At 46.8% G+C, this 1,153,433-nt stretch overlaps 15 protein-coding genes, 1 long non-coding RNA gene and 1 pseudogene across 29 annotated transcripts; 8 read left to right on the top strand and 9 right to left on the bottom strand.

The window, feature by feature from the left end:
• Positions 1-20,386: 20,386 nt before the first annotated feature.
• Positions 20,387-21,514, top strand: FOXE1 (forkhead box E1). The gene has a single exon (XM_045562495.1). The coding sequence runs from the start codon at positions 20,387-20,389 to the stop codon at positions 21,512-21,514; it is 1,128 nt and encodes a 375-aa protein (XP_045418451.1).
• A 37,230-nt stretch (positions 21,515-58,744) lies between these two features.
• Positions 58,745-72,202, bottom strand: TRMO (tRNA methyltransferase O). Of its 2 annotated transcripts, none has more exons than XM_045562493.1 (5): positions 72,055-72,202; positions 69,879-70,053; positions 66,276-66,433; positions 62,787-63,449; positions 58,745-59,232 (listed from the first exon to the last, which is right to left on the bottom strand). In XM_045562493.1, the coding sequence occupies exons 1-5, from the start codon at positions 72,128-72,130 to the stop codon at positions 58,970-58,972; spliced, it is 1,335 nt and encodes a 444-aa protein (XP_045418449.1). In that variant the 5' UTR covers positions 72,131-72,202; the 3' UTR covers positions 58,745-58,969. The 2 variants fall into 2 exon arrangements, with proteins under 2 accessions (XP_045418449.1, XP_045418450.1); XM_045562494.1 differs by having other exon boundaries at positions 71,834-72,147.
• A 4,460-nt stretch (positions 72,203-76,662) lies between these two features.
• Positions 76,663-115,126, bottom strand: HEMGN (hemogen). Of its 2 annotated transcripts, none has more exons than XM_045562490.1 (5): positions 114,958-115,126; positions 85,873-86,005; positions 84,042-84,135; positions 79,029-80,167; positions 76,663-76,809 (listed from the first exon to the last, which is right to left on the bottom strand). In XM_045562490.1, exons 2-5 carry the CDS (start codon positions 85,949-85,951, stop codon positions 76,703-76,705), a joined length of 1,419 nt encoding a protein of 472 aa, XP_045418446.1. In that variant the 5' UTR covers positions 85,952-86,005; positions 114,958-115,126; the 3' UTR covers positions 76,663-76,702. The 2 variants fall into 2 exon arrangements, with proteins under 2 accessions (XP_045418446.1, XP_045418447.1); XM_045562491.1 differs by lacking the exon at positions 114,958-115,126 and having other exon boundaries at positions 79,029-79,647; positions 79,690-80,167; positions 85,873-86,435.
• Positions 112,892-139,850, top strand: ANP32B (acidic nuclear phosphoprotein 32 family member B). The gene is made up of 7 exons (XM_045562492.1): positions 112,892-113,299; positions 125,719-125,868; positions 129,086-129,208; positions 134,414-134,603; positions 137,075-137,199; positions 138,042-138,111; positions 139,390-139,850. The coding sequence occupies exons 1-7, from the start codon at positions 113,246-113,248 to the stop codon at positions 139,455-139,457; spliced, it is 780 nt and encodes a 259-aa protein (XP_045418448.1). The 5' UTR covers positions 112,892-113,245; the 3' UTR covers positions 139,458-139,850.
• Positions 139,851-150,736: 10,886 nt separating this feature from the next.
• On the top strand, positions 150,737-169,587 carry NANS (N-acetylneuraminate synthase). Its single transcript, XM_045562488.1, has 6 exons — positions 150,737-150,981; positions 154,507-154,722; positions 163,569-163,668; positions 164,527-164,681; positions 167,355-167,621; positions 169,358-169,587. The coding sequence occupies exons 1-6, from the start codon at positions 150,850-150,852 to the stop codon at positions 169,565-169,567; spliced, it is 1,080 nt and encodes a 359-aa protein (XP_045418444.1). The 5' UTR covers positions 150,737-150,849; the 3' UTR covers positions 169,568-169,587.
• A 2,860-nt stretch (positions 169,588-172,447) lies between these two features.
• On the bottom strand, positions 172,448-198,783 carry TRIM14 (tripartite motif containing 14). Of its 3 annotated transcripts, none has more exons than XM_045562485.1 (6): positions 198,546-198,783; positions 192,515-192,610; positions 186,404-186,637; positions 182,313-182,475; positions 181,085-181,177; positions 172,448-175,958 (listed from the first exon to the last, which is right to left on the bottom strand). In XM_045562485.1, the coding sequence occupies exons 1-6, from the start codon at positions 198,759-198,761 to the stop codon at positions 175,423-175,425; spliced, it is 1,338 nt and encodes a 445-aa protein (XP_045418441.1). In that variant the 5' UTR covers positions 198,762-198,783; the 3' UTR covers positions 172,448-175,422. The 3 variants fall into 3 exon arrangements, with proteins under 3 accessions (XP_045418441.1, XP_045418442.1, XP_045418443.1); XM_045562486.1 differs by lacking the exon at positions 198,546-198,783 and adding an exon at positions 198,323-198,515 and having other exon boundaries at positions 192,511-192,610; XM_045562487.1 differs by lacking the exon at positions 198,546-198,783 and adding an exon at positions 198,323-198,386.
• A 1,962-nt stretch (positions 198,784-200,745) lies between these two features.
• Positions 200,746-257,875, bottom strand: CORO2A (coronin 2A). 2 transcript variants are annotated; one of them, XM_045562658.1, is made up of 12 exons: positions 257,776-257,875; positions 227,758-227,958; positions 213,098-213,214; positions 210,269-210,418; positions 208,905-209,084; positions 208,073-208,189; positions 207,172-207,276; positions 206,341-206,437; positions 205,497-205,609; positions 205,108-205,198; positions 203,891-204,165; positions 200,746-203,491 (listed from the first exon to the last, which is right to left on the bottom strand). In XM_045562658.1, exons 2-12 carry the CDS (start codon positions 227,956-227,958, stop codon positions 203,360-203,362), a joined length of 1,578 nt encoding a protein of 525 aa, XP_045418614.1. In that variant the 5' UTR covers positions 257,776-257,875; the 3' UTR covers positions 200,746-203,359. The 2 variants fall into 2 exon arrangements, with proteins under 2 accessions (XP_045418614.1, XP_045418613.1); XM_045562657.1 differs by lacking the exon at positions 257,776-257,875 and adding an exon at positions 237,204-237,267.
• Positions 257,876-262,861: 4,986 nt separating this feature from the next.
• Positions 262,862-309,967, bottom strand: TBC1D2 (TBC1 domain family member 2). 6 transcript variants are annotated; one of them, XM_045562622.1, is made up of 14 exons: positions 309,601-309,671; positions 309,389-309,502; positions 306,019-306,148; positions 299,644-299,791; positions 291,858-291,991; positions 288,208-288,404; positions 280,655-281,050; positions 275,020-275,130; positions 273,304-273,488; positions 271,826-272,302; positions 267,444-267,564; positions 264,865-265,050; positions 264,047-264,168; positions 262,862-263,407 (listed from the first exon to the last, which is right to left on the bottom strand). In XM_045562622.1, the coding sequence occupies exons 2-14, from the start codon at positions 309,398-309,400 to the stop codon at positions 263,200-263,202; spliced, it is 2,427 nt and encodes an 808-aa protein (XP_045418578.1). In that variant the 5' UTR covers positions 309,401-309,502; positions 309,601-309,671; the 3' UTR covers positions 262,862-263,199. The 6 variants fall into 6 exon arrangements, with proteins under 6 accessions (XP_045418578.1, XP_045418577.1, XP_045418575.1 ...); XM_045562621.1 differs by having other exon boundaries at positions 262,862-263,403; positions 309,389-309,967; XM_045562619.1 differs by having other exon boundaries at positions 309,389-309,966.
• Positions 309,968-319,323: 9,356 nt separating this feature from the next.
• GABBR2 (gamma-aminobutyric acid type B receptor subunit 2) lies at positions 319,324-685,132 on the bottom strand. The gene is made up of 19 exons (XM_045563833.1): positions 684,355-685,132; positions 563,593-563,730; positions 530,589-530,759; positions 498,205-498,306; positions 482,020-482,085; positions 476,884-477,084; positions 462,426-462,662; positions 423,342-423,402; positions 410,433-410,513; positions 407,223-407,373; positions 404,370-404,502; positions 392,146-392,253; positions 383,403-383,525; positions 338,788-338,898; positions 334,347-334,571; positions 331,692-331,874; positions 328,995-329,124; positions 325,003-325,120; positions 319,324-321,978 (listed from the first exon to the last, which is right to left on the bottom strand). The coding sequence occupies exons 1-19, from the start codon at positions 684,673-684,675 to the stop codon at positions 321,813-321,815; spliced, it is 2,826 nt and encodes a 941-aa protein (XP_045419789.1). The 5' UTR covers positions 684,676-685,132; the 3' UTR covers positions 319,324-321,812.
• A 19,708-nt stretch (positions 685,133-704,840) lies between these two features.
• Positions 704,841-761,625, bottom strand: ANKS6 (ankyrin repeat and sterile alpha motif domain containing 6). 2 transcript variants are annotated; one of them, XM_045563006.1, is made up of 16 exons: positions 761,276-761,625; positions 754,998-755,500; positions 749,359-749,403; positions 748,517-748,721; positions 747,400-747,506; positions 746,646-746,794; positions 745,164-745,362; positions 744,329-744,378; positions 741,475-741,681; positions 738,795-738,948; positions 736,543-736,712; positions 725,676-725,859; positions 721,233-721,300; positions 715,853-715,969; positions 709,265-709,361; positions 704,841-705,377 (listed from the first exon to the last, which is right to left on the bottom strand). In XM_045563006.1, the coding sequence occupies exons 1-16, from the start codon at positions 761,623-761,625 to the stop codon at positions 705,328-705,330; spliced, it is 2,655 nt and encodes an 884-aa protein (XP_045418962.1). In that variant the 3' UTR covers positions 704,841-705,327. The 2 variants fall into 2 exon arrangements, with proteins under 2 accessions (XP_045418962.1, XP_045418961.1); XM_045563005.1 differs by lacking the exon at positions 761,276-761,625 and having other exon boundaries at positions 725,676-725,862; positions 754,998-755,494.
• Positions 761,626-761,771: 146 nt separating this feature from the next.
• Positions 761,772-806,785, top strand: GALNT12 (polypeptide N-acetylgalactosaminyltransferase 12). 2 transcript variants are annotated; one of them, XM_045562566.1, is made up of 10 exons: positions 761,772-762,530; positions 784,128-784,297; positions 787,593-787,782; positions 791,391-791,576; positions 794,553-794,670; positions 796,030-796,206; positions 799,038-799,169; positions 801,306-801,419; positions 803,215-803,361; positions 805,706-806,785. In XM_045562566.1, the coding sequence occupies exons 1-10, from the start codon at positions 762,487-762,489 to the stop codon at positions 805,841-805,843; spliced, it is 1,416 nt and encodes a 471-aa protein (XP_045418522.1). In that variant the 5' UTR covers positions 761,772-762,486; the 3' UTR covers positions 805,844-806,785. The 2 variants fall into 2 exon arrangements, with proteins under 2 accessions (XP_045418522.1, XP_045418521.1); XM_045562565.1 differs by lacking the exon at positions 761,772-762,530 and adding an exon at positions 772,149-772,513.
• A 107,263-nt stretch (positions 806,786-914,048) lies between these two features.
• COL15A1 (collagen type XV alpha 1 chain) lies at positions 914,049-989,779 on the top strand. Its single transcript, XM_045562115.1, has 44 exons — positions 914,049-914,235; positions 914,588-914,639; positions 915,294-915,372; positions 916,761-916,815; positions 920,769-921,316; positions 922,500-922,574; positions 923,976-924,056; positions 929,790-929,937; positions 933,149-933,267; positions 935,661-935,795; positions 936,962-937,114; positions 939,020-939,169; positions 939,538-939,681; positions 943,175-943,228; positions 944,784-944,843; positions 946,040-946,132; positions 947,249-947,374; positions 948,545-948,607; positions 955,807-955,842; positions 956,257-956,397; positions 956,592-956,660; positions 957,193-957,228; positions 957,338-957,421; positions 958,285-958,350; positions 960,111-960,146; positions 962,078-962,140; positions 964,585-964,653; positions 964,761-964,796; positions 967,418-967,471; positions 967,569-967,628; positions 969,050-969,118; positions 969,227-969,268; positions 971,725-971,770; positions 973,945-974,025; positions 974,457-974,506; positions 974,619-974,720; positions 975,547-975,691; positions 979,495-979,559; positions 980,898-981,026; positions 981,171-981,230; positions 981,989-982,048; positions 986,101-986,286; positions 987,560-987,675; positions 988,672-989,779. The coding sequence occupies exons 1-44, from the start codon at positions 914,049-914,051 to the stop codon at positions 988,883-988,885; spliced, it is 4,437 nt and encodes a 1,478-aa protein (XP_045418071.1). The 3' UTR covers positions 988,886-989,779.
• Positions 989,780-1,018,827: 29,048 nt separating this feature from the next.
• Positions 1,018,828-1,064,800, top strand: TGFBR1 (transforming growth factor beta receptor 1). 2 transcript variants are annotated; one of them, XM_045562182.1, is made up of 9 exons: positions 1,018,828-1,019,023; positions 1,041,773-1,042,018; positions 1,044,806-1,045,036; positions 1,050,376-1,050,606; positions 1,053,870-1,054,037; positions 1,055,671-1,055,827; positions 1,057,538-1,057,662; positions 1,058,703-1,058,833; positions 1,060,276-1,064,800. In XM_045562182.1, exons 1-9 carry the CDS (start codon positions 1,018,939-1,018,941, stop codon positions 1,060,399-1,060,401), a joined length of 1,500 nt encoding a protein of 499 aa, XP_045418138.1. In that variant the 5' UTR covers positions 1,018,828-1,018,938; the 3' UTR covers positions 1,060,402-1,064,800. The 2 variants fall into 2 exon arrangements, with proteins under 2 accessions (XP_045418138.1, XP_045418137.1); XM_045562181.1 differs by having other exon boundaries at positions 1,044,794-1,045,036.
• On the bottom strand, positions 1,046,895-1,047,497 carry LOC123645746 (annotated as a pseudogene).
• A 39,840-nt stretch (positions 1,064,801-1,104,640) lies between the features above and the next one.
• ALG2 (ALG2 alpha-1,3/1,6-mannosyltransferase) lies at positions 1,104,641-1,108,557 on the bottom strand. Its single transcript, XM_045563973.1, has 2 exons — positions 1,108,150-1,108,557; positions 1,104,641-1,106,148 (listed from the first exon to the last, which is right to left on the bottom strand). Exons 1-2 carry the CDS (start codon positions 1,108,513-1,108,515, stop codon positions 1,105,246-1,105,248), a joined length of 1,269 nt encoding a protein of 422 aa, XP_045419929.1. The 5' UTR covers positions 1,108,516-1,108,557; the 3' UTR covers positions 1,104,641-1,105,245.
• A 332-nt stretch (positions 1,108,558-1,108,889) lies between these two features.
• SEC61B (SEC61 translocon subunit beta) lies at positions 1,108,890-1,115,814 on the top strand. The gene is made up of 4 exons (XM_045563974.1): positions 1,108,890-1,109,002; positions 1,109,168-1,109,265; positions 1,113,746-1,113,847; positions 1,115,537-1,115,814. The coding sequence occupies exons 1-4, from the start codon at positions 1,109,000-1,109,002 to the stop codon at positions 1,115,622-1,115,624; spliced, it is 291 nt and encodes a 96-aa protein (XP_045419930.1). The 5' UTR covers positions 1,108,890-1,108,999; the 3' UTR covers positions 1,115,625-1,115,814.
• Positions 1,115,815-1,142,196: 26,382 nt separating this feature from the next.
• On the top strand, positions 1,142,197-1,153,252 carry LOC123646256. Its single transcript, XR_006737841.1, has 3 exons — positions 1,142,197-1,142,324; positions 1,151,719-1,151,817; positions 1,153,231-1,153,252. It is a non-coding gene; the product is annotated as an uncharacterized LOC123646256 (long non-coding RNA).
• The last annotated feature ends 181 nt before the right edge of the window (positions 1,153,253-1,153,433 follow it).

The following is a 1,153,433-nucleotide window of genomic DNA, read 5'->3' as shown; positions in this document are numbered from 1 at the left end:
TTGAGAAAGTCCAATTTATCTATTTTTGTTGTCAAAAAATGTTCTTAAGAAACTATTACCAAATCCGAGGTCATGACGATTTGCCCCTTTGTTTTCTTCTAAGATTTTTATAGTTTTAACTCTTACATTTAGGTCTTTGATCAATTTTGAGTTAATTTTTGCATATAATTAAGGTAAGGTAAGGGTTCAACTTCATTCTTTCATATGTGGATTTCCAGTTTTTCCAGCACTATTTATTGAAGAACTGTTCTTTCCCCATTGAATGGCTGTGGGACTGTTGTTAAAATTGAATTGACCATAGATGTGAGGGTTTATTTCTGGGTTCTTAATTCTATTCCATTGGTCTATTCCACTGGTCTGCAGGCCAGTACCACACTGTTTTGATTACTGTAGCTTTGTAGTAAGTTTTGCAGTTAAGAAGAGTGAATACTCCAACTTTGTTCTTTTTCAAGATTGTCTTAGCTATTCTGGATCCTTTGAAATTCCATACAAATTTTAGGTTGAGTTTTTCCATTTCTGCAAAAGAAACTATTGGAATTTTAATGGGGATTACATTGAATCTGCAGGTCACTTTGTGTAGTCTTGTCATTTTATCAATATTAAGTCTTCCAACCCATAAACACAAGATGTTTTTTATTTAGGTTGTCTTTAACTTCTTACAGCAATGTTTTGTAGCTTTCAGTGTGTGTCTTGAACCTCCTTGGTTAAATTTATTCCTGAATATTTTACTCTTTTTGATGCTATTGTAAATTGAATCATTTTCTTAATTTCCTTTTTGAATTATTCATTACTAGTGTACAGAAATACAACTGAATTTTGTGGGTTGATCTTGTATCCTACTATTTTGCCAAATTCATTTATTAGATCTAACAGTTTTTGTGTGTGTGTGTAGATTGTTTAGGATTTTCTACATATACAATCATGTCATCCACAAATAGCGATAGTTTTACTTTTTCCTTTCCAATCTGGATGCATTCTATTTTCTTTTCTTGCCTACTCCCCCTGGCTAGAACATCCAGTACCTTATTGAACCGAAGTGGTGAAAGCACTAAAGCCATCTGGTCCTGGGTTTTTCTTTGTTGAGAGGTTTTTGCTTACTGATTCAATCTTGTACTTGTTGAGGCTTCTTTCTACACAAGACTGTGTGCAACCTGAAGGAAGGGACCAGGTCTGAATCATTTTATACCCCGAGTATTTACTACAAGATTTTACGCAGGTTTGAGACAAAAATATGTGGGACTAAATTTGTTTCACTATTTTAAAAAATACTTTATGTTCCAAAATATTAATCACAGCATTATTTATACTAGAGAAAAACTGGAAATAGCCAAAATATTTAACAATAAGGAAATTACTAAGTTGATTATCATGAAGCTTGATGAAACATTCTATGGCCATTCAAAATAATGAACATGAGCAATGAGTAACAAAATTAAAAATTTTTATGAAATGAAGTTAAGCAGAGCAATGGGGTCACAGAAATGTGTATATTATCTAACTACAGCTATAATTATCAACATATATTGAATGCTAAGCACTTTATAAACAAGATCCCATCTTATTTTTATACCTCTTTGAGTTAAGTATTATTATTTCACTTTTACAGATTAAAAAATGGAGATTTGTAGACGTTAAGTAACATGGTCAAGGTGTCACCTTGGTAAGATATACAGGCATGATTCAAACCCAGGTGGTCCATGCTGACCCCAAAGCCCAAGATCTTAAACATTTTGTCATACTTCCTTCCAACTAAAGCAACTCTATAAGCATAGTAGTATTCATGCAGAAATGAAAGCTGAAAGTTCAGGTAGTAGGGTAATGGGTACAATATTAACAATATTATTCAACATTATTTAAATAGTAATCTTTGAGTATTTTTAAGGATAAGAAACAGGATGCCAATGATGGGATTTCTTAAGGGCAGCGGTGTGGGAGACTATCTGGAGATGGGGTATGCAGCTGAAACAGCATCACTAAGACCTTGCTGAATTGCTGGGAAAACTCCTTTACCAGGCAGGGGAGTATGACTTTTTCAGATCAGTGAGTCGAAGGCAAGCAACAGCTTGGGACATACTTGGTGAATGAATGAATGAATGGGTGAGTGACGTGGAGAGCTACATGGGAAGCTACTGATGCTAACTATTGGGAGAAGTGATGGGCTGGCTCTTGGGACAAAGTGTCTCAGTCCCAGGAGTGTGTATGTGTGTGTATGTGCATATGTAGGTGGGCCGTGGAAGGCAGGAAGAGGAGACAGGAGCCTTCGAGAGGTTGATGAGGAAAAGGTGAGGGGGAAGGCATGGAGAAAGGGGAGGTCAGAGAAGAAGGGGCTGACTGAGGACTTCAGCCCTCACTGGCATCATCCGGGCAGCTTGGACTTGGCTGTTCTCTCAGCTCTGACCCCTCTCAGATAACACCGTGTGGGTCTCTGCTGTAGATCACCAGAAGGCCTGCAGCGTTCAGCCATCTATCCTGGCTGCTCCTGGGGCTGCAGCTCATCCTCGCCACGCTAGCTTCGGGGCTGTCTTCCCTCCCTTTGCCTGAAAGGTTCCGGGCTTCCCACAGACCACTCAAGTCTTGCTAGCTGCTTTACCCATGCTATCTTATGTCATTTCATGCCCCCAGCAACCCTGCAGGAGGGTTCTGCAGTGATACCCATTTTGCAAATGAGGACCCTGAGACTTGGAGAGGGAAAGTAAATTGTCCATAGTCACATTCCTAGCAAGGGACAAGCGAAGGGTCTGCTGGACTGGGTTCGAGTTCTAAGTTCACTATTAACTCCCTCCCCTTCCACATACATAAGGTGGGATTAGGGTCCCTGCTCTCCTCCCTTGAAGAGTGGCTTCAGGGAGACATTGAAATGACAGAAGTGGAACCACTTTGTAAACTGGGGAAGACAAGAACTGAAGTGTTAAAAGATCCAACCTTGTTCAAATCCCAGCTTCATTGCTCATTTCCTGAGTGACTACCAGTAAGTTAACCTCTATGAACTTGTTTCTTCCCCTACAGGATGGGGGTAATAGCACTGACCAGTGAGGATTTAATTAGATCAGATATTGGGCTCTTGGCACACTCCCTGACAGAGGACGCTCCACTAAACAGAAGCTTTTAACAACAGCAGGATGTTAAATCTAGGATCCAGGAGCTTACTAATCACAGTCATTTTTTTTAACCAAAGGACAAGAAGACATAGAGTCACTGCCAGATTGATATCAGGGAATGTGATTTACATGGAAATAAGAAGATTCTGAATAAACAAAACTGGCCAAGCCAGGTGTGAAGAGTGAGATCCTGAGGCACTGGTATTTTTAGCAGCCATTTTGCCTGTCATTCTTGTTTCATTTCCCTAACTCTCTGTGGGGATGGGATTTTAAATAATTTGACTGCTCATCATCAAGCAAAATCTCATTCAAGGATATCAACAAATGCCCTCCATTCATTTTTCTTTCATTCAATTATTTGTCCATTTTGCAGATGTTTACTCTGCACCTGCCTTGGGCCAAGCACTGTGGTAAGTGCTGGGGACACAGTTGCCACCCAGACCCATTCCTGGCATCAGCAGCCTCTAGACTAGTCCAGAAAGCAGACAAACCCATCTCCGGTTACAGCTTCCCTGCAGAGGTGGCACCTGAGGAATCACCCGGGGAAGGTGGAGGGGGTGGGCAGGGCAGGACCAGACAAGAGTGAAGCAAGAGAGATGTTTTGGGGATGCACAGGCAAGGAGGCGGGGAGATGGTGGAGGGTCCCGGAGAGAGGGGAAGAGCCCTGATCATGAAGGGAGGCCCTGGAGCTGTGTAGCAGTTGGAACATCTGCTTGGGCTAGAAAAATTGGGCAAAGACCGGGAGGGGGGAACCCAGAAGGGTTTTGTGTGCTTGTTTGTTTAGCTTTGTGTTTAGTCCTAGGGTCTCGAAGCAGCTGGATTCTGAACTCAGCTCCGTATTTAACCTGTTATTTGATCTTGGCAAGTCACTGCCTCTCTCTAAGCCCCATTTTTATCAACTCTAACTGAGGCTCAGAGAGGAAAGGGGATGAATCTGCAATTATAAACCTTGAGTCCAGGGTCCTGGCTCAACACCCTTTCAATACATCAAATGGATCTGTTCATCTCTGATGCCAGGGGGCACAGTGCTTATCAAATTGAGGATCTTTCAAAGGACTTTGGATAAATCGAGTACTTAAAATAAACAGTGTGAACATGAGTAAGGCTGTGGCTAAGGTTAGTGTCTGTGGCAGGAAGTCATAGAGTCTACAAGTTAATAAATTCAAAATAAGGATAGATGCATTTGAATAAGATTGGTATGTGAGGATAACCTTAACAAAATCACACACAGCCAGCATTTGCCATCCCCCTACACACACACACACACACACACACACACACACACACACACACACACACACTCCAGAAAAATGCTGCCTTGTCCATATCCTTTAAGATTATAAGGATATGGCTGTCTTAGTCCAGAGCCCTCATGAATGGGATTAGTGCCTTTATAAAAAAGGTCCGAGGGAGTTTGTTTGTCCCTCTCACCATGTGACGACACAGGTGGAAGGTGCCATCTTTGAAGCAGAGTGCAGGTCCTCACCAGACACTGAATCCACTGGTGACTTGATCTTGGGCTTCCCAGCCTCCAGAACTGTGAGCGACAAATTTATGTTGCTTATAAACTACCCAGTCTGAGATATTTTGATATCGCAGCCTAAATAGACGACAGGACTATTCCCCAATTATTTTATGATGATACCATAAACTTGATATGAAAACTTGAAAATAACATTAAAAGAAAGGATAATGACAGACCAATCTTATTCATGAGCTAGATGTACAACTTCCAAACAAAATACTAGCAAGTCAAATCCAGCAATAAGTAAAAGCGATAATACATCTTGTTCTAGATAAGATTTATCCCCAAAATGCAAAGTTGTTTAACTTTTTGAAAAATCAGATTAACATTAACAGATTTAAAAATATGATTATCTCAGGTGAGGGAGGTGGTGCATACCTATAGTCCCAGCTACTTGGGATGCTAGGTGGGAGGATTGCTTGAGGTCAGGGGTTCGAGACCTGCCTGAGCTAGAGTGAGACCCCGTCTCTACAAAAAATGGAAAAATTAGCCAAGTGTGGTTGGTGAGCACCTGTAGTCTCAGCTACTCAGATGGCTGAGGCAGGAGGATGGCTTGAGCCTAGGAGTTTGAGGTTACAGTGAGCTATGGTGACAACTTGCACTCTAGGTCCTGGCAACAGAATGAGACCCTGTCTCAAAAAAAAAAAATGATTATCCCAACAGATGTAGAAAAAGCATTTGAAAAATCAACATCCAATCTATGACAAATTTGCTAAAATCTAGGTATAGAGGGGAACTTCTTAATAAGTATACCCCTAAAAGTCTATAATAAAATATTATATTTATTTATGAACATTAAAACATTCTTTTAAGATAGAGATTAAAACAAAGATGCCCACTATCATCACTTTAATTCATCATTGTATTGGAAGCAATAAGGCGAGGGAAAAAAAGTTACATATATATTTGAAAGGAAGAAACAAAAGTGTCATTAATCACAGATTATATAATTATCTACATTGAAAACCCAAAGAAAGTTGGGATAAATTATTCGATTTTTAAAAGAGTTTAATTAGTTGCTGAATACAAAATTAATGTAAAAAAGCTATATTTATATTCATTAATAAACATAAAATTCAATTTCAGAAGAGCTATTATGTTCACTTTTACCAAAAAAAGACAAAGTATTAGGAATAATTTTAATAATATGTATAAGACCTTTACAGAGAAAACAGACAACTTCATTGATAGACATTAAAGAAAACCTAGACGAAGTAATGAATAAAGCATGTTCATGAATTGGAAAGCTCAGTATCATACAAACTATCAGCCCCAGCTAACAATTTATGGGAAATACAGAAGATAGAGAAACATGTTAAACTACACCATAAAAATACAATCCAGCATATGGGAAACTCTGCAAAACCAATAGTTCAGTTTCTTCAACAAATAAGTTCCAAGGAGAAACTAAAAGATGGAGCAGGAATTTATGTATTAAATGAGGCATAAAACCAACCCCAAACAAAATGTAAGAATAAAAACAAATACACTTATGAAACAATTGGAAATTGAAAACTTGTCTTTTAATAAGTCATCAAGTTGCCTTTGATGGTATTAAGAAATTATTGTTTTGGGTACAACAATGGTATTGGGGTTTTGTTATCTTTTAGAAATTATACTGAAATATTTACAGATGAATTTACATAATGGCTGAGATTTGTTTCAAAGTCATATGAAAGCAGGGGGACATCAGGGTCCGGATGGGACAGAACGGACGGACTGATGGCTGTTGGGGCTGGGTAACGGGTACCCGCGGCTACACCATACTGTTTGTTTTGTATATGTTTGAAATTCCAAAATTTTAAATTAAAATAAATATATATCTAATATACATAAGCTTTCCCTAATTCATTTATGAATTCAATACAATCCTAATCAAAATCCCAATAGGAGACTAAATAAATGTGACATATATAAATAGAATACTAGGCAACATTTAAAATGATTGTTCATAAAACATATTTAAGTAGATCCTCTATAAATATTGCTAAAGGCAGATTATAAAACATTATGTGTAGAAAACACCCATTAATGTAAAAAAAAAAAAAAGACTGAGGATTAGAACTGGGATAAGAAGTTTTTGCAGAAGGTTAAGTATCAGAGAGGTTAATCTGAGTGATTCTTTATTATTATTATTATTATTATTGAAGGGTTAGTTAATTGATTTTATTCAAAAACCAAAGAGGAATGAGGACTTGGCTGCCTAACTTCTCAGTCCCGTGTTTCGGTACTGAACTGCCTCACACAATATCTTCTCTTTCCCTCCTCGTACTGAACTCACTTCTCCACTCCCACCAAGGCCCTATATCATTTACTTTAAAAGGAAGAAGTGCAGGCTTAGTAGAACTCCCATGTGGAAAGAAAGAAGCCTTAATTTCAGGCTAATTTATGTTCTTGACCTGGATCTAAGTGAGCGAGTGGTTCTTAACCTTCACTATGTATTGGAATCACCTGGGAGAACTAAAGATCTGCAGGTGCCCAGGCCCCCCCACCAAACGACTCCATCTCATTTGGCCTGAGATAGGGCTCAGGCATCTGCAGATTTTAAAACCTTCCCAAGTGATTCTCATGTACAGGTCTGAGAACCAGTGATCTAGGTTTAAAGAGGCAAGGCTAGATGGCTGGAGAGTAGGAAGATGATAGATAGATAGATAGATGGTAAGTAGATACATAACAGATAGAAGACTGATGGACAGATGATAGCTTTTTGATTGACAGATCACAGATAGATGATAGATTTTTGATAGATGACAGATGAGATGGATAAATGGATAGACAGGTAGATAGATAGTAGGTAGGTAGGTAGATAGTAGATGTGAAGGTCTAAAGGAAGGGAAGAGGGAGGAAGAAGGGAAGGAGAAGAAAGGAGGGAATTTGAAATGACACAGGCAGATCACGAATGAGCCATAGCTCAGTCCCTAAATGAATGAAAGAGCAGGAAACAAAACTGAATGTGGAAAAATAAAATAAAAGGTGAATATATCCAGCTAATACAATGAAATTTATGAGTCATCTATTCTTTTATTTATTATTTTTATTTAGAATTCATACCCCCTACTCATTTCACAAAGATATCTGTGGTTTCTTAAAAGCTAAAGAATCGGGAGTGACCGCTTAGTGGGTAAGGGGTTTCCTTTCGGGGTGATGAAAATATTCTGGAACTAGATAGTGGTGATGGTTGTACAGCACTGTGGATATACTTGATGTCGCTAATGGCAAATTTTATATGTTTTTTACTATAATAAAAATACATTAAAGAAAAATGGATTTAAAACTAAGAGAATCAATTAAAAGGATCAAAGGATGTTGCCAGACAATTGGGATTAGTTGATTATCACCACCAACGCTAAATTTGTTCTAAGTCTCCTGGTAGTTAAAGCAAAAGAAGGAATCAGGCAGGTTATGGGATGTCCATGTGTATTCGTGGGCTTTTTGTGTAGCAAGGTCTCTGTCTCCTTTCATTTTGCCAGCTTCCTGCGCCACATTGTGTCACTTGCCGGGTGAGGGCAGGAGTGAAAGTGGGAGTCCTTTGGAAGGTTGAACACAGCCCAGAGAGGAGGATCTGCGCTGGCTGGGAGAGGCAAGTCTGAGCCGGCCCCTTCCCCGGTGGAGTGGCGGCATCTGCTCACAGCCTGTCATCAGAGCGCTCCTGAAGAATAGCAGCTCCTGCCGCTGCATGGCCTTGGCCTCGCTTCTGGGGCTGAATGGCTGTTTGTTCAGCCTGAGCCCGGCAGAGTCAGCCCTGACAGTGATGGCCAGGTCGGTATTATGTAAGGGGACCTGGCTTACCTGCCCGTAGACAGACAAAGCGGATGATTTGACAGGCAAAACAGAGCCAGCCTTCTCGCTCCCAGGCAGCCACAGGGCTATTCAAAGCCAGGACCTGGAAGCTTTTCACAGGTGCTGACATACAAGCCGGAATGCAGCAGGGACATGGCAGCACTGACACCTGTGCAGTCAGGCATGGGGGGCCACTCTGGTGTCCAAACGGGGCCTTCAGGAGCTTTGAGTAGCTCCACCCTACTCAAAGAGCTGAGAGAGAAACAGACAGGGAGACAGGAGAGAGAATTGGGGGAGAGGGCCCCAGTTTTCAGGCCCGAACCTTCAGCGAAGTTCACCTTTGCCACTGCCCTTGTGGTTCAGCAGAGGAAAGCCTCCCCGCCTCTCTCCTGAAAGCACAGGACTCTGCTCCAGAGCAGGAGTACTTGGCCCTCAGTTGCTGACTGGGCCGCCCACATCAGGGGCTGGTAGGGTAGGGCAGAGGAGCATCTATGGAGTGCCCACTGCATGCCAGGCACTAACCAGGGGCTCTACCTCAGTCACTGATTTCACCTGCACAGCAGCCTGTAAGGCAAGTACCCTGCTGTCTCTATGTTGCACATGAGAAAACGGGGTCTCTACAAGAGTAACTTGCCCAAGTCACACAGCTGGGACTTGCACCCAGGTCTCCCAAGCACCTGAGCCCATGCTCTTTCTTCCTGAATTGAGCCAGTTCACAAGACCTACAGGGTCCTAGAACCATATTCCATTTTCCACCAGAGTGACCCTGGCCATATTCCTGCTCCTCTCTGAGCCTCAGCTTCCCCACTGGCAATATGGCAGGAGACAGTTGCAAAACTTAAGTGGGACAGAGAGGTGAGGACACGTGGTGGCTCACTGGTGGCAGGTCAGCAACTCCAGCTGAGCTTCATCACCATACTTTTTGACTGTTCTCAAAAACTGCCTCCACCCCGAAAGGAGGCTGCCACATCTATGCAGATAGAATTTTATCTGCTCCCCTCTCAGGACTCTGAAAGAGCATTCTCTTCCCCGAGTCATGAGCAACCTGAGAGCAGAATTGCACCTGACTTGTCTACCCCGAAATGGTCAGCACAGGTGCCAGCACTTAGTAGGGACTCGACAAGTGCTGTTGACTGAATGAAAGCATACATTTGAACGAATGGGTTGCCACAAGACACATCACATGCTGTGATGAGAAGACCTGCCAATCAGAAGACCTGGTTGTGGCTCCACCACCCACTCACGACATGGCCTTGGACCACTTGTGGGCCCTCTCTGGACCTCAGCGATCCCATTTATAAACCAAGGGAGGTGGATTAGGTACTTTCTAGCAGCCCATTTCAGCTCTGATTTTGTGTGATTCTGTAGGGTTAAGGGGAAAGGAAGATCACATGTTCCGCAGCCCACACTCCCCCTACCCACAAAAAGCTGAAGCTATATTTTGGTCATATTTCAGGATAGTCAGGAAACATTCTAAATAAATGGCAGATACATCATCCCTGATTTAATCAGAAACAGACAAGCAACATTCTGAGCAGCCAGATCCTTCAGTCTATGAAACAGAGACCCACTCATGGGTGGACAGCACTTTACAGTTTGCAAAGCACTTCCCCTATTTTCTCTTATTTAAGCCTCAGCATGGCCCTGTGAGGGCAGAAGTCACCGTCCCATTTTACTGTCCAGAAAACTGAGGTCACAGGGGTGAAGCGACTTGCCCAGGACCATACAGGAAAAGAGCAGAAGGGCTAAGACTGAACCCAGACCCAGGTTCCTGATCCCAAATTTGGCCTTCTTTCCCTATGCAGCTGACCTGTACACAGCCTGTGAGGAGGAGATGAACTCGTTCGACCAAAACGTGATCTGGAGGCTCACAAGTTTACCACCTGGATGGAAAACTGCCCAGCACAATGGAGCATTTTAAAGTCAAATTTGGGGCAGAAGGGTGCGTGCACAGACGCCAGGTGGGCTCGTGGCCACGCAGAGTCAGCTGTATGGAGGCAAGAGGCCAAGCCTGTGCCACAGGCATTGTATGCCATCTCAGTGCAATAGCTGGAAGGATGGCCAACATGCAGCCTGAACACGGAGATGCTGCCATGCCCACAGATACATGGCCACTGCCCAAGCTCCTTACCCTACTTCTACCCTGTTCCCTCCTCAACATCCAATCTATGACAAAATTTTCTAAAATCTAGGTATAGAGGGGAACTTCTTAATAAGTATACCCCTAAAAGTCTACAATAAAATATTATATTTATTTATGACACATTAAAACATTCTTTTAAGATAGAGATTAAAACAAGGATGCCCACTATCATCACTTTAATTCATCATTGTATTGGAAGCAATAAGGCGAGGGAAAAAAAGTTACGTATATATTTGAAAGGAAGAAACAAAAGTGCCATTAATCACAGATTACATAATTATCTATATTGAAAACCCAAAGAAAGTTAGGATAAATTATTCGATTTTTAAAAGAGTTTAATTAGTTGCTGAATACAAAATTAGTGTAAAAAAGCTACATTTGTATTCATCAATAAACACAAAATTAAATTTCAGAAGAGTGATCATGTTTAATTTTATCAAAATAGTTAAGCTGAATGAAAAAAAGTCAGACAAAAAAGATCACACTATATTATTTAATTTATATAAAAGTCTATAAAATGAGAACTAGTTTATAGCAACATAAAGTAGATCAGTGATTGCTTATGGATAGTAGGGGGGTGTAATTTGGTCACAGAAAAGCATGAGGAAACTTTTAGGAGTGATATATTAATTTTGGTGAGTTACAAGACACCCTTGGAGACAATGCGGTAACCCTATATTAAGAACCATAAAAATGTCTGTGGCCCCATAAATCTTGCTCTTAAAAATTTGTCTTACAGAGATTTCAAAAGAAATAACAAGTTCTTTATACAAACGCATTCATAGCAACTTTACCTATATCAAAGATACTGGAAATTACCTAATTGCCCAGCTACTGTGAATTGGTTAAGTCAACAACTAGACTATTTGATTCACAATTACAGATGAAAAACAAGTAGGGAGCAACATTTATCTATGTTTACAAAATAATGCAAATGCACTGTGCACAAAGACTACAGAATTGTACATACACTATGGTTATACCTATGTACACATACACATATATGCATAAGAACACAAAGGAGAAAAAAACAGAACAGAAAAACCTACTGGATGAATGATAGGTAATTGGCATGTGGGTGACTTTTTTCTTCCTGGTTTGTCTCCTGTAATGTTACAATGTTTTCATAACAGTTTTTAAATGTCTTCTTGTTGGTTTTGGCTCAGTCTCCCAACCCAGGGATTTTTTTCCAAGCCTTACATCTGTCAGCTCCCAGCACCAGCACCTCCTCGTGGTCAGCCCCAAGCCCAATCAGCTTGCCTTCTGTGTCTTCTTCTAAATCATTGATAAATGCTGAACAGGCCTAGGGTGTGGTGTGAACACTCCCTTTTCTTCTCTTGCTGGAAATCGTCCGTCATTGCTCATCTGTTCAGGTTATTTCAATACCATAAATGACAAATTCTGGAAACCCAGTTCCTAAGGGAGGGGGGTACTAGAAGGCGGGTCAGCAAAGTGAACCTGGGGGAAGAGGTGGTGCTGCTTACCTGAGCTTGGACGGTCTTGCTCATTCACTGGGTAAAGCCGATGTCAATCATCTCTGGCCAGCAAATGCCCCAACCCTCAGAGGTAGGTCAACAAACCAGGGATGGGAATATAGTAGCAAATCAATGAGAGGGTTAGAACTTTGAAATCAGGAGGGACAGAAACCTGCAAAGGTTTTCAGAAGGCACTAATATGATTCCTTCAATAACTAATTACTGGGCCCCTGCTTTGTGTAAGACAGGCTTGTAGGGGAGAGTCTGAGTGCTCAAAGAGCTTGGGGCTATTGGAACACTGACCCCACTTGGCAGCTGACCGATGGCCTTTCCCAAGCCTTGTCAACTCCACCGCGTGGCCATTTCCAAAGATATCCGTCCTTTTACTTCTCTCTATCCCCACGACCCTTGCACACACCCAAGGCTTCACTACTGTGTTATTCCACTGACCCGGAGCCAAGTTCCAGCAGTCCTCTGGTCCCCCCACCTGAGGACAGTTTAGCCTGGCTGGAGCTCAGGGAAGTCAGGGAGCCACACACACTACCTATCCAGGGTGAGGCCCCCTAGAAGGAACCCAGCAGCAATCTCTCACTTTTCCCACTCCTGGATTATGTTCAAACCCACACCAGGAGGGCAAGCCCAGTTCCCCTAGCCAGCCCTGGGGCCCCCTGGAATCCTACCCTACTGGCTGGCGAGCATGGTGAGCATGTGGATGGCTTCAGGAGTGAAGAAAATGCCTCCGAACCCACAGAAGCGGGGCTCTAGCCCAGTGTTGAAGCTTCCCCAAACCCTCCTGCCAAAAGGTTGCATGAGATCTGCCCAGGTAGAGGTGAGGGCACCATGCAGATCCAAGGTCCTAAGTTTCTAGGACACCAGGGAGAGAGGCTGCCCTTGTGAGACCCTCAGACCCCAGCCCAGTAGGGCCAATTTAGCCAAACTGCCCCTCTAAGACAGCTTCTTATATCTAGGCCCAAGGATCATTCCAGGGTCCCCTGTTCCTGAACCTAGAGTAAGATGTTCTGAATCTGAATCTCCCCTCATGCCCACTTATTACCTGTGAGACTCCTGCTTCTGGGCTCCTTTGCCTACCTGCCTAGATAATACATCTTTCCAGATCCCACGCCCCGCCAGTTCTCCTAGATATACCCTCAAGGCCTAATTGGTGACAGGCCTGAGATTTGCTCCCAGGTCTCCTGATACATTAGTGAATTTAATGTACATAAAGTGATTAAAACAGTGTCTGCACATAGAAGAGCTATGTATGTGTAAGTCAGTATCAGTAACCTTCACAACTCTCTTATGACAGCACTATCCTTTTATAGATTGAAAAGTTGAGGCTCAGAGTGGATAAGTGACGGGCCCAAGGTTGCATAGTTAGGAAGACATGGAGATAGGAACTGACCCAAGACTCTGAGTAACAGGTTCTCACAGGAAGGCCACACTGTGCCCTGTGCTGGTGACTTGGGTGCCCAGTGTCATAAAGCTTCATTTGCCACCCTCTGAGAAGCTCCCAGAGAAGTGAAGAAACAGTCACGTAACCAAATAATTACACCATAAAATGTCTGACAAAGGCTAAAATCCAAACAAGCTGGGGCAGGCCCAAAGAGAGAATGTTTGACATACTCCAGGTAGTTCAGGGAAGACTTCCTGCAGGAGGAGCCCTTTGAGCTGAGGAAGAAAGGGGCTGGCTTTTCTATGCTTGCCTATGAGCATATGCACAGGAACCAAAGAATGGGGGGTGAGGGGAAGGTGTCCTCAGTGCTGGAGAAAGGAAAGGGCAAAGGAGAGAGGAGGGGTGGAAAGGGGGCTCCGTGTGTAGGGAGGGCCCTGAATGCCAGGCCCAGGAGAGTGCACTGACCTTGAAGGCCAGGATGGGGAGCATTGGGGTCCTGTGAGCAGCCAAGCGATTCAGGTTTGTGTGGAGACAGGCAGTGGGAGCACCTGCTGGGGCGGACTGTTGGGAGCCTTGACCTGTAGAGAGAGCTGGTGCCTGCAACACGGTGTCCTTCCCTCCAGGCCAGGCTATGCAGAGCAGAAGGAGCCTAGGGCACTTGGGCAGAAAGACAGAGGATCACTACGCCCAGCAGCGCTGCAGGGTCCTCCTGGGTGGATGTCCTTGTCCTGCCTTGCCACTTTCTGCACCATCCTCCAGAAGGGAAGAGGTTGGTATGGGTAACGGGGACCTGGCTGGAATGCATGACTGGCCCCTCACATCCCACCTGCAGGCTCAGGTGGGGAGTGACTCAGAAGACGCCCCAGAAAGGCAAGACACATGCACGCATATTTGTAATAGAAGCAAAAAGACTGATGGTGAAACCGAGAAAGACAAGAACTCCCAGAGAAAGAGACAAAACAACAACAACAACAACAAAAACACCCCGGGGGGGAAAAAAAGAGGCCAGAGGACAGCTGAGCTGGGCTGCCCAGCGTGCACGTGAGGCATAGTGTCTTCCAGCTCCCCGCGCCACCTCCTCACTGTGCCACCTCCTCACTGTGCCACCGCAGGCGCTGAGCAGCCAACCAACCAGGTCGGGGTCATCTGGAGACCTAACCAGCCCGGTGGCCCCTTCTGGGCGCCCCGAAGAGGAGGCGTCAAGGATCCAATCAGACGCTGACCTGAGGAAAGGGGACAAGTCACTGCCTCTTCCTGTGCCTCTGATGGCTAAACTAGAATCTATTCTGGTGCATCTCCCTTTTGAGAGGCGAATGAGAGGAAGATCATCAGCCCTTTCGAGACTGTCTTGCAAACCACGGACTCTCCCCGCCTCCCCCGAAATGAACACCCACAATCACCCATGCGAAGTGCGGGCTTCCCAAGAGTTTCAAAGCCGCGCCCAGAGCTCGGACCCAGCCCAAGAAACCCGGACATTCCCTGCGGGCTGACCCTGTGCCCAGGGTCCCAGAATCTGACACACGCCTGCCAGCCGCACGGAAAACACACAGGGGTTCCACTCTCCCTGCCACCTCCGCCCCCGGCCACGGCTTTCCCAAGAGCGTCCACCGCCACATCCGCACTCCCTCCCGCCTGCTGGCCCGCCTAGGTCAGCGCAGACACCGGCGGTGCTCGGGCTGGAAACCAAGCTGAGCGCAGGGGAAGGCTGGGGAGCTAACCTGGGGTAGAGCGAGGCGGAGGCCCCGGCTCCCGCTCGACTCCCTCCGCCTCATCGTGCGCGGTGGGACAGGTCCAAGCCCCCTGGAGCGGGTTTCCCTGCCTGCCTCCGCCGAGCAGGGATCCTGGATGTCCAAGCCCGCTCCCGAGCTCCCCGCTCCGGGGACTGGGGGTACCTCGGGCCACACAGGCAGGGCTGGGAGAGGGCTTTAGGGCAGGGGTTGAGAGGGGGGAAGAAACGGGAGGTGCTTCCTCCGGATAACCCGGAGGCTGGCGGTGCGGTGTCCAAGCAAACCCAGAGGAAGGAAGCAGGGGTTCTCCTTTCCAGGCCCCAGTTCCTTCCATCCAGTCCGGGATGACAGTAATTCTCTGTTCACAATGTTTAAGCGAACCAGCGGTGACAAAGCGCTGGAAGGTGGCTTCCTGACTGAGCTCCAGGAGTCCTGCGCTAGGAGCCAAAACCTCCAAGACTTGAAATCTCCCGGTAGACCACAGAAAATGTTTTACTTTAATCAACCACTGCTGCTTCAAGAGGGGCATGGCATCTCAGACCATGAATGGAACAGGCTGGAATCTCCCCCCGAGGTTTGTCTTTTTTCCACATCCATGCTTTGCCCTGAAACAATTTAAAAGACAACACAACCGGTCGGTGATATGCCCCACTCCATCCTCTTGACTATGTTGAAGAGAGGGGACAGATACAGGATCCTCCACTTCACAGATGGGGACTGAGGTTGGGAATGTCCCAAAGCTGCTGGGTGGGTTTCGAGCGATCTGGAGTGGGAGCCCTCACAATGCCCGATGGTCCTGGAAAAAACGTCTGCGGTAGTGGGCAGAGCTGAGTGAGAGGGGGCGGGGGACGCCTTTGTGGCTGTGTCTTGCTCTGATGCTCTCTGGGGTCAGACAGCCCACTGGCCCAGACAGATTTTACCAGAGTAATCCAAACAGAGGTCACTATAATGCCGCTGTAACCAGAGTCTCCCATCAGATTTGCAAGTGTTGGCACCTGGAGTTTCCATTGTTGCTGGGTAAGGAGAGAGTCCCAGGCCATGGAATTAAGTACAGGCAGGCTCTAAGAACTCAGGGGAGGACGGGAGGTGGGGTGGGCAAGGAGTAAGAGCCAGAAGACCTGAGTTCCCCTCTCAGCCCAGTGCTTTCCTCTCTGCAAGACTTTAAGCAAGTTCCTTCCACAATCTGGGCCCATCTCCTTCCAGCTCTAATTTCCAAGGTTTCCTTAAGTAGAAGAGCTGGTTACTTCTACACCTGCATGGAGGGAAGTCTGGATCAAGGAATGTGGAGGAATTTTCCTTGAGTCCTTAGGATCGCCCCCCCCCCCATTTTTATTTGCAAACTCTCATAGGGCACTTCAAAACCCTGGAAAGCAGTTGTTGCAAATGAGCAACAACCTCCTACTACAGATCCCCAGTCCCCCACCTGCCTTGCACATAAAATGGCCTGCCATGGAGCAGGTTTGTCCAAGGTGTGCTGAGGATACCTGCATTGCTGAAGACCAGCCGGGAGTAGACTGCAGTCACCTGGCCTGCCCACCAACACCAACCACCCCTACTGGATTGGGAGAATGATTTCCAAGAGGCTGGAACCCACCCCCTCTCTAGCTCTGAAATGATTCTCAGTGAATTCTGTCACCCCACAAATATTAAAAGAGGACTGTGCCAGAGATGAGGATTTGCCCTTGACCACCTCACCCCTCGTCAAGAAACTGAGAAAGCAGCAAAGGGAAAATAGAGGAAATGCTCTGGCACTGAAGGGATTTTTACGTATGGTTTTTGATCCAAACGGGTAAACTGGTGACCTGTGTACTCCTCAAATCATTTAATCTAAATTTAACACCATGGATTCATAAAATCTTCAAAATATAGAATTTTGAAATGCATTACTTGAATAAAACATGAAATAGAATTTTAGGGGCTCTTTGTTCATGAAAATCTTAGAATCATGATCTTGGAAATTCTAACCTAATCTCATGATCTTGGTCTGAGGCACAGGTGTAGCTCTGGTAGTAACAGTTTGAGAAAGAAGAATCAGAATTCTAAAAGATTGAGGTCACAGACAGGAGATACTGAGGATCAGACAATCCTGAGACATGGAGGCTTTTAGCCATAGCTGGAAATTAAAAATAGAGAATCATAAAGTCATGGGACTGAATGAATAGCCATGAATATTAGAAGAATTATTAGAATCAGAGTCTTCAAGCTACAGAATAGTGGACCCAGCACTAACATTTTGGAATTAAGTAAGAGAGCTGTAGATTTATAGGATGCAAATCTTCCGATCAGACATTTCTAGACAGGAATTCAAATTAAATAATACATACATACCTTACAGTTTAAAAAAATCTAAAACTACAGAAGTGGCAGCTCCCAGGAGTGGCATCATATTTTTCAGCACAAAATCTTAGTGTACCAGTATGCCAGTTTTGTTTGTTTGTAGAGATGGAGTCTCATTATCTTGCCTGCCCACCAGGGAGTGCAGCGGCTAGTCACAGGCAGGACCGTAGCACACGCTGCGGGCGTCCTCGAACTCCTGAGCTCAAGCATCCTCCCTGCCTCAGCCTCCCAAGTAGCTGGGACCACAGGTGCGCGCCACGGAACCGGCTTTGGCCCAGTATTTTACTATAATTAATACGTTTTTAGACTGACCAGAAGCTTTAAGTCACAGGCTTATAGTCAACGAACTTAGCCTCTGGGTTATGAAATCTTAGAATTACATTCTCAGATTTATGGAACCACATTAGGATAATGATCCAGAATTTAAAATCCGGAAATCTGGATCACAGAATCTTGAAAATACAGAGAACCAAAAAACCCCGTATATCAAAAGGTCTCCATGATATAGTCGAGTTAAATTTTTAAAGTTTTAAGCCTTTTTTCCCCCTTTGGAAAAACGAAAACAGGAAGAAACCTATATTTTCGCTTCATTACTTTGGAAGAGGGAAACCGGGAGTTTTTGTTTAACAAGTGTAAAACCCCCCTCTGCATCCCTTCCAGCACCCCTCTGCTGGGGAAGGTCGTCAAGCACACGGTATGAATGTTTCCACACACCCGGGTGGATGGAGCGGGGATCTGGGCTCTGCCTCGTTCTTCCGAAGGCAGCTGCCCAACGCCCAACGGTCAAGCCTGCACTCAGCTCACCGCCAAGAAGAACGCAACCCCCGAAGGAATGCCACTCGCTTATGGCCAGAACTCTCTGCTTGTGTGCCACCCTCCGCCCAGCCCTGCACCTATATCCCGCTCCCCAAAGCTAAGTCCTGGAGCCCGCGCCAAGGCCGGGAATCCTAAGGGTAGAAGGGGCCTCACAAATCAGCACATGCCCTCCGGCCCCCAATTCTCAGAGTAGAAAACTGAGGCCCCGGGAGGGGGAACACAGGCTCAAGGTCTCTGAGTGAATGGCCAGGGGGCTGCGCGGCAAGGAGTTATAGGCGCTGTGCCTGGAGGAGGGCTTAGACGGAGTCCTGCCTCTGGGACAGCAGGAAATACTCGGAAACCAGACACGAAGCAAACGGGTCCCACTTGCCCACCCCTTTCCCAGGAGACGCGCCACCTGGGGCAGCTCCCTTCTGCCCCCCCATCTCCTTCCCACATCTCCCGCCCCCACATCCTCCCAATCCTCACACCCCGCTGCGGAAAGGGGCTGCCTGGCTGCCCTTGGGGGTCTTGAGAGCTACCCAGAGCCCTCAGCAAGAGGTAGGAGCCTAGCCTGCATCGTCTTTAATCTAAGCGCACTCCCCATCATATACAGAGCAGGCCCAGCCACTCAAAGACAGATGATTGGGAGTGAGGGGACGCCCTTTCCCTAAATATTGGCAACAGGACTCCTGAGATCCAAACCCTCGGTACAGTCGAGGAACCTAGGACCCAAAAAGGGGGAAAAGTGGCTAACTCTGGCACACGGGCGGGTGGGGAGCGCAGTCCTAAAAGAGACGCAGGTTTAAAGGCTCCGCTAAGCCAAGAAGTCGAGGTGGGGCCATGCCAAGTCACCTTCCCTTTCGGCCCTAGGAAACCTGGTCCGAAAGATAGGGGTACTGGAGAGGAGTGTGGGCAGGGTAGCTGACTGGGGTTTGGAAATCATACTGAAAGCTCTTGGGAACCAGTCACTCAGATATTCTCTCTTCCCGTCCTCCTCCACCCCACGATGACCAAGAGCCCCCTCCGCCAATTCTCACCCTCTCAGGACAGAAAAGTGAGGCGAGCCCTTCCTTTCACCTGCGAGTTCCAACCCTCAGCAGAGGCCAGAAAAGTCCGGAAGCGCAGAGTTTGGGCGTTGAGGTCTCCCTAGCGAGCAGATCCCTGGACTCTCTGAGCCTCAGTCTCCCCGTCGGCACGCAGAGGGGTCTGGCCCCCAGAGGATCTCCAAGCGCCCGCCCCGCTCTGACGTTGTGGGGCTCCTGCCGCACCGCCACAGTTGCTCCTACCTGGGGAGGTGCGCCCGGACTCTGGGGGCGGGCAGTAGGGGGGCCGGGCAGGGAACCGGCGCCGCCCTACGCTTCCTGGAGTCTTTAAGGAGGAGAAGCCCACGGAGGGAGGAGCCGGTCCGGGTGTGTGCAGGGGAGCGCCTCGCCACCGGTCCCCGAGGCTGGAATCCAACGCAGCGGAGAGGAGCAGTTTCCCACCGCCCTGCTTGGGCCCGCGTCCCGACCTCGCAGCCCGCGCCTCGCCTCCCTGACCTTAGCGCGGCCCGCCGCTTGGCCGCAGGGGCGCGGCATGGGCGGCCCCCACCTGATCGCCCCGCGCCTGCACTAACTGCCCTCGCTCAGGCCTTCGGGCCAGCAGCCTGTTCTGCGCACACGACCTCGGAGGTTATCCTCAAACCAGCGCAGATCCCAGACCTGCTGCAGCCGCCCCAACCCCGGGACCACTTCCGGACCCCTTGACTGCCTGGCACCGCCACGTACTGGACCATTCAGCTGGTGACAGGAGCCTAGTCCTCCGGGGCCGCTGCCGCTGCCTGGCCTCGAGCTACACGACACTAGCGGAGCCGTCGGTGGGCGGGACACTCCTGCGCCTCTGTCCGCACCGCGCTAGCCCGGGACCGTGGGCGCCGAGCCTCCAGCGCGCCCCAGCCTGGGAAGCTGTGCTTTCCGTGCCAGCCCGCGAGGACCCCTGAGCTCTCCGCGGAGGAGGCTAGAGTCCGACTCGGCACCCCACGTCCGGGCCTGCAGCTCCCAGACCCGCCCCCCACCCGACCCTCGACAACGGCGGGTAGCGCAGGCGCCGGGGGGATCGGGACGGCTGGGCCATGACTGCGGAGAGCGGGCCGCCGCCGCCCCCGCCGCAGCCCGAGATGCTGGCGGCCGTGAAGGAGGAAAGCGGCGAGGCCGCGGCGACCGGCACCGGGGTCCCGGCGGAGAGCGCGGGCCGCGGCTCGGGCGGGCGGCGCCGCAAGCGCCCCCTGCAGCGCGGGAAGCCGCCCTACAGCTACATCGCGCTCATCGCCATGGCCATCGCGCACGCGCCCGAGCGCCGCCTCACGTTGGGCGGCATCTACAAGTTCATCACCGAGCGCTTCCCCTTCTACCGCGACAACCCCAAAAAGTGGCAGAACAGCATCCGCCACAACCTCACGCTCAACGACTGCTTCCTCAAGATCCCGCGCGAGGCCGGCCGCCCGGGCAAGGGCAACTACTGGGCGCTCGACCCCAACGCTGAGGACATGTTCGAGAGCGGCAGCTTTCTGCGCCGCCGCAAGCGCTTCAAGCGATCGGACCTCTCCACGTACCCGGCCTACATGCACGACGCGGCCGCCGCCGCAGCCGCAGCCGCCGCCGCCGCCGCTGCCGCCATCTTCCCGGGCGCCGTCTCCGCTGCGCGCCCGCCCTACCCGAGCGCCGTCTACGCGGGCTACGCGCCGCCGTCGCTCGCCGCGCCGCCGCCGGTCTACTACCCTGCCGCGTCGCCGGGCCCTTGCCGCGTCTTCGGCCTGGTTCCTGAGCGGCCGCTCAGCCCAGAGCTGGGCCCCGCGCCGTCGGGGCCAGGCGGCTCCTGCGCCTTTGCCTCGGTCGGCGCCCCCGCCACTACCACCGGCTACCAGCCCACCGGCTGTACAGGGGCCCGGCCAGCCAATCCCTCGGCCTATGCGGCCGCCTACACGGGCACCGACGGCGCGTACCCTCAGGGGGCCGGCGGCGCGCTCTTTGCAGCTGCTGGCCGCCTGACCGGACCCGCTTCGCCCTCCACGGGCGGTGGCAGTGGCGGCGTTGACAGCGCTGTAGATTTCTACGGGCGCACATCGCCCGGCCAGTTCGGAGCGCTGGGGCCCTGCTACAATCCTGGCGGGCAGCTAGGAGGGGGCAGTGGAGGCACCTACCATGCTCGCCATGCCGCCGCCTATCCTGGCGGGATGGATCGGTTCGTGTCCGCCATGTGAGCCCAGCGCAGGGACAAAAACTCATAGATACCTCGGCTGTCCGTGGGAACTAAGTTTTCCTGCGACCTGAGAACAGGACTGGAGAGAGGACCTAATTGGGACCCAGGTGGAAGGGACCACCGCACACACACCCGTTTACTTTGTAAATGGGAGGACGTGGGGTGAGGCAGCCAGTGTCCTTGGATGGCACTAGGAACCCTCGATGGGGCGAAGCCCCAAAGGACATGCCTTTCTGGCGTTCCACCAGGAGAGTCCTTGGCGATAAAGGGAGGGCAACGTAGTGTCTACCCCAGAGTCCTGGACCCGAATTGTGGAGAATCACAAAACTTCAATGTTCCATGTGCTGCCGAAAACTCGGGCCTTTTTACAGGGTTAGGCTTCTTGTGCCTTTGACTGCGTTACTACAATAAAAGGCTCTGACAGCGCCTTTCTTCTTAAAGTTAGGAGGCCAAGTTTGCAAAAGAAGTCTTTAAAAAAAAATGGGAGGAATTCCTCTGCTCTGGGCTGGTTTTCCCTGCCTCTGAAAACCGCAGACCTAGCTCTGAGTCTGAGCTGTGCCTCAGCTCCCCAGTGTGACCCAGTCCCTTCAGCCGAACCTACAGTCTGCCCATCGGTTACAAAAGAGGGCTGCACGATTCTACAGCACCACCACCCCCATTGTCTTTAAGGGCCCCATCATCTTGGAAGCTGCCCTGCATATTTGGCAGCATTGATGGGCCACCAAGGGCCTCTGAGTAGCCATCCAAAACCTAACTGCTGTCCTCGGGAATGGGAACAGGGCTCAGGCCAAGCATCTAACCTAAAGTCCCGGATTAGTTCCAGGCAGCAATTATAATTTATTGAACTTTTGAGCAGGATGTGCTGGTCATTCCATAGCTATTACCGCCCAGTCATAAATCTGATTTTCTGATTAGGCAAACGGAAATACATTGGTCTATTGTCCACTGTTTCTTTTCATCAAGCAGCCCTGGACCCAATGGGTGAACTAAGTTCAGGGAGATGTGAGGACTCAGGGGAGATGAGCCCATACCTGAGTTTCCAGTAGCCAGGGTTGGCTCTTCTGTCCCTGGCACACGTTGGTACACCTCAGCAGCCTGTCCATGCAGAAATGAAAGAGAAAAATTAAATTGGGGTGATCGATGAAGTAAGCTTTAGAAATTGGATTTTTTAACTTCGTTTTGTGTCTTGTTTTAAGCAGCCTCACAAAAATCTGAAAATCCAACAACTCTACCACTTTTCTCTTGAGAAATCTTGTAAATTTCGATTCTGGGGCAAACATTTCCAGTGTTAAATATTTCAAAGGCTCCTTTCACAGCTCTTAGATAAACCTGAGTGGTCAGATGAAAATCTTTAAAAAAAATCTTTGAGCAAGTGAGCTCTGGCAAGAGAAACTCAGCCTCTTTCGGCATAGTTAACTTGATAGGGAAAGGTGATGTGAAAAAGAAGGTTGTATGAAAACCATTGGTAATTTTTATTTTTTGTTTTGGGGACGGCACTATCCTTCCTGTTCACAAAGACATGTGAACTTGTTTCAGTTCAGACAGGAATTTGTCTAAATCAATGCTCTCCAATAGAAATGTAATTCGAGCAAGCCACATGTGTAATTTTAAAATTTTCTAGTAGCCACATTAATAAAATAAAAAAACAGGTGAGATTAATTTTAATATATTTATCGTAATATATCCAAAATATTATCATTGCAACATATAATCAAGGTAAAATTTGTTGAGATGTTTTACTTTTTTCATACAAAGCCTTCAAAATTTGGAGTGTATTTTCCACTTAAAGCTTATCTACATTTGGACTAGCTACATGGCAAGTGCTCAATAGCAACGCTATTATTAGTGCAGATCTAGTCTCTGGTCCTTCTTGGCTTTGAGAGTACTAATGACCACCTGGAGGTGAGAGGCGGCTGGAACAGCAACTCTCCCACTGGTGGGTCCACATTCCAGACCAGCCCTGTGACCTTGGAAAAGCGAGCTGTTTGGGCCTCCTTCCTCTCCCTATGAACCTTTGCAGTTATGGAATTCAAGGGTCCCCATGTGCAGCTAGACAAGCTGGCTGCCCCAGGCGAAGAGGTCAGGATGCCTTGCCTCCTTGGCAGGAGCAGGAAATTGAGGGTCCTCCACCCGGGAATTTTGTCCTGGCTGGGGAGAGCTCCACCACCAGATTGGAGCTGGAGAAATGTGGTCTTTGCACCTAGTTAGTGCCGGAGTGGAGCCTTTCTCTGTTTCCTAATTACCAAATCGAGTGCTTTGACAGCGTCATTAACCTTAAGCCAGTCCCTTCCACTCTAGTGTTCTCATTTGTGAAAGGGACATTTGTGACTGCTACCTCAGAGGGTCCACCTAAAGTTAAACGAGACAAAAGAGGTGGAAAGACACGCTGTAAACTGTAAAGCGCTGGGCATGGGAGGGCGGAAAGGCTTCAAAATAAATACGCGCGGAATTGTCACGAAGCCTCCCGGAGCGTCGCATTAAAGCTCCCGGAATAAGAAAGATAGGATGGGAAAGAGCGGGTGTCTCTGTCCCCCACCCTCCTTGTCAGCTTGGGCGACAGGTAAGATTATGCCAAAGCCGAGGGTCAGCGCCGGGAAAAAGAGGACGCTGGGGCGTGGAGGGGGGACAGGATGTGTACTGCCGAAGCCCAGAGGAACCGGGAGACTGGCGAGGGTTGGGATCAAAGCGGTGAAGACAGCGACAGCGGTTCCCCGCCTCTCGCCGCCGGCGACACCCGGAGCTCGCGCGCTGCCAGGCCAGCCGGAATGGGCGCAGGGAGCGACTGCCTTCCAGACAGTGCGCGGTGCCGCCGCTTCACCCACCGCGGGGACTCGGGCGACCCTCCAGCACGCATGACTCTAGGACCTTGAGAACATTCCACTGCCGGGTCTTGGAGTGCCAGTTCTAGGAATTTCCAAGCCATGGGGACGAGACGGGACCTCCCAGTCGCTCACTTGTGGGGCTCAAAGACTGAAAATGCCCTTTTTATTTTATTTTTCTTCTTCCTATTATGAACAGAGAAAAATCGTTTGGCGCTCTCGGCGCCCTGCACACCCAGCGCCGTGTGCAGGCGCCCCCGGCAGGGGGTAATTAGATGCGTTCTTCCCTAATTGCCCAAGGCTCGTTAGAATTCGCCCCAGAGCTGTAACATTTATTTTCTTTCAAATTAACTTAGCTTGCAATTAAGCTTAGGAAACCAGCAACAAAAGCAGACTTGGCCCGAGGTCGTTTACTACGAAAATGGATTAAGGAACCTTCTTCCCCGATTTGAGGGGAAGGATTCCTGCGGCCAGCGATGTGGGAGAAGTGTCTGGACGGCGGAGGCAAAGTGGGAGCGGGAAGCTGCCCACCGGGGTAGGGGGCGCTGGCAGCAGCGGCGGCCTTCCTCATCTGGGTGAGTCGCGTGACCAAGAGTAAGGATAACGTCGCTGAAGCGACTTCTGGACGGTTTGGGCTGAACTCCACCCGGAGGAATGGAGCGCTGTACGTAGTTACAGTTTACCGAGCATATTCGTCGACATGATCTCATTTACTAAGAACTTTGTGAGAATTTTCTTTTACTAAAATTATTTTCTTATTACAAAATCAGTGTGTGTTCATTGTTTAAAAAAAAAACAGGTAAGAAAGAAAGAGGGAAAGAGTGAGGAAAATAGCAAAAGAAAGAGGAAAAGAATCAAAGGAACCCATAATTCGCCCAGAGAAAGCACTGTTACCACTTCAGTGCATATCTTTTCTGGATTTTGTTTTTACTTTTTCCCCTATACAGGAGGCCTGAGTCTTTGTCACTGAATTGCTATGAGATCTTGAACAAGTTCCTTCCAGCCCTGGGTAGGCCTCAGTTTCCCCACCTGTAAAACCGGGTGCAGGTCCCTGTGACCCTCACATTCTCTAACTCCTCTGGCTTTGGTCATTTGAATCCAGGATGCGCTTCTGCAAGGGCCAGGAGGGAGGCTTACAGGGGAAGGCAGGCCCTCCCTGCTGTTTTACACTGAGGTCTGGTTGCATGGGCTTCACCTGGGAACTTGCTAGAAATGCAGACTCTCAGGCCACACTCCAGACCTACCAGACCAGCACCTGCCTTTCAGCAGGACTCCCAGGTGACCATAGGCCCTGGGCAAAGAGGCAGAACTTCAAAAAAAAAAATGTTTTATGTTGTTACGATCAGAGATGCCAGAGTAACTTCCAGAAGTCTCTTGTTTCTGACCAAGAACCCCAACCAGTGCTCCAAAGCTACCCTGTAACTCTGGCTTCAGAAAGAAGAGAGGGCTGACAACACCTCATGTTTCCAGCTGTATGGATGACCATGACAAAGACATTCAACGCGTGTGTCTGAAGGCATCTTGAAAGCTGGAGTAACAGAGCCAGAGCAGGAAACCAGCTCTTAACTCCCACCTGAGGCATTTTGAGGACCTTGGGTTCCATCTCTGTACCCTCTCTAAGCAGCAGTCATTTGCCCAAGTATGGAATAAAGTTGGCATCTGAGCCCTCAGCTCCAGCCTCAAGTTTGGGGTAGTTGGGGGTTTAGGATAAAAATAAAGCTTTCTGCTCAGGATACAATGGCCAGCAGGAAGGGGCCCTTGTCTCTGAGTTAGTCTGGGCTGAGGGCCCCTCTGGTAAATAGCCTAAGGTCCTGGGTGCCCTAAGGAGCCCTCCCCTGCTCCAAACACACATGCCTTTCTGGAGAACTTGGGTTTCTGTGCTCCCCCCATTCCTGAGAAGTGCTGACTCCTTGGTAGGGGTTGACATGACAAGAGAGCTGACAAAGTATGTCCCTGATGAAAAGCAATTCAGACAGGGGCATGTACCATGAAGGGTGGGGCAGGGGCCCAGACTGGGGAATCACGTTCCCAGAATTACATAGCAACACGCTGGGAGAACCAGGACTCTCATCTCAGTGCTCAAATGAGTTTTCAGTAGGAATACGTAGGAATACCGTGAGTGTGTGTAGAGTTTCTATAGAGCCACAGAAGGGGCATGTGACTTGCCCGAATCTCAGAGTTGTAAGTGTCCAAGCCAGATGAGAACTTATGTGCACCACTACGCACCCACCCTCCCAGAGACAACATTCGATTACCATCTTAATGTGGAAGTAGAAGTAACCAGGTGGGGGTGGGGGTGAATGTGGTAGTAAGAGGTTGGAGTGCAGCTTGGGGGATGGGCTTCCCCGTTAGAGACTGCATCATATGGATGGGCAAACTGAGCCCATGGCCAGTTAAATAAATGGCTTAGAACTACCATAAAGTGGCGTGACTAGTGCTTCTCAGGCCAAACTGAGTGGTGAATAAAATTTAAAATGCAATGGATAAGCAGAGCCGGGGAAAGGTATGAGGCCCTTGATGAGTTCGGTGCCTGGTTTCTCTGTCCCTGCCCTCTCTCCAGCACCTCCTCTCCCTGGCCGAGGCCAAAGCCAGCCTTTACAGAGGCCTTGGAGTGGTCCTCACTGCTTGGCCTCAGGAGAGGAATACTCTCTGCTCCCTGTGGAGTTCCCTGTGCCCCTCTGCCAGCCCCACACCCCCTCTTCTGTGAGTGAAGGATCGGATTTCCAGCTCAGCCCAGAAGGGTTAACTGGGCTCAGAAGCACATAGCCAGGGAGGCCGGGGATCAGCTGTCAGCCCCTCCCAGGATGAGGAAGGGATTGGGAAGCCGGAATCAGGGTGGATCTCAGGCCTACCATAGAGCACCAGCTTATTTCACTACCTGAGAAGCTGGAGAAGTGAAAACATGCTTTTCTCCTGGGCGTGGGCAGAGCAGGGCCCCAGCTATGGATTTTCAGGCATGGTGGCTTCAGCAACCAAGCAATAAATTGAGAGCCACAGCCACTGCCCTCAGCCCCTGCAGCCAGCCAGGGCCTCCCATAGGTGCTCCTGCCTCCATTCTGCCCCTACCGCCAGCCTCATCTTTCCGAAGCTGAGCTCCAGGCCTGTGGAGCAGGGCCCCTGCTGTCTGTAGCAGAAAGCCTCACCTCCTCTCCTGCACTCAGGACCCTCTGTGACCCTTATGCCAACCCTTTTGCAGCCTCATCTCCCATAGCTGCCCTTCCCACACCCTTAGGCTGCAGCCAACAGGCCACTTGTTGTCGCCCAGACACCCCCATGTGTTCCTGTAGCCACGAATTTGCTCTGACCATTCCCTTTCCAGGAACCACCTAACCCTGTGCTATGCCTCCATGGCCACCGGCCCATAGGAGCCCCTCATCTCTCCCTAATCACAGCACCAGCCCCCCAACCCAGCCCCCTAACCTGGCTCCCTGCTGCCTCCCTCGCATCCCACCCGGGGCAGTTTCCCCCGCTAGCAGCTCACACACCAGCCAGACTTTGTCTCTCTCAGGAAGCCTAAGACATCAGGACCAAGGGGAATGATTAGGAACATGGCATTTCCTTGAGCAGTCCTATGAAGGGTTTGTCACCTTCCAATATGAGAAAATTATATTTAATATGAGTGTTTTCAAAATTTTTGCCTCCCACATAACACTTTCTTTTACCCCAAATTTTCATCAAAACCTCATATTCAACCGAGGTTGAGGTGGGGTCTGCCATCATTTTCCCTGCACAAGCTCCCATAAAGAAAGAACAGTGTCCTGTCCTGGGGATTGTGCACAGGGCATTTGATGGTAGAGCAGGGGGCGACCAGATGGACCATGTTGAGGACACTGTGCAGAATGAAACAAGGTACCATGTTTCTGGCATATTCAAGAAGGCATGCTAGACCCTGCCAGTTGTCTACCCAGCCATCTGCTCCCCTTCTTCTTTGCTCACAAGACCCTGATTTTGTTCAGGTTTCAGTTGGTCATGTGTTTTAGGGGAAGTCTTACCCCTCAGGGGTCAATCTTGACTCGCCTAAGGTAAACATGGTGGTGATTCCATCACCCTTGCCAGTGATCCATTTGCAAACAGGCATGGGATACTTTGCAACCCAACAAGATGTCCGGGAAAATCTGCTGGGGACTTCTGGGAAACATGTATTTGTTCTTAAAAAGAGATAAGGAAAGAGAAACAGCCCCTTTCCACCTGGATGTTGTTTGCATGTGACAGCCTGGGGGAGGGCAGCCTGAGAGAACACACCACCCCCCTGAGGAGCAGAGCAGAAAGGCAGGAAGGGCCTGAGGCATCATGACATCACTGAGTGCTGAGGAACTAACCCTGCACCCATTACCCATCCCTGGAGGCTCCTGCTGTCAGGGATAACACATGTCCTCCAAGCTGAAGACTCTTCTCCTTGGGTTTCTGCAGCCAAAGGTATCCTAACTGATACAGGTGACCTTGAGTCTTGGTTTATTTGCTTTGAGACTTCTCTTGTCATTCCTATAAATAAATGTGCAGCTAACAGGTTCTCTAGTCCCACCCCTTGCATTATAGAAGGAGAAACCAGGGAAGGTACTTTGCCGTGGTTACCGAGCAAGTTAACATCATAGACCCTAAGCCAGGGCCCTTTCCCAGCTTTATGTGGCTTAGCAGGAGCACGGCTGACATAATAATCCCGACATCATCCAAGAACCACTATGTCTGGGGTATACCAAGTGCTTTCACATGTAGTATCTCTTTGGATCCTCACAGCTGCCCTGGGAAGCAGCAGGTTTCAACTGCATTCTTTTCAGGTGAGGAAACTGAGATTCAAGAAGAGGATGACAAGCTCAAGGTCATGTGACCTTTGCATGGGAGGGACTGACCCTCAACCCAGGTATAAGTCTTCAGCAAAATGAATCAGAAGTCTGGGGACTTCTCCCCCCAGGATGTGGGAATCAGGAGACCTGCATGGTCGTGTTGATGGGAGCTCAGGAGTCCTCCCTCTGGGCGTATGAGCAGGGTGGGTGCTCCACACACCCTGGACTTATCTCCATAGGGTGTGTGAGGCTTAAAGATAATGTCTGTAAGTGTGTAGATCTGGTTGCTTCAGATCCTACAAAGTAGGATGGTTAGTGCCAAAGCTGAAAGGGACTGGCTTTTGCTAAGAAACAAGCCCTATCATCGTGGGACATTGCCTCCTGTCACCCCACCCAGAACCCTCCCAGCTTCAGCCAGCATGGGTCCCATCAAGGCGAAAGCTGCAGGAGCAGGCCCGTAGTTTACAGAACACCTGGGAGAGGCTGTGGGTAGCTGGGTAATTTCCAAATTAATTGTAGGAGAAACCTAACAAAACAATCTGCAGGCTAAGCATCCGGGGAGCTCGACCGTGAGACTGACAGCCTGGAATCCAGCAAGTACAATGCCTCAGACCACAGACAAGAGGGCCCTTCCTCCCTGGGGGAGGAGGGCTGACTTCCTTCCAACAGGGGCCCGTCAGGGCCTGCAGCTGGGCCCAGGGGAGAGCAAAACCCCAGAACCGAAACAGCCTTTCCACCCAAATCCCAAACGACGATGAACATAAACAGATTTCCTGAAACACTACCGCAAGGTTAGCTAGCCCGGCGAATTGTCCTGGAGGACAACTTGTTTCTCAGTAAGAGGATTTCAAGCCTCGTTTTGAAGATTTTTTTTCCAGAATTCATCCTCAGGAAACCCCTGCAGACTACCCACAGGTGTGAAATGAACCTGAAGCCTCTGCTATATTATTAGTGACAGTCGAATCTTACCTTTGTTGGGTACTTTGTAGCTTTCCAAGAGGCTGCCTGCCTTCATGAGAAAAGCACTGGTTCAAGTCCCACCTCTGATGCCTGAGCAAGTCGCAGTCCCCACAAACGCCCCTAGAAACTAGTGACTATGAACTAGGAAAGAGCAGGAGCAAGAGTTTGAAGCCAGACAGTCTGGCTCCAGAGTGTCTCAGTAGTAACACTTTGCATGCCTGGGGCTCCCTGGTTCTCGAAGAGGCAGTAGGCTAAAAGTCGAAAGACCCCTGTGCAGCCACTGTCTTTGTGTGTGACCTTGGGTGAATCCCTTACCTTCAGTATTATCTCTACAATGGGTAGATGTGTGTGGCTGGGGGCAATCAGATGGCCTCCAATGTCCCTTAGCATATACGTTTAGTGAGTCTGAGTCTCCCTTCCATGAACATAAGCATGAGGATGCAATGGCATAGTGGATGTGAGTGTTTTCATAAGTTGCAGTGTGATAGTTTACTATTTTCTAAACCCTTCCATGCAAGTTATTATCTCATGAAATCATCACAGAAACCCCAAAGTGAGTGAGATGGGAGAAGTTTTACGACACTCATTTTTATAGCACGGAGAGCTGAAGCCCAGAGAGGAGTCATCCAGCAAGGGGGGTGGAGCCCACCTGCCCCCCCACTCTCACTGTCACACTGTATGAATTTTTGCAAGTGAATGAACACCGATAGTATATTCATGAGTGCCCCCACTGCGCCTGGCATCGCGCCTTGCCTACGGTGGGTGCCCACAGCACTGCAGACCTAGGAAAGTAGTTTGGTGGCAAGAAGCATAAGAGACAGCTCTCATCTTGTTTACTCAGCCTGAGTCTAGGGGGGCTTAGGTCTGAACCCACCAGATATGGGCCCGATCTTATAGACTGCTCAGCCCCAGGGTACCCAGGGATAACCCCAAGCCCTTGCCCCTCTATTCACCACCTGCTGGGTTCACCTTCCAGATGGAGCACTGATGGTTGCCCCTGACCTGCCCTGGGGCCTGGGGCCTCATATCCTGTGTGTCCTTCCCTACCTCTTCCATATGGTCACACAACATGGCGGGTAGCTTTTGACATGGCCTCCCAGTGATCCCTGCCTCCTGGCAGTCACACCCACGAAATCCCCACCCCTCAAGTGTGGATTGGACCTAGTGAAAAGGGACAGGATGTCCCTGCTGTGATTAGGTTACAAAGACCATGACTTCCATCTTGTTAACACTCTCTCTTGCTTACTCTAATGAAGAAAGCCACCATGTTGTAAGGTGCTGTGTGAGAGGCTCTCATGGTGAGGAACCATGGGACTGATGAGGAACTGAGGCGTAGTCCAACAGCCTGCCTTCCAGTGCCTGTGCAAGACAGCTGGGACGCGGATCCTTCCCAGGCGCATCCCGAGATGATGACTATAGGATTCTGAGAGACCCAGAAACCAAGGGCCTGGCCAAGTTGTGCCACAGAAGCTGTGAGACAATAAATGTTGTTTTAAGCCACTACGTTTTGGGATAATTTGTTATGCAGCAGTAGATAACTGGTACACAGGGGGTGCCCTCACCTTACACCAGTCTCTGGTGAGGCTTCCCCAGCACGTGCACACACATGCACATGCACACGGATGGCCTCTTCCCCCTGCGTGGAAGACTGGAGTCCTGCTAGCTCAGCAGAGAAATGTTGAACCCTGAAACCTGGGAATCCCCCTAGTCTTATGTACTTGTAACAGGAGGAGCAAAGAGATTGAGGAGCCCTCCCAAGATGACAGAGGGAGGGAGGATCAGGGAAGCTGACCCCCAACGAGCCTGGGCATAGTCTTAGGACCCCTGATTACCCAGCCATGGGACACTGAGTACGTTGCTACTTCTGTGGAGAGGAGCCAAGTTTCACAATACCCAAATCCACCTTGTAGCCTTTTAAAAAATGACTACGTGCAGTGTCAACAAAAGCAGATTCAACCCACTTTCTTTTGGCCTTCAAGTCTGACATCAAGATTAGCATGAACTGCTCCCAAAAGGAAGTGAGTAACATGCATTACAACCTTAAGCGAGAGGCTTACCTTTGGAGACCTCAGCCAACCCCCATCTGGGCTGAGGCTTTCTCAGAATTACACTCACGACTTCTGCTCCAGTTTGTGTGTGGGCACTGTTAAGAGAGAGGCAGTGTTTCCTAACATTCCGTTCTTCTGCATATTCAGAACAAATGCTACAAAGAGAATCTCGAAACTACCTGGTCCCATAGCAACATCTTTCTGACTACACCATAGGAACATTAGGAGGGATCGGCCATGTTTTTAAGTAGGGCTGTGAGTTCAGAAAACAAACAGCACATGGGCCAGCTGGGATGGGTAACAGCATGTGTGGAGAAGGCTCAGCCAATGCTAAGCTCCCTATGAGTCAGGGGTGTCATGAGGCCGCCATAATAATAAACTTTATCTGAGGCAGCATTAATAGAAGTAGAGTGCCCAAAGTAAGGAGGTGCTGGTCCTGCCTGACTTCGCCCCATTCAGAGTGTCTGCATTGCCCCTGAGTGTCACACTTTTTGGTGGACATTGATTAACTGGAATACATCATGAGAAGACAAGCAGCACGGGGCAGGGGCTGCAGCCTGTGTCCCCGGAGGAGCACTTGGATGAATTAGGCTTGTGTGGCCTGACAAAAGCCAGACAGGGGCATACCCCCTTCTTCAAGTTCCCAAGGAATTTCCAGGGTAGGGAAGGCGAGAGAGGGAGCACAGATAGGATCAATGCTACATAGCATCAGATTCCGGCTAATAAAAGGAAGAAGTTTCAAATAGTTGGAGGCAGCCAAGAGTGAAGCTGGCTGCCTAGGGCAGTAGTGGGCTCTTCATTCTGGAGTGGTGTCCAGACAGAGTTGAGAAGGGAGTCAGTGGGGATGTTGTAAGGGAATCCACTCCCCAGGTGAGGGTTGGGCCCAGATGACTTTTGAAGACGAAGACCCTTCCAGCCCTGAGTCTCTGGGATATCAGGTGCCCACTGATGACTCATCCACATACACATTTCACATCCATCCTCTAAGAGGCATCCAAGTGGCGTCTCAGGGAGGACAAGGTAGAGCAGCCCTTCCCACAGCACTACCAACCAGGGTTCTTTGGTTGCAAGCAACCAAATACGACTTCAAGTAATCAAGCAATAACAGGAATGTATTGGGAGGCGTGGGATAGTTCATAGAACTGAAGGGAGAGCAGAGGAATTAGGTCTTGAAAAGGACAGAATTCAGGACAGTAGCTAAGTCCCAGGCTCCAGGAGCTACTGGATGGGCTATTCTGAATGCCACTGTCAGAGTGAATCAGGTGGCCAGTCACTGAGCCAATGAGCTCACAATTCAGCTTCCAAGGACACTGTCTGACTGATCTTGCCAGTATCACATACCCATCCTTGGGCAATAGCCCAACAGGGCTGTTTTACAGACTTTGTGAGGTACAGAAGACAAGAAATAATCATCTAGGGTCTGTTCAAGGTAGAGAATGTACAAAGAGACTATACAAAATTTGGGATTCCCAAAGGTATACATACTCAGAGGAGGGGAGAATGAAAACAAATCCATTTTATTTTGGTCCCATATATCCCAGACTTGGAGCTGAAGAAGCTGGGAACCCAAAAACACACAGGCCAAAAGGCCACCAAAAGCCTGCTCTCCTAAACCAAATAAGCAGGAAAGGGGCAGCCTAGCAAGACAGAAAAAATTTTAGACAATAATTTTCTACTCCAGCAAAACATACCAGAAAAACTCTGACCTCACCCACACCCACACCAATAAAGGCCAAGTGAGGAGCCCAGACCCAACTACGTGCTGCTGTGACAGGCTGAATGATGGTCCCTGAAGATAACCAGGTCTTAATCTATGGAACCTGTGAATGTTACCTTATGGCAAAAGGGATTTGCAGATGTGGGTGCGGTGGCTCACTCCTATAATCTCAGCAGTCTGGGAGGCTGAGGCGGGAGGATGACTTGAGCTCAGATGTTTGAGATGAGCCTGAGGAAAAGCAAGACCTCATCTCCACTAAAAATAGAAAAATTAGCCAGGAGTTGTGGCACGCGCCTGTAGTCCCAACTACTCAGGATGCTGAGGCAAGAGGATTGCTTGAGTCCAGGAGTTTGAGCTATGATGATGCCACTGCACTCCAGCCTGGGCAACACAGTAAGACCTTGTCTCAAAAAAAAAAAAAGAGGGAGGGGATTTGCAGATGTGATTAAGAATGTTGAGATGGAAAGGTTATCCTAGATTATTTGGGTAGCCCTAATGTAATCACAAATGTCCTTATAAGAGGGAAGCAGAGAGAGATTTGATGCAAAATAAATAAATAAATAAATGAGAGATATGATGATGGAAACAACAGATCAGAGTGATGTGGCCATAAGCAAAGGAAGCTGGCAGCCTCTAGAAGTTGGAAAACACAAGGAACAGATTCTCCCCTGGAGCTCCCAGAAGGAACAAGCCTTGATTTTTAGCCCAGGGAAACTGATTTTGTACTTCTTTTTTTATTTTTAATTTTTTCCCCAAACTTAACTTCACAGCATGATTTTGTACTTCTAACCTCCAGGACCGTAGGAAGTAAAAACCATAGGAGAATAAATATGTGTTGTTTCAAGCCACCAAGTTTATGGTAATTTGGTTCAGAAGCTATAGGAAACTAATATAGCTGTCTACAAGAAACTTCAAATGTAGGCAAGTTAAAAGTAAAAGGATCAAAAATAAACACCATACAAACATTAATCAAAATAAAACAGGAAGGTTATATTAATATCAGATAAATTGGACTTCAGAGCAAGGAAAATTACTAGGAATAGAGGGGGACATTACATAATGATAAAATGGTAAACTCATCAAGAACACATAGCAATCCTAAATATGTATGCACCAAAAAACAGAAAGCTACAAAATATGTGAAGCAAAAATTGAAAGAATTGAAAGAAGGGACAATTTCACAATTATTAATATAATTGGAGACTTCAACACTAATCTCTCAACAATTGATAGACCCACTAGTTAGAAAATCAGCAAGGATATGGAAGAACTTGACAATATCAACAACAGGATCCAGTCAACACGTCTAGAACACTCCACCCAACAGCCGCATACACATGCTTTTCAAATTCCTGTGGAATATCACCAGAATAGACCATATCTTGGGACTTAAAAAAAACCTCGACACATTTAAGAGAATTGAAATCCTTCAGAGTGAGTTCTCCGAAGTTCTCAGAAGTTCTCTGAGAAAGATAACAGGAAAATATCCAAACACTACACCACACACTTCCTAATAATTCATAGGTCAAAGAGAAAGTCTCAGGGAAATTAGAAAGGAAAAAGCATGAAAGTGAATGAAAATTAAAACACAATATATCAAAATTTATGGGACACAACTACATCAGTGTTGACAGGGAAATTTCTAGCACTAAAGGCATACATTAGAAAAGAGTGAAAAAATCTCAGAGCAATAACCTAAGCTTCCATCTTGCCTTGGTCCATTTTGTGCTGCTACAACAGAATACCTGAGACTGGGTAATTTATAATGATAAGAAATTTATTGGCTTACAGTTCTAGAGGCTGAGAAGTCTAAGACCAAGGGGTTAGCAGCAGTTAGGGTATTCTTGCTGTGCCATCCCATGGTGGAAGGGCAAAGAGAGGGCCAGAGAGAGCAAGAAGGGGCTGAACTCATCCTTTTATAAGGAACCCATTCTGAGATAATTAATCCATTCATAAGGTCAATGTCCCCATGTCTCAAACACTCTCCATTAGGCCCCATCTCCCAACACCGCTGCATTAGGGATCAAGTTTTCAACACATGAACTTTGTGGGACCCATTCAATCTATAGCATTCCTCAAACAAGAAAAAAATAGAGAAAATCAAGGAAAGAAATAGTTGGTTTTTTGAAAAGATGAATAAATTGACAAACCTTTAGCAAAACTGCCCAAGGGAAAAAGAGAGAAGGCACAGACTACCAATATCAGGAATGAAATAGAAAATATCACTACAGACCCTGCATATAACAAAAGGATAATAAGGAATTCTACAAACAATTCAAAACACAAATTTGACAACTTACATAAAATTGATCAACTCCTCAGAAAACACAAACAACCATAGCTCACTCAATATGAAGTAGATTATATGAATGGCCTTAAAACTATGAAGGAAATTGAATTTTTAACTTAAAAAAAAAAAACAAAAAAGATATTTCCAGGCCCACATGGTTTCACTGGAGAATTCTACCAAATTTTTAAAGAATTAACACCAATTACACAATCTCTTCCAAAAAATAAAAGAGAGGCTGGGTGCAGTGGCTCGCGCCTGTAATCCTAGCCCTCTGGGAGGCCGAGGTGGGTGGATCGCTCGAGGTCAAGAGTTCGAGACCAGCCTGAGCAAGAGCGAGACCCGGTCTCTACTAAAAATAGAAACAAATTATCTGGCCAACTAAAATATATATAGAAAAAATTAGCCGGGCATGGTGGCGCATGTCTGTAGTCCCAGCTACTCGGGAGGCTGAGGCAGGAGGATCGTTTAAGCCCAGGAGTTTGAGGTTGCTGTGAGCTAGGCTGACGCCACGGCACTCACTCTAGCCAGGGCAACAAGGTGACACTCTGTCTCAAAAAAAATAAAAAATAAAAAAAATAAAATAAAAGAGAAAGGAATATGTTCCATTTCATTTTATGAAGTATTATCGTGATAGCAAAACCATTTTATGAAGTATTATCCTGATAGCAAAACCAGGTAAAGTTAGTACAAAAAGTAAAACTATAGACCAGAATTCCTCATAAATATGGATGGGAAAGCCTTTAAAAAAATGTTAACAAAGAGAATTCAGCAATATATGAAAATAATTATACACCAGGACCAATCAGAGTTCATTTCAGGAATGTAAGACTGGCTCAGTATTCAAAAATTAATGTAATCCATTATATTAACAGGCTAAAGAAGAAAAATCACATGATTATATCAGTCAAAGCAGAAAAAGCATCTTACAAAATTAACATCCATTCATTACAAAAACCCTCAGAAGACTAGGAACAAAGAGGAACTTCCTTCACTTGATAAAGACTATCTATCAAAAACCTACAGCTAATGTTATACTTAATGATGAAAGTCTAAATGTTTTCCCCTAAGATCAACATCAAGGCAAGGATGTTCACTCTCATCACTCTTATTCAATATAGTTCTGGACAATTAGCCAGTGCAAAAAGGCAACAAAAGGAAATGAGTCATATATATAGGAAAGAAAGAAAGGAATATGCTCCTGTTTGCAGATTACATGATTATCTACATAGAAAATTCCAAGACTCTACCAAAAAAAAAAAAACTCCTAAGAACTAATAAGTGAGTCCATCAAGGTCATAGAATACAAAATAAACATTGTTGATACAGACAAGATAATCATAAAATTTATTTAAAGGCTAGAATGTAACTAGAATGGTTAAAGCAATTTTGAAACAAGAATAAAAATGAATCACTTACTCAATTTCCAGACTTGTTTTATAGCTACAATAACCAAGACTGTGTGGTATTGGACAAAAATATGGATCACTGAAACAGACTAGAGAACCCCAAAATTGACCCACAAAAAATACTCAACTGATTTTTTAAAAAGATGCCACATCATTTCAATAGAGGAAAGAGTATTTTCAGCAAATGGTGCTGAACAATTGGACATCCACAAGCAAACCCCCCCACCCTGCAAAACCAATAAACAAAAACCCTTGACCTAAGTCCCACACTTTTTACAAAAATTAACATAAAGTGGATAATGGATTTAAACATAAAATGTAAGACTATAAAACTGTTAGAAAAAAACGTGGGAGAAAATCTTTGGAATATAGGGGTAGGCAAAGAGTTCTTAAAATTAACACCAAAAGCACAATCCATAAAAGGGAAAATTACTAAATACGACTCCATGAAATTTAAAAAATTTGTTTGTGAAAGATCATATTAAGAGAAAGAAAAGACAAGCTGCAGAATGAGAGAAAATATTTGCAAACCACGTATTTGACAAAAGATTCACATCCAGAATACATAGACAATAAGAAAATGAACAATCCAAGTAGAAAATGGACAAAAACCATGAAGAGATTTTTCACCAAAGAGGTTACACAGATGGCAAGTAAGCACATGAAAAGATGTTCAACATCATTAGCCATTAGGGAAATGCAAATTAAAACCACAATGAGAGATCACCACACACCTATCACAACGACTAAAGTAAAAAATAGTGACACCACCAAATGCTGGCAGGGAGTCAGAGAAACTGGATCACTCCTACATTGCTGGTGGGAATGTAAAATGGTACAGCCACTCTGGCAAACAGATTGGCCAGCTTCTTAAAAAGCTAAACACACAACAACCATACTATTCATGAATTGCACAGCTGGGCATTTATCCCAGAGAAATGAAGACTCATGTTCACAGTAAAACCTGTAAATGAATGTTTATGGCAACTTTACCCATACAGTAATAGCAAAAAAAGAAAAGCAAAAAAAGCCAGATGTTCTTCAATGGGTGAATGGTAAAACTGTGGTACATCCATACCATGGAATACTACTGGGCAATAAAAGGAATGAATTATTGATATACACAACAATTATCTATAATCTCCAGAGAATTATGCTAAACAAAAAAAGCTAGTTCCCCTAGGTGACATGCTGTATGATTCCATTTATATAACACTCATGAAATGAAAAGCTTGCAGAAATGGGGAAAAACTTAGTGATTGGAGAGGGTTAAGGAAGGGGTGCAGGTGGAAAGGAAGTGGGTGTGGATATGGAAGCACAATATGAGGTATCCTTGTGGCAGTTGAAATGTTCTGATCTTGACTATATAAATGTCACTGTCTTGGCTGTGATATCGTACTGTTGTTTTATAAGATGTTACCACTGGGGAGAACTGGGTAAAGGACACACAGAATCTCTCTATGTTATTTGTTACAAGTGCGTGTGAATCTTGAAAGTAAATGTTGAGCATAAAAAAGAAAGTCGCTGATGAATACATGCCTTAAGATTCCACTCATTAAAAGTGCCACATGGAAGGAACTCAACGACATCTTTCTTGTTTAGGGATTCATCCCTCTAGGAGTAATATTAGGAATATTTGCTGTCTAGTTCAGCACAAGCACCAACCAATCCGAGTAGATGCCCCACCAATCGGAACAGACACTGGCTGTATGTCAGTCCTCCATATACCATCACGGCATAACTATAAAGAAATACGTAGGAATGATTACACAAAATTCTGGTTGGTTGTTATCTCAGGCAAGGAGGAATGAGGAAGCAATAGGGAAGACGAGCCCAAAGGGGTCTATGGTGATGTTCTGGTCACTAAAGCAGAGTGGTGAGTTTAAGATTGCTCAGATGATGATGACGATGATAGTGGTGGTGGCAGTGATGGTGATGTATGTTGTATTTATTCCCTCTTTTACAATGTTGATAGATCTCAACAAAAACTTTTTTTTTTAGGAATACTGGACATCTTACTAACTGAAGATCGTAGAGTTTGACCTCAGTACCTATGGTAACCGGGTCTCAAACCTAGCCGCCTGACTCCTAATCCAGTGCTCTTTCCCCTCCACTTGATTCCATGCCAGAGCATCCTCTTGAGCATGGATGTGTTGTCAAATGTTACAGGTGAGAGTTGTTGACTCTCCTGGATTACCAGGGTACAAAACTTCAGGGTTACCATGTACACACTGTGTAAGTGGCACTTCCTCTGAAGGCGATGGGGTGGGGAACCTGCAGCCTTCTAATTTCAAGATTGTTCTTTTTCAAGCACCAAAGAAGCAAGAAAGCTTCATCTTTCTCTGCTGCACCCTTTTTAATAAACGGATTTGTTCTGTAAAATTTGGATTCAGTCAAAAAGCTACACTTAAGGACCTAGAAGGCCACATGTGGCTTTAAGGCCGTGGGTCCCCCACCCCAAGATGGGTACATAATAGCTGTATATCTTTATAGGGTACATGTGATGCTCTGATACAGGCATACAATGCAACTTAATCAAATCAGGGTAACTGGGATATCCATCACCTTAGGCATTTATCGTTTCTTTGTGTTAGGGACATTCCAACTCTTTTAGTTATTTTAAAGTATACCATAACTTATTGTCGACTAGAATCACTTTGTTGTGCTATCCAAAATTGTTCATTCTAACTAACTATGTTTTTACACCCAGTAACCATCCCCGCTCTATCTGCCTCCCTCCTTACTACCCTTCCCATCCTCCGGTAACCATCATTCTACTCTGTCTCCATGAGATCAATTATTTTTAATATTTAGCTCCTACATGAGTGAGGACATGAGAGATTTGTCTTTCTGTGCTTGCCTTATTTCAATGAACTTAATGTTCTCCAGTTCCATCCATGTTGTTGCAAATGGCAGGATTTCATTCTTTTTTGTGACTATATGATATTCCATTGTGTATATGTACCACAATTTTTTTATACATTCATCTGTTGATGGACACTTAGGTTGATTCCAAATATTGGCTATTGTGAATAGTGCTGCAATAAATGTGGGAGTGCAGATATCTTTTTGATATACTGATTTCCCCTCATTTGGGTATATACCCACCAGTGGGATTGCTGGGTCATATGGTAGTTCTATTTTTAGTTTTTTTGTCTCCATATTGTTCTTCATAGTTGTTGCACTAATTTACATTCCCACCAACAGTGTACAAGGGTTCCCCTTTCTCCACATCCTTGCCAGCTCATGTCTCAGGTGACTGCTTTCACCCCCAGAATGTCCCCTCCAGAGCACCCTACCATCTAGGCCAGCTAAACCACCCAAACCATTTCAATGACAGCGAATGACACACCTCCAATGGTAAAGAAGGGGCAGATGAGGCAAACCCTGCCTACAGTGGGTTCTCAGTTTGGCATGCCACCCCAGCCCTCCCACCCTTTGTCATTAGACAAATGGTGAAACCAAGACAGCAGGAAGGACCTACTCAGGATTACCCAGCAAGTCGGGAGCAGTCTAGGACTCTGGCTCCCTGCACAAAGCTGGCAGCAATGGGACCCGTCCGCCCACCTTTCGTGGAAGCAGCCCAGGGAATTAGTCCTGATGCTGACGCCTGGCGCTGGAGTTCCTGACACCTCTTCTTGGATCTAGGCCCTTTCAAAAGGAGCATTTCAAACAGGAGCCATCAACACTTACAGAGGGTGCGTCTTAATCCACAGAGGATCATTAGCTTCACCCAAGTGATGGGCCGTCCATCAGCACCTCCCGTTCTTCTACCAATTATCTATCTGCTAATTATCTGGGATTAAGAATTGACACAGAGCAACATGGTTATTAACCACATATTTGCACAGCTTATTCATGTTAGTGGGGCTGCTCCGTCTCACTAAGTCCAATTGGACACGCCCACAATGCTGCACAACACATTTACACTTACCTGGCTGTCAGCAGCCAATAAAGGACTGCAGGATGTGTTTACTTCCACAGGGATGTGGCCCTTGGCAAAAGCTCGTTTGCAGGCCAGCTGGGTGTCTTGGCTTTCTGGCGGTATAGACGATGGCTTAACCCAGAACACACATTCAATCATTTGTCAAACATTTGGTAGTCCAAGCTCTAAACCAGGCACAGCAATGGCCCCAGGAGGTTCTACAAAGATGAATGGGACACCGTTCCTACCACCTTGGAGGCTTACTTCCAGTCAAGGGAAAGTAGGCAAGCAGAGAGAGCTCAGAGACATGAGAGAAGGACAAGTGGTATACCATAGGAATGCGACACAGGGAGAGATTGGGGTAGTCTAAGAAATCAGGAGAGGCCTCCCAGGGAGGTGGTATCTCCAAACAGCCAGACGGAGAGAAATTCCAGGCTGAAAGGACAACACAGAGACGTGTAAGGAGAAAGGGAAGTGGCCTGGTGGAAGGCACATGTGCCCCAGGCAGAAAGGGGTGGCCTGGTAGGCTGCCACACCAGGGAGAGCTCTGAGTGTTCTGCTAGGGTCTGGAACTTTCTCCTCTGAGTATGAGGAACTATGGGAGAGATCTTGTTTTGGTGTGTATGTGTGGGTAGATGTGTTTTAGTAAACTTTTCATTGAAATATACATACAGAAAAGTGTAAAATTCTTCAGAAACTGATGACACCTATGTAAATAGCAGCCAGATTTTTTAAATTTTTTTTAAATTTTTTTTTAAATACTAAACCCCCAGTGACCAACTTTGGCCCACCTTTCAGGAACCACCTACACACAAGAGAAATGACTATCCTGACTAATACAATAAATTAGTTTTCTCTAATTTCTTCTTGTGTGGCTTCTTTCATTCAACATATGTTTGCAAGATTCACCTATGTTGCTATATGTAAATGTCATTTGGCCTTTCTCATCGCCATATAATACTAATATCTCATTGTATGGATGCACGACGATTGTTGACGAGCATTATGTAGTTTCTAGTTTGGGGCTGGAATCCTTCCTGTACACGGCTTTTGGTGCTCATATGGGATATATCTGTTGGATACACAGCTAGGAGTGGATTCGCTGGGTAATGGAGTATGCATGTGTCTACTTGAGTAGATACTACTAATTTCCCAAAGTTGTTTTACTCACTTACACACCCACCAGCAGTGTACAGGCATTCCAGTTGCTCTACCTTTATCAACACTTGGTATTGTCAGTCTTTTTTTGTGTTTTGTGCTTGTTTGTTTGGAGGGGAATGACCACCTGGGTTGAAGTACGCCCCCTCTAGCAGCAGTGTGGAGTGTGGTGGTTAGGAAAGAGGGAAGCTAGGGCAGAGGGACCAGTCACCAGGCCAGGCTCAGAAGCTCAAGAGATGGGTAATGAACCCATGGTAATAGAGCTGCAATGAAAAAGAGGTGCCATAGGGGTAGAGAAGTGGACTGAAGAGGGAGATGGAGGAAGGTTTCTGTATGGGGTGGCTGGCTGGGTAAGGGATGTCAGATTTGAAGGCGGGAGAGAACATCTCAGTTTGGAACACATGGTGTTTGAAACGTAGGAGAACAAGATGAAGATGTCCACCAAACTGTTGGCTCTATGGTCTGTTCCTGAGGGATGAAGTCAAGGCTAAAGATGCAGAGTTAGGAGTTATCACATAGGTGGAGGCTGAAGCCAGGGGTGCGGTTGAGATTTCCCAGGGGGTTGTGTGGAATGAAAGAGAGAAGGGGTGAAGACCAGACGCCTGCCTTTAGGGGATGAGCGGAGGAAGAGGAACGAGAGACAACATCGCTTCCCTCTGAAATGCTGGCAGGGGCTGTGAAGCGTGAGTCAGGCCCTTCCAGCCCCAGCAGCAGCTGCAACAGCCTAGGGTCCATCTCACCAGCCACAGTTTTCTCCTGAATGAACTTGCATCACTAACCTCAGAAGCTGCGTTGCGAAATTCGCATCAGATTGCATACCTCTGGTGGCGTCCTAGGGACAATGGGCACCAAAGACTCATAGCACCTTGGGGTTGGAGTCCTCCTCCCCACCTCCACAGCATCCCCGCCAATTAGTTATCTGGCACCCCAGGCAGGGGACGCATAACTTCCCACGGCAGGCCATGCCATCACTGGAAAACCTTTTCTTACAAATGCAATCTCACGATGTTGGAAGTCAAAGAAAAAGGTAAAACTATACCCCAATAGTAATGACCCTGGATAGAATAAAATGCCAGGACTCTGAATTCTGGAAAGTCTATTTCTATTAATGCACCCACCAGTGTCTTCTTGTTGGGGTTGGGGTCATGCATTTTGCTCCCCACAGGAAGCTGCAGTGATTTCATTACCCTTTGCACACGGGATGGGAATGTGCTCATCCGCTGCAGGCATTCCTCTGGCTTCATCAAGCAGCAAGTACAAGGGCCCTGGAATCTGGCCAGTCTCTCAGGACTGAAGCATTGCATGCTGCAGCACAGACCCACCAGGCTGGACACGTGGGAAGAATGAGGAGCTGTTAGATGAGAGTGAACCCACTGCAAGCAGAGTGGGCATAATGCCATTCTGTTCAACATCTTCTGCCAGCACGCAGCCCTGTGCGGGTCTCTGCAGAAGAGGGAAGACAGATCTGATTAAGAAACGGCTCCCACTTTGGGGGAGATTGACGGAAGAGAGGCATGCAAGAGGAAAATATGGCTGAAACTTTATTTATTTATTTTTTTGCTTTCTTTTTTTTTTTCTTGTACAATATTTACCTTGTACAGATAAGATGCTTTATTTTTATAAATTTATTTATCAGGATTTTTTGGCAAGGTAATATTTATAAATAGTTTTAAAAACAAAATAGTATTAAAAGGCTTCTTTTAACAAAAGCCAGTGGTCCCCTGGCCTAGCTTGCTCTACCTTCCTCTCTTGTTCTCTGGAGATAGCAACTTCCAACTCCTTAGGCGACCTTTTCTGTTGGTTACCTCCACTGTCCTAAATCATATGCTATGTCAGAGACTAACAACAGCCCTCCACCGTCCACACTGTCTTGTTCCGAGGTGTACAACTAGACCTCATTCCCCAGCTCCTGCCCCTGTCCCCCTGCCCCCACCAGCCCCTCCATCCCTGGAGTGGGATGCAGGCATGTGCCTGACCCCTAGCCAAAGAAATGCGAGCAGAAGTACTATGCCACTCCTAAGCCTGGCCCAGAAAACCACCATGTGCTCCTCTATGATCTTTCTCTTTCTGGCTGCCTGGAATGGAAATCAACTATGATCACATCATAGGTTTGCACTCAAGCCTGAATGACAGAATGAGACCCTATCTCTCTAAAGAAAAAAAAAAAGAAGAAGGGGAGAAAGGACAGTACAAAGGTTACAGCAGTCTCTATCATAATTGCAGTTTTAATTTTTTAATTTTAGAAGGTACGTTTTGAGTTCCTATAGGAGAAGACAAGGATTTGCTTCTGTACCCCACCTTTTCCAGTTCACCACCACCACAGTCCACAAAATAGTTATACCACAATTCACAGTTATTCAGTGTTTACTATATTATGGTGCATAAAACTTGTTTTCTGATAAACCAAGTGGAAAATATGTGTAAGTTCCCTTTCTTGCATAATTTTCATTTTTCTTCATTTCTTTCAACATTTAATTTTTATCAGAATAATGCAACCGCATTGTTTTAAAAGTCAATTATGAATAATCAAAAAGTGAAATTAAGGAAACAATATCATTTAGAGTTTCATCAAAAAGAATAAAATATTTAGGAATAAATTTAACCAAAGAAATGCAAGACTTGTACACTAAAACCTACAAAATATTGTTGAAAGAAATCAAGAAGACCTAAATAGATGGAAAGACAACCCATGTTCATAGGTTAAAAGACTTGATATTGTTTGGATGGCAATAATACCCAAATTGATCTACAGATACAACACAAACCCTATCAAATTTTTAACTGCCATTTTTACAGAAATGGAAAATTCAATCATTAAATTCTTATGCAATTTCAATAGCTAAAAGAATCTTGAGAAAGAAGATTTTTTTCTTAATTTCTTTCAACAATATTTTGTAGATTTTAGTGTACAAGTCTTGCATTTCTTTGGTTAAATTTATTCCTAAGTATTTTATTGTTTTTGATGCAATTGTAAATGAAATTTTTTCTTAATTTTATTTTTTAATTAGTCATAATTGACTAGAGAACCCACATGTCCAAATTTCAAAACCTACTACAAAGCTACAGTAATGAAAACAGTGTAGTACTGGCATAAGGATAGACATATATAGATCAATGGAATGTAATTAAGAGTTCAAGGGAAAAATATCTCTATAGTCATTGATTTTCAACAATTGTGCCTTCAATGGGAAAAGAATTACTTTTTCAACAAATAGTGCTTAGACAACTGAGTATCCATTGACAAAAGAATGAATTTAGATCCCTACCTCACACCATATATTAAAATTAACTCAAAATGGAATAAAGACCTAAATGTAAGAGCTACTCCTATAAAACTTATAGAAGAAAACATAAATGTACATCTTTGTGATGTTGGATTAGTCACTAGTTTCTTAGATATAACACCAAAAGCACAGTGACAAAAGAAAAAATAAATAAATTGGACTTTATCAAAACTAAAAGTTTGTGTGTCAAAGGACTCTATCAAGAAAGTAAAAAGACAACCCATAGAATGGGAGAAAATATGTGCAAATCAATTATCAGTTAAAATTCTAGTATCCAAAAAATATATATTTTTACAACTCTCACAACTCAATAAAAATGCAACCCAATTAAAAATGAGTAAAGGACTTGAATAGATATTTCTCCAAAGAAGATATACAAATGGCTAATAAGCAAATGAAAAGATGCTCAACCTCATTAGTCTTTAGGGAAATGCAAGTAAAAACCATAATGAGAATTTGGAACCCTTGTGCATTTCTGGTTGTAATGTAAAATGGTACAGCCACTGTGGAAAACAGTTTGTCAATTCCCCAGAAAGTTAAACATAAAATTAGCAGGTGAGCCAGAAATTCTATTCCTAGGTATACACCCAAGACAAATGAAAGCATATGTTCATACAAAAACTTGTACATGAATGTTCACAGCAACATTAATCATAATAGCCAAAAAGCAGAAACAACCCAAATGTCCATCAATTGATGAATATTCAGCCACAAAAAGGAAAGAAGAACTGATACACACTACAACATGGAAGACCCTTGAAGACACTATGCTAAGTGAAAGAAGTGAGACCCATAATGCCACATATTGTATAATTTCATTAATATGAAATAGCCAAAATAGGTAAATGCACAGAGACAGAAAGATGGGTGATTATTCAGGGGTCAGAGGAGGGTGAAATGAGTGACTGATGATGGGAACAGGATTTCCTTATGGGGTGATGAAAATGTTCTGGAATTAGACAATGGTGATGGTTGTACGACTCTGTAATTACACTAAAAACCACTGAAATATACACTTTTAAATGGTGAATTTTATGGTATGTGAATTACATATCAACTTTTAAAAGTCAGCTAGTGCAATAAATCTTTTAACAAAAAACAGCAGTCTCTTGTCCCCCACCTTCTTCTCCCATAAGTCTCCTTCCGAGAGGCTATCACTTCAACCCCTTTTAGCTATTTCTTGTATTGTTAACCTTCATATTTTTAAGCAAATGCTTTCTTTAACATTTCTTGATTGACTGGTTTAGACATTGTATACTGACCCCTTAATCTGGACAATGAGAACTTGGCTTTCACTGCTACCCCCACCCTCTTATTAATAACAGAGCTATATCATAATTTGGGGTTAAATCTCTGTTCAGTGTCCGCACTAATATGACTACATAACACTTTTCTTAAATGCCTGGTAATCTTTGGCTTTCTGGTTATATTTAGAAATAAGGTTTCAAATGGGAGGCTGTCTGTGTGTGGGGCATTTCACTGCAGAGTGAGGTGAATTTTGTGGGGAGACTCTCACTTGTTAGTTTCTGGAGTTCATCATACTAGAACCCTTCACTCCTCCTCGAGCTGGATTCTGCAATCCCCTGCCGGGAGTTATGTGTCTAGCTGATGTCATTCCTGGCACAAGAGGTAGCAACAGTGGTTGCTGGAGTGGGAGCCTTGAGAGGGGAGTTCTATTGCTCTGTGAGTGGACTTCTAGTTCATTCCTGCATTTCACCCCACTCTGCTGTGCTCGGATCCCTGAGCTCAAAAGCTCTTGAGTTCTATCTCTTCAGACAGGGATAGAAGAAATTCAGAGAAGGAAAGTAATTTAATGTGAGTGGGAATGACCCAGACTTCTAACCAATCCCCCAGTTTTTAGCTGCATGACTGATCATCACTTTCTTCTTTAATTTGGTGTGTCCCAGGCCTGAGTATTCTGGGATTTGTGGGGTGCACTGGCTAACCTCTGCTAGCCCCCTCTGCAGACACTGAGCTTGGTAACATTCAGAGCTCTGCTAAGGCAGTTACTTCTCCTCTAGCTCATTCCCACTTTCCAAAAGCTTGTTAGCATCTTGTATCATACTCTCTGCCCTTCTAATCATCATTGGGGATCTTCCTTCTTTCCTTCCTTCCTTCCTTCCTTCCTTCCTTCCTTCCTTCCTTCCTTCCTTCCTTCTGTCCTTCCTTCCTTCCTTTCTTTCCTTTTACTTTTAGTGGAAAGTCGGGAGGGAGAGGAGAGAAACAAGTGTGTTTGATCTATCATGTTTAACTAGAATTTCAAACACTGCAGAGAAACACAAAGTTGCACAAGAGAGGAGGGAATGCTCTCCTTGTCACAATGGTGAACTCTATTTACACAGTCCTCTGGGAACAGTTTTATATTATTCCTTGGTGAACTTGCTATCTGGTCTCTAATACCTGCCTCTATGGCTGTCTGCTCTCTAGGACCTTGAGTGTCTATGAGAAGAACACTGAAGGAAGAGGACAAGGAAAGATCCAGCACGTCCTTCCTCCAGCTAGGCCTGGAGGTTGAGGAGCTCAGAAGGTCTCTTCAGATGGCATCCTTTGGCTAACCTTTGCCTTGGGTTACCATTTTAAAACCTTATAAGGACTTCTTTCTCAATCTTATCTTTGTGTCCTTGGGGACTAGTTGGTTTCCTTTTGTCTATCTAGAACCATTGGTCTTCCCAACTCCTAGTCAGTGACAGTTGACCAGGGCACAAGTTCCAGGACACAAATTTGCATAAGCACCATCCTTAGGGACCATTGGCATTTTCATGGGGTCTTCTTAATCAAAACTGTACCTCCTCCAGGACAAACACCTGCTTCTTGTGCAGCTTCTCACTGAAACGTTAGTTTGTACATATCTCTTTCTTACGGGCACAATTTGCAGCTCTAACCAGGGAAAATTTGCAATTGCAACAGACACTTAGGGGAACTTTTTTCTCTTCCTTTTTTTTTTTTTTTTCCCTTAGACACCGGGTCCCACTGCGTTGCCCAGGCTGATGTGCAGTGGCTATCCACAGGCATGCTCATAGCACACCGCAGCCTTGAACTCCTGCACTCAAGCGATCCTCCCACCCCAGGCGCCAGAGTAGCTGGGACCACAGGTGCACACCACTGTTGGAGAACTTTTGTTATGAACAAGATTGTTCATTTGAGAGGTAGACTAGAAGAAAAAGAAACCTTTGTTTACTTATTTAAAAGATCATTTTGTTTAACGTAGGAAGTACCTTTCTCCTTTTTATACTCCAGGGATTAATCAGTGTTAGCTTTTTAGTTGCAGTGCTTGATGATATTTCAAGGACTTGAGTGTTGTCTAAACCAGGTGCAATCCTCTCATGTGTGTATGTCAAATGGGTTTTCTTACAGCTATGCTTTCTTCCCTCTTCTTGAAAATGGAATATAATTAGCCTTTACTGTGATCATTTTTTTGTCTAATAGTCTGAAGCTGGCTCCCTCTCCCCTTTTTTCCCCCTGTCCCACTTTCTTTGGTTTTCCCTTTCTTATGGCATTTTAAAGTTTAATTGGGTTGGGTGTGGTGGCACATGCCTACAGTCCCAGCTACTTGTGAGGCTGAGGCAGGAGGATTGCTTGAGCCCAGGAGTCCAGGTTACAGTTAAAAGATGAAAATTGTACACCTGTATAGAGCACTTACCATGAACGGAACCTGCAGGACTGGAAGTTGCTCTGGGTGAGTCAGTGAGTGGTAAGTGAATGTGAAGGCCTAGGACGTTACTGTACACTACTGTAGCCTTTATAGACATTGTACAATTAGGCTACACTACATTTATTTAAAAAATCTTTTCCTTTCTTCAATAATAAATTAACTTTACCTTACCTTACCTTACCACCTCCACATCTTGTCCCACTGGAAGGTCTTCAGGGGCAGTAACACACATGGAGCTGTCATCTTCTATGATAACAATGCCTCCTTCTGGAATGACCTCCCTGAAGGAACTGCCCCAGACTGTTTTATAGTTAACTTTTTTTTTATAAGTAGAAAGAGTACCCTCTAAAATAATGATAAAAATTATAGTATAGTAAGCACATAAACCTGTCACATAGTCATTTATTATCAAGTATTATGTACTGTATGTAATTGTCTATGCTATACATTTATACTATTGGCGGCACGGTAGGTTTGTTTACACCAGCATCACCACAAACAAGTGAGTAATACATTTCGCTATGATGTTACAAAACCTAGACGTCACTAGGCAATGGGAATTTTTCAGCTCCATTATAATTTTATGGGACCACCATCATCGTATATGCAGTCCATCGTTGACTGCAACGTCATTATACGGCGCATAACTGTACTTTGGTTAAAGATGATAATTACTATAAATGGTTGACTATTCTAAGGAAAGTAATTATAGATAAATACAAACACGCATGCAATAAAATGGATGCGACTGTTTATTTTAAAAGCTATTTCAGCTTATTCAGCTAGTAAACTTAACATAATATGTATCTTGTTTCATTTAATATACTGATACCTTAATTCAATTTTAAAGACACAATTATAGACATAATTAGCTTTGTTTGGATCTTTGAAAAAAAATTTTTAAATAAAGCTAAAGACATAAACTTTAGATTTATTCATCATTTGTATATTTATATAACAGCATATTTTAGATACATACATATAAAGGATATTAATGAATTCTTTATTATACATCAGTATGTAATTTTTATGTGAAATTACTAAAATATGTCATGCCCATATTAGTAAATGTTCTTTCTTTGTTACCAAAATATTCTTTTAACTCCTGGTGCTTTTTAACATACTTAGTTCAGTTGCTAATAATCATTGTTCCTTATTGTTCTGTTGTTACAATGTTTCCTGCCTTGTCTTTAGATACTTATGACTTGTATAGGCATGCCTTATTTTATTGCACTTCGATTTACTGTGTTTTGCAGATATTGCGTTTTTTACAAATTGAAGGTTTGCAGCAATCCTGCATGGAGCAAGTCTATCAGCCATTTTTCCAATAGCATGTGTTCTCTCCATGTCTGTGTTAGCATTTTTTAGCAATAAAGTATTTCTTAATTAAGGTATACATAATATATTTTTATACTTAATACTATTATTGCACACTTAATGGACTATATTATAGTATAAACATAACATTTATATATATACTGGGACACCTAAAAATTTGTGTGATTCTATTTATTGCAATATTTGCTTTATTCCAGTGGTCTGGAATCAAACCCACAATATCTCCAAGGTATGCCTGTATCTTGTCTCCTTTAACAATCTTTTCTTGGTTTTGCTCTTCCCAAATTTGGGTCCCAAATTCAAAATAATAAAATTAAGATGTTTTTATATCGGAACAATATTTGGGTTTTCTATGGTAGCCACTAGGTCACACAAAGATTTGTTCCTCTACCACCTATAAAAGGAAGGACAAAAGAAACAATTAGATTTGCCTAGAATATTCCAAATTTATTCATAACTGTTATGAGAGTGCTTTCGTATATCAAACAGTATAAAATAACAAATCTAGAAGATAATTTATCTTCCTAGACACATAAGTAAAATATTTTAATTTAAATATTTTAAAATAATCATGTAGTTTTCATGTTAAATTTTTTTTGTTGTTCCGTTTTGTTTTGTTTTTAGATATAGGGTCTTGCTCTGTCACCAGGCTGGAGTGCAGTGGTGCAATACATAGCTCACTGTAGCCTTAACTCATGGGCTTAAGCCATCCTCTCGCCTCAGTCTCCCCAGTAGCTAGGACTACAGGTGCATGTTACTGCACCTGGCTAATTTTTTCACTTTTTTGTAGAGACGGGTCTCACTATATTGCCCAGGGTGGTCTGGTCTTGAACTCCTGGCCTCAAGCAATCCTCCCACCACAGCCTCCCAAAGTGCTGGGATTACACATATGAGCTGCTGTGCCCCACCTCAAGTTCAATATTTATGTTTAAATATGAAGACAGGTACAATAGCCATCTACAAAAAGATTTTATTTGTCCAGGAGTCTAAAGTCACAAATCTTTTTTCTTTTCTGTTCATGAAAAGTCTGCACAAGCACTTGGGATACTGATTCCATTACATGGGAATCATCAAGGGACTATTGCTTAGTTCCGTCCTTCATTAGGTTCCGTAGCCCAGGCTTAGCTACCTTGTCTGAGAGCTGTAGGAGCAATTGCAAAACAGGTGAAAACTTCAGTTGATTTAACTCTGGGGTCTCCACTAAATTTAATGATCCTTCATGCTGTGCAGACTCTTCCACTGACAGCACTTGGCACTTTCCAGCCAGTCGTCTACCTCCTATTGCTGCCCCCTCACATGCCGCTGTCCTGCTGTAGCATTCTCAACCTGGCTCACTCCTTCCCTCACGGGAAGAAGCAGCAGCCAGGGGCTGCTTACCTGCCTTAGGGGACTATCTATACCCTGCAGTGACCTCTAGAGACTCCCCTAGATATCTTTAATTTAATTGTATTTGTTGATGATACTTCAAAATTGTCAGGCAGGCTATGCCACCACAGACTTGAACTTGCCCTTGAAATATAACCTTCCCATAGAAATTAAATCAGCTCAGATGGCTAAATGAATTGTCTACATTCAGACTTGTTAGCCAACAGAAAATAAAAGAACAAATATTTAATCAGTCATAGGTATAATTTTGGGTTAATCCAAGACATTAAAATACTTTGGAAACAAAAAGAGTTTCTGATCTTTACAGGAAACCTTATAAAATAGATGGCAAGTTAAAGAACTTTAAGATGTTTTGCTATTACCTAAGAAGATAACTATAATAAAAGTGGAGTCTAGCAAAAATGCTCATGAAATGACCCATGATAGTGGAGATAAATTGGCAATGACATTGAGCCAACACCGGGGAGTGGGGTAGTTTTAAGGGTATTTCTGATGATGCCTGACCCACCTGCCAGTGACACAGTCCTGGCAGCACTGAAGAGGTAGAACCTGGGCAGGAATAAAAGCCTTAAAGTCCCTTTAACACTTCCAAACCTTGATGGCAACAAGACCAATTTCCTCTAGGACTCATAAGTTGTCTCATTCTGAATTAATAACAGCCCTATGCATTTGGAAATTGCAACACTTTCAAAGGCTGTGGAATTGGTGGGTCTCAAGCTGTGATCTCAAGGAGCAAAGGACCCAGTTAGTATCTAGGTTCTGGGTGGCAGAAATAGGAGATAGCCTAAGGGATGTATCTGACATGGTGAAGAGACGGAGTTGGAGAATAGGAAGCCCCAGAGCAGAGGGGACAGGTTCAGATGAGGCAGGAGGATCTCCTAGATGAAATGGGGAGGGAAGGCTATGAGTTCGCCTTGCACTCTTTTTCCCCCTCCTCGTCCCACCCTAGAGAAACTGAGGACCAGCCCCAGCAAAGATTCTTTTTTTTTTTTCTTGTTCCTCTCTCCACTTTTCTAAACCAGTTATGTTAGTCCAGAGACAACTGAGATTGGAACTCTCAGGAAAGAAGAGAACATCGCGTTTGTGGAGAGGGAGGGGAAAGAGTCTAGACTAAGATTTCTGTCTACTCTCACAGGCCAAAGGTCCCAATCGTGGGACTGATGGAGGGGCTGGGGACTGGATTATTAAGAGAGTTCAGGATAACTGAAGGGGAGCAGAGTCCATGCCCTGTTCATTTGTCCCCTCCATTTGCGTGTGTTCCCCAAGCCTCTCCTGTATGTTGGGGCCGATCTAAATAGCGATGCTGAGCCTCTGAGAGCCCCACGCGGTCCTGGTGGAGCCAGACACTGTCTTCCAGAGCAATCCCTGCCTGGGATGTGCCCTCTCAGCAGAGGGCTGCTCACTGGAGAAAATCAGTGGAGAATCCCACACAGAAAACCCTTGTTTGATGGTTTCAAAAGAAGAAAATAGAAGAACTTTTTTACCCACTTTACAAATGAATAAAAGGGAAGTAACATAGAGCTCCATTAATTCAATGGGGAACAAACAACTCTCCATGAACAATGATCTGCCTAGAGCGGAGAGAGGGTTAGATCTCAGCCCTCCTTCCCTTCTTGTCTTCCAACTTCAGTGCAGAGGGAGGAGGAGCAAACAGGGAATATTTGCAGGGAAGTGTCTTAGTCATTTGGGCTGCTATAACAGAATACTGTAGACTGGGTGGCTTATAAACAGCAGAGATTTATTTCTCACACTTCTGAAGGGTGGGAAGGCCAAGATCAAGGCACTAGCAGATTCAGTTTCTGGTGAGGCCCCCATGTCCTCATATGGTAGAAGGGGCAAAGGAGCTCTCAGGGGTCTCTTTTACAAGGGCACTAATGCCATTCCTGAGCACTCCACCTTCATGAACTACTCTCCTCCCCACTTCCTAATACCATCACATTAGGGATTAGGATTTCAACATATGAATTTCGGGGGGACATAAACATTAAGTCTATTCAGTAAGGTTCTGCTTATTCAGCCCAGAACTCTCAAGGGTTAACCTTAATCTCTTCTCTCCATGAAGGCCTAAACATTCACTTGGAGGAGAAGTTGGGCAGATGTCTCAGGGCAGAGCTCTGTAGGTGTGCTTGGTTCATAACTTGTTGCCAACCATATATCGCCCCCTCCTGGGAAGTCCTGTAGCCTCTCGGGAACTGGGAATTGGGCGCCCTGAATGAATCAGAACACTGCTTGAATACCTCTCGGAAGCTTTCCTTCCCGATCCAGGCACTACACAGGCACTAAAAGCCCGGATGGTGTGGTTTTGAGTGTGGCACAGGTAGAGCTTACCTCTCAAGATCTTTGAATCCATAAAACTTAAGGTGATAGAGGCCAAGTCATGGCCTTCCTCCGTCCACTTTTCTCTCTCAGCCACCCATGTTTCAGAGACGGCTAAGCTGAGGTTGCTTAGCTCCTTGAAAGAAGCCCTTGGGCAGGTCGCAGACAAGCTGCTCACAAAAAATTCAGTGCCCACTCTGGATAGTCCTTTCTGGGACCCCTCAGCTGTGAGCAAGGAAGTCCAGAGGGCTCTGAGTCCAGCGGGCTCACAGCAGGCTCTCAGTCCAAGGAGGAGAGCAGACAGACATTTTAGCTCCTCACGACATCATCATGGACAAATCGTATCAGAGTGGGGTTATATGGGGGACAAGAGAGGCAGTCCAGAATCACTACAAGTCAGACCAGGGCAGGATGTGCCCCAAGGGATGAGAGTGGAGTTGTGTCCCGACAGACTCCAGCTGTGGAGGAACAGTGCCCAGAGGCAGAGGACAGAGAAGAGAAGGCTGGAGGGCTCACAACAGAGGGGAGCATCTTCTGGGAGTCTCTACTTTAGGGAAAAGATGTTGGACATTTAGGGATTCCGTCAAGAGCCAAAGAGGCCAGGGAGATAGTGAAGTCCAAGGAGACTCCAGTTCCTAAACCACAGTTGTTAGATGTCCTGAAAGCCAGTAAGCTGGGAGATGTCCAGAAGCTAAATGGCTGTCTGAGTGATCAGGGGGCTCCAGGGACCAAGGAATGCTCCCTACCACCAAGGGCTGGTTGCCCAAGATCCAGGATGGCCAAGCCTTAAAGAGCAGCATGCTAACAGGTTAAGGCCCAAATTGGAGGTAAATCTGCAGAGCCAGCCTCATTTTCCCATTGAAGTGCCCTGAATCCGATAGCCTGGTCACGCAGCTACCACGTGGCAGGGCAGAAAACAGGGCTGTTCACATTTCCCACCCTGCTTCCCAGGGGGCTCCATGCAGATCTGGTGGGAATGGGCGTTTCTGCCCTTATTCCTCCCCACGTACCTCATTTAGTGGTTGGGGTTTCACGAACTTCACTCTGCTAATGTGTCCTGTGCTTTAGTATATGGAACCGCTGACCTTCCAATAAACCAGTGTGATTGGCTAAGCATCTGCATCTGTAGGGGAAGGCGGTAGAGCCAGGCTGAGAAGGGAGCAGACTCAGGCCAGGCTGGTAGGCTGAAATCCTAGATGCACAGCTGACGAGCTGTGTGAGCTTGAGCACGTTACTTAACCTCCGAGCAACGTACAAAAAGCACATAGCCCAATGCCAAAGACGTGATAAAAGCTCGGTAATTGATGCAGACTTTCTGTATTATTGAGTCCTCTTCTGCCTTCTTTGGGACTGTATCATAAAAAGAAAACTACCAATAAGAGGTTGAATCATGTCAACTTCATTTTCCACTCTCCAAGGAAAAAAGTCACAAACACATAAACAGGAGGAATGCCTTGTCCACCCATGCCCAGGGGTTTAGCTAATGAGTCTACCTGGTTATGCAGAACTCCACATGCTGGAATAATTGATCCCACCCCATAAGCCAAACTTATACTTAAGAAAAATTTAATAAATGCCACTCATCCTTCTAATCTCTTGCCAAACATCAGCATTTTCTTGTAGAAGTTATTGTTCTTCAAAGCTGGGGCAGGTGGACTAAAAGCCAAAATTACCCAAACAGCTTGAACTACTCAAGTTTTCCTCCAAACAAGTAGCGGAGGCTGGTGGGTAGGGATGGGGAATCTGCTATCAAGGGCTCCCCCTATAGGCACCAAAAAGCAAAGGCTAAAAATTAAAGTTGGTATCATTTACGCCTGGTAGCGAATTGTTTCCCTTCCTTCTTTTGGAAAAGTTTCTAAAACAGTCCTGAAACTGCAACTTTAATTGTGACGTAATCCCTTTTCCAAAAATTTGGCCAAAGAGTCTAACTATTTAAGGAACCAAGAATCAATCAACCTCTTCCTTTTGATGTACTCCCCCCACCTTACCAAGTAAAAAGGATCTCCCAAATGCGATCCTGATGCAGATGGAACACAAAACTACTCCCCAGCTGCAACACTATTTTTGATAGTCATAATTACAGCACTTTGGGGTTATTTTCTTACAGTTTATTTCCATCTCATTTTCAGGATTAGTGTGTATTTGCATGTATGTGTGTGTGCGTGTGTGCGTGTGTGTGTGTGTGTGTGTGTGTGTGTGTGTGTGTGTGTGTGAATATACACATAGCCACAGAGGTATACCAAGAGAACCTTGATTCAGGACTTAAAATCAATGACAATTTTTAAACTGCTTGATGGAAGGTTTGAGAGAACTTTTGATTTCTTTTGTTCTACAAATCAACTATATTTAATTCTCTGTGTTTGTGGAATGAGCTTAGATGGAAGAATGCAAACAGTAAAGGATGAGAATAAATTCTCTTAATAAAAAAAAGTTTCCAAGATGAAAAGGAACAGACAGCTTGTTTCAAATTTGTGCTTCAAACTATGTCTCTCAGAAAGATGGAGGTTCATGAACTACAGATACAAATTTCCTAACAGAGGACACTTGAAGTACACGTCCACAGAGACAAACACTCACATGGGGACCCAAGAAGGACTGGAGTGGGGAGAGCCTTGAGATCACATTATATGAGAAACAGCTGAAGAAATGGGGGGGTGCTCAGCCCAGAGAACACCAAGGGATGGGGTGGTCCGACAGGCTAACTTGGGAGGGTGGGCCGGCCTCATTCTGAGTGGCACCACTAGTGGGCAGGGTTATTGGAGAACAGAGTTGATCTCAATTACCGGAAGCACATTTTAATAATGAGCATTACCCATACAGAATGAGTTGCACAGCTCAGGGTAAAGACCTAATCTCTGAAGGTGTTTTGGCAGGGCCTGGACGCCAATCACTGGGAATATCGAGGAGATTCGTGAACTGGCAGAAAACCCAGCTGGATTATATTTAAGATCCTTTTTAGGTCTAAAATCCTGAGAATGTATAATAAAACCACAAACAACTTAATAGTCCTCTTGTTAGAGGCTGGTTTATCACCTCCCAGAGTCATTGTTGCATATTAAATACTGACATTTTGTGCTTCAAGCCCAGATTCAGCTTCAAAATAACTTTTAAGGGAAAAGAAATCGAAATCAAACTAAAGGGTAGACTGCACCAATGTCAACTTTCTACCTTTAACATTACACTACAGTTATGTAAGATGTAACCACTGGAAGAAGTTGGGTGAAAGGTACATTGGACCTCTGTACTATTTCAGCAACTTCCTATGAATTTATAATTCTTTTAAGATAAACAGCTCTAAAAAATAAAATTAAAGATGCTTCCCCAAAAGTTCTAAGTAATATCAAAGACAACTACAAACCAGTTTGGTTCAGCACAGTGTCACCAGCCACAAATGAGTCTGCACAAGTATCCACAGGCAGTGAGGCTCATTTCAACACCATGATCAATCAGCTATTAAGATTTACAGTTGTGATTAGGAAAGCCTGTCATGTTGACAGGTGCCGAATTTGGTTACAATGATCACAAACCCTCAGTTATCTGAGATCATGTCATTAAAATCACCTGTAGGTAATACATTCTTACAACTGTTTGTGTAGTATTACACAGGAACTGTGTGTACAGACTTAATTACTATATCAATCAAACTGTAATACAGTAATTTGCATATATCTTACTTCTTCCACTAACCATGACTTGCAACCAGAACTACATCTTGTTCTTCTCATTCTATCACCAAAACCTCCTAACCCATAGGAGGTTCTCAATAGTCACAGAGTAAATAAAATTTAAAAACCAGTAATCATTTTCTTTAATTTTGGGGGGTGATTTTCTTTTCTGATACAAAGATATCCAAAGAAATTTCAGAGTCTCTATTTTAGAATCAGATTAACTACATAATGTGTCACAAAGTCTCTGAAACACAGGGTTTAATCTCTAAAGATATCTATAACCACTTGTTTTTGATTTGTTAGTTTCCTAAGACATAGTAACTCAGTTTGATTTAGAATATAATAGAGAGGTCAGGCTTTTCCAGGCAGAAAACCAATGTGAATTGTTAAACAGATCCCTAAACTTGAAAGTCTCTGCTAGAATGATCTCTGCCTAATTTTATCAAGTGTGCCAAGAACAATCAACTTCTTTCAGAAATCAAAGACAGTATCATCTATGGATTCTTTAATATCAACAGGTCAAAAAGCACGCATCAATTTCTCTATATATTATATCTCTCAGTTAAGTTTATTAAAATACATGTTTTTCAAATAAATATTTTGAACAGCCCAAATCAATCAAAGCACTGAGATCACAAAGTATTGCTTATCTGCACATCATCAGCTTGTACAGAAAATCCAGAAGCCAACAAAGGTCAATGAGGCTGTCTAAAGACACGATGGAGGCTTCAAGGACTCCACAGGCTCAGTCATCTGAACAGGCTCAGAAGCCGGTTTGATCCTTAGAACCTCTGCAAAGCCATCACCAAACCAGCAAGTGACATGCGCTATGTCCACAGTAAAGTAGAAAAGGCGGTCCTGGCAGAGCTTCCGGCGGTACACAGACCGAGGATCGGCTGACAGCACAGCCTCTATGGCACGCTTTGCCTCCTCTGCTGACTGAAAATATTTAAACGGCGCCTGACCAACATCTGCAATGAGAAGAACGCAACTTAATGCAGGTTAAATTTCATTATAACAAACTTCAATATGGAATTTGGTTGGTTCCTTAAACATTACTTGAAATGAACAGGGTTTGGAAATCTATTTGGTCATTACAGAGAATGTCACCTTCAAAAGTTATTTATTGTCATTAGATTTAACTTGTGCACCCCCAAATTTTTATTTTACTGAACAAAAAAATCATGGTATTTTCCCTTAGTTTCCTAACTAGGTGAGGTAAGCTTTCATTTTCTGTTAACCAAAATGTTACTTTTCTATACTCGATGTAGACTTTAATTCCTTGTCTTTTTCTTCTCAGAACAGAGACAAGGAAATGCGTGACAGCCCCAGTATTCTCAGGAAGCCACAAGAAAGAGAACTGAACCCACACATACGGAGAATACTAACTATACAGGCAAGGGAGACTGCACCAGATGGCTGGTGTCACAGCATCACAGTTACAAGTAACACCACATCCCTAAGGAACGAGGACATGAAAGAGTCCCAGGACAACAGTGAAACAGAGACACTGAGAAAGTTCAACGTCATCAGTAGGGACCCAGCCACTCTGTTCCACCCAAGTGCATATTTCAGGTAAACAGACGCTTGCCCTGTCAAGTGGCAAAACTACTTATGTCTGTGTCCTTTCTAATGTATTTTAATTTTTAAAAATAATGTACAACAATTAAATTTTAAAAAGTAACTGTGATCTAGTTTTTAATAACTACAACATAATATATATCCAAATGAAGGCCAGCCCCTTCCAGGAAGGTATATGTTTTTAAAAAGTCATCCCTGCTCAAAATATCTCTGGAGTGAGTACATCTTTACCCTTCTTAAAGTGGATTAGATTTTTATAAAGAGCCAAAACTCACTCTGGGCTATATCCAACAAGTCAGTTGGTAAACATGGCCATGAAGTAAAACTTTTGGTCAGAAATAATTGATAGGGTGAGAAGATTCCTTTATTGCATGGCTCAGAGAAAAGACGGATTTTTCACAATCCTCAGTGACAGCGTTTCTGGTAGAGGCTCCAGGCACCTTGACTCCCTGCCTACTCTCATCCTCCTGGGCTTAGCTCAAACGCCATTTCCTCCAGGAAGCCTCCCCACATTCCCCACCCACACTCAAGTCAGAATTCTTCTCTCCCCGACTAGCCCATGGCACTCTGCTCAGGCCTCTGTTCCAGCACCAATTTCCTCCCGTTTCAACACCCTTCACCTCTTAGACTCAGAACTTCCCCAAGTGATTTCTCATTTCTGTACTGGCTCTGAATTCTGCCATTTGCTATCAATCAGTTCCTGTTTTATAGTTATATTGCATAATTTCTCCTTTTAACCATTTTCTAAAATCAGTAAGACATATTTGAAACACCACAGACACAATGCACTGTAGTTTAAAAACCAAAACTGTCCACAGTAGGTAGCATTCAACAGTAACCACAAGACAAGGGGTAAACACAAAGTATCTATTAGGCAGCACTGCTTTGTTCCACCACAAATCCTTTTGCACCTGACCTTCCTCCTCCCATTAATGGTATACAGTGATTACTGATCTCTATAAACAAAAAATTTTAAATAAAGAGATCAATTTTAAAATCAAAAGCTTTGTTTAAAAATAAAGCCGCGGGAAAGAACAAGCAGCACAAGCCTCGAATGACGGCACTGTTCACATCCATGGTGCTGTCACATGCAGAGGTGAAGGTCACCAAGGTTGGCATGTCGTGGCTGAAACCAGTGCTTGAGCCCTGGCAGGTGGCTGCCTCCATGCCAAAGAAGATGTGCCTTGGCCTTATTGCAAAAGGCAAGAGTGTGGGCTGGCTGTGGCCCTGACAGGAAGAAATGAGGAAATCTCCAGAGTAAACTGTGGCATTTGCCACCAGCCCCAACTTTTATATCTTTTCCCCATCAGGAGGACTTCCTTCAGGTTCCATTCTCAAAGCCAAACCCCCTCCTATCCTCTTCATTCTGTCCCTCCTTTTAAAGCAGGTGAAAATCTAATGTCTACAGTTGTTTAAACCTTTGTTTTCTGGATGTAGAATGAAAGGCGTCATTGTCTGAGTAAGTAATTCTAGCCTGCCTTTGCATGCCATTGAGGTGTGACATCCCATAAAATCATCCATAGCCCACTCCAGGCAGTGATCTGACTGCAATATCCCCAATATCTCTCTGGGGATATTGACATCAAATTCCTCTGCCTTCCACTGCTCCCAAGATCAAAACTCAAGTCCTTACAGTGGCCTATAAAACCCTGTGTGACTTTATCCCCTCCCTGTAGCCTCTTTGACCTCAGCTCCTTCCACTCTGCCCTTCCTCAGTCCGCTCTGGCCATGTGACCTCAAACATGCCATGCACTCTCTGCCTTGGGGCTGTGCAATGGCTGTCCCTCAGGCTGGCATGTCCTTTCCCTGGACACTTACTCCTTCACCTCTTTGGCCTTTGCTTGTATGTGTCTTCTCAGTGAGGCCTACTCTGGCCACCTATTTAAAAGTGTAATACCCCAACCCCTGCTCTATTCTCTTTCAAATTCTTCTATAACCCTTATCACTTTTTCTTAACACATGTTTTTATATGTTTAGTACAATTACTTGCTTACTTATTATGCTTTTAGTTTGTCTCTCTCCTCCCCATTAGAATGCAAGCTCCATGAGGGCAGGGATTGGTTTGATCTGTTTTGTTCACTGATGTATGTCAAGGGCCTAGACCAGTGTCTGGCACCCAGCAGCAGCTCAGTGAACAATTATAGAGTAAATGAATGAATCTCCCTCTTTATATGGCTATGTTGGCTCTTTACTGAGTTGTAACACAAAGAATAGCTTTTTACCCTTCGGAAACCTGACATCTCCTCAGTAACTGGCTACTTCTTACTGGCGTCACTATATCCACTTCTTAACAACTCCTCCCTTCATTCTAGATTCGATCCTATAGCTCAGATCTGCTATAGGCTGGGGAAACCAGATAGTGTTTGTTAAGAACCACGTGTTAAAGTAAACAGGCTGCCAGTAAGAGCCCTGTGGCCTCTCTTCTGCAGTCAAGTGCATGTCTCTAGTGCTGGGACTCTGTGGGGACAGTTCTGTGCTCAGAGGTTATTCCCCTCTTATTCTGAGCCCCTAGAGTGCCCTGTGCCAGAAACTGAGCTATTAGCTATGTGACTGTCAGAATAAAATGCAACACTGCTCTAGTCAGATAGTATAGCAGATGAGAAAACTTAATGTACGAAAGTATAGAACAAGCAAAATTTAGCTTCTGAATGAAGTCTGGAAACTCCAAGAACTATTTTAACAGGCAAACAAGGGGCTGTAAATCACGGGCTGCCCCACGAGGCAGCACCATTCTCTGCAAACGCTTTACTGAGCATCTGTAGCTGTCAAATCAAAGTTATCCTATGATGGTGATACCCAAATAGTAATCTATACTCCCATGTTTCTTAAAAACAGTCATACTGTCAAATACTCCCTATATCAATGACTGCCCTCAGAAATACCAAGCTTGGCTAAATCTCATTAAAAGTTCATCCCTCATTCAGAACTAAGAAACCAAAGGTACCTGTTTCACCTCCTGAACTGAGCTGCCCAAGGTCCATCTCAGCGTGAGGAGTAAACCGCACTTCTAATGTGGCCACAGGGGCCTTTCTCACCCAGGCAGGAACCACACTACGGGGGGCTCCGTCAGGTGTCCTGGCAGGACAGTGAGGCACGGGCTGGGTCCCTGCACTGCCTCCTTGGGGGACCGCTGCTCCTTCTACTCTCTGTAGCCTCTCATCGGTGCCTTCCTCTGAAGAGCTCTTCTCCAGGCAATTTGGGCTAGTCTGCTCTTCTGCCACACTTAGACTTTGATCACTTTTTGATTCCAAACCAAAATCCACGGCTACCTCCCTGTGCTTGGGCAAGGGCTGCTGGATTTTTGCTGTGTCGTTGTGTTTCATGTAGTTGTCTTGCGAAGTTCTGTCTTCAGGACATTTAGGTTTCTCCTTAGAGCTATGGTGGGGTTGTGGCTCCTTGAGTCCCGAGAGCTGTCGTTGATCACAACTATCAGTTTTGCCATTAGACCGGGACACAGTTTTTGGTTTATGTTGGTTATTCTGCAAATTAACATCCTCTAAAGGTTCCATCAAATTTTGTGGTGAGTCATAATCAGCTATGTAGGGCTTTATGTCTAGTACGGGTGTGCCATGTATCATGTCAATTCCAGAAAGGTATATAGCTCCACCTATGATGTGTAAAAAAAAGACCCTCTTAAAAATACGAACAATGAAGAATAGTGTAAATAACAGAATACAATTATAGCCAGAAATCCTCTCTCCAACACCATCTGTTTATGCCTCACTGAGCTTACAATTTTATCACACACACCTGGTACTGACATATGCTTTTCTTTCTACCTGGAAACCCACGCTCTTCTTTACCTGTCAAACTCCTACCTATTTGATCTTTGAGGCCCTCACAGAACACATCTTCTGTAAAGCCTTTTTGGTTCTTCCAGACATGAGCATTCTTTCCTACGGTCCCCACAGAGGAGCCTGTGCACATACCTTTGCTACAGCCCTTTCCCCATAGTCGGGCAGGAACCTGCTCGGAGCCCCTATCCCTAGACAGTGGGCAGGCCCCTTGAGCAGGGTGGGGCTGACTCATCTTTGCTTCACTGGTGCTTCTACCTCTGTTCCAGGCACATAATAATCCTCAGTCTCTCTCTGCGGGACCAATGAGGGCTTCCACTGTGGCAAACAGATTCTAAGGTGGCCCTCCAGACTCCCACCTCCTGGTGTTCATGCCCTTGTATAATCCCTCCTCTTGTGCATGCTTGCTTCTAACCAATAGATATAGCAAAAGAGGTGTGATATCCCTCCAGTGGTTGTTTCTATATGACTCCTGTTTGCTGGTGGACTCACTCAAGAGGCTCTCCTTGCAGGCTAGACGCAGTAAGCAGGCATGCAGGGAAAGCCCACAGGGCAAAAACTGCAAGCTGCCTTTAGGAGCTGAGGGCAGCCTCCAGCCAACAACCAGCAAGAAGCTGGGCCCTCAGTCCTACAGCAACATGGAAGTGAATTTGGCCAACAACCTTATTCGAGTTTGAAAGCAGATTCTTCCCTAGTCAAGCCTCCAGATAAGAACTCATCCCAGCTGCCAACTTAACTGCAGTCTGGTGAGACCCTAAGCAGAGGATCCAATGAGGCTGTGCCCATCCTCCTGACCCACAGAAACATAATAATGTTTGAAACACAATATAAGTGTGTGTTGTTTAAACTGATGAGTTTGTGGTAATTTGTTACATACCAATACAAAACTAATACATCCATCAAGACTCAAAACAATTAAGCAGCATATAAGTCACCATTACCAAATACTAAGGACAGGTCTCCTATTGTCCCACTTGGACAGCCGCTGTCCAGTTCCTGCTTCTGGTACAGTATCTACTAACCAGACCCTTGGGAAACTGGCCAAACAAGAACCAGAAAAACTGCATGTGGTCACATTTGATTCTGTCTCCATTTAAGAAACACATGCTTAACACAGGACGCTGATTTCTAAAACACACTTACTGTAAATGAGACTGGAACTTTGGAAAGATGATTCTAAACTTTATAAATGATTATGCCTCACAATGTCTGCAGGAGACAGGAAGACACTGAAGCATAGGTAAGAGTTATGGGCTTTAGAGTCAGACAACCACCTGGCTGTATGCTATTAGGAAATTTATCTAATATTAAAGAGCCTCAGTTTCCTCATCCATGAAAAGGGGACTGCCACCCTATCAAACCCAAGAGCCATCGTGCAATAATGTACACAAATACGCTTTGCTAACTGTAAAGCATTACACAAACACTAGTGGTTGTCATAAAGCTTATGTAGTAATATCTACAGTACCGTGTGGCTGTCTTTTGAACTTTTTGACTTGATCTCCCCGCCAAGAACATAAAGTTCTTTAGGACAGGGATTTTTATCTGATGTTTTACTACTATATCTCCAATGCCTAGAACAATGCCTGGCACACATGCAGTGCTAGAAAATATGTGTGGGTTGCGTGAATGATCAGAAAATGTTCTAGTACAGTTACTCAAGTTGATTAGCCATTAAAAACTGATAAAACTCAACGTGCATCAGCTATTGAGTTTTTCTGAAAAAACGACCTAAGGCCCTGTTGAGTATAATCCAACGGGGGGAGATCAAGTTCTGGGAACAAACAAGCAAAATAACTACTCTCAACTCTTTAGTGCCCAATGGCCTGAAAAGTACTCCTAGAGCTTTTATCTCATGAGATCTCAAAAAAATATCCTGTGGAATCACAGATTGGACAGGTCCTTCTTCTTGGTCTACTTTACAAACAGTAAGCCAAAGCCTGGAATGGCCTGTGACCCCCAGACTACCTGCCATTTCACCTTTTGCCTTTCAAACAAGTGTACTTATTGGGTCAGAGTGATTCAAGAATGGAATGCTTTCCAAAAATATCTAAGTAGGTTATAGACGAACACATAGTTAAAACTAATCTGGTATTCTATATAGATACTTCTACAATCTGACCAGTGTTCGATCCTGTAGTGTTATCCATCCCTGACTCCTGCCACAAAGCTGCTACACTGCAGCCACGATGTATGCCCATTTCCTCAAGCCTACAAGAAAGGAATGTTATACCACCACCCTATGTGCCTACCACATGTGCATGTACAACTAGATACTGTGTGTTAAATTTGAAAGTATCCAATTATTTTTAATCATTTTGTATTTATTGCATTCCAAGTCAGAGAAAATTTGGTTACTAATTTAGTGATTATGAAATCTATGAGTTATTTTAAAACAATAATAGGTTTTGATATATGCAATGATATAAACAAACTCTGAGAATCCTATGAGAACTTACTTCAAAGGGTTCTGAGTGCTAACTTTCTTTTAATTACTATGTTTTCTTCAATGTCTAGTGGTTCTCAGGAGTTAACACTATTGGTACCCATCTGAATAGCAGCCAGTGGTGAATGGTATGTTTATAAGATTTTTTTTAGGGTAATAAGAAAAAGGTAAAAGCAGAAATGAAATGGGTTACCTTCCACCTTTTCCAGCTTGGCCAGGGTCAGTCCTATTGCATTGGGACGATGAGGGCTCCTTGTAGAAAAAACTCCAGTCTTTGCACCATTCAGCCTAGGAGGTTGCACTTTTGCTTTACAACTCAAATGACCATTTTTGTGAAAAACAAACAAAATCCTATTGAAAACAAACAAAACCACTGAGTAAGAAAAGAGCAGAAGTTATTTTATCTAATGATTTGAGGGGGAAAAAATGTAATCTCCAAAAAAAAGTAACAGAAAGAATGCTTTTAAGGATTTTTTTGTTTGTTCATTTTTTAGAGACAAGGTCTTGCTCTGTCACCCAGGCTGGAGTGTAGTGGCATAATCACAGCTCACTGCAACTGAACTCCTGGGCTCAAGAGAGCCTCCCACCTCAGCCTCCCAAGTAGCTAGGACTACAGGCACAAGCCACTGTATCCGGCTAATTTTTTAATTTTTTTTAGAGATGGGGTCTCACTACATTGCCCAGGCTGGTCTCAAACTCCTGACCTCAAGCAATACTCCTGCCTCAGTCTCCCAAAGTGCTGGGATTACGGGTGTGAGTCACTATGGTTGACCTCTAATAGTATTAAACTGTAATTAGTTGGGAAGAAAATAACACCATTCCCCTTCTTTCAAGGAAGACAGTCTCATATTTACAACCTTTGCACCTAACACAATGACTGGCACACAGGAGAAACTTAATAGATGTTTGTCAAGTGCATGAATAAACAACATTTACAAAGTGTTTGCTGTTCACCGGCCTGTATGCCAGACACTTTTACACTCATTTCATGTAATCTTCTTAATAATCCTAAGAAGTATAATTTACTCCCCATTTTAGGGATGAAGAAATTGAAGCTCAGAAACATTAAACAATTTCAGCAGGCTTTCCTAAACAAGATACAAAAGCAAGAAGCCATGAAGAAAACAATGAACAGATTTGATATTTAATACTATAAAATGTCAGCCTAAGAGAAAATGTTTGCTACATATATTGACAATTGGTTAATATCTGGTATATAAACTGCCCCTACAAATCACTAAGTAAAGGACAACTCAATATAGAACACTAAGCGAAGAATATGAATAGGTGATTCACCAAAAAAATTACAAATAGCTAACTACCATATGAAAAGATGCAGTGCCTTGGTAATAATTAAGAAATTAAACTGAAAACATACTTTTTCTCCATCAGAGAAAAGTGTAAAAAATTGACACCATATCACGTTGGAGAGGGTATAGGAAAAAGATCATTTGCACACACAACTGAAGGATAAGTTGGCTAATTTTAGAGGGTCATTTGGCAATAGCACTCCAAAATTACAAATATGCATACCCTCTGGCCCAATGCATCCACTTCTGATATCCTATCCACAAAAATGTACAAGTGGCCAAGAATATGTGTCTGAGGGGGTTTGCTACAGTTTTATTGTAATAACAAAATAGCTCTTGATTTGTAATAAAAGCGTGTATGATACATCTATATTTTGTGATAATAGTTACTAAAGCAAAAAAGGTAAATCTACATGTACTATACTATCATGAAGCCTCTCCATGATATATACTATTAAGTGAAGAAAACATATTCTATTTTTTAAAACAAATGCTCACTCTGTATGTCTATATTTGTTTCTATGTGTATTAAAAAAAGGAAACATGAAAAAGTCTGGCAGGATCTACATCAAGCTATTAACAGTGAAAATCTCTGAAGAGTGTTGGGTGTGAGAGAAGATAAAACAGAAAGGGTAAGGAAAAATCTCTTTACAAACTTTTGAAATCTATTTTTTTAATTTATTCATTTTTAGGACACAATTAAAATTTGCTTTAAATATTTCTTTGGGGAAGGGGACACCACACGTCTACTCAATGAAGAGAAACATTTTTACAGTCCAGTGATCTTTTATTTTTTTTCACCTATTATGCTATGAATTCATAGGGACTAGGTTCCAGCAGCTCAGGCTGCTTTCCACTGGTTCTCACAAAGTGTGCTTCTCTGGGTGAAGCAGGCTGGCGCTTCAGCTGAACCCAGGTACCTTTCTCTTTGGCTTCCCTCTTTTCTGATCATTTTCCTTCACACGTTTCAGGAAGCTATCTCAGCTCTTAGAGTGCTTAATATGCTCAATACATACATAAATCCTCTTAGAAAGAATCGTGCCCTTATCTCGTTTGTTTACAACAATGCCTGGGTAACACTGTAGACTCTTCCAATTTTGCCATGGTAACAGTCGAGGGGCATGCCTTTTTGAACAGTACCCATTCTCTTGATGTCTACAATATCACCTTTCTTATAGATTCCCATGTATGTAGCCAAAGGAACAACTTCATGTTTTCTAAAAGGCCTAGAGAATATAGGTCAGTGCCTCTCCTCTTTCCCTTTGTGTTTGTCATTTTGGAAAATTACTGGAAGTTGGCAGTTTTGGCCAAAAGGCTGAATCTATTTCTAATATCAACAATGTTTTAACTTAAATAACTCAACCAAGATCATGCAAACAAGGTCAGAACACCTACGTTCTTTCTAATCTACCCATGTCCCCAAATTAACATGAAAAATAAACTATTTCAGAACAAACACTTAATTTTAGGTCTCCATCAGTAAAATTAGACCAATTCAGACTGCTGATGTTGGAGTGAGGAAGAATGAACAGAGACAGAATTCCAAATGACAGCAAGTAACAGCAGTATAACATGGGCCCTGATATAGGTAATACCTTATTTAAAGTATCCAGATTTCTAAGGTCTTTTGTCCTTTAGGAGGAGTTGACTTAATTCTACATAGGTCTTAGTTCTACAAACTTTTTCTGTAAAGGGTCAGACGGCAAATATTTTAGGATATGAAGGCCAACTAACCAGTCACTATTAGAACTATGCAACTCTGCCACTGTAGCACAAAAGCAGCCACAGGCAATATATAACAAATGGGCATGACTATGTTCCCATAAAATTAATTTACAAAAACAGGCAGTGGACCATATTTGATCAATGGGCTGTAGTTTATTGAGCCCTGGTCTATAGGACAGAATAATGACCCAGGGGCAGAATTAACAAAGTCTATAGGCCAGGCACAGTTGCTCACACCTGTAATCCTAGCACTCTGGAAAGTTGAAGCAAGAGGATCACTTGAGGTCAGGAGTTCGAGACCAGCCTGAGCAAGAGTGAGACCCCATCTCTACCAAGTATAAAAAAATTAGCTGAGTGTGGTGGTGCACACCTGTAGTCCCAGCTACTCGGGAGGCTGAGGCAGGAGGGTCACTTGAGTCTAGGAGTTTGTGGCTGCTGTGAGCTAGGCTGATGCCATGGCACTCTAGCCCAGCCAACAGAGCAAGATTTGTCTCAAAAAAGTCTATAGTTTCAGCTCAACAGAAGGCATCCTCACAAATAGAACCAACCACAAATGGAACATGCTCCCTCAGTGCATCCCAAGCTTCCCTGAGGATGTCTAAATGATGCAGGCAATCATGTGCCTGAATGCAATACATGAATTCTGTGCAACAGATGAGGGTGGTCTGGATGGCAGACTTTAAGGTTGTCTCCACCTGAAGTACGTTACTTAGGGGCAAGTTCTGGCCCAAACTATTACTTCTAACTATAAAACAACTTACCAAACATGCGAGAACTGTTCTAGGCCCATCAAGGAATGTTCAGGATTATTAAAGATACTTTTTCTAATCCTCAAACAAGCCCGGGAATGGCTACAAATGGATGGCTGCCGTGGAGTACCATTCTTGGCTGAGAAACAGGATTCCAAGTAGCCTATTGGCTCAGTTAAAAGATTCCCTACAGAAGAAAATTAGGTAAATCATTAGTCAGTAGGTCAAACCAAGTTATAAGAAAACATGTTTTCTCTAATGTACTGATTCCATGATTTTAAAATCTGCTAGGTGTTATACAACTATAAAAAAATGATCTTTTAGCCAGGCATGGTAGTGTGTGCCTGTAGTCCCACCTACTTAGGAGGATGGCTTCAGCTCAGGAATTCGCGGTTACAGTGGGCAACAGAGCAAAACCTTGTCTTTAAAAAACAAAACAAAAAAGATTTTTTATAGTATTCATGAATACATATAAATATTCCCATCATTACATGCACATAGTAACATCCCTTTAGATAGACCAGAATAGGGGTGGGGAACCTGCGGCCTTCAGTCATTAAGTACAGCCTTTTGACTGAATCCAAATTTTACAGAACACTTTTATTTTTATTACTACACTTTTGCTCATCTTTTATATTTTTATTTTATTTTTAAAGTGAATGTATTTAAAATACTAAAGAATAAAGTAAGTTTCAACAAAATAATCCTCCTAGATTGACCAGCACAATTAGAACACTACAAGACAAGATAACCAGCAAGGAGTGGTTTTTAAAAGCCCTTGTTCAAGCTTTTTTCTCATTTTAACAACATTACAACTGTATTATCTGTGTAATAAGTGAAAAACCAGTAAGTTATTAATGCAGACTTTTTTTGTATAAGGCTTATCTACAGGTCTTACTGTGAAAGAAAGTTCAGGTCTTTTTCATCTCTGCCTGGACTATTAAATTACCCTTGTTATACTTCCCCTCTCTAATGCAAGTCCCTCCCTCATCAAAACACAGTAGACCAAACCTCCTCACTCATAGAGTTTCTTGTATTAGGCCACTCTCTAACTTTAAACTGTTCATGTTCCCCACTGTTAACAGACTATTTCTTTGTCTGGCTCAGGGTTCTCCACAATCTGAATCCAATCAAAGATTCCCACCTTCCTGTTCCATCCAACACTTGAGACTTACAGATCACCAACCCCATGCTTTGTAGACCTCTGAACCCTGGCTTCTGCTCTTTCTGGCCTGTCAAAATATCAGACCTGTAAGCTGGCAGTGCACAACAAATTTTTTACATGAGCACAATCTTTGACCAGGTAACGGAACTTCTAGGAAATTTAACAAAATTCAACATTTAGAACAGTACACAGAGATTTCAGTTTCAAGAACTTTCATTTAAAACAATGAAAACTGGCAATAACCTAAATGCCCAACAATAGGGAGCTGTAAGTCTAAATAAATTAGAGCACATCTCTAAAACAAAATAGCATGCAACCTCTTAAAATTAAAATTAAACTGCCATGGAAAGATTTTCGTAAAATTTCAATTTAAAAAAAGTATAAAAAAATGGGGTTGCTTAGGACCTCATTTTCCTAGTGTGCATGAAATGAAACAAGTGTGGAAGGTAGACACCAAAATATTGACAGCGGTTTTCTCTGGGTGATGACAGGCTATTTGAATTTCCTCCATTTGCTTCTAGTAGTTTTAAAACTAATATATTCTGCTCTCTATAAAGAGGTGTAAGTGAATAAAAACAAACTCATGTCTATTCCAGACCCAGTTTAAAACTAATTCCTCCTCCAAACTTTCCTCCTTCTCCCTTTTCATTTCCTACAGCGCAGGATACATCTCTCTAGTGCCATTTACTAATTTTTAAACGGTATAACAATAGCCGTACACATCGCATCTCTATAGCTGGGAGAACCCCCTTCGCAGCACGTGGCTGTCCTAGCTACCGTGCCAAGACTAGGCAGACAGTACCTGCCAAGTACCAAGAACTGAGCATGGGAGGTGACGTCATCCCGCTCGCCTCACACGCATCACGTGCTCACCAGAGCACGTGACCCGTGCCTTCGCCGTAGGTAGGAAGATGACGCACGTCAGTTCAAAATATCGCATTTCACACCATTCTCGGCAATTAAGTCGGCTGCCTGGGCTTAGTTCTCTCCTGAGTGCGGCACCGCCAGTCTCTTAGAAGTTACCTGTCTCCAGAGCCGGCTTCACACAGCCGCACGGGGTCGCTATGGGCCGAGGCCCCGGCTCCTCCAAGCCGCGCATGGCTCCTGGTCGCTGAGGGAATCTACCCGATCCGTCAAGACTTCCGCTTCCGCTCTCTGTGCCTGGCGCCTGCGCAGTAGCCGCGCCAGCGGGGAACCGCAGGCGGCCCGGAGGTCGCAGGTCTGGTGTCGAACCGCTGTCTGGGCTCTGTTCGCGTCCGGGGTCCAGATGGTAGTTGTCTCGGGCTGAGCCCCAGCGGTGGCCCGCCCTCTCAGGGAAGGCTGCAGCTCCGAGTTCCCGCGCTTTCCGAGGGGCCATCTGTCAACGAATAATTACGCGCAAAGATGTCCCTCTCGAAACGTTAATAATAAGCAACATACATGTCTAACAAATGACCATAATTTTTTTTTTAAAAGGATGAGTATATGTAATTAACAAAGAGCGGAAGGAACTGACGTTAAGAAATGTTAAGAATTCTCCTTTGGCGGGACGCAGTGGCTCATGCCTGTAATCCTAGGCTTTGTGAGGATCGCTTGAGCCCAGGAGTTTGAGGTTGCAGTGAGCTATGATGATGCCACTGCACTCCAGCCCCGGCAAGTGAGCAAGACCCTGTCTCAAAAAAAAAAGAAAGACAGAAAGAAAGAAAAAGAAAAAATTCTTCTTGGGTGGTGAGAATGCAGAGGTGATTATACTCTGTATGCTGCGATTTCTCCATAATAACAATGTTTTGTTAGAAACTCCAAGTAAACCTTATTTCAAATATGATGGATGTTATAACGCAGGCCACACTGCGCTAGGCTTCAGTAAAGACTATTTCTTATGCTCAATACTGCACTGGCACTAAAATGAATGAAATTATGAGCGTCAATCTGCCACGTACGTTGAAGGGATTATTGTCGTTTATGGGCGGCTCTGAAAAGTTGAGGGCCAACAGGAATTATTTTCATCCCATGCAATGACCAGTTGTCCCTGCACTAATAACCTACCCTTTACCCACTTGTAATGACATCTCTCACCTATATCAGCTTTGTCTGTATACATAATTCCGTTTCTGCGCTTTTTATCCTGTTGGTTCAGAAAAAAATTTTATTACCTGCAATATAAAATATTAAAAGCATACAAGTCCACAGATTAAGAAACCTAACAACCATGAAAAGCTGTTTCTGTCATTTGTCATCGATTGCTAGCAGAAGATAACCAGCAGCAAGACCTAAAGGTTTAAAAAGATTGCGGTTTTAAAAAAATTAAAATTGATCAAATTCACATAGTGTCTTCTGGCACGTCTTTTCTACGTAACAATTTGGAAAAGTCTGCCATTATTCTGGTTTTAGGAGGAACGGTTATGACCCACTGGGAAACGAGTTTGAGAGCCATTGAACTATATATGTATATATATATATATGCACACATATGTATGTGTATATATATATATACAATATATGTATGTTGTAAAACTGGACCGAAATAATTGCACTTGCCACTAGATGGTGGTATTGCTGAAAGTGATAGTCTTGCTTTAATTTGGGGAAAGACTGGTGTTGAAAGAGATAGTTGCTGGCCTGGAGGGCTGATAGATGTTTGATAATCACACAAAAAATACATAATTACTGAGCGTGACAAGTACTGAAATGCAAAGATGACTTGAAGACACTAGTGAAGTATATTGCTAACTCTTTTAATGGTAAAATTTCTCTTTACTGAAAACTGGAACTGCAGCACTTTTATTATATTCTATGATTTCAAATTTTTGTCATCCTGTTTAGAGTTATATTATTATGCTGATTATAAACTAGAAATAAGTTGTACTGATTATTTCTAGTTTCTAGTACAACCACTGTACCTACTGTGAAAGGAGGGCGGCACAGAGTAGGGTTGGATGGATTCTTCCAAAACTAATTCTATGATCTCAAGGTTCAAAGCCAAGAAGAAAACTGGAAAAATTCTAGATGCACACTGGTGTTTCAACAAGAATGGTGAGACAGCAGAGGTTGCATGTGTATATAAGGAGTGGTGTAAGAGGGCAGGCAGAAGGGGTCCTAACAGGTAAAGCAGGACGTTTCTGCTTCCTCTAACTTACTGTATTCTTCTTTCCATCTACTTCTCTATCTCTTTCACCTTTGTGACCCTTTACATCTCTTAAGGTTCATCTTAATGCAACACTATTAGAACTTGAGACTTCAGTTTACTCTTTCTCTAATCTTGACCCACTCTGATAGGTGAAATTGAGATAGAAGCAACATTCTAAAGATGGAGCATCATAGTTACAGGCACTGAGGAAGTCAGGTGTGACCTTGGACGAGTACCCAGCCTCTGGTTATATCCTCATCTGTAAGTAAAATGGGAGTGATAATCACTGCCCAGCCTATTTCACAATTTTTTGTGGATTAGATAGTTCATGTGAAAGTATAAATACTGAATTGTATATAAATCCAGATGTAATATGTGGTTGTGCTTCCCTCAATATGTTACTTAAGTAATAAATATAACAAGGTATGAGTAATTGTACAATGAATATATCCTGAGGGGAGAAAATTTAATGTACCCCCAAAAGGGGGTAACAAATAGGAGGGAAACAGCATTGTAACTTCCCGCTATGCCACTGGTTCTCAACCGTAGCTGCACATTAGAATTTTCTAAAGAGCTTTTAAAATAAAAATACCCTAAACTCAATGGATTGTGTCCTGAAGCAGAAAAAGGACATTAGTGAAAAAAAATTAATGAATAATACCTGTAGTTTAGTTAAGGGATTTCTTAGTTTTGACAAATGGACCATGTTGACATTAATGTTAAGATGTTAGGCCAAGCAAGGTGGCTCGTGCCTGTAATTCTAGCAGTTTGGGAGGCCGAGGTAGGAGGATCGCTTTGAGCCCAGGAGTTTGAGGCTGCATTGAATTATGATGCCACTGCACTCTAGTCCAGGCAACAGAGGGAGACCCTGTCTCAAAAAAAAAAAAAGATATTAATGTTAAGATGTTAACATTAGGGTAAACTTGATGGAAGGCATCCAGGAACTTCTGTACTATTTATAACTTTTCTACAATCCCAAAAATATTTCTCCAAAAAATATTTAAAGCATAAAACAATTAATAAATATACCTATGCCTGGACGTTGCCCTAGAGAGGTGAATCAGAACCCCAGGAGGAAGAGTCTGGGCAAATGTATTTTTCAAATCTTCTCCAGTTAGTCTGATACACCATAAGGGTTGAGAGAACCACTGCTCTATACCATTAATGTTGGAGGGACTGGGATCTTGTCTTGCTTTTAATGCAGCCTAGTATCTAGCACAATGCCTATATGGAGAGCTTATGCAATTGTATCCTTGCTGAATGAACCTTTTAGTCCTCTGTAATAACAGAAAGAAAACTGAAAAGAAACAAAAAAATACTAGGGGAGATTTTCAGACATCTTCCCATCCAGAATAGTTCCTATTCCTTCCCTTGGTCTCTTTGTCATTTTCTGTTAATCTTGACCATTATTACCATATTTATCATATTCCTAAATACTAAAACTGCCACTCCATTGTTTAAAAATCTTACTTAGTTCCTATTACCTAACAAGTGATGTACTTGAAGTTAGGTATGCAGAATTCTCTACACTCTGTCTAATAATACAAGCTCTTCAGCATGCAAGCCTACTGTTCCATATGAACCCCACATTTACTACAGTTTGCATGCAGTTCTCTTGAACATATCTTGAACTCACCCTTCTCTGTGTCATACACGACATTGCTGCTATCTTCATCTACACAAATCGTCTCCGTCTTTCAAGGCTCCACCCATGTGTAATTTTTTCAGGTCACTCCAGCAAAAAGTGAGCGTTCTCTCTATTGTATCTACTATTCAAATAGCACGAGCATTTATAGTTTTCTTTTGCACTATTTGTTTTCTGTTTTATTCCCCGCTGAGACTAAATTAAACTCCTAGTGGGCAAGAACTATGTGTTAGATAGGTTGTCTAACCTTTGTAGTGTTTAACATGATGCTATCCACACAGTTAAGAGTGTAATAATGATTTAATGTACAGTTTGCACAAATACAATATTTAAAAAGTAAAAACAGATAAATCAAAATTCAAATACAAAAGTAAACTACATTTATTACTCCAAAATATCTTTAAGGAGTCCCAGAATAAGAATTGCTAAAATTAACTAAAAGAACCAACTAAAGTCTGAATAAAATGATGCTACTGTTACATGAATAATTGAATAACATTTACAAGAAAACTATATATGCCCCCAAATGTTAAGTGTTCAGGCTTACTCACTTACCTACCTATTCTTAAGAATTAACCAAATAAATGTTTGTTCTTAGGGGAGAAAAATCAATTATTTGGTCCTCCCCCTTGTTTGTCTCCTCTCTCCACTATTCTCCCCCCTACAAACACACACACACACACACACACACACACACACACACACATACACACACACACACACACAGAGGTAGGATATTGTTTATATGATAGGGCCTAAAAAATGTTAGTTCTCTTTTCAGATATCATCTATAAATGGAAGAAAAGACTAAGTTAAAATATTAATGAACACTGTAGAAATTTCTACAATATTTTGAGAAAAATCACACAAAATATTATGATGTATATTCCATTGGACTACAACTTTATGGTTGAGCAATGTTAAAACAAAACATAACTGTAGACATCATTTTCTGGAGAAATCTCTTGAGGACTGTTCAGAATTGCTGGTATTTCTGGTTCTTCTGCTTTGGGTTTTTCTTTCACTTCTGTAAAATCAAATAAAATACAAAAATAGGCTCAACAAGTGGTATTGGGAAAATTGACTACCCATCTGAAGAAAAAAACTCTTACCTCACACCATGCACAACAAATTTCAGATGGATTAAAGATTTAAATATTGAGATACCATAAAGTTATAGAAATAATAGTGTTTTTATAATCTTAGGATTCTAAGCAGGACACAGAGACCAGAAACCATAAAGGAAAAGATTGACAGGTATGAATACTTAAAAATTAAATCCTATATAGCAAAAACCACAAACAACTGGAAATAAACCACAAACAACTGGAAAGAATATTTATAACATATATGTAAATAAATGTTTAATAACTATTAAAGAGATTTTTTAATCAATCAAAAATAGCTATCACAAATTTAAAATAGGACGAGGATTCAAACAGGCAATTCTCCAAAAAAATTTCACATGCTTAATAATCAGGAAAAGATGCCCAGTAGTATTCATTCAAAAAGGGTAACTAAGACAAGTAGGTAGGTGTTTATTTTTTAACCTAGCAGATAGGCAAAGGTTTTTAAAATGTCATCATGTACAGTGCTGGCAAGGGTGTGGGGCTTGTCTTGGGTGTATTGCTGCATTTCTGGGGCTTGGTCTGACTAAATGTATCCAAACTTTAAATGGGGGTTTTGCTGGGCCTTTTGGCCCAGGAATTTGACTTTTATGGATCGATCCAAAGGAAATAATCAGGCAAATTTAAGCTTCCAGTGCCTAGTTTCCTTATATATAAAGTGGGGATATTATTTCTCCAGTAGGTTTTTTAACATTAAATAAAATAATTCACATGAAATATTTAATGCAGTGTCTGGCACATAGAAAAGTGACAAATAAACATTAGCTAAATAATTGTTACCCCCAATGATGTGCATTGAGCATTGTTGTAATAGTAAAACTTGACAATAACCTAAGTGTTCATTGTTATAGGGACTGGTTGAATAAATTATTGTACACACATATGGCACAATACTATACAGTTGTTACAAAAGATATAAGATGGATTATATATATATGTGGGGAAAAAGTTACATAATAGGATGTATAGCGTTATCGCATTTGTTAAAACAAAACAACATGAACATCGGGGATTAGAGATAGGAGATGGTATTATAGGGGATTTTTACTCTATATCCACTTATATATTGCTTTAATTTATTTTCATGAACATTTATTACTTTTATAATCAGCCAAATATAGATATTCCCATTTGTTTGGTAAGACAAAACCAAAAATAAAATGAGCATTAATTAATTTGCCCATATCTACCTTTCTGGGTTTAGAATGAAACTGTTAGGAATCCAGATACTGTGTTGCTTAGAGCTACTTCTCCAGCAGGGTACTTGGTCAGGGCAAGCAGCGCTTCATACATCTGCTTTATATGGTAATTCATTTCTTTGAAGTAGTTCCTCAAAATATGTATTACTTGGAAGCCAACCAACACCATGTTTTTGTTGCACTTAACTTTTAGGAGAAAAAGCAAAGAAACTACCAAAGGGATTTCTTTAGAAAACAGTTTCCTGGGGATAACTATGGTCTGATAGACTCGGCCCATTTCTTATACTGTCTGCAGTACCATACAAAGAACTGAAGTTCTCAGTTATGTTTCTGAGGTAAGTCAAATTAAAGAAAGGTCATCCACTCCTTTCAGACAGATATGAGAAGAAAAGGTTGCATTATTTTCAAAATGCTATGCTTAGCAAAAAGCTTTTTAGGAACAAATATGGAAACAGAAATGCTTTTGGTAAACCTGGTAAATCCTACAAGAATGAGTTCCCTAGTAAGAGGATAATATTTTACACCTTTGTGTCGCCATCAGTACCTTGTACTATGAATTTACTTGCCTTTAGTTTATCAGGAAAATTAAATTTCTAAGAAAAACTTCATTCATCAAGCCTTCTTGTTAATCTAGACTTATTTCCTTTAAATTATTTTGCACATAATTCATTTCACTGACTATAGCTTCTCAAAATGGATAGTGTGTCCAAGTACCTACTGTATATTCTTGTATTTTCAAATATTTTCTTAAATTCTTTGGAAATGTGCTGAGACAGATGTTGGCTGCATGAAAAGTATTTGTTACTTGAAACTAGCCAATGATATTCATAGTACTTGTTGAGATAACCTATGATTTTCAAACAAGGTTGTAAATCATGACTCTGAGATATACCTACCTTGATGCTATAATCAGTCCTTACCTTGAGGAAAAGTATAAACGTCCTTAGCATCTTTCTGGTGTACTTTATCCTGGCCTATGGGCCCACCTATTTCTTGGTATGGTTCTGGAAAGCATTCATTAGGCACACCCTTATTTTCATATATCTTAGTAGAGAGGTCTTCAGGCCCCAGTGTTTCTTGGTTAATTTCAGGTGAATATTCTTGGAGCCCAGGTGTTTCTTGGTATATTTTAGGTGAATCTTTTCCAGGTGCAGGTGTTTCTTGATATGTTTCAGGTGAATATTCTTCAGGCTGAGGTGTTTCTTGGATTGTTTTATGGGAGGGGGCTTTAGGCACAGTAATTTCTGTATATGTCTTATGAGAAGAGTGTTCAGATTCAACTGTTTCTGGGAACGTTTTTGTAGAAAGGTCTTTGGGCACAGCTATTTCTTGTGTTTTAGGAGAGAAGCCTTCATTCTCAGCTATTTCTTGATCTGATTCAGCACTGTATTGCTCCGGTTCATCTGGTTTTTGGTACGTGTCAAGAGTTGTAGGCACATGTGGTTTGGAATATGCTTCAGGAGAGCATCCCTGCAGGTCAACTATGTGATCAGAGGTTGTACAAGGAAGAGCTTTGGGTACAGCTGTTTCTTGGCACATTTTAGGAGCGAGGTCTTCAGGTTCAGCTGTATCCTGGCACATTTTGAGAGGACGGTCTTGAAGTACAGTTATTTCTTGACTCATTTTAGGAGCATGGCCTTCAGGTTCAGCTGTACCCTGGCACATTTTGAGAGGATGGTCTTCAAGTACAGCTATTTCTTGACACGTTTTAGGAGTGCAGTTTTCAGGTTCAGCTATTTGTTCACATGTTTCAGAAGAATGGTTTTGTACTACCACTTCTTGGTACTCAGAAGAATTTTCCTGATTTATAATGCTTTCTTGATGTATTCCAGAAAAATGTTCCTTGGGCACAACGTTTTGCGGGAAGGCTACCAAAGGAAGGGCTTCACTCACACTCCCAGGTAGCTCAGTTTCTTTCTCTGTAGGTGCCAGTGCTTGTTCCATAATTTCCTTTTCTGTTTGTGACTGAGGTTCCACCTTCATTTCTGTATTTTGTTTTCTCTTTCTGCCTCTTTGATTTCCTTTTCCTGTTCTCTGCCACTTGTGTTTTTTCTGTTCTCTGCTGAGGGATCAGAATTAGTGTCAGCAGTGGTGCTACAGAATTCATATAAATGCTTGTAATAACAGTCCCAGGTCCCCAACTGCCTTGTTGCACAACGCCCTTGAACAAGTCACTTAATCTTTCTGATCCTCAATCTCCTTGTTTGTAAAATGAAGGAGCAGTGCTAGATATTCTCAATTTTTAGGAGAGGGAATGTCTCCCCAGGATGTTTTGGCTTTGACAGTCTTCTTGGTGAAGGTAATGTGTGTGTATTTGATAGCATATACTTAAAGTTTGGTTATGGAAAATGAATATTTCCCATTATCAATTAATAGATTGGCATTCTTATTTATACACTAGTCTCTTTAAGTTTAGTCTGTGTGAGTTAGCCTCACTACCCTTAGGTAAACTGAACAGTTGCATTTCTAGATCTGCAATCCAGGCACAGCTCCTCATCTGTGCAGGCTGCAGGTGGATGATGTCTATGGCTTGCTTACCAAATACAGTGTCTTGTGTAAAGAATGCTAAGTTGCTACAGTACACATCAAATGAAGTATACCGTAAGCTGGGTCAAAATCTGCAAAAATATTTCTGGAGGTTAAGAAGCCTGGTGGAAAGGCATGAGTGGCCACGTTATACCTACTCGTCAGAAATAGATTAAAATGAAAGGATATGCATGGAAATTGCAGCCAATGACAAATTGTTAAGCCCTGCAAATATAACCAAATACAGATGGCTAATACAGATGGGCTGGAGGGGTGGAGGGAAGTACTATAAATAAGTATTTCATCATTTTTCTAAACCTACTGAAATTCTGTTTCATGCTACCCGTTCCACAGAGCCTTCTCTAACAGACCACAGGCCTGAAAAGCTCTCCCTGCTTAGCGCTCCGAGTGTCATGCAAAAGGTAAGGACACAGGCTGCCTCATACTGTAGTTATTTCTGAAGAACCATATTTCTTTTAGTAAACTAGACATTCTTTCAAGATAAAACCAGTGTTTTTCCTATCTTTATAGTGCTCATGGTTCCTTGCACATTTAAAAATGTATACCCCATTCTACTTTTGTGTGTGGTTGAAAATTTCCATAATAAAAAAGTTTTTAAAGATTACCTCATCAAACACAGTTTGAAGTCAATATCAAAAAGCTATATATGTCATAGGAAAGTCAAAAATGAATATTAAAAATCATATTTTAAAAAAGAGAATCTACAGATGATGGTTATGGCACCTCAGCATTGTTAACTGTTATTTCACATAACCAAGGACAAGATAAAGTTGTCAGATTAAAAAAAAAAGATGGTATATCTTAATTCTTTAGGAAATGATTATTTTTTCCTAGATATTAAATCTTAAATAATTTGTGATTTAGGTCTCTATATGAGGAGATATGAGTAATACAGTGGTTCATATCTTCCCTGGTAGTTTTTCAAAAGATAGAAAAATATCTATGTGGCCTGAACTTTAGTCTATACTCTATTATGATTGTGGGAAAGTCATTTAAACTCTCTGTACCTTGGTCTCCTTATTGGTAAAATGGGGTACATAATATCTGCCCAACTTCATGTGGTGGTTATAAGAATTACATATAATAACTTACATGAATGAATTATTCAAATACAAATTAGTACTCTAGTTATTAATATAGGAAACACGTATAGTGCTTCCTAAATGTCAGGCACTGTTGTAAGTAATTTATTTATTCTGTTATCTCATATAATCTTTACATAAACCTATGAGGTAGATACTCTTATCTCCATTTTGCAGATGACAAAACTGAGGCACAGAGAAGTTGAGTATCTTGCCCAAGGTCAATGCCTAGGAAGTAGGACAGACAGGCTTCCAATTTAGCCATTCTGGCTTTAGTAGCTAGGCTCATCACCATATATTCTGCTGCTTCTCTCTGAAACTACTAAAGTTTCACTATGTGCAGTATGTTTCAGTGAGAAAAGAGGACATGGCCCTCAGACATATAGAGCGGTGTCACCAGAGCAAGTCCAGCCGGCTGCCAAGAGGCTCACCAAGGTGTCAATTACTTCAGTGAATTCTCAGCCTTGTCTCCTTGCCCAGCAAGCTGGAAAGCCAATTCTGTCAGCACACTGAGACTAGCTCCATTTATCAGCTCCATTTATCAGCTCCTCAGCCAGGCTTAAAGAGACTGCTGTATAAACCTAAAGACCAGTTTTTAAATTAACAGTGAGAAATATAAGCCTCACAGTAGAGAACACCTGGGCTGGCAAATAAACGTACTCTTTCTGTAGGTAAGTACTTGGGAAGCCAAGTAATCATCAAAGGCTGCTTAGTGGGTATGGAATTCAGGGAACTAATTAGATAATCTTCAAGTCACCCACCACAGGACCCAAATACAGAAATTTCTGCTATAAAATGATATATATTCCTGAAAAAAAAACCTCACTTTCTGCAAAATCATGCATGAAATAGTAACAGTGGTTATGGACGGGGAGGGGAGGAGGGAGAATGGGCTTGGGACAAACAATTCAAAACCTATGCAACCTTTTAACACTAACAAAAACAATAATTGCTACCAGGGGAGACAACTTGGGTGGTACAGACAGGCAGCTTGCAGTGGCTAGAGGCTGCCTCAGAGGACAGTAAAAATGCAAAAAAGCAACAGTGTCACTGCAGGTTCTCAGATGAAACACTGAGACCTGAGCTCTGAGCCAGCAGGGCTGCCATGAAGTTGAGCACAGGAGGCAGTGCTGCCGCACACATGGTAGAGAGCCCTGCCAGGCTGGTGTCGTGCCTCTCTGGGGAGGGAACCCTGGATGCGGGCGGGAAAGGATCCTGCCTCTACAGCAGTCAAGCTGAGGCTTATTTCTTTATAGGTTTAAATTCTATTCCCACTATTCTGGCCTTTTTTTAACTAGGAAAAACACAACGCCAACATTATACCAACATCATTCTCCTATTTACCAATCATATGTGAGCTAATTGGTGTTCTAGAAACATCTGTTGTAGCAGAACAGACAGTACTCAGTCCATAGTGGGAGTTGGAGGACTGGGAAATGCCCTTTCTTAAGAAGAGTGCTTTGCGTAAAGATTTTGCCTGCCTCTCCCCAACCCTGTCCCAGAAGACATTGGACAATGTCCAAAGTCGTTTTGGTTGTCACAACTGGGGAAGGAGGTGCCATTGGCATCTAGAGGCCAGAAAATGCTACAAAGCAACAACAATGCACAGGACAGTCTCCCACAACAAAGAATTATCCTGCCAACAGTGGACTGAGAAACTTAGGCTTAGGTGGATGCTGCGCTTTTGACTCTTTGGGCTCCCTTTTCCAAACGAGCAAGTCCCCAACTGTCACAGTCATATTCTAGATGAATGTAATTTGATGCTGCCTAATGTATAATCATGTTCATACTCCCTCCGTGAGTTTACATACAGGTGACTTTGGAGATTTAGAAATTCCCAAACTCTGTCACTCATTTACAGACATTTTGGTTTACTTCATGGAGAGTTAATCACACCCATTCAGTAAGGATTTTACTAACAGGAAGCTCCAAGAACAATGTTGGAAGCTTTCTCAGTGATGTTTCCCACTCCCAACAACAAGATGCTTGTATGTTTATATTACCATAGTAGCTCAATGCCAGGCTTCTCTACAATACAATTCAGTTGCCCGCTGCTTTAATTAAAAGAGACCAGGGAGAAAATTCTGTTCCCACCACTTAATAATAGCTATGTGACTTTAGGCAACAGATTTAATCCATTGGAGATTTATTTTCCTTTTCTTTTGGTAGAATAAGGATAATGATGCCCAATTTACAGAATTACTGGAAAGATAAAATACAGTGTATAAAAGTGCACAACGCTACTTGACATGTAACATATGCTCAATAAATATTAGTCCCTTTTCCCTTGTGATGATACCATACCCAAAGAGCCATTGTGAAGTTTGATTTTCTTGTGATTCAGCTTTTCTTTTTCTGAGTTGTTCTCTGTTTCGCAAACTCCAACTTCCAATGACTTCTGTAGGATCAAAATGAAAGTTATTAGAGAAAGTGATGAACTATGCCATTTATCAGTAAAAGGATCCTACAGCCAAGTGGCAGAATCCCTGTGCTGGATTTTTCTCCCCACTTTTTGAGCACAAGGACTGTATCCCACTCATTCTTATAATCCTTGTATTTCTAGAGAAAGACTGGGAGCAGACATTCAGTAAGCATTTTTGAATGAGAAGGTCCATAGTATTTATTTGCACATAAGTGTGCTACCAACCTATTAATTCCTTTAAAATATTTTTTATATGTTGTACAGATAATGGAAAAAATCATCCATGTTCTATAATCTTTAACATGTTAACCTGTTTTCATTTTATTCCTCATTTCCATAGAATCCCTATATTACACAAAGTTGTAATATAAGGTACCACAATTTTATCTTTTTTTATCAGAACTATTTTCCATGAGATGGTTTTCATAATTATAATTTTAATGATGATATGATACTTAATCTAGTTGATGTATTCTCATTTATCCAGTAATTCCACCTGTCTTGAGCATTTAGGTTGTTGCCAGTTATTTTTTGCCATGTATATCAATTTATAATAAACATATGCATTGCATACAGCTTTTTTTTCTTTTGGATTTTTTTTTCCTTAGGATCGTATTTCTTTGTGTTCTTTGGAAAATTAAGGGTATTATCAAAAAAGGTTCTACTGCCATTCAAATTTGAGAAAAGTTAATGGGTCTTTGATGTAGAAGCTCTTAGATAGAGCCTGTGGCATGATGCAGATCTGCACTGGGACTTCCAAAAAACAGAGCATTCCTCCGTGGACCATTGTACCTTTTGTCCTTATGACACAGGTTCTTGATGGGGAAAAAAAATCATACCTTTATTTTTACCAATCTCTAATTAAAATTACCATTTCCTTCAATTATGAATGTAGGTATCAAACCACAGTAGTTTAAGCAGTGTGTGACTCTGTCACCCCAAAAAAATCACAGATTTTTTTCATCCATTACAGTCATTGCAGATACCTTAAAGTGTCATTTATCGGATATGATTTATTTGATTTGATTCAATGATGATTAGACCCACCACTGGGTCTTGTTATTTAACACATCTACAAATAAGCACATATATTACTATATCGCTATTTTTAAGGCTAATAATTACATCTGTTTACTTTGTAGTTCTATATATTTAATTTTATATATTTAAAATTCTTTATTCTAAGAAGGGGTTCATCAGAATGCCAATGAGACCCATGGATGAAAAAAGTCTTAAAACACTGTCTTAGTGTATGTCAAGGCCTAGGATTCTGCAAAATACTTTGAGACATGCTGCTTGAGCCAGATCTAAGGACTGAGATTAGTGAGTCAAAGAATAAGCAGTATTATAGTCCTTGTTACATATGGCCAGACCTTTTTCCAAAAGTTATACCAAATTTACACTACCATAGATATGTATGGGTATACTTGTTTTACCACAACCATCCAGTATTGGGTATTTTCATTATCTTTCATTTAAGTATATTTCTTATTAACAATTTATTTATTATTACCTTATGTTTCTCTGGCTTATTAGAATTTTAGCACTAAAAGGCACCTCAGGAAGTTATACAGCCCCAGTTTTTCCCAAACTATATGAATGTATGCAACTCTACATCTTTTTTTTTTTTAGCGAGATTCATAAAGAAGAGGGAAATAATCATAGCCTCAGCTCTTCCCAACAGCCACCACCTCTTAAGGTCTCTTTCATTACCTGGAGTATGGTTCTCTTCTTGATGAGGATCAGATGTCTGATGGTGCTTCAGATGAGATTTGTCCTTTCCTAAATCCATCTTGCTGCAATGCCTTCCTGCTATTTGCTCTGACTTCCACAAGCAGCCTAAATGCTTTTTTAAAACATCAAAAACAACTAACACTTAAAAAAAAAAAAAAAACCACACACACGTTTGCCTGTCACTTGACTTCCCGCCTAAAAGTTTTATCAGGTTGGACCACAACTGCAGGCTAATTCTATTTTCTTTATCACACTGCACAGGTGTGAGTAGGGGAAATGGCTGGTGCTAGCAACCTCTAGCGTAGGTTGCTATTTATACGGGGAGCCCCCTGGCCACAGCCTGGCAGGGCACAGCCTCCAGTTCAGCAGTCATCTGCGTCTATCTGCCAGGAAATATGTGGATCCAATGTTTCCTTTTTCAAATGGAGATGACCTAGTGTAGAAGGAACACTGTGTCTAGGCTCCAACCAGCTCAGTGGCCCAGGGCAAGTCACCTTCCTTTTCTGTGACTCTCTTTCCTCATTTGCAAAATGGGTAAATAATTCCTGTCTTGCCTACTTCATACAATTCTTGTGAAAGTGAAAATAATGGATGTGGAAATTAGGAAGTGTGCTATATATATGTGAAATTAATCTTACACTGTTTTCCTGTATGTGGTTTGTTTTTTTTTTTTCCTTAATCTGTTGCAAAATAATGTAAAGTCTTGCCGTTTATGCTGTTAGGTAACAGATATAAAAAACCAAATTAGAAATTCAAAGTAAATTTGTACCCTTTTTGCTCACCCAGTCATTCACAAGTGACAAGAGATACCTAGTGAAATCCATTGTTACTCATCCAGGGGAAGGTCAAAAGGCATTTCTTAATGAAAATATTATGTCCCAGAAATTAAGCTGAAATCAAAGGAACCATTCTCTCTCCAATCAGTCACCCCATTTGTGAAGGCAAGGAGGCACACAAGACCACGGTTCAGCTAAGGAAGAAACACTGAGCACCCCAGATACAGGCAGCCTGTCTGGGAGACAGGATTAACATATGCGTTCTCCAGTCAGATTGAACTGAAGAGCCTGGAGTGCAGTGTGGCCATTCCCTAATTTAGTGACCTTAGGCAAGTTAGATCTACCTGTCTATAACATGGGGACAATATTGGGATCTACTTCATAAGGCTACTGGGATGATTAAATCAGATAATCCATATAAGGCCTTTTAAATGTGCCTAGCATATTGAGCTTGCTTAATAAATGTGAGCTGCTTTTATTAATAATTAAAATGTAGTAACCAGATTTTTGATAAACCAAATCATAGTTTAAATGCACTAACTAAAGAAGGAAAATCTGAAGGGAATCCTTTATAAAGACTGGTATAACGTGAATAGGACCCCCTACTTCCATAGAGTCTTAAGGCGTTAGAACTGGAAGAGCCCGAACCATTAGTCCCTCCCCCTATTTTATATACTTATTGCCAGCAGCACCTTTTACAGATTATGAAATGGGTCATCATTTTTTATGCTTGATTTTGCCTTGGCATGAAAATGTATGTGTGGTGTGAATGTATGAGGGAAACAGTTTTCAAACACACTGAAAAGTACCGAGACCAATAAAACACCCCAGTACCTGCCACTAAAATTGAACTTCATTTTTAATTACTGGTTCTTAAAGCTTAGCTTTATCTTTCTCAGTTCCCCAGTCTTTCTCTTAAGTAAATCTCTATATCTAAAAATTCAGATAACCTCAGGGTTATCAAATAAATCCTGTATGGAATGGCAGGCATTCTTTATAGTTTAACTCTTGAACATTTTATATTTTCAGATATGGGGTTTAAAGAACTCAAATTAGGGTAACTTTAAAAATGATAAAATAATAATGTTTTATAATTTAAACTGGCATTTTAAATATTGATCCCTTTATTTGATATGTTTTGATTCTTACTAGTTAGGTCATTTCTTACATTATGATAGTTTAATAAAATAACCCTATAGAATGCTTCTGGGACACCTTCAGAGGATGCAGAGGTACTTCTTCAATAGAGTTATCCCTACTCAGAGCTTACAACATCAGTTCAACAATTCAGCAAATGTTACTGAGTGCACACTCTGTGCCACATAGAGCAAGGCTGTCAGGCTGTAGAGATGGACAGCGTAGTCCCTGAGGTCTGTGTACTGTAGGCTCACGAGGTGAGAGGATATATACCTTTATTGTAAGGAAATAATATTAGATTCTTTATATCCTGTGGCAACCTTCCAAAGCCTTTCCCCATGTTCTCTGTATCTAGAAGCAGAGTGTGAAGGGACTTTAAAAGGGCGGGACCTCAAGATAACAGTAAATTGAGGGTAACATTGGGTGGAGGGGGCCAGTGGAGACACTTTGGAGCAAACTAGATTGGAACTCAGGCAAGGTGTCTCTGGCGTGATAAACAGGCCAGAGCGGGAATTATAGACAGAAATAGCTATGCAGTAAGTTTACAGGCCATAGTTCATGGCTTTTCTCTGTAGAAAACTCTAGTTGCCAGAATGTGACACTTTAGGCATTAAGGCCAGTTATTTTTTAACCAATGCTGCCTTGTTCTAGAGTTATTTTCATATAGACACAAAACCTCCCTCTAGGCCACAAACTCTTAAAGGGCAGTTATGGCTCTTGATTCACCTTTCTGTTTCCATGGTATGATATACTGGGAGGCCTCGCCCGCGGGAGTCCCCATAATGGCCCTCACTCCCTGCATGCAGGGCCAGATGCGTGGCCATGCAGCCTGGGAAGGGACTTTATACACTCGGAGGGGTTGATGCTGCTGCGACTTAGTAATACCTTCATCTGTGCCAGAGTTCTGTCCGCTGTCATTCATTCTGTGCCCAGCCCTGTCCTATGTGCTAGATATGTAGTAGTTAAAAGCCAAAGTCCCTGCCTTTATGAAGCCTACATTTTAATGGGGAGATATAAACAATAAGCAATAAAATATCTAATGTGTCAGATGGTGATAACTGCTTTGGAGAAAACTAAGCCAGAAATAATAGGATGAGGAGTGAGGGTGAGATTGATGGTGGCTGCTGTTACAAATAGTGTGGTCAGGGAAGGCTTGACTGGTAGGGTGACAGGTGGGCAGAACCAAAGGAGGTGAGGGGCTAGATGTCCCATGCTGACACGTGGAGCATCATTCCAGCAGAGAGGCATCAGCAAATGGCCTGAGGAGGGGGTGTGGCAAGGAGGTGGGTTCAGAGAGGAAGCACATAGCCCCTTGCAGGATTTCTGCTCTGAGTGAGATGGATAGTCTTGGGATGGTTTGGGACAAAGGAGTGATGTAATCTGACTTATGTGTTTAAGGAGTTATTCTGAAGGCCAGGCGTGGTGGCTCACGCTTGTAATCCCAGAACTTTGGGAGGCGGAGGCCAGAGGATCGCTTGAGCCTAGGAGTTCGAGACCAGCCTGGGCAACATAGCGAGACCTTGTCTCTACAAAAAATACAAAAATTAGCTGGGCATGGTTGTGCATGCCTGTAGTCCCAGCTACTTGTGAGGCTGAGGCAGAAGGATCCCTTGAGCTCAGGAGTCGGAGGCTGCAGTGAGCTATGATGATGCCACTGCACTCTAGCACAGGCAACAGAACAAGACCCTGGCTCAAAAAAAAAAAAAAAAAAAAAAAAAGGAGTTATTCTGGCTACTATGTGGGGCAGGGAAGGAGAGAGGAGACGGAAGTGAGGAGAATAATCAGAAGGATATTGTAATGATCCAGGTGAGAAATGATCAAGGCTTGGATAATGGAGGTGGTGAAGTGGTGGTCAGATTCTGGATTAATTCATAAATTGTATGTGGGGTGCAAGATGAAGCAAAGATAAAGGTTTGGTATGAGCAATTGGACGTATGGAGTTGGCATTACTAGATGAGGAGGACCAGAAGGAGCAGGCTTGGCGGAGATGATCAGGGGTTTAGTTCTGGATGTGCTAGCAGACTAGGGAGAAAACAGCAAAGGAGCAGCCTGGGAGGCAGAGGAAAACCAGCCAAGTACAGTGTCCTGGAAGCCAGGAGGAAAAAATGTTTCAAGGAGGAGGGACTGATTGACTGTGTCAAATTTTGCTAAAGGCAAAGTAGGAAAAGGATTGAGAATTGTCCTAACAATTGATTTCCTAACAATTCAAATCAATTAATTATAGACCCTGGAGCCCAGAGCGGTTAAGTGATTTGGCCAAGGGAATACAGGTAAAATCAGATATATAATTTTCTGGGGCCCAGTAAAAAATGAAAAAATTATTAAGAATTGTTAAGGATTTCAGGACAGCTACAGTAGAAGATTAAACTCAGCACAGGGCCCTACTTTCACAAGTGCTTCACTGGATCCTTGCAGCGGACTTATGATGTAGCTATTATTATCCTCATTTTTCAGATCAAGCAACTAGTGCTCAGTGTATTCAGTCATAGAATTAAAGCCACAGAGCTAGACTGGTAGTTTAAGCCTGGAACCTGGGCCTTCAGCCTCCAAGACCCTCTTCCTACTACTACAACAAAGTAGGTATTAAGGGAGAGAGTGCTTTCCTGCCTCCTGGCCATCTGGAGCAGGCCTTGTCCATGCGTTTCAGAGGTCTGATTGAAGCGGGCAAACATAGGAGAGAAGGAAACTCACATTGCTGAGAACTTCTGTACTAGGGCCTTTTATGATGGGGGTGAAAAGGGAGCACAGGAAAGACACCTCAGGCTATGCCCCAAAGTGCCCCAAAGCTAGTGTCATTTTAGGCTATCTTGATAGAAGAATAGAGCCTCCCAAACCAGGGAAGTGAGAGTCCTGCTCCACTTTGGTTTGTCGTACCGCAGCAAGAACGTGCTGTGAAGACCACGTGAGTGGTATTTGAAACCATGTGCTGAAAAATCAAGGGGTATAGGGCTCTGCCATTTGCTGGCTGGATTATCTGGGGAAAATCACTTAATTCTTTCTGATCCTCAGTTTCTTCCCTTGTAAAATAGATAAAAGAAATACCTCACAGGAGTTCTGTGAGCATAAAAGAGATCGTGAGAGCTTTTTATAAATAAAAAACACCATGCAGATGTAAGTCCCATACACTTGGGCAGTATTCACAGTATTATCAGAGTTTTCTAATGATGCACCTGGACATTTTCCTAAAATACATTTTAGTGGAAAAGTCAAGGAAGGGAAGACATTGTACACTCATTTTTCTTAGCATTCCTTCCTTGCTGAACGACTTTTTCAAAGCTTTTGGATACTTTTCAAAGAATGGGTCACACTTTGTTTTCCTAAGTGAGCAAATAAAGTTTCTTGTTTCCCTCTCTCAGTCTGTTGATGCATGATAAATGAGTTCTGTCTGCTAAAACAGATGCTGCTGTACGCATACAGATAACATGTTCTATAACTTTAGGATGGCTGTAGCCTCACTTTCAATCTAGTTTGTTCTGAAGTCCCTCCTCTAGCCTCCCCCAACCAATTTTGCCTTCTCTTGAAACATAGATAAATAAGTATCTCTGCATAAACATTGGTGAGTGGTCATTTATCTGGGGAAGAACAATTCTGCTCCCAGCTTGCACCACCACGTATCTCTGTCCTTTCATTCCTGAACTTCTTGAACCAAAAATGTATTCTCAATACCTCCTTCCCCCCCACACACCGCTCCTTCCTTTGCATCTACAGTCCAGTTTTTTCTTTCACGTATTATTCTCTCAGAAGTCATCAATGGTTTCCAACAACCAAACCCAGTTCCCGTTTCAGTTCTTTCTTTGTGACCTCTCTGCAGTTCAGGATTCTCCCCAGACACTTCTATCCTCCTTGAAACTCCTGTTGCTCTTGGCTTCTGTGATGGTGTGTTCTTCCCTTTTCTCTCCCACCTCCTCATCCTTGTTCTCAGGCTTCTCTTTCCCTCTCCTAGATCTGAGAAATATTTTCCAAGAGTCCCTGATCCTTTTGACTTTATACTCTCACCCTAAGACAGTTGATCCGACTATATACTTTTAGCTACTACCTCTATGCAGATATCTTCTAAATAAATACATCCAAGTTCTAATATCACATTTTCATGTGTTTCTGGGTTATCATTCATTACCTGGATATCCCACTGCACCTCAAACTTAGCATAACTAAAAGCAAATTTATTTTCCCCTAAAATGAGGCTCCCCTATGCTTTATTTCTGTTAGGACAGTAGCACCATGCTCTTAGCCATGCAGTTCTAAACCTTCAGAATTATCTTTGACTCTGACTCTTCTCTTTGTCTCTCGCATCCAGCTGGGTGCAGCTCTGCCAGTTCATTCTTCCCAGTGTCCCACATGCTCATCCCATCCCCTCTGTTCCTTTTCCACACCCCCATCCCAGAGAGAGGTTCAGCTTCTCATTGGAAGCATTGGAAAAGCTTCCTAAGTGGCCAATCTGCTTCCATTACCCCTCAGCCTCCCCAGTCCATCCTGCACAAATGGCCAGAACATTCCCGTACAGCTGGCTCTGAACTAGTCACTACCCTGTTTAGGATCCTGTAAAGTCTCAGTATTATATGCAGAATAAAGACTAAATTTCACAGTCTGGCATTTAAGGCCAATTTCCCAATGTTCTCTCCCATTACTTTGCTGAAACTATCCAATGTGCCAATTAAATAGTGCCACGTGCCCTCTCTGTGTTACCTTGAATCTTTCTAACACCCACAGTACTTTTCTTCATAACATCTGGTTGTTCAGTGCTCTGTTCTGTGTTTGCTCATCCAGATATTGAGTGCCAGCATCACAAAGCCTTTGATGATGATGATGATGATGATGGCAATGTGATGAGATATTAACCACTCTGCCAACTCATAATGGGTAGCTGACACTTTACATGAATTATCTCATTTAATTTTTCTGATTAATATTATTCACACTTTACTGATAAGGAAACTATTGTTTAAAGAGGTTAGGTTATATCCCTAGGTCACATAAGCTCATAAGTGGCACAGTTAGGGCTTAAAACCAAGTCTATCTGACTCTAAAGTTCAAAGATTTAACCACTCTGTTCTACTGCCTTTTCCTACCTACATGTGCTATCTCCTTTCTGAGCTATAATCACACTTGATTTGAGCCTATTGTATAGTACATATCACATAATATTTTTATTTTATTGTTCATGTATACACATCTTTTCTATTGTATTTATTCAGCAAACATTTATGGGGAATTTATTTCTTGCCAAACCCTTTGCTAAGAATTGGAGACAGAGAAACCAAACGGGAGTCCTTTTCTTCAAGGAACTCACAGTCTAATTGAGGGTGAGAGACAACAATTAAATCTGCACGTAGAATATAATACAGTATAATTATTTTACCATGAATATTTCTTTTTTTTTTTTTTTTTTTTTTGAGACAGGGTCTCACTTTCTTGCCCGGGCTAGAGTGAGTGCCGTGGCATCAGCCTAGCTCACAGCAACCTCAGACTCCTGGGCTTAAGCGATCCTACTGCCTCAGCCTCCCGAGTAGCTGGGACTACAGGCATGAGCCACCATGCCCGGCTAATTTTTTTTTTTTGTATATATATTTTTAGTTGGCCAGATAATTTCTTTCTATTTTTAGTAGAGACGGGGTCTCACTCTTGCTCAGGCTGGTCTCGAACTCCTGACCTCGAGCGATCCACCCGCCTCGGCCTCCCAGAGCTAGGATTACAGGCGTGAGCCACCGCGCCCGGCCATTACCATGAATATTTCTAAATGTTCTGAGAGTAGAGATGGAATACTTAATGCTGCTACCATGGGATTGGACAGATGAAGATATTGCATTGTTCAACCTATGGCTATAATTGTCTTTATTCATAACTGCCTTGCAATGACCCTGGCATCAGTCAATAAGTAGAGTTGGGAAAATGAAGAAGTTCTATATGTATATAATAGCTTTACATACTTTTTTCACTTTATAATAATGTTTTTTCACTTTTACCTCGCAGAAATAATAATAATAATAATAATTATAGCCAATATTTATTAAGTACTTGCTTACCATATCCCAGGCACTGTTCTAAGCACTTTACGTACAATAACTCATTTAGTCTTTACAACATCCTTTAAGATAGTTATCATTGCTGTCTCTATTTTATAGAGGAAGCAACTGAAGCACAGGCATTGAATCTGTGCCCTAAGTCACACCCCTGGTAAGTAGCAAAGCTGGGTGGTTTGGATCTAGCGGCCACCTTCCTCTCCTATCACTCAATTCTACTTCTTTAGTATTTAATAAAATAAGGTAGCAATATATTTTCTTTTGTAATTCCTTCCCTCTCCTTTCTTCCCTTTCTCCCTTTCTTTCATGCCCTCCCTCATGCTGCAGTCATCAGTTGACTACCTACTCTGTGCCCAGAATTGTGCAGGGGATACAAAGGCAAATGAAGACATATGTAGAAAAGTACAGGAGCACAGAGGAGCGACATCTAAACAGGACAGAGGGATGCAGTCAAAGAAGCCTTCCTGAAAGAGATGTTCTTGAGCTTAGTTTTGAAGGGTGAATAGGAATTAACTACTAGGACACAGCAAGGCTCGGGGCAAAAACACAGGCTCTGGAGTCAGATCTAAGTTAATTCAAATCAAGTCCTACGTGACCTTGAGTAAGTTTCTTAATGTCGTCCAGCCTCAACTCTCTCATGCATACGATGGGCATTATAATACCTACCTTTTAAGACTGTTATGAGAATTGAGAATGATGACTTATGGAGAGCATCCATTACAGTGCCTGCCACAAAGCGGACCTTAATGCGCTGGCTGTTACCTGATTGCTCATAATCTCAATAGTTAAGAAGTAAACTAGAACCACCAAATGATAAAGCTAAGCAGGCATCAGAGTTATTTTATAAATAAGGAAATGGAGACCGAGAGAGAAGCAAGTGTCACGCAGGCTTGGTGGCAGTTGGAACTGGAATCCAGATTCTCTGGTAGTTCTGCTGTCTTCCCTTCCCCTGTCTGGCGTTCTGAACTCATTTGTCTGCAAGTCAGTCCACCTCATCTCCTGGGTTAATGAAGTAGTTCCTAAACTTTCCAATTGTTTACACTCCATCTTTGTGATTTTTGCCATGTTCTTGTATTAACATTGTTCTGTACTATAATTTACTTAATATTCGTCTTCAAATAAACTCACTTGTACTAAAGTAGTTAAAATGAAAAATTTATATCACCATTATAAATGGGAAACCAACAATATCACCTGTGAAATCACAGGTTTATGGTATAATAAGTTATATTTCTTATAAGACACATTAAAATAAATACTGTTTCATCTAAAATTATCTGCACTGCCCCAAATGGTATGCATACCACATCTTAGGAAATGCTGGTTTGTGTAATTCCTTTCCTTTCACAGAACTTCTAGATCATGTCCAAATCTATACTAAAACCAAACTGCCCTTTGCAGTGGCTAGTTTATATTCAGAAGGGACAGACCCTAAGACCCAGCTTACTCCCTGGCCGGTCACTGACCCACTGTTATTCATACCAGCTTCTCACCACAAGGTCTGTAGTTGAATGCTAGCCTCTCCTATTTTAGCTAACTTCTTCACCTCTTGGAGTTGTAGCTTTCCTGGCACAGAATAGTAATAGATGTAGCCCCATTTGTTTGGAAACTTCAACCCTGTTTCCAGTAGATTCTATCCCCTGACTTGGAGTTTAGAGTTTAGAGTCTAGATCAGTCCCTGCCCAAAAGGGACTGTTGCTGGCCAATTGCGGCCTTCCAAATGGTTCAGCTCCTGGTGTCTGCCAGAGGGCTTGGTACATGGTAAACGTTCAGCAAATAGTTGTTACCTCAATCAATTGCAGTGCAGGTGCCTCTGGCTAGAACTACTGCCACTCGATGGACATAAATGGCAATTGCACCGTTCTGACCTGTCAACTAGGTCATGAGCACTGGCTCCAGCGCTTCCCCTTGTAGGCAGCCTGCCTTGCTCCCTTCGCTCCCTGACACCATCTGTTCCCCCTCCCGCCAAGTCCTCCTCTGGGTGAGGTAGCTCTGGGGATGTTTGCATACCAAACGCTTAGCTAATTGATATTCTGTCACAATCTGCTCAACAAATGTTAGGCTTTTTTGTATTTTATTATTATTTAGTGACACTTCGGTTATATTTTTAGCCAGGTTGAGGAGGGAAAAGAAGGAGTTACTTTAGCAGGCAGGAAATGTATTGCCAGGTCTTTTCTTGCCTGGCATTCATTCTCCTAAGCATCTGGAAGTGTCTCTGATGGACAGAGTGCAGGATATGATCTGATCTGACGTTATCAGCATATATCCTGGGCAAATTCAGTGTGAGGATGAAGACCTCCTTTTTGTGCTTCTCTGTGTTCTATGTTGTCACCCTTTATGGATGGTACACTCATCTCATTCTAAAGCAGCCAGCCTTGCTCAGCCTTGGTGGACACCTGTGTGGGAGCCACAATAGCAAGGTCTGCTGCTCTGCTGGAAGTAGGGAAGGTGGCAGGCCTGGACCAGAACTTTGTAATGAGGGTCCCTCCGTCAGCAAGAAGCACATCTTATTCTTGTTTAAATGTCACAATGTTCTTGGTAATCAAGAGAGAAATTAAAACAAACCCAGACAGAATAGTCATCCTTAAAGGCTGCTAGCAACACCGAGAATTACACACAATTATTCTATCTGAAGGGCCTTGGAGTTCTTAATGAAAATGAAATCATTTTAATGATATCCTACTTTTTAACTTCTCAGGGAACACTAACTAATAGGAGCAATTATTGCCCCAGAAAGTGTGTGGTGCAGTGGACAGAGCCTGGTCTCTTGAATCAGGAGACAGTGGAGTATCTGTTTCCACCGAGCTGCTGCTGACTTCGATTTTCACCCAGTTCAGATGGATGCACAGTACTTTGTTCTCATGCAGGGAGGCTGAGGAGAATCCTGTTGGGCAGAACTTGTCCATCCAACCAAGGCAGACTGTGCTTTCTAAAAAATCATGCACCTACACTGACCCATCAAAAACTCCCTTCATATCCCACTACCAAATATGGCAATCAAATGGATTTACTCATCTCTCTGAGAAGAAAGGAATAGAGTGAACCTTCATGAATCTCCAGTCAGTATAATTCCCCTTTAATGGGAATTAAATTACAGTCTCAATAATGCCTGATGACAGTTCTGCTTTCTAGTCTTATACAGAAATTACTCCTCTAGCTTTAAATCCTCATTGTCTCTGATAGAGGAAATGAATGATTGGTCAAGTAACAGGATTGCCATGTTCTAGGGGATAGAAGGAGTAGAAAGAACAGATTGATGAGTAGATGATAGAATAAGTAAATAACAGGCTTGCGACTCTTTGGTAAGTCAGACAGGGATGCTGGGCTGGGCCGGAGAGCTATTTGTTTTGGAAATTACTTGAAAGCTGATCGTTTCTGGAGTTACATGAACCTGGGAAATAGTAAACACTAAATTTCACAGAATTTCATAGGTGGAAGAAATCTTTAATGTCATCTAGTCAAATTTCCCAAGAGATGCCTAAAAGACCTGTACAGACTCAATTTACTAGAAACTGTTTCTGATTTTAAGCACTTTATTAACAAGAAATCCCAGCAAAGATTTTAAAAATGACCCCCATATGTTACAGTTCCGATTGTTACTTCATGATGCTGGGAAAGTGACTTCGCTTTTATGGGCCTTTGCTTACAATGTGTGTGACCTTGGGCAAGTCACTTTACCTTTCTGGACATTAGTTTCCTTATCTAAAAACAACCCCGGCCCTGCCTTGGCTGCCTCTCAGGGTAGATAATGGGCTAAAGAAGATGCTATTAGTAGAAATGTCTTGCTAACCACTAAGGTATGGTGCACATTTTAAAATACTGTATACAATTGTTATTAGCTCTTGCATTCCACAGCCAGGGACATACCACTTGCTAGGTAAGAGTAGCAATGTTTCATCCTCTCCATTCTACCCAGAGTTTTCCCCCCCTTGCCCATAATTCTCCCCCATAGAGTTGGCCACAGATGGGTCCCTATAAGAGCATTCTTCAAGGGATCCTGTGTTTTTTCATGAAAAACAAGGAATGGGCTTGTGCAGCCACACTGTCTGCCAGGGTAACAGCCAGCAGACAGTGAGGCTTTCAATGGGAACAGCTGCAGGCCTCTCGCTTTTCCCCGCATCGTCAACCACCAGGCCACTTGTCCCCAGGCCTTTATCAGCGTGGGTGAACCCCACGGAGCACGGCAACAACGAGCCAGAGGATTCTCAGACTCTTCGTTCTAAGTCACAGTGGAACCTCATAATGGCACAGATTGTTGTTCATTCTACTGGGCATTTAGTAAGTGTTTATTATGAGTCAGGTCCTGTGCCAGCCACTGGGGATAAGAGATGAGTCAGATGTGCTGCCTGCCCTTGAGACCTCACAGTTTAGTGGGAGAAACAGACTCATGAGTGTCATACTCAGGATAGGATATGACCAAAGCCTGCAGTGTCTGGGCACAGCTGATGGATCACTTAAATCTGTCCGAGGGCTCAGGCTCAGGGGATGCTTCTCAAAAGAGATAAGGTCTAAACTGGATCTTAATAGGGGTGTAGAAATTCACCAGGCAATAAGGGGTGGGGGCACACTGCAAACAGAGGGAGCTGCAAGGACAAAGGCACAGAGATGTGAAAGGGCATCTTGTTCTGGGCACAGTAGTCATTGAGGCTGGAGTGTATGTTACACATCAGGAAGTGGAAAGACCTGAAACAGGACAGGTAGTGGGGTCCAAGGAGCCTGGCCTTTATGATGTCATGGAGACCACTGAAGAGTTTTAGGGAGGAGAATGTCATGGGCAGGTAAGGCTCTTACAGCACTTGGGTGGCAGTATGGGGGATGGGTGGGAACGGAGAGAGATGAGAAATGATCTGAGGGTATTGAAGGAAGGGACAGATCCTAGAAAGATGTAGAAGGTAGAATTGATAGATCTTATTAAAAATTCTAGGAGCTTCTGGGACAGGAAATTAAAATAGAAGGGAGGCAGACTGAAAATTTAGTGAGGGCCCACAGGTAAGATGACAAGATATCTTGCATCCAGCAAATCAGACCTTGACTTCACCTTCTTGACTGCCTGGCCAAGATGGTCTGTGTAATGTTTGTGGACGATAGGTCAAAACTAGTTGCTTTGTCAAGGAAGAAGCCCTCCCCAGGCAGAGGAAGGTTAAGGATTGACAAATAGCTGTGCCAGGATCTCCATATTGCGTCCTGTCTAGATCCATGCATTACCATAAGGACTGCATAACTCAGAATGCTCTGCTGCCTGCAGGATACAACTACACACCAAGCATAGGGACAGATTCCCGGAAGACTTGGTATTTGAGAGGGGTCTTGAAGGAAAGCAAAGGAAAAATAACTACCATAAAATGATATCCTACCTGGTTGGCCCTTTCCTAGAAGTATACCTGGAAGGCTCTAGAACAGCACTGTGCAACAGAACTTTCTGTAATGACAGAAATGGCCTTCTGTGTTGTCCAATTCAGTAGCCACCAGTCACATGTGGCTATTGAAGCACTTGAAATATGGCTAACATGACCGAGGGACTGAATGTTTTAAATTTTATTTTATGTTCCTTTAAAGGCAAATAGCCAAAGGTAGCGAGTGGCTGCCACGTTGGACAGTGCAGCTCGGAGTCCACTGAGCATGTCCAGACTCTGCTTCACAGGATCCTTCCCTGCTTTGCTCCCCTGGGGACCCTCGCCTGTCTCGTCTCACCTGGTGTAGTCCCTCCCGTCTGACATACAGATTGGCTACCTTCCAGCTTCCAATGGTGGCTCTGTTTCCCAGTCATCGATTTCTTCTCTGTCACCACAGCAGAGCCTGGTGACGGGGTGTGATGCAGCCTTGCTGCCTCCCCAGCCTGTGCTGGAGTGTGGGCCTAGACACAGCAGCTTCACAGAAGCCTCTCCTGCCGCTTCTGGCCCTCCACTAGGCCTTGGTCATTCCCTCCCTTCTTTTCCTGGCTACTTCAGCCAGCCAGTTAGTAATCTGGAATATTCTTTGATGTTTTCCCTCCCTGAGAACTTGAGTCAGAGGATGGAACAGTTGGGATGGAGATGTGTGTGATTTGGGGTGGGGTGTGTATGTGTGTAACTGGTTGCACAGATGCTTTGAGGTTTCTGGAAGTAGGTGAAGGGCTCCATCCTCTGGGGGCTTTTCTGTCAGGCATTTTTAACTCTGATTTGTATAAAAATAGCAATAATTGATAGATTGATTACATTTGTGGATGGAAAAGATGGCTTCAGGATCCAAGAAACAAAAAGTTTCTTGACAAGCCAAAGCACTGGGCCAGATTTTACTTGATTATATGTAATGATGACAAAGTTCCGATCCTGTATTTGGGTCTAAATGGCTAACTGCCTAGGTAGCAATATGTGATTGAGAACAGCGGTCCCCAACCTTTTTGGCACCAGGGACCAATTTCATGGAAGACAATTTTTCCACAGGCCAGGGGCATGGGGAGTGGAGTGTCATGGGTCAGGGGACAATGGTGCGGAGCTCAGGCAGTGATGCGTAGCCTGTTTCCTAACAGGCCACGGACCAGTACCGGGCCACGGCCTGGGGATTGAGGACCACAGATTTAGAAGACTTGGTGGCTTTAGCTGACTGTGAATTAGTGGTGGATAAAAAGAAAATTAAAATACTCTTGGAATGTGCCAATAGAATAGCATCCAACAAGAGAGTGATAGGCGTGCTCACTCCTCCACTGATTAGACTACACCTAGATCATTGTTACAGGTTCTGAGAGCCTCTCTTTAAAAAATAAAAAAAAAGGACTGACTAACTCAAACTGAGGGGATTGACCACAATGGAGAACGGACTGGTAACCTGCCATACAAGGACCTGGGACAAGTGAGCCTTAGAAGAGCAGACCATGGGGACAGAGTCATTGTCCTTAGTCTCTGGAGGGCAGTCACAGAGGGCTGCAGAGGGCAGGGCAAAAATAAATGAGTGAAAACTTGAGCACATTTCAACTCAGTACAAGGAAAATGTTTCCAGTTCTCAGAACTGTGATTTCTGGTTGTCTAAGCTGCCCAGGCAGAGTTTAGTGGAGACCCTGGAGGAACGATCTCAAACATGCCCCAAAGGCAGCCTGCTCCAACACTACCTGTCCCCACCGTGACGGATGGCTAACTCAGAGTGTGTAGGCCCTATACCGGCTGACCCCGTTTAGCTTACGGGTTCTATATTAAGTGTCAGACTCTTCTCCTTCTAGCTCAGCATTCTAATTAAATAACCTTGGCTCCTTGCATGTGGAAAACAGGTTTCAAGCACAGAACCCCTAGCACCAAGCAGAATGGCAACATAATTTTAGCTCCTGAGCAAAATGAGTCTCACAATAGCGTCAGTACAGTGTGCACATTAACATTTGAATATGCTGTATAATAAGCGTGTTAATTACTCTGAGAAGAATACTTGAAGAATAAAATAAGCTGTGATCATTAGAGGAGAAAGGGGTTAGCAATTTATGGCATGGGCTGCTGCTTGATATTCAAAAATACATGACAGCTCTCATCACAGGTAAAAAGAGAATTATTAGGATTATAAAAATGTAATGATAGTGGTAGGTAGTGATCAAAATTTTAAAGGAAATAAATTTGTGGTAGAGGTTTTTTTTTTTTAACATATTCAGATTTACTACTAATAAAAATGTGTCCCCCTTTGGTTGTTTGGTTCCTTTGGGTAGTTTGAAATGTGAACCCATTGCTGTAGGACTAACCTCAGCTTTGTAGAAATGGCTGGCAGAGTCTTCACCAGAGATGAGAGGCTGAGATGGAGAGGCCTCATGTTGGACACAGGGACTTGATAATCACCTTGTGCTGGAATAGAAGCTGTAATGGAGAGCTGGAACCACACCTCCTGGATGACGTAGACCAGCTGTTCTCAAAGTCTGATTTACATACCTCTCAGGGATCCTGATCCTCTTTCAGCAAAGCCATAAGGTCAAGATTATTTTCATAATAATATTAAGATGTTATTTCACTTTTTCACATTGTTGAATGACTATATATTATATAATTACATTTATATGAAATGTCCAGAATAGGTAAATCCCTAGAGAAGAAAAGCAGGCCAGGCCTGGTGACTCACACCTATAATCCCAGCACTTTGGGAGGCCCAGGCAGGAGGATTGCTTGAGGCCCGGAGTTCAAGGCTGCAGTGAGCTACGATAATACCACTGCACTCCAGCCTGGACTACAAAGTGAGAACCTGTCTCTAAGAAAAAATAATTCACATAAGAATTTTAAAGTACACAATTCAATGGCATTTAGTACATTCACAGTGTTGTACAAATGCCACTGCCACCTAGTTCCAGACCTAGTTCCAGAACATTTTCATCACTACAAAAGGAACTCTGTACCCTTTAGGCAGTCACTTCCCTCTGGTCTACCCCAGTACCCAGCAACTACTTATCTGCTTTTCTTGTTTTCTTTCTTTCTCTCTTTTTTTTTTTTTAGAGACAGTGGTGATGTGCCACCAAGCCCATTAATTTTTTAATTTTTATTATTTTTATTAATAGAAACAGGATCTCAATATGTTGCCCAGGCAGGGTGATCCTTCCATCTCAGCCTCCTGAGTAGCTAGGACTATAGGCATGTGCCACTATGCCTGGCTAATTTTTTTTATTTTTATTTCTTTGTAGTGATGGGGTCTTGCTATGTTGCCCAGATGTTATTTGAATTTTACCACACACACCAAAAGTAAAGTTTGTATATTGTAGCACATGGAAGATTCTTCCCATCTAGAATAGAAGCTTCTCGAGGGTCTTCTAACCCTAGAAGTTCTCTTTGTATATGTGTTGTTTGAAGTGAGCACATGAAGTTCTTCTCTTTGCAGGTTTCTCAATAGCCATAATTCTTAAAGTAATGAAATATTTTCCTTATTCCCCCGACATTCTAGGTCCTTTAAAACTTTGGACCCCAACCCTGGGGCCATGGCCTGGTATTGGTCCGTGGCCTGTTAGGAACCAGGCTGTGCATCACCGCCTGAGTTCCACACCCCCGCACCTCAGTCCATGGAAAAATTGTCTTCCATGAAACCAGTCCCTGGTGCCAAAAAGGCTGGGGACCCCTGCTTTAAAACACTTCTTTTGACTTTGCCTATGCTAGTTCCTCTACCTGAAATATCTTTTCTGTCAACCTGGAAAGCTACTACTTGTCCTTTGAAGCCCATCTAAAATGACACTCCCTCCATGAAATGTTCCTGGGCCACCACTCCCCAGACACCCCAGGAATTGGTCCCTTCTGCCTCTCTGGGTTTCTAGAGTACTTTGGTCCTATTCTTTCTTTATAATTCATTCCTGATATAAGAGCTTGTCACATTGTATCACAGTTAGAACACATCACTTTTTGTTAATGCCTGTCTCCCCTAAAGGCGACTCTTAAAAGCCAGAGTGTCTTCTTATTATCCCTGAAGCGCAGCATGCATGAGCACGTGTGCACACATGTACATACACGTGCACATGCACACACCTGCGCACGCCAAATAATGTGCTAATTTATAACTATATGTTAAATACTTTTTAGAGGCTTTAGAAATATTAACTCATTTAATCTTTATAAACTTATTTAATCCTTATAAACTTATATACATTTTACAGATGATTCAAATGAGCAAACAAAAACTTTCAGGTCAGGAAGAGATGTTAAAACAGCAAAACCATGTGATAGCATCTGGTATCAAACATGGCATGTGGTTGGTACTCAATAAATGCCTGTTTCTTCTGACAAAAGAAACATGGCTAATAATAAGTAAATGAAAGAGATTCATTTTTATGACTTGTCAACATTTAGGAAGATGTTTCCATATTTTTCAGACTTCATAGTGTGTTAGAGCTGGGAGGGACCTTGGGGTGTCCTGGTGCAAGACAGAGATATGGTGGGAGAGCTCTAGGGTAATCTCGTAGAAGTAACAGGGATCTGGAGCTTAAGGGGAGAGATTAGGAGGAGGAAAAGAAGCCAAGAGAGTGAAGGAGCTTAAGATTATTCAGCTAGCAGTTTGGAAACACCCTACCCAGAAGAAAGGCTGAGGAAGGCAGGGGAACTAGGAGATGGTGGAGTCACAGAGCAGTGCAGGGTGCCCAGAGCATGTACTCTCAATGCGGGAGACAGAGTTTCAAAGTCAAAGAGCACTTCAAGGCTTAACAACAAAAACCAGTTGTAGTCCTTTGTCCCAACCAACCCCCATTGAACTCTCCAGGGGCAACTACCAGCAACTTTTAGCTGTTACTTCTGATGTTTGCATCCATATTTATAAACACATGTTTCTATTGCTATTTCTTGATTTTTCCATTTTAGACATTATCTATTGACTTCCTACTATTAGACGTTTAGGATTTTGCTCTCTCCTACCACCCCTAAAAGCCAGGTGGGCACTGGTGAATTGGAAAGCAAGTGACCCATCTAAAAGGGAGGCAGCTACTACTCAGCAGGTTATTGCCAGGGAATGTAGCTCCACACTGGCAGATTGTGTCAGTCAAAATAGGTTCATTTGTAAGTAATAAACACAACAAAAAGACTGACCTAACAATAAAAGCTCACACTAAAAGTCTAGGGTAATTCAGGCTTCAGGGTTGGTTTGATTTAGCAGATCACCAATGTCATCAAAGCTGACTTTGACGTGAGATGGCCGCCAACAATTCCCAGAGCTACATAAGTCCTTGTCCATATCCAGAGAGATTAAAAAGTCACCTCTAGAAGCCTCTTTCTCAGGAGCCTGTAGCGAACATCTGTTAATGTAAATTGGGTAAGACCTACATGTAACATACTATAAGCCCTGCTCAGGTTGTTGTAGAAAGAACCTGGATGTCTGGTAAAAAAACAGGGGCTTCCTAGTAGCCCCCTGCTGTCTCACAACTTTTCACTAAACAGCATCTGAAGAAAGGGGAAAATTAAGACTCTCCAACACCGTAGAAAATCTGACAGAAATCTAATGCCAGAATCTTGGCAGCATCTCTGTTCTATTAAAGTGCATGTTGCAGCTGTATTAAGAAAAAGTGACCCAATTTAGAGCTCATCTCATACCCACCCTGATTTCATAAATGGACTGCCTAAGGGAGGAATGCCCTGGGACTCCCCTCCCATGTAAACTGTCCCCTGCTGCTGGGACATCAGCCCTCTGGGAACAGATCTCTGGGGCAGGCAGAACCCCTTTTCCCAGCATCTGCAACCATGGTCAGCACCCTCCTCTGCCAGCTTGCTTGCTTTTTTAACTTGAATTTCATTTGTTTCAGAGTAATACATGGGCAGAGTTTTAAATGTTAAACAGGACTACTCCAAAGTGTGTTATCAAAAATGGCAGTCCCCTGCCTCAGCCCTGCCCACCTCACTCATTCTCCAGAGACTGCTTTCAGTTCTTTCAGCGGATGCTTCTGGAGTTTGCCTCCTTTTATATGAACATTGTGACTATTACTCCTTTTTAAAACAAATTTCAATGTTAATATTAACCGTTGACTTCCTACTATGAAAAATAAGAATTTTGCTCTCTTCATCCTCACTCCCGCACATTTTTTACTTCCCCTTCCTTTCAGGATTGGTCATCCATGTTCATGTGGCTCTGTATCAAATATTTACAGGTGATTATAAGACCTACATGTAACATACTGTAATTATATTTCTTTCCTTGTACAACTTTTAATTTTTCCTGGGGTTAAGAACTACCTCTTTTTGTTTTTCATTTGCTTAATTTTCTGTGCCTAAAAGAGCTGTGCAGCAGCCCTGACTGTTATTCCCTGGCAGCCGTGGGAGTCCTCGGCCCTCGTTCTAGTCTGCACAGGATTGCCGCCGGGCCTACTGCACAGCTACCATTGTGGGAGTGTGTTCGCCAGCAGCTTCCTGAAAAAGAGGGCACAGAGGGTCGATATTCTGCGACCTTGAATGTATGAAAATATCTTCATTCTAGTCTCACTCTCAGTTTGGCTGTGTAAGTTCTAAGAGGAAGTAACTTTCTTCAGAATTTTGAAGATGTCAAATTGCTCCACCATCTTCTAGTTTCCAGTGTTGTATTTATTTATTATTATTATTTTTTTTTTGAGATAGAGTCTTGCTCTGTTGCCAGGGCTACAGTGCTGTGGCGTTAGCCTAGCTCACAGCAACCTCAAACTCCTGGGCTCAAGCGATCCTCCCGCCTTAGCCTCCCAAGTAGCTGGGACTACAAATGCTCACCACCACACCCGGCTAATTTTTTGTTTCTATTTTTAGTTGCCCAGCTAATTTTTTCTATTTTTTTAGTAGAGACAGGTTGCTCAGGCTGGTCTTGAACTCCTGAGCTCAAGCAATCCTCCCGCCTCAGCCTCCCAGAGTGCTAGTCTTATGTTGTATTGAGAAGGCTCATGCCATTTTGATTTCTGATCCTTTAATTATGATTTTTTTAGCCTCTTAGGACACTTTCAGGATCTTTAGTTTTCTATGATTTCATTGCGATAGTCTTGGTGGGCCATTTCAATCTGGAATCCCAAAGGCATTGTGTTGTATTATTGCTTGATAATTTCATTCTTTATGGCTATAGGGACTAAAAATACTGACATTTGAGGGTCCCTCAATGAAAATGCCATCTTGTTTCCTAATCACCCTAGGGCAATGGCCACTAGTCTTTAAGACCTACCAGTGGACACAGAGTTCCCACAGAAGCCCTTTTTAGTGCCTCTCTCGCAAATATGAATGGATATTCAAGGATGATCATATACTCAGGAAAGACTCTAAAATAAGAATCAGAACTCTGAGTTACCACAAGGAACTTGGAGAAAATGGAGAAAATTCAGAGATCAGAATAAAAATAAAACATGTACATATTAATGTACATTAATTAAATGTACATTAAATGTAATTAAACATGTACATATTAATATACATATTAAATATAAATCCATATGTAAATGTTTATTTTTATATATTTGTAGATACTTATGTTTATAATGATGATGTCACTGCACTCTAGCCCAAATATAAAGAAATATAAACATATTTATATTTATAGAGACATATATTTACGCAATAGTTCTTTATACATCTGAACACAAGTCCCTTATCAGATACATTATTTGCAAATATTTCCTCCCATCCCATGCATTGTCTTTTCATTTTCTTGATAGTCCTTTGAAACACCAAGTTTTTAATTTTCATAAATTCAATTTATCTGTTTTCCTTTTTTGTGCTTTTGGTGCCCTGTGGTCACTCCTGTGTTTTCTTCCGAGTCTTTAGTTTTAGCTCTTACATCTAGGTCTATGACCCATTTTGAGTTAATTTTTGTAAATGGTGTGAGTTAGAGGGTCCAATTTCATTCTTTGCATGCAGATAGCTAATTGTCCCACATACCATTTATTGAAGATTATTCTTTCCCTCATTGGATTGTCTTGACACCCTTGTTGAAAAGTAATTGATAAAGATTTTTCAAAGATAATATCTAGTTTAGGCAAGGGTAAGGGGAATTCCTGTATACTTCTAATGGCAGTATAAAAAGTAGTACAGCCTTTAGAGGGCAATTTGGCTATGCGTGTACAGGTTTGAAATGTGTATACTCTCTTCGGGAACTGTACTTCCAGGGATTTATTCCAAGGAGCTAATTATATACAAAGATGTTATGTCTAATGGTGAACAACTGGAAATAATCTAAATGTCTATTAGTGGAGACCAGGTGAGTAAATTATGCTCCATCCATATGATACAGCCTTTCAAAATGATGAAGTAAATCTATATTTATTGACTTCAAGCAATCACTGTGACCTATTCCTAGGTGAAAAATAAAAGCACACTACAAAGCAACATTTATAGTAAAATTCCATTTATAAAAATTATATAGTTTATATACACATTCATAGAGAGCTAGCTTGGAAAATATTCACAAAACTGGTAACAATGGTGCCTCTAGGTAATGAGATTTTGGCTGGCTTTTATTTTTTTCTTTATACTTTTTTGCATTGCATGAATTTGCTACATGAATATGTATTGTCTTTATACCCAGAAAAAGAAAAGATATTTTCATTTTGTAGAAGAATGTCCTCAAGGAGTATATATTGTAGGAGATTATTCAATTCAATGCCATGGAAATATGTCCATAATACACTGTTAATTGAAAACAGGTTACATTATCATCCCACTTTTGAAAATTAAAAAAAATGTAATATATACAGTATTTCCTAGGTATACTTTTTTTCACTTCTTACAATTTCTGAAATAAGAATATCTCTTATAATTGAATGATATATTTCATGTAGTGGGTGCCCTCTCCCTGCCTCCTGAAACGCTGTTATTAATGAGATGATGCTGCTAACTAGCCGAGACTCGAGAAAATGCCGTATGTGTGTGGAGAAAAGACTGGCTGGAGGAATAGACACCAAAACCTGAACAGTGTGCTTAGCCCTTTAAAAAAAGCCTTAGACAGAAATTTATTCTTTTTTTCTTTTTGTGTAAGTATAGTGTCCAAGTTTTCTATAGTACACACATAGATAAACATAAAAAGAAACTGGGAGCCTGGCTGCCCTGATTTTCAAGGAAAAATTAGAGTGTGAGGGTATTTCGGACTTTTGGCCTTTATCAAAATAAGGGACTCGCAAATTAGGGACCAGATAAGCCAGAGTTTAGAGTGAGGGACGACTGAACTGCTGCAGGCCACTGCACGGCCCCTGGCCAGGCAGGCGCAGGTAAAGTGAGCTGGAGAACAGATGGCAGGGTTCAGGCAGCAGGAGCTGGACACCTGGATCGGTCTTAGTACTGTGTGGACAGGGGAATCCCTGTGAAGTGTGAGAGGGTCCAGATGGTGGGGATGCTGGCTAATTATGAAGAAGGGCACTCAGATATTTTCCAGTTTAGCTCAGGGGCATGTTCCAAGTTCCGCAAGAGAAACCAAGGACTGTGTGAAACAGAAAACAAGTCTGACCATTGAAGAGTCAAAAACATATCGGTTTGGGGGTGATCCCTTCCCTCCTCAGTCAAAGAGTTGGGTAACTACAGAAAACAAAGGACAAGGAGCAGAGGTGGAGGACTGATGGCCACAGCAGAATGTTACTGGCTCTCAAGGAGGCCAGTGAGTTCTGGGACTCTGCTTAGGGAGGAACTCAGGCCTGCAGTGACTGTGGCTGGGGCGCAGAGGAGAGTGCCAGGCACTGCACCAGGTAGCAACTTCACCCACAAGATCATGTCTGATCCTCACAACACAATGGTCCTGAGATGAGCAGCCTGAGGCCCAGAGAGGTTATGTGGTTTGTGCTAAAGCATATAGCCAGTAAGTGATGGAATGGGATTCCCGTCTCAGTGGAGTCCTTCCCTAACAAGGGAAAACCACTGAACAAAGTTGTATTAGTACATACCTATCATACTAGGGTGGAAAAAGCAAGTTTCTAAAAAGAAAATCTTGAACATTAAAGAAAGATATGTATAGTATAGGAAAAAAAGCTGCAAGGATATACAACTTAATGGTGGGTATAGCTCGATGGTAGGAACTTAATTTTAAATTTTTTTATTTTCCCTGTATAAACACGTAAATCTTCTTAAAGCAGGATCAAAGTAATGAGAATTACAGTGAGCCTTTAATGACAGAGAACTCCAGCTTATTAGCTATGTGAGTTTTAGCAAACCCATTTGACTTTGCTGAGTCTGTTTCCTAAATACTAAAAAAGGTGGATTATAGTCCTGTGCCAGGAAGCTGTTGCCAGGATTAACTGAGAGGCAATGTACACAAAAGTCCGAAGCACAGTTCTTGGCATAAGGATGGTGCTTAATAAATATTAGCACTCTTGGTAGTCACAGCTCTTCCTTGTTGCCCCAGGAAGACCTAGCAACTACAGCTGGTTTCAGAGAGCAGAAAGGAACCTGGTTCCTTTGGCAGGGGACCCTTATTGGACCTGGAGCTGCCTGTACACCTGACACTTTCCCCTCCTCTGTTTTTACCATGTGGAGACTAATAGGATCTCATTTCTTAACCCATTTTCACCTATTTGCCTCTCCCTCTCAAGTTGTCTCAATAATCTCAGCTGCCTAGATGGTATTTTTTAGTACATGTGACATTGTTTTCAACATAATACATGTTTACAAAGCATCTACTATATTCTAAAGATGGCCCCAAGCTCCTTCTCTCCATTCATACCATCCAGAAATATTTGTTTGAGTTCACACACAGCCTAGTTGAGGAGTTAGATCCTTCAACAACTACCATTTGTTGTCGACTGCTATAACAGAGGTATATGCATCACACTGTGGAAACTGGGGGTGGGGGGTGGTTTGTTCTTACCAGTGTACACATATGTACAGAAGAAGATGGGAAGAATGAAGTATTTAGTATTTAAAGAGTAATGATTTCATCACCCTGTATTATGCATCAGTTTCATATACTGCCTTTACTAAAGACAAAATATACCCATTCTGTTATATTGGTTTCAAAGCCAGTTAAACCAATGCCTTAGTGGGGTTGTTTCCTCTCATCTTCAGACTTATGAAAGTCTATCCACAGCCACAAAGTTTGTGGAAGGCTTGGATCATCTGATGACTTGACAGATAATATACTGTTGCTGAGGCTTTGGGCTGGGGAGCAGGTCCAAGGAGTTACAAACTAGCTCAGAGTGTTCTCAGACATTTTCAAGCTTTTTGGAATACATACCTATTCTGATTAACAGGCAGTTTGAAGACTCAAAGGGGTGCCAAAACCTGGCATTATTTGATGTTTTTATTACTTGTTGGTCAAACCGTAACATAAATGAAAGTAAAAAGAAATTCACCCATAGTTCAGTCTCCCTAACTAAGCTATTTTTACTTTTCCTCATTCCCTTCTAGCTCTTGTTCAAATCCATAAATCCATGGACATCGTAATTGCAGATTAGATACAATTATATATTCTACATCTTTTTCACACACAGAATGATGTTAAGTAGAGCAATATTCAAAACCCGGGCCCTGTGACAACAGTCCCTTCAGGCCTATAGACTGACAGTCCCGTAGATGTTGGCAAGGCAATGAGACACACCCTGTTCTGCCTGTGTTATTTATGCCTCTGGCAGTGAAGCCCCTGACAAAGAAGCATGTCACTGGAACACATGCTCTTTGTTCACAGAGGTGCATGCCAGCACCGGCTGCGTAAGAAGGGACAGTGCCCCATCTGTAGTCTCTCCTTTGGCTCTTTTGCTTATTTGCTGCACATTGTAGCTATGTTTATTAATTACTTTGTAGCTTAATACTATAAAACACACATTCATCTGTGAGCTATGTACCATGGGGAAAGAGTCCTTCATACCCTCCAGTTGGCCATGATGAGAGGACAGGGTCTCAAGATTTGCCCTGGTTCTTTCTAAGAATCAACACCACCTCCCCCGTGAGCCACCAGGTAACCACTCTCTCTAGCACAGAGCTACACATTTAAGGTCCCTTCAGCATCTCCCCTTTTCCTACAAGATGACACCTGCATGTTGTTTGGTATTAAAAGCTGTCTGTAACTGTTCCCAACCTACTACTCCAAAGCAGTCCTTTCATGCTGTCTCCACTCCAGCCAGACTGGTGATGTAGCAGAAAAGATGACAGGCTTGGGAGTCAGACCTTTCTGGGTCTAAACTCTTGCTCCACCTCTTGCTGGCCCTGCAGTTTAAAGTTCTGAGTCAGTTCCTCATCTGTAAAAAAATTAAATTATCACCTACTTCACAGGGTTGTCTGAGGATTAAATGAGAAAGAATGTCAAGCCCCTAAAAGCAGATGCTCAATAACTGCTTATTAGTCCACAGAACCGATTTGGTATTTTGGTGTAAAAGCCTTCATTGCATAGCCCTGTGGTTCTCATAAACTTACAGCTACAGACCTCTTGTAACCTCCTGAAAACATCCTGCTCCATCTTCCCTTGTTCTAAAGATCTCTGCTAAGACTACAAAAGGGGTCAAAAAACTACATACGGGAAAGTTTTTGCCTTTTTCCATAATCCTTCTAAAACTTTCATCTTCAAATATTCATTATTTTAAAAACTTACATGATTGGTTTAAAACAAAGTTTAGGCTGCTTGCCACTGAATAAACTTAGGTAAAATGGGAAGGGGGGGACTTTCTTAACTTCCATGAAACCTTAGGTTACTGCATAGAATTTTAAGTTTTTCTCTAAAAAATTGTTCTCTCCCCCTCCCCCCCCCGTCCTGCTACGGAATAAAATTAATAGTTCTTAACTTTTGGTGCCTCTTGTTTATACTAGAAATAAGAGATCTGTTTTGACACATTATGCATTTACGTATTTTAAGCCGAGTATAACGTTAATTCCCGGTGGTGTGCCAAGCACTCTCACCCTAACCTGGTGCTCTAACCCCTGGGACCCTATGAGTCAGACCATTACAAAGGCTGCCTGCCAGGCTTCAGCAAACTTAGGCCATCAAGAATTTACACACCTCACAGGGGAGCCCTAAGGAATAAATGAGATAAAAGTCTGCAAAAAAGAGGCCCTATTAGCAATGCTAATTGTTTCCTCCGCTACCTCTTGGTAAAATGTTAGAAAACCGAGGGAGATTCTCCTGAACTGGGGGGGGGGGGGGGGGGGGGGAGATGCTCGGCTGCCCTGTGGCTTAGGCAAGCGGCCCAGGCTGCCCCGTCCCCGGCCAGCAGCCCGCCACAGCCCTCGAAAGCCGACTCCACCCGGTGCCACGCGGTACAACTCCCGCCGGCCGCGACTCCATCCCGACCCGGGTCCTCCGCAGCATTTCGGACACCACTCCGCAAGGAGACAGCGGGGTTCAGGCTGTTGGCCCCAGACTGTGTGGGAGGCAAAAGGCGAACCTCAAAGCCTTCTGTCCTGGGCTCTCTTGACTCGCGCCTCCGCAGGCGTCGGGCTGGCTCCGGCGAGCCTCCGCGGACGCACTTAGCTTCAGGGACCCCCGAAGCCGGACTGGACAGCTTCTCACCAGCCCGCCCCTGCAAACGTCCCCGCGCCGGCCGGAGACCTGTCTGCGGGCGCAGCAAGGTGGCGTCGCGGGTCTTAGCCCGGTGGAGGGCGCGGAAGCCCCCCGGAAGGTCTTACATCAGCCGCCCCACGTGCAGTCGGGGGGAGGAGGAAGTCGCTCCACTCCCCCGGGCTGCGCCTCTCCCCCAGCCTCCGCCCCTCCCGCCGTGCGTCTCTCCGCCCCGTCCTTGGTGCAGCTGGGCCGCCGAGCCGATCGGCGCCGCGCCTGGCCGAGTGGAGCCGAGCAGCCGCCGCGCCGCGTCGCCGGTTTAAGCGCAGTGCGGGGCCGCGGCCGGGGGCGGCGGTAGTGAGACCAGCGCTGCGCTCCAGCCCCCTTTTCCCTCCATGGTTTCTCTCCGCTCCCGTGAGTAACTTGGCTCCGGGGGCTCCGCTCGCCTGCCCGCACGCCGCACGCCGCCCAGGACCGCGCCGCCGGCCTCTGCCGCGAGCAGACCCCTTCCGACGGCCCTCGCTGCGCAGGCCGGGACGCCTCTCCCCCCTCCGCCCCCGCCGCGGAAAGTTAAGTTTGAAGAGGGGGGAAGAGGGGAACATGGACATGAAGAGGAGAATCCACCTGGAGCTGAGAAACCGGACCCCGGAAGCGGTAAGCAGAGCCCCCGTTGGATGCCCCCTTCCCGATGACTTGCATGTAATGGTGGCCACCTGCAGGGCCCGGGCCGCTGGTTCGCCGGCCCCGGCGCGGAGAAGGGCGCAGCTCGCGGGCTCGGACGGGGAAGGCGGGCGGGCGGGCGCGAAGGGGGGAGCGAGCGCGCGGGGATTAACTCTTTGCCGCCCGCGGAGCCCCGCGGCCGCCCAGGGAAGACAGCGGAGTGGCGGAAAGCAAACTTTGAGCTCCTCGCTCGCCGGGGTCTTTCCCCGGAGGGAGCGCGTGTGCGAGTGGCCGGCGGCGAGGGAGGGAGGCGGGGGTTGTATAACGCTGGGAGCCATATTTGCAGCCTCCCGGGATGCGCGACCGGGCGGAGGCTGGGCCTGCCGAGGAGCTGCGCGGCCAGCCCCGCCTGGGCCCGCCGCCGGCCAGGCCGGGCTCCGCGCGTCCCGGGCCGGCTGGGGAAGGGGCGCGGGCTTGGGGGGGGGGTCCCCTGGCCGGGTCTCGCGGTTGGCGCTGGCCCGGCCGAGGGCAGGGATCGTGGGGCGAGGAGGGGGCTTTTCCTTTGAAGGGGGCGAGAAGCCCCCTGGGGAGCCTGGGGGCCTGGGCGGGCGCGGCCTGGCGCGCGGAGCGGGGGAGGGGCGGGCCCAGTCGGCGGAGGTGGCGTAACCGCCGCCCCTCCCGAGGCCAAGTTTGAAAAAAGGACGCGGTTCCCGCCATTTTTCAAGCCTAAAAATAAAACTTTCTTCCCCATTTCCCTCGCTCCCCTTTCGCCCTCGGCCTCCGCGACTCCAGCCTCCCTGGGCCGGCCCCGGTCTACCCGAGCCAACCGTTGTGGCGGTGGCTTCACCCTCCCCTGGCGCCGCTGCTGCGGAGCCCGGGGGCCCGTGTCCCAGGAGGCTGGCCCCTCGGTGTGGGCGGGTGGCGGCTCCTCACGCCAGTCGGGGCGCGCCACAGGCCTGCACAGCGCCATGTTGGCGGGTGCCCGTCTCCCTCCGCTGGGTGAGTCGGCCCGGGGCTCTGCCGACCGGCCCTACCCGCCCGCCCGCCCTCGGCGCTGGCTGCCGGCCGCCCCTTCTCTGGCCGAGCCCTCGGTCTGCTTTCCCCCGCCCCGCCGGGGCTCGGCTCACACTGGCGGGAGCCGCGCGCGCTGCGGCCACCGCCGACTCATCCTCTTGCAGGCGCGCTGCCGCCCTCCCCCTTCTTAAAAGGGCAATGGCAGGCGGCCGCCTCCTACCCGGGCCAGGCGCGCGGGGGCTCGGCTGGCCTCGTCTCGGCACGCGGGGCCGTGAGGCCTCTGCCCCCGCACGTGCTCGAGCGCGGCCTGGTGCTGCCGGCCGCGCGCCATCCGGGCTGCGGGGCCCGAGGCTGGCAGTCGCGCGCCGCGGCTGTGTGCGCGTGGGGCGGGCCTGAAAGAATCGGCTCTTTCATCTCCCCTCGAGTTCGCGCGGCTTCCTAACACCGCAAGGCCCCCGCACCCGGAGGGGCCGCGCTGCTGCCGGACCTCCTCCGCGGTGAGTGGCTTTTTCCCGCCGAGGGCGGCCCGGGAGGGTCCCCCACCCCGCCCGGGTGTAGCGACAGGCCGAATTTCGCGCACTCAGGTGGCTGTGGTTAACAAGTTGCGAACTTGTGGGAATTAGATTATCAGGGTTTACCTGGCGTGCTCGGTTTTGTGACCTCTCTCCGTAGTCCTTGGGGTCACCAGCAGTGAGGAGTGGGCTGGACTCCACCGCACGGCAGCCATGTGTCCTGAAGGACCCAGGAGGGTGGACTACTCGTCCGTTTCCCGGGGTTTCTAGGCTGAGGCTCCACCAGCATGGTTCCTTCCGACCATCGGTCAGACATTTTGTGCCCGCCACGTGCGAGCGTGTTGAACGGCTAAACCTCTTCACCGTGTAAAACTTGAAGCGCTGTGTTTTCATCTTGAGGAGTTGATAGTTCCAGACTTTTCCATTACCTCGTAGTTGCAAATCAATAGAATATGGAGTGGCTAAATTGAGCCAAGTTTCTCGTGAGGAAAATACACACTTGGGTTTTCAAAATGCTTTGAAATCTAGAATTTGAGTTCTTTAGAATGTGCTCAAACTAAAGGTCTACTAAAATACTCTTTAACGGTAGTGTTGTGCACTCTGGAAAATAAAGCTGGCCTGCCATTGGCAGTATCTGGTGTTTTCATATGTGAAATAGTATGTTGCTTTAAAGATACATGCATGTGCGCAAGTGTTGACTTTTCAGTCAACTGAGACATTAACTCTCTTGCCAAAGACAGGCCAGAGCTGGGTGACTAATTCAAATTAAATTAAAGTCATTTTCTCAGTCATACTGTCCATATTTCAAATGCTCAAAAGTGGTAAGTGGCCAGTGGGTACTGTATTGGACCGCACTGGCCTACAGATCCACTGGTTTATTAAATAAATATTTGACTACTGAACAGTATGCCAGGGCCTGGGAAATCAGTGAACAAGACAGAGCAGAGCATCTCCTTCCCTCCTGAACCCTGAGAATCTGTTGAGATGGCACTGGTCAGGGGAGCCAGCCAAGATTGTGGGGATAGAAGGTTCCCTTAGGGACTCTAACAGGGGACTGAGACCAGGGGGAGTTAAGTGCTCCATTGGGAGAGTAAAGCTGTGACCTAAAACTGAAGGCTTTTCAAGAAAAAACACTGTAGATTATGAAGGAAATTTTTGTTTTGTTTTAGCTGTTTTTGTTTGTTTAGACACGTGTTGTCAGTATGTCACCCAGGTTGGAGTGCAGTGACTTTTCATAGACGACACCATCATAGTACTCTTCATAGGTGTGATCATAGGAGGCACTGTAGCCTCCTGAGTAGCTGGGACTATAGGCACACACCACCTCGCCCTCCTTGAAGGAAATTTTAAAAGCGGAGTTAAAAGGTGTTTTGCACAAAGTTATCATCCTTAAGGCAAATGAATAGTTCCAAGATGACACCTTTAAAAAAAAAAAATCAAACTAAGCTTGTCATATGGCATCTTATGTATGATGTGCTAGAGCATACTATACACACCACAGAAATTGGTGGTATTGTCAGCTGTTACACAGTAGGTTTGGCCTCTGGGAGCCTGCATTCCCCCGTTGAAGGTACTGTACTGTTACAGTATGGGCAACATGCCCTGAAATGTACCAGTGTATCCCATAGTTAACCTTAATGATTTTAAAGTCAAGATCTAAGACTGAGGAGAGTAAGTAGGAAATTAATTGTAAATATGTTCTTTTAAGACCAGATGGGCTTTTATTATGTATATGACTTTTGTTTTGTTTTTATTTTACTTGGAGATTTATAGAAGACCTTGGTAACACACATTTACCTTGTGTTCTTTGGCCAGAGTACATGAGTCCAAGATAATAGGTTCAGTTCACATTTTGATATATCTTTATTTGTTATAAACACAGGTATGCTCATTTCCCTAAAAGGTCGGGGAGGGCTTGTAAAGAAATACGTAATTTAGTTTTTTCCAAGTCCACAACAGCTCGTATTAGAGTGTGTTCGCATAATAGGAAAAAAATTAGCTAAGATGTCATTTTAAAATAATCTTCATAAGGAATGGTGGTTGCCATTTAAAAACATTTATAGGCAAGGATAGAAAATATTTTGTATTATTTCTAAGTATAGAAAATATATAAAATATTGTCAATTACTTCAACTGGGAATAAGTGGTACAGTGCTAGAACATATATACACCATAAAAAATGGAGGTATTGTCAGTAAGATGAGAAGACACTGCCGTGCAGTAGCGAGATATAAACCAAATTTAGTTGTAGTTTTAAATTGGAAAAGAAAACCTGTTTTTCCTTATGTGAAGTTCTCATCCTTCAATTACACTGAACATGCCGCTCTGTTGTGAGCACCTCATTAACCACGCGTCTGGGGACAGTTAGCCTTCATATTAACTCTTTGAGTTTTTCATTGAAAGTTAGAAAGCCAAGCAGTCCCTTCCTGTGGTTCACAGTCTGTGTCCCTGTGAAACAGTAGTATGCTATATATGCTGGATTGTGACATTTAGGAGTAGTCTTTCCTTAGTCCTGATTTACTGGGGGAAAAAATTAGATTTTCTTCAGCTTGCATCTTCAGTTTTTGATCACCCCCCACCCCCTTGGCCTCTGTTGTTACTGTGATGTAATTTTGAGCTCGATCTGATATACTAATTGGTTGCATAGCAACTAATTGGAGTTTTTTTCCTTGTATAAGTAATACATCTTGGTTGAAGAAAAATTACATAACAGATAAGCCAAAAAATAGTAGATATAGGCCAGGTGTGGTGGCTCACGCCTGTAATCCTAGCACTCTGGGAAGCCAAGTTGGGAGGATTCCTTGAGCTTGAGAGTTGGAGACCTTGTCTCAACTAACAATAGCTGGGTATGGTGGCCCAAGCCTGTAGTCCTAGCTACTTGGGAGGCTGAGGCAGGAGGATTGCTTGAGCCCAGCAGTTTGAGGTTGCAGTGAGCTATGGTGACGCCACTACACTCTGAGAGCCAGGGTGACAGAGGGAGACTCTTGTCTCAAAAAAAAAAAAAAAGTAGACAAGCAAAAAGAAAATAGAAATCATACATGCCTATCCTACCATCTAGACATTCTAATGTATAGTCGTCTACTAGAATGTTTAAATTTTTTTCCAAACTTGGATCATGCTAATAATGTGTATGCTGGTATGCTAGCTTGTTGGTTTTTGTTTGGTTTTGGGTTTTTGTTTGGTCTTTGGGTTTTTTTGAGATAGGATCTTGCTTTGGTCGCGTAGGCTGGAGTGCAGTGGCATGATCATAGCTCACTGCAGCCTCAAATTCCTGGGCTCAGGAGATGCTCCTGCCTCAGCCTCCCAAGTAGCTGGGACTATAGGTGCACACCACCACACCCTGCTAATTTTTTCTTTCTTTTTTTTTTTTTTTGAGACACAGTCTCACTCTGTTGCCCGGGCTAGAGTGAGTGCCGTGGCGTCAGCCTAGCTCACAGCAACCTCAAACTCCTGGGCTTCAGCCATCCTCCTGCCTCAGCCTCCCAAGTAGCTGGGACTACAGGCATGCACTACCATGCCTGGCTAATTTTTTCTATATATATTATTTTAGTTGTCCAGATAATTTTTTTCTATTTTTAGTAGAGACGGGGTCTCGCTCTTGCTCAGGCTGGTCTGGAACTCCTGACCTCGAGCCATCCACCCGCCTCGGCCTCCCAGAGTGCTAGGATTACAGGCGTGAGCCACCGCGCCCAGCCTTTTTTTTTTTTTTTTTTTAAATAGAGACAGTGTCCTGCTATGTTGCCCAGGCTTTTTTTTTTTTTTTAAACAATGTAGTAATTATCTGTCATAATTCTTTTTTATTTTACAGCCTTATTAATATCTACATAGATCATAATTTAACCATCTCCTCGGGTCATTTCCAGGGTTTTTTGCTGTTATAAGTAGTGCTGAAATGAACATCTTGTGTGAACTTTTTTCTGCAAATTGCTTTTCAGAATGGTTCTCTTCTTTACATACCTACCGGTAGGATATGGGTGTTTTTACTTCATGCCAAAGCTCTGCTGTATAAATATATTTGAGAACCACTAATATAAATTTGTGGAATTGTCATTTTGAAAACATTCTCTTAGAATAATAGTAGGGTAGAAGGCTTGAACATTGCTTGGATGAAAATTACAATTATGACACAAATTACTTTTGCTTTTTACATTTTTTAATTTTTACTTACTAAAAAATAAACATGTATTACTTATTTAATTAAGGGAACTGATAACTCAAAATGATCTTTAATTCCTCCATACCTTTTTTCCCCCTCTCTTATGGCAGAAAAAACTGTTATAATTGGAGGTCACCCAACCAGTTAGGTAAAACTGATCTTTTTGGAGTAGCTGGGGGAGTGACAAGTAAGCACTAGTTGGAGAGAATGAAAGGAGTGGGGAGGAACTGCTTCCATCTCCTGCAGCCCCTAGTTCCAATCCCCAGAGTTGTCCCCTTGACCTAGAAGTTTATGACTGATAACTTAAAGAAGTGCCTCATAGACATTTAGGAATTGGCCACTCAGAATTTGAAATGTGTTTTTTTTCATAGAAACAATGTTACTTTATAAATGGATGGTATGTCCTCATATTAGGTCTGAAAATCTATTTGGCCACAGTGTAGTTCAGATTTTTCAATGAAAAGGTAGTAGAAAACAGTACTATCTTTTTGATAACTGGACAAAACAAATACACAAGAGTTAAACAGGAAGTAGTATGGATTTTTCTTTTTAGTTTTTAAATGTTTACCTTAAAGTTGTATTTGAGAAAAGGCAATTTTAATTGGAGATTGAGGGATGAAGAAGAATGAGTATGGCCCAGAAAGTTGAACTGTCCATCTTCAAGCAGGCCAGCTAACTCTGTCTTGGACCAAATAGCTCCCTAAGATGTACGCATAAATGTACAAGTGCCTGCGTGACCTTTTCTTAGCAGCCATGGGAGGATTTGGGATATGATAAGAAACTAGGACCTTTTCTCCTTGGATTAGGACCTGGTTTATTCTGGATTTAGATTGGGAAATTTGAGATTATATTGTCCCAGCTGCACCCCTGTATCAACCACTGTCTTCCAAAGCTGTTATCACCCTTGCAAGGCATTCTGGATCCCTTTCATACCCAAGAAGGAATGGGGGAGAGAGGGGGCTTAGTTAATCTCTATAAGGACCTACTCAGAACCCCAGAGTTGATATAAAGATTATTTTAAACTGAAGATATTTGAGACTCAACTGATGCAAAAAGAAGCCTATTCTGGGAGCTTATCTGACAAAAGCGAACACTTCTGAGAAATGAGGGCTGACGTAAACTTTCTTATCTCTCATTTGTTCTCCTAAAAATCCCATTTGTCTTTCCTGAAGAAATCTATTCTTTCCAAAGGAGGATGCTCCTCCCTTTCCTTTCCTAAGTTAGGTATATAAGCCCTAAATTCTAACCATCCCTTTGAGTTACATCACTGAGCATGTATACATATGTGTATGTACATTAACGTGTAAATAAATTTTTTCTTCTATTAATCTCTTGTTTAATTTGCAGGCCCCCAGTTACTGAACCTAAGAGGGTAAGGAAAAGGTTTTCCTCCCCTATACCTCAAATGCTGCTTCTCTATTGCTAAAACAACATCTGAGAGCAGAATACCTTTTCACCAAGGTCCTGTTTAGAACTTTAAACAACCATTAAGGATAGTGATGAGGCCGGGCGTGATGGTTCACACCTGTAATCCTAGCACTCTGGGAAGCCAAGGCGGGAGGATCGTTTGAGCTCAGGAGTTCGAGACCAGCCTGAGCAAGAGCAAGACCCCCGTCTGTACTAAAAATAGAAAAAGAAATTAGCTGGACAACTAAAAATATATAGAAAAATTAGCTGGGCCTGGTGGCGCATGGCTCTAGTCCCAGCTACTCAGGATGCTGAGGCAGAAAGATTGCTGAGCCCAGGAGTTTGAGGTTGCTATGAGCTAGGCTGACGCCATGGCACTCTAGCCCGGGCAACAGAGTGAGACTCTGTCTCAAAAAAAACAAAAAAAAAAGATAGTGATGGGGCTTTCAGACCTGCTATCTTTGGACACAGCCCTAACCAGGTCCCTCTCATGGGTCTCTGCTTTATGCAGTGATTCCCTCTCTGCTCTGTGCTTATTCCCCAGTGGTTCATCTTCTCACTGTGCTTTTAGAGGTCTGTTACGGGGGTAACACATTTCTTTACATTCTCAGCCTTCCTGGAAAACTCCAGGGACATGCTTTTTCTGTACCTAGCCATACAGCCCTCTGCCCTACTTATCCCAGCATATTCTGTTGCCTCTTACTGGTGAAAAAAGTTAAAGATCTCAGGTGTGCATTCCCTGAACTTCTCACTCTCCCACTTACACAAATTTACCTATATCTATAACCATGCTACCCTTTTCTCTGCATAGGAAGAGCTATCCCACCTCTTAACAAGAGTATAATATCTCAGTTCTGATATGCATTTTTTGTTTTTTGAGACAAGGTCTCACTGTGTTGCCCAGGCTAGAGTGCACTGGCATCATCATATCTCACTGCAACCTCAAACTCCTGGGCTTCAAGCAAGCAATCCTCCTGCCTCAGCCTCCCAAGTAGCTGGGAGTACAGGCATGTGCTACCACACCTGGCTAATTTCCTTTGTTTTTTTGTAGAGATAGGATCTCGCTCTTGCTCAGGGTGGTCTTGCAATTATGACCTCAAGCAGTCCTCCTGCCTCAGCCTCCAAAAAGTGCTAGGATTACAGGTCTGAGCCACCAGCAGCCTTAGTATGCATTTTTACTACTTGTTAAATGATTTTTTTATGTTTATTCTTTCTATTTTTTATGCCTTGTCTGTCCTTTGTCAGTATTTCTTATGGGATGTTTATTTTTTCCTCACATAGAGTAAAAATAATAGAAGATATCCATTGTAAAGTAATTTATGATATATCCATACACTTTTTTTTTTTTTTTCTTCTTTAAGGGACAAGGTCTTGCTCTGCCCCCTCCATACTAGGGTGCATTGGCCTGATCATAGCTCACTGCAGCTTTGGGCTTGAGGGATCCTCCTCCCTCAGCTTCTCAAGTAGCCGAGACTACAGGCACACACTACCACACCCAGCCCATTTTTAAACTTTTTGTAGATGGAGTCTTACTATGTTGCCCAGGCTGGTCTTGAACTCTTGTTGTCAGACTATTCTGCTTGCACCTCCCTGTGGCCAGCTCCACTTTGATTTCTTTAGTTATTAAAAATATTAACAAAGTTATTTTAAAGTATTCTAAATGATACAGTTTATCTCACCTATATTTGATATATACAAAGACTAAAACATACACCAAAGTGTTATGCTTATTATCAGAAAGTTGGTCCTTTTTACATCCAAGTTTTCTTTGTGTTTCGTCATCTTCTTGCTCCCTCACAATCTTGACACAAACTCCCATGCAATATTACTGACAAACTATGACAATTTTCCTCATTCAACAGTTATGAAGGCTCTTATGCTGGGATATAGTGGTAACCAGAATAGACATGACCCCGTCATAATGAATCTAACAATCTAGCAGTGACTTTTTTTAAGGTTTATTTTTTAATAGATTAATAGTCACATTGTTGAAACTAAATAAATTTATATAGAAAGCCTTTCAGCCTCTCACTTTTCCCTCCCTGTAGACACTATTACTGAGAGATTTTATGTACGTAAAAGAAAGTGAATATGTGACACGTTACACTTTCTGTACATTTTTCATCCCGTAGTATATCCTGCAAATAAGTCCCTTATTAATGAGCATTTAAGTTGTTTTCTAGTTTTTCCATCCTTTTTTCAATAACTTCATAAGCCTCACTGTTTTAGCATATTTGGGCTGCTACAATAAAATAGAAGCTTTACATTCTATTGTTTTATAAACAGTAGAAATTTATTGCTCACAGTTCTGGAGGCTAAGAAGTTCAAAATCGAGGCACCAGCAGATTCAGTGTATGGGGAAGGCTTCTGCGGTGCTTCAAAGATGGCACCTTCTTGCTGTGTCCTCACATGGCAGAAGAGACAGGAGGGACTATGCTATTCTCTCCAACCTCTTTTATAGGGTCACTAATCCCATTCTTAATCACTTCCCAAAAGGCCCTACTTCTTAATACTATCACTTCAAGTATTTAGGTTTCAGCACATATTAACAAGTTGGTGGCATGGGGGCACCAGCATTCAAACCATAGCACTTACTTTATAAGCCTTTCTAGGCGTTTGAAACTAATGCTTTAGCTTTGGGTACCATTCCTGATTCCTATAAAGTCTCCTTTGCAGAGTTCTGTCCTCGGTCCTTTTCCTGGGAATTTCATGCGTCTCCTACTAGCTCTGCCCTAATGACTCCCAAATACAGAACTACAACCCAGACCTTCCCTGAATTCCAGACCCACATGTCCAGCTGCCTGTGGATATTTTTATCTGGATATCCCACAGGAATCTTAAACTTGGTATCCCTCTCCGTATTCATTACATTTCCCCTCAAAAAGCCATTCCTTTCTTATTTCCATCTAGGTAAACGGGTCACAGTTCTCTAAACCAAAACCTCAATTCCTGTCCATCATCTTCTATACCCAACACCTAAACCTGCCAGTTTCAACAACTTTAACACCTTGTACCTCCACTTTCCTCTTCTTGATTCCCATTTTGCTGTTTGGTTCTATAAACACATTCTAACCCACATATGAATGTTCTGTGATAGTTTTTGAAGACCCATTGCAATGGTTAAAGTGGAATTTTGCCAGTTGAGAGAAATGTCTTTTAAGAGATGATTTCACTCAGTGAGCTGGGATATAGTATGGCTCTCTAATTCTTCTTCGCTTAGCCTTAAAATGGCCTATTAGTGTCATTTTGTATAATGTTTTTGGAATCTCTGTTGGATGGAGTCATAGAAAATCTCACAAACCAAATGGGAATGTTTTCATTGTATTGCAGTATACTGTTTAGGTGGGTGGGTGATTGCAGTTGACCTTTTTTTTAATTTTAATGGTTAGTTGGTTTTATGTTTAGCTTTTTTAGACACAGAAGTGCTTGTAAAAAACTTAGTACAAGTGTGAATAAATTAATGGCAAATGTCTTTGGCGTTCCCACACTCCCTTTCCCCAGAGATTGCTTTCTGTCCATTTACAATGTCCCAAGCACTACTCTTTACAACAGCTTCATGACATATGTACCATTATCTCCACTTTACAGGAAACTGAGGCACAGAGAGTTTAAGTGACTTACCCAAGTTCACACAGGTTCTAAGTGGCAGAGTAGAGGCCAGGATTTGACTCCAGGCATCTGTCTGTATCCAGAGCCCAGCTTTTGTCACAGATGACCTCCTGACTTTTCAGATGTACTGATTCCTCATTGGAAGAGGGAACAGTGGCAGTGATATCTAGAGCAAAGTGGAGGGAAGGAAGGGAAGTTAAAGGATGCCTGCATGCATTTTGAAACCAAGGCTTCTGAAAAGGAAGGAGAGAGTAGGGATAAGTGGTAAGGCAGTTAACAGTGTTGTGGGTATGATGGACTCGGAATCTGTTTCCTTCTTTCTAAATAGGGGGAAGGAAGTGGTGGTACAGGGAATAAGTATGTACTTTGTAATTGACAGCAGTTACTAGAGTAGCATTACTGGATTTTGTATGGGAAGATGAAGACATTGTTGGCCGGGCACGGTGACTCATGCCTGTAATCCTAGCACTCTGGGAGGCCGAGGCGGGTGGATCGCTCGAGGTTAGGAGTTCGATACAAGCCTGAGCAAGAGCGAGACCCTGTCTCTACTAAAAAATAGAAATTATCTGGCCAACTAAAAATATATATAGAAAAAATTTGCCAGGCATGGTGGCGCATGCTTGTAGTCCCAGCTACTCGGGAGGCTGAGGCAGTAGGATCGCTGAAGCCCAGGAGTTTGAGGTTGCTGTGAGCTAGGCTGACGCCATGGCACTCACTCTAGCCCGGCAACAGAGTGAGACTCTGTCTCAAAAAAAAAAAAAAAAAAGATGAAGACGTTGTTAGTAGCTCCTGTTGTCTTTTCAAACCATCAACATCCTCCTTCCATATATATGCTTGATTAATGCTATTAAACATAGCAGATTCACTGCAAGAATGTCTTTGTAGGGAGCAGTTAAAAACTGTAATTTGCATCATTAAATAGATCAAAGTAGGTTAAAAAGTTGCAAGTTTCAGAGTGACCACAGAGCAAGAAAGGCAATAGGTATTACCATGGTAGAGCTGCACAGTAGACTGTTTATTACATAACCAGTATTCAGAATCATCGGATGTGATGCCCTTGCATAGATTTGAATTCTGAAAAAAAAAAAATGACCTAATTTAATGTCTCTAACAGTTTCTCCCTTAGAAAGATCTTTCTCACACATAACCCAGATTGATCTTTGTTTTGAATTAAGGACTCTTGCATCTTGATTGCCTCCCAGTGTCAAGATAATCTTGGTAAAGATTAATAAAAGCAGAGTTGCAGGATGTGTTAGTAGAAACCTCTGGCCAACTCTCTTAGTGATCTTAACAGGAAAAGTAAAGCTTTCCTCTTTACCTGTGGTCATCTCCTGGGCCTTAGGGTAGACTCAGCCTAAAGGGGTGTCTTCACTCTGCATTTGCATTTAGATAAAGCCACCGTTTGGGGAACAGACTTGGGCAAAGGAATAACAGGGATACACTTTGGCTTTCATCTTAAAAATTGCAGTTTCTGTTTCTGAAAAATAAAGAGTCTAAGCATTTACGTTGTGGTACAACATTCCGTCTTTGAACCTACTAGTATATTGCTACTAAAGGCTTAATCGTTTTTCATTTATAACTATGATCTAGGTCTAATGAAGATACTGCCCCTATATGTGGGTGTTTTTGCAGGATATTTATGGTAGAAGTTTTTGCATTGTTTTCAATATGCTTTTGAAAGCTTATCTTTTTTTTTTTTTTTTGGTCATCCACAGGTTCGAGAACTTGTCTTGGACAATTGCAAATCAAATGATGGAAAAATTGAGGGCTTAACAGCTGAATTTGTGAACTTAGAGTTCCTCAGTTTAATAAATGTAAGCTTGATTTCAGTTTCAAATCTCCCCAAGCTACCTAAATTGAAAAAGGTAAGTGCTTAACAGTAAAAGAGAACTATCCTGGGAAGGGAAAATGTATGATTTTACTTGTAAGGACATACTTAGTGTAGCAGAAAGCGCATGGCCTTTGGAACTGGGCAGATATGGGATTGAATTCCAGCTCTATCATTTCCTTGATGGGTGATCTTCTGCAGGTTACTGAATCTCTAAGGCCCAATTTCCTCACCTGTAAATTGGTGGTATCACTTGATCTTGCAGAATTGCTTTGGTGTTTGGAAATGATGCATGTTGGATGCCCAATAAATAGTAGTTATGAAGAATAATTATTATATTTTGTGAGTAATTTATTAATTGTTATAAATTTATTGTTGCAATGTTAACTAAGTTTTGTTAGTATGCTCTGGTTCAGGAACCACAGGTACCTCTCACCCTTCATGTTTTATGTCTGTTGATTAAGGGTGAGTTTAAGTAAAAACATTAAGATTTATAGTCTATGGTAATTCAAACCCATTATGTAATTCTAATGACTAGAAAGTTTAAAATATGTTGTGATTGACTAGAAGAATTCAATAAAACAAAGCTACTGTGTTTCCCTATCCTGGATGAGGGCCCATTGTTAGTGCCTTACTGTTCTAATTACAGCCAATTCTCTATCCCCCTCCAATTCTTCCCCCTCCCCCCAAAAGTACAGAATGCTAAAGAAAAATGCTTCCTCTTGTCCTTGCACATTTAACTGTCACAGAGCCCCAGAATGTCAGAGCTGGAAGAAACTTTGATCTTCTAGCTGAGCCCCTTGTTTATAGATACGTACAACAACAGACTCAGAAAGGTATAGTAATTTGCCTAAAACTGTCAGCAGAAGTGGTTAATGAGCCAAACTAGAGACCATATCTCCTAACTTTTTGCGTTGCATAGGAAAAGATGTGTGGTTATATAAGTCTTGCAGAATTCTCCACTGTTTTAGTATTCACTTTATTAGGAAACTTAAGGTGAACTTAAGTGAACTTTTTTCACACATAGAACAAAGGAACACATAGAAATTAATAATCAAATTTGGGCAAAGGGCAGGTAGGCTCTTCCTAGAGCTTGCGTGGATAACTGCATGAATTAAAAACTAGAAGTTTTTGTTGTGTGTGTTTTTATTTTTGTTTTCCCTTATTTGTCATGATTAGGTAATGAATGCTTAGGCAGTCCTCATGAGTTTCAGGTGATAATAGTGTTTCAGATGAGAAATTTCCCCCTTCTAAGTATCTATTTAGAGTTTCAGCTATAATCCTTTTATATTTGCATAGGTTATCAGTGACATTGGACGCTCTGATTGACCCAATTAAACACAAGATGGCTTTTTAACATTTATTTACATAAACTTGATGCTAGCAGATCCTTAGTGTATGTTTTGTGTTCTGTACTATCAGAAGTAGTCAGAAAGTCAGCCTATCAGTGACCATTTATGTGGGGATTTTATCAAATCTTTATGAGGTTTTTAAACATTAATCACAGCCCTTACAGGGCTAATGAGGGGGAATCATACTTAAAGGCAGATTGAATGTTCTCACAGCTGCTAAGGGCTTTATTTTTTTTCCTACCCCAGAGCACAGACTGTTATTAACAAGAAATAAGTACTAAAAAAATATATTTGATGTATGGATGTCATAAGTTTCCTAAATTTACACATTTATTTCATTTCAAAGTAAATATGCTACTAAATGCTTTGGTGGATTGCCTTATTATTCCTATTCCTTAAGATACTCATGTTGAAAAGATTTGACTATTACATGTATGTGATATTCTAACCACATGGTCTAAACAGATCAAGAAAAGTAGTTTATTTTTAATTGACTAAAATCACCAGTAAAGCTAACACTTGAATCTTTGATCATAGACTTGTATTTTTAAGTCTAGACCATGACTAGATATTTGACTGGACTATCCCATTGGAAGGAAAAAAATGTTTTGAAATATTGCATTTTCCTTTCCTGAAATACTTAACATCTAAGCAGCTGACTTGTTTTTTGAGCTCATTTTTTCAATGGATACTTAAATTTTTTAAAGTTCCTCTACTCTGAATCATGTAGTGTGTTTCATTGCATGCCAAAAGGCTTCATTATAGGACATGTTCGTGCTAGTCTAGGTATTAATATATGGCATTAATGGAGTGGGCATGGGTACTTAAGAAGCCAGCCTGCCTGGCTTCAAATCATAGGCCTACCACATTACCATCTTTGTAGTTCATTTTCCTCATCTGTAAATGGGGGTAGTAATCTACCTGCTCTGTAGGGTTGTTGTGAGATCAGATGAGTTAATGTATTTCTAGTGCCTTAAACAGTGCCTGGCACTTAAGAACTGTGTAAGGGTTAGTACACAGTTAGAACTGTGTACAGTTACTATTGTTGGCACTTTAAAATACAGAATTGGGATCAGCTGTGTGACCGAAGTTTTCTGATCTACAAAACGAAGAGCTTGAACTAGATGTTCTCCACAGTGCTTTCCAGGCTCCAACTCCTTGTCAAAGATTCTAACATTCCTTGGTGAGGGCTCACTCCATTATTGGCATACTACTTGCCTGTGCTACTTGAATTGCAACTAAGAAATTACAGTGGGATCTAATAAAGGCTGGTGCCAAGTTTATGCAAGTGACCTCTGGAGAGCTGCTTCATAAACCTGAGGCTGTTGCCCCATTCCCTTTCCTAAAGTCATGGGGCTTCTTTATGGGTACATTTCTGGGGTCTGTCCTGCTCCTGTGACCTTCAGAGCAGCATTCCCCAGTGTCTTCCAGGTGTAGCACCATACAGTGTGTTAGAACCACGTTAGTTTTCAAGTGGGCATTGCAAACTTTGCTTGGGACACAACATACGCTGCTCAAAAGCACAAACCATTTACCCTTTCTGGCAGGTATATAGAGTATTACCACTTCTCAAAGAATTCTAATTTGTTTTGACCTAGAAAATGTATTCACTGATGTTAGAGGCCATTTCTCGAGCTAACTGTTATTATCTGGTTAAGAAAACACAATATTTCTCAACCTCTCCTGTCACTTACCCTACACTGCCCCACCCCACATGTTGCTGGGATTCATAAACTACTTATTTGGATTTAATGAAACAAAATCAACATACATGCCCTAATAGAAATAGGGATCATTTGATATTGATAAGTATTAGAAAGCTGTATTTGCTATTCATAACACATTAATGATGTATATTTCTCTGTGTATTTGTGTGTTTGCTGTGTACATTTTCTCTTGCAGCTTGAGCTCAGTGACAATAGAATCTTTGGAGGTCTGGACATGTTAGCAGAAAAACTTCCCAATCTCACACATCTAAACTTGAGTGGAAATAAACTGAAAGATATCAGCACCTTGGAACCTTTAGTAAGTAATTTAGAATTTGGAAACTGGGATTTATTGGTCATTTTCATTTTCATGTTTCTTTATAGTGCGGGAAATTATTGGGAATAATGGATGGTTGAGAAAGTGATGGTTTTTTACTTTTAATAGGTGTCCCAATATTAAAGATCAAGGCCTCTCTAATTACGTGTATTCGTTTGGCTTTGCTCTCCCTGCCTGATATCGTGATGGCTTCCTTCAAAAGGAAATTCTTCAGAGTTTTTGCTTGGTCCTTTTTCAAAGTTCATATATTGACTATAGCCTCATACGTGTCCTTAAAATTTTTTCCCGAGATTGGCCAAGCCATTCTGTACTTTTATCCTTGAACAGAACAGGCTATTTGTATTGGGTGGCATATGTGACCTGTAGATGGAACAATGAAGGGCAGCTCCAATAAGTTTTAGGTCTTCTAATTCATGATCTTGTGCTTTAGCTTGATTACGGTTGCCTAAACTTTTGTATGGAAACCTCAAGATCCCTCCCAGTCTTACATATGGGGATATGTTATGGAAAGCTATGTTTAAGTGCCACTTGGGTTGTAGATTTGCTGTGTGACCTTGGGCAAATTGCTTCTTCTCTCTGGGCCTCAGTTTCCTCATTTATGAAGCAGGGAGGACAATAATCCCTGCCTTACTTACCTCCCTTAGGGGTTCTGAGAATAAAATAAGGTAATGTGCTTTGCTTTGTAAATTGGGAAGCTGTGCTAAGGGGGGTCCAGTTGGTGTGGAAGTTGTAGTGGTCAGAAAGAGCTTCCAAATGCAGGACTGGAGGTGGGAGTTAATGCAGGTTTTAGGGCAGCACCACAGGCTGTGCTGTTGTGAGGTGGTTATGCAACAGAGAGAAGCTGTCTTTCAGGATCCAGAAGAGCAGGCCCAGGAGGATAAAACATTCTTCTCTGTTGTTTCTATTTTGATGTCACAGTATGTTAAAATATGTGGATTTCACATAACTTGTATAGAATATTCTGTTGATATTTCAGGGGATGATTGAATTAAATTGTGGCTTCTTTTAATGAAGAGGATTTCCTGTCAGAATTAGAGAATCTTTTCCTTCTTGAACAAAAATTGAGATTCAACTCCAAGACAGATTTAATCGCCTTTTATTAAGTCTCTTTATTTTTACATTTTCATTAAGTGGACCATATTTAAAAGCTCTTATTTCTCATAAGTGTCGGGAGCTTCTTTCTCACATGCTTCATGAATTTTGCCCTTTTTTCCTGTTATAAATATGCCCAGTTATTCAGGCTCCCTAATTTTTACTAGTTCCTTTCTTTTCCTTGAACTAACTCCTATTTCCCATGTTCAAGCTTTTATTGAATTTTGCTGTATCCAAGGACATTAACATTTGCCCATTGTATCCTCATAATCCACAGAAGAGACTGTCCTCTTGTTAGAGAGGAGAAAGCTGAGGTTAGAGAGCTTCAGGTAAATGACAGAGTAGGGATTCAAGCCCAAGTCCACTGTTATTACCACTGCCCTTGGAACCTGTTCTTCTCTTTCTACCTGTAAATTTATTCCATACCCAAATTTCCCTAAGCTAGGAATTCCAACAGGAGCACTAAATTAAGTGCTGATGCCGTTTCAGTCACATGAGTCATTCTGAGCCTTCGTTTAGTGGTTAATGACAGACGTATCAATTCTGGGTCACTGTGAGCATGGGAACTCCCTCTCTTTTTTTTCCTTTTTTAAAATTTTTCTTTCATTTGTTTGTTCGTTTGTTTGTTTATATGTTTCTCCTGAGACAAGTTAACAAGGGAATTTTTATTTTTTTATTAAAAAACAGTACCAGGCAGTACCTTTTCATGCTAGATAACTGGCTGTTGCCCAATTCTTGGAGCAACCTGATTCCTCTTTGATTATCAGAAGCCTTTCTCTGTGTGCCAGAGGAACTTGATTCCTCTGGTGCACAGAGACGGAGCAGAAGCAAATACTGTGTGGGAGTGGTTTGCTTGAGTGTTCCTGATCTGGTCAGTAATGTGGGAGGGCCCCTTGGTGGCTGTGAAAGTCTCAGTCCCCCAGGACAGCGAAGGATGAGAAGTAGCCTTCATTTGCATTTACCATTTTGGGAGGATCTGCTATGTCCTTACACTGTACTGGATGCTTGACATGTATTATCTTACTAATACAAAATTATCTTATTAGTACACAAAGTGGATAAACATATCATGGCCCTTGCTTTACATTGAGGAAGCTAAGGCTTGGGTGAGGCTGAACCCCTTGTCCAGAGTCACACACTGTGTGGCAGAGCCACAGTGCTATACACCAGGACTATTTGGAAAAGCCTGGCTCTCACCAGTCTGCTCTACTTGCTGTTCAGATTCCTGGGGGTGCTATGTTGGTCTCCTGAAGTTCTAACTTGGAATAAAGTAAATCTGTAGGAGAAGGTGAAGGGGGGAAATGTTGGGTTCATTTTGACTTCTGAAAGTATTTTTCAGTGGGGAAAAACACCATCCTCATCTTCATTAACCCCATACATTTTAAAGTCTACTTTGAGCCCAGTTCTTAACAGTCAATGCAATGATTGTGAATGCCTCTGCTTGCTACAGGGATATTAATCGAGAGACAAAGAAGGCATCAATTCAAACTTCCTTGGACACCTTTTTTTAAGAGACCTGGGCCATCCAAACCATCCCCCAAAGCCCTTCTAAATTCTAAGAAGGCAAGCAAAATTATTGTTAATAAAATGTTTAATGTTTATTATGGCTAGTCTATTAGCTTACATCAAATTTCTGGTATGGTAGACTTGTAATTTTTTTTTAGCGATATTTACACATTACATTGGAATCCTGAATAATCTGTGTGTAGTATATTTTGTGCCTATTGAGCCTTTAAGCACAATTTTACTACTGTAAACAATTACAGAGAACTACAGTTATGTGGGATTTTTTGTTATTTACTTGCTTTCATTTCCTTTTCTAGCTACTCTTTGGCATATCCAAATTATTTGGTGATGGGTGCTTTATCAGGAAATAGCCAAAAATCCCACATAATCATACGATTTCAGAAATAGAGCCCTGGAGGCCTTGTATACTGGAATAATCAGTAAAACTTGAGCAAGGGCTTTGAGTATTGGAAAGCATTAGGTAACTATCAGAGGTTGTATGCATTTTTATGCACCCATTTCTAGGAGATAATTTTGAGGTATAAATGGTTCCTTTTAAGCGGAAAATTTCTAGACATAGCCTCTTTGGGAAAGGTGACTAAATCTACTTATGGTTGTATCTTAGCTAGTGTAGAGTCAGCCTTTGTGAAGAGAAAGCTAGTAGCTAGCTAGTTGTCTGGGGTGGCATTGCAGCACTTTTCTCCTCTTCGGCAAGAAGTCATACCTGGGCTTTGGAGGCCAGGCCTGCCCAGGAGGGAACCTAATCTGAAAGTTACACGATACAAAAGCAGTTCTCCTTGTGACCAGGAGGGCTGGAGATAGCTTTTAGGGAACTGACTTACATAATAAGCACATTTGATCCACAAACTCTTGGGGTTTGAGGGGTACAACATTTGTCTGTTCCTGTAACCCTGCTCTGTGTTCCCTGCCTGACTAAATGTTCTCAAGGGCTACTCAGTGAGAATAAAACAAATGTGGGAGCGTCTTCCTTGATTGGGAAAATGAAGTTTCTTTCTGTGCAGGGGTCACCAACCCTTTTCTCTAAGGGCTGGATAATAGACATACTAGGCTTTGTAGGCCATATAGTCTCTGTCACAACTACTCGACTTGGCCACTGTCGCACAAAAGGAGCCATACATGAACAAATGAGTGTGGCTGTGTTCCAGTAAAACTTACTTGACAAAAACAGGTGGACCAAAATTGGCCAGTGGACCACAGTTTGCCAGCCCCTGCTCTATAGCTCTAGGCAGATTTTCATATCATTTTGTATCTCCCCAGAATGACAAAGATACCTCAAGTCCTTATAACAAGGTTTTGTTTTGTCTGCATTTCTTCCCAGGTCCCTGTGAGTGTTGTGTTAGCTTTCCCAATAAAGCATCTTTTAAGCATCAACATTTATTTTTTAGAACTTACTTCATACAGAGAACCTCTTAATGTTTGGGGTATTTTAGTACTATTTCCTTAGAGAATACCAAGTTTTTGTCTTTATTCAGGTCCATTAAAAGTTACATTTATTGCCCTTATTCTAAAAGGCACCAGACTGTGTACTAGTATGTCATGTTTTATATTTGCCTTTTATAGGCTGCTCCTTTTTCCTACTAGGATCGGCTGTCACTTCCTGTTGCTGTCTCCTGGTTTGCGTGTAATAGTACCTCTGCCCTCTCGATCTCTTAACTTACCCGTAGTCAAAACTTAATAGTCCTGGGATTGAAACACTAGTACACTGTATATAATAACAAATGAAAATCTGAGTCAAATACGTGGGCATTTTCCTGTCCCCTTTAGTTACTCAGAAAACTTTTCTTGGGCCAAGTTTTTAGATCTTAACTATTTTAGAAAGATAAAACTGATGATTCCAAACAAATAAGGTAAAATTTCAAGGTATGGTAAAATCAAGAATTTTACATCATGAGAGTCTGGTAATGTGTCAGTCTTTTTCCCAAAAATTACAAAAGATGAAAATGTAACGTTTCTCTGTATTTCTGAAGTTCCAACTCTTGAGTCCCTCTCCCTTTTCCTCAGCCTGTATTGACTCCTGTCTTCCCTGAAAATAGCTACATTGCCACACTGAATATTATATTTCATCCTCTAGTGCTTTTCATGTCTGTGTTTCAAGTAGAATTGTAAGGGCCTTGAGATTGAGGACTTTGTTATAAACCTCTGAATTTTTTCCCTATACTACTACCCCAGAGCATTAAAGACAGCTTGATACCCATCAAGTTCTTATTGGCCATTTGATTACCCAAACATTAAAACTTATGTTTGAACCAAAATTGTTAAACTATTTGTCTCATACTATGAAAAGACCTAGTTTTAATAATAAAATTATTTCAAATATATGTTTCTTTAGACTACTAATGCTGCCTGAAAAAGACATAGTTCTCTGGGAAAACAGATGTAAGAAAGGGAGGGACTAGTTAAAGTTTAGTAACATCAGGGTTGCAAAGGACTTGATGTGTTTTGTTGTGGACAAGGCTGAGCGTAGCAGCTAATTGAATATAGAGCCTAGAATTTTACCTCTTCAGAAGATGAGTTTTGCTGCTTATGTTCCTTTGGTTTAGGAGTTGTGTTTTTGATCCTTTTCTTCAGAAAAAATTAGAATGTTTAAAAAGCCTGGACCTCTTTAACTGTGAGGTTACTAACCTGAATGACTACCGAGAGAGTGTCTTCAAGCTCCTGCCCCAGCTGACCTACCTGGATGGCTATGATCGAGAGGACCGGGAAGCCCCCGACTCAGATGCTGAGGTGGATGGTGTGGATGAAGAGGATGAGGATGAAGGTGAGTGGGCTCCACACCCACTGAACCTGGTTTCTGCCTTTACAAGTTTCTGATAAAAGCTACTGAATGTTCTTGTTATTGAGGAAAACAATTTATACATATGAATGTAGGCATCCCATTAAATTTGGAGCTAGGGCCTGTTTAATAAGTTTTTGGGACATTGACGCCTTAAAATTGTTCAGGATAAAAATGGTTAATGGATGGTGTGCTCTATCCCGTTGAAGTACTTAGAGGGTAGTGTACTCAAAGAAGCATGGTCTCATGTCTCCTGTATTTTTTTTTTTTTTCCTTGGTTACTGCCTATTTATCCTTACAAACTCAGCTTTGTCTGCACCTCCAGGAAGCATTTCCTGACATCCCCAAGCAAGGTTAGGGCCCTGCGCATGCTAGACTACCCCCTTGCTTCCTCCTTCAGGCTTGCTGCTTCATCGTCTCTTCTTGCTGTGCTACGATTATCTTCTTCAGGGAGAGAGTGTCTTTTACCTGTCTTTAATTCACAGGGCCTGGTACTTAGTAGGTACTTGGTACCTGTTTGTTATAGCCAAAGTATAAATAAAATAGCTTTCCTGCCATTAATATATGACTAGAGTTTAAGAAGGTAATGATTTTAAGGTACTATATTGTCAGATTTCATTTTTCATAAATAATGTTATAACATGGAATTAAAAATACTTTTTACTATTTTGGGCATTTGGTCAAGGTTTTTAATATATCCATTATCTTTAAGAATCTTTTTAAATATTTTCTACCCAGAATATCCCTCCTGATAAGCTCATGTTTTCCTTGCACTGACTCGTTTATTCTGAGTCACTCTTCTTAGGCTTCTCACCTCCAAGTGGCTTAGAGGAAGCAGCGTGATTAGTTTTCACATCAGTCAGCATGAAGACTATTTGGTCTCCTAGAATCCCTGATGCTGCTGGTTGCTGATGTTCATGGCATTCTGTTTGAAGCATTATTTTTTTTTCCTGTGAACTTGAGAAGAGATGAAGCATTATTTTAAACATTTCTTTTCTTTAAAAATTAATGCACAAGACAGAAATGTTCAAGGAAATGGAGGAGTAAAAAACATCAGGCACTTTGGGTATAATTATTAGCATAGTACTCTGTAACATTTGTACAGTTTTACAGCAGATTGAGACAGGCAAAAATTAATGGGTTATAAGGTGGTAAAATGGACAAAAGAATTGGAAGAACATCTTGCCTACTTTCAAATGTTTATGTTTCTCTCTCCCTTCTGCGGGTTTTCAGTTTTTCCTAAAAACCATTTGTGCTTGTTTAATTACGTTCACCTTAAATAAGTGGAGCAGCCATATGTGTGGGAGCTTATAAAGGAAATTTCTTAGAGAGTGGAGGATAGTTCCTGAGAGCAAAGATCGGTCAGGCAACAAATATTTCAGTGTTTCCTGTGTGCCAGGCACTGTGGAAAATAGTGTTGTTGGGTTTTTTTTGTTGTTGTTTTAAAAAAAAAACAAGCGAGGTACAGTGGCATGGGCCTGTTGTAGTCCTAGCTACTCCAGAGGCTGAGGTGGGAGGATCACTTGAGTCCTGGAGTTTAAGTCCAGCCTGGACAACATAGCAAGTCCCTGTCTCAAAAAAAAAAAAAAAAAAAAAAACCAACAAAACACAGACCTGGTTCCTGTCTTCTTAGAGCTTATTGTGTACTAAGAAGAGAATTTGGTTTTTAATCATTAATAATTACATGTGAGCAAAGCATGCTGTAATGGAGAAGCACCAGGTGCTAGAATGAGAGCCTGTCACCTGGGGTTAGGAGTTTTGCCATGCTGCCTGAGGAAGTGGTGTTGACTGACACTCCAAGGTGGAGTCAGAGTTGGCCAGGTGGCAGGAGAGAGCATAGTGAGCTGTAGGACCTGGGAGAAGGAAGGACTGCTGTTCTAGAGGTTGGCACAGACGGAGCTGCCTTTCAGCCTCCAGTGCCCCGAGTCACAGGGTTCTTAGGGGTGTCTGTCTGGTTCCTGATTTGAGTATCTGGCTCTGATGCTACTGTTACCCAAGAGAAGGCGTGTAATTTTTTTTTTTTTTTTAACTTTCTACTGTGGAAAATTTCAGACATCGACAAAGTTAGGTATAATAGTAAAATGAACTCCTGTGTTCTCATCACTCAGCTTCAGTAATTATTGGTCATAGCTGATCTTGTTTTATTCATGTACATCCCTACCCTCTTCCCCTACTCCATATTACTCTGAAGCAAATCCCAGTAGTTCTGTCATTGCATCATAAGAAAGATATTGTGTGTCTAGTCTGCTAGGACTCTGGCTTGATGGCACTCTCTTGGACAAAGGGGCTAGCTGCATCACTTGTTAGAAAGGTGACTGCAGTTCATGGTCGTCACCGATGTTGGTGCAGCCCAGTATTTGTCCTATGGGCCAGCCCACAGATCCCTGACACTTCAGCAGTGGTGCCCCATGGAACATCAGGGGTATTTAATGAATTCCTTTTTGGACTATCTTCAGAAGGAGAAGATGAGGAGGACGAAGAGGATGAGGATGGTGAAGACGAAGAGTTTGATGATGAAGAGGATGAAGATGAAGACGAAGACGTAGAAGGGGAAGAAGACGAAGATGAAGTCAGTGGAGAGGTCAGTGAAGCTCTTTTCTGCCTTGTTTCCTATTTGTAACTAAAACATAAGTGGATTTTAAAAAGAATACAAAGGGGGGGGTGCTTCTGAAGAAATTAGTATGCTTATGAATAGACTAAGAATGTGAGTCTAATTAATTTAGCTTTTCCCTGCCTTTTAATTACTACTAAGTGAAATGGTAAACTAGACACAGTGCCCAGCTCTGCAGGTAAGTTTTGGTCCTTTAACATTGGGAGGAAGGAATGAGTTGAGTATTCAGGGGGCTAAGAAATGTAAATGTTGAGAATTGATGGTATTTCTATCCTTTGTTATATATTTACCAAGTCAGAACTTTTTCTTGTATATTCAGTTTAATTCAGCAAATATATTCCTGCTGTGTTAAAGACTTTTAGGGGGTACAAAATTAAATGGGACTGTGGTCCTTCCCTGAAAGAACAAGTAGTCTCATTTATTGGACATCCAGTGATAGAATATCCCCAAGGAAATAAATGCTATAGGAGAACAAGAGAAAGTAGCGGCTTGACTTTGACCCTCAAGGGGGTTTGAAAAACCAGCAGAGAAAGTTAGTTGTCACCAAAGAGTATGTTCTTTTGTAGTATTAAATTAAGGCTAAGGGTTTAAATTTTGGTTTTGTTGGGGTTTTTGTTGTTGTTGTTTTTTAAGAAAAACTTAAGATTAACCTCACTAAGGAAAATCAGCAGGTCTCAGTATGTCAGGTAGATAAAAATAACATTACAGTTTCTCCTTAATGTATTGTTATGTTTGTTTGCACAGTGTATTTTTCTTTGTACTTCTCAATTTGGCAGAATTTATCTAATAATGTTATGTTTTCCATTCTTTAGGAAGAAGAATTTGGACATGATGGAGAAGTTGATGAAGATGAAGAAGATGAAGATGAGGATGAGGATGAAGGTGGGTGTATAACACCTGTACTTTGGTTGTCCTCAGTTACAAATTAGATGAAAATGTCCATTATTTAGAATTTGATACCACTGAGTGGAAGATAAAATGCCCCAGCCCTGGTGGTCTTTGCATGCATGCACTAATGCCATCCTGTCACTGCTTTTTTGTTGGTGCAGCCTCCCTGCTGCTACAGCAATTAACGCTTGTCTGATGGCAGGGGCCCTGTCAGTCTGTCTTCATTCTCCATGTTTTAAATATGTTTTTGGACCCCATTAATTGGTTTACTGCTACCCAGCGTGAGATTTCTGTGTTTGCCGTTCTTTCATTTAAAAAAGGCTTAATAATTGGATCATCATTTTTTAAGACATACAAGCACCTTTCCGGTTTTATGAGTGTTATTTCTTTCCCTATCACAACCAAGAGTAGTGAAATAGATGTTATTAAATAATTATTGAAAGTACAGGGTCTCAGGGTTGTTTTAGAACTCAGAGAACCAGTTTGTTTGCTGTGCTTTCCATTGGTTCATACTTAGCGTCCACTCCATGCCAGGCTCTAGACTAAATTTACAGTAGATATTAACACTGATTAAGACCTGGTCACTGCCTTCAAGGAGCTTTTTGGAGCATGATTTAACAGATTTAGTTAATTTCATTAAAATAACTGAATTTTTACTAGTTGGAAAAAAACAAGTATGTGTAGTATATACCTTGTGTCTCAAATATGTGCATGTTCAGAGAAATCCTGTTTTATTACTGTGTTAATTTGCTACAATTTGAGTCTTAGCCATGTTCCATACTAAGTGCTTTGGGTGTTACCTCATTTAATTCCTAGAGTAACTCTTTCAAGTTAGTACCATTGTCCCCATTTTACAAACCAGGAAGCAGGCTTAAAAGAGGTTAAGCTTGCCCAAGGTCACTTGTAAATAAGTATGGTTCAGAAATAGTCTGGCTAACTCCAGAGACTTTACTATGCATTTTAATACTTGGTAGATGTCTAATTGGTGGGGCCAACAAGCTTAAGAAAAATAAGAAATATTTGGAAGAAAACAACTTAAAAATGAGAAAACTGGGTTAACTTTGCTGTATGACTTGAGGGGCTGCTGTGCATTTTGCCCTTCTTGGTTCTGTGGTCACCGCTTGTATGTAATAACCTGCTAGTCTGATCAAGTTTACATCTTTTTTTAATTTGCCAACCATCAAAAAATTTGTTACTGTTGCCATTCTCATTAGCCTAAGCAAAATGCCTTTCCAGTTGTCTCAAAGTCAGTCTTTGTTATTGATTGTACAGAGGAGGAAGAAAGCGGGAAAGGTGAAAAGAGGAAGAGAGAAACAGATGATGAAGGAGAAGACGATTAAGAACCTAAATGACCTGCAGAATCCGAACTGTTCAGTATTGGTTGGACTGCTCGTGGATTTGGTAGCTGTTTTTTAAAAAAAAGAAAGAAAAAAAAAAGGTAGCTGTGATACAAACCCCAGGACACCCACTCACCCAAAGAGCCAAAGAATAGTTCCTGTGACATTCCGCCTTCCTCCATTTAGTCCCTCTTGGTAATCCACCACCAAGCTTAGGGACTTTACCCCAACAAAATTGTAAGCGTTGTTAGGTTTTTGTGTAAGACTCTTGCTGTAGCGTGGATAGCTGTGATTGGTGAGTCAGCCGTCTGTGGCTACCAGTTACACTGAGATTGTAACAGCATTTTTACTTTATGTACAACAAAAAAGCTTTGTAAATAAAATCTTAACATTTTGGGTCTGTTTTTTCATGCTTTTTTTTTTAAACATTAGGACATTTTATGTGACAACTGCCAAAAAAGTATTTTTAAGAATTTAAGTGAAATAAACACCTTACTCTTTGGTAAAGCCTAGTTGTATGCTTACATTTTTAAGTTAGACTCTAATTGTAAGCTCATGTTAAAACACTTTAAAGAACTTTCTTTGGCTTTGGATTTATATTAGTGGTTATTTAGGGGAATTGCACAAGTGTGTAAGATTTTTGACCATTTAAATCTATCCCTTGAGCCTAGGAGTTTGAGGTTGCAGTGAGCTATGATGGTAGTGATGCCGCTGCACTCTAGTCTGAACAGCAGAGCGAGACCCTGTCTGTAAGTAAATCTAATCCTCATTCTTGATGACAGGGAGTAAATGAGGTAGACTTTTAAAAACTAATGTTTGAAATTGAATGTTCTGGACCCCTGAAATCCAGTAAAATAACATTAGGTTCAAGCCATACATGAATTTAAGGGAAAGAGGATATTGTAAAGGAAAAGGCCTTCACCAGAGTCGGGGAGATCTGAATTCTAGTTCTAGCTCTGCCACTGATTTTCTTATGACCTTGTGTTGACCTCTGGGTCACCTCCCAGTCTGTAAAATTGAAGGGGTGTGACCAAACGGCTCCTGAAGTCTCTTGCAGCACTGATGTTCTGTGACCCTCTCTGACAGAAAGGTCTGAAGAAGAAACATGGGCTTTGTACCAAGGCTAAAACTTGCAGGGTTTGACTGATGAGTGAACAGAATGCGGTTTGTTATCAAGACAGGCGTGCTAAGGAAGAATGACATATGAAAAGCCTCACTGAGCGGTGGGCAGGCACTGCCTGAGATCAACTCAGCTTTTCCAGAAGATGGAAATTTTCTCTGTTCTTACAGATGGTAAAGGCATTTGGGAAAGGAAAAGAATATTCTGCAGTCTATATTCAATGATTCAACCATTTAATGAACATAGATATACGACTGCATTATCAATACAGTTTTTCTGTAGTGGGAGATTTGAGGATTGCGTTAGCAAACCTTAACTATACCTACTGGAAAGGTAACTAGAAAAAGTTACATAGTCTCAGTGGAGCCCTCTAATCCTGTACTTGAAAACCTAACTCTCCCATAGGGTTTAAGATAGAGTTTACATTTTGCAAAGGAAATTGAAGAAAATTGATTTCTGGTTTAATTGGTATTAGTTTATTTTCCCCAACCACAGGCCTTATCTGCCATTTGGCAAACCTTCAATATGTTGTAAAATGGTTTCTCTATAGCCTAGGCGTCCTTAAGGTTTTGCCTATGTTCTCAAATATCAAACATGGCAATTTTGAATGATTGTTTTTCCTGTTTTTACAAGTTTATAGAACTTTCCAGTATTTACCAAGCACCTAGGATATGCCAGACTCACTGGCTGGGCAAGAGGGAGGAGAATTAGGTTAGACATAAGCCAGCCCTCAGGCTCATAGTAAGTAGTAAGGAAGAAGAGACATCAACACACATGAATGATGTTACACTAGGACCTGGTGACAAAAGGTCCAGGTGTTAGTGTGGTGCAGAGGCTGGAGAGGTGGCACCCAGCTAGGAAGGTTGGGGAAGGTTCTTTCCTAGAAAGGAAAGTATTTGAGCTGCATGTGCAAGTATGAAAAGGGTTTAGAAATAGGAATGGAGAAAAGAGGGAGTATCATGGTAAGCAGAAGTCAGAGGTAGGAAGTTGCTGAGTACATTTAGATACAAACAGGCAGATTTGACTAGAGAATGAGAGAGTGGAGGAATGGGAGGTGTGACTGGGGAGGTAATTTGTTCCCTCCTAGAGGGCCTGGAAGGTCAAATCTTTTTTGTGCGTTTTCTTTGCATAAAATGGCTTGGCCTTTCACACGTGGCCAGTGAGGATGTTTAGAGAATTATCAAGCCCTAGGATTGATTTCATTTGTCATTTTTTTTTTTTCTTCTCTCTTAAAAGTAGGTTTACCAGAGCCTTTGACATGATCCTGCTCTCTGGGAGAGACTTGAGACTCAGCTGTCCTCTGCTAAAAAATGTTACAAAATTCTCAGAGAAGCAAGCTTTTTGGTCATGAGGTCACAGAGCAAGACTGTATTTTTGGAGTTGTCTCCATCTGAAAGAGAACTTCATTGAGAAGGTTTGCTTCTAGTTTTTATAGCAAATATTTGAGTTGTAAAATGTTCCACTAGGTGGCAGCTGTGCTGGGCTAGATGACCAGTCCTGACGAGCTTCTGCAAGGTCGGTGGAGGCATGTTCCACGTGCACACACCCATGTATACCTATGTGTGTGATATGTTGGCATGCCGTTTTATTTGAAGCTACAATTCTGTGCTTGAAAAGGTTGAAGCCATTGCTCATTGTAGAGATGGGGAAACTGAGGCACAACAGAGGGTCCAGAACTGGTCCAAGGTGTCCTGGTGAAATAGTGAAAGAATCTAGCCTAAAAACCTGTGGCCTTGTCTTCAACCTTGTGCTCTTAGCTTTATTCACTCCTGCTACAGGAATCCAGACCCTGAAGAGTGACTGATACTTGTTGATCTGGAAATGTACAGACCACCGTGTGTAGGATACTGGTATCCCACCCCTCCTGCTTCACTGCCACCAGGACTCCCAACTAGTTCCTGGCATTCCTATTTGGGCTCCACCACCCCACCACCAGAGAAAGGTGAGACAGGAGCACAAAGAGTCTCTTCCCTTAGGCCACGACCTTCCAGTTTTCTCCAACCCTGTCACATTGTGCTGACATCAGTTTTAATGAGGCTGATGATACCTCTGTGTTGACAGTTTGAAAAGGGTGTCATGTTACTAGCAGACTTAAACTTCAGCCAAACAGTTGCTCTGCAGGAAAACCACCAAGATTGCAGGGGGTGCGGAAGTTCTTCCCAAAGCCAATTAGGTCAGCTTGATAATCTCTGATCAAGTGGGTGTTTTATAACTCGGCCCAGGGGTGTTGGGGAGGGCATGTAGAGAAAAGAACACTGACCTTAGAGTTACTCTGTATCTGATTATGGGAACTTGACCCCCGCAGGAGAGGGTTGGAGTATGTGTGTTCCTGACAGCACTCCCCCTGCCCAGCCCTGGGGGAGGAGGAACAGAGGTGTGGTGAGGGAGGCTTCAAACCCCGAGATGTGTTCTAGCCCCAACCTGGCTGTGGGATGGTATTTGACCCCTATCACCCCCATCCGAGTCACGTCCCCTCTGTGAGCCTCCAGCTCCTCAACTGAAAATCTGAGGCCCAAGTTAAGTGAGGTTGCAAGTCGTTTCAGTTGTATGAATCTGAATATGGGACACTGAGCCTAACCAGCAACAAGGATGCTGGTAGTTAGTTACCCTGTTACTTACTCCAGAGGAGTGAGCATGGGTTTGGGCAGGTGGAAAATGTCAGAGCTGTGTTTAGACTGATGGAGTAGGAAGAGGCCAGTGGCGGGAGGCCAGATGAGGCACACCCCAGCACTGACCCCAGGTGAGTGGGGTGTCTTCCAGAAACTGACACAGGAGTTGGCAAGTTGGTCAGACTAGTCAGTCTTCTAGTAGAATTACAGACTCAAGTTAGCATGTGGGATATATATCTGCCACTAACTGGGGGCACCTCTACTTGGAGGAGGAGGGGAATAGATGGCCATTTATTGAGGAGGTTTCTCTTTTAGTCCTCAACTTACCTACAAAATAATAAACTGTAGTCCCCATCTTACAGCTGTGGAAACTGAGGGATTTAGAGGTAAAGTGCCTCATGGCCAGTAATGGCTGGCCAGGCCGGGATTCTAACCAGCTCTGCCTGAATCCAGAGCTGCTCATTGCTGTGTTCCTCCCTAGAGCCCTCTGGCTCCTGGCTCAGCTCTGATAAGAAAGTCTGTGAGCCTATTTCTCCCTCCTCAGCCTGGGATCAAAGTATACTAGCTAACAAGACGCTGTTGGTTCCATAGGTTCAGGATAGAGCAGAGCTAAAAGTTTTCAGCTGGAGCCATAAAACACTTAGGGATGCAGGCCAACGGTGAGCACTAGAATGCTGACAACCACTCTTAATGAGAATTTCACATTGTGGGAGGCAGCCCTGCCATGTGCCACCTTGGTGAACTTGCAGAAGACCCTTTGTTTGTTGGAACTCAGTTTTGCCCTTTGTAAATTGGTGAGCGTGACGGTGCTGAGGGCTGAAGCACCTTTCAAAGATTGAATCTTGATCCCATCCCATGTTTTCTTTTAAGGTTGGGGGGGCCCGCAAGATTCATAAATGAACTATGCACTTCTGCATGGGAATGACTGATGAACTCCCCCTCATTTACTCATCAAAAGTCCCTAAGTACCCGCTGAGTTCCAAACACTGGGTGGGATGTGGCAGGTCTGAGTTCTACACCAACCGTTTTCATCTTAATGTCAGGTTTTTTAAGTGGGATAGATTTCTGTGTCAGTCATCATAGTTTGCACTCACCTTGTGGCTGGACAAGAGTCAGGGCATGTTATCTTGGGATTCCTGGATGCCACAATTAGCAGTGGAAAGGAGTGATTTATAATCACTCAAAAAATGAAATATTTAGGTGGAAATCTAACAAAACATTTACAAGATTTAAAAATTTTTTTTCACATACAAGATTTATATGCTGAAAACTATAAAATGCTGATGAAGGAAATCAAAGATATCTAAATAAACTGAGAGATATACTGCATTTATGGGTTGGAATACAACATACTAAGATGTCAGTTCTTCCCCCATTTATACACTCGTTTAACATACTCCCTATCAAAATCCCAATAAAGTCTTTTGCTTGTAGACATAGACAAAATTATTCTAAAATTTATATGGAAAGGTAAAAGAACTAGAATAGCTAGAATAATTTCAGCTAATTTATTAAAATTTAGCTAACTTTGGAAGAATAAAATGAGAGGAATCAATTGACTCAACTTCAAAATTTATTATATAGTTACAGTAATCAAGACAGTGTGGTACTGGCCAAGGAATATAGATCAATGGAACAGAATGCAGAACCCAGAAATAGTTCCATACAAAAAGAGCCAACTGATTCTTGACAAAGGTGCAAACGCAATTCAATGGAGAAAAGACAGTCTTTCCAACAAATGGTACCAGAGCAAATGGTCATCTATACACCACAGACCAACCAAACAAAAACTCATAAAAAATTAACTTAAAATGGACCACAGGCTTAAATGTAAACTTTTAGAAAAAAGCATGAGATAAAACCTTTGGGATCAAGAACTAGGCAAAGAGCTTTTAAACTTAGCCCAAAAAGCATGACTCATAAAAGGAAACATTGATAAACTGGACTTCATCAAAATTAAAAGCTTTTGCTCTGCAAAATACCTTGTAAAGAAAATAAAAAATAGAAGCTCCAGCTATAGACTGGGAGAAAATATTTGCAAACCACATACCTGATGAAGGACTAGTATCTAGAAACATGAAGAACTTCCAAACTCAGCAGTAAAAAACCAAGGACAGAATTGGAAAATAGGTAAACGGCATAAAGAGATTTCACCGAAGAGAATGTACAGATGGCAGATAAACATGTAAGAGATGTTCAACGTTATTAACCATTTGGGAAATGCAAATTAAAACCACAATGAGATATCACTACACACCTGTTAGAAAGGGCAAAAGAAAAAACAGTGACAACACTAAATGTTCATGAGAATGCAGAGAAACTGGATTACTTAAACGTTGCTAGCGAGAATGTAAAATGGTACAGCCATTCTGGAAAACAGTTTGGCAGTTTCTTACAAAACTAAACACACCACTACCATATGACCCAGATATCATACTCCTGGCCATTATCTCAGAGAAATGAAAACTTAGGTTCACACAAAACACAAATGTCTATAGCAGCTGTATTCATAATAGCTCCAAACTGCAAACAACCCGGATGTCCTTGAACAGGTGACTAGTTAATAAACCAGTGTGCATCCATTCCATGGAATACTACTCAGCAATGAAAAGGAACACTACTGATACACGCAACAACCCTGATGGATCCCCAGAGAATTATGCTGAGCGAGAAAAGCCAGCCCCCAAAGGTTATGTAATGTATGGTTCCATTTACAAAACCTTGAAATGACATAAGTCTAGGAAGGGAAAACAGATTGGTGGTTGCCAAGGGTTAAGGAGGTGGTGGGGCTGGAGGGAAGTGGGTGTGTATAGACAAAATCAGCGATGGATCCTCATAATTTATTGGGATGTTATTGGGGTGATCAGAGAATCCAAGAGAGGGGGTCTGGAAAGAAATGGAAACCGAGCAGCTCTGGGCACCCCAGTGGGCAGAAGTGCATGGACCTGCCATTCCTGGTGACTACCAGGCTCTGGAGTCACCATCACCAGAGGGAATCTTCAGAGGAGAGAACCTGGTTGATGGCTTTGGAGGGCTATCCAAAGATCCCCATCCTTATTTTCTGTCTTTCTCATTTTAGACATCCTAGCAAGCGTGAAGTCGTTCTCATTGTGGTTTTGTTTCGCATTTCCTGATGGCTAATGACGTTGAGCATCTTTTCATGTGCTTATTGGCCTGAATGATATCTTTTAACACATGTCTGGATTGGGGTGGCAGCACCCCATGGCTGAGGCCATGCTGTTTTGGGTGTCCTGGTGTGCTGGGTTGTTTTCAGAGGTAGCCGTGAGTAAGCAGTCTGGTGACGAAGGTCTCCTGTCAGGATATAGATCTTGAAGTTCTATGAAGGGACGAGATTCCCAGGGACAGTGAGATGGGGGATCGACCCACTGTCCCCACTGGGGTGCGGGGAGGGCAGGACCAGCCTAACTAGGGACGAGGCCAGTGACAGGCATAAACTGTCAGGACGAGGTCTGAGGGTGGGAAGGTGCTGGCAGGTGGCAGGCAGTCAAAACAGGACAGGGAGTGGGAGCTCAGGAATGAGACCCCTCCGTAAAGGTTTGGGCAGGGCAAGAACCTGGGCCTGCAGGTCTGGGCCGAAAAGGGCCTCTCGTGCAATCCTCACTGCTGCCCTCTGGTGGTGGCTGTTCCCATCTCACAGAGGAGGAAGTTGAGAGGTTTCTCAGCATGAAAGGAAAGAGATGAGAGGTGAACCCAGACCTGAGTTATCCCAAACTCTGTACTTTTCTCAGGACACCATACTGTTTCAGTGTCCTGTGGGGGATCTAGAAAGGGAAGAGATTATTATTTGTAGGAATTTGGGGGGCGGGGTGGGTTTCAGCCTAAATGTTGATTGTTCAGAAAGATTCTTCCTGATTAACCATCTAAAGTAGGCACCCTGGGCCCAGTGCCATGGCTCATGCCTGTAATCTCAGCACTTTGGGAGGCCAAGGCAGGAGGATCACTTGAGGCCAGGATTTCAAGACCAGCCTGGGCAACATAGCAAGACCCCATCTCTACAAAAACATAGAAAAATTAGCCAGGCCTAGTGGCATGCACCTATAGTCCCAGCTACTCAGGAGGCTGAGGCAGGAGGATCCCTTGAGCCCAGGAGTTCAAGGTTACAGTGAGCTGTGATCGCACCACTGCATTCCAGCCTGGCCAACAGAGCAATACCCTGTCTCTAAAAAATAAATAAATAAGTAAATAAAGTAGGTCCCCTTACTAGTTCTCACACAGCACTCAATTTGTTTTCTTCATTGCCTTCATTATAATTCAGGATCATATATTTATCTGTGAATAAACTTTACTTTTATCATAAACTATAGTTTACAGGAAAAGGACGACAACTCTTTGTTCCGCACTCTATTGGCAGTGCCTGCTGAGGTCCCTGGCCCACAGCAGGCAGTCGAGAGTGACCCGGTGGATGTGTGAGTGAGGTGTGGCACAGGTCCAAACCCTCCGAGGGAGACAGTGTGAGTTGACTTTCACCTCCCACGCCCCCACACCAGGGTGTGATGGGGGCCTGTTCTCTCGGGACGGCATAAAAACGATGTTTACGTTACAGGGAGTGTTACAGGGAGGAGGACCAAGGCCCAGGAAGCAGGAAGGTGCGGGTGAGGGTGTGACCAGCGGGGCTGCCCGTAGATGGAAAACTTGAGACCCTGGGGAGAATCAGACTCTTTGGCCCCTTGATGTCAGGGCAGGTCCTTGGCAGCTGGGGTTGGGGAGCTCTGGTATCTCATACCTCACTTACTCCTCAGGGGAACTTGCCAGAAAGCTGACTTCAGTGACGACTCAAGGAATAGTCATGTGGTGCCAGAATGTGTCCTGAGGAAAACAGATGAAGTCAGTTATGCCTCAGTCGTTGCTGTCATCTTTTCTGCAAGTCCTCATTCAGAAAATATTTATTGGCACCTACTAGGTGTTAAGAAGTCCTGCGCTTGGTGCGGGGAACACAATAGGTAATGGTCCAAGCCCTGCTCTCAAGGAGCTCCCAACCCTGCAGGACACAGTGACAATCCAAGGCTCTAAGCAACATTGGGGAGGCCTGCTTGGCCTTGTTCAGCCTTGTATCGCTAGGCTTTGCCCTGGATTTAGTGCTGAGCAGGTTCCCAACCCAAAGGAGCTCACAGTCTAGAGGGAATGACAGACAAGAGAAGAGGCAGCTACCACAGAGGGTGAGAAGTGGGCGAAGAAGAGAGTCCTGTGAGAGCCTAGAGAAGGTTCAGAGAAGAGAATTCTAGGCCAAACGACCTGCAGAAGGTGGCCAGGCAAGGCTCAGTAAGGAGGGGGAGGAGTGGGAAGTGTACAGGCACAGGAAACAGCCTGTGCCAAGCCCTGGAGGTGACAGAACATGATCCTTTAGGGGGACTCAAAATAGTTCTGTGTAGCTAGAGCACAGAGTGGCAAAAAATTAGGCAGGAGTTCTAGGTTGGAGGAAGCTTCCTAGGAGCCAACTTCAAAAGGGGCTTAGCACAGTCGGGGTGGTCACTGGGGCCTCAGACCCAGAGGGTCTAATCTGGAAACTGGGCCCCCATCCTCAATCTCAACCCAATGAACCAGCACTCCGCGTACCGTAGTTCCTCCAAAACTAAGTTCTTCTTTGCCCTCTCCTGCCAGGAACAGGAAAGTGTCCCTCACTGAGTCTTGTCTTGTCTTGTCTTGTCTTTTTTTTTGAGACTAGGTTTTGCTATATTGCCCAGGCTGGCCTCAAACTCCTGGGCCCAAGCGATCCTCCTGTCTCAGCCTCCCAAGTAGCTGGGACTACAACACGCGTGCACCACCACACCCAGCTTTTAATTTGTTTTTAAAGACTTTCCCTCATGTTCTCGTTCATTTTGACAAATTGAACACTGACTCATTATTCAAGCAGAAAAAACACCAGAAAGCACTACAAACTAGCTTTAAACATAAGAACAAGAGTGGAATTGAAGTTGCATCCTTTCCTCCTTACTACTCTAACTTACTGAAAGTTTTTAGTCACGAATAATAACATTGGCCTAAATTGCTTTTGTGGGATGACTATTTTTAAGTGTGATTTCTTCTTTTTCCTCTTCAAATTCAATTTCCACTTATTCACAAATTATGCAAAACCACAATAGTTTTCTTTAGCTGAAAGTGACTGAGTTACTTTAGTGCTGGATTTCATCTTCTCTGTGATGGAGGGCTGCCACTCAGCTTCACCCGAGAATGTGAAAGTCTGTTTAAACTTGAGACACAAAGCACATGCCGTCTAGCTCAGCACACTCACGGGCTGTGCATGAATGAACCCCATTTCCCTCCCCCTCCTTCCTTTAATTGCTTCCTCTTGGTCTCCAAACATGCACTTTCTCAACTCTGGGCCCCCCTCCAGCCCAGGGTCCATTTTCCACCTGCTTTGACAACTAAGCTTTTCCAAGAAAAGACCTATTTTCATTCCTGTTTCGTCAACTCCCCTTTGCCACCAAATTTGCTGTCTCCAGTGGCCCTCTGATGCCCAAGTCCACTGTCTCTTCTTGTTCCTCATTCAGGATCCTGGACTGCTCCAGGCCTTTGACCCTGTGGGTCTCCCTTCCTGGGGACACACACTTGCTCTATGTTATTTGTTTCTGACTTCTTTTCTTGGTTCCTCCAGGGGCAGCTGCCCAAGGTTGGCTGGTCTGCGGCTCACCCTTCTGCATTCTCTCTCTTGGAGCAGTCTCGCCTGTCCTCAGGCTTTTCCTCACCTGGAGTGGCTCCCAGATCTCCCTGCCCAGCCAGACTTCTGAGCTTCAGAGCTGCCTCCCCGCCCCCCAGCCTCTTGGGCAGTGTCACCTGCACATTGATACCAACACGTCCAAAACCACCCTCTCACCTTCCATCCAAAGGTGCTTTCTTGGTATTGTTTTTACTTTGTTCATGGGTTCCGGTAAGCTGAGCTAGGAATCAGTCTGACTCTGTGTCTCAAGTTTGTCTGAAATCCAGCCCAGTGTATTTTAAGAGCCCTGGGCTGGGAGGCAGTCCAGGGTCCTGGTCGCAGCTTTGCTCTGGCCTTCCCGATGGCTTTGGACAAGTCAGTGGAACTTGAACTTGCTGCCTCTCATACAATAGAAACGGCTACTTATTGAAAATTACTACATGCCAAGTACAGTGATCAGAGGTTTCTCTATATCATCTCACAGTTCTATTTTATTTTCCTACTTCAGGGAAAAAGGAAAAGAATGCTCAGGAAGACTAAGTAACGTATCCATGATTAAGAGCTGGTTAGTAGCGCAGGCTGGACTCGAACCTGCTCTATGACTTTAACTGCAGAATCCTTTTCTCCATTACACGGAAGAGCGCGCTCTCCCCATGCCCTAGCAGCTGCACGTAGGCTCTCGAGGCCACCGCCAGCCTCTTTCAGGGAGCGCTCGCGCCCGGGCGCGCGCACGGACCCCGACACTGTCAGAGACCGCGTTGCCGGGCCCGGGGCCGCTCGCAGAGCGCAGGGAGGGGCCTGGCCTCCGCGCCCCGCCCCTCACGCGGGAGGCCCCGCCCTTCTCCCCGATTGGCTGCCGGGAGCAAGACGGGGCCCGGGGATTGGCTGCTCAACGGCCGCGAGCTGACGTGGCGGGCCGGCGTGTGGGCCCAGCGGGGCTGCCCGCAGGACCCGCTGAGGCGGCGGCCGGACCAAGGCGGGCAGTGAGGCACCGGACTGCGAGCTGCTGCGATGCCGCTGGAGCTGGAACTGTGTCCCGGGCGCTGGGTGGGCGGGCAGCACCCGTGCTTCATCATTGCCGAGATCGGCCAGAACCACCAGGGCGACCTGGACGTGGCCAAGCGCATGATCCTCACCGCCAAGGTGAGGGAGCTCGGGGAGAGAGGGGCGCCGGGTGGGGTGGGGCCTCGGGGAGCGCGGACCGCTCTCCCCGCCCTCTTGGGCCTCTGCGTCCGCCTGTCCCGCCGATCGCCAATTCCCTCTTCTAAACCTTTGGAATCGCCCGCCCGCTCGACTGCCTTCCTGACTTGTCTGCATTACAGCAGCTGCCTCCTAACTCGACCTCTTTCTCTTTCCTCCTGATGCCAGAATGATCTTTGTAAAATACAGACTTGATAAGATGGTAGCACCCCTGGCACCTTCAGTGGCTCCCTATTGCCCGCAAGTAGAGTCGAAACCTTTTAACATAGCCGTCAAGATCTTAATGACCTGGCCCCTTCCTGCCTGTCATATTTAATCTCTGACATCCTCCAGCAACATTGAATTATTTCTAGGAATTGCAGTTTCTGTAAGTTGCTGTGGTCTCTCTCACCTGCCATTCCCTGTGTGTGGAATATGCAGTCGTTAAAAGCCAAGGCTCTGAGTTCAAATCCTGACTCCATCACTTCCTAGCTGTGTGAACATGGGCCAGTTACTTACGCTCTGTGAACTTGTTTCCTTATTTGAAAACCTGGCTTGATAATAATAGTACTTACCTCCAAGTTGCTATGAAGATCAAATGAGATAACTCCAGTAAAGCTCTTAGCCCAGTACTTGGCACAGAGGATTCAATAAATGTCATCTATTAGTGATAAGATGTTTATGAATATCAATGCTCCTGAGCTGTCTTCAGCTCTACTTTTTGGATGCCTTCTCCAACCCCTTCTCACCAACCCTTCCCCATTTTATTATGATTTCTGTTTAAGCCCCTCTCTCTCTCTCTGCCCCTCTCTCTCTCTGTTAGACTTTGAGTCCCCCTTAAGGGAGGGACTGCCATGTTCTTCATTATGATCCCAGCCCCCAACATGAGGCCTGCGCTGGGATTCCTTGGTTTAGCGATATCGCACACCATCTTTCCTTTCCCTGTATCAGTTCACCTGATTTTGTATCATTTGTGATTAGGTTTTGTCTTACTCTTCTTTCAAGACTAACTGCTTTTATGGAAGCCTAACCACTGAATCATAAAAATATTTTTAAAAAGTAACAATTGCTAACATTTTTTGAGTGCTTAGTCTACCAGACACTGGGCTAAGTGCTTTAAATGCACCATCTCATTTAAGTCCTACGATAACCCAATGCTGTGATGCTGTAGATTTCCTTTTAGAGGCTAAGAGAAGATAAGTGACTTGCTCAAGAGCACATAGCTAGTAAATACAGTGATAGATATTTAAAGTCTTTGCTCCTAGCCACAGGGCTCCAGCCTTTGCACATTGTTTCCTAGGGGGAAATTCCTGCTCTTAATTTAGGGGAGCAGCCAGTTTTTCCAAGGTATGACTTCTTTGAATGATGTAAAAATTCCTAGAGATATGGAAGTTATGGATACAAAGTTATAGTTTTCTCTCTTACTTTCTATCTTTTAATTTTGGTGGATAGTTCTCCAGGGGGAGGAGAATGAAGAGGTTGAGGCCATATTAAAGTGGAAAGAGCCCTGGACTGGTGTCAGGATATCATTACTAGCTGAATGATCTTGGGCAGGTGACTTTTCCTCTCTAGGCCTCAGTTTTCCGTGCTTTACAATATGTGTGTGTGTTTGTTTTAAAATTTAAAGCAGTAGAATTTCTTGAAATCCTTATATTTTAGGATTTTTTAATTTTGTCTTGGCTGCCTTCTGTAGATGGAGTCCCATTTGCAAGTTTTGTTACCCAGAGTGTATTAGTACAAGCTGGCTTGCTCACACAACAAATCTGTTTGCAATATTAAAAGGAGAGTTTGTTACATTATTTTTATTAAATTATATAATTCCATACAAATGTAAACAGATTATGATAATTAGAGATTTACTAATTGGCTATACTTTTAACTTTCAAACATTGGAGAGAATGGAGTACCATCATGGTGTTCTACTGCTTGTTCTTACCATTAGAGAAGCAATAAAACTTTGAACAAAGAAACCATCGGCATGACAGTAAAACAGGGACAATGATTCCTGAACCTGGAGTCCCCTATAGCGTTATGCAGATGAAGAAATCACTCATTTTTTAGAAAGAAACAGAAAAGAAGAAGAACCTGTTCTCTTCTCATACAACTGCTGTTATATAGAATGTAGTGCAACTCTATCTGAGTTTTTGTCATTAGTGGTTTCTGCTATTTTACTTTTGTCATGTTCCTGTAAAGAGCAGGTTTGCCCAGATAGAGACAAACTTTTTAACTTCTTGAGGGTAAGTCTGCATCTTCACAGGGAGATGAGAAGCAAAGGGAGCCCGGAGCATCTCTGTGAAGGCCCCCTCAGTAGCTTGCTGGAGAGCTGGGGTAGCACAAGTCCCTGTTGCAGGCCAGGCCAGGACACGAATGAATAGTCTTGCGGGCTGTAGGAAAGGGACCTGGCTGGCTCTGCTGGAGACACTGTGTGACTTTGGTCAAGTCACTCTGGGCCTTGGGATCTTCATCTAGACAATGAGATCTCTGTTGCCCAAGGTCACTGTCAGTTCTAATGTTCTTTGAACTTCTCTCCAGCACCAAGTCCCAACAATGCCATCTCACGATATTTTCAGGAGTGGGAGTAGCATGCTTAGCAATGATGTTTCTGTTTCTGGACCCAAGAGGTTTTCAATAACATGAATACTTCTGTGTCTACAGAAATGGCAGTGAGATGAGACTTCAGAGGGTTTTACTTATTCTTTCTATTGAGTAGTTTTTAGAAACAATTCTGGGAGATTGGAGGCTGATGGGCAATAGAGTTATAGCTTTCACAGTCAGACTATCCAGTTTTTATATAATCACTTCTGCTCAGTGGGGATTACCTCGTCTGGGGCATTTCTCAGCTTTTTTTTTTTTTTTTGTTGTTGTTGTTCAAACAAACAGAACATGCAGAAAAGCGCCAGTGCAAAACAGCAAAAAGCAGAGTTGCTATTGTTGAAGTCAGAGAACGGGGCCCCTCCCTTCGTTTCACTGCCCCTGCAAGGGGCTCCTCAGAACAGTTTACAAGTCCTGGAGCTGGCCCAAATTGCTCTTTATATAGATGGAGAAAATGACTCCAGAGATGGGAGGTGACTTAGCTAAGAGTTAGGGTCAGAGTTAAGCCTGAATCTGACTTTCTTTAGTAAATTCTGGTCCAGTGCTCATTTTACTATCCTCTGCTGAGTTATATAACTTAAAATCTTCCTTAACTCTTTGATTCAGTATTTTTAATATTACAATATAAAACAAAGCAAAAAAGCCCTACATTTTTTTGTATTAATATTTTAAAAGGGAAAAATAGTGGGGAGATCTTCCATCCTCAAACAACCTTTTCTTCCTTCTGGACTTTCTTGCTTTTCCTGTTCCTCTCTTTAGGGGTCCTTAAGGTTCTGTTGGTCTAAAAACAATCTGTTGTATTTAGAGATAATGGTGTCATCGAGGTTACCCCAGCATTTCTGCTGTCTCTGAGAATGTGCGACAGATCACCGAAAGGCTTCCTGATGTGTGTTGCAGGAGTGTGGGGCTGATTGTGCCAAGTTCCAGAAGAGTGAGCTGGAATTCAAGTTCAATCGGAAAGCCTTGGAGAGACCATACACTTCGAAGCATTCCTGGGGGAAGACATACGGGGAGCACAAACGGCACCTGGAGTTCAGCCACGACCAGTACAGGGAGCTGCAGAGATATGCCGAGGAGGTTGGGATCTTCTTCACTGCCTCTGGCATGGACGAGGTGAGCCCTCTGCAGCTCTGTCATTTGTCACTCTAGCAGACCCAGGATACAGCAGGCAGGCAGCCTGGTGGCGTTCTGCTTAGAGGCAGCTCCACCTTGCTCACCTGCTCTGTGCCCAACTCTGTGGAAAGTCAGCAGGAGCCAAGGCCCGGTGAGAGTCTGGGGGAGGAAGACATAGCTTCAAAAACAAGCTGTCTCTGGGAGCAGAGGGCAGCCATGCTGGAACCCCAGTGTCCCTTAAAGCTTGTGGGGACACCCCAGCTGGGCCAGGTTTCTCCCAGTGGAAAATGGTCTGGATTAGGAGCCTACAAACCACAGTTCCAACAGGAATCTGCCCCTTGGTGACTATCCTTGACTGACTTGGGTGGGGCAATACTGGCACCGTCCTGGAGGGTGTGGCTTGCAGGATGGTCCTGGGTGGCTTTGGCTTGGCCATGTGGACATTCTAGCAGTGTCCAGCTGGAGACAGGTCTTAGGTCCCATCTGCTCTGTGACTGTCTCCTTAAGAGTCCTTCAGGTATTCTTTCTTTGCATGTAAAAAAATTTTTAGTTATAAAAATAACATTACAGAAAGTTTAGAAAACAGGAAAAAGGGAGAAAAACTGACCCATAATCCCTATATAGCAGCTCTTTTATGTATTTCCTCCTGAAGTCTTTTCATATGCACGTTTTATTGGCTGCCTGTACTGTTTGTGAACACTTAGTTCTGCACATGCTTGTTCCAGTTAACATCATACCATGAGCTTTCACCCTGTGCTTAAAGATTTCAATAGCAGTGTAATATAATATTTCTTCTGGAGCATGAGATATAATATACCTACCCATTCTTCTACTTTTGGACATGAAGATTACTTTCAGTTTTTTGTACTATTAATATATAGTGCCGAGATAAGTATCTTTTTTCTGTTTTGGGGTATTTCCTTAGGATATCTTCTTAGAAATAGATTATTAGATGAAACCTAAGAACATTTTTATGGCTCCTGACACAGTTTTTTTAAAAAAATCCATTCTGAGTGATTCACATATATTAGCTCCATATTTTTTTTTTAGAGGCAGGGTCTCACTATGTTGCCCAGGCTGGTCTTGGACTCCTGGCCTTGAATGATCCTCCCACCTTGGCCTCCCAAAAAAGTGCTGGGATCACAGGTGTGAGCCATGCACCTGGCTGTCTTGAAACACTTTTTCTTTTCTTTTGGTCAACCAGATTGTCTGAAGCATACCGCTGACACTGTGCTACCTTTCCAATTCCAAAATATATTTGTGAATTGAATCAAAATAAGTACACATGCAGCCAGGCCATTGGTGGTTTGAAAAAGGAGGCGGGGTGAGAACCTAGGCCTCTGGGAAACTTGGCAGTGTCAGGCTTCGGTTCTGTAGACCAAATTCATTCCTTAATTCACAGCATTCATAAGCATGCCATTCTTCAGTTCTAACTGTGCATTTAGCAATCATGATTCCCTGCTTTTGAATTATACATTATAGTTTGCAAAGCATCTTCACATGCAGTAATGTATTTTACCCCCACAGTGCCCCATTTTACAGATGAAGAAATGGAGACAGAGGGGGTGGCAAATTTGTTCAGTGTCACACAGTTAGGAAACAGGTCCTGGGGGCAGCGGTCTGATGCCTAGAGCAATGTGCTTTCCACAATCGGCAGCTGCTGCCTCCTGGCAGTCAGCCCAGGCTTCCAAGAGTATCAGACTCCCACAGTGAACGTCTGAGAGCTCTGCAGAGCCCCTGGGCTTTCCCCTGCTCTGCACCACCCTTGGTACTGGCTCAAGACTGATGTTGTCTGGACAGTCTCTGGGCCCAAGAGCTGCCTAGGAGGCAAGAGGAGAGATTTTTGTAAGCAAACCCTACCGAAGTGGTTACTTAGATAGATTGCTGATCTTCCATTAATTATTGCCCTGCAGGCTGAGGCAGGGACCTACCCTGCAACCAGTTCCAAATCTGAGAACTGGGTTTGCGTAAATTCAGTTTGAACTGGTGGCATAGCAGCCTCCATTTCAGAAAAGAATGAGTAAGTCATGTATGTATCTACAACAGAACCGAGCAGCTTCCAGGAAGACATTTCAGGGACGTTATTGTGTGAGCCCTTCTGGGTGTACTCGCAGCCTGGGAGGGATTCTGGGACTGTGTGGAGTGTCCCCTAAAGAAATAGGATTGTTTTTCATCAGACAAATCACAGAGTTTTGTTTCTGGTTAAATATTGTTCTTTCAAAGTGATGGTCACTTGGCGGACAGCAAGATGGAACTTGGGTTTTTTGGCCTAGGAGCCAAGCACCCTGGCTCTGAGCATTTTTCTGATCCCAGCTTAAAGAGTACTTCCTCAGGGAATTCTTCCCTGTGCCCTACTTGGTTTAGGTTCCCTCCCCATGTTTTCATGGTGCTCTTTACCTCTGTAATTACGTCTTAAATGTTCTTTTCCCTACCAGACTGTTAGGCCCACAAGTTCCCCATGCCTGGCACATAATAGGTACTTAGGAGATACTTGTTGAATGAATAAATGAATGAATGAGGCAAACATAAGGGAGGATCAGGGGCTTTTATCAGACTCTTAAAGGATCTGTAAGGCAAAAAAGGTTAAGGAGGAAAGAACATGGGCTTTGAAATCCAAAAGACTTGGGTATTGTTTATAGTTTTATCATAACCAGCTGAGTGATCAAGAACAAGGATCTTTGACATTTGAGTGTTTGTTATTACCAAGTTCTCGGCTAGGTATTTTAACTCTACCGCCTTATTTACTCTTCTTGATCCCTTGAGCTAGGACTGTTATTATCACCATTTTACAGATGAAGGAAACTGACATACAGGGTGTCCACAGCTGGTGATCAGCAGAGGCTCAATTCCAACCCAGGCGATCTGACTCCAGAGCCTGACCCCCTAACCACAGCGCTCACCATCGTGAGCCCAGGTCACTGTGAACCCTGTTTCCTCATAGGTAAAGGGTCAGGTGGTAGGTTAAAATACCTAGCACGGCGGGGTGCGGTGGCTCACGCCTATAATCCTAGCACTCTGGGAAGCCGAAGTGGGTGGATTACTCGAGGTCAGGAGTTCGAGACCAGACTGAGCAAGAGTGAGACCCCTGTCTCTACTAAAAATAGAAAGAAATTAGCTGGACAACTAAAAATATATAGAAAAAATTAGCCGGGCATGGTGGCGCATGCCTGTAGTCCCAGCTACTCGGGAGGCTGAGGCAGAAGGATCGCTTGAGCCCAGGAGTTTGAGGTTGCTGTGAGCTAGGCTGACGCCACAGCACTCACTCTAGCCTGGGCAACAAAGTGAGACTCTGTCTCAAAAAAAAAAAAAGAAAAATACCCAGCACGTAGGTTTGTCTTCTGCAATAGGTGAGATCATCTATGTAAAGTGCAGTGCTCAAGACAGGCCCACGTCTGTTGTGTTCACCACCATGAACCCGGGTCCTGGCATAGCATCATGCTTACGTAAATATCTTGATGAAAGGAGGGTCATATTCCAGATTTGACATGTGTTTTTGTTATATGCTTATTTCATGTACTCTTCCTTCAGAATGGTTTGGGATTGCTCTTTGGGAACTGCTGTAAAACTCAATCACTCAGGGACAGCCAAGTCCTTGTCCTTAGAGGGCAGGCTTAGGTTCAAGAAACAACTAATTGTTGTCATGCCAAATATGAATAGACTTAAAATTCCCGGGCAAAATTTATGTTGTGAACTGACTTAGTAACATGTAAGTAATGAGACAGATTTTGTGTTTTTGCAGGGCCTGTAAGTAGGCTCTGGAGAAAATTCCCAAAGAAGAGTACAAAAGTATTTTGGATCTCTAGTATTATCTTTGGAATAAGCATATGGCCTTTTCCAGAGTAATTTCTTTGAGAAGTACTTCCTTTGGAGGACTAATCCTAACCTGTTTGTTAAGAACCCCTGCTGAATGGTACATACCCTGGCTGTATGATATATACTTCTGCTACATGGTGTGTATAGATTTGTGTATATTTTTGGTAGTAAATGATAAAATAGACTGTATCTGCATAAATTTTATGCATTCTTGACACATCTAACTTTTTCTTAATTTTTTCAGTATTTCTAGGTTACCCAGTTCATCTGCAAGTTTTTTCAAATTGTCACAAATCTCCAGAAATTTTCCCAGCTGTACAGTGCACACTCCTGCTGTGTGGCCCATACCCTGGCTTTATGGCCTGGTGGCTGAGTGGACCCCGGGGTCAGATTTTGAGTTTGAGTATGCTCTTTCTGTCATTCCTGGTGTATCCATTTGGAGGTTATTTAACCTCACTGTGCCTCCGTTTCTTCAATTGTAAAGTGGGATTAGTAGCAGAACCCATCTGGTAGGGTCGTTGTGAGGATAAAGTGTGATCATTGATATAAAGCATAGCACGCAGTCGGCATTCATGGAAAGCAACCTGGGCTAAGGGCCGGGACATCCGTATTTGCCCTGACTCGGCCCTTAACTCTCAGTGCGACCCTGGTGAGGTGTACCAGAGGCAGGTGCTGGAGGGGAGGGAACTTTCCCTGGGCCTCCATTTCCTTTTCTGTGTGTGAACAAGCTGCTGTCCAAGGGCTCTCCCTGCTCTGACGTCCCAACTCAGTGTAGAAGCAGAGAAGATGTCACCAAGGTGACTTACACCTGGAATGAGGACTTTTTCTTCAGTCTGTTTCCAGCCCCTGAGGTTCTGGATCTGACAGTAGGAAAAACGTACCTCCTTGCGTCTGTGAGACTGCTGAGGAAAAGTCACTTCTTTAGGTCGTTCCCTTCCAGTAGCTTCGGTTGTGAAGCAGGAGCAGTTGGGAGATACAAAGGAGTCTGGGTGTTTGGTAGTGGGGGCTTCCTCTGCCTGTACCCCTTTTTGGTTTCTTTCCCCTCCAGTCCCCAGGACGCCCTCTCTGGTGTCTGGGACGCGTGCTCTGGAGCCATACTCTCTGAGCTCAGGTCCTGGTGCTGACATTTTCTGTGTGGCTTGGGCTCTTCAGGTAACCTCTTGTAGCCACAGTGGCCGCACCTGTAGAAACGGGATCGTAAAGAGGCCTTCCCTCAGGGCTACGGGGGAGGACCCAGTGAGATAAGCCCACTGGGTGCAAGCTCCGGCTTGATAGCTTTCTCCCACTCAGAACCCTTAGGAGTTTTTCTGCTTCAGCCTAATTGGGCTCAGAGGCTCCTCTGTCCTCGGAATGCCATTTGTTCCCAGCTGGTCCCCTGACTGACCTGGGGCACTGAGAGTGAGAGGAAAATGCATTCTTAAGAGCCTTTACCAGTGTTAATTTACCTTGCTGGCCAGGTCCCTGTTGCTGAACCAGCATTTCCTGTCCACCAGGCTGTCCTGTGTTTACCTAGCCAGTGGCTCCATCTTTACCCACCCTGACTTCCTTGTAGACAGGGGGCATTTATTGAGGGCTTGTTTTCTCCACTCTGTATGCTTTTCTAGGGCGTTCTCTGTGTCCCCAGGAAATGTTAAGGTGTGGCAGAATTTTATTAAGGCCAAGAAAACAATCCGGGAACCTGGTCAAAAGGTGCACTGAGGCTCTGTAACTCAAGTGAAACGAGCAAGGAGCGTCTTTAGTCTAATTGGAAAGTTGTACTGAGAAAGCAAATGAAAGCCAGGACTTTAGAGGTGGCCCCTGAGGGACGTGCTTCCCTCACATGCAGCGACCATCCCAGCAGAGCTGCCCTTCCCGCCAGCATCTACCTCTTCCTTTCCCCTGCCACCCACCAGCAGGGCTCCAGCCTCTGTCCAAGTCACCGTGTACCCCCGACAGCCACTGCACTGAGGGCAGGCCCAGTCTTCTTATGGCTCACGCTTCCCTCTCACCATCTCCTTGTCCTGGGAAGCTCTAGAACATTCCCAGTTCTCCCTAACTCATCACTATGGGCTTCTTTTTTTTTTTTTGAGACAGAGTCTTGCTCTGTTGCCCGGGCTAGAGTGAGTGCCGTGGCGTCAGCCTAGCTCACAGCAACCTCAGACTCCTGGGCTCAAGCGATCCTACTGCCTCAGCCTCCCGAGTAGCTGGGACTACAGGCATGCGCCACCATGCCCGGCTAATTTTTTCTATATATATTTTTAGCTGTCCATATAATTTCTTTCTATTTTTAGTAGAGACGGGGTCTCACTCTTGCTCAGGCTGGTCTCAAACTCCTGACCTCGAGCGATCCACCTGCCTCAGCCTCCCAGAGTGCTAGGATTACAGGCGTGAGCCACCACTCCCAGCCCACTATGGGCTTCTTTTTCCTTTCCTGCAGGATCTAAAAACTGAGGGGAGAGGAGGGGCCTTTAGAAAAATCCCAGCTCTGCTCCTCTCTTTCCTGTGACCCCTTACTTAGATCAGCAGTTTCCAAAGTTTCTACAGGACATAGTACGGAGAGGCAGTTCTGTGGGCACTCGTCCATCCTCATTAATTAATTGATTTGGAATCCAAAAAGTTCTGAGTCGAATAAGTTTGGGAATTCCCTGGGTTTAAAAACCAGACAAGTTCCCCCAAACGGGTCTGCGGTGGGGCCCTATTCTGGGCGTTGAACGCAGTAGGGTGCTGGAGGAGGGTCACAAGTGGCTGAGTTCCTTTCCAAAAAGCTTTGTGGCTTTGTGCTGTGGGGTGGGAGGGAGGGAGGGGTCCTGAGGCTGCTGGCCGCGTTGCACCCTACATGGAGAGGGGACCCGACAGCAGGGTGGGCAGGCTAGGGGGAAGCCAAAAGTCCACGGAAAGAAGAGGGCCCCCCAGGGCGCAGCGCTACCACCTGGGGCCGGAAGGCCAAGCAGAACCTTCCAGATTACTGAAGGGGGCGCCCTGCCCAGGGCGATGACTCCTCCAAGTGGCCACCAGGTGGCGCCTGCTCCCCAGGAGGACTGCGGAATGTGGCGCCCCTCCCTTCCCGCGGGCATCTGCCCGTTTATTCCTCGCTTGAAAATTATAGAAATCCATGCAGATTTTACTGCCTCTGTAAGTGAGCTTTTGCAGAGTGGTTTTTCCCCTGCATTTCACCCCTTCTTGTCCCTGCTCGCTCTGCGCTTCTCCTGAGTGGGCTCATCCAGGTGTTTATGCCCTGGAGGGCCCCACTCCGCAGTGGAACATCATGAAGGAGAACTTAGCATGGGGTTTCCCCCTTTAAACGGAAAACGCCCTTTTCATCTGCCAGATAGAGTGAGAAGGGTGGGAAAATAAGACTGTGTTCAATAAATCTATTACAAACAGACGTTTTTCAGTCCCATCTTAGGGCTGGTTAACAGTGTGAGACACGTAAACAGAAGGAAAGAGTGAGGTAGAAAAATTTGGAAGGGGAAAGAAAAGAGGGAAAATAAAGCAGAAGGAAAAGCCGCAAGAACAGCATGAAAGGGAGTTAGACACTCGCAGGTGAGCGGCACTCAGGCCACACGGCACCGTGTCTCCTGCACTGCGAGGGTTGCGCAGTGCCTTGAAGCTGCTCACTGGCCAGCTAACCTCTCCTTCCGGCTCTCCAGCAACTCCCACCCCAACGTTGGAGGATTTACAAGGGAGCAAAGTTAGGAGCAGTGTTTGGAGTAGCTCATCACCTGCTGGGAAGATGGACGGAGCTCAGGCTGCAGTGGGTGGATTTAAAGAGGCACCGTCAGAGTGACCTTCTCATATGTTCCTTACCACACTCTGCCCTCCGGATTTTCATGCCTGGTGGTCCAGCTCCTTGACACTCAGAGTATGATTCGTGGGCCAGCAGCAGCAGCACAATGGCATTAACAAGGGACTTAATAGACTTTTAGGCACCACTGTAGACCAACAAAATCAGAATTTGCATTATATTTTAGTAAGACTCCTGGGATATTTGTGTGCATGTGATCAAGTGTCAGAAGCACTGGCCTAGCTCATCAAGCCCTAACTTACCTCTCAATCGCAGGCAGCATTTTAGGATAGAACTAAGATATTTGGAACCATTCAGAGACATTGATTCTTCCTCCCTCTGAAGTCCAACTTCAATTTAAAAAAAAAAAAGGACTCAAGAAGGCTTTTGGAGGTGATGCATATGCTTATTACTTTGTGGTGATGGTAACATGAGTGTATACATATTCCAAACTCACCAAATTGTATATATATTATACAGTTTTTGGTATAGCAATCACACCTCAATAAAACAAAATGAGTAATAAAAAGTAGACTTTTGAGTTATTGTAATTTGACAGCAAACTGAGGTTTTACGCTTATAATTTGTGATCGACTGATTCCTTCAGCAAACGTTTGCTGATGTTTACCTATTTCCTGAGTCTTATTGATGAATCTCAGAGAAGGGTGTTGAAGAGCCCTAGATAGATAATGGCAAGTGGTGATGTTGCGTCCAAAAAAGTGGCCAAGGTTTGCTTTTCTGTGGGCTGCATGGTTTGAGGTCTGAAAGGTTTTGGGTTTATGGGCCCTGCCAGCTGTGGATCACTGTCAAGGCTGGGCCACAAACTGCTCCATTTTCCCCTTTGGCAAGGATTGAAATGACCTCTTTTGCAGCCTATTTGGCCCTGAGTAAAGGGGAAAGCCTTTGGGGGCTGTTCACTTTCTCATTGCCTGGTTTTCTGTGTCAGCATTAGGTCATGACCCTTTCATGTTTGTTCCCTGGGCCCAGGGCCCCTGGAGGAGGCAGGGTTTGGCCAGGGATATTCCTTTCCAGACTGTCATAGCCAGTGCAGACCGGCACTAAGTGTTTGTTGGACAAGTCGATGGGTGGATATGAATAAATGCTTCAATGAAATAACTGAGAACAAATCTTTGCCTGCTTTCAAGTTGTTGAGAGTCCTTCTCACTGAGTAAGAGGAGAGGGGTTTTCTATTTATATGTTAATCCTCCTCTGTTGTGAGGACAGTGTTTTTAAACAATAGTGAAAAGGAGCTCCTCTTTGATTTTTGTAGATGGCAGTTGAATTTCTGCACGAACTGAATGTTCCGTTTTTCAAAGTTGGATCTGGGGACACTAACAATTTTCCTTATCTGGAAAAGACTGCCAAAAAAGGTGAGTGTCTAATTTTTGTCATAAAATCTGAAGGAGTCCAAACTTTCATATTTTTACTCCCCTAGTGGTGGCCCACTTCAGGGTAGATCTCATGAAGACAAACTTTAGAAACCTCTTTTCAATCAGCATATACTTCCACTTTTTATGTGCTTACTTGAAAGGAAAGAAATTAAGTATATGACTGTTTTTACAATAAATTTTTAAAGAAAATTTCCTAATTAAATTTTTTTTATTTATAAGAAATTAAAGATATGACAGTATATATAAAACTTCTTAGAGGAAACTGATTTGAGAAATATTCTGTAGTTATAATATCTAAATATCTACATGGTACAGTTTATAAAGTGGTTTTACAACATGAGCGATCTCATTTGTTCCTCATGACAAGCTAGGACTGAAGTGGGTCATGATTATGGCGCTTTATACTTATTTCATAGAGGAGGTGCCCGAGACATGGAGAAGGCCAGTGCTCTGCCCAGCGCAGCTGGGAGTGGCAGCCCCAGGCCTCACAGACACTCACACTCTTGAATTGGGGGTCAGTGTATACCCTACTGTACTGCCATACTGTGCAACCTCTTAGTCAGAGGAGGTGCTCATTTTCCTTTTGGGAGTGTGAAATTCCTCTGCTCCTGAATTTAGTTCACTTTGCTCAAGAATAATGTTGGGGGACAGAGGGGAGTCTATATTTCCTGTGGTCAAGGGCAGGAACCCACCCAGCTCACCTCTGTTTCCCCACAGTGTTTTAAGTGTTATCTGTGGAGTTCAGTTGAATGATGGTACCAACAGCTGGGATGTGTTTGAGGGAGAGTCAGAACCTTACAGAGAAAGTGATGGTGGTGTTGGCGTTGGGTTGCCCAGGTCGCCCGATGGTGATCTCCAGCGGGATGCAGTCGATGGACACCATGAAGCAGGTCTATCAGATTGTGAAGGCACTCAACCCCAACTTCTGCTTCCTCCAGTGCACCAGCGCCTACCCGCTCCAGCCCGAGGACGTCAACCTGCGTGTCATCTCGGTGAGCAGGGGTGGGCGTTGCCTGATCAGGCCACAGCACAGTGGCTTCTCGTGGACCATTTATTGGGGGCAGATAGTCTTTTTTGGTAACCAAAATTCTGAGCAACCATGGCATACTTCGTAATTTGAACATCCTCTGACAGTCTTGCTGTCATAGAATCAAATTAGAACCAAGCAGTTGAAGGAGTGCATACATTTTAAAGAGGGTGACTATAAATGAAATTTTCTTAAAACCAATCTTAATTTCTGCCATTATAAAATTTAGAGTGGAGTCCTCATAATTGCCTTTGTACACATTTTCTTTACCAGTGTGTATTGCCCGTTAGAGGCCCCTGTTCTCTGAATTGCTGGCTCATTTCCTTCCTTAGTGTATTTTCTATTCTTTTAAATTGTGGCAAAATATACAAAGCCTAAAATTTACCATTTTAACCATTTTTAGATGTACAGTTCAGTGGCATTAAGCACATGCTCACTGCTGTGCTGCCATCACCACCGTCTACCTCCAGAGCTTTCTCTTCATCCCAGACTGAAACTCTGTACCCATGAAACACTAACTCCCCATTTCCTCCCTCCCCCCACCCCTGGTAACCACCATTCTACCTTCTGTGTCTATGAATTTGGCTCCAGGTACCTCAAATGAGTCGAATCACACAATATTTGTCCGTTTATGTTGGCCTTTTTTACTTAGTCCTCGAAGTTCATCCATGTGGTGGCATGTGTCAGAATTTCATTCCTTTTAAGGCTGAATAGTAGTCCATCTTTCACATATGCCACATTTTCTTTATCCATTCATCTGCTGACGGACATTGGGATGCCTCCACCTTTTGGTTAATGTGAATAATGCTGCAATGAACATTGGTGTACAGATATCTGTCTTTTTCCATATTCAGTTATAGGAGACCTTCTTGAAACTTCTGGCTTTTTCTGCTCTATTATTTGCTGGTTCTCTTATTTTCTAATTCTGAGCATCCCCAAGGCTCAAACTGGTTGCAATGACAGCCTTGAAGGAGCTCTCTCTCTCCTAAGATTTTGTCTACTCCATCACGTTACAGATGGTGAAGTCCAGTCCCAAGGGGCCCCACAGCAACTTGGTGCAAAGTGGGGATTAGAACCTGGGCCCCATCAGCCTAGTTTTTTGTCTTTTAATGTATCAGGCCATCTCTATCAGTTCCTCCTGGTAGCGCCTGAAATTTAATTTAATTAGAAAACAAATACATATGTAATTATCCATAAAAAACATTATAGTAACATTAATGGAATGCTAAATATATATATACACACATTTGTAATCCTGATATTGCAATTAACCAGTTTTCCTTTTATATTTTCCTCTCAGCATAATATCTGACATTTTGGTTTTTCCATGATAGTATAAGCTTTTTTACATGTTGCCACATAGCCTTTGTATTTAACTTAAGAAAAATTTTAACCTTTTTGAAAACAGACACTGCTGTCTTTTTACCTAAACTTTCTGTCCCTCCCAATCCTGATAGTTTTTTCTCCACTTCTAGCTCATCTCTAAATCATTTTATTTTATTTTTATTTGCTTATTTTTTCTGGAGATAGGGTCTCATTCTGTCACCCAGGCTGGAGTGCAGTGGTGTCATCATAGCCCACTGCAGACTTGAACTCCTGGCCTCAAGTCATCCTCCTGCCTAGGCCTTCCAGAGTGCTGGGATTACTGTGAGCCACCGTGCCAGGCCAAAATCATTTTAAAAACTTAAACATTTTTTTTCTTAACTCAGACAACTCTGAATATATATAATGTAGAAAATGAACATCTCCTGTAATTCCATCCCACCGAGATTACCATAATTAACAATTTAGTATATGTGGCTCCAGATATTTCTGTTTATTTTCTTTCTCAGTATATTGTAGACACCGTTTCTCTTCCATCCCCACCCGAGGTGCTGTCATGTCCTCCTCTCTTGATACCATAGCACACTGAGAGTTATTTTGGCAGCCCACCTGCTCTTGGGCCACCCACTGTGTTACAGCAGTTTGAATTCTCTGACCTGTCAACCTGCAGTCCGTCACACACCCTTAAGCCTGCTGTTCAAGGCCTTTGCCACTCCACTGTCCTAATCTTTTATCAAACCCTATCCAAGTCTTTCTCCTATACTTACGCTTTCTGGTCACCCTCACCAACAAGACTCACTCATCTTAGAATGTCTTTTGTTGCATTCAGTGGATTATAGATAACTGATTAATTAATTATTTAGCATCTCCACCAAAGGACTATTTTGAGAATGGGCTGTATATATTATTGATGGTATTTTTGCATATAGCACACTTGCTTTCAGCAGCTCAGGCTAATTAAATGTGACAGATGCTCTTTGAATGAGTTTAGGCATTTGGTTATAGTTCCATTGTTTTTCCTGGTGGTTTGTGCAGTGTGAAACATTCTTAAACTTCATTGTTAATGATAACAATAGCTATTGTTTTGGGAGCATTTACAACATGCTGAGTGCTTTGCATGCATTTATAGCAGCCCTGGACAGGTGCTTTTATAATCCCCAGGAAAGAGAGGCTGAGAGAACCTCAGCATCTTGCTCATGGTTGCACAGCCAGTGAGTGGCTAAACTGGGCTCCACTCAGATCTGCCTGACCCTGGAGAATAATATGCCTAAAGCACCACACTATTTAACCTTTTCTTCCTTTTTCTATTTTAAAGGAATATCAGAAGGTCTTTCCTGACATTCCTATCGGGTATTCTGGGCATGAAACAGGCATAGCAATATCTGTGGCTGCAGTGGCCCTGGGGGCCAAGGTGTTGGAACGTCACATAACTTTGGACAAGACCTGGAAGGGGAGTGACCACTCAGCCTCACTGGAGCCTGAAGAACTGGCTGAGCTGGTGCGGTCAGTGCGCCTCGTGGAGAGGGCCATGGGCTCCCCGACCAAGCAGCTGCTGCCCTGTGAGATGGCCTGCAATGAGAAGGTGGGTCCACCCGACTCCGCTCGGCTCCACTGCTGTGAGCGGGGACCAGGTGGGCGGATCTGAGAGGACAGTCAGTACCAGCTCTACCTGAGCCAGGCTGATGAGCTGCTAAAGGAGTGTTGGTCCAACTCCTCTGAATTTCTTCAGGCTCATGTTAGCAGCAGAACTGTTACTCGTAACAGCAGTATCTTGTACAGTAGTTACTCGTAGCAGTAGGAGAAATATGTTACATAAGGTGAACTTTAGTGGTTTTTCTGGGCACCTCCTAGGTTATGTTAGAGTCTTCCACTAGATCTCTGAAGCCTGTGGCCCCAGTGCTGCTAGACTTCAGGAGATGTAAAGGGGGTGAGCCCTGCGATAGGTCATGTCCAGGGTCCCTTGGAGTAGGTAAGCTCTGAAAAACCTGGGAAACATTTAGGCAAGGGGTTCTGCGAGGCATTGGGAACAGAACCTGTGGCATTCTCAAAGCAGGGGAGGCACTGAATAGATGGCAGTGAGTCGTCACGGGGGTTGGTGGGTGATGATGCAGATAAGTATTCCTTGTACAGCACCGACCTTCAGACAGAGGGATGAGGAGGCCAAGAAGCACTGCCTGGCACACTGACTATAAGGGCGTTTTGGAAGCCAAGGCCTGGACCTTCTTGCCCTCTGAGTCACAGAGCCAGGTGTCCTGGGGCTGTCAGGCGTGTAGACACACCTAATCTGCCCCAGGCTGTCCGGGTCAAGGCAAAGATCAAACACCAGGCATTCGTGGGGAATATCATCATCTTTTATTCTAGTAGGGCCTACCTGCCACCCCAAATTAAAGATGCATGTATACCAGGAGATCAAAATAATAGTAAAAAGAAATAAACTACTTTATAGAGGAAACGGGGAGAGAATTATACCAGAAACCAGAATGAGATTTACAGCAGTTGAGCACTTAATTTGGCTCCCTGAGCAAACAGTACACTATAAGGCAGGCATTTTATCCTGGCCCTGAATTCCACACAGAATTGATTCCTTGGGCTCTCGAGTGGAGGATGTGGAAGAATAAAATAGATAATTTGTTTGAAAGCATTTGTGGAGAAGACAGAAACACTGGTCGTGAGCGTCAGGCACCCTTCATTCCCCTCACCTGCCTGTCCTATCTGCCCTTCCTGGGGAGCCCTCTTTCCTGTCACACTCACAGTCTTTTTTACCAGATGGAGTGGTTTATGCCCCCCGAGAGCAGTAGAGTGGGAGTCAGGAATCTCATCCTCTAGGTTCTCATCCTGCCTGTTTGCAACTTTGGCCAAGTCAGCGCCTTCTGTGGGCCTCAGTTTCCCCATGTTTACAATGAGATATGGAGCTAGGTGGTGACAAAAGGAATCAGTTTCCATGTATGTTCCAGGTACATTGCATATTATCACTGATCCTTACAGTCATCTGGCAGATACAGGCACAGTTGTTTCCCATTTTACAGGGAAACTAAACACGGCTTATCCCCAGCTCACTGGGATTTGAACCTCCTTGTCTACATAGCCCAAGCCCTTTCCTTTGCTCTTTCTTCTAAATGCCCACCTCTGAGTCTCTGGATTCACCCCACACTGACCGAATCCCTGCTGTGTATGTGATATTGTTTTGGGTGGTGTTGGGGACAACAGAGTCCCTGCTCCCAAGGTACCTTGTGAAGACGGGTCAGGGACCTTGGGTGTAAAGGGATGTGCACTAGTTATTTCTCTGAAGCTGCCACTGAGTCTTAATTTTGTCCACAGCTGGGCAAGTCTGTGGTGGCCAAAGTGAAAATCCCGGAAGGCACCATTCTAACGCTGGACATGCTCACTGTGAAGGTGGGCGAGCCCAAAGGCTATCCTCCCGAAGACATCTTTAATCTCGTGGGCAAGAAGGTCCTGGTCACTGTTGAAGAAGATGACACCATCATGGAAGAATCGGTAGAAAATCATGGCAAAAAAATCAAGTCTTAAATAAAGTGCCATTCTCTGAATTCTCAGTTCCTTGCTGGTGCCATCGGGTGGGTGAGCTGGGGCAGGAGTGGTGGTCCCCAGAGACCTGGCGTTCATCCGCCACCACCAGCCCCTCCTTACACAGCAGATATTTCTGGGCCAGGCCCTGTGTCAAGCCCGTTGGAGAGATAAGAGGAGGAAATGAGGCAGTCTCTGCTTCAAGGCGGCTGGCACAGAAGGGGAGGTGGGCTCAAGAGCAAGTCCACATCCTCCAGTTGCTATGTGCCTGCACAGAGAGGCAAGAACCGGCTGCTCGGGTCCTCTCCTTTAAGCCTTCATTCTCATGCCCTGCGAAGCCAAGCAGATCTCACTTCCTTACACCCTGCCTTACTCCTCCAAAGCCCTTACCCCTTCCTGCCCTTGGGCTCTGTGTCCAGTTAGTATTGTATGGTGGTCACTCTGCACCGGAGAAGGGATTGGTCAAAGGATCTTGTAGGCAGAGAAATGCAGAAAGCACTCCTATCTCTGAGCAAAGAGAGGGAAATGGCACGTGTTCCTTCTTTCAACAAAGTTTGAAGGCCTACTATGTGCCTCAGTGCTTTAGGCACTGAGGATACGGCGGTGTCCCATCCCTTCCTCAGGGAATCTGCGTTCAGATGGGGGCAGATGCGCAGTAAACTGTAAGTACTGTGAGCAGTCACACGGTATGTTAGACGCCGATATGCGCAATAGGGAAAAACAGATCAGTGTAAAGGAGATGGGAGTGTGGGGCATGGAGCCTACAATTTGTAAATATGAAGGTAACGCTGAAATCAGCCCTTCTACAGCAACAAAATTTTATGTCACATAGTATAAAATTACAAATCCAGCTAACAAAAAAGATTATTTTACTTCCTTGAACAAAAAGCATGCACCTTTTATAGAGATTCAGTGTCATATTCCTCTTTGTCGTTTTGAACCAGTACTGAGATTAATAATTCTTTTCAAATGTATTTTCAAATTCTTAATCGTTCACATTTATTTTACCTTGTTTACTACATAACTATATAACTCCTCTTGTTTCAAAGTGTGTATTTGAGTCTCTTTTCAAATGCATATAATTTGACTTTTGAAGTTTCTTTGAGTATAGGGCCTCCCTCTCCTGTGGATCCCAAAACAATTTCTAGAATGGCATGTGTGTCTGGGTGGGTGGGTAGGTGGGAATCCTGTGTGTACTTGTGTAAAAGAGACACTGTAAAATTGATGCGCTAAGAACTGATGTATGACAGTATCAGTTTCTGGCTGGTGTTCACCCCCTTTCAATTTTCCTTGGAAGCAGATGTTGAGTAAATTGATTTCTGATTTCATGGCCTTTTTTTCTACAACACTAGAGAAAGTGACATTTAAGCAAATAACTGAGACGTCCTAACAAGAAGCGACAGAATATGGTAGTAGAGGGGTATGTTCCAGGACCTGGAAACAGGATATGGATCTGAAAGGGAGAGCAGGGCCTGGCTTGGGCTCTAGCCGAGAATGTGCAGGAGGTGGTTCCCAACAGGGAACCAGCGGGTCACCTCCAGGTCTGGGCAGACTGGAACACCAGAAGAGCCCAGGGTGCTCTTTAAACCCCGGCTAGATTTCCCCTGAGCGGAGGAATCGGTGAGGCTGAGAGCTGGAAGAGCCCCTGAGGTCACAGGACTGAACTCTGCCTTTTGAGTAGAGGCCTACGTGATGTGTCAGAGAGAACTCAGCAGGAGAGACATTGTCCAGAACAGCTTAGAGAAAATGACAGCATGTGTGATATGTGTGGGGAATTACGGGGTTGCCTGCAGCCACCTCATGCTGTGCCAGGTTGCCCACGGGGCTGAAGGGTTGATATCTGTGCACACGTCTAGCCCATTTGAGTTGGGAAGATCGGGTCTAAAAAACATCCCTGCCAGGTGGGAGGTGCAGTCTGGGCACACAGCGAGGCAGCAGGCGGTCCCTGTCTGGGAATTCAAGGCCTTTTGGGTGCAGGTGCCTCCACAGACATGCCTCCACCCCCATGTGGGTGAACAACTGAGATATTTACCAAGAGTCATAGGAGCCGAGACAGGAGTGGGGATGGTAGAGGGTGGGAGCATTGGCCAGGGAACACCACCTGGAACAGCTGGCACTTTAGTTCAACCTTGAAGGTTAGGAAGTGACTGAGGAATCGTGTGATTTGGCGGATGGGCTTTGGAAATGCTCAGAGTGCCTAAGGACTAGCAAGTGATGGGTTAGCAGGGAGTGGACACATGGGGAAGGAAGGAAGGGCTTAAAAGCCTGCTAGGTTGGACTTTGTTCTATGGGAAGTGGGGAGCCATGGAAGGTTTCTGAGCAGGACATGGTAGAATCAGACCTGGGCCCTTCATTCTCATGCTTACTCCCCGTTGTGTGCAGCTTGCCATTGTCAGCAAGCTGTCCCCTCATCATGTACTGACTCCTCCGCCCACCAGGCCCAGGCGGTGCAGGGCCACCTCTGTGTGCCCTCCGCTAGGCTGCACCTCCACTAGGCTGGCATCACGGTCTCCTGCTCCCTGACAAAGTGGAACTGCAGAAACAGAAGAGATCAGATAGAATAGGGAAGGGAAGGTCCCTGAAATCTTAGGAAGTGACTACAAATGGCTTCATTGTTGCTAAAGGATGATCACAAAGATGCCAAAAACTACATAATACTTCTTGGATAGGGATAGCTGGGAGTCAGGGTTTGTTTCCACATAAGCAAGAATTTAGTTACCTACAGAAGTAGTGAACTCCTCATCGCCAGAGACATCCGATCTAGGACCAGCTGACTAGCACTAGAAAGTTGTGGCAGGGATGGGTGACAGTGGGGGCCTGTCCAGGCCTGGGTGCTATGTACTCACTCGAAGCAAAATGAACTCCCAGTGAAGAAGAGCATGGTTAAAAGAGACAATATTCATGCTTTATTAAACCACATATTAGAAAATTGCTGTCATTTAAAAATATCTGGAAGCTATGTCATGTCAATAAAGAATTTTCATCTACAAATTAAAATCTGACAGAGAATAAGGTAAATTGACAGTACTCTATAGACACGGACCCCAAGGAAGCTTCATTCCTATGCTGAGAATATTCAGGGAGGCTCCTGCTACTGCCAGGTGGCAGCTGGGAGTATCAGTTGTCTCAGCACTCTGACAGTACAGTGGGAACGCCACCGGGGGTGCCAACAGGTCCTCGCACAACACTACACTACAGTTTTTAAGGCAATTTCATAACCTTTGGCCCATTTGAGCCTCACAGCACTGTTAGTTAGTGTCCTTACCCCCATTTTATATATGATACCGGCAAGTAAAAGTGACTAGCCTGAGGTCACACAATTGATTATGGACCGAGACTGCAGTTTTCTGGCTAGCACAGGCTTTGGCACAGAGCCAGTTTTCAGCTTGCATAGTCCAGTTCTGTTTCTGCTATGTGACTCCCCAAATCTCAAAACTAGTCCCCCTCTGGGTGTAAGGCCTCATCTCAGGTCCCAAGGAAGGTAATCCAAAGGTACAGTCAAGTTCCACAGAGTGACCAGGCAGAAGCAAAGCAGCTGAGGCCGTAACTCAACGAGAGGAGCCACAGTGAGCAGGTGCTGGCCAGAGACCAGCTGCATCCACTCTGAGTAGCAGGGCCCGACGCACATGAGCACAGACCTGGAGCTCACAGGCTGGGCCCAGACCCCAGCTCCACCACTAGCTGTGTGACCTGGGGCAAGTGACTCATTCTGGGTCTCCATTTTGCCCCGTGGAGACCTGGGATAACTTTCTACCCCCGAGGCATGACGTGAGGGTCAAGCGAGTTTAGCTGTAAAGCATGAGCACAGCGCGCTGCAAGACAGTGAGAACTGTCTTATTACTTGGGCCCTGCGGCTGTGGGTCTGGGAACAGGCCTTGGTCTCAGGGATGGACAGAGATGTGGGGTCAAGTGTACTAACTTCCCTCTGTCAGGAATGTCCTCTGCCCATCACAGTTCAGCTTTGGGCCATTTCTAAATTAATTAGAATTTTAATTAGGAGAACTAATTTCCCCTTTTCTCAGGATATCTGAAGCATAGTACTTAGACACCTACCCAGCTAGAGTTTTAAGTTATTTGGTTAGAAGTAAAGGTACTTTTGAGGTACCTTCTGCCTTGTATTCTTATATTACATTGGCCCATATGAAAGTACCATTTTTAAGGCAAAAACTATTGAAAATGGACAGTTTTATATGGTTCAAACTAATTAACGTACTGAAAGTCTGTTTAAACCGTGAGGGGGATTCAGCCTTGCGTTTTCCTCACCCTCCCACTGTCCTCCCACCAAGCACCTAAGAAAATGCTGTAACACAGTAAGACTTCAAAACTATCTAGGGAATTGACAAATCAGGATGGTGAACCTTCAGAACTAAGGCACAGGCCCTGGGAAGGGGGCCTACCTCTCCCTGCTAGAGGAGCTGCTGGTTCTCTGTTTCTGTCACTTCCTTGCAGAAAGCTGGGCTCTCTGGGTTTCCTTGGCAACATCTTGGTCTGAGGGATCTGAGGAGCATGGGGATGTCTGGCTGAGGCTGCCCAAACCCCACTTAACTCGTCTCCTTTTTGTCCCAAGACAGTGGGGAAAACTGCCAGTGGTTGCTTAGCAATAGTCCCTGCTGATTCCTTCCCAGCATCCCCTGAGAAATGAGTAAGTAAAATCTCCCAGCTTGAAAGCTGGGCCTGAAAACTGGGCCAGCAGACAGGTCAGACACTTGCCTGGGGGGGCTGGTGGGTGGGGGCACGGGTCTGGGCTGCAGGCCTGGCTCAGCCCTAAATCACCATGGGTAACTTAGTCTCCCCCGTTGTACAAGGAGGCCAGGCGGGGTGATCCGTGAGGCCCTCCCAGCTCAGCTGTTCTGTGATTCAGTGATGGGCACCTGCTGGTTATTAGTTCACTGCTTGGGAGGGAAGAGTGTAGGTGGGCATATCTGCCTTCCAAAAGCTTCCAATTTAGTTGGAGAGATAGGTCCCAGATTTCTAAGAAAGAGATTCTTGTGGCCTGAGGAAGACTAGGGCAGACCAGAAGGTTTTCGTCTACAAATGTGGGCCTGTGCGGCGTGGAGAGGACAGCAGCAAAGGCCACCATGCAGAGAGAGAACCATGTGACTCACACTTCTGATTGGAGGGTCTCTGAAGAGCAGCAAGAGCCAGATGAAGGTAAGTGGTCTCCGCCAGACTAGAAAAGCCTTGAATGCTAATGGAAAGAGCTTGTTTTTCGTTTTTCCATGTAGTCCTTGGGAGCCTCTTCAAAGTTCTAAGAGGTTAAGTGAGGTTTTAGACAGATCACTCTGGTTTTAGCACGGATGATGAGGATGGGAGACTGTTCAGGCCAGGGAGTGTTAAGAAGCTCTTGCAGCTGCTCTGGATTGAGGGGATGTGGACAAGCTGAAGAAGATGGAGAGGAGGCAGATCCAAGGGACCTTAAGGGATACAAGAGCAAGGCCGGGCGACTGTCATTCATTGACAGATATTTACTGTGTGCCTACTATGTGCCAGGGTTCACGTGCTGTAGGAGGGAGGAGGTCCTCAGGCTGAGCATAACGTATTCAGACAAGGTCAGGATGCTTAGGGCTCTCCTGTGGGTATGTCACTTTCAGGACCCTGGACTAAAAGTAGTGTAGTGTAAGTGGCAGTGGTGGTGTCTGTGTGTGGGGAGGTCTGATAAGAGACAGCAGCAGGCGTGTGTTTAGGACATGTTTGAAACTAGCCTGGGAGAGGGACCGGTCACGGCACTGAGCGTAATTTGTGGGGAAGGGCTGGGGCAGAGAGAGGGGCTTAGAAAGTAGGAAGCAGACCAGCCACTCTGCTCGAGGTGAGACCAGGTGAGACAGGATGGTCGGGGAAGGTCACTCCGGCCTTCGCCCCTAAGGCAGCCGAGGGATGCTGATGGCCCCTTCCCAGAGCCGCAGCGCCGGGTACAGCGGCTCCTGGAAGGTGGCACGGAAGGTGTGCAGGTGGCTCATGCCACCCGTCACATCGTAGAAAGCGAGGACGCCGGCCTCGTAGTCCAGGAAGATGCCGAGCCGGTCGGGGTCGTCGCGGGGGTGCAGGCGGCTGCGCTGGCCGTCGTGGAAGGCCCAGTACTCGAGGTCGTAGCGCTTGAGGCACCAGGACTGGCGGTTGCAGCCCAGGCGGGCGGCGGCCGAGGACCCGTGGCGCCGCAGGGAGGCGTAGGCCGCGCCCACCCACCAGCCGGCGCCCGCCTCCTGCACGTCCACCTCCCAGTAGTGGCGGCCGGCGGCGAAGCAGTCGCGGCCCAGCACCTGCCAGAGCGCGTCGAACTGCAGCGCGGGCGCCGGCCCCAGGCGGCCCAGCAGGCCGCAGCGCACAGTCAGGCGGTCGGCGGAGAGGCGCAGGCGCGCGTGCATCGTGTCCGGCTCCAGCGTGGGCGTGCGTGCGTCTGCAGGGGGCGGGGACACGGAGCCACGCCTGGTGGGCGGGGCAGGCTCTGCGCCCCGCCCCCGGGCGCCCACCCTCTTGCTCCCGGCCGTCGCACGCGCGCGGGGTACAAAACGGGAAGGCGCGGAGGCCGCCCAGGGAGGGTTTGGAGGCCACCCCAGCTTTTACCCCAATTGCCTCTGGGGAGGTGGCTAGGGGCTGGGGAAGGAGAGAAAATTCTACCGTGCACCCTTTATACCATTTGAATTTTGGACCACGGAATTGCCAATTTCTAAGAATTTAATGAAAAAGCAATCCTGTTACTAACACGGGTGTATGTCCTTCCAATTTTTTCCCCCCCGCTAACCTGCCGTTTTATAGTTTTGCTGCAGATTGGTATCATACTGTACATACTCTTAGATAATCTGCTTTTTAAAATTTGTTGATATGAACAATTTTGCCACATCAAATATTCTTTAACATGAGCATTTTAGTGATGATTCTCAGATTTTGATGTATGGACACATTTAATTTAATCCTCTATTGTTTTGAGTATTTAGGCTTCTTAAAAAAGCTTTTGGAAATACTAATAGGATTATATTTTTATGTATCTGATTACTTCTTTAGGGTATATTCCTAAAAGAGGAATTGCTGGGTCAGTGGGTATGATTGTTGTAAGGCCTGTGATAAATATTTCCAAATTGTCCTCCAGAAAGTTTGTAGTGATTTAATCTCATTAACATTTCTCTTTGCATTATATCATGTATGTAGACATGAAGTTTTTTTTTTTTTTAAGTCTGGAACATAGGGTTATATAGGACGTTCACCTTTAGTAGAAAATGCCAAACAGTTTTCCCGTCTGTTTACACTTTTAACAGCAATGTAAGAGAAATTCTTGTTATCCACATATTTGTCAACCTTGGCATGATCAGTTTTTGAAATTTTAGCCATTCTAGTGGGTGTGCAGTGCTGTCTGATGAGGTTTTAATTTTCAGTTTTCTGATGACTAATGTTGAACACCTTTTCATATATTTTTTTTTTTTTTTTGAGACAGAGTTTCACTCTGATACCTGGCTAGAGTGCAGTGGTGTCATCAGGGCCCACTGCAACCTCGAACTCCTGACCTCAAGCGATCCTCCTGCCTCAGCCAGCCCTTTTCATATCTTTATTGGTCATATAGATACCCTAATCTTTGTGAAGTACCTGTTCAAGTCTTTTGGTGATTTTTAAATATTAATTGTCTTTTGCTTACGGATTTGTAGAAACTCTACAAATTTAGGATGAGTGTTTTTTTGAGTATCTGTTTCTGAATGCAAATTATATTCTCCCACTCTGAGGCTTTTTATTTAAAGAGATGGGATCTCTATGTTGCCCAGCCTGGATTTGAACTTCTGGGCTCAAGCAATCTTCCCTGCCTCAGTTTCCTGAGTAGTTGGGACTACAGGTATGCACCACCACACCCAGCTCCTTTGAGTGATTTGATGAAGAGAAACTCTTAATTTTATTGAAGTCCAATTTATCAATTTTTATATGGTCAGTGTCTTTTGTGTCTCGTTTTTTTTGTTTGTTTGTTTTTGAGACAGAGTCTCACTCTGTTGCCTGGGCTAGGGTGCCATGGCGTCAGCCTAGCTCACAGCAACCTCAAACTCCTGGGCTCAAGCAATCCTCCTGCCTCAGCCTCCCAAGTAGCTGGGACTACAGGCATGTGCCACCATGCCCAGCTAATTTTTTCTATATATATTTTTAGCTGTCCATATAATTTCTTTCTATTTTCAGTAGAGACGGGGTCTTGCTCTTGCTCAGGCTGGTCTTGACCTCCTGAGCTCAAATAATCCACCCTCCTCAGCCTCCCAGAGTGCTAGGATTACAGGCATGAGCCACTGTGCCCCGGCTATGTCCCGTTTTTAAAATTTTTGCCTACCCCAAGATCATGAAGATTTCTCTTGCATTATTTTCTAAAAGCTCTGTTGTTTTCTCTTTCATATTAGAGCCTCTAATTCACTTGGAATTTATTTTTGTTACTGGTGTGAGACAGACATCAAGATTCATTTTCTTCCCATATGGATATCCAATTGACCAGTATCATTTATCAAAAACATTATCCTTTCCCCACTGTACTATTGTGTCATTCCTGTTAGAAATTAGGTGACTGTATGTGTAAATATGATTCTGAACTTTGTTTTGTTCTCTCTGAGACAGTCTTGGCTATTCTCCACCCTTTTATTTCTATAAACACTTTAAAATCTGCTTGCCACTTACAAAGAAAAAACTTCCTGAGATTTTGAATAGGATTACAATTGAATCTATAGATCAGTTGGGAAGAACTGATATTTTTACAATAGTGAGTGTGGTATGCAAAAGAATGACCCTCTAAAGTTGTCCACATCCTAATCCCTAGAACCTGTGAATGTTAGGTTACACAGCAAAAAGGAATTACGGTTGCTAATTAGCTGACTTTAAGAAAGGGAAATTAGTCTGGATTATCTAGGTGGCCCCAAAGTAATCACAAGAGCCCTTAAGAGTGGCAGGAGGCAGAAGAAGAGAGTTACACAGACATGTGACCATAGAAGAATGGGCCAGAGAGATGGACCATTGCTGGCTTTGAAGATGGAGGAAGGGGCCATGAGCCAAAGAATTCAGGCAGCCGATAGAAGCTGGAAAGGGCAAGGAAATGGACTCTCCTTTAGAGCCTCCCAAGAGACCTCATCCCAGTGAGATTCGTATTGGACTTTCATCCTACAGAACTGTAATCTAATAGATTTGTGTTTTAAGTCACCAAGTTTGTGGTACTTTGTTACAGCAGCTACAGGAAACATACAGTGAGTGTTTCAGTACAGGAACATGGTATATCCCTCCTTTTATTCAATCTGTTTTTACTGTCTCAGAGGAATGTTTTGGTGTTTTCTGTGAAGAGGTTTTACACATCATCTGTTAGATTTATTTATTTTTAAAATTTTACTTTCTAATTGTTTACTGCTAATATACAGAAATTTCGTTGATTTTTGTATACTGATATATCAAGCAGCTGTTCTAAATTCATTTAGCACTTCTAAATTACCTTTAGATTATTTGGGATTTCCATAATTCGTATCATCTAAGAATAATCTCTTTTTTCCGTCTTCAGTCCTTCTTGCCTTTCATTTTATTGCCTTGAGGTACTGTCTATGACATCTAGAACAACGTTGAATAGAAGTGGTTATCGTGGGCATCATTTTCTCCCACTCTGGGCAAATACCCAACAGAAATGCATGCATGTGTGTATCAAAAGACATGCACAAGCTGGGTACAGTGGTGCACGCCTGTAATTCCAGCTACTTGGGGGGCTGAGGTGGGAGGATCGCTTGAGTTCAACAGTTCAAGACCAGACTGGGCAACATAGCGAGACCACCATCTCAAAAAAAAAAAAAAAAAAAAGACATGCACAAGAATTTTATAGCAACATTATTCACAATGGGCAACACTGAAACAATCCAACTGTCCATCAGTAGTATGAATAAAGTGTGCTACACCCATACAGTAATGGAACACTACACAGCAGTGAAAATGAACAGACTACTGTTGCACATGATAATATGGGTAAATCTCATAAATATTATGTTGAATAAAAAAGTACAGTCTGAATGATCTAGTTATATATAAAGTTTAAAAACAGGCAAAAGTAACAGTGTTAGAAGTCAGGAGAGTAGATACCTTTGGAGATAGTAATAAGAAGGGACATGAGGAGGCTTCTGGGGAGTGCAAATTTCCATTTCTTCATCTGAAGGAAGTTACTGAATGTGTTTACTTTTACAGAATCAGTGAGATGCACACCTTTGATTTGTGTAAGTTTACTTTTAAGAATGCATGTCCAGTGTAAAAAGAAAATAAAATTTCAGAACCTTTCAAATTTATTATGCCAAGGGGAAAAGTTAAACCTTGGAAACTGAGTCACATAATATGGCTGTTTTTTCTTTTCTGGTGCATGATCATTGCTTCCTGACCTTTGTGTTGAGATGTTATACATTAACCAGACTCTCTAGTCTTCATGCAAACCTAGACCACTGTTACCTTGCTTAACATTACAATGTTAAGCAACCCCCTTAGTGTAATCAATACTAGCCAATCAAACCTTACATCTGTATGTTAGCCTTTATATGGAAAATGCTGTAATTCTGTTCAGCACCTCTGCTTTTTTTTTTTGCCTATAAAAATGAACTTCACTTTTCCCCACACTGGGATCCCTAATCACCATTCTTTGGTGTCCTTGTGTCCCCAGAGGGCTGCCCTCTACTTGGGATTGAATAAACTCTTTTAACTGGATCCTGAGCCTTTTGATCATTTTAGGTTGACACCCAGTAATTCCACTTTGAGAAATTACTCCTAAAAAATAATCTGAAAATGAGCTAAGGTGTATTCATTTGTTCATTAATTAATTCAACAAATGTGTACAAGAATGGATTTATATTATAGAAATGAAAATGTAAACCAGTCTAAACATCCAACATTATGAGATTGGTTAACTATGACACATCCATTCAATGTAATACCATGCAGCATTTAAAAATCATGATAATATTTATATTTACTGAATTGTTCAAGCTATATTGTTAAATGAAAAAAATTACAAAAGCAGCATCCCATTTTTTAAAAATCTGTCCATATACATGCTTTAAAATGTCTGAAAAGATATATACTAAAATATTAACAGCATTTATCTTTGGCAGAAGCAATTGTATATTCTATAATTTCTGATTTTCTACAAGAAGCATGCATTACCTGTACAATTTTTTGAGAGAACAAAGATGTTCATAATATATTAGTAAATGAAAACACAGATTACAATACAGTATGTATAGTATGATATGATGTTTGTAAAATAAAAAGATGTATTAAACACATCATTATATGTATATTAGATATGCCAAAGAAAAAGGACAAGTAATAATAATTATTCATGGGAGAGGGATTATGAGTAATTTTCTTTTTTCTTTTGTTTCCTAATTTTTCTACAATGAACACGTATTACTTTACATGTCTTTAAAACTAATAACAAAAGTTTTTTAAAAAATTGGGTTCCTTAATAAGAAAAAAGGGGGGCCTCCATTGCCATGACCGTCCTTGGCCCAGCATCCCACCCTCGCCACCCTCTCCCCACTCCCAAGGTCTTACATTTTAAGAAGAGCGATCGCTCAGGTGAGGGGCTGATTTTCAGCAGCGTTCCTGGCATGGTGCTGGAGGAGCCTGAGAGCTGGCAGTTCATGTCTGTAACGAATTGTGAGAAATGAGCGCCTAGTGCTCGTGCAAGCAGCACAAAGAAGACAGACTAAAAATACTGCAAAACTGGAGAGTCGCATAATCGCTCCCCAAGAATCACTTGCAAATTTAAGTAGGAAATGAAAATTCACAGCAACAGGCAAACTCCAGGACAAGTGAAGTCAGCTAGGGCAGCACTCAGGGGCGGGCCTTGCCCAAGACGGCGGGATTGGAGACCTGGGCGAGGAGCCTGGCAGTCTGGCTCCAGAGGCCGTGTATGTGACACGGTGCTCTCCTGCCCTTCAGACCCACAGAGAGAGCCTGCAGAGTGCTTCTGTCATGTCACCCTGCGTGTCCTCTGCTCAGAGGCCTTCCCCACTGCCCCGTATGAAATAGCTCCTCCTCGTCACTCTCCCGTCATCTGTCATCTGTCTTGCCCTGCTTTACTGTTCTTCATGGCAGTTCTCATCGCCTGACACGTTTGTGTGTTGTCTGTCTCCCCCACCCCAAAGACTGTGAGTACCACGAAGTAAAAGGAGCTTTGTTTTGTGCCCTGCTGTGCCTGGCACGTAGTAGAGGCTCAATGCATATTCTGAATGAATCATAACAGCAGAGATGAATGAATGAACGAAAAGGTATTTCTGAACACCTGCTTTGTGCCAGGCCCCGCAGGGACCTCGGAACCTCAGAGCTAGACCCAAAGTGGTTCCCGCCCTTCAGGCATTTGCGAGGGACATCTCATGAACACACCCAGGCAGGACACCACAGGCCTTGGGGGGAGGGCAGAGAGGAGATGGCCAGGAGAGGGAGTGAGCAGAGAAAGGCTTCCCAGCCAGAGGAGGAAGAGGAGGAGGAAGAGTTGGCCATTCCAGCTGGGAGCCCAGGGCAGGTGAGGTTCAGTGTGGCAGGATCCCGGGAGCAGTCCGAGGGGCAGAAGCAGGGCAGTGTGGCTGGAGACAGGCAGGACTCGGCCTCAGGAGGGGAAGGAGGTGAAGTCGTGAGGGTGGGCTGGGCACCAGGCCCGCCTGGCCCAGGGCCTCTGAGTGAGGGAGACGTGACTTAGAGTGACGGTTTTCACAGCTGTCTCAGGGCTAAAGGGTGCTAGGAGAGTTAAGGACACAAAGGTGGTCGAATGGCGACTTACTTTCCTTAATGCGAACGTCCATTGGCGTCTGTAACGTACTCTGCATGGCTTCCACGAGGCCCTTAAAGAAGCTCTTGACGGGCTCGAAGGAGACGGGCACGGGGTGGCACAGCTCCCCGAGGCACATCTGCCGCTGCATCTCCTGCTCGGTGGCCGTGTATGCCTGTGCGGGCACGCGGGGGTCAGGGCGGCTCGGGGAGCTGCCGGCTGTGTCCCAGCCCCCACTGCGCACCCAGGACAGACCCAGGCAGCACACCCAGGCCCCGCCCTGCCCTGGCACCTGCAGTCAGCCCAGGCTGGGCCCCTGGAGAGACCGTGCAGCAGGGCCGAGGTGGGAGACCTCGGAGGCTGGGTTTCAGTGCTGGCCCTGGGCATCCCCCCACCTCCTTCCATGTTCATGGGCCGCCCCCTGTGCCAGCTGTGAAGGGGCTGATGGGCTGACACAAGGGCCCTTCCCTGTGACAGGGGCCTGCCTCAGGGGCAAAAAGGGTGAGGGGCCAGTCTTCCTGGGCAAGGAGCCCCTGGGGCTTGTCCTAAGGAGGGAGCAGGAAGATGCATCCCAAGAGGGAAGCCTGGGGTGTGGCCACCACAGTGAGCGTGCATCCTGTTTTCTGCCTGGAAAGCACCTCTTAAATACCTTCCTGTGTTGTGCAGCTTTGCTAAGTACAAGCTAGAAAACTCACTCTCCCCACCCCTCTGCATCCCTGCTACAGGCATGTGACAAGACGCCCCCAACCCAAAGCCTGGATTTGGAAGTGAAGGTGAAGGCAGTGACAAGTGTATGGCTCCTGGGGACAGCAGTGGTGGAGGCTCTGGGTCAGGAGTGTGAGCTGTGAAGTCCTGCCCAGCAGGGGTGCAGTGGGGTCTACATGGCACAAACCCCTGCTGTGGCCTGGACTTCATTCCTATTGCCCAATCTTCCACCTGGACTCTCCAGGCCCCTGGAGAGCCTGCGAGCCACCTAGTCCTTTCATAAACGCCTTTCTTGCTGAAAACAGTTACTGTGCGTTCTCGTATTTGCACTTTCGGAAGGGTTGTCCTGGGCAAGGAGTTGGGAGGCAGCAGACTGCCCCAGTTGAGCAGGTCTTGGCTGGCAGCAGTGTTACCCCAGAAGGGATGGGCGGATGGGGGCCCTAGGAGGGAGAGAGGGTGGCCTGGCACCCGGGGCAGAGGCAGGCCCCACCTGGCAGGATGCTGTACCTTGGGAGGGGGCAGTGTGATGGCCGTCAAGCCCCATCCAGCCTAGAAGGCGGAGGGTCTAGAGTCCACCCTCATTTTTGTGGGAACCAGGGTTAAGGCCACATGCAGAGAGCTGGAGGTACGCTGGTCAGAGAGGCGCAGCACTATCAGGAAGTCAAGGGAGAGCAGGATGCAGCTCCAGGGAGGTAGGAGGGTGGCTCAGAGAACAAAGGGGTGGGGTAGGACTGGGGGCCATGAGAGGACAAATGCCACCACCTAGTAACCCCAAACTCCAGCAGCTAGCACAGGACCTGACACATAGTAGGTTCTCGATAAATATTCATGATGGAATAAATGAATGAATGCAACTGAGCACAGCTGCTTCTTGCCTTTGCAGGCTCAGGGAACAGCCACCCATCTCTCAAGCCAGAAACCGGGCATCATCTTGGTTTCTCCCTACTCGTTCCCCACTTCCACTCACCATTCCTGTCACATCTCTTGAACCTGCCTGTCTCTGCCTATCCTCACTGCCCCTGCCCTGGTCCAGGCCACCCTCATCTCTCTCCTGGATGTCGTGGCCTCCTCCCTTTCAGCCTCCAGTCCTGGCCTCCCCAGTCCATCCTCCATTCTGTCACCAAAGTGATCTTTCTAAAGCACTAACCTGGCCACATTAATGGTCTCTTTCTTTGGTTAAAAACATACCCCTGGCTCCTGTCTCTCTATAGGACAAAGTCTAAGCTCCATGGCCTGGCACATAAGGCGCTTCCTGAACTAACCCTGACTTCCCGATCCAGCTGCATCTGACTATCCCCCTCCCTTACACCCCACACCCCTACTCCTCCCCAAGCCAGGCTGTACCCCAGGTAGTTCTCAGCCTGCCAGACTCTCAGGTGGACATAGTTCCTTTCTGCCTGGGATGTCCTCTCTGCTTCGTCCCTCTGTATATACCCAGTGAGCACCCACTCATTTCCCAGTACCCAGCTCCATCATCACCTCTTCCTAGAAGTCCTCCCAGACTGTCCTCCCCCACACACAGAGAGTTAGCCATTTCTTGGACGTACTTTTACTAGCTTGCTTCAGCTATATTGTATATAACTGTCTGAGCCTGTCTCCCCACCCAACTATGAGCTCTTGATGTCCAGCAGGGGGCCTGGCTCAGTATGAACTGATGAATAGATGAATGAACAAATAGAAGAAAGGAATGATGAATGATTAAAATCAGTAGCTCTGGCACAAGAAAATTAAAAAAAGAAATGACAGAACCCTGAAAATGTGTTTTATGATGTGAGAATAGCATTCTTCTCCATGGAAGCATTCCTTTGTATTAGATATCCTTAAAAATTACCATCATTTAAAAAGAAACAAACAAATGTACTGCTTTGTGCATCTTGCCCTTTTTATTTATTTATTTATTTATTGAGACTGAGTCTCTCTCCGTTGCCTGGGCTAGAGTGCCATGGCATCAGCCTAGCTCACAGCAACCTCAAACTCCTGGGCTTAAGCGATCCTACTGCCTCAGCCTCCCGAGTAGCTGGGACTACAGGCATGTGCCACCATGCCCGGCTAATTTTTTATAAATATATATAGCTGTCCAAATCATTTCTTTCTATTTTTAGTAGAGACAAGGTCTCGCTCTTGCTTAGGCTGGTCTCGAATTCCTGACCTTGAGCGATCCTCCCACCTCAGCCTCCCAGAGTGCTAGGATTACAGGCATGAGCCACGGCGCCTGGCCTTGCCCTTCTTAAAGTACAACGTCCATTGTGCCTATAATTTGGCTGAAATAGCTGATAGTGAGACACAGGTTGAACTGACTGAGGACACAAGAAGGCACAAGAGTGGATATATCCACCAGGGAACTGGCTTGGCTGGTTTTGTACTGACTGATTCATTTGTCTGTGTTATTTTACAGCCAAAGCCCATGCTAATCTGGGGTTAGATTCAGTGCCACCTTTAGTTATATCCTTGTCCCACAGCCTTTAAAGTTACAAAGGTCATCTAATGCTGCAAGATTTTCTATACAGAGAGAATAATGAAACAAAGAGAAAACCAGACACAAAATATATGCCATGAAGTCTTAGCCTAGTTAGTTGAAACAGATTTGGATTTGAGATTCCCAGAAGCCAAGGCAAAGAAGGAAACTGGAAGAGTTATATTAGCGGAAAAGCAATCCTGGTGCACAGGTGAATGTACAGGGGTATTGACACCAGACAGGAGTTTCTCCCATGGTTCCCTGAAGACAGGAATATCATCCTCAACAACATGCTTTCATTAAATGCAGCAATGACCATGACAGGGGCTATTTCTTAGTCTCTTCTTCAACAAAGGCCAGTGGCCAAAGAGTGCCATCCTTCTCTCTCCCTTGGGCAAACTATGACTCAGCTTTTGGAATTTGCTCAGTAGCTAAAAGGACACATGCCTTATCAGGATGGGTGTCTCAATTTAAGACTATACAGGCAGAGGACCAGGCAATGTGCGTTGTGGGTTTATAGTCAGAGAGACCTGGCTTCGGACCCCAGCTCTGCCACCTACCAGCTATGTGAGCCTGGGTGAGTCACTTCACCCACCTGAGCTGCAATTTGTCATTCATAAAATGGGGTGAGGATAGCCACTTTGCAGAGTTCTAGTGAATATGAGAGCTAAGATAAGATACATAAAGTGCTCAGAACACAGAGGCCCCATGGCTGTTGATATTATTTCATTTGTGGCTGTTAATATTATTTAATTAGTCCAAGATGTATATTATCTGCCTAACAATGTATATTTTCTGGCCAGTTGTGTGGGGGTGAGAAAGTCTACATGGTGACAAGGCAATTCTCTGTATATTTGCTTAGTGTGTTCATACTGTGCTCAAAGCCACAATCACTAAGCGGAAATGGCAGGTGGCAGCTTGTAAGCAGAAACCCCAACATTACCTGCAGCCGCTGTACAGGACAGGGCTCCTGACTGATGCTCCAGACCCTATTGGAGAGATCATTTATGATGTCAATTTGCTCTCTGCAAGACTCAACTTGCTCCCTGTACATCTGGAGGACAAGCTGGGTGCTTTTATCAATGAATTTCTTGGCCAGCACTTCCTCTTCATCAAGTAGCAATCTGAGTTCAGAGAATTTCCCCGTCAGCCAGGTTTTACTTGACTCTGCATGAGCCTGGGGGGAAAAAAAAACCAAACAGTTGCAGATGATATGTTTGCCAACCAGGAAATCCAAAATAATCAACATGAGAAAAAAATTATAACCTTGAAAAAGCAAGTTCAGCAAGGTGGCCAATCAGATACAAGATCAACTTATGAAAACTCAAGCTTTCCTAAGTACCAGCCATCATCAGTTGAAAAATGCATGGAGAAACAGAAATCCTTTTTAAAATAGGAGGGAAAATAGCAAAATATCTGAAAATAAACCCAAGAAAACCATACCCCTGAATGGGAAGATTCATTGCTATAAAGATGCTATTTGTCTCTAAGTTACTCTATAAATTTGATGAAGTCAAAATCTTAACATGCAGATTAAAAATTATTAAATTATTATGGGGAAGAATAAGCACAAGAAAAGCCAAAATTGCTTTAAAATGATCAATAAAGGCCGGGTGCGGTGGCTCACGCCTGTAATCCTAGCCCTCTGGGAGGCCGAGGCTGGTGGATCGCTCAAGGTCAGGAGTTCGAGACTAGCCTGAGCGAGACCCCGTCTCTACTAAAAATAGAAACAAATTATCTGGACAACTAAAAATATATATAGAAAAAATTAGCCAGCCATGGTGGCGAATGCCTGTAGTCCCAACTACTCGGGAGGCTGAGGCAGGAGGATCACTGAAGCCGAGGAGTTTGAGGTTGCTGTGAGCTAGGCTGACGCCACGGCACTCACTCTAGCCCGGGCAACAAAGGGAGACTCTGTCTCAAAAAAACAAAACAAAAACAAACATATGAAGAGCCACTCAGCCTTCCCAGCAATCAAGGAAGTGAGCACTGTAATCAGAAAATAGTTTTTGACTATTAGATTGGAAGAATTTTTTCTTAAGAGACAGAGTCTCGCTCTGTTGCCCAGGTGATACCATGTTATCTTCTTAGTGAGACCGCATGTGGTTTGGCAGGAGATGGCAGATGAGTTTCCTAAATCTGTGTTTCCTATACAGTGCTCTAGGCAATGGATACGTTCTGAGGCTACCTCGTACCACAGGCTTCATGGATTAAATCGGCTTTGGGCTAGCCTGGGAATTAGTCCACATTTATAACATGGTTGCAATGGGTCAATGAGCCTAGACCCGAATCTATCTTATTGAATGACCAAATGAAGAAAAGAAAATGTATTCCAAACCCTTGATTTATGAACATGTTGGAGGCAACATAAGTAAATAAAGGACCTTTATAGAGAAACCAAGAGGGCAAATATCTCCTCCCAACCAAGCTATGCTCCAAGCAGTTTCTACAGGTACACTTTGTAAAGAATATACAAAGGAAGCTTAATGACACTACACCTTATTCTAACTCTCAGTGCAGGGATAACTATCTGAAAACAGCCACCAGAAAACTTGAGATGTAAGCAGATGAGGATGGTTATGCAACACGATGGGGGCAGGGAGAGAGAATGATGGTAATGAAACAAGGAAGTACGCCGTCTAGCTTGGGTGGCATTGGTTCAAAGTGAAACTGGATCCCAACTGAACCGAGCTGGGGTTTGGACCCAGCTGGGTGAGGGCCAGGTGGAGTCTAGCTGACGAAGGTCTAGGGAGAGGAAGAACTGACCAGCCATGAATCCGTGGCCAGTGCAGGCTGGGGGACTGGCACATGGGGTGCTGGCTGCTACGCAAATCCAGCTCTGGGTTCTGGGGTGAGGAGCTGAAGGGAAGGAGCTGTTTTGCTGAAAACTCAGTAAGACTTCGGACAACCCTGCTCTGCGCGCCTCTCAGGAGGCACCGCCAGGGAGGGGAGGCCTGCTCTCCAACCCTGCCCAGGACACTTTAGTATTGGAACCTCTCAGACTCTACGGTGGCAGCACCAGCAGGAGGAGGTGGGGTGTGGAGACCAGGGGCGTTATCAAGGTCAGCAGTGTGGCAAGGCTGGGTCCTCATCTTCCCATTCCCAGCCTGACAAACGCCAGCTCATGTCACCCATTGGTCCCCTGACCCATTCTGTGGCTCAGTCCCTACAGCTCTTGTGGGTCACAGGGAAAGGCACAGAGCCAGGAACTGAGGCTATTTATTCTCCCCCCCAGGGTTTCTGGGTCCCGTGCCAGTCTGAGTCTGTGACAGAGGTTCCTTTCCTGCCTGTCCCCAGCTCTGCTCTGTAGGGTAGAGGGGCTGAGCCCTGTAGGCTGCACTTCCAGGATCCTCCTTCAGGCTGGGTGCGTTCAATGGGAGGAAGAACTAAAGGGAGATCCGGAGGTGAGGCCAAGGGAGCAGCCAGGGCACCCCTCCCACCAGGGCACTGTCTCCATGAGCGGCTGCCCCCCTGAAGCCCCTCCACCCTCCAGCTTTCACAGAACAGGCCCACTCTGGTTTCAGCTTCTGCCTAGGTGGCCCTGGCCCCTGCGCCCAGGGGTGGAGGCAGCTTCCTGCAGGCGCTGACTGCCTCACCATCTTCTGGTTGGCTCTTCCGTGTTTGTGTCACCATTCCCTGCGTTAATCTCTTCTGTCCAAAACCATCAAAGTGGCTTCCATCTTCCTGGGTGGACTTGATGGATACCACTGTGACCCCAGGTCCTACCTTGCTATGTGACCAATGACAAATTATTTCAGTTCTGACAGCTTATACACATTCCAAATCCCTAACTATATCTGGATTCAATAGACAGTAACCAATCTTAAATATATCTATGTATCTATATGTATATACATACACACATTATTTTTTCATTTATAAAAGTATCAAGAGCTCATGGTAGAAAATTTGGAAGATTCGGAAAGAACATAGCCACTCTGCTATATTGTCATCTAATCCCAGTTTAAGTAAAAAGTTAGGGGAGCAGGCTGAGTGTTGAATTTTCCCTACACCTGGATGTACTACTGGCCCCCATCTTAGTCTGTTTTCTGTCACACATAACAGAATACCTGAAACTGGATAATTTATAATGAAAAGGAATTTGTTTCTTACAGTTATGGAGGCTGAGAAGTCTAAGGTTGAGAGGCTGCGTCTGGTGAGGGCCTTCTTACTGGTGGGGACTCTCTGCAGAGTCCTGAGGTGTCACAGGTCACCACACGGCAAGGGGCCGAGCACGCTAACTTATAAAGCCACAGTCCCATTCCTATGACAACCCATTAATCCATGAATAGATTAATCCATTCATGAGAGCAGAGCCCTCATGACCCAGTCACCGAGTAAGGGCTCCACCTCTCAACGCTGCCACACTGGGGATTAAGTTTCAACATGTGTTTTGGAGGGGACAAACATTCAGACCATAACACCCCTCGACCGTGCCACAGTGGGGGAAGCAACCAGCTTATTTAACAATGTTGTAAGAGAAAATCATTTAATGGGTGTTGGTTAGGGATTAATGACCAAGTCCTTCTTAATGGTTCTCTGGAAAGGAATGCTTGGTTAGGCCTGGTCATTGGCTTCTGAACAGCAGACTTTGGACCATGTATGAATTCTATTGATGTTAATTTGTTTACAAAGTTGTTTTATGGATTAGTTTTCAGGCAAATGGCCTTTCCCCAGTACTGCCTCTATGTAAGTCAGTACTGAGCAGAATGGTTGTCCCAGACCTTTCTACCACAAGCTATGCCTGTCCCAATTCAACAGAAGGCATTAGGATCCTTACACATGTTTGTGCCTATTGCAGATTCGTCACCTCCAGGACTGTGTTCCAAAGGAAATAAGTTACCAAAAATATTCACTGTACTGTCTGGAAATAATCTAAATGTTTGACATTAGGTAAATGATTAATAAATCATGATAGATCCATAAAATGGAATATACAGCCTCTAATACTGACATTAAAAAAGAACTTTTAATGATATAGGGAAGTGTTAGGATCTTAAACAAACAACAAAAACCCATATATAAAGTGACATACAGTTTTGGTCAATAAGGAAGAAGAAACTGACACAGAGAATCCCTCTTCATACACAGAGAAATGCTGATAAGTGAATTTAAAAATTATACGACCAAGCTCAAAATAAAATAAACAAGCAAACAAACAAAAAAGGGAAATTCTCAGGTGCCAAAACCAAAGAGGGAACTCAGTGTTAGTGGCCTGGGCAGGTGACCTCAGAAGGTCATGCATACTGTATGATTCCCTTTTTTTTTTTTTTTTTTTTGAGGCAGAGTCTCCCTTTGTTGCCCAGGCTAGAGTGAGTGCCGTGGCATCAGCCTAGCTCACAGCAACCTCAAATTCCCGGGCTCAAGCGATCCTCCTGCCTCAGCCTCCCGAGTAGCGGGGACTACAGGCATGCGCCACCATGCCCGGCTAATATTTTCTATATATATTTTTAGCTGTCCAGATAATTTCTTTCTATTTTTAGTAGAGATGGGGTCTCACTCTTGCTCAGGCTGGTCTTGAACTCCTGTCCTCGAGCGATCCTCCCGCCTCGGCCTCCCAGAGTGCTAGGATTACAGGTGTGAGCCACAGTGCCCGGCCATGATTCCATTTTTATGACATCTTCCAGTGCCATAATTACAGAGATAGATAACAAATTAATGATTGCCAGGCGTTAGGGACTGTTGGAGGAAAATGGTGGGGGTGATTATCAAGGTGTAGCAGGAGGTAGATCTTGGCAGTGATGGAATAGTCTGCATTTTGCTTGCAGTGGTGGTTCTTTGAATCTACACATGTGATAAGTTGATATAAAACTATATACACTGTCAATATTTTGGATGTTGTACTATAGTTATGTGAGATGTAACCCTTGGGGCAAACTAGGTGAAGGTATACAAAATTTCTCTGTACTATCTTTGCTACTGCCTGTAAATTCATAAAAAGGTAAAAAGTTGTGGGATGCGAGTGGGGGTCTCAAAAGAAAGAAAACCATTCCTTAGATTAAGGTGAAACCTGCCCCAGACCCTCCCTTAGCCCCTCCACACTCTCTTCTTCTGGGCCCCCTAACCATATCTGCTCAGAGATTTGCAGGCAGTGAACCTGGTCCTCAGGCTGAACAGCCCAAGCCCCTCCCCCATCCCTGCAAATGTTGCAGCTTTCACTTCCCAAATCCTCCGGAAAGGATTTATCTTCCTGAGCCCAGAGTGCTGCTCTTGAAGATAGGAGGGACACTATTAATAATCAAACTGGGGCCACAGTGTGAACCACAGATGTCCCCAGCATACTGGGGTGTGAAGACATCTGAGGGAGAATGGACATTGGGCAAGTGGGGGGCCAATTCTGTGGGCTGGCCTGGTCGCAGGAAGAGCTGGGTGCCAGCTGTTCCCACAGTCAGAGCCAGTCCTCCTCTCTGACTGTGGGACCCTGCCCCAGGCCTCACTGCAAGGAGGGAGCAGCTGAGGCTGGGAGGGGAAGGGACTGCTGAGTTCACACAAAAGGCCCCTAAAAATGCAACAACTTTGTCAAAGTCAAAATGGCTGCTCACAATATCATCAGCCTCAACTTTCCATTCAAAACTTCACACAGAATCTATTTAAATAAAAATCATTATGAAAGGAGTAACTTGAAGAAAGTGCGTATTTATGGAACATATTCATACTCTATTTAATTTCAACGTGGCAATGAAACTTAAAGAGGTATTTGCATATTCCTTAGGCTGTATTTTGCTTTGTTTAAGGCAATTTGCACTTGGAGAGACCCTCCAAGAGAATGGCAGCTGATGCAAAGGGACCAGAGATTTGCCACAAAGCAAAGGAAATCGGAGCCTCAAGGCCCCTCACTTGCAGGGCATGGTCTTGCACCTAATTTTGTCTGTAATTTTGTGTTCTTGCTCTCAAAAAGGGCCCCCTAAATTATAGAAGCCCCAACCTCCACCAAACCTGAGCTGTCCCTGTGAGGTTGGTTGTTAATTTTCCTTGGCTCCATATTGGGGGGACCCTGTGTCTCAGAGGAACCGTGGGCATCTCCATCAGAATAAGGAAGAAATGTCTTACTTGCCTTGAGCTTCTCTTCGGCATCTTCTATCTGTGTTATATTGCCAACTTCCTGCTGCTTCTTGGTTGCCAACTGCTTTAAACATTCTTGGGTGAGTTTCTGTACAGGAGGAAGTTAGGAAAAAAGTCATAATACTGTCACTTTTGAGATAACAGTCTCCCCAACAGGGGTCATTTCCTCTCACCCTTTATTCTTTTTCAGCTGAGGTATCTGAGACTGGGAAGGTGAGGGGACTTGCCCAAAGTCATGGGGTGAGCTAGGGGATGAGCTGGGACTAGGGTCCCTCTGCTCCTTAGAGGTCCACACCGGTATTCCGCGGATCTTGACGTGCTCCACACACATTTTTTTTGTAGGACAAGTCTAGCCACTCAAATAGGACCTGAAGGCAAGCAGCTTGGGGTGCAGGGAAGAACATCCACTTTTGAGTGACTATTAACTGAGCACCTATTACATGCTGGGTCCTGTTCTAGGAGCTGCCCTCATGAAATGTATATTCCAGGGAGTCTGTGGCCCTCTGGCCCTGGACTGGGTGAGAGGGCCATGGGGTTCATGCTCCCTGCTTCCTGCTCTCTCCTACCTTCCATATCTCTGCTGTTTGAAACTGTTGTTTTTCCAAAGGTGTGGTCTGCGTCCCCCTCCCCCACAGGTGTGACCTTATCTCCACCTTCACCTTTCTTACACCTGGCCTTACACTCAGCCACTGGGCCCTGCCCCGTTGACTGGGAGCTTCCTGAGGGCAGGCCTGCTCCATTCATAGCTCCCCACAGGGACGGTGGAGTGGGGGGCACCTGGGCGTGTTTGCTGAACTGAACAGAATTATCAGGGGCTGCTAGCTTCGAGCAGAGCCGGAAGCCCCCAGCAACCTGTTACGAGCACAAGCCCCAGAGTCAGGAGTCCTAGGTCTGAGTCCCAGCTTTGTCCTCCCACCTCTCTCAACCTCAGTTTCCTCCGCTGTAAACATGGGGATAATCCCACAGGGTGGCTGCAGGGCTAAATGAGAAGATGCACACAGAATGCCTGGTAGACAGTAAGTGCTCAATACATGTAGCTCTTATTGTGACTTTAACATCCCACAAGCATTTGCTACTGTGTGCACAGTTTTACTCTAGGCAAGGGGGCAGGGGTGGGTGGGGGATGGTCATAACCCAAGTATACGCCATGGCTTCAACTTCCAGGAGCACATCCGTGTGCTATTGTGATTTCCAAGCGTTCAAGTCCAGCTCCTGTACCCAACTCAAGGACTACCCCGACCTCCTGGTGCCTATGCCCTCCAGCCACAGATGCTTTTCCAGTCTTGGTACCTGGTGACGCCCTACTCATCTTTCAAAGCCAGTTCCAATGACACCTCCCCCAAGAAGTCTTCCTGGACTTCCTGTTCCCAGCTCTCACTGTCTTCTCTCTGGTTCCCACTGACCAATGCCTTGGACCCCTCAATTTTAGTACTTATCACACTGTGTTGTCACTGTGCTCTCCCTCCAACCAGCCAGGGAACTGCTCCAGGTCAGGGAAGGATTCAATCTATTCCTTGACTCATGGAATAAGGCATGTGCTTAAACAGATGTTTGGTGAATGAATGATGGATGGATGAAGGGTGAACAGCTAGGTAAGTAAGTAGGTGTGTGGATGCAAAAATGGGTATGCATAGTGTCAGCCTTAAATAACAAGATTCAGAAAATATGATTAAGTATAGAGTTTATTTGAGCCCACAGCTTGAGGATGGCTACCCAGGAGCACAGATTCAAGTTGCCCTGAATATACACTCCAATGAGCAGCAGTTACCAGTGGGTTTTTAAGGGAGAAAGAAGAGGCAGTAAATCCTTTTAAATGCTCAAACTGCCTGCTTTGGATCCTCTGAAGTATCTATAAAAAGCGTTCCACCCTGTGGTCTAGTGGCTAAGAGTCTGTGCTGCAGGTTTGATTCCTGGTCAGGGAATGAGACCTGTTTGTTTTAAAGTACTTGTCTGGGCCAGGCTTGGTGGCTCACACCTGTAGTCCTAGCATTTTGGAAGGCTGATGCAGAAGGATCACTTGAGGCCAAGAATTTAAGACCAGCCTGGGCAACAAAGCAAGACCCAGTCTCTACAAATAATAAGGAAAATTAGCCAGATGTGGTGGCACATGCCTGTAATCCCAACTACTTGGGATACTGAAATTCCCCAGGAGTTTGAGGCTGCAGTGAGCAATGATTGTGCCACTGCACTCCAACCTGGGCAACAGAATGAGATCCTGCCTCTTACAAAAAAAAAAAAAAAATTAAAAAAACTTACTTGTATGGCTCTTGGCTCTTGACCTTTTGGGGTACCCCTTTGTTACTGATCCTTTTCCTTCACATGGAGAACTTCTGATTTTTGGTCTTTTTTTTCTGTCTGTGGGTGTACGGGGCTTTTGAGCCTTATGCATAGATGCACAGCTGAGAAGCTGAGATCCTAGAAATTATGGCTGTGCAAAAATGTGGATGGTTCTCCATTTGCAGCTAGTGAGACTTTCTTCGAGCCATCTCTGGGATGGTTCTAGATCTTGGGAAGACAGCTTTGCACCTCTTTGGAGATGCCTAGTTCGCCCTTGGTTAAGTCATAACCTTGGTTTAAGGCTTCTTGGTATTGGTAAACCGCTTGAAAAGATAATTGGTTTAAAAGAAAAGAAAGCTGGATATGAAGTATTTACAAAAGATAGGCCCTCAGGTAATGTACGCTTGCTTCTTTTTCAGAGCTGTCCAGGCTGAGTTCAGGCATACAGAATGCTTTCTTTACCCTATTAATTAAAGGGCTTTACCCGGAAGTCAGTAATCTAATCCGGAAACAAGCCAAGTTGAAAAGACAACCTTGTCTGACTACACTTGTCTACAAAATATACCTTTCTGGCATTTAGCTGGCTATTTTGAAATTTACATCTATAATGAAATCTCTATTTGTAAGGGTGTCTAGCTCTGTGCACCTGGAGGAGGAGGAGGGCTGAGTTTATAAATGAACTTCTCCAGAATCTTTCGAAAATCTTTTTCAATAACTTGTTGTTGGCTGGGAGTGGTGGCTCACGCCTGTAATCCTAGCACTCTGGGAGGCCGAGGCGGGAGGATCGCTCGAGGTCAGGAGTTCCAGACCAGCCTGAGCAAGAGCAAGACCCCGTCTCTACTAAAAATAGAAAGAAATTAGCTGGACAACTAAAAATATATAGAAAAAATTAGCCGGGCATGGTGGCGCATGCCTGTAGTCCCAGCTACTCGGGAGGCTGAGGCAGAAGGATTGCTTAAGCCCAGGAGTTTGAGGTTGCTGTGAGCTAGGCTGATGTCACGGCACTCTAGCCTGGGCGACAGAGTGAGACTCTGTCTCAAAAAAAAAAAAAAAAGAAAAGAAAAGAAAAGGAGAAAAGCTTATATGGCCAATCACTATTCTTGTTGCACTTTATGCAAATAATAAGGCCAAGTATAATAATAAAACTTATTTTGCAAGTAAATTTGTCCTACTAAGATTTATCTTTGGTAGAAATGGGGAAGTGAAAAAAGAAAAATTATGTTTCAGAAGAAAATTATAGCACACCTCTTATCAGATTCCAGCTCTGACCATTGTTTTTGAGTTTTTATTATTTTCCTACAGTTTGGACTAAATACTGAATTATTTATTTAGCAGGCTAAATTATTTATTTAGGCTACAACAAGGAAAGTTGTAGAACAAGTTTTACAAGCCAGTTTCCTGGGTTTTAATTTTATGATGTTTTTAGTTGACTCTCCAATGAAATAGGTGTTGTTTTTTTTTTTTTGGTCTGGCGTACAAATTCTCTTTTTGATTATAATCCTTATGTGCATTATATTTCTATTATGTATCTCTCATTGTTTTACTTCTTCTGTAGAAACTAAACTCATGGCATTCCAAAGACCAAAGCTAAGTCAACAAGTGACAGCAGCTGTATAAATCAGTGATTTGACTGAGGTCTCTTTTTCCCCCCCACCCTGTGATGCCATTCCAATACAGCTTTTGGCACTCTTAAAATTCCTCACTGAGACATGTCCTCCGCCCAGGTGGAACAGGACTAGGTAGGAATGAGCTTTCCTAGTGACAGGACTAGGCTCTAGAACATAAAAGGAGCCCAAACCATGAGTTCATCCACAAGGCTTTTCTCAAAAGACCTTGATGAAAACAGGGGAAATGACAAAAGAAAAATAGCTCACAGCAGCATGAGCTATGTGAGGTATACAAACTTTATCAGGCCCAGAGAGACCTGGGTATGGAACTTCAGTCTTGCCCCCTTCCCAACAATCCCCCTCCACGCTCAGGTGTGGTGGGGGGCAATTGTTTAAAGGCATTTTGTTCCTGACTAGCTGCCTCACCCATTATCTTCCTGTTCCCAGAATTTGTGATACAAAGAGCAATGTATAGCCAACCAATAGCTTGTTATTTTAATGCAAATTATTGGTAAACAACTTAGGAACTGCCTCTTCTTTTTTCCTTAAAAACCCACTGGTTGGCCAGGTATGGTGGCTCACGCCTGTAATCCTAGCACTCTGGGAGGCCTAGGTGGGTGGATCATTGAGCTCAGGAGTTCCATACCAGCCTGAGCAAGAGCGAGACTTCATCTCTACTAAAAATAGAAAGAAATTAGCTGGACAACTAAAAATATGTAGAAAAAATTAGCCAGGTATGCTGGTGCATGCCCGTAGTCCCAGCTACTTGGGAGGCTGAGGCAGGAGGATTGCTTGAGCCCAGGAGTTTGAGGTTGCTGTGAGCTAGCCTGACGCCATGGCACTCTAGCCTGGGCAACAGAGTGAGACTCTGTCTCAAAAAAAAAAAAACCACCAATAAAATTAAAAAAAGTAAAAAAAAAAAACAAAAACCCACTGGTAACTGCTGTTAATCGGAGTGTATATTCAGGGAAACTTGAATCTATGCTTCTAGGTAGCCATTCTCAAGCTTTGATGCCAAAACCATGAGTTAATCATATATTCTGAATCTCGTTATTTAATGTTGACAATAGGTCAACAAAATGGACAACTGGGTGCCTGAGCTAGATCTCTGGGAAGTAGCCTAGGTAACTCTGAATAACAGTTTTTTGAGAAGCTATTATTATTATTATTACAGCCATTTTATACATAAACAAAGGAAGGCTATAGAGACAGGGGCAGGCCTTGAACCCAGGACTCAACCAAGCAGGCCCCCTCTGGGCCCATTTTCACCTTGGAGTTCCAAGGTTCTCACAATGTGGTGGTGATGTCATGTTGTGCAGGGGAAAAGGTCAGTACTCACAGATGGCTTCTTGGAGGTGGAAGTGGTAGAATCAACGAGAGTCAGAGACAGGAAGGCCTGCCTGGCCCAGCCTTCATGACAGAGCCACAGAACAAGCCAGCTACAGGGGTGGAACTGGAGCCCAGAGCCCCCTGCCACCATTAGGATTAAGCATGGGTGAGGGCCCCAAGGTGAGAATGGCCCTTTGGGGGGCAGTTCTATGGGAGGCCTGGGTTCAAGGCCTCCCCGGCCTCCAGAGCCTTCTAGTGATCTAGAAAATGGCTGTAATAATAGTAATAGTTGGCACAGGCTGTCCAGAGCAAGCATGGGAGTGTCTGTGTGGAGGGGGGGCAGAGAAGGAGGTAGAGGTGACAGTCACTCCTCAGTTCACAGCCCCTTTCTGTGAACCCCGGATTGAGTAAACCAGAGAGATGTGTGTGTGGCCGTTTTCTAACAGGAAGGGTTTTCACCTCTGCTAACTAGAAGGCAGATTTTCATCCAGCCCAAGGCCAGTGTGGTGGGCCCCCCATGGCGGACGAGGTCACTGACATCTGGGTACAAACAGCCTGGGCTCCCAAGTGCTCACTCCCAAACCCACCTCTTCTGAAGGTATCCTGATGGCCTTGGCTCGCCGCCTGTGCCCTTCCTGGGCCTCAGTCTCGCGCTCTGAACTATCAGTTGACACTTAAACGCGCTCTGGGGCAACCTCTGGTTTTCAGGTTCTCGAGGGCACTGCAGTGGGACGCCGGGCACGACCCCTCGTCGGCCGTTGCCCCTGGGCTCGCTCCCCCACACCCCGCCCGCATCCCCATCGTCCCCACCTGCACGTGCATAGCCTCCTCCAGCGCCAGGCCGACCGGGTGGCCGCGGTGCGCGCCCAGCACCGGGCAAAGCGCGCACACGCAGAGGCGGCAGCGGCGACAGAAGAGCTCGACCACTCGGTCGCGATGCTCCGGGCAGCGCCAGCCGCGCACCCCCTCGGGCTCGCCGGGGCCGGGCCCCCCGGGCCCCCAGCTCCGCTGCCCGGCGCCCGCCATGCATCCCCGCGGCCTCGGCCTCCGTGGGGCGGGGCTCGGCCGGAATCGAAACCTCGGCGTGGGCGGGGCGGCTCCCGGAGGGCCCCTGGCGGATGGATGGCCGGGTGGGGCCGCCGCCCGCCCGGGCTGGGGTCCGGCCTGGAGCCCTCCGGCCGGCGGGCTCGCTCCTGCCGGGCTGACTGGGAGAAGGTGGGCTTCCCGCTATGTGACGCCACTTCAGGAACACTCAGAAAACTGCAGCCTGTGCAGGGGACCCAGGTTGGCTATGGCCTTACCGGAGGGTGTGCATTAGTGGCACTTCTTGCTTTCCTTTGATCCTCTCTTGCCCTTTCCCCAGGAAAGGTAACCATTCCCACAGTTGGGTGTGTGGGCGCTGGGCACAGCGGCTCACGCCTGTAATTCCGTAATCCTGGCTCTTTGGGAGGCCGAGGCGGGAGGATCGCTTGAGCCCAGCCTGGGCAACAAGTGAGACCCCGTCTCTACAAAAAAAAATAAAAAAATTAGCTGGGCGTGGTGATGCGTGCCTGTAGTCCCAGCTACTCGGGAAGCTGAGGCAGGAGGATTGCTTGAGCCCAGGTGTTCAAGGCTGCAGTGACCTATGATCGTGCCACTGCATTCCAACCTGGATGACAGAGCAAGACCCTGTCTCACAAACAAAAGGCCTGTCAACCTAAAACAATAAGGGAGATTCTCAATTCTAGAGGGGCTAGGGGTTCTCACTGTTTTGCCCAGGCTGGTCCTGAACTTCTAGCCTCAAGGGATTCTCCTGCCTCAACCTGCCAAAGAGCTGGGATTACAGGTGAGCCACCACACTTGGCCAAAGCAGAGGGGTTTTTTTGTTTGTTTTGTTTTGTTTTGGGACCAGTTTGGGACTACCACGACCCACTAATTTTTCTATTTTTAGTAGAGATGGGATCTCTCTCTTGCTCAGGCTGGTCTCAAACTCCTGACCTCAAGCAATCCTCCCGCCTTGGCCTCCCAGAGTGCTTGGATTGCAGGTGTGAGCCACTGTGCCAGGCCTGTTTGTTTGAGACAGAGTCTCCCCCTGTTGCCCAGGCTAGAGTGCAGTGGCCTCATCATAGCTCACTGCCACCTCAAACTCCTGGGCTCAGGTCATCCTCTTGCCTCAGCCTCCTGAGTAGCTGGGACTACAGGCACACATCACCACACCCAGCTAGTTTTTCTATTTTTTGTAGAGACAGTCTTGCTCTTGCTCAAGCCGGTCTTGAACTGCTGGCCTCAAGCAATCCTCCTGATCCTCCCTTCTCAGCCTCCCAGAGTGCTAGGATTACAGGCATGAGCCACCAAACTGGGCCCAGAGCATAGGTTTTTAAAGGCAAAATGAGTTGTTTTAAAATGATAGTCTTTGGTTACAAGAGTAATAAGGCAGTTGCTAGGCAGATGTCCTCGCAGGGTGGCCTTTGTCCTGGTTGGGGTTTGGTGGAATCTCTTGCAGTAGTTCCTTTTAAAAGGGAAATCGTGGGTGACACCCCACCCCCAGCCTACCCTTTGTGGCCTCCTGGCTCCCTTTAGTTTGGTTTTGACATAAGTGACTCTACTTTGGTACTGACAACTTTCACATCTCCCACCCCAGACTCTAGTTGCCACCGGGCTAAAGTCTCAGCTCCCACTTATAATTAAGGCTTTTGGTCCTGGCCCTGTCTGTGCTTTACCTTTTGCTTGTTCCAGACTGGGGAAACATGCAGTTTAACCTGCTTGGAAAATTCTTCCACTCCTCAGATGTCTTTGCCCTTACTCCTACTTACACTTCGGGTTTCCACCTATCACCTCCTCCAGGAAGCCATCCCTGCTTCTCCTCCCAAAGCAGCCCATACTTCCCCTATCCTGGCCCCAAGCATGACTGAAAACTCTGCACAGGGTAAGGACTATGCCTTGTCCTACCTGTTTTCCAGCCTGGTATCTGGCCCACACAGTAGGTGCTTACTTGGTATTTGTGGAACAAATCAAGAAGAGGAAAGCTCCATGTAGTACAATGTCCAGCCAGATGTTTATTATTTTGTTCAATTCCTTCCATTGCATGATTCCACTGCTATTTATTTTTACTTTTCTTTATTTTTTTTAAAAAGCTATGAGGAATTTCAGAAACAACATTAAAATGATCATTCAAACTGTTTCAGGCACGGTTTCATATTAAAAGCATAGATTGATTTCTAACTTCCTGTTTCCCTCTATGATACAATCTCAAGTTTTGTTCCAGGAAGCACAATTATTGTAGAGCTAAGGTGGATAGCCGCCAGAGCTCATCTCCAAGTGCTGTCCTCATTCTCAGCAAGTTCCTGAGTCAACAGAAAGGGGGTTCCCAGGGTATGGAGTAAGGAGATGAGTGCATATCTGCTGATTAGTGGGCCCTGCAAACCGTGGGCAGGTCCACTTCATCAGCTCAAGAACATAAACAAAAAATGTAATTTTAAAAAAAGATGGCTTAAAAAAATATCTGATAAAAATTACCTCTCCCTCTCCCTTGCTGTGAAATAATTTAAATAATTTATTCTAGATGTAAAAATAAAAAAGAGAAAACAAGTTTGTTCAAAGACACCTCTGTCCTGTTTGTAAATGTGAGGTCTGGGTCCTTTTGGGGGCAGGAAGAGCCCGCAGAGGGATGGCGCCGTGCAGAGGCATGCCGGGAGACTCTCCATGCAACCCCACCTCCACCGCTTGGCAGCCGGTGACCTTGGACACCATGCTTCTGCACTTCTCTGAAGCTAGTCTTCCCTTCTGAACATGGGGATTAGAATACCTGCCTGACCTGGGTTACAGTAGCATGTGTCAGTGAGTGGAGGTGCGAGGGCTTTGTAAACTGTGAAGTGCTGGCCACAAATGAGGTGGGAGAGGTAACCCCATCCAGTGGAGCTCTGCTTCCCTGACAGTGCCTGGGATTTGGCCTTTTGCTCCAGAGCACACTAAGGCAAACTTGGCTGGAGTTTCAGACGGGAGTGAGTAAATGGCTGGGGGTCACAGAGAGCTTGGGGGAGGGCTTAGGACACTTTTGGATTTTTTAGGAGCTACCAGCCAGGACGTAAGACTCAGCTTCAGCTGGTCCAGCATGGGGCCCGGGCATCTGTATTTCTGAATGGCCCAAAGGGGATTCTACTATACAGCTTGGGTTGAAACCCACCAGGCTAAGTGGCCTCCTGCAGTCCCCATCTCAGCTCCAGAATCACCCCATGCAAGGGAGAAAACTTATCATCCGCCACTCCTCGGTAAGGAGGGACGAATGTCGCTTCTAATCATTCCCAGTCTCTTGTTGGGCTGTTGTATTGACTATTGAACTTTAGAGCAGGGCTCAGAATGCAGATTCATTAAGGAGGGATGAAGAAAAATTTTTGGACCAGAAGGGAACTTCAGGGCCACCTGGTCCTTCTTACCTAGTGTAGTCATCCCTCTCCAGAAGCCCTCCCAGGTAGGTAGCCACATGCTTTGCTGGCAGGCCTTCAGTGCTGGGGACTCCTACCTCCTGGGGGGCTCGTCTGCTAACCCAGGCTGAAATCTGCCTACGTAGTCCTGCAGGAGGCGGGCTGTGTACTTGAGGGCTTTGGTAGTGGCAGTCAGCAGTCACCGACACAGGTCCCACACAGCTCTGAAGTCTGCATGCCCATATAAGGGACAGCGGCTACCCACATCTGGCTGATTCTGGTTAGAGAGGATGCTCTTGACTTCCTGTCTTTGTTCTAGAATTTGGCTGAATCCCCAGGCGAGCTCTTTGCCAGTATCTGTGAGTTGCTGCAGCAAAACCAGTTTGTCACCCACCCCACAGGTAATTTTCCTCAGATCAAGGTCTCAGGTAAGCAGATCCTGTAGAGAGCAGCTTTTTTCAGGGTCCCCCTTGTTCACAGAGAGGAAAGGAATTGCAAGAGTGCCCCAAGCAAGGCGGGCACAGCAAGGCCAGACCAATGGATTCCTGCTCTGTGGGCTGAGAGCTGCAGCAGACCCAAACAGCAGACAGACAGACCCAGGAGACCAGGACCTCAGCCCAGCCTTGCCATGAAACAAATCTCACTTGCCTCTTTCTGGGACTCAGTTTCCCCACCTGTAAAATGAGGGAGTTGGTCCAGGTCACTGGTTTTCAAACTTCGAAACATTTTTTTAGTAGCAGAATTATGTAATATTCCACAGCAGCCCAACATATAAAATGGATAGAAGGGGATCTGTCTGGTTGGAACGGGGTTGGGGGTGGGGAGACACAGCCTTCCTGCTTAGTCTTCCCCCAAATCTATGGGCCACAGTTTGAAAATCACCGGCAGGTTGACCTCCTAGGTCCTTCCAGCTCTAACTGTCTACAGTGTTCTTCCCCTTGAGAAGTTGTAGCTCATCGTGGGCCCTGAACACAGAATTAAACAGAAGGCAAGTTATCATCTAAAAACAAAGTCAATTCAGAAACTGTTGTTGCAAGAAGGCAAATAGAAAAACGGCACCACGTCCCACTGGAATCTCTTTCAATGACTGAGAGTCTTGTTTTCTGGTAAAAAAAAAAAAAATGTAGAAATAGTGGTTGTTCTTGGGGGACTTGTGGTTTGGTTCTGGACCTCCCCACAGAGCCAAGTGGTGTCCCTGAGGGCGAGGAGGGCAGAGGTCTGGGCTCAGAACTGCTCAAAGCGCATCCTCAAGTTTTTGATCTCCAGTTCCATCTGTTTAGCCTGGACCTCTCTCTGGGTCACCAGCTCCCGCAACCTTCGGATCTCCTCCTGTTGCCGGTAGAACATCTGCAGCAGCTGGGAAAGCAGAGATCGGAGGGCAAGATCACTGGGGTGTCCTGGGACATGAAGGGGCAGGATCTCGCTCTGTCACCCGGGCTGGAGTGCAGTGGCATTATCATAGCTCACTGCAACCTTAAACTCCTAGTCTCAAGCGATCCTCCTGCCTCAGCCTCCCAAGTAGCTGGGAATACAGGTAGGAGCCACCATGCCCAGCTAATTTTTTTTTGTAGACATGGGGGTCTTGATATTGCCCAGGCTCTGTTTGTTGAATGAATGAACAAAGCCAGTTAAGCGATTAGGCCGGGGCCACATCTGGTTATTCCCACCCTCATTTGCTCCCTCCCTCCTTCTCAGCCCTGATCTACACCCCGCCCAGCTGTCCCCTGTGAAGGCCCACCCCACCTTCGTTCATACCTCATTCTCTGTCTTTGGTGGGGGGCATTCGAAAATGTCAAAGCCGTTTGTGAGCCAGGATTTCTTCTCCTCCAGCCTGCGTTCTGCTGCCCACCTTGGTGCCTTCTCCTCCAGCAGGGAGGGAGGCCTCCAGCCATCTTCTGCAGCCAGCTTTGCCGTCTGGCCCAAGGGCTGGGGCGAGGCTGGGGCCACAGAGTCAAAGATGGGTCTCTCTGGAGGCAGTGGCCGGGGGCTCAGCAGCTCAGAGCCGGGCCGAAGGGACACGAGGACTGGCCCTGGGAGGGAAGCAAAGAGCTGTGTGAGGACTGCGTACCCACGAACAGATGGGGATGGGGCGGCACCCGCGCAGGCAGGCATGCAGAGCTGCACAGAGAGCCATGCGGAGCCAAGTGGACACACACGTAGGTGTAGGAGAAACAGCCACATGCAGACAGGCACAAACCCATAGACTGGGGCACTCAAATACAAATACCCACGTGTGCAACCGTCTAGGTGGAGCTCAGTGTGTAGGAACAGCACGGCGCATGCACAGGAGCTGCCCACAAGCACTTCGGCTCGCACGTGAAGCCTTGTCCGTCCTTTGTAAGGACAGTCCCACCCACATTGCATTCTCCATCTACCGAGTTCATTAGTTCTCCCAGCACCCCGGGGAAGCAGGGAAGGCTGGCATTCTGGATGCCGATAAGGAAACTGAGGCCCATGGAGGCGTAGACCTATCTGGGACCTAACACTGGTCTTCTGCCCCCCAGGGAGAGGCTCTTCCGGGCCACCAAGGAGGCCCCTCAGCCACTGGGCTGGAGAGCAGAGGGAGCAGCTGGGGTGGGGGTGGAGCACACGTCACCCTTCTGCCGCTGGGCTGCCCTCTTGGGGCCTGAACCACTGGGGAGGGAGTTGCTGCCTAGGGGGCCTCTTGGGTTGGGGATGGGCAGGGGGAGTCTGGCCGGGACAGTCCAGGCGCCCTGCTCAGCCCCGCAGTGTAAAGACGTTTTCCGTGAGGCAAAGTCTGCTGAGTTGGAGGGAGTTTTCTGAGCCACTCAGGTCGAGCCCCCTGCATTCCTGGACCCGTATGTGACCACCCTCACCCCTGGGGACTGACTATCAAGGGGCCGGCCTCTGAGAATAAAAATACAAGCCAAACCCCTCTCAGCTACCTGGAGCCACTGAGCACCCCAGGTTCCTGCCACATTTGCCCGAGGCCCTTTCTCCCCCGTCCTCACCTCTGTTCATCCCATGGAGCCACTCCTGGGCCGTCAGGGAGGGCTGGGCCGCTGCGGTTGGCGGGTAGATGTCCTCTTGGTAGGATTCCGACTGCCGGAGAAGTCCAGAGGGGAGGGGGTGGTAGGGCAGGCTGCCCAGATGGGGAGGGCCCTTAGAGCCAAGGGTCTAGGCTCTCCCCACTCCCTGCTGAATTGGGGAAACCGAGGCCCAGAGAGCGAAGGGACTTGCCCAAGGTCACACAGCAGCTCAGGAGCAGAGGTGGGGCGAGACACAGGACTCCCGAAGCCCAGGAATATGGGCTCCAGGCTCCGGCACCCTGACACCCCTGTGTCTGTCTTCTCCAGGACAGGTTCCTGCCTCCCTCCCAGACGGCCCCTACCACCCTTACCCGCCGGGGCACGATCATGGATACGGGCTCGATGAGGCTTTTCGTTGTGATCAGCTTGTAGAAGCGGAAGATCTCGCAGGAGGACACGTCGAGGCCTCTCTTTGGCATCACACCTGCAGGCAGACAGCCAAGGAGGGCCAAGAGGTTCTGGCTAGGCTGGGGCCACAGGAGCCCGAGTGAGGGCCAAGGCCAGGCTGCACACCTGGCTGTGAGCAGAGACTGCCCCTCCCGCTGTCCTTCCCTCAACAGACAGATCATGAACAGCGACCTGCACTGGGCTGGGCCCCATGCTGGGGAAATGGAGTCGAAATAATTGGACTCTGTCTCCACCTTCGAGGGTTTAAATTATTTCAGTGGCCTTTTATAGGCAATTTGCTCTGCCCAATCTCCACCCCCACAGCCCCTGTGACCCGAATGCTCCTACTATAGCCGCGCCAACTCTCTTCTGAGTAGTTAGCAGGGCTTATCTTTCTCCAGCCCCTTATTTTTAATCTAGCTGTGTCTTTATGTTTAAAGTGGGTTTCCCAAAGATAACAGGTAGTTGAGTTTTTAATCCCCAAAAGGAGGTGGGATTGCTTCCTGTAGGTCAACCCCTTCTGCCTCCCTGCTATTGTAACCTTGACCTAGAGCACTTCCTCCTCTCCCCGTGCTATGCTCTGCTTACTCTTTCAGCTTCTCAAATGTCACCTCCTCTGGGAAGCCTTCCCTGACTTCCTCCTTTGTGTGGCTGCATTCCTCAGGTAGCCCCAAGTCAGAGTGCTGCCATCTCCCCTCCTGCTGACTCATCCCTGTCTCCCCAGCACTGAAGCCCTGACCCCACGTCACCTAGGTGTCCCTCACTCACCCATCCCCTTCTGTGGGTTATAGGAGCGGTACTCAGTCAGGTAGCTCAGGTAAGGCTTGTCGGCGCTCACCTCGTAGTAGCGGATGTTGCCATCTCCCTGAGGAGGAGGAGGGTGAGATTTGGAGATTCAGAGTGAGAGTGACCCGGAGGGCCCCACTGCCAGCTAGCAGAGCCTGGCTGCCACAGCGTGAACGGCCGGCAACCCCGTCTCACACAAGGAAACACCAGGGGACTTGGCAAGGCAGGAAACGGGGTCCTCATTTGGATGCTCAGTCCCCGCAACCATGACCCAAAGCCCACCCTCGTTCCTCCAAGGCAGAAGCTCTGGGAAGAGAGGCCCCAGGGCCGCTCCCATCAAGAGCTGCACACAAAGGTGAAAACTGGGGTGTCCTCGGAGTCCATCGAGCGGGTCGTACCCGTGGGGTACATTCCTGGTTGTCATAACGACTTGGGTGGAGCAGGGAGAGATGCTGTTCTGGCATCTGTGGGTGGGGCCCAGGGATGGCAAATATGGGACACACCTGTTCTGCCCCAAGTTCAACAAATACCCGCACTGAGAAACACTAGTGGTTCCTCCTCATCTGGACCCAGAGCTGGGGAGGGAGCTCCGGTGTCCGGCCAAAGCCCTGGCCCCACAAGCTCCTAGGGAGCCGGGAGGTGGGAGGGGGTGCTCTCCCACAGGGGAGGCGAGGCCGGTGACTTGCCTGTCTCTGCCCTGCCTCCCCACAGCCCCCGCCTGCCGTCTGGGCCACCAGCGGGGCTAGGCCAGGGATATTTCTGCCCCCTGTCTCTGGGGTCCTGGTGGCAACATCCCTGCTGTGCCGCGCTGACCTTGCCCACCACGTAGAGCATGTTGGTGTCCGCGTCATAGAAGGGAAACAGCACACCTGAGGAGCCGTCCAGGTCCTCCTCTGTGAGAGGCACAGAGAGGTCGCCCTGCAGGGAAAGGGGAGACCAGGAAGGCCTGGGGTCACTCCTGGGGTCCTCAGCGGTGCTCTCTGAGATGAGAACTCCTGCCTGGACGCTGGGGCACGTGTATGTGTGCGTGTGAAAGACAGAAAGTCTGACCTCGTCTAGACGTGTTGGGGGAAGACGTCCCTGGTTCTTGAGGTCCAATGTGTGGGCTACGCTCTGGTGGAGATGACATTTCAAAGGCACTAAAATGCCCCCCACCTATTTTGTTAGCTTTCTGCCCCTAATAATCACTTTTGACACACCTGATCTTACTCCACTCCTCCACCATCTGTTTTTCAAAATTAAATTTAATAGATGAAGAGGGAGACGGGGTGTGATTTGTCTGGTCTTTGAAACTTCTGCCAAGTGCTCCTTCAAAACAATACTGTGTGGCTGCTCCCCGCCCTCCGCTGCCCACAGCAAGCTCCTCCTACCCGAACCCGTTAGTATCTCATCCCCAGCCTCTGCTCCGCTGTCCCCTCCACCCAGAAGGCCATTTCCTTCTCCCTTCCTCTAGGCCTGGTCCCAGATTCAGCCCCCTCCCCTCCCCTAGCCCAAGGCCCCACCCGGGCCCTGACCCATCTCCCTTGCTGCATGGCAAGATGTGCAAGGTCTACGCTCGCCAGATGGGTGGCTGGCATCCCATCCCAGGGTCCCCAGCACCTGGCAAACTATGCTAAGCATGTGAGAAATGAACGGGTGGATGAATGAATGCATGTGTGAATGAATGAAGCCAGCTCTCAGCTGCAGGGTGGGGGTGGGTGCGAGTGAGACTCACCTGGTCCCACAGGGCTATCTGGCGGTTGTTCCAGCGGGATGTGCCTGTGGACAGCAGCTTCTTCAGGTTCCCCAGAAACAGCACCTTGTTGGCACGGTGCCCCTTGTAGCTGGCCTCCTGGAGGGACATGTGCAGCAGGTGTTGGAGAGACGGAACTCCCAGGTGGCAGCTGGGGTTTCTGGCCTCCCTGCCTTGCTCATGCTGCTGCCCCACCTGGAAGGCCTCCCCTTCTCACCCCAACTCTGCCTGCAGAACCCTTCCAGGGACATCACTTCCCAGAAGCCCTCCTGGGTCCCTCCCATCCACATGGAGTCTCTCCCCACCATTTTTGTTGACTTATTTTTCTGAGCAAGAACAGAAGTAAACCTCTTCCCTGCTCCATGCTCTTGCTGGAAGAACGTTGAGCACCCACCATAGGCAAGGCAAGAGGCTGGGCAAACATTGTCACCTGGGCTGCCTTAATCCTGTGCGAGGAGGGACTAATGGCCCATTGTTGCAGATGAGAAAACAGAGGTTCTGAGCAGAAAGTGCTTGCCTAAGGCTACACAGTGGACAAACGGTGGTCCCCTCAGTTCTCCTCAGCGACAGAGCTGAGGCACACTGACAGGTCCTAGCTCTCAATGTGGGTAAGTCACTTCATCTCTCTTTGGCCTCTGTTTTGTCATCTGAAAAATGGAGATGACACATCCTACCTCCCAGCAGCGCCACGAGGACAGGTGGGGATACTACCTGTGAGGGCCTGGCCCAGATGCTGACAGCGTGACTGTGCTGTTCTCAGAAGCCTCCCCAGCCCCACTGCCCCTTGCTCCACTGCCCCCAAGCCAGCGCTGACCTGGAGGACAGTCCCTGCTCGGGGGTCGAGAATCCGAATCTTGCGGTCTTTACAGGTGGTGGCCAGCAGGCTGCCGTTGGTGTTGAAGGACATGGAGAGAATCACATCTTGGTGACAGGTAATTGTCCTCACGGGGCTTACAATGACAGACTCCTTTGTGTCCAGGTTCCAGATCATCACCTGCATGGCAGGGAGCCAGCTCTCAGCACAGTGGCCACCCCCTGCTCCTGGTCCCCACAGTCACACACTGGCTGGGCCACCGTGAAACATGGCAGCCCCGGGACGGAAGCGCAGCTGGCAGCCTGGCCAAGAAGCCTCAGGTGGGAGGATGGATCTGCCAGCTGAAGCTGCACGTGGCAGGAGGGGCAAGCCCAGAGTCAGGATGTCCAGCAGGGAAAGGAAAACACCACCTGCCTTTAAACAACAAAACATCCATGTGGGGAGGACCCCAGGGAACCAGCTAATCCAGGGGGTTTCAAACAATTGTCAGCAGCAGTTTCCACTTCACACAGATAAACAGGACTGCCATGTTCAGCTGCACAGGCTGTGTACTGCACAGCTCCAGGGTAGTCCATTTCTAGAGCCTACAATGCCAATAGCACCCCCTGGAGTTAGGTATAGCACAACCGGCATAAACACATGCAGTGACACTGCAGAAACACTCTCCATAAACAGATAAAAAGCACTTCTAATCAGAAAGGGGAGGAAGGCCCTTTTATCCATCACAGATGGCCCTGAGGTGCCTCTGTAAACCCCTGTAGAATTAGCAGAAGCTGAAAAGCCATAGCTACGGTCCCACTAATCCTATTTGTGTACAGATTGGGAAATTGAGGCCCAGAGAAGACAAAGGATTGTCCCAGGTCAGAGACTGAGTCGGACTAGAATCTAGGCTCCTGTACCATGAGTCCCAATCCACAAGGCCCCACAGCCTGCCTGCTCTGTGGGCAGCTGAATAGTGTCCCCCCAAACTCACACCCCCCTGTGACCATATTTGGAAATAGGGTCTTTGCAGATGAAATTAATTAAAATGAGATCATCATGGACTGGGGTGAGCCGTATATCCAATGACAGGTGTCCTCGCTGGGAGGGGAGAGGACACACAGACACCCAGGGAGAAGGCCACATGAAGACAGCAGAGACTGGAGTGACACAGCTCTAAGCCAGGACGCCTGGAGCCACCGGGAGCTGGAAGAGGCATGGCAGGATTGTGCCCTAGAGCCTTTGGAGGGAGCTGGCCCTGCCAACACCTTGATTTTAGATTTCTGGCTTCCAGAACTGCAAGAGAATAAATTTCTGTCTTCTTAAGCTCCCCAGCCTGCAGCAATTTGTTAGGGCAGCCCCAGAAAGCAAACACGCGGACTCACCTTGTAGTCGTAGCCACAGCTGAAGAGGATGTTGGCGGCCGTGGGGTGCCACTCCACCAGGCCCACCCGGCGCGCGTGGCCCACCAGCTCCTTCCTACAGGCTGTGAGGTTCTTTGTCAGCAGTTGCTTGGGGATGCTCCAGATCTTAACCTGGCAGGGGACATGGCCCAGGGGACTGTTAGGCAGGGGCACCTTGGCACCTTCTCCACCCTAAGCCACAGATGGGACAGGGCCTTTGCCAGAGTCCTCCACCCTGAGCAGGGGCTGGCCCTGACCAGAGATGAGCCTAGGCCTTCCAATCTGCCCTTGGGGAATCTTTGCCATCCTGATAGCCTAAGGTGGTGGGCAGGTGGGTGGGCTGCAGGCCTGTCTTCCAGCCTAGGACATCGCCCACAGTAGGGTGGTCTACCCCTCCTTGTCCCAAAGGCCCAGCGTGGAGCCTCAAAGGCCAGGATGAAGGGTCTGTATTGCATCCTCAGGGCACTAGGGAGCAGCACCGTCTCTAGCAGGGCAGGGCAGGGCAGGGACAAGCCTCTTGCTTTGGAGGGGCACCCTAGATGGCCCGGAAGAGGAAAGATTAAAGTCCAGGAGGCCGGGCGGGATGGGGGCATAGTCCTGTTTTTCATGGTGGGGGCCTGAGAGGAAGGGCTGGGGCTTCCTTCCCAGGTAATTTGAGGATGGAAGGCGCTGCCACGGTAGAGAGTAAGCTCCCCGTCACGGAGGTATACAAATGGAGGTAAAGGATGATGCTACAGAGGGGGACAGAGCCCAGGATGGTGCTGACTTGATGTTCCTTATTGTCCTGCAGGGTTCTCTGGCTCCTACAGTGATCATATGTACTGTTTCTCCTAGAGGTATACAGGTTTTTCAGGTAGATGACTTTGCTTTCAATTCAGCAAATATTTACTTCCTGGTCTTCTTGGATTTAAAACCAGGAAACCAACCCCACAAGCATAGTGCCAGGCTCCAGATAGATTGGTGTGTGAGGGCTGTCACTGCACAGAACTGGGCCCCGGGCAGAGAACACGCTCCAGGCAGGTATGTGTGGGCGGTCAGGTACAGTCTCAACACAGAAAAGGAAAGACTGTCCATGCCCCAGGGCTAGAGGGTCAACCTGCCCTGCAGGTCCTGGGAGCAGGGAGGAAGGGCTGAGCACTTCACAGGAACGAATTTACTCCATGAATTTGTTTTGGGTGCGGCCAGCCGGCTGCAGGGAGAAAAGGCACTGCCACTCCCAGCAATCACAGCTATGTCCACTCCCCCTTGCCCTGCGGCATCTTTAATAAAGACCTTGAAGGGAGCTTTCAAAGCAGGCCTGAAAGGGCAGGTATTACAAAAGTGGGGACAGTGTCAGATATATAACATCCTGCCAAAGGCCCTACACTCACTGGGGACAGGGCCTGACGGCCCCTTTGGTGAAGTCCCCTCGGCAGACACTCTTTTATTTCCTCAGCATATGTAAACCGACACAAGTGCTCTTAGAATCCTCTGCTTTCCTTTCCTGATGAACTGGTCGGTTGATCCAACAGTGAGGGTTCTGCAATACATTCTATTTCCCTTTTTTTTTTTGAGACAGAGTGTCACTTTGTTGCCCTGGCTAGAATGAGTGCCGTGGTGTCAGCCTAGCTCACAGCAACCTCAAACTCCTGGGCTTAAGCAATCCTCCTGCCTCAGCCTCCCCAGTAGCTGGGACTACAGGCATGCGCCACCATGCCCGGCTAATTTTTTCTATATATATTTTAGTTGGCCAGATAATTTCTTTCTATTTTTAGTAGAGACGGGGTCTCACTCTTGCTCAGGCTGGTCTCGAACTCCTGACCTCGAGCGATCCACCCACCTCTGCCTCCCAGAGTGCTAGGATTACAGGCGTGAGCCACCGCGCCTGGCCTCTATTTCCCTTTTTTGCCTTGGCTGCAAGCAGCTCTGAGCTAAAGTAGGTGCTCAGCTGCTGCAACCCTCCACAGCTGACATTTCTAGTATTTCCTCATTTCTTCCATCTGTGGCTGCTGCTCTTTACGGAAGTGGCATAGCTCAGTGGAAAGAGAATGGGCTCTGGAATCAGACAGTCTGAAGCCAGGCTCTGCCTCCCCTAACTGTAACCTTGGGCAAATTGTTGCACCTCTCTGATCCTCAGCTTCTCTTGTGGGGTTGCTGGGAAAACTGAGTGAAATGATAAGTGTAATGACATTCGGGACACAGTGGGCTCACAAGAAATGGTAATTTTGACTTTTAATCATCTGTGTTTTTTGTTTTAAGCCATACCCAACATGTTTTAGAAGTTGGTACAAAATGAATTAACACTAAACATTGTGGGGACGGAGACTATGACCCTGTACAGGCCAGAAGCTCAAAAAATTTAGGGGGACTGAAGCTTTTGGGATGGTTCTCATGTCCTTGTTCATATATAGCTCTCACTTTCATTCTTTTAAAGCTCACTTCCTCACTATCTGTAAGATTAAGTAGAACGAAGTTTTCTGACCACAATAAAAATGCCCCTCATAGCATTTTATGGTTCCCCCAAAGGATGGGTTTTCCCACCGGAATGTGAATTTCACAGGCTCTTCATTAGACAGGTGGGAGCTATTATGCCCATTTTATGGATGGGGAAACTGAAGCCCACAGAGAGGAGAGGTGGTGCCCTAAGTCCCACAGTGCCCAGAACTAACTAATGTAACCTGCCTTCCTCAAGATAACTTAACGCCTCCCCACACCGTGACCTCCGCGATGAAAGAGTTGGGGCACCAGAGCTGGGGACAGGTACCCGTCCACCCTGCCCTGCTCCAGTCCCTCTGCTCAGGAAAGGGAAGCACCTCGTGGGCTGACACTCACCGTGGCATCTTCAGAACAGGAGGCGATCTCAAAATCATCAAAAGGGTTCCACTTGACATCTAAGACGTTCCCTCTGTGCCCGCAGACCTTTGGGTAGTGGGGGTCCAACTTTCCTGTCTGTAAAACAGTGCCCGGGAGGGTTGGGGAGAAGGCTAATTCGACTTTAGCATCTGGACACTCAGTCAGTAAGCAATCAGTGAGCAAACAGGAAAACGTGAGGAACAGAACTGGGCCTGAATCTAGGCCTTAACATTCATCCCCTGTGTGATCCTGGGGGAGGTACTTCACTTCTCTGAGCCCCAGGGTCCTCCTTGCTAAAGTGGAGGCAATCATAGGTATTTTATAGGTTGGTATGAGGATCACTGCGACTGACGTGTGGACAAGGTCAGGCACAGTGCCTCACACATGGTAGATGTTCAATAAAAGGGCATTTCCGGCCAGGCGTGGTGGCTCATGCCTGTAAACCTTTGAGACAGAGCAAGAAAAGCGAGGGCATTTCCCTTTATACACTGCTGGTGGGAGTGCAAAATGGCACAACTTCTTTAGAAAACAGTCTGGCAGTTTCTCAAAAGGTTAAACACAGAGTTACCATATGATCCAGTAATTCCACTCCTAGGTTTATCCCCAAGAAAAATGAAAACAGGCCGGGCGTGGTGGCTCACGTCTGTAATTCTGGCACTCTGGGAGGCTGAGGCAGGAGGATTGCTTGAGCCCAGGAGTTTGAGACCAGCCTGAGCAAGAGTGAGCCCCCATCTTGACAAAAAAAATTAGAAAAATTAGCCGGGCTCAGTGGTGCATGCCTGTAATCCCAGCTACTCAAGAGGCTGAGGCAGGAGGGTCACTTGAGCCCAGGCGTTTGAGGTTGCAGTGAGCTATGATGACACCACTGCATTCTAGCCTAGGTGACAGAGTGAGATCCTGTCTCAAAAAAAAAAAGAAAAGAAAAAGAAAAGAAAAAAAAATGAAAACATAGGTCTACAAAAAACTTATTCATCAATGTTTACAACAGCATTATTCATAAGGCCAAAAAGTGGAAACAACCCAAATGCCCATCAGGTGATAAATGGATATACAAAATGTAGTATATTCATACAATGGATTATCATTCAGCCAAAAAAAGGAATGAAGTACCAACACATGCTACAGCATGGATGAACCTCAAAAACATTATACTAAGTGAAAGAAGTCAGACACAAAAGGCCACATATTGTATGATTCCACATGAAGTACCAGATGTGGTTTCATTGCTTGAGCAAGTTAACACATGCCCTGGTACCAGTATGTAGAACCCTAACTGATGCATATGAAAAATCCAGGACAGGTAAATTCATGCAGACAGAAAGCAGATTAGGGATGCGTAGGGCTGAGAAGAGGGGTTGAGGGGGAGCGCCTGCTAATGGATGTGGGGTTTCTTTTTGGAGGGATAAAATTATTTTGAAATCAAGTAGGGGTGACAGTTGCACAACCCTGGGAATATACTAAGATCCGCTGAACTGTACACTTTAACATGGTGAATTTTACCATATGTGAATTACATCCCAATTAAAAATATAGGCAATTTCTCTCACTTTCCCCCCATCCTACTGAGAATCCTGTACAGGTGCTGGGAGGGGCATACAGGTCCTGCAGCCTGTGCCATGCAGCCCTGAAGCTATTTCTAACTCCACCGACAGACCTGGATTTCCAAGTTCAGTTACAGAAATTTGGACTGGCAGTGACCAACCTACTCATTTTGCACATCACACTGCACGGACCTGGCTGATCAGGGACCAGACCCCAGGCCCTCTGCCTGCCAATGCAGCGGTCACCTGCACCCATCATCTGGTTTGAGTTCTTGAGCCCACCCCACCAGAATGCTCCCCTGGCCGTTTCTTTTTTTTTTTTAATAAGTGAAGGAGACAGCTGAGAAGAAAACTGGCCAACATCCATCCATTCAGCAAATATTCACGAGGTCCCCAGGGAACAGCCACTGTCTGAGGGGCTGGATGCAAGGTGAACACACAGCACAGTCCTTGACTTCACAGAATCAATAGTCTCAGGATGTTTTACAAAGGAACTTTCAAGAACAAGGTAGACTCAGGGAACACCCAGCCTCCTCTCCTTCCCTCACCTCCCCGACTCTGCGAGGCCATTGCACTTTTATGTGACACCCCTGCAACCATGCCTAATCATAACTGAGTGAAGACACAGTGGTGGTCCCTGAGCTTGCTTAATACGGCTGCAAAGCAGGCAGCTGCCACGAGAATGGACGCAGGGCTTTCTGGTCACCTTTGGCAAACCGGGAAATGCAGACACCCTCAGCCCCTGGTTTCTGGGAGTTTATGCATGCATTTTAGCAGCTCTGCAAACAGGAGGGGGTCCTGGGCTCCCCTCTGGAAATAGTCTGCTCACTCCTGCTCTCTCCCCACAGGAAAAAGCTGTTAGACACATTAGACGCCTCACCCTGGACTGGGTCCCACACTGCAGGGGAGAATGCTATTAACGATGTTATTTAACAAATTTGAACAACAACGGTAGATTAAAGTATTGTTGCAATGTTAAACTTACTGAAGTTGATAACATACTGTGGTTACGTAAGAGAATATTCGTATTTTTAGGAAACATTGAAGTATTTAGGGATAATGGGCTAAGTTGTATGTAACTTACCCTCAAATGGTTCAGGAAAAATTATACACACACCTACACATTCAGAGAGAGAGAGAGAGAGAACAACAAAAAAGGAAAGAATGTGGACTTGCGTCATTTGTTAATGATATGAGAGGAGGTAGGTGACAGTTCCATGTCTTTCAAATGGTTGGTCTCCTCCACAGCTGAAAGAAATGGGGCCCTGGACAAGGAGAGGTGCATCTCCCTGCCCCCTGTCCCAGCAGGGCAGCGCCTGGAGCCAGGGCCTGGGAGGGAGGACACTGCACCTATGGACCATGGCTCTGGTCCCCATGGGCTCATTGCTCCAGCCACTGACCTTCCCTGGCCTCCAGGACGTTCTGTACACTCTTCTCACCATGAGCTTCTGAAACTTAAAATCTGAGCATGTTGTGCACCTGCTCAAATTTTGCAAGCCTCTTTTTCTTCATCTGTAAAATGTAAATCATCGTCTCTTCCTTGCAGGGCTGTTGTGAGGGCTAAATGAGATATTATGCATGAAGAGCCCAAGAGTGAGGTGCTACAGTAAGCGCTCAATAACCGTAGCTATTGTTATTATATGTGTACATATGGGGGTGTACACACACATGTATTTGTCTATCAAAACAGAAAAAACTGGAAGGAAATGCATCAAAATGTTAATTGTGGTTATGTTTAGGGGGTGGGATAAATGGGTGGTTTTTGTCGACTTCTTTGTCTTTTTTTTAGCTATGTAAATTTTGTGATTAAAAAAAGGCGTTTAGAAACAAAACCACAGATTTTCTCAAAAGAGGGATCCTTCCAGGATTAGATAAAAATTACTTATAAAACGGCAGAGCTTAAAAGCTCTGAGGCCAGGAGTGACAGCCGAGGTCTCCTAGCCTGTCCCGTGGCAGGCATCACTGATGGATCCCAGGCCTCTGGCCGCTCCAGTGTGACACCCTGGTGGTGACTTACTATGTGTGAGGGAGCGCCAGCCCTCTCTGTGAGTCAGTGTCCGGCCCCTTCCTGCACACAGCCTTTCCCTTCTCTGGGCTCATTCCTGGGTCAAAGGGCAAGAGACTGCCTTTATCTCTACCCTCCGGCGCAGGGCCATGCCCCAGTTCCTGTGGGTTTCTCTGGAGGAGCTGACTGCCAGGAGGCAGCCAGCCCAGGACTCACCTGCCCTGGGGAGCCACGGACTCAGGGAAGGTGCCTCGGGGCCAGCTCCCCTCTCGGCCCTGTCCAAGCAGAGCGGAGCTTCTCTTCCTTCTCAGTGGACAAGGGACAACTGCCCACCCACCCCCTGCCCCAGGCCGGCACACCGCTCTCATCTGCCAGGGTTCTGTGCTGAGGACCGCAGCATTAGCAGACAGCGGCCAGTCTGGTGGGCTATTAACTGAGCTGCTAAAAGCCTGTCAGGGACGTTTATCATCAAGAGACCCTTTCCACCTTTCTGCCCATTAGGCCTGCACTCAGCCAGGGCCAGGCCTCTGACTTACGGGGAATACAAGCTCTAAATCAGGGGACACACACCTGCTCCCCTCGCAGACTCCAGAGAACCCTGGCTTGGGCTGCTCAGCCTGGAGAGGCACAAATTCCAAGTCCCCATGGGGCTGCCTGGGGCAGATGGAGTAGATGGGACAGTAGGACCCTGAGGGCAGAGCCAGGCGGGTGGGGGCTGGGATGGGAGAGGCTGTGAGGCCCCTGTCACGACCCTCAGCACTCCAGCGCTGTTCCTACAACAGTCACAGTCACGGCCTCAGATGAGCCTCCCAGCAGCCCAGGGTGGAGGCTGGGAGGCAGGGGTGGCGGGACGGGCAGAGGTGGGTACACGGCGTGGAAGAGAAGCAGGCAGGCTGACTCTGGCTTCCAGGGGTGGAATCCCTGCCACACCCCTTACTGCTGTGCAGTCTCGGGCAAGTGACCTCAGTTCTCTGTGCCTCAGTTTCCTCATCTATGGAATGGCAACAGTAGCAGTACTCATTCACAGGGTGGGTGTGAAGATTAACCGAGGTAACACATGTAAAGCACTTAAGACAGTGCCTGGCACATGGCAAGAGCTCAGTAGATGAGCCAGTATAAGTGGATCACAGCTAATCACAATTACCCAGTGTTCACTGTCGGTCAGTATGTTCAGGGGCCAGGGGACACACTCAGTGGCAGGCCACACTGTTCTGCTGGGGCACTGCCATCGCTTCCTACAAAGCTGAGGGACAGCTGCTCCAGGGGTGCCCTCAGTGAGTAAACTGATGGCTTGATTGTATTCCAGCTGGTCAACTCCAGCAGCAAATCAGCCCCGTTCCCACATCTATAAGAAACGGGTTTTTAAATGTTTTTTCTTAGGAACCATAATTTAGGGAGTTTTATATGTCTCAGGCCGAGTCCTAGGTGCTTTGCTCATGTTATTTGATTTTCCTTCCAACCACCCTTAGGAAGTGGTAGGAGAATCCCCACCTACAAGTGCAGAGGCTGGGCATCAGAGGGGCTGCCAATCACGTACTAAGGATGACGGAGCCAGTCCATGGCAGCGCCAGGAGAACAGGGAATGTTTCCTCCCACGGCCTGCTCTGCCTCTTGCTGTTACCATCAGCATCACACAGGCCTTTCATCAAGGACCTACTATGTGCCAGATCGCACGTGGCATGCAGGTGGTGGCAGGGCCGGGGTACTCACGGTCTCTGCCCTACAAGAGCCACCTGCCTTGGTAGGAGGTAGGATGTAACGTACTCAGGGCTCAGAGAGAGGGGCACACAAAGGGCCTGGGGGATGAGTCAGAGAAGGCTTCCTGGAGGAGGAGGAGGCCTTTGAATCGGGCCTTAAATAGAGGGAGACTTTGACTAGGCCAGGTGGAGGGGAGGCATTTCTTATCAGAAAGGCGGGGCCACAGGTAGGTTTAAGTGGGGAGGAAGCTGAAGCAGCCAGTGGGGAAGGTGGGCTGGAGGACGGGAGGGGAGAGGAGGCAGGGCAAGAGGGGTGAGGCTGCGGGCATGGAGCCCACTCACCCTGCCCAGGGCTCAGGGCTGGACCCTACGGAGAGATGGGCAAATGGACAGATGAGCCATGTCCTAACTGCGGGGGGTGAGATATGGGAGCCAGAGGGCTGCCCAGAGGAGGCGGGGTGAGCAGAGGGAGAGATGAGCACAGTGCTCCTTGATCCTGGGAATGCACAGGCTTCCAAAATGCACAGCCCATTCCCATAAAGATTTAGGGCAGAGTGCCATTCATCACTCCTCCCTTTATGAGTACACAGATGGACACGTGGAGGGTTTACTATAGAATCCAACACCTACCGCTGAAAGTGGTGAATTACAGAGGTTACCTGGTAACAGCACTTGGTCACCTCTGGGGATGGGGAGCTCACTTCCTAACAAGGTGGTTTATTCTACTTTCAGGCCTTGTTAATTCTGATGAAATACTTCTTACTTCGAGCCCAGCGTGGCCTCCCTGTGGCCCCTCTCACTCCACTCGCTCCCTGCTTCTGGTCCCAGCTCTGTCCTTTGGGGACCCACAGACAGGGTCTCTCTCCCTCTTGCCTTTGTGATCCAGGGTGAGCTGGTTGGAGGGAGGCTGGAAGTGAGTTTCACAAGCTGGGCCTGCAGCCTTGGCCACCCAGGGCTGTGCTCAGGGAACAAAGGCAGCAGGGGGAGGTGGGGGAGGAAGCTGGACAGGGGCCCAGCTTGCAGCAGAGCCACCTGGGGGTGGGGCAGGGTGGGGAGAAGAGGGTGGACTTTGCAGTGAGGTGGGGAGGGCCCCTGGCCCCTGTGTCCTGGGTCAGCTCCTTGGATATTTGAAGGCAGAGGACCCATTCCTTTAGTGTGTTCTTTTTCAGGTTGAACGAACCCCTAGAATTGGAAGAGACTCCCAGAAAACCAGACTGGCCCACACCCTGCATTTCTAGAAGGGGAATTTGTGCGGAGGGAACAGGCATTGCTATGGAAGGCCCTAAGGTTCAAAACATGTCAGCTAGCCCGGCAATGGGGGCTTTGACGAGGAAGGTGGGACTTTATCTGCGGGCAGTGGGGAGTCCTGGGAGGTGTCTGAGCAGGGGAATGACATGGGCAGACACGGGCCTGAGAAGGGCCAGTCTGGCCTTTAGGAGCCCAGCAGTGAGGTGCCCCTTCACTTCCCCACGCACCCGGAGGCCGTGGTGCCCATTCAGCCCCTCAGGCCCACACCCCCTCTGGCCCAGTCCACTCCCAGCAAAGTTCCAGGGCCACCCCAGGGGCTCTGCCTGCCCTTGCCTTCACTCCTCCCCTCCCTCCCCACCTCACTGCAAAGTCCACCCTCTTCTCCCCCCCCCCCAGGTGGCTCTGCTGCAAGCTGGGCCCCTGTCCAGCTTCCTCCCCCACCTCCGCCTGCTGCCTTTGTTCCCTGAGCACAGCCCTGGGTGGCCAAGGCTGGGAAACTCACTTCCAGCCTCCCTCCAACCAGCTCACCCTGGGTCACAAAGGCAAGAGGGACGGCCCTGACTGTGGTGTCACTCCCTTTGGAACACCTGACACTCCTCCGCAGCCTGGCCCCTCTGAGACTAACTTCCTGGGCTCTGTGGGAAGGCCAGACATCGTCCTACCCCAATGCTGTTCATACACTTCATTAAGCAACTAGCGAGCTCATCCCTTCCTTCGTCCCCGCTCCTTCCCTGACACCTCTCTGTGCCTGGCAGCGTAATCCCCAGTAACCAACAAGAAGCCGATGCAAATCAGAGCCAAACCCCAGAGAGCAAGGCCCCAAGGCCACATCCGGGTCTGGGCTCCCATTCAGGTCCTCACCCTGCTGCTCCGGGTCCTTTGGGAAGTCAGCTCCCCGAGCCTCAGTAGCCTCGTCTGCACAGTGGGGCAATACTTCCTACAAAAGCGGCTGATGCTCCTGAGGCATCCGCACTTGATAAAGGGTGCCCCACAGGCCTCTCTGCACGGGCAAGCGCAATGCCAGCAGGTGTGTCCATTCCCCGCGCTCAGCCTCTCACACCTGTGGCGTAGTACAGGCTGTGGTTACTTAAGAAACATTTCAACCAAATGCAATATGTGGACCTTGAGTCAAACAAACCACACCCAGAGGCACGTACGAGGCAACCAGGAATTTTTAACATGAATTGGAAATCAGATGACACAAGGAGCTATTATTAATGTTTTGACTCTGACATTGTGGTTATGTCAGAAAAGGTCCCTGTTTTTTAGAATTGTACACTGAAGTGTGTGGGAGTAAAATGACAAAATGTCCAGAATTTGTTTTAAAATACTTTAGGGCAGGCCAGGTGTGGTAGCTCATGCCTGTAATCCCAGCACTTTGGGAGGCTGAGGTGGGAGGATTGCTTGAGCCCAGGAGTTGCAGACCAGCTGAGCAACATAATGAGGCCTCATCTCTACTAACAATTAAAAAATTAGCTGGGCATGGTGGCATGCACCTGCAGTCCCACCTACTCAGAAGGCTGAGGCCAGAAGATTGCTTGACCCCAGGAGTTCCAGAATGCGGTGAGCTATGATCAAGCCACTGAACTCTAGCCTGGGTAACAGGGTAAGACCCTGTCTCAAAAAAAAAAAAAAATACTTTAGGGACAAGAAGGGATGAATGAAGCAAGAGGGCAAATTCTTGATAATTATAGAATCTGAGTATAGAAGAGTTCACTACATTGTTTTCATCTACTTTTGTGTCTGAGATTTTTTTTCATAATTATAAAACTGAACCAGATTAGAGCCTTACTACTGAAAATGTAGTTTGCAAACCAGAAACTTCGATACCACCAGAAACTGGGAGTAGGGAAGTCACACTTAGCAAAATAAAAATGCAGGATGCCCAGTTAAATTCAAATTTCAGATGAACAACAAATAATTTTTTAGCATAAGTAGTTCCTATGCAATATTTTACTTACACTAAAAAATTATTCATAAAGAGAATTTGACAGTTTCTTATAAAACTAAACATGCAACCATCTCATGACCCAGCAATTGCACTCCTGGGCATTTATGCCAGAGAAATGAAGACTTATGTTCACCCAAAAACCTGTACACAAATGTTTAGAGCAGCTTTAATCCTAATAGCCCCAAACACAAAACAACCCAATGACTCTCAGAGGGTGAATGGTTACACAAACTGTGGTGCATCTACACGACGGAATACCGCTCTGCAGTGGAAAGGAACACACTATCGCTACACGCAACAACCCGGATGAATCTTCAGAGAATTATGTTGAATGAGAAAAGTCAAGCCCGAAAGGTTACGTACTGTACGATTCCATTTACACAACATTCCTAAAATGTCAAAAGTATAGAAACAGACAGGAGATTAGTGGTTGTTCGGTGTTAAGGAGGGAGTGGGGGTGGAGGGAAGTGACAGTATAGATGTCAATATCCTGGTTGTGATATATTGCACTATAGTCCTGTAAGCTGTCGCTGTCAGGGGAAACTGGGTAACGGGTAAATGGGTACACAGAATCTTGCTGTATTATTTCTGACAACTGTTTGTGAATCTACCATTATCTCAAACAGTTTAATTAAAAAGAAAAAAAAAGCAAACAAAGTATTTGTTGTTTATCTGAAATTCACATTTAACTGGGCATCCTGTATTTTATCTGACAGCTCTGGGAGCTTGTTGGAAATGCAGATTCTCTAGCCACACTTCAGACCTACTGAATCGGAATCTGCGTTGTAACACGGAAGTAACGTTACAGCGAGAGAAGCTCTGATTAGTGCCTCCCAGCTCCTGTTGTGCCTGGGTTCCTAGGAGTCTGTGATGGTAGCAATTAACATGTATTTTTGAGCTATTTATGGTATTACAAAAAGGATCAAACAGTGCAAGACTCCAGCGCCTTCCCACTGGACTCAGAACAGAGCCCAGACTCTTGCCTTGGCTTAGACCTTCACAGTCCGGATGAAGCTCCAGAGAATTATGTTGAGTGAGAAAAGTCAAGCCCAAAAGGTTACGTACTGTACGATTCCATTTATACAACATTCCTAAAATGGCAAAAGTATAGAAACAGACAGGAGACCTCTCCTACTCCTCAATCTGACCTTACCTCCCACCGCTCTTGCCCATGTGACCATGCACAAACATGCCCAAACCCTTCCTGCCTCGGGGCCTTTGCACTCACTGTTTGTGCTGCTGGAACACGCTCCCTGTAGAGTTTCAAGTGGCCTTCTGTTCAAAGGTCACCTCCCCAGAAAAGCCTTCCTAGATCAACCTGTCTAAACTAGGTCCCCTCTCCCCACCCAGGTCACACTCCATCACATCAAACCAATTTATTTTCTTTATATCAGTCATTAGTAGCTATTTATACTGCGTTCTTCATGTGAGTTAGAAACTGTGACAGCTCTGACCATTTAAGTAATAAATGTCAGAAAAACCAATTATTAATTGTTGAATTAATGAAGAATGCAGTTGGTTTGGTGGACAGAATCTCTTATAAACACCCAGAGCTTGGAAGAAACAAGTAGCCAAGCGAGCCATCTCTAGGGGTCCTTCCAGTTATTAATAATAATATAATAATTATAATATGAACTTCAAGTCTTTCTATAAATCCCATTTTGCACTTGTCCCTCTCTAGAATACAGTTCACACGTCTCATGCCAGCATTCAAGGCCCTTCTTACCTGGCCCCAGTACACCTCCCCAGGGCACTTCCCTCCTCTCCTTCACAGATTGTTGATTTGCTCTCTGCAGTGCTCTCTGAACGTTCCAGAACAGTGCCACCTCCATGCCTTTGCTTGGGCCATTCAATCCCTTTGCCATTACTACTGCCATTACTATTGCCATTGCTATTTATTTGGATGAACAGCCATTAGGTAATTTGCTGTCGATGAAAATTTATGAGCACCAATTATACATCCACAATGTAATATATGGGTAAACAAAGTACTGATTCTCTCTCCCCCCATTCCAAGTACATTAGGAGGTACTAGCAGAAGAACACAAATGACTCTAATTCAAAGTAGTCAGGATGTCATATCCTAAGGAAAAAAATATGTTGTGGAATATGTCCTAAGAAAGGAGAGTGCTTCTCAGGAGACTAGGGACCTGAGAATTTAAAAAACAGAGAATGCTGTGGAAATTTGGGGGAGGAAAAAAAGCGTCTATCTGTGTATATGGTACATATTTCTATTACTTAGGTCATCTTTAATATCAGTCTTTCAATAATGCTCTATAATTTTCTCCTTCTAAGTGTTGCTTCTTTATTTCTAGGTATCCAATCTGCTTTTATTCTTTACAAGTGTTTAATTGTATTTTCTAAATGTCTCTGGTATGTAAAATGCAATTCATTTTTGGATTCTGATTTTTGCATCTAGCTACCTTCCAAGCTCTTATTTTTCTAATAATTTGGCTACATGTTCTTTTGGGTTTCTATGTAGACAATCATATATGTAAATAATAGCAGTTTTATTTCTTCCTTTTCCATCCTAACCCCTTTAACTTATTTTTCTGGTCTTACTCTGCAGGCCATGGCCTTTCAATCTTATTCCTGATTTTAAAGGGATGCTTCCAATATTTCTCCTTTATGAATGCTGTTTGCACTATTTCACAAAGAGATCAAAGTTAATAGTCATGGGACAAACTGACACTGCATGTCCTATGATGTAATGACCTAAGAAGTATAGACTACCACTCATGTAATATTCTTGCCCAAAATACATAAATGAGTCTGATCATGAGGAAATAATTCAATAAATCCAAATTTAGAAATATTTTACAAAACAACTGGCTTTTACTCCTTAAAAATGTTAATAACTCAAAATAAAAAAGACTAACAGATATGACAACTAAATGCAATGTGCAGTACTGAAATGGATTCTAGATCAGAAAAAAAAAATTCCTAATATAAAGGACTTTATTGGGACAGTTAGCATAATTTGAATTTGGGTTGTACATTATAATTATCATGATATTAATGTTAAATTTCCAGAATGTGGTTATATAAGAGAATGTCCTTGCTCTTAGAAGATATAGACTGAAGCTCAGTATTCAGGGGTGAACGGTCATCTCTATAACTTCTCTCTGTTTCCAGACACATACACACAGATAAAATGCAAATCTGGCAAAATATTACTAACTCGTGAAGGATAATCAGGAGTTTATTCAACTATATTTGCAAATTTTGTAGGGTTGAAATTGTTTCAAAACAAAGTTTTAAAATGCTGTTTGCTGTAAATTTGTAAAGTTCCCTTCTATCTCTAGTTTGCTGAGATTTTTTCATGAATGGGTAGTGAGCTTTAGCAAATGCTCTTTCTGCATCTATGGACATGAACATGTGGTTCTTCTTCTTTCATTCATTTATATGATGATTTACCTTTATTAATTTACTAATATTCAACTGCCTTTAGTTCTTGGAATAAAGTCAAGTTGGTCAGAATGTATCTTTTCTTATTCACTATTAGACTCTCTTTGCTAGTAATTTGGCATTCATCTTCATGAGTGAGACTGTTCTATACTTTTTCTTTCTTATTCTGTCCTTGACTAGTTTTGGTATCGAGGTCGCACTGGTCTCACAGAACAAGGAAGGGAATAGTCTGTTTTTTCCTATTCTTGGAAGAGTCTGTAAAAGATTAGAAGCATCTGTTCCTTAAAAGTTTTGTAGGGCTCACCTGTTAAACCATCTAGGCCTGGAGTCTTTCTTATGTGTACGTATATGTAAAATGTAAGAAACATGAAATAAAGTGCAAAGTATGTAAATTATCAGCTTAATTCATTGTTGGAAAATAATTACCCATGATTGCTGCTCTACCATGCCAAGACACGAACCATTACCAGCACACGGGAGGTGCCGCATGAGATACTTTCTAACCATAACCCTTGCCCTCCCCCAGGGGTAACTATTATCCTGGGTTTCCTGGTAGTCTCTTTTTTGCCTTTCTTTAAAATTTTACTACTTAATTATGCAACCATTCAAGTAGAGTTTAATGTAGCCCGATTTTTATTTTAGGTAAAATGAATGATACAGTTTATAATTTCTTCAGCTTATTTCAGTCAACATTATCTTTATGATTCAACCATATTGTTGTGTGTATATACACTTTGTTTCTTTTCATGGTTGTATATATTCAATAGTATAAATATACCATAATTTATTTATGACACTCTTGGACATACGGGTTTTTCCAGTTTTGCAATAATATGAACAATGCTCCTATAAGTATTCTCATATTTCAGTGCACATAAGCACACATTTCTGCATGGCATATACCTAGGAGTGGAATTGCTGGGTCATAGGTATGTGTATTTTCCTCCTTTTTCCAAAACAGGTGTGTCAGTTTCCACTCTCGTTAGAAGGGTCTGATAGTTTACATGGCTCCAGATCCTTGACATCACTTACTATCTCATCAGACATTCCCATTTTTTGATAATCTCTTGTGCAGTGGTATTTCACTGGTTTACTAATGAGGTTGAGTACTTTTTCAAATGTTTATTAGCCATTTGGATTTTCTCCACTATGAAGAACCAGTTTAGTTTTTTGGATTTTTTGGTCCATTTTATACATTCAAGAAATGAATCTTTTGTCAAGTCTATTATATCCTTTCCCACTCTATAGCTTGCCCTTTCCTTCCACTATTTTCTTTAAGGAAATTTCTATTGCTCAATTTTTAACCTAGTTACACGACTATTCACGGTTTGTATTTCTACTTGAATCAGTATTGACAAGTTATATTTTTAAAGGAATTTCTCCATATTGTCAACATTTTCAAATTCATCAGCATACAATTGCTCATAATAGTGACTTACGAGATTTTAAAGCTCTGTGGCTATATTGTCTTTCTTGTTCTGATGTCATTTGTCCCTTCTCTCTTTTATTTTTGACCAGTCTCTCCAGGGCCTTATCTATCAGTCTTTTCTAAGACCAACTTTTGGCTTTTTTGATATTTTCTTTATATCCTCTTTCATTGATTTCTGCTTTTTATTATCTCCTTCCTCAAACTTTATTTGGATTTACTCTGTTCTTTTTGTAACTCCTTCGGTTAAATATTTAGCCACTAATTTTCAACCTTTCTTCTTTTCTAATATAAGCATAGTGCTGTATATTTCCCTTGAAGTACTACTTTCCCATAAATTTTGGATGTGTTTCATTATCATTTATTTTCAAGTATTAATGTTTTTAAATTTCTATTTTGATTTCATCTTTGGCTGATCGGTTATTTAGAAATATGTTCTAAAATTTCCAGATGGATGGGAATTTAACATTGTTTTTTTGTTATTAATTTCTAACTCAATTGCATTGTGATCAGAAAGCCTGATCTATGAGATTCTAATCTATATTTATGATTTTTAACTTCGAAAGTCCTTTGGGGGTCTAAGTCTGCTATCTGTTGTTTCAACTGACTCTTACTCATGGCGGTGTACACGCTTGGTGATCTTTGTGAATTCACACTTCCCTGACCCTAATCTGTGGGCATCCCGTCCACACTGTGCATGCTTTCCTCTGGAGAGGCTTCATACCTGCTTCTGCTGTGAACCAGGGGCACTGCCAACCCGGGGTCCACCCCTTCAGGTGTTCTGCCTTAAGGCAGAGATTCAGGGTTGATACCCTGAAAAGATCTGCTGTTAGGTTGATCTATATGAAACTGTCGCTTTTTGAAGGCCAAAAACCATACTGACAATTGTATATGGTCCAACCTATACTCTAATGTTTGCCCCAGGACAGTCCTGTTCTCCTGTTTGCTTACTGCTTACCTCTCCTGGCTAGTTTTGGCTCAATGTCCCCTTCCCTTTTTTTTTGGTGGGGGAGGTGGCTTTGGGAATTTCCCCAATTTCCTATGAGCCCAGCAAAGCATTAGAAATTATATTTGACTCAGGAGTGAATTAATTTGCAGAATTATTTTGCAGAGAGGAGTGGAGGTGCTAGGAGGAGCTAGGCCAACCTCTAGAGGCTAAACTCCTGGTTAGGTATATTTTTCCCAGGTAGGAAACCAAAGCGCAAAGAAGGAAAATGACTTACCCAAGGTCACACAGCTAGTAATCGGCAGGGCTGGACTTGATCACATAGGGCACTAGAAACTCAGGGTCTTTATATTTTCTGTCTGTCCTGTGCTGTCTCCAGAGAGCTGTTTGGGCCTGGGGGTGACCAGGTGTCCTTACCTGGTGCAGGGGGATGACGAGGAAGGCCCCCCCGCCAGCACACTCAGTCACGACTGCAATGAAGTGGGGGTTCACGGCACAGAAGTGATTGTCGTGAACGCTGCGGGTGATGGGCACCGAGTCGTAGCAGTTCTCCTTGCTGGCTGGTTTGCCAAAGACGTGGCGGAACTTGGAGCTCCGGTACTGGGGGTGCCATGACATCTGCGGGCAACAAGCAGGACACAAGGAGAGAGGCTCACTGCCCTGATCTTGAGACTCACGGAGATCCCACCTGAGAGCACAGAAGAAGGCTCAAGCAGGACAGCCATAGCTCCACGTGGGCGGTGGCGTGCAATGAAGGGCGACCGAGTGCACAGCTGTAATTGTGGTGATTTCTACAGACCCAGTGAGATCAGGTGGGGTGGCACGTAAATACCACTGACCTGTTTGCTGATGTTTTAAGGCTTTTCATCCCTTCGAGTGTGAACACAAAAAGGCAGAAAAACCAGAGAGAGAACTCAGCACATTCCCTACACCTCCACCGCCCCCCGACCCGAGCATCTCACCAGACAGCCCCACGGCACGGTTCCCTGAGCCCTACTAAGCGGGTAGCGGTGTGCTCTCTGGAGCCAGCCTGCCTGGGCCCTGCTGCCGGCATTGTCTCTTACCAGCTGGATAGCAAGTGACTGAAGCTCTAGAGTCTCAGTTTTCCTGACTGTAAAATGAGATCACAAAAGTATCTGTCTCACGGACTTGTCATGAGGCTTAAATTAGATGTATTTAGACTCCTGGGCACTCGGCAGATATTTGATGGACAGGTGCAATCACTGCCACTATCACTGTTATCATCCAGGCCCCTTGGGCTTCCTTTGCTGCTTGTCCAGCCTCCTGTTTGTTCACCCAATATTTACCGAGAGTCACTGTGTGTCTGGGCCCTGTGCCAGGCCCTGGGGAGCTGGGGAACTGTAAAGCCACGCCCAGCCCTTACAGGAGCAGAGAGTCCTGTGGGCAAGGCTACTGGGGGAGTCTGGGAGGGCTTCCAGGAGGAAATGACACTTAAGCTGTGACTTGAAGGATGAGCAGGAGTTGGCCATGGAGGCAGGACAAAGGAGGGCTGAAGGAAGGTGTCCCGGGCAGATGGAACAGTCTGAGCAAAGGCCCTGGGACAGAAGAGAACACAGATTGGGAGCCACGTGTGGTTTGGTAAGATTAGTAAGGAGATATTAAAAAGGAAAAAATATATATATAAATCACACACACACATACACACGTAAACTGGGTGACGTGAGTGAGGAGAATGCAAGCCAGAGGGGTGAGTGGGGCCAGATCATGAATGGCCTATGAGAAGGTCGAGGCCTCACTGGTGGCCAAACACATGGCAGCACAGGGCACACCTGGTTGTGTTCCTCACACCCCTGCTCCACCTCCCATCACCCTGTGATGCTCCCGGTCATTGCTGCCCTACAGGATCAAGGCCAGTCTTCAGTCTGGCATTCAAGGCCTCTGGCTGGGTCTTTCTCTGTATTCCAGGATCCATGTCTTCCTGCTCACCTACACGGTACCTTCCCGTCTCCCCTGTGCCTGCTCTTGCGTCTCCAGTCCTCTGGCTCTTCACCCTTGCCTTTCCAGCTGCTTGGCTTGCCCTTCCCATCCCCTTGCCTCCTGTTCCTGGTGCCACAAATCCAAATCCTCCCCTTCCCCAGCCCCCAAGCCACCTCCTCCAGAGAGTCCTCCTTGATACCCTGGTAGCAGAGATCTCACTCTCCTCCCTGCCCTCAGCCCCTGACGCTGGCTACCCTGATTTGGGGTCTGGCATCAGTTCTCATCTTCTCCACCAGCTAGCAGCTTCCTTGGAGAGGCCTGGGGCTCTGCTCTGGGAGGGCCCAGCACATGTCTGTCCACCAGGCCCCCAGAACTACCCATGGGAAGGCATGTTTGGCTGGGCCCCACACAGGTAAAGACAAAGAAGGTGCCTGCCCCACCTGGGCGGCTGGCCAGTGAGGCTCTTCTCTGTGCTCAGTTCCTGGGCACAAGATCGGGCTGTGTGATCGCAGGCAGGTCACATGATCAGGGGACTGACTCCTAAGCCAAGCCCTGTGCACATCACCAGGTAGTGCATCAGACTTGCAGGGGCACATTTATCCTGTGAAGCTCAGAAATTTCAACTCTCCTTTTGGGAGCTTTGCCCAAAATCCTGGCTCCGTTTGCCAGAGCTACAGGAAATAGCACAGAATGCAGGGATGGGCTGACTAATTAATGCCCATCTGATCCCACAAAAGATTTAAGATTTACAGAAATTGAGAGGACACAAGGTAGAAGGAAATAATGCAAAAGACATGGCTAAAGAAATAGGGACAGAGGAAAAATGCAGGTAAAAAGAGATCACCTGATCTGAGGTGGGGGTAGGGGGAGTTAGGCTACTGAGCGTGGGCTGCCAGGTCCTCCACACAGAGGAGGTGGACCTCAGATTGATTTCCAAGCTTCCTAGTGGCCAGTGCAACAAGGGAAATAGATCAGAAAGGGATTTAGTCAGTATTTGTAAGATAAAAGCCACCAGTTGTTAAGGAGCAGTACAGCTTTTCTCCATACTGGGTCCTGAGAGAAGTGGGTACTAGGGGTACTCTCGGAAAGGAGCAGCATGGACAATGACCTCCCTAGGGTCTTGGCAAGTAGGTGGCAGCTGCCTTAGGCCCACGATGGGGGTGGGAAAGTAGGGGGAAAGTCAGCAGGCTCCGCCCCAGCCCCCCCCCACCTCAACCTGAGCAGGTGAGGGGAGTGCACCTGTCTGAGACAGGTGGGGACGCTCGTCAGACACTCCATGGCTTCCCTCAGGCCCAACCCCCTTGCAGGTAGATGGCCATGGCATTAGTTCCAGCCAATGCACCGTGGGAGGAAGTGATGTGTGTCACTGCTAGGCTGAAGCATGTCAGGCCTGCCTGTGACCCTCCAGAACTCTCGTCCTTGGCCGAAAGGACGAGGAGGGCACACATTTCAGATGGTGCAGACAGTGGTCCCTGAGGGACTGTGTGGAGCAGAGCACCTCCCTCAGCTATCACACAGTGTGACAGAGGAGGGAACCGCTGAGATGTGGGGCTGTTTGTCACAGGGCACAGCCTACCCCTCCTGCCTAACACACTGCTCCAGGCAGGTCTGGCCCCTGCAGACGACAAGCTGTTGCCTGTGCTGGGTGTGGCCAGAGAGAGGGAGGCAGGACCCAGGTCCCCTCAGGAACTTGGACTCTGAGGGCAACTGGGAGCAGCCGAGGGGCCAAGCAGGGGAGTGAGAGGATCAGACACAACTTTCAGATGGATTCCTCCACCTGCTGAGCGGAGGAACGGTCACCTGGGCTGAAGGCAGGCAGCGACGTGGGCGGGAACGCCAGTGAAAGACCAAGGAGGTGGGATCAGCCAGGTGAGCAGCCCGAGTGCACGCGGTGGGCTGTGGGGCGCGGAAGTCAACATGACCTCACAGCATCCAGAGTCCCGGCCCCTCTGAGCCCTCCCAGCACTCTCCCTCCACAGCCCGTCTGTGCACCTGACACCTGAGAGCCAGCTCCCTGCCCAGGAGGAGTCTGGAGGCCATGAGAGGCCCAGCGACAACCCTCCTGGAGCGCACGGTCACCTCCACTGCAATAGGAACTCACGGTGTAGGAGTGCTCGCGGAGTGCCAGGCACCCTTCCTTCCAGTGCCCTCCATGTAGGAACACAGCAGGTGGGTGCCAGCTTGCTCCCCGCTGCAGATGCGGGGAGAAAGGGCAAGGAACTGGGTCCCACAGCTAGTAAACGGGAGGCCTAGGGCTCAGCCTCCAGCTGCGGGTTCCTAGAGATCCTTACCAGATGACAACAGCCATCACAGCCCCGGGTCTCACCTCAGCCCCTGCGGGAAGCATCATGGCTATTATCACCCCCACTTTACAGGGAAGGAAAATGAGCCCCAGGAAGCTAAGTGGACCCCTCTGGAAAGGGGGACCATGGATGAAGCCATTTGGCCTTGGAGCAGCGCAAACATCAATGCCTTCCGCCCCACCGCAGCCCTTATCTCCCCTGCCAACGTTCTTCCAGACCTGCTGCCAAGGGAGGAAAGTTACAGAAGTGGGGGATGGGCCGGCCGTCACTCCCTGTGGGCGCAGTATGGGAGTGTGCACAGATGCATGGGCGAAGCTCGTGTACGTGTGTTGGCCCGCGTGTGCACTGTGTGTGCACATCTGTGTGTGCGCACTGCGTCTTCAGGATATTTATGAGGGCCGTGTCCCCTTGTGGGTGTGCATGCATGTTTGGGTGTTACCTGATGCTGCGTGTACATATGCGCATGAGCGCATGTGTGTATTGGTGCATGCATGACTTTAATGACTCAGCAATTCAGAGAACAGGAGTTTCATTTTCCCTACAGGCAAGCACTTGTCTGCAGGTCCCTCACCCAGGGGCGGGGACAGAATGTCCCTGATCTGAGCCAGGTCTATCCCAGGCCACCAGTCCCATCCTGCCCCATCCCATCTGGCTGGGCCCACATGAAAGCCACAGCTGGCCTTCCCGGTGTGGCACTCTGGGCCAGCCTGCTGGGGCACAAAGCAGGGGTGGCATCGGTTCTGCTGCTGCGATCCCATGCATGCTTAGCGGGCCTGATGCCATGGGATTGGGCTCCCAGGACTGTGATTTCCCCACCCCCGAAAAGGATGAAGTCATCTCTGGGTTCAGCACCACGCTGAGTTTATTTCTTAATGCCTGACAGTGGCTCGCTGCCTTTGTGCCTTACAACTCTCCTGCGGGTAGGTGGGGATTACTGTCCTCATTTGATGATGGGAAAACTAAGGTGCAGGGGAAGCGACTTGACCAAAATCATATTATTAATAGTATGAGCAGTGCAGGTGGGAAGGAGAGGATGAGTCTTTTTTTTTTTTTCTGAGACAGAGTGTCACTCTGTTGCCTGGGCTAGAGTGAGTGCTGTGGCATCGGCCTAGCTCACAGCAACCTCAAACTCCTGGGCTCAAGCGATCCTACTGCCTCAGCCTCCCGGGTAGCTGGGACTACAGGCATGCGCCACCATGCCCGGCTAATTTTTTCTACATATATTTTCAGTTGTCCATATAATTTCTTTCTATTTTTAGTAGAGACGGGGATCTCTCTCTTGCTCAGGCTGGTCTCGAACTCCTGAGCTCAAATGATCCTCCCGCCTCGGCCTCCCAGAGTGCTAGGATTACAGGCGTGAGCCACCTCGCCCGGCCTAGAGGCTGAGTCTTGACCCAAAGACCACCCTCCCTGCTATGCCACATGCTCCTCTCTGATATACATGTGTGTTGGTGTTGTGTGTGTGTGTGTGTGTGTGTGTGTGTGTGTGTGTGTGAGAGAGAGAGAGAGAGAGAGAGAGAGAGAGAGAGAGAGACAGAGGCAGAGATTTTCCTGTCTACTCCCAAAGGTCCCTCTTCCTTGTCCAGCCCTAAAATCATTGCAGGACAAGGGTTAGCTGCGGGGTGACTGAAACTGAACCCAAATTGGGCATGATACAAAGCACCATATAGATTATTCATTAATTGCACTGTTCGTGGCCTCGGGGAAAGAGTGAAATTACCTGATTTGGTCTTTGAACTGGGGATGGGTGGGAATTTGGCACTGACAGCTACTGTTGTCCCTTTGGTTCCACATCTAATATTTGAAACTTTATTTTTTTCTCTCTTAAAATTTGACTTTGTGGGCACAATGAGCTGCCCCCCGTAAATGCCTGGTGAGAGGGTCTGAACCCCCAACTGTGTTACAGCCACAGCCAGTAGAGGGAGATTAGAAGGACTGCAAGTTATCCAGTCGGTTCAGAAGATGAAAAAAGATTACTGTTAGAGTAAAGAACACTGTATTTGAAGGTGATCTTCAACGACCAAGGATTAACAGGATACACACCTAATTACGGGCGTGTCCCACACCTTGACTGCAATCCTCAACCAACTATTACCCACCATGGAGTTTATTCTGATCCTGGCCTTGAACCTAAACTTGTGGGGAAAGCTCCTTTGTAATTCGTCCGGAATCTAGATGGGGCCTGTGACCCAGCTCGGTTGGGTGGGGTCGGTAGTATATCTGGCTCCGGGAGCCAAGGCCGCTGCAGGGGCAGGGCCGTCCTGTGCCAGCCCCGGCCTCTGCCTGCCCAGCAACTGCCCGCGGAGCGTCCTTCCTCAGCAGGCAGAAAGAGGAAACCACGGTGGTAGCCACTTCTCCTCAGTGAGGGTTTTATCCACAGCGAGACTCTGTTTCTCAGAGGCCAGGCCCTGGTTTAAACCACCACCTCTTGGCACAAGGTGTCTTTATTCTTACCTTCCATAGGCTGGCAACAGGGTCTGAAGCAGCACGGTGGGAGCCAGGGAGCTGGGACCCCAGGTCTCACCCCCACCCCCATGTTAGTTTTCTTCCCTCCTTCCAAGCAAGAAGAGGCCTTGCTGCTCTCCACAGAAGCAGGGTACCCAGCTGTCCTGCTTGGCCCAAGATTGCGGAGGGGCTCCAGGGATGCAGGACTCGCAGTGTTAAATAAGGGAAGTCCCAGGCAAACCAGGGACAAATTGGTGGTGGTCACTCCACCACCACCACCACCACTGAGGTCAAGGGGTCTGCATGTTACTGCTCTGTTGGAAGTCCCTAGTAGCCCTGACTTTGACAATTTGCCTGTAAAAGCGAAGGCTCTAGAACCAATTTCTTAAAGAGCCCAACATCCCAAACCAGAGAATAAAACAATTCAAAGCAGAAAACTCCAAGAAGGTTTGTAAAGAGTAGTGATTTCATTCAAGCTCCAATCTGCATCCAATATCGGCTTAGAGCTTATTCTGCATCCTACATCAGGAATAGGACTGGGTGAGGGGTTGTCTGAGCTGAATAATTCATCGCAGCTCTCCACGTGCCCCACTTCTCAGGGAAATGGCCCTGGGCAGGAAGAGATGAGATGGTCTGACCTTGAGGGACTGCTAAAGCACAGGGCAGTGGCTTGCAATTTTGCACATTAAACTCACTTACGTCAGATTATTGGGGGTAGGGCCCAGATAACAGCGCTGCTCAAGCCTGCCAGGTGATTCCAGTGCACATTGCGGGCAAGGACAACAGAAATGTATAATGGATGTGTTGCAGTGGTTCATCACTAGGGAACTTGTTAGAGTTGCAAATTCTCAGGCCTCACCCAGACCTACTGAATCGGACACTCTGGGGGTGGGGCTCAGCGCTCTGTGCTCTCACCAGCCCCACAGGCGACTGACGCACAGCCAAGTGTGAGACTCACTGGTGTAATGGAGGGGTCCGGTTGGCAACCCCTGAACCCACTGACCAATCTTAGCATCGCTAAATGGAGGACCACACACTATGCACTGCCGAATATGGAGCAATAGGAAGCACTAGTTATGAAGTGGCCTTGCCAAAAGGCTGACCCCAACATTGGCCAAGTCTTTGCATGTAACTATGCACACAGGGTATGGAGAAACACGTTCAACAACCACAGGGATGAATCAGTAACCTCCAGAACACAGGAAATTCAAAATGTCAAATTATCTGGTGTCTAAAAAAAATTTTTTTTTTTGAGACAGAGTTTCACTCTGTCACTCTGGGTAGAGTGCAGTGGCATCACTGTAGCTCACTGCAACCTCCAACTCCTGGGCTCAAGTGATCCTCCTGCCTCAGCCTCCCGAGTAGCTGGGACTACAGGTGGGCGCCGCCACCACGCCTGGCTAGTTTTTCTATTTTTAGTAGAGACGGAGTCTCGCTTTTGCTCAGGCTGGTCTCAAACTTCTGAGCTCAAGCAATCCTCCTGCCTTGGCCTCCCAGAGTGCTGGTATTACAGCAGTACCCAATGAACAGTGCAATTATAGAACAGGTCCATCACTGCAGAAAGTTCGGTTGGACAGCGCTGCTCTGTTATTTGATTTCCTATCTGTGTGACTTTGGGAAAGTTACTTAATGCATCTATCTCTTTACCGGTAAAATCAGGAATAATGACAAACCGTGGATAATAGCTAACACTTACCATTGCTTACTGTGTGTCAGGTTCCACGTACTAAGTCACCCTCACAGCAATCTCATAACTACTATTATCACCCTGTTTTTACAGATGAAGAAACAGGCACAGAGAGGTTATGTAACTTGCCTAAGACCACACAGCTAGATAGGGGCTGAGCCGGAATCTGAAGGCAAGCTGTCCAGTCCCAGGCCCCTACTCTCTCACAAGGCCACCCTGACAATTAAACAAGGTACTGCACACAGCACATGGAGTGATGCCTGGTGCGTACTTAGTGCTCAACACACATTTGCCAGTAAGACTGCTGTGGTCACATTGTTTACAGGACTCTAAGATGTGGTTTAGTACATGACAGGTAGGTGCTGAGGGCTCAACATCTCAGGGATGTGAGTAAAAATGCCAAACCAGAAAGTACAAAACAGCCCGCCAGGCGCTGAGTGGCTCTGTCTGTTCCAAGCCCTGAGTTCGAAGCCCTGGCAGTCACCACGTGGTCGGAGGAACAGACACACACGTGTGAAAAGCTAACTCACAATCCCTGCTGGTCCAGAAGAATCCCAAGACTGTGTATTTGTGCATGTCTCCGGGCCGGGTGCTCCAGGGGGGAGGCCAGCCGGCCCTGCCCTGCCCTGGTGCTGAGGGTCTGGGTGGGGTGGAGGGGCAGGGGCAGCCCCCTCAGCACAGCCCAGGAGGGAGGCAGGAGCGCAGCTGTCCAGGGACGCTCTGTGGGCTTCGAACCCTCAGCGAGGCAGAGGCAGCCTGCAGCCAGCAAATGAAAGCAGTGCTGTCCCCAGGCCTCCGCCTCCTACAAGTCTCCTGTCCTTCTGACCCAGGAGAGATGCCTCCCCACAGGAAATACAGATCTGAGTCAGACTCAAGCCAAGAAAAGGCCGCTTTCTTCCCGATGAGATTAGGCCTGAGGGAGGCCTCCTCCCACATCCGACCCTGCCCAGACCCAGGTCACTGGGCATCTCCTCTGATGCTCCGCTTCCTCCTGCCCTGCCCGCACAGCCCCTCCTGCTCGCTACCCTTCCCTCACTCCTGCCCCACCCCTGCCCAGGCCCAGGCAGCCTTCTCTCTTGGTGACCCACCCCCGGGCCTCCTATCCTGCCCCCAACCCGGACCCTGTCATTTCCCCTCACACCTGCCCTGGGTCCCCTCTCCTCTGGCTAAAGCCCTCTGCAGACTTGGGTTTTGAGGCTCCCACGGTCCCCCGACCCCCTGAGCCCCTTCTCTTCGTCTCTACAGACCTGCTGTCTGAGCCAGACTGGTCTGTCTGCTCCCCTCAAAGCATCATGTTCTCCCAGACACCCCATTTTGCTCATGCCCCATCCCTCTGCCTAGATCCAAGCCAGCCCAGAGAAGTCGTTGGCTGGCACTTGGACCTTCCCGGGCCAGCCTCCCCACTCCCCAGCTGACACTTGGGGCGGCAGCCCAGGGCAGGGAGAGAGGAGGCACCAGGTTCAAGTCCTGGACCCGTATTTGTCTCTCACCTTAGCATGTCCATCTGTAAGGCAGGATCCTGCTATCTTCCTCATAGGATCTAGACAAGGATCAAACGAGAATGTATGGAAAGGACCTTGCACGTGTCTGGCGTAGAGCAGAAGCGCAGTGGACAGCCGCTCCCTTCCCTTCCTCCTTCTTCCTCCTTCCTTCCTCCACCCACCCAGCCATAGACTGTCAATCCCAAATGGTCCTCCCCTGCTGCTCTGCCCCCCAACAGACCCGCGGGTACCCAATTCTGACACCAAGTTACGCCATGACCTTGGGCAAATCTCACCCCCTCTCTGGTTTTCTGTTTTTCCATCCATAAAATGGTAACGCCCTTGCCCTGCCCACGTGTTAGGATGATCTGCTGAGGGCTCTGGAGCTCGCGGGCGCCAGACACACACCGTGAGGGTGGCGGGGCCGTCCACCTGTCAGCTGCCCCAGTCCTCAGAAGGCTGGTCCCCTTCCTGCCTGGACCTTCCAGGGACACAGAACAGAGCTTCTTCCTGTTTATTCCCCCAAATCAAGTCCTGACTAAATCTCTGTGTAGGTTTATTGCCCCACAATCTCCTTATCTGGGAGTTTCAAGCGACAAGGTTTACTGGAGATTTTCCAAGTGGCCTCCAGGAGGCTGAAAATCTGGAGGCTCCACTTCCTGCTCCCTGTCCATTCCCTGGCAGAGCTTCCAGAGCCGTCTTTGAACAGAGAGGGACACTGAGGCCCAGAGAAGGAGAGTGCCTTGCGCAGGGGGTCCCACAGTGAGCCAAGGCAGGGTGAAGCCCTGCAACTCTGGTCCTGGGGTGGGCATCCATCCGCCCAGGGGGCTGCATTCTTTTTATCTTTTTTTTTTTTTTGAGATGGGATCTCGCTCTGTCACCCAGGCTAGAGTGCAGCGGTGCAATCATAGCTCACTGCGACCTCAAACTCCTGGGCTCCAGCGATCCTCCTATCTCGGCCTCCTGACTAGCTGGGACCATAAGCACACACCACCATGCCCAGCTAATTATTTTTAATGTTTTGTAGAGATGGGTCTTGATATATCACGCAGGCTGGTCTCAAACTCCTGGCCTCAAGCAATCCTCCCACCTTGGCCTCCCAAAATGCTGGGATTTTAGGTGTGAGCCACCGTGCTGGGCCAGAGGTCCTACATTCTATTATTAGCAGGTCCCTGGCAGAGACTCACAAATCAGCCCTCATCCCACCTGTTGCAGGGACCTGGGGCCCAGAGTCATTCAGCTGACATCAGCAATGCCCTCTCTGAGCCTGGTGCCATGCTGGGTGCTGTGCGGGAGAGGCAAGGACGACCCAGACAGGGTCAGTTGATAGGGAGGCCAACATGTAACCCGCAAGCTCAATTCAGGGTGAACGGGGCCCACCCAGAGCTGCAAGTTGTAGCAGAGAGACAGAAGTTGAGGGAGTCGAGAGGGCCCCCGGGAGGATGTGCTTAAAGGCTGAGCAGATAAGCCCAGCGTAGACTGCAGGGAAGGCACTGGCTGTGCGTGGTGCGCCACAATGGGTGGGGAAGCCGGGTCTGGGCAGGGGGCCAGGTGAGGGCGGGGAGTTGGCGCTTGAAACAGCGGGGCTGTGACCAGGTCAGAGCTGAAGCAGACGTAGCCCCTGCCATTGGGAAGTTAGGACGTTCAACTAGGAATGTACCAAGAGAGAGTACTGTCTTTCCTCAACTTTGGGCTGGTATCTAAGGAAGAAATAACAGGTGGGTTTCATTTCACACCCAGCTCCCATTGGCTGGGGGTGCTGCAGAGCACGGGAGGAGGATTCTGAGGCCTTCCTTGTTTGGACTCAGGGGGAAAAGTGTGACTGCCTGTGACAAGAGTCTCCCAATATGTCAGGGGGCTGCCTGCTCCGGTGGATGCTGGGCAGCCCAACACCCCACTTCCCAGCTCAGCCCACACACAGGAGGCTGATGGGAAATTCTTTCTGCTTCTCTCTCACCTGCTTATTAACCCAGAGACAAATGCCACTGTTCAACCTTAATCAATTCCCCAGGCGGGGCCAGCAACAGCTGGCAGGAGAGGATGGCGAGGCCACCTTCTCCCTGTTTCTAGCCTCCCTGGGCTCCACCCAAATCGTTTGTGCAGGCTGGGCCTGCAGCCAGGGAAGGCAGGAGGCCAGACTGATTCCCATTCTCAAATTTCAAGTGCCATCAGCCAGTGTTTATGAGGATGAAAAGAGTACAGGAAGGCTGTCAGCGCCCCGTGGGAAGAGGCACTTCTGCACCAAGGCTGGCTGCTAGGACAGGTGACAGCGCTGCATTTACATGTTTGCCTGATGCTCTAACCAGCCGGTCTGAGAGTGCATCAGAGTCACCTGGAGGGCAGAAAAAAAAAAAAACCCCACCAAAACAAACAAACAAACAAAAAAACCACCCCTAGATTGTTGGGCCCCACCCTGGAGCTTCTGATCCAGCAGGGCTGGGTGGGGCCTGAGAATCTGCATTTCTAACAAGTTCCCAGGTGACAGGGAAGCAGCTGGCCCAGGGGCCACTCTTTGAGAACGAGTGTCCTACAGCCTGGTTCTATGACTGACAATTATTTTTCAACTTATTCCTCACAGCCTCCTTGGGGTGGGGAGAATTATCCCTGTTTCACGGATGTGGCCAGGGGTGCTCAGTGCAGAGCGGCGGGGCCACTTTTCTGAAGTTGCACAACCAGTAAGCAGCAGGGACCTGCTGAACAAATGCTCCGTGAACATGCGACCACTCCCTAACCTGGGGGCCACGAGGGGCTGTGCTCCTTGGCTTTCCTTCTCTCAAATATTATTCTCAGTATAGAAACTGCGTGATCTGAGGCCAGCACTCGAGCTGAGTGTGTCTCAATCCTCCTCTTCCTCCTCATGATCCTCTGCAGCCGGAAAGAAACCCACTAGCTATTTCTTTGGTCCCAGGACAGCTCTGCCATGGCAACAGCAGTGGCCCCGTGCCGGTGGTCAAGATACGGGCTTCAGAATCGAGAGCCCCAGATACGAACCCAGACCCACTCACCTTCTCCTTTTAGCCCTTCCTGACCCTTGACTTCAAAGTTGGTCCCTGACGTGACTTCAGAGGCAGGGCCGGGGGCAGGCTGGCGTGCCCTGACGGCTTGCCCTTTCGCTCCTGGCTGCTCAGGGGCTTCTCTGCCAGGGCCTTCAGCAGAGGGGCCCTGCGGGGTGAGGAGGCCTTGCCACTTCCCGGGCGCCTGGAGGCTCCCAGGGCCCCGGCAGAGGGGTGCCTTTTCCCACCCACCGACTCCCCTCCTTCTGGTGAAGGAAGGGCCCCTCAAGGGCCCAGGGCGCTCCTAACCCGCGCTGACTCCTACTGGGCGTCAGCTGGGAGCCTTCCCCCACGGAGGGAGGACGCACAGATATTCCGAGGCCAGTGGCCAGGCTCTCGTCGGCTCTGCCCCCGCTCTCTGTGTGACGCTGTGCAAGTCATTGTCCCTCTCTAGGCCTGACTCCCTCCTAAGGCCATAGGGAGGCTCTGAGGGAGGGAGGGAGGGAGGCCCTGCAGTGGGGCCTGGTTTCCTTATTCCGATCACACTGAGAGGCAGCAGAGCCGTGGGCACTGAGACCAGGAGCCCGGCTGCGGGCTCAGACATCAGCCCCAGACATCAGCCCCACCACACGCTGGCCAGGAGGCTTTGGGCCGATTACTCAACCTCTCTGGGCCTCAGGTTTTCTCACCTGTAAAATGAGGATGATAACAGTACATAAGGTAATATCTGGGAAGCCCTTAGAAACTGCCTGGCACATGGTAAACTCAAGTATCTGTCAGATAACTAAATTCAGAAGAAGTAAATAATGGTAACCTTTACTGACTACTCACAGTGAACCAGGCACTGTCCTAACCTATTTACCTGCATGGATAGATTGAAACGGACATTTAGCAAAAATGAATATGGGCTTTGAACAGGCCTTACAGATTAAAGTAGAATACAAAATGCTATGTTCCTTTAGTTATCCTCAAAGCAGCAATACCTAAAGATCTAAACATTCAGGGGAGGAGGGGTTGCCTGTGCTGGGAGGCACCAAAACCCTCTGGATGAAAACAGACAAAGCCTTGTACCCCCCCCCCCCACCCCCGTGCTGATTTAGAATCTAAAGCTCTAATTCTTATCTAATCTAATTTTCAGCCAGACTCACTAACTCTTTCTCTCTCAAATGATCTCATTACGTCTAGGAGCAAGAAACAGATATACTACAGAATTCTGCCCTCCTTTCCACATCATTCCACCTGAATAGCTTGAGGGTTTCAGGAAACTTACCCCTTCTAGGGGGAGAAGAGCTCACCCACTGGACTTCCTTCTACGAAACAGAAATCTATGATTTTCCTCACTGTCCAGTCTCTGGCCCCACCAACCGTGTCTATAGCTTCTGCCCCATGACAGCCTTTCAGAAATCTGAGGCCCCTGAAGTAAGGCCCTGGGATGGCTCTGCTCCAGGTTGGGGAGTTTCTTGTGTGACTCAGTTTCCCATCTTCTCCCCATTTTGGTTGCCCATAAGGCTCCAAGCTGTCCCCATCTCCTACGCAATTTGGAGCCCAGACCATACTTGAACACTCCAGATGGGGGCTGAGGACCCCTCAGTAGGTCCCCAAAAGGACCCCAGACCTCACATCTCAGAATAGCAGCACTGGCCAGACCCTCAGAGATCATGGGGTGCAGAAGGGGAAACTGAGTCAGCACACCCGGAGCTCCCACACAGTGTGGAACCAGGGACAGGATCCAGGTCGCCAGCCTCCCAACCCAAAGGAGTCCTCTAAGACACAGAACAAAGTCTCCTTTCATCCTGTGCCTGGATACGGTACCAAATATTTTGTTCCTTATCTGTGCTGCTGTAAGTAACAGTGGAAACTCGTCTGTGGAAGGACAAATTCCAAAGCTGGCTGGAGAAGAAAGGCTTATAATTGTGAGGTCGGGGGCCATTCACCCTCTCGGGGCCCCCTTGGACTCAGACCTTTGAAAGGTGAGCTGTGTTTCTCCACAGAGTGGTTCAGGCTGGGAATGACGGGGCTCTGTGGGGGTCAAGAGAGAAGACAGAGCCCAGGTCTTTTCTGCTAGCAAGGCCGGCAGAGTACCAGCAGCCCCCAAGATGCGAGGGGTAAAGCAGAGCACATCGACTCAACACACACTTTCCAGGTCCCCAGCCAGAGAGAGCCCCCGTGCGGGCCTCTGTGGGCCTGGAGGTAGCCATGGGGTCTCTCCCTGGGAATGGGTAGAAACATGGAGAAATCATACCCCAAACTTGATCACAAACATGGTGGTGCGTTAGAAGTGGCAGCAACATGGGACAGACCAAGAGGTTACAGCAGTGAGCTCCAAACTTTTTTGATCATTTGCTCCTTCCAAAGGAAAAAAACAATGAGTTCCCCCGCCCCAATATTTTACATTATATACAAGTAACCATCATCAGAAGCCTCAAGACAAAACACGTACACAGGGTGAGATTAAGCGTTAACCAGGGTGACTGTAAATCTATATTTCAATAGTGTCCCCCAAATGAAAAAAAAAAGCCTTGGGCTGACGTCTCGTCAGACTTGATTAGCTTGTCATTGTTTTTGTCCCCTGTGGCTGATGAAGTGATCTTGCTGGAAACCCTACTGTTAACCCTCCCGTTTTCTTGTCCCCAGGTATAGCATCATTACGATCACTAACAACCCACAGTTCTTCTGTAGGAATCTTTTAAAATCACTTGTCCATTTTGTAAGGGGTAAAGTGGTAAATATAACCTGCAAATCCAATCTGGATTAATTAGTCTGGATTAACCTGAATTAACCAGCTCAATTAATCAGGACAATCCATCAAAAATAGACCAAAGAGTAAGGGAATCTTCATCACTCGTTTCTCAGAGAGCTTCCCCTTCTCTCTGGTCATTTCTGGACCACTTGGGACATGAGGCTGCCTGATACCCCAACGGGGAGGGTGTCAGTGTGTCTACACCTGGCAAATCTGAGTAAGGCTGAATTCTTTTCTTATTTGTTGAGATATTTTTTCCTGCAGCTCGATGAGCATCTTGCATAGCTCATTTTGGAGGCCACTGGGATAGAAGATGGGCAGATTCAGAGAGAACTATTAAGCTCAAGGATGGCAGAGATCACCTGCTCTACGCCTCACTTTGCAAATAAGAACCCAAAAAGGGTTGTGACTTTTCCAAGGTCACCTGGCTGGTCAGTGGCACATCCTGGAGAGAATGCAAATCTCTAGTTCCTGATGCTAAAACTACCACTTTTTTTTAGCATCAAGTGCAGATGCTAAAAGCCCTTACTAGTCCGTTTACTGGACTGTAGGCAGGTTCCAGTGCCTCTCACTCTGCTTCACTCTGAAGCCTCAGTTTCTTCATCTGTAAAATGGGACTAATCCAACTCAACTCTTGGGCTGCTGTTTGAGTGCTCACAAGGTCCTGCTGACATCTGTGGGCTGTAACCCTTCCTTACACTCTGGAAGGTCCTGCTAAGATGTGCGGTGCCCGCACAGCCCAAGGATTCTGCCTCTGCCTGCCAACTGCAGCAGTGGACCCCACAGGACTCAGAGCCCCTGCTGACCAGCATTGCATCAGCCTGGCTCTGGCGGTGGGCAGCTGCAGACGTGGGTCCTGAGCCTTACAAGCAATGGCCTGCAATCCTGCTCCTGTCCCTAAAGCCCCCCACCTGCCAGGTCCTCCCTGTCTCCTCCAGGCTGTCCTAGTCTCCCATCCCCACCACTCCTAAGCTGAAGCCCCACCTGGGCTATTGGTAAATGGCAGCATCCTCTATTCCAAAACCTTCAACAGCTTCTTGGTCATTTAAAGCCAAGATGTGGCCCAGGAGGATATAAAGAAGGGAGGCGGGGCGGGGGAGGGGAAAGGCAGGAGGGACGTGAGCAGTCGGCTGGGTGCAGACGATAAGGGGGTGCATTTTCTATAGAGAATTTAAACATGATAAAACTGACCAAAAGTCTGACTTTTTATTATCATGATGTGCCTGCAACTCTAAACAATGTCAGCAATAAAATACTCCTCCTTGCCAAGGCAGGCGGCTCCTACCTCCCAGCCTTTGGTGTCTGGCCAATACCTTAACCAGCGATCTCCAACCTTTTTGGCACCAGGGACCGGTTTCATGGAACACAATTTTTCCATGGAAGGGTGGGGTGGGAGCTCAGGCATGATGTGAGTGATGGGAAGTGGCTGTAAATACAGATTAAGCTTTGCTGGCTCCTCCTTCGCACTCCCGCTGGGCGGCCTGGTTCACAAGTTTCATGGAAGACAATTTTTCCACGGATGGGGTTGGCGGGGAGGAGGAGGCAGAGCTCAGGTGGCCATGCAGCCCAGTTCCTAACAGGCCATGGACCGGCACCGGTCTACGGCCGGGGGTTGGGGACCACAGCCTTATACCATTCCCCCTAGATTGAACCTATCCACTCCCCTCTAGCTGTGACTCCTTCCCAGGCCTCCTGGCCCCAGCCATAGAGTCAGTGGCACCATGTTTTCATCTCCAAAGGACGATTCAGGAAAGAAACTCGAAGCACAGAAAAACATACAAGGAGAGCCACTGTCCAGCTGTGTGTCCTCAGACAAGTCCTACAGTCTCTCCGAGCCTCAGTTTCTCCTTTGTAAAAGGACTGTCTCACTTCTAAATGTCCTCCTTTCCTTGACCTTGACCCTTCTCTTAGCCACACCATGAACTTTGTCATCATGTGAAAATGCTCCACCTGCTTCCAAAGTCACCAATTCAAGCACTCCCTGCTGACCACACTCTCCTCACCTCCACCTCCAGCCTCCTGTCACCTGTCAGGTGTGACCAGCCCTTTGCCAGCACCCCAGTGGATCAGTAAAACAGGTTCAGGGCCAAGGAGAGGGCCCTGGAACCCATGACCAGAGACCCCTCCCCCAGATGACACAATTCATTAAGCAATGCCCCAACTCCACGACCATGCCTGGCTTTCCTCTTCTGAAAGACCAGCTCCAGGGACGGTGTCTGGGTCATGTGATATCCACATGCGGTGGATGCCCGGTTCTTGTCCCCAGTAACACGGGACATCAGCTCACTCTTATCAGCACCCTAAAATCCTTCACCCCACTGACCTTTTCCCCCATCATCTGGCAAGCCCCAGCACTGGGTGAACCAGGATATCTGAGCACCCCTGGGGGGAAAAGGTGGACAAAACCCAGACCAGGCTAGGAGGCACCAACAGGGTGAAGGCTGTTCCATACTCTACGATTACTGTCCACCTCCCCTGTGGTCTGTGAGCCCACGAGGGCAGGGTCTGCTCTGTGCTGCCCAGCATCCCTAGCACTGAGGCCTGAGCTTCATCTGCAGAAAGTGATCAATACATAAACAAAGGTCCTAGTCAAAAAATGAGGTTGAAAAGTAACTTTTTGGGGAATGAATGAATGGGCCAGTCTGGGTGAGGCTCCAGGATTCTCTGTGTGGGCCGGATCTCTGCGGCCTTTTTCCAGGGTGAGCCACAGGCCAAGCTACCACTGATAATGGTTCTAACAAGGATGAGGCTAGTGACCCGGCCATGATAATGGTTCTAACAAGGATGAGGCTAGTGACCCGGCCATTGAGCTCTCTGCTCTCGAAGCTCCTTCCTGTTCATTATCTCCCCTGCCCTCCTCCATGCCTCTCCCGATACTCAGCGCGGGGCGTGTGATGACCAGGTCACCGAAGCATTTCTAAACTGGCACATCTTTCCTCTGCAGCGGGGACATTCTGTTCTTCCCAAGGGCCAGAACTCGGGAGCCTTTTCTTTGTGGGGTTGGATGAGGAAAAAGAGGTGGAACCTAAGTAGAGCGGGTTCAAATCTCAGCTTTACCTCTTGCTGGCTGTGTGACCTTGCAAATTTACTTAGCCTCTCTGGGTCCTTGTTTCCTTATCTGTAAAAAGAGGATAAGAGTATCTAGCTATGAGGTGGCTGTGAGAATTCGGTGAATGAAGGCGCATTAAAGGTCTATCTAATGTGGGGCCTGCCACATATCACATGATACCAAGACAGCTCTGAAACTGAGAAATCATACCCTGCATCTTCTCAGATCACAATGGAATAAAATTAATAATGAACTCTAACAGGAACTCTCATTCCTACTCAAAGTCATGGAAGCTAAACAACCTTCTCCTGAATAACAATTTTATAAAGGAAGAAATTAAGTCAGAAATCAAAACATTCTTTGAATTAAATGACAAAGGTGACACAACTTATCAAAATCTATGGGATGCAGCTAAAGCAGTCCTGAGAGGAAAATTCATTTCCATAAATGCCTATTTCAAAAAGACAGACAACTTACAAATAGACCACTTAATGAATAGACTCAAAGAGCTGGAGAAAGAAGAACAGACTGACCCCAAACCCAGCAGAAGGCGAGAAATTATTAAGATCAAATCAGAATTAAATGAAAAAGACAACAAAAATACTATAAGGGAAATTAATAAAACAAAAAGTTGGTTCTTTGAAAAGATAAATAAAATAGACACACCACTGGCTAGACTAACCAAGAGCAGAAAAGAAAAATCTTTAATAACTTCCATCAGGAACATGAAAGGAGAAATCACAACCGAAGCCACAGAGATACATGACATTATCTATGAATATTACAAAAATCTTTATGCACACAAATTGGAAAATGAGGAGGAAATGGACAAATTTTTAGAAACACACAGCCTTCCCAAGCTCAATCAGAAAGAAATAGAATTCCTGAATAGACCAATATCAAGAACTGAAATTGAAACAGCAATAAAAAACCTTCCCAAAAAGAAAAGCCCTGGTCCAGATGGGTTCACACCTGAATTTTACCATACATACAAAGATGAACTGGTGCCCATCCTACATAAACTATTCTTCAATATTGAGAAGGATGGAATTCTCCCCAACACATTCTACCAAGCCAATATAACATTGATACCAAAACCAGGAAAGGATGCAACAAAAAAAGAAAACTATAGACCAATTTCTCTCATGAACATAGATGCAAAAATTCTCAATAAAATCCTAGCAAATCGTATCCAAGTGCTTATTAAAAAAGTAATTCATCACGACCAAGTAGGCTTCATCCCAGAGATGCAGGGGTGGTTCAACATACGAAAATCTATAAATGTAATTAACCACGTAAATAGAAGCAAAAATAAAGACCATATGATCCTCTCAATAGATGCAGAAAAAGCATTTGACAAAATTCAACACCCTTTTATGATAAAAACACTTAACAACATAGGCATAAATGGGACCTACCTAAAAATAATACAAGCCATATATGACAAACCCACAGCCAACATCATACTGAATGGGGAAAAATTGAAAGCATTCCCACTCAGAACTGGAACCAGACAAGGCTGCCCACTGTCCCCATTACTTTTCAACATAGTATTGGAAGTCCTTGCGAGAGCTATCAGACAAGAGAGCAGAATCAAAGGTGTCCAAATAGGGACAGAAGAGATCAAACTCTCACTCTTCGCTGATGACATGATATTGTATCTGGAAAACCCCAAGGACTCAACCAAGAGACTCCTGGAATTAATTAACGAATTCAGTAATGTCTCAGGTTACAAAGTCAATACACACAAATCAGAGGCATTCATATATGCCAATACCATTCAATCGGAGAACCAAATTAAGGACTCAATACCTTTCAAAATAGCAACAAAGAAAATAAAATATCTAGGAATATATTTAACTAAAGAGGTAAAGGACCTCTATAAAGAGAACTATGAAACGCTAAGGAAGGAAATTGCAGAACACGTAAATAAGTGGAAATCCATACCATGCTCATGGATTGGAAGAATTAACATCGTTAAAATGTCTATACTACCCAAAGTAATCTATAGATTCAATGCAATTCCTATTAAATTACCAACATCATTTTTCACAGATTTAGAAAAAATAATTATTCACTTTGTATGGAATCAGAGAAGACCCCGTATAGCAAAAGCAATCTTAAGCAATAAAAACAAAATGGGAGGTATTGATTTGCCAAACTTCAAACTACTTTGCCAAACTTAAAACTGCTTGGTATTGGCACAAGGGCAGGGACACAGACCAGTGGAACAGAACAGAAAACCCAAATATAAAACCATCCTCATATAACCATCTAATCTTTGACAAAATAGACAAAAACATACTCTGGGGACAAGAGTCCCTATTCAATAAATGGTGCTGGGAAAACTGGGTAGCCACATGTAGAAGACTGAAACAGGACCCACAGATTTCACCTCTCACAAAAATCAAATCACGGTGGATAACAGATTTAAACCTTAAATGGGAAACGATTAGAATTCTAGAAGAAAATGTAGGAAAAACTCTTACAGACATTGGTTTAGGCAAAGAATTTATGAAGAAAACCCCTAAGGCAATCGCAGCAACAACAAAAATAAACGAATGGGACCTGATTAAATTAAAAAGCTTCTGCACAGCCAAAGAAACAGTCATGAAAATAAACAGACAGCCTACAGAATGGGAAAAAATTTTCACATACTACACATCAGATAAAAGACTGATAACAAGAATCTATTTAGAACTCAGGAAAATCAGCAAGAAAAAATCAAACAATCCTATCAAAAAATGGGCAAAGGACATGAATAGAAATTTTTCAAAAGAAGACATAAGAATGGCCAAAAAACGTATCAAAAAATGCTCAACATCCCTAATCATCAGGGAAATGCAAATCAAAACCACAATGAGATACCACTTAACTCCGGTGAGAATGGCCTTTATCAAAAAATCCCAAAACAACACATGTTGGTGTGGATGCGGAAAGACAGGAACACTCATACACTGCTGGTGGGAATGCAAACTAGTGCAACCCCTATGGAAAGCAATATGGAGATACCTTAAACAGATTCAAGTAGACCTACCATTTGATCCAGCAATCCCATTATTGGGCATATACCCAGAAGAACAAAAGTCATTCTTTAACAAAGACACCTGTACCCGAATGTTTATAGCAGCACAATTTACAATCGCAAGGATGTGGAAACAACCCAAGTGCCCATCGATCCACGAATGGATTAGTAAACTGTGGTATATGTATACCATGGAGTACTACTCAGCTATAAGAAATAACGATGATACGACATCTCTTTGGTTCTCCTGGAGAGAGCTGGAACCCATTATATTAAGTGAAGTATCCAAAGAATGGAAAACCAAGCATCACATGTACTCACCAGAAAACTGGTTTCCCTGATCATCACCTAAATGTACATCGGGGAAGGATACCAATTGGATATCAGACTGGGATGGGGGGCGGGGGGAGGGGATGGGTGTATGCCTACATGACGAGTGCGTTGCACACCCTCTGGGGAATGGTCATGCTTGAAGGTGCAGACCCGGGGAGGTGGGGGGGGGGGAGGGGATGGAGGTATGACTACATGATGAGTGCCAGGCACACTGTCTGGAGAATGAGAACGGACGCGCTTGGGACTCTGACTCGGGGGGATGGGCGGGACATGGACAATGTATATGACCTAAACTTATGTACCCCCATGATGAGCTGAAATTAAAAAAAAAAATAAAATAAAATTTAAAAAAAAAAAAAAAAGGTCTATCTAATGTGGGGCCTGCCATGTATCACATGATTCCAAGACACATTTTTTTACATTTTAACAGCTCTGAAACTGGGATGCAACTTAGAATAATAGTTAAACTGTCTGCTGCTTTTTCTTAATGGACTGCAAAATAATGGTAGATTTTACAATAGATGAAGCCCTGTCTTTAATGAAATATGACAATAGCTTAGTTTCTTTATTCCTTTGCAAAGAACTGGAAGGTCTGTGGGAACCCCGGGGACCAAAGACCAAGGAAGCACATCGCTGCAGGGCAGGAGGCTACTGAGGCTGGTCATTCACCCTGAATCTCTAAAACATCACGGAATCTGAAGGCTCAGGCCCTTCCCCAGCCTGGTGTCCTTTTGGGCTGTCTCAGCTGTCCCAGCCCTGCTCAGAGGTGGCCCAGACTCCCACAGCACCCTCACCTCTGCCTCTGGCCCTCTGGTCCTCCTGCTGCTGCAGGTCCCTGGCTCTGGGCAGTTTGGTCACAATGCTATTGGGCTCACAGCCACCTGCCCAGTCTTTGTCTAAGAAAAGAGTCCTGGGACCCGCCTCCAGAGACCTCCAGAGGCCTTTCCTCCAGCAAGACTCCATCGAGCCATCCCTGGACTCTGCTCCCAGCCATTCTGGAAGGCCAGAACTTGGGACGCCATCCAGGCCTCAACGAAGTCCTCGCCCCTCCGGGCTGGTGATGTCAGACTGGCCTGCTCATTATACTACGTACATTATCATCATAACATATATTACATGCAGCCAGCCTCCATCTCTGCAGGCTTTGCATCTGTGGATTCAACCAACCATGGATGGAAAATATTTGAAAAAATTAAAAAAAAAAAAACCACAAATGCAAAATAATACAAAATTTTTCAGTATTTTGAGTTGTTTTCAATAATACAAATTTTAAAAATATAGTATTACAATTATTTACATCACATTTATATTGTATTAGGTATTATAAATAATCTAGAGATGATTTAAGGTACACAGAAGGATGTGCGTAGGTTATATGAAATGCTGCACCATTTCATATCAAGGACTTGAGCATCTGTGGATTTTGGTATCCTTGGGGGTCGTAGAACCAATCCCCACCCCCCCAGATCCTGAGGAATGTCCGTACACTTAGTGACAACTTTATAGAAATAAATCATCTACCATATATAAATATTTCAAAATATAGAAAAAAGAAAAAACTTCGGTTGTAACCAGCGTGATGTCTGTCCACCTAAATATTTTATTATGTCTACATGTGTGTATGTAGACACTTTCTCACATTCAAACCCAAACAGGGTCATTCCACACATACTGCTCTTTCACTTGCTTCCCCCCCCACCCCCCTGCACATACCCCCAGGTCCTCTATCCCTTCACCTGGCAGGTCCCCACAGCCCTTCCGCCAGGTGCCTGGGGCTGGACTCCAGCACCCAGGCCTCTCTAGGTTTCCTCAGAGCAGGGCCGTGATCTGTGATTGGGCAATGGCTGCCTTCGGGCCCTCTCCAAGCAAGCCACACCCAGGCACAGAAATACTCTCGAGCTCTTAAATCAAGGGGTTTGAGGTTAATGGTGGCCTTCTGTCTCCGTCTGATCTGATTGCAGGCCTTTCAAAACCTACCGGAAGCTCTCCCAGCCCCACATGTTGGCTTGGTATTTCCCTAACCCCCAGGGGCTCCAGAAATCACAATAAACAACAAGGAACAGGTGCTCGGCATTTTATGGTTCATAAAGCGCTTCCATACCCTTTATCCAATTTCGAGTCCTACAGCAACCCTATAAATTAGGCAGAGCAGGTACTTATTATCTCCATTTTATAGATGAATAAACTGAGGCTGGCAGAGGTGGGGTGGTTTTCCCAATATCTGCCCTTGTTTTCCTCCCCTTCCTGGTGCAGCCGACTCCAAACCCCACAAACAACCCAGGTCAGGCATCATCTGCTCAACGACCTTCCCTGACCCCTCAGCCACCCCAGGCTGGGCTAGATGCCCCTCCTAGAGGGCCCCCAGCTCCTGGGTTCCCTACTCTAACTGCAGCTCCCCGAGCAGGCTGAGAGCCCTCCCAGGCTGTGATGCGTGTGGCTTGTCCACGTCCACACTCCCCCGAGCATAGGAAAACCTCAACAGATGGCTGCTGGGGTGAAGTTCTGTATAGTTAACAAGGCAGGAAATATTGTCTCTCTTTTACTGACAAGGACACTGAGGCATAAAGAAGGGACAGGACTTGCCTAAGGAGCATGTCAGCAGTGGGGTCAGGTCTCCTTCCTTACACGCTTGTGTTCTTTTGTTCCACTGTGTCCCTTGTTGTCTGCAATCTCCGACTCCAAACCACTGCCTGAGGTTCATTTCCATCTTCTCTTTTACTGGCCGGGCCCTACCTGGTCCAGCCAGGTGTGAAGGGAGGGTTGGCAGGAGGGGGCTTGGTCTATGGTGAGCTGGATCCCCCACCCCGGGCCAACACCCTGGGGCAGCCTTAGGAACAGCAATAGGAGTTGCCCATTTATTGAGCACTGCCATGGGCCACGCCCTGTACAAAACACTTGCCAGGCACTTCCCATTTCATCCTGTGGCTGGGGCCATTATGATGCCATTCTGCAGGTGGGGAGGAAGACCCTGGCCCAAGGCCACTCAGTGGCTGAGCTGGGGCTGAAAGCCAGGGCTGCATCCCTGGCAGCAGGCGGCCCCAGGAGCTTGCTGGCCCGAGAGCCAGAAATAAGTGCACAGTCAGAGTATAGGAGAAAACTCTCGGGGGCCCTGCAGCCTTGGCAAAGCCCCAAACTCTCTCTTCTCATCACCTGGCCACCTCCCACCCAGGGCCCAGGGAACACAGGCTTGCCCTGGTAGACCCCCACACTCCCTGTGGGCAGTGTCATGCCATTTGCCAGCGCCCTGCAAACTCCAGGCTCAAGGCCAGGCTGGGAGCAGCTGTCACATTAACCCTGTGCAAATTCTCAGCTCCCTAGTTCTTATTTGAACAAGAGCTCACATATCTGCTCCTGACTGGCTGGCAGAAGCTAGGCAAGGCCCCGCCTCTCACTGGGCCTCAATTTCCCTGTCTATGAAACGATGCCAGGAGTGGGGTGGCTGGGAGGAGGGGTTGGGGTTGGGATGGATGTCTTAATGGAACCCACCAACTCTGACATTCCAAGGTTTGCCTACAGGAGGCACAGAGTAGTGATTAAGAGCCCGGACACTGGGGTAGATGGCATGGGTTCAAATGTATGACCCTGGGCAACAGGCCCAACTTCTCTGAGCCCCAGTGTCCCATCTTTAAAATGGGGAGAATAATAGAAAAAAGACTGAAAGTAAATACATGAAAACATTTATGCTGATTATCTGGGAAGAGAAGACAAGATATGGGTAATTTACTTTCTATTTCCCTCTCTTTTTCTAAAATTCTCCATTATCGTCAATCACCAAGTATTTATAATACAAAATGTATTTTCTTTGTAAATTTCTTTGTATTTATTGCAATATAATTTATGTACAACATAATAATCTATTTAAAAATGGGAACAATAAAAGTAATAGTATCAAACCCACAAGTTGATATGTGGAGTGGGTTAATAGATATAAGATCTTAGTGCTTGGAGCAGCATACGAAGTACTAAGTAAGAGTTTGTCAAATAAATGAGCCCAGAGCCAGCCTGGCTTTCTCCTCCTGCTCGCCTGGCCTGGACCCCCCAGCTCTCGCCTGGCACCAGGTTCTCAGGTCCTCTGCCCCACGTTCACGGCCAGCTCCCAGCTCAGTACCTCTGGCCTGCACTATTTCCACAGTGAGCACCCCTGCCTTAGTCCATTCAGGCTGCTACATCAAAACACCATAAACTAGGTGGCTTACAAACAACAGAAATTTATTTCTCACAGTGCTGGAGAACGGGGAGTTGAAGATGAATACAACAGATTTAGTGTCTGGTGAGGGTCCACTTCCTGGTCCACGGCAGTGCCTTCTAGCTGCATCCTCACACGGTGGAAGAGGTGAGGATAGCTCTGGGGCCTCTTTTATAATGGCACTAATCCCATTATGAGGGCTCCGCCTTCCTGACCTAATCACCTTTCAAAGCCCCACCTCCTAACACCATCACCTGGGGAGTCAGGATTTCAACATATGAATTTGGGGGGATACAAACATTCAGATCATAGCAACCTCAGAGGAATCACACTAATACTCAGATCTGCCCATGCTCCTTCCCTGGCTCTCCACTGCCTTTGACGAGAAGCCCGAGCTTCTCCATGAGACACAGTTTCAACTAGTTACTTAACTTTTCTGTACCTTTGTTTTCTTAACTGAAACAGAGATAAAAACAGCAGCTCCCTCACAAACATGTAGCATTCCACGCTGTACACAGTGGGGTACACAATCTAGCCCAGCGCCTCTCCAACCTCCTCTCTGCCTCTTCTCCCTCCGTCACTCTGTTCCAGCCCACTCCTCTCTGGACATGCCAGGCACGGTCCTACTTAGGCTTTTTGCACTAGCTTTGTCCCTACATCTGGATGGATCTTCCCCCAGAAATCAGCACAGCTCATTCCCTCTCCTCCTTCAAGCCTTTGCCTAAAAGTCACCTTTTCAATGAACCCCCGAGACCACCCTAGTTAAAACTGCAACCCCTCTTCCCACCCCTTTTACACACCTCATGTTTTATTTGCTCCATGTCATTTATCGACATCTGTTTTACTGGCTGTTTATTGTCTGCCTTCTCCCCTATCTGACTGTAAGCTCTTTCAGGGCAGATCTTTCTGGTCTGTTTTGTTTACTATCAGCCCCCACTCCAAGGGGAGGCTCCCAGTCCCTCCTTGACTACTCCAAGCTTATAATCACACCTTCGTAGTCCCCACCGCACCCTGCCAATCTCTCAATTATAGTAAGGAGCACATTGCTCCTTAATTACCTGTGTATCTTTTTCCATTTAGATTGGACCAAATGAAATTGCCATTTTTTTAAGTCAAAAATAGATATTGGCTGTTCATATGGTTTAATCTAATATGTTTCCCACAGCAGCCTGCAGACCACCAGGAGGCACCTCATGGCCTGGTACACAGCAGGCACCCAATGTTTGCCCACAGAAGTGAAGTCACCTACTCCTGGCCCTTCAGATGGAGTGTGATTAGAAAGTACCTCCAATCTGTTCTGAAGGAGGCAAGCCACCAACTATAGACCTAAAATAATAGAGGATCCTGCAGAATTATTTTCTGGACCTTCTGAGATTTGACAGAGAAGATAAAAACACACCAAACCCTAAAACAATCCAGGTTCTGGCCATTTAAAAATAGCAAAAGTTTAAGGCTAAAACCTCTTGTCGGGGGGACTAGCTGCCTGCCTCTAAGGGGATTCATTTAATGATGGGCAGATTCCTTCCAATAAAAGGGTCTGTTACAGAGACTTGCTAAATCTAATATGTGGGCTGCAAGAGCTGAAACACATTTAGCAACACTGAGTCTACCCCCATTTCACAGATGGGGAAAGTGAGGTCCAGAGAGGGGAAGGGACTGACCCAATGTTGCACAGGGGGGACAGAAGAAGAGTTTGTCCTGGAATCTATGTCTGCTGACTTTAGCCTCATGGTCTTTCCTCTGGACTACACTGCTTCTAAGCTGACCAGACTCCGGTAATGTGAGGTTCAGTGTCACTATTTTTTAAGCTGCATTTTAAAAATAAAACATTTATTAGGCCTAAGATAAAACACTGAGAGCTTCTTCACTATAAGACAACTTCTTACTAATAACAGCGCTACATATGTGTCTCTCTATAGTTACTTCCTTAGGGTAAAGTCCCCGAAGTAGGCAGCCAGGGACAAAGGGCAGGTAGGATCATTTTCACAATAACAGGCTGCCAACCTGCAAATTTAAATGCCATGGGCAAATCCCTACAGCCTTGCCAGCACAGAGTTTTATCCTTTTATTTTTATTTTTGCTAATTTTATAGGAATAACTACAGACTGCTTTTTATTTATTATATGGTATGTGTTAAAAACAAAAACAAAAATAAACACTGCTCTGGTCTTAGAATCAGGATCCCTGGGCTCAGTTGCTGGTTTGCTGCCTGACCTTTGGCCAGTCATATCCCCTCTGGGGACAGGGGATGCCTATCTGTAAAATGAGGGGGTTGGATGCCATGACTTCTTAAGGCTCCATTTGGCTCATACATTCTGTAATACCATGAAGTATTTTAAAATTATTACCATTGGATGACTTTTTAATCATCTGTGACTTTATTACCATTGGATGACTTTTTAATCTGCCGTGCTCCTAAATCAGGCCAAAATGGCTTGAACTAGCCAAGCAGGAAAACGGGGCCCAGGTTATACATGTGTCAAGATGATAGGAGACTTAAGGTAGCACTTAAGTCTGTGCGTTGGAGCTGGGCTCATGGGACAGCACTACACTTACTCTGCTTTTACGAGGGGATAAAAGCAGCTGCAAGCTCTGTGCAGCTCCACCATGGCTAAAGGGCAAGGTCATAGGCACCCTACTTCAGCCCTAGAATCCCACTGACTTTCAGTCAAAGGCAGCTCATCCCCAGCATATGCTCATTCAGCCTCTGCTTGAATAACTATGATGACAGGGAGCTCACTACCTGCCCAGGAGCCCCTCCCTTCTTTTGGCTGTGAGAAAGCCCCTGGGTGAGGGGCAGGTCATGAGTGGGACAAGAGAGACCAGAAGCTCAGAACTGATTCCCAGAAACTGCTCCTTCAATCAAGGCAGGCGTTAGGGAAGTGGGGAAGAGAACCCATGGAACAGGATGGGCTTAGAAGGGGGTCCGGCCCCCCTTCTCACCCCAGACCTCCCAGAAGGTGGGCGAGAGGTGCAGGAAGCTCAGGAGACAGGTTCCAGGCCTGATGCACAGGTGGGCTCTGAACAAGCCCCAGGCTGAGGAGGCCCCGCAGCCTGCTCCAGGCAGATACCTCAGCTCCCTCTTCTTGGGGTTGCTCCCCTCAGCTCTGGCAGGAGAAACTCCTCTGCCTGGGGCTGTTCAGCCTGGAGGTGAGCAGATTTAAGGGACCTCATCACTGCCCCAGGGGTGGGGAGGAGGGGTCAGATGCTGTGTGAGTGCCCAGAGCAGGAGCAGCAGGAGGGGCAGTGACTAGGAAGCAGATTCCAGCTTGGTCTGCAGCTCGCGACATCCTCACCATAAGGAGTGTGCAACGGAGCAGTAAGACCTTCCAGAGGGGACCTAACAGAGGGCTGGGCCAGAGGCCACAGATCCGTTTTACCCAGAGAGCCTGGAACCACAGTCCCTCAGACACGTCTGCCCCGTGCCCCAAGCCCACTCAGACCCAGCCCTCTTGGCGCTGTTGTCCCTCTGAGGTCCAGGTGTGGCTGCGAGTCAGCCTTGTCACACGAAGCTGAGACACAGAGCTAGGCACCAGCAGCTGGCCGGGGCTGGGAAGGAGATGGGGCCGTCCTACACCATTCTCTAAATCCAGGTGTCTGCATGGGTCTTCCGGTCCAGGCAGGTGTGCGGCCGAGGGTCAAGCCAGGTCCAGCCGAGGGCTCCTCCAGCCCCAGGCGACCCCGGGGCCCGTCTGGCAGGCGGAATCTGATCGCCCCACCCACACGCCTAGGTCGCTGGGTAGGGACCTGGGGACCCCCGCCCCCAGCCGCTGTTTCCCGTACCGGGAAGCTAAGGCCGAGCAGGTTACCCAGCCAAGAGGGGGAGGGTCCCGACACGGGTCCCCTACGGCACCCGGGCCACAGGGGCCTGTCGGGACTGGCTGGCCGCGCCCAGGGTGAGCCGCCCTCACCCCGGGAAGGGGTGGGCGGTGCAGACAGCGCCTATCCCGGCCCGAGCCGTCGGGAGCGCGGACCTTGCGGCGGCCCCTCCCAACAATCCGGCGAAGAGTGGGCACCATTGCGCCCGCTACCCCGATGGGGAAACTGAGGCCTGGAGAGGAGCAGTGCTTCGTGCAAGGTCACGCGAAGGGGCTGGAAGCCAGGTCCCCGAGCCCCGCCGGGTCCCCCGCGGCGCGCGGAGCCCCGCATCCCTCCGTCTCCGGGAGCTGCAGCCCGGAGGCACAGCTCGCACGCCCGCCGGCGCCCCCATCGCGCAGACCGGGAAGGCACTGCCGGCCGCGCGGGGCCGCCCTACCTTGATGACGGCCACGCAGGTGGCGGCGGCCGCGGCGGCGGCGTCCGGCTCCGGCTCCACGCTCTTCGCCGCCCGCCGACTCCCGCGCCCAGCGCCGCCGCCTCCTCTCTCGGCGCAGCCAGGCGGGCGGGGCCGGAGGGCGGGGCCGGGGGCAGGACCAAGGCCCGCCCGCCGCCCTCCCGCGGGTCCTCGCCGGCCGCCGAAGTCCCCGCCCCGCCCCCGGCCGCGCTCTTGGCCCCCCGGGGCCGGCCTCGGGGCGCGCACACACGCTCGGATCAGGCGCGCACACGTCGCAGTGATTGGGGCGGGCTACCCGGCCACCAAGCGGAGGCTGGGGACGGTCAGAGTGCCGGGCTTCACGTCCCGCAGTTCCCTCGCTGCGTGGCGTGGGACAAGGGACTCGATCTCCCGGAGCCTCAGTTTCCCCCAAGGTAGAATGGGGACAGCAACTGTGTCTGCCTTAGGGGCTGTTTGAGCCCCGGGCGTGACGATCCCGGCCTGGCAAAGCGCGCGCAGAGGCGGCGCCGGGCAGCGCTCCTCACACCCGCGCTGCGGGAGCGGTTGCTGCGGCTGCCGGGTCCGCGGGGAGGGCAGGAGCGGGGAGGGCCGGGCCGCCTGGCGTCGGGGGGACGCCCTGCCTGCCCTCGGGAGCCGGGAGGGGCGCTGCTGCCCGGTCCCGCCGGCTCCGCCGCGCTGAGGACGCTAGGCAGTCGGAGACGGGGAGGCCCTGCCTTTCAACACCACCCGCTAACGCTGAGCCGGGCACTGTTTAAGCACCTTGTGTGCATTTCTTCACTTTACTGTCACGCGAGCTGTGAGGTTGATGCTACTTCTCACCTATTTTACACATAAGGAAGCTGAGGCCCGGAGAGGTTAAGTAGCTAGCTTAAGATCACACAGCTAGTAATGCAACCCCAGGCTGCAGGGCTCCCACCCCCAGCTCAGAGCCACTCCACCACGACACCTCTCCTGAGAAGAGCTCTTGGTTTTGTTCTGTGGTGTATCTCGAGGGCCTAGAACAGTACCTGGCACATAGCAGGCACTCAGTATACAGTTGTTGAGTGAATAGCAGAGCATACTATGTACTACTTTACATATATTATTTCATTTAATCCTATCAACCCTTTTATTTAGCCACTATTATTACCCCCATTTTGCAGATAAGAAAATTGAGGCTTAGGGTGGCTAAGTACATGGTGGCCTCTTGATTAACTCCTTTCACGGTTCACTGGGCCACTCCCATGTCCAGAGCAGGAGGGACTCTCTGCCTACCCCGTGCCCACCTTACAGCTCTGACCCAGACCTCTCGGAGCTGGACTGCTCAGTGGGCAGACTGAATGCGTGCCTCAGTGTCAGTACGGAAGAGCTGGTATCTGAAGTTCCAAAAGAGCATATGGACAAAATTAGGATGTTGTGAGAATTCCTTACACTCATGGTTCATTGCTGCTTTTACTTGAATTATACCTCGAGGGTGGGCACCACAACTTTTCCCAGGCTTAGGCATCTGAATGTCTTAACTCACTTAGGTGTTGGGCCAGTATCGCTAGTGCACCCCCCTAATGTCACTCGCTTGCACTCTCACACCTTGTAGCCTTTGCTCTTGGTCTGCTTGAAATTCTCTTCCTAGACCATCATCTCCCTGTCTAAACCCACTCATCCTTCCAGCCTTCCCAGATGCCCTGTGGATGTGCCCTCCCAGGCCTTTATCTGCATCTTCCCACCCTGTGCCAAGGTGGTTGGTGGCTGGGACTCTGGGGAACAGCTGGTTTGACAGGGACCTCTCTGGGGGCTGTGGGCATATGGACTGATAAGCCAGGGGGAGGCCTCTGAAATAGACACCGGCTGGTACCCTACCTGGGCTTGCTGTGTGTGTGAGTGTGAGTGCATGCCTCTGTGTGAGGGGGTCCTCCTGTCCTGCCCTTTCCCTCCCCCAAACCCTGGTCCACATGCGGAAGGCTGCACAGACCATCCCCCTGAACTGCACACCTGGGGAAACTGAGGCCACAGCAGGCACGACCTGCCCAGGCCCCTCTAGCTATTATAGAAAACCATACAGCAGGTCTGGCTCCAAAGTTGGGCCCATCTGCCTGCACCTTCTATGGACCTTAGTGCCAGCTGGGATGGGCCAGGAAACCTCCCGCTTCCTTCCTGGTGCATCAGCCTGGTCAGCTTTGTGTACTCTTCCATTGTGGGTAAACACCTGTGCGGGACCAGAACATGTATGTGGGGGGTGGGGCAAGAGCATCTATCTGCCCCACATGGAGCTTTCTGTACAACATGGCCTCGTGTCCCTGGGAGATGGAGCTGAGAAGGAATGAGAAGATGGCATCTGGTGGGTAGGGGTCTGTGTTTGGGGACAGTATCCTTGAACACGGGCAATCTGTGGAAGTGAGTATGCACCTCCCACTTCGGGGGTGTGTGTGAGTGTGGGGGGAGGCCGTCCAAAGTGTCCTCCAGGCCCCTCCTCCTTTGATCTAGCCCTTTATTCTTGGGGATGTCGCCCCAGGGAGGTTCCCTGGATAACTCCTTTTCCCTCCCCAGTGGAGTGGGGCCTGGACCCCAGCTTGCTGGGGGCCTAGGGTAGGGGGGGCAGATGCTTTGAGCACGAGTTCCCATCCCTGGGGTGGGAAGGTGGGGCTGAGAGGGATCGGATCCTCCAGGCGGGGGGCAGCAGCCCCTGGGGAAGGGGGCAACAGCTGTGGTGCAGGCCAGGAACCCGACACCAGGGGAGGGCCCCAAACGCCCTCCGGGAAGAGCAGGGGCGGGTGGGCAGGCCCTGAGAGCAGCAGCAGCAGGCTTGGACATCCTAGGGTGGGGCCCACCAGCCCCCGCTGTAGCCTCGCTGCCTGGTTCATCTCTGGAAGGGCCATCACTACAATCCCAGCTGGAGGCAGCAGTTAGGGAGCTCTTCCTCGCATTTCCCTTTGCCTGGAGCTAAACCCACGAGTGTAGCCCCGCAAGGCCACAGGCCATGACTGTCCTTTCCCTGGCTCCTTGGGGGAGGTGTTCCAGTTTCCAGAGGTGAAGGGAGAGGCCAGGAGGAGCTCTCCCGGGCTTTGCAGTCCGGGCCCCTAGGCTTAAGCGCGGCTCAACCGCCCAGTGGCTGTGTGACTTTGGGCAGGTTAGCTAATTCTCTGAGCCCTGTCTCCTTTGTAACCTGAGCTTGGCCTGGGTGAGGAGGGGATGCTGCACAGGCAAGTCTCACTCCCAGCGCCCCCTGCTGGGCTGGAGGAGGCAGTGAGTCCTCAGTGTCCCGTGGTCCCCAACCCTCCCAGTGTATCAGAGCACCGGGGCCCCACAACAGGCTCTGAGCGTGGGACCCCAGAGCTAACATTTTTAAAAAGCTACTAGGTGATTCTAAGGTGCAGCCAGGTAGGAGGCAGAGGTCACACAGTGCTGGGTCCCCAGGAGGGGAAGGATAGAGTGCAGGCACCCGGCTCTGAGCAGAGCCTCCCCCCTGCGTGGTGGGGGTGGGGGAGAGGGTGAGGGGGCGAAAGGAAGAAGAAAGAAGGGGGAGGGGGTGGGGAGGAGGAAAAGGGGGAAGCAGAGGGATGGAGGAGGGGAGGAGACGTAGGCTGAGGAGGAGGTGTCATTACCCAGTTGCCCCGTGCCCAATGCATGTTTCTCTTTTGCTTGTGGTCGTGTGTGCGGAAGAGAGAATATGAGTTCTCTCCCAGCTCTGGAGCTTGGGCCTTCTGTACAACTCAGTCCCCGCCCCCCGCGATGTTTCCTTCATAAGAAAGGCCGCTCCCAGTGCTCACGCCTATAATCCCAGCACTCTGGGAGGTCAAGTGGGTAGGAACTCCTTGAGACCAGCCTGGGCAACACAGTGAGGCTAAAACGATTAGCCGGGTGTGGTGGCGCGCACCTGCAGTCCCAGCTACTGGGGAGAGAGGCTGAGGTGGGGGGATCTCTTGAGCCCAGGTGTTTGGGGCTGCAGTGAGCTGCCATCATGCCACTGCACTCCAGCCTGGGTGACAGAGTGAGACCCTGTTTCTTAAAAAAAAATTTTTTTGGATGCAGCTTACTGTGCAACAGGCTCAGAACCAGCATTATCTCCTTCAACGCTCCTGAGAGCCCCATGAGGCTGGGCCCCTTGTCACCCCAATGACCAACCAACCTTATGGTTACAGCGTCCATCCTGTCCCGAGGTTGAGGAAAGGCACTCTGAAGACCCCCTCCCCAGGGCTGCGGCATAGTGGGGGACAGCTGGTTGCCTGGTGCACCCCAAATTCATAACCTGTGAGTGATATGAGGGGCTGGGGACCAGACAGGACTGCCAAAGGGCCTGTCCCTGGTCCTCAGTGATGGGCAAGTCTTCCTCCCCAGCGCTGGACAGAAGCCTCAGATCAGAGCTGGGGGGTTCAAAGGCAGCTTCACCTAATCCTGGGTGGTTTTCCAGAGAGGAGGTTTCCACATGAGAACCCCAAAGCTGTGCGAGCACAGTCACTCGTTTGGGTGAAAAATGAGTTGCCAAAATCACTGTGCAGCCTTGACCCCCTGCCTCAGTCTGCTGAGGAAGGACCTGGCAGAGCCTGACTCTGGGCCGGGGGCCGCAAAGCCCCGCGTTCCTGCCACGCTGAGTCTATGACGAGCCAGCCCAACTAGGGCCCCCACTTGCCACCGTCTCCCCACCCTCTCAACCACCCATTTTTCAGAGGAGAGGTGGGCAGTGGGGGGTCACAAGTGGGAGCCCTGACCCAGGCTCTCTGCCCAAGTCCACACCAAGTTCCTCATGGTGGTAGACAGGGGTTTTCCCTTGGAACCCCCCAAAATGGGCTGTGAGCAGAAAGGAGGGCATAGGTGCAAGGCTCCGGACACAGAGTACACGGAGGGGGGGCCTGGAATGCAGACCCGGTCAGCACTGCGGAGCAGCTGCTACCCAGAGAGACAGAAACCCTAAACACTCAGGGCCCCAGCTCCTCAGGGAACCAGGAAGAAAAGCCTGGCCCTGCAGACTCCCAGAGAAGCAGCAGCCTGAGCCATCCTGGGCTGGGAGGCCCCAGTGGTGGCGCACCCTGGCACCTTGGGCCCATCCAGGAAAAATTGGTAACTGAGAATCATTTAAATCCCAAAGCTTGTGAGCTATTTCCAACATTTACGTTGTTTATATTGATATAACCCAAAGGATGTCCAAGGTTACCCTACAAAGACAGCACTCTTCGTGCTTGTTTACAGGCTAAAGTGCTCTGTGTGGAGGCCAGGAAGGGCTGGCATCCCTGGTAAGTGCCCACAAAAGGCAACCCAGCCAATGGCTTCCCAGCAGACAATGTCCCAATGGGGAGCCTGAGGCCCAGAGAGAAGGGACTTGTCCAGGGTCACACGGAGATAGGGCTACCCAGGCTGGACCACTGGTCCATGCCTGACTTCCAGGGGCCTGCCAGCCAAGGGTAAGGAAGGCTCTGGGGAGGGCAGGTGGCCAAGTCAGGCCTCCCCGTCCCCCTCGTCCTCACTGGCGCAGCCCTCGGGCACTGCTCTGCCCCGGGACGCCCGCCTCTGCAAGTACTCGGCCTTGAGCCGCTCCAGCTCCCGCAGCTCAGACTCCAGCCGCTCCTGGTGGGCCGTCCGCAGCTGCTGCAGCTGTTTCATGGAAAAGGGGTTCATGTCATTGAAGGCGATGTTCATCAGCTTCCTGGGGAGAGGGCACAGATCAGTCCAGAGCACAGGGCCCACGGGACATCCCCCCATGTGGCTGAGCCCCTGGCCCCTGCCCTCAGGGAGGAAACAGTGAATAGGACGATGATGATTTCCACCTGGTGTGATCACGCTGAGGCAGGAGGAAGCTCAGGGTTACGGGAGCTAAGAAGGAGGGCACCTAACCGAGTAGGGAAAGGTTGGTCAGGGAAGGCTTCCTGAAGGAGGTGACATGTGAGCTGAGTTTTAAAGAGTGAATAAAAGTTGACCAGGCAAAGAAGATGATGGTGGTGAAGTGGCAAGAAGGCATTCTAAGTAGAAAAAACAACAAGCACAAAAGCCCACAGGTGGGGTTATTCTAGGAACTCAAATAATTCTGCCTTCCAGGATCACAGGCCATGAGTGTTCAGGGTAGGGGAAGGTGGGCAAGAAACAAAACTGCATGGAGGCTTCAAATGCCACGGGGAGGTGGCAGACGGCACTAAGACAGTAGGACTTCCCTAAAGATTTCTAGGCTGTAACGGGATGCTCAGAATCACTAATGAATCTCCACTGGGCAAACACCAGCCTCCCCTCTGCTGTGTGCTGGGGTGCGTGGGTGGCGGGAGTGCGGGAGGGGACAGGGGAGGGCTCTCACCGGCTGTTGCAAATGGTCTTGGTGAAGAGGCGCAGGTACTGGTAGATCTCCAGCCCGTCCTGCAGCCTCAGGATCTCCTCCTCGTTGTACTTGAAAATGGCCAAGGCATAGCGGAACACCACCTGGGGGGCAAAGTGGAGGCTCAGGTGGGGTGTGGGGGGCCAGGCAGGTAGTTCACAGAGGGAGGAAGGCCCACAGCGCCAGGCAGTGTGGGAGTCCCTGGACTGGCTGCAGAGGTGAGGCCTGGGAGCACAATGTGGGGGAGCACAGCTTGAAACGTGGGGATTTGCACTGAGTCCCAGCTCTAGCTGTCCTGTTGGACCTAATGGGGTTAATGCCATGTCTTTACAGGGGGCTCTGGCAGGGATCAAATCAAAGGACAAATAAGGTACTTTGTGAACTGTGAGGTGGAAACGGGTCGGGGGGGGGAACTGCCCAGGGCCTCCTGGCAAGGTCAGGGCAGGGCTGGGACCAGACCCAAGCTCCAGCCCCCAATCCAGGGCTTAGTCCAACCAGGAGGAAGAGAAGGAGGGGCTGAGGTGCCCAGGGGGCAACGATGGACTGGGGATGTGCCCCTGATCACGCTCACACCTCCTCTGCAGGGAAAGGCAATCCCACTTCAGGACACATCAGAGGCAGAACCACCGGTGCCTCTCACGCGTGCAAAGCACTTCACAGGTTACAAGGCCATGCTCTCAGGAGACCTCAGCAGCCCTGACAGGTGAGCACTGTCCTCCCGTTCTCCAGTGGCAGAATCAAGGCCCAGAGGGGTGCAGGGACTTGCTCAGGGCCCCCCTGCTAATGCCCTAACACCCTACCTTGGTCCCCTCATACAGGAAGGCATCCCAGACCCGGAAGAGGATGTCGCTGATGAGACTGTCTGCAAAGACCACGAGGAACCAGTTGAAGGTGATGAGGGAGAGGTCCACGTGGTGCTGCCCCAGGTGGGCCATCAACCTGGGCAGCTTCTCTGAGCAGAGGTCCTGGAGCACCCGCTGGTCCACCTGGAAGCCGGCGAGAGGGCCTGTCACCTGCAGCCTCCCTGCCCGCCCTTCCTACACAGTCAGTCCACACACAACCCCGGAGCCACTCTGAGCAGGGGCCCCAGTGCCTGGGGGAGCTGAGCCCAGCCTGGCTGGGAGGCAGGTGCACAGCACATCACCCTGCCGCTCCCGACACAGGCGAGAGCCGTCGGGGCCGCAGCACCAGGCTTTGCAGGAGGTTGGTGTGGGCTGGCGAGTTCTCAGCCCCCTTGCCCACCTGGACCTTGAGCCAAGCAGGTGCCTGGGGGCCGGGCTGATCCACGTGGCAGCTCAGAGAAACTGGCCTCATACACAAAGGCCCTGGGGAAACAGAGCCTTGTCCCTAAGCTGCACCAGCTGACAGCCACGGCCGCTTCTCTATACTCATTTCGGGCTGGCCACACAAGGCGCCGGGTGGATGTTTGGGGTGAAGTCCTGGGGCGGGTGTGTGCGGGGCATAATGTCCTGCCACTCTTGGCATCAAAGAATCTTCTCAAAGCAGGACACTGCTGGCGCTGGTTGCCAGTGACCTCTCCCTGTGGCCACTGTCACGCCTCCATCCTTGTTTCGCTGGACCCCGTTGATTACTCCCAGCACTGGCTTCTTCCCTGGCTCCAAGACATGGTTCTTCGGTGGTTCTCCTCCTACCTCTGGGATGACCCTGTTTTAGTTTCTTCTTGCTCTTCCTTCCTGGAACTGTGGTTGCTCAGCCCTGTCCCCCAACTTAAGTCCTCCTGCAGGCATTAGCATCGCCTGTGGCAAACACCCAGCAGCTCCCCTCCGTCCTTACCCAGAACCCCGCTCAGCTGTGGAGGCCAAGTGTGCAGCTCAAAACCTGCGGTGACTCACTGAGTCTAAGGTGCCAGCGAACCTACTGAAGGATTTATGAGCTGATACGATATCTGAAATTTACTTCCAGATAATCAAAGCAGGAGTGGGTGGGAGTATAGATGAAACAACACTGGCCTCCCTGTGTTGATAATTACTGAAACCAGGCGATGGACAGACACATGGAGGTTCATGATACTATTTTCTCAAATGTGGGATATTTTCCATAATAAAAAAATGAAAGAAAAAAACCCCAAACCCCACCACATTGCTTATACAACACACCTCAATCTCATAGGTGTTAGGATGTGAACATAAAACATGATATACTTCCCAGCCTGCCTTGCAACCAGGGCGGCCACGAGATACAGTTCTGGCCAGTCAGGTGTAAGTGAAATCACCGAGCGGGGGAGCTGGCTCCTGCTGTTCGCCCCTCTGCTTCTTCCAGCCCAGGCCACGGCCACAGTGCCAGAGGTGGTGCAGCCATTTTGTGACCACGAGGCAATGGGCATGACGATGACGGCCACATGCCAGGGATGGCAGTGCAGGGAGCTGGAAGGAGCCTGAGCCCCGATGGCACTGAGGAGTGGGTCCTGCCTTGTCTTTATCTGAGAAAAATAATCCCCTACTGAAGGCACTGTTAGCGTGGGCTCCCCTTCCGTGAGGCCAAAGGAATCCTTACCTGATTCCAACACCTCTCTGCTGGTGACTCCCAAGTCCTGATCACTCCCCTAGCTCCACACCCGAACATCCACTGTCCCCTGAGCTCCCCGCCCAGGTGGGCGTCCCAGACGGAGGAGGCGGTATTAGGAGAAAAGGATGGTGGGTAGATACCAGCTGATGGGTTTGGAGGTGGGGAGTGAGAAGGCCTCTCTGCAGAGCAGAAGGTGCTGATGCAGCAAGAACGCGGCAGGGGCGGCGGGAGAGGCTGGAGACTGGGGATGGGGGCACTGAAACGTTTGCACATTTACGGCTCTTCACAAGCCCATGGAGAAACTTCATTCCCATTCAAAAGCAGGCCGACTTGGGGTTCAGAGAGGCGATGTCATTGCCATGGCCACACAGCTGGTCAGTAAAGGGGTAGCGGGTGTGAACCCAGCTCTGCCTGGCTGCAGGGCCGGCCTGTGCCCAGAGGGCAGCCGAGGCGGTGGTATGATGGAGGCAGCCGCGCTTCTTAGTAGACAGCGATGCGCGCACGTAAGAGTCAGCGCCATCACCTCCCACCTTCCCAGCCCCATCGCCCACCTACCTGACCTCTGTCCTGAAATTCTTGACTGGTAAATAGCAAGGGACACTAGCTTTCCTTCTCCTCCCCTCCCCAGGAAACCCACTGTTTCTAATGGCATGATGTCACCGCTGGAATAGCAACGGTCTAGCCCAACAATTCTCAAAGCCACCAGCTCACCGGAACTTCCCAGGAGTCCCAGAGAGGGTTATCAGCCCACAGTACAGAGGAGAAGTGGAAGCCTGGAAGATTCCCTGGCTTGTAGGAACAACTCAGGGCACTGCCCTGCATGGCCGCCAAGTCCCCTCCCTATCCCGCTCACCTGGGACGCCATCAGTGTCTTGCTGTAGTAATCGGGGGGCATTATGGTCTCCACGATGGCCACCAGGCACCAGAAGGCGCTCTCCTCCTCGTCTAGGACCAGCAGAGCGATGGCCGCCAGCCTGGAGTGGGAGGGAAGGAGCCCTGGCGTGACCCACACAAGTCAGAGCCCTGCCGGGCAGCCCATGACGGAGGTGGCTCACTGGGTCCCAGGGGTAAGTCCTTCTACACAAGTACCATCCAACCCCTCTCCCCACTCCCTAGCCAGGCTGGTGGTCCCGGCACCTGGAGTGAGATGAACACTCTTTTGGGGAAGATGACCCTGGCAATTTCCAGATCAATGGGGACCATTTCAGAGCAGGGGCTCTGGAGTTAGCTCGCCTGGGTGTGAATCTTGGTCTTGCTGCTTCCTGGGTGACCTTGGGCAAGTTACTTAACCTCTCTGAGCCTTAGCCTCCTCATAATAATCACAGGACTGTTGTGAGGATAAATGGAGTTAATTTAGTGCCTAGCATATCGCCGGAAACATAGTGAGCTCTTATAAATGTTAGCTATCCTCACCTTAATAATCACAGGCTTTGAGACCCTGGCAAGCACACTAACCTCTCTGAGTCTGCAAAGTGAGACTAACAATATCTGCCCCCCGGCTGGGAGTGAGCAGACGGCCCTACAGTGCCTTGCTCACTGGCCTATACCAGGTGCTCAATGCACACAGTTCTTTTCCTCCTCTACGTCCTTGCCCCTCAAAGCTCTCATGAGGCTCTAGTGAGATCACAGGTGAGAGAAAGAACCCGCCAGGGCTGAGCAGGGAAGTCTTCCTGGGAGAAGTACTGTTTTCTCTCCTTCTCCCGTCTTCCCTGGCAGCTCTCAGCCACAGCCAATCCAGGAACACATTTCCCAAATGCTAAGTGAACACAGGGTCCCATATTCAAAGACAGGTGGGGGATGCTGCGCATTCCAGCCCCGGCTTAGAGGCTCACGACGTACACTAACCATGCTAGTAAAGCCTCTGAGAAACCCTGCAGTAACGAAGCCCTGTGTGACTGACTCCAACTAACCCGGGGTCGCCCGGCGGGCCGTGGAGGTCCTTTTGTACGCTGCACCCATGGAGGCCTGGTGGGTCCAGCACTCCCCAGAGCAGCCTCAGGGACACGTCGCTTTACAGCATCTGAAGCCTCAGACTCTCTGTGCACGTAAAGAGCATATTTCATTGTTCAGACATTTATGCTTCTCTGGGTTCTCACTAGATTGGATTCATGATCTCCACCCTTCTTCTGAGGTTCATGACTCCTTAGAAACAGGGTCAAATCTCAAAAGACAAGAAATCCCTTCTCTTTCTCTAGTAGATTGGGAAGGAATTTTTCCCCACTATGGCTCAAATATTTGTACAAACCTTCCTGAGTCTGAGCTGAGTGAGTGAAGAAAAGAATGGTCACAGAAATCTTTGGAAATAGGAGGCTCTGCCCTGTCAGAGCTGCAGGGAAGGGAACCTCCAGAGGTCACAGAGTTCAAGGATAGCAAATTTGAGGTATATCAGCCACCACTCTACTCTCTTTGTGCCCACAGCAGACATAACCAATTGATCATGGCAACATTCCCTTTGTCTATGCCCAGGGAAGACATAACTAATTGATCATGGCACTCTTTCCCCCTGGTCTGGAAGCAGCCTCAGAAACTCACTTAAGACAAGGCTCCAGGTAGCTGCCTCCTACTGGTCATTTCTGGGCCGGACAAATTCCTTATTGCACTGATGGGAAAACCAAGGCCCAGAAAGCAGAAGTGACTTGCTCAGGATCAAAGTCAGTTGGTGGCAGGGTGGAAACAGAACCCAGCACTCCCGAAGTCCAGCCTGGTGCTCTCCACCCTCCCCCACCCTGCTCCCCCTGAGCCTCAGGATGTCCTCAGGAGTTGGCTGCCAGCACTGGTTTGGACTTCTGCACACACTAGAAGGTCCATTATCCGAGGCTGGGTGCTGGGGCTTACTAACTGCCCAGGGCCACGGCAGGACTGCAGTAGGCCTGTATAGGAGGGAGTGTGTCAATGGGGACAAGAAAAAACTACTTTTAAAGCATTCCACTTATTTTCACAGGGAAATAGCTTTAAAATTTTTGCTGTAAATTAGCATTAGATCATCACTATGATAACTGTCACTGTCTAAACAGGCTGGATTTGTTGCCTTAGAAGCAGGGTCTGTCATCTTGAGACACCACACATGCAGTTCTAATGGCCACCACTAGATGGCAACTAAGACAAGTGCAGGGCCTGCAGGTTTGGGTTTCGGGCTTGCTATTACAATAACGTTCTATTTTAAGCAATCGCATATTTACATAAATACCAATTATCTGTGCTTGCATATCAAATTTAAGTAAAAATAGCATTCAGAGAAAGAGATTTAAAGAACACCCTCCGGGTATTTTCTGCCTCTCTTGGTCTCAGTTGTCCCTAGATCCCCTTCTGCGGCCTGTGTGCTACCTCTTTCCACACAGGGAGAAGTTTCTCTCCTTCCATGAGGCTATCGCAAGGCCCCTCCTGCTACAGGATGTTCCCCTACCCCTTCAGCACAGACTGAACTCCAGAGCAGGTCTCACAAAGGTTACATCTACACAGGAAAAAGGGTTTCTGGGAGGCCCTGGCACACCCTCTGCCACCGCTGCCATCTCAGTGAGCATGGGCTGCAGGAAGGACTGGGTTTGGGGACCAGAGTCCAGGCTTAGTAGCTGGCTCGGCCACCATGTGTGGTGAGGCACTGGGCATGTTCCTCAGCCTCTCGGGCCCTCTAGTCTCATGTGGACCATGGGGCCACCAATGCCCACCTCACAGGGCTTTCATGAGGATTAAATGGCATCAGGTATGCTAAGCACCTGGCATCCACGAGGCCCTCATCAAGCATTACTGCCCACCTGACCTTTGCATGAGATGTAAAAATTTTTATTCATACTAATCGCATCGCTTCCAGCTCCCTTACAGCTAGTCTTAAAGAGGCTTTGCAAATGTTGTCCCTTCTGGATTTTAACATGTTCAAACAGATAAGAAGTGCACAGGCTTTTGCTTGGCTGCTGAATGAATGAAATTTCTACAGATATTACCTGTAGCAGACATTTAGAGTGGCATGAAATCTGAACACAATTTCTAAGGAGGCTTAGACTGGGAGGCATTATGGTTGGAGTTTAACTCTTAAGTCCCAGTAATTGTATATATGCATGCTCAATTTCACCTAATTTTAGGCTGGAAAAAATATCTACCCTTGAGAACCATTCAAATTTGAGTGAGAACAATTTGGATGTTTACTCTGTGTTAAATAAATGTCACACACCACCTAGTCTGAAAAAAGAGCAGAATGGCTTATGTAAATTTTGCCTGAGTATATGTGTGTTTAAATTAAATTGAGTCAAAACTTGCTTTGGAAAATATTTGAAACGATGCAACCTCTACTGAGACACCTGGGGACATCCAGGACTGTCCCCTGCAGTTTTGGAGGGGGCAGCCCTATGAACCAGGTGACATCATCTCCTACCCACAATCCCTTCCTCCCTCCCCTGCTGAATGGACCAGAAATGGAAATTGTTCCAGGCTGGCCCATTCAGATTCCTTCTTTGGGAAATTCAGGACTGGGACACGAGGGTTGAGTACGTGAGGGATGGGGTGAGAAGATTCACTGAAAGGCCCAAGGTTCAGGGGCTGAGGCCTCCATTCCAGCAACCTTGATGGGCCCTAAACATCCCCAAAATGAGTGGGCAGAGGCTGGTTTGCTGAGAGAAGGAAGCAGGTGTGTAGCGTGAGGGAGAGGCCAGAGGCCACGTAGCCGCAGAGAGGGCTGCAGACAAGTGCCTTGGTGCTGTACGTCCTCAGGGGATGCCATCCCCAGGGACTAGGTATGAGGGCTGCCCCTGGGGCTGTGCTGTGCTGCGCCCCTGCTGAGAGGGCAGTTGCCTTCCTTCCAGTGACCAGCTGGTCCTCAGCTCTATTTTCTTTTCCTGGCTTCTGTGAGCTCCCTCTATAACATTTACAAATTCCCTTTTCCTTGGGCTCCTCTGAGGAGGGTTCATTTAAAGCAAATGATCTCAGCAAATGACCCCGACAGTAATGCAATATGTGAGCCAGGCCACACACTATATACTCCAGCAGACCATGCACGATGCTTTCTACGTGAGTCGCCCCTCCCTGAGCACAGATCAAAGGAGAGAGCACGGGACAGGGGGCCCTGAGCTCTGGCCTCTGGCCCATCTCTGTCTTGAACATGTCCTCTCACCTGCCCGTCCCCATTTGTCCAGTGGGGACCAAGCGTCCTGGGCTCACGTCTCAGGGATCCTGGGAGGCTCCAAAGAGACAGAGCAGTGCTCTGAAGGGTAAGGGCCGCGCCCTCACTCGGCGATAGCTGCTCACCTGTTCAGGCCCTGGCAGTAGCCGATGGTGGGGTTCTGCCAGGAGAAGGCCAGCAGCACCCGGCGGAGCTTGTCGGGGAAGCCGGAGGTGGGGCAGGTGAAGTGCTTGTTGTTGGGGAAGGTACGGTTCAGGTCCAGCTCGATCTGGCGGGCAGCAGGGTGCTTGCTGGCCTGGCTCCGGCTCAGCAGCTCCTGGTAGCAGCCGGGAGCGTGTAGGTGCTGGGTGCGGTGGTGGACCAGCCACCTCCAGACGCGTGGCCGGTGTTCGTGGGGCACTCCTGCCCGCAGCAGCTGCTTCAGCTCGGCCGAGGGCACGAGCTCAGCCAGGGCAGCCCAGCGTTCCCGCAGCGGCCGCTCCACGGCCTCGAGGGACAGCAGGTGGCGGGAGTGTACCTCCAGCGCCTGGATCTTAGCCAGCAGCTTCAGGTCTTCTACCTCGTAGTCGGGCACCCTCAGGAAGCCATACTCATCATACTCACTGCCAAAAAAAGCCCATGTTAGCAAAGCCTTGCAGAGCCCTGCCCCAGATAGGGGGCAGTGGGGCGGGGGCGGACCCTGGGCCAGGTTCGTGCCTGGCTTCATGGAAGGTTAGCCATGTGGCTCAGGACACGTGAGTTCAGTTCTATCAACCTCAGTTTGCTCATCTGTATAATGGGTGTAGGAACCCTGCTCTGCCTCATGAAGACCCAGTGAGATCCTCTGTTGTAAGCTGGTGGGGGCCTGGAAAGCACCTGGTACATAGTAAGTGCTTAGGAGGTATTCGCTCACTCATTCTGTGAAATATAAAGCACCCTCTTATTCCACACAGCCTTAGGCCCTGGGAGCCCCGCACTGTTAACACAGAACCCCACTTATCACAGCCACTAAGCCCAAGGATGGATGGGGAACAGACAGCACCAAAGACAAGCAGAGGTGGGACAGCTGGGGACCCATTCCAGATTGCCTTTCACTTATTCAACATTTATTCACCCCTACTATGTACCCCGCACGAGCTATCTCATCTAATCCCAGTGATCCTGCAAAGCAGGGCTCTTAGCCCACGTCTTATGGAGACTGAGTATGAGGCTCAGAAAGGTAAAGAGACTTGTCCAAGGTCACACGGCAAGAGAGCCAGGTCTGGCTTCAAAGCCCGGGCTCCTGCCACCACTGGGCCACCCAGCCTCCAGGGGCCTTCGAGCACAGCCACACGCATTTCCGTTATGTTTAACCACTGTGTCCACTGTGCTCAGCACGGGCTTGGCACAGAGGCGGCAGCCGGCTTGTCTCCCCTCCTCCCCTCTCTGACAAACACGTCTGTGGGGCACCTGGACGAGCAGAAAAAGCGGGGCCTGCAGGCAGCCCCACGTCTGCGCTGACGTGCTGGCTCTGAGCCTGCACTGCCTCGCTGCAGCCACACGCCCGTGATCTGGAGGTCACAGGCGGTAACGGCTGTGCGGTGCTCGCGCACGGTCACTAGGGACCGGCAGCCGCTGGGCTCACCTGATGGGGCTCATCTCCACGCCGTCAGAGGCCTCGCCGGCTTCCCACTGCAGCGCCTCCTGGGTGAGCTGCCTCAGCAGCTCCACGCACTCGCTGGCCTCGTCCCCCACGGCCTCCTGCAGCCTCCGCAGCCCCGCCAGGTACTTGCTCTCCACCTGGCAGTTCCTGGCTTGCAGGTAGGCGCACTGCAAGAGGGAGGGGCACGGCTGGTCAGGCCGCCTGGTTGGGCCTGGGCTGCCCCACAGCTTTAGGGCAGCACTGCCCTCATCTGCCCCGACACCTTTGCACCGGGAAGGGAGATGGGCCCTGAATCCAGCGGTTTCCAGCAAGGCAGGCAAGAGGGGACCAGGCCCAGGGCTGGAGCTGGTTCAGAAGAAAGAGGGGAAGGATGCACAGGGACAGTACAGGCTCTTGCATGGCCCACAGTACCATCCTGGTTCAGCCACGGCTAGCTGTGTGGCCTGTGGCAAAGTTACTTAACCTCTCTGTGCCTTAGTTCAGCCATCTGTAAAATGGGGCTAATAGAGAGTCTTGCCTCAGGATTCTGGCAAAGATCAGAAGAGCTGACATATAAAAGCTCTTCCCAGGGCAGCTGGCACAGAGCGAACTCTGTGGGTAGCATGACAGAGCACTTGCCCAGGGGACGGACACTGCCCTTTGCCCTCTGCTGCCACCGTGTGGGCCAACACATCACATCCCTCCCCCTTCAAAGCCTTCACGCACCCTCTTCCCTTGCCTGGGACGCTCCCCACGACATGCCCCTCTCCCTTAAACTTTTGTGTTTCTAACTATATAAGCTGGATGGTGCTAGGCAGGTCAGGCCACCTCCTTGTTTTCCATCTTTGTGAAATGGGGACAGTAAACATTTGCTTAATGACTCCTGGGCCACCCTGGCTTCCCTCTCATCCTAGGGTGGCAGGGGGTGGGGGGACCTCAGGGGCAGGCTGCAATTCTGCTGCACCCCTGCCCAGGTCACCAACTGCAAGCCACCCTCTGTCCTGCCTGTTGTCCTACCTGTCCTAGCTGGTTCCCACCTCTCTCACCAGGGCTCTTCCTGAGTCCCGTCACCAACACCCTCCTCGGGGACTCCTGCTATAGACTCCAAACAGGCCCACCCCTGCCAAGCAGCCACAGCAGCCTTCTCCACTCTAAATCCTTCAACAAGTCCCCAGTTTTCCTCGGAGTAAGCTCCAAACTCCTCAGCTCCAGCCTCACGTCTCACGCTCCCCAGCCCTGCTCCCCACCTCAGGCCGCAGGTCTTTACTAGCTGTCTCTCTTCCTGCAAGGCCTTTCCCCATGGGTTGCCTGGATAACGTTCTGAGGACTTAACTCAGAAGATACCTCCTCCAGGAAGCCATCCCTGACTTTCCTTCCTCCCTGGGGGCCCCCATGAATCCCGTGAGCCCTGTTCATTTTGATCATATTCAACCTGATCAAAGGAGCGTCTGCCCGCTCCTTGTGGGCAGGAACCCGGCTTATTGGTCTCCACACCCACAGCCGCCCAGTGAACACTGCGCAGTGAACACTGCCGAGCAGATGCCCAAGCGGCCAGACCACAGGGCTCTGGAGAAGAACCTGACACGGGCCCTGCTCACGAGGGGCTCCATCCAGAGGGAATGCAGACAGGTGACGAGGAGAGTGAGACGGGGGCTGGCAGTGTGTGACCAGAAGGGTGGCCGGGGACACAGAAGATCGGACAGGGCTCCCAGCCCGCACCTTCACCAGGAGGGCCTTCTGCTTCTCTGCCACCTTCCTCCAGATCTTGGTGACCTGGTGGATCTCGGAGTTCAGGAAGCGGTTCTGGGTCCGGTAGGCTTCCATGTCATCCTGGAGAGGACAGCACAGCATCTTATGAGTTGTACCACAAACACGTCCCTGGTCTTGGGGGGTCACACCCTCAAAGGAGCTCCAAAGCCTCCTTTCTTTAGAAATTTCCAATAATGGCAACAGAAAAGGAAGTCTGAAAGAAATTGAATTACCCATGACCCCTTCTCTACTCCTGATGCCGGCGTGATGTGGTGGAGAGAGTGCTAGGCCTGAGTTCAAGCTCTGGCTCTGACATCCTGGCTGGGAGGACTCAGGCAGGACACTGAACCGCTCTGACCCTCTGTTTCCTCATCTGTAAAAGGGGGAAGTACCAAGTGCCCTACTGGGTAGCTGGGAGAGTAAATGAGATAACGTGTGATAACACTAAATACAGAGACCAAAAGATAACAGCTGCTCAAGTAGTGTTTGTTTTTAAAATCAACCTATTTTATCATATATTTGTAATCATACTGTGGATGTTTTTTTACTCAGTGTCACTATGTAAATGCTCCTCTATGTTGCTATATAAGTTTCCCAATGATCTTTTCTAATGTCTGAGGATGATTCTATTGGGGTGAATTTGCCATAACTTACCTATAATCCTTTTTCTATTGCTTTTATAATCTGAGCCCTGAGTGTTTTCAGTTGGCTTTTAATTACGAATAATGCTGTGATGAACATCTCCGAGTTTTCCCTTTGCAAGATGTCTGGTGCAGGGAGTGAGCTGCCTGCTGCTGGGGCATACAAGGAGAAGCTGGACAAGCACTGGGAAGGTTCACGCAGGGACCTGAGCCTCAGAGAAGGATCAGCTACAACAAGGGCTCTCAATCTTTATTCTGCTGGGATGGATACTACAGAAGCCATTCAGTCACATGACACATGCTCACAGCTATAGCAAATAATTCCAGGCTATCTACTGGCTGAAACGTAACCCCTTTCTCTCCCGCTCTGAAAAATGTACTGGGCCGTAGGTGAGTGAAAGAGGTGCTGCAGCAGGGATGACCTTGGACAGGCCCTGATTTATTTGGAAATGCAGAACCTCACAGCCTGTGTACACAGCCCACAGGTGGTCCTGGCCCTCCCTGGGTGGGTCTTCACTCTGGCCGAGATGATCTCCAAGGTCCTCCCAGCCCGGAAGCTCCAGCGCATGCCCAGGGTCTGCTGCCCTCCACCTAGACGCTGACCTTCTGGGAGGGCCTGTTCCCAGGGCTCCCGTGGCTGCAAGTGAACAGCCCAGGCTGACCTCATCTCGTGGCTTCTTACCACCCCACTGGGGCTCCCGTGGTGCCTGGGCTGAGAGGTGTGCTCCAGCTGAGCGTCCCTCTGCTCTCTCCTGGCTGGACCCAGGCAGTTCCGGCTCCCTGGCCCTGTCTCCCTCCTCTCCAACCACGTCCCTGCCCCAGATCAAAACCCAGGCTCTCTGCCTCTCAGAGATGCTGCCCGTGTGTGCCAGCTGCTCCTCTGGGCAAGTTTCTGCCTGCTTCCCCCGGGACTCCCATTTCCTTGTGCTCATGTGGCAGGCGCGGGGAGATCAGGGAGAATCCTCACGTTGGCGGTACAAGGACCAACCTCCCGTGGTTCAGGATTCTCCAGGACCGCTCCCTGCTCCCAAGACAGAGTTACATTTTATTGTCTGGAGATTTAGAAATTCATGAAGACAGAGGCTGCGAGGCTCCCTGCATCACCCTGGCACGACCCATGACACCACCACGCTGAGCACGTTGTCTTGTTTAATCCTCCCAGCAACCCCAAGGGAATGCCCTTTCCTGGCTCTTGGAACACAGATGCGGTCTCAGAGGCTCCGAAAGGGAAGCAACTTGCCCAAGGCCACACAGCAGTATGAGGCAGGGTGCGACTGAGCCCAGGTCTGTTTGCCTCTGAAGCCCCAACCACAGGACTTCCTGCCAGGCACCCTCTGAGTTCCCTCGCAGCTGGAACCCACCTGGATGCCAAAACTCTAGTCCCCACCCTTCAGGGGTTGCCATTTGAAACCTCCCGGCTGAATGCATGCGGGCTTGTGTGTCCTCTCCCACTCAGCAGGCAGCATGGAAACAATACACAGAAGATGCCGGTGCTGCCTGGAGGTCGGGGCAGGGATGCCGGGGCCACGCTGCCCGGATGCAAACCCCGTCTTAACCACTGAGCCTCTGGACAACTCACTTCACCTTTCTGTGCCTCGACCCTCATCTGGAAAATGAGGATGATAACAGCACAACATCAAGGGGTTGCTGGGAGTCACTTAGTTAATATGTGCACAAGGGTTAGAATGTGTGTGTCCTCTCCCTCACTGAGCTCTCCGACAGCTTGAGCGCCCCCATTTCCCATGCTGTCCCCCCAGGTCATTTCCCCCACTGCTTCGGACTCTTCCAAAGCCTGAGAAAATGCAACGAGCCCCCAGGCAAGGGAGGGAAGGACCTGCCATTACCTGAGCTCCTGCTGGGAGCCAGGCCCATCACCCTAACATTCGCTATTTTCTTTAATTTAATCTTTACCACCGTGCTGTGGATAAGAAGTAAAGTCCTACAATTCCCATTCTATAGATGAGGAAACAAGCCCAGAGAAGGTAAGTTCTCCTCGGTCCGGACTGGCAGGGAGCCAGGGTCCAAAGCCAGGTGTGTGCAGCCCATGGCTGGTGCTCACCAAAGGCCGCTGAGCGACAGCAGCCCTGACTCCAGCACCGGACACTGCACCAGACACCTCGGGTCCTTCCTCCTTGTTGCCACCCTAGGCCTGGACGTTGCTCTCCGGTATTGCCAAGGCTTTGGAAAGAAGGCTTTTTGTCACATAAGGTACCCTGCTCCCAGCCCCAGGGAAGGCAGACACACCAGACAGGGAGGCAGGTGTGACCGTCCCCTTCCCATTCAGCTCATGGCCCTACCTTGAGTGCTCTTCTTGGCTCAGAACTGTAGGGAGGAAAAAGAGAAACCTCAGAGAAGAGAAAAGTCACATGACAGTCACCAGTAGAACAAAAAAAGGAAAACACAGCCGAGAAGGGGGACAGGTGAGAGGAGAGCCTGCCTGCCTGCCTTTGCAGGGATCAGGAACCTGGAATTCTCTGGGACATGGCCGTGGACGCGGCCCTGTGCTCGGGTGTGGAAGGCAGTGAGTGCCCTGGCGTGGGAGGCCCGGCCGTAGCTGCCTGGCCGTGGGTCAGCCCTTCCCCTCTCCCCAGCTCAGCTGTCCCTGCCAGAAAATGAGGGGGCAGACGAGATTTCCCAGTCTCCCCAGGTTTGATATTCAAGAGGTCAATGATCCTATCTCCAAAATGACAGTCTCAATAACAAGGGGGCATTTCCCTAAAGTTGGGTGTCCTCAGTCACAGGGCAAGCAAGGAACGTGACACTCTCTCTCCAGACTTAAAGACAATGGACGTTTGACGGGTGTCCTAAAAGCTAGAAAATAAAGAACACCAAGTACATACAGCTCTTCCAAGCACAAAACACTGGGCCTCCGAGGAGCACGTGGAAATGTGTGTTTGGCTAATGTGAATCCACACCCAGAGTCTCCTCACATCTGGCTTCGCTGACAAAATATTATAAATTCCTGAACATGTAAATTCAGGGGCACACTCAGTCTCCGAGGTGACCCATGAATACAATCAGCTCTCTGGGCAGTCTGGAGCCACCCAGCTGACCTATTTCTCTGACCTCTACATCCCGGCTGCTCTGCTGGGTCTTGAATAGTGGATTCCAGCAGGAAGGGCGGAGAGAAGAGGAAGGCTCTCGGCTGGGGCAGGACAGGGTGGGTAGCAGTGCTCACTGCCTGCAGTGAGGACCGGTAGCTTTCCAACAACACCTAGCTGCATCTGCATTTGAAAGGTATGGCTTGGTTTTAACCCAAAAGAATCTCTGATTTCAGACTACATAAGGGAAAAGATTCAGCAACTGGTTATGTGGTTTTCCAGTATTTGCTGAAACAAAGGGAGGGGGACTTGGGCTTCACCTCCTCTTCCTTTATCCTTCTAACAACCCTGAGAGGCAGGACCGGTTGGCCCTTTTATAAGAGGTGAGGTAACTTGCCCAGGGTCCCATAGCTAGTAAGACACAAGCCTGTCTGACTTCAAAGCTTGGGCGGTGGCCACTGGTCAGTGCTGCCTGCTGAGAGCTTTTCTCCCAAAAGCTTCCTGATTGCTTTTTTCTTTTCTTTTTCCACCTCCTCCCACCCAGCAGTTCCTTGATATCGGGAGTTCCCAAGGTTATATGTATACATGGACGGTCACATGTGGCTCCAGGACAGGGATCTGCCCTGAGAAATGCACTGTTGGCCAGTTTTGTTGTGCAAACATCGTGCAGTGGACTCACACAGACCTAGGCGGCGTAGGCCACTGCACACCTAGGCTATGTGGTGTAGCTGTTGCTCCTAGGCTACCACCCTGTCCAGCATGTCACTGTCCTGAATACCGTAGGCAACTGTAACACAGTGGTATTTGTGTATCTAAACATAGAAAGGGCAACGTGTATGCTATAATGTTATAATGGCTACAATGTCACTAGGTGATAGCAACTTTACAGCTCCTTTGTAATCTTATGAGACTACGGTCATTGACCAAAACATCATTGTGCAGAGCATGACTGCACATATGTGGCTCTAACTGGCAGGGTCTAGGGCAGGACTGCCCTGGTCACATGGCTCCTTTAGGCCCAGTGGGGACAGGGAGCACCCTCCCCGGCCTCGGGCCTCCGGGTGCGGCAGCTCCTGTCAGCGCTGTCTAGAGAGGAGGCTGCAGCCCACAGCAGGCGACACACCTCAAATAAAGTTCCTGCCTCTGTGGTGCCATGGGTCCCTGTGAGACACGGCAGCCTGGGGAGAGACAGGGACAGAGAAGGGGAAGGATGGGGGAGGTGGGGATGGCGGCAGTAGCTAGGAGAGGCAGCAGAGCAGGCAGACTGGTCAGCAGATATGAGCCCCCCCATTCCAGCTCCCCACTTCCTCAGCACACGACTCTGGGCACCATCCTTAACCTTTCCCAGCCTCGAAATTTGCATCTGTAAAGTGGGGCGCACACAAGTGACTGCCTCCTAGGGTTGGAGCAAGGACTAGAGGAGACGACACAAGCAGAGCACTGAGGACAGGGCCTGGCACACACTAAACATTCCGTAAGTTCTATCAACGGGAGCAGCGATCGTTGCCATTACCGTGCGCGAGCCCCAGCCAGCTGCAGGTCACCGGTACTGTGCGCAGGACTGTGGGCGGAAGGCTGCCCTGGCCCCTGGGGGTCACGGGGGCATCGGGATGGCAGTAAAGGAGGCTGACCCGGCCAGGCCCCAGACTCAGCTGCTCTCGGGCTCTTTCATCTCTAACTTGATAATCTAGAGACACCTTCGCTTTTCAGCAGCCCAGGACATCAAGGGCAAACTGCGCTGGGTTTTCTGGTGAAGAAAGTGAGAAGCACAGAGCCATGCTCCCACCAACACCTAAGTCCATGCGAATCGTCCAGGAGGAAGGGCCACCCTCATGCCACCGAGAGAACCTTAGGGTGGAGAGCACGCCCTCCCCGAGGGCCCAGGGCAGGACTGGCACCAGGCCCTGGAGGGAGGGCCCCTACCTTCAGGTGCTCCAGCCTCTCCTGCTGGCTCAGGAAGTCCCTGTCAGCAGCGTCAGGGGGCACAGAGGGCCGGTCAGGGGGGTGTACGAAGTCCCGGGTGACCTTCTCAGAGAGTTGGCAGATGACCTGCTGCTTGGCCTGGTTCTTGTCCATGAGCAGCCGCACGTGCTGCTGCAGCTCCTGCACCTGCCGCTCCCGCAGGCCCACCGTGTGCGCCAGGCTCTCCCGCTCCTGCTCCAGGGCCTCCACCCGCCCGCTCAGCTCTGCGATCTGCCGCACTTTGTGCCGCACCAGCTCCAGCCGGTCCTTGTCCTCGGCCGCCGCCAGGTACGCGCTGGACGCCCTCTTCTCCTGCTGGGCAGCCTCCAGCGCCTTGTGCAGGATCTTCACCAGCTCCTGGGCGGGGACAGGGAAGCGTCTTGTGAGCGTGGGGAAGGCCCGTTAGTCGCCAGAGCCGGGACAGGTGTTACCTCCAGTTCTCCTGGCCGCCCTGAGAGGTGCCCAGCGACACCCGGGCACCTCATCCCAACACTCACTTTTCCCTTCTCTGTTCCAAGGGTGTTAGCTGGGCCCCTGGTTCCCCAGCTCAGGACCCCATTTCCCAGCCAGTCACAGCTAGGTGTGGCCAAGTGCCTATTCTGCCTAAATGGGAAATGAAAAGTGTTGGGGACAGCTTTTAAACCACCGGACCCACACTCCCCTGGCCCAGTTCCCTCTCCTTCTGGCTGGGAAGTGGCAAGAACTAGCCACCTCGGACCCACAAGCAGAAGTTACATGTTGAGGAAGGCACAGTTGCCCCACCAGCTCAGAGCTGCCCACCGACCTGTGGAGTCTGTAATGTGAGAGAGAAATAAACTTCTTACTTGTTTTAGGCCATGGCACTATGGGACTTCTATGTTACTGTAGCTGAGCCCATACCCCGACATGTACACGTCCATTTCACGGATGAACAAACTGAGGCCCAGCAGAATAGAGTGGAATTCAATCCCAGTTATCCAGATTCCAAAGCCTGTGCTTGGTCATTAATAAAACCAGGGTAGAAGCTACGTGGCATTACTCTTCCCTCTCAGCCCTGTGGCAGACGTTACTAGTTAATCTCCATACTCCCTGTGAAGCCTAGTTGAGGCCTCAGAATCCTTCTCAATATAGCATCCAAACAGTCACGACCAATCACGCTGAGGCAGCCTTAGAGAGGAAACACACTGGCAATCCCCAGGTACAGCCTCACTCAAGCTGCCTGTCCCTAGCACCCTCCGCCCGCCAAGTGACGGCTGCAAGGCTGGCGGAAGGAGGCGCCAGAAAGTTCAGCAACAAGACTTGGATTTTTCCCTTGCCAGGGGCAATTGATTCCCGTGGAAACTCCAGGTCTGCTCAGCTCTCTGTGCCTTCAAGCCTGAAATCTCCCCAGAACTCAGGCCTGTCCTGCCCCAAAGCAGGGGTGTGAATTCATTCAGGGGCACGATCCGAACACCAGCAGCTCATGTGGACCTCACCCCAGACAGGTGGTGCTTTTAGGCCACCTTGCCCTGCTCTGTGCCAGTCTCATTTGGAAAAACCTGGCTTCCTAAAGACATTTTGACTGTACCACGCCAAAGCATTTGAAATGAATGCATCAGCTGGATCGGGTTATTTGCTAAGAACAATTCCATTTTGGAGAACTGCCAAAAATCATGACTTTACTTGAGAAGCTAATGACAAGACCACAGTGGCATGCATCTTCTGAAAGCTGGGTACTAGTGATCGTCCCTTCCCCAGTTCTGTTTTCCACCCACCCATCCGTCCAAACTTTATCAAGCACCCACTCGGTGCCAGGCCCTGTGCCAGGTGCTGGGGCCCAGAGAGGAACTGGTCACAGTTCCCGCCTCCAAGGACCACAAGGACTGGTGGGAGCAAAGGCGACCCACAGCAATGGAGTGATATACCCCAAGAGAGGGGAGCAAGGGTGTTTGTGGGGGCCCACAGTGGGGGAACACCGACTCCTGCCTGGGGTGCGGGTGGGGAAGACCAGTACACTCTGCAGAAAGGCAGAGCAGTTTAGACTAAGCCCTGAAGACAGAAGGGCCAGCGAAGGTCAAGCAGCAGGTGGGAGGTGAAGGAGGGGCCCTTCCAGACTCAGCACCAACAGCACTAGCAAAGATCTGGAAGGGAGGAGCTAGTGTGGCACTGTGGGAGCCCTGGGGTGTGGCAGGCAGGTGGGGTGGGGACAGGACAGGGAGTGCAAACCAAAGGAAAATGTCCAGAATGTTTGGAATGAGCTTCCCAGGGCTCAGCTGAGAGAGATTAACATTCCTGTGGCTCTAGGATGACAAGAGCCTAGACCATTGTCTGAGATTTGGAGATTACCCTGGGTAACTGCCCGGTGAAGTAACGAAGTAACGCAGGGACACCACTGTTCAGACTTGCCCTAGGAGCAGAACCCGAGGGTGTCCTTCCCCCAAGGAAGGCTCACTTCACTACCTCTTTCTTCTTCTTCCCTCCTCTGGCTCTCAAAACCCAAGAGCAAGATGCCAGCCCAGGAGGCCCCCCACCTGCCCCCAAGCTTTGCGCCACAGGAGACAGGCTGTGGGGAGACAGCCAGGGAAGGGGAGGGAGCCTCAGTGGGGCCTGAGAGAGGAGTGGGAATGGATTATGGATTCAGGAAGCCTAGAGTCTGGAAAGGCCCTAGGGGACCTTCCGGGCCAGTCCTCTTGCTGTCACACGGGGAGCCTGAAGCCCAAGGAAGGAGAAGGGTAAGGACTAAAGGGAGACGGTGGCTCGTGTGGGAAAACTGGACTCCAGCGGACGGTGCCCAACTCCTGATCCAGGGTCCTTTCGCTTCCCCATGCTGTGTGGTTCGTGGATATTCAATCTCTTTTTAAAAATGGAAATAACTTATGTTTATAGCAGCATTATTCACAATGCCAAAGAGGTGGAAACAACCCAAATGTCCACTGACCAAATGAATGGATAGAAAAGATGTGGTACATACATACAATAGAACATTATTAAGCCTTACAAAGGAGCATGGATGAACCTTGAGGACATTATGCTCTGGCTTTGGAGTCACATAGGCCTCAGGTCCTGTTCCAGATCCACAGGGATGCATCTAAGAGGATGGCCTCAGGCTGGTCACTTCACTGAACCTCAGATTACTCATAATTAAAAAGGATATAAAGGCCCCTACTCCACGCAGAGAAAGTGTGCCCGGAGTCCTTCCCCAGGGTGACAGGGCCAAGGTCCCTTCCAACCCTCCCTCCATGGTGTCAGACCCAGGGCCAGGGACACATACTCTGAAGTCTCCGGCTGGTGTTCTAGGGAAGGGAGAAGCCACACGTTGCCCCCATCAGGTTTCCCAAACAAATGACTTGCCTTTCCCCAGTAATCCTGACCATGCTGGGGTGGCCCCAGAGGGCCCTAGGCAGGGTCCCGGAGGGGTTCATCCCTCCCAGCAGCCAACAGATGGCCAATAGCACCACGGGCAACAGGCTTCCATCTGCCAGGGCAGACGGTCTTCAGGCTGGGTGCCACTTTGTCAACTGAGGGTCTGAGTCACCCGGCCAATCAGCCATCTGGTGCTCTCTCCTGGAGTCCAAATCTCTTGCGGGGCCAGTGCTGCAGGTGCCGGGAGAGACAAGGCCTAATGGGTATCAGAGTTGTCCTGTGGTTTAATGTGACAGCAGGGAGGCACAGGGAGTGGTGCACTCACGTTTTTCTAAAGAGCAGTCTGGTGCCTGTGTCTGCTACTAGCCCTCGCTGTGAGATGATGGAGGAGAGGAAACAGAGGGGACCAGGGTCCCAATCCTGGCTCCTCCAGCTGTGTGCCCATGGGCAAGTCACCCCCTCGAACCCTGGCTCAGCCCCTGGGAGACGCTGGGAAGGCAGGAGCTCTCAGAACCTCAGTTTCTTCTTCAGGAAAGGGGGATGATAACTGCTGTAAGGACTAGGGAAACCCACAGAAAGCCCCAGCACAGTGCTGGGCCACACCACATCCTTGTAGTTCTCATGCTCCTATCTTCTCTTTCCCTCTGGACGGTGAGGTCCCTGAGGACAGATTTAGCCCCAGTGGGCCCTCAACAGCATCTAACAGAGTTTGAGATACAAATTTTAAAGGGTCACTAAAGCCACTGGCAATGGAATTCCCACGTCCTCCTGAAGCTTGGGGTAGCAAGAAGGTGCCTTCTACTAAAGAGACACAGGGAGGCGTCTTGCAGATGTAGCCCCTGGGAGTCCAGGGGCCACTCTCCCAGCAGATGTCCTGGACTCTGAGGGTCTCAGATGGACAGTGGCTTTCCGAGCAGCATTTCTGAGTGCCTCGGGCACCAATGGGAACCCAGAGGTTCTCCTGGTTCTTTCCATCCCACGTCTGGGCCAAGAGTCTGTCTCCTTTTCTCCTTCCCCTCTTTGGTTTGGGTACCTGGGCTACAAGTGAAAGCCTAGAGTTAGGGGGCTGGGGTTCCTCCCTTCCTAAGGTGGAATGCAGACTCTCACTGCTATGGCCCCAAGAGTACAGTTGCTGGAGGCACTGCCGGGCTCCCTTCCCTATCACCTCGGAGCCCCGCGGAGGGGTGCCTCCCTCCCCGGAAGGCAGGAAGGGATGAACATGAGGGTGAGGAAGGCTGCAGTTACAGCTTTAGCCGTGTGGCCGGGTCGCTGCTGGGTGCCAGGCACTGGGCTTTCTGAGTCCGGGCACAGGCCTCTCCAGTAAACACAGCTGTGACTCCATTTGTAGAAGAGGAACCTGAGACTTAGAGAGGCCAAGAAACTTGCTCAGGGCCAGGATTTGGGCTTGTGCTGCCTCATTTAAAGGCCTGAAGACTGAAGTGCATTTGTGAGTGGGTCAGAGGGCGTGCAAATGCACTCACATTGTCAAAGCCTAAGCCACAAGGCTCATTCTCCTCCAGACCATCTGCCCCAGGACACGGAGCTGAGGTTTATTTTAAAGTAACCTGATAAAAAAAATCCAGATTCTTTAATGCTCGCACAACTTTCTCCTGCCATTTTCACTCTGAATGTACGGGAGCTGCCAACGGCCTGGGCGGCCCTTGTTAATCTCCACGAGTCTCGCCTTCATTGCGCGGCACTCAGGGGCAACCCTAAATGGGATCTAGGTCTCACAGGAGTTTTCCACTTCATCTGACAGTTCCTAATGCCTCAGAGAGAAAGGCCGAGTCAAGGGAGGCTGCCCATATGTTCTAGAAAGAATGGAAGATGAGGGGAAAGGAGAGGCGGTGTTTACACTGAGGATTTTTTCCCTTTCTGGGTTTGGGTTGAGATTGAAGCTACACTAGTCCAGGGCGGGGCGGCTGCTCTGGCTCCATTAACGCCCTGCCAGCTCTCAGGGACGTCCAGCAGCCCCCAACAGGAACACTAAGATGCCAGAAGGAAAAGATAGCTGGGCTGCTGAGTGGCACGACAGGGACTTCACATGTAATTACACATATGGCTGTTGATTTGCTGCATGCCTGTCTCTGCCATGAAAGGGAAGCGCGGTACAGGCAGGGCCGGTGCCGCTTGCTCACTGTTCTTTCCCAGCACCCAGAACGCGGTATGCACATAACACAACCTTAATAAAGATCACACAATACAACCTTAATAAAGATCGGAAGCCCAGGGCTCTGGGAGGCTAGGGTGGGAGCGAAAGGGGCGGCCTTGCAAAAATAACAGGAAAACACCTAGTCCTACAATTTCCCCAGTAACGGTTAAAGATCAATCCTGAATTCTCTTGCTAACAAGCACCCTGCGGGAGTTCTGTTGTGCACAACTGCTAAAAGGAGCTGAATGGACTGAAAAGAGATATAAATCTCTTTTTTTCAAAATTGGTTTTTTGAGAATCTGCTTTTACAGGGTTCCTGAGTAACCAGGTGAAGAATGAGCTACAGCCTCAACCCTATCTCCAGGACAGAGTCACGTGTACTGTGATGATCCCTTCTCCAAGGAAGGCAGGAAACCACGTCCTGGACTTTGACGTCCTTGTAGTTTTTGTTATCTACCTGCTGCTCGTTTGTTGTCAGCTGATAACCATCGCTATTTTTTTTCTCTCTTTGTCCCTGTTAAAATCAGCGAGCCACTTGGGCTGGCTGCTGGCGCCCCCTTCTCTTTCTTTGGGGTGCCACACCATCTCCCTGCTCTCTCCCCCTTCTCTTTCTCCCCTCTCTTTCTCTTTCTTCTAAGAAGATAAAATAAATTTTACTTTTATATCTTAATTGCCATGAGAGATCTTTCTCCACCGGCGCTGTGAGCACCTACTAGCCTTTCCAACCTAACAGGGAGGATGGCTTGAGCCCGGGAGTTTGAAACTAGTGAGCTATGATCATGTCACTACACTCCAGCCTGGGTGACAGAGTGAGATCACTTCTCTAAAAATAAATAAATAAAATAAATAGATAAATACTTCGTGAATAAACACACAGATTGAGAATATATGAATGAGTGAACCCCCTCCTTTGAGAACCCTAATCACCAGTTGCTTCATTCAGCGCAACCCCTGACCTGGAATGAAGCCAGGAATGAAGTCTCTGCGGTTCTCCCGAGTCTGGCTAACAGTGGTCAGTGCTTCATCTGGGCAGGAAAGGCAGAGAAGGGGCAAAACTAGGTAGGGAGAGCATTGCTCTGGGCTGTCTTCTCCAAAAACAGGGCAGAAAGGAAAAGACATGTACAAGGAGGAGAATATTCAGAAGTAAATAGAGTACACACCCCACCCTCCCTAGCCTATGACCTTTGGAGCTAGGGTCAGAAAGCAGAGCAGGACTCTGGGGAGCCAAAGTGCAAACACAATAGCTCAGGCCTTCCGCTCAGAGGAAAAGGAACCTGCCACTGGCGGCACCCCCAGGCCACACCCTTGGGATCTACAGTAACGGATGCACACTTAAGTGCTTTTATTATGCAAAAGAGAGGCTGCCCAGTGCTGTGAACTGTCCCTACTTCACAAGAGAGCCCCTGGATTTTAACAGGACTGACTCTCTGGGTTGTAGGAATTTTGAACGATTTTAATGTCTGTGTGTGTGAGTTCTGTTTTCTACGACCATGCAGCTCTTTCTTTTTGTAACTCCAGTAATTAACTTCTTGCTATATTAAGCCCAAATCTTCCTCCCTGTCACTGTTCTGTGTTGGTCCAGCTCAGCCCGGTGGCCACAGACACTGCCTGTTTTCTTTGTCCTGTGACAGTCCTTCAGATATCTGCACCCAGCTATCAACTGCCACGTTAAAGATCCCGCAGCTCTGTCGGCAGCCCCTCCTGTGCCCCTGCCTCCAGATCACAATACAGTCCTCCTTCAGGTGTGGGCTGAGACCATGCATGGCTCTCCAGGAGGGGTCCAAGAGACAATTACTAAAGTAGGTCTCCAGAGACACCTGCCCTTGGTGGCCTTTTGTCACCTAGCTTGACAGCATGTTTCTGAGTAATCAACAGCACACTTCCAGTGTTCTGCAGTGCGGCCTTTAAAGACCACAGACTGGCTGGTGCGCAGCCGGGCTAATGGGCTAATGGGCTAATGCATCCTGTCTAGCTTGTCCAAAAGGCTCCAGATCGGGAGGGGTCCCCTGTAGTCCGCAGCCTCCCTGGGGCCAGAGCTCACCTTCTGAGATTTTAACTCCTTGGTGAGCATCAGAACCTGTTGCTCCAAGGCCACCACTTTCTCCTGGGCAGTTCGGTTCCACGTGAGTCCTTCGGAAAAGAGCGGGAAGGTGTTGTTCTGGCGCTTGGCTTTCTGAATGAGGTTGGTGGTCAGAGAGGACTTGGGTGCAGGCTTTGGAGAATCCGCTGGCTCTCTCGCTGCTCAGAGGAGAAACACAGAGGTTAGAACTGATGATATCAGTAGTTCTTAACCTTGAGCTTGCTTCAGAAGCACCTGAGGGGCTTGTTAAAATGCAGCATTATTTACACAGTGCTGGCCGAGTCATTTAACTCATCTGCTAAACCGTGCCTGTCTCCCCTCAGATGCCAAGCTGCATGGATCTGTCTCATACTACCCTGCTGGTGTTTGCCAGGTAGCTTTCTCCGTAGGCACAAGCCCTGGCAGGATGCCTTGTTTCTATGGCAAGATCCCACCTCTACCCACTGGGAGATTTTCGAAGCACATAGATCTGCCTGTTGGTAGAAACACATAATGAAAACTCTGCATTCTTGCTCCAGAGAGCAGCTCAAACTCTTACTTTATTCTTATTCTAAGCTAAATTAGGAGACATATTTCCATAGTTGATTACCTCAAGGATGCACAGTCCTTTTATTAATATTTCTTCTAGAGCAAGGGTCAGCAACCTATGGTTCACATGTCAAATCCAGCCCACAGCCTACTTTTATAAATAAAGTTTTAGTAGAACACAGACATGCCATTTGTTTATGTGTTGTCTATGGCTGCTTTCACTCCTCAAAGGCAGAGCTGAGTACTTGCAACAGAGACCCTGTGACCCACAAAGCCTCAAATACTTACCATCTAGCTCTTTACAGAAAACGTTTGCTGACCACTTTTTTCAAGTCACTAAATTTTATTCTTAAATCCAAAATCAGGGAATCACTCCCTTGGGCTGCCTTGTCCTACGTTGACCCCAGCCTGTGCTTTAGGGCTGTGCCATCAGCTTACATCAAGGGACATTTAGTGGCCTGATTATGTGGTCAAGGAACCTGGAGAAGCTTGTTCACGGGGGACATATACATCACATCGTTATGAGGCCCTAGGAGGAGAAATCCTTTCAGCCCAGTGCCCAGAAAAAGCTTTGCCTCTTCTAAGAAAATATATTTTTAGTCATATGGACACTGGAAATAATATATTTGCACTTCCTTCTTTGCCTTGGCTGCTGGGAAGCTCAAAGTCACATTTGCTGCCTACTGTCAGATATTCTGTAGGATCTTATCTCGATTTTATCTAAATCTCCTAACCCAAATGACTCACTTATTTTTCCCCTAATTTTAGTAAACTATCACCAATCCTTTTGAGACTAAGCTGTTAAAGGTATTAAGAAGAAGGATCTGCTATGGGACTTGAGGGCTTGGGGGATTCGATGAATGACTTAGCATGAGACCAGGCCAAGGGCCAGCCAGTCTTGAACAGATGAAGAACTACAGTAGATGACAGGAACCAGACACCCTTTGACCTTGCTGGGTGCAAGAACAGAATGGTCTTGTTCCAGACCTAAGAGAAATCTGTACAAAGCAGACTGCAGAGCTCAGAGGGATGCAAGGCCTCTTTCTCTTTCCTGTTACGGGGTCTAGGAGAGCAGGGAGACTCCCCGGAGCTCTGCTGCCCTCTGATAACACTACTGTCCACCATCCCTGAGGATTTTACAGTTGGAGAAAACGAAGCCTAAGACGGTGGGTTTCAGTCAGTGCCCTGGGATTTCATGGGAGTGTCTCAATGGCTGACCCAGATGGGAAGGTGGAGTGGGAAGAGCAGAGGAAGAGCCCAGAATCCCAGCCTCACCTCAAGTCTGCTTTTATCTGCTTTCTACATTAGAGTTTGTTTAGGGGGACAAGGGTCTGGCAATAAAGATGTTGTTTGAAAAATCACTGACTTGGAAAATGAGGCTTCAGGCAGCAATATGGGGCCAGACTGGGGCAGCAATATAGGCCCAAATCCTGGTTCTGTCACTTACTGTGGGGCCGTAAGCAAGTCACTCCACTTTTCCATGCCTCAGTCTCCCCATTTATCAAATGAGGATAATGACAGCATCTACTGCTCCAGCTGCTGTAAGGATTAAACAGGTCAATGCAGGTAAAGTGCTTAAAGGACATAGATGAAACTTGAAAAGACTCTGCTAAACGAAAGAAGCTGGTCACAAAGGACAACAGATGTCCAGAACAGGACAGAAAGTAAGACAGAATGTAGATTAGCGGTCGCCTAGGGTTAGGGGAGGTGAGGATTCGGGGTTGATGGCTAAAGGATGCAAGTTCTCTATGGGGTAACAGAAATATTCTAAAACCGATTACAGTAATGGTTACGTAACTCTGTGGATACACTGAAAGCCACTGACTTGTACATTTTAAATTGGTAAATAATATATGCATTATATCTTAACAAAGTTATTACCAAAAAAATGCTTAGTGCAGCCTAGCACAGAGTAACTGCCACATAAGTCTAGTTTTATTATTATTACTATCCATCCACTACAGTACTGACCATCATGCCCTGCGGGGGCCTCCCCAGGCACTGACTATTCCAAAGGGCTGCCTTTTCTAAAGCCATTTCTATATAGCCCAGGAGTGCTCTCTGCCATAAGAAGACCCCACAGTTCTGCCTTAGCAGTTTTCTCCCAACCGCTTTTAAGTTGAAATATGTTCTAAGGACACCAATACCAATTTCAAAGAAGCCAACTTCCTGATGGTGTGAGTCACTCGTGTGTTGCAAAAGAAACAATCAAATGCCATGTCAGCCTAAAGGCCATTTGCTCCATGTCTTCAGGCAGATTTGATCTTGATCACCCCAGAAAGGCATTTTTATACCCTTTCCATATATATATATTTACATATATATATATATGTACCTTGTTTTTTTTAGAGTAAGAAAGAAGCAAAGAAAAAAAATGAGAGATATTGTGTTTTATTTCTTCAAGAATCATTGCTAAGAGTTTCAGTTTGGAAAGATGAAAAAGTTCTGGAGATGGATGGTGGTGATGGTTGTACAATAGCATGAATATACTTAATGCCACTGAACTGGACAACTAAAAATGGTAAATTCTGTTATGTATATTTTACCACAATTAAAAAAAAATCATTGCTCCTAGACCTCTGGAAACCCAGGAGCGACCTGGAGAGTTTCACCTTGACATGCTGAATGTGTTCCCCCAAATTCATATGTTGAAGCCCTAATTCCCAGTGTGATTGTATTAGGAGGTGGGGCCTTCGGGAGGTGATCAGATTTACATTAGGTCATGAGGCTGGAGCCCATGATGGGATTGGTATCCTCAGAAGAAGAAAAAGAGACCAGAGCTCTTTCTTTCACCATGTGAGCACACAGCAAGAAGGTGGCCGACTGCAAGCCCAGAAGAGAGCCCTCACTAGACACCAAACCAGCCACCACCTTGATCTTGGACCTTGCAGCCTCCATACAACTGTGAAAAACAAATGTCTGTTATTTAAGCCCTGCAGGCTATGGCATTTTGGTACGGCAGCCCAAGCAGACTGAGACACACACGAACACACAAGGGCTGGTTCACAGGGAGGAGAGAAAGCACTCATTCCAGCCCTGAGGGGCTGGTCTCTGAAGGTGGCTCAGAATGGACACAGGCTCACCTGGGGTGCTGGGGTCAGGGGCTGATGGATGCTCCTCTCTCTGAGGCTCCCCACTCTGTGGAGACTCTTCCCCTGGAGGTCCACGGCCTGTTCCTTGGGCTTGCTTGTTGCTGCGGATACTGTGCATTGTGTTTCTGAAAGGACACGAACAGAGAGGAGCATGAGGCTGACAGCCCTGCCATCCTGTCCCTCTGCCCTTCCTGCTGGCACTGCTGGAGCTCAGCCTCGTCCCCACAGCCCAGTCATCTGAAGTGCTGTCCCAGACTCCCGGCACCTAGAAGAATGCAGCCCCCTGCACGCCACTCCGTCTCCCTCACCCTCCTTCTTGGCGCTTATCACCTTCCACACGCTATAGTGCTTACGAGCAATATAAGCTTCACTCCCTCACCCCCCAATCCTGCTGCTGGAATACGAGCTCTACGAGGGCAGGGATGCTTGTCTGTTCTGTTCACTGATGCATCTAGAGTGCCTAGAACAGAGTCCAAAATACAGAAGGCTGTTAATACAGTGTGTTGAATGAATGTTCAGTAGACTTGCTGAATGAATTTTCCTAAAACCTTTATCTGATCTCCTATCTGATTCAAAAGCCACCAGTGCCTCCCGACTTCTGCTGAGATAAGTTGCAAACATCTCCTGGCACCTTCCGCCTTGCTCTCTTTCTCCACTCAGAGCTGTCCTCTCTGCAGCCCTCACTGACCTCACTGTGATCTCAGAGCCTCAAAGGAGCTCACACGATTGCTGCACCTTGGTCAAGTACTCGTCTAGGCTTCAGCTTCATGGTGTCACTTCTTTAAGAACAAGGCTCTAATCTACCCGCATGCCTGCTGCTGCCTGACACTGGGTTGCATGTGGTCAGAAACAAGGGTCAGTCACGTTTGGTTTATAGGAAGGAACCAGGTAGCACTAAAGGCTGGCCCGAGACTACAGACCACAGAAAAATTCATAATGAGCCAGATGAAAAAACAGCTCAATTGAGGCTATTTTTCCTTGCAAAGAGATAAAAGTAGACATATTCCAAAATTAATAACAGGGAATAGGAAATGATTAAAGGAGTTCAGCAGGTCAGTGTATTTCAAACTGCAGGTTGTGACCCACTGGTGAACTGTAAAATCAGTTTAGTGTCATGACCAGAATTTAAACCATGAAATAGAAAGTATAAGAGTGCACCCCACTTAGCAAGCATTGATATTTTGTGAATTACTTATATGTGTAGTGAACTATATAAAAAAATTATTTTTTACTATGGCCATGGTCAGCAGTTTGAAAACACTGTATTAGGAGGGCATTTACTTAAAGGGCAACTATCATGTGGTCAAAAACAAAGGAAGTGAAAGTCTACAGACCTGTGCTGGAGACCTGGATTTGTTATGTAATTCCTACGTGCGATGTATATTTCTAGCAATGGACAAATCCCTGTGAAAAACCCTCATTCCACAAATACCAACACAGACTTAAATATGCAATGTAAAATTTCTGAGGTAATTGTGGAATGAATAGAAATAGAATATATGACTCTCAAAACAGTAGAGGCAAAAGACTGTTCAACCTAATTGGAATCTTTGGGTGATTATTCATTGAACTTGAAAGACCTTGGTTATTAAAAGGTGCTTTTCCCTCACTGAGAAATCGAGGCTGTCTCATTCCACAAACTGAATGAGGTAACTCAGGTAAAGTGCAGAACATGTTGGCAGCACATAGCCGTAGCTCGAGATTCGTTCCTGCCCCTCCCCAACAGGGCCTACAAGTTCTACTCAAACTAAATTAAAAATACTTATGCAATAGTTTTATTGAAACATAATTCACATGCCATACAATTGACCTATTTAAAGTGCACAATTCGGGCCAGGTGCGGTGGCCTACGCCTGTAATCCTAGCACTCTGGGAGGCCGAGGCGGGTGGATCGTTCGAGGTCAGGAGTTTGAGACCAGCCTAAGCAAGAGCGAGACCCTCGTCTCCACTAAAAATAGAAAGAAATTATCTGGCCAACTAAAAATGTATATACAAAAAATTAGCCGAGCATGGTGGCGCATGCCTGTAGTCCCAGCTACTAGGTAGGCTGAGGCAGTAGGATCGCTTGAGCCCAGGAGTTTGAGGTTGCTGTGAGCTAGGCTGATGCCACGGCACTCACTCAAGCCTGGGCAACAGAGCAAGACTCTGTCTCAAAAAATAAAATAAAATAAAATAAAATAAATAAATAAATAAAGTGCACAATTCAAAGGACTTTGGTATATTCACAGAGTTGTGCTGCTATAACCAATCAATCACGTACAAGTTTTTGTATGGGCGTGTTTTCATTTCTCTTGGGACTACAACTAGGATTAGAATTTCTGGGTCATGTGGTAACTCTGTTTGACCCTTTTGAGGAACTCCTAAATGGTTCTCCCAAGCAACTGCGCCATCTTCATTCCCAACAGCAGTGTGTGAGGGCTCCAGTTTTTCCACAGCTGTCGCTTTGATCATGACCATCCTAGTGGGTGTGAAGTGGTATCTCACTGTGGTTTTGGTTTGCATTTCCTTGATGACTAATGATGTTGAATATCTTTTCATATGTGTACTGCTCATTTGTATACCTTCTTTGGAGAAAGGTCTATTCAGATCCTTTGTCCACTTTTAAATTGGGCTCTCTTTATTGAGTTGTCAAAGTTCTTTATGTAGTCTAGATATAAATCCCTTATCAGAGAGATGACTTGCAAATATTTTTCCTATTCTGTGGGTTGTTTTTTCACTTTCTTGGTAGTATCCTTTGAAGCACAAAAGATATAAATTTTGATAAAGTCCAGTGTATCTATTTTTTCTTTGATTGCTTATGATTTTGGTGTCATATTTAAGAAATCACTGCCTAATCCAGGTCACGAAGAGTTATGCCTATGTTTTCTCCTGCGAGTTTTATATTTAGGTATTTTATATAATTTGAATTAATCTTTGAGTATAGGTGTGAAGAAGGGATCCAACTTCATTCTTAGGGTGTGAATATCTAGTTGTTTCGGGACCATTTGTTGAGAAGACTCTTCTTTCCCCCATTAAGGTCTTGGCAACCTTTTTGAAAATCAACTGACATAGATGTTTTATTTCTGAACTCTCAATTCTATTACGCTGATCTATATATATCTATCCTTATAGCAGCACCACGGTGTCTTGATTACCGTAGCTTTGTAGTAAGTTTTGATATTGGGAAGAGTGACTCTTCAAACTTTTTCTTGGTGTTCTGGGTTTCTTGGATTTCCAGGGTTTTGAATTACAGGATCAACTTGTTAATTTCTGCAAAGAAGCCACTAGAATTTTGATGGGGATTGTATTGAATCTGTAGATCAATTTGAGAAATATTGTCATATTAACAATATTAAGTCTTCTGATCCAAAAATATGAGATATCTTTCCAGTTATTTAGGTTTTGTTTTTCCAACAATATTTGGAGTTTTCAGAGTATACGTTTTACGTTACTTTTGTCAAATCTATTCCTAAATATTTTATTCTTTTTGTGATATTGTGAATGGAATTGTTTTCTTAATTTCATTTTTGAATTGTTCATTACAGTGTACAAAATTACAATTGATATTTTTATATTGATCTTGTATCCTGCAACATTTATTTGTTTGTTTATTTATTTATTTAGAGACAGAGTCTCGCTCTGTCATCCCAGGTAGAGTGCAGTGGTGTCATCATAGCTCACTGCAACCTCAAACTCCTGGTCTGAAGCAATCCTCCTGGTTCAGGATCCCTAGTAGCTGGAACTACAGGTGCATGAAACAATACCCTGCTAATTTTTCTATTTTTAGTAGAGACGAGGTCTCGCTCTTGCTCAGGCTGGTCTTGAACTCCTGACAAGCGATCCTTCCGCCTCGGCCTCCCAGAGTGCTAGGATTACAAAGCATGAGCCACTGAGCCTGGCCTCCTGCAACCTTGCTGAACTAATTTCTCAGTTTTAATAGTTTTTCTTTAGGATTTTCTATATACAAAATGTCAACTGCAAATAAAGAGAATTTTGCTTTTTTTCCTTTCCAATTTGGATGGCTTAATTTCATTTTCTTACGTTAATGGCCTGGCTAGCGCCTCCAGAGCAATTTTTAATAAAAGTGGCCAGAGTGGACATCCTTGTCTTATCCCTGATCTTAGGAGGGAAACATTAAGTCTTTTGCCATTAAATATGTTAGCTTTGGGTTTTTCATCAATGCCCTTTACCAGGTTGGGGAAGTTCTCTTCCAGTGCTAGTTTGTTGAGAGATTTTTATCATGAAGGGGTATTTGAATTTTGTCAAAAGCCTTTTCGGAGTCTATTGAAATGATCATGTGGTTTTCACCTTTATCCTATTAATATAGTGTGTTACATAAATTAATTTTCAGATGTGAAACCAACCATGCATTGCTGGAATAAATCCCACTTTGTTATGGTGTATAATCCGTTTTGTGATAATATGCTGCTGAATTCCATTTGCTAGTATTTTGTTGATTTTTGTATCTGTCTTCATAAGGGATACTGATCTGTAGCTTTCTTGCGATGTCTTTGCTTGGTTTTGGTATCAGAATAACATTAGCCTTATAGAATGAGTTGGGATGTGTTCCCTCTTCTTCTATTTTTTGGAAGAATTTGTGAAGAATTGGTATTAATTCTTGAAATATTTGGTAGAATTTATCAGTGAAGTCACCTGGTACTGAGTTTCTCTTTGTGGGGTAGTTTTTTGATTACTAATTCAATCTCTTTACTACTTAGTAGTCTATTCAGATTTTCTATTTCTTCCTGAATGTATTTCCACAGTTTGTCTTTCTAGGAATTTATCCATTTTCCTCTAAGTTATCAAATTTGTTTGCATTTAGTTGTGCCTAGTATTCCCTTATAATACTTTTTATTTCTGTAAGGGTGGTAGGAACGCCCTCTTTTTTGTTTCTGATTTTAGTAATTTAAGTCTTCTGTTTTTCCTTGCTCTGTCCAGCTAAAGGTTTGTCAATTTCAAAGAATCACCATTTGATCTGAAGCTTAGTTTTAAAACAAGATCCAGTTTTTTGGTACAGGTGGGTCGAGAATACGAAAAGAATGAGACTGAACTTTCACGGATACCATCATTGACGGATGGAAGGAAAAATTCATCAGTTGAACTAAGAGCAGAGAAGAAATTAGAACTCAGCACTCCCAATACCCGACGTTTTGCTCAGCTATTACTGAGGTCCTATCATAAGGAGCTTCTGACTCCTTGGGCCAGTCACTTTCGCTTCCTTGTTCTTACTCTCCCCATCTGAACATAAAAGTACAGTCACACTGAAAAGAATGATGATGATCATCACGGGTGATATTATTTACTGAGCATCCCTTTGTGCTGGGTCCTGTGCTGGGCCCTGCCATACGGATTTCACAAAGCACAAGCCACATGAGTTGGAGAGAGACCCAGGGCCACATTCCTATAGCCAGAGGCACTGGCTGGGTGGGGTGACTGTCACTGCTGCCCACACTTTGCCTTGCCCAGGAAATGCAGTCTCCCCAGCACATCCCAGGGCTCATAAGCAGTCATCCTTGGGGTGCAGGAGGGCACAGAAACCCCAACTTTAGGGCAGCAAAGGGCCTTCTAAGCCCTAGCACACATCTCTGGGGATTGGGAGCTCACTACCTTCTGAAATAGTGCAGGTGGTCCCCACGCAGCCAAATCACTGTGCTTGGAGGAGGCATCTCTGTTTCACAAATTTGTCAAGTTTGCTTGGAGCAGTTCATAGACCATTTTCTGTTTAGGTTTAACTCCAAGACTGAAAGACCTGCCAAGCACGGGGGTGGTGGTCACAAAGCCTTGTTCTGGAAAGATAACCTGGGGCAAGCCAGTTCTCCTCCCCGAGCCTCAGTTTCCTCAGCAATGGGGATGATGAACATATCCACAACAAACACTGGCTGGGCCCCTCCACAGGCCAAGTTCTAAGCTAAACACTATAACACATTTTACTTATTTAATCCTCACAACAGCCCAATGAAGTAAGTATTATTATTACCCTCATTGGACAAGAGGAGAACTGAGATTCAGAGAGGATGAGTAACCAAACCCACAGAGGAGTAGGTGGTGGGGCTGAGTGTCAGCCCTGGACAACTCCAAGGTTTGGGAACCTAACCATGTCATGACGCCACTTCACGATTTGTCCAGACAACTCAACGAGAGCTTAAAGTACCTAGCACAGTGCTCAGGAAGCTCCCTGTTCCCGTCCCCTGAGTATGACCGGGGCTCATGGCAGCACCAACCTCAAGCTCCAAGACCAGCCAGGGCAAAGGGGTGAGGACACAGAGGCAGCCCTGATCTCACCAAGTTGTCTGGGGCTCTCAACGGCCCAAGGCATTTCTCTTGCAGTGTTGCCTCGAATTTTCTGAGTGCTCTCCCATGTGACAGGAGGGAAGTGACTGATTGATCTTCTGAAATTTCCTTCCTTTCCTGGTCTCTGCGTTTTCTCTGTTCCGCTTCTGCTGCTGTGGCCTCCATCAGGCACGAACTCAGCTTTGTCTTGGTGAGACTGCCCTGGGCACACACTGGCCGGATGGGTGGACTTTGCAGGCCTCCTCTCTGTCCCGGCATGCTCCCAAATGCACCCAGTTCCCCTCGGCTCTTCCAGAGGGACAGTCCTCTGGAGGGTACCCTCCTTGTCCACTCACCCTCAGTCACGCCCTGTAACCCTCAAGCTTCTCTCTCCAGCTCTGATCTCTCTCCTGGGCTCCAGGCCCCTCCACACAAATGCCTGTGGGGTAGCTCTGCCTCCCATCAGCAGGCCCCAAAGGACACGTATCATCTTTTCCCTAAAACCTGCTTCTCTCCTGGGAAGGGCATCACCACCCTCCTGGTCACCCAAACAAATTCAAACACTGAAGCTGGCAGAGGGAAATTCTGTGCCTGAGTCATACAGAGCGAGGGGTCCCCAAACCAAGTCCAGTGAGCAATCTGTTCTGCCTTCTAAGAGATCCCAGTTTGTCTGAAGGTCACATAGAAAATAGTGCCCAAACAGGATCAGTATTGGATATAGTTTGACTTCCTGAAAGTTTCCATTCCTTCAACCCCAGCAAAAGCAGCAGCAGCAGCAGCTAATATTTATTACGCGCTTAAGATTGCCAAGCACAGTTCTAAAGCAATTTGCATGCATTCGCCCATTTAACCCACACGCTAAACTTACAAGGCGAGCACCACTCTATCTACATTTACTAATGAGGTAGGTAAAGCACAGAGAAACCAAACACCTTGGCAAGGCACACCCCATGGAGTGTGATGGAGCCAGGATCCAAACCCAGGCAGTTTGGTTCCAACACCCAGGCTATACTGCTGCCTTCTTATGAACTATTTAAAACGAAGTCTGACAATAGAAAAGTATATGTATGATGCATTATTAAATGAAAAAAGTAGTTCAGATACGATTGACTGCACATGTTAAAAGTGAATCATTTGATGAATCTGACATGGGTAGATATTTGTGAAGCCATCACTACATTACATGCAATATAATCTCAATTATGCATGTACGTATATATAAAATATAGAGAAAAGAGATATACCAAATGCTAAGAATGTTTATCTGGGTGATAGGATTATGGGTAATTTACAATTCATATCCACAAATTAACATTTTTCCAGATTTTCTGATTTCCTACAATGAACATATACTACTTCTCCAACCAGAACAACAAATGTAATATTTTAAAGTGATGATGTGATTAATTGGAAATAAAGCCCTGAACCCTCTTCCCTGGCCCGCTCCCTGCAGGGGAATCGCACCAGGTCAAGCCCTGCAGAAGGGCTGCTTGCAGCCTGGCCAGCCCCCGGCCCCACTGGCACTTACTGTATTTCAGTTCCCAGGTGCTTGAGGGAAATGTTCTGAAGGGCCAAGGGCATGGCAGGGACCGGCTGCAAGGCAGCTGCCGTGCCCACGAGCCCAGTGGGCGTTTTCACAGGGCACAGGAACTCCTCCAGCTCCGCCTCCTCTTGCCCTGGGGAACAAAGGAAAGGGAAATCAATCCAGCTGGGTCACTGCACTTGGAAAGACTGGACAGGTGGGACACTACGGGCACAGCCCTGATGGGGAACAGGCAGGAGCTGGGGAGCCGCACGGGCAAGCAAGCCTTCTTTGTAGGTTAACAGCAGCAAAAGAAGCTGCTCACCGAATGTTCTGCAGCTGGGAAAATGATGCATTTTGCTGGTACAGCCCTCCCAGAAGCCCCTTAAAAATATGCAGACCTGCAGATAAGCTACATCTGAGAATCCATCCTAAAGACGTTAGGAATGCAGAAAAACTTTATGTGCCAAGAGGTTCATCCTGGCATTGTTTACAATAGCCTCCAATTGGAACTAACTATAAAGATCTAAATACCTGGGAATAGGTTAAGTAAATCATGATGCCTTCGTATAATCGAATATTATTCAACCATTTAAAACAATGTTAATGAAGAATGCTTAAGAACATAGGGAACACGCATGCAACAGAATATTAAGAATATTAAATGGAAAAAGCTAGATAAAAAATTGGGTTTATAGTATGATCTCAATTGTACAGAAAAAGTTTCAAAGAAATATACCCCAAAATCTACATAGCAATCAGAGCTTCATGATGGTATTTGAAGCGAGCAGGCTACTCTCATTATATTTTACTGGTTTTCCAAATTTCCTACAGTAAGAAGGTTACTTTATAAACAAAAAAAAAACATATATATATTCATCAAAAATAGATGGTTATAAAGAGACTTTAAAACACAGGGAAATGTTAGGGTTACACTACTGAGTGTCAAAAAGCAAAGTAGAGCCAGGTGTGGTGGTGTGCACCTGTAGTTCCAGCTACTCGGGAGGCTGAGGTGGGAGGATCGCTTGAGCCCAGGGGTTCAAGACCAGCCTGGGCAACATAGCAAGATCCCCCTCTAAAAAAAAATAGCAAAGTAGGATGTTTGATATTACATGATCCAAAATGTTTAAATAAAAGGGGGGCAGAAGGTCACAGCATAATGTTAACACTGGCTGCCTCTCGGTTATAGGATTATAGGTACTTTTTCTTTTTTCTGTTTTCCAAACTTTCTGCTTAAACAATGATTCTTCTACAGTGAGTGACTTCAAAATGTTTAATTTAATGTTAAGGAAAGTCTCAAGGAAATATTAATTGAAGTATAAGAGAGAGAGGAGGTGAAATATTTAGAAATTAATTTCGAGGGTTATCAAAACTGGAAAAGAACCAGGACTACTTATGGGATGGGATGATCTTGCTTAGGCAGCTCCTAAGACCTAGGAGGGCAGCAGACACTTTTCATTTGGAGCCCTCTTCCCGAGAGGTTGAAAAATTTAGGGGTAGAGGAAATTTGTTTTTGCACTATATCTGCAAAAAGAGTGTGGGTACAAAAATATTAAATATAATGGTGAGGCCAAGTGTTCAACCTACTTAAGAAAACAAACTTCGCAATAATCGAAAGAAACAACAACAGACAATACATTCGTTAATTCCTAATAGGCTCTGTTGGACCTGGCAGGCTGGCCAGCACTCCCAACACTACTCACAAACCATGCTTTTGAGATCCTCCCTTCAGTTCATCCTCTCCCCAAAGACAGACTGCTTGTCTAACCTAAGGCTTCCAGGTGGGGCTGGAGAAAGTGAGATGAATCAAAGGGAAGCTCACAGCCTAGGGAGCAGGGGAGGGGAAGAGTGTACATCTTGGGAACACCAGGTGGGCAGGAGCTGGGGAGCAGTTCCGGGAGGTGGAGACAGAATCCTTCCAACTCTGGCCAGGGAAGACTTCCTGGAAGGGGGAAGCACTGCAGCTGGGCCTTGAGGACTGGAGTTGATTTGGATTTGCAGGAGGAATGAGGAAGGATCTTTCTGTGCAAAGTGTAGGTACAGGCAATAGCAAGGGGTTCCACACCCAGAGCTCAGTGTGTGGGGAGGACCCCAGGGGAGATGGGACCAGGAAGGCCGAATGGAAAGGGGTGTGGCTAAGAGGCTGGATCTCATCTGGCTGGAAACCAGAGTCCCTGGGGGTTTGAGCAGAGGAGGCTGAAGTACTGAACCTGGCTTTGGTCAGAAGATTTGAAACCCAGCCCTGTTTCTGCGAGGATGGTGCTGTGACCTGGTTAGAAATAACCTTTTTTTTTTTTTAAAAAAAAAAACAAGGCTACTCTCCATCCTGTCTCCTTTGGAGTTAAAGTATACGAAAATGTTTAGAAAGCCATAAGGCCCCATACTGTGGACATCTTTCAAAGTAGTCTTTATATATAGACTTTGAATTGATTCAAAATAAGATCATCTTGTTTATCAATCTTTTTTTTTTGAGACAGAGTCTTGTTCTGTTGTCCGGGCTAGAGTGCCACATGGGGTCAGCCTAGCTCACAGCAACCTCCAACTCCTGGGCTCAAGCGATCCTCCTGCCTCAGCCTCCTGAGTAACTGGGACTACAGGTGCGCACCACCATGTCCCCCTAATTTTTTATTTCTATTTTTAGTTGCCTGGCTAATTTTTCCTATTTTTAGTAGAGATGGGGTCTCACTTTTGCTCAGGCTGGTCTTGAACTCCTGCCTTGGTCTCCCAGAGTACTAGGATTACAGGCATGAGCCACCACGTCTGGCCTTGTTTATCAATATTTTAACCACCTTTATTCTCCCTCATTCAGAGCAAAAAAAAAAAAAAATTTTACAGATTTTCTAAGATCTTAATACCTTAGTAAGTACCCCCCTACCTACCATTATCTGTTTTCCTATAACCACCACTTGGGCCCTAGATCTGCTCTGAGATCACAGAGAACTAAGTCTTGGGGGTTAAGTGTTATCTCTGATTGGTTTCGCCAATGAAGAAACAGTAGCTCAGAGAGGGTAAGTTTCATGGCCAAGGTCAAAGTCAGCAGGTGGCACGGTTATAGACTCAAATGCAGTTCCTCACTTTTGCTTTTATTACTAAACAACGTGGCTTATCAGAGCAGCCTTTCTGACAAGCAGACCATTCCAGGACAGGAGGAGCTGTCCAGCAAGCCACCAGGCCCCAGTGCAAAGGGCTGTCCAAGGATGGGCAGCACACGATGGCAATGTCACAGCAGAGATTAGCATTTTCCACAGGAAACAGAGTTGATGACCCAAGGCTGTGGTCTGGGGCCTTTGGGTCCCTCTCTAGCCTGGATAAATGCCCTCCATGAGGCGACCACACAAAGAATTTTCAGTGGCATTTATCTGCAGTTCTCCCTGCCTGAGCCCTAGGGGCTGCCCCATCACCAGTGGGAAGAAGTCACTGCCTAGACAAAAAACGGCCTGGCCCAGGAAGTCACTGCTTCCCGGGAGGGCCCTGGACAGACGGCTGGCTGTCCCTCAGCTTTGGAAGGGAGGTGTGAGTCTGCAGACTAGGGTTTGAATTTTAACACTGACATTTTCTCACCATGTGACTTTGGACAGGTCCCTTGGACAGGACTTCTGCAAGCCTCAGTTTCCTGTTCTATAAAATGTGAATAACACTAACTACCTCATAAGATTGTTGTGAGGATTAGACAACATGAAGCATGTAACATGTTAGAGCAGCACTGATAAATAGTATGCAAGTTTTGGTGATGATATACATTTATAAAAGTCCTTTGTAAACTCTAGCCTACTTTGGCAACATGTTATTCTTCTTATTATAAATCTGTTGGTTTCTCTTTGATCTTTCTTGGCTCTGTAGAAACAAACCACTATTTATGTAAAGCATCAAACAAAGTTGTAAATGCTTAAAAACTGAAGAGCATGTGCCTTACAGATTGCTCAAGGGCAGTGACAAGACACTTTTTACCAGATGGAGTCTCTGTGACTCAAAGTCAGACATGGGTCAGGAGGTTTTCACCATCCTGGGAACAGGCCTCTGCTTCCCCAGGAAGGGTGGTGGCTGGACAGTGGGGCAGCTTGCCCCAGACAGCTAATCCAGGGCTTGCTGGCTCACTCAAGATTCCAGAAATATCTTTCTGGGTGCTCTGGGGAAGGTTTTGCCCAGGCCCTTCATCCAGGAGGGTATAGACTTGCTGTGGGGTGAGGAAAGGCTTCACGAGGAGAAGCCCACATCCCTGCTTCTGCAGTCGCACGGCAGCGTCCTCCTCGGGAGACTGGCACCTGGTTGTCCCGGCAACTAGCAGGGGTTAGCCCAGCAAGGCCTGCTGCGTGTGCGGAAGCGAAGCCACAGAATTAAAGAACCTGGAACAGGTTCACCACAACGGAAGAGCCCGTGGGATCCCAGAGCCACGCTTTGACAATCTGCTTCTTCAAATTCCAGTTCCAGACACCCAAGAATTCTGTTATCGGGAGGGTTTCCTCTCGCTTCTAGTCTGAGGCTGACCTTTGGCAATTCTGTCAACTCGGCTGTAATTTTCGGCACAGCCAGGGTTGTGTGGCTCCCTGGCAAACAGGGAGTGGGGGCTGGAGTAGAAGTGCAGAAGCAAAGAAACCCTCCAAAAGAAACCCCAAAGAAACCACTGATGATGGTTGTTAACAATCCAAGGAGCAGTTACTGTAACAGTAACTGCATATATATGTGTACATGTACTATTATGACAGTAATAGCACCCACACTTATGTACACACATACAGAGTGATTAGTAGGCAACCACCTGTATTGAGCACTCACTACGTGTGTGACATTATGCTAAGGGCTTTACATTTCTTTCCTCATTTAATTATAAAGTTCAATGTATTTGCTCATGCATTCACTCCACAAATAGCCAATGTGCCAGGCAGGGCACCAAGGACTGGGGGCAACAGGTGACAAAGAAATGGTCTGCATCCTTAAGAGCTAGTGGCCAGAGACTGACAAGGACAGGGATGATTAGAACACTATGTGACAGGCCTCCTTAGAAATGTTTGAAGAAAGTGTTGAGCGCCCACAGAGAGTCTGGTGGGCAAAGTCCAAGAAGGCTTCCAGGGGGAGGGTGGCAAGAGGAGGCGGCAACAGAGCTGGGCCCATGAGAATAAGCGGGAATTTGCCAGGCAAAGGAGAGAGCGTGCAGAGGCTCACCTGCTGCTGCTGAAGCACCAAGCCCAAGGCAGGCACTGAGGGAGAGGCAGAGGTGAGGTCACGAGGGACGAGCATGAGCACTCCATGCAGGAGCTGGGTGGTGGACCAGCTCTAGAGGGGGTGATGGGCTCACGTTTTCCTTTTAGAAAGCTCACTTGGGGTGTGGGGAGGGACGGGTGCAGGTGCAGGCCTGGAGAGGAAGCTGCTGTAATTTTTGAACTGAGTGATGAGGTCTGACCCAGGCAATGGTAGTGAGAAATGCCTGGGTCCAATGTGTGGGTCAGAGAGCAAAAATGGTCAGCATGGTGCCTGAATGGACTCGCTGGCCGAGACTGAGAAAGGGTGGAGGATGGTACGTGGGGAGCCATCTACCAAGGGACAGGACACTGGGGAAGGAGAAAGGTTAAGGCCGATGCACTCAGTTTTGGACATGCAAAGAAAGCATCCAGGTACAGAGGTCCAGGAGGCGCTTGGTGACAACTCCTGTCCTTGCCTATTCAGCCTCAACTGAGGATGAGGCACTTTAGACACTCTGTAGCCTTGTGCTGGGACCCGGTTTTCCGTGTTCTTGCAGGGGCAGCTGTGAGGTGGTCTATCTCAAGTCTAAAACCTGCCAATCATGTTCCTGGCTGCAGCGTGCCGGTGGGAGGATGTGATCTCCCGAGCTCATCCATGCTGGGATGTTCTAAGATTCGGGATCAAGAACCTTCATTTGTAAGCCATGAGGGTGCAAAGGAATCTGTCTTATGAGAATACCAGGTATAAAATCACTGATCTACCCAACTCTCGGTACAAAAGCATTTGCATAAGCAGCAAGCATGACACCGCATTTTCTCATTAACCCTCCTCATGGAAATTCTGTGAAAGTTTCATTTCTTGAGACCTTCCCATAATAGCTGTCACAATAGCAGCTAACATTTATTGGGCCCTGACCATAGGTAGGCATTGTTCTAACCATTTTAGGTGTATGGATTCATTTAATCCTATAAAAACCCTATGAAGGTTACAGGGAAGGAAACTAAAGCTCAGAAAGGTTAAAAAACTTGCCTAAATCACACAGAATTAGGATTTGAGCCCAGGCAGTCTGGCCTCCAAGCCCAAATTCTTGCCCTAACTAATCCTGAGCCACATCCCTGGCTCCTCCAGCTTACTCAACAGGAAGGTAAAGGCACAATCACCAGAGCCCTGGGTGTGTGGGCAGGAGGCCAGCCCATTGGGTACCTAGCTCGAGGTGCAGGTCGGGCCCATTCCCAGCCAGGGCGGCTTCAGGTGCAGGCGGGCTGTTGTGGAACTCCCAGCGCTTCATCTGCAGCTGCTGCAGCCAGTACAGCATCACTTGCTTGGTGGCGGCCTGAGAAGCACAAGGATTAGTTGGCAAGGCCCTGTGCCCGCAGGGTGGCACTGGGTGTGGGACAGGAACTCTCTCTTTCCCAGAAAAAAAAAAATGGTCACTGTGAGTAGGTATTCACCTCCAAAACACCACATGCTTCTAGGCCACAGAAGATAATCAGGGTCAGTTCTCCCACTTAGAGGTAGGTTCCTTAACTGCTCTGGGCCTCAGTTGCCTCATCTGTACTACAGTGACAATGACACACATTTCCTAGGGCAGGTATGAGGATGAAATGCGATAAGGAAAGTAAAGTGTCCCGCACAGTACGTGACACACAGTGGGTACGCAAAATGTGCTCACTGGATAGGGGAACTTGGAGGTGCAGTGAGAGGGGGGAGAACTTTGGAATTCTAATTTGGGTGGGGTCCTGGTACGATCACTGTCTCCCTCTGTGACACCCCCAAGTCTTTGCTACCTTTTAGTGGACTGGAGGTGATCCCTTCTGCTTTGGGAAAGCACTGAATCATGGATATGAATGAGGACTGGACAGCCACATGCTGTGACAACATGGTGGCTCTAGCACACCAAATAAGTTAATGGTAAATGCTGGTCATCAGTCTCCCAGCACTGGATGGTCCAAACACCCACTTTCACACCCATTAACTCCCTGGCTCCTCTAGGACCAGGGCAAGGCAGGACTGATCAGTGCTTTCCACAAATGAAGAAACGAAGGCCCTGAAGCTGCCCTGGCTTGTGGTGGTAGAGCTGGTCCCAGAACCCAGTGCCCCACTTTTACACCACAGAACTCTGCTGGGATTTATGGCCAGATTTGTGGCTTCCATAAAGGAGGCCTGAGATCAGCTGAGGTGGGCTGCAGAAGACAGGTGGCTTGCTGGGGTTGGATGGGGAGCCCCACAGACCTGCCCACAATCAAGGCTGAGAAAGAATAGCAGCAGGCTAGTGGCAACTGGGGCAAGCTCCGCCTCTCAGTGGTCCACAAGGGTGTACTAGGCGGGGAGGCTTCATGAGAAAGACCCTCAGCCTGTCGTGCAGGTATCCACGAGACAAAATGATGTCCACCAGTCTTCTCTTTCTGTGCACTTGCCCTGAGAGACCTCAACCCCTTCCAGGGCTTCACCATGACCTTAATGCTGATGAGCTCCAGCCAAACCCAAATATCCCATTGTATTAATTCATATGATAAGTGGACATTGAGCCCCTATTACATGCGTCAGGGACTGTGCTAGGTGCTAGAGATACAGGACTGAGCCAAGACACATGGTCCCTGTCCTCCTGCAGGGTCCATGTACCTAGATGTCCCATGGGCTCCTCATCCTGAGTTCCCTTCTGTCAGTGAGTAACCAGGCAGTCAGCCAGTTACTCCAGCCACCCTGATGTCCTCCCACATTCTACTTCCCTACGACCCTGAGCCACCTCCACTGTCTCCCTCCCCACGGCCACAGCTCTAGCTCAGCCATCACCCTCTCCCGATCACCTCCTGATGGGCTCCCTAACTACCAGCCTTGCCTTCCCCTAACTTGTTCTCTACCCAATAGCCAAGCTGAGCTTCCTAAACATTCTAATCTCACGGTACTTCCTTGCTTAAAGCTCTGTGACAATTTCCCGCAGCCTATAGGACAAAGTCCAAGCTGTCAGCCTAACTCATAAATGCCTCACCCCTGGGCCTCTGCTCTCCAACTCCATCCTTCCAGCCCCTCTGCATCCCCAGCTCCTCTGAGTTCCTGGACACTCAGGGGTGGATCATGTTTTCCTATCTTTGCCCGTGGGGCTCCTGGAATACCTTTCTTTTCCTTGTCTGTTCGTCACACACCTATTTCTTCTTTCAAGCCTCAGGTGTCGGTCCTTCCTCCATGATGCCTTTCAGGCTAGCCCTTCCACTCAGTGGAAATGACCCCTCCTGTCACCACACTTTTCTCGTACAGACTTATCACAGGGTCTCTATAGAACGTTTTACAGTGCATGCCAGTTTGCCTGTCAGTCTCTCACCAGAACCAGGGGGCAGGGCTGATCTGGCGCCACACCCCAGAGCCTAGAATAGACCCAGGCCCATGCACAGAATGGCGGAAGAGTAAAGACCATGTACACGGGCCCTGAATACAGCACTCAGCCTGTGGAAGAGACCCAGGAACCACATGACCTCTAAAATGCCTCCCCTGGCCTGGAATTCCTGGTTTACAAGATTTTAACCAGGTTCCCCAGCCTGGTCACCAGCTAAGCCCCATCAGTAAAGGAGAACTGAACCTGTGGGCATTCATGCATACCCAGTTAGCTGGAGGTGGGGGGACTATCTCTTGGCACACTCTTCTCTGATGCCCACAAAACTCTTAGCCTAGGTATGTCTTTCCAATTAAATTACAGGACACCTTGTCTTGACATGAGCATTCTGACTTTGGTTCCGTCATCCTATGTATGCACGTGTGTTTATTCAACATTTATTAAGTACCCACTAGGTGCCAGACTCTTCCCTAGGCTGAGATTAATTCAACAATTTGCAGGTGCCTGTGATGTGCCAGATGCTTACAATCTACCTAGGTTCTGAGTGGTTAAGTAACTCACCTGGGGTCACACAGCTATTAAGTAGCAAGTGTACAATTTGAATCCAAGCCTGTCTGATTTCAAAATATGTGGCTTTTCCACTATTTGAGGCTTTCTCAGTTAAACACGATGATAAAACGAAATTTACCTATTGCTGCTGACAGAAAAAAACAGGTTTAGACATGTCTAGATGAACAATCTAGGCTGATCAGTGAAACCTAAGTGTTTATCTTCCTAATCCCTGCCAAAGTCTCAGCATTCACTCCCCTTGGCCAAAATGCTAAGAAAAGTGAATCAGATTCCTGGCCTTGAGAGAGGATTGCAAAGACTGTATTTGACTACACTTCAGTCCCAAGAAAGCTAAGGTAACTGTATTGTTAGGCACACCCCGAAGTAAAGTTTTGAAACAGCACCGAGAAGTAGAAAGATTCCAAGTGTGGACTACACCACTCTCTAGATGCTTGACCTCAGGCCAGTCACTTTATGTCTCTATGACTCAGTTTCTTGACTCCTAATATGGGTCCATCATGCCTGCCTTGTGGGAACCCAATGAGGAAATGGGTGTGAATGCGCTTTGGAAAGCACAAAGTTCTGGGAACAATCCGGTGATCACTGTTCCAGTCAATTTACTGTGACCGCAGACCCGCGCCCAGCCGTGCCCCGGGAACTCATCCAGGCTGGAAAGGAGAAAACCCTTCCATTTACCTTCAGGGTCATAACCCGGCTGGGAGTGTTGATTTCGAAAGTCCCCTCTTCAGCGTCAGCCTTGCAGTCAAAGATCGCACTGGAGAGGTCGATGCTGCCCAAAGGATTAGCATCCTGCGCGGTCCGCGAATAATACAGATGACATTTCCTCTCGTCGTAGAAGAACCAGCGGGATTTCCAGCCCCGGATGGGCCCTTTGCCGCCAAACTTACTTAAATACCCGCAGAGTTTCTTTGGGGCCGTCTGCAGGGGCCGGGCGCAGCCCTCCGACTCCTCGGGAGGCAGCTCCTCGGGGCCCCTCGCAGAACCCGCGGGCTCTGCGGCCCCGGGGGCGGACGAGCCAGACTCCGGGGCGCCCTCCATCGCTGCTAGCCGGCGACCGCGGAGGGACAAGGGGACCGCGGAGGGACAACGAACGGGTCCACGGAGAAACAAGGGTTCGGCAGGACACCAGGGAGAAACGTTGGAGACTCCGCAGGGACCTCCCAAGAGGGAGACACCTGGGCGGGGGCGGAGCCAGTGGAGGACCCGCCCCTGGGAGACGAAAGGGATGCGGCTGGCTGCCCGGCGTGCGCCTTAAAAACCTGAACCAGATTACGGGGGCTGGCCACGCCCCCGCCTACAGGCCACGCCCCAACAGCCGTCTATCCGCTCCTCCCAGCCCAGACTACTTCCGGCTTCCCCGCCCCGCCCCCCGGCCGCGCCAATCAGCCATCTTTAGTGAGGGTAGCTGGGGTGCCCGGCCTCAGGTTAAAGGCGTGGCAGCACTGGCCTAGGTTAACCGTGGGGAAAGACGCTTGTCGCTGGCTACACTGCCTTGGTAGCTCGCATAGTAACATACACAGAGGGTGCCTTCTTGCGCTTCGTGGGCCTCCCGCCTTTTTCCTGCAGGTGCGCAGGCCACTGTCGGACGGCGCATCACGCGGCCATTGGCTGAGAGGGACGCCGGGCTCGGGGGCCCCATTTCCGGCACCGCTCCGGGCACGCGGCTCCTGGGCGCTGCCCGCCCGCCTTTTCTGGGCGATGATTGGCACCGCAGCGGCTCTCAGCGGAGGGCCGTTTTTGTCCTTCGGGTGACAGCTGCGGCCTCCCCGCCCTCTGTCCTAGCTCCCCTTCGCCTCCCAGCAGCGCCGGTCGCGTTGCCTGGTGCCCAGGCCCGGCCGCTGCGCTGCGGAAACCCAGTGCCACTCCTGGGGCGTGGTTTGGCTCAGTACGATTTGTAAATAAATGCAAGTATGTAGGGTATGACTAACTCGCTCCATTTCTGCCTTATTTTACCTCTTCTCCTTACAGTTCTCCCTTTTCTTGTCTAAGGCGCATTCTTTACTACACGGTGGAGCCCATTTCCGTCCACCGCTCCAGGGGCTTCATTCCGTTTTTCTCCTGCCCCTGTGTTCAGCTCCTCTCGAGCTGCCGCCCCCCCGCCGTCCGTAACGAAGCCCTCGCGCCCCTCGGCCTCCGTGATGCCGGTGAGGAGGGCTCTGGAGTCCATTCGCAAAATTTTCAGATTCCGACTCTGCAATGTTGAGCAGTTTACTCAACCTAAGTCTGTTTTCTCATCTATGAAAATGGTACCAATAATAACACCTCTCCCCGCTGCCAGGCGGATTTAGGGTGACGCTAAGGAAATTTACGTTCCTTTGCAGGGGCCGGCGAAGTTGCAGTCCTCCAGGTGGGAAGGCTGCAAGCAGGGAGCGTTTCTCCTAAATGCTGGAAGAGAGCTCTTAAGTTGTTATGGTTTATTTTATGAACATTCATCGTTGTACCTAATTTTGATGCATAATTTTGTCATTTTTTTCCTCAGAAGGCCCTCAGCAATGTATAAATTCCAATCCCCACAAAACCTGGATCCACATCTGTCTAGAGTTGTGTTGATAATTAAACAAAATAGTATGTGTGACGCTCTTAGCACATAATGTGGGACTCAATAAATGTTAGCTGCAATTAAAGACAGATATAGTAGACCTCAAGGCAGAAAAACCATTAAGCCTCAAAGAGGACGGTAGATTATACAGGAGAGTTCACACCATTGAAAATTGGGAAATACTACAATTGTAATTTTAACACACCACTTTTAGCCATGTAAGCTTTGTTAGAAAATAACAAAAAATAAAGGTACAAAGATCAGAGTGCTATAATAAGGTTGACTTAAGTACTAAAGAATATCTAGTCTTTTTATATTATGTCCCATGTCAGAAAGAAAGTTTTGGTTTCAAAAAGCAGAATGTATGTAAGCAAGTACTTTGGCCACGATGCATGAAAATTTGAAAATAATACCAAAAAGTCAACCAAATAATCTAATCTCTTGGAAATAAAAACAAATTTCCTACATAACTGTTGGGTAAAAGAGGAACTAGAAGTTGCCATTATAAATTATTTGATGGGGGAGAGTGGAGGACAATAAAAAGTGTACATAGCAAAATTCAGTATTGAGTGATCAGTCACTGGAGTCATATGGACTCCAGTATTAGAATTCTAGCACCAATGATTATTAACTCTGTGACCTTGGGTAAGTTATTTGACTTCTCTGAGCTTTACTTTTTTCATCTGTAAAATGATGGTAATATTATATTATAATAATGTCTGCTTCATCGGCTTGAACTGCAGATTACATAACACTTATAGAGCACTTATACTACCTCCCACGTAGAAATCACTCGGTAAATGTTACCTATTATGGGATATAGCCAATGTTCTCAAAGGAAATTTATTATCTTTAAATTATTTATTTATTTATTCATTGATTTATTTTTGAAACAAAGTCTCGCTCTGTTGCCAGGGCTGGAGTGGGCTAGAGTGCAGTGGCGTCATTGTAGCTCACTACAACCTCAAATTCCTGGGCGTAAGCAATTCTCTCGACTCAGCCTCCAAAAGTACTAGGATTGATTACAGCCATGAGCCATGGTGCCAGGCCTAAATGCATGTTATTATTTAATGAGAAGATAAAAAGAAATGTTCAACAGAAATGTTATCAGGGAGGGGGAAGGGAACTCAAGAAAAGCAAGAGGAAGGAATTAAAGATAAAAATGGAAAAAAATGACTTGGATAACAGAAAATCCATACAATTTATAAATAAATTCAAGAGGAGATACTAGGAAAGACCCATGAAATGAATTTCTGGCAAATGCAGGGAAATAAAAATGTGGAAGGCACATGCAAACACGTTAGGACAAGGCCTCTGGCAAGCACTCGTACAGCTCTTTGCTGATGAGTTTGAAAATATTGGGCACTTGGCTCAGAAAATATAAACTACCAACATTGTCTTCCAAGTAATACCTTTATATGTTATATAACAAACCTGTATATATGATATAGTAACTGTAACTTAAATAAGTTGTGAAAAAACCACCTCAGAAAAGGTCCAATCCTGCCCTCAACCACCTTCACTATGAGGACTGGGGAAGGGGCAGAATGTATACGCCCCACCTGGGGCACTGGGTGTCAAGAAACCTGGCCATTGGAATTTCTATCTGTCAGTTACAACCTTTCCGGGCCTTGGCTTCTTCCTCTATAAAATAGGGATCATAATCCCTATTCAGGACATCCCACTGAATGTTTGTTGTTGAAGACCAAAAGGTAATGATGGCAAATTTTTGGTTTGGTGTCCTACATTCTCACTAACATCAACATGCTCAGGGTTGCTCTAGGGGAAAAAGAAATTGAAGAAAAAAATTTATGCTTTACGATTAGGGACATTAGTAGGGAATCCCTGTTGATCTAGATGCATCAGTTGTTGGAGATCCTAACGGATGCACTTCTGGTTATTACACCAAAAAATCGTCAACACCCCTCCCCGCCCTCTCTTCCTTCTGCAATGGTCGGGTTAGCTGCAAGTAAGAGGTTGTCAGAAAGCGACATCTTGTGGTCTTTGTGGGTCCTGCCCTCTGGCATACAGTACTTGGTTTTTCCACGTTCTTTTGTCAAGGCACAAAGCAACACTCCCTGCCCCACCCCCAACATAATGCAAACAGGCAGGTTACTAATTTGACACCTTAAAATCAATATATCTTAAATATTCCTTTAGCCCATTTATTTACTGAAAGCATGAGAAAATGATTGTCTACCAACAATATCATGTTATCTGCATTCAGTATAAGTTTATTACATGCACTAATAAAACATTATACTTCAAGTTATTTAGAGCTGCTTTTCCAGGTCAATTTTTTTCTTTTCTTACTACAGGATACTTTTACTTCTTTTATTAAGGAAGGAATAACTTACATGAATTGGTTATATAGTTTTATTGAAAATACATTTAAAAAATTTTAGACTTTCTGGTCAGCAAAACATCATGTGCTTCCTAACATATCTATTTTTGAAGAATATAATTTTTTTTTTTTTTTGAGACAGACTCTCGCTCTGTTGCCCAGGCTAGAGTGAGTGCCGTGGCATCAGCCTAGCTCACAGCAGCCTCAAACTCCTGAGCTTAAGCAATCCTCCTGCCTCAGCCTCCCGAGTAGCTGGGACTACAGGCATGCACCACCATGCCCGGCTAATCTTTTCTATATATATTTTTTAGTTGGCCAGATAATTTCTTTCTATTTTTAGTAGAGACGGGGTCTCGCTCTTGCTCAGGCTGGTCTTGAACTCCTGACATTGAGCCATCCACCCGCCTCGGCCTCCCAGAGTGCTAGGATTACAGGCGTGAGCCACCGCACCCAGCCAAGAATATCATTTTCTATTGATAATAAGCCCCCCAAGATTTGTGTTTGACACATATGATTTTCAAATACATGTTCTAAGGAAATTAGGTTGATTTAAACCCACAAGTCATTTGCAAGTGGGATTTCTCATTGGTAGTTCTTCCATAAATGTCAGTTTAGACAAACAGTGATTATTGGAAACCGGAGGACAGAGAAACAATGTTTATTTTTGCACGAATATCTCATAGTATAACATGGTAGCAGAGGCCAAAATGGGCTCCCCAAGCCACCTGGCAGGATCATTGTAAGGAGTGACTGCTCCATCCGTCAAATCTTGCTTGACTGAACATAATGGAAATTCGGTTCCACATGTCAAGCACAGCGCTTAGTGATAGAACCTTGAAAGAAATTACCTGACACTGCAGACATTGAACACTCCCCTATTTTATATTCCATTTCAAATTCTGAATGTCAAACAGATTCTGAAAAAGGAACTTTTGCTCTAGGGAAACTTCCTTTTAAAATTATTTTATCTCATAATGAATAAAAAAACACAGGGAATATTTTTAGTTTAATTTTCACAAATTTATAAGCCAGAGAAATGAAAAACTAGACTTCATGTTTCCTGTTCTTGGCATGCTTGGCAAGAAATGTAGCAAAATCTTTTAGTGGGTGGAGAAAGGAAATTCCCATGGGAAATTAGGTATCAAATCTGGCAGTATCTTCATGAATTTTCTACTGTCTCTGGAGTTAGATTGTCTGGATTTGAATTCCGGCTTCATCACTCACTAGATGTGAGACCTGGGACAAGTTACATAAGCTCTCTGTGCCTGAGTTTCTTCATCTGTATAAGTGAGCATCATTATGATACCTATCCCATGGTGTTGTTATGTGATTATGTGACATACACTGTGTCCAGTGCTTAAGCACAGTGTCTGTCCGATAGAAAGCATTTAATAAATGTTATCTACTACTAATATTATTATGAGTGCTAGGAATCATGTTTTCTTTGGGCAAGTAGGAAACCCCCACCATTCATTTGATCCAGTTCATTGTTCAAACCCTTGTTTTCATTCTAGGCTACCAGACAAGTCGATTTTTCTGTTTCTTGCTGGCTTCATTAAGTAACGGGAGGCTCTGAGAGTTTCCTAAATAGGAGTCCACTAGATAGCAATGTTCGTTCAACAAGGAATAATGTTCCTTTAAACATGTAAAATGGACTGCGCACAATCCTAGTACTATGGGAGGCTGAGGTAGGAGGATCACTTGAGGCCAAGAGTTGGAAACCAGCTTGAGCAAACATAATGAACCCCATCTCTACAAAAAAAAATAGAAAAAAAGTTAGCTGGGCGTAGTGGTGTGCGCCTGTAGTCCCAGTTACTTGGGAGGCTGAGGCAGCTACTTCTAACAAGGCCATTTCAGGAAGTGGTAAGAGGGTGCGCTCTCACGTCAGCCTGCTGTGTTCAAGTCCTGACTCACTCCACATCCCAGCTGTGTGACCCAGGACAGCACTCACCTGCTGTGCCCTAGTGCCTTCTGCTGCAAAAGGGTGATAATAATTGGTTCTGCTCCGGGGTCCCTGTGAGAGCTAAACGAGATTATGCCCATAAAGTACTTAGCCTAGCGCTTAATGGGCCTCTGCACTCAATCACAACTCCAATTTTGTGTGTAATCTGGTGGCCCCGGGATTGTCAATGGCTCATGAGAGCAAAAACAAAGGCGACCTTAATAGGGAAGCGATGTGTTAGAGCTGAGTGAAGACCAGGCGTGGCATGCTGAATAAATGAAGTTTTCACAGAAGTTTAAATAAAGAAAAGCAGTGTGCTAATTGAGTCATCACAGCAGGCTGGCTGCACGCACAGGAATGTGCCTGGAGCAGCCGGGGCTGTGCTGCATGGCGAGCTGCCGTTCACTTTTCAGCGAAACCTCATCTATCCCATTCCGTCAATGTTGTGAATATGATTTTTATTGGCTTCGTCATTTTGTTTTTATTTAATTTATAGATTTGTTTGGCTTTTAGATGAAAGCTCTAAGCATATTTTTATCTAGTTTGAACATATTTAGGTAACTTTTTTAATAAAAATAATATTTTAAGTCAACGCTGTGGTTTAAAATGTGTGCATGTGTTTTTCAAGTTGCTCTGCATCTTTTGCATCAAACTTTGGATAGAGGGAAAGCAAATGCATATTCTTTTTGCACAGAAACCCTAACTTCACATTAATCAGTGCTGGAACCGCTGTGGTGGGCAAGCGCAGTCGAGAACAGCCATGACCTTGGAGAGCGAAGACGGCCAAGCTAACAGCTCTTCAGCATCGCCAGAACCTCCGGGCTGGCGTCTTCTCCACCTTCATCCACTGCTCAAGCTTTGAGTGCAGAGTTTATTTTGTCATCCTGTTGACCACGGTGTTACTGGGCTTGTTTTCCAGTATTTCTACTATTGCATTCAGGATGTTTGAAATTTATGGCTCTATGGGATAACATGTTTCCTGTTGCGTACGTAACTTACATGTCAGTAAGGGTGACTCTGCCCTGTGAGATCCAGATGTGATTAATCCCAGCTTCCTAGACCTCCCACCCTTGGCTCTGGAAAAGGCCAGTGCCTCTGCTATGTTTCTGGGAATTTCTGGGGAGCTTATACGCTCCTGGCCACCTCTTGCTCCAAGTTCCTGCTTGTGCAGAGAGCAGAGAGCATATTTCCCGTCTGCATCTTGTGGTTGTTTCTTCTTTTACCCTCACTCTGGCTTCCACCCGAACACAGACTTTGCCCTTTTCCTTCGTTTCCACCAAAACCCACAAGGCTTTTAGTAGTATAGTAAATGTTACCAAAGGTTTAGGGACATTTTGCAGGACCAGGTGAAATGCAGGGAAGGGAGAGGTTTTATTTTATAACAAATAACTTAAAATCAAATGGTTGACATACCTATTCTTAGAAGTCTTTTAGCCACACCGACCTGTTACTGGACTTTCACCCCCTCCTCTCCCATCTTTCTCTCTTTCTAGCCTCAGATTTCTAGTCCTTCCTTACAGAACTGTTCTGCTGTCTCTTTTAGCCCTGTCTTCAGAATCTCACCTTGCCCCTCACACAGCATGTCAAGACGCTTTCCTTGATGGTGTTCTTCCTAAGAAGCATTCTGTTATTGAGAGGTTAGATGGTTGTTGACTGCCCCACTGCCCTGACTGAAGCTGTCCACTTGACATTCCTCCTGTCTGGCTGTAGCACAAGTATTAGCTCAGGGTTTACAAAGCACTTTCACCTACATGAGCCCCTTTGGCCATCACAGCAGCCCCAGGTGAGGTCTCATGCCCATTTTACAGATGTGGGACCAGGAGCTCAGAGAGGTTGAGTGAATTGTTCAAAGCCACACAGCCAGGTAAGCGGGGCTGTAGAAGTCTGCACCCGGGCCTGGTTACGTTAAGATTTGACCCATGCCATCACACACAGACAGGATACATGCTGTGTGATCTTTCAGCAATCTGAGGCCACATGGATTCCATGGTAAATGATTAACACATACAACCCAGTTGTCCTCAGATGTGGCCATAGCAGCCCTAGCAGATAGGTACACCCTACGGAGTTGGACTGCCTACATCTTCCCCTTCTTTCCCTCGTTTGCTGGCTAGCTCCTACTCATCTTCAGGTCTAGGTATAGGACTGGCTATGTCATTTGTGGGGTCCAGCACAAAATTAAAATGCTATGTCCCTTGTTCAAAAGTTATTAAGAATTTCAAAACAGTGACAGCAGAGCATTAAGCCAAGCCTGGGGCACTTTAAAATGATTGTACAGGTCGCAAACCCGTGAAGCTGGGCCTGTTTGGAGGCTCTGTCCCCTAGGAAGCATGCCCTGATCCCCCAATTTGGGCAAGGTGCTTATCACATGCTGTCGTCATTTCTTCATTATGCTTCTGTCTCTCCATTAGTCTGTGAACTTCTTGAGACCTGTGTTCTGTTCACTGTCATCGCCCTGGTGCCCAGCCCAGGCCCTGGCAAAGAGCAAGGGCTCAGTGGATGCCCTACTGGGACTTGGGACTCCTGCGAGTGGGACCTGGAGAAACCAGGCAGTGAATTGTCATCTCTGGGCAGGACCCATTCAGGAGCATGGACGGGTCAGCCTGAGCAGGACCGAGTGAGCCTCTGAGATTTGCCAGGGTTTCAAGTGTGGGGAGGAAGTAGAGTTGGGATCCATTTCCTCCTCAGGGCCTCACAAATCCTGCTCCTCAAGGCTGAAGGAGGTGAGGTGTGATGACCTGAGGAGGCTAGGGACAGGCAGGAGACAGGGGCAGAGACAGCAGAACAGACATGGGGGGGTGGCCCTTCCTGGGGGCACGCTGCTGGGCTCCAGCACCCCCACCCTCAGCCTGGCCCCACGACTCTTTTTAGCCTCCTGAGGCTTCTAAGGTCCTCATGCTCCCTTTGGGTGTCCTTACCCTCCTCCCTGCCCAGAGGCATGTGTGGGTCCAGGGAAATATCTCCTATGTGTCTCCTCAAAACCAGGAGGAGGGAGGAGGGCAGAATCCTCAAAAATTTTGGACAACCATGGGCCCTTATGTGGAGCCCCCTGGATCCCACAGATTTCTTTCGGTTCTAAGCAACAGAAACCCTACGCGGTGTAAGCAGAAAAGAGTACGTGTTAGTTTAAAACCTAGAAACTTAAGGGGGGAATGTACCTTTTGCCATCGCTGGTCCTTGAGCCCAAACGATGTGATCAGAGCTCAGTTTCTCTCTTTCCATTTTTCTCCGCGTGGAAGGCAAGATCTCAAACCTTCTGAAAACAGCAGGCAGAAACTCTGGGTAGGGCTCTGATTGGCTGGGCTTGGGTAAGGGGCATATCCCTGAACCAATCCCTGTGTCCAGGGGTGGGAGCAAGGGCGGGCCTCCAGAGTTCCTCCCTATGTGTCCCCCTCCATCCCCCCAAAGCAGGGCTGTGCTTCCCGAGAAAGACGGGAAGGGAGAGCTAACCAGGGACTCAGGCACCATCAGGACCCAGCTCTTGATCCTGCTTCTCTCTCTGTGCTCCATGTCTCTCATAGAGGCTAAATTTCTCTACATGGAAGAATCCTGGGGAAGGGATTTATTGGCTCCGCTTGGGTCAGGTTGCTACCTGTGGCCAATCAGCTGTAGCCAAAAGTTGGGGTCCCACGGTGACAGGGCTGCCCTGCGCTGTCAGCAGAAGGCCAGGACGGTGGTTTCTGAAGGAAGGGACGATGCTGAGCAGGCAGCCCCAGAATTGTCCCTTAAGTTTCTGAGCAGAGGAATATGGCCCTATGTGACCTGCATCTTGGGAAGAGTAGGCATTAAAGACGACAGTCTTTTTGCTTTTATTCATAAAAACAAATTTGCAACAATTTATTAAAAATCGATACCATGCAGTAGGGGTACGAGAAATTCCTCATTTACATTTGATTCTGGCAGTTCCAGTCTAATTTAAAGCAATTGTGCACTAACATCATTGGAAAATGCCTTCAGGCCGAAGCCTCTTCGGAAATGGACGGTGTGTTTGCTGCATATAAAAGAACAGAACCATTAAGTAGCTAGAGTCACTTCTGTGGGTCTTGTTATTTGCGGGGAAATTAAAAAAAAAAATGGGTGAACCTACAGTATCAGTAAGACGGAGAATGTACTTCGTGGGTTAACCTAGAAGACTGTGCACGTTCGGGAGTCACAAAGGGTTACAGACACACACACTCACCTCCGACAGTCCAATACTTTTGTTTGTTTTTTTTCCTGCTATGCTGGAATAATATTTCTACAGGTATTTTTGTGTGTATACATTATGTACAATTAATTGTCTCTTTCCCTTTGAAAAATTAATGTGGTCCTTTAAATTAAATTTGGTTTTGGTGAAATTAAGAAAGCAAGTAAATACTGGTAATACACAGTGAGTGACAACACCGATTTTTAGTGCCTAAACAGAGAATGACTTCAACTTGACCTGTGATGTGCTAACATTTTTTTTTTTTTTTTCCCTAAAAGCTACAGTACCTCCGTAACCTCTCTTTGGGGAGGGGAGCAGAAAGCTATGCTACGTGAAATAGGGTGTTTTGAAATGTTGGCGATGGTAAGATTCCTGTGGGCCCTTTCATCAAAGCCTGGTGGTGACAACAGTGTGTTCCTGACTGCAGTGGTTCTGGGAAGAGATTATTGCCTACCTGTTGAAGCTGCCATTAGGTTTCTTTAGGGAGTGAGCAAGCCGCTCAGTTGTGCAGACGTCCTGGACGTTGTCATTCAGGCCTTTCTTTAGCAAAGAATGAACCTGTCTAGGAATGTCAGAAAAGTCATGGGGAGCCTCCCTCCAGCCGGGTTGTTCGGGGTAGAGGGCTGTGCTGGAAGCTTCTCTGGGCCACACCCCCGGCTGTAGTAAGGGCTGAAGGTCTAGTCACGCTAATACCTCACGGGTCAGGGCCACTTCACTGTTTGGTACCACGCTTTCCTGGAAGAGATCACGTTTCTATCCTCAGAGTGACCCTGTGAGGTAGGCAGGACGGGTGTTATTTCAACCCTGATCGGTTACAGAGGGGAAACTGAGGCTCAGAGAGACACTAGTGACTTGCCCAAGGTCACGTAGGGAGTCAGCAGGGGACTGAGGACTTGAACCCAGGGCTGTCTGGCTCCCAGGCCAGTGCTCCTTGGGGTTCACTTGAAAGGGAAGAGTGATCTCATGAGTGAGAGTCAGTCTGCCGACTGGTCACCCCCAGAGACCCCCGGGGAGAGCTCACTGGCTTGTCTGGGTGGAAGGCTGCCTTCTGGAAGCCAAGGGAAGCCCTCAGCCAGCAACTCTCTCCCCATGGCTACAGGGATGTCTTTTAGCAGAATGCCCCCAATTCACTTTGGTCAGAAACAAAGTCAGTGGAAAAAAAAAAAAATCCCAGCCAGCCCTTGGGCCCTGATGAGAGAGGTTAAAGTGCACAATCTTTCTTTATCGTGTTTGCTGGGAACAGACATTCCATGATTAGCTCGGGTGGTCCCCCTTATTACCGGGAACACCCGATATGAACACAAGGACATGGCCAACGTGGTGGGTGCATGACAGACTGTCGGTGAATGCTGCAGAGCGTGTCTGCAGTGACGTGCCCTAAATCCCCACGGTCCCCGGAACGGGTGTTATTGTGTTAATGTGTGGCATTTACCAGAGTAACAAACATCTCGTTTGGTGATGGAGGTCCCATCAGGAGCATGCAAGTCCGCCTGCTCCGGGACCCCAGCCCTCCGGCGCGCCTGCCCCAGGGCTGTGACTGTCTGCGGCTCTTGCAGACTCCCTGTTCCAGGAAGGCTGGGGGTGGCTGGCCTGGCAGCTGGGGGCCTGGTGGCCCTGCCCGCCTCCTCCCCCGCAGTGGAGAAGGGCTGGCCTGAGCGGCCACGGCCAGCGACGTGTGTGCAGAGTGCAGAGGCGGTTTCTCCAGAAGCCCCGTGCCTCTGCCCAAGGCTGCTTCGGGCTCCTCAGTGACTTCTAGCTGGAGTTCCAGCGCCTCTCTCCTTGTCTAGATTTTTTTTTTTTTTGCAAGTTTCAAATATCCCAGCTCCTCCTTGTTTGCAGACATCAGGGAAGAAGCCGTTTCCACTCCTCTTCTTTGTGAAGGAATAAGAACTTCACAAATAAGGCTCAAGGTCAGATGCCAAGTCCCCCCTCCCTTCCTGTCCTCCTGAGTGCCATCCCAGCAGTCCTGAGAGGCCAGCCGCGGCGCCTGGCTTCTCCGCAGCCAGAGCCGACAGTGTGCCTGCAGCAGACGCCTCTGCCCAGCGTGGTTCTGTCACGGGGGAGGCCCCGGCCCCAGGCCTCCCACCCTTACAGGCCCGAGACCATGACTCGGAAGGAGGGTGGCACGTGTCTGTGGCGGGGGCTGGCGGTGGGGCTGACGCAGGGGCTGACACAGCTGGCGTCCACGCCTCCTATGGACGGGAGGTAGGCGTGGTGGAGGATGGGGAGCTGGAGGGACAGCCGGCGCTGGATGCTGGAGAGAAGGAGAGGGAGAAGAGTTAGTGCAGGCTGTCTGGCTGCTCCTGGGTTTTGCTTTGGCTAAAAAAGCTGAGATCTGTCCATCTAATCATCTAACTGTTCGGCTGTCTACAGGTATTTAATGAAAGCCTACGTGTACCAGCTCCTGCCCTGGGAATAACCAGGGAGACCAGAATAAACACGGAAGATGCAGTCTTCTTGGGCCTCTGGTCTGGGATTTGGCAATTATTATAAATGTCATAGCAGAAAAGATGCTCCTTGACTTACAGTGGGGCTACATGCCAGGTGAAAAAATGCATTTAATACACCTAACCTCCCGAGCATCGTGGCTTACCCTAGCCTGCCTTAAACGTGCTCAGAACACTTACATCAGCCGACAGTTGGGCCATGTCATCTAACACAAAGCCTATTTTATAATAAAGTATTAAATATCTCCTGTAATTTAGTAAATACTGTACTGAACATGTATCACTTTCAAATCATTGTAAATCTGAAAAATTTTAAGTTGGGACCATCTGTATTACTAAGGATAAGACTTTGCCCTTCTAACAGGGCTTTGCTGCAAACACAGACATGTCTTGTTCTCTACTCTTGCACCCTTCCACGTGGACTTGGCTTTCAGCTCTATCCCTGGAAGGCTCCTCGGTGGCTCTATCCTTCCTCTGTTCCCTCTCCACTGCCTTGCCCAGGACCTCATCCCTGCTTGCTGGGCCAGTTCCAACACGCTCCTCCCTGGTCTTTCAGCTTCTTTGGTGACTAGTGTTATCTTTCCAACACTGGGAAGCCGGGGGAGGGAGAATAGGACATGCACTGATGTGACATTCAGGGCGCCCTGCAATCTGTCTCTCGCCAAACTCTCCAGGTGAATCTTCTCCCCTCTCCCCACAAGCCCTGTCCTCTGGCAGCGATTATAGTTTCCCCTAAAATCCTGCTCCTGCATGTTCTTCCACTGTTTCCCTGTCTGGAATATTCTTTCTCTGTTTCCCGACCTGATGAACCGTGTTTTCTTCAAGATTTGGTTTAAATGTCAGAGAGTGGGCCGCCTTCCTCCTCTAAACTCCCAGAACCCTTGGTAAATACCTAGAAATGAAGCCAGAAAAAAACTGGAGGTGGGGCCAAGCCAGGAGGTGGATTTGCTTGTGGTGAATGGAGGAGTAGCAAGGGGAAAGGGGGCTGTCCTGTCCTCTGACTTCCTTCTCACTGCCACGCCCTCCCAGTCTTACTGGATGTCATGTCACCTAAACTACTGAAAAGGCTGCTTTGGGGAAGGTGCCCAGGTGACTGTTCCCCTGCTCTGCTCCGCTGCACTCTGGCTCCATTGCGTACTGCCATAGTGCACTCCTGGAGGGAAGGGGCTGAATTCTTAGGGCTCCTTGTGTCCCCAGTGCCTGGCCACTAAGATGCAAACAAAAACAAAAACAAAAACCCCAGATCTTAACAAACACCCAGTAGGCAAAAGAAATATTGCTATAATTTAAAGCATGAAGGATTATTTTTTGTATCATTATAAAGATGAAGGATTGAGGGAAGGGTGGAGAGTTTATGTAACGTGCTCATGGAAACAAACCGGAACCGGGGAAGTTGGGACTCTTCTGTTAACCCCTGTTGCTTTGAGCTGGAGGCCAATCAATTCACAGGGGTGTCTCATCCCCAGTGGTGTGCCCTTGGCGGTTATTGGGGCACTGATGGGTTCTGAGCTAGATGGGTGCAGATGAAACACTGCCCCCCTGACCAGAAAGGCTTCTCCCAAGAGACACTTTACGGGTGTGCATGGGATGAAACTAGAGTGTTGTAGATCTCATTTGGAAATTTAAGTTGAACCTGTGTAATGTCAGCCATGATCTAGTCCTTAAGGCAAGCTGGTGTTGGCAAAACATCCAGGAAAAAAAGGGGAGTTGAAGATAAACTCTGACCTGGGAAAAGGGTGCCCTGTGCAGGCACCCAGGGCAGGGCTGTCTGCCTAAGCAAGGTGGGTATCTGTCCCGTGGTCGTCAGAGCCACAGCATTCTGCTGTCTGTCAGGACCCTGCTCATGTTTTCATTCATTCGAAAGACGCTTGCCAAGAACCCACTAAGGCCGGCACCTGTGTTCAGTCCAGAGGACGCACGAGGGCTCGTACCTGACCTTCCAGGTGCTTACACTCTAGTGAAGGCAAACGCTGGGCAAACTCTGACAAATGCCATGTAACCATCACTAACTGTTCTGGACAGTACGCTGGCCAGGCCTTGGAGCCAACTGGGTTGATAGTCTGTTAGCTCTAACACTAATGGCCCCAAATCGTGCTACAGTTGATGATTTGGTGGCTTTTGCTGGTTCCGCTGCGTGCCACTTCCCAGAGGCCAAGTTTCAGAGTTGATGTCTCTAACTCTGCTTCCAACCTGCTGTAAGACGGGAAGAACTAAAATTGCCTGTGGAAACAGTTAACTGAGATGTTCAGGTCTTTCCCTCGATGTCACCTTCTCATTGAGTCTTCTCTGACAACCCTATTTAAAGTGACACTCCTGGATCCCTTTTCTTGCTTTATTTTTCTCCAAAGCACCTGTCATTTGACATCCTATGCCTTTCTTTTTTATTCGGTTGTCCTTCCAGATAGAATGGGAGCATCAGGAAGGGAGGCATTTGAGTCTGTTTTCTTTGCTGCTGTGTCCCCAGCACCTATACCTGACACATTGCAGGTCCCAGAAAATCCTTGTTAAGTAAATGCATTTAGAAAGGTTTGCTTTTACACATAGCAAAGACGGCGTGCCTCAGTGGAGAACACAGGATTTGATGTTGAACAGACCCAAGTTCAAATCCCATCTCCTGCACTTAACAACTGGGTGAGCTTCGATAAGTCACCTCCCCTTTTTTGAATATTAGTTTTCTCATATGTAAAAAGAGCATTGTAATTAGACCTGTATCACGGGATCGCTGTGGAGAGCAAATAAAACAATGGATGTGAAAACATGGTGCAAATTGTAAACTGTTGTGTAGGAGTAACACATTGTCCAGCAATAACTCTCAAGGAGAAGGCACTTACTGTTCTGGAGAGTTTATATCTTCTATAGGATCTTTGCATGTTCGGGAGGGCTCTGTTGTGTTCCACTGTAGCTGGGGATTTTGATCGAGGTGATTTTTTAAAATGGCCTTTCCCCCATCTGAATGCAAAACAATAATATCACAACACGTTCTGTTAACTTGGTTTTTAAAAATCAACAATGCAATTTTTAGTAGGATGATGCCCAAGGAGAGAGAATGCAAAAGAGCCCGTCATCCCTCTGCACCAAGTGTGGTCTGTGTAGCGGGGAAGCCTCTGCCCTGGGACAGAAGCAGGATGCTGGGGACATGTGTGGCGTGCCCCGTGCCTCCTTCTCTCCAAGATAAAGGGGGGGACGTCAAGTCGACTAATGTAGGCAACATAACTTAGAAATGAGTGGTTCTAATATTAAGTCCCTTTTCATGGGTAGGTAGGGATGTAATGACAAAGAACAAAATCTCCAAGGAATAATTTTGATGAGGTTGGCAAAGGTTGAAAAGAATAATAATAGTAAACTGCTGGTGGAAGTATAAATTGACATAATCTTATGGAGAGGGACGCTGTCTTTGTGTCAAACACCATAAAAAGTGCCTCTTTTTTACCCAGAATTTCCACTTCTGGGAATTGTCCTAAAGAAATAATCAAGAATATATGCAAAGTTATTTACAAGATATTCAATTCAGCATCATTTACAATATCAATGTTGCAACTAATCTGAATTTGTCCAGTAACCATAGATTAGTTACGTAAATTATGGGGCCTCCATTCAAAGGAGTATTGTGTAGCCACCAAACATGGTGATGGAAATTCTCTCAACTCTGTGCTCCAGAACCATCTGGGGAGATATAAAGAAATATAGAAACCTGGCTCCCACCTGGGAGATTTGGATTCATTTGGCCTGGAGAGAAGCATTGGTGATTTTGTTTGTTTTTGCTGCAGTGGGAACCTGATATGTGTGCCATTTTGTACCCATGTGAGTACGGTCCTAATTATTCATAGACTCCATATTTGCAGACCTTGTCTTCTTGCTGAAATTTATTTGTAACCCCAAATCAATACTCGTCATGATTTTGTGGTCATTTGCTGCCATGCACAGAGTTTTGAAAAATTTGAGTTGCTCCCAGCTGAGGTTGAACAAGGTGAGGCTCTGCCTTCTCCTTTCAGCTCTCACACTGTAAATAGGTACCTTTTTTGAGGTTATTTAGCGACATGTTTTTCATATATTTGTGCTTTCTCTTGGTGATTTTGCTATTTAAGATCGCCCCCAAGCGTAAGGCTGAGGGCTGTGGTGTGCCTTGCGGAGAAAATCCGTGCGTTAGATAAGCTTCCAGCAGGCTTGACTTACAGTGTTACTGGCCATGAGTGCAATGTTAATGAATCAACAATATATATTGAATAAGGTGTCTTTAAACAGAAACACACATAAAAACAAAGTTATATATTGACTGGTTGACAAAAATGTCAACCTGCAAGAGGCTTACACGATCCTAACCCTGTATGTTCCCTAGGAGCAATGGCTAATTCACTGTTCATGTGACTTTGCAGAACATTTCTGCTATCCCAAATAACCAGAATCGACTATATATGCAAACGCTGTGGTCTGAATGTGTCCCACAAATTCACGTGTTGAAACTTAATGGCCAATGTGATAGTATTAAGAGGTGAGGGCTTTTGGAGGTGATTAGATCGTGAGGGTGGAGCCCTCATGGATGGGACTAGGGCCCTTATAAAAGGGCTTAAGGGAGTGGGTTCACTCCCTTCCATCCCTGCCATGTGAGGACACAGTGTTCCTCCCCTCTGGAGGATGCAGCGATCCAAGCTTCATCTCGGAAGTGGAGATTGGGCCCTCACCAGACACCTAGTCTACTGGCACCTTGATCTTGGACTTCCCAGTTTCCAAAACTGTGAGAAATAAATTCTGTTGTTTATAAATTACCAAGTCTGCGGTATTTTGTTATAGCAGTACAAGCAGACTAAGATATATAGAATAAATTCCAGAAGTGGGATTCCTGGGTCAGAATAAGCTCTATTTCAACCGGCAATGTTTGAGAACGCCCCTCTCCCCACCTGTTTCCTTGCACTCTTAGCAACTTTTTGATCTCTGATTTTTGCCAGTGTTAGAGGTGAAAATGATATCTCATTGCAGATTTAGTTTGCATTCCTTTAATAAGGAGAGAGATTGATCATCTTTTCATAAGTGTAAGAACCATTTCTATTTTCTTTTATGAGAGCTCTCTTCTGCTCATTTTTCTTTTGGGTTGTTGGTCTTTTTCTTATTAATTTATATATATTTATTTATACTTTGTATATAATTACATATATTTTCTCCTTATATAAGGGCATAAGCTTGTTATTGGAGTTAAAGTATTTTTTGGCTGAGTTTGTTGCTTGAGTTTTTGGCTGTACTTATCATGGCTTTTGCAAGAGAAAAAAATTCTCGTTGTAGCTAAATTTATGAACCTTTCCTTTTGCGGTTTTTGTTTTGTATCATACTGAGAAAAGCTTTCTCCCCTCTGAAATTATTTAAGAAAAATTCTCCTTTGGTTTTGCCTAGTGCTTTCATGGTTTCACTTTTTATGTTTAAATCTTTATCCATCTGGAATGAATTTTTGTATAAGGTGCGAGATAGGATCTACCTTTTTTTCTTTTTAGATGGCTACTCATTTATCCCAATTAAATTTATTGAATAATTCAGTTTTTCATTAATTTGAAATACCCACCTTTACCAGATACTAAAATTATTAAGGGTAATTTTTATTCTTGTAATTTCCTTGCTAGTATCTCAGTTGAAACATATTTACAACCAATATCTTGTGTAATATTGCTTCTATAATAGGAATACTTATTATTTATGTAATAATAAAAGAAACATGATTTTTCATTGATTAAAAAATAATTTTATAACAAATTAATGACTATATGCTAATGACAAAATCCAAACAATAGAGAAATATATAAAAGAAAATGTAAAAGAGTCCCTCTCATCTACCTTCTGCAGCACCATTCCTTTTCCCATGGGTGAATACTGTTAGCAATTTAGTGTTTGTTCTTCCAAACCTTTTAAAAAATGTGCTTTTACACACACACACGTGTGTGTATGTGTGTGTGTCACAATCACTGTGCTGCCCTTCATCTTGCTGTTTTCACTTGGAGATCTTTCCATATCTACACAAATAGACCCACCTCACTTTTTATAATAATAGCTTATTTTAAATAGCTTATAATAATAATGATAATAGTAATAATAGTGCCATGTTTGGTTGTATCTTAATTAATTAAACCACCCCAAATAATGAGCATTTAATTCCAGCTTTTCTCAGCTACCAATAACACTGTGATGTACATTGTATGTTTATATCTTTACCCACGTGGGAGCATTTGCAAGGGGCAGGTTCCTGCTAGTGGAGTTGCCAGGGCAAGTGGCTTAACATGTGGAGAGTGCCAGACTGACTTCCAAAATACTACCAGAAGATGCCCATTTCCAAACACTCTTACCAACACTGGTAATCTTTAAATTTTTTCCAAAAGTTAGGCAAAAAATGGTTTGTGTTATTGCAGCTGGCATTTCCTAGGTGGCTGGTGAGACTGAGCACCATATTGTATCTCCCTGACCAGTCTTTCCTTATACATTGATGGGGTGTGTTTGAACCCGTGAAACGTTGTTCAGGGAGGTAAAGGTAAACTACTAAGAACAAAAGGGAAAACGCAATGTGCCCCCAGTCAGTACAGTGGGAATGCTGCCCACGTCGTGTACGTGTGGAACTGGAATACCAGGGATTAGAAATAGAAGCTCCAGGCCCAGGCAGGGTGGGGTTCCAAGTGGACACTGAGCTGTGGTCAGGGGGCAGGGCTTCCAGGTGCTCCAGCTGTGCGTGTGTGGCTTCAGACCAGTCCCCTGCCCTCTCTGACCCTCAGTTTCTTCATCTGTAGAATGGGAGATGGACAGCTGGTTTGAAAGCCTGGTGCCCACGTCCCAGGGCCCCACCTCCTCTCACCTGTGCTCTCAGTGAAGTTCCCCAGGCTGAGGATGTCGTTGAGCTCTTGGTAGTGGTTCTGTTTAATGTAGGTGGTCTTTTCTGGCGTGTCCTGCAGCTGCATGGTGACCTCTTCCAAGTCTTTATCCAGCTAGAAGACAAAGGCTCCAGCTGAGTCAGGGTCCTCAGCACTGCCCCTGTCCCAGCCCTGGCAGCCAAACCTCACAGGGCAGGGCCTCTGCCTGGCTTTGGGCGCTGAGAGCCAGGGGGCCGCTGCATCTTGGGGAGGAGATGCAGAAGGACCTTGCCAGCTCTTGCTCAAGGAGAAGCTGTGATGAGGGGGACCTGTGCTTTGCAGTTACATGTTCCGTGGTGGCTTTGGCCTTGATGGAGCAGCCCAGCAAGCCCAGGGAGGTGGGGCAGGGAGAGGGGAAGAGCTCCGGCTCCGGGGTTGGCCAGGCCCAGGCGCAAACCCAAGGCTGCCCCTTGCTGGCTGTGTCCTGGCTTGTGAGAATTGAGTCTCAATTTCTCCGTCTGTAGAATGGGGTAATAACAGTACCTACCTCGGGAGGGGGGTGTTGTGAAGATCAAATGAGACAATGCATGGCAAGTCTGGTCCAGTGCCTGACACCTAGTAAGGGGAACCTGCTACTGTAATAATTATTACTGATACCTAACAGGACCCTCGGTGGGAAGCGCAGACATGCAGGGCTAGTCAGCTCTGAGCCTCACGCTGTCAGGGGGACTCAGACCAGCAGGGCTCACCCAGAGTTAGTCAGGATGGGCCCCAGCCACCCCCAGGTTATAGAAAAATCAGGTACACGTTCTGGGGCAACTCAGCCCCAGAGAAGCCTGGGAAAGGTGTGTGATGGTGGTGGTGGGGGGTGGTAGTTGGGGTGGGTAGTGGGCATCCTACTACAGTAGAAGGCAGGAGACCTTATAAACTGTAAAGTGCTGTCCTGACGTCAGGAGCACAGCCATTCAATTAGAAGTTAATTGATAAGCTTTCACACGGAGCCGGAGAGAGATACCCTTTTCTATGTGACTCAAACGGCAGGGCCAGGATCAAAGGGCGGGAGGAACAGGAGGCCAGATTGTGACTCAATTTCAACAGTGGTTTGGGTTTCCTAAGTGAGTGAACCCGTCAGTGCTGGAGTGTGCAAGAAGTGAAAGGCACAGAGACATGTCATTACTAATCACAGAGAGGTCCGACAGTAAGACAGAACCTGCAATGGCTTTGGGGGCCAGACACCTTTCCTGCTTTGCTCTGGTGGCTGACGGCGGGCTGCCACATCCTAAAGTGGCGTCCTTAGGTACACAGACATCTGGGCAATGGCTCTCTGTGGCCGACTACTGTGAGCCCCTCCAAGGGCTGCCAGATGTAGCCAATAAAAATACAGAACGCCCAGTCCAATTTGAATGTCAGGTAACAATGAATCCTTTTTCAGTATAAGCATATCCCAAGTATTGTATGGAATATACTTATGTTAAAAAATATGATTGGCTGTTGATCCGAAATTCAAATTTAACTGAGCATCCTGTATCTATCTAATCTGGTGACCCTGTGTCTCATTTCTTCCTTGCAGCTGTCCAGCTGGAGACTACATTTCCCAGCCTCCTCTGTGGCTAAGCCTGCTCATGTAAGTTCTTGCCAGTGTAACTGGAGCAGAAGCAAAATGTGTGCGCTTTTCGTGTTACTTGCTTAAAAGGCAATCCCTCGCATGGACTTCCTGCCTCTTCCCTTCCTGACACCGAGAACAGGACATGCCTTCCGCCCACCTTGTGCAGATGGGAAAACACCCTGGGAATGGCAGGAAGCCAGAGGGAAGGAATCGAGTCCGGCCATGACCGTGGGGAACAGAGCTGCCCAACGGGGACCTTCTCCTCAGGAACATTAGGAGAGAGAGAAATAAACATATATTTTTTTCTGGGCCACGTTATTTTGGGGCCCCTTTGTTACAGCAGCTCAGCCAGCATCCTAACCAACACACTTTCCTCTGTCACTTTCCTGCCCCTGCCACTGAATCAGAATCCCTTTAAGAAGGGAATGCACAGCCCGCAGACCATGGGTCTGGTCCTATCCCCAACCCCAAGGGAGGGGTGGAGAAGAGGAAGGTAATTTGCTTTCCCCTCCCTAGTATGGAAAGTCCAGAATTTGAGGTGTGGCTTGGGCACAAAGGAATCTGAGTATGGCATCTCCAGAATATTCAAGAACCAGCTGAGAACTCTCAGAACAAAGGGTAGGTCTGCTGCAGCACATTCTCCCTCCTGAAAACTTTCTTTTCATTTCCTCTTCTCTTCCTGTACATCATATACATGTGGGTGGATACTGGGTTGTGTTGGGAGAGTGAAAAACAGAGAGAGAGAGAGAGAGAGAGAGAGAGAGAGGAAGGGAGAGACAGACAGACGCCGACCTAGGAAGGTACGATGGCCTGGGGGCTTACATATCTCTACGAATTCCTTTCTTTCTGAGGATGGCTTGAGTCAGGTATTGCTGGACTCCGGGAGCCTGGGCCAGGTGGGCAACAAACTCACGTCCAGTTCTGACAAACCACCTCTGTCTGTTTTATGTGTTACCGCTGGTTCCTGCAGCCGTAACCACAGCAGACGGGACTGTGTGCCCGGAAGGTCTGGAGGAGACCGGAGGGTCCCGGCACCAGGTCAGAGGGACTCAAGTGGCGGGAGAGGGCCCCAGCTACCGGGTGCGGAGGGAGGTACCTCTGTGATCTTCATTCGCAGGCGATGGTTTTCCGACTGTAGGCCCTCCAGGCGGGACGTGCTTGCTTGGTTCACACTGGTGACAGAGGTGGATGTTTTGGAATCTTCTTTCTTCTGATTCTGAGTGAACTGGAATCGCCTGTTCTGAGTTGCTGCATCTGGGTTTGTTCTCAGAGTGATGAGCTGAGGGGACAGAGGTAGGGGCGGGATTGAAGAGAGAGCCCCGGGTCCTTCCCCCGTCCCCCACTGTTGCCCTCCCCGCGGGTCCTGCACTGGAGGTAGCAGGGGCCCCAGGAAGGCCACGGGCTGACAATCAGGAGACCTGGGCTCAGGCCAGGCTCTGCCACTTGCCCGTGTGTGACCTTGGGCAGGTCCTTTCCCCTTGCTGAGCCTCAGAGTCCTTCCTGGCCAGTAGATGTCTGGTCTCCTGGCCACGATGCCACCTGCATCCCAACTGTCCTGCAGAGGCCCCTGGGTCCCTCAGGCCTAGCTCCAGCTCAGCCTCCTCTGCCTTGATCCTCGCTCCCTGCGGCAAATGAACCCTGAGGCCAACAGTGAGGAAAGCAGTGTCATAGAGGACAGTGAAGGCCTCTGTTTGTTAGAATCACTGATGAGTTTTGGGGACAGGCTGGTAACTAGCTCTGTCACTGACAAAGCAGGTTTTTGTTTTATCAGTTTAAAGCAACACACGTTTATCATCTCACAGTTTCTGTGGCTCAGGAGTCTGCACATGGCTGAGCTGCATCCAAAGACATTTTTTATATAAGACAAAAAGTTGTCACTTGACCCTGATCTTGCCCATTTATTCTAGAAACACCTCTGGTTTGGGGCAGGCTCTGGGCTCAGCCCTGGAGAGCAGTAGCTGAGTGAGCCGCGGCCCCTGCCCACCAGGACCTCGTGGTTCAGAAGTGCAGGGTGAGGATGAAGAAAGGACTCAACCTGCGCCAGGACAGAAGGTATCAGGACAGAGTGCCCACCACAGGGCCGTGGCCTGGGCTGGGCTCTGTGGAGGGTCTGGAAGGACGGTGGGGATAAAAGAACTCCACGGGGGAAGAAAGGGCACATGCAGATGCAGGGCCCAGCAGGCCCAGGGCTCAGCGCACTCATGGGGAAGGGCAGTTTGGATGGTAGACAGGATTTTCTGGGGCGACTGGAGGACACTTGAGAGTCCCGAAAGCCAGCCCAACACCAGGGATTGATCCTAGAGCCAGTAGGGCAGTGAGGAGCTATTGGAGGGAACAGAGCAGAGTGGCATGATCGGAGCTGGGCTTGGAGAATCATCCGGCAACTTTTACAGGATGGAGAGAGCGTCAGAGTGCAGCAGAGAAGCCACAGCCTTGGCTTGGAGCCAGGGCAGGTGTGGCCAGCTAGAGGAGAAGGCAGGTGTACACACCAGGGGTATTCTGGTCCAGAGCTGACAGCGCCTGGGGACTGACAGGGTGCCTGGGAGGATGGAGGCACCATGGGTGACCTGTTTCCCTAACTGGACCCCAGGTAATCCCTCCTCTCCCTCTTCTCTGGGACACTCCCCCACCTGGGTCAGTAACTCCTTCCCCTCTGTTTCCTGACCCTTCCTTTACTCCTGAGACCCACTGAGGCTACAATTCCCCCTACACAGACCATCCTACGGCAGGGGGATCCTGAGAGGTCAAGGCCTCTGGTTCTCCTGCCTGCTGCTAGGTGAGATGATGTTTGAAAAATATCTCTTCAAGGTGGTCCTGAAGGTCAGCCTTTTGAATAAATGGAAAATGTAAGTGGCTATTAAAAATGTTTTTTTTTTGACCCAATACTACTACTTCTGTGACTCTACCTTAAGGGAATATTTGAAAACAAGGAAAATATGTTATGCAGAAAAAACTGTTCATTTATAATATATAAAAAAACCTGCAAACAACTGTAATGCTCACCAGTAAGGGATCAAATGGATATGCAAATTATGGAACTTTCCCTCAGTGATGGTTATGAATGTGGGAAAGTACAAAGAACGAAAAGGTAAGTGAGAAACGCAAACCACAAAACCACATGCATGTGTTATAACCATAGCTTAAAAAGTATTACCTCCTAGCCATTAAAAAAAAAAGACTGGAAGGAAACATATCCTTACATAAATATCAAAAAAAATACCCAAACAAAACATTACTAGTGATTATTTTTGCGTATTGGGACTATGGGAGATTCTGAAAAATCTGGCTTTTACTTCTTTGCATTTTTTTTTTCTTTGTTTGTTTGAGACAGAGTCTCGCTCTGTTGCCTGGGCTAGAGTGTGGTGGCATCAGCCTAGCTCACAGCAACCTCAAATTCCTGGGCTCAAGTGATCCTCCTGCCTCAGCCTCCCGAGTAGCTGGGACTACAGGTGTGCACCACCATGCTCAACTATTTTTTTCTATTTTTGGTAGAGACGGGCTCTCACTTTTGCTCAGGCTGGTCTCGAACTCCTGACCTCAAGCGATCCTCCCGCCTCAGCCTCCCAGAGTGCTATATTATAGGCGTGAGCCACCGTGCTCGGCCCACTTCTCTACATTTTCTAAACCTTCTATAACATGAGTTGTCTTCATTGTAAAGAAAGAATGTGTAAAACTTTTAGAAAATGCAGGAAACCCAGCAATGCCCTCGTGATGGAGGCAGCGGCCAGGGTGGTGCGGGTGCCACCCGTACCTTTGGCACGAACACCAGGCAGAGGGTGATGGTGCTGCAGAAGATGATGACCAGGGCCACGATGCAGAACTGCACGTTGGGCTGGTCCCGGGTCAGGAAGGAGACGGCGGCCCCGATGATGCACATGATCCCCACGTTGTAGACGCTCATCCCGATGTACTTGCTGTCGTTGAGTGCGGGGATGCTGACGTTGCGGGTCTCCCAAGCTAAGAAACAACCGAACAACTGAAATGGTGAACAGAAAGGGGAGACGGTCGTTACCAAGGGGCAGCACACGCTCGCTGCTCGGAGAAGCTGCAGAACGGGGATGGGAATGGGAACAGAGGGTTACTTAGGGGATGAGCCTAGGGGTGCTTTGGTCTTGGCCAGGTCTTCTGGATGTCACCATAGGTCTCCACTCTTGGTCCTGAGTTGAGTCCCACCAAGGAAATACAGACTGGGGATGTGACAGTTGCCCGGTTCTCCTTCACCCCCGTGACTGGCGCACACACAGACCCACCCAGCGGAGGCCACAGTGGGAAGGAACTGTAGATAAGATCTCAACCTCCTCCCCTCACTCTCTAGAACACTAAGGCCCAGAGACAGGGAAGGGGCCTGCTCAGGGCCACACAGCAATAGGTGGCAAAAGTGACTGTGTCTGTAGAAGTTCAGGCCAGTCTTTTTTTCTATTAAACTAGGCAGATCTCATGTGTCAGGGACTTCTATTATCCCCTAAGGCACACAGCCACGCAGAATAGAGACTACATTGCCCAGCTTCCCTAGAACTAGGTGTGCTGTATTATTAGGCTCCAGGCAATGCCTGTAGGTAGAGGTGGTGTGTACAAGTTCTGGGAAGGGTCTTTAAAGGGAAGGGGTGTTGCTTTCCCTCCTTCTTAACAGCTGGAGTGGAATGTGATAGGTGGAGCTTCAGCAGCCTGTCTTAGACCACAAAGGCATCTTAGATCATGATGTGGGAGCCGTGTCATGACAATGTGGGGGCCACAAGATGCAAGAAGCTGAGATTCTGGAAGCCCTTACACCAGCCCAAGACTGCTTACCTCTGGACTAAGTGTATGTGAGAAGGAAATTTCCTATCTCTTCAACCACTATTATTTTGGGTTTCTCTGTCACTTGCAGCTCTACTCCTAACCAATAGATCTCTTAACAGAAATGGACAGGGTTGAGGCCAGCTGTGATCTGCAGCAGGGTGTTGAGGTTTAGCCCTCTTGGGTGTCAGGCTGCAGGGGCAGTGCAGCGGGCAGAGGGCAGAATGGTGGTGTGACAGGCAGGAGAAGAGCCAAGACTGTTGACTGACACAGGGACGGCTGCTTCAGTGCGGCTTCTCCAGGCTATTTCACAAAGGCCCCTCCTCCGTTTGGCTTCGGCCGGGCAGCTCAGGGCATGTGACAGCCCCATGAACCATTTAACATGCTGAGGACCTTCGTTTTGGGGTTTGATTTAGCTTGGCAGTATGATGCTGTGTGGTAGAAGGGGGCTGGACACAAGGCCAGAAGATCTGGAATCTGCTCTGCCAACCGCTGGCTGGGTAACTTTGGACAAGGCATTTTGCGTCTCAGACCTCAGTTTCAGTGTCTGTGAAATGGGAATAAGAATACCAACTCACAGGGTTTCCATGTGGATGAAATGAGATGGATGCAAAAGCACTTAGTAGACTGAAATGTTCCGTACAAAGACAAGTTCAAAGCTATTTTGTGATTGATATTATTTTATACAACCATGATTATTTTCCTCTCCTTTCTTCTTTATCCTTTGTCTAAATATGTTGGCTCATGGCCTGATTTAGTCTTTTTTAAAAATTCTCTTTAATATGGGGAACTAGAAGCCCAGAAACCAGATACTGAGTGAGAGGAGGAAACCAATGTGAAACTGTTGGAAGCCTACTTTATGCCGGTTCCGTCACACGAGACCCCTTCTATCCCACGGTGGCTGTGCCATCTTGCGGAGGAAGCAGAGGCTTGGCCAGGTGAAGTGACCTGCCTGGGGTCCCACAGCGTGACTGCCAGGGCTGGAGGGGGGCCTGGGATGACGGCTCCCTGACAGGGAGTTAGCGTGTCCTCCTCTCGGCCATGCTGCTGACGCGTCACCAAACCACTGTGACCAGTCTCCACCAGTGACAAAACATGGACAAGTCTGGGGACCTGGGGGTTGGCTGCAAATCTCTGACACTCTGAAGAGTTGTCAGGAGGAAACAGTAACTTGGTCCTAGGCCTTCAAGGAGTAGAATGACAGTTCACGGGCATAAGTTACGCCAAGGTAGATTTCAGGTGAAGATTAGGAAGAATTCTCTAGAAAAGCAACCCATCTGTAGTGGGTTGAATGGTGGCCCTAAAATATATGTCTACACTCTAATCCCTGAAAACTGTAAATGTGACCTTATTTGGAAAAAAGGCTCTTTGCAGATATAATTAAGGATCGTGAGATGAGAACATCCTGGGTTATCTGGATGGGCCCTACATCCAGTGACAAGTGTCTTTGTAAGGGACACACAATGCAGAGACTTGGAGAGAGGAGGAGGCCATGTGAGGGCGGAGGCAGAGATTGGAGCCATGCGGTCACAAGCCAAGGAATGCCTGGAGCCACCAGACCCTGAGAGAGGCAAAGACGGATTCTCCCCTAGAGCCCTCAGAGGGAGCACAACCCTGCCTTGACTTTGGACTTCTGGCCTTCAGGGCTGTGCATGCTCTTTCCAGCCCTGAGGGTCTGCGGTTCCAGAACAGAAGGGGTAGGGGTAGGCGTGAGGTTTTAGTCATAAACCCTAAGGGCCAGGAGGGCTGGGGACAGTTCCCTGCACATACTCTAAATGGCAGAGCATCTGTGCTGTCAAATATAGATTTTATTCACGTGAGCTGGCTGAAGGCATTAGCTGCGCTGGAAGAGATACAGTCATCTCAAACCACTTTTGGAAGTAGGTGGGAGAAGATAATGAATGATCAAAACATGACAGATAAATCCAGTTTAAAGATGTCAATATGATTCACCACAATGTGATTTCACGGAGTCTCAGAGTCAAGGAACAACAGGCTGGAAGGATCCTGGAAAGAGTCTAGTTTCACTCTCTTTATTTAATAAGGGTCAGAGGGAAGCTCAGGTCATCGGCACAACATGTTTCCCACGAAAGAAGCTTGTCCTTCTCAGGGGGCTCCATGACATCTGTGGACACTGCTCCCTGCTATCCAAAAATCCTTCTTTACAGGGAGTTGAGGTCTGCCTTCTGGCAACTTCTGCTGCTGCTAACGGCTCTGCCCTCACGTCTGTGCCACTCATCTCTGACAGTTCTTCCGAGTTTCTGGTGACTGTGTTTCCCGAGTGTGTTCTTACCCATGCCCAGGACCTTTGGGCAGCCCTCACGTTCCCATTTCCACCCTACGCACCTCCTGCGGACACCTCCAAGGTCATTACCTTGTGGGGCCCATACTGCAGCCCAGTGGTCCTGTTACTTGCACTGGGGGGAGGTCAAAAGACCTCTACAGAAGCCACAAGAAGGTCTCAACTGGTATGAAGTGGGGAACAATCTTTGCCTAGGGTCCTCCAACACACGCCCTTCGGTGAGGCCCCTTGAAGGACACAGGATCAATCACTAGAAGTTCTCTGAAGCAGCAGCAGGTAAGAATGCATTTGAGCAGCACAAGAAATTCCAGGATATTTGACTTTGGAGAGGGCTCCACACAGAAGTGGATGGTGGCTTAAGTTTCCTGTGGAAAGATCTGAGGAGGGTGCAGATGCCAGTTTCGTGCCGCTGGAAGGGCTTAAGTGGAGCATGGTTTACAAGGGATATGGGAGAGAGGATTCAAGGATCAACCTGGGCTAAGGTAGGGGGTGGGGCTGACCTTTCAAGACCTTCCTACCTTTGAAATTCCACGATTGTGTGATGTAGCCTTGGTATGTGATCTTCGATTTTAACAGATGAGCAGAGTGGAAAGAGTGCTCGGTGCAGAGATCAGAAGTTACCAGGTAGCCTTTGGCAAATCATTTAACCTCTCTAAGGCTCACTTTCTTCATTCTATAGAACAGGGGTGATTCTACTCACCCCATTATCTAAATGGGGATGGACTTAAGAGGATCCAGTGAAATGCAGGAGGGGAACATACACCAGATGTCAACAGACTGCTGTTCCTGGGAGCAGCACAGTGACAGCTATGAGGTGCACTCACAAGTTTTGGGGTTACTTTCTGGTTAAGATCTTGACTCTGTCACTTACTAGCTGGGTGACCATGGGCAAGACACCAAGCCTTGGTGTCCTCATCAGTGCAATGGGGATATTATGTACCTATCTCACAGGGTTGCGGTGGGAACTGAGACAGCATGTGGCAGACACTGGGTCTGGCAGAGTAAGAGCTTAATCATGGGGGCTCTGTTTATTTTTACGCTGACAGAGGCCCCTGAGAGACAGAAGCCTGACAGAGAAGCGTCCCCCCAGCTCTATCTCCTGCTCTGCACCTACCATGAGAAGCCCTTTGTAGGCATAGACAATGCCAAGCCAGATGGTCATGTGGGTGTTCTCACAGTGCTCCAGGAGAGGGCGGATGGAGATGTCCCGTCCTGCTGGGTCCGGCTGTGCAAAGAGAAAACAGACACTCCAGGAATGGCATCGGGCACCTTTCCAGCAGCTGGGTCCCTATCTGAGAGCCCTTTTCCCTCCCATGAGCCACAGCCAGTGCCACCACCCAGGAGGCCCTTTGGACCCCACCTCTGTGTTCCCAGGCTGTGGGGCTCAGGCTTAGCTGGCGTTGACTACCTTCGGTTTGCTGGTTGTGATTCAACCCTGCACTCCAGTTCTCTGCATTTGTCATGCCTCTCCAACTTGGACCAGAGCTCCTGAGGGTAGGGTCACTTCTGTGCCCCTAGGATCTAGCACAAGACCTGGATTAGTGTAGGAATCTCTAACATTTGTTGACAGAGTGTGGGTGAGAATGAGGCACAAAGTTAGCTCGGGAGCCCTTCAGGTGTCTTTGGAGTTAACTTAGGGAGCTGGAGATAGAACATGCACTGGTCTGCCCAAGCCTGGGACCTTCTATGCCCTTCTGAGGAGACTCTCTTGCCTACTGCCCCCATTGCTGGAGCAGTAGAGGCAGCCATATTATGTACCACATGACCCATCCTCAGCCAGAGCTGATTGGACAAGGGATGGGCACTTGACCCCAGGCAGCCAATCCAGAGGCTGGTCAGAGAGGTTTCCTTGTACAAAGTGCTCTGCCCAAAAAGGGGTGATGGAGAGGACCCGCCCCAAGCATGTCCTCTCTCTCAGGAATCTGAATTGGGAAACTCTGGGATAGAATCAGCCAGATGGTGGCCAGAGGAGAAAAAGACACCTAGGGAGTGAAACAATGTCTATTGTACATTTATTTTTTTCTGGACCATTTGAGAATAAGTAGCAGATATCCTGATCCTTCACCCCTGAATACTTCAGCATGTATTTCCCAAGAATAAGGAGATTCTCTTACACAACCACACTTACCAAATTCAGGAAATTTAACATGGATGCAGTATATTATTGGATACACTATCCATTTTCAAATTTCACTGATTGGCCCAGTAACATCCCTTAAAGCAATTGTGGTTTTTCCAAAGCAGGCTCTAATATAGACCCATGCATTGCATTTACTTGTCATATCTCTCTGGTTTCCTTTGATGCCAAACAATTCCTCAGTCTACTTTGGTAGTTCACGTCATTGCTATTTCTGAAGACTCCAGTTCAGTTATTTTGTAGAATGTTCCTCGATCTGAGTTTGCCTGAATGTGTTTCCATGATTAGATTCATCTTATGCATCCTTGGCATCCAGGATTGTCAAGGATGCATAAGTAGGATTCATGTCAGGGGTACATGATGACACTTTGTGACGTTACCTGTGATCACTTGGTTGAGGTGATGGCTGCCAGATTTCTTCACTTGAAAGGTACCATTTCCCCTTTGTAATTATTAAGTAATCTGTGGGAGCCACTTTGAGACTGTGTGAGTGTCCTGTTCCCCCACAAACATTCACTCAGTGGTTTCAGCATCCATTGATGATTCTTACCTGAGTCACTTACTATTTTGGTAGTTGCAAAATGGTGATTTCCAACTCTATCGTCACATTTAAACACTTGGCATTCTCCAGCAAACAAGAGCCTTCCTTTCTCCCCTTAAGTTATGTATATCAGAATGGACTCATGGGTTCCTTTATAATTCAATGTCTTATAATCCCTTGCTATCATTATTCATTTTGATGCTTAAATTTTTCCAGATTTGGTCAGTGAAAAACTTCTTAATGTTGCCCCCTTGTGTTTTTTCTGCCATGGAATCAGCCATTTCTCTGAGCAGTCCTAGTTCTTTTTAGTGGACAATGGTGTTTAGAAACCAAGATCTAGGCACTTGATGTTCTCACTGTTTCTAGGGTGTCATTACTCCTAGCCTCTATCTATCATTGGTATCGATCTACATACAGATATGGATGAAATCGAACACCAGAGAGCTCTTGCTTGCCTCCCCTCAGTCCAGATTCACCTCACTCTTCTCCCACAGTGAGATCCCTGGCTTCCAACATCAAAATATTTACTCACTTGCTCAATCCTACAATAGACACAAAATAGTTTCAGAATTGATATATCCATACAACTATCAACAAAAAAAGTTAGTAAAGTTGAAGATTACTTTGCAGATCTGTTTGACTTTAGAATAGATCCTACTAAGGGTTTAGTTTAGCGTCAAAGAACTGTATTCAGAATGTTGTGTTCTGATGGGGTTGCCCTGCTGAGGCCCAGGGTAAAGCCATGCCCCTGAGGGTAAGGCGTGGGCATCCCCAGGGTCAGTCACTAGGAAGAAGAGGTACTTTGATGGGACCCAGGGGTAGAAGGCAGGCCTTAGGCAGGTGGAAGTTGGAAACCCTAATTTTTTGGCCCTGCTCTCTAGGTCTAGCCCTTGAGGCAGGCGATGGTCTGTGTTCCTGTGAGCTGGAAACAATGGCGCTCCCATATGGAAGCAGGAAGGGCTGGGGGGATGGGGCCGGTGGGCTCAGGCCATTTTGTAGCCAGATCATCCAGCTGCATGTTCTTTCAGGCTTAATTTCCCTGTTGCTGTCCCAAGTCACAGAAAGCCTTAGCTCGGCCTCTTTGGCTCCCTGGGCATCAAGCCCACACTTGGACTGGAGTGCTAGAGAGGACGGCAGGGTTCCCTGAGGCCTCTGCGTGAGAAACATCCCAGGGGAAGCTGATCCCCAGAAACCAAAGTCAGAGTGGCCAAGGACAGAGATGTTCCCCTAGTGCTACCTCCCCTGGAGCTGGGCTGCACTTTACTAAGGGTAATGGGGGTTCCCTGACATCCTTTCATTGTTTAATTAAGGAGACAGAATGGGCTTGGTCCTACGGTCAACAGTCACTTAGTGGCAGAATCTGGGTTTCTTCAATGTCTAATGATTAAGTGGACATCAGAATGCAGTAGCATAGGCCTGTTACGGTCATTTGTGAATAGCAAAGCCATTAACGATGATTGTGTCTGTTGTTCTACAGTGAAAGGCAGTGATTTATGATGGAATCTTAGATTCTCGTAGTAGAGGACTGGTTCTGTCATACACTGTTGTTGGATGGAATAAAAGTCTTTTCCTGGGAACCTGAAAAGGCCTGTCTTATATATCCCAATGAGAAGAAGCCACCCTGTCCTGTTCTTAGTGAGATGGTTGCACTATTATTTTTATTTATTTTATTGGAGACAGGGTCTTGCTCTGCTCTGTCACCCAGGCTGGAGTGCAGTGGCACAATCATAGCTCACTGTAGCCTCAAACTCCAGGGCTCAAGGGATCCTCCTGCCTCAGTCTCCAGAATAGCTGGGACTACAGGCATGCACCACCATGCCCAGCTAATTTTTCTTATTTTTTTTTGTAGAGATGAGGTCTCACTATGTCGCTCAGGCTGGTCTTGAACTCCTGAGCTCAAATGATCCTCCTGCTTCAGCCTCCCAAAGTGCTGGGATTACAGGCATGAGCCACTACACCCTGCCCATTCTTTTGTTGAACCGGAACCTTCTCTGGGACCTCCACCCATTGGGACTTGTCTTTCCTCTGGAACTCCCCAGAATAATCTCAAGCTCTGGCTTTGAGTCTGTATACCCTCCCTCAGGAGGGAAGATCGACAGAGAAGAGACATCAATCACTGTGCTTTCCTCTGAAAGGACCCTGTCCTGCAACCTGCCGAGTCTACCGCTGATCTGTGGGCCCAGAACTGAGCTCAGCACTGCAGGAGGTGCTGACAGGGCCTGCCCACACCCCCTGCTCCAGATCTCCTTGGCTTTCTAAATCACCGTCTCCACTGGCGATTCACATGTTCCTTAGGGTTGACCAAGAAGCCATCAAGTAGTTTTCACAGACCTGCTGCTAGCACCGTCGTCCCCCTCTTGCTGCCGGCATTCCAGCCTGGTTACCTTTCGCCTTGTCAGGAGCTCCCCCTCCCCCACCTCCCCTCCCTGCCTGCTCTGACCTCTCTGAATCCTGAAATCCTTATTCTTACCTCTGGCCTTTCAGTGCTCCACCCAGCCCAGTAGCCTTGAGCATGGCCTTGGCCGCTTGGCAGAGGTGGGAGGGCCACTGAGAGGTCCTGAGGGTGGGCAGAGCTGCTTCCATGCCCATCCACCCTGTTTGCAGGTGCTGATCCAGAAATAAACCACAGAAATCTTTGGCTCATTAACGTCGCCCTCACGCAGCCCCATGTCTGTGCCACAGGATGCCGATCCCAGTGGCAGGGGCTGGGGCGGGTTTGAGTGACAAGGGTCCTGTACTTGTGGGGCTGGGAGTGGGGAGTCTGTGAAGGAAGCCAAGTGACTCCTGCACTGACTCCCAGAGCAAACTGTTCAAGCCATGCCTCTTGTCTGGGCTGCCCTGATCCTGCCTGGGACGGGAGCTCACAGCGGTCTGTGCAGTCACACACACAGGGAGAATGCGCCTGAGCATGGCTGGGCCCCGGGGGCGGGCAGGCTGGCCACCTCTGAACCCTAACTCGGTGTTAGTGTCATACAACAAAGCACCACTAGGGGACACCAAAGATCCACATGGCGGGTCCAGCCTGGTGGCTGTGGATTACCCTCTGCTGGGGACAGGGAACTACTGTGCTCTGTGGGTCTGGAAATGGTGATGCTGTCAGCAGCATCCTCTGCTACTCTGGCAGGCACCCACTGACCTAAAGCAAGGTCAGATTTCCACCCACTATAAAGGACCCACCCCAGCCCCCTTCCAGGCCAGCTGTTGGGGGCCGTTGGGGATGGACCCAGGCCGTACTTGGGCCCTGGACTCAGCCTGCTCCCAGTGTGGGCCACCCACGCAGCCCACGGCCAGCGAGCAGGGGCCCTGACCGCTGCAGAGGCCGCGCTGGGATCTCACGCCAGGCTGGGGCGCACACCTGGATTTCAGCCCTCCCTACAGCTGATTCCAGCATTTGCACCACCCTAGAATGTTTCTCTTGCCCTGGATGACTGGCTTACAAGAACTTATGACTTGCTTTTTCCTCTTTATTTTTCTTCCCTACTTGTTGCTCACCTGGGCAATTGCCCAGCATTCATTCATTCGTTTATTCAGAACCTAGCTAGCTACTAAGCCCTACAATTTGCCAGGTACTGTTCCGGGAGGGATGCGTCAGTCACCAGATGGACAAGAGCCCTGTCCTCACGGGCCTCCAGCTCTAGTCAGACCAGGACGGTCCCCATGAGACACAGCTTCAGAGGGAGAGTGGCTGACCTCACCCCGTAACCTCAGCCCTAAGGACACCAAGAGCTGCCTTGTCATGAGTGACAACTATGAGCTAATGGCTACGTTGACAACTCATGTCATCTTGTTGAAGTCTCATAAGAATCTGACAAGGGGTTATGCTCATTTTACAGACAAGGAAACTGAGGCACAGAGAGATGAAGTAACTTGCCCAAGATCTCCAGCTGTTAAGTCTCAGAGCTGATACTAAACCCAGGTCTGTCTGACTCCCAAACCAGTGCTCTGTCCTCTCTCAGCGTGTGCCTCCCCCACCTGCCCTCTTCTCACAAGCATCGTGCCACATCCAAGGAGACGGCGGGCACACACCTGCCCTGCGACCTGCGAGGCACTGTGTGTGAGGGAAGGAGGACTTCATTGTTAAACTTCAGTAGTGGCTTCCCTGCAGCCCCAGGGCTTTGTGAAGGCGGGGCTGCGGCGCTGCAAGCAGGACTGAAGCTGACCAAATGCTCTTTCCTGCCTGGCGGGGCGCCGTGCCCAGCAGAGAGGCCACGCCTCTTTGCCATGGCCAGAGGACCGAAGTGCTCACACCTGACTCCTGGGCAGGCTGCAGCTCAGCGGGAGGCTCGGAGACGCTGCCTGGGAAAGCCTCCCCCATCTGTGCGGTGAAAGGAGAGCAGCTGGCCCGAGAGTCCCTCTGTATAATGCAATTATTCACAATGTAGGTCAGTGGCCCCTGCAAACCTCCCGCATTGTCGGCCGTGCAAACCCACAGCAGGGGGTCAGAGTGCGAGTGGAGACCTGGCCCGAAAGGTCAAAGGCCTTGGTCCTGCTACAGACTTGCTGGGTGACCGTGAGCAAGCCCCACACTTTTCTAGACCTCAGTTTCCCATTTGCAAAGGGAGCCCATGGGTGAATTTACGTTGTAGTTCACGTGAGCCTGAATCACTGAGGGATGACTGTGTCCGCCCTGCACCTCATGACGGTGTCTGTCCAACATGCATTCACTCAAAATCGACTGCATCGTGTGCCTGCTGTGTGTCACGCCCCGTGTTAGATGCTGGGGGACAGGGTGAACAAGGCGACGTGGTGCTTGCCCTCTTGGAGCCTACATTCTAGTGGAGGCCACAGACATTTGACAAACTGCACGATACAGCTGTGAATGCACGTGGTGACAAATAGTCCCCAAGGGAACCGCAGGCCCTTTGAGTGGTGCTGACAGGGGGACCTGTTTCGGGTCAGGTAGTCTGGGAAGGCTTCTCTGAAGTGGTGACATTTAGTCTGAGACCTGGAGGATGAGAAATACCAGCCGTGTGAAACCCAGGGGGGGAGTGACGAGCAAGGGACCAGCATGGCTTCTAGCACAGCTGCGCACACAGCCCGCCTGGCGGGCGTGTTGAGCTGCAGACTCAGGTGAGCAGGCCTGGTGGGGGCGGGACGTTGCTCTTCTGAGCAGCTCTAGGCGACACTGTTGTTGCCGCTCTAGGGGCCACCCTTTGGGCAGCAGGGCCGTACAGGATTTTAGATAATGGGGTGACATTTGGTTATCAACTTAGAAATTCTTTGGTTAAGAACGAGGATTCTTTGTCAACTGCACCCCTCTGACAGGGAGATAGTGACGGCTTAGCACAAGGGCAGACAATGCAGCTACTCTTGTGTCTGTGACCCTGGAGCAGACCCTGACAGCTGCCTGCTTCTGCGTGTCCCGGGCGGGGCTGGCCAGGGCGTCAGGGCTGGGCTGGGCGACGGCCCAGGCAGGGAGGGTGGGGAGCCCAGAGGGTGCTCGGGAGGAGGAGCACGAGCTTCACCTCTGCCCACGGGGCTCTTGGCTCGGGTACCTCCAACCTTTCACCCTGCCACCGCTGTGGGTGGCCCCGGTTCCCGGGCCTGGCTGGGCCAGCACTGCTTTGAGGGAGGAGGTGCCATCTACTCTCCGACCCGCTCCCAGAAGCTGGCTCACAGAACTTCCTCCCTGGGCCATTCCTGCCTTTTTGTTAAATTTCAAAGTTGATTTTTAAAATATATGATAAAATCGATAGGTTTTTCCACTGGAGGTGAGTGTATGTTCATAAATGTGAGTTTGAGTGTGTGTGTGTGTGTGTGTGTGTGTGTGTGTGTGTGTGTATGGGACGGGGGCTGTATTTCAGAGCCCTGAGATGCTTCCCTTTTCCTGGGAAGGCAGGTGACCCAGCACTGCCTCTTTTGGGGGACACGGGGGATCCTATCAAGGAAGCTGGGCAGGGAGGGGAAGGGGCTCTGGGTCCAGATCCCAAGTCCGTCCCTTGCCAGCTGTGTGACTTTGAGTACATCTCTAGGCCACTCTGAGCCACGACTTCCTCGTCTGCAACCTCCCAGGGTTGGCAAGGTGATCAAAGGAGGTAAGCGGTGTGTTCTGCAGGCTGTGGGGACCGGAGAGCCTGCTCCCAGTGTGCAAACCATCACTATTATCTCCGACTGCAGAGACACGGAGTGCGGGAGCTGGGAGGAACCTTCCAGATCCCTCAGGGCTGGACTGCTTATCTGCACAGCAGCAGCCTTACCTTTCTGAGGCAGCAAAGCTAGAAGCTGTCATGTCAAGGTAAGAATTGCTTTTTAGAATGCTTGATTATAAGTTTGGGTGATTTTTTTTTTTCAGAACGACAGATCTGGAAGGGCCTGTGAGATCATCCACCAGAGTTTCTCAACAGGGGCACTTCGGCAATTTTTCTTTGGGGGTGCAGAGTGTAATTCTTTGTTGTGAGGGCCTGTCCTGTACTGTGCAGGGCACACAGAACCCCTGGGCCCTGAGCACTAAGTGCCACCACTATTCTCTAGTGACTGCGACAGCCCAAATCTCCCTCCGCTGCCCCCATTTCCAAACACTAAGGGGCTTCTGCACTAATCCAATTCCTCCTTTTATAGATGGATAAACTGAGGCCCAGAAAAGGACTTATAGCGAGCAGGTGACCGAGTGGAGACCCAGACACGATGTCCTGGCCCCGGCCCACACCCTGCACACGGGAGGGAACAGCCAGAGCAGAGGCGCAGAGGCTGCACCGTCTAGGGGAAGGAGGCAGTGCGGGAAGAGAGACAGCAGGGGAAGCCGTGGGCGGTGGCTGGACCTGGCAGGGCCCGGAGCTCAGGCTCTGCACGAGGACAGGTCAGCAGCGGGACCCCTGCACAGTCCTGTCTAGAGAGGGACCCTGAGTCCGACCTTGGAATCTAGTAGGACGTCCTGTGGCTGTGGACAGGTCATAGCTGGGGCAAAGGTCATCCTGGGAAGGTGAAAGGCTGACACACCCAGTGACAGAGGTGCTAACATGTCAAGCCCTTTGCAGCCCATGGATGCTTTCATACTGTGATGTCGCTTTGATTTGGACCTCAGGACAGTCTGGTGAAAGAGGCAGGGATTTTATGCCCATTTTGTAGGTGAGGAGTCTGAGGCTCAGAGAGGACAAGAGACTTGCTTAAGGTGACACTGTGCATCAGAGGCAAAGCAGGGGCCAGACCTCTTTCCTGCAGGTGAGGTCATCTCAATCCTTTTGTCATTCCAGTGGAGATGGGCCTTCTGCCCCTGTTCTCCCTGCCTGGCTGGTCTGAGGCCTCTGGGGCAAGTGGAACCCAAAGCCTGGAGGCGCTTGGGCCTGGGGGCTTTCCCGAGGCACACTGGGGGCAGGCGCCAGCTTCGCGGTCTGCAGTGCCTGGCACGAGGGTGGGGACACCATGCCCTTCCCAGGGAGCCTGCCTGAGCCGGGTCATGAGAGACCAGCGCCCGCCCACACTGCACTGGGGAACGATGGAACAACGGCCCAGCCACCGGGACACGGGGGGCGGCTGCTCACACCCTGGAGAGACAGAGGGACGGCTGGTGTCAGGGCGGGAGTCTGCCCTCGTGCTCCAGGGGGAAATGAACCGGCAGCCACAGGTGTGGCCCACAGGTGTGTCTTACTTGGCCTACATGGTGTTTCAAACTTCCAGACTTCATGGCCAGCATTTAAAACGCAGGTGGTATCATAGGAAAACTCAGATTTCTGGCTTCCTTTGCAAAACGAGCCCCTCACAGCACAGGGCCTGGCTCCACTCTTGAGAAGTGGGTCTCAACACCCAGGAGGCCCCCGCTGACATGGGACATGGAACTATTCACATGGTCACCGATTTTTGTTGAAGGAGCACTGAGTGCTGCTGACCTTGAGCAAGCAGGTCCCCTTCCCTGCAAGGCCCTCCCAAGTACGAACGTTTCATGATTCTGTGGTCCCCCAGCCTCGGCTGCCGGAGTCTGGCCTGCACCCCACCCTCAGCAGGGCTGGGATGCCCGCCTGGACCCCTCACCCCAACCTGGCCGGGCAGCAGTCAGCAGGATGGCATGTCCCAGGGGTGCACGTGGGTGTGACCTCTGTCCCGAGAGTGGAGCCATGCTTCTCCTGCGGTCCAGGGACAGGCCTGACCCCCAGCGGCTGTGTGCGTGGGCAGCAGGCAGGCACGAGTAGAACCATGAGAGAGACAGAAAGACAAAAGGGGCTGAAGCGGAACCTGGGTCCCTCAGACATGGATGTGGTCCAGTAAGATCCCGAGTGCTGTAAATTAAAGCCCGAGAATAAAAAAAAACAAGAGCATAATGAGCGAACAGTCATTTGGCTTGGACCTAGCAGCGACTGGGAAATGATTGAGAGACGAAAAACCTAGCCCTTAATTGCTTCGCGGGCCTCCTACTCTCCTGGGCACTTTGCTCCTCCCCCTGCCCGGTGCCACTGCCGGTGGCCTGACCCCTCCGTGCTGCTTGCTGCCTCTCAGCCTCTCTGCCGTCTCTCTTCCCCTTCTGTTGTGCTTCTTGGAAAAGGTGTCTGCAGCCCTTTCCCCAGCCATAGTCATCCCCTCCCAAATCGCTCCCCGTGGCCTCCAGGGACCTCTGGGTGGCCAAATGCAGGGGACCTTATTTGGTCCTCTGCTTCCAGACCCCCTGGGCTGGCTACACTCGTTTTGTTTTGCAGCCTCTTGTCCCCGGGCCCTGCCCTCTCCCCATTCTGTGCCCTTCTCCCTTAAACCTGCCGTGGCTCCCGGGTTTGCTAGCTCAGAGAACAGCCCCCTGTCCACCCAGGTGAGACCAGAACCTGGTGTCCCTTCAGTCTTTCTCATTCCTCTGTGCCCACCCCGGCCCCCAACACCCAGCCACCTGTATGAAGTCCACTCCACTCACCCCACTTCCTGCCCCCAGGCTACTGCTGTCCACCAGGGCCTGCTTTCTCTCTCTCGTGTCTCCCCATCTACCTCCTCCACGCTGCCCCCAAGAGATTGTCCCCTCGATGCTAATCCCACACTCAAAGACTCTCAACAGCTCCCCAAATCACAGGAGAGACGCCCAGATCCATGATCCTGGCCTCCGTGCCCCTCTGGAATCAGACCCCACATTCCTGTGGAGCCTCGGCCCTGTCACCCCCCTCCTGGTGCCTCTGCTGTGCCGTCCCCTCATCCTGGGGGGCCCTTCCCCCCCCACATTCCTCAAGGCCTCCATTGTCTGGGCCACCTCCCGAGGCTCCTCCACGCCTGTGCTGCGAATGTGTGGCCGCCTCTGCTTCCTTGTGTTGGAGGCGTCCGTGCCGGACTCTTTCCTCCTCTGCTGTTACTGCCCCACTTGTACTTTCTCTGACCCCCCACGCTCACCGACCGCTCACTGAGGGCGAGATTCTGTGCTAAGCGTGTCACATACATCATCTCATTTCATCCAGACGATCGCCACAGGCGTGAGCTCTAGCACAGCCCCCATCCTAGAGGACACTGAGGCCCAGAAAGGCTGAGTGACATGCTCCGGGTGACACAGGAATTAAGAAGGGAGGCACTGGGGCCTGGACTCAGGTCTGCTTAACTCCCTACACCTTTGCTATGAACCACGAGTCTAGGTTTCCCCAACGGTGTGCCCTGGTCAGGGTGTGCCAGGAGTGGGCTACAAGTGCCCCAAGATGGTGCTCTCCTGGGCCAGGCACCTCCAGCCACAAGCAGCCTCTGTCGTCACCCGGGTGCTGTGCTAACATTGTTCTCTTTGTGCGCTGGGATGTGGAACAGGATGGGAAGCCCTGCCCCAAGCTAGACTTGATCGTGGCCCTGAGCTGGCAAGGGCGACCCCTTCCCGTACTTCCCAGCCTGGCCTGGGAGTGCCTGCTGCAGCGCCCCACCCACCACACCGCCTCTGGGCCAGACCCTCAGGCCTGGGGTGAGATTTGTTCCCGGAAGCGAGTGTAGCTCCCAGAGGGCCCTGTCCACGCTGCCCAGCCTGTCCTTTGCCAGGCTGGCATCTCTCCTGCCCAGGCTCGGACCTTCCTGCCCAGACCTCAAGGCAGCTGAGTGGTGTGCTCAGCCCTGGTCCGGCCATGCTGATGTCATGTCTCTCGTCACCTTCTCACAGGCGTCTGCTGATAACTCAGTGCTCGACCTGGCTGCTTGCTCGTGGCAACTCCCTGCTGCAAAGTCCAAGCTCAGCTTGGCGTGAATGGGGAGGTGACAGAACTAGGGGGCAAAGATTCTCTAAATCAGGACACTATGGCATGCGGGATCCTGGACAGAGCTGTTCTACTCCACTGCTGCTGAGCAAGAGCAAGCGCGCTCAACGTTACGGTTTCAACTTCCTGAGATCTGCCTGGCAACCCTGGGAGGTCAGTAGGGTCATCAGCCTCATTCCTGTTTTGCTTGGGAGAATACTGAGCCCAGGAGTGGGCTGGAACATTCCCAAGGTCACACATCAAGGAATCTGAGCAGCTGGCACTCGAGTGTCTTGACTCCAAGCCCAGGGCCCTTCCCGTTGTGCGTGCCCCTCCCTGGCACTCTGGCTCGTTCTAGGAGCCCAGCTCACCACAGAGAAAGGAAATCTGCTGCCTGCATGGACCTCAAGTGTCCCTTCTCCTACTCCCTGCAGCCTCCGTGGAACACTGTGGAGCCCTGGAATAACGGACAGCCACTGGCCTTGGACTTGAACCAGGCTTCTGGCCCCTGGACCGTCACATGCTCACTCGGAGCCCCAGTTCTCCTCTGAGAAATGCTGGTGTCACCCGCTTTGAGGGCTGTTCTGGGTATCAAGCAAAAGCATGGTAAGACAAAAGACTACAAATCCAAGACACACACACGCCCCACGGTAATGCATGTGAGAACAATACGCTCATTTCATTTCCTGTTGTCATTCAGGGAGCTGAGTGTATTGGGAGCCACAAAAGTGCAATGTTGCAAAGACTGTTCCAAAATTGGATGTTGTAATTGCTGCCGCTGCCACCGCTGGTGGTGTGTGGGACTCCCTGGGCAGCAACAGGCCACGGGAGAGGGTACACCCCCTTCTTCCCTCTGCAGTGGGGCTCATTCTTTCGGCCAGTCTCTTTCCTGCCTGCTAGTGCTCTCTGCTCCGCACAGATGATGAGAGTTACCAGTGATGAACACGAGGCTTCAATTTCGTTATAACTATAAAGCTGTTCTCAACTCATTTCACACACACCCCTTGGCAATGAACATATATAAGTAAGCAAATAAACATATTTTATAGATATGTATATAAAAGTCTTCTGAGGTTACACTATTTCAGAGTCACACAACTTTTGGGCTTGAAGAGACTCAACTGTCTTCTCTCGCTTCCCCTCCGTAGTGTGCAGTCCCTGCCAAGGGCTCGTCCAACCTTTCTTTGCATACCTCTGGTGATGAGATACTCACTACCTTCTAAGGAAGCCCAGTTCATTTGTGGTTAGGTCGGATTTAATCGTTAACATTCTTCCTTATCCTAAGCTGAAGTCTGTATTTCGGGAACTTTCCCCACTGGCCGGGGCTCTGCCCTCTGGGGCTCCTCCCTCGGCTTCCGGACAGCTCCTGTGAGGTTAGGGACAGAGACTGTGCCCTCTAAGCCTTCTCTTCTCTGGGCTGCCATCAGCCTTTCTTACATGGCATGACTTCTTATTCTCTCCCCATCCTGCTACACTTGATCTTGTCACTGTCTCCTTAGGGTCTGGGGCCCAGATGAGAACGCGAGTCACCCAGGGGGTCTGAGTAGGGCAAGACTGTTGTTCCCTCCCTGTGTCTAGCTCCCATTTGCCCGGGGCTGTCCCCTGAGCTTGCATGAGTTATGTGGCAGCCAAACCACACCCTGGAGCTTGGCCGTCTACACTGTCAATGTCCATGTTTAGGGGAATATTTGGGTTTGAAACAGTCACACTCACGCACACATGTGCACACTCACACACACACATGGGACACACACCTCGCAGGCGTTCTTCAGAGACCTAAGGAACCATGTGTCCTGTGACTCAGAACCCCTGAGATTTTTCTCTGCTGCCCAGGAGAGATTCCTAGTGACCTCCTTGTCATCCCTCACGATGACATCCCTTTGGGATGTGCTGCCTGGTGGGCAATTCCAAAAGCAGGCCACTAAAGGCTACTGGTGAGTGACCTTAATGATCTCATGACAAATAATTTAAAAGCTCCAAATGGGAGGAGGGAGTGTGTGACCCAGAGAAGAGATGGGGCTGGGGGAACAAGAACAGGAACGTAGATTTAAGAAAGGTTGAAGTTGTACATTTTTTTCCCTATGAACCAAAGAATGTGATGTGGTTTTGGCACAGCAAAAAAGTAAGCATATAACTGCCTCTCACCTTAACTTAGCATTTTTCAAATATATGATCTCATGAGCTCCTATAACAATCCAGTGCAAGGCAGGACAGGAAGGATTAGCCCTAATTTACAGGGGAGGAAACTGAGGCTCAGAAGGGTTAAGGGCACTGACCAAAGGGAAGGGAAAGAGTGGCAGAGGCTGGTGCCCACTGACGCCCCATCTGCTCACCCACAGCTCTCAGCCCCTTTGCAGTCAGGTGGGGGTCACATGACTGAGTCTAGCCAATGGGCTGTGGGTGGAAGTGCCATTTGACCCTTCTGGGCGGAAGCATGGAAGAGCTGTTGCAAGATCTGCATGCTGCCCTGCGTTGCCGTCCAGATCACCGAGTTGCTCACAGAAGATGCCTGCTCTGTAGCACTACCTGGATTCCCAGCTGGACTCTGTTTCAGTGAGAAATCAACCTTTGCTGCATTTAGCTGCTGAAATTTAGGGGTTCTTTATTAGCCTAATATAGAAGGGCAATTACATTTGTTTTTATGTTATCACATGTCAGGCACTGTGTTAAGTTACACTTGCACGAGTCACCTCATTCAATCTTTGAAACTGTCTTGTGAGAAAAGGATTATTTTTCTTCTGTACTGTATGGAGAAACTGAGGCACAGAGAAGTGAAGCCATTTGCTCAGGGACACAGAGCCACTACGGTGCGGACTGGAACCTGAATCTGGTCTATCTGATTGGAAAGCCTCGCTGAACTTGGGATCCACAGGGACAGATGGTTATTGTGTTCCAACACCCTGTTGGGCTAAATGCTCCTTTTGAAGATGGAAGACTGCACAGATTGCTTTCTCATTCAGATTTTATGCCTGAGTAAAATCCTTGTGCTATGATTTATTATAGCAACGCTGATTTTCCAATTTTAAGTCAACAATGCAGCTTGAAATAAAATGGAAAGAAAACACTGAAACATTTGAAACCTGTGGTTTTGGTCCTCAGGAACCTGTCTTGCAGGCACCGTTTGGGGGTCTCATTTCTGCCTCTGCCTGCAGTCTGCCCTGCCAGAGTCGCTTTCTGAAACAGAGTCCAAGCGTGCCCTCCTGCCCAAAACCCACGGAGGCTCCTCAGCCCCTCCAACAGCACGTCCTAAATGATACTCCTTAGAATGGGTGAATGTAAATATGCTATACAGTAAAAGCGTCCTGTGGCCAAAGATGTTTTGGAAATGCTAATTAAATTTTTTTTAGTATTAAAAATTAAATGATTTATTAAAAATATTTTAAACTGCAGACCTTTTCAGAGCCTTTACCATGCTCAAAGTACATTATACATTTCCAAGAGGCAGATACATAGTTTCCAGGATTTCTAAAACTTTGGACCATGAAACCCCTCCCCATTCCTTTTTATTTTGGGACACCTAATGGCATCAGTATTCTATGCCATATGTAATACTTCGGGGAGGCGTTGGCTTTTAGGATGAAGTCTGACTTTCTCAGTTTAACATTCAGGCCTCCCAGGGTCTGGTCCCAGGTCACCCTCCAGCCCCATCCCACAAAGCCCTGTCTCCTCTACCCCAGCGTTCAGTCCTCCCTTGCCCCCCGTAGACTTCACTGTTTCTCATCTCACTCAGCGCTAGGTTATGGGGTTCTCTGAGCTGTGACCTGGAGCAGAAACAATGATTGAGGAACAATGTCAGAAACTTAACAATACAGCCTCTATTCGGGAGAATGTTAAAAACACTCTATTAGTGACGTGGCTGCGATGAAAATGGGAATGATGATTGCGCGACTAATTGAAAGCCATGTGTTTACTGAGGCTCAAAGAATCCCTTTTAGAAATGGGAACTGGGCCCTCGTATGCCAATGAGCAAGGCAAAATGGGTGCACGTTGGAAACAAAAAGCACCAAGATATGCTGGGCAGAACCAAAGATATCAACGTAATTAATAAAGTCATTAACATGCACAGGAAATGCAAAAGCTGCCAGGAAGCTGATAAGAGAGGGTTATTAAAAAAAAGAATGAGCAGTGTAGCAGGGAAGTGAAATTAAGTTTTGCATTTCTTCTTTATCACAGACCCCCAAAATACTCTACGAGAAATACATAGGCCTTGGCTTGCTGCAAGACTGCCGATGAGGGGGTGGCCAGCACTGGCTGTTGACCCTCTCCCTGACAAAATAAACACATCAGTCAGTCAACCAGTCAGCCAGTCACTGAGATTGCAGGGAAGTGTGTTAGAACAGGAGATAGGAGACCCACACGTGGGGGCATGGTCTGTGGCAAGGTGATTAAAGATGCCAGCCTTGGCACCAGACTGCCTGAGTGCTAGTCCCAATTCTGCCACTCACAAAGGACGTGACCTTGCTGCAGCCATTCAACCTCATTGTTGCCATCTGTAAAATGGGCCTAAACATAGTGCCTGCCTCACAGGATGGAGGACGAAGAGGACTGATATGTATGAAGCCCCTAGACCAGTGCCTGGCCTGAGCGAAATGCCCACATGGCAATCTACCCAAGCAAGCTCCCTGATGACATGGACGTTCACAGAACACTTCCAGTGACTCACCGGGAAAGGCAGACCAGCCCGGCACACCCTCACGTCATCTCTCCTGGAGACGGTCACTGGGGTGCTCATAGGAAGAGCAGGAAGGTTGCAACAGGCATCTGAGGAATGGTTTGAGTGGGCAGCTTGCCTTAGTCACCTATCTGACGCTGGGAGTCCAGGCAAGCCTGTGCCTTCGTTTCCCCATCGGGAAAATGAGTGCTTTGTTTAGGTGATTTCTTGGGTCATTTCAGACTTTAAAATTCTATGACTCAACACTAGTCACACAGAGAAGCGAGGATTATGAAGGCAGCAGAATGGTCTTCCTTGGGGGCTCCTTCTCTTCCTCCTCCTCCTCCTCCTCTGCTGCCTTCAAGCTCTATTCCTGGCACCGAGGTCCTCTTGGGCCCTCGGGCTCGAAGCTGCAGAGTCACTGGGCTATCGTACCTCCCGCATCAACACGTCCACCCACCCTGCGCCCGGGGCGCCTCAGCCCTCCCTGCACCTTGGGGCTGACTCTCTCTCGCCCTGACTGTGCCACCTCCCCAGCCTGTCCCTCTCTCAGGTCTATCACCCCCACCCCCATTTCTCCTTTTCTCATATAGAAAAGCTGAATAGTATTAACACGACGAACACTCGCACGCTCTCCTCCAGGCGTCGACAACTGCTCACATTTTGTCCTATCTGCTTCCTCTCTTTCTCCCTCTCCCCTCCTTCTCTTTACACATACATGCACACACCCCCCACCCCCTGCACACACACACTTTCCCCCAACTCATTTGAAAGTCAATTGCAGACTCCATGACACTTCAGCATGAATGAGCACATTGTCCTACTAATCACCACATTATCACACCTAAGAAAAGTAGCAATAATTCCATAACATTATCTGATAACCAGAGTAGGCTTTATAAAGAGCTCACTGCGTTGCCCCACTGCTGAGATTCCTCTACGGCTCCCCATCGTCTCCAGGTGAAGTCCAAGTTCCCTCCGGCCCTGCACCTACTTTCCACCCACGAGCTTCCAGATCCAACTGATTCTTGAACTCTTCCTCAGACATATCCTACACTTTCCTGCTCAGGGTGATTCATCTACCTGAGACATGTGCTCCTTGAGGTTTTAGCCATCATTTGAAGCTTGGCTAAAGTTCTATGTTGTCCAAGAAACCTAAAGTCTTTCTAGTTGAAATACATCTTTCTTTTTATAGCTCTGTAACATGTGGAAGCTAGTGTGATGACTTATTTCATACGTGGAAGAGGGCAGAGACAAAAGAATCACAGAGAAATGGAACTAATCCCTGATCAGACTGTGTCTTATGTCCACTTCACTTCTGTGCCTTTTCAGGGTGCCAATACATTCCCTCTATTGTTTGTGCCACTTTGAGTTACCTGCAACCAAAAACATCTAACAGATTCTGTAGGGATGGGGGCTGATAATCATTTAGACTTTCTTTCTTTTCTTCTCTCTCTCTCTCTCTCTTCTTTCAAGACTGGGTCTCACTCTTGCTCAGGCTGGTCTTGAACTCCTGAGCTCAAGTGATCCTCTTGCCTCGGCCTCCCAGAGTGCTACGATTACAGGCATGGGCCACCGCGCCCGGCCCCATTTAGCCTTTAAAGCTGTGAAGCAACAGCAGAAAACTACAGTGCATTATGCTCTGGTATTGGACACTTGCTGTTCCCCAAGAGCACGTCCCTCTCTCTCTACGCTTGTTTTGACTATTTCTTCATCTGAAATACCCTTGTATATCCTTGCCTGCCATTTGTTTTTTAATTGAGATAAAATTCACCACTTTCACCATTGTCTAAGTGTACAATTCAGTAGTTTTTAATATAGTCATAGTGTTGTACAACTATCACTATTATCTCACAATTTTTATCACCCCAGTAAGGAACCCACAGCCATTAGCAATCACTCCCAATCTCCCCTCTCCTAGCCCTGGGCAACCACTAATCTCCTTCCTATCTATGGATTTGCCTATTCTGGACATGTCATATCCATGGAATCACACAACATGTGGCCTTTCGTGTCTGGCTTCTTTCACTGAATGTAATGTTTTCAAGGTTTGTCTACATTGTAGCATATATTGGCACTTCATTGCCTTTTGTGGCTGAATAATGTTCCCTTGTATTGATATACCGCATTTTATTTATCTATTCACCAGCTGTTGGACATTTGGGTTGTTTCCACTTTTTGGCTTTTATGAACGATGCTCCTGTGAACATTCCTGTACGTGTTTTTGTGTGGCCGTATGTTTTCATTTCTCTTGTGTGTATACCCGGGAGTGGAATTGCTGGGTCATAGAGTAGCTCTGTTTAACTTTTTGAGGAAAGGCTGAACTGTTTTGCTCAGCTCCTGTTTTCTTTATCCAAATCCTGCTTGTTCTTTGAAGACTTGGGGGAAGTCCTCTCCCGCTTTTCTCTGTGAGACATTTCTCAAGGCCGGGTGAGCAGCCTCCCCTGGGCTCCAGCACTCACCCCCTACACTGACATGTTCAATGAGCTTATCTGTGCCCGGGACTGGGGTAGTCCTGAGAACAGGGGCTGTGCCTGCCCATCGCTGTGGCCCGAGTATCTGGCACACAGTGGGTGCCCAGCAAACATGGGTTTGGCAGATGGATGAATGACGCATGTCTCTCTAGCGTCCTCACAGTGCATTAATAGCTGAGCTTCACGAGGGCTCCTCCGTAACCAAGGACGGACTGTGCTGAGTGCCTCCCGGACGTGCGAGCCAGCGAGTGTGGGTGGGGCAGGGGGTGGGGATGCGTGAGAGGGCACGTGGCAGGTGGCAGTGAGGGTGTGCACGCATTGTTGCATTTTAACCGCACGTGCTCAAGTTCAGAGACTGGCTTGGAATGAGCCCAGTGAGACTGATTCAACCGGCTCATGCCTAGAAGGGGAAGTGAGGACAACAAACGTGATCAAAAAGGCAGTTTGGAGGTCTGCGCAGGTGCTGGAGATATCCACAGTGACAGGCTCAGGCCGGGGCAGAGTTCTGCGGCGTGGCAGCAATTTCCCATCCATCATCCATGTGCCAGTCAGCATGGAGCCTGAAGGAATCTGGCTTTGGGGAGTGGCAGGTCTGGCTTGTCACCTCTGAGGCTTACTTGCTACCTGTGTGACCTAGAGGCCTTCAGGTGCTCACCTTGCAAGGTGGGAACAGAAAACTGCCGCAGAGAGTCCACAGGATTAGAGTGGATGTCAACGGAAGTGCCTTGCGAGGTGTAAATCTACCCCACACATTTGATCTCAGCAGTGTTGCCCCTCAGGACCTCCCTGGGAGGCCGGCAGGGTCAATGTCAACCTCCTCATGGAGTCAGGAGATTCTGGGGCAGGTGGTGGAAACAGAAGTCACACTGATGAGCTCCTTCTATGTCCCAGACTCTGTGCTTGGCACTTGAATGTGTTACCTCAGTTAATGCTCATAGTAAACCTATGAGGGAGGAATGAACTTCTCCTTATGGGCACTGAGGCTCAGAGAGGGTAATTCACTCACCCAAGGTCACACAGCTGGGAGGTGGCAGCTGGACCCAAACCTTCTATCATGCTCACGGCTGTCCCATCATTCCTCCAAAGCCCACAGTGCAGGAGCTCAGACTGGTGAATGCGTTCTCTTTCCTTGGCACGTGAATGCATTTCCAGAAGCCTGCCATATATTTTTAATAATTGGTACAAACATGCAATCTCTCGTCAGCCAGATTCCTGTCTGCTGTAAAACGCAGATAAGAAAGAATGAGCCCGAGCGGACATGGGAAAATCCTCCACACCCGTTGGCAGAAATCACTCCGGCTCCGAGTACTTTTCTCACTCTAATTCTCCAAGCTTCTGTGTTTGAATCATGTAAGAAAATGACTTCTTGGGTGAAATATGAAAACGCCATGCGTGGATGTTCAGAGCCTCGCTCTGGCGGTGATGGCTTGGGGGTGCTGCAGCCGGGTCTGGGAGTCAGGGACAGGCTGGGCTGGGCGCAGGGGCCCAGGGGCAATGAGGCAGACATGAGAACACGGTGACAGGAGGGGCCGGCTCCCGTGGGCTCTGAGAGGGCTCAGGGGCAGGTGGCCGAGAGCCGGGTAAAAAGGATGCTCCATGTCACAGCTAACCTCATCAGGTGCTCTCGACGCGCTGGGCGTGGGCTAAATCTTTTATAGGCACTGTCCCTTCTAATCCTCCCTGATGCCCTGGAAGGTGGGCATTATTCATTTCTAGGCCTATTTTAAGGATGAAGCCCTCAGAAGCTGTCACTTACTATATTAGTTTCCTAGGGCTGTTTAAGCTACCATGGGTAGCTTAAAAGAACAAATAATTTATTCTTGCACAGTTCTGGAGGCCAGAAGTCTAAAACCAAGGTCTGTGCTCCCTCTGAAGTCTCAGGGAAGAACACTCTGAGTCTCCTCCAGCTTCTGGGGGCTCCAGGCATTCCTTGGCCTGTGTCCGCATCACTTCAACCTCTGCCTCCACCTTCACGGGCCTTCTCCCTGTGTCTGTCTTCTCCGCTTCTGTTTCTCACAAGGACACTTGTCATTGGATTTAAGGCCCGCTTGGGTAATCCAGAATGATTTCCTTTCAAGATCCTTAATGACATCTGCAAAGACCCTTTTTCCAAATAAGGTCACATGCACAGGTTCCAGGGGTAAGAATGCTGTCATATCTTTCTTGGGTCCACAATTCAACCCACCGCTCTTACCTAACTTCACACACTAAGGGACTGAACTGGGATTTGAAGCTAAGCCTAACTCCAGAGTCCTCTTGCTTAACCACTAAGGGCCACATGCTGCACGTTTACCTGCTCTGTGACCTTGGACATGTTATTTAACCCCTCTGTGCCTCAGTTTCCTCATCTGTAGACTGGGGAGGATAATGGTGCTTACCACTATTTTGAGGATTAAATGAGTTGATAGAGCAAACCACTTGGAACAGTGCCTAGCACATAGTATGCACTCAACAAAAGCGGTTGCTGTTATTATTTTTGCTACTATTATTACCAAGACAATGCAGCTTTGTTGAAGTCCTGGATGAAGACCCAGTAGACTTGTGCTAAGAATGAAGCTGGGCTGGAAGATGACGCTCTCAGATCTAAATTGGCTGGATTTGAATATCTGCTCACAAGTGCTTCTCTCTTATGAAACATCAACCAGATAATCACAGATGTGAAAGAGATTTACAAGAGAACATTAGGCACAATTGGATGCTAATAATTTTGAAAGCCTCAACGAGAAAAAAACAAAACAAAGTAAAACACAGGATTGATGAAAAAAGAAACAGAAGTGTGAATGGATCGACAGACCGATCCCAGGGGAAGAGATACTGAGTCATCCGGTACCGCAAGGCCTGGGCTGGGTTCCGTTTCTGATGTGTAGCAAGCAAGGTCGTCTCAGGCCAGTCTGGTCACCTATCCAGCCTCGGTTTCCTCATCTCTAAAATGGGGATGTCAAGGTGCTTTGTGAACTGTGCCATGCTGTTGAAACATGGAGCACTGTTATCATTACAGTGTGATTGCCAAGTGCTGAGTGGCTGTATCCAAGTGGCACAAGCTTAGAGCTGGGACTCCAGTCCTGCAAGGGCAAGAGTGTGTTGGGCCAGGCACCAAGAATTGGGCAGGACCAGCGATGATTGTGCTTCCTCCTGCTGTCCCTTGAGCTCTTAGGGTGGTTCACACATTGTCTCAGCTTCCTTTGACATGAACTGAGCATCTTTGAGACATGTTAAATGATCTGTCCTATGTCAAGGTCAAAACGACTCAATATTTGAAGTTTAATCCACCATCACTTTAGGGAGAAACTCCAAAAGCCAAACCATGTTGGAAAAGAATGAACACCCCACCGTGTGGCTGACGGTTCCCTTCAGAGCCACCGTGGGTGCTGAGGTGCACAAACACCGCGGTTCCCTCGCTCACTTGCCTTCCTGTTGGTTTCTGTGGTTGGTGGCTTCTTGCAATTGCAGGGCACTTTTTTTTTTAACCACCTAATGTTCTGGTCTAAAACTTATTCACCCTCTACCTCTCCACTGTGATGAACAATGCTGCAGAAATAGAAATTTCATAGCTTTTCCCTGTTTCCTCTTTCTTACTCTCTCTTCCCTTGGGGAGACAATTGTTCATATGATGACTCAAGGATGTTCAGAAAAACATGAGACTGGAGGGGCCCGTGCAGCTCTGTGGGATCTGCACACGTGAACCTCCCAGGTGGCCCTCTCAGCCTGCGCTTCCTTCGTCACCATCACCTTCTCTAGCTGCGGGTCGGGGTGGGGGTTGGTAGGGACCATCTGGACTTCAGGTTTCCTGTGTTTAGACTTTTTCTTCTCTTACCTTCCAGTCTTCAGTTTATTGTCCTGAGTCTATTTCTTACCTAGTATCCAAAACACAGTCCCGGGCCCTTCCAAGAGATTTGTGAGGGGTCTGGTCCAGAGGGTCTCAATCCTGGCTACACACTGGAACTCATAGCAACTACAAAAACATATCCATGCTCAGGGCTCTTTCTAAATCCATTAAACTAGAATTTCTAGGGGTGTGATTTTAAAAAAGGTTCTTCTGGGTGATGCAGCCAGGGTTGAGAATCACAAGTCTAGCTTCTCCTTGAAATCATAAAAAAAAAAAAATCTTTTTCTTCACCTTTTACACATTACTTATTTTTCTTTTTGGTATCAACATATTCACCCACTAGTTTAATCCAGCTGCGGAGCAATTGCACCACCCATCAGAAGCTGTCAGTGCTGACAAGACTCATGCCAGGGAAGCTTGTTCATTGGTTCATTCATGCACGTATCCATTCCCTCGCTCACTCATTCACGTGTCCACCCAACCAACAGACATGGAGCTCTGTGCTTGTCCGGCCCTGTGCCAGGCCACGGGGATAGAGCTCTGAGCAAGACAGGTAGGCCCTCCTTCATGGAGCTCACATTCTCGTGGAGGAAGTGAGGAATAAATGATGTGACAGAGAAATAGGGGAGGTGAGACAGAAAGCTGGTGGGTATTTAAGGCTTGGTGGTCAGGGAGGTGGCATTTAAGCTGAGACTTGAATGACAAGAAAGAGTCAGGCATGGAAAGATCAGGAGGAAGAGCATTCTGGGCAGAGGGATCGGCAAGTGCAAAGGCCTGAAGTTGGAGGTAAAATTGGAGTGTTGGTGCCACAGACAGAAGGCCTGTGTGGCTGAAGTGGGGTGAGTGCAGGGAAGGGAATCAGACAAAGTCAGATATGCAGCAGGGACTGGACAGTGTGGGGCCTGTAGCAAGGTAAGAAATTTGGATTTTACTCTAAATTGGAGGATTTTAAGTAGGGAAGAGTAAGATATGATGTGCATTTTACAAGATCTCTTGCAGAATGATAGATGTAAATTACATTAAATGGATTAAACACTCCAATTAAAATGTAGAGATTTGTGGGATGGATTAAAGAAAACCATGATCCAACTATATTTGTTGGCCATGAGACTCACTTTAGATCCAAAGATATAAGTAGGCTGAACGTCTATTCAAGAATGTTTTTGGCTATTCAGGAAAATAAAATAAAAGGCACACAAATTGGAATGAAAGATGTAAAACTATCTATTCACAGATCTTATAGACAGAAAATCCTAAAGAATCCACCAAAAACTATTAGAGCTGATTAATGAGTTTAGCAAAGTTGCAGGATACTATATCAACATACAAAAAGATATTGTATTTTTATATACTAGCAATGAAAAAAGGAAGTTAAGAAAATAATTCAATTTATAATAGCATCAAAAAGAATAAAATACTTAGGAATAAATTTAACAAAGTAGGAGTAAGACTTGTACACTGAAAACTACAAAATATTGCTGAAAGAAACTGTGGTGGCATGTGCCTGTAATCCCAGCCACTCGGGAGCCTGAGGTGTAAGGATTGCTTTAAACCAGGAGTTTGTGACCAGCCTGGGCAACACAGCAAGACCCCATCTCAAAAAAACAAAAACAAAACCCACAACATTGCTGAAAGAAATTAAAGACCTAAATAAATAGAAAGACATCCCATATTCATAAATTGCAAGACTTAATATTGTTAAGATGGCAATACTCCCCAAATTCATCTACAAATTCAAGGCAACCCCTATGAAAATCCCAACAGCCTCTTTTGTTGACATGGAAAAACTGATCCTATAATTCATATGGAATCTCAAAGGACTCTGAATATCCAAAACAATCTTGAAAGAAGAACAAAGTTGGAAGACTCACACTTTCCAATTTTAATTACCACAAAGCTACAGTAATCAAGACAATGTAGTGCTGGCAAAACGACAGACTTACAGACTGATGGAATATAATTGAGAATCCAGAAATACAACCATACATTCTGTGGTCAATTGATTTGCAACAGGGGTTATAGGACTATTCAATTGGGAAAGAATATTCTTTTCAACAAATGGTGCTTAGACAACTATATATCCACATGCAAAAGAATTAATTTGGATCACTACCTTATACCATGTAAAAAATTAACTCAAAGTGGATCAAATACCTAAACATGAGAGCTAATACTCTAAAACTCTTAGAAGAAAATATAAATATAAATCTTCATGACCTTGTATCAGACAATGGTTTCTTAGCTATGATCCCTATAGCACAATCAAAGAAAAAAATAAACTAGACTTTATCAAAATTAAAATTTTTCATGTATCACAGGACACTATTGAGAAATTACAAAGACAACTCAAACAATGGGAGAAAATATTTGCAAATCATACATCTGGCAAGGGTCTAGTATCCAGAATATATAAAAAAACTCCTACAATTCAACAATAAAAAGACAAATAATTCAATTAAAATGGGCAAAGGCTATGAATAGACATTCCTCCATAAAAGATACACAAATGGCCAATAAGCACAGGAAAAGATGCTCAGTACCATTAGTCATTTGATAGTCATTCTCATTAAAACCACAAGATACCACTTTACACCCACTATGATGGTTATAATCAAAAAGGCAGATAAATAACAAGTATTGGCAACAATGTGGAGAAATTGGAACCCTCCTATATTTCTGGTGGGAATGTAAAATGGTGCAGCTTCTGTGCAAAACTGTTTGGCAGTTCCTAAAAATGTTAAACAGAGTTACAATAAGACTCAGATATTCCACTCCTAGGTATATACCCAAGAGAACTGAAAACATATGTTCACACAAAAACTTGTACATGAATGCTCATAGTGGCATTACTCATAATAGTCAAAAAGCAGAAGCAACCCAAATATCTAACAACTGATGAATGAACAAACAATATGCAGTATATCCATACAAGACAATATTATTCAGCCAAAAAAAGAAATAAAGTAATGGAGGACCTTGAAAACATTACACTAAGGGAAAGAAGCCAGACACAAAAGATCATAGATCGGGTGATTCCACTGATGTGAAATGTCCAGAACAGGGAAATCCACAGAGGCAGAAAATAGATTAGTAGTTGCCAGGGGCTGGAGGGAGGGAAAATGAGGGGTGAGGAATAAAAGAACAGGGTTTCTTTTTGGGGTGATAAAACTTTTCTCAAATAAGATAGTGAAAATGGTTACACAACCTTACGAATATGCTAAAAACCACTGAAGTATACATTTTAAAATGGAGTTTTATGGTACGTGAATTCTCTCTCTCTCTCTCTCTCTCTCTCTCACACACACACACACAAAAAAACACACACAAAAGTTCCCTCTGCCATGTCAAGAATGGCTTGGAAGAAGCCATGAGCAGGAGCTGGGAGTCTGCCTTGGAAAGCCGTGGTGACAACAATAAACAACTCAGTGGCTTAAACAATAAAGCTTCTTTACTCATCACACCACTTGTTCATTGTGCGCCAACTGAAGCTTTGCCTCATGGCATCCCCACTTTAGGACGCCAGATGACGAGAGATGAGGGTGGTTTGGATCCCAGTTGTAGAAGTGGTGATGGACAGAAGTGATGGGTTAGGATGTGACTTGGCAGGAGAATCTGCAGAACTAGTACGAGACTTCTCAGAGAATATCCCCTAGATCTCCTAACAAGATTGCGCTAAGCCTAGTTCATTCAATTATTCAACTAGGATTATTTATTGAGTGCGTACTAGGTGCTAGGTACTTTTCCAGGTGCTGGGATACAGCAGTACATAAAACACAACCCTCCCTCCCGCTACGTTCTCATGGAGCTTCCAATCTAGTGGATGGGGTGTTGTTTGTGACAGCAATAAAAAGCTGGGTGGAATATACTATTGTTGTTACTATGGGTGGACAGCAATTCCTGGTTCTCTCTCCTTCTGGTACATATTAGGATGGCTCTTCCCTGCCCCGTTGAACTCAGGCATGAACATATGACACATTCTGGCCAACGACATATGAGTGGAAGTGATGTGTGATAATTTGGGGTGGAGGCTTTAAAAGCCAGGGCACACTTTGCCACACATTCTTTCCCTTTACCATAAAAACTGTCCCACCAGCTGTGTTGCAGAGTGAGGACACCATGGGGGAAGCTATAGTTGATGTCAGTGGCCAAGTGGCTGTGATGACTAAAGAACCTTTATTGCTTTACTCCACTGAGGAGAGTTTTTTGTTATCACAGCAAAACCTTGCACACTCTGACTAATGCGTGTTCTCTTTTTTGCCCAAATTCAGCCCTGGTTCATACATTAGAAAGTGAAGCCTAATGTTTCAGCACAGTAATTCAAACTTAAAACGGAGCATTTGGAGGCGTCATCAAGCGTCATCAAGAGGGTGCTGTTGTTTCCAACTTACACTGTGTGTGTGTGTGTGTATGTGTGTGTGTGTGTGTCTTACAGACCTGACCACAGACCACGGAGCTATCAGCAGCCAGCTAGTAACATGATTGCTTGTGGATGTGTCTAATCTTGCCCATGAGACCGTGCACTGTGTAAAGAGCACAGCACACGATGGGCACCCCATAAACACTAAAGAAGTAGCCTGATGACTACGTATAAAGAGGTGGGTTGGTTGGCTTTACCCTGAAAAAAAGAGGGAAGGTCTTCTTGGGGGCCCCTGTGCTTCTGCCAATATGCATGTCTGGGGTTGGGGAAAAATAATCAAAATTTAAAGGCTCTCTTTGCCCAGGGACTGGAATGGCTTTAAGGAGACAAACATAGTGGTCAGAAGATGCCAGGATCTCACACAATTTTCCAGTCATTCTGTTCCATGACACTTGAGAATTTCTAGTAAACAGCCCATCCCCTAGAGAGCACCCAGACAGATAGAGACGGAGAATTTCCAATTTCAGGGATGTCCCCAGTGCTGTGCCCTGGCTCTGTGTCTTTTGTTTTGTGTCCTAAAGGGCCTCTGGCCTGCCCCAAGTGCCTCCCAAAGGCACAAGGAAAGCCACCAACAAAGATGAAATAAACTGTAATCTCTCATGTATCTAAAATGCCTTCTGACACAGGATGTTCCAGGATTGAGGCTGTGGCCGGCGGAGCCCGTCTGCCCGTGCACTGGGCCCAAACACATCTGTGCCACAATGCTGGCTACGGAGCCGAGCCGGGCTGAGCCGGGATCCATGCCAGAAAGCGAAAGTCTGTGGACACCCTGAAAATGTCTCTCCGGTATCGTTCCAATTAAATCTCGCCTGGCATTCTGATTTTAATAACTTAATCTGGAATTTACACCTTTCCTCCTCTCCCAAAGGGCCTGAGGCAGCACACAATAAAAGCCTAAATGCAACAGGACAGTTAAAAATAAAGACAAATGATCAGAGGTGAGATAATCCTCCAGGAACCTGAGATAAGATGGTTATTGCGGCTGAGTGTTGAATTTAGCTCCAACTTTCTGGCAGCCAAGGTTAAAAAGAAAACAGTTAGGACTAGCTGAAGGAAGGAAGTAGGTACAAGTTCACGGGGAGAGCACAGCCCATTTCCTGGCACTGCCTTCTGAGAGGATCTAGCCTGTAGATCTCATCTAAGTCACAAAGCGAACAACAGTCCTCTGCGGAAGATGCTGAATCATTCTCCAATTGGCAGCCTCAGCCCCAGAAGTGGGCTCTTGACAAAAGGTGAGGGCGTAATATTAAATTAAATTGCAACTCGGCAAAGACATTTCTTCGAGAAGCCGGCTAATGGGCCCAGACAGATGGGTTGCATTTGGACATATGGAGGCACGGGGAGAGTTCCAGGTGGAGGGAACAATTTAGTCAATAAATATTTACTGAGTACTTACTTTGAGCCAGGCCCTGGCGGTGGGTGCTGGGACACACAGATGGCCTCGGCCTCTGAGGAGGTCACAGACAAGAGGGGATATGCCCAGAGACAGACATTTGCCAGTGTTGTGACCAGAATGAGGGACAGACAGGTTGAGCTGGGAGCAAGGTCAGAGGCATCCGAGGCAGCCTGCGTGGTCCAGTGGCTCCTGGAGAAGATGCTTCTAAGCTGCCTCTCAAAGGTCAAGCAGGAATTTTACATATGAAAATAGCGTATCAGGGTAGGAAGGAGGGTGCTCTGGGCAGAGGGGACAAGGCACAGAGGAAGAGAGAGAGTGATGCTTAAGGAGTGAGGAAGGGGAATGTCAGAGACGAGGCTGGGGGTGGATTATCAGAGGCCTGCTGCTCTGTGCTAAGGAGCACAGGCTTCGCCCTCTGACTCTGTGGTCCCCAACCCCCGGACCACAGCCCGCTACTGGTCCGTGGCCAGTTAGGAAATGGGCACCACCACCTGCACTCCACCCGTGCCCGACCCCACAACACCCCAACCCCTGGTTCATGCAAAAATTGTCTTCCATGAAACCAGTCCCCGGTGCCAAAAAGGTTGGGAACCACTGCTAGCTGATGGGGAGGATTTTCAACAGGAGAATGACCTGGTCAGCACTTCAGATGGTGCAGCCTGGGAGGAGTTAGTCAGGCTAACGGATGTGGCCCTTAGGTGACAGACAATGACCAATGAGAAGCCCTTGCTGAGTCCCACCACCTTGCCTGGGCCGTGGTCCGCATCAGGCTGGGGCCCCAGCCTCGCTGTCTGGGACATCATGGATGACTATGGGCGACCAAGACCTGTCTCACTGTCCAGGGCTGATGGCTTTGGCAGTGATGACCTGAATGTGACCCTCAGCATCAAAAGCCTTGGGCCACCGGGCTGCCTGTGAGCAGCCCACGGAGCAGAGTGGACCCTGCTCCCTAGCAGTCCCCGGGCCCTGGACATTCTGATGTCTCTTCATTTCCAAATGAATAGTGTGAGGTGGGGCTCGGACACGCATTATGAAGATAACAGCTGTTTCCTGAAAGTGCCTGCTTTAGGATTGGCTTTTTTCCCAGAGCAACTGTAGAGGGAGGTAGAAGGTAAGAGTTAAAATTATTTAAAACTCGATGTATTTGCCTCTTCCAATATCTGTTTCCATGGAAACCTAACTAGTATAAGCCACCAGTTTCAAAGCCAAGTGTAGTTCCATGATTCTAAGTCCCTTGTTTGCTTCCACAAGAAAAAGAATGATAAGACCATGGAATGTGGAGGGAAGTTTGAAATACCCCCCTGTCTCAAACTCCCCTTAAATTGATTACTGCCCGAATGGCCAGAAAGCCACCAAAACCAGGTGCAGGTTGCTTGGCAGCCTGTGGGGACAGGCCTTCCACCATTTCTGTCATGGCTCCCGTGAGTGACTGCACTGCATGTGACTCCCCTTCCTGTTGCAACCTGCAGCAGGTAGCAGGTTGCAACAGGAACCTGCACTTGGAAGCAGATGGTGGAAGACTTCTGGGAGTACAAGAAGTCTCAGGATGGCACCATGGTGGCTGCCCTGTGGCTTGCCAGTGTTCAATGTTCAGTGACCGTGGGTGCAGTCCGCCATGTTGCTCCATTTAAAGACCATTTCAGGATGGTCAGGGGAGGCAGAGTTATTGGCCTGGTGTGGAAGGCAGGCTTGGGAAAAAACTAACCACCCTCCATCTAGGATCATGGGCTGTCTTCACCTCATCAGTATGAACTGAGTTTGCTTTTGGGGGGAAATTATCCCAAATTATTTTCCTTAAAAGAAAAAAATCCCATATGGAGGCATGAGTGTGCACACACACACATACACACTGTCAGTTCTTGGTCCTAATCTTACTTGATCTAAAAGCAGCATTTGACGCAGTTCATCAAAACTTCCTCCTTGAAACACTTTCTTTGTTTGGTTTCCAAGATACCAAACTCATCTGATTTTCTTCCTATCTCTGGGCTTCTGCCTCTTCTGCCTACCTCTTCAGCCTCCAATCGCTGGCAGAATCCAGGGGCAGTCCCTGGTCCCCTTCTCTTCTCTGTCTCTATGGCCACCCCTGCTGCCCTCACCCAGGGCTGTCAATGTCATCTATTTGTTGACCCACCTGAGTTCCCACCTCCAGCGCACACCTCTCCCTGAACTGCAGAGCAGTATGCCCAACACCTACTCACCATCACCACGACTAGAGTAGCTGCTCAAAAAAGAGAGTTATTTTCCTTTCTTCCAAGAATACAAATCATATTTTAAAAACCTTTTTAACATACTTGGCAGGTTTATCCACACCTGCTATATCTGAAATGCAGAAACAGCCAATCTTCCCATCAGACTCTGTAATGCGGAGGACGGGCTGAGATGCTCCGCAGGAGCCCTGAGCACGGGGCCAGGTCACGGGACACCTGTCAGTCCTCACCGTGGTCTAGGGCATCTGTCTCTGGCCACCTCTTCCTCCCTCTTCAAATTCTCCCCATGTGTGGATGGCTCTTTCTTGACCTTCTTCTTGGGGACAGCTCTTTCTCCTGTCCCCTGACCCGTGCGGGCTCTCACTCTTGGCTACCTCCTACCTTACTGACCACAGAATTCTCCTTCCCTGGCTCCTCCTGTGCCTGTCACTGCTCAGTTGCTCAGTGGTTCTAGGGCTCCAGTCGGGACCTAACTTCTCACTGCACCCACAGTCTCGGATCACATACTTATTCCTATGACTCCCATCCTCAATGTGCTAACTAACCCTCTCCCCACAAACCTCTACCTACTGGACAAACTACCTCTTGTCTCTAGGAACCTGAATCCAATTTCTCGAGTCCCTTTGCCCAGAAGGCCCCCAGGTGTCTCAAAATTATGACCAGAAATGAACCTTCACATTCCCTCCCAAGCCCACTCTCATTCTGTACCCTGCCTCAATGAAGAGGTCTGCCATCTGCCACCCAAGCAGAAATCTGGGTATCACCCTTGTTGCCTCCTTGTGCCCACCCCTTATAGTCAGTTAATCACCAAGTATTGTCATGTCTGCTTCCTAAATATCTCCAAAATCCACTCACTTCTCTCTGTTCATATTGCCATTGCCCTGGTGTAGGTCACCCTCAGCTTCTGCCTGAATTACTGCAAAAAACATCTAGCCGTCTCTGGGCCTCCAGCCTCACCCCTCCATCTGTTCTCACTCTGCAGCTAGGGCAGATCTGATCATGTCACTCCCCTGATGAAATATCTTTAATTTTGAAGTCTAAACTCTTCTTCTTAGCACACAAGGTCCCTAATGATCTGGGCTCTGCCGTGTCATCATTTGAGTTTCCTGTCATTTCTCCAAGGGCACCCTCAGCTTTGGCCATCAGAACTATTTCATAGCATTCAAAAAAAAACTTTTAAAGAAAAAGAAAGATATAATAACATGTTTAATGGTAAGAAACTAGATGCTGTCCCCCCAAGATTGGGAGCAAGGTAAGGGTGTGCCCTCTCACCACTCCTATTCAACATCATACTGGAAGTCCTAGCCAATGCAGTAAGTCAAGAAGAGGAAATAAAAGGAATACAGATTGGGAAGGAAGAAATAAAATTGTCTCTGTTTGCAGATGACATGACTGTCTATGTAGAAAGCCCCAAAGAATCAATGCAAAAACTCCTGGAACTAATAAGCAAGTATAGCAAGGTTGCAGGATACTGGGTTAATACACAAAAGTCAACTGTTTTCCTATATATAGGCATACCTTGAAGATATTGCAGGGTAGCTTCCAGACCACCACAATAAAGTGAATATTGCAATAAACCAAATCACATGAAAGTTTTAGTTTCCCAATGCATATAAAAGTTATATTTACACTATACTGTAGTCTATTGAGTGTGCAATAGCATTATGTGTAAAAAAAACTATATATGTACCTTACTTAAAAATATTTTATTGCTAAAAAATGCTAACAATCATCTGAGCCTAAAGAAAGTCATATCTTTTTGCTGGTGGAGGGACTTGCCTCAGTGTTGACGGCTGTTGACTGATTAGAGCGGTGGTTGCTGAGGGTTGAGGTGGCTGTGGCAATTGCTTAAAATAAAACAACAATGAAGTCTGCTGCATTGATTGACTCTTTCTTTCATGAAATATTTCTTGGCAGCATGTGATGCTATTTGATAGCATTTTGCCCACAGCAGAACTTCTTTCAAAATTGGAGTCAATCATCTCAAACTCTGATGCTGCTTTATCAGCTAAGTTTATGGAATATTCTAAATTCTTTGTTGTCATCTCAACACTGTTCACAGCATTTTTACCAAGAGTAGATTCCATCTTAAGAAACCATTGCTTTGCTCATCTATAAGAAGCAACTCCTCATCCGTTAGAGTTTTTTTCCCTTTTTATTTTTAGCTGACATGTAATAATTGTACATATTTATTGGATGCAGTGTGATATTTTGATACAGATAGACAATGAGTAATAATCCAATCAGGGTAATTAGCATATCCATCACCTCAAACATTTACCATTTCTTGGTATTGTGAGCATTCAAAATCCTGTCTTCTAGCTCTTTGAAAATAAGCAATAAATTACAGTTAACTATATTTATGCTACAGTGCTGCAGAACAAACACCAGGACTCATTCCTCCTACCTAGCTGTAACTGCACTCATTAATCAACTTCTCCCCTTCCCTATACCCGACTTTCCCAGCCTCTAATACCCATAATTCTACCCCTCTACATCCATGAGCTCAATTTTTTTAGCTCCCACATATGAGTGAGAATATGTCATATTTATCTTTCTGTGTTTTACTTATTTCACTCAACCTAATGTCCTCCAGACTCATCCACATTGCCATGAAGGACAGGATTTCATTTTTATGGCTGAATAGTATTCCCTTATCTATACATACACCACATTTTCTTTATCCTTTTTTAAATCTTTTGATGGGCATTTAGGCTGATTCCATAGCTTAGCTATTGTGAATAGTGTAATAAACACAGGAGTGCAGGTATATCTTTAATATACTGACTTTCTTTTCTTTGGATAAATACCTAGTAATGGGATTGCTGGATCACATGGTAGTTCTATTTTTAGTTTATTCAGAAACATCCACACTATTTTCCATAATGGCTTACTAATTTACATTCCTACCAGCAATGTATAGGAGTTTCCTTTTCTCCACATCCTTGTCAGTATTTGGTTTACTTTCTGTCCTTTTGGTAATAGCTGTTCTAACTGGGGTGAGATATTTCACTGTGGCTTTGATTTGCATTTCCTTGATGATTAATGATTTTGAGAATTTTTTTTCATATATCTGTTGGCCATTTGAATGTCTTCTTTTGAGAAATGTCTAATCAGATCCTTTGTCCACTTTTTAATCAAATTATTATTATTTTTTGCTATTGAGTTGTCTTAGTTCCTTGTATATTCTGGATATTAGCCTCTTGTTCGATGAATAGTTTGCAAACATTTTCTCCCATTCTACAGGTTGTCTCTTCACTCTGTTGATTTTTTTCCTTTGAAATGATAGCTGAAAACTTTTTCCATCTCTTCTCCTTCTGGAACTTCCAAAATCTGAATATTGGTTTGCTTTACAGTATCCTGTACGTCACGGAGGCTTTCTTCATTCTTTTTTTGGATTGAATCTATTTGAGAAGTTTTGAGCTTACTGTATATCCGTACAGGATGTGTATATCTCACCTCTTGTAAGACCTGGGAAGTTTTCATTAAATACATTTACTATGACTTTTTTTTTTGGTCTGGGTTATTTCAAGAGAACTATTTTGAGTTCAGAAATTCTTTCTTCTGCTTGATCTAGCTTATTGTTGAAGCTCTCTATTGTATTTTTTAGTTAATTCATTGAATTCTTCAATTCCAGGATTTCTTTTGTTTTTTATGATATCTGTGTAGATACTGAATTGCTATTCAGATCATAACTTATTTTCCTGAAAAAATAAATTATTTCCTGATTTATTTGTATTGTCTATATGTGTTCTCTTGTATCTCATTGAGTTTCCTTAAGATCATTATTTCAAATTTCTTTTGCAGCATTTCATAGATTTCCTTTTCTTTGGGATCTGTTACTATAGAATTACTGTGTTCCTTTGGAGGTGTCATGTTTCCTTACTTTTTCATGTTTCTTGTGTCCTTACATTAATATCTGTGCATCTGGTGTAACAGTTGCTTCTTCCAATTTTACAGATTGGCTATCATGGGGAAAGAGTTTTTCCTGTAGATGTATCTGTAGTGTTGGTTGGGTAGGGTGCTTGGGCTAGTGTGTGCACAGTAGTATAGTCTCTAGATGGGGTTTTTTTTTTTTTTTACTGTAATCAACATCAGTGGTGTCTGTAAGTGTCTAAGTGGCTTAGGCTGTGACAAAGCTTTGCTGAGGCTGGGGATGCAAGGCAGGCTGGTCCTTGAGCCCCTGAGTAGTGTATGTGGGCACTGGTGCTGGCAGTAGTGTACCAGGTATGTTTGTCCTCAGGTCTTTGGGTCCCAGGGTGCTGTTTGTGGGCACCAGTGGTGTCAGTGAGGACCCAGGCAGGATGGTCCTTGGGCCCCCAGGCAGTATGCACAGGTGCTGGTGGTGGCAGTAGTTGTGATGGACCAGTCCCTGGGTCCCTGGGTGGTGCTCTTGGGTGGGCAGCAGCAGTGGCAGGCTCATTGGGTCAGTCATGGGGCCTCTGTAAGGCACTCATGGGCACTAGTGGTGGTGGCAGTGGGCAGGGCAGGCCAATCCTCAGGCCCCTAGATAGCCTGTGTGGGTAATGGTGGCAGTGGTGGTGGTGGGCAGGACAGACCTGTCCTCAGGTCCCTGGATGATGCCCACAGGCACTGGCAATGGTGATCGGGGCAGGCTGGTCCTCAAGCTCCCTGAAGGCTTGCACAGGTGTATGACAGCCCTGCTACTGGGGGTAGGGGGGAGGCAGGGTTGCTGTCAGCAGTCCTAGGCAGGCAGCTCTTAGGCTCTGGGGAGTCCATGCTTCAGCGTCCTTTGTCCCAGGGGCAGCCTCCTTGGTGTACTGTACCACATGTTCTCTGGGGTATAGGACACTATGGGTTAGAGTCCTGGGGACTTGGCCATACTGCTGCGTCCAGCTGGTGTCATGACTCTGCAGCCCTTGGGCAAACACGGGGGGATGTCGGTGGGGCTTTAGGGATGTGGAGAAGCCAGGACTTTTGGGCCCCAGGGCAGGATGCAGTCTGATGGGCGCTGGGATCTCAAAATGGTGCCATGCTGCAGCAGCTTGGGTCTCAAGGGGGTGAGTGTGACCCAGAGTCAATTTCCTCTTTGGAGCAATGCAGTCATGTGGACTTCAGGCAGCTCCCTATTCCAGGCTCATGGCCTGTGAGGGCTGAGGGGCTCTTCTGTGGCTAGCATTGCAGGCATCTGTGGTGGGAATATGGACCACTGGGGATCTCCTATTTACCTTTTCCCAACAATGGGGAGTCCCTCCTGGCACTGAGCTAATCCTGGCCAGGCTGCCTGCTTTGCTTCCCTCTCCCTCCAGGCCTCAGAGGGTCCATGTGACTTCTCTGCTGAATTCTAGGGTTCTGTCTTAGATGCTTCCTTCGATGTGTCCTGTTAAAGTTTTATCATGAGATTGCAGCAATTCAGGCACATCTTCAGGCTCCACTTCTAGTTCTAGTTCTCTTGTCATTTCCACCATATCTGCAGTTACATCCTCCAGTGAAGTCTTGAACCCCTCAAAGTCATCCAAGAGGTTGGAATCGACTTCTTCCAAACTCCTGTTAATGTTGATATTTTGACTTTATCCCAGGAATCACAAATATTCTTGATGTCATCTAAAATGGAGATCCTTTCCGGAAGGTTTTCAATTTACTTTGCCCAAATCCATCAGAGAAATCACTATCTATGGATGCTATATCCTTATGAAATGTATTTTTTTTTTTTTTTTTGAGACAGAGTCTTACTCTGTTGCCCGGGCTAGAGTGCTGTGGCATCAGCCTAGCTCACAGCAACCTCAAACTCCTGGGCTTAAGTGATTCTCCTGCCTCAGCCTCCTGAGTAGCTGGGACTACAGGCATGCACCACCATGCCCGGCTAATTTTTTCTATATATTTTTAGTTGTCCAGATAATTTCTTTCTATTTTTAGTAGAGATGGGGTCTTGCTCTTGCTCAGGCTGGTCTCGAACTCCTGAGTTCAAATGATCTGTTCACCTCAGCCTCCCAGAGTGCTAGGATTACAGACATGAGCCACTGCACCCGGCGTATTTCTTAAATAATAAGAGTTGAAAGTAGAAATTACCACTTGATCCATGGGCTGCAGAATGGATGTTGTGTTAGTAGGCATGAAAAAAACATTAATATCTCTGTATATCTCCACTAGAGCTCTTGGGTGACCAGGTGCATTGCCAGTGAGCAGTCATATTTTGAAAGGAATTTTTTTTTTGTTGAGTAGTACGTCTCAACAGTGGGCTTAAACATTCAGTAAACCATGCTGTAAATAGCTGTACTGTCATGGAGGCTTTGCTGTTCCATTTTTAGAGAACAGGCAGAGTAGAGTTAGCATAATTCTTAAAGGCCCTAGGATTTTTAGAATGGTAAATGAGCATTGGTTTTAACTTAAAATCACCATCTACATTAGCCCTTAACAAGAGAATCTGCCTGTCCTTTAAAGCTTTGAAGCTTATGAAAGTCCTAGATGGCATCTTCTTCCAACATAAGCCTGTTTTGTCTCCATTGAAAATCTGTTGTTTAGTGTAGCCACCTTCATCAATGATCTTAGGTAGGTCTTCTGCATAACGTGCTGCAGCTTCTACATCAGCACTTGCTGCTTCACCTTGCACTTGTATGTTATGGAGACGGCTTCTTTCCTTAAACCACATGAACCAGCCTCTGCCAGCTTCAAACTTTTCTTTTGCAGCTTCCTTACCTCTCTCAGCTTTCACAGAATTGAAGAGAGTTAGGGCCTTGCACTGGATTAGGCTTTGGCTTATGGGAATGTTGTGGCTGGTTTGATCCTCTATCCAGAGCACTTGAACTTTCTTCATATCAGCAAAAGGGCTGTTTTGCTTTCTTGTCATTGGAGTAGCACTTTTAATTTCCTTCAAGAACTTTTCCTTTGCATTACAACTTGGTTAAACTGTTTGGTACAAGAGGCCTAACTTTTGGCCTATCTTGGCTTTGGACATGTCTTCCTGACTGAGCTTAATCATTTCTAGCTTTTCATTTAAAGTGGGAGATATATGACTCTTCCTTTCACTTGAACACTTATGGGCGATTGTAAGGTAATTAATTGGCTTAATTTCAACATTGTTATGTCTCAGAGAATAGGGAGGCCTGAGGAAAGGGAGAGAGACAGGGGAACAGCTGGTTGGTGGAGCAGTTAGAACACACACATTTATTCAGTTTGCCATCTTATATGGGCCTGGCACCCCAAAACAACTACAATAGGAACATGGAGGATCACTGATGACAAATCAGTATAATGGACATAATAATAATAAAATAGTTTGAAATAGCATGAGAATTACCAAAATATGACACAGAGACACAAAGTGAACACACGCTTTTGGAAAATGGTGCCAACAGACTTGTTTGATGAAGAGTTGCCACAAACCTTCACTTTGTAAAAAATGCCATATCTGTGAAGCACAATATAGTGAAGTGCAATAAAACTAGGCATGCTTGGACCAGAAATGAGCAACTGAAATTTGAAATTAAATACACAACCCATTTACATCAGTACCCAAACAAAAATAGATGTAAATCTAACAAATTATATACAACATCTATATGAGGAAATTTACAAAACTTTAATGAAAGATAATCAAGGAAAGATATAAATAAATAGAGAGATAATCCATGTCTATTGATCGGAAGACTCACTATTGTTAAGATGTCAGTACTTCCCAGCTTGATCTGTAGCTTCATTGTAATCCTCCTCAAAATCCAAGCAAGTTGCTTTGTGGATATCAACAAACTAATTCTGAAGTTTATATGTGGAGGCAAAAGACCCAGAAGAGTCAACACGACATTGAAGAACAAAGTTGGACTGACTTCAAGACTTACCATAAAGCTATAGTAATCACGACACTGGTGTTGGTGAAATAAAAGACAAATAGATTGATGTAACAGAACAAGGAGCCCAGAAATAAGGCCACCCAAATATAGTCAACGGATCTATGACAGATATGTAATGGTGACCCAATGGAGAAAAGATAGTTTTTTTAGCAAATGGTGCTGGGACAACTGGACATCCATATGCACAAAAAGAAGTCCAGACACAGATCTTACACCTTCCACAAAAATTTACTCAAAATGGATCATAGACCTAAATGTAAAATGTAAAACCATAAAGCTTCTAGGATATAATAGGAGAAAATCCAGGTAACCTGGTGTTTGGCAATGAGTGTTTTGATACAACACCAAAAGCATGAGCCATGAAGGAAAAAACTGATAAGCTAGATGTTACAATTTAAAACTTCTGCTCTGTAAAAGACAATGTTAAGAGAATGAAAAGATAAGCCACAGACTAAGAGAATATATTTACAAAACACATATCTGATAAAGAAACTGTATCTGAAATATACGAAGAACTCTTAAAACTCAATAATAAGAAAACAAACAATCTATTTCAAAAGTGGGCAAAAGATCTGAACAGACACCTCACCAAAATATATATATATATACAGATGGCAAATAAGCATATGAAAAGTTGCTCAACATCATAGGTCATTGGGGAATTGCAAATTAAAACAATTAGATACTACTATACATCTATCAGAATGGCTCAAATCCAAAACATTGACAGTACCAAATCCTGGCAAGGATGTGGAGCAACAGGAGCTCTCATTTATTGCTAGTGGGAATGTGAAATATTGCCAGTACAGCCACTGTGGAAGACAGTGTTGCAGTTTCTTACAAAACTAAACATACTCTCGCCATATAATCAGCACTTGCACTTCTAGGTATTTATCCAAAAGTGTTGAAGACTTATGTCCACACAGAAACCTACACACAAAGGCTTATGGCAGCCTTATTCATAACCGCCACAACTTGGAAGCAGAAGCAACCAAGATGACTTTCAATGGGTGAATGGATAAACAAACTGGTACATCTAGGAAACAGAATATTACTCAATGATAAAAAGAAAAGAGCTATCAAGCCATGAAAATATATGGAGGAACCTTAGATGCATACTACTAAATGAGAGAAGCCAGTCTAAAAAGGTGTATGATTCCACCTATATAATGTTATGGAAAAGGAAAAACTATGGATCAGTTGTTGCCAGGGCTTAGTAAAGCACAGAGGGTACTTGGGACGGTGAGTCCATTCTGTATGACAGAATGGTGGACACATGACATTATGCATTTGGCAAAGCCCACAGAACTGTACAACATAAAGAGTGAACTCTCACATAAACTATGGACTTTGGTGAAGAATAATGTACTAATATTGGTCCACCATTTGGATAAATGTACCAGACAATGCAAGATTAATAATATGGGAAGCTGTGGGGGTGGGGCATGGGGAGTACATCAGAACTCTTTGTACCTTTGTTAAATTTTTCTGTAAACCTACAACTACTCTACGAAATAAAGTCTATTAAGTGTAAATAAATTTCAAAAATGATATACATCATCCTTTCCGAAGAGTAGATATACTGTGTATGTACAATTCGAAGAATAATTGCCAGAAACTTACGGGCCCCGTGTGCCTTTCCCGATAGTGTCTTCCTACCCCGCTCACCAAGAGGTAAGCACAACCTTGAATTTTGTATTAACAACTGCCTTCTTTTTCTTTTTTTATGTTTTTACTACCTATGCATATATCCTTAAATCGTATTCTGTTTAGTTTCTCCAGTGCTTGAACTTTAAGTATGTGAAAACATATTCTGGGTATTCACGTGCGACTTGCTGTTTTTGCTCATCGCCGTGCTGTTGGGCTGCGTCCAGGCTGCTGTGTCTGGCTGCGGATCATTCACTTCCACAGCTGCACAGCCTTCCCGCGTTTGAAAACACCACAAAGCACGTATCCATTCTGGTCCTGTGGGGCGCCTGGGACTCCCACAGGCTTTGGCTGTATGGACAGTGCGGCCATGAGCACCCACGCTTGGGTCTCCCGGGGCACCAAGTGGGACTTTCTAGGGACGCGCCCAGTGGAATTGCTGGGCTCTGGGTGCATCTCTGACGTTACATCAAATGACTTTCTAAGTGGCTGTGCCCATGTAGCAGCTTCCCCACGGTGTGTGGAGTCCCACTGCCCCATGTCCTCCCAGCGCTTGTTAATGGGACAGGCTGCCACTCTCCGAATGCACAGTCTCTGCCTGAGTGTCCCTCCCGCTCCTGCACCTGCTCTGGCCTCCCTGGCTCTCAGCTGGGAAACCTTCCCCGACCCCTGAGGCCAGATGGGTGCCCCTCCCCAGGCTCCACAGCGCCCTGCACTGTCCCCAGCACCCTGTGCCTTGTAGGGTGTGCGTTAGCCACCGACTCGTCCGACTCCCCCACTGCTCTGAAGGGCCCTTGAGGGCAGGGCCATATCTTTTTCACGGCTGCCTCTCTGGAGTCCTGCACAAGGCCTGACACATGGTTGGTTCACTCGACACATTTGTTAAATTTTGTCGAGTAAGTGAGAGTGAGGCTGGAATCAGCCTGGGGCTCGTGTGGAGGCTGGGGGTGCTGAGCCACAGCCGGAGTCTTGGCAGCGGTCTGGAGGCTGTGGTCAGGCCCCAAGGTCACAGGCAAACGGTCAGCCTGCTCCGAGGGTGCTGGGTACAGCCCCTGAACGGGGGAAGAGGCGATAAAACCAGCACTCAGGACCCGTCAGGACTAAAAGCGGACCACCTGGGTTGGAATCCAGGCTCTGCCACCCACTGGCTGAGTGACCTGGTGAGTCGCTGAAGCTCTCTGTGCCTCAGTTTCTTCATCTATAAAATGGGGACAATAATAGCTCCCACCCCACAGCGTTATTATGCAGATTAGATTAAATGAGCTCATACTTGTAAAGCATTTAGAACAGTGCCTGGCACATGACAAGTGCTATATAAATATTTACGACCCAGAAATAATAAGGATGTGGAGCTGGGCTGCCCCAGTGGGGCTTCAGGGGATGCTCATTCCCCTGATACGCAGCAGTGCCCTCTCCCAGGGAGAATCTCTTCCACCACGGGCACTTCTTGTTATCCTCCAGCCCTCTGTCCTGTTTATTTACTTCTAACTGCCATCAGAATCTATCAGGATCTGAAGTGACAGCGCTAATGTGTCTGCGTGTTTAGTCCCCTCCCTGGCTAGCCATGAGACCGGGGGCCATGGCTGCCACGACCACCGCTGTCATCTCATGGAAGATGCCGTAGGTGCTGGGCTGGGCACACAGGGGCTAGCTCAGATGGGGCCCTGTCCCGGAGAGGCTGGCGGGCCGGCAGGAGTGGGGTAGAGCCGTGCCCAGCAGGGATGGACGCACAGAGTGCTGAGTCCTGGAGGGTGCCGGGGAAGGAAAGGGAGCCAGGCAGAGCAGATGCTCACCTCGGCAGAGCCAGTGAACACAGGGACACGTATCCACTTAAGTCCTTTACTTGGCAGAGAAGAGTCCAGAAGGGGGTGCGGTAGGCACAAAGGCCTGCAAGTGTGACACAGAGCAAGGTCTAGGCATGGAAACCTAAGGTGCTCAGAGAGCCCAGGGCGCAGTGTCTGAGGTAGGTATGGGGGAGGAGGGGACAGGTCAGAAAGATCTTTGATCACCTCTCCCTCAAACTTAGGCTTCCTGGTGAGAAGTCCCTTGAAGGAGCCCTCAGGAACCCCAGCCCCTGGGCACACCGCTCAACCACCACGCCCGTGTCTGACAGTGGCAGGTTTGCAAGAAACCAACTGACAGCTCAGCGCTGTTTGGTAGAAAAGCGACAGTAAACAGGGCTGTGGGTGGACAGATCAAAGGGTTCTGCTTCCATGGCAACAAGTGACAGGCCAATCCTAAAATAAGAAGAGAAAAGGAAGAGCCCGCCAGAAAAGGTTCAGGGAGAAATCTCAGCACAGACCGAGAGAAGCACAGAGACGGCACATCTGGGCCTTGCCTGGGACAACCTGGGTGGCCTGGGCAGGGCTCTCCCCCTTTCCAGGCTCAGTTTCCTCATCTGCACAGAAAGGCAGTTTTGCGGCGCCGCAGGGCTCCTCGGTGTGAGAACCATTGCCCTGGAAGGTCTGGAACACGTTAGGGTTCTAAGCACAGAGCCCTGACGGCAGCAGTCCTCACTACAGCAGAAGGAAGAAGGGCAAGATCCACGCTAGCAAACCGGCAGTTACACAAACCGGCCTGCACAGGTTTATCTTGTTTAAACGGCCCACGGGGACAGGCTTCTCCATTTCCAGAATCTGCTGACTCAGGCTGGCTCCAGCCCTGCCCTCTCTCCTCACCCCAGCTGGAGCCTTGGGGACTCCCTGTGCACACTCAGCCCCCACCTTCACCTGGGGGGCAGGTGGCAGCCATGCAGCCTCCCAGTCTGCCCTTGGGCTCGGCACCGGCCCATCTCGGTCTGGTCTCTGTCCACCCAGTCCACTCCAGGCATTCCCACGAGCTCTGCCTGACTCACCCTGTTCCCCGCGCCTGTTATCCTGGGCCCTCAGTCTGCCCATTATTCCAATTTTAGTCCTCATCTGTAGCATGTGAAAACATTTCCCTTCCCTACCCATTTCCAGATCTGTGGCCAACGAACAAAGGGCCAGGAAAGGCTGGGTGGGGTCGTGGGTGAGAGGGTAGCTAATGGCATTGTCACCAACCCGCCAGGTAACCTGGGGTAAGTTATACAACCTCCCTGGCTTTCTGTTTCCTCATCAGTAAAATGATAGCATCTACTTCCTGGAGTTGTTGTGAGAATTAAATGAGCTAACACACAATGCCAGCTGTCATCACCATCACCACTCTTATCATCATTATTGCTTGCTATTATCACCGTATCATCATTACCCCAGGCTCTCCCTAGCTCAGGAGCCCCATTAGCCAAGGATAGCTCTTCCTAGTGTTGACATCCTGTCTGGATCTCTCAATTCTGGGGGTGGGCGGGGAGTTCTCTTGTGATGGAGCGGGGAGGCAGGTGCTATGTGGCCCACTGTGCACGATGCATGGTGACTAGATGTCACCTCCCCTCGGGAAGCAGTCTGTCTGCTTGAGTGGACTCAGTTCCTGCCCCCTCAGCCCACGGGCACAGCCAGCATCAGGCCCATCCTCTCTGCCAGCTCTGGTTGTGTCCAGAGTCCTGCTTCCTTCCAGGATGTACGTGGAAGGGGGTGAGATGGAAGCACAGGGTCTTAAATCTCTTTCCTAAATGGCATTCGCTGCCGCTGCTCTGATTGCATAACTTCTTCCTGAGCTGAGTAAACCCTCTGTCTGTCTCGAAATAAATGAGGCTGAGCATCTTATTTGCGAGAAAACCTTCTTGTCTAGAAGGATAAAAACCTCTGTCCCCAATGCATAGAATTACCGGTTTAGTTTAAGAATTCACACTAAAGTTCACTAAAAGATTTCCCTAATAAAGGAGTGAGAGAAATGGAGATTCTCGTTCTGTCAGTAGAGTTTGCTACACCATATAGAGATCCTACCGAACAGCACACTCCAGGGCAGCCTGGCCCCATCCAACAAAGGCATGGCTCATTGTTCAAAGAGAAAGTCAACAAAACTACAGCTTCCACAGGGACTGGATCTTCCCTAATCTGGAGCATCCTGGGAAGACCAGTGTGAGTTCAGGGCAAGGCTGGATGCAAGACAAGTAAAATTTATATATAAACAGTACTTTCATGTACAGTTCTTTATTTTAACAAATATCTGATATAAAACTCATGAAAAGAAATATATGGCTTATCACTTTGAAAATCATATAGTATCTAGAAGGAGCTATCAGAATGTTTATTCCCTTGGAGCACGTTTTAGAGGATTTACTTTGAAGGAGAGATAAAAACGCAATGTCATTTCTCAAATGATGGATCGTATAAATGGGGGCTTTTACAACGTATGAGAATAAACTCTTAAACAGCCCAACATTTCCCCTTAATCCTGCATATATTAATGGTAATATTAACTTCTTTCCCGACACCTTATATTTGGCCTTCCTGAGATAATATCTGTTTCAAATGGAAGGAAATGGAACTAACGAGGTGCCCCCAAGGGGCACTGGACGGTCCCGGAGCCGCACAGCCTCCCTGTCCCTGCGTCTGGGAGCCGTGTCCTGCGGGCCCCCGACCTGCTGGCGCCTGGTGCTTACCTCCATGCTGTACCTCTCCACCGTCCTCCGCAAGGGGTCCACAGCCTGCCAGCAAATCAGGATGCACAGGTCAATCAGCAGCATGCCCCCCACGATCACAAGCAGCTTCTGGTCCTTGATGATCTGCAGAGAGGGACGAAGTGAAGGGGAGCAGGTGTGAGGGAGAGCTTCCCGACTCTCCACCATCCACGGGATAAATCTGGCCAAGCTCCCTTGCTTGACATTCAAGGCCTTGCCCAGGCTTGGCCCGACCACTCCACAAACATACATGTGCACATTGTTGAAGTCTGGCCACTCCTGGTCTCTGGCCCAGCTGTGATTTTCACCCTCTGGGTCTTTGCAGGTGCTGGTTCTTTTGTCTGCAACACCCTATTCTTTCTGTCTGGCAAATTTCTAACAATCCTTAAAGACCCTGATCAATTATCACCTCCTCCATGAAGTCCCCTCTAACTCCCACAGCACAACTAATTACTCCCATAGCACTTGGTTCACATACTTAATTATCAGGCACAACCACAGTAGTAAGAACAAGAACGATGAATGAGAAGGATAGCTAACATTCAATGAACTTTGTGTCTCTAGGTTGATTGTTTTACATGTATCGTCCCATATAAAGGCAGGTACTGCCATTATTCCCATTTTACAGATGAAGAAACTGAGGCTTCTGGGGAGCTAAGTAACTTGCTCAATGTAATAAAGCTAATAAGAGACGAAGCCCAGATTTGAACCAAGCTCCTCCTTTCTCCAGAGTTCACACCCTCCAACATTTTCAGCACCAACCAGATGCTATATTAAGTTGTTCTCAGTAAACTGGGGCGCCCCAGACAGAAGGGAAACCTGTTTTATTTATTTGTGTACGCTCAGCACCTAACGGGGCCTGGCATGCAGTAGGTACTTACAAGTTTGATAGGTTGAATCAACATGAAAGAGTATGAAAACAGGAAACATAACTCCTGTCCCTTTTTGCAGCCTGGGATATTTTTGTTACACTGTGAGATTCCTACCCCACTTTAAATCGTTTGATAGGGATTAGCCTGGGGACAAATACTGTCCCGTCAAAGCTGACCTGTGTCTCACTTATTGCCTGTCTGTGTATACCCCCAAGTCCCCAAATGAAAGCTAATGTGATGAAGTAGTTTTGGAAAAGACTCTGGGAAAAATAAACAAAACTAAGGCAGAAGCTTAAGAAATATTATCAGGTCGGGCTTTTAACGATTAAAATAATTTTCAAAGGAGAAACAGAAACTCAAGAGGCCTCTTTGTTGCTGAATGTGAAAAGAACAAGGAGAAAGTGTTGCTGAGTTACTGCCAAAGAGATCGAATCTACCAAAATCACTGTACCTGGGGGCAGGGCACTGGCAAAGCCCTGTCTTTGAGATTTGCAAGAAGGACCCAGTGAACTGATGATGCTCTGCAGAAACCCGGCTTAAGCCTCACCCTCTGGAGAACTAGGCAATTCCCTGCTAGCCTTGAGAAACTGGGCAAAAGGCAGAAATGCCCGAGGAGCTTAGGACTTGGAGGACATGCTCAAATGCAGGCATTTGCCCAGCTGGGCCTGACCCCTGAAGGCCCTACCCCCACCTTTCAGCTGGCACACGCCTACCCTGATTTCAAGACTAAGCACATGCGGCTTCTCCTCTGTGAATCCAGGCATGCCCTGCATGGGGCACACATGACCTTAAAAGATGAGTACCAGAATTTTGCTCTTACAAATGAGATAAAGTAAGGCCCTTCTAATCTTAAGGCTCAAATATTAAGTTTGCAGTAGTGTGGGGCAGTGGAATTTGGAAGCATTTGGAATTAAATGGACCCCCGTTAGAATCCTGCCTCCATTCCTTGCTACCTACGTGATCATGGACAAATTACTTTCTCTCTCATTCTGCATTTCTCATTTGTAAATGGCCAGGGGCACAGGGAGGGAGAGATCAGGGAGGCTCATGTATTAAATATTATTCTTCAACTATGGTATAAAGGAAAGGACACAGGTTTTGAAATTAGAAGACCTCATGCTAATTCCAGTTCTTATTAAATATGATCTTGGGCAAGTTGCTTAACCTTGCTAGGCCTGTTTCCTTCTTTTAAAAGTGGGGCCAGTGATCCCTAAGCTGCAGAGTTGGTATGAGGATAAAATGGGATGATGTATGTAAAGCACCTAATATTGAGTCTGGCACAGAGAAGATGCTCAACGAACGGTCGCTGTTTGGCTACCATCACTTTTGAGTTTTGACTATTAGTGATGTTGTGTTTATGTTAAGACAGAGTGACATCTAGGGGCAGAGTGTGATATTGTGGCTCAGCTCTACTAGACATAGGACTAACCCTGACACAGATGGATCTGAGGTGGGAAGATCCTGAGTAAGAGGAGAGCACATGGCCAATTCCTTTTTGGCACTTTCCCCACAGCTTGGCACTTGATCAGTGTTTGTGACTGAATTGTGGATTTAGGCTAAGTATTTATGAATCACATTTCATTTATTAAGTGCAAAATTGTTTATTGAGTGCCTACTCTGAGTCAGGTTCTGCTCTAGGTATTGCGGATGCAACAGCGGACAGAACATAAACATTCTGCCTTCATGGAACACGCATTTTAGTGGGAAAGGCTAATAGTGGGTAATTAAACAAATACACCCATGCATATACAAAATACAATGTCAAGGACAGGTGATTTAAAATAATCTTACACAATGAAAACTGAAGGAAGGAATGACAAAACAGCATTGACCTCACCATATAATTCTATGGACCAGAGCACCCTTGCATTAGGCAAAGGCATCTAGTCTCACTTCAGCCTCGCTGACCTCCTTCCTTCTCTTAAAATCTGCCTAAACTTCTCTCTGGCTTATGACACAGTCCTCGCTCTGAGGCCAGGGGGTTACTAGTGCTTCCCTCTCACTTAAAGATGGGAGCAAAGGCATCCAGCAATGATTAAGCACCTGGTTCTGGAATCAGATCTGAGTTTGAAGCAAACTAACTAGTTGTGTGACATTGGGTAAGTTCCCTAAACCCTCTGCGCCAGTTTCCTCATCTACAAAATGGGGACCACAACCGCACAAGCCACACCAAATTACCAGAGCCTGGCTTACAGTAACTGCTCAGCAGATGCCAGGTACTATTACTAAACGTCACTTCTTCTTGTTGTTTAGAGCAGGTATTAGCAAATTACAGATTTGGCCCACCACCTGTTTTTACAAATAAAGTTTTATGGGAATATAGCCAGGCCCATTCATTTGCATATTTGCGGCTGCTTTCATTCTGTAAGAGCAGAGCTGCGTGGCTGCGGCTGAGACAGAATAGCCTGCAGACTCACATATTTACTATCTGGCTCTTTACAAAAAACTTGGCTGACCCCTAGTTTAGAGGGAAGTGTATTTCTTTATTTCTTCAAAAAACCTTCAGTTTTTTTGACTGATTCAGACTGGGCTTCTATTGGGCCAATTCATTGCTTCAGGGCATACCGTTCACAGAGAGTGGAGCAAGGATGGTGCCCTGGGGTTCGGCCCTGCCCTCCTGCCCTCACGCAGATGGCTGATGTTTTGGGGAAGCTGTTAAAAGTCCCCTCTTGGCATTTCCTTAAGTCGAGCTGAGGGAGGGTCCTCAGATTATAGCTCCTGTTGTTGTCACAGCACCAAGTCAAGTGTGTAGCGAACTTCCCTCTCCAAAAAACATCTGCCCCAGGACAGAAGGTCTCATCTCTGAGTTACTGCTCTTGTCTCAACACTTTGATTTGGTCCTAGTAAGAGGCAGAATATAGACCACAACAAGGCTTCTCAATTTAAGATTTTAAGATTGGTCTTTAGGAAAAAATGGTAACATGCTATAAAAATATCAAATTTGGAAGTGTTAAGTCACCATGTGTCAATACTTTTTTTCAATAGACTTTTTTTCCTTTAATGTCTTTAGAAAACTGTGGCCATAGTGGGTGAAGCTTGTGTATGTGTGTTTGGGGAGGGCAAGCCATTGTGGGTGGAGGGAGGAGGAGGTTAGGAGCTAAGGAAAGAAGAAAGGGATAAAAAGACTGCATTGAAAAAAGGCATATGATTGCATCTTCAAATTTATGTAAATCTAGTATATGTGTCAGTAAAAAAAAAAAAATTAAGGAACCCACTAAAAATAGTCCAAACTTCTTCCTTTTTTTTTTTTTTTTTTTAGAGACAGGGTCTCGCTCTGTCTCCCAGGCTGGAATGCAATGGCGTGACCACTGCTCACTGTAACCTTGAACTCCTGGCTCAAGGGGTCCTCCTGCCTCAGTGTCCCAAGTAGCTAGGACTATAGGTGTGTGCCATCATGCTCAGTTAATTAAAAAAATATTTTTTTTAGAGATGGGGTCTTGCTATATTGCCCAGGCTGGTCTTGAACTCCTAGGCTCAAGCAGTCCTCCCATCTTGGCCTTCCAAAGAGTTGAGATTATAGGCATGAGCCTCAAACTTCTTTAAAAGAATCCAAATAAAACAAGTCACTCACAAAAGGTCAAATATTGTATGATTCAACTTATATGAGGTTCCTGGGGGAGTCAAGGTCATAGAGACAGAGACAGAAAGGAGAATCACAGTGGCCAGGGCTAGGGGGAGGGAAAAGGGATGGAGAATTAGTGTTTAATGGGTGATTAAACACTGTGGGAAGATGAAAACATTTGGAGATGGATGGTGGTGATGGTTGCGCAGTACAAATGAACAATACGAACTGCCAAAGGCTTCGAGTACAAGATTTGGTACTAATTTTGTTTTGACAGTGATGAAGGCAGGAAGAACACACCATTCTGGTATTAGAAACTCTTTGGGGTTGCTCTAGGCTTTCGTTATTCCAGGAGGTTTGTGGTGCTGTGGCTAAGCACCATTTATCAACCAAATTAGACAAGGTGGGATGGAGAAGGGAAATTTGTCCCTTACTCAGAGCAAAAACTCAATCAGGGACTCAGATTGTTTCGAAAGGGTTGTGGCCATTGCAGTTCAAAATGGGGCTCTTCTTCATGATTCCAGGGTTTTATACAACCAAGGTTGTTTTTATTGTTGTTGTTTTGTTTTATTATGGTAAAATACACATAACATACACTTTACTGTTTTAACCATTTTTACATGGACAGCTCAGTGACATGAATTGAATGGAAGTGACAGTGATCCCCCCATGAACCTTCTCACCTTCCCGCTCTCATCCCACGTTCCGTCCCTGTGTCACCCTCATTGTCCTTGATGTCATTCCCGCTCCTAATGCCCTCCTCCCCAACCCAGTTGTCTCCCTCTAGTCTAGACCCCTGATGATGTAACTGCCATCCCCCGATGTCCCCCTCCTCTACCTTCTAGTCCTCTAACTGCATACCCTGTTTTATCCCCCACTGACGTCCTCACCCTTAAAAAAGTAGGAAAAAAGTTCTAAAAAGCTAAAAAATAGTTTTAAAAAGTAAAAATAATGTATACAAAGTTAAAAAACAAATTAGAAAAAAAGGTAAAAAAAAAAAAAAAAGGTAATAAAAGGGCCTGGCACGGTGGCTCATGCCTATAATCCCAGCACTTTAGGAGGCTCAGAGAGGAGGATCACTTGAGGCCAGGAGTTCAAGACGAGCCTGAGCAACATCGTGAGACCCCATCTCTACAAAAATTAAGAAAAATTAGCCGGGCATGGTGGCACACGTCTGTAGTCCCAGCTACTCGGGAGGCTGAGGCAGGAGGATAGTTTGAGCCCAGGAGTTGGAGGTTACAGTGTGCTATGATCACGACACTGCATTTTAGAGCTTTGGCAACAGAGCAAGACTCTGTCTCTAAAAACAAAAAGGGGTGGGGTGGGGTGTTTCTCATACAAGCCCCTTCCCCAGATCCCTGGGTCCACCACAAGCCTGAGAGCTCAGCGTTCGCCCAGACCCTCAGGGGTGGAGCAGGTCCCCCCCCCCCCCCCCCCCCCCGGCCCAGGCAGTGCAGCGGGAAGTGAGCAGGGCTCCGTCTCCAGAGACAACATCACACCCCACAGACTCCTGAAGTTTCCCCTGACAAGTGTCGATTGTTGCCAGACAATCGGAGTGTTCTTGCTCAGCACTCACATGACTAGCAGAAGATAAAGGCTGGTTCTTTATTACAGACGACAATATGGATGAATCACATACTAACATGAAGGCATCAACACTGAGATCCTTCCAGACCAGGACGCAGTTGTCATAAATGGCAGAGCATCTTTTTAACCAGAGCCGCAGAGCAGGAGGGCCCCAGAAGTCACCTCGACCAGTGCCTCTCAACCTGGGCTTGCCACAGCACCCCAGGATTCTGGCTCATCAGGGCCAGGGTGGGGCCCAAGAACTTGCATTTCTAACAGACCCCAGGCTGCTGCTGCTGCTGCTGCAGGTCGGGCCCTGATCTTGCTAGACCAGAGGCCTTCAACTCTGGCTGTATAGTAACATGATCTGGGAATGTCTACGAGCTACCGATGCTCACCTCTGGGCCCCAGAGATTTGGTTTCAACTGGCCTGAGCCGGGCTACTTTTTGTAGTTTCAAAGGTTCCCATGGGACTGTAATGTGCAGCCGGGGCTGAGAACCGGGAGGCCTCATGGCAAGGCGGTCTCAGCAATGCTGCTTCCCACCGGGGAGGACAGGGCCCCCAGGCGGGCACAGGGAGGGGTGGTAGAGCCCTGCTCTGTCCCCCCTCTAAATGCAGCCTGCCGCTTTCCGAGGTGCTTTGGGTGTGAGGCAGGGAGCAGAGAATGCAGGACACCCCCCCCCATCTGAGAGTGCAGGGGGCAGCCCTGGCAGTGGGGGGAGGGGTGAGGGGGGGAGGGGTGAGAGGTGCCACCAGGGTGCCAGGCAGGAGCCCACAGGATCACAACTCAGGAGACAATACTATGTCACTATGTCCCCATTCTATAAGGAAAGATGAGGAAACAGAGACCCAGAAAAGAGTGCTGTCTAAGGTCGCACGGCAGGTCAGTGGTCAAGCAGGGACTAGAAGCCCAGGCTTCTGTTCTGCCTGCTGGCCCCGCTGTCTCGGACAGGCTTGCTGCCTGCCTCAGGTGCCAGGTAACCAGGCGGCAAAACGAAAGTTCCAGTGAAGAACTGGAACAGCCACCATGTTCCAAAGAGAGATGAGCCCACAGTGCGGAATCTGCAGAAGGGGTGTCTGTAAACAGGCTCTGCCCACATCAGGGCTCTAAAAAGTATACCGGGCTGGGGGTGGGCTGAACTGAAAAGAGGAGTTTGGGAAAGAGGTGTCACGTGCTATGAGATCCCTCCCCCAGGTGAGAGGAATGGATGGGAGATGGGGGTGGAGTGAATGTTTCCTCCTTGACCTCAAACCAAGGGAGAGGCCTTGGTTTCCAATGTTACCGAGACCACTGGATGGCTCGATAGGGTCCCTGTGGACCGATGTTTGACTCCTGCCTGGGAAACCTAAAGGGGGACGAGGGACTGGTCAGCTGCTCTGAGCATGGAACAAAAGAGGGGCGCTGCTGCCGTGGGACAAGCCTTCACTCCTCGAGTCCATAGCACAAGGGATGCAGGAGCACTTCCTGTGCCCCAGATGGGGGCCGTGGGTGAGGCAGAGCTGGCACAGCTCTGTCCAAGATCTGGAGAGGTGGGGTGACCCCAGGGGTGGGGAACCAAGGGATGCTCAGGGGTGGAGGAAGAAGCCACAAATGGCCAATTGGGGGAGCATTTCACCTGCGTCAAGGGCACTGCAGGATAGAAATTCCCAGTAATGGGGGACCCACGGAAGCACCCCATGAGAATCTAAAGGGCCCACTTAAACCCCTGCCAGGCCCAGCAAGCCCAATGCCACCCCCCAGCAAGTAAGGTCTTTCCAGCCCAACTCTTAGTCTGGTGGGGTCGACACTGGTGAACAGGATGGTGAGGAAAGACCTCAGGCTGGCAAGGAGAGAGGTCGCCGGCCTGTGCCCCTCTCCCAGGGTGGGCGGCTGGCCTGCCCCAGGCCTGGGCTGGGGAGGAAGAGACTGTGCCACTGAGTGCAGTTTGAAGTCTGGAATATTATTATGGACTGCGCATGTCAGTTACTGACCAGAGCATCTTCAAAGTCACGAGCCTTCCCCTGAATTTTATCCCAGAGCAAGGGAAGAACTGGCACTGTTGCAGAGTTAAGGACAGTGCTGGACAAAGTTCTTCCGTGACTGCGTCCCGAGTGAGCTCACTCAACACGCGGCTACACCCACCCACACGGGTGGCAGGTGCTTTCCTCCCCGTGCAGGGGGAGCTCCTGTCCTCTAAGGGCCTCTTTGAAAATGGAATCATTAAATTCGCTCCTGGCCCCATTTTACTCCCCTCTTTCAAGGGCTCCCCATTGCCCACACGTTGAAGTTCAGATTCCTGCACGTGGCTCCTGCCTTCCCCCTCAGCCTCTTCTTGCACCTGGCCCCCGGAACCCCATGCTGTGGCCACACCCAGCCGCTCTCAGCCTGTGACCGCCCTGTTCCTATCCTCAGGCTTCCGTGCCCACTGTTCCTTCGAAAAGGTTCGCAGCGTCCCCATCCTATTTGCCTGCCTAACTTCCACTCCCCTTCCAGTCCCAGCACGGTGGCACTTCCTCTGTGAAGCCTTCCTTGGGTGCTTCGTACCCCAGCACCTCCTGTATGTCCCCAGCTAGCCCTGACACCGTGTGTCGTAAACACTTTGTTAACTGTCTGATTTCCCCAGCAGGAGGTGGGGATTGTGTTTACTTGAATGCCTAGCAAATAGCTCAGTGTCTGGCATATATTTGCTAAATAAATGCTGAGTGAACACCACCAACACCCTGAAACAGAAGGAGAGTGATTACCTTTTTCTTCATTTTCACATTCTTGAAGATGGCGTGGACCCTCCAGGTCTTTGCAAACATTGCCCCGAAGGCGGTTGTGTAGCCCACGGTGAGAATCCAGGTCCTGACCTACAGGCCACAAGAAAACAGAGGCGTTAACCCCCCCGTAGGTGGATGAGACCACCCCGGCAGGGGAATCTAGGTGATGGGGACACACACTCTTCTCTGCATGTCGCTGAGTGTCACTGGCATTCTTCAGTCTAATTCCCATTCAACAGATGTTGGCTGTGTCAGCCGCTTGCCAGGCCCAGGGCACTGGGCACAGGGGAGTATGAGAGTCAAATCCTGCCCTCCGTAGTCCCACAGCCCTGAGACAGCCAGTCAGAACGAGGCACGCAGGGCCCCCAGACTGCGGAGGGCTCATAAGAAGGTGGTGGACCAGCCTTCTGGCCTTCCCCTTCCCCCTGCCACCCAGCCCTCTCCCGCCATGGTCAGGCCACTTGGCTATCACTGCCCAGTGTGACCTTGGGAGGCCAGCCTGGCTGCAGAGCTCACACTTGGACCTTGGGTCTCCACTCAGGAAGAAAGCCCTGTCTGGTTCAAGGTGTGCCCTGGTCCCTAGCCCTGGCCTGGTGGCTCACGGGAATGGCCAGCCCTGACAGGAGCCTACAGCCTGGATCCCCAAAGGCTGGGCCGGCCTTGGCCACCCTCTGTTAGGTCTCGGGGCCTCCATGGTGCCTGTTCCCCGCCTGCACAGCCATCACTCCCAGACCCCACCCTGCCGGACTGGGCACCCTCCGATCCCCAGGACACGCACACACCTCCAGGTTGGACCCCACACCATGGCCCAGCCCTGGGCTGTGCACCACTGAGTTCTGGGGCCCTCCCAGCTCACGGGGACAAAGAAGTCACGTGCCGGTGAGCTGTGGTTCTACACTTTGGTTTTTCATCTGTTCTCCCTCAGTTCTTTTCAGCTAAGTTTCCTTTGACAGGTCTCAACCTGCTTCAGCTGAACACAAGCAGGAAGGTGGATGTGGTAGGAGAAAAAGAGAGGCAGGCCCAGCCCTCTGTGTGCAGAGCACCGGGCACGGCAGGTGTGCTGGGCACGGCAGGTGTGCCGGCCCCAGCAGGCCCTTTCTAGCCCAGGGCTGCCATCAGCAAGCCTAGGAGGTTTGCAGAAATGCTCCCAGCCCATTCGCTTCACAGATTCATTCTGCCCCTGCCTTTCCCTCTGCTTGGCTCTCCAGTTTTTCAGAGACAGACCATTTTCCCCTTTCCATTTTATTTGTAAAAATAGGAACTGGCTGGGTAGATTGCAAGGCCGACCCCCTGAGTCAAGGAAGGACAACAGCAACACAACGCTTGTTCACCCCCTGCGAGGTGTGAATGCTGACGATGGCACAGGTGGGGATTAGCCTTCTATTTTCTTTTCCTGAATTTCAAGAACAAGGGGAAAGCAGATGGGGAAGAATGAAGCACAGTGCTTTAGAAAGGACACAGAGGAGCCACATTATTACCTGTATTCTAATGAAAGGATACAAGCAAAGTAAACAGGAAAGGGAGGGGAAGGAGCCCCTTACTGGGAACTCAGACTGGAGAGCGTTTAAAGACCATACCAGTTGCCCGCGCCTTACAGATCCTATCATTCATTCATTCATTCATTCATTCGTTTGTTGGTTCATTCACTCTTTTGTTCATCTGTTCATTCAAGGAGTATTATTAGTCCAGAGGCAAAGTTTATAATACTGAAAACAAATGGCAACAACAACAAAAACTGAGGTGATCTTCCAGAGCTGTCAGTTGAGCAAAGAAATCACTTTATACACGGAGAAACCGAGGCCCAGAGCGGGAAGAGGTTTCCCTCCCCCATCCCACACAGCTCCAGGCCGAGCCTGGAGCTCACACTGTGCTGCCTCCTCCTCAAACAGTCTCCTTAGCCCTGATCAGATTCATCTACGCCCAGGAGCCAGCTGTCAAGGGACAAGGACACACCCGGGGAGTGGCTGACCAGCCTCGCAACACTCTCCTGGGGGTTGCAACATACTTTAAAGCTAATTTGTTGACATGACGGTTCAGACCTATGGTCTCCAAGTGTTTTTGATCATGTTCTCTGACCAGAAAAACAATCTTAAATACGAACATACACAGAACGTGGACATTTTTAAAATGATGGACAAAGATATTATTTTTCCTTATCGCATGGCTGACAAAGATCTCTTATTTTGAGGACACGTGTCACTCCGGTGTGCTTAGCATTACTAATACTTGCGTTGACTTATGTTTTCTTGGAAGCCGTCACTTTCAGGCCACTTGTCTATTTTGTTAGGGCTAAATTCCTTACGACTCAACCATATAAATTAGACGAATTAGTTAAAATTCAATAATATAAATTTAACCTGGCATCTGGAAACTGCAGTATGTTGCCATAAACTAAAGCAAAGCATAGCCGAGGAGGCCCGGGCAGAAAAGAGCTAAGGTAGCGGGCCTGAGACTGCACCCTCAGAAAGGCATAACTGCAGGGTGGGCCCTTGGCTGTCAACTGGGAACCTGGATTCGGGAGGGTTCCCGCCATTCCCTCAGTGACGAGAGTGGCTCCCCGTGCCCGAACTGTTTGTGCAAACACTGTGGTTCTTGCTGACCACCTGCTCTCGTTCTGGGCGTCTGCAATGTCGGGATGTGGTAGGCTGGGGGTGCCGCCATGACCAGCCCCCAGTAAAAACCCTGGGCACGGAGTCTCTGGAGCGCTTCCCTAGACTGCATTTCACCCGTGTTGTCACCGTTTGTTGCTGGGGCAATTAAGTGTGTCCCGCCTGACTCCACCGGGAGAGGACTCTGGGGAGCTCGCACCTGTGTCCTCTGGACTTTGCCCCGTGTGCCTTTCGCTTTTGCTGATGTTGTTTTGTGTCCTTTCGCTGTAATAGGTCATAGTTATGAGTACAACTGTGTCCTGAGCCCTGTGAATCCCGTGTCACTGAACCTGGGAATTGTCTTGGGGACCCTCGGCACGGCCCCGCACTGCTGTCTGCTGTACCAGAGTGACAATCGCCCTGTCCTTGGGAGAGTTCCTGTGTACAACCCTCAGACATGCCCACTGAGCCAGGCCCCAGGGTCAATCCTAGTATTAAGTATCAGTGCAGCTTAAGTCCCAGGGTTGAAACCTGTTTCTGCCCCCGCCCCCAGCCCTCAGGTTAAACTCTAAATTCTTAGCAGGTGCAGCCCCCCCCCTCGCCACTCCTCAAGCAGCACCACATTGCTCAGCCGTTCCCCTCACACCACGCCGGCTCATGCTGCCGGGCCGTGCACGAGCTATTTCCTCTGTCCAGAATGCCGTTCCTTGGCCTAGCTCCTTCACAAGTTCTCATTTGTCCTCTGAAATCCAAATTCATGGGCCACCTCCTCTGAGAAGCCCACCTAGACCTTGAGAGAGGCAGTGACTGTTTCTTGCTCACGACTTCTGCCCTCGCGCACGTTTCTGCTCTGCCAGTCACATGGAGATGACGTCTGTCTGGTGACCTGTCTGTCTCTCCCACAGGACGGAGCTACTGGGAGGCAGGGCCTGCTTTGCCCACCTGTAAGTCTCTGGGGCCCAGCTCAGAGGGGGTGATCAGGCTGGATGGGCCAGCTTAGGAGGTAGCGAACCTTTTGTTACCAGAAACATTCAAGTTGAGCCTGAGAAAACACATGAAAGGAAGACCAGAAAGGGAACTGGATCATTCAATAACAAAAGGGGCTGAGTTCATGGCCTCAGTGGCCCTTTTCACCAAAATGAAATATCCTGTCTGCTAGGTAGTGAGCTCCCCGTCAATCCACATATTCAAGCAAAGCTTGGAGGACACCCCCTCCCCATCAGAATGCTACCGGGTCGTTTCCTACACTGAGGGATGTTTCATTTGATAACATCCCAGGTACCTCCCTTCTGTATATTCTATAATGCCAAATAAAACAGACGGTTCTGAAGGGCTTAATGATTCTGTTTTCTGATATGTCACCTCCAATATGTCTCCACTGATTCATCAGCACCAGACAAACAGCTACTTCCCTTTTCCTCTCCAAGTCTTAAGCATGTTCATTCTGATGCTAATGTCTTTCCTGTTCTCCCCTCAGCCATAAAGTACTCAGCCCCTTCTGCAAACTGCCTTAAACATACTTATTCACGGGGGGTGAAGAACGTTAGGCAGGCAATGCCCATCTCAGTCTCAGCTATGAAAAGGGGGAAAAATCAGAGCAAATCTCCAAATGGAAAGAAAAATCTATGCCCAGAACCATTCTGCTCAGCCGCCTGCTCCGTTGGTTTCATGAAGGCGTGGCTGGCAGCGTAGACGGCTCTCACTGCTCTTCTGGGGACCTGCGGCAATGTGGACACACAACCTCTGCTGGCAGGTCTGTTCTGACAGATGACAGGGGCTGCTGTGCTCCGGGCCTCCTTGTCACCACAGACACCTGAAGTCAGATGGAGGAGGAAGCCCTGGTGGCTGGCTGGACACAGGGGCAAGTTGCTTTCCCATGTCCTCTGCCTTTTAGCTTATTCTGAGTGCTCGCCCCAGGCAATCAGCAGTGGGAAGGAGGGGAGGAAGTCCCAGACTGTCCAAACCCAGCCCCAGACCACCATTACGTACGAGGTGGGGGAAGGCATGGTAGCCTGGAGCGGAGAGGCCTGAGGTCCCCAGGGCCTGTCTTGTCTTCCTCGGGCAGGGGGTGGCAGGCAGAGCCCGAGGTCATGAGACTCGGAAGAGCACCCTCCAACAACAGCTCCAGAAGTCCCTGTGTTGCTCAGGGTTCCGTAAGTAAGGTCTGCCTGGAAAAGCCCTCTGGAGTTTAGAGTACAGCAAAGGCTCTCTGGGGACACGGGAGACTGTGGGCACAAGCAGGAGGACTTGGGGACCCAAGTCAGAGTCATGGGGAATCTTAGGAGTCTTGGGGCAGATCAGAGAAAGGTGCCCCTCTGGGAGGAGAAACTTCGGGGAAGTATGGCCTCTGGGCCCTTTGGGAAGGACGCTTCTCTTCAGGGCCCTGGAAGCTGAAGAACCCCAAGAACTGGGCTCAGAGAGCAGACCCCAGGCTGAAATACAGCTCCCATCTGCCCCTCATGTCAACACTCTTGTGCAGTGCACAAAGTGCACAACTGCACTTGGTGGCCTTGGCTCAGGCAACAAAACAACACAGAATAAGAGAAGAGGCCTTTCTTCCCATTCCCCCCAAGGATCCCAGCAGGTGCCTCGGGAGTGGAGGTTCTGGAAACGCAACATTCTCAGATGGGAGGTGGTGTGTGTTGAGGAGGGGGCTGCCATGTGCCTTCACGCAGCTCTGTGGACAGAAGATACGGACCAGTGGGCACTGGAGCAAGAGAGGAAGGCCTGGGTGGCTGTGCCATGGTGACTGCAGCAGCTGTGGAATTTGTGGGCAAGTTGGAAGCGTTGTTTAGGACTTCCAGAAATACCTGAAGCATACTTGGAGGGGTCCCCTGTTTTAGGGGTTCCCTGATTTGTCCCTCCACTTCTGGCCCTCCCTTACGCCTGTCTCTGTCAGGGTATACAGCATAGTGAATGGCGGTGTTTGTCTACTTGTGTCTTCTGTCTACACTGCCAGCTCCTCGAGGGCAGCAATCGGCGTGGTCCAGCTCTGTGGCCTGCAGGGCCTGGCACACAGTAGTCGCCTTGGAATGTTCTCATGTGAGTGAATGAATTGTGGCAATGAGAGCGCTGAGTAGAGCCAGGGCTGGAGTGGCCCACGTGGGAAGGGAGGGTGTCTCCTGCCCACTGGCTGGGGAGTCTCTGGTGTCCCCTCAGTCCCCTGCTCTGGGCAGCCTTCCCAAGACAAGGGCCCGGACGGCCAGGGACAGAGGATGTGGGCTGGGGAGGCCGCTGCTGTTAAGAGGAGATCTGCACCCGCCCAGGACTCCAGTTGGCCTGAGCAAGCCCTGTTAGAGCCCGTCCCTGTGGCCTCCTCCCTCCGCTGGTCTGGACCTGCCAGTCAAGGCCAACACCAAACCCTGTAGGCGTCTCCTGGCCCGGCCTTCCAGCCGCCTTCTGAAATCACAAAGCACTTTGCCATAGCCAGCCACGAGGGCACGGGATCACATGCTGGGACAGCCCCTGAACCCACATTATTATGTTGTTTTACCTCTCCACTGCCTCAAAAAGAAATCCTCAGATGACGAAACTATCACAGACCTACAGCCTTTTAACTGAAAGCATTTCACCAGTTCCCACTGGACTTGAGTTTGCGGCGAGGCTGAGTGGGCGTTCCTAGGCAGCTTTACTTTTTGAGTGAGAGTTAGAAAATCCCAGCATCTCCAAGAGAGCTGGAAGAGGGCGTCACGCTCCCCAGTGCAGGGCCTGGGGCCCCCTCACCCTATCCCTGCCCGGACGCCGCCCAGCCGGAGCACCCCCGTGTGAGCAGCGTGCGGAGGCTGAACCACACTGAAGGACCGGAGCCCAGCCCTGCCCGCCGTGGCGGGACGGCCCTGCTTCCCAAGGTCTGAGGGTGGGGGCCACACGCCAGTGTCTTCTGGCCCACCAGCCCCTTTCCTCCCACGGCGGGTCCCCAGGGAACTAGCTCTGGTGCCTCCGTGTCTCCTACACCCCCGTCCCTGAGACACAAACGCAAGAATAAAGCACCCGTGCTGGTCTCACCCTTGCGACCCTGAGTGTGGGTGGGCACGCAGCATCCGCGCCCCTGCGAGTGAGCCAGGAATGCCGGATCTCAGGCCGGGACCCACTGAGCAGAATGTGCATTTCGTCAAGACCCCCTGGTGGTTCATGCCCACGTTGCTGAGCAGCAATGACCCTGAAGATGGAAATCGGGAGGGAGTCGGGACAGCGGCTCCCCTTTGGCAGGGAAAGGTGGGGGAGGGGGGGACAGGTGGTGGCTAGAAGGGGACAGGAAGGGCTTCTGGGATGCTGGTGATGTTCTGTTTCTTGATACGAATCCTGGATTCACAGTTGAGTTCAGTTTGTGAAAATCCATTGAGGGGTTCACTTACGATATACAGAGCTGGGGTTGTCAGTGTGTGGAGGGAGCCGGGAGACCTAAAGCTGAGCCTCGCGCCTCTGTGCTCCTGTCACAGCAGCCTTGGGCTGAACTGGCTTCTTACGCAGGGTTCCAATGACTGCGCAGCTGGGGCATCCTCAGGGTCCCTCTGCGTCCCCCTCACCTCCCTCGCAGCCGGCCCCCAGGCCCCTCACAGCACTCAAGGTGGCAGAGGCACACACCAGCGTGGCTTGGACTCAGGCAGGCCCCGAGTCTCCTCCTGACCCAGTTCTGGCAGAGCAAAGCCACAGAAGGCCACAAGTCCCCGGAGATGTCCCTACACCAAACCCACCAGCACCAACCCCAGTTTTCCAGCCTCTTCTTCACCCCAAGTTTACTCTGCTCTATCCACGTCTCTCTTAGTGGCGTCCAGAGGTGAACACAGTTACCCAACATGGTCCCATCATTCATTCATTCATTCATTCATTCACAATGCTAAGTGACTACCAGTTATTGAATCTTCCTATGTGGCAGGCACTGAGTGCTTTACACACACGATCTCATTTGATCCTCACAACCCCATTATTACCCCGTTTTACAGAAGAATAAACTAAGGCTCAGTGATGTTAAACAACACAAACAGAATCCCACTGCTAGGAAGTAGTGCGGCTGGGATTTGAACACAAGCAATCTAACCACCGAACCTTTCTCTTTTGTGCTAGACACTCTCATATACTCTGGAGATGCATCAGATGTGAAATAGTACACTAAAACCACTGAATTGTATACCTTTGAAGGGTGAGTTTTATGGTATATGAGTTAAATCTCAGTTTTAAAAATCTGAATGGACAATGGACAAGAGTTTTGGTTGGAATAAATGTTTACCGGATCCCTAAGAGCTTAGCTGACCTGTTTTTTCTGGTATAAGCCAGCTAAGAAAAAGTCAGAATATTCTTAGGAAAAAAATGAAACATCTCAGGCGTCTTTGTAGTCTAACAGAGCTAGTTTCAAACTTCAGCCCTGCCGACTAGCAACACAGGCCAAGAGTTTTGGTTTTTTGTCCTGTACGGTGGGGACTGTGAACCTGGCCTCGTCAGGTGGTCGTGGGGATTTGAGGGGAGGCTGCACCTGGCGAGAGCCGGCCCTGGCCAGATCGCAGCTGCTGGTGCTGCACTTCGTGAGGGCACAGGCCTGGGGACTCAGCATGAAGCTGCTGACTACCCCACGCCCAGGAATGTTCCTGAGAGCCCACCTGGGGCCCCCGCATCCTCTCTGCAGAGCCCCTTCTTACCCCTCCCACGCTCGAGCTGGGTGGGTTTCTGCCTAAGACTCCACAAGGAAGACAAGTGTCTTTTCTCTTCCCCCAAAGCCCGGCTCCCTCTCTGGGCTGACAGGGGAGGGGATTCCTGAGCCAGGTCAGCTTGTCAGCTGCAAGGGGACACTCCCTTCCCCCCGGCACTGGGGCTCTGGCCCGCGCCCAGCACCATCCTCACAGGCAGCTCTGTGTCCACAGGGGCCACGTTGCTATGGCGATTCCACTACCCACATGGTGTCCGGGGAGACAGCACAGTGTAGCTGGAGCTGTCTGCAAGACTTGCTGAAACCAGCCCTGACAGGCTGGGGAGATTCTGGAAGGGTCAGAGGGATCAGGGGGTGGGAACTAGGTATAACGGCTTCCCCAGCAGGAGCATTGTGTGTGCACACGTGTGGACACACGCTCACATGTGCACCCGTTCCTGTCCAAGTTATAACGGCCCTTCCAAGCAGAGGTCTGGCCTCTTGAGAGGCGCGATCTCATGACTGTCATAGGTTTTGTCCTGAGGTGGTGTTCACGGTTTATCGTTGTGTTTAGTTTATGTAATGAAAACTAAAAGGGAAGAAAGTGGCGTTTATATGGTGGCAGAACAGAATAAACTGTGACTTATACTGTATCACATCTGAAGCTGGCTTTGTAGTCTACCTTGTCCCCTTTAAGATTTCTTATAGAACCTAGTGTGGGACACGAGGGAATTGCACTGTGACGAGGAGGCAAGGTGACAAACTGCGATGCCCGCCCCCCACCCAGCACTTGCCCTGTGTACCAAGCGGCTGGTCTGAATCGTCACGTTTAACCCACATCGCAATCCTGCATGGGGAATATCATTATGCTCATTTTATAGATGACAAAACTGAGGCTCAGAGAGGCTAAGTCACTTGCCACAGCCAGGAGTTAATAAGTGTAGGAGGGGGTGGCAAACCCAGGGGGCCCTTTCAAGATCTGCGCTCACTGCACGTGTGGGCCTGTTTCCCCTTCCTGTTCCTGCTAGGTGGTGGCTCACTGGGAACAGCCTTCTAGGTCCCAAGAGAATAGAGTCCAAGGCACCAAGTGAAATTAAGGTGCCAACCCCTCTGGAATAGCAAGTGGAATACAACCCGCATTGTCCTTACTGGGGACTGGTGTTTAGGCTCTGAATTCGAGAGCTTTCAGTTCTCTTCCTGGGCGATCTTGAGAATTATTAAATAAATGACCCCAGCCCTAACCCATGTGCACATTTATGCTGACCCAGTTCAACCCAGAGTAGTTAGTCTCTGCCTTTTCCCCACGGGCGTGCATGCGGGCTCTCCCGTGCGGAGCCTGGACTTGCAGCCCTGACTGCAGATAAATTAATTCTCAGCGGTGGTGAGAGCCGGCCCTAACATCTTCTCGAGCCCTCGTGTTCAGAGCTGCTGCTGACTTGTAAAGCGCTTTATGATTTATTCATACCGCCTTCCCAGGACAACCTTCCCCTCACACAAATGAGCGTGACTCCCAGAATAGAATGTCAGGCTTCATTAAAAGAAAAAAACCCGGGTGTGGGGGATGTCCCTTTTTCTGCTCCCTAGCCTGCGTCACCCGGCGTTTGTAGAATTCAGGTCAAACTTGAGAAAGCACCTGTGCTTTAACAGCCTTTGGCTCATGAATAAAGCAAGATGTCAGGAGCTTCTTCCTGGGAGGGAGGGACTCTCCTGACTTGGGTGTCTCTGCTCCAGCACTTGAACTTGGGCCTGCTGGAGGCATTCCCAGGGGGCCAACAGCAAGTGGCAGAGGGGCCCCCAGGAGAAGGGGGCTACGGTGGAAACAGGGTAGAGTTCTGCCCCACTGATTTTTGACTGGGGGACCAAGGCAGGCCCCTCACCTGTCAGGGATGCCACTCAGCACAGTTTAAGTTCAAAGTCACCAAACTAGCCTCCAGTACCATTTTCACTATTGTCATCGTCATGGTCTCCTCAAACTTGGGGAGGAGGTCTAAACACTTTGAAGCACAGATAGAAGAGGAAAATCCCACTCTCCTGCCTGCCCCCCCTTCACTGCACCGGGGACCTCAGGAACAATCCCTTGCTCAGGCCTCACCACTGCCCGGGAAAGCCGACCATAAACGAGCTGTATGCCTACGAAATGCTGAGGCACCGCAGTGCACGCGAGTCACGCCGATGCAGGAGTACCGGAGACTTAACAGGCTTCACACATCCCCTAAGACTCCCACAGGCTGCGGTCATCATTCTAGTGCCAGAGGATCCCACGCTTTAGGGAACACACCCTGCTAAACCACACCGACCAGGACTTTGGAGCAGCTTAGCTTGTTGAGAAGCTGACTCCAGGCACCCTGAAGCCAGGGACCTGCATCTCCTGAATGTACTTCCTTAACTCACAGACCAGAGCAGGAGGGAGGCAGTGCTGAGCACAGCATTAAAAACTCTGAGTGGGAAGAGTGAACCCCATGAGCCCCGAGCCCCGGGGTTTGACTGTCTTCAGGTTCCCCCAAGGAGACGAGGATGCCTGAGCACCCCAGTGACATCAGACCCCCTCGGTTGCTGGGGACTCTACCATGCATTTCTCAAGGCTCATCCCCATTTAGGATAAAGGAAGCATGAACGTAGAAATCTCCCGTGCTAGGCAGCTCGCTGTGAAGTTACCGGTAACACGAACAATTTCTCGACTGTGCATAACAGTAGCCCGATCTAATCATCTGTGGAATCAGGGGAAGGTCCCAGGACCTCCTGGTTCCCATGTGTTGTCCCAGAGCAGAGGGACATTCCCAAGTCCTAAAAGTCCAAGGCGTAGGTAGTGACCTGTCACACGTTTTGGGGGTCCTTCACTAGTATATATCCCTTGCTGCCAACTTTTAGTTCATCACGGTCCAGCAGTGGGCGACAATGAGGGCTGAGAGCTGCGACTGCAGTCTAAAAGAGACTGCTTTGCAAAACAGGACCTACATTGCTCTAAACACCTTAAAAAAAACAGCAACAACAAAAGAGTTGTTTTTGCGTTAATCCATTCAACACTGATCTTTTGACCATCCCCTCTAGTTCCGGTCCTCCAGGCAGGGAACTGGACAAATTATGGCATTTGGGACACTAATGAGACCCAAATGGCCCACCCAGTTTTGACAGAACATAGTAGTCAAATTCCAGAAATAAATCCCAACTAGTCACCTTATTTCTAAAAAGTAAGCTAATGACACTTTCAACTGAGAGTTCCGCATAACTGCTAATTGCAGATACATAACTTCCTTTAGAAAAACAACTAAAAGGCATTTCTTTGGGCATCATAATTTTTAAACGTTAATTTTCAAAATCATCTTTCTAAGATAGAACAAGTAAATTATACTGTTTTGGGCTTTCTTAAATACATGTATTCTCATGGGGGCAAACATTCATTCTTGAATGTGAAGAAACATTATTCTTTTTATGTATAAATCATAGATATAAAGTGCACAAGCAGATATATAGTATCTTTCTGATATTAAAATTTCCTGGGGGAGATGGTTAGGAAAACATGTCTAAAAAGGCTCCTTAGGGGGAACAATAAGGGAAAAAATGTTAAAGAAACACCACTTAAATAGAAAATAACAACTATAACTTTTTCCACATGACTCCAGGTCAGCCGTACAAACCTCTCTCATCACATTCCAGGACGGTTTTTGAGGTAGGGTGAGAGGATTTGCTCCTTCTTAAATGACCCTGACCCTGACCCTGACCTTGGGTGCTGAGGCCTTTCTGGCTGGTAATTTTTTCTCTGTCTTGTCTTTGTTTCCCCTTCCTTTCCCAGTGCCTTCCTTTCCCAGGCAATGCTGACCCCCTTCTGCTCTGACAGCGACTCCACTCTTCCCCCTGGAGCAGCGGAACCGCTGGGCGGGTTGTGTCCTGCCTCCTCATGCATTTGCATGTATTTCTGGGTTTGGATCTACGTTTTTGATGACTGAGATCACCACAAAAACTTTCTAGCATGTTCCACTGGCATATGCAGGATGACTTACAGTGCAGAGTGTTTCAAAGGTCTTTTCAGAGACAAAGGATCCATCGAGGCCAAAGAGAAATATGGACGCGTAGGAGAGCATCCCTCCAAGGATAATGAGGTTGTTCATATATGGACTTGACATCTTTATCAGCCTGACAAGAGAAAGAAAGAATAGATTTAACAGAACCGTTAATTCAGTTTTCCGTCAACAGATATTTCCCAAGTGCCCACTAGGTGTATATTGTGGCCAGGGCTACAGGGGCAGAGAAAAATGGAAAAAAATAATGCACGCCCTGAGTGCCTCCACTCCCTCTCACCACCCACCAGGGACTGTCCGCCTTCACTGAAGCCCCCCAGACAACTATATATTTCTAATTGTTGATTTTCCTGCCTCCTCTGTCAAGTTCACCTATTAATTCTCTAGGGACAGCTTGTCATACCAACTTCTTCATCCATTAATTCTCTCAGTTTGCACAAAAGCATTACATTAACAGGTGTTTACAGCTGGGGTGGGAACATATGTCAAATCTAGAGAACCCTATGTTGAAGCACAGCAACCTTCTGCAATGCGGGGGAAGATGCCCACGCCACATCCCCTGCCTCGAGTGACCATGTCAAAAAGGTCTACAGGCAAGCGTCCAGGGTGGCTTAGGAACTGTGGTTTCCAGCAGGGAGTGAGCATCCACTTTGGTTGTCTCTGAGCACTCAGAAAGCTCACACTGTCCTGGGCACACAGAGGGCCACCCACTCGGGTAGGAATACCTCTCCCAGTCACCAGGTGACAGAGGCGGACAACAGAGTCCTCATCCCCACCCCTACCCTGTCTTCGCTAGGCTGTGGCTGGGAGCATTTTGTACACTCCCAAACTCTACCTGCTTCTCTTTCATTTCCTTGGGGAATCCTGCTGTGGCTCCCAGCTGCCCGGCAATCCAGGGCTGTGTGAAACCAGCAGTGGGCTGGAGTTTGCCTCAGAGGTACCTGGCTTCCCCAGCACCGTCAGTTCAGAATGTCTTAGGTTTCCAGGGGCCCCATGGTCTAGGTGCTCTTTTGCAGATTGCAATTATAGACAATTGTTCTCCAGAGAACAATTTCTTTTGCATTCTGTGGTTCTATTAATGCTTCACATTTTAAACATGTCATGTATAAGTGATAGCTTAGTCCCTGCCACCCTGTAGAAGTGCACCTTTGGCAAGTTACCTACCCTGGCTGAGTTTCCTCACCTGTAACATGAGAGAACTGACCATGTTGCCTAGAGCACATGTAAAGCTGAGACACATTGAGTCCCTGCAGGTGCTTTTGTAAACCAGGAGGTGCTAAGCTGTCTTCATTCTCATTACCACAGCAGCGTGGGGAGTGGAGAGGTTTCCTGGAGGAGGCCCTTACAGGATGGGTAGCATTTAGGACGATAGAAGTTGGGGGAGGAATTGGGAACCAGCAATGTTTGTTTCCCGTCTCTGTGCAGATTTTTAAAAAGCCAAGCCAGTCAAAAAATTCACCTGGATGCCAGCCTCTTGGAAAGAGCAATGGTAATTTCGCCCAGGAAGGCCAAGAGGGGGTAGTTAAGCAATACAAGGATTTAGTCTTACGCTGGGGCAACTTGCTGTTCTGAGGGGAATTCTTGAGGCCCGTAGGAAGGCAATCTAACATTAATTGAGAGCTATGTAGCCAAGCCTTGTGCCAAATGCTAACAGGTATGATCATCATTTAAAGTTTGTATGGAATAGACAAAAGTTGCTTCAAGTTTTTTGTGGCACTATATGTGCTATTTGTGATAAATTAAATAAAACAACAGGAGAAAAAAACTCCTTTTTGTTCTTAGGAAATAGGTTTGACCTAAGCAGTTGTTACCAAAAACCCAACCAAGACACACACACACACACACACACACACACACACACACACACACACACACAGGCCTAGAGCCTCCAAGTTCTTCAACTGCAAGCAGGGAGTGGGAACCCCCCCAAAAAACTGTCTCCCTTGATATAAGGCTTGTTCCTGGCAGCCTGTGAAGTCATGCAATGTGGTTTCTGGGGACGATGGCACGGCTGCAGTGCTGCGTGGGTGGTCGCCGAGGCTGTCCCCACGACAGCCCACGCTCTGAGCTCTGGCTCAGCCTCTCCCACAACAAGGCAGAGAGCTGGGCTCGGGGATTTGCTATGGAAACCAGAGAAGCTAGCTGCGCCTGGCAAACACCACTGCCTGGAGTGGTGGCCTATTCTACCCACGGCAGACCAGAATAACGCACAGCGGAGCCTCTCTCCTTGGGCGAGTTGAGGGCATGTGGTGGGGAAAAGAAACCAAGGCAAGAGAACAAGGGGACAGGCTGCTCTGCTGCATGTGGACAGCGGCTCCGTCACTGAGCCTGGGGGCTCTCCTCTGTGACACGAGGAGGGAGGGCCTTCCTGGGTGGTAACGTGCTCTACCAATGGGAGTTCTCGTCCCGGGATCCCAGGACCTCCTCCAGCAGTGATTCCCACAGATGTCTGGGGATTTCTGTCTTCTCTCTCTCCTTCTCCTGGCCCATCCCAAAGTTCTGATGAGGCCCGTGGACTCGCATCCTTCAATTCTATTTAACTCAGCCTCCCCCAAACCTATTTTTATTTGACCACACTCCTGTGCAACCAGCAGTCCTACCTCTGTGTGCGTGTGGGTGTGCATGAGTGTGCATGTGTATGTGCATGTGTGTATATGTGTGTATGTGTGTGCATGCGTGTGTGCATGCGTGTGTAACACCTGAAACATGCTAGTGACTGAGTAACACACTTCGGGAAACTCTGCCCTAAAACCTTCTGTGCCCCTGGCGAATCTGTCACATGATGCTTGTTAACCCAGAAAGCATCGTCCCAGAGCGGGGCCTGGGTGGACTTACTTCTGATTCCGATTCTTGATGTTGAAGAAGAGGAAAGCACTAGCCATGATCATGCCGAGGATGGTGAGGGCAGACAGGATGCTGTAGAGAGGCAGGGAGATCTTCCGCAGCTGCTCCAGGATAATCGTCTTGTCTTTTGGGGGTTCGGATCCTAGGAGGCCAAGAAGAAGACATCAGCGGAGCTCAGCACACAGTCCTTCCCCGAGAACATCTCTGCCTCGGTGTCCTTGACAGCCAGCCAGGCCCCTGCACACAAGCTCTGTGCAAGGCACAGCTATTCACTGGGTGAGCCAGATCCGGCAGTTGGCCAGTCTGCCCAACAGGGAGCCTGAGCCAGGACTTATTTCTTTCTCTAAATAGAATCAATAAGGGATTTGTGATGCATTTAATAGCTGTTAGAAGACTAGAATTTGATTTGGTCTAATTACACTGGTGAAAAACCATCACCATTTATCCCCAAAGGTAACAATGGCTTAGAAGGCACAGGGTTGGGTGATGTGAGTGGGTTCCACTGGGTGCCACTGCGGGTGAAGAACTTGGCTTTGACCTCGAGGACTCTGCTCCTCTACAGACATGATAAGTGATCGCTCCTCAACAGGGCGGACACCTTGCCTGTCAGTTCCATGGTGACACATATGTGCTCTGGCTGTGGAATTTCTGCTTCAAGGTCGTTATAAAGCCTCTATCTGGCTTTTCGTTTCCATAAGAGTCACTAACTGTGGGAGGCAGAAGCGACCTTCCTCCCGCTGCTGTGCCAGACCTGGACTGAAACTGTAGGATTCCATTTCTCCATGTGACTGCAGAGGTGCCCTACCCCTTCTTCAAGGGCACCAGGAATGTGAGGGATCCCTGGGGATTTCAGAGCAAACGCATCTTTCTACATGGTGGCAAACGTGTCCCGGCTGGTTTGGGATGAGGGGTGCAGGGTCTCCCCCAGCTTCTTTCAGATCCCTTCTTTCTTAGCGGCAATTTCAGGCCAGGTTTCTGCTGTGGAATTGTGAAATTTTGGGGCTTTCTCTCCAGGGGCAAGAGATAGCAGGGGGTGGGCAGATGTGGCAGCAGGGAGGGATAATGTCCCCAAACATCTGGGTTTAAAACACTTTGCTAGCAAGTTCAAATGTGTTTAGAAACATTCAGTGGATAAAAGGAGTTTGATCCATCAAAGAAATCTAGGGAAGTTGCCAGGTTCAAAAGCAGCTAGAAACCTGCTGGTGTGGTTCATGTAAAGCCTTAAGCAGTTCCAGGTAAAGTGACATTTACATGTGTGATGTCAAGGGCCAACAGTCAGGGCTAAAGCAGACACAAGGTGACACAGGTCACATCATTTCTTGTTTCCAGAAGTGAAAGCCCAACGTCTGGAAACTTTTTCCTTACTCTCCATCCTTCCCCCAAACTCTGGACTGCATGAGGCTGGCTCAGGCTCCTCCTTCAGGCTCCCGAATGCAAGAGCAGTCCCGGGGGACCCATGATGTCTTGGCTGGAAACAAGCCCCTCTCCGGGCACTGAGGAAGGAGGCTGAGGTCTGAATCAAAGGTGGTATGGCCACTAGTGAGTTTGGGGACCATGATGTAGAAACAACTTCAGAAAATTGACATCTTTTCGGACAGGCATAGTGGCTCACTCCTGCAATCCTGGCACTTTGGGAGGCTGAGGCAGGAGGATCGCTTGAGTCCAGGAGCTTGAGGTTGCAGCAAGCTATAATGACGCCACTGCATTTTAGCCTGGGTGACAGAGTGAGACCCTGGTGCCTCTGCCCTTAATACCCTTTCCTCCTTGTCCTCCTGGTCAACAGCCAAATGCTCTACTCACTTTCCATGACTCGGCTCCCACATCCTCTCCTTTGGTGCCTCCACAAGGTGCCTCTTCACTAAGGTGTTACGGAAGTCAAACTCTAACAGTTTATCAGAGTGTTAGAAACAGCAGCAGTCCTGAGTTTTCTTTCTTGCTTTTCGTTCAGCTCATTCATTCATTATTCACTATCATTAATGATGATTATTCATCATTACTAATCACCTTCCACCGATCAGGCCCAGGGCTGTGCACCACTGACACAAAGATGAAAAAGACGTGTCTCTTTCCTCAAGGAACGTACACACCAGCCATAGGAAAAAATGCCATAATAGGCAAGAAAGGACAAAAAGGGAAAAAGCCATAATAGGCAATCTCACTTATTGAGTGCTTGCCACAGGCTGAGCACTTGACAGAGATTTTCTCACTTGATCCACCCCACAGCCTCCTGGGTAGATAAGATCATTCCCATTTGACAGAGGGGGCGATAGTTCAGTGGTGTTAAATGGCAAAGCTGGCAGGATTTGAACCCAGATCTGCCTAATGCTGAAGCTTGTGCTCTGACCACTGTGCAAACTGCCTCCAGTGACAGTGGGGTCCCGGGACTGTGGTCACCTTGGGCACAGGTAGGCCTGAGCACGGGGCAGGGAGCAGAGGGCAGTGCCGCTGGATGGAGTCAGCAAAGGGCACGGAAAGGAGAGGATGTGGGAGCCGAGTCTTGGAAAGTGAGTCGAGTAGTTGGCTGTGACCACAGGACAGCGGGAAAGGCATCGTGGGCAGAGGGCGCTGCACGGCCAAGGCAGGGTGGTGTCTCAGCACATGGGAGGAACGAGAAGCAGTCTGGTTGGGGAGATTTGAGAGAGGAGATTGAGAGTTGGGGAGGGGTCCCTTGACGGACGCCTTGGGGCCACAGGGGGACCATGCAAGGCTCTGGGCACGGTGGGCCATCTTAGGCCTGGCAGGACAGCAAAGGCACTTTGGCTGCTGAGGGCAGAATGTGCTTGACGGGGTGAAGACTAATTCTGAGAAGACCCACACGGGCTGGTGCAGGGGTCCGGGCGAGGGAGGCCGAGAGCTGAACCCAGGCAGAGGTGTGAACAGAAGACCAACCCAACCCAACCCTTTTCCAGAGGAGGATACAGAGTTCAGTTTAGCTGGGACACATTTAAAAAGAATTACTCTTGGCCATCGAATGGTTTAGACACCTTGGCGTGCACTTCATGCAAGTTCCAGTGACTCCTCCGGAGCTGCCACCCATGTAAGTGACTGGGGCCCCGTATGCAGTGAGCGAGTGTTTGTGTTGAGGACGTCCCTTCGACCCCATGAAGCCAGGGACTCTGAGCTCGTCCCCCACACTCAGACAATGTCCAGGCTTGGAGCGACTGAGCAGGCCCCCTCCTCTGAGCAGCCCCCCTGCCTTACCTTGGAACCTGATGGTGTCGTTGATCATCTCCAGCGTGTCGGCCACGGCGTTGTACTCGCCCACCTTCACCTCCCTGCTGTCTGTGGGCAGCAAGAGGCAGTGGCCAGTTAGATCAGGGTCCTGGGGTGTGTCTGGGAGCTCCTGCCCCAGCTCTTCTCCCCCACAGGCCCTGGCCATATTCTTGCAGGTTTTTTCTTTTTCCTCCAATGCCCCTTCCAGTTGGAATCCCCAAACCCCCAACCTGATCTGGGCTGGAACATCCTCTCACGCTGTCTCGTGAACTGGTTGTCTGTCTTTGCTGCACACCTCAAGGGGGGGAGTCCCCTCCCCCTGTAGCTGGACTCTGCCTGTTACCAAGTTCTTCCTGGTCACTGAGCTGAACTGGCCCCTGTAACTTTCACCTGCTCATCTGGCTTTGCCCTCTGGGACCACACGGACCACTTCTGCTCTACCCCAAGGCAACCCCAGACACTCAAAGACAAAGACAGATCATCCTCCAGCACCAACCCCCAACCCCTCCTTACAGAACATCATTTCTATGTTCCACCCCACCCAGGCCCCTCCTGGAGCCACATCCCACAGTGTCACTGTGTTTCAAAGACTGATCAATGCACTTTAGGTATGATTTGGTAAGCAAAAAGTAGAGCGGACTATCCCCTTCCTCATTCTGGACATTATATTCCTATTAATGCATCCTTAGCTGGGATTAGGAGCTACATTTCTCTGCTGCGTCACACCAAGCAGTTTCCCACTGCCCTTGGCTCCCTCATATGCACTTGTTCAGTGTGTTTTCAAACTCAAGTGTGCATTTGAATTTGCCTTCATCCTCCTGACTATTCTTGGTAGGCTTAGTTCATTGTTTTGGTCATTGTCAGGAACAAAAACAATGAGAACTGGTCCAGGGTGGTGATAGGCGGAGTGGAGAGTGGGGGTCAGATTTGACAAAGGTTTCTTTTTTCCAGGTAAAACCAAGACAATTGGGTGATCAAATGGGAGATGAAGACCAGGGCGGCAAGTGAGTCACCTGAGATTCTGATGGGGATGACGGGGGCTCAGGCACCTTTCCCTGGGGAAGGAGCCGGGAGGGAGTCAGATATGGAGGGGAAGATGACGAGTTCTGGCTTGGATGTGCTGTGTCTGAGGAGCCTGTAGATCATCAAGTGGAGATGCCCTTGAGTCTGGACTGAGGGGACAGGTGCAGGCTGGGGGAGAGGCTTGGTGCCATCACATGGAAGCTGAGAGTTGGAGTGGGGGGGTGGTCAGGGATGAGACCCCCAGGGAAAGAGCCATGTGAGAGAGGAGAGGACCCAGCACAGGCTCCAGGGGGTGGACAGGATGCCAGGAGCAGGGTGCTGGGAGACAGTGGGCATCTCAGAAGCCACGGAATGGCAACTCTCACAGTGGGGCTGGCCAGCAATGCCACATGCCAGGGAGAGACGGACACAAGCTCCTTGAGCTGGGGGTCAGTGGGTTTGGCATCTGGGGGGATACTGGTGACTGCAGATGAAGCAGATTCAGCCGGGCGTGGTGGCTCACGCCTGTAATCCTAGCACTCTGGGAGGCCGAGGCGGGTGGATCGCTCAAGGTCAGGAGTTCCAGACCAGCCTGAGCAAGAGCGAGACCCTGTCTCTACTAAAAAATAGCAAGAAACTATCTGGCCAACTAAAAATATATATAGAAAAAATTAGCCGGGCATGGTGGCACATGCCTGTAGTCCCAGCTACTTGGGAGGCTGAGGCAGGAGGATCGCTCAAGCCCAGGAGTTTGAGGTTGCTGTGAGCTAGGGTGACGCCACGGCACTCACTCTAGCCCAGGCAACAGAGCAAGACTCTGTCTCAAAAAAAAAAAAAAAAAAAAAAAAAAAAAAAAAGATGAAGCAGATTCAGGGAAAGGTAGAGGTTAGAGGCAGGGAGCAAGGGGTGGGGAGTGTGAGAGCAGAGAGTGGAGCCCCCCCCTCTCCGAGAGCAGAGCAGACTTTGACAAAGTTGGGGAGCAGGTGGGGAGGGGCAATGGCATTTACTGAGCTCCTGTAGCGAGTCTGGATCTACGCTGTTTTACGAACATTTTCTGGTTTAGCTCTAACAGTGTGTGGAGTAGGTAGGTGGTCTCAGTCCCACCTTAAAGACGAGGAAATGGAGGCTTGGACAGGTTGTGGCTGTGCCCAGGGCCCCACTGGTACTAAACGCAGAGCCCAGATTCAAACCTGGATTTTTTCTGCTGCCCATGCTCTTCCCCAGCATGGGGCTACCTTGATGGGATCCCTGAGAGGTGACAGTTCTGTGCCGAGGTGCCCACTCCACAGGCCACCTGTGCCTCCTAAATGTGGGAACTGCAGAGAGGAGGCTCCACTGTCCCAATGAAAGGCCCCCCAGAGGCGCAGGCAGATCCCCAGCAAAATGCCCAGAGGTTAGAAAGCAATTGCAAGCGGCACCCAGAGGAGCTGCCTCGTGGGGCCCTGGCTCTAAGGGAACTTTGCAGAAATGCAGGTGCACTGCTGGGCCCTTACGAGCATTCAGCAAACGGAACAGGGAATCCTTCAGGACACATTTCCACCTGTGTTACTTTGGCCGGGTGTGGGGGAAACAGGGACTGTAAAAGTCACTTCCTTCTCCCGCAAGGGTCCCTGCCATCTGGAGGGCATCACACTGTGTAGGCAGCTGCTGCTTGCCTGGGTCACCTGGCTCCTAAATGTCACATCAGCAGACTCTGCTGGGGGCTCCAGCATCCCTGCTCTGGCCTTTTGAAGTCCTCAGCCCCCAGATGCCCCAATCAGCTCCCGCCGCTCAGAGGAGGAGGCCCTGATTTATTTATTTGGCGTGGGGCAGCAGTGCATGAAATATGCAGGCTGATTGGAATTAATCATCAGGAGCAGGGAGCAGGGCAGCCGGCACCCTCCCGCGCCCGGGCCACACAGCCCGCCCCTCCGGCTCACACGCCCCGCTGTGGGCACCGTCCCATGGCACTGAGATAATGCTCAGCTTCCCACCACGACCATAATCACCATAATCTCTCCCTAGGGGCAGCACTTGGAGGCTCACAGGCGCTTCACAAGTTCCTACGTTTAATGCTCATGCAAACCATGAGTTGGGCATAATTCGCCCATCTAAGGAGGAGGGAGGAGCCTCGATTGGGCTAAAGTCACCGCTCAGAGCCACAGGCTGGGCAGCGACGGAGCAGGTGTCTGAACTTGGGTCCCCTAGTTCTGAATGCAGCACACTTTTACTTTCAGACTGAGCAGGGCTGTTGGTCATTCAGCCCACATTTATTGAGTGCTTGCTGCATGCCAGGCCCAGCCTGAGGAGTTTCATGATAAAGAATCCCTCAAAAGCCACACACTGCAGGTGGTGGCAAGTTAAAGTTATCCCCACATCCTTGACCTAGGTGGCCTTGGGCACTCGGAAGGCTGAAGAGATATTTACACCAAATCCTCTAGTTTAATCACTTTATTCATTCATTCATTCATTCACCAAACATTATTGGACACCTGTTATGTTCCAGGCTCCATGCGAAGGACTAAAGATAAAGAATCATTTTAAAAAATCATAATCTCTGATCTTGGGTAACTGTAACTGTACACCAGGAACTTTCAGAGTTGCAATGAGGGTTAAAGAGAATATATGCAAAGTTTCTAGTCTGGGGCTTAACTTATAGTGTTTAATAAATTATAGTTATTTTATTCCTGATAAAATTAGAAGGATAGTGCCCCCTGTTCTTCCACGATAGGCACCCACCACTCTCAACCGTTAGCTCTTGGGCTCCTTGTTAACTCCACTGTGCAAACAAGGTCGACCACTTATTTGCATACAGACTGGGCCTTGCAGACCCAGGACTACGGACCAGAGGGTTTCGAGCAGAGGGAGAGGGGTTGTGGCATTGTGTCTGTCACTGGCTGGCCCCCTGCCCCACAGACGCTGCTGCAGGTTGCCACTGACTCGCTGGGTGACCTTTCTCTTTCTCTGGGCCTCAGTTTCTCCATTTGCAAATTATCCTGCAGGGGTTCCAGTGGTTCTCAGCTCTGGCCAGGCATTAGAGTCACCTAGGGGCTTCTAGAAAATGCAGATGCCAGGGTTCTGAATAAACCCATTATATTAGAACCCTTGGGGGCTGAAGGGTGGATCGTGGGCAGCAATATTTTTTAAACTTCCGTAAGCTGACCCTAATGTATAGCCAGGGTTGAGAACCACTAGATTAGAATGAGAGCCCTTTAGCACTGAAGTTTTCTGGCTCTCAGAGACTAAAACTACCATGAAACAAAGAACGCTTTTTCCTGCAGATTAATATTGGTTCATTCTTGTGATGCCAAAAAAAAGTGTTCTTTTTAAAAGGTGTGTTCTTTATTTCAAATTTTGGATTTGGATGGTATGTGAAGAAAATAGGTCCTATTGGTAAAAATTGGGCTGCTGAAAAGAAAGTCCAGCCTGAAAATATTCACTGGCCACGGGCCTAGGGGCATCCATGAGACAGCTGGGCAGGGTCTTCAGCCCTGGACTGAGTCTGCCTCTTTCCTGGACCGAACCCCCAAGGCAGGAGGACAAGGTGCTGGGTCCCCAGCTCCCTGCGACATGGGCTCTGGTCACCATGCACCTAAAAGTCTATTCTTCTCACTTAGCTCTGGCTCCAAGTGAGGGAAGTATATGTGTCCTTCAGAGTTTAACTGTTATTAAAAGCACACATACTGAGACTTAATGTGTAACTCTGGGGTGTAAAACAAAAGATGAGCTTGGCTCAATGAAACTCAAAAGATTCTATAAACTTACTCAATTCTAGGTAACCCCCTGGCAAAACCCAAACTCAGGCATAGGAACGAGCTCTGTGCTGGGAGACAGGAGCCCTGGAGCTAATGTTGGTTTTGCTGTCACCTCCATGAACAGCTCTGGGGAAGTCCCATCCCCTGCCTGGGACTTGCTAAGGGACTGGGCTGCATGGGAGCTCTCTGCAGCCCCAACTCCTGGTCAATGATTCTGCAACCGCTGGGAAGGGCCCTCCTCATTCCAAGCTGAAACCTCTCCTTGCGACCTCCTCATGGTCCTGGCTGTGCCCTGGGCCTCAATGGCCGTGGCCCTCACTCTGTTCTTCTCAGGATGAACAGCCATTCCTCACGAAGAGTTTTTTCACTACTACCTACCTGACCTAGTCATCGCCTTGGACAGGCTCTGGTCACCCCTCCTCCTAGCAGCAGCTCTTAGCAGCACAGAACAGAGACGGACTTTGCACTCCCTTGGCATGGACCCTGCACACACACTCTTCTCTATTGTCACAAACAATATGCCATTGCCACATTTTAAATGAGTTAGGTTCATTGACCTTTCTTTGGAGACTTTTCGTGAGGTGGACATTGGCCAAATGCTCTGGGATAGAAATAACCCTGCAGGGCAGATTTGTCCGTTGATTTAGGCAAACCGGCCCAGGAGTGAGCGCTAAGTCCCTGAGGGCATGCAGGTCACACGCAACAGGCTAGCCACACTTGGAGCAATCTTTGCTCCTCTTCTTGGCTAACTCCACAGGTTCTTCAGAATTCACCTTAGCCCTCCCTCCTTCCCAGGGATTCTGCCAGCGCCCTCCTCTGAATGCCCACGACTTCCCGTGCCATCCCTAAGCATCCCAGTCACACCCTGCTGAGGTCTTGTGTCTGCTCCTCATTAGACTGGGAACGCCCCAAGGGCAGGGGCTGCCTCTTACCCCTCTCGGCACCCCCAGTGCCCAGCCAGGACCTGGCACGCAGGGTGCCACTTCCTAGGAGTGCCAGGAAATCATGGTTGAGAAACTTTAAAAGTGCAAACCATAGGACCACCACCACCAACAACAAATTTATCCACATCAGAATTAAGAGCTTCTGTTCACAAGGACTCGACGTTTATAGACAAGCAACAGAATAAAAGGTATTTGCAAAGCCTAAAGCCAATAAGGGATAGATATCTGCATTATATAAGGAACCCTTGCATGCCAATAAGAAAAAAACAGTAACCTCAAAATAAAAATGGTCAAAGGATTAGAATAGACAACTAACAAATGGCTAGTAAGCACAGGAAGAAATGCCCAAACTCATCAGAGAAATGATATTTAAAGCCACAATGTGATATTATTTTGTACCTTTAGATTGTCAAAAAAAAAATGAGAGATCTGAGAAACACCAAGTGTGGGTGGGAGGCAGGGACACAGGCGCCCTCCTGTGAGTGGGGGTGGCTATGGGCGTGGCCATTCCCAAGAGCATCTGGGCAGGTTTTTGGCATATTCAGTGTGCACACACCTTCTGACCCAACAATTCTGTTCCTGGACATTTGTCCCACAGAAATTCCCAGTTGGATCTATAAAGGGACATGTATGAAGATATTTATTACTTGTTGGGGGGAGGTGAAGGTGTTCTGGGAGTCTGTCACTGGGGCGCAGACCCCAGGGAGGGAGCAGGGAGAAGCCATGGCCTGGATGCCCACCCAGAACATGGAGGCTTCTTTCAAAACTAAGTGTTGAGTGGGAAAAAGCAAAACAAAACAGAAAAGATACAGAATCCAGTTGCACTGATGTAAACTCAAAATATATACACATGAAATAGCAACACACATTCTGCAAGAACACATACAAACACATGCATGTATTAAACACTTAGGATGTTTGCCTTTCCTGGGAAGGTGGGAGTGGGGCTTGGGAATAAGTCAGGGAGATAAGGGATAAACAAACAGGAGGGGCTTTTGTGGATCAATGACGCTGACAGCCCCGTGAAATGAGGAGCGTGAAGTGCATCCTAAGGAAGGGAGATTGCGCTTTTCTCAAGCAATTCTGGAGAAGGGTAGATCTGGGGTCGTTGTCTAGAGTGCCCAGGAGAGGAGAAGGAAGTCAACAGTTGCCACGGCCCTTTTCTGTGCCGCCACTGAGCCAGGAACATCATAGCCTCGCATCATCGAATTCTCACTGTCACTCTCCACGCAAGGAACATGATCATCTTTTATTTTATTGTATTTAAATAAACTCTGAAAGGAAGGCTCAGAGGGATGCAGCTCCACTGCTTGGCCAGCAGTGATCAGGAATATCTGCCTCAAGCCTGTATACTTTCCATGGGAGAGGAAATGAGTTCCCCATCACTGGAGGCATTCAAGCAGAGGTAATGCCGTTTATAGGAGAGTCAGAACTCCCTTCAACATGGAGAGTCTATGGCTCAAGGGAACACAATGTCTGCTAAATAATTCTGTCTTCTGCCCCGCCTTCCTCGGCTGTCTGAAAGCTAAGCCCTGGCCGTGAGGGCTCGGGGCCATCAAGGCTGGGCACCGGCGCCCACCAGCCCCACAGCGTCCACATTCACGCACATCCTCCTGCAGGACCACAGACTACATCTGCACTCACACTCACACCAAGCTGAGTGGCGTCTGGCGAGGTTGCCAGGCTTGGAGAAGGAAACGGCAGTGCAAGCCTTGACACCAAAGGACATTAAAAATCAGCCTCGAGAGTCTCAAACTAGGTTCACACTAGCTCTGAAAGTTTTCTAGAAGGTTCTGGGAAATTATCTTCCTGCTTTTATAAGCACTGGCATCTGGCCAGAGATTACGAGGCCCCTGGGGGGCAGGGACTGTATCTCATTCAACTTGGCTCCCCCAGAGGACGCGGTGAAGCGCCTGGCAGATGCTCAGGAAGTGCGCGCTGAATAGAGCCGTATCTGCTACCCTGAGGATCAAACGGTAATTAATGTCTGCCAATGGGAAGGAGAAGCCTCCATTTCACTAGGTACGTTCTGAATGACAATTATGTCATTAGAGGAAAGGAAGACCCCTTCCCTGCAAGTCAGGTGCCAAAATATAACACCCCGAAGCCCAAGTCCTTTGTGTCGCGCAGGAGCAGTGTGAAATTCAGCGCATTATCCTTCCCGAGATCCTCACAAATAGGCCTAATGAAGGCAGCAATGGTGAGTTAGAGTGGCAGATGCTGAGTTTTCTCTAAGAACAGCACAAACAAGGCTCTAATCATGGCTTCGCTCAACTTCCTTCCCTGCTGCAAATTCTGAGCCATGTTTAGACCTCAGCGGTAACATGGATTCTTTTTTTCTCTTAAGGGGAAAAAAAGCCAATTCTATAGTATTCATCCTCATCTACACTGGAAATCAGGGATGGCAGGGGGAGAAGCACAGGGTTTAGGCCCAGGGTGTGTGCCCAGCAAGGTGCCAATGCCTGCCTCACCTGCCACCACGAGTGGGCCCCTTAGAATAGTGCCTGCCTCAGACGAGGGGAAGAATGCATGCGTGTACCTTGGAGGTGACCCTAGGACAAACTGATAGGGGTGTGGGGAGGTGAGACAGGGAAGAGAGAGAGCACAAGGTGCGTGAAAGAGCAGGTTTCTGCGTGGGCAACAGGGCAGCTCTGGGAGAAGGGTTGAACACGCCTTGCAGGTGTCTCACCTGCGGGGAAAGGATGCTGCGGTATTTATCATCCACCGCTCACCTGTCACTGATGCAGGATAGCTGCAAGCTCCTGGAGCAGGCCAAGAGTCGCAGGGGCTCTCAGCAAGGTGCTGTTTCACTTGTCTTGGAGGGGTGAATTGCCAGGGGACACGGAAGGGCTGCTGATGGCACCCGCCACACCCACCCTCTAGGGTGGGATGGAGGAGAGGCAAGGGCTTTGGGGGCCCTGGAAACCTGAGTAATTGGGGGTCTGGGGATGAGGAAGACTGTCCTCAGGGTGCTGAAACCCTCCCTGGACTCAAAATACCTCAGCTCAATGGCGACCTAGGGATAGCCTTGGTGTACTATTTTAAAACAGTTTTGTTTATCCTTGTATATTATAAAGAAAAACAAAATTTCTCCAGCCTGGCACAGCAATGGCCACCATCACGACTTAGCTCCAGTTCCCACTTCTGTGGTGAGGGCTCACTGCTGTTTGCCAGGCACTCTGCCTTCAATCGAGTCCCTGAAAACCACGGTCAATGAGAAAGTCCTTACATTTCCACAAGTTGTACATGTCAAGCTTGGGGTTGCAATGCAGCACACACTTTCAGTAACCAGTCCAGTAAACATCTGCCAGGAGCCAGCCAGGAGCCAGGCGCAGGCCAGCAATGTGACTAGGGCTTCCGGAGCTTGAGAGTTTACAGCCCATGAGCTCCTCCGGCCCTTACAACGGCCCGGGAGGCAGGCAAGGCTGGCATTGGTGTCATCCCATTCCCAGAGGAGGGCACTGGGGCTCAGGGAGATAAAGTGACTTGCCCAGGATCACACTCTGGGGAGCTTCAGAGCAAGGACTTGAATCCAGGTCTTTGGCACCCAAATTAATTCAGTAAACTTCTCCTGGGGGCCTGCTATGTGCCAGGCACTGTGGGTTCCAGGCCTACAGCCTAGAATCCAAGTGTGGAAGGACTGTGGCTTCTGGCTCCGCTTTCAATTTTCTGACCTCAAGTTGCCTCCTATTTCCAACTACTGTATGCTTTAGTTTTGCAAGGAATTAGCAGAGACTCGTAAAAAAAATACTTCTTCTCCAATAGATAAAAGGGTTTAGAAGGCTCCAGGACCTTAGTGCAAATGAGAAGCTGAAGAAGTTTCTCATAAGATCTTCAGAGGGAGGGTGGGGTGAGCCTACTTCCAAGGCCCAAGCATTTGCCTTCCAAGGCGAGCACTTGAGGCAGCCGGGGGCCAAGCCAGGGAGCAGCCCCCGGGAAAGGGGCTTGACCCCGGTGCTGGCCGAGAGGCTGGCTGTGAGTCAGCGCTGCCCTGAGGCTGCTGCTCCCCTGTCCCCTCCAAGTGAGAGAGGTGGGCAGGAGGCAAGAGACCGAGGAACACACAGGACACAGAGGGCACCGAGGGCACAGCAGAGACAACACAGTAACCCATGCAGAGGCCTTTTGCAAGGTCAAGGTAACTGGCATGAGGCAATTTAGGAGATGGTAAGCCCAGGGTGGGAGCAGGCCCACCCTGTGGGTAAATTTCTGGAAGGTTCCAGAAGACAGAGTCTGCACCCAGCCCCATTTTGAGGGGAGGGAGAAGCAGGGGCCCGGAGAAGGGAAGAGTGAACTCACGGTCCCACAGGGAGTCAAGGCCAGCCCCACGCAAATCCCTTCCCCTGTCTGGGCCTCAGTTTCCCCTCTGTGAAATGAAATGATAACCAGGACCCTTCCGGCTTGCACAGCCAATTCAGTAATTCAGGAACCTTCCATCCTGGTAGCAAAGGCACCTCTGAGAACCTTTAAATTTGAAAAACTCACTGTTGAGTTGATACACACATGCCCTTGCATTCTTGCAAGATCCCTCTGACAGGTCATCAGGATAAATGTCTGTCTTAAAAACATATAAACAGGGTGCCTGAAGGCCCCGCTGTGACACTCAATTAAAGCCAGACACAAAGTGGGGAAGGTGAGGGGCACACTCGGGCGTGGTGTCCACGTGACCACATGGAGGAGCAAGCTGAGACCCACTAGTCAGCTGCGTGCCCCCACTGACACCTAAGGCCCTGCCCTGTATGACATCCTACATGTCATTAAGTGTGGGAGCAGCTTTAGGGGTAGACGGCAGACAAAAAAGCACCCGGGGGTTTCAACACTCTAGGTAAATCTGGATTTGCCCCAGAAAACTGTCATAATTTTGACAAAGTGCTAATCATAGTTGCTACTTACTTGCTGAGCAAAAAATATATTATACATATTGACATGTTATCTCATTTAGTTTTTCCCACATCCCAAGCAGGTAGGTAGGATTATATTCCCATTTTACAGATGAGGCCCAGAGAGGTGAAGTCACTTGCCTGATGTTCTACAGCGAGTGACTTGAGCCCAGGTGGGCCAGACCACAGAGCCCAAGCTCTGAACAACTGTTGCTGTACTGCCTTCCTTGCAAATCCAATATGCCTCAACAGTCACTGGTGTTAGTGTTCAAACCTAACATTTGGGGGAAAAAAGGCAATAAAATTGGCATACACTGGTAGCTGTGATCAGCCAATCCATATTTTACAAAATACTCTCCTAGAATGATATAATTTGAGAACTGGAAAAGAGACAACAGAATTTAGTTGCAATCATTCAAAAAAAAAAAAAAAAGTAAGTATCTTTGCCAAGATGCTCACTTTGTTCAACCAATGAAGAAGTCTTAACAAATGGGAAAATAATTACATTTGCCTAAAATGACATCTTTTGTGCACACCAGAGAGCTGACATGTGTTTCAATTACCTGCCACAGGAAGACAAATGGGTAAATCTGTGAGATTGCATTACGGAGCGCTAGGGCCATCGACCATCTCTCCTGACTGATCTGAGTCCGGTGGGATTGGTCTGAACGAATCTGAATAACTCACTTTAATTTGTTGTTTTCTCCTGGAAGACTCTGGGATCTGCTCAAAGTGAGTGGGCACAGCAGGTGCTGCTCTTGTTTCTGGATTTTCCGCAAACACCCAGATGCCGAAGAACATTGTACTGATGAATGGTCCATCAAGCAGTTCTGGCTAACAACCTTGATAATGACCATGCTGGTCCGCCTGAAGCAGTCACACCCCACCCTGCTCCCAAGGATGCCCTGTGGGTTCTGACAAGTCACTGCCCCTCTCTGCCTCTCTGTCTCCTCCACATCACACAAGCAACTTGGTCTGGGTGGTTTTAGGGGCCTCTCAGACAGCAGCAGCAAAGCTCAACAAATGACCTGTTTTCTTCAAAAAATAAATGGTCTATAAAAGTTGGGGTTATAAGAGATGACAAGAGACTAAAGAGACACACCGAGCAGATGCAATAGATGGACTTTGTGTGGATTCTCCCACACACCATCTGCAAAGACATCTTTGAGGTGACCAGGGGATCAACACCGACTGGGAATTAACGGATATTAAGAATTGTTGTTCAACGTTTTACGTGTGACGACAGTATTGTGGTTATGGTTTAAAAAGTCCTTATCTGGTAGAAATGCATACTGAAGTATTTATAGATTGAAATGAGATCATGTCTAGGAGCTGCTTTAAATAAAACACCAGAGCAAAAAAGGGGGGATGGCACGAGTGAAGATAAAACAAGGTTGGCAAAATACTGATAAAGGTTGAAGCTGGGAGATGGGTACATGGAGGTTCATTATGCTGTTCTCTCTACTTTAGAGTCTGTTTGAAAATTTCTATAATCAAAACCAAAAACAGCTGGGCATGGTGGCACCTGTCTATACTCCCACCCAGCCACCTGGGAGGCTGAGGTGGGAGGATGGCTTGAGCTCAGGACTTCAAGGCCGCAGTGAGCTATGATTGTGCCTATGAATAGTCACTGCATTCCAGCCTGGGCAATATAGCAAGACCCTGTTTCTAAAAAAAAGGAAAAAACAAAACCCAAAACATTGAGAGGCTTCTCAGAATACTAGAACTGCCTTCACCCCCCCATCTATACTTTCATACGCTTCTCAGAGTCACGTGGGAAGATGGAATAGGCCTGAGAAGTGCAGTCATCCCTTGGTATCCAAGGGGATGGGTTCTAGGACCCCTCGAGGATACCAAAATCCCCAGATGCTCAAGTCCCTGATATAAATGGGGTAGTATTTGCAAATAAACTACATACATCCTCCTGTGTACTTTAAATCATCTCTGGATTACTTGTAATACCTAATACAATGTAAATTCGATGTAAATAGTTGTAATACTGCATTGTTTAGGAAATAATGAGAAGAAAAAAGTCTGTACATGTTCAGTACAGATGCAACCATCTGCTTTTTTTTTTCCTGAATATTTTCTATCTTCAGTTAGTCAACTCTGTGGATGCGGAACCCACAGATACGGAAGGCCGACTGTAATGCGGTTGAGAAGAAATATTCCAAATACGTTGTAACTAATGCTCTCACAGAGAGTGTTTTCTATTGACTCTACCTTCTTTTGTCTGGAACATCATACTTTAATTTCTTTCGATGTATTTTATCACATAAATAACAACATCCCTGAATATGCATTTCATCAACTAGAAAGAATAACCATCAAAAAGCCTACCTTGAAACTGAGTAAACTTAATGGTGCCCATCCTCTCCCCGTTCCGGAACACAACTTGACCCTAAAAACAAAAGAAAACAAACAAACAAGAACAAAAGAGAAACGCCACATTAGGCCAGACACTACTAATCTCTCTAAAATGCATTAGTTGCACAATGTGATTATTATTACTGGAGGAAAAATAGCTTCCCACTGGACCACAGATGCAAAATCAAACTAATTGTTTTTAAATTGGTTGTGACTTTCTCTGGTTAATGTGAGGAGCACAAAATCCATAATGGAACTAACACGTGTGAATTAAAGTGGAGATAAGCATCGTCATCATCATTATGACATTAAACACCCCCATGTCCTGTGCTATACTGGGGACAAAGTCGTCCAGGGTGTTGGAAAGATGGGGACAGAGGTGAGGCCCCTGGGGCCTGACCCTGACTCTACTCCCTGTGCTCTACCCACAAAAATGGGGGGTTTTGCCGGTGCTGTTTGGCTTGAGGATCAGAAGGCTGCTAGAGGTCTGTTAATATTTCTTATTAAGGACACAGAATGTTTTTGTAAGTTTTTCCTGAATGGTGACGTCAGCCCCAATTATAACTGGGCTATGGTGCAGCACCAAATTAAGCTTCTTGAGCCAGCAAGACCTGACTAGTGTCACAGGCAGCTGAGCGTCCCTCATTAGGGACCTTGGGGGCTAAAGACAGCATCATCTTCTGCCTCTGTCTCGCTGGTTTCCATATGCTTGGCTAAACAAAACAGGAATTTAAAGAGGGGGTGTTGTCTCTTCTTGCCAATTCAGGAACCACTGAAAATTCTGCTACCAGGCAAGGAAATTGACACACACTGTATCACTGAATCTTTATGACAAACTTAAGTGGTAAGGGGATGACTCCCATTTTACAGACTAAGAAACTGAGGCTGAGAAATGCTATGTACTTTACACAAGGTCACTGTAAGTGAGGCTGCTGAGATTCAGATGCAAGTTTGATTTTAATGTTCATGCTACTTCACTATAGCATGTTGCTTCCGATACAGAAATAAATTCCTTCCTGTCTTTCCATTATCGTGAAATTAGGGGAAAAATTATTTTAAAGGTACTCTGCTTTTCTCTCATAGTTACGTTCTGTGTCATCAGGCAGCAGCACAGACAATATTCCGGATCCCACGGAATTCTTGGGAGAAAGCCCTAGGAAGCATCTTCCCTAAGGTGCAAACCCAAAGCCCTACCGCTTTCAGAGCAAAGGGGGCATCACTCAACCTGTTCTCAGGTGGAGAAACACCTTCCAAGGCCACTTTGACACCTTTTTGAAATCCTGAAGACAGCTGTGAGTAGTATCAGTTTGAAACTAACGCCCACGGAATTCTATATTCAGGTGACGGTAAGCAACTCCCTGGAGTGTGAAAACACTTCAACTTAAGGTGAGACAGGAGCTGTGATTTTATTTCTAGAGACGATTGAAAATCACAGAACACCTTCCAAAAGGATCACTTTTATGTAAATGAACCACTTCTCCTGCATGGGAAAGATGCAAACATTGTCCACAGGAGGACATTTTTTTGTTTGACAAAGGTGGTGATCTAACTAATTCAACAATCTCCTGCCAAGCTTTGAAGAATGTCAAAGACTTTAGATTTAAATGTGAACATTCTAAATCTGCAGCGACTTTATTAGTTAATTAAAAAGGATAGGGAACGGCACTCAGAGCTTGGATGGTGTGACACTGGAGTGGAGTGTGGTTGAGAAAGAACCTCCTTTCACTTTGTAAACAAAACTCTTTAGGCCGGTGCTGTGGCTCACGCCTGTAATCCTAGCACTCTGGGAGGCTGAGGCAGGTGGATTGCTCGAGGTCAGGAGTTCCAGACCAGCCTGGGCAAGAGGGAGACCCCCTGTCTCTACTAAAAACAGAAAGAAATTATCTGGCCAACTAAAAATATATATAGAAAAAATTAGCTGGGCATGGTAGCACATGCCTGCAGTCCCAGCTACTTGGGAGGCTGAGGCAGGAGGATCGCTTAAGCCCAGGAGTTTGAGGTTGCTGTGAGCTGGGCTGACGCCATGGCACTCACTCTAGCCCGGACAACAGAGTGAGACTCTGTCTCAAAAAAAAAAAAAACAACAAAAAAACCCCTCTTTAGTCCATTTTTGCAGACAGACCTGTCTTATCCCCCCCCCTCCTTGATTTCTCAGGTGATGTGTGGACGGAGGCTGTGCCTCAGTCTCTCCAACCTGGGCTCATTCCCCTCTCGGGCGAATTCTTGACCATCTCTGAATTATGGGCTTAGCACTACTCCTGGTACATAACAGGCTCTCTGTAAATGGCAGTAGTAATTTTTATTTAAACACTCTAAATAGCAGGGAGCTGAAATAAAAACTTTTAAGCACCAGAGAGCTTTCCAACCCTTGGGATTAGAGTTTTAACTCTCACATGATTCCGCTGGCAAAGCGGTCACCACCCGGCCCTGCCCAGGGTGCTGGCACCACAGGAGACCCTGGTGTTCTGTCTGCCAGGGGAGAAAGTGGACAGTGTCGGTGACTGTCGTGACCAGGTACTGACGGAAACACGGACGGGTAGCCAGCCAGGCTGAGGGTCTGCAGCAGAGATGAGCCACAGAGCTCTGTGAGGCCCCCTCTGAGGAACAAGCATCCTGTGATTCTCTCCTGAAGGGGTCACCACAGCGTCTGCTGGGTTTGACTCACGACACCAACCCTGCTGCCCTGACTGTGGCCGACTGGACAGGGGACCACGGTCCCAGCCAAGGCAACCTGGATGAGACTGGGCATGAGGGAGGCCACAGGCCATGCAGGTGACCTTCAAGGAATGCTACACTGCAGGTATCCTCCGTATTAGACGGCGGTCAACTCAAACAACATTCTGCAAATATTTCCCTACTGTGTGCCGAATACTCTTACAGGTACCGATTCCTACCCTTGGAGAGCTCGACATTAGATTAGTGGGGACGGGCAAAACAGGTATGGCCAATAGGTGAGTAAGAAATCCCAGCGGGTGATGAGTGCCGTGAGGAAGAGGGAAAGGGTGCTGGGGGAGGGCAGCTGACATAATGGGGTAGTCAGGGAAGACCCCACTGAAGAGGGGACTCAGAGCTGAGACCACCCAGCAAGAAGGAAATATTCCAGCCAAAGAGAAAAGCCAGGGCCAAGCCAGAAGGTGAGGAAGGGCTTGGCGTGTTGAAGGAACAGAGAGGGCCAGTGTGGCTGGAGCACAGCGAGGGGGTGTCGTGGGGCGGGTGGCGGGTGGTGGGAAATGGATAGTAGACGGGGGCCAGGTCACACTCGACCTGGAGACCACGCCGAGGGCTCAGGAGGTGACTCTGAGTGCCGTGCACAGCCATGAGGGTGGGGAGGTTAAGCAAAGCAGCTCTGTGATCTGACTGAAGATTCGAGAAGGACCTGGCTGTTGGAGGGAGAATGCGTGGCAGCCAGGCAAACATGGGAGCAGAGAATGTGTTCGGAAGCTCTGGCAGCCAGCAATCCAGGTGTGAGAAGACGGTGACAACGGTGAAGGTGGTGGTCAAACTCTCTCCCTCGCCAGCTCAGAGTGCGCGGCAAGCGCAGCTGAGCACTGTGGCCCGAGCAGCCCTGATCTTCCCTTCTGCTCCTACTGCCCTGCGCGGCGCATGCCCCCTCAGAGGGAGGCACTCCTCTTCCCAGCCACCGGGCACCTGAGAAGCATCACAGTCACTCGAGACCAACCCACGTGATGAATTAAGTCCTGAGGCAACAGAGTTCGGCGACTGTGGCCGGGACGGTGGCCGATGACTGTCTGGTGGCCCACAGTTCACACTCACTCTTCCATATTCCCTCTGAATATGGAAGGGCCTGGGAGCCCGGAAGCCACATCTCGGAGAGTGCCCTGCCTGCTGGTCTCCATTTAGGGTCTGCTAAGCTAGAGCATTCATGGCAGGTTAGAAAACACGCATGAGGGGAAGCTTTTCTGTTTCTGTTCTGGGGGCAGCAGCCGGAGCTGCGAGTAGCTGCAGGCGCCAGTGGGCCGAGTGGCGCCAGTGCGCGGGGCCCTGGCTGCCTGGCATGGCCAGAGGGGAGGTCCCCAGAGCAGCAGAAACAGCAGCAGCGGGAGCTCAGGGGCCAGTGGGCCAGGGCTTTACCTCTGCTGTTTTATTCGTATTCCCAACCTGCTCTGTGGTCATTTTTATAAATTCCTCGCAAGTTAGAATCCATTATCAATCAGCATCCAGTCAAGAGAACAGAAACCACTTCAGGCATTTCAGAGGCAACGGCATCACCATTTTCCTTTTTGTTCTTCTAGCCCAAGGGGCTTGGCAATTTTCTGTAAAAACTTATCTGCGATAAGAGCATCTACTTGTTTTGCTCCACCATCCCTCCTAACAAAGCTGTAACCAGCTCCCTGTATTAAATCTCCCTCCGAAATGCCTGAAGTGCTTTCTGTTCTCTTGACTGGATGCTGATTGATAATGGATTCTAACTGAAAAGACCACAGAGCAGATTTGGAATACGGATAAAATAATGAAGGTAAAACCCCAAGTGGGTAATTTATAAGGATTTTTTTTTTCCCTGAAAGAGAAGTTGCTAATGTCAAAGAAAGCAGTCTGTTTCAGAAAAGTCAATCCAGACTAACAGTTCAGGTTTAAGTGGGAGCAATAGAGCTGCATTTTCTTCTTCAGAGAAATCTCCAGAACATATATGGTAACATATGGAACAAAACCCTAAGTATTGGCATTAGCTAGACAAGGGTAAATATTGCCATCTACGTGAGCTTGGGCACTCATGGAGCATTTCTGAGCATTAATCCTTCCATCTGAAAAACAGTAAGAACAATACCTCCTTCTCAGGACTGCTCCTGAGAATTACACAATTATGAAAAGGGAGTAGCCCAGGATTGGTGCACAGTAAAGGGTAATTCACCATAGTTCCTCCAGTTAATCTGAGTTAGCAAAATCCCATCTGATGCCCGTGGGGAGTAAAATTCACACTAAAGATTCCAGAAGCCAGTAGGATTTGACAGCCTCTTCTCTAAAAAATTAATTCCCTGTTTTCACCGTTTAATGTTTCATTACTAAGCATGAGTAAAATTCACTCCAAAAACAGTTTATGAGTCTTATGGGCCAACCCCTGTGTTTGGAGCCTCTTTTTTTTTTTTTTTTTAATAATCTGTCTTTTATTTCACAGTGGAGGGTGGGGATGCCCTGTCTGGAAACATGACCTGGCGTAGGGTCTGAGAGGCCAGAAGGCTGAAGCTTTGGTGTCTCTGTGAGGTTTACATGCAACCCTCAGGCTAGAGCCAGAAGCCAGTTCGGGTGAAGACTTGCCTGGCTCAGCCCAGTAACCTGGAGCCCCAGGCCCATTGAGGGACACAGTCTCTGCAGATCACAGTGCATTTGGGGAAGGATTTTCTTCCTTAGTATGACTCTAGATTGCACTCTGGGCTGTCGTGTTTGCTTTAAGAGGTGTGAGCGTGCACGCTCATCTGAGCATTTGATTTGTGCTGTGGGGAAAAGGATCTTCCCTGACACATCACGCTGGCAGGGAAGTCTCTAAATAGATGGAATTTGAAGGGCCACGAGGGACCCTGATCAGCTCTGCTGGACGGGCAGCACATCGCTGTCTATGTAGATGATCCAAGCCCATCCTGGACCACTCTGCTGCTGGCCTTCCTCCTAGGACAGTGCTGGTCTCAAAGGAATAACGCAGACTTTGAGAAAACACTGGGGTTAGATTGCTAGTCAGGTGCTCCAAGAAGGGTAGAGACCTGCACCATGCAGGCTTGAGGAGAAGATGCCCTCTTTTCCACAAGGTCAGCAGGACTTAAAAAGATAGAGAAAGACAAAATAATTGGGTACATCCATCCACATGTTCTGCAAAGGTAAAAAATATTCCTTTTTTCTGCATGGCCCCTTGGGCTATAGGAGAGGACATATTTTGCATACTATTTAAAACATTTTCTTACACTAGAGATTCTTTTGATAGGCTCAAGCCTTCAGGAATGTTTGATGTACCCACAGAACCTTGAGCAGTAGGTTTGCAGGGAGCTGCAAGAAGGAGCAGAATGGGAGGTGGGTCCGTGCCACTGCCACCCTTCTGCTGGTGGGCAGTAAGATGCAGGGGCATCCTTCTGAGGGACATAATCAGATGGTCCAGAGGGAGCATCCACAAAGCAAGTGGTGGCCTAAGGTAGGGCTGGGTGCAGTGCAGAGAAGTGGGGACCCAGAGGAGATAGCTGGGTGGATGCCCAGGAGAGGTGGAGTAAAACCCTCTCTTTCCTTCCAGTTACTATAAAACAAGAGTCAGGCTTGTTTGGAATTGCAAAATATCAGACATGCACAAAATGTTCCAGAAATAGGGGAGTAGTGAAGTAAATTGTGATGCAGACACATGATGAAACATTATGATACCTGCATTCAGTCAACAAGTGCTATTAGGCACCTATGATGTGCCAGGCAGGCACCAGATTAAAGAGTGAGCAAAGTCAGCATGGTCCTAGATTGTATGGAGCTTACAGTCTGTTGGCAGAGATAGGCATTAAGCAATAACAAGTGGACAAATAGTGAATTGCAAACTGTAATCCGGGATATGAAAGAAAAGAACAGGGTGTCAAGAGAGAAAACTACAAGAAGACCCTAACTTAGACTGGCGGCTGAGGAGGGCCTTTCTGGAGAGGTGCCATTTGCACTAAGATCTGAAGGAGCTGGCTAAGAGCAAGGGGGAGAACATCCTAGGAAGATGGAATTGCATGTGCAAAGGTCCTGAGGCAGAAAAGGGATTGGGAAATGGGAGGAACTGAAACAATGCCAGTGACGCTGTAAGTGGGCATTACAGCAGAGCAAGGAATGTGACTGGCAAGGGAGATGGGTGCAAGGTCATGCAGAACCTTTCCGCATCGGGGATGCTGGGCTTCATTTTGAATGCAAGGGGAGACACTGAAGGGTTTCATCAGGGAGTGACTTGGCCTTAGTTATTCCGACTTGAACATTATAAAAGTTATAAAAGATTGGGAAAAGCGACATTTTGATTGTGCCAGGCACTGGCTAGCTGTTCAACAAAGTCATTTCCTTTTCCTCCTGTGCACATGGCTAGACTACACTTTCCCGCCTCCCTGATGGCTAGGTATAGCAGTGTGACAGTTCTAAGCCAATGGAATGTGGGTAGAAGTGACATATGGTTTTCCAGGTCTGGTCCATGAATCCTTCATGCTTCTTCATTTCCCCCTCTGCCAACCAGATTCGTGGGCTTTATCAGAGAACACTGAGGCCCACGGAACAGTGGGGGCGTGAGACGGAGGAGCCAGGGCTCATGAATGATCATATGGAAACGCTGTCTACCAACCAGAAGCAGCCGCTTTGCATAAGAGAGAAATACATTTTTACTGTGTTCATCTACTAAGATGCTGAGATAACTTTGTTACAGCAGCTAGTGTTATTTATCCTAATTAATACAATAATGAATAACAAAAGTTAAAAAAGGCAGGATAAAAACTGTATCTAGAGTATGTTCACAATTAGGTAAAAATGACTCCCACAAAGTAAAAATGTTAACACTGGTTGGGCCTGGTTTGTGTGACTATGGTTTTTTCTTCTTTCTACTTTTTAATACTTTACTGATATTCTACAATGAACAGGTATTATTTTAATAACCAGAAAACTTTATGAAAAACTTTTTTGAAAAGATGTTATAAGGAGGCACATTTTTACAGGCAAAAAATAGCAACAGCATCACCAACAAAATAATACTCCTCTTGAAGTAGATTAATTTTCACTGACAGCTTGGAGTTTTCCTAAATAAGAGCCAGAGATCTGTGCAAACATAAGCGCATGTCCCCCTCAACTTAGAATAGTGAAAGGAGCACTGAACAAGGAGTCAGAAGACATAGATTCAGGCTATAACTTGGCCATTTTTCTAGGAGGAGAACCTGGGGCAAGTCCCTTTTCATGTCTGTCCTCAGGTGTCCCTCTGCAAAACATGTAGAGATAATCTTCATGTTACTTTTAGCTTTGCTGAAACATTTGTATATACTATTTTTGATTTCCACCCCCACCCCAGGTTCTCCTTTATTAATAAATTCTCAACAACCACCTCAATGGGATGAAGCATATATTATTATCTCCATTTTACAGATGAGGAAACTGAGGGGCTGAGAGGTCAGGAATGTGCCTAGGGTTATACAACTAGTAGGCAGTATCATTGGGATTCACTACAGACATGCCAACTTCAACTCCAACTTCAACCTCATGCTCCTAACAACATGTTTTCCTGCTTCCCCTTTGCAAGAAGCAGTCATTGATCAGCAAATGAGCTCTGCAGGGGACTAGTGAGTGCCAAGCAGCCTGGGGCTAGGGGATGGTGCAGCGGTAGGGCAGGAGCAGGCAGAGCAGGAGAGAAGATAGGTAGTTAGGGATGTGCTGGCAAATGTTTAACAACTGGCTCTTTTGGGGCAAAAATAGGGCTCTGATTTGCAGTGGTTGCCAATTTCCATGGTGTAAATACACCCACCATGGTGGATTTCAAGCTATCAACAATTTAACAACTGGCTCACAAATTCCTGATAACTTAACAACTGGCTCTCAGCTCTCTCTGGAGCCTGCAGGAGCTGGCTGCAGCACACCGGTACCCAAGCCAGTCCTCCCTGGCTCCCGTATCAGGAATGTGAATGCAAAATGCCCAGTTTTTACCTGCACAAGAAGTGGGTGAGAATCTCTTCTCAGAAGCAAGGGAAGGGGCAGCCTCAAATCAGAGTTGGAGCAGCTGGAGAGAGGGGTCTGGTGCCAGTTATTCACCTGTTGTCTCCCAGCTCGCAACCTCCCTCCCCTACTCGGAAGCCACGTCTCCCAGACTCCCTTCCTATCAGCTCCTGCCAACAGGAGCCTCTGGGGGAGAGAAGAGGAGCAGGGGCGGGGATGGGGACTCAGGAGCGCAGCTTTCCTGCCCCTGCCAGGGTCCGGCACCAGCCTGCGGCACTCCCTCGGGCACGGCCTCCGTGGCGTCCGGACACTAGCTGTGGGGGCTCCTCGGGGCTGCTAGGTTCTGAAAGCTCACCTCTGCCCTTTCCATCTTCAGAGCCGTGGTACCTCTGGACTGCCCCGTGTTCCTTTTACACTCCTTCCTCCTCCCAGCACCTGTTCAACAATTCCCTGTGCTAAACCCCCTCTGTTTGAGATACCCAGCGTGGCTTCTGTTTTTCTGACTGGACCCCCTTCCTCTCCATTTACCACGTGGTCCTCCTGGGACTTGGTCCTCCAAGCACGAACCTCGCATGTCAGGCCCCAGCTAAGGTGGCCTTCCCCGCTCATGTCCTCCCTGGCGTGGGCCCCGGCCCCGGCCTCAGGGATGCCCTTGGCTTTTTCCTCCACACCTGAACTGCACATTGTAACTGCCTTTTGCTGGATGGAGCCCCCAAGGGCAGGAGCTTTTTCTTTTTTTTTGGAGGCCTGGGAAGGAGCAGGGTGCAGGACTGTTGGTTAAATCTTGCCGAGTTGAGTTGAACAGACTGGGATCCCCAGTTTTGGGGGACACCAGAGCAAGATCCCTCAGGAAGAGCCATGAAGGAGAGAGGAGAGACGCTGGCCAAGGGCAGACGCTGTCAGCGCCACAGTGTGAGAGGGACTGAGAGAGGCACAGCGTGGCCCAGGGCAGAGGAGCTGGCTATCACTGAGGTCCCAAGGTTGTCACAGGTTGGGAGATCGAGATGCCCCCGGGAGGCTGGTGGGCACAGGGGACCTGCATCCCATGGGCTGAGTGACGTTGCCGGAAACTGTTTCTTTATAATTAGACCAGAAAGGGCTCTGGGCTTAGAGTGGGCGGGTTGGGGTTCTAGCCCCAGTTCTATCACCAAATCCACATGTGCCTGTAATTACGTTCCTTCCCCACTCTGGGTCTCAATTCCTCAGTGATAAAATGAGGGGCACCCGGCCACGTGCTGTGTGTGTTGAGTGCCTACTCTGTGACACAGCATGCTAGACCCTGGGGAGTTGCAATGACTAAGCCAAAGTCCTTGCCTTCTAGAAGCTCCCGGTCTAATGGAGGTGATAGATTCTTTTTTTAAAGACTATTAGAAGGCAGTGTGGTGACTGCTAGGAGAGAGTGGGTACAGAGGGCTGGAAGTACATGGGAGGGGCACCTGTCTCGTGAGGGGTTCTTAGGGGGATGCAGGGAAGAACGAGCATGTTAGCCAGGCCAAGAAGATGGAGAGGGAATGTTCTAGGCAGAAGGAACAGTGCATGCAAAGACTAGAGGCAAGACAGTGTGTGGCTCCTTGGAGGCCCAGAGAGGAGGGCATGGTCACTGGTAGGGGGTGTGCTAGGAGTCGGGCCTTGCTGAGAGCAGGGAACGCGGGAGCCACACCAGCCAGGGCTTTGGACCTCTTGTCCCTGATGAGGAGCTGCAGAAGGAGTAAGCCACAAGTAACAAGTCCACTGTGCTCTTTTAAAAGCCACTGGGACCACCGTGTGGGAAATGGACGGGCACGAGGGCCAGGCTGGAAGCAAGGAAAGCTGTCAGAAGCCGCTGTGGAGACCAGGCGAGAGGAGGGTAACGTGGATGGGGAGACGTCGATGAGTCAAAAGACAGGAAGGAGGTGGGACCAGCAGGGCTTAGAGAAGGCCGGGAAGTGAGGGAGGAAGGCAGAGGAGGATGGCTCTCAGCTCGGCAGAGGGGAACAGGCCACACCAGCGACTGTCGTCTTGGCCCAGGTTGCCGACTGGGTGGCTGAGCTATGAAGCCACCCATCACCAGGCCTCCGCCCGGGCTCCTCACCACCCCTGCCCCGGCTCCTTCTCTCCTGGCTGTTTGCAGATGCAAGCGGCCCCACGATTAGAAGTATTTAATTTTTGCTTTACTGTATGTTCTATTTTTGTTAAATAGATTAGTCTCCGTCAGGAAAACCAGATTGCTGATCAGTTGACCTGTAAGTCTGAGACATGCAATTTGCAATCTGTTGGAATCTTTGTGTTGAGTCAGGGTGGGCTGCAGCCTGGCCCAGGGGGTGGGGCAGGGCTCAAATGAGGCAGTTGGCGAAGCAGCAGTCCAGGCGTGTGGCAAGGGGGTCTGGGCAGAAAGAGAGAAAGGCACAGACCAGAGAAACATGAAAGGAAAAATGGACAAGATCTGGTGACTCAGGGGACGAGTGACTCAGGAAGCACAGCATTCTGGAAGGCTGGCCTCCAGGGTTCCACTCTGGGACCCCAGCACTTTGGTTGCGGTCTCTCTAGTGTGTAAGGAGATAAAGTTTGTAATATCTGAAAGCCAGGCTCACAATTTCCCTTAAAGAGGGGACAATCTTGGGGTGGAAAGGAGCCTTGATTCCCTCCTGGGGGAAGGTAAGAACCTCAGCGTGTACCTGGGCAGGCGGGGGCCGGGGCAGCCAGCCGCTCCCTTGAGGAAACAGGCTGGCTTAGCTTCCTCCTGAGAAGGAAAGGGCTCGAGAGGAGTGGGAGGTGGAGAGAGACCACCCAAAGGTGGCTGAGGGTGACCCGGGTCAGGAGTAACTCATGTTCAACTCAGTGTCACTCAAATTACATTCTCCGGCACAAACTCCCCTCTGCCTGGCCCCGAAATCTCCACTGAAACCCCCTGACATGTCCTTGTCAGAGAGGACAGTTTTGTGTTTTATTTTGTTTTGCGTGAATGTAGGAACGGAGGAAGGGGCTGCATTTCCTGCGTGGATCCATGTGGCCCAGAGCTCAGGAAAGCCTGAGGGATCATGCAATGGTCCGAATCCCGAGTGGACTCCGCAGATGCCGGCCCTGAGAGCCTAAGGTGCCAAGAATTGGGAGATACCTCCATGTTAGTAGTGGGCACCCCCGAACTGAGGGCTGGAGCTTCCTGACAACCTTTCCAAGCTGCCAATGGCCGGGCAGAAGGTGCTCCAAATCTTGGAGAAACTCCCTGGCTTGGGATGTCTGGGATAGAGCCAGGGAGAAAGGCTACATAGCAATGCAGGGATGCCTCCACTCCCTGCAGCTCCCCCCCCACCTTCCCCTCTGGATCTATGAATCCTTGGTGGGCTCCAGCCAGCACTGAAGCCCCCTCTGCTCTCCCGCGCCTGGCCCTGTGATCACTCTCGGCCGGAGCAGAACGCCAGCCTCCCCTGGCCTCCCCCGACGCTCCAGCTTGAGGTCCAATGGCTGTGCTAATCCCTGCTGCCCAGGCTGTTGGGAGGAGCAAAGGCAAGTGCGGGGCTTTTAGAAGAGTGAAGTGCCGGGTTCATGCAAAGAGAGTGTGGCCAGGAATTTAACACAGGTGTTTGTTTAAGCAGGTGTGTGTTGAGCACCTGCTGTGTGTCAGGCTAGGCCTGGCGCTGGAGATAAAACAGCCCCCAAGGCTCAGCGCCTGTGCTCAGGCAGCCCACAGCGTGGTGGGGGAGGCAGACTCACAGATAGCCACAGCACTCAAGGGCCCTGGCTGGCAGAGTGTCTGGGCTGTGGGAACATCTATCCTGAGGTCAGAGAAGGCTTCCTGGAGAAAGGGGGTCCCAAGTAAGCCCAGCAGGCCCAGGAGGAGCCAGCCAGGCAAGGAGGAAGGTTGGGGATGGTGGGAGTGTATCAGGAAGAGGGAGCTGCATATGCAAAGGCCAGGAGGCAAGACAGCAGCCATAGAGTAGGAAGTGGAAAGAGTTCCGGGAAAGGGAATCTCAGAGGAGAAATGAAGGTAGAAAGGTAGACGGGGATCAGGTCAAGAAAGGCCTATGGCAAAGCCAAAAAAGAATAAAAAGAGGAGATATCTTGTTTTACCAGATATTGAGGCACACGAGAAAGCCACACTCATAGAAACAGATGATTTTGGTTCAAGAACAAGCAGTAAACCAGCGGAAGGGAACAGAACCATGGTTCCCAAACTGGGCACCAAGGTGCTCCAGGGTGCCGCAGTGAACTCATAGGGGTGGTGTGGCATATTTTAAATTTTCATGGGAAACAATGATATTCGATATCAATCAGACACTATGTGAATTACTAGCTTGAAGTGATTCGCAGTCTCAACATTACATTGTGCTACATTTCTTCTGATGACATCACATCTTTGTGAAACTGGGTTTTCAGAGGTTGCTGTGATAAAAAGCAAGTACGTGTGAAAATCAATGTGGGACAGGAAAAGTCCAATCTTATTTCAAAGTTTGAGAAGTTGTCCAGTTCCCAACAGACCCATATCCCATTGGTAAGTAATTATAGGTATTTAAAAATAAAATAACTTTATTTTTTGTTTCAATTTTTGTGCATTATTTTTTGAAATGGCTGCTAAGTTGTTAGGACTTAAATATTTACTTAGTTATTTGGACCTAACTACTTAGAAACTTCTAGTATTTCTTCTGGCCTACCATGCTGTGAAAAAAATTAGTGAGACACTAACAGTGCTGTGAACTAAGTAAATTTGGAAACCTCTGGGATAAAGTGTTAAGAGACACATCTATTTATGGGAGGAAATTTAATTTACAAAAAAAGTTCCACCATAAATCAATGGAGTGTTTGATTGTTTAACAGATGATACTGGGAAAACTGGGTGGCTATACAAAGAAAAGCAAAACTTGATCCCTAACTAACTCCACAAGCAAGAGCGGACCCTTGACTCATTGAAGGTTTAAATGTGAAAGGTAAAGTTATTGAAGAAAATGTTGGAGAATATCTTTGAAACCAAGGGGCGAGGAAGAACTTCTCAAACAAAATTTCAAAAGCACAAGCCATTAGGCAAAAAATCGATTAATTTAATTATATCAAAATTGAGCCTTTCTATTAGAAAAAGGGCATTCTGGGCAAAGTCAACAAACAGATGACAGAATGGAAGAAGATTTTTGTAAGGTCTAAAATCAACATGGTATTAATATCCAGATTATACATGGAACTCCTGAAATCAACAACATGAAGACAGCAAACCCATCAGAAAAATCAGCAAAGCATCTGAACAAGCAATTTACAAGAGAGAAAACCGAGAGGCCTATAGCACATGAAACAATGCTCAATATCATTAGAAATGAGAGAAAATTAAAGTGATGTCAGTTTATATTGAATAAATGGCTAAAATTAGAAATACAGACAATTGCAGGTGTTGGTGGGGACAGAGACATAGGGATTTCATGCACTTCTGGTGGAATATTATAGAAGCAGCCATTCTGGACAGCATCTGGCACTACTTAGTCCAATTAAATGTCTGCATACTCTTTGACCCAGAATTCCACTCCTGGGATATAGCCTAAGAAATTCTCATTAAGGGGACATTTAGAAGGCTGCTCATTGCAGCTTTATTTGTGTCTGTGTGTGTCTGTCTGTGTGTGATGGAGGTGACCTGGAAAGAATCATAGATTCTTCCAGTAGATTAGAGGTAATGGAAGGATGGATCTTATAAGCACTGCTTAATGAAAAAAGGAAGAAAAAATAGGATATATGTCTAACACAATACATTTACATAAACAGAAACACACACAACATTACACACATGTTGCAAAACTACATACAAACAAAAAGGTACAATTAGACTCATTAGAATGCCTATGGTGGAGATACGGGAACAGTAGTGGGAAATAGAAATAAAAAGGAATGAATACATGAATGAATGAATGAAATAGAGCCGAGCCTTGGCTGATGTGATGTTAACTGCCATGAATTTATACTAAGACTAAGTCAATTCTCTGTACCTGAAGGAGGTTAAACAAAATAAAATAGAACTTAGACTTTACCTTAAGGGCAGGGAAAACCACCTGGAACCAAGGTGTTCTATGCTTTGTTCATGTGAATGTTCACTCAATCAGTCGTTTGTGCACTCATTCACTCATCATATTTGGGAGACTCCTCTGGGCCAGGCACTATGCTGGGCTCTAACGATGGCATGGTGAGCAGATGGGCATTCCTTGGCTCTAGTCCTACCTCAAGGCCAAGTAGCTATTAGGTCTGCTCTGGTGTTCAAAGGCTCCAAACTAGGGCAAACCAGGTGGTCCACAGGCCTGGGAGATGCTACCCCTTTCCATTTCTTGGTTGAGGAAAATGAGGCTCAGGTGAGTCACTGAGTCACAAGGTCACTGCCATGACTGTGAATGCCAGAGCTGGGATCCGAGCTCAGGTGTGCAGAACTCTGAAACCCTGTGCTTTCCTTCCAACCCAGAAGAGGAAGAGGTGGAAGCACGACAGCTGTACCCGAGGTAGGCTGTAGTCCTGGCCTCAGCTGGCTTCTCCTACTCACTCCCAGCAGGGGCAGGGAGGCTCTATGGAGGAGGCAGCAGTGGGGATAGGCCCTGGAGGATGAAGTCTGCCATTTTACAATTGCATCACAAATGCTAGAACTGCACCTAGCACATAGTAGGTGCTCAACAGATAGTTGTTTGGTGCAGGAATGAATGAATAAATAAATGGAGAGGAAATACACTGGGTGTGAAGAGCTTGAGGGCTGGCACACGACAGGGTGGGGAGGCAGGCCCTGAGTCCCAGGCTAAGGAGCATGGCCACTCTGCTGTCAGCCCCAGGGGCCCACTGGCGGGGTCTGAGCCAGCACATTGCCTTTACAGGTCATGCTGGGGCAACCAGACTCTCATGCAGCTTTGTCTACTCAGAGTCCACACAGTGTGGTGCACAACTTATCCAGGACTCAGGGCACAGGGTGGTGGAAAGGGCACTAAAATAGCAATCAGAAGACCCAAGATGCAGTCCTGGATCTGCGTCTTGGTTTCTCCATATGTAGAATGGTTTGTGTGTGAGCCTGCAGCTGCCAGTGTGTGTGTATGCGTGTATGTCTGGTAGGGCAAGGGGTACTAGACGGGACAGTCTCCCGGGCTCCTCTCAGCTCTAATGGCCCTCAGCTCTGAGTCCGATGAGTCACCATTTGTGCCTCCAGCCTTGGAAACAGCACGCTGGGCTGGTGGGCAGGTGTCCTTGGCATGCCTGATTGAGAACCCATTCTCCCTTTTGGCTCGACTCCCTAACTAGAAACCCAGATGGCTGCACACGGGGGTTGGGGGACTATTCACTTGGCTTCACAGGTTAAGCCATCAACTAAAATATCTTCCACGAAGAGACAGGTGGTAGCAAAGGAGGAAAGAGAAGGGAAGGTAGGGCTGCTGCGCTGATAGCCCCGGCGCTTGCCTGAGGGGGTCGGGAGGCTACTTCTAGCAGCAGAAACCAGAACGAAGGCTGTGAGATGTCAGGAGCAGCCTAGGAACAAGCACAGCTGGTGTCTCAGGCTGTTCTCAGGGCTGGAGTGAGGCCAGCTGAAGCTGTGGGGAGGTGGATCAAGGAACCCCTTTGGATTCTCTCCTCTCTCCACCCACCCTGGGCAGGGCTTGAGGGCATCCTCATTCCTATTCATTGTCGCTCTTCCAAGACCCCTGATCAACTTGTGGCACCTGCTGGTGAATTCAAGAGTCACATTTCATTCTATTTATAGGATTTGCACCTGGTTTATAGCTGCCAATGCACTTTTGCAGTGGACATTTTTTATTTTTTTTGCTCAGCAACCGATCTCCTGGTTTTAATAGTCCCTAGTTTTAATTGAGATTACATCAGTCAGGGTCTATGATAACCACACTGTAAGAGGGCCCCCAATGACTCTCGCCTCCTGGCAATCACAACCAGAATTCTGTAGTGCCCTCTCCCACTGAATAGGGTCAGGCCGTGTAACCAGTAGGATATTATAGAAATGGCAGAGTGTGCTTTCTGAGAGTAGATCATAAAAAGACACTGCAGCCTCAGTCTTGTTTTCTTTTGGATTACTCATGCTGGTGGAAGCCATCCACCATGTCATGAGGACACCCAAGCTGCCCTATGGAGAGGTCCGTGTGGTGAGGAACCGATGAGTTCTTCACCAATAACCAGCATCACCCTACCAGCCATGTGAGGGCGCCATCTTGGGAGCAAATCCTCCAGCTCTAGTGAGCCTTAGGATGACTGCAGCCCCAACTGATATCTTGCCTGCAATGTATGAAACCCCAAGCCAGAACCTTCCAGCTAAGTCACTCCTGAATTCCTGACCCACAGAAACATGTGGGACAATACATGTTTATTGCTGCTTTAAGCTGCCACACTTGACATCTATGACACAAAAGATAACTAATACAGGGCCCTAGGAGGAAATAGAATTCACCCTGGATGGTTCAAAAGAAGAGACTCTATGAAGAACTACTCACAGAGTGGGGGGCTGATTAAAACAGGGAGGAGGGAAGGTGATGTGCCCATAGACTAGCAAGGGTGGGACCTGCTGCCATACCTAGAGCCTAACGGGCAAAGGAAGAAATAGTGTCACTGGAGCTCCATAAGAGTGGGAGACTAGCAGAAGCCACAGCCACGGAGGGTCATAGCTGTGTCAGAAGTGCAGTCCCAAAGCAGGCAGGGAGGAGGAGGCTGAGCCCTGCCCCACCTCTCTCTTCTTGGCCTCCAATCTCCTGCCTGTATTCCAACCAGAAGCCACAGGACAATGACTGTCATCCATGGGATCAGCCTCCTGGGGCACAGAGCAGGGCAGAGAGTGGGTCCATGGGAGGAGAGAAGGAGAAGAGTAAAACCAAGGCAGAGATCCACCTCGCCTCACCCTCAGCTGCAAAGTTATGTGAAACTGGCTCTATTGCAGGGTGGATCACATGACTGAAACTAAGCCAATCAGTGCAGCCTATCTTCTAGCTACATGATTGGTTCAGGGATGGGCACATGAGCCACATCAGCCAATCAAAGCTAAGGGGACTCACTGGTAGGGATTTTGTTGGTGCTACTGGGAAATGGGTTCCCTCTTTTGCAGGACTTGGTGCTATGATGATGGGAACCAGAAGCAACTATGCTCAGACTGAGAATGGAGCTGACCTAGGATAAAGGGGACCTAGAGATGGAGAGGTGGAGAAGCCTCATCCTAGCCCTTACTGTCATCTTTGCTATAGTAGGGTTTCCTATTACTTGCACCAGAAGAGTCCTGAATGATACACTCTCATCCACAGCCTGGATCCTTGAGCCACTGTCTGGGGTGGGCTGGCTAAGAGCATTAATGCCATTGTACAGATGAAGAAGATGAGGTTCAGTTCTCTTTATCACTTGGCAACCAGTTCATTTTAATTCATAATTAAGTTAATGATACTTCCCTAGTTTTTGGTGTATATTTTGTCCTCACATTGTATGGTTTTAGATTTTTGACTTTTGTTTCAGTGGCTTTGCTTTATCCATGCTTTTTATTGAAAGCTGCTTCGAACTCTCTTTATAAGTAGGTTATTTTGAGTCAAACAAGCAAACAAGCCATGGTGGTTAGGAAGATTTTCCAAGGTGACACACCTTGCAGGTGGTGGATCTGATGGGAAGACAGGACCGAGGCAGGTTCTCAGCCCTTCCTCACCCCGAATGGGACAGGTCCTCCTTTCTGTACTTAGTTCAGCCTCCTCTTTCTTCCTCATCATTGAACTGACCCTTCTCAAAGACCCATTAGTGGGCAGGGGTGTGGCACAGGTTAACCTACTAAGGACGGGCTGCTCAATCAGTGGTTCCCCAGGGACTTCAGAACAAAGCAGGGGGGCTTTTTAGTCTGGAAGGGGAGGCAAGAAAGTAGATACCTTCCTTTGACTTCTCCTGAGTTGGCCAAAGTCCTTTTAACTGGGTTACTGGAATGACACAATGTAGAGTTCTCTGACTTCGTCTCCAACTTCTCTCCCCTTTGCTGACACCATTCCAGCCACACTGGCCTCCAGCATCTTTGCGTGCTTGGCAATTTTTGATTAGATATCAGATCCCTCATTGAGTGCTAGATTTTTATATTCCTTGAAATATTCTTAAGCTATGTCTGGGACATAATTAAGTTACCTGGAAAGAGTTTGACCCTTTTGAGTCTTGCTTTTAATCGCTGTTAGGTGGGAGCAGAGCTATCTTCAGTCTAGGGTTCATTTTTACCCCACTACTGAGACAACCTCTTTCTGAATATTCTCCCCATGTATTTATTACCAAGTTTTTCCCACCTCAGCTGTTGAGCTCTGAGGATCCTTCTGTCTCGCCTGTTCTTTTCTTCTGGTTCTTTCCCAGGTCTCAGGCAGTTTCCTCATTACATATGTGCTGGGAAGGCCTCAGCTGAGGACCTGAGGGGACCCCTCTGCCATCCTGCTAGCTCTGCCCTCTCCACGCAGCTCTCTCTTCTCCAGCACTCTGCCTGCAGACTTCAGCCCCCTGGGTCTCTCTGAATTCTCAACTCTGTGTCCTCCACTCAGCAAGACTGCCAGGCTCTGTTTGGGTTCCCCCTTGCTGTGCCGCAGCCTGGAAACGCTCCAGGCAGCAGGCTTGGCAATCGTAAGACTCACTTCCTTGTGTTCCTTCTCTCGGGGTCACTCTTGTCTGCTGTTTGTAGTCCACTGTTTGAAAACTGTCGTTTCACATAGTATTTTGACTGTTTTTTTAGTTGTTTAAGGCAAGAGGGTGAATCTAGTCCCTGTGACTCCTCTATCTTGCCGGGAGTGGCAGGCCTCCACCCCAAACTCCAGATATCCTCAGCTTAGGGTTTCGTACTGGCCGCCCATCTGCTTGGGTCACTCACCTACTCACATGCCTGCCTTCCTCCCTCACCTCCTTCGACTCTTTAATCAAACGTCACCTTCCCATGGAGGCCTCCTCTGGCCATCCTGTTTAAATCTATCTGCTCCCCTCCACCGCTGGCATTTCCAATCCTTCTTGCCCACCTACACATTTCTTTCTTTCTGGATCAGTGACCATCGCCTTCTAACAAACTATGTAATTAATTTACTCATTTAATGTGTCAATTATCGCTTGTCGGCCTCTTTCCACTAGACTGTAAACCCTCTGAAGGAAGGGATTTTTGTTTGTTTTTTCACTGCTATATCCCTAGCTCCCACTACGGTACTTGGCACACAGTAAGTTCTCAAAAATTATTTGTTGAATGAATAAACGATTGAAAAGGTGATTAAAAAATCCTATACATGCAGAGTTATGAAGGCGGGAAGTTCTGGTGTGTGTGGGTGGGGGAGAGTATCGGTTCTGGGTGACAGCGGCATTAGGAGAAATGGCTGGAAACACAGGTGACAGCATGGTGGTGGAGTTTCTAAAATGCCAGGCTGTGGGAAGCCAGGGAAGGTTTCTATAAGGAGTACCGTGGTCAGAGATTATTTAGGAAGAATCATCTGGTGAGTGCGAGAATGAGAGCCAGAATGAATGAGTGGCAGAGGGGACAGAGAGGAACGGGGGTGGGTGGTAGATGGGATTTCACGCAGGTGGAGTCGGCAGGGCTTGGCAGATGGAAGGGGGAAGTTGAAGATGATAGCTGTATATATTTCTCCATAGAAACAGGGCTGGTGTGATAGCACAAACTTAGGTTCCAAAGGATTCCACTGAGGTGGGTGGGAACCTGGGAGGGGGTGTGAAATGAACATGGGCATTAGAGGCAGCTGACCCCAGCCCTGAAGTCTGGACCCCCCACTTCCCACCTGTGTGAACTTGGCAGGCTGCATAACCTCTTGAGCTTTAGTTTCCTCTTCTGTAAAATGGTGCTAATTCCGTCTCCCTCACTGGGCTTGTTCCAAGGAAATCCAGTACTTCAGGGGCTTAGTGAATGTTGGTCCCCAACTGAAAACCTTTTCTTTTTCACTGCTTCAGAGTTACAAGAGGCCAGAGAGATTCGAGGGCTCCTTCTCTGACCATACCGGGGAACATCCTCTCCATGCTATGGATCAACTGAGGCACAGAGCTGAGACCCACTGACTGTCCCAACAGGGATGGCAGAGAAGTCCCATGGCCTCTGTTCCAGTGACCACTACTCATAAAGATTGGGGTGGGGAGTGTGAGCCCAGAGAGAGGACCCACAGCTGGACATCTGCTCCAAATCTCATTGCTGTGGGGTGTGGGGGGCGCGTGGGGGGAAGCAGGACATGTTTCCATTACACTGGAGTTTAGAACCTCAGGATACACAGGGGACTTTAATTCTCAGGACAGCTGTCCAGTGGCTAAGGTCATTAAACAGGGATTACTGAAGCAGCTCTTCATAAGCTAGTTGATAGAATTACTAGATTTGAGGATGAACAGGGAATTTTTTTGTACGCTGCTTAAAGCATTGCGAAGCCGCACACACTGCAGGGACCCTGCCAAATTAGTGAAGGGGAATTGACAGTAGTTGTATTCAACTACCGCTACATATGGCTTCCTGAAGACCCTGAGTGCCTGAGTAAGAATCTAGGTCAACATGTTATCATACGCCATTGGCCTGTAAATACATACACATATGTGTGTGTGTACAGACATATAGACATATGCGTATACACAATTCCTGCATTCTCCATACATTTACACTCAGAATCTGCTAGAGTCACAGCCTGCAGCTGATCAATCACAGTCTTTAACTGTACATACCCTAAGGCCTTGAACCTCCAGACTTTTTCAGTCTGGCCTCTATTCTATCTTAGGCAACATCCTACGTATTTTTCTACATATTCCAGATTGAATTACGTAATATGCCCTCAGTTAATTGGATCTCAGCCAGGGGGGATCCAGCTCAGTAGAGTCTTGGCGTTGAGGAGAAAGAAGACTGAACCAGCAGGTCCTCCGGGCTCAGAAAACTGAGGCCCACGTGAGGGCAGCACATGCTCAAGGCCTCTCTGACATCCCCGTCAGCCTTTCCGTCCTTCCCTGCCCCATTCATTTCTGTGTGATGATTGCTGGGGCCACAGCCCCGCAGAGTGAAGATGTTTCATGTGTATTTCTGTGACAGGGTGGGGGCTAAAAGGACAATGTGGTCCTGAGCCCAGGGACAAGGTCTGAACTGTATGGAGAGGGGGCTGTGTGGAAGCCGAAGGGACTGTGTTCCCAGGGAACCTTGCAGAGCTCAGCACATAAGCTGCTGAGCTTGGGCCCAGCCACTGGTGTGCTGGTATATGTTTAACAACAGCTCTTTGAAGGAGAGAAGGAGGAAACTCTGATTTGTAGCATTTACCGATTTCCACGGTGCAAATACTCCCATCATGGCCAATTTCAAGCTACTAACGTGACATCACAGAACAAGCAGTTGGGAAGAGATGTGCACAGTCAGCTCTCACCAGCGGATACACACTAACTCCAACGTACCACTGGGCCCAGCTGACCAAGTGTGACACAGCAAAGGTCCGAGCGGCCTTCTTCCCCAGTGAGGACCAAGGTCAGCGCAGTCCTGTGTAGGTCCTGTGCATTTTGGGACACTGGGGAACAAAGATCTGACCATGGGGTGGTGAGAGGCCTCCACAAGTGGCTGCGGGCACTGATGTCACCAAGGAGACTGTGGTATTGCACCAAACAAGGGCTGCTGTGAGGACCCTGAGATGCTTCCAGAGACACAGAGGAAAGACTGGGGGAGTTGTGGCAGGTGCGGGTGGGGCTTGAGGTCACACTGTTTTGCAGGTAGGGGCAGCACACAGGGAGGTTTTCTTAATATTGGTGCAACCAATAAACTTGTAGACATAGGCTGGAGTGGATCTGACATTTATATCATGTCTGCCTCTGTGGACTGTGAATGCCTCGAGGACCAGACTCAGATCAGATCTATCCTTCACAGTTCCTATTCTCTGTTTTCATGAGCATTTGCCAAACATCTTTCTGGACTCCATCTTTGCTTCTGCACAGGTGGAGTGTTTTCCTGCAGGATGAGGAAGAGTGACTGCACCATCCAGTTTTCCCTGGGCTCCCACGCAAATTTTTAGATTATCTGAATGCTTAAAGTATGCAAAATACTGTAGAGTCCATAGATGAATTTCTTTAATTCAGTCTAGTAATGCTCAGTATATATAAACTTGTGAGCCACTCAGTTCAAAATGGGACGTAATTGCACCCCCTCTCTCCTGTCATAACTGGTCAAAAACCAGGCCTCCTGAAATGCGCCCTGAACCCACCTGCCCCCGCATGCCCACTCTCACTGCTGTGGTTGGTAGCAGCATCCCTGCAGTCGTTCCTGCTGCCCTCTGATCTGTTCTCCCCTCCGCAGCCAGGGAAGCTTCTTAATAGGCAGCAATCAGGTTGCTCCCTTGCTAGACGTCTTTCCAAGGGGTCCCACGTGATCTGGCCCCCCTCATTCCTCCAGGCTCAACCCATCTCGCTCCCTCTACTCCAGCCACACTGGCTTTCTTCCGCTTTCTCAAAGGTGCCACACTTGCCACGCTTCCTCTCACCCCAGTGCCTCTGTATTTGCTCTTCCCTTTTCCAGGAATCCCTTCCACCCTTTTTGCCTCGTTAGGTCCTGTTTGTTCTTCAATCTCAACCCAAGAGCACCTCCTCAGGGAGGCCTTTTCTGATCGCTGGCCTAGGTCAGGCCTCCATGTTATTTGCACACCCTTGTACCTTTCTCTCAGAGCACTTTCCACGTTTCTATGTAAATAGTTATTCAGGTGATCTGTTTTTGTCTGTGTCCTCCTGGGTACAGAGACTATATCTGCCCTGCCCACTGCCATACTCCCAATCCTCATACTTCTCATACTCCAGGTGGCAGTAAGAAATGAGTGAGCAAGGAGAAGTAGCTGCATCTCTGTGGTTATGCCAGGTTTTTGCCTGTGGCCCCTTTACTTATAATAAAAATTCTATGGCCCAGAAAGGGTGTTTTATTAGTTCTAGGATATATAGCTAATTTTTTCATTGTAAATATCTGACCCCTGTTATTTAAGCCCCCCCAAAATATAAAGTGATGTATATGAAGTGTGGCTTTCTTTCTTCTACCACCGTGGAGCCCTCAGTCATGCACAACACTTTAAAGTTTGTTATGCACCTTCTGTATTTCATCTTCAGAGCAGCCTGGCAAGGGGTCCCTGGTCATTGGCCCCATTTTGCAGAAGAGAATGCAAAGATGAGAGACTTCCCTGAGGTCACCAGCTGCTAAGACACTGGGGACAAAACAAACTTAGGTCTGTGGACTCCATGTCCAGTGCTCTTTCTTCCACACCAAGCCGCCCCTACCAGCAAGCTCAATGAGCCACCGAAAGGAAATAGCATCACTTCAGTTTGGCCCAGCATTTTGCTTAAATACTCTCAGAATCATTTTTGCAACTAGAACATCTCTCAAAGGAAGAAAACTAGTTCATCACAGTAATCAAGTCTGTCATAGAGGATGTGTGATGATGTTTGAAAATATAATCCTATGAACATCAGAACTGACAACTCTGAAACATCTCTAGGCTAAATCTGCTAATAACAGTCTTTAGCATTCAGGTTGGCACTCACATGGCTTGGTGTGATACATTTCACAGCAGAAATGCCCTAACAAGGAACTTTCTCAAAGAGTAACTAGGTAGAGGACAGATTTTAATGAGGCTCAATCCCTGAAAGGGTGAAGTTTAAGTGAAGTATAAAGGCATGAGATGAAATGTGTATTTCCATGAGTCAGATGACAAGATGGGGCCTCACATCAGGAAGTGCAGCAAACACTTTCTAGAGGTCAGGACTTGTACAGAAAAAGAGTCAGGGCCATCGCCTCTGAAGATCCTCCTTGAGAAAATGCACTTTGATTAGAATGAAGCAGACACATGAACTGAAATTACCTCTCCTAGGCCTGCTGTTGACTCACTCAGTCCCTCAGTCACCCACCTATTCACCCCCTAACTCATCAACCCAGTCATCTATATCTATCCCCACAGGTGCCTCTCTACCCACCACCTGCCATTGTCCCATCTACCAATCTACCCAACCCTCCATCCATCCATATCCATCCACCTGCCCACACATCCATCCATCCATCCATCCATCCATCCATCCATCCATCCATTTGTCTATCCATCTATATCCATCTACCTACCCACTATCCATCCATCTACTCATCTGTTCATCCACTCATCCATACATCCACCTACCCACCATCCATCCATCCATCCATCTACCTACCCACACACACATCCATTCATTCATCCATCCACTCATCTATCAATCCATCCATCTATATCCAACCACCTACCTCCATATCAGCCTATCCATTCACCCTTCCATTCAGCCATCCAACTATCTACTCCCCTGCCCCTTCTTCCACGCTTCCACACATCCATTCAACCAGCCAGCCAGACTTTCCTGTACATCTACCATGTGAAAAGCCCCGAGGAGACACTGAAGAGGTAGGGTATGGTGGTGATGATAAAAATATCTCTGATGTATCTGTTCATCTGCCATCAATGAGACTCAAATATAGGTCAGGCCATGTGCTAGCAACTGAGAACAGAGCTGAATCTCAGAAGACCCCATCCTCAGGAGTTGGTAGTAGAAGCTTCCTTTGTAAAGCTGACCAATAACCTGGAGTCAAAATGATGGCAAAAGAGGGACAAATGCAAGGATTTTCTCATTGTGCTGCTGGGGGTTCAAGAGCTGAGTTTCAAAGGCCACCACAGGCAGCCTCCCTCAGAGCAGCTCAGCTCTTGTCTGTTCAATGAACACCTACTCCATGGCTTACCACCATTTTTTATTACAAAAACACGGGAATAAGGTGAAAGGGCATTAAACAAAAAGGCTATTAACCCTACCACAAAAACCTCATGCATAAAAGCACAGTACTGTTTGCTGCTTTGGTAACTGCACAAGCTGGCCAAGAAAATCAATGTTCTGCTGGTGGTGGCTCTCCCTCCTCATTTTTTCCCATTATTTTCTGATTCATTTCTTAACCTTTTAAGGGACAATCATAGTGGCTTTCAAGATAAAGATAAAGCAATAAGGAGGTCGCTGTTTCCCAAGCCTCATCATATGTGTGCCACCCTCATGATTTTCACAATATCCACTCGCCATCTGCGCTTTCCTTTACTAAATATCTGCCTTTAAAACTGAAAAAGAATCCTCATCTTGCTACCTTAAATGCTAGTTATGCTTTTACAGTGCACGTTAAAATAAACATGCAACTACTGAAGAGCGTAGGTCTGGGTACCAGCTACAATGGTCCCCTCTTGGCCATCTGTGGCAGAGCTGCTGCTGCCAGGCTGTCCTCAGGGGCCTGTCCCAGGTGAGCTGAGCTGAGGGCTCAGACACGGGCTCCCCATGAAGGCTTTGCTTCCTCTCTGTTGCTGCAGAAACTTGCTTGCTAATTTTTAAATCAAAAGGGATGCTTAACAAAGTCTTCCAAGGAGCAAATTTGAAAAAAAAAAATGCAATGTTAATGCTAATGCAAGTGTTAAATGATGGACAATGATACTGGACTTCTGCATAAAATATCTTTTGAAAAACAAGTTTGAAAACCACTGGAATGCACTGATAGTTGTATACATGATGAATATGAATACCCACAAATGACATATTTAGGGTTGTGTGTGTGTGTGCATGCCATGTGAGTGTGTTTATGTGCATATAAATGTAAGAATGTGAATTACCAAAAATGGCAAGAGTTGCAAGAATCCAACTAAAGCAGTGACGTGGGGACCCACCAATCCCAGAATCCCCTGGGAAATAATTATAGGTGTTTGAAGGTCCAGAGGACTGTGAAGCTGGTATCCAAATGCATCCTCCCTCATCATCCTTGCACTAACTTAGCATGTACTATGTCCCAGGCACTTAACATGTGTAAACCCTTTTAATCTTCATGGCCCTTTAAGGCAGGACCTCTTGTCATCTGTAGGGAAGCTAGAGGGCTCTGCCCAGCCCCCTCTTTAGGGCCAGGGCACCATTCCCCCTGAGAATATCGGCTACTGACAGTCCCAGCCTGGTGCCTTAATGGGAGTTACTATCCGGCTTGGAGAGCTGCCTTGCCCAGGACACACCCCATCCCAGGGCCCAGCCAGGCCAGTGACTGTCTGATGAGGGGACACCAGGGCCCACCCCCTGTGCCATCCCAGCTCCAGAGCTCCCTGCAGGATCAGCTACTGTCATCTTTTTGCTCTGCCCAGGCCTACTACTCTCACTTCCTCACAGGTGCATTTCCAGAGTACATGCTCTGATAAATCTGCAAGCAACACTGTCTCAGAGTCTATGTACAGGTAGCCCGGTCTAAGGCGCTATTCCTGTTTTATAGACAGAAAACTGAGATGCAGAGAGATTAAGTTCTCACTCAAGTTCACCCAGCTGGCAGGTGGAGCCAAGATATGAACCTGGGAAGTCTGTCTCCAGCGTCCACCGCTGTCAACCATTTCACACCCCTTGGGAAGACAAAGTTGGGCACCCCCTCCAGTCCCTCTCTCACCATATCCCCCTCCCCCTGCCACAGTTGACAAGACTCCAGGTCTTTACTTGCAAATTACTGGTTTAGGCAAGAATTCTAGGAAGCTTGAATTCCATTGAGATAGAAGGAGGGCGTGTTGCAATTTCATGAGAAGGTAGATCTCCCAGGCATCCTTCACCCCCTCACTCGGGGCTGGCCATGATGCAGGCGGGCACAGAGTGTCACTTCGAGTGTGTCTGAGGAACCTCTGCATGAGCACACACAGGCGGGGCTGGCATCCATCAGGGCTGAAAGCCGTGCATCTTGTCAGCCGAAATTTGTGTCAGCTGTCTTCGCCTGATCTTAGCAAACTTCCTTCCTGCTTAGCAAGCTCCCAGGCTAACACACCTTGACACACACACGGAGGGGGTTCTGGCTTCACACCAAGAGAAATGCACATGGTGTTTAACAGAGCTCTTCAGACTTGTTTTTCAAACAGGATCTGGGTATATCTTCCAGTATTTTCATCAATCAGGGGGATATCACTAATGTTTAATTATATTACTTAAAAATATTTGCTCGCTATTTATATCTTCAGCATTTTAAAATGCACATTCTTGGGTTTCTGTATGCAAAGGCAACCACACTTTTGCTGGGCTAATATCTATTTGGTTAGAGGTACCTTGCAAATAACCACGGTTTCCCTCTAAAATTAGCAAACTATTTATGATATCTTTAAAAATACTTTAAAAATAAATATACAGCTGCATAAAATCAACTCTCCTATAATAAATAATAGCTTTAAAATGATCACATCCACCGGGGAGTTGTGGTTTCATGGGTGCACATTTTCAATTTGGGATGATGAGAAGATTTTGGAGAGGGCTAGTGGTGATGGCTGCACAACAATGCAAGCATACTTAATGCCACTGAACTGTGCACTTACAAATGGTTAAATTGGTAAATTTTATGTTATACATATTTTATCACAATTAAAAAATGATAGGGTTAGAAAGATTGAGAACCATTGTCACAGAAAAAGCTTTATAGTGTGAGGGACCAAAATAAATGGTAAAGGAATTAAAAAAAAATCACATTTAAGTACAAAGTGCCCATGGTCTGTCTGAATGATGAGGTTATGGGTGACTAATTTCTTTATGGTACTTATCTGTGCATTTTACATTTTCTGGAATGGACATGTATTACTTTTGTAATCCAAAACAGAAATGTATATGCTGCTTTAAAAGACATGAGTCAATAAGAACATGGAAAGTGAGTTGTAAAACGCCTTCGTGGTCCCAGTCAGGGGAACGAGAGTCAGGTGCAAGGCGCCCCTTCCAGCGCTGGCTGGCGGAGCCGAGCAGGGGACAGGATGCACGCAGAGGGCGGAGGCCGCTGGGGACAGAGGCTGGCCCAGGAATGAGGGGCCCTGGCTTTTTAGCCTTGGCTTCTGCTTAGCAGGTCCCCAAGGGCCACAGAGTCCCCCCTGCCCCCGGGAAGCTGGGTGGTGGATGTGATCCCATTGGTTTATTTCCACGCTGGCTTTCTCTGGCTGGGGTTCTTTTGCCCCCTCACGGAGGAGAGCTTTTGTAGGTGTCGGATGATGGTAAAAGTGGGCGTTGAAAGTTAGAGGGCTTGTGTTCAAATCCCAGCTTCTCCATTCACTGGTCCTGTGACCTTGGGCAAACTATTTAACCTCTCACACAAAATGCTGATAACAATAGTCGTCCCTTTGCGGGGCTGTGCTGGTTTGCTAGGGCTGTGTAACAAAGTGCCACACACGGGGCGGCTTAAACACCGGACATTTCTTATCTCAACTCTGGATCCCAGAAGTCTGAAACTGTGGTGTCAGTGTGGTTGAGTCCTCCTGAGAGGGGGCATCAGTGTGGCGCCTGTCTCCACCTTTTGGAGGTTGGCCGGCAATCCCTGGCCATCCCGGCTTGTACACCACCGACTCCATCTCCGCCGTCATCTTCACATGGGGTCCTCCCTGCGCGTGTGTCTGACTCCAACTTCCCGCTTTTTATAAGGCCTCTAGTTATACAGGGTTACCCTACTCCAGTATGCCCTCATCTTAACTAATTACATCTGCAATGACTCAGTTTCCAAATAAGGTCACATTTGGGGTACTGTGGGTTGGAGTTCAGCATACGGATTTTTGTGGGGGACAATTCAACCCATAGCAGAGGTTAGTGTGAGGATTAAGTGAAATAATACATTTAAGAGCTTGGCATAGTACCCAGCATATACTGAGCACTCTAAACTGTTAGCCATTCCTAGTATCAGTACATCTGTCATCCTAGTAATTGTCACTATAGCCACCATGTCACTGGCTCCCTCGGGGGAGCCTCCTCTTTGTCTCTTTCTCTCAGGGACCCAGACAGAGCCTGCACACAGGGCTTCTGCTGAAACTCTCATAAGATGATATACTCCCCCACACTGCTTTTCTTAAGGAAATAGCTATTTTTTTCCTGACTTGACGAAGTCAAACTTGCAAGCTTTGGAAGGCTAGGCATCAATTCAAACAAATTGCTAAACCACATTATTTTGATCTTTCAAATTTATCTGACAGCAGAAGGAGTAGGTTTCTTTCCTGCGCTGTACATTGTCTGCAGTCATTTGTAATTGTGTTTAAATAAACGGGAGGAGGGCAGCCAAGCAACACCTAAGAACACACGATTTTGAGACGCTGCATTTAGAATCAGAAGACCGAGGATGTAGTTCTGAACCAGGTTCACCAATAACGCATCGTGAGACCCCAACAGAGCTACTTTGCCTCCCTAAGCTGTAATTTTCAATCAACAAACATATTTCACGGACAAAGAGCCGGGTTTTACAGAAACCAGGGTACAGAGAGATTTACAGACCCCACTGCCAAGGGGCTCGCAGGCTCCCTGTCCAGCAGGCGGAGGCAGATGGACACACGAATGGGCCAGTGCAGAGGGGGGAACCACAACATCCTCCACCATTAATGTGGGGATAGTGGCACCTACTTCCTCCCTGCCCCCCATCTCACCTGGTTGTTCCCACCGTGAGTTCCTTGGAGGCAAAACTTTATGTCTTACCCATCCTGCCTGGCCCTGGCCTGGCTTGCTGGAGGTGTTAGGGATGCTGATTGAATTAATTGAATATCTAAATGGTTAAGAATATGGACTTTGGGTTAGCTAGATTTGGTAGCCTTGAATAAACTCTGTCGCTTACTACCTGTAGGATCTTGGGTAGGATCTTTTTTTTTTTTGAGACAGTCTCACTCTGTTGTCCAGGCAAGTACCACGGTGTAAGCCTAGCTCATGGCAACCTCAAACTCCTGGGCTCAAGTGATCCTCCTGCCTCAGCCTCCCAAGTAGCTGGGACTACAGGCCTGCGCCGCCATGCCCGGCTAATACTTTCCTAGTTTTAGTAGAGACGGGGTATTGCTCTTGCTCAGGCTGGTTTCAAATTCCTGAGCTCAAGTGATCCTCTCGCCTCGGCCTCCCAGAGTGCTAGAATTACAGGTGTGAGCCACCTCGCCCGGCCTTGGGTAAGTCATTTTATCTCTGTTGAACCTCTTTCTTTAATCTATGTCATGGTTATTAATTATGTAAATCATTCATTCATTAAACCAATATTTATCAGGCACCTACCATGTCTCAGGCACCTGGTTCTAAGTCTTGCAGATACAGCAGAAAACAAAACAGACAATAAATAAGTGAAGTATATAAGTATGTCAGACGGGGGCAACCATTGTGAAGAAGAATGAATCGGAGGGGCAGTGGGTGTGGGTGGATGGGGAGGGGGTTGCAATTTGAAACAGGGGGTCAGGGAAGGCCTCACCAAGAAGGGGAAGCGAGGGCAGGGACGCGGCAGGGGTGAGCCGGCCAGATGCAGCGCACTGGGCACGGCGTCGCAGGCGCTGGGCATCGCACAGCCCCCAGCGCGAGGCTCTTCTGAGCATCACATTCGAGAATGTGTGAAAAGTGCTTAGAATGCTTCCTGGGATACAGGAGGAGCTCATTAATTGATAGCTATTATTAGCATTACGTGAATAAGCGTAATTGCGTTGAGGAAGGAAGAGGAGAGAGACTATAAATGCACTCTGTAAACAGGGCAGGCACACAGCAAGGATCATTATTATTATTGTTGTTGTTTATTACTAGCAATTACCTCTCAAAAACATTCCTGACAATCTGAAGTCACAGAGGCCCCATCAGCAACTCCCTCTCCCCCTCAGGCCCCGGGATTTGAGCCCCAGAGATGCTGATGGGGAGATGAGAGAGTGGGGAGGGGCAGGAAAAGGATGGGTTTCTCTGCTGCCTCGGGAAGGAAGCAGAAAGAGACACCCACCCCTCCATCCCCCAACACACACACACACACACACACACACACACACACACACACACACGCAACCACGTGCACGCCGGACAGATTGCACGCCTTGTGTGAATTACCCATGCCAAGTATCACAGGAAGAATTTGGGTGTTACTATTAGCAGATTCAAGAACTCTAAGTCCTGTTAATACTTCTGTTGTCAGTTCTGATTATTTATTGGGTTGAAAAAGCATTTTTAGTTTGTAGAAGCCTGGAAGGCAACAGAGTAGGAGAATGTGACTGAATTTCTCAATCCTGTGAATTTAATCCAACTGCATTAACTGGAGGTTACCAGTGGTTACTGAGCTTCTAACAGGTGTAAGGCACAAGGTAAGGTACGTGGGGATCAGAGCGAGGACAAGCTGTGGTGCCTGCAAAACTGGGAGATGCTAGTTCATTGGAGGAGATGAATATGGCTCTCCTGTGGGCCGATGGCAGCAGGCAGAGGTGCAAGCAAAATGCACCAGAGTATGAGAGAGGAGAATCCAGAACCTTCTTACAGGTGTTGGGGGAGGCAGTGGGGGAGGGTTTGTTCTAAAGTTAACACATACAATAACAATTAGGTTATACTAAAAATTTCCTCTTGAAAATGCTTGAATTTCCTACAAAAATACAAGGGTGTCTTAGACTGGGTCACTCAGAAGCAAAGCCCAGGACAGGGAGTCACGTGTCAGTGACTTGTTGAGGATGTGTTTTCAGGAGAAACCTGGAGAGGAGAGAGGGAAAATGCAGAGGCTGAGCTCCGATGTGGTTTCCGGGCAGGGTAGACTCAGCCTCAGCCCTCGGGAGCCCTGGAGAGTCGATTGCACCCAGTGTGGTACCAGTACATCAGTCACTGCCGCAAGCCGTGGGGTGGGTGTAATTCCCAGGCACCACCAGGCCGGGAGGCACCCATGGCCCAGTCCTGCAGGGAAGGCTGCAGGTGTGAGCCATTGCAGGGGCACCTTCGGCAACTGGCTGGTGGGCAAACCTAAGCAAACCCCTGAAAGGGGTCCCAGGAGATGTGGGTGGGGCACCAACAGCATCAGCTGCCGTTAGCTTTTGTGTATAATTTGGGGTGGTCGTTCTCAGGGCCGCTGGAGCTTGGGTGGTACCGAGCTAGTCTACAGGGAGCAGCAGGAAGGAGCTTTGAGAGTAGACATCTTCCACCTTAAGGTGACTTTCCAGTCCCTAGAGTAAATGGCAGCAGGAGAGAACTCGAAAATGTGCCTGCATACAGGCAGGATTTACTTGGTTCTGTTTTGATATTAAACCGCTACAACTTTCATACAAGTTAATAGAGTTGTTCATTATTGAGAGAATTAAACAAGACCATATATGTGCAACAGACAGGATTGTTTGCTGGATTCAATACTGCATATTGCTTCATAAGACCCACATAAACTGTTCTTTGCAAAGAACTGTCATAATAGCAGTAGTAATAATAATAGCAATGATGACAGTGTAGTTATTGGGTGCCAAACACTATTGTGACAATAACGCTTTGAAGGAGGATCTATTTCCCTCCACTCTACAGAAGAGAAAACTGAAACACAGGGGTAAGTAACTTCCCCGAGGTCACATGGCTCTAAGAGGTACATACACTGTGGCCTCTTTTGGCCTGACTTTTCAAATTTTCAATTCCTGCTATAGCTCATCATCGCCACGCCCTGGGCAATGGTACATTCTATCTGAGTTTCGGGGTGGACTGGTTACCCAGAGAATGGAGGGAGAGAGATTAGGTTCTCAAGTCGGCTACTACGTCAACTTTGTGTATGGTGCAATTCTACTGGAACCACCTGGATCTGGGGTATGGTGGGGACAAGGCGGGTGGAAGTTCTGGAAGGGTTTGCTGCTAATTCTGGGCAGCAGACCAGAAAGGCTCACGAAAGAGGGGGCCTTGGAACAGGAAACAGGGAGTGGTATTGGGAGCTAGCACAGGGTCACTGGGAGAAGCCACATTTTCTGGGGCCACCCAGTACACACTAAGACAATTTCAGAGCTTCTGACAAGTTCTCTAGTGACAGCCTTGAGTATAAAATCGAGAAACAGGCATCATCGTGATAGTCTGGAAGATGGAGTCACAAGTGGCAGAATGACTGGCCCCAAAAGCTGTCAAATCCTGGATTGGTAGAGTTTTCCCTGTTTCTGGGTGGAGTTCCTAGTGCTCTGTTTGCACTCAAATTCAACCAAAAAAAAGTCTATGGGCTACAAGATGATATCAAATATAAGACACAATTGTGTGGCTGGTGGGAAGTCTGAAGTTTAGCTTCTATATTGGAAAATAAAACCAGGACCCCAAAAGGTCAGACGGGCAGTAAAGATGGACCAACTCTAACAAGATATTTAAGTCGTTCGTGTGTGTGTGTGTGTGTGTGTGTGTGTGCGCGCGCACGTGCATGCGTGTGAGAGAGAGAGAGAGAGGGAGAAGTTCTATGTTTGGATAAAAGATCAGCTGCACAACATCAGGATCGCAGTAAGGCTAGGCAACACTGGATATGAAATAAACAAGCTCTGAACCAAGATTGTGGATTCCCCTGGGATGAGGAACCTATTGGCCTTCTCTCGCTACCTCATTGGACCTTACTTGGAGCACCTGGAATTATAGCCAAACTGAGTTTGCTCTGTGATGTCCTCTTTTTAGGTAAAAAATTGTTGGTTGGGAGGGACTGTTGAATTGATGAGGGTGGGGAGAGAGGCAGTAATTGAATCTTAGTAGAGCTAATTTTTTGACAATCTTACATAAAAACTTTCAGTTTAAGGGACACACTGGCTAAGGCTGGATTCCTCTTCAGCAACAAAAGGAAACAGATCAATAAACTGCAAATCGCCATCTGCTGTTCTTCGTCACCTTGGTGAGATCAGTTAGAAGACAACGGCCATCAGAGGGGCAACGCCCACGCCCAGGGGTGCCAGCCTCTGACAGGTGCCACACTGGTGTGTCCAGACGTGCAGCTGGCCGCGAGGGGCTGGGCAGAGGGTGAAGGATGGTTCTATTACATGGAGGAACTTACGGGTCACCCTCTTTCCAGCTGTGATCACTTCTACGTTGGGTCCATCACACGATCACAGGAGACAGTTTAGCAAGAATGGAGCCCTCTTCCCACGGTCAGAGATATTCCTCAGGAGGTTCTTTCCATTTCTCTACGACCAAAAGCTCTCAGAAGCCTCAAAATCCCCACCCTTACCCTGAGGAACTCTCTGGGAAAAACATGAATTATATTTTCACAGGGTAAAGAGATTCTATTAATTTAGCCTGTCACAGGCACCACAAACTCAATGCGGTGTCCTTTTCAAAGACAAATCAGAAGACACATTTACCAAAGGAGGTACGCTGCTGGTTAGAGCCATCGTATCGTGGTCTAACATACCCAAAGGGTTTGTCCACTTTGAGATCTGGGAGGTCACCCCTGTTTTAAGAGGCTGGAAACTGGGAAGAATATAAAAATGATCACCAGAGAAAAATTAAGGCTTTGACTTTCACCTAACAGTTTCAATGCTTAGCAAATTCTCTTCGGCATGGTTTGAAAGGTTATGGTTGCCTGTCAATGAATTTTACTGCATCTTTGTCAGAGAAGCCAAATTAGAGGAGTCTGTTAAGTGACAATGTCCTGACATGTTGAGTGTTGGGGCTGGGGGGCTGGGGGACCTGGTATTGCATCCTTGCTTCCAGCACATGGCACAGAAGGAGCACCCACGGTATGGGCACCTTGCAATTATTTATATGAATTTTGCTTACTGGACAGCAGGAATTGAGGACAGCTTCTGGGTCTTCACTCCCCTAAGTAAAACACAGTCTCCCTTCTGGGGACATTGGGCAGACCTTGGATACTGCCCAGCAATTATTCATCTGCCCCACTGCCTGGGGGGCTCTTGAGGGCAGGGACCATACATTATTCCTCACTATACTCCACACACCTAGCACAGAGTTTGCAAATGGAGTGAACGAATGTAGGAATAAATACATCGCTAACAGGTTTAAATCCAGAGAGAGAGAGAGAGAAAGCGTGTGTGTGTGTTTAATGTTGAGCAATTCTCAAGGTTGCTATTTAAGAATCACGCAGACTGCTTGCTAACAGGTGAATTCCTGGGCTTTGCTGAAAGACTACTGAATCAGAAGTTATAGGGCGGGGCCAGGGAATCTGAATTTTTCTTGAAGTTCCCAAGGAGATTCTCATGCATACAGAAGTTTAGGAATCATTGCCCTAAATGAATCCTGCTGAGCTGCGTTCCAACCCTTATCACTTTCAGAAAAGGGGATTCTCAGAATGTTCTGGCCTTTTGAGACCTCATAGTCAATTCTAGCCTGAGTTTCTTAGCAGCATGTTTGGCAAAAGAGGGTGTTCCAGGTGGGGAAGCATCCTGAGACATTTTTAGACCATGAAGCTGACCATCAGCCCTTTGGGAATCAGAGCTGGGCAGCACCCCCAGTCCTCCGTGTGCAGCTGGGTACGTAGAACCCTATTTCAGCGAGGTCCCTGAGAAGGGCAGCTGGGGTGCAGCTCCTAAGAAGGTACAACAGAGCTGGGCCCCAGGCTGAGCTGGGCCTCCAACCCGGGATGCGTGGAAGAAATTTCTTTATCAACATGCCAACCGGGAACCACAGGCCAGGCTCCCAGCAGAGAGTGTGCACACTGAATCAATTGAAATTGAGTCACAGATGTAATTAATTTAATGTGTTTAAACGATTTTCCATATAGTAAACATACTGAATGAGGGGCACCCAGAATGAAGCGTCTGCCTGAAAGTGGAAGAATGGATGCCGTGTGTGCCGTATAATGAAAACCCTTCAGCAAATGGAATCTGCTTCAATTTATTTCCACCTCCCACGTTCCTTTCCTCTCTAACTCTTTATTTATAGCTCAGCTTGGCCTTCTGTGGTCTCCTTGGACTACAGAGACACTTTTTATTTTGTCAGAGGATGTCCTTTTCTCTGTGACCGGAAGACAATTTCAATGAAACCTGTCTACATCCCAGTGACAAGCTCATATTAATATGTGACAAAGGGGATAAGGAAGAAAGTAAAACACAGTGCAGAACTGTTTCGCTGTTGCGATCTTTCTCACAAGAGAGGGGAGATGGTTCAGAGTGGGTGGAAGCGGGCCCAGTCTGGCTGCCATCCCGGCTCTGCCAAACTGTCCCACCGGGTGCTTTGAAGGGGTCGTTTTCCCTCTCTGGACCTCAGACACTCATCTGCACCATGAGATCTTTAAGACCAGTTTCAGTTCACGTATTCACTGAATTATGAGTCACGAACTGGAGCAGGCATAAGGAGGCATCAAGGAATTTCCCATTAAAAAGAAACTCATCCTCAGGCCATGGAAGGCGTTTCATCTAAGTGTGCACCAAGTAGGGATTATGCATGATTCGGCTTAGAGCAAAGGGAGCACTTAGAAGGGGTTATAAACGATCTCCAACGAGATACACTGGGCATCCAGGCAAAATGCCGAGTTCTGGGATTATGAGAGATGGCAAAATGCCTCCTAGATTCTGTAGCTCTCTATTCATCCATTTCAACTTTGGATACTATGAATTCATTCTACTAAACAAGACACAAAGCACGAAAAGATGACCCGAATTAGTGTGTCCAGGTTTTGAAACAGCCCTGCCACAACGGGGCCTACAGGACCCTGGGCAAATCCTGCTCCTCTCTGAGCCTCAGCCTGTGAACTTGTGCAATGAGGAGAAAGGGCTTTGGAGGTGTTTTGGGGGTGCTCTGTCCAGCCTTTCTGAGGGAGGGGTCTCAGGGGCTGCTGCTGGGGAGGGGGCTGCTGGAAGAGGGCACTGAGTAGGCAGCGCTCTGGGTTCCTCCTCTAAGGGAGAAGCTTCTCTTTAATCTGTTTTATAATACCAGGTTCCATGTGAGATTTTGTAACAAGGAGTTCTGAGGATAAAAAAGAAAAATTTTTTAAAGCTGCTGGTCTGAGGAAAGCTGTTAAAGTTTCCAGCCTGAATCTAGGCTATGCTGTAAAAACGGACTTTGCCAACAACTATATAGAGCCTTCGCTTCTGAGCTGTGGGAGTAGGTGCCCACAGCCTTCAGGCCCAGAGTGGCTCTTCTCGGGAATTTCAGAAATCTACTACTTTTTAGCAAACTCAGCACTTCCCCACAGCCCAGAGCAGTGGTGGAGTATGAGTAGGAGCCCCTGGAGGGTTTGCTAAACCTCAGATGGCAGATGGCTGGGCCCCACCCCTGGAGAATCTGATTCGATGGGCTTGGGGTAGAGCCCGAGAATATGTACCCTAACAAGCTCCCAGGGCATGCTGACCACACTTTGAGAATGGCTGGCCCAGAAGACAGCAGCCAGTCTCCTTAGCTCCAGAATCGGGCCCCAACTTCCCTTCCCAGCCTCATCATCCACCTCCCCAGTGTTGCGGCCTGCTAATTGTTGTCCCCTCACCCCTGTGCTCCTCCCCACTCACCATACCCCAGCTGGCCAGACGCCAGCCCCCACTGCTTGTCCTACCTGCTCAAGGCACAGCCCAAATGCCACCTCTTCCCAAAAGCCTTCCCTGACTTTTCTGTGAAAGATCACAGAAATCTTTCCCGGCTCATACAGTTTCTCCCACGCGCTGAGCACTTTTAACCATCGTCATTGTCATTTTTGTCCAGGTCTTGCCCCTGCATCTGGGCCACGGGCTCCAGGATAGGAAGCCCATCTTCCCTTGGCATCCACACCATTGCACACCCTTGGCACCTGCACAGGCCCCGGCCTGCCGGACCAACAGTACAAGCCTGGGCACACTCACACGCGGATCTGCACAGTCAAGAAAGGCGCAGTCAGCTCATCTTGTCCACTCCTCTCAATTCCCCGAGACAGGCTGACTCTGCTCTGACTCTTTGGAACACAGGACAGCGCATAGCCCACTCAACCTATCTTCAGACAAATTCCCCATATTTTCTGGGAGCGGAGTCGGTAACAGATACATCATGAGACATAACTAACGACCACGTGGGGTCCATTACCAGGCAGGAGTACAGTATGCCAATTAAGAGCTGGACCCAGGTTCAAATCTCACTCGCCTCTGATTAGCTATAGTCTTAAGGGCTCTGAGCTCCAGGCTCCTCTCCTTTTAGGAGAATAATAACAGCACCTACTTCCAATATCATTTATTGAGTGCCTACTGTGTGCCTAGCACTGGGCATACATTATTGAGTCTAATCTATATAAAGTACTTAGCACAATACCTCTCACATAATAAGCACTCAGGAAATATCAGCCATTATTATCATTGCTTATTTTCCCAACTTCCACGCAAGACATATGTTATTACCCTCATTTCCCAGATGAGAAACTTGAGGCTCAGAACAAGTAGCTTGCTCAAGGAATATTAGCAAGTTGTACTGTGTGATGGGTAATCTTTATAAGTAGCTTGCAAGGTAGGTATTATACCCATTTTGTAAATGAAATTCTGTAGTTCAAAGAAGGTAACTCGTAAGTGAAAGCCTAGGATTTGAACCTGACTTTGGGTCCAGAGCTCCTGCTGCCCCTCCTCTCCCCACCTGGGAAACTGTACCTGCCCTGAATGTGCAGTTAACTCTCTGTGCCCTTTCCTGCCCACGAGTCACAGGGGAACATTTCCCCGGTGTGTCAGAGCACACACACTGCCTGTCCCTTATTTGAACGGCTCTGCAATCCTATGGCCCAGCAGAAGTTATTTCAGTAATTGAAGAGAACAGATTGCACATCAGAAGCCACGTAGTAACCCCTCTTCTTGCCTTGTACATCTCCAAGGGACACTAAGAAACACAGCCCGGAGGCGTGGGACTGACCGTGACCCCAAAGAAGTTGGTCTCGTTCATGGCGTTGAGAATGATCCTGCCCAGCGTGTGGTCCGTGTAGTTGAAGTCCTGGATGCGCTGGTGCCGGCTGCTGGCGTGCAGGGTCTCCATGGCCCTCTGCAGTGTCTTGGCGATGACCCAGATGCCATCGTAGGCGTACCCGTGGAACTTGCTGGGCCCCACGCCCGACCTCTTGTTGTTGTACTCTCTCTCATACTGCTGTGGAGTCTGGAAAACAAGGGGGTCGGGGGAAACCCACGTTACAGCTGGCAGGACGTCAGGTCCCGATGAGGAAACCGATTCAGAGAGGTCGACACGCTTACAGCCACACAGCTAGTGAGTGGTAGGGCTGCGATCTGAACCCTGCCTATTTGGCAGGGCCAGGGAGAAGGGAGAATGCACCCTAACCAGGCCTCCCCCAATATTTGCAGGGCCTGGGGCTAGTACCCACAGAGGCCCACAGGCCATATGTCTAAATATTTAAATTATAGACGAGTGAACAAACTGTTCAATAAAATATTTTCTAGCGCCTCGCCATAATAAATATACCTTCCTAATGATCTGGAAGTTCAAGTTTGAATTCAGAATTCTGGGGTTCCTCAGAGCTTCAGCCTGGACACAGCAGCACAGGGGAAGCCGGCCTTGCACTGTGGCCCATGCTCTGCCCAACCCTCCCCACGCTGCTCCACCCTGCAGCCCGGCCAGGCTCGGTCCACGCCTCCTTCCCCTTCCAGCATCAGTGGACCCCTGACCACTCCAGAGATGTGGCTCAGTCTCAAGAGCTGGCGCTGACCTGGGCAAGAGGCTCCCTGGGCCCTGGAGCAGCTCCAGCCATGTGGGCAGGGAATTTTGGGCATGACCTAGAAGCTGGAGGGGGTGCAGGCTCCAGGGGACTGGTCCCCTTGGCCTTGTGGGTTCTGCTCCCTGTGGGGCATGAGTGATGCCCTCGTAGAGCACGAGGCCCAGGCCAGGTCCCAGCTGCTCAGGTGTAAGGCAGCATCCCTCCTCCTGCTCTTTCCTCTTATTTTCCATAATATAACAGTGCCTGAGAATAGCTCGGCATGGAAAAAAGAATTTTTTCTCCCATTGGGCTGAATTTCATAAAAGAATTTCATTGGCGATATTAACATTCTGATTGTGGCCACAAAGTAATGAAACTGCCTTTTTATACCAGCCCTTGGAACTTGCACTTCTAAACGAATGCCACCCTGGGGCACACATTACCCTCTGCTCCTCCGTGGGCCTTTGTTCAAATCACTTCTGAACTCCTATGCCAGCAACGCCATCAGAGCCCACAGCTTGGTCTTTGGAAAACTCTCCATGGGGACAAACCACACATAGAAACTATAGGCTCATCGTCAGTGTACACCAGAAAGGGCCCCTAGAGACAGTCACAGACGCCCCATCAATCTACTGCCTAAGGCACAGAGAGGTCCAGAGACTTGCCCAAAGTCACACAGCTTATGTGTATATGTATAGCCAGACTAGCCTCCCATTCCATCTCTGCTACTTCTTTCATCTTTGACTTCTGAGTGTACAATTTCGTTTTGAAAACCACCACAAGTGGTGTGGGGCCAGGTCTAGCGCTCAGGCAAGGTGGGGGAGCTGGGCCATCAAAGGCTGGGTCTTCCCATGGCTGGAGCCCACCAGAGCCAAGAAGCTGAGTCTCTCGGGGGATCACCCACACGGGTGCCTGGGGGGTGAATGCCAAGTGCCTCCAACTGGGGACCCTGCAGGCAATGAACTCTGCCTGACTGAATGTGAGGGGTGTTCCAGCACTGAATCCACCTCCTCCTTTCTTGTTTCAGGTCCTTACTGGAAGGCTCAGGTTTTATCCTTATTTTCAATTTTCCTTAGAAATGCATCATCTCTAGCCATCACTATGCTGTTCGTCACTCAAACAGAAACTCTTCAAATCTGAGGGCTCTTCAAGGGGACCAGCAGGTCTCTGGCCCAGCTCAGTTCCCTGAGTGTGACTTCACAGTTAATCCCGCCTGTCCCTGCATAGCACGCTCTGCCCACTGGCTTTGGAAACTCTGTGGTCACCCCCGGCCATGCTCGCTCCTCCTGGGGGAGGAGGAAAGAGTCTGTGACAAGGCTCTCTCACCTTCTTAAACATTGTGGGTCCCTCAATCACATCAAGGCTGCCTGCACCTCAGGGCTTTTGCACGAGCTATTTCCTCTGCCAGAAAGCTCTTGGCATGATACTCTCAGCATTCAAATGTCACCATCTGTCACGTTTCAGAAAAGGCTTCCTTGACCCTACCCATTCTAAAACCCGGTGGCATTCTTTGTCCACCGGTTTCATCTTCTTTATTGCACTTGTCACTCCCTGCAATTTTTCCACTTGCTTCTTGTCTGTTTCCACCCCCTTCCTCACCACCCCATTAGCATTAAACTCCATGAGATCAGGGATGCGATCGGTCTTGATGGCTGAGGTGTCACCAGAACCCCAAACAATGCCTGCACAGACCCTTTCTAGGCCTCAGTTTCTCTGTAAAACAAAGGAACATACCCATTTGTACATTGTAGGGCCAAGTTATTCTCCCCAAATATAAAAAGTTGTAATCCCACTGTGTATGGAAGTACTCATTTCCCTGCGTCCTTAATAATACGTATTTTAATGTTTAACATCATTGCCAGTTTAAGAAAAAAGCACACTTAATTTTAATTGGCATTTTCTGACTAATGATTAGAAGGACCAGCAATCTTTATTTTTTTATACCATATTGCTATGGTGATAGTCATATCTTTTAATGTTTTGTTTAGTGTATCCTTGTTATTTTTCCATCATTTACTACTTGGCTATATTTTCTTTGATTTTTAAATGTGATTTGGGTCTATCTCTCATTGTTAATCCAGCTATTGGTCATTTTAAAAGGACTAAAAATTACTTGGATGTATACTTCTCTAGTTAATTGCTTTAAGCATAAAAGGGATGAAGCTCCTCTCTTTTCACCCCTCTTGGATTTTGCTCCTATGAGCTTTCTCTGATGCACACAAGAATCTGAGAGCTGGGGGGGGTCCCCCTCTTTGAATCTCATTTCTTCAACCTAACAATTACCTTTACATCCCTCTTTCCATCCTCTCTGAGCAGAACACGACACTGGGGCATCCTTCAAGGTTTCCATGATTCTCTTAGAGTAGGGGGTCCAGACCTGAGGTGAATATTCCCAGTGTGATCTCAGCAGGAGGTAACTGAGTGCAATTTTTTAACTTCCTTGATATAGTTTTTGTTCTGCTTTGTGGGGACAGTAAGGGGACCAAGATCAAGATCATATTGTTTATTTGATTTGGCCTTGAGGCCAACAAAAGCCCCTACATATACTTTCCACGTGTGCCACTTGTAAATCCATTCCTTTTCTATCTAATAAAACTGTTCTTCTTCCCAGGAATGAGGAGTAGGAGGCGGCTGAGGACACTGGAAATATGGCAATTACCAAATTCCTGAGGGTAGAGTCCTTGGAATGGGACACAGGTGTCACTAAGCCCTGAAAGGTGACCTCATTCTCACATTTTTGGTAAGCACTGAGTTGAAGTCGTTGCTACCACATTCTATCCCAGGCCATTCATCACTGTTCCCAGGTGACACCAGCACCAATTTCCCTTGGGCAAAACAATGACAGCAGGAAGAAACACTCTCCCAATTATTGGAGAAAAAGTAATAGTTATTCTTAAAGCCAGCCTCCAATTATTCAGGGCAGAAGAATCTTCCATTGTAAAGCTGACACTGAATGCTGATTAATTACTCATCCTCTGAGGTCAAGTTTATTGTGAGATGCTAAAAGTTTCTGAGAAAATAACTTATATAGATAGTACCAATTACTGACAGGTTGTGCTCCAGCATATTTTTGAAAGGCAGTTGTTGGAACTTGGAACATATTTTCCCACAGAAACCATGTTATAAATAGTGGTTAGGCTCCCAGGCTAGCCCACACAAGCTTGCTAACCTACAATGTGACTAAACTTTTGGGTTTGTCATTCTGACAGAACCAAGCGGAGTCCTGCTTTCTGGGAGAGGAGAAGGACAATACTCTTCCACATCTCCAGCTGTTCCCCACAGGGGCAAAACTGGCCGAATTTCTCTCTAGCATCCTTTGTTCGATGTTCAAATCGCAGAGTCTCAGTTGGAAGGTACACTAGGGCATAGTTTGCTGGTTCCTATGCTCCAGTTTGTAGATCACTTGGGTAGCTTGGTAAAAATGTAGATGCCAGGGCTACTCTTTGTTTTGGTATGTGTCAATAAGTGAGTTAAGTATCTGTGTTTTAAAAAGTCTTCTCAGATTTCAAGCATACACAAATTGGTAACCATTGATTAAGTCCCTCTTACCATCTGATTATTGGATCTTCTCAATAGCAACTTCCAGGTGTTTGCTGAGTTCCTTCTTAGACTCCTCCAGTGTTGGCAAGCTCACTATCTATTCAGGCAGAGCCTTCTACTTGGAGAATGTCTGATGTTGATACTATTCTTCCAGATGCGGAGTTTACATCTCTCTCCCTGTAACTTGTATTTAGCCTGATACATCTTTTGTGGAGCCGCAATAAACATGTCTGCTCCCTTTTGTGCACAAGAGCCCTTCAGGGAGTTGAAGACAGGGACATGCTTCCCCTTTCCCAATGTGGCATTCTCATACTTTTAAGCTAAATAATAATCTCAGTTCAGACTTCCACTCTGACTATAATGAAAGAGCTTATATCAGACCAAAGCTCCCATGAAGAACACTTAGAAAAGCAGAATAAAATATAAAAATAGCTATTCAAAGGCATCAGAAAGCAACTGGGACAGCCAGAACTGAGGAGCCAACATTTTGGCAAGGAGAGAAATGCTTGAGATGGGCCTAACATTCTTTGCTGTTTTCTCCTTGAGCATTTTCTGATTCAGAAGTAAGAAGGCTAGTCGCAGAAACTGGAAGCACAGGATCAGAGCTTTCAGCAGTCCCTCGGGGGTGGGAAGCCAAAAATTGTAGTTCAGGGCTACAAGGGTAGCAAGACTTGCATGGCCAAGATCCCAGAGGAAAGGGGACCATGCCAAAGTGAGCCTAGTAGTAAGAATGGCATTTTCACTTGAAATATTTGATAAACTGCACAAAGCAAGGGGCTGAGAAGCCAACCAAAAGGGCCAAGAAAACAAATAGAACTGTTTGGAGTTTCACAGTATTAGAAAGACAAAAATTCGAGTCCAGAGCCAATAAACACTCCAGGATTTCAGTTGAGAACTCTGAAGGGTCAAACACTAGGAATAAGGGCAAACCAAAATACACTAGGCCTTACAAAAACTAAAACCAAACCTGGAATTATCTCAAGTCTTGACTGGATTAACCAATCTACCATCCTAACTGCTTGCTTTAAGAGAAATGAATCTTTTCTGGAGAAAGATAACACTATCTGCAGGCTCTAAAATTTTTCATATACAATGAATTTAATAAAAATGTACTAGGTACATCAGGAATAGATAATTTTTTTTAAAGAAAAGAAAGTAAGAAAGAAAAAAGAAATAGTAGGTAATAGAAACAGACTCATAGGTGATCCAAATCTTGAAGTTATTAGACAAGGACTTTAAAATTTCAAGGTTTATATGCTCAAGAAAATAGATTTAAAAACTCAGAATATCACCAGAGAACTGAAAGCTACAAAAGAAAAAAAAAAAAAGAGAGAAGATAGTGGAAATTCTAAAAATAAAAAATACAACAACTGAAATTAAGAACTCAACAGATGGGTGAAGCAGCATATTAGACATACTAGAAAGTAGATTAGTGAATTAATTACAGGTTAGTAGTCAATATTGAGACTAAAGAACAAGGAGTAAAAAAAAGAATAGAAAATAAGAAATGAGAATAAGAGATATATGGGATATGCTCAAAATGTATAATATATGTATAATTGGTGTCCTGGAAGGTGAGGAAAGAGAAAATAAACAGAAGCAATATTTCAAGGGATACTATCCTAGAATTTCCCCAAACACACATCAATCCACAGATCATGAAGTCCTATGAAGCTCTGTGAACTCCAATCAAGATAAACACAAAGAAATCTAACTTCAGCATAACATAGTTATGCTGCCAAAAACCAAAAGCAAAAACAAAATCTTAAAAGTAGTAAAGACAAAAAAGAAAAAAAAAATGCATTACCTTCAAATGAGAAATAATAAGTCAGACAGCTGACATAATAGAAACAATGGAAGCCAGAAGACAATGGAATGACATCTTAATGTGCTGAAAGAAAATTATAGACAATCTAGAGTTCTACACCTAGTTAGTAAATCTCTCAAAATTAAAGGTAAAATAAAGAATATTCAGAAGACCGGAAACTGAGAGAATTTTTCTCCAGCAAAGCCACAGTAAAAGAAAGACCAAGAGAAGATCTTCAGGTGGAAAGATAATGATCATAAGTGAAAAAATAGAAATGGAGGACGGTAGGAAAAGGGACAGTGTAAATATCTTCATAGATTTAAATGAAAAATGACATCAGGGCCAAAAACATCCAATAAAATCATCAAAAGGAAGAATAAAGATTAAGGACTTATTCTACCAGCTAGCAAATCTTATTATGAAACTTCAGTAATCAAGATAGTGTGGTATTGATTAAAAGATAGGCAAACAGACCAATGGAAGATAACTGAAAGTGCAGAAACATACCCACACTATATGCAGTCATTTAATTTATGACAAAAGTAGCATGGGTGGTGGGGTGGTAGATTATGGCCTTTTCAATAAATGGTCCTGACTCAATTGGTTATCCGTAAAGAAAAAAATGAATCTTCATTTTACTTCAGACAAAACATAAAATCAATTTCATGTAGCTTCTGGATCTAAAAGTGAAATGTATAACAAAACTTCTAAAAGAAAAATAGCAAAATATCTTCATGAGCTAGGGTGGGCAAAAATCCTTAAATAGTACATAAATACACTAATCATAAAGAAGACTAATAAATTGGACTACATTAAAATCAAGAATAGCTGTTCATCAAAATATATCAAGAGAGTGAAAAGTTAAGCCATAGAATGGGAGAAGATGTAAGTAATCCCTATAACCATCAAAGGAGTCACAGCCACAATTTAAAAAATACTTCAACAAATCAGTAAGAAACAGGTAGAGAATCTAATAGGAAAAATGCGCAAAAGACTTGAATAGGCAATTCACAAAAGATGGTATCAAAATGGCCAATAAAGATATGAAAAAAGTTCCCAACTTCATTAGTCATCAGGGAAATGCATATTAAAATGAAAACAAGATACCACTACACACCCACTAGATTGACTAAAATTAAAAAGCTAACGATACCCAAAGTTGGTGAGCATGTGAACCAACTGGAACTCTCGATCACTGCTGGTGAATGTGCAAATAGGTATAACCACTTTGGAAAGCTGTTTGGCAGAGTCTACTAAAGCTGAACATATGGCTACCCTATGACTCAGAAATTCTACCTCTAAGTATGCACCTAATAGTCATGTGAACAGATATTCACCAAAATACATCCAATACCTAGAAATAAATCAAACAAAATATGTGCAATGATTCTACACATAAACTTATGAAACATTTCTGAGAGAAATTAAAGAAGACCTAAGTAAATGCAGGGATATACAAAATTCATGAATTGGAACAGTCTATATTATTAAGATGTCAGTTTTCCCTAAATTGATCTATAGAATCAATTTAATTTGAATAAAATCCCAATTATAATCAGAGAAGGTTTGTGTGTATGCATGTTTATATCGACAACCTGACTCAAAAATGTATATAGAAATGCAAAGAGACAAGAACAGCCAAGATGATCTTGAAGAAGAACTAAGATGGAGGACTTATATTAGTAGTTATTACCAAGACTTATTATGAAGCTATAGAAATTAACGCATTTTGGTGAAAAAAAGCCTGATAAATAGAAGAGAAAAGAAAGTTTAGAAACAGAACCAAATATATGGAGCCATTTGATTTATGACAAAGCACAGTGGGATTAAAGATGGACTTTTCAATAAATGATGATGATTCCATTAGATATCCATATGGAAAAAAAGAAGAAAAGGAATCTTGATCCTTACCTCACACCATACACAAAATCAATTCCAGGCTGATTGTAGATCTAAATGTGAAAGGTAAAACATTAAAGCTTCCAAAAGCCAAGATAGGAAAAGACCTTCATGACCTTAGAGCAGGTTCTATTAAAGGAAAGAATTTCTGTTCCTTAAAACACACCATTTAGAGGACTTCCAGGGAGCCAAAGACAATGAAGGCTGTATATGAATTAACTTCCCCAAATCTCTAGAAGCTATGCTGAATAGCTCTGTAGCTACAAAAGTTCTCTACAAAATCATACCCTCGTCAATAACTAAAGACAGAGAACATCAAAACGGTAAAATAACTGTGAGTAAAAAAGAGAAAAATTAACAAGTTTCACCTGTGCTTTTGCCCCACCCGTGCCCTGGTGCAAGGTATTGCAGCAGAGGCAGACTGAGGACACGGTGGCAAAGACAGAAGATGGGAGCTAATTAAGGGTGAACTGGAATAACTACCAGAAGGACTAATCCACCCTAAATCTGAAGATACTAAAAAAGCATCTGTATTCAGAAGCTGGAGGTCAGATGTTCACAAACTGGCAACTGTGTGGTGAAGAAAGTGAGAAGAATGGTGACCTCCAGGTAGGTACTCACGGGTACAGCACATGAAGGCAGCTTCTGAATCACTACTGATAGTCTTTTTCTTGACCTGCATGGTGGTTACCAGGGTGCTATCCTTAAATAATAATAATTAACCAAAAATTCAAGAGTAATACCAATTCCTTCAGCTGCTTCTTGGGCTATAAACTCTTCCTCAATCTCAGGACTCCTTTCTCCTACCCCTGAGGCTCCTGTCTTGATAAAAGAACTAAAATTTGTTGAGCACCTAGAGTGTGTTTGGCACTTGGTAGGATACTTTCTATTGCATAACCTCATCTAATCCTCACAAGTCTGTGAGAGATAATGCCCCAGTTTTACAGATGAGAAACAAACTGGAAAGGTGAAATGACTTGCCCAACATCACTCTATCTCTATTAGCTTAAGCTGCATGTAACAGAAGAAACAAATTATCACTGACTGAAAGATAGTTTCTTTCTTTCTCATATAAAAGATGTCCATGGGAGATAGTGCAGTGAAGCTATGACAGATCCACGGTGTAATCAGGGACCCAAGTTCCTATCTTTATGCTCTACAATCCTAGAACGATGTTTCCTTCTTAAGGTCACCTAATGGCCCAAGATGGCTGCTAGAACTCCAGCCATCTCATCCACATTCCAGTTAACACAAAAGAGAAAGAGAAAGAAGGGCAAGATCCCCCTTTAAAGCAGCCTTTCTAGAAGTCCCATTTAACACTTCTGCTTATATCTCTTTGTCCAGACTTAGAATCGTGGCCATATCTAGCACAGGAGGCTGGGAAATGTACATTTTCAGTGGAGTGGCAACACATCCAGTTAAAAATCAGAGTTTTGTTACTGAACTCTGATTTGTTGTGTTACTGAACTTGGAAGGGGGGAGGGAGGAGTGGTGTGGATGTTGGTATAGACAACCAGCCATCTGCCAGAGACACCCAGTTGGGAAGTGATGGGGCCAAGATTCAGATCTAGCCAGTGGCCTCTCCATGGGTTACCCAGCTCTTCCTTCTGAGCCGTGTCCCTCTGTCACCTTCCCCAGTGACGTGATGCCTGGGGGAGGAGGAGGACAGGAGCGCTGCGGGAGGGTGGGGGCAGAGGCAGCAGAGCTGTGAAGCTGGCCTCCCTGGGGAGCTCTCTTACTTTTCCATGGCCTTCCCTTCCCCACTTTAGAGCCCAGGGCTTCCCTAAAACTCCAGGTTCTTTGTCACAGAGCTCACAGCGCAGCGGTGATGAGACGGGTGCATCTTTTCACGGGTCATTGGCTATAAGTCGAAGATCAGAAACACACTAGGTTTGTGTTTCCTTCAGTTTTGCCATGTTAAAAAAGCAATCACCTGCAGCCGCAGAAGTTTCTTTCCAGAAAACATTACAAAGTCTTCCAAAGGATAGGCCTGTGCCTTTGATGGAGGGCTGGGGCCATCTCTGAGGTCCCCGCTGATTCCAGGGCTCTCAACGGCTCCAGCTGGGGCCTTGGCCCAGCGCGGGGTTTCAGCAGGGGAACAGCAACAGCGGAAGAAGGTCCTTAGCAGAGAGGCCGAGCCGTCACCAGAGAAATCAGGCCGGAATTGTAAATGCTCACAGTGGAAACAAACCTAACGGGACTTGAAAAATGGAAGTTGACATTTGAAATCACCAATGTCAACAGTCACTTTTCAGGAGAAGAACAGTGATGGGGAACCTCAACGAAGAGAAAGAGCTGGACGTCAGAGCCCAAAGCAAGTGCCCAGAGGCCGTCTTCGTGAGGTTCCGGAAGACTGGACTCCAAACATGCTCAGGGAAGCCTGAAGGTCTGCACTTGCGCCAGCGCAGGAAGCTCCAACGGCAAAGGACTGAAGAACGTGCTTCTGAGGGAGTCCCTGGCCTTGTCACCCCTCCTACCAGCAAACTCCCGGCACCCACGAGTGGGCTGGGGACAACTTGATACTAGAGACAGGTGTATAAAGGAGGGAACCTCCTAGAATACATCCAGCAGGGGCCACTATTCTGCCCATTTCCGTGACTTTGTCTACCAGGAGTCACCAGTGTCCTGAGAGATTGCAGGGTTTCAGAGGATAGCCATGCCACCCAGTGTGCTGTAATATAATAAATCCTTACTGTGTTGACACAGAGTCAGAGAACTGGGCTGCGAGAGGACCCTAGGAGTTACCTGGTCCAAATCTCTCTTTTTCAGTAGGGGAAACTGAGGCCCAGGGAGCCAGAGTGACCTGCTGAGATAGCAGATTAATCGGTGTGAACGCAGGGTCAGCACCAGATCCCCTGGTCACCACACCGTGTGCTCCTGCATGCCACTTACAACAGGGGCCCGCCGAGACGTCACAGCAGAGCTGTGGGTGAGCCGTCCTAATCATGTCCCAGGCTAGAGGAGCAGAGGGGAAGGGCCAGAGTGGGATGAGGAGTCCTGGCCTTAAGTCCTGGGTCTGCCCCAACCTGCTGGGTGACTGACTGCGTTCGATTCCTAGGGCTGCCCACAACTTTCCACAAACGGGCTGGCTTAAAACAATGGAAATTTAGTCTTTCACAGTTCTGGAGGCCAGACATCTGAAACCAAAGTGTCGCCGGGGCTGGCGCCTTCTGGAAGTTCTGAGGGAGACTCCCCCATGCCATGCCTCTCTCCCAGCCTCTGGTGGCTGCCGGCAATCCTTGGCATTCCTTGTTTTGTAGACACATCACTCCAATCGCCGCCTCCTGCACATGGCCTTCCCCTCTGTCAAATCTCCCTCTGCCTTTCTCTCAGAGACGAACCTGTCATTGGATGTAGGGCCTGCCCAGGGAAGCCAGGAAAATCTCATCATGAGAGCCTGAAGCTAATTGCATCCCAAAAACCCCTTTCCCAAATAAGGTCACGTTCACAGGTTCCAAGGGTTAAAACACGGACATGTCTTTTTAGGAGCCACTGTTCAACCCACTGCAGTGATCTTGGGATGTCTCTTCCCCTCTCTGGCCCTTAGTTTCCCCATTTGTGAAAAAGTGAGGAAGGCAAGAGCCAATCTACTTGCTGTGGTTTTACAAGTGTTTATCTTCGTGGACACTGATGGGTCCCAACATTCAGGCAGCAGCCAGTACCACACTGACCACGGCCCCGAGCAGCTAGGCACAGAGCAAATTCAAATTTAAGAAACATTTCTGGACTCTCTAGAATGTCCTTTGACCAGAGACTTCTGAAAGCTCTTGGGGGAAGTTGGCTTGTGGTCAGACCACTATCGGAATGCTTTGTTCAACTCTGAGCCCTCCGGGAGACAATGTCCAACAAGAGCAAGTACGACAAGAGGACAGGCTGAGTGTGGGGAGGGGTTTGACAAATACAGCCTGTGCTGGGCTAGTGCTGGGGTGAGGCAAATAAAGCACCAACTTCAGGTGCAAAAATTAAGGAGGAGCCCAAATACCTCAGTAATCAAGATAAAACGTATTTTAATGCCGCATTTTTAAAAAATCAAAACTAATACAAAAAAATTCATCATGAACAAAATATCAAAATTTTAAATAAAGATAGAATCCAACCCTACACTTGCATGACTCACCTCACTCGCCTCACTCTAATCCCAGTCCTGTGGATCCTGTCTTTATTTAAAATTTTGATAATTTGTTCATCGTGGATTCTTTCTTGCATTAAATTTGATTTTTTTAAAAAAATCACATTAACATAGTTTGTTTAATCTTGATTACTGAGGTTTTGGGCACTCCTTACATTTTGCACTTAGCCCTGGACTCGTGAGTTATAGCTGGAGGGACCGGGGCTGTTCAGCCTGGAGAAGGGATGCCTCTGAGGATGTGGTCACTGCCCCCAAATCTCTGAATGACTGTGTGGGTCAGCAGGCCCACAGGACCTGAGTGGCCCCAGAGGAACCTGAGGGGGTGGACATTAAGGGAAAAATAGTGAGCCCTCTGCTACTGGAAGATCTGAGAATGTGATGGGAGGCTGGACTAGATAGTTTTTTGGGGCAACCCCAACACCCTCTGATTCCAATAGGCAGAGAAGCTGCAGATGTCCCTGTGTAACCCTAATCACCTTGTAACTGCGGGGGAACGTAAGAGATATTGCCTCTTGCTTCAAAGACCGTGGGCACAGGAATTGGGTCTTCTGGACTTTGGGAAGCCACTGTGATCGATGGCCCTGCCCCATCTTGGGGGACTCATGCGTGGGATTCGCACAACTATGGGGGGGAGTGAACAGCATCAAGGTGTCCCACGCATGGGACAGCATTGGGGGACAGGCCAGCCTCCTCACCAGCCCCAAGTAAAAAAAAAAAATCAGACAAAGGAAGCAGTGATCCGTTGTTGTTATAAATATCAAAACGTTGTCTCCAAAACACACCACAAAAAATGATCTATCTAAAATGCATTCCTGTGTCCTGCTCGCAGCCCTGCATGGCTCCCCCCAGATAAAATTAATGCTTCTTAGAGCAGCGTTCAAGGGGGCCCTTCTCCCTGCTCGCATCCCCACATGGCTTCACAGATCTCCTGTGCAATCATTTCAGTCTTTGGACTTTAAGCCTCTCTAGTTATTGTACCATCTGCTTTCACGGATTTTTCTCCTTAGTTTTTGTGTTTTCCTCAAATTTTATACTATTTTCAGATGAAAATATTGAGTATCCCCGGACCTAAGTCTCTAAATAAATTGCAAACTTTGACACCTTTAAAAATAACACTTACTGAAATAAATGAGTTATTTCTGCTCATTATTCAAGATCTCAAAAAATTTTTATATATGCATTGATTTTGGTATGAAAATACTTCTTTCGACAGTTTCTAACCAGGTGCCAGCGTGATGTAAAGAGTTGTTTACAAAATGTGTCCTAATGATTTGCCATTTCTTGACAAATCAATAAATCATCTGTGCAGAGTTGGCTCTGATTGTGATTAAATAATGAATAAAAATTATATATATATAAATTTCCTTTATTATGAAGCTTATTCTTGGAATGAAATTGGGTCGGTAAGAACTCTGGGGTTGGGTGGGATTTATCTGAACACAGAGAAGACAGAAAAGAATTATGTGCGCTGCCGTATGGAATTTCGGCGGGTGTTCAGAATGGAGAAGTGGATGTTACCACCCTCACCAGGGCTGGCATCGCCTGATGTTTCATAATACAGTGACAGAGAATGGTGTACTTTTAAAATACTTTTACACATGCCATATTACAGGTCCTTGCAGTAGCCCTATGAGATAAGCAGGGCAGGGGGTAGTAACCCCAGTGGGAATGCACAGAGGCCCCGAGGACTGAAGCCCTCTGCCCACAGGTCTGCTCCCAGCCACGACAGCACGAAGGTGCCAGGCACCGCCCTAGCTGCTTTGCACAAGCTGCTGTCAATCTTCCGGATAATCCCGGAGGAGGGTGTTTTTACTACTATCCTACAGATATGGAAACAGAGGCTCAGAGAACTCAAGTTCAAGGTCACAGAGCTGGGTAAGTGGCAAAACTGGGGTTTGAACTAGTCTGTTTCCCAAAGTCTACTTGAAAAGTTTTTTTCTGTCCTCCAGGAGAGCATCGATGTGACAGAAATGACATTCCGAGTCAGAGGAGCACGGAATGAAGCTTTGGCAGAGTCTAAAGGGCCCTGTCACTGGCGCCAGGACTGCACCTCTTCCACACATACTGTGTTCTGTGCCTACAGAGTATCCTTGCCTCATTGGGTTCTCACAGTTCCCTAGAGGAGCACGCAGCAGAGGGCTGGCTACCCCTGCTTTATAGGTATGTGAGGCTCAGAGAGGTCAAGTGATTTGCTCAAAGTCACACACAGGACAATAAATCAGACAACATCATCAGACAAGATGATCAAAGGAGGTGGGCCTGGGGGCTAAAATGGGCAGACCAAGGCACTGACCTTTCCTGAGATGGTCTTGATCTGCTTAGAGCTCAGGGGCTCGAAGTCCACGCCGATGTAGCCCTCCATAGCAGCAAGCAGATTCTTCCGGAGGCAGCGGGATGAGTTGGCTTCCGTGTGCACCTGCTCCCACCAGGAAGGCTCGTACCAGCCTGGGATGATCCACTGGTACTTACTGCCGTACATGTTCTCCTCGTAGGCCTGCAACAGACGGGGCGACTATGAAGCACCAAGAGACAAACACTATTCAGGGTACTGTGCCCTGTGAGAAAGGTGGAGTGAAGTCAGGCTTCCTCTTACTGAGGATTTATTACATTTTTATTACTTGCTTGACTTCCTCCTTGTTATTTCTCAGAGGATCCAAGGTATTTTATGGACAACATGTATAATAAAATAATAAACACTGAATAAAAATTAAAACATAGGGGCCTAGGAAAATATAAATTTTAATATGTTTACAGGAGGTAAAGGGAACCGAATAGAGATAAATAAATCAAAGCTTCCAACAGTCTACATAATTGAGCTGCAAATTTCACTATGAACTTCCTGGAAGCCTAGGAGAAAAGGACAATAAGATTATTTACATAATTTACATTATCAATAAGGAGAAAACATACCAGCTCCTTGGAGAAACAAAGTGTTTTCTAGTCTTTAACCCTCAAAAAATGCCTCCTACGGAGGATACTGTCTAATTAGCCAGCATGGTACCAGCACCACATCTACAACAGATTGATAAAGCTGTTTTTTGGTATAGATCTTTACTAAAAGCTAAGGTCATGCCTCAAAACACAATCCAGGGGGAGCAATTTTCAACTGGCCAAGACAATTGAATCTAAGGGTGCAGCTCATATAAGATGCCCCTTGGCAAACTGAGAAGTCTCTCTGAATCTTTACCCAAAGTACAGTGTGAATAAATTCAGATCCTAAGAAAAATGTCCTACATTTGTGTGCTTTACATGTGTCGTATTTGATTGTCACCCACATTCACCCAAATGACAAAACTGAAAACCAGAGAGGGAAAGTAACTTTTCCAAGGTCACACAGCCAGGGAGAAAAGCCAGGCCTGGATCTAGGTCTGTTGACTTTAAGGCTACAAAGCCACACTGCCTGCCTCCCATTCAAACAAAATAGTCACCAGAATGTTCTAATGTACCTCTACTTGGCTTTGATTCTTATTATAATTATCTTATATAAGGAAAAACATGCTTTTTGATAGCTTTCTGATGAGTGGACATTAGTGGATGTGAGTGGACATGAGTGGACAATAGTGGACATGAGTGGACATGAGTGGACATTACTGGATGTGAGTAGATATCAGTGAACATGAGTGGATGTGAGTGGACATCAGTGGACAATAGTGGACATTACTGGACATGAGTGGATGTGAGTGGACATGAGTGGACGTGAGTGGACATTAGTGGACATCAGTGGACAATAGTGGACATTAGTGGACATGAGTGGATGTGAGTGGATGTGAGTAGACATGAGTGGACAAGAGTGGACATGAATGGACATTAGTGGACGTTAGTGGAAAGTTCCTGGAGGGTGGGGCCATGCCAGCTCTCCCCTGGGTTCCTAGTGCTTACCACAGTGCCTGGTATACAGAGGACACTCACGGTTACAGAGTGACTAAATGAAGGTGTTTCCGGTTTACTTGGTTGCCTTGGCTTTCATTTTCTCTGCCTCTGGTAGAACTATGGTCCCAGAACCTGTGGCCACCAAACAGGTCCTACTGCGTGCTGATGGGTGGTCCTGGGCTCACATCCTTCAGCCCCATGAACTGCTTTGGTTCTTATTAGTTGTAGACATGTAACCATGATGTGAATTAAAAAAAATCCAATCTCCTCTTTTTATTAAGTTTCTTTTTGCATTCTCCTCTCTCCATGCAAGAAGGACATTTCCTTTTATGTTAAGGGTCACAATAACAATTGTGATAAAACCTAACGTCAGTGAAGCAGTTAACACTTGGGACAATGCTCCCCCTTTGGTGGCCTCACTTAAGCCTCTCAACAACCCTGTGAGGCATATAAGGCAGAGATCATTGCTTCCGTTTTAGAGATGAGGCAGCTGGGGACCAGAGATGTGAAGTGACCTGCCTGAGGTCACACAGCCAGCAGAGCTAAAACCAGAACCCACATCGGAGTTCTTGAGAATTTAGAACAGATCACTGAGGATGGAGGAGAAGACAAAAGCGACATGCCATGCTCATACTGTGCTAGAGCCAAAATGAACATTTTGCCACAGGGCTATAAATAGGCCTTGCATTTGCTGGAGTCTGCTTTCCCATTGGGTGGCAGTGCCAATCTCAAGAACGCAGCGACACGCTGTAAAGTTTGCACTGCAGCATGTGCATGGCAAACACGCGGTTGCTTCCATCTGGCCTGTGCTCTGACCCTCACAGGGGCAGGAAGGCTCTCCCAGGTGGTCCCTGCCCTGAGCAGCCCCTCCCTCTGTCACACCCCAGTCTTGATGCAGCACGAACACATCGAGCAGAGACTCCTCGGAACCTTCTGGACCTGCCAGAAGAACTCCTTCCCAACCAGGCAAGACCGTACGTCCTCAAAAGCAGATTCCACGCAAGGGTTTGGCACATGGACCCAACACACAACCAGAAACCTCACAGAGACTCCTTAATGGGTGAAGCAGCCAGCAAAGGGTCTCAGAGAAACCCCCTCTCAAAACACCGTAAGTCTGACAAGAGTGAGGAGGAAAGCGGGAGGGGAAGGGGGTGGTGTCCCCATGCCATGTGGAAGGCAGGCTGCCTGGGGCTTCGGGTCAAAAGGAAGACAGCCGTGCCATCTGTTCTCAAGTGGAAACCACGGCTGGAAAAGTCACTCGGAAAATTGTCCCAGCGCCTGGCACAGAGTGAAGTCACAGCCATGCCTGGGCTCTGCTTTGGCTTGGATCAGAACATGAGGTCTGTCTGCATTCCTTGCAAACGGGAGGTGGCCAGGGCTTACTGTGGCATCTTCGAGGATCATTTTTATTAATTTATTTTCCCTGGAGTTATTTGTTTTCCTCATTTGGTCAACATCAACCACCCACCGTGCACCAGCTCCTCGCCAGGCCCTGGGAACATGGGGGGAAAAACCCAGTTTCTTCCCTACAAGAAAGCTTGTTCTCTAGTTTGGGGCATTATTTTCCTTCTTAAAATGGGCTATTTCTGGACCCTAGGTAGTAGGGAGCAAGGTTTGTAAGTTTTTGGAGTAAAATTATTAAATCTACTCGCTCCACATTTTCAATTTTTCTTATGGTCCTCCTTCGATTTTAATGCGGAAAGACCTCTTGCTACTCTTCACTGAGATGCAGAATGCTCATCACAATTTTGTGAGATCCACCAGTAAACTCGCCAGCCCAGCAGTGGCTCCTTCCATCTCCAGACACCTGAGATCTCATATAAACAAACAAAACAAGATTGCTGACATTTACCGAGGACTCTCAGTACTCGTCCATCAGGTACTGTGCAAAGGGTTTCTGCTCATTGAATCTTCACAGCAATCCTGTGAGACAGGTGTTATCATCCCCATTTTACAGATGAGAAAGCTGAGGTCCAGAGAGTATAAATAGCATGCCCAGCTTCAGTACCAAGCAGCACACCAGGGATTCAAGCCCAAGCTGACTGGCTCCTGAGTGCCAAGCTCCATCCAAGGTCTCCTGCAATGTCAGCCTCGTAGCCTCTCCCTCCTCCCGGCTAAGTCAGAAGATGATCAGGCCATTCTCATCTTGCTCCTGAGCCTTCAGGTGAAACAATCCTGTGAGACTGTGGCTTTCAGCCACTGCTCTGTCCTCACTCCTGGTCTCTTTTCAGTCCCTGCACCTGTCCTGAAACGGGGCACCAGGAGCTGGGCAGGGCACCCCAAGTGGGATTTCCCCAGCAGAGAGCAAAGGGACCACCCTGCCCCGGGTGTGGACATGTAGTCTGAGGTCACTCTCTGCCACTGTGCTAACGCTGGTGACCTCAGTGACCAGACTCTGTAGTAAACTGGGGGTCAACTGAGACACTCAAAGTCACTTCTCAGCACACAGTACTCCCCAGCTATGCCTCTACCACCTTGGACTTAGGTAGCTGGATTTGTTTTAATATAACCTTATATTAGAATCATTAATCTCCTTGGATTTCATCAAATATTCCAACCTGTTAAAGTTCTTTGAACCCTGGCTCTGTCATCTAACATATTTCATGACTTCTAAAATTCCTACAAACCTATTTATAACTTCATCCAGGTTATACTGACAAAAAGATCAAAGAGGACAGAGATCTGTGGCCCATCACTGGAGAATACACCTAGAACAACCTCAGTCTGAAGAGAAGCCCATTGGGTAGACAATGACTCACCTAACAGGGCTCTCATTCCGCTGATTTTTTCCTGAGTGGGGTGGAGGATTAGGAGCCGGGGCATCAAAATGGAAACAGATTTAGTTCCTGTGTCAGAGCCCTTATATATAACTTAAGTGAGAAATCATGTGGAGAAAACCTCTTTTTTTAAGACTAAATTGCAATCAGGTGAATGAGGATTGAGCCTGGGCTCTGCCGTGAATTGGCTGGGGCCGGACAAGCCCCTTTGCCTCTCTGGCCTCTGTTTCCGCATCTGTAAAACTGTGTAATCATAGTTGCTCATGGTCATTGAAAAGATGAAATGAGATAAGGTATAAAGCAGTACTTTGTCACCTACCACATACTAGACAACTGTAAAGGATTTGGGGGTAGATACTGGGACAGTTGACAGTTGTCCTAAACCTAAGACTCTGAGCCCTCCCTGCAGGCCTAGAGAGGAACCGAGTCACTTCATTCTCGCCCTGATCTCTGGACGCTATCTCTGCACCATGCTCACAGCAGGGCTCTGTCACGCATGATTAAATCGGGGGATGTAGAATTTCCTGATCAGGCTGAGACAATAGGTCAGAGGGGGGTCTCATGAATCGAGGTCCCTGGCTCCCCCTGTGACTGTACTGTTCTGAGCCCTGGGATTTTAGCTCCTTAGACAGAAGAAAGAAGAGTGAGCACAAGACCTCTGCCTCCGGGAACCCAGGCCCCCGTCCTAGGGTCCCGCTCTCGGACCAAGCAGCAAGAATGAGTCTGAGACCAAGCTTCGTGAACCTCCCCAAAGACAAAACTGATACGACGGTTTTACTTACACAACAGAACACTTTTGCTGCCATATGCTGGTCAAACTGGCCAAGGATGATCCGCACGTCATTCCCCTGCGGACAGAAGGACAGGTATGTGAAGGTGAGCAGATGATCAGCACACCACGCGGGGTTCAAGGCCACGGGCAGAGAACACTCCTGTGCCCCAGGCTCCCAGGTGAGAGCGCTGCCTGGGCAGGTGGGCAGGGCAGAACCTTACCCCCAGCCCAGCCCAGGCTGGATTCTCTGGCCCTCTCTGGGGCCAGCTTCCCCTCGGCTCCTACAGCCGGCCCTCCCTGGTCTCATGGGCAAGCCGTGGGGCAAGCATAGGGCAAGCCTGCACAGGCCCCAGGCTGAAGCTGGCTGCCCTGAGGGGCCTTGGACTCCCCCCTGTTCTCTTCCAACAAGGGCAGGCAAACCCTGCAGTGCATGGAGACATCATCTAAACTTATTCCTCACTTTACTTACAGGGAAACTGAGGCCAGAGGAGGGAAAAGGAGCTTCTAAGGTCCCCTGGGGAGTTGGGGGCAGAGGTAAGAGCCCAGCCAAGCATACTGTCCCCACAGTGTTCTAGACTTTTCTGCTTCTTGACAATCAACCCCTCAAGGCATTCCTGGAGCCCACAGAGCCTCCCAATTAAAAGGTTTCAGAGTTTCAAGCTTTGAGCTTTGGTCAAATTTCAGCTTCATCAACAACCCTCAGGTGGCCACAGGCGGCTCCTTTTCCATCTCAGCCTCAATTGCCTCACCTGTAAAACGGGGGGAATGGTAGTACTTACCTTACAGGATTGTTGGGAGGACAAATTGAAATAATCCTTGTAAAGTTCTTAACACAGTGCCTAGCCCATAGTGAGTGTGCCACTTTATTTCTAAGGAAAATCTATATTTGAAAGTCCTGTAAATGGGGCTACATTCATGATCTCAGTGTGGTTAAAAGGTGTCGACTGTACAACAGCCCCGGTGACTCATTCATTCATTCAACAAACATTTACTGAGCACCTGCCTGAGGCTCTCCTGGGTCAGGGTAACAGGCCCTTGGTCACTTTCTGGGGCGCTGGGATCCACAGAGAGGAACAGGCCAAAGAAGGCTGCAGGGCAGCTGCCAGGAGACCAGCCGGACCCTGGGCCACACAGCTGCTCCCCACCCCAGAGGCTTCCTACCCTCCAGAGTGAGGCCCAGCCTCGCAGGTGGTACCACCTTCCTGCTGCTCAGCCACCCCCTCCAGCAGGCCTCAAGGCCCTTTGATACATAGAGAAGAAAAACATGCCTTTACAGATCAGTTTTTAGCATCTTTTAAAATTGGAAAGTGCTGACTGCGAGGCCATTTTACTCATCATGTACTTTAGCAAAATAAAGAAGGCCTGGATTCTAAAATCATCCTTCGTTTGCAAGCAAGAATGGAAAGAAGAAGAGAAAAAAAAAACCCACTTGCTCTGAAAGGACTTTGAAAGATCGTTAACAGAGCAGTTGCAGGAAGGCAAGCCTTTGTCATCACCAGTCTGCAATGCTATAAAAAGTTCTAAGCTGCTTCCGTTCTGTGGACATGCTCCCAGGCATGCTCCTGGGTCTTTCTGCTTGTTTGTTGGAATCTTTTAGCATTTCTTGCTGCTAACAGCATCCATCCATCCACCCAGGCAGCCTGTAAACACTTACTGAGCATCTACTTTGTGCCGAGCCCTGCATTGCTAAACATGATACAAACAGCTTATTGGATTTTGGAGTCAAAGAGTCCTGGCTTCAAATCCCAGCTCCACCTCTGATTAGCTGAAAACCCTGGGTCTTAACCTCCTGGAGCAGCCTCAATTTCTTTATCTCTGAAACAGGGATAATCCTCCCTACCTTGCCCAGTGGTTGTTGGATTCATCCCAGTGAAACCCATCAGATGCTCTCTCCGGGCCTCCCACCTCCCTGGTCGCCCCTGCTCAGCCTGCCCTGCACCAGCCCCTCATCTCCTGCCCGTCCCCAAATGCCGGTGCTCTGCCCTCAGCCTTTGCTCCCCCTGCTCTGCAGACAGCCTCACTCCTGACTCCAGCCACAACTGCCCTCTGTGTGCTGTGGACTGCAAACCTCCTTCCCCAGCCCAGAATTTTCTCTCGTTGCCCACTGGACTCCTCCAGTTGGATTCTGTCTGGCACCTCCAGCGCAACTCGTCCCCAGCTGAAGTCCTCAGCTGTCTCGGCGAGCCCCCTCCTCCTCCTGTGTCTCCCGTACTAAGAATGGCATCGCCAGCCTCCACTTGCCACGTCGGAAACTTGGGAATCATCGTAGATCCAGTTGTCTCCTTCACCCCACCATGCCCAGGGATGGCTTCGTCTGCTCACAAGCTCCCGAACCATCCCCGTCTCTCCAGCCCCCGGCCCTGGGCTTAGTCACCATCAGCCCCTGCTCAGTGAACAGCACAGCCTCCCAAATGGACCCTTTAATCCTGCCCCATCCACCCTTCTCCACAGAGCAGACAAAGGGATCATTCCAAGATCCAAGTCTGATTGTGTGAAGTCTTTCCACGGCACCTCGAGGTTTACAGATCAAACTCTTATTCGTTACCAACTGACTCCTGCACAATTCTCTACCACATTTCCCACTATTGCTCCATGGCGGTGAGAATGAACTACCTGCAGTTCCCTGAAACAGGACTGCCATCCATTCGTTCATCCATTCTTTTGCTTGTATTCTCACTCTGCCCTGCCTTCTTTCTGAAGCTCACCCATCCACACTGCCCTGCCCTCCCATCCCACGCGCTCTGCCTGCACCGCTGACACCACCCTTCCTGCCTCAGCTCAGGATCCTTTGCTCCAAGAATCCATCTGTCTGGGCCACCAGGTGTGGTGGCCGTTTCCTCCTCTGAGGGCCTGGAGCACACTGCACTTCCTTCCAACCTGGCACGAGTCCACTCACTTGTCCGTCTTACCCACTGGACTGAGATTAACCTGACTCACCTCTGGGTTCCCAGCTCCCAGCAAGGGCATGACACGCATGTCAACAAGTATGCGTTGAATGCATAATGAAGTGAATGCATGATGAAGGCATATGGTGACGGCATGCCGTGTGCAGCACCACGCACGATGCCTGGCCACACTGCTGATTCAGTAGCTGGTAGACATCATCACTGCGCTAAATATGCTGCCCACCCTAGGGTCTATGCACTAACTGGCTTCACCATGTCCATTTCTCGAGTAGACCAAGGGACACACATCTTCATGGCTGACCGCCTGACTGACGGATAAACAACCAGCTCTGCCACTTGTGGACCACTTAGTGTCTCCATTGCCATGACAACCAAGTTGCAAGGACCACTTGGTTCTGTGCTCCCAGGCTGTTAGGTTTGGATGGGGCCTAAGGGATCACCCATCTAGTTGACCCCTTCCCAGAGAGGCATGAGGCTTCCTCCCAGGCTGCACGGCACCCTAGAGTCAGAGCCCTCCCCGGGTGCCTCCTGACCATCAAGGGCCCCGGAGAAAGACCCTACGCAGAGCTAGGTGGTGCCCGATGCAGGAAGCTGCTCACACCCACTCTGCTTCTAGATGGCAAGTAAGAGGGGGCGAGATGCTGCAAAGCCTGGGAGGAAAGAGGAGAAGCCAGCAGAATTGCAGCCAGAGCCTGGAATTGGGGTGGGAAGAGGCCAAGGGGAGGTGACACCAGGCCAGGGTCTTTGGCAGGGGCCCTTGAGAGCAGTATAAGGAGTTTGAGGTGCTTCCCAAGCTGGGGTATGTGTGTTCTAGGGCATGAGGAGGTATCCTGAGGGTACGAAATGCACAGATATACCTCGGTATTCTTTCTGGGGTAGCAACTTACTGGGAGATCCAGGGGTTGGGGAAACAGTTTTGGATTTAGAGAATCTTAACAGTTTTTATACACAGGAGCATGCACTCACAAAAGTTCCAGAATCCACTTTTCAATGTTGCATATCTTTTCCAGAACGTTCAGAGATAGGAAAGAAAACATTGGGGTTACCATGGCCCCTGCTTCTAGCCAAGCCCCGCGCCACCCTGCCAGGGGTATGAGCCCATCTCCTGTGCTGAAAGGGTGTGGGGCAGTTTCGGGAGTACTGAGGGGTAGACAGGGAGAGCCATGAACGTCTCTGAGGATGAGAGTGACAGAACGGAGCTGTGGTGTCACAGAGAAGGGGGAACGTGGCAGAGGGCAGAGGATTTTCCAGACTAGAGTCTGGACTCGCCTCTGCAGGGGCCACCTGGAGTGGAACTAGACGACACAATGTGGGACAAATGAGAAGTCAAGGTCTAGGGCTGGAGACCCGTGTTCACACCCTCAAGAGGCCACTCCCCTAGGAAAGGGGCAAACATGGAAGGAAACAGCCATGGGGGAAGGGGGGACGGGGACAAGGGGGGTGCTCAGCCCAAACCCTCCCAACAGCCACAGGACGTGTGAGGCAAAAGACCCCCTACACTCTCTCTGGAGAGGAGCCCGGTGCTCCCCGCACCCTGGGTAGATTTCCTTCCTCTTTCTTAACCCCCTCTCATGCATTGTCTAGAACCACCTTGTCTCTTTGTCTCTGGACTTCTTAAAAGGAGCTGAAATCACACACACATTCACAGGTGCGCAAGAGGAATGACCTGATCCAAAGAACTAGTGTGTAACCTCTAGTTTGCAAGTGATCCTAACACAGTATGATAAAAATAAAGAATGATTCTTGAGCTCTTTCTAGCTGTTGTGCTAAGCTGTGCGTCAGCCGCCCCCCACCCCCACCCCCCAGGAGGTGGCCGTGTTATTGTGCCCACTTTGGAAAGATTCATGAGCAAATCAAGCCCAAAGAATTAAGCAACTTTCCCAGGTGCAGTGGACGCCCTTGGTCCTGCCGGACCGTCTCCTGGGGGCAGGTGCACCCTCCCCAGCTGCGGTGCGAGCAGGCTCCCGGCAGTTCAGTGCCTTCTCTGGAGGACTGCCCTCTGCTAAGGGGAGCTTCCTGGCTGTAGGGCCAGGCCGTGCCCCACACCCCACAGACAGCAGCCAGTGACTGACCCGCATGGGTATCAAACTCCAGCCCGGCTGCCGAAAGGTGGGACCAGCTCCATGGTGTCATCTATGCTCCAGAGAGCCCCATGGGGCCTGGCTAAACTGGTCTCCAGCCAGCTTTCTGGCCCGGCTCCCCGCATCCCTGCCTTATCCTGCTTCCCTCCCCTGCTCCTGAGAGCACCCCCTCAGTAAATCCCTTTCACAAGAATCTCAGGCTCTGTTTCTAGGGAATTCAACCTGAGACGCAGGTCACACAGGTGGGAAGTGGTGGTGCCAGCCCCGCCCCCAGGTTGGTGTGGCCCCGGAGCCTGAGTGCTTGTCCACTCACCCCTATCTCTTGCCTCCCAGCTGAGAAAGCAAACCCCGCCAGGGCTGCACTGCTGGAGCTCGGCACCCAGTCTGCAGCAACAACTCCTCGAGAAAAGTCGGGCAGATTTTGAAGTGAAAAGATATAAATGGCAAATGCAATCCTGAGCCATTAGAATAGCTGGCATGCATTTAAAGAGCGGGACAGCAGAAGCAAGGAAGATCAGGGACCATCCTGGCTGGCCGGCCCTCCCTGCCACAGGAGTGTGGGACCCTACGAGGAAGGTCAAGGTCATGCCTGACCTTGGCTTTGACCTCTGGGCTGTCTGGAGTCAGTCCCCTGCCACCCATGCACCGGTCTCAGCCCACTCAATCGCATCCTGATTTCTCACCACTCTACCTACTGCGCTGGGCTGCTGAAAAATCAGACAAAACCATGCATAGTGCTGCAGAAAGGGCTGAGATGCTATGAGCCCTAAGGCGGCCGAGCTATTAGAGGCTGGCCATGATGTGGGCTGGGCAGTGGCCTCACCAGGGGCAGCGGGCACTGGCCCAGGTGCAGGTCGCCAGGCCAGTCACACCCCGCCCTTCTGGCTGTAGACCTGGGCTGAGCCCTAGAGGGTTAGCCCAGATGTTCTCCAAAGTCCCTCCTGTGTCTGACAGACCGATTCCACACCCAGAATGAGTCTTCTCTTTTATGTAGCTAAAATTAATCTTTCTTAGACTCCCCTCCAGCCCACCAGAAATGTCCCTAAAGGCAGAGAAATGGGAAACATGTACTTACTCTCAAGAAAGGGAGTGGGGAGGGAATAGCCCACAGCAGCCCACTGGCAAAGCTTGGCATTTCTTTAAAGTTTGTTAATGTATCTTGAAAATTCATGCATATTTAGCATTCCAATAATATATCTATGTCATAAGATAAAAATAATGCCTTTTCCTCTCCATGTCTGAGCAAAACTGGCCCCTGGGAAGATGCGCCATGTTTATCCTGCAGCTTTGCCTGCCCTTGGGCTGTGCAGGCAGTCGGGGTGGGCTCCCGGCTGCGGGGTGGCAGTTCCCATCGGGGCTCTCCTATCCGGTTGGGGAAAAGGGGGATGATTCCCTCCAGGACTTTTCTGGCCGGTGGGGCAGGGAGAACACAGTTCCCACTAGGACACTCCGTGGAGCACAGGCGAGGACAGTCCTCCTCAAGGCTGATCTCTGCATCTTCCTATGACAGGGGAACGGTGGCCACATCCAAACCCCCAGAACCCCTGAGCATGTATGTTATGTGGCAAGCAGGGACTCACGCTGCAGATGGAATTAAGGTTGCTTAGCAGCTGATCTTAAAATAGGGAGAGTTTCATGGATTACGCAGGTGGGCCCAACGTAACCACAAGGGTACTTAAAAGTGGAGGAGCCAGAGATAGTGACACAATGTGAGAAAGACTCGACTGACTATTGCTGGCTTTGAGGAAGGGGCTACCAGCCAAGGAGAGTAGGCAGCCTCTGGATGCTGGGAAAGACAAGAAATGGATTCTTCCCCAGAGCCTCTGGAAGAATGCAGTCCCGTTGACACTTTCATTTTAGCCTATGGAGACCCTTTTTGGACTTCCAGCCTCCAGAACAGTAAGATAGATTTGTGTTGTTTAAGCCACTCGTATTCGTTGCAGCAGCAATGAGAAATTGACGCACTTCCCTCCGTGGCAGGTCCTGACCCTAGACTGCCTCTGCCTCCCTCCCCTCTCTGCTGGGGTTCTAGGAGCCGCTCTGTCATTGCTGGCCAGCTGGGTGGCTTTTCTGGTCAAAGCTGTCCCCTTAATGTGATAACTGAGGCACAAGAATGCCCAGAAATATTGGTAGAGAATTGGGCTATATTTGTGAATCATTCAAAAAAGAAAGCTAAACATGGCTCTGAGCAGAAGCAGCATATTTTCTTTTTCTTTTTTCTTTTAGAGTAGAAAGCCTGGCTCAGTTTAGGGGGTCTCCATGATGGCTCACTGAAGCCCAAACATTGCTCGGATATAAAAAAGGAAGATGAATGAGAGCTTTCTGTTTACCCGTCTTTCTGTCTGTCATTCCCCTCTTTTTACTACCGCTCCACTTACGGTCAGCAGCTATGCTGCAGAGCCACTTCATTCCTGCTTTACTATGGAGAAGGCCTAGGGGAGAGAGGTCATTTTTAAATTTTGGGTGTTTGAGTAACCCCTGGACTTTCAAGAGGCCACAGAGGAGCCATCCTGCTAGCCGTGACGTGCGGGTGGGCACCATGCTGGCAGGCTTGCCGTGGGGGCTCAGAGCCAGTCTGTAGGGGGGCTGCTGGACTAGACTCTCCGCTCAGTTACTCATCAGCTGCAGGGCCTGGAGCAAGTTATTAAACCTCCCTGAGCTTCAGTTTCTCTACCTGTATGACAACAGTAATAGCACCTGCCTCCCGAGCAGGTGGTGGCTAACAGTTTCTATAAAGATGCAGGTAGTAAATATTTTAGGTTTCACAGGCCATACAGTGTCTGTCGCAATTAATTGTGCTGCTGCGGCACAAAGGCAGCCAAAGACGCTATGGCAAATGAATATGTCCCAATAAAACTTTATTTACAAAAACAGACAGTGGGCCGGATTTGGCCTGTGGGCCGTACTTTGCTGACTGCTATCATAGAGTTATTGCGAGGATTAAATAAATTAATGAATTCGTGGGCACGAAGTGAGTGCTAAAAAATGTCCTCCGTTGCTATTGAAGCAGGAGCGTGGGGTGAGGGCAGAAAAAGAGGCTGTGATGAGATGGGGAAGAGAGAGAAGTGGCATCTGCAAAGAGTCACCCTGCTGTCACAGCACCGTGGGGGCAAGCAAGGCTCCTGCTTCCTCTGGCGAATCCACCTGCAAAGGGGCAGCTCTGTGGGCCCAGACTGCAAACTGCTCACAGTCTTTCAGCTTTGCGCAGTGTCCCCGGGTTTGGGTGTTATCAAGCCCTTTGTTATTATTTTAAGATATGCACCAAAAGATGGGAATTGCATGGATTTTTCCCCTTAAGTTCTATAATTTTATTATTTAGTGCTTTCTCTACTCTAGTGTTTCTCAGGTTTCCAACATAACATCAACTACTACTTATTCAGCCCCCGTGAGACCCAACACTCTGTACATGGTGACTGTCACACAACGTTTGGGACATCTCAATGTCCTCTCTGTACAGGAGGACACGGGAGCAGGCACAGGAGTCCAGCCCAGGGTCTTCTCGATTCAAAGCCCCTGCTCTGAGTTTCTGTTTGGGATGGCAAAAAAGTTCTGGAAATGGGTAATGGGATGGTTGCAAAACACTGTCAATGTACTTAATGCCACTGAATTGAACCCTTAAAAATGGTTAAAATGGTAAATCTTATGTTATATATATTTTACTACAATAAAAAAATAGAGGGTCACAGCTAGAAACAGCATTCCCTATGTTTCCTGAGTTCTGAGAAGAAAGACAGAAAGAAAGGAAGGAAGGGAGGGAGGGAGGGAGGGAGGAAGGAAAGAAAGAGAGAGAGAAAGAGAGAAAGAAAGAACAGAACATTAGCGATTACTATAAAAGTAGGGCATACGGCCCCTCATTGGTGGCAGGTAGGGGGTTGCACCTGGGAGTGGGTGGATGGAAGGGAGTTTTGGGGTATCTGACAAAGTTCTCTGGCCTGGGTGGTGTTTCCCTTATGATTCATGAAGACATTCATGTGATTTGTGTGGTTTTTGAATCTTTATTTTATTTTATAATAAAAGATTTTTTAAAATTCCTGTTATTTTCATAAAAAGTATCTGGTTTCCACAACTGGATTGAAGTGGGGCAATTGCCTCTTACATCTCAATTCCAGAAGGGTCTGTGGATGCCCCATGGTTGAAATAATGCACACACAGACTCTACCAAAAAATGAAAATATGAATACGGGGCTGGGGCCACTTCAGGGAAGGTGGAGGAAGCAACTGAAGTGGACAAGAGGGGAGTCTGCAGCCTGCACTTCTCCCCAACATGCCCAGCGCGGGGTCTCTACGGAGTAGCTTCCTGCCCAGCCTGGAAACAGCTCGCCTTTAAAGTCCCCTGTTTAGAACGGGCTTGGAACGAGCTTACACGGCCTCAGGTCTTCATCACACAGAAATGGTTTTACTTCCTGACTTTCTTGATACAAATTTTGATACATACCTGCTAAATCAGCCTTATTAATTTCATGATTCACTTCCTCTGTGTTCTTGCTTTTTCTTTGCGTGGACTGAGAAAGAGATGTTGTGTCTCCCAACACTATTGTGTTACTACCAATTCCCCTTCGTATTTTTAGCAGGCTTTTCTTTATTTATTTCAGTGAGATGTAATTTAAAGCAATAATAGTCCACAAGCGTGTTATTCTCATGGTGCTTTGTATCTTTTTTTTTTTTTTTGGTTTGTATCTTTATCTACAGAAAACGACTATCCTTAATCCCGTTTGACGCCTGTACCTTGAATTCCCTTTGGTCTGAGACAAATACTGGGATTTTTGCTGCAGTTTGGTTTGCTTGGTAGAAATTTGTCCAATCTTTTCCACCTTTAACCTTTCTGCATCACTTTATTTATCTGACGTAAATCACTAGAGTTTGTTTTTCAAAACACAATCCTAGTCTTTGATTTTAATAATGAGTTTGACCTATTTGAATTTCTGGTCATTACCATTATATTTGGTCTGCAATTATCTGTTTCGTGCTTTCCGGTTTGCATGTTTGCTTTCTGTTTCGGTATGTGGACTAGATTTCCTATGCTTTTGCCTTCCGTGTTTCTGCAGCTTCAGGTTCTGTTTGCACTACAGTATATTTACCATTGAGTTTTTCCAAGTGTTCTTTAGCTTATTATTTCTCTAATTATGAAACTCATGAGCACAGTGGTCTCTTTTGGGTCCCTGTCCTAGTTAAGACCAAGACTTTAGCACTCATTCTTTATATTCACTCACTTCTCAGGCCCTGTGAAGGTAATCTGGATTTTTATATTTCAATTATTGCTATTACAGATACCGTTTTTTTGCATTATGTATAAAATTATATGTAATTTTTGCACCTGTATATACTTTTATAAGAATTATCTAGACTTAGCTCTCCATCTACAGGTTCCAGTGGTCCCTGGTCAGCCATTTCGATCATGACCTTGGCTATAAAGCATGTATCTCTCTCAGCTGGCTGACGTAGGACTTCGGGACTAACTTCAAGAGGGGCACTGGGCTGGTACATTGTGTGAGCCTCGCATAGCCGACAATGTCTCCCAGTTGTTCTATTGTTTCTGAGATTTAATGTTGCAGAGGAGTCGGAGGGTGGCCTGGTTTTGCACCTTGTTATTTTCTGGCCTAGATATTTGTAAGATTTTTCCCCTTTAAGTTTGAAAGTCAAAACTTTTGCCAAAATGGGTCTGAGCATGACACTCCTTTCACCAGTTCTGCTAGACTGCAGACAGGTGGGCCAGTCTGCACATGCAGTCTGTATATTTCCAGATGAAATTGTTGATTTTGTAGTTCAAAAAATGGTTAGACTACTGGCAATTTTGTATGGTCCAATAGTACTAGGTCTGTCTTGAAGTTTGTTTCCTATTTTTTTAAATAAACATTTGACAATAGTTTTATATTTATAGAAAAATTAGCAAAGATAGTCTAGGGAGTTCCCATACACCCTCCCCTCAGTTTTCCCTATTATTAACATCTTATGTTAGCATGGTACATTTGTCACAATTAATGAACCAATATTGATACACCATTATTAGGTTTATTCACTATTAGGACATTATAAATGTCCCTTTTTTATTCTTGGATACCATCTAGGAGACCACGTCATACTTGGGTGTCATGTCTCCTTAGGCTTCTTTTGGCTCAGACAGTCCCTATTTTTGATGACCTAGACAGTTTCGAGGAGTATTGCTCCGGTATTTTGCAGAATGGCCTTCAAGTGGAATTCGTCTGATGTCTTTCTCTTGGTTAGACTGGGGTGATGGGACTTGGAGAGGAAGACCACAGAGGTGAAGTGCCATTTCTTCACATCGTGTCAAGGGAGCTATTGACGTGACTTCTCACTGCTGATGTCGACCGTGACCACCTGGCTGAGGCAGGGTTCATCAGGTTTCTCCACTTCCAAGTTATTCTTTTGCAAGTTATTTGTATTCTTTGGAAGAACATAACTTAGGTAGTGGGTAGTTATGTCCCACCTCCTTGGAGCATGAAGTATCTACATAAGTTATTGGGAATTCAACACAGGAGAATTGCCTATCCACTTCTATTTATTTATTCAATCATTTATATAAATATGGACTTGTGGGTATTTATTTTATGCTTTGGGTTATATTCTAATATTACGTTTATGTAATTGCTCAAATTATTCCAGCTTTGGCCATTGGGAGCTCTTGCAATAGGTTGCTGTACTCCTTTGATATCTCCCCCAGGGTGCAATAGTGGTGGTGGTGGTGGTGGTGGTATTCTGAGCACTTTCTTACCCTCGGGCACTACAGGATGCTCTGGGATCATCTCGTCCACGCCTGCCCCACAGACTCAGCCATTTCTCCAAGGAGCCCTGGCTCCTTTTGTTGGAGGATGCTATTAGAAACCAAAATCTGGGTGCTAGGCAAATGGAGTACCCATTTGTCTTCGATTTTTGGTTCTATTTCATTTGTCCTGGTTTTTCCTTAAAAATCTCTCTTCTCCAGTATCCATAACTATTATCTTTTCTCCCACTGGATTGATCTCTTTGGCCATTTCCTCTGAACTCTGGAAAACATCTCAAGTTTGCCCTCCATATGATTGATTTTTATTTTTCTTGGCATTAACTCTGCTCTCCACACTACCTCCAGTGCAGATTCTACTTCTGCTATCTGATATTTGGTTTCCTTCCCCGTCCTCTGAACCTCCTTCTGCACCTTATCCCACAACACATCAGAGACTTGCTTTTCCTTGGAGCTTTCCAAAAGCTACTACCTTTTCTTTGTTCCTGAGTATTTTGCCCTTGTAGCCTCTGTTGGCTCTGTCTATTCAGACTTGGTATTTTATTCACACACTCAACAAATTGTTGAGGAGACCGTTATCCTAGGTGAAATATCTCAGGAATGGAAAAGCAAATACCACATGTTCTCACTTATAAGCAGGAGCTAAACGAGGGATATATATGATCACAAAGAGCAGTAATGGACATTGGAAACTAAGAAGAGTGGGAAGGGTGAGGGATAAAAATCCACCTATCGAGTGCAATGTACACTATTCTGTTGATGGGTATACTGAAAGCCCTGACTTCAGTAGGATACAATTTATCCATGTAACAAAAAACACTTTTACCCACTATATTTTTTGAAATTAAAGAAAAAAAGCATATAGCACTCTGGGAGGCCGAGGCAGGAGGATCGCTTGAGCTCAGGAGTTCAAGACCAGCCTGAGCAAGAGCAAGACCCCGTCTCTACTAAAAATAGAAAGAAATTATCCAAACAACTAAAAACAGAAAAAAATTAGCCGGGCATGGTGGCATGTGCCTGTAGTCCCAGCTACTTGGGAGGCTGAGGCAGGAGGATCGCTTGAGCCCAGGAAGTTTGAGGTTGCTGTGAGCTAGGCTGATGCCATGGCAATCTAGCCCAGGCAACAGAGTGAGACTCTGTCTCAAAAAAAAAAAAAAAAAAAAGCATAGAAAACACACACACACAAAACCCCTACCAAATTGTTGAGCAAATTATTACAGAATTATTACAGGTTGGGTTTCAGGTGATAGGAAACAAGAGTGATGGAGACAGAAATTTCTGTGTTCTGGAGCTTATATTCCGATGGGAGGGGACTGATGATGAAACAATTAGGTAAAATTAACAGAATGTCAAATGTTGTTAGGAGTTGAACTGCATCTCCCAAAAAGACACACTGAAGTCCCGATCTCTCATAACTCAGAATGTGACCTTACTTGAAAACAGGGTCGTTGCAGATGCAGTTGGTTAGGATGAGATCACCCTGGAGTAGGGCAGGCTCTTAATCCAGCGTGACTAGTGTCCCAACAAGAAGACGACGTGAAGGGAAGGGGTGAAATGCCACGTGAGGTAGGGATTGGAGCTATGCGGCCACAAGCCAAGGACTGCTGGTGACACCAGCAGCCAAGAGAAGGGTGTTGGGGCTCAGAAGCCCACACCGCAAAGACGGCATATGGACATGCTGGATTGAAGAAGCTTCAATGCCCCCTGACCTCCCCCCACCCGCACTGACTCTCCCAAAGCACAGGACTCTCTGAAGTTCCCTTAGCTGCCTAAAGTCCAAACCTACCAAAGAAGGAAACAATCATCTCTAGTCCCTTCCCCAAGTTTTCATTAACTGAACTCATGTCACAGGAGGAAGACTAAAGTCTGTCAACACACCTGGACAGACTTTGGCCACAAACCATTGTCCGCTCCAAGGGCCCAGCAGACTTTGCCCGGGACCACTGTATGTTCCTCAAGCTCATTGAATTCTCCCCAGTAACCGTTCACTGCCCCTCAGCCCCACTCCCTTTCTCCCTGCTTCCCACCAGCTGTTTTGCCGGGATCCTTCTGTAACCTCAAGATGATGTACAAGCTTCTGCATCCCATTGCAGGGTGGGCCTTATACAGGTTAAGTTAATTCGTATGTCTCTTCTCCAATTAATCTGCCTCTTGCAAGCTGATTTCTCAGCGAACCACAAAGGTGGGGCAGAGCCCCAGAGCCTTTGAGAGAGCAAGGTGCTGCCCACATGCTGGTCTCGGACTTCTGGCCCCCAGAATGTGAAAGAATAAATTGTTGTTGTTTTAAGCCATCTAGTTTGCAGTACTTGGTTACGGCAGTCACAGGAAACAAAAACAGATGTCAGTCAGTGACATGGAGAAAACTGGCAGAAAGGGGCAAGTGGGATTGCAGTGGCAGGGAGTTCAATTTTAAATGCAATGATCAGGGAAGGCCTCTGGGCAAAGGGGACGACTGAGCAAAGGCTCCAAGAACGCAGAGCCAAGCAGGTGTCTGGGCCAGGGACCCCTGTCCTCAGCCTGCTGTCCCCTGAGTCTGTGAAGTTGGAGTATTTCTCAGAAGCGCAGTCATGTGGGGCAGTGGAGAAAGGTGGGCCGTGGCATGCCCTGGACGTGGGTTTCAATCCCAACCCGCCACTTGGTCAGCTGGGTGTCTTGGGGTAGTTCTTTATCCTCTTTGAGCCTCAAGCCCCATCTGTGAACGGGGCGTAGAAAAATTCCCTCTGCCCTAGAGCTTTGGGGAGGACTAAATGAGCACATGAAGGTCAAGGGCTCTGCTTGGGGGCCTGGCCCTCGGTCCATGCACTGGGAAGGCAGCTATTCTCACCATTGTGACTGTCACTCCTACTTCTGTTAGAGCTGGCTGCTTGATGAGCAGAGAGCCCAGTCCTGTCCTCAGTGTCTTGCAGACTTTCAACTAGTACCTCTGCCCTGCACACAAAGGCTCTTTAAACTTTAAAGCCCACAGACGTTGGGCATCTGGGCCACAGCTACCTCAAGTGCCAGCCCTGGAGAGATGCCTCTGCGTGTGGCAGGAGAATGTCAGTGCAGCTCCAGGCCACCCTCCTCCCCCAACTCTCCCCCACACCGGCAGGTGCTCCCTGCTGAGCAGCCACCCCATCCTGAGTCCTCCAGGCCCCACACAGCCTGTGGCGCCACAGGTGGAGGAGCTTGGGCGGATCTGGTTCCAGCCACCTGGGCTGCCAGCAGGCCCTCCCCAGACTAAGGCCTCCTCATCGACAGAGGCTCCCAGGGCTGAAATGTGACCCACGGGCTCCGTGTCTGCTCTGGATGAGGTGCTAAATAACTGGCATGTTGCTTCCCTTGTTCCCCCATCTCTGGGCTTTGAGCTCCTCATCTGTGAACTGTGGGATTTAGAAGGCAAAAGCTCTAAACTGCCACCTCCTCTGAATGGTGTAGCCTGGGACCCGCACAAGACAGAAGGGATCTCTCAGCAGTTGGCGTCTGGGGTCTCCATGCCAACGATTTTAAATGTGGGCATGACGGAATGGAAGAGAGCAAAAGAGGGAGTCCATGGCTCTGACGACACCTGCACCTGCTTACAAACCTCCAGCAGCTCCCCAATGCACTCAGGATAAAAGACCAAACTTCTCAGCTTGGCATTCAAGGCCCCTGGGAACTGACTTCTGTTTCTATCCTCAGCATTGTCCCTCCCACCCCGGCACCAGGCACATCCAGGCTCTGTGGAACTCCTGCCGGTCCCACACTCAGGAGGAGTGTGCCTGCCCGGCCCTCTCCCCTTCATCCCTCCTTCCCAGCCAGGCTCCTGCAGGTCGGGTCCTGCTCATCCTCCACAGCCTGAATGCTGTCTCTTCTTTGGAGCCTTGTCTGAACCCTCTCCCCAGGTGGCGTGAGTCACTTCCTCTCTTTGTTCCCAGGCCCTTTTGTTCCTGTCTCCCCTGAGAGGTGTCTGTCTTCCTGACCAGGCTGTGAGCAAGCTGAGGACAAGGACAGGTCTGGCGATGCCGGTGAGCCCAGGACAGGGTCTGGCACAGAAAAGGTGTTTGAGAGAGCTTGCAGCGTGAATGGACAAATGAAAGTTAGAGACCAATCGAGTCACTGGATGGGGGCCAGGAGCCTGGGCTTCCAGTCCCAACAGCAATGCCCCCTTGCTGTGGGCTTTCGGCAACACAGTTCCTCTCCCTTCAAAATAGACATGACAATGACTTGTGCCCTGCTTGCCCCACAGGCTGGGTTGAGAGGTGTAAAATCACCAGGACAGCTCTGAATGGCCGAGCACCTGGCAACCAGCACCTTTGGCCAGCGCTGGCCAGCGAGCAAGGGGAAGGCGAGGGGAAGCCGGCCCCTGGGAGCATCTCTGGGGTCTGAGATGCCAAGGAGGAAATGAACTTGAGGCCCACATGAAAACTGAGGCTCTTTCATAGTCCGGGGATTTGGGGACCCAGGAGCTTTGTGGTCAGTCTGTCACTCAGGCTGTGGCTAGCCTTGCCTACCTTGAGCTTTTTGACACTGGTGCACGGATCGTTGGAGAAACTCTCGGTGTCCGAAATCTCAATGTCCTCGCCATACAGAACCCCGGTCAGGTCGTTCCTCACCTGTCAGCAGAGAGAAAGCAGAGGGTGGGTGTGCTGGCCACCAGGGAAGGGCCGGCTCAGAGGGGTCGTCCTGGGGAAGCGGCTCGAGTGGGCAAAGCCGTTTTCTCCACTCCACCAACAATGGGAAGGGGAGGTTTTTTCCTACATTATAAACCAGAGTGCACCATGGGAACTTGGAGACCCCCCCCAGTCCCACCCTGCGATTGGCACACGAGCACAAGGAGGCCAGGCAGGGAAGGGGGTGGTAGGATTGCCCAGTGAGCTCCCGTGAGTCAAGACTAGCACCCTTGCTGGCGTTTCTCCACTGCATCACGCATCTCCAAATCAGGCTCTCCAGCAGTGTCTCGGTTTATATTTTGCATTATTTATGTGCAATATTATTTCACTTTTATGGTGAAGAAATAGCCAAGACTCTCAGAAAAATGATGCAGAATAAAGAGGTTTGGAACCAGCCTGTGATGTGAAACATAACTGTCTGCTCTGACACACAGAGTGACTAGCGTCTGTGAACCCGGAAAGCAAAGGGCTGCAAACTCCAGCGTCACTAGGGCCAGCCACTGTGGGAAGCAGCCTGTGTGGAGGATACTAGGTGGTGGTGGGGATTGTGGCAAATTGGTGACCGAATGCCCCATCTAAAGACAGTAGTTGCTACTCAGTTGCCAAGTTAGAACATGGGTCCAGGGTCACCAGACCTTCTGATTTAGGGGGAAGAAATCAAAATCTAGATTTTTAAAACATTAAATACCCTACATTTAAAGAATTTTGATACTATTTTGATTTTAAAAAATCCAAAGTAAGGATCAAACTATATAAATCTGAAGTCTGCATCTGGCCTTTGGCCGGGGCTGTGCACCCTCTGCCATACAGCCATGGAAACTGGACTGTGTGTTACTAGAAAGAATTAGGTGGGGGTTGGGACCCAGCTTCCAGGTCCTGCTCTGTCACTGACTTGCGTGTGACCTTGGCCTCTCTGTGTGACCCTCCCCTTCACTGGGACTCAGTTTCTTCCTCTTTAAGAGACGATGATACTGAAAAATGCTTCTTGTTCATACCCATTAGGGTGATTATTATCCAAAACCAGAAAACAACAAGTGTTAGCAAGAAAGTGAAGAAACTGGAACGCCTGTGCAGTGCTGGTGGGGATGTAAAATGGAACAGCCACTGTGCAAAACAGTATGGTAGACCCTCGAAACATTAAACATAGAATGACCGTACGATCCACCAATTCCGGGTGTATACTCAACTTAATTGAAAGCAGAGGCTTGAATAGACATTTTTATACCCCTGTTCATAGCAGCAGTAATTACAGTAGCTAAAAGGTGGAAGCAACCCCAAGGTTCATTGGCAGATGGATAGATAAAGAAATTGTGGTATATGCATACAACAGAGTATTATCCTGCCTCAAAAAGAAATGAAATTCTGATACATGCTACAACATGGATGAACCTTGAAGACATCACGTTATGTGCAGTATGCCAGACACAAGAGGACAAATATTGTATGATTCCACTTATACAAGATACTTCAGGGTGGTTGAATTCGTAGAGACAAAGTACAATGGTGGTTACCGGAAGCTGAGGGGAGCAGGAGACGGGAGTTACTCCTCAATGGGCACAGAGTCTCAGTAAAGGATGATGAAAAAGTTGTGGCAATGGATAGTGGTAATAGTCGCACAAAAATGTGAATGTACTTAATGCCACTGGATTGTACACTTAAAAATGGTTAAAATGGTAAATTTTATGTCAGTGTATTTTACCACAATAAAAAAGTTCTTTTTATTTCAATATGTGGTGGAGGCTTGTAATGTATCTCTCAAAGTGTTCCGAATAATCTGGCCCTAAATGTCACAGGATGGTTCCTGAGAAGTCACCACCAAGGAAGAGGAACAAAGGAGGCTGCAATGGGAGCTGCCATCTTTTATTTCTTGGAAAGGAATACGAAGCAAATGGAGCAAAATGTGAGCATTGATTAATTCTGGCTAGCAAGTCCATGGGTGTGTATTTTATTCTGTGCTTTTCTGAATGCTTGAGATACTTTGTAATAAATGTTTTGTAAAAAGAAACTGCTGTAGTCAGGGTGAACCTTGTCCAATCTTCATTTTTACCTTGATTTGATGGAAGATTGGGAACAAGTTGATTGAAAAACAAAGTTAATTTTGCCATAGGAATTTATTTCTGCTGCCTCAAATCCTTTTTGGATACAGGTGGGGTCCCATTGCCAGTTTTGTGTGTCACGAGCATGTTGTGAAGCAATAGTGATTGCTAGTTGGAAGATGTGCACACTTGCCCCTGCTGGAAGGCAGTGCCGCCCAGGGCACGAGCTCCTGGGTGTGCACAGCCAGGTCTGGCTCTCCACTCGCCCAGCACCCAAATTAAAAGACACAACTAGATCTCTCTTGAGTCAGTCTTTCCATCTGTAAAATGGGGGCAATATAGCAAGTAGTCTACAGGGTTGATTCAAGGCCCAGCAAAAAACACTGATGAAACTCTAAAGTTCTACATGCTGCTTAAAAGTTCCAACGATCATTGCCATGCATAAGGCATCAAGGCAGTCAGTGGTTTGGGGTTTCGATGTGTGTGTTCGTGTGTGCATGAAAGCTGCATATCAATATGGCAGATAAAATATTTTATAAGTGGCCAGAACTCAAAACAAACAAACAAAAAACGCCCTAGAGGTTGTCTCATTCCACCCCTAATTTCACAGATAAGGAAACTGAGGTGCAATTCTGGTTCAGGCTGGCTCTTCTGGAATCCACCAGATGTGGACAGTTCCGGAGGCCCGATTGACCAGAACAGGGCCGAGCAGATGGTCACTGAGATCAGCCACTCACTGCCCGTAATTTCAGCACCAAGGTATCTGTCTCACCTCAAGTGTTTATTCTAATGGACATTTTTAGGGAAAGCAAATGGAGGAAATCAGTAATAAATGGCATTTTAAAATAACCAAGGCATGGAAAAGAAATAGTATAACTGATCGTGCTCATGAGGAAAAAAATCCACACCCTCACATGTGCATAGAAGGATCCTTAAGTGCACTGATGAAATATTTACGAAGCAAATTTGTAAACACCTATGTTTCCTTCTGGAACCCCAGGTATCCCCTGTACCTGCAGTCCCATACACAGTTTGCTATAAACTGCGTTTCTGTAATGTGAATTCTGTTTTTTTATTCACCTCCCTTATAAACACAGAAATATGTTCCTCTAGGAAAGGAGTAACCCTTAATTCCCAAGAAAATAAAATATATTCACATACACACACACTCGACTTAGGTATAGCTGGGGGTTCCCTGGGGACAGCCTCAGGGGCCACCCTAAGGGAAAAACTCTTCTGCTTTTGGAGCAGTGAATCCAGGACCCCCACAGGAACAAATCCACAAGGAGCTGAAGTCATTTGGCACCATGGAGAGGAACAGGTGGGCCAGAGCCCCAGAAATACGTCATCTGGGGTAGAGGGTTGGAGGCAATAGCTGCTGATTCCCACCCCCCCCCCCCCAGACTGGCATGGACTGAGGATACAAGGTCTTACCAGAAAGCATGTCCCTAAAGCAGTGGTTCTCAAAGTGTGGCCCCTGGGAACTTGCTAGAAAAGCAGATTCTCAAGCCCCATCTCAGATCTACTGAATCAGACGCTCTGGAGTCAGGGCCAGAAACCTGTGTTTCAACACGTTCTCTGGGTGATTCTGATACGCGCTCCTGAAGGAAGCAGGATAAGTTTTAAGTAAATGATTAATAATGGTATGAAAAAAATTTTTTAATGACTTGGATTTCTTCCCCTCGGTTAGGAGATCAGAATGTATTAGCTGAGTAAGGCAATTGCCAAAGGAGTGAATGAGACTCGGAATGACATTTACAAAGGTATCACATCTAGAACGAAGGAGGGGATGGTCCCTCTCTGGGCCGTCTCAGACCACACCTGGAGTGCTGGACTCCGTTTTGCTTGTTTCTATTAGGGTAGTGATGACGTGGCTTGTGCTCAGAGGAGAGAGGTGTGGAACCAAGAGGTGCAGGAACCAAGAACCCTTAGGGAGGCCCTGGGCACGGGCGGTTGGAGAGAGTAAAGGTCACAAAGGCTGAGACCAGTGACGACTCAGGCTTCTGTGAAGCTCTGGGAACCAAAGATCCAAATGCAAGAACATTCATATTTGAACTCAGACTTCAAGCTGTAGGAAGGCCAACAGTTTTTAATAAGGTTAGAGCCAGGAGGAATCCATGGCTTTGAGGGACAGCTCTGCTCAGGCTGAGCAGAGAGAAAATGCCGCCAGGTCAGAGCAGCCGTCTGGACAGCAGAGACCAGTGTGTCTGCACACGACTCCCTCCCAGCTGGTTCTCGGGGCTGTGGGTGAAGAGGGTGACAGGGCCTTGTCACTCCAATGAAGCCATCACAACGGCCTTGTTCCTGCAACTGACTGAGCGCACAACCCCCATCCGCACGCTAGGCAGCGAGAGCACATGCCGGGCTGTGTCCATGGCTGCAACACGTGGGGGAGAAGCGGGGAGAGGAGAGTGAGACCAGGGGGAGAGGTGGAAGGAAAATGGAATCTGAAGGGAGTGGAAGTGAGTGGACTACTTGGAAAATTTTCCTGCTCAGCATAACTGAGTCCATGTGACTCATTTTAAGGCTAATGCGGGTCTACCCTATTCCACCCCTGGGAAGGCCACCATGCCACTCCGTTGTAGGGCCTCCTCCCTGCTTGAAGCCTGCACCTGTCCATTAAACACAGAGCAGCTGTGGAGGATGCTGGACACCACCCTCTCTCTGGAAGTCACCCAGTCTTGGGCTTATCAAATGACTGCACTACCTGCCCCCTCACTGTCATGTGGGCCAGTCTGTTCTCTCCACCCACACTGTCTCTGCTGTAGGGTCCCCAGACTGTAGCTGCAGGCCCCGCCAGGCTCCTGTCCCCTGCCACTCTCTGCTACCCACAGGCAGGGCCAGCGAACTCCCTGCCCCTACAGATCCTCCATCAAGGACCCTAAGGTCAGGAGCCGAGGGGTCCAACTCCCAGTTGGCCTGGCAATGGGCCATCGCAGACCTCAGGTTCTCAGTCTGGGCTCTTGCTTCATTCCTGGGGGTGAAATTCCATCTCATGCCTGGTCACTGCCTGGCTTCTGGGCTTGAGGACCTCCCTGGACAGTCGGTCAGTGCCTTGGGTTTTCGCAAACGGGGTCTGTTTGTTCCTACCAGTCTTCATTCATTCATTCACTCACCCATTCACTCACTCATTCATTCATGATATTGACACCTCTTCTGTTGCAGGCACCGTGCAAGGTAGCACTGGGCCTCTAATGAGGGGCAAAACCATTCACCACCCTGGATCTCTGTCCAGTCGGGGTGAGAGACATTAACCAGATAATTGTCCTGGTCAATGTGTGAATTTCCACTGAGACAAGGGCTCTCAAGTTCAGGGGCTGCTTCTGGGAGAGGCTGTAACAAAGAAGTCAGACCTAGGCCAGGAGGTAGGGCAGGGAGGAGTCCAGGCTGAGGAGTAACAGGTGCAAAGGTCCCGTGGCAGAGGGAGCTAGGAGAGAAACTGGAAAAATATCCCAGCTGGGCTTAAAGGAGAACATAAAGTAGGGGTGGGGCAGGTTGTCGGAAAGAAATGAGGCCTCACAGCTCAGGTGAAAGGCTCTGGTCTTGGTCCTATGCACAATGTAAGCTATTAGGAGGTTTAAGTGAGGGGATGATGTGATTAGAACTGTGTTTTGAGACAGTAACTCCAGCTGCTGTGGGACCACTGGGGGACAGGGGCAAGGGGGGAACAGTAAGGCCAGGGAGGAGCTCCAGCGATAGTCCAGGGAGGGATTGTGGAGGCTGGATAAGGAGACGATGGTGGAGGTGGCAAGAAGTGACCTGATTGGGGGTACATTTGCAGCAACTAATAATCTGTATTAGTCATCTATTGCTGAGTAACAAATTATCCCAACACTTAGCAGTTTAAAATAATAAACACTGATGGTCTCACATAGTTTCCATGGTGAGGAATGGGGGAGTGACTTAGCTGGGTGATTCTGGCTCAGGGTCTTTCATGAGGTTGAGAGGATGTTGGCTGGGGCTGCAGTCACTTAAAAACTTCTGGACTGCATGTTAGAGTCACCTGGGGAATTTTAGAAACTACTGATGCCCTAGCTGCCTCCTAAGCCAATCAGAACCTCTGGAATAGGACCCAGGCATCAGGATTTCTAGTGCTGTCCAGCTGATTCCAGTGTGCAGCTCAAGGTGCAAAGCCCTGATTGCAGGGGTAAGAACCGCCACACTCACAGCTGGGTTGCCAGCCTGCCCCAAACCCCGAAGTCACCTGTCCTCACTTTCTCCAGATCCAGAGCATCAGGATTCCTCCCCTGCCCCTTCCTGCCCCTTCCTGCCCCATCCAATAGGTCCATCTTGTCTTTAACACATTAACTGCCCTGTGAGTTAGCTGTATTTAAGTCATGCTAGTTTTGAGCCCAGGGCCTCGCGAAGCATATGTAACTCACACATCTCTTCACCTTGAGAGCCACAACAACTATTTTTCAAGTTGCATATAACTCACTCACAGAAAACAATAAAAAATAACACATTTTTCATTAAATTAGAAGGGATCGTTTTGTTTTTGAAATTTTAATTCTATTTTGATAATAAAATACTGTGGCCCCAAGGAAAAAAATCCTTTTTCTAGTGTGGCAGTCAGTGTGTTAATCCCCAGGCCCTCTGCTCCTGGCCTTTCATGCGTGTGCGGATCCTGGCTCCGTCAGAAGGGACAGTGAAGAGAAGGAAAGAAGGAGGAGGACACGAGAGAGGGAGCGTGACGGGGGGAAGAGAGAAGCAGGACAGCATCACAGCCACACTCTGCGGCCTTCGGGCCACAGGTCCCAAGCAGGGAAGGCTCCGGCGAGCAAGTGAAATCTGCAGCCAGTGGTTGGAGGCTGCAGGGACCATCAGAGACTTGAAGACTCTTGGCTTCTGTGGCCAGTTGTTCCCTCGCAAGGCCACTGCACCAGCTGAGGAATCATCCAGAAAGGCAAAGGTGAAGCCGGGGAGAACCAGGGCTGTGCCACACATGCACTTTACAACTCTTTGCAGATTCTAATTAGGTTACGAAATGAACTTGAGAGCAAGGCAAATTCCCAGCTCCCCTACGGAAGCCGAGGTAACCTACTTTGTCATTCAAATGCACTCACTATATATAGCCCTGGATTGTGCCGAAATGTCACTCGTCTTACCTGACTAAAGTGTATAATTATAGATTTACTTCTATTCATTCATGAAATGTGTCTTCACTTGATTAAACAGTTCATTCAAGTAAAATCCATTAAAATATGGAACATGTTAAAATGTGGCTCGTTAGAGGCAGAGGGCACTGCTGTAGTTAAGATGCTAATTAGGATAAACAGGCATTTGAAACACTCAAATCTTTGAATAATTCGGGTCACTTTTACTGGGGCTGGAGCTCCCCAGGAACCGCCATTAATTTGAGCTAATTAAAAAATTAGCCTGGAGAGGCGTAGACCGAGCAGGAAGGGATGGCCGACTTCAAACACTGAAGAGCCGTCATGCGGGAGAGAGGGCGCCTGATTCCGGGCACCCCATGGCGGCGAGGAACCAACAGGTAGACGGTTCGGGAAATTAGATTTTGGCCCAGAGCCAAAAAACCCTTTCTAATTAGTGATGGAGAAGGTGGCTTTGGTAGGTAGTGAGGTTTCCCAAAGATTTGGGGCATGTACATAAATTCTTATAGAAACTTGTCCGTGTGGTTGCAGTTCCACCTTTCCAAATCTGACGGGCGTTCACTGAAGAAAGCATTCCTTTAAAAAAATGGAGCCACCTAGTTTTCAGATTTCTACAAATAAGTTAGCTCTTAATAATCTATAACCAGAGTTGAACATACGTGAAAAAATTTGTAAAGGGCAAGCATGTGAGAATGTATTAGATCTACTCCACATGGGAATACCTGCACACGAGTAACACCAGTGGGTATACATCCTGCTGTGTCCATGGGAAGTCTGCAAGTGTGTGTCAGAGATACATGTATGTATGTTCACAGGGCAGAGGATCTACGGGTAGAATGGCGATCCCTCCAAAAGATGTCCACGTTCTAACCCTAAGCAACCCGTGGATGTGACCTTATTTGGGAAAAAGCTGTAATTTAGGATCTCAAGATGAGATCACCCTGGATAAGTCCAATATTAAGTGTCCTTATAAGAGAAAGGCAAAGGGAGATTTGGGACACAGAGATACAAGGAGAAGGCCTCATGGAGGCAGAGGCAGAGATGGGAGTGATGCAGCTACCAGCCAAGGAACAGCTGCAGCCACCAGAAGCTGGAAGATGCAGGAAAGATTCTCTCCTAGAGACTTCCACATGGACCTACTGACACCCTGATTTAGGACTTCTGGCCTCCAGAACTGCCAGAGAATAAATTTGTTGTTTTAAGCCACCTAGTTTGCAGTGATTTGTTATGGCAGCCACAGGAAACTAACACACCTGGGGCTGCCTGAGACCTGACTGCTCATTGATTCAAACCACACTCCCACCGGAGGAGCCCGGGCTCCCTGTCCAGTCTAGATGCTGGCACCAACGACCCTTGGGGTCAGAGTCCTTAAGAGCAGTGGCTTCAAGCCTGCATGTGCACCTGCATCTCCCCAGGAGCTCTGCAGAAATGTAGATGCCTGGGCCTCAACAGAGAGATTCTGACCCTGGTATGGGGAGGCCAGCAATCTGTGTTTGCACAGCGTGCCCTGGGAGCTCGGTTACCAGACAGATTTGGGAAACAATGGGTGAGAGACACCTTTTAGCATGCCCCAGTCGCAGTGACCCTTTACCTTCAACTCCTCACTCATTAGAGCCCAGTAATGGATGCTGCAGTGTGGTGTGCTGCCAGAACCTTCCAGTGGACAGAAGCTCTCGTTCCCCAGCTGCCAGGATTTGCCCTTAACGAAAGGAGGCAGCCTTCTCCAAGGCCACACCCCTTCCCCAGGCCAGCCTGCACCCAATGACTAGCCCAGCCTTCTTGCCTCAATTCCGGACATCTCTGAAGGGGCCGTCCCAGCTCCAGAGCTCCCTGTGGGCGAGCCTGGCTGAGGCCTCTGCTGCGACTTTGTTGTGTGTAGCTTCTCCCTCTGCCCAGTCCCGCCTTCCCCACCGGCTCCTGCAGGCACTCTCCAATATATCCCCTGCAGGCACGTCTCAGAGTCCCTTTCCTGGAATGTGACCTAGGACAGGCTCACCCTCCCCCACTATGAGTGTCAACTTGGCCAAACCAGTTCATTGCCCCCCAGTTCTCAGATGATAACGTCTCCTGCTGAGAGCCTGAAATGCAGGTCTTGTTGGGACCCTCGTAGACTCAGATCATTTATAGGAGTGACTCAGACCATGTATATTTCTTTTGACTGAAAGACTTTAAACTTATCAAAGTAATTTCTATACTTCATTGAAAGTCTAAGGAAAGGAGGAAAGTGACAAAACTACCATATGCCCAGTACATATGCCCAGTACACTAACCCAACTGGTATAATATCTCATGTTGATTATTCTCCATTTGCCCTCACGCACACCCTCTGGCCTGCCCCGCCCTGCCCTGCTCTGTTCCTGGAATTTGACTTCAATGATGAGCATCACCTGAGTTGCCTTGTTCTCTGATTTCCAATCAGTGTTGGCCAGTGGGAGCCCAGCAGGAGTCAGAGGGTGGGAAGAGAGAGAGTTCAGGATCTCTCTCCCCCAGGCTCCTCCCTGGCTTGGTTAGAGTCAAGTGGTCCTGCCTCCCGGCTGCAGTAGCACCAATTCCTCCCCTTGTCCTCCAAGGCACGTGATGGTCCTGACTCCCACCACTGTGGTCCTGGAGCTGCATTAGCCCCGGCTGGTTCCCTTTGTCCTGCACAAAGTACTCCTCTAAAGCAAACATTCTTTATATCCATCTGTTCCTGCTGGGACCTTAACTGATACCACAGATAATAAGTCTTTTGAGTAGCAAACAATTGTATATCCTGACTTTGTGACCCATAATTCATTTTCACCACCAACCACACGTGCACTAATCCCCTTAAGTGAGTTCCTGACCTCTGCTCTCCTCTGTCCATGTCTGCTCACCCTGTAAGCCCCATCACAAACAGCCCCTCCCACGAGAAGTCCTTCCGGATTCTCCAATGGGCTGCACTTGCGCCCTCTGAACACCTGCAGCCTCTGCTTCCCCTCCCAGGCCCACACTTTCCTGGTCCTGTTCTGGAGTAACTGGAAGTTCTTGGGGTCATCCACAGCTGAGGGAATCCGCTGCAGCAGCACACAGCATGAGGCCTCTCCAGCCCCCCTGCAGGGCGCTGGGGGAGAGTGTTTGGGCTCCTCACGGACAGAGAAGACCTAAGCTCTCCACAGCTCCCCCAAGGTCAGGAGAGACAGTCTGCCCTTCCCTCGCCTGGAGCCGGCCCTATCCTGTAGAGGTGCTGAGTGTGTGTCCTGGGAGGGGCCGGTGGGCCAGGTGAGCCAACCACGTCCTGGGGTGGACACTGCACCAAAGTGCTGAGCAGGCTGACGGTCCCGGAGCAGGGTTTGAAGCTGTGCTGTGCTAAGCAGTTTTCATAATGATCTTCCTAGGAGCAGTACCCAGAGGCTCTGGGAACAGGTATTTTCTCTGCAGAGTCCAAGTGGAATTTTCCAAAGGGGACCCACATCTGGAGGCACTGAGGTTACTGCTTTTTCATGGCTTGTTTACCTGTCCATCTGCCTCTGGGCTGCGAGCACCTGTCTGAGTCCCTGTCAGATCGCAGCACAGTGGCCTGGCTCACACAACACTGGCCGAACGAGTGAATGAAACCAAAGGACACCCCATTCATCCGCCTGAGGGAAATGTCACTAATGCCTGGTACCCAGCGTTTCTGGGGGAGGCATGAGAAGCATCTGTGCTTCTTCTGTGCTCCAGGTGCCAGAGAAGAGGAAGGGCTCTTAGGCATAAATGCTGGAATGCTCCAGAAAGGAAGCCAGAGAGAAAAACTGGAGAAGGCGGCACAATGGGACCTCACACTTACTGAGCACCCTTCACACGCCAGCCCCTCAAATGTGTCATAACACTCCTCATGGCCGTTGGTATAAACCCAACATGTACAATTATGACCAGTTTGTGGGTAAGTGAAATGAGATTCAGGGCTGTTGAGTTGCTGCCCAAGGTCACACAGGGAGGAGGCAGTGAGCCTGGGATTTAATTTCAGGTCTGTCTCTTTCTATAGCCCATGCTATAAACCAGGGGTCCGCAAGCTTTTTCTGTAAAGGGCCAGACAGTAAAAATTTTAAGCTTTGCAGACCTTACAGGTCCTGTCCCAACTGCATTGCAAAAGCAGTCATAGACAACATGCAAATGAGTGTGCATGGCTGTGTTCCAATAAAACTTTATTTATAAAAACAAGGGGTTAGATTTGGCCCATGGGCTACGGTTTGCAAACCTCTGTTCTAGACACATGATAACAAGTCTGTGAGTCTATTTCCCCCCTAGCAGGGCTGTGGGAGAGAGGCAAGAGCTCAAACTCTGGAGTCAGGTGGCTCGATTGGAATGCTGGCTATGCCCGCACTGGCTGGGCCACCTTGGGTGAGCAAGAAACCTCTCTGAGCCCTTTTCTCATCTGTAAAAGGGGCATAACCACAACTTATCTCAGGCTGTTGGAAAGGCTACAAAACCTAATACATGCTAAGTGCCTACATGGCTGACGTTCAGTAACGGCGGTGTTCAGCAGGGGCTGCGCAGGCAAGGAGGGAGGCAGAGAAAACATGACGTGGGGGAGGGGAAAGGGAAGGAAACGGTGGTGGTGCCGCTGGTACCAAACCCTGTGTGTCTTCTCACTAGGGCTGGCTGTGGACTTCCTGGGGGACAATTCTACTCCACGGCCCATGAAACCACGAAGGGGATTCATGGGCACCTGTGGGGGGAGGGATCTTTACAGCATCCCCGCAAGGAGCAGATGGGTGGAGCTTGGTGACTCCCCAGAGGCAGCTGTTCACAGACTTGATATGGCAAATTGTGTGATCCATTGTCTTCCTGGGGCGGGCAGCCAAGCGGTGACAGGGGAGCCTCTGCAAGCCCGTCCCCAACGCCTGCTGCCCACGTCCACTGACTCACACGGAGGGTCTGGCCACGCCAGAAGGAATCAAAATGGTTCTCAAGAGAAACGCAGGGGAAGGGAGACTCGGAGGAGGGGAATAGTGTTTTCTGTTTCCACCCGAAGGTCATAACTTTGGCAGAGAAGGGAGGATGTGGGGAAGCTCCATCGATATTGCTGAAGGCCAGGATGTGGCTTAGGATGCCAGACGATGGGTCCCTGGCAAGCGACGGAACTCACTGCCCCAAGCCTGGCAACAGCATGTTTGGCAGGAGAATTACCCATCTGATCAAGAGGATGCTACACTGAGATTTGAGAAGGCGAGGAAAAGTGCTCAGGAAAAACTATAAAACCAGATATGAGGAAGGCCAATATAGACGAGGGATTTTAAATGGGGGCCACAGACAGGAGCAGCTCAGGAACTCTCGTCTATCTGTATACCGAAGTACAAAGTACGGGAAACAATGTTAACTATGAAACTTTTGAGAAAGATGGGAAAGCTAAGCACAGATGTCCAACTCCCACCTAAGCTACCTCCTTCTGAAAGTGACAGAAAGGACCAAGTGAGTATAAAAATAGGGGGGAATCTGCTTCAGCTTTGGAAAGTAGGAAAGAGTGCCATCAATATGCCACCAACTTTGAGGAATTTCTGCTAGGTACAGTGCCAAGGGAGCCAGATTGAAGGCTGACTCATGACTCTCCTTCCTGAGAAAGTGGCATGGTGCCGCAGGGAGGGCGGATGTGCTGACCAACCAAGCTCGTGGCCTCTCCTGGGCAAGGGGGTGACAGAGGGGAGGCTGCGCTGCAGGAGGGGTGCAGAGCCCGCCGCCATGAGCCCACCTCTCGCTGTGCAGCCTGACAGCCTTCAGGAATGGCTGGGCCATTAGATCCAAGAACAAGAAAAGCCTGTCCAAGCCCAGTCTCCCTGCTATAGGTCTGGGCATTTCCCAGACAGCAGGCAGGGGAACAAAGGAGGGGGCCAGGAGGAAACCTGCACATCTGGAGCAGCTGTTCAGCAGACTCGGTGAAGAAATGCCCACAGCACCAGAAGGCTCCCTAATCCCTCAGCTGCTTGGCCCCGGGCAGGTAATATTAAAACTCCATCATCAAGTCTTCCAGATGAATATCCAAGGTGAAGAATCTAATAGCTTCTAGATAGAACAATGAGGGGCCCCAAGGAGAATTCACCTGTGCTACAAGCAAATACCAGGTCAGGGAAGGCCTAAAATGTACATGGAACCTGTGACAACTTTCTGAAATATCAAGGAAACAAACAAGGAATACAAGCACAGAAAGAACATCATCTCTAAAAAGATTTGCTATAGGTCATAAAAGTAAATTGTAGTGTTCGTTTTAAAGAAAACCTGTTCTCTAAACTACAAGAAATAGAATATACAATAAAAGAAACTGAAATTTAAAGAAACCAGGCAGCATTAAGATAATAATGACAGGAAATGAATAATGTTATAAGACTTTTAAGAAGCATTAGAAGCAATAAAGAGCAGAATTTAATTGTAGAAAACTGTGAATGTTGTGGAGGACAACCTCGAGATGTGTTCTCAGGATGTAGAGAACAAAGATTGAGATAAAAATACCATAGAGAAAATAACAATATGGAGAATAAACTACAGAGACTCGCTCATGAATTATTGATATTTCTAAAAAAGATACCAGAACAAAAGAATAATAATTAAAGATATAACAAAAGAAAACTTGTACAATCTGAAAAAAATCCAGATTCTTCAAATAAAATGTTAAGCATATTTTAGACAAAACAAACATCAGATATGTGCTATTTTTTCCTTTCTTAATTTCAAAAATAAAGAAAGAATCCTATGAGCATCTAGCACGGGGCGGGGAAAAAAAAACCTATCTATAAAGGAACCAAATCAGATTGCATCAGACTTCATTACAACATTGATGTAATGTCTAGCGAGGTTTGAGGAAGAATATCATGATCATAGATATGTATACTTAGATAACTTGTCATTCACAGGAGAAGCAACAGAGAGAAACTGTGATTTATGCAAGGGCAGAGTATTAATAGATATAAAGCACATATAGCCTTCCTAAAAAACAAAAGATGAACTCATGCGACAGAGAGATAGATCAAAAGACACAACTCGGGCCGGGCGCGGTGGCTCACGCCTGTAATCCTAGCACTCTGGGAGGCCGAGCCGGGTGGATCGCTCGAGTTCAGGAGTTCGAGACCAGCCTGAGCGAGACCCCGTCTCTACTAAAAATAGAAATAAATTATCTGGACAACTAAAAGAATGTATAGAAAAAATTAGCCGGACATGGTGGCACATGCCTGTAGTCCAGCTACTCAGGAGGCTGAGGCAGTAGGATCGCTTAAGACCAGGAGTTTGGGGTTGCTGTGAGCTAGGCTGATGCCACGGCACTCACTCTAGCCCGGGTAACAAAGTGAGAGTCTGTCTCAAAAAAAAAAAAAAAAGACACAACTCATGAAAGATATGTCATTAGAAATTGACTCCATGTAAATATGGATTTGAATCTTAAAATCATAGTTATTGTAATATAGTTTCAAAATAAAATCAACACCTTAAATAACTGAAAAAGAACATCTACAATGTAAAGAGTAAAATCAAATAAAAACTCAAATTATAAAGTAAAAAATTAGAGGTGATGAGGCATAGGGAATAAATAAGTATTACTTTCTGTAGCTTACAATATAGCATTGCATTTTTATGTTAGTACTTAGAGAAGTAGAAGCCTAATATTTTAAACTTAAAGTGCAATTATAGAATAGTTTTATTATAATGAGGATGAGATATTATTTAGCTAAAAGTGTAAGATTTGGCCAAAGCTATAATCAAAGAAATTTATATGTTTAAATACATTTAATAGCAATAAAAAAGAGTAAAATTAAGTATGCAAATCAAGAAGTTAGAAAAAGAATGCTAAAATAGACATAAATAAAAAAGAAAGGTATTAATAAAGAGAAAAGCAGAAGCAAATAAATTAAGTAGATAAACAGAAGCAGAGCCAATAAAAAATCCAAGAGCTGGTTCTTTCCTTAAAAACCAAGATAATGGGACGCTTCACTGAAGATTTAACTTGTGTTTTTTGCTTTGCTAAGAACTATATGTTCTTTAGCAAGAGTAATGTCTGAAAAACTTATCCATCCCTGGGAGGGTGAGTAATTTTTAAAGGAGAGGCAAATAGGCCTCCACTCCCCCAAGCAATCAAGGTGGCTGCCTTAATAAAGAGGATGAGCAGATAGCTCTATTATGTAGCAAAATGGAATAATAGCGCCTTTTAGGGGCAGGACTGTAATAGAAATCCTCTCTGACCCTTGGGGATGTGACTATCTGAGAAGAAAAAGCCAACAGAGGTTCTGAATCCATACGAGGAGCTTGAGGATGCCAGGAAGTGTGTCTAGGGACCTGGATCAGTGGGTGGCAGGAAACAGACCAGTGTCAACAGCACACCTAAGAGGCAGCAGTAGACAAGGGCTGCAGCATGTGGACTCTCCCAGCTCCGTGTTGGAAAGACCACGAGAGTTACTGGTCATGTTAGAGGAGGGTGATGCTTCGAGAGAGACACTAACCCTAGCAAATCTGGCAGGTGGAGCGCCTGACCCAGGTTTAATTTAATTGGAAAATATAATTTAAAATGTGACCATTTTTATCTGCCAAATTTAAGATGTTATTATCAGCTACATTAATAAAAGAAGCAAGCTAGCTAAGGAAAAAAGGAGGAAGAACACATCTACAGTAATAAGAAAGAGCATATAACAAAAGACAGAGACTTAAATATTGTACTCTAATGTATGCTAATAAATTTGACAATCTCAAGGAAATGGACTATTTTCTGGAAAATACGTTACTAAATCCATACAAGAAGTATAAAACTAAAGTGACCAATAAGCATGGAATAAGCTGCAAAGATAACTCGTAAGAAAGGCAGGATAGGGGATGCAAAATCCTGGAGGCTTTCATAGACTTATCTTTTTATTTTCAAAGAGCAGCTAATTTGCATATTCTATAAACTATACAGAGCACCTAAAAACATGGAAAGCTTTCTAATTCTTGTTGTAAAAGTAGAATCTCCCTAACAACTGAACTGATGGCACAATCAAAGCAAAATATAAGTTATAATCATATGTACTTACAGAAAAAACTGATTAAAAGAATAACACAACATAACAAAAAATGGAATGCCAATATGGTTTAATGTAAACCAATCCAGATCCATTTATCCAACTGCCTATTCAATCTCTCAGTCCAGATATCCAATAGACATATCTAAACCACTGATTTCCCTCTCTAAAACTTTCCCTCTGCATCCTCCGTCAAGTTAATACATGATAACTCATTCCATCCTCTTGCTCAGATCAAAAACTTCGGTGCCACCTTTGATGCCACACCTTTTTTCACTCACACACCTGTTCATTCCATCAGGAAATCTTGTCAGTGTTAGTGTAAAAAAAAATCTAGAATATGATTGATTTTCACCATCTAGTCCAAGTAACCACCCTCCACTCAGTGGCCAGGGTGATACTCTTAAAACCTAAGTCAGATAAAATCTCTCTTTTTTTGGTTGAGGGGACACAGGCTCACTCTGTTGCCCAGGTTAGATTGCAGTGGCATCATCATAGCTTACTGCAACCTCAAACTCTTGGGCTCAAGAGATCCAATCCTCCTGCCTCAGCCTCTCGAGTAGCTGGGACTACAGATGTGCACCACCATGCCTGACTAATTTTTCTATTTTTTTGTGGAGATGGGGTCTTGCTCTTGCTCAGGCTGGTCTCAAACTCCTAGCCTCAAGCGATCTCCCCACCTCAGCCCCTAAAAATGCTAGAATTACAGGCTGAGCCACTGTGCCCAGCCAATCCCTCTTCTTTTTAAAAAAAACTCTCCAGTAATCCAGAAATAAATCCATACTTCTATAGTCAGTTGATTTTCAACAAGGTTGCCAAGACCATTTAATGGAGAAATAATAATCTTTTCAACCAGTGATCCTGGGACAACTGGATAGCTTGATGCAAAAGAATGAAGTTGGAACCTTACCTTACATCATACACAAAAATTAACTCCAAAGGGACTAAAGACTTAAAGGTAAGAGCTAAAACTATGAAACTCTTAGAAGGAAACACAGGATTAAGTCTTCATGACCTTGGATTAGAAAATGGTCTCTTAAATATGACACCCGAAACAAAAGCAACAAAGGAAAAAAAAAAGACTTTATTTCGCCAAAATTAAACTTTAATGCAAAAAACACCATGAAGAAAATGAAAAGACAACCCACAGAATGGGAGAAAATATTTGCAAATCATATATCGGATATGGGTCTAATCCAGAAGAACACTTACAACTCAATAAAATAGAGACAATCCAATTAAAAGTTGACAAAGGATTTGGATAGGCATATGTCCAAAGAAGATATATGATAATATACAAATAATAAGCTAATAAGCACATGAACAGATGTTCAAAATCATTATTCATTAGGGAAATGAACTTCAAAACTGCAAGAAGACACCACTTCACACCCACCAAAATGGCTATAATTTTTTTAAATGGAAAATAACAAGTGTTGGCAAGGATGTGGAGAAATTGGAACCTTCATACATTGCTGGTGGGAATGTAAAATGGTACAGCCATTGATGTAAACCAGAAAATGGTTTGGCAGTTTCTCAAAATGTTAAATGTAGAGTTACCACGTGACCCAGCAATCCCACTTCTAGGTATATACTCAAGATAACTTAAAACATATGTTCACACAAAAACTTGCACACAGATGTTCATGGCAGCATTATTCAATATAGCCAAAAGTTGAAACAACTGAAATGTCCATCATTACCTTAGTGAATGGGTAAACAAAATGTGTTATATCTACATAATGAAATATTATTTGGCCATAAGAAAGAAAGGAAGAACTGATACATTACTGATACATGCTACAACATGGATGAACGTTGAAAACATTATGCTAAGTGAATAAGCCAGACACAAAATGCCACATATTTTATCATTTCATTGATATGAAATGTCTACTTATAGGAAAATCCATAGAGACACAAAGTAGATTAATGGTTCTCAGGGGCCGAGGGATGGGGGAAATGAGTGACTGCTAATGGATATGGAGTTTCTTTTGGGGGTAACGAAAATGTTCTGGAATTAGATAACAGTGATGGTCACACATCGTTGTGTGTATCCTGAAAACCATTTAATTATATGCTTCAAAATGGTTAAAATGGTGAATTTTATGTGATGTGAATTTTTTTCTCAATTAAAAACAAAAACAGAGATAGTCTCCAGTAGTGTCTGAACTGACTCGAAGTATAAACCAAAGTCCTCACAAATGTCCTATAAGGGCCCTAAATCTCTGCTCCACCCCCACCCCCACCCCACCCCACCAAGCCACTTTCCCCTCCCCCGGTCTGTCCCAGCTATAGTGGCCTCCCAGGCGCTGCCCCAGTTCCTCCGGAACCCCTCCCACATCAGGACCTTCGCTCATCTGTTCTCCTCCCAGATACCCCCGACTTGCCCCTTTCTGCCCTCAGGTATCTGCCCAAACGTCACGTTCTCTTTGAAGCTCTCCTGGATGTCACCCCACTCTGCATGGTGTATCCTACTCCCCTTACCTACTTTATTTTTATCCCTAGCACTTATTATCATCTGGTATATTTTAAATTTATTTGCTCATTGTTTTTTATCATCTTCCCCCCCCCCCCCAACCAGAATGCAAGCTCCTTGAGGGCAAGGACTTTGTTTTACTCACTGATGTGTCCATAGTGCCTAGAACAGCGACCCACACATGCTAGGCACTCAATAAATATGTGTTGAATGAATGAATACAAGGAAATTGATGACTATAATTTGTCATACTAATAGATCAAAGAAAAAATACATAGCTATCAGTTTGGACTCTAAGAAAGCATCTGACTTTTTAGCATGCATATCTGGTATATACACTGAGTGCATAAAAACAGAACATTCCTCAATATGATGAGGGATATCTGCTCTTCCAATGGACATCAAATCTTACCAACAGTCAAGAAGAAGACAGGAATACCCACTGTTAATCACTGTTTTTCAATATAATTCTAGAACATCCAGTGAATGAAGCAATAATATATTATTAATATGCAATAGCATATATTAACGTATTAATAATATGTAATGTTATTATATATTACATATATATATATAATGGGGAGCCCCTGCAATATATATAATGGGTACCACTTTGGACACTATTCTAAGCCCTAAGTGCTTTACACGTATTAGCTATTTTAATACTCACAACACTTGCGGTAATGTGAGTATGTCCCCATTATCAGGGATAAAGGAAAATTAAATAACTTACCCAAGGACACCAGCAAGTAACCGAGCTGGAATTAGAACCCAGACAGTCATTCTGCTCTTAACCACTATGCAGTACTGTCTCAATGAAAAATGATGAAGATAAAGATGCTATAATGCTGGAAAACAGAAAGCAAATTTATCTTTGCTCCAGATGTTATTGTATCTACCTAGAAAACCCAAGGGAATTAAGAGAGGGAAAACTACCAGAAGTAATGGGAGTTCAATATGGCCAGTCATAAGGTGTATACACACAGATCAATAGCTTTCCCATATGCCAGCAATGACTACTTAAAAAACATCCAGGAAAGTACATCCTATTCTGCAAAGCAATAATAGATGTAGAAGACCTGAAAATAAACCTAACAGTTAATGGAAAGGACCTATCTGAAGAAAATGACAAACTTTTCCGCAGACTCAACAAGAAACTTTGAATGGAGAGATGTTCCACATTCGCAAACGGGTAGACACAGTATTACAAAGATGTTGGATCTTCTCCAAATTAATTATAATTACTGAAATTCAAATAAAAACATCAAGGGCATTTTTGGAACCTTGCAAAAATTAAATTGGTAAAAATAAAAATAATTGGCAGAAAGAAGCGAGGATTGCACATTATTAAACTATATTATAAAGGAAAGCTAGAGTGCCAATTCCAGAGCAGACAGATCCATAGAATGGAGTCTAGAAACTCAGGAACAGTCTACAGCTGCGTTGTCCACTGTGGCGGCCACTAGCCATGTGTCACGACTGAGCACTTGAAATGCTACTCACATATGTTGAAATGATAGTATTTTGGATATATTGCATTAAATCAAATATATTATTAAAATTACTTTTGCCTGTTCCTTTTTACTTTTTAAAATGTGGCTACTAGAAAATTTAAAATCACATATGTGGCCCTCATTATATTTCTATCATACAGAACTGGTCTAAGCCATATATAAAATGTAATATATTATTTTCTAAAGATAAAATTTAGCATAGGTATTTTAAATTAGTCAGGGAAAGATATATCAATTAAGAGCTGAAAGAAAAATTGAGTGACGATGGGGGCAGGAGAAGCAAGGTTTGATATTCAGACCATATACTGAAATTCCAGATAAATTGAAAATTGAAGTAATAAATACACTAGACAAAAATGTAGGTGAGTATTTACAAAAATTCTTGGGATGGGAAGAGCTTGGGAAGCATAACAGAAAGGTAAAAAAAAATGATCTTGATAAATTCTACTATATAAAACATTAAAAATTTCAATATATTGAGTAACATCAAAAACAAAATTAAATGTCACTTAAAACATGGGGGAATATCTCAACAAATGTGAAAAGGGCTGATATCCTTACTTTATAAAGAGCTCTTATAAATCAGTAAGAAAAAAAGAGAACACTCCAACAGGAAAAAGTGCCAACATGAACAGCCAATTTACAAAAGGAGAAACAGAAATGAGAAAGAGTCTTAGTAAAATAAAATCCAATCTCAATAGTAATCAAAGAAATGCAAATTAAAATAGCAATTGCCAAAGATCAGAACAGAATAATACACAATGTTGGCAGGGAATGCTCTCATATACTGCTATGAAACTCTAAATTGGTATGATCTTTCTGGAGGACAATTTGGCAATATGTACAAAAGGTTCAAAAATATGCATATGCTATTTCTAGGAATTTATCCTTGGAAAATAATCAGAATGTTCACACAAAAATGCAAGTATGAGTTTATGGCACCGTTGATTATAATCAGTAAAAACTGGCAACTACCTCCATGTTCAATAACAGGGGCCTTCTTGAGTAACTTATGGCAAACACATAGGGTAGAATGTTTTGAACAGAGACTGGATAAAAACGGTGACTGCAAATACACTTCTAGCTCCTGTCCTATCCAAAAGTCCTTGAAATGGCAGACAAAGAATTTTTTAAGAAACAAGCCCCTAAAGGTTCTAGAAAACAATTAAGAAGACCACTAATGGACAGAATATTATAGAATTACAGGAATATAGGGAGGAAGGGAACAGATGGTAGCATAAGTAAGACTCGAGGCAAACCCAGCCCAGAGGACATCAGAGAGGGCACAGGTTGGGACGGTTCACAGAGACTGCCAGGGCCAAGTCGGGGCAAGTGCTGCGCAGCTATCATGAATCACGGTGGTGGGTGACTTTTGCTGACCTGGGAAAACATGTCCCTGCATTCCCAAGTTAAAGAAGCCATTTCCATGGCCTGGGCACGTATTTGTTCATTCATGTTCATTTATGTGCATTGAAAAAATGGTAAAGACATCAGCCTAGACGTTAACAATGACCTTTCAGTGGGCCGATTTTTAATTTTCCTTTTTGCTCTTCTGTGTTTTCCAAGCTTTCCGCATTGAGTGCATATCAACATTACAGTTAGAAAACAATAATTAGTATTTTTAAATTAAAAAAAGCAAAAAATAACAACAAAGAGAACTTGACATTTTTATGTAAGACAGTAACTGCAAACTTATTTTTCTTTGGAATTACTGCAATAACTTCCTGGCTGCTTTCCCAGCCTCTGTTCTGCTCGTCCCAATCTGCCCCCAAGACTGCTACTACCTCACCCCTCCTTTAAAAACCTTCCGTGGCTCCCTACTGCTGACAGGTAAAGTCCAAACTCAGGGGCCTTCCCCATGCTTCTCATCTCCCAGCCCATTCTCCCACCTCTGTCCCCGTACTCAGGCTTTCCAGCTCCAACAGACTCTTCGCCATTTCCTGAAAGTTCCACACAGCTTCCCAACTCCGCTCCTTTGCTCATGTGGCTCTGGCACTACCCAAGCCCGGCAGATGGGCCTTGGCGGAGAACTACAGCCAGAATGTACCAGAATAGCTCTGGGGAACCTACACACTGCAAGATTCGCTGCCCAGTCAGCCGAGAGGCCCGACTGAAATGAAGTGTCCTGGGAGGTGCGGTAGGAGCAGCTGTGGGGGGACGGCACTGGGCTCTGAGATTCCAGATCTGGGAAGACAATGAAAATTAAGTCCAAAATCCCACATCAGAAATACAAGGGACTGTGAACGCGTTGGCTGGTCTATTTATCTCCTTGCTTCTGGGGCAGGGTGGGCTGCAGGTGTTGTGTGGGTACTGGCCCCAGACCCCGCCTCCTTCTCTCCTCAAGGGCAGGTGCAAACCTGGTTTCCTGTCTACACTGGCCACCTCTTGGCTGTGAGACCTCGGCGGTTTCTTAACTGTCCCCGGGGGAGTCTGCTCTCTGAAACAGAGGCACCCTGCTGGATGACTGAATGTAATCACCCGGCATACAGTAGGTCCTCCACAAATGGCAGAGGATGACGTCATAATTACATTCTGCTACCCCAAAGGTCATGACGCAGCGGTTGCTTCACAGGGCTGGAGCTGTGCCCTGGGAACCTGGCCCGAGGCTGCGCGGGAGGTGCCAGGAAGCGTCCCTGGTGAGGGTGCTGAGGTCGCCATGCATGGCCAGTTCCCCCAGAGACCAGGATCTCCCGCGGGCTCTCTCAGAGAAGGCGCACTCACTCACTCATCCCCGTGTTGCAGGGTCCACGCAGCCTGGGTGGAGGATATATTTATCTCATGCTGCACAGCCTCTCAAGTAGACAGCGTTGCAGTCTCCCAGCCCCCCGACTACAGACCACAGCCAGACACCCAGTCTCTCCGGGGCAGCCCCTTTCTTTTAAGAGCTGGCGTGTTTTGTGGAGGGGGTGGCGCGGGGGGTGGAGTGTTAGGGAAAACCATCCACCAGGTCCCAAGGTCTTCCTTCTGCACCGCGGATGGGCCAGCCGTCTCCTCCCTGTTCTGGAGCAGAGGGAGGACGAGCCTAGGGGGCCATCTGTCCCAAGGCAGGAGCTCTGAGCCATGGCAGCCACCCCTGGACAAAAAACTCCTGGATGTGCTCCCAGATATGCATACACTGCCACCAAGATGGCAGGAGCGCTGGACACTAGAGACCTGATGGGCAATGGCTGTCACCCATGAGGGGCCTTCACTCTGCAAGGATGGGCAGGACAGAGAACCTGCCGGTGGACCGCGCTTCCCCCGAGGGCACTCACATGAAGGAACAAGCCTTGCTGGCACCCCCAGGTCTGCCCCCAGGGAACCTCAGCACAAGGCTGCAGGCTTGTGGGGCCCATTCTTGACCCCACTGGACTTGGCAAGTCCCTCCCATCTAGTGTGCTTTAGATCAGGGCTTCAAGGAGAAGCCTGTTGGCAGTACCCTCTCCCGCCCTCACGAGTTAATTGAACAGGTGGCCAAGTGGTCTTCATTCATCCCAGTGGTCCCCAAATTCCAGTCACCCTCGCACCCCTCAGAGGCCATTTCACCATGTCTGCACCACCTATGTAAGCACTAACTTAGTATTTTCCTTTAAACCATCTTGCTTTTTAAACAGGGGTTCCACCCTAAGCAATAACATCCATGAAGTGCAGTTTTGATGAGCTAGTCGTAATTTTTTCTAGGATATAATAACATAAATACAGAACTATTAAAATTGTACAAAAATCATGTCACATATTTATACCACACTTTGGGAAATAACAGACCTACCCCTCCAAAAACAGCCAAAGAGGATGCCACAAACTGCCACCTTGGCACTGGCAGGACAGCTCGGGAGCTGTTCTTGCTGGCTGACCGCGGGCCTGGTCCCCGCAGAGCGCAAGGTAAGAGCACAGAGAAGGAGAGGATGCTTGCTGGGCGGGCAGCCAAGTCACCTAAAAGCATTAGCAAGTTCTTCAGATAAAAGTTGGGGCAAGAGGTGGGGCGCTAGTACCATTAGGATTAGAATCTGATCCGTCGGGAGTCCCCTCCTGTCTCCTAATGATAAAAGATCTGCGGATGTGTTGGCAGGTGATCCTGCAGGCAGGAGGGAAGCCAAGGACAGAGACCGGAGGTGGCTCAGTCCTCCCAGCGTGCGTGGCCCTTTTCTCTGATAAAACCGGCTCAAGAGCACAGTGGTCTCGCCCGAAGGCTGCCCATTCCTCCAGTGCAGTGGTTCTCAAACTCTAGCCTGCATCGAAATCAGACTGCTGAGCCCCGCCCAGAGTGGCTGATTCCCTGGGGCTGGGATGGAGCCCAGGTGATGGTCCAGGGACCACACTTTGAGAACCGCTGCTCTAGAAGACAGATCCTGAACACAGAGGATGCTGAAGTGTGAACAACTCTGAATGAAACTCCCAGGATGACCAGTCAGGAAAAATAACTTAGACAAACCACACTGTGTACACTCCAGATGCCTAACAATGATGTCGTCCATAAGCAACCACGTGGCAGGTTCCTGGGCACTGCTGGTTCCAGTGGCTGGCTCAGAACTTTCCACTGAGATCTTTAGGAAAATTCCCAAAACAAACAATGTCACATGCAAAAAAGACTTCAGGTTAAGAAATGATGGCATCATCTACGCTGAGTTCTGTGGGAGACAGACCTGCTGACTTTGCTGCCCCTCCCTTCTTCCTGAGGGCCCCAATGGCTCAGGCAGGCGGCAGGCAGGAGAGGACAGGGGCCAGCACCAGCCCGGCACCCCTCCACCCTCATATCACCATCCCAGGCACAGGCAGACGCAGGGCAACAGGGGAAATAACTGCATTTGCCCCTAAGCATCTGCCTTAACAGGGAGAGAATCGTTTACCGAGATCCTTATTGAACACGTATGCACCAGGCAGCAGGCAGGGTGAGGAACACAGAGATCAGCCGTGTCTCTTGTCCACAGGGGCTCTCCCATCCAGGAGCAGTGGAAAGAGATGAGGAAGCAGATGGTGCCTGGTGTTGCATCATTCAGAGAGCTGGCACAGGGAGCCCGATGGGACGGAGCACAGAGGTGGCACACCTGAGCCAGCTGGGGAGGAGGGTCAAGCCAGGTACGTGGGGCGGATGTTCCTGCTGAAAAAGAAGCCACCATAGAGGTGTGGCTGGACCACAGGGGCAATGGGGACAGTGACTGGAGGTGGGACAGAGAAGGAGGACTGTGCAGGGTCTCTTGAGCCACGTTGCCAGCTCATTCCTGTTAAGAGTGGCAGGAAATGACTGATCAGTCTACCTAGGGTGGCTTCTGGATCAGGTGCAAGCTTGGGGCCTCCCTGTCCTCTGATGCAGGAGTGTCTCCCAGGCTACTGCTCCAGAATAGTAGGCAGTAACTTCAGAGGAGCTGACCAGAGACCCCTTTGGTGGGGCAGATGGCAACTTGGCAAGAGGAAAAGGTTTCAAAGAGCCAGGCAGGGCCTGGAGGGCCTGAAAGGGCAGGTGCTTTGAAGAGGAAGCTTTGCAGATGGCGACCTTTAGGTCTTGGGCAGATCAAGGGCCCCAGTGGGTCCTGCCACTTGAGGGAGGCTACCGGCATGGAAAGGTCAGCCCCAGAAGCCTCAAGACCACTGAGGACCAGCGACTAGGCAGGGAGTCTTGGAGCCTGTTTGGAGGGAGGGAAGAAGAGGGAAGGGTAGCGATGCTCGTGGCAGGCACAGAAACTCATCAACATGGCAGAGCTCCTGGATGGCGGCCAGCCATGGGCTAAGGAACCAGATTCTAGATGGTAATAAAAATAGCAGCTACCCCTTGCATGGTGCTTATGATGAGCCAAGCACTTTCTTAGCCCTTTGAGTATCCTGACACATCTAATCTTCCCAATCAACCCTAAGAAGTAGGTACTCTCGTTATCCTCATACCTAAAATGAGAAAGTAAGATGGGAGACGAGCATATGAAAAGATGCTCCACATCATACGTCATCAGGGAAAAGCAAATTAAACAACAAGACACCACTACACATCATTAAAATAGCCAAACTCCAGAGCACTGGCAACACCAAATGCTGGCAAGGATGGGGAATAACTGGAACTCTCATCGTTGCCGGTGGGAATGCAAAATGGTACAGACACTTTGGAAGACAGTTTGGCATTTTCTTACAAAATTAAACATATTCTCACCATATGATCCAGTAATCAAGCTCCTCGGTATTTACCCAAAGGAGTTGAAATCTATGTCCACACAAAAACCTGCACATCCATGTTTAGAGTAGCTTTATTCATAATTGCTGGAACTTAGAAGCCCCAAGACGTCCTTCAGTAGGTGAATGGATAAATAAACTGAGGCATATCCAGTCAATGGAATACAGTTGGCCCTCTGCATCTGCAGGTTCCTTATCCTCGGAATCTACCAACCACAGATCAAAAATATTTAGACAAAAAAATAAAAATAACAATACAACAATAAAAATTACAAATAAAAATACAGTATAACAACTATTTACATATCACTTAGATTACATTAGGTATTGCAAGTAACCTAGAGATGAATGAAGTATATGGGAGGATGTGCATAGGTTATATGCAAATACTATGCCATTTTCATTCAATGGACTATAGCATCCATGGATTTTGGTATCCTTGGGGGGTCCTGGAACAAATTCCCCACAGATACCGAGGGATGACTGTATTATTCTGTGCTAAAAGGAAATAAGCTATCAAGCCATGAAAAGACATGGAGGAAAGTTAAATGCATATTAACTAAGTGAAAGAAGCCAATCTGAAAAACCTACATTCAGGTATGATTCCAACTATATGACATTATGGAAAAGGCAAAACTATGGAGAACAGTAAAAAGACGGGATGTTCAGGGCAGTGAAAATACTCTGTATGATGCTATAATGATGAACACATGTCATTATGCGTTTGTCCAAAACCACAGAATGTACACCACCAAGAATGAATTCTAGTGTCAGCTACGGACTCTGGGCACGGGTGATGTGTCGGTGAAGGTCCATCAGCCATAACACAAGCCCCCTCGGCTGGGGATGTGGGTAACGGGGGAGGCTGTGCACGTGTGGGGCAGGGGGTAGATGGGAAATCTCTGTGCCTTCCTCTCAATGTTGCTATGAATCTAAAACTCCTCTAAAAAATTAAGTCTTTTAAAAAACCAAAGCAAAGCAGAGGCACAAATAAGTTAAGTAAATCTCATGGCCATGTCCTAGGAATGGCAGGGCAGGGTCAACGGCCAGACACCCGCAAGCTCTCACCCTAGAATCCAACATTCCTTGAGCTAGGAGGGGCCCTAGGGGTCAACTGGCCCAACTCCCTTAACTTACATAAGGGGAAACTGAGGCCCAGAGAGAGTGAATGATTTGTCTAAGGGCACTTAAGCACTTAGCTGGTTAGCTGCATCCAAAATAACAACCCGGTGAGGGCGGTTGAGTAGATCACGCGACCTGGAACTAGGGAGAGGCCCAGACAGCCCCGCTGCCCTCTGCTGTGCGCCCGGGTGCTCCCTGCTCGCTGCCTTCATCTCCTCCCCAGCCCTGCCTCCCTCCCGGCCCGCATGCCCACGGGAGAGCGCTCAGCATGGCCTCTCATTTCCTTGCTCTGAACCCCAGTGACCTGAACCTCTATGCCGTGTCAGCTCCTGGCACACAGCCAGGGCCTGGCCCCTCAGTCCTTTACCTCCCGCCTCTGGCTCTGGCCACAGCCTCTCTTCCCTCCAGCCCCCCACCCCCAACCCCTCAACCTTCAGAGAGACTTCCAGACACACACAGACTTCTCCAGGCCACTGGCCACCTGTCTGCCCATCCCTCTCCATCCCAGACCCCAGGGACCACCCTGTCAGCAGTAGCCTCCACTCCTCATCAGCACCCGCACCGCTGTCTTATACCTGGTGGGGCCCAGTGCTGGCTTGAGACCTCTCTCCCCCTTCTCCATCCTGCCCCTTCAGTTCCCAGGACAGCTGAGGGCTGCCAGGTAGATCAGCTGCCAGGTAGATCAGCCACCAGGTAGACAAGGGCTGCTATAAGCTCAAGGGCTCCCACCACAAGAGGGCGCCATTTCCACCCCGAACTCCACTCCGAGCCAGTGACGCAGGACAGGCATTCTCAACACCATCGTGTGTTGAAGCCACCTGGAGGGCTTGAAAGGGCTCTAGTGTCAGGGTCCTCGAATGTGAGCGTCCTGAGGATGGCCTGGGCATCAGGATTTTTAAAGCTCCGCAGGTGACGCTAAAAGGCATGCTATCCACGAGGGGAGTACTGCTCAGCAGGACAGAGACACAGATTCCTCCTACGTGCCACACCACCATGAACCGCAAAAGCACTGGCTGAGTGAAGGAAGCCAGGCGCAAAAGATGATGCGTTATATATCAATAATTCCATTTGTATGAAATTTCCAGAAAAGGCAAAACTATACCTGGGGCTGGGGGGCTGGACCGACTACAGATGGACACGAGGGAGTTTTCGCAGTCTTGGGCGTGTGCTAAACTAGACTGTGGCTGGCGATGGCTGCACAGCCGTGTGAATTCATTAACGATAACTGGGCTGTATACTGACAGTGTAGGAACTGTATGCTATGTATTTCAATAAAGCTGTTAAAAGTAAAAAAAAGGGAAAGGAAAAAAAATCAAGCTTAGGAAATTTAAATTTTATTTTGTATTAAAACAAAACCAAACCAAAATTCCCTGGTGACTCCACTGAGCAGCCAGAGCTGAGGACCCCCTGCAGGAAGCCTGGCCCCGCCTCACCCCAAGGCCAGGACCGTGGATCTCTGTCCTGCCGCAGCACACGGCCCGGCACAGCCTGCGGCACACGGGGGCCACCGCATTACTCTCCAAGTGGATGGATGGCACGTAGTGAGGACCTACCACACAGAGGCCTTCGCTTATGTTTTCTCCTCTAACCACCTCATTTCCCAGTGCCTGCGAACAGGGATACATATCCCCACTTTACCAAAGGGAAAACATGATCTTTGTGAGACCTAAAATCACACAGCCATCGATTAGCAAAGGTGGGCTTAGGGATCAGTCCACCTGGTACCGAGTCCTTCCTTCTTCTTTCATCTCATTTTAAATCTTTGATTCCGAGAGGGCATGGCCGTAGCAAGCTCAGTCTTTTCAGCCATCGATCGATTGTCTCCGTGGATCCCTCATTGTCCTAGCAGCTGCTCTAGATCTGATACGTCCCAGAGTCAGCAAAGTAAAGTGAATTGCCTGTGGTCACACAGCCATCGCTTGGCCAAACTGGGCCTAGAGATCGGCTCATCTGATCCAAGTCCTGAGCAGCCTGTGGGTCAGGTGTGTGCTAACCTTGAATCTCAGAGGTTGGGGGCTCGAAGGAGCAGATGGTCCCAAGGTGGGGTGGCCTTCAGCCCTCTACCCCTTCCAAAGTCCTAACGCCACAGTAATAAGTGCTGTGGGATTATGGCACCTCCACCACCACTTCCAACTTCAGGATTGCTTTCACTTGACATTCTTTCCAGCGCACCAGTCTGGAACAGAAGTGCTTGACGCTGCTGATCGACCAGTTTCATAAAAGGAATCCAGTTTCCCTTGCACTCACGAAAAGCTGTTAGCCCCTGGCGAGTTTCCAGGGCCTGCACTCCAGCGCTGCAGTCCAGACATCGGGAGAGGGATGCCAAAGCCCTTGGGCACAGAGAGGAGTCAGCTGGGCTGAGAGATTTAAATCAGGAGGGGTCCTCGCCAGCAAAACCACCAAGCAACATCCTGTCCTCGGGAAAAGAGGTTTCCCGCTGAGATGCCCTGAAACCCGGCTGAAGGCCCTAGCACAGCTCTGCAGGGATGCAGATGTGGCACCAAACTGTCCACACCTGATCCCAGTGAGGGTCAGGCTTCCGGCCCTGGCCAGACTCTTCACCAGCATGTGTCCTGGGGCACGAAGTCATCCACCTCTGCAAGCCTCAGTTTCCTCATCTGCAAAATGGGAGCCATCACCCTTCCCTACAGGGCAGCTGGCTGGCTGTGAGAGTGTTTGGGAAGGTATAGAGCACTCAACCAATGTCGGGGCTGATAAATTGTCCTCTTTAGACCATGTCTGGGGGAAATTTCAGAGGCTACATGCAGGTAGTTCCCATGTGAGTCCAGGAAGTTATGGATGGAAAGAAGGAGTGAGGGGAAGTCTGAACTGGGGGTCAGGGCCCCAGAATTCAGTCCTGACTTTTCTGTGAACAATATTTCATGACTTCAGAGGTGCTCTGAAATCCTGAACTTTGTCCCTTCCCTTCTCTGGGCCTCAGTTTCCCCTTCTACAAAATGCGGAGGTTGGGGGAGGTGTCTCTAAGGCCCTCCAGGCTCTGACAGCCAAAGATGCTATTAGAAAAAAGCAGTCCCCTCCAAATTGCTGCAGGGTCCGGTGTTAATAGGGCCATGGGACTGGCCCTCCCCATCCTCCACCATCAACCTGTTTCACACTCATTTTAGAACATTTATCGCTGCTCTCTAAAGGGCAGGCTTCCAGCAAAAGCCTCTTCAGTGTTGGCAATGAGTCACTCCCACTGGAGGTCAAGTTCCCGTTGTGCCTCCTCCGAGGGGCTGAGAAACAGAGAGGTGGGAACATGAGGAGCAGCCTTGCCTGGGAAAAGTTTGCCTTGTTCGGATACCCACAGACTGTGGGGCCAAACACTTGCGCTCTGCAAGCACCTCCAAAAACAGCCCTCTCTGTGCATGAGCTTCATAGTTTGCAAAGCTCTTTCAAATCCATTACTCATTGGATTTTGGCAAAAAACCCTGCAGGGAAGCCTGCAAAGGGTTATTGGATTTTACAGGGGAGGAAACTGAAGCTCAGAGAAGTGAGGTGACTTCTCCAATGTCACACAGCCAATGCATGAAGTGGTCTCTCCATCTCATGGGAGACACGGGGACCAGAGTCTTGGAAAGCTAAGTGCAGAGCTGGAGGGGAAACCAAGTCTGTTGATTCCCTGCCCTGCTCTGCCCCCACCTTTCTTGCCACCCCTGCCCGGCCTGGCAGAGCGTGTGTGTCCTCCCCCACCTCTCCCGGGGGGTCTGCCTGCACACCCGACGCCCACATGGAAACTCCCCACACGGCCAGCAGTGTGTCGTTCCTGGGCTACTAAGCACACCTGACTTGTCTTGTGTTTTTGGAAGCTACAAGTATCGAGAGCACAGAGGCGCACAGGAGACACAAAGCAAATGGGAAAAAATGGCAAGAGACCATTTTGCACCCATCTGAGTGGGGATAAATTTTAAAAATTTGTTAGTAAGAATGTGTGGAAATAGGAATTGTCAAAAGCCATGGGTGGGACTAGAAATTGAAACAGAATTTTTGGAGGTCAGTTCCTCTCAAAATTTTAAATGGTCCAGTAATTCCACTTCTAGAAATCTATCGTCAGGATGCACATTTAGGCAAGAAAGTGTTGGCTGTGCTATCGAAAAACTGTGAACATCCAGAGTAAATCACGACGCACCCATTTGACAGAGCACCATGTCCCACTAAAACACGGAGTCAGTCAAGGTCTCTAAGGTCTGTTGCAAAGTAAAAAAAGCAAAATATATAGTATGAAGTCATTTGGGTTTAACACAAATACACTGAAAAAGCTCTAGGCAGAAGAACACCCCACTGCAAGCAAGGGTTACCTTTCAGAGAGAAAGTGGGATTTAGGGGGATTGGGACAAAGCAACACTTTTACTTTTTACTATATATATTTTGGCTTTTTCTTTTCTTCCCTTTTTTTTTTTTTTGCCAAAAAAACACAAAACAAAACCACCGCACCATGTGTATCAGTGTATGCTTGTAAGCCAAGCCAGCTCCTCCCTGAAACGTTCCTCACCGGAGAACACCTCTTGGCAGTACTGTATGAGTTTAGATGGTCACTACAGCATCGGTAACAAGAACAACAAACCGGCAGGGGCATTCGGGGAGTAAGCCACACGAGGCAGCCGAAAGGAACAGTGAGAGAAGGGAAGGTTCACTCCTGAGCCGTCTAGAATGAAGTTTGCACCAATCGCCACACAAATTCCTCAGCTGCCAGCTCTATGTTGTCAGTGGTGACACAGCTCTGATCTTGCTCATAAGCACGTGCTTAAAAGCCCCGTGATATCACCCACCCCCGATCACGCCATATTGCCCCTCGCTAGGAGAGGACGGCGGCCAGCAGTAAGCGAGACCGTGTCCACGCGGGCGGAGCGTACCTCGGAGAACCTCTGCACGTCTTGCGTCAGCGTGCCCACGCGCTTCCACTGGTAGTGCTTGAGCAACTTGAGGATGGCTGGGTTCACCGCATTATCTGATGGGACAGTCCGAAAGAAATAAGGGTATTTTTTCTTATCAGCTAGCACAGGCGTGGTTGCAGCAAAGGAAAGCTGAAAGACACAAGAGAGACAACGCTTTCTGAGTGAGCCTCGCAGCTGTGACCCGGCGCCTTGCTTAACCAAACAGAGGAACACAAACACATGCGGCAAGACAGTCTTTAACCCTTTTTATGGTAAAAGTAACACATGATAATTGAGGAGAAGGTTAAAATGCAAAATAAGGAGACGGAAGGAAAAACCTAACCAATGATCCACCTCTTCCCAAAGAACCATCATTAATATTATATGATAGTCTATTTCTTTGCAGTGTTTTTCTATGTACCATGACTGGATTTTTTAAAAAGGAGTCTTGATATCATTCTACATACACAATTGAACTGTTTATTCCCCACAATTCCCCTATAAGCATTTATCCTGTGAAAAACTCCTCGTAAACATTTGAATAGCTGCATAATATTCCAGCATATGAACATACCACAATTTACTGGGTCATCTCTAATTTGAGGACATTTCGATTGTTTCTAATTTGTCATTATTGTCATATTATTAATATTCTACAGGCATCTCTGTGCATAGATTTTTTCCCCTATGTTTCCATAGGAAAGAGTCTGTGACATAAAGTTTCTCAAATAATGAATCTAAGCCTTTAAAGACTTGATACTTATTCCCAGAAAGGACTGTTATCAATTTGTACATGTCCTAGCCAGGTATAACTAGAGGGCCAATTTCACCACATTCCTATCAATAGAGGGAATAAAATATCTTTTCTCTTTTTCTAATGATTTGTCACTAAAAAAACCACAAACAAACAAGGAATCATATTGCATTCATGGTTACACACAATGTTGCATCTTTTTCCATGTGGTCATGGTTATGTAATAGTATGTCCAATTTGAGGAGTTAGTTTTTCATGTTCTTTGTTTATTTTTTGAGGAGTATTCTAATGATTTTCTTATTGAATTTAATGAATATTTCTTACATGTATAGCATTCAAACTCAGGCTATTATAGTTGCCACAAATATCTTAGTGTGTTTGCCTTTATATTTTGTGCGTATGTATTTTAATTTACACTCAATAGTCAAATCTGTCCGTCTTTCCCTTTATTACTTCTTCTTTTTCTAAGTGCCAATAAGTTGTTAAATTGGATTTTAATTATCTGTCCTACAAGGCCCAGCTTAAATGTCACCTCCTCCACAATTTCCTCTGATCTCCACTCTGCTTTCCCTCAGCCTCACCCACAGAAAGTGGTTATCAAATTTTTTGATCTTTGCAGTGTGATGGGGAAAAAATAGTATCTTGCTGTAGTTCTAATTTGCATTTTATCTTACTTCGAATGAAGTGGAGTATCTCCTTCTATGTTTAAGAGCAACTGGTAGCTCCTTTCTGGAAGCTGTCTACATCTTTGTCCGTTTGCCAGTTTGACTCTTAGTCTTCTTTATAAGTTTGTAGAAGTGACCTTTCATATTAAGGAAATAAGCCCTTCGTGATAGAAGTTGCTAATTATTCCCCCAGTTTGTACTTTGAATTTGTTTATGGTGACCTTTGCCATGTAGAGGTGTGTTTTTTAAATGTGGTTGAATTTATCAATTTTTTTCTTTTATGACTTCAGGTTTTGAGTTATATTTAGAAAGGCCTTTTTTACACTGAGATGGTAAAAGAATTCCTCCATTGTTTCTTCTGGTCTGTCTGTCCTTTTTTTCTCCCTCCCTCCCTCCCATCTTCCCTCCCTTCCTTCTTTGGTGTCATTTAAATCTTTGATCCAGAGAGGGTGTGGCTGAAGTAAGCCATTCCCCCTGTCTCCCCAATCCTTGCTGCCACCAGCTGTCTCCCCAAACCCTTGCTTGTCCCAGCAGCGGCTCTAGATTTGACGTATCCCAGGGTCCAATTGAAGCCTCCAGATAAATAACATCCTGGCCCCCTCGGGCCCCAGCTGAAGATACCTAACTGATTCTTCTATCACCCTAGGAAGCACTTTTCCCACCAGGACTTGAAGAGGGCAGTAGGAATTTGTCCTTTTCCCTGGTCTGGTTCAGAGAGTAGACAGCCACTTCCTAGGATCCCTGATCTCCTGTCAGAGCTGACCACCAGCAGCCCACCAGCTGTTACCTGGAGCCAGAGAGCACCTGCAGAAACCAATTTCTAAGGTCCCCACAGAGACAAGGACATCCCAAGTCTGGTAAGGGTCAAGGGTGGAATCATTGTTCTTAAGATTCTTGGGAGAACAGAACCAATGGAAAGAATCCTCAGAGAGGAAAATTTCAGCTGGACACATTGAGAACATTCACATTCAGAGGTGTCCAGCAGTGGAAAGCCTGCCATTAGAAGTAGTGAGATCCCTGTGTCTGGAGGTGTGCAAATGGAGGCTAGACCAAAACCTAGTGAGAACAGAGGGGCTTCAGGGTATCTGTGAACCCCCTGAAAATTGTAGAAAAAGGTCTGCATGGGCATGTATGTGCATACAGGCATGTATATTTTTCTGAACAAAGAATCTGTGGCTTCCATCAGATTCACAAGGAGGGTCCTACCATCCAAACAAGGCTGCACACCTGCCTGCAGGTGACACTTGGTCTCGCAGCAAGTGCAAGAAATGGAAGTTCCCAACAGTCCCCTCAGACCCAGTGTCCACGATTCTTCTCTCAAGATTAAAACAACACTGCAAGGCTCATCAGTGTAAGAAGGAACTATTAGAAAAATCTGGGAGCAACTATTTCAGGACCTGGGACATTATATATGTCATCACATCCCCAAAAATGCTTATCTAATACAATTTAGAAAATATTGGTTTTCTGATGTGATTTCTGAATCACACTCCAGTTGCTACTTTACCGTTATTGTTCCATTAGTTCCAGGTCCACAATTAATTGTTGCTTGAACAACCTCATATGTTTGCCCTGTAGGTAATTACAGTGGTTACTGTTCAGTGAATAAATGGCCCATTGTGTTTACAATGGGCTTGGAGTACGATATATGCCCCAGGTCTAAATCATGTTGGGTACAAAATATTAACTGGCACTGACATTTTCTGCACCATTTGAGATAATGCACACTTTGATTAGATTGCTTTGCATCACTGTTTCCCTGACTTTAGCCTCCTAAAACTTTTTCCATGGGCAAAGACTGCAAGTGCCCAGTACTACTGCTGAACTTCAGAACTGGGGGTGCGGAATCAGAAAACATCTAGCTCTGGTGTGCTCTACCCTGGCTGCACACTTGGGATCATTTGGGGAGATTTTTAAAAATAACGATGACTTGGTCCCACTCCAAAGCAACTGAATCAGAATCTCAGGGCATAGAGCCCAAGCATCAGTATTACTTAAAAACTTTCCAAGTGGTTATGGTGCTCGGTGAGGGTTGAAAACCAGTGACACAGCTCAACATCCCTGGTTTTGAATAAGCAGACTTAACCCTAGAAATGGGGAGATTTGGAGATACCCACCATTGCTAAAGGACTCTAACCCCAATGCTCCTTCTCCCCTTGATGGCTGCCCACCTGCCTCCTGTGTGCTCCCCGGTCCCTCCCCGCCCAGCACAGGCACCCAGCATCTGGCCACACTGGGGCTGCTAGCCGCAGGGCCCTAACTTGAACAGCAAACTTTGTGGGCTCTCTTGCCTTATTTCACACAACCACATTTGTTTCTGAACAGACTGTGATTTGAGGCTTCCAGTCAATTCCTAACCAAGGATTTATTTCAGAGAGTAATTTAAAATTTAATTTATAGCTTTGCTATTATTTCTAGTTTTAGTGCATTATTTTGAGCATTTGGTGTATATGGTGTCTGCTTTTGGAATTTATTGAGACTTTCTTTGTGGCCTACGATTCAATCAAGTTTTGTAAAAGGTCCACAGTGGCTGGGGAAAAAAAAATGAAATTTCTAGTTGTAAACTATAGAGTTCTTTACTAGCCTACTCATGCATAATAGATAAATCAAATGAATTATATGATTATGATATGCTTCATATTTTCATTTACTTTGCCTATCAAAGGCTGAGAGGTTGGTGAAATTGTTCTCTATCATCTATGACCACTTCTCCATGTGTTTCGACAGTTTTTGCTTTATATGATTTGAGTTTATGTTTTAAGCATAAATGTTCATCACAATTACATCTTTATTTTTCAGCAATGTATACCTTTGCCTAGTGTAAATAGCAGGCACTTAATAGATATTGAGTGAATTGAGGATTGAAATATTTATCAAGGTAAAATAAACCTCTTTGTCAGTTTATTGCTTTTTGTTTTAGACTTTATCTTGCTTGATATTAATATTGCAACCCCGACTTTATTTTTGCCTGCGTTTGCCTGGCATAGCTTTGATCCTCTTTTATTTGTATTCTATTAAGATTGTTTCAAAATATATTTCTTGAAAAGAGCATATGGGCAGATTTTAAAATGTGTATGTTTACTACTGTAATAAATATTAATACTTAGACTTGCATCTGTCTTCTTCTTGGCCATTTTACTGTTTTTTTATGCTTCCTTTGTGTTTCCTTTTGTTCCCATTTGTCCTCAACTTCGCAGCTACCTTTCTCTGCTCTGGCTGTGTGAGTTCATCTTGCTTCAGGTATCAGCTTGCTGGAGAACCTTTGAATATTCTGAAGAGGAGTAAGGGGTTGCAGACTTGCTGAGAATGGCTCTGTGCTGTCTTGACACATGGCAGAATTTGGCTGGGTATAAAATTCTTGGGCTGCCACTTCTCCCCTTTGAAACCACAAAATGATGCAGAGGAGAAATCCAGGGCTAGCTTGATTGTTGTTCATTTGTAGATACCTGATTTTCTCTGCCTGGATGCCTGAAGGATTTTTTTTTCCTTTATTCTTGGAATACAAAAAAATTGCCAGGATAGATCTGGGTGTGTCATTCTTGCTTTTATCTGAGATACAGGGAATCCTATATACTCCTTGTATGTGATCTATACACTCAAGTCTTCCAACTCAGAAAAATGTATATATAATATATATAAAATATGCAATATACTATATAATATATATTAAATGTTATTATATAAGTAATTATATACTATAGTATATTATTTATATTTACAATATATTTTAATATATTTATTATATATGGCATATTTGTTATACTGTATATGTCATACATAAAAATATAACATATATAGTAAATTTATTATGTATAATATATCTACATCATATATTCTTATCTCTCCTCCGGAACACCTGTTTATCTATATGTTGTCTCTTCATTCTCCAAATCCATATCTGTCACATTGTCTTTCAAGATTTCATCTCTCAGTCCTTATCTTCATTTTAGAAGAGCATCTTATTTTAGTCTATCTATTCTATTACAGGGTGTGTGCATTTTTACTGGCAATATTTTCTACATCATCCACAGTCCTTAGCAGTAGGGCATAAGTGTTCTCATTTTTTCACATCCTGGCTAATATTTGGTATTATTCAACTTCCTAATTTTTGTGAGTCTTTCAGAGACAAAGTGTCACTACATTATTATTTGGCTTTGCAGCTCTTTGGCCTTTGTGTGGTTACGTAGCTGTGCACACATGTTAGCCATTCAGGGTCTTTGTGCTGAGAGTCACCTGACTTGCTTTCCAACACCCTCGGTTTAAGCTTTATTGTCTTTAACAGATTTTAATTGTGTTGTTGACATGTTTAGTTTCCTATTAGTTCTTTATGATCCACATCCCTTTTCGCCCCCCCATCTCGGGCTGTCTATTTCATGGAGCCTATGTTATATGGCGTATGAATGAGGATACCAAACGTCTTTCTCAAGTTTTCTTCTTTATCCTATGATAGATCATTTTCACAGGTGGACTCTTCCTCCCCTTCTTCTGAGTATTGTGCTCCTTTGATTATTATTATTATTTATTTATTTATTTTTTTGAGACAGAGTCTCGCTCTGTTGCCCAGGCTAGAGTGAGTGCCGTGGCGTCAGCCCAGCTCACAGCAACCTCAAACTCCTGGGCTCAAGCGATCCTCCTGCCTCAGCCTCCCGAGTAGCTGGGACTACAGACATGCGCCACCATGCCCGGCTAATTTTTTCTATATATATAGTTTTAGTTGTCCAGATAATTTATTTCTATTTTTAGTAGAGACGGGGTCTCACTCTTGCTCAGGCTGGTCTCAAACTCCTGACCTCGAGCGATCCACCCGCCTCGGCCTCCCAGAGTGCTAGGATTACAGGCGTGACCTCCTTTGATTATTTTTGAGGCACTTTATCAAAGGTGTTTTCAGGGTACCCACCCTCAAAAGCAAGGCAGTTGTTTCAGACTTGGCTTATCAAAGACACAACATGTGGATTGCCCTTGGCCTTGTTTTCTATTTACATTTTAACTGAGTACATTTCTCAGAAAACTGGAGAATAAGTATTTGAGCACAGATTTGGGTGCCTAGTGGGCTCTCACCTTATGCTGATCTACATTAATGAGGTGACATCATTGTTTTGCCCGACTTCCTGACACTCTGGATCAACACAGCACATTAATTCCCAGCATGCACTGATGCGAGGGCTTTTCCCTCCTGCCTACAGAACCTCACTTGGGAGGTCTCTGCCTCCCAGGAAGCAATGAGTGTGTAGTGCCTTCCCCTCCTCTTCCTGTCCAGTTTTTTTCTAGGAATTTACAGCTCTCTCTGAATTTAGAAAGATAGGTGAGAATGAAGAGAAAAAAAGTATTTTGATTGCCTCAGATATCAGCAACTGTGAGGTAGAGGCGTCGTCGTCTGATTTTCTGATTGGTATAACTCCTGAGTCTCTAACTCAGATTGTAGGGGAGAGAGGAAAAAGTCTGTCTGTTAGTTTTCAGGACAATTATTTTATGCAGCAAGGTTTGGAGTAGCAGGAGGCAAAGTTCAGGATTTTGTCAATCCAGATCCATCTACTTTATAATTAATGAAGCTTCTAAATATCTAGAATACCAGTGAGTATTGGGGTCTCTTTGTTCTCTCTCTACGTGTATGTGTGTGTTTTCTTTTCCATGTCTTAATAGTTTCAAAGGAAAGCTGGAAAATGTTTTATTGAGTATTGCTAGAGGCCGGGTGTGGTGGCTTATGCCTATAATCCCAGCACTCAGAGAGGCTGAGGTGGGAGGATCCCTTGAGCTCAGGAGTTTGAGACCAGCTGAGCAAGAGTGAGACCCCATCTCTGCTAAAAATAGAAAAAATTAGCCGGGCATGGTGGCATGCACCTGTAGTCCCAGCTCCTTGGGAGGCTAAGGCAGGAGGATCTCTTGAGCCCAGGAGTTTGAGGTTGCCGTGAGCTAGGCTGATGCCACGGCACTCTAGCCTGGGCGACAGAGTGAGACGCTGTCTCAAAAAAAAAAAAAAAAAAAAAAAAACATTGCTAGAAAAATTGCAAATAAATTTAGTCTGAATTAATCAAGTAAATTATGTGGTAGGGCCTATAACTCTCTTTTGTAATGTTTAGGCACCATTGAAACCACAAGTTGAAGGTTTTTAAGGTTTGTGGCATGTACCATCAAACTGCTATCTATTGGGGTGGTGCCAGCTGCCATGCCCCTGGGGGGTGGTCTGTAAGACTGCCCATCTCATCCCATCCTGGCCAGCTCTGGGCACTGAGTGGGTTTGGAGCCCATGCCTCTCCTTGCCCCAGTCTGCAGCCAGGCTGAACCTGGATCATGACAGTGTTCTCTTTGTCTTGAGTAGTTGCCCGGGGTGTCCTTGAGCACTGCTTGGCCCACAGAACACCCTTAAGCACATCCTGTTCTTCCACTCCCACCCCAGGAACTGGTTTGAATCCTTCTGATAATGACAGTGTCCAGGTACTGCCCAACCCATGAGCAGGACATAGGACCCAATGGCACTATGTGTGGACACCTGGCCTGGGGAGTGGCAAAATCTTCCAGAATCTCAGTGTCAAGAGCCCAGTTCAGAAAGAATTATGCACTATGAGTGGTCACCATGAAGCCAGGATGTAGGCAAGGTGAAGCATCTTTGTTCCTCATCCTAGGTAGCCCAGACAGTCTTACCTGAAATCCCACAACACAGTCACAGCACACATTTACTATACTGCCCCCTTCCATGTTTGTCAAGTGTTTCCGGTTATGGTCCCATCTAATCCTGACAACAACCGGAGGGAGTAGGTGCTGCTATTATTCTCATCTGACACGTAAGAAAACTGAGACTTTAAGGTTAAGAAACTTGCCCAAGAAAGCAGATTAGTGGTGGAGGGATTTGGGGGAGAAGGAGGGACTGGGTAGTGACTGCTTAACGGGTACAGGGCTTTCTTTTGGGGTGCTGAGAATGTTCTAGATAGTGGTGATGGTTGGACAACACTGGGACTGTACCCAATGACACTGACTTGTTCACTTTAAAATGGTTAAATGGTGAGCTTTATGCTATGTGCATTTTACCAGAATAAAAGAAGAAACTTGCCTAAAATCACACAACCTATAAGGGATGGAGAAGAATCCCTACAGTCAGGCCACACTGTGTCCATCTTCATAACCATGGCCCCTCGGAAATGATACATGCCCCTCGACATGAACCCCAGAGATGCCCTGGCAAAGACCAGCAGAGGCTGAGAGCCACTCACACCCTGGACTCCAGACACCTTGGGTTTGAACCTCAGCTCTGCCTTTTGCTAGCCATGCAACCTTGGACAAGTCACTGAACCTCCCCTCATCCGTAAAATTAAGATCATAAGCTCTGTCCTGCCTGCTTTGGAAGGGTGAAGCTAGGATGTGAATGAATTTTATAGACTCTGAAGCTCTACAGATACAAAAAGGCCACTGCACTGACTCCGATTATGATTCCTATAGAGTTGGTAGATGCTGGTTTTGCGGAGAATCTGTCAGCACTGAGGGATTCTCTGCAATCTTTCTGGAGGGCAAGATTATTTTTATTCCCTCTTTCTACACTCAGGCAAATCCATTCTCTAAAATGCCTGAGAGCAACTGTTTGACAGTGGGTGGCTTGATGAATGGATGGAGAAATAAACCAGCTACCTGATCGAGCAACCACAGTATGAACCATCCAAAGGAAGCTTTCATGAGCACGTCTGACTTGGTGATCGATACCTTCAGACAGGTGATCTGAGCCAGGAATTATCATCCATTTTACAATGGGTGAAACTGTGGCCCAGAAAGGTAACCTCAAGTGTGCAAGGTTAGTCTGGGAGATGAGGAACTGGTCTTTGTGACTTTATATTACCTTTCTGGGCCCTCAAGCAAGGTGGGGCGATGGTCTAGGGTCTGCCCCTTCTGAGATCCAGTAGACCAGGAAGGAGACAACTTACTCCAGACTTCCCGGGTGTCTCAAACACAGCAAGTTTCCACCGTTTCCATCCTGGGAGATTCCTGGGAATCCACACTTAACCAACAGAGCGGAGTCGGAAGAGAGCCAACACCATTTCTCTCACGGCTCCGACCTGCCGTGAAATGTCTTGTGAGAGACATACCGAACCGTGAGGTGCTTTAATAGTAAGCACGTGAATGCAGAGAGGAGTGGGGAGCTCAGACAGCTCTGAGGCCACTTTAGGGAGCTGGGACACCTGGGCTTCACCCTGTCTCTACGACTGAGAGAACAAGGGCAAACCATGCCTCTGAGGCGTCTGTTTTTCTCATCTCTGAAAGTGATGCATTGGACTGAAAATTCCAAAGTTCTTTGCAACCACAGAACTCTATGCTTCTCTCTCGAGCAACTGAAGAAAATGATTAAGGAATTTGTTGGTTTTGTGTGGGTGTGTATTTTATTTGATCTGATTTATTCAGATAATTGCCAATGTGCTTCACTTCTCTCTACAGATATAAACCTAGACGAAAAATATAAATACGTCTCCCAACTTCGGGATCTTTATTACATTCCAAGCCACTGATGAATTCTTGCCTAAATGCAATTCATTCTTTACCTGGTTTGGGGCATCTGAATTTAACTTTTCTGCACAAATAAACCATTTTTCAGGTGGCAGGTATAAGCAAGGGTGGCCGTAGTTGCTAAGTCCTAGTCAAGGAACTTGGGCCAGATGCGACGGTATGAGAAAATGATTGAGGTTTGCTCTTTTCTCTGCTGGTTTAATCTTTTTCCATGGGTTTGCTGACCGTTTCTGTAATTAAATGAAGGCGGTATTTGTCATCGAGGGTTCCTTTCAGCCGAGATGAATGGAATGCAACTTTCTCAGGAAGCTTCTGACAAAACACTGTTTGTGGCCAGTGCCAGGATGTATACAAAGGCACCAGGCTGTGTGTGTTGGGAACTTGGGTCCACTTCAGGTCTGCGCCAGGTCGCCGCTGTGCCCAGGCTCTGGTGAAAAACTGTTTGGACCCAGAGTGCCTCAATGTAGATGCCTGTGAGATTAATGTGATGCAGAGCGGCTGCAAAATGTTTCCTGAGTTAACAAGGGAAAATGAATGCCTGGCGTTCGGGTGAGTTCTGGAAGCCCCACTCCAACAAAAGGCCTTCTGGGGCATCGTGCATAGACTTGCTGTAAGGTTTTAAATCTCTTTAGTCAGAGAGAGCCTGGGCTGGGACCGCTTGGGGAACAGTTCTTTCTCCTTCCTGTTGATGAGGTTTAGCTTTTCATCACTCAGAAATGCACAGCAGTTCAGCTTTTACCATCCCCTCCCACGGCCATATTCTTAGTGGGAACTTGCAACCATTTTCAAGGGAAGTAGGGGAGGCATTACTGTCTTTGTTTCCTCTTGGGGAAACTGAGGCCTGAGGAGGAATAGTGGCTTGCCTGGGGCCCCACAGTTAGTAAGAAGCAAAGCTGGGATTTGAGCTCAGATATTATTATTATTATATTTTTTTTTGAGACAGAGTCTCACTTTGTTGCCCAGGCTAGAGTGAGTGCCGTGGCGTCAGCCTAGCTCACAGCAACCTCAAACTCCTGGGCTTAAGCGATCCTCCTGCCTCAGCCTCCCGAGTAGCTGGGACTACAGGCATGCGCCACCATGCCCGGCTAATTTTTTCTATATATATTTTTAGTTGGCCAGATAATTTTTATTTCTATTTTTAGTAGAGACGGGGTCTTGCTGAGGCTGGTCTCGAACTCCTGACCTCGAGCGATCCACCTGCCTCGGCCTCCCAGAGGGCTAGGATTACAGGCGTGAGCCATCGTGCCTGGCCGAGCTCAGATATTTTGACTCCCTGAAGTTATCAAATAACGAGCACCTACCATGGAGCAACATTACACGAGGTGCTCAACATTCACTGTTTCATTTAACATGCAACACGACCCTATGAGGTAGACATGATTATGATCTGCATTTTTCAGGTGAGGAGACTGAGGCTCAGAGAGGGTCAGTCGTTTGCACATGGTCACACAGCTAGCAGTTGGCAGAGCAGGGAGACTAACTTCACATCGCTGGTCATTCCACACACTGCTGGGATTCTTCTCTGTGATTTCACAATTTCCAAAACACTTACTTCTTTAAGTCTAATTTTGATAATCACAAAACCCTGGCAGAGTTAGGTAGACTAGACCTTATTACCCTCATTTTACGGATGAGAAAACTGAAGTTCAGAGAGGTTAAGTGACCTGTTCAAAGTCACAATATCAGCAAGTGGCAAGGCTAGGGCTTGGGACTTTTGTTCTTAGAACGCAGTTCTCTCTCCAATATACCAGGCTGCTTCTTAGGAGCACCTGGGTATCAGACTAGAAAGCAAATGGGACAATTTAAAAGAAGGGAGAAGAAAAAAATGAGATTTGTTTAAAAGAAAAACAATAATCACTGCATAAGTGGCTTATTATGTTTTTGCTTCCCTAAGATGGTCCAATTCAATGATATGAAACAAAAGTCATATGTGTATTTTATTTTTTAAGAGAAAATTCTTCAAATTTTTCTTTTTAAACTTTTATTGTCGACCAGAAACTACCTATATAAATATATTAAGTATGTATGTTTGGTTTAAAGAATAATAATAAAACCAAAACAGCCTATCACCCAGTTAAAGAAATATCTTTTAATTAATTGTAAATGGTAAATTGTAAAGTCATTTAATTCTTTGCTCTTTAACAATTGTTTTGCTAGGTGGCACTCTGTGATTTGTCTATTTCCTTCTTTACTCCCTTCTTTAACATTTCTACCATTATTTTATGGAAAGCAGATTGGACAGCAAATATTCATTCCTCAAATCCTTTTTTTTTTTAAGTCACAAATGGGAGTACAATAGAGAAACAGCAAAGCCGAGTCAGTGCTGGGGAGGCAGTGTGGCACATACAGGTGAGAATTCTGAGTTTCAGTTTGCACAGTTTGGTCTGAATGCCACCTCCACCCCTCCCTATGCAACTTTGGACAACTATTTCACCTGTGGGACCTCAGTCTCCTCCCCTGTAAACCCACGGGGGTGAGAGGGGCATACCCCCATCCCAGAGCTGACGCGAGGATCCAAATAGCACAGGCGCCCGGTTAATGTTTGCTAACGGTAGATCACAACTTCTAGACTTAGAAGTTACAAGAATCAAGTTAGGAAAATTAGATGGTATGTCTTACAATTATAAAAGTCCTATTAGTTTACAAAGCCCTTTCCGTCAATATTCCTCCCCGCTGAGGAAGGCAGGACGGAGATGAACATACCCATCTTCCAGACGAGAAGCCTCGGTGAATGAAAGCGTTTGCTCACAGGGACGTGGCTGCCACCAAGCAGAGGCATCATTCTAAGCTGGGCTTTCCAGATCCTAATCTACTGATTTTAAAATGGCTTGTTAATTAACAAATAATAATGATTATATTGCTTGTCTAATTGTGTACAATTAGAATGTATGTCTTTAATTTTCTCTTAAACTTCTGGTAAAATGTTCCATTTTCCCCTCACAGCTGTGCAGGTGACAAATGTAGGAAATTAACAAATTATATTAGAAGCCTCTTTGGTTTCCTCGGCTCCTTTGCACTTGGCTTTCAGCTGACATCTTTAGGGGTAAGAAGCATTCTCGTGTGATCACAGCTGTGAAGCCAACTGCCTTTTAATTACCTCACTGCAGAAATCATGTCTCCTCATGTCAGTTTGGCACCTCTAATTAGTCCATAGGTTGAAATCACATCTGAGGGGTGGGGAAAGGTATGCTGGGGCCCCAGCTCGATTCTTGCCGTGGGAGGGGATGCAGTATTTCCAACTGCCGAGAACACACCTCCTACTCACCCATCCTGGCCCACTCACAGACACCTCCTCCAGGGAGCCTTCCCTGCTCTCCCTCAGTTCTCCCAGCACTGCTGCTCCCCTCTGTGGTGGGGCACCCAGAAGTGGTTGGTAGCCACGCCCAGTCCACTGACTGGTCTGGGAGCTCTTTGAGGGCTGTCTCTGCATCTGCTCTATAGCCGAGGGAGAAAACGAGAGGAAAGGGGGACAGCAGGGTCAAAAAATGCGTCCATACTTTGCCCTCTGGACAAGAACTAACTTGGTTCTCACATAGAACAGAGCAGCGGAGCAAGAGAAGTGCTGGTTTCTCCAGCTGAGAAAAACAGGGCATGGGCCTGTCCCTTTGAGTCTCCAGGTCCAGGCAAAGCTCCAAGCAGCAGACTCGTACCAAGGAATCGCTCAAGCAGACAGGCCAAGGTTGCCGAGGGGGCCCGAGAGCCACCTGCCCACTGACACACAGCCCCAGCGCCCGTGGGAGTCTGGAGGGTGGAGGTCACTGGGCACCTCACAGCCCAGGTTCCAGGGACACCAGAGCTCCAGAAGAAAGTGTCATCTTAGGCTCAGTTTACCCCGTGAGCCAACGCCTTCCACAAGCAAGGAAGGGAGCAGTGAACACCAGACTCCAGACCTCGGAAATTTGCTTCCTGGTCAGTCCTGAGGAAATTAAGTAAATTGAATCAAGATAAAAGATTCAAAGATGTTTTCCAAGAATGTGGAGTTTTCTTCCATGGGGCAGGGGTGTCATCCAGGCCCAGGGGGCCCGGGGCTGCACATGGGTGGGGCACCAGATATGAGCACTGCTGTGCACCTGTGCAGTATAAAGACCCCGCTCCCCTGTGCGTCAGCTGCAAGCCCCATCAGCAATCTGCTAGGCCTCAGTTTCCTTCCCTGAGAAATGGGGAGAATAAGTCCTGCCCCGACTAACTCCCCAGGGCTCTGCCAAAAATGAACTGAGAACTTGGGTATGAAAATGTTTTGCAGGAAGTCCCGGTGCTAGGATGGAAGACAAGGGTTACAAGGCCCACCTGGTCCGCTCCCTTCCCACATTTTTGACCACTCCAGCCTCCTCCCTCACCCCCTCACTTCGGCCTTCTCCTTCCCAAGCACACCAGGCTCTCCTGTTCCCCGTGAAGCAGCCTTCTCAACACCTCCCCCACCTCCAACCCCCCCGTCCCCCCATCAGACCCTATCACACGTGCTGTGATTGCATCCTTGCTTCCCTCAAAGACCGTGAGATAATAAGCACTCAAGCTGTCTCATCATAAGCACTCAAATATCTGCAGAGTAAGTGAATACATGAACGAATGCAGAGGGAGCAAACTTATTGTGTGGGGTCCCAGAGGGAAAACTAGGATCAATGTATAACTGTTTCACAGAGGCTGGTAGGGATCAATGTGAAGATTAAATATCGAGCAATAAGGTATTCAAGGATGAATCAAAACCTTACAGAGTATTGAGTTCCTCATCACTGGAAGTATTCAAGGAGATCCTCAGGGGTCATCTACCAAGGCCACAGAGGGGGTTCCCAAACTGGCAAGGAATTGAATTGGTCAGTGTTGTGTTCTATGATTTCAGGTGAGCCCAGAGTACCCTTTTAAATCTTAATAGATGTGTTTTCCCTTTGTTTTAGTAAATGATACTGATTTTTCATTCATGGTATTGAAATAATGAGTTAATTTAAAGGAACATCATAAAGAGGCTAATAATACAAGTGGTATATGGATTGGCAAAATCAACAAAGGGATGTGCAAATGATATCTGGGAAACAAGTATGACAGTTTCATTAAGGAGTTTTACCAGAAGATATGGTCCTCAGAAATAAAAACCTTCCACCCGAATCCCCATTGCCTTCAATTAAATTGTCATAATATGAATTTAAACAATTATAGAATGAGCTAGACTTTTATCTAGGCACTGGGGAATGGGCACTGTCAGAAGTGCCAAGAAGAGAGGGTGGATTTTCCAAATTAGAGAGGTAGATTATAGAGAAAAAAAGAGAAATAACTGAAGTGGCCTAAATAATACTGTTGCCAGATTTAGCAGTATTCAGGACATTCTTACACTTCAGAAAAACTTCTTCCTTTATCTGAAAGTCAAATTCAAATTTAACTGGGTGTCCTGTATTCTGTCTACCAACCCTAAGTAACCATCCAAGCTGGCCATGGTAAAAGGCTTGAGCCTGTGCAGTATCACCAGTGGGCTGCCAGGAGAAGTGGGCTAAGGAGTGATGAGTGAGTGTGTAGGGATCCATTAGTTATCTCTGCAATCAGCACAGAAGGAGAAGATAATGCCATGGGTGCCATTCATTTATGTGCCATTCTGGGCTTGTCCAACTCCTCCTTTTACACACAGAGGACCAGAAAGAAGGGACTTGCCCAGGTTCACCCCTAAAGTTCATGGCTGGGCTGGGCTAAACCCATTTGCTTCTCCATGCTGCCTGCTCAGAATTCAAGCAGAATGCTGCTAACACCGCGATTATGTAATTTCAGACTATCCTCAGCAAACACGACCACTCACGTCATCAGCCAGAATGCCCACAGCCAGTGAAACCCTCCACCTGATCCAATCTGTCATCATGACTACATCAGAATGCCCTAGAATAACACAGAAGATGTGAAATAAAATCCGTTTACACTAAGAGAGTCCTGCTGAAGATGTCATTGTGACAGCAAAGCACTCAGGCTTCTGAACCACTGCACTGCTGATAGAAGACCCTCGGGGCTCTCAGTGGTACAGTTTTACATTTGACTCTTGGTGGAAACTAAAACCAAGTGTCATGACTTATAACGCAGCAGCTATTTCCCTTACTGCTTATTTAATTGTACGGAATTAAACTGAATTTGGATTTTTGTTCTTACTCCTTCTGTTCAACCCCCTCCACTTTCTGGGCCTCAGTTTCTCTAGTGTTAAAATACGGAGACTGTTCCAGGTGGTTTTTATTTCAGCTCTAAAATGTCATGATTTATGTTTAATTTACAAACCAAAGAGAAATTCTTTTTTCTTTAGGTGAGAAAATGAAAATTGCTGGACTAGAGACAACACCAGAAGGGTTTAAAGCCAGCCTCTTTCACAGAGAGATGTATTTATTGGAATTGTTTTATGTCCTCATTTAGATATTAGCCTTTAATTTTCTGCTTTTCTTAATCAGGTTCATTCATTAGTTTTCTAGTTTTTCAACAAAGATTTATTTTCTAGAAAAATTATAGATGCATTTTCCTTTGACCCAGAAATTCCACTTCCAGGAATTCCTCCCCAGTTTACACTGGCACAAATATGACATGTGCCCAAGGTTATTCCAAAGATTGGAAACAACCCAAATGTCCATCAGTAGGGGACTGGCTGTACAAACTGTGGTATATCCACCCAAAACAGTGCTGTGCATCTTTAAGAAGAATAAGGAATGTCTTTCTACAGTGGTAAAACAGTGAGCTCAGGGAAAATTAAGTGAAAAAAGCAACGAACAGAACAGTACATATTACAGTATGCTCACTCCCTTTTGCATAAAACGGAGGAAAGAGGAACACACACACACACACACACACACGCTCATATTTGCAATAAGAAACACTGGAAGGATAACTTAAAAACTAATAAAAATGGTCATACATTAGGATGGCCTGGAACAGAATGGAGGGGACTCGGGTCAGAGCCCAGAACTCTCTCCTGTACCTTGCTTTACAGTTTTGATTATGGAATCATGTAAAATTTGTATAATTTTTTTAAAAAATAAAATTAACCAATAGGAAGAAAAAAATCAATCCCTAAAAACTGAAAACAAACCAGAACAAAGGAACCTAAGAGTCTATCAAGTCGCTAATATAATCACATGGAAAAAACCCTGTAAAGCGACTTTCAGACACATTTTCATTGTCCGACTAAGAACATATTCCCCACCACCACCACCTCCCCCACCTAGCACACACAGAAACACATGCACACACATTCATAGCCTTTTATTGTGAAAACACTTAAACCTACAAAAAAGTTGAAAGAATAGTACAAAGAATACTATATACCTTTCATTTAGATTCACAATTTTCCACATCTGCTTTCTTCTCTCTTTCTCTTTAAGTATATATGTATCTATGTATATATACATAGCTACACATATACATACATGCACACACATACACATAGGCATAATTTTTTGTTTTTGAAACATTTGAAATTAGCTTACAGACATCATGACACTTTACTCCTAAATAGTTCAGAATGCATCTCCTAAGAATGACATTCTCCTATATCATTGCAATGTCATCATCACACTTAGGAAAAGGAACAATAATTCAGTATCATCTAATGCACAGTCATATTCAAATTTTTTCAATTTCTTAAAATTGCCCTTTATGTTTTTAAAATTCAGGATCCGATCAACATTCATGCCTTACATTTGGTTGGTATTTTTTTTAGTCTCTTTTCATCTAGAACAGTCTTAGGCTGTCTTTTTGTGGTTGTTCTTGTTTTCCACAACATGACTTTTTTTGAAGAATTCAGGCCAGGTGATTTCCAGAATGTCCCATATTTGATTACCTCCTCATGGTCAGATTAAATTTTAAACACTTTTGTTTAAAATATTAAAAATTATATTTTCAAGTTCAGTCCACTGAAAAAACCTAGAGAGAGTAAACCCCAGTAGAAACAACTATACCCAGCACCCAAATGTTGGTTTCTCAATACAGTTTCCCACCAGAAAGAATCAGAGCTCCTTGGAGAAATGGCTGATTCCAAGACTAGGGCAGGTAAAATATTAAGTGCTCAAATTAGTCAGGGAGGAGAGAGAGAAAGGGGCAAGAAGACAGGAAGAAAGGGTCAAAAAAGGGAAAGCTACCATGTTGAGAAGAATGCCGGCTTAAATGTATAAGGAATAATAGAATTAAAGAATGACCATTTTACAACACCCTGTGTTAGTGAGGCAGGCACTGATGTTGTGGGGAAGCAGGATAGTTGCATGGTCTCAGAGTTTCACCCCATACGTTACTACATATTTGCAGAGGGAAAAAGGTGTCTTTACAATAAATCTGGAAGATACCACCTTCACCAAGTGATTAATTTAGCATCATCCATAATAGTTCGAACTGACATCATGGGCCTCCTGACTCTATATGCTGTACACAGTATAAAAAATGTAGCATTCTTGCTAAAACTCATGAATCTAATCATGAAGAAACAAATAAATACAGATCATGGGACATTTTATGAAACAGCTGGCTTGAGTTTTCAAAATAAATAAATAAATAAATAAATGTCCCAAAAGCCAAAAAAAAAAAAAAAAAAAAAAAAAAGTAGGAGGACTAGTCTAGATTAAAAAGACTAAGCGTAGGACAACAAATACAATGCATGCTCCTTGCTTGGATCCTTGATCCCCTCCTCACCTCCAAAAAAGGACATTTTGAGGACAACTGGAAAAAATCTAAATATGGACCATATATTAGGTAATACGATTATATCACTGTTAAATTTTTTAGATGTGATAATTATATTATGGTTATGTAAGAGAATATAATTTCTTAGGAGATTTGTGCTAACATATTGGGGTGAAGTATCATTATGTCCACAAATTATTGTCAAGTGTTTCAAAAAAACATGAGGGAGTGTGTGTGTGTGTGTGTGTGTGTGTGTGTGTGTGTAGGCGAGGGGGAAAGAGAGAGAGAGAGGAAGAACAAAACAAATATGGCAAAATATAAACAACTGGTGAATCTAGGTAAAGGGTAGAGGATGTTCATTGTACTTTCTTATAACTTACTTCTGCAGTTTTAAAAATTTTCAAAATAAAAAATTGGAAGAAAATTTGGGGGAGAGGTAGAAACATGAATAGAGCAGCTAAAATACTGTTTGCATTAAAAATAATATCTACAACTAGCTGAAATACAGTGCTTTCAATATATTTTTAAAAATCCATGAATTCATGATGCTACTTACACAAAAGAGAGAGATTGAGAGAGTACCCAAAACAAAACAAAACCCAAAGTTTCTAGGAGGTTCTCCTAGTTTCTAGGCCATGTGCTGGGCTCGAGGGTTCCAAGTGCAAACAGAGCAGATGCTGCCCCATCACAGAGGGGCCCTGCCACCATCAGGCAAGACTGGCGATGAAGGAGGGACTGAGACTGCTGTAAGGCAGGCAGCGTTTAGGGATGTGTCTACAGGAGGCATACTCTGGAAAGGCTTCCCCCAAAATGGTGTTGAAGCTGAGAATTGGGTAAAAATGCCTTTTTGATAGTGTGGCCTGGAGGATTGGGCCAGAGCTGCTTTGCTGTGCCAAAGGTCCACGAACCCAGACCTGCTCCTAAGGATGTGCCCAGAGTTTCAGGAGACAGCCACAGTGGGAACAGAGCCGTTCCTCGATACGTGCGAAGCCAACACGCCATCTTAGAAGTAGCCAGGACAGTGCTAGGTAATAGTGTGGGGGGGACCTTGGGAAAAATCGAGAAAGTTATGCTTATATAAGCATTTGGGCATGATGCCTAAATAGTTATCTAACCTAGGATTGTTTTCTCAAGTTGAGCCCTTACCACTGTAGAAGGCTCAATCTCTGCATCATGGAAATAATAAATAATTTAATCTTCTTAGTAAATAGATTCAAAGCAAAAGCCTTCATATAATTCAAAACTAATGTAGACTACGCTCTATTTTTTAAAAAATCAACTTATTCATGATAAAACCACCCAGAGTAGAGCTGTATATACTATACTTGAAATACTTAGCATAGTTATTGATTTCCACCAACAATTAGTCCATCCATTTTCTGGGTTCAAAGGATCCATTTATTTTTTATACAGAAGTTACTGGATGAGTAATAAGTTTAAAAGCGGTGTGTGTGTGTGTGTGTGTGTGTGTGTGTGTGTGTGTGCGTGTGCGTGCGTGTGTGCATGGGTGTGTGCAGGTCAGGAATGATTTACAGGGAGAACCCAGCCTGTGTCAGAACACAGCCACGCACCACCCGGGTCCTCTGTGGACGGGCAGGGAGTTCCTGGCCAACACGGACTGGGGAGAGGCCGCAGAGGCTTGGGGTCTGGAACCTGCGGGCTCCCCTCCAGAAAGCCCACTCCTAGAGGCCTTCGCTAGACCTCACCCTGTGGTCTGCTCACAGCAGGAAGCAGGGCCAAACACTCCCCTCTGTGAATCTTATTTTCCTTGCTCTGAAAATGAGCCTAACCGAGACGATGCTGTTCCTCCCTTCCCTGAGTATTGCTGTGAGGGTTACATGGGATCGTGCGATGGGCAGTGTAGCCTAGTGGCTGTGAGCAGGGGCTCTGGACTGTCAATTCCTTGGCAAGACATGCCACCTCTCTATGTCTCAGTTTCCTCTCTGTGAAATGAGGAGAGTGATAGTGTCTACCTCGTAGGGTTGGCGGTGGAATAAATGAGTTCATTTGCATACAGTGTTTAGGACCAGGCCTGGCCCATGGCAAAGGCCATGGAAATGTAGGCTAGTAGTGCTACAAACTGGTTTTGTGGCAGGCCCTCCAGGAGTGTCTATTCACAATTTCTGCGTGCCCACACAGTGCCAGGTCCCCTGCAAGGCCCTTGTGGTATAGCTAACTCTCAGTTGGGCAAAGACTATCCTGGCCATGATGAAGTTCAGTTTGGTGGGTGACAATGGAACCTCGTCAGAGCCTGCAATATACTGAAGAATGAGCAAAACAAAGGAAGTGAGGAAAATGCAAAGGGAGGTGGTGGGTACCGCCGCCAGCTGGGGACCAGAGTTGGGGGAGATTAGGAAGGTGTCTTGGAGGACGAGGTGACACCTGAATATCAGAAAATTCAGAGGACTCAGCGAGGTGAGAGGGCAGGGGGCAGAGAGGGCATCGGGAGCAGGAACAGCATGGGCAAAGGCTCCTGAGCTGTGCAGGGAGCAGGCTCTGTCCCTTAGCATGAGGGGAGGGGACTGGCGGGGAGCCTGCCAGAAAGGCTGGCACCACAGCTCTGCTCCTACTTGCAGTGTGACCTTACACAAGCTGCCCAACCTCTCTGGGCCTCACTTCCTGTAGAAGAAGGTGTCCTCTACCTGGAGGGCTCTGTGGATCAAGAGACACCCAAGCTGATGACTTGGCACACCTGCAAGGCTGCCCCTGCATTCTACATGGCGTTACATGCACAAGTGGCCATGGCCACTCACCACCTGCTTGGCTGTTCTCACAGCATGTAGGAATGGAGCAGGAGCCAGGGGAAATCTCATGCAGGGGCCCGAGAGGGAAGATGGTCAGTTTAAAGACTGGCACTGATGGTTCTGAGCCGCAGGGGATAATGACATGACATTATCAAAATTATCGAGCTCTTTACAATAGAAGGCCCCCAAGACCACACAGCTAGTCCCAGGGAGCTGCCCCCAGATCCCAGGGCTCTGCCTCTACCTGGGGAGGTAGACCAGGAGGCCAGCTGAGTGCCTGTGTCCTTGAGTGGAAGCCCCCAGGAGGGAGAAGGAGTGCAACGGACAATCAACCGGCGTCAGTATGATGCCACTGCCAGGTCACAGGCGAGGAGCCGAGGCTGGGAGAGACTAGATAACCTGCCTGCAGGCACCAGCTGATAAGGGCCAAAGCCTGGACGTGAACCTCAGCCCCACGCCTGAGAAGTGCACCAGGTGTTACCGGTACGTCAGCCTCTCTGCACCCCCACTTCCTCGTCTGCACGTGTGAGCGCAGTGCCACCTTCCAGACAGAACACGGCCTGGACATCAGCGGTGAGCCGCCATGCACACCTTGTGCTTTTGTCTCTGGAGCACCTGCTCAGTGGCTCACCTGGTGCCCGCCGGGGCCCTGCCTCACCAGAGCCTCACAACAGTCCTGGGGGGAAAGCAGGCCAGTCGCGGGGGAAGATGTCCAGGCTCCCGTGAGAGTATGTGGTGTGTGTAAAGCTGCCCAGTGGCAATCGGCAGGGCCGGGGTAGGAAGCCAGGTCTCCCCTCACGCCCCGCTAAGCCCAGTGCCCTGCCCATTGCTCTTATTTGGAGCCACAGGTCCCCTGTGTGTGTTCCTGGACAGACAGGGTGGGGGGTCTTGTTGGCTGACAGAGACTCCCAGGTCAGCAAGTGGCACACATTCCACACCGCAGTGGGATGAGCATCTGTCATGCTGACTGCAGGGACGTCCGGTGTCAGTGAAGACAGGACTGCACCTGCATTTTCACACTGACGTTCCGAAAGTGGACCCTTGAGGCTGAATCAGTAGGCAGTTCCCTCAAGCCAACTCCAGAGTCTGAACACCTGTCTCAAAACCCTTCCCCCAGCCGACACACCTGGCTTTCCTTCAGAGACCCCAGGTGATCCCGAGGGAGAGGCACCTTACAGCAGCAAGAACCACCTATAGGATCGTGTTAAAATTCAGATGCGGAGCCAGGAAGTCTGGGGCGGGGCCTGGGAGTCTGCATTGCTGCTGCGCCATGAACAACACGGCTTTGCAGGATCTCTCGATTGGTTTTTCCCAAATTTCCCTGGCAATGAGAACTTTCCAGGGCACCTGTTAAAAATCAGCCTCCTAGGCACTTTCCCTGGAGATGCTGATCAGTGGATCCGGGACTCTGATTTGTAACTGGTCAACCTGACCCTCCCCCTCTGTCCCACCCGATAGTCCCAACCATCAGACACGCCTGGGAAGTGTCACCGAGGCCACCCCTGCGTAGGGAGCCTGAATCCCCTCTCAGCATCCCCACTGTGAGCCCCCGAGTCTGCACCTGGGGCGGGTCCTCTCCCTGAGGCAGGGGTTCCCACGGCTACCGTGTACTAGAATCGCCCAGGGTGCCAATGAGCAGCACAGGGCACTGGGCTCCTACAGCTCCAACTGGAGCTGGGGAGGGCGACCAACTCGTCCTGGTTTGCCCAGGACTAGCCTGGTTTGAATGCTGATCCACGGACACTTTCAGTCCCAGGCAAACAGGGGTGGTTGGTCACTCTACGCCTGGCAGGCTTTTGTATTTTACCAAGTTCCCAGGTGATCGTGACAGCCACCGCAGCTCGAGAGCCGCAGCTACAGGGAAGTCCATTGCAGAGACATTGCCTCAAGAGGTGAGTCACCTTCACTCATGAATTACAGGAATAATGTTTGCAGGATAATATTGAGCGCCTGCTGGGAGCCCAGTGCCGCGTCCCACACTTATGACTTCTCCCCCTCACCACGCCCCCGCGAGGTTGGGATTATCCCCTTTCTCTTGCTTGTCACCTGGAGGGAGCTCGTTTTCTAATTCCCTCTCCAGTTCTTTCCAGACCCAACCTGTAATCCAGACTCCACGCCACGTAACCCGCGGTTGCGCCGACGACGAGCAGCGTCAGCCGTACGGTAAGTAGCGCGCGTGATTTATTTATCCAGAATGAATTATTTACACCCCGCATATTCCCAGAAAGGGGTTGAGGCGGCTGCTGGTGAAAGACGCATAAACAATGAGGCTGTCGGAGATACACACTGGGAACGGATGTTACTTTAGAGACCGTGGTCTTGAATTAAAAATGGGGGTCAGAACCTGGGATTGACTCTTTCACCAGGACAGGAAAGATACAGGGTGGGTCCTTGGCAGGAGTGGATTGGGAGCCGCCACGCCCCGGGGAGCGTCCTGCCCTTCCTTCACCCGCCTCTGCTTCTCTCAACACAGCAGGAAAAGAGCGTGTGCGCCCTCTGACAGCTGCCAGGGGCTCATCTCGCCTCTCCTGCAGGTTCTCTGCTTCAGTCTTACTGTTCTGAATCACCTTCGTGGTCTGTGATGTTAATTTCATCCACACAGCTTTGGATCTGGAGACAAATGGAGTCGGATAAATCTCCAAGGAGCTCCCTGGTGTCTCGGATCCCAAAGGCATCAGCCACAGTAATGTCACCACCTGCCATTTGGAGGGGCTGACAGCCTGCACAGTGCTTCCAGGTGCTCCACCTCCCCTGTCCCATCTGACTCTGTCAATGGCCGCAGAAGGGCAGGCAGGATTAGCTCCATTGCACAGATGGATTCAGTGAGGCTCCGAGGGGGTTGCTGGTTTGCCCAAGTTCACTGTCAGTGACAGACATTAGTAACCATTACCCAGAGCTTCTGAATCCCAGTCCTCTGTCTGGCTCCTGCATCTGGTCATGTCTCTCTCTCAGGGCAACAGTGTTGAATGGTGGATTTGCACCTGTGGGAGAGCCTGGGGCATATACAGCAGGTGCTGCACTTGTTGAGTGAGAGAACGAGTGAATGAATATGAGCGTGAGTCAGTGAATGAATGAGTGAGTGAATGAATGGGTGAATGAGTGAGAACAGAATCCCCCTTCCCTCGAAGATCAGTGGGTACTGCCGGGATCCACGCAAGCCACGTTGGATGCAGAACCGCGTCTCCACCCTCCCACTGAAGGAATGGGGGTTGGGCTCGTGAAGGGCAGCGAGTCCCCCAGCTCAGCGCAAAGCGTGGAGTGAATTTGCTCCCCCATCCCCAACACACATTACTGGGTCCCTGTCCTGCGCCAGGCCCTCGAGGGGACCAGGCTCGAAGAGACAAATCAGAGAGGGTCAGCATCCTTAGGGTGCCACAGTCTAATGAGGGAGGCAGAAATGGAGGGAATGTGACACTTGGGGACAGAGACGGGGCTTGAAGGGGGCTGCAGCACATACAACATGCCCAGAAGCTCAGGGGAGCCAGGAATTCACCAACTAACTCGGGAGAAATCCGGGAAGTTTCTGCAGAAGGAATCATATTTGAGGCCAGCTCCTAAGGTGAAAGGAGAGGGCAGTCTGCAGGCATGGGGACTGCTCAGGGGACACTGGAGGCTTCAGAGAGCGCCATGCAGCTCAGCAGCCTCAAGGAATTCAGGGGTGGCTGGAGCCCATGGTTTGGGGCAAACGAGGTGGGAGGGGCCGGCGCCGGCACTGTCTTGTTCCACCCCGCCTCTCCTGCCCAGTGGCCCCGTGTCCCTGGAATGAGTTGGGCAAGCACCTCTGTTGCCATGGCCACCACTGGTCCTGCCTCAAGCCAACTCCTGACTCCTTTGTGGTGAAAACCCTTCCAAGGGCTCCTACTTCCTTCTACCTATTGTATCCAAACAAAAAGCTGCCAAGCTTCTCCTGGCCTCATGCAGGGCATTCCGCCTGCGGCATCCAACGACACAGCCAGGAAGGACGACCCAAAGGCCCCTGGATTTTGGGGTCTCTCTCACCCCCTCTGCTTGGCCCACAGTGCACGGCCTTAATATCGCTGCTGCTTCTCCCCTCTTTTTCTTTATTAATGAATCCAGAAGGTGGAAGCATCTCATAGATTATTAATGTGCTAAATGGCCCCTCTGGAGACCGGCACCAAGAACCGGCTCCCGCCCGCCCTGGATTCATGGCCTCTATTCATTCTTAGACAGCAGCAAAGTGTTCAGCTGTGTCTAATCACACGGCCGCCCCTAAATGGTTTCTAGTCGAGGCTGCAGACTTCCTCGTACGCCGTGGCAAGGGCGTGGCAGCCACGTGGGCTGGGTTGTGGTGGGATTCTGGCCTGGTGGGTTTTGACTCCTGGGGGCTGAGAGGCAGACCTTGCGTGTGCTTTGAGCATCTTGCTGAAGAGCCCCAATTCCACCCCTGCACCCTTAGTTTCAGGGTCTGCGGTGCCGAGGTCAACAACCCATCATGTCCACGCAAAGCATTAAACTCCCACAGCCATCATCAGAGGTCTATTCCTAGCCAAGGAGTCCCGGTCATTGTAACAGCACCTACTGTATTATGGCTTATAAAAGTGCTTTCACTTAAAGAAGAAAGAAAAGTCTTCATTGATTCTCACATCATCTGCACAAAACATAGAAGGCAGGCTTGCTGTTCCCATTTCACATCGCAGAAAGTGAGGCTAAGAGAGAGAAAATAAGACCACAGCACGTACTGCAAAGCACTGGAGTGTGAGCCGTGGGACCCAGGGCTGCTGACACTGTAAGAACTTAGGCAAGGCCCTATCCCCTGGGCCTCTGTTTCCCACTCTGCACAACGGGGACACTGGACGCAGTGACTGCTGAGACGCTACGAGCTCTGCCACACAATGAATCTGCCTCAAATTCTACAACCCACAACTAAGTAAGAAGCAATCTTTTGATTTCTCAGGCAACCTACGGTTTAATAATCACTCCAGAAAATCAAGTCAGATCACAAAATTTCTGTTCCCATGAGGCAAAATGGCATGGACTGACAGTTTAGCGCAATGCTGGAATTCAGTAAATAGCAAAGGGCCTGATTTGGGGGTTTTCACTGATTTGTTTTTTAAATGTCAAAACCAGGCATGGTTTAGAGTTTGCAGAAATCAAGTCCTAAATGTACTGGGGCTCCGTTGCCAACACGTCTACAAACAGAGTCGACATCCTCCTGCCTGAATGTCCTCCTTGCCTCCACGCCCTCGCACGAGCTTCTCCAAGGAGACAGCCCCGTTACACAAGCCGAAATGTTCCTTCCCAGGAAGGTCCTCGGGGGAGTGCCAAGGCAGGCCAGAAGGCAGGGTGGGCTGCCGAGGGGAGGCTGGGGTGGCGCCAGGAGAAATGAATCTACAATTTAATAATCTGCCACGGCTGCTCTTAAAGGACAGGCTCTGCGGGATGTAGTTCTTGAGGATAGAGTGTTTGCGTTTTCCTGTGAGCAGCCCTTTATCCCTTCAGGAATCCGACTTTATTTTCATCAGCTAGACTATTTCTGTCTGCAAGCTGAGGCAGCGATCATCTCACTCCAAAGAAGGAAGGAGTTTGGTCCTGGTCTCTGAGGATGTCAACCCCCCTCTCGCCAGCCTCTCTTGGACCTTCCCTGGGCTCTGCTTCCACCTCTTGTCCAAGTTACCCTGTCTCCATCTTCCCCACCCAGCCCCAAACTCCCCTGCTTTTTCCCCAGGCCCCATGCTTTCAGAAGGACAAACTAAGCTAGTGGGAGATCTGTAGGATTGCCCCCAAAAGTGCAAGGTAGGGGCAGAAGCAATCCACCCTCAGATCTCTGAGGATAGGATCCTGAGCCGGTCTGAGAAAATCACAAAGGAAACGTATTAGTTAGAAAATGGGGGTTCCAGAGATGGGAGATGTGGGCTGAGGCTGAGCTAAAGGCCATGTCAGGTTTCCCTTCGCATCCACCTGCCCAGGGGCTGCCTCTGGAGAGCCTTGGGGTGCTTTCAGGCCTGGCAGGCTCTGAGATCCGCCCTCAGTCCTTGGGAGGTGAGCCCAGGCATCTGGCTTTCCGTCAGCAAATGCTCCCCGAGCACTGCTACACATTGGTGCCGGCCTGCGCCAGGCCTGGGCCAGGGGTGGATGAGACAGGGCTCCAACCACAGGCCGCTCCAGGCCTGGGTGGGGCAGACGCAGGGCAACCAACACCGTGGGGGGTGGGGTGCAGGTGAGGGAGCACAGGGGAAGCACTGGGGGCTTCACGGAGAAAGGGGCATCCAAGCTATGCCACAAAGGGTGAGCACAGCCCTGCCAAGTGGAGAGACCACGGAGGCAGAGGAGTAGCTATGCTGAGGCCAGCAGCAGGAAGGGGCAGGAGGTGGGCTGGGGAAGGTGCTGGAGCCCCGTTTGCCACTCCGCAGACTGTGGGTTTTGTCCCGGCAACACTGGGATATTTGTCACAGCAGCAACCCCCTGCGACCTCCTCCACGTCCTCTCTCCCACATGCACAGCGTAAATGGAAGTTCTGTGGACCAGCAGCATCTGGTGAAAGAGCCCAGGTGTCTGGGAGCTGAACGGGCCTCAGAGAGCACCTGGCCTGGCACGTCTCCAGGGGCCCAGCGCATCTCAGTCACCTGGGCCGCTGGTACTGACACGGCTGAGGTTGTGATGAGTGGGGCCCACAGTCCGTGAGGGATTTGATGAATCCCCTAACCTAGACCTGCTCAGAGTGAAGCCCCAGCATTTGCACTGTTACCATGAGGACATCCCCAGGCCTCATAAGTGACTCTTCCAGTGCAGTCTGAGAGCCCCCAACCTGGTCTATGCCCACTCTACTTATTGAACCTCCCCAGCAGCAGGTCTGGCCGAAACTAGATGGTTCAGGGAGCCTTGGGCCACAGGTAACCCAGGACTTCACAGCCAGGCAGCCTGCTGCATGCTGGAGGCCTGCGGGGGCGGGGCTTGCTGCTGGGGCTGGAAACCCTCCCCCTCTAACTTCAACCGTGGCTCCCACTTCTCCCCACCTGCATCACAGAGAACCAGCCAGTCTCTCTCTCAAAGACAGCAATGAGCTCTGGGGGTGCAGACTCCCCCCTCCTCCCCAGTGCCCTGTGTGTTCTCCAGCTGAACATGCTTCGCTTTCCAACGTGCAGACCCTGCCCTTCCCTGACGCCTTTCCGGGTCATGCCCTGGTGCCTCCCAGTGTGAGGCCCAGATCGGAGCCCTGCACCCTGGGCAGGGGTCTGACCAGGCTGGAGAGGGACAGAGCCACCTTCACCTGCAGGTCAGACCCCAGACTCTATGAAGGTCCTTGCCTCTAGATGGAGGGTCTGAGGTTCCCAGTGGCTAAGTGACTCACATCATGACTAAAACAATATCAGCCTCTTTATGCAGCAACCATGAATCAAGGAGCCCAGTAAAAGGCAAAAGTTAAATTTAACCTATTTCAGCACCAGGATGAATTTTCACCCCTCTGGTGTACGAATCCCTATTTTGACAGCACCAAGAGACAGAAACAACTGATTGCGCATTCCAGGCCGTCTCTGTCCAGCACGCGTTGCTCCCCCCAAGGGCAGTCAGAGCTCCTTTTCAATTACACAGATTACATGCATTTTCCCGTTTGTGAAACTCTGTCTCATAGGCCAGTTTTGAATAAGTTAAGGGATTCATCAAATCCCTTGAGCACCTGCAGACCCACTCATCCACCCCTCCACCATCTCTGGAGGCGAACTCAGCCTCCCTGAGTTGGGGGCTGGGGGTGGCTTGGGAGGTCCACAACAAATGGGGCTGTGTTCCCTGAGAGTGGGAGGGGGGCAGAAATCCAGGCTCCCAGGTTACTCCCCCATCAGGATGCGGATCCTTGTTCCTACATCCTCCTCGCCTGGCCACACAAGGCTGGGAGAAATCTGCTGTCCTGGGCTCATCCACCCCTCTGCCTCCCACGCCCTCAGAGTGCTCCAAACTGTTGAGCACTGCCAATCCCAGCCCCGCAGCATCCCCCGTCCGCGTCCTGCTGGAGCCCTTGATCCGGCCCTGGGCCTAGTAGCAAATGCTAGGGCAGCAGAGCATGAGAGTTACCCCCCAAGGGCCTGTCAGAATGCAGAGGGGTTCTGTGGAGGTGGAGGCTGAGCACAGGCATGTCCATGGCCCCCCATCTCGTGTGGTTGGGCCCAGGTGGGGTTCAGGCCCGCAGACTGTCCTCTGCCTTTGCACAGTTCAGTACTCAGTGAGCACCAACTGTGACCCAGGCCCTGCGCTCGGCACTGGGAACCAGGAGATGCAGAAAGCGGGGGGTCCTTGCCCCCAAGAAGTTCACAATCTAGTTCAGAAGACAGGGATATAGGATGAATTATTTTTCACAGCATATAATTTAATAACAGAACACTGTACACACTGTACACAATATAGAAGTGATGGAAAACCATATTGTATTTCTCAATCTTCTTTTCACCATCGGTCTCCTAAGAAGCCTTTCTGGATGTTTTTTCCTAATCCTGCCCCCTCATGACACTGGAACACCACACACACACATATATCTGTTTATGTACTGTCTGTATGTCTATGCTTCATACCAAAAAAAGAGTAAGATTTTTTCCTCCTGCCCAAGAACCAGTTTTCACCCCATTGGCGGGGATATCTCCCCTTGTAGAGGAACAAACCATTTACGTTTTGGGTGGGGGATGGAGGCACAGACGGAAAGGGGGTGAAGGAAAGAGATCAGGGAAGGCCTCACAGAGGAAGTGGGGCCTATCTGGGGTTTTGAAGGATGAGCAGGAGTTCTATAAAACAAGGAAGGGTGTCAGTGTCAAGGCCCCCTTGCTAGGCAACGTGTGATTCTGCCTTCCTCTGAGACGTCAGTCACTGTGACAGCCAGCCTCCAGGATGGCCCTGGTCACCTTCACCCCTTGCTATACCTTGGCACTCCTCTCTCACACTAAGTAAGGGCTGATTTGTGTCATCAGTAGAAGACAGCAGAAGTAGTGGTATGCGACTTCTGGAGCCAGGTCCTAAGTGGCTTCGCCACCTCTGCCCTGGTTTTCTAGATGACTCCCTTTGGCGGAAGCCAGCTGCCATGTCATGAGGACACTCAAGCAGCCCTGTATACAGATCCACATGGAGAGGAGCCCCAGGGAAGCAGGACCTCCAGCCCCAGTCAAGCCTTCAGATCCTCCAGCTGGGCTTCAAATACCATGGAGCAGACATAGCCATTCTATGGGCCTACATGCCTGACCCGTAAAAATAATGAAATAATAAGCTTAAGCCACTGTTTTAAGCCACTAAACTTGGGGGGTAATTTGTTACCCGGTAATAACTAACTAATACGATCTGCAGTTCCCTGTCTTAGATCCTCTAGCTTGAGGCCTGTCTTGCTCATGCTGAAGCCAGGACTTCCAAGGCCGTGCCTGTCCCTGCAGCTCCTCAGAGAATTCCGAGGGGCAGGCAGTGTTGAGTGAGGCTGAGAAGCGGGAAGCTCTTTGGATTCCCCTCTGGGTGGGAAGTTTCCCAGGGAGCTTGGCCTCTCCTGTCTGGGCAAAATGTCCATCTGCAGATCCTTCTGTCCTCCCATCCCCTCCTGCCTCCTTCCCTCCCTCTGATCACCCAGCTGACATCTAATGAAGTCTGTGAAATATCAGGCACAGGGAAAAGCAGATGTCACACAGGCCCAGGTTCTATCCTCGAGGAGCTCGCAGCCCAGCATGAGAGACAAACATTTGCAAACATGCCACCACATCTGCAAAGCCCCGAGAGAAGACGGGCAAAGCAGAATGGGACCCACTGAGTACTGCTCTGCCAGAAATAAACAGTGGGAAGCGATAAAAAGACTTTCTAGGGGCTCTACTTTAGTAGCCCCCTCGTAGCAGTCAAGAAAGGCTTCCTGGAGGAGCTGGCATTTAAGTTGGGTCTCAAAGAATGGGTAGCACTTGATACACTGGCTATAGGGAGAACGGGATGTTTCAGGTGGTGGGAACAGTGTAGGAAGGTGGGAATGCACGAAAGACCAGGAATGCCAAGTAATCAGGGTATTCAACTCGAGGAGCGAGAGGAGACAGGGCAGGGCTAATAACAAGTAACACTTAGTCGGTGCTCACTGTGTGCCAGGCACAGTTCTAACCTTTCTATCGCACGACAACCCTATAAAAGCAGTCCTGTTACCACCTCGATCGTGTAGATGAGGGAATGAGGCTCAGGGTGGCAGCACCTGGTTCTTACGAGCCAGGAGGGTGCTCTTTGGTATTCAGGAGAGGAGGCTCAAGCCCAGAGAAGCTAAGTGACTTGTCCAAGGTCTCACAGCTCTTTGGGGCTCCACGAGGGCCCGAGGCCAGGATCCTGCAGCACGCTGAGCCACGCTGGCTCCCAGGTACGTGGTTAGGTTTGCACTGTAGCATGCTGAGCTGCTATTCTGGCCTCCTCTCCCATTGCATCCACCCACAATCAGCATGGCCTGCTCCGGCCACAACGAGTGACTCACCGCTCCCCAAGCCCACACGCTTTCCCACCTACCGCTTCTGCTCACCCGGCTTCCTCTGCAGCCGTGCGCTCCTCCACCTCCCGGCTGTCCAACGCCCTCTCCTCCTGCAGCACCTGCCCTGGAAGGCCTTCTGTGACCTGGGGCTGAGTGGGGGCCCTGCTCTGGGCCCCCAACCCCCCCATCACACCTCCATCATCGCACCTGTGCCCCTGCCCCTCTTGGCTGTAAGCTTGGGCTCCACCCCCAGCACCCCATGCTTGCAGGACCCGACTCAGAGGGGGGCCTCAGTCTATGCAGGTGGAGCGAAAACTGACCCCCTGCGTGGTCTGGTTCCTGCCGCCTCTTCACTCTCACTCTCTGCACCCTGACTCCAGCCCCCCATGCTCCAGTCCCACCTCCCCATTTTCTGTCCCATGGACACGCCAGGTTGCTTCTATCACAAGCTGCCTGCCTGCCTTTACTATTCCATTCGCCAATGTGGAATGCTCTTCACCCAATGGGCTCCTTCACATCCTTTAGGTCTCAACTCAATTGTCACCTCCTCCAAGAGGCCTTCCCTGACCGCCCCAGGGCAGTCACTATGCATCCCATCACGCTGTTTATTTCTATCAGAGCCCAGTTTCCTTTCCATAGTCTAATTTTAAGAGCCTGGATTAAAATCTTGGCCCTGCTACTTATTAGCTGTGAGTCCTTGGGCAAGTTACTTAGTTTCTCTGTGCCTCAGTGTCCTTATCTATACAATGGGGATGATAACAGTACCTACAGCAAAGAGTAGTTACAAGGATTAAATGAGTTAATGCATATAAATGCTCAGAACAGTGTCTGCACATAGTAGGCCCTACATATACAACCATGAGGATGGTGGATGGATGGATCGGCACAGAGTGGATAAGGGTCATCTGGTTAAAGGAACAGTGAGAGCAGGGCTCTGAGGCCTGAGGCCTGAGGTCTGGGGTGCATATAGGGAAAGGTGAGGTGTCTGGCAGGGCTGTGTTGTGGAGTGAGCGGTAGCTGCAGAAGCTAACACTGGACAGGCAGGTCGGCCTGGGCTAGGAAGTCACTGGTGACTGAGGGTTTCTAATACACAGTGGTGGTATCAGGACTGCCCTTTGGAGATCCACTGTGGGGCCATGCCAGCTGGGGTCCAGCAGTGAGGGCAGATTATCTAGGAGCTAGTCCAGGAGGCCTGGCCCAGGCAACTTAGGAACCACATTGTGCAAGGAACCATTTACGCAAAAGACTGGTGGCCAGTCAAAGACAGCCCCCCAACGGAAGGTGGATCAGGACTTACCTGCACCAGATTCCAGCCTTGGAGGGACTCTGCAATGATAGATGTGACGGATGGACAGACACCTCCAAACACCATCAAGTGGTTGGGCCCATATTTTATTGCATCGTAGAAGGCTTTCAACCCTTTTGCATTATCGCACTGGGAAGAAACACACAGAAGGAAAAGTCCAAATTAGAAACAGCTTTCCCCAGGGGCAAGAGCCCAACAGTGGATTCACACAAACAAGTCTTCCTTCATGGACTCCTTCTGGGCTTCAGTTCTGCCACAGTGGGGCTTCTATTTAAGCCAGCCCCGAATCCATGCTGTGAGCTCAGTGAGTGTGGTCTTGGCACCCCCTCTCCTGGCTCTCCTCCCCTAAGCACCCTCCAGTCTAGGAGCTCTCTCCAGCCCCCAGCTGTCTCCTTTCAGAGTACACAGAGGAAAGGCCTCCAAAATGCCTCCCCCTGCGATTTCCCCTTTCCATGACCACTTATATTTTAAAAGATGATTTCACACTCACTAAAATGGTTATTATCAAAAAAACCAAAACATAACAAGTGTTGTCAAGGGTGTGCAGAAACTGGAACCCTTGTGCACTGTTAGTGGGAATGTGGAAAACAGTATGGCGGCCCTCAAGAAGTTAAGCATAAAATTACCATACGATCCATCAATTCCAGTGCTAGATCTATACCCAAAAGAGCTGAAGCAGGGACTTGAAGAGATTATTTGTATACCCAGCAGTAGCATTCATAGTAGCCAAAAGGTAGAAGCAAAACAAATGTCTATCAACAGATGAATGGATTCACAAATCATGGTATATACAGATTATGGAATGTTATTGATCCTGAAAAGAGAAGGAAATGCTGATACATGCTACAAGACAGATGAAACTTGAAGACATTATGCTAAGTGAAATAAGCCACCCCAAAGAACACACATGTTATGATTCCACTCATAGGAGGTACCTAGAGTAGTCAATTTATAGAGACAGAAGGTAGAATGGTGGTTGCCAGGGACTGGGGGGAAGGGGAGAATGGGGGTTATTGTTTAATGGGTTCAGAGTTTCAGTTTGGGATGATGGAAATGTTTTGGAGGTAGATGGTGGTGATGGTGGCACAATAGTGTGAATGTACTTAGTGACACTGAACTGACACTTAAAGATGGTTAATAAGGTAAATTTTATGTTATATATATTTTACCACAATAGAAAAAAAAAGGTCATGATAATGAACCTAAAGGGAAGAATTCATTCAGCAAACACTTGCCAAGCACCACTTCGTGTTCAGCCCAGGGGTGGATGCAGAGGAAACAAAAAGTTGGACACAGCCCCTGCCAAGGAGCTCCCATATTAGAGAGGAAAATGACCAGTCAAGCGGATCATGGCAATCCAACGTGGAAACAGGAAGAGCACAAATGCCCATAAATGTCGGAGTCTGTTGTGGCTCACTCCCCACCTCTCCGCCTCGACCTCCTTCACTCAAGCCACGTGGCCATCTCTCCCCTGGACAGAGGTGCTGGCTCCTAACTGGGCATCTCGCTTCCCGTGGGGCCCTGTTAAGCCCCTCTGCCATCCAGCAGTCTGAGTGTCCTTTGTCAAACATAAATTAATTCTTCTCATTGCCTGCTTTCCATGCATTTAAAACCCAATTCCTATCAGAATATAATTCTCAAAAGGTTAAAAACATAATTCACATGAAAATCGGTAGTGAGCACATGTCAAAGTTTTATTCAACTCATTAATAATGGGATCTGCGGGGTGACAAAGTGGATTTGAAAAAGAATTTGAGGAACAGGGATTTTTATGGTGAATGAGAAAAGTAAGGAGTAAGATAAGACGGCTACATTAGGTACAAAACTGGTTAATGTCCTACAGGGCAATAAAACCATCAGCTTTGGGGACAGAAAAGAAAATCATTGAAAACCAACATAACTTATCAGTTGCAGAGAATTGTGAAATGTCTGGGTCTTAATTGATTGGGCAAAGTTCTATGCCCCAGTCAGATGACCCTCAGGCAGGGCTGAAAACGCTCTAAGTATTAGGGTAAATGGTCACATTATCGCATCTTTCTATCATTTACAAGTTTGGGATAATGTTTGTAACATTCCTTATCATAGTAGAAGCCACGTAACGCAGGCCCTGCCTCCCACTCTGGCGTGATTTCCCTTTACTCTCACTCTTCCTCATCAAGCACAGCCTCACCAGGCTTCTTCTTGTTCCCTGAAACCAAAAGCAATTTCCTTCCTCCTTCTGGGCCTTTGCACTTGCTGTTTTATTAGCTGAGAACACAATTCCCTGGGTTCTAGACATGGCTCACCCCTTCTCATCATTCAGGTCTCCCCACCCTAAATATTTTCCATCCCGTCACTCTCTGACATGCCACCTTGTCTAATGCCCTTCCTCCTTCTGGGCCTTCATAGCTCCTAAAATTTTCTGAACCCATCTTGTCTACCTTTTGTTTGTATATTGACCGACTTCCTCAACCAGAATGGAAGCCCCATGAGGAAAGGGTTTTGTCACTGCTTTCCCTGCTGTCTCCCCAGAGCTTGGACAAGTGCCCCCCTAAGGATTCCATAAGTACCTGTCCATGCCCGAGGAGCCCCCTGACACTCCTCTTTCTTGTCTTTCTCTCCATTCTGTGTCCTCCTCTTTCTTTCTCCTTGTCCTCCACCTTCCCCTACATGATCATACTATGGGATCACAGTGGGTTAGTATTTCTTGGAGATATTCCCATGGACTGTGCCCCACGGTGGGTGTTGATGGGGACAGAGAAATGAGTCCAACGCAGTCCTGGCCAAAGAGAGCTCACTGTCTGGTGGAGGCAAGGAGCCGGAACGGTGGCCACCTCACGTGGTGGACAGCGCTCAGTGCCATAGGAGAGGCAGAGCCAGGCTGTGGGGCAGGCGGGGAGAGCCGGGGTGGCTCTGGGAGAGGCAATGCTGGAGACAGGAATCGTAGGCGGAGGAGCGGCACGAACACAGGCAAGGAGGTGGGAAACTGAGACAGGAACGGCAACAGCTGGCCCACTTCGATGGTGAGTGACAAGGACAAGGAGGCCTGGGTGAAGGCTTAGGGCTCTGAACACCAGGCTAGGGAGTTTGGGCTGTACACTGTAGATATTCAATAAATAAAGCAATTTTTAAATTTTAATTCAATTTTAAAGCTGGCAGAGTCAATGTATTTTGCCAAGAAAGAAAGAGAGAAAGAGAAAAGGAGAAAAAGAGAGAAAGGAGAGAAGGAAGGGAGGGAGGAAAGAAAGATTAAGTTCTTACTGCTTCTGGGGCCCTCTGTTAATTATCCCCATCTCTTGATTGAAAGCAATACTTCTCACCCTCAGCAGATCATGCACGAATATTGCAGAGCAATTCATGTTTTAATTGTTTCTACCATGATTTACTCAATCATTTTTAGTTTTAATACATCTCTGTAATGATTCTGGCTTGTTTTCTAATCTGTAGCTAATGACAATGATAATACAGTACCACAAGATTTATAATCAAAGTCACATTAAAATAATATTGGCAACAATGAACTTATTAATACTTGTTTGCTCAGCAAACATTTCCTGAGTACCTAGTCCATGCAAGATTCTGTATTCTCACAAATACACAATGCTGGGATATGTCAACTCAAAAATCTGAGACTATTTGACAACCAGTCTTGGAGCTGGAGAATCCTCAAATGTTTCTAAATGTTTATCTGACCCAACCTTCACCAGACCAGGGGAGGCAGGCAGTTAGTTTTGGCCCCAGCGACCTCAGCCCTTTGATGTTACTCCCATGAATATGTTATGATAGATGGCAAAAGGGACATTGCAGGTGTAATTAAGGCTACTAATCAGCTCACCTTAAATTATTGTACAGGTAGACCCAATGTAGTCAGACAAGCCCCCAAAACAGAGACCTTTCTTTGCCTAATAGCAGAGGGGAAATCAGAGACTCGAAGCATGAGATAGATTCAATCTGCCATTGTTGGTTTCAAGATGAAGAGGGGCCACATGCCAAGAAAACAGGGATCCCCATCCTACAATTGCAAGGAACGGAATTCTGCCAATAACCTGAATGAGCATGGAAGGGAATTTTCCCCAGCTGAGCCTCCAGATAAGAACCCAGCCCAGGTGACACCTTGATTTTGGCCTTGTGAAGCCCTGAGCAGAGGACTCAGTGGGGCCCCACTGTCTCCAGACTTCTGGCATGGAACTGGCAGACCAGGAATGGGCATGGTTTAGACCACCAAATTTGTGGCAGTCTGTTATAGCAGCAATAGAAAACTGATACGCTCAAACAAAATAAGACAAATGAGAATGACATAGTGAGGTTTTCCTTAAAGCTAAATTTATTCCATTTAAAGAACTATCCTTAATTTATAGAGAAGGTCCTTTGTAGCCTGTATGTTATTGAAACATTTTTCTGTTATAAGATGATAGATAGCAAGATGGCTTTGTTTCTTAACGTCCTGATGTGGCAAGATAAAAAGTTTTCCACCCTCTGTAAGTTTCTGGTCCATGGCCTTCCCTGTCTTGGTGTGTGAAATCCAATTGTCTGGGCATTGCTAATTCCACCCTCATTTTCAGAGACTGAGGACTAGAAAGGAGAAGTGATTTGTCCACTGTCTTGCCAGGATTAGGAGAGGGATTTCCAGATTCCCAGTTGAGAGCTTTCTAATAATCTGAAGAACTCATCTCAATGGGCAAAGGGTAGGTTAAAGCTAACGGCGTTCTAGACAAGACCAACTTCCCCCAGGATAATGCTGCAAGCCCAGGCCTCCTCCTGATAAGAGCTCTTGGCCTGAAGTGGGAGAAACAACCTACTGAGCACCTAGCATGGGCCCCCTGACTTCCCTAAAGCTACAGTCCCCAACCCCCAGGCCGTGGGCTGGTACCGGGTCCGTTGCCTGTTAGGAACCTGGCCGCACAGCAGGAGGTGAGCAGCAGGTGAGCAAGCGAAACTTCATCTGCATTTACAGCCGCTCCCCATCACTTGCATCACTGCCTGACTCCGCCTCCCCCATCCGTGGAAAAATTGTCTTCCATGAAACTGGTCCCTGCTGCCCTAAAGACAGCACCTTTGCAGTGAATAACAAAACAAAACTCACAAAGATGTGTCTGCCCCATTTTCGATGCTGTTCTTTATCCTCATCTCTCATATTTTATCTTCTTACCTGACATGACTCGTGTCCCCCACGGATGTACTTTCCAGCTGATCTAAGCTGAGTTTTGGGGGCTGGATCAGCTTGCAGATTTTCAAACTCCGCCCCTCGGGTGCCTAGAGCCCAGCAGAGAGGTTTGGGGGCCGGCGAGAGGTGCTCCGGGCTCCGCACCTTCGCTTCCCAGCAGTTCTATGTACGGCATCAGGGTTCCACAGTGCACTTACTGTGAAAAGAGGGTTTCATTACCAGTAGCAGAAATGTTTGAAAACCACCAAGGAGATGGCCTCAGAGGTCCTTGCCCAAGTGTGATTTTGTCTCTGGTCTCAGGAAGGGCGGTCGAGAGTCAAGTGTGACGTACACGAGGTGGCTGAGCACACACGCTACAAGCTACTCCCTGGAAGTTAATGAATGTGCCTGGTGATCAATACACCACATCGTTGGGGAACTTCCCTAAGTTTTCGTTTCATGAGGGATTCTTTGCAGACACCTTGCCATGGCCATTTCAAAGGATTTGTCCTTTCAGCTCAGGCGAAAGTCAATTTCACATGTATTTCACATTTCCTCCTGCCAGGCTGCTGCACTTGGAGACCTTCCCCCAAGGGCTGTTCATTACTGTCCCTTTCTTGTGGGCCCGCCCCTTCCTAAGCCAGGTTGCTTCTCCATACCCCACTTAAGGTGTGTGTCTGACAGCTTTTAGTGAGCTGTTCACGGGGCAAAATGATCATTCTGAGAAGTTATTTACGCCGAGTTGTCTTTCAGTGATTTGGCTTTTGATGGATTGCTCAGAGCCACTGTCAGGGGCTCCACATCCTGGCAGAAAGCTATGGGCTTTATCATGTTCTCCCATCTCCCCCTCCTCCACCAGAAACCCCCCACTCCCCTCTAGAGGGCGTGGCCACAACTGGCTGGCAGACAGGGGGTAATTCATTCCGGCTCATATTCTCATGCAATAGGTCACAGCTTAATGACTGGCCAAAGCCTCTGATCTGCTGTCTTGCCACTTGGAGACTGGCTATGGCACATAGTAGGCCCTCAAGGACAGCTGCCTTCCCCCCTCCCTCTTCTCTCCAGGATTTTTCATCATTGCCTTCCTCTAACTCCACGTCTACTGTTGCACAAGGTCACTGCCCCCAAGCTCCTGTCTATTGTTTCACTGCCAATGGCTTCTACTTCGCTGTAAGGACTTGTCACAGAGAAGTCATCATTGGCCCATATAGGCTCTTAAAATTCAGCACTTATAAATGGGAACGGATCCAAAAGCCATGAAAATCAATTTTTTTTAATGAAAAAGTGAGACTCCAGAATGAAATCCATTTTCATTTAAATCTCATTTTTAAAGAATTAAAATACTTTTTTGATTTAAAAATTTCAAAGAAAATGTTGCTGAGAGTTAAAATGTAAAAATGCCAAGAAAATGTCAGAGTTAATAACGACCCATTTGAAACCGGGAATTGCTCCACGCAGAATCTCAGAATGGAAAGAGGATTTAAAAGCTAACATGTCCAGCCTGCCCCCGTTAGAAAGTCCCCGTCTGCACCTCCTGCCCGAGGAGCAGTCAGCATCCGCGCACGTCTGTCCCTCCAGCGGCGGGGGTCTCACTCCCTCACCAGGGAGCTAATTTGTCCTTGGCCAGCTCTGCTTGTTCGAAAGTTCTTCCTTTCTTGGCCTGGAAATCAGATATCTAAGCTCAACCTGTGTGACTCCAAGAGATGTCCTTAGGCTAAACTACTCTTAGCTCTTCTAATTATCCGCATACAAGATGGTTTCACAGCCTTCCCATCTAGGGGTCATACCTGGAAAGCCTTCAGAGGACAGATGTTTTGGGGATATGGCACCTAGGATGGCCCCCAAATACCTCCATCTTGCTTGCCCTGCACCGAAAACAACACCAACTAACGTGCATTGTGCCCTCAATATGTGTTAGGCACAGTACTAAGAACTTTATATAAATGATCTTATTCATTCCTCACAATATTATTATATGCAATATTCAGAATATTGCATATTTCCAAAATGCTCCAAAGTCCAAAACATTTTGAGCACAGACATGACATTCAATGGAAATGCTCATTGAAGCATTTCAGATTTCGGATTTTCGGATTTGAGATCCTCAACCAGTAAGTATAATGCAAATATTTCAAAATCAAAAAAAAAAAATCCAAAATCTAGAACACTTTTGGTCCCAAGCATTTTGGATAAGGAATGCTCAACCTGTACTATTATTATTTTACAGATAAGGAACCTGAGGCTCAGAAATAATAATTGCCCAAGGTTACATAAATGGTAAGGATTCAATGTCAGGTAGTATAACTTTAGAGCACTGTTTTATTTTAAATAAGAATTGATTATTATCAAAAAGAATAGATCATATACATATACATTCCATAAGGTATGAAAATAGTAATATGAACATACAGAACACGCAACATCAGGCTGATGTTGAAAACCCTGTGTGCCCACAGCTGCACACGTGCCTCCTTCACCCCGCGGGAACCCCAAGTCTGAATTTTGCCTTTATCCTTCCCTGCTCTTCTTCATAGTTTTATATGTACATGTTTTCCTAAACACTATATCATTTAATTTTACTTGTTTATGAACATATATATAAGTGGAATCATATGGTATGTTTCACCTGAAACTTGCTCTCATGGCTCTATATTATGTTTGTGACATTTTTGTTGCCAAATATAGCTGTAGTTCATTAATCTTCATAGCTGTGTAGTATGCCATTGTATGACTACACCACTGTTTGTATGTTCATTTCTTTGTAGGTGGACATGTGGGCTGTTTCCAGTGTTCTGTGTGGTGACAGCTGTGAGCAAGATGGCTGAACATTTCCATACATGTCTCTTGGCACACACACGCAGAGTTTCTCTAGGGTATAAACCTGGAAATGGGCCTGCCCCATGTTCTCAAAGTGGTTTGATCCATTTACACACTGACCAGCATGTTTGAGAGATCTCACTGCTCCACAACTTAGCCAACTTTAATTTTTGCCAGTCTTGTGGGTATTGGATATCGCATTTCAATTTGTATATGTCTGATTACTAAAGAGGTTAAACCCTCTTTACATATGTTTATAGGCTGTTTCTATTTCTTCTTTTGGACTGGTGACTCTGCCCATTATTCGCTGGGGTTCTTTGTCTTTTCCTCATTGATTTGTTCAGAGCGCTCCTGGCCACAATGCCGAGCTGAATGAAATGATCACCTCCCACATTCTGAGTATCGACTTCTGTTAATGCGGCTCCAGACTGCGGCCCTTCTGCTGGACACCTACATCAGACAGCGCTGACTGTCAGCAAAAGCTACTAAATCAGCACGCATCATCTTGGTAGCAAAACACCTATGAGCCTTTCTTGGTGGTGGTGGGGGCGGGATGGAAAAGGAAACTACTTTGATAAAATCCAGCCAACAAAAAGATGAATCAAAATATAGATCTGAGGAATGAAGGGCTGTGGTAAAAGGAGAGACAGTGAGAGCTGGACCCACCTAACATGAAACAACTGGCAATGTGGAGATAATAATGGAACATAAACTTCAGAAGGCGGAGGAGGGAAAAGGACTTGCAAGATTGCTAATTTCCTCTTCTTCCATAGAAGGGCTTTAATCGATATCATCTAAAATTGAAAACTGGAGTTTAAAAGCTGGGATTTCCAACCTCACTGCTTTTCATAATCTTTTATTACCCTTAGAGAGATATTTTAGAAACAAATATTTTCTGTAGTGAAGGCAAAATTGTTTAATGTTGAGCTATTCCTTCTATTTTACTTTTCCTCATTTTCTTCTGTTACATGCAAATAAATAAAATTTAACACCGATTTTAAATAGGATGTAATAATGATCTCCTTTCATAAAATTATTTCTATCTCTCTACTTACAATATATGCATAAGGAGATGTCTGGAATTAGAGTTATCTGATGTTAAAGATGATGAGATTTGATATTTTTTTACTTTCTTCCTTGTACCTTTTTATTTTACTTGACTTTTTTTAAAAATGCACATATTACTTTTATAAAGACAGAAAGTCATTTTTAAACTGGTAAGTTTTTCACACCCAGGACACTTTTGCAATCATTTAGGCCTCTTTCCGTTCATCTGTGGGTGACTTTCTGAACCCAAGAACTAGACTTTACATTTATTATTGCTAAATCATGTTAAAAATTAGTCCCGCACCATGGCCAACTGAATTAAACACAGCTATATTGTTCTGCCATTACAACTAATTCATTTAAACGTGTTCAGACCATCTACTAAGTACTAGGAGCTATCCAGGAAACATGTGACCTATAAACATTCCTTGAACAGAATAGGTGCTCAACAAACATTTATTGATGTGTTAAATTTGGAAATAAGAATAGCAATAATAACAACACAGAGAGCCCTTATAGAACATTTATTTGTGCCAGGTACTATTCTAATTGTTTTATATATATTAACTCACTTAATCCTCCCAAAAACCCTGTGAACCATGTCTGATTATTGTCCGTGTTTTAGTAGATGAAGAAACTGAGGGTCAGAGAGTAATTTTCTCAAAGTCATACACAACGAGTAAGGGGCAGAACTGGGAGTCAAAGCCATGGATTTGGGTTCCAGAGTTCATGCCCCATGACATCCATGTTCTGTTCTTCTCCCTGGCCATGCAGCACAACTACACTCCCCAGCCTCCCTTGCAAGTAGGCGTGACCACTGAGTTTCCGGTGATGGAGTATGAACAAAGGTGATGTGTACCATGCCCAAGTTGGTCTATAAAACCATCGCACTGGTGCTCTGTGCTCCCTTTTCCATCTATAGTGTGAATGGGGAAGAATCCCAGGACCGAGAATGGGGAGGAGCCCCACACACCCCACATCCCTGTGGCAGCCATGGAGAGGGACACCACCACGTCAGCAGAGAAACCATCACAAAGAGGGCGGCCTCACAAGCTGACAGCCTCCAGGTGGAGGGCCTTTCGGGTGTGCCTCGACTTTTGAGAGGAGGCCACCCTCCTCTCAGGCACCCCCAACCATTGATGGAGCATGGCAGTGGAACAAGGGTGCCCCATCTCTGGCCAGTGCAAGACTGGACTATGGGCAATCTCTGAGCCCGGTTGGTCTGGCTGGGACTTTCTCAGAGCTGCCTCAGACTCTTCCCGCCTGAGCCTCCTTCCTTCCCCACTCCCTCACCAGCATCATGCCCACCCCACAGTCTGAGGGCTCCCCTGCCCATCTCTCTTCTTTTCCTTTCACAGATATTTCCCCAGGGCCCCTCTAACTCTGTCTGGGCATCTGCTTCCCAGAAGACCCAACCAACACAGCCCTCCAAGCTGCATTTGATGATGACATGAGCAAGAAATAACCTTCACACGTGAAACCCCTGGACCACAGGGCTGTTCTCACTGCAAAGAGCCTTGGCTAGCAAACATCCTTAACCACCTGCTATAAGCATTTTGAAACATAAGGAATCAACATACCTGGGAAACTATTAGAGAAAGGTGAAAAGAGTTTAAAGAGAGACAAGAAAACATTATGGGAAGGGCTAGAAAGTAAGTAAGCCTCATATTTACAAAAAATTTCCCCTACCATTCAGGATACTGATGTCAAACCAGAATTTAAGGGACACAACCAGGTATAACTTAGGTGTGCTGAACGAGGCTGTCCTCTTCTCTGTCCCCTGTTGGCTAGCAAAGGGATCGGCCCCAGACAGGTGTTTAACACATACTGGCTGGACTAAATTACAGCTGCCTGGCAGATACAATCCCTGCTGGTGGATACAGTCTGAAAGAAAAGTGGTCGTCTCCATAGCTCTGTCCCTAAGAGCTTATTAACTTCAGCCATCTTGAGTTTTTCACACCCCTTCCCTGGGGTGATGGACAGACCATCTGCTTCTAAAAGTCTCCAGAGAGCCAGGCTGTCCATCCTGAATGCTGAGAAAAACTGGCATTTCTGTATTCTCCCTGAAGCTGTCCCTCTGAATTCCTGGCTGGCTGCAGACTGTGTTATTTGAGGATGATGGAGCCCATAGCACACATCTCTCCTCTGCACTGTTAAAGCCAATTACCCAATTTACAAAATGTTTTTCAAAGACAGGTAGATACAAACTGCGTTTCCTAATTAGCTGTCAGTAAGTCTCCTTGCACATGCAGGTGTGACATTTTTAAAAGTCAGGGTCACCAACGCAAAGCGTGCGCGGGCTGCCTGTCAGGAGCGGGGTGCTCTTTTCCGCAGGTTTGCGCAAATATCACAAGTTGTCAGCCCTTCTCCTGGGGGTGGAGGCTGGGTCACCCTACGGAGCCATCGCCACTCCTTTCCACTCCATATTTAGGGGGCACCTGGGTTCAGCATCGGCTGGGGGGCTGGGCAAGGTACCAGGGAGATGGGATGGGTAAGATATGGTCCCTGCCATCAGGGGACTCGTAACCTGGAAGGGGTGAGAGGTACGGACGTGATTTAGTGAAAGGCAGGAAGTGGTGTGGAGGATTGGATCTGGAGTTGTAGAAGATTGATTCGCTCCATAAACGCCCGCTGGGTGCTGATGGAGAGCCAGGCCCTGGGGTGGGGACATACAAAGGTTACATGTAGTTTTGGACATCAGGGAGCTTTCCATTCAGTGGGGAAGAGAAGATGCAAACAAAACGCCATAACACAAGGCGGGACAAAAGTGAGGACTGCAACGAAGACACAAGTCATGCACAAAGGAAGGAATATTCAAATCACACTGAGCTATTCTGCCAAGACTTCTTAGAGGAGGTGGCACTTGAGCTGAGCCTTGAAAGATGAGCAAGAGACGGAGGTGGAGGGAGGGCTCACCAGGCCGAGTTCCCAGCACGAGCAAAGGCTCCGAGGTGGCGACGTGCAGGGCATGAGGGAGAAACGGCGTATCCCGTTCCATGGCAGGAGCACAGCGTGGGGAAGGGAAGTGGCAGGAGAGGGATGGGTGGGGTCAGACTGGCTTGAGTCAGTGCCCTGGGGAACCCTGAACACCTGGCAGGTGTGTGCTTTCCTCTCCCTTAGGCAGCGAGGAGTTACTGCAGAACTTTCACCGGGGAAGTGCCAAGGGGGAAGCAGGCTTGCTCTGCACAGATGCCCGGGGCAGCAGGGGTAGAGGAGGAAGGCCCAATGGGGGAGGAAGGAGGCCGGGGCAAGGTGGCTTCGTTGGTCCTGGAGTGAGGGCTGGTGGATGGCTTGGTGAGCAACCCGGCCCCACACCCTGGGAAGCACATGTGTCCACAGGGGAGCTCACTAATTAAGGGCCTCTGGGGCGTGGGTGTGACCAGCTCATGACATCAATGGGACCCATTCGGATGGGTCAATCTCCGGACCCTCCTTCCTGGGAGGTCAGTGATGGGGAGGACGAATGAGGAAAGAGACCAGAGAGAGTAAACCAGCTATGTCAGGCACAGCATGTGAGGGCCCAGACCTGCCACTGCCACGCTGCGACCCTCCTCACCTGTGTTTCACTTAAATCACAGGAAGGTTGAGTTAGTGGATTTATCATCAGGAGAGGCTAGACTACAGCGGGGCAACAAACAGCCCCTAAATCTCAGTGGGGCACTGCAGGAAAAGTCAATTTCTCTCTCAGCAAGGGCACACGACTCATCACAGACACGCAGGGGCCCAAGCTGACGGGACGGCCGCCAGTAGTGCCAGGGGAGGAGGGGAAAGAAGACCCTGGAGAGGCTCAGCCAGCAACGAGACGGATTCACTGGCCGGACGTGGCCCAGGAGACAAGTGAGGCCCCACCAAGTGCAAGGGTCACAGAGTGCAGCCCGCTACGTGGCCAGCAGGTGAGGACAGCTGGTGTCCAGGAGACTGACGATCTCTCAGATCCCTTCTGGCCCCTCCAGCCTGTGATTTTGTTTGTGCTCAAGGCCAGAGTTTGGTTCAGTTTATACACATCCAGCTCACCTTTATCTAACACTGGCCTATGTGCAGGCACTGTGCTAAATTCTTCACATGCACTGTTTCATTTGTTATTCATAATAGATCTCATTGAGTATTTGCAATGACCCTATGGGGTGGGCACCATTTTTGGGCCTCATTTAACAGAGGAGGAAAGACAGCTCCAGGGAGCTTCACTGATAGGCTCAAGGTCACGTGACTGGTAAGCCATAAAGCTGTACTCAAGCCCAGGCCATCACACTCCAAACCTGTGCCCTTAGGGATAACACTGTCTGTGTGGAGCCGTCCAGAGACAGGGCAAGCCCTGTAGAACAGCGAGAAGCCCGTAGGAGGGAACTGTAGAAACAAGTATTTCACAAGTAGAGGAACAGACTCTAGCCCCGAAAGTCCACGAGGAAAGGCAAAGAGCCAGGAAAAGCGAGGGTGTGTGTTGGAACAGCAAGTCGTGCTCTGGGCAGGAGCACGAGATGGGTGAATGGGACAAGTGGGAGGTGAGATGGGGAAGGGAGGTCAAGGTGGCCTCCGGCAGGCCCTGAGGACCAGGATGAGGGGTTGTACCTTGTTCTGGAGGTTCTGAGGAGTTTCGTTTTGGTCTGTCTTACCATTTTGATCATTTTTAAGTGTGCAATTCAGTGGCAGTAAGTACACTCACAGAGTTGTGTGACCGTCACCACTATCTATTTCCGGAAGTTTTTCACCATCCCAAAGAGAAAAGCTCTGTACCCATAAAACCCTGGAGGTTCTTAAAAGTGCCTCAACCTGGTAGTGACATCACCAGCGCTGAGGACCGGGAGGACGACCCTGGCAGCTACTTGAAGGAAATCATTAGAGGGAAGAGAGGCAGGGCAAGGGGTGGGCTTGGCGACCAGGGCAGAGGTCCAGAGGGGAGATGGCAGAAGCCAGGGGCAGGGATGCAAGAGGGGCAGAGGGAAGTGGTCAGATCTGGAACAAGAGGAAGGGAAACCTCAGGGGAGAGTTTCCTCAGGGGGCCATGGGAGTCCTGGGCCACCAGGAACTGGGTAGAAAAGCCAAGAGGGCACACTGGGCCCTGGGGATGCTGCCAAGTCCAGCACTGGACAGGCGAGACCTGGCCGGCCGCCCACTCTACCGCCTCTCCCTGGGGAGCCACATCCCCAAACCCAACAGTCCTCCCGGGACATGGGCCAGAGCCATCCTCATGGCTCACCCAGAGGCTCGGACGCCCACTGGGCACCTGCTCGGAGATGAGAGGTGGATCCTCAACCCCTCTCGTGGCCACGCTCATTGCTCAGGCGTCTGCCCTCGGTTAGCAGCAGCTTAGCTGGAGTTAATTATGTGCCTTGCTTGTCCTCCAACTGGGGACACGATGGTCACTCCCCTACCTGACAGATGAAGGCTGGGCTGCTGTCACACATCACTGTGACCAGGGTACTCTACTTGAGGGAGCTTCCAATTTCCAAGGCCTGTCACGAACCCTTCCACCTCTCTGTAGCACGAGCTGCTGCGGCAGCACCGGATTTCAGAGGAAATCCCAAGAGGCAATTTCCTCAACACCCCAACATCCCAGGCCTGATCCCACACCCCAGTGCTGACCTCACTTGGAGGTTGTAAGAGGTTTTGGGGGTCTGGGCTGCGCAGGCAGCCTTGGGCCTAACTGTGGTCCCCATCTCAACATCCTGCTCCCAGACTCCAGCTCTTCCATGTCTGAAGTCCCAGTGCACCTTCCCAGTCTCAGTCCTGGCCCACTCTCCACCCCATGGCTGAGATCCTGCTAAATAAGTGGTCCCAAGCCCAGACTTCAGCACCTGGGGCTGCCCCTGGACTCACTGAAGAATGTGACGCTTCCCCCAGCCTAGAAAAGGGGGCAGAGAGGTTTTAGCTGGGAGCCTTGCTAGACAGACAGACCAGCAAGCAGGTACCGCCAAGAGCTGGGAAGGGAAGGGAGAGGCTCCAGGAAGCGGAGCTCATGTGCAGGGCGGGGCCCAGGGAGGGCTCCCCTGTGGTTCGTAACGCAGCAGTTTGGGGCCAGTGCATTTAAGTGTATGACCCCCTCTGGGGAAGCCCCTTGGCAGGACCCCTTGACCAGGCAGCCAGCAAAACGTCAAGAGAAGCAGCCTTTGGAAGGCCAGAGGGAGAGGCAGGCCCTCAGAGGATGGCCCATCCCAACTCCAGGGGGGTGGGGGCTGGGGTGTCTCACATCCCTGGTCCTAGGGAAGGCTCCCCTGTCCTCCCTTTGTGAAACAGAGAAGTAATTAATGCTGGGAAGGTCTGACTACTCAGCACTTGACCAGGTCAAATGGGGCAGATGCCCAAGCCCTTGGTTCCCCGGGAACGCTGAGTTTATTCAGTTTGCTGTGTTAGACATTTACTGAGAACCTCCTTTGAGCCAAGCTCCGCCGGGCACTGGGCAGACAGGAGGAAATAGGTCGCAGTCCCATCCCCAGTGAGCTCACAAGCTGGTGGGGATGAGAGAGAAGCCAATAAGCCATCACAGCACAGGATGGCGACTTATTCCGTTCAAGCTGCTGTAACAAAATACCATGAACTGGGTAGTTTATAAACAACAGAAATTTATCTCCCACAATTGTGGCTACTGGGAAGTCCAAGATCAAGGCGTCAGCAGATCTGGTGTCTAGTGACGGCCCGTTTCCTGCTTCATAGCCGGCGCCTTCTCACCATATCCTCTCATGCTCCCCTGGGCCTCTTTCCTGAGGCATAATTCCATGCATGAGGCCGTCCCCCCATGACCTAATCACCTCCCAAAGGCCCCATCTCCTAACACCATCACCTTGGGGATTAGGATTCTACATATGACTCTGGGGAGTCCACATCACTGAGGTCACAGCAGAGATGAGAGCACACCATGAAAGGGACAGCAGAGTGTGGGGCCCCGAGGAGGCCACCAAACACAGTGGCAGGAAGCAGGGAAGGCCTCCCGCAGCAGAAGGCACTTGGCACTTATGCTGAGTCTTTCTTTTTGAGACAGGGTCTCTGTCACCCAGGCTGAAGTGCAGTGGCATCATCATAGCTCACTGCAGCCTGCAACTCCTGGGCTCAAGTGATCCTCCTGCCTCAGCCTCCCAAGTAGCTGGGACTACAGGTGCACACCACCACGCCTGGCTAATTTTTTAATTTTTAATTTTTTTTTTTTTTTTACTTTTTGTAGAGATGGGGTCTCACTATGTTACTCAAGCTGGTTTTGAACTTCAGGCCTCAAGCGACCCTCCCTCCTCAGCCTCCCAAAGTGCTGGGAGTGTAGGCGTGAGCCACTGTGCCTAGACTTGTGCTGAGTCTTGATGTATAAGGAGAAGTCAGCCAGATGGAGGGGGCAGAGGGTGGCCCACAGTGAGAAGGGCGTTCATTCCTTCAGTCACTCACTCTGCAAGAATTTACTGAGCACTTACTATGTGTCAGGCAGTGCACTAGGTGTCAGGGATGCAGCAGGGGACAGAATCCTCGCCCTTGGAGAGTTGCTATTCCAGTAGGAGAGAGAGAATAACTAAGTGTGTAGTAAAATGTTAGATCATAAAAGATTAGTAAAATGTATGTAATGTGGGATGAGTGCTAAAAGGAACAATAAAAGCAGGGGACAGGCTGCTGGGGCGCTGCGGGGAGGGTGGACTAGGCGCCCTAAATTCCCTGTCAGCATTCTGATGCACACCCAGAGGACATCGCGGGGGATGTGGCGAACGGCAGGGGCCGTGCAAGGGTGCGAGGGGCTGCACGGGAGGGCGTCCTGGGGGAGGAGGCAGTGGAGGGCAGACCCTGGGAGCACTCGGGGATCGGGAATAGCAGTCATAATTGTCACTAAACCACCGCAGCTGCTAGCGTTCCTCATGTTCTACTGAAGGTCAAAGCAACTAAAAACCGTAGTCATTTGGGGAAAGCTCCCCTCCAATTCCGGAAGCATCCAAGCCTTGCCAATGAAAACAGCCGCTCAGAATCTCCTGCTCGGAGGGAGTGAGAATCCCCTAGATGGCCTTGTCCCAGGCTGGTGTGACCTGCCAGGTGCAGAACAGCACAGGAGGAAGATGTGAACCTGGGTGGGAGAACTGCTGAGCTAGAGGAAGGTCTTGGAGCCCCTGGACCCAGGACCAGGGTACGGGAAACAGTGACTCTGCCTAGACCAGGAGTCATGGCCCTGCCCACCGCCCTACTTCTGCCAACCCCTAGCTGGTGACCTCTGAGCAGGTTGTAACCCTCTGTAGCTTCTTGCAAAATAAGGTCTTAATGAGCTTCCCTCCCTCACATGGCAGATGGCAGATCAGGTGGGACTGGATAACACACTTGGTGGCCTTGGAAGTACATGTCTGTACAGGGAGGGTCGTTCCTTGCTATCTCATACTCAGACCTAAAGGCAGAGTCTACCTTGGGAGTTGGGACTGATTTGTTTGTCGTTTGCTGGGTGACCTTGGGCAGGGACCCTTCTGTCTCTGGGCCTCAGGATCTTGGTCCCAGGATAGCCTCAGGGGCTTTCCAAGCTCTCAGAATTCTGGAAGTTTCTCTACATGTGGTAGTTTGGTACCTCTAGAGCCAGTTCTGCCAGAACCAGCCCTAAAACTAGGTGCAGGTTCCAAGTACAAGGGGCTCCCTGCTCAGACAGAGGAAAGCAAGGCTGCGTGTAATTCCACACCACCTCCTTCTCGGGACTCTGCTCCCTAAACACCTGCCACAGCCTCCCGGGCCCTCTCCCAGGTCTGGGAGAAACCATTACCCTCATAAATCCCACAAACAGGACAGGAGGCCTTTTCAGGGTTTATTCACTTTCATGCAGAAAAAAAACTAGGATTGCTTTTTTCCCTGAGTAGCAACCTTGCTGTGAAATTGTTACTTGGTTTTCCTTTTCAGTTTAAAATACCCTTTCTAAGCCTCAAACTATTTGAACATAATTTTTCTTGTAATTAAAAAAATTAGCAGGAAATAAAATAAGGCAGACAGACACCAAAAGACAAATACTATATGATTCTACTTATATGAGGTACCTAAGGCAGTCAAATCCATAGAGACAGAAAGAATGGTGGTTACCAGGGGCCGGGGGAGGGGAGTGGGGAGTTAGTGTGTGATGAGTACGAAGTGTCAGTTAGGATGATCAGAAAGTTCTGGAGAGGGATGGTGGTGATGGTTGGACAACAATGTTAATGTACTTAATGCCACTGACCTGTATACTAAAACTATGGTTAAAATGATAAGTTTATGTTACACATGTTTTACCACAATTAATAAAAAATTATCAGAAAGGTAATACCTTCCCCAGGATGAGTCTCATGGCCTCCCCGGGCCTGTTTCCTAATCTGTAAAATGGAGAAGAAATCCATTCCTCCCTGTTCTCTGAGCCTGGATATGGGCAGAGGATCCACACCTTTGCTCTCTGCCGGCTTGAGAAAGCACTTTTCCGATACTTTACAAAGAAACAGAAATCAAAATGGAACTAAATAACGAAGACACAGAAGCACAACATGGCCTCGTGTCTGGAGGGCGGCTTCCCAGGCAGTCAGGAGGCTGGAGGCTCCATTCATGAGGACGCTGGAGTTGAGAGAGAGAAGGAAGTTGCCCAGAGAACACAGCAAGTCACCGAGGGAGCTGGGCAGACCCGGGGCTCCCGACTCCAGCAGAGCCTCCCCCAGACCCCGGGCCTCCTCCCCAGTACAGGCCGAGAACTAAGAGGGCATGTCGTGTGGCTTCTGCCGTGACAGCCGGGTCCCGCCCTCTTTGCCTGGCCAAGTCCAGCGCATCTTGCTCGCTCCTGGAAGTCTTTACTGGGTGAGATGCCCTTGCCGTGGGCTAAGCCAGCACCCGCTGAGGGGAGTGGTCCCAGGCAGCCCCTGGAGTGCGGCTTCCTAAGGGCAGGGCTCTATCCTCTGTCTCCGTAGCATCACAGTCAAGGGTCCGGCTCTGCAGCCAGGTGCCTGGGTTCAAATCTCGCTCTTACTAGCTGAATGACCTGGGGCAGGCCCCGTAGCCTCTCGGCACCTGTCTCCTCCCCGAGAAACAGGGATAATAAGAGTGTCTACCTCACACAGTTGTGGCGAGGGTTAAATGAGTTCATTCATTCAAAGCGCCAGGAAGAGTGCCGGTGCCTCAGAGCGCCTGGGAGACCCTCGCTCCTCCTGCACTGCCCGGCCCCGCTGCACCTGCACCCCCGCCTGCTCAGGAGGTGCTTGCGGAACGTGCCGGGGGCCGTGGAGTCAGTCACAGCACAGCCTTGGGGGTGGGGGCTCTGGTTTGGGGGTTCCCTCTGAGGCTTCACATTTACACAGCTACGAAGAAGCCAGGACAGCGCCCGCCCTGTCTGGTCCCTCCCGAGGAGATGAGAGGGGGATTTCCTCAGAGGCCCCCGCCCCACTGTGTTCCCATAAAAGCCTGGTGCAGCCCCGGCCCCGTCATGAAAGGAGCAGGTGGTGAGGTCTCGACGGGACCATATGGGGACCTGCCCCTCACTCTCTCTCACTATTTCGGGCCAATCTGTTGACATGACAACCAGGCTTTGAGACCCTGCCGCCCAGTGCTCAGTTTCTTCCCTCGTGCTTGCGTTCTGCGAGGCACAGCCTCCGTCCACCGACCGCCTCCGTGTTGGAGGGTTGCGTCACAGACTCCGCCAAGGCTCCCTCCCCTTAGCACCCAGGGCCAGCAGCACACGAGACATCACCGGCATCACCGCTGCTGATGTGAGTGAGGGCTGCCAGCTCCGCTCCCCAAGGCCTAAAAATGGGGCTCAGGCCAGCACAGAGGGAGGCGGGGTATCCAACTCCAAGCTTCCCAAGAACCCCCCGTGCTGATGCGCCTTCCCCAGCCAGGAGCTGATGAGGGCCCCCCTCGTGCTGCGCTGTCTCTGGATACTCACGTTGTAGGACACTTCAGGTCAAGAAGGTTCACAGGGGTTGTCTAGGCCAAGCTCTGCGTTGTACTTTTGGGGAACCCAAGGGATGTGGCTTGTTTGAACTCACACAGCCCCCCCACCCCTGTCGGCCCAGGATTCGGGACACCCCAAGATTCCATTCATGTTGCATGGTAAAGAATGTGCTGGATTCTCCAGCACAACAGAGCTCACAGAATTTTATTTTTGCACTGGGAACTTTGCGATCGCAAACAACATGCCAGGGACAACAGGCATGGGCTGAGTGCCCGCCAGGGTGGCAAGAACGGCAACAGTAAATAATAATAATAGCGCTCAGCTCCTGAGGCTTGCTATGCAGCAGGCAAAAATCCCACACGCTTCCCAAGCAGTGTCCCATGCAGCTGCATGTCCACAGCATCCCCCAGTTTACAGAGTTGGAAACAGGAGCTCAGAGAGTTTACATAACCAACTTGAGGACACAAAGACGGCAGAAGGGGAGGTGGGCAGGGGCCAGCCTGGCTATGCGCTCACCCACGACCTCAGGAGATCATGGGGTCTGGAGGAATTAAGGATGAAGTGGCAGCAAGCATCCCTGCCCTCCCAGAACGCTTAGGGGTGAGGGCACAGACAAGGAAACTTCCAGCAATGTGCTCAGAGAAATGAGTAAGAATGGAACCGCGCCGGGGGAGGGAAGGGGTGATGACTGGGGAGAGCAGGAAGAGCATTCACTTTCAGAAAAGTTCTAAGAGCTGTGCACTGAGCAAGGTTCTTTTGATGACAGCATCCCCCCTAAGGATTTCTTAGAACAGGCCAGTGACTAGGACTGAGGAAGCCAGACAGGCTTCTTGGAGGAGGAGGCTTTTGAATAGGAAGGCGGACGGGACTGTCTCCATTTTCCACGGCTGGGGAAACGCAGCACCTTCTCTCCAGGTAGGAAGCACGCGATATTCAATCCTGACGCCACACCCACACTACCACCTCCGCACTCTCAAGAAACAGAGCGAACACAAAACCACACAGCGAGACCTATTGTTCATATAGTGCGTAAAATAAGAAAACAAAGGAATTTCACGAGGAGGCTGGCTGATGTAGTCAGCTGAAATAACGAAATTAAAAGGTGCCATTGTTGTCTCTTTGTGCACATTTGTTTTAATTACTGTTTACTGAAAAATTAAAACTTCGCACAGGAAGGAAGAAAAACATCCCCAAACTTGCACATAACCAGTGTCTGTGCAACAGATCTGCCTTGGGGCGGGTGGGGTGGGACGTTTGTCAGCTGTCACAGGAAGGCCCAGCCAGGGACTGAGACACAGCAGATCAAATGCCTAGAATGTATTTCCACATGGCTGGAAGAAGCGTGGATCTAAACGGTCAACCAGCCCTCATGAACCTGGTGACCTGGGGGTGGTATCACACGACAACTCAGCATCTGAGCTGCCCACCGGCCACATGGGATGGACAGAATTTTCTCTGTTCCAGCCTAGTACACCAGTGTCCTCTGTACGGGTTTCAGTCTGTCTCTCTCTCTTTTTTTTTTTTTTTAACTTTTTTTAAATTTCAGCATATTTTGGGGGTACAAATGTTTAGGTTATGTATATTGCCCTTGCCCACCCCCCTAGTCAGAGCTTCAAGCGTGTCCATCCCCCAGACGGTGAGCATTGCACTCATTATGTATGTATATACCCATCCCCTCCTCCCCCCTCCCATCCCATAACACCTGATGAATGTTATTCCTATACGTGCACTTAGGTGTTGATCAGTTAAAACCAATTTGATGGTGAGTACATGTGGTGCTTATTTTTCCATTCTTGGGATACTTCACTTAGTAGAATGGGCTCCAGCTCTATCCAGGATAATACAAGAGGTGCTAGATCACCATTGTTTCTTGTAGCTGAGTAGTACTTCACGGTATACATATACCACATTTTATTAACCCACTCATGTATTGATGGGCACTTGGGTTGTATACAGCAGTCTGTCTCTTATCAACAGGCTGTTGTTGGCGTGGACGTCTCCCCACTCCCTACTTCCCGGCCCTGGAGTGGACCTGCCTGAGAGCAAGAACCTCTCCTGAGCCGTCTCTCCTGGGCCCGGCACTGTGTTTGGGCCCTGCGCCATTTTGCCAAACTGAATATGAGATAAGACCGGAGCCCTCAACTGCTGCTTCAGTGGGGAGAGATGTGGAGGGTCCCTGGGTGGGGCCTTTGGTGGCCTTGGGGGTGGGGACTCCAAGCTAGAAACTTCAGCCTCAGTGTCTCAGGAAACCCCTCAAAGGGAGACTGACATGACGTGGTCCTCCTGGGCAGGGCTCTGGGTCCCCACCACCATTTAACCAGAGGAATTTCCTCCTGGAAATTTTATACATGGGCTTCCAGAAAAATTTTGTTCAAACAGAGGGTCCTACAGCCAAGCAGAAGAGTGGATGCCCAAAGCCGAGACAGCCCACTGGTGTCCCTGCAATGGCAGCCGGGCCTCCCTCCATCAGCTGGGGTCCTCTCAACCCAGGACCTGCAGTGGTCACAGAGGAAGCTCTGGCCTAAAAGAGGTCCAGTTGGCTTGGCAAACGGACAACAGGAAAAACAACAAAACAAAACCTCCCAAGAAACAAGTGTAATCTGGGAGTTTCAACACGGAGTGAAGGGCCAGGGTTTTCTCTTGAAGTGCAAAGGTTCTTGAATGCTAGGCTAAGGGGGTACCACCTCTGTCCTGTGGAGCATGTGGCCCCCAGGCCACTAACACAGTTTACAGCGGTGCTGATGGGCTCTGAGTTGGGCATACAGATATACAGTGACCAGCCCAAGGAGGCTCAGGACACAAACCAGACCTCGGGACCCCATCCCAGGTGGCACCAGGAGGCTTTTCCCAAGTGAGGAAGGAGAGGGACAGTGTTCCGGGTTAGCAGGACTGCCAGGGAGGGATGGGGTGAGCACGAGGCAGCCCAGTCTGGCAGAAGCAAGCAGTAGGATAACCAGACAGAGCTGGGGCTCCGGAGTAGGAACTGCCTGGGTGCGGAGGGTTGGAACGTGAGGAGGTCGCTTAAGAAAGGGGTGGGCACGTGCTTGACAACGGCTGCAGCTGGGCAAGGGGCTCACGAGGCTGTTCAACCCACTCCTCCTACTACGGTATATATCTGAAATCATCCAGAGTAAAAAGCCCAAGAAAAAATAAAAAGAAAGAAAGGAAAAAGAAAGGACCAGGTAGCCCCCAAATCTCCCCTTTCTCAGCTCAGTGATTCCAGGCACATCTGTAGGAAAAACACAACCAGAGGCCCGAACCGCTCCTGCAGAGGCGGGACAGTCCCAGTTCTCTGCTGGGCAAAGCACATCCTCCCAGCAGCGTTTCCAGGGGGCAACCTCACCCCTCCCTCCCCCACAGGCTGATGCCCCAAATCCCAGCCTCCCTCCCCGCCACCTCCTGAAGCTCCAGACCACAGCCTCCACCTGGGCCACCCACGGGTCCAAACCTGGACTCGCCACCTTCCTCTAAAACCCAGCCAATGTCCTCGAGGGCGGAACGCTGATGTGACTGGGTCAGGGAGAGCTCTGGAGTCAGACTCCCAGAAACGGCTTTCTTTGCCGAAGCCTTCACCGAGGTGTGGGGTTCAGCAAGTGCTCGCTGAGAATGAGAGCTCAGTCAACATCAGCTGTCACTGTCACTGTCATCATTTGCATTCATATTACTATTAAAGGTCCCCCAAGGCAGAAAATCAGGAGCCATCTATGACTCCAGTGTGGCACAACCCCTCGCACCCAGCCGGCCTCAGGTCCTGTCAGTTCCACACGCTGAGCATCCTGGGACTGTGCCGGCCTCTCCGCCCCACGGCCACCAGCTTGTGTCTGGCCCTGCCACCTCTCCCCAGCACCCAGGCAGGTGCCTCTGCTTCCGGGCCTGCCACCTCCCCTCTGCTGTTCACCTTCCCTCCAGAGTGATCTCCCTACAATGAAAAACTGATCGTGTCTCTCACCAACCAAAGGCTTTCACGGCCCTCCCACCCATGGTGAGCACCCTCTCGCTCCACCTTCCAAGGCTCAGCTCAGATGTCACTTTCTGCTCCAAATCCTCCTGATCCCAGTGAACAGGACTGACCACATCCACCCTGTACCCCACTGACCTCCTACGGACTTCTGTGACATCACCAACAACAGCGGTGCCCACGCTACGGGCTTTCACACAACACACAATCACCACCCCCCAAAACAATCAGAATACCAATATAGGTTGTCAAATTTTATTTTCTCAAGGTAAGGACATTGGAAAACAAAACAAAATTAAAAAACAAATCCTAACATCCCCTATCACCACGATTAATTTGTAAAAGGGCATGATGAGAAGCGAGGAGAAGGAAGGACACCGTCTCAGAAGGCAGGGTGTTCTTTAAAACAACAAAGTTAGCTCTATGGAAAACTCATCTTTGTTTTTCTCATGTCACCCTAGTCTGTCAAAGCTCTGTCAAGGCCAGTAGCACCAAGGGCTGGTCATGGTGAACGTCTCCCGGGTGGTCTCCGTCTCCCACGGGAGCACCAGCAGGCTGAGCTGGGTCTCAGGTGCAGTCCCGGGCGCAGCCCCAGCTGTCACGTGCTGTCAAATCCAGGGCAGCGCCAGTGGCTCGGCCACAGGGAAAGCCCTGGGCTGAGTTGCTGAGCTGGTTTTAGAAAAATTTTACTTGAACAACTGTTCTTTCTAATATCACTCAGGAAACACACCCTCCAATAGTAATGATGATAATACTCATAAAACCAACCTGCCCAAGCACTAGGGGACAATTGGAAATTGTTAATTGATTCGATGGGAGAGGGAAAAACTGGAGGAAAGGGAACTGAAGCTCTCAGAGAGATGCTCACTTTCTCTTTTTAGCAAACTACCTTGTACCTGTCATAGTGTTCCCTTAGACACCCAAACAGGCGCTGGATTCCACAAAGTGGGGACCACAGTCTGCAGCGGGGAGTCCAGTATGCTCCAGTCAGAAGCAGGCATGGCCTGGGTGCAGCTGGGTGGCCTCAGACAGGTCACTCTGCATCTCTGGGCCTCAGTGGTCCTCAATTATAAAATGCAGTGACTCCTTTTCTACCTGGCTTATCGAGACAGGGACAGCAGAGACAGGACGACACAGGCTCTGGAAACGCCAGGACTGTGCAAACCCAAGGGACCGTTGCCAGTATTATTGCTGCTGCTAACAAGACTGAATGCTCAGCAAGTTTGGACTAGGAGAGAAAAAATGGGTTGCATGTCAATAAATAAATACCCCGTTCTCTCTGCCCTGTCTCCTGCAGAGTGCCTCGTTTCACTTGCCCCGGCACTCCCTGTTTCAGAGAGATAAACAGGATCCCCAAAGGCTCTAAATAATTCTTCCAGCAACTTCCTCATTGCTTACTGCAACCGAGATCTGAGTGGACATTCTTAGGCAAAGGATTTGGTCTGGAACTTTTCCACTGTGTTTCCTCAATGGCCAAGGTTCATTCATGCTAGAGAGAGGAGGAAGTTAATGTTCCTAACTACTTTTTAGGGAGCAGTTTTATCCTGGAAATTTTTAAATTGATTTTTTTTAATTCAGTCTCCCCGTGGTTAATATTATTCTCTCAAGGCCCTTGTTGGACCTCCCAACACTTCTTTCGTACTCCTTCATGTCAGGCGTACCTTTGCTTTTTTTGTTCTCCCTCAAGGGCAAGGATCATGTCTCCAATTTTTGCATCCCACCCCTGTGTCTGGCACTGGTGGGGTTCAACCAATGCCCTGGGAACAAAGGCAAGAAGGAATTACTGTCCCTACTCATGCTTCCTCTAACTGCAGCTCAGAAATCTCCAACGGTTCAAGATAAGAAACTGACCCAAAGCTGATTAATTTTGCAAAACAGACCTTCCAGGCTAGTGCACAAGATCTTCAGAAAGAATATTCTGGTCTTCACTTCCCACTGAGAGCTTCAGGGACCATAATTAGAGCAGCACAGAGCAACAGACTACACTCTGGTTCACTGAACCCCAAAAACCTTCCTACCAATGTGGACAAAAATAACGTCCTGTTATGAAAATGTGAAAATATCACCTAGAATTCAGATGTGTGCTCTCCCATCGTGTGCTGTGCATTTTTAAGTAGCTCTGTTTGGCTGGGTTTTGACAACTGCAAGCTGGGGCTCAGGGACCCGCCCCAGGCATAGGGTGGTGCTTTTCAAAGACAAGGACCACTGCATCAGAACCACCCCAGGCCTTGTTAAAATGCCACTTCCCGAGCTCTATTCCAGACTTACCAAATCGGAATCTCTAGGGCTGCTCCATTTTTAATACACACACATCCCTGATGATCCGGGTGTGCACTAAAGTTTGAGATGCCAGCTCATTTTCCTGCCAAGGAGCTTTGCTCACCACCACCACCCCCACCTCCCACACGCCCTCATTTCGCCACCTTTACTGAGCAACTGTTTCTGCAGGACAGGACATCCCTGCAGCTCTGCGCAGCCACACGCGGCAGGCTCTCCACAGTTCTCAGGGGCCTGGTCTGCACTCCAGCGCTCCCCTCACCCTGGCCGAAATGGCCACCAGCCACCCTTTAGGCTCCGAATGTTTGCTTTTGTTCCAGAAGATCGGGTTTTTTGTGCTTTGCCCTTCCACCCATCATGAGCAGGAGGCCAGGCACAGAGCAGGCCCTCAGACATTGCTTACTGATTGGCCAACACCAGGAAACACTGTCATGAATCAGAATGCTCACTAAAGATGGCTCCTTAAATATGCATTTTTATTTATTTTTATTTATTTATTTATTTATTTATTTATTTATTTATTTATTTATTTATTTATTTATTTATTTGAGACAGAGTCTCGCTGTGTTGCCCGGGCTAGAGTGAGTGCCGTGGCGTCAGCCTAGCTCACAGCAACCGCAAACTCCTGGGCTTAAGTGATCCTACTGCCTCAGCCTCCCAAGTAGCTGGGACTACAGGCATGCGCCACCATGCCTGGCTAATTTTTTCTATATATATTTTTTAGTTGGCCAGATAATTTCTTTCTATTTTTAGTAGAGACGGGGTCTCACTCTTGCTGAGGCTGGTTTCGAACTCCTGACCTCGAGCTATCCACCCGCCTCGGCCTCCCAGAGTGCTAGAATTACAGGCATGAGCTACCGCGCCCGCCTTAAATATGCATTTTTAAAATGCTAACTGGATGCTAGTGCCAACAACAACAGTAATATAATGCCTATAACTGCCTTTATATAGAGCCCTTTCCAGTTTACAAAGACATGTCATGCATTTCCCCTTTGCCTCTGACCGTCATCTGTAACACTCAGAAGAAACATCATCATATCTACTTTACAAATGCCAAACTGAGGCTCAGAGAGGTTAAGTGCCTTTCCTGAGGCCCAACAGTAGTTGGTCGCAGGGTTGGTGCCCCAGCCCAGACCTCCTGACCCCTAGGAGTCAGTCATCCTTTCCCTGATCAATAGATGATGGCTAAGCACCGGCTGCGTGCCATTCTCCACTCTGCAGCTGAAGACGGACAGCCAAGGCTGACATGGCCCTGCCCTCCTGATCCTCTGCCTCATCTCCCCAAACTACCTAGAAGCCATGGTAAACATGGAGACAAGACCTGGACGTGGCAAGGCACCGAGGAATCCCAGAACAAGGGAGGGTGGGCCGATGAGACAGCACCAGGGCAGCAGGGTCCCCCTCCTCCCTGGAGGCCTCAGCAGGGAGGTGCAGTGCAATGGAGCTGCTAGACGGCTGTCCCTGCTCAGGCATCTACCAGCACCTGCTCTGCCAGCCTCAGGTGCTGTGAGCCCCAGAAGTCAGAGGCCCAGGGGAAGCACAGCTCTCAGCTGATTTTCCACAAGGGTGGAGGCCAGGGGTGCTGGTGCAAGCTGCCATTTCCCGGGCCGTGCTGCAGACGTGCAGTGAGCCAGTCGCCACTCAGGCTCAGATTCCATCTGGACCTCAGGCTCCAGACCCTCACCTGCCTTACAGAGCTGCTGTGATGCCCACGTGAGTGTCATGGGAATACTCAGAAGCCCGGCCTGAGTGTCAGCAATGGCTGGGGTTCCTCAGGGAGCCAAACGTCTTTTGAGTTTTTTATTCGATCTTCTAGGGGTCTAGAGATGCTGCTGCCAAGTGGGTCTATGGCAAGCAGTGACCCCAGGATGCCCTACCACTTTCAAACCTTCCTGGAACTTAGTGAGACCTGGGTGCATCACTCAACCTCACAGCACAACCCATTTCTTCACCTGTAAATGGGGACAATGGACCCATCCTCTTAGATTTGACGCGAGAGTGAAAAGAGTCAAAGTCATGTCAACTGCTTGGAATAATGCCCTGCACGTCACAAGCACCATGGGGCCAATTACCATTATTGTTTGTATCATCACTTTCCTTAAAAAAAGAAAAGGTGCAAACATGCATGAGCAGAGAATCTCTGCAACTGACACTGAATCATGTCCCATACAACCGCTATCCTGTCCATTCCAGACTGGTTTCCCAGACACCCTGGAAACTGGACCCCTTCCCTCCCAGCCCCTCCACCACCTGCCTCAAGTACCTGATATCACAGTCATACTGCAACTGGTATTTCCCAAACATATTCCATCTTTTCCCACTTCTGTGCCTTTGCTCCCTGCCTCCTCGCAATTTCTTACACCTAGAAAGCCCTTCCCTTCCATCTATGCAGTCCAAAACCCACCACATTTCAAGTGAATGTGGGGGAGGGATGGGAACAGTCCTCTGATATTTCACTGGGTGATTTCCCCGCACACCTACCCCCTCCCAGCTATGACCACCTGGGTGGGCTGAGCCCTAAGTCCTAAGCAGGGAGGGGCAAGACCAGGTTGAAGGGCAGGGTTCTGAGGTAGGAGTTTGGCAGTGAGCAGAGTGTGGTCTAGGGAGATGGTGCTGAGGGCAGGTGGGCAGCAGCTCCTGTCCCCAGCCCCTCGGGTGTAAGTAGCACGGCCCTTCCATCCTGAAAGTCACTCTGATGCCCCCTCAGCTACCTGACCGGTCTGTATGGGCACTAGGGACCCCAAAGCCAGTCTTCAAGGCCAGCAGACTGGACAGGGGCTGGCAGCTCTAAAGCCGGGTGGCCAGCGCAGGGCTGGCAGGCTGTTTCCACATGCTAAAGGAGCAGGGGAGCTGCGGGGAAGGGCAGAAACCCACACACGGAGGCTGCACTTGGCAACACACGGGGCAGAGAAGGGTGTGGACATCCAGGACTATGGCTCACCATGTGCAAAGCTGAGCTCCTGTCCTCCCCTCTGCCCTGGGCCTCTCCCAGACGCCTGGTTTCAGTGAACAGCCCCCAGCCCCATCTACCCAGCGCAGGGAGGCAGTGCAGCCTGCTGGTTAGGAGCAAGGGCTCCGGAGCCGGCTTCCTGGGCTAAAATCCCAGCTCTGTGATTTCCTGGTGGTGAGACAGTGGGCACATTTGACCTCTCTGAGCCTCAGTTTCCCCATCTATGAAGAGGATGACAGTAGTGCCTACCTCACAAGGTTGCCCCAGGTTTAAATGAGTCAATACAGCTGGAGCACTTAGGACACAGTTAGGACACAGAGCCTGGCCCAGGGACAGCACTGTGTGAGCGTAGCTTACATAGTCATTTGTCCTTAACACTGCCCTGGCTGAATGGTGGCCCACAAAAAGATGCATCCGTGACCTAATTCCTGCAACTGCGAATGTTACTTTATATGGTAAAAGAAAGGCTACTGCCTTATATGGGAAAAATGTGATTCAGCGAAGGCTTTTGAGAGGAGGAGCTAATCCTGGAATATCCAGGGGGGCTATAAATCTCGTGAGTGAAGCAGGGAGAGATCAGACAGACAGAGAAGAGGAGCAAACATGACCACAGAGCAGACACAAGGCAGGGAATGCCACAGCCACCAAACGCCGGAAGAGGCAAGGAAGGATTGATTCTCCCCTGGGGCCTTCAGAGACAGCCTGGCCCTGCCAACACCCTGATTTTGGACTTCTGGTCTCCAAAAATGTGTGTTGTTTTCAGCCACCAGGTTTGTGGCAATTTGTTACAGCAGCCACAGGAAACAAATGCGAGGTGCCCCCTTGACATCACTGTCCCCCACCTTCCACTCTGTTCTCAAGTCTCTCTGTGCAGCCATTCCTCCCGCGTCACCAGCCTGCCACTCCCCATGAGGCTACTTTCACAAAGTGGCCAGCCCGACCTTTCTCACGCCCCTCAGTACACCAGCCCAAGATGAAGACTAGGATGAAGATCAAAATCCTTCCCACAGCCCATGCTGCCCTGCACTGTGTGGCTGTAACCACCTCCTATGCCCACCTTGTCCCACGCTCGCCCTGGTGCCTCAGGCTCCAGCCACAGCCCCTCATATGAGCCCTCTCCCTCCAGCCACGGAGCTGCCACACCACTGATACTCCCCTCCAATCCCTGCACTGAGTAATTCCAGCTTGGGCTTCCCCAACAACAAAGATTGCTGTGAATTCCTTCATCACATTCCCAGCGCACCCAAGGAATGAATGAATGAATGAATGGAATACAAAGACTCTGTATATCTCAGGCACAGCTAATTGGACAAGGTATGTAAATTCAAGCCATAGGCTAGTTGCTGACCTTTAACCTTGCACGTCAAGGACCAATGAGCTGGCAAGGCAGAGATTTCCTCTCCTGAGAATCTGGATTCAGCAATGTGAAGAAAATGAGGCCGAGCACAGAACACTTTCTTAGGGAAGCCTCACCAGATCTGGTTAGGTCCCCCTGCTACGTACACTCCCACCACCATGCCTCTCTCCCTCAAGGCTGTGGTGACACTACACCTGTCTGCCTCACTGGCCCCCGAGTTCCATGATAGGCTTGTTCACCACTGCAGCCCTGGCGCATTCAAGGAGTGAACAAACGCATTCAAGGAGTGAACAAACGAATGAATGAATGGTGGTTGACCAAGGAGCCAAGTGAGTCCATCTCGCGATGTAGCTAGTGGCCGCACCAACAAGACAATGGAGGAGGTGGGGGACAGGCCTGCTCAGTCTCTGGTTGCTCTACCCAAACTCATCTTTGAGGCTCCATCCAGGCCCTGCCCTGGGTGAGCCAGAGGGCAATCTGCAGCGTGTCCACGGAGGCAGCCAGTACGGCGAGAAGATGGAGAAGATGGCCAATTATGTCCCACGAGTTCTGGCTGCAGAACCTGGAGCTGTGCAGCCAGGGAAGGACCCACTCAGGCCTAGGCGTGGCCTCCACAGCACTGCTAAACTCTGAGAAGCAGAGAGCAGAGATGTGGTCTGCTTGGTTCTGAACCAGAACTAGGACGCTGGGGCTGGAGCAGAGAAGCTGCAGGGAGGCCGACACCAGCTGAAGAAGAACAACAGTAACAGCTTTTCCAGAACCAGAGCTGTGCAGAGATGGTGGGTCACCCATTCCTGGAGCTGTCCATGTGTTAGATGGACACGTTTAGGAAGGATTCAAGCACTGGAGGGCCCCTTCTTTTTTTTTTTTTTTTTTTTTGAGACAGAGTCTCTGTTGCCCAGGGTAGAGCGAGTGCCATGGCTTCAGCCTAGCTCACAGCAACCTCAAACTCCTGGGCTCAAGTGATCCTCCTGCCTCAGCCTCCCGAGTAGCTGGGACTACAGGCATGTGCCACCATGCCCGGCTAATTTTTTCTATATATATTTTTAGCTGTCCATATAATTTCTTTCTATTTTTAGTAGAGACGGGGTCTCGTTCTTGCTCAGGTTGGTCTCGAACTCCTGAGCTCAAACAATCTGCCCGCCTCAGCCTCCCAGAGTGCTAGGATTACAGGCGTGAGCCACCACGCCCGGCCTGGAGGGCCCCTTCTAACCCTGAGAGTGCGCACTTTTGTTCTCACTATCACAATTATGTACATTCTAATGTGGCTGTCACAGCCTCATGTGTTTCCTGCAGAATGTGACAAGCGCTGTTTTATGAAGAAAGTAAACAAAAGAATCTCAGCCAAGGTGGTATTGCAAATTAAATCCACATTTTGAGGTCTCCTCCCTGCTGTAACAAACACATAGCAATGATAGCTGAAATACGAAAACAGAAAATTGAAAGATATAACATTGCTCAAAAATAAGATAAAATTCTTAAGGAAAAAAAAAAAACCCACAACATGGTAAGTGGAGATGAGGCTGCAGGCTTGATGGGCTCTGGGTGCAAAACAGACAGAGATGCCTGGTGGTGAAAATTCTTTGGGGTGACAGACTCTAGCAACCCCAGTAAGACAGGGGCCAGAGCCACGTTCAAAGCAAAGGGGACTATTTGAAGTAAGGAGTTGGAGCAGAGCAGGTAGGGAACAACATCCTCTATTCTTGCGAAAAGCTGGAGCAAAGTTCTACCAACTTTGGTGCAGTCCCCAACCGCTGCTCTCCGCTGCAGCCATGCCAAGTTGCACGCTCAGGGTGTTAGGACCGGGAGGCCAGAGTGAGAGACAGAATGCAAAAATGGCCCTACTCATTCACCCCTTCCTACACCCATAGCCTTTGTCATGACTGTGTGGCTCCTCCCATCAAAAGGTGGAGTCAGCTTCCCCACCTCTTGACTCGGGGCTGGCCTTGTGACTTGATGTGGCCCAGGGAATACCATGGGAGTGAGAGGAAGCTCCTTCCAGACAGAAGCTTCAAGAGCAACCAGAAAAAGACAATTTATAACAAATTAATAACTGGATGGACAGCAGCCTTGCCATCAGCAATAAGAGAGCCCAAAGACCAACTTCTGAAGGCAAATAACTGTACACCTAGAATTCAGAAACCTGCTGAACTATTACTCAGAGTGAGCGGAAAACAGAGACATTTTATGACATCAAAATATCAAGAGTCAACCACCCTTGATACTCACCATGTGCACAGAGTGCACCTTGAGAATGAACCCCCAAGAGGGATGGGGTGAAACAAAGTGTCGAGAGGGACATGAGCAAAACGTGTTGATAAAACTAATAATAACTAAAATTTTTGGAACCAAAATTCTAGGAAACAAGAAGAGATATAAAGCAAGTATTAGTGGCGTGTTAGGCAGTGTTACAACTCTCATCAGATTCAGTCAAGGAGAAAAATCCTGAATAGTTTCAGATTTTAGCAGAAAAAAAGAAATGTAGTTTAGAATGTACACTAAAATGTTAAGGGTTTAACCACGTCAGCAGAGGAAAAAAGGGTAGTGGCAAGAGGAACACCCAAAATAAGATGGTAGAAATACGTCAGTAATCACAATAAACACAAACCAATTTAAACCACCTATTAAAAGACAAACTAAAATGAGTAAAACAAAATGGGCTGCAGAGTGTTATATACAGCACGATGTTTATACGAAGCTTTAAATACTATAGATTGTTTATGGCCGTGTACATCTGCAGTAATATATAAAAATAGGGATGGGAAAAATACAACCGACTTCCAGATAGTTATTTCTGTGGTGGGGAAAGGGAGGGAACAGGAGTGGAGGAGGTAAAAAGGTGGTTTGGGTGCATCTGCAACGCACTTGTTCTTTGAAAAATGTGGTCTGGTGGGAAAATATTCACATTTGCAAACCTGAGTTGCAGGTATTAGCTATGTTGTAGCTGTATTGGGGTTTTTTGAAAATCCAGTATTCCCTCGGTATCCGTGGGAGACTGGTTCCAGGACCCCTGTTGGATACCCAAATCCACAGACGCGTAAGTCACTTATATAAAAAGGTCTAGTATTCGCATATAACCTATGCACACCCTCACATATACTTTAAATCATTTTTAGATTACTTATAATACCTAATGCAATGTAAATAGTTGTTATACTGTATTTTTTTAAATTTGTATTATTTTTATCATTGCAATTTTTTTTTAATATTTTCAGTCTGCGCTATTTTATGATACAGAAGGAAGGAAGAATGAAAAGAAGGAAGCTGAGAAGGGGTGGAGGGAAGGCAAGTAGGGAGGGAGGAAGGAAGGATTAACCACATCTTTTACTTTCTGTATTCTGATGCTTTGACATCCTGGGGCCTTACTGACCCTGGAGGGACTGCCCCCACCCCCAGGTTAGCCATTCCTTGACATATAATAGTAAACAACTGTCCCCAAGCATGAGCCTGTCATATGCAAACCAACCAGTCCAGATCCCATACCCCCAGCTACCTCATTTAGGGGGCTCTCGCTCTCTGGGCCACTATCCACCTGCTCTAATCACCCCCAGGCCAGGTACCAGACAAGCAGAAACAGCCCTTATGCCCGAGAGCCCCCTGAGCTTATTCACACTGCAGCAGTTAATCCTGAACCTGCTTCCCTGCCTCTCCTATTCCCTCCTGTGGAAACCACACTAGAGGGTCTGGCCCACATTTCCCCTCACCCCCCTGCCCCCCCCCCAATCTGGTGCTTCCTGCGCACCTGCATGGCCCTGCAAGGGGTGCCATTCTTCCTGTTTCCAGGGCTCTCCGAGTAAGAACTCCTTCCTTCATGACAGGCATTGCTGTGTCTGTGTGTCCTACTTTACCTGATGAAAGCAAATCCGGGGTACCCTAAGAACGGGGGAAGGAAAGGAGGGAGGAAGGAAGGAAGGGAGGGAGGGAGGGAAGGGAGGGAGGAAAGGGGGAAGGAGAGAAAGAAGGAAGGCAGGGAGGAAGGAGGGAAGCAGGGAAAGCAGGCAGGCAAACATGAAGATCAGCCCTAAGGGGCCTGCCCATAAACTGAGAGTGTAAACTCAGTTCATCCAGAGACTGATTCTTTTTAATACAGGTCTCAGTGATCTCATTGCCCAGAAATAGACTTTCAGGGTAAATAAAACTTCTCTTTGCCTGTGTTGTTCTCTCAGCCCAGAACAGCTTCTCTGTCCTGCAGGCTTTTCTATCAAAATCCTTCTCCTCCTTCTAGGCTCAACTGACACACCACTTCCCTGATTCCTCATCAGAATTAATCACTCTCCCAGGCTTATCCTGCAGGGCAACCTTGGCTGCTGGCCCAGCTCTGCCCCCTGACCTGAGGGGCCCCTGAGGCAGGGGTGCCATCCAATCCCCCTCTGGATCGCTTGCCCTTAGCAGGGAGAGGGACACACCAGAGGGCACCACCAGTGTTCATGCAGCCGATCTGAGCACCCCAGCCGGGGACTAAGAGGCACAGAGTCACCCCAGGGGGAAAGGAGCCCATCTCTGCACGGTAACAGTGCCCACAGCGGACCCGAGAAATGGCATCGACTGTTCCATGGAAGTGAAGATCTAGATAATTGAGGGTCTATCTTTAAGTGCCCCAACTCTCAAGTAGTGTTTAATAGACTCATTTCTAAAATGCGATCCACATGGAGACATGCCTGTGAGTTTTAGACACGTCCTTACTGTTTATAATTTTTTCTTTTTTCCCCCCCAAGAACAATTTTTTAAATTGCCAGATAACACATGCTGGTAGAAAATTCCAACAATTCAAAAATGGATAAAGCGGGAAATGCTAAGTTCCTGTTTCCCTCGAATCTCACCTTCCAGAAATAATTGCTGTCGACTCCCTGCTTTCCTAGACAAAGGGCACTTGCACACAGCCCACATCCTTTCACTCAGACCGCTGGGTGCACCTGGAACTGTGTTGGGCCCCTTCTTACATGTTTAATTGAACCCTTGAACCAGCTCTGTGAGGGCAGGACAGGACTGTTCCCAGAGTAAAAGCCGTGGTGAGGAATGTGACCCCGAGCCTGGCAGCCTCTGAATCCTAGTTCTGTCACTGACGAATTAGGTGAGCTTGGGCAGTTACTTTGTGCCTCCGCTCCTTAGTGCCACCAACTCAGCTTCCTTCATGGCAAGTTGTAAGAATCAAATAAATCCACACATGTAAAGACCTGGGAACAGTGCCTGGCACATAGTAACCCAATCAGTTGCTATTCCCATTTCACAGATAAGGAAATCGAGATTCAGAGAGGTCAGTGATGTACCAAATCCAACAGATGATTATGGAAATCAAGCCACAGACCTGCCAGGAATACCTGAAGCCTCCCCCGAAGGTTACAGGGTATGGGGTGTTATTCTGCCCCTCTGTCCTAATGTCCCCAAATGCTGCTTTAATCCTCAGGCCTTGACTTGACATTTTTTTCCTCTCTCTCTTGGGGTCGAGTGGTCACTGTCACTTCTGGCTGGTGGTCACCTGACTCGATCAACCCCACACCTGCTCCTAGCTGGTTGACCTGCTGTAGACTGGGAGCCAAAGGTAACACTGCTGGCGAGGACAGTTCTCAGGACAAGTACAGCTGGGCTCTGAGAGCAGCCCTGAGCAGAGCTCCCGGATGTGAACCGAATGCATCTTAGGAAAAGTCTTCTGCCTCCGCTGTTCAGAGACCTGCTGATTCCAGGCTGGGTTCAGGAGAGACAAGCTGGCTGGATCCATGCACTCTGGACACGTGAAGTATTGAAGTATGAACATGCTGTTCACATGTTAAAACTAAAGTCTCCGATTTAGGCATTTTTAAATTTCCCTGCCCTCCAACTGCAGACCCAGGCATCACCGCCCCTCTGACAGCGCATTTCACTCTAAATACCTGCATTCCAGGCTTCCCCAGGTACCGCAGGTCAGTTCAGAGCCCTCCCCACCATTCACATTCCAGAGGCATAAATGAAACCTAGAATTTTCCCGAGGTGCCGCGCTGCATTTAAACAACTTCCCAACTCACCACGATAAATCCTCCTTATGATGGATGATCGCAAGTTCCTGTCAGACGTGTGTGTGTCTGAATACTAAACCGTGCCACAAACCAAACGCGCACCAGGTGACAGCTCTGGGTTGGGCCCTTGGGGGTACCAAGGGAAGCGAGACCCAGCCTGCTCCCCGAGGGCAGGGAGGCTTCGGAGAGCGAGGTGAAACAGCACAGAGAAATAAAAGGCAGCGTGAGAAACTAAGTGGGAGACTCGGAAAAGAAGTGAGGACATCCAGAGGAGGGGGAACAAACACAGCTTGGGACAGCGGGGACACTGGTTGATTGGGGACCCCAAGGGCCTCTAAGATTTCTAATTTTTGTTTCATAGTCACATTTTTGTGCTCACTGGAGTCATGGTGAGAGCATGCACATTAGATATGTTGCTGCAGACCACACAAAAACACCACGATTCAGCAGAAGGAATAACAAGGGAGATAGCACTTTTTGCACAATCAGAGAACTCGGGTCCCGAAATAAATTTCTTTGGCTTTGATTCTCTGATTAGATCACCTCGACATCACTGAAATCCTTACCTCTCCTCTGTGCATATGGGAGACCAGTAAACCCAACACCAAAGTCACAGCAGGGATAGGGTCACCACAGAATCCGAATGGGGCCAAAGGCAGCGATGGCGGGGGCATGCCAGGGCTGGACTTACAGCTGGATAGACCCACATCCAGTTTCAGCCCCACCAGCTGCAGGCTGTGTCACCTTGAGCAAGCCCCCTTACCCGTCTGGGCTCGGGTGTCCTAATCTGTTAAAATGGGATGATAATTATCCTATTGTCCACAAGGTCCAAAAGAAAAAAAGGGACACAAAAAACTCAGCCCAGTGCCTGGTGTATATGAAGTGCTCAAAAGAGTAGCTGTTATTGTGATGCTTGCCATCATTAAGGAATGTGACTTTTACCCAAGTCAGAGGCCTGGTCCCCACGACCATGGGGCCTCGGAGCTAAGTGAGTTTGTGACTCCGGCCCTCTGGAGTCAGAGCTCATGGAGGGCATGCACCTTCACTCCACATCCCTCTAAATGGCTTAATAACAGGGGCCTTCGGAAGGGGAGCCACATTCGGCATAATTACTAGTCTTGTGCCCTTTTTGTAATCTTGACTTTGTGGGGATTGTTTGATCACAATAGTTGGGGGTTTGTGCATGGTATTTAATTAGGCAGATGAAAGCACGTTAGGATGAAACAATAGTATCTCTAATTTAATGACGTGTTCTGCATCTCATCCTGAAACAATGATAAAAGATGCTTCCATCCAAAGGAAACAATGTCTGCTGTGTCTGTCTGTCTCTGCCTGACTCTCTCTGTCTCTATTTCTATGTGTGTTTTCTCTGTGTAGCTCTGTCTCTCTGTTTCTGTCTTCCTGTCTCTGTCTCTCCCCCGGGTGTGTCTGTCTCTCTCTCTCCCCCGCCCCCCAATCCCCTCTCTCCAGTTGCCATCCACTTAACATGGTTCCCACCTGGCCACCAGGTTCTGGCGAACCAGCCATCCCTGACAGCTCCTTGCTCCTTGGCATGTGACTGTGACTGAAGGACTCTGGGAAAGAAAGGCCACGAGGAGGAAGTGAGGCACAGTGTGACTGTCCCGGGCATCCAATCCCAGCGTGGACCCCAGCCTGTGACATCAGGCAAGTCACTCCCCTCTTCGTGACAGTGTCCTCCTCTATAAAGTGACAGCTTTGTGTAAGCCTAGTCTGGCTCTTCTTTTAAAGAATAAAATATTTATTAGACCTTGTGCCCACAGAACAAAGATAAAGAAGGGAATGAAACATAATAAAAACAACATCATTAAGTAGAGCCCAGAAAGAGACATTAGCAGGTAACAGGATGATCTCAGCGGTCTTATCTAGCTCTAAAATTCTATTATTTTAATTCTGGGCTGTAAAATGCCAACATTTACCCAAGTCAATAAACATCAAGAGACTGATATTTCATCGGAATCCAACTCTGATTTTTCAATATTGATTTTTGTGAAGTCAATTTTGGTTTAAAGTGCCTTTTTAAATTGGTGCTCCTGTGGTGTCAAATGTCAACATTTATTTTTCCAGAACTCTCCTTCCTGTGGGGACTCTGGGCAGTGCAGGAAGCTTTTGATACTTGGAATTCCTTGTTTTTCTTGCTTCCGATTGAGGGCCCTGATTAATAGTGTATGGTGTTTTCTACTGAGCCTTTAGGGTTCCCATTGGGGTAAAAAAAGTAATTTCTGTACGCATCTCCACTGTGAAAAAGCCTGGAGAGGAAGGTTCGCAGTGTGGGTGAGGGATGAGGGTTGACTTGTGGGCTGGCTGAAAGCTCCACAAGCTTCACACAGACCTGCCGAGAAACCGCAGCTCGCCATTCTGCTGTGTGACCTTGTGTAGGACACTTACCCTCTCTGTGCTTTGTTGGGTCAATTGCAAAATGAAGGTAACAACACCTACCTTAAAGAGGGGCTGGGAGAAACCAGTGAGATAGTATTAATACCTTGTGAACGCCTGGCTCACAAAAGGTGGTCAGCAAATGCCAACCTTTTCCAACCTTAATTCATTTTCCCTCCACTGCTACATTTTACTTTATTTTTTTTCCACAATGACAGACAAGTTGAAAGAATAGTACAATTCATACTCATATACCTCTTATCTATTCACCAATCATTAATATTTCCCCACATCTACTTCTCACTTTCTCTCTCTCTCCACCACTTCCTCTGAATTATTTGAATGCAGTTTGTAAACACAAGACCACTTTACCCCTAATAGTCTGAGCTGTATCTCCTAAGAATAAGAACACTCTCCTACATACATTCCTACTATATACCTTTAAAAAGAAATATTTTAAAATAATTTATTTAAAATAAAATCCATATTTAAAATTTCCCAATTGTTCCAAAAATATATTTTATATATTTAAAAAAAAATCACGTATTACATTTGGTTGCCAATGTCTCTTTGCCAACACACCCCTTGATTTTTAAATGGAATGGAAAAAAGACATTCCTCTGGGGCAAGCAGGGACAAAAAAGTAGATGATAATTTGGTAGCAGAAGAGGCAAGAAGGAACTCTCAGAATTAGGTAGGAATCTTCCCTGAGCCCTTGGGTATTGGTAACCTTGGACCTCATGCTTCATTCCTGCAGACACGTGCATCCTCTGTGACCGAGGGCTTGCGCTAGTCTGTCTCAGCACCCACGATCACTCTGATGGGGGGAGGTTTGAGGGTCACAGTCTTTTGGAGTCACACAGATCCCAGTCTGAATTCCACTTTACTAGTTGTGTGGCTTTCAGCAAATTACCTTACGTCTCTGAGCTTTGGTTTCCTTGCCTGTGAAATGGGTGTGCTAATATCGGTGCCTGACTCCCAGGGCCATAATGAGAAAGAAATGTAACGATCCATGGGAAACTCTGGGCACAACAGCAGGCACAGTAATGGCTCAGTGTTTTTTTTTTTTTTTTAAGCTATTATTGCTATTAATGTTGCAGAAATTATAGACTCTACAGTCAAAGCTCTTATCTGCGCAACAATTACCCTTAGCTTATAAAGAGCCCTTCACAATTTATGAAGCACTTTCTCCATTATCTCCTGTTGAATGCACGCAGTCCAGGGAGGTGAGCAGCATGGACAATTATCCTCACTTTAGAGAGGGGACTCGAGGCTCAGAGAGGTTGAACAGGTTGGCTGAGGTCATCCAGCTGGCTACAGAAGGAACCAGGACTCAAGGGGCCGCCATTCTTTCCCTCCCGCACCCAGTTCCAAGCTCTTATTCTGTAACCATGGCATCAGCATCGTGCGGTTCTCCACCCATTCCTGCCTTGAGAACACTCGTCTTGCCTAGTTCAGCCCACTGAGTGTCCAATCAAATCTAGAGAGACTTGTGTCCTACTGTGTGACTCTGCTTCTCAGAGCCTCTGTCCCCCTACTGTGTGATGGAATACAAACCCTCTGCCTCATTAGGCTATTCGTCTTCATGACACATGAAACGGAGACGCATGCTGTGACCTGCCAAGCACTTTGCAGAATGACAGAGGCCACTGTTATCATCAGATTCTGTGGGCCTACTAAGGGCTTCTTAGATAGAAACATGCTCCTTTACGATGGGAGTCAAATAATTAGCACAGAAAATTAAGGTCCCTTCTCCCAGGTCTCATTTTTGAATCATAAGCCACAAGAATCAAAGTCACTTTGAAAAATGGCTTTTCATTTGTCATGATTTTCATTTCCTCAAAGAGAAGGCATATTGTACTAGGCGAAAATCAATGCTTCCCTGTAATAATGTGCCTACAGATATCCGGTGCTGAAAGCCTCATGCAGAAGGAATGCAAGTGTATCTATACGATACATCAGTCACATCAAGAATATGAAAATCAATTCCGTATGGGCTTGCATGAAAAATGCACAATTTTTAAATCAAAATACCTAACTATAAGACAAAAAAGCATGTCTTGCCACCCAAAAGAGAAGTCTGCAGCGATCCCAAGTAAAAAATGCATTCTTCTAACAACCTAAATATTATAATTATCACAGTATCTTCTATGTTTCAAGAACTTGATCATTCTTCCTTCATCCCATTTGTAACTCACATATTTTATAACCACCAAACCAGAGTCCCCAGTTGTGACAGGAAGGAAGGAAAGAACAAATGCGTGTTCGGTGCCAGCTACATGCCGCAGTCTGGGCAAGTTGCAAGAAAAGCAAGGCTGGTTAAGACCCATGCCTGTCTTCAGGATGCTCACAGTCAGACCACATGTCCACCATGGCGGTCCTCAGCTCAAAGCCTCCCCACGGCGTCTATCTCATTTGGAGTCAAAGCCAAAGTCCTTGCAGTGGCCCCCAATGCCATATGACCTGCCCTGCTGAGGTACTCCCTGACGTCACCTCTTTTACTCTTCATGGTGGTAAAGTAGGGTCTTGTACTAGTGTCCTATGGCTGCTGTAAAAATCACTGCACACTTAGTGGCTCAAAACAACACAGACACAAACACAGCAGATTTTGAGGACAATGATAACATTCTGAATAGCACTATAACGGTGGGTACATGTCATTATACATTTGTCCAAACCTGTAGAATGTACAACACGAAGAGTGAACCCAAATGTGAACTTTAGATTTTGGGTGATAGTGATGTGTCAACGTAGGTTCATCAGCTGTAACAAATGTATCACCCTGGCGGGGGATGCTGGTAATGGGGGAGGCTGGGCACGTGTGGGAGCAGGGAGTGTATGGGAAATCTTTCTACTTTTCTCTCAATTTTTCTGTGAACCTAAAACTACTCTAAAAATTGTCTTTAAAATAAATCAAGTCCTTTTTATCATTTTTGGTTTTTCAGAGATGGGGTCTCATTCCACATTTGAACTCCTAGGCTCAAGTGATGCTCCAGCCTCAGCCACCGGAGTAGCTGGGACTACAGGAATGTGCCACCATGGCCAGCTAATTTTTTTTTCTTTTCTTAAGAGAAAAACATAAGGACATAAGGTCTCACTATGTTGCCCTGACTGGTCTCGGACTCCTGGCCTCAAGCGATCCTCCAGCCCTATCCTCCCAAAGTTCTGGGATTACAGGTGTGAGCCACCATCCCCAGCCCTAAAATAAATAAAATCTTTTTTAAAAAAACATATAAAAATGCATAATTATTTTACAGTTCTGGAAGTCAGAAGAGCAAAAGCACTCTCAATGGGCTAAAATCAAGGTGCCAGCAGGGCTGCTTTCCTTCTGCGGCTCTGGGGGAGATCCATTCCCTCGCCGTTCCCACCTTCTGGAGGCTGCCTGTGAGCCTTGGCTCATGGCCCCCTCCTCCAGCCACCTTCAAAGCCAGCAGTGCAGCCTGCTCTGCCTCTCCTGCCTCCCTCTAAACACCCCTGTGATTCTTCGGGCCCACTGGATAACCCCGGTGGTCTCCCGTCCCTAGGTCCTTCACGTAACCCCCTCCGCCAGGCCCTCTTCCCATGTGAGGCGACACATTCACAGGTTCTGCAATGAGGACGTGGATGCCTTTGGGGGCTGTCACTCTGCTGACCACAGCCCCCTTCTTACCTACTTTTCAGATGGGGAACCTGAGGCACAGAGCAGCTCTGTAACTCCCAGGCCGCACAGTGGCGAGGGGCTGAGCCGGGATTCAAGGGCATCACAGCACTGTGGAGGCCAGGCCCTCTCTGCCCTGGGAGGCAGCCTGGCAGGTGCGGACACGTGCAAGCAGAGGCAGGGGAGGCAGGGAGGCAGGGGCTGAGGCAGGGAGGCAGGGGCTGAGGCAGAGAGGCAAGGGAGGAGGGGCTGAGTCAGGGAGGCAGGGAGGCAGGGGCTGAAGCAGGGGAGGCAGGGAGGCAGGGGCTGAAGCAGGCAAGGCAGGGGAGGTGGGAGGTGGCCCTGGGCACTGTGGAGGGGCTGGGTGGGATCCCAGTGAAGCACCAGGGCAGCCCCCCGAGGGTGGCCTCTCCTTGGAATCTCACAGGCAGCACATGCAGGACTGGGGTGGGGGTGTGGTGGGCAGGGCGGGAGCCCACGGCTCTCAGCCCAAGGGTGCAGGCTGAGCCACAGCACCTGGACCCCGTAGCCTGCAGTGGTCCCTGTGGGCCAACATAGAGAACCTGGTCCCCACCGGGACGCTGGTGTCTCGCTCCAGTTCCATGAACAGCGGATATATTTTGGCCAGAATTGTAGGAGAGAAAAAGTTCAATTATCCTAATTGTTCAAATACTGTCTTCTAGTAGAAAAGAAATGAGATGTTAAACAAAAGGTGGGTGGTAGTTGTAACAAAGACAGAGAGACTGAGGGGAGGCAGGGAAGGCAGGAAGAGTCGCTGGGGAGGGGAAGGACGAGGGGGCCGTGAGGAGCCGCTGGAGCAGCAGAGGAGGGCTCGAGCACAGGTCGCCCGGGCTGGCCGGGGCTGGTGAGTGAGCATGAACAGAGGAGGGCACAGTCGGGAACCCCGAACCCTGGGCAGGCCGGAAGGCAGCCTGCACTGATTGACTGTGGGGCACTGAGCAAGGGCTGTTCTCTCTCTGGGCCTCAGTTTCCCCGTGTGTTTTGCTGGGGGAAAGAAGAGAGGAGGGACAAGTCTGTTGTTTCATGGGGTTTTCTGCGATGCACAACCTCTCCTCCGTCACCTGGCCTGGCGTCACTGCCAGGAAGCCCCCCTCCTCCCAGCTTCTTGAGGCTTTGCAGGCTGCTCCACCCAGGAAGCACTGCTGGTGTGAAGCCAGGACACTATCTGGGAACCTGGAACCAGGGCCAGCACATACTGGATGACATACAAAGGGCCCCAGGAGGGGGCCCCACAGAGGGGACTGAAATCTAGCCCACACCCCAGGTACCACATGGCATACCCCCCAAAGGCCGCCACCTCTCCCTGCCCCACCCCCACCCCGCATTCATCTCTGCTCCCACACTCAGGGGAAGGACACCCCCAGCCATCAATGCCCAGCTCGGGGCTCCAGACTACCCACACTGCCCGGCCCTGCCCTGCCCTGAGGGAGACTTGGGGCAGAGAGAATTCGGGATCGGGAAGGAACCACATCTGCTACTTCCTCCTGGGAGAGTCTTGATGAAGATCCTGAGCCTCTTCTCTGGTGTAGCTGTGATGCCCCCTTGCCAGGCTGCTGAGAGTGTCAAAGGAGATAACAGGGTGACCACCTCCTGCAAACTGGAAAGCTCTACACAGAGGCGGTATGGTTAGGATCACTCCTTGTCAACAGCTCACACACAGCTATGATGTCAGAGGTTCCTCTGAATTTTTAAGACAGGCCTAAGATGAGTTGAGTCCATATTCTACTGGCCCAATCTCTAATTCTCAGAGCAACCTCAAGAAACAGGGGCTAGTTTATGCCCATTTCACAGATGAAGAAACTGAGGCTCCGAGAGGTTAAGGGGCTTACCAAAGAGCACACAGTATGCAGTGATCTGGATTCACACCAAGTCTGTTTTCCTCCAAAGCCTGAGTAGGGGACAGGCCTTAGACAGGGTGGCCAGGGTTCAGAGCTTGTAGCAGCCATGGGAGAACAGAAGGAGGAGTGCTCCCTGCCAACTGGGAGAAGGGGCATTGCAGGCAGTGGGACCAGCCTGGGCAAAGATTCAGAAATGAACCTTGAAAACCTCATGCTAAAAGGAAGTGAAAGAAGCCAGTCACAAAGGACCATATATTGTATAATTCCATTTATAGGAAACATCCAGAATAGGCTGATCCAAAGAGACAGAATGTAGACTGGAGGCTGCCAGGGGCCGGGTGGATTGGGAAAGCGAGGAGTGACTGCTAATGGCCTCGGGGTTTCTTTTGGGGGTGATTAAATTGTTCTTAAACAGATCGTGGTGATGGTTGTGCAACTCTGTGAATATACCAAAATCCTTAGATTATAAATTATAAATGGGCAAATTGTATGACATGCAAATGACATCTCAAAAAAAGCTGTTATTTTTAAAAAGGATATGAAAATGGGTTTGACCTCTGGGTTAACTAAAGGTGAAGTCTTAGTGAGGTAGTTAAGAGCCTGGGTTCAAATCCTGCTCTACTACTTGCTATCTGTGTCATCTTGGGCAAGTTACTTAACTCTGTGCCTCAGTTTCCCTATCTGTACAATGGGGATAACAATGTTTATCTCTTAGGATCATTAGATTTGAGTTAGATGATGTCCATACCTGTACTTTAAAAGGCTTGGCTCATTAAAAGTTCCAAACAAGTACTTGCTGTTATTTTTATTATCTGAAGAAACACCACACTCTTGCATGTTGTTTGTATAAAGTTCCATACTGTGCTCCATCATGTACCATGGCCTAACATGCTTTGTCTGTGGAGGAAGGATTCATTCAGTCCACAAGCATTCGTTTTTGCCTCTGCTTTGAACTTCTCGTCTGCATTCTCCTGGAGAGCTGAGCCAGCAGAGAAGTTACAGGAAGTGAGTTCTAGGACACCACTGAGATCACCTTGCCTTGAGAATAAGAGGTACCTGAGTTTGAAACCTCCTTTCTTGAGTGAGGACCTTGGACCTTGTCAGAGCTTCCTTTGTTTCATGGTCTCTGAGATTTGCTTCCATGACAAGATGAGGCAGCTGAGCTATAAGGATGTGGGACTGGGTAGTCAGCCCCAGCCATGGATGGGCCAATTTCAGGGGTGACCCCAATTTCAAATGTCCAAATGATGCTCTGAGCCCACCTTGACTGCTGAAATTCCTCCACAAATAAGCTACTGAGTCGGCAAGCTGTGACCTGCCCTGACACCTCCGTTGGCAGCCACATCCCTCCTGAGCAAGGATGCCTGCGCCACCAGGATCCTGCCTTCAGGACCCAGCATGGGGGATGGGGAAGAATGGTCACCATGTGCCCAAGAAACAGGATGCTACTTCAGGGTCTGGGGTGCTATGAATGAGATCGAGAGAGTTGAGACAAGCTATTCCCAACCTCTTGTTCATTCTTCTGACTAATTCCATAATCACCTGGAACGCTCACATGGAATACTACATTCCAGAGGGCTTTGCTAGCTGTCCCCCTTGTGGCTCTGCTAGTTTCATTATGAACACGTGACCAACAATTTAAGTGGTTGAACAGGGAAAGGCCATTTCATGAAGTAGCAACTGCTCTGTCACACAGAAGTGTCCACACAGAGCAGGTGACAGATGAACACCTATCAAGGGTGTTTTGAAAAAGATTCATGCCCTGAATGATGATCTGTGAAATCCCACAGCCATTCTCCTTGATTCCTGTCCCCCAACCCGATGCTTGGTCAACTACGAAAATCACAAACCAAATGAGCTGGAAGGGACCCCAGAGACCATCTAGTCTAGCCCCTCTATTTTACCAGGAAAAAACTGATTTTACAGATGAAAAGTTAACTTGCCCAAGGTCATGGAGCTATTCATGACAGAGCCAGCAGTCTTAAATCAGCGTGTTCAATTGGGCCTAAAGTTGGACACTGGCAGCCAGACATTCTGCTGAAAAAAAAACTGTTTGAAGACTTTCTGTTTTTAATTGTAGCCAAATGCCTTTTAATCAGATAAGGATGTATCTCAAACACAGAATTTTAGAAAAATGTAATTTTCCTTAAGCACCATCACAAGTTGCAATCAGAATAGATTCTTTGAAAAGTTACAAGATGTAAGATACAACAATAATTTACATGTGTTTAGAAGTATCCCACCTGGACCAACAATAAATCGTTTTAATTTTAGCACGCTTTTGCAGATGAGGAAGGGGAAGACTAGGGAGGCATCAGAGAAGCAGTAACTGGAAGCCTGGGCCAACCCCAAACCTGCTGCTCCAAACTACTAGGGTTTTTGCTGCCACCCCAGGTATCCTAAAGTCACGTGGTATAGAGTAATACATAAATAAATTGCAAAAGAAAGGGTAGCTAATTCTCTAAACAGCTCACTGGCTACAAACTTCCCTTGAATTTCATTTCTTGACTTGAGAAGCTTCTCTGGGCATTTGCTGGAGTTTTACCAGCTCCAGGGCACCATTTGGCTGCAAAACACTTGAGCTTGCTATGAAATCGCCCACTTTAGGTGGCAACACCTTTTTCTTTCTCCTTGATATAAAAAGTACATTCATTGCTTTTTCAAAGCTTTTCTATTAGCTCCACCGCTGTACTTGACTTTTCCTCAGAGCGATCACACTTTGCTCTCTGCTGTGTGTGTGATCCAAACCACACCTGAAAATGGATCTTATCTCTCGCCCTTCGCACACCGCCCAGCCTCCAACACCTTCTGCCAACTAATTCTCGAGATATTTTTCCCTAGGAGGACAGGGCAAGGGTTCGCTGCATGACAGTATGGGTCCGCCACCAGCTAACTTCTTCCTCTCAGCTGCAGGTCTCCCAGCCTCCTCCTGGGCAGCTGAAAAGGCCACATGCACACGTGCATGCACACGCACACACATGCACACCCCTGCAGGGGCTGCAGCTGCACAACCACTTTGCTCTTACCCCCAACTGTGTCCTTATAGACCTTGCTCTTGTGAAAGACAGGCTCACCCTCTCAATCAATGTTAAATCTGCTACCAAATTTGAAACTGAGTCTAAGTCAGAACCAAGGGTAAAATCCCATGGGCTTCAGATTCTAAGAAACTACTCTGGGTAAGGAAAGGTAAAATTCCTATCCACACCTGGTACCAAACACTAAGGTGCATCTAAACAGAGACCAAAGAGTAGAGGTACAATGAGTGACAGGATTCATTTGTATTTAATATGCATATATTTTTAAATGTACTCCAAAATAATGTGCCCTTTTATTTATAAAGAGAAAATAGAGATTGTTCAGCTTTATGCTATTATTTTAATAAAAAATAATAATTTTCACAGAAAAGACCAAAAGCGATCAGATGACGACCCTAAAATTTCTTCTTGCTCTTATTTATACCTAAGGTAATTCTAATCATTTAGCCTGAGCGAGCACATTTACTGCTGGGAGCTCCTTAAATTATAAGCCATTTTCTTTTCCTCCACACTAGATTATAAAAACCAAACCTAAAAGGAGTGGCTGTCCTTTTGTTCATATCCTGGATAGCGTCAAATTCTCTGCCCACTGACATATTTAACTATATATAGTGGACACAGGTGGTCTCCTACACAGCATTCACCTTCCTTTCTTTAAGTTTGTGAGAGCCTCTGATTTTCATTTGGGGTCACCCCCCCCCAACTGTACAGATGCCATGAGTATGGAATACTGGTGCATTAGTCCAGACGAATTCTGGTTCAGCCCATTTTCCTTGATTGTGATTAGTTCAGGAGTAAGCCAATGAGAACACACAATTCCCTGAAGGATGTGCTTGGAAAATTTGGGCCAGTGAACTATGCAGAAAAGGTCGCTGGAGTTGTGAAGGAGGCTGCATGATTGATGGCCTGAGTGGGTCTAGGAAGTTCTGCCTTTCTGAGCCCCTTGTTTCATTTTAATACTGCACCGGTATTAAGATGAGCATATTAATATTTTATCAAAACATTTTCTTTTCTTCTTATTTTAAAATAAATTAAAACATTTTTGTGGGCTTTAAAAGAATCCATGGGCTTCCTGGATAAGTTAGCCCTATTACAGGATCAAGTTGACCCTGAACCCTACCCTACCTCTGGACTTCTCATTGTGAGCCCATGAATTTCTTATGGTGTATACCACTCTGCATGGCTTCTGTATCTATGACTGGTAGTCAAGAGTGTCCAGACACCCTGGAACAATAGACATAAATGATCACTGGGTGAGAACCATCCAGAGAAGGCAGATGAGCCCAAATCTGCAGTCAGATCTTGACTTAAATGCCCATAATACTAATATTTCTGGGTCTTAATTTTTGCTTCTGCAAAGTGGGGACGACACCACCTAATAGGCAAAACCATTCAAAGAGAGATGAGCCCGGCAGGGAGGTGGTGTTCACTCCGCGGTGGTGCTTACTACCACGACCCTGCTTTCATCACGACCGAGGCGTGGCTGTGGATACCTGGCGACAGGTAGCTGGGTAGCTGACACCAGTGTCATGGGGGCTGCCGGGGCTTGAGCAGTGGCCCAAAAACCTACCAAGGGAGGGCAGACCTAATTTTTACTTCCTTTCATATTTTTTTCTTTGGTTCAACAGCAAGAGGGTCAGAGAAATGATCAAAACACAGCCAAAAGAGAAAAGAAAAACAAAGGATATTTGTTTGGAAAATTAGAAGACTGCTGGTAATCAGGAAACTAAATTTTCAAGCCATCAAAGACCACCCTGTAAAGGGAAAGAGCCAAGGTGGGAAGCAGGACCTTGGGACCATAGCCCATGACTGCTATTGATTTACAGCAAGCCCCTGGGAAGTCTCTTTTCTGCTTGGTCCCCAAGTCTCTGTTTTTGTTTTTGTTTTTTTTTAAGAGCATTGAATAAAATGAATAAAATTAGTAGAGACCATCAACCTACTAATACTTTTAAACTATAGAGCTGCACTATCCAACATTGGTAGCCACTCGCCACATGTGGCTATTATTTAAACTTAAATTAATTCAGGCCGGGTGCGGTGGCTCACACCTGTAATCCTAGCACTCTGGGAGGCCGAGGCGGGTGGATCGCTCAAGGTCAGGAGTTCGAGACCAGCCTCAGCAAGAGTGAGACACCGTCTCTACTAAAAATAGAAAGAAAATTATCTGGCCAACTAAAATATATATATAGAAAAAATTAGCCGGGCATGGTGGCGCATGCCTGTAGTCCCAGCTACTCGGGAGGCTGAGGCAGTAGGATCGTTTAAGCCCAGGAGTTTGAGGTTGCTGTGAGCTAGGCTGATGCCATGGCACTCACTCTAGCCTGGGCAAAAAAGCGAGACTCTTTCTCAAAAAAAAATAAAAATAAAAATAAATAAATAAATAAATTCAAATTAAATTTAATTTAAAAATTCAGTTCCTTGGTTGCACTAGCCCCATTTCAAGTAGGTACCATTGGAGACAGTGCAGATATAGAACAGTTCCACCATCATAGAAAGTTCTATTGTATAGCACTGCTAGAGAGCAAATAAAACATCATGAAATGCTACATTAATATAAAAACTATCAATGATACCCATTAAAATCAGACTGAGTGGATTCTCAACTCAGAAATGCCCCATAAAATTCAGTGGTGTGTCTATATACTTAAGAAAAAAGCACAGGGCAAGGAGTTCTAAAATCTGGATTCGAGCCTTGACTACCACGTTTCTTGGTTGTGTGAGTCTGGGAAAGACAACAAGTCTTCATAAGCCTCAGTCTCCCCATCTGTAAAAATGATAATAAAAGTTTCTATCTTTCAGAGTTGCTGTTATGATTACATTAGCTAACAGATGCATTCAGCGAATATTTATCGAGTGTCTACTATGTGCCAACAACTACTTATTCTACACATTGGGGATAAAACAGGTGATGGAACAGTTTCCCTGTCCTCATAGAGCTTACATGCTAAAAAATTTTAGCAAATGTTAGCTATTCATCCTGATTATATTAATAGTCATGGAAGTACCATGAGTCATATTTGTCATTAACAGAGACTAGGTCCATCTCTCAATTAGTAAGAACATAATTTAAATTTCAAAATAATTGAGTCCTCTAACTCATTTCCCTCCCAAATACAAATCTCAGCTAAGAATTCTTTAAACGTATGCACTGCTTTAGGTTACATCATAAAACCAAATACTTCCCTATGACATTTGAATCTAATTTAAGAAAAAGATCTGATTTCAGCAGCTTTTAGTCCAGACTTTAGAAAAAAATTAATTATGCATGCATTCAACTAGCAATGAACAAACTTGATAATTTAGGCAGTTTAGCAATTGGATTGAAATTTTACAGCTAATTTAAAGTACTCCACACTACTGACTTCAGACTTGAGGTTATAAAGCTGAATTAGCCTGGACAAGAGCAAGTACTCAGCACTTTTAGCACAAATTGCCTTGACTGACTTTTAGGAACAGTGAAGTGGTTGCTCACACCCAACCCCAGCTGGCTGGATGCTAAGATACCCCAGGGGTGTGTGTATGCCAGGCTGAGTTTGTTGTGTGTTCTGTGAAGCAAGACTGGGTCTCATCTATCCTTGTGTCCTCCAGCGCCCTCCACTAATGAACAAAATAAGTCCTGGTGGACGGTCACAAAATTATGGGTGTGTGACCGTAGGCAAGCTCCTGAACCTCTCTAAGCCTCAGTTTCCTAATCTGCAAAATGCAAATAATAATACCTTAAGTAGAGGTAATGTATGTAAAGTATCTGGCATGTAGTAGGTGCTCAATAAATGTAGTTTTTGGCTTATTCAGTGTGGCAGTTTTAAAACATGGCACCAAAACTCTTAGACATTCCTCCCTTTGAGTGGCAGGGTCTGTGTCCCCTCCTCCTGGGCCTGAGCCAACTTGTGACTGCTCTGATCAATAGAGTTTGGTGAGAGTGACGCCATGGCACCTCCAAGACAAGGTTTCATAACAAGGTTTCATGAAGGCTGTGCAGCTGCTATTTAGCTCTCAATGTCCCTCTCAAACCCCAGCCACCATGCTGGAGAAGCCAAAACCGCATGGAATGGCTGTGTGCAGGTCTTCTGGTCAGCAGTCTCAGCTAAGCTCAGCCTTGAGTTAAACCAGCCCAGCAAGTCTTCCCAGCTGAGGTCCCAGTTAACATGGAGCAGGATAAACCATCCCTGCTGTGTCCTGTCTGAATTCCTGATCTGCAGAACCCCTGAGCACAATACAATGGGAGTTTTCACCACTAAGTTTGGGATGGTTTGTTACACAGCAATAAGTAACTGGAACACTCAGTAGGCACCATTCATTCCCTCAACGTTTACTGGGGTCTTCCACGAGCAAAGCAATGCAGGGAGCTCTGGGGAGCCTCGGAAGTGCAGGCTGGTGGAGAAACACACATGTACACAGCTAGCATGTGCTGGTGATGGTTCACAAACAGCTGGGGTGGGGGGTGTGGTTTGTAGTGTTTGCAGATAGCCACGGTGTGAATATTCCCCTCATTACCAATTCCAAGCAACCAAAGTGACGTCAGACAGTTTGAAAAATTCCTGAGAACTTAACAACAGCTCTCATGAGCCAGCACTAGCTGGCTCCACAACACCAAGGTCAGAAGTCCACAACCTGGTGTGGGAAGGGCTATGACAAAGGCAGCCAAACTGCCAGGGGCCCGGGGGTGCTGGCAGTCGAGGAAATGACAGCCATTTAAGTCCCAAACTCCCAACGTCTTCTCCACAAAACAATAAAGAATAAGAACACATAAAATGGACACCCTCAATGCCACTACAAGACAGAAATCCCCCAAACCTCAAATTACCTACAAGTAGAAAAATAAACTCTAAATCTCAGTGAGCACAAGTGCAGAGAACAAGGCAGTTTGGGGAAAATCGTGCAGAGGAGAGAGCTACAGGCAGGGGTAAAGCCCACAGAAAACCAAAAAGGAACTTCACCCTAAGTAAGAAAACACTGGAGGAAAGTACAAGTGGAGCAGATCACCCACCAAGGGGGTAGAGGGGAGCGTCTTAGGGAATTTGGGGGGGTGGTGGAGGGGAGGAATTCACACAGTGACAGTGGAAAACAAACAAGAGGGAAAATCTAGAATCCTGCAAGACAAAAGGAAACTGAAAAATCAGAGGACACACCACCTCTCTTCCCCCCAAAAGAATAAATGTCAAGGACAATGTCTGAGTCTCCCCAGGGCCAATGTCTTCCCATCTGGAAAATGAGGCTGGGTCTTGGTCTAAAATTTCTATGATTCTGTAATTTAAATACAGGAGAATGTACGAGGAAATCTAGGGTTCCCCAGAACATGTAGCTCCCTGTGTTTCCTTGGATTTTGCTACAAACAGAGGCTGCTGGAGGGCAGAGAGGGGACCCAGGAAGCAGCAGGGAGAGAAGGAAAGTGAATACGAGTGTGATGTCCTTCTGGGTCCTGTTTCGGGCAGCTGAGGAGCCATCTAGAACACTTCTCAGAACTCTGAAGGGTGAGAGGCTAAAGCACTGATCCCTAGTTATCCAGGTTCCTCTGAGAGGCAGATGCCAGGACAGGGTTAGATGTGCTAGAGATGTAACACGGGAATGGGCTGGGAGAGCCTGGGCCGCAATGCAGGTCGGACCTGAGCACAGGAGCCAGGGCCAGTGGGAAGGGAGGGAGGTGGAGGAGTTTTACACCACAGTGCAGTCCTGGGGTGCTCAGAAAGGCCAATGGGGAGTCCTCGAGCCAAAGGTGTCCATGAGACACCACCCCTGCGTCTCTCAGGGGTGGCCCTGCCCTCGTGGCCCCACTCAGCTGTGTACTGGCTCGAGCTGTCCACTGCAAACATGGCCTCAGCACCCAAGCTGTCCACTGTAAACATGGCCTCAGCACCAATGTGGTAACGGGCTTCAACATGCAGCCACTGAGCTGCGGTCAGTGACACCCGCCACTCCTGCGAGAGCAGAGGTGCACTTCTGCAGCTGTCACATGGGGCAGAGTGGTGACAGGTAGAGACCCAGAGAAGGGCAGCAAGGCCTTGAGGTGGGATCCCGACCCAGGCACGAGGTTGCAACTGGCCACAGAAGTGCCCAGCAGATGTGGGGCAGGGGAGAAAGTATGTCTGCTCACTTCCCAGCCAGGGCCCCCACTTTGGGCCTTAGATAGAAACATTACATTACATTACACAGTCTATAGACACACGAGGAGGCCTGACCAAGAAGAATCCACATGTGAGCCTGCTGCCCTAGCAGAAATTTTTATACCTATTTGTGTGGATTGACTAGGGTCCCCCCAAAATTCATGTCCACCTAGAACCTCAGAGTATGATCTTATTTGGAAATAGGGTCTTCCCTGATGTAATTAGTAAAGGATCTTGAGATGAAATAATCCGAATTAGGGTGGGCCCTAAACCCAGTGACTGATGTCCTTACAAGAAGAGAATAGGTCACAGAGACACAAGAGGAAGAAGATGATATGCAGATGTGCAGACTGAGGCAGAGATTGGAGTGATGGTGTCACAAGCCAAAGGACACCAGGAGCCCCCAGAAGCTGGAAGAAGCAAGGAAGGACCCTCCTCTGGAGCCTTCAGAGGAAGCAGGGCCTTGCAACACCTTCGATTCAGACTTCCAACCTCCAGACCTGTGAGCCAATACATTTATGTTATTTTACAAGCCACCCAGTTTGTGGTCATTTTTTATGGCAGCCCTAGGAAATCACAGACTATCCTATGCCCATCAAAAGCGTAGGCATCACAGGGTTTGAAGGAAGGAAGCATCAGCCCAAGAACGAGTGACTTCTGGAACTGGAATGTGTGAGACCCACCCTCTCACCCTCCTCACTTGGCTTCTGCTTGCACATCTCCAGTGCCGGTACCTACCCACCTCCAGGGCCGGGACCTACCCACCTCCAGGGCAGGCCACTCCTGTTCCCTGCAGCTCTGACCAGTCAACGCCCTTCCTTATACTGACCTAAAATATCTGCCTCCCCAGCCTGGGTTTGTTTTCTGGGACCCAGCCTGCTCTTGACACCCTGGTCCTGCTAAATCTTCCTGAAGGCTACTCGGCCCCAGTTCCTTTAAAGAATAATGTAACTTACTCGAAATGCAACAATGAACCAGAATATGCAAATGATCTTATCAGCTGTACTCTATAAAGACAATCTTTCCCTGATTAGCATACTGCTGTCTCTATTTTCATCAGGGATTCACAGAACTGGCACACCCAGAGCTTCTAGCAACCACGGGGCATTTGGGGACAGCCACCCAGGCTGGGTGGGCACACAAGACCCAAGTTCACGAAGAGCGGTTCCTTCCTTCCACAGACCTCTCGAGTGACCCCTAGGTGCCCGAGTGTGGGCTGGCCACGGGGGTAGGGTGGGCTTGATGGAGGTGGGGAGGGGCTAGGAGGGCTGCAGAGAGAATGAGAGTAACTGCCATCGAGTTACTCCCAGAACAACAGTGAGAGAGACAAAGCCAGAAATACTACCTAGAACTCTCAGCGTGACTCAATTCACTGTCATACTCTAACTTAAACAAAGAGAAAGACACATACGGAGGCAAGAAGTATGACAGCCTCCCGGGGGGGAGGGAATCAGAGTGGGCTTCTAGGAGGTGTCTGTAGGCTGAGCCTTTAAGTCAGATGTGACAAGATCAGTGTCTAGAAGGAAGCGTCTAAGCAAAGGCAAGGCATTGTGACTCTTCAGAACGTGTTCAAGGCATGAGGACATGTTCAGTGTGCTGGGGTAGAAGGGACATGTGCTTATTTGCAAGAGGAAGAGATGAGAATAGAAGGTGAAGTCAAAGATAGTCTTAGGCTGGGTAAAAGTATCCCCTCTTTAACTGGTTTTTCCCATGAGACTGAGCATTTATGGTGGGTCTCAAACTTGAGTGTGCATTAGAAATCACCTATAGAGCCTGCTTCACATGCAGACCCTGACCTTGCCACGCTTTGCCCCAGCACCCCAACTCCCTTGCACCCCACCACACCCACATCCTGATTCCATGCATCAGAGCAGGGCCTGGGCTGCAGCATCCACATGCTCCTACAATGATGCCAAAGCGGGGGTTTGCAAACCTCACCTGGGAAGTAGTCCCAGGCTCGGCACCTGTCTCCACTGCGAAAAACGGTGTGGGTGGCATGGCAACATATTAGGTTATGCCAGAAAGACCGGCAATTTAAGTTCATATGAAAAAATGCACTGGGGAAAGAAAAACCAATTTCAAGTCTCCATCAAGGTACTTGGCAAAAATGAAAGGCCAAGAATTTATTAAAAATTACCTCTGTGGGCAGAGCAGTGGCTTCTGGGGCTGCCCACCCCCTCCCCCTCCCCCTCACTGACCCTCAGAGTCCGCCTACACTTTACAAAAGGAGAAGCCCGCAGGTCATTTCAGGATGAGCACACTCGGGGTTCAGCCCCAAGATCTCACAGGAAAGTGAATCATGCCCTTGGAGAGAGGTCATTCCCTCATGAAGGAGCTACAAGGACTGAAACAGACATTTCATTTCATTTTTGAAAAGCAAAAATGGATTTTAGAAGCAAGAGTTTCAAGGGCAAAGCATCTCAGAGGTAGGAGGTCGTTTGGACCAATCCCCCAACCCATGCTAAAATGTCTCCAAATACTCAGCTGAGTCCCAGGCCCTCCACTGGAGACTCTGGTCCAGTGGGTCTGTAGCAAAGCCCAGGGATTCTTGTGAGGAGGAACATTTGGAAACACTTCGCTCCCCTGGCCTCTTCTTACACACCTCCAAGAATAGGGAGCTCCTTCCTTTCCGGGGCAACCCAACCTAACTCTGAAGAGCTGTGACCCTTACAAACTTTAATCTGATATTGGACTGAAGATTTCCTCCTGTGCCAATGTGTTCCAAGTCCCCAGCCTCTGCAGTGACTGGGAGTGAAGTCCAAGCCTTCTGCAGCAGGTAGCCTTGGTAGGAAGGTGAAATCTACACACAGGACTTCACTACTGAGTATGCTGAATGTGGAAACGGAAGACAACGGGTATCTGGCTGCTGTGAGAACCTTTACTCCTCTACCCCCTTTTTCCTGTGTTCCCTATATTGTTTATGGAGCGCTTACCGTGGTAGGCAGAGCAACGAACTCCCCAAGGATGCCTGCGTGTTGATCCCCAGAACTGTGATTATGTCAGGTCACATGACAAAGGGGAATCAGGCTGCAGATGAAATTAAGGTTGCTGATCAGCTGGCTTCCAGGTAGGGAATGATCCTGGATTATTCAGGTGGCCCAGTGCAGTTAATTACAAGGATCCGTAAGAGTGGAAGAGAAGGGCAGGAGGGTGAGTACAGAGGATTTCCCTGTGAAAAAGACTTGACCAACCTTGCTGCCCTGGAAGGTAAAAGGGGGCCAAAAGCCAAGAAATGTAGGCAACTTCTAGAAGCTGGGAAGGACAAGAAAACAGATTCTGCCCTGGAGCCCCCAGGAGGAATGCAGCTCTGCTGACACCTTGGTTTCAGCCCACTGAGACCCACGCTGGGCTTCTAACCTCTAGAACTATCAGGTGATCAATGTGTGTTTGTGTAAGCCACTGAGTCTGTGGTCATTTGTTCCAGCTGCAGAAGAAATCTAATACACTTCCCCTATGCCAGATGATGTACTGGATGGTGTACATGTAGCATCTCATTTAGTAACTTAATAATTGAAGGATAAATATTAATTTTATTCTTGTTTGACATATAAGAAAACTGCCAGGCATGGTGGCTCACGCCTGTAATCCTAGCACTCTGGGAGGCCGAGGCGGGTGGATCGCTCGAGGTCAGGAGTTCGAGACCAGCCTGAGCAAGAGTGAGACCCCGTCTCTACCAAAAATAGAAAGAAATTATTTGGACAACTAAAAATCTATATAGAAGAAAAAAATTAGCCGGGCATGGTGGCGCATGCCTGTAGTCCCAGCTACTCGGGAGGCTGAGGCAGTAGGATCGCTTAAGCCCAGGAGTTTGAGGTTGCTGTGAGCTAGGCTGACGCCACAGCACTCACTCTAGCCCGGGCAACAAAGTGAGACTCTGTCTCAAAAAAAAAAAAGAAAGAAAGAAAATCGAGGCTTAGATAAGCTAAATAACCTGCCCAGAGTCACACAGAGTGGTGGAGCCTGGGTCCAAATCCAGGTCTGTTTGTCTCCAAAATCCTTCATGAAGAAGGGTAGGGAGGAAAATGAGGAGCAAAATGAAGAGTACAAAATGGGAACAAAGAGGTGAAAACATCTGGAAAAGAAGACTCAGAACAAAATATTAATACATAATCGCTATATAGTTACTCCAAGGTTGTTCTGGGGTTCCTAAGAAATGCTTCTGGTCCAATTGTAAAGTCACAGACTCAAAATGGCAGAGCTGTGAGGCTGCTTGGAGACAGCCAAGTTCAAACCCAACAAGTCAAAGTTGGGGAGAATAAGACTCAGAGAGAGGAAGTGACCTGCCCAAGGGAGCAGAGAAGCAGGTGGAGATGGGGCTGGAACCCGGGGCCTGGGGCCCCTCCAGGGGTGGTTCCTCCACACCCCTCACCCTCACATACGCCTTCTTTCCTCCTTCCAGAAGAGTCTGTGATGGCCCACGTGCAGCTGAGTTGGGCACTCCATCTAGGGCACACTGACAGAGACCGCTGGCAGCCCTGCACCTTTGATGTCTCAAAGCAGTGTCCTCACTTCACAGAGCCTCTTGCTCCTTGACAGTCCAGCAATCGTGACAGAAACAGGCCACAGTCACCCAATCACCCACCGTGTGTGCTGCACGTTTGGGTCGACCTGTAGCATCAAGCCCATGAAGATGGCAGCTGCCAGAAGGCTGGCATGGCCGTGGAAATGGACTTCAGGGACCCAGTGCCTCCCCCACCACCCCGGAAGAAGAGAAACAGCACACCTTGCAGCGGCACACTTTTCCTACAAATACAGCTTAATTAACCTGGCATAAATTTCAGCTGCATATCTCATCATCAACCACCACGTTCACACCTGCATATGCAGAGGAAAAAAATTCAAATACAAGGCCCACTTAGGATGGTTCAAGAGAATTCTGGTTTCCCACGCTCTGCTTTGGAAAGCACCTCCTATGTGCCCCTCCCCTGACCCAGGAGCCTGTTCCCAGAGATCTAGCTGCCAGTGCTCTACTTGTGGTGTCAGCATCTCTGCTGCCAGCTGCCAGCTCCAGGGTCCTGGCGGCCACAGCCGTGCCTCAGGAGGCGCTGTCTGCTGATTCCAGGGCCTTCCCTGCCCAGCCTGGGAGAAAACCCACCGCGCATTGCTCCCTCCTAGCCAGAGAAAGAGCTACCGTGGTGGCAGCTGGGACAGGCCGTCTTCCTTCACCTGGAACTGGCTCTGAAGCTCTCTCAGTTCTTACCTCTTTACCTGGCAATCACCTCATTTGCATTTAAAAGGGATTCTTGGGGATCTTGCATTTAAAAGGGATTCCACTAATTTCGACATTTAAGACCTCCATTTTACTTGAACAGTTTTTAAAGTTTTAAGCCCTTGAAAATACAACCAAGTGTATAAAAACATTTAAACAATTTGATAGTAATTTTCTCAAAACAGCTGAGAAGTCTGCTTGCTAAGGGTGGGGGCAGGGCCTTATTCACCTTTAGGTCGCTGCACCTACAGCACCCAGAAGGTGCCCGAATAAGGCTCAGTGTTGAACTGAATTGAATCCCCCAACCTTACCCGAGCCTGGGGACAGACTCACAAACTCTGCTAGTCATGGACATTCTGACCCTTGCCCTGCTTTCTACACTCAGCTGCTAACTACCGAAGCTGGGGTAAACCTGCTGGCAGCATGAGGGGGTGGATTACCTCGTTTTCTCCTTATCCTGGCAAGGCTCAGCTCACATACCCCCTCCTCCATGAAACTACTCCGATGCCCCCCTTCCCGCCAGTCAGAAACCGTCACTCCTTGAGCGAGGCTGAGGGACTGCAGACAGAACAGTCCTACCAGGTGCCAGATAGGGGCATACATGGAGTGTACAAGATGCTCTCTGCGGGGAAAGGGGGGGCACAAACAGGAAAGGATCATCCCGGGCAAGCTGTGCTTTGGGAGTCCAGAGCAGGGAGAAGTCTAACCCCCTGGAGAACGGGAGGGTGGGAAGGCATCCTGGAAGGCTTCATGGAGGAGGTCCCATCTGAGCAGAGTGGGTGATAGGCAGCCTATGCAAGGCACAAGGAACCACACCGCAGAGGCTCAGAGGTTTCTGAGACAGGGCAGGGTGCCTGAGTAGATCTGTGGGTCTGACGCATGGGATTTGGAGTAAGATATTAACAGATTGGGCTTGGCTGGGTTCCTAAAACTTTTGGAGCCTCAGTTTCCTCATTTGCAAAATGCAGATAACAAGATCCACCTCCTCAGTGATTCTCATACTTTAGCACACACAAGAATAGCCTATAGGCCTTATTAAAATGCAGACTCCTGGGCTTCCCCCTTCTCGTCTCCACCCCTACTCAAGCACATACAGAGTCTGATTCCATAGGTCTGATGTAAGACCCAAGAATCCCAAGAATCTGTGTTTTAATGCACCCACCCTGCGCCCCCACGTCATTCTAATGGGGGGGTCCATGGACCCATAAAACACCAATTCAATTATTTTAAGACATAAGTTATCCAAGGCACATAAAGCAACTATGAATAGCATGCACTTGGCACATAGTTGCCGCTCATAAAGTCACTTCCCTTTCCTCCCTCTATCTTTGCTCCTGAAATTCATCGATTGCACAAGTTGCAACAGAGCAGAGAATCCATCCAGCCTTTATTTCAGCTGGAGCCCCTTTTTACATTTCTGTTTGGTTTTTGTCTGCTTCCCCCAACAAGACCGTGAGCTCTTAAGGGGAGGGACGAAATTAGCATCCTTAGCATCCAGCGGGGGCCCCTGGCCAGGTAAGTGTTTTTGGAATGAAAGGAGAGAAGGCCGCACCACCCCGCAGCCCTCAGCCCGGTTCAATGTTCATTGTACAGTAAGTAGGTCGATGAGCTAGGGGGACCCCCACGGCCTCACCCAGGGGAGAACAGGGGCGCTTTGAGGAGTCATTAAGAATGAAATCCATCAAAAAGCAAGGCTTCTTCAGCACGGCTACTTCCCACTTACGGCAGCCCTGGGAACAGTTCTGCTTGCAGCGCGCATTAAGTACAAGCTGCTTGACCACTCAACAAGTCCTTTATGACATTTCCGGACTCTCAGACCAGAATAATATTAATGAAAGTTTCATGCCCTGATAAATAGTTCATCAAGAACTGAGGAAGGCGATGGCCCCACCCTCCTCCCAGAGAGCTCACCGGAACCGAGGCTTCTTTCTCTCCTCCCTCCGTCTTCCCTGAGGTCCACCCGCTCCCAGGCTGCTCCGGCCTCTCCAGCGCTGCCCCAGTGCCCAGGGAGACCCCTCAGCTTCTCAGCTGGACCATGGGGATAGGCTCCTCAGGGGTCTCTGTGCCTCCTCCAGCCCATCCCCCACACCATCCTAAGAATCTGCCTGAAGCTCAGCTAGGAACACATCATGCCCTTACTCAAAAGCCTGCAACGGCTCCCCATGGCTCCAGAGCCAAGTGCAATACTTCAGCTGGACCATCAAGCTCCTCTGAGGTCTGCTCCAACCTAGCTTTCTCCCTCATCTTCCACTACTCTCATCCCTACACCCTTCCCTCTGACCCAGTGTTTTCCAAACTGCAAATCCCATCCTATTAGTGAGAGATCAAATGAATTTAGCAGGTCTTGAGTGGAACTTTTCATGAAATAGAATACAATACGAGTGCGCTGTACACGGGAAGTTTTCATTTCCTGAAAATTCTGTTGTAGATGTGTGTGTGTGTGTGTGTGTGTGTGTAGGTGTGAATGTACTGCATCACATTAAAAAATGCACATCTTGCTGCGGATCAGTCAAAAAGACCTGAAAAGGGCCTGTTTGGGCCAGGCTGAATTCACCGTTCCTATTCTTGCTCTGTGGTCCCTGTTGCGTCTCCACACTTCTCACACGATCCCTCCTGCATGGTTCCCCCCCCCCCAGCGAGCTACCTCCATCTCTCTGGATCTGTCCAGGCTGCCTTAGCTGGTTTCTCCCAGAAGCAGACTCCAGGATGAGGGAGTTTATTTGGGAGGTGACCCCAAGAAGCACGGGTAAGGACATGGAGAAGCGAAAGAGAAGGAACTGGAGCCAGTGCAGACGGCACTGCTGAGCGCCTCCTGCTGTGAGCAGCTGCAGCTCTGGCGGGCGGCTGGGCAGCGAGGGAGCCGAGATACTCATCTGCCCACCCAGCCAGTCATTGCAGCCGGGTGCTGGCAGATGGACAGTGCCAGGGCAGCATGGAAGGGCACAGTGAGTGACCAAGGGACATGGGTGGGGCAGCCTCAGGACAAAAGTCATTTCTACATGGAATCTGTCCTTACGCTTCACCATCCTCAACACGGGTCCACACACGCGCGCACACACAGGCATCGAGATTCCACTAGTGTAGTGGAATCCTCCTTCCTCTCTATTCCTGAAGTTCACTGATAGAAAGATTTAAACAGCACAGAGACTCCATTGTACCTTTACTTTAGTTGGAGCCACTTCTTATGTTTCTGTCTGTTTCTGTGTCTGCTTCCCCAACAAGACTGTGAGCTCCTTAAGGGGAGAGACCGAATTAGCTCAATATACGTACCCTCTTCTTCCTGGAAAGAGAACCCACATCTTCCGTGGGGAATAACCTTTCTGCCATTCTTGGTCCATGAGAGCCAACTGTATCCCTATGGCCACAGTGACCAGGGTGGGCAGAGGTGGGCACTGACCCCAGTAGGTCCACAGAAGCTCATCTGGGGACTTTTGTTCACTCTGTTAGGAAAAAGAATCACTTTTTTGCTGGTGTTGCTGAAAGTTGCTGGCTGCCAAGTTGCCACCAAAAGGAGAAAAACTGCAAGAGCCAACACAGAGGAAGGGAGAGAAAGGGCGCCAAGTCATGGTAACGTCTAAGCCTCTGGGGCCAGCCTTCCCCAAAGCCTGAATACGTCCATTCTGATTCAATCAATTCCTTTTTCCCCCCGGAAGTTAGTTTGAACTGAGTTTCTGTCACTTGCAACCCAGCATCCCACCCAGTGCAGCCTGCCTTGTCTCCCTCACTGCACTGTCACCTGGACAGCAGAGCTGGTGACACATCTGGACCTCTACCTTCCCTGGCACACGGTAGGGAAAAGACGGGTCTGGAGTGATAGTCGTGGTGCGGATGCCCCCCAGCCACATTTCCCGGGACACTGCCGTTCCTGGCCATGGGTAGACATAGACACATGGTCACTGACCCTGCCGTAACCGCAACCTCCAAAACAGAGATGGTGACCGTTACATACACAGAGTGTGGGCAGCAAAGAGCAGAAAGGACAAGACTGTGGAAAAGGAATCAGGAACTGAAGCATGTCCAGGTTGCCTGGGTCAGTCTAAAAGGAAACCTGGGTTCTAACATGGGGACCTCGGAACTTGCCAGCATATTAACCCAGATTCCACTCCAGAGAGGCCCCTGGTGCAGGACAGTTCTCCAGGTGGCCTTGGACTGACCCAGATCCACCTCCTTTCTTACTTGTGGTTCTCAGGAATAACCGTAGAATGTGTGAGGAAAGTGACATCCTGAGATAGGGAGGAACTGACCAGAACTGCCCAGGATCTGTTCCTGTCTCCCCTAGAAACAAGATGTCCATCTTTAGCCCAGCAATACATGTTGCCCCCAGGGTATAAAACCCAGGGCCGGCTGCTTTCTGCGGTTGCTCAGCTGCCGGGCAAGTGGAGCATGTGCAGACAGGACTCCATCCATCCCGGCTTCTGTGTCCCTTGCTGTTTACCTTTGGTAATGAACCCATTCCGTGTAACTTCTGTAGGAGTGTTCTGTCTCACCAGGCCTGGGCAGTACTAAAAGTACAGCCCAAGATGCAGCAGGCTGAAGTGGTAACCAGTGTACTGTGAACCTAGAAACACAGTTTGTCAGAGTGGGGGGACTAGGAACATCTTGCCCAGCCCTGGGGAGTGGCAGGGCTGGCCCAAGGTCACTCAGCAAGCTGGTAGCATCCCTGGAACCAGAAGCTGGGCTGGTTGTACAGGGAAGGAGGCAGAAGAAGGCTGTCTGGTTCACTCTGTTACTGCTGTCAGACGTTGGAGTTGGATGGCACCTTCGGACCCCCACCCCAATCAACCACCCTCATCAGCACCTTTTTCCAGGTGAATTCTCCAGTGCTTGGGAGACCATCAATAACTGAGTCCCCGCCCCACCCCTAAGGTTCTCAGTGTCCCTGTGTACGTAAAAGCCACATTTCCCAGCCCTGCCTTGGACCAGGCACAGTGCAGGCAGGATATTTCTAGTTAACGGGAGTACAGTTCCTTTGGGAAGTGCCCTTACTACAACCAAGTATGTATATTTAGCACTACTGAACCTTGAATAACAACAACAATAGGAATAATACTAGCAGCTAAGCTAGTGCTTCCTGTGTGCTAGGTACTGACTGTTAAGTGCTTTACGTAGACCGACTCATTTAATCCTCACACCAGCTCCATGAGGTGGGTACCATTATTATATCTTTGTATAGCTGAAGAAATGGAGGCACAGAGAGGTTAAATAACTGCCCACAACTACCTCCCTGGCAAATAGCAGGCCAGGGTGCAAACCCAGGCAGTCTGGCTCCAGGGTCATCGTGGACGGCCACTGTGCAATACCGCCTCTGTGCAGAAACGGGTTAACACAGCAGGTCTGAGACTGTGCCCCGGAAAGGCCTGCTGCAGGCGTTGGTCTTGGCTGGCATCTGGGAACTTGGATTTCAAGAGAGTTCCCACCATTCCCTGACAAGAGTGGCTCACTCTGCCTAAATTGTATAAACCATGCAAACAATGCGGTTTATACTAAACACCTGCTTTGCTTGTGGGACTGTGGGCTTTGGGTGTGCTAGGTAGAGGGTGCCTACATGGCCAGTGCCCAGTAGAAACCTTGCACGCTGAGACTCTGCTGAGCTTTCCTGGTAGAAAACATTTCACAGCATTGTCACGATTCATTGCTGGGGGAATTAAGCAAGCGGTGTGTGGCTCCACTGGGAGAGGGCTCTTGGAAGATTGCACCTGGTCTCCTCTGGAACTTCCCCCCAGCCTTTACCCGGTGCTGATTTGGCTTTGTGTCCTTTTGCTGTAATAAATCACAGCTGTGAGTACCACTAGATGCTCAGTTCTGAGTCCTTCTAGCAAATTATCGAACCTGGAGGTGGTCTTAGGGACTCTGACACATCCTCAAAATCCCTAAAGCTACCGTCCAAAAACATCTTAGGAAGTCTTGGCTCAGCTGGTCTTGGGTGACATTTTTGTCAGGCCCCTACCTACATGTTACATAAGATTATCTTTCTTGTATTACAATGTGCCTTAAGTAGGTTGGCCAGCACTGGGCTGGCACAGGGTCCCAAGGCTAGCACGGTTCTCAGAGGACTATGTCCAAGAGGGCCCTCCCATACCCATTCTGGCCTCAGGCAGGCTCAAAAAGCAGGCCTTCAGGGCAGTTGCAGTGGCTCACACCAGTGATCCTGGCACTTGGGGAGGCCAAGGCGGGAAGATTGCTTGAGGCCAGGAGTTCAAGACCAGCCTGGACAACATAGCAAGACCCCATCTCTATAAAAAAAAATTAATTAAAAAAATGTAGGCTTTCAGTGATCAATGATACCAACAATGTTTTTTTATCTACAGGGAAACTGAGGCTGAGAACAGTTGTGTGACCTTCTCAAGGACTAGAGCCTAGGTCTCTTGAGTTCCCATCCAGGGATCACCTTTGATCTGTCCCTGTCCCAGAGCGCAAAGCCAGGCACAATGAGGAGAAGGGGCAGGGAGGACATTTTGTGGGATATAAAGAATAATAAAGACCCTTTCTGTAATCAGCTATGCTCCCAAATGAATCGAATGAACATAGGTAATAAGCTGGCGACTAGAAGACCTAGACACCATCTCTGTTCTATAGTGATCACCTATAAGAGGAGGCCTTATTTAAGGGACTGAGCTGCCCATCACTGGGAATGACCAAGTAGGAGTAGGGTGACTGTCTGTTGGGAATCCCTGCCTTCTAGCATCTGACACTGGGATTCAGTAATTTTATATGTACCTGATAATGCCAGACCAGCATCCACCCATGCCTGCTCTATTCTTTCTCCAACACTTCCTCTCTGCTTATTCTCCTCCAGAGAAAGCCCAGCCCAGGAAATGTTCCAGTGGCCGGTGGAGAAGACATGGTGGGCTTTGGAGACAGGTGTCTTCCAGTTTGATCTCAGCTCTACCACACACTGGCTCTGGGATTCTGGCAAGTTCTGTAAGCCTCTGACTCTCAGCTTCTTTATCTGTGAATAACGGGGGCCTGGGAGATTGCATGAAATCTGAAACTGGCCCCAGGCCTGGCACGCAGCAGGTCATGCCTATCCCCGCCGGATGCGGAGTGCTGGATGTACCAGTTTTATGAATAGGCCACCTACTTTCCTTCCTCACTCCACCAACAGGAGGGAGAATTAGGTTAATTACATTGAGAAGAAACACAAGAGGGTAATAAGGTCTCCAATCCCATTTTTTGTTCACAAGTTAAATAAATGTAAAAGTTCTTACCCAAATGATGTTAAAATATTTGACCTCATTAGGTTCAGGGCTGGCCATGGAATAGGGGTTAGTCACTGAAAAGATCCCAGTTACTCAAGTATGACTTCTCATATGTAAAAATGAGTATCATTCTTACCTTAACTGAAATGTTAATTATTTGTTAAATGTTTGGGTTTTTTCTCCAAGCAAGTTCACAGCAACAGGAAAGAAAACTGCCAACAGTCATGGTACCCAAAGAGAGGACTCTTCTCTAAGTCACTCTCCCCATTCGATCATTCGGTATACTTATTTACACATTTACAATCATGCAGGATATATTTCTACCACCTAACAGCATTTTAAAGATGCATCTAGGTGTTTCGACAACATCTTCGTATTTGCCACTTTAAGGGGAGTATGACAAAGATGAGTACCTGAGAACACCTCTCTGGGCCCAGTCCTGCCACGGGGTAACTCCTGCTCCCGCTCCCTCCCTGGCTCTCAGATTCCTCCTCTGTGCTATGATGAGTTAGGACTAGATCAGGGGTTACCAAAGCCAACTTAGTTGCCATGATAATCAATGGAAGAGCTTTTAAATATCTAGATTCTCAGGCCTCACCTAGCCCTGAGAAATGAACCTCCTGAGAATGGGGCCTGGGGATCTGAATCTTTAGCAAGATTCTACCCTCTAGGGGACTCAGTCTGGTGTCCAGCCACAGACCAGCTGGACTAGACTGCCTTTAAGATCCTTCCAGAGTTGATATTCTACCTTTAGGATGACCTCATAGAACTAATACTAGGTAACACTTTTAATCATTCCCCAATTTCTAGGCATCCGAGTTATTTTCCATTTTCCTAAACATGACTCTTTTTAAATGGGTCATGTTGGCTATTATTTTTCTTCATTCACAGGCATCAACAGAAAACACAGAGCCCAAAGGAAAGTCCACATCCTGAAGGTCCATTAAAAAGTGATGGATGTCTCTGAATCCAGGTCACTTTCAAAGGTAGATTTCTCCTGATTCATCTCCCAGTGATGAAAGGGCAGGGCTGGGTGAATTTGATTTAAATCTAACTAATTTAACTCACCAGGCAGGAAGACTCAATTTGACCAATTTTTCTCCCACAAAAAAAATGTATTCTTTTTTCAGAAATATAACCTTAAAGCCTCCTTTACAGAGCAGAGACAAATGTGGTTTCCTTCTTTGTTAAAAAAAAAAAAAATCACTATTCTATTAGAATCTAAGCATCCTAGAATGTCAAAGCTGAAAAGATCTAGTGGTCACCCAGTTTCACCCCTTAAGGCCCCTGAGAGGTAGTGGGTGACCTTCCGAGGTCACCCTGAGAGTCTGTGACAAGACAGGAGGAGAACAGCTCTCTGGACTCTGAGAGGCATTCTCTGCCACATCCTACTGCCTCCAGCTTAAGTCTCCTTCCCAGGGGTCCCACGGCTGCACAAGAACCCTCAACAATGCCTTCATCCTCCTTTTACCCAAAACTGACTAGAGCAGGGGGGTACAGACTGCAGCAAAAGAAGGAGAAAGCTTTCCTCCATTCACAAGCCCAGGCACTAAGGTTTCAGTCACTTAGAAACAAGACTCTCAGTTTTAAGACGCTACAACAGCTAAAAACTATGTCTTGTTTATGCCTACAGGAGAAACAGGCTGAGAAAAATAGACATGATAAGTGGCAGGATTAATGATTTTCTTCTCCATTTTGCAAAATAGCGTTGTGTTGTTTCAAAAACATGCACAAACTTTACAGCTACAAAAAAACATATGAAGCTCTCTCAGAAAAGGGGTATTGGAGAACTATCAGGAAGACAGAGGTGGCCATTTCCCTTGCTTTATTTCTGCTATATAACATGACCATCTATTTTGGATATTTTCTCTAACAATAAACATTCACAGCTATGTTAGCAAAACACCCTGAGATGATCCATATGTCTGGACTTATACTGACTTCAGCGAGAGGTCTGAAGATATTTCTCCTTCCATTCCCCTTCCCTGACATTCACAGGCTATGTTACTCATTTGGAAACCTATCAGGTGTGGTCTTGTACCATTTTCCTCTTTTAATTTGAATGTCCATCTCCATTATTTATTTGTAATTTTTTGTGTTTGGTCCTGTCTCCCCAGGAATCAAGATTATCATCTTCTTTTAACTGAATAACACCCTAGCTTGAGTAATAGTGTAGCATAATCAAGCCAGATGCCTGGGACAGAATCCTGCCTCTGCCGCTTGCTAGCTGGGTGATGGAGGGTGAGTTGTGTAACCTCTGCTTAATGGCAGTTTCCCTGTCTTATGGAGGTTAAAAGAATAGTACTCACCTCATAGGGTTAACTCCGTTTATATTTTTTAAATACTTAGAATTATGCCTGGCACAGAATAAGTACAATGAAATTGACAAATTTTAAAATACCTTTGCCAGCCCAAAAGTTAATGAGGTCATCGGCAAAATCCCAGATAGTGGGGAACACTACAGGACAAATGACCCAGTTTCATCAACAAATAAATTGCAAGGAGAAAAAAAGAGATGAGGAGGAGGGAGATGCAGGAAGAACTTTTAGATTAAAAGATGCTTAAGAGATACTCGTACACCCATGTTCACAGCAGCATTATTCACAAAAGCCAAAAGAGGGAAACAACCTAAGTACCCATGGACAGATGAATAAACAGATTGTGGTACTTATATACAATGGAATATCATCAAGCCTTAAAAAGCAATTAGGCAGGGTGCGGTGGCTCATGCCTTTAATCCTAGCAGTTTGGGAGAACTGCTTGAGGCCAGGAGTTCGAGACCAGCCTGAGGAACATATCAAGACCCCATCTCTACAAAAAATGGAAAAATTAGCTGGGTGTGATGGTAGTCCCAGCTACTCTGGAAGCTGAGGAAGGAGGATTGTTTGAGCCCAGAAGTCTGAGGTTGTAGTAAGCTATGATGATGCCACTGTACTCTAGCCTGGGCAACAGAGCAAGACCCTGTCTCAAAAGAAAAAGAAATAAAATTCCAATACATGCTATAACATAGATGAATCCTGAAGACATTATGTTAAATAAGCCAGTCACAAAAAAACAACAACTATATGATTCCACTTATAAGAGGTACCTAAAGCAGTCAAATTCATAGAGACAGAAAGTAGAACGGTTGTTGTCAGGGGATGGGGGGAAGGGAAAGGGGAAGTTATTGTCGAATGGGTGCAGAGTTTCAGTTTGGGATGATGAAGAAGTTCTAGAGATGGATGGTGGTGATGACTATACTTAATGCCACTGTACACTTAAAATGGCTAAAATGATAAATTTAATGTTATGATTATTCTACCACAATATTTAAAAGGTGCTTAAGAGATATACCAACCACTCACAATTCGTGGACCTGATTCAAAAGCAAACTTAAAAAGTCATGACATTTATGAGACAATTGAAAATTTGAACCCTGACTGGATGTTTTATGATATTAAAAAATTAATGTTGATTTTTTTAGGTGTGGTCATGGTTTTTAAGAGTCATTATCTTTCAGAGATATAAATGGAAATATTTATAAATAAAACTATATAATATATGAGATTAGCTTTAAAATAATGAGGGAGTGAAGGAAATGGATTAGAATAATCCTAGAGCAAGACTGGCCACAAGTTGGTAACTGTTGAAGCTGGGTGATGGGTAAATGGGGGTCCCTTATACTATTCCATCTACTGTATGTTTGTAAGTTTCCCTAATAAAATAAGGTCAAACATTTTATTATCATTAGAGAAAGAGTTGTTACATTATGTGTATTCTCTCTATCCTCAAGGGCTTAGCACAGTTCCGGGCACACCACTGCTGTTTGATAACTACCTTTTAGTCTGGTTAATTCCAGTGAATTGCAGTCTCAAGACCTAAGGAGTACGGAAGCCATGGGTCTTCCCTCCCGTCTCACCTCTGCACGCTCAGGTCCAACCGGACTTCCTTCCTATTGCTCATCCATTTAAGGTATTGAAGTGCCAACAACTTCCCAGGTGTAAAGCACTTTTCTGCAGAAATTAACCTTATTTTATAGATGAAGACTCTGAGTCCCCGAGAGTTTAGTGACTCCCTCAAGCCAACATGCAGCAGAATCAGGACTTAAAGCTGGAGCTGTGGCTATAGATCTCTTCTCCTTCACCTCCCTGTGCAGCCTCCTCTCTCTGGCTCCCAGCTTCCTTATGTTCTTGAAAAAGCTTTGCCTTCTCTTACACCCACCGCTTCCCAGCTCTCCCTCTAAGTGAGTCTAGAGCCCCTTTCCTATAACTCTTCCTCTAGTAGGCTAAAGGCTTTCGCCCCAGGGTTTCCCAGTTGAGTGGAATCCTTCTGCTCATTTCCCAGCCTCATGTGTTGAGGTTGTTGGTCCTTTCCTGGGGCACTGCAGGTTAGAAGAGCTGCCACCAGGTGGCCTTACTAGGTGGCCACCAGAGAACTCTGAGGTCTGCACAACCAGGCTCTATAGTCATGGTTCCCAGGAGCAGTGGCTCTCCGCCCTGGCTGCACAGTGAAATCACCAGGGAAGCTTTGAGAGATCCCAGCGCCAGGCCCCATCTCCAAAGACACTGACCCAATTGGTGTGGGTGGCCTGGGGCTTGCACATGCTGTTAAAATCCTCAGCTATTTCCAAAGCGCAGCAGGGCTGTGGACCTCAGCCTCAGACGACAGGATCTTTTTTCTCTAATCAGTTAGTCTTCTTTACCTACAAAAGGGAACTCTTTTTTTTAAAATAAGTGGCTAAAAAAATAATATTGGTATAAACATGACACTTAAATAGAATGTGTAACAAATATTGGTTATAAAGAGATTCAATTAGAGCAAGATTTAAAGAAATGCAACCTGCATGGTTCCGAGGCAGAATTAAGTCTCTTCAACTGTCCTCCCTTTTTCTATCACAGCTCTAAAAAGGGGAAATTTCTAACTTATCATTCTGTGTATCAATTCAAAGACCAGCAGGATATGGTAACATCCCTCTGTCCCTGGTGGCCGTTAGCACAACCTCCTTTCTACATGCCTAAAGGGACTCCCCAGAGGTTTTCAGTGTGTAGGCAGGTGCACACACACACCCCTCAAATCTCCACATCTTCTCTATAGCCAGGCAGAAGCCATGGAAAATACTGGTCTTTGGCATCATAAATAGCTAAAACTATTTTTTTTATCTCTTTAGCAGGGAGGAGAATCTGCACACAGTGCTATCCTTTAGCTAATGGAGAAACTGAATCCTAACATTTGTTGAATGCATGCAGTGTGCCAGGTACAGTCTAAGCACTCTGTGCTTTATTTCTCTGCCCTTCAACAACACAGTGAGTCACTATCTTTATTCCTGTTTCCCCCATGAGGAAATTGAGGTTCAGAGAGATTAAGCGCTTATTCAAGGTCACAAAACTTATTAGGAATATCCCAAGACTTCCATTCAGGTTTTCAGACTCTAATTCCGTAGCCTTTCCATCTTACATAACCGTCTCTCTCACATGCCCACACAAAACAAGTCCAGACTCAGAGCCCTGCTGGCAGAGGAAAGCAGACCCACAGCACGCTGGCCGGGTGCTCTGGATGTCGCCATGCAATTGTCACTGCCCACTCTTCACCAGGCACCATGGTGGGTCCTATGGAAACAAAGCTGAGCACCATTTAAATTGCCTCTTTCTGGGCCCCTCGCACCTGGGGCACAGCTCCATGGTGGCCCATCTCACCCCAGCATGTTGTCTGTTCACACACCAGTCTCACATGTGAATTCCATTGAGGGCCCACGATGAGGAGGAAGAATAAGCATTCTCCTTATCATCATTCATTCACTAGACAAGTATTTATTGAGTGCCTTCCATGGACCAGGCAGTGGGCACTCGACACTGCTGCTATGGGGCTCACACACTGGTGGGGAAGATGGATATGAGTCAAGTCGTCAAACGAGCTGGTGAGTGCTATGGAAAAGCACAGAAGGTTGGAGAACATATAACAACATGAGGAGGGACTGGCCTGAGGGGTTGAGGGAGACATCCTTGAGAAACTTAGGTCGTGGGGAGTGGTCCAGGAAAAGAGGACTACAGAGTGTGTATGAAAACATAAAAGAGGTACAGAGCTCCTTGGTTATATACCCGAAGGAGCTGAAAATTTATGTCCACTCAAAAACCTGCACATGGCTATGTACAGCAGCTTTATTCATAATTGCCAAAACTTGGAAGCCACCAGGATGTCCTTCAGTAGGTGAATAGATAAATAAACCATGGTACATCCAGACAGTGGAATATTATTCATTGTTAAAAAGAAATGTTATCAAGCCATGAAAAGACATGGAGGAACTTTAAATGCATATTACTAAGTGAAAGAAGCCAATCTGAAAGGCTACAAAGGATATGATTCCAACTACATGACCTTCTAGAAAAGGCAAAACTATGGAGACAGTAAAACTGTCAGTGATTGCCAGGGGTTGGGAGGGATGAAAAGACGGACCATAGAGGGTTTTTAGGGCAGTGAAGCTATTCTGTAGGATACAGCATTAGTGGACACATGTCATTGCACATTTGTCCAGACCCACAGAATGCACAACACCGGTAATGAACCCTGATATAAACTATGGATTTATGGGGTGATAATCAAGGACCAGTGTAGGTTCAACAACTGTAACAATGTACCACTCTGATGGGAGAGACTGGTATTGGGGGAAGCTGTGCATTTCTGTGAACCTAAAACTGTTCTTAAAAAAATTAAGTCTTTAAAAAAAAAAGAGGCTAGAGGCCAGAGCACAAGGGGACCACAGTAGGAGATAAGAGTGGTGATGTCCATGCAGGACCTTAAGAGTGATGTTAAGGATTTTGGTCTTTATCCTAGGTAACATGAAGCCACTGGGAGGCCAAAGCAAAGGAGTGAAAGAAGATTACAGTTAGGAAAATCTGACTGCAGTGTAGGGACAGAAGTGAGAGGTCAAAGTGGATTCAGGGAGACAATTATCTGCCAGTGAGGTCGCCAAAGAGCAGGAGGATGGTGGCTTCGGCCAGGGTGTGGCAGAGGGGACGAGAAGCCAATGGATCCAGGAGACATTTAGGATGGATGTGGTGGGGTATAGACGATGACCTCTAGGCCTCTGGCTTGCAGAATTGAGTGGATGGTGAGGCCATCCCTGAAGAAATGCAGGACCAAAGGTGCTACTGTCACATCTGACAGGTTTTATCACTGGGCTAAACCCAGCCTCATGTTGCTGTCTTATTATGAATAAGAAAAGAAAAGAAAAGAAAAGAAAAGAAAAAAAAAACAGTCGAGCTGATATTTTCAGTAATAAGTGGGCAAGTACTTCAACATTTAATTTATATGTCACTAGTTTCAAAACTCATTTTAAAACCTTCCTATAATCTTACCAGGTTTACGTACACTGACATTATAACACCCAAATTATTTCTGATCTAAAAATAATTACCCCGTATGTTGCTTTGCCTGAAAAAGTGTTGAGAGAAATTATTGGCAGGGAATATTTTTCCATTGCCAACGAACAGTGAGCCAATTACCAGTTATGCCTTAACTCATCCATTCTTAAGGAAACCTATCAGAGGAAAGCCACGATTCCAGAACACATTTAGGAATGCGGGTATCCCAGCAGGAGGGCAGAGCACTGCAAAGTGATTATGGAAACGTGAAATATGGGGAAATACAGGCAAGAAGGAGTTGACAGTAGGGAGTCTGTTAACAGGCACCTGGGTAGGGGATCGGCAAGCGCAAAGCAGGTCCTAGATTCTGATCAGAGCTTGCAAACCGGTGCAACTCTCAGGCCATATCAACCTTAAAAAATGTTTTGTTTGACGCACACAATGCCATTTTTTTAAAACTGAGCCAACATTTAAAAAATCAAACTTTGGGCTTCTTTTGAAAAATCAGATCTGGCTAAACTGGGCCATGTCCCCTACGGTAATGACCAGCTGGAACTGAGCAGCCATTGCACCTCCAGACGGGGAGGGCCATCCCACCCACCACGTCCCCATGACTCCCATCTTTACGGTTTTACTCAACTTTAAGCTGACATTTATCATTGCAGTTGCAGTGTTGTTTTTCTTACAGTGCAGAAATATTTCTCTGTACCCGTGTCTCTATTAAAAAGTGAAAAAATGAAACACAACCCAAGGAGACTATATCCTTCCAAGAAAAATGAAAGGAGCGTATTTCTTGTCAGAATTAAAAACTATTCCTACAGGTGTAATGCACCAGGTGTGTGCGTGTCCATTTCCCTGACACCTGCCCTCTTCATTTGTTTACAGTATCTGCCCAGCCCCTGTGGGCCCCTGCACATTCTTGAACTTGCAACCTCTCAAGCTACGAAAGCCCCAGGACAGAGATTCAGGTATAAGGAAGGGACCCAGTTTTAGGGGAAAGGGTATGAAAAAGACATGGCCACAAAAAAAATCAACATTCAGCTATTAGAACCAGGATCCAAGGTGAAGGCCAACTCGTAATTATAATGATTCCGACAATGATAGTCACCAAGAGCCTTTACGAGGCACTGACTGTATGCTAAGCAACATGCCAGGTACTTTATATATTTTCCTTTTAACCCATTTTTACAAATTAAAAAAATCTGAGGCCCAGAGCGGTTAAGTGTCTACTACCCATAGTCATGTGACTGATAAGTGAAGAAATCAGAATTCAAACACCAAAACCCAAGATCTTGGTGGTTTCCACTGAAGATGAACATCAGAATGGCCAAGGGAGATATTTAGAAATACGTATGCCTGGAGCCCCACCTCCAGAAGATGCTGACTCACTGAGTCTGGGGTAGGGCGTAGGCATCTATATTTATTTATAAAGCTCCCCAGGTGCTCCACAGCCACAGCCTCAGTGGAGAACCACTGCGTTGTGCATCACTGTTGAATGAATGAATGAATGAATGCTGGAGTGAACCGGCTAACTCAAGTAAAACTGGCTCACTTGTCCCATTAGATGGTGTCACTGGGATCTGCCCTACAGCAGTCTCTCCACATGCAGACAGGTGCTTGTTCCAATCCATCACTCTGTCAACCCTCCAGAGGCCGAACCAGCATCTGTCACACAAAGACCCGTCCTTATTCGATGTGGCATCCTAAAAACAGGCTCTTCCAAGGAACCACTGAGAGTATCCCTCAGGAGCGGGCTTTCTCCCTAGGACTATGTGTGCAGAGCACTTTGTTGAAGCAATGCAGAAGGGAGCCCTGGCTTGGAATGGAGGTTGGGGGTGGGGGGTAGAGTAGGCATATGGCCTCACAAAGGTGTGGTAACCATTATGACTCATAGTGATCCCAAGCCACACCAGCATTAGTTAGGGGACCTCAATTCACCCACAAGACCCTTATATGGAACCAACAAGGAACAGAAGGAAAGTAGACAGGGCTCTGGGCAGCATAAGGGATGTCATGCCCTGAAATTTAAGACTTTTTTCCATGAAATTGTTCTTCCACATACTCAAAGCCAAATTATTCTCCTACTGGGCAAAAAATTCCAAGTCTAATCACATGAAAAATTCACTTTATAAAGTTGCAGTGGTATTATCTCAGCCAAGAAAAACTATTATACTTCTCTTGAGCTGCTGAGGTGTTTTAGATATTATGGATCATGAAATGGATCCTGTATATGTTCTTGCTTTGGCCACTGGGAAGCTCAGGGCCAAATTTCTGATTCACTTTTAGCAACTGTGCAAGACCTTTCACATACATTGCTCTGTACTCAATCATTCCTCTCTTCATTTTATGATCTCCCTTTTTATTTTTTATTTTTATTTTTATTTTTTTTGAGACAGAGTCTCTGTTGCCCAGGCTAGAATGAGTGCCGTGGCATCAGCCTAGCTCACAGCAACCTCAAACTCCTGGGCTCAAGCAATCCTTCTGCCTCAGCCTCCTGAGTAGCTGGGACTACAGGCATGCGCCACCATGCCCGGCTAATTTTTTCTATATATATTTTTATCTGTCCATATAATTTCTTTCTATTTTTAGTAGAGACGGGGTCTCGCTCTTGCTCAGGCTGGTTTCGAACTCCTGAGCTCCAACCATCCGCCCGCCTCGGCCTCCCAGAGGGCTAGGATTACAGGCGTGAGCCACCGCGCCCGGCCCGATTCTCCCTTTTTAAATTCTCCAATTGAGCTATTTATTTTAAAGCACTACACTATGAAATTTAAAAAAATCTTTTATGTTTGTTTTATATTTTTAATATTGCTCTATTCAGTGCAGATAGATGTGAATAAAGATATAGATCAGAGGTCAACAAACTTTTTCTGTAAAGGCCCAGATAGTAAATATTTTAGTCTTTGCAGACTATATGATCTCTGTCATATATTCTTTCTTTTTCTTTAAACAACCCTCTAAAAATGTAAGAACCATTCTTAACTTGCAGGCTTTAAAAAAAAAAAAAAAGAAACAACAGGTGCTATAATTTGCTGACCTATGATATGGATTTTAAAAATTACATTAAACTGTAACTTACCAGAAATAACCACTATTAAAATTATGGTACATATATATATCCTTTAAGACATTTTATATGAATATTTTAATAAAATTTGGATTATATTAGGCACACTATTTTTTTACCTGCCTTTTTCATTTAACAATAATTCATTCATATTTTTCTATGTCAAAATTAGATACATAAAGTATTATATAAATATTGTATAGATATATCAGTATTTATTCAACCAATTCTTTCTCTTGAACATTTGGGATATTTCCACTTTTCACTATTATAGATAATACTCCAAGTATTACCTTAGGATAATATCCTAGAAATGAATTTTCTGGATCAAAGAAGATATATATTTTAAAGTCATTTGGTAAATATTCTAATATCACCCTCCAGAAAAGTTCTACCAACTTACACAACACTTCCATCCCCAGTATGAGAATACATCTTTCCTTAATCCTCACAAACAGTGGGAATTACCATCTTTGATATTTACCAATCTGATAGGTAAAATGTTATCTTACTGCTTTAATTTTAGTTTCTTTGATAGCTAGCTAGCATATATATTTGTAACTACATTATATATTTTTAACTGCATTTATTGGCCAATTGTATTTATTCTTTGGTAAATTCCTGTTTGGGTTTGAATTCGTTTCCTATTGCTGCTGTAACATATCACCACAAATTTAGCAGCTTATGACAACACAAATTTGTTACCTTATAGTTCTGGAAGTCTGAAGTCCAGAATGAGTCTTACAGAGCTAGAGTCAAAGTATTGGCAGGGCTAGTCCCTTTTGAAGCCTCCGAGGGGAAATTCCTTGCCTTTTTCAGCTTCTAGAGGTCACCTACATCCCTTGGCTCATGGCCTCTTCCTTGTATCAACTCAAACTTCTTGATTCTGTGCACATATCTCCTACTGTTCACTCTGATCTCCTGCCTGCCTCTTATAAGAATCCCGTGGTTACGGTGAACCTAGCCGGATGATTCAGAATAATCTCCCCATCTCAAGATCCTTCACTTACTACCTCCTCAAAGTCCTTTTTGCCATGTAAGATCCAGGAATTAGGATGTGGACATCTTGCAGGGGCGCTATTAAGCCTACACCATGGGTCCTTTGCCCACTGCTCCTTGGAGTGTTCATGTCTCTCTTATTTTTCCTTTTGTGTGTTAAAGATCTTTTGACTATCATAGTGGATGCTTCAGTACACCTCCCAGATCACCCCTCCAGGACCAGGGCACCCATTCCCCCAGCTGCCGGGTGGCTCACAGATGAGTCTCTCTCCAGAAGTTGCCCTGGGCTGATGGGAGCTGTCTGCTCCAGAGGATGTGCGCTCCCTAGGAGCAGCCTGCACCCCGCGTGGGAGCAGAAAGGCCTGATCCCTTGCCTCGACTTCTCGCTGAGGCTCCTACTGCCAAGCGCACGGCAGTTTGACTTCTCTCTCTGCCCAGCCTTGCTTCCTTCTCTCTGTTACAGATGTTGTTCCTGGTAGCACTTGCCGAGAAAGAATTCCTGCACACAAATCTCAGAGTCTCAGTTTCGGGGAATCCAACTGAAGAGGCTGGCTTCAGAGAGGCTTCAGAAAGAAGTAGTTTTCAGAGGCAGAATCTAATCTGAGATTGTGGAGCTGGCACTGAGAACTCCACCATTGGTGGCAGGTGGGACACTCATGGCCAGGGCATACTGAAGCGCTGAAACTGTCAAAACTCTCACCATGGCCAGCTGGAATGGGATACGGGCAGAGACAATACTGCAGACACCCGAGAGGTTTGAGGGAAGCAGAACTATAAGGAACTGAGAATCAGATGGCTGTTGCTGGGTGCAACTGTGCTAGGGAAAGACGAAGAGAGGCTGAGTGGGATTAATCACCAATTTAAGAGAAGTGTGGAAATCAGAGACCTTCCTTGGTAGCACAGAGAGAAACTTGCATCTCATGTAGAGGAAAGGCAGAAAAGTCTCAGGAGTTATTTGAGAGGGTGAATATCCAGCCCTGGCAAATCTGCTATGCTGAAGTCAGGGCTCTGACTGGGAATGGACTGTAAGACTCAGAATGGGGACATCAGGTGGATGCACTGGAAAACCTCGAGTCCCCAGCTTCTCCTGAGCCCCCTGGGCCTGCGGTAGTGACCCACTCCTCCCTGATACAGGCCAGTGCGTCCCCTTGCACTTAAAGATGAGGCAAAGATGATACTATACGTGCCCACCCCAGGATTTATGCCCCTGTCTGTTCTCCCGACCACCAGCCCAAAACCTAGAGTCAAATCACAACACAGCCCTGACACGGAAGCCCAGACGAGGCCTGCTAGGTAATATACCCCAGAGCTGCGGGACCCAGCCAGCATGGACCACAGGAGCCAGGAGGTGACACATGGGGTGGATTCTTAGTGGTGGCTTATGGGGGGATGAGACATAAAGTTGGCTGAGGGTGAGTTTGTCACTTACCTGCCATGATCCAGGATACCCTGCCATGATCTAGGATACGATGCCCTGGTAAGTAAGTACCCTACACACTGGCTCTTACAAGGTTGGCCCACACTAAGCAAAGCAGAAATGCCAGGACTGTCATGAAGATGGTGGTGGAAAAATCACAAAGCTCAGGGCAGTGAGCACAGTAGAGGGGAAATGCTACCAAGGCCAAGAGATCACAGGGGCTCAGGTGGGAGTGGGTGGGATCCCTGGCGGAGGGGCACCAGCACCATGCAGGTACCCAGTGCTGGCTCTCCTCTGTAGACCAGGGCTGACGGCAGAAGTCACTGCGACACAACTGGCCTCCCCAGCAGCCATGGCGATGACAGGATCCCAAACAATAAGAGGCCAGACAGCAGCACTCAACCATCAGAAGCAGGGTGGGTGCAATTATCGTGAGTGGCAAGGTCAGAGTGGTAGCCAGGGGTCTGGCCCAGGAGATCTAGGAAGGTGGTTAACAGAACACAGTGTTCCTCGGGGAAAGACAGATGGGTACCGGTGAGAGTTTTCCTTAATTTATAAAGCCAAAAAAGAAAACATCAAGAATGGGTGATGGGGAGGCTAAAGGCAGCTGCCCCACTAAAAAAAAAAAAAAAAAAAAAAAAAATCATGATCCCTTGCCCAGTTTGTGGACATGAGACATTTTGCAGAAGGACAGCCTAGGTTCCCATGAGGAAGGACCCTGTAACACCACAGCAAGCATATATAATAATGATTCCCTCTGTCTTTCCCCAGGGGAACCCACAGCATTTATACAAGTAACCATAAACTTAGGAAAGAGAAAGACCCAGGCATTTTGAGGCTTGTTAAATACAGGATCTGAGTCTATACTGATACCTGGGGACACAAACCATCACCATAGCCATGCTGTTAGAATGGAATTATTTGGGGCATAGCTAATAAAAGGCTGTCCATGTCTGGATCATAATGAGTCTACTAGGTCCACAGACCCACCCGGTTGTATGTCCTCAGTCCTCAAATGTAGGATTGGAAAGGCCACACCTGAGAGTTGGCAGGACCCCACACTGGTTCCTCTGCCTGTGGGGTAAGAGCATCAGAGTGAGAAAGGCCAAGGGGAAGCTCTGAAACTGCTTCTCCCACTTTCCTAGCCAAGATAATAAGCCAAAAACAATATGGCATCCTGCTGTGGGTGGGCAGAGAATGACAGAAAGAGCTAAGAATAAAGGGCTGGTGATGCCTGTCATATTCCCATTTAATCCACCAGTCTGACCCCTTCAAAACCCAGATGGATCCTGGTAAATGACAGTGGACGACTGCAAAGCCAACACCCCAATGACGCTGCTGTGCCGGAGTACTGCCTCTGCTAGGTCGGATTAACACAGCCTCAACTACATGGTATGTGGCCAACAAGCTGGCAAATCCACTCTTGTCCATCCCATGAGGAAGAAAGATCAGAAGCTATTTGCATTCACACAGAACAAATGGCAGTGTACATTTATGGGTTTTGTCTGGGGCTTTGTTAATTCTCCCATCCTCTGTCACAGTCTGAAGGGACCAGGACTACACACACATTGTACAGAATACAACATTGGTCTTTTATCTCAATGACATAGCATTAATTTAGCCATCTGAGCAAGGACAGACAGGTAGGCTGGACACCTGGGAAGACACATACTCCAGAGGGAACCAGACGAACCCTCCAAACACTCAGGATCCCCTACAGCAGTGAAGTGTTTGGGGATCCAGTGGTCTGAGACATGCTGAGATGTTCTCTCCAAAATAAGGAATTAATTATTGCATCTCGCACCTCCCAACACTAAGAAGGCCTCTTTGGGTTCCAGAAGAAGCATATTTCACACTTGAGAATACTGTTCTGACCCATTTACTGATTGACATAGAACGCTGCCAACTTTGAGTAGCTCCCAGGGCAGAAAAGGTCTCTGCGGCAGGCCCAGGCTGCGGCACAAGCAGCCCTGACAACTCAGCCATATGACCCAGCAGACCCTATAGTACTAGAGGAATCTGGTGGTAAAAAACACCATGTGGAGTTTGTGTCGAGCCTGAATAGGAGAATCACAACACAGACCCTAGGGTTCTGGAACAAGGCCATGCCATCTGCAGCAGAGAACTATATGCCACTCGAAAGGCAGCACTTAATGTGCTACTGAGCCCTGGTGGAGACGAAGTGTGGACTCCCACTCACCAGGGCTGGGCTAACTTCTCACATTGCTGAACATCCCACCTGCCAGCCACAAAGACCAAAGCTGAGTCCCCATATGGCACCGCCCCTTGAGGAATGCCACCCGCCACTTGGAGACAAGTTGATTACAGTAGACACCTTAAACCCCAGAAAAGGGAGTGATTTATCTTGACTGTAATCTACACATATTCTGGGTACAGTGTACCTGTCCTGCCCACAGAGCCTTGGCCAGCACCACTGTGCGAGTGTTTTCAGACAGTCTGATCCACTGGCATGGGATCCTGCATAACATCACCTCAACATGATGGCAGAGGTGTAGCAGTGGCCACATGACCGTGGAGTCCACTGGTCGTATCACAGACTGAATCACCCAGAAGCCACCAGCCTGCTTGAGCAATGGAATGGCCCTCCAAAGACTTAGGCAAGGGGCCAGCTTGGAGATGACCCCCCGCAGGACAGGGTACCTTGTTCTAGAATGGAACCTAAGGAATCTAAAGGGAGAATCTAAATGAACTGTCATTGTAGGGTGTTGTGTCCCCCAACAGGTAGAATACATGGGTCTGGGAGCCCAGGGCTAGAGGTGGGAATGGCCCCACTCAGCACCAGTCCCAGGAACCTGCTTGGGGAATTCATGCTTCTCATCCTGGCAGCTTCAGGTGTTGTGAATGTAGAGATGCTTTGTCCCAAGAGAACTTGCTGTGATAATGGCACTGTTCTACCCTGCACTGCCACAGCCACGTGTGGCTACTGGGCACTTGAAATGTGGCCAGTGTGCGTGGATAACTGAATTTTTACTTTATTTAAACATAAATACTTAATCATAGCTAGTGGCTACTGTACTGGACAGCACAGGTCTAGAGGGCCTGAGCCCCAGAGGTGGAATAGGGATAATGGTAAGAGTCTCGTTAAACTTAGTGCAGTGACCTCCTGGTCACTTCAGGCCCTTGTGCCAAGAACTCAGCAGACCAAGAGAGGAGCCATCCCTGGCAGGGGTGCCTGACCCTGGTCTCCAGGAGGGGTAGGGCTGCTCTGCTACTCTTAGGTGATGGGAGAGTGTGTTTGGTGCCCAGGGGACCCGCTGGGAGAGCTCTTAGTGGTCCTTTGGCCAGTTCTGACAGTAAATGCACCCGGCAGCAGTCATGGTCTGGGAGGAGTGTAGGACCAGGGCTCAGACCCTCAGGGCTGGGAGCCTGGGTCAGCTCACCCAGGAAGATGCCTGGATTAGCATGGGAGGAAATGTGGAACCGAGAGCAAAGGAGAGAGGTGAGGGGTGTTAGCTGTCCCTCAAGAGCAGCTGTAGTGGTGAGGGCTATGGTTTGTGCCACTAGCCTCCTCTTGTAAGTTTCCTAGGAAAAGTGATCATAGAGTTTTGGGGAAAATGTCTGGAGTGGGTAAACTTACTATTCAAAGAACATGGATGCCAGCAGCAGGAATACCGCGTGGGATGGGTGTTCCTGTGCACTGCCCGGGTCCTCCCTCAGGAGCCGGGCACCTGCTCCGCCGGCTGCAGAGAAAGCTGGCTGCTCACCGCCAGCTGCTCTCTCCCGGAACTGCCCTTGGCCAAGCGAGCTGCCTTACCCAAGTTCATGTGCCCTCCCCAGGGCCAGAGTTCATCCAGTAACTGTTCCACGTCGGGGTGTAAACACCTTTGCCTCGATACAGGACACCCTTGCCTTTATACAGGACAAATCTGAAGGACTTTCCCGGCTCCATAGCTGCCTGTGGCATCCGCAGAGGCCTCTGCTGCAACTGGATGCATGGGGCGGTCCAACCTCTCTGTGCCCCCATTTCTGCTCTCCCCTCCCTTACAGGTGTAGCTCTGGAGAATACCCCTGCAGCAACATAAACCTCCCAGGTGCACATCTCTGCTTGGAGCCAGTGTCCCAAGAAATCTGACCCAAGACATCCGTGTTGTACATATCTGCTCTAGTTGTTCATAGCTACAATGGATCCTGTGGGGCTCCACCCCCTCCCCTTGGCTGGGCGGATACTCCCGTCCCCCAGCTGCTGGGCTGAGTCCCTTACTGGAACTTGCCCTCATCCCAGGGGGTAGCCAGCAGCCAGTGTCTGGCTGAGGCAGGGAAACAAAGGCCCAGTCCCATTGCTTCAATTTGGGATGGCGCTGAAGTGTTACTCCAGCTGCAGGGCTGCCCCTGGGATCAGCGCTGGCGTCAGTGGAAACCGCAACGCGGGTCTGTCTCTGCCTCTGCCCATCCCTGCCGTCCTCTCTTGCTAATAACACTTGACTCTCCCAGTCACTCCCCAGTAAGCCTTTGTGTGGAATTCTCCATTTCACAGTCTTTTTCCTGGGAGCCCAACTTAATATAACAGTGATTTTCACTTTCAGACATTACTAAATTTTGTGTTCAAATTTACTGTCTTTGTTTCATGGTCACTGCCCCTTGGTACCATGACTAGCAAGGCCCACAGCAGCCCCGCGATCGCATCAGCAGCCACCGCTACTACTTTTATGGTTTTTTTCACGTTGAAATCTTAAATCTGCAAATCATTTTTCTGTAACAAGGGGAGGTTTGTAGTAGAAAGCTAACGTTTTAACTTTTTTAATTCCCTTTTTATTGCGGTAAAGTGCACATAACATAAAATTTACCATTTTGACCATTTTTAAGTATACAATTCAGTGGCATTAAGTATTATACTTTCACATAGTTGTGCAACCAACATCACCATCCATGTTCAGAACTTTGTCATCATCCCAAACTGAAACTCTGTAGACATTAAACACTAACTCCCCACTCCCTTGTCCCCCCCAGCCCTTGGCAACCACCGTTCCACTTTCTCTGTGAATTTGACTCCTCCAGGAACTGAATATAACTGGAATCAAATAATATTTGTTTTTTTCTGTCTGCCTTATTTCACTTAGCAGAATGTCCTCAAGGCTCCTCCATGTTGTAGCATGTGTCAAAAATTTCCTTCCTTTTGTGCACATGGGCATACAGAGCAGAAGAACAGACAGAAAAGACTTCAAAGGTAGGGGGTTGAGAGGGGGTTGAGGGATGAAAAATTACCTATTGGGTACAAGGTACAGTATTCAGGTGATGAGCACACTAAATGCCCAGCCCTCACTGCTATACCATATATCCATGTAACAAATCTGCACTTGTACCCCTGAAATATATTGAAAAAGAAAGAAAGGAAGACAGGATGAAGAAAGGAAGGAAGGAAAAAAGGAAGGATGGATGGAAGGAAGGAAGGAAAGAAGGAAGGAAGGAAGGAAGGAAGGAAGGAAGGAAGGAAGGAAGGAAGGAAGGAAGGAAGGAGGAAGGGAGGAAGGAAGGGAGGGACAAGCCAGGTGAGGTGCCTCAGGCCTGTAATCCTAGCACTCTGGAAGGCCAAGGTGGGAGGATGCCTTGAGCACAGGAGTTTGAAACAGCCTGAGCAAGAGCGAGACCCTGTCTCTACTAAAATAGAAAAATTAGCCAGGCACAGTGGTGCACACCTGCAGTCCCAGCTACTTGGGAGGCTGAGGCAGGAGGATCCCTTGAACCAAGATTGCAGTGAGCTATGATGACACCACTGCACTCTACTCAGGACAAGAGTGAGACTCCGTCTGAAAAAAAAAAAAGTATATATATATATATATATATATATATATATATATATATATATATAATTTCCTTCTTTTCTAAGGTTGAATTATATTCCATTGTGTGTTTATATTTATACCACATTTTGTTTAGCCATTCATCTGTTGACTAACATTTGGGGTGTTTCCACCCTTTGGCTATCGTGAATAATGCTGCTGTAAACACTGGTGTACATCTGAGTTCCTGCTTTCAATTCTTCTGAGTGCATACCCAGAAGTGGAATTGCTAGATCACATGGTAATTCTATGTTTTAATGTTTGAAGACCTGCCATATTGTTTTCCACAATGGCTACACCATTTTACCACCAGCAATGCAGAAGAGTTCCAATTTCTCCATATCCTCACTGATACTTATTTTGTTTGCTTTTGTGTGTGTGTGTTTTTTTTAACAATAGCCCTCCTAATGGGTGTGAAGTGGTAACTCTTGTGGTTTCGATTTGCATTTCCTAGTGACTCTGACTATCTTTTCATGAGCTTACTGGCCATTTATGTATCTTCTTTGGAGAAATGTCTATGCAAGTCCTTTGCTCCTTTTTTGAATTGAACTGTTTTAACATTTTAATTTTTTAAATGTAACCAGCCATCCTCAATGCAGTTTTTCTCAATTATTTGAAATACTACATTTATTATATATCAAATTATTATATTTATTTGGGCATGCTTCTGGAGTTTCTATTCTGTCCCACCAATCAGTCTGTTTCTGGTTATAGAGCACACTGTTTTAATTAATACAGCTTTGTAGGTAATCTTATTAGCTGCTATTTTGTTTTGTGTTTAAGCTCCCTTGAAACATTTTAGGAATAAGGCAGAACATTAACACCATGAGTCTTAATACCTAAGATGTTATTGAGTCATCAGTTCACAAATACACACGGAGCACTATTGCTGGGACTTGAAGATACAGAACAGACTGGGGGAGGGGGTTGGGGGGTGGCACACACAGTTGGTGAAGCACCCAGGTACAGGGAACCATAAGTGCACATCATGGGGAACCTAGTCTGAGAAGTCAGGAAGGCCTCCTTGAGGAGGAGATGTTGGAGCTGGAATCTCAACTTGGCAGAAACAAGAGAACCCAACTAGGAGAACTGAGCAAGTGACCAGGGTTGGGGGGGGATGCATCCATGCAAAGACCAGCATGTCAGCAAGCCCGGCCTGCATCCTTCCCTAGGGAGGGATCAGGCCAGGCAAGCAACACCCCAAGGGCCAACTGGAGGATTGTGGACTTTCTCCTAAGAGTAAGAGCAGGCCATTGAAGGCTTTTAAAAATAAACAGTTTTACTGAGATATAATTCATATACCACACAATTCACCCATTTAAAATGTACAATTCAATAATTTTTCACACATACGTGCAACATTTTCGTCACTTCAAAAAGAAACCTCAGATACTACCTCATATCCATTAGGATGGCTACTAACAACAAGAACAAAAAAAAAACCCCACAAAAAAACAGAAGATAATAAGCGTTGGTGAGGATGTGGAGAAATTAGAACCCTTGTACACTGTTGGTGGGGATGTAAAATGGTACAGCTGGTATAGAAAACAGTGTGGCAGTTCCTCAAAAAGTTAAACATAAAATTACTATATGATCCAGCAATTCCACCTCTGGGTATATACCTAAAAGAATTGAAAGCAAGGTCTCAAAGAGGTATTTGTATATTCATGTTCATAGCAGCACTATTCACAATAGCTAAAATGTGGAAGCAACTCAAGTGTCCATCGACAGATAAGTGGATAGCAAAATGTTGTATATACATACAAGGGGATATTATTAATCCCTAAAGAGGAAAGAAATTCTGACACTTGCTACAACATGGATGAACCCTGAGGACATTCTGCTAAATGAACTAAACCACAAAAAAGGACAAATATTGTATGATTCCACTCATATGGGTACCTAGAGTAGTCAAATCATAGAGACAGAAAGTAGGATGGTGGTTGCCAGGGGGTGGGGGGAGGGAGAATGGGGAGCTAGTGATTAATGGGTACAGAGTTTCAGTTTTACAAGATGGAGAGAGTTATGGCAATGGATGGTGGTGATGGTTACAAAACATTATGAATGTATTTATTAATAATACCACTTAGCTATATGCTTAAAATGGTTAAGATTATAAATTTTGTTACATATATTTTACCACAATAAAAAAATTGGGGAAAAAAGAAAAACCCCATACTTTTAACAACCACTCCCTACTTCCCTATTTCCCCTCCCAGCTCTAACCAACCATTAATCTACTATCTATCTATGGATTTGCCTATTCTGGACATTTCACATGAATGGAATAATATAATATATAGTATTTTGTGACTGGCTTCTTCTTTCACTTATCATAATGTTGTCAAGGTTCATCCAGGTAGTAGCATGTATCAGTACCTCATTCCTTTTCATGGGCAAGTAATATTCCATTTTATGGATCTACCACATTTTGTTTATCCATCTGTCAATTGATGGATATTTAGGTTCTTTCTTTTTTTGAGACAGAGTCTCACTCTGTTGCCTGGGTTAGAGTGTCATGGCATCAGCCTAGCTCACAGCAACCTCAAACTCCTGGGCTTAAGCTTTCTTCCAGCCTCAGCCTCCCGAGTAGCTGGGACTACAAGCATGCGCCACGATGCCTGGCTAACTTTTTCTATATGTTTTTAGTTGTCCAGCTAATTTCCTTCTATTTTTAGTAGAGACAGGGCCTTGCTCTTGCTCAGGCTGGTCTCAAACTCCTGAACTCAAACGATCCGCCTGCCTTAGCCTCCCAGAGTGCTAGGATTACAGGCGTGAGCCACCACACCCTGCCTGGGTTCTTTCTTACTGGCAATTCTAAATGATGCTCCTATATAGACAAATGGCCAATAAACATATGAAAAAATGCTCAATGTCACTAGTCATCAGGGAAATACAAATCAAAACCACAATGAGATATCACTTTATCCTAGTCAGAATGGCTTTTATTAAAAATTCCAAAAACAATAGATGCTGATGTGGATGCAGAGAGAAAGAAACACTTATACACTGTTGGTGGGACTGCAAACTAGTACAACCTCTATGGAAAACAGTGTGGAGATTCCTCAAAGAACTAAAAGATGAATAATCATTTGATACAGCAATCCCACTACTGGGTATTTACTCAAAGGAAAAGAAGTCATTTTATCAAAAAGACACTTGCACACAAATGTTTATTGCTGCACATTTCACAATTGCAAAGATGTGGAATCAAACCAAGTGCCCATCAATTCATGAGTGGCTTAACAAAATATGGTGTTATGTATACCATGGAGCACTATTCAGCCATGAGGAAGGATGACTTAATGCCTTTTGCAACAATTTGGATGGAACTGAAGGTCATTATCCTAAGTGAAGTATCTAAAGAATAGAAAAACAAACGCGACACTTACTCACTATTAAATTGTAACTAACTGATCAGCATACATTTGCATAGAGGGAAGTAAATCTCAAAGAAAATCAAACCAGAGGGATGGGCAAAAACCTACCTAACTGGTACAATGAACACTACCTGGGTGACAGGCATGCTTTTAACCCTGACTCGAGCATTACACAAGGAATCCATGTAATCAAAAACATTTGTACCTCCATAATAGTTTGAAATAATAAATAAATAAATCTACTGTAAATGTAAATGTGTCAATTTTTGTGTAGAAATATGTTTTCATTTCTCTTGGGTATATACCTAGGAGTGAAATTGCTGGGTCACGTGGTAACTCTATGTTTAATCATTTAAGAAATTGTCAGACTGTTTTCCAAAGTGGCTGCACCACTTTACATTCCCACCAGCAATGTGTGAGGGTGCCAATCTCTATCCTCATCCAACACTTGTTATCTGACCCTTGATTGTAGCCATCTTCACGGTATGAAGTGATAAGTCACTGTGGTTTTGATCTGCATTTCTCTGATCTCTGAAGCCTTTTAAATGGGGGCCTAATACAATCAGACTTTTGAACAGTTACTTAGGAGAAAGGATCTGAGGTCAGTAAGAAGTTCAGAGGCCATCGCTGTTGTCTTGAGAGGATGATGGCGGCGTGGCCTGCGATGGAAGAGATGTTAAGAACGGGAGAGTTGGGGAACTAGGAGATAAAAGCTACAAGGCCTGGACATCACTGGCAGGGGCGTGAGGGCTGTCTCAAAGGTTTCTGGTTTGTAGAACTGGGCGAATAGTGGTGTGCTCACCAAGAGAACACAGATATATATTTTTTACTTGTGATAAAAAGCACAAAACATAAAATTTATCATCTTAAACTTTTAAAAAAGTACAGTTCAGCAGTTTCACGTATTTCACATTGTGCCACCAACTTCCTGAGTTTTTATCTTTGCAAAACTGAAACTTTATACCCATTAAACAGCTCCCCATCTCCCACTCCCTCCAGCCCCAGAAACCAGCATCCTACTTTCTGTCTCTATAAATTTGACTACCCCAGTAGCTCATATAAGTGGAGTGATTACAGTATTTGTCTTTTTGTGACTGGCTTATTACACTGAGCATAATGTCCTCCAGGATCATCCACCTTGTAACACATGTCAGAACTTCCTTCCTTTGTAAGTGAGAACATAGAAATATTTTTTGACCGTCCAGCAAAAGAGCATAGGTTTATCCAAACCACTTTGTTCTTCAATACCATCCTCAAAATTTTAGTCTGAGCCTTCTTCAGATTCCGATTCTCAAGGTCCTTCTGAGTCAGTATCTGTCTTGGCCGTCTTGGCTGGAGGAGTATAGCATTATGCTGACACACTGCTGTTTGTGACCCCATGACCTTGACCCCTTCAGCATCTTTCATATGGACAGCATAATTCTCAGGCAAACTGAAGGATGAGGGAGATAAGGGGTTTTCATCTCTGGTTATTTGCTGTTTCATTTTTCTTTAATTAAATTATCTATTGATGGAAACGAGACAGTTTCTCTTGAAAGTCAATCCAAAGCTTTTAATAATTTGGAGCATTTGATATTCCTTCATGACACAAAAGTTGATCACATCTTCCACCCTTAAGTCTGGAAATTCAATGATCTATTCTGAGAGATCTGGCAATTTCTACTGCCTTTAATCATCCCACCGGGCACATGACAAGCAAGCTTCTGCATTCACGATAATTTTATTACTTCATATAGTGTCATCTTTTAGAACATGTAATAAGCAATCACTTAAGAATCCAAATGTAAGTTAAAATTCAAGTAAGTGCAAGGGCTCTAACGAAATTAAGTGACCATAGCAACTGAGGTGGAAAACAGACGAGATCCCATCAACACAGAGACAAGGATCATGTTTATCAGAACTTATCCCTTCGCCTGCAGGTGAAACACATCCTGGGGTTTCAGAAACGTGAAAATGTCCAGGGAAGATGAACATCTTAGAATCAAGAAGACATAGTGCACACAGGGAAACAAAAGGAATATACGGAAGGTTTGTGTACAGCCACAGAAAGTGCCAGCAGGCACCAAGAGAATAAAAAACCAAACTAGATAACAACCACACCCTGCACTTTTACCCTCAAGGGTCATAGTGCAGGGGCAAAAAATTCTGCATGGTTGTAGATGACAACTAACGAGGATTGAGATGAAGATCTTGAATCATCAATAAAAGATCTTGAATCATCATTAAAAGATTGAATTCAAAGCACCGTATCTCAGAAGGTAGAATGTCCACAGTCCTTATCTCTGAAAGGAGCAGATGAAGGGAGAAAATTCTTATTGCTTTACAAGTAATTTCCTGGTTTTTTTTTTCTATAATGAATACAGATACGAATACATTTTATAAGTTAAAAAAAAACAAGGAATAAAAACATTTTAGAAATAAATACAAAATGGCCAATATTTAAAAAGAAAACACTTTTGGTATTTAAATGTGGAGACCAGTGCCCTGAAAATAAGAGCCTTAGTGCAATTCATACTCTGAAGATCCTAAATAAACGGGGCATAACTGAACACGGAAAACCTTGCATAATTGCTGATGTCACTTTGGTTTTGCTATAAAGCACTGCTCAATGAACAAGCCCTTGTCGGAACCACGCTCACTGCTAATACTTCAGCCGCTATCACTGAAGGTCGCGAGGAGCCCTGTTGAGGAGGAGATAAATGATAATGGTTTTTTTAAGGATGAAGCCTCATCTGGGGCCCATCAGTCACGGTGAATCCCATCCACACACCCCACATCAATCCTCTAGGGAAGGAGCAGAGGTTTATAAACTTTGCTAACAGTTAGGCACTCCCTACTGCAGCCTTGCACAGTTCAGGCTGATTCGTTCTGTCTCTCTTGTCCTCCAGGAAGGGATCAGGGAGGTTTTATCAACATCCCTTAGCAGCTGTCCCCTCTGGTGCCCAGGATGGTGCCTGGCACATAAAATGAGCCTAACACATTGCTGCTGAATGGTGTGAAAGTCAGGCTTCCATAGGACGCCCAAGTGCAGATTCGGTTAAGTTGCCTGTTCTTATGAGTTGGTTAACCCCATCAGCACAGCCCAGAAATCACAGTGATATCACCAACATTCTTCTGAGGGGACAGACCCTACCCAGTCACAGAAGCCACAAGTGCCACCTCAATGTCTGGGGGTATCATAAGATCCTCTACTTTGCCCATTTCCACTTCTGTCACAAACACAGGCTCCCAGCCTAGGAGCCCTGAAGCACTGGGTGCCTGTGTGGGCGGGTGGGGTGGGGCTGGGGAAGAGGCAGAAATGGGTAAGAAAAGGTCCCCACCGCAGGAGTCCAGTCTAGCAGAGGGCACGGCAGCACTTTGCACGCCCCACACCTCCAGTACAGGACTCAGGTGTGACAGATGGAAGGCATGAGATGCCTTCGCACGAGAGTCAATGACAGACGAGACAAGAAGAGAGGCTAGATGTTGGCAGCACAGCAGAGACTTGCTGAATCCTCCACCTAGTGGAGCACTGGGCGGCCAGCCCTGAGCTGGTTTTGGAGGTAGAGAGAGATGTCAGCATGCCTGCTGTGAGCAGAGCTCACCGAGGACCTGGGAGACCCGAGTCCGGAGGGCTCAGGTCCAGGCAGAGGCTGCACGTGTGAGCCATCCACGGGCACTTTGTGGAGGGGACAGCAATGGAGATGGCCTCGTTTCTCTCTGCTCCCTCCTCCCTTTGTGCCTCCCTGGGTTTCAGTGGCAGGAGTCCTGGGACACTAGGCTGGAAGGAATCCCTAAATCTCAGAAAGAAAGTTCAGCTGACCAGCATCTTCCATCTGGCAAAGGAGGAAACTGAGGTTTGGAGGAAGGAGATGTCTTCCTCCAGGCCTCCCAGCAGGTCCAGGGCAGAGGACAAGACCCACAGGCTCCAACTCTGAGGGCAGGGCCTTTTCCAATTTCCACACCTGGTCAAACCACAGAGACTGAACATAGGTGGGTTTTCACCTGATAGGAGCTGGGAACCAGGTAGAGATTTCAGCAGGAAGGCAAGGGTTCCTTTGTCATTGACCAAAGCAGGGGATGCCATGGATGCAAGAGGCTTGAAGGAGGAGGCACCAGAGGAAGGACAGCCAGTTAGATGGCTGTGGCAGGTGTGCTAACCGCAGTGACGTGAGCCCAGGCCAGTCCCATTAGCAGTAAAGCTACGAAGAAAGGCTTTGTGAATACCATGAGATCTGGAAATGTGCAAGGAGCTGGCTGAGATGGGGGTCAAGGAAATGGAGGGGTCAGCGATGATGCCAGGCTCTCAGCTGTGTGACCAGGAGGGGGACAGAACCAGGAAACCAGGAGAATGAGCCACCTGTGTGGCCTCAGGTAACAGGCTCAGTGTTAGCTCTTTAAGGCTATGTGTCTGCAGAAAGAGACACCTGGTCCAAATGTCCATCACCCTGAAGGTGGGAGTGGGAGAGTGGACTCCAGGAAGGATGTGGAATTGAACAGTAATGGGTGGGACAGCTAATCTGCCCTCAGCTTCCTCCCGAGTTCTCTTGCTCCAAACTTAGAGTATATACACCTAAGGATCAGCACGGGATACCTGGAACCTTTGCTTTCTATAAGGAGATATTGGTTGAGCCAATGGATTTCAGGGTGGTGAGGAGGAGGGGCAGGCAATACCCCACCAAATGTTACCTTCTTCAACATTTACTGAGCATCTACTGTGTGCCAGGTGTTAAGCACACAGTAGATGTCCTTTCTCCTTTTCCTTTTTTAATAATAAACCACTTCCCACCTGTGATAGATAGAATAACACTGCCCCCAAATATATCCTTGTCCTAATCCCAGAAACCTGTGAATATGTTACTTTGCAGGCAAAAGAGACCTTGCGCATGTGATTAAGCGAGAATTTTGTGATGGGGAGATTATCCCGGAGCCAGATGGGTCATATATAATCACAAGGGCCTTGTGAGAGGGAGGCAGGAGAGCAGAGTGAGCACGAGGAGATGTGTGCATGGAATCAAGACGTTTGAGTTATTACAAGGAAAGGGCCAGGTGCCAAGGAACGCACGTGGCCTCTAGAAGCTGAAAAAGGCAAGGAAACATATTCTCCCCTCAGAGCCTCCACAAGGAACCAGCCCTGCCAACATTTTGACTTTAGCATGACTCATTTCGAACTCCTGACCTCCAGGAGATAAATGCATGTTGTTTTAAGCCACTAAGTTTGTGGTGATTTTTTTTCAGCAGCAATGGAAAACTAATGTACCTCACCATTAAATGTAAACTGCACACTTGGCCATTAGCTGGAATCAAATGTAACTAGCCTCCCTTGCCGCTAGGTGTGACTGTGTGAGTAATTTCTAACAATGGGATTGAAGAGAAGTGACATGTACATACGATTTCTGGGCTATCTTCAGCTTTAGGATAAGTTGTTAGCTCTAGACATCTGCACTTTCTTTTCCCACTTTTCCCTTTCTTTGGCAGTGACCCTGCTGCTACCACACCAATGAGGACAAATCCTACAGCATGCTGGGACAAGAAGAGTTAAGGAACTTGGATCCCTGAATGACCCTGTGGAGCAGAGATGCCCCACCAGCCTGGACCAGCCGAGGTTGATTGAGGGAGAAATAAATGTTTAACTTATTGCAGCCACTGTATTTTCAGGTCACAGCAGCTTACCTGTAACCCAGACACACCAGACTAAAGGAACTCCCAATTTATCTGGGCAAACAAACACAGAAACAGATCTTTGCACAACTATGGGATGGATGCTATGGTATGAAGGTAGGCAAGGTGGCCTGGGAGCACAGGTGGCCTCTGTGATGCAAGGGAAAGGATTCCAGATTTGGACCTGGGACCTCAGGTGGCTGTTCATGCAGCACATACCCTCAGTCCCAACCTCCCCTGCCTTACAGGCCTAGAAAACAACAGTGGGAGAACCAAAGACGAAACAGTCTTCTCACATGGTCCAGAAGACCGTGGCAGTATCTGAAGCCCAACTGCACTAACATTGCCCAAGTCCGACCATCTGCAGCAGTTATTTTCAGCTCAAGAAGATGGGCCTGAGCCACTTGCACGCCTCCAGACCCAGGCTCTTGACCAAAGGGAGGTGTTTGGCAAACTGCACACTGTCCAGCCCCCAGACAGCTGATGGCTTGATCCAGACAATAATCAGGTCAAAAATGAAGAGTCCTAGTCACTGGTTTCTCACGTGTGAATAACTTGAGGGCACCTGAGACAGGTTTGCAATACCTTATAGGCCTTCAAGCAGTTGTGCTAATTTTTCAGAACTTTTTTTTCTGGTTTTTGTGGTTGGCTATGTTTTCTCATTTTAGATTTCATTCATTTTCAGGCAATTATGCCTGCTCTGCCAAAAAAAATTTTTTGAGAAATGAACAAAAATACCTAAAAACAGAGTTTGGAAAATGGCCCTAAAACACAAATCAAATCACATCATTTCCCTGCTCAAAATCCTCAAATGTCGCACAGCCATAAAGCCCCTCTGGAATCAGCCCCTCCCTGTCTCTCTGACTGCACCCCATATCACCACTCTGCTCCAGTCTAAAGGCCCCTTTACTGTTTTCAGACTCCCCAGGCACCCTGGCCTCGGGGCTCTGGAATAGCTCCCCCTCCAGCCTCGCCCTACAGAGCTCTCTCCCTCCCTCCCTCCAAGCTCTGCTCCAGCACCGTCCTCCCAGAGACGCCTACCTGAACACCTGCCCCCTAAACCATGACCTCTCGTCCCCTGACTCTCCTTTGTTTTCCTTCTCTGGTGCCATCACCCCCTGCCATGTTCCCAAGCTAGCTCACTACGACGCTGCATTTCTTTCTGCATTGTTGGTCTGTCTCCTTCCCTAGCCTGCAAGCTCTCTGTAGACAGGGCATTTGTTTTGTTCACTGATGTTCCCTCCTCCATCTCCTACTGCCTACAACATATAGCAGATGGTTAATATTTGCTGAATAAATGAAGAATGCACCAAAATTACCAATACATGGAAATCCAGTAATAGGCAGTATTCTTCTTCTTTTTTTTTTTTTTTTCTTTCCTGCCAAATCATCATTTTGGACCTAATTTTCACCTGGATCATACTGTTTTCAATCTGCATTAGAACAACGTGTTTTCAACAAAAACAACTGGTACCATCACGGGGGCACTTCCAGCCACTGGCCAGCTCTAACCACTGGCGTTCTAGCCACTTAGTTACTTAGAAAGCAAGTCTGATTTCCCAGACAAGTAACAGGCGCCCCGTCACAGCCGCACCTTGACTGCGAGGTGCTTGGCTGGAAAGCCTGCATACCGCACAGCACCGCTGGCAGCTGGCGGAATCACAAGGTTAGTAATGCAGGAGCTCAGCAAGGCTGCAATTAGCACTTGACAAGTACTTTATGGCCCGCAATTTAAATGTCTATGGCCTTGTAATTCGGTTCCTCCTTGAGGCAAACACGATACTAACCTCATCTGGAAAACGGGGATGAAATGCCTCCTCACCTTCCAGGCCTCCAATTAGTGCACCCGGGGAGGTGAAACTTCCCGGCTGTCCTACCTCCTCACCGTCACACTGTTCTCTTTCGTGTCCTCCTAAAATTCACGCCACCGACTGACCTTACATCCACGGGCTCCAATACACATTGACTGAGCCCCTACTGGGGGAAAACTAGTACACTTTTAGGTTGTTCCTCCATAGGGTCTCTATTCGGTTGGGAATGAATGACTCTCTGTGATCTCGAGGATGGTCCCTGCCCTCTAGGTGTTTACGGTCCACCTGCCTGCAGAAATAACTCTTAGAAATGAAAATTATTCATAGGGAAGAGGCTGAAATAGTATTTAATAAAATTCAGCACTCATTCCTGATTTAGACCAAAATAAGACAAAACTCTTAGCCAATGAGAAAGAGGATACCTCCAGGACACAACAAAGTCTGCTGCAAACTGCCAGTACGCAAGCAACAGGCCAACAGCATCACTCCATCAAATTCAGGATGCAGACAGGAATGCTGATGCTCATGACTTCTGCCCCATCCAGTCCACAAAGGTGATGACAATTCAATCCATGGACAAAGAGGTAAGATAAAAATACTGGAAAGGAAGAGGCAGAAGTATTGCTACTTGCACAAAATATGCCTGTCTACATAGAAAACCCAAGGAAGTCCACAAGAAACTATCAAGACCAATGAGAATGCTCAATTAGGCAGTGGGTTAGGAAAGTAATATTCACAAATCAACATTTTCTATATACCAGCAGTGATTAGTTAAAAAACACTACTAGAGAAGAGAAACCCCAATAATAGTATTAACAAAAGAATATCATTCACAATAGTAACACATATATAAAATACTGAGTAACTAAGTGAAACAAGTAGAATTTATATGAAAAAGGCCATAGGATCTGGAGCTGTTCAAGAAATATTGTTGAACGAATGTGATGGGAGTTCAGGACACACTACTCCAAACATGGCACCGTGGCATTTGAGAAAACAGCAGAATCTGGAAGGCCACTCTCACCTTCCCCTCACCTTTCTCCCCTGAAGCAGGTCACACAAAACCCAGGAAGATCATCTCTGACCTCTCTTGAGTCAGGTCCTGAGACCTTCATTCGAAAGGTGCCCTCCCTATACCCAAAGGAAAGGAATATTCCTATCTCTGAAGACACAGGGACACAGAGAAGAATCTGAACAGGCCTCAGTAAGTCCCCCTAGTTTATTACCATTAGATCACACCCCTTTGTCCAATCAGATTTCTCCACAACTATCCACTTCTTCATCACACCTAAGCATTGAAATATATGTGCTTCCCTGTTTCTTTGGGTTTTCATTTCTTTATGAAGGCTCCTGTGTCATGTCAAATCTCATATTAAATAAATTTGTATGCTTTTCTCTTATAAATATATCTTTTGTTATAGGGGTCTCAGCCATGAACCTAGCAATGAGTGAGATAAAAAAATCTTTTCTTCCCTTGCAAGTGAATAACTACCATTTTCCCCAAAGAGATAAAAAGAGGTAAGAATAAAAGATATACTCTGCTTCTGAACGTGAAGACTCAGTGCTGTAAAAAATTTTGCTCTCCCCAAATCAATCTCTAAGTTCACCAAATTCCAATCAAAAATTCCAACTTTATTATTATTATTATTAGAACTCAATAAAATGATGCTAAAGTTCTAGTGTAGGGATAAACAGGTGAGGACAATTAAGAAAATCCTTGCAAAGAGAAGTTCCATCACAGAGGAGCCTTCTCTTATCAGACATTAAAGTATAATGTAAAGCTAAGGTGATTTAGATAGCAGGGTGCTGACCCAGAAAAGCATCAGAAATATCTATAGAACAGACCAGAACGTTCAGAAACAGACCAACTATATATTTGAGATAAGGTGTCATTTCAAATAAGTGGACAAATAGGTTATTCAACAAATAGTATTGGGCACTGGATTAACCATTTGGAAAAATATATATTCTTAGAAGTTTATTTTACAAAAAAGTAGATTGTAAATATATTAACGAGTTAAATATTAAAAAATTAAACCACCAGTGTAACCAAAAGAAAATCGAAGTGAGTTATTTATAAAGCCATGGATTATTTGCAGGACTTTCTAAGCAGGACACCAAAAGCAGAAACCACAAAAATATAACTCTAGATTTGTGAAATTTTAACAAAAAGCCCGTATGTTGAAAAATAACATAAAATTAAAAGGCAAGTGAAAAGCTGGAAAAATATTTGCCACATACATGGGATGGTGGGGGAGATATTTTGTCCTTCTTACCACATAAAGCAGTTTCACAAATCAGTAAGAAAGAGTTATATGTATTAATAAAAATAGGCAAGAAATATGTCAAGTCAATTCACTAAAACAACTGAATGTATTTAAGTATTTAAATACATTCAACCTTTCTGATAAACAAAGAAATGCAAAATAAAATCTTATCAACTGCCCAATTGGTGGAGCTTTTGATTTTGTTTTTTATTTAATAATAATAATTCCCAGTTATGTGACCCTTCCAGGAAAGGGTCCTCCCATCCACTGCCGTCTGTGGACAGCTCAGCAGAAGTACAGGGTCGGATTCCAGTGCGGGTCCTACGGTGGGTTCAGTGGGCTTCATCCTCTCTGTTCCACTTCCTAGCTCTGCGGTCTTGCACAAATTATTAAAACTCTCTAAGCCTGTGATACTTTATCTTGAAAGAGGAATAATAATAGCCCCTACCTCTGTTATGAAAATTAAACAAGATGATGCATATATTCATAAAAGCCCATAGTAAGCTCTCCGTAAATGGCAGAGAAAAATACCTACTAAAATACTTAAATTTTGTATCTCCTTTGGCCCAGCCAATGCTAGATTCTAGGAAATAAAATCATGGAGAAGTGCACATATTTTGTTTCAAGGCTGTGTACTACAGCACTGTTTAGAATTAAAAAAAAAAAACAACTAGAAACAACCGAGATACTCAACAACAGATTATCCAAATAAATTATGGCCCAGTGGAATATGGGGAAGCCACTTAAAATACGGAGCAGAGACTCTGATAGGACCAAGACAGCTCTTCATGATATGGAGTTAAAGAAAACAAAAGAGTATATTTTACCATAAAAAAAAAAAAAAATTGGGGGTGGGGGAGAGCAGGAAATAAGCAGCAGATGATGCAAAGTTTATTTTTTTTAAGTTTAATGATATCACCATGATATCAACAGTGATTATGTTAGATAGGCGGGTTATGAGTGATTTGAATTTTCTTCTTTTTATTTGCATTTTCCAAATTTCCTACAATAAACATAAATTACTTCTATAATAAGATAAAAAAACACTACAAGTTATCTTTTTTTAAAATGCAGACTCTCCAAATATGAAAATACAAGTTTATTGTTAGGGTGGTTTTTCAAAAGATGCAAATGTTCATGTAAGTATGCATTTCCCTTCCCAGCTGGGAAACGTCCAACCAACAGTGGAGACTGACTCCACTGTCATGATGTTGGCGAAAGTCCCCCAACAGAAATGCTCATGATACGTGGTGCTATCTATCTGTTCCTTGGTACATTTGCCCTCATTCTGGAAAATGGGGCTTGTGATTCCAAGATAATGTATCTATCCCAAAAGGTCAAAACCAAATATCGTACAACACCCTACAATGACATTTTTTAAAATCAGAGCAAAAGCAACGTTTATGTTAGAGATAAGCCTCGTCCCATCCAAAGCTTCTCTCACTGTGACTCTGTATTTTGCTCATGCAATGGCCTCTGCGAGCGGTCCCTGCCCTAAGGATGGAACTCTGGGCTTTCCTCAAGGTCAGCTTCTGCATCCCCATCCCCTCCCCAAACTGCCCGACAAAGCCAGAATGAAGTATTCTGCAGAACAGCCATTCCTGACCCATGCAGTCACTTGGCAAATACTTGTTGAATGAATAAGGGAAGAAATGATGCTTGAAGCCCTCGGTGCACACCTTCCAATCGAAGGTATAGGTATTTCTTTCAGGTGTTCAGGTGTCTGTCTCCCCAACAGAATGAGAGCTCCTTTGTGGCAGGTCTTCCATTTCAGCATTCTTGGATCTGTCCCGTGTCAGACAGAGTCTCTTCAGGATTAAACTTCAGTCAGGCTCCTCTGAGCTGCTTCCCAACTAGGCCTTGATCTTTGGGCTTCCATGTTTGTCTTGCACCACCCAATTTTAGCAAGAATCCTGGTAAGTTGCTTTAGTTGGAATTCCCCATCCTCCATATCTGGTCACCCTTGACATCTGATCAAATTCCTCCACCCCACCAGCCTGATCTCCCTGGCCTGCCTCCAGCAGGAATCCTGTGCAGTTGGTTTAGCCAGAATCCTCCTCACCTCTGATGTTTCCTCTTAGTAATTTTCCATCTCCCACCCTCCAACCTGCTCCTGGGCTGCATCCCCACTGGTCCATGCTGTATTCAGTATTGAGCCCAGTTCCGTGTGAACCAAGGTCTCTTTCCCCTACTGCAATACTTCCTGAATGAAATCCACTGTTAACTCTGTAACTACTGCGTGGCCCGAGTTTTCTTTAACAGCCACAAACCCGCCCTCCTCCAGGGCTCCCAGCTTGGGCAGTGAAGGATCCGCGATCCACAGAGCTGTGTTCCCTTCCTGTCACCTCCACAGCCCATGACCAAACACGGGGGTGTCCACTACAGCTCTCGAAGCGCTGCCCCTCCGCAGCCCTCAAGCAGGGCCTGGCACATCCTCCCCCAGCAGAGTCAGAGCTTCCAAACAAGAGGAAGAGCCTCCCTCCACACACGTCGACCTCGTCCTTCCTCCTCCCCTGCCTCAGCACAGACACCCTTGTCCTCTTGGCCCTCACCTGCCGAGGGCTGTCAAAGAAGGCCAGAGCTAGACAGTAGTGAAAGCAGGAAAAATGGATTTTATTTGGGATTTTACTGCAATAGGGGAAGAGAGACCTCAGTACAGAACTGGGCTCCATTCTGAATGGAACCAGGACAAGTGGGAATTTATAGCCAAGAAGCAGGTTGGGGGTCAGTGGACAGAAAATTACTAAGGTGAAACATTGGGGGTGAGGGGAGTCCTGGCTAAACCATCTGCACAGGATTCCTGCTGGAGGCAGGCCGGGGAGATCAGACATCACCTGGGGCTGGTGGGGTCGAGGACTCTGATCAGATGTCAAGGGTGACGAGATATCGAGGGTGGGGGTCCTTGCTACACTGAGTTAGCAGGGTTACTGTTAAAATCGGGCAATGCAAAGACAGACACATGACTCAAAGGTCAAGGCCTAGTTGGGAAGAGCATTCAGAGCAGCCTGATTAAAGTTTGGTCGAGGAGAGGTACTTTGTCAGGCCCATAGAGCTCATCACGGGGCCTGCTCTGGGGTCCACCCCCACCACCACTCCTGTCTCTCCAGCTCCTGATGCCAGGGCTGCCCACCTCGGGAAGACTGGATTTCCCCAATACCGAGGCTGGCACCATCCCATAGATCTCCGGCACCACCTACACACGTGATGCAGAAACACACAGGCTCACAGCACCACTGGATAGGGACCGTGTTTGGCACTGCCCACAGCACCCGCCACAGAGCCTGGCACACAGAGGGGCATGGGGAGGGACCCGACACAAATGCAAGGTCGCCAGTGAAAGTCTTTAATCCTTGGACTTCTTCCACGGTCATTCTCGGCAGACCCAGGTAACCTAATTCACATGAACACGCTCACCAAGCAGCCGGCCCCAGGCGCTCCGCACTCTAGAGGTCAACAAGCGCCTCCGTCTCTTTAAGCCTCATTGACTTTGTCCTGTCCCGAAGCAGTTGGTTTTCTGAAACCAAGTGCCAGACGATGCAGTGAATCTTGAAAAAAAGAATCTTGGGATGCTGGAGCAATGGGGTGAACGTAACAGGAGGAAATTTGTTTTCTGGCTCCGTCATCTCAAATACTTGCTAATCGTCCTAGCTCGGCATCATCAGCAAAATTTGACCAGTATGACTTTTATGATCTTTTTCAAATCATTGATTGAAGAAAGAATATATTAAATATATTTTCTTTTAAAGACACTCAGGCAAAGAACAGAGTCCTGTGGACAGCCACCACAGACTACTTGCAGATTAACATCTTTTGGGTTTGGGGTTCCAACCAGTAACAGGTGCACCTAAACAGACCATCTTCTCTATCTGGTTGAAAAGTTACGAGATTTTGTTAAATGCCTTCATGAAGTTTATGTTTGCTAGGCCCCACCTCTCCTGATCTAACCAGTCTAGTAACTTTCTCAACAAAGTAAGCAAGGTCAGTCCTGGGGTCTTGCTCTTGGTGAACTCAGGGTGCCCCCAGCGATCATAACTTCCTGTCTCAAACCCCCCTCTGAGCACCCACATTGGAATCACAGCTGGTTAAGGTTCCTACCAACCTGCATGCACCACTCGCACAGCCCTCTGCGGACCCCTGGGAGGGGCACACCAGGGAAGGGTCCCGGCAGCCAGGTGGGCCAATCAAAGAGAGGAGCACCTGCTGGTTCTAGAAGGGAAGGGTTCAAAGCATGATGGAGATGAGAAAGAAGAGCTCAGTCTGGGCCAGATGTTGTTGTTGCCCTCACCCTGTCAGAAAGGGAAAGCAGGTGCAGGACGGACAAACAAAAGGATAGACAAAAGCAAAGACTTCTGGACGAGGTCACTATTGTCATGAAGACTCAGGTTCTAGTCCCAGTTGTCCTGTGATCTCATTGTGTGGCTTTAGCAAGCCAAGCCTCCCTCGTTCTCTGGGCCTGTTTTCTCATCTGTAAAATGGGGATGATGATCAGATTGTTTGTGGGAAAGCAGGCAACTGTACCACTTGATCTCTCAAGGTCCCTTTGAAAGCCAGACACAAGGACAGTGGTGCATAATGGTTAGGGATGTGAGCCCTGGATTCAATCCCAGCTTAGTCCATTCCTAGCCATGTAACCTTAGTCAGGTTATTGAACCTCTCTGAGCCTCAGTTTTCTCATCTGAAAAACATAGGCAACAAGAATGCTTACCTCACAGGGCCTTGGTAAGAAGTAGATGATTTACAACCTGTAAAGTGCTCAGAACAGAGGCTAAGACTGTGGAATGCGTCTGCTCTGACGATCCTGGTGGTGCTTAGGCATGTTCGTGCCTGTGCGTAGTGCATGGGGACAACACGCCAGGATTCCCAGCTCCCAGGTTTCTGGAGGGTCCTGTGCAGCTCCAAACACGAACTGCACTGGAGAAAACAGCTGCTGCAGCCCACAGAGGGGCCAGTGCTGTCCTCCAAAATATTCTATCCCAGACGTCACATCACCTGGCTTTTCCTCAAAAGAGTCAAAATGATAGAGTTTGTGGCACTGTTGTATTCTCCCTAACTCTATTATGTCAATTACGATTATATACACCATACAACGATCTGAAAGCTTTTAAAGTGACTTCTTATACACATCTAAACCACACAAGAAACTCTTTTCAGGATATATTTACTTGTTTGTTCGGGTGGGCCTTAAATCTTCTCTGACAGCCTGACTTCTGGCTTATACAGGATGAAAGAATCCACCTGCCCATTCTCTTCCCTGAAAAGTAAATTCCAACTTAGAAACGAGAATAGATAGTTCAATCTTTCCATCTACTGCCCTATTTCTTTCTAAAACCGACATGAGACCTACTTTAGTGCCCATTATCGTCACAACACTGCTTCTTCTGTAGCTTCCGCGATTTCCTTCCTCACACGTTCGGACACCTGCCACAGCAGGGCTCTCACGGAAATGCTTAACAATCCCAGATGTGCCTTTCTGGACTTTGGTCAAGGGCTTGCCAGCACCATTATCTGATTTAAGCATAAAATCACCTTGAAAGGGGTTAGAGCAGGTGCTTTTCCACATTTTACAGGTAAGGAAACTGAGTCTCAGGCTGGATGGCTCATTCCTGTAATCCCAGCACTTTGGGAAGCCAAGGTGGGATGATCACTAGAGGCCAGGAGTTCGAGACCAGCCTGGGCAACATAGCCAGACCCTGTCTCTACAAAAAAATTTTTTTTAATTAGCCGCATATGGTGGCTCATGCTTGTAGTCCCAGCTACTTAGGAGGCTGAGGCAGGAGGATCACTTGAGCCCAAGAGTTTGAGGTTACCGTGAGTTATGATCATGCCATTGCACTCCAGCCTGGGCAACAGAGAGAGACCCTATGAAAAGAAAGAAAAGAAAAGAAAAGACAAGGAAAAGAAGAGAAAAGAAAAGAAAAAGAAAGGAAAGGAAAAAGGAAAAGGGAAGAGGAGAGAAAAGAAAAGAAAAGAAAAGAAAAGAAAAGGAAAGAAAAGAAAAGAAAAGAAAAGAAAAGAAAAGAAAAGAAAAGAAAAGAAAAGAAAAGGAAAGGAAAGGAAATAAGAAAGAAACTGAGTCTCAGCCCAAATTTCCATAAAAAGACCAGGACCAAGCCCTCCAAGATCCAAGCCATATTCCGGACACATTCCTCCCCTGGGGCTCCCCCAAAGCCATTGCAACTCTCTTTCACTAAACACCCAGAACTGAGCCTATCTTGGTAAAAATCCAATACAGTCTTTATGCATCAACTTCTTTATCGGTGGCTGTGAGAAAACCTCTGCACTGCTCTGCTCAGGATCTCTTCCATCCAAACGTGTTATGAAAATGGCCTGTCATTATCCGCCCAGAGAAGACATCTGTGGCAGGCTGTAAAAGGGCTGGGGCCTGGCAGGTCATGAAAGAAAAGCCATTCGGTGTCCCAGCTGGGAACCAAGAACTCAATCTTCTCAAGACAGTCTGATGAATGCCCAGAATCCAGAGTGGCGGCAGCCCCCAGGAGCTCTGCTGTCTCCCAGCCCAGAACCTGCTTCATCAGGGAACAGAAGACAGCCCGATCCTGGCCAGATATCCTGCCACACTCCAACAGAGACAAGTCCTGAGACCAACACAGTGTGTGTCACCCATGTCAAAAAGGGTGACAGTCTCCTCTGCAGGCAGACTGGCCGCCCACCAGCCCGAGGAACTGGCCTGGGGCAGTCTGCACCGGCCATCTACCCCCAGACCTCACCGCCAACCTGGCTGCTCGCTGCTGAGGTTCTACGACAGTCACGCCAGCCGGCTCGCGATGTTCCCTGCTTCCCCTCTTCCTCAAGAAAGCCATTAAGAGAAACGTAAAAGCTGATTGCATCTATTACGTCCACCTACAGACCCAACTTCGAGTAAGCTTGAAAATCACTCCCGGGCCCTCTTCAACACCCTGAGTCATTTTTGATTGTTAAAATTAGAATGGTCTCCTGGCAGGCTCACTCCCAAATCTGAGTGATGTCAAACAAGGCTGGGTCCTATTCCCATTCAATGTTATCAGGCAGGCGTCCGTGGTGTGCCTAGCTCTAGCCGGGGCTTTCTGGGATGCTACTGTCACCTAGCCTCACGGACACCCTGCAAGGCGAGTGAAGCCGTTGCCCTGATATGCTGAGGGAAAAGCATGAGTTTTAGGACTGTCCAAGGCCACACCTCTAGGAAGTGAAAAGGCCAGGAATTAGCGCCAAGTCTGCCAAATCCTCCTCCTTTCCCCTGTGCCACAGTCTTCGTGGCGTCCCTGGAGGTGACCTTGCCCAGCTCCCAGGTGACTTGGGGCTGTGTCCTCCAGCTTTGGCCAACAAGAAGCTTCTTCACTGACAATAAGGCTGGGAGCCAGGACCTTGAGGAGGCCTGGTGAGAACTAATTGATTACAAAAATATGCTTTCAGAAGCTGCGGGCCCAAAGCTGAGTGCTTTGCAGGCCTTTCAGCTCTCTCTCCACAATGTCTCTTGTGGTCAGTCACCTGTGTGCCGGCCACATCTGAATGGCTCAGCACCGTCCCCGCACAGTCCCACCTCCCGAACTTTGCTGGCTCAGGGCCCACGTCTTCTACCTGCTGTCCTTTGAGGCCAGCTCAAAGGTCACCTGCTGTGGGAGCCCTCCCAGGTTCCACCAGTGAGAATTCCTCACGTCCCCTTCGTGCTCCCAAAGCCCTTGCTGGTGCCTCTGCCAAGAGGACAGTCAAATCTGCTTCACATCATTTACTTTATTTGACAAACACTTTTATGGCGCTTATTATGGATCGGGCGGTGGCCGAAATCTTCAGCACAGTCACTGATTTTGTTTTCATAACTATCCGATGAAGTAGGAACTATTATTGTCAACCCATTGTACAGACAAGACCACTGGGCCACAGGGAGATGAAGGCGGCTTCCCTAAAATTGACACAGCTGGGAAGTGTTCTTACCAGGGTCACTTGCCCATGTGTGAGTTGCCCGTGTTGTCCTGTGAACTCCCTCAGGGCAGGGGTCACACCTGAGTCACATTTGGACGCCCAGAGCTTGGCATGAGGCAGGTGCTCTGTGCTTGTTCCTGAATGGAGCTCAGTCCCCAGCATGGGGTCACCTCCCCCGTGTGGCCGGCGGTGGCGGCCTGCAGTACGGATACTACCCTGCCAGACTTCCGACCGCTCCGAGTGCCTGCCTCTGCCACCTTTGGCGTCTTTCCTGAGGTGCTTAGGAGGATGAAATAGGTAGCACTTTTTTGTCCATGAAGCTGTGCACCTCACCATCTATCACCATGCCACCCTCTCTGGGGTTGGCTGAGGGGCCTTTGGGAACAGCCATGATGGGTGACTCCCCAGACTCTGGCTGGATCCCATGGACCCCAGACCAGAGAGCAGGACCACAGACGCCCCCCACCCCCGGCCAGCCCAGAGCGTGACAGGCAGCTCTGCGTAGCGCAAAGGGTGCTGGGCTCAGAGTCAGACAGACTAAGACTTACTGCCCACCGTGGGCCCACCATGCAGAGCCTCAGTTTCCCCAGCTATAAATGGGGCTAAAGGCAAGAATTCCTCTCTTGTTGTTTAATTTTTGAAATAATAGCAACAATTAAACAACAAAGATTACAAATTTTGTGCAGTGCTAGAGGTGATTACTGCTTCAAAATGCATCACTCAGTAACAACTTGGTAAGAGAAGTGCCATTTATAAGAACTAAATGAGAAAGAACCGGCTGCACTTCACACGTTACCAGATCGATACAAATAAGGACAGTCTCCTCTGAATGCTCAAGGAAGAGAGATGGGGAGGGCAGTCTGGGCTTTCTCTTGGCAACACCTGGCCCAGTTGTCCTGTGAGCCCAGAGTGGCCTGTGCTGATAGATGGTGAGTCTTCCTCACCTGCCCACCTCGAGGTACCTCGAGCCCAGCTCTGAGCCAGGCTGGCCTCGGTTCCCTTCAGCTCCGCCCTGCTCCAGACCTGGGACACAGGCCTCCCAGGGCCACCCACTCAGGGCTCAGAAACTGAGAGTTACAGTTCTCAACACTGAGCACTCTCAGTTTGCAATGATGCACACAGCCACCACCCCCAGACCCCTCATGGCGTCAGGAGTGAGCAGAAGATTCCAACATCAGTACAATCTCCAGAGCAGCCTTGCCCTCAACAGCCCACGCCCTGCGCCCCCACTCCAAGCAAGGTCCTCCTCTCCCGCTCTTGGTGCCCTTCCTGCCAGGAGGCCCCCTCAGGGCCATGTCCCTCCGCAGAAACAACCTAACAATTGGAATCAGAATCTCATTCCTTTCCCTCTGAGAGCACCCCCTGTTCTTTGGATGGTGTGGCCACCACTGGTCCTCAGTGACCCCAAAGCTTCCTGACAGTAAAGAGAGGGGCTTCTAGAATGTCATCTGAATTAAAGAGCCCGAACAGAGCTCAGGGCTGTGTTCCAGCTATACCCCCCTCCCAGAACTACAAGCACCTGGCTTCACATTTGTGCGGGGAAAGAGCTGTTCACGTGACTCACACTAAAGCACAACAGAGGTCCTCATACTTGGAAACCAGAACCCACTAACAATTCTCAGAGGCCAGTTCTGCAACTTTCTGCCCCCGAAACGCACCAAAACACAAATGTGTCTTATCCCCACTGAGCAGCCCACTCGGTAGCATCTGCCGAATGCCCACTGTGCACCAGGTCCACACACTTTTACTCAGTCCACTCTGGCTGCCTGCGAGCAAACCTTTGACGCAGCAGGGAAGGACAGCTCCGAGAGAAGAGCCCGCCCAAGGTCACCTCGCAGGGTTGAGTGGAACCTGGGCCTCTCCAGCTCACAAGACCAAGCTCTTTCCTCTACACCCTGCTGCATCTCAGGTGCGCACACGAAAGCACCCACACAGTGCTCAGCACACAGTAGGGACTCAGTAAGGACCTGTCACTTAGTTTTCTCTACTGTGGAGCCACAAGGCTGGAATTAGGGCCTGCCAGGCCACAGTGTGCAGAGAATTCTGAGCAACTAGGACAAAGCCAAATGATGATCTAAAAACCCAGTGTCCATGGGAGCCTGGCTGGCCTTTCTCTGAGGATGTGGCAGCCGGCTGGCAGCTGGTGCCCCCAAACCTCACGAGCCAGACTTATCATTTCCACACTGCCTGGCCCAGAACTCTGAGGTCTCCACCAAATAAATACTTGAGCATCTGCTGGGGAAGAGTCAAAGTTCTTTCTGGAGAAAATAAAAAACTATTAACCCAGCACACAGGCATTCCAGCCACCCACTCTTGGGCTGCAGTGGACTGGCATGGTCTGGGAAGTTCATATTTCAAGCTGGTGTGCTAGGCTCTGCCCCAGCCGCCAAACCCAGAAACCCTTCATGATTTGGGGGCTGGGCCCCCACTGCTGGCCCGGATCCCCAGTTGCTGCCTACAGCAGACAGCCCTCACCAACTCCCATGCCCTCAAGTTTCTGCCCTGACACTCCCGATCCACAGTCTGGCTGCCGATGACCTTGGGCCTGACCCCTGCCAGAGACAGATGGCTGGCTTCTGAAGACATCTGACAGTTGAGAGGAAGACACGTTAACTAAGTCTTGTTCTAGATGCTTCAGTAAGACAGCCTGCTGGGGTCACAAAACCTCAGCCCCCTGCAGACCTGCTTTCAGAGTGTTATAATCTAATACTGTGTCCTCCTTTATCAGGAGGCAAAATGAATCACTCACATGAACGACATCGCTGTGTCTTTTATAAAGATGTTATTGGAAACATCCAATGGTCCTGAGAGAATGACCCAGAATTAATTACTCTCTGTGTTTAGTTTCAGGCATATCTTACATCTGTACCTCTTTATAGCTTCTTAAAACCCTTTCACATTAATCTTTTTTTCTCTTTCTCTCATCTCTATGATAACTGCATGAAAAAGCAGGGCAGGCATTCTTATTCTAATTTGATAGATGAAAAAACTAAGACGCAGAAAAGTTAAATGACCAGGTCAAGGTCATCCATTAGTGTCTGAGTCAGGTCCCCCATGTCAAGTCCAGAGCTCCTTCCACTGAACCGTCCTGCCTCAAACCTAAAAGATTTGTCCCTGGAGCCTAAAGGGAAATGTGTCCCCATCACACAGGAACGCCAGCACATCCGTCTCCTGCCTTCAAATCCAGGGCTCAAATGAAGCAACGTGTTCCTCGCAGACGCCTGATAACATCTTCTCCCTCTGCTCCATTTACAGGCTCAGTTGTGATTTTATCCAAAATTGATATTTTACCTTGTGTTTAGCGCCACTCATGCAAAACACATTTGCTGAGGATTTACAATGTGCCAGGGTGCTCCAGACACAGAGGCCTCCATCGACTCGCAGACACCCGAGTACCTGCAGGCTCCGTCCTGTGCACTCGGGCAGATGATGCGCCTGTCCCCGTGGGCTGGCCCAGCTCACGGCCAGGCAGGGCGGCAGACAATAACCGAGTTATGAGGACTCCACTGGGGACAGCAGCCCAGCCACAAGGGCCAGGGTGGGAAGGTCCCCACTGAGCTCTCAGTGAACCTCAAATCCTTCCAGAAATGAAGGGACCTTAACTTCACTTAGAAAATTCATTCAACGAAGCTCAGACACAGATCACAATTTCTTCACTGGCCTCAAATACACAATCCCTTGCTGAAATGTGAGCCAGTTTTTATGGGACAACATAACATTTTACATTTTCATATGCATTATAATGAAATGATGACAGTAAAATTTAGTGGGTGCCTACTGAATGCAGGCCCCTGTGCTCAATGCTTTCCACAAATGGTCCATGTCAATCCTCTGAACAATTCTGAGAGAGTATCTTCCCCATTTCACAGATGAGGACACTGAGACTCGGGGGCAAGGAGTGCCAGCATAACACACGGGACATCTGACTCCAAATATCCTTCCACAGGGTCCAGCTGTCTCCCTCACACCCCAAAGGCATCGAAAAACACTAGCAAGCCATTATAAACGTCTGGACCTGCCTTAGAATCCTTCAGCCTTCACTCATTCAGTCTACAAGTATTTACTGAGCACCTACTATGCGGTAGAGCATGTGCTGGACACTATGGCGAGCCGAAATGATCATCAGTTCTTGCACTCTTGGGGGTCACAGTCCCATGGAGGAACAGGGGGAGACCAACATGGATCAAATAATACAACCAGTGTCAAACTGCAACTGTGACAAGCACTAGAAAGAAAAGGTTCATAGTTCTTAGAGGAAACATGACAGGGGATTTTTCCTAAGCAAAGAGAACAGAGAAGGCATGCTTGAGCTGGTATCTAAAGGATGAAGAAAGGTGGAAAAAGCATTCCAGGCCACGGGACAGCTTGTGCAAAGGCCTGTGCAGGGAGCATGCTCACCCAAGAGGCAGAAAGGACCACGTGGTTTGGCCCAGAGGAAGAGGGGAGAGTGACACTGGGGAGTGGGCAGGGAAGACCCCAGAGGGCCTCCAAGGCTGTGGGAGAGGTTGTGTTCCCATCCCCAGAACAATGGTGAGTCCCTGCAGGGTACCAAGCAGAGAGGCTACCAGACCAGAGTACTGACCAGAGTGCTGGGACAGTACCTGGGGGTGCAGAGGACAGTTAGGGACAGCCCCTGCACCCACCCCAGGCCCACCATCACACTTCTCATACTGCATGGTAATGACCCCTGTCCTCTTCTCCCATGTGCCTTTGAGGGCACAGCTATTTTTGGTGCATCTTTGTATGTCCCATAACACACCCAGGGCCTGGCACCAAGTAGGTGCTTAGCAGGCATGGCCTCAATGCATAAAGGAAGCACAGCTACTGCCCTTGAGATTATCTAACAGGAGACATACACAGACACAAACGCCACCGCCCCACATAAACACAACAAGAGGTAACAAGTCTGCAAGAGACAAATCTCCAGGTGCAAGGGGATAGGGAGCAGATCGGTGTGAGCCAGGTGTGTAGACAGACACGCTTAAAGTGACTAGAGAGAACAGGGTTGGCTGTGTGTGACTGAGTGGGTGGACAGGGAAATGGGAGCGGGTGGGGCTGAATCAGAGGGAGAGGCAGGCAGTTGGGGGAAATTTGCAAGAATAAAAAGAGACATCAACTACTGACAAAACTTGCCACTTGCTTTTAAAGGAGGAAGATAACTATATGAAGATGTTGGTTCACTCAGCGCTTAAGCTGTAGAGATCAAAGTCAGACCATCCAGATTCAAATCCCAGCTCAACACTTGGTTGTGATCTTAGCTAAGTCACTTAACCTCTCTAAGCCTCATCTGTAAAATGCAGACAATAATAGTACCAGCCTCATAGGATTGTAGTTAAGACCAAACCAATGAAGGATGCAAATCATCTGACATCGGTACTACCTCGTGGTAAGCACTAGATAAAGGTGTGGTGTTGTTCTATTCTCTTTTCCTTCATCTACACACTTGCAACTAAATGTTTCCATTTGCTTTTACGTTGTTTATGACAATGAGATTAGATGCTTTTCAATGGCTTCCTGAAGTTTCTAGAATACCCAGAGTCCAGCAAGGAGCTTGGAAGGGTCAGTGGGGCTGCAGAGCCTGCGTTGGGGAGTAATGGTGGAGCTGTCCTCCCTTTCATCAAAGCCAGGGCACTCTTTGAGCTAGGGCTGGGCGGGGGTGGGGAGGGGGACATTAGCCTGGGCTCTGGTCATATGCCCCAGAGTGAGCATCCGGGTCCCCGTCTGCTATTTACATCCCTGAACAATTCTGAGCATTTTCAGTGAATGGGTAGTTCTAGAAACAAAGTGATTTGAATAATATAGTGATGATTATTATAAGTATGGCTGTTGCTTTCAAAATCAGTTCCCTCTGAACAAAGTCAAGTGGATCATAAGAAGAGTGTGAAAATATCATTTTCTCAGTGCCACCTCCTGACCCCACGCCATGAGAGCAGCAATAATGCATCACTCCACAAAGTCCTTCTCCAGCTAGATTTGATCTGAACAGTGACTGATGATGTCCTTGCCAAATGGCAGGAGAAGGGGTCTGCTTCGGCCAGCAGCTGTGGGACATGGGCATTGATGAAGACAGATGAGTCCATTTATTCAACACTTTGGATGTACCACTAATTTTCTAGATGACAAAGACACTTCATCCTTCCAGCAATAAAGACTGGAAATGTAGAAAATTGGCAAAAGAATGCCCCAATCAGCCCAAAAAGGGGTCACAACATTCATGCCCCTCACTCAGGCACAAATTTTCAGACCCTTAAACTCCAGCTCATAACCAATTTACTCTTACTTTATACATGATTCTAACACATTTGGTTATCTGGTTTGGGGCTCAGACCTATTCTGTCACCATCACAGAGATGGTCACCTTCAAGCTGAGCACACCAAATTTCTGAGTCAGTACAGGCCATGGAAGGATAAAGAAGAGAAGCTTCCAGCCCAGGAGCAGGAAGCCTAGAAGAAGTCTCACTACTCAGGGGATTCCAGGGCACATCTTTATTCACTATGCCCCGACCTGCCACTAGATCATCTGACTCACCCGGGCTGATGACTTGGCTTCATTCCTACAATTTCTACGAGGACCAAAGTCCAGTCCAGCCTCCATTGCTCTCATGCTCCCTGGAGGTGGGAACTAGTAGGCAATCAGAACCCAATTCCTAAGTCCTCCATCTACTGGTTACAGCGTTGCTCCAATAAACTGACTTCGTAAACCATTATACCTCTCAGACACTGCAAAGTATTTCTTTCCTAGATTTTGATGTTCCTTGGAGGATGCTATGCATGTTTGTCAGGGAAGAAGAAAATGACATCAGCTTTGCACATAATCTTTTATGGGAACATCCAAGAAGTACCCATCCCCCTTTCACACCACAACTGCAGAGCCCCCGAAAGCACCAAATAATAAGAACCCAAAAGAATGAATAAAGAGCAAGCAGGAAGCTCACCCCCATATGGCCTGGCAAACAAAGCACTTCCTCCATTTGTTAAAACTCTGCCCATTAATCCTCTTAGAACCGGAGGGCTGGAATCCAGGCTTTTAGATCTATTTGTTCGATAAATATTTATCGAGCTCCTGCTCTGGGCCTGGGCCTGAGATAGTGCCTGGGGGGACCACAAAGGAGCCAGACACACCCTGTGCCTACCCTCTTGGTGGTAACAACGGAGCGGAGATCTTCAATCCGTGCTGCGATTCAGAGAGCAGTGAAGACCTCCCCGTGGTCTCAGCAAGTAACCCAGCAGCAGAACCCAGAACCTCTCTGGGGCTCACGCCCCCATGGTTTCAGCCTGGCTCACCTGTTCATCCCTGGAAAGCCAGGTGCAGAGAGGAAGGCATTTCACCAGCCTCACCGCACATTCTTACATAATCATAGGGAAGAAGAAAAGAAAGTAGCAGATGTAAGGCAGCTGCTCATTGGGCAAACTATGCCATTTAATTTTCTCACCTTCCTAAAACCAAAATAATTAACCAAAAAAGTGAGAGATAAGAAGTCACTTACATTTCACTCCCAAGCAACATGGGGATGGACCAAGCAGCTGCCTCAAGGAGAGGAATGCCTGCCTTGGCGGCCTATGCCATCCTTGTCATGGCTGGACCACTCCTCGTGTGATTGTTGTTGTCTGTCTTGACCACCTGTTAGACGGTGAGCTCTGTGAGGGTGGGATCTGGGTCTCATCCATCTCTGTATCCCAGAGCCTAGGACAGGGTCTGGTAGTCAATGGGTATAGGACTTGGGCTCTGTGTCTGTGGCAGCCAGCCCGGCGGGACCCTCAGACCTCCTTTGAAGAGAGAACCTACAGGAGGAGATGCAGTCAGCTGATGGCTATCAGCTTTAGCACCTTCAAGACCTGCCACAGCATTCAAGCTAAGGACGCAGTCTCCCAGGGCAAACCTCAGTCAATGACTGAGTTGAGCAGGGATTCTACAGCCTGGCTCTTTGGGTCCAATAGAAGACTCCTGGGCGCTCCTTGCTCCGGAGCTCACCTTGGGCTGGCCAAGACTTTCTGAGCACTGCACCCTGGCCTGAGACTCTTCCTACCCAACTCTGCTTCCCTCCCCGGCTCCTTTCACAGGTATCAGGATGGCATCATGGTCTGAGCATTTCCCTACCTATTCTTTTATCTTCCATAGGTAAATCCACACTTCTAAGTTTATCTTGGCATCTCCTTCCTGAAGGACCCAAAATGACAAGTGTCCATGACATTCACATGCTCCTCAACATTTCCCAGCCTCCTTTGAAGTTAGGTTAGCCAGTGACTGTTTCTGGTCAATGAAATATGAGTAGAAATATGACATGTCATTTCCAAGTAAATGTGGTTAAAAATCCAGTGTGCCTTCCCCATGGCTTCCTCTCTACCTCCATCTTCATGAAGCCTCAACATAGGAGAGTCACAGTGCAAAGACAGCCTGGATCCCTGTGTTACCGCTTGGAGGAGAGCCACCCAGGAGGCCCTCTGACACACACCGGACTTTGTGTGAGCAACCTATACATTTTACTGTGTTAAGCAACAGGGATTACAGGATTTGTTTGTTAATGCAGCATAGCCTAGTTCATCTTAACTAACAAAAGGCATATGTCCCATATATGTATTTGTTTAGCACGTCTCTTTGCACTGTTATCTTAGACTTCCAGCTTGCTAATTACCCTGCCAAGAGCTCAGATCTCGGTATGCAGAAGTTGATGTTACTCTGTGCCCAGAGGAGGGAAGGCCAAACACATGAAGAATGCCCCTTTGAAGATAAAGTTAGCATGCTACACTCTTAGCCCAATACCAAGTACTAAACAGGCCCTTAGTGTGATAGTTCCACCCCCACCCCCATTCATTCTCTTTGAAAAGGAACTTAGGGACAGAGAAGGTGTGCCCATGGGTGTCTGGCTAGGTCTGAGGAATTGGAGGGGGGCTGGCATGGCCAAGGCTCTGTCTTCATCTTGGGAAGCTCAGGGGCTGGCACTGGTAGGAACACACAGAGGGCAGCTATAGCTGGGTAGTCAACTGAATCCTGATATAGAGAGCCACCTAAGTCCTGAAACAAGGGACGAAGAAGACCTTGGGGAAGTGACGAGATCAGCCATCCTGGGGGATGCTGCCTCAGAAAGGAGACTGTAATTTGCCCACTCACGGTTCGGTTCAGCAGCCATGTGCTCATGCCACAGCTTGGAAGGCCCTGGGCGTGGGACAGGCCCTGCCCTCACAGGGCTACAGGCCAGGCGGGGAGAAAGAGCCTAACACAGCTATGACACAGGCAGAATGACAGACATGCTGGGGGACACACGTGAGTACAGGCCTCAGCGTGTGCTCCCTCTGTCACCAGTGCCCCTTCTCTGCAACACAGCACCAGAAAACAAGGTGACCGATAACACTGCCATGCATTTACATCATGTTTTGAGCTTCCACATCCCTTACGTTTATTCCTTGTAGCAGCCCTGTGAGGTCAGCGTAATTACGCCCGTATTGTACAGAAATGATAATGACAGTAACAGCGCAGCAAGTGTTTACTGAGTGCGCATAGTGTACCGGGTATTGATTTGATTACATTACTTGGATCCTCTCATCTGATCCTCCTGCACCAACAAGGCAGTTAGTATATTAGCCCAATTTTATAGAGGAAGAAACTGAGGCAAACTGACTTGCCCAAGGTCACCAAGATGGTGAGTGGTACCCAAACGAGGAGACAACCCCGGATCTCCTGACCCTGAGGCCAGGGCTCACCTGCCACATGCTCAGAGCTCACCAGCCTCTTGCCCACAGGAGATGCTCTCTCCTGTTCCCTTACGGTGCATCTAATTCCAGTGACAGCACTGGGGACACACTCCCCAGCCATTGGTTCCCTCTCTGTTGCCCTCCTGCCCTGTGGGTCTCCATGCAGCCCCTTCTCTACAACCTTGTGCTGCTTCCCCACCTCCGTCCAGGCCCCATCGTCTCTCCCTTCAAAGACTTCCATAGCTTCCTGGCTCTGGGACTCCAGGCCCATTCTGTCTGCAGTCGAGCCTTGATCAGCTCACACCCATGTTCAAAACCCTGTGGCTCCTCGAAACTCTATAATAAAGTCCAACCTTCTTCACAACAGCACTCAAGGCCATCCACACCCAGCACCCAGCTGTTTCCCTCTACAAACCCTGCACTCAAGTAAAAACAAGTCAGTGACCCCCACACATCTTGCCCTTTGTTGCCTCCATCCTTTGCTCCTGGGGACCCTTTTTGGGATCCAACCTCCATTTCCCAGAGCTCCTGCCTCTCTGTGTCAACATTATATTCACCCTGTCCAGGCCCAGTCTTCACTTCTTCTCCTCCAGGGGGCCTCTCTTGACCTAGATATGGTCTTCCCTTTCTCTTACTGCCCGTGGCGTCTACTGTTTCTTCACTTTAGCATTTGCCAACTTCCTGCCTTTGTGCACATTGTGATCAGACCTGGCGTTCACACCTTAACAGCCTCTGATTTCCATGGAAGAATCGAGGCTTCTCCACCTTGTATTCACATGGCTGGGTGGAGTGGACCTCACCTCCCTCCCAGTCAGGAAAGGCTGGCAGATGTCCCAGGCCTGGCCCATCAGTGTCATGTGATTTGTTTGGGGATAAACACATGACCCAATTGAAGCCAATGAGATCTAAGCTGGGAACTTTTGCTAAAACAGTTGGGAAAGAAACATTCTTCTTACTGGAGTTTCTAAGCTGGAAGTGTTTGTAAGCCTGCAGCTTCTAGAGGCCATCTGTGCTACCACATGGGGAGAGCCTGCCCAAGAGTGAAGCCAACACAGTGGAAATCAAAGGCAGGAGACAGGGACGAAGATATTTTTAAAGATATCATTGAGCACCTGGATTTGGCCATACCTTAATACAGCCCACCCCAGGTTTTCTCAGTCCTATGAACCAGTTAAAGTTGGGTTTCTGTCACTTTCAACAAGAGTACTAAGCAATGCACTTACTAAGGGCCAGGTACCATGCTGGGCAGTGGGGGTACAACCGTAGAGAAGATGTGAGCCTGACCCTAAAGGATCTCATGTGCTATCTTTTTGTTTTTCATAACGGCTGTATGAGGTATAATTCACATACTATAACATTCACCCTTTAAAGTGTAAAATTCCATGGTTTTTAGCATACTCACAGAATCATACCTTCACTATCATTTTCTACCCTGCGTTGAAAATGGTGACTATGTTCCTTGCCCTGCTCACTAGTCCCGGTTGCCCGTCTCAAGCCCTGGGCTGTGTTTCACACCTTTCTGCAGCACCAGTGACTCCAGCAGGTGCTCAATAAACATCTGCTGAGCTATACTCAGACTTTTTTAGGAAGTGTAGCCTCAATCCAACAATTCCTTGGATCCTTTCTAAAGCACTACGAATAAGAGAACAGATATTTGGCAAAGCCACTCAAGCAAAAGACATGCTCACCAGTCATTGATTGGGCTTTCTCTGGATTTTCTACACTGGATGTCTACAGCAGGGTGGTTTTCCTGAGAGTTGCACATCTGGACCGTGCTCCTTTGGCTCCCTGAACTTTCCCTAAGTTTATTATAGAATGATTTAAAATAGTAACAAATGGGAAAACATATAAGTCCAACAATAGTGGAATGATTAAATACTTTGGTGCACCCATAGGATAAAATAGTATATAGTTACCCAAAATCATCTTTACTAAAGGGAGTCGAAAACACAGGGAAATCCCCATGATATAATGTTAACTAAATGAAACAAAATATAAATGAGTGCATAGAGTATGATCTCAAGTACATAAGAGTAATCAATGGCAACTGGAAGGGAATAATGCTAATTATTAGATGTAATTATTTTTGTATAGATGGATTATGTGCAATTATTATTTTTCTTTATGCTTCTCTGTAATTTTTAATTTTTCTATAATGACTATTAATCAAATCAGAAAAACCAACATTATTTCTAACTCATTTTTTGGTTATTATTTTATTAATGTGGCTACCAAAGAATATGAAACAACCACATGGAGAATAGAACATTTCTTAATCTCCTGCAAAACTTTTTTTAAAAAGAGTTAAAAAAAAAAACAAAAGAAAGAAAGACATTGTCCCTCAGATTCTTTTCATCAAACATGTAAGTAATATAACCAACCTACCATGTTTGCCTTTTTACCTTGACTGCTGGGAAGCTCAGAGCTAAAATTTAATACTTAAAATACAATAAGTATTTTGGCCCAAGTTCTTGGTATAGTAACTGCCATTACTATTTACATAGTAATGGCTATTTACATAGTTTCTGGTGCTTCCTTTTATCTGTATTTTCAGTTGTCTTGCTTGTCCAAATCTTTCTTGGAATATATAAACAAGTATTTGCTGAAATTATTTGATACGACACCAGAGCAGCAAAGGTTCTTACAGACAGGTGTTCTGTTGGGATGTTTCATTTTTACAAACACATGGCACTGAGTGGGGCTTTGAAGATTCTACTGCTATTCTAATTACAGTAGAGAGTCGATCTGGATGTAGGAGGCTTTTTATTGAGACAGGTTGTCCTCAATGACTAGATTAACCCATTCCTTGCTAAATCTCCATCTCCTTGCGACAAACGCCATCCTGGCTGCCCACAATCACTGGCCATTGAGGCCACTGACTGACAGCAAATGTCAGCAAAGCCAGCTAAAATCCATTCACCACATCCATCCTGCGTTCAAGTCCACAGACGATGTGACACAGCCTGCAAATAATTAGGCAGTGCACACAATCCACAAAGACAGCCAACCTGAATGAACGAGGCCCCAAACACTCTTCAGATCAATCTGGATTTTGCTGCAAATTAACTACACTGATCCTACCTTCACTCCAGCTCAGGGAAAAAGCACCTCTACTTTAAAGATGAGATCACTTGAAAAAATTAAGTAATTCTATCAGGTAGGCACTCTCCCAAATGTGATACTTCATGGCAGGAGATAACACATTTGATTGTTATATAGAATTCTTTTTTTCTGGTGATAACTTCACTGACTTGCCAAGAGATTTCAAAAGCAAGAAAAAGAAATAAGCAGGCTTAATATTTTAGATGTATCCATTTTTATCACATCTAAAGCCACAATGTCTTACTTGTGAATCCACACCAAATGAAAATGAAGGAAGAGAGGCAGGAAACATTTATTTAGTGCTTACAGCATGCCAGACAGAGCACTGGCCGCTGAGCCTGTCAGCTCCCTTAAGCCCCATGTCACCACTCTGCAGAGTACATATAATATTCCCACTTTTTTAGATGGAGAACTCTAGGCTTAGAGAGATTAAATACCTAGCTCAAGGTCACTCAGCAGGGAAGGTGACCAGTTTCTGACTAGAACACAGGTCCCACCTACCCCAAAGCCCTTGGTCTGGGCCCCTTCAAAAGGCTAGAGACAATTCCCCGTTTGCAGGAGGCTGAAATTATCCTCTGTCCTCCTTCTCGCTATTTCCTAAATATTCGCATGAACTGAAGAGTCTCCGACTGCCTCACCCTCTTGACTTTGGGCCCTCTCACTCAGCAAGTCATCAAGACACACTTGAAAAATAAAATGTAAAAGCTTCAACCCACACCCTGAAACCAAGCTCCCATCTCTTTGCTGCCACAACCAGGCCAATATGAAATCGCTTTCAGGGAAGCTTTCTAAAGGGAAGAAACTGATGATGAAAACATTGTGTAGCTGACAATACTTGCTGATGATGCAAGCAAGGCTGCCCTGTCTACAAATGTTTTGTCCCGGAAGAACCGGCTCCCTGGTGTCCCTTCCAGAAGAATATGTATGGAAGCGACAGAGAAACAGTGCCAAGAAGACATGCCTCCGTGTAATTGCACTGCTCCCTCCATTTATGTGTGCCGGACAAGTATCCCAGAGAACTTAAAATGCTTGGGCAAAGAGGAGGACGATAGAAATGTCACTGGGAAATGATCTCACACCCCGGTTGGCCCTGCACAGCCACCCAGTTTGCATCCTCTTGGGCAGAGGACACCTCTCCGCCTGCAGCAGCCTGCGCGCACCGCCGCCAACTGCCACCGTTTCCTTCACCTTTTATTTACAGCGCAGAGCAGGCTGGTTCGTCAGTGAAGCGGGGGAGGCGGGGAATAAGACACAATCCAGATTCTGCTCTTTCTCCGGGGACATAAAAAGGGTCAGACAGGAGGGAGTGAAGCCCAGGTTGCACCAGCAGCGCAGTAGCGCGACCCTCCTCCCCAGAGGGCTCTGCAGCTGGGCTCCAGCAAAGGCGCCCGGGGAGTCCCGGCAAGCCGGGGTCAAGCCCAGCGCCTCGGCCCGGCTCGGCGCGGTGGCAGAGGCGCCAACAGAGCCTACTGCACAGGAAATCACTGCCCCCTTCAGGCCGCGTCGCGGACGCTGCGGCCAGAGCGTAGGGGCTCCCTCGGTCCAGAAAAACTCGCAAACCCGACCTTGCGCAGCCAGCGATGGCTCCTCCAGGGCCCCTCCGCGCGCCCCAGCTCCCGGGCTGGCGCGAAGGTCCGCGCTGGGGCTTCAGGTGGAACCCAAACCGAGGGGTGGGGAGGAGTCCTGGGATGGGAAGCCCTAGGCTCTCCGGCTCTGCTCAGAGAAGGAGGCCGAGAGGGGAAGCCCGCCGCTGCGCTCCAAGTCCGTGCTCCGGATACTAGGACGCTTCAAATCTGCGCCCGGAAAAACAGTGCCTGCAGCCGCTGGGCCAACAGTAGCGGCGCAGCCGGATACCACTGCGCGCTGGGAGCGAGACCTACCAGGGCATTCTCTGAGCAACTAACCCTGGGCGGGGGGGCTCTCTTCATAGGAACCGCTCTGGCTACAAGTAGCGTCCGGCACATCCAGGCAGAAGCGCTGCAGAGCCGGCGGGCTCTGAGCTGCTGGCGCGCACTACGCGCCCAGCCCCGCTGCGCGCCCGAGCCCTTGGGGTCCCGGAGCTCTCTGGACCTCAAAGCGCGGGTCGGCTTTCCTGGGGGCCTGTGAGCAGGCCCGCAGCCCCTCCGGCCCTGGGCGGCCCAGTTTGCAGTCAACGCGCCAGTTCCTCCCACCCGACACCTCACAGCCCCACGAATGGGACCTGGGCAGGAGCAATCATTGCAGGCCTTGGGGGGTCCAGCCCCACCTTCTCCACTCCTTTTTCTCTGGTGAAAATAGACCCTAGTCTTCTATCTCACTCCCTACACACACACACACGCACACACACACACAATCCCAGAGGAGGTGGGTGCTTGGCAAATATTGGTATCAGCTGTGCCAGCCAAGCCCAGCGGGACCCTGGGGTGAGTGAGCACTGAGCACCAGCCCGAGGTGCCCTCGACAGGCGCGGGCGGGTCAATCAACGTTCTGGCCAAGATCCGGAGCTTGTCTCTGTCCAGCACTCTCCACCCTGGAGCCCCGACGGCACGGGCAGCCGGACACTCACCTCGGTATCGTAGAGCCGCAGGTCGAGGAAGTAGGGGCGCAAGAGTGACTCGTTGCGGATCTGCTCGATGGCCAGCTCCACGGCGGGGAGCACGCCGCGCCCGATGCTGCCCTTGGCCACCTCCTTGGTGAGCGGCATGAGGCCCATGATGGAGAGCGGCGGGCTGCTGGGCGGCGGCCGGGGGGCGCCCCGCGCCCAGCCCCAGGCCCCGGGCGCCAGCGGCAGCAGCAGCGGCAGCAGCAGGAGCAGCAGCAGGCGCGCAGGCGGCCGTGGCGGCGGCGGCGGCGGCCCGGGCTGCCCGGAGCTCCGCGGGGAAGCCATGCCGCTCCGCGGGCTGCGGGCGCCGGCTCACTCGGCCCGCATGGCCTGCCCCGGCCCGCCGCCCCGCGCCAAGCTCTCCCCTCGGCGCCCGCGCAATGGCGCCGGCCCGGGCCCCGGCTCCGGCTCGGGATCGGGCTCCTGCTCGGCTCAGAACGGCCCCGGCGGCGGCGGCAGCGGCGGCGCCCGTGACGGATCAATCACGCCGGGAAGGGGTGGGAGCCAGCGGAGTGCAGGAGGCGGGGAGCAAGCGAGCAAACGCGGAGAGGGGGGCCGGCGTCTCCGCGCGCGCCTCTCTCCAGCGCGGCCGCCCCGCACCGGGCCGCCTCCGCCCGCCCCCGTGCGCTCTCTGAGCCGCTCTCCCGCCGGGAGCTGCTAGGCGGCAGCCCCTGGAGCCCGGCCGGGGGAGGGCGGGCGGCAGGAAACGCGGGAGGCGAAGGCGAGGCTGCTCAGCGGCGGCTCGGGCCGCCTCCAGGGACGGGGACGAGCCGTGCGCGCCAGGGGAGGGGGAGGTGCTGGCGCTGCGGCGGCCGTGGGGAGGGCCACCTTCCCAGCACACGCACACAGGCGCCCCCGGCCCGCCGACCGCCGGGGACCAAAGCGCCCGGGGACAGCGATCGGGGAACCAGGACCGCGCTCTGGCACACGCAGCGGCCGCCGCTGCTTCGCCGAGCGCTTCCTGTAGCACCTGAACGGCGGTTTGGAACTGCCTCTGGGAGGTCTGGCCGAGAAGGTCTGGGCGGGCGAACGTTCCACGAAGGCGTCCTAGAGATATCTATGCAGGCTACGCTCCCTTCTGCTCTGGCACCCACGGGTCCTGACCGAGGCCGGAGGGTCGTGGAGGACGCCTGCTGGAGCTCGAACGCCCCTGGGTGCTAGGCGGTCCGGCCTTTAGGGCCTTGGCTGAGGACACTCCTCCCCTCCCCACCAGACGGAGCAGCCTCCCTTTGCCAACCCCAGGCGAAGCTGGGGTCCGAACCTTGCGTGCACTACCGCCCCCTCCAGGCATTTGACCTCCCCGCGTCCGCACTCCTGACGGGCCCCGCCCTAGAATTCTTCCCCAGGTGGGAGCACTACAGGCCAGACCTCAGCATCCCTGGACTTGGCCCTCTCTCTGCCAGGTCGCACTGGCCGCGCTGGCCAATCCTAGGCAAAGCAGTCTCGGACCAGATGTGCCCGAATGAGCTGACCTAAGACCTTGGTCCCGTGTGCCTCTTCATGCTTGAAGAATGGGAATCATGGTCATTAATTGATAAAATCCCAGGGGCTGACTAATGCTGGGGACACAGTAGGACATCAAATCACAAAACATCGTTGAGCCTGAGCCAGGCATTGTGGGCCATATCGACGACCTTGTAACGAGGATGGGAGTTTAACCTTCCCTGAGCACTTACTATTGTATTAATACATGCCTCATAATGTAACCCTCACCACAGCCCTCTGAACTAAATGTACTGCGTTAATCACCCTCACTTTACAGGTGAATGCACTGAGGCTCACAGAGCTTCCGTAGCTAGTCAAAGTACGCAGAGCCTACGGAGGGAGGACGGAACCCAGGGCCGGCAGGACATCTGTACACAGTGCAGTGGGAGCCAGGATGCCCTGATGCTCAATTGCTCTGGACCTCGGTTCCCTCAGGCACCTGGTGAGGGATGTGCTCCAGATAGTGTCCACAGACCCACTCTTATGGAGCGAGGAGGGGGCGTCCCTGAGTCAGGGCCGGGTCATCAGCAGGAAACGGAAGACCTGAGCGGAGGTTGAGCAGAACCACTGGGAAGTACCTTGGACAGCGCCAGGGAAACCAGGCCAAATTCTCCCAGCCCGGAATTCTCTTTCTATGCTTCTATAGATAGTCGTAGCTCCACTCAGCCTTTCCTCCTCCCCAAGCTGGACAGTTTGCATGAGCAGAGCTCACCTGAGCATCTCCATAAATATATATTTACCTACACACACGTTTAAAGGACAGTGTGACCCCAGACATTTGCTCAGCTGCTCTCTCACTTGGCATCACAAACGCCCTCCAATCATAGGCTTCTGGGCACTTACCATTCCTCAACTCCTCAGTTCGGGTTTCTGAATGAGCATTTTCAGAGTTTTTTTCTTCTTTTTCTCCTTAGTCATTTGTGTTTTCCTTGTAAACTGTGCCAATATAGGGTACCCACTGACACCTACATCTGGGAATAAGTCGAAAGCTAGGGTAACTCTGCCTGACATTCACTAACAGACTGCAGGCCCTGCCTGGCATCTTGTCCTCCAGTCCCTCTGTTTCCACTTATGGGGTGACCAGGCCCCAAGATGCATGGCCTGGGACCAACCAGCCCTGAGCAGAGGAGCAAGGCCAAGCTCTGATCTCACACCCTATCTCTGATGCCCGGGTTATGAGATCCTAGCCTGGCCTTGTGTTCTAGTTTGGGTGACTGGGTGCCTGGGATCCTTCCTGAGTGTGAGCTCCTGCCTCAGTCACCAGCCTAGAGTCCATGTTTCTGTAGAGCTGGAGTCCAGCCTCTTACTTTATAATAATCACTCGTTCCTTCAAGCAATGTTTCGGGAGGCTTATTACCTGCTGGACAGTGTCCTAGTTGCTGAGGATACAGGAGAGAACCACCAGTCTCAAATCCCTGCCCTTGTAGAAGTGACATTCTAGTGGAGAAAGAGAAGCAATAAGTGGGCATAAGAAGATATTTTAGGATGTCAGTTTATGAAAAGTGCTGTGGCGAACAATAAAGCAGGAAAGAAGATGGAGACTGGCAGGGTGGGGTGCAATTTGAAACAGGGAGGTCAGGGAAGGACACACTAAGGTGACTTCTCAGCAAAGACTTAAAGAGGGTAAGTAAGAAGAACATGCTAATAGTATTCCTTGCACAGGAACAGCAAAGGTAGAGGCTCCGCGACAGAAGTGCACCTGGCATGTTCAAGCAACAGTCTGGAAGCCAATGTGGCAGGAGCAGAGTGAGCAAGGGGCAAAGCAGTAGGGCCCACGGCCACAAGCAGGTGGGATCACGTGGGGCCTGGGCCCTGTGAGGGCCTTGGTCTGTACACATGGAACAGGAACCGTAGGAGGGTATTGCGGGGTCAGTGACAGGGCCACTCTGGCTGCCAAGTGGAGAATTAGCGGTTCAAAGGCTGGGAGCAGGGATACCAGTTAAGAGGCCATTACAATAAGCCACATCTGGTGCCAGCCCAGGGTATAAGCAGAGGAGAGGATGAGAAGTGTCTAGAGTAATAACTGTTCTTATTAATGGGAAGAAAATGTGTTGGCCAAGTCCCAGGATTATGGGAAACACTTGATTCCCATGAGCTCATCTACCTTACAACAGAGTTAAGAGAGACTTAGAAAGCAACGTGTTCAGAGTGCACCTCCAGAAAGTGATAAAATGTCAATGTCAGCTCAGGTTTGAATGGCTTAAATTCTTGTCTTCTTCCCATCAACCTGCCTCCTTAGCAATCCTTTCTCCCACACCCTCACCCTACACATAGAAATCAGTCTCCAAACCCCAGCTCAGTGGTTGAGACTTGGTGCCTGCTCCCTTTCTGGGGAGTCTGGGGCTTCATGGCCTAGCTGGCTGCCTGTCAGCGGGACACTACATCCCTTTAACCAGGATCCCAACAGTGGGAAGCTAATAGGCCTTCCTCTGCTGCCTGCTCTTCTTCCCTGTGGGGCCGGTCACCCCTGCACCCAGGGCTGCTCCGATCTGCTCTCCACAGCTGCTGCTTCCAGGAACTGGTTCCAGTTTCCAATACACTCTTCCCAGTTTGACCCAGTCATCCATGCCACCCTCTACTCTAATTCCCAGCAGCAGCAAGGTCTTCTCTTACTTTCTTCATATATATATATATATATACACATATATATATATATGCGTGTGTGTGTGTGTGTATGCATCTTTGCAAATATCTCCCATGTATTTTTCATTCATGTTTACACTGAAATATTTATTTCAATCAAATGGCTCAGCCCTTTTTTTTTTTTTGAAGTACCTTATTTGTTTTCATCTCCCCTTTTTTTTACATGGTAAGTTACAAATGATGGCTCTAAAAAAGAGTAACTGAATGAATCTAAGTTGCTTTTCCCTGTCCACAAGCCATGTTTTTTAAACTGTAAAACTGGGTTTCAGGCATCCAATGTGGTCTGGTGACACAGTTCGAGTAATAATAATAGCTACCATTTATTAAACACCTACCTACTCTGTGCCAGACACCTTGGGATGCATCATCTTAATCTTCATGACTGCCTGAAAAATAAGTGCTAGGATCCCAGTTTTGCAAATTAAGAGATTGAGGCCTAGACTGATTAAATAGTGTGCCTGATGATGCTCGACAGCAGCAGTGAGGGGGCCCAGACCCAGTATGTCTGACCCCAATTCCTGCTCTACTTACCTCTCCTTGAAGATGCCCCTTGTAGGACTGAGGAGGAAAGTCTTAGAGAGGTAAAGAACACTGCTGAAGGCCAGCACCAAAGATAAGTGAAATGAGTTGGCCAGGGTCCCCCAGTGAATTAAAGATGAATCTGGGTCTTCTGGGTTATTAGGGAGGAGAGCATCTGTCCTGGAGAGTCTGAGACTAAATCCTGCAGGAATCATTGCCACGCCTGGGGCAGAACAGCAGAGCCTGGAGCCTCCTCTGGTTTCAGAACTGTGGAAGGTTGCTCCAGGTCAGCAGGACAGATCCTGAAGGGACAGAGGTGGGAAATTGGGTGGTCTCCAGGAGCTGGCAAAGGGGCCAAAGGCCCTCTCATTTACAGGTTACAGAACCAATAAGATCTTTGACAAAGGGGACCATGGATGGACAAGATGCACATTTCTGGAACAGAGCCTTCGATGGAGAAGAGTCCTATAAAGTCTCTGGTCTCACATCTGTCAAATATATGAGTCCCTCTTTACCCCTCAGGGACAATGGTGAGTTTTGGAGCCAGACAGCCCTGGGTTCAGATCCTGGCTTACTAATTATTAGTGGTATAGGTTTGAGTAAATCACTTAACCTCCTGAGCTTCAGTTTCCTCATCTGTAAAATGGGGATAATAATCATTAGTCTTTCATAGGGTTATTGAGAGGATTAAATATTAATAATAACAGCTAATATGTGTTAAGCACTCACATGTGCCAGCCATTGTTTCAAGCACTTTACATGTAATGAACTCTTTTATTAAGTAAGATAATACATATAAAGTACCCAGCACAGTACTAGGTAGTTATTAGGCATACAATAAATAACAATAATAATACCACTAAAAATGGCAAGATCAGTGCCTGCAGATCACTCGATCACTTGATTCATGAGGTTTTCACATGTTTTTCAAAGTCAGCCTTCCTATAGCTTTTACCCTGGATTCTAATCTCTTGCTAAAGTCCATGCCCCCCCATCCCCCGCCCCAGTGGCCCTTCACCATCTTGCACTCCAGAACATCATGGGAACTCTGGCTAAAGCCCTTGCTGAAGAGCTGATACATGCTGTTTCCTAATTTCTCTGACCTGCCAGACTAATATTATTAACTCCACAAATAAAGGTGATGGTGACTGGACTTGTTCTTGGTGAACACACACCCACTACTAGGGGGCACTCCAGTTCTATGTGATCACATATCATTTGAACAATCAGGTCTCCAATGTGGCTGAGGGTCAACACCCAAATTCCCGAGCCCTGCTGCAACCCCTGCCACCTAACCTTTCCTTTCGCTCATCTCCCCAAGACCCTTAGACACTCTCTCTGGATCCCTCTACAATGTCCTGCTCTGTCTTGACAGGTAGTTCATCTGGACTGGGGGACATAGGCTCATTGAAAGCATCTAGGTGCCCTCTGAGAATCTCTTCCTCTTTCATTTTATGCTTGCTCCACTATTTGCTGTGTGCTGGTCATTATCCACCAAAACATCTGGTGTGTCTCGGCTACAGGTCTGGAAATGAGAAAGTTCTGCCTTCTTTTTGACACCTACCCATGCTTGTTCCCCATGCACCACACAAAGCCCCTTTGGTGGTCTGTGACGTTCTTCCAAAGCCTCAACTCATTCTGGGACTGAGTGCCCATGTTCCCAACAGGTTCCTGCTGCTCCTCCATTCTGGAACCATACTTCCAGTTTCTCTCCATGGCCCTAATTTTTTTTTTTTTGGTAAATTTTATTGAAATATAACATATACAGAACAATGAACAAATCTTAACTGCACGGCTCAGTGAATTTTCACGAAGTGAACACATCCATGTAACCAGCACCAAGAACCTGAACATGAGCAGCACCCAGAGGTGGGTCCCTGGCCAGTCACTACCCTTCCCAAGGGTAACCACCAAGCTAACTGCTAACACTATAGATTGGTTTTTGCTTCTTCTTGGGCATGATATAAATGGAATTGCCATCTGTCCTCCTTTGTGTCTGGTTTCTTTCACTTAATATTGTGTTTGGGAGATTCATCCACATTCTTGTGTATGGTTGCAGATCTTTTCTGCTCATTGCCGTATGGTCGCCTGAGTCTTTTAAAATCTGACGTCATCACATAGATCCATGTGTATGGTTTTCTCTCCACCCACCTCCAACCTGGCTAGTTGCAACAGAATAACTTGAATCTCTGCTCTATTCTTATACTTCTCCAACCTAGTCTTCCTTTACCCTGCCAAACTGACCTTTCAACATCATGTCACTCCCCAGCTCAAAACATTCTGTGGCTCCCTATTACCTCTAGGATACAAACTGCTAAGCCTGGTGTTATAGGCTATTTGCAATGTGGCTCTGATGTTTCCAGCTTTAGCAAGCAGCTCCCTCTCCCTACACCTTTTATATTCTAACTACCGAGAATGTATTAGCTGGTCCATAAACATGGACCCCTTTTCTGCCTCCACACCTTTGCTAATGCTATTCCTTCAACGTGGAATGCTCTTCCCACTCCTTCTCCCACTGGCAAAATCCTTCAAGACCCAGATCAACTGTCAGCTCCTCTGTGATACCTTCTCCAGTCACTCCAGCAGAAATAATTGCTACCTTTTCTCAGCTCCCAGAGTAAGGCTTGGTTCATGCTGAGAAATAACACTTATCACTTCTTTAAAAGTTAATTACCACATTTCACCATTCTAAGACACACATTCTTATTCATCTCTGGAATTAGGATGCACTTTGCCATTGATGGCATCTTATAGTTGGAAGTATTTTTTTTCTTTCTTGTTAATACATAAAATAATGGTGTCTTAGATTCAGTGAAATACAGTATTTTTTCTTTATTTCAACATATTCTAGAAAAGCTTTTTGGTATCACACTGCATTGTACAGTTAGTCATCCACAAGTCTGGGTCCCTTTCCATGTGTGAGACCATACGCACACACAAAGCAAGCAATCCGTGTCATTGAATGAAGAGGTGTGCACTGTTTGCTGTACCTGGACGCCTGCATGTTTCTACAGTTGGGGGCGGGGGAGGCAAGGACGGCCCCTGAGTGTGGTTCTTCATGAGGTTCCTCACAAGGGCAAAAGGATTACCCTTTTCCTCCTGAGCTTCTGAGGGCCAGGAGACAGTGGCGGAGGGCTGGAGTCAGCCACAGAAGTCTCTCTTCCCTGTGGCTGGCTATCATGTCAGCCTGCAAGGGGAGCAGGGAGTTACATAGGATTAATTTAATGCCCAATTCTTGATCTGCAAAGCAATCTTCAATTATAACATCATTCCTATTGGGTAAATATGATTTGCTTTCCAAGGATCTGATTTATGGCCTGGTTTTCAGGAGCACGCTGGGATAGAAAGCAGCAGCATCCTATCGTGCCAATCTTCTTCCAAGTCTCTCCTTTTGAATAACAACAGTGAGTCCTTTAATTTGCTTTTTGCTAATGAAATCAGTTATTCCTCCTACCCCCCACCACCACTCTATATTATATTAAATAACAAAGAACACAGATAGGCTGGTGTCTGAGTTTAGTGGTATTTTAGTTACGCTTTGCTCATTTCTTAATATTCCAGGCATTCGAATTGCATAGGTGATTTAGGTGAAGTCCAGCATACTCATCTTAATCCATTTGGGCTGCTATAACAAAATAACTTAGACTGGGTAATCTGTTGTTTGTAAAGCAAGATTCAGTGTCTGGTGAGGCCCCGTTCCTCATAGATGGTGCCTTCTGTGTCCTCGCGTGGCAGAAGGGGAAGAAGACCTCTCAAACCTCTTTCATAAGGGCGCTGACCTCATTCGCGAAGGTGGAGCCTTCATGACATCATCACTTCCTAAAGGCCCTGCCTCTTACTACCACCAACATGGGGATTAGGTTTCAACATGAATTTCAGAGGGACACAAACATTCAGACCATAGCAATGTCCTACTGTCTATTCATGTGCTTCTAAAAGTTGGAGTTACAACATAGTCAAACAGTCTGGGATGACACACTTTATATGATGAATGATACTCTCATTTCCTGATATCGCACTACCCTGCACAAGACCCCCTGCAGTGCATGGATCCGTGGCTGTGTTTAAAGGATTGGTTTGGAGGAAAATTTGTTCCCGTGTTCATTAGATATACTGCACAAAGGAACAAGTTTACGGGGTTTTCTCCAGTTTTAGGTCAGTTTTATAAGGAGCTCGCTATATGTATTAGGTGTTGCCTTCTGCTGCATGGTTTTCCTGGGTATTTCAAGGGCATGGGGATTGCCAGGCCGATGAGCATGATAAAGTTCAATTGCATGGCCATCTGGACTTCCTTTGGGGAGTTTCTTTGATTGATATCTTTATTTTGTCAAGATCTAGGAAAACACTTAATTCTTTCATACGATGTTCATTATCTTTTAGCAAATGAGATGCCTCTGGGAATTTTCTGAATTCCATCTTCTCCTTCAAAAAAATGGATACCATTACTTGCAATGTGAAAACAAATAAAAAGTTCCTTGCTTCTGAGAGTAGTGAACTCTGGCTAATAGGACCAGGGATAAAGGATAACCGGAGGGGTAAAAACAGATTTATTTTCTATCTTATACTGTTTGAATTATCTTTCACCATAAGCATGTATTCCTTTTATTAAAAAAAGTTTCTTGTTATCACTTTGCAGTTTTGTTATTGCTTTTGGTTCTATTCTTTTCCCTTTTATGTTTATTTTGTAAGTTGGTCCAGAGGATGACAAGTTCAGTTCATTGAAAGACTTGAACACCACCACCACCACAACAAAAAGATTTTTAAAAAAACAAAAACCCAAAACCCATTGCATTTGATATCTATCGTTTACTATTGCTTTTCCCATTTCAATTCTTTTTATCTCTTTGATCTTTTTCAATATTAGATTTTATCTTAGAAACAAAGAGAAGTCATCAGTGTCTCTCAAATTTGGGGAGAGGGTGGTTAGGAACCCTCTGGAGAATCTGGGGGAGGTGCAGATTCCCTCTGTAGAGCAAGGCACAGACAGCTCAGGGTCGTGCCCTGTCCCCACTCGGGCCTCATATCTGTCCAGTGTCATCTAGTTGCACACATCACCTCACTGAATTATCATTAATGATTCTGTGAGGCATTCGAATGCCCGTTTTTCAGAAGAAGAAATGGGTTCTTACAGAGGTTGGATGATTTGCCCAAGACAGCACAGGGAAGGTGAAAAATTTTGCACGGCAATTCTGGACTTAAGGAGCCATCCAGTCTTTTCCACCACACCACAGCTTCAAGGTTAAGTACATGATTGATTTTGTAACTTTTCATATTATTTTATTTTCCTTTGTCAAAGGTGGGCACTTGGTGTCTCATATCGTTCCTTTGCCATTTCTTTTGGCAAAGTCCCCTGCTGCTTGCGTGTTCTTCTCTGGACATGGTTTGATGCTGGCTATGAGTCTCCAAGGGCATGAGTTGCTTTACTGGCACCTTGGAGGTCCTTATAAAGCAACCCAGATGGGAGTCCGAGGGCCTGGAGTTCAATCCTCTCTTCAGCACCCTGGCAGGTGACAGCACAACCTCCAGGGGCAGGGAAGAGGGGGGTGTAGGGAGGAGAGATGAGGGAGCCAAAGGAGGAGACATGGGGACTGTGTCCTTTCCCCAACATGCCAACACTTGGGAGCTCCTTGGCTTCAGCTTCTTCTTTTTAAAATGGGGTGAATAACAATCATGAGCAAGTTTAGCAACAAAAACTGTATTGAGCATTTACCATGGGCCTGACCCTGTGCTTAGTTGGTACTTCACAGCTCTCAGAATCCTCTGGGTCAGATTCATTCTCACTCCCTCTGGTCCACCACATACTCTGTGCTTCTCAACTTTTTTCCCAATCTTCAATTTGTTTATTTGTACAAATTTATGGGGTATATGTGCAGTTTTGTTACATGCATAGGTTGGTAGTGGTCAAGTTAGGGCTTTTAGGGTACTTATCATCCAAATTACATTGTACCTATTAACCAATTTCTCATCATCTTCCCCCACAAACACACACTCTCACCCTTCTGAGTCTCCATTAGCTATCAATTCACACTCTACATCCATGTGAATGCATTGCTTTTAGTATTCACGTAAGAGTGAGAACTTTATACTGCACGTTTTTGTAATCTATTGCTGGTATAACAAACTACCCCCAAAATTTGTGGCTTAGAATAACAACTACTTTTTTGTGTGTGCCTGTAGTCTGGGCTGGGCTCAGCTTGGAAGTTCTTCTGCTGCTCTTCAAAAAGGCATGAACACTGAGAGACCATCTCAGCACACATTGGGCTATCTGACTCTACCCATCCCCTCCCAGGAGTGGAGCTCCTTGGGGGCAGGGGCTGTGTCCCCTGGGCCAGCACAGTTCTCAGCACAGAGTTGGGGGCTTAGGGAAGAGGAAAGAAGAGGCAATTCCCTAAACAGGAGTCAGGAAACCTGAGCTCTGGACCTGTTTTGCCACAGCGTGATGTTCGGGCCAATCCCTTGCCCCTCTCTGGACCTCAGTTTCCCCATCTACCCATGAGAGGTTGAACAGATCTTTCAGACCTTTTGTATGCAACTGGCATTCTGTGATTGCACAGGCAGAGTCCAGCATCCTTGATAAGGCTCAAAGGCCCCAAGGGCCTCCCCTAACCCACTTTGCCAACCACAGACCCCAGGGCCCAGCCATACCCCACTTCTTGCTGTTCCCTGGATAAACTGCTCCTAGGCCTCTGTTCCTTTCCTTGTGTTGTTCCCTCTGCCTGGATGATCATACTCTTCCCCACTCATCCTTTGAGGGCACAGTGTACATTTTTTTAAACCTCATTTGCAGAGGTTGAGTTGGAGACACACATTCATCATCCATTCTACACAAGGCTCTTCTCTTGCTTTGCTTTTCCCTTCATACCTAATTCCCACTTCTCTCTCAACCTTCGACATGGTCACTCCTCCAGTGTGCCCCATACATGTCACATATTTATCTATCCTTATTAAACATTCACTCCTCTATCAATGGTGCCTAGGCTACCTCCCACTCTCCGTTTTCACAAGCAGCACTATAAATGTCCTTGCTCATCTTTCCTTAGGGACCGACAGGAGAGTTTCTCTGCAGCATATACATTTAGGATTGGGACTGCTGGATCACAGGTATAGTAATTGGTCTAACAACAAAACAGAAACTAACTGAGTATTTAACACAGAGGGACTTGGAATGCAGGGGATTAGTTACTTGGGGAATGGAGAATACAAAACTGCTTGGGGATAGGGAGTCAGTCCAGAAACTAGTAACAGCAGGAAACGGCCATCTTCCCTAGGCTGGAGGGACAGACGGGGGGAGGTTAGCTGGTAAAGCTGGCATCACAGCTGAGCCACTGGGACAGAGCTGGCCCTTTGGAAGAGATGCAGCCACTGCTTGGAGATGCCACCTAAGACCAAGAGAGAGAACACTCTGGCTTCTCCCTTCCTCTGCCAGTCTGCAGCAAGATGGCAGAACAGGAAGTCCCAGATGCACATGTCAGTCATCACCCCAAACTGCCACAGCTCAGTGCTGAGCGGGATCCCATTGGCCATGATATCTCTCTCAGGGTGAAAGAGCGGAGCCTGTCAGGGCCTCTCAGTGGAAGGCAGCTGACAAGGAGCCTGGGAAATGCCGTCTAGGGACCAGATCCCCATGACGACTGGACAGCAAGAGGATGAGAAACCCATCTCAGGGCACACAGCCTGGGGCTGGCACCTCAAGCAGCACATACCCACTTCCCTAAAATATGCCAGGCTGCTGTCTGGATGGCTGTGCCAGGGAACATGACCCACATCCTTGCCAACACTTAGCATTATCCATTTTTCTAATGTTTAAAGTTGATGGGTATAAAATGGAGTCTTCTTGTAATTTGCATTTCTCTCAGTTACTGGTGAGGTTGAGCCTCTCTTCATATACTTGTCAGCTAGTCAAGGTTCTGCTTCTGCGAACTACCTTTTCTTGGTTTGCAAATATTTCTTGTAGAATCTAGCTATGAATCCCTTGTTACAACCTTGTCAAATTGAGACACTCCAAATACCATCTCCCTATGTCCTTTGTTTAAACAGAAATCTTTAATTTTTATGTAATCTAATCTATGATTATGATTTGCCTTGAGACTTGTGCTTTTGTCTTGTTAAGTCTATTCCCACTTACCAGCTCTCTGACCCTGGCAGGTCACACCCTCAGTTTCCCATATTGCAGTTCCACAAGCCTCTAACCGCAGAGGGAAGAAGAACCTTGGTTGTTTCTCCAGATTTTCTACGAAGCCCAATTTCAAGCTATTGTCTCAGGGAGATGTTCTCTGTCTCTGCTTCCAGGCTGAGTGTTCATCACTAAAGAAGATTTTGTTTTCTGGGGTGTTAACTTCCCAGAGAACATACTAGACATCGTCATCACAAATAACACTGCAGTTGGAAACAGCAAGGCAGAATATGAAGGAAAGATGTACGTAACAAAACTGGCTTCCAAACCACATCCCTCTCAGGGAACTGCAAGAAAAGAAAGTAAATAAAAAGTTGAAAGTTAGCATTTCTCAGTTCCCACATGTCTTAAGGGAATCTACATGCTTCAAATTCATTTTTATTCCCTTCATGTTCTTAAAGGGTTCGGAAAGCGACACATTTCATGGTTGTGGAGAGACGGATAGAGCCTTGGACTCACATGGCAGACGGAAGCCAGTCTGACACGCAGCTGATCTGTGATCTTCCACAACTCGCTCCACCTGTCTGAGCTGCAGTTTCACCCCAGCTTGCAAAATGGGTTTTACCACATATACTTTTCCTTAAGAAGCTTCAACTGGAGAGTGGAAATGGAAGTGCTTTGCAACTTTTACAAATTTTTTAAGCATTTACTGTGTGCTAGGCACTGGGGATACTTTTTCTCATTTAATCCTCACGAACACTACAGGAGGGATTTATTATCCCCATTTTACAGGTGGGAAAACCGAGAGATTCAGAGGTACAGAGAGATTAAGTAACTCCTTCAGGCTCACACAGTTGGGATTGCTATGCCCCTGCCCTTAGTTGGACTGGAAACATGGAGCTTTTTAATTTGGGGACCTCAGCTCTCTTTAGTATCTCTCAAGTTCTTCCAGACTAAAACATGCCATCTTCCTCCCCTGGGAACGAGGTTAGAAACAAATCGCAGACAGTGCTTTCCAGGTCTTCCCTCCCCGACAGCTTAGGCAGCTCCTGAAGCCCTGGCAACCCCAGGGATCCCCAAACCTGGCTGCGGAGGCTTGGGAAGTCCTCCGAGGCAGCTATAAGGTGGTTTCCATAGCTCCAAGCAAGTGGAAAAGGGATGGGAGGACCTCACCTATCCCAAGGGGCAGAAGGCGAGTGAGGGCCCCAGAGGTGCAGCTTCCCATGAACACAACAGGACCCAGACACAGCCCTCGGTGACAATGTGGTCAGGGGCTTCACCTAAGGGTGAGACTTCCCTGAGCTCTGCAGGGCCAGGAGATTGTCCAGCTCCACAGTCCCTGCCTCCACTCCCAGGAGATGAAGCTGCCTGTACCCCCGTGGGTGAACAGAGGACGAAGGTGCTGGAGGGCACGACCTGCATGTCAGAAGGTGTGGTGCGGTGGCTTGGAGTAAACACAGCCATGGATGAGTGCTCTGGAGCTACCCTTGGGTGCCACTTGCCAGCTTAGGCTAAGGGTCCTGGGGCTATGGTTTGGGGTAGTGTTCTCAGATGCCCCCCTCCCCTTGAGGCTGGATGGAGACCATTTCCCTCCAAGCCCCATTCACAGGAAACTCCCAGGTCCCAGCCAGCAGGGAGGCGAAGGGCCCAGCCTCTCAATTCAGGCTCATGTCAGCCGATGAACAAGGAGCAACGGGTCTCCTTTCCTTTCTTTGAAAATGGTTATCAAGTCACAGAATGTCAGCTGGAAGGAACCCCAGAGATGCTCACATTGAACTGCCTTATGGTGCACGTGGGAAAACAGGCTCAGAGAGGGCAAGTAGCTGCCACTCTGGGCCTACATTCCCAGCAATGCTCTCTGCTTAAATGATTCCTAGCAGCCCCATGATAAAAGTGCTCACCCCCACGAGACCTCTGCTGGATTTGGGGGCTGTAATGAAACTGGGATAGTCCTCCAGAATTTGAAAACTTAAAGGCATAGCCCTTTTGATTTTAAAATTTCATCCTGATTTCTTTCGGTTCGTATCATTTACAGAAACATTGCTTCTCCCAAGAAAACAAAGAAATGATGGCTTCCCCGTGAAATCCCTGGGAGGTGTGGGACTGAAGACACGTTCTGCTTCCCGCCTCACAGAGCCCATGGGGAAGCAGAGAAATCCCAAGCCCAGGGCTTCCCAGGGAGCGACACTACGATGCTGGAACAAACATCAAAGGAAGGTGTGATTGCCCAGTGGAAAGTGGTGAACTGAGAGTTGAGAGACTTAGGTGCAAGTTGCAGTTTTGTCATTGGTTTCTTGTGTGACCTTGGGCAGGCACCATCCCATTCTGGGTCTATTTAACCACCCATAACCTGGGGCAAAGGAGACCGGATGCTCTCTAAGTGCCCTTCCAGTTTTAGCACCGACAGGGACCCAGGTTTCCCTTCTGTCGCTGGGCACCATCTCTACCTTTCCGCCGTGCTTGCAAAGCCTGGGAAGGGGGAGGGGTGGGTGTTTTTCTTCCATTTAAGCTCAAATTTATTAAGTGACTTGTCCATGTTTCTCTGGAAGTGACAGCTGATGAACAAGGAGTTCCTGAGGTGCTTTGTCCAGATCCAACCATGGAAATCAGGGGAAAGACAAAAAATTTCCAGCTTGCTCTGGGTTGACGTAGTTGCTAGAGGATGATGTTAATTCTGCTGTTTACAGAAATAAGTCCAGTGTGAGTCGAAGCTTTTTGGTGTTTAAAACCAGATGGTATTTCCTGCCTTGATCAGCCTCAGAGCTTTGGTTCCCATGGCAACCCTGAAGTTCCACCTACTGCAACTTCCCAGTTCTCCAAGCTTCTTCCTCTTCCACCATCGTGCCAGGGTCCCTGGAGAATAAAGCCACTAACTAGCGTGTGCATAGCCCTTTACAGTTTACAGCACACTCCAGCATCTATTGCCTCGTTTACTCCTCACCACAGCCTTGCTAGATTTTACAGATGGGAAAACTGAGGCCTCGGAGATGAAGTGATCTGCCCTCTTATCCCTCAGTGGTGTCAGTAGGACTCAAACTCAAGTTTTCTGACACTCGACCCAACCTGGGGTCCACTAAGCCAGGATGAATATGAATACCCTGCCCTGCAGGCCTGCTTTGCTTATGAAACCTAAATGGTCAATTCCATAAATGAGGTAGGTCAGGGTCAAGGTATGTCATCTTCAGGCAAGTTACTTAACTTCTCTGTTTGCCTCACTTTGCTCATCTGTAAACTGGGTACTAATAACGGTACCTCTGGATGGAGGAGAGGAGTAAATGTGCATGGGAAAGTGCTTACTGGAGTTGAAGGAGAAGCCTGGGTGAGTCTCGGTTCTACCCCAACTATCTATGCGACATTGCTTGCAGAAGCTGTTTCCCGTTTCCCCCTCTGTGTAAGAGGTAACAGTATCAGAGTGCTCACATGATGTTGTGAATAAGATTAATGTACCACTGCTTTGCACACCGCAGTGTGTATATGCATCCCCTGGGGACTGTGCAGGGTCTGCATTTCTTATAAGCGTCCAGGAAATGCCAAAGCTATTGGTCCATGGACCCCACTTTGTTTTTGTTTAGAGGCAGGGTCTTGGGTCTCTCACCTAGGCTGGAGTGCAGTGGTGCCATCATAGCTCACTGCAGCCTTCGAATGCTGGGCTCAAGTGATCCTCCTGCCTCAGTCTCCCTGGTAGCTGGGACTATAGGTGTGCGTCACCACACCTGGCTGATTTGTTTTGTAGAGATGTGGGGAGAAGGGGAGAGGGTAGGGGACAGTGGGTTTTGCTATGTTTCCCAGGCTGGTCGTGAACTCCTGGCCTCAGCGATTCTCCCACCTCAGCCTCCCAAAGTGCTGGGATTACAAGTGTGAGCCACTGTGCCCAGCCCACAGACCACACTTTGAGAGGCAAGGCTGTAGCTAGAAAAGCACTACTCAAGTGTCATGAATGATTAATTATGCAGAGAGCCATGCCCACATCAGCAGGAAGCTCAAGGAGTTTCGAGAGCTCACTGGGAGTGTGAGCAGGAGCCCATCTGGAGTTTTCCCCAGGTGTGAAACCCTGACAGAGTGCTCCTTAGGCCCCCAGCCCCGGGCTCTGCACATCCTGGAAACCCCATGGGCTTCTGCTGACAGCTACACTTGATTTTGGGGCTCTCAACAGAGGACATAAACACAACAATGTGTTATATCTTGCACAACAGAATCGACTCATTGATAATGACTTGCACAATTCTTTAAAAATAAAAATGAACTTTCTAAAACTAAAAAAGTCAAGGTGACCCAGGAATACTAAGTGATCTATGTTTCAGTGCCTGACAGAAAGGGGACTGATGTAGACCTACTACACAGCTCTAACAGCCTGTACCTTCTGCTTTTTCCCCCCCCAATTTTCTTTGCTGTCTTCTTCCTTACACGATTATGGTTTATAAACTGAATTATGGGTATTGCTACACAATTAACAAATATTTTCCATTCATTCTCACCATAAATCTGGCCAGTGCCTTGCTGGCCCTTGTCACAGGTCCATAACCTAGCTCTGTGGCTGCTGACAAGGAGATCATACGTCCTGACCTCCTTTGGGGCATCTACCTAGGAGGTGAGAAGAAATGAATCGTTAAAAGCTTCAGATGCTGAGGACACCTGCCCTGTGCCAGGCACCGTGCTGGGCACTCGGACTGTCTGTCCTCACACCAGCCCTCAGAGCCAGGACTGTTATTGCTCCCGTGGGTCACAAGCTCCATGAAGGCAGGGACCTTGCTGAACTCCCCTGGCACCTCCCCAGTGCCCACCATGGTGTGCCACCAGTGCCTGCCCACCTGGTGCTCCCCACGCTGCCCCCGGCAAGCCCAAGGCTCCAGGTGGCTGATGGAAGTTCCCCTGGAAGATCTGGTCTGACGCAGGCTCTTGACTGCTGCCCCTTGTGAGCATGTGCCCAGGCAGCTTTCCCAGTGGCCACCTCATTCTATAGAAGCCACCATGACTTTGATGGACAGCTGAAGCTCTAGCGCCTTCTTCGTGGCTGAGGCTCCCCTCCGAGCGTGCACAGCCTGACCACTTAGGAAGCCCCTGTCACAGGTCGGCTCCCTGGGATGCACACTCTGAGATCAGCCTCAGCTGTTGCCTAGGGACTGGTCTCTGGATGGGCACCTGTGGAAGGGGGTGGGGGCAGGACTGGGTGGGACGAGGGGCTGTGGGCTGTGGCTGAGGTGGAGGAGCAGGTGGGAGGGGTGGGAGGCCACAGGCTGGGGCCCCTTGAAGGCATCGACACTTGAACAGGTCCCTTGGAGTGGGCATCCATGCCAATGCCTCTACGCTTCTGAGAACACTCATCCGCGGGCTCAAAGGGAGTGTTTCTGATTGTGCTGAAAGTGGAGACAATTGTTCCACAAAAGAGCTGTGAGCAAGAGAAGCAGAGATGCTTGAGAGAGGAAATGAGAACCAGAGAAGTGGCAAGAGGGCCCCAGCATAGGCAGTGACTTGGTGCTGGGAGACCGGCCCCAGGACCAGACCAGCCCCACCCCATTCGGGGTGTATTTGTGAAGCATTTTCTGTGCTGGGCCCTGGGAACGCTGGCGTGAAACCCTCGGTGCACCCACATCCCCAACTAAGGGGCACGTGCATAGGGGAGAGAGAGGGAGGAAGACCCCAGAATGGCCATGTGTCCCTCAGACTGAATGGCAAAGTAGAGAAGGTACAGGTCAGCCAGGTCACTAGCCCCCCACTTTTTATGGTAATATAAATGGAATCATATTATACAATCTGTGGCCTTCTGTGTCTGGTTTCTCTCACTTGGCCTGATGTTTTCAGAGTTCACCAGGCTGTAGCATGAATCAGTACTTCCTTTCCATGGCTGAATAATATTCCATGGTGTGGATACACCACGTTTTGTGTGTCCACTTCTCAGCTGACGGATATCTGGGCTGTTTCCACCTCTTGCCTATTGTGCACAGTGCTGCTGTGAGTATCTGTGTGCAAGTTTTTGTCTGAATATCTACTTCCAGTTCCTTGGGGCATCTACCTAGGAGTGGAATTGCTGGGTTGTCTGGTCATTCTATGTTTAACTTATGGAGGAAACACTCCCCCTTCTTTCTATAGCTTTTCATAGAACCACAGGGCTGGAAGGGACCTCAAAAGTGACTAGAACAGTGCTGCTCAGATTTCTGGATTCCACACACCAGTAAAACTAAAACTACCATCACCATACCCCACCTCCCAAAATAGGAGGGACTTGTCAAAATCAAGCTATAAAAAATGAACATACTCAGTGTCAGGCAAACTCATTGCCTTGTACTGTTTGCTCTTGTTTCACCTCCACCTGGCACTGGCGCCTGGGAGCCACTCCCCGGGGCCAATCCCCTCTCCAGCTCCCTGGCACAGGCCTCCCCCCTCCCAAAGCTCTGATCCCTAGAACATTCCTCTTCTTCCTCATGGAGCACTGGCCCCATGCCCACGGCCTCCCCAGTACCCTTCCTTGCCTTCTGGGGCCCCAGGGTCTCACTCCTCCTTCCACCTCCCCAAGGCTCCCTAGGGCTGAGCAGCCAGCGTGAGGCATTGAAACTAGGGGTGCCCTCAGCACTCGCCCGACCTGTGAGAATTCTTAAAAGCAGCAGAGAGAATCACCACGCTATTTATAGTATTTCACAAGCATCCCCCTCCCCCATTGTGAACAAGCAGCAGAGACTAAATGACATTTCATTTATTTGTGGTGCTGTTGGCTGGGCTGTGCCAATTCACTGTTACCCTCTGTGCTGACAGGCAGCAAGACTCGCGATGAGAACCTGTGCTCTGAGGTGAGACCTGCACTCAAACTCAACTGTCCCGTGTTGGCCATGTGACCTCGGTAAAGTTGGCTAACATCTGTGTGCCACAGTCACCAAACTGATTGAAAGAGAATGAATGTTCAGGCTGCCTCTCAGGGTTATTGTGAAGATGAGGCAGGTTGACTTCTAGAAGCTTCTGGCACACCCCACGGGCTTGCTACATGACAGCCATCAGTAGAAGAAATCTGAGCGTTTTATGCCTTTGATGAGCACAAACTGGGAAGACAAATTCACCGTTATTTAGTATGCACAGTTTGACAAACAAAAATCTTTCAAAGAATCAAGTCTGTGCCTGAAGATAATGTTTGATGGTGAGGATGGAAACCCACTCTCTAGGGCTGAAATGGTGTCCTGGTCTCTTACCAACGGATATCGTGGCCTTAGTAAGGACTTAGGGTGTGGCCAAATCCTGACACAGACACCGGGAGGGTGGGGACGAGTCTCCCTGACAAGGGTGGCCATGCCTGTGTCTACCAGCCCTGGAGAGGAGGTTCCAGCAGGGCCCAGGAAGCTGGGAGGGACCCTGCACTCCACTGGGCTGGGAGATGCGCTCTGCATGGGGAGGAAGCCAGGGCACAGGGGGCACTGAGACAGGTGAACCGGGCCAGCTTTGTGCTCTGTGCGCTACTGTGACCCTTCGCGTTTGCTTCCCCTCTGCCATTCCCAAGCCTTGGTGAACATCTGTCTATTTGGGATTGGCTCCTCGGCCAAGGGGCTGAAATTAAGGCAGGGTCTAAATCCACACTTAAGGTGCATGTTAAGGAGGCGCAGAGCCCCCCAGGGCCTTTGGGGAGCCTGGCAAGCCCTCAGGAAATATCTGACTAGTGAGAAACTCCCAAGGGGAGGTGACTCAGCACCCACCTTACCCGGGGGATTTTCTCTCGCAGCCCAGTCCTGCAGAATTTGGTATCAACTTTATTAGGGAAAACATCAGGTCTCTTTACATGTTGAACAGGTTCTACTGGTTAACAAGACATGATTAACTTGCTTGGAACAGACAAGGACAGACAAGGGATGGCACCTTCATTGTGGGTGGCAGAATCTTCTTGGGAAGGGTCCCGGGCCCTTCGGGAGGCACTTACTTGGAAGCACAAGTCAGTGTGGATGTCCACAGCCATCCAGCCTCAGGCCTGGCTGACGTAACAATGTCTTCAGACAGCTCCATGGCAAGAGCAAATGAGAGAGTTCCCTGCCCCTCTCTGCCTGCTGCATCCGCGCCTACAGTTTGGCCGGACTGTCTCCTTTCTTTCTGTCCACCTTGCTAGGAAGCCCAGAGTCAAGCTATGATGGAGTGTGGGATCCGAAGGTCGACCCTCTTGCTGTCCCGCTCTGGCTCTGATGCCAGCAGAGCCATCTCAGCTGCCGCTACCTCTTGCTGGAAGTGGCTTCTTCTGGCCTCACCCACCCTGCCATAGCTTCATTAGGGTGGGGGAGAGAAGAGAGGGGAGAGGAGAGAGAGAGAATTTAAAACTGTGCAACTATCTCTGAGATTTCTCACATCTGTACAGCTCCCACAGTGTGAAAAGGGTTTTCTCACTTTCATCTGATCTTCAGCACCTTGGGAATTCTTATCCCCTTGTAACCAAAAGGGAAACTGAGGCTCAAAGAGATGAAGAAACATATCCAACATTACCCAGTGGGAAGTGGCTGAGCCAAAACCCAGTGCTAGGTCTGACTCTAGATCCAGTGCTCTTTCCAGGATAACAGATTGCTCCAACACATTCCAAAGGACCACAGATCAAAAAAACATGTATCCAACTTACCCGACCATATATTACCCACAAATGTTACATACTGCTTTTGCATGTGCTGCTCCCAGTCTGGGGTTCCCTTCTCTTCCCCGCCTGCCAGCCATGCCCAGACCCGCCCTCTAGGACCTAGTTCCGGTTCTTTCCTCAGAGCCCTGCCTGGGCTGGGCTGGAGCCGTCACTGATGACTTTCCCTGTGCCGTGCACCAAGCACCTCTACCACTGCACCATTTTTCTATGTGCTTGTCTCCTCTAAGGTCCCAAGGTTCCCCTGAGGGCAGAGATGAGTCTTTTTCGTCATGGGTTTAGACCACAAGCATGGGGCTGGTGCAGGGTGGACGCTTAGTAAATGCTCAGTGAACCAAAGATGAAAAAGTAAATGTTCTCTTTGCAAAACCAGCTGGCCTCCATATAATGGCCTGGCACTGCAGCAAGGAGGTGGGAGCCCTGCCCTGCCAGTGGGGGCCTGGACACCCAACATACACCAGCAGGACACTGCATGGATGCTGGGAAACCATGCCTGCCACCCAGCAGGAATCCCGCAGGATGGAGAGCCTCATGAGCAGAGTCCCCACCATCTCAAAGTCGGGGGACTCCCCCACCCTGATGTCCCACTGCCAAGCAGGCCACCTCTGCAGGGGGAGAGGGTGCTACCAAGGACCCTGAGCCAGCTGAGGTGCTCCGGCACCCCATGCCCCACCCCCAGGGCTGGGAGGGCTCATGGCTGCTACTGTCCTACTCAAGCGGGGCTTCCCCAATGGAGTCTTGCAAGAGCACCCTGGAGAAGTGTTCTGTGATCAGATGGGTGTGTGAAATGCTACAAGCTCCGTGGCCCCACAAAGAGGCCCTACACACACCTGAGCGCTGAAGGTCATGAGACGCCCATAGCAAAGACGACCATGCAGGTTGGCTTTAACCCAGTGTCTGCCAAACCCACTTGATCATGGAACCTTGTACCACTTTCACATACACACCCCCTTAATTTTCTTTATGAAAAACCTATTAATATCCTGTGGAACTAGTGTGCTTCCAAGGAGCACACTTTAGGAAATGCGGGTGAAGAGTCACCAAGCAAGGGAGATACTTCTTGTGGAGGGGACAGCCTCTTGGAGATGGCTGGGGACACACGTAGGGTGAGAAGGGTCCCCAGGAGGGAATGAGCAAGGTCCAGAAAGGGTGCCAGGAACCTCTCACCAACCAGCACACAGGTGCCTGGAGAAAAAACCTTCGACATTTGAGTCCAGTAAAAAAGACAAGAAGAGGCATCATCTGGAGTCTCAGTCTTCCTGTCTGCAAAATGGGAATAATAAGCCCTGCTCTGTCCAGGGTCATCCAACGAGATCATGGAGGTGTGCATTTGTGGAAAGTGACCCGCAGCACAGCACCTGTGTATTGCAGGTGCTCAATCAAATTTACCTGAGTGAGAGCTACATTAATACACGGGTCACCAAAACACAGGATCTCAGTGAAAAGCAGGCACAAAACTGCAAAGCATCTAACACCAGGGGCCATGTATTTCAGAGGCAGACAATTCTAGGTCTATGGACAGCCCCTGAAGATATCAGTAAATTAAAACAGTGGGAATCCCTAGTGCTTCTAGCTCAAGAATCTCCAGGAATTGGTGGAAAGGCACAGGCTTGGAGGCCGGCAGGCCTGGTTAACCCCAGATCTGCTCCTTCCGAGCTGTGGAACTGGCGAGCAGCTTCCTTTCCCAAAGCAGCTGTTTCCTTGAGGTACAGGAGGCAGCTGAGCAGTGCTACCTCCAGTGGGGCGGTGAGGGTGAAACGACAATGCAGTAAAGCTGCCGGCACACAGTAGGTGATCAAGAAACGTGTCTCCTTAAAGGAGGATGGGACCTGAGGAAGCTTCACAAAGATGTGTGTCAGTAATGGCCCGACTGAAATGTTTTATGTTCAGTCATGTGGAAAACTGACTTCTGTGGGTGGAAGGATGGGAGGATGAAGAAGGAACAACACCCACTGGGCCTCAGGCAGAGGGAGGAAACCACGAGGCTCTGGGCAGTACGGTAACGATCGCCTCTGAAAGGCGGCATAGTGGGATGGGCTTTCATGGCTGGGGAGGGACAGATAAGAGATGGCACCTCCTAAGGAGACCAACACGTGGCCCAGCACAGCTCGTGGTAAAGATTGGAATTCTGTGAAGGCCACCATCTATTGGGAACTTCTTGCAGATCAAGCACTTTATGCACACTGGCTCCAAGATCCAATTAAGATACCGAAAGCCAGAACTGAACCTTGAACCTGAGTCCAGAGCGCAAGCTCTTTCCACTGTACTGTGTCGCCTCTCCATGTGGGGTCCCTGGCCTGTCCAGATGCTCAAGGGTGGAGACCAGCCCTGGCTTGTGCCTGCACACTCAGCACCCAGCATGTAACAGAAATGCGGCAAGCACTGGCTGCGTGAATTACTCACTGGAAAACATTTCGGAAAGCAACTGGCTTTTAAAAGTCAGAGCCCCTGTAATACAACATGATATGGTTGGAAACTACGCAGGACAATTCACTTTTGAGAATTGTAGCATTAACAGGATCTAGAAAAAAATTCCAAATTCTGCACTTCTTTGCCTAGAAAACTTGAGCACCACAGTCCTTTCTCAATGGGACATATTGGACTTTGGAGCCCTCTTGCAGTGCAGAAAGCCCAGAATGATACGGGATGAGCAGCATGGATGGAGTATCAGAGCATCGTCTCCTTCCACCCTCTGTCTTGCAGATGAGGAAAGAGAAAGCCAGAAGTAAGAAGGGTCCACACAGCAGGCCTCCTCTATTTTTCCTACATAAAAGGCTATTGTTGCAATAAAGAAAAATGCACTCAACATACACATCCCCAACGCCTGTTGCATGATGTATGCAGCAGGTGCTGTAAAGTGCTAGAGCAGAGTCACATACAAAGCACTAAGGGACCCCAGTGGCTAGAAGGGAGTCAAGAAAGGCTTCATCTGATAGGTGACTTAGACCAGGAGAGACAAGCCGGAAGTTTTAAGGGAAGTTGTGGCAGGGAGGGCTAATCTCCACCAAAATAAGCACTCTCCACCGAAGTTTAAAGTTGTTGCTGGGAAGCTGCTAGCTGCATGGAGACTACACTTCCCAGCCTCCTTTGCATCCCGGTGGCCAAGGGAGGGTGAACGGGAGTGTGTCAGTGAAGGACAAGTTAAGAAGTGGCTGGGCCTTCTCCACCATCCCCTTCCCTTGCTGCCACCCAGAAGCAAAGACTCTGGGGCTCCTGGAGCACATGATGAAAGGAGGTGGGTCCCCGAATTACGACGTGAAACCACCTGCAACCAGCAGCAGCCCTACTGGACTGAGATGTGAGACTCAATCTCCGTGTGCTGTTGGTCGTTCTAGCAACAAGCACTACCGACCAACGCAGCAGCGGGACACAGGGTGTTCCAGGCAGAGGGTGCAACGCGACTGAGGCACAGCGGTGTGACAGAGCGGGGAGTGTGTCCAGGAGCAGGGGCTGGGCCCTGGCTCTGTGAAGGTGGAGGTGGGGTTCAGAGAGCTCACGCTGGTGGCCACAGGAAGGAGGTCACGTACAGGGGCTGCTGCCAGGAGCCCTGGTGTTGCTGGCACTGCTCTCAAAGGAAGAGTGGAAGTTGTGAATGGTCTCCTGTAAAATTTGTCTCTCGCGTCCCTGTGGAGGAAATTGAAAACAGACACAAAAAGTCTTGTTAAATCTTTTAACCATTAATTCAATTGACACAGTGCTGTTAATGCTCAACTCATACTCGAAAAACCCATGGGTGTATTGGGGAAAATAAATTACCTAATTGAAAGAGCACCAAGCTTAATAAAAACACACTGAGTCAGGCTCTCCCCAGCACGGCCATCGCAGCCTGTCAGCACTGGAGAGGCCGCGGGGACACGGGAGGCCGATCCCCTGGACCAGGACAGGAGGCAGAGCCCAGAGGGCAGGACCAGCTTGTCCCAGGCATGTGGCCTGGAAGGAAGGTCTCCTCCCAGCCTGGCTCCATATGTCTTTCCAGCCTCTAGATTTCCAGAGGATTCAATGGGAGCCACCTATCCTCCTGCTATGCAGCGAGAGGCTGAACTGCCTTCACTGCCCCTTGCCCAAAAGGTGTCAGATTCCTCTTCACAGAGATTCCCTTCTCAACCCATCCCTACGACACTCCTGCCCCCCATACATACATTCCAACATGGGAAAAGAGTGGACGTGGATGTTTCTCTGAGCCCAGAAAACATCTTCACTGAGGACATGGCTGGGAGGCAGCGATACACAGAGGCTAAGAACAGAGGCTGGGCTGGCCTGGGCTGGGCGAGGTGGCGCCTGTCATCCCAGCTACTCGGGAGGCTGCAGTGGGAGGACTGTTTGAGCCCAGAAGTTTGAGGCCAGCCTGGTGAGACTCCGTTGTCTCTTTAAAAAAAATAAAAAGAACAGAGACTGGAACCAAACAGCCTGGGTTCAAAGCCCATCTCTCCCATTTAGTGGTTGCATCACCCTGAGAAAGAAACGTAACCGCTCTGAGCCTTAGTTTCCTCATCTATAAAATGGGGATAATAATGGCAGCCCACACAACTGCTGCTGACATCAGACCTGTGTAAGAGGCAGCCAGGTCCTGCCCTCAGCGGGCAGCAGTGTGGATTAAGCATATATTTTTAAAATTAGCAAATAAATGTGGTCAAAATGTTAAGTAAATTAAAAATGTACAATGTCTGGCAGATTGTTCTCTGCTAAGAGTGAAAATGGGGAAAAAGTCGATGGAATAAGCCCAGACTTCAAACTTTCTTTCCTGTCATTTCACTCTGGGTGGTGGTGGGGGTCTTCTCCAGACCCCCAAGTGGACATCTGTGCTGACAAGGCCTCCCAGACCCCCAAGAGGACAGTAAGATTCTCCCTTCATGTCAGTCCTTCCAGGCAAACAAGGTGGAAGAACGCCCTTGGCATTCCATCAGCACACATCTCAGGGCTGCAGGGCAGATGGACAGGGCATGGCATGTGGGGTCAGAGGCCTTGGAGTCCCTCCTCCAGCACTGACCAGTGGTGGCCTCCCAGGCACGTCCCCATTCCGTATCTGTAAAATGGGGATAATGTCACCCACCGGGGCTGCCATCAAGCTCACCCTGAGATAATGAATGGGGCGGCACTGTGCACACTGCAGAGAGCTAAGAAGTAACAGAAGGGGTGACAAGCAGTTTCATTACTGAACACCACCTTGGTCTTAACTGCCTGAGGAATGAGGTCAGGGTGAGACAGGGTCCCAGCACTCGCTGCCTCCTAACCTTAGGAGGGAGCTATAGATGATTAAAATTGTAATCGTTTCCTGCATCCACAGCGAATTCAAGATGATAATAATTGTCCTTTAAAAACTCCTGAGCTTCAAGCTTCAAAGGACCTGCTTGATAATTCTCAAAAGCAAACAAAACAAAACAAAACAAATGGCCATTAAATATAGAAAAAAAGGTTCAACCTACCTAGTATTTCAAAAAATGCACATTAAAACAAGACACATTTTTTGGCCTATCAAATTAATACAGATTAAAAAACAAACTGGTAGTATGCAATGCTGGCAAGGCTGCAGTGAAGCTGGAACTCATACACCCCTAGCAGGTGGGAGTGATTACTGGCTCTCACTGGAAAGTCATTCAGGTGTATATACACCTTGACTCTGACTCTTTGACTCAGTAATTCCACTTTCAGACATCTATTCTGAGAGAATAATTAGAAAGCCTTATATACAAAGTTGTCCACTGTAGCTCTATTTGTATAAAGTTTGGATATCTACATATTCAACAAGTAGGGATTTAAAAAAAATTAATTTTAGTACATCTATACAAATTTATTATATGAAAAGAGAGTTCTTAGTGACATGGGTAGCTGCATATATTTAATGTTAAAGAAAGCAGGATGTAAAATTGTAGATCCAAATTTATCTTAGCCATGTTTAAAAAAAAATTGGACACAAAACACTGCAGAATTTTCTGCCCAAAAGTGAAAGGCATTGGCCTCTGGGTGATTGGATCGTGATTCGTGACTTCTTAAAAAAAATTCTTTTCACAATTTTGGTAATATGCAAATTTAGTAAAATGAATATGCAGTGCTTTGATAAGGACAAAAAGGGTACCAGAAAGAAACAGTGGCTTAGGACCAACTAACTCATCATTTCTAGTGAACCTTCTCCAATACATAACTCATGTGACATTAACACACTAATAAGCAGACTCCCAACTGAAATACCAGGACATGTTCACCTGGAACTTACCTGGCTCGCAGGCTGAGGGTCCACAATGCTTTGCTGATACTATGCCTGATAATGTTTGCTGACACTATTATGTTATTATGAGTCAGGTTTTTGGTTAATACTCACTTAAAAAAAATTTAGGCTAAAATGCTCAAACTTTTTTTGACTGTGTAAGAAATGCATTGTATATCACAACCCTGTTTCATGCAATCATATATAACTGAAGTAAGTTCTGTACTTTCTACCTGCAAAGCTATTGTCTATTCTCCTCTGTTTTCTAAAATGCTGCTTACGAACCATTACATGGATCCCACAACCCATCAGCACACTGCAGACCACAGCAAGACAGACACGGGGGCAAGGAAAACTGGGCCTCCCTCTCGCACACGTCCCTGGCTGGGCTCCACAGCATGTACGGAGCATTCAAGCCACAATGGGTACCCTCTGGGCCTAGCTTGCATTGCAAAATAAAAAGTATGAAGGTTAGAAGGCGAAGCTCATGTGCTGCAGCAATCGTAGAGGCAGGAGCCCCTGCAGCCAGGGCCAGGCAAGTCTGGTCCAGAACAGCCGAGGCCCAGGGCATCTCACGGAAATCAGCAGTGTTCTTGGAAGCCACCTTTGGCCTGAGGAGTTCTTTGCTCATTTTAAGAACCAGCACAGAGTTGTAGCAGTAACTTGGAATAGTGCAGAAGTTAAATTTGTTTTTGTAATATTAAACTTCGTCCTAATCTTGCCTTTTCTCTGTGACACACTAGGCCCCCAAGGAGGACACCAATAGCCATCCCTCTCCCTCTCCTGATGAGGACCCGCTCAGTACAGGATCAGATTATTAGAGAACAGGGAATGCGGGCAATGAATTTGAGAGAAAACTAGAAAAAGGTTCTAGTCTGTATAAACTTTAAGAAAAATGTGCTCCTTTGGGGTGGGCTCAAGATGCCACATTGTCCATTCTGGTGATGCTAGTTAAGTTTCTGAAGGTTTGCAAACCAGCCAAGTCTGTGTTCTTTTTGTGATCCTGGGCCGAGGCGGCCATGGCCACAGAGGGCAAAGAGGAGGTTCTGGATTAGCAGTTGCCATCTGGCCTGTCCTCTCATTGTCCTGGCAGCCAGAACCTTTTCCGTCTTTCTCCTTCCTTACCTGGCTGACACATGGCATCCCCCCACCTCCATCCTCTCTGGGCTCACACACCTGTCCTCTGCAGGCCAGGAGGAGGAAGGGTCCTCTAACTCCTGGGCCACAGCCCCCTCCATCATTCAACCCTCTCCCCCTCAAAGCCCTTGCCCTTACTTGACTGGGTCACCTTTGACCACCCTGAGGGCCTTCATCTGTCCCCTGGGACCTCCTGCATGCCATGGCTCTTGCTCTGTGTTCCAGCCATTTCTTTAGTTCTTTAAATGTGTGACACATCTCACACCGCAGGGCCTTTGCACATGTGCTTCCCTCTGCCTGGTCTTCACTTTTCTTCTACCCCTTTATGCAGTGGTTCCCACTCTTCCTTTAGGTCTCAGCTACCCTGCCACTTGCTCAGGAGTGTCTTCCCATCCCTTCCCTTCCGGCCCCACTCTAAGCCAGGAGCTTTCACGGCACCACCTGCCTCTCCTTTACGTGTGCTGTGGGTGAGCTACACTGAGGCAGTACAGCACGTGGCCAGGACACAAACCCCTGGCCCTGTCACGTACTGGCTGTGTGACCTTGGGCAAACTCTTTAACCTCTCTGTGCCTTGGTTTCCTCATCTATAAAGTGGAACTGACCTTGGCGGCTTTTGCACAGATTAAATGAATGACTACAATATGTGACATGCTCAGACACAGTGCTAGGCACAGAGTGATTCTGAATGCTCAGCACCCACAGTGCCTGGGACACAGCAGATTCTCAAAGCGCCCTTTTTCATGAATAAATCAATGCCCCAAAGACTTTAGTGATTGTTTTGGTTAATCCATCCCCTGCGAGCCACCCTGGGGTTTCTGTTTCCTGGATGATGGTCTTCTAACAGCTGAGACCTGCCCACCTCTGCAATCTCCTCGCCTGCCTCACCTACCTCCCCTCCCCCACACATCTAACAGCAGAGCAGAAGCAGTGCTGGTCTGGAAGTCAGCGGTCACTATTCATCTCTGAGCCTGGGCTTCCCTATTTGTAAAGTGAGGCAGTCCAGGCCCAGGGAACAGGAGAGAAATGCATAGAAACAGGCCATTTACAGAGGAGAAAGAATAAATAGTAAAGTCTTGAGGAAAAACACTCGGCCTTGCAAATGCCTGCAGCAATGCTAACTAAATCACTTTGAAGGATCAACTCATAGACTATAGACCCATAATAATAATGGAGCCAGGCCTGGTTGCTCACACCTGTAATCCCAGCACTTTGGGAGGCCAAGGCAGGAGGATTGCTTGAGGCCAGGAGTCCGAGACCAGCCTGGACAACAAAGCAAGATGTTGTCTCTACAAAGAAATAATAATTAAAAATTTAGCTGAGTGTGGTGGTTGGCACCTATAGTCCCAGCTACTCAGGAGCTGAGGTAGGAGTGCTTGAGCCCAGGAATTTGAGGCTACAGTGAGCTAAGACTATGCCACTGCACTCCAGGCTGGGTGACAGGACAATACGCTGTCTCAAAAAATAATAATGACATGACAACAACAAAACAACCACCTCCAATCCTGGCAGGGCTGGGAGGAGCCGCCTCCACACGCTGTGGGGCAGCAGAAAGGTTAAGATGATGGGGCCAGAAGACCTTGGTGTAGCTTCTGCCTCCTTTGCCCACCACCCTGTGACCTGCACATGGTCCTCCCCTCCCCAGACTCTGCTCACTTGCCACCCAGACAAGCTAAGTGTAAGGACAGCAGCCTCCCTGGGCTGTCTTGAGGACTGATGTGGAAATGTATGCCAAGTGATTTATAAATGATAAAGTGCTACATAAATATTTATTTGCTGCTGGCGCTATACGTCTGTTCAATACTTCTGTGCATAATCCAGCAATATACAGAAAGAACCATAAAAATGGCCATGATGTCTGACATAATCTTGTATCATAGAACATAGCCCAAGGAACAACAACAAATGAAAAAAAAAAAAGAAGAAGAAGAAGAAGAAGAAAAAAGGCAGAGATTCCATTATGGTAACATTTATAATTGTAAAACCCCTGACACGACACTATTGTCCAACAAGTGGGAAGCTGTTAGGCAAAGTATGAAAAAGCAACAGGTAAGCAGGTATTATACATTGTTGCTGGAATGAGAAACAGAAAAATCCATCCTATATTTGGAAAAAAAGCAGAAGGCAAAATGAATAGCCCAATAGCAACTATAATTAACGTTTGCAAAGTGAGTGATGATTTTTTTGGTGTGTGTGCACCTTTGGGTGGATGAGGGGCACTGCTAATCTTTAGCTTTAAAGCTGATGAAACAGAAATTTAACATTAGACAAAAACTTGGGATGCCAACAATAACAACAGTGATTGATGGGTCTCTGTGTGCCAGGTGCTCTGCTAAGCATTTTTAGTCCTTGCAACGACTTCATCACCCTCACCCTGCAGGGAGGCTCAGAGAGGTGTATGCCTTGCTGCAGGCAACACAGCAAGTAAGTGGAGGAACCAGGATTCAAACCCAGGTCAGCCTGACTCCAGGGCTTCTCTGAACAAAGGGCTCTGTGGCCATGGTGCTCCCGTGGGCAATACCTGGCTCTGTGGGTTGAAATTACCCAAGCGAATATTTTAGCTGAGTCTGGGGAGAAACAACCTTATGGGGAGAGAGGTCCCAAGAGGAGACAGACAAGGCCGGGAGGTAGTAAGTGCTCAGTCACGAGCAGCGTGCAAGTGAGGCCAGCTCTGTCGGATATGCCAGAGGAGATGAAGTTAGACTCCCCTAGACCCTAGGACCCCCGCAAGGCTCTCAGCTGCCTGAAACAAGGAAAGAAAAAAGGCTGAGACAATACCTTGCCTGCATTCAGTTCAGAAATGGCTGCCAAAATCTGCTGCCTGGACCCATCTGTCTTGATGCCCAGCTCCTTCAAGTCGCCGTCAGTCAGCGTGAGGAAGGCTTCCATGTCCACCTGGGAAGAGAGGGGGCTCGCCACCATCTGCCCGATGCCACGCTCTTTCATCCCAACCGCAACAGAAATACCGTGATTATAACCTATGGGTGCTCATTAGGAGTGAACTGATTATGATTCACTACTTCCAATTCCTGACTTTATGCTTAAAATGTAGTTGAAAATATCATTAAACACCAACTCTCCTCAGCTCTAGCCCTTGGATTTTCCAAACAGATGCATTTTGGAAAGACCCTTAAATAAAACAAATAAGGAAAATCTTCAAGAGAGTAGTCTTGGTGGCTAAAACGGCAGAAACCCAAGCCCTGCTAGTAGAAAGGTGTGCCGTGTTGCTGCACTTCTAACAACACCAGAGACTGCACAGAAACGTGGGTATATGGTGGTACTCACCTCGCCTCCCCCTCAGAGGACAAGAGAGGAGCAGACTGTGGAAAGACAGAGGGAGGAAATAAGCAGCAGCAATAAAGCAGAGAAGGGCTGAGAATAAGGGTGTCTCAAAACCGTGCAACCCTGGGTTTCTAAGGGTGAGATCCTAACAGCTCTGCCAGCAATGCTGGGCCCTGGATGTGAACTCAGGGCCTCTGTTCCTCTAAGGCAGGATGAAGGGATGGTCGAAAGTGTGTCGGACGAAGCAAGCACACCCACCCTGCTGCATGCTGGATGACAACAGCCCAGACAGAGGGGGACAGAGAACAAGCCTCCACACCTGCCAGAACCCAATCTTGGTCCACTGGAGGCCAGTCTCACTGTCAGGTATGAGGAGGGTGACAGCAGCTAAGACCATGTCGTGCAAAGTACTTCCTAAGCATTTTACATAGACTGAGTCACTTAATTCCCACAACATGACAGGGGTACGTCATTATCCCCATTTTGGAGAGAGGGAAACTGAGGGATGGAGAGCTTTAGCACCCAGAGCCAGAACCCAGGTAGCGGACCCCAGCGTCCCGGCCCTTCTCCACAGTGCCATGTGACCTTCCGATGCTGCAGCTGCACGTTCACCGGTTTTCCCCACGGAGTTTCCGTGATGGCAGCAGCCGCCCTGTTAACATGACTTTCCCTAAGAATTAAGAGATTCTGTCACCTGTCTGGGCCCTTCCCCTGGGGCGTCACCTTTACAGACAATGCTACAGCCTCACAAATCAGACTCCAACAGCAGTGCTCATCTAAGAGATGGGACAAAGAGCTGGCTGCCCACAGCTCCCTCGGCAGCTGGCTCTCGGGAGGTGGAGGCAGCGTGGCCCTCGAGGCAGACAGACAGACAGACGGGGTGCCAATTCCCACTCTGCCGGGGACCTGGGCAGGTGCCTCACCTCAGTTCCCCACCACATAAGTTACAGGGTGGTTGCAGGCTCTACAAAGAGTGTTTATAAAAAGCTTTAGAAACTGTATTTACAAACTGTAAAAGAGACTACTGTACTTTTATATGACACTGGTGTCATTTAAAATAAAACTTTCATAACTTACTGAAAATCCTTAGTTTTTCACTTTATAAGTAGGCTTTATTTTATGTTCCCTCTCACAGAACCAGATTTTTAAAAGTTTTCTTCAAAACATTTGATTTATGTAGAGAGAGATTGTTTTCTGAAATCCCAATTGCCCCTCCCCCCATCCTTCCTTCTCTCTTTTAACAGTCACTTTGCTTTTCTGGATTAAAACCAACCAACCACCCAACCGTGAACCGGGTTTGAGCCAGTGGGGCAGTCTGTGCCTGCAGCCAATCCTCAGCGTGTCTGAGACGCAGGCATTTGCCACCTCTCTGATGGTAACACGCTCCTGACGTCTCTCTGGGACTTCACAGCCCACGACATGCTGAGGGGCAGAATGACCAGGTGACGCAACGCAGTTTTGACGGAAACCTCCTGTCCCCGCCCAGCTGGACACTCGTCTCTCCCCACCACCCCAGGCCTGTAGCAGGGACCCCACACTCAGCCTGGCACCACAGCCGAATCTGGGCACTTCTGAGGTCCCCACGCCTGCCCTCCACCTCCTAGCCGGTTTCTCCCTCCCACTGGTGCTGCCTCACGGGCTCCTCCAACCCGTCTGCCTCACACCAGAGGCCACAGATCTCCCCAGCCCGCGTCTGCCTCAAGCCCGTGGCCGGGAGAGGCAAGTCTACACGTCCAGGCCCCACTCTCTCCTCCAGACGTGCTGGCCTTGGCCCAGCCCCATCCGGGCCAAAGTGCCCGTGGCTCTCTGAACAAGTCCTAACCCTTTTCTCAGATGTCCTTCCAGTCACGCTCTCCTTTCACAAAGCTCAGCTTAACTCTCAGCTCAGGTCTCCTTGGTTCTTTACTTTGTAGACCCCTTATATGGCCTCCCAGAGTGTTCTGGGCATTTGCCAGTACCAGGCTCTGGCAGAGGGCCTGATAGCGGGGCAATGACTGAAGTAGTAAGCGTTTGCTGACTGACTGAATGATCGCACCAACCAGTCAGTCTTCTTCTGCCTCTCCATCTGCACTGACCTCAGTCTCTGACCTCTATCAACCCTGGGGAATGCCAAACCCTCACGGCTCATTTTAGGTGGAATGTACCAGAGACTGAATTCCCCTCCAGTGAGTACTTGTGAAGGGTTAGCAGGGACAGGGTAAAAACATCCCAGTGTCCTTTCAATATTCATATCTCTTTTTTTTTTAAGTAATACAATCTCGATTTTTAGCTGGGCACATTTCCACACAGCTAATACATTGTATTTCTAAGTTTCCCTTGCACATAAGGACGTGTCGGGTGACAAACTTCTGGGCAATGAGATATATAATAATAAGGCTGTGTGGCACTTTTGGGGAGTTTCCTTAAAAAGGAGTGGATGTGTCCTTTTGCAATCTCCTCTTATCCTGCTGCCTGGAATGTGGATGTAATGGCTGGTGCCCTAGTAGCCATATTGAACTCTGAGGATGTGAGACACATACCCTAGTGTTGGTGGAGCAGAGAGCTGGAAAAGCCTCCAAACTTTCTACAGGAGAAATAACCTTATATTTTGTTTAAGACACCATTATTTTGCTTTTCTTAAATACACGTAGCCAAGTCAAATCCATCCTAATATAAGTAGAAAGATAAAAATTATTAGTCTGTCTTCAGTTTCAATATGGCAAGATGAGAGCATGTATTAACCTCATTCCTCTTCCAAATTCCATTGATGACTAAAAGTATTAATTATTATTATTAAAAGGGAGAAATTTTTACCAGTGCTGGAAACCAGGGAAAAGTGCTATCCACATTCCAGATACTTCAAGGAGTTTCTGCGAGGGACTAAGAAGTACCACTATAGCTGTGAGGACTGGGTCTGAAGGCCAGGGCAGGGGGCAATCAGTGGGGTTAAAACCCCAGTCCCACTAAAGTCTCCAAGGGGAACGATGGATTGTGGGTCCATATTGATGGTGAATCCCCTGCAGCGCTAACCAGCTTACATGCTACCCAGAGAAAAACTGAGTAAAAGGAGGAGATAGCTGAGCTGGCTCCTAACAAGGTAGGGCCCAGGGCACTGTCTCAGCTAACCTCAAGCTACCATAATGCACAGAGAAATCCTCCAGCCCTCCCCATGACACTGCCTCGGGCCCCAGCTCCCTCCCTGACCCCAGAGCTGCGGGGACTTCCAGGTGAGTGGGTTAAAACTACAGCAAATGTGCCTGGTTTGCCTTCCCCCTTTCCTTTAAAATTCTCAAAGATTTCTATAATATCTCAGCTGGGACAACCTCAGTTCCCTACACTGGACAACTGTAGCAACCTCTGACTGATGAAGGACGGGTAAACTCCCAGACAGGCCGGCTCAAAAAAAGGAGACTAAGCCAAGAAATCAGAACAAGTGTCCTCTTATGAACTAGAGACAAAGATACCGCAAGGAGCAGAAGTATACTTTGAGATGTGTTCTCTGTACACTCAAAGAGGACACAGGGCATATCAAACAAAGGCAGGCAGCAGTCAGCAATCTGGAAAGATTTCTTAGAGATGAGAAAAATCACTGCTGAAGTTTAAAACCCCAAGGAGGCAAGAATGACAGACTGGACATGGCAGAAAAGCAGAAGAAGAAAGCCACTGCACACCTGCTTATTCCCTGAACTAAAACACTTCCCAATTGTGTCTCAAGCTTGGTGGGGACAATGAGTGAGTCTCATGATTGCTACTACAGTGAGGACAGTTTTCATGTACTAAGCTGGTCACTAGACCATTTTAATCCAGTAATTATATCCTAGTGCATGGCTGGTGGGCCCGTGGAAGGGTTTTGTTTGGCTAAAACAGTAAATTTTTAACAGTTTACTCAGATATAATTCATGTACCATACAATCCACCTACATAAAGTACACAAGTCAATGATTTTTTAGTATATTCACAGAGTTGTGCAACAATCACCACACTGCATTTTAGAACATATTCGTCTCCCCCCAAAAAACCCCATACCCATTAATAGTCACTCCTCATCCACCCGTCTCCCCATTCCCTGGAAACCAAGAATCCACCCTCTGCCTCTATGGATTTGCCTATTCTGGACATTTCATATAAATGAAGTCAAACCATATGTGGCCTTTGGTGACTGGTTTCTTTCACTTAGTGTAATGTCTTCAAGATTCATCCATGTTGCCTTGTGTATCAGTACTTCATTCTTTTCATGGTTGAGTAATATTCCATTGTACAGAAGTATCATATTTTATTTATCCCTTCAGCAGTTGATGGAATTTTGATTGTTTCCCTTTTTTGGCCATTATGAACAATGCTGCTATGAGCATTTGTTTACAAGCTTTTATGTGGACATATGTCTTCATTTCTCTTGGGGATATACCTAGGAGCAGAATTGCTAGGTCATATGGTAACTCTGTGTTTAACATGTTGAGGAAGAGCCAGATTGCAGAACAGTAATCTTTATAAAATGTGAATTTGAATGCTTTTAAGCAAATGGGAACTCTGTCGGATTACCATAGACCCTACATCCAGACACATAACACAGATTCCTTAGGATTTGCTTTGGCCCACTTTAAACCTATATGTCTGCCAGTCAATCCCACGCAACAAAAATATTGTCAGGACAGACACAAACTTTTCTACAGAGAGCAGTGCTCAAAATGACAAAATTCTATTATAACAAAGTAAGCCATAAGGTCCCCAGGATTTCACTGCAATGAACTGAACTAAATGTGCTGAACACAAATTCTATTTCCTCAGCTGTCTCAGTGAAAAAGATCAATCCAGGCTTGTAGAATGAAAACCCACATATGTAGACAAAGTTTTTTTTAATAGTAAGATTTAAATTGACATTCAAAAGGAAGATCCTTACCTCTTGTTCCTCAAAAATAGGCTGATATTTCTCAAGTGATAATTTCTTAAGGATTCCAGTCAGTTCATCTTCAAGAGGGAAAGATGTAGGAGAAAAAAAAAAAAAGCCACATTTTAGAATTTAGTAAAATGTATCAAAAAAGTGATCTTCAAATTTCCATAGAGTAGTGATAATCTTACTTCAAATGATATTCTACAAGAAACCCCAACAGAGAAGGATCTAAGCTGCGCTCCTGGGTCCTGAGTCCCTGCCAGCCGCACCCGCCCCTCAGGGAGGGCCTCCACATCTCCCCACACCCACACCAGGCTGCGGGGACAGGGAGAGTGGAGGCCAGGGCTGACCCTCTCAAGGCCGTAACCATCAAGTTCTTGGGAGTTCCAGATGCTGGGACTAAAACTCTGCCTGCTTCTGGGCAAGAATGCACAGTAAATGTCAATGCCAAGTCCTCAGCTAGTCTGAGAACTTAAGAGCAGGCAGGTTGGCTTCAGACCAGAGCCCGAATTTGGCTCAAGTGTGCGGAGGCTGTGGCCTTCCCAGAGGAAGGAAGCACCTGGCTGGAACAGCAGAGCAGGAAGGGTGCAGGCCAGGGGAAGATTTTGGCTACCAGAGCAGGGAAGACAAAGAAAGGAGACAAGGCCAGTATCTGGGGGGCTTGGAGAAATATTGATTCACACAGTCAATAGGGATTTACCAGACTAGGCAGTAGGGACTTGACAGGTACCAAAATAGACAAGAAGGTGGCTGAGAGGTCAAAGACAGCAAGGAGGAAGAGAACAGGGTGGGGGCAGATGACAGCATGTCCCCTGTTTTACAAAAGCTGTTTTACAGAGGATGGTCACAGAAGGCCTCTCGTATAAGGTGACAACTGAGCAGTAAATGAGGAGTGAGCTAGGCAGATGCCTGGGAGGAGAGCATTAGGAAGCATCTATCCATCATCCACCCATGCAGCAGTGACCACCAACGTGCCCACTACATGCCGGGAGGGCAAGGATGCAGAGGGCCCCATCGTCAAGTGCTCAGTGTGCTGGCAAGACACAATGATGAGCGTGACAGCTAATGCACAGTGCTCACGACCAGGCACCCTATACACGGATGGCCCATTTACTGTTTGCAGCCCCATGAAGTAGACCCCATTACTGCCCCTGTTTACAGATGAGGAAGTGAGGCCTCTATCTTAAGTGAGGTCACACTGCTAGTCATGGCAGAGCAGGGACTCAAATTCAGTGGTCTTGTGACCAGGCCTGTGCTCAGCCCCCTGCTCTCCACTTCCCTCACTGGCGGTGAGAGCTACGGTGAAGGGTATGAACTGAGGACATGGGGACAGAGAGGACAGTGGACCCAGCCCAAGCGACCTGGGAAAGCTGCACAGAAGAGAGGCTACTGAGCGAGGATGGGTGAGATCACTCGATTCCCAATCCACATATAATCCACTGTACTTTTATGACACTTTGCTCCTGCTGTGCCCTCCACATGCAGGCGCAGCCCACAGTGGTGTGCTGGTAAAGGTTAACAACTGGCTCCTAGGGGAGGTGGAGGAATGTGTGCATGTTACAGGTACATAAGTCTATTGCAGATTTTACTGACATAAAGGATTTATAGCACAAAATTTACAAATAATAAAAATATAATATTCTTTATTATAAATTTCATGTAGCCAATTGATTCCCACCAAACGCTTTCACTGATTTTTGCCCTACTCTTGTATCCACAGCCAAGAAGTATAGTTCCAACATGAATGAATGTTGGTTGATAGTTTTGTTTACATGAACAAAGAAGATAGAATGAAATCACAAAGATGTATGTTGGAACTTCATATGCAAACAGGTTGGCTGAATCAGATAATGGTTTTCAAATATTGGAAGAATATATTCTCAATTTTTTGTGCTATTCAAAACATAATGGCTCAGATAAAACATACTTTTAAGTTTAATCTTCATTATTAATATTTTCCCTCACTGTCTAGATAACATCAAGACAATCTATAAAACAACAAATTAGGCCTTATTTGGCAGCATTTGCTCATTTCCATGGTGGTAAATACCCTCTTTGTGGCCAGTTGCAACCTACTAACACAATGTCTGTGAAAGTGGAGCTGGGAAGAGATGCACAGTGGTCATACATTATTATACAGTATTCATGTCATACAGATAGGAGAGATGGAAATAACCTCAAGAGCACAAATAATTGAATGCACTAAAAAATTAGTAAATAATACATTTTGTTTATATTTATATAATTTACTTAATTATAAGTTCATGCAACTTTTTTATAACAGCTGTGTTTACTAACCAGCTTGGACATTTCCTGTACACTTAACAATCGGCTTGGGCACACAACTTGCCCGTCTCTTCTCGGCCTCATGATCTAGCCAGGAAAACCCACTCTGCTGATAACTCAGGTTTGAACTCGTTTGTGTTGCAACAGCCTAATGTCATCATGCTGACTACGTCTATCTCCTGGTAAGTTATCTCAACACCCAGCAGGGGTTTTGGCATCCTGTGACTGCCCAGGAAGCCTTCCTGGGACAAACGGGAGGCTGAGAAGGTGACGTTTTCACAAGCCTCCCCATTTCCAGTGAGGAGAAGAGGATGCAGGTGTAAAAATGGGAGAGGGCAAGAGCCTGCGTGCCATCCTCATCTGGGGCCACACGTTTCCCAGAAGAAAACCATAAAGAACAGCTGTTTGGGGACAGATCGCAGCCTATGTCCTGTAACAATCTTATGCCCATAGGACAAAGGTCTTGCTGTCTCAGGACTCAGGAACACTGGAAGGGAAAACCAGTCTTTCTAAACCAGAGAAATCTATCTTAAAAGAAACCACTGTAAGTCTTCTTTTTTCATACCATTTAGGGCTTTGCAAACCGTTCTCTATAGTGAACGACAGGGAAAGAGAGTGGGCCTGGGCCATCCATTCACAAGTCCACTGTCTCAACTCTTCTGGAAAATGATGGAGCACAAATACCCAACTGAACCCCTAGGATCTTAGACTTCTGTCAACCCCCGAGGGGAGAGAATTCACTAGTGGGGAACTCAAGACCCCACGAAGAAAACATGGCTAGGGAGGAATGAGACTACTGGCGAATCTCTGAAGCCTTTACAAGTGATCACACTGGATATCACAAAACAATAAAAGCAGCCCCCAAATAAAGAGGATACCAACGGCAGCATACATTTATCAACTTAGTGTAGACTGGAGCCCGGGCAGGTGATTCTCACTTATCTTGCTCGACAGAACCCACTCAGCACCCTCCTCCCTAGCGGCTGCAATGAGCTGCCCACAAACGTGTTGTGAGGACCTTACACACAGTATGATTGTCCTCATCTTTGATTTATACTCCTTGATTTGCACCTGCCCGGGCCCCTTCTCTCACCAAAGCTCCCTCCCTTCTTCCCCACTCACAGCTCCCAGGAGCCACCAGATTGCAGTTTTAAAGGATGGGATTCTTTTTTGCACCTTCCTTTATCTTTCCTGGGACCTGACTGCAAATCCTCCACTCCTGCCAGCTGTCCACTCTGTCTTCCTTCCCTCATCATCCCCGTGGGAGGGGCCTGTGAGTCACACAGGCAGGTTCCAGGGTTCTCCCGGCTGCACTGGACAACTACTGCTTTTGCTTGCCCAGTATCCATCCCTGTCCTCCTGAAAACAGAACTTCAATTCTCCTTTGAGGAGCCACTTCTCTCCCACTTCTAATCCACACATCATTGGCAGGTCAGACCCTGGCTCCAGCTCCAAAGGCAGACAAGGCCTGGCCAATCAATGCATTCCCTCCTGGTGGACATAAAGATAGTCAAGGATGGTCAAGGATGGGCAAATGACCCAAGTCATCATAGATTTTGCCAAGCCAAGCCAATGACCTTTACTCCTGGGATTTTGCTGGACCTACTGAGAAAGTAGCAATCTTTCTGCTGGGGTTGCAAAATTAGTAGGAAGATAAAGTAGGCCTGGAGCTGCTCGCCACCACTTGGGAGACAGCCTGCCTGAGACACGGAGAAAAACACTCCCAAAGCACGCGGATCCAGACATGCCTGAAACACACCCTAGACACTCCCATCATGAGCCAATGAATTATCAGGGATTTTTTTCCTTGTATCAGTTTGAGTGGAGGGTCCCTCACTTGCAACTATAAGAATCCTGATTTGTACAGGGTTCAGGGAAAGTAAGTACTGAGTATTGGAGAAGCATTTCTATGGGTGTATGTTTCTGCATATAAATAAAACTCACCTATATTCAAAAGCCACTTGAGGGAACTTAACTATACCTTTAGCACAGTAAAGACAAAAATACAAGGCAGAATCAGGGAAGGGGAGGGACATGATTGTCTGTTTAAATTAAAAAAAAAAAACCTGACCTAGGATGGTTATAGCAACTAAGGGCACCTTGCAGCTCTGCACCACCAGGTCACCAAGGTGAGAGGAACAGGCTTCAGGACCTCAGGGGACTCACCCTCGTCCGTGATGGTGCCACTGCTGGAGCCCCCGCTGCTCTTGGACTGCCGATGGGACGAGGAGGAGGACACTGAGGACTCGGCTGTGTGCCCTTTGGGTGATGGGGAGGGCGTGAGGGTGGGGGAGGTGCTTTTGGAGGTAGTGGAAGTTCCGGACGGAGGCCTTGTACTGGTCTCCGGTTTCTGCTGGGAAGAGTAAGGCAAATCCATAAGCCGTCACCTGGAGGGTTGAGATGATGAAAGAGACACCCACAACAGGAACATGGGCGGTATTTGACTCAACACAATGTTTAACCAGGACTAGGAAATCTACTTTTAAAAACATGCATAGCAGAAACAGCATTATTAAAACAGTTTTAGGAAAATCCTCCCCTGGAGCAAAGAGACGGGGGTGAGATGCAAAAAGCGGCACATTATGAGTCAGAAAACCCAGGTACTAGTCCCACCCCCGCAGCTACTAGCACTGTGTCCTCTGCCACGTCCCCTTCCCTGTGAGGGCCTCAGTTAACCAGCTCTAAAGTGAAAGTGCTGCTTATAGATGCACAAAGGCCCTTTCCACTCTCAATGTTACATGTTACACCAGTCACTTCCAAATTTCTCACCGAAGAACACTTCTTATTTTTCCCTTTTGTTCGGTCATGTAGCTTTTTAACAAATGCTTTTAATACTGAAATAATTCTAGCCATATAAAACAGTTGCACAGATAGAACAGAGTTCTCATATACTGCTCACTCAGCTTCTTCAGACATTAACATCTTACAGAACCACAGGACAATTATCACAACCAAGAGGTTAACATCAGTGTGACGCTGTTAACTAGACTAGAGCTTTGACTCAGTTTCACCAGTTGCTCCACTGATGTCCTGATTCTGGTCTGGGATCTGATCCAGGACCCCAAGTTGCACGGAGCTGTCCTACTTCCTTTGCCTCCTCTGATCTGGGACAGTTCCTCAGTTGCCCCTTGTCGTTCGTGACCTTGATATTTTGAAAGCTCCTGGTCAGGTATTTTGAAGAATGCTCCTCAATTTGGGTTTGCCTTATGCTTTCCCATAATTAGATTTTCTTATGGATGTGTGTGACGACTGCCGCAGAGGTCATGTGCCCTTCTCAGGGCATCATAGCTGGGGTGCATGGAACGCGGAATCTGATTTCGGGTGATATTAACCTTTGTCACTTAGTTAAGGGGGTGTCTGCCAGGTTTCTTCATTGTGAAGTTACTATTTTCCCGTTTATAATTAATAAATATTTGGGAGGAAATGTTTTAGGGTAAATATCTTTTTTTATTCTTAAGGTTTGGTCCACTAATTTTAGCACTCATTGGTGGATCTCATATGCAGCGATTATGACCGTGGTTTTCCAATGGGTGATTCTCGATTTTGCTCATTCCTTCCACCTTTATTATTTGGAATGCTTCTGTATGGAAGAGTTGCTCTTTCTCTCCCATTTATTTACTGAATCATTTATTCATATCAGTACGGGCTCAGGATATTTCTTGTTCCCTGGGCTATAATCCAATACTATTATTATTTACGTTGTTGCTCATTGTTCCAGCTTTGGCCATTGGGAGACTTGCAGGTTGGCTCCTGTGTCCTTTCAACATGTCTCTTCTTCTTTTGTTCTTTTCCTTTCTTTTTAAAAGCATTTCCCTACTTTCTGATGCCACAAAATACTTTAGGCTCATCTTGCATTTTCACTGACCCAGTAGAACAAATCACTTCTCCAAGGCCCTCCAAGGTCTCTTTTATCAGAAAATGACATTCAGAAATGAAAATCTGGCCACTAGGTTGCCCACTGCTACTGAGATGTCACTTTTTCTAAGCCCTCTCAGTGGAAAGAGCAAAGAAATATAGGAATGTATACTAACCCATGTATACACACACAGCCACACTTACTCTTAATATCTATTGACTCTGGGTATGTATTTTTTAAAGCATGTATTCATACTGATTCACACAGATAATTCTAACTTTCATCCACCATCCACAGGGTTTGTTCCAGCACTCCCCCTTTGATTCTACCTGACAGTAAAGAACTTGGCTCACAACTGTATTTACTTATTTGTTCAACCCTAGTAAATATGTAAAGTGTACATGTATGTAAAAAAATTATACATACGTAAAGTGGTCTCAGAATTACTAAACCATATCCTGGTGAGAAAAAAAAATTGCTAACTAGAGTACAGTGCTTGTGTGCAGTACTTTTAGCCTTCATTTTATAGTATCCACTCAACATATGGTTTTCTCCTCTACCACCTACAGTGTGGTTACGTCATTCATTTGTAACACGGTTAGATCTTTGTCATCACCTACATGCCATCTTTGGTTACTGGTTGATTTTGTTTTTTAAATTTCCTTATAATAAAAATAGCTATATACAATTCTATGGGATTTGGCAAACACATAGGGTTGTATAGCCACCGACAGAGTACCACACAGAACAGTTCCGTCATCCCCAAATTCCCGCATGCCAGCCTTTTCTAGTTAATCCCTCTCCTAATTCCGCACCATACAAATAACTGGTCTATTTTCCATCCTATAGATATAGAAGAAAAAACAAACTGTTTTTCCTATGTTCTCACCCCACAACAATCAACAGAGAAGGCTTCTATGACCAAACACGTGGGGATTTTAACCTGCACACCAAGCAGGCAACCAATTCTGCAGTGGACACTAGCTGGGTGTCCTCCAATTCAATTCCAGCACTATCTACCTGGAGACAGTGTCAGATCCCAGAGGTTTAGGGCTCAGTCCCACAAGACTGCACCCCACTTCAGATGCCAATCAAAAGCCCAAAGTTGTTTTACCTGTGCTTCTGACTGGCTATAAAGTAGGACTCCCCTAGCCCTCTCCTTGGGTTTTATTAATTTGCTAGAGCAGCTCACAGAACTCAGTTTATATGGAATACTCTTCAGTCGTAAAAAAAATGAAATCCTGTCATTCATTCCTGGCAACATGGATGGAACTGGAGGACATTATGTTAAATGAAATATGCCATGAATAGAAAGTTAAACACTGCATGTTCTCACTCATATGTGGAATCTCATGGAAGTAAAAAGTAGAACCGAGGATACTAGAGGCTGGGAAGGGTAGGAGGAAGGGAAGGGTAGGGAAAAATTTGTTAAAGGATACAAATTTACATCTACATAGGAGGAATAAGTTCTAGTGTTCTATACCACTGTAGGATGACTATAGTTAATGATAATATACAGTTTCCAACAGCTATTAATAGAAGGAGGATAGTGAATATTCCCAACACAAAGAAATGATAAATGCTTGAGATGATGTATCCAATCTAATTACCCTGATCTGATCACTATACATTGCATGTATCACAACAACACTACGTACCCCATAAATATGTATAATTATGTGTCGATTAAAAAAATAAAAGTACAAAAAAGATATTACAAAGGACACAGATGAAGAAATGCATAGGGCAAGGTATGGAGGAAGGAGCATGGAGCTTCCATGTTCTCTCTGGTAGCACTGCCCTCCAGGAATCTCCACATGTTCAGCTATCGGAAGCTCCCTGAACCCAGTTCTTTTGTGCTTTTATGGACACTTAATCACATAGGCATGATTGACTAAACCACTGGCCACTGATGATCAACTTAACCTTCAGCCCCTCTTCCCCTCCCTGGAGGTGACCAGCGCCCATCCCACAGCTGCCTAGAGGCTGCCAGCCACCAGTCAACTCAGTAGCATACAAAAAGACATCACTTTGGAGATTCCAAGCATTTCAGGAGTAGTTTGCCAGGAAATGGGGATGAAGACCAAATACACACTCAGAATGCCACATATCCCTATCGTTTTCCCTTTTCCACAAAGTCATGTAAATGGAATCATATGATATGTAGACTTTTGGGTCTGGCTTCTTTCACTCAGCATAATGCCTTTAGGATTTACTCAAGCAATTGCACATATCAATATTCCAGTGCATGAATGTACCACAATTCATATATCCATTCACCTGCTGAAGAACATTTGGGGTGTTTCTAGTTTGGGGTGCTTATGAAAAAAACTACTATAAACATTCACAGATTTTTGTGTGAACAGAAGTTTTGTAAAAATTCACCTGGGTAAATATCTAGGAGTAAGATAGCTGGGTCATATGGTAAGTAAACATTTAGTTTTATGAGAAACTGCCAACCTTTTCAAGGTGGCTATACTATTTTACATTCCTACTAGTAATGAATGGGAGTTCTAGTCATTCCACATTCTCATCAGCACCTATATCTTTTTTTTTAAGCCAGTCTAATAGATGTATAGTAGTATCTCAGTTATGGATTTAATTTGTATTTTCCTAATAACTAATGATGTTGAACCTTTCTTCACATGCTTATCAGACATCTCTATGCCTTAAGTATCCGCTGAGATATTTTGCCCATTTTAAATTTGTTGTGTTCTTATTGCTGAGTTTTGAGAATTCTTTATTTATTCTGGCTAAAAGACCATTATCAGATATACGACTCGCAGATATTTTCTCCTCGTCTGTGACTTATCTTTGCATTTTCTTAACAGTGTCTTTCAAAGGCAAAAGATTTGAGCTTTGATGAAGTTCAATTTGCCAAGTTTTTCTTTTAAGGATCATGCTTTTGGTATTGTATTCTTTGGCAAATGCAGGGTCATGCAGATTTTCTCCTAGAAGTTTTGTAGTTTTTCTTTCTTCTTTTTTTTTTTGAGACAGAGTGTCGCTTTGTTGCCCGGGGTAGAGTGAGTGCTGTGGCATCAGCCTAGCTCACAGCAACCTCAGACTCCTGGGCTTAAGCAATCCTACTGCCTCAGCCTTCCAAGTAGCTGGGACTACAAGCATGCGCCACTATGCCCGGCTAATTTTTTTTTTTATATATATATTTTAGTTGGCCAGATAATTTCTTTCTATTTTTTAGTAGAGATGGGGTCTCGCTCTTGCTCAGGCTGGTCTCGAAATCCTGACCTCGAGCGATCCACCTGCCTTGGCCTCCCAGAGTGCTAGGATTACAGGCGTGAGCCACGGTGCCTGGCCTTAGTTTTTCATTTTATATTTTGGTCTATGATCCACTTCGAGTTAATGTTTGCATTAGGCATGAGGTATACGCGGAGATTAATTTTCTTGCATATGGACATCCAATTGCTCCAGTACTTTTCAGTGAAAAGACCACCCTTTCTTCACTGAACTGCCTTTACACCTTTGAAGAGAAAATCAGCTGGCCAGGTTCTCTATTCTGTCCCACTGACCTCAGCATCTCCTTCACTAATGCTACACTGTAGCTTTATGGTAAGTCTTGAAACTAGGTAGTGTGAGTCTTCCAACTTTGTTCTTTTTTGTAATTCTTCTGACTATTGTAATTTCTTTGCATCTCAATATAAAATTTATTATCAGTGCTGGGATTTTGATTGGGATTTGAATCTATAGATCAAATTGCAGAGAATTGATGTCTTCACAATATCAAGCCTTCCATCTCCCCATTTAAGCTTTTTTGACTTATCAGTGTTTTATAGATTTCAATTTATAGATTCTGCAAATATTTTATTAGATTTATACCTAAATATTTCATTTTCATATAATACATTTCAAATGGATTGTAAATGGTATTTTTTAAATTTCAAATTTAAAAATGCTGATGGTTTTAATACCAATTGTTCATTGCTAGCATACAGAAATACAGTTGACTTCTGTTTATTGATCTTATATCCTGACACCTTGCTGAACTTACTTATTAATACTTGGAGCTTTTGTGTAGATTCTTTGGAGTTTTCTATGCGGACAATCATGTCATCTAAGAATAGTTTTATTTCTTCCTTTCCAAGCTGCAGGTCTTCTATTTCTTTTTCTTGCCTTATTGTACTAGCTATAGTTTCTATTATAGTATAAAGCTGAGAGAATTGGATGTGAGAGAAAACATCCTTGTTCCTGATCTTAGGGAGAAAGCACTTACTCTTCTACCATCAAGTATGATGCTAGCTATAGACGTTTTATATCAGATTCAGGAAGTTCCCCTCAATTCCTAGATTGCTGAGTTTTAATAATGATCGAATTTGGAATTTTGTTAAGTGCTTTTTCTGCATGTTATTCTTTAGTCTACTAATACAGTGAATCTCATTGATTGATGTTCTAATGGTACACTTAGATTTGTATTCCTGGGATGAAACCTACTTGGTCAGAATGCATAATACTATACTATCCTTTTATCACTGGATTGGATTTGCTAATATTTGTGAAGAACTTTATATTTATATTCACAAGGGCTATTGGTCTGCAATTTCTTTTCTTGTTAGTCATGAAAATGCATCCTTGCTCCCAATCTTAGGGGAAAAGAGGAGCCAGGCTTGGTGGCTCACACCTGTAATCCCAGCACTTTGGGAGGCTGAGGCAGGAAGATCGCTTGAGGCCAGGTATGCAAGACCAGCCTAGGCAACATAGCAAGACCCTAGCTCTAAAAATAAAAAAATAAAAAAAAAATAGCCAGGCGTAAACTACACCTGTAGTCCTAGGAACTTAGGAGGTTGAGACAGGAGGATTGCTTGAGCCCAGAAGTTCAAGGTGACAGAGAGCTGTGATCTCACCACTGCACTCCAGCAGGGTGACAAAGCAAGACCCTATCTCAAAAAAAAAAAAAAAAAAAAAAATTATAATAATTCAACAACTTAGATAAAAGGGAATAATTCCTTGAAAGATACAAAATGCAAAACTCACTCCAATAGAAATAGATAAACTGAATAGTCTTATATATATGATTTTGTACAATTAAAAACCTTCCAAAAGAGAAAAAGGCAGGCCCAGACGGTTTCACTGGCAAATTTTATCAAACCTCTAAGGAAAAGGTAATACCAACTCTATACAATCTCTTCCAGAAAATTAGAAGAGGAGATAATAGTTACCAACTCATTTTATGAGCCAACACAACTGTTTTTTTTTCAGCACTTTAAAGATATCTTAAAAAAAAAAAAAAAAAAAATAAAAAAATAAAGATATCTTGACACTGTCTTTGATTTGCAAGTTTTTTGAAAAGAAGTCTGCTGTAATTCTTATTTTTGTGTTTCTGTAATTTCTATTTTTCTCTAGCTGCCCTTCAAGATTTTCTTTGTCTTGTTTTTAGTAGTTTAAATATGATAAGACCAGGTATGCTCCTTTTGGTACTTATCCTACTTAGTCTTCTCTGAACTTCCTGGATCTGAAGTTTGGCATCTATCATTAATTTGGGGAGATTTTCAGCCATTATTTTTTCAAATTCTGCCCTACCATTGTCTCTCTCTCTCTTTTCCTTCAGGATTCCAAATGCCTATGTGCTACAGCACTTGATATTATCCACAACTTCTGGATGCTCTGTTTTGCTTTGCTTTTGTTAACTTCTCTTTTCTTTGTATTTCAGTTAGGGTAATTTCTATTGACCTATCTTTAAGTTCACTGATTCTTTCCTTGGCCACATCAAGTCTACTGAGGAGCCTGTCAAAGGCATTCTTCATCCTTGATACTGTGTTTTTTATTATATTTCTAGCATTTCCATTGGAATACTTCTTATAGTTTCCATCTCTCTGCTGAAATAGTTATTCATATGATCTTGCCTGTTGTTCATACTTTTCATTTGTACCTTTAACATTATTAATCATAGTTATTTTAAATTTCCCATCTAACACTTGTGTCATATCTAAGTCTGATTCTAATGATTGCTTTGTTTCTTGGGAGTATGGTTTTCTTGTCTTTTTGTACATTTTATAATTTTTGCTAAAAATTGGACATCTTATATAGTAAAGTAGAGACTAAGATAAATAGTTTTTATGCCTGGAAATGGGTACACCTTTCCTTCTACTAAGCTTCTAATGCTCCTTCTAGCTAACTATATCCTAGTGTGGAAAAAGAAGTCCCTCTCTTAGGTTTTGAAAGATTTTGTCAAAAAGCTGCCTATATTACTAATAAATTCTTCTCTCTTCCCTCTGCTCTTTCTATATAGAAGGGCATTCCCAAATAGAATTTCTGATTAAACGGGAGATAATCAGTATACTCCTACAAAACAGATCTTTGCCAAAAGCAAAGAAACATGATGCTCTGGACCACATGGGCAGCATAACTGGGGAAGCGTTGGGTAAATATAAGCTTATTTGGGATTATCTGAAATATGTGAACTCTTCTCTCTATCCCTGGTGTGGCAGACTGTGTTAAGGACGTCATCACCGGCCCTCCCTGGATCCAAACCCTTTGCTACGTATCTCTGTGCATTCTCCCATGGTGGGCATGTTGACCTGCTTGAACTACTTGATTGGTTTTCAACCCGCACCTTCAGCTGTTGCCATGAGAACATGCCCATGCTTGCTGTGGACACACATGGCCCAGCTGTCTTGGCCACTCTAGTCAACAGCCAGACTTATCAGTGATGCCCCCAGATCAGAAGAACTTCTCACTATGTCCAAACTAAACCACTGACCCACAGACGCACAAGCTAAGTAAATGTTTTGTGGTTGAAACACTGAGTTTTGGGGTGGGAATACAAAGCTGCTCCATCTAGTGGGCCTTCTGGGCCCCCAAAGTTCTCGGAAGCGTTGGTGCACATTCTAACTCCACCCATTCGGTGTCTCCTAGGGCTCACTTCACACTAATGCACGATCACTCTAGACACCATGCCTTGGGAATATTCCACCACTACAGCGTGCTGCTTGTTTTAAGCAAAGTACAAAAACCAATTCGGGAGGCTCATATTTTGAATACTAATTCCTAATTCTTAGGAATTAGGGAGTCTTTAAAAAGCACTTCATGGCTCTATTTTGCTGCTGGGACAAAAAGCCCACTTGTGTCCTTTGATTTAGGGGCAGTGGTTTCTAACAACCCTGGGCTAGGCTGGCTGCAATAGACTCTCTGGGGGAAAACAGATTCCTCAGACCCTATCCTGAGTCTCATTCAGTTATGCTGGGGTAGAACCCAGAAATCTGAATTTTAAATAGCTCTCCAAGGTTACAGCATATTATTATGTTAATAATATCAGGTGATCATTGAAATGGATGGTTTCCCCAGTTTATGGTTTCCTAAGTGCATCTTCTGACATAATTTCCTTTCCAAGATTATGCTTACATATGGATTATATATGACAGATACATCCAAGTGAGATAATAGTTAATATAATTTATAACTTAGATGCTTGCCTATTTGCAACACCAATTTAAACATACTAATAATACCTAACACATCTAATAAAAATCATCAAAATAAAACAGAAAAGTTTAGACAACAAAGAAGAAAAAAACTATATCAAAGCCTCAGACTGGCAGACTTAACGAGTAGCTCTGAGTTTCCTAGAAGCAAAGGCAAAAAGAGAAATACAATAATTATATAAATTCTTACTATCTGATAAAAAAAATATCAAAATATCAGTAGTGTCTTTTTTATCTTCAGCTAAATTCTAAAACTAAGTTAATTATATAGGTCCTTTACACAAATAACTTTGTGTAACATAATGGAAAATAAGCTAATGTGTAGGGAGAGAAAAGCTGTTTTGGGACCTAAATTGTAAAAGGAACCTAATTATGTAGGTCCTATTGCATAAGGAACTCTGAATAACAAAAAGAGTTATGTAAGTGACCATGGTTGGGCAGAAAATAAAGATTCTTTCTCATACATGCATTAAGACATAGATCCCAGAAGGTACTTCTTTGACGGGCAAAGGCCCAGGGATGAGGCTGGCTGTGGCCTAACTTCTCTCAGGGAGAAATTTGAAGACATCTAGGAAATACGATGAAGGTTGTGCATGGACTTGGGTCCTCTCAGAGGAGGAACTGTGCTAGGCTGAACAACTAGGGGGCTCTGAGGGCCACTGGGTAGAGGAGCCAGTTTCCACTCACAACTGGGAACCCACACTTTAGGCGCTCGCTCCATAAACCAACCAAGGCAAAGGGGTTCAGGAAGTGGAGGGGCAGAGTCCAGAGACACTAAAAGACTTCCCATTCCAGAAAGGCATTTAGCATTTCTCATGCAGTGCATATTCCAGAGACGCTAATGAGGGAGTGACCACTCGCTGGCTGCATTAAAGGAGGAATAGTGCCAAGAAGCTGGGAGGTGAGGCTCTGGCTCTGTCCTGCCCATAACCTCCCACCCCATGCCATGCTCTCACCCCTGGAGCACTACACAAGCTGCTCCCTCACCTGGGACAGTCTCACCAACACCCCTGCCCCCCCAGCCCTTTCACCTGGCTCCTCATTTGTCCTTCAGATGCCCACTCAGATGGTACTCAGCCTGGGTAGGGGCCCCCACCTGTGCCCCCACAGCATCCCCATTTCCCCAAGACAGCCCCTGTGACACTAAGGTATGATGCTCGTGTTCTTTGTAACACCCTGAGTGGTCACCAAATCCCCCAGTTTGCAGTGGGATGCTCACTGCTGGCAGTGCCAGGCACAGGGCAGATGCTCCAACGAGGCACAGGATGGGTGAGTAAGGTAGAGGTACGGCGGAGACTACTAACGTGCTGCCAACAGCAACAGCTGATACCGACACAGGCTTGCCCTGTGCCAGGCTCCATGCAAAGTATGGGGCTGAGACTTGAACCCAGGCAGTTGCTGCTGAACCCATGTTCTTAGCTCTTTCACTGTCATCAATGAACAAATGTGTGCCAAGTGAGGCTGGATGACCCTCGGGGCTGCAGGAAGCAGGTGTGCATCCTGGCAGTCCACGGCACCTCAGTGCCCCATCCTCCCACCTGGAGATGCCCTGGAGACGCGGCAGGAGCTGAACATAAGCAGCAGACTGATCCAGCCCTCTCAGGAAGCCCAGGAATGGCTGGCTGGAAGGGGCCTGCCTTTCGTCCTGTCCCACAACTAAGGCACCGCCTGTGCTCCCTGGCACATGGCCACATTAGGACAGAATCTAAGAGTGTACTAGGTAGAGTCGATGCAGAATAAGCACCTTGCCACCGGGAATGCTGCCGCCTGCAGGGGGGACTGGAAGCTCAGATGGGCTGGACCCCGGTGCTGGCCCCACAGGACTTGACCGATGGCTGGACTTCTGCTCAGATAATCTGGCTGCTTTTTTCCTCTGGGCAGCGATTTGGGACAAGACGCTGTCTATGTTGCCACCTGAGGAGACAGAAACAGGGATGAGCTCCATGGGCACAGAGTGCTCACTCCTACACGGGGGTGGAGGGCTGCCCTGTGCTGGCTGGGCTGAGACCACGTCTCCCAGACTCCCTTCCCAGACAGGCTCCAGGCCAGGGTTGACCACATGAGAACTCTGCTTGAGAACTGGAAGGTGGACAACAGGCAGCAACCACCATGGTGCGAAGACGTCGTAGTAAGAGGCAGGGAAGACCCAGTGTGGGCAAGACCCAGTCCACCTTCGCTTTCCCTGTGCCATGCTGGCTCGTGCCAGCCCCTGCCAGGCACAGTGCGACACTCTGCCCCAGACTCCCGCAGCAGCCCCTCTGCAGTGCTGGCTGGTGGCTGCTTGGGCTGACTCGTCCAGCCACACCACGGTTTCAGGAGGGCTAGTCAGTGACTGTCCCTCACTGTCTGACTCTCCCTTTGGGACGTTTATGTCCCCAGCTACTCGCACGATTGAGTCAATAAATTTCCTACTTAGAGTCTTTGAATCCCGATTGCTACCTTCCCGCTCCCTGCTTCCCCAAATCTACTGGTAACCTTGAATTATGATAAAAGGGAGGAAGAAAGTGGCAATACCCAGGGCTGGGGGGTGCTCGAGGGAGGACATTTACAACTAATATTTACAGAGAATTTACTATGTGCCAGGCACTGCTATAAATACTTCACACACATAAACAGAGCCCTTCTGGAGGGCAAAACGTATCAAAAGCCTCAAAAATAGGCAAACCTAAAACTCTGCCGTCCTGACTCCAGGGAACTCATGTACGGAAATCACTGAACAAGGAGGCAAATCTGGAGGCATGAAGGTATTACTTAGGCATGCACTGCCTACAAGAGCAAAAATCTAGGAATAGCCTTGGTGTTCAACAACAGGGAATTGGTTAAAAAAGCTGTGAAGCCTCATATAAATGGAATACTGCTTGGTTATTAAAAAGATGCTGTGGATATATGCACATTGACATAAAAAGATGCTTGCAATCTAGCAATGTGTGGAAAGAGGAAAAATCAAGTTACAGAGCAGTTTACAGCTTAGTAAGGCTCTGAACTCAGGCTGCCTGGATTCAAGTCCTGGCTGTGCTATTTAACAGCTGTGAGACCCGGGGTGAGTTATTTAACTGTCCTGAGCCCTGGCTCCCCCATCTGTAAAGGGAAGATGATAACCTCAGAGGCTGTCAGGGAACTGAAGGAGATAATTCATTGAAAGGGCTTGGCATTGTACTTGGCATATGCTAAGTGCTCAATAAATTATTATTCCTTCTAGTTTCCTGCAGGCTTAAAAAAAGAGAAAAAAAAAAAACAATGTTAATGCTGATCCCTAGTAGATGAGATTATACCTTGTTTTAGTCTTTTGGCTTGTCTGGTCTTACAGCTTTTTCCACAGCAAACTGGGTGGCCTTCCTGAAAAGCTGGCTTTGGTTAATCCTGGATGAACTTGGGGAGGACTAGGAAGTATGCTATAAGCTCAAAATAACTCTGGTTTGAGACCTAATTGCCACCACCTTGCTGTGTGACCCTAAGCAAATCCCTTGCCTACTCTGAGCTTCAGTTTCCTCATCTGTTCAATAAAAGGGCAGAATGAGCTCTCTAAGGTTTAACCTCAAAGGATTTTATTATTTTTTATTTTAATTTTTAAAAAAAACAGAGACACGGTCTTACTACGCTGCTCAGGCTGATCTCAAACTCCTGGCCTCTAGTGACACTCCTGTCTTGGCCTCCCAAAGTGCTGTGATTACAGGCATGAGCCACCACACCCAGCCCCTTCAGGGATTTTAAACACCATGAAAACACCACGCATTTTTCTTAATTTCTTGTAAAACTTCAAAAGAAAAAAGGCACTGTGGACTTTATTTCCTCCCTCTCCATCTACCTGCACCCCCAAGAAAATGCATAAAAGAAATCTGAAATGTGAATTCACTGCAAAGTCCCTTAGCCACATCAAGGAGAAAGTCCCTGTGTGCCTGTCATTTCTGGGACTATTTGTAGACTGATATGGGGGCAGCTCACCCCTTAGCCCCAAGGGGTCATCCCACCTCCCACGGGCAACGCCCAGCGACCCACCTGAGCGGCTGTGCAGCTCCCCACCGTGCCTGCTCACGCCCCCTACCCCGCTGGAGCCGCCTGAGGAATGGGGCGAGTGGTTCAAGTTTCCAGAGCTGGCGGGAGAGGCTGAGCTTCTAGAGAGACTTGGAAACTTAACGGGCCTGACCGGAGCCTGCAAGAATAAGGCAGTGTGGTGGTTAGGGTCGTGCTCCTCCCTGTAGCTGTGCAGGATGGCGGTGGGGGGGAACCCTGTGCTCCTCTGGTGCACCCCCAGCCAAAGTGCACCCCGCTCAGTGCATCCCTCCGCAGTGCTCAGCCTGCCAGGAGTCCCTGAGGCACAGAGCTGTGTCCACCTGCTGACCACCTGCCCATTAGCTCCGGCGAGCCCCTCACGTCGTTTCCCGTGGGTCACCCTGCTGTCAGTCTCACTCAGCTCCAGTGCCTTCCAGAAAAGAAACCTGACTGTGTCATTTGCTGACAAACCCCGGAAGCCTTATCCTATCCAGGACAAAGTCCAGCCCCCTCACCACACCCCTAGCCTGCTTCCGCGATGCTGCCCTGCCAGTCCCTGCACCTGGACTGCGTCTTCTCCTGCCTGCATCCTTGGAGCATTTCCCGGTGCCTCTGGCCCTGCACGAAGCCCCTGCTCCCGTCCTCCTGACCAGACCTTGCCACCCTGCCCCGCATTTGCGCCGCTTCTGTCACAGTCGCACTGATCTCCTTTGGGTTTCCTGACCATGCCCACCCCTGTGCAGTCAGGGCCGGCTCCTCCCGCCTGCGTGCTCTTCCCAGCACCCAGCTCGTCCACACTGCAACCCGTCACAACTCGAGAGTGCACATTTGCTGTGGGTCGCCTGTGTGTCTGATTCCCCTGAGGACTGTCGTCTCCATGGGGACTTTGTTCTCTGCCGCACGTATCCCCCGTCCCTGGTCTGGCCTCAGCACAGAGAAGGCACCCAGTAGGTGTGAGCGAAGGTTGTCGCGGGGTGAATGGGGGCCCCCAGAAGATAAGTTTGTGTCCTAATCCCAGAATCTTTCATTATCAGCTCACAAGGCAAGAGAGTGACTATCATCTTACATACACTTGCCCAAGATGTGTTTAAGTTCAGCATTTTGAGAGAGGGAGCTTGTTCTGGATTTTCCCGGCGGGACCTATACGCAATCACACGCATCTTTAGAAAAGGGAATTTCCACAAAGAGGAGGCAACATGACCACAGAAGCAGAGACTGGAGTGACACAGCCACTAGCCAGAAAAGGCGAGAGCCGGGAGCCACAAGAGACAAGAAACAGATCCTCTCCCGGATTCCTTGCAGGGAGTGTGGCCCTGCCAACACCGTGATTTCAGACTGCGGCCTGCGGAACCGTTAGAGAATAAACTTCTGCTGTTTCAAGCTCCTAGTCTGTGGCGATGTGTTACAGCAGCCACAGGAAACTAAGGCAAAGGTTTGCTTGTCAGAACCCCACTGTGGGCACCGCTGAGAGAGGGACAGTGGCAGATCCCCAGGGCCCAGAATGAGGCCTGTTTGCTGAGTGAGCAAGACAGCGCACACCAGCAAAGGCCTTGCACACATGTCCTTGCTCCTCTGCTTGGGATGCCACTGCCTACTCTGCACTGGGGAGAAAGCTCTTCCACAGCCTGTGAATCCCAGCTCAGATGTCACTTCTTCTTGGAGGCCTCCCCTGATTGCACCACCACACACAATCAACTCTCTGGTGCGCCCAGGTGCCCCCTTACACTGCTCCCTGCCTCATGGTCTGTGCCTGTGTCTTTGCCATGGCCGCCTCTGGGGCAGAGTCGGCTGACTGGGCTACACGGTGGCGGGATTCAGTGAGTGTTCACTGAGCGAACGAAGCAGGTGGTGATCCGTCCCTCTGGGGTTAGCTGAATTCTCAAGACAATGCAGCCATGGAAGAAGTCTCAGGGGTGGTTCTGCAACCCCTTCACATTCCTACCTGACTGAGAGAAGTGGACTAAACGCAAACCCGTCCTGCGTGTTTTGAGAGCGTCTCTAGTGCCAGGCTCTGGGTCTCCCACTATCGATCTGACAGTACGACAGCCCTGGAGGCAGCAGGTGCAGGGGTCAGCCCCGTCCTACAGACAGTCAGCCAGCACAGCAGGGCCTTGGGTTCACTGCATCTGCTGTACAGACACAGGCTACACCTACAGATAATCTGCCCCCTGACAGGACTGCCTCCACGCACACACCAAGGGCCACGGAATTGGAAACCTCTGTGGTCAGATGGACAGAAGTCACGCTCCCTGTGGGTGTAAGAAAACACCAGTAGTGCACACAGTTGCTTCCTAGTGTTTGCTCTTGGTCATAGATTAAAAGCCAAGAACCTGATTTCTGGTCCCAGGCTCACCCCTGCCCGCCTGGTGATCGTCAGCAAATTACTCCCCCTCTCTGGGTCCCAGTGTCCTCATCTACTAAAGAGGAGTTTGGATTAGAAAGATTGGGTCTTCAAACTGGGTTCCTTGGAGCTCCAGGGTTCCAGAGGGGACAGATGTTCCCCCCACCCCAACATTTTGAGTTGCTTTGTAGGACTTCATTAGACAAGAGGATATCACTCGTTCAAAAGAAAAAATAAGCTGCAACCCCTCTAGATTAGTCGGTCTGAAGTTCCTCTGCCTGAACAATACTGTGATCTCTGGGCGTGGTGAGTGATGTGTGAAAACCTGTCGGGTGGACCACTTACGGTGTCTGTGCTCCCGCTGCCCACAGCAGGGTGGCCCCTGCTGGCTCTCTGGGGCAGCACAGTCTTCATGGCGTCTGCCTTCCCATTGTGGCAGGTCCGGGACCGATCAGAGCTCCACAGCTCAAAATTGGAAGGGGGTAAGAAGGGGGGGATGACTGCCTTCAGCTTGTCACTTGGGAGTCTGGTGAAGGGGGCTCCGTTTCGAAGCTGAAAAAGACAGGCTGTGGGTTAGACGAGCCCACGAGGGCTCCCGGCTCTGGGGAAAGACTGCAGGCTTTTCCTGCTTCTTGGGCAGGGCACCACCACCCGCCCCTCGGGGCCAGGAGCCCTGGGCATTCTCGGCTCTCCTCCCATCAACTGAGCAACGCCACGTCTGCTGTGCTCCAGCTCGGGCTCCTGCTGGATCTGTCAGAGTGGCAAGACCAGGACGGGGCTTGAGGGGACTGAGAGCCCAGGAGAGCAGGTGACGCTGGTGTGCCACTGGGTGAGGGTGAGGCAGGAGAGCTGGGAGACCACAGAAGAGAACACTCTGCCACAGGTGGAGCACAGCCGGGAGGCACCAAGCTCAGCCAGAAGCTGGCCCAGTGAGGACGGGGTGTGGCATTCCAGACCAGTGAGGGGACAGAATGCGGTGAGGCCTGGGGCCAAGACAGGGTGCAGAGCTGCCAGGAGACCAGCGAGAGCCGCCTCAGAGCTGCGGGAGGAGGGGCAGGGATGAGGGCTAGGCCCGGCGACGCTCCCTCCCCAGCCCACCACATCCCAGCCCACTCCAGCCACGCCTCCTGCTGACAGTTCCAACTGTAATCTAATTTTAAACTTTGAAAATGTGATTTGGGGGTCAGTATAAAACCCACACAGTGATGACTGCTGGATCATCAAAGAAAAGCATCCACACAGTCCATGTTCACCTTAATTAAGAAAAGACAGTGAATTTGGTGCCAGATGGTGCTTTGTGGGGCCGGGCATCCCACAGCTGAACCCGCCTCGGGAGCCAGGCGGGTGGGTATGTCCGCACCGATGGCTGCACATGCCCATCAGTGGGTGGACGGGGCCCTGGCGCCCTCTAGAGGACACGAGCAGGTGGGGCGGGAGCACGGCGGGGCGGGAAGACCAGCATCCTCGGCTGCCACCTGGCTCAGTCCTGCTTTGCAAGACAAGGATGGCCCCTCTGGCCCTCCACAACCTTACCCAGCAAATGAGGGGCTGGATTGACTCACAGCTGCAAACGTAGCACGGATGGCCATTTGCAGTCCCTGGGGTAAGAGTCTAATGCACTGTGATGAGCTGATACATGTAAAGTGCTGTGAATACTGCCTAGTACTTAGGAAGGGCTGTAATATTTGCTATTATTATATATAACATGATATATTCATAGATGCTAAAAAAATTGCTCAGGAAACATACCAAAAAGATATATACCACAAAATGCAAACCATGATTATCCTTGGGTGTGTGATCGAGGGTGAATTTATTTTCCTTCTTTGTATTTTACTGCATCTTCCAAAATTTCTATAATAGCATTTCTGTCTTCACACTGAAAATAATTACTGCTATTTAATAACATGCTCAAATGCTGGGCAGCACAAGCTCCCGCAGTTGGTGTTAGAACTACCGGTTTATACCTGTTAGCGTGGCAGGGTGCGGCGGGCAGATCCGTGAGGACCCCAGGCAGGGCTCGCAGCACCTGCCCCTGCTGCTCCTTCCAGGGAGCACCTCTGCTCCCTTGTCCTCGCCAATACTGCCCTCTGCTGGCCAGTGTTAGGGTCTTCACGCTAAAGGGCCTCAAGTCCACCTTTAACCACTAGGCCCGCATTTCAGAGGAGAGGACCATGAAGCCCAGAGAAGTGAGGTAACACATCCAAGGTCATACAGCAGAGCTTATTTGGGGCCAGGCTAAAAACTTCCTGGGAATGATCTCATTTAAAAGCCATAACCATGAGGGATATCATTCCCCAAGTCAGAGCCTGCCAACTGTCCCCCAGTATCTACCTTCCACATCTTCCTTAGAAATGACACCTCTGATGTTTGGATGGACACACAACCGCCTGGAACAAAGACTTTATTTTCCACCTTGCTGTGCAGCATAATGTAGCCATATGGCTGAATTCTGGCTGCTTTGATATAACCAGAAGTAATACGTGGCAGTTCCCGGGAAACGTCTTTAAAGATAGCTGGCACGTGCCCATGGCTACCTCTTCTCCTATCCTCTCCCCTGTGGGCTGGAATGGAACAGTAATGGCCAGACCTCTGGCAGCCATTTTGGACCAAGAGGTAACCTCAGGAACAGAAACCACATATGGGGGACCAACAGGTAGAAGGAACCTAGGTCCCTAACTTCATGGAGCCTTACACTAATCCTGAACTTTATTTACTTAAGAAAAATAAGCTGCTACCTTGTTTATACCACAGTTATTTGGGGAAGTTCTGTTACTCATAGCTGAACCTAATCCTGATACACATCTAGTTTACAGATGAGGAAACCGAGGTCTCTCCCGGGCTGGAAATATGTCCTCCTCTTTGACTCCTCTCCTTCTGGCTCTCCAGACCCCAAAGGGTGAGTCTCCACGTCTAATGCTGCCCCTCAATTCCTCCCTCAATGCCCCTGCCTCCCTGAGAACAGGACCAGGGCTGGCACCTGGCTGCCAAGCACCAGCACAGCCTTACCCACAGTTTAGGGCTGGCATCTGTTCCTAGTCCTCGGTGCCAGAGCTGAACCCACTGTTACACATTCTGAGCATCAACCCCATCTGTGACCACCACAAAGACAGACAAACGCCCACATCCCTCCTTGTAAATCAATCAACTAATGATTGGCAGGGACCTAAAATGCTCTTAGAAAAGCCCCACAACTCACCATGGTTGTCAATAATGCATCTTCCTTTTCTCCTCTCATGCTCCCGGGACCTGAGAGACAAATGGAATTTTCCTGAAATGAACTCCCCACCCCCAGCGTATCCATGACATGAGGATGAGTGACTGGGGCAGCCTTCATCCTGGAAAACCAACTCTCCCGGGTGATTAAATATTTAATAATAATTGGTATTCAATATTTTAATAGAAAGAAATCATTTAAAAGGTAACTCAGAGCGTGTTTTCAGCCATTCCATAAACCACTGCCGTGCTGGGTCAGACGGTGCTGCACCCAGCTCGATAGTCTGTCTCAGACAGTGGTGCCAGAGGAGCTCATCCGGATACGGGGAATCTGACTGGTAGAAGGAATCTTATCTAATCAATTTTCCAATCAGTACAGGAATCTCCTTCAGCAAACTGGCAAAGTCATCCAATCTGTTGAATACCTCTAGTGGTGGGGAGCTCAGTACCTAAGCCCTCCACCCCCAGGTAACTCATTTTATTTTCAACATCCTTTCAGTGCCGCAGACCAGTCACATTTGACAGGTGGGGAAAACCTGTCAAAGGCAACAGAGAGGCACTGGCTGGCCTGGGGTCCCTTGGCAAGGAGTGTGGCACAGGAACCTGAGCCCTTGCCCCTGGCCAGTGCCTCCCCATCCCATCACGCTCAGTGCAGGTGTGTCCCTGCCTACATTTCCTCTCCACCAGACCACTCTGCTTCAGGGTCACGTTCCAACATCATCTCGCCCCCGACATCCGCCCAGCAGGTGGGATAAAGGGCAGAGGGTGCAGATGCATACCATTCTGGAAATTCTACCACACAAGCAGCCTTTTCTTACCATTGTCTTTGGTCATGGGGGCTGCATCAGGGAGCCCAGAGCGGCTTGTCTTGTCCGGGGGGGCTGCCCTCATTGTGGAGTCCAAAGCTGGCTCGGGCTCATCAAAGAAAGGCAAAGGCTGGTTGTTAGACAGCCCACGTGGCAGGGTCTGCATCAGTTTGAGCTTTCGGAACCGATTGGACATTCGGTTCCACCAGGACTGCCAAGGGAACACAGCAGAGGTCACGCTCCAGGACCTGCCCAGCCCAGGGATAGTGAATATACTTCACACCTGCCTGCCCTCCCCTTGCCTTGGCCCCAGGCAGGCATTACCAATCGACCACAGCACCCGTTCCCAGTAAGCCACAGGTGCTCACTAAATCCTTCCTGACCCAGCCCTCCGGTGCTCATTTCCAAATAGACTGAAGGTGGCACTGAATCCTATTTGCTGTCCCTCCTCTAATCAATCTCCTCATTGCACAGATTGAGAAACAGGGACTCAGATAAGGAGTGCTAACTTATTTCAGATCTTACAGTGAGACAGGGACAGACAGATGGACACAGAGGCAGCTCCAAACTCCTTAACATCTACCACAGCATAACTTCCTTCCTCCCACTCCAGGGACAACATGAGAAGTGTCATGTTGTCCAGGTGTCTATACCAAGGTCTGGGCCATCTGCTCCTGTAGCTGATCCCTCCCCACCTAGACAGATGACAGGGGCTGCCCCTGGGGGATCCTTATAACCCATGACCGCTCAGAGGTTACTGCACAGCCATGAGGAGAGTCTGTGAGGACTTGGCCTGCGGAGACAGCAGTAAGAGCAGAATGAAGGGATCTGTGTGGACAATTCTGTGAGAAGGGACCCAGAGGCTCGAGTGGAAGGAATGCCAAGTCTGCAGACTGCAGAAGGTGCTGCCACTCCGTGCAGAATGGGGAGGTCAGCAGACAAGGCCAGTGTTGTGTTTTGTTTTCTTGGGAATAAAATAAGTTTGGTTTCAAACAAGTAGAGCAGGATGTGGAAGATGAGAAATATAAACAGAAAGTCCCAGCTTGCAGTTAGAATCAGCAACCAGAGCTTGTTAGTGTTTCCAGGAAGCTGGTGGGGCCTGTGGACCGCAGGGAGACCCCAGAGCGGTGCAATTAGCAAATATCCTACACGCGGTAAAGCAGAGGCTGCAAACAGATTCCTTGGGGAGAGACGTGTTTGGTTTGGCCAGCTCGGTGCTATGGCACACAGAATTTTTTTTAATTCCCCTACACTTATAAATAGAGATTCCACAACAAAATCCAGATTACTGGATTTACCTGAAAAAAAATGGGAGATCTGGCAACAGGGACTTACATGCTTACAAAGCAGCCACCGCTGCCTTGTCCCATCATCTCCTACTGCTCATGTGCTCATGTGCTGGGCCCCCAGCCTGAACTAGCCCGGGTGAACAGGAAGCAGCAGGTTCTCCATCCCCTTGGCCCTCTGAACCCCGTTAAGACAGGAAAGGCAAACCTTCAGCCCGCCCTTGTCATCGGGCAGCACTGGGATGCTCCAGGGCTGTCGGACCTTCGAGAGGGGTGGGGGTGGCTGGTGGCTGAGCCGGCCTTTGTCTTTATTCACCTGCATGCAGACAGATGCCAGCAGTCGAACAAGTTCCGTGTCTATGGACACAAAAGGCAGCGTTTTACCTGAAAATATGTCTCTTGGGCCATGGGGAGAGGACCCAAGATGATCCTAGCAAAGGCCCTGTCATAGCCAAAGGGAAACAGCAGGTGCTAGCTGGGGACCAAGAGAGGTGGAGCTAATAATGGCCACAGCCCCAGGACAGCCCCTTGACCCTGCAGCCTCCACCTACACAATTAAGCTGGGGGAGGGTCATCACTCCATCTCCCATTCTGCTTGTCAAAGGCCTGTATATGTTTCCTCCTGAGTCATTCAGGGTTTCTAACTGCAAAGCACAGATACCATTCTAGGATTTGTGTGGACTGAAAAGCCAGACATGTGCCTGTGTGCCCTCCCTCTTTGGGGACTCCTAGCAGGTTGTTGCTGGAGGAAGCCTCAGGGACTACGCGGTCTAAGCCCAGTGCTTCACTGGGAGGGCAGTGACTTGCCCAAGGTCACGTGGTGAGCTCTTGACACTTGAGACTGGCTTTCCCCCATGAATAAGCAAGTGCTTAAAACACAGTTCACAGAGAAGGTGGTTATCCTGATTCTCAGCCAGAGAGAGGCTGGGTGTATTCACAACTCTTTTCTTGGAATCACCCACCGGGATCATTCAGCAGCATCACTAGGTCAAAGGCCGTGTACCCATTTTTTGCACGAAGGGTGACGTCAGCCCCTTGGTTTAGCAGGTACTTGACAATCTCTTTATTCCTGGGGAGAAAAGAAAATGCCAGAGTCACACTGAAAGCAAAAGCATGGCTTTGCTCCTGGGCAACAAGACTGACAACATTTACTACAGTCTCCGACCATTTAAGAGGGGCATGGAAAACTGCAGACTCACACTCCGTCACTCCCTACCCCTCGGGCAGGTGAGAAGCAAACGTGATTTAAATCAGTCTAAATGTTCCTTCCATAAACAAAATGAAAACGTAGGGCTCTTCCCAAAAAACACTTGGCCACCACTCCTCTCTGCTGGCCCACCTTGGACCCTGCTACTCCCTCCTAAATCAGGGCCTCTCCCCTGGGTAAGCCTGGTACATGCCAAGACACTTGAGATGGAAGTTGGAGACTCATGAAATAGGAAAACAAATTGTTTTCTGAGGATGCAGGAAAGAGATATGATCACCTGAAACAGGGTAAGGGAAGAGTCCCTAATGTGGAGTTAGACCACTTAGTAGCTACAAGGTGCCCACCCCAAAGAGGAGGCCTCCAGGAGGGTGAAAACCCCACCCTTCTGGGACGATCAGATGAGAAGGGATTCCTAAGCACCCAGGACGTGCTGAGGCCTATTCAAAAGGAGAGGGTGAGGACGCATCTCACCACCAAACCTCACGAGAAGCCATCTCCGATGCTCCTTTCACACAGGGGTGACCTAAAGAGCTCATTGTATCTCAGTGTGAAAACTCCAAATGAACCAATCACTCTGCTCAACTGAAACCAACCCACGAAACTCATTCTTCTGCATAAAATGCTCCTGCTGCATGGTTTTCATGGTCACTGTGAAATTCTGTCATGGGGCAATAGGAAATCTGGATACAGAAGGGTGCAGGATGAAAGAAGCCTGTGTCACTTTAATCTTTTTTGCATGTCTCAACATCTTCACAGCCCTGTTTGTATGTAGCATCTCAGGACCAGAAAACCCATCAGATCAGGAAGCCCCATCTGAGGCCAGAGCACTCAAGGTTTAGCCTCGTTGCTGAGGGGGCGCAGCTGGCACTGACCCGTGGTAGGTGGCCTGCATGAGGGCTGTCCAGCCGTGCACGCTGTCCTGCTTGTCAACGTCTGCGTGCCTCTCCACCAGCAGCTGCACCAGAGGCAGCTGCCCCATGACGGCCGCCAGCATCAGGGGTGTCGCGCCGTCCCCGTTGACCAGGTTCACGTGGTTGGGGTCTTCGTCGGCAATCTCTTTGACCAGCTGGAAGTTTCCTGCCAACATAAGCAGGAGTCCGGGTGACCCATGGGCCTGGCACCACAGACTTATTTATCCAGTTGGTTCACGTAACCAACATGCGCTGACCCTGCCTCTGCAATGGGCTGCAGGCATTGCAGGGACTGCTAAGCTGGGTCAGAGACGGCTCCCACTCTCAAGTCCCTCGGTCTGTGAGGGACAGAGACAAGCACACAAATGGATAGAAGTGTTTACTAAAAGACAGAAGTGTTGTTAGTGTCTTAAGAGAACAGATGAGGGAGACATATGAGGGCAATGAATATGCAGAAGGAGCAATCAGGTCTCGCTGGTGGCTGAAGATCAGGGAGGGCTTCCTGGGGGTGGGGTCTATTTGTCACAAAGAGACTGGAGTGGATGGGCACGCAGAGAGGCATTTCAGAGGTAGGGATAGTTAGGGTACAGCCATAGTGTTTGGCTGGAGGTGGGGTGGGGCCTGGGAGGGCGGTCCGGAACCTGTGTGCAGAGCTCCATAGTAAACACCGGCCCACCAAACACCAAAATGCCCGTTTCTTTCTCAAATACTCTGGGTGGCCTTGGAAAGGACTACAAATATTAGGCTGGGAGAATGTAGCCCTGTATTCTTAAATATCCAAAGAGATTTTCTAAAGCACTTACCCATTTTCAATGCATGGAAAATATCAGGTCGCCTTTTCTCCTCATCTGAGTAAACAAAGATTTTAAAAGTTAACCATGGAAAGGTTTAATGTAACAACAAAGTCACAAGGGTGTAACAACAGCCCAGCTTTAAGATCTACTTTTCAAAAGCAATCTAATTGGAGGCCTGTGTAACGGGCGAAGCCAGCAGCCCTCTGGAAGGTTTATTACCAAAGAATGTCTAAAAACGCCTCGGACACAGATCTTGGAGGGTCATCTGGCCAAAAAACACAGAGGAGCAGCAGACCAGTGCCCTGATCCCACACACACAAAGCGATCATTTTTAGGTATTCCAAACTTTGGGGTGTCCTTTCTTAGATATACTGAAAAGCATGGTCTTGGAAAAATCTGGATTCCTGCGGAAATTTCAAAGAGAAACAATGATTTTTTTCATCTAGAAACTAAATGTACAACCATAATTCCAAAGCAGAAGATTCCTGAAATACTGAGCAACTGAGCTCAAAGGAAGGTCACAGCCGTCGGCAGCAGCAGAGCCGATGTGAACGTCTACCTTCTCCCTGCCCCAGACCTGCAGACACAGCTGTCCACCTGGATGTCTTCATGCAGGACCCCCAGGCCTCCCGCGTAGCTGAGCCTTGCTGCACCCACCCAGTGCCTGCCCCTCTCTCACGTGCTCATCCCACACCCTCCTCCAAGCTCGGGTCCCCAGGTACCCTGCTCCCGTCAGAGAGCAGACATCTTCACGGCCAGTCTGCTTATGGGGATGCTGAATGTAGGTCTTCCTATAGCCTTTGACTGACCCCGAGGGATGGAGCAGCTGCCAGAGAGCACCTGTGACTCTGGGCTGACTTTGGCCCAGATCCGCCCTCTTGGGCAATGGGAAGGATCTACATCCAGGCCAGGAGCACCAAGTGTGGAGTTGGTGCATCTGAACTCGAGCACACACTTCTAGAGAGAGCTGTCTCCTCACCATTAATGCGGGAATAGCATCCAGCTCACCTGGTTGCTGCAGGTATCACATGATAATATATATAAAAGTGAGAAAATGCTTCAGAAATGTTAAGACTCCATCCAAAGAGCAATTCTTTTCTTTACTAGCAACCAGCAGCCATCCCAGCAAGGTTAGCTACTTAATTCCAGAACTCTTAATGGGAAATACAAACACTGCCATGGAACCAGGTGTCTCATTCTGCCTGTGAAATACTATCAAGAAATGGTCCTGGGCCAGGCACAGTGGCTCACTCCTGTAATCCCAGCACTCTGGGAGGCTGAGGTGGGAGGATCTCTTGAGGCCAGGAGTTCGAGACCAGCCTGGGCAACATAGTGAGACCCCATCTCTACAAAACAATTCTAAAAAATTAGGCAGGCCATGGTGGTGCACACCTATGATCCCAGCTACTTGGAAGGCTGAGGTAGGAGGACCATTTGTGCCCAGGAGTTCGAGGTTACAGTGAGCTATGATTGAGCCACTATTCTCCAGCCTGAGTGAGAGTCAGACTCTATCTCTTTTAAAAAAAAAAGACAGAGAGAGAAAAGAAAAAATTCTGCACTGTAGTTTAAAAAAAATTTCATGTTCCTTTAAGTATTTAAGAGCCAAATTTGGTGTGGGCCAGGGTCTTCTCACGCCAAGACCCTGTGACAGAATAGAATGTCACCTGGTCTAAGGGTTGACTGCTAAGCAACCATCTGGTACAAGTTAATCACTGGCAGTCTAGCCTGACCACAGGAGGCTGGGGCAGCTAGGCCCTGATGCCAAGTGACCCTGGCTGGACCCTTCCTCGCTCTGGCCTTCAAGTTTCTCATCTATATCAGAGCAGCCCCAGGGACCCTGCCCTATGCCAAGAAGAAACCTGCTCTGACCTTCGCACCACAACCATGGCAGGGAGTGTGGGGTCGTCACAATGACAGTTACAGCGTCAAGAGTACCCTGTCCTGCTGCTAAAGCAAGGGAGGGACCAGGGCACCTCCAAGGCCCCGGTGGGGCTGTGGGTTTCCCAGCATCTCATAGGAAGAGCTAGGGACTGTTATTATTTATTAATAATCTTTGTCACTATTCACAGCACAGCCTTTGCCGTGCTGCTGCCCCACCTGGGGCTCTCCCAGGCAGCCCACAGGGCCTGCACACGGGTCTGCTGTGATCCCGCCTTCTCAGGGAGGCCCCAGCCGCCCTATTTCGCATGGCAGCCTGCAACGCCCCAACTCCGCCACACCTAATCCCTTCACCTGGCCCTTGTTTGTTTTTAACCCCGTGGCATTTACCACCTACCTCACTATAGAATTAATTTACTTAGTGTATTTCTTTCCTTTTTATGGCTTGTGTCCCCCTATAGAGGCCATGGCCCTCAAGGGCAGGGATTTAGGTCTCCTTTGTTCACAGATGTATCCCTGGTGCCTAGAATGGTGCCTGGTACATAGCAGGCACTAGGTAAATATTTGTAAAATAACTGAATATATGATCAACAAAAACGTAGGATAATAATTTCCATTTACTGGATGCTGTCTACGTGGCAGGCACTGGGACAAACATTTTACAGACATGATCTTACTATTCCTCACAAAGCCCTTACAAGTGAACAGTCTTTATCGTGACTATTTTATGAAAGAGGACACTGAAGTCCTGAAGGAACAGTTGCTATGCCCAAGGCCACCCAGCCACAGAGTGGGAGAACTGAGCCTCAGACGGGGTCTGTTCGATGGGGACCATGACCCCAGCCTGCTAGAAGACGTGAGTTCTGATCCTGTCAAACACGCCCACAACAGTAATGATAACAGGTAATGGCAGCTGCCGACATCTCTCACGCACTCCCTCTGGGCGGGGTGACCTCACACAACCCCCACTCGTGGTCTGTGAGGGGGGTGTGGCTCCCGCCACCCATCTGCAGACCAGGAAACAGCAGCTTGGTGGCTCAGGCAACTGGTTCAAGGCACCTCTGAGCAAACCGAATCACACAGTGACCTTAGCCACGTCCACCAATGTGTCTGAGCCTCCGTGCCTTGGGGAAACAAGAGGACATCACAATCCCAAGGTGCCAGGACAACCCCTAAAACAAGGCCTGTTGGGAGCTAAGCCCACACCTGGCACTCAGTAAAGGCTCAGAGGCCGAGGGGGAGCTGAGGAAGAATCGCATGTAGCCGAAGAGGCACCACGTGGTGGTCACAGGTGGGGCCACATTCTGCACTGTCCACTCTGAGCCTGAGCTCCCTCACCTGTAAAATGGGTGAACACCCCCGAGAAGGCCCCTGTGGGGGTGAAGGAAGATTCAGCAAAGATCCCTTCTCTACCACAGCCACAGAAACAAGCCAGCCAAAACCTTTAAAGGACAGCGACAGCCTTGTGCCAAGAACAGAGCCCTGTACGTGGAGACTGGAGCCTTAATTTCTAACCGCAACCCTTCTGAGGACCTAACATTCTGCACCTGTGTTCTGGCCCTGGGCTCGGTGCCGCACACACCAGAGCACAACACACCTCGTGCTGGCGACCACCCTGCAGTGGGCGTCCTCACATCCCTCCCACGGACAAGGCAGAGGCTCAGAAGAGTCCGGGCTGGCCCGGCTCCTGGAGCCCTGCAGGTGCTGCCGCTGGGCGGTCACCTCAAGGTGCTCTTCCCATGGGATCCCAGCCTCCTGGGTGTCACCCACACAGCGTCCAGCGGGTGTGTGACCTCTGACCAGCTTTTCCCCCTCTCTGGGCCTCAGTTTCCCAATCTGTACAAGGTTAAGAGGTCTCTTGGCTTTAGACAGGTCTTCCTAAACTTCACTTCTGAGAAAAGAAAAGAAATTTTATCTGAGGAATGTGAGTCCTTTTAAATTATCAGGCCCAGAGAGACATTAAAATGAGACAGCAATCACATCCCTTTTGAGCTACGTATTCATCTCTTGAAATTGCTTGCTATTGCCACAAGTAGCTATAAATTACCTAATAATGCCACACCTGACACTACAGCCCACACCCTATAGCTTAATAATGTATAGCCAATCACTAATCAATGTTATTTCTATAAACCAATGAGAATTCCTGACAAACAACTCTGTATCAGCCCACGTGCTGTACCCCTTTTTGCCTTTAAAAACCCACTTGTAACTGCTGCTAGTCAGAGTGCATGTTCAGGGCAACTTGAACCTATGCTCCCGGGTTGCCATCCTCAAGTCTGGCCCGAATAAACTGTCTGCTTATGTTAATTTTGCCTCACTCAGCTTTCTGTTGAGACTTCCAGTTGACACTTCTTTTTCCTTTCTGTTCGGTGTCCTCTTCATTTTTGCCAACTGTCATTAAAGGCTTTTTTTTTTTTTGGAGACAGGGTCTCGCTCTGTCACCCAGGCTGCAGTGGCATGATCACAGCTCACTGCAGCCTCCAACTCCTGGGCTCAAGTGATCCTCCTGCCTCAGCCTCCCAAGTACCTGAGACAACAGCCGCACGCCACCACTCATGGCTGATTTTCATTTTTATTTTTATTTTTTTAGAGGTAGGTGTCTCACTATGTTGCCCAGGCTGGTCTCAAACTCTTGGCCTCATGTGATCCTCCCACTTTGGCCTCTCAAAGTGCTGGGATTACAGGAGTGAGCCACTGTACCCTGTCAGGTTTTTAAAACATTATCTATTTCAGATTTGGTCTGATTGAATGGTGCATTTCTAATAAGCATTTACCAAATTTTCAGCATCTTTTGATTGATGGGACTATTGTATATTCTTTGGATGGTATCAAACTTAACTAAATTTTAGCTAATTTTTCTGAAGACATTTTCTTCAATTCTGTACCTTTCAGCCCTAGATGCTGACACTGCAGCCCGTTATACCCAGGCTGCCTCAGTCCTGTCACTGAAGTCAGACCCATTACAGATAGAAGGTACCAAGGCTGTGTGTTGTGGTCCTACTGCTCAGTGAACTAGGGCTTTTGAAATGCAGTATGTCCTGTGGCAGATTTGATAAAGATTGTTTAGACAATCCTTTAAATGCCACAAAGATGGCAAAAAGGAAAAAAATACAGGACACACTGACAGGTGTTTTTAAAGTAATGCAACTTAAAAGGGAGCTAATTTTCACTAATTTTATGTGAATTCATCCTTGGGAAATGATAATTGGCAGGACAGGTTAGGCAAATTGTTCTAGAACAGGGGTTGGCAAACTACAGCCCAAAGGTCAAGTCTGCCCTGCTGCCTGTTTTTGTAATTATAATTTATTGGAACATAGCACAACCACTCACTCACACATTACACAGGGCTACTTTCACTCTAGCAGAATTGAGTACCGTAGTTCCAACAGAGACTGTATATCCGACAAAGCCTAAAATATTTACCATCTGGCCCTTTACAGAAAGAGTTTGCTGGCCCTTGTTCTAGAAGGATCCTAGAACCACCTGCACCAAAATGATCTGGTTAGGGAGAGTGGCCTTGCTATGTAAGTTTCCAGGCTCTTCCCCAGAGCTACCACATCAGACTCTCTGGAGGGCGGGCCAGGAACCTGCATGTAACAGGCACCCCCATCTGATTCTTAAGCACACCATGTCCTAAGTCTCACTGTCTGCAGGGCTGGACTCTGATTTCCTCGTGCCCTTCCCGTTGGTCAATCCTCAGCTTCAGTCATGTACACACAATTTGGGGGCCTCTGTGAAGCCATGGGGGGTGGGGGATGCGGCCTGACCTGTTTTGGGCCTGACGGTGGTCAGCGGGTCCAGGTAGTCTACAAGGTCCCTGTGCTTGTGGTCCAGTGCGACCTCGAAGGCGGTCTTCTCCAGCACGCTGAGGTGGTCGGCGTTGGCTCCCTTCTCTACCAGCAGCTGGGCCACACCAAGCCTCCCAGTGAGCGCGGCCAGCATCAGTGGGCTCCAGCCCACAGTCCGGGCCGCATAGTTGGGGTCCGCACCCCACTCCATCAGCAGGCGCACCACGGCCTCGTGCCCATGCTGGGTGGCGGCCATCAGGGCTGTGATGTCCAGCGGCTCATCCCCGCTGCCCCCCATCCCCAGCAGCTCGCCCGAGTGGTTGTGATGGTCCACGAAGGCACCAGCTTCCAGGAGCAGCTTCACCACACCCAGATGGCCACCCCGGGAGGCCACAGTGAGCACACTGGCCCCCAGCCGGTTCTGGGCATTGACATCAGCCCCGTGATCCAAAAGGAGGTGTGCCACATTCACGTGCCCAAATCTGCCAGGAAGATGGAGAATGAGTGATACTAGACATGGAGCACTGAGGAGGACACAGCTTATGTAATCCTCATCTCATGAATGATTAAAAGTCATAACAGCTGCTCATAATACAAGGCCTTATTCTGGTGTCGGGCACTGTATCAGCCCTGCAGATAGACCATTACAAAGATGAGCAACTAACTGCCCTGCCTAGGTTTCAATCCAGCTCTCCCATCTACTAGCTGCAGGACCTTGAGAAAGAATTTCAGCTTCTCTGTGCCTTCATTTCCCTATCTGTAAAATGGGGGTGTAATTGTACCTACTTCGAGGATTGTTGAGGATGAAAGGAGTCAAGTATATAAAGCACAGGATCTGTGCTGACCAAAGGAAACACCACATCAGTGTTAGCTATTACATGATACTTGTTGCTCAACTTACCTTACACAGCGTGCCAAGGTAACTGGGCTGGCAAGGGGAGGCGTCAGGGTCAGAGCCAGGTCTGTCTGAGTCCTGTTGCCCTCACTTTATCCCCTACACCGCCCTGCCTGTCACATCTGAGTTTATAGCCTGGGATTCTGACTCTCTGCCTGTGCTCTGATTGCCCCACGGGCAGGGCCCATGTCTGATTCATTTCTACCCTCCCCAGTGCCAAACCCCCGCACCCCCCCATGCCAAGGGGTGTGGCATGGCTGTGGTCAGCAGGGACGGTCGGGTACCTCGGCGCAGAGGCCTGCTGCCACCTGCTGGCAGGAACGTTCGCTGCAGGCGGCTGAGCGCAGCCTGGGCCAGACCTTTCCGGGTGAAGTTTGAGCTAAGGCCCCTGGGGAGGCAAACATGCACCCATCAACTCTCTGACACCAGGAAGCGGAAAACAGGTGCCTCTTCCCAGCAAAATCTCTTCCTTCTTTCAACAGCAGAGGGAAGAAAAGTTCTGTTTTGCTGTGTTTCTGGTAGACTCAGGTGGAAGCAGCCCTGGACCAACAAGGAAGCAACGACCAGAGAGGGGCTGCCTGCGCCAGTTTTGAGAAACTGCAATGTCGCTGCTGTGTCTGCGTCTGTGAGGTGACTTTCTGAGTTTCTCCTCGCTCAACCTCCTTCCTGGGAGCAGGTTTTGTACCTCATCTAAACCCAGGGCCTTCCCCTCATCCCCGCGGAGGCAGGGCCAGTGCTGAACTGTGGTCTGAGGCTCCGGCTGAACTTACAAATACCTTCTGGGACGTGAACCTTAACAGCACCGGGTGGCCTCAGCCCACAAAGTGAGAGCCTGGTGAACTAGCGCCAGCAGCTCAGGGGGCTGGGCTTCTGGGCCTCCCCTCCCAGAGCAGAGAGGGGGCAAGTCAAACTGAAATCAACTCCCCTCCTGCCCATCCTCCATGCAGCCCCCAAATAATATTCCCAAACCCTAAATCTGACTCCCCAGCTTCCTACAGCCAACCTCACTTCCTCCCCACTCCCATGCCATGCCCTTCTGCCATACTTGCCTCTTAGAGCCCCCCTCCCACCTTTGCCATCCTGCCTCCCCAACTAGAGCACCCTCCTGTCTTCATCTACTCAGCACACCCCTTGTCCGGCTTCAGGATTCAGCTTGGGCAGCTTCCAGACCACCCTCCAGGCTAGGTCAGGCGTCCCTCTCCTGAGCACCCACAGTTCTGCAGTCTCCTCTGGTGGCACCTGAGCCCTCCTATAATTGCCTGTCTCCCACTCGACCGTGGGCGCTCCAAGGACAGGATGGGGTTTCACACATTCTTGTGCCCCCAGCCCCTAACATAGTGGCTGACACATATTGGAGCTTAGTAAATTCCATCAAAGGAACAAGTGAGTAAGTGAAAGCATAAATGGCATAACCATGTAGGGGAAGGTCCAAAGACAGGCGGTGGAAATGACTGAAGAACCAGTGTATCCTCACTGGAGCAGAGATTTTAAAAAGATTACACTGTTTAGTTATCAGGCATGCGATTAAATCTAACACAATCCCTAACAGCAGATTACAAGGTGCTGTCACATTTTTATCTCATTTGATCTTAATAAACCCTGAGATAAACTCATTAATTCCCATTTCACAGATGAGAAAATTGAAGATTAGAGTAAAAAGCAATCAACCCAAAGCTTTTCAATTTGAACGTGACAGTCAAAACATGACCCTGGACCCTAGAACTCCAAATCTCAGCTCTTTTGGTATACTCAATTTTCACAGTGGAAGAAAAGGGCTAAATTAGAACAAAAATACTGAAATTTGGAATGTTTTCTGAACTCAGATAGCCCAAGAGAGCATTTAAGTATGCTGAAAATATAAAAGGATTCAACAAGGCTGGGATAATTTTGTGGATGCTCAGTTTCTAATAGGTAATTACTGGAGATGGGGATGCTAGGGCTTTCTGAATAGGTGCTATGATTACCAATTAATTTCAGCAATTAACACCTGTGTTTAAAGAGCTGGCACACATTCCCCCCACTTAAAGCACTGGTGGGCTGAGTCCAGCTCTGCTCCCTGGCAGGCAGAGTAATGAAGGGCAGGGAAGGAAGGTAAAGAGACCAAGGGTGAAGTTAGAGCCAAAGTAAACACCATGCAACCATGTCCCTTGGACAGAAGTTGCTGGTAAATTTGGCAAGTCACTTCCTTGCTGCCAACACCAAGAGCAAAGCTATCAGGCTCTGGAACCACCTGCCTGGGTGTGAATCTGACTCCCTGCCACTTACTAGCTGTGTGGCCTTGGGCAAGTTACCTAACTTCTCTGTGCCTCAATTCCTCATCTGTAAAATGAAGATGACAATATTACCTACCTCCTAAGGTTTTGTGTCAAATTGAAAGAGTTAATTCATTTAAAGTACGTAGCACAGTGCGTGACACAAAATGCTCAATAAAGGCTATCTATTATTTTAAGAATAGGAAAAATCATCAGTGCAACCAATTTTGCTACTAAAACATATACAAGAGACCAAAGGCACAGGGGCTCTGATGGCCTGGCCTGATGCAAGGATAAGCTTTGGAACAAAGAGCTGGGATGATAAACCAGTGCTCACTCAGGACGAACGTTGTGGCTGCCAGGAGCACAGGAGCACGGTTTGAGGAGGAGTCTGAGGCATATGCAGATTCAGGCAAGGAGCGCACAAGCCTGGGGAGTGCTGACACAGGGGCCATGCAGGCACTCATTCTGATCCGAGGGACAGACACCACACATCCTTCAGCAAGTCTCCCACACATACTATTCCTCAACTCGAGCTTCTGAAATGGATTAGGCAGCGGAAAGGTCAAGCACAACTCCACATGGGCAGAGCTGGAACCTGAGTACAGACAGCAGGTGTCACCAACTGAGGAACAACACATTTTGAAGTACCCAGGCCCTGCCCAGGCTCAGCTAAAGGACAAGTGTCAATTCTAATCCTCTCATGGGAGCATCATATTCTATCCCATTCTCATAGAAATAAATAAGAGAGTACATCATCTTAATGCTCCCAAAATAGCATCTGTAAGGTAAACTGAGGAATAAAGAGGCACATAAGCAGTCCAAAGCCTCTCAATTTGAAAGTGACAAAGTCAGGACACTTGGACCACAACTCTAAGCTCTATTTACAATACCAAATTTTAGAGAAGGAGGAAAGTCCTCTAAAAATGTTAAATTGTCATTAGTTAACAATCAGGGGTTAGGTTAATTCTGAGTCTCCTGCCTCATCAAGGTTCACAAATTAAACAGCTGTATAGTCTTCTCAGCTGCAAAAAAAAAGAAACAGAAAAAAAGAAAAAAAAACAAATTAAACAGCAGTAATTAATCAGGAGATGACTGTGATCATCCTGCAAAACTTGGTGAAAGGCAAACACTGATGATCAGGGGTCTCTGGGACCCTCTGAGGCATGCCAGTGTGCAGTCACAAACCTTACTAAGTAACATGAGGCTCACCAGGCCCCAACCTTCTTGGCACCAGGGACAGGTTTCATGGAAAAAATTTTTCCACAGACCTGGGTGGGAGGGATGGCTTCAGGATGATTCAGGCACATTACATTTATTGTGCAGTCAGACCTCTCTGCTAATGGTGATCTGTATTTGCAGTTGCTCCCCAGCACTAGCACCACCACCTCAGCTCCACCTCTGTCTTCAGGCATTAGATTCTCACAAGGAGTGCACAAACTAGATCCCTCGCATGTGCGGTTTGGTTTACGGTAGGGTTCGCACTCCTATGAGAATCTAAGGCCGCCACTCATCTGACAGGAGGCAGTGCTTATGCAGTGATGGGCACAATGGGGAGCGGAGCAGCTGTAAATACAGATGAAGCTTCACTTGTTCACCGGCCACTCACCTCCTGCTGTGCAGCCTAGTTCCTAACAGGCCATGGACTGGTCCTGGCCTGTGGCCTGAGGGTTGAGGACCGCAGGCCTAGATTATCCAGGTGGGCCCAAAGCAATCACAAGGGTGCTTTAAATGTGGACAAGGAAAGTGGAAGACTTAGAGTCAGAGGTGGGAGTGATGTGATCGCTGCTGGCTTTGAAGACGGAAGGCGACCATGAGCCAAGGAATGCGGGCAGCCTTTCACAGCCAGAAAAGGCAAGAAAACGAACTTTCTTCTAGACGCTTTAGAAGGAATACAGCCCTGGCAGCACCTTGATTTCAGCCCAGTGAGGCCAATTTCATACTTCTGACCTCTAGAACTGTAAGGTAATAAATTTGTGTTGTTTTTAACCACTAAATTGGTGGTAATTTGACAGCAGCCACAGGAAGCGAATACACTTATATGGAAAACAATTTGGCACTACCTAAATTACAAACGGCCTGTATTCCCTCATTAGGGAATTGCCTATGATATACTTCCTCAGGTGTGAACTGACATATCTATCAGACGCACATGCACAGATTAGGGCATGACTGTAACAGCAAGTGACTGGAAACAACCTAAACGACCATCAGGAGGCTACTGGTTAAATAAATTATCATACAATGAAACACTGTGAGACTACTGAAAAAATACTGAAAGATTGCCAAAGAACATTAAGTGAAAAAAGCAAGGTAGAGAACAGTGTGTAGTATGTAAGGCGGGGGATGAAGAGAAAATCAACCATCAGACTTGCTCATACATGGGTAAAGCAGTGGCTTTCAGCTGGGGGTTGCTGTGCCCCTCCAGGGGACATGTGGCAATGTCTGGAGACATTTTTGATTATCATGACTGGGAGCAGGGAAGTTACTGGCATCTAATGAGGAGAGACCAACGATGTTGCTAAACATCCTACAAAAAAGAATGATCCTGTCCAAAATGTCAGTGGTGCCAAGGTAGAGAAGCATCTGAGCATCTTCAGGTCTTGACGTGGATGTATACAGCATTTCTACCAGAAACCTTCCCCACCTCCCCAAAAGGGTCAGCGGCCTCCAAAGCCACCCAAACCTTGCTGGTCACGCCCCTGGCCTGCCCACCGCCGGCATGTGAGCTGTCCCGAGTGGAGACTCTACCTGGGTCCCACAGTATCCCCAACGCCAAGCCAGGGTGGGCAGGTAGGTTCTCAGGAAACCCTTGGTGCAGCAAGTAATGAATGAACACCTCTAAGACTGAGTCTCTCAGATTCTATTCGCAGTCTCCAGATTCTGTTGTGAAAGGCCAAAGTTTCTAAAATCCTGCGTTTATGTTCATGAAAAAGCGCTTCCACTTCTCAAAGTTTACCATTCCAACTCCAACGAGTCCTTGACTCTTTACCTCCCGGGGCGTCGGCGGGGGCCGCCTGGCAGTTCGGGACGCCTCAGCCCCGTCCCCGCCCCGGGCCGCGTCCCGGCCGCGCTGGGCGCCACTCCCCTCCCGGGCCCCGGCCCCTCACCTGGCCGCCTGCATGAGCGCGCTCCAGCCGTAGTGGTTGCGGCTGTTGACCGAGGCTCCGCGGCGCAGCAGGAAGCGCACCAGCGGTTCGTGGCCCCCGGCCGCGGCGAACTGCAGCGCCGTGTTGCCCGCCTCGTCGGAGCAGTCCACCGGCACGGGCGCTCCGGCCGCCGCCGCCCCGGGCCCGGTTGCCTCGGCCCCCGCCGGCTCCGCGGCCGCCTCAGGCTCCGCGCCGCGCTCGGCCGGTTCCGCCGTCCCCGGCTCCAGCAGCCGCCGCGCCGTCTCCGTGTCGCCCTGGTCGCAGGCGCGTAGCAGCAGCTGGAAGGCCGGGGGCAGCCCGCCCTCGCCCATCGCCGCCGCGCCCGACCGCCCTGCCGGCCGTGCCGGCTCCGCCCCCGGATACCGCGCGCCGCCGCCCCCTTCCGCCCGCCCGCGCGGCGCGCCTACTGTGTGCGGGCGCGCGCCGGGCCGGGGCCGCGCCCACTGAGGCAGCTCCCGCGAAGCTCCGAGGAGCCTTCGGCGCCCGGCCCACCTCCGCCTTTCCGCCGCCGGCTCGCGGCTCTGTCGCGGCTCCGGGGACTTCCTGCCGGGGCGGCGACCCCAGCGCCTCCACACGCTGCGGCCCGGGACCTCTGGGCCGGGGTCCGAGTCCACAGCCGCGCGAGCCTTGACTTGACCGGCGTGCTCCGCTGACCCCGCTCCCCGAGCCCGCGCACTGAACTGGCGCTTCCTAAGTAGCTGTGGGCTGAAATAAGAGACGGACGGGTCCAGTCTCTCCTCCCGCAAGGTCCCGCGGGCCCTTGGTGCCGGTCCTTCGTCTAGGCCGGGCCGCCGGGTGCGAGCCCTTCTGTACGTGTCACCTGTCTCTATCAGCGGCCCTTGGAGGGTGGCCCACACACCGCGGCATCGGCACCAACTGCAGCTCTGTACAAACGCAGATTTTCAGGCCGCACCCCAGACCTCCTGAGTCAGAAACTCTGGGTGTGGGGCCGGCGACCTGTATTTTAACAAGCGCTCTCGGTGAATCTGATGCCCGCTGAAGCGGGAGACCCACTGTGGGCTCCTCACAGCAGACCTGCCACCAGCGAGGGCGCGGATGATCCTCCCCAAGTTACAGAGGAGGCCACTGGGGCTTAAAGAGGTCGTGTCTTGCCAAAGACTACACAGCTATGCTGCAGGAGAGATGCTGCAAGACACAAAATCTCTGTGAAAATGAAAACTCAGTGGGAAGAGGCAGGCTGTAAATACACAAACAAGTAAGTAACTTGTATGTCACGTGGTGATGAGTGCTATTAAAACAATAAATAGAACGTAACATAAATCCAGGTAAATGGGATAGAGGGTGAGTTGTCATAACAGGGTGGGCACTGAAAACGTGACATTTGCAGAGACCTGAAGGAGCTGAGAAAGCAAGCCATGCTGATGTGGGAGCAGAGCAATCCAGACAGAGGGACAGAGGAAGGTTCTCACAAGAGCAGCCCTGCCTGTCTATGGCTCGAGTTGTGCCACCTGCCCATTGTGGTAACATTAACACTCTGATACGGGGTAATTGGTTTCCATAGACTGAGCTGTGACCCCAAAGTCTAATAAAATCCTAGACATACAGTACGTGCTCAATACATGATTGTTAAATGACTAGGTCTCATGTATATAGAATTATAATACAGAGCAAAACTTGATGAGGGCATGAGGAAGGGATGAGAGTCTTGGCTTTGGCAGATCAGAGATGTAACCGTGTCCTTAGGATCTGGGCCAGCGGGCCTGGAAGAGAAGTCCTTCTAGGCAAAGTGTAAACAGTGAGAGTCTCGAAAGTACAAGGGGCTCAGACTGCAAAGGGCTTCAGTGCCAGGATGAAGACTGTGGGATTTACTCTGTGAACAATGGGGAGCCATGGAGAATATTTGAGCAGGTGAGGTACAGGTCTAGAGCTAGTCTAGTCACTCAGGGCCAATGCTTGAGGTGCTACACTCTCACTCACTTCCAGATTTGGTCCTGTTCCCCACCATGGAGGTGAGGACGACTTTCTTTTGAAGGTCTAATGAAGACATTAGTTTCCATGAAAATCCTGAATAATTGCACCTTTGTCTTGGTCTCTTCACTCAAGTATCTTTTCATGTACTTTTACTAACTAGTTTAATTATAAAAGTAATATAATTATAAAAGTAATATAAAAGCAAAAACTAAATTCCAACAGTACGAAAGGGCATAAGCAAAAGTAAAACCCCCTTTCTCTCCTCCACCACTCTCCCAGTCCTACTCCCCATAGGTAACCCATATTCACATTTATTTTATCTTTCCAAAAATATTCCACACATATACAAGCATGCACACATACATATAGGTATTATTCAGGCTACTTGATTGCAAACAGCAGAAAACCCTCCGAATAATCTAAGCAGAAAGAGGATTTAGTACAAGGTTCTTTCATAGTTCACAGATCCCATCAGGGCCAGAGAACCAGTTCTGAAGGCCTGGCAGCCAGGAACAATGCCCCAAATCATGCCACAGCTGCACTCTTTCCCTGCATGGAGTTGGCTCAGGCTCTTATTGGTGTCACTGGCTCCGGATTCAGAGCCTGGGATGGGAGTGTCTGATTGGCCCAACCTGGGTCATGTGCTCTGCCTGACTAAAAGGGAGGCTGGGAAAGTGAGTTGCTGGCATTTTCAGCATCTGGAACATTGGGAGCTAGGCTCTGCCCCAGAAAGTAGGGGACTGCCCAATGTGGGAAGGGGTTCAGATGCTGAGCAGTCAAAAAGGATAACAAACGTCTACTACAAAATATTCCCTCTAGACACCCTCTTTCTTTGGGGGAGCATTTCTCCTCCACCCACAGTTCTTGTGGTTCGGTGAGTAGTGCATGGCCAAGCCCATCTTGATTGACTTCAGCCCAGGATTTTTGCTGAAGCAATTAGGAACAAGGTCCTCTCTGCTGATGTTGTCAGCTGTCAGGATATCAGGATGTTGCAAACCAAATTGTTGCTCACTCTGCCACCACTTAAAGACAGCCTGCCTGAAAGTGAAGCCACAACAAAAGAAAGCAGCACCAAGTGATGGGTAAGAGATGGAGTCAGAAAATCTGCCGCCCCCGTCCCCGTTCTTTTTGGTCAGGTTTACTTTGAGCCGGGTTGTCATCACTTGCAACCCAAGTCTTAACAAATGAATAATTTACTTTTTTAAATGAATGGGTTCATAATATGCATACTATTCTCAATCATGATTTCTTTTCTTTTCTTTTTTTCCGTTTAACAGATGTCTCAGGCATCTTTCCATGTAGGTGACTATAGACTGCTACATTTTTTTGATAGTTGCATATAACACCATTCAGCTGATACAATGTAATTTGTTTAATCATTTTAAAATAAGGCACATTTAGCTTCTTTCCAGTTTTCTGCTATTGTAAAAAAACCTAGGCTGGGTGTGGTAGCTCATACCTGTAATCCTAGCACTTTGGGAGGCTGAAGCAAGAGGATTGCTTGAGGCCAGGAGTTTGAGACCATCCTGGGCAACATAGCAAGAGCCTGTCTCTACAAAAAATTTAAAAATTAGCCGGGTATGGTGCCACGCACCAGTAATCCCAGCTACTCAGAAGGCTGAAGCAGAAGGATCACTTGAGCCCAGTGTTAGGCTTGCTTAGGATGGGAACCCGAAAAGCATGTATAGGACAAAATGTGGTTAATGGAAGACTTAGATAGTGATCATAAAGCTTGTGAAACAATAACCGCAGGAGTCTGGAGGTTGTAAATGTAACCCTGACCACAGACAGTTGCGGTGATGCCAGCATTCCTATCCCCCCTGATAAGGACTAAGCTACCCCTGCCCCGTCTCTGCAGGATGAGACCAATGCAGGGTCCCAGAAATTGGTTGTTTGAAAAGAATTTATTACAGCAGCTGTTATGGCCCTGTTTCTCACTTCCCCCACCCCCGGAAAAACCCTCTATAAAACCCAAGGCTTTCCCCTCCCTCGGCATGGACGCTCTTTTTGGCCTCCACCCATCTGCACCAGATGCTCAAATAAACAGTGTTTTGTTACACCTGAGGCTTCGTGTGTCTCCCTCTCAGCTCCAGACCTAACACCCAGGAACTCGAGAATTCGAGGTTACAGTGAGCTGTGATGTGATCACACCAACTTTACTCCAGCCTGGGTGAGAGTGAGACCTTGTCTCGAAAAAGAAAAAGAAAAGAAAAAAAAAAAAATCCCGGATTGGACAGTACTTGTAGCAGCCAGGATCCTGGCAGGGAACAGATGGTACACTTGGCTGAGGAACTCAGGAATGTTTACCAAAGGACTATTTACAGAAGTGTGGACAGGATTTACTAAGAGCCACAAGGGGTGGTACAGTACTCTAGGGCTGGTAACAGTAGGAGCTATTAGCACCCCAGGCCTGAAGGAGAGAAAGGGGAGAGCAGTTACTGGAAGTCTGCAAGAGGAAAAACAGCAAAGTTACTAGACCGGAGCAGTAGCCTTTAATAGAGAGACACAGCTCAGTAGGGAGCTATCCCCAGAGGAACATAAACCTCTGACTTCACCCCTCCTCTTGCCCTCCTCTGACCTCCTCCTGTCAGAGCTCCTCATTGGCAAACCCAACTGGAAGCCAGAGGCTTGGAGTCTGCAGATGGAGTCCATGGAGTCGGTCTCCCAGGGTGTGGAACAGGGTGAAAAGACACAGTGGTGCAGTGGAAAATGTCTTGCACCTGGCTGCTCACCGTGTGGTCCTTGGACCAGCAACATTGTATCACCTGGGAACTTCTTAGAACTATAGCATCTGGGGCCCACCCTAGACCTATTAAACCAGAATCTGCATTTCAACAGGATTCCCAGGTGACTCATGCACATTGAAGTTTGTGAGGCATGGATCCAGCACATCTTTGTACATATATGTCTTATGCAAATATATCTATAGTCTTTTTATTTATGAATTCTCTTCCAGCACTTTTCTTTCATTGATCCCTGGGTTGGTTTGGGTCCCCTGAGAATCAGATGCCTAGATGTTGTTGTTTTTGTTTTTTTCTGGGAAAAATGCCTACAAAGGATAAAGAGGAAAGTTGGAAGAAAAGGGAAGGGGAGCCTTCAGACCATGATGCAGGTTGGACACCTGAGGAAGGGGTGTGGGAAATGAGGAGGCTTGGATGGGAGGAGCTTCAGACTGCAGTGCTGTCTCAGCCAGGCCCATGGGGAGTCCCCAAGGAAAGGTTGCTTGCTAAGATGTTCTGCATCAGGCAGAAATGGCCAGGTTCTTGTACCCCCACCATGCTTGGTCACTGACTGGAATAAGCCAGAGGATACCACAGGGGACCTGAAGGCATAGCAGCTGGAGGCTCTCGGTCAGCTGTATTTCCCCCAGCAGGTTCTCATGAAGGGTGATCTGGGTGGTGCACTTCCATTGCCAACACAATCTTTATTCAACCAGCATTTATTGAGTACCTTCTGAGTGCCAAGTATTATGTATGTCAAGTGGCAGGAACACAGCCTCTGGCTCCCAAGGAATCCCACACGTGTCAGACCATTTTGTGTTGCTATAAAGGAAATGCCTGAGGCTAGGTAATTTATAAAGAGGTTTATTTGGCTCATGGTTCTGTAGGCTGTACAAGAAACATGGTTCAGCATCTGCTTCTGGTGAAGGCTTCAGGGAGCTTCCAATCCAGGAGGAAGGTGAAGTGGGAGCAGGTGTGTCACATGGTGAGAGAGAGAAAGAGAAGGGGAGGTTACGGTGCCAGGCTCCTTTAAACAACCAGCACTTTCATGAACTAACAAAGTGAGAACTTGCTCATTATAGCATGGGCATCAAGCCATTCATGAGGGATCTGCCCCCATGACCCACACACCTCCCACCAGGCACCCCCTTCAACAGTGGGGATCGAATTTCAACATGAAATTTGGAGGGGCCAAATATCCAAACCATATCACCACATGATTAGAGAACAGGGTGGTTTCCTCTCTTTAGAAAAAGAGGGGAAACACATTGGAGGGAGATAATGTAGGGACGGATAAGGCAGAAAAGGAAGGTCGAGAGAGCCCAAGTGCAGCCATTTTGGCCGATATTAGACCCTAATCACCCTGAACAAGGAAGTCACCAGCATGTCACCGGCCTGGGACCATCCGAGGATGGATGAATTACTAAGCCAGATGCATTACAAACTGTTTGTGCTTACCTTTCTGTGACAGCAGTTTATGATTAACCTTTATGGCCTGACCTCAAGACAATGCCCGTCACATACAGCTGTTTCCTAACAGGGTTTTTGAACATGTGGAAACATTACCATTGTCCATAAGGCAATCTCCCTGCTCAGGAGAGGACCCTTATTCTGTCTGTGGAGTAGGGTTTATTGTCTGTTTCTCTTTCTGAATAAACTTTCTGTTGCTCATTGGCTTCCCCTCGAATTCTTTCCTGTGCAAAGCCAAGAACTCACTTGGCAAATTCTTTCCTTCCTTCACGGAAGCACTCCCCTGCATTAGAGAGAGCAGGAGGACAGGGAGACCATACAATGGATTAGGCAGGAGGTAAGGAAAGCTTAGAAGTAAGATAATCTCTAAAGAGTACAGAATTTTCTTTTAAACATCTAACTTTTTTGCCTAATAAGGTAGTGATGTTTATTGTAAAGAATTCTGAGGTTGTGGGAATATAGAATGCAAGCTCCTTGAAATCAGTGGCTTTGGGCATTGTTTACCATTGTATCCCCAGCATCTAGCATACTGCCTGCCACATAGTAGGTGATCAGTAAATATTTGTTGAAGAAATGGATAAATTGAATGAAAGCGAAAGGACTACAGAATCTCATTCAACAGAAATAGATATAATACAATTAATTGTTTGGTAAATATTCCTTCAACTTTTTCCCTTTGCATATGTTAAAATATATTATTTTACCAAGTAGTATCATACTATCTATACAGCTCTATGACTTGCCTTTCTTGACTACAATGCATCTTGAACACATTTGTATGTTAAACACCTAGAATTAGCTCATGCTTGTTAATGGTACTGTGGTATATTATGTTATTGTATGGGTGTGCAATACTCTATTTATAATTTCCTATTAATGGACATTTGGGTTGTTTCCAGCCTTTTGCTTTTATATACAGTACTGCAATAAGCTTCTTTGTGTGCATGTTTTTTGAGCACTTGTGAGTCTGTTTTTGTTGGATAAATTCCTAGAGGCGGAACTGCAGAATCAAAAGGATGTTAATATTAACATTCTTAATAAATGTTGCCTAATTGCTTTCTAAAAGGTTATACCAGTTTGCATTCCTACCAACAGTGTGTGAGAGTGCATTTATTCATACATCTTTGCCAACACTGGAATTAATAACCTTTTTAATCTTTGCCAATCTGATAGGTGAAAAAATATTTCAGAGTAAGTTTAAATTTGCATACATTTTAGAGAAATTGAGCATATTTTTATACATTTGTAGACCACTTGTATCCTTTTTGGAGAGAACTATGTATTCAAATTCTTTGACCATTTATATTTCTGTTTGTTCTTTTTATTTCCTATTGATTCATATACTGAGTAAATGTCATTTGCAAATATCTCTTTCTGATTTGTCTTTTGACTTTGTATTATTTTTGGAAGTCTTACAGAATTAAAAAATTTTTAAATAGTCAAATTTGCAAATATTTTTCATAGTGGCCTCGGGGTTTTTTCATCTAGTACTTTCATTGTTGGATTCTTTCCTTCCTTCCTTCCTTCCTTCTTTCTTTCCTTCCTTCCTTTCTTCTTTCTTTCCTTCCTTCCATCCTTCCTTCCTTCCTTCTCTCTCTCTCTCTCTCTCTTTATTTTTACTTTGGCATCTTTAGATCATTTGGATTCTATTTTGGTGTAAGTTGTGAGGTTGGGATTTAATTTTATTTTTTCCAAATGGTTATCAAGTTGTGCCAATTATTGTTTGAATCAGCCCTCCGTTCCCCATTAATGTTTGAAATACCACATCTACCATATATCATATTAAACTCTAAAAGGAATGTAATGACCCCCATGAAGAGAGCTAATATGAAAAATCAAAAAGCCTTCTAGAGAAATCTACCTTGTTGGTTGAACAGCCATTGATATGAGATTGTAAGTCAGTGAACAGATAAGCCTCCTAAAACTAGCAACAACCCAAGGAAAGGACCAGGTACACAGTTTGAGAAGAGGTGCAAAAACAATTAAGGTTCCAGCTAAACTTGCCCTCTAAGGATGTCAACTCATCATCATTAATAACACTTAAATAGTGCTTACTGTGGGCAGTGACCATTCTTAGTGTGTTACCTCCATTGAAAAGATACTGAAATTCTAACAAGCTCCCAGGTGGTACCAATGCTTCTGGTCTAAGTGCCACACCTCAAGAATCAAGGTGCTGGACATCTTCCATTTATTTGCCTTTCCACTCTGTTTTGTGCCCAGAGAGGCTGACTGTATGGATTGTATCACTCAATTCTCCCAACAACCCTACTCAGTCAGTACTCTTATTATCATCACCATTTTATAAATGAGCAAATCGAGTCCAGAGAAGTTAAGTAACTTGCCCAAAGCCACACAGTAATCTATGCTGGGGCTGGGGTTTGAACTCCGGCAAGTAGGCTCCAAGGTTGTGCTCCTACCCCCTAAGCTAAGTTGCCTTTTAATCTCATAGCAGCCTGGACACAGTGAATGGTGAGGTGGGAAATCCTGGACTGGGAGTCAGGAGACCCAGATACAAATCCTTGCTCTGCACTTGCATGTTGTGTAACCTTGGATACAACATCCAAGAAATGTAACCTTTACTTCCCTGAACCTACGTTTTCTTATCTGTCTACCTTGCAAGGTTGTCATAAGGGTGAAATGAGATAGTATGTGAAGATTAAATCTAGCAGTTTACAGCAAACAGTTGGTGCTCAATAAACAATAGCTTTTATCTGTTACCTGGGGCTTGAACCCATGTCTTTTAAGGCCTGATTCCATTGCTCTGTTTTCTGCAACTGAAGCATTACAATCTGGCAAGCCAATCCAAGACATTGTGAATTGTAATCCTTGTCTGTTTTCTAATCTGACCACAGATCTTAAATGTGTTGGTGTCTGGACAGAGGCCAAAATCCTAATGCCAGGCCTTTCTATCATACCTGCCTTCTGACTCTGTTCTGTGAGGGAAGCAGGTGGGGCCCTGAGCACTGTGGGTGGAACTACCTCCCTCGAGTGTAATTGCCACAGCAGGTTGTCCTGGGTGGGAGCTGCTTTGCATGGTTCACCCAAACCCACTCCCCTCCTGAAGCCTTGGGGAGATTTCCTCCAGGGATGCCAATAACCTGAGGTTGTGTGGTTAGATTCTAACTCTACCTGGGCCATCAAGTTGTTCAAGATCCTCCCCCCAGCCTATATATCAGACTCCCTATCTGTAAAATGAGAGAGTTGGACCAGATTTATGCTTCTTGAACTTTTTTTACTTTTAAAATTTTGTTTATTTATTTATTTATTTTGAGACAGGGTCTTGCTCTGTCACCTGAGTTAGAGTGCAGTGGCATCATCATAGCTCACTGCAACCTCAAACTCCTGGACTGAAGCAATCCTCCTACCTAAGCTTCCTGAGTAGCTGGGACTACAGGTGTGCACCACCATGCCCAGCTAATTTTTCTATTTTTTGTAGAGACAGGATCTTACTATGTTGCCCAGGCTGGCCTCAAACTCCTGACTTTAAGTGATCCTTCTGACTCAGCCTCCCAAAAAGCTAGGGTTACAGGTGTGAGCCACTGCACCCAGCCTTCCTAAACTTTTTGACCTGTGGTCTCTTTGAGAATATTTGATAAAAAGTTCGGACCAACTTCCCGTAGTAAAACAAACAATAACAAAAAATATGGCTTATACTCTGTCCTTCTACAGAGAATGCAAAATGATTCTTTTCCCTTTGCTAGTCACCAGCAGAGGGAGTTCCAGATTAACCTAAGATATGATTTCAAATCTCTGATACCACTTTAGCATTCAGGCATCAGTGTAAACATTACTTCCTTAGAGAAGTTTTGCAAAACCCCTAAACTAAATCAGGTTCTACTATTCTAAGCACTGTTAGCACCCTGTAATTCTTCTTCAGAACACTTATCACAACTCTAATAAGTTATCTTTTTAATATTTGTCTACTCCATTAGACTCTAAGCACCATGATGTCAAAAATATGTCTTGTGACACCCCTAGTCTTGGCCCTGTTAAATATTTCCAGCACCCTAGTGGCTCCCTCATTCCCTGAAGGCCTTGGGTATTTAACACGAATGGATGGCCTGAGGTGTGTGATCATATGATCTGTGTGTGCCTGTGTTTTCCTGAGGGGACAGACAGTTCATTCCTTTGATCAGTTTCTTGGAGGCATCTGTAAAGTAAGGAATAGGAAACACAGCTAAGGACAAATAGGGAGCCAGGCGAGGCTTTGCTACTCGAGGGCCCCAAACAGTATGGCAGAGGGTGGGCCTGCAGGAGTCTGAGACAGCCTGGTGTCTATTGGCCTCATTGCACCTCGGTCTCCTATCGGTAAAATGGAGTTGGTCATCCTTCTGTTGGACTGCGTAAAGATCAGATGAGATAATGGCAGTTAAATTCGTAGCACCCTGCAGGGTGCACCCAGCCAACTTTTCTTGAGTGCTTACGACGTGCCAGGCCCCGGGCTAAGGGTTTACGGGCCGTTACCTCCTTAATAATGCGCAGCAGCCCTAGAGGGAAGGTGCGAGTCTCAGGCAGCGCGCGTGGGTCCCCGTGGAACCAGCCACCCTGCCGCACGGGGGTGCTGTGCCCGCGCGGGCCGGCGGCGGGGCGGGCCGGGGGCGGCGCGCAGGTGGGGCGGGCCGGGGGCGGGGCGGCGCCGCGGTTCCGGGATCCGGGTCCCGGTCTCCGCCGCGGCCTCCGGGCGCCGACCACTGGCCGCAGCTGGCGGGCGCATGTTGGGGCGCGCGGCGCGGAGGCGCTGCCCGCGGGGGCTGCGGCGCGGCCGGGAGGCGCTGCTGGTGTTGCTGGCGCTGCTGGCGCTGGCCGGACTGGGCTCGGTGCTGCGCGCGCGGCGCGGGGCCAGGGCCGTCGAGCCGGGACCCCTGCGCACGCCGCGCTCCGGGCGGCGGGAGCCGGTCCTGCAGCGCCCGCCGGTGCCCGCGGACGCGCTGGGCGCGCGGGGCGAGGCGGTGCGGCTGCAGCTGCAGGGCGAGGAGCTGCGGCTGCAGGAGGAGAGCGTGCGGCTGCATCAGATCAACATCTACCTCAGCGACCGCATCTCGCTGCACCGCCGCCTGCCCGAGCGCTGGAACCCGCTGTGAGTCCACAGGTGGCCCCGGGCCTCCGTATCTCCTTCACACAAGTGGCAGGGGGATACGAGGGGGTCTCGCGTCTTATTGGATCTTTCTCGGAAGAAGGCAGTGTGAGGGTTCAGAAAGGGGGCGGGGAGGCAAGGAAGTTAAAAAAATGAAAATAGAAAAAAATCCCAGCAATTGACGAGTCTGTTACTAGGTAGTCTCAGTTGCCTCCTCCTTGAGAAGTTGTCATTCTGCTGTGAAAACAGTGGGGATCGGGGCTAAGCAGATAGTTTTAAGGCGAAGACCCCACAGCACCCACAGGACAGCTGTGCTCTGTCTGCAGTGGAGAATGACTCCTCGGGGCGGGGACAGGGTCAGTTCTTTCATCCGTGTGTGCCAGGGCCCCAGGAACCAACAGGATGGGAGGGAGTGCCACAGGTGAGGTGAAGGCGGGTGTGAGGCAGAGAGCCTTCTTGCCCTGTTCCTGGGTGTTGGGTTTCTGGGCTTTGGGTGGAGGAAGGTGTGATGGAGGGAGGGTGGGAAGGACTCCTGGACTCCCCTGGGTGGTGCAGGACTGGAGCCAGGTCAGAGGGCTAGTTCCTGTTGGAACTGCCGTTGGGCGGGTGGTGCCCCCTGCCTAGGTGAGCAGCAAGGGCACAAGCTGGCAGTAGGAGGAAGGCGAGGTGGCTGCCGCCACCTCTGCTGCCAGGTCTCTTGGCCTTCTCTCTCCTTTCCTCTGAGGTAAGGGGGATCTCCCTGGGCCCCACATGAGCCCCCTCCTTCCAGACTTTGAAGAAAAGAGGGCCCAGAGAGCAGGCCCCTGCTGGAGCCTGTGGGAGCAGCCTGCTGTGTGCACCAGGCACTTGCCACCCCTTGTCCCTCCGTGGCATTCCTGCTTTACAGGTGTGCATGTAGGTTCAGAGAAGACAGATGACTCACCCAAGGCCACACAGCTGGAAAGTGGTGGAACTGGCATTGGGGGAATGTGGCCTTCCTGGTCCCCTTGGGACCATACTGATCTCAGGATTTTAGGGGCCTGCTCCAGAATGAGGAGGCCCCACCTCTGCTCCAAAGTTTGGGTGGACTTGGACTTCATTGTTCTCCCTATTTTGGGGGATCTCCTCATGCCTAGCCCCATGCTTCTGCCTGAGGTATTTTTCAGTTAATGAAAACGTTGGAATTGGTGGCAGTTCTCCCACTCAGCCAGTTGGCTTGATGCCTGCTTAGCTCCTTGAAACCCAGGGGTGCTCACTGAGGCAAGGTCTAGGGGAGGCTTTCAGGTCAGACCCAGGGTTCAAGCCCAGCCTACATGAGATAAAATCCTGGCTCTTTTGCTCATCAGCTCTGTGATCTATTCAGCTTCTCAGAGCCCCGCTTCCCCTTCTGCAAAACAGGGATGGAGGCAGTGCCAGCAGGTGAGGTAAAAGGTGACTGGAAGGCCCTGTGTGAGGCAGAGAGCCTCCTGGCCATCTTCCTGGGTGTTGGGTTCCTGTTCTTTGGGTGGAGGAAGGCAGACTCCTAAAAGTGAGTGTCCGTGCATTCTACATGAGAGTAGAAAGAATACACTGTAGGAATTAATTCCTACAACACTAACACCTGGGAGCATACTGTGTACTCAGTTCTTATTAGTTTTTTCCCTTTTCCCTGTTGCCAAGAATATACAGGAAGTTGCTTTTGAGAGTCATTGGGGATTGGTTGTAAAGTTTGTTTTTTTTTTTCCTGGGTCCAACTTCCTTTATTGTCCCAGGTTGTGACTATCTCTTTGAAACACTGTGGAGGAGCTGTGGGGCGTATGGTATCCCGTTTCCATGGTGATATAGCTGCCCTGTGTCCTATCAGAATTTGCTCATGGATCCTGCTGTTGCATTGACCCGGGGAAGTTAATCCAAACCCAGCGTGCTAAGGAGTGTGACTGCCTCCTGCCTCTAATTCTGTAGCAAGGCTTGTTGGCTTATTCTTGCCCAGCGGAAGAGAAAGGTGAGCTTGAGCCGTGCGGGTCTCAGCGGGGCCAGGCTTTGAGGCATAACTTCTCTGTGGTCAGTAGGGCCAGGGCCTAGTGTGGAGTCTCACTTTTTATTACAGTTCATACCAGATGGGATGAGGAACAGATCAGGGTCTGGAGACTTAGCCTGAGAAATCAGAATGGCAGATTATGAGTTCACAGTACAAGGAGGGGTGGTCCCTTGGGAGTCTAGGGGTAGTTAGGATCCTTGAATGTTGCAGGGGGAGGGGCCTGAGGGAGCATCCAGTCTAACCAGAGAGGAAAAGCCATGCCCCTGGGCCACAGAGCAGATCTTTTATCTGTTCCTCCCTTCCTGGGTGGCGACAGTTATTTCTCTGTTTATTTTAATTATAAAAACAATACATGTTCACTCTAAAAATTTTAGCATGTACAGAAAAGCAGAAAAGAAAAAACCCAAATCACCAATAAACCTATTACCCAGGGAAGAACCATTGTTAACATTTAGCTGTGTATTCTTCTAATCTTTTCTAGGTAGAGAAATAGGTTTTGAAAAATATGCATGTAGATGTATGGGTAGAACATACTCAAACCTGAATGTGTATGTAGACCCATACTCATTTTTAATGTGTCTTTGCACTACAGTGCATAAACCTATTGCCAGAGGCAAGGAGTTAGAGATGACCAGGGGACCATTTGGTTTGGCTCCTCCTGGTGTCTGCAAGGCTTGGCACTGTGACTGCCCCCTTGGACAGGGCCAGACCAATAAAGAGACATTTCAGAGGGTTGACTCTAATTCTGTGAGATGCACTGTAGACCCTGCCCTTCTGTAAATCTGATAATTCACTTGCCAGTGGATTAGAGCACAGCTTTATTTCTATTAGTTACAGTACTGAGTTGAGGGGAAGGAGGATAATGACAAGGCATCCGTGCATGGTACATCAAGTATAGTTAGGGTTTGCAGCACTTTCATAAGTAGCATCTTGTTTGATCCTAGCAAGGAGGAGGAACTTTCACTCAAGTTCATAGCAAGCCAAAGTGGGGAGTCAGATAGCTGGGTTGTGGCCCTCGGGAACTTTAAAAAAAAATTGATACCAGGGACCTTTCCCAGAAGAGTTAAATCAGAATTTCCGTGGATAGGACCTAGGCTGAGTCTGCTGTAAAGCTGCTGGCCTAGAACCTGTGGATTTCTGACTCAGAAAATTTAGGGCAAGTGCTTTTGAGGGTGTGGGAGAATACCAGAATTAGACAAAGTAAGGATTAATAACAGGTCATGAGCGGTTAAAACCAGTGATGACATCACATTCAGTTGAGAGGTGTGTCAGGTGTGTCACAAAGAAATGGTTGCTAATAATGTCGTACCAAAATTTGCAAAAAAGTTCTCATTTTCATAGAAGCAGGGCCCTTAAGATGATCATTGAAGCGTCATTCTCATTTGCATTCTGGCCTATTTAGTAGGAGAGAAAAAGTGAAGTGGCAGTGCCCTCGGGGCTGTGCATTTCCCTAAGCACATCTATGGGACATCAGCCACTCTCTGCCTTGGCAGAAGAGCTGTGAATTCCTGGTCGGGAAAGCCTGGAGTTAATGCACCAGTGTTTGCATTTCTTGATTGCTTGCTCTGGTTTTAGCCTTGTTAATACTATAATTGCAGATGTGTGTGTCTGAGTTCAGGGAACAGGATTTGGGTGCTGGGGTGACAAAGAGTCTCAAAGTTCTAAACAGGTAAGTCAGCAATAGTTAGTGTGTCTTGCTAGGGTTGGCAGGAGGGAGTTGGTCAGGATTTCCTTTTCTGCAGAAAAGTAGTCTGTCTGTTCTCATAAGGACATTATCTTTGGAAAAACATCACACATGGTGTGGGTTTGCTTCCCCAACGAGGTTGAAAACTGTAGTGTTTTATTAATTCTTATTAGACCCCCTCTTGTGGTAGTCAGAGTGGTGTTCTTTCTTTGAGTTAGTACTTCAAATCCATAGAACATGTTCAATTTTGATGAGTATTTTCATGATACATTTTTCCATCCTTTTTCTTTTACTCATTCTGTGTCCATATGTTTTTGGTGTGTCTCTGAATAGTATATTGTTCCATCTTGTGCTGTCATAAAAAAAAAAAAATCCAGACTGACAATCACTGACTTTTAACTAGACAGTTATCTCCATTTATATTTATTGTGCCTCACAGATATTTTGGATTTTATTGTACCATCTTATTTTATGCTATTTGTTATGCTTTTCAAAATGTGTTTTTCCCATATTTTTTCCTATTGCTTTTTGAGTTGATAGAGGCTTTCACCCATTTCTTATTCCATTTTTCTCTCTTTACTAATTTAGCAGTTTTATTATCTATTTGTTTTTTCTCTTTTTTAGAAACGGGGTCTTGCTGTGTTACCCAGTCTGGAGTGCAGTGGTGTGACCACAGCTCACTGTAGCTTTGAACTCCTGGGCTCAAGTGATCATCCCAAGTAGCAAGGACTGTAGGCACTCACCAACACTCCTAGCTAATTTTTCTATTTTGTTGTAGAGATGGGGTCTCACTATGTTGCTCAGGCTGATCTCGGACTCCTGGCCTCAAGTAATACTCCTGCCTCGGTCTCCCAGAATGCTGGGATTACAGGCGTGAGCCAACTCTCCTGGCCTGTATTATCAATTTCTCATCTCTAGTGGTAAATTTTAAAATATGTATTTTAACTCAGTGAACACTAAAGGTAATTATTAACTGTGGCCCTTACATGCTTTAACATTGATCAGCTTCCCTCCCATTTTATTCCAGTATTTCAGTTCTGTCTTGCATTTTTTTTTTTTTTTTTTTTGAGAAAGAGTCTTGCTTTGTCGCCTGGGCTAGAGTGTCATGGTGTCAGCCTACCTAGCTCACAGCAACCTTAAACTCCTGGGCTCAAGCAATTCTCCTGCCTCAGCCTCCCGAGTTGCTGGGACTACAGGCACATGTCACCATGCCTGGCTAATTTTTTCTATTTTTAGTAGAGATGAGGTCTCGCTCTTGCTCAGGCTGGTCTCGAACTTCTGAGCTCGAGCAATCCTCCCACCTTGGCCTCCCAGAGTGCTAGGATTACAAGCGTGAGCCACTGCGCCAGCCCTGTCTTGCGTTTAAACCCATAAATTAAGACATTTTAAAAATGTAGTATTTGTTTGTTTAGATTTATCTACAAGGTTAACCATTTTCTCTGCTCACCGTTCTTTTCTAAGGCCTTTCTGGGATTCTTTTCCTTCTTCGTGGAATATATAATGTGTTAATTGCTGTAGAGAGGTCTATTATTGTAAACTCTTAGTTTTATTTATCTGAAAATATTTTTATTTTGCTCTTGTTCTTTTTTTTTTTTCCCAGAGGTAGGGTGTGTGCATGCATGCATGCGTGCGTGTGTGTGTATCCTTACACAGACCACATGGACTGAGAGCTGGGGAGGCGTGGTTCATGTGAGAGAAATCAAGGAGAAAGGAGGAAGGATCTAGGCAGGTTACACATACAAATATGTACATTACCATCTCCCTAGTCTGTTCTAGCAAAGGATATGAGTTTTTTTTTTAAGACACTATGTAGTAACCTTAATATAAAGATAAAAGAAGATGAGGAGGCATTTACTGCATCCATTTATCTATATCCATATAATATATAGACATGTACTCTACTAGTAGAGATTACTGTAGTCCCTACCCAGAGATTATAAAGGTTAGATGAAATAATGGCATGTAAAATGCTTAGCACAGTGCCTTTTATGTAGTAAGCACTCAGCAAGTGTTACTCCTATTACCAGGTAAGGTACAAGGTGTGCTGAAAATACAGAGACAAACACCACTCTGCCCCTGCCCTTACAAAGCATATGCAATATACCAGAAATTTAGGGAAATGATGGTTTACTATGATTTGGCATTAAATTCAGCTCTGAGCTTTTGTCCATAAGGCAAAAGTGGAGCCCTAGGTGATGCATAATTGTCCTTGTCTAATCAAAGGATGCACAGGTTTGTATTATGCCAGTCAGGAAAAGGAAGAGAGTATTTTTCCTGGATGCAGAGTCAGAGACATTTCAAAAGGATGTACAGACGGTCCCCGACTTAAGATGGTTCAACTTAAGATTTTTCAGTTTTATGATGGTACCATGCAACCCTTCTGTTTTTCACTGTCAGTACAGTATCCAATAAATTATATGTGATATTCAGCACTTTATTATAAAATAGGCTTTGTGTTAGGTGATTTTGCCCAACTGTAGGCTAATGGAAGCGTTCCGAACATGTTTAAGGTAGGCCAGGCTAAGCGATGATGTTCAATAGGTTAGGTACACTAAATGCATTTTCAACTTAGGATGTTTTCAGCTTATGCTGGGTTTATGGGGGCATAACCCCATCATAACTTGAGGAGCATCTGTATTGAACTTGATAAAGGAGAGTGCCTTTGTGAGATGTTTTAAGAAACAAACTAGGCCGAGAAAAAAGAAAATGGAAGAATATTAAATTATTGTTCAATGAGACCATTTGCAATAGGGAGCTAAAGAAATACGATCCAGCCTTTTAAAAATAATATTTCTTTATGATTATACAAATTATGCATATTCATTGTTGGATAATTTTAGAATCCAGAAAAATATAGAGCATTAAATAGAAATCAGCGATAATCCCACTTGTTAGAGATCACCATTGATAACATTTTTGGCATATTTCTTTCTACTGTTTATTGTTTATGGGTGAGCACACTCACATACACATTGTTGTTTCTAGAATTGGCTTCTTATAGATTTCTACTCTGCTTTTTTGATATAACATTATACTGTGACCATTCTTCTTAATCATTAAATAGTCTCTAAAAATGTGTTTTTGATGGCCATGTAGCATTTCTTCATGCAGCCGTGCTGTAACTGTTTCTTTCTTGCTGGACAAATTGTGTGCAGCTTTTTGCTATTATAAATAATGTTAACAAAAATAATTTTTGTAAGCCTCCTTCAGGGTATCTGATTATTACTTAGGCAAGAAATTCTTAGATATATTGATATGAGATCAAAGAGAAGATCATTTTAAAGCTCTGGATATGAATTGCCAATTGGCATCCAGCTTTCTTGTGATCTAGGTGACACAAATAAAGAACCCACCCCGACATTCTAGGACAGTGGCCTTAGGCCCTTGGTTTTCACAGAGCAGTGAGAACACATAAACAAAAAAAAACTGAAGAGGGGCTGATACATGGTTCTAACTCTGTTTGGTCAAGCAGAGAAGAAATAAATTTTAATCTAATACAGTAAGGATGTGATTTCAAATGTAAGGACAATTCTTTACATTGAATAAACTTCACTTTGAAAACTTTACTTTACCATCCTTATTTTTACTCATTTCTCTTTAAACCTATGCATGTTTGAAACTGAGTTTTAGCAGCATCTTTTTTTGTTTGTGTGTTTTGGAGACAGGGTCATGCTTTGTTGCTGTGGTTTGAGTGCAGTGGCATCATCATAGCTCACTGCAACCTCAAACTCCTGGGGTCAAGTGATCTTCCTGCGTCAGCCTCCTGAGTAGCTAGGACTATAGTCATGAGCCACCATACCTGACTAATTTTTAATTTAATTTAATTTAATTTAATCTAATTTTTTGTAGAGATGGAATCTTGCTATGCTGCCCAGGCTGGTCTCCAATTCCTGGCCTCAAGCAATCCTTCTGCCTTGGCCTCACAAAGTGCTGGGATTACAGGTGTGAGCTACCATGCCTGGCCTGCATCTTTTTTTAAAGGTTAAAAAAATCTTTATTTTAGGTTTCACTTTTTTTCATGTAGTATAAGTAATTCATTCTTTCTGTAGCTCCTAGTGGGCTACAACTTAGCACTATATAGCTTTTCTATGCATCCTGTCTAGTATGCAGGAGTTAAATAATCCAGACATTCTAATAAGTATTTTGACACATACATACACACATATGTTTTCCATTTACTATAACATATATTTTGGGGGGTGGCGCTGTTGGTAGACATGGGAAAGAATGAGATTGGGGAGGGCATTTGTAAGGGCCTTTAAGACTGAGTTACACATTTATAGATCTGAATTGGCTTGGCATTTGGGCACATCCTTTGAAATATTAAACTTTCTTTCTTCTTTTTGTATTAAACTTTTAATTTTGAAAAATTCAAACCTGTAGAAAATTTGCAAGAATAGCGTGACAAACTCCTGTAAATCCTCCACCTAAATCCACCCATTAATATTTTGCCCCATTTACTTAATCTTTCTCTTTCTATATGTCTACTATAATATTATACCCATTTGAGAGTAAGTTACAGAGATAACAGTTCTTTACCCATCCTTACTTCGCATGTATTTCCCAAGAACAAGGACATTCTCTCAGAATACCAAGATATATTATCAAACTGAGGAAATTGATACAATCTTGGATTTCTCCAGCCGTCCCAACTTTTAGAGCAACTTTTTTTCCTTCCTACTGAGGTGTCCAAGCAAGAATCAGTTGTGCCATGTGGTTGCCATGTCTCTTTAGGCTCCTTCACTCTGAACAGTCCCACAGCCTTCTGTGGTCTGGCACAGCATTGACGTTTTTTAAGAGTATAGGCACATTTATAGGTTTATAAAATGTCTTGCAGTTTGGGTTTGTCAGATAGTTTTCTTGTGATTTATTTCAAGGTATGTACTACCACAAAACTTAGTGGCTTACAACAACAATAAACACTGATTATTTTACATAGTTTCTGTGGGACAGGAATTCAGGAGTAGCTTAGTTGGGTGGTTCTGGCTTGGAGTCTCACTTGAGATCATAGCCAAAATGTTGCCTGGGGCTTTCGTTCTAGGAAGGTTTGACTGGGTCTGGAGTTCGGCTCATTCGCATGCTTGGAAACTTTGTGCTGGCTTTTGGCAGGAAGCCTCAGTTCCTTGCAGCATAGACACCTCCACAGGGCTGCTTGAGTCTCCTCACAACATGGCAGCTGGCTTTCCCAGAATGGATGATCCATTCCATTGAGGAAACAAAGAGGAAGCCTCGATGTCTTATGACCTAGTCTTGGAAGTCACATACTATCTCTCTTGTTGTTGTGGTTTTAAAATATATAAATTCTTTGATATCCTTCCCTTCAAGAAACAGAGCTGAATTCCCCTCCTCTTGAGTGTGGACCAGGCTCCCCACTGTGGAGCATAAAAACCTTTCTCAGAGTCAGTGCTATGTTAACTACTTCCACAAATTGAAAGCCCATGGCGTCTGAGGATTCAGCTCCCGGCTAGTTAGGTGCTGGTGGGGATGCCCTGTGGCTTCATGGTGCCGCATCTTTTGTGCTTCCAGCCTGGGCTGATTTTTTCTTGAGCGCCCAGAGTAGGACCTCCAGATGCATCCGGTATGAGAACATAAACGTGGCTGAGAAGAGCCAGCCCCTGTTGGAGACTCTCAGATAAATGACAGCAGAGCTAGGCTGCTGCCAGGGAGCCCCAGAGCTTGCTGCAGAAGCTGTCCTGGCATTAGGAAGAAGGAGCTGGAATCCCTTGGAAGACCCTGAGAGGGAGAAGAGAAATTGTCCATATCTTGGTAGGGGGAGGGCCGGATGGGAAGATGCGATAAAGGGATGTTTGTTTGGATTCCGGTGGCTCATCTGAGCCTTCTCTTGGATGGAAGGAACCTTATAACAAGATTCCTGGACCCAGAGATCTCAGCCCAGTACACACTAGCAAGTGCTCTGTGAACTGACCAAGTTACTCCACCTCTCTGAGCTTCGCCTTTAAAATTGGAAAAATAAATGCTAACATAAGGAGTGGTTTTGAGGTATTAATACAATGAAGTACTACATTTCATTGATCTTAAGACACATTTTTTTCCACATTTCAATATTTCTAAAATCAAGATATGTCTTAAAAATCACAACATCCTACTGTTATGATTGGCAGCATTTGTCCCTCTTATTGGTTCATTAAAGAATGTTGTGTCTTCCAACCCACAGCTGCTTAACTTTGATGAAAGATTATAGACTGAAGCTATGATAGCACTAAGGAATTGTAATTTCTAAAGATATGACAAGGATATTGTGCTTATTATAAAAAAGAATCCTTATCTGTTAGAGACTCATATTGAAATATTTACAGATGCTATGCTCTGCTGGATTTTCTTTAAAACTAATCTGGGATGGGGGAGTGGGTGTTGACATCGATGAATCAAGACTGACAGTGTATTAAGAATCATTGACACTGGGCAAAGGATGCCCAGTGGTTTCTTATTTGCTCTACTCTTTGTATGTTTGGAATTTTTCATAGTAAAATAAAAGGGGAAAAAACACCGGCTTTTCATGGTGCTGTGTCTCTTGTCATGCATGTCTCATCTTGAATGTCACCTTTTCAGGGAGGCCCCCCAGGATCACCTGTCCTGTAGTTGCCCCTCCCCTTTCCCACTCTCCTCCATAGCTGCTCTTTCATCACCCACCTTTATGTTCTTCACAGCACGGATCACTTTCTGTAATTACTGATTTGTTTACTTGATTCTTGTCCCCTCCAAATGTGAGCTCCGTGGCCTATCTGGTACACAGTATGCAATCAGGAAGTGTTTGGTGACTGGCTGACAAAGGGCCCACTGGCACCGGGTGGCACGTGGTAGACAGGCAGCAGGTGTCAGTGCCACCCCCTCCCGCCTCCTCTTGCATCTCCCTCCTGTGCTCTCTGATCTGTTGCTGAGCTTGTCCCCGAAGGCCTTGCCTTAGCTGCCCAGGGAGCCCGGCTGGTTCTCGGTATTTTACCCACTTTTTGGATACGGCCAGCCTTCGGCCAGCCCCCAGCACTCAAACTCTGGTCCTTCTGGTGTCCCTGTGGTACCTCTTGGGTTTTTGTTCCTCTCCCATCTTTCCGTCAACCACTTCCCATTGATGGTTTTCCAGTCAGTCCCGTGACACTGGGAGGTTGTCACAGGTCACTCAGAATTCTGTGTCAAACAGGGAACCCTCAGTGCAAAGGGACAGCAAATTCCACCGAACAAAGAGGGAGCTTACTGCCCCTGTCACTGCCAGTCAGGGCCCACCCCGCTGTGCAGCTGCCACATCGTGAAGCAGGGCGGCAGGAACACCAGGCGTCAGTGTCCTCCGCAGAGTCCTGCCTGGAATGTAGATAGAGTCTAGCCACAGTCCTAGTTTGTGCGTGCGGCACTCCACCTTTGTCAAGCCTGCTGGGTGCTGGGGGCAGGTAGGGAGAGGCCAGGGCACACGAGTAACCAGAGTACTGTGGTGGCACGAGCTGAGATGGAGCGGGCCGTGTGCCTGGAGCATTGAGGAGCCAGTAGCTGCCCGAGGTAGGTGGCCCCAGGGGAGAATAGGGTTGAGCTGCTCTTGAGAGACGACCGGGCATTTGCCAAGTGGAGAAGGGAGGAAAGGGCATTCCAGGCAGTGGGATTGGAGTGGAGGGGACAGAGAGAGGGCTGCTGGGGAGGGAGAAGTGGCAGTTTCCCTCCCTTCTGATTCTACCTGGTTTGTGTGTTCCTCAAGTCTAAAAAAAACTGCTTTAAAGTTTAAAACAACATCCCACAGTAAAAGCATGGTAGGTGTCATGGTTGAAACCTTTCTTAGAATCTGCTAGGGCTCCTAGTAGCACACAGGGATGCTCTGGAAGATCCTCTGGCACATTATTTCCTGTTCCCCAGGGGACCTTGTCCCCTTCTTTGCTCTGTCCCCAGCACTCACTTGGGTCGGGTTCTCAATTCCTGAAGTTGTGTTGTCTTTGCAGGTGCAAAGAGAAGAAATATGATTATGATAATCTGCCCACGACATCTGTTGTCATAGCGTTTTATAATGAAGCCTGGTCAACTCTCCTTCGGACAGTTTACAGTGTCCTCGAGACGTCCCCGGACATGCTGCTGGAAGAAGTTATCCTGGTGGATGACTACAGTGATAGAGGTGAGCCCCCAGCCCGGGCTCTTGGAGGAGCCTGTTCTTCTGTGGCAGTGTCTGGGAGGTGAGAGTGACATGCGGCAGGGGTGGGATAGGCCCGGTAAGGACAGGCTTCCTGCGTCCGCCTGTGCCCGATGAAGCTCTCTGGGACAGCAGCCCGGGCCCAGAAACAGCAAGTGCCGGAGCAGGAATGAGCAGGGCATTCTCTGGGGCCGACCATCAGATGGGGAGGGGTGATATGGGAGTGGAGTTGCAGGGTGGGCAGGGCCAGATCTGACAGAAGCTCGGAGGCCACCAGAAGGAGTTGAGGCTTAAATGTGAGCCTGACAGGGAGCTGTCAGAAGGCCTGAGGGGGACAAGAAGGACCAGGTCCATCCGAGGAGGTCACTGGGCCTGCAGTGTGGAGAACGGCTGATGGCAGAAGTGGGCCCAGGCGAGGATGCCAGCGGGGAGGGTGGGGGCTTCTGTGGTGCCCATGTGCAGTGGAGCCCTGGCTTGGCTGGCGTTGGTGGTGTCGATGGAGTGGCATCAGCCGTGACTCTGGGACTAGCTGAAGTGAGGCAGCTAAGCTTAACCGAGGGCAAGTGTCAAGGCTGCAGCAACAGGTAGCACTGTGGGCTTAGTTGCCAGAGCACATCTCAAACCAAATGACCATCCCTGGGCCACCCCAGGGAAACAACCATTGCTTACTGGGCACCTGCTGCTTCGGGCAGTGTGTCTGCTCTGGCTGACTTCAGCACTGGCCTGTGTGTGTTCTAATTGGTGTGTGTTCTAATTGGTGTGTGAGTTGGGCTATTCTTGCAGAGACTCAAAATAACAGTGATCACACGAGGTAGAAACAGATCTCCCACATCACAGATCTGCTGTGCTAGTCTAGGACGGGCATGGCGGCTCCACGTGGTAGGGGACTCGACTCCTGTGCCATGGTTCCACCTTCTCCAGGATGCCTTGCTGCCTCGGTCCACGTGGTCCAGGCTGGTTTTCCTCCTCCTGTGCACCCTCGTCAGCCAGAGGGCTTAAAGGGGAAGGGGAGTGATACCCTTTCTCTGGGGGCACACCTGGAAGTTCCCCTTCCCTCCCACTGAGCAGAGCATGGCTGCCTGGGAGGCTGGGGGATGTGGCCTTTATCCTGGTTGCATGTGCCCAGCTGTGGATCATGGGCAGAGTGGGTTTTGGGCACAAGCAGTGGTCTCCATGGCAAGCGTGCAAGCCAGGCTGGGGCGTGATGCTGAGCGTGGCTTAGTGGGCACTGAGTTCTGGGGTCAGGGCACCTGGGTCTGAGGCAGGCTTCACCACGATCCGATCATGGCCCTTTGGGCGAGTTGCTTGTCTTGTCTGAGCCTCAGTTTCTCCCCTGCAAATGGATCTCTCCACACCTGTCTCAGAGAGTTATAGTGAGGATTTAATGAGGTCACATTATAGGACAGAACCCCATGTGTCAGCCAGCACATAGTAGATACTAGTCTGTGTTTCCTATTGTCCTTTCCTCTCAGGGTTGCCTTCAATCTCACTGCCTGGGTTTGAATCCCCCTCTAACACCTAGCGACTATGCAACTTTGAGCAAAGACCTTAACTAGTTTCAACCTTGGCTTCAGCCTCTGTAAAATGGGAATAATAATAGTTTCTACCTTATGGGATCATGGTGAGGATTAAATAAGATAAGGTGGATAATGTGCTAGGTTGATGCCTGGCATATAGTTAGCTCTTGTTACATGATAACTTCCATGTTTATGAAATAGTTTAAAACATGATTATAAAGTGGAAAAAACACCATTTCACAAATATATTCATCTAAAAGCAAATGTCACATTATTTATTTTGTCTTTATAAGAGTAAACATCTCTGTAGCAGTCAGGCACGTCTTCTGACATGGCTCAGTTCTCCCAGAAATGTTAGGCAGCGTGGGCCAGGCTTCCCCGGTACCACTGTGGGAACTTGTGCAAGCAGAGCAGGTGCCCACTGAACCCGTAATGAGTTAGGAAGTCCTGCCCTGCCGCCCTGCCCACCGTTTCTGCAGTGTCAGTGTGAGCTTGATGAAGGGGTGTCAGCCCTCCCAGCTGCAGGAAGACATTGCAGGCAGACAGAAAATTAATGCTGACAGATCCCATCGTGGGTGCAGGGAGGCTGCACAGGCATATTCTTGTGTGTTGGCTGGGCACTAGCTAATTAGCTTTGCTTGCAGTTACCTCCCTTATTCCTGCTGTCAGCTTATTTGCAGTTATAATTAGGATTTTTAAAGAAATCAACCAATGAATGTTTTTAAGTGTCAAGGATAATTAGAGAAACATTTTCATAAACTATGAAGCAACCTGAAACATTTCATAAAATTTTCCCCTTCACTAGTGCTTGAGGACTTTGAGCCCAAAGCCCATACTGATGTGGGGAAATGCTCTCATTTTTGCTTTGCCTGAGCGGGTTCCCACCTGCCTCCACCCGACCCGTTGAGGTGTGTGACTTGGCCTCCAGTCCCAGAGTCCCTTCTGAGGAGTTGGGAGACCTAGTGGCCAAGGCTCACTGAAGGTACACCTTTTCACTCATTCCCTTTCTGCAAAATGGGATAAACTCTGACAAGTTTTTGATTTGTTTAGTAAGGATGAGAAATTGCAGAAGAAGGCTCTGGGCTAGCCGGTGGAGTCTGGAGCCAGATTCCCTGGGTTCAAATCATGGCTTCTCAGCTTACTTGCTCTGGGACCTTGGGCATGTTCCGTAGCCTCTCTGGCCTCAGTATCCTAAAAATACTAACACCTGCCCCATAGGATTATAGTGATCAGATGGGTTTGTCTATAAATCACTTAGTACTTGACACAGCAGTTCCTCTATAATGTTAGCTGCCATTGTTGTTGTTACTACTACTATAAACTATAAAGTACTCCTGAGAAGATTTCGGTTAACATAATTACTGTTTTTAGAAAAATGGTGGTTAGATAGGTTCATGTGTTTTTTATTTTTAAATGTTCACAAGGTAAGCTATAAAGTATTTCTTTGGTAGCAGCTTTATTGAGATATAGTCACACACCTTGCAGTTCACCCATTTAAAGTGTACAATTCAGTGTGCCTGTGTTTTGACGGGGAGCAAATGGTGGTTCTGGAACCCCTCCAGCCCAGACACCCCGGCCTTCAGAGCACCTCCAGCCTTGGTCCTGAGTGAGGTCAGGATGTCCCAGGCAGCAGAGCAAAGGAGGCTTGTGCCTGTATCATCTGCTTTTTGGAACAGGGAGGTACGGGGAAGGCCTGGCTTGGGATGAGGCACTCTGCCAGGAGTGTGTCACGGTGACCCTTGTCACTCTGCTTGCCTCCCCAGAGCACTTGAAGGAGCGCTTGGCCAACGAGCTGTCGGGCCTGCCCAAGGTGCGCCTGATCCGCGCCGGCAAGAGAGAGGGCTTGGTGCGGGCCCGGCTGCTGGGGGCATCCGCAGCAAAAGGTGACGTGCTAACCTTCCTGGACTGTCACTGTGAGTGCCACGAGGGGTGGCTGGAGCCACTGCTGCAGAGGTGCGTGAGCCACCCACCTGAAGAGGGAACAAATGCATCACGTTGCTGGAGGGGCAGTGGGCACCTGGGCCCAGCTACTCCCAGGGCAGATCCTCTGTCACCGGGCATGATGACAGTCCCACTTCATCGGGCTGTTGAGGCCCTCAAGTGATTTAACACACAGAAAGTGTTTAGAACATGCCAGCATGGAGGAGGCCCTGTGTCACTGTTGGCTTTTATTATTGTTTCTCATCCAAGTTCATTGTAGAAAATTTAGGAAGTGTCCTCAACCAAGAAAATTTAAAACAAATTGTCAATCAAATAGAATCACACTGTTAGAGAATATACCTTTGGCTGTATTTCTTTCAAGCTGACTTATCCGTTACACCCAGGAGGCACAGCGTCCAGGGCCCATGAACCTGGAAGGGACCCACAAAAAATGTGTTTATGTTAATTTCTTTTAAAATCAGAAGGGGAAGAAATGAATATCATAATAATGAGTATATAATAACGAATCTAGCCTGGATTATATTTGTCTTTATACCACTGTAGTCATAAAATATACTTTTTAATATGTCTGTTCTTTTTGTGGAAGAAGGGGCCCATGAAAGCCACAATGCAGCTCAGTTCTCAAGGCCATTGTCCCTGCTGTTCACTCACCCTCCTACCAACCCCTCCAGGAAGCCACCATCTGCTGGGCCCTTACTTTTGTCCCTTCTGTCTCCTTCCACCCATTCTCCTGTTTCTGTATCACGGAAGTCAGGAGCTGGGCGGGCAAACCAGGAGCTCCCCAGGTGGGAGAGGAAGATAGAAGGGTGTCTCTGTCTGGTCTCCCCTCTGTGGGGCGGGCAAAGGCCGGCAGGTCAGTGTCTCTGCAGCTGGGAAACTGCTCCCCATGGCCTCCAACGCTTGGGTTACTAGGATCATCTGGAAGAGCTAGGGACCCGCTTACCTCCCTTCCTGGATGTGACCAAGCTGCCCCCCGCTCTGCCCCTTCCTGCTGTCTTGGCTCTGACCCAGATGGGTGCTATAGCTGCCTCTTTTTCCTTCTATGATCTGACAAGCTTCACCAGCAGCAAAGACTCAGCATTTCTCAAGCCTGTGACGGAGTCTGAGATCATTTAGAACTTAGTGACAATCGAGTACCCACTCTGGGCTGGACCTGTGGGTTCCTCTTCCCTCACAGTGCACATAGATGGCCACCTCAAGGCTGGTCTGAAGTCACAGGGAGGGGACATTTTTCCTCTTCAGCTGATGCACTAATGCCACCTAGACTTCCACTTCAGCCCACCCTTTGGAGAGTGGCCTGCCCTCCCTGTAACCACATCCTTGCTCTGTGCCTGTAGATAAGGGGGCTTTTCACCCGGGCTGTCCCTTAGAAATACTTGGGAAACTTTTAAAACATACCAATGCTTGGTCTTAGGGCAGACTGTTTGGATCTGATTCTCTGGGGCTGGGGCCTGGGCTTTTGGATGTTTCAAAAGCTTCCCAGGGGACTTGAGTGTGCACCAGAGTTGGAACACGTTGGACTGTAGACTGCCTCTCAGGTGCTTCCAGCCAGGAGCAGGAACGCTTTGCCTCCAGGCTCTTTTGGAAATGTGGGAGGGCATTGTTGGTTGCCATGTCAATCAGGTAGTGCTCCTGGCATTTTGTATGCAGTTCAGCCCTGCGCAGCAAAGAACTAGATGCCAATAGCCTCTCCATGAGGCCTGCACACTCTCTACCCAGGATTTGCAGTCCTGTACCCCAGCACTAGCACAGCACTCCCCCCTTGTCCCCTTTCCTGTAAAAATTAGGTTATGGGTGGTTCCAGCCAGCTTGATCGCATGTCATGGGTTCCTGGAGGACCTGGTCTTTGCCAGGCAGTGTCTTGGGACTTGCCCAGCAGGTCTGACCATTGGACCTCTCAACCCTTTTAATAATGCCCTCAATTTCTTTAAAGAGTGGGTGTTGGTGGATACCCAGTCTGTAATGTCCTCAATTTGGGGAACTAGAGATTTAAGTCTCTGCCTCAAACAACCTGTCTTGAATGGTGCACTTGCCCTAAAATTGTAATTCTGACCTCAGAGTGGTATTTATAATATCCCTTTTAAGGGCACTGTAGCTCAAGTCCGGTTGATCTCTGCTTCATTGTCCTGTGTGGCATGACTGTTAGGATTTGTAGTCCTCAAATTTCAGGTAACAGCCCCTAAAATGCAAACCAAAGAAATCTAGTATTCACATGTGGTCCTGTCTCAGCTCGTCTTTCCTGGTGTGGTGTCGAACGCAAAGAAACACAGTCTGGGAGCATGAGGAAGGATGGCTGGGCTTGTAATAATGTTTGTGGAGGGAACAGCTAAACCCACACACAGGCAAAGGGAAATTACAGCGTTTTTCATTATGTGTAATATTTTACAATAACAAAAATTAAAAGAAAAAAACATCAGTAGCTTCAGGTTCTCTGCCAGCCATCTTACAAACATTTTCTTGGAAAAGCCTCATGTTAACCCTATAAATAGGTATTATTATTCCAGTGTTACCATTGAGACAACAGGCTCTGAGGGGTTAGGTGACTCGGCTAATGTCACGCAGTGAATAAGGAATAGGATTAGAGTTTGTATTCTAACTCCAGAGCTGACCCTTTGGTCTGGGTCCCTCTTTGTTTTGAGGGAGATAATTATTTCTTGACGTTAAGATGTTTCATTGTGATTAAACCTATTGCACTCCTGAGAAATTGGGAATCTACTTTCTGTTTCTCAAAAAGTTAATTTTTTTTTTTTTTTTTTTTTGAGACACAGTGTCACTTTGTTGCCCTAGCTAGAGTGAGTGCTGTGGCGTCAGCCTAGCTCACAGCAACCTCAAACTCCTGGACTCAAGCGATCCTACTGCCTCAGCCTCCCAAGTAGCTGGGACTACAGGCATGCGCCACCATGCCTGGCTAATTTTTTCTATATATATATTTTAGTTGGCCAGATAATTTCTTTCTATTTTTAGTAGAGACGGGGTCTCGCTCTTGCTCAGGCTGGTCTCGAACTCCTGACCTCGAGCTATCCACCCGCCTCAGCCTCCCAGAGTGCTAGGATTACAGGCGTCAGCCACCACGTTTTTTGAGACAGAGTCTCGCTCTGTTGCCTGGGCTAGAGTGCCGTGGCGTCAGCCTGGCTCAGAGCAACCTTAAACTCCTGGGCTCAAGCAATCCTGCTGGTACTACAGGTGTACACCACCATGCCCGGCTAATTTTTTCTGTTTTTAGTAGAGACAGGATCTTTCTCTTGCTCAGGCTGGTCTCAAACTCCTGACCTCAAGCAATCCTTCCTCCTCCGCCTCCCAGTGTGCTAGGATTACAGGCATGAGCCACTGTGCCCAGCTGTTACCTTTCATTTTTACATGCCTTGACATTCATAGAGGGTTTGGTCATAGTGTCCATAGCTTGAATCAGAGAATATTAAAGCTGTGGGACTTTTCACATTAACCGCCCCCCACCCCCAGCATCCCCCATGGTGTTCACCTGCCAGGGCTCTGACATGGCTGCAGATACCTGGAATGAGACAAGCAGGCCTTTCTCAGGTGTGAGTTCATTCTAGAATTTCCTAATTGTTCTCCTGCTGCCCATCCACATAGGAGAGACGGGATGTCTTGGGTGCTTGCAGGATCCACGAAGAGGAGTCGGCAGTGGTGTGCCCAGTGATTGACGTGATCGACTGGAACACCTTCGAGTACCTGGGGAACGCTGGGGAGCCCCAGATCGGAGGTTTCGACTGGAGGCTGGTGTTCACGTGGCACGTGGTTCCCCAGAAGGAGAGGATGCGGATGCGGTCCCCTGTTGACGTCATCAGGTCAGGGGTCAACCTCTAGGTGACTCAGTTTTTGAGCGTGCCTCATTGAGTCTGGCTGACCTGTCAAGGAAGGCCTTCGGGAGGGATGGTTAGCTGTCGGCGTCCCTACCTCCCTTCCTCCCACCTTTTTCCCCAGAGCATTTGTTTGTTTTTATTAAAGATCTTCTCTATACACATATATTTTATATTGGTATATTTTAATTCTTTTTTTTTTAAGAGACAGGATCTTGTTCTGTCACCCAGGCTGGAGTGCAGTGGTGTCATCATAGCTCACTGCAACCTCAAACTCTTGGGCTCAAGTAATCCTCCAGCCTCAGCCTCCTGAGTAGCTGGGGCTACAGGCGCATGCCATCACACCTGGCTAATTTTTCTTATTTTTTTGTAGTAATGGGGGGTCTCAATATGTTGCCCAGGCTGTTCTTGAAGTCCTGGGCTCGAGTTATCCTCCCACCTCAGCCTCCGAAAGTGCTGGGATTACAGGTGTGAGCTACCACGCCTGGCTGGTATATTTTAATTAATTTAATTTTTAAATTGTGGTAAAATATGCATAATAGAGAATTTAAGTACATTTTTAAGTGTACAATTTTAGCAGCATCATGCACATTCACAGCGTTGTACAACCATTACCTCTACTTGTTTCCAGGGCTTTTTCATCGTCCCATACAGAAACTATACCATTAGGCAATAACTCCCCTTTCTCCCCTTCCCAGCCCCTGGGAACCTCTGTTCTACTTTCCGTCTCTATGAATTTCCCTCTTTTAGGTACCTCATGTAAGTGGAATCACACAATATTTGTCCTTTTATGTTTGGCTTCTTTCACTTAACAAAATGTTTTCAAGTTTCCTTCAGAAATTTATTCCATTTTATGGCTGAATAGTATTCCTTTGTACATGTAGCCACGTTTTGTTTATCTGTTCACCTGTTGACGGACACTGGGGCTGTCTTTTAGATATCGTAAATAATGCTACTGTGAACGCTGGTGTGCTATTATCTGTTTAAGTTCTTGTTTTCAATTATTTTGGGTGCACCCCTAGGAGTGGGATTGCTGGATCATGTGGTCGTTCTCAAGGAAGCACCATCAAGCCCCTTCGACCTGGGAGTGTGTGGACCTGGGGGTGGGAGAGCCGGCCCCAGCCAGTGGCCAGTCTAGGTCTCAGCAGCGCAGGCCCACAGGAGGACCAGCAGCTCTCACGCTGGGGTGTCGAAGTCGTTGTCTGGCTCCTTCCTCCCCTTCCAAGTTCAGAACCGCCTGGGAGACAGATGTAGGAGCCAGGCAGGAGGAGGACTCCAGCTTTATGGCTGCTGTTTTGAACTGGGAAGGATGTCTTAGGTCTGCATCCACATTTGGCAGTTGGGCTCTGAGTCCTTCCACCTGAGTCCTGACCTCCAGGTGACCCGCTGTTGGCTGGAGTAGAGTGAGCGAGTGAGGAGAACATGTCCAGGGATAAGGCTGGAGAGATTGTGGGGGCCAATTCCTGCAAGGGGAGGGGTTGGACTTTGCCCTGAGAGAGCAGAAGCCACTGAAGGGATCTGAGCAGGAAGTGTGACCTGAGCTTGTTGCGTTCTTTAAAGACTGTGCTGCGTACCAAGTATGAGGGGCCTGGAGGGGACAGGGTGTGGACAGGGACACCACGAGGAGGCTTTGCAGTCTTCCAGGTCAGACATGATGGATCGGGAGACACTGGTAGATTCCAGAGATGTTGAGATGGAAGAATTGGGAGAAATTGGGTGGGAACTGGGGAAGGGAGGAATTGAGGGAAACACCAGGCCTCTGTAGGGGCCCTTAGAGATAGCGTGCTGCTCAGTCCCTCACTCAGCATTTGGAAACTGAGGCACAGAGTAGGGAGGCTCTTATCCAGCCTGCCATGCTGGTATAAACTCTGATTGTCCCTTCCTCAGTCATGCTCAGGGACAGCTGTCCACCCCATCCCATAATATACCTGCACCTCAGTTTCCTCACCTGTGAAATAGGTACAAGTGTGTCCACCCTGCCTATTTCCTAGATTTTTAGGATGAGCACATTTGAAAGTGCTTTGTAGTCTAGAACCTTCCCTTCCACAGGGACTATTGCTGTCCTTTTCCCACCTAGCCCCAAGCTCAGAGTCCAGGGAAAGCCGTGATTGCTAGAGGCTCCTGGCATTTTAAACTATTGTTGTGCTCTTACATTCTCCTTGCCCCCATTTCTGAGTCTACTCTTTTGCCTCTGCATCTCTGTGCTGTGGACCTTACACTGTAGTAGGATGGAAGCCTCCGGCCATTTCTGAAGTCAGTGCTGGCTTCTGGATGAACCCGGTAGGGAGAGAACACGACCAGCCAGAGAAGCAGGCTGACGCTGGCCGTCTGGGTCCCGGAGGGGAAGCCACTCAGGCGGGAGCGGAACTGGCCCTCCTGGGCAGTTTACACTGGGCACTTTAAGATGCCAGGGTGACTTCTGTGGTCTCCTGCTTACTGGCCTCTGAGTGGCGTCTGTGAGTGCCTGGCCTCTGAGAGCACAGCTGCCTGACCACAGGCCACCGTGGCCTGGCACCGGCCATCCTCCCTGGGCAAGTGCCCTCTGGCTTTTTGCATCTCTGTGCTTCTAAAAGTAGGAGGGTTTCTCTCCTCCTCAGGCACCTGCTCCTGCTGGAGCACCAGTCCGTTCTTCTTCCATGCTGACTCTCTTTCGTCTTGCAGACCTTGCCTCCTCCAGGAACTTAGCCCTCCCCTCCCTGCCCCTGCTCTCCTCTGTGTCCCCAGGGCTGACCGACTTGGTGAGCATGAGTACTTGCCTGTTCAGACACCCGTGAGCCTCCTCAGGGCAGGGGCCGTGGGGTATGTCTGTGCCTGCAGGCCTGGCTCAGCGCACAGAGCGTGAACACAGCAGCTTATGCTTAGACATGCGTGAACAGATGAAAGGGCTCGTGGTGGGAAGGTAGTTAGACCAACTGTGCTGGTTTCTGCTGCTTACAGTGAAATATGGATATCACACCTTTCTAGGTCTCCAACAATGGCTGGTGGACTGTTTGCTGTGAGTAAGAAATATTTTGAATATCTGGGGTCTTATGATACAGGAATGGAAGTTTGGGGAGGAGAAAACCTCGAATTCTCCTTTAGGGTAAGTATTCCAGTGTTCTCCTTGGACTCACTCTTAACCTGTCCTCTCTCTCTTTGGGAATGATGGGATTTGCTATGACAGCCTGGTGGACTTTTCTTCCCTCATTGGAAGTTTATCCAATGATCCTGAAAGATGATAATGACACCTACATCCTATAAACATGCTTGCCTTCTTGTTTGAACTTTTCAAAAAATGTACTTTGGATAGATTTGGGCCTGGAAAGGGCCTTGCGAGTCACCTAGTTCTTTCTCTCACTCTAAAGAGTGAGGCCAGGAGAGGAGAAGCGACTTGTTCAAGGTCCCTCAAAGAGTCAGTGTCACAGATTGGACTGAAATTCAGACCTCTGCTTCCTGACCCCGTCTTCTAGAGCCTTCATTTGATTAACTTCTTATGAAGTAGCTTGTTTATTTAGCACAGTGGCTTTCACACTTTGATACATATAAGAATTGTTGGGGAAACTTGTTAAAAAGGCACAGGGTATAGGCACTGTCTAGAAAGTCAGATTTGATAGGTTTAGGGTGGGGCCAGGATTTTGGTTTTTGTAACAAGCTACCTACTGATTCTGTTGTCCATGGCCCATGGAAACCCCTTGGGAAGACTCCTAGCATTTCAATAGATTTTTCTGAATCCTACATTTTAAGCATCAAAACTTTATGTAAATGTTTGTGCTTTTCAATGGAAAATTAAGATTTAGTAATATTTTATATGGTGCTCCACCCTGATAAAAAGAGTTAATAAACAAGAATTTGGCCTTCCACCGAGGGCTCGCCCTCCATAATCAGTACCAGATGCTGTACTTGGTTGTACCGTCCTTGGTAAAATGAGATGTTCACGGCTATTTGTCCCCATGTGAAATGGCCCCAGATGACTCTGCCTATTGAGTCTTTGGCTGTGCTTTTAATGGTCTCTCTGCCTCTTCCCTAGGTGTCAGGCTGCTCTGCCTGTTTCTAGAAGCTCTTCCTTTTCCCCTTCCAAACCTCTCTCCTTCCCTGCTGCTTTCCTATCTTCTGTGGCTAGGAGATCAGGTAATCGAGCCTGCGTTTTATGTGATGAATAAACGGATTGATTGCCAGTGAGACCTCCAGGGAGCTCCTATGAGTCAAGTGCATGAGCTTTAGTGCATGGACTTTGGGGTCTTGGTTCCCGTGGTGCCTTTGTCGTGGGGGCTGCTTTCGTGCTCTCTGCCTGCATTCTGTGTCATGAGTGTGTTGGGGAAGTGGCCTCCTGCCCCACGGAGGCTGAGCATCTTGGCAGTGTCTGTTGTGACGACTTTGTGCCTGGCCTCCCTGCCACAGACACTGAGGGCCAGCCGCTTATCCTCTGCTCACCACCGTGGCCTCCCCTCTGCTCTGTGTGCAGATCTGGCAGTGTGGTGGGACTCTGGAAATACACCCGTGTTCCCACGTTGGCCACGTTTTTCCCAAGCAAGCTCCCTACTCCCGCAGCAAGGCTCTGGCCAACAGCGTCCGCGCAGCCGAAGTGTGGATGGATGACTATAAAGAGCTGTACTACCACCGCAACCCCCGCGCGCGCTTGGTGAGTTCCCGGCGCACCTGCACTCCCTCTGCTTCATCTGAACAGAAGCCGCTGATTCCAGCTTGCCCAAATCAGTGGGTCTGTTCCAGAAATAGAGGATAAATTGGGCATTCATGACCTAAGTATCGGAAAACTTTATTCCTCCATTAACAATAATAACATACAGTCAGTTCTTGTAATTCACAGTACTTGTATTCCATAAAGCCACCACAAACACTGAATTGGTGAAAACCGAGCCATCGCTCCTCGCAGAAATATAGGGTTAGGTTCCTGTGAGGATCAGGCCATAACGGTTTTGCCAACTGATCAATACAGAACCTTGTTTTATGTGTGTTTCTGTTCAAAGCCACCTTATTTAGCATATATTGTTGGATCATTAACATTGCACTCATGGCCAGCAGCACTCTAACTCATACCTGAACGAAGCTTCCTTAACACATATTTTCTAAGACATTTCACAGCCTTCTTGCATCTAGGAATACCGGACAGCACTTCAGCACTATGATTGAAGGCCATTTTAGAATGGCTGGTAAAATCACCAGTACAAAGCAGAAAAAATGTGAAAAACATAGTACTTAATAAGCTGTGAAAAGGACAGTTGTTTACAGAGTGAGGCTGAAACAAGGCAGAGCATTGCCCGCTCAACCTCACCTGGGAACGTGGCTGTTGGGCAACTCAAATATTTTGCCCATGATGTCTGTGAAAATTTGAAAACACCACAAGTATTGATTTGGGGGTTACAAATTTTAGCATGTTGCCAAATTCGCAAGTAGAGAACCAGCGAATAATGAGGATTGACTGTACCAACATAGATGGTCTGGGGTACCTGGTGTCACGTGTCTGCCATCGTACATGTGTTACGGCTTCCTCCTTGTAGCCAGTAGGATTGAGTCCACAAACTCAGGGGGCAAGCTAAGGCACAGTTCTTTACCCTAAAGTTGTGCTCAGGGACACACCTGCCTTATTTGCTAGAAGTCTGTTATCTTTCTCTAGAGGCTTCTTCTTAGTCCCCTTAAATTGCCCAAGATCCCTGGAATCTTTCTCTTCCAAAACAGGGAGTCTTTTCTGCTTCCATTTCGAGATGGAAAGAGAGCTGGAGAGTGGCCCAGGCCCTCACTGCCACTCTGTCTCGTCGTGTATCATGGCTATTGATGATGGGACCCACAGCCTGGCAGGTGCCCTCCACCTCCCCTCTCAGAGATCTTGCTGGCCCGTGTCTGAGCAATGGCAAAGGTGTCCCTGCAGTCACCGAGGTTTCAGCTCTGTTGGCGTGCTCCCCATGGACCCGGCACACACTGTACTAACAAGTGCAAGCCCTGGCACTGAGGCCCTGTGGGAGTCTGGGTCTCAGCCCAGGCTGTCTTTCCTCAAAGCAACTTATCTCAGGGGCTTGCTGTTATCTGCCCCAGAGCCTGTTCTGCCCCTGCCTCGGGACTTCCGTGGGTGAGGGATCTGCCCCTTCTTTCCTAGAAGATCTTGGGCTTCAGATGCAACACAGCCCATTGCCTTTGCCTGAGCCAGCTCTGCACACCCAGGACGGGACACCCACTTGTCCTGCATTTGCATAAGTGAGAGGGCTGCTCGGCAACACAGGAAGGCCTTGCTCTAACACTTCTTGCCAGGCCACTTGATGGAAGTCTCTTCTGACTCCTTACAGCCTCCTGGCAGAGTAGCAATACAGTTCTCATTTTACAGATGAGAAAACTGAAGCTCAGAGAGAGGGAGATTGAAGGAACTTGTCCAAGGCCTCGTGGCTGATGTGGGGTAGAATTGGGCCTGGGGCCTGGATACTCCAGCGCACCTCTGGCTCTGCTCTGCAGCACCCCAGTGACTCCCCACCTGACCCCCCACCCAGGCCCCTCTGCCTCTGGGGCTGTAGCGTAGAAGTGCCTGCTCTGCCCAGGGGACCTGTCTGGAACCCATAATTCCCTGTTCCCAAGGGTTCCCAGAGGATATGTTAGAGTAGCACTAAATATACCTTTCGGCTGAATGACCAAGGGCTGAGTGTTAAAATGGATATTTGGTTGAAGCTGAGGGCACAGTGACTCTCATCAATGAAAGAACTTCTGGGAAATAGCAGAAATTTGAAATTTTATTAAAATAATTACTTCTTATTACCATTTTGTTAAATATTTAACTTCTCAATTTTTAATAGTTTAACATTACAGTGCAGGGACAGTAATATCTCAGCACTCAGCATTTTTCTTGCGGCTGCACATTTGCCGTACTGAATAGAGGCTTACTTTATTTAATTATTCAAAAGTTCTCAACCATTGGTTTTGTCCATAAAACCAAACTTCCATGAGTATTTGTTATTGCAGCATTTTGCTCTTCCCATCAGAAGTATATATTAATACTTCAATATAGTAAGAACATGATTACATCTAGAATACTTACCTGTGTTTGGAAGTGAATATTCAGATTTAATAGTAAATCAGAATGTTACGGCATATGTCATGGTGAAACTGCTATTTTGCTGGTTGGGTGTCAGGATGATCTCTGTGATCACAGGCTCACTGATGACACACAGGTCCCCCAGGGTTTGGCCCCTGACTCTGTCAGCAGGTGGGTCATCTCCTACTCTCATGCACCTGGTGGCGCCTCCCTGTAGCAAGAACACCTGAGAATGGAATTGTCTGTGCCACAGTCCCTCCTATTAGATGCTGGGACCAGGAGTGAGGCTATTTTTATCCTCTGTGTCCTGCACAGGGCCTGGCACATAATAGATGCTCAGTAAAAGCTGGTTGGTTGTTAATGATGAGCATCAATGAGAAGGGCTGTGACAGAAGCACTGGGACCTGCAGGGACTCACTGTTTTGTTGTTGCCTCAGGAACCCTTTGGGGATGTGACAGAGAGGAGGCAGCTCCGGACCAAGCTCCAGTGTAAGGACTTCAAGTGGTTCCTGGAGACTGTGTATCCAGAGCTGCATGTGCCTGAAGACAGGCCTGGCTTCTTTGGGATGGTGAGTAAGGCAGGCCCGTGATGAGCAAGGTGTTCCCTGGCCTCTGGGTCTGATCAACAATTTCTGGGCAAGAAAGACCCCTTCATGGGGACATTCCCATGCCCCCTTTTCATCCAATGTCCTTCCTTCTCCTCATGAGTTTCTGGGCCCTGAGTCCAGAATGTCAGAGCGGGAAGCCATCTTGAAATTTACAGCTATAAGCCTCCCATTTTATAGATGAGGAAACTGTGTTGAGGCTTATTTGGTGTTTCCATGTCCTTGTTTTTACTAACGCCTTATGCTACTTCTAGTCTCAATGGCTGGACCAGTTAATAATTCCCAACTTAGGAGTCTATAAAGACAATAGTGGAGATAGGAGAGTTACTTCTAGTATTTGAGAAAACCTAAAAGAGATGTTTCTGGGATAGGCCAACTAATATGTCCAGTGTCTTTTGCTTTTACCAACTCGGTGATGTCTCCTCTGCTGTGTCCTGTTGATTCGAAGTGCTGGTGTTCCATTCTGGAAGTCTTTGATACATACAAAGAAGGATAGTAATGTTACATTCTATTTTCATTATGAAAATGTTCAAACATACATAAGTGCGGACAGAATGGTACAATAAATCCTGTCCCTGAGGTTCTAGAATGTTCAAGATTCTGCTTCTGTTGCTTTCTCTCCCCTCTATTTCATCCTCCACGTTTTTCTCTTTTTAAGCAAACCCTGGGCATTGTTGTGTCATTTCACTCCTATGCGCATATATTTAGTATGCATCTTTATAAACTTTAGACATTAGCTTATAAAACTGCAGACCATTATCACACTTAATCAAATGAACAATTTCGTGGTATCATTTACTATCCAGTTCTAATTCACATTCCCCCAACTTTTCAAATTTGTGTTTGGTGGTTGTGTCGTGTCTCCTAAGTCTATTGTAATCTAAGGCAGTCTTCTTCCTTTTTTGTTGTTTTGGTGGGTTTTTTTTTGGCTTATACCTTTAACTTGTTGATGAAATAAGACAGTAGTCTGTGGAGTATCTCACTTTTGGAATTACTGTTTGTTTCTTTGTGATGTATTTAAGTCGTGCCTCTCTCCCCTGTCTTTCTTTAAAATAGAAGTGAGGTCTAAAGGTTTGATTAGAGTCGGGCTGTACCTGTTTGGTGAGCAGACTTTGTGGGTGGTATTTTGTGTTCATTTTGCACCATATCAGGAGCACATGGTGTCTGGTCATCTTGCTATTAGTGATAAGATTCATCAGTGGGTTCACGGAGTGTCCCTCACCTGCACTATATTGAGATAGTTCACATTCTTTTTTTCATACTAGGTCTTGAGGTCTGGTGTATATTTTACACTTACAGCACATTTCAGTTTGGATTAGTCATATTTCAAGTGTCCAATAGTCATAATGTAGCCAGTGGCTGTGCCATGGAATAGCACAGTTCTAAACTTTTTCAGTGGGCACAGAAAGGAAATACATATTTTTGAGAAACAAATCATGAGCTTATATTGATATCTCAAATGCAAATGTAATATTATAAGATTTTTTCCTTTGATCGTATGCTCCTATTTCTTCTTATACTGAAAATCTTGGTTTTTAACAATATTAACATAATTACTTATTTTCTTTATCCTAAAATATATTGAAAATAATTTCAAACAGTAATACAGTATTCCAGCTGACAGTGGTACTCTGAATGAGGTTTACAATTTCTTTGCAGCGCTATTTGTTTGTAGAATATACTTCACTACGGTTGCATCGTCAAACATATCATGCTCTAAAGTCATTTAAAATAATTCTTTGTGTCTATCACTGGGTTGATTTAGTTCGCTTAATTAATCTCAGTTCAAGGGACAACCCAGATATATTTGGACTAGTGCGACAATAAGGCTGCCACTGAAGAGCAATGAAGAGATCAGAGCTTTCAGGCCATAAGGGGTTAGTCTCTCTGATTCTCAGGTTTCTCATTTTCAAGTGGGGGCAAAGATCCCTGCCTGGGGTTCAGAACGGGCAAGTACTTTCGACACTAGGAGGTGCCGCACAGGAGGGGCTCTCACCTTTGAGTTCTTGAGGCAGGCTGGCTCTCAGCCCCAGAGCCTTGGATGGAAGCTGTTAGGCTGTGTAGATCTGGACCAAAAGGGCCCCTTTATGTTTCGTTTAGCTCCAGAACCAAGGGCTGGAAAAATACTGCTTTGACTACAATCCTCCCGATGAAAACCAAGTCGCGGGACACCAGGTCCTTTTGTACCTCTGTCACGGGATGGGCCAGAACCAGGTAGGTGTGGGCCTCTCGAGAGGGAAACGAGGGGAAAGCTATGTGTTTTTTAAAACATCAAATATTTGATATTTTTTTTATTGTAAAAGTAATCCCTGCTCATTATGGAACATTTGGGAAATAGAAAAAGTATAAGTCGGGTGAATGGCAGGGCCCAGAGACACCACTGTTAAATTTAAGACATGTTTTTCTTCCCCATCTTTTTTTACACACGGGCTTTAGATTTTGTGTTTTAAATAGTTGTTATCATAGTGTCTGTCTGTTTTATAGCCTATTATTTCCATTGACTTCATCATAACTTTTCTTATTAGACATGCTCTGAGAATACCATTCCTAATGGGCTCTTGATATTTCACTGTGTGCCTACATTACTGTTTAGTTGACGGGTCCCTGCCTTGTCATGGCTTTTGCAATTACAAATAACCCTGCCACTAATATCTCTGGTCACAAAAAAAGAAGGAAAAAAATAAGAGCTCCGCGTTTCAGATGATTTCCCTGGCATTGAGTCTTGAGTGGAATGACAGGCTTTGATGCACAGTGCCGTACTGCAAGGTGGTGGTTAGGGAAATGGCCTGAGCTGGGGCCCAGGTGGATCTTTCTGGGTTAAGTGCTGTACTTCAGGCGGGGCAGGAGAAGCTCAAGTGTGGAGGGTCTGAGGACCAGAGCAGGACCCTGGGCGCCCAGGAAAGCAGATGGACCCACCAGAGTGGGGCCCTCATAGGGTGCAGGAGATAAGAGAAGTGCTGGTCCTGGGCCTTCACAGCTTTCCTGTTCTGAGGAGTTATCAGACACCTGGAGATGGAGGGCTGGAGATTCAGAAGTTTCCTTCCAATCTGGATTCACCTTGATTCCATTAGCATATTAAGCTTCCTTATATGGTCAAAAGTAAACTTTCATAATTTGGACTCCTGCAACTTTAAAGTATTCAGGTTCTCCAACACTTTTTAGAACATTGTTCATCAAAGCTGGTCGTGCCTGACTGGTACCATCAGCGTCACCTGGAGCTGAGAAATATGGATCCTCAGACTCGTCCCAACCCCAGCGAATCCCAGACTCTTGTTTAACCAGTTTCTTGGGAGAATGATTTGAGAAGCACTGCTCTACGTGCCTTAGGAATAGCCGCCCATGTCAGAATCTCCTGGAAGGGAGGTGGTAGGCTAGGTGGGTGTCTTGTCAGAAGTGTGAAAAATGCAGCTTCCTAGGCCCCACTTTAGGCAGAAGGAATCCTTATTCCCTCTCTGGGGTGGGGCAAGGAATCCATATTTTTAGCAGACACCGTAGGCAGTTGCTAGGCACACCTGAGTAGGAAAACCATCGCCCTGGAAGAACCAAGTCTTCCCACTAGCAGTCGTTTGCTGCCTGGGAACAGCACTTTATAGTTTCCAGGCACTGTCATAGCCATTATGTTTGGGGGTTAGAGGAAATGCTGAGGAAGACAGGAAGTGTTCGGTCAAGGATCAAGGTAGCAGAGAGCCCTCAAGTGCTAGCGTTGGGGTGGCCCACTCTGTTCCCACTGTCCCACACCAGCACGGGGCTCAGCATAAGGCAGCATTGCACAGCCCTGTCCTCATGTCCAGCGAGCGAGTCAGGCATGAGAAAGGGCCACTTCATTCACGCTTGCAAAGCAGTGCATTTGCGGTCCATGCAGCAGGCGCCCGTCAGACAGGCTCCTGTCGGTGGTGAGGGGAGTGTGGGACCCCCACCTACGCTCCTGTGACCCCAGGTTCTCGTCCAGCAGTTTCCTCTCTTTCCATGTCAGAGGGTAACTGATGCATGTTGCCTTCCCCGCTTTTAGTTTTTCGAGTACACGTCCCAGAATGAGATACGCTACAACACCCGCCAGCCGGAGGCCTGCGTGGCGGTGGAAGCAGGAAAAGACATTCTCATCATGCATCTCTGCGAAGAAACGGCCCCCGAGAATCAGAAGTTCATCCTGCAGGAGGTAGGCAAGCCCCTCACTCCTTCCTTGCTGGCGGTCCCTGGGCTGTCAGCGGGAGAGGGAGAGTCCAGCATTCTCTCTGACTTAGTCCTAGCGAGGCTCAGGGATGCAGCCACACTGTCATCGTGAGCCGAGGGAGTGGTGATGGCAGGAGGGTCCCATTGCATGTGGATCAGAATCGCTTCTTCCCTCTCTCACCATCTAGTCCCTTTCTGTCTTTTCTGGTACCCTTCAGGGGGCTGTAATGGAAAGAGGGCTCTTGAAAATGCATTTGGAGGTGAAATGGGCCTTAAACAAGTGACACAAATAGCTGGAGTGTAAGGATGTGAGGTTGGAGCCAGGTATAAGCTACTCCACCTCTCTAAGCCTCATTTTTCACAGTTCTGAAATGGACACAATAATAGCAGCGTCGCCTAACTCTGGTGAGGATTAGATGTGTAGTCAGAAATATCCTTTGGAAACTGTAAAGCTTGATGGAGGTGAGTTGTTACCTGTGATATTATAACCAAGAACACCTCTTTGTTGGAGTTGGCTCCCCAAATAGTCTCTGTTGGTCTGGAACTGGGCGTTCTTTCAGGCCCAGAAGGGACTGGCCCTGCCACCTTTGCAGTCCTGTGACAGGACTCGTAAATCAGTCCTATCCTTTGAATCCCTGAAAAGCACTAGAGGGAATAAATCCAAAGAAAATAATTTTTTAAAAAAAGTTATTTCTCTTTTATCTCCTTGGGAAGCTTCCATTCCCAGCCTGGCCTCTGATGTGGAAAGAGACTTCTATACTGCTTATAAATGGGTTAATTATAAGTCTGATTAAAAGTTGGAATATGTTTTCCTGTAGAAAAATGTTATAATTAGCAACGAAATTTGCAGGCTGCCCAGAAAAGCCAAGCACCATAATGCTATTCATTTGATATAAGAACATAAGAAGGAAAAACGCTTTTGCACACCCCAGAAGCCTATGACCCTTTTCAATGCCTTCGTCTCATCTTTCTCCTACCTGTAAGCCATTGTAACCCCTCAAGAAATAGTAATGCAAGCTATTAATAGAAATAATAAAATTGGTTTGAGGCCGAGTGCGGTGGCTCACACCTGTAATCTTAGCACTCTGGGAGGCCAAGGCAGGAGGATCACTTGAGGTCAGGAGTTTGAGACCAGCCTGAGCAAGAGCCAGACCTCATCTCTACTAAAAATAGAAAGAAATTCGCTGGGCAACTAAAAATAGGGGGAAAAAAATTAGCCAGTTGTGGTGGCGCATGCCTATATTCCCAGCTGCTTGGGAGGCTGAGGCAGGAGGATCCCTTGACCCCAGGAGTTTGAGGTTGCTGTGAGCTGGGCTGACTCCATGGCACTCTAGCCCAGGCAACACAACAAGACTCTGTCTCAAAAAAAAAAAAAAAAAAAAGATACTAAAAAAAATAGTAAATAAAATAAAATTGGTTCGACATATCCTTAAAATTTTTTTCTTGAATTTCAGTGACCATTTCAGGAAAAGTAAGTTTGTTTAGAAGGACGGGAAAGATACTTAATTTGATTATTTACTTTCAAGTTACTCTAAAGGCAACTTAGGAGCACTTCGAAGGGTTTTCAAGGTTGATAGTGTTGGGATTCGATTGCATCTAATTTTATTTCCAAGGCTTCTCTTCCCTTGGAACAGGTGTGTCATTCATTCTGCCTGTTTGCTGCTCAGTGTGATTAAGTTCGTGCAGCTTATAACAGAGAGGTGGAGGGAAGAGATAAACACCAGGCTTTGGGGAGAGACTTGCAGAGATAGCTCAGCCAGGGCTGGGAGGAAGGAGAGAAGGGGGAGGTTGATAAAGAGGATCGTCCTCTTTGAGGCTTTCAGAGACTTTCAGAACTGGCGCGGTGTGAACGCGCTGCTTCACCCTGACGTTTCACAGGTGGCCAAGTGACTTTTCCCTTCACCCAGCGGGCCTGTGGCAGAGCTGGGACTACAGCCAAGTTTCCACACTCTCTGCTTAAATACATAAGAGAAAGAGCTCACTGGGAATGGAATGAGTTGATCTAAGAGGAGTGAAAGAGTTAAGCAAAGAATCTTTTTTCCTGATTTTCCTGAAGGAAAGGAATTGCAGTAAGCAGATGGAGGGTCTGACAGACTCCCAGAGCAGCCAGCAGGTGGCACCACTGGTCCTGCGAGAGGCGGGCGTGATGCAGCCTGTCCATGCCTGGTGCTGCCCATTTTACACTGAAGACGGTTACCCTGCAATAAAGATCTCTGAAATGATAAAAATCACACTCTGAGCTCTTCAGAACATGTTTTAAGGGAAAGGAGACTTTTCTAAGGAACCACCTGTAATCTTCTTGAACATCCACCGTCTGTTATCTTTTGTAGGATGGTACTTTATTTCACAAACAGTCCAAGAAATGTGTCCAGGCTTCGAGGAAGGAGTTTAGCGACAGTTTCGTGCCACTCTTACGAGACTGCGCCGACTCGGATCATCAGAAATGGTTCTTCAAGGAACACATGTAAGAAGGTGTCACCGCACCAAGGAGCCCGTCAAAGGAGATCGCGGGCCCCGGACTCTGTGCCCAGCAAAGACTTAGCTAAGCACAGCGATCATTTTGCCATTTGGAAAGTGTTGGATTTAGTAAAAATATAATCTTGGTACTGATTTTGAGAAAACCTTAAAAATGTTCCAAAATACTCTATTTTTAGAGCGTAATCATAAAATGGTAACTCTTGGTATTTGGAGAATTAAACCCTGGTAATATTTTTCTATGAAGATGTATATTTTACACTTGAGCCTTTTAGTCTCACTAGCAAAAAAAAAAAAGTAAATATTTTATTTTGGTATTTACAATGATTCCCAGGTATCAAGACTCCTGCAATGTATTTTGCATAAACTGATAATACCTCAAATGTTGGGTTAGAGTTTTCTCTGTAGAGAGATGGACACTAGGAACATTGTATTGATTCCTTCAGATCATTGAGATTTCTAGATTTATTTAATAAAGAATGCTTTTTGGGTATGTGTTGTTACCACAGTTAACACTCCATAATGTTCATGTTAGCCAAAGAGGACTAACCGAAGCTGAAATCATGAAGAAACAATTTGCTCTACCAAGCTGATATAAACTTGAGAGTGAACTTCTGACAAAACCTACCTGTAGTGTGGCCAGTTGCTTTTCCTAATGACCACTATGACTTTAAAACACATTTATATATCATTTTTAATTTTTATCATGCAATAGTGGCAGGGAGAAATTTAATGTTCTGTGTGAAATTCATTTTTTCAAATTTGTTCAATAGTAACATTTGGTCATTTTAATCAGTGTTAGAATTTGTCCTGCAGCAGCTACTGTGAAAGTTTCTCTCAGTAATTCTGGTTTGTGAATGATCCCAAATCAACTCTGAGAACTTGTCAACTTGATAAAGTCAATATGAATGATTTAAAAAATATGAGAACACTGACTGCAGATTTGTTTTTGTACCAATCAGATGTGAGCAATGGAGACACAAGAGTAATTGATTAAAAAGTATCAATTTGTGTCTCAAGCTCTTTTGACACCTCTGAGAGATCCTGGCCAGGACCAGTTTAACAATTACCCATAAACAACTGGGGCCTGACTTGGATCCACCTGATACTTTTTTTTTTTGAGACAGAGTCTCACTCTGTTGCCCCAGGCTAGAGTGCTATGATGTCAGCCTAGTTCACAGCAACCTCCAACTCCTGGGCTCAAGTGATCCTCCTGCCTCAGCCTCCTGAGTAGCTGGAACTACAGGCTCGCACCACCATGCTTGGCTAATTTTTCTTTTTTTAGTAACGATGGGGTCTGGCTCTTGCTCAGGCTGGTCTTGAACTCCTGAGCTTAAGTGATCCTCCCACCTCAACCTCCCAGAGTGCTAGGATTACAGGTGTGAGCCACTGTGCCTGGCCCATCTGATACACCTTAACTACTCTAGACTTCAGTTTCTTCTGAAAAATGGGGATGATGAACAACAGCAGGTGAGAACTTAGCTTAGTTCCTGGCACACAGTGTGGGTTCATTAAATGTCAGCTTCTGTTTTCATATTGCACTTTATAAAATGTGAAGCACAACAAACATCAATAGGTGTTTATTCAAAAATAAATATTAAATTGTTCATATTTTTTAATCTTTATGAGATTAAACGGCGTCTTAGTAGGGAGGAATATCTTCCGACACAGCTCAGTTCTCTGATGAACATAAGGCAGTGTGGGCCAAGCTGCCCTGGTACCACTGTGGGGACTGTAAGCGCAGGGCAGGTGCCCACTGAACCCGTAACGAGTTAGGAAGTCCTGCCCTGCCGCCCTCCCCGCCGTTTCTGCAGTGTCAGTGTGAACTTGATGAAGGGGTGTCAGCCCTCCCAGCTGCAGGAAGACAGTGCAGGCAGACATAAAATTAATGCTGATGAAACCCATCATGGGCTCCAGGAGGCCACCCATGCATTTTCTTGTGCAATTGCTGGGCACTGCAGCTAATTATTAATAGCTTTGCTTGAAAAGTCACCCCCTTCCTTCTGTATCAGCTTATATGCAGTCATTCTTAGGCTTGAAGAAAAGAATTGATATGAAAGTGGCCAGGGAAATATTTTCACAGACTGGGAGGCAATTTATAATATGTTGAGAAACCTTTCCCTTCACCGATGGGTGAAGAGTATGAGAAAAGCCCAGGTGGACGTGAGAAAAGTCTCACATGTATTATTTTGCCTGAGTGGTTTTCCCACCTGCCTGCACCTGACCCACTAGGAGGCATGAATCAAGTCCTGGTGGGTGCGGGTGGGAGTCCTGGGGGGCTGCCCTCACTGTGGCAGGTCGGGTCACCTTCTAGGACTCTGTTGTATTTTCCTCTGATTTGGTCTTGGGGTCGCTCTCAGGAGAGTGGGTGTAAACTCTAGCCCTGCCCTGCTGTGGCTCCAGGGATCTGGTTGTGGATGTGTACAGTGTGCCTTTCATGGAGACATTTCTTTATCCTGGCAGACAGCTAATGCCTAAGCGCCTGACCCATCAGCAGGTGTCCCTCTCACAGGAAACTTGCTTATACTGGCAGATGCCCTTGTGGCTCTCGTCTGTCCAGTTTATTCCCACCAAGGCAGCCCCTCTCTAGGAGAGCCCTGACCTGGAAAGAAGTTAGTTTTGGGTGTGTTGGTCAGGTGAGACCCACAGGAGGCAACTCAAAAAACCACATAAACAGAAGCAGTGTATTACTTAATGCAGAGAGAAGAGGGCAGCAGGTCTCGCAGGGCCAACAGGAAGTAGGGGGCTGTCAGACACACACTCAACCTGCAGAGAGAGGAACCTGTGGGCTGAGGCCTTTACTGGGGTCCCAGGGCATTTCCCAAGGGGAGTTCTAATTGGAGGGTTTGGAGCAAGCAGGTGCTGTTCCAGGGAGGCACACTGTGACCGAGGCGGGCACTGTGGCGCATCTGCTCAGTCCATGTGGGGTGTGGGGGACAGTGGGCAAGTCAAGTACGTTGCATCCAGCTGTTCCCTAGGAAGGTGGTCACCAGGAGGTAGTCGTATGGCCACATTAAGGAACTGGGAGGAGGCAGAGAACTGGAAATTGTGTCAAGAGGGACTGAGCCCTGCTTCTTGGTATGAGAGTCAAACCAACATTCACAGTGGATGCCGAGGCAACATAAAATTATACAAATTCACTACCGACTCATTTCCTCATCTGCATAATGAGGATAAATATGTCCTGTGTTGATTTCTTAGCTCTATTTTTCATTACTTTTTTGGCAGTTGCCTTAGAGAGTACAGTGTGCTTCCTGAATTTATCACGATCTTCATCAGCTTGCAGTGCAGTTAATTCTAGTAAAATTTAGCAAATGTGCACCACTGTAGCTCCACTTCCTATAACTATATACGTTATAAACTCAATAATAGAATGGTAAAATTGTCGCTTTAAGCAGGAAAAGAAGATAAAAATATACGTATACACACAGTCTCTTATATTTACCGACATATGTGCCGTTTCCCACTCTCGGCATTACTTCCTGTGAGTAACAGTTTGGTGGTTTTTTTTTTTTTTTTTCAACATAAGGACTGTTTAGTAGTTCATCTGTGGTAGGTCAGTTTGCAACAAATTCAGTTTTTATTTGGGAGTGTTTTTCTTCTGCCTTCGATTTTTTAAAGAGTTTAGCTGGCTTTAGAATTCTAATTAACAGGGTTTTCTTCTTTCAACACTCTGAATTTGTGATTGCATTACCTGAGGGTCTCCGTTGTTTTGAATGAGAATCCATTCACATTGTTACCTCTTCATGATCAGTCATTTTTCTCTTGCTGCCTTTTAAGATTTTCTGTCTTTCAGCAGTTTGCTTATGATGTGTGCAAGTGTGGTCTGCTTGTGTTTATCAGACTTGGGGGTGGTTGAAATTTTGGAATGTAATTTAATGTTTCTCATTAACTTGGGAAGGTTTTAGCCATTATTTGAAAAAATTATATACTTTTTCTGCCTCTTTCTTAGTTCTTCAATTTGGATTTCTGTTGATCTAAGTTCACTGATTTCTTCTACCATCTCAAACATGCAGTCGGGCCTCTCGTCATTTCTTTTTTTTTTGAGACAGAGTCTCACTCTGTTGCCCGGGCTAGAGTGCTGTGGCGTCAGCCTAGCTCACAACAATCTCAAACTCCTGGGGTCAACTGATCCTCCTGCCTCAGCCTCCCGTGTAGCTGGCACTACAGGCATGCGCCACCACGCCCAGCTAATTTTTTCTGTATATATTTTTAGTTGTCCATATAATTTCTTTCTATTTTTAGTAGAGACGGGGTCTTGCACTTGCTCAGGCTGGTCTTGAACTCCTGAGCTCAAACGATCCACACTCCTCGGCCTCCCAGAGTGCTAGGATTACAGGTGTGAGCCACCACGCCCAGCCTGCTCTTGTCATTTCTTTCATTTCAGTTATTGTACTTTTCAACTTTAAATGTCTACTTGGTTCTTTATTGTCATGTTTGTTTCTCTGTTGAGGTTCCTTAGATATTGACTCGTTGTTAGCACATTTTCCTTTAATTCTTTGAAAACAGTTTTCTTTAATGCTTTGACTATGTTTGTAATGGCTCATTTGAATGAAGCCTTTGTAACTTTGTATCAGGTTGGTGCAAAAGTAATTGCGGTTTCTACTGTGATTTTTAAATCATTATAACTAGGCTCAAAGACATCTTTATTAATCAAAATAGGAACCATTACAATCAACACATTTTTGCCAGTGAGAAATAAGTTTGTTTATTCCTGTAGCGTAAAAATCCATGCTTCAGGACTCAATGAAGTCTTGGAAATGAATCCTGCTGGTTGTGGAAGCATTTTCCCTGCAAAAAGTTGTCGAGATGCTTGACGAAATGGTAGTTGGTTGGTGACCGGTCAGGTGAACATGGTGGATAAGGCAAAATTTCATGGCCCCATTCGTTCAACTTTTGCAGCATTGGTTGTGCGACGTTCAGTTGGGCATTGTCGTGGAGAAGAACTGGGCCCTGTCTGTTGACCAATGCCAGCTGCAGGCGTTGCAGTTTTCAGTGCATCTCATCGCTTTGCTGAGCGTACTTCTCAGATGGAATGGTTTTTTTTGGATTCAGAAAGCTGCAGTGGATCAGACCAGCAGCAGACCACCCAACAGTGACCAAGACCTTTTTTGGTGCAAGTTTGGCTTTGGGAAGTGCTTTGGAGCTTCTTCTCAGTCCAACCACTGAGCTGGTCATCGCTGGTTGTCATATAAAATCCACTTCCCTCACACATCACAATCCGATCTAGAAATGGTTCGTCGTCGTCGTCGCGTACAAGAAGAGAAGACCCTTCAAAACAACAGTTTTTTTGGTTTTCGGTCAGCTTATGAGGCACCCACCTATCAAGCTTTTTCACCTTTCCAATTTGCTTCAAATGCTGAACAACCCTAAAATGTTCGACGTTGAGTTATTCGGCAACTTCTCGTGTAGTTGTAAGAGGATCAGCTTCGATGATTGCTGTCAATTGATCGTTTTGTCAACTTCCCACGGCCAGCCACTGCGCTCCTCGTCTTCAGGGCTCTTGTCTTTGCAAAACTTCTTGAACCACCACTGCCCTGTACGTTCGCTAGCAGTTCCTGAGCCAAATGTGTTGTTGATGTTGCAAGTTGTCTCTGCTGCTTTATGACCCATTTTGAACTCGAATAAGAAAATCACTTGAATTTGCTTTTTGTCTGACGTCATTTCCATAGTCTAAAATAAACATAAAATAAACAGCAAGTAATAAGTCATTAGCAAAAAAACACAAAGCAAGAAATATGCATTAAAATGATGTATAACATAACCACATTTATTTAAGAATATCAAATGGCAAATTTCAACAATGCTAAAACCACAATTACTTTTGCACCAACCTAATAGATGAAAACAAATCTGTTATCTCACAGTTCCTGGAGGTCAGAAGCATGGCATGGCTTTGCTGGAGTCTCTGCTTAGGGCTCCACAGGCTGCAGTCCAGTTGTCAGCCAGGGCTGTGGTCTCACCTGAGACTCAGGGTCCTCTTCCAGGCTCACTGGTGTTGGCAGAAGTCAGTTCCTTGGGATCGTAGGACAGAGGACATCAGCTCCAAAAGACCACTTCATGTTCCCTCCATGTGTCCTTCTCCATGGCATGACAGCTGCTTCTTCGAGGCCAGCAGTGGATTGTTACGGCTTCTTACCTCTTTTAAGGGGCCACAGATTAGGTCAGGCCCACCGAGTATAATTTCCCTTCTGTTAACTCAGAATTCAACCAATTAGGGACCTTAATATATGCACACAGTTCCTTCGCTGGAGTACTGTCCCATCATATTCCCAGGTCCTGTCCACACTCAGGAGGAGCGGACGGATCATGCAGGGCGTGCACAACAGGGGGTCATTGTGGAATGCCACCTACCATAGCCCACCGTCTGGCCCCCCACAATTCACATCCCTTCCACGTGCAACATGCATTTACTCCCTCCAGGGATCCCAGGGGTCCCATCTCATCACAGCATGAGATCAGAGTCTAAAATCTCATCCTCTAAACCTAAACCTCAGCAGCTAAAAGTTCAAAATCTAAATCAGGTCCAAGTACAGATGCGGCTCCTGGGTGTAATACCGTTAAGTACAGCTGCTGGGGCACAATTCCTCTCCATCTGTGGACCTGGGAAACTAGACAAGTTATCTGCCCCAACACCCCCACATACAGTGGTGGGACAGGCAAAGGATAACAATGGTAGACATTCTGGTGCAAAAGGAGGGGACTACAAGGCGAAAAGTAGTCATGAGTCTATAACAGTTTTGAAATCCAGCCAAGCAAATATTTGACTTTTCTTGATTAGGCCACAAGACCTGGGTGTAATTTCAGGGGCTCTTGGCTCTTTCCTCTGGGCACTCGGTTCCACCGTCCTATCATAGCTCCTGTTTATGAAAGGTGGCATGTGTTTGCAGCTGAGTTTAGCAGCCTGCTCGTGTCTGGTCAGTCCAAGCTGGCAGTGCTTCTGCTTCAGCAGTTTTCTTAAGACCTTTGTGGGTCTTGCATGGACTTCCGTGTTGGCCTCCTGCGAAGATGGCTGAGGAACAATGGCCCTGAGCTCCCTAGCTGTCCCCGAGTCGGTTGAGAAGGTCTGTAAGGTACACACACACCCTTAATCTCTTGAAAGGGCCGTTTGTGTGACTGAATACTCCAACCTTTTGATCTTTCTGAGGTTTTAGCAAAAGGTCGTACAGTCACGCACTCAGCCTTTTCTCCGTGCCAGGCTCTTAGCAGCCATTCGGATTTGTAGCTTCTTTCGCCATCTGGAGAGGATGAGAATTTTCTAAAAACTTCAGTTCTAGTTCATTTTTGTGTAACAGTTTTTCCCCCTCTGTTTATCTCTTTTCTCTCACATTTCACTTTAAGCAGCAAGGAGAAACCAAGCAGCGTCTTCAACATTGCGTGGCAATCTCCTGTGCTACCTAATAAGGCTCATCCCTTATATGTTCTGCTTTCCACGGAACTACGGGAGACAGTTTAAACATTTTTCTAATTAATTTATTTTTAAAAATTTTTTATTGATATAGAACTGTTGTACATATTTTTGGGGTACACATGATATTGTGATATGTGTGCACAATGTGTAATGATCAAATCAGGGTAATTGGGCTATCACTCAAACATTTATCTTTTCTTTGTGTTGGGAACATAACAAATCTTCTAGCTATTTTGTAACATACAATAAATTATTAACTCTAATTTCCGTGCTGTACTGTTGAATACTAGAAAGTATTTTTTCTATCTAACTGTATTCTTGTGCCCCCTTAACCAACTTCTCCCAAGAAAGTGACATCAGTATAACAGGCTTCTTATATGTCAGTTGGGAAGGATTTGTTTTATTCATACAGGCCAAAGAAAAAATTCTTTTTTTTTTTTTTGAGACAGAGTCTCACTTTGTTGCCCAGGCTAGAGTGAGTGCCGTGGTGTCAGCCTAGCTCACAGCAACCTCAAACTCCTGGGCTTAAGTGATCCTACTGCCTCAGCCTCCCGAGTAGCTGACACTACAGGCATGCGCCACCATGCCCGGCTAATTTTTTTTTTCTATATATATTTTTAGTTGTCCAGATAATTTTTATTTCTATTTTTAGTAGAGATGGGGTCTCGCTCAGGCTGGTCTCGAACTCCTGACCTCGAGCGATCCACCCACTTCGGCCTCCCAGAGGGCTAGGATTACAGGCATGAGCCACCGCACCTGGCCTGAATTCTGGATTTCTTTATGGATTGAATATCTGCTAAACTTAAATTTCCTGTGCTAAACAGCTTCCGTTTTCTCCTCCTGTTAAAAGAGTGCTTTTCACACTTTACTGTGCATGGTGGGAATCCGCTGGCAGATTCAGGTTCAGTGGGTCTGGGATGGGTCCTGAGAGTTCACATGTCCCCCCCAGCTCTTAAGGGATGCCATTACTGCTGGTTTGTGCACCATATTTTGAGCAGCAAGATTAATTCAAGTGAGACTGACAGGAAGAGGAGGAAGCTCCTGATTGGCTGGGCGGTTGTGTCTTCCTCGCACACACACACTAGATGGTGGTGTCGGCTCAGGAAACGTGTCAGTGCTTTCATTGAGGACAAGCCTATTGGTCCAAAAATCCTCCATATCAGAGATCCCCGGGATGGCAGACCTGGAAGGCCCCCAGAGAGCATCTGGTGCCAAATGTGGCTGACTGGGAGCTGTGGCCAGAGAGGGAAGGGGTTTGCCTGAGATCACACAGCAAATTAGGCACCACATTTTCTTTGTCAGTCCTCGTCATTCCATTTAGTAGTCAGAGTTCTCAATTTGGCCTGGATGTGTTATTTTTCTTAGAATGTTAAAGTGGTACTCTAAAAAACTGGCTTTATATTATATTATTATATTAAATTAAAAAGTCAAATGAGTTTTCTACCTTGTTAAAAAGTCCTAAAGACTTTGCCACACGTCTTCATGTATCATAGCTACAGTGTTTATTCAATGAGTGGAGTTGGAAATACTGGCCTCATACAGTCTCCTAATGTTTGTGAGATTTAATGCACTATACACCAAATTTCTTACATGTATTCACAACTTTAGAGCTTTTTTTTGTTTTTACAAGTAGTATTTTGTTCGATCTCATGAGGTCAGTTGGGTGAGGATTGCTGCCTTCTGTTTGCAGTTGCAGATAATAATACTAATACCATAAGTTGGGCAGTGTTCTGAGTACTTCATATAAATGAGCTAATTTAATTCTCAAAACACCCAGTGAAGTTTGTGCTAGTCCACACCCTCCCTCTCCCTTCCCTGCTCCATTTTAAAGGTGGAGACACTGGGGGCTCAGGAAGGGTCCGGAACTGGTTCAAGGTCACACAGGTAATAAGTGGCAGTGCTGGGATTTGCACTTAGTCGTACTCCAGAGCTCAGAGCTACTCCTCCTGCCTCCGGGAGCAGAAGGCAGGCGGCTCGCCCAAGCCACACAGCTCCTACGCCCTGACCATTCTTAGTTCACTTACATAGCACGCCAGTTACAGCATGACAATCAGTGTCTGTCCTGCTCAGAGAGTGCAGGAGTTGAGAGCTGATTGAAGCCCTGGGCAAGCACGTTTCTTTCAGAAGTGTCAAGTCAGGGAGGAGAAGCAGGGGCCGTGCTCAAGTGCAAAGCCACCTAGGGACCGTTCCTCCAGTGTGTGGTTGTCCAGGTGGGATTCCGTCTTTGCCCACGCCTACACTCTGCCCTCTTTCTCTTCCAAATGGGACAGGGTGGGAGGTATTTCTTCAGTTTCCCCTTTTGAGATTCTTGCTGTGCAGCCAGGGAGGCCCACAGGCAATTACTCCATCCAGCCCTGTTCCATCTTCGGCAATGCTTAATACCCGTGAGACGGAGAGTTCTGTCCCAACTGCCATGTCCTGATTCCTCGGTGAATCATCTTGAACCTTCTTTTATGAGGCAAGGGTCAGTGGAATAGATTGCTCACAAGGCTGTTAAGACAGTTATTTCAGCACCCTCTAAAGAAATTGCCAGATGGGTGAGTCTGTTGGGCAGCTCTAGTTATAACTCAGGAGTGATTGCAAAGCACCACTGGGTTCTAGTTGCCAACTGTTATAAAAGGAAGCAAATTGCTGGGTTACAGACTGTGAAGGGACGTTAGAAGTCACGTGCTCAATTCCCTCCTCTTGCAGGAATCCCTCCTCCATGTCCTGGACACTGTCAGCCGACCCTGGCTTGTCTGCTCTCAGGCAGGGGGAGCTCCTACTGGACAGGACAGGCCATCTTTTCTGTTCTTGGGCGGCTTCTTAAGGAAGCTGGAAGCACTGTCTCTGTGGCTTCCCTTATGTTCCGGATCCCCTCTGAGGCCACCCAGCGTGTTTGCTCTGTCTGCCCCAGGACAGCCCCTCCGAGAGTCAAGCAGAGAGGACATGTCCCTGAATCTTCCCTGCTGCAGGCTAACCAGCCCTTGTTTCTTTAAACTGTCCTTGTGGGATGTGGTTTTCACTGGGGTTTGGGGAGGGAGTGAAGACAGAGGCTTGCATGAAATCTGCTGCATTTAACCAAAGGTCAGGACTCGATTGTGCATCTCTGCAGAGAAGTCCAGGCCAGCTCAGGCTGACCCCAGATGCTGTGAGGGTAATAAAATGACATTGGTAGGCTGTGGGATGGGGAGAGGCAGAGTGTGTGTGTGTGTGTGTGTGTGTGTGTGTGTGTGTGTGAGAGAGAGAGAGAGAGAGAGAGAGAGAGAGAGAGAGAGATACAAGAACAAGAGAAATGGTGTAACCAAACAAAATCCTTCATTTTCCATAACAGGAAGCCAATAATAGTCTAAAATTGAAAAATCACCAGAAAGCAGGGCTATTATGTTATTTGACATTCAGAGGCCAACATAGGAAAAACCGGCCAGGGGAGTTGCCAGTAGGGGCTCTCTCGGGAGCCAGGTCTGGGGATGAAGAGCGGTGAGCAGAGGTGGGACAGGGGGCTACTGATTTCATTATAAACCTTGAGAACTATCAGGATTTTCAAGTCAAGTACACGTATTCCTTTGATAAAAATTATTTTAAGAAATTTCTCCCAATGGAAGTATGAGTTCAAGCTCTTGTTTGTAGAGGAACAACCAAGGTCCCGGGTTTGACTGTATTTGGCACCATAGATTGGAGGGAGGTCGGGATTTGCTGTGGGGCAGACCTGACTTCTGTTGGTCACATGGATTTTGGGCAAGTGACTTAACCCCTCTGAGCCACACTTTCCTGTTCTGTACAATAGGGGCTGTGCTAGTACCCACCTCTATGGGAGGTGCGGGTGCGTGGGATGGGGGAGCTCAGGGCACCTGCTAGACTCAGTCCTCCGGGACCACTTCCCAAGGGGCAGCAGATGTTGACCAGACAAAGATCCCAAGTGGCTCAATCCCAGAGACATCCTGGGGACCACAGCACTGTCAGAAATAGCAAGGCGTATGGGGGCCCCCAATCCCAGAACGGTTGCCCCTGACAGAATTCCCGGGTTCCGTGCTGTTTGCTGCCTGGGGCAGAACAGAAGTCCCTGGAGGTTCCCACTCCTTCTTCCCTCCCCATCTGCAGAGATATTAACTTTTCAACTCTTCTCCTCTCTTAATTAGTTCATGTCTCTGGGAAAACTTTGAATCCAAGAGCTGCAGGGAGTTTGGGGTTCATTTTAGTTCAATCTTTTTGCTGTGGAGTTGAGGGCACAGCTTCCCGAGAGAGGATGAGAAGGGGGCCCCAGAGGCCTGCTCGTCCTTGTGGCTGGAGACAGGAGCATGGACCTCGGCCACTCTGGGAGGCCCCAGCCAGCCACAGGGTTTGGAAGACTCGGGGAGCTTGTCCTGAAGTGGACTGGGCTCGGCGCACAACCTCTGGAACCAGCAGCCGAAGGGAAATAAAACTGCCCTTTCTGCGTAAGATTCTGGACAATTCTGGGAACTTGTCTGCAGAACAAATTGATTTATAGGGACCCAGCTGTGAGGAGCTGTACAAAACAGGGATCAGAGGAGATATGCTCCAGATGTGGCTTCATTAGAAGCAGGGCTGGAACAATGGGGCTGAAAGACTTCTTGGGCCACGGAGACTTTGAGTCTAGGGAGAAAGTGTGGCCAAGGGCCTGGGGCATCAAGCTGCTGCCTCCAAGCTGGAAAGCTCTGTCCAACTCCAGAAGCTACACATGGGGAACCTAGAGGCCCAGAGAGGGAAGGGGCTGATCTAGCGTCACACAGCAAGGGGAGCTGAGGCTGGGACCAGAACCAACATCTTTTGCTCCCGGATCCGATGTCTGTCCTATCGCCAGCCCTGGCCTCTTCCTCCAAGGGCCTGCCTTTTGGAATCCAACTCAAGGCTTTCTTAGTGAAACATCAAGGGAAGGCCTAACTCTGCACCCTCTGATGCTGAGATTGGCCATACTCTGAGGCAGGAGGCCAGGCCCTTTCCTGTTGCCTGGAGAGTGAGACCTTGCAGGCAGCGCCTCATGGGCTTCCCAGACCCTTGGCGACACCTGCCATCGGAGCACCTGGCCCTTGCTCTCCTGGAACCGGGCTCAGTGGGCCTTTGTCAGGGTGTCTGCTCTCTTGCTCTGAGGGTGAGGGCGTGGCTGGCCCGAGACGGGAACACGACGCTCTCCTGTGGCATCACCTCTGTTGGGAATGGATTTCAGTCTTTTTTGAGACTTGGAAACTAGATTCATATTTGGTAGAATCTCAAATCAAGTCTGCCCTCCTGAATGGGAGCATTCCTGATGTGTGTGGGTTTTTTTTTTTATTATTTTACTGTAACACTTTATTTTTTCCAAGATTATTAAAAAAGCTCACTGCCGAAATTTTGGAAACTACACAAGAATATAAAGAAACCATTTAAGTTCTCACTCCCCAAAGGCAGCAGTCTTTCTTTCATTATTACAATTCCTTTTATTTGGCTGGAATTGGCTCCATAATAGCTTTTGCCCTGTAAGTATAGTTCTGTCCCTTGGGGAGATGCAGAATTAGTCTCCCTCATAGTAGGGGTTCAGGCGCACAAGGTCAACATCCATCCCCAGATTCTTCCAACCCCTGGGGGAAAACCTCAACTCCATTATAAATGCCAAGGCTTATATCAACGATGATGATTATTACCATTTACTAAGTGTGCACCTGTAAGCCACGGTGCTGATTTTCACACATTCCTTGTTTGACCTTCACAACAGCCTCATGGAGGAGGTATTTTCTAGCTCTAATTTTTAGGTGAAGAAACTGAGACTTGGAGAGAATGGGCCCCATTTAGGCAAATAGCAACAGTTCAGCGAGTTTATAGCCTCCTTTAATCTGGCCTCTTTATCTCTATTAAGATGGCCAGAGGACACAGTAGCTTACCTGATAGCCTTATCGAAACCGCCTCTTGAATGCCACACTTGCAAAGCCAGCCTTTACATTTGTTCCTGACAAATTCATCTCCTTCATTCTGGCACACAAAGACCTTTTATCTCCCCTTATGAAAATCTCTGAGGCAACATGACTCATACCGAATTCCTGGCAACAACATTAAATGAAAAACCCTCCTAGTACAGCACCTGGCACGGAGCATACATCTGATACCTGCTTGCTATTATTACATAAGGTGGGAGACTCTGTTTGGTTCCCTGGGTTTCCCTCTGTTCCCCACAAACACAGCAGAACAATGTGCTAAAAGTAGCATCGCACTAAGGAGGGGCCCATCCTCTGTGGTTGGTCTCTGAGGTGGCTTCCAGAAGCATCCATCCTCCCCAGCTATTGGAAGAAACATGAAGCCAAGAAGATGCTTCCTTGAACTTGTGCCCATCTGCTCCCGTGTCTGGCCCTGTTCTCCCCCAGGGCCTCATCATCCCACCCATTTGCTGGCGGGCTAGGTCTGTCTGTCTGTGGTGTGACGACCCCTCTGCTTCCCCACCCAGGCCCCAAACCCAGGACATCACTGCTGCAGATTCCTCACTCACATTGCTCAGAAGAGACATTCCTTTTAGTGGGGTGGAGCTGTTGAAATGGATTTTAAAATATGGGTTGTATTTTAAATTTTGGTTGTTTCCTAAATTTGGTCACAATCATGTCTTCTTGTGCTAAAATGAGAGAAAGGAAGCAGCTGCCCTCTGGGAAGCCTCCCGAGAGGAGCAGGGCAGAAACCCTCGCACTTCTCTGCTGATTGTTCCGCTTCCTTCCTGAGCTCCCCCAAGGCAGCTCTGTAGGAGTGGAAGGGGACAGACGTGGCTCTGTAGATACCACTCGCTCTCCCTGGCTTAGGGACTTCATATAGGGCACACTGTCACCAGCCCATGACAACTCACTGAGGGCACTGACCCCTACGTGTGCCAGGCCAGTGTGCTATGCCCTGAGGGGAGCAGACAACACAGACACTGTCCCCACCCTGAGGAGCAAGACCCACTGGGACCCAGCCAATACGATTCAAGGCATTCACAGAGAGGTGGAAGGAGCCTGGAGAAAGGAGTGATCTCATCTTTGTCATAAGAGGGGGTGACATTCGTGCCATCTTGAAGGCCGAGTAGGCTGTGGGTAGGCAGGGGAAGGCAGTCCAAAGGAAGACAGGAATGTAGGGAAGGGAGGCTGGGCAGGCAGGGCCACAGCTTGGCTGCATCCATACCTCAGACGGTTGGATGCCAAACTGGGTTTAGATTTCATCTTGGAGGCAAGGAGAAGTGGTCTTTGCAGTGAGGACAGGGCTGCAGCTGGCCAAGGAGCGGTTTCCTCTCATTGCATCATCCTTCCTCGAGCGTCCTTCCCCCATGGAGGGAGCCGCAGAGGGCTGGGATTCTATCACACTGTGTGGTTTGGCGTCTGTCCCCAGCCCTGAACCAAACCTCCCCTGCCAAGGTCAAGGACCTTCTCATTTGCTAAATCTCTTGCAAAGTTTTCTTCCTCATGTTCCTGCGTCCCACTGCTGCATTTAGCCTGGTCTATCCCTGTCTCCTGTTGTGGCCTCTGGCACCACATCTCTTGGGTCCCCCAGACCCTTCTTCTCAATCGCTTCTGTGGGCTTCCTCTCCAGCATTCTTGAGCTACATTCCCCAGGATTCTGCTGGAGACCCTTCATGTTCTCCCTGGGTGATCTCAAACACAAGTGTGGCTTTAATACCAACAGCTACCTGTGTCTATCAGTTAGGAATTGTGTCTGACTGCAAGTATCAGAAACCTGAAAAACAGTGACTTCATCAAATCAGCAGTTTGATTTTTCTTAGGTAAGGGGAAGTCCAGAGTGAGGCATTGCAAGGCTGATGTGATGGTGTCATGGTGCTGTCAGGGATAGAGGCTCATTCCATCTTCCCATGCAGCCATGCTTAGCATGTTCCTGTCACCTGTGGGGGTAAGGTGGCCTGCCTTTCCCCACCCCTCCAAACACTCACTCTGTCTTCATTCAAAGAGAAGGAGACAACTTGCCAGCTGAGTCTGTCCCTGTTAAAGAGCTTTCCCAGCGGCTCCACCAGCAATGTCCATTTACGTCTCTGCATTGGTCAGTTATTACCAGGGTAATGCTCTGTAACAACCATCCCCAAATTCAGGTTAGGCTCATCTGAGCAGTACACCAGACTTGGATCAGCTGGTCTTGGCTCTAAGGGTACTAGTTCTGTAACCCAGGCTGAGCAAGCAGTGAATACCTAGGCAGGCTCTTCCCATGGTGAATCATCAATGCAAGAAGCAGCCAAACTACACAAGCAAGTCTAAGGTCTCTGCTATTCCTTCCACTAACATTCCAAAGTGAGCCTTGTAGCTAAGCCCAATATTGACAGGTAAGTACTTACCCTCCACTCACAGTGGGAGTGGAGGAGGATGCATATTTGTTGAGTAATAATCCACATGAACACAATCTCACTGTCCAGTCATGTGTCATGTTGCCCCTTAGCTATTAAGGATGTTGAGGGGTGTAATTTTTCTAGCTCGTACATTGCCATCCTAAATAAACTCAAGGTTCAGACAGTAAGCAAGAAGGGGAGGGTGGACATGGGGTGGGCACACTTTGCCAGGACTTTTTTCAGTAGTCATGGGCCAGGAGTTGCCAGGTAAGAAGCAATGATGGCAGAGACCACACTGGCTTCCAGTAACACTGGAGATGTTTTGTTATCCTGATGAAGCCAGGCGATACCACATCTCAAGCATATCCAAGACTTATGTGGGCCACCACATCCCCTTCTCCACTGCCACACTTCACAAATCTTCCCGCATTCTAGTGTCCTCCCAGACCCGCCAGAGGTCCCGCTGCATGATGGGCATGGGGAGGAGGCTACTGGGAGAGGTGTGAGGAGTCATCAGCATCATCCCCTTTTGGAGCTGCTCATCCTTCTGTCTCCTAGGGAGGTGCTGGCTTGTGTCATTTCCAGAATATGCCCATCAGCCCGAAGAGACCCTGGCACGTCACATGTCCTGGTACCAAGGCCTGGTATGGATCCCTTCCATTTGCATCATCAGTGGCTCCAATTGCTCTCAAATATATTCAGGTCCTGATATCAGTGAAGGGAGAGGAAGGTGTGAGATTATCCAAGACAAGAAAAGAGAGCTGGTGTTGTATGAAGGAGGCTGGAGCGATGCTCACTCCAAGATTGCAGGGGCTGTTCCACTGCCTGATCCTAAAGAGCAAACAGAGGAAGAGACTGTCCCTAGATCTGACTTGTCATTCCTCAAGCAGAGTCCAGAATGGCTCCCAAAGTCCATGTCGCTATCTTCCTTCCTCAGTCTTGCTCTCACCATCTCCACACTGGCAATTCCAGATCCCTCTCCAGCCTCTCTTTCTACCCTGCTCCCTGCTGAGCATCTGCCTCTGCTTGTCCCACGGACCCTGCAAACCCAGCATCTTCTAATCTGCACTCATCACCTTGTCCTCGTCCCACCTGCTATTTTTCCTCCATGCTGCCCACAGCTGAAAAAGTGTGGTTCGTCTCCCTAGCCCCTATTTCCCTTTGTCCTGGTTAAGAGCCCCAGTGTGTCTTTGGGATCCCCCTGATTCCTATTTAGACGCTGTGGTCTCTACAGCTCCACCACCACTGGAGGGGCCGATCACGGATCAGGGCTAAGTCAATTAGCTCAGCCACAGCGATTGGCTCAGGGGTGAGCATGTGACCTAAGCTAGCCCAATCAGAGCAAACCGTAGAGCGTTGGTAGGACACAAGCTCTTGTTTGCCTTCGGTGGATTTAAACCCGGAAGGATGTAGCCGGGTGAGGCGCCGCCGCCATCCTGAGACCGTGCGGAGGAGCCGTCAAGAATGGAGTCAGCACAAAGCGCCTGAGCCAGGAAAGAGAGAGAATATGCCGACGACGTGGTTGAGACCCTGGCTCCAGGTGTGCCTGAAGTGAGGACTCTACCCTCACACCGTTCGGTTCTGTGAGTCCGCACACTCCCCTTTTCCTTTCCTTAAAGGCCGGTTTGATTAGGTTTCCAGCACTTTCAATGGAAATTGTTCTGCTGCACCCATCTCGCTGGATGGCAGGCAGCGCCATTTATTCAGCCAGTTAAGCCAGAAACCTGGGGCTCACTCCCCACACCCAAGGAGAACCGGCAAGCCGTCACTTCTGCCAGCAGTCACTTTGGCCAGCCCCTCCCTGCCACCCCCAGGGCTACTGTCTGCACCGTGGCCAATGACCACCAAGGGTCCTCCTCTCAGACTTGCTGTTTTAACCTCTTCTTCTCCCCAGCTGGCAGTGTGGCCTTCTAAAAGCAAGCCTGACCATGGCACGGTGCTGTCACTCCCCATGCTCCATCGGTAGGTCCCCCTAGGGAGGCTGTGGTCTTGCCCCCTGCCCCCTGCTACCCTGTGGAAATCGATGCCTGCCCCACAGCACTTCCCTGAATGGACTGGGCTACCTCTCACCTCCGCAGGAGGGGACCATCTCCCTACCCTTTCTTCCTGGAACATTCTTACACAACCTTTCTTGGTGCTGTCTCCCACCACTGTGCCATCAGCTCAGGGTGGATAGAACTGCTCAGATGGGCCAGGCCCACAGAATCAGAGGAACCTGTAGGACTGGGAAGGCAGCAGGGAGGTCAGGCCTCCCTTGGCCCCAGCACTGTACAACCAGAGACCTTGGGGCAGAAGGAGGCCGTGGGGCCCTGGACTCCCTCCCTGCCCCTGGCGCCCACTGCCTGGCTGTAGCTAGGACTCCCGAGTCAGGCAAGCTCGGAGGGCAAGGGCGAGGTGGTGTGGTGTGATAGAAAGAGCAGCTGGTGGGGACTCAGGAGGCCTGAGGGTCAGGCTGAGCTGAGCTCTGGCTCACTGTGAGTGTCTCTGACTTATGCTGGCCTCATACAGGTACCACCTGTGCACAAGGCTCCAGGCTTAGAAGGGCCCTGTGCCTGGTGTCATGCTTTATTGGCACTCTCTTGAAATTCTTAGTATGTTTTGAACAAGGGGCTTCTGATTTTAATTTTGCACCAAGCCCCACAAATTATGCAGCTGGTCTTGGTCTCAGTCTCCCAGTCTATGTCAAGAAGGTGATGGACTAAGGGACCAGAGGAGCTTGGAGGTGACTTCCTGCTGATGGCAGAAGCAGGTGATCCTCCAAAGATGCTGTCCTGGGGCCTATGCGTGGTTATTTCCCCTCATAAGGTCACCTGAAGCTGCCCAGTGTTGCCACTGCCCTTCTCCTCCCCCAGCCAAAGCAGCTCCTGTCCTCCTCTGGGTGGGGTGTTGGGGGGAGCTAGAGCTGCAACCAGGACTCAGGGGCACTGGACTGTCCCTCATCACTCATCCACCTGGCTTTACCACCCAGCCAGTGTCCTGCTACTCAAAGTGTGGGTCATGGCACAGCTGTACTAGAAATGCAGACTCCCAGGCCTGTCCAGGCTTACTCACCCGGAGTCTGCATTTTACCAAAGCTCCTGGGTGACTCTTGGGCCCATTAAGGTCTGAAAACGTGTAATGAAGGTTTGCTAAGGCTCCCCCAGGTCATCCCTGGGTCCCAGGATGGGGGTAGAACAGGACTGAGGTGGGGACAAAGGTACAAAGCTGGAGAAATGCAGGGTGTATACATTCGCTCCGGCTGCCATGACAAAGTAACCCAGATTGAGTGGCTTAAACAAACAGAAATTGATTTTCTCACGACTCCAGGGCCTAGAGTTCCAAGATTGAGGTGTGGGCTGGGGTGGTTTCTTCTGAGGCCTCTGTCCGTGGTTTATCGATGTCCATCTGCTATCTCTGCGTTCACGTGGTCTTCACTCTGCTGCTCTGTGTCCCAACCTCCTCTTCTTGTGAGGACACCACAGACTGGATCACAGTCCACCCCAACGAACTCACTTAACATTAACGACCTCTTTAAAGCCCGTATCTCCAAATACAGTCACATTCTGAGGTCTTGGGGGTTAGGACATCAATATGTGAATTTTGGGGGGACGTGATTCAGTCCCTAACACAGGGTGTGCACAGGAGAGGCAGGGAGCAGGAGCCATCAATCTCCTGTGTGCTGGGCTTGGAGCCAGGTGCTCACTTACTCCCCAGACAGCCCTGAGAGGTGCAAGGTGAGCCACCAGCACCGTCGAGGTCCCTCTGCCTGTCAGGCACTGGGCCAGGCACGTGCATCCGTCATCCCTCTGCATCCCCAGAGTCTCCTCCCCACACTCACAGACGTGGAGCCCGAGGCCCAGAGACGAGAGAGGAGGTGCTCAAGGTCACCAGGGCTGGGGCCAGGACTCAGGTGTCTGCAGCGTTTCATCCCTCCCTCCCCACCCCCACCCCCACCCCCACCCCCACCCCCACCCCCCACACTGCTACCCGGGAACGGCCAGTTTACACATCACTCTACACTGCCTTCATAAATGGGAGGGTCTCTAATTGTGGAAGACAAAAAACAGTGGTGGGAAACATAAAAAGACATCTGCTGCCTGGTGGGGTGTCCCAGAGAAAGGCCAGCACCCATCCATGGCACCAGGGCTGGTGTGTGATGAATGTGGGACCCTGGGACCCACACTTGGGGATTGGGGTGCTGGAGGCAGTCCTGCCTCAGCAAGGGGAGGAGTGTGAACTCCAAGCTTGCCACATGGGTGGTTCACACTGCCCTGGGGAGGGCGGCTCACGGCCATCTTCAGTCCTGGTGAGTCCCCAGTTTCTCTCTGCCATGCTGAGCTCTCCTCACAGGATCATTTGTGCACCTACACCGGGGGACATGGGATCTTAGAAGGGGCAGGGGCCTTGAGAATACCCAGCAGGCCAGTCCACTGACCCTTGTTTGGGTCCCAGACTCCTCGGAGATCTCAAGGAAGCTGTGGGCCCTGTGACAGGTGCACACAGACACACCTGCCTGCAGCTGCAGGGGCCTCCAAGGAAAGGCTCCTGCCTTAGAGGGTCCCTCTCGGTGCGTCACCAACCTTGGTGTGAGCCCTCAGGGACGAGGCCTCACTACCTGCCACACCTGACTCTCCTTACCTGTCTTTGAGACGGCTTTGCGTCCCAGTGACTCTTCCCCTCCTCCTTGTCCTGCTCCTCAGAGCCATCCAGAATGAGGTCACTGTGTCCTCACTGTGACACAGATGGGAAGAGAAGGGCTTGTATCCCCCAGAGTTCAGCCTCCTCCGTGGGGTTCAGCTGTGGCTCTTTCCTCACAGGACAGGCGTCCAGATACTTCCCAGCCTGTCTCGCCCTGGACATGCTTGTATTTCTCAGTGTTCCCATTAAGGGCTGGCCCCCAGGACATGGCATTCCAGGTGCAGTCTGACCGGCCCGGGAAAGGAGGTCACTCACCCCTTTTGTTCTGGATGTTAGCTTCCGTTAGTGTAGCTCTGCAGACAGACACAGAACACAGCAAACACACTGAGCAAGGGATCAAACCAGACCCCCGGATCTTCTTCCTATAAATAGCTGCACAGCCATCCCTTTTCCTCTTTCTAGTATTTGTGAGGTTTTAATCTGAAGTTTCAGGTTACACCAAATATTAGTATTTGAGTTTCTATGTTCCTTCACTGCTCATAGTGCCCTCGGCCAAAGGCTTTTCCATCCCCAGCCGCAGTTCCCTCACAAGTTTGTTGGGATGGTCAAACATATAATGAACATGTTAGGGCTCTGAAATGTGTAAAAAACAGTTTATTTTTATTTTTTACTTTTTGCAGAGATGGAGTCTTGCTATGTTGGCCAGGCTGGTCTTTCATCCCTGGCCTCAAAAGACCCTCCCGCCTCGTCCTCCCAAAGTGCTGGAATTACAGGTATGAGACACCACACCCAGCCCCCAAAACTGTTTCTGTTTGTTATTATTTTGGAAAATATTTCTGTTTGTTTCCAAAATCCATTGTTTCCCCCTTTTATGTAGAAATAGAACTTTCGCCATAGCATGCAAATGCTCGGCACAGGACTGTAATTCCCCGCCTGTCTTGCAGGAGGCGTGGGAGGTGCGGACAAGCCATGTGCAGGGTTCCCTCCTGTCGGCACGTGCACATCCTTTGGTTTCAGTTACCTGCGGTACAGTAAGGTGACATATTTTGAGAGAGAGAAAGAGAGATATCACATTCTTACAACTTTCATTACACTGTGTGTTATGATTGTTCTATTTTATTACTAGAATTGTTATTAATCTCTTATTATGCCTAATTTATAAATTAAACTTGATTGTAGGTATATATGTATAGGGAAAAACAGTATATGTAGGCTTCGGTACTATCCGCAGTTTCAGGCATCCACTGGGGGTCTTGGAGCGTATCCCCTGCGGATCGGGGGGACTACTGTACTCAAATTCCAGGGTGCCTTTGAAGGGAGGAGTGTGCCTGTCTGGCCTGCTGCCCCTTCCCTGGCTGGAGTGCAGACATGGTGGGCGCTATCTTGGACCACCTAAGTGAGTACGACCCCCCGGGATGGCGGAGCAACAAGACAGAAGTGACCAGGGCCCCTGATGACTGCGAAGAGCAGCCTCACCCTACTCAGTATGACTTTATGTCAGCGAGAAATGAACTCCTATCTTATTTAAGCAGCTTTTATTTATCTGTTATTCATTATTGGTGTTGCTCAGCTCAGCCTTATTACAGCCTAGTCAATGAATTTTCTTGAGGCATTTTAATTCAAAGAGGCAGCTAGAGGCTCAAATCAATAGGGAAGAATAGAGGGACTCACAAATACCCTAAAAAAACCAATATTTTTTCCTTTTTTTAATTTCTGCCTTTTATTTCTTTCTTTCTTTCTTTTTTTTTTTTTTTTCAGATAGGGTCTCACTATATCACCCAGGCTGGTCTTGAATTCCTGGACTCAAGCGATCCTCCCGCCTCAGCCTCCCTAGTAGCTGGGACTGCAGGCACATGCTGCCACACCCCACTGCATTTCTGGTTCCACTTCTTCCCTCTCTTCCCACCCAGTCCTTAAACATTTATTGGGTTTGTCTTCTGTACCAGGCCCTCTGCTTGGCACTGTGGACACAGAGATGATTAAGGAGTAGCATCTGTCATGGGCTAGCAAGGGAGACAGATAGAATAAACAACTGCTCTCCAAGTCCATATGGCAAGTTCACCATGGAGATCTTTAAGGGGTCACAGGTGAACCGAGAGAAGCAGCCACCACTTTTGCTCGGGAAAGTGGGAGGGAGGGAGTCCGAGGGTTACTGCCTGAGTTGGTCCATGAGGATGGATTGAATAGAGGGAAGGTAAGGAAGGGCATTCCAGCAGAGGAAGTAGCTTGTGCAAAGGCTCAGAAGTGCGCAGGAGCGAGGAGTGTGAGGGCCTGTGGGCTCTTCTTGGTGGTTGCCCTCGGTGGGGGTGAGGGTGGAAGCCGAGGGCGTGTTGTGCTGTGGCGTGCCCTGCCAGAGGCCAGCGTCCTTCTGAGGAGCACTGAGCAAGGAAGAAACAACCGCTTTGCAAACAAACACCTCGTGTATTTATTTCCTCTGTTTTCCTCACATCTCTCATCTTCTCCCCTGAATGAGATACCTCCTGGTTTCATTTAATTTCCACAGGAAGCTGGAAAGAGCAACATCTGTCTAAATTCCCCCTAACTTGCTCCAGATTTCCAGGGTCAGAATGTGGCCCTGAGAGGCAGGGTCTCTGTGGGGTCAGGGGTGACAGCCCCAGCATTGGTGGGCTCACGCCGAGCCCCTTTGGCGGCGGAGCCCAGGCACCAGTTCCCTGCGCAATCCAGATGTTCAGTAGGAATTCCACTGGGAGCACAATCTGCCGCCGGGGCGGCCCCTGGAGAGGGGAGCGCAGGCCTCGTTCCCACGGGCTCCTGCCCAACATTCGTTCCTGAGTTTTATGTTCCTGGGAGAGGGGGCGGCAGAGCACATGCTCCAACGCCACAGCAGCTGTTCCTCACGTGGCCTGGGGAGGCTGGCCTCCAAGCCATGGGGACATTGTTTTGCTTGCAGCTGTATGCTAATGGCATTTGTTTAGGGGACACTTTCTCTTCTGCCACCCAGAAGGAGGCCGCTTGGTGCAGGAGAAGAAACAGACAGAGCTGAGCCCCAGGGCTCCAGTCCCGGGGAGAGTGGCTCCCTGTCTCTGAGGCTCGGTTTCCTTACCTCTAAAACAAATCGGGCTGCTCCAAGTTGCATCTAAGGCCATGTGTAGACGTGACGTGGGCTGTGGAGTCAGGCAGGCTTGAGTCCTACCTGTGCCACTTGGTGGCCCTGTGGTCCTGGGAAGGTCCTTAACCACATCGGCCACAGTGTCCTCCTCTGTGCGTGGATAATGTGGGGCCAGGTCACCTCAGAGGAGAACCTCGTGGCTTAGTGATGAGGGAGTGCCCACTCTCCACAAGCGTGCTGAGGACAAGGGTTTTATTTCCTCCCCCATGGCAAAATATTTCTAATTCCACACCTTTTGGAACTAAGCAGGGTCGGCACAAAAGACTTGGCCTCCACAATTTACCCCTCTGCCCACCCTCTGCCCCTGTCTCCACAGGTCAGCAGACTGTTTTTTCTAAAGCATAACCGGATGACTGCTTAGAGTGTCCACCCAGGCCTCAGGGGACCTGGCCCCCGCCTGACCACACCCCACCCGCTTATTGCTCTGCCCTGTCCCTCTCCCTGGCCCCTGTCAGACCCTTCCACAGTCCAAGCTAGGAGCTAGGGCCTCCCCCGGGGCTGGCCCCAGAGACAGTGCAGGGGTTGGCTGGGGGTGAGGCGGGGGTGGGGGTTTAGCTTCTCTAGAGCGCACACTGCCTTCCCTAGATGGAGGGTTTGCTTCCCCCAAGCCCCCACCTAGGTAAAGCAGCGTGCTGTTGGTGCATGATCATGTCAGCCCCCCAGGTCCCCCTTTCAAGGTGCTGCCCCCACCAGGTCCCCAGGGAGGCAGCCGTCCTGCCTGGAGCAGGCCCCTTCCACCACTTCTGTTGGCTCCTTCCCCTCTTTCAGACCTCTGCCTGGGTGTCAGTGTCACTCTCACTTGCTGACGCCCTGTGGGTCCCCATCTCATCTCTCAGTGAACTCATCACATTTGTACTTATGGATCCTGTCCCCTCCTATTTGACGCCTGACTCTTGCCATGAATTTTAGACGCCGGGAGGGCAGAGGCCGCTGGCCTTGCCGTATTCCCGTTGTCTAAAGCAGTGCCTGGTACCTAGTTGACTCCTGACAAGTAATTGTTGAATGAGTGAATAAGTGAATCACCCAGCGAATCTAGAATTTGGTGGTAAAATGATCACAATAGGAAGTCAAGTCACCGCAAATCATGTTGTGCTGCATACAGACTTTGGGGCCAACATCATGGGTACGAATCCTGGTGTGCTGACACTTGGGACTTGGGGAGGGCAAGCTGTTTCCCCTCTTGGCCCCTTCCTCCCTGGCCCCAGGGGGGAGAGTGTCTCAAGAAAGAGGGACGTTGAAAGGCCAAGGCATAAAAGGGCTGAGACGTGTCTACTGGACTCGGCCACAGGAGGTTGTGGTGACCTTGACAAGAGTAGTTTTAAAGGGTTGGGGAATCGGAAACCGACTGCAGGGGAGTGAGCAGGAGTGGAGGAAGTGGGGGTGTGTGAGTAGAAGTGACTATTTCTAGACACTAGACCAGGAATGGGAGGAGAGATGACATTAGCTGTTTCTTACCAAGCTGGATCACTTCAAAATTAATATGGGAAATGTTTTGACTAATAAAAATGATTCATCTACTAGATGGCTGGCAAAATAAGATGACTCAACTCCTTGTCTTACTTCTCACCAAAAAGTAGGGTGTCAGAGTTGAAGGCACCTCAAAAGCCAGAGAATTCCAACACAACCCTCTTATTGGACAGATGAGGTACCTGAGGCCCAGAGAGGTGGAGGGACTTTCCCAAGGTCACACAGCAGATGAGGGGCAGAGTCAGGTTTTGAACTCAGGCTCCTGTTTGCCCCGCCCAGGGCTCTTTCACCATATTCCATGCCTTTCTTTCCTCTGCCCTTTCTTAGCGGGCTTTATTGGCTCCACAAAATGGGAAGGATGGTTATTTTTAGTTTATTCAAAATGAGTAAATGGGCAATGGGTTTTTTTCTTCCCATATGTCAGATCCAAAATGTGTCTTATGTAAGAGCTAACTGGGATGAGAAATGGCTCCACAGTGAGAACAAAGATTCCTTTGAATATTAAAATCCCAGAGTGAACCCCAAATTGGCTCAAATGCCTACACTCAGCTGTCCTCGCCCAGCTGACAGGAGAAGGCTGCGCAGGGTGTGTGTGTGTGTGTGTGAGCACACGTGTGTGTATAGCAGGTGGCCTCTGTGGAGTGATTCCCAGAGCACCAGGACAAGCACCTGGAACCTGAACCTCCTCAATATTGCTTATTATTATTATTATTAATTGTGATAAGAAACATGTAATATAAAATTTACCATCTTAATCATTTTTAAGTGTACAGTTCAGCAGTGTTAAGTACATTCACATTGTTGTGCAACCATCACTGCCATCCATCTCCAGAACTCATTCCTTCTTGCAAAGCTGAAACTCTGTACCCATGAGACAACAGCTCCCCACGCCCGCCTCCCCCCGGCCCCTGGCAAGCACCCTTCTGCTCTGTGTCTCTACGAATCCAACTACTCTAGATGCCTCCTGTGAGTGGAACCACATTTCGTGACTGGCTTGCTCACTGTCCGTATCTCTTTGAGTGTGCTGCCCAGGCTGCCCCCGCCCCCCATTAGGAATCCCCTCCTTTGGCAGAGGGGTCTCTGCTGAAAAGGGGCATGCACCCTGGGAAGAAAGCACTTCAGGCTTTATTGGTACTTTCTCTTGAATGCCAATCAGTGGATGATTTCTCAAGAGCAGGTTTCGTTGGGCTGGGGGTGACCCTGGTTGAAAGCCCTGATTGGTCAAGGGCGGGAAGAGGGAGCAACATTAATGACAGAGGAAAAAAAAATATCCTGCCTGAAAAAAATGTTGCTGGGATCATTATAAGTATGTTCATGGGATGGCAATTAGTTTTATAACAGAGCCACCTCCAAAATTTATGGCTCTGGGTCTGCTGACCTCATGGCTTGCTCTGACTCGATCCCTTGGGGAATTATGACTGGGGTGCCCTGTAAGGGCTGCTGGTGATAATCATAATTTTACTCTTGTATGTGGGTTGCCTTCTGCAATTTAGGATGCTCTTCCACTTCTATTATTTTGTTTGGTCAAAATGACAACAGCGTGCGGTAGCCAGAATAGGACTTACCATCTTCATTTTTCAAGTGAGGAAACAGGTTCAGTGGGCAGAAGGGACCTGCTCGGGGTTATGGAATCACGTGTGGGTCGCACTGGATTGAGGACCCAAGTCTTTAGTCTGGGGCTCTTTCCACGGCTCCACATTTTTCTGGCATTTATTCAGTTGAAATATCTAAGGGTAACGTTTATTTGCAAGTGCAAGTTTTCTTCCCCCACCTCCCACTTGACCTCAGACCGAATCCTTCCTCCACACTGATGTGTCACCATCCAAATGCTCAAATTAGAAACCCCAGAGCCATCCCTGACGTTTCCTTCACTCCAGTTTCATATCCAGTCTTCAGTTAAGCACTGTCATTTTTAAGTCCCAAACACGTTCTCAGTGCTCCGCTTCTCTGCAATTCTGGACCACCAGAGTCCAGGCCTTTCTTATTGCACCTGGAGTTGGCCTGTTATATTGCCATGATGTCCTTTCTGTTCCTCTCTTCCTCTGTGATTTCTTGGGAAATGTGGATTTGAACACGGTTAAACATGTTTCTGTATTGTAGAATTTCTTAGAGCCTTTTACCCGTTAATAATAGTCACAGTGACTTGCTAAGGTGGGGGGTTGTGTACTTGGTGTGCCCCAAACTTGCTCATCCCTGGACCCCTGCAGTTTCTCTCTGTCCTTCTCACCCCAAGCCCCTCCTGCCTGGCTGGCCTTTCATTCTCTCCAGTGGCGCCCCGCCCAGGTCCCCTTTGCCAACCTGGGGCACCCGCCACAGCTGCCGCAGGGTTGGCTGCTGATGCTCACAGCTGCCTTTTCTGGGAAGTTGCCTTTCCAGGAGGCCACATTCCCCCAAGCTCCATAAGCATCTCATAACCAGTGTCTGACTTGGTGGGTGGGTTCTAAAAGGCCACCCTCCTCTTGCCTCAAGGAGAGAAGCTATGCTGTGCAATTTATGCTCCTGTACCAGCTGTGGATTGGGACAGAGGCAGACTTTACCGAAGACCACATCCTTGCTCAGCTCTCCCCCTTCCCCCTCTCCCTCCCTGGTCCCTGTGTGGTTTTCCTGAAGGGCATTCCCTCAATACTTCCCCATCTAAGCCTCTGCTTCTCAGAAGCGCTGCCTAAGACACATGCCACACTCCTAGCTGCCAGAGGGATGCCCACACGCTGTCTGTCACTCATGGTGTCAGACTCTGGCAAAGCAGGTCCTGTCATGACAGCACCGAGCTCTGTCTATGGGTGTACCCCGACTTGTGTGACTGAGTGAGGCCTGCCAAGTCTATGAGGAACCCTGTCTGTATTTCCATTCATTGCTGCAATCACCATGCATGCCTGGTAGGTGCTCCAGATGTACCATACGAATGAAAGTTAGAGAGCACCATGGATATCCAGAGTGCAAATGGAAAATACTTGTAGAATATGGCAGGCAGCAAGTTAATATCTAGGATATTTTAAAAGCTTTTGCAAATAAGAAGATGCAAACATCTTATTACAAAAAAAGAATGTGAGAAGGGAATCTCACACGCACACACACACACACACACACACACACACACACAAATGGAGATGATCCTCAAATCTATGGAAGGTATGTTCATTGAAGAATAGCAAATTAAAACAATAGTGAAAGAACATTTTTTTGACTATTGGATTACCAAATATTTATTTTCATAAAAAGATCATGATGCTGGTGAGGCAGCAAGGAGCCAGGCATTCTCGTACATGGCTGGCAGGAAGGGAAGTTGGTCCCACCGTTAGAATATGGCTGTTCAGGACACAGAGTTTGTCTTTTTGTTCTCCCTGAATCTTCAGCACCCAGAACCATGCTTGGCACTCAGGCACTCAATTAACATTTGTTGAACAATGGAAAGCAATTTGGCCATGTACATCATGAACCTTAAGTTTTTATATTCCTTTGTTTAGTAATTCTACTTCCTAAGGAAACTCTTAGAAATTAGGACAAAGATACTTGTATAAGGACATTCCTCACTTTCATTTATGAATTCAGAAACCTGGAAGCAACCTAAGTGTCCACAGGCTGGTGACTAGCTTAATATGGCACGTCCACTAATTGATAAAAGTGATATATTTGGGCATATAGGATTATGCTATTGATAAATACTAAGTGAAAAGAACTTAAGACTCTATATACAGTATAATCTCAAGTTTTGGGGGAAAAACGCACTTATTAATAGTGGATTATGGTGATTTATATTTATTTCTTTTTCTTTTCTAAAATTTCAACAATGAACATGTATTACTTTTGTAGTCAGGAAAAACAAACCTTTGAAAAAGAAAGCATGGTTAATAACAAAATTGTGAGCAGCCAAGAAAAATGCGAATAACTTGTAATAGTATTTTTCCCACTAATGCTTCATAATAGATCATTTTATGGTGGGTTAAAGAACGTACTCTCTTATTAAATTTGCCAGCTTTGTTTAGACAACAATGAGAATAAATGTTGTGCCACTGGAGACATTTTGTGTTGTTTTCATGTTCTTAGTGTATATTTTTCCATGACCTGGAAAATCTTAAAATATTGGCTCCACTTAAAAAAAAATTTCACAACTCCTTTGACTGGAATTGATTTCTCCTGTGGCTCCTGGCTCTGTAAAAGGCATCAGGATGCGACAAGGCATTGACCTTTATTCTTTGCCTGGGCTGGAGAATTTCCCTATGGCTGGCTCAAGGTTTCCAAGAGGAAGGCAATTAAATGACCTCGCACAATTGCGAGGGCTGGGCTTATCTTGATTAGGAGGAAGTGGCTATCTAGTTGTTTCAAATTTAGAGCATAGGAAAGAGCCAGATGTTTGAGATCATCCCACAGAGAAAGACTTAACCCGTGGGGGCTTTTGCCCCACGCGTCACATCTCTGATATCTCGCTGTGCCCACCTTGATGTAGAGCAAAGGGACATTTGGGTTCCATTTTCCCCTTCCCAGGAAATCTGTCCTGGCTTCAAAGTCCACAGAGAGGCTCATTTCCCTGCTAAGTATTGAAAGGACCCTGGACACATACCTCCTGACACATCTGTTCGGTTATGTTAAAGCTTCCATCGCCTCTAAGATCGAGTCCAGGATTCCGAGGCTGGTTGGCAAGGCCCTTCACCTTTCCGTTCATTCCAACCACAGTGAGAGAGAAGCGTTGATGAGAGCAAACTCTGGAGACTAGGAACAGACATGGTCCCTGTCCTCAGGGAGTGTACAGGACAGTGGGGAGACAGAAATTAAGCACACATGCAGAGGAGAGTACATGCACAACCTGACAGAGATCTGGGTTTGAAGACCAGATGGGCTTCTAACTAGCTGTGTGATCTTGGACAAGTTGTTTGGACAAGTTATCTCCCCTGTTAAAGGGGGTAATATTACTATTAATACTAATACCAAATTCCTAAGATGTATGTGAGTTCTGCATTATTTGCTGTATATAAAGCACTCAGTACAATGTCTGCTGTATACAGTTGTCCCTCAGTATCCATGGGGGTCTGAGGATGCGCAAGCCCCTTATATAAAATTGTGTAGTATTTGTATATAACCTGTCCTCCTGTGTACTTTAACTCATCTCTAGATTACTTATAATGCCTAATACAATGTAAATGCAATGTAAATAACTGTTATACTGTATTGTTTGGGGAATAATGACAAGAAAACAAATATGCACATGTTCAATCATAGACTCAACCATCCATTTCCCCCCCCCAAGTATTTTGGATTCATTTAGAAAAACTTCGCTGGGCTCTGACTAGGTGCTGGGCACTGTGCCAGGCTCTAGAAGTTCAGAAGGGGATAATGCGCAGTCTGATTCCAAGAAACCCATATTTTAGAGATGGAGACTCAAATGGGGACAGACCAACGTAACACAGCTCCAGTCACCACATTCCAGAAACCCTGCTTTCCTCCCCTTTCCCAAACGTACCATGAACCTTCATGTTTGGTGCCTTTGTTCCTTCTGTCTATAAAGCTTTCCCTGCTCGGCCCTTGAAAACTTTCAAGATCTGGCTTGAATGTCATCAACACTGTGATGTCTTCTCTGACCTTCAGACCAGGATCATGACCTCTCCTGTGTCTCCATGGTGCCTGCATAAGCTCCCTGACTGTCACCTTTTTCACCAGTCATTATAGAGCATCTCCCGACAGACTGGGAGACCCTTTTTTTTTTTTTTTTTTTTTTGAGACAGAGTCTCGCTCTGTTGCCTGGGCTAGAGTGAGTGCCGTGGCGTCAGCCTAGCTCACAGCAACCTCACACTCCTGGGCTTAAGCAATCCTCCTGCCTCAGCCTCCCGAGTAGCTAGGACTACAGGCATGCGCCACCATGCCCGGCTAATTTTTTCTATATATATATTTTAGTTGGCCAGATAATTTCTTTCTATTTTTAGTAGAGACGGGGTCTTGCTCTTGCTGAGGCTGGTCTTGAACTCCTGACCTCAAGCAATCCGCCCACCTCGGCCTCCCAGAGTGCTAGGATTATAGGCATGAGCCACGGTGCCTGGCCAGACTGGGAGACCCTTAAAGGCAGGTTTTATGCTTTACTCATTGCCATATCCCAGTGTCCAGCACAGAGCCAGGCACTTTGTAGATGTGTAGAAGTGTTCGCTGGTTGAATGGAAGAATGAATGAGTGAATGAATAAAAGGGCATCTGACATCCTAGAAGAAACAGCTGCTCTGGCAGTGAGGGGAGATTTGGAGCAGGGCTGCTCCCTTTACACCGTGATATTTTATGAGACCATAACATTTACTCTGCAGATAGCTGGGTCCTTCCTACCAATTCCATCTGCAGCCATGAACAGTTTGCTTGTCGTAGGAAGGTCACAGGCCTGAGGGGCCTGTCCTGAGCATGGCTTTCCAATGCTAACATTGTCAGGAGTGCCCTGAGCGGGTTAAGACCCTCGTCCTAGAGCTGGTCTTGTGCCAGTGCATTTGCTTTTCAAAGTGTGGGAGAGTATTTAATTGGAAGCGGAGTTACTAAGGCCAGCATTGCAACAGAAATAATTAGATGTAAAACCATAAGTGCTTTGGGACTGGGACACAGAAATTTAGTTTTCGTTTCCTCACTGATTTGTTGGGTGATCCAGGGTGGCTCCTTGCCCTCTGGACCTCATCCATTAAATGGTGATTGTAGGAGGCAGGAGTTGGGGAGGTTGGATTGATTAATCTCCGAGGTTCCTTCCGGCTCTGATACGCTGTGTCTGTAACTTCCGTGATATCAGATTGACGAAAGGCTGACTGACAGAGTGGCTGGAAAGTGATGTGGATGGAGTTCTGGGAGAGTATCCCAATCCTTGTGAGGTCAAGTTCATGGTTTAGGAAGCAGAAGATCAGAAATGTTCTGAAACCAAAGATGATCACATCTACCCACTGGAGATTCAGCACATACTTGCTCAAAATTGTTAACTAAAAGCAGACTTTTTGAGTTGCAAAGGCTAGATCTAACCTAGGCTTGTATCCTCCTTGGTGGATGTAACAGGGAGGCACCTCCAAATGGTAGAGGCCCTGTCTGCCGTCTGGGACCTGCATCCTGAAGTGGGAGGCATGTGCCTGGCTGGCCTACCCGGCCACCAGGAGACAAAGATCCCTTGCATGGGTCTTGCTCAGGTCTGTGCCTTAGGAACTCTAAGGGGGTTCTTTTAACTCACTGTTTTATAGCACGGCAGGATCTGTTGAGAAGAACTGAAATCCACTCTCAGAAATGACTTGCAGCATATACTTTTTTGAAAAAAGTTGAGATAAAATTCACATACTATAAATTTGCCCTTTTCAAATACAATTCAGTGGTTTTTAGTATATTCACAAAGTTTTGCAGCCATTACCATTGTCTAATTCTTGAATATTTTCATCATCCCAAGAGAAATTCCATATACATTAGCAGTCACTTCCCATTCCCCCTCCCCCAGCCCTTGGCGACAGCTAATCTACTTTCTGCCTCTATGGATTTGCTTATTTTGGACTTTTCATATAAATGGAGTCATACAACATGTGGCCTGTTGGGTCTGGCTTCTTTCATTTAGCATAATGTTTTCAAGGGTCATCCATGTTGACCATATACTTTTTTAAATAATTAACAATTAGATAAGCATATCCACCTTCAAATAGCATACAGGCAAAACTGTAGTGTGAGCTTGGTGTGATCTTACGAACTCCCCCTTAGTAGAATAGGTGAAGGACTAGGCTAGTCTAGTTAGGTCTGTTCCAAATCTTTTACTTCATTAATCCAGTTCCATTTTGGCCTTTTAAGAATTATACAGACCTTTAAAATTAAGAATCAAATCTATTGAAATTTTTATTTTTTGTTCTACCTTTGCTGGCAGGTTAAAAAGTCTTTTCCCTACCCAAGATTATTTAGATATGTACACATATTTTCTTGTCATACTTTCATGGTTTCATTTTTACATTTGTAGCTTCAATGCATCTGGAATGTGTGAATGGTGTGAGGTAGGCACCTACCTTTTTTTTCTCATATGGTTAGCAAGTGGCACCACCATGCATCTTTTCCTCGTTAATTTGGAGACAACAGCATCAGCATATACTACTTTTTATGTATGTTTGGGACTATTGCTGCATTTTCTGCACTGATCTGTCTGTCTTTTCTTCAGCTGCTAACATACTGGTAAATTTCTTGCCTCTTTATGATGTAATTTAATATTTGTTGGGATAAGTTCATATTATCACTCATTTTAAAAGTCCCTTGTTATTGTCAGGTGTTTATTATCCTCGTTTAGCTTCATTAATGTAATATGCTTCTTGTGTGTAATGCATATTACTGTATTATTTAAGAATTTTAAATTCTGTCTTAGCAAACAATAGAAGCCTGTAGCTTGTGACGTCTTACAGATGAAGTCGGTAGATCATATGTGGAACGGACAGAGAGAGGAGGAATGGGAGGACTAAGGAAGCACTAAATACTCGTGAGGCCTGAGACTTCAAATATTTGAGATAGCTGTAGTATCCTTAGAGCAGCTCCAGCTGCCACCTGGGATCCTGAGGACAAGGGCCACCTCTGGGGTGACTGAGCGGAGAACAAGAAGGGCCTGTGGTCTCTGGTGTCTTTGAGGAACTGCTACAAAAGCCTGCCTTGCTCCCTCCAATTTAGGTGAGAGTGGAAGACACTTCTACTTTGTTTAAGGTGTGTTTACTGGAAGCTGAACATAATCCTAACTAATATCACCCCTAATTTCATTTTTATATTTGGTTGTCTGCATTAGGATTTGCAGGATGGTGTTAATAACACTGATGATAGTAGACACCCTTCTGGCTACTGACGCCAACCAGAATGCCTCTGGTATCTTACCTAAGCTTTCTGCTGGACTTGGTTCTACACAGAGTACATTTGTCACTTTAAGGAAATGCTCTTTGCTCAATGATGAATTTTCTCAAATGATTTTTGTCATCTACCAAAATAATTATATGGTATTTCTGCTTGGATATACTGATATGATGAATGATGCTAATAAGTTTTTCTGAAGTTGAAACATACTGTAATTTCATTTTTTCCGCTCTGTCTCCTGTTTTCTTCTTTACATAGAAGCTCCATTGTTGCTCTTTGCTCTCTCCTCAACTTTCCTTTCATTATTTTTATCTCTTTACCTATTTCTTCTGAGTTTTGGGAGAATTGTTCAAATTTGTCTTCTGATTTCTTGCTCCTCAAAGTGTGGTCCAGGGACCAGCAGTATCAGCATTGGCTAAGACAGTTTGTTAGAAATGAAAATTCTTTGACCTGCCATAGACCTACTGCAGCAGAATCTGCATTTTACCCAGATCCAGGGGATTCATGTACACATTAAAATTTTAGAAATGCTGTAAAATTCTGACAAAGGAAGGAACACTTTCCAAGTGTCCACCCACAATGCAGATTTTTCCCTTTATTATAGTAGTTTAATTATTTTAGTGGAAATTTAGAAGGGGAAGTTCAACGCAAGGTTTTGGATTACCATCTAGGACCAGAATCCACGGGCTCTTTGTGACAGGATACGAGGAAGGGCAGTTGGCTGCTGGGTGTGATGACATGAAATGAAATTGCCAGCCCAGAGGTCATCAAAATCACCACTGGGCAACATTAGTCCAACAAGAAAGAATCCTTGTGTTACATTTCTGAAGAGCAGTGTGCCTCCCCCAGAGGGTCTCGCCCACATTCTTTTCTTTGACAAATTTACAAATGTCAACTGGTATCTACACGAAGCCATCTTGTCCTGAGCCGATAGAGAGGCACAAAGGGATAAGAGGAAGAAACTTCTGAGACTACTGAGGAAAAGATGTCCTTCTGTGCCCCAGCATTGTGCCTGAGGGCTGCCTGGGTGGGGGGAATGGGGTGTTCCCAGACCTGAATTATGACTATTTGTAACTGGAAGGATACACTCTTTTAAGGAAAACACCAAATTGAATATACCCAATTCTCATCAGTCATGGCAGGATTGGCAGGAAAAATCTTAGGAAGGCACAAAAAGCTGTTGAAATAATTATAAAGAGAAAAAAGATCTTTAGGACAAATTGGCTCATTATTTATTGCCATGAAACTCTTTATTCCCTGGAGAATGTTGAAACAATACCAGTGCTTAATCCTCATTGTGGAATTGAAAAACATCCTACCTTTCTGAATGGTCTCATGAAGTTGTTGTCTCAACAGGAAATTCTGGTCATTGTTACACATTCTTCTTGTTTATAATTAGCAATACTAACCCTTTGCATCACTATTGTGCTCTAAACCTTACAAAGCTTTTCCACACAAAATAGATCTTTGGTCCTTCCTGAAAATCCTGTGAGACAGAACATGGCAGGCAGGCATTAATGTGCCCATTTCATAAACAATGAAACTGAGGCTCAGAGGATTTAAAGGTATTTCTCAAGGGCACAATGTGCTGTAAATGGCAGCTACAGGGCTCGGACTTGTGTTTTCTAGCTGGAGAGGAGATTTCCAAGCCACATTTTGCCAAGTGTCTTTGATCTTTAAACTTCCTAGTCCAATTATTTTGCCTTTCTGCAGTGCCTCTGTATATACAAATCAATGAGAAGGTCCACATGGAAAGATCACTGTCCAGAGGTTTATGCTACAACGCAATGTGTCTCTTAGCTAGGTTGCATTCTTCAGATCCCATTTAGATGGTCAGGCATCTCCAATTCCCTGTACACCGTCTGTGCAAATCCTCTCCTACTTATTATACACTTTTGTTAAACTTCAGCTAAAGATCTGCTCCACCCCAAATAAGGCACGATTCATTATAAAACAGAAGGAACTATTTGTAAGTTACTTTGTGTTTTCTAAACTTGATTAATCTCACCTGATGGGGAGGGTGAAGCCATCTTATTTCTGCTGTTCTGTAGATTATGCTTCTAGTCCTTATCTTTCCACATGGAACATTCCAGGTTTCTCCTAATGTTCCATTTATTCTCCCCACTTGATGCCCTTGCATATGTTCTCTTTCCCTAGAATACCCCTCACCTCCTTCACCCTTCTTGTCCTTGTAGGGACCCAGCTCAAAAGCTGTTCTGGGAAGACCTTCAGACCCCAAGTGAGAAGGACCTGTGTTCCTAAAAGCACTTTCAATGTGTCTCTGTCATACCATGGACCTATCACAGCCCCAAATGTATTTCATGCAGCTACCTATGTACTGGGAATTTCGACTAGATTGGGAGCTCCTTTGGGGCAGGAAGGACATCTTTTTCCTTTTTCTATCCCCTAAGCTTGGAACCTGATGATTGACAGGAATCGCTGAGGGTTCATCTAATTTCCTCCTGGTTTTAGTGCATTAGGAATGCTTTTTGATCAGATATCACTCTAGTTTCTGCAGTTTAGTTGGTAGGAAAGTCTCAAAGGGGGGTATTCAAACAAGGTAGGAGTGAGTTATCACAACCAGTCATTTTAAAGGACAGGAGGTACCTACACTAAATTTGTCTCATGGACTTATCTTAGATTCTATTTCTTTATGTCTCCAGGTAGAGCCATTTTAGCACAGAGCTCCTTTATCAATGTTCTTCAGGACTTTGTTCAGCAACCACCCATCTAAAGGGTTCTGAATTTTCTTTGATACCGGGGCATGTTTCCCCAGCTTCTTCACAATTAGGGAATTAATATTCGATAGCTCTCAACTGTGATAATACATTGCAATAACTTAGGGAGCTTTCAAAAATACTGATGCAAAATTTGCATGGAGTCCCTTTACGTTTTTCACTGAGTACTAAGCTGTACATGCACAGGGTGAGGCTCTGAGTGACCGTGCAAATAACAGCTGCTGGAGGAGAATGAGCACAGCAGAGATCTGGGTACTCTCACTGTGCTGCCAGACACTGGAATTCTGACTGGCCATGTTAGAGACACCCCACTGAATACCCTGAACATTCAGCTGAGACTCCAGAGAGGCCATGTCTTATTATCTTTAGAATAAAGCTAACTATACCTGCCAAAAAAAAAGCTACAAAACTCTTTAAAGGATGCTAACATAATCCAGATACTCAATGTAGTTTCCACAATGTCCAACAAACAAACAAATATTACTAGCAATATGAAGACACAGGGAAATGTGTGCCAACTAGATAAAATAAGACCTATAAGATCTATAAGAATAGATCTAGACATGATACAGATGATGAAATTACTAGACAAAGACTTTAAAATAGCTGTTATCGATATAGTTGTGGATTTAACAGAAGAGATGGGCATTACAAGTGAGTGAACAGCTGTGGAATCTCAACAGAGAAATGGAAATGATGAAAAAGAACCATAAATTTTAGAACTAAAAAATAATATCTTAAATTAAAAAAAAACTGGCCGGGCACAGTGGCTCATGCCTGTAATCCTAGCACTCTGGGAGGCCGAGGTGGGAGGATCGCTCGACTTCAGGAGTTGGAGACCAGCCTGAGCAAGAGCGAGACCCCGTCTCTGCTAAAAATAGAAAGAAATGATCTGGACAGCTAAAAATATATAGAAAAAATTAGCCAGGCATGGTGGCGCATGCCTGTAGTCCCAGCTACTCGGGAGGCTGAGGCAGAAGGATTACTTGAGCCCAGGAGTTTGAGGTTGCTGTGAGCTAGGCTGATGCCACGGTACTCTAGCCCAGGCAACAGAGCGAGACTCTGTCTCAAAAAAAAAAAAAAAAATTAAAAAAATTAAAAAATCCTCACTGGATTGGATAACAGATTGGACACTGCAGAAAGGATGCAGAACAATGGAAAAGGTAAATATGTGGGCAGAGTAACAGACTTTTTTCCTGGTACCTCAGCCTGGTGATCAAGGTCATCATCGACAGTCATAAGTCATGTTGCTAGGATGTCCCTTTGGTGTGATATGATGACAATGGCTCTTTACCTCTGTGGTCTTCCCCCCCAATTAGATTAACCCCAGTCTAATCATGAGAAAAACATTAGAAAAATCCCTGCTGAGGTACATGCTACAAAACACCTGACTAATACTCCTCAAAACTGTTAAAGTCATTGAAAATAAGAAAAGTCTGAGAAATTGTCACAGCCAAGAAGAACCTAAGGAGACATGATTACCAGATATAATTTTGAATCATGGGTGAGGTCCTGGAACAGAAAAGAACTGACATTGGTTAACAATAATGTACCAATAATGGTTCTTTCATTGTAACAAATGTACCACATTAATGTGAGATGTTAAAAGTAAGGGAAACTGAGTACTGGGTATATGAGAACTCTCTGTATTACATTTGCAATTTTTCTGTACATCTAAAACTCTTCTAAAATAAAGAGTTTATTGAAAAAAATAAACTGACAATAACAAGTGCTGGCAAGGATGTGGAGCAGCTGGAACTCTCATTCATTGCTGGGAGGAATGTAAAATGGAATAGTTGGAAGTTTCTTATAAAGTTAAACATGCACTTAGCACATAACCAAACATGCTCACTCCTGGATATTGAACCAAGAGACATGAAAACATATGTCCTCACAAAGACTTGTATGTGAATGTTTTAGGGGCTTTATTCAGAATCATCACACACTGAAAGTAACAAATATGTCCATCGACTGCTGAATGGATGAATAAATTGTGTATATCCATACAATGGAATACAACCAAGCAATAAAAAAGGAATGAACTACATCATGCAAAACATGTATGAACCTCAAAAGCATTAGGCTAAGTAAAGGGAGCCAGACACAAAAGAGTTCATACTATGTTATTCTATTTGTATGCAATTCTAGAACAAGCAAAGCTAATCTATGGGGAAAAAATCAGAACAATAGTTGACTCTTGAGCTCTGAGGTCTGAAGACTAGGGTGATTAGAAAGGGGCAGGAGGGAACTTTGTGAGGTGGTGGAAGTATCTATATCTTGATAAGGGTGTAGGTTACATAGGTGGATGCATTTGTCAAAACACGTCAAGGTGTGTTCAAAGTTATGCAAAGTATACCTCAGTTTTTAAAGAGAAGGTTAAAATGCTGATGGCTGGGATTCTAATTTTAATGATTTCAGATGTAGGCTTTGGGATTTTTAAGAGCTTCCATAGCCAAGGTTAAAAACAAATGTTACAGGTACTTGTCTAGTGATCAGCTCCTTCATCATTCTTGTTTGCCATGTGGATGCTTCTCTGACTTGGATGTGTGCATCCTGGAAGTTGGATGCATGGCTTTACATGCCTCGCTGATGGCTGGTCCCCCAGGATGGCTAGTGGGCCAGCGTCAACATGCCAAAGGCCCAAGAAGAAGGTAGGAGCAGGATGAAGCCCCCGAAGAGCCCCTCCTGCTCTTTTCTTTCTACTTCTTCTGAGAATGGCCCTGCTTATTCGGGGAGTGGATTGTTATGGTGACAGGAAAACCATATTAGAAGGGGACCAGAAGAGGTATTGTTATGAGCAGGTGGAATTCTTATTCTGTACACAATTTTAGAAAATTGTCTATTCCTTTTCAGTAGGCTGATGTCACACAGACAACGCAGTTCCATTGGATTCTGCAGGCTGGCCTGGTCTTAGTCCTGTTTTGTCTTTTTGGTGACTCTGTAAAAAGACAGAGAGCAGGACACATCCATGTGCTGAGCACATGCCACACACTCTGCTGGGAATTTTATTTCTTCTTTCTGCTTCTAGGTTAACAGTCTACACAATTTTCTTGTTAGCAATATTCCTCTTTTGAAGCTGACAGGCAACCCATTAACATTTTTAGGGCAAAAATAGCTTTTCTTAAAACTTTATCCAGCATTAATAAAACTGCATAATAAAAACAAAAATGATAAGTGGTAACAGTTATTCCATGGATGCTCTGTGTCTGATATTTATTTCAGAACACATGGGCCAAGGTTTAGAGAGGTCTTATTAGTGATTAAAACTTTGACTCTAACAATCTCATCTAGGGTGCACTAATAAATAAACACATAAAATTATACTCTCCCAGTTAAAAGGAATTTTGCAGGTCATCCAACTTTGTAGAGTGCTTGAGTAGCTGCTAAGTGCTACCCAGTGTCTTGCACGCCTCTGAAAACAGAGAGGCTCGTAAGACAGCCCAGTATATCTCCGAGCAGTTCTGATTGAAAGTTCTTCCTGGCATGGAGCCACAGCCTGTGTCCCTGTAACTCTTAGCTACAGAGAAAGTCAGATGCCTTTTCCTGTTTTCTGTCCACAAACCTTTTCTGCAACAAGCGAAACATCTCTAATTGCTTAAAACATGCCTCCTAGGTTTGGATTTATTTGCAGCCACCAGCTTGCCTTCTCTCACCCACAGGAGTCTTAGTTTATTTCCATTCAAATCCAACACAATTCCTCGGAACTCATGTTCTCTGAGCAACTTCTCAGGGTCAGGCGCTAGGCTAAGTGCTGTGGGGAAGACAGGAGCAAGTCAGGCTTGGCCTGGTAAGAGAGAGAGGGTTTGTCCACCAAGGCCACCTATACAAGGCTGGATGTGATATGTGATAGGAGAGAGGGACAGTGTCCTATCCCCTCCCCGTCCAATTCCCAGGCTCTCGTATCACATTGCAGCACATTGGCTTAAATATACATCTGTGCAAGTTCAGGGCATGGGTAGAGTGGGCTGCTAATCAAATATTTGATGAATGCATGTCATTGACTAGGTCTCTGTATTCCACTTCCGAATTCCTGGAAGAGAGAGTCTGATTGACCCAGCCTGGGTCAGAGGTCCACCCCTGTTTCAGTTAGCTGTTGGCAGAAAGGGCAGGGTCACCTGGTATAAAAGGTCACACTTTCTGGGCTAAGAACGAGGAAGGTTCTATAAAATGTGAGTGTGATTGGGGAGAAAAAGATAGGCATTTTAGATATATTATGGCCAGTATTCTGGATAGCACATCCATAATATATAACATACATAGGCCTGCACAAGCAATATATAATATCCATATGCAATAATCCTGACATATGGGAGTTACCTCCATTTTATAGCTAGGGAAACAGATTCAGAGAGGTGAAGTGACTTTTCCAGGGTTACTACTTGTTAATGGCAAAGTTGTGGCTTCAATTTCAGGCTGCCACATTGCTTCTAGGCATTTCCTTATGTCTTTCTGGAGCTCATTTATTCACTCACTTATTTAATCATTCACTAGAATTTCTCCAGCACTGACCATGAGCATGGCGTTATGTAAGACCGTGGGATACAGCAATTGGTCACATGGACATGCCTGAGACCCATCAAGACCATAAAGGAGGGCTCCTTCCCTGCAAAACCATATGGTTTTCCTGGGGAGAAGAGGCATATGGATGCCACAGTTTTAGGCATTGTTGCATGAAAGGACCCTAGATGTGGCTGATACTACAAATGCTGTAGGATGTAAGAGTGGAGCCATCTCTGAGCACTAGTGCAATTGGGGAAGTCTCCTGGAGAAGGCGGACTCCTTTTAGGGCCCAAGGATAGAAGGGAGAAGGAAGGAAGAACATTGCAGCAGGTGGAGAGTTACGATGGTTCTACCTTGTGAACATCGTTCATTTATGTCAACTTCTCTCTGTCCCCACTGGGTACTCACCAGGGCCAGTCACCGGCATCCCTCACCTGGACACAACCTAAGCCTCCCCAACAGATCTGCCTCCCCCTTACCTTGTTCCCCACCCATGGATTGGTATTGTCCATCTTTTATTTTAATTGTAAAATACATACATCACACATGTCAAAAAATATAGCAAACAGTGCCAAGAGCCACCAAGATACCCACCATTTTGATTCAACAGATACTGACATTTTACCATATTTGTTCCAATTCTCTCTCTCTGTCTTTTACAGAAATATAACTTAATTTCAGCCAAATTCCCACCCTATCCCTTAACCCTCCTTCCCCAGAGTAAACATTATCCTAAAGTTGATGTGATCTATTTCCATTTTTTAAAACTTTCTACTGCTGCTATATCTACAAACCATATATGGTATTTGTGTGTTTTCATTGGTATCATACATATACATAAGGTTCATAGCCTTTTGAAAATTGTCTCTTTTCCCCCACTATTATATTTTTCAGATTTATCTTTGCTACATGGAGATCTAGTTCATCCATTTAATTGCTGTATAGTTTTCCATCATATAAACAAACCACGGTTTATATTTCTGTGTCCCAAAGATGCCTGGTTAGGCTGTTTCTACTTTTTCACTTACACATGGTACTGCAGTGCATATCCTCACCTATGTCTCTTTGGGCACATTTGTGTGGGGTTTCCTCTAGGGTAGAAACCAAGAAATGGAATTGCTGGATGCTATAGTCTGAATGTTTATATCCCCCCCAAAATTCATATGTTGAAACCTAACCTCCAAGGTGATGGTATTGGGAAGTGGGCCATTTGGGAGGTGATTAGGTCATGAGAGCTCTGTCCTCATGGATGGGATTAGGACCCTTTTAAACAGGCTGAAGAAAGCTCATTTGCCCCTTTTGCCATGTGAGGACGCAGTGAGAAGGCACCATCTATGAGCCAGGAAGGGGCCCTCACCAGACATTGAATCTGCTGGCACCTTGATCTTGAACTTGGCAGCCTCCTTGAACTGTGAGAAATAAGTGTTGTTCACAAGCTACCCAGTGTGTGGTATTTTGTTAGAGTAGCCTGAATGGACTGAGACACCTGGTGAAAAGTGAGCAAACCTTCAACTTCACTAGATATGGCCAAAGGTTCTTTAACATGGTAGTGCCAGGTGACGTGTACGTGTCTCCCTGTATGTGAAATGGGAGTTCCAGTGGCCTCAGATCCACACAGATGCTTGGGACTGTAGATCTATTTCTTTTTTTCTTTTTAAAAAATCAAATTCTCTCCCCATGGCAGACAGGGGGATCTTTCTAAAACATACGCCTGACCATGTCCCTTCCCTGCTTAAACCCTCTCCAGTGGCCCTCAGAGCTCTCTGTCCAACACGAGGCTCTGTGTGGCCCACAAGCTCTGTGAGAGCCAGTCCCTGCCCACCTCTCCTGCCCCAACATGCCCGGGCACACAGACGTGCATGTGCACACACACGTGCATGTGTAAACATGCACACTTGCACCATATCGTTCAACCAAACCAAACCGTGCTCATGTCCCCTCATCTGCCCACCTCACCTTGTCTTTGGGTCTTGGAATGAGCTGTCCCCTCTGCCTGGAATTCTCTCCCCCTCTTCTCAGAGGGCTGATCCCTGCCAGCCCTCAATTCTCAGCTTGCTGTCTCGTCCCTGGGGGCCCCCACACTTGAGTGAGACACCTTCTTCAGTTGCCCCAGTGCCCTTCACTTTGGGCCTCACAGCTCTGAGGATGCTGTCATGTAGTTGCCTGTTTGTTAGCTCCCTGCCCCAGTAAACTGTAGGCTCCCTGAGAGCAGGGCCTGTCTGCTCAGCCTATTTACTGAATGAATTTCTTAAATAACATACAGGCCGGGGACAGGTTGGGTGCAGCACAGGCAGCAAGATGGGGAGCTGTTGGAAATCACACTGGAGAGAAAGTGCTGTCCCATCACCCTCAGAACCCCAATTCTAAGGTAGGGAAACTGAGGCTCAGCAAGGTGATGGCCTCAGTCTAGTGTCACACATCCAGTCAGTGACAAGCCTGCTTTGCTCTGCGGTCTCCTGGCCCTAGGTTGGGCCACTCTCTGCTCTACTTCAGCTGCAGTCGCTGGGAAGGAGCCAGGAGAGAGACTTTCCGGGGAGGGAAGGACGTGCCAGAGAGGGAGGCCTGGGGATCTGGGACGCAGATGGAGGGCTGGGCCCTGCAGACATGACCCTGGGTCCTCCGAGAGGCGAGGAAGGAAGAAACACTGGGCCGGGCTCCTAGAACAGACACTCGTCCAGGTTCCCTGGGGAGCCTGGGGTGGGCCAGCCCTTCTGAGGTGGGGGGAGCAGACCTGCAAGGAGAAACACAGCCTCTCCCTCAGCACCCAGCCCAGCCGAGGGGACGCTCCCTGCTGACATCGGAAGAATGATTTCTGAAGACCCCCTTTGGCAGGAGGGAGCCCAGAGCCGAGACGGCTGAGAAGAAGTCGGGGCCCAATGTAAGCAGGCGGGGGCTGGCCCAGGGGCTGGAGCTCAGGTCCTACAGCAAAAAAGCTGGAGAGAATAGAGGTCAGGGGTCATTGGCATGTAGAGGAACCTTTCTGTGCACCGGCTCCCGTGTGGCAGGGCAAGGGGACATTAGTAAAATGGGGGCAATAATACCTCATGTAATTACGGTGAGGATTTAGTAAAATAAAAAACAAATAGTGTTTGGCACATAATATCCCGGAATCGACCATAGTTATTGTTACTTGCTCACGGGGTGGTGGGGAGGTGTGAGCAGGACGGCATGGGGGATGGACCCTGGAGGACTGGGTAAGTGATGGGGAGCCATCCTCGCCTGGTAGGAGCGCAACTAACAAGGTGGACAACAGTGGAAAATCCGGTGGGCGGGGAAGGGGGTGGGGAATCGAAGGAGCAGCCTCTGCATCTGACATCTGCATCAGAGACTGCGCGAGTCAGTCCTGGAGAGATAGCCCACACAACCCAGCCCCCAGCTTCACACACGGGGGAACTGAGGTCCACAGCAGGGAAGTGACTTGTCCGGGGCTGCACACAAGGCAGCGTCATGGTCCCTCCTTCCCAGACTCGGACCCAAGGCTCCTCCTGCTGTCCCGTCAGCCCAGTTCAGGACGTGGCTCTTTCGCCAGGTCTCAGTGGTTGGCGTTTCTTCCTGCAGTCGTCCCCTACCTCAGACGTCAACAGGGCTCTTGCCCGCTCTGAGAACCTCAGCCTCTGAGAGCTCCCCGCTTTGATGCTGCCTTCCTGTTTCCCCATAGAAGGCAGGTGGGAAGCTACTGAAAGCCCTTCCACCTCTGGGGACCCCCGGAACTCTCCCTCCCTGGGCCTGTCTGGGAGAGGTTGGAGCAGGTTAGCAGTGTGTGCACACCTGCTCCCTCCACTGGGGCTTGTCACGGTTGGGCAAGAGCGAGCATTCCCTCTTCCTTCCCTCCCTTCCTTCCTTCTCTCCCTTCCCTTCCCTTCCCTTCCCTTCCCTTCCCTTCCCTTCCCTTCCCTTCCCTTCCCTTCCCTTCCCTTCCCTTCCCTTCCCTTCCCTTCCCTTTTCTCCCTCCCTCCCTCCCTCCCTTCCTTCGTTCCTTCCTTCCTTCCTTCCTTCCCTCCCCACACACCTTGCTGTGTTGAAGTCACCCATCTGGTACACACAGCTCATTCTGAGTGACCTCCAGTGCACATCCTTGTTGCACAAGAATAGTTTATTTATTGAAAAATAGTTGTAGGAGAAAACAGATACAAAATGCCAGGCCATATTGACTAACAACCCCAGGAATTATAGGCATGCAAAATGGGGGGAAAGGAAGCTTTAGGTTTCTTCTTGCAGCCACCCTGATCTCTGGATAAGCTGCTGGGATGACCCACAGGGAGGTCTTGCTGCCATAGTGAACTCTCATGTGGCCAAAGGAGTCTCCTATTCACGAAGCAGGTTCACATTTATTATTTCATCTGAAATGTATGATTGCCCTGTGGGGTGAGCTGTGCAGAATCATTTTCCCTGCTTTTCTTTCTTTCTTTCTTTCTTTCTTTCTTTTTTTTTTTTTTTTTTTGAGACAAGAGTCTCACTCTGTTGCCCAGGCTGGAGTGCTGTGGCGTCAGCCTAGCTCACAGCAACCTCAAACTCCTGGGCTCAAGTGATCCTCCTGCCTCAGCCTCCCAAGTAGCTGGGACTACAGGCATGCGCCACTATGCCCGGCTAATTTTTTCTATATATTTTTAGTTGTCCGATTAATTTCTTTCTATTTTTAGTAGAGATGGGGTCTCGCTCTTGTTCAGGCTGATCTTGAACTCCTGACCTCGAGTGATCCTCCCACCTCGAGCCTCCCAGAGTGCTAGGATTACAGGCACGAGCACCCGGCCTTCCCTGGTTTTCTGATGAGGAAACCGAAGCTCAGAGAGGTCAAAGAGTTGCTCCTGAAGACCAGCAGATCCAAGGCTTCACCCAAGGGTTTCTGACTCTACATCTAGGGCTCCTTTTACTAACTGTTCCACTGGAAGAAAATCCAGAGTTTTTAACTTAGGAAAAGGTCCTACCTCGAATTTTCAGTTCAGAGGTAAAATTAAGTGAATTGGAAATGGACACAACAGGAACAAATTATGGTCAAGATAAAAGTGACCATTGGATCAATGAAAAATTGGCTGTCCCCTTTAGTCTCCTCATTCCATCTTTAAACTCCAAGTTAGACAACATTTCCTCCCCAAAGCATTTCTGGACCCTTTCCCAGCCCCTCAGGTATAGGGGATTATTCTCCTCTGGGACAACTTTTCCATACTCTGAGTCTCTACTATAATTTTTATAGTCTATTGTCATTTGCTTGTTCACCGAACTCTTGTCTTGTGTGTAGTGGCTTCCTCAGGTAGGGGCCTGCCCAGGCACAGTAGCCTTAGGCAGTGAAATGATGCTGTGAGTGAACTGGTGTGGCCCAGCTCAAGGGACAGCAATGGGTCCCAAGTCTGGTGGTGGGCTTGAAGCAGTGGCATCTGGGGGTCCAGGGAGGGCCCTGGAGCAGGTAGAGAGGTGACCAGGAGCTGATGAAGGGGCAATATAGGAGGTTCTAGACCAGTGGACAGTGTTGAGGACTGTCTACAGGCCAGGACTGTGGGCATAGGCCTGAGATTTGGGCTCAGGACTCACGTCTTTGGGGTTAGGGCTCAGGGTCTTAGAATGCTCTTGGAAGAAAGAGGCTGCAAGGCCAGGAGTGATATCGGGAATGAGTCAAAAGCTTCACCCTGGAGGCCCAGCTGCCAGGCCCACCTGGCAGATCCTCTGCTCACGCTGAGGGAAGGAAGGGCCAAGGATCTGGGGCCATCTCAGCTGTAGGGGAGGGGGCATGGCAGCGGGAAGCCAGGCAGGGCATTTTAAGAAGCCCCACTTTCTTCATTTCCAAAAGGCAGAAGAACCGGGTAGCCAAAATACAAAGAACAAAAAATAGTGCTTGGTTTAGAAATTGCTGTAGCCCAGACTCTTAGGTAAAGTGGTGCCTGACTTTCGTACAGAGCTTTCTGTGATTGCTGCGGTAGAGGGGACACCATTTCTGTCCCTGAGAGCTGCCCCAGTCCATCACTCTGACCCAAAGACAGGCTGACGTCCAGAAGGCATATTGAGCAACTGAGCTCACATCTTACCAAACCATTTGGATTTTACTTTCTGGGTAAAAAGCTATCAGTCCATGGCCACTGCAATTACTCTGAAGACAGGGGTCATTCGCATTGCCTTGGAAGGAAGGCTCCCAGTCCTGGCACCCTGTGTGCCTCAGCAAGGAACACCAGCCGCTCGCCTGTTCTTCAAGCCGGGGGAAGGAAAGCCCAATTCATCCTCTGTTTGTAGAAATGAAAAAAGGAAACTCATAATATTGCTTGAGAACCTGCTACACACAGCATGGTCTTAGGCCTTTTATATGTATTATTGCATGTGCATGTATTTACATACATACACAACATATGACAGCCCAGGGACATATCTATCCCTAATCTCCAAAGGAATAAACAGAGACTCAGTTGCCATGTAACAAAAGTAATGGAGGCTGGATCTGAATCCCAGCTCAGTCCTCTCTGAGATCTTTACAATCCACCTTTCTGCACAGAGAAGATACCCAGAAAGGGTTGGCACTGCCTTTTCAGAGCTGAGATGATCACACCGAAGGCCACTGCCACCGGGCTGGCCACCAGGAGCTTTCTGATCTCCCAAATGCCCCTTGTTCACCCTGGTGTCTCTGGGTGACGTCGCCTAGAACCCTGGTATCCGGAGATGCAGGCCCTGTCCTGGCCTTGGGTCCCTTTCTGGTGAGAGAAGAGTGATGCTGCTGGTCCCTGTGAGGGGAACCGTGAACCCAGCCGAGAGGACGCGTTGGCTGCACAGGTTTGCCTGCTAACGGAGCCAGTGAAGTTGGTTGTTGGGAATTTGATGAAAATAATCAGCTGCAAACTCCTAAAACACAGACTGCGATCCAGAGGTTTGAATAACAGCCCCCTCAGCCAGATGGCCGCAGGAGCCTCTCCAGGGAGAAAAAAGATCTCCTGCCCTGAATTTCCTCTTTGTTCTGGACCCTGCTCTCTGTGGACATCATCGGTGCACTCCCACCCTCTCCAGCGCCAGCCACCCAGACAGGGTCTTGTGTTCAGGGAGCTTAAGGCAGCTTTCCCCAGATTAGGATTTGGGGACAGGGAATCCAGGCAAAGAAGCAGCTTTCTTGTCCCAGCATGAGTCACCACAGGCTGGAGGAAGCACACAGCTGTCGGCATCTGGACCTGGAATGTGGCCTCCTCCTTGCAGGACGCTCCCAAGATGTCCAGGACCCTCTGGGTACAGAGCAGGAAGTCATAAGCAGGGCTGCCCTGCATGGGGCAAACCCTCTAGACACTGCAGTCCTCTCCAGCAGACCTTCGTGTCCCTGCTGTTGGGAACAGAATGCTAGCCTGTGGCCATGTGGAACTGCAGCCACGCCTGGAGCAAGTGCTGGCGAGTGCGTCCTGCCAAACTCAGCCTCCAACAAGAGCACTGATGTAAGAGCAAGGCCAATGAGGGTTTGAATCCTCCCTCTGTCACTGTGGGACCTTGGACAGCTTATTCGACCTCTCTGAAGCCTCAGTTTCTAATTCCCTGAGCTCTGATGAGCATAATAAAGAGATTTTATTTTCAGTGCATGTGGCATAGTATCTGGCAAATAGCAGATGCTCAACAAACACAGGTTTCCTCCCTCCCAGCCTTTTGGTCCAGAGCCTTTTGGTACCAAGAATTTCTTCTAATACCCACTCCTAAATACTTTCACTGATCTGTGATCCAATCTTTCATTCTTGGCTGTTGCAAAACTTCCAGGTTTAATCCTCTCCCATTTTCCCTGAGTGGATTCCCATGTTTCCTCCATCGTTATTGTAGCGACTCTGTTTGCCAGTATGTGTTTTGATTTACTGAGCTACCATGGATTGTGCTTGGAAGTAGGCAAGGCAGGGCATAATCACAGCGAGGTTGCATCAGACTCATCTAACTCACAAGCTCACTTTAGAACTTTTCTCTCCCTATTAGATGGAATGCCATTTAAAACAAATCTTCACAACCACAAACCAACCTAATAATATGTATTAAGATGTTAAAGTGTATTAGTCAGGATAGGCTGGGTTTTGCTGCAGTAACAACTCCTAAATATGAATGGCTTAAAACAGCAAAGCTCACTTCTCATTCATGCTCCACGTCCTCTGTGGGTTGGTGGGACCTCCATCCACAATGACCTTTCTTACATACTCATTGACCTATCTGGAATGTCGTTGGTCACTGCATCAGAAGGAGATGAAGAATTTCTCAACAGCACTTGAATGCTCTTGCCTAGTGGTAACACACACCACTTCCTCTTTTGTTGGCAAAGCAGGGACATACAATCCTATTGTGTGCTCAGGTGGAAAATACCAGAAACATTGAGGAACAAGCACTAATATCCACTACATAGAGCCTCGATGTTTTTAAAAGAATGGAGGAATCCCTGCAGGCAAGCAGAGACTCCAGAATTCTCCACCCTTACCATTTACCAGTGGGGATTTGCTAGTCATTTTAAAACCAGAAGGTATCCAGACATTTGCACAGAGAAGTTCCCTTTTGTTCCTCCCTTTAGTCTATTTCAGCGGCCCTCAATTACCAGGGTGTCTTGGCACACTGTTTGGCATTGTATGACATTGTGTACACAATCCTAAAGAGTTTTCAAAGTGTTTTGAACATAAGTTTTCCCCATATGTGCTGAATTTAGAAGCTAATCTACTTAGGATGTGACTCAACAGTATTTAATTGATGCTAATGCCTGACTTTAATTGTCCCATAGCCTTACCAGCTTCTCCTCTGAGCTTCACTTACAACCTTAGGGACCACCCCGTCTCTGAATCCAATTGCAATGAACGTACTGACAATTACTGATACAATGATCGTTGACAGTAAGAGTTTACAGTAATTATTTTTTATCCAGAACTCTAAAAAAGGGCTTCCACACATATTTTCTTTTTTTAGTAATTCTCACCATAACCCCAAGGAGTTGGTTTATTAACGGCACATCTGCATTATACAGATAGGCTAAGCGACATGCCCAAGGACACAGAGCAGATACGTGGCAGTCAGGTTTTTGAACCTGTTTCTGTCTGGCTTCAAATTCTGTGGCTTCCCCACTATCCCAGGCAGGCTTCCAACTGGGGCAAGGAGGTCCTGCTTGCAAAGGGAGCTTATAGGCACTGAACTCCGCTCTGGAAATCTGTGGCGAGCACAGAGGGGACGGAGAGGCGCAGGCCCCATGGACCCTTCTCCCCACTGCCCACAGTGCCCACCCTCAGGGCACTACGGCCAGTGGAAGCCCAGGTTCTGCAGGGGTTACTTTGGGCACACAATATTCTAGAAGTGGATGTCCAGGAATTCCTGTTAATTAGGCATTTATTCACGGAATAAACGTTTCCCTGAAGAGCTCTCAGCAGCTGGCCAATGTCACGGCCCTGCCCCTGTTTGGTCTCAGGCAGTGACATGGCTCATTAGCCTGGGATACATGACAGTGTGAGGCGAATTACGTGTGTTAAATATGTAATATGTATAAGTGTGTAAGCCATGTAATATGTCTGTGTTGGGTCGATGTTTGTGTTAGCTTTTTTCTATTTGTAGGGTCACCATTTAAAATACAGGATGCCCCATAACATTTGAATTTCAGATGAACAAAAAATTATTTTTTTAGTAGAAGTATGTCCCATGCAACATTTAGGCAAAAATATTATTCATCTGAAATTCAAATGTAACTGTCATCATGTGTTTGTGTTTGCTAAATGTGGCTGCTGTATCTATATGCATGCATGTCAGCATGAATGGCTCGGTTGTTTATATCTCAGGGCGCACCTGCATGTGCATATGCTTGTGCCCACGTGTTTCTGCATGTGAGCAGGGATCTGTGTGCACATGTGCCTGGCTAATAAGGAGTCAGCAGGTGATTGGGAACGAACTCCTCCACTCCCTACAGCTCACCTCCTGCCAGGCCAACCCTGCTAGGGCAAGAGAGGTCTGGATGGGCCTTGAATGCCAAACCAGGGAGCTTGGACTTTATCTTGAGGGCAATGAGGAGCCACAGAAGGCTCTGAGCTGGGGAGTGGACAGCTTTAGGTGTGTGCTAGAGAAGCCTCTGGCTGCATCGTAGAGAAATGACTAGAGAGAGCAACAGCGGGGGGAGGCTGAGCGGGCTGGACAGTTACCCTGGTAAGGGAGGGTGCGGATCTGGGCTCAGGCGTTGGCGGTGGAGATGGAGGGAGGGGCCCATTGCAGGGCTTGTTTAATATTCATACAGGGGTAAGGGAGTAAGGCGTGGAAGGTGGTGCCCCGGTTTCCAGCTTGGGGACCTGGGCTGATGAAACGTAGGCTCCTTGAAGGTTTTCCTGCTCCCTTCCTCATCCTCAGTGTCAGGCATAGTGCCTGGCATGTAACAGGTGCTCTGTGGGTTTCATGGCATGAATACATGCGTGTGTGAATGAGAGAAATGGAGAACGCAGCAGCAGGAGAAGGAAGAAGAGGAGGAGGAGGAGGGGGACATCCTGGCTGCCTGTCAATCCTGGGAACTGACAGTGTCTACTTCATTCCTGGCTATAGCTCCACATTACATTAGTACCCAGCAGTGAGTAAATGACAGTGTAAATCAAATCCTTGCACCGTTCCTGTCATACAATAGATGCTCAATAAATGTGGCTTCCAACCTTCCTCTCAGGAAGTAAAGATGCCTCTGTAGTTCCAAGGAATTTCCTTCCCTGAGCACAATTTTTCTATTTTAGGGAGTCAAATTTCCTTTTGATTGGGAAGACCTGTCTTTTCTGCTATTGAATTCCCGGGAATTTCAAAGGCACCGGGCCTGAAAGCTTGCCGTGGATCACGGGACAGTCGGGAGCCCCAGTGAACAATGGCCCGATCCGGGGGGTGGCTCTAGTCAGGGTCACCCCTCTCACAGCCGCCCCTTCCTTCCGACGTGCCTTGTCATCTCCCGGGAGCCCAGGACTTCTCCCGGGTCTGGCACATAGTATGTGCTGTGTAAATGTTTGCTGTGATTATTTTTGTTGTTACTCTCCCCAGGCCTGGTGTTTCCTGAAATTGAATCATTTCTCTGACTCTAAAGCTTAGTTTATTTGATTTTATCCAAGCCTCAGGCTAACACCTCAATAACTCTAGATTCCCAAAGCAGGGAAGACTAATTCCAACACAATCTCTTTCCGGTGATTTTTAAACACTCATACCGCAGAGGAAGGTAGGCTTCCTTCAAGAGCTCATTTAGTTTAGATAAATATTTGGCCTGTGGATATACAAACAGTCCTAAAATGCACTTTTTTCTAGGTGTAGGGTCTCAGAAAGGTTTTCAGGATTCAACGCATATTCGTTCTGTCATTGACTTGTTCACCTAGCAGTTCCCACGGGAATGCAAACCAGGGCAGGGCTGTCAGCCTGTTTTGTTCACTGTTGTAAACCCCGTGGCAGAACAGTGCCCGCCACACTGTAGCTGCTCAATACCTATTTGCTGAACAAATGAATGAATGAATGAGCATCTTCTCTGTGCCGAGATGCCTGGCATTGGGACGCCAGAATTGGACACAGTCCCTGCCGTCCACGAGATGAGAGTAGGGGTGGTAGGAGAACTCCCCACCCTCATACCACCCCTGCCCCCTGACACCTACCTGAAATACAAAGCAGATGAACCCCCACAACCATCTATGAGGTAGGGAACAGACAGCAGGGGTCCCAGCAGCCCAGTAGAAAGAGTGGTCCACATCTGTTGTGTCCATGGTTATGTGCACAGCGTCTGGCAGAGCAGGCTCTTAGTTGTTGATTAAGAGCATAAATGAATGACATGAGAAGGGATAGGGCATAGAAACCTTTCCAGAGGGTTGCTTAGCAGCTGCAAAGGGTTTCATTGCCTCCTTCCACCCTGGAACTGTGATGCTCGTATCTGGAAGGATCCTTCAGCCCAACTGGATCACCTCCACAAACTTCCACCAAGTGATCATCTGGTTGTGGCTTGGATGCCCCTCAGTGATGGGGTGCTCACTTCCTTACACACAACTGGTTTCTTTTTATACTGATCTGATTGTCAGAATAGCTGTGCTTACACTGACCACACAGAAGCAGAAGGGCGGCAGGGGAAAGAGCATTAACCCTGGAGTCAGAAGACTGGGCTCCAAGCCCAGCTGCTGACTTGTCATGTGGTCCTTGGGCGGGGGCAGGTGTAGCCAGTGATTACGAGTGTGGGCTCTGATGTCTGGCAGAACTGAAGCTACTTGACATCTCTGTGTGTCTGTGCCTCAGTTTCCTTATCTATAAAATGGAGATAGTAACAGTGCCTACCTCACAGGGCTCTTGTGAGAATTAAATGAGATAATGCATGCAAAGTTCTTAGAACTTCACTTGGCAAATTAGTAAGTGCTCCATGAAAGTTAAGTCTGATTTTTAGTACTATTAATATTATCTCCTTTCTGGCTCTCAGTTTCTTTCTCTGTGTAATGGGACTAAGAACCCCTTGCCTTGGGTGTCTTGGGGGCTTTGTGTGAGGAGCCAGGGAGAGCATCCACAGAGGGGAGGGGTCTGCTTCATTCCTGTGGACATTGGCTTGTGCTGTGGCAGACCCCACTGGCATGGCTTACGCCCCACCCCACTCCCACCCCGCCCCTGCCAGATCCGGAGTGTTTTCTCTACCTTTGGTGGCTACGTTTTGGTTCCTTGACAGTCTGTATCTTGACCTCCAAAATCTATATTTTGAACAGGCCTGCAAAGAAAGGAAGGGGGAAATGAAGGAACTGGGTAAAGTTCTTGCTTTCACCAGGTCCTTGGAGAACGGGAGACTCTCTGACCCCCTCTGCAAAGGGGACTCGCCCAGCCTTTGAAATCACTGTTTCCTTCCCTCCTGGCCTTTCCAGATCAGAGAGGTGGGAGGGGGCGTGGAGACTCACTGAGCAGGAGGCTGCAAGCTGTCCTCTGATGTGTGACTCTTCTTCGGGGCCCCCGGCCCTGGGAGACAGGACTCTGGGCTGTGGCAACTCCTCTTGTCTACTTTGGACTCACCGCAGGCCCAGCTGCCACTGACCACACAGATTTCTTTTAAGAGGCCTGGCTGCCCCTTGGCACAGCTGAGATGCTCCGAGACCTGGAGCATCAGAGCTAGAAGCAGCTTTCGGATTCTCTGGGCCACTGGGTCCCAGGCTGGGGTCCCTGGACTCTGCGGGTCCTTAGACTATTTCCAGTTCCTTCAAAAGTCTAAAAGAACAGTGCATAGCCCCTGTGTGAGGGCTCACAGGCCCCTAGAAATATCAGGTGTCTCTACTTTTCCCTGAAATCAGCTCGGGGAGGGCCCTCTGTACCCTGGTGTTGCTGGTGACAATAGCAGCTTCCCACTGAGCTTATCACCCGCTAGGAGCGAGGCGGAGCCTTTTCCGTGCATCATCGCACAGTCTTCAGTCCTGGAAGACTGATCTCTGTTTTAAGATCCCGATTTTGCAGATGGAGAAGCTAAGGGTCCAAGGGGTTAAGCACCATGGCCAAGGCCACACCCCCAGCGGTCTGACTCCCCAGCTCCTGCCCTCAAGCACTAGCAAATCATCTTCTCAAAGCTATTCTTATATAACTTTGAATACTGCTAAAGGGGCAAACACATTCATCATTATTCATGGAGGGAACTTGGTAGGGAAATTTGGGGATTCAAGTAGTACATACAAGAGGAATAACAAAAGGGGTGCTAGAATAGTTGAGGACCAGCCTTGGTTTATAGGACTAAGGCCTAGAGAAGTGAGGGTCTCACCCAGAGTCTTCTTGGGAACTGGCAGCTGGGACAAGAATGTATTTCACTTCAGGTGGACTCCTTGGGCCTTTGGTTGGCCAGGAGGCAGGGTAGCCCTGTCTTGTCCCAAGCTGATGGCATATGACTGTGGGCTGCCTGGCAGGGTCTCTGACTCCCCCTGCCCCGGCAGGCTACTCCCTGACAAGGGTCAGACCACACATCCTGACTAATTTTCCACCGGTCCCCACCTGCCTCCCACCAGCTGCACAGTGGCTTGGCCTTGCCAGACCACAGAGCCGTTCAGAGCTGGCGGAGGCCAGCCGTATTCATCTTCAGCAAACTCTTCCTTCCAATCCCACACTGGTGCATGCACTTTACAGTTTGCAAAGTGCTTCCTCATCTTCCACATTATTTAACTTGAGATGCAAGGTTGTTCTGGGGAGCCGGGTGCGGTAGTACCCCATTTTATAGAAGAGGAAGAGAAAGTTCTAAGAGGCAAGGTACCTTGTTCAGGGTCACGTACATAGATAAGAAGGGTTGGAGTCAGAAGTTGGAGCTGTTACGTTCCACCACTGCCTGTTCCACCTCACCAAACAGCTCCTGAGGAATTGCAGAGAGCAGTGATGGGTCAGGTGCTAAGCTGGGGCCTGCAAAGAACTTTATATTAACTAACAGCATTGCCATCAACCACATCTTTTTTCCCACAGTGGACAAGTATAGGCAACTAAATTAATGTCAGCTAAGATTGCAGGCCTGCAGTCTGAGAAGTCATGATGTGATGAGAAGACACAAATGTTCAAGTCAGAAGCAGTGTATGACCCAGACCCATAACTTTCTCACTGTGACCCCGGAAGACCCTTCATCCTCTGGGCCTCTGTTTTACGTGTGTACAATAAGACAATAATACCTACCTTGCTTGTTATGAAAATGAGTATGACCATCATATACAAGTTTCTTTGTAAAATTTTAAGAACTGTCATACAACTGTTATACATGATGATGAATCTTCACAAAGAGCTAAGGCAAGGGAAATTCACATTTATATGCTAATGATTAAGTGCTTCCTATGTATTTACATGGCTCCTTCTATTAATTTTAACAAGAGCCTTGTGGAGGCTGATACTGTTATCATCCCCATTTTATGGATGAGGAAACTGAGACCCAGAGATTTTTAAGTAACAGGTAGCAAGTGGCAGAAGCAGGATATGAAATCTGTGTAATTTAGCACCAGCAGGCAAGCTCTTTAACAATCCCGGTGTATTAGAATCACCTGAAGGGCTGGTTAAAACATGAATTGCTGGGTCCTACCCTAGAGTTTCTGATTCACTAGGTTGGGAGTGGGGCCTGAGAATTTGATTTCTGCCAAGTTCCCAGGTGATGCTGATGCTGCCAGATCAGGGACCACACTTTGAGAACCGCTGGGCCACCTAGAGCTCCCCCGCCCCGCCCATGGCCAAATGCATGCCCTCTGAGGCCTGTTGACACAGGTTAGTCGGCCGTCTGTGTGCACTGGATGCTTGACTGACGTCAGGTGGACACGTGACCTGTATATCCCGCCGGTGGAGAGGGAAGGATGCGGATGGCAGTGCTGAGGAGGCCCTTTCTCCTTCCGAAACCAAGTGAGAGAAGCCACTCCATGCATCTGCCTGTGTTTGAGGGCCCTGCAGGTGCCCGAGTCCTTGTGGCTGTCGCTACTCGGGCCCTTCCCCAGAACCGGCCGGAGGAGGGAAGGCCATTTGCCTGGGGCAGGCACAGAGAGAGCGCAGTTCACAGGATGTGTCCCTGGCTACCATCAGTCAACACTTCCCCTTAAGTTTCTCACACTCCCAGATTTCAGGAAATAGTCCACAGAGAGATGAGGCACAGCCTTCAAAAACAGAAAGCACAGACCAAGCGTATTTCAATTTAATTAAACTTCATTACATTTATGTTTCTGAAAAGAAACAAGAAAACGACTTCCAGAAGAACAGAACCATTTCGGAAAACAGGAGCTGAGCCAAATGCAGTGATCACAGAGAGAGTAAAAAATCAAGGGCATAGGACAGTCCAATTGTTCCCGAACCGTATCTGTGGAAAACACTATGCCGTCTCCGCTAAACTGCCATTATATCTTTGTCAAAAATCAGTTGTCTAAACCTAAAATAGCCAAGACAGTCTTGAAAAAGAAGAACAAAGTTGGAGGACTCACGATTCACAATTTCAGAATTTACTACAAATTTATGGCAATCAATACTGTGTGATATTGGCATAAAGATGGACACGTACCAATAAAATAGAATTTGAGAGTCTGAAAATAAAACCTCACATTTATTTTATTTATTTATTTATTTTAGAGATAGGGTCTCGCTTGGTTGCCCCAGCTGGAGTGCAGTGGTGGGATCATAGCTCACTGTAACGTTGAACTCCTTGGCTTAAGCAATTCTCCCATCTCGGCCTGCCAATATGCTGGGAATACAGGTGTGAGCCACCTTGCCCAGCCACCTCACATTTATAATCAGTGATTCTCTGCAGTGGTGCCAAGACCATCCAACGGGGTGGTGAACAGGTCTTCAACAAATGGTATCAGGACAACCAATACTCACGTGCAAAAGAATGAAATTGGACCCCTGACTTACACATAAAAAAATGAATTCAGAATGAACCAAAGACCCAAATGTAAGAGCTAAAACAATAAAACTCTGAGAAGAAAACATAGGTATAAATTTTTATGACTTTGAATTAGGCAATGGGATCTCTCCCCATTTATTTAGGTCTTTAACTTCTCTCGGCGATGTTTTATAGTTTTCAGTATAGATCTTTCACATCTTTTGCCAGATTTATACCTAAGCATTTCACTTTTTTATGCTAATAAAGTGGTATTGTTTTCTAAATTTTGATTTCCAGTGTTTTTTGCTAGTATATAGAAATGAAATAGATTTCTGTATATTGATTTGGTATCCTGCAACTTCACTAAACTCATTTGTTAGTGCTAGTAGCTTTACTGTAGATTCCATCACATTTTCCCCATTGATGACCATGTCACCTATGAATAAAGGCAGTTTTACTTCTTTCTTTCCAGTCTGGATGCCTTTCAATTTTTTGTCTTAATGAATTAATTAGAACCTCTGATACAACACAGATCAGCAGTGAGAGCAGATAACTGTGTCTTGTTTCTGATCTTGTGGGGAGAACAGCCAGCCTTTTGCCATTGGGTATGATGCTGGCTGTGGGTTTTGTAGATGCTCTTTGACGGATGGAGGAAGCCCTCTTCTATTCCCCTTCTATTCTTAGTTTGCTGAGACTTTTAATCAGGAAAGAATGTTGGATTTGTCAAATGCTTTTTGGGTATCTACTGATACAGAAAATACAGTGATCTCAGATGAGAGAGTCCAAACTCAGGAGTAGCCTCTATTTTCTCTTAGAAAGAAGAAAAAGGGGAAGAAAGTGCCCTGCCCAGCCAAGGGAGCCTTTCTTAGGAAGCTGGGTTGGAGGGCGCCTCTGCTCTGTTCCTCTCCCCTTGGCTGGCATTCCTGGGGTTCAGACCTTGGCCTATAGACTCCAAAGCCAGTGCTCTTTCCTCTACATTAAGCTGTCTAAAGACTTTGACTCCAGAATTCTGCCTGGCCAAGGCCCCTAAGATGAATAAAACTTCTGATTCCTCAATAATGTAAAATAGCAGCAGCCATTTACTGAGCACTTTTGGAATACCAAGAGCCAGGGCCAGGACTGGGATGAGTGGGCTGTCTGGGTGTGCAAAATCCAAGCAGGCACCACCCACATGACCCTGCGTGCCTCCCTGGCCTCAGCTCATCCCGCCCCGAGAGAGTGGTGCTATTAATAAACACCTGACCTGCATTCACTCCCTTAGTCCTCAAAACAACCTTTTAACGATAGGTGTCATTGTCATTCTTATTTTACAGGTGAGGAAACTGAGGCTCAGAGAGGTGAAGTGACCTGGCCAAGTAATCAGAGGCAGAGCTGGCATTCGAAACAGTCTGTTCACATTTGCTCTGTGTTCTTAACCAGTGGTTCTCAATACTAATGAATCAGAATCACCTGGAATGTTGGTTAAAATGTTGATGGCTTGGCCCTATCCCAGAATTTCTGACAGTAGGTCTGCCGTGTGGGCAGGAGAATTTGCATTTTTAGCAAGTTCCCTGGGGTGCTGACGCTGCTGGTCCAGGGACCATACTTTGAGAACTGCTACACTATGCCTTGTTCCCCGGTTCTTAGAGCTCAGGGGTGTGAAGATTCTAAGAGTAAAAGAGAGAAGTCTAAGCAGACACTGTCAGATCCCTCTGGCTTATGAAAGGAATGAAAGCATCAATTTCCCAGGACTGGACCAAGAATTTCCAGCGGCAGCCCTGCGTGTGCTGAAGCCCCAGCTTCATTCCAGAATGCCTCACACAGAATCAGTGAGAGCCATGAGCTGAGCTGGGGGACGAACTGACCAGTGAGGCCCTCTGTGGGGACTTACTCATCTGAAAAGAACGCCTGACATTTATTCTGAAAGGCGTCTTTCTATAGACTCTCAATCCTGGTAGTGCTAAATGGCTTTTTTTTTTCTAAATATATTTCAAATGTTTTCTAATTTGTTCTAAGACATCTGTATCAGAGGGACACGGTACATCAGATTTTTAAAGTCTTTGAACAAAGGCCATTGCAAAATAACAGAGGGAGGGGGAAAACCAACATAGAGCTATTTGTTAACATATTATAAGAATATGCAGACTTAAACCGGGCTTGGTGAAATTGCCAAGTTTTAAACATGTGACATTTCCAGAGTTGACCCTAGTGTCCAAGGGGCTACATTTTTCTTTAATCTCCCAAATCTTCGGTCTCTAAGAAGAACCCCCATCCAGCTGCACATTGCCCTACAGTGCAATAAGGGGGAAGCTGATTTACTCATTCATTTGATCTTTATCAGGGGTATACAAAGCCCCCGTGACAGGAATTCTCAGCCTTGGCCATGCATTGGACTCACTTGGGGAGCTTCTAAAAACCTCCTTGCCCAGGCACACCCCAGTCCAAGCACAGCAGAATTGCTGGGGTGGCACGAGGCATGCACGTTTTCAAAGGCTCCCAGGTGGTGACATCAGTGCTAGCCAGAGCTGAGCATCTTTGCTTTAGAGAGTGAATTCCTGGTGAATGGCCTCAGCCTTCCCCTTCCTTGCTCTTTCTCCATGGGCTGCACCTGATACAGATGCTTCAGCATCCCGAGTATCCCCTCCTGGAGTGAGACCTTCCCTTACCGCAGGGAGACAGCGCTGCCTGGGGCTCCAACTTGAATGGGAAGGGAAGTCCTACTTGTTATAGGTCTTCTGGGTGCCAGCTTAGTTTCACCTGCTTAATAACCCAGAGGAGACAGGTGTTACTGTCTTCACTTTGTGGAGGGCACAACTGATGTTCAGGGAGGTAAAGTGACTTGCCCAAGGGCACCCAGCTGTCAGGTGTCACAGCTGGAATTTAAAACCAGGCTTGTCTCCTTCCTCCTTGGGGAAGAGGAGACAAGACAGCCCCTCTAGTCGCAGGGAGCCCCCCTTCTCAAGGCAGCTGGGTCCTCTTTCGGACATCCAGGAGTCCTCATCTGGCCCCTCCCACCCCATCCCTGTCCCCAGCCCCAGTGTGTCCCCAGCTCTGCCCAGGGTTCCGCAGCAGCTCTCTCCTGCAGTCTGTGGGGAAGAAAGTTCTGTGCACTGTGCCTGGGGCCTTGAACAGTTTTTATGGTTGTACTTCTTGTGTCTGCCTTCTTTCCTGATGAAGAAACATCCTCTGGGGGAAAGGGGTCATCCAAACTACCTGTCTTCGGGGGAAAACCTGGGGAGCCCCCTTAACTTTTGGGGCCACTGGACACCAATGCACCATTCCTTTGCGATTCTGTGCTTGTGGTCTTGCTACTCCTGCGATAACCCACCGTTGGGAAGAGGGGAAGGAGGAGCTGCTACAGTCTCTTAAGTCCCACTTCGCAGGTAGAGCATCAGGAGAGGGTACCAGAGGCAGCTCCGATTCTGTAGAAATCAACAATTCTGGACAAGAAAATGGGACCCTGGGTTTCTGTCCCACCTTGCCATTAACTGATTTTGCAGGTCACAGTCTCTCTAGACTACAGTTATCTCATATGTAAAACAAAGCAGTGGACCTAGGAGATTTTTTTGAGCTCTCGGATGCTATGAGAATTGTGCTCCTTTAGTAGCCACAGCAGTTAGGGTGACCGGTCCTCCTGGTTTGCCAGTTTGAGCACTGGAAGTCCCGTGTCCCAGGAAATGCCTTAGTCCCCGGCAAACCAGGATGGTGGTCACCCTAACAGCTGTCATCTTTTCAGGGCATGGCATGCTTGACCTCCAGCACATGACAACAGGAGCAGAGACAGCAGTCAGCTGTGGTCTTACTGTCGTTCCTGTCCCAGAGAGCTGAGACGCAAAGGGCGGAGTTGTCTGGAGGCCCAGCCTCTCTCTGAGCCTTGCTAAGGTCCCTGAGGCTGGCTCCGCTCTGTCTGCCCCACCCTGGACCCTATGCCTGGGCTTTCTCCAGTTCTGAGGCCCCTTGCTTCTTTAGCTAAAGGTCAGGGACAGGATGGCTCTCTCTCCCTTGCTTCCTGGACATGCTGTCAGGAGGTACATGACAGGGGCCTGCCAGGCTCCCCCCAGGACTCTGGCATCAGGAGATCCCCTCCATGGCCCCTTGGACAGCAGCAGCCACGGTCTCCGTGTTCCCACTCACAGGCCAGGCCAGGAGTGGGGAACCACGTGCAGCTCAGGGTGGAGCTGCCTTATTGCTGCTCCTCAGGTGTGTGCAGCACCCAGCAGACCCCTGCCTACAGCAGACGTCAAACGGCTTCCTGGGGGCTTCTCAGTGGAGCCTCACACCATGGTGGAAGGGAACGGTCTTTATCCCCATTTAATGGCTGAGGACACTGAGGCTCTGAGAGGCATGTGAGCCTGGGGCAGCGCATCTGGGCACAGGACCAGGGCTGCCATCTGGAAGAACCTGCCTCGGTCCCTAAGACGCCACTACTCAGGCCTTGTTCCCAGGCTCCTCACCCACCCTTTCTATGCCACCATCAGCGCCATCACTCCATGGCACTGCCTGGCTTGTCCCTTCACTAAATACACTTAAAGGACATTGAAAAGCCAACAAAACCACCTGTTTATTATGGAAACTTTCACAGAAATACAGGAGAGAACAGTGTAACAGCGTCATCCCCCCAACAGCTTCAACACCCACCTTCTTGTCTCATTCCCTCCTCCCGCACCGGCTCCGGCCCTCGGTGTTGTTTGAAGGAAGTCCCAGCTATCACCACGTCATCTGTAAACAATTCTGTATTTATCTGTAAAAGATGAGGGCTTGAAAAATTAACCATAATACCATTATCACTTTTAACAAGATAAACAACTCCTTAACATGAATAAAAGCCCAGAGTTCAAATTTCCCCTAATATCTCTTAAACATTGTCAGTAGAATTCACTACTTTGGACCAGGATTGAAACAATGTCCACATATTCCAGTTGGTTGATATGACTCTTAAGTTTATCTTAACCTCTAGATTGTACTCTTCTTTTTTTTTTCCTTGTAATATATGTTTGAGGTGATGGACATCCCAATTACCCTGATTTTTATCATTACAAATTGTGTACATGTACCCCCCAAATATGTACACTTATAACATATCAATAAAAAATACAAAAGAAAGAAAAGAAACTGGACATTTGGACAATAGAGTTCATGTCCCACAGTCTGGATTTTGCTGTTTGCGTCCCCTGTGGTATTGTTTAACATGTTTCTCTGTTCCTTATATTGCAAAGAAAAAAAATCAAAAATGAAAAATAATGCTCTACGGTCATTATCCTAACAAAACTGTTTTTATTACTGCTCATTCCCTTCTGATCCCTGTTTATATGCACATAACCTTTCTTATTTTTTTTTTTTTTTGGTTTAACACTACACTGTAAATATTTTCCATGTTTCTGCACAGAACTTTCATTGTTTACATTCATAGTAGCCAGAGTGATGTTGAATTTAATCATTCTCCTACTACTCAATGTTTAGGTTTGGTCTCATTTTGTCACTATGATAGATAACAGTAAATCTTTCAGGTCTCTGGCATAATTATTTCCTTATGCTTGAACTCTAGGTCCATGCCTTTGTCCGCATTGATTGGATCATGTATCTACACTGATCCCTCCCTGCAATTTTTTCCCCCAATTCAGTGAATATAAAATGATGCTGTGGTAGATCCAAGATGATCACAAATTCTTTGCTACCTCTCCCACCGAGAAGCGGAGTCTAATTCCCCTCCCCTTGAACTTGGGCTGGCCTTAGTGCCTTGCTTGTCCAATTGTATGTGGCAAAAGTGATGCTCCGAGACTTCTGATGCAGCTTCCACTTAGGTCTCTCAGAATGCTCTCTGTGGGGTGTGCCAGCTGCCACTTAAAGGACTCAGCCACCTGAGGAGACTGCATGTGAGAGAGGCCGGTGTAGGAGCTGGGGTGGATAGTCCCAGCCAACCCTAGCCCGCTAGCCTTCCCAGGCTCCAGGCACGTGAGCGAGTCCTTGCAGTCTCTCAATTCATGCACCAGCTGAGAGCTGTGGAATGCCCTCAGATGCCATAAAGAGCACAAGAATCACTCAGCCGAGCCCTGCCTAAATTCCTGACCCTGAAAATTGTGAAATACGATAAAATGGTGGTTGTTTTAAGTTGCTAAATTTTAGGATATTTTATGCAGCCATAGATAACTGGAACAGGTGCCTCTATGTCCCTCTTTTTAAAATTGTGGGAAGAATGATGTTCCTTACATTTCCAGTTTACATTTTCCTGGGTATTTGGATTTGTATTTGTCATTGTTTTCTCAATCAATCACTTTTGTAAATTGGCCTTGTTTTGTCCTGGGATAGGACTCTGACTGTGATTCACATTTACATAGCATGTCTGGGACCCTGCACATCTAACTCCCACCCACATGACGGGGACACGTGCTCCTGCCAAGGATATTTGTACCCAAATGACCTTGGAGTTTCCTTCCAATTCATCCATGACTCCAAGTGTCCTGGACGGTGGAATGAGAAATGAAATTTGTCTTTTAAATCCAAAACCCACATTTAATCACAGCACATTGAATGCTACAAATGAAATACAAAAGTAGAGACATACTAAGAATCATTTCAATGCTGCTTGACAGAAAGAGCCTTGAATGTGCATCCACAGCAACCAGAAAGCACAGAAATAAGGGCGTCGTGGTCCTTAAACCCTGAATGGTTTTTGCAGTAATGTAATTTGGGCTTTTGTGCCTTGAACAAAACTGTACTTTATGTTTATTTTTTGCATATATTTTGATTTATTTCATAAAACATGAAAACATTCTGAAGACACTAAATAGTTTGATGGGCAGGTTCTCATTTTTAAGTTAGTCCTTTCACCTCTGCTAATAATATTTCTTCCTGCTTAAAACATCGATAGCCAGCTACTCAGGAGGCTGAGGTGGGAGGATTGCCAGAGCCCAAGAGTTCAAGTCCAGCCTGGGCAAAAGAGCAAGAACTTTATTCTTAAAAAAAAAAAAAAAAAGCATTAGTAGGATCTATTGCTGTATTTTTGAGGGATTTGATTTTTTTTTTAAAAAAGTAGAGATATAATGCTAGAGAAATTTGAAAACAAGGTAAAATCCATAAGCCTACCACTTTGACATAGTGACAACTTTATTTTTATGTTCCCTTGCTGTTTTTACAACTTGTGTGTGTTTAAATATTTTCCCAGACTTTTTCACCTCATATTTTATCATAAGCATTTTCTATGATCCTTCATAAACTTCATACCCATCATTTTTAAGGGCTATAGAATATTTCTTCAAAGTTGATACCATAATTTGCTTAACTACCCTTCTTACCCTTTTTGAATATTTGGGTTGAGTCCAGTTCTTCTCCAAGCAGCTCTTTGATGAATATTTTTCTGCATATGGCCTTTTCCATATTTCAGGGTATTTTCTTAGGCTAGCTTCCCAGAAGGGGATTATTGAATCAAAGCATATGAACATTTTTATGGCTTCAAAGTATCTTTTGAAGAAGGTAGGTGTTCCATTTCATGAGGTCCACAAACATAAAAGAGGATATTTGGCTTCAAAAAATCCCTTGTAACACATGTACATTAAAATCTGGTCAAAGAGTTGTTCTGATAGTTTTCTAAGTCATTAAACCTTGCCCTTTTAGATTAAACAGACATAAAAAGTTACTTTTTATTTTATTTGTTTTTGATGAGAGTCTTTTCTGAGATGCTTTACACTTCTGAGCTCTTCAAGAACAATCCACAAAGCCAGCTCTGATCCTTCCTCTTTATTTGCGGACCCCAGGCAACCACTGGGATGGGGGTCTGAGGAGCTAACCCCACCCGACTGCCAGGCACCCACATCAGTAATGGGGTGTTGGGATTCCCTGGACTTGGCCTGCTATTTGAAACTCGCCACTGTCACAGAAGTCCCACGATACCCCTGCACCTTCTCATGGGAATGTGGAAAAACTCTCAGCTGTCCTTTCACATATGGCTCAGGTAGCAAGGCAGGTGACCCAAGTTCTGAAGAAAGCCTGTGTGCTTTCCTGAGGTGGTGGGTGAGGTGGAAAGTAAGGCCAGAAGACCCAAGTTCAGCTCCCAGTTCTGCACTTGATCAATCAGCTGATCTTGGGAGAGTTGCTCTGCTTAACCCCTCTGAGTCTCAGTTCCTCATCTCTGAAATGGGGATAAGAACCCCCGGCCCTGCCACCTCTAAGGTTGATGCGATGATCCCATGGGATAAATGGTGAGGAAACTATTAATATGAAGTTAATATATGGGTGTGCGTCATCTGGTTTAGATTGTAGGGGTAGAGGCCAGTGCATTACAGAGTTTTATTTTGACAACTTTTTGGTGGTGAAACCTAGGAAATCTCATGAGTCATTAAGAACGGGGAGCCCTGCTAGGACTGGGCCCCCCAGGACCTAGAGTGGTGGGGGTGGAGTTTGGGGTAGGGGTGGGGCCTGGATCCCTGGTGGCACCAGGCTCCGTGTGTAGGGGAGGCGTGGTGCCTCCCACAAGGGGCTCTACCCGTGGGAACACTGAGTCACAGGCTGCGGGAAAAGCACAAGTCAGGATAGGGAGAGGCGTCCATGGAGGGGGTGGGGCCACAGTTTTGGAAGGTGGTGTCTTTTTAACCATTTAACAGTAATATGTTGATAGGATGGTTGTTAAGAGTGTGGTAAAAATATTAGGAGGATCAGCTGGAAGACAGGATCAGATGATTTAACTTGGGACTGAAGCCTTCGTGGCCGGACACAGGCAAAGGGTGGCTGGTTGTCCCACCAGCCGGCGTCACAGGCCCCACCCCTTGGGCCTGGCCCAGACCCCAGCCCAGGGCAGCACCTGTTCCTGCGCTGCTCCCACCGTGTCAGAACCTGGGTGCTTGCGCCTGGCGGCAGGGAGGTGTGGAGTCGGTTTGGGGAACCAGGCTGCCCATCTGGCATAAGGGGCCAGGCTGTGGCTCAAGGAAGCTGAGAAATACTCATTTAAGGCCTTTCAGCTTAATTCAGGGTCCTCAGTCACCCTTCCCCCTCCACCAGCTCCGGCTGTGGCTAGTTTCCTTGTCCACTGTGTTGCAAGAACCTTTGAATGAGTCAGATCCATCTGTTCCCACTGCGGGGGAAACGCAAAACACATGGGCCACCTGCTTCAGAGCAGGGCTCCGTGAGAACCAGCACCTCAGCAAGGCATAGTTTGCCTCTGGCCGTCTGGTAGTGGGAGACAGAGCAAGACAGGTTTGGCTCATCAGAAGTCACTGGGGCTTTCACTTTAGTCCTGAGACTTTTTTAGGTGAAGTAGTGTGCGTGAGAGCAGACGAATGGTTCCTAGGGTGAGATTCAGTCTGCAGCCCCACCCCTGGGGCTGATGAAGAGTTTTGAAACAATCACACCCTAATATGGGCTGGGGCCCATTTGTGGGTCATAAAGTCTATTTAATGGGTTTTGATCAGCTTGGCTTTTTAAAAAAATAAAACGGACCAGAACAGTGTAGAAAATATCTGAGTGTATTATATGTAGTAAGGTCAAATGCTGCTACATGAAACTTTTGTTTCAGATGTGCGTGTTTATGGGATTATGAGACCAAGGGTCTTGGTCAAAAAAGATTGAAGGCCACATCTGTGAGGATTTCTCAGTGGGGCACAATTGGCCTTTTGGCCAGGATATTTCTTTTTTGGGTTGACTGTCCCTTACACTGCACAATATGGCATCCTTAGCCTGCCAAATGCCATCCCATTCACTGTGACAAAAGAAACTCCCCTTACCCTCACGTTTCCAAATGCCCCCAGGAGACCTGCTGACCATTGTGACCTTTTGAACCTATAGGGTTGAGGGAAGAGGAAGCGACACCTGTGGCTGGTCCATGTGACCACGCCTGCTGCTTCACCGTCATGTGCAGCAGAGCCGGTTTCCAGCCGCCGGTGTGGCAGAGAAGGGGGGACAGAGAGGGGCCGTGTTTTCTGTCAGCTGTATCACTGGCCAAGAGCAAGGTGTGACCCTGCCATGTGGGGACGTCAAGGCTTAATGATGATAAAACCCCTATCGCTTCGGATGGATTGCGTGTCCTGTCCTCTCTGGCTTATTCAGGGACACATTTGTCAACTCTCATCCTCCTTGAGACAAAAATAGCCCTTAAATTTAGTGCTTCCACATTTGCCACACCCTTCGCTACAGATACTGGGGAAGTGACTGTCATTGTCTGGTGCACTGATGAGGGACCTGGGGGAGAATGGAAGGCAGGTGGCCCACAGTGTGGGGTTTCGCCCACCTTGTCTTTGACAGTCCTCCTTGTCTAGTGAAACGGTACCTAGGGGATTCCTTAGTTGTCTTATTTCTTTAAATTAAATAAATTTGCATAGCACAGCCTCTGGTTGGATGGGGCTTGGGATTAGGTGCAAGGTCCCTTCTAGCTCTGGGCTGCTTTCTCTCTAGAATCTTGGATCCTAAAAGCCTTAATGGAATAGAACACATTTTGTCTTGTTCTTCCAAGGGTGTGGTGAATGGGAAAATCCATCCAAGAGAGGTCTTGGCAGTTTGTTTGAGCTGGAAACTGCAAATGTATCATTGTGAACATAATATTTAGAACACAAAAGTATCCTAATGCAAGAAATTCCAAGATAGAGTTCAGGAACCAGGTTCCATGAGAAATATATGAAACTTCAGGCCAACGGCAGTGAGACTGCAGTGTGCATAAGAAGGATCAAGGAGCTTCTTAAAAATTCCAATTCCCAAGGGCCCCCTGCAGATGTTCTGATTCGGTAGGCGTTCATAGAGAGTGGGAATCTGTACTATTAACATTCTTGGCTGTTAAAGAACCAGTCGTGCTATTTGGTAGAGTGATATTCTCTAGGGCAGTGCTTAGCAGAGCATGCAGAGACTTTTGGAACCCATTATAAGCACGGAACATTCATTTCCAGTTCTCCTGATTTGTACTGGTCTTGACTCTGGATGTGTGGGGAAACTGGGCAGGAGCCCCAAAAGGCAGAGAAAAGAGCCCTGGAGACGTGTCAGGACACTTGGCTCTGGCTTTGCCCTGGAATAACTGTGGCGCAGGGGGATCCCCTTCCTCGCTCTGGGCTGAGTGGAGGCAGGACTTGAAAATCCCTGAGCACTCTTCTAGATAATAATCTATGACTATATATATCTGGGCCTTTTATTTGTATGAGACATACAGAAGCATTAGATAATAATAATAGAATAGAAAAATGCTTGGTGACGTGCTATGTGTCCAAACTATTTAATTTCATGCATTGAACAACTTTGTATCATTATGACTATTTTTTAACTCATGAAACTTGAGGCACAGAGAGGCTTAGTAATTTGCCTAAGGTCATAGAACCAGTAAGGGGCAGTCACTGGATTTAAACCTCTACAGTCCGATTTTGAATATTCTATACTGCTTGTACGTCAGATGTTAGATTGGGTCCTCTCTGTCCCTTACAAATGACCTCTGTCTCTGCCATTATGGATTTTTGGAAGCCCAAAGCCATCTTCAATAATTAAGCAAATTCTCAGAAAGCTAATGTTCTTATGCTTACCTCTGACACTGGGCTCTGGTTTCAGCTCTCACCGCAGTATTCCATGTGGGCAGCCTTTGTTCTGTTCTGTTGACCAAGACATGGAATTCATCTCCCAGTGGATATCCACAAAACTCCGTCTTCATCAGGCATTTGTGTGTTTGGTAAACTTGAGTGAGGGCTTCTGTTGCTGTTTTTGCCAGGGAAGGGGCATTGCAGGAGGGATTTCCATTGCTAGAATGCAAACTCCAAACTAAGCATTAGACTCATGATTTCTTGAACATTCTGGGGCAACTCCCATGCTGGAAATGTTTCACTGGCTGCTTGTTTATACAGAACTTCTGGCCTTACACAATATTGGTGGTGTTTGTCAGCTCTTACTCCTCTGTCTTAACTTGGATTTCCCAAAAAGTAGAGCCTGGGACAAAGCCTTTTGTGCTACTTTATTAAGGAGTGCAGCCCCAGGAACAGGCGACGGGGGAAGGGAGGAGGGAAGAAGGAAAAGTTAATGAGAGGTATTAAAAATGAGCTTTCATTCTTATGGGACTTTCTCTGGAGAAGCTGCTTCTCAGGGTGGCTGATCTGGGAAAGGAACAGGGAAATATTTGTTCACTGGTTTCCATCTTTCATTGTTCAAAAGTTGGCCACGTGTTATTTCCTTTGCATTTCCAAGTTGCTTATGTGTAGGCACAAAATGGACCCTGTAGCATCTCATGTCTCAAGATCAATGGAGAAGTCCCAAAGCAGGAGATAGTTATATACTATGGGTGCAAATTCAGGCACTGCCAGGTTTCCCTGTGGTTGGCTGGAGTCTGTACTGAGCTGATCTCTGTAGCAATGGCTGTGGCTGGAACGACTGGCCATGTGGACACAGGAAGTACCGAGAGGATTTGAAGTGGTGCATCAGAGATGTCTGACACAGTCTCCCCTTTGCACTGCTGAGGTTTGCTGATGCCCTTCCAACAGACCCAGCTTCTATAGTATCATATGGGGTCTTCAATTTTGTAAGGACACAATGTTCTCACTTATTTTCTAAGAGGAGAGGTGCAAGTCCAATCAGTCAGAGTCCCTTTCAAGATCATAGCCAACTGAAATCTCTGAAAAGATTTTAGGCAAGAGAGTGAAACGAGCTACTGTCCCCATAGCTATGGCTCATCCCATCTCCCTCCTCCCCCAGCTGTTGTATTTCGTTTATTCTCAGCCCACACATCGGCTAGCCTGGCTTGCTTTGCCTAGCGAGGTGACCTGGAGCTTTAACCTTTAAGGGTCTGAGTTGCCTGGTTGCCTCATGTGCCTATTTGATATCACGATGGGATATGGAAAGACCAAGAAATGTCCCAGGACATTCTCTGGATTCTAGATATATCCTCTCTGCCCCCATAAAGTAGCTGCTACTGTGGTCTGGTGGCACCAGGTCTCATTATCCCAACTTATGCAGCCACTCCTTCTTTTGCCTGCTTGCCCCCGGGCATGAGGAGCTCAAAGTGAGTAGGTAGTGGTCACAGCTTCGAGTTTAGTGACCTTACTGTATCTTTTGGAAGAGTTGTTCTTCTGGACACCAGAGCCTCTACCCAGCTAGAGCTTAAGCCTTCAGTGATCACTGCAAGAAGAAAGGGATTAATCCCACCTTTACCTTTGGTTTCCAGACCCAAGTATTCTAGTTATTAGAGATACAGCAACATGTATTAGCCATTAGTTCAGTGGCCATACCCACCACATTCTGGAGGACAGTGTCACAACTCTGCTCTGGGTCGTCCCTAGGCTGGGGCCACAGCTAAGCCTATACTAGGTGTTTCCACCTTTGTATTACACCAGCTGTTTCTGGGTGCTGTGGTACATGATCAAACCAATGGATTCCTTGCTCATTCCATTGTCGCACCCCTTTTGCCATAAAATGGCAGTGTTGTATGGATGCCATATTGATAAATCAAGCATTCTGTATGTCTTCAGATACTGTCTCTGGCAAAGGCACTTGGTCAGGGAAGGAAAACCCATTTCTAGACAGGTATCGATGCTGGGAAGGAAGACTTGCTCAGGAAGGGGTCTGAGGGGATCAACTCGTCACCAAGTGGTGGGCTGGTCCTTCTGAGGAATGGTGCCATATCAAGGGCTCTGTGTCAATCTCTGTGGCTGGCAGGCTAGGATTCAGCAATGTCAGCAGGTAGATCTGCTTTAGAGGGACTGGGTCCATGCTGTTGGAGCTTTGCTTAGCATATAACCCTGCCACCACTGTCACTGGTTAAGGCTCCACTGTGTCAGCCCTGGCATAGCCAAGGAAAAGACTAGGTGACACAGCATGAGTTATCCTGTCCCCCTGGTTGGATGGTCTCCAGTGAGCCTTGTGAGATAGAAAAACCAACATATTCCTCTTCTCTAGATCATCCAGTCTTGCCTTTCGGGCCTCTGGCCAACATCCAAGACATGTGCTCACTGCTCAGGCATCTACATATATCTAGATATTAATACTATACCACTTCTCCCTCCTTCAAAGAGGTTGACCAAGTACACCACTCATACTTCTACCCACTGGGAGGAATTCTCTTCACCATTGTCCTTTAGGGACACTCTTGTGCCGGCTGCAACAGCCCATTTTCAAGGAGTATCAACATATCACACTGACTCATCTGCAAATCAGCCCGAGTTCTTTCCTTCTCTGTTTACTGGTTGTAGGAAACTACCCATGAAGCTGTAAGAGTGAGTTGAAGAAGGGGTGTGGGTGCAAAGCAGTAGATGACATGGGAGTCTGGGCTACCTGTTCACATAACTTACTTGTGCTTTCTAGACCTGTTTAGGCCTGATCTCAAATATACAACTGGGATAAATACACTTGCCTTCTGGCAGAACCTTTACATTATCAACTTGACTTGTGGGGTCTGGTAGGAAAAGCCAAGTGGAAGTCCTTGAAACTACCTCCTTTCCTCCCACCTCAAGATAGTGGATCAGAAGCACTATCACCTCCCAGGAGCCATTGCAGGGATTACAGCCACTATCATGACTTAAATGGTGCAAGTATGGTGGGTCCCATTATATTTCCATGAATTCACTTATATTGGCCCCTGCACAAACAAAATGAATTGTGTCAGATGACGGTGGATTTCCATAAACACGGCCAGATGGTAACATCAGTTGCAGCTGCCATGCCAGATGTGGTATCTTACTGGAAATAATCAACATAGCCTTTGGCACGTGGGGTGCAACAGGATCTGGCAAGTGGAATCACAGGGAAAATTTTTAAAAATTCACTTTCACATGGCAAAGGCACCAGTACATACTCAGTGTTTTGCCTCAGGGCTATTATATTAAATAACAGTTTTCTGTTATAATATCAGCCGTAGGGACCTTGTCATTCTGACATGCCATTATACTGCTGGTCTCTTATACTGGTGACATCAGGCTAATTGGAACCAGTGAGCAGGAAGTGACAACTACCGCAGATACTCTGTTAAGATGTGTGAGTGTGTCAAGGTGGGGGATAAACTCCACCCCCATTGCATCCTGGGCTGCGTAGGCAGTACCATCTGTGACAATGTCTATGTGCCTGTGCTGTTTGAAGGAGTGCGACCCCAGGGAGCAGATATGGGAAGGGGAGGGAGGCAGGAAAGGAGGAAGAGCCAATTACTCAGCATTGTGGGACCATCTTCTGAGGTCCCCTTATAAATTACCTTCCTGGGACAGTGCATCTGGAAGAGGGAGGGAAAAAATACATATTTGCTGCCTTTCATTGGCTAAAATTTTGCCCCACAGGGTGTTATCTGCATTACACCTCCAGATTGTCTTGGGCACTGAGCAGACTATGAGGATGTCATACCCTAGCACCAACAGGGAACCTCTGGAGCGGAAGTGGAAAGCGCTCAATGTGGACAAGGGCTGTGAGTCCCACCTGCTTGAAGTTGATGAGAGTCCAGTTAGAGTTGGTCACCACGAAGGAGACAGGTGCTAGAACAAACGGCCAAAGACCCTGGAGACAGGTGAGAGGAAAATAATCTGAAGTGGGCTGGGTGCAGTGGTTCATGCCTGTAATCTCAGTGCTCTGGGAGGCCGAGGTGTGAGGACTGCTTGAGGCCAGGAGCTCTAGACCAGCCTGAGCAGTATAGCAAGACCTCATCTCTACAAAAAATAAAAAAGTTAGCCAGACATGGTGGTGTGCACCTGTAGTCCCAGCTACTCGGGAGGCTTAGCTGGGAAGATTACAGAGTGAGATCCCATTGCTAAGAAAAATATTTTTTTAAAAAAGAATCTGAAACAGCTTTCTTCATTTGGATTCTCCCATAAGTAGACTCTGAGGGAGGCATTCCCCTGCCAGGAGTTCACTTGGTCAGCTTGCTCAAGAAACGTTCAAAGGGGAGTAGGGAGATGGGGCAGCCGATAAAGACTGAGTGCTCAGTACCCTGTGGGAAACTGGGGTTTAATCCTGCGGAGAAACTGTATAGAAGCATAGAAGTGGGTGTGCCTAGCTATTCCCACCAGCTGAATGAGGGAGCTGAGTTTCTTACCCACCAACTCTTGCCAGTCATTGATCGAGAGCTGCTTGGGCGGAGGGGGCAGAGCAGGCTCCAGGGGGCCAGAGAAAGCAGTCAGGTGCTGGCAGTTGGAAGACCACCACCATGCACATAAAGGATACAGACAGAGGGGATATGGGCAGAGTGTGCAGTGGCACAGGAGAGGTGTCTGACATACCCTCCCTCCTGTTTTTCTTGTCCTCTTCCCACTTGGATTGTCAGATTTTAAAACCCATCATTCTCTATTATGCCAAACAAAATACTCTTCTCAGCCCATGGCCCAATTTGCGTGTCCAAACACATCAAGGTGCTCATCAGAAAAAAAAAAAAAAAAAAAAAAAGGTCTCCTTGGAAGACAGTTATGGTTTTTTTTTAATTTTTTTATTTTTATTTATTATGGGTATGTAAATATTTGTATATCTTTATATGGTACATGTGATGTTCTGATACAGGCATACAATGTAAATTAATCAAATCAGGGTAGGTGGGCTGTACAAAACATCAAGCATTTGTCATTTCTTTGTGTTAGGAACATTCCAATTCCACTCTTTTAGTTATTTTAAAGAATATCCTAACTTATTGTTGATTATAGTCACTTTGTTGTGCTATCAAATATAGTTCATTCTCTCTAACTACCTAACTATATTTTTGCACCCATTAACCATCTCCACTTTATCTCCCCATCCCCACTACCCTTCTCAGCCTCTGGTAACCGTCATTCTACTCTCTGTCTCTGTAAGATCAATTGTTTTTAATATTTACCTTCCACATATGAGTAAGAACATGTGAGATTTGTCTTTATGTGCTTGGCTTATTTCATATAACATAATGTTCTCTAGTTCCATCCATGTTGTTGCAAATGGCAGGATTCTTTTCCTTTTGTGGCTATATAATATTCCATTGTGTATATGTACCACAAATTCTTTATCCATTCATCCATTGATGGACACTTAGGTTGATTCCATATTTTGGCTATTGCAAATAGGCAACCAAAGCAAATTGGACAAATGGGATCACATCAAGCTAAAAAGCTTCTGCACAGCAAAGGAAACAATCAACAAAGTGAAAAGGTAACCCATGGAACAAAATATTTGCAAACTACCTGTCTTACCAGGGATTAATAACTAGAATATATGAGGAGCTTCAATAACTCAATGAAAAAAATCAAATAATTCAATTAAAAATGGGCAAAGGATCTGAATAGACATTTCTCAAAAGAAGACATAAAATGGCCAACAGGTATATGAAAAAATGTACAACATCATTAGTCACCAAAGAAATGCAAATCAAAACTGCAATGAGATATCATTTCACCCCAGTTAAAACAGCTTTTATCAAAAAGACAGGCAATAACAAATGCTGGTGAGGATATGGAGAAAGGGTAACCCTCGTACACTGTGGGAATGTAAATTAGTGCAACCGGTGTGGAAAACAGTAGAAAGGTTCCTCAAAAAACTAAAAATAGAGTTACTGTATGACCCATAAATCCCATTGCTGGGTATACATCCAAAGGATGGGAATTCAGTATATCAAAAAGATATCTGCACTGCCATGTTTATTTTGGGTTTAAACTATCATTGTTTTCTCTGGATAATCTAAAAGACAGCCATCTTCCTGGTTATTCTAGTAAATTTTTTTCTAGCCAGCTAGTTCAGTCTATTCTGCTTTTTCTGCTCGTTAAATCAGATGACATGCAAGCTTTGGGTACCTACTATGAACGTCCCCACCACAGCTCCATGAGGGAGGTATAATGCCTGTGTGTTGAAGAAACAGGCTCAGAATAGCTTGCACTGTATTCTTGGTAACATCTTCCCAAACCAAAGTTTGAGAGGCTTCCCATAGATTTTTGCGCCCCTTCTAGCTGCTTGAGACAGGGTGGAGAATGCTTTTGGATACTGAGTTTTCTGGAGCATTTGGTAGATTATAGGAAAACAAAACAGCCTAATAATTTAGTCGAGTCCTGGAAGAGCTGGGACATAGAATCCCCAGGTTCCATATGTCCCAGTCTCGTAGATTACGCTGAACAGTGGTAAACAATTTAGGCCAGCTTGGGTATGACATGAAGCTTCCTCTTGGCTATTTCTACAATTGCACATTGAATGGAAGGAAATCACTTAAGCCCTCAAAACACTGTCTGGCAGGAGGTAAAATGCCTGCTTGGCTTCCTGCCCCATCCCTCCCACACCCACAGCTGGGACCGTTTGGCCCCCACGCCAGCTCCCAGGTCTGAGACGCCCCCGTCCTTCATCCGGCTGAGTTCATAATTCCAGTCACTTGTAGAGGAGAAATGTGTTTTGGGGACTTCCATTTTTAGATTTCAGTGAATTGGGTATTATCAGATACTGACGCAGAACCAACAAAAGATGAAATGTGCACACAAGACTTCCCTGCAAGAGTAGTAAAGGAATCTGCTGCCTTACGTGTGTATCTTGGACTGATAAATTGGACCACAGTCAAGCCTTCATCCTTCAGGTAACATACATAACCGAGGCAGGCCAGGTTCGTTTCATAATGGCATCTTAGTTTTCACTGTTTTCAATACAGACATATTTTATTTGTATATTAAATATGTAGAAATATGTTCTTCCCCCTCTTTCTTTAAACATGGCCTTTTCTATATATCTTTTGTTTACCCATTTTTAGCAGGAACATGAGAATTCAATCTATTCTACTTTTGTATAAGCAAAGGTAGAGTGCAAATGTGATGGTAAGTGGCAATTGATTCTTAGCCTTGGTGTTGGGGACAATATGGAGTGGTGGGGACTATGGCAAACCGGATGGCGCTGCCTTAGCGGAAGGCAGCAGTTCCTATCCAATGCCAACTGATTGTTGGCACAGGATATGCAGGTCCCCTGTTTCCAGGTTCTTCAGAATTTTAAAAAGAAGCCAGAAATCTGGATTTTAATGTGTAATTTCCTAATAATCAAATATTGCTAACTAATTGAATTTGGAGGTTGGCACCCAATAGGCCGAATAAAACATGTCTATGAGCCAAATTGTGCCTGTGGCCACCCATTCACAATCTCTGGTTTTAACTGTCAAAAAGAACAATGGAACTACTATGTAGTCATTGTTGATGTGGTTTCACTAAGCACTACAGGAATATAGTTCTAAGAAAGTCAATTACATTTCTAGTTGATGTGGTACTTTACACGCAATAAATATAGAATTAAGAAAGAAAATTCCCTATGGTTAGTGATTTATAATAAAATAAGGTTATGCCCTTCACAAGAGTGGCTGCGAGTGGGACAGAATTCACAGTCACAGAGAATGTGAGCAGGCTAGGAAAGCAGCCTCAAGTGGACAATTTTGTTAGAATGTGCTTTGTCTTATGTGTTAGCTCCACGTGAGGCCATCTTCGCCCCCGAGCTGCTTTGGCTTTGAGAGCCTCAGTGCCTTAAGAGCTTCCTCTAGGGTCCTGCCTCTCTCTTGCCAGTTGCCCCCCTCGCCGGGCTGCAGCCCTGATGATAGGAATATTCACCACCACCAATAATAGAAGCCAGTATCCAATGAGCATTGCCGTGTGCCAGACACTCTGATAACAGCTTTATATTTCAGCAACACCTTGAATCTTCCCAACAACCTAGGAGGAAGGAAGAAAGCTTTCTCATACCCATTTTACAGATTTGCCCGTGATTCATATAGCTTGAAAGTAACAGAGCTGGGTTTCAGTCCAGGCAGTATGACCCCAGAGCCCAAGCTCATAATTCCTACTTTCTCTGCTACTTGTTTCTTAAGGGGTCTGTCTCCTCCAGTAGGGCAGGGAACTCACTGCCCTACAAGGATCTTCTGATTCTCCATGAACTCTGTAACATTTGAAGACCTTACCCATTCCCTCCTCTTCTAATGTCTCCCTCTTGGGCACTGTGTCACTCACTGAGTAGGTGACTGTGTAAATTGCATGCTGTCTCAGGGACTCAGTTTCTCCGTCAATAAAACAGGGACAAGAGGGAGATGGGTGGGTCAGGGTTCTCAGGGCTCTGTCCATAGCAAATGTCCTGCGATTCCAAAATGCTCAGGGAACACCAGTGGCTTCCGTGGCCTTCAAGGTCATGTGCACACACACCAATTGGCCTGCCATTGAAGGTATCAGCAATCCAGCACCACCCTGTCTGCTGGTCCCCTCTCTAGACAGAGTAGGTTCTTAGCCATTTACTGCTTGGGCATGTGTCTCTCTGAGCACTGTCTTCCCCTCCATCCTGTTTGCCGTTGAAATTCTCAGCAGACCCCAGAGCCTGGGTCAAACCTCACTCCCACCTTGAAGCCTCTCCTGTCTTCTCTGGGCCATGCATTGATTTCTCCTTTTTCTGAAAGCTATTTGCATTAATCCCATACACTGTGGTCCCCGATCCCCCGGCCGAGGACCACGATTGTCCAAGTTTGTAGGGACCAGGCTGCAGAGCTCCAGCCCCCTCCTCCCTATCCCACCACCATCCATGAAAAAATTGCCTTCCACGAAATCGAAATCAGTCCCTGGTGCCAAAAAGGTTGGGAACCGCTGTCACACGTGATCTCTCACATCTGTATACCGCCTTATAGAGGGCAGTGTGTGCAAGTTATCCCAGGATCATTGTGTCCATAACATAGATGAAGAAAGAAAAAACCAGACCAAGGGCAGGAGTTGCCCCATCTCACTCTGCAGTCAGGGCCAGAACTGAACTGGAACCCGGGCTCCTAATGGCCAGGCCAGTGGCCCCTCTGAGCCCTCGCTGCTCCGCTAAGGCTGGCATTAACCCTTTCATGCCCAAGTGCTCTGTGTCTCCAGTGTAATTTTGCTCTTAGGGGTAGGCAGCCGGTCTAACCCTCTTGTTCACCAGCAGGCAGCATGGCTGAGTGGTGAAGAGCATGGGTGTTGGCAGCTGCCATGCACTAGCCTCGAGTACATTTTGAACTTCAGTTTCCTCATCTATGAAATGGGGATCATGGCAGTACCAACTTTCCAGGGCTGTTATGGGATTAAATGAGAAAACACAGGTAAAGCATTTAGCACAGGACCTGGGACCTAATCTACATCCAGTAAATGTTAGCTGCCATCTCCATCCCCATGCCACCTCCTCTAGGAGGCTAACTGGCTTGGCAGGGGGTGACCTGTCCTCTAGAGCAGCAGTCCCAAAACTTTTTGGCACTAGGGACTGGTTTCATGGAAGACAATTTTTCCACGGACCAGGGGTTGGGTATTGTGGGTTGGAGGGATGGTTTGGAGCTCGGGCAGTGAGGTGCAGCGGTTTCCTGACAGCCACAGGCTGGTACTGGCTGTGGGGTGGGGGCGGGGTTTGGTAACCGCAGCTCTAGAGAGTGGTGCGGAATGAAACCCTGGCACTGACAAGGGGCCATGGGCTACTTGGTGTGTCAGGCAGAGAGACACCTGGCATTGTCCTGGCTTCAGAGCTGTCCAGGTCTCAGCCAGCTTTGGTGGTGCCTCGTCTCACCCACAGATCTCAGCTGTTGTGCCTGGTGGTAATCTTAATAACAAAAAGTTACCATTTGAGCGGCTACCAGTGCCCTGTGCTAAGCTCTGTACAGGTGGACAGTCTGCCCTGCACCCCACCACCCCCACTGAGGGCTTCTGGAGGCTGAGACTGGGTCCTGTCCCCCACATCTCATCACAGGGCCTGGTGTGGTGTCTCACTCAATGTTTACTGGCATCTCCTACTACCTAAGCTGTTTTAGGCAGAGAACAACAGGAAGATAAACTCTTGCACCCTGGAGCTTACATTCTGGTGAAGGCACCAGACGAGGTAAAGAGAGGAAAGCGCTGGAATACCAGATACACACACAAAAAAATTTATTAGGACCAACTTTGCGGCATGTTTCACTTACGCCCCCAACCAGGGCCGCTCCTGGGCATTCAAGTGGGTTTGTGTGTCAGGCGTGCTGGGTGGTGCACCGCAGCCAGGAGCTCAGTCCGGCTGTGCGACCGCTCCACCTCTCTGAGCCTCGGTCTCCTCGTCTGTCATATAAGGAAATCACAGCGATTCCAGCCTCCCTGGGCTGTGGCGAGGATTCCGTCGGCCGCCTGTGAAAGGAGAGCGCTTTGTCTGCAGGGCAGCCCCGACAGGGACAGACTTTGAGGGCGGGAGGGAGCCGCGTTCCGCTCGCTCAGGCCAGCACGCGCGCGGGGCTTTCTTCGCAGGTTATATAAGGCCGGCCTGGGTGGAGGCAGCTGCGGCGAGCGCACGCCCGTCGAGGGGGAAAGGGGCGTGGGGAGGCCGGCGGCGCGGCCGGGATTCCCGGGGCGTGAGTGCGCCGCCGCTGCCCGAGGTGGGGCGCCGCGCGCGGGGGAGCGCAGGGCGCGGCGGAGTCGGGTTTCAGAGCGCCGGTGACTCAGGGCGCCGGCTGGGAGCCGGGAGCCGGGAGCCGGGATCCTGCCTGCCCGCTCCGCTGTCGAGGGCCGCCTTTGTTCCCTGCAGGAAGGGCGAGCGCGGCGGCCAGCGATCCGCACCCCCTCGTGCTCCGCGGAGCTCGGCCGCTCTGCTCCGCTCGCCGCGCGCCTTCGGGGGCTCCGCAGACCCGCGAGATGGCGCCAAGGTAGGACCCTCTTCCCCGCGCCCCGGGGCCCTCCGACCGTCCCGCCCGCCTCACCTTCTCTCCCTCGGCCACTTCTTGCAGGAGGAACGGGCAGCACTGGTGCCTGATGTTGCTGCTCTCGGTCTCCGCGATCCTCTGTGCGGTCACCCAGATCCGCGCGGCGACAGGTAAGAGACGGGTCCGGAGAGTGGCACCGGCTCCCTCCGCGCCTTGGGGAAGTTGGTTTTGGCTGCGGGCGCGGCTGCGGTGCGCGCCTCATTCCTGGACATAAAAGGGAGTCCTCGCCACTCCGTGCGCACTGGCGGTCCTGCTGGCAGCTTCCTCCGGGCAGTGCAGAGGCTATAGCCGTGAATGGGATCCCTGGGCAGCCGGGGCGGGTGGAGCGCTCTCTAGGCACCGGAGGTGTTTGAACTGGGCTCGGTCCCTTCAATCTTGGGCAGAGAGGGACTTTGGAAGCACAGTGACAGCGCCAGCAACAGCTGCCTCAGCGCATCCGGGGTCCGCGCTCAGGTCGTGCGCGCTGGCTAGCTTCTGTTAAAGGCAGGTCTGGAACCCTCTGCGCACGCAGGTGCGAAGCATGACCACCAGCAGGCACACCTGGCGCTCTTGCCGCGCACGAAATAACGGAACAGAATTGCTCTGATGCGTAACTTAGCTCTGAGCTACCGCTTCTATCGTGGGCACTGGCTCACGCGCGATGGAAAGAGCTGTGGGCTGGGACCCAGGGGATCTGGTCCTCTCTGTTCCCTGGACCTCAGTTTCTCCAGCAGGACTCAGGAGATTGGATGAATAGTGAAGTCTGAGTTTAAACGGGCCTCAGTTAAGGTCAGGCTGTCTGGGTTTGAATTGCGGCTTGGCTGGGTGATGAATTTCAGCTGTCCATGCCTCCGTTTCCTCATCTGAAAAGGGGAATAATTAGACCAACTTCCCTCCTAGGGATGCTGTGAAGATGAAAGGAGAGATTAGGAATAATGTGCTTCCCACACTCCTGGCACATATTAGGCACAAAGTAAGTGATAGAAGTTACTGCTCGATTCTTGCACTAACTGTGTTGGAAAGGAATGCAGGCATTTTTAGAACACTGAGGTTGAGAGAGGCTTAGGGAGTGGCCAGTGCAAAAGCCAGGACTTGAACCCAAGCCTCTAGGTTCCTGTCCCTGCTCAGCTTCTTTTCTCAAGCAGCTTTGCAGGAGAACTGTGCTTTCCAGACAGTAGCTTCTGACCCCTTTTGGATTTAGGGGATCAGTGCATGGCCTCAATTTAGTAAGGAAGTGGGAGGACTAGGAAATACCCTTTGGTATTCCTACCCCTATGCAGGGATTCAGAAAGTGGCCTTGGTTAACTCTTTGTTTGCCTGAAGGATCCCAGAACCACCCAGACCATTGTATCCTCGGGAGCAAGACCCAAATGTCATGATAGCTTTTCCTGCCAGAGTGTCCGGCCTGACATTTCTTGCAGATCAAAGGGCAGCTGGAGCATAGTTTTGGCCTCTCAGCACCATGGCCCGTGTCAGAACATTGCAATTTTGCATGTGATATAGGACACTGCTAACTCAGCCACAGAGGGCAGCTTTGGGTTCCGTGGTCTTTTGTGAACTTTGCTGAAACTTCCAATTTCCTAAAAAGAAGGGAGGTCTGGGGAAAGAAACTGGTTTTCTTTCTCTTCCTGCATATGTAGCCTGGATCCGTCAATGTCAGGTCAGGGCTGCGTTCTAACACAGGGGAACTCCTGTTGTCATCCATAACATGAAAAGGGAGGGCCAGGAGACCCTGAGGAGCTGAGAAGGGCCCAGGGAGGGTCGTTTGCATCTGATGCATATTCAGTGCCCCTTTGGGAATAGGAAGAGAATTCTTAGAAATGTGAACTATTCTTCTGCAAACCAAACTTTTAGTGCAGTTTAATATGGCTAGTACTTATAAAACATTACATATGTTCAGGTGGAGTGTGAACGTGTTCACATTCATTCATCCAGTCCTTACAATCACTCTAGGAGGTGGGGACTGAGGACTGTTACTGTCTCTGTTTTTCAGAAGAGGAAACAGAAGTCATAAGCCTTCTAAGTGGCTGGGGTAGGATTTGAACCAGATAGTCTGACTCCAGAGTCCTTGCTCTTAACCATCCTAGTATGCGGTTAGAGGAACTTCAAAGGTAGAGAAGGCTTTAGGGGCCCCAGTCTCCAATGAGCCCCATAATCTGAATGTCACAATCATAACATGAGTCCATTGTGCAGTCTACAAAGTACTTACTCTCCACCAAGTCACTGGATCCACCACCCAGCAGTGCTAGAAAGTAAGTTGGGCTCCACCTTACAGAAGGAAAGTGACTTTCTCAAGGCCACACAGTTGCAACTGTATAGATCCAAGATAGCCTCTCACGTCTGTGAACCCCAAGACTGGCACCGTTTCTCCTATGCGGCCACTGCTCAACTGGCTGTCAAAAACAATTGCCAAAACTTTATAGCACTAATATGAACCAGCAGTGTTCTATGTGCTTTGTGTGAATGAACTCATTCAGTCTTCACGGCAAACCCATTTTTTATTCCCTTTTACAGATGAGGAGATGGAGGTATAGTCATTTGCCCAAGGGCATGCAGCTTTCAGGGACAGAAGTAAAATTTGAACACAGAGGGTCTGACTCCAGAATCTGTGCTCTTAACCACTAAGCTATATGCTCAGTCAGGGTGGCTTCTGAAAGCATGTGTGCAAGTGGAATATTATGAGCTTAAAATGCACTTTTGTCAACAGTTTGGCAGTTTCTTAAAAAGTGAAACATACACTTATCCTACAACCTAGCAATTCTACTTCCAGGTGTCTACTGAAGCGAAAGGAAAGCATATATCCACCCCAAAATTCATACACGAATGTTCATAGCAGCATTATTCCATAATGGCCCCAAATGGTAACAAACTGGTCCATCAACTGATGAATAGATAAAGAAAATGTGGTAGATCCATTCAATGGAATACTACTCAGCCATGAAAAGGAATGAACTGCTGACAAATGGTACAACAACATGAATAAACCTTAAAACCATTAAACTAAGTGAAAGAAGCCAGACATAAAAACCATATATTGTAAGAGTCCATTTATATTAAATTTCTAAAAAGGCAAAACAACAGAGACAAAACAGATTGGCAGTTGCCTGGGCCAGGAATAGAAGCAGGGATTGACTGCAAATAAGCATGAGGGAACTTTCTGGAAACTGTTCTAAAACTGGATTGTGATGGTGGTTGCACAGCTCTATAAATTTACTGAAACTCATGTAACTGTACATTTAGAATGGGTGAATTTTACAGAATGCAAACTATATCTCAATAAAGCTGTTTATAAAAACACAAGAATGCATTTTCCCAGAGCGTCTAGGCTCTAGGTCTGCTGAGGCTTCCAGGTGGGGTTCCCAGCCAGCCAGGTATAGAGCTGGCACACAGCTCCTGACTCACAAGCTGCTGGCCTCATAGTGCACTGTTTCTCTGGGAAAATAGGTCCTGAGTTCCACCTCCACCTCCAGGCCTCCAGTTCTACTCTCCCTACCCGCCCCCTGCATGCCATTGTGGGCCCAGGGTGAGGCTCCTCAGGCACGGGAAGAACATAGGCGTATGGTAGTTTGCAGATAGTGGATCTGTTAAAAAGTGCATCTTTGTAAGCTGTCTGGTATCCTACTCCCCTCACAAAAAAAAAAAAAATCAAGCACTGGGAAACCTGGGTTCCATCACTGACTTCCTCTGTGAACTTAGATGAGCTACTTTTCCCACTCTGAGCCTCATTTTTCCCATCTTAAAATGGGGTGGTGGTAAGATTCACTCATCTCTGTAAGTCCTTCTAATTTAAAATGCTGGGAAACAAAACTTCATTTATCTAGTGTGAGTTTTAATTGTTCTACATAGTTTAGTGCAACAGATACATACCGAGCACTGACTCTGTACCGGCCCTCATGCTGGCAGGATGCAGGAAGGGTTTGGGCACAGATCTGCCCTGAAGGGCTTGTAGTTCACAGGCAGAAAGACAGCGTCAGAGACAAATGTAACGCAGTTTTTCCTGGAGCTCTTCTCATCTAACATCCAGTATGTCTCGTGTGCAGCCAACCCCGTCCTCCTACACTGTCCTGTTTAAAGAGATCATTGTCAGTAGGTTGTCACCCACGTGGCTTCTTGTGCCCCTAATGGGTCAGGGCTGAGTGGGAGGACAGGATCAACTCTTCCTTTCCCTGTAAAGCTCCAGTGTCATTGGAATACCCAACACTTTAGAAGATAAGGGGGCTATTGTCAGGGCAGGGATGGTGGTGTCACAAGTAATTTGTTCTTGCCAATAAAATGCTGATAGGTGCAAATTATTTACTTTTGTTTATACTGTTTTATTGTGAAATATAACATCCATTCAGAAAAGTACATGCTAAAGTGACAGCCCAAAGATTTATCACAGAATAAACATCCATGTAAGGTCATTAAGGTAAAAAAATTGGATAGAAGCTCTCCTGTGCCCCTTTGCTGTGTTTTCCTCTTCTTCCTCTCAGAGGTAGCCATTACCTTGACATTAATAGTCATCACTTCCTTGCTCTTTAAACATATCTCTGCTTCCTCAGCATATATCCCCAAGTTCTGAAGTTCTGTTTTACTTTATTTTGAATTTTTTACATGCAGCAAACATTCTTTGGTGTCGGATTTTTTCACTGGACATTACATTTTTGAGATTTATTCATGCTGTTGTATGTGGTTGTAGTTCATTTCCATTGCTGTATAATGTTCCATTGTGTTAATATACCATGTATTATTTATCCATTTTTTTCCTGACAACATTTGGGTCATTTCCATTTTTGGTTATTACAATAACGTGGCTTTGAACATTCTTGTACATGTCTCTCAATGCCCATGTGCATGAATTTCTATTGGTTCTCTACCCGGGCGTGGAGTGCTGAATTACAGAGTGTGCATACCCGCCAGTTAAGTAGACAGTGGCAGGATGTCTTCCAAAGGGTTGTCGAGATACACATGGCCACCATGAAAAGAGAGTCCCTGTTTCTTCACTTCCTCACAAGCACTTGGTCTTGTCACTGAGCTTAATTTCAGCATTTCTAACGGGTACATATTAGAATCATACTGTAGCCCTAATTTACATTTTTCTGATCATTAATTAAGTTAATCACCTTTTTATATGTTTATTGACCATTTAGATATCTGTATTTACTTTTTGTTGAGGTGAAATTCACGTAACATTAGCCATATTAAAGTGTATAATTCAGTGGCATTTAGTATATTCACAATGTACTAAATGCAATCAACACCTCTATCAAGTTCCAAAACATTTTCATTACCCCAGAAGAAAACTCCATACTCATTAGACAGTCACTCTCCATGTCCCCCTTTTCCCAGCCCCAGGAAACCACTAAACTACCTCTGTCTCTGTGGACTTGCCTACTCTGGATATTTCATGTAAATGGAATCACACAACATGGGACCTCTTGTGTCTGGCTTCTTTCACTTAGCTTAAAGTTTTTAAGGTTCATCCATGTTATATCATGAATCAGGACTTCATTCCTTTTTATAACTGAATAATATTCCATTGTATGTGTATACCACATTGTGTTTTTCCAGTCATCTATTCATGGACATTTGGGTTGTTTGTACCTTTTGGTTATTGTGAATAACACTGCTATGAACAGTTGTGTACAAGTTTGAGTACTTGTTTTCACTTCTTTTGGATATATGTATACCTAAGAGTGGAATTTCTGGGTCATATGGTAGTTCTATGTTTCAATGATGAGGAAGCCCTAAATTGTTTTCCACAATGGCTGCCCCATTTTACGTCCCCACCAGCAATGTATGAGGGTTCTAATTTTCCACATCATTGCCAACACTTGTTATTTTCAGTCTTTTTGATTATAGCCATCTTAGTGAGTACGAAGTGGTATCTCACTGTGGTTTTGATTTGCATTTCTCTAATGACTAACAACATTGAGCACCTTTTCAAGTGCTGGTTGGCCACTTGCATATCATCTTTGAAGAAATTCTGATTAATTGAAAACATATAAATCAGAGAAGTTCAGGATTTTCCTCCAGTCATGTCACTCCTGCTCCCTGGCAGCCTGACGTGCTTTTCTGAGTGAGAGAGATGTGGGTAAGGGTCACACCTGAGGTTTTGCACCAGTGGGTTTTGGTCTCCATTTCCCAAAGGACAATTGTTTGGAGTTGGCCACTTGAACTTTGGCCATTTTGTCATTGTTATAAACAATGCTGCTGGGAACATCTTTAGACAAATGCCCTTTGTTTTTTGTGGGTTTTTTTAATTTTTATTATTTCCTTTGGCTTTATTCCCCTAAATGGACTCATCTTCCAAAGAACAGAATTAGTCGGATAGTTCTTATATATTTAGATGGATCTTTCTTAGTAACAGATTGAATCATGATACTTCCTAGTTTAATTGCCCTAGCTGGGTTCCTAGTGTACCTGGGATGGAGTCACCCTCCTTGCCCCAGAGGACCCTGCCTCCCCTTCAGTGACACTGAGTCCCTGTTGACTTGGGCTTACACTGAACCACTAGCAAGTTTCTGAATGAGACATGCAATGTCCCACATCTGTGTCTTTGCACAGACCAATCCTATTTTAAAAATGCCTTTCCCCTAGTCTCCCTGGCAACCCCCCATTCATCCTTTAAGATTCTGCTCTGGGAATCTCTCCCCTCCCAGGTACACTGGGTGTCTCTCAGCCACAGGGTTTCTAAGACTGTGCCATGACCACTGATTACTCAGCTGCCTCCCCTACTATATGGGGGACATTCTGTGAGCCAGAGATGGACCTGTCCAACTCAGAATCCCAGAACAGGGATCCCAGGCATAGGGCCTGGCACAAAGCGGGCACTGAGCAAACTTTTTCAATGAATCAAAGAAGTAATGGATGGTTTGGTGTAGCCTGTGGTCTAATGCACCAATTTACCATGTCCTCTGTGGTGTGTAAGTCATCCTGATCCTTCCACGGCTCTGCCAACTGTAGGTGACCGTGACTGAGTAACCAGGGAACATTGTGGGACTTTCAGTTTTCTTTAATAACTTAATAACTAGGCTGGAATTTATGCTAATGTTACTTTGCTCTGTCTTTTTTTATTACATAATTATATAAACAATTTATCTTCTAGCTTATCTCTACTAATTTCTGATAGCCTCATTTTGTCAAAAGCTGTGCATTTATCTTTTCTCTTCTAGCTAAATATATGAATTTATTTTCCAGTTTTCTTTTAATGTCTATAGCTTGTTCCATTTAAAATGGGCCATAGATTAAGGTATAATCTACAGTCAGTTCTTTCCCAAAATGGCACCCAGGATGGCCCAAAGAACTAATAAAATGTGAGCTATTGCCCTATTGTCATGTTGCCCATCATTGTTATATGATATGTTATCATATATAATTTTTTCTTTTAATGATATATTATTTATGAAATCTCTATACTGCTGGTCACTTTCTTGTGCTTGTGTGTGTGTGTGTGTTGTTTTAAATCTGCATAGTTTTGGTGATTGTTGCTTTGTGATATGTTTTGAATACTGGTGGTGGTGGGTAGGTGAGGGTTATGAAAAGGAGATAATGTTACAATAAGGCTCAGTTTAAGACATCAATGTCCAGTGAGGAGAACAGATACGCAATTCACATTTTCAAATCAGAGCATCAGATTGTGGGGCCCAAGTTCCTGCCACCAACACAGCCAGGGGAGCTGACATGGTGTCAGAGGGGTTGGAAGGAACCAAGTTTGCTGACTGATCACCTTCCTCTGCTCCACCCCAACTAGAAAGAGAAAAAGAAGAACCCAGGAGAAGGATCAGACCTCTTCCTGGGCAACACTTAATGAGGGAGACATGGGACCCAGGTCACCTAGTCAGTGTCCACTCCTCATGGCCATCAGAACTCAACTCAACTCAATTCAGCTCAACTCAACTCAACTCAATTCAACCCAACCCAACCCAACCCAATTCAACTCCACCCAACCTAATCCAATCCAACCCAATTTAACCCAACCCAACCCAAACCAACCTAATCCAATCCAATCCAGTTCACATTTGTTGCATGTCATGGGTGACTTAAAGGATTGGACATGGCAGAAAACTTTTCTGTGGGCCTTGGTCTCTCTCTCAAGCAAGCAGGACCCCTGACATCAGGTATTAGGAAGCCCCTTCCTGGGTTTGGGGAGCTTGGCTGACGTCCGGCCTGCAGGGAGCAGCCTGACCTTAGGCCTCTGTAGGAGTTGCCCTTCCCATCACTGCAGGACTCATGTGGGGCCCAGCTTAAAAGCCACCTTCCACCAACTAGGAAATCTTTTGTGACTAGCTTTCTTCCAAAGAGAACTTCTGTTGAAGTCTCCAGAACAGTCTGCCTGTTCTGTGTTAGGGCTACTCTTACAGATGTCTGTCTTCCTCCCACGTTTCCTGGCTGCCTGCTCTCTCTGAGGCTCTCTGGAGTGGGTGACAGGGTGGCTAAAGAGCTGCGTTGGACACAGTGCCCTCCCTAGAGGGACCCATAGTCTAGTAGGAGAGACGGGAATGCAGCAGCTGGCTTGAGTGCTCAGGAGCTTGTCTTGAGTGTCCTGACACGGTGCAAGCAAGCATCTGCGCTACCAAAGCAGGGGCATCCATTTCCACCAGGAGATGGGGGAGGCAGAGGGATGTAAGCAGACTTCGAAAGAGATTTATTTTTTAATAACATTTAAAAATTTTGGTAATAAAAATAATGCATAGTTATAAAAATCTAGGGCAAAAAAAATTTTAGAAGGATCACATATTATCTCATGACTCAGAGATAAACCCTGCTAACATTTGACTGAGTATGTTTCAAGTTGATTTTCCACGCCTAAATGTGCACAATGATCTATGAATAGATCATTCTGTACATTGTATTTTGTTGATTGCTTTTTTTCCCTCTTAATAATCATCTAGATTCTTTCTGTGGAACACTAATTATTCTTCTCTAATACTCTTTGTAATTGCAATAGTATTTCATGATATGGCCGTCCCATAATTAACCCAGTCCCCTTCTAGGCCTTTAGGCTGTTTCTGGGTGTTCACTGTTGTGATGACCGTAGTCTTGAGCTCTATGTTTGACTATTTCTGCAATATGTTTCCTAGCACAAAACAATTTCCTAAAACCAATTGTTGGGCCTAGTGCATGCCCAGTTTTAAGGCTTTGTTGTGTCCTTCAGAAAGTCAGCAGTCATATATACTCCCACAGTGTGGGAGAATGCCAAGCTCACCCTGCCTTTGTCCACTGCTGCTGTGTCTCTAATCCAAAAGGAGAAAACAGCACCAGGTAAAGGGACAGTGCCCGCATTCCTTCTCCACGTTGTGGCCTCAGCTAAATGAGCTGGGGGTTCCTGGATCCCTCCCTCTCCTCCATCCATCCGTTTCACACGTGCCTGTGGTATGGGCAAGAAGAGAAGAGGGTTTTTCAGGAGATTAAAATGTGAGAGCTCAGGTCACAGGGACCTTGGTGGTTCTCAGCCCTGGGACACCTGAGAATCACATTGGGGACTCCAGGGCAGCCCGATGCCCAGTCCTCTGGCTCTTCAGAGATTCTTCATTCACCTGAGGCGGGGGCCAGGCAACAGTGGGTTTTAAACGCTCCTAGCTGGATTCTAAGTGCAGCCAGGACCGAGAGCAACCAGTGCAATCCAACGGCCCCCTCTCAAAGGTGGCGATCCCGAGTCCCAAGGAGGGAAAGAGCCTGTCCATGGTGGAAACACAGGCGGCAGAGCTGGCACCCCAGAGAGAGGTTTAGCAGGTACACCTGTGACCTCTGGGACCTGGGGTCCTGGTTCAGATCTCAGCTCTGCTGCTTCCCCCTGAGTGACCTGGGTACTTACCTCTCTTATTCTTGTCTTCCTTGTCTGTGAATTGGGAAAATAATGCCTTCTGTACGGATGCATGAGATCAACATTGGGCCTGTCACTGGTGACCAGTTCAGTGTCTCATTACTCCCCTGCTCCCACATCACTGTGGGTTCCTTGGGGGCAGGAACCCTGCTTTATTTATCCATGTTTCCCCAGCGTCTGACATGGCACCAAACGGACACAATGAGCATTTGAATACGTTAATGAATGAATCATTCAAAGCCTGGGACTGTGGAGATCTTAGTGAAAACCCAGCATTATGAACACTCGACCAGAGCAAAGTCTGTGTGTGTCTCTAGCCCCCGGGAAGACCACCCTGCAGCCACCCACTGCACGGGGTGGTGGGGCCGGAGCAGGGGTGAGAGCGGGCGCTGCCTATAGCAGATACGTCGGGGGGAGAATGTGTTTCATGAAAGAAAAATTAATGTATGTTTTTCCGGCGCTGGAAAGTTATAACCATTCCATCCAGTAGAACAGAGGTGAGAGAGCCCAGCTGCTGACAAACTGAACCTAAGTTCATGAAGTTTCGCCAGTGTCACACACAGAACTTCTGAAATTGGCGCAGCCAGCTGCGTCTCCCCTCCAGCCACACACGCTGAGGAGCTGGCTGGTCCTCACTTTATTATCCAGCTCAGAGAGAGAAAGTGACTAACCCAAGGTCACAGTGCAAGTTGGCAGGAGAGCCAGGTCTACAATCAGGTATCCTGATTCCCAGGCCAGTGCCCTGGTGCTTCACATGGACCCGAGAAAATACCAAGAATATGATTTGTGCTAAATTATACAGTGCTTTCTATGTGCCAGACATGGTTTTAAGTTTTTTTAATATATGTATATATACACACGTATAAGTTTTCCATATATGTAAATTTTATATGTTTATATATGTGTGTGGGTGTGTATTTAATATATTAAATTCTCACAACAGCCCTGTGAAATGAAGAAGTTCAAATACAATTTGAAAGGAGCACACAGGTCTGTCTCCGGCCCCCATCCTCTCCACCCTACAACCCATCCCCCACATTGCAACCATAGTAATCTTCTAGCTTCTTGCTACTCAGATGTGGTCCACGGGCCAGCAGCATCAGCATCTCCTAGGAACTTGGTAGAAATGCAGAATGTCTGGCCTCACCTCCAGACCCAGTAAATCAGAATCTGCATTTTAACAAGGTCCCTGGTGATTTGCACGCACATGAACATTTGAGCAGCATTCTAAAACCAGCTCTGATTGGGTCGCCCCCTGCTTGGAACCCTTTCTTGTCTTCCCACGATAACCATCTGTGGTAGGCAGAGTAGGGGCCCTCCAAAGAGCCCACATTCTAACCCTGGTTTCTGTGACTCCAATAGGTTACATGGCAAAGGGAAGTTAATGAAGTTGAAGATGAATTAAGGTTGATAATCAGCTGACCTTAAAAGAGGGAGATTATTCCAGATTATCTAATTGGACCCAATGTAATCACAAGGGTCCTTAAAAGTGGCAGAGGGAGGCAGAAGAGGTCAGGATGATGCGATATGAGAAGGACTTGGCCAGACTTCTCTGCCGGCTTTGAGGATGGAGGGAGGGGCCACAAGCCAGGCAATGCAGGCAACCTCTAGAAGCCAGAAAATTTCCCCTAAAGCTTCCAGAAAAATAATGCAGTCTATTGATATGCTATTTTTTATCCCAGTAAGAGCTGTGTTGGACTTTTAACCTCCAGAACTGTAAGGTAGTAAATTTGTGTTGATGTGAGTCACTAAGTTTGTGGTGATTTGTTGCAGCAGCAATAGAAGATGAATACAGCGCTCTGCTCTTTAGTGTGGCATTTGAGGCCCTCTGAAGTCCCACCAAGTGCTGTCCTGGCCTTACCTCCCAGAATATCGCGCCCCACACCCTGATCTCAGACTAACAGAGCCTCCAGAGTGGCTGGAGTGTGGGGTCACACTCTGAGGGCCCAGACTGGGGTTATTCCCTGCACTGCCACCACCCAGCCCTGTGCCTGGCCCCTGGCATGTACTTGGGCAATGCCTGCTGAAGAAATAACCCAGTGGAACCCTGCTGCATTCAGGTCACCACCAGCCACAGAGGGGTCCCCAATATGCTGGAGGGAATGGTGGCAGCAGAGAGGGGCATGGTGGAGACTCCCCCAGAGCTCAGATTTGACAAGATCTTGCTTTTCTTCCACCTTGGGAAAATCTCTGTACCTCTCTGGGCCTCAGTTTCCCCATCTTGGAAATGAAGGGTTGGACCAGGCAAACTCTAAAAGCACTGTTCGTATGAACATTCCAGGATATTTGAGTTCAGATTGGCCAAACTTTGCGGCAGCTGAGGGCAGCGATTCAACTCAGCCCTGTTCATCTCATGGCTGAGCACATTCTTCACGGACATCCCATTCATGAGTCGGGACACAAAACTGCGCAACAACTGTGTGTATTTGGTACAAAACAGGGACTACAGCTGCTTGCTCCCCCTGTCTGGTTAAAATGCCAAATTACTCACTCTCCCACAGAAGGAGAAAAGGAAGGCCGGGGGGAAGAAACCATTTCTCACTGCAGAGTTTTTCCATGTGACACATTTTCTAATTTTATTTCAGGTTTAACTGTCTACAGTAGATGGCTCCATTTCAGAGCTTTCCCCTCCCCTTTTAGGATATGAGCTTCCAGTTTAAGGAATGGAATGGTTTTGTTTGTTTAATATTTGCAAGTGCAGGCCGATATCAGATTGCATCTGAATGTCTTCATTTTCTCTGCTGGGGAAGTTCTCTAAGATGCACAGCATTGGTTTCGTGGTTAGGATGTCTTGGTTCTAGGCCTGGCCATGGGAGCTTGGCCAAGTCACTCCCATTCTCCGGACTCAGACAGTTAATCTGCAAAGTGAGGAAAAGGCTGGCTCACCACGGAGACGATGTGGCTGGATTGGAAGAAGTGGCTACTGGGGCTCATTTCTAAGAGTGGTTCTGTTTGTGATGATGTTGGAATCATATGCATCTAAGTTTATATTTGCCATTGGCTTTTGTAATCTCTGCACTGTTGCTCTGCATGGGATGGCTGAGAAATTATTACTGTAGCTTTGTTTTAAAGCAATTAATTCTGACCCTGCAATGTCTGTTGTGTGCAATGTCTCCCTCTGTCCCCTTGCCCCACTGCGTTCAGGCCTGTGTCATGTCTCTCTGATGGACTGCTGCAGCAGCTGCCTGGCCATCTTCCTGTCCTCTAGCACAGCTTCTCACTGCAATCAAGTGGCTCATCTAAAACACAGGTCACATCATGGCACGTCCCCTCTCAAAACCCTTCCATGCTTCCCATTAAATTCCACACTCCTTGGGCTGGAGTTCAAGGCCTCTTCTCCTCTCATAGCTATGCCTGTGCCCCGGCTCCACTGTGCTGAACTGCTCGCTGGTCTCTGAGTTTACGATGCACGTTCCTGTCTCCACCTCTGCTTGTGCTGTCTATTGAAATGCTCTCCCTGCCCTAGTGAAATCCCCCTTCCCCTTCCTCCTTTATAAACTTGCCCCTCACCCTTGCCACTGTGCTCCCTGGACTGGCAGCATGCATGTTTCACCATCAGAAATGCATGGTCCCAGGTTCCGCCCCAGACCTGCAGCATCAGAATCTGCACTTGCACCAGGCCCCAGTGATGTGTGTGGTGCTGAAGTGCATTGTAGCTTGGTGGGGCAGTGCTGGGGCTGTGGAGTCAGGTGGAGCTGGTCTGGTTCCAGGCTCTGCACATACTCACGGGTGACCTTGGATGATTTGCTATAATACTCCTCTTGAAACCTCTGTCTTCTCATCTGTAGAGTGGGAATAATAATGGTACCTATCTCAGACTTCTTGTGATGAGTAAATGAAAGACTGCCCTCAAGTTCTTGGCACAGTGCCAGGTGCATGGTAAGCCTTCAATAAAGGGTGGTAGTCAGTCACAAGGTTCCATGTCAGTGCTAACTGATGTCCTCCCTAAACCCTCCTGTGGCCTCTCTTAGCATTGTTTGTGCCCAGTTCATTCCATCAAGGGTCAGAATTTATTTGTGAGTCCATCTCACCGAGGACAGGGAAGGCCAGGACAATGTCATTCATCTTTGGAGGTTAGAATCATTGACCTTCCAGTGGAGGGAAATACACAACTATAACTCGAGGAGGGAAAGGTGAGGCATAGCTAAATAAGGACTTTACAAGCATGGATGGGTGCGATAGGATTGATTCCCAAGTTTCTGGTCTTGGAAGAAATGGTGATTCTTCCTGTCCTAGCCTGGTAGGTTTTTCATTCATCCATGTGTTCGCTCACTTTTACTTACTACTTATTGACTGCCTACAGGGTACAAGGCAATGTGTGATGTACTGGGCAGAAGATGCTGAGTCTACCGTCTAATGGGGGACATCAACACTGAGTAAAGGATTGTGCAATAAGGCTCCTAATATTTATAAAAGGTAGAAAGTGTTACTAAGAAGTATGAGGACTAAGAAAGAACACACTGAACGTTTCCCTAAGGAGTGAGATTTGAGATGTGACCTGGGGTGAACAGATTTAGCCAGGAGAGGGAGTGGGGCTGGTAGGTTGGAAGAGGAGTGGAATGTTCCAGATAGAGGGAAACAGAACGAGGAGAGGATGGAAGAGGCAGCCTGTGCAAGACAGAGCGTGGTGAGGGAGGGAGGCAGATGGGAGTCGCTGGCATGACAGCAGAACTTCTGCCCAGTACCGACTTCCCCAGCCTGACCCCGAGGGAGCATCTTGGCTTCCCGTGGTTCCCAGGGCCCCACAGCACACGCAGCCCAGGGATCCCTGGGCTGAAGCCTCTGATCTGGGCAGAGTACAGAGTTGGGGTCTGGATTCTACCACCTGCCCTGCTCCTGCCTTTGCTCACCAGACAGTGAATTGCTTCAGGGTGGGGCAAAGGGTCTCCACCTTTACATAAAACAAGAGTTGTGGAGAATTTAAGAGACTTGCAGCACAATGTTAGACAAGCAGGGCCTGAGTGAAAGCCCTGGATTAGCGCAGATCGCTCCTAGTCCTGGTCCTACCTCAGCCCCCGGGGCCTCGCAGGCCTTAGAAGCTGCCTGGCCAACAGGTGGGGAGGGGCAAGTGAGGACAGGTTTGCCCTCTGCAGTCAGACTCCAGTCGGTCCTGGCTTTGAGAAGCTTCTTCCCATCTGTGCAGTGAAGTGGTCGGGCTGGCGCTAAGGCTCATCCTGGTCTGACATGATTTGTTTTTATGTCTTGTCTTCCTCTATATCTCTGTATTGAGGATGTGCGTCCATTAACACAAGGCAGAATTCTCTTGCTAGGGAAGAGAAACAAGGTCTTGGGTGGAAAGTTTTTAGCTGATTTTACTTAGGGCAGCAATTCCCTCAGAAACGGTTGCACCTGCGGGATGTGGGGGTGCGTTACCCTCTCCCGCCCAAGCCATTCCTCTAGAGACCTGCTTCTCAAACTGAGGTGTCTCGCCATCCTTGGCTGTGTGGCAATGGCTGCACAGAGCCACCTTGTTTATTTCCTGGGGCATTATTTTACTCAGTGGTTGCTCAGTTGTGGTAAGGAGGCCAGAAACAACTGGGGAATAATTTGGAACATTTTTATATTATTAAAAGAAACAAACACACACACAATACGGAGTGGAGTGCAAAACTTTAGTGCTTTAAAGATAAAGTGGGAGACTTAATTAATTTCCAAGTTCCTGGGGGGCTCTTTGGCTAGACTCAGGCCCTCAGGTGTAGGGTCCCCTCTCTCTGATAGGATGGTGTAGTGGAAATGATGTTATATGTCTATTTGAGGTCCCCAACTTGGGGGGGAGGCTTAGAATTATTGCAAAGGGTGCCAGAACCCATTCTTACATAAATATTTTCTCCATTGACAGATACCTCACACATTTGTGTGTAGAGGGGATATTCATGTTTAGACATTGACAAGATGGAGATCACTGTTCTGCAAAGCTCTTGTACTAGAACTGTCGACTCCAAGAGGGAACAAACTTGTCCCTGTCACTGCTGGATCCCAGCAGCTAGAACAGTGCCTGCTATAAAGCAGGTGCTTAGTACATGCCTGTCAGATGAATGGAAGTGTGTGTGTTGATGGCTGCGAGAAGCTTTCATTTCTCAATCTGCATTTACCTTTCCAGGAATCAGAGTGTGGGGCTGCCCTAGCATGGGAAGCTTGGGTGGAATGTGAAAAATGTGGCTCATGCATATGCATGTGGGACGCCAGCCAGTCCTGCTGAGGTTCAGGATTTCTAAGAATCACCCTTTGGAGGCAGCCTCCTACCCAGCGTGGTCCTGCTGCACAGTGGCTCCTTGTGGAGAAGGCGGAGTTCACCATTCGTGCACCTTGGGCAGCTGGGGCCCCCAGGTCTCGCTTCTCACAGGGCCCACAAGTCCCCCCAGATATCTTGCTTCTGTCAGAGCTCACGGGGAACCTGAGGGCCCAGGAAATGCTGGACTTTGGGCATTATCTATTTTTCCTTTCTCAAACTACAGATGGGATGATGGAGGTTCAGAGAACAGAAACTTGTTGGGAGTCACAAAGCTAAGATGTGTGGGTCTAGAACTGCATCTAGAACTGGGTCTGCCAGAGACTAGGTGGGTGGCATCATACCACCCGAAATTCCCGAGCGCTGTTTGACCATATCTGTACCATTCACAGGGATGTGCCCGGCCATGCGTGGCTATAGCTGAGCTTTGGAATCATCAGATGCACTTCAAACTCCAGTTCTGCCCCTTATTCGCTATGTGCTTGGGCGCATTGCTCAGGAAGAGCCTTGGTTTCCTCACATGGACAGGGGTAGTCGGGCTGTGTGAGCTACTCCCCGGGCAGTGCTGAGGAGGGCTTGGGGCAGAGCCTGAGGGCAGCCGTATTCAGTCAGCGAGTGCTCTCCCTGGACTGTGGACCTCACCCTACTGCACAGCAGCATCACCGGGGAGCTTGTAAAAAGTACTGAGGCCTGGGCCTCATCCCCAGGGATGCTGATTGGCTGGGACCAGGCACCAGTATCCTAAAGCCCCCAGGTGACGCTGCTGTCCATCCAGGGAAGAAGAGCTGAGTATAGAGCATCCACGCCGTTCACCCCAAATCTCCAGCACTAGCAGTGAGTCCCAGTTATGTGGGAGTCCCAGTTATGTGATAACCACTTGTGAATGAACCAAGAAATGAATGAGCAAATGAACAGGACGTGCTCAACACCTGATATTCACCCTGTACACCACCCTGAGAGCTAGCTATTGCTGTCTCTACATCTGGACAAGGAAACTAAGGCTCAGAGAAGTTAAAGAATGTGCCCACGGTCACCTGGCTAGTAAGTAGTTGAGCAGAAACTTACATGCAGGTCTCTCTGTCTCTGAATTCCATGTCTTTTCACCCAGGCCAAGTTGGGTGAGGCTGGTCCTCCTCGGGTCCCCCTGAGGTCACACCTCCCACCCCCATCAGTTTCTGGACTCCAGTTAGGAGGCGTCTCCTGGGTTCTCATCTTGGAAAGACTGACTCCCTCTCACATTACCCTGGAGGTCCACAGGCTCTTCCTCCAGCAAACATTTGGAGACCGTCAAGCTGTACTTTCATCTAAATTAAACAAGAGTCAGTCTGTTTCAAAATATGACTTCAGGGTCACCATCTGTTCTGGCTGTTCCCTCAAACTCAAATCCCATTTCAGAGCCAAATGGGGTTCCAGCATCCCACAGAGAGTGGATCTTTGCACAATTGAGCAGCAAAGGCTGTAGATGCAGTGTGTTTGATAACAACTGCAGGATAAATTTCTTAGATTGTTTCTTTCTTCCTCCTCAATAGCATCAAAGTCATTACATGTGGACCACAGACCCCCCACTACAGACTCAAATGCATTCATTCCTATATTGGGCACCTAGTGTGTACCAAGCCTGTCCTTTCCCATCCCTGGCCTTCTTTAGGGTCATGGGCGAGAGTATATAGCAGTGGAAATACAACACACCATAGCTGCTTGGGCCAGTCATGTCATTGGTCTGGGCCTCAGTTTCCTCATCTTGGGGATACTGGACTGAGTTTTTTCTGAGGTCCTTCCCAGCCCTGCAGGTTCCCTTGATTCTTCGTCAGCCCTGGTCAGCGTAGACAGGATTTCCTGCTGCCTGCTAAAGCCATGAGCTCATTCTGACCGGCCAGTCTGCTCCGGCTGAATTCACACAAGCTCATCTGTTGGGACGCCCCGGGCCGTTCCCAGGGCAGCTCGATTTTGCCCAGGGCATAACATGCCAAGTGCTGAGAGACTGCAGGAAAGTATGTCTCCTGCTGGTGCCAAACTACCGCCTTCGCGCCACATTCCAGATCACCAATTCCACCCTCTCCTTGGCAAGGAAAAGGAAGGGGGCTGACTGCCCAGGGCAGCAGCTCGGGGTGAAGTGGGGATTCCTCCTAAAATGGTCAGCTGGAGCCTTCCCCAGAGAGCCACTGAGGTGCCCCATTGCCTGTTGCATAAATTTTAGTCTCCTTGGCTTAACATTTGAGACTGTCGACTATCTGACTCCAATCACCCGAGAGAAAAGGAGATTAAGAGTAGAAGGAGCTGGGAAGAGTAGAAGGTAACAGCCATCCCAGTTACCAGCACATGGCCTTGATCTCTCAGCCTCAGTCCACTCATCTGCAAAATGGGATAGCCACAGCCCCAACTTACCAGACTGCCCCGAGGTTGAATGAGCTAATGCATCAAAACTTAGCTTAGAGCTTGGCCTGTCGTTAGATTAACATTTCTAAGTCTGTATCTATCTGTATCTGTAATTCTCTCCTTTCTGCTTTAATGCTGGAGCTTATCTCGGGGTCCCATTTGCCCTGTCCCCAGAATTGCTTACATACTCTTAGTTTTCCTGATTCTGTGGGTTTGGTTGTGCTCTGCTCACTTCCTTGCGTTCACCTGTGCAGAGCCTTCCAGGCCTATCTCGAATGCCCCTTCCTGCAGGTCCCCTTCCCAGACCCTCCAGCAGGCAGGGAGCTCTCCCTAACGGCCCCTTTAGACCTTTGCCTGTCCTTTGTTCGTGGCCCCAAGCTCAGGCCACCTGTATCAGTGATCTGGGTGGTGGTGTCTGGTCTACCAGGCTGAGAACTAGTTGGGGACCAAATTCCTTGTCCTCTCAACCCCCAGAGCCCAGCTCAGGGCCAAGTCTGGACAAGGTTGGGCAGTGGATGCTGGTCGTGGCAAGATAGAGTGAATGATAAGGACGTCCCTCCTGCCTCCTCTTCTGGGATCCATCCTCCGCTTGTGGCTGTGTCCCTTGGGGCTAGGTGATGTAATTTATGACTGCCTTGAGGCCTGTGGATAGCAACTCTTAAGAGATTTTATTGACTGCATGGGATCAACCGTGTCTAAGAATTCAAGAAACACCCAGGATATGCTTCACTTAGAGAGAGACTTGGAAAGTTCAGAATTAAAATACTCTTTCAGGCTCCTCCCACCACTCCATGCCCCTCCCAACCCAATGCTGCCCCCGGAGGGAGGTGGGGCCTGCTCCATGCAGGAGGACCGGGAATCTTACTGCTCTGCTCCTGGGACCTGGAGGGCTGGCCTATCTCGTCCCACCTTGCCCAGTGGCCCTAGCTCATGTTCTGACAGCCACATAGGCTCTGGGAAGCCTCCCTGGGACCTCCAGCCAAACTTCAAGGACCCTAGCAGTGTATAACAAAGAGGGGAAGCATCCGTTGTTCACATTCCCCACCCAGACCTGTGTTTTAGGGAGGAGAAGGATGGAGGTGGCTGAAATTTAGTCTGAAATCTGAGAAGCCAGTGTGCTTAAGAGAGGCACTCCCAACTCAGTTGGCGACTGAGAGCCACAGACCGCCATTTTGCAGAAAGCAGGTCATTCAAAGCCCTCCTGCTTAAGGGTCAGCCAAAAGGATGGAAGATTCCAGCCCTCAGAAAAGTTAAGATCAAGACTCTGTGTGGCTATTAATGTTATATTACATCTCAACAGTGGGGATCAGGTGAGAGCTAGGCTAGTAAGTGCATATTAAGCTAAATGGTGCTGGTGGGATTACTAGGGCAACTGTTGGCTTTCATTAGAATTCTTTGTGATTAATGGTAATAAATGCATTGGATTAAGATGGGCAAATATCACTCTTGTCCAGAATGTATACTAAGTTCATTCATTCACTCACGTGTGTATTATTGGTTCGTGCATGCACGCCTTCATAGAATGCTCAATGTTTGCCTACCCAGGCAAGGCCACATGGTAGGGAGAAGGGGGTGAAGCAGGGAGATATAGAGATATAACGAAGGGTTCACAGGCTGGTGGGGGACACAGGCAAATGAATAGATAATAACAAAGTAGTGAGAAATTGGAGCTTTCTGGGAAACTCACCCAGGGGTGGGAGCTGGGGTCCTGGGGAGATGTTGTGACTCATTTGTAGGCATGTAGAAGGAGTCCCGTGGAGAATGGGAGACCACCAGGCCCAGCTTCTCAGTGTAGCCAGAGTGGCCTTCTCTGGATGTTTTCAGACCCCTGAACCCAATGTGGGGCAAAGGGAAGTTGGGGTGAGGCCAGGGAAGTGGCCACCACAGGCCCCTCCTGGCAGGTGTGGGCCCACCATGCTCTAGACAGACTTTCCCTGGGGATCAGCTCTATTGGAGACCATGAGCTTCCTCCTGGCACGCACAGTCCCAGCAGGCTGGAGCTCTCTGTGTCCACTTACCTCCAGGGACTGCCTTGGGCAGGCTTCCTGCCAGCCAGCCTCTTTCCCCCTCAGCTTGGGCCACTTGGCTGTCTCGCCCCAGGCCCCAGGACATCCCTGTTTTCCCTTGATGGGATCTGGTTACTAGGGGACTCAGCATCCCATCAGCCTGGCTAGGAGGGCGCTCAATTGCCGTGCTAATATCAGAGGGAAGCCTGCCTGGGTCTGTCCCCTGGTAGAAGCAGCTTGAGTCCTGCCCCTGAGCCCTCTCTCTGGGTCTCTGGTGCCTTCTCTGCTGCTGGCTGTCTGTGCTTTCTCCTGCCCCATGATGCCCCATGACTGGCCTCCATGCAGGTAGGAGGACGCCACCTTAGCCTCAGCAGTATAGCGAGCCTCAAGCTGAGTGTGCAGCAGAGACACCCGGGGGGCTGGCGAAAAAACAGCATGCTGGGCACCACCTCAGAGTCTCTGATTTCGTAGGTCTGGAGTAGATCCTGAGAATTTGTGGCTCTGATAAGTTCCCAGATGCTGATGATGCTGCTTGGTCCAGGCCCCACACTTTGAGAACCACTGTTCTCATGGTTGAGCAGAGTTTGAACCTAGTTTGTCTGGATCCAGGTCCTGGCTCTGCCACTTACTAGCTGTATGGCCTGACCCCTCTGCACCTCAGTCTCCTTTCCTATCACATGCAGGGAATAAGGATACCTTCCTCCCTGGGTCATGGAGAGTGCTGTGTGACCCAGTCCAGGTAACTTACTCGGAATAGCGCTTGGCACAGCACACAGTAAACATTCAGTGGATGTATTAATATTAGTTTCCTGGGGCTACTGGAACAAATCACCATAAACTGGGTGGCTTAAAACAATAGTGATTTATCCGTGTCCAGTTCTGGGGGCCAGAAGTCTGAAATCCAGGTGTCAGCAGGGTCACACCCTCTCCGAAGGCTGTAGGAGAGAATCCATTCCTCACCACCTCCAGCTTCCGGTGGCTGCCAGCAATCCTTGACTCGTGGCTGCGTCACTTTAACTTCTGCCTCTGTGACCACATTGCTTCTTCCTCTTCTGTCTGTCAAATCCCCCTGTGTGTGTCTTATAAGGACACTTGTCATTGGATTTAGGGCCCAGCCAGATAATCAAGGATGATCTCCTTATCTCAATCAAGATCCTTAACTTAATTACATCTCAACGACTCTTTCTAAATATGATGAACATTTATAGGTTCCAAGGAGTAGGACATGGACATATCTTCTTTTGAGGGGGAGTTCACCATTCAGCCCATTGTAGGGAACACAGGCTATTATTATCATCACTGAGTTGTTGTTTCTCCCAGCAGCTGCAGTGGGGCCTGGCTCAGAGCTTCCTCTGCGGGGGGGAGGAGGAGAGAGCTGATTCCCAGGTTCCAGCTCCTGGTCAGCTCCATCTTACTCAAGACAACCATTTTCAGGCTGGGGTGGAACATTCTACTTACTAAGCTCCACTGGCCACATTATAGCATGTCAGCACATTCAGATTTCATTAATCTGAGAAAGGCCGGGTGCAGTGGCTCACGTCTGTAATACTAGCACTCTGGGAGGCCGAGGCGGGAGGATCACTTGAGCTCAGGAGTTCAAGACCAGCCTGAGCAAGAGGGGGACCCAGTCTCTACTAAAAATAGAAAAAATTAGCTGGGTGTGGTGGCACACACCTGTAGTCCCAGCTACGCGTGAGGCTGAGGCAGGAGGATCACTCGAGCCCAGGAGTTTGAGGTTGCTGTGAGCTAGGCTGATGCCACGGCACTCTAGCCTGGGTGACAGAGTGAGACTGTATCTCAAAAAAAAAAATCTGAGAAAAACACCATTCCCAGCCCCCAGAGCCTTGTCTGGAGCCCTTGGTCCATGTTAATTGTTCCTTCTACCCAAGCAAGCTGCACTTGACACAGCATTTTCACATTCATAACCATATTTGACCCTCACTGCAATCTAGTGAGGGAGGTTGTATCACTGCATTTTGCAGATGAGAAAACTGAGGCTCAGAAGGAAAACTGCACAAAGCTACCTTTCATGGCAATTTGAGATAATAATTCACGGGAGAGAAAAGCAGGCTATTAACACTGATGATATTAATAATAGCAATAGCAACAACCACCATGCTTTGTTAAACATATGCCTCTGCTAGGCCCTCTGCCCAGTACTTTATGTCTGTTATCTCAGATAACTCTCAAAACTCCCTCCTGAAGCTAGTGGCATTATCCCTCTGTTACAGATGTAGAAACTGGGGCTCAGAGGGGTGCCATGTATTGTCCAAAGTTGTGCACCTTTAAATGCAGAGCCAGGGTTTGAAGTCAGAGCTGGCTGAGTCTCCCTAGTACTAGGTTGCTCAGAAATCCTTCTAACAGCTCTGAAAAAAATGCCAGGTCAGCCAAGCTGAGAACTGCAGCTGCCCAGTGGCCAGCAGGTCTAGAGCCTCCTGCCCTGGCAGAACCGGTCAGAAGACGAAGCCCAGGAGAGACTGTCTCTCAATGTCAGCAGAGCCTGGCTCCTGGTAGCTGGGAGGGAGGTGCTGACTGTTGATGCTAAGAGCAGTGGGAAGGGATGTCAGGGTAACGGGAAGAGAGAGGCACACGGCTCCACAGTCACGGAGGGCTAGGACCATGCTTCCTGGAGTGGGTCGGCCTCAGGTTGAAGTGACATCCCCAGAGAGGAGCAGAGGGAGACTCAACATCTTACATCAGACAGGTGAGGGTTTGAAATCTCCAGTTCTGGGACTTGACAGTTGTGTGACCTGGGGCAAGTTAACTTCTCTGTGCTTCAGTTCTCTCATCTGTACACTGGGAATAATAAGAGTGGGGCGGTTGTGCAGAATTTGGGGGCTGTGATTTGCATCACCTGGAGAGCTTGCGCAAACTCCCCTGTGCCCAGGCCACACCTGAACCAACTGAATCAACATCTCTGGGGGTAGAGCCCAGTATTGGTGTTGAAAAAAATCTCCCCAGATCATGCTGTCATGGAGGCAGGGCTGAGAACACTGCTATGCAGGTAAAGCACTTGGCACTCAGGACACAGGGCTCAGCACAACACACGAGCCATTGTTGCACTTACTCATACCTGTAGGAAACATTCACTGAGCACAGCACCTACCTGTGCCAGGCGCTGGACCAAGTGCCGGGTGGCAGCTGTTTGGATTTATTTATGTACTATTTCTAGCATTGCTTCTGATAGCACATGTTAATGGGGTTCAATGCTTTGTGAAGACATGACCCCAAGTCTGATATTGGGGCAAGATGGTTTTGCTGACAAGGAGGAAAGGAGGAGAACACAGAAATGCACTCATGTCAGAGAGACCGAAGCCCTGTGTGTGGGAAGGGCGATCAAAGATCTCCAGGCCCTTGAGGAGGTCGCAAGAGAGGACAGAGTGGGCTGCAGACTTTCTGTGGGCCCCTCCAAAAATATCTGCCCTTGCAATGCCCCAAATTCCACATCTGTAAGGTGGAAGGGTTTTCCGTGATTGGTTTGCTTCTGTGTTTCTAACTGCAGAACCTGTCTTCAAGGGAGACTGTAATAGAACCCAATGTGTTAAACAAATTAAGTCTGAGTTGCTTGGGTGTGAGTGTGTATATGAGTGTAGATGAGTGTGTGTGAATGTGTGTTAGTGTGAGAGTCTGTGAGTGTGCAAATGTGTCTCGGTGTGTGGGGGTATGTATGAGTATGGGATGAGTGTGGGTGGGCACATGAATCTATGTGTATATGGAGTGTGTGGACGTGTGCATGAGTGTATCTGTGTGTGTTAGTGGGTGTGGTGTGACCATTTGAGAGTATGTGTGAATCTGTGTGAGTATGTGTGAGAGGGTGTACGTGTGAATGTGTGTGTGTCAGGGGGCCGGGGGGCAGGGCTTCTCCTGCTGGGGGCCTTCTCTGTGCCCCTGCGCCCCCACCCCCAGCCCTGGGAAATGCTGCTTGAAACTCTCTGGTCCCGAGGTCTACACTGGCCCTGCCTGCCCTGCCAGCGGGTGGTTCTGTGTCCCTGTGGAATGCTGAGCCCGAAGGTTTTCAGGAGCCCAGGGCTGTAGGGTGACCACTTGCAGCAGGTCCCCATGTGTTCCCATGTGGTGCCCCTCACATTCCCCCAACAGGCCCCTTCTCCTCTGTGCCATTTTTCCCTGTGTTTTCCACCCAGAGCCCAGAGCCGGGTCCTCAGGGCTGCCTGCCGGGTGGGGGCGATGACTCATTTCAGTTGATGTCATCCTCGGGACTCAAGGCCCCCAAGGCACTCAAAGACTCTTTGTTCCCCAAATGGAAAAGGAAAGTCCATGAGCCGGGAGAAGTTGACTGCAAACTCTTCCCAGATGCCCATGGCTGCTCTCACCGGCCCACACCTGCTGACCGTCACCGTGCCACCTGGTCCCCATGGCCCCTGGAGTGGCTCCTACCCAGGTTCCCAGAACAGAGGTCTGGGGAGGGGGTGAAGGACGGGATCTAAAGGCCTTTACCACAGCGAGACAGCAGGATCCGCTTCTGCTTCCCGAGGCCAGATGTGGCTCTTGCACTGGAGCTGGCTGCTGCCAGGGCTGAGGTGTGTGCTTGTGCGTGAGTGTGTGTGTGTGTGTGTGTGTGTGTGTGTGTGTGTGTGTGTGTGTGTGCATACGTGTGTGTGTGAGGGGATGTGGTGACCAGACCCAGGTCGTGGAACAGGGGAGTCACACCACGCTCTTTCTAGGCTACTCTCCTCAGTTCGTTGGTCACAGGCCTATTTATCTGCAAGGCACTCAAAGAGCCTTTGTTATATACTTTACTTGGTACTGATACTAATACTTTAATGGCTAACAGGCAGAGGGTGGCGGTGAGGTTGAACAGAGATGACAGCTTGAGAGTGCACGGCCCTGGTCAGCACCACCAGGCTGGCTGGGACTCCCAGTGCCTGCCGAGTGCTCACTGTGAGCTGGGCCTGCGCTAAGCAGGGCCCTTCCCGTGCTGTCTGTTCTCTCAATGGCTCCGTGAGCCGACTCCGAGTCTGTGCAGAGGAGAGAGGCGGCCTGATCACCTGCCCAGATCAGGAGTCTGCGCAGAGGAGAGAGGGGGCTTGAGTACCTGCCCAGATCAGGAGTCTGTGCAGAGGAGAGAGAGGGCTTGAGTACCTGCCCAGATCAGGAGTCTGCGCGGAGGAGAGAGGGGGCTCGCCCAGTGCCACACAGCCAGCTAGTGGCAGACCCAGGACCCGAGTCTAGATCTGTCTGATGCCAAAGCCACGTAGTTAGCCCTGACCTGTGGCTGTCACATGGGTGTGGGCACCAGACTCACGCAGGCCAGACCCTAGAAGACTGATTCCACAGGGCCAGGCAGGCGGGGCAGACCTCTGACTTTTAAAAGTTCCTGGGGCACAGCTAGGGCTGGAGCCTTCACACCGTGCTATCCTACCTATGCCCACTGGAATCCTAACCGCAATCACTTATTAACCTCATGGCCTTGGAACAGTAATATAACTTCTCCAGGCCTGTTTTCTAGTCTGTAAAATGGAAATAATAATATCATCTTCCTTATAGAGAATCAAGTGTGAAGATGAGCTGATTTGTGGAAATCTCCTTGAACAGTGCTGGGATGAAGCAAGCCCCCAGCAAGTGTTAGCTGCTGATGCTATGGTTTCTTGTCATTCAGCTCATTCACAGGTTCCCCTCGGCCAGGCCCTGTGCTGGTGCTGAGGAATGAGAGAGGAGTTGGCATGGTCCATGCTCAGGGGCCCATGTTTAACCATACGAGAGGACAGGGGACTGACCTCTAGAGTGCAGATGGATGAGGGTGTCCAGGAGGAGGGATGGGCAGGGACTATGGGGACACAAACGTGTGCAGCTGTGCCTGGGAGAGCCACAAGCAGAGCTCGGGAGGCAGTGGGCGGGAATGGGCAAGGCCCAGCTTGGGGTCTTTTGTGCTGGCTCTGGCACTGGGGGCTGTGGGTGAGTTACTTCCCCTCTCTGGGGCTTGGTTCCCTCCTCTGGCCTGCCTCCCTCCTGGAAGAGGGAATAGGTAAGAGGATGATGCTTGGGAAACAGTAGAGGATGCTGGACAGGTGAGGACCACTCAGAGCTCTCAACTGGGCAGAGTGTCTTCCCGCTGCTGGCCAGGGAAACCAAGCTGCATGCCTGGACCTAGCACCAGGCCTTGTCAAAACTGTCCTCTGCTTGGTTTAGGACAGAGGCGAGCAAGACAGAGAGAGAGAGAGTGAGTGTTCACACAGTAAGTTCATTGAGCAGGAAAATTCCTATGCTATATATGAAAACCGGAAAAGGGAAGGAGGCGTTCTAAGTTTACATGTAGAAAAATGCTCTTCTGTAATTCAGAAAAATGGGGTCTTTGATTGTGGCCAAGCCAGGTCTCCTTTCTAAGTTGCTCCAGGATTTTTTCCCCTGGCAGGAAAACAGTTCTTCTTCTAAGAAATGCATTGGGTGGTAGGTTTTTCTAAGAACCTCTTGCATCTCTGCTGGGTGCAGACGGATCCCTGTGCAGCAGGACTGTGTTGTGTTCATTTTCCTCCAAAAGGGAGTCAGGTAGAGCCAGGAGCCCCTGGAGACTCCAGCCTGGGTGGGGCTGAGTTTCCTCGCAGGCAGAGAGCTGTGACATTTTCCTGGGCACAGTGCTCCTTGCCTCTGGCCAGGCCGTGCTGCCCAAAGACAAGGAAGTCTGTGGGGAGGGCTGGGTTTGTTCTGGTCCATGCTGGAGTCATTCCTTCCAGGCCTGAAGGCTGTGGGCTAGGGGAACCGGCAGTTAAGGGTGGTTAGAAAAACTGGAACACAGGCGGGAGACGAGGAGCAGGCAGAATTTGAGGCTCTCAGACCTGGCAAGGCCTTTGGAAAACATTTAGTCCAAGCTCTAGCTTTGCAGGTATTGAATCTGAGGCTCAGAGAAGAGAAGGGACGGCTCAAGGTCACATGCCAAGTTGTGGCAGAGTCTGCCTTGCAGGCTGGGGCAATTTCCACCACCCCATGCAGCATCTGAGAGGTTGTGCTGTGGAAGTCGGGGTCAACTGTGTGTGGTCCTAGGGGCAGAGCTAGGCCCAGCCAGGTAGGTGTAAGTTACAGGGAGATTTGACATGAGAAAGAACTACTGAAGACTTAGAATTGTCCAGCAATGACCAGGGTTGCTGTGGGGATTGGAGGGAGTGAGCTCCCCAGTAGTGGAGATATGCAAGCAGAGACCACATGGCCCTCAGGGGGGTGTGCCTGGGAGGACACCTTCCCCAATGGTGAGCTGCGTTCTTTCTGCACAGTCTGTGGCTTGCTGAGCTCCCAGCTTCCTATCTCTCTGGGGATGTGAGAAGAGAGGACGCCATATGCCATGGGGTCTGGCTTAGACATACCCAGAGTCCTCATGGGCCACCTCTCTGTAGGGGTGTCCAAATGGAAGGGCAAGAGCAATTCTGAGAAGATGCAGGAATTTCCCCCTCCCGGGCAGGGCAACCTGGCATGGGGCTCGGACGAGGCACACTTTACTTCTCTGAGGCTCCCTGCTCACGCTGCAGGTGGCAGAGGAGACGTATTGGGGACCTCCTCCCTCCCCAGGGGCTGAGTGCCAGGAAATTCATGCCAGAGGAGCCCTGCTAGGGTCTCCAGGGCAGTGCCCCACCTTTCCCTGCACATCCTCAGCTTGCTGGCTCCAGTCCCAGGCACCCAGCCACCATGGGTTCGCCTGGACCCCTGGAGCCCTGGCCCCCAGTGGGAATACGCCGACCAGCTTGAAGGAGTCGCTGTGTCCATGTTGAAGCTGAGTGAGTGTTCCCTTGGTGTTCAGAGACCCAGGTGGCAGTGGAAGAGATGCTGGAGGGGCATGTGGGCCATCCCAGGCAGCTGGTGTAGGGAAAGAGCAGAGCATGGAAGCGAGGCGTGCGGGTGCTAGGCCTGGCCTGGCCACACTCGCTGCCCAACCTGAGACCTGCTCCCCTGGGTCCCTTCCAGAGCTCCGGCGGTGACACATGGGTGGAGGCGCAGTTCCGCGAGAGGCCGCTGGGGGCCGCTGCCGCGCTCGGGCGGGGGCGTCCTCAGCCTCCCTCGCGCCTCGGCTGGGACATCTCTGCAGCCATCCTTGACCCAGAGCCAGAGGAACGCTCCTTAGCCTCTTCAGGCCTGAAATGCTGACAGGGGCCAGCGCTGGGCTCAGATCCCAGATGATCATCTGTGAGGTGGAGCTTTGCAAAGCCAGATACAGCTCCCTAGGGAGGCGGGCTCCAAAGCCCAGACTAGCCCGGCACTGCCTCAAGACCCGGCCCATTGCACAGAAGGGGAAACTGAGGCCCAGCGGGGCAGGGGAGGCACCAGATGTCCCTGAGACTGTGGCAGAGAGGAGGAGGAGGGGTGAGGATTCCTGTTCTCCACCTCCAGCCAGGTCGCTGTCGTCTCTGTGGAAGGAAAACCTGAACCCTGTCTTGTTTGTTTCTTCACGGCTAGGAGTCTACCCTGGTTTCCATGGAAACTGGCTTTGGACCCTTGGGAGGAAAGTTGCACCCTGTGGTGACTGCTCAGATTTTCCTCTGCCTGGGCCATCTCTAAAGCCGTCTGATTTTTCCTCCTGTGCCCTGGAGAGGGGCCGCCCAGGGAGCTGGGCTCTGGAGTCTGAACCAAACATTTGAGGGGAGTGAGGCCCAGGCTGAATCTGTCTGTTGCCTTTCCTTGGGGCCACACTGCTGAGTGTCTGCTCTGTGCCCAGCCCTTCTGTGGGCGTTTGGAGGAGGGGTGCTGCCTGCTGCTCTGTTCGTAGGGTGGGAGTGGGGCTCCCGTGTGTTGGGGTGCAGCTGACAGAGCCTGGAAAGAAGCTGCGAGAAGACGGGGAAAGTGATAGCAATGGAAGGAACGGCACAGTGAAGACAAAGGTAGAAAAAGCGGGAGAATGAGGAGAAGCAGCAGAGGGTGTCTTGAGTGGAATTTTGACTTGATGGTGAAGGCACTGGGGAGCCATTGAAGGCTTTGGAGCTTGTAAGTAACATGAGCAGATGCGTGCTTACGGTGACCTGGATAGTGAGCTTCTGGAGAGCACACATTCGAGGTGTAGCTCCACATCTCCAGCACTACACAAGGCACAATAGGGGGAGCTTTATAAATATTATCAAATTCATGAATTGGAAAAGTAAGTTGAAAATCCTTCATTGGAAATGAAGCTGTCCCTAAGCATTAATGAAGTGAGAGACTAAGACTGACGTTTGAAGGCAGTGAAGATACATAGAATAAGTCACAGTGGATACGGCTCTGAGAGACCGTCTCGTCTAACTCCCTGACGTGCACATGGGGAGCTCAGGGAAGGGGAGCAGCTGGCCCTGGAGCACAGACAGAGGCAATGGCAGAGCCAGGACTTGAACCTGAACCCCGCCTCCCCTGCCTGAGCCTCTCTCATTGCCCCATGGCCGTGTGCCTCCCAGATGGGCCCCCTGGGCCAGTGGACCCAGCATCGTGGAGATAGGAGGGGGACTGGACTTCCAGGTGATGAATGAGCTTGCAGTGAGGTCATTGTTGGATTAGGGACTAGAGACTGACCTCAACAGCCCTCGCCAGGGCCTCAGACTCGGAGCCTGGCACTTCCGATTCTGGAATGCATAGAATCCAGTGCAGCCAGCAAACACTTCCCGAGCACCTGCTCAGGGCCAGAGTCTGGGTGTGGGGGAGGCAGGGAGGGGTGGAACGTAGTTCCTACACCCAAGGAGCACCCAAGATGGCAGGGTCCTCTATGATGTGGTGCAGGCTACATAGAGTCAGGACCAAATGCAGGAGTGGGGATGTCCAGACCACCTGATGGGAGAATCCAGGAAGACTTCACGGAGGAGGTGATGACATCGAAGCTGGCCTTGAGAAATGTGGAACAGTTCCCCAGGTGGAGGGAACAGCATATACAAAGGCTTGCAGGCGTGAAATGATAGGACCCATTCAGGAGACTTTGAGTTTCCCAGTATGACAATTGCATGGGCTAGCAGGATAATCATAGTGACAGAAATGGTAGCTACCATTTATTAAATGCTCTGTGTGCTAAGCAGTGTGCTAAACATTTTAGGTATATTATTACACTCAAGTCACGAAACTGTCTTACAAGACAGGTGTTATGATCTGTAGAGAAGTGTGGGCCCCCTCTGAGGCTGGAGAGTTCCATGTTGGCCCCATCAGCAGCACCCCGCCTAACCCCCAGGTCTTGCCCCTCCGGGATGGTGGGATGTCTTCCCACCAGCTGTGCTCTCCACCCTCCTCCCTTCCTGCCCAGCACAGAGCCATCCCAGGACAAGCCCATGGACCAAGCTGCTGGGCCTGTTTGTCTTGGCTCTTGGCTTCTCCTCCCCTCCCTGGTGGCTGCCCGAGCAGGTGGCCCTCCTGCTGGAGGCCAAGGGGAAATGAGCCAGCAGGCTCAGGCAGCCCTGAGCACGGGTCACTCCAGGCCAGGGGTCGTCCCCCATCACGCCATGCTGTGGGATAGTGCATGGGGAGGGGGTGGGGTGCTGAGAGCAGGGCTGGACTGACTTGGGCTTGCTCTAGTTTTGGGGCTTGGCTCCCTCTGGGGCCGACCCAGTGGAAACAAGGCCTGTGGGCCAGCGCTTGCACACGTGTCCTCCTGCAACGGCTGAGGCCTGGGCAGCAGGGGGCAGGAGGGTTAGGAACGCATCTCTTTGCAGACTTTGGTTTTTGCTAAGCTTATGCCTTTCTGAAGAATTGAAAGCTAATCACTAAAATTTGTTAAGCACTTGCACTCTCATCTGTCATCTCATTGGAACCCCACATGGGAAGTGGCAGAAACCTCCCCACATCACCAGTAAGTCATCCACCCAAAGGCTGCACATTTGGTAAAGGGCAAAGGCTGGATCTGAAACCCGCGTTGTCCAAAGCTGAGGGTGTTCCCCTTGCAGGCTGCCTCCTTTGCCCACTCTCCAGCTGACCAACCGACAGCCAGAGCCTGGAAGGGTCGGGGGTCGTGGGAGGGCACCAGCTTTGGGGACTCGTGATTTCAAGTCTCTGTTCACCCCTGCTTTGCTGCCTCATCTGCCCCTTCCTGGCTGTGTCTCCTGGTCATGCTCTCTCCCTGACTGTCAGTTTCCCTGTCCATAAAACAACAAAGTTGGATAGATTCATGAATGTTTTTTGAAGCAGACTCCTGGGCATAGGAATTCCCAGCGTTGCCGCCTGCAAGCCCAAATGTACCAGCCACCAGAAGCACTGGCCTAGTGTAAGCAGCCTTCTGAGTGGGAGCCTCCCAGCCCCTTCCTCCTGTGTTCACTGAACTCTCGCCTGACCCTGGGACCCCCAGGGTCACCGCTTAGAAACAAGCCACTGGATGGAGAACTCAGGCCCATTACTCCCTGTGAAACCAGTAATTTTCCCAAACCTGGAGCGTCCCAGCAGAAAGAGGCTGCCACCTCCTATTCTCCGTAGGAGAGAGAGAACTAGGGGAAGAGCTTTTTACCAGGTTAGATCGGTAAAGAGGAAAGCGGAGCTATCAGGAGGGTGCTCCTAGTTTTGTTTTGTTCTGATCTTTAAACTGCGGAGGGGAGAAAAGAAATGTCAGTGGGATGTTTTCTTTCTGTTTCTTTTCCCTCTTTTTTTCTTTCTGTGCATAGATAAACAGTATCTGAGTGAAGAAAAAGCAGGAATAGGTTTTATAATTTCTAAAAGTGGATGCAAGGAGTTAATCTCTATAAATATCTTTACTTTTCATGCCATGTACATGGTGTAAAATTGAGACAGTATAAAAGGGTATCCAGTGAAAACAAAGTCTCCTATGCCCCAGCCAGCAACTTCCTTCCCTGGAGACAACCTCTGGCCCTAGTTTCTTATATATCCTTCTAGAGATACTGTAATCCTGTGTGTGTGTGTGTGTGTGTGTGTGTGTGTGTGTGTGTGTGTGTGTGTATATATATATATATATATACATATATTTAAAATGTATTAATATATATTTCTAAATGATAGCAATTCGATTCTGCACCTCATCATTTTTTGGTCTGTTTATTTTTACTTACTATATCTTGTTGATTCTTTCATCTTAGTACCTAAGGAATCACATCTTTTGAAAAGCCACCTTGTATTTCATTGTATGGATTTATCATAATTTATTATTTACTTAACATTCCCAAAGATAGACATTTAAGTAAATTTTAAACAATGCTGCAGTGGATATTCTTGTACATGCTTTATATTTCACGTATGTAACTTTATCTGTTGGAAAATTCATGGAAGTATAACTGCCGGGTCAAAGGGCACCTATGTGTGTTTGCAATTTTGATGAATGTCGTCCAGCTGCCTCCCATGGCGGGGTGCCAGGTCATACTCCCGCCAGCAGTGCGGGAGAGGGCCTGCTGCCTCACACCCTTGCCAACACAGCGTGTCATCCCACATCCCGAGCTTCGCCAATCTGATAGGGAAAATGATATCTCCTTGTAATCTTGACTCATATTTCTTTCATTATGAATGAGGCTGAATATTTTTCATGTGTTTAAGATACATTTTTATTTCTTTAACTGTGGGTAGAATTTTCTATTCTTTGCCCATTTTTCTATGGGGTATTGATTTGCTTTGCACATTAGGAAAATAAGTTTGTTGTCTGCGATAGATAATTGCAAATATTATTTCCCAGTTTAGGGGTTTTATTTGACATTTCAAGGATTATCATTATTATTATTTTTTGCTATGAAGAACTTTTTTATTTCTGTGCAGACAAATGTAACCAAATCTGTCAATCTTTTAACTTATGCCTCCTGGGGTTTGACTCTTAAACCCAAATGACTGAAAACGAATTTCTGTTTTAAAGGAAGTTGCAAACTGGAGAGGACAAGCATTCAAATCTGAGTTCATGGCCAGCGAGCACTTTCTCTCTATTAACCTTAGTTTAGTCTTCTGTAAAACGACAGGATTGAACTGTGTTCATTCACACCTTCATTTATTTGTTCATTCATTCATTCATTCATTCATTAGCACTGCCTGGTTACTGGGAACACAGATGAATGGTGTGACTCTTGCTTTCATGGCCCGATGAGGAGAGAGGAAAGTGACCCTACGATGACATGCAGTGTGTGAGGGGCTATGATGGAAGGCCCCAGTCTGTGGGGAGGGGGCTTCTAATGCAGCCCCAGGAGGGGAGGGTGTGGGTGTGGGAGGTGAAACAAGGGATTTTGGGGAGGTGAGGCCTGGGCTGAGTCTTGAATGGTGAGCAGGAGTTATTCAGGCAGAATCCCTGGGGTGGGGTGGGGTGGATGGCAGAAAAGAATGCATTCCTGGGGAGGGGAACTGTGCCAGGGCTTGTTGGGGAGTAGGGAGCACAGCTGGGTCCAGACCACAAAGGGCCTCTCAAGCCAGGTGGCAGCAGCCTGGTCAGCCCTGACCCTGAGGCCTTGGATAGCCCTAGAAGGCTTCTAAGCAGGCCACCAGCAGATTTGCTCTTTTGTTGAGAAGAGGGTGATCATTTTCATAAAACTTGTTGGGAAATGTTTTCCAAGAAATTGCTTATAAAGAATAATACAATGAATACTTCCTTTGAATATCACCTAGTGTAAACAATAAATATTACCACTACAGTTGAAAAGCCCCATGGACCTCTCCCAAATCGCCTCTCTCTGCCTCCCCTAAATGTTGGCAAGAACACGTTGCTGGGGAGCGTGCAAAACGGCACAGTTTCTTCAGAGAACAATGCAGCAACATTCAGTAAAGTTGCAGGTGCACACACCCATGTCATCCAATAATTCTGTCCCCAGGTGGTGGAATTACCTGCACAGGTAGGTACGAGGAGACTTGCATAAGGGAGTCCCTAGCAATATTGTTTGAATAGTGATGGAAACATCACTTTCCAGCAGCAGAAAAGTGAATAAATCCATTGCAGATTATTTACACTCTAGAGTACTGTCATGAAAGTTTAAGACCAGAGCCACAGGTTATCAACAAGGATAAATGTCAAAAATACAATGTTGAGTGAAAAATAGAAAAGCAAGTGCCAGAAGAACACATGCAGCACGCCAGCATTTATCTGAGGTTTAGAATACGGACAGTGATTCTGCATTCTGTTGCAGATACATACTCGTGGGGCAAACATACAAACAGACACACGGCAGTGATAAGCACCAAATCCACAAGCGTGGCTACCTCGGGTGCATGGGCAGAAGGACAGGATTGGAGAGAGTTCATGAGAGCTTCAGCTGAATTGATATTTTCTTTCTTAAGTAGAGTAGTGGACACATACTCATTCCTCATATTATTCTTTTAAAAATGTTTAATAATACATTCTAATCTAATATTTTCCAAAATTGTTATTGCAGCATATAATAATATAAAAATTCTTAATGAGATATTTTACATTCCATTTTCCAAACTAAGTCTTTGGAATTCTGTTTGTATTTTACACTTACGACACATCTCATTTGGGAAGACTCACACTTCAAGTGCTCAGTGGCCACACGCAGCAGGCGGCTACCATACTGCACGGGGCAGGGCTAATGCGTCTTAGAGAGTTGCATCAGGCGACCTCTGAGACTCCTTTCTGAACCGGAAAGTCTATAACCCATTAATGGGTAATGGAATCGATTTAGGAGGTCATTTCCAGCATGTTTTTCATAAAATAAAAGAGAAAAAGAATAATTAAATGGAAAGGAAAATATTCGAGTGCCTAGTGAGTATTAAAAGCCGATAATGTTTTATGAAACGTTTGTTTCAGTGTTACAGATAAATATTTATCTACACATGTGCATATCAGGTTGCAATGTAAATGTGCTTATTGTGCGTCGTTGTCAAAAAGGTTTGAAACCAATTTAGAAACTGCAGTTTCAGGGGGTAGCTGAGGGGTCCTGATTCATCCGTGACCGTGTTTCTTCCTGGCTCCCAAGCACAGTGGAATATGCCTGTGAACACGGCCTCTCTCTCCCTCCCTGCAGAGCCCGCTTCCCAGGGCCCCCTGGACCTCACAGCGCTCATCGGTGTGCCGCTGCCCTCGTCCGTGTCCTTTGTCACGGGCTATCGTGGCTCCCCGGCCTACAGCTTCGGGCCTGGTGCCAACGTCGGCCGGCCGGTCAGGACCCTCATCCCGTCCACCTTCTTCAGGGACTTCGCCATCAGTGTCACGGTGAAGCCCAGCAGTGCCCACGGCGGCGTGCTGTTTGCTATCACTGATGCCTTCCAGAAGGTCATCTACCTGGGCCTGCGGCTCTCGGGTGTGGAGGACGGCCACCAGCGGGTCATCCTCTACTACACGGAGCCTGGCTCCCACGTGTCCCATGAGGCTGCCGCCTTCTCGGTGCCCGTGATGACCAACAGGTGGAACCGCTTTGCCGTGATCGTCCAGGACGAGGAAGTGACCCTCCTCGTGGACTGCGAGGAGCACAGCCACATCGCCTTCCAGCGGTCCCCCCGGCCTTTGGCTTTCGAGCCCAGCGCAGGAATCTTCGTGGGCAACGCGGGAGCCACGGGGCTGGAGAGATTCACCGTGAGTCAAATCCCGCTCCCGGCAGATCAGGGAGGCCAATGGACAGACACTCACCATGCAGTGACTACAAGCAGCTATTGTCATTATTCTATTCCTATGTCCTCAAAGAGGCATGCGAGCTATGGTGGGAAGAACACTAGGGACCCAAAAACCGAGATTCCAGTCTTCAGTTTTCAACTTAGTCTGCTGATGTTAGACAGTCCCTGGGTTCCCTGATCCTCTGGGTTTTCTTATCGGTAAGAGGAGATAAGAAAACCTACCGGAAGTCTGTGCAGTCAAGTGAGATAACCTATGTGAAAGCACTGTGCACATTTTAAGGCATTATAAAAAAAGATTAAGGTTTTTTATATCTTCAAATGATTTTATCTTTGCATACAGGCAGCAGCTACACTTGAGTATTAATTATTTCCACAACGGTGGAATACACTGGAATACCAGAGTGAGAGGTAGCTTCCCTCTCTCCTTTTGGACAGTGTGCACTACAAAAAATCAGAAAACTAACTTTGCTGTAGAAATGGGCTTTTATGAATAGGGCATTCTAAAGAGAATTGCCAAGTTATCATAGTTATTCATCTAATCAGCATGTGTGTTTACTCCTACCTCATTGGTGAACAAGAGCACCGTGGGGCGGAGCTGGGGTTTATTTGATAGTACAGTCAAAGATGGTGGAGAATGTTAGAAGTTCAAGTGTGATGGATAATTTTTAAAATGCCCCCTTTGAGGGCCTTGTGGAGAAGGCGCTGTCAGGTATGGGGGAACCGGTGAGAGCGGAGGCAGGGAGGCTGCCTGGGTAGCCTATCCTGGGACAAGGCCCTGGAGCCCAGAAGCTCTGAGCCGCGGGGGAAGGACATGTCCCAGGAGAGGGAGACGTGCGTCAGGGCCCGCGGCTGCCAGCCTGGGGGCCCGGAGACAGGAGGCTGCCGTGGGGTCCACACTTGGAACTCACTGCTCCCCGAGGACCTCTCTGGCTCAGGGGCTCAGTGCTATGTTGGCCCAGGGAGAGTCCCTCGCCGCCAGCGGAGAGTGGGCCAAGAGGTGACTTGGCTTCCTGGTCACGGCCACAGGCAGCACATTCTCACACTCGTGCTTTCTCTTGTTCTTCTCTGTTACAAAAACAATCATGTTTTCACTGGCAGCCATGTTGTGGACGTGCAAACCGTGGTTCTGACCCCTCTTTCCCCAGGGCTCCATACAGCAGCTCACCGTCCACCCGGACCCCAGGAAGCCTGAGGAGCTGTGTGAAGCCGAAGAGTTCTCGGTGAGCCCCCCGTACCCCCCGCGGGCCCCGCAGCCCCACTGCCAGGCGGCCTGGAGGGGCCGGGTGCCCGTGCAATTCTCCCTCCCCAGTGGCGGAGACGCTCTGAAACTCTCGTCCTGGCAAGCACTGCCTTGAGTCCTATTCTAGGCTTTTGGCTTTATTTCGCCTTTAAAGAGCTTCAGCCATCTCTTTGGTGTGGGAGACTGTGTTTCTCACAGGGTGTTGGGTTTGTCCACGCCTGCGGCAGTCAATGGCCTGGTTTCCAGCCTTCTCGCCAAGAAACGGTGTCAGGATTCTAAAATCAAAGTTAAAACTCTAAGATATTTTGGGTATAAATTCCTATGAAAAGTAACCTAAATTTAGCTTTTGTGCTTGGCAAGTGACTCAGCTCCGAAGCTGGGGATGGGGTGGTGGGCGGGAAGATAAAGCTGGCTCCTTCTTCCCTCCCTCCCTTTCCTCCTGGATTTGCTGAGCACCTGCAAGGCGACAGCCCTGGGCAGATGCTGGAGGTGAAGGGATGAGCAGGGAGTGGTCCCCGTCCTCCAGCTGCACCCCCAAAGGCAGTGACGGAGCTGAGTGTGAAACACAGGGAGGTCCCCAAACCCAAACTCAGCGGGTCAGGTGGGAGCAGGAGGAGGAGGAACTCGGAGCAGGTGAGGGCGAAGTCGCTGCCTGACCAGTGACAAGCAGGTGTTTGGCAGATGAGGAAGAAAAGGCCTTCCCGAGAAAAGGGAGGACATGACACAAAAAGTCAGAGGCAGGCAGAAGGGGGCATATTCCTAGAATTCCTGTTGCTCTTTGCAGGGTGTCAACCCCACTATAAAACAACGTTGATTCCACTAACTTAGTAAAAACCAGAATGCTGTCCATTCAGTTGGAAAGCCCTTCGGAGGTGGAATTTGGCTCTGTAAGAATATTGGTCCTCCTTGAGCACGTGGTCCTGGCCTGACATTCACATGAAGCAAGAATAGGGACACCTGACTTGCATCATTCGTCCATCTCTGCATCGCCATTAATATTGAAAAAGTAGAAACAGCCCAAGAGTCCAAGAACAAGGGACTGGTTACAAAATCATGGCATGTGGGCTCGTTGGCTGCCTTTAGGGAGTCATTATGAAGAGGAGGGGACAATAGGAAGTCATCCCTCAGCTGTCATGGTTCCCAGTGTAAGATTCCAGTGACGACCTCACAGTGATTAAGAGAGTGAAGAGAACCTGGACAAAAGAGTGATCGACCATGCACACTGCACACCTGCTGTCCCCTTGGCCCGCTCTGGCTCTGTCACACACACGGTTCCCCCCCAGGAGCTGGCTTGTTGGTTTCTCTGATTTCCCACTTGCTGGGCTCTTACGGAACCTGCCGTCCCTCTGCCCACTGTGCAGTGTGGTTTGTCTCTACACAGGCATCAGGAGAGACCAGTGGGCTTCAGGAGACAGCTGGAGTAGCTGAGACCGTCGAAGCCATCACCTACACTCAAGCCCCGGTGAGTACTGGGGTGCTGTGCCATGTGGTCTTGGTCAGCTTTTAGGGGCCTGAAAATTACTGGAGAGTGCCCAGAGCCCCGGGTCTGACGCCTCTGTTTTTAGATCTGTGAGTTTAATTGTCGACTCATCTGGGGAAGTCAGGAAAGTGCTGGCCAGTGGGCATTTTGCAAAATCCTTAGGTGAACTGGGACACCTAGGTGTCACCCTGTGCTGTGGCCACAAGAGGACAGTCCAAGGGCAAAATTTGTGCTCCATTGCTTCCCAGCTCTGTGGCCTTGGGCAACTTACTCAGCCTCTCTGAACCTCAACTCCTCTTCCACGGAATGGTGACAATAATAGGCCCATCCCACAGGGTTGTTGCGAGGGTTAGATGAGGCAGTGCAGGGACAAGTCACAGCCCAGTGGCTGGCACAAGGGAGATGGTCCGGAATGATACTGTTGCTACACTTGCCCAGGGCTCCGGCTGTGAAAGCAAAGTTGGGTCCCCACTCCTTCAGGTGACACAGTCCTCCTGGGAGCTCACTACTGACCCCACGGGAGAGGCAGCCAGGGGCTCGGGCCTCCTCCCTCCCGGGAATGTACCCTGTGGCCGAGACACGGAAGTGGTTTCGAAAGTACTGAGTCAGACTGTGGGGACACCAAGGAGCCCATTTTTAATGAAAATGGCAAGCAGTGTCTGAGTCACCGAACACAGAAAAGCTTTGGCAACCTGCTTGACTAGTCTGGCTCACTCTGCAAACTCGTCGCTGCTAGAAGAAAGGAGATAGAAATCAGGTAGAGGCTAGAAATGATAGACCTCAGGCGACAGGAGTGTGGGTGCAGCAGAGTGGGACCACAGTCTTTTAGCACTGGAAGGACTTAAAGGTGATCTCTTTCTGTACAGAGGGGTACGGAAAACTGCCCTTTGTAGAGATGGGCAGACTGAGGCCTGGAAAGGGGAAGAGACTGACCCAAGGGTGCGTGGGCAGAGCTGGGGCTAGAGCACGAGTCTCCTGATGCCCATCTGTGGGGCCATGGGCTGAGTGGTGCTGCCGAAGCCCATCCTCAGAACCGCAGCCAACCCTTGGGCAGCTGGCATGGCAGAAGTCAAGTCCAAGGTGCCCACCCACCTGCTGAGTGGGGAGGGCGCCTGCTCTGGGCAGTGCTGCAACCCTGTGTGCCCATCAGCCCTTGGCCAGCCCAGGGGCATGTCCAGGGCACGAGGCACGAGGCACAAGGCACAGAGTGGGGGTCCCTTGAGCCCTTGACCCTGAGGCTGCCTCCCATGCACCAGTTCACAACTCACCACGAGGCCAACTCAGGCAGAGGTGCCAGTAGCCCAAGGTGGCCCTGAGAGAGGGACAGGAGAGGAGAGTGGGGTTTGAGAGTCTGAGATGATTGCAGGGCCCCAGTGGGGCGGGGGAAGCTTGGCGGGGCACACTGGAGCCGGGCAGCTTTGGACAGGGGTAAGGAAGCAGGATGGGAGGGAAGAGAACTGGCTTTTCTAGATCCCCACCGTGTGCCTGGTGCTTTTGTACACGTGATTTCATTTATTCCATGCCACCACCCCACAAGGGAGGTGGCATCAGCTCCTTGTGCAGATGTGGACGGACACTCAGGAGTTCAGGGGTGGCTTTGCCAGCGTCACACAGTGGCGGAGTCAGGACTCCCCTCCTGGGCCTCTGCCCAAGGCCACGGCACCGCAGGTGCAGGGGCAGGTGTGGAACACGCGCCGGCCGAGGGGGGCTGTGAACCGGAATATCTGGAGAAGTGAAAAAGAAAAAGTTGTCTGTGATTTGATGGACGTGGTGGCCTCTGGGGCACCCAAAGATTTTCTTTCCCGGATTCTCCAGCCCCACTTTTCCCAGGGGTTTAAGAGGACTGGTGCAGACTTGTGTCCCACCTGATGTGAGCCCCAGCCCTGCCACTTCCTAGCTGTTGACCTCGAGCAAGGAACTTAACCTCTCCAAGGCTCAGGTTCCTTCTGTTACAATAGGGCTAGTGTGAGAATTAGACCAAATGCCCCGTGTGAAACCCTGGATGGGGCTTGGCCCGCGGCAGCGCGTGCGTGGTGGGTGCTTGTTACTACTGACCGATGGGTTTGTTGCTAGGATTAAGGGAGGAGACGTGTTAGAGTGCCCAGTTCAGGGCTGACCCTGTGCCGGGCACAGTGCAGACACCTCCTTCCTCTGGGGCCCTGTCCCTGCCAGCTGCCTCCCGGTGGCTGGTGGCTGGGGCTGGTCAGTGCACCAACCCCCGTGGCTGCCCTCAGGCCTTGAAAGCACTGCCCAGCTGTGGCTCTGGGGCTGGCGGCCATCAGAATCCCTTCTGCGTGTGCCTCTCCGTCTATGCCGTGGGTCATGCTCTTCCAGGTGGTCACCTTCCTTCAGTCTCCTCTGCAGGGATGCCTTGTGGATCTGTTCTACCCAGAGGGCACCAAGGCGTGCAGCAGTGGACAGCGTTGCCCGAGTGGTCCAGCCTGAAGGTGGCAGAGCCAGGTTTTCAGCTCTGGGCCCAGGTGGCTCCCAGTCATGCCACCCCTGAGCTGGGGACTCCCCACTTTTATCAGCTCCTGGAAGGGCCCGTGGCTCTCTTTGGCAGCCACCCTCCAGGACGGGGAATTTCCCTCTTCAGCTCAGACAGTCCCCTCCCTTCTCTGTCTGGCTTCGTTCTTGGAATGACGCTCACTTCCCCATGCTCAGCCTTTCCAGCCTGCCACCCTCTGAGACACAAGCCGTCGCCAGCGGCCTGAATCTCGGACTGTCTGATGGTCAGGGACTACAAAGTCCGCCCCTCCTCGCCCTCCTCGCCATAGGGTCAGGGGCCCTGCTATCCAATTCTTTGCATTTCTGGAAAGGTCTGTCTTATGCTGAGCTACAGTTAACGTCCCTGTGGCTCTCAGCGCTGGATGCACATCAAAGCCACCTGTGTGTAAGGGTAGGGTGGGGGACAGTTGTGGGGAGGTCTTTAGAGAAAGATCCTTGCCCGGGCTATGTACCTGCACATTCAAATTTAGTAGGTCGAGAGTGAGGTCCAAGAATCTGCACTGACAAAGCCCTGCAGGTGACACGGTCCACAGCCAGGGCCTCCCTTCCAACCCTCCCAAGTGCTCAGTTCTCCACACGCTGAGCACTTTCTCCCCCGACCCTGCCCTAGTTCATGCTTCTGTTTGCCTGGGGGGCCCTTCCCCACCCCCCTTTCTGCCTGGCAGGTTCCTACTTAGGCTTCAGGTCTGTCCACATCCCCTCCTGGGAGGCCATCATTGCCAACCCCCTCCCCGCACTTGGCTGTCACTTCCACTACCCTGTGTGTCATAACAAATCACGGTTAGTTGTGTCTGGTCTGGGTCAGGGTCCTTGCCTCCTCCGAAGTCTGACGGTTTGAGGGCAGACACACCATCCTGTTTATTCATTTCTGTGTCCCCAGGGTTCAGCCAAAGACCTGGCACACAGTAGGGCCTTGGGAAATATGTGTTGAACGAGTAAATCTGCTTGTGTGCATGTGAGTGTGGGCTCAGCAGATTGCAACACTCTCAGCAACAGAACTCTTACTAAGACTTGAGATTCCTATTTTGTCACAGGCCACACTGGTTCCCCGTCCACGTTGACCCCCCAAAACCGACAGCCACCTGTTTGAGGCAGGACACCTCACCCTCACTACCAAGGGTCAACTCACCAGAGTCCTGTTCTGCCCTGAGGCTGTGGCTGCCTTGTGGGGAGTTTGTCAAAGGAAGTTCTTGGCAGATGGACTAGGGCCAGTGATTTCACACAGACCCGACTTTGGCCACCTTGGGTTACGAGCTCAGCCCACCGATGATGCCTTGTCCTCCTGTGTTCCCTGAACCCTCGCCTGCCCTGCCAGCCTTATCCCAAAGCCCAGGTGCCTTAAAAAGCAACGCTGCTTCAGCCGCCAGCAGCCTCACTCTAGGCTAAAGATGAGCTCTCAGGGGCCTTTTCTTGGCACCATCAGGAAACCATAGCGAGGCGGCTCCTGCCTGGACCCCTCACGGGGAGAGGGGAGGCACCTCCTGGGGCAGGGGTCCTTATTCACCTGCTAGACGAACATCCAGCCTGGTCTTCTCACCCTTTCCTGGTGAGCTGCTTGCTCTCTGCTCCCATCACTGCCTTGGCTCCTGCCTCCTGGGGCTTCCTTAGTGCCACCCCCCGTCTCCCAGTCCTAACCTCAACCCCCTAATCCGTGCTCACACTGCCACCAGGGTGGACTCTGCAAAGGCCACAGCTGCCCCCGCCACTCCCTCACCTGACACCCCACCGTGGCTGTCCTTGCCCTTGGGTCCAAGCCCATGCTTCCCACCAAAGGACAAGCCCTCCCTGCCCTGCCTCCTGGGCTCTGTTCTGTGGCTTTTTCCCTCCAGCCCTGGGATCTTTCGAAGCTCAAGCTGTCGGGCCTTGACCTCCACCAACCCCTCCTTCCACCCTATTTGCTGAAACTCTGCTCGTTCTTCAAGGCTCAACTCCTTGAAACCTCTCTTCCCACCTCCACCCTGAAGACTTTACAGCACAATAAAATCGAGAGTGATTTTTCTTTAGATGTTGATATTCAAGGTGATTGTTTTTTTTCTCATTTGCACTTGGAATTTTTTCAGTAATGAATATGGAATATTTTTGTATGAAAAAGAAAGGTGAGCTTAGCCTTTCCGTGCATTTTCTACCTTTGAGAAGTCATTATTGTCCCCATTTTTACAGAGGGGGGCGCTGTGGCTCAGTGAGGTTACATGACTCGCCTAACACAACTTAGCTAGTAAGTGGAGAGCTGCGGTTTGATGCGAGCCTGACTGTAGGGACTGAACCATTAAACCCTACCTTATGGGGCTCCTACGAATCCTCCTTGTCCTAGTGGGCCAGAGAGTCATTGTTGATACACTAGATTCTGACATTAAGGAAATAACCTTCTGTTATTAGTCAGGTTGGGGAAATGATGCTATGGTAACAAATAAACCCTGAAATCTTAGCATCAAAACACAGATTTGTTTCTGTTCACACTGTGAGCCCAACACTGGTCAGCAGGACTCTTCCATTTACCCCCCTAGCCCCTCGAGCTTATGGAACAATGAGACCATTTGAACACTGGCAAGCCCTGGGTCTTGTGAGCTGCTACCTGGGTCTGGGGACCAATGTCATGACTTTGGGGGCCCACATCAGGATTGCTGCCTGGAACTCTGAACTGCTCTGTGTTTCCAGCTGTTGAGTTTTCATTTGTTTGTTTTTCCCTAGTTGGTAAAGTTGGTTAAAACACTAACTGGAAAAGCTGTACAGATGCTGAAGTTTCCTTGGAAGGAATCCCTACCCAATTTTCATTGTCATAGGTGTTCATGACCAGCGCACATTGGGGATCCAAGTTATATGGTGTTTACCGAGTGCAACCTAGTTCATTCATTTGTTCATTCATTTATTCTATCATTCCCTCATCTAACAGGTCTTTACTGAGCACCTTCTCTGTGCTGGCCTGGGATTCAGAGGTCACAGAAATGTGGTCCTCGTGCTCAAAGAGCTTGGCTGAGACGAGCAGAGTGTCACTGTAAACTGAACAGAATTTAATGACCTCTACTTGCACCTCTTTCAGACCCCAGGAGGTGTAGTGATTGCCCAGGTACACAACAGGCAGGTCTAGGCTTTCTTCTGGGTTTATTTAGCACTTTGTAGATATATTATTTTCTCCAGTGATACTCACTGTCATTTTTCGGCTTTATTGCTAAGTAAATCATTTTGTGTCTCATTTTTTTCTCCCTTTAGCCTCAGGAAGCAAAAGTTGAACCCATAAACACACCTCCAACTCTACCCTCTCCCTCTGAGGACACGGAGCTTTCTGGTGAGCCTGTACTTGAGGGGACCCTGGAAGCCACCAACGTGAGTGTCGTCCAACACGGCAGCCCCGAACAAGGCAAGTCCTGATGCACGTTCGTGCACAGTGGCTTTTTACGGAGTGATTACTGTGTGTCCAGCTGGGCCGTGTATGTGACTTACGGCATCTCATTTAACTTTCCCCTCAGCCCTAAAGGGCTGGCTGGATGATATCATCCTCATTTTATAGACAAGATGAGGAAATTGAGTCACAGACAAGTTAAGTAACCCAGCCAGGACTGTGTGGCTTAGGAATGGCAGAGCTGGCATTTGATCTCAGATACCTGAGCTTTTAACCCCCAGACTCTACCCCTTCTGGGGTTTAACAGAAAAGCTTGTAATAATCATTGCCGTTGGTTGAACACCTATTGTGTGCCAAGCGTTTACACGCCTCGTCTACAATCCTGACAACATACCTCCTAGTGAGTATTACTAGCCACTAGCCACAACTTCATAGGTGGAAAAAGCGACAGTTGGAACAGCTAAGTGGTGGATGTGCCCACAGTCACACAGCCCAGAGCCCAGGCCTGACTCCAGAATCTCCACCCTTTCTGACCTTTGCCGCAAACTCCCTGCCGCTCAGAGGATCGGGTCAGCTAAACTCCTGTGTGGCACACGTGAGAAACTGATGGCCATCGAGGGGCAGGGACCGCTCTGGTCACCCAGAAGGTCAGTGCCAGGCCCTGGGGGGAGAGCTGGCCGCCTGGCTCCCCGTCCGGGCTGTGGCCCCTCCTGTTGTTCCTCTGCCCGTGCAGAGAGACCAGCAAAAGCCCAAACATCGATGAGATGAGATCCCCCAGGCAGCAGCTTGATGTGGGCCCAGGGTCTGAGATCCCCAGCATTCTCTGTCCTTTGTCAGAGGGGCAGTCATTTCAGACCAAAGTTACAGCCAAGGCCAGAGCACCTATCGTACAAGATCATTCCTAGCAGCACCGTTCTTAGTAGCAAAAACAACCCAAACTGCCCGTAGTAGGGATTGGCTGGGCAAAGTCTTCCATGTGTACGGCCTCGACATTGCTGATGAGGAAGATTTGATGACCCAGGGACATGCTTATGGTATATCCCACCAAGAAAGCAGACTTCAAAACTATGTGTGCTATGACCCTAATTTTGAATATATGTTATTCATAGCTATTTGCATATAGCTAGGTAGAGCAATGTGTATGTGTATTAGATATATTACATATTAGATATAATAGACATCAAAATGATATGAGCTGTTATCTCTGGGTGGTAGGATTATGGGTGTTTTTAATTTTTTTTATTGTACTTCTGTATTTTACAAGTATTCTACAATAATATTTATCATTGTTCTTTTTGCTTCTGCCATCAGCTAATGAATGTTACTTTAACAGCTACACTTGGGAAGTCTGTGGGTAAGAGAAGGTACAGAGCACTCGAGAGAAAAGATTGTGCGATAATTTAGTAAAGGCGCGATAGACGGGCAGGGCGCGGCCGGGAAGAGTCAGACGGCCTGGCTGGAAGCCCTGCTCAGCCACCTATTTGCTGAACGTGTCCCAGCTTTGGATTCCTTAACTGTCCTCTGAGAGTGTTAAAATCCCTGCCTCCCCGGTGGCTGCGAGGGCTGAATCTGGCTGCGGCTGTGGAAGTGGTTTGTGGTTGCGAATGCTGTTCTCAGGGGCGGAATCAGGGTCTCTGAGCGCGGGGTGAGGGGCGGGCAGAGGCGGAGGGGCTGGGGCTTTCCCGGCCGAGGAGGTCGGACCCACGTGGGGACCGGGACTCAGATCTGAGCGCAGCTCTCCTGCTCCGGGGTTAGCTACACTCCTCATCTGGCGGACAAAAGGCCACAGGGAAACAACGGAGCTGGCTGAAAGGTTCCTTTTCTTCCTGGGTGGGCACACAGCCCAGATGGTGGGAGACAGAGCCTGCACCCCGAGCGCCGTACCTGGCTAGGGAAAACCCCAGATATTTGTATCCCACGCTTCCTGGACGGCAGGTGCAAGGGGCCTCCTCCTCTCCGCCCCCCACGGGGTCAGGCCCCAAGGCCCGGGGCCCGCCGGCTGCTCCCACAGCACCCCCTGGTGGTCAGAGCCGGGAGGACGCGAGCCTGCGACAGGGGCGCAGCGGGGCGGGGCGGGCGCTCCCGGGCCTTTAGCAGGTCGGTGGCCTTTGGAGAGTCAGCGCGTCTCCCAGCATTGCTGGGACCACGGGACCAGCGAGAGCATGGCGGCGGCAGGTGCGGGAAGGGCCTGGCCCTGGGACAGGCCGACCTGTCTTCCCGGCCCTTCCTAGCCACTTGCTCTCTTTGGGACCTTGTTTCCCCTCTGCACAATGGGGTTAATAATAACCTGTTAATGTGCGGATCAGGCAGGACACACATGCCTTGTGGTGATAGTGGGGACTCAAAACGTGGGATCCCCACCCAGGCTCTGCCCAGGGGCAGTGGGGGTGGGATGGGTCCCGGAGGGCAGGCCACGTGGGCCAGCAGGAGGGTTTCCTGAGGGAGGACGTGGGCCCAGTCCCTGGGAGACATACATGCATGGGAGCGTAACTTCTTTCTCTTGGCTCAGGACTCCACTTGCTTTTTAAATTGCAAAAGAAATATGTACCTGTAGCAACAAGTCAATTAATGCACGGTTGTATGAACCAGAAAAATAGTAGTTTTCTCTTCTTCCACTCATGTCCTCTGGAAGAAACCAACACTAAGCAGTGTGGTTTAGCAAAGTATATATGTAAATATGAATACATAGACATACATATACATGTATACGTATGTATATATTTTGTATGTTATATAATCATTACATGACATGAATATGTTATATAATAATTATTTATAACAATGATAAAACATGTAAACTCTTAGTTTTTTTTCTGCTTTACAAATATAGAACCACATGGACAACGAACATTTATCAATTGCTCACTATATTCCAGGGTCTTTCTTCGCTGCTTTTCTTGAATTAATTTATTTAATCCTTGTGACACATAATCCTCAAAACAACCCTAGGAGATAGGAATTATTACAATCCCCCATTTATAGATGAGGAATTTGAGGCACAGGCTGAGCGGGATTCCAGGCCAGCAGGGGGTGCCAGAGCCTCCAGTGGAAACCGCTGTACACTACTGCCTTGCTGCGGGGCACGTTGTCCTGCGTGCTAGCTCGTTTCCTTTAATCCTGTATTACCGTGTTATGGACATCCCTGCAAGTTAATAGGTGAAGAAATGCCTCATTCTTTCCCAAGACTGCAAAATGTAGTTATTGATTACAGAATGCCTGCTTCCCGTAGGGTCTGGCCAGATGCTGAATGACACACTGGAGGGGGTTCATGCTGTGGATGGTGACCCCATTACTGACACTGGCTCAGGCTCAGGGGACGGAGCCTCCCTTGACGTCATTGAAGAAAAGGTGAGTGAACGGTAAATTTCATTTGTTAAGCCAATTGTAAACTTGTTTGCTTATTTCAAACTTGGTGGTGACTTTTACTAAGTGCTGTAGAGAACCACGAGGGCTTTAGTGGAGTGTCATCAAGACTGCCACAGTCCTCGTGGTGCAGAGAAGGCAAGAGTCCCAGGGCTCCAGGGATCTCCAGGGATGCTCCAGGACCAGCGGGTGAGATGCAGTCAAGTTTGTGCTCACACCTGCCCAGTGATGAGTGTCCCGCCCTCACCATGGTCCCCGCTCCTCCCTGCTCAGTTGTGGAGGTGCACAGCTTCACCAGCTCTTAGAGACCCCTTCAAGACAGGATCGGATTAACTGCAGGTGTGTCCACACTATTGCTTGGTGAGTGGCTTTTACACTTGCAAAGCCAGTTTTTGAAGTGCTGGATGCAACATTAAAGCATAAGTAGTTTTCTCACAAAGGCCCCTGCTGAAAACCCACAATGCCAGCGCATTCCTTCCCCTACCCTGGGATGAAAACTCAGACAGTTCTCATAATTCTCTCAGTCACTAGCTGGTGAGAATCTATTTTCCCAATACTTTAAAAGTCTAGCCCAGCATAATATCAAAAATTCAACAAAAAGTACAGTTTCTCTCCTTTCATACGCAGGCCTGCTGTAGACCAGGAACTGCAGGGAAAGAGAAGCATGATTAGGGGTTTCCTCTCTCTTTTCTTCTTTCTCCTCCCCACTCCCCGTGACCTCCCCTCCCCTAGAGCTGTTTGTAGCGTTGGCAGGGTCTGCCCCACCTGGAGAAAAGGGCACAGTTGTACATGGCTAGTCACACTGTGATCCAGGCTTTGGGTGTGGAAGACGCCTGATTGCTGGATCTTTCCCTCACAGGGCTTTTGTGATTCCTCAGAGGTCCCCCTGCAGGGGATCTAGGGCTGAAGTTTCATGCTTGGCCTTGTAACTTCTGCCTGGGCTTCCACCCCTGCTGGGCACCCTGACCCTCAGATGATGCTTAGGGTACGGTCCATTTCAAGAGGGCTTTAGCCAGCTCCCTTTGGAGGGATTATGTCTTCTCTATCTCCAGTAAAACTGTGAGACAGATCCTCTCCCCCTCCTCCTCCCCTCCCCTCCCCTCCCCTCCTCTCCTCTCTCTCCCTCCTCCTCCCCTCTTCCTCCTCTCCCTCTCCCCCTCCCCCTCTCCTCCTCTCTCTCCCTCTCTCTCCCCCTTGCTCCCCACTCTGGGTCTAGATGGCTCCCTATTCTCACTTTTTGTCTTTCCCTGGAGAAAATCAGATACAGTCCCCATGTCTCCCAAATTCCAAGGAGTACGTATGCAGCTCACCAAATGGTTTCGAGTGGGGAGAGGGGAGGGGAAGAGCCACCACACGCCAAAAATTTTCTCCATGGGAGTTCTTACTGTCCAAGCACTCAACCCCAAAATGAATCTTGTACCTTTTCTTGTGCAGCCTGGAGGTAGGGGATGGGGTGATGCAGGTAGAACTGGTGTCATTTAATTGTCTTTTAGCATGTGGAGATTACCTGTGAAATTGTACTTGACCTTGGGGCTTTAGATAATGTTAAGTCAGAAAGAGTCTCATTTTAACATCCTGTGACATCCTCTTCCTTCCAACTGTTTTTGAGACAATAATTCTGTAAGGACTTCATATATTTTATGGAAAAAGGGCTCTGTGGTCAAATAAGCTGGGAAATGCTCCACCCTACATTCCCCTTTTTATAGGCTCTGAGAAGTCCTGCAAGGAAATCTGTCTAATTTTGATCAGCCTAGTTATTTTACTGTACAAAAGAACTACTTTTTTGTGAAAACAAAACAAAATCCCCAAAACTTTGGAAAATGGAGATAAAACAGTTTGGTAACAGCAGGAGACAAAGCCGCTGTCTCTTTCCATTTTCCCCATTTGCTGTGTAACCGTCAAAGAATCTGCCTGTGCATTTCCCAGAGGAAACTGAGTCGCAGGGAAAGAGGGGACGCAGAGGTTCTGGTCTGCAGGAGGCTGAGGAGGATGGAGGGGCTGTCTGCCTACCCTGGAAGCATCGCCATGGGGAAAGACACTGCTCTGATGGCTTTGGAATGGGCACGTGGGAAGGTCGCAGGGGGCGATGTGCCTCAGTAGAAGTATCTGGAGCTGGAGCAGGCTGACTTAGGAGCAGTGATCTCCCTGCCACTGGAGGTGCAAACAGATGCTTGGAATCAAGCACAAGGCATGGGTGCCTGGGCAGTCTCTCCTGTCCCTGGATTCATGAAGTTGTAGAGATGAAAGTCCTTGGGTAGAGAAGCTACAGAAATGCAGGTTGCTACAGGAGCCCAAGCAGTCTGTTCTCTCCAGCCGCGGGCACATGGACCAGGCCGAGGGCCCAGTGACATGGTCTCTCATGATGTCTTTGTTCGCAGGGTTTAGCAACAACAGCAGCAGGGCCGGCTGAGGTGCCCGTCAGCACTGCCGGGGAAGCAGAGGCTGACAGTGTGCCCACCGGGGGACCGACCGTCTCCATGGCCACCCAGCACCCCGGGGAAGGGGTCACTCCAGTAAGGCGCTCAGAGTGCATGCTCCCCTTCACCTGTTTCCGGGGCACGGGGGTCAGCTTGGGTGGGAGCAGTCGCTGACCTTCCTCATCTGTCTGCAAAATGCAGAGTGACAGTCTTGTGGGGCCGAGTCTGAGCAGGCCGAGGCACATACTGACTCATTCAGCGGTTGTTTGCGGAGCATGGCGTGGTGCTGGGCACAAGGCCTAGCTGCAGGGATGGATGGTAAATAGGAATGACCCAGTTCCTGGGGACAGGGTGGTAAGAGGCGCAGTGGTAAGTGGTGGCTGAAGCACGGGTGCTCTGGCAGCACAGAAAAGGGGCTTAGAACCCAGACTGGGGGGTCAAGGAAGCCCCCCTGGGGAAAGGAGGCCAAGGTGAGCCCAGGAGGAGGGGCAGGAGTAGCCCAGCAGGTGGGAGGGAGACAGGTATCCCTGCGAGGTGGGCTGGCAGGAGCAAAGGCCTGGAGCCTGTGGACGTGCAGTCTCCTGCAGCCAGGTGTGAGCAGAGGAGGGGGACGTGTGGCTGGAGAGGCTTCTCAGGACATAGAGGGCTTGGGAGGTGGCTCAGCAGGCGTGGGGCTCTCTCAAGGGTCTGGATCGAGGAAGTGATGTAGTCAGATGAGAATTCCAGAACGACCCCCCTGACTGCTGAGTGGATGTGCTGGGGGCCGCGTAGGGGCGCAGCTGAGTGGTGGCGGTAGTGTGCTCTGGGGTGTACTCAGCAGTGTCGGATCCTGCCCAAAGTCCCAGTGAGTGAAGGACTGCAAAGCATCCACTGAATTTGTAAACATGACCGTGAGTGACCACGAAGTGGCCAATGAATGTAGACAGCTCCTTCAACGGGAGAGCTATGGAGTCTGAGGACCTGGGTTTCTGTCCCAACACAGTGACTTAAGCACAGTAGAAGCTGCACCCTCTGCAGTGGTGGACAGAGGCTGATGGGGGGGCTGGGTGCAGCCACCCCAAGGGTGGGGGGTGCTGGGTGGGGCTCGCAGGGTGCCCCACTGTGGGCTGCGACCTGAAGTCAGGTCCTGGATGTGCTGATGTTTGAAGGTAAGGGACAGCAGGACGCAGTGTGGGAGGGCCCTGGTCGTCTGCTCCTCCAGCCGTGGTGCAGTGGATCAGGGTCCTGCCCCTTGATGTCGTCTCTGCCATCTTTCTATCCAGGGCCCGGATGATGAAGAAGGATCCGCAGCAACAGCAGCAGAGGAGGCCGAGGTGCCCACCAGCACTGCTGGGGAAGCAGAGGCCGGCAGTGTGCCCACCGGGGGCCTGGCCCTCTCCACGGCCACCCAGCCCGCCAGGGAAGAGGTCACTCCGGTAAGCGGCGTCAAGATCATGGGCGGGATCAGCTACCGGCCTTCTCAGAGTGTGGGCTCCATTCTGCTTGGCAAACCCAGAGCAGCCAGCGGGGACCTCTGTGACCAAAAGCTCACTCGGGGGTGGGTGGAGTGTCCAGGCCTGGGTGGGGTGTGAAGAAGCCCCCGAGGCCAGTGGGAGCTGGGCCCAAGGGGCTGGGGGAGTCAGAGCTCCTGCAGGGGCTGGCAGCCAGAGCAGCTGTGGAGGGCGGTGGGTGGAAGGGGGGCTGGAGGCCATGGTGGGCTGTCAGCAGGTGGTGGGGTCAGGTGAGGGCAGGCAGGCCCTAGCAGGGGTCAGAGGGCATGGCCAGGCCTTCCCAGCCCTCTCCTCAAGTGGTGCAGAGACACTGCACCCAGCTCCTGAAGGGGACACCAGCATTCCAAGGCACTTGGCAAGTCTGTCCCTTTGGTGTCCCTATTATGCACACACTCGAGTTCTTCCAAAACAACAGCGTCAAACCTGAACGCCTCATTCCCTCTTCTGTGTTCCCATTTCCCATGAATGGGGCCATTGTCCCCCCAGTTGCCTAATCCAGAATTTTCTTCCCTCTTCCTTAAGTCCCACATCCCATCAAGTGTCTTCCTGTTGATTTTTCTGCCTAAACATGTCGTGAGCCGCCTGCTCTGTCCTTATCCAGCACTGGCCCCTGCACTGAGCCACCGCGTGCCCAGCCCCAGCGTCCCCAGCCCCGGCCATTGCTGGGGCCTTGCTTGGCCCCTCCACCCTCTCTCACGACTCCTCTGCGGTGCCTCAGCCCTGTGCTTGGAAGCTTCCCACCGGCCTTGCCTGCAGACCCAGCTCCCCGGAGGGGCCCCTTCCTCCCCGGCTCCTGGTGCTGCAGCCTCACTGACGTCCTTCCAGCTTCTCTGTCACGCCCCTTCCCCTCACCCACAGTACTCTCTCCTGCTTTTCATCCCTGCTCATCCTTCAGAGTTCAGCACAAACACCGCTTCCTCAGAAGATGCTGCCCCAGATTGCGAGTTCTCCCTGCCCTTGTCCTTGGAGGGCCTCGTCATAACTCTAATTGATAATGACCTTGGTAAATAGTTCATATCTGCCTCCCTACCAGCATGTGAGCTCTGCGAGGACAGGGATTACACACACAGTATCTTGTTCACTGACGGACGTCATTCCTGACAAGTGGTAGGCACTGAACGAGTAGCCGCTGAGGGAGTGCGTGGCCGGGGCCATCATGTCACCGATCAACAACCCTGGCCCTCGAGGTCACTGTACACACTTGTTCCCCCAGTCTGTTTGGCTGGTCAGGCAGCCTCTGGCTCCGGTCTAGCATTCGTGCAGGGAGATGTCATAGTGGGGAGGACACGCACTGGCCACTGGGCATTAGTATGGCTTCTGTCAATGAACAGAGTGGGCTTCTCCTTTTCCTTCCTCTTCCCCTTCTTTTTCTCCTTCTCCTCCTCCTCCTCCTCCTCCTCCTCTCCCTCTCCCTCCCCCTCCTCCCTTTCTTTAAAGGCAAAACACTTATCACAGGGTGGGAAGCCCAGGGATCAGGTTCCAGTTCTACCAAGTCTCAGCTCAGTAGAAACTAGAACTTGCCCAGCAGGACTGTCTGGAAAGAGAAAGACTACCTGTAGAGGTGGTGAGCCCCCCGTTACTGGAGGTGTGTAAGTTAAGGCCAGAGAAGCTTGGCAGAGCTGAGCTGGGGGGACGCCTTGAGAGGTGCACTCTAACCCTGGAGCTCAGTGGTCTGTGGGCTGAGGTCTGGTCCTGATGAGCAAAGTCAACGGAGTCATGGAGCCACCCGTCACCTGAGGGCCTGGTGGCTTCCTGCCTGTGGCCACATACCACCAACAAGCCAGGGACGTGGGCAAAGGGGCACAACACCTCATGCCAGTTTTTTTTCAGAGTCCAAATGGTGAAGAAAGTTTAACAATAGCAGCGGCTGTGACAGAAGTGCTCCTCAGCCCTTCTGAGGACGAGGAAGCCAGCGGGGTCCCCACAGGTGGCCTGGGCCCCCTCACACCCACAGCGGCCCCTGGGCAAGCGGTCACTTCTGTAAGTGTCGTCTGGCGTCCTCCCTGGCTCACAGGGGAGAGGCAGGTCAGGGAGACAGAAACTCTCTGTGGCCTTCGCGGAGGCGGGTGCACACTCAGGGTATGCCGGGGCAGGCGTTGGGTTTTGTCCCAGCCCGGCTCCGTCCTAGCTTTGTCCAAGAGGAACTTTCTCAGAGCTGGGAGGAGCTGAGGCCCCAGAGGAGATGTGCATTTCAGAAGGGGAGGTGCGAGTCTGCTTCTGCAGGGGGGATGGCGGTTGTAGGGACAGCGGTTGTAGGTAGAAAGCGCTTTGAGCTTGGGCCGGCATCACAGAAATGGTAGTTACTCCCCTGCAAGGTGGGGTGATTCCTCGTGTTGGTTTGTGTTCAGGTCCCTGGCGATGAAGATGGCTCGGCCGCAGCCACAACAGAGGAGCCCCTTACCACGGCGGGGGCCGAGGAGTCCGGCAGTGTTCCCCCCGACGGGCCGCCACTCCCCGTCCCCACGGTGGCTCCCGAAAGGGTGGTCACTCTGGTGAGTGGGTGGGGACATGAAGATTTGCCTGGGCAGATCTCGCAGGGGAGAGAAACAAAGGCTGAAGTTGTGGGAGGGGCCGGCCCTGGGTTTCTCAGAGGTGGGTTTGCATTTTGGTTTGTAAATTTGGGCATTTGAGGGCCTCCAACCTGGGGAAGGCTGGAGGAAAGTGCAGTTCGTAGAGGAAAAAGGTAAAAATGGAGCTTGGTGTCCCAAACTGCCCTGTGGATTGAGGCGAGACCTTTCTAACAGGCAGTGCTGTTCCAGGGTGTAAAAGCTGACTTTAAGGTGTGGCAGAGTCTTGCAGGAGAAGGGCTGGACGTCCCTGCCAACGCCCGTTTTCTGTGATTCTGAGCTGCAACTGTGTGACCCTAAGCAAATCCTTCAATTTCTCTGGGCCTCAGTTTCCTCATCTGCAGAAGAGGGCAGCTGTGAGGTCCAGTCAGAGAAGGTACACACACTTGGGGTTGTCACCACTTTAGGGCTGTCACTTTGTCTTTTAGAAATAGGAAACCCAGAGCCAGCCCTCAGCTTGGGCTTGCGTGAAGCAGGGAATGAAAGTGCTCTCCGAATGGGAACGTGTTTGTACAGGCAGACACCACTGGTGACCAGCAGGGCTCGTCAGTTCCCCGAGCAACACTCAGTCATGCGCACTTGGAAAGATGTCACTCAAGCTACGGCCTGGTGGTCTGTTAGCCAGGGTGCCGCAGGACTGACCTGTGAGGCCAGGGGAGCACACGGGGAGTCCTGGATGCCCCTTGCTCCAAGGCCTCTTCCAGCGGCCGTCACTCTGCCTGCCGTCTATGGGGAGCTGTCCTCCATGCAATCGTGGGTTCGCTCAGCGACCGGACACGCAGCAGCGCTGGACCTCAGTCCAGACACTAGCAGATAGATACGAATATGCCCTCGCTCCTGTCCCCAAGAGACTTGCAGTCAAGGGGCAGGAAGTAAGCGTCTGAACTGACATTGATGAAGCACCCTGTGTTCCAAGCGCGTCTCATTCCCGTCACCCGGCACTCTGGTGTGAGGCGAATGATCTCCATTTCAGGTGAGGGTAGTGAGACTTGGAGAGGTGCGGTCACCAGCCCGTTGCTGCCTGCCTCCAGGAGGCAGAGGGGGGATTTGAACACGGGCATGCTGGCCTGCAGAGCTCACACTCCCGACCTTCACCCTGCGGCGGTTCTCATCCGAGAGAGTGTGGTGTAGGGGGAAGACCCTGGGCAGGGAGCCAGGAGGCCGAAGTTCCACTCCCAGGGGTGCTGCCGACTCGTGGTGCGTCCTGTCATCATCTATAAAAGGAGGAAGATGAGCAGCACTCTGGGATTTAACCCTGGTCACACATTAGAGACACCTGGGAAGCTTAAAACAGCAAGTCCAGTGCTAGACTAAGACAGACAGACGCAAGGGCTGGGGCTTCGGGCTCTGGGGTCAGCCAGCTGGCTATGTGGCCCTGGGGCTTCCTAAACAAAGTCCCTGCCCTTCTGCGCCTCACCCCGAGGTACATGCAAAACACCAAGGCCAGCTCTCCCGCGATGCCGCCTCAGGTGCAGATAGAGCCAGTTCTCCTTTTTTGTTCCTTTTTTAACCTTTTTATTATTGAAAATCTAAAAAATGTACAGAAGGGCTTAGAATAGTGTAATTAACCCCCCACATGCCCATCACTTGGTTTGAACAATTATTAGCACTTTGCCAATCTTGCTTCATCTGTTTCACCTCCTGTCACCGTCTAGTTTGGAGGGAAGAGGAAGGCTGGAATATTTAAAAACAAATCCCAATCATTTCACTTGTAACTAATTCGATGCGTATTGTTATTAGATTGATCTGGGACCTTTTCCTTTTTTTTTTGATCATAGCCACTATGTCATACATGCAACAAAGTCAACAATGATTCTGTCATATTATCTAATACCCTGGTTGTTTTTTTTAAAAGTGCCTCTTTACAGTTTGTTTGAATTTGAACCCAAACGAGATCTACACATTGCATCTGGTTGACATGTCTCTTAAGTTTCTTTTAAGTTTTGATTGTTTCCCACTTTTTGTTTTTTTCTTTTGCAATTGATTTGTTGAAGAAACTGGGTCAGTTTCTTCCTTAGACCCTTTGTGTTTTCTGCTGCGAGGAGCCGGCCTGGTGAGGCCAGCTCTGCTGGTGCAAGTGTTGAGGGTTTACTGCTGCTGGGAGACTCTTTGTCCACATGTATTAACAACCCTACAGCTGCTTCTGGTTGACCCAGAAACTTCTGTTCTAGGAATTGATCCTAACAGAGATAAAAAAAAAAAAAAAAAAGAGCAAAGATCTGTTAACAAGGAACAAGGATGTTAGTGTCAGTGTTGTCCATAATGGAGAAAAATTGGGCATGATTTAGTTAGCCAACAATAGGGGATTAATTGAATAAAGTATATTCAAATAATGGAATATTGTGCAGCTATTGACATTATATTTATTAGGAGTATCTAATGATGAAGGAAATGCTTACCACATAACGTTAAGTGAAAGAAGCTGGTTATAAACGAGTATATCGTGTGGTCTTGACTATTTAAAATTATACACATGCTGAAACATTGGAGGGAAATGCCCTCCATAAATGTCAGCAGTTGTTGCCTCAAAGTGGTGGAACTCTAGGATGTTGTTAGCTTTTTAATACATTTTGGTGGTTTCTGCTATGGGGGCTTATGATTTTTACAATAGGTTTTTTAAAAATCTAAGAAGGTGGGGGGAGAGAGAGAGAGGAGATGTGGATGTAGTGTTTCTTCCTGGCACATGCTGATGAGGATAGACTGCCCCTATGTGCCTGTGCAGGGACCTGCGACCGACTGGAACGCACGCCCCCGTGTCTGAGCAGGTAGTTTAAAAGCACAGTGGGGACTGTCAAGAGAGCACCCACTCTGGAATATCTTCAGGGTCAGTTTGAATCTCAGAGTCACCCACTGCAGTGTAATTTAGTGGGTTGGAGGCTGCATCAAGTCTGGCTCTGCCACATGGGCCCAGAGAGGGTTAGGGCTTTGCTCAAGGTCACACAGCCCTCAGGAATCAAGTAGGCTTACAGCTTTGGCCTCTGGACTTTCTGCTTTGGTTTTTTGCACTGCTCACAACCACCACCTTCAGACGTGAGCCAGAAGTTGGTCAGCAAAGCCCACAGTGGCCAAAATGAAGTCATTACATTTCTCAGGACTGCTTCATCTATTAGAATCTTTTAGAGACTATAGGGAGAACATTGACCTTAAAAGGAAGTAATATATTTTAAAAATCTATGTTGTGGAGCGCTAGTGAGAGATAAGACTGATTGTCAGGTCTAGGTGACTCCAAATACCTGGGTCTTCCTGGGAGCCTACTGTCTGCCGCTGCAGAGCACGCTGCAGTGACCAGATGCCCTCTCTCGTCACGGGGCTCGCCGATTCCGGCCCAGTGCAAGACCCAGCAAACGTCCTCAGAGCTCAGCAGCTCCATGTCCCAAAGACATTGTGACCATGTTTTAACCAAATCTTCTTGTTTTAGGCTCAAACACTACATGTGGGAATGACAGAACAGGCTGTGCCCAAAGGAGAAAAGGTTCGTGCTGTGACCATTCCAGAGAACACAAGTGTCCTGAGCATGTTATTGGGGTTGATTTAATCAATTCTGGTCAAGGTGGTAGTAGAAGCAGCAAGAGGGCAGAGCCCAGGAGAGACTGACTCGAGGGCCTGGGAGAGTCATGAGAACAGCACCGGGCAGTTCTGGCTCAGTCTCGTCTCACTGCCTAGTGACCTTGGCCAAGTCCCTTGACCGTGGAAGGCCTCGGTTTCCCTCTGTGTCCTTGAAGGATCCCTTTGATTCTATTACTCTGTGTCTGAGCCTCGGATTCTGCCCTTGACTTTCTTCCTGGGCAAGTGTTGGGCAAACGAGCTTCTGAGAACCACAGACCTAGGTTTGCCTCTCGGTAGCCGCAGGATCTCAGGAAAATTCTTTACCTCTTCTTTGTTCCAGGTTCTTCATCTGTGAAATGGGGTACTGATGATTACCCTGTGGGGTGGGAAGAAATGGGGTGATGCTTTCTCTGCTGTCAGTCACCACAGAAAGATACGGAATTCCTCTTACCAGGACAACTGCTGATATTAAACTATTCCAAGGGAACGGGGTCCATAGTGACCCCAGCCCGTGGTCCGCAGGAGATCCCATGCAGGGGGCCTGCTGCAGCCATAGGCAGCAACTTGGCTGCCTTCAGGGACTCTTTGCCCCTCACTCTGGCCTGGTCCCCTGCCTCTCCTTGGGGAGGGGGAGGCAGTCCCTGGGGGCAGGAGGTCCTCCTGAGTCTGCCCAGGGGGTGCTGGGATGGGAGGGCTGGGCCGGGGAGGGCAGTGTCCTCACTTCTCTCTGCCTCTGGCCACCTCAGTGGACTTCAGATGCCAGCAGGGCTCTGGGGTGCAGTAAGAGGCCATGGGAGGGGGCATCACAATACACATATTTGGGGATTTTGTTGTCAACATTTCCAGTTTCCTTTTGGTGGCTCAGGCCATTCTGTCACCTTATTTGTCAGGGGCAGCCATATCTCTGGCCCCTTTTGGACAGCCAGAACCACCTGGATGCCATTGTGTTTCCTTTGCTTTTGTCTCTCCTTTCCCAATGGGTGCTTCTGTCATTCTGAAAGCATTTCCTGGGCACCAGCCCTGTGCCGGGCGCTGGGACCTGGAGGTGATTGAGGCACGGGCCTGCCCTCCATGGTCCCCGGGGAGGCAGACCTGTGAGCAATAAAGGTCCTGGGAAGGTTAAGGGGGCTGGCGGGAGGAGCAGATGGGCAGGACAGGCTTGGAGGGAGGCTGGGTCAAGGCTGGACACTGGTGCTTCAGCAGGGTTCAGACCAGGGTAGGGAAATCCTGGGTGACAAGGGTGTTGTGTGTGTGCAGTGAGTGTCCACACTGGTCAGCTCTTCCCACCACCCCCATCTCCCCACCCTGTGGTATAGAAACAAACCGGGGGACATGGTACCCCCTTGGGCTGTCTCTGTAAAGGACAATGCCTTTCTTCCCTCCTACATAATCCTGGTCTTAGAGATGAGCACAATTTCCACAGAAAGGGGAGGGGATGGCAGAGGGTACCAGCGCTTCACTGACCATTTTGTTCTCTTTAGGGTGATGCTGGGGAGGAGCTTCCTGGCTCCCCTGAACCTGCCGGGCCTGCCAGACCCACGGTGAGATTCCCACCCGGGCTCATCACATGCATAGTATGCAGGGACCAGGGATGTAGCCCAAATAGCCACAGGCTGGGGGTTCTTCCTGTTGGCCCCCAAAGCACCTTGCAGCGAGACCTTGGGGCTTTCTGCTTCAGCTAGAACTCTGCAGCATGCTCAGGGGTGGTTTATTCATATTCACTTTATGTTCCACACCCGGAATGGCCCAGAGGTTCCTCAGACTTGACACACCCCAAATCAGACTTGTCACCCAGAGCCCCTGGGATGGCACCCTGTCTACCTGGTCACCAGGAAACGTCTTCCAGTGCTCCTCTTCCTCCCATCCCCAAGTTCTCCTGAGTCTAGCCGTGCAGGGCTTCCTCTTCCCTCGGATGATGGCAACAGCCTCCACACTGCTCCTCCCGCCTCCGTGTGGCCACCTGCCTTCTCCCACCCAACATGGCCACCACCGTGACCTTCCTAAACCCAGCTCTTGGCCCTCAACCCAGCTGCCCCTTGGGTCCCCTCAGGGGTGCTCAAGTACACATTTATTCAATGGCTGAATCAGGACTCGCCAGCTCCTGCCCTGAGTAATTAAGCACCAGAAAGGTGTTATGGAAATTCCTTTTTGTTCTTTGGATGCTTTTGATGCCCTTCAACAAGTATGCACTGAGGACACTCCAGGTGCCAGGCCTCCTGCTGGAGTCTGCACACCCAGCGTGTCTCAGCTCTAACCTGGAGGGACTGATAGACACACACAAACACACACACACACACACACACACACACACACACACATCACACACACACACACACACACACACACACACACACACACGACTAAGCTTCAGGTCAGGTGGTCCCAGCACCACACTGAGACCTTGACAGAGGCTGGGGAAGTACAGAAGAGGGAGAGCAGAACTCTGCCTGAAAATGGGTGGGAGGGCTTCACGGAGGAGGTAACTGTGGAGCTGGGTCTTGAAGGATGGGTAGGGACTTGGAAGGCAGAAAGGAGGCTGAGGACTGGCCACATGTTGGCTGCACAGCTGGGAGTTGCAAGAGACGAAGGTAGCTGTAGTGGGAGTGGGAGAAAAGGCCAGAAGGCAAGTCAGGAGCAGAAGTTATAGGGCTACAGAATATGGGAAGATTTTTGGTGACATGGCTATCCTTGGAGACTGGCAGTTGCATGAAAATTTGGGGGATTTCTTCTCTCTCAGGTGGGAGAGGAGCCGGAGGGTTCTGGCCCAGTTTGGGGCTTGGATGTCGGCTCTGGCTCCGGTGACCAGCTGGGCAGCGAGGAGCTGTTGAGGGTGAGTGTGAAGGATGACGTGGCCTGGTGTCCGGGGCTGCTCCGGAATCACCTGGGAGAGAGGGACATGGGGGTGGGGGATGGACTGTTGGTGGCAAGTCCATGGGTTCATTTTCCCTTGACTTTTGTATATGTTCGAACTTTTCCTCTTTGATGAGTTTCATTTTGTTTCACGTGGGTATGAGCGTACGTTTATACTCAGGCCCTCCTTTCTCCACGTTGCTCCCTCCCCCGATAGCCCGGAGTGGGCTGCTCCACAGCAAGGTGCTGCAAGTCCCCACCTCCCTACTCTCACCCTATTCATGACAGAGACCTTCTGGCTTCTCTGGGTAGCATTTCATACTTTGGCTTCCAGAACCTTCTCGAAATCCTCCCTACCCTTAGGCAACCCCCTCCTGACCTCTCCAGACTCCTCTTCCTCCCTCCTCAGAGCCTCTTGCTCCCCTGGCCACCTTCCCACCGCTGGGGCTTCCCCAGTCCCTTTCTAAATTGTCCCTGGGGAGCCCCCCTCCAGCTGTAGCTGGCGCCTCTGTCCCAGGGACCCCGACCTTACCTTCCCCTCTCCCGTGGGTGCCCCTGTGCTGAAGCCCCAGTTAGAAGCTTCACTGGGCTGTTCCTCTGCCCACCCCTGGTGGCCGGGGCTGGAAAGGTCTGACTCGGTGGATGCATGGATGGAGCGCTTGGACCTCCCAGGCTGGTGGGATCGGGCAGCTCAGAGGCTAAAAAGACCAGGATACTCCAGGGGGACTTTAACAACCAGGCTGCACAACAGGCAGTGTTTGACCTCATAGCTAACCAGAAAACTCAATTACCCAGAGCACATCTGAGAATTCCAACTAATTGGATCTTTACTATATATACCCATTTGGGAGAAAACATGATATAATGAGCCCAGAAATACCTAGATTCAAATCCTGCCTCTTCTGCTAATTAACTGGGTACGTATGAGCCTTGAGTCATACCATCTCACTGAGCCTCAGTTTCCCCATTTGCTAAGTGGGAACAGCAATCCCTACTTGTAGGGCTGTTGTAAGAAATGGAGAGAATGTATGGAACACGTATGCTCAGTGTATACTTACCCTCGCTCACCATCTCTAACAGAGTGTCTGTGTTTCAGGGTCCTCCAGGTCCCCCAGGCCCACCTGGCTCACCTGGGATTCCAGGAAAACCAGGAACTGATGTTTTCATGGGACCCCCTGGGTCTCCTGGCGAGGATGGAGTGGCTGGTGAACCCGGGCCCCCGGTGAGCAACTGAAGTCCCCTTCCCTCTCTGTGGCCGTGGGGCTTGCGTTAGCCATGGAGGGGCATGCAGATTATAGACCCCAGCGCTGTCTAAGGCTCACGGTGGGCAGAGAGCAGCTAGCAGTTTGTAAACAGAAATCCTCCTCATCTGAGTCACTGCCAAGACTCGTAAGGAGCAGCAGCCAAGAATAACCTCCCCCTACACATCGCTTTGCTGCTTCATCATGGTCGGTATAGGCGATCCCCAAAGGGGGTTCCACTTAATGATTTTCCAACTTTATGATGGTGGGAAAGCCATATGCATTCAGTAGAAACCATGCTTTGAGTGCCTGTGCAACCATTCTGTTTTCACTTTCAGTAGAGCATTCAATAAATTACATGATATATTTAACACTTTATTGTAAAATAAGCTTTGTGTTAGATGACTTTGGAGTGTTCTGAGAGTGTTTAAGGCAGGCTAGGCTCAGCTATGATGTTCAGTAGGTTAGATGTATTAAATGTATTTTTGGCCGGGCATGTTGGTTCACACCTGTAATTCTAGCACTTTGGGAGGCTAAAGTGGGAGGATCACTTGAGGCCAGGAGTTTGAGACCAGCCTGGGCAACATAGTGAGACACCCTGTCTCTACAAAAAATTTAAAAATTATCTGGGCTTGGTGGTGCATGCCTGTAGTCCTAGCTACTGGGGAGGCTGAGGCAGGAGGATCACTTGAGCCTGGGAATGAAAGGCTTCAGTGACCTATGATCATGCCATGACACTCCAGCCTGGGTGACAGAGTGAGATACTGTCTCAAAAAGAATGCATTTTCAACTTAAGATATTTTAGACTTACTGTGGCTTTATTGAAGGTAACTGCACATAAGTTGTAGAGTGTCTGTGTAGGAAATGCAGGAATCACAAGAGATCAGAGCTGGGCTTGGAGTGGGAGACTCTTGGAGACCATCTAGTCCAACCCTGCCCACAGAGGAGGAAATGTGACCCAGAGAGCAAAGGACACCTGGTCACAGGTGCACAGTCAGGAGTAGCCCAGCTGGGGCTAGAGACTGACCTGACACCAGGCCCTGGGCCCACCAGCCTCACCCACTCCCAAGCTTGTCCTCCTTTCCTAGGAAGGGTTTGTAGGTGATTCTTAGCAGAGATGTTGTGGATTGATTGTCACTATTGTTCCCCAGGGCCCCAAAGGACAGCCTGGAGTTGATGGAGTCACCGGCCTTCCCGGGATGAAAGGGGAGAAGGTATGGGGCACATGGGAGCCACCAGGCCCACTCCTCTCTCTCTGACCCCTCTGCCAGACCTTGCCTCTCATGTGCCTGACTCCCTGAAGTCCCTACTGGGCATCTCTGCTGGATGTCCCTGTCACGGGACTCATTCCGCCCACTCCTGTGTGTCCCCAGCTTCAGTGAACAGTCTTCTCTAGCCCCTCCCTCCTCTCCCTTCCTGCTGTGATGGGTCAGTTGCCGGCGCTGCCCAGTCTGCAGGCCACATCTCTCACCTTTCTCTCCCCCTGAGCTGGCCTCATCTCTTCTCGCCTCATCACTGCCTGGTTCTGTCCACCCATGTTCCACCCTCCGGCCTCCTGCCCCGTCCACCTCCTGTAGCAGCTTTCGTCGGTCACTGCCCTGGCCACTGAGAAGACATGAAGGGCTCTGCTGCTTGCGGGACAAACCCTCTGGGCAGACCTCCCTTCCCAACCCGCACTGGGTGTCTCTCTTTCCCGCTAGCCTCTTGGCCTTTGCACATGGTCGTCTCCCTGTCTGGGACATCCTTTTCATTGTCCCCCAAGGTCCAGTTCAGGTACATCTTCTGGGAAGCCGTCCCCAGTGCTTTGTGAGCAGAAAGTCTCCTTCCTCCACTTTCTATTAGCACAGTATTCATGCTGCCGAGAGCCTTCCTAGCCAATGACACGACAGGGGTTCGCTTACCGGTCTGCTCCTCACCCTCACCCTGACATAGAGCCACAGGGCTGCCTCTGCACCCTGAGAACCTTGACTAGGCCTCTGAGCACTTGATAAATGAATGAAACTTGCTCAGACACCATTCCTCTGCTGTCCCCAGAGTCTGGCCTGCCTTCATTCCCTTCCTTCCCCATCTGTCGGCCGTGCTGGTGCTGCTGGGGTCAGGGGACGCTGAGTCCCGCCCCTGCAGTGCCCCCAGCCTGCTCAGTGAGACAGACCGTGTCTGGCAAAGGGAGACAGTGCAGACAAGGTGAGCCTCGTGCCCGGGACGCGGTCAGTGGGTTTTCCCGCTGTCAGAGGAGGCAGAGGCCCGTCCAGCTGGGATGGGGTGTGGGGACCCTCCGTGGCCCCCTCATGGATGAAGGCATGGAAAATGCTGACTGACTAGACACCCCCGTCACGGAACTGCATTTGTAGTTTCCATCAGCTCTCGAGTGTGTTTATTTTAGTTGAAGCAGTAACTCAATTTTCGTGGAAAGCTTATTTCTCAGAAAAAGAAACAATTGTCAAGCTTTGAAAAACCTCATTTTACATGTACCAACTGTTTCGTAAGAAATTAGGTTTCGCAGGAAACACCACAGACCTGCACTCATCTTACCTGATTTCTTACTGCCTCCCTCCCCCCGCCCCCACACCCCCCCCATACTGGGTCTTGCACGGAAAGATGCCCTCAGGGGCGCATGGAACTCCGGAACCAGCCGGCCATGCAGAGCCACAAGCTTGTCCAAGATGGGTGCTGGCATCCCTCACTTGTTTGCTTACCTGTTTTTTCCTGAAATTTATTGAGTCTCAGTTTGTTGAACTGTGTGTATATGATGCTTTCTAACCAAGTAAAAGCTGACTGTAGAAGGACTTGGACTTAGAAATTTGCATCTACTAAAGGGAAACCTTGCATATGACATTACTCTAAAAAAAAAAAAAGAAAGAAAAGAAATCAAACAAGGAGCATATTCTAGATGTAAAATAACAAAAATGTGCTAAAGAAAATGAACAATCTCGGGGATGTAACAGAATGTAAGATCCAATGATCCATTTGTCCCTTAATTCCCCACCATAATATCTGCCCTTCAGCTTGCACACCTCCAGTGACAAGGAACTCACTCCCTGTCTAGGCAGTGCCTTCCATGGTTGGATAGAGCCACTTGGAGGGAAGTCTTTCCTCACATTTCCATGAAGTCAGCCTCCCTTCTCATGAGCAGGGCACAGAGACCAGTCTAGGCAGTTATCTAATGTGGAGTTACCAGCCCCCCCAAGAATAAGGCTTAGCTTATTTGGGTGGAAAAATTTTTAATTTATATATAATCATTATTATCAAATGTTGGATTATGATCAAAATGTGGATGGTCATTAAGAATTTATCAAATAGATTATTCTATGCTGAGTTGAGCGATAGAAGTATTCCTTAGTTTATTTTTCCAAAATTAAGAGGAGCAGCTAATGCTAACACCTTTAGCCTGAGAAGGAATAGGTGAGGAGTTGCCTGCTTTCTCAGCTGGAGAATGTTTCTGGAAAGAATGCTGAAGGATTTGTTAGAGAAGATGGCAGAAACCATTCCTTTCTGCTTCCTGCACTGCAGATTCTGCCAGCAGTTCTTCAGAACATATCTAGGAGTAACAGCAGTCACTGTTTTTCTTCGTTCAGGATCTAAACCATTCATGTTATCCTGCAGTTTCAAAAGGTACTAGGACACTCTGGCAGGAAAGAATTTATGCTTGGAAATTTTCTTCAGTGCCCAGATTTGCCCAGGAACATTGAGTTCCCGGTAACTACCTTTGAGTAATTTCACTGCGCTCCCGAAATGTCATTGTCAAATCAGCTTCTGTCTTTCTCATAAGATGTATGAGAAATGCGATTAAATTGCTATCATCTTCCCTTTCTCCAAGTAGTCCCAATTTGTCTGTGCACAATTCTTTAAATTTTGTATAATAAAGAATAGAGCCGCAAGCAGCTTTTGCCTAGGATTCAGTAATGGATTTAGAGCTTGTAACGACATGTTTAAATGAAACATGTTCCTACTTTATATCTTTTTCATCATCAGAAGTGTTCGGTACAACATCTGGATAATAGGCCTCCATAAATTCAAATCGACCGTAGTCAATTGTAATGGATAACAGACTGGTTATCAGTATTACAAACACCAGGCGTGGAACCAGCAGACATCCACAAGGCAGTAAGTGGTGCTGTCTCAAATGCCACAATAGGAAAAAAAAAATCCATGTGTCCATTAGGTTCTTTGATGTTCTTCTATGCTGAAACCTGGTAATGTCCTTAGAAAATCCAATTCACCATAATGAGCCAACATTTAATGAGTTCTAAACCATGATTTTGCAACATGCAGCACTACTATACCTCATTCATTGCGATGTTTCCATTGTAGAACTGGTCTCTCCATATTTCACCACTTACAACCACACCTGCAGCTCTGCTAGTTGGAATTCCAAGAAAATGCATGGCCTCACTGCACAAAAATTCTCTCACTAAGAAAAGATGCACAACTCCTCCACCATCCTTTGGGGAGTATGAGCCTGTTCATTGGAGCTCCCATTTTCCACCCTGCCTGTTCACAGGAATTCTAGTAAGGTGGTTGGGCTCTTCCACCCCCAAGCTGATCTGCTCATGTTACAAACTGCTGGCCACTATATATGTGAGCCAATAGAATAGATCCAAATACTATCATTTTTACCATGTACAAGCTGGAGAAAATCATCTAGGACTGATAAATCAAGGTCCAAAGTATCTTCCAGAATTTCTTTTGAGACTCCTACAGATGCACTCTTGTTTTGAAAGGAACAGAGAAGGCAAGTGAAAAAATACAGTTTTTTTACTTTATAGACATAATTTTCTTTAACAGGGTCAACTGGCAACACAACAATAAGGTTTTCAGAGATGAGGCTAGTTTAGATTCTATTTCACAATAGCCCCGACAGTGGTTTCACTTGTTAGTGGAAAGACGCATAAGGTTGGCACTTCCATCAAGGGCAGATTGCAACAGGCAGCAGGCGACAGTGTGACCAGTCACACCCAAGAGAAGCAGACACAGAGACTGTAGCCTCCGGTTTAGGCAATAACATGGGAACCCAATTATTTGAGTCATGTTTTCACCCCAAGTGGAAAGGTCACGCTTAGTTTCTCCCTGGCGGGGCAGGAAGGTGATGGGGCCCAGGGGCTGCTACTTCCTTCACTAAGCACTCCGGCTCCTCCCACCTCCCATCTCAGAATGGCCAGATGTCCCCCATGGCTCCTGTTCCAGGGAGCTGCCAAGGTGCCATGAGGCTGCCTCAGGGGCCCCTACAGAGGGCTTTGATTGCAGAAATTCCATGCCACTCCAGCATCACCCTTCCTGCCTGCAGAGCCAGGTGCCTCCTCCTAGAGGCCCAGGGCCTACCCCACCCTCATCCCCTGCTGTCCCCACTCCTAAGGCCGAGGATTGGGTAGGGTCTCCAACAGGAAAACAAAGGAGTTGTCATTGCAAGAGACAGGATCTTACCCATGTCCCATGCATGTCTCCATATGTGAGGCATTTGTCTTCCTCCAGCATCATGCAGCAGCCCTCACCTGGAAGATCCATGAACCTCACCCAGGAGGGCAGCCAGGTCCCTGAGGAAGGGTATCACAGCCTCCAAGCAAAGAGCATGGGCTCCCAGTCTGCGAAGGAGCCAGGGAAATTGTTGTGTGTCAGTTGCCCAGTGTGTGTAGGTCTTTTTGCTGGGCAGCCATGGCCTCATTTTTCTCTTTTCTCCTTTACCCCAAGGGCTGGGTTTAGGCTCATCCTCAACTGGGATTCCAGAGGGTCAGAGCTGGAAGGCACCTGCAAGCTGAGTTGGCCGCCTGTTCCCTGGCTGTGTCCTGGCAGAAGCATGGGACTCTGGGGAGGTGCTTTGGGGCTATTAGGTTGCAGGACAGAGCAATTCTAGGCATTTTTTTCTAATTAAATTTTAATTATAAAAATAATATATGAATACATTTTTAAAGAGGAAACAGGCCTCCTGTGCCCTGTTTCCTCTTTATTTTTGTGGGAGTAGATCTTCTAGTCATATTTTCAGAGATCTATAGATGGCATAGATCTTTCTGAGACCTTGGATATTTAAAAATTTTTAAATGTCTTTATTTTGTTCTCATTTGGCTAGGTATAGCACTCTGGGTTCCAAGTCATTTTCCCTTGGTGATTTGGAGATGATTTCCATAGTCTTCTGGCACCCAGTGTTGCCAAACACAAGTCAGATTTTGCTCTGATTCTCAACCTGTGTGTTGAAGGTCATAGGACTTTTTTCTTTGGCAGATTTGGAGATTTTTCTTTATTCTTGGTATTGTGAAATTCCCCTGCATGGTAACTACATGTGGATTCTTTTCAAAATTTATTCTTCCATTTATCCTTCTTGGTACACTATGGGCCTTTTTAGGGGTAGGGAGAGAGCGTGCTCTTTAATCTGGAGACCTCTGTGAGGTTTTTTTTCAGAAATTTTAAACTCTTTTTTCTTAAAATACTGCTTTCTCTTTATCCTCTGTATTCACTCCTTCTGCCACTGAAATTGAACAGATGTTGGAACTTGTGGTTCTGTCCTGTGTCTCTTAACTATTTAGTCATTCTTTCTAGGGCTTCATCTTCTTGTGTTGCTTTCTCAGAGAGTTCCGTTGCCTGGTCTCTGTGTTAATTCTCCCCTCAAATGTGTCTGTTGTTATTCAGTCCTTCTATGGAGTTCTTCTACAGTTTTACATTTCCAAGATTTCTAACTGGTTCTCTTTCATAACCACTATTCTTATTTCATAATAGCTTATCCTTGTTTCACGGTGTAATATCCTTCCTTTTCTCTCTGAGAGCACACATTGTTTACTTAAAGTCCTGACTGCATTGTTTTGTTAACTTTATTTCCTCAGGTGTATTCTGTGGTTGATTTTGTTGTCTCTCATAGTGTTGCTTTTCCTTGGGTGTTTGCTGTTTCTTGCTTGTGTTTGCTTTTAAAATTGGGGTCTGCTTTAGTCTGTTTTCTGCCTCTGTGCAGACTTTGGGAGGAGTGGGTTGTGCCATCAGCTGGGCACCTTGGCAGCTGATCTTCTGAGTTTGGGGTGCCCCTGGACCTCCCAGAGTCACCTGGGGCTCTGCCCTATCTCTTTGCCCCAACAAACAACTCTTATTGTTCTTCTAAAATTAAGACACCCATAGTTGCCCCTCAGCAAGAGCAGATGGGAGAGGAGAGGAGAAGGCAGGCTGGATGGCTGGCCTGCTGCGGAATTTCTATAGTTTTTTTTTTAAGAGACAGTATCTTGCTCTGTTGCCCAGGCTGCAGTGCAGTGGTGAGATCATAGCTCACTGTAATCTCCAACTCCTGGGCTCTAGTGATCCTCCCACCTCAGCCTCCTGAGTAGCTGGGACTACAGGTGTGTGCCACCCTGCTGGCTAATGCTGCAGAATTTCAGGCTGTCCCCCTACCTGAGGCCCATGGCCACACCCTGTGCCTGGCTCCCACCACTGCTGTGCAGGGTTCTTTCTTCCTGCGCTTTTTCTTGGTGGCTGAGCTTCTGTCTTCAGCTTCCCATCTGTTTCCCGTTGGCATTCCTGTTTCAGGTCCAGTGTGAATCCCCGTCTTATTTTTGAGCGTGGCTGATTTAGAACCACTCATTCTGTCATTCCTATGGATTTGATGCAGGGAGGGGACTCTAGCCCAGGGACAGCAGGGACTGGGGGAAGGGCACAGTCTCAGACGGCTGGTACATCATAGTGTCAGGACTGCCTGTGTGGCCATCAACTGCTGGCTTCTTCTCTCGCAGGTGCGCTGTGGTTTCCTCAGAGAGTCTCCATCTGGGGGCCCCACGCAGTCCTCTGATGTAGGGCAGTGACCTGCAGCTGACCCCTCCCGCCCCTGTTGCTCCTCCCCTCTGCTTGCAGCTCACAGCTGGCTCCTTTCTGTGGGATCCACATCTAACCCCCAGGAGACTGTAGTGTGGTCCCCACTGGGGGTGGATGTGTAACTCTTCCCCTATTCTGTCCCCTATTCACTGGCTACTCCGGCCAGTGTTTGGTCTTTAGATCTTTCCAGAAGAGAGTCAGTCATCATCCCCCATATCTCCAAAAGTCTGGGGGATACATCGCAGTTCTTGAAGCCCCTCCCTTGGTTTAGAGCAGGGAAACATCCCTGTACTTCTGTCATGGAGGGATGCGGCCGGGGACCATCCCGGTGCACTGGCGACTCTGCATGGGGATTCTGTGACCTCTCTCTGGTTAATCTTCAGCTGCTCTGGTTTACTCTTGAGGAAGGTGATGAGCTGATGGCTGAAAAGTGGGTTTCACAAGCTTCCAGCAGGTCTTGCCTAGCAAACTGGCCTCTATTGTAATGTGCTCAGCTTGGAGACATAGGCCAAAACCGAGACAGAAAGAGTCCCATTTTAATATCCTGTTACTTAAGAGTCCATAATTCTGCATTTTCTTCTAAACCTACCTAATGAGATATATATTAATTGGCCCTTGTTTTTGTTTTTTTCAGGGAGCAAGAGGGCCTAATGGTTCAGTTGGTGAAAAGGTAAAAAAAAAAAAAAAAAAAAGAAAGAAAGAATCTTTCTCCTCCCTCTTGACTCCCCTTTCTTTGGGTTTACTCTAATTGGACTGTTGGGCTGGAGTATTGAATGTATAAATGTCACGGAGCAGAAGCACGTCTCAAAGGAATGGCTCGGAAGGCAGAACAGCTGGGATGGTGGGGATTAAACGCCCTTCCCCGTTTCCTCCTTCCCCACCCCTCCCTACAAATGCATTCAGACGAGCGCGTCAGCCCATCTCCAAGTAAATGTCAATTAGCAAGACAGCTGTTTCTGTACCATTAAGCAGTAGCGATCAGAGAATTCATCAACCTAATTAACTTCCAAGAGTGATTTTCTGATGTTGTTCCTTCCATGAGTGAACCCAGGGCTGGGTAATCAGCCTGTCCTCTTCCTTACAGGGTGACCCCGGCAACAGAGGCTTACCAGGGCCCCCAGGGAAAAACGGACAAGTTGGCACTCCTGGGGTCATGGGACCCCCAGGGCCTCCTGGTCCCCCTGGCCCCCCAGGCCCTGGATGTGCAGTGGGACTTGGATTTGAGGTACTTTCCTCCCCTTCTGTGGTTAAAGAACGGTGTGTGCTAAGGTCTGCCGGCAAGACCAGCTGGCTGAATGCTGGCCCGAGGGCAGAAGCTGTGCCAGCTCCCCTCGGAGTCTCCAGCTCCCAACAGCACACCTGGCACAAGCGGGCACTCAGGAATTGGATCTGAAATTCTCATTCTTCCTCCTTCCCCAGGATACCGAAGGCTCTGGAAGTATCAGTCTGCTGCATGAACCCAGAGTCTCCGGACCCATGGCTCCAAGGGTAGGTTGACTTTGGAACCTTCAGTATGAGGATTGTCACAGTAGAGCGGGGGGACTGTGGGTGCATCCTGGCTCTACCTCTTTCCATAACTCACCTTCTCAGTGCCTCCAGCCCGCAGCTGTGCAGCAGGGAAACTAGGTGCCATTTGCAGCTTGTTTGTCTGAGAAGCAGCGCAGGAGTTTTGCACAAAGCATCATGTGGGAAGAAAACTTGAAACTCACCTGGTCCTTCTTCATCTGTTTTTCTCTGTCCCCGTCTCCCTCCCCAGTCCCTTACCACCAAGCATCTCTTCATTGCCTCCCTCCTGTTGCCTCATTTCAACACCCGGTGCTCCTGGCAGACACCTCTCCTGGCTCCCTTAATAGCTCTGACCCCGTCGCTCTCTGGCTCTGGGCAGGGAATTTGCCCCTCATCCTTTCTTCCCACTGCCTGGGAGGGAATCAGCGTGAGAGTAAGATGGCAAGACAGGAGGAGAGATGGAGAGCGAGGAAAGCAGTTGGAAGAATAATCATGTATCTGTTTGTTTTGCCAGGGTCCCAAAGGGGAGAAAGGAGAGCGGGGACCCAAGGTGAGGTCACCCCTGAGGTGGGAGGGGGTGGGAGGACTTTCCAGCCTGGTTCTAGGAACATTGTCCATATTCAGTGATTTTTGTTTTCACTTCTTGCTGCTGCAACCAGGGTGACAGGGGGATGGATGGAGCCAGCATTGTGGGACCCCCTGGGCCCAGGGGGCCACCTGGGCGCGTGGAGTTCTTGTCGAGTGTGAGTACCGTCCAGGTCGGAGCTTGCCTGCACCTTCCCTGCCTTTGCTAAAGGGGAGAAAAGCCTGTCCGCACGTCAGGGCTGCTGCTTACGCAAGGGGCACACAGCCAGCATCCGCTGCTGAGAGGGTTGGAATGTGGGTTGGGACCAGATCAGTACGGTCCACCCAGTATTGAGACATCATGTTTGTGAAAAACGGTGGCCCTTCTGGAGAAATCGCATTATGCTGATAGACAACAGAAAGACAAAAGCTCCAAATAACTGGAAGAAGGATGACTAAAGTTAAACATGAAAAAAAAAGTATGATTAAAAAATATCGAGTGTGGGTAAGGCTGTGGGGAAAATGTAATCTCGTTGCTTCTGGTGGAAGTGTAAGCTGTATGGCCCCTTTGGACGGCTCCTTGGCAGGCTCTTAAAGCTAAAAATATCCATACTCTGAAATTCCACATGGAACAATCTCGACACAATATGGTTGAGTGAAAAACACAAGTTGAAGAATAATACATACAGCCTGGTGCCATTTATGTAAAATAACCACATGGACAAACACACATACACACACCCACACACACACATCCCAACACTACGAGCTTTCTATGGCTATACATTTTAAATCTTAAACGAGAGAAGACATTTATGTATTGTATAATTTTAGAATGAATTAAAAGAGGCAAGTGCTAAGGCAGCTCAGGGCTGTTTTCTAGGAAGTGGGAGGGAGGGTGTGTTTGGCAGTGGGCTGGGAGTGTTCTCAGTGCCTGCCGTGTTCTGCCGTGCTGGGTGACTTCAATTAAAACCTCACTGCCAGGAACAAGGCGGGACACATGCCATCTTTTGTCCTCATTGTCTGATTTTTCTCTTTTCAGTCTTTCATCAATATCACCCATGGATCCATGAATTTCTCGGGCATTCCTGAGCTTGTGGGGCCTCCGGTTTGTATCCACAGCTGCCCTAGAGTGAGGTTTCTCCACAATTGTCCCTGTTCCAGCAAAGTTGGGCTGGTTTGGAGTCCTGTAGCTCCTAAAGCATAGAACTAGACTATATCAAAGGAGAATGGAAAGAGAACTTTGTATTTTTGAAAAGCTCCTATCACTTTAATTTGATCATGCAGAGAGTCTTGTCCAATACAGTGGAAGCTTCTGGTCCTATACATCAGAATTATGTGCAATGGAAATCAGAGGGTCCTTGGTAAAAAACAAACTGACCTCTGTACAACACTTTTGCCTACTTTTATTCGCATTATCTTATTTCACAGAACATAAAGAGCCTAGAAAGACCCATCATTGTGCTCTCAGGAAACTAGAGCATGAGGAGGGAATGTGACTTGTTTCTGTTTTTCTAGCCCCATTTTAAGATCAGGAAAATAACACACAAAGAAGTGGCATTATTTCTGCAAGTCCATGGAGTGGGTCCACGGCACAACAGAAGCTAAGAGGAAGGAAGCTTCCCCCTGCAGCCTGTGTATAGATCCCCGTTGCGTCTCCCGGCACCTGCTGGCCAGCAGGGGACACAGTGTTCCTGGGACTAGCTGTGAGGGAAGGACCCGCGGGCCAGGCTGGCCTGTGGGCGCTGCGCTTACTAAGGAGTCTCCTGTGGGTGCCAGGGTCGCCCACAGTGGCATGGCTTCAAGGGTGCCAAAGGAGATGGAGGGCTCCCTTTCCTTGATTTCTACTAAAACAGATAATCCAAAGCACCCCAATAATCAAACCCTAGAGCAAACCCGCTAACAAACAAAAGTCTGTTCACAGAGGGTCTTCGTTTTCCCCAAACTGTGGGAGGTTTAGGGTATTAGGTGGGTTGGTACTAAAGCAACACACTGACAGCGTAAAACCAGAGATGGGGCGTCTGTTATAGTAGTCCCTGCATTACCACGCCCGCAGCCCTGCTCTCTTCCCCACCTCCTTCCGATCGCTGTCCTCCCCTTGGGTGAATCAGACCCTCAAGGTGCCCCTTGAAAATACAGCTGGATCAAGCCTTATCCTACTCAGTGGCAGCTCCCTCTCTGAGAGGACTCAAGTCCTGGACGTCACCTTTATGCTTTTCCAGCCCGTGATGTGTACACTGTGTGGAGAGACTTGTCACTGTCTAGTGTTCTCTCTATATATAGATATAGATAGATTCTGCCACACTTTTATACCTTTCCTGGCCCCCTGTGGCGTGAAGCACAAACTCTCTGTGTCCTGGGTACTTTAAACTGGCTCATCCTTTAAACTTCTCACTCCTACTAGGGGAAAAGAACTGAGTCCCTCCAACATACGCCTAAACTAAAAGAACTGCTCCTGTAGTTCTTTTCTTTCACCCCAAATATCCCAGCCCACTCCCAACCCTCCTCCTCTGAGTTTGTTTATCAGGGGCCTGAGGCTGTATTCATCACCCCCAGAGATTTCAAACCTTGAACAATTTTCTGGGGGAAGAGGCTGTGACAAAGCACTGAGTTCTGGCTCCAGGGAGGCGCAGTGGCTCTGGGTACCTGGACAGAGCTTCTACCTCTGGCACTAACTAGCTGTGTGATCCTGCAGGGCTCCTCCCCATCCCAGGCCTCACATCCTCTCTGCGCCCTGGAGCCCTGCCATGTGGGAACTGCTCAGGCCTTTGGAAGGTGCTGGGAGGGGGTGGGCCCCCAGGCACAGTTTCTTGCTGACTTGGGAAATGCTGACCCTAATCCTGCCTGCTTTGTTTTGGTGTGTCACAGGGGCCTGACGGTATGCCTGGGCTGCCAGGATTTCCAGTAAGTACCACCATAGCCATCTTGCATCTGTGCCCTGTGGCTGCGCTCATTCCGTTCCTTCCACCTGGAATGGTGTTTCCTCTGTCTCTATGTGACCATGCTCTAGCACCATCTTGTTGATCAACTTTCTGATTGCTTCCGGGGGACTCCTGGAAGTGACCCCTTCTTTGAGTCCTGTAGACCTTTATTGTCACCATTCCTGTAGCTCTTTTCTGCCTTAAATAACAGTGGTTTGTGCCCTTGTATTTTTTCCCCTTGCTGTTCTATGAACAGTGGTGGAGAGTTGGGTCTCACTCACATCTCCTCACCCAGACCAACCAAAGCCCGAGCCAGCAGTCGGCTTGCTCTGAATTCGAGCGCATGAGTCAAGCATTTCAAGTACATAAAGTCCCAGTGGATAAAGTGCCTAAAGAGATAGGATGGTGGCAACGGAGAGTGGGAAGGGAGGTGCACCGTGGGACAGAAGTCTGATAATTAATAGCCTGTGTGCACCTTGATGGGGCTTTCGCCTTGGAAAGTGAAAACGCGTTTCTGCGTAAAAAGTGATTAGGTTTAGCCAAAAGTTTGGGCCTGTGCTGAAGCCTCGGGCCTGCCTTCAGGGTGGGACCTGCACAGTTTCTCCAAGCCACTGCACCTCTGAAATGCCAGACGGTGCCACGAACGCTCTGCTTCCAGATAAGTGAAGGAAACTTGTCAAAAATGTAAGAGATGTTTGTTCTGGTTGGTGGAAAATTATAAGTGGTCTCTTTTTCTATTTCTTTATACTTTGCTGACCTTTTTAAATTTTCTAAAGGAGCATATCCTATGATGACACTACAGGTACATGTTAACTAGACATTAAAAAAACAGAAGAATGTGGTGGTGAGAAGACATGTTGGTTAGCAGAAAGGGCAAGACCTCTGAGATCCAGCCCTGGCTTGGCTGCTCCAAGCCCTGGGGCATGTTCTAGAACACATTCTCCTCTAAATGAGTGGTTCTGTGTTCCTGAGGGAGTCCCAGGCTCCACGGGGACCCTCCAGGACCACTGCAGAGAGTAAGGAGGGGGCCACATAGGCAGGATCCAGGCCACTGACCTCCAATCTGGGGAGCTCCATTTGACATATTTTACATATCAGGCTTTCATTTAAGACTTTATTTGGAAAAAAATAAAGGAGAGACAAGAGTTTCACAATAAATAATTATAACAAATATTTGAAAGCCACTGCTATAATGGGTAATTCACCCTTTTACCCAGAAGGCAAGACAGGGACTTGTGAAAAGTTAAATAGCAACAAAGTGTTGAAATGTTTTTTTGGGACAGACGCTGTGGCTGTGTGAGTCATTGTCACAGACTTTCATGTCTGTGTTGGAGTTGAGAAGAGGTCGTCTCTGGCCAGCTCTGCAGAGGGGTGGATGGGCTTTCCTGCCGGGCATTGCCCTGGGGCAGAGGGGGGCAGTGCAGAGAGGCCGAGGGAAAGGAGGCAGCCCTGGTGGTGCAGAAGATGAGGTGTGGGGGCGGGCTGGGGCGGGCTGGGGTGTCAGACGAGGGTGCCTGGGTCCCATCTCATAGGCAAGGGGGACCAGAGAGGGGGTAGGAGTCCTGGATGGGGAATGGTGTGGGGGCCAGGCTGCAGGGTGGGCTGGGGGAGCTGTGAGGTAGGCGGAGGCAGCAGGACCAGATTATAGGCTGCGTCAGTAGCACCCAGTTGGAGGAAACCAATGTTCAAAGAGGCGTGGGGCCTCCGGGCCTCCGCACACTCAGTGCTGTCTTCCTCCCACCAGACCACAATTTCTGGGCCCCTCAAGTTAAAACAATAGCATGGCTCATCATGATTTCCACCTGCCTGGGGAATGGTGCGCTCTATTCTACTTTTTGAAAACAAATTTTTTTTCCGATTAGTTAAAGCATTTTAACCCTAAACAACAAAATACCCTACAACTATTCCTTCCAGGGCCCTAGAGGACCAAAAGGTGACACTGGCGTGCCTGGATTTCCAGGACTAAAAGGAGAACAGGTGAGACGGGCCCAGGTGTGTGGGTGGGACTGGGCTCTGGAATTTGCTAACCATTGCAAATTGGCTGAAAGTAGCTGTGAACAGTTTTCTTCTTTGAGATACAATCCACATACTGTAAAACTCACCCCTTTAAATTGTACAATGCAGTGATTTCTAGTAAATTCACAAGGTTGTGCAACCATCACCACTATCTAATTCTAGGACATTTTCATCATGCTGAAAAAAAACCCCATACCTATTAGCAGGCATTCTCCAGCTGTTCACTTTTATTAACACAATGTCAAGGTTCCTCCATGAGATGAAAAGGTATACCATAAGTGGTGAAATTGATTTTCACCATAATTTAGGAAGAGAACTCAATTCGACACTCCCTTGAATGCTGTTAGCACGTGTTGTGTGCTTTGTCCAACCACCTGTCGGGTGTCCCCGTTGGAGTGTGCACTCCCTGAGGACAGGCGTCGTGCCGGCTTCTTTCCCACAGCTCCCGTACTACCACAGGGTATGCAAATCGTACTCAAAACACTCATTGGATGAAAGAATGTATAATTAATGAATAGAATGGATGTTAATATTTGTAAATTATAAGTTGCGGCATTCTTCAGTTGGATGACAGTCTTGGTCCAAAATCTTTGGAGTCAGTATTTAGCATCCACTGAACTTTTTTGAGAACTCCCAGGCTATCAAACTGATCTTTGTACCTTTCTGTGTTTGCCTCTTAGAATTAACTTCCAAGCTGGTTTTTATAGGTAAGGGGAGAGTGACATCCATAAACAGGTTGCAGAGACTCTAGATGGGATTCATTTGTCCCCCATCCATTTGCGTATTCATCCATCTTTCAGCCACAGATGCCTTAAGGTGTGCCAGCCAGTACTAGGCACTCGGGGTACAGACATAGATGTGAGGAAGACGTGCACAGAGCTGACAGAACATGCTCATTTCTGGAAGGGAGGTCGGTACAGAGCCAGTGGGAAAACTGTGCCACCCCCTGAGCCTGCCTGTGGAGTCAGGAGGCTGAGTGTGCTCTGGGGGAGAAGGGAGCTTAGGCGTCTCTCCTTCCCCACTCTCTCCACCATTCTACAATGGCCTGCAAAGAGGAGGAAAAAGGTTCCAATATCCAGTGGACCACTGTTCCAGGGACCATTGTTCTAGGGTGTGGAGGGCTCAGTGTGTGGGCAAAGGTTTGGCACCACAAGGAGGTGACGTCTTGGGATGCTTTTGCTGCCACGTCTCCTGCAGAGATGGAATGGGGCTGGGGCAGCTCTGGCTTGGTAGGAGCCCCAGTCAAGCAAGAGCAGCTCTTGCTTTAAAGACTCTGTTTCCTGTGTAGTGAGGTCAGGTGGATCTAGAAGGACCAACATGACACCCCATCCCTAGCCCCTGCCACCCTGCACGACTGGGATGGGTGCCCAGCAGCTCTGCTCCGGTCATCGCAGCAAACGCGCTCTCTCTCTGTGCCTCTGATGCTTTTGTGCTTGTTTCTTCTTGCTGCTGGCGTGCTCGGGCCTGCCTTTCCTCACCAGCGGAGTGGTAAGACCCAATACCAGGTGTGGGCTTAGGGGGATGGAGAGAGGAGGCTGCTCTGCTTGCTTTGGTCCCACTGCCCTGGCCACTTCCAGCCCTGTAGAAAGGAGGCTTCAGTGCCGCTCAGCCCAGTCCCCAGGGGCCAGCACTGAAGTTTGGGGCCAAAGCCTCAGAGTCATATAGAAGGTTTCTCTACTTGGCTTTGTTCTCTGGACATATATCTTCTCAGAAGCCCCCTGAAATCGTAGATGGCTCTGATTGGGAGGACATGATTGGGAGCAAGATCCTGTGTCCTTGCCACCAGTCTACCCATCTCCTATTTCCCAACATCTAGGGTAGCTTTCCCCAGCCGTGTAAGTGTTTGCACAGGAGCCTGGAGTTTGGAGACAAAGTTGCACATGGAGACATCATGCCCCTGTGTTGAGAGAGGCCTTTAATGTTTATACCTTCATCTCTTTTCTAATTTCCGGTGTTTTGACAAGAATAAATATTCTTGGTGGGAACAGATCTCAAGTCAAGTTGCTAGGAAACAAGCTACCACGTGTATTAGGAGCCAGCGGTGCCTTGAGGGCACCACGCGGGGAGAGGTAGACAGGACCGTGCTGGGGCTGGATCCTGGGGGGTTGAGGGTGAGGATGGAGAGCTGCCATCAGTGGGAGCCCTGCAGGGGCAGGGAAGACCACAGTCTGTGCGCTAGGACGGTAACTCTGGCGGCGCATGGAGGGGCTGGCTCAGGGAAAATTCATTCCTTTAGGGGCTGTCACAACACTGTAGTGAGAGGCAACGTGGTAGCGGTGGGGTCAGGGATGGGATGAAGGCAAGAGAAATAAATCATGGTGGTAGGACTGAGGAGTCTTTGTGAACCTCTGGACAAGGTGGCAAGGAGGAGGCCCGACTTCACTGAAAGATCCTCTGAATTGTAGGGCGAGAAAGGAGAACCGGGTGCCATCCTGACAGGGGACGTTCCTCTGGAAAGGCTGATGGGCAAAAAGGTAATTATGTCACCAGACCCTGGAGGCATATATCTGCTTTGGCTTCCCACGGTTTCTGCCTCACACCGTGTTTCTCTGAGTGACAAGTACGTGTCTTCCTGTTTCAGGGTGAACCTGGAGTGCATGGGGCCCCTGGACCAATGGTAAGCCGGGGCATGTCTCAGCTGGGTCTGGCCTGGGGTTTGAAGTATTTACCATACTTTGGTTCCGTTACATTTAGTTATCCCCATTGTGAAAATTCAAAGGATGTGGCAAAATGTATTAGGACAGGCTAGCTGTAATTAAGTTAAGATCTCATGGTTTAACACAATAGCAGCTTATTTCTCATCCTTGCAAAGGCCACCATGGTTGTTCCCATTGGGCATCTCTCCTGCAAGCAGCGTCTCAGGGACCCAGGACACTTCCAAGACTCTGCCATCTTGTGGATTCAAGGTCATGCTGGGGTCTTCCAGATGGCAGGCTGAGGTTGGGGAGGGGAAAGAGACTTGTGGAAGATGATGAACATCACTTCTGGCACCTTCCATTGGCCAGAACGCAGATGGCTGGGGCCCCAGAATGTAGTTACTCTGTGTGTCTAGGAAGGAGGGGAGAGCCCCGGGTGGTGGTGAGCACTCACAGTTACCCTGCAGTCCTTGTCAGCTAAAGATTGCCACCTGCCCAGGGAGCCCCTCAGAGGAACCCCACAAAATCTCTCTAGACCTTTTGGATTCTAGTCCTGAATCTGCTACTCATTGGCCATGAGACCTTGAGCAAGCCCTCTTCTCTCTCTGGGCTTCCATGTTCCCGTCTGTGTGTTGAAGGGATTGGATTAGTACTAGATAGTAACAGGGCCCTTCTGGCCTTACTATTCTAGTAATCATAACCCAGCTGGGCTTTGGAATAGCCCATTTCTCTCAAGGGTAAACCCTAAACTTCCCTGTCCTATATTTCCCCCCACTGCCCCCAAAGAACAAAGCAAGTTCAGGGGTAGAAGCTCTACTAAGGATCAGACACTTCTGAAACTTCACAGATTTCATCTCATTTCATCCTCACAATCCTAAGAGGTAAATATCAGAACCCCTGTTTTGTAGATGAGGAAACCAGGTCTCAAAGAGATTAAATAGCCTGCCTGCTGTCACACAGCTTAAGTGGCAGAGGGGGGACTTGAGGCCAGCCTGTCAGACTCTAGGTCCGGGCTCTTTCCCCCACGCCCCGCTGCCTCCAGTGGACGAGCTGCCCTTGATAGAATTGTACATGGGGTTTGTGTGGTTACAGCTGATCTCGGGCCTGGGGAGAAAGGACCTCACGTTTCTGTAACAGACACGCGTACTTGATGAATGGCCCATAACCGCCAATGTGTGTCCTGCAAAAGACCTTCTGAGGCCTTTGGTCCTTTAAGTCAGGATGGACTAAGGGGACCTTAAGTCAGGATGGACTTAAGGGACCACAGAACAGACACCTGGAGTGGGGTAGCTGGGGATTAAGGCAGATTGGGGGAGTCTTGTGTTAACTGCTGGTTAACTGCTTACTAACCTCCAATATTGTGGAAAATACAAGTAGCCAGCAGTGGTGGCCAGCAGGCTGCTGCAGATGCCATGGTGGTTGTTCCCAGCGAGGCCCAGCTTGTGCACAGCTTGCCAAACACAGGCAGTGAGGGACACCTTCTAATTTGCACGCAGGGGCCATGTGGGCTAGCTGTGGCCCTGGTGACTAGTATAGCTTACAACTCCTTTTCAAATGCACTGGAGTCTTGTTACTCAGAGTATGGTCCATGGACCAGCATCACTGACCTCACTTGGGAGCTTCTTAGAACCTCCGGCCCCACCTCAGACACACTGGGTCTCCATTTTAACAAGATCCAGGTGATTCTCACGCACATTGACGTTTGGGACGTGTTGCACTGGAACATAATGACCAAGTGGCCTATGCCCTGTTAGCTCCTTCTACCTTTGCTTCTCTTTCCCTCAGAGCAATATGGACTGGGTGTTTTACACACCAAACCTGTTTCAACTCAGTTTTTATTTGCCATTTTTCAGGGCAAATAATGGTAACAGGAAGAAGCACCTTGGAGGGCCCCAGGCTTAAACTATTCATTCCTCCAGGAGACAGGGCAGACCAGCTACAGGAGTGGGAGGGTGCAGGCCAGGAGCAGAATGTGTTCTAGGAAGAGATACATCGTGGCATCATCAGCCAAGTGGTCTGCATCCCAGAGCCGGAGGGCAGGAGGGCTGCTGAAGGATGTTGGAACAGAACAGTGGCTCTAGAAGCATGCGAAGCCGGAAAGCCAGCACTGAGATAGGGTCCCTGGGGACAGGTTAGAGCAAGGCAGGAAGCAAATCCTGGAGCAAGTTATTCAGCAGGGCTGGCCTGAGGGGTGAGCCAGGGCTGCATTATTTACAATGCGGGATGTTGTGAGCCCTGAGACCTGGCACCTAGGGCAGAGGTCCACATTCTGGGCCAGCCAGCACCCAGCTATTGGGGAACTGAAGCCCTGGGCTTCTGATCTCTTGCTCCTTGGTGAGCCCTGACTTTGAAGGTCTGTGTCCAGAGTCTGGGGTGGGCTGGAGCCTGCAGGAAAGCAGGGTGTGGTGCGGGGCTGAGCAGGTGCTTCTGGCTGAGAGCACAGAGGCTGGAGACTAGGAGCCAGGTAGGTGGGTACTGTCATTGCTCCTCGCCCCCTTCCTTCTGTCGGTGCTTCACTGTCACCACTGTCCACAGAAGCAGGCTGACACGCCCCACCTCCCTGAACCCAGAGTTTCTGATCTGGTGTTTGTTTTGCCTGTAGGGGCCCAAAGGACCACCGGGACACAAAGGAGAACTTGGCCTCCCCGGACGACCTGTAGGTATCAGTGTTCCTTAGGATGGAAGGAGAGGACATGTGGGCCAGGCTGCCTTGTGGGTGGTGGGTTTACTGAGGTGTCTCCTGTGGGTTCCAGGGTCGACCAGGACTGAATGGCCCCAAAGGTGCCAAAGGAGATCGAGGGGTCATGATGCCGGTGAGTCCCCCGGGGATGCAGCTGGAGGCTGGTGTTCAGGGGGTGGGTGAGAGAGTGCCAGGTCCGGTGAATTTGCAGACTGACTGCTCGGGAATGTTGTTCTTCCTCCACCACCACCTCCAAAGCTCCTCCCACCCAGCCCCATCCTCCGGCTCACTCCCAGGAGGGTCCCTGTCACCCATAGCACCTTAGTGGAGCATCGGCTTCCTCATGTGCATCTGAGGGTGACAGGGAGAAAATGTCCTGGGCATGCTCACAAAATGTGCTTCCACATCCCAGGGCTTCTGACTTTCCCCTCCTTTATGAAGTCCCAGAGATTGCTCGCATCACTAGGGGCTCAGTCTCAGTCTGTGCTGTGAGTCAATGTCATGGGCAGCTCAGGTGCTTAAGTAGGCCCTCACAAGGTGGCAAACACTGGAGCATCAGCAGGTCCAGGAGAAGAAAGCCCGTGTTTATTGAGCAACTGCTGCATACCAGACACTACGCAAAGTGCTTTTAAGGACAATATTTCACTTAGTCTTTGTGATAACTGTCACACGAGACATAAGAGGAAACTGGTTCCTGTTGAAGTCAAGACACCCACCGAAGGTCCCCTAGCTAATAAGCACCAAAGCAAGCTGCAAACTCAGTTCTAAGCCCATTGCTGCTTCTGTTTGTGCCACCCTGTCTCTGCTTTGTGTGCCCAGAAATCCAGAAAACAATTTTACCGAAGCATTAGGGGTCTCCCACTCACCAAGCCCACTGCGCCTGGTAGGTAAGCCAGACACCAATGCTGTCATTGAGAGTGATCAGCATGGCTTCTGCACGGGCTCAACTCCTCACGCCTGCCCCTCAGAGCCTCCCGTCTCCTGCTGTGAGGCCTCTGGGCTTGAAGGAGAAAATGGTGCATGGTGGTAAGGCCAGGCTGACTTGGTTTTGAAAATGACTCTGCTATCTAACAGAGTTTTGCATTTAATTTTGTGTTTCTGAGGCACTCCCCTGGGCACCCTATCATGGGTGGGGGGACACCTCCCACCTAAACCCCCTTTGCACTAGAGATTTGCTGATAGACAGGCTGTAGGTTCCATATCAACTAAGCACTGCTCTGGAAGTCTGAATCTGGGTTGCAGTCTCAGTTCTGCTCTAAGTTGCTGTGTGACCTTGAGCAAGTCAATTCCCCTCTCTGGGCCTCGTTATCTGCATGTGTTGACCAGAGACAATACCTGTTGCTCTGCTGTCTCCTCCGTGGTTTGTTGTGAAGATGCAGTGAGGTCAGGAATGTAGATGTGCCCTGTGGAAGGGACCGGCCCACCTGAAGGAGAAGGCTTCAGGGGACCCTCCCTTTCTTGCTGTGTTCCCAGACCCTGGGGAAAGTGTCCTGCAGCTGCCCCTGCACTCATGACAGCCTGAACTCAGGCATGGCCTTTCTTTTCTCTCTTCAGGGCCCACCTGGTTTACCTGGTCCTCCAGGCCCCCCTGGACCACCTGGGGCAGTGATTAACATCAAAGGAGTAAGCTGGGATGGGTGGGGAGAGCTGCGTGGGGGGTCAGACAGGGGCTGGCCTAAGCTGGAGTCAGGGTCCTGATGGCCTCACCTCTCTTGTTCTCACCACCCACAGGCCGTTTTCCCAATTCCTGTCCGGCCACACTGCAAAACTCCAGTAAGTAGCAGTCACCGCCTTAAAGAGCAGGCTTTGGTATCTATAGCACCTCGGAGAACAAGATCAGCCTTTGTCTTGGGCCACTTCTATCAGTGAATGTCCTCTCTCATGTCTCTGTCACCTGCATCTAGACCCTTAAGTGACTGGAAGCGTCTAGATAACAGATCATGGCAATGAAATATACTGGCTCTTGTAAGGGTGCACACACTGGCAGGGTTCTTCTTTTAAGATAATAAAAAATCACTGTCTTTTGTGACCATATGAGCTTCATGTTTGGAGCAGAAGAAAATTAGCAAAAATAGACCCCTTAAAAAATATAGATAGAACAAAAGCAATGCCAACCCATGGTCTTTGCATTGGGAACTTTGGGCTAAAATCTGTAGCTATGTTCTGTCCTTTCCCAAAGATCACATTACTGCACAGCACGCAACTCCGGCAGGCAGGGATTCTCTCTGCCACTTTATAATAAGGAAACAAACTGTGACTCAGAGAAGCTCACTTGCTTGTCCAAGGTCACGGGACATGCCCGAACTAGAACCATAGCTCACGTCTCCTGACCACTAGGCAGCAGTGCAGACTGCGATTCCGAGGGGTCAGACACTGGCCTGGTCCCCCCACCAGTCAGCAGCACCGTCCCTGGGGTCTCATCCATGTTACAAGACTCTTGTTTCTGTCGGGAAACCCGAGGAGGGTGAGCCCCGTGCAAAGCCGTTAGTCACAAAACCGTGCATAATCGTTGTCTCATTCATTCAACAAATATTTACTGAGCACTCACCGAGTGCCAAGTACTCCTCTGGGCCCTGGGGACACAGGGGTGAGCTAGACAGGCGTGGTCTCTGCTCTCGGGCGCTCGTACGTTACAATTTAGAAATCTTCCCTGAAGTGGGTCCGTAATTGATGCCTATTGGAGGTGATGATGAGGCTTGGGTCAGAGGCTTCAAAGTGATGCAGTTTGGCTGCGTGTTTTCCCAGGCATCTGTCCATGTCTAAACTCTGAGGCATCTAAGCCTGCAGCCCAGAGCCTGGGAGCTCTGGCCTGGAAGGCAGAGGGCAGGACCCGCCTCCGCAAGGTCACTAAAGGGCCTGCTGGCCGTGGCCTGAAGAGAAACATGGACTATCAGAGCTGGCTGGAGGGCCCTCCCGAGTAGTTGTTGCATCTCTCCTTCTTATGGTGCAGGAGAGACCACAGCCCAGACAGGAAAAGGGCTAGCTCCAGGTGCCACCGTGGGCTAGTGCCAGAAGTCTCCCCCAACTAACATGATTTCAGGCTTCAAATGGGCCAACCACGGGACAGCACTCAAGGGCTTTAAAGGGCTGTAAAAATGCTATTGCAGTTACCATGACCCGTGCTAGGACGCTTGCAGTAACCAGGGCCTGTGAGGGCCATGGGGTTGCATAAAAGAAGCCAAAGGTGGGCTCAGAGCATTTTTGGTGAGTTACTGACTTTGTGTTGCCTGGCTGGACACCGTGGGAGCTGGGCCTTGGGCATTTCCTGACTTGCTCTTAAAATGGACATTTTGAAAGAGAAATCCTTCCTCTCACATCCAGCATTCCACGAGCCCCCTCTAGTTTCAGCCCTCCCCAGCACCCGAACAATTTACAGCTCGCGCCTGCCATGAAGGAACTTTATCAGCATAACTAAAAGATGGCGGCTTGGCGCTGCAGCCTTCATCCTTAACTTAGAAGTGTTTTTCCTGGAAGATTCCCTCCCCACCTCCCATCTCCTCTTAGTGACCCCTGAGCAGCTTGCGACCCTCCACTGTAAGCATGGAAGGATCCTAGCGCCAGGTGGACCCCTCGGATTCCACCTATCAACTGGGAAAAAGCCAGATTGCAGGTGGCTTTGTCTCAATAGATAAGGAAATGCAGTTATCTGAGAAAGAACTTGGAAGGAATATTATATAAAATAGCTTGGCCCCCAGATCCCTAACACTTAATGGGGAGTCTGGAATAGGCCCCCCAAGCCTAATGACAGCCCCCTTCACTGATTACCACTGCTGTTAGTTCCTGTTCATTACACTCATCTTTGGACACAGCAAAGCTGACTGCGGGGCCAGCTCCGTGGCTGGGCATGCCACTGGCTGGGATGCCTGACCTCTCACATGAATCCATCCTCAGTGATAAGAAAGAATGCCAGGAATGCTCATACTTGGCCAAACCAACACTGCCACGATTTGTTGTCTTAAAGCTTTGGGCTTCCCTTCCGCTGAGTCTGTCGGCCAGTAGGTCTCAGTTCTGTCTCCCTCAGCCCCGCTATGTGACGGGCCTCCCAGTTGAACGCCTGGGATGTCTGTGCCTTCAGGGCTACTGGGGGCTCAGGGTTTCGGGGAGTTAAAGGAGGGCCTGACCCCGTGGCATTGCCTCTTCTGCCACATGCCCACGACACAGTGGCTGCCTGTGCCTGCAAACGCCAGGGCAGGGTTGGCCATGTCTGACACACCTTCCTCTCTTTCCAGGTTGGCACCACCCATCCCGGGAATCCAGAGCTCATCACCTTTCACGGTACACACTCCCTCCTCCACTGGGTGTTTCTCTGGGACGTCGCCTCACCCTAGTAGCTCTGAGGAAGGTGGTTTTCATTTGCCCAGTGCTGGGCACAGACTAGGTGGTCAGGAAGGTCTGACTGTGTGTGGTGGGAGACGTGGCTGTGAGACTGGCACCTCTTTGGTTGGGGCAGCACACGTCTGTCTGTCCTGCCCATCTCGGCTGAGCCTCCGGCTGGCAGGAAGCACACCTCTTGTTCATTCATGTGTTTATTTGTTCATAAAACATTCGCTGATGCCTGCTCATTGCTTGATATGATCTCATGCACTCGGCTGAGGCGGTTGAATCCTGCAGTTCCTGCCTCCTGGGCCCTTGGAATCTGTTAAGTGAAACTAACTATTTAAAAAACAATGATAGTGTAATATGCCAAGGGCTAATCCAGGGAAGGGCTGTGGGAGCTTAGAAGACTCTTGCCTCAGAGTGTCCCTGGACCAGTCAGCAACAGCCTCTCCTGGGAGCCCATTAGAAATGCAGAACTTAGGGTCCCTCCCTTCTCCCTAGTCCTGCTGCATCAGAACCCGCATTTTAACAGTCTTGCAGGTGAGCTGTGTGCACAGTAAGTGTGAGAGGCGCTGGCTCCAAGTGTTCGATTAGGAAACACCAGCATGTTCATGGCCACATGTAGGAGCTTTTCTAGGCACATGAGAGAGGGACAGGCTGGGAGACAGGGGCCTGCAGGTGAGCAGGCACTCTGGTCCCTCCGTCCCCACACCCTGTGCCACACCACATATCCCCCTCTCGATTGAGGAGTCCAGACACTTGGGGCTTACATGGGGGGAGGCCTTCTTCTCCCCATACTCACCTCCAGCTCACTGTGCCACCCCGGCCTGCCAGGGGATGGTCTCCCTGATGGTGTCTTGCCCGTGGTTTTTCTGTCACTTCTGGTTACCAAGTCCAGACTGTTTCTACACCTCCTGCTCAGATTCAGTTCAAGACTCTCCTTATCCCAGTGCAAGGTGGCCCTAGGGGAAGATTTGATTTCTCAGGGCAGAATAACAACTGGGACACTGAGAAATCAAATCTTCCCCTAGGGCCACCTTGCACCTGAGGGGCTCCTCTGGAAGGAGGGGGAGGGAACAGACCTTTCGGAATTGCGGGCTGTTGGTGAGCTGGTCTTCCTCCTACTGGCTTGTGGGTCGTCACTACCGCTCTCGCAGGTGGTGGGGAGCTCATCGTCTTCCTGTCTGAGCACCGCTGCCTGTGGTCTCACTGTGGGTCCACTGCCCAGGTCCTCGGTCCCAAGCTGCTCCCCCAGCACTGGTGAGATGTGGCTGCATCTCCCTGCTGACCCCAGCTGTTGCCATCACGCCTCTGATGCTCACATTCCTTCCCCCACACTGGGGAAGCCGGAGCCCCCAGATCTCATCTGAGCTTTGTGACCTGACTCTAGGCTCGAGGTCATTGGTGGGTTGATCTGCTACGCCTCTCAGGAACCAGGAACTCAAAGGCCTCGTGTCCATCCCACCCCTGGAGGTGGGGAAAGGGAACCCCTTCCCTTCCCAAACACTGATCTCCTGAAGGGATCCCTCCTTGGGCCACCTGCTATATAAAGACTGGCTGGAGGCCAGTCACGCAGAGACAGTGATGCCACCAGTCCTGCAGGGAGGCGCGTCACCACACAGTGGACATTCTCCCCACGTCGCAGGTGGGGTACTTAGCACCCTTAGTTGTCCTGTGCAGGCACTCCTGGGAGGTCCCTCTCCTCCCCACATGCCACCATGCTGCACAGGCCTCGGTGAGATGAGACAGGGAGATTGAGCTGGTGCGGAGCCTCCGTCCACACGCGTGGCAATGCCCGAGCGAAAGTCTGTCCTAGGCCCTGCTGGGCCCCCCTGGTGCTCTGCCAGCACATATTTCATGCCTTGCTCACTGTGAGCTGTGTCTGTCTCCCCAACAAACCGAGCTCTCAAGGTCGGGAATGTATCTAATGCATCTGCCTCTGCCCTCTTCATCATTTAGCAAAGGATTTTATTATACCCGCTGAATTCTCAGTAAGCCTTTGTTTGTTTGAGTAGACTTTGCTAAAGGAGCTCAGTTTGAAAACTTGTCTCAGAAAGGTTTTATGTAAAATGAAGGTCATTTTTCACTGGTTTGTTTTTTTTTTTTTTTTTGATGTATGTGTTTGGTGGCAGGCGTTAAAGGAGAAAAAGGATCCTGGGGTCTTCCCGGCACAAAAGGAGAAAAAGGCGATCAGGGGGCCCAGGGACCACCAGGTACGCCAGCCCTTGTGCTAGATCTCGACTTTGACTTTTGCTCCTGAGACGTGCAGCTGAGCCGGAGAGTGAGACTAATCACGTTACCACCCTGACCGCGGCTCCACTGAGGTCTAGCGAGACCCAGTCACGGGCCTGGTGTGTCCAAGATGGAGCATTGGCAAGAGTGACCAGAACTTCCAATCATTCTTATTTCATGTGCAAAATGAGGCCCAAAGAGGGCTGGGGACCCACCCAGGACCCCACAGTGTCTGGGTTGCTGGGCCCAGACCAGGAGCGGTTTCTGGCTCTGAGCCCAGTGCTGACCCTGTGAGCTGACCCAGTGCAAGGTCACATCCGCTAGGAAATAACCATGGTTGCCAACTTGGAGACTTGTGTTTTTAAGTTTCTGAAACTATGATCGTGAATTTTAAGAAGTATTTCTTTTTCAGGTCCTGCAGTTGATCCGGCTTACCTGAGACATTTTCTGAATAGCTTGAAGGTGAGTATTTCTCTACTAAACACGTGGCCTGTGTTTCCAATGCCTTGGCTTTATGTCAGAGACCAGGTTCATCCCACTCCGACTGAAATATTCCCATGTTCTCTGCTTCCAGGGGGAGAATGGAGACAGGGGGTTCAAAGGAGAAAAAGGAGACTCTAACGACAACTTCTTTGTGTCTGGGCCTCCAGGCCTGCCCGGAAACCCAGGCCTGGCCGTGAGTAGTGGCCCCTCCAAGCCATCTTCCCCGCGGGCTTAGGGCTGTCCCTGAAGCCTCCAGAAGGACTAGGCAGTTGAGGAGCTGAGGGTTAGTCGTTGTACTCTGAGCTGGAGGCAGGACTTGGGGATTGGCTAGCTCTCCCCATGATTGACAGGGAGAGAAGTGAGGTGGACAAGGCTACGTGCAGTTAGGTAACTTCCAGGCCACTAAGCACACTGCCTTATTCATGTAAATGGTGGAAAATTCGCTCAACAGAGTGTCATTAATGGTAAGCACATCAGATAATGGAGGCAGAATGGAAGGTGAGGGAGATATTTTTAGAGGAGCTATTTGATTCTTCGGAAATTTTACCAAAGAAGACACCCCTAAATAGGTTGGTCTTCCTAGGATGAGACCCAATGAGAATATGGCCGGATCATTCACCTTTGGTTCCAGAGCTCACCATGAGGGTAGAACCAGCAAAGGCAGGATCAGGGCTCTACTTCTCGCTGGGCCTCTCTTTTGCTTTGTGATCTTGGGCAGGTCCTTTCCCTCTCTAGGCCTTAGTTTCTTCATCTGTAAAGTACAAAGTCTAGACTAGATGATCCCCAAGGTCCCTTCTGACTCCAGGGCTCGCTAGGGTTCTCTGTAGCATCATTCAACATAATGACGGGGCTGCTGCCCTTGAGGCCTTACTCCCCCTTGAATTGTGCCAAGATTGAGGATAATAATAACAATAGCTGGCATTTATTACCTTCTTACAGATGTCCCCATGAAAGGAATAGATGGACTTCTGGTGATGAATGGTGCTTTCTCTTCTTTTACTGTGTGCTTGCCTTGACAGGGCCAGAAAGGGGAGACTGTCATTGGGCCCCAGGGACCCCCAGGTGCACCTGGCCTGCCTGGGCCACCTGGCTTTGGAAGACCTGGTGTCCCTGGGCCACCAGGACCCCCAGGGCCACCAGGACCTCCAGCTATCCTGGGAGCAGGTGAGTTCTGTGAGCAGTGCCCTCATTCCCGCTGCCCCTACTAGTGTGCCCGGGGTCACCGCATCTGGGTGGTGTGTCACAGCCACACTGTCTGACAGAGGGCTGCTGCCGGGATGGAGCTTTATTTCTTTTCTTTTTTTTAATTGAGATATAATTTATGCATCATAAAATTCACCCATTTAAAGTGTACAATTCAGTAGTTTTTAATATATTCACAAGGTCATGCAGCCATCACCACTGTCTAATTCTAGAACATTGTCAGCACACCAGAAATTTTGTCCCATTAGCAGTCACCCCCTTCCCACTCTTCCCCAGTCCTCCCCTAGATCTTAGCAACCACTAGTCTACCTTCTGCCCCTGGATTTGCCTATTCTGGACGTTTCATGTAAATGGAACCATATAATATCTGGCCCTTTGTTGCTGGCCTCTGTCACTTGGCATAGCGTTTCCAAGGTGCATCCATGTCGTAGCATTTATCGGTACTTCTTTTTATTTATGGCCGAATATTGTTTCATTGTATGGATGTACATTTTGTCTATGCATTAATCTGTTCATGAACATTGGGTTGTTTCTACTTTTTGACTATATGAATAATGCTGCTATGAACATTCGTGTTCAAGTTTTCATACGAACGTATGTTTTTAGCTCTCTTGGGTATATACTTGGGAGTGAAACACACAGTTACCTCATATGGTAACTCTGTGTTTAACTTTTTGAGGAGCTGACAAACTGTTTTCCAAAGGAGCCAAAGAATTGTGAATTCCTACCAGTGGTGTATGAGGGTTCCAGTTTCTCTTCATCTTCACCAAGATTATTATCTTTATTACATCTTTTTTTTTTTATCCATCCTAATGGGTTCATGTGAAGTGGTATCTCATTGTGGTTTGGGTTTGCATTTCCCTGATGACTAAGGGTATTGTACATCTTTTCTTGCGTGGGTGGAAACTTCCTTGCTGCTTTGTCAGTGCCTTAGGGATTAAGAACCTCTTTTAAGGACCAGCATTGATTGTAACCCTCTATGCAAAAATCTATTCACCCCTTGGAGCCTCACTTCCTCAAGTGCAAAATGGGTGAAATTTTAAAAACCTTCATTTATTGAGCATTTATCAAGTGCCAGGCATTTTGCTAATCATTTTACTACAGTATTTTATTGAATTCTCACAACAACCCTTTAAGAAAAATATCAGCATCTCCATTTTACAGGTGAGGAAAGTGAGACCCAGAGACATTAGGAACCTTTCCAAGCTCACACAGCTAATAAGTGACACTAACAAGATTAGGACCCAGATCAGTATAGCTCCAAAGCCTGCATTGTTTCCACTATGCTGATAGTGGAAGACAGTAATATTGATAGTAGCAATGATAGCATAACTGTGTGCTTTTTTTCTATTCGGATTGACATGAGCCAGGTATGGTGGAAGCACACCTGGGAAGAGACCTACAGACTCTGGGGCTCAGGGAGAGCTTTACAAGGGAAGTGACTTTGGGACTGGGGCTTTGACTTAGGCTTGGACCTCTTTCTTTTCTTCTCTCTCTCTCTCTTTTTTTTTTTTAAGAAATAGGGTCTCTCTCTTCACCCAGGCTGCAGCACAGTGACACAATCATAGCTCACTGTAGCCTCAATCTCCTGGGCTCACGTGATCCTTGTGCCTCAGCCTCCCAAGTAGCTAGGACTACAGCTAAAGCTGTTAGCCACGCCTGGATAATTTTTAAAATTTATTGTGGAGATGGAGTCTCACCATGTTGCCTAGGCTGGTCTCTAACTCTTGGCCTCAAGTGATCCTGCTACCTTGGCGTCCCAAAGTGCTGGGATGACCGGCATGAGCCACAGCACCTGGCTTAGCCTTGAATCTTTGGCTGCAAGTGACAAGAACATAACTCAAAGTAGCTCAAAGGGAAATTCACTGGACATGAAGGAGGGAGTGGACAATCAACTCATGGGAAGGGGGGACATGCAGCTGGACCTCAGGAACAGCCAGAACCAAGAACTCACCCCTGCCAGGACTCCCCGGCCATCTTTTTCTCAGCTTCTCTCTATATGCCAGTTTCATGCTGCCTCACCACAGACCATATCTTCTGCATGGTGGGAAATATGGTTACTGACAACTTACAGTTTCTACTGTCAGCTCAAAATCTTGAAGTTCGTTCTCAGTTGTAGTCTGAAAAGTCCTGGGGTGGGGCAAGTCCCTGGGAAGGATTCTGACTGGCCTGTGTTGGGCCAGGTTCCCAACCTTGGACGGATCACCTGTGGCCAGGAGGTAGGATCACATGAGAACATGGTAGCTCTTTCTGGAACCAAAGGGTTGCAGAGGTGAAGGGGAAGATCCTAAGAGAAGAAGATGAGGAGGATACTGGTCCTGCAAAGGAAGAAGGGGCTGGGTGGATAAAACCAGAGGGGCCCTGCGGCCTTGAGGGAGGAGTAGGGTGGCAGGAGGTGGAGGCACGATATGGGGTGAGTGCAGGATGCAGAGAATCTGTCATCCATGGCAGCACTGCACGAGGGGGGCCCAGGATGCCTTGCTGCATTGAACAAGCATCGCCCCTCACATAATGTATGGTAGCAAGTCACAGTTCACAAAACACTTTCATAGCTGTTAGCCCATGTCATCTTCACAGCAACCCTGGGAGGGAGAGGAAATAGGTATTATTATCAAATCCATCTCATGGATGAAAACACTGAAGCTCACAGAGGTTAAGAGACTTTCCCAAGGTCACTAATGCTCATAGGAGGCATGGCTGGGATCTAAGTCCAAGTCCTCTGAGCCTCTATCCACTAGATGTTTATTTACCACCTAGGTATGGATGTTCAAGTCTTATGTTGGAACTGAAGACTTGCAATCTAAAGAATTGTATAATTTTGCTGGAACTTGTAAGAGCATCCTTAACTCTGCCAAGAGCTTTGCAGATTTGAGGGCAGGGGACAGGGGATTAGAGAGATAGAAGGACAAAGGAATAGTTGTAATACCCTTCTTTATGTTTGCCTAGAGTAAAGGCTTTGTGATTGGGGAATTGTGGACTGCTAAACGGTGCAAGCATGTACCTCAGGGATCTGTCAGCCCACTAACATTTTTTATAGAATGGAGTGTGTGCATTTGTCAAGGGAAGAGGGCAATAGCCTTCTTCTGATTTTTAAGGGCACTGTGACTCTTCAAAAGCTAAGAGCTCCTGGTCGAATGCTGTACAATTTGCAAAGCAGTAAGTTCTCACCACAGCCCAGTGAGGAAGAATGCCTATTTACATTTCGCAGATGAGGAAACAGGGTCAGAGGGCTTGCTGTTTCCTCAAGACCACATAACAGAGAATTGACAAGCTGGGGACTTGAGTCCATGTCTCTGGCCCCAGGGCCAGGGCTGCTGTCCCTGCACCACTCTGGCCCCCTCCCACTGCCTAGCGCCTTCTCTTCCTCTTTCTGGGCTTGCTTCCGCTGTTTAGCAGTCACATGCCTGTCTCTTGGGTGAGGTAAGTTGTATGAGTCAGGATATTTTTAGATGTAAGTGACAAAAAACTCAAACTGGCTTTCATAAACCACAACAAAAGGAATTGACTCACTTATAACACTGAAAAGTCTTAGGCATGGTTTGATGCAGGGTGACAATCAAAGAATCCCAGCTCCTCCTTAAACCAGACAATGTGACCTAAGTCACATGCTGGGTCCAGACCCCCTAAGATGCAGCCGCAAGTTGGGATGCTTTGTAGCACTGTGAGTGGGGTTGTAAACACTTCGCTCAGGTGATCAGCTGACACCTGAGGCATTTTTCAGAGAGGGCAGTTCTTTGTAACTTTTCTTTTCTGCTTTGTCTTAGCTGTGGCCCTTCCAGGCCCACCTGGCCCTCCAGGGCAGCCAGGGCTTCCCGGATCCAGAAACTTGGTCAGTGTCATTATCAATGTGTATTCCTCATTCCATTTTGGATGGATTTACTTAAAACTCTGGCTATTGCGTTTAGCACCTGGTACCTTTTTGGGATTAGCCTCCATGACAGTAGAATTGGTGCAATTCCATGTAGGGGGAATTTATTATAGATGAGTTAATATGCGTCACTTGTTATTATAGGAGAAACAAAATCATTTGTTATTTAAGTTCCACCCTTCAAACCTTTAACTGACTAAGCTATAACAAAAACCAATCATATAATATTATATCAAAAACCTTAAGCCCAAGAGGGTAAACAGTATCACAACAGGTTCTTGTGCCGGTCATATTTACCCTGGGTAGTTCAGCCTTCTCTCTTCTGCCAAAAGATGTCTCTTGTACATTTGTTACTCTGCAGCACATGGGAACAAGGTATGGCCCACCAGGATCATTAGAATGCACAAAAGATAGACAAATACCTCACAAGGATGTCAGGAGTAGAATGCTCTTCAATCTTTGCTGGATTTTAGTTGGAAAATTTGGCTGCCAAAAGAGAGAACTGTCCAGCCAGTGATAGAATTTTGATATTTGGTCCTTTGGGGGTCTTCTAAGCCATTTTGATGCACAAAGCCATTATCTTCAAGGCTAAGTGAAAATTAATTTTTTATCATCTTTCTCAGTGAAAATGAAAAATAAAAACTCTCTTAGCTGATGTTTCTTTGAGATTTGATGCTACTCAATAGATTTTTGCAGCATCTGTATCTGCTCGTAGATATGCTAAGTGACTGTCTAATCTTTGGCCACTTTCTAGACAGAGAAATCACAGACCCTCATTTTCTATCATGCATTTAATATTATAACTACCCAGCTAGACAAAAAGATTTAATACCTAAGTATAGTTGCTCCCTTGCTTGCATTTCTAACTCCAAATGGAAATAAATTTGAAATTCCTCAAAGAGTAGCATGAAGTGGCACCACTTAACAATGTTGTGACCACATGCAGCTTTAAAAACTGGAAGAGACAGCACTTACCTGTGATTTTGCTAATGCCAGACCCAACAAACACAACTCTGTTGACGATTCTTAAATGTTTTTGTACCCACAGAATATTACCTTTTTTGTTTTAATTCATTTATTATAATTTAGATTTGTGTTTCAAAGTAATACATGTTTTTGTTTTATCAAAAAGGGTCCCTTTAGTTACTGGTGAACAGCTAAATCTCTATATGGCACAATAAGCCTTGTTATTGAACATGAGGGGTGGTTCGTAGTTGACTGTACAAAGACACTAGTTTGTCAAATTGTCCCCTTGCTCTGAAGATAACAGTGGTGCTTGGGATTTGAATGATCTGACAGGTCACAACCTTCAGCAACATGGATGACATGCTGCAGAAAGCACATTTGGTTATAGAAGGAACATTCATCTACCTTAGGGACAGCACTGAGTTTTTCATTCGTGTGAGAGATGGCTGGAAAAAATTACAGGTAATTCCTAAACTTCCTTTAACAAACTGCCTCCAAAGACCCTCTAAAAATAATCGTCTACTCCTGTAAATGCCATTTTTCTGCTTTGAAAATAGGCAAAGTTTCTAGTTGATGTTTCATTTCCATATACTGTTTTCCTTAAAGCTGGGAGAACTGATCCCCCTTCCTGCCGACAGCCCTCCGCCGCCGGCACTTTCCAGCAACGTGAGTAGTTTCCCTGCTTTACGGCTCATTCTTTCCTTCATCGGGGTTTCTAGATCCTCCTTGGTCTCCAGCACATGCTCTCCAATGGGACAGCCAGCTCTGCAAGGTTTAGTATCTGTTGGAAACCCAGAAGTTACTAGGTGCCAACAGAAGTGGAGGGAGAACTGGATCCAGTGGCTGGTGACCTGCTATTCCCATAGTAGCTGAATCCTCCTGGGCAAGTGGCTTCTCCTCTCTTGGCCTCAGTTCATTCATCTGTGAAATCATTGTTTGGTGTAAGCAATCGAGAAGATTCCTTTAGTTTTTAACACTCTTGGCCTTATGAGAACACGGCCAACTGATATCCATCTTTTAGCCCTACAGGCAGCACTTTGAGGCAGGTACCCATTTTATAGATGAAGAAACTGAGGCTTTGAAGAGGTGGCTATCTCTGTTAAGTGAGAGTTGGTTTTTAAACACAGGTCTTCTGCTTTCTGGGTTCAGTGCTCTTTTGCAAAGTCTTGAGAACATCCCCTCCCTTTCTGAGGATGACTTTTTCATTGGAGCCTGAATCTCTTCACAGTTCAGAGTCACAGTTAGAGACAATGACAAACTATTTAAAGTATCTTTTTGAGAAACAATGCACTTGCTGCCCACCATGTAGCAGTTCTAGGAAAAAAAACAGAAATAAAGAAACTTTGCACTTGCACCTCAGCATCGTCTGAAGAACAGATTGAATGCATATTCATAACTCTTTCTTTTCCTCTTTTACATAACAGCCACATCACCCTCAGCCTCCACTGAACCCTATTTCAAGTGCCAATTATGAGAAGCCTGCTGTAAGTATGATTTATGCATTGACTCTGCAAATACTGAGCGTCTGTCTATTATGTGCTGGGCCCCATGCTTAGTACACAGTCCCTGCCATCAAGGTGCTTGTGGGCTAGCAAGAGAGGCAAACAAAAGATAGACTTAGAATCCATTGTGTGCCGAGTTGTTTGGGTGAGGCAAACACAGGGTGCTGGGGGTACAAGGAAGGCCAAAGAAGTCTACCTGGAGGAGATGACCTCTAAATAAGACCTAAAGGATAGTTGGGTGCAGGAGTGAGCCAGGTTGGAGAAAGAGGGAAGACAGAACAGAGGCAGGCAAGGGGAAGCGCTGTGCAGTCCTATAACTGCAAGTGTTTCAGTCTGGCCGAAGGAATAAAGCTCAAGGCAGAAGAGAAAGAAGTTTAGTTTGCAGAAGTCAGCAAGGGCAAGGGCAAGCACCAGTCAACAAGAGCCTGCAAGCCAAGCTGAGTACTTTGACCTTTTCCTGTGGGCACTGGGGAGCTACTGGAGACTATATGTAAAGCAGGAGGAAGGTATGATAAGATCGGCATTTCAGAAATTCCCTTCCTTGTAGTGTCAAATGGATCAGAGGGCACATGAGCAGGGGTCCGAAGGCCAGTGAGGTGGCTCCTGTGCTTTCACAGCAGTGAGAGTATAGAAAAGTAGGCAGACTGGAGAGACACGAAGGTGGCAGGAGTGACTAATTGGATCATTGGCTGGATATGGGGCAGTGAGGATGAGAGAGGTCAGAAAGGATGCCCAGGTTTCTGCAGGGTGATAGAGTGGTGACCGTTTCCTTTCCAGAGAGCATCTCATTGTAAAGATTAGAAACTCTCACTCTATTCCTTTGCTAGCTTAAATAAAGATCTTGTTCAAATCATTGCAGGAACCTCGTGGAACTCAGCTGAATGGCAAGAAAGATGCCATCAGTCTGCTTTACTATTTCTGCAGACTGCCTTCTTGCAAGGGTCTTTCTTCCCACCCGACACACATAATAGGTTACTCGAGCTTGCACACAGCTTTGGGTTGCCCTGGCACTGGTTCTGGCCCCAGCTCTGTGATCTGACGGAGCCCAGTACTACCCAGCTCAGTTCAGAGTCCTGGGAGAGATAGTCTATATAGTCTCTCTAGGGTCAGTTGCCCATGCCCTGCCCAATCAAGGGTAGCCAGGAGAATGAGGTTGAAGGCCTAAGGCCACTCCTTGTAGCAAGGACTGTGGGCGCACTTTCAAAGAACCAGACATGGGCGTGGCAGACATCAGAAACATGTTTCCTGCACTGCCGCTGTTCACCAAGGGGGAACTCACTTGGAGCATGGTGAGTCCAAGGTGCCCAGAGGAAACCTGCGTGGGGACTACCAGGAAGGGATAGGATATGAAGGTGTGAAAAAACCTGGCAGTGGGATCTGGTCTGGAGATGAGCCATGCAGTTGTCACAGGGATGGCAGGAACCCTGAAAGTGAATCTATGCAGTGAAAGGGTATGGCACTATGTGGAGCAAAACCAAAAGGGAACTGATAGAGAAATATGAGAAGGAAACGAGGAAGCCATAGCCAGAGAGGAAGAAAGGTGCCAAGCAAGGTAGTAGCCAGCTGTGTCCAAGGCTGCCAGGAAATCCATAAAAAGAACTAAAAGGTATCCTTCAAATTTAGAAACTAGAACACGGCATTTCAGTCGCCAAGAAGATTCTAGTTGGCTGAGGAGTAAATGGGAGGTGAGGGAAGGGAGAAGTGAGTGCAGGTAACCCTTCAAAAGCCCCCAAAGAAGTTAGAGCAGTAGGTGAAGAATTTTTTCGTAGTATTTTGTAAATTCAATAATAATACATATTCATTACAGAAAATTTTGACAATGCATAAAAAGAGTGGAAAAGAAAATAGTAACTTACCTATAATTTTACCAAAATTACAACCACCCACAAAACAGCCATTTTAACATTTTGATCGTGAAAACATTATTGTCTTCCTAAAAGTGATACGCATTCATTATAGAAATGCTCCAGAAATTAGAGAACTACAAACATGAGAGCACAAAAGCCCCCGATCTCTCCATTCAGAAGCAACCATAATTCCAGACATTTCTCTGTATCTCCTTAAAGGAGCAGCAGAGCGGGGTGGGATTAGAGCCTTGGCAAGGGACGCCCCTGCACTTGCTCCGTACCTTTTATTTATTTATTTATTTATTTATTTATTTATTTATTTATTTATTTATTTATTTAAGACAGGGTCTCTCTCTGTCACCCAGGCTAGAGTGCTGTAGTGTCATCATAGCTCACTGCGACCTCAAACTCCTGGGCTCAAGCGATCCTCTTGCCTCAGCCTCCTGAGTAGCTGGGACTACAGGTGCATGCCACCATGCCTGGCTAATTTTTCTATTTTTTGTAGAGACAGAGTCTCACTCTTGCTCAGGCTGGTCTTGAACTCCTGGTCTCAAGTGATCATCCTGCCTCAGGCCCCCCAGTGCTAGGACTACAGGTGTGAGCCACCATGCCTGGCCATGCCCCGTACCTTTCTTAGGTGGCCGCTGACATTGGGGAAGCCTCGTTCTATGGAGGCCCCTCGTGAATGCCCTCTGATGTAGCCCCAGAAGTGCACTGATTGCAGGGTGGTGAGACCACAGGCTTCTTCCCGCAGTTGTCAGAATCTCCAGATGCATGAGAAGGAGGAAGACCAGGTAGGGGCAGTGTAGCCAATGGCAGGGCATCAGAGGGCCAGGCTGTGTGTGTGTATGTAGCATAGGTAGAAGTCCGGTGGCCTGCAGGTGGTGGTGGTGAGTGGGCAGCATGCTGAAGCCCCCTCCCATCCTAATGGAGGGAATGTGGAGCCTAAAACACCAGCCTCTGCATGGCCTGTTGGGGAGGCCTCAGTTTGGAGAGGGTTAGGGTAGATTGGAGGTGGGGGTGGTGCTGCTTGACCTGGACCTCTGTCTGGGCAGTGACCAAGGCAGAACATGGGTTGAATAAAGAGAGACAGAGTGGGGGAGGCGGCAGGCTGGGCGTCTGTCCTGTGCAGGAGACGGGGAAGGGGAGGGGTGGTGCATGGAGAACAATGCCCAGAGACACGCAAGGACTGTGTGGGGCAGCCTGGACTCTAGCTCATGGCCAGCTGTGGCCATCCGGCTGGAAGCTTCAGAAGGAGAAGGCCACCATGGCAGGCCTGCGCCAGCACACAGAGGCTTCCTTCGGGTCTGGCCGCCTCCTGCCTCACCACATAAGCCTCCTTTCATGTCCTTTGGCTTAAGATGTTTAAAAATAGTTTCCTTTTTTGGCAGCATGGGCTGAGGTCCCACAGCAGCCCTCCCCAGCTCTAAGTGGATGAGATAAAAGCTACCCCTGAGACAAGATTGAAGAGGAGGGGATGCGTGTCCCTTGGTTATAGAATGCGTTCCCGAGGGTGTGGCAGAAAGGGCTGGGGGAGAGGGCAGTCGAGGGAGCTGGGTCTGGGGAGAGCATATGCGGAGAAACAGGCTATGGAATGGCTTTGGTTTGGGCTGCTGACCAAGATGGCAGGGACGTGAGGCTAGAATTACTATTAGAGCCCTAGTTCCCAGAAGGGGCTATCCCAGTAGTCTTCATCATAAATGTCACATCTTTCTCCTTTTGATGCATTTTCCCTGGGCCCCTCACATGACCAGCCACAGGCCCACACAGGAGATGGAAGAAAGGGCAACAGGCAGATGGTTGGGGAAGCTCTGGGATCCAGGACCCTGCTGGAAGCTGAGGTGGGCCCAGAAGTCTCAACCATACAGCCTGTAGGCTGGATTCAGATCTCTAAAGTGCTTTACTTGGTCCAAGCAGTGTTTTGTTTTGTTTTCTCAACTAAGGAAGAAATTTCTACCACTTAGAACTGTTTGGAGAGCTGAAGCAGGCTGCTTTGGGAGACCATAGCTCTCCTTGCAGGTGGTCAAGCAGAAACTGCGATCCCAGTGTCAAAGAGAGGTTGAATAAGATGACCTCCACATGCCTCAGCCTACAAAGTCTAGGATCTTCTTAGGGACGTGAGATATTTATGGGGGTTGGTGTTTGCCTGTGAGTCTAACTGCATTCTTTTTCTCTCACTTTTTTCAGCTGCACTTGGTCGCTCTGAACATGCCATTTTCTGGGGACATTCGAGCTGATTTTCAGTGCTTCCAGCAGGCCCGGGCTGCGGGACTGTTGTCCACCTACCGAGCCTTCTTATCCTCCCATTTGCAAGATCTCTCCACAGTTGTGCGGAAAGCAGAGAGACACAGCCTTCCAATAGTGAACCTCAAGGTAAAAACAAGTACGGTTCCCACTGCCTTCTGGAGGCACCGGCCTCCGCAGGGCCTGGGGGGCAGCTGCTGTTCCATGACGTCAACAGAAAACTGCTGGCTCTGGGCCAGCTGTCCCCTGACTGGCTGTGCCACTTTGCACAGGTCATTTTCCCTCTCTGGGCCTGTTCCCTTCCTGCTTGGATGGTCTATGACTCTTGGAGCACACAGGAGAAATAATAATATTAACTTCTTTTGCTTATATAGGGCTTTTTGCTTGTTTACAAAGCACTTTATACTCTTAATAGATACTTCTAATAAAAATGGGAGTTATTTTTTTTTCTTAGTTTGTCAGATAAGGAAACTGAGGCTCAGAGGAAGAAAGCAGTTTGCTCGAAGTCACTGCAAACGAGCATTAGTTTCCTTGACTCCTGTGTCTGGGGCTCCTGGTCCCACCTGAGGATGTCTTCTGGAGGGTATCAACTGCGTGGCACCACAGAACAGCTGGAGGACACTTGTCCCAGGGCAGAGGCACTTTGTCCTGAATGCTGGTTTGGTGTTTTCTTAGCATCTAAGCTTCCAAAGCCGGGCAGATATTTCTGTGCCCCGTCTTCTGGTAAGGCAGGGCCTGTTAGGTCCCTCAGATATACCAAGCAGACTCCCTCAAGGCTGCAGAGGGAGAGCCCTGTTGCTGCTCACGCACATCCTGGCTCCTGATCACTAACTAGCTCTCAAGAGCCCTTCGAGCCCCCTCGGTCCTTCAACCCCAGTACTCCAATTTGGAACCTTGAGGCTGGCAAGTTCCCTGCTGACCCTACCCCCAGCACTTTCTGTCCCCTCTCCCAGCTGGAGCCATTTTTGTTCTTGGATCTCTCCACAAGTGACCAAGCGCTTTCAGGAAAGGACTAAGAGAGTCATCTCCATATCACCCAGAGTGTAGATTGGCACAAGACCAGGCACAAATTAGAAGCTCAGCACATGTACACAAAAATTTTAAAATAATGGTAATAAAAGAAAGACCTAAAATATGCTTTTGGTGGGGAGGAGCATTGTATGCAAATATGATAAGAGGTATTGTCTGAAGAAATAAGACAGTAAAAGCAAAAGGGTTCGAGGATGGATTATAAAATCAAACCATAGACATTGCTTGAGTTTCCACTCTGGCCAGGCTCTGGGATTCGGGCTGGGGACTTCAATGTGAGGTGTCATCTGGGCTTTGCAGAATGACTAAAAATATATAGTCCGTTTGTAGGCTGATGATACAATGATTCTAATGTGGCATTTTGTCTCTGTAGGGCCAAGTACTTTTTAATAATTGGGACTCGATTTTTGCTGGCCATGGAGGTCAGTTCAACACGCACATTCCAATCTACTCCTTTGATGGCCGAGACGTGATGACAGATCCTTCTTGGTAAGTGAGGGTGGAAATCCTCAGGTATGACATAACAGACAGTTTTAGGAGGCTTCCTAATAATCACATACCTTTATCAGCTGCCCCTCTGGGATGTTGCCAACACAAAGCCACAGGGCCATGGGGAAAGCCCTGTCCTTGGAGCCAGGAGACCCAGGTCCAGTAGCTCAATATGGGACCTTGGGGAAGGCATTTCCACTCTTTGAGCCTCAGTTGCCTTACCTGTCAAATGGGCAAGATAATCATACCTATACCATAGGATTGTTCTGCAAATAAAATGAATATGTATGAAAACCTACAGCATGCCTTGGGCACTTAATGAGTGGTAAGCACTGTAATTTCCAGTGATCTATAACTCTCTACTGTGAGTTGTATTCTAAATTTTTGAAAATTATGTATGCTTTTCAGAATAGAACAACTCAGCAAACGTTTCCTCAGTGTCCGCTTTAACCAGGCCTGATGCCGGGCCTGGAAGGCACAGTAATAAGCCTATATGGTTCCCACCCTTACAGGACTCACAGTCTACAGAGACACAGGCTAACTATGATTCTAGACAGAATGTTATCATCGTTAAGTGAAGAAACAGATATGATAGGAGTGTAGGGGAAATATTCATTTTTATTTTGATTTAGGGGCAAGAATCAGAGAAGGCTTCCTGCAAGAGGAGGCATTTATTGGCCTTTGAAAGATGCAAAGCAGTCACTCACTGGTCTGAAAATGAAAGAGAGTCCACTCCAGACTAAGGGACCGCATAAGCAGAGGTTTAGATTCACAAAAGCAGAGGATATGATTTGAAAATGACTGCTGGGTATGGCTGGAATATCGTGTGTTCAGGAAGTTGGCAAGAGCAGTGAGGACAGAGAGGTGATCTGGCATCAGACCGTGGAGGGTTAAGGAGTTTGACTTGATTCACTAGACTTATGCCAATTTTGCTTATCAAGATATAACACAGAGAGGTGTCATTTCAAAAAGTAACATGACAAAATTACTTTTTAGGCCCCAGAAGGTCATCTGGCATGGCTCCAGCCCCCACGGGGTCCGCCTCGTGGATAAGTACTGTGAAGCGTGGCGAACCGCGGACATGGCCGTCACGGGACTTGCCTCCCCGCTGAGCTCGGGGAAGATTCTGGACCAGAAAACATATAGCTGCGCTAATAGGCTCATTGTCCTGTGCATCGAAAACAGTTTCATGACAGATGCTAGGAAGTAATAATCTTCCAATGCTTCTTAAAGAGGTTTTAGATTTTTCTTATGTGAAGAGCTGACACTGAAATCTAAAATGTTTAAATGTTGTAAATATTACAGTTTTTTATTACACATTTGTTATAAGGGCAACCAAAGAAAACATACCTCAATACACTCAAAACTGAAGACATAAAGGACTCAGATCAAAGACAAAATCTGATCCATCTCTCGGTGCTAGATTCTGCAGGAAACCCCATGCAGTGTGAACACACCCCAGCACAGGTTAAGAGCAAGTTGAAAACCAAGGCTGTAGCATTCTGCCCACTGCATCCTTCAGAAAGTTACTTCCTCCTTTTAACCATTGTTGTTGAGTGTTAAAATGTCTTTCAGGTTTTCTTACAAAGTCAGTGTTTAGAAATGTTACACCTTTCTAAGTTATGTGCAGACCGAATGCTTTCTTTCCCACATGTCCATCATTTGCAACTGGTGTTCTTACAGAGAAACAGAACTGCTCAAACGATCCTGTTTATACTATCTGATATTACCAGACTTTAATGTTTTTTTCCCTAAAAATATTATTGCGATCATGCTTTAGGAGTTTTATATTTTTACACAATCATATTTTAGTGTGGCATCTGTTTATATAACTCTGACTTGCCGGAAAAGTTGAAACTCTGAATTATCTGGAACTAGAAAAGAAATAGCACATAATTGCTACTTTCCCTTGGTGGCTCTCCTCCCCACCCCCACCCTGCGATTTTATGCCTTCCATTTGGGAAGTCTTGAACCAGAACTGCAACCGAAACAAACAGGTTCATAGAGATGAATTTTCTGAGAAACATGTATCTTCATGCTGTATACTTTGATTTTTTTTCCCACGTAAGTGAACATAAAAACATCTTTTCCGGGCACTTTCTTCTATTTGACTTTGTCCCCCTCACTCCTTCATTCTCCCTCACTGATGTGGAAGCCGACCTGGGGTGGGGCTGCTAATCCTGTCACTGCCACTTGTACTTCTCCTCAGGCGATGAGCAGAGAACAGAAAGATTTTCCCATCATGCCCATCTGCTCTTGCCTGTTGTCTCCCACCTGGTGGGGACAGTGTGTGGCGGGCAGAGAAGCCCCGGACTGGGAAACAGGATGAACTTGAGTCTGCCACCGTCTCAGCCTTTGGGCAAGTCTGCCTCTCTCTCTCAAGGAGGTTGGGATAAGACAAGCATAATATCAGCTCCCAGTTATGAAACATCAGACTTATTATATACCCCATCTCGTTTTCATAGTAACTCTGCAAGGTAGGCATTTTTACCCACTTTACAAATGAGAAAAAAAAAAACAAAACAGTTGAGGCTCAGGAAGTTACTTGTTCCACGTCACACAGCTGGCGAGTGGCGGGGCTGGCTTCAGGCTCAGGGTCTGTCTCACTCCAGATCTGCCCAAGGAGCCACCATGCAAGGCTGCCTCTGCTCCCTCCCGGCTCCACGCCTGTGGCTCTCTGGCTCCTGCTCTGACCCTGTAAGAGAAGCATAATTGCCAGGCAAGAGGCATGCTGGGATATTTCCTCCCATTCAGCTGGGCTGGCCAGAAACTCAGCAAACTGAATTCAGCCTCATAGTCCTTGAAGTAGGAAGGAAATCCAAGAGAGACAAAAAAAAAAAAAAAAAAGGCAGCCCAGAACCTCCACTTAGGGGCTTCATAAATGGAAGAGCAGTGAGAATTGTTCTAATGGGTCATGGAATGAAGACAGTTATAGGTTGGAAAGCTCCAGAGGTGGGTTGTTGAGGACTTGCCCACCCACTGAGTGACAGGGTGGGGGGTGATTGGCATGGATCGGAGCTGCAGGGGAAGGGGACAGAGGGCTCCTGAGGCCATGCGGTGCAGCTGCCCCGTTCAGTTAGAGCCCACATGGCCCAGGGCCACAGAAGGGGCAGGCTGGGGTGGGGACTTGGGGGAGACTAACCCCGGGAAAGGGCATTGAGGCCCATGGCCTGGCTGCCCAGGCCTCTCATGCACTGGAGGAGGTATGACCGGCCCTCCCAAAAGGAGCTCCTGAATCACCCACCCCTCAGCTCCTTTCATACTCTGAGAATGACCGTCGTAATCTTAGGCCTGGTGTTCAAGAGCCTTCACCGAGCTTTCCTGTCGCATGCCAGAGACCACAGCCTGGTGTCCTCATGTCACTTAGGCAAGCCACACAGGCTCCTCTGCCAGGCTGTGCTGTCCGTGCATTGCCCCATCTTGCAGGTCCATGTTGCAGACCCTTGGTGGGTGGGCAAGTCCACGGCCTTCACCACTCCAGGGCCGGCCTGGCCCTTCTGCCAGTGGCCACCCCCCATTCCCCTGGCCCTGCCTGCCCTTTCTCATGCTTCCTCCTCTGAGCACCTGATGTGTTTAACGTCTGAACTTGCACACGACTGAGACACAAAGGCTGAAGTGTCCGCAAGCCTTCATTCTACCCCACACCTGGGAGTCTTGAATGTACCTGAAGGCTGGGAAGCCAACTAACAGTCTCAGCATGATAAGGGAGGGAAGATTTGCCACAAGTGGGCAATCTTTATAGTGCTAGAGATCTTTTGGGGACTCGGTCTGAGTCCATATCGCAGACCCTCAAGGTCTGAAGCCTACAGCATCCAAAGTCCCCTGTCCACAACAGAACCAGAGGGTCAGAAACAGCTGCCAACCCAGACCCCACGAGGAGGCAGACTTTGGAGGGTGCACAGGAGCAAAGGGTCGAGAAGGGATGAAGGGAGGGACACAGAGCATGGAGGAGAAGGTCCTGGAGATTCCCCCCACCAACCTGGATGTGGTCACACAGTGTAGCTGGAAGAAAAACTGAGGGAACAGGAGAATGGCCCATAGGAGCTGCCCTCAAATTTCCTGTGTCCTTTGGACTTCATATGGCTTGCACTGTGTCACTTGGGCCTGTAAGGGGTGTAAGTAGGAGACAACTGTCATCAACCCAGTGCAGCTGAGCATTCGTCCATAAAGGAAACACAACTCAAATTAACAAGCCAGAAAAAAAGAGAAAGGAATGTATTGTCTCATGAACCTGGGAAGCACGGGGGGCACAGCAACTCAAGCAATGTGGACATGGCAACATGGAACCCTAGTCTGCCTCTTCTCTCTCCGTGTGTGCGCATGCACGTGTGTGTGTGTGTGTGTGGCCGGCCGGCTTCTCCTTTTCTTTGTATGTGGCTTTTCTTCCTCCAACCAAGGAAAAGATTCCTTCCTGTGGCAGGGGATTTGCACACAGCTCTGGGCTTGTATTATTCCATCACCCCAGAGAGTGGCCACAGAGGAAACAGGAGACTTCCTTTTCCCTCTGGGATTACATTAATGCCTGGAATGGACTCTGGTCCCACTTGTGTCATGTGCCCATGACTGTGATGGACGGCCCCCTGCCCCCAAGAGATGAGTTGTGCAGAAGGAAAAATTCCTTCACCCAAAATGAATGGGGTTTTGCAATGAGCAGAAAAGGGAGGCACAGAAGGTTGGTAAGACCCAAGAAAATAGATTCTACCACACACAGCAGCAGGGAAGGCTGAGTGTGGGGGGCGTTGTGGGAGAATGATAGGCAGAGGTGAGATGATGCTGACTTTGAATTCTTCGACCTTATCCTGCAACTGTGGGGCACCTCGGGAAGATTTTAAGCAGGTAAGAGATGGGGGTCAGATCCACGTTTGAGAAAGATCAAGTAGACTTTTTGTTTATTCATTCTTCCATTCACAAATATTTCTTGAGTAATAATTTTGTACCCAGGATCATATTTGGATTTGGAGGTACAAAGATACATAATGTCCTCACTTTTGAAATGTACCAAGCCCATTCTAACACCACATACTGTTTCAAATCTTTTTATATCTCCTATACGCCCTACTCCTGAGAAACTCCACCAGCTGGGACAAGCACATGCGTGTCATCCTTGCCTAACCTGGCAGCTGGGGATGTACTTTTCTGGTTCCCTCTTGAGCTCCTGGGCCACCAAGACACCACCGAGCCTCCTCGAAGCTCTTGGATAGCCACTGGCTGATTTCTCCCTTTTGCCTTCCACCCTGTACTCAAATATGCAGGGCAGTTGAGTGTAGAGAGGTTTGAATTTTGGCTCTGCCACCTACTAGCCATGTAATCATAGGCAAGTTACCGAAAACCACCAAGTGACCGAAAGTGATCTCGTACACTTGACCCTTCCCTGCAGCTCAGTTTCTATGTCTTTAAAAGAGGGATAGCAATGGAAGCTACTCTCTATGGAGATAATTTACTGGAAGCATTGAGAACAGCATCCTGGCCATCCATTCAGGGTTCACCATCCCTGGCCTGCCCCAGGTGTCTCTCAGCAGGGGCTGGGCTGGGGTTGGGAGGAGTCCTTCCTCCAGCCTTGCTAGATGGTGTCTTCCTATGTGCCTAGTTGCTCTGCCATCTCCAAGCCGAGGGCTGTGACTCAGCACGTACACACTGGTACAACTCTGCCTGCTGTTGGTGAGTATCCACGGCCCCAAGCCCCCAAGTGCCCTGGCTACCCTGCTCCTGCTTTCCATAACCCGACAACTAAAATGTTATCATCCGGCTCAGCAGGGGATCCAGGACTCAGCCCTGACATGAGGGCTGGATTCCTTCTGATTGACAGGAACACGAGCCACGCTGACCATTGAATAGTCTTATTATCACCTGTGTAGAGCCTGTCCCAGACCCTGAGTTCAAAGAAGGATCCAGAATACCCTGTTATCTGCTATGTGGGTAGGAGCAAATTGCTACCCCTCCTCTCCTTCCAGACTTGCACCTTTTCCTCTGGCTCTCCTCTCAGTTAGTGGCACTACCATCAAGACAGTAACCCAGGAGTCATTCATTTACTCATTTACTCAACAAACATTGACTGAGTGCCTTCATAGTAGCAGTAATAGTAACACTACCACCAACAACAATAAACTGTAACATAAGTGCTAGGAAGTTCAGCAAAGTCAGGATATTTCTATGATGACTACTTCAATTTTTTAAATGTCAAAATATTTTTAAAATATCTTGGGGTGCTCTTGCATGGCTGCATGGAGTGCTGGCCCCTCTCCCCTCCGAGGGCCTGCAACTCACACCCCCATGCTGGTCTCCCGCCCTCCACGGTGCCTCCTCCCCCAGTTCACTCGCCACACCAGGAGAGAGAACTTCATAAAAAGCCTGCCTCACTCAGGGTTTCGACTTGGATTCCGCTTTAGATGAACACTCATCTGCAGAGTTTACATGCAAGGCAGTCCCAGTAATCACCAATAGGGGAACAGGGAAGTGAGATGGTGAAGATAAGGCAGATATAAAAGGGCACATCTAGACACCACTGTGGGTGACTAGATCTAGATTGTCCTCTCCTCTTAGGAGCTCTGGGAGCCAGTGCAGCCTGGAACCTCAAAGTTTCCAACCTAAGGGATGAGGGTGCTGTGGTATTTATACACCAATCCCCATCGTCAGTCTTGAAAAGTGGGGGAGGAAGGGTGCTGCCTTGCATCCCAGTACTTCTGGCCTGCCTGCACAGGCAGAGTGCATTCAGGTCGCCAGAGAAAGTTCTCGAGCAAAGAGATCTGGACCCTGGCAATCAGAATGTGAAAACGCACAGGTGGGGTGCCCCAGCCTGCCATATCAGGCTTAATCTAGCAGGAAGCCACTCAGATTTTATTTCAAGATAACAATTTGAACTCACAGTAACTTCCTATACCTTATGGAAATGATAAAAACAATTAAAAGAAAAAGAAAAAAAAAATACTGGCAGCGCCACTGTTAAAAAAAGGAAGAACTGTATCAACCAGGCAGAAACCTTGAGGACTTTCTGGAAGATACGAGGCTGGTATGACTGGAAATCCCACAACCTGTCTGCGATCCTCCCAAGACTGAACCCCAAGGGACAGTGCCAACGGGGGCTGCAGGCAGAGGGGAGCGGGAAGAGCTGGGGTTGCTCATAGAGACCTGTGCACTTGTTGACGGCACCCAGAAGAGCTCTCGATCCTTTTCATTGTAGACTTTTCTTATTTATGAGCATGAGTATGTAACAACAGGCACCAATTAGTCACCTGTGGGGATTCAGTGGCCACAAAAAGGGAACCAGCAGGTCAATCAAAGCCAATGGCTTCTATTTAAAAAGTATTATTATAGAAAACAAGAGTAACTTTAAAAACTTCAAATGTGTATTTTTAGTGAAATTTCAAAGAGTAAAAGAAGCATGAAATGAAATATGACAACAAGAAACAGTCTTTGAAAATACAATGATGACTGTATGCTCACCAAAATAAAATAGAACTATAGCATATATACTACTGAAACTTGATTTAGTGAATTATTAGATAAAATCAAAAGAATGAATATGATCCTCTCCGAACACAGACTAAAAGATAAATTCGTGAGACAAAAGATAAGGGAGAGGGAGATAGATATAATGTTTCAATATTTATATGAGTCAGAATAAGAAAGAAGAATGGATGGAAAAGAAGTATCAATTAGCAAAATAATGAAAGAAAGTTTTCTGAGCTGAAGAAGGAGTTTTATCTGCAGATTGAAATGGTTCGCTGAGTCCTGGGCAGAATTGTTGTAAAAAAATCCACCCAAGTACATATCTGGTAAGATTTCTGCATTTCAATGATAATACAATAAAATCCTTTAAAAAATCCTATAAACTTCTACACAGAAAGAAATTCAGGCTGGCATTGGATTTCTCATTTGCAATATTAAAAATTAGAAGACAATGAAACAATGTGTAAATAATCCTGTGGATTAAGAATTAGGATATTAAAATTCCACAGCCAGCCAAATTTTCATGTATGAGAACAAAAGCAAGACACTTTTGGAAATGTCAAGACTCAAAATTATAGCATGCAGGTACCCTTTCTGAGAAACAAACTTTGTGGAAGAATTACAACCAAATGGAAATTAATGGAGAATTAAGATCTCACAAAGTAAAGGAAATCATAACGCGCAAGAAATCTAATGAGAAACAAAGTCAAAATAATTTATAGTTATGTCCAAATCCATGTCTCCCAATGTGTATAGTATGTGTGCCACATATAGATTGAGGTGGTTTTTACTTTAATAGTTATATATTTACTTTAATATGCATTAGAAAAATATAGGTAGACACTAAATCCATAATTCCACATTTATTTTTATTTAATATGAAGTGGATATTTTGAGTTTTAAAAAGTGTGTTTGTTGAAAGAGAAATATTAGGTAACTAACAGTACAAATGGTATATTGTCAAGATGATAGGCAAATGACTGAATTTTGGGATATGTTGAACTGAATAACTGTTGATAATGTGGTTGTAAAATATGTTCCAGACTTTACCCAATTGTGATAATAAAACAGGTTCCTGTTTCTTTTAAAACCTAAATTACAAGTCAGATTCCCTAGGTATAAAATTATCACAAAGTTGTCTTTTTCTTTCTCAAATATTCTTCAACAATTCTTCCTTCAAATTTGTCCAGGAATTAGTTTGAGTCATTGTTTATCTGTGGGATCCTTTTGGGAGAAGGGAATTCAGGGATGTCCACTGTGGCCAGATTCACTTCCCTGGTGTCAATGCCCCATTGGTAGTAAGTGGCGAGCTGGTTTTTCTGAGAGCTCTGCTGAAGTCAGGGTGATCTTGAAGAGACGTTCTGGTGGTCCTGTCACCCAGACCACCCCAGCTGCCACTGATCAGCTCTCTGCCAATCAATGACACAGTAGTTTCTCATAGTTGAAGAAAGGTTGCTTCTTCTCATAGTGTTATGCTTATTAAGACACCGACAGCAAAACTGCCTGGCCTCCAGCGTCACAGCTCTTGCATAGCTTGGCGGTTTCTGTTCATCCGTGCACTGCGGCTTTCTTCAAGGCAGCCCCACAAACAGGAGAGAAGCTGACTTAGAAGTTTTGCCATTTATCCTACTCTGCATTCACCTCAAACATTCCCAGGCTGCGGTGATGGGTGTTCTGGTGTCGCACAAAGCAAAGCCTGAGACGAGGACTTGATGCCAGCAACTATAAGAAACCAGAGTAGGAAATAGGGAGAGAAAAGTGTAGAAAGAAGAAAATCCCATCGATGGACATATTACGGAGGTCCCTGCTGTCAGCAATGGGAGCTCAATTCCTCCAGGACCCCTGAGAAGTGTGTAGAATATTCACCCAAAGTGTCTACCTGCTGGACAGGAGGCGGGGGCATTTGTTCATTGGCCACCACTGTGCACTGGTTGAGGGCTGCCCAGAGGGCATGGATGCCTCTGCAGTTCTGAGCTGGGCTAGCCCGGAAAGCCAAGAGGAGAAAGACAAGAGGTGTCTTGGGGTGGAGCACCAGCGGCAGCAAGTGAGTCAGACTGCGCCTCACAGCTACAGCTGCAATCAGGGATGGCCGAATGGGTGTGAAGCAGACACAAGAGGCACCAACTACAGTCCCCCTCGGCGTCCAGTCTCTCCCCATCCTTATGGTCAGTCTCCAATTAGGCCCCATCCTCCATGTGGTTCCATATTGCTTTTGGCTTCAGTCACAGCAGCAACAGTAAATATGACGTATCTTAACATCTTTAATCTTCCATCAGCAGGAAAAATTTTAATGAAGACAAAAAGCAAAAATGAATCAACCAAAGTTTACAAAACACGGTAAAATTGATACATTTTTTAAAAAAAGAGCTGATTATTTGAAAACCAACAAAAAATAAGGATGCCTCTGACAAGTCTGACAAGCAGACTTCTGGCAAAAGAAAGAAAAACACACATATACAAAACTATGATGAAAAAGCTATAAACCATGATGCAGAAGCCATTTTAAAAATTAAAAGATTCTATATACAATTTACCAATATGAATTTTAAAATATAGATGTAATGGATAATGTGCTTTGAAAATCTAATGATCTAAACTGATGCAAAAAAATTAAAATATCTGAATATTTTACTAATCACAAGTGAAATTTAAAAGAGTATCAAAAAGGGCTTACTTTCACAAATTTTACATTCTTAGGTAGACAGTTTAATGGGTGGGATAGGAACAGTTCCTCAAAGAAAGGAGGATGCTACACAAGAAAGAAAAAAATAACAGGCAAGTGAAAATAAAAGATGCTCATCACATCCCATCCCTCGGGTGTTAAACATACACTCTTCCATGTATACTATTCCAAGAATGTTCTCACTTGCACATGCAAAAAATGCACTCACCTCCTCCTTAAGTGTTGGCAACCAAAATGGCATCACCTGTCACATCCAGCTGCAAGTCAAGGGTCTCTGGGGAGTACACATTCCATTCAATCAGGTCCTGACGCTGGGCAGTCAATTACTAATGATTTACTGAGCACATAGGAGTACAGAAAAAGACAGAGTAACTGCCCTCAAGGATCTTATATTCCAGTGGGGAAAGATAGATAATAAACATGCAAACAAATAAATAGATAAGATGAATTCAGGTACTGAAAATTGCCAAAAGAAGACAAACAAAGGTAACGGGGTTGTATGTGGCTGGGAGAGGTGTGTGCTGCCTTCACTGGCGTGGAGAGACCCTTCTGGGAGGATGACATTGGGGTTGAGATGTTTGTCATTGGTGTATTAAGATGTCTTGATGAGGGTATACATACGAAACTATTTGATTTCTTGCAATTGCTCCCCCACCTATACCATCTCTGCAGCACAGTCCCTAATAACATAGACCCTAAGAGGCCTCTGGGGAAGTGTATTAGTTAAGGTCCATCCAAAAGACAAACAGCACTTGAAGTATTTGAAACAGAGGGCATTAGATGCACATAATTAGTTACATGAGTGATGGAAAAGCAGAGAAACTGAACAGAAGACAGTAAGACTATCCAGATATTGTCAAAAAGACAAACAGAGGAGGATGTGTGAGCAGAGCCTGGAGGCTAGGATCAAAGAGCAAAAGTTGGACCATGTAAGGCCTGGAGTCATGAAAGAGGAAGAGCCACAGTCAGAAACCCCACTGGAGACAGAGAGTGGACGATGAATACCTTGATTCTTCCCTTCCTCCTGGTTCCCAGGCCCTGTGCCTGCCTTTGACCTCACAGCCAGGAGTCAGCTGACCCAGCAGCTCGAGAGGCACAGCCTGCAGGGATCAGGTGCCCGGCCCCAGTAAAGGGCGTCGGCGAAGAAGGGTGAGGGCAAACAGACCCGGGACTGACACGGATTCCATAACTTCCTGGTCATTGAAATTCCAGTCTGCTTTAAGACTTCAATCTCAAACTCCATTTAAATAGCATCTCCCTTCCCTTGCCCTTACACAGAGCACTCTTGAGCTGAGATCCTGACTTCCAGAAACGAAGACAGGAAAGGAATGTGTGTGGGGTCTGAGATATCCGTCCCTTTCCTTCTTCAAGGCCCTGCTCTTCCCGTGTATTTGAGGTGCAGGAGGAGAAGAAACTGGACAGGAGTCTCTACTCAGCTGGCCACAGCTGCAGTCCTTCCTGGGTTGGCTGTCACTCCTTCTCTGGCTAATGCTTGCCACTGATACCCTCACTGTGGCATTTCAATTCTGACCAGTCCTCTGGAGGATCCATGGGCCCAAGCCCAATTTCCTTCTGCAATGTCCACTGAGCCCAGCCAGAAATTCTCCCATTCTTACCAGGGCAACTGTAGGGGTACGGGCAGCTCCCCTTCTGCCCCTATTCTTATCTTGAAATAATGCCAATTATCTCTTACTTTACTGGAATAAGTCCAAGGCAAATTAGAAAACAATATTCAACTTGGGAACAGCATGCTAATTTCCCCTTTTTTAAGGACCCCACCCCCACCCCCAATGGCTGATTCTCTGGACTCTCCCCAATAGTTGGCTTAGCAGGGAGGGTCACCTCTCATCACAAACACTGCACTCCTCACAAGGCAGATGATTCTGGCCCTAACTCCTGCTCTCTCCCCCTCCCAGGGATTATCATGAAGATTGGGAAGGAGGGATGAGAGAAGTCTGGTAGGGATAGATCTGACATCTTTTAGTAAGCCCTGGGAGGGAACTCTGGTGCCATGGTGGCAGCTCTCTTGAGAAGGTGGCATGCTTGGAGCCCCTTTGTCCTCACCTCTGGGATTTAGCTGGAATTTCCCAACAGGAAAAGTCCCATTGAACATCCTGTTGCATTTGAACAATGGAAAGGAGGCAGGCTCGCAAAGATCAGGGGGAAGAATGTTCCAAGGAGGAACAGCAACAAGAGGGCCTTGCGATGCAGAGCGGTGTGGTGTGTCTAAGGAGCAGAAGGAGGCTGGGAGGAGCTGAGCAACAGCACACATGGGAGGAGACAGAAGGAGATGAGGGAGGATAAGTAGGCAACTGCGGATACCTAGGTTCTTACAGACTAAGGTCAGGGGTTTGGATTTTATGTCTGCTTGTCCTGAGAAGCTACTGGAGGTAGTTTATATACTTGAACTGATTTTATTTTTTTGAGGCAACAAATTCTATAACTGAATGTATCATTATGACACTTTCTACTGTCATAAAAAACAAAACCAATACTATTTACACAAAGAGAGTCTCACAAACACATATTCATCTCCTATGGCTAACACTCATTTGTGGTCGAGGTAGATGCAACTCTCTAGATTTTTGCTGTCCACAGATATATGAGATTTAACAGCATATGAACTGGTTATTGTTTTTGAAAGACCACTGTGTGCTGAGTGGACTGTGGGGACAAGTGGACCAGTTAATAAACTGTTGCAGTGACTTAGCTGGGAGAGGATGATGGCCTGGGCTCTGGTGGAAGCCGGGGAGGTGGTGAGAAGTGCACAGATTTGGGATGGATTTAGGAGGGGAGCCTTGCTGAAAGGTCTCAGTTATGAAAGAATGATTCTAGGATTTGGGCCTGGCCAACTGCCTGGGTGATGATGCTACTTCCTGGAATGAGGATGACTCCATAAGGGTGAGATTTGTTTATGGCTGTTTTGTTTGTGTTCTTCATTATTGTGTCCCAACGACCTAGAAGAGTATCTGCCACTTTGTAGGTGCTCAATAAATACATGTTAAACAAACAAAAAGCAGTAGTTTGACAAGGATATAGTCGAGAAGCCTATGGTACATACTGTGCTCCTGCCACCTAGGACTGAATGACGCATTTAACCACCCTGTGCAGACAGTCCCCGACTGGACCATGGTTCAGCTTAGGACTTTTAGACTTTATGATGGTGCGAAAGTGATGTGCATTCAGTAGAAATTGTATTTTGAATTTTGATCTTTGCCCAGGCTGGCGATATGTGGTATGATACTCTCTCATGCTGCTGGGCAGCGGCAGCGACCAGTGCATCACCAGAGCACACAATCAACACTCTACGATGCACTGTGTTGAATAAATTACAGGAGATATTCAGTACTTTGTTATAAAATAGGCTTTGTGATAGATGCCTTTGCCCAAACTGTAGGTTAATGTAAGTGTTCTGAGCATGGTTAATGTGGGCGAGGCTGAGCTAGGATGTTCAGCAGGTTAAGTGTATCAAATGCATTTGCAACTTGGGATATTTTCAACTTATGATGGCTTTATTGGAAAACGACTCCATCACAAAGACTACGTGTATATGCTTGCCAAATTTCTATCTAGAAAAGGGGAAAGGAGATGCAATTCCAGTTGTCATCAGCTAAGAACGTATACTCCGTCCTTCTGGGTAGGGACAGCAAAGACTCACTTTGCCAGCAGAGGAGCAAGTTCTTTCTGTCCTCTTGTGGGTTCTACCCCTGGGGGGCCTTGAGTGGGCTCCTCTGAGCAGCAGTAAACTGGCTCCTTTCTGGAAGGATCTCTGCTCTTCACCCCAGGCCTAGAGGAGTGTCCATTCTCCAGGGATGCGGTTTCCTGGCCTCAGCTGGCTTGAAGCTCTGAGTGATGAGGGGCTCCCTCTTTACTCCAGCTCCCCCAGGACTCCCCTAGCCAGTCACAGAATTTGCTTCAGCAATTCTTTAGGGAAAGAGACCACTGAACTCTGCACTCTTGGAACCCTGCTGCAAGTAGAAGGAGCCTCTTTTTTATCTGCCTGCTGTTTCCTTCTGCCTTCAAGCAGCCCCGTTTCGACAGAAACATCCTTTGGGCAGTGCCTCATTAAAGGGCATGAGAAATAGCCAACCCATTCCAACCTCCTGACACCTTTGACCTCAGACCCCCTGAAGATCCCCCTACCTTGCTTCAGCCAGTTCCACATTTTAAGGTCCATTTGCAGGTATCAGTTTCTGTATCGTTCAGGCTTCCTTAGTTGTGGTACAGAAGCCCAAGTAAGACTAGCATAACTAAAACAGGAGAGTTATTGGCTCTTGCACAAAGGGTGGGTCTGGCATCAGGATCACTGTGTCCAGATGAACAAATAATATTGTCAAGTCTTTCTCCTCCCTTCTTCTAACCCTTTCCCTCCATCACTGGTTCTGTGTGCTGGACTTGAGATGGCTGCTTCCTGGCAAGGGCAGGGCACAGGAGAGGCAAGGCCACCAGAAGCTCCTGGCTTGTCTGATTTAGCTCAGCTCTGCCAAAGCAAGAAGAAGTCTTCTCTCTCCTCCCCCTGCTTAACTGGACATAAGTCTCAGCCGATTGAATGTGCTTTTATCAGTTTCTTCATTGGACCTCGGCAGCTGGGGGATGGTCAGGCCTAGGTCACAGCATCATCTTCGTGACCAGGGGACAAGGATCTGTGATTGGCAGCCCCACCAGAATCAACCGCGTGGTTTGAGCAGGGGAGGAGCAGATCTCTAAAGGAAGGAGGTGAGGAGCATTGTCCCTGCTACGAAAGGAGAGAGAAGCCAAGTCGGCAAAGACAACAGATCCTCTTCCAGTGAGTCAGATTTAATGCCAGGGCCCAAGGAAAGAATGAGCATTCAGAGGCTTGTTTTTGTTTTCTTCCCTAACTTAAACAAGCAATGAACTTGGTGGGCAGGAACTGTAATGAGGAAGTGAGCAGAAGGTCTTCCTTCGTGGAGAGGTGTACTAAGGGGGAAGTGAGGAGAGCAGGCCCCACCTTTGCCCACGGGGCTCTGGGAGGCTCTCGGAGGAGGGAGCCATTCCAGGTGATGACTCAGTGTGGTGCATCATGCCTTCCTCAGTTCTGCTCTGTCCAACTCTCCAAAGCCAAACAAATAGGAAGTGTGGCAGACGGATTCTTTTTAGTAGCAGTACACTTGGGTTTGTTTTCACGGGCATGAGTCCACTGGATAGCAATTATTTTCTCTTGCTTCTTTGCTGCATCAGAGAAATGGAGCAACTTTAAAGAGAGATTTCAAAGAAACAATATTGTGGTTTACAAAATGAGATCACATAGTGACTGCCAAGTTGGCTGTGCTAAAATGTCATGACTTGTTCTGACCATAGAGTTTATTAGCATCTTAGCGTGCCAGAATCAGAAGGGAGCTCGAGACCACAGCCAACCCTCTCACACTACAGAGAAGGAAACTGAGGCCCAGAGAGGAGAATGGAGTGACTTAAAGGACCCAGTGAGTTAGAGGCAGAGTGAAGTCTAACGCTGAGGTCTTTTAAATCACTGCTCAAGGATCTTTCCATTAAGTCATACAAGGATGCTTAATAAAGTAAATAGTGGAGTGTCTGCTACAAATGTGCTTCTCAATGTCCTTGAAAACAGTTGATGGGAAATTTCAACCTGATGCTGTAAGTAAAATTGCTAAGTGAATTCAATTCTTGCATGCCAAAAATATCTCCACAAAGATGTGACTTCGTCCTGGTTTAAACATTGGGCACTTGAATTCAGCCATCAAGGTCATGCCATCTGGGATTCTGACCGATAAAATGATCTGACCCCAAACTGGGACTCCGTGTCCTCTGGTCTCTGGAACATATTCCATCCCATAGGGCCCTTGCCTTCCTGTGGCCTTCTCGGCCTCTGAATTCCAGTGCTCTGAAGTTGTTCTCACCAAGGAGACTGCTTGATGATGTTCTTGTCATCTCTGGTATACTCTGGGTTCCCCATGTGACGGTCGGACTGTGCCACTCAAGTGTGGTCCCTGTAGACCACCTCATCACAGCAAGGCTGTGTGGGTCACTTGTTCCCACATCCCCCTTGCTCTGTGCCCTGCAGTGTGACCCATCTGGAATGTAACAGTGGATTTCCTTGCCCTCAGCTTCCAGCTGGGTTCAGCCAACTGGCTCGAGGTGAGAAGGAGGAGAGTGAGGTCCGGTACTGTCACCCAGTTCCCTCTCCCTGGGGTCTCCAAGGGCCTGCTGCATCCCTCCACTAAAAACCTCAGCTCCTCCCTTCACAGAACTCTCTCCGCAGGTACAGTAGCGCTTCTTCCCCTCCTCTGTCCAGGCCTGGGCAGGCAACAGCCCTGCTGCTACTAGTGCTTTGATGAGCCCTTTGGGGTTCTGCATTCTCCTTTGTGGTCTCTCCATACCCTGCCATCCCTTTTGAAAATAATTCTTTTACTAAACTCACCTCGAATTACCCTGTTTGGGAGTGCCACCTGTTCATCCAGGATTCCGACTGATAAGCCACCTGACTCCAGCCTGAGCCTCAGTCTCCTCCAGTCACTGTAACATATCCTGTCCCAAGAGGGAGAAGCTTTGCAGCCCACTCTCAGGAGCCAGTGTGTCTGCAAGGTCCTTGAACCTGGACTCCCAAGTCTTAATAGCAGATTCTCATCTTATTCCTGAGAGCAAGCCTCCGAGAACTTAAGGCAGAACCTCTCACGTGGAGATGGCAAGAAGCCAGGAAATCAGGACCCTGAGCAAGGAGGTTGCAAAGCTGTGCTGGCTGTCTGGGCTGTCATAGGTGTCTCATGTAGCAGAAGGGCAAGCACAGGGGCTGGTGATCTTGAAAGAGAACTTACTCTGGCAGCGTCGGAAACCAGAGTGTCCCTCTGCTTCTTACCCTTGGGCTGACAAGAACAGGGTTGCGGTGGGGCAGGGTGGGGAGGGAAGAGATCTGTATCTGTGCTTAGGCCAGAGCACCAGAAGGAACAGCGCCTGCCGGGGCCCTGCGTGGAGGTGGTGGTGCAGGTCTGCTAACTGGACCAAAAGAGCCCCTGGGGGAGGAGAAGCCTAGTACTCTCCTCTCAGCACTACCCTCCCCCCATAGCTCACTGGTTCAAACTCCTAGACCCCCTAGTCTAGACATCCCATGGGCTCTTACGCCCCACGCTCCTGTTCTGACACTCACAAGCTATTCCATAATAGGCAGTGTCTTCTTTCTTTCTATCCCCCATTGTGCTAGACACAAAATATATTAGATTAAGAAGAGTTTACAGTCACTTCCAACGTGCTTGCTGCAGACTGCCACTTGAGCACAAAACTGTGCGGGATGGCAGTTTCACCAAAGAAATAGGCAGTTGCAAAGATGCCCAAAGTGAGAATATTATCTCACATTTTTTACAGTGTTTCACAGTTTGCCAGGCATTTTCTCATGGATTATATATCATGTGGTTCTCACAATAACCCTACTATTATATATATGTACATATACGTGCATGCATATTATATAGTATAAAATATACCTATATAGCATATATACAATTTTTATATTTGTATCTCTCTATATAATGTATCAGAAGTACAAGACTTCAAGAAATAAAATGACCTAATCAAGGTCATATAACAAGTCAGAATGAATTGCCTCTCTAAATATCTTATGATCTCACTATATTAGTTGTGATTATGTCTGCCTTCCACTTGAGTCTGTGAGCTCATTAGCATAGGGTCCATGGCTTATTATATTTCTTGTCCTACATACCGATAGATGTGTACACGTGTAAATGTGTGTGTATGCTGCATCTTTCATGTGTAATGAATACTAAACAACCAGCCTTATGTCCGCCACTTAGATTAGAAAGTAGAATGTCACCATTACTGTCCAAGGTGGCTTTGTGGCTCTTTCTTGTGTTTTTCGCCCACTCAACCCCTTAACCACTATTCTGAATTTTCTCTTTATCATAGGAATGTATCTCTAAAAATATATTTACTTATTACTTTAAATAAATGGGTAAATGGCTTATCTTCACCACCACCCCTCAACATACACAGTGTCCTCCACACAGTAGGTCCTTGGGCTCGCCTGGCTCTAGCATGACCAAAAAGGATCTGCCTCCTCACCATCATTGCCAAGGGCTTGAAGAAGTCTGGTCAGTTGGGTTCTAGGGAACAAAAATCATGAGAACACGATATCTTGGGGCACCCAGCTGGACTACATGCCCACGCTGCCACTCCAGTGGCATCCTCTGTAGCCACAAATCTGATCTATTCATGGGGAAAGTCTTAGTGACTGCCTTGCTTGTACCTGGAGTCCCATTTTGGAGCTAAAAACTCTCTTCCCCCAAGGACTTCCTTCTGAGTCACTAGTGACAAGCAGCCCCTGCCCCTTACCTCCCCAACCCCCCACCCCTGCCCCGCATAGGATTAAGCAGCCTCCATTAACCTAATTTTCATTTCCTTACACACTTCCCTCTCAAATTCCTGGAGAATGTATGCCACATCTTAACAACCATTTCAGCAGTGCAAGTAGTTTATGAAACCATAAGAATGGCATTTTTAAAACCGTGGGTCATGACCCATTAATGAGTTGTAAAGTCAATTTAGTAGGTTCAGACCAGGATTTTTAAAAAATGAAAGAGAGTTGAGCATTACCTCATCAAGCAGCCAGGATTACAAAAATATCAGAATGTGTTCCCAGTAGCAGTGTAGCAAGGGGTAAGTGTTATTTTATGAAAATTTTGTGTGTGTGTGTGTGTGTGTGTGTGTGTTTGTCCTGGGCCACAGTGCAAAATGTATTTCTTACTGCCAGGCCAGTGGCTCATGCCTGTAATCCTAGCACTCTGGGAGGCCAAGGCAGGAGGATTGTTTGAGCTCAGGAATTCGAGACCAGCCTGAGCAAGAGTGAGACCCCATCTCTAAAAGTTAGTTGGGTATGGTGGTGCACACCTGTAGTCCCAGTTACTCGGGAGGCTGAGGCAGGAGGATCACTTAAGCCCAGGACTTTGAGGTTGTAGTGAGCTACCATGACCATGATGCCACTGCACTCTACCCAGGGTGACAGAGTGAGACTCTGTCTCAAAAAAAAAATGTATTTATTAACCATAAATCATGCTCAAAAAATGTTTTCAAGCCACTGCTCAAGAGGAACCTTGCCAGGGACATTAGTTGCTTACTCACCTCCACTTATCCCTTCCCTCCCCTACAGGAGGACAGTCTTGTGGCTTGGACAGGCCCTAGGAGTGGCCATGAATGGCGTAAACTAATACCATAATTTCAACTCAGTTGCTACCATGATCGGTTCAGGGATGGGCAGTAATCCTAGGCCTAGACCAACTTGGACGTGTCATTCTCTGGCCACAGTGGAAGGGACACATGACCCAATTTATTCAGGGATCCATTTTCCAGGAACCCAACCAGATCCTTTGATGGGCCTGGAAATCTTACAAAGACATGCTTTGGAGAGGCCCAATCTGGTCTGAAACACAAAAAGCCTATTCATTGTCTATCCTGACCCTACCCCAGACCAGAACTTGCTGGGACGAAGAAGAGGAGACCAACGAAAAACAAAAAAAACACCCCAAAACCAACCAAACAAACAAATAAGACACAGGGTAATTTCTAAGTGACATCATCAATAACCAACTTATAAAAGTCATGGTTTTGCTGCCCTAAAGAGAGCTTTGTAGGTGACCACAGGTCTCTCTCAAACTCTGGGTTCCCCCAAGGAGTAGTTTACATACGGAAGAAACTTAGGCACTTAGGAGGCTGGATTTCTAGGGAAACATATTTGGGAGTCACCAGCACATCCGAGCCAGGGGAAACCAGGGGTGCATTTGAAGCCATCCAGGGAGAAGCACAAGCCAAGGGGGAGAAGACCTGGCGCAGACCCTGGGGGGCAACGGTGCTTACGATGGACAGAAGAAAGAGTGGTCAGAGAGAAGGCACATGCTACTGCACTTGTCCTGTTGCATCGTGGTGGACACAAACAGCAACAGTCTTCCCTTCTGCTCCTCTGTGGCAGTCTGTCAAGGCCTGGTCTACATTTGCAGGCCAGACCCCCAGGCTGCTGTGACGGAGCTCTGGGCCCCCGGAGAAGTAGAGGGAGAAGGCTGGCTGGATGCAATTCAGAATGGGCCGAGGGCCTCTCTGAGGGGAAGAAGACATCCAGGAAAGAGGATGGGGTGGCATAGACGTTTTGGGAAAAGATTTAAATGTAAACCCTCTAGCATCATTAAACTTTTTCTTTTCAATAAAGACTTAAATGACTTCTTTGGTGATGTGAGCAGGGAGTCAGACTGTTGTTTCTTTGGATGAAATGTGATGAAAGGACTAGGAGGTGGTCAGCTGTCCTGGAGTTTCAGTAGTCCAGGGCAGGTAATTGATTGTCTGTACCATCTCCCCCATAAACTGTGAGGTCCTAGGGGGAAAAAAAGAGTTGGCCCGAGAGCAGGTGATCTAGGAATGTTTGAGGGAGGGAGGAAGGAAGAAAGGGTGAGTGGAAGGATATCTTGCTTTATGGAGTCTGCTCCCTCCAGGGGCACCTGCCCTTCCCTGCCCAACACTAGGCGGGCCAGGGAGCCCCACCCTACACTGGCTTTCTGTTGGAATTGGGAGGAAGGAACCCATCTCAGAAATAATATGGAGTCCTTTGTAAATAGAACTTTAAAATAGGGTGTGGTGCAGAACTTTCCAGAAGCTCAGACACATGTTCTATGAGGTTGGTGTGTTTCTAGCATTTTCTTCTTTCATTTCCCTTAACTTCGTAGTTAAATTTCTTTGGAAAGTACCGAATCATCTCAACTTTCTCACTGGAAATGAGGAAGGGGTTTGAGTTACGTTGCGGGGGCCTGGGGGAGGAGTCAAGAGCTGTCACTGGGGCTGGGTGTGATGCCTCAGGGAGAGTCGGGGATGCTGGTGTGGTCTGTCCAGCCCAGCCGTGCTTGGCCAGTCAGCATTCAGGCTCTCGGAGATCTCTCCTCAAAATGCGTCCTGGCCTTTGCTTTTGGCTCACGTGAGATGCTTCCCAGAGTCCAGCTCAGCTCAGCCGCTGCACCTCATAGATGCTGCAGCTCTTCAAGAAACAACCCGCCTAACCTTTTTCTCAGAATCTGAAGATGGCTGGGACTCTGGGACTCTGCTCTTCCCTGGAAATGCCAGGTGGCCTCGTTCTGATGGGCTCACGTGTGGAAACGGCATTTGCCCTGAATAGGATGAGTCCGCAGAACCTCCCTTCGGGCTCTTGTCCAGTCTGGCAATTTCTGAGCTGACTCCCAGCACCGATCACCAGGGCCATGGGGGCCTCCACCCTCTTGGAGAGGATAATCGGGGAACACGTGGAGGGGTCAAAAACAAAGAGATCAGAAGGCCTCGAATGCCACAGTAAGAGATGTTTGAGCTGGAGTCCTGGGATTTAGGATGCAAGTGGCTGGGAGAGGGGGACGGCTGGTGGGGAGGGTGTTAACCCTTTCCCCTCAAGATGGGGCAGTCAATAGCGGCTGGTCCTTGTCTGAGCAGCGTCGTCTCTGGAAATAGGAACCTGGTGTTGATAGCTGCGTTGGGAAATGACTCTCCTCAACAGCCTATGCCATATGGGTCTGGCAGGGTTGCCAAACACAGTGTCACGTCAGTCCTGACATCTCCCCACAGGAGAGAGCAGATGATCGAGGTGTAGCCAATCACGGTGCCCCACAACCCTGGCTTCAGAGACCGATACAAGGCAGTGGTTCTCAACCTAAGGTGGCCCTGCACCCCACACCCCTGGGGTTGGAAATGTGGGGGCAGTTTTAATTTTGTTGATGTTGTCACAATGATTGGGGAGCACATCTGGCATCTAGTGGCCAGAGGTGCCAAACATCAGCAATGCCTGGATGGTGCCCTATAACAAAGAATGGTCCTACTCAAAAGGCCAATAACTTCTCTGTTGAGAAAACCTGGCCCAAAGATGGGCACCTGCTCCCCAGCTGGGCCAATCAGAGTCCATCCCTGGGGTTTTGTCTAAGAATGTCTGGCCAGAGAAGGTCTCTTTCTTGGGGTTTCCCAGCTGGGGTGAGCCTGAAGCACCTTGGCCATTTCCTCCTGTCGTAACGCAGGCAAGAAGCTGTGTGGAGGAGAGAGCAAGCCAGCACAGAGAGGGGCTGAGCTGAGGCGTGGAGGTGACAGTGTGAGAGAGCCATGACATCATCTGCCCTTGCTCTTGTCTGTTACCACAGCCAAAATCTTTTTTTTTTTTCCCGCTTGTGCTCTTTTGAGTCAGATTCCTTTCTGTTGTAACTCAAAGAATCCTAGCCATTCTGAGGTTTCAGGAAGCAAAGTTCCTCCTCCCTGGTGACTGATGTAGGAAATACAAATTTTAGAAAGCAGCTTTAACTCTCTCTATTGTCCTCAAACCTCCTTGCATACTTTCTACACATAGGAAACAGGTCCAGAGGACAGTCACACAGCAAGTTAGTGGCAGAGACCACACTAGAAGTTAGGTCTCTTGCTACAGAGCTTGGAACAAGCTGCTTACTCTTGTTTAATAAAATCAAATTTAAGCTCCTGTCATTGGGGTGGGGTTTGACTATGTCTTTAATACCCTACTTGGCACTCAGGGGAATGCTGAAATACACAAAGGAGAACTTTGTCCACGTCCACTGGGAACTTTCAAGCTGGCTGGGGCCTCCATCGCAGCAAAACTTCTGTTGATTTGGTGTAAAAAGTGGGCTATTCAGATGGAACTGGGAACCCAGGGCACACAAACTACATGGCGGAGAGTTCAAGCTTAGTGAGGTTCATCCTGGGATTTCCAGGTGAGTCATGGTAACTGCTCTCTGGGATCTCCTGTTTCCTCTGCAGAAGCACATCAGGAGACAGTTGGCATCCCTCTTTGGCCCAGAGCCTTCTCAGAGGCTCCTTGTGGACGCTATAATTAGATGAAGATGGGATCCTCTTCCCTTACAGTTAGGTAGGAAGGATTTATGCAGCCTGGTGCTTGCTTGACTCAGATAGGGGAGGCTGCACTGCGGAAGGTGGGGAGCCTGCTCACTTCTAAGTGCTCTCCTGATACTGAACTGCTGGGAAGTCACTGTCAGGTTTTTTTTTTTCCCCCAAAGGCTGTCAGGTTTTTGTTGCAGCAAATACAGTATGAACCGTTACAGGTATTCAAACAAAAGCTATTTGGCAATACAGTACAAGAGAAATTCAGCTTCTGATGTTATCTTCACTTCTTGAAATTTGAGAACATGCTCATAGGCTCTCTCTCCTCCTCCCTCTTTCAAGTTGATTTCTCCAAATGCCTGGATTACTGCGGGAAATTTTTCAGTGTTTTTGAATATTTTGTTTTTTTTTCACTTGAACTTTTGTTATGAATGTCCAACTTTACATACACTGGGGACAAAGGATTGTTCTCTACTGTCCCTGCATCAGAGGGATTTCTTGAGGTTTCTTAATTTATGATCAATTTTGTAAGTGTCGCATGGATGCTAGAAAACAGAAGGGGATTCTGCTTTTTGTGTATGTGAATTTGTGTATGAGAGTGTGCGTATGCGTGTGCATACTTAACTTTGGTAGTTATCCTTGTTTATTTTTTGACTGCTTGAGTTGCCAGATAGTTGTATTAAGCTCTCTGCAGTACTGCTGTGCTTCTGTTGAACTCTCTCATCACATGGGAACACTGTTGTTTGGAGGTATAGTTCTAAATGTACAAGTACAATTGTGTGTGTGTATGTTTGTAAAATTAAACTTGTGCAAGTCTCCTACAAAGAGGCCATGTGGTCATGCACTACATGTCTTATAGCCTTTTTTTTTTCTTTCTTTGTACCTCTTCAAAACATGTCATTAAAAGGAAATTTGATCCAAGAGGAAGGGATAGTGACAACCTATTGAAAACCCTCAATTTGTCTTGACCACAAGGGAATCTTCCTGATTGACCAGGGGAAAAGCCAGGCTCTCCCAGAGACAATGCAACTGGATAGGGCAGACCAACAGGGAGGAAGAATATAGGACAATGGTGAGGCAATGTGCCCAGTCAGGCAGGCAGCAAATAAGGGCAGAGGAACAGATGACGTGTAGGCAGTCATCCCTGGAGACTTGAACCAGAAAGCAAGATGTGTCAACAGACACAGAGAGAGCCCCACCAGGAACCTGAAAAGTAGAGACAACTAAATTAGGGAGGTCAGTCTGTATGGAGCAAAAACTCACCAAAGGGGCACAGTTTGGGTCTGAAATTCCAGTCTTGGAAATAGGAAAGGTAAGAGTGAGGTTGGGCCAAACTTGGAGGAATTGTGGACAACACAAGGGACCAAAGCAGCAGCCTAGATGTAGACACAAGCAGAAGCCTAGCGGAGGCTGTGTCCCAGGGAGGGAGGCTGAGACTACTTGATGTCCATGTGTCTGAGGGCAGCACTGGTGCTGAGAACTGCTGCAAACAGACCCCCGGACTGCAGCTGTGGGACTGCCTCTCAGGGCCAGAGAAAGGATGTTCAAGCCTGCTACCCCCCAGCCCCTAACTCAGGCGAGGCAGAAAGTCTGAATCCCATTCTAGTTCTCTGATGAGGTAGGGAGGGTGGTAAAGGCCAGAGGATGTATCTCCAGGGAAACAGGGAAAGCGATAGGGAGTATAGTGAGCTTAATGCACTTCTGTCTGTCTTTGGCAGATCAAGCAGTCAAAAAATAAAGCAAAGATTAACTACCAGGATTAAATATACACACACATACATATTCACACAAATTAAACATACAGACACAGCTCACACACAAATTCATGTGCTGCACAAAGAGCAGAGTCCACTTTTGTTTTCCAGCATCCATGGGACATTTATAAAATTAATCGTAAATTAAGAAATAAATTCCCCAAAGCAAAAAAAATATTTATCCATGGGTTAAATTCTTTACCCACAGTGTATTTAAAATTAGACATCCACAACAAAAGTCTAAGTGAAAACAAAAACAATACAAAACACAAAACAACATAAAACATTTTCCTAAAGTAACCCAAGCATTTGGAGAAACCAGCTTGAAAGATGGGGGTGAGGATAGACAGTCTGCGAACATATTTTTAATGTTAGAGAAGCTGCAGAGACAATGCCAGAAGCTGAATCTCTCTTGCACTGTATTGGCAAAATAGCTTTTGTTTCAATTCTCTTTGATACCTGTGCCAGTTACAATGGTGTTCTGCTATAGCAGAGAATCTGATAGCAATTTCTAAGTTTGTGTCATGAAGGTTAGGTACTAGTATTGTTCTTGGTAGTTGGTTGATTGACCCTCCCTTGGAAAAACCCTCAAAATGCAGGGGAACTATATTTTCCTGAATGCGTTTATGAGCTGGCAAGAAAATAATAGATTCTCAAGCCAAAATACTAAGTGAAAGAAGAAACTCAGTAGCACTGCAGCTGCCTGCTGTGCTGAGGACATTTATTGAACCAAATGAACTTGAGCCTCTGTTTTCTGGTCTCACAAAGGACAGGGAATTGGAGGCAAAAATCATGGGCCATCCAAGGCCCCTGGACACTTCCCCCATAAAGATGAGACCCCCAGTGAAAGGGTGAGCCAGAAATAACTACCATCAATCACCAGGAGGTTGCAAGAACCTAAGTGCTCAGCAAAAAAAAAAAAAAAGAAAGAAAGAAAAAAAGAAAAATAATGTCATCATTGAGAATTTGGAACCATGAGCTGTCTGTCCCTCATGTTGTTTGAAGCACAAATTCATATTACCTGTGTGGTCCAAACAATAAACAAATCAAAAAACTCAAGCCAATAATTTAATTTAGAGTAATTTGAGACTAGCAGTGGTCAAAATGGCAAAAATAAATGTAAATCCTCAATAAAAATTACCTAGAAATAAAGTTAACAATGTTATGAAAGACTTGTACCAATAAAAACTACAAAAAATTGTTGAGAGAAATTGAAGACCTAAATAGATGAGGAAATATACCGTGTTCATAGATGAGAGGACTAAATATTATAAAGATGTCAATTTTCCCCAAACTGATCTATAATTCAAATAGATTTATAGTTCAATGCAATTACAATAAAAATCCTAACAAGTTTTTTTGTAGCTATTGATAAACTAGCACTAAAATTTACTTGGAACTATAAATAGGCAAAAGAGTGTTGAAGAAGAAGAACAAAGTTGGAGGACTTACTCTACCTGATTTTAAGACTTACCATAAACTACAGTAATCAAGAGAGTATTATTGGCATTAAGACAGGCAAATAGAGCAATAGAAAAGAAAAGAGAGTCCATAAATAGACCCACAAATACACAAATGATTTTTTGACAAACGTACCAATGTAGTTCAATGGGAAAGGAAAATCTTTTCAACAAATCATGCTTAGATCAACTGAATGCCAGTATAGAAAACACTGAACCTTGGTTCATATCTTACATCTCAATAAGAGTTAATTCAAGATAGCTTAAAGACTTAAGTGTAAAAGCTAAAATTATAAAACAACTAGAAGAACATGTAGGAAAATATATTTGTGATTGAGGATAGGGCAGTGAAAATACCCCATATGATAGTATTATGGTGGATTCGTGTCATCATACGTTTGTCAAAACCCACAGAATGTACAATACCAGAGTGAACCCAAATGTAAACTATGGACTTTGGATGATAATGATGTGTGGGTGCAGGTTCATTGATTGTAACAAATGTACCATTCTGGTGCAGACCTTGATAGTGGCAGAGGCTGTGCCTGAGTGGGAGCAGGGAATATATGGGAACTCTGTAATTTCAACTCAGTCTTGCTGTGAACCTAAGTCTATTAAAAAAAAAAAAAAAAAGCAGCCAGAGAGAAAAGACAGATTACCTACGAAGGAGAAACCATTAGACTATTATCTGATTTCACATAAACAACAGTGGAAGGCAGAGACTGTGAAATGATGTTCTCAGTTGTTGAGAGAAAACAATTATCAGCCTAGAATCCTGTATCCAGTGAAAACACTGTTCAAAAATGACAATTAAATAAAAACAATTTCAGTCAAACAAAAACTAAGATTGTTTGCCATGACTCTCACTATTAATAAAAGAAATTTGAAAAGATATACTTTAGGCAGAATGAAAGTGATTTGAGATAGAAAGTCTGAGAGGTAAACTGGGTGTGGTGGCTCATGCTTGTAATCCCAATTGACTCCAGAGGCTGAGGCAGGAGGATCGCTTGAGGCCAGGAGTTCAAGACCAGCCTGGGCAACATAGTGAGACCCCATCTCTTAAGAAATAGCTAAATAATAAAAGTTTTTTTTTTTAAAATGCAGTCTGAGAGATAAAAAGAAATAAAGATCAGAGAAGGTGGTAAAAAGTGTTTGTAAAAATGAACACACTTATTCTTGATATCCACGCCCCTTTGCAATGTGATTTTACAGTTCTTTTTATCAAAAAATGGAGTCTATTTCCCTACCCTTTGAATTTTGACTTAGTGCAGTTCATGCCCAAAACCAATGGGATGTGGCAGAAATGATTCTGTGCCAGTTCTAAACCTAAATCGAAATCTAAAGATTAGAGTGGTCTTTCACACTTTTGTTATTTTGGACCTCTGAACTGTCATGTTAACAAGCTCAGGCTAGCTTGCTGGGGGATGCAGAACCACATTCAGGAGCTATCTAGATTATTGTAGGCCTGTTCAACCCTCAGTTGATCTGTCGCTTGACAGAAGACTCCTATGCAAGCTCAGCTGAAATCAGCTTAAATTGGCCTAGACCAGAAAAACTGTCCAGCCTACCCACAGTCTCGTGAAAAATAACACCTGGTTATTATTCTAAGCCACTAAATTTTGAGGCAGTTTGTTACTCAGGAGCACCGAGGGTTAGCAATAGCTCATAATGGTGTAAGCCAATAATATCTTGTAGGTTAGAAAATAAGATAGAAATAAAATATGCAGCAATAAATAGGATGGACAAATGACTAAAATTGAAGTGTTCTAAAGTTTAAAAAAAGAGGTTTAGTTTTCTCATATAATAAGTAAGCATTTTAGAGCTGGTACAGTTGCTCAAAAAATTTATCAAGGACCCAGACTCTGCATGTTTTCCTCTCCTATGCCTAGTTTGAACTGTCACCCTTATGTTTACAGCATAGCTGCTGTACTTCCAGGCATTGCAACTATGTTCCAGGCAGAAGAAAAGAGAGAATGTGATGAGTCTCTCCCTTTTGTGGAGAAACAGTATCTTTCCTACAAGCTCCACCTTGTGGAAAGTAGACTTCTGCTTACATTTCACTGGCCAGAACTCTTGCACATGGCCATACCTTGGTGCAAGGAGCCTGGACAATTGATACTTTTTTTTTCTAGGTGAACTGCTTTCCCAAGGAAAATCATGATTCTGTTATAAAGTGAATATAGGAATGGATGTAATTTAGGCAACTAGCAGTCTCTGTTCTCTATTATGGAGAAAACATCTTACTTAAGGGAATAATTCAAAAGGAAATGCAAACAATGTACTTGGCATAGAGATTGAGAGGTAGCATTATGCAAGGTACAAGATACTGGAGTCTTCTAGTCCTAGGTCTGCAGCTGACTTGCTAGTGAACTGATCGTCAGTCTCTTCCCTTTTAAATCGAGACATTGGAATAAACAACCTGTAAGCTTTTTTGAGGACCTATAGAGACTGTGATAGATTTCTTACGTACTTTAGCTCATTTAGACCTCACAACAAATGGATGAGTAGGTGTCATTACCCCACTTTACACTGGGGATGCTAATTCTCAGAGAGATCAAGTAGTGTTCACAGACCCACATCTAGTGAGTGGCAGAGCCTGAAGCCCACCTAGGCTCTGCAGGCCTCCAAGGCCGGAGGCTTCTTTTCTGCCCATCCTTTTTCAAAAGGCAGATAAGCTTATGCATTTTTATGTACTGCATTTTAAGTGAACCAGTGTCTTTTGAAGTGGGCCTAGTGCCACCAGAAGCAGAATCTCCTGGGGCGTTTATTACAAATGCAGATTCCTAGACCTTTTCCATATGAACTGAAACAGACCCTCTAGGGCCAAGACCCAAGAATCTGCATTATTAAAAGCTCCCCAAGTAATTTGGAGACATTGTAAAGGTTGGGAACCATGATTGTAAACTTATAATTTATTGTGCCATTCTTATGTAGTTTATTTATGGCTCTGTGGCTCATGGAAATTTCCTCCTAATATCAGGAAGATAAAATTTAAAAATAGTCTGCCGCTCCTTCCTGTTCCTCGTTTCCTACTGAACACATTCATTTCCATGGAAAATGTTAACGACTGGAGGTGTGTCATAGAAGACATACTAACACTGATTAACCTAGGCTCTGCAAGGTAAAGGCACGGATTAACATGAACATAAATGCTGATTAGAATCATACAGAGCTGGAAGAGGATGGGCAAAGGAAATAGCATTAACTAAATATTTACTGTGTTCCAGACACTGTACCAGACACATTACGTCATTTAAGAGGCCCAAGACATGTGATTCAATCCCTTTTATTTATAAATGGGGTAGGCACTGTTATTATTTACATTTTAGAAATGAGGAAGCTAATGGCCAGAGAACAACAGTCACTTTCTGAGATGAATCATTCATTCATTCATCCGATAAAAATCTCACTAGCTCTTGCCTTCTGCAAGACATTGTGAGAGCAGCAAAAAGGCAGTCTAGAGACCTCAGGTGTCACAAGACCCACCAAGTCTCCACTGAAGAAGTGGAGCCAGAGGGCAAAGGGGGCCTGGAGCAGCCTCTCTGGACTCGATGGGCCTGAGCAAGAGGAGAGCTTGTTGCTGGCAATGCTGGACCCAGAGAGCAGGCTGCAGGCCTCTGAGCCTGTGGCAGGCTCCGAAAGGTCAGCTGACTTGCTTAAGTGTCCCCGCCAGGAGGGAACAGCCGGCCTGGGCTCCCACTCCAGCAGCCCCGCCTCTCCCCTTCACGGCTCCTGGAAGGAAGTCTGCACAGGTGGGCAAGATGCTCACCGAGGGGGCTCTAAAGTAACGCGTACATTGATCCTAGAGGCTGGTTCTGATTCCTGCTATTCAAGGTTTATTTCATTCCAAGTTCCAATCACACAGAAAATAAAATTTTCTCCTTAAAAGGTTCTGTGGAAAAAGTGTTCTCCGCTCCATGCAACAGCCTCCTCGGCTGTGTTTGTGTCTGAAGAAAGGACTAGTCTGACAGGAAGAATTACAAATCTGGAGCTCATTTTGGCGTCTCAGAGGAAAGGTGGGTGGAGCGTCTCCCAGTAAATTAGGAGTTCAGAATAAAAACGTAGTTAAGTTTATTTGGGTTTTTAGTGACACCTCAGAATTATCGTACAGGCGTGTCAGAGACAGCTCAGAGTAACGACGGCTGCCCCCCCTCCGCCCCGAGGAGCTGGGTGCTAAGAAAGGGGATCCCTCTCCTTTGAGGGGTGGGCGTGGGGACCCTTCCTTTGCCACCTGGTTCAGGAAGGGGGAAGCGGGAGAGCGCGGCTTGGATCCCCATTCTGGCTCCGTTCCGGAAGGCGGCGGGAGGCTTTCTGGGGCTGTGCTCGAGCCCAGGGCTGGGGTCTGAGGACTCCCTGGGAATTTGGAGGTGGGCGCTGAGAGCAGCGGGAAGGAGGAGACCGAGTCGCACGTGAAAGTCACTGAGGAAGGATCTCGGGAAGGGATGGTGAAAGCTGAGGTGTGCATGTGGGGAGAGGAAGGTGAAGCGGACGCAGGGGCTTGACGATGCTGCAGATCCAGGTGGCACCCTTCGGGGATAGCGGGCGCAGGGCTGAGAGTGGGTCAGGGTGGGGCTGGGTCAGTACCACATTTTGGTGCCTAAGGAGGCTAGAAGAAAAGAGCGTCAAGCGGCCACAGCCTTTTTCCGAAAGCGACTCCCACAGGCACACCCAGCGCTCAGCCCGGCCCCGGGGGCAGAGGCTCGGCCGCGCCGTGGCTGGCTAGACCCTGCCCCCTCCCGGCCTCCCGGAGCCCCGAGCCGCTCCGCCGGAGGCAGGGGTCTGGAGGCACGGCCCCCGGGGTGCGGGGGCGTGGCCAGCGGCCGGCGCCCGCGGCTGCGGATTGGCTGTCCCGCGGGCCCGCAGGCGGGGCTCCCGGCGGGGTCCCGCTCGGCCGCCAGCAGGCGGCGGGGAGGCGGGGCCGGCGGGAGCCCGGCAGCCAATGGACGCGCGTCCCCGGAGCAGTTACAAAGGGCCGGAGTGAGGCCGCCGCGGCGGCGGGGAGGTGGGGCGAGGCGAGGCTTGCTGAGGCTAGGCGGCGGCCGGGCCGGGCCGGGCCACAGGCGGTGGCGGCGGGACCATGGAAGCAGCGGCCGCTGCTCCGCGTCCCCGGCTGCTCCTCCTCGTGCTGGCGGCGGCGGGGACGCTGCTCCCGGGGGCGACGGGTGAGCTGTGGCGCGTCGGGCGGGCAGGCGACTGCGGGGCGCGCGGCCCGGGCCTCTGGCTCTCTCCTGCTCTTTCTCAAACATGGCGCGGGGCCGGGGGCGCAGGTGGCGGCGCCGGGGCGCGGGCTGGGCTTTCGTGGCTCCGCGCGGCCCGGCCGCCGCCACGCTAGCCGCGGGCGGGGAGCGGAGGCGGGGCGGGGGCGTGTGTCTGGGCGCGGGTGGACATGCCCGGCTGCCCGAGGCCGCCCGGCGCGGAGTTTCCCGGGGGAGGTGGCGTGGGGCGGAGTCGTCCGAGGTCGGGGGCTGCTCTCCGGGTGTGAGTGAGTGCGCGGGGGCCAAGGGGCGGAGGGGGTGAGGCTGGCTGGGACTGGCAGAGCCGGGGCTGCTCCCGTCCCCCGGGGCACGGCGTGGCCTGTTTGGGGCACCCCCGCCCCGAGAGAGTCTGTGCCCGAGGCCGCCGGGGCGGGGTTGGGGTTGGAGGCAGCTTCCCGGGCCGGCTGTGAGCTCTGAGCCTCGAGGGCTTCCCGGAGCGGTGGGAGGGGGCGACGTGTGGCGGAGACCCCGGGGTCAGCAGCTGCCCTGGACTTCGGCTCTGTCCCCGACCCTGCTGAAGGGGGCTGCTTTTCCAGCCAGGGTGGCTTTGGAAGGGAGCTGCGAAGCTTTGTGTGAGAAGAAGAAAGCACCAAGATGCGCGGAATGTTTCTTCTTCCCTGCGTCTGGAAGTGTTGAAGTGAATCCAGTAACCAGAAGGCTGTGGATTGTTTTCGTAGTAGAAACTTGAACGTTTGCTCACTGTGCGGGGTTTGGAATTTTTGGGAATGACTCTTGTGAATTGATCGAACGCTTTTATTTCCTCGAAGGAACATCGCTTGTGTCGTTCCTTTTCTTGAGTGACAGTAGTTTGGGTCTGTGTCGCTGATTTTCAAGGGAGAACGTTAGCTCTGTTTTCCAAAATATTAAGTCAGGCTGGGGATAGGTGGTTGTCATCTACCTCAGTGAAGGGTGGAGTGAAAAACTTTATTAGCAGCCAAACTTAATTATTAGAAACTAAAATATATAGCCTCACTGTTAGCAACTAAAATACAGTAAAAGTACATTTCTGTTTCTGGAGTTGGACAACATATGTTGAAAAAAAAATTAAAACTCAAGACTGAGAGTGTCAATTACAATTAGTCCACGTAACTAGTGTCTGTTAAGAGTGTACTATGATATAAATGGATGAAGTGCACCAAAGTACATTATTTAATTCCCACAACTAAACCCTCAGGGCTAGTGGCATTTGTCCCATTTTATAGATGTGAAAACTGAGGTACAGAGAGGTTAAGTACTCAATTATTGAGTGCTGAAGTTAGGGTTTCCACTCTAAGGCTCTGTTTCCAAAACCTACACACCACACACACACACACACACACACACACACACACCCACCAAACATCTGGCATAGCCTATTTTTCTTTTTCAGTCGTTCTGATGAATAATTGATCATCATTATTCACTTTTAGATTTTACCCTCACAATTTGAGTATCAGGTTGGCTTCATTCTGACCCCTAGCACATTTCTGACTCCCTTCAGGTAGGCCCGCATTAGAGGATACAATGGATTTTTGACATTGGCCTAAGGAAAGAGACAAGATAACTGTGGACAGGTGGAGAATCAATATAGTTATGCATCAAATATAAGTAACATTTCCACACCACTATTAACTTGAATAACATAGCTCTTTTCTACCTAGGGTGGCACAAGAAATGTTCATGTATTCAAGTAACTGTAGTGGACCTAATTGGATATACAGAACATTGCTCAGGCCCTGGGGGAGTTTACTGTCTCCCTGGGCACGAATACAATGCAGAACTGGTCCAGATGCTTGTTACTACTCTAAGCCCAGACTGCCTCGGCTTGTCTGCCTGCCCTGTTGGTTATGATGATGTTTCAGTCTATTTTTTTAATACTTTCTGAAGAAACTTGAATGCTTTTTTCCCCCTCTATAATTTGGTTTTGTTTTAAAGACTTGGAGTTGTTTCTTATTGTCTGGGTATCAGTTTTATAGTTTCTCCACCAGCTTCTGCTCTCTCCAGTATAGATTTCTCTGCAGAAATTGTTCCTTGTCTCTAGTACAATTTAGTACCACTATGCCTACATATATATTCCATGTGAGAATGCTGTTTGCTTCCTTTCTGCCATTTCATAACTTTTTTCCTTTGAAAACATGCCTAAAAATCCAGCTCTTCTTTTATATTAATGCCTGTTGAATGTCTCCTCCTTCCTTGGTATGCAGCCTTCAGTTTAGTCCTGCCTGTCATCCCCCAAATCTAGTTGCTTTCTAATGTTTCTCTCATCTAGGCTTTTCTATGGGTTATTGCCAAACTAATCTCCCTCAGCCATCCCCATAAAGATTTACAAGATTTCCCATTTGTATTCAGCACTTAGAGCAACACTTGAGGCTTATGATTAGGGCCATCTCTGAGTATCCATCCAGGGATCTCATTTCTCCCTACTGCAGATCCTCAATTCCAGTGATTTCTGTTTTCACACACTGTTCAGCTTTTACACTACACATTTAATTTTGCCCCTTTTGGGGGGTGTGGGGTGAGAAGTTCTCAGTCCCAACTTCCTGTACTGGTTTAGTTCTTCTTGAACTGTCTGTCTCCCTGAACTGTACAGCACTTAAAATTTGTGTTGTCTGTTCTACTGTCTTGCACTGCTACTTAACTACACTCAAATATAGGTACCCAGAGGACAGGGTTCATACCTTCTCTTTCCTTTATGGTATGGTCTCAGAACCCAGCACTGTGTTTTACATTCTATTCCACATAAATGCTTGTTGATTAAATGAATTCCATTTGCTTGAGCATTCCTTTAGTATTTATACTGTTATATGTAAGTTCAGTTTATGCAGTGTTAATTTATAATTCTGTGCATATAATCTGGAAAAGTTGTGTGGTGAAAGCAATTGGTTATTAGTCCCAACTTCACCTCCAGTTATGCAGAAAACATGGGTGATGCCTACTTTGCCTAATTTGTAAGATTGTGACGATCAAATGAGAAAGTTGTATTTGAGTTTGAGGTTGCTATTAATATTTTGTATTATTAGTAATAAGTAGGACTGATGGTCAACCAGCAATTCACACTGGACCATGTGTGTTTTGGTTAAACATCCTTTCTGATTGGTTGATACCCTTGTAGTGCCAGTTGCTAAATATTTTTAATATCTTCCTTGTAGAGAGGCATTAATATTCAAACCGGAAAATGATTAGGCTGAAGTGATTGGGGGAGGCTTCCTGGACATTTTAGGACTTAAACTGACTTTGGAGGGTGGCTAGAATTCAGATGGGCAGAGAGGGGGATTTGATGAGTGTTAAAGTTCTCTTTAAGTTGTATCTCCAACTGTCCTATGGCCTACCCAAGGGCAGGAAACAAAGCTTTTATTGACCGAGAGTTAGGTTCCTTATTCTGTGCTGTGGGATTTGGATGTATTAACTTCCATCTTTTTTCCCCCCTTAATCCTAAAAACACTTTAATATGTGGCTAGAAATAAAACAGAAAGGTAATCTAAACAGGATGAATGAGGGAGAATGACATTATGGAATGCCCACCCGACTTGGTATAGGCATTCAAACAGTGAAAGTTACAAGTGTATTATCACTTCAATTTATGGGTGAAAAAACACAACTCAGATTATGTGAATTTCTTAGGGTCGCACAGGGGCAGAACAGAGACAGGAACTTTGATTTTCTGATTCCAAATCTTGTGTCCCATACAGTGCTTTAAAATGTGAAGTACTTGGAGGTGGGGGAGGAATAGGATTAATGAATGGAGTAATGGAGTGACTTACTTACCTAAGTGAGGTTGGTCTTGAACTTCACAGAATTTATGAAAAGTAGATTCTGAAGGTGGAAGGAGGGGGAATGATTATAGGCTAAACTTCCCCAAGGGAAAGGTCAGTTTCTTTTTTATTGCTGATAAAAGGACCTGGTGTGGTACTTATTGAGAAAAGTGGCTTATAGTAGTTTGGGAGATGGTCTTTATTAAGTAGGGTTTAATTGAATTGGGGTGTAATTTAAAGGCCTTGGTTAGCTTTAGAATTTTAGGTGATCTACTTTGTTATTGAAATTAAATGGGGAACTGACATGATCAAAATAATCAAAAAGATGTTAAATCTTATTCCTTGAGGAGGGCTGTTCATGTGGGGAAAAACCCTGTTGAAAGGTTCTAGGCCTAGTTGAAACAGTTATCTGGACTCAACACGATTCTTGTAGTACCACTGTGTTGCATCATATATGCTCACATGTAATGAAGTGAGTTTTGAAAATGCTATTATCCTATGGATGGCCCTTTTATAATGAGAACATGTCTCTTCAAACCACAGAGCCCCCTGCAAATGTTGACAAACCACATGCTTTTTGCTGCTCTTCCTTGGTCATGGCTTACGTAATACAGAGTTCTCTGAACAGATGGACTGTGGTTTGATATCATGTGATTGGGTCACATCTTTGCTTCCTGCTTCTGGAATTGAGGGCAGATGCTGGCATGTTTCTAGGGGATTTTTATGCTTTGTCCCATAGGCTCAAGGAAACTTTTGTAGTCGTCTCAGAATTTATGGTCTGTTTTGACTTAGCCTAACTCCAATAGTTAGGATAATACTTAATGCCTCTCTTAACTGAATTTTCTCAACGTCAAATCCAAGTCTCCATAAACATGAAAATTTTCTGCTACTCTGAGTTAGATTCAATTTTAGCTGTTTAGTTTGCTTTCAGCCCAAATAATGCAGGTAGGTTTCTTGTGGCTACCCTTCTTCAGTATAAAGAAGGTTGAGTTTTTTGCTTTACACATCACTTTCTCAAACACTAGTAGAGTAAGTCTGATTGGTTTTATGGGTCCAATTTTGTAAAATTGGATCAGATCTGGCCTTTTGTAAAGCTGCTCCCTCATTTTGCAGTCTGAGAGCAATATGCATTATAAAGAATGATTTCTGAGTTTTTAAAAAATTACAACTTGCAGGGTGTATATGTAGGTTACTTTGACATTTCTTGAAGGAATATATTATAAGAATGTGCCAGGCATTTTAATTGCTTTGTCTCATTTAATTCTCATAACCAACCCTGGATAGCAGTTGTGTAGTAGTACAAAAACTTCTTCCTTATTTGCTGATTAATTTCCAGAAAATACTTTAAAGTCCATTTGTTCCCAGGGACCAGTGCTCAGACGGTAACTATAGGTTTTGATGACATTGGTTCTAACCTAAGATACTTTTCAACTTTCTTAAACATTATCCAAAGATGTATTTTGTCTTTCATCCTTTAATCATAAATACATTTATAAAAGGAGGACACTGCTTCAAATAGAACAGATGTAGACTAACAGTAGTCCAGCCACTAAGATTCAAATGATTGTGTCTTACCATTAACCCCATCTGCCTGGGTAGGCAGAGTTGACGGGATTTTGCTCAGATAGGAACCTAGTTTGTATCTATGAAAGAAGAGCTTCTTTGTTCCCAACTTATAGACCAGGAAAGTGAGGTTGTGTTATTAATGAATGGTGGAGCCTGCATTTGAGCACTCCAGGGTATTAGCTCTTTCCTATACAAATGCTCCTCGACTTACAATGGGGTTACATAAATCATGCTGCTTTCACATATGTAAATAAATTGTTAAGAGTCATATCAGCAGGAAAGTTTTCATTTTGTTTTAAACCATAAGGATTTGCTTCAGCTTGTCTTAATTACAGTTTGACTTTTTCTTTTTCTTTTTTTTCTTTGAGACAGAGTCTTGTCCTGTTCCCTGGGCTAGAGTGCCGTGGCGTCAGCCTAGCTCACAGCAACCTCAAACTCCTGGGCTCAAGCGATCCTCCTGCCTCAGCCTCCCGAGTAGCTGGGGCTACAGGTGCACGCCACTGTGCCGGGCTAATTTTTTCTATTTTTAGTAGAGACAGGATCTCACTCTTGCTCAGGCTGGTCTCCCTCCTGGGCCTCCCAGAGTGCTAAGATTAACAGGAGTGAGGCATGTGCCTGGCCCAGTATGACTATTTCTTTGCAACTCCAGTTTACTCAGTACTTGCAGTCTTGCTTTGACATTATTTTTTTTTAGACAATTTGAATCTCACTAATGAATCCAAGATAGTTGATCATTTACTATTTGTATTAATTTGTATATAGTCATATCAGATCCTTCTAAAAGTAACATAAGCATAGGACTGAAAATAACTGAAAATTTGAATTGAAGAAAAAAGCCATCACCAGCCATCATTAACATTTTGGCTTATCTCACACATTTTTTTTAGTATAATAAGCCATTCTTAATTCATTCTATTTCAGCAATTTATCGAAGCTAATAAAAGTAAACTAATAAAAGTTTCTAAGTTGACAGAGAGCTTCAGCTTGTAGAAGAAATAGCTCGTTTATTCTTAGCAAATATTTAGTAGTGATCAACATGATGGGAAGTATAGGAAAACTAAGAGGCAGACTTGTTTTAAGAAATACGATGTTGAGGAAATATGATGAATACAGCCTAAATAATAGCAACCTCCGGACTACTTTACAGAGGTGGTAGGACTTGATCTCTCCACACCTTACAGGATGGATAGGGTTTAGAATCAGTGAGGGCTGAAAAGGACACACTTCTGGGCTGAAGAGGATGGCATATGTGGAGAAGGAGCATGCTAAGTGTCAGGAATTTTAAGGAGAGGAGTGGAAGTTCATGATGTAAAAAAGGTGGGCTCAGAGAATTATGAACCTTGAAGATCAGGCTGATAGTCTTAATATGGAAAAGGAATGTCTCACTGTACCACAGAAGACATGGAGCAGAATGGTTACGTAGGGAGATTTTGGAGTTGGCTTGATGGCATTGGGAATGGAGTAGAAGGGTGGCTCTTTGACATTTTAAAGAAATCAGACGAATTAGTAGTGGGGCCTTTGTGTGGCCCTTGGCTGCATGTTCTTCACCCACATACATAACTGTGTGGCTTCCTCCTGCACCTCTTGCAAGTCTTTGCTCAAATGTGACTTGTTCTCAGTGAGGCTTACCCTGACCACCTTTTAAGAGATTGTCATCATTCTACTGTGTTTTTCTTTTCTTTGACACTTACTACCTTCTAACATACTGTATTTACTTATCATATATATTTATTTACTAGGTTTGTTGTCTCCTCCTTCCTACCAGAACATAAACTTTGTGAAAATGGTTATCTTTGTTTTGTTCACTAATGTATCTCAAGTGCACAGAAAGTGCCTGGTGCATCATAGACACTTAATAAATATTTGTTTAATGGCAGTAGGTTTTAGCTGTAAAAAGGTGGAGTACAGAAATTAAGAATGCCTCCATGAAAGGAAAAAAGATGACTCCAAGCTTTTTACACCTGGATAATGCCTTTAACTCATAAGGAATTTGGCAAGAGAAAGATTAAGGGGAAATGAATTCTGGTTTGAGCATGTTGAGTTTGAGGTGAAGGTAGCCAAATGAAATTGTTCGGTAGGCAGCAAAGATAAAAAACTAGAACTTGGTCAGAAGTAGAAGAGAACCTTAGGCAAAGAAACGACTGTTAGCATTTCCCCTTCACTTTGTATTCTCATTCTTCCTCTCCATCTCCCACTCTCCACCCCCTTTTTTGGATTTCAGTGGCCTAAAAAGCCACCTTAATTGGGGTTTTTATTCTGACCCTGAAGTCTTAGCTTGGATCTAGAGTCTTGCTCAGTTCACTGGGATATTTTTCCCTCCTATGTTGCAGGTCCATGCTTTGTGTTTTTACCCTCACCTCCCTAAAACCAAAGAAATATATATTCAGAATTGTATATAGTCTTACGGTTGAAATTAGCCTTCAGGCATTCTACTTTTTCTGCAGTAATATGTTTGATGTTTTGGGAAACTGCTCTGGTTCCTGGCTAAGGTAGAAGAGAGGAAGTTTCCTGTTTGGGGCCTGGGTTTACACATCTGGCCTTATGTCATGTTTGCTGATGTTACAGGTGTCACCTTTGCTATCTCCTGGAGTTCCCTGATGGCTATCTTGCTAAATGCTTTTCATGCTGTTTTTCTCTATGAATCACTCATGCAGTTGTATCTCTAGGCCATCTGTATTTTTCTGTTTGGATTGATCCAGCTTAAGTTTATTTTTCTTCCAGTTATGAAGGCAGATTCAATTCATGTGACTTGGTTGCCAGAAATTTAATAAAATCTTTTTGTATAGGGAGTACGTCTATAAAAGCCCTGACATTATTTGTCAGGAATTAAATTCCAATCAGTGTATCTCCCTGGGATTCACTTTTTCAAAGGATAATGATTCCCAACTTACATGATGGTTGTGAAGATAGTGTACAGTAGTGTTTATAAAATACCTAGCACATAGCCTGACACCAGTAGGCATTCAATAAATGGGAATTGTTAAATATTTAAATGAGCAAAAGAATGTCTTTTGGAAGAAAGAATACATGTCTATGTAATGAAGAACTAGAATTAATTGGTAGGCTGAAATATAGAATTCAGCTTAATATAAGGAAGAATGTTCTATCTACCGTAGCTGTCATGAAATGGGACATTGTAAAAGTAGTATGTTCCCTGTCACTGGAAATATTCAGGCAGAGGCTGGGTAACTTTCTGAGAAATTGTAGAAGGAATTTCTTGTATTAGGTGGGAGGTTGGACTTAATTATCTTTAAGCTCTGTTTCCACTCTAGAATTCTGTACTTTTAGGTGTAGTCCAAGCTTCCTTGCTTACTGTTTTTAGCCAACAATAAGGTCTAAACCTCTCTAGGATTCATGGCTTCAAGGTGGACACTATCTTGTAACTTACTTACTGTATTAGAAAAGTTTATTCATTGATTGGCTTGTATTCTGGGCATTTTCTAAAAAGGATTTAGGAAGCTTGAAATAAAAAGAAATTCAGTAAAACCAAAACTAATGATCATAAAAGATAAGAATCAGTAAGTAAAAAAGGAAAAGAAAGAGAACAGTTACCCATAAACTTAGCTGAGGAGAGCTTTAGCAATTGAGCACAAGACTTAGCTCTGAGTTTTCTAGTAGCAGGGGCAAATAAGCAAGCCTGATAATTTGCGTAGATCTCATTGCCTATTACTGAGAATTCATGAGGAGGCTGCCACCTTCCTTAACAAAAATGGAGCCCCAAACACCAAGACGGCAAGGCAAGGAGAATCTCCAAGTGGTAAGGGGTTGTTGCTATACCTGGCAGTTATGATTCTTGTTCTCAGGCTTCCACTTTAACACATATTGAGGGTTCAATTTAGTACTGCTGCTGCCATCTTTCTTCTCCACCTTAAGGCTCTGATCCAAGTATGGACACACTAGTGTTTCCCTAATGCCAATGGAACAGCTGATGAAAGGCTAGGACATTTAAATCAAGCTTTGCTAAAAGCTAGAGGATAATGAATAGAGAGCAACATGAACCTATTCAGTCTGGCTTACAAAGACATTTTTCTCAAGTCCTTATCTTTTGGCCTGTCTCCATTTGGCAGACTTCATCTGAGTATTGCCACCAAAGGTGAACAGAGCCAGACATTTACAAAAGAGCCAGACATTTACCTTTCTTTAAACAGGTCTAAGTCAGCAAGATCCAGAGAATATCTTTGCTTGGGTTTCTTGTTTGAAGAACTGCCTCATTTCTGGGTGATGGACATTGGAAATGATTACTTTAGGAGAGACTGCACTTACCCAGAAGGTGTGGTCCTACTGTACTGGTCTCACAGTAATCCCAATAGTTATATAAAAGATATGCACATACATTAGCATGGTGGCATTCTTTAGTTAGAACATTCTAATTTCATTGGGAAACACAAGCTTCTCCCTGTTCTTGAGCAGAACCTATTATAGAAGTCTTTGTATAAGGGTCCATTGGGAAATAAAGTGAACAGTTTGGGTTTATCACTGTACATGATTTGTACAGGATTCACTTTGTTCTCTTATTCTGCAGATGCTTGGCTAAAGGTCTGTCTGTTCCAGTGTTTTCTTGTTTTCATCAACAGGACTAAACCTCTTTATTTTTGTACATTGCTTCAGGATAACCATTCCACCTAGATTTCCTAGGTGTGAACCTCACTGGTTACATAATAGCGTGTATTTATAGTTCTAGGACACCTTGTTCAAGCATCCTGTTACATTTCTACAATATAAGTTCCTTAAATATGCATTGAAATACAAATAGCTCCTACGGGAAAAAGCAAAAACAAATGGCTTTTTCGTCTAGAAACCAGGACTAATATACATATTTGGGAGCACTTAACATGGTGGATATAGTTTAGCTTGAAGAGGAATAGAGAGGAAGAAAAGCAATAACTGGCTTTCCATTTGTGTACACACACGTACACATGTGCACTCGCATGCAAATGATATATGTATGGGTTGCTTTATTTTGCTCGATGTATTCATTCCCAAATCGAACTCTAATGTGCTCTAATTGAGTCTCTTTGTTTAGCACATGGCTGTTGATTTGAGTACTTTCTCCAATTGAAAAACTGACATTTTAATTTTGTTATTCAATGTGTAATAGATTTAAATAAAAACACCAAGATTGTGTATTGTAGATTTCCTTCAACAATAATTACATATAATTAGTTTACTAAAATAAGCAAGTTAAAGTATTTTAGTTATTTTATCTCATTTTACATTTGGAAGAAAATTACAAACCAGGCCCCAGAGTTTGCTCATGTTTCTCAATGAGGAAAGATAATTTTTGATTGGCATTCCCACCAAAGCATTGGTAAATTAACACTGTGCTGTAGATTACTTTCTTGTGAACCAATTCTCTATTTTTTTCCTTTCCATTATTTTGCTTTCCTCTTTTCCATGGTGCATTTTACTTTTGTTCTTTTTTTATTTTGATGTATGTATATAAGTTTCAGTCTTTATGTTCTCACATACTCTTTCTCCCTATGATTACAATTGTTTCTTCCTCTTGATTCTTAAAAAAAAAAAAAAGGCCACATAAATATTTTAGCTATATCTCATCTATTATTTAAGTTTTGTCAGATCCAGTCTGCTCTTGCCTTATGATGGGAGAAGGGAAAAGCGGGAGGAGTTTCAAGGGATTTTAGGCATCAGGCAGAAATCTTAGGGGGTACTGAGCAAGGATCAACAGGCTCAGAATTAGCTGTGCATTGCAAACAGATGGTGTGTCCCTGAGGAAATACTGTAGTTGCCCTAAGCAATTAGGTATTTGCATCTAATTTAGCTTAGAATCCGTGTAACTGGCAGGGGAAAAGTCTCAGGGAACAAATGGGTATAATGAACCTATGAACCATTATAAACCATAGCTAGAGCCTTGTAATTATTGACTTGTATATAGATGTCATAATTCTGCAAGATAGTCATGTTGTATCTTGTATCTTTAATTCTCTGAGGGATACAAAGACCCTTATACCTCTGACCCTGACAGACCCTTATCTTTTAATAACCAACCCCCTACTAGAGGCCTTCTTCAGTGACCAAGATGCTAGTATCAATGCTATCAGCACTTGGAAACCCATATTCCTGGTGCCAGGTCTCTGGACATCTAGATTTTGAGTTCTGAAAACTTTATTAGCTTGGTTACAGTGGATCCCAAGCTTCATTTTTCATATATACATAGTCTAGTCTCAAAGGGCAAGTGTTCCCCTGAAAGGAGTTCAGTCAACACTAGATGCTTGCATCTTCATGCCCCAAGGGAGTCCACAATTCAATGGTTAGAAATAGTGTAAAAAATATAAATATTATAGAAATAAAAAAAAGCTCCTCCATTTTGGCTGATTTTTCTATCCTTGCTTGGTCAAATTTAGCTATGTTCTTCTAGGAGACTGCAACCAGAATTGAACTGCATGCTTTGACATTTTGTTTGACAAGGGAGATGAACATTTCTGGTGGGAAGGCAAGAACATTAGAGCTTGTGTAGCTACATGTGTGGCTCACCAGGTCTCCAAGATTTCTGACAGTGTCTATCTATTTTCTCTCTTTTGGTTAGGGTCAGTAATTTTTTTCTTTCTTCTGCATAGGAGTAGGAGTGACATAATAAAGCCATTAAATACCAAGAGAATCAATTAGAGTAAAACATGTTTACTTCTGTGGAGCAGGAAATGGAAGGGTTGGATGTTGGGGAGCTGCTATGGTTTTTTTTTTTTTTTTTTTTTTTAATGGTAGTAGCCTTGTAGAACTATTTGACACCATAAACTCTATACTATATAACTTTGATAAAAATAAAGTCTAAATTAAAAAGAAAAAAAGGTAATTACATGGCAGCCATAAGTCTATGAATGCTTAGTAAATCTGAAGGGTTAAGTTCACCTGTTGGAAATACACACACAGAGGCCTGCAAATCTAGCTATATTTTTCTAAGAGGCACTTAAAATGACACCAAAAGTTTGAAAATAATGGATTAGAAAAAGGCAAATCTAACAACAACAAAAAGGTACATATGGTAAGATTAATACCTGACAAAATTCAAGCTACAAAACATTAAACGGAAGAAAGAAGTGTATTTTATATTGATAAGAGGTACCATTCTTCAAGACAGGTCACTAATCTTTATGCAGCAAATAAAATAGTCTCAAAATATATAAGACTAAAACTGTTAAAAATACAAGAAGAAATTGATAAAAATCATGGTTCATAGATTAAGAAAGCAAGATTTGAATAACAATAACAAAGATTTAATGTATTCCACTTTTGTAATCATGCACAGCATTCTTTCAAAGTATTTCTTGAGTTTCCCAGGAAATTGGCTATATAGAGGTTCACAAAGAACACTCAAATTAGAAATTAATGGCAATTTTTTAAAAAGACAAAATAATATGTCTACTTGAAAATTTAAGATTACTCTTCTCAATGATCTCTTAAAGAAGTCACAGTCGTAATTACAAACCATCTTGAAATGGACAAGAGCCCTACATGCCAAAACTAGTGGGAGTTTTACTAAAGCAGTACCCAAAGGAAAATTTGAAAGCAAGATGTTTAAAAAGTCAAGCTAGAAAGAGAACAACTAAGTAAATACAAACACAATGGGAATATAGAAAAAAAATTTAAAAAAATAGATTTGGTCAGTAAAATACTAAATTGTTTCTTTGTAAATATATTATTATAATAGACAAATATTTAGCAAATCCAAAAAAAGGGACAACATGAACAGAAAAATGACAAAGAAGAATGGTGTCTTTCTGATGAACTTTAATGTATTTTAATGTAGTCCAACTTCAGTTATTTTCTCATTAAGGTTAGTACTTTTTGAGTCCTGTTTAATCTTTCTGGATCCAAATGTCTCAAAAATGTTTTCCCGTGTTTTCATCTAAAAGGTTTCTTATTTTACCTTTCACATTGAGATGTACAGTCCATCTATAATTGATTTTTTTATTATGATATGAGGTGTATTTTCATTTTAAAATGTGGATATCCAGTTGATTCAGAACCATTTATTGGTAATACCTTCCTTCCCCCAGTGTACTACAGAGTCACCTTTGTCATAAATCAAGTAGTTGTCTATGTGAGGGTCTGTTTCTGGACTCTATTCCATTGGTCTATTTGTCTGTCCTTGTGCCATTACTACACTATCTTAATTATTATAATGTTACATGTCTTGATATGTAGTAGTGTAGGTCTTCCAAAAGCATTGTTCTTCAAGATTGCTTTGGTTATTCTTGGGATGTTGTTTTTCCATGTTAATTTTAGAATCAGCTTGTCAGTTCTTACCAAAAAAACCTGTGGGGATTTTGATTTGATTTTGTTGAATATATAGATCACTTTATAGAATATTGACATCTATACAGTATTGTATCTTCCAGTTAGGAACTTGGCATGTTTGTTTATTTATAAATAAAATTTTTAATTTTATTTTATCTCCTTTGTAATTTCTATCAAAAAGTAATATTTTGAACCCTTCACTGTAGAGGTTTTACATGTCTTGTTAGATTCTTTTTGATATTTTTAAATATTTTTGTTTTCTATTTGTTGCAGGTTTAAGAAAAGCTGATTTTTTTTTATACTGAGTAACCTTGCTAAATTTACTAATTGATTCTAATGGTTGATTTGTAAGTTATTTTTGAATTTTCTATGTACATAATTGTTTCTCTGCAAATGATGACAGATCTATTTCTTTCGTTCCAACTGTCTTCCTTTTATTCATTTTTTCTGATTTATTGCACTCAGACCTCTAATACAATGTTGAGGAGAAGTAGTGATAGATATTTTCTTATTTGTGATTTCAGGGGAATGCTGTCAGTCATTCATCATTAAATGTAATGCTTGTTTTGTGCCTTTTCCTTAATCTGATTATTTCCAATTTTTTTATTCTACAATTTACTAAGATTTTTAAAAACTCAGGAACAAATATTGAATGTTATCAGTTTTGTTTTTGTTTACATCATCTAAACTGCCAAACTCTGTTATTCCTGCATATATTAATATGTACAATATTTTTGTATATCATCTCCCCAGAATGACTTTTCTTTCGTCATCAGCCTTCCTTGAGTCTTAGTCTAGGTGTCATCTTTAAGAGAAATCTTCCTTTTCTGTTCTCTCTCTCTCTACACTTTATGTCACCATTTATCGGTAGCATCTTTGTTTGTTTACATTGTGAACTTGAGAGCAAGAATCTCACCCTAATCATCTCTGTCCTCTTAAAGGTGTGTTCTTTCTTCCTGTGCAGGTTACATACACTGTTCTTTTCTGAGAACAGGTGTTCAGGCCCTGCTCTCTGCTTTTAAAATTATGAACTAGGCAGCACCATCAGCTCATTTCTTCAACTGTGGCCCCAGTAGTCTTTTGCTGTTTGCTGGCCCAGGTGTTACTCCCCTCTGCTCTAAGTCAGTGGCAGCTGGGGGGTGGTTACCACTTCCTTCTATTACCACAGTTCCGTTTCATACGTCATTCCCCTAGCCCAGATGATCTGCTTTCATTTACGTTCAACGCTACACCTCATTGTTTGTGTAGCCAAGTCACAATGTTGCCTACAGATGCTCTTGTTTTCCAAAGAGAAAAGGTTGAGTTTTTCATCTTGTCCTACTTGGGGTTATCACCATAGATTATACAAAAGTCCTTTTTTTCTTTCTATGCTGTGGAATAAGTTTGTTTTATGTTGATGTAGCTCTTAGGACATTTCTTTTTCTTCATCTGTAAAATAAGGGACTAGGATCAGATATTTCTTTTCAGTTTTCTTCCAGCATGAACATTTGATGGTTAGTAAGTTATTATTTATTAGTTAGGGGCATTACATATAAATGTACAAACTGGATGTGTTCCAATTTGGGTTGGAACTGAAAATATACTTCCTGTAGGTGCCTCTCATGCTACTACAGTGAAGTTCTTAAGCTAGCCCTGTTCAAACAGTCTTGTTGCTGAAAAACTCTGTGAGTATCTATGGATGGAGAAAAAGGGGAAGGCAGATTACTGGAGTAGAGGAATAGGGTTGGGTGATTAAAGGGCTTGACATGAGTATGGGAAAGGATTTGTTATACCATCTAACTTTTGCCTTCACCTTTGCCAACAGTGCTGTGACTTGCTTTTAACTGTAGCTAAGTGGGCCTAGTGCCTGTCAGGTCTTTTACTTGCCAGTTGGTGCATATTTGTAATATTTGGAAATACTCTCACTGCAAAGTAAAGTAAAATTGTGCTGTAGTGGGCAGGGTAAGGGAAACAAGTGTCATCACCAATAAAGTCAGAGTGGTGAAAAGATTCAGAGTTCGGTCTTTGGTGAGAAACTCTTCTTTTTTAACTGCTGAGTTGTCTCAGCAAGAAGAAACCTAAGAGTCCTTCCAGGGTCCTTTTTATCACTGTACCAGTAAGGGTATTAAGGGAATAATGCTGTATTTTGGTTTTGGCTTTGCACCGATAGGTAAGCCAAGCAGAGTGTTTCCTGGAGGCAGTTAAAATATGAGTTTCAAGCACAGGTGAAAGGCCATGAGGTTTGGAGACGTAGATCTGAGATGTAGCAAAGGGCTGAGTGCAAAGTAAGGGAAGTGTGTCATGAGAACAAATAAGGAAAGAGTGGCACTGTGTCTCATATCCTGAAACATTTAGAAAAGAACATTGAATTCAACCAGAAAGGCATTACTAGTGAATTTCAAACAGAGGTTTCAGTGGAGTTCTAGACTGGGGGAAGATAGGTGATGGAAGGATGGAGGGGGCCAAGAAGGGTTGAAAAAGTAAAGAGTATTGAAGTGTATGCATTAAAAGAGGGAGAGGTTGTATGGATGCTGTCACTCTAGGTCTGGGAAGACAAGATTTCTGGTGCTAATTTTTATTTCTCCAACAAGAGTAACAGAAATGTCTGTTCAATATACTATACATAGGCTGTTTAACACTCCATTTCTCTAGCTAGACATGGGCTTGTGAATCAACACTTCGTAGCTCTGGCGTTAGGTAGAAGTAATAGTGCTTCCGTGTGTGACCTCCAGACACACTGGAATGAGGCAACCATGGAAATCCTTTATAGCTGGAACCAAGAGTCCAACTATAAAGAATCTCAACTTGGGATTTATCACCCTGGTGCAGTGAAAATAATAATCCCAAGGGTCCTGCTGCCTCTTTACAGTTGTTACTTCCTTTCACTTGCTACATGTTTAGTTTCTGATGGTCCTTCACATCATAGCAACATCTGCGAGCTTTGACAATTCTGATTTATTCCGTAGTATTTGGAAGTGTCACTGCTAGTTTTGTATTTCCTGGCATGGGACTGACAATTTTCTGTGAACACAGTTAACTTTTCCTTGTAGTGCTGAATCATATTGAAATCTTTGTTTGGACAATGTCATGGGGATCAAACTTAAATGTTAGTTGCAGGGGAGCTACCAAGGCAGATAATTAAAGTGATGATGAAATGAATACAGGTTGAGCATCCCTAATCCACAATTCGTAATGCTCCAAAATTCAAAACTTTTGAACACTGACATGATGCCACAAGTGAGAAATTCCACATAATCACCTAACACAAACTTTGTTTCATTCCTAGAGTTATTAAATGTTGTATAAAATTATCTTCAGGCTATGTGTGTAAGGTATATATGAAATGTAAATGAATTTCATATTTAGACTTGGGTCCTATTCCTAAGGTATCTCATTATGTATGTGAAAATAATCCACAACCTGAAAAAATCTGAAATCCAAAACACTGGTCCCAAGCATTTCATAAGAAATACTCAACTCATAATATTTTTTATGCACAGCAAAGTTTGTACATGCATAGATTGCAACAACTCATCCTGTCTTACCTTTCTGTCTAGAGGCTGAAGTTTTCTTTTGACTTTGATTATAAAGTGTATCCAGATTTCAGAAGTGTTAAAGTGTGGGGAAATGTGTGTCTCAAAATTAAGAAAACTATGCCTACTGGTAGTTTGGGGCATGGAAGCAAAGCTAGAGTAGTAGAAAGCTGCTAAATAGGGAGTTTGGTTCTTATCTTTGCTATCAAGCAGAAAAGTCAAACTCTAGGGGTCTAAACACAAAGCTGTACTATTGGTTCACCTGGGAGTCTTTAAAGTTTAGGGTTACTGAGCATAGGGTTACTAGTACAGAAAACGGTTGCGTATATTTCATTCATGTTCATGATGATAATATAGTGGGGATTCACATCCATCTGTAAGGTAGAATATTATTATAAATCATTCTGGTTCTCTTAAGTTTTGGTTTTTTCATTAATAAAATGACAGAACTGAATTAGAACTAGATGATCTTCATGTGGTTCCATCAATCTAGTATTCTACAGTGGAATTTTAGGCACTATGGGAAGAGGTGTTCCTTTGGTGGCCTACAAATAAAAACATGTTTGAAATAATGGCATTTATCATATGTGATAATTCTGTGTTTAATAATTTATATTAGTTTCCAAATGTGTTAATGTAGAGTATCTCATTGGATCATCTCAGTGAGATGATAGAACAGGTCAGGAAGGTATTACGTTCATTTTGCTAAAGAAATGAAACCATTGTGGTTAGCATCTTGAAAAATTATTTAAATTTGATGATCTTACTTGAAATGCTAGCCACTAAGGATGAAATCCTGCCACTGAGGGGCGGGGGGCAGGGGGTGGTGGAAACCCAGTCAGGATAGCTTTCTCACCTTTATCCAGCTAGCAAATTGTACATATTCTCCAGGTTCTGACTTGAATGCCCTGTGAAACTTTTCTTGATATCTCTTTTACCTCAGCAGAATTGAAGCACTTTGATCATTCTTCTGGGGACTCTGGATTTTAATTATCTGTTTAATGCCTTACTTTTCTACTCTAGTGAACTACTTAAGAGCAAATACCTTATCCTATCCATCCCTACACCTCATAGTCCACATAGTACCTGGCATGTAGGGATGGATGCTCAGTGAGTAACTGTAGAATCAAATGCAAGAGTCAAATTGATGGGCTGGTGGTGTGGAGTGGAGAGTGGAAATTGGGCTTTGAGGTGGTAGGAAGGAGACATCATTGTATATACCTTTTTTAGGATTTTGCCCTGTACATGCATTTAAAAATTAATACAAAAACCTAGTTTAATAAAAGGGGGGAAGGCAGCCAAGGGCCAGAAACATTTATTAAGAAAATAAATGTGAATTTTTAAAAAATGGCAATTAAAGCTCATGTGTTCATGGGAATTTTTAAATTCCTGTTTTAGTATTTCCATAAATTATTTTGTGATATCACATAATAGCAATCTTGCATTCAAAAAAGACTGATTTAGAGTGTTGAAATAGAATTTCAAAATTCCTTCTAGAGAAAAATCCTTGCCTGGTTAAGATTTGTGTTATATGATATTATATTTGTCTAGTGACCTGTTTTTCTTATTGAAAGACTCGTTGAAAGAGTAAAGACAAGCTCTTTAGCGCTGATTTTTTTCAAATTTGCCATACTGAAATAACCCCATTGAAAGAAGTACAGAATGTATTTTTCATGTCACTTAAATTGTATAGACATGAAACTAGATATAAAAGCCTTATGTTTTTAAATCATTTACCACTATGAACCAAATCTGTAAATTAAATACAAGACAACTTCAAAAAAGCAAAATTTTAATTAATACAGTTATACAGTGTGACAGATGATGTTTAGGTTTTACAGTAGAAAAAATAGCTTTAGGTCTGATTCCATTTTAAATCTGTTTCTGTATTTTAACTTCAGTGATAATGAAAGCTGTGAGTGCCTATTCTCATCAGTAGTGTTGTGTAAGATGGTATAAATGACTTCAAGGCTTTCTTGGTAAGTTCAGGATAATGAGACTTCATATGTAACCAAAACACTTACCAGCAAGTATTCCTCAAATATTAAGTTTTAAGGAGATGTCAGTTATTTTGTTCACTGAAAGATAAGGTTAATATTATTGAAATCTTCATTAAATGTTTTTCTAAACTAGTTTTTACTGGAAATGAGAATGGAAAAACATCACTGCATACTTAGAATCACATTTACTGCTAATGAACCTCTGCAAGTTGTACTACAAAGATAGGACCCATATATAACACTTGGGTGTAATATTAATACAGTGCATATATGGTATTGGCTGTTTGGCTTTGGGCTTTTGAATGTGCCATGCCTATATTGGTGTATGCTCTGATGATTCAAGTTCTTTATATTTTTTACTCTTTCTATTACAATTGCTGTGAAACTTTTGCTCTATGTATATATAATGTTCTTTGAAGACATTTGGCCTGATCCTGAATGTTTATCCTTGTTTTTAGATTATCTTTGAAATGAAAATATTTTTTAGGAATTTGTAGACAACTCCTTGATTCCCCTTCCTTTCCTGATATATTTGTGATCTCTTGTTTGGGAAACAATGTTTTCGCAAATATTTTTCTGGTTGCAATCTGGGGCGGGGGTAGGGGTGGTGGGGTGGGTCCAGGATTCAAAGATGTGGAAAACAAAACAAATGTTGGCTCTTAAGGCGATGAAAGACACTTTAACAACAAACTGTAAATAGATTGATTTGTGCTGTTCTAAAGGTATGCAAAGAGGGCTATAGTACATATTGAAAGGAGCTCCCAGTTGTCAGAAGGGTAGGGGAGAGGTTTAGAAGCACATCAGGGGAAAGATGTTGTTTGAATGGGGTCTTAAAGGATAAGAGGCAGATAAGAGGATGGGTTTAAACTAGGCAGAGAGATAGTATGTATAAAGACCAAAGTCACAGAAGACGTGGTTATTATAATGGTGAGAATTATGTGGACTTGGATAGCATTTGTAATGTGAAAGGTAAATTGTAACCCAAAAGTAAAAGTCTTAATTATTAGACCAAATGTTTAATCGCTGTCTCCTGTACACCAGGGGAGCCATGGTGGTCTTAGAATTGGGAGAGTATTCATGGCAATATTTTTTATATATAGCAGTTACCACATTGTATTATAATGTTCTCCTTCACTAGTCTTTGAAGCTCTTCAAGGGTCGTGACCATCAGTTATTAATCTTTGTATACTAAGCTTTTGGTAGAATAACTGATAAAAGTAATGCTTAGAAAATATGGGTTGAATAACTAATCATGAGTAAAGAGGATTTAGGAGAGATTGATGACAATCTCTTGTGGTGGTGGTTTTAATCTTTTGTGATTCACAGACCCCTTTGTTAGTCCTGTTGAAAGCTATGAATCTTCTCCTTGAAAATGCAAATATATTCAGCATTCGGCCTGTGATTTTATGGGATTCATGTACCCCTGAAGCCAGTCCATGAATTCTTGATTCAGAATCCCTCCTTAGGAAATTATACCCAGAGAACTTATCACCAGAAAAATTATACCCAGAGAAATTATCACCATCAAACATCATCATGAATAACAACTGTCTCTTTTAACAGTCTTTAAATAGATTATGATGTGTCTCTTCCTTGTACTTTTCTTGAGTTCCCTTCTCCTTAGGAAGAGTTAAGTCAAACAGTTAGCTGAACTGTCTACGAAGAAAACATGTTTATAGTGATTAAGGTAAAGCTTTGCTGTAGAAATAACAGACAAGTGTGGTAATTAAGCCAGCAACCAAAAAGCAACTGCTTGAGGAGAATGTGACCTTCCTGAGTTTGAGTTTAGCAAGTGATTTGGGGGTCTCCAGGACCACCCTCAGGCTTGATGATTTGCTAGGAGTGACAGGACTCAGAAAAGCTGATATAGTTATGATTATGGTTTATTACAGCAAAAAGATACAGATTAAAATCAGCAAAAGGAAAAGGTACCTAGAGAAAGTCCAGGAGAAACCAGGTACAAATTTCTAGGTATCCTGTCCCAGTGGAGTAGCATAGATGGCTTTAATTCTCTCAACATGATATGTTGACATAATGGGTGAAGTGTTGTCAACCAGGGAAACTCACTTGGGCCTTGGTGTCCAGGATTTTTATTAGGGTCAGTTACATAGTTTTGCAGCATCTGCATGACTGGCTTCAGCTACTCAGACTCTACCCCTTCACGGCAATAATAGGTGTTCACTATAAAACATTTTTAGCATAAATTGTCTGATCAAACTGGGACCATGTGACTCAAGGCCTCAGGCATACAGAAACATTCTTATCAGGGAGAATGTTCTAGAGGCCCAGAGCTCATCTCCCGGGAACCAGACAAGGCCATTTCTGAAAATAGGACTTTCTTGGGAATGTGCAGGGTTTCAGCAACTCAGGGTTGCCGTTTCCTCTACAGCAAATTAGCTGTTCAAGGAGTTAGCTTTCTTCTGGCCTGCCTGTCTGCCTAGCCACTCCTTTTCTAGATACCATGGACCTCCCTGGTCTCATCCTAGATGGCCATTCCACATACCTAGACTCTTACTTTTCCCTTGCCAACAAGTAATTGGAAAGTTTGATAGGACTTAAGGACATGTCTGTGCTTTGCAACTTCATGAGACCCATGGTGAGATATAAGTACCCAGTCTATCATTCATTCAACAAGTAGTTTTTGAATGCTGCTCTGTATCAGACTTACTGCTAGATAGCAGATTTACAGAAATGATTAATACAAGTCTCTGGCCTCAAGGAGCTTACAGTTTCATAGACCAGAGAAAAACAAAAGTAGCAATTCTGGTAACCAGTATGTGCTTTGGGGATCACTTAACCTCACTGGAGAGCACGGTTGAGTGTGTGTTTACCTGTGTGTATGGGAAGGTGTTGGTGATAATTGCAAGGCTTCCTTCCCTAAAGAGGTTACTCCTAGAGTTGAGCCATAAAGATCAAGTAGATACAAGTGGATATGGAGCTAGTGTTTTCTCCAGTCATTTCTGTAGCTAGATTGCCTATGTGGTTGGAGCATATATGTGCTGATAATGGTGTAGTCTGGTTGGTTTCACTGAGAGAGTACCCCAATTCTAGCTGGAAGACACATGTCTTAGGGTTTGCACCAAGGGGAATAGAGAGTGTCTGGCTCACTACGAATTTATTTCTATTACTCCATTACTGTAAATCACTGAAATGTCATTCCCAGCTTAACAGTAATGGCTGGTAGTGTTTTCACACTTTGTTCCCCAATGGCGGAGTATATGGACGTATAGTTTTGGTGTGATAAAAACAAGTATAACCATTAAAAATTTATATGCACTTTGTTTGAAAGGAGAGGGCAAATACTTGCCTTACTACAATGAAATTGTATGTAACAAAAATTTTTCTATACTTGGAAGCAAAACATTTTTAGGAAAAAACCTGGGTCCAACTTTTTACCACATTTCCATAGGCTTCTACATGTATGTGGCTAGCAACAGAATTTGGAATTTCTAAGGGAAACAGTTATTTTTTGAACAGTGCATAGAAATTGTGTGATAATGGGATCGAGAGTGTATTGTTAGAATGAATGTTGGATATTTTCAAACTATTAACCTTGAGATTTTTTTCTAATAGAATCTTTTTCTCTTTTTCCAGCATTACAGTGTTTCTGCCACCTCTGTACAAAAGACAATTTTACTTGTGTGACAGATGGGCTCTGCTTTGTCTCTGTCACAGAGACCACAGACAAAGTTATACACAATAGCATGTGTATAGCTGAAATTGACCTAATTCCTCGAGACAGGCCATTTGTATGTGCACCTTCTTCAAAAACGGGGTCTGTTACTACAACATATTGCTGCAATCAGGACCATTGCAATAAAATAGAACTCCCAACTACTGGTAAGTTATTGTATAAGTTTTCTTTTTGTTTTTTTTTTCTCTCTATACTACAAGTAAAATTCTTGAAACCCTGACTATGATCTTAGAACTGGGAGGGATCATAGGTATCATCTAGCCTAACTTCTTTAGTTTAGAGGCAAGAAGTAACTTGTCCATAGTTATAGAGCTATAAGAATAGCTAAGATCCTGCCTCCAGGATATGTGTTGTTTGAGAAGGTGGTTCCAGGATAGAATTTCTCTGAGGTCTTTTATGCCTAAAAGGGTAGCCTCATAAAAGCAAATTCTAACAAAGCCCACAGCAGCACTGTGTCCTCAGAGTCCCCACTTTGTCCTCAGAGTGAATTTCTTCTTCCTTATGTAATGCTCCTACCTTTTAAAGCAGTCAACAGCCTTTTAATGGGCAAGGATTTAGAGTAGCACTAAACAGTCCAGATGTTTTCATTTTGTAATTTTACCTTGTTTATGATCTTTGTGTATAAATTAATTATACATGATTTCTAGATTTTTGTTCCTTCACCCATAGTTTACATTTTAAAATGTTCTGGCAGAGCCAGTCATTTGAAAACTTTGTAAACTCTTTCATTTTAAGGTTCTGGTTTAAGATGGAGCACACATCTTAAGTGTGAGCACATGTATTCAACTCTTTTACCACTTTCCCCAAATACCAAATTCCTACTGTAATAGGAGTAATCAATGGAATAGAAAAATGAGGGAAACCTGTATTAGGGCCAGTGGAATTAATGGAAGAATGCCTCCCACACGCTAACACTTGTGAGGAACTTCTGCAATTTATAGTACAGATGACACCAGACTAGCGAAGAATTGACTAACCATACAAGAAAGAAGTAAGTGAAAGGACTTCTCAAGAAATTCCACCAATACTTAAGATGAGGGATTGAGGATGAGGTTAGGCTATAGGGGCAACTCTCAGTTCTCTCTTAGGAAGCACCTGGGTTCAGTGCTCAGAGGAGCAGGCCACAGTGCTCACTTTCCCACTCAGAGTTGGTCCAGACCTCATGCTAATTAAGTAAGAAGTACCACCATAGCTCAGGGGAAAAGGGCCAGTTCTATGAGTTACAGAAGGTAGGCAGCCCTCCACCGTTCAGCATGGTAGTCAAGCTCCTCATGGTAAGGTTCTCTCAGACTATAAATTCTTGTGACTTTTATGAAGGCATCTGCAGTTCTAATATGGCAAAGAAAATGATAATTCCCATTTCCATTTTTGAGTTCGAAATATCTGAATAGACATACACAAAACCTTGTGAAGAAGTTACCTCATTTCTAATGCTAAACATACATAAACTTCTTATTTCCAGCTCCAGGATAAGCAAACAGTAAAAAATTAACAAGTGAAAAGACTCAGGGGTTCAAAAGAAGTACTCTGAACTGGATAAGTTAGAGTCAATGTCTTGTGAAATAGGTTTACCACATGTTCAGGAGGAACTTTCAGACAGTCCAACATCTATTTTCAGTTCATTATGAAATGCTTTCAGATGAAAAGCTCAATTGATGAATGTTTTTTAAAAATACAATATTGATAGTGAAACGCAGACTGGATGCTGGAATTTTATAGTCAAGTTTGAGACAAGCTTAAGGCGACACAAGCTTAAGAACTTGTGTTATAATTGTGTTCAGAGGAAAAGACAATTGGTGAGCAAGTTAAGAACTGTATAGGACAGATCTAGATGACCTAATACACTTATTATCAGAATTCCAGAAAAAGGCACAAGAGCAGAAAAAGAAGAATAACGGGCAAAACTAATGAAAAAATATTAACCCAAATACATATAATAAAAAGTATCAATTTTAAGAACAAAAAAATTATATAAGCATTTGGCAGACATAAATGCTGGTTACCTATAAAAAGCAAAAAAGTTCAGATTTTCTGCTTTAAGTATCAGGGGGCAATGGATTATTTATAACATATGTTGTCACTCAAAATAAGCCAAGATTTTTCATATACAAAGGCAATAGCCATCTTTCAGTAATTAAGTATTCAGTGTACAAGGATCCATATGGACTCTTCCTGAAAGAAATTACTGGAATTAGGATTCTGCATAAGAAATCAATCCAAATGGACATCTCAAGAATGGGAAAGATATGATATGAAAGAAATGTTGGTAAACAGTGAACCAGTAAGGCACAGGATGAATGTCAAAATAATTGTACTTAATGTGGTTCTAGAACAACACAAAATGTTAATTATTAAGAGATTATAAGTAAATAAATGATCTGGAATTAAAAGTCTAGGTGGTTAAAGAAGGAATAAAAAGTATATATGTGCAAACTCTATTAATAAAACAGAGGATATATTTTGCCTTAAAAAAATTGGTGGTGAGATATATATATACTTTTTCCTGCTATCAGCCTGTGCTGGCCTTGGAACAAGAAGACGAGCCAAAAGTACTTTAAAAAAAAAAAAGACTTTTCAGAAGATGTTAATGCGAGTGGTGCCAGATTATTGGTTCATTTGATAGTGACCTGAGGTGATAAATGGAGAGGGTGTTGGTGGTAGCTGGCCTTGTGATTTAGATGATGGCTGGAGAACACGGGAAGAATAAGTGGGTGCTGACAGAGCTGGTGATCTTAAAAAGAGGGCCAGTGGGAGGAGACTGAATGATTTACTTGTTCTGGATTTGAGTCCCTATGAGCTGTTGTAGTGAGGCTCTTAGACTAAGTGGTGACAGTGGCCAGCTGCAGAAATTGTGGAGGATTAGGAACCCGTGGGTGCCACCTACTATGTTTTTGTTGTTGCTGATGTTTATTTCACTTGAGGCCCTTTTTCAGTAAAGCCGTCACCTGGCCTTGGTCCTGTCGAACTGGCAGCTGTCATTGCTGGACCAGTCTGCTTCGTCTGCATCTCACTCATGTTGATGGTCTATATTTGCCATAACCGCACTGTCATTCACCATCGAGTGCCAAATGAAGAGGATCCTTCATTAGATCGCCCTTTTATTTCAGAGGGTACTACGTTAAAAGACTTAATTTATGATATGACAACATCGGGTTCTGGATCAGGTAATGTAATTCTTTCTCCTTTTTCTTAAGAAGTCTTAAAAATTAACTGTGGTATTTATTAGTTTGGTAAGCCAATTGGCTTAGTTTGTTAAAATTTGAGATAGTGTAAACAATATTCCAGGTTTGAGCATAATAAAGGTCTCTAAGCATGGTCTGTATTTGACTGTGGATAGTTTAGTATAGACAGATTGGAACTTACTTTTACTTTTTAAACAAGTCAGTAAGTCAACCCCATAGTTGTGTAAATTTCAAAGCATTCTCAGCTATATAATCTAATTTGCTTCTCGTGACTGTGTAAGGTAGAAAGGATAAGGACAATTATTCTCATATAGATGAGGCTGAAGTTCAAAGATGTTCAGTCTGCAACTACCCATTCTATTCAGGATTACTTAGCAGCTTTATTTTTATATTTAAAAGCAGGCATGAGACAAATGTGTTTGGAATTGTGAAGGTTATTTGCTTTTTTGACATTATATGAAATTGCTGTCTTTAGGCCTGTTTTCTTTTTTTTTATTACACTAATGAATTCTTAGTCATTTTCTCACTTCAGAAAAAAAAATCTAACCACCCTGTTATTTAATGTTTTGTGGGAGTCCATGGCCCCTGTGATGTTTGCTTTTCTCAGTTCTGTTTGTTGGATTTTATGGGAGCAGAAATAGACTGGCTAATTGCCAGAATCATCCCAAGGTGGATTTTGGCATAGCAGTGTTTCACGTTTAAACTGCAGGGGAATTTTACATTTTCTTGCATGTGGTTTGGAAAGATACTGAGAAAGGAACACCCTATCTCCTACATTTTTGGAATTTGATACTTGGCTAGGAGTCAATAGATCTAGATTCCAGTGCAAGCTTTGTCATTGATTGGCTATATGACCTTGGTTAAGCCATGTTTCCTCTTTGGGCTTCTGTTTCCTCATCAGAAGTGTGAAACAGATACTATTGATAATAATACTTAAAGTGGTTTGTTAGGACTTTTAACTGAGATGTACTATCCTTTGAAAAGTATTAATATAAGTCATCTTCAAATAAGGGCTAAATTCATAGAAAAAGTGAAGATTTGAAAACAATGAAAATTTCACTAATTTTATTATATAATCAAGTGATATTAAAGGAACACTAAAGCAGAAGTTATGACTGGGCAAGAATGTAACGCTGAAGCAAAAAATCATATGTGATACTAAAGAAAACTCATAGAATGACAATTGTCTATTTTAAGGAAATGAATATATATTGCTATGTATGCATATCTGTTCATTTATTTAGTATGAGAAACTGATTTCATTACCTGAAGTCTTCTGTAGACTTTGGCCATATGTAGTCAATAACTGAGCTCTGTTCTTGACTACTAGGGCACGTACAGGCTTGCAATGGAGCCTAGGTTTTTTAAGGCAACTTTAGGGACCCCTGAGATAGTTGTGGGAAGAAGGCAATGAGAGGTTGGACTTAGCTGGAGCAGCCTTAGTACTATGTGATAGTCTTTGGGCAGAAGTTGTGGAGAGAGATTACTTTAGGGCTTTCCTGGTGTTTCCCATTGATTCTGAGTTCAGATGATTTGCAAAGATTTAGCTCATTCCAGAAATTAGCCTGTTCCAAAACTATATAAGCAAGGACCAAAGTTACGGAAAATCAGGGTGGCTACAGATCATTTTGAATTAATCCCTTAGACCTGTTGTCTTGTCACCAAACTTAACAGCCAACAGCAAGGGAAATCAAAAGCAGCTCATGCCACTTGGTATATTGGAACAAGCCCATCTAAACGATTAAGAGAAATTGCTGTATGGATGACAATTAATTTCATTTCTTTTTCTTTTCCTTTCCTTTTCCTTGTTTCCTTCCTCCCTTCCTTCCTTCCAATATACTTTATTTAGTTGTTTTTGTTTACAACTGAAACTCTGGGAATTCAAAATTAACATCCTTGCCCGTGAGCTGCTTATAGACACCAGAAAAGGTTTCAACCTTGTGTTCCGCATTATTCTGCTGTGCTTTGTCCAAATGAACGTTCATGAGCCGGCTGCCACCCGGTTTCATGCAGATTCTCTTGCCCACAGTTTCACTTGGGAAGACCCAAGTCCTCAAGGATGACAGAGTGTATGCCTGTCAGAGTGTAGCTCCTGGGACACTTTTGCTTATTTTTTGTATGGCTTTTTCAAGTTGGCTTAGGTGGAATTCTCCTTTGAGTGATAAAGACAACATGGTTCCCACTGAACTTTTTCTCCAATTCATGTACTAGCCAGACTTGGATTTTCAGGAAAGATTTCGGTTGAAGAATGGGAACAAAGATTATGATAGCTTTCCTACCACCACCAATTTAGTTTCCTTGGCTGTTGTTAATTCAGCTCCTTGAGCTGAGCCTTGAAGTCTGAGTTCATGTCCAGCTCCAGAAGAGCCTAGGAAATGCTGGATTTGAACTCGTCTGGCTTCTCAACATTGGGTTTCATGATCTTGGCACTTAAACTGAACATGGCCTTCTTGCTGAGTGCTGGCTTAGGAAGAGGATTTCTGAATAAGAATATATTTGTTTACTTCTTAAATGTAGGTGTGAAATAAGAATGGAATTATTCTTTTTCCTTTTTATATACATTTCTAGATCCATCGGGGACCACCAGCTCTCTGTTGTCTGAAAGCTTTTCTCCCTCTTATGCCTTACCCTGCAAAAACTTGTCTATATTGCTTGCTAGCTCTGTGGTTTTGGGCAGTTAGCCGATGTCTTGTCCTTGAATTATTTCATCTTTAAAATGAAAGTGATGAACCCTGCCCTGTGGATTGTTGTGATTAGATTGTTGTAAAGTTCAGATGAGACAAGTGTTTGCATGAAAGCACACAGTAAATTGTAAAGTTACGTCCAAAGACAAGTGTTACTGTTATTGAACACATATTTGGAAGAAAAATCTGATATACAGTATTAATTTGCTGCATTGTACAAAAAAGCTTAGTTTAAGGCCCCCTTTCCCTATCATAGTTCATGTGTACTGAATTCCCTCTGAACTTATGCAGGCAGAAGCCATTTTCTGTTGAATGATAGCAGAAAATGCCATCTGTTTCCCTTCTATTCACTATAAAGCCTTAATGCCACCTTATGCATGGGACTTGTGCCTATGAATACATAAAATGTCTATCTATAATACCCTTTTTAGTTCTTTGATTTAATGAGGAAAAGGTAAAACTAAGCATTTCATGTTTTGAATCCACATGTTTATTACTCAACACCATGACCATAGTTAAGGAGTGCCCTATCTCTACCTCTCAAAGACTGTACTTTTAACAGGGAGGACAATGAAGAGCTGAGTTCTGGCATCTCCAACCCAAGTGTGTGAGTGTGTGCATGTGCATATGTGCCAGTTCTTGAAAGAGTGAGTCTCAGATTAGGCCAATGTTCATTATGTCTTGTGCACGCTTATGATTTCTTGTAATGTATGCGTGTTGTTCAGGTCTTATTTCCATTGTTCACTGCATGTGAAGCTGCTGGGACCCTGTTTCCCTGCTGGAGTTTTTTCTCAAGCAGTTCTAAAGGTACAGAAGAGTAAAGCACAGAATTCAGAGATCTATTAAAATAAATTAGGCCTACTTAATTTTGTCTTTAGAAGAAAATTACTTTTAAAAAATGTTCAACTATTCATGTGAGGTATGGTAACCCAATATAGAGAGTATGACAAATCTAGATTTGGTTTTTAATTTTAGTTCTGTGTCTAGAATCTAGTGGTAAAGGGGAAGACTGAAATTTCCCTTGTCCTATTAGCCTTTCTTGACCATACCACTTACATGAGTCCTGAACCTGTTAGACATTTTCAGACTTCCTGTTTGTGATGCCTCTTTCTTCTTTATTACCTGACTTTGTAACTTCCAAATTAATCTCCTGAAATTAACTCTTAAGTATACTTTTCAGTACATGGTATGGCCCTGTACAAGGCTTTAAGAAAAAATTAGTATATACAATAAACAACATGGTTAGGAATTGATTATTCATAGTACAGAAGAGTACCTTGATTTAAATAAACATTTGGAACAGATCTATTTTTAACTAGCAGTCTCCTTATAAGCAAAAAGTGTTGTTTATAATTAGATTGCTAACTACAGGAGGTAGGGAGGGTAGAGCTAGGGGAAGAAAGGATCCATTAGAGAATAAAGATGAAAAAGAAAAAGCTTCTGATCACTTTAAAGACTTAACATTTGGATTTATAAGCATTTCAAATGGAGGAACCAAAGAGAGCAGATAATTTGATTTACTGTCATTGGGTTAATTTGATCTAGCAAGCAGCTTGGAATGTAGATTATAAATTACACAGATTTATATGTACATAGATAGTATAAATAAAATACTAGTGTAGAACATGATGTACAATGACATTTTATTTGTTAGTGTCAGTATAATTTAAAATGATAGTTCCTTAGCAGATGGGGGATATGATATTAAGTGATTGTCTTGAATTTAGTGTCATTTTAATGTTGTAGGTAGTTATTAATAGTAAATCCTTTGAAATAAGTATGGCAATATTTTAAAATATGTATTTTGAAGTACGGCAAGTCAGTCAGTGAAAAAAAAAAACACAAGTGCCCCATTTCCAAGGTAAGTTACTTGGCATTGTTCTTTAAGACACTAGTATCGCCTATATTAACCATTTCCTAGCAAGTAAATTTTGTGCCTTGAAATAGTTTCTGTGATGATTTCTACTGATTTATTGAAAGTTAGGCCACAATTTATTTCTGTTTCTTGTGTCCACATCATTTTTTCTGCCCATCAGTAAGACATATTACCAGATTCATCTTTCTAAAATAAGATTTTTAAAATTATCTCCCCCCGTCCCCATTCATGGTCCCTTTTTTTCAGAAATCTTTAGTGGTTCCTCTTTTACCTAAAGCTCTCATTGGTGGTTATTTTGAGCTTGGTATGAGCACTCTTCATCTTCTGGTGATAGCTTACCTTCCCTGTCACTGCTTTGCCACATATATCCTCTCTGAATATCAAAACTTGTTCCCTAAACATGTATCCTTCATTTCCGTCTTCAGCCTTTGCTTGCATATTCCCCCTGCCTAACCACCTTACTTCCTTCTCTTCTTTGGCCCTATCCCTTCTGTAAAGAATAGTCAAAATTCAACTTACTTTACAAAGCCACTTTTACCCTCTAGACAGGAGTTTCTGGATTCTCTTCATATATTTATTATCTTATTTTCCTTTTTTCATTAATTATTTTATTGCAAATGCAGTCTGTATCTCCCCAGTGAGATTGTAAGATATCATAGGTAATAATACCTTTCTGGATCACTCTCTAGTGCCTATTATGGTGTTGAAACACGTAATATTGTTGATTGATTGTGTTGAATATGATTTATTTTTATCTTTAGGTTTACCATTACTTGTTCAGAGAACAATTGCGAGAACTATTGTGTTACAAGAAAGCATTGGCAAAGGTCGATTTGGAGAAGTTTGGCGAGGAAAGTGGCGGGGAGAAGAAGTTGCTGTTAAGATATTCTCCTCCAGAGAAGAGCGCTCGTGGTTCCGTGAGGCAGAGATTTATCAAACTGTAATGTTACGTCATGAAAACATCCTGGGATTTATAGCAGCAGACAATAAGGGTTGGTGACATTTGCTTGTATAACAAGATCTATTTAAGCCTTTTCAAAGATGTAGCTACTAAACATCAGCAAATTCAAAGAGAAAAAGATGTTTGTCATATAAATTAGACCCATTAAGTCAAATACAGTATTTTAGAAACTTTTCAAAACAGAAACTTCTTTAAGATTTTCTTTACTCTTGGCAACATGTTCCTGAATCTCTAATTGTTTTATAAAATGTAAACATTATCTTTTCTAGCTTGGCCAGACCTGTGGTCATCTTTTTCCTCCTTTCCCCTTCCATTTTCTTCAGCAGTATTTATTTCTTCAAAATATTAACAGTGTTAATCTCAGTTGGTGATTATGGGTGATTTTTATGGTTTTCTTTTTGTTTCTCTGTATTTTCAAAGTTATATACAACAAGCATGTATTGCTTCTTTATTTTTTAACTTTTATTTATAGAACATTTACAATATGCTGGAAAGTAGAGAATTAGTATAATATTCCTCCATCATCTGGCTTCAATAATTATCAGCTCACTGCCAGTTATAATTGATCTCTGATCCCACCTACTCTGCCTCAACTCCATTATTTGAAGCCAGTCCCAGATAACATATCTTTTTATCCATAAACAATTTTAATTCGTATCTTTAAATGATGAGGAAACTTTTATGAAACAATCATACTAACATTGCCGATTTTTAAAATGTCATCAGATAACCAGTCAGGTTCAAATTTTTGCAATTGTCTCCTATTTTTTTAAAACAATTCTTTATTCAAATTAGGATTTCAAGTCCACACACTGCATTTCGTTGATATTTCTCTTACATCCCTTAAAATCTTTAGATTCCCCCCTCTATCTTTTTTTCCTTCTTGTAGTTTATTTGTTGAAGAGACTGGATTGTTTGTCTTTGTAGGGCTTATCACATTCTCAGTTTTGCTGATTGAATTCCCATGGTGTCTCTTAACTAGCTCCTCTGTATTTTCTCAAAACTGTTAGATTTAGAGGCTGAATCTGATTGAAGTTTTATTGGTTTTCCCCGGAATACATATTAGGGATATTGTATACTTCCTATTGCATCACATCATGGGGTCTATAATGTTTATGACAAGAGCAGTGATGGGTGTAGGCAGCTGTTATTAGTGGCTACTAACAATTCAGTATTACTTAATTTAAAAACAAAACAAACAAAAGCAGTAATCAGCCTAACCAAAGCCTTAGTTCTCATTTTATCTGCCTTCGACACCATTTAGCTCCTCCCCCAACTCTTAAAATAACCTTTATTATCTTGTATGACCCTAGACTTTCTTTGTTTCTTCGTATTTCTTAATAGTTGTCTTTTTTTTTTCTTTCAAACTCTTACTCTTCTTATTGATTCATTTGAAGGCTTTAATTCTACAAATAGGAATTGCTCCATTAAAGAACTTAACTACATTCATGGTTCTAAACTCTACTATAGTGAGGCTTTGAAATCTGCATTTTGAAGCTTAAACCTCACCCAGGGTCTGTTTGTACCATGTTCCAAATTGCAAACACACAGGCACAAAATGCTAGTGTTGCTGTGCCCTGAACTTTCTCCAACCAAGCTGATGCTGTCATCTGGTGGTCACCACAGGAACTAGCTGACCCTACTGGCTTTTTCCTACCCACTATGGACTTTTTTCTGAACCTAACTCTACACCCCAATTCCCTTTTCCTTTATCTTCATCCTCCTGATTTAGTGAATTCCACCTCAGACAGCCCTTTATATGCACAGCCCCTCATATAACCTTCCTTGTCAGTAACCTCAGAAGCTTTCCCTTTCTTCCATCTTCCTGTCTTCTGCTGTAGTTCTTGTATTTGTGAACCTCTCAAAATTCAGCCATGGTTAAAAGGCCTGCAAATTAGCTATATAAGGGAAAAGAAAAGGTACAAATTTGGACAGAATCAGTTCATAAAGTTTATGAAGAACAAGTTAACAAAGAACTGGTATGAATCTCCAAGGCCTTTTGAAAGTACCCAGAAGTCCTTTCCAGAATCTTCTGAAAAGTTCCTATCTCCTTTCTTAATCACTTCTAATGAGTTGCTTTTCTTCAAGTAACAGCCTTCAAAATATAGAATTGTTTTATATCAATTTGGGGTTTTTATCTTTTGTTTCATAACTAGTAAGGAAGGAAACAGCACATTTTAGGTTATTATGTACTAACTGCTTAAATCTAGCATTCTGGTTTTTAAATCTTCTTAACAGTCTTGCAAAGTAAGGTACTATTCTTGTTATATAAAAGAAGAAACAGAGATTCATTGGTTAAGAAACTTGCCTGAAGTTGCATAATCAATAATGCAGGCCCTGGATTCCAACCCAGGTCAGAATGACTCCAAGTGTGCATCTCTCACTGAATTGTGCTATCTCCTAATGATGCAGTGTCTTTTTTTTCCCATGATTTGATTAAATATGTGGGTTTTCCAGCTACTTCTGGGTTAAACAGGCTTTCGTGGACAAGTCTAGCCTAGGAGCCTAGCCAGTATCTTTACCATTATTCCTGTGAGAAAACACATTTTGAACTCATGTATCAGCTTACAAAGGAACTTTTGGAACCCATGTTCCTTGTCATTTTGGTTCAAAATAACTGTGTAAAACTGGTTTCTGTCTGAGCTTTTCCTGCTTTTTCTAGTAATGTTTCAGTTTCCTATCTCAGCTTCCCCATGTGTCAGAGGTACCACTATTTTTGTTTTTCTAAGCTAGCAACCTTGGAATTATAGTCACCTTGTCTTGCATCTTTGTGAACTATGTGTACAGTCTGTCACTAAAGCTTGTCATTTCTCATTAAAACTCACTTTCAGTTTTGTCCCATACTATTCCATTCCTTCTGTGGCCATGCTAGGAGCCTTCTCATCTCCCTCTATCCCCCCCTGTTGCCTTTCTTTTTTTCTTCTCTTCTTCCAGCCCCTGAGCACCTAACCTGACCCAGGCATTGTTCTAGACATTCAGTAGTCTCAGCTCTGCTCCTATCTGTGTAGACTCAAGAAAGTTACCATCTTTGAGCTAGAATTTCTTGTCTTTTAAATGGGATTATTTATCCTTGCCTTATTTTAAGAATGGGGGCCTACTCTGAAGATGTAAAGGATATGTATATGAAAGTGTAAGACAAATTGAATATACAAGAAAATGCGAAGGAGATGCATACAAACTAAACGTGGCATCATACTGCAGTTGTGTGATTCAGGATTGAGAGTAATCACTTTTGAATAAATAAATCATAATTGTTCTGCAACCCAACTGAAATACTGTTATGCTATTTTACAGACAATGGTACTTGGACTCAGCTCTGGTTGGTATCAGATTATCATGAGCATGGATCCCTTTTTGATTACTTGAACAGATACACAGTTACTGTGGAAGGAATGATAAAACTCGCTCTGTCCACAGCAAGTGGTCTTGCCCATCTTCACATGGAGATTGTTGGTACCCAAGGTAACTAAGCAGTTCTATTATTTAAGCTTTAAATTCCTATGAATAATGTCTATTAAGAAAATAGAATTTAGCCTAACAGGAGATTTTAAAACTAATGTTTTAGATGAGAACATTTTATCTTTCTATTAAATCTCAGATAGAGTTAGGAACCTGGGAATGAATTTAGATTCTCTAGTCATTGTAATAACACTGGGATATTTTTGTTGGTTCTTAAAAATAGCATTCAGTCTTGCTTATGATGTTTAAGGATCTCAGTTTCAGAATTCAAGTCTTTAAGTGAATGCATTTTTATATGTAGTATCAAATGAAATGTGAAACTGTTTTGTAAACATTACCATGCTGTATAAATGTTATGTGGCCACTAATAATGATATTTGACCCTGAGATAAGGAGACTGCATGAAATGGTTTTACAGTTGAAAAATTCAATGCTGTTTTAGTTATGAAATGTTTTTGCTGTGGTATCCGTGACTCGTAGTCTGTCAGACACCAATATACCTATCTGCTGTGGCCATTGTCCCCTTGCTGCCCAATGGCTCTGCCACTCCCGCTTTGCTGCAAATGTGCTCCTTCACATCTTAGCCAGCTCCATCTTTGTAGTTATTGTTATTATTAGTTATAACAGCTCTGTTGAGTTATAATTCACATATCATACAGTTCATCTGTTCAAAGTGTACAATTCAGTGGTTTTTAGCATATTCACAGAGTTGTGCAATCAACACCACAGTTAATTTTAGAACATTTTCATCATTCCAAAGAGAAACCCTATAGTTACTAGCACTCACTCCCCTTTCCCCACAAACTTCTTATCCCTAGGCAACCACTAATCTGCTTTCTGGCTATAGATTTGCTTATTCTGGACATTTTATATAAATGCATCGTACAATATATGGTCTTTGTGACTGGCTTCTTCCACTTAGCATGTTTTCAAGATTCATCCATGTTGTAACATGTATCAGTATTTCATTCTTTTTATGGATGAGTAATATTTCATTGTATACCACATTTTGTGTATCCATTCATAAGTCGATGGACATTTGGGTTGTTTCCACTTTTGGCTATTAGGATTAATGCTGTAATAAACATTGGTGTAGACATGTGTTTTCAGTTATCTTAGGTATATACCTAAAAGTTGAATTATGGGATTGTATGGTAACTCCTTTTAATGGTTTGAAGAATTGCTAGGCTATTTTGTCAAAGTGCCTGATCCCTTACATTCATATCAGCAGTGTATGAAGGTTCCAAGTTTTCCACATTTTAATTATTATTTTTAATAGCACTTCTTCTAGATAATATACTTAATTCTGAGTACATTCCAGTTGACGGAAAAGGGAAATGATGATCTGCATGCTTGGTTCCTGGGCATGAATATCCATCTGTGACTAAGATTCTTGGAAAGAATTTATAAGATGCAAACAAACAAACTGATAACTTTTTTCACCTCTAATCTTTTCTTTAAAGAAATGTTATTTTAGCAACTTTTCGCCAGTGATTCACTTGAGTTTTTTTAGTAATGGCCTAGGTATTGTGGGTGATGTGGGCTGAAATGCTTTGGTACTGGGACGGGAAGGAGAGGGTTTTGAACCTGAAGGTGAGGGTTTGTAAGCAATCATGTCTTATTTTTGATTCTTTAGGAAAACCAGCTATTGCTCATAGAGATTTGAAATCAAAGAATATCTTGGTGAAGAAGAATGGAACTTGCTGTATTGCAGACTTAGGACTGGCAGTAAGACACGATTCAGCCACAGATACAATTGATATTGCTCCAAACCACAGAGTGGGAACAAAAAGGTATACTTGTGAATAAATAGTGTTTAATATCTTTTGAAATCAACTTCTTTTCCTTCTCCTTCTCATATGTATATACATATCTTTTCTGAAACTTGACTCAAACTTGTTCTTTGTTAGATTGCCTGCAGGTAGACGATCTCCTGGGCTTGCCTGCTCTGAAGCCAGGGTTACCTGACTTAAAAACGTGCCTGCTGATGAAAGGTGGCCCTTCCAGAAAATACTGTTTTCTAGTTATGTTAATTATAATAACAATGATAACTAACATTTATAGGGTACCTACTATGTGCCAATCATCTTAATAGCTTTTCTCTTTTTTTTTTTTTTTTTACATATATTACCTCATATGATGCCCTCCTTAAATACTGTGCTATAGCTTGCCCAGCTATTTGCACATTTCCAGCTTCTGAAAATATGCCTTTCTCTCTTCCATAGGACTTTTGCATGTTCCGTATCCTGGAGCATACTTTCCTCTACTGTTCCCCTAACTCATACTCACCTTTCCTTTCCCATAGGAAGCCTTTTTTGATCCTCGAGTCTCTTAGGTGTCCCTGCCAAGCGCTGTCATAGAACACTGAACTTGACCCTTTGACGCACTTACCATATTAGGTTGTAACTGTCCATTTATTTTTCCATATAATCCATTGGATTACCAGCTTCTTAAGAGCAGACTTGTATTCCCAGCACCCATCACAGTGCCTACTACACAGTAGATTCTCAATAAATATTTATTGAGTCCATGAGTCTTCAAAGGAACCTAATTAGGTAGGAGTTGTTACCCTGAATTCAAAGATGAGGAACCACCTCGTGGAGGTTAAGTAATATGGCTAACTTAATATGGATGGTAGGCTGAAGAGCTGAGATTTGAACTGAGATTATCACATCATGTTTTCACAATAATTCTTCAAAACTACTGCCTTGGCCTTAGAGAGAGCCAGCAGCATTAGTCTATCTAAATTGTATTTATGATTTTGGGTTTTCTGGATTCAGTGGGGACTCTCAGAATTCTTGATTAGTTAAGGGGTGGTTGCTGCAGGTCTTTGTGGGTCCTGACCTGTAACCTTAGAGTTTTTGAAGCTTTAGAACCCTACAATGTGGCATCAGCTTGAGGACTGGCATTCTTTTGTATCTTTTATTTTCTTTCCTGGAATATGTTCTTGCCCTTCCTTTCATCCTGTTTCGGTGAGAAAATGGGTCTAGATTAAAATATATAGTCCCTGCATAGTACGTGACAAAGCAGATGGTGTACATCAGGACATTCGTAACAGTTATGTATGTGTGTTTCATTAGAAACTAAGATCATTAAGCAGACAGCATGAACCTGCTGTTTCAGCATTTAGTGGGATTTAGTTGACATCATTAATATGCAAAACAGTGTGGATATTTAATATTTTTCTTGAGTCTAATATCTCAGTTATATAATACTGTATGTATATGTTTATGTATAGAGAAATGTCTGCAAGGATGTTCATCAAGATGTTTACACTGTGTGGCAGTAAGGGGCTGATTTTCAAAGTGCTTTATGTACTTTGGGAAACTTTTTATAAGAAGTGTGAATCATTTTTAAAAACGGCAGAACCATGCTAACGGGGGGGGGGGGAGTCTTAAAGTGAATAATTTTTTTTAATTCTCAGGAGTAAAAGAAAATTTATGAAACATTTCAAAAATTTTGTGTCTGCCATTCAGTAAAATAAAATGTTGACTTTTTTTTAGGTACATGGCCCCTGAAGTTCTAGATGATTCCATAAATATGAAACATTTTGAATCCTTCAAACGAGCTGACATCTATGCAATGGGCTTAGTATTCTGGGAAATTGCTCGACGATGTTCCATTGGTGGTAAATTGCTTTCCTCTCCCCCAGCAGTTTGTTATGAGCAGAAGTTGTTCAAGACTTGCCTTCCTTTTTATTGAATTAAATTATATACAGTCAACAGTGTGAAACAAGTGGTCACTAAGAGTGCCAGAGAAAACAAAGGAGATGAAACCTATGAGGAGGGGCGTGGCATGGTGTGCAGACACAGGGCCCCTGGGTATTCACTTCCTAGTCCCATTTGAATCTTGAGAATCATCAGAACCCAACCGCTGTTAGCTTGGAATATAGTTATTTAGAACAACAGCTGCTTGAGAGGCCACTTAGGAAGCTGTTTCTAGCATGTATCTGCGTCAAACTTATTTGTTTTCCTTGAGATTGTGGTCATTTTCTCCAACTTGATATTTGGAGATTACATACACAGAAGACAATTAACATTACATTACTTATTAGAGTAAATTTGTTTTAGCTTTTAGGTTTTTAGATTGAGTTCTTTTTAATGTTTAGTCAGGTAACAGTCTCTTATCTCTTAGGCTGGGGGCCCAGGCTTGGCAGAGACGTAGAGCCTCAGGATTTTGAGACAGTGAAGGACAGGGTATGTCTCTGTATAGTAGCAAGTAGGGCATGTTATTTGACTGGTGCAAGCAGAGAAAGGGACTTGCACCTCAGGCTTGCCTTGTAGGATTTGTGTCTCACTGATAGAGTATATATATCCCTATACAAGTGAGAGGCTGTATACCCACAGAATAAAATCTCATTTGCTGCACAGCAGGTTTCTAGGGGAACATGTCAATCTAGTGATCACAGCTCATGGTTAACATAGTCATAGTCATTTAAAATAGCCTTTACTAATCTCATGGCAACGCTTCGTTTCAAGGTGCGGGCCCAGTACCAACTCAGGGAGGTGGGTTGTTGCTGCAGATGTGGATGAGATAGAGAAAGCTGTAAGCCCTGTTCCACCTATCAAATTCAGTAATGGCACATAACTCTCAGGTGATCCTTCTAATGGTTTGGCATTAGCTGAATAAATTGTTCAAAATAGAATTTTTTTCTTTTCACCAATATAGGAATTCATGAAGATTACCAGCTGCCTTATTATGATCTTGTACCTTCTGATCCATCAGTTGAAGAAATGAGAAAAGTTGTTTGTGAACAGAAGTTAAGGCCAAATATTCCAAACAGATGGCAGAGTTGTGAAGTGAGTGTTTCTTTTTGGTATTAGGCAATTTTCTAAACTGCTTCTGCTTAGTAAGTTGAAATTTGCTACTTTTCTTTGAGAAAAACAGACAAGAATTCTCTTTTCTTTCTTTCTCATCGCAGGTAAACCAATGAGTAAAAACAGTAATTTGGTTTTCATGTTTAATTTTAAGCACATTGAAATGCCCATGGAGCATTTGCAATGGCCATTAATGTATCAGAACATCATTTAGATCTGCCAGATGAATGGAACAAAATGAACTAGGGCACATGCTTTTAAAAAAAAAAAAAAGGAAATGGTATCTCGCCCTGTCACCTAGGCTCACTGAAGCCTCAAAACTCCTGGGCAAAAGTGATCCTCCTGCCTCAGCCTCCCGAGTAGCTAGGACTATAGGCACAGGCTGCTTTTTCAATGACTGCTTCCCTTCAGCCAGGGCAGCCCAGCATAGCGGGATGAGTACTGGACAAGAGTCAGCAGACCTGTATTCTAGACCAGCCTGGCTACCATTTTAGAGTCTGAGTTTGAACAAATCACTTCAGTTCTTGGGACCTTAATATTAATATCCCTTCGTAAAATGAAGAACTTGGATAAGATGATTACAAAGATGCTTCAAATGATTTTGCAGTTTATTTGTATGATTACCCAGAGGACCATTAACCAGAAATTTGGGGAAAATGCTTTCCAATAATATCTGAGCTTCTTAACCTCAGCTCTCACCAAAAGTTTTAGAAATGTTTTCTTAATTGTAAATTTGAGGAATTTATAAGATGAATTTTATTTATCTCTCCTTAATTTCTAGCTGTTACTATTATAATATTGGTGAAGTGGGCCATATTCCTCCAAATTGGAAGTTTTGTAGCTTCAGTGGTTGATTTTACATCTTAAAATAATGTGGGTCTGTGCTAATGCTACAAGGGGAAAAAGAGAAATTTCTTTAAAAAAAAAAACAAAAAACGTGGGACTCAGCAGAACCTCTGATATTGAGAGAGCTTGCTGCCTCCAGCAAAATCAAGTATCCAGGCCCAGATGAAATATATCTTAGCATGTTCAAAGAATTTGTATGTGACATAGTTTATTTAACCAACGAGAGTAGAGCTAGATTTTATCGTTTTAAAATTCGATGTGGATACTTCACAGTACAAACTTCAATTTTCAATGTGAGTCAGCTTCCTTGTTTGCCTTGCCCAGCTCTGGTTTAGGATTCAGCTTTTCCAAGTCTGCTAAGTAAGTTACCCCTTGTCCATCTGCTTTCCAGCAGCTGGCACCAGTGTTCTTTTGATGAAAATTTAAGTCATTTCTACTCATTTGCTATTCCAAATAATACAGAAAACAAAAAAACTTGTACATATGCAAAAAGAAAATTGACAGGTAAAGATTTTATCCAGGTCAATGGAAAGTAGAGCATGTATTAATTTTTTTTTTTTTTTTGTATTTTCTTGTAGGCCTTGAGAGTAATGGCTAAAATTATGAGAGAATGTTGGTATGCCAATGGAGCAGCTAGGCTTACAGCTTTGCGCATTAAGAAAACATTGTCACAACTCAGTCAACAGGAAGGCATCAAAATGTAATTCTGTGGCTTTGCCTGAACTCTACTTTTTTCTTCAGATCTGCTCCTGGGTTTTAATTTGGGAGGTCAATTGTTCTACCTCACTGAGAGGGAACAGAAGGATATTGCTTCCTTTTGCAGCAGTGTAATAGAGTCAGCTAAAAACTTCCCAGGATTTCTTTGGACCCGGGAAACAGCCATGTGGGTCCTTTCTGTGCACTATGAACGCTTCTCTCCCAGGACAGTTACAAAATGTTGTGTAGTCTACCTTAATTTTTTATTAACAAAACTTGTTTTTTAAAAAAAGATGATTGCTGGTCTTAACTTGAGGTAACTCTGCTGTGCTGAAGATCATCTTTAAGGGTAAAGGAGCTGGATTGCTAAGTTATAATGAAACATTTCTTATTTTTAAAGAAAGTGATTTACTCCTGGTTAGTACATTCTCAGAGGATTCTGAACCACTAAAGAGATTCCTTGATTCAGACTTCGAATGTACTGTTCCATCATTTTTCAGGATCTTAAGACTAACACTTATAAAACTCTTATCTTGAGTCTAAAAATGACCTCATATAGTAGTGAGGAACGTAATTTATGCAATTGTATTTTGTATACTATTATCGTTCTTTCACATATTCAGAACATTACATGCCTTCAAAATGGGATTGTACTATACCAGTAAGTGCCACTTCTGTGTCTTTTCAATGGAAATGAGTAGGATTGCTTAAAGTCTGTGTGTTAAAACCAATAATGTTTGAATTTGAAAAGTCTATTTATTTGGGTAATCCAGACTTTTTCTGTTTTGTTTTTTGGAAGGGTTTTTGTGGTATGTCATTTGGTATTCCATTTTGAAAATGCCTTTCTCCTACCAAACTGTGCTTAAACCACTAAAGAAATGAAGTGGTGTTAATTAGTAAGTCGTTTTCATGGTCATGTTTGAATATTCTCACATCAAGCATTTTGATTGTGTTGTCTAAGTATACTTTAAAAAAAAATCAAGTGGCACTCTAGATGCTTATAGTAAGTACTTTAATAATTTAAAGTTTGTAGCGTACAGACTAATTTTTCTAAAAGGGAAAGTTTGTCTAGCTGCCTGTGAAAAGTTGTGTGGTATTCTGTAAGCCATTTTTTTCTTTATCTGTTCAAAGACAGTGTTATTTTTTTAAGAGATGAATTACATTTAAAGTTAGAATACAGTTAATGTTAAATAATAGGCCTTTTTCTAGGAAGGCAAAGGTAGTTAATAATTTGCATAGATAACAGGTGTGTGAGAAAGTCACATTGTTACATAGGAGTAAGTGTTCAGTGGGTTCTCTGTCTTTGTAACCAAGGTTAGAGAGTTAGTGTGGTTTTGAGGTCTCACTACACTTTGAGGAAGGCAGCTTTTAATTCAGTGTTTCCTTATGTTTGCAGATCGCAACTGCTTAATTTACATGTAATTTATGTAATTAATTCAGTGCACCCTTGATATTTGGGAGAGGTGGTAGCTAAAGAACATTCTGAATATAGGTTCTCCATTTATAGATGTTTTCGGTCAGATTAAATGTTCAAAGCAAACTTGTTGTGGTCTTCTTACATTAAGTTAAAACTAGCTTATAATAACTGGTTTTTACTTCCAGTGCTATAAAGTCTCTGCAGGGCTTTTACAGTTTTCAAAGTCCTTTTTATCACTGTGATCTTATTCTGAGGGGGGTAAACTATCATAGCTGTTAGGCAAGACTGACTTTATAGTGCTATCAATTCCCCAATAAAAGGGTCAGAATAACCTTTCCAGTATTTTGGTCAGGAAGAGATAGTGGCCATTTACACTGAATGAGTTGCATTCTGATAATGTCTTATCTCTTACACATAGAATAAATTCAAAAGACTATTTGGTCTTAAAACCAAAGTAATTTTAGAATGAATGACATATTACATAGGAATTTAATGTCAATTTTTCATGTGTTTAAAAACATCATGGGGAAAATGTGCTTAGAGGTTACTATTTTGATTACAAATTTGAGTATTTTTCTGTAGTTACCGTGATTTCATCGAAGCAAATGAATGAGTTTGAGAGGTTTGTTTTTATAGTTGTGTTATATTACTTGTTTAATAATAATCTCTAGTTCTGTGATCAGGTACTCTTTTTTTTTTTTTTTTTTTTTGGGCCATTTCTAAGCCTACCAGATCTGCTTTATTAAATCCAGGGGACCAATGCATTTTATCACTAAAACTATTTTTATATAATTTTAAGAACATACCAAAAGTTGTCTGATTTAAAGTTGTAATACATGATTTCTCACTTTCATATAAAGTAATCAACTTCTGCTGAAGATATTCTTTGTTAAATCAAAGATTGAGTTGCAATTATACTGTTCTTGCCTAAGTGGATAAAGTGTACTTTTGATCAATCAGGGAATTTTTTTAAAAGTTGGAATTTAGTTCTAAATTGAGTTTACATATTACTGCAGTTAATTTCTTTTTTTGCTAGGGACAGTTTAATAAACCCCAATTGGCTAATAATGAAAGTGAAAGTAACTTAAAAGATGAGATGGATCGTGATTACTGTGGCCATAACTGCAGGTAGATTTGACTAGAGTAATAATTTTTTCATTTTGAAACACAATCCTTTGTTTATACTGCCTATCTTATGATGCTTACTTTCCCAGATTTGACTTGGCTAAAACATATCTTCTGGCAAATTACCTGTACACATTCATTTTCTCAGTATCCAGAAGGAGTGGGACTGGGGGAATTGTGACTTAGTGGGACACAGACACCCCTGGTCCATCCTTCCTTCCTATCTTCAGCTCTGTTTCTCCCAGCCTGCTCTCCTGCTGGTCCCTGACCCAAAGACAATTGCCTCCCCCCAGCCTTTTGATTGAAGAGCCGCTTTCAAGACCTAGAGTAAAAGGGCTGAGGGAAGTTGTGGGACATACTTCCGTTTCCTTGAGTCATTGAAGGTGGCAGGGAGGGATCTCCAAGTTTGGACATTGAGCAGATGAGGCTTGGGATGCTTCTGCTGGTTGCCCTGCTTTGTTTGACTTTAGCCTTGGACGAGGAGGGGGATGGCAGCTGTGGCAGCGGGAGTTGTGCCAGCAGCAATGGCCAGTTGTATCCCCTATAGGACAGGGTAAGGCCCGGAGAGCTGAGTCTGTAATTCTGCTGTAATGATAGTGCTCAAGAAGTGCCTTGAGTCGGAGTACAGTGCCATGGCCATCAAGAATTTCAGATTTCTGTTCTTATTGCAAAATTTAAGTGGCAACTTGGCCATTTTTATAGTCTTGTGCATGAGTTACCTTTTTCGTCTTTGCGTCTGAGAACTGTCAGTTACAGACTATTTTGTAAAACAAGATGGCAAAGAGCTAATTAAGATGCACAACAAAATCAATATCCCATTAGACATGTTGTATCAAAAGCTTATTTTTATCCTTGCACTGAAAGAAAGATTGTAAGTCTCAACTATTTTTTTTTTTGTTTCTTGACCATGGCAGTGTTCTGGCTCCAAATGGTGGAGGTTCCAAATAATGGTTCTGTTATAGCTCAGCAGAAAATGTCAAAAAATGCAGATATTTTGAGATCCTAAAAAATAGCTCTGAACATGTACTGTAGCTTCTTGTGTCTGTTTTGGAACGCTGGATACCTGTGTGCCCTCTCTCTAAGAATGCTGGACTTCTTTATAAGAGTTGTCAGTACATTAGATTTTTCAATCCCATTATGCAATCTTATTTGTAAATGTAAACTTTTAAAAATATGGTTAATAACATTCAACCTGTTTCTTAAAACTGAAAAGGAACTTCAGTGAATTTGTTTTTATTTTTTTAATAAGATTTATGAATTGAATATCATGAACCATGTTTTGATATCCCTTTTTCACGTTGTGCCAATGGAATCGGGTGTTTGATATTTCTTTATATGTCAAGGAGATGCTTCAAAATGTCAATTGCTTTAAACTTAAATTACCTCTCAAGAGACCAAGGTACATTTACCTCATTGTATATATAATGTTTAATATTTGTCAGAGCATTCTCCAGGTTTGCAGTTTTATTTCTATAAAGTATGGGTATTATGTTGCTAAATTACTCAAATGGTACTGTATTGTTTATATTTGTACCCCAGATAACATCATCTATACTTTCTGTTTTCTGTATTTTATTGTATTTGTGCAAAATTCTTTTGGCTTTATCATCGTAATCTCTGCCCTTTCAGATATGTACAGAAAATGTCCATATAAATTTTCATTTAAGTTGAATGATTTTGAGAAGCCTGTAAAGAGGAGAAAAAAAATAAGCTGCATTTCCCCATAAGTTTTTTTAAATTGTATATTGTATTTGTAGTAATATTCCGAATGAGCTGTAAATAGGAAATAGAAGAGTGATGCTTAAGTCCTAACACTACAGTAGAAACATGGAAGCAATGCAAATAAAATACTTTTTTTTTCCCAAGTGCCAGTGGTATATTTTAACATAAGTGTGTATATTGGAGTGAGCCATGCTGTTATAAAATGCAGTTGCTGGAGATAGCGACTGGAATCTTTGGATTGCAGGAGTCTTTAGAAGTTTTCCCAACCCTCCCCGGGGCAAGTTACAATATTGTAGCATATTTGAGAAGTGCCCACCTGCTTACAGGTGTGTCTCCATGCCTGGTGTCTACTTTCCACTTGCTTGGGGGTGTGGGTCTGCGAGTGGACAAGACCTGTCTACACGTGAACTCCTGAACTCCGTTGCCTTCGGCTCAGCACATTTGCTAAGTTATGTTAAAATGGTACCGCTATTTTGATTCTTAAGGTTTTTCAGTGATTCTTAAAGGAAAAATTTGCGTATTTTCATCTTCTTTCCTAATTTAAGGAATTGTGAGGATGGGCATAATTTGTAGCAATAGGCTTTTTTTTTTTTTTTTCTTTTAGTGTATTTGAATAGTCTTCCGGGGGTGAGAACTTGGCTGAACTGGGGAAATGGTGGTTCAGAGAGGAGTTGTGGTCCTTGGTTTTATGGATGGTATGGCTCTTACAGTAAAGATTGGTCACTTCAATTTGAAGGCTTGATTTAGGGGGATTTTTTTTTTCTTTCATCATAATAAAGAAGACACATCATCAGGATATGGAGCTTTTGTTGGACATTAGAAAAAAGTGAATTTATTTTAAAAACATCATAAATTCAGAGAAACTGCAGAACTAGCTTTATACAGGTCTCTGCTGCCTTTGTGTTTCCCAATTTGGAGAAAAGTGTTTTCACATATATGGCCCAATGAACATATCTTACAACTCTTCATGTCTTTGGTTTTGTAATTGGGAACTTACAAAACAGTGGCACTATTCTGAAAAAATGAGTAGAAAAAGTGATGTTAGAAAGGCTAGAGTTCAGTTGTGCATCGTTCAGCCATGTACGGTTTTCCAGAATCATAGGCAAGATGCAGTTTAAATAATATTATATTAAGTCATTATGGAAATAAAAGATTTTTTTGTATGAGTTAAAGAAAAATGGAGGCCAGGCACAGTGGCTGATGTCTGTAATCCTAGCACTCTGGGAGGCCAAGGTGGGCAGATCGAATGAGCTCAGGAGTTCGAGACCAGCCTGAGCAAGAACAAGGCCCCGTCTACTAAAAAAAAAAAAAAAAAAAAAGGAAAAACAAAGAAACTCAAGACTGTTCTCTTTCCTACTGTGAAAGAACAGAATTAGAAAAGGAGGGGATTTGGCAACCTTAGTATTCCTAAGAGGAGAAAGGGAAAAACTGTTCAGGGAGTTGAAGATAAGCATTAGAGGATTTGGACACAATTAGCTTTCAAGAATGAAGGCCAAAAAATAATACTAATAAATCAAAATAACGGCATTCCCAGACAAAGAGACTAAGACAGGTTGTTGCCTCTGGATATCTGCCTCAAAAGAAATACTAAAAGAGATCCTTCAGACAGAAAATAAATGGCACCAGATGGTGACTTGAATCTATAGGATGAAATGAAGAGCACCAGAAATGGTGACTATGTAGGTAAATACAAAAGACTGATTGTACTGCCACCATAGCAAATAACTAGAAATGTCCTGGCTTAAAACAACACCCATTCCCAGAATTCTGTAATTCAGAAGTCTGGGCATACTGTAGCTCAGTGTATTCTCTGCTTCATATTTTGAAAGGTCAAAATTAAGGTGTCGGCTGGGCAGCATTCTTTTTTGAAGGCTTGGGATGAATAAGCTTCCAAGCTCATTCAGGTTGTTGGCAGAATTCAATTCCATGTGATTATCGGACTGAGGTTCCCATTTCCTTGCTGATTATTGCCCAGGGGTCATTCTTAGTTTCTGGAAGCCACTCTCATTATTTAGTTTGTGGCCCCTACCTCCATTGTCAAAGCCAGCAATAATGGGTTGTCCTTGCACTTCTAAGTGGTCTCCCATTCTGCTGCCTCTGAGTCTTCTGCTGGGCACGTCTGGATAATCCAGGATAATCTCCATATTTAGTAACCTCACATGTATCTGCAGAGTCCTTTCAAAGCAGTATTAGAAATTAATGAACTAGAGGATGGGAATTTGGGGGATATATTTGCTTACCACATAAATATATGTTTTCTCTTCTTTAAATAGCATAAGGTTGTATAAAGCAATAATTGTAGCACTATTGTTGAGTTTATAACAGATACAGTGTATATTATAATAATAGCACAAAGAAGGGGTAGGAAATGGAGCTATATTGGAACAAAGCTATATTTTACTGGAATTAGTATTAATCTGAAGATTATAATAATTGAAATGCATATTGTAGCCCCAAGAGCAACCACTAAAACATTAATTTAAAAATGTAGTTAGAAAATTAACACAGAGAAATTAAAATGATACCCAGGAAATATTTAACACAAAAGGCAGCAAGAGAGGGAGACAGAGAAGCAAAAAGATGCGAGACACTTGGAAAACAAATGGCAAAATGGCAGCCATAAATCTAACTACCAATAATTTCATTAAATGTGGGTAGACTGAACACGTGAATCAAAAGGTAGAAATTGTCGGGATAAAAAAAGCAAGAATCAACTGTATGGTGTCCACAGAGGCATGCTTTAGATTCAAAGACCCAAATAGTTTGAAAGTGAAAGTATGGAAGAATATAGAATGCAAACAGTAACCATAAGAGAGCTAGAATGGCTATATTAATATCAAAGTGGGCTTTGAGACAAGAAATATTACTTGAAATAGAGAAGGATATTTCAAATAATGGAAGGGCCAATACAACAGAGAGATATAACAATTAACAAATGTATATGCACCTCACAGAACCCCAAAATAACATAAAGAAAAAAATAGTAGAAGTGAGAGGAGAAATAGACAATTCACCAATAATGTTTGGAGATTTTGACACCTCATTCACAATAATTGATATAACAACTCAAGAGAAAATCACCAATCTTATACAAGACTTAATGCTATCAGCCAACCTGTCCTGACACTTAATAAACCACCACCCACCACCAGAATGCACATTCCTTTTGAGTACACATGGAACATTCTCCATAGACTATGCCATAAAAGAGGTCTCAGTGAATTCAAAAGGGTTGAAATAGAAAGTATAGTCTCCAACAATGTTGAAATTAAAAGTCAACAACAGAAAGTTTGCAAATCCCGAAATATGTAGAAATTAAACTACACATTTCTAAATAACCCATGTTTTGGGGAAATTAGAAAATAAATGAATGAAAAAGCTCAGCATATCGGAATGTATAGTATGCAACTAATACATTGCTTACAGGGAAATTTATAGTTTTTAAATACCTGTATGTAAAAGGTATTTAAAACCCATGGAGATAGATGCAAAAATCCTTAAAGCAAGCTGCATCCAGCAGCAGATAAAAAGATTTATACACCAGACCAAATGGGATGTATCTTAGGGCCACAAACTTAATTTAACATCCAAAAATCAATTAATGTACCATATTAATAAAAATAATAAAACCCCCCTTATCAACTAAATAGACACAGAAAAAACATTTGACAGAATTCGACAGCCATTCATAATGAAAACTCACCAAACTTGGAATAGAAGGCAACTTCCTTAACCTAATGAAGGGCATCTATGAAAAACCCATAGCCAACATACTTAAAATGGTGAAAGAATACTTTTCTCCTTAAATCAGGAACAAGTCAAGAACATCCACTCTCATTGTTTCTATTCAGTGTTGTCATGGAGATTCTATCCAGTTCCTGCTCCCTGTTCCCCCTGCAAAAGACTAAAGCATCAGATTGGGGAAGAAAAGTGAAATTGTCTTTACAAGTAACACGATCGTTTAAGATTCTAAGGAATCCACCCAAAAAAAAGCTACGAGAACTAATAAATTTAGCAAAGTTGTAGGATACAGATCAATATAAAAAAATTGAAATTATATTAGCAATGAATAAGTCCCTTAAAATAAAAGAAAAACTCCGCTCAGAACAGCATCCAGAAGAGTACAAGAATGAATTTATTTCACTGAGAAATAAAAAATATTGCTGAGAGAAATTAAAGAAGATCTAAATAAATGGAGAGAACTTCCATGTTCATGGGTTAGAGAATTTGATACTGTTATGAAGGCTATTCTCCCTGAATTGCTCTATAGATTCAACTCAATCCCTATCAATATCCCAGCAGCATCTTTTCTAATTGAGAAGCAGATCTAATATTTCTATGGAAATGCAAAGTATCTAAAATAGCCAAAAGAAAAAAATACAGGATGCTCAGTTAGATTTGAATGTCAGATAAACAACAAATAATTTTTTAATATAAGCATGTCTAAAATACCGAATGGAACATAATTACACTAAAAAATTTTGTTGTTTATCTCACATTTAAATTTAACTGGGCATCCTGTATTTTAACTTGCTACATCTTTCAACCCTAATCCATGAAAAATGAAAACATTGTCCACACAAAGTCTTGAAGGTGAATGTTCGTAGCAGCATTTTTCATAACAGCTCAGAATAGAAACAAACTGTGTCTCTCAACTAGTGAAGTGATTTTTAAAAAGTCGTATATTTACACAATGGTGTATGGATTACTGATCCATGTTGCAATGTGGATGAACCCCCAAAACATCATGCTAAGTGAAGGGTCAAAAGGCATTTCCTCCACCACTCTTCCTCATGCTGCCTGTTGCTAGATCATTTATTCTCCACAGGGTTTCCAAATCGTTTAGCTCAGCCTCTGATGGCACTTCATTGACATTTTAATCTCCTTGGGGGATTTTTAGGAGTCTCTCTCTCTCTCTCTCTCTCTCTCTCTCTCTCTCTCTCTCTCTCTCTCTCTCTCTCTCTCTCTCCCTCTCCCTCCCTCCCTCCCCTTGAAGGAAGTAGTTGGTTTCCACACCTCTCCCTTTCCAAACACCTAACATAACAATTAACAAAATAGGCTCAGTGATTATTTGGAGGCTAACTCTGCTGGATCCTTGGATGCTTAGGGAGCCTGGCATGTTTGTGGGGTTCTCTGTCCAAAGAACAACACCACTTCTTAGGGGGCCTTCTCTACGTGGCTCCTCTCCAACGCCTGTTTCTGATGCCATGTCCTATTGTATGCAGGCTTCTCTCTAAGTGTTAGTGTTAATTTTGCATCCTTGCGTGATTCCAAGGACTGCCACTGGAACTAGCTATGAACACCCCGAGAACAGGAACCATGCACGTCTGATTCATTTCTGTGAACCTCTTGCCTAGCCCAGGGCTTGGCTTAGAGCAGGCCCCAAGAAGAGTTTGCTGAATGAATGAACATCCAGTGAAAGGAATTCTAAATGAATACGAACTGATCTGACAGACCATGGCTATGGAGGTGGATATTTACTTTATAGAAGCAGAGTCCTTCACCCTGTGCTCCCCAAATGCAGGGCCTGCAAGTTTTTTATAAAGCCATTCTTGACCTTGGCCTCCCCTCAGGTCTTTTTTTTCTTCCTTCCCCACCAATCTCTGGCCTCCTCTTGCTATTCTGTTTATTTATTCCATCAACTACTACCATTATCTTTTTATTAGTTTTTATTTTTCTCATACTTGATACCATTCTTTTTAAAACAGTGGGCTCTCCTTAGTCAGAACCCAGCACCTTTTAGGAAGAGGGACATTTAGGACCTTTTGATTTAAGTTACTTAAAGTGAAAGAATATTTTTACATTCTCAATAGATTGTACATGGACTATATAACAAGCAAGTCCTGTACATATTGTTCACCTCTATATTTCTTTTCTGGTACTGTCCTCCCAAATTAAAAACAACCAGAATTCTTATTTACAGCATTCTAGACCTCAGCTCAGCTTATGAGCCTGGTGAACCAGATGATTCTGGAAGTCTTTCCAGCTTTAATATTTTGTGATTCTAATATAGTTCTTACTTTACATTTCTTTTTTTAATCCAGTAAGTGAATGAAGTCTGTTTTGATCTTACTGGGATGTTCATATTTTCAGCCTTCATTTTAAAAATGAACAAGAGTTTGGTTCATCAGATTGCAGCAGCTAAGTTTTAAAAAATATGTCCTACGCATGCTTAAATGTGATCCGGAAATTCAAATCCAGCTTGCCAAATACAGGGTGGGTGTCACAGGATGACTCACCAGATATATAGTTTGATTCCTCGTGTACCCTTTGATGGCTTGGCTATGTTTGAGTCATTTCAAAAGCCAGTTGAATGGGATCTGTGACTCTGGGTGTAAGGGACCTTATACAGCACCTAACATAGTGTAGGCCCCAATAAGTATTTGTTGGATACATGCATGCATGCAGAAGTCATGTAACCCAACTCCCTCAGAAATGCAGGCATCCTTCTGTAACTTCCAGAAGGTCACATTGCCTCTCTGTTGACACATTTTCAGTGACCAGGGTGCATTCAATATTTTTCATAGAACATTATGTTATTTTTAGAAAGTAACACTTATTTTAAAATTATTTATAGCTGGGTGCTGTGGCTCATTCCTGTAATCCCAGCTACTCAGAAAGCCAAGGCAGGAAGATCACTTGAGGCCAGGAGGTTGAGACCAGCCTGGGCAACATAGTGAGACCCAATCTCTAAAAAACTTTTAAAATAATAAATAAATAAAAATTCCATGTAGCAGAGCAAAATATGTTACCCTATAATTCCTCCCCATGTGTCTTCTAGGGTCCCACATCCTGAGCTTTTGCCCTAGCACAGTGAGTCAGAAACTGAGAAAAGTCCCCTTGGGTGGGCTCTTTACTAGGGTGAACAGACTCCATTTGTTAAAATGTTGCTCATACTTTCCCAAGAATCTCTCTGTATGATCCTGATTTCTTACTTATATTGGCAGTAATCCATGTGCCTGGTGGACGATAACCCACATGTCAGGTCTGTGCAGACCTCAAAAGGTAGTGTTTAAAAAACGAAACAAAAAACCTTCCCAACTCGGCTTGTTCTCCAATAAAGCCTCAATAGGTGGCAGTGTTGATCTTTCACTGGTTTTTAGTATACGGGCATTTTTTTGTCTGTTTGTTTTGTTTTCATATAAGAGAATAGTTGAGGTCTCTACTCAGCTTTAGATTGAGGGTCCCACAAATGTAGTCCTTTTATACTTGATCAGACTTTTTTGCTTGGGGCTTTGCCAAAAGCATTAAGTTTCCTAGGCAGGCTAAAAATTAGGTAAATCTTCAAACTAACATTCTATTATTTAAAATTTTTGAATTACAAAAGTTATACATGGTTGTAAAATTTCAAAAGTTGCAGAAGTATAGAAAGTAGAAAGTGAATGAACATTTTCCAGGTGTTTCCCTGTGCATATAAAATGCATATAAATTATAAAACATACAGATATATAACATTATCATAGTCATAGTATCCATATTATTCTGCAACTCAACATTTGCTTTTTTACATAGTGTGCATCCTTCACATCAATACTTATGATCTTCATTCTTCCCACTCTCATGGCTTACAGCATTTACATTCTGTTCCAGAGCTATCATCGAGTCTTCTAGGCTCGAACTCCTGAATACTTAAACCCAATAAAAATAGCATTTACCATATTGTGGTTATGTAAATATTAGTCACTGCAGAACCAAGTGTGATCAAATCTATAGAGAAAGAAAGAATATTCCATGCATTTAACCCCTGCCACACAATTAACAACGTTCAAATCTTTGTCTTTTCATTTAGTTTTTTGTTTCCTCACTTTTACTCAACTCTCCCTGTTTTTTCTTTGTTTATTTTAGTCTCATGTTTTTTGAAGTCTCATTTTTATATTCCTTTTGTTTTGCTCAAGTACTTCCTTGAGCAATTTTTACATTTGAGTGCATACAGGATACATTTTCCTTCCATAGCTGATTGCTGGCTTGACCTGGATCTTAGGCTCAAACTCATATTCCATTGGGATTTTAAAGCATTTCTGATGGGAAATTTGATGTTAGTTCTCATTCCTTTGTAGATGACCTGCTTTTTTTCTTTCTGGAAGCTTTTAGGACTTTCTCATTGTTCTCACAGTTCTGAAATTTCTACTACAAGTGTCTAGGTGTGGGTTTTATTTTCATTCATCCTACTTGGTACCTAGTGGGCTCTTGCAATCTGAAGACTTGTGTTTTTCCCCAGCTCAGATGCATTTTCTACTATGTCTTTGATTTGATGCCTTCTCTCTCTCTCTCTCTTTTTTTTTTTTCTTTCCTTCTGAAATTCCTACTGAAAATGGATATTGACCTCTTGGATCTTTCCTCTGTTCCTAGACTTTTCTTTCCTTTTTTGCTGCTTTGTCTTTTTCCTGTATTCCCGGATATTTCATTGACTTCCAGACAACTGGTCTGGTTTTTAGTCTTCACCATTGTATTATTCCTTCTGTTTGGTAGATTTTTAAAATTTTGACTGTCATTTTAAATCTCTAGAAATTACTGCTTGTTCTCTGATGACTCCTTTTTCGTGGCAGCTGGCTCTCCTTTTAGAGATTTCACATGCTCTCAAATCTCTCCAAAGGTAATAATGTAACATTCTTTAACATTTTCTACTGCATCTTGTTGTTTTTTCCCCCAGGATGGCTCGTTTTGTTTGTTCATCTTTGTTCAGCTCTGTCATGCTATTGGTTTTCCTCAAATGTTGGGTGATCCATGGCTGTTCATCCACTTTCATAAATGAAGGGTTAGATGACTCTGTGGAGACAGCCAGTGTGTCCGTTTCCCCAAGAGGCCTCTCCCTTGAAGCACAGAGGTGGAGGTGGGGGTCGGGGAGGATCAGCTCCAGGTTCCTGTAAGTGGTTGGGCCCTGTCGTCAGCAGGCTTCCCTCTCCGTGGCAGCAGGTGGCCTGAGATGCCCACACTTGCCGATGTAAGGAGGGATTTAAATAACACACTGGAGTACCGTGCTATGTTTTCCTCTTGTGCAGAGAAATTTCCACACCCTTCATCTCTTTCACCTTCAACTTGCCATGCATGTCTGCTGTGGAGGTATAGGCTGACTTTCAGCCCTGTTCCTGTCCTGCTTCTCTCCTGAGTTTGGACACCTATGAGGATCCCTTCTTGGATAGATCACCCACATTTTCTGAGAATAATTTTTGGATCCTAGGAACCTACAGGACAACATTACTGCTAGTTGCTCCTTATGGGTTGAGGGTATGTTGAGGGGCTGGGGAGGGCGAGGGATGGGGGACCTAACTGCCCAGCCACTGTGAGTGCAGTCCTTGGCCCGATTACTCTGGTGATTGCCCTGTGGCCTGCTCTTGCCTTCTGTTTCTTGGCTCTGAGTCTGGGGTATCTCTGGGGCTCTCTTAAGAAGGAAGTTCTTGGTCCTGGTGTTTGGGGCTGTGGTTTGCCTTTGCTCTTTCTCAGTTGATCCTATGCCATCTACTTTCTAGCTTCCAGTATTTTCTCAGGCTTTCTGATCTACTGGCATCCTGTCTTGTTTTCTAGCACTGATATGATTTCCTGTTTTTAAAAATACCTTATGTTTTATTCTCATGGGTCCATGGTAATAGTGGAGGGGTAGATGCATGTGCTCAATTTGTGACATCCAATCTCGTGTATTTTTCAAACAAATTGTTTCTTAATTCATGTGGTTCAAGAGGTACAAAGAGGATATATCAAATGGAAATTGTCCCTTTCACCTTACCCCAGGAAAAGATGACAAGTTTTCCTTTTATATTTATTCTGCCCTCCTTTCTTTAGAAATAAAACCCCCAATTTTAGCTGGGCTCATGACTGCTCAGCTAAGGTGGGCATCTCCTATGTGTGTCTCAGTGATTGAGTTCAGGCCAGTGGTAGGTGAGTGGAAGCGATGTGCTTACCCTTCCAGAGGCTCCCCTGCAGGGTATGGATATGCCTTCTACTTGCTTTATTTCCTCCTTCCTATTGGCTGGATTGCAGATGTGATGGTGAACCATCCTCATCCATGCAAAGGAGGGCAACACTGTAGGGCTGGCAGAGCAACAGAGTGGAAGGAACCTGGGCCCTTGACACTTCATCACCACTGTGCCTGCCCTGTTACGGGAGAGGGAATAGAAAAGCTATTTTGCTTAAGCCTTGTATTTTAAGGTCACGTCTTATGACAGCCTATCCTGTCTCCTAACCGATACAATCTCTAGGCTATTCAGCTCTTGGATGCAGCCAACATGATCATATTGCTGGATTGTTCCAGAGATATTTCATGTATAAACTAACAAGTACATACCTGCATGCATGAATGATGCATATATACATAAACACATACATACATACATATAGCCCTCTCTCCAGTTTTACATACATGGTACTGTACCAAACAGCTATCCTTTAAAAAAGAGGCCAAACTCTGTCTGGAGAAGGCTTGCTGGTGACAGGCCTCAGCTCAGCTTTTCCTCTTCTTGCTGACATGCACTGTCCACCTAGCAAACCCAAACTTTGCAGCTAACAGAACCCACTCCCCTTTCAGGCAGTTTATTACTCAAGCATGTCCCTCAGAGACTCATTAGCCCTTTTCCTCCAAAAAAAAAAAAAGAGATTTATTGAAATGATCTACCCACACAGATTAATCTCCCTGTGAGGAGTTCCAGCAAATCAGTAAATTTCTTCTCCCTCCTTCCCCCTCTTCCCCATCTTTCGGGGATCTTTGAGTGACAAGTTTGGTGCTCCAGGTGGATGCTCAGGGCCCCAGCCATTGGCCCAGCCCTAGTGCTGTCTATGGAAGCCGTGAGCACAGATGTTCTGCAGAAGAACGGAGCCTCCTTGAATGGCCTTTCTTCTCTCTGTCCATTTTCCCTTCCCCCACGACCATGTTCCCAGCCTGGTTTTGTACCCTGAACTGACCTTGTGACAGAAAGCCCTGGAGATTGGACAGTATCTCCTCTGAGCTTCCTACCCTTTCTAAAAAGGAGGGAGGAGCCAGGAATCCACTCAGGCTGCTGGCTAAGGGAAAAGGCGTGTAGGGTGGGGAATGAGATCGGTCTCAGAGCTGGGACAGCTATAGCTGCCCTTGGCCATGGTAGTATTGTCAAACTTGCATCTCCCTGATTTTCCTAACTCCTTCTGCCTGTCTGAATCCCACCTAGCTCAAAGCTCTATCCTCCACTCCAGGTAGCCTCCTTCTCCAAGCTGGCAATGTCTGTCTGTCTGTCTGCCTGTCTCTCTGTTACACACACAGACACACAGAGGCTGTGTCTGATTCATTTCTCTGTTCCCAGACTCCATCCATAGGGGTGCTTAGGAGCTTCTTATGGATCGAATAGCTTTTTGAATTCTAATGTTATTTGCTAATAGATAATATACTTAATTCATAAATCAAAATATCTTTCACTGAGAGGTCTCCCCATCGCCCTTGTCCAATTCACCTCACCCCAGCACCTCCACTGATAACCGTGTCTGTTAGTTTATCCTTCCGACGTTTCTTTGTGCAAATATCAACATATATTCTTATTCCTCCCTCCTTTCCTATACTGAAGGTATCTAATATGTTCTTTTATTCTTTCCCAGTGTAACCTGGAGGTTTTTAAATTAATAAATTTAAAATATGTATCCGTTTTCTTTTTCACAATAAGACATGTATAGCTACATGTATAGCTACAAGGTTTCAGGGGAGAAATTGTCCTGGTGATCATAGAATACTTAGCCCCAAAGAAAACTGGGCTTAGGAGACTATGGCCCCCAGCGGGGCACAGAAACTTTCTTACCAGGTGGTTCTGAGAGGAGCCAGCCCCGACTTGCATTTCTGAGATAGGCAGTCAGGGGAAATAAGCATGGCTCAGTGGACTGTCCCCCACTTCTGAGTGACTTTTGGGTTGTGTATCAATGAGTTCCACCTGTAGGGGATATATACTGAGATTTATTTCAAGGAATTAGCTTATACAATTATGGGTGCTGACTAGGTGAGTCTGAATCCTAATCCGTAGGGCAGGCCACCAGGAAATGGAGGCTGGGACCCTGGGACAGGATCTGAAGCTGCAGTCCACAGGCGGAATTTCTTCTTTAGGAAAGCCTCAGCTCTGCTCCACTAGGACAATCTCCCTTACCCAAAGTCAACTGACTAATGCTATCTGCAAAACACCTGCAGAGCAATACCTAGACTAGCACTGTTTGAGTGAGGGCTGTAGCTTAGCCAAGTTGACACATCAGATTGACTACCACTGTCACTTAGCTGAAAGGGATAATGTGAGAGCAGAGGCTTAGTGTTTCTGTGGGGGGGGGGATGGGAGTGGTGTTAGAGTTTTTTGGGGGGGGATCAGTGTTCTCTCCCCAGATGATACTATCTCAGGGTAATCACTGGTATTGGGTATTCCTTACAGCAGTGGAAGGAAGCATTTTTTTTTGCCAAACGTTATCTTGATTGGTACTTGACTTTCCTAACATCCTCGTGAACTGTTAGCCTGTTTTGCAAGTGAGGAGCTCTGCTGCTTATAAACCCAGGAGGAGCCACTGGGATTTCTTCCCTGTCCTGGTCACTGAGGGGTTAAGCCTGCTGCAACTTCTGCGGATCCTCAGGGGTTTCAGCCGGTACTCCCAGGCCATTAATCATCTGGGCCCAGGGCTGCTGCGAACAACGCTTACCAGCAATTAACCTGCAGTGGTGGGAGCATTGTTTCCCTGCCCGCACCCCTCCTCTGCACGCCCAATTACTCTAAATTAACATTTACCAAGCAAAGTGCCTGTTAATTGGAAGGGCAGTGGAAAGAAAGGCCACACACCTACCCAGTCTAACTTAATAACCTCAAAAGCAGCCATTAATTAACGGGGCTGCGTTTCCATTCAGACCTTGTTTAGACAGTTAACTATGTGTGTGTGTTTCCGAGCTCAGCTCCGCAGCCCACCCCCCGGCCCCCCAGCCACCCGCCAGCGGCTCATAGGATAAAAAAAACACAGTCATAAATAAAACTTCACTTTGAAGAACGTCCGCAGTGGCCCGGGGCCTTAGGGATTCCTGGAGACAACCTGCTCAGTGTCTAGGTGGGGAAACTGAGGCTGAAGAAGGTTCCCAGGGTCCCGGGTCAGCCACTAGCTGGCGGCCTCCCGGCCTGGGCCTCGCTGCACGCTGCGGTGGCAGCAACTCAGACTTGGGGCGCTCCTGGAGCCCGGGGCTGGGGAAAGGGGGAAGGGACACCCCTCCCAGTGGGGAGCCGCCGTCCCGCTGCAGGCTGCGCGCTCGGAAGCCGCTTCCCCTCGCTGCGCCCGCCGGCTGTCCCCACGTGTGCGCGGCGCCGCCCCCCCAGCCCTGCGGGCGGAAGGGCCTGGCGGATGCCCCCCCTCCCTCACCCGGCCCGGCCCGGCCCGGCCCCGAGTCCGGTCGGTGCGCAGCGCGGCGCCCCTGGAGCGCAGCTCTGCCTTTTCCCGCGCGCACTCGCCCCCTCCCCAAGGAGATCGGTCCCCTGCCCCCCGTGGAGCCCGCTCGGTTTCCCTGCCCTGCCTCCAGGCTCCCGGGCTCCTCCTCTGACTCCCCTCCGTCTCCACTCTCCCTCTCCCGGGTCCTCCCTCGGCCCCGGACACTCCCGAGGGACCCCGGTCCTCCTCCCGCCAGGGATGAGCTTCCCCAGGTGGACGCCACGCGCTGCCGTTCTCGCCTCCACCGCTCTCGCCGGAGGTGACCCCAGTTCAAAATAACCTCCCTGTGACCAAATCCACATTTTAGGCTTTTGCTTTTAATTTGACCTTTTTGTAGCATTTTCTACTGTTGATGCCTCCCTCCCTCCCTCCGGAAACTCGGCGTCGGTGGCAGCGCCCTGCCGTGCAGGCGTCTCCCGACTGTCGCCTTGGGAGTTTCCGCGCTGGCCCCTTTCTCCCCGCCACGTATTCTCCGCGGCCAGCCGCGTCCACTCTGTTGCTTCTGGTACCAGCCAGATGATGATAAGGAGGAGGAGGATGACAACCATGACCCCCAATCTCTATATTGGGCTGGGAGAGACTGAGCCACCTCCCTTGGGAGTCTCCCAGGCACCTCCCACCGGCCATGTTCAAAATGAGCTCATTATCTCCCCTCTCCTGCTTCTGCTTCAGGGCTTCTCAACTCATTAAAAGCGCTCCCATGCACAGGGGAGTCCCCTGCCCCCTCTCTCACGTCCAGTGAATCAATCTTCAAGCCCTATACGTCCAATCTCCAACAAACCTCTATATTCCACTGCCATCACCTTCCCTGTGACAAATTGCGGCCTTACCTCCCTACAGGTAAAGTCATCTTGCTAAGCCCATATTTTATCACGTCAGCCCTTCCCTAGCATGGCTTTGCCCTCAGGGTCAAGCTCTTTAGCACATAAGACAGACTCCTCAAGATCCCCAAGGAGCATGACATGTTGGGGAAATCCCCGAACTCTACAAGGGCTCTAATCGGAACCTCACTCTTCTCATTTAAAAAATAAAACAAATATGCCCTCAACAGTGTTGATTCTTAGAACTTCGATCTCCATTTCCTAATTAAGTCTTGTCGCCTTCTCTGAGGTAGGTCTTATTGTCCTCATTTTACAGAGGAGAAAATTTGAGTCTCACGGAGCCCAAGCTCACAAAATAATTAAGGCAGGATTTGAACTCAGGTCTGGCATTTCCTATGTTCTTCCCGGGATCCCACACCCAAACACTCTGAGGGAGCAGAGTGGGGGCTTCCGGTGGCTTAGAGACCACTCTGACCAGGCCACGGATCTAAGAGATCTCACACTGCAAACGTCTTTTCCTGTGTGCCAGTGGGGATGCATACCTGGGGCCTGAGCCCCCACCGGAGCTCTGGGTCAGAGAGAGCCTGCTCCCACACCTCGTCTCAGACGTAACAGGGGTGACAGATGAGCAGAGGATCAATAGCCATCTGTCTGGGCTCCACTGACAAGCTAATCTTTTCAGTAAACATTTCATTAGCTCCTGCCAGGCTGCTGCACCTGCCGACAGGAGAGGCAAACAACGGGATAGGGGAGGGGCCTCTGCTTTATCATATGGCTTCGATGTTGGCAGGGACTCAGCTAGAACACCCCTGCCGCACACTGGACGAATCCAGATCATCCCCAAGATTTTCATAAATTCTGAAGACTCGTGTTCTTTTGGTTTCCTCTACCTCTTCCCCAGAGTAGCTTTCATGACCCACCACCTAAATAAGACCTCCCCCAACCTCATCCTATTATAAGTTCTTACAGCAACTTTTGCTTTTTCTTCATCATCCTATTACTGCTGCTGCTGCTGCTACTGATAATGTTAGCAGTATTAATAATAAGAATAGCAAACATCTGTGGAGCACCTACTACTCGTTGGGCACTGTGCTAAGTGTCTTACCTGCATTCTCTCTTGTAAACCCTCAACAATCCCGTAAGGTAGGTGCTACTATATACCATTTTGCAGATGACCAAAGAGTCTCTGAGGGGTTATTGGAGAAGTAGGGGTGAAAGCTTGGGTTTATCTCACCCAAAAGCCCAAGCTCTTACCCACCATACTGCATTTGCAATTTGTGAGTCTCCAGCCAGATTGTGTGCTCTGCAAATGTAGGAGGTATATCCAGTTGCCTCACCACTATGTCCCCAGTGCAATGTTTTCTTTAAGTGATCCAAGGTATTGTACATGAGTTTGTTTATCTGTTATTGCTCCCAAGCCAGTGGAGATGAGAAGCTGGTTTTTGTTTATTGTCCTTTCGGGGGAGGGGAGTCGGTTTTTTTTTTTCTTTTTCCTATGCCCAGGAAGAGAAAAAGGAGTGATGCTTGTTTTTCTATGCAAATTCACTCTTCTCACCTGCTTCCCCAAACTGCTTCCAGCAAATGTAGCTAGTTTGGGTGATTTCTCCTTTAGCTCCCTTTCCTCTGCTTCTTAAAAGCAAACCAGGTCCAGAAACTCTCCTTCTGTTAGCCCATGCCCCTCCTATGAACCCACTGCTCTGAGCAAGCAATTCCAGCTTTGCACATCAGGGGGTGCTCGTCATTTTGGAGAATTCTGTCTGCTGGCCCTGTCGGGGTCTGCGGCCTCTGCACTTCCTTGTGAGTCCCCCCTGTTCGAGATCTCCTGTTTTATTTCCATGGCTTTGGGCAGCTCTTCCAAATAATTTTGGCTCTGGAGCTTGGGTTGTCTCTACATTTCAATAAAAACTGTTGCTTTGGGATGACGTTCAGGAAGAGAAAAGGGAAATACTGACATCCCGCTGTGAGGTAACACTGTGAGAAAGGGGTGAAGCCGGGTGAGGGGCAGCTTCAGCTGGTTGTTGCCATGTAGGGACGCAGCTCACTGTCACCAGATCTTCAGTCTTTTGTAGTGTTGGGAACAGACTGGCCAGAGCTCGTGGTGTCTGATTCTAATGTCCTTGGTCTGCATTAAAAGGTCTTCATTAGCCATGATAATGGAAGAAAAATAGAAAACACTGATAAACTAAACCAAAAAATTAAAAGGACCCATAATGCTTCCACCTGGAGATAACTACTGTTAAACATGTAACATGGTAGTTAAAAGCTTTCACATTTTTTCTGTGTGTATATATGCACACACAAAAAGATTCTCGCAGTAGGCAGAGGATTCTAAAACTAGTTATTCTCGCGTAGCACTCTATGATAATATACTTCCACGTCAATAAACACAGATTTATTTGATTTTTAGTGGCCCTATGGTATTCTAGTGTGTGCATGGCATATGATTTTTTAACTAGTCCCCTATTGATACACTGTTGTTTCTAATTTTTTGACTTTTTAAATAATGCTGCATTGAATAGCCTTGGATATGTATCCCTTTGTGCTTACCTGGGCTTTTTCCCCCCGAAGGCAGGGCTTCTCAACTGTGACACCATTATTTTGGACCAATAATTCTTATTCTAAGGGGCTGTCCTGCACATTGTAGGATGTTTAGCAGCATCCCTGCCCTCTACCCACTGGATGCCAGTAGCACCACCCCCCCAACATGGTGACAATCAATATTTCCAGATTGCCACGTGTCCCCTGGGTGGCCAAATTGCCCCTGGTTGAGAACCACTGCCCTAAGGATAAACTTCTTAAGATAAAAATTTAAAGAATATGCATATTTTAAGACTTTTGTTATTTATTGCCAAACTGCCTTCTACAAGTTGCACTGGAGTATAAAGTCATCACTTTATACTCCAGATGACAGTGTGTAACGGTGCCCAATTTCACTCCCCGTATGAGCACTACCACTAGAAAAACCCAACACCCCAAAACATTTTGCCAATTCAGAAAAACAGTAAGTTCTCTCCCTGATTTTTATAAATGACTAGAGTGAGGTTGAACATTAAAAAAACCCATGTGGATTATATTTATTGGTGGTTATTGCTGTGGTGAATTATCTTTCCTTAAAATTTACTATTTTTTTCCTTCAGAGTATTCATTTTTTGTCTTATTTTTTCATGTCAGCTTTCATATATTGTATAAAATATACACATCTTTCCTAACTTGCTATTTGTCTTCATGTGTCGAGGTGTGGAGTCCCTTTTGTTTTGAAATCCTGAGTGTCCTAAGCAGGGCCAAGGAAAGAGCCCTTGGACAGGTGCCGACTGGGGGCTCTGAACTGTCCCTGCCGGTGAACCTCCAACCTGCTGGGGCTTTGCCTTGCAGAGGATCCTGTTTGGGTCATGCTTTTTTATATTAAAATCTGCTGAATGTTCCTTTTGTGCTTAGTGAAAAGTTCTGGCTCTGAAAACTCAGTTGTCAGGAGGGAGCCTTGATCTGGGAAAACTGACCCCGGGCTTGACAATAATTAGTTCAGGTTAATTATTAGCAATCTGTAGATTTGCAGTATGGGAGCCTCTCTTCCCCTAAGCTGGGGCCTCTAGAGGCTTCTTTTATGAGCTCTGAACCCTGAGGGAAGACTTAGAGTAATGAATTTTCCTGTAATCAGATTTGAGGGTTTGTTCCCTGAGCCATCCAGTCAATTGCAGAATTGAGCACCGACTGGTCTATCTGGCCACAGGATGCAGAGATGCTGCACCGATAAGCAGTCCCGTGAGCATGTCCGAAAAGCGGCTGACGTTTTAGAGACACCTGCCCCTGCTGTTAGAGGGAGCAGTTTTATTTCTGAGGAGGAGCTACTACCATCTGGGAGCTCTTCGGAAAAGAGTAGGGGAGTTTTATTTTGAGCGGCAGGGAATAAGAGTAACCTTAAGAGGTTCGCCTTCAACTTGAACTTCTTTCCTATGGGAGCAATGCATTTTGTACCTATTTATAGATATTTGTTTGGTTCAGTATATATTTAGCATTCATTCATTTGTTCATTCATTCATTCATTCATTCGACAGGAGGCACTGGGAATGTAGAATGCAGAACATGTGGCTCATGCGTGCCCCTGCATCACTGGAAGAAAATAGATGCTTTGTGTGGATTTGTGTAACGTAAACGAAGGGTCACGTGGAGAAAACCTACAGAGGTTTTCTCTGTGTCATGGGTCCAAGTTCTGCCCCCAGGACAGCTGGAGGTGACAATGACTGAGCTGAGCGTCTGACATGTGCCAGGCTCTGTGCTGAGCTCCAGGGCTGTGATGATAACTCAGACACCAACCTGGCTACTCAGACAGCAAATGGAAATTGCATTAGTTTTTCTGCCACCCTGCCCACGTCCTCTGGCCTCTCGAATTCTCCTGAAGCTGCAATCAGCAGATCGCAACATGCTCATCGCTTTCCATCCACTTCAAGTGCTTATTTCTTTTTCTTTTGTTAATTTTCAATTTTTTTTTTTCTGTAGAGACAAAGTCTTGCTATATTGCCCAGGCTGTTCTCAAACTCCTAGCCTCAAGCGATCCTCCTGCCTTGGCCTCCCAAAGCGCTGGGATTTCTGGTGTGAGCCACTGCACCGGACCCATCCTACTTCTTCTTTGCTGAGAGTTTTTTCTGGCATTGGAAGTACCGGGTGGGAATGGGGTGGGGATGAGGAGCGACCAGCAGCAGTAAGGATGGGCGTCTGTGGATAATTGCCACAGCTGCCCTGTGTCCCCACAGGAGGACTCTCAGGTTGAGTGTCACGGATTTTCAAAGGGTCTAAGCCCATAGCTGCCTTCTTTGGGTTTGGAGGCCAGTTTTCTGTCTCAGTTTCCTCACCTCCTTGCTTTGTTGCCCGAAATCACTTTCCCAATAAACTCCCTACACCTAACTTCTTGCCTCAGGGTCTGCTTTTGGGGACACTTAAACTAAAACAGACACTCTCCCACTTCACAGAGGGGAAAACTGAGATCTGAAAAAAGAGCAGTGACTTGTCCAAGCCACTCAGTTAGTGAGCGGCAGAGAAGGCCGCCATTCCAGGCTCAGGGGCTGAGCTGAGCCCCAGTGGGTCCTTCCCCCGACTCTTCCCAGTCTGCCTGAGCCCTCCATTATCCTTTACTTCTTTTTTGTTTTTAGAAGGATTCATGGTATCAAAGTCAGACTTTTGGATATTTTTCCAGATCTGAGAATTTTTCTCCCATTATACTTCTGGTGTTGCTGCTAATCTATTCTGTCTTTCCATCTGTTGTAACTTTTATTCATAGGTTGAATATCCATTATTGACATTGCTTTCATCTTTTTTATTTATTAATTTCTCATTTCTGGAAACGTTTTGTAAGTCTATCCGCCTCACTGATTTGGTTTTCTGCAGTGTTAAGTTTGTTACTTATTACTCTCAATGTGCTTTATCTTGAAATTATTTTTCTTTTAATTTCTTTCTTTTCTTACCTCACGCAGTTCTTATTTCATAGAACTTACATATTTTTGTATCTAATTAAGAACATGCCCCCATCTGTTTCCAGATTTTCCTTCTATTTCATGAAGGGATTGTATTTTCAAAGGAGAGTTTCCTTTGGACCTTACTACCTTGTTCCCATTCTCTTTGTCGTACAATTTTTATAAGGCTTCCTGTTGAGGTTTTGTTTGTTTTACTATCTGTTAGCACATCCTTGAGTAAAGAGATCTGTCTATGCCCAGTGTTGGAATCGCCGGAAGTGAGGATTACAATTAATTTCCTCTTAGTTTGCTATGACTTGGCCAATTTCTCCTTTCTGACCTGAAGATGAATGTTGATGAGTATGCACAGAAGGAACTGCTGAGTTTTCAGTGAATGCTAGTTCCTTCCTTCAGGGGAGTGTCCCATTTTAATCTCTCAGAAAATATAAGAGCCTCACGCCTGTAATCCTAGCAGTCTGGGAGGCCAAGGCTGGAGGATCGCTTGAAGTCAGGAGTTCCAGACCAGCCTCAGCAAGAGTGAGATCCCTGTCTCTACTAAACATAGAAAGAAATTAGCTGGGCGTGGTGATGCACACCTGTAGTCCCAGCTACTTGGGAGGCTGAGGCAGGAGGATTGTTTGAGGAGGAGTTTGAGGTTGCTGTGAGCTAGGCTGATGCCACATCACTCTAGCCCAGACCCAGACAACGGAGTGAGACTCTATCTCAGAAAAAAAAAAAAAAAGTGAGAGCCTCACTACCTCTGAAATTGGAAAAAAGCTCTTGCAAATGGACTTCCCAGCCAGAGCAGAGGAGAAAAGTCTAGAGACCTTGTGCTGCTTTGGAGGACTGAGGCCACCAGAGCCAGCACAGAAGGAAACTCCAGTGCATCTCCTGTGGCAGACACATACATGGCAAACCGTGGGGCTGCTCCAGGCCGGGGGGCACCTCTGACACAGGGTGGGCCTCCTGGACCGGAAGCCGGGAGAAGGAGGCAGGCGGTGAACGGGCGCGTGAGGATGCAGGCTGAAGAGGCCCGGCTGCCCTCTGATCCTTCCCTGGACTGAATTGCGTGTGTGCTTCTGACCCGGATTGTGCTCGTTTCTTGTTTTTCCTTGCAGTTGCATGGTGTTTCTTTTCTTTTCATCAACTCTTGTGGGTGACATGAAGGGAATTCTTGAGATGGTATTTCCATTCAACCCACCTCTCCTCAGGAGCCAATCACTCTCTTCAGATAGGAATTCTATGTCTAATGTAGATTACGAAGCATTTAGAAATAAGGGACAGAGATTCCAAAAGGGATTCATTCTAGAGGGATGTGAGGCTCTCGAAAATGTCATTCTGAGTTAATTCCATTCTGTAGTTAATTCCAATAAACGAGATGAGAGAGAGGCAGCCACAGACAGAGGCATGGCTGCATGGTAACTATGCTGGCTCAAGTGGCATAACTACTGCCTCATGCCCAAGATGGGGCAAGAAAGTACACATATGTATGCACGAGGGACAGCAAGAACATCTAGTGATATGGTAGCCCAGAGAGGCTGAGCTTTGTGAAAAATGGCAAAAAGGCTTTGCTCTGTGTGAGTTCAAAATACCTCTGTTGCATTCAACCACTGGCAACACAGGCCCGAAAAACAGTGGCTTAAACACAATGAGGGTACATTTTTTCTTTTAGGCAGTACAAGATGAGTCTGGTGACCTCACAATGCCATTAAAATCTTGAACTCCTTCTATCTTTTGCTCTGCCTTCCTTCGTCAGTGGCTTTCATCTATAAGGTCACCTCTTGGCCCAAGATGGCTGCCAGTGCACCTACCAGATCTGTGTTCCAGGCAGGGAAAAGAAGAAGGAATTGGGGAAGAGCAAAAACAGTGCCTTCCAAATGTGTCAGCCCTTTCTAAAGAAATTCCCTCCAAATCCCCCCAGTGACTTATGCGTATAACTGACTGACCACCCCTATCTGCATAAGAGGCTGTGAAATGTAGTTTTGTAACTGGGCACGTTGCCACATTCACTGATTTGGGAATTCTGCTACTAAGGGAAAGGAGAGAGTAGAAAATGGGCTTTTGGCATGGGCTCAAGGAGGACGATGCACAAAGAAGGAAAAGCAGTCCGGAGCGCATGGGGGACTGTTAATAGGCAATAGACGCCTAAGACTCAGAGCTGTAGTTGATTTGCTTTCCTCTCTTGTCAATGTTAGAAGAATTCACACCCAGGATAGTCGAGGACACAGAGCAACATTTTAAATGACGTCAAATCCCAGCCCCCTGGGTAAGTTTCAGCACAGGGCAGTGAAAGACTGAGGAATCCTGGGGAATTTGATGGGGGAGGGGCTTGAACAGGAATTCTGCGAAAAATGTTCCATACAATGTTGCTGGATGTTACATGAAAAAAATAGCTCCATGATCAAAAAGTTTGGGAAACTGTGGATTAAACCAAATTATGCAGTTTATTTGATTGCAGAAACTTTTGGAGTCATTAATATGCTCACTGGCCTTGTGATTTTTTTCTTTTTCTCTCTAAAAGGGGACATTCCCAAGCTTATTTGATCATGGAACTCACTTCTTACAGAGAACCCCACAGGATACCTGTTTCACAGGGTGAACATCTGGGAAATAACGGTGTGGTCATGCCACCCACGGGTCACCTGTATCGGAATCTTCTTAGTCCCATTCCAGAACTGGCAAGTCACAATCTCAGGCCTGGGGCCTGGGAAATCTGCATTTTTCCAAGCTCTCTGCACTATGCCTATGCTCACTGGAGTTTGAGTTCCACTAGGTGATGGAGCTGAGCTTCCACTTTACAAATACTATGACTCGATCAATTTACATCCAGGTACCTCCTCCTGGCACCCTCAAAACTCATTTTTCTCATCACCATTTGGTACCTGGATAATTTTCTCAGCCATGTTCAAACCAGCTTGCATTTGTCTTTATTGCTGTTCTCTCTTTATTGATTTAGGTGCATCTCTGCAATTCGTCAAGCTTGGATTGCATTTTAATCTTGTCCTCCAAAGTAGCTAAGATCCCTTCCAGCTTCGTATCACCCAGAAATCTGATTAGCTGGGTCTCAATTCCATCCTTCAAGCCATTAATGCTAATATTAAATGGTCCTGGTTTGGCAAGAAGGTCTTCAGGGTTCTCAGTAGATATATGGCGCCTATTTCTGCCACTAGCCTCTCTGCCTGATGTAGTCATAGGTTGTGGGCCATATCCGGCATTTCATTTGTAGGTTTTTGCTTCCTCATGTACAAATCCATGCATGTAGGGCAAATCTATGTAGGAATCCCCCCTATTAATTAATTAGTTAATTATTTCATTCATTCAATAGACATTAGAGCAGCAAATGTCTTTAAGACGCTACCTTTTCCCTCTCACACCAATGGCATGTTGACCTCAAGGTGAAGAAGCTTATACCAAGTGTATGCATTAGAAAGATCAATTTTTATGTAAAATGCCCTCCATTCCATCTTTGAGACATACCATTCCAGCCTGAGCCAACCTCTAGACAAGCAGCTTCTGCATAATAATGCAGTAAGAACTCACTTTTCTGAGCATTTTCTACCCTCCAATCACTGTTCTAATTTCTTTAGATGTGTTAACTCACTTCCTGCTCACAACACTCCTATGGCACGAATGCTGTTGTCATCTCCCTTCTCTAGAGGAGCTGTCTGGGGCACAGAGAAATCAGCGTGCACGAGGTGCCAGGGCTGGTAAGAGTCAGAGCGAGAATCCAAACTCAGGCAGGCGGGCTCCCGGGCGCGGGCTCTGGACCACTATTCCATGCTGTTGTAGCAGTGATTGAATGGACTATTCGGTGGTAACTGCCCACCCAGTGCTGAGAACCCGGAAATGATTAGAAACACTGCCCCTAGAGCTAATGGGTTTTCATCAAATTCCTCATTGTCCCCTTTAATGTTCCCAAACTCTGCGGCACACTATTCTTTGCCCCTGTTGTCTAGATGAATAAACAGAGGCACCAAGATATAATAGCTCCCCCAGAGTCCAGCCCAGGTCCCGCTGTCTCCTCCAGGAGGCTTGCCCCAGAGAAGGCGTGCTGAACTGGCACCCTGGGGGGACTCCTTGGACGAATGGGTGAAGAAACAGGCATGGGGGGGTGTCAATGTTCTGTTCACCCCCCCACCCACAAATTCTTTCCATGGCTCCATCCTCAAACCTGTAGCAAACCACTGTGACACTGTGGCACTGACGCCCACCTTCTCCCTGGAGATTCTGCCTCCCAGGATCCTGAGTCCCCCGTGGGTCTCCGTGTGGGCTTGGAGGTGATGGCTGGCTGACGTGACCTCTCCTCTGCCTTTGAACAGACTCACTCAGGGCTGGGCCTGGCCTGATTCCAGGAGCTGCACAAGACCCCACCCCTGCCCTCAGAAATTCAGATGTTGAGCAGACATCAGCCACCATCCCTGCTCCCTGGGACACGAGGCAGAGATGGCACCAGCTGGGGCATAGCCGTTCACCTCGTCTGAGGGGCTGGAGGGAAAGCAAGGCTTCCCGGAGGAGGGGGCGTGAGAGCTGGGCCTTGAGGTTGGGTTTCAGTGACAGTGGCGGTGTGGGCTGGGCTGGGGTGGGTGATGAGGGGCAACACACACTCATGCGTTGGGGTCAGCTCTGATGGCCGGTGACTTCTCAGTGCCTGCCAAAGCCTCTGACACAAATCCAGTTTTCACTTCATTCCTTCAGACTCAGCCCCTCACTCAGGCACTCAACAGCTGTTTCCTGAGCTGACGGACATCTCATTAGTCAGTCAAGCTGTGACAGCCGAGGCCTGGCCTCCGGAATAAAAACCCGACAGGGCCACCTCTTCCTAACTAGGGAGGGAGGGAGGGAGACTGAGGGGCCTTTGTTCTCGGAGCTAAAAGCGTGTTGTCCATCGGCCACAAGAGGGCGACAGTCACCGACACATTGGGTATTCCAAAGGGACAGCGTGAATGGAGCCCCTGCCTGGAAATCTGGGAAGTTGAGACAGGTGACTTCGTTAAGGGGAGGTGATGGGAATGCCCGCTGCCCCAGAGCTTTTAAAAAGCCTTTACAGCATCATGTTCCCGTCCTCGGGAGCAGTCTAGTGTAAGAATGGCTGTTTAGGTACCGGATGACCGTCGCTGCCCCTCCCGCTGGTGTTTGTCACCAGTATCCTTCCTGTCTGGAGACGGAGATGGAGAAGAAGGGGCCCAGAGAGTGCTCGGGATGGAGCTGGCTCCCTGTCACCGAAGGTGGTCAGAGGCACAAAGCAGTGTCCCCCAAGAGGGAGGCGGGGCATCTGGAGGGGGCTGGTAACAGTTCACAGGGTGACAGCTCTGGGCCTGGTTCTGACAGTGATTTGCTGTGTCACCTAAGGTGTATGTCACCTAAGGTGTGTCTCACCACCTGTGCAGTGGGCGGGTAGGTGGGGTCTCTCTGCCCTTCCAGCATCTCCCAGCCTTCAGTGTCCTCTGAGGTGTTTTGACCTGGGAGATCGCTGACACGGGGAGTTGGGGAGCTCGAGAGTAGCCCCTGAAGCACGGGACCCTGGAGACAGTCCTCCCATTCTTTGGGTCTTGACTTTCTCCTCCGTGGAATGGGCAGGTTGGACTAAGTGATCTCTAACCATTGCCTCCCTCCACCTCTGTCCCAAAAAACACACTCAGAGCCCATACTGGATGCTGACAGTTCTGAGTCTGATTCCATAAAAAGCAAAACAAAACATATTGCCCTTTGGCTGTTCCTGAACTCTATAGCACTCCTAAAGTGTCCCAACTGAGTAGAGACTGGAGACCATTACTGTCAGTGCTCATGTGGCCATGTCAGTGCTCATGTGGTTACCATGGGGACTAGGGATGGAGAGTGATGGGGCAAAGGAATTTTGCTTCATGATTGTGAACCTTTCCATACTATTTGACTTTGAAATTAAATTTTGTTAGTTTTAAAAATAGGCAAAGTAGGTACAAAAGGGACACAGGAAGTCAGTCTATTTCCCACTTCTGTTCCCCAATTCAGAAGCGACCACTTACCAGTCTCTTGTGTATTCTGACAGGAGTAGCCTAAGAATATAAAAACATATCCAGGCTCACGTGCCCTTATTTCCACTTACTATTACATCTTGTACATCATTCCTAACAACATATTTAAAGCTTCTTTTACTTAAAAATATCTGGACAGTATCCCATTGTGTGGGTATGCTATCATTTAACTGGCCCTGTCACCAGACAATTTTTTCTCATTTTTAATGTTATTAACAATACTCTGTGAATATCTTTGTAAGATGTCATTTTACCCATGTGTGAGCCTATTTAATGGCTAACATCCTGAAAGTGAAATTAGTGGGTATGTGTACAATGCATGCCTACCTTGAGAGAGTGTACAAATTGCCTACAGAAGTTGCATCAATATGCACTCCTGCCAGTAATGGGTAAAGTGCCCTGAGCTGGTGTTTCACCCATAAGATCTATTGATTAGATTTGAATAGGAGTTAAAGTGGTGGGGAATTAGCTCCTAAATTATCGCCTGAGTTATCCATTGAAAGAAGTGAAAAAAGACTGTTTTGTAATATTGCACTACCATTAAGAGTTTTAAATTATATTTCACATTCTTCAAGTTTTTTTGGCATTCATTCATTCCTTCATTTGCTCAACAAATATTTGTGGAGTATCTTCTGTGGTCAGGGCTGGTAGATAGAGTGTGAATGGAGGGAGGGATGGAGGGATGAACAAACAGATAACCAACCCATATATTTCAGAACATTATTTCTTCTCTGAAAAATTTATATAGACACGCATTTACGTGTGTGTGTGTACGTATATATGGTATGTGTCTATAAGATGTAAATCAATGACTCTTCCCTGCTTTCTCCACCATTAAGTGTAGAGTTGTAGAAGTATCAACGTAGTTTGAGAGTGAAATTATGAAATTGTAGCATTTGCAGCTCATTCCCCCTCTCTCCTACTTCTCCCATCACTTGGCACTGTGATGACCTTCCTCCCGCTTTCCCTGCGATCCCCATTTCCACCGTCACCCTCCTCTTGGCTCAAACAGGCACAGTTCTTCCTAGTTTCAAATAAGGCTTCCTCTGCGGCTGTGCTTACTTACCTTAGGGCTCAGCCCGCTGCCCTGTTCCCTGGGTGTGACCCCAGCACTGCCCGCCCCACAGTCTCCTTTCCAAATGGAAGACTGGGTCCCATCATTCTCTCTCCTAAAGGTACAGGGGGGTCTTCTCTGCGTTTGGACGAAGCCTGGCATCAATGCCCTGAGGCCATCACCACCTCTTAGAGTAACAGTAAAGACCAACGTGAACTGAGTTCTCACTCCGTGCCAGGCTCATTACCAAGTGCCGCGCACACTACTCCATTTCAGCCACGTAACCACCCTCAGAGAGTGGGTCATGTTACTACCTGCCTTCTACGGATGGGAGAACTGGGGCGCTGAAGTGACCTAGTTAGGAGGGGAAGGAGTGGGAAATGGAATCCTGTTTTCGAATCACAGAACAAGGCCACCTTATCACTTTGATAAGCTTTCTGAGATTACTCCCAAGGGACAGAATTCCAGGTTCCTACACCTTTGCTTCCAGGTTCCTGTGGCTTGGTCTTCCTCGTAGGAGACTTTGCCGTGTGTCTCTTTGCCTCTGTTACTAGACTGGTAGCAACGCAAGCACAGGATTTAGGCAGAGACATGCAGAAGATGTTGGTTGAATTGAATCGTACTCCATTCTGGTAGCTTCCCTGTACCGCGTGCCTCTTTTCCTACCTGCTCCTTCAAGCTCCCTGCATCTGGGCTCGTGCCTCTGCTCCATCCTGGCAGAGTCTCCAGGCACAGACATCCCATGGCCACATACAGTGTCGGCCTTGGCCTTGCTGTTGCCCCTCCTCCTGGCCAAAGCACTCCCCTCCAGCACGCTGCCCACGACTGGTCGACTGGTGGTTTTACCTCTGACGGCTTCTTGCCTTCTATCCCCACTAAATAGGTTTGCCCTCTATCCACCACGCTTTTACCGCAAGCCATGGAGCTGTCCACAGCTTTGTCCTTGTTATCTCCCCCCAATATGTGACCCACCCACAGTCTCTACTGGGGATGTAGGAGCCATTCCATAAACAGAAGCTGGATGAATATTTAAAGGGAAGTAGTATATTAACAACTTACGTAGATGTTGTAATGATACACAGTGAAATATTCCCCTATCTCTTGGTGAAATTATCATTCCAAACCACGGAATACATTAGGTTTTATGATCTACTTGCTTCTTTGGGGAGATACAAATCTTGAAATGTCATCTTCATATGACAGGGCAAAGAGTCCCTCGGGACACAAGATGTTTAAGAACATTAACTGAGAATCAGAAATAGTTTGCGATTAAGATTGGGGTTTTGTTTATGGGTGCAAATAAATCCCAGATCTAGGGCTAACTTATAAAAATCTGTCTGTGATGAAAACTCTGATTGCAAATAACGGAATGGGAAAACAATCTGAATTTTAAAAAGTTATTTGGGGGCAGGGTTGCAGTGTTTAGAAGCTAATTTTTTTTTTTTTTTTTTTTTTTGAGACACAGTCTTGCTCTGTCTCCCAGGCTAGAGTGCAGTGGCGTCATCATAGCTCACTGCAACCTCAAAATCCTGGACTCAAGTGATCCTCCTGCCTCAGCCTCCTGAGTAGCTGGGACTACAGGTGTGTGCCACCATGCCCAGCTAATTGGCTATTTTTTTCTATTTTTGATAGAGACAGGGTCTCACTCTTGCTCAGGATGGTCTCAAACTCCTGACCTCAAGCTATCCTCCTTCTTCAGCCTCCCAGAATGCTAGGATTACAGGTGTGAGCCACCACACCCAGCCTAGAAGCTAATATTAATATTTTCTGACCATAAATGTGTATGCTGTTCAAACATTTCTAGTCACCAACTAAAATAAATGGTGCCCTGACCTCAGGCTTCCAGTCTTTAGAATGGTGAGAAAATAAATTTCTGTTGTTTAAGCCACGCAGTTTGTGATATTTTGTTATGGCAGTCTGCGTAGAGTGAGATAGTCTCCTAAGAATAAGAACGTACTCCTATATTATCATCTGCTATTGTAACCCACTCCATGAACAAATTTCAAAGACCCCCATATGTTTTTAAATCCTCTCCCTTAACTCTTACCTAACTACTTCACCTTTTGTGTTGTTTCCCAGAAATGGTGGATTTTCTGCAAGACAAAGGAGTTGAGATTCTCAAGGCCACTGGGCAGACTTCCTGACAACTCACCATCCCCTATAACCTACACCCAATGCATGGTAGCCCCTTGTTAGTTACACCATGACCTGCCCCAAGGCACATGACCCCTCCTTTAAAAGCCCATAATCTCCGTTAGTTGGGGAAGCAGATTTGAGGCAGCCCGGCAAGCTAAGACAAGAGTCTTTCATCTTTCCTATAACAAATTCCTTTCTTCCTTGGCAATCCTTGTTGTCTCAATAATGGGATCTTTGTGCCATAAGCAACTGGACCTACGCTGAAACCCCCTTGCCATTTTGATAACACTATTATTACTAAGAAAATTAATAATTCTATAATATCATCTAATGTCAAGTCTGTATTCAAATGTCCTCCAAATGGGTTTTATAGCTGTTTCCTTTTAATCTACTCTGGTTTTGTTATTAGTATTTTAATTCCTAAAGGTAAAATGGACCTGGAGTTTCTGTTCACTATATAGCATTTGCTTGTATTGCAGAGGCCTGTTTAAAGGAAAGTCACCAGGCTCTGCAGAGCCTTCCTTTTACCTTCTTGTTAAATGACATCAAACACTATGTCTTGTCAGAAAAGCTTTCAACTCCCCTTTCTAAACTGCACCTGGAAGGAGCTTAGGCTCTCACCTCATGGGCCACCTGATACCTACTCAGGTAGGATGGCAGGGGTGCAAGAAATTAGGTTCTTTGGCCCTTTCTGCAATTGCCAATTTTCAGTTGCTATCACTTGATTCAGTAGAAATTTAAGTGTCTACCATGGGCTGGGCCCTGTCACATGTATTATCTTGTCAAATGCTCACAGACTCTGCAAAATACAGTGAGTCCAAGTCCCAGTCTAGAAGGCCAGGTGTACGAGAAATGTTATTATTCTTTATTTGCTTTAAGTCAACTTTGGACTCTGTGAGTTCTTGTTCTACCATGATTATTTTGCCATTTTGCTTCAGTTATTATAGCCCCTCCTCCCCTGTCTTCTTTCCTCCTTCCCTCTTTCCACTCTCCACCCACTCCCCTAATCACCTCTACCACTCAGTCCCCTTCCAACCTGCTCTTCCTGCCTCACCCCTCCCCCCGTATACCCCCTCTGCCTTCTTAACCACACGGCTCCCTGTGGACAGGGCTGCAGGCCATACTAATATCAGTGAATTCCCATTTATTAAGTGCTCACTGCATGCCTGGCACTTGGATGATTCTAATCAGTCCTCACAAAAACCTATGAGGCAAGTTTATTGGTTGTGATGCTTTAGGCCGCAAGTAACAAAACACCTGACCAACAGTGCCATGAATCATGAGGACATCTACCCTTCACTAAACAGGATGGAGGAGGAGGATGTTGCTGGCCTTAGTTCAGCTGCCCACTGGTGGCATCATGGCTCTGCTCTGCCATCCCTCTTTGGGCTCAGTCCTTCATGGCTGCAAGACGGCTGCTGGAGAGGCAGGGCAGGGGCTGTGAGAACTTTTCTTTTCCTGTTCTTATCTCTCTTTAGGGAAAGGATATCTTTCCTCAATATTCCCCCTCTCAATTCATTGGTTTAAAATGAGTTACTCGGCCACTGCAAGCCATAAGGAAGGCAGGGAACCTGAGCACTTAGCTATTCTAGCTTCTGTAGTAGTGAGAAGAGAGAAGGGAGTTGGGAATTTCCTCTGGGGAGTCATTAACACTGTCTGCCTCATTACTGTCCCCACTTTTACAAAAGAAAAACTGAGACTCAGAAGAGTTATTACTCACCCCTAGAATCATTGGCCAACAAGTGGCAGAGAAGGATTTGAATCTACATCTCTTCAAGTTCACAGCAGTTTTCAATAAGCAATTTTTATTGACTGAGGGTACTTTATAAGGCACACAACTCTCTTACCTTCCTCATGCATATATTTATTCAAACACCTCTGAGTGCTTATTGTGCACCAGCCCTGGGCTGCCCACCAGGGTTCCAGAGATGGATGAGGAGGGCACAGTCCATTGGGCTCATGGAGATGTTAACAGATGATTCCAGTTCGGAGTTTTAAGTGCTTTGGAACAGCTGGTGTGTGAGCGCAAGTGAAAAGGAGTGTGAATGACTAAGGCTCAGAAATGTACCTTGCCCAATGTCACCTGCTGGAAAGTGGCAGAGCAGGGACTCAAAGTCTGAGTTGTTTAATTACAAAACTGGAACTCTGCTTCTCTTCCCTTGCAACTTCTGCCATGCACAGCAACCAGTGGAGTGCGCAGCTCTGACACCTAAGTGGGTGACAGACCCCAGCTCAGTGGGGGTGGTTACTGAATGATAATGGTTCTCTTTACATTCCAATAAATGGTGACATGAGCTTAAAGAAAACAAAAGCACTGCCATCGACAGAATAATCCCCTGCAAGCCTGTTCAGACTGTTTTTACTAAAAAAAAAAAAATTAGTTCCCATCTAAGTTGGGCTCAGCAGAGTGAAGACGGCCATCTAGATCATCATATCCTAGCTACTTATTTTTCTTCAATGGAGACATTTTCCCCCTTAACTAAGTTCCCTCAGTGCTCCACTTGGCTTTGCCTGTGCTTGTGGCTGTAAGTGAAAGGAAAGGCCAATTTCTCACCACTTGGAGAAAAACCCAGCTCAGTCATCATTTCCCCTTGAAGTCCTCCCATCCTCCACTGTAGAAGCTGAAAGTGCCAGAAACTACAAGTGTACTAGTACTAAGCACAAAAGATACTGCAAACTTTTTTTCTAAATAAACTTTTTATTTTAGAATAGTTTTAGACACACCAAAGAATGGCAAAGATAGTACAGAAAGTTCTCATATAATCCATACTCAGTTTCCCCTATTAGTCTTACATTAGCATGGTACAGCTGTCACAGTTAACAAACCATTATTGATACATTATTGTTAACTAAAGTGCAAACATTATTCAAATTTTTTTTACCGATTTTACCCATGTCCTTTTTCTGTTCCAGAATCCTACCTAGAATACCACATTACATTTATTTGTCATGTCTCCTCAGGCTCCTCTTGGCTGTGACAGTTTCTCAGACTTTGTTTTTGATGATGTTGACAGGTTTGAGGAGTACTGGTCAGGTATTTTATAGGATGCCCCTCTACTGGAACGTGTCTGGTATTTTTCTCATGATTAGCTTGGCGTTATGGGTTTGGAGGAAGAAGACCACAGAGGTAAAGCGCCATTTTCATCATATATATATCCAGGGTACACCCTATCAACACGACTTACGATATTGACCTCAATCACCTGGTGGAAGGGGCTTTTGTCAGTTTTCTCCACTATAAAGATACTCTTTTTCCCCCTTTCCACACGGTATTCTTTGGCAAGAAGCTCCAAATTAGAGCAGGGAACTACTCTCCACCTCCTTGAGGGTAGGGTAGCTTCAAAATTATTCAGAATTCTTCCGCTTGGGAGATTTGTCTATTTTATTCTCTTCCATTTATTTATTTATTCAATCATTTAATCAGTGTGGAGCCATGCATATTTATTTCATACTGAGGGTTTTACTTGATTACTATTATAGCAATACTTTATTTGTTTTGTTGCTCCTGTGTCCCGCTGGCATACTCTGTCAATGTGGCTTTTTCTTTTTAAGCCCTTCCTCACTTTCTGGCTTTACAAGATGCTGCAGGCTTGTCTTGTACATTCCTGCCCCAGTCCTAGAATCCGCGGTTCCTCTAAGGAGCCCTGGTGCCTTTTATTGGAGAGTGGCATAGAAACTGAGGTGCTAGGTGTGCTTGTCGCTACTGGGATGTCACTGATCCTGGAGTGTCACTGCTTCTAGGCCCTCTCAGCTAACAGAGCAAGGAAACATACGTGTGTATAGTAACCTGTGTATCACTATTTCTGTGTGTAACCATCTGAGTCTACACTAAGTTAAACATGAGTTCATACTGACGTCTTCAACTCTGCTCCATTCCCACGTGGATCATTCTAGCCTTCTCCCCTTGCTTACCTGCAAATCCCATTCCATCAGTGAGACACCTGGCTTCCACCACCTGCCATCCGTTTACTTAACCGTTCAATTCCAGGACACACGTGTATTGGTTTCAGGATTGTTAACCCATGCGCTCATGGGAAACAACTTTGTTGCTTACGTGCCATTCCCTCGGCCTTTCGTTCTCCAGACCTCAGTCATTTCCAGAGTTGCTTAGGTCACTACCTCTTTCTCTCACCTATCTCAGTAAGGTTGTTTCAAACATTTGTATAAAATTCCTTTTTTTCTCTCTGTTAGGCAGATCTTCAGTCTACACAGAGTCAGCCCTCAGGTAGCCTTCTGGGAACCCGCCCTTCCCCCGATCTCCCTTCCTCCCTCCTCCCCTGCTGCCTTCCGTCCTGCGCCCCCGGCTTCTTCCTGCAGGCCCTTCGCCTGGTGTGGGCCAAGCAACACGCCTGGTCTCTCTCCTGAAGGACAAAGGTGAGTCCCGCAATCAGGGAATGTCTCAGATGCCTCTGGGGGAGCAGGTTGTCCAGGACAGAGAAGCTAGAAACAAGAAAACCTTACTCTTTCTGACACTCATGGCCTCCCACAGCATTATCGAGGTGTGTTGCTATGAGAACTTCACCCCCAAACACAGACGTGAGGATGCAAAGGAAGAAAGGAGGTGAGTGGGGACAGAGACCACCATCCTACTGCACGGGGGACTGTGAGGATCGGCTGCGAGGCTGGGTGGGACTCGGCCAAGCAGCCACGCCACAGTTCCACACAATATAGCTTTTTCAAAATCACGCCATTCACGGTAGCAAGATTTCATTCACCTTGAAAGATCATATTCTTCAACTTTATCTATTATGCTTGTTTTTTCAAAAATCAGAGTATTAGAATACTTTGAAAAATCACCCACTCCTCCCTGAAAGGTGATCTAAATACCATTCTCAACAACCCCTGCGGGTCTGGGGTGGGGGTCTGAAGTTGGAAGTGACATCCTTCATCAGTTCTGTCCCTGGGGATGAACTAGGAGCCTGACAGCTGATCACTTCTTGTCTTTGATAAGCACCTTTCTCATTCTAATTACATCTTTCCCTAAAGTAACTTTTTCAGCTTCTCCCCCTTATCCCTGTTTAAAAGGAACGTATTCAGACAGCTCGTGAACAATGATGCTTCGATGGTTTAATCGGGGAAAGGAAACCTGTGGAGAGTCTTATCTGGGGTGAGTGTCTCAAGCATCCAAGATTATCTCCCTGTCACCCCATGACCCATCTTCTTCACACCACCTTTTAATTTTGGTAGCAATTACGGTGACTATGGATAATGCCCATTAGCATATTCATGGTCATCTCTTCCTATTTATTGTCCGCACAACTCATTAATCTTCATCTACTTTGTGTGCTTGACAGCTCAATCTATTTTGCAATCTCTGGGAAGCAGCCATAGCCCCCCAAAGCCTTTGTTTTCCTGTAAATATACTGTGTTGGAGACCAGAGGACAATGGTGCATCCTGTGGTGATTGACACCAGCCATGGCTACTAATCAGGATGGGACTTCATTGCCAGCTGAGTCAAGTGCATTATGGGGCCATTGTTCCAATGCTGCCAGGGCAAGAACACACACAGCCAGTCACCTTCGCAAGATGGGTTGATTGTTCTTCAAGATTAGACCGAGTTGCCTTATTATCCAAGCCAGACAACAAGGCATCTCACCCAAACAGATGCATTTATGGGAACGGCCAGTACACTGGCCAGATTTGAATTGCTAATGTATAATCTGCCCAGCACAGATGTGCAATGAATATTTGGATGTTGTTTTGCCCGTCAGTTGAGGAGGATGAATTGATGAGGTGATGAGCATTCAGTGATGGGTCCTGGATGTTGGCCAACAGCAGAGTTTGAGCACTTGCATGGACTATCGTCAGATTACCCCCCAAAGTGCCTTTGCCATAATTCAGCATCGAATTCTGTGACAGTCTAGCAGGGCATGTTTCTGGTTGGTGGAAAGTTCCCTTTTTTTCCTGGTGCAATCAGATATTTTGCTTTGTTTTTCAGACTTAGGAAAGATATAGAAGTTGCCTTTATTTTCCCCTTACCTGCCAACTCTTAAGGCTATGAATAATGCTACAGGAGCTAATTGCTTGGGTTTGAATTTGGTTCCAGCATTTTCTAGCTCTTTCTGCCTCAGTTTCCTCATCTGTTGAAATAGGTTGAAAAATTCTACCAACTGTATAGAGCTGTTGTGAAGATTCAATCAGTTGATATACGTAGACAAAGTTCTAGAACAGCACCTAGTGCATAGTAAATGCTCAACAGTTGTTACCTATTCCATTATATTGGTCATTTGCTTTCTCTCCATATTACTGTGGTGAAACAGCTTGGGTACACTGGAAATAAAGTTAAAACATCCTCATTACCTCTGGGTGGCTCATGGCCTCTACTATGCTACTTTGCCTGGTACATTTCCAATAGAATGGAAACTTTCCTACACTTACTAATGTGTGTCCATGGAACCCTTTTTCCTGAAGCATCTTTCATAGTTTATTATTCCCAGAGTATATTATAGGTTGAACAGCTGTCCTAGAAGATAATAACACATTTACAAAGCTTTGAAAGAAAAACATGTGACTCAAGACTTTTGGGAAAAGCAGGACGCTGCAGCTGCCTTCACCTTCCCCTGCCAAAAAAGACTTCTGTATACAATCAAGATATTTATATGTGAAGACAATGGAAATTACGCAAATGCATATATTTTCTCTGAAAATGTTACTCAAAGTTGTTTTCCATAGGAAGGGGACAATGAATCTAAGGTAGGAACTTAAGAATGGCAATTAAGGACTGGTAGGAAGCAGTGAGATTAGTTCACTATATTGAAATAAGTTCTAACGATTGGAATATATTGCCAAAATTGAGATTAATACTTGAAAGAAATTATTTAAATTGAAATAATGGGATAACGATATACATCACTGGAGACCAAAAGAATGAAGAAAGGGGGAAGGGAGAGCAAGCATCCTTTTTAAGAAAGAAAGGAAGGTAGAAAGGATATATCTCTCTATACACAAGTGTAATAAGAGCAACCCCAGTAGTCTTTAACAAAACATAAAAGCCTAATTCTATTAGGTACAAGGAAAGCCCTAAATCCAAGGTTTTTCTGCTTATTAGACAAACCAAAAAACATTTAAAATTAAAATATGGATAAAATATGATTATTCAAATATGAACAAAAAGTCTGGGAATATTAATATCAAACAGTGCAGAATTATGTAAGTCAAAGGGTAGTAAACTGTTAATTTCATTTTTTTATCTCCAGTCCTTTGCACAAGGTAGGTCCTAAATATAGTAATATATTAGTAAGATTCATTGACGAAGTGGAAGCAATGGGTAAAAAGTATGTGGGAAGGGATGGCCTGTAAGTTTTTTTAAAATTTTTAACACATAATATTTGTACGCATTTATGGGGTACAAATATGTGATATTTTGTTAAATGTATAGAATGTGCAATGATTGAGACAGGGTAGTTAGGGTATCCATCACTTCCAGCATTTATCACTTCTAAGTGTGGGGATTTTAAGTCCTCTCTTCTAGGTATTTTGAAATACACAGTATATTGTTGTTAACTACAGTCACCCTACTCTGCTATCCAACATTAGAAATTATTCCTTCTATCAAACTGTATGTTTGTATCCATTAACCAACCTCTCTTTCTCCACCCCACCCTTCCCAGCCTGTTAACTATTATTCTGCTCTCTACCTCCCAAAGATCAACTTTATAAGCTCCCACATGAGTGAGAATATGTGATATTTGTCTTTCCCTAGTTTATTTCATTTAACATGACCTCCAGCTCCATCCATGTTGCTGCGGCAAATGACAGGATTTCATTTTTTTTTTTATGGCTGACTAATTCAGTACTCCACTGTGTATATATAATACATTTTCCTTATCCATTTATCCATTGACGGACACTTAGGTTGATTCTGTATCTTTGCTATTGTGAAAAGTGCTGCAATAAACATGGGGTCCAGGTATCCCCCTGATATACCAATTTCCTTTCCTTTGGATAAATACACAGTAGTGGGATTGTATGGTAGTTCTAGTTTTAGTTTTTTGAGGAATAGCTATACTGTTCTTCATAGTAGATGTACTAATTTACATTCCCGCAAACAGGGTATAAGAGTTCCCTTTTCTGCGTATCCTCCCTAGTGTCTGTTATTTTTTATATTTTTAATATAATAGTAGTGATTCTAACTGGGATAAGATGTTATCTCATTGTGGTTTTGAATTGCATTGCCCTGATGATTAGTGATGTTGAGCATTTTTTTCAGATACCTTTTGGCCGTTTGTACATCTTTTGAGAAATGTATGTTAGTGTTCTTTACCCCCCTTTTAATGGGATTATTTTGTACTGTTGTTTGAGGTCTTTGTATATTCTGGATGTTAGTTCCTTGTTAGATGAATACTTTCCACATTCAATAGGTTGTCTCTTCACTCTGTTGTCTTTTTTTTTTGCTGTGGAAAAGTTTTTTAGTTTAACATAGTTCCATTTGTCTATTTTTGTTTTTGTTGCCTGTGCTTTTAAGGTCTTAGCCATAAAATATGTGCCTAGACCAAATGTCCTGGAGTGTTTCCCTTATGCTTTCTTCCCATAGTTGCAGGTCTTAGCTTTAAGTCTTTAATCTATTTTGAGTAGATTTTGTATATATGATGAGAGGTAGGGGTCTAGAGTCATACTTCTGCATATGGATATACAGTTTTCACAGCACCATTTATTGAAGAGTGTGTCCTTTCCCCAATGTAAGTTCTTGGTTCCTTTGTCAAAAATTAGTTGGCTGTAAAATATAGATTTATTTCTGGATTCTCTATTCTTTTCCATTGGTCTATGTATGTTTTCAGACCAATACTATGTTGTTCTGGTTAGTATAACCTTGTAATATATTTTGAATACTGCTCCCCCCTTAGCTGAGTGGGAGGATCTATGTACTACATGACATGAACCCCACTCCACTGGCCCAATGAGTGTATGTATGTATGAAGGACATGTGACATTTATGCATAACAAGGGGAGCAGACTGAGAAATTCTGGTATGTGCAGAGTTTTGGATGGTTCAGGTAACCAAGGGTTGAATGCTGGCTTTTTAATTGTGTGCCCTTGGGGAAGTCTTTCACCTCTCTGAGTTTCTTTCTTTGTATATAAAATAGGGGATAATCATACCCATCTCACAAGTGCCCCAAAGATGAAAAAGGAAAGTGAAAGCAAAGCCATTCTAAACCTGAGGACTTGGAGGAGTGTGACTGCAGTGCTGCAGAGGGAACTGCAGGGAAGAAACACCACCCGAGGAACCTGGTTATGGCGAAGGCAGACTGAAGGATGGTAAAGTGGTTGGACTTTGGAATCAGAGGGCCTGGAGACTCTGCCCATCCCCCAAGGCTATGTGACAACACTACATTCATGGACAAAGGGAAGAATACCTACAACTCACAGAACTGTTGAGAGGATTAAATGAGTTGTCTGCTATGCATCTCATACCATGCCCTGTACAAAGTGAAAGAATTACTATTGATAAGGTCCCCTACAGTTCACCTTCAATGTTTCATGCTTCTATTTTCCCTAACTTCAGCTTAGTTTTGGAAACTGAGAATACCTCCTATGGGCAAAGCGCCATCCTAGGTCCAGGAGCCAGGAGGTCAATGGTCAGAAACTGGAAGCTCATGGCAGGCAGGGCTCTGCATCCCTCCCAGACCTGTGGAGTCTTACTGTCACCCGCTGGGGCTTAGGACAATGAAGTTAAACTAAAGGCCCATGAACTCATGTAGTCCACTTGGAAGGATCTGCATAAAAATGGGCAAATAACGAAAAGTTTTACTGTTTGGGATGGGTAAGCACTGTGTTATAGATCAGAGTGTGACCAAGTCTGTCTATGCTAAATGCCACGGTGAGAGCCACCAGGCCTTTCTGTAAACACTACAGTTCCTAGAAACACACACACCAAGCCACAAAGTGGGGATGACTTCTCTACTGGACAGTAAGTTTTCCCAATGCCAAAGAAAACAGAACTCAACAGAACTTTTCATTCCATAAAAAACTCAAAATATTTGACATCCTCATTTTATAGTACTCCTTTTGGTAGTCATTTTGTTAAAATAATCCTGTGGCAGAAATGCACATGCTAAATTATAAACTGAAATTTCATTCTCTAAAGCTGTGGTCCCCAACCCCTGGGCTGTGGACCAGTACCACGTGGCCTGTTAGGGACTGGGCCACAGAGCTCCATCATCCCCTGCCACGTCCATGGAAAAATTGTCTTCCATGAAACTTAGGAAGGGGGACTGGGCCCGTACAGCACAAAGGAATATTTATAGCCATTCCCCATTGCTCCACACCCTGCTTACTCACCACCCTGCCTCACCAACGATTCTGTGGGAAAAATTGTCTTCCATGAAACTGGTCCATGGTGCCAAAAAGGTTGGGGACCGCTGCTCTAAAGAACCCTAAAAGGAAAACACGGTAGTGTAGCATGTCCCCACATGGAACTAATGCAGTAATTTGCAATGTCCCAAAATTGCAAAACAGTAATAGCTAACATTTATATACTATGTGCCAAGTACTGTTTTAAGCACTTGACATATATTATCACAATGTGTCCTAACCACCCTATAAGGAAAGAAGAAGAATACAATTATCCCACTTTACAGATGAAGACGACAAGACGCAGAGATTAGTTTACCCAAGATCATATAGGCTGTTAGGCTCTCAAGTCTGTGCCCTTAGTTAATCAAGGTGGAGCCTTTGGCTAGTGATCTTTACTATTTTTTTAAAAATGAACTTAGCTTTAAAGGTACATTTAAAACTACTTTATTACTGATACTTAGGCTAACACGTAATAAGGAACTATAAGACTCATCAATGTCAGGAAAGAGCTAGAGTATACGGAAGAGGAAGATTAGTTCTAGTTTGGGAGGTAGCCAGAGGGTCAAGGAAAGTGTCACAGCAGTGGCATTTGAGCCAGGCCTTGAAGGATAAAAAACATTTGTGTCCTATACTCAGTAGGAGCTTAGTCAAGACAACACAAATATTAACAAAACTGATGACCCAGATGACATTATTAACAAGATGTACACTGCATGTGTGACAATATTCCCTCTTCATTTTAATACCCACTTTATTTTTCTGACTTCAGGTTTGGCTGTCCTATCTATGTTCCTAACAATACCAAAATAGATCATGGAGACCAAAATCTAATATTTTTTTTGTCTCTTTCTATGATAAACATGTTTTATTGTTATATGCCAGCGTACAAAAATACAATAAATCATTCTTTGAAAAAGAAAATACAGCTCTCTTGCTATGGATCCAGGCAAAGATATGACTAACAAAAATTTCCTAACAGATGACAGTGAACACTTCAGTGGGTTGATTCTGGGAACTACAGTAACCCTGTTCTTGTTACGCTATGAAGCCACATTAATCAACTTTCATAACGACACATTTAAACTCTCAAAACCAATTAAGGCACAAGATCATTCAAAATTTACAGGCAGAGGAATAACAATGGAGAGAAAATATAATTAAAATACTCTGCTGGACATAGAATTGTACCGTATTTATAACTTAACACTGGTAAGACTTGGACTGATTACAGCATAAAAGATACTGTTTTCCTGAAAAAGCAGACAGGGAGGTATGGTATATAGGAAGTTGGCTCAGATTCAAGACTTAAGTTTATTTTTTTTAAAAAAATCTCTTCTGCACTAGATTCTAGGTTTTTTGGTTTCAAAACAGGGTTTACAATCTATAAAAATGACATTAATGAATGTAGTATAAACACCTTAAAAGGAATCTGATTATACTAGCAGTTTGGTGACATAATGGTAGAGCTGTTCTGTAAATGCTTCAGGGGAAAACTTTTCCTTCACCCTGGCTCTTCCAGCCAGGCCCATTGTGGCTTTTAAGGAAGGTTCACGAATGAACTTTTCTATTGCTTCTGAGAAGTGCAATGGGTCAGGATCACACAGAAACCCTGTGACGCTGTGGACGATGGACTCTAAGGGCCCACCTGAATTAACAGCAATGACTGGGCACTGCATGTACATGGCCTCCAGAGGGACGATGCCAAAGTGCTCATTGCTCGGTGTGTAAAGCACACATGTGCAGCCATGGAGGAGTGAGATTTTCTGTTTGTCTGAGAAAGACCTCAAGAAGGTCACATACTGGTCAAGGTCAGACTGTTGGACCATTTTCTTCAACTCCTGATAGTGTTCCACATTCTCTAGGACTCTCTCATCATAACCACCTGCCATGATCAGATGAACCCTCTCCCAATCTTGGGATGTCAGTCTTCCACGCAGTTGCACTAGGGCTTCCAGTGCCAAAGTCAGATTTTTCTTCCTTTCATATCTGTTGATGGAGAGGAACAGAAATTTTTTCCCCTTGGGGACTAGGTCATCAAGCTTTTCAGGAACAGCTGAATCAAAGCTGGTGACATTCAGAGATGGGTAGAGGACGTCAGGGTCTATGTGAGACAGGGACTTGAATGTTTCCTTAAAAACAGCAGCTGTGAAATGGCTGTTGACCAAGATGCAGTCTGCCATGCCTGTGGTGTATTCCTCTATCCAGTCAATAGGGGTCCTATATAGCCGTTTAAGAAAAGAATCTCTCTTAGTGAGAAGCAGATCTGGGAAGTGACAGTAAAACAGGATCTTCTTACGCCGTCTGGCCAGCCTGAACACGGGGATACAGGCAGACACCTAGCCAAAGCAAAAATTAACAGTAGATAAAGTGACTTGTGAACTGAACTTCAAGGCAACCAAAAGCACAGACACCCACCCTGTCTACTTGTTTATGGGCTCCTCAGGGACAATGTCTGATTCTGCCTTGTTCCCCCAGACTCTCACCCATGCAATGCCTGTGTATAGAAGGTTGGTAGGTGTTTGCTAGATGTGTGCTAAACATTTAAAGCTTCAAGTCCAGTGGTTTCCTCTTGTACAGTGCTGTCCAATACAAACAAATAAAAATCCAGTAACATTAAAAATAAGGGTGAAATTAATTTTAATCCATTTTATCTACATCATTATCATTTCAAAATGTAATCAATACTAAAAGATATTAATATTCTTTTTTTCACATTAAGTCTTCAAAATCATGTTTGTATTTTATACTTGAGCAGATCTCAGTTCAGACTAGCCACACATCAAGTGCTCAACAGCCACATGTGGCTAGTGGCTACCATACTGGACAGATGTAGCTTCAGGATCTTTCGCCTAAGGAACTGAAATGAATGAACTATAGTAGGTTTAGAGCACAAGCTTTGGAGTCAAGATTGGCAGGGTTTGAATTTCAGCTCTCTTTGATCAAGTAATTTACCCCATTCTGGGCCCCAGTTTCCTCTTCCGCAACATGGTGACAATTATAGTTCAAAAAAACCCATATAATTATAATTATTAAATGCACTGATGTATGTAAAATGCCTGGAGTTTAGCACATAAATACTAACTACAGTCATGACTGAGCATTAAATATTAATACACGCTGGCATCAACACAGACTTTCTTGTTTGGTAATCCTTACAAGTCACTTAATTCCCAGCTCACTTAATTAACACCTGAAGGTAAGCTTTAAGGATAATATGCAATTTATTCAAAGTGACTTAGTTAAAGCAGCAGATATGGAATTTGAACCCAGGTCTCCCACTTCCAAGCCCAGAATTTTTTTCTCTATCCAGTACAGTCTCACCTGCCTTGTGCTTACTGACACATGCAGGATGTTTGGTAAATGTCCACATTACTTAAAAAGAAAGCTTCCACACAAGCAGAAATGATCAAAAGTAACTTAGGAGTCATAATTAAAGAAACACAAATACAAATGTGATGCCATTTCCATCTATCATTTTAGCAAAGATTAAAATGGTTGATAATATCCATTGGGACAAGAGCCTGGAGTAACAGGCTCTATCATACTTTGCGGGAATGTAAAGTGACATAACCTCTTTGGAAGGCAAATTTGGCAATAGCTATTGACATTTTAAAATGAATAACTCTTGGACTCACTGACTTTAGGAATTTACTCAAAGGACATGTTTGCAAAAGTACAAAAAAAATGAAGTACAAGGATTTTCATCATAATGCTAATCTAGTCACAAAAAACTGGTTGCAACATTAGTGTCCTTTAATAAAAAAATGTTTAAACCATGGCACATTTAAACAAAACTGGATTTTCCGGCCACAATAAAGAATGAAGTGAGTCTCTAATATTGATATATAAGGATGTCCCAAATAGAAATTTTTGCTGGAAAAAAGCAAGGTGCCCAATAGCAGGTATTCATAATCCCAATTATAAACAAATAAGATGACACACCTACAAAGACATACACATATGCTTGTGCAGGGAGAACACACCAGTTACTCAGAATTAAAAGGGGACCGAAGCTGACTTCGAACGCTAGTGTTTCTTCGAGCGAGCCCTAAGGCCTATCTGCTTCAGAATCACCGGGAAGACGCAGTTCAAAATGCAGATTTTTTGGCCCCACCTCCAGGCTCCAGGATAAAAACTTCTTGGGGGGGGGGCGGGCTTTAATGTGCAGCTTTAGCGGGTCCACGCTAAAGTTAGGGAACCACAGGCTTGCTCCCAGCCCTGACTTCTCCAGGTCAGTTCCGATCTTTCTGAACCGCAAACGGGAGCGGTCCTCCCTCAGAGGTCATGCCTGCGGCGCACCCTGCACAGTGAGGTCTGCACTCCCCCAGCCGCCTCACCTGGTCGCACACGACCACGTCGAACTCCTCGTCCGCGAGGAACAGCACGTAAAGCGCCAGGAAGACCATGCGCACATAGGCGCAGACCGCGGCGCCGCGGCCGCCCCAGCCCAGGCCGCGCGGGAGCCAGTCCCCGGCGCAGCGCACTGGCAGCTCGCGGCTCTCGGCGAAGCAGTGGCTCGGGTCATAGTGCGCTGTCCAGATCGTCACGCTACATCCGCGCGCCTGCAGCGCCAGTGCCGCGTCCAGCACCAGCCGCTCGGCGCCGCCCACGCCCAGGTCCGGGTGCAGGAACAGCACTGACGGGTTGGTAACCGGGTCCCGGTCCCGGTCTCGGTCCCGGTCCCGCTTCCGCTTCTCCGCCATGGCCTGGGAGCCGCGCCTGCGCCCAGCGCGCTGGGGGGGGGGGGGCGCGGGGGGGGGCGGGGGCTTCCGCGCAAGCTCCGCCCCCGGCTCCCAGCGGGCCACTGCGGGCTGACTCCGCCCGCCGTGCGTGCGTCCGCTAGGCCACATCAGCGCAAATCTGTGGGCGCCCAGTAACTGCCGGAGAAAATTTCTTGTCTGACTCTGGTTATATCCTCTCTTTGGTAGGGCTTGGACTCTATGAAGGACGATGTGATCCAAACGAAGGAGATGGGAGGTCTGTGCTTCCCACACAGCAGCTAACCAAGTAGCCTACGGCAGAATATCTACAGGCATATTGTGGGACAACCCAGGGGTCCCTGGAGTCAGCGAGGACCCGGCCTCTGGGGGCGGGGCCTGAGCTGGTTTCTGCGGCTGTCAGTGCTTTAGAGGCTCCGAAACTTTGTGGCGGTCCACTTCACTGCCCTGCCACCCTCCAGTCTCCACCATGGTATGGCGGCCCCAGCCTCCCCTCCTTGCTCCTCGCCTCTGCCAGGCGCCCTTCTTCCCTCGCCTTCCCCAGCTTCCCGTGCGGGTGCCGGACTCGGCCGTCAGGGCTGGGGTTTGGGGTAGGCCCGTGGGGCTCACCCGTTTTTCTCCTTGTCTTCCTCTACAGCCCGGTCCGACCCCCAGTGGCACTAACGTGGGTTCTTCAGGGCGCTCTCCCAGCAAAGCAGTGGCCGCCCGGGCTGCAGGATCCACTGTCCGGCAAAGGTAAAGATCCCTGCCCCCCTTTGGCTGCGGACTCGGAGAGAAGGATCACAAGATTTCACTCGTTCTGGGGAGGAGACCCTAGTGTATTAATAAGATTCACAAGGGGCCGGGCGCGGTGGCTGACGCTTGTAATCCTAGCGCTTTGGGAGGCCAGAGAGAATGGATTGCTTAAGGTCAGGAGTTTAACATCAGCCTGAGCAAGAGCGAGACCCTGTCTTTATGAAAAAATGGAAAAATTAGCTGGGCGTGGTGCAGGCCTATAATCCCAGCTACTGGGGGGGCGGGGGGCGGCTGAAGCAGGAGGATCGCTTGAGCCCAGGAGTTTGAGGTTGATGACGCCACTGCACTCTATCTGGGACAACAGAGTAAGACCCTGTCCACCCGCCAAAAAAAAAAAAAAGGATTCACAAGGGCAAAATGAGCTTCTGGTGACGTGGCCGTGGCAGTAAAGACTTTTTGGAAGAAAGGCGACATTTTCTTCTTGTTGCTTGGGTTCGGGCACCACTCTTAAAAAAGGAAAGTTAACAAACTGGAATAAGGTCAGAGACAACTTTGGTACAACTGATGTCATTAAACTAACGTCTCTAGACGTGAGCTTTGCACTTATATTTCCATCTGGAGGCCCCAAGCACAATCTAACATACCTGTGGGACACAAAACTAAGTCTCCTTCACTCTAATTCCCAGCTCCCCTGCTCCCAGTTATATCTCCTTACTTCCATATAGCACTACTGTACACTCCTTCACCCAGAGTCAGAAATTTCAGCGTCATCTTGGATTTTGCTTATGTGCTCTCTCTATCCAGTCATATGCCGGACTTTAAATTCTACACAAAAACCTTCTCATTAGTTCTTTCCTACTCCGTTTCTGTTACCTCAGCTTTATCCTCAACCACTCATCTACTTCTGCATTTGCTATCTAATTTTTCTCTCAAGGTCATTTCCATTTCAATCTATCTTTCATTCTGCTGTTACTCTCCTGTTTAGTTTTTCTATTACTTTCTTGTTGCTAAACTTTAAAAAAAAAAAAAAGAGGGCTCAGGATGGAATACCAAAGCTTTTGGTGGTCCTTTCAGGCTAACCTCTCTCTTCCCTCTCTCCTGTGATCTAGCAACAATGATCTTATTACTGTTTTCTGAACTCACTAACTTTCTCCCCTACCTAAAGACAGTTTTCTATTTATTTTCTAAGACTAAGCTCAGGGGTGATTTCCTCTTGAGGACTTCTCTGACTTTGCAAACAGCAGGAGTTAATAGACCTGTCAGAAATGGTAAGATTATCCTTAACACTTGTGAGTTCCCTGTCACTGAGATGTTTAAGAGAAGTGTATCGTCAAGCTGTGGTTTAGGTTATATGGACTTGGAGTGCTGTCCCATTCCCACCCTAGACACCAAAGAGTCTTCGTGCAGGGATGGCAAACATGTCCTGTGGGTACGGTGGGAAATGGGTCTGGTTAATGAGAATTGGTAGTACTGAGGCAGGGAAGTTTGGCCATCTGAGAATTCCTAAAGAAAAGAAAAAAGAAAAAGCACATATTTATCAAATGTAAATATAATAATGAAATAACTTATTTAATAATAAAAGTGAAATACATAAGGCACAAGTGAAATGGAGAACTTCAAACATTTGAGGACAGATGCAGCTTTTAAAGTTGTGGGTACTGATGCCATCTTTTAGGACTCAGTATCATGGAGCCAGTGTAACTAGACAGGCCATGGTTGTATGTATTGAAAAATCTGACAGTGTTTCCTTCTAGAATTTTGGCAGTGGTTAAGTAGTATTTCACAAGTGTAATGTAATAAGTATTAGTCATCAAAGAATATATCTTTGTTTGTAAGTCTTTGAGAAAACATCAAAGCTAATAGTTAATAACAATGCTTTGGATTATGTAGTCTGCAGATTTGCATTCTTCATGCATTCGTCATGGTCAGTGAGGTAATAGAGTCAATACCATTGGAGAAGATACAATGTGGGATTTAAGGTCAGGCTGGGGTTGGAGTCCTTGCTCTGCTAAATACAATGTACAAGGAAGTTGTTTTGAGGATGAAAAGGAGCTTTGTAAACTGTAAAGCTGTGAAGTGCTTACATGGTATTCTAGCAGGATTAATGGGAATTAGGGATATCAAGGTGGTGGAATAGCCAGGGATGTTAGGACAGTCATCATATAGTTATTGAGGGTCTACTACATGCCCAGTGGTGTTTCAGCTCTGAGGATATATCTGTGAACAAAATAGGCAGGGTTTGCCCTCGTGCCCCTTAAACTCCCGTGTGGAAGACCATAAGCAAGGAAAATAAGTAAATGTAAAAGAAAAATGAAGCTGGGTGGGGTGTAGAGAGCAGGGGGGATAGGGTGAGGATAGGTTGTTATTTTACATAAGGTGTTCAGAGTAGGTGACATTTGATTAGAGACTTGAGAGACGCAAGAACACAAATCATGCAGTGATGTGGGGAGGAATAGGCTTCCTATGCAGAAGGAATGGTTAAGTGTAAAGATTCTGAGGTCAATGAGCTTGGCTTCAAGGAAAAGCCAAAGGTCATGACGTTAGAACAAAGTATGTAAGCAGTTAGTTACGAAAACCATTGTGTTGAGACAGAGGAAGAGGGCAGGTATACCGTGGCCTGAAAGAAAGGGCAAAATAGATCCCAAATAGAAATTCGAGAGATTAAAATGGGCTCTATTAACCTTTACCTAGCTGCCTCTAGGGAATGGGAGGTATTTTTAGTACATTTTGGTATTTCTTGGGGGGCCCTGGTTTTCAAATCCTCTGCTATGTCCCACGTGCCAGCAGAAGTAAGAAATCTTGAAAGAGGCCAGCCCGATACTTCTGGGACTCCTGTAATTCCAGGAGACTTTGAAGTCAGGAACTGAAGGTGGGAGAATGTGGAATAGTAGAAAGTGTATGAGTCCAAGTCCTGCCTCAGCACATGACTTAGTATGTCCACACTGGGTTTATCTTCTAGGTCAAGTTCCTTTTTATGAGCAAGGAGAAAACTTGCAGGTACCTACCCCACAGATTAAATGATATGTATCTGTGTGTGTGAAAGCTTTTCTAAGTGCATGAATTACTGTGTAAATCCCTATACAGTTATGTTTGCTATTTACAATCAGCTTTCCCATAGAAACAGTCATACAGTAAAGTTATAAGTTCCCATGCTACCATGTAGCCCGTAATTCATGTGTCTGAAATGTAATCCTTTTAGTACAATTGACCCAATTCATTGACACTGATTGCTTTCAAAGTTCTGGCATGAACACTGCTCTTTCTGCTGGAATGCCAACTGGAGCCAAGAAGCTGTAGACTGTGCTTCCTTCATTCAGAGTGTGATGTAAAGGCCATGGCTGGGTGAGGTGGGCACTAGGACCAGAGTTGGGAGGAAAGCAAGAGGAGATGGTGAGGATAGGGTTTTCGCTTCCGTTTCTTTCCTGTATGCCCTTTTCTTTTTCAAAATCCCAGAATCAGCAACTCACAGATATTGGAATGGGGTTTGATTAATAGTGGGAACATCTTTCCTCCCCACCTAGGACTTCTGAGTTGGTAATACGTGGGCTGAAGATTGCTTCTTACTTCTCTCGCCACTTACTACTTCCCCATGTCATACCACTCTAGCAATGGGGTGAGATGAGCAGCCAGGATTGGGGAAATACTGAGTGGGAGGATAGTTGCTGAGTGGGGTTCCCCAGTGACCAAGGGCTTCTCTGTTCCTGGTCAACAGAGTAAGTGCTGTTAGGCTGCTTCTGTTCGCCAGGGTTACCTGTATCATAGAGCTCATCTCATGAGCCTTGATCCCCTTGTGAGGGACAAGTTCTGATTGAGTGTTCTCTGCATTTTTTCAAATCCTACCTCTCTCTGCAAGATCTATGGTCACTATGTCAAATAGTGAAAACAGATTGCAAAGTAATTTTTAGTATAAGTGTATATTAGGACCTGGGTACAATTAAAGCTTAAAGTTTTCTTTTTTTGTCTCTTTTGCAGTTTAATACAGTAATTTTAAAGCGCATCTTTTAAAGTAGTTATTTTCAGATCAGATCATATGGATTCAGGGCATTTTTACACAGGGTTTACTACTTGGCTTCACTAAAATACACGTGAAGAGAAAATGAAATGCACCGTCCAAATGAAGTGGCCGGATGTTGTGGGCAGGTGGGTGGGCTCTGGGTTCAGAATAGGTCCACATCCTAGCTTGGCCACTTGCAGGCTGTGTGGTCTTAGGCACTTTGCTTAACCTTTTCTGAGACTAATTTTCCTACTTTGTAAAATGGAAATAGTAACTGCTTTTCAGGATTGTTGTATGCATTGGCATCTGGCACGTGCTTATCATGGTTATGATCAGAGGAATAAAAGCAGGAATTTGGGTGGGTACTAGCAAAGAAAAAGTTTTTGCTTTCTATTGGTTCTTTATAGTATAGTGGTAACGTATGTTATAATGCTATTGTAAGGATTTCTGAAAACGGGCCATTTGTAACATTTTCCTCTTCTACAGAAAAAATGCCAGCTGTGGAACAAGGAGCGCGGGCCGCACGACCTCGGCAGGCACCGGGGGCATGTGGCGGTTCTACACAGAAGATTCACCTGGGCTCAAAGTGTAAGTCTTGGGAACAGACTTGTGTTTCTGTCCAGTGTCAACAGAGCGGCAGCAGTGCTTTCTGTCTCTACCACTAGTAGTCCTTTCTGTGGTGAGATTTATGGTACACAGCAGCTTCATTTGTACCGGGTGGGCTGAATTTGGTATGCCCATTAATCAACCAATAAGATGGGGTAGGGCCTGGAATGACATCTCTTCATGGAGTGAGGGAAAGAAAGGGAAGATCTTCATGTAGCCATGTCAGAGTAAATGATGGGAACAGAGACAACTGGAGGGAAAACTGCTTAATTAGAAGAAATTGCTCTTCATTTGGTGGTCTTGCCTCACACTGAGAAATAGGAGTAATCATTTGAATAGGATTTGGGTGATTTTTCAAAGTTCTCCTGGAGGCATAAGCTGATATTATTACAACCTAATGGAAGTTTTTCCATTAGGCTGTGTTACCAAAAGTTCCTTGCCTCCTCACCTTTGCAGGGTGGTGAGTAGACCCGGGAGGTTGAACATACTACTTTCCAAGTTTTTAGGCCTGAGAGTGTTCATGAGGTGATGGGAAATGGGCATCCAGGGGACCCCTGTCCCCATGCCTTGCTCACCTCATTTGCCAGTGTTTCTGGTACTGTGTGGCAGACCTCATCCCACAGGTTGCTGATCGGAGTAGGCTCCAGAACACCACTGCTTACAGCTGTTTCCTGACTTAACCCAGTGCATAAGGAATTATTTGGAATAACAACAGCAACTCTCATTTGCATAGCACTTGGTGCTTTGTAAAGACCTTTCAATGTCTAGTTTTTAGTTTGATCTGCCTAGCAGTCCTGTGAGGTGAGAGATGTTACCATTTTGCAGATGAAGAACTCATGTTCAGAGAAGCAAACTGACACGCTTGAAGCCAAACAGCAATAGATGGAACCAGATATTCTGACTGTTCAATCCCATACTCTTTCCATACTGTCTGTCTGGTAGAAAAGAGACAAAATTGAGTTAATGTGGATTAGTTTAATTAATTTGACCAGCAGCTTGACTTGGATCACAAATTTAGCCTATGAAGGCTTCCCTGGAATTCTTGAGATTTGGTTTTGTTTATTGATTGATTTTTTTTCTATTATATTGGAGACTTGTATGATAAGGTAAGAATGTATTTAGGAAGTAATTCATGGGGTTGGGCATATGTGAGTTGGTGGCGTTCTGACTGCCAACCTTTTGGTCTTTGTTAGATGTCATTTTTCTAAATATTACAGAGAGCAAATTTGAAGCACCTCATTCTTTAGGGGACTCATTTTAAACCCTTCTCAAGAAGGTTGTCTTTAAATAAATCTTAATTTGAAAAAAAATAGTTTGGTAATTGGATCATTTACACTTAAAGAGCTTAAGACATTTTTCTTCTTTTTGTTTTAGAAAATATCAAATATATGAAATTAGCGAGACCAGTGTCTCTAAGACATCAGATTGTTCATTGCATTTGTATATATTTTGGTATGTTTTACTGAAAGATAACTGCAGTGCTGTCATCTCCACACCTTCAAAATATCCACAGTAATAATTTTGGGACTATTTTAAAATGATATAAATTATGTTCCTGGGTGACTCTTAAGTGCTTCTCCCCTCGACCCTACCCTTCCCCTAGGAAATCTTTAGTGTTAAAAATATAATATTATTACTAAGAGTAAGCGTGCTTTCTTTTCTTATTTCTAGTGGCCCTGTTCCAGTATTGGTTATGAGTCTTCTGTTCATCGCTTCTGTATTTATGTTGCACATTTGGGGCAAGTACACTCGTTCATAGATTCAGTTACATCCATCTGTCATTTGAAGAAGAAGGAAAAAACCCAACATATCTTGGACCAAAAGTATAGTGATTTTCTGTTCATGAGAAGGAAATTTTCTGTAAGCTTACTGTTTACAGGGGACTTAAGAGGAGATGATTTTGAGGAATTGGTTTTTTTCTATGGCTAATAAACTTTTTAATTCATTTATACCGAGTCTGATTTCTTATGCCTCATTGCTAGGGCATTTAGCCTTTCTGCCTTTAAATTTACAAGTAACTATTAATATGTAGAAAATAAGTCTTATGGTGATTATGTTCTTTGTTGGCTTGATAGTTCCTTATTTGACCATGTGGTCATTCAAATCTAAGGTACTGTAATTGGCGTTGGCTTGTTTTTGTCTAGGTGTTTCTGTCCTGGTGATTGTCATTTTGGTTGTTCCGCAGTTATCAGGGAGTGTGCCTGAGACTCCATCAAGCAGATCTGTGTCCAAAGGCAGCAGGCACCAGGGGAATAGTCAGAGACACCAGAAATCTTGGATGAAATGTTTGCCCATTCTATTCTTAGTCTTTAAAACCATCGATAATATTCTGCCTCTTCTTTCTCCCAGTTTTAAATTTTTCGAGTGTAGGCCAAGAGTTTCCATCTATTTATCTCTTATTGTTATACCTATTTTGAAATGATTCATTTGATAAATTGGATTTATCCAATGAAGCTGTTTTCATTTTGGAAAGACCTTTCTAATCAGAGTGAGATACTAGCGTTTCTACACTGAGTTGATATAATTTCAACCAAAAATAAAATTTAAGTTTCACTTAGCTTATGTGCCATACTGTGTATAAGCATTCAGTTTCTGATAGGCCCTAGGAAATATGGAGAATTGCTCAAAGGTAGCGTACTGCGGGAGCCTAGGACTCCAAGCCAGAATTTCTGGAGAAAGAATGATCCTTGTGAAATGCCCTAGTTGTCCAACAAAATCATAAAATGATGAAGAGGTATATTAAACATAATTTTAAAAACATTTTTCATATAGTAAGCCTGTTTACAGAGAAGTTCTTTGAACAGTTAAGTGGTTTCTTAAGTGGTTTTTAAAATTGCTAGCTGTACAGTAGTTTGAGGTCCCGAGTGTCAAATTTAAGTGATGAAAGTATGTGTCTTTAAAAAAGATTTCCTAAGGCAATATATTGGTGAGTGTGCTCTTGTAAATCCTAACAAATGGCATTTTATTGGGAAAAAATTGATGAAAAACTGGTTTCTTTGGATTTTGTGAATTGCTTATTGCATGAAACAGGTGTCTTCGTTTTTGAAATGGGGAAAATGTCTCAATTTCATTTGGAAGAAATTAAAGGTAGATTTTTTCCCCCCTGATATTCAGTTTGATGGTACCAATAACAGCTAAAAGTTACGCCTTTAATTGGAAAAGAAATCTGTTCCTGCTTGGAGGTGGGGGCGGGGGGTTTCTGTTTTTCTCTAGGGGAGACGCAGCCACTTGAGGGAGCAGTTTGGTTGTGAAGGTGCATTCTCTTTGCTGCACCCATCTGCCTAGCCGTAGTCTCTAGTACAGACTGATAGCTGAAAGTCACTGAATTTTCTGAGCTAGTTTTCAGTGGCAGAACAAGGAGATGTTTCATTCAGCAGAAGGAAGAGAAGGAAAACTGGGGGTTGGGCATAAAGATGTACATCTATTATGTAGCTGCTTTTGGCTCTGATACAATGCTAATACTGTAGCTGAGAATCTTAGTGTTCAAGCTGTTCCTTTCTTTTTTTCTTTTCCATTTTTATTGTGGTAAAATACACATCACAAAATTTACAGTCTTAACCATTTTTAAGTGTAGAATTCAGTGATATTAAGTACATTCATATTGTTGTGCAACCATCACCATCATCCACCTCCAGAACTCTTTTCATATTGCAAAACTGAAACTCTATACCCATTAAACAATAACTCCTATTCTCCCAGCTCCTGGCAATATGTACCTCATATAAGTTGAATCACATGGTATTTTTTCTTTTTTTGTGACTAGGTTATTTCACTTAGTTTAATGTCCTCAAGATTCATCTATGCTACAGCATATGTTAGAATTTTTTTAAGGCTGAAAAATTATTGTTAAGTATATACCACATTTTGTGTTCATTTCTTTTAAAATAGGTATTCCTAGATTGTTGTTTCCTGAGCCCTAGTAATTCCAAAAGCCTAACAAATTATGTCTTTATCTGAGTGAAGGGGCTGGGTTTTGGATGCTAGGATCCTAGTCCCACCTGGGGCTACAAATTATAAATAGCTATGTGATTATGGAAAAACCATTAGATCCCGGTGTGGCATCCACCCTCCCCCCACCGCCATGGCAGTGCTGCAAGAGGCAGTCATGGCTCTGTGCTCCTCCACCCGCAGGTTCCCCACCACGTGAGGGCCGCTAGATGCACCAGATGTGGGGTACACCTCTGTGCGACACAAGGGAGGTTATCAGGGAGCCATTAAACATTTGTATAATATTAATGTTGTGTACACATCCTTGACACTGCTTGTTTGTGGGTTTGTTAATAAACCAAAATTACAGCAAACTTAGGTGAGCGGTGGTGAGTTAGCTTTCTCACCAGTCTCTGAACCTGGTCCGGGCTTGGTGGTCTGACCTCGTGTACTACTCTTCTTTTTTCTTTTCCTCTTCCCCTTTTTTTCTCACTCCTTCTTCCTGACCCTTTTCCCCTTCTACACTCTCACTACGCTCTTCTGTTCTATCTGTTCTTGGACTATTATGTGTACAAAATTGTGTGCAAAGAAGCACAGTCCTCCACCAAGTTAAGTTATTAAAAAAATTCTGATCTTATATATTTTCAAGTTGTTATGGATTGAATTGTGTCCCTCAAAGTTTGTATGTTGAAGTCCTAACCCCTAGTACCTCAGAATGTGACCTTATTTGGAGATCGGATCTGTACAGAGGTAATCAAGTTCAACTGAAGTCCTCAGGGTGGGCCCTAATCCAGTATGACTGATGTCCTCATAAGAAGGGGAAATTTGGACACAGATTTACAGGGAGAACACCATGTGAACTTGAAGACAGCCATCTACAAGGCAATAAGAGAGGCCTGGAGCAGCTCTTTCCCTCACAGCCCCTAGAAGGAACCACACCTGCCAGCCTTGATGGACTTCCAGCCTCCAGAACTGAGACAATACGTTTCTATTTAAGCCAGCTTGTTTATGGTACTTTGTATGGTAGCCCTAGCAAACTAATACACAAGTACATTAAAGTGCAAGCCAATCCCTACTTCCAGCAATGCTTCTAAAAATCCCCCTTTGTCTTCTGAGTTCTTTTACATCTGTAGCTGCTATGCAGCCTCCTGATACCTGAGCTCCAGAACCTCTTCCCTACCACTAGTTATAGTCACCTTAGCTGTGAGTACAACTATGTGCAGAGTCCCCTGAGTCATCCTAGAAAGCCACTGAATATGTGGTGATCTTGGGGCTCCCTAAACAGTCATCATGTATATTATTTTTTAATGTGCCATTGGAACGTGTTTGCTAAAATTTTGTTTTCTTTATCAATATTTTTAACTACAGTTTCCATTTATCAGAGTTTTATTTCAAGCTTTTACTTCGTGCACATTGTACTAGATCTCTTGACATACAACAACATCTATAATCTTTTGAGGTACACATGACAACCTCGTTTACAGGTGAGAAAACTGATGCCCACAGAGGTAGAATGATTTTCATGGTCACGTAGCTACTGACTAAGTGGCAGAGCAGGGAACCAGGCTGTCTGCCTCCAAGTTAGGGTGACAAACCATCTTGGTTTGCCCTGGACTGAGGGGGTTTTCTCCAGGCTGGGGAGCTTCCTGGAACATGAGACTTTCAGTATTAAAACTAGGATAGTCCTCGGCCGGGCTTGGTGGCTCATGCCCATAATCTCAGTACTTTGGGGTGTCAAGGTGGAAGGATTGCTTGAGGCCAGGAGTTTGAGACCAACCTGAGCAAAATAGCAAGACCCCATCTCTACAAAAAAATAGAAAAATTACCTGGGTGTGGTGGCGTGTGCCTGTAGTCCTAGCTACTCAGGAGGCTGAGCCAGGGGGATCACTTGAGCCCAGGAGTTTGAGGCGGCAGTGAGCTATGATGACACCACTTCACTCTAGCCTGGACAACAGAGTGAGACCTTGACTCAAAAACAAACAGGCCGGGCGCGGTGGCTCATGCCTGGAATCCTAGCACTCTGGGAGACTGAGGCGGGTGGATCTCTTGAGCTCAGGAGTTTGAGACCAGCCTGAGCAAGAGTGAGACCCCGTCTCTACTAAAAAATAGAAAGAAATTAACCAGACAACTAAAAATATACAGAAAAAGTTAGCCAGGCATGGTGGTGCGTGCCTGTATTCCCAGCTACTCGGGAGGCTGAGGCAGGAGGATCGCTTGAGCCCAGGAGTTTGAGGTTGCTGTGAGCTAGGCTGATGCCATGGCACGCTAGCCCAGGCAACAGAGCGAGACTCTGTCTCCAAAACAAAACAAACAAACAAAAATTAGGGTAGTCCTGGACAAACCAGGACAGTGGGTCATCTTAAGTCTATAGCTTTTTTTTTTTCCAATATGCTTTGTCTAATTGGATGCTTCTGTTTTCCTATAGGAAAGCTTGTCCGCATTAGGATTGGGGCATATTAGACACAAATTGAAAGTGCCAGACACCTGGTCTCTCCAGGAGAACAATTTCCAAATTCCCTTTCTCAGTGCCGTGCATTCTGCTTCTCAGCCGTGTGCTTTGTGCTTGGCTTTTTCCTCTTCTCCGCTCAGCCCTCCCCTCTCCCAGTGCTGCCCCCCACATTTTTCAGTGTTACTGGTTTTAATTTCCTTTACCATTCCCTTTGCAAAAACTTCTTTCCTGATTTAATTACTATTTCTCTTAATTCAATTTCACTCTCTTGATTGTCGTTAAACTCCTAAAGTTGTTTCTCCAAAGAATTTAATGGCTAGGCCCTGTGCTTAGAGATTAATTGGCGTCATTTTGCCTAAAACACAGGTACTTTCTTACTTCTCTTCAATTATCTTTGGGAGAAAGGAAAGTGACCATCCTTCTTCCCAGGGCTGCTCTGAGAACAAACACTGCTGGGGGCTGCCTTTTGAGAGCGAGAAAGCCAAGCTCCTGAAATTTTTCTTCCACCGTCTACTGACTCTAATCTCAATATCCGAGAGTAGCCAGAGTAGCCCGGGCTCTTCAGGTGGGCGCAGGCCATGAACAGGTGGGGGGTCTCTAGGGACAGCAGCCCAGGCTTGAGAGATGGTGGCTCTCTGCCAGCAGGGGTTTGGATGGTGAAGAGGGAACGGGCTGGCTCTGCCTCAAGCATCCTGCCTGGCCAAGGTCACCCAGAGGAACTGAGGCTGTGGCTCAAAGGGACAGGAACACTTGGCAAAAATTTCCCTTCCCTGGAATGTCCCTCCTAGAAAACCAAGGTGTCCTACCCTCTAGCATCTTTCTCACCTTAGCACAGCAGCCCTTTGACCTTTGAGAGACCTCCCCACCTCCAGCCCTTGAAGTCTCTTTCCCCAGCTTTATTACCTCTGGATCTCCTGGCTTTTTGTGTGGTGGCCAGAGGAGGAAGGATGCTTTCAGAATGGGGCTGTGGCCAGCTCCTTCTACAAGCCAGTTGCTGTCAGCCCGCCCCTATGTGGGTGAAGCACCATCGAGGGCTGGGAAGCCCAGGCTCTGGGGGCTCAGACCCCGCCTGGCACTGACGGAGCGGTGTGATCTCTGGCTCACCTGCCCCTGAGCCTCAGTTCCCTGTCTGTGGATAATCAGATACAGTACCGTGTAAGAGGGATATACGGCTGACTTTATGTGAGGGTTAAATGAAAGAATTGAAGAAAAGTGTTCACAGTTCCTGGCACACAGTAAGGTTTTAATAACAAGTATTATCAACAGTGCAAGGTCCTGTAAGTCATAGAATCTGCAACTTTTAGGAGTGAAAAGGAAATTGAAGTCCTTTAGGCCACCCTTTTCTCCCCTCTTCTAATTTGATTATGAAGTCCTGTATTTGGACTTTGACCCTGCTTGGATACATCCTGTGACGGGGAGCTCACTGCTCTTAGGGACTCCCTGCCTTCTTTTGGGCTCTTACTGTCAAGTAGGAGCTCTGTGTACAGGTATGATGTATTTAAACTGCTTTCCAGCTGCAGGGAACAGGAAGCCTTTCCCTATTCAACTACAATGATGTAGGGTGCCAGGGAACAGGAGTACATAGTTGTTTGGAGAATAATTCCACAAATAACTCAATGACATACTCACAGGTGAAGGTTCCAGTCTCTAGAAACTCCCCTTTCTCAGTTCTTGAGAGCCTAGGGCAGCTGAAGACAAGGGAATGGGGATGAAGAGGAACCCAGCTGGGCCAGTCTCAACGATCCCAAAGGAGCCTTTGAAATCACCTTTGTCCTGGCTTCATGAGGACTCATAAATGATACCGTCCATCCCTGGTTATTCATACTCATTAAATGCCAGGATAAAGAGATTAGGGCTCACGAGGGGCTTCATCCCCATTACTCTGGGGCTGTGTGGCTGCATTTACGGTGAGAAGGCCCTGGGGTGCTTAATAAACTATCTGCTTTGTCTAATAAAATCCTCCCATGGCCCTGCAGCTGTTACTAGCTTCATGTCACATGCTCTCGTGCTATTGGCACAGTACCAGAGTATTTTAAATTCTCGTTGCATCTATTTAATTTTTATGGAAAGGAAATGATTTAAGGTTTAAAGCAGATTTTTCTAATGTACCAAGGTGCCTAGGTATGAAGATCTAGAAATGTGCTATCATATTTATCAAAATAGTAATAGAATGATTTAAGGATAGTATATGAATAAGCAACTATGCATCATGGATCACCTAATTGTAGATCCATACTGTTCTCCTAAGAATTGCAAGTTTGTGAAATAATGGATTCTCATTGTTATGCAGCATATATTTATGTAAAGCTGAGTTTATTCTCCGTGCTTAATAGATTTTATCTTACTTTAATGATATATTTTATATAAGCTCCTGGACAGTTAGAGCAGGATTGGACCTTAGAACTTAATTTGGCCAATTCCTTCCTGATACTGATGGAAAATTGAGGCCCAAAGAGGTTAAAGGATTGGCCCAAGATCACACAGGTAGTAAACGCAGGGCTGGGAGTCAAGCCTAGATTTTTAAACTTCAGATGTGGTGCTCTTTCTACCATAACAAGAAGCCTTCAAGATACCTGTATGTACCTGGCTTTCATGTATTGCTACATACCTACATGCGAGGGAGGCAACATGTACACATAAACATGCTTGTGGTAAGGGAATCGGCTGTGACATCTGCCGTCACTGGCCACTGGGACTCACATGGCCCACCTGGATGCTTAGGTGGCATTCTCTTTCCTCCCTCACTGCTCCTCCTGAATCCCAGGTGCAGCTAAGGCATAGTAAAAAACAGACAAACCTTAAGCACACAGCATGAAACCAGCACTGTAATCAATACAGTGAACATATCTATCACCAAACAGCCTCCTCTGGCCCCTCTGGAACCGTCCCTTTGCCCCTCACTGGCCCCCACTGGCCACCCAGCCACCCACTGGCCTGCTTTCTGTCGCTTAAGATGAGTGTACATTTTCTGGAATTTTATACAAATGCAATATAGAATTCCATATATAATGAATGTATGTACTCATTTTGGGGGGGAGTTGGCTTCTTTTCAGTAGAATAATTTGAAAACAAAAATGCAGAGAAGTATAACCAATGATATAACAGAGACCCACCAGAATTGAGAACAGTTAGTACTCAGTCATGTTTGCTTTTCTCCTTTTTTTTAGTAATGTGATCTATACCAAGAGAGAAGTTGAAAAACATGTGTACATTTTAATGCATAATTATAAAGCAACCCCCGTGTGAGTACTGCCAGGTCATGAGAGGGAGCCTCGCACACACTGTCCCCTCCTGGCCCTCCCCCCGACCCAGGTCATTGCCAGCCTCACTTTGGTGAAAATCCTTTTTTTGTTTCTCTTTTCGGTTTTCCAACTTCTGCATGCATCCCAGTATGATAGATGGAATTTTCGGGCCGGGCGCGGTGGCTCACGCCTGTAATCCTAGCTCTGGGAGGCCGAGGCGGGTGGATTGCTCAAGGTCAGGAGTTCGAGACCAGCCTGAGCAAGAGTGAGACCCCATCTCTACTAAAGATAGAAAGAAATTATCTGGCCAACTAAAAAATATATATACAAAAAAATTAGCCGGGCATGGTGGCTCATGCCTGTAGTCCCAGCTACTCGGGAGGCTGAGGCAGTAGGATCGCTTAAGCCCAGGAGTCTGAGGTTGCTGTGAGCCAGGCTGATGCCACGGCACTCACTCTAGCCCGGGCAACACAGCGAGACTCTGTCTCAAAAAAAAAAAAAAAAAAAAAAAAAAAAAAAGATGGAATTTTCGATGAGTGAAACCATACTGCTTGTCTTCTTTGAGATTTGCCTTTTTTGCTGTTTAGTTTAATGGCTGTAGAGTCTTCCATTGTGTAATACAGCGCAGCGTGGCGTAGCCCACACTAGGGACAAGCCTTTTAAATGTGATCAATACAGTTTGGCCTTCTGTTGACACTTGTAGCCTTCAGAGAGTCCTCACAGATAGAAACAACCAAAGCATCCCCGTTACCCCTGGGTGCCAGTCCCACAGCCCCACCCTGTGTTCATAGAAAGTTAATTCTACAAATGTTTACATATGTCAATCACAAATATTTACAGCAATGTCTTCTGCCCTGATAGAGTATTCTTTTGGAGAAGTAAGCACAAGACGTTTGTTTTTTTTTTTAAATCACAAACTTTTCTATTTTTTTACATCATGTTGCCCTGCACACAGCTAGTTAAATTCTCTGTGGGAAAAAGAACAAAAAGAAAGAGGTTGGGCCGGGCGCGGTGGCTCACGCCTGTAATCCTAGCTCTGGGAGGCCGAGGCGGGTGGATCGCTCGAGGTCAGGAGTTCGAGACCAGCCTGAGCAAGAGTGAGACCCCGTCTCTACTAAAAATAGAAAGAAATTATCTGGCCAACTAAAAATATATACAAAAAAATTAGCCGGGCATGGTGGCTCATGCCTGTAGTCCCAGCTACTCGGGAGGCTGAGGCAGTAGGATCGCTTAAGCCCAGGAGTCTGAGGTTGCTGTGAGCTAGGCTGATGCCACGGCACTCACTCTAGCCCGGGCAACAAAGTGAGACTCTGTCTCAAAAAAAAAAAAAAAAAAAAAAAAGAAAGAGGTTGGACATTCACTGCCTCAGCCTGAAATTCGTAGTATTTTGAGAATAGGTGGTTAGCTCTCAGTGTTGAAAGTCTGAAGGCTTGAGCCATTGTAGAAGCTAGAGGGGAGCGCAATTTTCCCAGAAGGAGATGACTCTTCTTGGCCTTTAAATGAAGGGATTAAGAGGACAATTGCTCCCGTGATTATATATGCCTGTAATTCATCCCAAGGATTAACAAACCTGTTTGTCGTAAGTTTCTTCTGATGTCAGTTTTATGGAAGAGAATTTCAGACTGAGCTTCACATGACACTAGGTGGGAGATCTGTTTTGTGGCATGGGTCACAGGAGATAAACATGGAAGTACTGCCTCCATTTCTAGCAGTGCCCCTTGCCTGTTAGAAACCTGTCTTCCCAGGGAACCCACAGAGAAGAGTAGCTCTGAGGGGGGCAGCAAAGTAGGAAGCCACAATGACCTCAAGAATTCAGGGGGTAGAGGGCTGTGTAGTTCCTGGGGTGGGCAGGGTGACCTCACTGTGCGTTCCTGCTCTCACAGGTGCAGCCAGAACCTACTCCAAGACATGACAGTTTTGATCATGGCTCCTTTTCTTTTCCATTAAAAATGGTTTTAATTAGGAAAGATTTCAAGCTTACAGAAAATTACAAAGAATAATGTCAAAATCATAAATGTACCCACCACTAGATTGAAGAAATGTTAGCATTTGCTTTAGATCCTTTTGGAAAGAAAGTAAAACTACAGATAAAGTTGAAGCCCAAATGTGCTCCCATTCCCCTCTCTCTCTTCCCAGAGGTAACTCTCAAGTTAGTAAGCAGCTCCTCAGTCCCTGTTGTTACTTTGTTTTTACATGAGTAAACACCAACGTATAATATTGTCTTGTATATGAAAAAAATTTCATAAGCAGTACCATACTGCTTGTATCCTTTTTTCAATTTGCTTTTGTTTTTTCACCGAACAGTGAGATTTAACCATATTAATAATGTAGATCTAGTTTATTCTTTTATCTGCTATGTAGTGTTTTGTTGTATGACATTACTACAATGACAAGATATGATATTACTCTTATTAGTTCTCTAATGCTTTGTACATTCTCTTGGATTTTCTTTGGAGTTAATAAAATCCCCTGGAAGTAATGATACTTTGTTTTTTACTTTCTATTCCTAAACCTCTTATTTCTATTTCCAGTATAATATTGAATAGGAGTTTAAGTAGGAATTATTTTCTTATTCTTTTTCTGATTTTAAAGAGATTATAAGGTTTGCATTTTTAGGTATGACACTTGTGGTGGGTTTTTGGTAGATTTCTCTTATCAGGTTAAGGAAGTTACCTCCTATTACTAGTTTGCCAAGTATATTGCAAAAACTGCCAAATACTTCATTCCAATATCCATTCATGATTGACTTCATTAAGTTTCTTTTTGTGCACCCATTGATATAATTGTGTAATTGTCTCCTTTTAATTTCTTAATTTAGTTAATTACATCATAGGTTTCCTGATGTTAAAGCATCCTATCTTTTTAAGGAAAAGAAAAGATAGAAGATCATCTTCTCTCTTTTCTTTAATCATTGTGTATTTCTTTTTATACTTTTCCTGATTAAGTTTGCTATCTGACTGTCTTCTATCTAAATATTTTTAAAAACTCTTGCATTTGTGTACATGTTTGAGGTGGGGTGCCTACACATTTTCCCCTCATATTATCTTTGTCTGGTTTTGTTACTCACAGTATATTAGCTTCAAAAAATAAGTTGAAGAGTTTCATCTTTATTCACTGCACGGACGAATTTATATGTAATTGGAATTACCCGTTCTATGAAAGTTTAGAGGCTCCACCTGTAAAACCATCTGGAGGCTATAATTTCTTTGGGGGAAAAATTTTAAGCTATTAATTCAAGTTCTTCGTTAGTCATAAAACTAATTGGGTCTTCCGTTTCTTCTCAAGTTAGAATTGGCAAATGTGTTAGTTCAGATTAGGGATCGACAAACTGCAGCCTGTCTGTTTTTGTAAATAAAGTTATATTGGAACCCAGCCATGCTCATTCATTTTTGTCTGACTCCTTCCCTGTTACAATGGCAGAGATGAGTAGTTGTGACAGAGACAGTATAGTCTGCAAAGCTTAAATAAAATATTTACCATCTGACCCTCTATCGAAAAAGTTTGTCAGTCCCTAAACAAGATTATCGATACTGGCTAGAATGGAGACAATCCTCAGGGCAATTCTTGAAGTCAACTGGTGTTTTGGAGTTGGTGGCAGAGCCTGCATTATCTCGTGGCTAGCCTGCCTAACTAGGGCATGGCCAATTTTGCTGTCACGGTGGGCAACTGCAGCATCAGGTTAAGAACATTCTCAGTAATGCAGTGAATTGATCCTTTGGCAAACTGACTTTTGACAATCTAATTTTCAGCAAATTTTTCTTTGAGGATACATATTTTTGTAGTTGGCTTGCTTCCTTTGGAAAGACCAAGTGGTGCTTTGAGTAGAATATAGCACATCAGTTTTAGCTAAGAGATAGAAAATTTTACTGAAAGATTTATTTACTTGGTAGATTTTTAAACCCTGGGGTTAGATGGGGAAGGACTTGCCTTCATTTTCCTCTTCCATCCATAGTTTGCAAAGCCCCCTGTAGTGCTCCCTCTGCTCTTGAGAGGAAGAGCACTTGGGGGTGGGGAGGCAAGCAGAAGGGTTTAGAGACTGAGGGAGCTGGGGAGAGGGAGACAGAGAGGGGAGGCTGCAGAGGAGACACTTAAGGTTGTCAAAGTGAGACTAAACAGACTAGGAAGACTCAAGGGGAGAAGTAAAGAACATTTTACCGGTCGTGTGTGTGTGTGTGTGTGTGTGTGTGTGTGTGTGAGAGAGAGAGAGAGAGAGGAAGAGAGAAAGAGCGCCGTTGCTTGTTTGTCTAATTACTAACAGGAGTCTAGTAATGTGTATACCCTCCTGCCATTCTAACGTAAGGGTCGTACCAATACAGCTACAGGTCTAACTCCTTCATTGTATATTAACAGATGGGCAAACTGAAACCCACACACACAGAGACCTGAGGCTGCCCAATGTCACCTGTTTATAAGTCACAGAGCTGGGATTTCCCCCATTTACCAGATTCAAAGACTTCCCTGGGGCCCCCTCGCCCTCTCAGGCCCGGATGAGCAGCTGACTTGCCTCCTGCCGTGGGGGAAACCACTGGGTGGGCCTGCAGGGAGACAAGACTCCACCGCCCAGGGTCCACCCAGACAGACAGCCTGGTGCAGGGAGCGCGACACAGCAGGGAGAAGCTCTGCGCCCAAGGCCCCCACCAACGCGTCTGCGTCTGGTTTCAGTCTTTCTCTCTTAGCAGGATCAAAGTTTCCAGGGGAATCCCTCCTGCCTTCAGTGGATCGCCCACCAAGGCCAGTGGGTTGAGTCACCCTCACCGCAGCAGTGGGACAGTGAGCACAAAGGGTGCCCACAGGCCTGGGGAGCCGGGCTGTCTGGAAGGCAGTTTCCCTCTTCACGTCTGTCCAGAGGTGGTGCTGCTCCGCACACACCTCCTGTGCCGTCCAGCCTCTCGTTCTCCCCCCAGTCTGACTGTTGACGCCACGGCTGTGGCCGTGTCAGTCCCCAGGGCCCACAGAGTCCGCACTCCCTAGCAGGACATTCAGGGACCTTCTCCAGCCCACCGTGGCTGCCCTTGACTCTGTGTGTCTTGCTGTGTCCAGAGAACACCAGTCGCCTTTGTACCTCTGTGCTCCTGCACGACCCGTTCCTTCTGTCTAGGTTTTTCTCCCCGACCTGGACTGCATGGAACACTCCCTCCTTATTTTTTAAAAATCATTTATTTTAAAAATTGTTGTAAAATAGACATAACATAAAATTTAACATTTTAATCATTTTCCAGTGTACACTTGGGTTGTTCCACCTGTTGACTACTGTGACTTAATTGTGGCCTAACAAATGGTCTGTCCTGGAGAATGTCTCACGTGCCTGTTTGCAGAATGCATATTCTGTTGTTGGGTGCAGTGTTCTGCGTATGTCTGAGAGATCTGGTTGTTTCATTGTGCTGTTCAAGTCCACTTATTTTCTGCCTGGTTGTTCTATCCATTCCTGAGAGTGGGCTGTTGAAGTCTGCAACTGCTATTATAGAACTGTCTGTTTCTTGCTTCTGTTTTGTCAGCTTTTGCTCCATATATTTTGATGGTCTGTTATTAGGTATGTAAAAACTTCTCGTTCTTACAGACTCTATTCAAATGCTGCCTCCCGCGGCCCAAGGCAGTGTCACACTCCTCTGTGCTGTCACTGTGACTTGTATACACATCTGTGCACCACTTTCTGCTCTCACAAGCAATTCACTGGCTGTCTCCCCAGTTGGTTTGTCTCAGAGGACACAGAATTTTGTTCCATTCATGCTTGCCCCTCTGGGACCTGGTACAGCTTCTGGCTCATAGTGAGTGCCCCGTGAATGTTTGTTGAAGGGACATTTGTTATAGAATGCAATTGTTGTGTCACCCTTGTTCTTGTGGGGTAAAAAGAATTATTGTCATAAATTCTTAACACATCCTTGCTTTTTGAAAAAGTACCTTATGGCCACCAACGTGCTTGCTGTTCTCCCTCATTTGATCTTTGCCACAACTGTGTGAAGAGGTAGGCAGGGGTTTACAGCTCCATTTTACAGACAAGAATACTGACGCTTAGATCAGGATGGCAGGAGGCAGAGCTGGGACTTGAACCAAGGGCCCTTTCTGTACCCACTGCCCTTGTAAGCTCTGTTCTCTGTGGCTACCCTGTCTGGGACCACAGCCTCCGCATGTGGGGAAAGCCGAGACTGCGATGTGTGGGAGCTGAGCCTCTTTTCTTTTGGAGAATTTCCAGGTTGCTTTTGGAGGTGCTATAAGGAGTTCCAAGTGAGTCTATGAGAGGCATGTCACCCCATCCATTGTGGGATGATGAATGTTGAGTGACTTGCTTGATATGGCACAGGTGGGAGCTGGGGCTCAATGTGAGCTTCCCGACTCCCAGTGCAATGTGCTTGCCATTCAGGCTGACGTATCCTGGGCTGTCTTGGGGTACAGAGTGAATCTGCTTTCTTCGCTTCTGACGACCCTCCAGGGACTTGGGCACATTGACTGCATTCCCCTGAGTGTCTGTTTCTCAGGCTGAATGACCCCACTGCCTTCGAGCGTCTCAATTGCTTTTCCAGGGACTTGAAGTCCAGGCCCCTCCATATTTGGGCCACCTCCTCCAGACATGCTCCCGTCTGTCCATCAGCTGGGGCTGAGTGACAGGAGGTGCACACTTTGCAGGGCATCACCTGCTGGCAGGGAGGACTGCATTGGGCCCTAACTGCAGCTTCCTCCAATGGACGGGCAAATGGCTGTCAGGCAGAGAGTGGAGGGCCAGGAAGAGGAGGAGGAGGAGGAGGAAGAGGAGTTAGAGCCCTGGGTGAGATGCAACAAAAATAGAGGGGCAGGGTTGCTGTGGGCCTGGTTCTCTCCAGTGTGTGCTCACTGGGAGGCTCTGGTTCAAACCAGCCCACCTGGGCCTGTGCTGGTCGCAGATTGAGCCACTTGGGAACATGTTGGACATTTGCAGGCCGTTCCCCTTCAGTGGTGGAGACGGCGTTCTGCAGACAGCCCATATTCTGGTCCTCTAGACTTTGGTTTCCTGGATCCTATCTGCAGCTCCCTTGGCTCCTATCCCAGGGCTCCTCTAGAGATGCCTGGCTTTACTGGCCCACTGGTTGGTCTTGACAGAATGAGAGGAAGATAAGAACGAGGAAAGTGTGCTAGAGAGTGCCCAGTGGGGCCTTCAGGCTTATTTTCACATAAAATGATGGTACTATGTGCACTTACACTACAGGAGTGTTGAAAGAATTAAAAACGGTAGCACATGGGTGGTCTGTGGAATGACTGACTCTGCGAAGGGCAGTCACTCTTATTACTCACCCTGTGAGGGCACCTCGTGGCTCCCACACATGGTCTCCTGGTGGTACTCTGGGGGCTGAGCGAGGTCTGTCACTCCATACTCTGAAAGCACTTGTGGGGTGAGAACGGGACTGGACAGCAGGATTGGGTTGCAGCCAGGCTCTAAGTTGCTGTGTGGCCTAGGGCAAGGTCTTTCCCTTCTCTGGGCCTCTGTTTTTTTTCCGTACCAGAAAGCGTGGGCTAGAAGATGTTTAAGGTCCTTCAACCTGCTGAAGCTGGGGGGTCTGGGCCACGGGCAGGGTGTTACTCTGAGGCCTCTCCCTCGACCCCACCATGTGCCGGCCTGGTCTGCTGGTTCCCAGGCAGGCCTCACTGGCCAGGCGTGCTGGGACTGTGGCTTCCGAGGCCAGGACTGTGTCCGTTTCCCCTTGCATGGAGACAGGGGCCGGGACTGCTGCCTGCACGCGTATGTCCTGAAGACACCCTCAGGAAAGGGATGCTGCCTGGATCACTCCCGGCTTCTCTCCCTGCCTGCCCCAGGCAGCCAGACTCATGTCCTCAAGTCACAGGGAGAGTTCAGCATGTCCTTCTGTGACACATGGCAAGATGGCAGTAAAACCCAGCGCCTCCGGGAGGGCAGGTGATCCTCACCAACCAGCCAGGTCTGACTCAGAGCCTCGCCTGCCAGCCCCCAAACCAGCTGTTCTCTGGGTTACTCCACAGAAATCATGCCACAGAGCATGGCATCAGGCAGCGGGAAGGTCCCATTACCAGCCTGAGCAATGAGTGTGTCCCTTGCTCTGGGGCCAAGAAGAAGAATGTGATATCAGCCTGGCACCAGCTGGCCTGAAAGAACAGCTAACTCTCAGTGGGGAAAGCTGAGATGAAGTCCCAAGTTCAAGCCTGGCCATTAGCCTCAGGACAGGGATTGCTGACAGTCTGACCCAGTGATGACCCCTGAGGCCCCGACCCCTGGGGCCTAGCCCTTAATCCCACCCCCACCTGACTGGGTGTGACCTTCACTCAGCTCTTATCCCTTCTCTGAGCCGTGGCTCCCCATCTGGGCTGAATGTGAAGGTGTTTAGGGAAAAATTTCGTTGTGTAAATACTTAAATGTGGGGGCCCTGTTCCTTCAGCCTTTAATGGAAACACCACCATGAGGGGAAAGAATCCATCTGGAACTGTCTTCTGGGTTCCATGTTCTCCCTTTTCACCGCAGCGACCCCTTCCTCACTGCGTCCTGAGCCGGGCTGGTACCTACGCTCCCGTTTTCTGGAAGGAAAATTACCTTCCTTCTGGATTTTAGGAAGTGACAAGGTGGCCTTTTCAGGGTGTGGTTGAAAGAGGTTTGGATTGACCAAGGAGATCTTATTTCTTGTTTCAGCTCTTCCGATGGAGTCTTGAGCAATTCTATTCCCCTTCCTGGCCTCAGTTTCCTTCACAAATGTGAGGTGTTTAGGCCAGGTGATCTCAAAATTTCCTTCCATTTTACAATTCAGGGTCTCTCATTTCCCCTTGGAAATTTGACTTTTTCCCATTGTGTCTCACAAGTGGATTAAATGGGAAGAACTGAGAAGTGAAATGACTTTGCTATAGACCAGCTCAGAAGGACAGTGAACCCCCTAACCTCTGATGTGGAAAACTGTTAGAAAAGTGCTGACCGTAAGCCATCTATTGAAAAAAAAATAGGGTGCTTAACGTCCTCTCTCACCCACAGTGGAGGATTTATAAGTGGTCGTAAGCACACACACCCCCGTCCCCACCAGCACACACCAGGTAAGCAGGAGGTTTAGAGAATACTTGCCCCTGAATGAAAGTCAGGCAGAAAGTGTCCTTGTCACCAGTCCTTGCTGGGATTACCTTCACGGCAGAGCCATGATTCATTTCCCACAGGCCTCGGGATTGTATGAGGGGATTCCAGAAGCTTCATGTGAGCAGTGAGTACCCGGTATCCTGGGGCTGCTTGCCAGTAAGGTGACCTCGCTCAGTGTCTGTTGCCACCACCTGCTGATTGGGAGCTGGCCGCCGCTGCTTGGAGCCCTCGTGGTATCCTGGTCATGTGAGACACTTGGCAGGAACTGGTGCTCCCTGATCCCGGTATTCGGGTGAGAACCTCTGCCATGAAGCTGTGGGCATGACTGTGTTAGTGGGTTCACGTGCTTGTGCCGGAGGAAGGCTACACTCCAGGCAGCCCTCTGGGCCACTCTGTCACCCTGCTCTGTGGCTGACAGAGACATCTGCAGCCACGTCACTCAGCTGTGCTGCTGACAGCCTGGATACATGTCTGAACAGCCCAGCTTTTAATTTCGGTCATTGCTGGAGGAACCCTATACTTCTGCTATCAGTGAGCTGGGCTCTGAATGGTGAGCAGGAGAGAAGGAGGAAGAACTTTCTGGATGCCAAATCTTATGGGAAGATTCATAAAAAAATTGAGCATACCACATAAACCAGTTAGCCTAGACTAGATCAAAGATTCCTATGTGTCTGACTGCAGACCGGTGATGATTTGTGAAGAATATTTATCATTCCACAACAAAGAAGGAAAAATAAGGCTACTAGAATGAATTTCATAAAACTAATGTCACTTGAGGAATTGTTCTTTATTTTTTGATGACATCTTTGCTAGCTTTTAATATCAAGATTCTTTTTCCTTATAAAACAGTGGTGGTATCAGATGGTAATTGGTTTTTAAAATGTATCTATCCTATGTCCATCCCCTGTAATTGAAAACAATATTTTTACTGAGCCATAAATTCCAAAAATCTAGGAACCATTGGCTCTCAGAGGACTTATGGGCGGAGGGTGATGGGAGAAGGGGCAGAAGAGCAAGGCTAGATGGTGAAAGGCCTTGATCAGTAAGCTTTGTGACAGCAGGGAACCATACCATGGTAGCCCTGGGTTCTAGCCATAAGAGTTGATATACATTTCCTGCAAAGTAAATATTTAAGACTTTTTGGACCATGCTTCCTGTGTCACAACTATTTCTGATCTCTTGGCATGAAAACCTCTATAGACGATGATATGTAATTGAATATGCAAATGAATGCATGTGACTATGTTCCAATAAAACTTTATTTATAAGAACAGGTGGTGGGCCTGATTTGGCCTAGAGGTTGTAGCTGGCTGACCCCAATCTAGCACAATGCCTAGTATCTAGTGAGTGTTCAATAAGTATTTGAATTGATATGAATGGTTTCCAGTGGGCAAAGGAAACATTGAGGGGTCTGAGATAGGATTTTAGAAAGCTCACTGTGGTAGAGACTGTGTCAGGTGGATAAAGGCAGCATGAAGCACAGCCAGGGTGCTTGGTAAGGAGTTGTTACAACAGCTCAGGCTGGGAGGTGAGGGCTCAGCCCAGACCAGGACAGGAGGGAAGGAGTGAAGATGCGGACACGGCAGAGCCCACATGATGGGAATATATTTAAAGGAAGAAGAAGAAGCCACAAATGGCTGGAATTAAAGCCCTAATTCCTCAGGCTTTGTTTTTCATGCCCCAAACCACGCTTCTAGAACTCAGAGCCTTATTGTGTTTTAAAAAGCCTGGCTCTTCCAAAGCAGAATCTTGGCTTTCAAGACTGTTTTTGCCATGAATTTCAAAATGCCAGAACTTTATTCTCCACTTTCCATTTATACTTCAGCTCTGCAAGCTTTGCAAGGGGGAAGCCCTGAATGTCTAGATTCCTGATTTCCTTTTAATAGGAAAAGGGCTGTGTTTTTAAAAAATGGAAATGAAAATGTACTTGTAACTTACCAAAATATTTTTCTGCCATATTTGGTAGTTATAAGAGGCACGAAAGCCTGGAGAGGGTGCTGCTATTGGCAAAAAGGCATGATGAGTTGTTTTTGGAGTGCAGTGATGGGAGGACATTCAGTTGGCATGTCCAGTGGCACTCAGAATTGCCACCCAAGTTCATCTGAGCAACAAGTCCAGCTAGAGAGTCTCTGGAGTGAGCCGTGAGAATAGAGGAATTTTATAACAGTTTGGAAGAGCCAGAGAAAGTGAAGTTTAACCTTTGAAAAATGCTAATGTTGGTGGTCAGAAGACAGAAGTTAAGGCAATGAAGCAGCCCTAGAAATGGGCAGAGCGTCAGGATTGGGTCTCGTTACTGAAACCAAGGAAAGAGGAACTCTCAGAGGAATGACTTGGTTAGAAACATCAAATCTCATGGTTTCTCACTTTGGTTCACTCATTCCTTCACCAGACATTTGGAACTTCCTTCTCTCTGTCTGGTCGTATTTCAGGAGATAGAGACATAAAATCAAACACAGCCCCTGTCCCGGGAAGCACTTAATCTAGTGGGGGGAAAGTGATACAAACACAATTGCTGTTCTTTGTAAGGCCTCCCACAGAGGTCTGGCTACAGCACGCCCCCTGGATCATCTGCCATCAAGAGAAAGCTGGGGGGAGATGCAATTCTGTGCTCCCTAAAGCTGCTCAGAGGTGGAGGGGGATGTTTTGGAGGTACTGAGCGCCCTGTCTTCAAGGGTGTTTAAGGGTTGCGGGATGACTCTCTGGTGGGAATGTTAAAAAGGGGATGTAAGTCTCAGTTATGGCCTTTCTTCCAACCCTGAGATTAAAAAACAAATATTCTGATGCCACTTCTTTTTCCTATTTCTCTAGGTGGACTCAGGCAGCTGTGACCATTAATTCTGCTTGAGGGTTGTGGTTCTGGGAGTGGAAAAGCAATGGGAAAAGCACTGTGCAGTGGGAAGGCCCCTGGGGCAGCAGGCAGATCCTTGTGGTCCAGTTGCTGCTATGATGTTGACACACAGTGAGACTCTAGGCAAATCCTTCCCCTTTCTAGGCCTCAATGTCCCCTCTGTATCATGGGGGATTAGAGTGGGTGTCTCTGTGATCTATTCCAGTGTTTCTCATGCTCACTCTGGGGAAGGATCATTTTTTTTTTGGTTTATCGAGATATAATTCACATACCATACAATTTACCTATTTAAAGTGTACAATTCAATGGTTCTTAGCATATTCATGGAATTGTGCAACCATCATCATAATCAATTTTAGAACATTTTCATCATGCCCAAAAGAAACCTACTACCCTCTAGCCATCAACTCCCAATTCCCTTATTGCCCTCCACCAGCCCTGGGCTACTTTCTGTCTCTGTAGGTTTCCCTGTTGTGGACCTTTCCTACAAATGGAATCATACGCTATGTGTTTTACGTGTTAGGCTTATTTCATTTAGCACATATTGCCAAGGTTCACCCATGTTGTAGCATGTGTTGGTACTTCATTCCTTTTTACTCCTGAATGCCGAGTAGTATTTCATTGTCTAGATAAAGCATGTTTCATTTACCCATTCATCAGTTGGTGGACAGGGGGTTGTTTTTACATTTTGGCTATTATGAGTAAAGCTGCTGTAAGTATTGGTGTATAAGTCCCTGATGCTGAGGTATGTTTTCGGTTCTCTTGTGAAAATGCCTAGGAATGGAACTGCTAGATGATTAATTTCTTCTCTGATCTTATACCTGCCCGCTCCTCCACACTTCTGTGCTCCGGCCACCCCCACCTCCCTAATCCCCCAGCCTGCACTTTCAGGATTCCATGATTTTGCCCACACTACTGTTTCCCCTGAGACGCTCTCCCCTTCCATCATTTGAGGTCCAAATCTTCTGTGTTACTATACAAATGGCCCAGCTCGAATGTCACTTCCTCTATGAAACCTTCCTCCAATGTCTCTTGTGGGAGCCCTACAACCTCCCATGCCTCTTTTACATCACCAGGCCTTTTCTGCCTTGGGTTGTAGTTATTTTGCACCTACGTCTTATTGCTCCTCCTAAACTATACTGTTGTTAACTTTATCTAGACTCTAGTTTTTAAATTTACTTTTATATTCCAAGTGTGTCACCGATAGCAGATCCTGCATAAATCTTTGAATAGCGAACATTTGATGTGCTCTGTTATTTAATTATTTTAAGACAGCACCTCTGCACCCTATATGGCTACCAGGATTGTGACGACAGCCCTTCACATCTTGGCATGAAAACACCTCCTCCAGGTAGCACTTGGGGATAAGGCTCAGCTGCCTTCTGTTCCTCGGGCCCGTTCCCCTTGTCTCCAGTCTGACACGAGCATCTCAGCCTCTTCCTCACGTATCCAGCTGAAATCTAATGAATTACTCTGAAAAACAAGGTTATGTGTTTGGGATCCTGGCTTCTCTGAGCATTGCTCATGACTTTGAAATTTATAAACATAGACAGCTGTCTTCCCAGATGACCTACCAAATCATATTCCCCTAGAAAGCAGAGCTCAATTAGATGTTTAAAGCATCAGATAGTGCAATGAGCTAGATGACTTCCTGCTCTATGCAAGGTAGGAGGCGGCCTTGACAAATGGTCATCTGGTCTCAGGTTGAACATTTCCAATAGCAAGTAAATACCTTTCTTTGATGGCCCTTTGAAAGTTAGGAAGGTTCTTCTTTACACTGGAATAAAATCTGCCGTCCTGCAGCTCTCAACCATTGTGCCCAGCTTGGCCCTGGGGCCCCCCAGGCCACCTCCGCTCCCTCGCTCCAGCACAGCCCTTCAAGTTTTGAAAAGAGGACTGTGGCCTCTGCGTTTATTCTTCTCCAGGCAGAAGAGCCCCAGTTCCTTCAGTAAGTTCTCGATACTTAATAAGAATTAATAAAAACAATAAGCAGTAAATAATTGATTAATCATAATACTTTTGACTAAGAAAAATACCAGTAATATTATAATAAAAAAGTGACAATATTAAAATTGTCTTTACTATCTAATTATCGAACATCTATCATGTGCAGGGCATCATGCCAAGCACTTAACGTGCGTTCACGCTTCCCACTCTCACAACAACCGAAGGAGGTAAGGGCTGCTGTCTCACCTACAGACAGGAAATGGAGACTCGGAAAGAATAAGTAACTTGACAGAAGTCCTGGAGCACCCGGTGGAGATGGGTCTTGAGTACAAACATGTCTTCTATTGGAGTTCAAGGTCTAACTTCTAGGTGCACAGCCTTACTCAGGGACCCTGCCAGGTGAACGTGACCTTTTCCAGAGAGCTGGCTGCAGGGAGGCTGGCCCTGCCTGTCCGTGGTTTGGTGGGATGAGCACGGGACTGAGAGTCAGGAGACATGGGTTCCAGTGTGGACACTCCTAGCTTGAGATGTGAACCTGCACAAGGTCCCCTTGTTGCCCGAATCTCAGTATCTTCATTCATAACGTGAGTAGGCCAAACCAGATGATCTGTGAGGGTGCTGTCAGCCTGTGATCTGGATGTTCCAACCTTCCCTGAATGCACTATATTCCTTCACACCTCTGGGCTTTTGAGCCTCCCGTCCCACTTCCTGGAAGCTCCTTCCATCTTCTACTGTTGGACTCATCTTTGGTAATTACTCAGCTTTGAAGAGCTGATTTAAGTAGCACGTTTTCTGGGTAGACTTGCCTGAACTCCAGGTGTGGTCAGCCTGGCTCCTCTCTGTTTCCTGAACACTCGTGCGGGTCTCTGCTCTAGAGCCTGTGATTGTCTGCCCAGGTGGACAGTCGGCTTCTCAAGGGCAGAGACTTTTGTTCACCACAGTGACCTCAACGCTTAGCGTGGTGCTGGCCGTGCAGGCCCTTGTCTGTGGAAGGACTCAAGGACTGCGCCCGTGGTTATGAGGCCATTTCGCCGTCACATCTGCTAGATGGCGCTGCAGCCCACAGGAATGGAGCCCGCCGGCCTGCAAAACCTCAGGTCCTGCCGGTGGGGGCGCAAGCTCAGGCCAAACTGGGAGATCACCTGGCCAGAAGCCCTGGGCAAGTAGAAGTTTCCATTTTCTCTTCTCAATTTTGACTCCTGCTAGGATTGAACCATTTATCTTTCCCATTCCTTGAGGTCTAGGAAGATGGAGTCCTCTCCCTTCGTCCTTCTTTGCTGCCTCATAGTGAGAGGATTTAGACCATTCCTTTCCCCTTTAGAAAGTCTTTGGACTGTTCCAGAGCTATTGTCTAATGTATGATATGATGATTTTTGTCATGTGTCACCTTCACCTGCTCTTCTGAAAAAAGAAGAGGAAAGATACAAGTCAGTACTTCATGGAAACATTCGTGACCCAAAGAGATTCCTGCCATTTCTGATCCCTTTATTGTTTGTTCACATCTGCTTTGTTCTCATTTTTCATATCCCTCCTCCACTCTTTTCAGCATCTCACGGCACCCTGTATTTCTGCCCGCTAGCAGGGGCAGTATGGTGGAGTGGTTAAGGGCACTGGAGCCCGGCTCCCTGGCTTTGAAACTTGCCTATGCTACTCACTGGTTGTACGACCTTGGGCAAATTTCTTAACCTCTTGATGACTCAGTTTCCTTGTTTGTAAAATGTTAATAATAAAAGTACCTACCTAAAAGGGTTGCTGTGAGGATTAAAAAAGTTCTTAGTGCTTTACCTTGAAAAGAGCAGATACACGCTAAGTGCTACAAATGCTTATTGTAGAACTTCCAATTGGATTTCATTAATTGTGTGTTTCATGCTCCACTTATGTTTGGTTGTGAGCCCCAGGAAGGCACAGGTTGGATCTGTGTCATTCGCTGTTGTATCTTTAGCCCCCAAAAGAGTGCCCCACATATGATAGAGGTTTGCTTACAATTTTTGGAAGAACCAAAGTCTGTTTTGTTTCTCCTTTATAATAAAAGTAAACTAAAATTATGATAGATAATTGTTTACCCACCTAAATTGGCTAGGATTTAAAAGCCTGAAAAAAAGTGATTCAGTAAATCTACTGTTAATCTTTTTATCTGAGGGCTGAGACATGCACAAAGTTTTAAGTACAAGGGTGTTCATAACTGCAGCATTTATTCTATAAGAAATCACTAACAATTGAACAGAAATGATGACATGGCCGTGTGATGAAATATTATACAGCCATTAAATGATCTTTTCTGTGGAATAGTTAATGCTGTGGGAAAACATTCCCAATAAAAGCTTAAAAAGTAATCTACAAAACTGGGTATACAGAATGGGCACATAGCTTAACCTTTCTAGTCCCAATTCCATTATCTGTAAAATTAAGAGAATAACAGTGCCTATGTCATGGGATTGTTACAAGGTTTTAAAAAAGTATGTTTTAAAGATTTAAATAAAGTATTTTATTAGTTCTAGCCATGGGAATAAGGGCTCAATAAATATCAGCTATTATCATAAAATACAGATCGGGAGAACAAGACTGGAAGGAAATACAGCAGAGTGTTAAATGGTAGTTAATCTCAGATGGCAAGATTATAGGAGTTTTAACTTCCTTTTTTATACAGTAAAGTATGTTAACGCAGCTAATATAGTGGTGGAGCATAGTGGGTACTCAATAAAAGGTAGCTAGCATTATTCTACTTTATTTTTACTTCCTCTAATTTTTAATAATGAGCATGCATTGTAATGTATGTTCTTTTAAGCTATGTAATGCAGCAATAATGTTAGTTCATTGTATTTGTTAATTAATTGACCAGCCCTAACGTAACACTCACTCTACGCTGGGCTTGGTGGCAGCCCCTTGGGCTCTCTGGCAAGGTGAACTGACCGTGGCCCTTTCCTCTTCAGCTGGGAGCCCAGTAGAACCAACTTAATTCTGTTTGCATCATCTTTTTTTAAAGACTCTCCCAAATATTCCTTCCCTTTGGCAATTTCTGTCTTTCTTTCATTTTTTGATAACGCATTCCTTCTATGACTCAGTAGTTTTCTCTTTTGTCATTTCTTCCTCAGACTTTCCTTTTTCACAACAAATTCCATGACTATTCACAACAAATTCCATAACTGCCTGCCCCTGATTTTATCCCACGCCACACCCCCTTTCCCATCCAAAACAAATAACGATTCATCTCTCCCCCACAAATGAAGCCAAGATTGTTGATAATAATCATTTTTACCTCTTTTAAGTCCAAATAAAAATTAAGTGTATGAGTAAGTTGGGATTCCAAACCGGAGAGGAAAGGATGACTAATCTGATGAAAGATATTGAGAAATTTGGCCAACAGTATTTTGGGAAAAAAAAAGTGAGATTCCTATGGCATACCACACAAGAGAATAAATTCCAGATGGATTAAAAAATCATAGCTAAGAAAAACTTGAAGAAAATGTTGGTGAATAGCTCATCTCAGGGTGGAGAAAACCTTTTAAAGACTTATGAAGCACAAAGGTATATGTGTTTAAATAAACATAAAATCTCCTTTAAATCAACAAAGTCCAAAGGAAAAAAAGGGCAAGAAAAATATTTGCAAGATTTATGACAAAGATAGATATCTTTAAGATAGAAAAGTCATTACAAATCAATGGGAAAATCTGAATAAGTTGTTAGAAAAATGAACAAAAATAAGCAAAGATAAAATATAAGAGACAGACCAGGGGAAATATTTTATACTACATAAAACAGATATGACACTAATTATACAAAGAGCTCCTCCAAATCAATATGAAAAAAGACAAATAACCCAAAAGAAAAACCAGCAGAGATTGTAAACAGGCAAGTTTTTGAAGAAGAAATAAAAATGGCCAACAAAGATGTAAAAAGATGCTCGAATTGACCAATGACCAGGGAAATGGTATTCTTTTTTTTAAAAGTCCCCTTCCATGTATCAAATTGGCAAAAATAAAAAAGTTAAAAATAACCAGAGTAGCAGTGGATATGAGGGAAGTGGGAGCTCTCTTATGTTCTTAATGGTGAGAATATATAAATTGGTAAGGTCTTCTGAAGGGCAATTTGGCAGTAAATTTTAAAAATATTCATCCCCTTTGGTCCAGCAATTCTGCTTCAAGGAAGACAGCCTCGGAAATGCTCATATATATACACAGAGATGTATGCATAAAGGTGCTAATTACTTATTACAGTAAAAAACTGAAGGAAGAGGTATTCCCATATTCTAGAGAACACTAACAGAAGTGGGCACAAATATGTGCATAAGAATTTTCACCATGGTTTTGGAAGGAGTTGGAAATATGTCAGATGTCCAGTAAGAACAGATTACTTAAATAAATTATGTGCACCCACTTATTGGAATAATACGCAGCTTGTAAAATGAATGAGGTAGACTTCTATGTATGGATGGGGAAAGATGTTCACAATAATAAAAAATTAATAATATCCATAATCATAACTTTAAAGAGCAGCTTGCAGGACTTTAGGTGAAGTCTGATCCTATCTGTGTAAACAAAAATATGACCCTTGGAATCAAGCTCTGTGCTTCTGCTGGGTTGGCAGGGGCCCTGCTGTTGGGGGCTGAGCCTTGACAGCTGCCAGAGCTGAGACGCAGCCCCAGTTCCCAGCATCCCCTGCTGTCAGCAGTCACAGTCAGGGAAGGGCTCTGGCCTCAGTATTCTTTCTCTCTTTGGTCTTCTGGGTGGATATGGGACTCTTTGGCCTTGTTAAGCTCATTTAAGGTAGGACATGACCCAGTTACAGAATTCAGAAGGTTTCTTTTTATGAACAGGATGGGATGGCCACTATTCTCCATGAGCGTGAAGAAGGATGACCCACTGGAAGCTCCCGGATTTGTTTTGGCTCAGTACCAGCAGTCTTTTCCAGCAATCGCAGTGGATCACACACAGGGTGGGCAGGAGGCCCCTCCATATCTGAAGGAAGCAGGAAGAATGACTGCAGATGAGACAGTGAGATCAGCCTTGTCTCTTAAACTTTTCTTCTTCATGTGAAGTCCAAGTCTGCTCCTTTGAGGTTCTATTCTAGGTTCCTATTTCTGCCCTTGGGGTCAGGCCTCTCTTCCTAAGGAGAACTCTTTAGAAATCCAAAGATAGCGTCCTGTCCTCTCTTGTGTCAACCTTGTAAGGTAGAATCCCCTTGTCACCTGAAGGGTTCAGATAGAGGCCATAGTGCCACTGTTAGAGAAGCTGCTGAGGAGACCCCCCTTTCTCCCATGGATGAGACTGGACTGGATGACCCCACTAACCCATGGTCCCTTGAATCCCCTCAGATTCTATGAATCTAAGGTTTACAGATGCAGGGCTAGGTTTGTATTCATTATCCACATGTCCCTGTGGTCTTTTTCTCTGTGTATTACATGAAGAGTCTTGGCGAATGTGAACAGAGAGGGTATCTCTAGATGAATGGGCTGTGGGAAAATGAGTCATAGTACCCTGGTAGGAAGGAGAGAGTGCTTCAGGGGCTTTGTGGTGCTCCACTGGAAGGGAAGTCACTCTTCTGAGTGAAGATCCCCATGGAGACACCATTCCCTCTTTTGTGCTGTGAGAATGGTTTTCAATTCTACGTGAGGTTCTATTAACTACCAGTGAAGGAGGGAGTAACTGACCAATAGTCGGAGGCTTTGTTAGGAGTCGACTGGCCAGTGTGGCCACAAGGTAATGACCTGAGGACCAGAGCTGGCCCAACAGTTCCTCTTTGAAGGAAACGAAGGCTGATTGATGATCAACACAAAGTGTTGATGTCTTATTTTCCATTTGGATTTCTTTCAGTCACTCAGAAGATGAGGTTGGAGAATATTCTGGCAAAGTATACCAAAACAGTTTTCTGGATTTTCTTTCCCCAAAATATCTAAATTTTGAATAAATACACTGTTTCTTCAGGTATCATAACTTTTGTAGATGTTGGTTATACTTTTAAACATGTTTCACAGGAATTGAATAACTTTGAGATGTGAAGACAGGACAATATACATGTAAAGGAAATTGCAAAATTGGAATCTTATAATTCTGTAGTGCTATGAACAGAACAAAATAAAAAACCAGCTATGCACTTATACAAGATAACCTGGCTGAAACTCAGCTCTGAGAATGTGGAAGCACGTACTGGGCAGTCTCTCCCTCTGTTTTTTGGATTGCATCTCTCCTGCCTTCTAAGGAACTCTCAGTAGCCTTTTGTCTCCTGTCTATTCATTGTTTCTCTCTCAACTGGATCATCCCATTGACACATGACAATGGCAAACCCTTTCTCCTTCAAGAAAGCTATCAATCCCATCCTAGCTCCCTCCTCCCACAGCCAGGTGCATTCACAGAGTGTCTACACTTACTGTCCCATTTCCTCACCTCCCACTCAGGCCTTAATTCCTCCACTCTAACTTGTAGCCCCACCAGTCTACAGAAATCGTTCTTAACAAATCACCAATCAACTCCACCTGATTGCATCCTGTGGACATTCTGCTCCTTGTCTTCTCTGATGCTTTGACAGCACTGACAACACAGACAACTTGGTTTTCCCAAGACCCTCCTCGGGTGGCTTCTGATATGCCACCCTCCCCTACCTTTCTGGTTGCCAAGCAATTCCTCATCTACTTACCCTTTCAATGTTGGTGTTCTTCAGATTTTCATCTGCAGCCCTCTTTGTTCCTTTTTATATCATACCGTCTACCTCGATGATTACATCTGAGCTCTGGATCTGAATATCCAGCTTGCCTCATGATCTTCCCACACCGACCCCAGCCTGTTCCTAAGTGGAACACCATCCATATACTTTGACGAGTCGGAAAGCTAGGCTTCATCCCTGACACCTCCCTCCTGTCACTTTAGCCTGTGAATATCTATTGAAAGTACCTGATTCTCTCCATCTCTACTGCATTTAAACATGCAAAACAAAAGGGGCTGCTTTGAGAGGGAGTGAAGTCACCATCTGTGGTAGTGTCCGAGCAGAGTTTGGTTGACCGCTTGGCATGAACTAGAGGCCAAGGTGAGTGCAAGTGCTCACTCACCCTCTCTCATCTGCCTGAGCAGGCGGTGAGCATTCAGCTCTCCTTCCTCTGAGACCACTCTTTTCTCCTGCCTGTGCAGGCATTACTCCATGAGGCCTACAAGGCTTTCATTATAAAATGCAAGTCCGTTTTAGGAGAGGCCTGAGTTCCTCTGAGCTGCTAGGGTCCCCAGAGATCATCCAGGTCAGATGGGGAAGCTGAGGCCCAGAGAACAGGGCAGGGACTTGCCTGGGTTAAACAGTGAGCCAATGGCAGAGCAGGGGCTAGGACTCCTGCCCTCCAATCCTTTTATCTTCCCATTATTCCCTGCTGTCCTGCATCAACTCACCTATGTCATTTAGTGCCTGATGAGTAATAATTTGCATCCGACCCCATCAGATGATGAATTACATCTCTTAAATAGGAAGGATGTTTCAGTGTTGCCCTGGCTAGGGTGTTGTAAGACAGAGTTATTTATTAGAGACACAAACAAGGAGACCAGAGATAGTACCAATCTGGGACAAGGTCTTGGTGGGGTACTTTGTTTGGGCAGCTTCATATCTGAGGACCTAAAGTCCAGGTCTATGACTGTGCTTTCAGACCTATTTTAGAGGCAAAGCCAAACCAAAACCAAACCCAAAACAACAACAACAAAAACCTCAGTGTCTGTCAGTTGGGATACTGACTTGCATAACTGCCAATGGTTAGAACAGGTTGAAAAGGGGCCAAAGGTATGATTCATAATATTCAGTTCCATGGTAGATAAAGAAATGAGGTGGGTACAATATTACGTGATAAGACTATGCCTGATAGTTTATAGGCCTAACCTGTAGCTCTATGGTCCCACTGTTCCAACATCCCTTTGATCTTCTTTGTAGGGTTTGCAAAAATCTTTCATGATAAAAGATCATAAGAAAAAGTATAAAAATGGAAAATAAGGTGGTTTAGAAATGGAGAAAAATTTTTCGGACTGAGATGAATCTAGAGGCTCCTCCATCAACCAAGAGATTGGATTTTGAAAAGTTGTTCAGAGATTTATTTGTTGCTAAGTCTAAAATGACCCTCTACAAGTTATTGATGTGGACACATTGCTGTAAAGTTATATGAGAACTAAAGTTATATATGGCATTTGTTTTGACTTATCCCATACATATATCATCATTTTCTCACCACTTTTCATCTTAAAAATGGTCTGTGCTTTTATTTCCCTCATAATAATATGTAAATTGTCATGTTCTGATGCTAATACCTCTGATGGTGGGCACAGTGGGTGTTACTTTGACCTGATGCATAACTTTTTCCAGCATCCATAGGGTTTCATGTTTTCCTGCCTAAAGTCATGGAGGTTTATGAACTCCTTTGGCTCTAGGACTAATCACTCTGAGGCGTTTCCCTGCTGACCACGTCAGGGCTTTGGTGTCCTATCACCTACAGATTCTACATTATGTACATTATATAGATTTGTGTCATAGCTAGAATAGTGATTCTCAGAAAACAAGGAGTGGGGAAAGTGGAGATTTTTACTTAGGGTGGCAGGGTAAGGGTGGATAAATAGATTCCATAGGCTGAAAGGTATGTAGCTTGAAAAGCATATTCAATATTATAATTGTATATCCAGAAAGCACAAAATTGCCAATATATTTTAGTAAAAACTACAGGAAGTATGACAGTCAAATCTTTATGGTTGATGGGGGTAACACAAAAGATATAGTAAAAAAGCATTCTAAATTAGCACTAGGCATAGCTGAGATGATGGCCACAAAAATCTGAATCTCTCAAAATAATACAGGACAACAAGAAAAATAAATAAATATAACCACACAAAATCCATGACTTTAGCATAACCAGAAGAAAGGGAATACCCAAATTTTAAATTTACCTACAAGTAGATAAAAAACATCAAATTCCAACCAAGTTGTCTTTTATGCTTTGTCTGTTAGCCTCATGAAGAACAAGGACAGCAGGGGAAATGCAATGGAGAAGAGAGAAGAGGGGAGATGGTGGCAGGCTTATTACTGATCTATAAAGGAAAAATATGCCAAAAAGGAAAAGTCTACCCTGAGTTGGAAACTACTGAAGAGTTCTGGTAGATCAGAGCACTGCTATAAGGAGAAATTTAAAAATGCATGCTATTTGTTGAGATGCTAGTCTCCAAAAGCCATTGCTTCTGAGGGAAGAGAATGTGAAAAGGAAGGGAGGGGTGCTTTTGGGGGATTTGGTGGCAAAGGGAAAAAGAAGTAAAGGGGAAATTTTAGAGTCTTACGATATAACCGATAACCAAAAAAATTGGAGGACAGACAATTCCTTCCCCAACAAAAACAAGGCAAAACAAAACAGAAAAACAACAACAAAAAGCCATCCTATAAAGAAACTCTACATTGATACACGGACATAAAAGGATACCTTTGAATTAGGAATCAGAGAGAATTGATTGAATTCAGGAAAGAAATGTAAGTAAAAGACAAAATCATATTAGAAATCAAGACTAAATTTCAAGGTCTCCAAGAAAGAGCAGACTAAAATAAAAACTTTAATTGGGGAACTGAAGAAAGGCAGGAACATAACCAAGAGAATGAAAACAAGATAAAGTAAGGGGTCAAAAGGGTCAGAGAGAAAGTGTTTGTAACAGAAGAGAGGCAAAGGAGAATCAATATACATATAATTGGAGTCCCTGAAGCCAGTGAAACAATGGAAAAGATTGAATATTTAAAACTATAATTCAAGAAAACTTTCTGGAAATAAAAGAAGACCAGCATCTACATATGGAAAAAGTTTTTTAGGTACCTGGGAAAATTGACTCATAAGGTCAACTCCATGACATGTTCTATTAACTATTAGACTTTAAAGATAAAGAAAAGCCTCTCAGGCAACCAAACAAGAGATCAAAGGACTCACAAGGGAAAGATCATTATAATTCAGCCTGATATGCATCAATAGATAACTAATACATAGGAGTACATACACATTGCAAAGTAAGAAGTCCAACTTCCTTCAAGTCAGTGGTTTAAAAATGAAGAGCAAGTATGCACTGAGAATCTCTCAAATTGAATATCATTAAAGTGACATCATATTGACCTCATTTAAAAGATAGTGGATTTTTGTGCAAATTATGTTTCCATGTAACACATAATATTGGATCATTTTCACAAAAGTGAAAATGTTCTATGAAATAGCCCCTTTAAGCACAAAGAATAATTTTTAAAAATGTTGCACTGGTGGAGACATTCTCCTCAAATATTGCATTTGCAATACTGCCAAAATATTACTTGGAGATAAAATTGAGATAAAATACCAGAAAATGTCTTTTTATTCTGTTTAGTTCTATAGTCAAGTGTCAAATTGATGTGTTAGTTGAAGATACCGAGCTTCAAGTTTTGCAAAAGAGGCAATCATTGCTCATTTTGCTTTTAGTTGTAACAAATCCACAGAGGACACAATTGAGCATGGCCATTTATTTATGTATGATGTATGGCTAGAGATATATTGGAATAATGCTACTTTTCAAAGTTTTGGCCACCATCACTGAAGTTGATGATGTCTTTGATGCTGTGCCAAAATTGTCTAAAGTCAATGAACTGAATTGGAAAGAATATTTATAGTGTGTCCTGGTGGTGATCCAACAATGCTAGGTCTGAAATTAGGACTTTTTAATGGAAAAACTTTTAAAATTTCATCAAATTTTTAGAATATATGATGATTTTACTGAGAGGATATCAATTTTGCTATTAGGAGAGTATGTTTTATTTTTAAAAAACTAGGTAAAAGCATCAGATTATTTGCTTTGCTCTGTGAAAAATTAAATTTAGATAAGAAAAGTCTTCTGTGTGAGGTTCATTGGCTGTCAAAGGGAAATTTCCTTGGAGGGTCTTGTTGCCCTATTTTTGAAATAGCAGAGAAAAGACCAACCATTCAATTTAAAAAGTGATCAAACTTCTAGTAGAGTTTGACATGTTTATTTATGAGATATCTTTGAAACTGAAATTTGGAGTATATAAGCCAAATTATTTCTCATTATGTTATACTCCAGGCATTTGTAGCATCATTTCCTCTAAAGATACTGCAATGGTTTCTGAGGTAACCACTACTTCCCAGGGTAGAATATCTCTGGTCTGGGAAATCGAACTTCCAAAACAGGGCATCCAGCATAAACCTCAGACATTCTCTGGAATCTCCTTCTCCTTAATCTAATCACTGTGTGGAAATGATGAAGTTACAGGTGGTAAGAGACCGGTGCTGAAGGTATTATGCAACTCAAAAGGTGAGGATTTAACAAATATAAAGTCCTAGATTAGTGGTTCTCAGACTTTTTGTGTTCATGCTAAATGTTTGAATACTAGAATTTTGGGCATGGCACGTGAAGCACTCTCCAAACATTTTTGACTGTTGGATTCTTTCTCAGAAACATTATGTAAACCAATGTTCCATCAAACAGACTTTGGATAATGATTTTCTAGATGACAATGAGCTAGTATGTATAGAGCTTGAAAGAAAAATATTGTGACCCAAGAATTAAACTTAGTTGAGATGTCCACATGGAAAGAAATTGGAAAGATTATGTTGTATAAAGGTCTCAGAAAGTATACCATTGCTATGGTCTGATTGTTGGTGTACCTCCAAAATTCTTATGTTGAAACCTAATCCCCAAGGTGAGGGTTTTAACAGGTGGGGACTTTGGGAAGTGATTAGATCATGAGGGTTCCACCCTCATGAATGGGATTAGTGCCCTTATAAGAGGGCTTGGGGGACCTCATTTGCCCCTTTCAGCATGTGAGGATGTAGCAAAAAGATGTCATCTATAGGGAATAGGCCTTCACCAGACAGCAAATCTGCTGGTGTCTTGATCTTGGACTTCCAGCCTCCAGAATAGTGAAAAATACATTTCTGTTATTTATAAATTACACAGTCTAAGAAATTTTGTTATAGCAGCCCAAATGGACTAAACCAATCGCATATGTACTTCTGAAATAATTACTCGAAGACATTCCTTTCAGTGCTATTTACATTTGCAACAGCAATAAATTTATAATACCAAATAACTGTAGATATAAAAACAAATAATTTAGGCACAGAAAAATGCAATATCATACCTTCTTAAAATGATACAGAAAATATTAAATTAAATCCAATGGCAGAGAGTAAATAATGAAGTTAGAAGTAGGAATTTGCAAATTAGGAAACAAAATCTAAGAGCCAATTTCTTTAAAATAGACAAAGCTGTGGTTAAGTTTAATCCATTAAAAGAGCAAATATATAAGCACAAATACACAGTTACCACCATACACCATCATTACATGGGCAGTTTTCATTTTGGTGGTCTTTTTTCTTTCTTCCCCCATCATCTCTCCTCTCTCATTCCATCTTCTGACTTCTCTTCATCAATTGAACCAGTAGAAATAACCTGATGTGTCTCCTTTCATGCATTTCTTTCTTTTTTTTTTTTTATTTCAGCTCTTCATGGGGGTACAAAAGCTCAGGTTATATACATTGTCCATGTCCCGCCCATCCCCCTGAGTCAGAGCCTCAAGCGTGTCCGCTCTCCAGACAGTGCGCCTGGCACTCACCATGTAGTCATACCTCCATCCCCTCCCCCACCCCCCACCTCCCCGAGTCAGCACCTTCAAGCATGACCATTCCCCAGACGGTGCGCAACGCACTCATCATGTAGGCATACATCCATCCCCTCCCCCCCATGCATTTCTTCATGTGCACAATCCTGCACACAGTCTGTGTCTCTGTACACAATACTGTACAAAGACATAGACTGATAAATAGGATTTTTGTTTCCTTTTTATAAAGCTGGATTCTTATTAAAGATATTTTTCTACAAATTCAATTTTTTTCTATTTTACTTTACAATACATCCTAATCAACCCTTCAGGTCAATGCACAGAGAAGTCATTCATTCTTTTTATTGGCTATCCATTTTCAGTTTCCCCTCACTATAAATCATGCTACACAAAACATCTTTGTGTGTATTAGATTGTATGTCTCTATAGAAAATGTTTAAGGAATTAGCATTGCTGGATTCAAGTACATCTATATTTTAAATTTGAATAGATACTGGCAGATTATTTTCCAAAAGGGATGTGGTAATTCATATTCCCACCAGCAGTGTATAAACATGACCAGCAGCGTGGCATTTTTATTGAAAGTTTTTCCGGTTTTATTAGTGACTCATGTCTTATTATTGCTTTAGTTTGTACTTTCATGACTATTTTTGAGATTGAGCATCATTTCTTATGTTTATTGGTCATTTGGAATCCCTCTTCCATGAATTGTACATCAAATCCTTACTCATATACCCCTTTTCTCTTTTTTTATGGTTTTATTATCAAGGAGCAGCTTTTTGACTATTATGAACATTCATTCTACCTGTCATATATTTTTTGAAGTTATTTCTCCAGACTCTCATTTTCTTTATGTTCACAGAAAATTTTTAGTTTTTAGGTAGTAAAATATGCCCATATTTCCCTTCATATAATCTGAATATCCTGTCTTGGCTAATAAGATGTCCCCTCCCCTACAGATTACACAGTATTCTACTAGATTTTCTTCTATAATATTTATCATTTTTAATTTTTTTACCCTTAAATCTTTATATGGAACTTATTTTTTATGGTGTGAAATACAGTTAACCTGTATTTTATTTTATTAATCAATTCTGCCATCATTTTATTAAATAATTGATCCTTTCCCCCAAGAGAATTGAAATATCATCTTAATTGTATATCAACTTCCCATAGATGCTTGTCTATATTTCTGGATTTCTATATTGTATTCCACTGATCTGCTTGTCTATTCCTGTGACAAATATCTGGTAAACCATGTTACTTACCTCTCACATATTTTGCTTTTTATAATTTTCTAATATTTTACTTTCTCTATAAATTTTAAAATAGTTTTTATCCAGTTTTAAAATGGGAATGACATCACATTTACATATTCATTTAGGGAGCAATTTCACTTTGTGATCCTAAGTTTTCTGGCCATGAATATTGTATCCTTATATTTGCTCAGTTCTTGTGATATGTTCTTCAATAGGATTCTATGGTTTTCTTCATATAGACCTTGTTCTGTTCTTACAAAATATTTTACATTTGTAGTTATTGTTACTAAGAATTGGATGTTTCTCACAATTTCATTTCTAAGTGATTATTACTAGCAGAGGGAAATATGTTAATTTTCATATATTTATCTTCAATCAAGCTACTTTACCAAACTCTCTAATTAATTATAGAAGTTATTTACAAGAGACTCTTGGGTTAAAATGGTTACAATTGTATGATTTGCAAATAGATTCAATGTTTTCTTTTCTTTTTAAATATTCACCTTGATAACTTAATTTCCTTGTCTTATATTAATACTAGCTAAATTCTTCAAAGAAGAAGGATAATAAAGTCAACAGAAGCCACCCATGTATTATTCCTGATTTGGATGGAATGTAATGTTTACTGTGTATATTTTTGGTAAATAAACTCGTATTATTTGTTTTCTACTTAGAACTTTATTTTCCACTGGGAAAGTGTAAAATAATATTGTATTTTGTTCAATATATTTTCAGCATCTAGCTATAATCACATATTTTATTTTTAAATTTGTAGATATGTGATTGTTAAAGTTGCTAAAATTTTATGCAAATATTTAGATATGTTTATAAATGTGTTTAATAATTCTATTTTAAATATCATATTTTAAAAAAATCTAAGTTGTGTTACCACTGTAAAATGAATTGGGGAGCTTTTCTTTTTCTATTGAATGGAATAGTGTTATCTATTATTTAAAGGTTGAATAGAGCTCGGGTATACCATCTGCGTTTGGTGCCTTTTAAAAGTGGTGATTATAATAACATTTCTAATATATCTAAAGTATTGATCCATACAAGTATTTTTTGTTTTCTGGCTTTTTCAAAAGCTTTTTCTTTGGTCTACTTTTGTCATCTTTATTTGGCAGAAATTTATCCATCCCTTTAGATTTTCCAATTCATTTCCATAGACTCGCACATACTACTATCTTATATTTTGATATCTCTGACTTTATCTTCTTTCTCATTCTTAATCCTGCGTTTTTTCTTTTTTTCTTTTCCTTAACCAGGCTTGTGAGCAGTTTATCTGTTGGTGTCTTTAAAAGAAACAGATTTTTAATTTATTTATTTTTTCTACTCTTTCCTATTTATTATAATATTTCCATTTTCATCTTTATTGATTCACTCCTCAATTTTTTTTGTTATTTTATTTTCCCTTTTTCTAGTTTCTTAAGATAAATACCTATTTGTGTATTTTAAGTCTTCATTTAAAAAAAAATGAAGGCATTTTCTAATGCTAACCGATAATGTGGAGAGAGTGCTGGACTTGTTAAGTCACCCTTTTACAAACATCATTATAAAGACTGATTCAGGCAAGAATTATCAATGGATGCTAAATCTAGCAGGAAATTTTGATGGGAGCGGGATATTTGTATGGTCTTAAAGTGTGTCTCCATAGGGTGCTTTGTACCTGCAAGGGAAAATAAAACTATACAGTAGGGCAATTGGACAACACCTTGATCAGTGATCAAAATTAATGTCACCAGTGAAGGACAGAAAAACATCATGTGCCTCCAGATACAATGCACTGAGAAGGATACAGCATCTTTTAATGTAGTACTGTCCTTGAGAATGTGAAACCTAACGCTAATCTTGAGGAATCATTAGACAGACTCCAACTTTTGATTAATTCTTATAAATACTTAAGTGTTCAAGAAGCAAATGTATTGTTTACATTTGTAGAAATGTCAGTTTTAAATCTATGTGTTAATTTGAACTGTTAATGTATGTTATTGGTTGTAGTTATATCTTTCGAGGTCCTTGCTTCTCTTGTTAAGTTTATTTTGTTTACTCCTAGGTCTATCAGCTCTGAAAATGGCATATGAAAATCTCCCACAGAAGTTGTATTTTTTATATCAAATTCTTTTTGTATTTCTCTGAGTTTTTGCCTTATATTTAGGTGTGACATTTTTAGGGGAAAGAAAGTTTCATTACTTACCATCTTCTTTATCCTGTTTAGTGTTTTGGCTTTAAGATGCGTTTTCTTTGAATTTGCCTGGT

Source organism: Lemur catta, chromosome 10, assembly GCF_020740605.2.
Source record: "Lemur catta isolate mLemCat1 chromosome 10, mLemCat1.pri, whole genome shotgun sequence".
NCBI lineage: Eukaryota > Metazoa > Chordata > Mammalia > Primates > Lemuridae > Lemur > Lemur catta.
This window is presented reverse-complemented; position numbering and strand designations above follow the sequence as displayed.

What these genes read in the sequence shown, in the direction of transcription:
- TRIM14 (XM_045562485.1), bottom strand. Translation starts at nt 198,761, where the DNA reads ATGGCGGGCGCCGGGCAGCGGAGCTGGGGGCCCGGGGGGCCCGGCCCC. An exon ending in AGGAGGCTATGCACGTGCAG is followed by an intron (nt 192,611 to 198,545) that starts GTGGGGACGATG and finishes CCTCCTGTACAG; the next exon opens with AAACTCACCCAAGAATGTTT. An exon ending in GTCCTGTACAGCGGCTGCAG is followed by an intron (nt 182,476 to 186,403) that starts GTAATGTTGGGG and finishes GTGCCCGCACAG; the next exon opens with GCATACACGGCCACCGAGCA.
- FOXE1 (XM_045562495.1), top strand. Translation starts at nt 20,387, where the DNA reads ATGACTGCGGAGAGCGGGCCGCCGCCGCCCCCGCCGCAGCCCGAGATG.
- ALG2 (XM_045563973.1), bottom strand. Translation starts at nt 1,108,515, where the DNA reads ATGGCGGAGAAGCGGAAGCGGGACCGGGACCGAGACCGGGACCGGGAC. An exon ending in ACGTGGTCGTGTGCGACCAG is followed by an intron (nt 1,106,149 to 1,108,149) that starts GTGAGGCGGCTG and finishes TGCTTTGGCTAG; the next exon opens with GTGTCTGCCTGTATCCCCGT.
- COL15A1 (XM_045562115.1), top strand. Translation starts at nt 914,049, where the DNA reads ATGATCATCTGTGAGGTGGAGCTTTGCAAAGCCAGATACAGCTCCCTA. An exon ending in AGGTGATGAATGAGCTTGCA is followed by an intron (nt 915,373 to 916,760) that starts GTGAGGTCATTG and finishes TTCCCCTTGCAG; the next exon opens with GCTGCCTCCTTTGCCCACTC. An exon ending in CAGGACTAAAAGGAGAACAG is followed by an intron (nt 962,141 to 964,584) that starts GTGAGACGGGCC and finishes TCTGAATTGTAG; the next exon opens with GGCGAGAAAGGAGAACCGGG.
- NANS (XM_045562488.1), top strand. Translation starts at nt 150,850, where the DNA reads ATGCCGCTGGAGCTGGAACTGTGTCCCGGGCGCTGGGTGGGCGGGCAG. An exon ending in CTGCCTCTGGCATGGACGAG is followed by an intron (nt 154,723 to 163,568) that starts GTGAGCCCTCTG and finishes TGATTTTTGTAG; the next exon opens with ATGGCAGTTGAATTTCTGCA. An exon ending in TCAACCTGCGTGTCATCTCG is followed by an intron (nt 164,682 to 167,354) that starts GTGAGCAGGGGT and finishes TCTATTTTAAAG; the next exon opens with GAATATCAGAAGGTCTTTCC.
- TBC1D2 (XM_045562619.1), bottom strand. Translation starts at nt 309,751, where the DNA reads ATGGAGGGCGCCCCGGAGTCTGGCTCGTCCGCCCCCGGGGCCGCAGAG. An exon ending in GCCGGGTTATGACCCTGAAG is followed by an intron (nt 306,149 to 309,388) that starts GTAAATGGAAGG and finishes TGTGCTTCTCAG; the next exon opens with GCCGCCACCAAGCAAGTGAT. An exon ending in CACCTGGGAACTGAAATACA is followed by an intron (nt 291,992 to 299,643) that starts GTAAGTGCCAGT and finishes GTGTCCTTTCAG; the next exon opens with AAACACAATGCACAGTATCC.
- SEC61B (XM_045563974.1), top strand. An exon ending in GGATCCACTGTCCGGCAAAG is followed by an intron (nt 1,109,266 to 1,113,745) that starts GTAAAGATCCCT and finishes CCTCTTCTACAG; the next exon opens with AAAAAATGCCAGCTGTGGAA. An exon ending in GATTCACCTGGGCTCAAAGT is followed by an intron (nt 1,113,848 to 1,115,536) that starts GTAAGTCTTGGG and finishes TCTTATTTCTAG; the next exon opens with TGGCCCTGTTCCAGTATTGG.
- GABBR2 (XM_045563833.1), bottom strand. Translation starts at nt 684,675, where the DNA reads ATGGCTTCCCCGCGGAGCTCCGGGCAGCCCGGGCCGCCGCCGCCGCCG. An exon ending in CGACACCATCAGGTTCCAAG is followed by an intron (nt 407,374 to 410,432) that starts GTAAGGCAGGGG and finishes TTGGCCTCCTAG; the next exon opens with GATCCGAACCCCCAAAAGAC. An exon ending in GATATAAACTCTCCAGAACA is followed by an intron (nt 321,979 to 325,002) that starts GTAAGTGCCTTC and finishes CCTTCTCTCCAG; the next exon opens with CATCCAGCGCCGGCTGTCCC.
- CORO2A (XM_045562657.1), bottom strand. Translation starts at nt 237,248, where the DNA reads ATGAGGAAGATAGCAGGATCCTGCCTTACAGATGGACATGCTAAG. An exon ending in TTACAGATGGACATGCTAAG is followed by an intron (nt 227,959 to 237,203) that starts GTGAGAGACAAA and finishes TGTTGCCCGCAG; the next exon opens with ATGTCATGGCACCCCCAGTA. An exon ending in GCTCCATGGGATGAACAGAG is followed by an intron (nt 204,166 to 205,107) that starts GTGAGGACGGGG and finishes CTTCCCTCCCAG; the next exon opens with GGCCAGTCCTCGTGTCCCTT.
- TGFBR1 (XM_045562181.1), top strand. Translation starts at nt 1,018,939, where the DNA reads ATGGAAGCAGCGGCCGCTGCTCCGCGTCCCCGGCTGCTCCTCCTCGTG. An exon ending in GCTGCTCCCGGGGGCGACGG is followed by an intron (nt 1,019,024 to 1,041,772) that starts GTGAGCTGTGGC and finishes CTCTTTTTCCAG; the next exon opens with CATTACAGTGTTTCTGCCAC. An exon ending in TATAGCAGCAGACAATAAGG is followed by an intron (nt 1,050,607 to 1,053,869) that starts GTTGGTGACATT and finishes GCTATTTTACAG; the next exon opens with ACAATGGTACTTGGACTCAG.
- ANP32B (XM_045562492.1), top strand. Translation starts at nt 113,246, where the DNA reads ATGGACATGAAGAGGAGAATCCACCTGGAGCTGAGAAACCGGACCCCG. An exon ending in TCAGCACCTTGGAACCTTTA is followed by an intron (nt 129,209 to 134,413) that starts GTAAGTAATTTA and finishes CCTTTTCTTCAG; the next exon opens with AAAAAATTAGAATGTTTAAA. An exon ending in AAGATGAAGTCAGTGGAGAG is followed by an intron (nt 137,200 to 138,041) that starts GTCAGTGAAGCT and finishes TCCATTCTTTAG; the next exon opens with GAAGAAGAATTTGGACATGA.
- TRMO (XM_045562493.1), bottom strand. Translation starts at nt 72,130, where the DNA reads ATGCGCGGCTTGGAGGAGCCGGGGCCTCGGCCCATAGCGACCCCGTGC. An exon ending in GAAGCCGGCTCTGGAGACAG is followed by an intron (nt 70,054 to 72,054) that starts GTAACTTCTAAG and finishes TTTCTTCTGTAG; the next exon opens with GGAATCTTTTAACTGAGCCA. An exon ending in CAAGCTGGAAAAGGTGGAAG is followed by an intron (nt 63,450 to 66,275) that starts GTAACCCATTTC and finishes TACACATCATAG; the next exon opens with GTGGAGCTATATACCTTTCT.
- ANKS6 (XM_045563006.1), bottom strand. Translation starts at nt 761,625, where the DNA reads ATGGGCGAGGGCGGGCTGCCCCCGGCCTTCCAGCTGCTGCTACGCGCC. An exon ending in ATGCATTATTGACAACCATG is followed by an intron (nt 741,682 to 744,328) that starts GTGAGTTGTGGG and finishes TGTCTTTTTCAG; the next exon opens with CTTCGAAACGGAGCCCCCTT. An exon ending in GGCTCCTGGCAGCAGCCCCT is followed by an intron (nt 705,378 to 709,264) that starts GTACGTGACCTC and finishes ACCCTAATGAAG; the next exon opens with CTATGGCAGGGTGGGTGAGG.
- HEMGN (XM_045562490.1), bottom strand. Translation starts at nt 85,951, where the DNA reads ATGGATTTAGGAAAGGACAAATCTCATCTGAAGCACCATCAGACATCT. An exon ending in ACTTCACAATGGCTCTTTGG is followed by an intron (nt 80,168 to 84,041) that starts GTATGGTATCAT and finishes ATCCCTCAGCAG; the next exon opens with AGAACAGAAAAAACACAAGT. An exon ending in CGTTTATACTTTTCCTCAAG is followed by an intron (nt 76,810 to 79,028) that starts GTAAGGACTGAT and finishes TTGATTTTACAG; the next exon opens with AAGTGAAAGAAAAACCCAAA.
- GALNT12 (XM_045562565.1), top strand. Translation starts at nt 772,149, where the DNA reads ATGTTGGGGCGCGCGGCGCGGAGGCGCTGCCCGCGGGGGCTGCGGCGC. An exon ending in GGCCTGGCTTCTTTGGGATG is followed by an intron (nt 799,170 to 801,305) that starts GTGAGTAAGGCA and finishes TGTTTCGTTTAG; the next exon opens with CTCCAGAACCAAGGGCTGGA. An exon ending in ACGGGATGGGCCAGAACCAG is followed by an intron (nt 801,420 to 803,214) that starts GTAGGTGTGGGC and finishes CCCCGCTTTTAG; the next exon opens with TTTTTCGAGTACACGTCCCA.